The sequence below is a fragment of the Theropithecus gelada genome, chromosome 7b (assembly GCF_003255815.1).
Source record: "Theropithecus gelada isolate Dixy chromosome 7b, Tgel_1.0, whole genome shotgun sequence".
Lineage (NCBI taxonomy): Eukaryota > Metazoa > Chordata > Mammalia > Primates > Cercopithecidae > Theropithecus > Theropithecus gelada.
In genome coordinates, this window is record NC_037675.1 from 33,129,303 (window position 1) to 34,076,802 (window position 947,500).

The following is a 947,500-nucleotide window of genomic DNA, read 5'->3' on the forward strand; positions in this document are numbered from 1 at the left end:
ATTTTGTATCCTGAGACTTTGCTGAAGTTGCTTATCAGCTTAAGGAGATTTTGGGCTGAGACAATGGGGTTTTCTAAATATACAATCATGTCATCTGCAAAGAGGGACAATTTGACTTCTTCTTTTCCTAACTGAATACCCTTGATTTCTTTCTCTTGCCTGATTGCCCTAGCCAGAACTTCCAACACTATGTTGAATAGGAGTGGTGAGAGAGGGCATCCCTGTCTTGTGCCAGTTTTCAAAGGGAATTTTTCCAGTTTTTGCCCATTCAGTATGATATTGGCTGTGGGTTTGTCATAAATAGCTCTTATTATTTTGAGGTACGTTCCATCAATACCGAATTTATTGAGCGTTTTTAGCATGAAGGGCTGTTGAATTTTGTCAAAAGCCTTTTCTGCATCTATTGAAATAATCATGTGGTTCTTGTCTTTGGTTCTGTTTATATGCTGGATTATGTTTATTGATTTGCGAATGTTGAACCAGCCTTGCATCCCAGGGATGAAGCCCACTTGATCATGGTGGATAAGCTTTTTGATGTGTTGCTGAATCCGGTTTGCCAGTATTTTATTGAGGATTTTTGCATCGATGTTCATCAGGGATATTGGTCTAAAATTCTCTTTTTTTGTTGTATCTCTGCCAGGCTTTGGTATCAGGATGATGTTGGCCTCATAAAATGAGTTAGGGAGGATTCCCTCTTTTTCTATTGATTGGAATAGTTTCAGAAGGAATGGTACCAACTCCTCCTTGTACCTCTGGTAGAATTCAGCTGTGAATCCATCTGGTCCTGGACTTTTTTTGGTTGGTAGGCTATTAATTGTTGCCTCAATTTCAGAGCCTGCTATTGGTCTATTCAGGGATTCAACTTCTTCCTGGTTTAGTCTTGGAAGAGTGTAAGTGTCCAGGAAATTATCCATTTCTTCTAGATTTTCCAGTTTATTTGCGTAGAGGTGTTTATAGTATTCTCTGATGGTAGTTTGTATTTCTGTGGGGTCGGTGGTGATATCCCCTTTTTCATTTTTAATTGCGTCGATTTGATTCTTCTCTCTTTTCTTCTTTATTAGTCTTGCTAGTGGTCTGTCAATTTTGTTGATCTTTTCAAAAAACCAACTCCTGGATTCATTGATTTTTTGGAGGGTTTTTTGTGTCTCTATCTCCTTCAGTTCTGCTCTGATCTTAGTTATTTCTAGCCTTCTGCTAGCTTTCGAATGTGTTTGCTCTTGCTTCTCTAGTTCTTTTAATTGCGATGTTAGAGTGTCAATTTTAGATCTTTCCTGCTTTCTCTTGTGGGCATTTAGTGCTATAAATTTCCCTCTACACACTGCTTTAAATGTGTCCCAGAGATTCTGGTATGTTGTATCTTTGTTCTCATTGGTTTCAAAGAACATCTTTATTTCTGCCTTCATTTCGTTATGTACCCAGTAGTCATTCAGGAGCAGGTTGTTCAGTTTCCATGTAGTTGAGCGGTTTTGATTGAGTTTCTTAGTCCTGAGTTCTAGTTTGATTGCACTGTGGTCTGAGAGACAGTTTGTTATAATTTCTGTTCTTGTACATTTGCTGAGGAGTGCTTTACTTCCAATTACGTGGTCAATTTTGGAATAAGTACGATGTGGTGCTGAGAAGAATGTATATTCTGTTGATTTGGGGTGGAGAGTTCTATAGATGTCTATTAGGTCTGCTTGCTGCAGAGATGAGTTCAATTCCTGGATATCCTTGTTAACTTTCTGTCTCGTTGATCTGTCTAATGTTGACAATGGAGTGTTGAAGTCTCCCATTATTATTGTATGGGAGTCTAAGTCTCTTTGTAAGTCTCTAAGGACTTGCTTTATGAATCTGGGTGCTCCTGTATTGGGTGCATATATATTTAGGATAGTTAGCTCTTCCTGTTGAATTGATCCCTTTACCATTATGTAATGGCCTTCTTTGTCTCTTTTGATCTTTGATGGTTTAAAGTCTGTTTTATCAGAGACTAGTATTGCAACCCCCGCTTTTTTTTGTTCTCCATTTGCTTGGTAAATCTTCCTCCATCCCTTTATTTTGAGCCTATGTATGTCTCTGCGTGTGAGATGGGTCTCCTGAATACAGCAGACTGATGGGTCTTGACTCTTTATCCAGTTTGCCAGTCTGTGTCTCTTAATTGGAGCATTTAGTCCATTTACATTTAAGGTTAAGATTGTTATGTGTGAACTTGATCCTGCCATTATGATATTAACTGGTTATTTTGCTCATTAGTTGATGCAGTTTCTTCTTAGCCTCGATGGTCTTTACATTTTGGCATGTTTTTGAGATGGCTGGTACCGGTTGTTCCTTTCCATGTTGAGTGCTTCCTTCAGGGTCTCTTGTAAGGCAGAAATTTGGCTTTCTATACAAACTTTTTCTTAGTGTTTATAGCGGCGTACTGAATATTTAGTAAAAGCATAGTACAGATTATTGAAGTTACTCATTTCTGCAGCGGATTAATAGTAAATGTTAAGTATGTTTCATGGAGGCACTTCTATAACGTAGATAATTGTGTTCTTATATTAATGGACAGTTGTTACTATTGCAAGACTAATAGGTAAATTTATAGGTTTGCTAATTTATGTACACCAAAATTTTATGTACTACAAATTGTGTCACTCCTAGAAGAGGTATTTTACAGTAGATGCAGTGTTATGATTTCTTGCTCTGTAATGTTTTCCTGTCGTCTCAGCTAATATGTGGATGGAGTACTCGAGTCAATAGGGCTTAATCTGTGACTTTTAAAGAAGAGAAACCCCAGAGCATAGGAGAGTTGCTTTTTAAAAATAGTAGTAATTTTTGATGTTTAGAATCCTTACAATAAAACATCAGGATACAACAAAAGAGATCTTATGATTGTATCTTAGTCAAAATAAAGGGTACAACTTGCATACATTGTATAACATGATTGTTTTGAACTTTTTGGAAATTCCTCTTAGCCTTGGAAGATCTGAGTAAAGGTTTGGGTATTTTCCCTAGAAAAATGCACATGCACAAAATGTTACTGGAGTTTTAATGCTTTCCAAATACTTCCTAAAAGCCTGTGGACCCCAGTTTAAGAAACTCCTTTTATAAGATGAGAGGGAGGAGGAAGACACTGAAATTTGGGGAAGCTGGGTAGAAATCCACCCGTTCACTTGAATAGTTAGTTGCTTTGCTAGAACTTTCTGTGACTCCAGGTTTAGTTTTTGTTAAGTTGTTAATGGCATTAATAAAATATCTGCCACATATATATGTTGAAATGCTTTTTAGGAAGGTGTTATCTTAGAGAATTAAAGGTTCCTGAGTCAAGGTTACAGTTAGTTTGCCTGATAAGTATGTGCAAGAACCTAGATCACATTTATTTACACTCTGTTGTTTTTTATTTCCTCTTTTCACCTAGTGTTAGCATAAAGAGTGTGAGAGAGTCTTCACAATGTAAGTTTTCTGAAGTGTGTTTGGACTTTCAGCCAGCACTTACAGCTTTTATAGGCTTAAAAAGGGGATTAAATAAACCTTTACAGTGCTGGGTCCCCTGAAGGCTTCTTTCTTATACCAGTGTGTTAAACTATAATGTAATGCTGCTTCTCACTGCCTGATCACTTTATATTGTAGCTTAATTTTGTTTTTCTCACTATGTTACAACCTTTTTGAGGGCAGTTATGGTTATCATTCAGCTTTGTATAACCTGCAGTATTGTTTCTCAGTCTTGAGTCGTGTGGACTTTTTTTAAAGTTAAAATTCTCAGGCTTTTCAGAAATACATCTGTAGCTATTTCCCAAACTTGAGTTATTGGTCTTTGTTTTTACTAGTCTAGCACAGTGGCTATCAACCAGGGTCACTTTGGCCCTCCAGGAAGCATATGGCAGTGTCTAGAGACGTTTTTGGGTGTCACAGCTGGAAGTAGGAGGTTGCTACTGGCATCTAGTGGGTAGAAGCCAGGGTTACTGCTAAACATTGCAGAATTCACAGGCCATTTTCCACAACAAAGGATTATATAGCCCAAAGTGCCAATAATCTTGAAATTGAGAAACCCTCGTGTAGGAGACTGTGTCTTGAAGAAAATGTCTCTGAAGTTCTAGAAGTCAGTAATACAAGGCATGTTTGTATCTGTTCAATAAGAAAGGTAGGGTTTTCCATATACGTCATAGCATTTTCTTCCCCAGCCTCACCATGATTGAGTAAGAATATATTTTCAGCATTATGTTAACTGTGGGCCAGAGCTACATGCTGTTGTCATTTATCATACTCAACTGTTTATCATTCATTATTCTGCTATAAAATATGTTGCTTCCATTCCATTTTCATAATACTAGTTGAGATTGTCATTACTTCTTACCTGCATTATCACAAAGACCTTTTTCTTAAAGAAATAAAGATTTTATTTTGAGCTAATTGTTGATTCACATACATTGTTTAAAAACAAACAAACAAAAACGGCAGAGACCTCGTGCTCTTTGCCCATTTTCCCACAATGGTAGCATCCTGCAAAACTAGTACAATATCACAACCAGCATATTGACATTAATATGATCTACAGATCTTATTCAGATTTCCCCAGTTTTACTTGTGCTAATTTGTACATATGTATATTTCATTCTTTGCAGTTTTTCATGTGTATAGGTTTGTGCGTCCCTCCCATAGTCAAGATGTAAAACAGTTCCATCACTAGCAAATTACTTGTTTTGTCTTTTTATAACTACATGCTTTTCCTTCTCCTCACCCATCACTAACCACTGACAGCCACTAATCTGTTTTTCATTTCTATAATTTTGTCATTTCAAGAATGTTGTATAAATGGAATCACAGGGCATATAACTTTCTGGGATTGACTTTCATTTAGCATAATGCCCTTGAGATTCAGCCAAGTTGTTGCATGTATCAACAGTTTGTTCTTTTTATTGCTGAATAATATTCCATAATATGGATACATCAGTGTTTTAACCTGTTGAAGGACATCAGGTCATTCCAGTTTTTGTCCATCTTGAATAAAGTTGTCATGAACGTTCAAATACAGGATAAGAAACTGCCAAACTGTTTTCTGGAGTGGGTATACTACTTATTTATTTTTTGAGATGGAGTCTCGCTCTTTTGCCCAGGCTGGAGTGCAGTGGCGCGATCTCAGCTCACTGCAACCTCCACCTCCCAAGTTCAAGCAGTTCTCTGCCTCAGCCTCCTGCGTATCTGGGATTATACGGGCCCACCACCATGCCCAGCTAATTTTTGTATTTTTAGTAGAGACGGGGTTTCACCATCTTGGCCAGGCTGGTCTTGAACTCCTGACCTCATGATCCACCTGCCTCAGCCTCCCAAAGTGCTGGGATTACAGGCGTGAGCTGCTGCATCCTCACCAATATTTGTGGTACAGTAGCTTTTTAATTAAGTATCTGTGTTCCATTCACCAATTTTTTCAAACTGGTATTTATGTTGCTTTCTGGGGGGCAGTGCTAAAATAGAAGTGCCTGATCCCTGACCTTACAAAGTATATTTGTAACCTCTGTATAAAGTTCCAAATACCTGAGTTAGGCGTCAAAAGCCATTTGCAGTATGGCCCTTGCTGACGTTTTTAACCTTATTCGTTTCCACGCATACTCTTAAGCTCCAGGTATGTCAAAATAGACGGAAAATAGTAGCTGGCTCAGAGCCATTGTGAAGATTAAGATTATGCACATAGTATTAACAAGTGCCTAATAGATAGTAAGCAGTAAATGGCAGTTTCTGGTGATTTCATAGTCTTCATCCCGACATACAATAGGCACCCAAATGTTTAAATGAGGAAATTACTTACACACTATACCCTTTCTAACTTCCGAAAATGTCCCTGACATTATCCATTCCTATATAAGTTCTACCCTTTGAATCTAGATTTAAGTCTTACATTTATTTTGGCATTTAATCACATATTATTTTGTATGTGCTATTAATGACTAGTAGCGAGGTGTTTTTTCATTATAACAGATTATATGTTTCCCAAGGGCATTAAATCCCACTGATTTTGAATATCCTTTACAGTAAACTAACATGCTCTGCTCATCGTATAGTGATTTCTTCAGTTCTTAGAGACTGTTGAAAGTACATCACCTTTTTTCCAAGTGAATTCACATAGAGTTGGCTATTCTTCCTATAACTTGATGATGTGAGTAGTCATTATTTCATATGAATCCTGATTAGGTTAGGATGCTTAAGCTTAGACATACCTGTCTAGTAACCCCTACAGGAATGAAGAATTAGGTAAATGAAACTGTTACTGTAAATTGTATGTAAACCAATAGTACTTTATATATTAACAGAAATCTTACGTGGTGAAGGCTTTCCTCTGGTGCCTGTTTTTAGTTGTTTGCGTCTGTCAATGTTTATTGAGTATCTACCATGTGCTATATATATTGTGCCAGTTACAGGAACCAAAAGGAAATGTGACCAGATTTTAAATAGTATTTTGGAAGTTGTACCAATAGGGCTTGTGATATGTTTGCTGTGGAGAGTGAAGGAAAAGAGAAAACCAAGGTTGACTCCTAGGTTTATGGTTTGAGCAGTTGGGTAGATTTACTAAGATAGCAAAGACTAAGGGTGAAAGGATTCAGACTAGAGAGAATAAAGACATCTGTGCTTTTTATGTTTAAAATATCTATGTTGACCTATAAGTGGAAGTGGCAAAGTCTAAAATTTAGGTGTATGAGTGTGGTACTCAGGAAGAGTTATCAAGATGTATAAAGTATTTAAAGTTTTGGGATTAGATAAATTCACATAAGGGGAGAGTTACAGTTTGAGAAGAAGGGAGAACTCAGAACTGAGTTTGGGTAGAAGAGTTATTGGTAGATGAGACTGAAAGGAAATCCTTAGTGGGAAAAGAGAAAAGCTAGTGAAGAGTATGATACGGGAGCCAACAGAGCAAGTGTTCAAGGAGAAAGTTCAAGAAAGAATGTTGCCAAGAAATCAAGGATAAAGAAAAAATTTTCTTATTCATTTGATAGTATCTGGTCTTGACAAGTGGGTTAAGGGAATGGTAGGGAAAGCTAGATGGAAGTGGGTTAAAGAGTTACTGGGATGGGAAAAGTAGAGACAATGGATGTCTGACATATTCAAGAAGTTTTGCTGTGAAAGGGAGCAAGAATTGGGGCAGTAACTAGAAGGCAATGTGGGATCAAAGGAGGGTTTTTGTGTTTGTTTTTAAAGATGAGAGAAATTGGAGAGTATTTGTATGTTCATAAGGATGACCCAGGAGAGGGACAAATTGATGCTATAGGAGAAAAGTGATGGGGAATAGGAGTGATTCTGAAGGAGAAGAAAGAGAGGAAGGAGAATCAGGATTTAGGTGATGTGTAATCCTGTGATCAGGATTTGGGTACTGCAGTTATTATAGAGGGAAAAGATGAAATATTTCGAGTAGGGTTATAGTTAGATTGGTCCTGGCAATAATATGAGGGAGTTCCTATTTTTTCTGTTTCTCAATTAAATGTGATTTCAGGCCATTAGGAAGGGAGAGGAAGGTAGGTAGTGCATGTATTACTTGGGTTTTTTTAATTGCAGAATATGCTGGGATATGTGGAGAATCTCAAGTATGAGACAGTATATAGGGACCAGAGGAAACTCAAATTGGAAGTCATTGGAGTAAAATATGATTTCAGACCTTTTTCCTTTTTGAAAAGAGAAGGGTTAAAATTTACAATTTTTGCTATACTTACATGAACATAAATGATGTTATAGAAATGGGATTATACTGTTTATAAGACTTAAAATTTATCTAGTGTATGTGTGAATCTATTAAAATCAACATTCAGTGCTTATTCTTAATTTGGGCATACTTGAGCTGACAAAGTAAAGGAGATCCTTTAAAATTTCTGACTCTTTGTTTCCACAGATGTTTACTTATTTCTGCTATAATTTGTTGTTGCTGCCTGATAGATTGAATTCTAGATCATTGTCAAGTGAGTCTGTTTGTATGGTTAAAGGCTTTTTGCCTTAACAACTCCAGTGTTAATACTGCTCTTTTAAAATATACATATATATTACTTAACTCTTTGGAGTCCTTTGTTTAAATGGCACGTGGTTTGTTGAGTTTACTTTTTCACTAAGCCCGATAATCTTTTTGTTATAGTTGATCCTGTTATATTTATATTTATGTTATAAGTTTTGGCTTGCTATTTTCTTGTTTTCTAGTTTTTATTCTTCATTAGCAAAGAAAAAAAAGAAGGAGCTATTAATTTATGTACTTCATATTTTTATCTTTAAATATATTGAACTCCTATTTCAATTTATCATCTTTATTCCACCTTCCAAATAGTATATTATCATACCTGTTGTGCACTAGTGTAATTATATCTTATATCTCATCCCTCCTCCCCCTGTATATAGGGTAGGTTGAGGCTTTTAGTTCTGGCCTGTTATCAAATTATTTTTACATTTTATAGCTTTACCTGAAAAATTATAAATTAATAGCCATAACACTGTTAATTAGAATTAGTTTTACAATATTCAGTGTTCACTCTTACATTTTTCATAGCATAAATTCTCCAGTGTAAGTTTTTTTAACTGATTTTTTATCATGTGGTTAAGATTTTTCAGGAGTTTGAGACTTATAATTTAAATATAATTATTATATATTTGCAGACTTTTAAAAAAAAACGTGTTACGAGTTATACATACCTGAATAACATACTGGTTAAGAATTCTCGACACTTGTTTCCCATGAACATTCCTGTAGATGAATCTTCTGGCTTCCAGTTTTCCAGACAACTCTGAGGCTGTCCTGCCTTTTTTCCCCCCCACTGTTGGTCATTTGTTTCTTCTGCCTCGATGCTTTTAAGATTCTTTGTAGCTTACCAAGTTCAGCATGATATGCCCCTAACTTGTTGATTCACTCTTATTTGTTGTTTATTTTTCCTAGTACATAGTAAGGTCGTTTAATCTACAAATTAAGCTCATTATGTTAGAAGAGACCCCAAGTATCTCTTTCTGGACCATTTGTACTAATTTATTTCATAGTATTCCAGATGTTTGAGGTATGTTTATGAACAAAGCAGATAAAAATTCCTGCCCTTGTGTAGAGCTTAAATTGTAGCAGGGGGAGCCCCAAAAAAGAAATAAAATATAAAATATAAAAAGATGATACATGAGTAGTTAACATAGTGTTGTGGGGAGAAAAGGCAGGGTAAGAGGAGCAGAGTACTGGGGAGGGGCTGGGAAATACAGCAGTAGGATTGCTTTTTTTTCTTTTTCTTTTTTTTTTTTATTTAAGAGATGGGATCTTGCCGTGTTGCCCAGGCTGGAATTTAAACTCCTAAGCTCAAGCTGTGCTTCCATCGCAGCCTCCCAAGTAGCTGGGATTGGATTACAATTTTTAATAGGGTGGTCAGTGTAGGCTTCATTGAGAAGGTAAAGGGAACGGCCACTACAAAAGTGCTAAGGCAGGAGCATCCCTGGCATATTAAAATAGCAAGGAAAACTTGTGACTTGAGGGAGGAGTAAGTGATGAGGGAAATTAGGTCAAAATGTAAAGGAGCAGAATCCAAGGCATGCAGATTGTATATGTCTATTCAAGGAGCCAACATTCTAGCTCTCTGTAGAGGATGGCCTCTACGGAATGATGGTAGAAGCAGGGGATATTAAGCAGGTGTTGCAGTAATCCATATATGTGAAATGATAGCCTTATGGGCCAGGGAGTTAACAATGAAGATGGTAAAAAGTAAGTAGATTCTGTATCTATCCATTTGCTTAACAGGTGGAAGTAGGGTATGAGAGAAAAAGGAGATCGAGGATGACTCCAAGATTTTTATTCCAAGCAACTGAAAGGATAGAATTCCCAAAAACTGAGATGGAGAAGGCTGCAGATTGATTACATTTTAAGGAAAGCATGAGAGGTTTTTCTTAGACTTTAAACTGATGTTAGGATGTTTTACATTAGTTTAGGCTTCAGGAGAAAGAACTGCGTTGGAAATAATAATTTAGCTTATCAGCATATAGATGATGTTACCAAGAGGGTGAGTATAGATAGAGAAAAGAAGACAATCAGGGCCTAGCGCTGTGGCTCAACCTGTAATCCCAGCACTTTGGGGGACCAAGGCCAAAGAATTACTTAAGGCCAAAGTGTTCGAGGCTACAGTGAGCTATAATTGTGCCACTGCACTACAGCCTGAGTACAGAGCAAGATGCTGTCTCAAATAACAGCAGCAAAAGACAGAGACTGATTAGAATATTCACAGCATTACAGTGTTGATGAGGAGGGACCAGAAAAGAAGACGAAAAAGGGAAGAGTGAGTGAGATAACAGGGGTGGGTCTCTTTAGAAGTCCAGTGAAGAGAGTGACTGCTGAAAAGTCAAGATGATAACTGAGAGCTAGTTATGGAAAACAGTCTTTGGTGACCTTAATAAGAGCAGATTGATTTAGTGGAATTTTGAGGGTGATAACTAATTTGAGTGCATTTAGGAATGAATGGAAGGAGAGAAATTGGGACATCTTGTATAGATTACTTGTATATAGTTTGTCTGCAAAAAGGAGTAGAAGATTGAGACTTTTTTAAATGAGAGCAAAACCCAGCATTTTGTGGTGTATAATAGGAATGATATAGCAGGAAAAGGAACTCTCTGATGGTGTTTTCCATTTTATTTTGATCTTTGCAAATATATTGAATCTTTTATTTGCTACTTCTAAGTAGGTTTTTGTTTCTGTGATGAGTTTTTTGTTTCAGTTTCTTTACATTTCATCTCCTGTTGTCACGCTGCTGCTTTGATTTTTTTTTATTTTATTTTATTTATTTTTTTGGTGGAGTCTCGCTCTATCACTAGGCTGGAGTGCAGTGGCACATTCTCAGCTCACTGTAACCTCCGCCTCCCGGATTCAAGCGATTCTCCTGCCTCAGCCTCCCAAGTAGCTGGGACTACAGGCTCAGGCCACCACACCCAGCTAATTTTTGTATTTTTAATAGAGATGGGGTTTCACCATGTTGGCCAGGATGGTCTCGATCTCCTGACCTTGTGACCACCCATTTCGGGTTCCTGAAGTTCTGGGATTACAGGCGTGAGCCACCACGCCTGGCCTCTTTGATTTTTTTAATTTCAAGAATCACATGTAAGAAAATAGAGATCCGGTTTTCTTGTTTCTGGAATTGGTTCTTTGAGCATCGAGTCAACTGCATTTCGCTGCTTAAGTTTTGTTCAATTTTTGGTTACTGGTGAAGTAATTTGAGGTGTTTGGTTTTTTAAAAATGTTACTGTAGTATTTATTTGAAGATGTTGCTTAGGTGACCCCTTGTGTTGCTGATATTACTGAAGTAGGAAGAGCAGTTCTGGAAAGGGCTGTTTTCTTCTTCCTAGTCCTGTTTACGTACACAAATGAGAGTTTTTAATATGTTGGACACTTAATGAGATGTAATTGCTGAATGGAATGTTTGTTTTACTGTGATGTGCTTTTGCAGATAAGAAATTTGCTTAAGTGGCTAGAGAAAAGGCTGGGCATTTGCATTTAAGTAAAAGTTCAAATACGAATGAATGTAGTAATGAATCAAAAATTGGCTTTTCGATGGGGCGCGGTGGCTCACACCTATAATCCCTGTACTTTGGGAGGCCGAGGTGGGCGGATCACGAGGTCAGGAGATAGAGACCATCCTGGCTAACATGGTGAAACCCTGTCTCTACTAAAAATACAAAAAATTAGCCAGGCATAGTGGCGGGCGCTTGTAGTCCCAGCTACTCAGGAGGCTGAGGCAGGAGAATGCTGTGAACCTGGGAGGCAGAGCTTGCAGTGAGCTGAGATCACGCCACTGCACTCCAGCCTGCGAGACAGAGCAAGACTCCCTAAAAAAAAAAAAAAAAAAAATCTACGTGTACTCTTTCAACACTGCATTTATCTCCAAACAGAAAACATCTTTGCTTCAGTTTTCATTTTTCTAATCAAATGATAATATAGCTAATAGTTGGCAGGCTACAAAGCATCTTTGTGTTTCTGAGAAAGAAAAGAACTCAGCCACCGTACCCCTGCCTCAACTTTGAGGTTATAGTCTCTTCATTTCCACTTTGCACATTGTTCTGTTTTGGTGGTAGTGGAAGTGGAGTGATCATTTAAGTAATAAGGATCCACACCACTTGACTTGCACTTGGCTTGCTGAGTTAGGTCTTGAGCCAGAAACAAACACTCCAGTGCCCCCTTGATAACATTCCAGACACCTAGTTGCGTTTGGTCTAATCCTCACTTAACAGGGTTGCATATAAGATGCATCACCAGAGAATGATGGTGGGTGATTTAGAAGTCAGATTTCATGAGCTCTGAGAGTTTGCTGGATGGAGTGACCTGAAATTGAAAGGATTTAATTAAGTACTTAAGATATTTAAGATATTCAGAGACTCAGAAGAATACGTTGAAGTATGCATTCAAAAGAAAGACTTCCAGAAATAATGAGAAACTAAGATGAAGACCATTGTTTTTAGGCATTGAAAGCCCTGCCTGTGCTCCCTTCCTCTGCCCACACATATACATTTTTCTGATTAAAAATGATACTTATTTGTCCAATTTGAAAACCAGTATGACAAATATGACAAATATTAATAGATTTGTGATTTATGCCAGAGAAAAAAATTTGTAGATAAAACTAACCTCAAAAACAAGGACTGTCAATAAAAGTACCGTAATATCCTCTGAATTTCTGAAAACTTGTCCATCTTCCTATACTTCAGAAACTCTCAATGGGATGTGCACAGTAGAGTCATCTGTAGGAATCCTTGCTATACCCTAGAGAGTGAATCAGAATCTCCTCAGTAGTTTGATTCCCAAAAATACTTCCTTAAGTTTTTGAGGTGTTCATTCTTTGGTTAAGATTCATTTTCCCTCTAATGCTACTTTGAAGTTAAACTGTGAAAATTCATATTTAATTTTGTTTTTTTAACTATCGTTAAAACGTTTTGTACATTACTTCTGAATGTTATCCTAACACTTAAGAAAGCATCTGGCTGGGAGTGGTGGCGCACACCTGTAATACCAGCACTTTGGGAGGCCAAGGCGGGAGGATCCCGAGGTCAGGAGATCGAGACCATCCTGACTAACACGGTGAAACCGCATCTCTACTAAAAAAAATACAAAAAAATTAGCTGGGCATTGTGGTGGGCACCTGTAGTCCCCACTACTCAGTAGGCTGAGGCAGGAGAATGGTGTAAACCTGGGAGGCATTCCACAGTGAGCTGAGATCGCGCCACTGCACTCCAGCCTGGGTGGCAGCCAGACTCCCTCGCAAAAAAAGAAAAAAAAAAGCCATCGACTGGGCGCTGTGGCTCATGCATGTAGTCCCAGCATTTGGGGAGGCTGAGGCAGGCGAATCATGAGACCAGCCTGGCCAACATGGTGAAACCCCATCTCTACTAAAAATACAAAAAAAAAAAAAAAATTAGCAGGCATGGTGGTGCATGCCTGTAATCCCAGGTACTTGGAAGGCTTGCTTGAACCCGGGAGGCAGAGGTTGCAGTGAGCCGAGATTGCACCACTCTTCTCCAACCTGGTTGACAGAGCAAGATTCAGTCTAAAAAGAAAAAAATAAAAAACTGCTGGGCACAGTAGCTGACGCCTGTAATCCCAGCACTTTGGGAGGCCAAGGTGGGTGGATCACGAGGTCAGGAGATCAAGACCATCCTGACTAACATGGTGAAACCCCCTCTCTACTAAAAAAATACAAAAAAATTAGCCGGGCGTGGTGGCGGGCGCCTGTAGTCCCAGCTACTCGGGAGGCTGAGGGGGAGAATGGCGTCAACCCGGGAGGCGGAGCTTGCAGTGAGCTGAGATCACGCCACTGCACTCCAGCCTGGGCGGCAGAGCGAGACTTCGTCTGTAAAAAATGAAAAGCATCCCTAGGTAGGAAAAAAATGGAAAAATAAGGGACAAATGATGGACGGTTCATCGAGTTGTATAGCATCATTATACAATCAATAATTAGAACTTTTATGTTCTTACAAATATAGACAGACACAAAAAACTCACTTGGACCTGCCTCCAGAGACCAAATGAAATTACTATATCACACCTAAACTGAATCAGGTATTGCTTACCCCTAGTGTGTCCCTTGTGTTGGCATTGAAAAGTGCTATTTTCTAATCTCTCCCGACCTATCAAGTCTTCTGTCATTTTCCAAAGAGAACATTTTCTTCCAATAAGCCATTTTTTTTCTGTTCACTTATGTCTCCAATCAAGTTGCTACTTCTGGCAAAATTTATTTAGTGAGTCATATTGGTGGACATTTAGGTTGGATGTGGCTTTATAATTTTTCTTTTGATCCGAACTGTGTATTTACATTGCTTATTACTATTATTCTGAAATTAATTTTAATAGTGTTAACTTAAATATGTTTTCTTATAGCAGAAAAAGAAAACTAAGAACTTCAATCCACCAACACGTAGAAATTGGGAAAGTAATTACTTTGGGATGCCCCTCCAGGATCTGGTTACAGCTGAGAAGCCCATACCACTATTTGTTGAGAAATGTGTGGAATTTATTGAAGATACAGGTAGGATAGAAGAATCATTGCAAGAGATTTGATTTTAAATTTCACTTTTGATACACCAATAGTTTGTCTAACGTTTGTGATTTGTTAAAAATAAATTTTGAAAGCGGTATATAGTTTTCATTATTAGGATTGTTTTATATTAACTCCATCTGATCAGGTAACCATCTGATATTTGAAAGAAGTTTTTGTTGACCAATAATGCTTTTATTGGACTTCTCCTGAAGTAATAAATGGCAAAGTTGAATACTAAACTGTTAAGCTTACCTTATTCTGGGATTTAGAATAACTTTATTAAGTTAGGCTATTTAATGAAGAGATACAGTTATGGTTTGAATAATTTGGAAGTGTCCCATATTTTTAAGTCCAGTACTGTTTACTTGCATTACCCATTTTACATATGGATTTTTCTTTTAAAACTTAGAGCAATAGTTGTAAATGTGTAAAAGGCAGCTTGTTCTATTTGTGATGCTACTGTTTATTCAACAGTTCTAGCTTGACATTTATATGATTTGTGTTGTATTTTTAAGGAATGCGTAGATATCCTCATTATTTTAAAAGCAAACCTGCTCTTATGTTTACTTTGCCTCATAATCTCAAAACTAAAAAAATAGGCAAGTTAAAGGTGGAAAATAGGGACAGAAGATTGTTTTTGAGTGCATTTAAAACAAACACGAGTTAACTATGTAACCTTAGTGACTGAATGTACTACACATTTTAATGGCTTGAAAACATGAGCTAAGTCAGTTTCGGCTTTATTTGTTACTAATGATCCCTTGATAGATAAGCATTGTTTGAAAAACAAAGTAGGATACTCTTGTCCTCGCTAAAAAATCAGGCTCATTTTTATTCACATGTACACCTTGCCCTTTGGTTTATCAACTAAGTTGTATATATATTGAGTTATCTATTTGGTAATAGATATTATTATAAGGAATGTTGACTTTCAGTCTTAATGAGAGGATAGAATGCGCAGTGGCTCACGCCTGTAATCCCAGCACTTTGGGAGGCCGAGGTGGGCAGATCACAAGCTCAGGAGATCGAGACCATCCTGGCCAACAGGGTGAAACCACATCTCTACTAAAATTACAAAAATTAGCTGGGCATGGTGGTGCGTGCTTGTAGTCCCAGCTACTTGGGAGGCTGAGGCAGGAGAATTTCTTGAACCCGGGAGGTGAAGGTTACAGTGAGCCGAGATTGCGCCACTGCACTCCAGCCTGGTGACAGAGTGAGACTCCATCTCAAAAAAAAAAGAAAAAAGAAATTGCATTATCCACTAGTTTTGTAGTTGAAATGGCATGTGTCTTCTGCCTTCAGTTAATAAGTGTTAATTTATAGAGGCTACATTTGGATATGCTCTTTATCATTTATTTTTCCCTTCAAGAAATACTTGAGAAGTGTTATTAGATAAATTTCTTGTCTATTTTTCTGTCCATCTTTAATGTAGCAGAAATGCAAAGGTTCTTAAAATACTAACTTCCTGCTTTGGATTTAAAGAATTCTGATTTTCTCTAGTATTATAATTAAGCGTAGGGATACAACTGAACAATTAGAAAATACTTTCCTTTAGTGATCGAAAGGCAATAATAAAATTACAGATTAGCGTTTTGTACATTTATTATTTAAAATTTCCGTTTCTTGAATATTTCATAGTAGTTGAGTGATTCGGTTTGAGGAAAAGAAATGAATTCCAAATATATGATAAAATGCAGGTCTAGTCCAATTCTTAACACAACTTGAATTAGTTTAGGTCAACTCTTAGGTAATTTATATATTTAAGTACTTTGGTAGAAAGATTACATAGACCATAGAATAGAATAAAAGATTAAACTAGTTATTTTGTTGTCATTGTAATATATTGCTTGATTTTATTACTAATTTTAAAACTACTAAGTGGTTTTAGCAGAAACTCTTAATTGCCTACAAGGTTGTTTGTGTCTTTTGAGGAATTCGTTCATTTCATCTAAATTTCATAAATTTATAGCTCTCAAAATGGACTGTAGCATAACCATCTTATATTTAAAGTTCAACTTGTAAATATATTGCAGATACCCATTTCTTAAAAATTGTGATATTTTGCTGTTTATAGATCCTTAGATGTAATGATATAAATGATCAGTAATTGTGTTGTTATAATCAGTCCTCTTGTTTAAAAGACTAATCTTTCTTGAACAACCCTGGAGAAAATATTGACAGTTTAAAAAATCAGCTTTATTGATATAATTTACATACAATAAAATTCACTAATTTGAATTGTACAGTATGAATTTTTATAATCTATAGTCATATAACTGCCACCACAATCAAGATTTAAGTTATTTTCATCACCCCCAAAAGCATCTGGTCTTTTATTATGAAGTATAATGTTAGCTGTTGGATTTTTGTAGATGAACTTTATCTGGTTGAGAAAGTACTATGACATTCCCAGTTTGCTGAGTTTTTATACAAAATAGGTGTTGATTTTGTCACGTGGTTTTCTGCATCTGTTGAGGTTATCTTAATGATTGTTTTTTGCTGTGGATGGTGAATTACATTGATTTTCACATGTTAAACTAACCTTACATCCCTGGGATAAATACCACTTGGTCATGTTTTATCCTTTTTATGTATTGCTGAATTCATTTTCTAAAATGAAGGATTTTAGTCTGTAGTTTTCTTTTCTTGCAATGTCTTTGTCTGGTTGATATCAGACTAAAAAGCTGGCATCATAGATTAAGTTTATTTTCTGGAAGAGTTTGTGTAGAATGGGTAATATTTCTTTCTTTAATTTTAGTAGAATTCACCAGTGAAATGATTTTGACCTGGAATTTGTTCGTGAGGAGGTTTTTAATTTAAATTTCTTTAGTAGATATAGGGCTATTCAGATTTTTTATTTCTTCTTGAGTAAGCATTGGTTGTTTGTGTGTTTTGAGGAATGCATTCATCTAAATTGACAAGGTTTTTAATAAAATTCCTTTTTCTTTTAGTGCCTTGTAGCATCTGTAGTGATCTTTCTACCCTGATGTTACTAAATTGTGTCTTTTTTGGTATGGTTGAGGTTTATCAATTTTATTGATCACTTCAAAGAACCAGCTTTTGCTTTTATTGATTTTCCTTTTTTTTCCCATTTTTTAATTTATTGAATTCTACTTCTTGTTTCTTTCTTCTTTGGTTTCTCTGAAGTTTCTTAAAATAGAAATCTAGATTACTGTGTTAGACCAGTTTTCTTTTCCACTGTAAATATTTAATGGTCCAGATTTTCCTCTAAGCATTGTTTTAGCTATATTCCATATAGATATGTTGTGTTCCGGTTTTGTTTAATTCAAAATACTTTGTAATTTCCCTTTTTCAAAAAAACAGTTTAACTCATCAGTTATTAGATTTCTAAATATTTGGTGGTTTTCCACATCTTTTTTGTTCATTTCTAGTTTAATTATTTTGCATTTGAAAAACAAAGAGTTTGATTCCAGGTTAAGTTTATTGAGACTTGTTTTATGGCCCAGAATATGGTCTCTTTTGAATAGTTTAATGAGACCTTGAACTGAATGTTTATTATAGTGTGAAGAGTTCTATAAATGTCAGATCAAATTCTTTGAGCCTGTTGGGCAAGTCTTGTATATCCTATTTTTCTTGTTTACTTTTGTAAAATTAAGGAATACTGTTGAAATCTGCAATCATGATTGTAGATTGTGTGTTTCTTCTTTCAGTTCTATTAGATTTTACATCATGTATTTTGAAGATCTGTTAATTTCATACACATTTGGGATTATGTCTTTTTTTTATTTTTTATTTTTTTTTGGAGACAGGGTTCTCTCTCTTAACACCCAGGCTGAAGTGCACAGGTGTAATCTCAGCTAGCTGCGACCTCCGCCTCCCTGACTCAGGCAATCCTCCCACCTCAGTCTCCCAAATAGCTGGGACTGCCACCGCACCCAGTCAACTTTTTTGGTTTTAGTAGAGACGGGGTTTTGCCATTTTCCCCAGCCTGGTCTCAAACTCCTGAGCTCAAGCAATCTTCCCACCTAAGTCCCCCCCAAAGTGCTGGGATTACAGGTGTGAGCCACCATGCCTGGCCAGGATTGTCTTACGAACTGACGTATTATCATTATAAAAAATTTCTTTTTATGTTTTGCCATATTTTTTGTTCTGAAGTCTACTTTGCCTAGTATTAATATAGCCAATGTTTTTTACTTTGAGTAGTGTTTGTGATATATCTTTTTCTTTACTTAATGCTTTTATAGATCTTCATTTCTTATGTGGTATACATCTTTATAGTTTACCTTCAAGTGATATACCACTTTAATGTGTTTTATAAGAACCTTAGAACAATATACTTCCTTCATGCCTTGTTCTGTTGTTATATATTTTAAATCTATAATGTTTTAAAATCACAATACATGTTTATAATTTTTGCTTTAAACAGATTGTTGTCCTTGTTTTTGAAAGATACTTTCTTAGATTAGAATTTTTTTATGTAATAGCTTAATTGAAATATAATTCACATTATACAATACACCCATTGAAAGTGTAGTTTATTCACAGAGTTGTACCAGCATCAGCACAATCAATTTTAGAACATTTTCATCATCCCAAGAAGAAAGAGTATACTGATTAAGCAATCACTTTCTATTCCCCACTCTTACTCCCCATCAATTTCTGCCTTTACAGACTTGCCTATTCCTGGATATTTCATATAAATTGAATCATATATAATGTGGTCTTTTGTGATTGGCTTCTTTCATTTAACATAGTTTTCGAGTTATTCATATTGTATCATCTATCAGTACTTAATTTCTTTTTATTGCTGAATAATTATCCATTGATGGACACTTGGTTTGTTTCTACTTTTTAACTCTTGTGAAGAGTGCTGCTGTGAACATTACTGTCAGAGTTTGTGTGTAGACATATGTTTTCACCTCTTGGGTATATACTTAGAGTAGAATTGTTGGATCTATGTTTAACCTTTTAAGGAACTACCAGACTGTTTCAAAGAGGTGGCACCACTTGACATTCCCATCAGCAGTGTGAGTTCCAATTTCTCCACATTTTGCCAATGTTTATTTTTCTTTTTGATTATAGTCGAGTAAGTGGTAATGTGAAATGTATCTCATATAATTTTGATTTGCATTTCCCTGATGACTAATGAAGCAAAACATCTTTTTAAGTGCTTTATTGGCTTTTTGTATACATCTCTGAAGAAATATCTATTCAGATCCTTTGCCCACTTTTTAGTTGGATTGTTTGTCTTACTGTTGAGTTTAAGGGCTCTTTGTATATTTTGGATACAAATTGTTTACAAATACGATTTGCTAAAATATTCCCCATTCTGTGGGTAGTTTTGTACAATTTCTTGATGATATGCTCTGAAGCATAAAGTTTTCAATTTTGATGAAGTATGTTTTGTCTGTTTCTAAAATTTTGTTGCTGTGTGCATGATGTTGTGTCTGAGAAGGTTTTTGCCTAATCCAGGGTCACAAAGATTTATCTATCTTCCAAGAGTTTTAATGGTTTTAGCACATACATTTAGGTCTGTGATCCATTTTGACTTAATTTTTGTGTGTGGTTTAAGGAAAGGCTTCAGCTTGATCTTCTGCATGTGGATATCCATTTTATAAGCATTATTTATTAAAAAGACTATTTTACTGAATTTCCTTGGCACAGTTGTTCAAAATCAGTTGACCATAAATGTGAAGGTTTATTTCTGGACTCACTTATATTCTATTGATCTATATATCTGTCTATACATGCTGTTATCTGTCCGTTTTCATTATTGTTTTGTAGTAAGTTTTAAAATCAAGAAATGTGACTGTTTCAAACTTTGTTCTTCTGGGTATAGAGTTTTAGGCTGATGTTGTCTTTTTTTCCTTTTCATTCATCTCTTTAAAGACTACTTATTATGGTATCTCATACCTAATGAGATTTCTGCTGTCATTCTTATCTGTGTTCTTCTGACTGTGATGTATTCTCTTTTCTCCCTCAACTCCCAACTACTTCAAGATTATTCTCTCTAGTTTTCAGCAATTTTATTAAAAATAATAAAATTATCACATAATTTTAATCTTAGTATGTGTATTTTTAAAAAAACTACATCTGCTTGAGGTTTCTGGAGCATCTCAGCTCTCTTAGTTTATAATTTTCGAATTTGGAAAATTTGGGGCCATTATTTCCTAAAGTATTTTTTTCTCTTCTTCCATTTCTCACTCCTTATTCGTGTATTAGACGTCTAGGAATTCTTTAAAACTTTTTTTTTCTGTATGGCCAAATGTAGAAATGCCATTTAAGTCTTTCTTTTTATGTATTCATTTCTATACCTATTATATTGATGTTTTCCCGTGTATATATGTCTTTGGGCATATATGATTTATAATAGCTATTTTAAGATTTTTGGTTTACAAATTATGTCGTATATCATTTCTGGGTCTCTTTCTGTTGTTTTTGTTGTTTTGTGGGTTATATTTTTCTCCTTCTTGTTTTGATAGTTTTGATGTCAGAATTCTGAATTTTATATTATTTAGTCTTCTGAATTTTTAATTGGATGATGTTACTAGTGTTTCTTTAAAGAATGTTAGATTTGCTCGGTGCTTCTGCTTGGCTGGTGGAGAAAAAGAAAAAATGTTTGATTTGTTTTTTCATATGTTAATTATCTTGTAAATCAGTTTGGTCCTTTCTAAGATGGATTGTAAGTTTGTATGGCAGATCTAAAGCAGCCTTTATTCTGATACTTGTTTATACCTACAATAAAACAAGATTTGACCCTATGCCCCATATATGAAAAAGGTTTTCTGAGAATAAAACTTGAACTATTCTCAGCTCTTGGCCTCAGGAAGTTTTATCTCATACATGTGCAGTATTCAACCAGAGAACCCAGAGACTCTTCTGCATATCCGATACTCTTTCTCTCTGTATTTCTTCATCTTTTTGGTATTCTACCCCACAAATTCTAGCCTTCTCAGTCTTTCCGAACTCCCATATCTCCTCCGCTTTGGTAGACCTTTGTGATTCCACCTCCCATCACTAACTACCATCTCAGAACTCTCCAGACATTACGTTGGGGCATTCAGACAGCTTGCCTCATTTGCCGCTTTTTCCCTCATGGATCATGGTTCTGAAATGTGATTAGTGTTCATGTTCAGTGATCAATGTTAAGTGTCTGAAAACTGGTGTTTCATACAATTTTTCGAGTCTTTAGTTTTTCACTGTGGAAGGGCAATTTCCATAGCAATCAGGGCATCATGGTGGAAGCATATGTCCTTATTTTTATAATAGTACTATCTTAATAAGTTGTGCTAGGTTCCAGTTGGGAAATGACCCTTGAAATATTGGTAATAAGTTTACAGTAGACAAAAAGGGATAGTGCGGAAGAGAGCAACTGAAGAGAAAGGGAATAATAGGTCTTACTGAAGAGTTAATAAGGATGATAAACCTGATAGATATTGGGTTGAAAGAGGGCTCAGAAGTGCCTCTCAGATTGCTCTATTAGGGTAACTGTAGATGGCATTCCATTAATGAAAATAGAAGTTATAATAAGAAATGGCAGTTTCATAATGGATTCATGTTTGGACATGTTAAATCTTCCAAGGTGCCTGTGGGACATATAAAAGCCTGAGACTCAGTTGTATATATGACTATGGATCTCTAGAAAGTGGTTTTGTCTTTAGATATGATTTTAGTAATTGTCAGTGTCTAGATATTAATGAAAGCTATATGTTGACATAATTCAGGTTAGACATCTAGGGTGGGAAGAAATGTTCACAGTGCAAACAGGCTATACAAGAGTGGAGCCCTAAAACACTAGGGAGAAGAAAAATTATAGTAAGAAAGAAGCATGATTATCCACATTTGAGTGAGAATGATTTTTTTACATTGCTTTTTCTGAGGTGCAGTTCATAAATAACATAAAACTAACCATTTTGAAGTGTACAGTTCAGTGGCAGGTAGTATATTCACAATGTTGGATAACCACCACCTCATCTAGTTCCAGAACATTTTCATTTACCCCGAAGAAAACCCTGTATACGTTAAGCAGTTACTTCTTATTTTCCTCCTACTCCAGTCCGTGGCAGTAACCAGTCTGCTTTATGTCTCTCTGAATTTACTGATTCTGGATATTTCATATCAGTAGAATCACACAATGTATGACCTTTTGTTCTGCTTCTTAGCATTATTGTTTTGAGGTTCATCTGTGTTATAACATGTATCATTATGTGTATATACATACATGCACACACACACATTTTGCTTATTCAGTCGTTGTTTGGTGGACATTTGGGTTATTTCCACCTTTTGGCTATTGTGAACAGTCTGCTGTGAACATTCATGTATACAACGATTTGTTCAAGTACCTGTTTTCAATTATTTGGGGTACCTAGGGGTAGAATACTGGATCATATGATAATTCTGTGTTTAACTTTTTGAGGGACTGTCAGATTGTTTCCACAGTAGATATACCATTTTACTTCCCACCAGCAATGTGCAAGGGTTCAAATTTCTCCATGTTTTTGCCAACACTTGTGTGTGTTCTGTGTATGTTTTAATTCTAGCTGTCTTATCCATTTTGAAAAGGATTCCATTTAATCACCAAGTAGGTTTCTTTGGCAGTATTGTGATTTTTGCAATATTAAGTCTTTGAATCCTTGAATGCTTGATGTCTTTTTTATTTAAGTCTTTAATTTCTTTCAGTACTGTTTTGTAGTTTTCGGTGTTCAAGTCTTGCCCTGGTTGACTTTATTCCTATGTATTTTATTGGAATGTTATTGTAAATGGAGTTTACTTAGTTTAATTTTCAGGATGTTTATGGTGGTGTGTAGAACTGATTTTTGTGTGTTGATCTTGTATCCTGAAATTTTGCCGAATTATTAGCTCTATTTTTTGTGTGTATTTGGGGATTTTATATGTGTTTGTCTTCTGTGAATAGGGATACCTTTACTTTCCAATCTCAATGCTTTCTGTTTCTCTGTCTTGCCTAATTGCTGTGGCTTGAACTCCCAGTGCAATGTCGAATAGCAGTTGTGAAAGGAGTACACCCTTGTCTTGTTCCTTATCTCAGGGGAAGCTTTTATTCTTTCATCATGGAGTATGATATCAGCTGTGGGTTTTAATGTTCTTTGTCATGTTGAGGAAGTTCCTTTCTGTCTTATTTTCTTGTGGCTGCCATAGTGAAGTCCTGCAAGGTGGATAGCTTTAAAGAACAGGTATTTATTGTCTCATAGTTCTGAAAGCTGGAAGTCTGAAAGCGAGCCATGCTCCCTCTGAGACTCTAGGTAAATCTTCCTTGCTTCTTTCTTGCTTCCGGTGGTGGCTGTCAATCCTTAGTGTTCCGTGGTTTGCAGCTGTATTACTACAATCTCTGCCTTTGGCATTCTCCATGTGCGTGCACGTGCAGGGGTGTGTGTGTGTATGTGTGTGTGTGTTTTCTCTTCTTTTAATAAGGACATCAGTCGTATTGGGTTAAGGACCCCACCCTACTCCAGTATGACCACATCTTACCTTAACTAACTACATCTGCAATGATCCTATTCCAAGTAAGATCACTTTCTAAGGTATTAGGGGTTAAGACTTCAACATATCTTTTTAGGAGGCAAAATTCAACTCATAATACCTTTCATTCCTAGTTTGTTGAGTGATGACAGTGATTATTATTATGAAAGGGCATTGGATTTTATTGAATTACTTTTCTGTGTCAGTTGAGATAATCATATTATTTTTCTTTTCTTTCATTTATTGATGTATTACATGGATTGCTTTTTCTTATATTAAACCCCCTTGCATTCCTGGAATAAATACTTTTGGGGTTATGGTATATAATCCCTTTAACATGCTGTTAGATTCTATTTACTAGTATTTTGTTGAAGACTTTTATATCTATATTCATAAAAGATACTGGTCTGTTTTGTTTTCTTGTGGTGTTTTTGTCTAAATTTAATGTCAGGATGCTACTGACCTCATAGGAGTTAGGAAGTATTTCTACTTTTAGAATGGTATATTTAATGACTGTGTTCCCTGGTTTTAAAAGTGTGCTGTCTTCAGAATCTATTGAGGCATTCTTGTGTTAGATACTTATGCGTTCTAAATTTTTTTCTGCATTTTTAGTTTTTCAGCCTCCTGCTTTATTGTCAATATACCTCCTGCTACTGTGTATCTCATTTTTGCTTTTCCAGTTTGCAACTTCTAATCTGCTGTGAGTCAGGAAAACATATGGCAGAGTTAAATTGTGCTTTTGGTTAGGTTAAATAGAATCTGTGGAAAAACCTAAGGTGTTTCTCTTACAAGTGAAATAATATATTTTAGTGGAAAGGCTTTGTGACATCTTATTGGCTATTTGTAGTCCTTTCTGTTCCCATTTTTTTTTTCAGTTATGATAGAGTAGGTGATCAGGTGACCAAATTCCAGATAGGTGAGGTATTACTCTATTTGCCAGAATTTTTATTTGCATGTGGTTGCAGTTAATCTGGAACACCTCACTGTTACAGATGAATTATAAAGAAACAGAGACTGTCTTTAAAGCATAGTGGTTATATTTTTGGTAAAAGTGGATTAGAAGGATAAACATTAATAGCATTCTTTGTATATTGGTCTAAAACTTGTGTGTAGTTTCACCACACCAATATGGGATGAAAATGGATGAATGAATCTTTGTGTTATTGCTAATGTAAATACAACTTCCTTAAGTAAAACCTCTTTGTTTAAACTTCAACTTTCCCACTTGATGCTTTCAAGAACTACCCGCTGCCTTTTTTTTTTTTTTTTTTTTTGGTATCACTACAACACTTTTTCACTAAATATCAATCCATCCCTTGTTTCTCCTGCCCTATCTTGTCTGGATATTTTTCAATCAATTTTTATGTTTACTCCCTTGCATACTTCCTCAAAACTTCCACCATTTTATTCACTTGGCAAAACCTCAACTTTGGTTAAACCCTCTGGTTACTCTGTGTTTGAAACAGAACAGGGGATCATGGCTATAGAAAAACAAACCATGCAGTTCACTTGGACTGTATGACCACACTTCCAGGCACAGTGGCTCACACCTGTAATACCAGTACTTTTGGGAAGCCAAGGCGAAAGGATTGCCTTATCCCAGGAATTCGAGGTTGCAGTGAGCCATGATCACAGTACTGCATTCCAGCCTGGGTAACAAAGTGAGACGGAGACTCTACCTCTGAAATAAATATATATATATATCTCCCCACATATCTTAAGCAGCTTAATCATCTTATATTTCCAATTTACCTAGTAAATTTGTTTGTTGAATCCCTTGCATTCATAAGGGTTTTGTTTTTTTTTTTTTTTTTTTTTGAGACAGAGTCTTGCTCTGTACCCTAGGCTGGAGTGTAGTGGCGTGATCTTGGCTCACTGCAGCCTCTGCCTCAGGTAGAGTGATTCTTCCTGAGGTTCGAGTGATTCTTGTGCCTCAGCCTCCTGAATAGCTGGGATTACAGGTGCCCGCTATCACACCTGGCTAATTTTTGGATTTTTTTTTCAGTAGAGAAGGGGTTTCATCATGTTGCCAGGCTGATCTCGAACTCCTGACCTCAAGTCATCCTTCCACCTCAGCCTCTCAAAGTACTGGGATTACAGGTGTGAGCTACCACACCCAGCCCAGGATTTATTTATTTTTTTTGAGATGGAGTCTTGCTTTGTCACGCAGTCTGGAGTACAGTAGTGTAATCTCAGCTCACTGCAACATCTGCCTCCTGGGTTCAGGCGATTCTCCTGCTTCAGCCTCCTGAGTAAGCTGAGACTACAGGCACGCACCACCATACCCTGCTAATTTTTGTATTTTTAGTAGAGATGGGATTTCACCATATTGGCCAGGCTGGTCTCGAACTCCTGGCCTTGCGATCCGCCTGGCTCAGCCTCCCAAAGTGCTGGGATTACAGGCATGAGCCTCCACGCCCAACCTGTTTTTCTTTATTTTCTCACATTTTTCAAAATTTTGGGATCCTTAGAAATGTTACAATAATAATATTATTGAGCATTTGTTTACCCTTACCTAGCTTCACCAAGTAAACTTTTTACCACAGTTCTTCTCCAACTTTTTGGGAGTTTCGTGGGAGGTGCCGAACAATGTGAAATTCAGTTGAAAATGGCATGACACTTCACCTCAAAGTCATTTAGCATAGATTTCCCCACTAATAAGGGCATTCTTTTCACATAACTGCAAAATAAATACCATGTTTAGGAAATTTAATATTGATACAATTCTATTGTCTAATATAATATCTGTATTCAAATTATCCCAATTGTCTCAACAGTGTCCTCTTAGAGCTTTTTTGTTGTATCAATCCAAGATCCAAGCAATGATTACGTATTACTTTTCTTGTCATACTTCTTTGGTCTTCTTTAATTTAGAATAGTTTTCTAATCTTGTGTGTTTGTTTTCATGTCACTTATATTTTTTGAAAATTCAAAGCCTTTTTTTTTTTGCAGAATATTCTTAAATTTATTTGACTAGAAAGTAGTGACACTTTTCAGTTCAGTAAACTGAACTCGTAGTAATATATATATATCCCCTCCCCACATGGAATTTTAAGAAACTTGTTTTTGATAAATTGAGAAAAGAAAATACTGCCTTTCATCTTATTCCTGTAATGGCATTGTGCCTGAAATGTCAAGTATCACCACAAAAAACTCTTGCTCTATTGATGTTACTTCATCCCTATCAGCTTTTTAGCAGGTGAAAAATCTCACTTCACTTAGCTTAAGTGAAGCCCCATTAGTAATGCATCATTAAAAACAGCATGAACACATTTACTTCAGCTGTTGTTGTAAAACTCAAAATAGCTGGCCTATTGAACTATACAATATCAGGGACAATATATTTTATGTATTTGTATATTTTATGTAACAATATATCACACATATGTACTGTAAATACAGCACATAGTGGGCACTTAAACATTAAATCTTGTTTGAAATCAAAATATCACAATGTCTCATCATAGTATGTCTTCATGTGTTTATCTTTTGCTTCTCCTGAGTACATCTTTAGTTTGAGTAATTTATAGCCATTCCATTTACTGTCGATGTCATTTATGCGTATCTGATTTACTTTGCTATTGGGTCTGAGCCATCACATTTACAAGAATGATTCCCAGATCTTTATCTCTCACATTCCAGAGTGTTCTTATATTTCATTCTTATATTTAATTCTCCCAATTGTCCAGGCCTCAGGTATCTCACTAATCTGTCTTTTTCACCCATTGTGCCCACATACCATTAATTGCCCATCCTTGTCCATTCCTAGCAATATTTGTCTTAACATCTGTTTTACAGGGAAGACTCAGTATATTATAGCATTTATTTTGTTCCTTCCAATCCAGTTGTCTCATCACTCCCAAATATTTTTCCTGCTAAAAAGTATTGAGTGCCTAGAAAGAAAAAAGACCAAATTTTCATTGCTTAGGAATTGAGGCTTTTTTGGTTTAAATTATTTTAGTTGCTAGTCAGCAAAACACTAATGCAAAAATTACATTTAACTGGAATGAAGTTAGAGAAGCTGAAAGCAATTCATCTATTGGGCCAGAATCAGGCAGTGTTCTCTTTTCACTTCTCTGTCTTTTCTTTGTCTAGACTCACCTGGTCTGTTCGCAGATCCTAGATTTTTAGGTCTAAGTTGTTTCTTTGTTTGAGGCAGAGTCTCTTCCTGTTGCCCAAGCTGGAGCACAGTGGCGTGATCTCACCTCACTGCAACCTCTGCCTCCCAGGTTCAAGCAATTCTCCTGCCTCAGCTTCCCGAGTAGCTGGGATTACAGGCACATGCCACCACACACAGCTAATTTTTGAAGTAGAGACAGGATTTCACCATGTTGGTCAGGCTGGTCTCAAACTCCTGACCTCAGATGATCCACCCACCTTGGCCTCCCAAAGTGCTGGGATTACATGTGCAAGCCACCACTCCCGGCCAATTTTAGGTCTAAGTTTTAACCACATGCTAAGCCTAACCAGGTATCTTTGAATTCTAATTCCAAATTTCCAGAAGAGAGAATCTGATGAGTACAGTATAGTGAACATAGTGCCTAGTTAATTTTTAATTTTACATTACCAAATAATTATTTAATTTTCGATAACTGATGAATGTAGGATATGTTTTACTGTGTTAAAATGCATATTGCATTGTGCAGTTTTCTTGAAATATGATTTTTACCATTTACTCATGGATCTCCTGTAGTCTTTATACTTATATCAAACGTAAGAATGTACTTTTAATTCAGTGGGAGCTAGGTTCAATAAGCTTATCTACTATTAGTTCTTGTTTTGTTTTTTTCTTCCCAGCATGGGCTTTTAGAATTATTTTGAGGTAAAATTTATATAACATAAGGTTAATCATTTTAAAGTATATAATTCAGAGGCATTTAGTATACTCACAATGTTGTGCAGCTGTCACCTCTGGTTGCAAAATATTTTAATTGCTCCAAAAGGAGATCCTGTACCCATTAAACAGTCATTCCTCAATTCATTCCTCTCACAGCCCTTGCAACCAATCTGTTTTCTCTATAAGTTGCTCATTCTGGGAATTTCATGTTCTGAAATCACAAAATGTGACCTTTTGTGTATGGCTCTTTCATTTAGCATATTATTTAGACTTATCCTCATTATAGCATGTATCAGTACATTATTTCTTTTTATGATTTATAAATTCCATTATATAGCTGTACCACATTTATCCGTTTATTCATTGACAAATATTTGGATTGTTTTCATTCTTTTGGCTCTTGTGAATAGTGCTGCTGTGAACGTTTGTGTATATTTGTTTTAGTACGTGTTTTGAGTTCTTGAGAGTATATGCCTAGGAGTGGAATTGCTGGATCATACGGTAATTCTATGTTTAACTTAGTAGAGAATCACCACCACATTGTTTTCTACAGTAGCTGCACTATTTTACATTCTTGACAGCAATGTACAAGTGTTTCAGTTTCTCCACATCCTCACCAACACTTGCTGTTTTCCATTTTTAAATTATGGCCATCCTTAGTAAATATGAAGTAATACCTCATTGTGATTTTGATTTCCATTTCCTGTTGACTAATGATGTGGAGCATCTTTTCATGTGCTTCTTGGCCATTTGTACCTTCTTTGAAGAACTCTTTTTTTAAGTCTTTTGCCCTTTTTAAATTGGGTTATCTTTTGTTAAGTTGTTTGTATTTCCTAGTACCGGACGTTTATCAGGTAAGTGATTTGCAAATATTTTCTCCCATTCTGTAGGTTGTCTTTCTTGATAATATCTTTTAATGTATAAAAGTTTTAAATGTTAATGAAATCCAATTTATTTTTAAATAAATTGCATGTATATTGTTGCTCGTGCTGTTGGCATCATAAATAAGAATTTATTGGCAAAATAAAGGTCATGAAGATTTATCACTTTTTCCTTTATCCCTAGGTTTTATAGGGTTTGCTCTTACATTTAGGTCTTTAATATATTTTGGGCCGGGCGCGGTGGCTCAAGCCTGTAATCCTAGCACTTTGGGAGGCCGAGACGGGCGGATCACAAGGTCAGGAGATCGAGACCATCCTGGCTAACACGGTGAAACCCCGTCTCTACTAAAAAGTACAAAAAACTAGCCGGGTGAGGTGGCGAGCGCCTGTAGTCCCAGCTACTCGGGAGGCTGAGCCAGGAGAATGGCATAAACCCGGGAGGCGGAGCTTGCAGTGAGCAGAGATCCGGCCACTGCACTCCAGCCTGGGTGACAGAGCGAGACTCCGTCTCCAAAAAAAAAAATATATATATATATTTTTGTATATAGTATGACGTAGAGATCTAAATTCGTTCTTAGACATGTGGATATTCACCTGTCTCTGCACTATTTATTGCAGAGTATCCTTTTCTCATTAAATGGTCTTGACATCCTTGTTGAAAATCAGTTGGCCATAGATATATGGGCTTATTTCTGGACTCTAAATTCTATTCCATTGATCTGTATATTGTACTTTTGCTAGTACTACACTGTTTTGGTTACTGTAATTTCGTAGTAAGTTTTGAAATCAGAAAGCATAGAGTTCTTTGGTTCTTTCTCCTTTTTCAAGATTCCTTTAGCTACAGAGTTTCCTGCAATTGAATGTGAATTTGAGAATTTTCCTTTCCATTTCTGCAAAAACGGCCAATTGGATTTTGATAAAAATTACATTGAACCTATAGATCAATTTGGGTAGAAGTTGCCATTTTAAAAATATTTAGCCTTCCGGGCTGGGCGTGGTGACTCACGCCTGTAATCCCAGCACTTTGGGAGGTCGAGGTGGGTGGATCACCTGAAGTCAGGAGTTCAAGACCAGCCTGGCCAACATGGTGAAACCCTGTCTCTACTAAAAATACAAAAACTAGCCAGAAGTGGTGGCAGGCGCCTATAATCCCAGCTACTCGGGAGGCTGAGATAGGAGAATCCCTTGAACCCAGGAGGTGGAGGTGAGCCAAGATCATGCCATTGCACTCCAGCTTAGGGACAAGAGCGAGACTTTATCTCAAAAAAAACAAACAAAAATTTCGCCTTCCAATCCACAAACACAGGATATCTTTTATTTAGATCTTTAGTTTCTGTCAACACTATTTTGTCATTTTCATTGTACAAGTGTTGTACCTTCTTGGTCAAATTTATTCCTAGATATTTTATTCTTTTGGATGCTGTTGTAAATGGAATTGTTTTCTTGATTTCATCTTCGGATTGCTCATTGCTAGAGTATAAAAATACAGCTAACTTTTATGTGTTGATCTTGTAACCTGCAATTTTGCTGAATTTTGTATTAACTCTACTAGTTTTTGTTTGTTTGTGGGTTTTTTTGTTTCGTTTTTTGAGGCAGAGTCTCATTCTGTTGCCCAGGCTGGAGTGCAGTAGTACAGTATCTGCTGACTGCAACCTCCACCTCCTGGGTTCAAGCAATTCTCCTGCCTCAGCTTCCTGAGTAGCTGGGATTACAGGTGGATGCCACTGCGCCTGGCTACTTTTTGTATTTCTAGTAGAGATGGGGTTTCACCATGTTGGCTAGACTGGTCTCGGACTCCTAAGCTCAAGTGATCTGCCCGCCTCAGCCTCCCAAAGTGCTGGGATTACAGGCGTGAGCCCTGTGGCTAGCCAACTCTACTGGTATTTTTTGCTGATTCTTTAGGATTTTCTGCATGTAAGTCATGTAATCTGTAAATAGGGATAATTTTACTTCGTTTTTTTCCAACTTGGATATTATTTATTTTTCCTTGCCTACAACTCCAGTGTAATGTTAAATGGAAGTGGCAAAAACAGACATACTCGTTTTGTTCTTGATCTTAGGGGAAAACTGATTCTTTTACCATATTTCATCACAGCTAATAAGTATATTAGCTGTGGATTTTTCATAAATGTCCTTGATCATGTTGAAGAAGATACTTTCTGTTCCTAGTTTAAGTGACTTTATCATGAAAGGGTGATGAATTTTGTCAAATGCTTTTTCTACATCAGTTGAGATGATCATATGGTTCCCCCCACCCCCTGCCAATTTATTCTATTAATGTGGCCCATCAGACTAATTGTTTTCCATATTTCAAACTACCCTTGTTTTCTTTGGATAAATCCTACTTGGTCATGATGTATAATCTTCTTAATACCTCTGCTTGATTTGGTTTGGTAGTATTTTGTTGAAGATTTTAAAAATCTGTATATGTAGGGGATATTGGCCTGTAGTTTTCACTTTGTGTTTTTAATCTGGCTATGGGGCATTAGGGTAATCACAGCTTCATAGGAAGTGTTTCTCTTCTGTTTTTTAGAAGAGTTTGAGATCAATTATTGTTAATACTTTTTTAAGGGTTTGGCATAATTCTTCAGTGAAAACATCTTGTATTGGGCTTTTTTGTTTTTGTGAGCTTTTGATTACTAGGTCAATCTCATTATTTGTTATAGATCTGTTGAGATTTTCCATTTCTTGAATCAGTTTTGGTAGTTGCTATATTTCTAAAAAGTTGTTTATTTCATTTAACTTACCTAATTTGATGGCATACAATTGTTCATAGTATTCTCTTGTAACCCTTTTTATCTTTATATTTCAGTAGTAATGTGTCTCCTTTCATTCTGATTTTAGTAATTGGAGTCTCCTTTTTTTTTCCCCTTGGTAAATCTAGCTAAAGGTTTGTCAATTTAATCAGTCTTTTCAGAGAACCAACTTTTGGTTTTGTTTGATTCTCCCTATTGTTTTTCTACTTTCTATTTTATCTGCATATTAATTTTTATTATTTCTTTCATTCTGGTAGCTTTAGGTTTAGCTTTGTCTTCTTTTTCTAGTTCCTTAAAGTTGAAATCTTTTTTAATGAAGGCTTTTACAGATGCAGGTTCCCTCTGAAAATCTTTTGGCTGCATCCCATAGGTTTTGGTATATTGTTCTTTTTGTTCATGTCAAAGTATTTTCTAATTGTAATTTCTTCTTTGTTCCATTAGCTGTTAAAGAATGTGTTGTTTGGCCGGGCACGGTGGCTCACGCCTGTAATTCCAGCACTTTGGGAGGCCAAGGCGGGCAGATCACGAAGTCAGGAGATCAAGACCATCCTGGCTAAGACAGTGAAACCCCGTCTCTACTAAAAATACAAAAAAAAAAAAAAATTAGCCGGGTGTGGTGGCGGGCACCTATAGTCCTAGCTACTGGGGAGGCTGAGGCAGGAGAATGGCATGAACCCAGGAGGCGGAGCTTGCAGTGAGCCGAGATCACACCACTGCACTCCAGCCTGGGCGACAGTGCGAGACTCCTTCTCAAAAAAAAAAAAAGTTGTTTAATTTTCACATATTTATTAATTTTCCTTTTGTTACTTATTTCTGTTTTCATTCCCTTGTGATCAGAGAACATATTCTGTATTATTTCAGGCCTTTAAAATGTATTTAAACTTATTCTGTGTCCTAACATACAGTGTTTCCTCCAGAATGTTACATGTGCATTTAAAGAGAATGTATATTGTGCTGTTGTTAGATGGAGTGTTCTGTATGTCTGTTTGGTCTAGTCGGTTTACAGTGTTCAAAGTCTCTGTTTTCCTTGGTAATCTTCTGTCTAGTTCTGTTCATTATTGCAGTGGACTATTATCGTCTCCAACTTTTATAGTTGAAATGTTTATTCCTCCCTTCAATTCTGTCAGTTTTTGCCTCATATATTTTGGACTCTTGTTAGGTGCATATGTGTTTATAATTATATCTTACTGATGGATTCTCCCTGTTATTGATGTATAATGTCCTTCTATGCTCTTGTAACAGTTTTTGTCTTAAAGTGTATTTTTTCTGATACTAGGATAGCTACTCCGACTGTCTTATTAATTGCTATTTATATGGAATATACTTTTCTATTCTTTTACGTTCAACATATTGTGTCTTTGGTACTGTAGCGATTGTCTTATAGACTGTGTATAGTTAGATGCTGTTTTTCTCTTTTATCCATTCTACCAGTCTCTGTCTTAATAGATTTCAAATTATTTTCTTAGTCATTACCCTGCAGTTTACAGTTAACATATTTATAATAATCATGTTTTAATTGAAAGCACCTTTTTTTCAAAAGTGTACAAAAACTGCTCATTTACAGCTTCATTTCCCATCCTTGTTATTGTCAGAAATTACATCTTTATATATTTTATGCCCGTTAACATAGACTTGTAATTATTGTTTTATGTACTTCTAAAATCATACGAGGACAAAAAGGAGTTATGAGTAAAAAATGAAGTACTGCTGGCTTATTTGCTTGGCTGTCTTGCTGCCATAACCTTGGTTATTTATTCTTTTGTATGGCTTCAAGTTGCTGTCTAGTGCCCTTTCATTTCAGCTTAGAGAACTTCCTTATTCTCTTTGCCATATCTTGTAGGACATGTATACTAGTGATAAACTCTCTCAACTTTCATTTATCTAAGAGTATCTTAATTTCTCCTTCATTTTTGAAGCGTAGTTTTACCAGACACAGAATTTTTGGTTTGCAGGGTTTTTTTTTTTCTTTAAGCACTTTAAATAATATCATTCTACTGCCTTCCAATCTCCATGGTTTCTAAAGATCAAGTAGGCTGTTAATCTTATTGAATATACCTTATATGTGACAGTTGCTTCTTTCTTGTTTTTTCATTCATTCCTCTTTTCTCCTCAGACTGGATAATCTGAACCGGTCTTTAAAAATTCACTGATTACTCCTTCTGACTGCTCATGTCTGCTGTTAACCTCTCTGGTGAAGTTTTCTTTTGGTTTATTGTACTTTTCAATTACAAAATTTCTTTTTAGGGTCTTTTTATAATTTCTGTGTACGTATTGATATTCAGTTCATTGAGTCATCATTCTCCTGGTTTCCTTTAGTTCTTTGTTCATGGTTTCCTTTAGCTCTTTGTGATTTTTTTAAAAAATCTTTTGATTTAAAGTCTTTGTCTAGTAAATGCAATGACTGGGCTTCATTGTGGGCAGTTTCTCTAAATTTCTTTTTTTCCTGTAATAAACTCTACTTTCTTCTTTCTTTGTATGCCTCTTTTTTGTTGAAAATAAAGACATTTAAAAGATTATAACATGGCAACCCTGGAAATGAAATTCTTTCCCCTCACCAGGGTTTGCTTTTGCTGTGTGTTGGTTATGTTGTTTGCTTGTTTAGAGACTTCTGTAAACTATTTTTGTGAAGTCTGTATTCTTTGTCTTTTGCTGCCACTGAAGTCTGTTCTATTCACTTGGTGGTGATTTGTTAGTTTCTTTAAATATCTGGAGCCAAAGGAAAAACAACACTTTCCAAGTCTTGTGGGTGAAACAAAGGCAAGCCCTTATACTTTTCCTTCAGAGAGCCAAAAGACAGGTTGAAATCCATGACCACAGTTCTTTCAGAATAAGGTTCATATTGCTCTCTGGCACTCGTGTAACCTGCACCCACAGTGCAGGCTACTGTCCTCATGATTGTCACTAATCTCGGGTATAGGGAATGGTAGGTAATTTAAAGCTTTCTTCACCAAGACTACTTCTGGTTGTAATTTTTTAATAGATTACGGAGTTCTGCAAATGTTGATTCTGACCCTTCTGGCAGCTCATTAGTCGCTGGAATTCTCTTCTCCACCACTTTTGGTGACATCACTCCCCATGGACATATTTATCAAATTTATGGATTATTTACACACCTTGCATCTCTATTACCCTTTGTAATCTATTTTAATAATGACTTAAATAATTATGTCATCCTGAAGGTGTAGGGGAACAGGCAGTGAAACCCTAGTTTTGTATCTGTTAGCAACTCAAATAAAACTTAGGCCATTCTAAAACTTCAGATATCAGTAATATTCTGGGTTACTTAAGGGGTAGTGACCTTTTCTAATGAAAGGGAAAAAAGGTACTCAATTAAAAGGCAATATTATTTTATTTTTTGTTTTTTATTATTATTATTTTTTTTTTTGAGACGGAGACTTGCTCTGTCACCCGGGCTGGAGTGCAGTGGCATGATCTCGGCACACTGCAACCCCTGCCTCCTGGGTTCAAGCAATTCTCCTGCCTCAGCCTCCCAAGTAGCTGGGACTACAGGCGTCCGCCAGCACGCCCAGCTAATTTTTTTTGTATTTTTAGTAGAGACGGTGTTTCACCGTGTTATCCAGGATGGTCTCAATCTCCTGACCTCGTGATCCCCCCGCCTCGGCCTCCCAAAGTGCTGGGATTACAGGCATGAGCTACCGTGGCTGGCCAAAAAGCAACATTATTTTAAATTACTAAAATTTTATATTTAGTTTGGGAATGTTGGGATTGGTTTCTAATCCCTTTATTGCTTGGAGGTCCAGGATAGATACTTTGGGTGATTTAAGGCCACATAAAACTTGGATAATTCACAGCTGGATAATTTAGTCTGTGTTTTTGTTCTTTGAAATCACTGTTAATAGTGAGTAAAGGGCAAGATTTTAGTGTGGGTAGTTAAGGGCCTTATAATCTCCATTTAACAAATAATAATAAATGTTTATCACTGTGGAAGGGGTTTCCCAACCTCAGCATTATTGACATTTGAGGCTATTTAATTCTTTGTTGTTAGAGGCTATCCTGTGCATTCTAGTGTGTTTAACAGCATTCCTGGCCTCTGCCTGTTAGATAGCCCTCCTCCAATTTTGACAACCAAAAATATCTCTAGGCATTACCAAGTGTTCCCTGAGATGCATGCTGCCCCCAGCTGAGAACCACTGTATTATGTGAAGAACCCTGGGGATGGAAAGGTACTGCTATGACTTTTACTGAGTGGTGATAGAGCTATAGATAAAGTGCTACAGGAGTTCAAAGGGAAAAAAATTGCGTCTAATTGGAGATAGCAGGGAATGTGTCAATGAGGAAGAAATGTTTCAACTGGGGCATATAGATAGACGTGGAGTAATAAGAATTCCGTAAAAGAATACTTTCACAAAGTCAGGATAAATGTTATCTAGAGAACAATGAGGTTTAGTTATTTTGAGGTAAGATTACAGGTGTGAGCTACCATGCCTGGCTTAAAATTGGGTAATTTTTGTTGATTTATCTTCAAGTTCAGTTATTATTATTGTTGTTATTTTGGTCATCTTTATCTTGCTATTGAGCCCGTTTGGTGAGTTGTTTCTGTCACTGTATTTCTTCGTTCTGAAATTTCTATTCATTTATTTATTTATATATTTTTTATTTATTTATTTTTGAGGAGTCTCGCTCTGTCACCTAGGCTGGAGTGCAGTGGTGTGATCTCGGCTCACTGTAGCCTCTGCCTCCTGGGTTCAAGTGATTCTCCTGCCTTAGCCTCCTAAGTGGCTGAGATTACAGGCGCCCACCACCATGCCTAGCTAATTTTTGTATTTTTAGTAGAGGTGGGGTTTCAACATGTTGGCCAGGCTTGTCTCAAACTCCTGACCTCAAGTGATCCACCCACTTCAGCTTCCCAAAGTGCTAGGATTACAGGTGGGAGCCACCACTCCCGGCCTAAAATTTCCATTTAGTTATTCCTTATATATTCTATTTCTTTGCTGAAACTTCCATGTTTCAAGTGTGTTTGTAATTGCACATTGAAGTATTTTATAATAACTGCTTTAAAGTCCTGTTCAATAATTCCATAATTGCCACCATTGAGTTAGTGTCTGTTAAATGTCATTTATCATTCAAGTTGACATTTTTCTTGGTTTTTGATGTGAGGGATTTTTGTTTTATTATTGTATCATAGACACTTTGGATATCACGTTCAGAGACTTTGGAATATTACTAAAATCTATTTTAGCAGGCCTCCTCTGATGTTGCACCAACAGGGGAGGAGGGCTGCAAGGTGGGAGTGGAAGTTAAGACTCCTTGTTGGCTTCCACTGGCCTTCACTGATAATAGCATGGTGTGGTAGGTAGGACATCTCTTACCTAGGATTGGTGGTGGAAGTTTAGGCTCTCTACTCAGCCTCTGCTGACACTCCAGAAAGGGTAAAGAACTCCTTGTTACTGATCGGCAGAGGTAGAAGTGTAGGCTTTCAAGTTGGCCTCCACTGACAAGAGTGAGGAGGGATTCCATGCTCTGTGGCTTGAGGAGGGCAATTATAGTCAAAAAGGTTTTGTTTTGCTAGGCTATACCTCTTCTAATCCTTTCACTAGGGAAAGCAGACTTCTTGTTGCTGTTGTTGTTGGGTTTTATTTTTTTGTTTTTGTTAGTTTTGGGTGTGGTGGTGGTGGTGGTGGTAGTCTTGTTGTTTTTGCCTTTGCTCATTAGTATTTCTGGGTTGCAGGCCTCTCCAATGCCCAGTCACAATATGAGCCTCTCCCTGCCCCCTCAAAAATCAGGGAACTTACTGTCATGTCGTTCTTCAAGTTCTAAGTCATTAGCCAGTTCACCACCTTCTCTCTACCATTCACAGAATACTTATGTTTGGTTTTTTTACATGTTAGGTTCAGGGTTTTTAGCTGTATTTAGTGGGAGAGTAGGGAGAAATAAGTCTATTCATTTTGTCTGGAGCCGAATATCCTAAATGGTTTAAAATAGAAAATAGTCCACTAAGAACTTACTTTTTTAAAATGCTCAAAAAATATTTTATTCTTAAAAATATTTTACCACTATAAATTTGTAACTAAATATGTACATAAGATTAAGCACATTTATTGTTATAGATATATATGGGTTTTTTGTTTGTTTGGTTGGGGTTTTTTTTGGGAGACAGGGTCTTGCTCTCTTGCCTTGACCTCCCAGGCTCAGGTGATCCCCCTGCCTCAGCCTCCCGAGTAGCTGGGGCTACAGGTGCATGCCACCATGCCCAGCTAAGTTTTTGTTTATTATTTGTAGAGACAGAGTCTCCCTATGTTGCCCAGGCTAGGCTCAAACTCCTGGGCCAAGCAGTTCTCCCACCTTGGCCCCCCAGAGTGCTGGGATTACAAACATGAGCCACTGTGCCCAGCCATGTGGATATATATGTGTTTATTAAAGTATGTATATTTCTTTATTCTCTTAGGGTTATGTACCGAAGGACTCTACCGTGTTAGCGGGAACAAAACTGACCAAGACAATATTCAAAAGCAGTTTGATCAAGGTAAGAAGATAATTATGTGAAATAAAATTGTTGTTTTATGTTTTACTTATTAGAATTCATGGTGAGAAGATTGATTTTCATTTGAAAACTTCATAAGGATATGGATGTTGAGGAGAGAGGATTTTGAAGTGGGATTAGAAGCACTAAGTAGAATAGATACCACAGTAAAGGTACAAAACAGCTAGGGAAAGTCTATTTTCTTTACACTAGCAAGGAAGTCACTGATTACTTTTAGAGCCTTTGAATTAAGGGGCCTCAGTACTAGGGATTTGTAAGAGGAAGCAGATGATATGAACTTTTTAAAATACAATTGCAATAGAAGAAAAGATTGAAAACAAGAGGCAGTTGAGTCAAGAAAATACAATATTGTATATATTTTTAATGTAAGTATGAAGACAGAAGAGGATTTAGTAAATAAGAAAGGAGGTACTGGAAAAGTATTGAAGCAAAGTCCATCAGGCCCGGAAGGAATGGAATGCAGTAGAATAAATTTTGTTTTTGAAATAACAAGAAACTCTCTCTTACCCTAAGACTGAAGGGAATACTATAAAATATTTTGATGTAAGATTAGGTATTTTATGGCCCATATACTCTGAGTTTCTTCCCAAATTTCATATTCCTAATACATTAAACAATCTCACAAGTAAAAGACTGTGACTGTACCTATATAAATCCATCACCAGAGTTAGAAAAGCAATAATTTGACTTCTGATTGACAGCCATTAGGAGTAAAAAAAAAAAAAGCCAAATTTTCTACTCAGTAAACTCTATGTGCGATTAAAGATTTAAATGTAAAAAATGAAAAACATAAGTACCAGAGAGAAAAATGAGTGAATATTTTTATAGTCTTAGAGTAAAGAAAAGCCTAAACTTGATATGAAACCTAGAAAGCTTGAACACAAGTTGATAGACTGGACTGTGTACATGCTAAAATTTTACAAAAATGTAAAAATTCTGTATGACATGTGGCTAAAACAGGGTGTGACATACCTAGCTTAAGTAATTCCCATCAGAAGAGAGCAACCAATAAATAAATGAAAATATGCTTAGCTTCTATTAATGATAAAAATTAAAGGATTATATTTGTTTGTTTTATTTGAATGAAAAGAATTGTTAGTAGAGCGTAGGTAAGCATGTATCTTGTACACTGTTGGTTGTAGGTGCCTTTTGAGAGGCAGTTTGTGAATATCAGGATTCAGATAGCTTTGCTAGAGAAATTCCACTTCTAGGAATTTGTTATAGAAGTCTTTGCATAAGCATGCCAAGATATACTTACAAGGCTCTTCCTTGCAGTATTGTTTTTTTTTTAAAGGGGTGTTGGGGGGATACCACTCAGGTCTCATAAGTAGAATGAATACTAAGAAGCCACATAAAATAAAGATTTATGCCTGTTGAAATGTCAAAACGTCAGTTGTTGTGTGTGTGTGACTGTGTGTTTACAAAAACACACCTTGTTGCCAAAGAGTATCGTATAGTCTAGTATCCCATTTTTTTAAAATATTGCCCGGTCACAGTGGCTGACGCCTATAATCCTAGCACTTTGGGAGGCCAAGGTGGGCAAATTGCCTGAGCTCAGGAGTTCGAGACCAGCCTGGGCAACATAGTGAAACCCCATCTGTACTAAAATGCAAAAAATTAGCGGGACATGGTGGCGCACACCTGTAATCCCAGCTACTTGGGAGGCTGAGGCAGGAGAATCACTTGAACCCAGGAGGGGGAGGTTACAGGGAGCTGAGATCGTACCATTGCACTCCAGCCTGGGTAACAGAGCGAGACTGCATCTAAAAAAAAAAAAAAAATTCTTTCTCTTTCTCTCTCTCTGTATATATAGTATTTAAAAAACTGTTTAGACTTAATGATATTAAATTGGTAGAAGTTAACTTCCAGTAATGAATGCATTTTTGTAGTTAATACCAAGGCTCTTGAGTTTGACTTTCTTGTTTTATTTTCTGGTCCTGCCACTACTGCCACTATTTTTGTGTCTCTGGCAAGTTAATCTTTCTAAATCTCAATTTCTTCATGTCTAGTACGGGAATGATGAGAGTAACTATAAGGATAATGGGATAATGCATATGAAGAGTTTTCTGTCCGAGCACCATATTAAATGTTCATTGGGTAGCTATTACTACAAAGAATGTAGCCTAAGGAAATAAGCTTATATGTATTAAAGCATAGTATCATATCATTTTCATATTATTGTAATATATTTAAATGAAATAAATCTAAATGTTCAGTAATAGAATATTATGTAAATTGTATAATCTAAGGAAATATTTCACAGCCATTAAAATTGTTTATGTAGGGCAAAATGTTAACAATTGATTTGGCAATTTTTTTAATGAACAGAGAAAGGCTGAAAGGAAACATGCTAAACTGTAAGCAGTGCTTGTCTAGGTGATGGGGAAATTTTTTTTCTTTTTGCTGGCCTATTTTTTATATTAAAGTGATTTACTGATAGCAAATTAAGCTTATAATACACTTTTAGTATGTTCTAGTCTTGATTTTTTTAGTCAGAACTTCACCAACTATTTAAATTTAAACTGTTTTACATGAAATTTTAAACTGTAAGCTTAAAAAGTCCAAATGAGAATTTATACAAATTGAGTATCTCTTATTCAAAATTCTTGGGGCCCAGAAGTATTTCAGATTTCAGATTTTTTTCAAATTTTGGAATATGTGTATTTTACTTGGCGTTTATGCCAGATATAAAATGTTCCAGTGAACAAGTTTCAGATCCACCTGTATGCATATTTCTTTTTTCTTTCTAGTTATTTATGGCCTCTTTTTTTTTCCCCCTCCTCCAAAGAAATAGGGTCTCACTATGTTGCCCAGGCTAGACTTAAACTCCTGGGCTCAAGTGATCTTCTCACCTTAGTTTCCTGAGTAGCTGGGACTATAGGTACGCACCACCTCACCTGCCTCTTGTGGCCTCTTTTAAATAGCTGTATAAACCAAAAAAAGATAGATATTATTAAAGTTCCTCAATATACTAATAAACCTAACAGCATTTTAAAAATTATAACAGAAAAGACTTATTGCTTGGTTGTCTTTTCCCAAATCCATGTAGTTTGTCAGCCTAAAAAGAAAAGTGGGGCCGGGCGCCATGGCTCACACCTGTAATTTCAGCACTTTGGGAGGCTGAGGCAGGTGGATCACCTGAGGTCAGAAGCTCGAGACCAGCCTGGCCAACATGGTGAAACCCCTTCTCTACTAAAAATATAAAAAATTAGCTGGGTGTGGTGACGGTCGCCTGTAATCCCAGCTACTCAGGAGTCTGAGGCAGGAGAATCACTTGAACCCGGGAGGTAGAGGTTCCAGTGAGGTGTACTCCAGCCGGGGCAACAAAAGCAAAATTCAGTCTCAAAAAAAAAAAAAGAAAAAGAAAAGTAGCCCACGACTTAAAGTTATCTTTTGATCTAAAAGTAACCGTTTAGCTTACTTCTATAATAAAGTTTTATTATGTAATTTAAAATGTTAATTTTTGTCTTGTAGATCATAGTATCAATCTGGTGTCAATGGAAGTAACAGTAAATGCTGTAGCTGGAGCCCTTAAAGCTTTCTTTGCAGATCTGCCAGATCCTTTAATTCCATATTCTCTTCATCCGGAGCTATTGGAAGCAGCAAGTAAGTATAAACCTCCTTTTTATGAGAGGGTTGATAGTGGCAGTTTTTGGATATCGATTGCTAAGTGTTAAAATCGTCATGTGCTAGAATATGTAGCTAATAAAAATTAACTTACTAGAACTCTATTTCTTAAAGGTATTTTCCTCTAAATTAAAATCAGAATCCCTGAAGATGGCCTCCAGGAATATTCTGTTTTAGTTAGCCCCCTAGGTGACTTAAATGCTCCTAGAAATTAGATCATTGTACTAGAAGTTTGAGGTTTGTGTTTTTAATTCAAACTTAAGGGCATTGTAAGAAAAATAAATTCTTCAAATTGTAAGTCAAAGAAATTTACTTTGGCCTTGTCTACCTGTTTTATGTTGCTGTAACAGAATATTACAGACTGCATAATTTATAAAGTAATTTATTTCTTACAGTTCTAGAGGCCAGTAAGTTCAGGGTCAAGGAGGCCTCATCGGGTGAGGGCCTTTTTGCAAAGGCATTCCATGCCCAAAGGTGGAAGGGCAAGAGAGCACACTCAGAGAGTAAGAGACAGGAAGGGACCTGAACTTACTCTTTTATCAGGAATTCATTCCCAAAATAGCTAACTCACTTAAGAGGTAACAGTGTTAATCTGTTCACAAGGACAAAACCCTCATGATATAGTCACCTCTTAAAGATCCCACCTCTCAACACTGTTGCCTTGGGGATTAAGTTTCCCACACAAGAACTTTGGGGGAAACATTCAAACCATAGCAGACCACATGTTGTAAGTCATTTTGGGAAAGAACATGATATTTATTTAGTATTTATTCCTACTTTGGCATCTTTCATTCAGATGTTTCCACTAAACAGATATTCATTTATCCGGAAAATGAGACCTAAAGTCTGTTTGGGCATCATTTTCATTCATGTGATTTCTCAGTGACAAAAAAATTAACATAATTGCTAAATACTTCTGTCTACTATTTGCTTTTGGTTGCAAGTCCTCAAGTTCTTTTAGGTGAGACTACTTTGTACAGTTCTGATTATAAGTTCTCAGTGAATTTTTTTTTTTTAATTCAGTATATTGTCACAAGGTATAGTTGCCTTATACATACTCTCAGGTAAAGTGGGAAAATGGTTTAATTGATAGTTTAGATGTTCTTATCTATTGACCATTAATAGGAACCTCAGAACTGTCCTACTTAGGAAATTTTTGAGGACCGATTTAGAAGTAATGTGTAACAAATGAAATTTTGTTAGTAATTGGTTTTGCTACCATAATGATGTGGTAGGCACACTGGTCTCCAAAATAAAGAAGAGGAGGAAAGCACCCTCTATCTCATTTATTTCAGGGCCACATTTTAGTTACTCTGTTTCATAATTGCGTAGATGTGGAGAGTAAGTTAAATACTTAAACTACCTGTAAAGGAAAATCTCTGATAAGCAAAATGGATTACAAGTAATTGTAGTATAGACAAATCTATAGCCCAAGGGCCATATTTAGGCTATCGCCAGTTTTGGGCAGACTTTTGAGCTGAGAATCGTTTTTACACCAAGAGAAAAGAAAATTTCATGACACATTCAAATTACATGAAATTCAAATATCAGAAGTTTTATTGGAGTATAGCCACTCGCATTTGTTATGCCTGTTACTGCTTTTGTGCTACAACACGGGGTTGAGTAAGTGTGCCCACAAAGCCTAAAATAGTTACTCTCTGTAGCATAAATGTTAAGAGCCTAACAGATTTGTAAGTAATTAATTATACATCAGTATCTAGTTACGTAAATTGCTAATATACCATTTCCCATTTTGTCAATGCTGAGTCACTTTGGTCTTCAGTGATTAGCTTTCCTTATAAAAAGGCTATAGTAATAAATGATAACATTAATAGAAATAGATAATGTTACTTGAAGTAATTTCTTAATTTACATAATTTAGCAGGTTCTTTTGAACAGGGATCTCCAAACCCTAGGCCACACAGCCTGGCTTGTTAGGAACCAGGCCTCACAGCAGAAGGTGAGCAGTTGGGTAAGGGAAGCTGAGCTCCACCTTCTGTCAGATCAGGAGCAGCATTAGATTCTCATAGGAGTGGGAACCCTATTGTGGACTGCGCATGTGGGGGATCTAGGTTGTGCACTTCTTATAATCTAATGGTAAATGTAATGCACTTGAATCATCCTGAAACCATCCCCCTACCCATCTGTGAAAAAACTGTCTTCCACAAAACTGGTCCCTGGTGCCAAAAAGGCTGGGGACTGCTGCTTTAGACCATTTTCTTTGATTTTGTTTACCTATCCTAATATGCTTTAAACACATTCTTGATTGTTACAGTAAATATAGCAGGAAGCTTTATCAAATATTTTTAAATGTGTTTTACACAAACTCTTCACTTTTAATTTTACAGAAATCCCGGATAAAACAGAACGTCTTCATGCCTTGAAAGAAATTGTTAAGAAATTTCATCCTGTAAACTATGATGTATTCAGATATGTGATAACACATCTAAACAGGTATTTTTTTTTTTTTTTTAGGGATTTTTGGCAAATAAAATGCACTACACATTTCAAACATGTAAACTTTATAAATTGGGTAATTATCAGATAGAAAAGGGGACTCAGACTAAACATACAGTTGAATTTTGGTTTTCTAATTTATATCTAAAAAGATATGTGATTAGTATTGTAATGAAATGATTATATAAATAGTAAGTGTGGTGAGTATATTTTCTTTTTTACCACATTCTCTGTAGGATCTTAGAATTTTAGATATGAAATGACACTTAGATAATTAACCAGATTGACCTATTTGGAGTTGAAACAGGGTTTGGTTTGAAAAATTACTAGTTCTGTGACCTTGGGTAAATGACTTATTCTTGCTAAGTCTTGATTGTCTCAACTACAAACATGAGAATAACAGCACTTCACAAAGTTGTTCTGAGGACTGAATGGAACTGTTAGCATGTGTGCTAATTGTTTCAAAAGTCTTCTCATAATATTTTCTACTGACATTTTAGTGAACTGTATTTTTTTTTAATAAACTAATAGTATCAACGCCCAAACCAAGTACGTTTCAGCCTGTACCTCCTAAAAGAGGATTAACCGATGTTTAAAGCTTACTTTTTACTAGCAATGTGGTATAAAACCGTGTTAACATTTCTTATAACCTTTCCCTGAGAAAATACCATGGAAACATGGTGAAACCCCATCTCCACTAAAAATACAAAAATTAGCTGGGTGTGGTGGTGAGCGTCTGTAATCCTAGCTACTCAGGAGGCTTGGGGTGGGAGAATTGCTTGAGCCCGGGAGGCAAAGGTTGCAGTAAGCCAAGATCATGCCATTGCACTCCAGCCTGGCCGACAGAGCAAGACTGTCTCAAAAAAAAAAAAAAAAAAAAAAAAAACAAAAAAGATTGTTTTGTGGAATGCTAGCAACCAGTGTTTGCTTTTTTTTTTTTTTGAGATGGAGTCTCGCTCTGTCACCAGGCTGGAGTTCAGTGGCACGATCTCAGCTCACTGCAACCTGCACCTCCTGGGTTCAAGCAGTTCTCTTGCCTCAGCTTCCCGAGTAGCTGGGATTACAGATGCATACCACCACGCCCAGCTAAATTTAGTATTTTTAGTAGAGACAGGGTATCACCATGTTGACCAGGATGGTCTCGATCTCTTGACCTTGTGATCTGCCCTCGTCAGCCTCCCAAAGTGCTGGAGTTACAGACGTGAGCCACTGCTCCTGCTGCAACCGGGTTTTTTGAAAGTTAAAAATTCTCCCTGGATGTGGTGGCTCAACACTTTGGGAGGCTGGAGGATCTCTTGAGGCCAGGAGTTTGAGACCAGTCTGAGCAACATAGTGAGACTTGATTCTCCAAAAAAAAAAGGAAGGGAAGAGAAAAAAAGAAAAGGGAGAGATAAAAAAGAGAGGAAGAGGGGGAGGAAGGAAGGGAAAATTAGCCTGACATTAGTGTCAAACGCCTTTGGTAGTAATTTTTCCAAAGCTGGTTGAGAGAGAGAGCATACTCTGGTTTATCTTTACATCTCTCATAGTAGTCAAAGAAGTTACATATACAATTAGAATTTGTTGTTTCTGTTGCCAAAAACTCACTACAATTTGTCACATCAGGAAAGGTTTTTTGTTGTTGTTTTTGAGACGGAGTTTCACTTCACTCTTGTTGCCCAGGCTGGAGTGTAATGGCGCGATCTCCACTCACCACAACCCCCGCCTCCCAGGTTCAAGCGATTCTCCTGCCTCAGCCTTCCAAGTAGCTGGAATTACAGGCCGTGTCACTACGCCTGGCTAATTTTGTGTTTTTAGTAGAGATGGGGTTTCTCCATGTTAGTCCTGCTGGTCTCGAACTCCCGACCTCAGGTGATCCACCTGCCTCAGCCTCCTGATGTGCTGGGATTACAGGTGTGAGCCACTGCACCTGGCCCAGGAAAAGTTTTTTACATACGAATTAAAGATGCTTCTTTATGCAAATTTTTAAACCCCAGGTTTGAAGTAGGATAAAAGGTAACGTTAAATCTGAGATCATTTCTAGCTCTGGAATTCTGTGATTGTAATGAGTTTTGATTTCTAAATGTTTTTTCCTTTCATAATTTCAGGGTTAGTCAGCAAAATAAAATCAACCTAATGACAGCAGACAACTTATCCATCTGTTTTTGGCCAACCTTGATGAGACCTGATTTTGAAAATCGAGAGTTTCTGTCTACTACTAAGATTCATCAATCTGTTGTTGAAACATTCATTCAACAGTGTCAGTTTTTCTTTTACAATGGAGAAATTGTAGAAACGACAAACATTGTGGCTCCTCCACCACCTTCAAACCCAGGACAGTTGGTGGAACCAATGGTACCACTTCAGTTGCCACCACCATTGCAACCTCAGCTGATACAACCACAATTACAAACGGATCCTCTTGGTATTATATGAATAGGAGGTGATTGCAGACAGGCTGGATTTGGACAAAAAGCAAATCTAGACATGCATGTTTCAGGGTTCAGTAGTATACTTCATGTTTCATACAGATAAGTCACATTCAAAATTACATTTTCTCTTTGAACTAGATGGTATTCCTTATTCACTTACATTACAAATCTAAGACCATGTGATAAGCATGACTGGAGAGGTTTAATTTTTATAAACAAAAATAGCTATAAAATACAAAGCTGCTGCTGCATGCAACCTTATCGCAATCAGTATATATCATTCCTGTGGCAATTTCTGTCACATTATATTGTGAATAAAATTTTTCTATAGAAATTAAATGATTTAAAAACTCACCTATATGAAACATTTAATGCTTTTCAGCCTGCTTTCTGGCTGATTTTGTTATTTGATATGCTAATTTGGGCAATGTAATTTACATTCTGGCAGTCAGTGTAGATAACTAAAAGCCCAGTTAAGTATTTTATAATTTCAGGCTACTGAGGCCATGCTTGGGATGTTGTTTGAAAGAAAAAAAATACACTTGACATATTTCACATTTCTGTACCTTCATCTATACTTCCAAGTAAACGTGGATGATTTGATGAGGGATAAATGAACCTATTTCTTTTACACACATACCAAGGACATGCTTGTGGCTAAAGTGAGTTGATAATGTTGTGCAAAGGATAGTTGTCACCAACTCATTTCTTTATGGTCCATAATGAAATAAACATTTTGTATACTGTTAATTCTGTAAACAGATGCATGTTCAAAAGATCTATGATGGTCTTGTAATCTTAATCTAATATATTTTAGATATTTTAATTTTTTCCCTCTTGGGGAACACATTTAGTATAGTGTAGAAAATACTTCATTACATTTTCATATAAGGTTATATAACTTTTCATACATAAACATGAAATTTGTTGTAGAAAATTCTTTAAACCAAACATTTAAATCTAGGACTTCAATTTAATTTGTTTCTTGAATCTATTTTTATGTGGCCCTTAAAAACATATCCAAAAAACCCATTGCTAATATAGCAATAAAAATACTTTGGGTACTGACAGACTCTTTGGAGTGTTTATATTACAAATTTGTATTCATGTTCTTTTCTGTGATGCGTTGTACTAAAATCCAAAATGGCTTGTGCACCATTTTTAAGCCAGTTTTTCCTTTGATGTTGGTACCAGAATTACTATAAATGACTGCTGCTTTTGGGGGTAAACATTTTGTTAGTGAAGATAAAACCAGAACACTAAATTATGGATAAAATTTTCAGAATAGGTGGCACAGGTAAATTTCACTAGGTTATATTTTGTGTAGTAAAGAAAAAAATTCTTTGGTCAATGTTATCTTAATTCAGACTACAATTTTAAGATTATCTTATATGTATTATAGTAAATAGATTTTCAGATTCAAGGCTCCTAAGAGTTTGATTTGCTCTGTTTTTTCCTAAAATAAATATTGTCTTTCCCAACTGTTAAGTTCTAGGTATTGTACTTCCAATTTTAACTTCAGAACCAAGATGTTGGCATGAACCAGGCTGCTGTTGAAGTACATGTATATTATAAATTATCTTATTTGTGTTATACTCTTACATGTTATCTTTTCTAAGAAAACAAAGTCCCTATTATTCCTATTGCAAAGCACACAGGAATTAAGAAAGTACAGTAATTTTTAAAAAAAAATCCGGTAAATGTAGTATTCTTAACCTGTTCTATATTACTTATACTTATTGTCTATATAGCTTTAATTTATAGTTGTCAGTTTAACTATTGGCATGTCTGGCAAAGAAAATTAAACTTTAAGAGTTTTATAAACTTTCTAGGTTGCTAAAGAATTTATTTTTCTACTATATATGGTATAGACAAAGCATCAAACTATGTACAGGAAAAAAGCCTGACTATTTCTATTGGAAGTGGGCTGAAAAGAGAGTTTTCAAAACTTCGTGTCTTCAGTTCATTCTGTCATAACTTTGCTATTGTAATATGTGAATACCAGTTTATTTAAGCTATTCTCTTTTATACTGTATTAATTTAATGTTCATCTGCATTTAGTACCATTTTTGTTACTAAAACTGGCATTTACCATTTTTCACATTAACCTACCTTGCACCTTCTCCCAAACTTATCTCCACTTTTCTATGCATTCTATCATTGATTTGACACACTTCATAGTGAGTCATTTAAATATTCTACATTTGGTTCAATTAACCAGTAGGTTACAGTTATTGAAAATTAAAGTACAGTTTAAAGCTCAGTCTGTTACACTGAATTGTGTTTGTTTTTGCCAGGGATTTAAATATGTTTTTAAATATTAGAAACATCTAAGAACAGAATAACATAATTAAACTTTTTTCTGGTAAGTTACTGACAGGTTTCACTGTTTAGGGACCTATCATCTGAGACTTCGTAAAGGATTAAAATAGGAGGATAGTCTCATAATTGTGAGTAAACATCAAGGCATTATATTTTACAATAATAAAATTTCATCTACACACACGTTGCCATTGTTTCATTTAAGGTTCAGTGCTTATAGTTACTACAATATTGGACCTAACAGGATCTAGATTAGCAGTATAAAGAAGCATAGTGGTACTCGCTTTCACACTTTCAGTAGATTTATTAGAAGTCAAATTCTATTCAACAGACACTTCTTAGGATATACAACTAATTTAAGAATAAAATTCCAGACACAATATATTTTTTTTTAAATGGTGTTTGTTAGTAGTGCTTCTTCCCCTTAACATTTACAGTGTAAATACTGCAGGTAACAGCAATCTAAGTTAGTCAAAAAGCAGCTTTTTTTCCCATACTGTATGTAAATAATGTAGACCTGGGTATTTTTGTTTGTTTGGGTTTTTCTTTTTTTTTTTTTAAGGTACTGGAATCTAATTAATAATATCTCTTAGATATAAACAAAAGGGAACAATTGGAATGAGAATTTAGGCCTTAGCTTCCATGGTGATTTTTAGTTTTTTATACGGTAATAATTGTGATGCTATTTGTCAACTGGATATAAATATATATATAATTTTTAAAAGTCAAAAGTGCTTTTGTTTCTTTGTTTAATGTAATTTTTGTGCTTCACCCACAGGATGCTGCAGTAAATTAAATTTCAATGAAGCTTCTGATGTATAAAGAATGCTATGAATAAAACATTAAGAAGCTGTGTAATTTTAAGTTATAGTTGCCTCTATTTTTACCATTTCATTGGTAAAAATTAGCTAATTTTTTTCAAGTGAAATATGAAAAATAAAAATATAAATTTATCAATATGATGGAAATTTTATAAGGAGATGTATTATTGAGTTTTCACTGTACCTGGAAAGGAGATTCAAAATTTTTTCTGGGGGTGTATATAAGTGAAAATCTGATATTTTTAATTGTCAGGAAAACAAGATAATGCACAGATTTCTAAGACTCAGATCTTACCTGGATGTGATTTTTGAGCTGGGGATAGACATGCTTTGGAGCCACTGGAAATATTTTGAAAACTATTCTAGTTACAGCACAGCTGCTAATGTTAAAGAATATATTTATGTGTTAATGGTTTGTGACTATTAGGCCAAATTTTATGGCATGTGTTGTCAATCTGGATCTGGTGAGGTCTGTTTGACATGAATCTTTGTGTTATCTTGAATTTAATAGTTTCAAGGTACTTAAATTCTTAGACTTAACAGTTTCTAATTTGTTTCAATGCCTATGGGACATGCTTGATTTTTTTTTTACCGTATTAGGACTCGAAGTTCTTAGCCTTTTCAGGTTATCAAATACCTGAAAGTAAAATTTTCTAAGATTTGATAAGGGAAGGTACTATTCAAATCATTTTCTTAGGATAGCATCTTTACATACGATGAGAGGATTGTACAAGCATTAATCTCATATTCCAACATCCAGTTACTGGATGTGATCCAAGTACCCTGGTCTTTTTAAAGCAGTTAAAATCTAATTAATTAACTTTGGGAGTCTTCACTTTTCAGTTGATCCTCATCATTGTCCTATTTGTATGACTCCATTTTTTCCTCCACTATATGAGTTTTCTTTGTCGGGGAGAGGAGTGGGGAGAGCCACAGAATCTCATATTCACATCTTAATTAAATTGTGTAATATTAGTCTTGTGCAAATTCTGTAGGCAGTGAGAATGATTTTGAAAAGCTAACCAATGATAATTAACATTTTAGTTATTACTAAATGCGTAAAATTATAACCCTTGAAATTAATTTGGTGCTGGCAGTTCTGGTTTAGTCATTTTTACCAGTAGTTAGTAGTATTAAGACCTGCAGTATATGCACTTTTTGAGTAGCTGTCAAAGAATTGTACTTGAGAAACAACTTGTTTATTCTTACAATTCAGATTTTCTATTCAATTTTGTCTCAAATAGTAAAAGTTATTGTGAACAATTTAACAATGGCCTCCTAGTTTGCCTAACATTTCAGTTAAGATTTAGTGTTTTAACCTATTTTTTTCAAGTTTATTTTTTGTATTAGATTTTATTTGCATAAGTTATGTGGGTTTAGTAATTGACTTATTTATTCATTGCTTCACTAATTCATCCAGATTAGTTTTAAGTGTGTATATGTATTTGCTCACCAGATCATTTTCTTGGGACCTTGAACTGTGAATGTTTTGTCCTAACAATTTAATATTTTCTAGGTACTTGCTGCAAGTTCTTGAACTATTTTACCAGCTTTAACTTTGGGGCTCTTAGTTCCTTTTCTCCAGATTCTTGTTATTTTATTTTATCCAAATAAATATTTAGGTGTTCTAAGAAGTAGACTTCTGTTTAATTCCCTAAAATACGTAAAATCAGAAGCTGTGCACACTATCATACTGTTATTTGTGTAGGACTTGGATTATTTATAAATGTAGGTGAAAAGATAAAAAATATCTGTCTGAGAGAACATAGTCTTTAGATATCCTCCTTGGAAACTTGACTTCGAAATTTTTCATTTGTTGGCAGTCACAGGCATAGCTGCTGAATGTCTTTTGGTTTGTAATATTTGAAATGAGAGAAACTATTACCAGCAATGTACTTTTAAAAATACAAAGTAAAGCCAGGCATGGTTTCTCATGCCTGTAATCCCAGCACTTTGGGAGGCTGAGGCAGGCGCATCGCTTGAGGTCAGGAGTTTAAGACCAGTCTGCCAATATACATGATGCCAATATGACAAAACCCCATCTCTACTAAAAATACAAAATTTAGCTGGGCATGGTGGTAGGCGCCTGTAGTCCCGGCTACTCAGGAGGCTGAGGCATGAGAATTGCTTGAACCTCAGGTTGCGGAGGTTGCAGTGAACCAAAATCAAGCCACTACATTCCAGCCTGAGAGACAAAGGGAGACCCTGTCTCAAAAAACATAAATACAAACTAAAATGTTATATCTAGTACTTTAATTAAAAAATGACTGTTGTGTACCTTAGAATCCATTTAGATTATTTTTATGGAGTTAGCAAACTTTTTGGGGAAAGGACAGATAGTGTCTTAGGCTTTGCAGGCCATATGATCTCTGTGACACTTCTCTGCTGTCATGCACAAAGAGCCATAATGCAGAAATGAAATATTACTGTATTCCAATAAAATTGTGTCTGTAAAAAACTAGCAGCAGACCAGATTTGGCCCACAGACATTATTGGCTGGTCTCTGGCATAGATTGTTAATGAAATTAGCTCCTCCAACTTTTATCTTTGTGGAATATTTTATGATAGATAATTCAAAATAGTATTGTTTGGAGTGAAATTTTACGCAGGACAATTACCCTCTGTTCCTATTACCATTGTTTCCAAAGGAAATTCTCTGTTTTCATTTACTTAGTAATAAGTAAATAAGGAGAGCTATGTGAAATGATTATTTTAAAAGCTTTTAGTAACATTAAAAACTGCATCTGGAAGGTAGGACTGGTGATACAGTTGTACACATCAGAACTGATTTGTTTTCAACAACCTTATTAAGGATAACAAATATTTTTCAGGACAGTAATTACATCTCCACATTCTGTACATTAATCATGACCACATAGTATTTCAATAAATTGTGGCATAGACTAATGAAGTTATTAACACTTAACAAAATCATGTCCATAATCGATCTAAAAGCATGTGATTATTATTTAATTGGTCGTCTCTCCAAGGTATAGGCATCACTAACCAGTCTACTCAGGTTCCTTCGGAGAATGCATATAGAAGGGAAACTATATGTGTACCGATTGTTGGCAGGCCTTTATTCAGAAGATAAATTTGATGAAAGGTCAGAGAATTCATAATAGAAACATAAATGTAGTAATTGTGGGAAGTTCTTCGAAGTCACACCTAAGTCAATGTCGGCAAACATCCCAGAGAGAAATTTTATAATGGTCCTGACTTCGACTGGTTTGACTCAAGATTTTTCAACTTTACAGTGGTGCGAAAACCATACACATTCAGTGCACTCCTTGACTTACAATGGGTTTATCAGAACTTGGTCCCATTGTAAAGCGAGGAATATATATGTGTTAAATATTGCAGGGGAAAAGGTCAACAGATTACATATCTATATGCCATAATGCTCAGGCTGGAGAGACCTACGAATGTATTGAAAGGGCTTTCACCTATAAATTGGTCTGATTGCATATCAGAGCATTCACTCTGGCCAGAAGTCACAATTCAGTGTACACCGTAATGTCATACTGAAGGCAAAAAGCTGTCAACCACAAATTAAACTTGCTTATTGAATGGTAGCCAGCCTTCATGATGGCCCCCAATGATCCTAGCTCCTGGTTAACTTATTGCATAGTCCCCTAACTTCAGTGTACCAAAATTGGTCTGTGTGACCTCAAGCATTTTTTGTGAATACTCAAATGGAATTTAAAAGAAGCCAAATTGGTTTACACATTTTTTCTTAAACCACAACTTCCAGATATTTACAGCTGTCTCAGACCACCTTTACTTGGAGAAAGCCAAATTCCTATATAGTTAGAATACAAGTGACTTACAGCAACAAGAAGGGATTTCCACTTATAGTAATAGAAGATGATTTGGACCAACCCTCCAACTGAGGGCATTGAGACAAAATGGAGAAAATTATTTCAAAAAAAAAAAAGTCAATTTGAAGGCCATTAGCCAGTAAGCACAAAATTACAACCAGAAGTTGGAAGAGAAAATAACATCCAAATAGGTGAGCCTGTTTTGGGGGCCACTTTCTCGAGTTTTTTTGGCGAATTCTGGAGGAGGTATCCAAGAGGCTGACAATACATCTGATGCACATCCTACAGGCATAGGTGAATAGGAATTGGAGTTAAAGGCCTTTTAAAGCTTTAAAGTACTTCTATACTTTTGCAAACGATGTTTACCACAAAATAACAAGGCATGTGTGGAGACAAGACAACATGAATCAAATACAACACAGATTTTAAAATATGCTTGTTCAATCGAAGGAGATAAAAGTCAAGATGAAGAATTTAGCAGATATCTGGAAAATACAGAAAAGTTTCCAATGTTATAGAGCCAAACATAATATTAGCTGAAATCAAGAACTCATTGTTCTTGTGGCAGGTTACTCACAGCTGAAGATAGAATTCGTGAACTGAAAGACTGATGAGAAGAAAATAGAATAAAACAGGAACAGAAAATACAGAAGATAAATGTTTATCAAATTTAATACCCCAGGAAAACAGCAGAGAGAGGCAAAAGCAATATATTAATAGATAATTACTGAGATCTTTCCACAGCTGTCAAGATAAGCAACTGATCTGGGGAGGCTTCTGAATCAATCCCAAGCAAGAAAGAAAAATTCATACCTAAGCATATTATAATAAAACTGAAAACCAGAGAGAAAAAAATCTTAAAAGCAACCAGTGAGAAAAAAATTACCTTCAAAATTGTACCACTTCACTAAAAGCTACTTAATCAAAACAGAAACCAAATAATAATGAAGTGGTGTCTTTACCTAGAATTTAATGTCTAACAAAAATAACCTTTAAAAATGTAAAAGTTGTTTTCAAGAAAAGTAGAAAATTCTCCTACAATGAAATACTGAGTTATACTTTTATAAATCTGAGGGTTTATTAGGAATAATACTGAAAAGAGATTTTCAGGCAAGAGAACTATCCCCAGGTGGACTGTTGATATGTAAGAATGAATAAAAAGCAACAGAAATGGCCAATATGTGGTTAAATCTAAGTGCTAATATGAAAAAACAAAGATGTATTATGGATTTAAATACATAATGAACTAAAATAAGGCATCTAAATTGGAAGAGGTGTAACTGGAGTTCATGTTGGAAAGTCCTTGCTTCTCCCAGAGGAGGGTAATACCAATTAATGTTAGATTTTGTTAAGTCAAGGATGCATGTAATTTCTATTGAAACCACTAAAATAATAGTAAAAAGAATGTAGCATTCAAACTAGTAAGAATGAAAAAAATTGAATAATAGAAAATGTTTAAAGGGGAGAAAAGAAAAGGAAACAACAGTGACAAATAGAACAAAAATATAATATTGTATATTTAAACCCAAACATTGCATCAAATTAAAAAATAAATGTTTTAATGGGACATCAGATCATCAGATGAGTCAAAAACAAAAACAAAAAAACAGGAAAATTACAGGCTATTCACAAGGGCCATACCAAAATTACAAGGATACAGAGAGGTTTAGAGGAAAAAGATGGTATTATAAACAATGCTAATATATTTGAATTGTTACTACCCTCTTGGACAAGCAAGAACTTTTCAACGTGAACTCTGAGAGAAATAGGAAAATTCCCCCAAAAGCACAACCTATCAAAACTTACATAAAAAGAGTAGAACGCACAAATAGTCTGATACCTATTAAACTGAATTTGTGATTTCATAGTTTGCTCACACAGGCCCACATGACTTTGCAAGTGGATTTTATTAAATAAGGAATAACACAAATCCTTTATAAAGGTTTCAGTAGAACAACAACAAAAAAGAAAAAGCACTTTAATTCATTTTATGAGGCCAGCATAATGTTGATAATCAAATTTAAAGAGGAAGTAAATTATAAGGTACCTTCATGAATATAAATGCCATTTCGAATATTAGTGCTTAGCAAGGTATTAAAAGGAAAAAATAAGTTGGTTTAACTTCAAAAATCAGTCGTAACTCATCACATTTACAGAATAAGGAGAAAGTATGTGCTGACAGATAAAGTGTTTTATAAAAAGATAATACAAATACTAGCAAACTGGTGTTGCCATACTATTATGACACAGAGTCCAATGCCTCATAATGGTGAAGCAAAAAGCATCACTAGAGGTGGAGAACGTTTGATAATGATAAAAGTATCAACTCAGGAGGAAGATACAGCAATTCTAAATTTGTAGCATCTGATAACAGCATTGAAGTGTTAATCTGTGACTGAGCAATAGGGACACAGAACCCAATTAAGCTGCATGAGCAAGTAGTCCAGACCCCCATCTCATCAATCACTATTGCACTAGTGCCTCTTCCTCAGCTCAAAACCACATCCATGGGGCACTCTGTAACAACATGGGATTTAATACTGTGGCACGCCCCAGGGGATGGGGCAAACTAGGGTGGCCATTAGAAGCCCAAAGAAAGCCATAACCCACAGTGAGCAAAATTGAAATGCCTGAGTTGCCATGGCAGACAGTGGAGGAAATGATTAAAAGGTTCAGGAGCATAAGCATGCTGGAAAAGATGATTTATGTAAGGCCAGACCCACCAGAGTAGTATGTTTCATGGGAGGATCCAGAGAACACCTTACTCACCTGGGCCTAATTCTCCATCAGACACAGTAGGCACAGTGCCTACGACCCATAACACTTTAGGGGCCCACAAAAATGTTTTATTTTATTTTAAAATCAGAAGAAAAAAACAACATTTAGGTCAAATAAAATGTTTTAATATATAATACTAGTATTTTTGTATTTATACCAGTAAAAATATAATTTTTAATACTTAGGTAGAACAGGGCCTATGAAAATCATAATACAGTTATTCATTATGGGCTGGGAATGATGATAGGAGAGGTGATCACAGAATTTGCTCGTTAGCAGCAATAGGAACAAGAGTGCTGCAAAGCAGGTGGCACACTGAATTACCAAAGCCACAGGCCATAGTTACCATAATAACCTACAAAGTTGGAGGGACAGCCATAGAAGCTTGACCTGCAGGGAATTGGGGAGATGGTTTATAGGACATGACATCACTAGGGCAAAAGAGATGGACATTCAATGTTGGTACTGTTTAATGTCTCAAATTAGTAGTAGTAGTAGTAGTAGTAGTAGTAGTAGTAATAGTAGTAGTATTGAGACGGAGTCTTGCTCTATCACCTAGGCTGGAGTGCAGTGGTGCCATCTCAGCTCACTGAAACCTCCGCCTCCTGGGTTCAAACTACGCTTGTGCCTCAGCCTCCTGGGTAGCTGGGACTACAGGTGCATGCCACCACACCTGGCTCACTTTTGTCTTTTTAGTAGAGATGGGGTTTCACCATATTGGCCAAGCTGGTCTTGACCTCCTGGCCTCAAGTGATCTGCCTGCCTCAGCTTCCCAAAGTACTGGAATTACAGGTATGAGCCACCATGCCCAGCTGAATGTCTGAAATTTTAAAAAGAGAAAGTATGGAGAAGCAAGAGGCCAAGGGCAACCGCTGCAATAAAAGTTGAAATCTCTTGCTCAGTTCCCTAACCTGAGCCAGTGTTCAGACCCAGCCAGCTGAAAAGGCGAACAGGTCTCAAGGAAAGACCATACAACACCCCAGCAAGTACATACTGTAAGATTTTTCCCGGCCTTTTCCGCAGTGATCTAGGCCTTTTACTCAGATGATTATACATTTGGGACAGAGAAGTATCTTACATTTTGAGCAATGTTGGACATAGGGACTGAGTTGACGTTCAATACCTGGAAACTCAAAGAATCATCACCACCCCTTTATTGAAATGGAGATATCTAGGGGCCAAGTAATACATGGATTCCTGGCCAAAGTCCAGCTTAGAGTGGGTTCGTTGTTTCCACAGAACCCACTTTAAGTGGTTATTTGACCAGGTCTAAGTGTTGAAGTAACCTCCACATGGTCATTGGCCTGTTGGGGTAAAAGCCATTATAGTGGGGATGGCCACGTGGAAGCTTATGACATTATCTTCAAGACCCAGCCAAGAACGTAAACCAGAAATATTACATCCCACAGATAGGGGTGGCAGAGATTAGTGCCACCCATAAAATGCAAAGACTGCAGAGGGGCTGGTCTCTATCATACCTCTGTTTAATTCACTAGTCTGGCCCCTGAAGAAGCGGTATGGATCCTGGATAATGACTATAAACTTGTAAGCTCAGCCAAGTGGTGGTACTAATCACAGAAGTAATGACAGACATGATATCATTGATAGAGCAGATTAATGAGGACTCAGGTACATGTTATATGGTCACTGATTTGGCAAGTAAGAGAATACATTTCAATTAGGAAAGAAAACCTGAAACAGTTTGACATCATGTGAAGCAGACAACAGTATTCACTTATAGTTTTACCTCATGACTTATGTTAACTGTCCTATCATAATACATTTTGAAGAGATAAGAGTGTCTGGACATTCCATGGAACATCACTTTGATCTATTAAATTAATGACATGCTCATTGGGCAGAATGATCAAGAGATAGCTAGCAGGCTGGAGTCCTTGATAAGACAATGCACTCCAGAGACAGGGAGAGCCCTGTGAAGATCAGGGAACTGCCACTTTGGTAGAGCTTTTAGGGGTTCAGTGGTCAGGCATGTGCCAGGAGAGCACCTCTAAAGGATGAAAGATGTGTTGGATCTTGCATCCCTACAGCACCTGGCAGGCCTCCTCAGGCCTTAAAGGCAACACATTCTACATGAGGCTTTTTCAGCTTTGGTGCTATTGGCATTTTGGGCCAGATAGTTCCTTGTGTAGAGAGGCATCCTGTGCATTGTAGAATGGGATGTTGTCTTAGTCTGTGTACTGTTGCTATAACAAAATACCTGAGACTGTGTAATTTATAAAAAGAAGAGGTTTATTTAGTGTATGGTTCTTTAGACTTGGAAGTTTAAGGGGCATGGCCCCAGCATCTGCTCAGCTTTTGGTGAGGGACTTCATATTGTGTCATAATATGGTGGAAAGTCAAAGGAGAAGTGGACAGATGTGAAGAGGCAAAACCCGAGGGGCTCTTGTGGGAACCAATCCATGAGATGAGTGAGAACACATGTGAAGGAGCAAAAACTGGCTCTTGTGGGAACTAATCCATTCCCTCCAGAACTAATCCAGTCTCTCAACAGCAAGAACTTACTCAGTCCCTCGAGAGTGGCATCAAGACATTCATGAGGATTCACCCCTATGACAAAACACCTCCCACTAGGCTCCACCTCCCAACTTTGTTACATTGGCAATTAAATTTCAACATGAGTTTTCACAGGGACAAATCACATCCAAACCAGAGAAGATGTTTAGCAGCATCCTTAGCGTCTACCCAAATTGATGTCAATAGCACTCCCTCTACCCCAGTCACAAAAATAAAAAATGGCTCCAGACTTTGCCAAGTGTCCCTTGGGGAACAAAATTATCTCTGGTTTAGAATCAGTATTCTACATCTAGGAATTCTGCTTTGACCCATATACCAAGTAAAAGGGAAGGCTGCCAGATTTCAGGGCGGTCCAGACAGGAAAAGAACTCTGCAGAAGGTCATGACTTTTATTACAAGCAACTCTGCTGCCTGGACCATAGAATCCAGCAGACCCTAAGGTATTACAGTGTCAATAGTGGAAAGATGTAATGTAGAAATTATGGAAAGCCCCATGGGGACAATTACAACAGAAGCCCCTGGGGTTCTGGAGCAAGGCCACACCAGCTACAGTAGAGATTCTCAGGTCTTTGAAAAACAGCTCCTGGTATGTTCCTGGACCCTAGTAGAGAAATGAACATTGGCCATGTGTCTGGAGTGGCCCATAATGAGTGGGTTTTGTTAGACCCATGAATTCATAAAGATAGGCAGGCCCAGCAGCAATCCATTGTAAGATGGAAATCGTACATCTGGGATTGCACCTAAGCAGGACTACCCTGCACTAGTAAGCTATTTAGGTTGGTGCAAAACTAATTGTAGTTTTCGCCATTACTTTTTTTTTTTTTTTTTGAGACAGTCTTGCTCTGTTGCCCAGGCTGCACTGCAGTGGCATGATCTTGGCTCATTGCAACCTCTACCTCTCGAATTTAAGCAATTCTCTCCTGTCTCAGCCTCTGGAGTAACTGGGATTACAGGCTCACACCACCACGCCTGGCTAATTTATTTTTGTATTTTTAGTAGAGACAGGGTTTCACCATGTTGGCCAGGCTGGTCTTGAACTCCTGACCTCGTGATCCACCTGCTTTGGCCTCCCAAAGTACTGGGATTACAGGTGTGAGCTACTGCATCTAGCCTTCGCCATTACTTTTAATGGTGAAAACCGCAATTACTTTTGCCTCAACCTGATACATAAGCAGGCAGATCACCCACCACCACTACTCATGTTTACCTCCCTCAGTTCACCCCTATGGTTGTATGAGGGGCCTCCTATGATGAGATAAAGGAGGAGAAAAAACCCAAGCTTGATTTACAAGATGGGAACATATCTTTGATACACAAACTAACCGATCCAGAGCCATGCCTCCTCTATCCTGCCCATACTCCCCAGGAAACAATATTCCCCTGCCTTAATCATTCAAGGGCGGATGTTAACTAGTTGAGTCATTCTGTGTAATTGGTTGTTTAGTGCCTCTTCCATGGCATATGCGCTCTGATGGACATCAACACCCAATACAAAGATCTTCACATTTTGTATCCACTTCAGTAAGTCCATCCACATGTCTCTGTCCCAGGCATCTGTGTTCCTAATATTTTAATCCTTGATCATTTGTCATTGCCCGTGGGTCAGTATATATGTACCAGACACCTAGGGACCACTCCAGTAGCTTAGAGTCCACCCAGATTATTGAAATTAGCCAGTGCTCAACTGTGCACCTTGCCCTGCCTTGCCATTCGCACAGAAACCCCAATAAAGGTTCTGACCTAATGCTTTCCCCTCGCGTCTGTTTTCTGCCTTCTGGCTATACTGGCATCTTTCCCATGTGGCCCTGCATAGCATGCCATGCCTCCTGTCTCTAGGACCTGTGAGTACAATGAACTTTGTTTTCCTGAGCCTCTCCTGTGTCTCCCCTTGCAGCCACAACTGACTGACCATTACATAAAAGAAAAGGAAATAGACACTGTCAGGAGTGGCTTTGAAAGACGGTGATGAAGGAAAATGTTCTCAATGGGCAGAGGTATAAGTGGTACTCCTGGCCATCCATCTTGTATAGAGGAGAAGTAGCCTGAGGTGAGAACATTTATGGATTTACAGGCAGTAGCAAATAGCTGACTGGCTGGCTCAGGGCCTGGAAGAGAAAGGGCTTGAAAATCCGTGACAAGGAGGTCTGGGGTATAGGAATATAGATGGCCATATGGGAATGAGCATGAAGTATAAATTTTGGAGGGTATATTACATAGTAATGCTCACCAGAAAGCATAAACCATAGTCAAGTCTCTGACTAACCAAACAGACAGCATGACTCAGCCAGTTGACATTAGCCAGTTTTTGTCATTAGTCACCCCTGTGGCACAATGTGCTCATGAGCAGAGTGGCCACTGAGGCAGTGGCGGAGGCTATATACTGGCCTAATTGCATAGCTTTCACTGAACAAGCCTGATCTAGTTACTGAATCAGGCTGGTTCAGCTCCTCTGGATATCCAATCTACCAGCAAGAGAGACCAAAGGTGAGTCTCCAATATGGAACTGTTCTTGAGGAGACCAACCAGCTACCTACTGACATTTTGATTACATTTGGCTTCTTCTGTCCTGGAAGGGTCAGGATTCATTTGTCCAAGAATAAACATTAATTTGTCTTTTCCTATCCCCCGAACCTCAGCAGGTTCTGACATTTTGATTACATTTGGCTTCTTCTGTCCTGGAAGGGTCAGGATTCATTTGTCCAAGAATAAACATTAATTTGTCTTTTCTTATCCCCCGAACCTCAGCAGCGCCACTATCTGAGGACTTAATGGAATGCTAGGTCAATAAGCATGAAATCCCACATAACATAGCATCCAGTGAAAAAAGTGCAGGAATGCACCATGACCATGGGACCCTCTGGTTGTATCAGTTATCACATCATCCAGAAGCTCCTGGCCTAACAGGCTTTCCCTGCCTACTCTTGCTCCCACTTCTCTTTATCTTTCACGGGAGTTACCCTCAATAAATACCTTGCATTTCCAACTCCGTCTTGGTGTCCACTTCTCAGAGACTTCACCCTAACATAGGCTGCATAGGGAGGACCCACATAACCAGATGATGGAAGAGGAAAAAAAAAAACCTAGGCTCATTTCGTAAGTGGGTTGTCTTTGTATGTAGGTACAAACCAAAAGTGAACTGAAACTTCCTTTCAGCTTCGTTTGGGAGTGGCATTAATAGGTAGCAGTGAGAGGAAATCCTCTTGGTGGGCAGAGATTCAGGTGGTTTACCTGGTTATTCATTTTCATAAAAAAAGAAGTGGCTCAAGTTCAGCATATATACAGACCCATGGGCAATGACAAATGATCAAGGATTAAAATATTAGGAACACAGATGCCTGGGGCAGAGACATGTGGATGGACTTACTGAAGTGGATACAAAATGTGAAGATCTTTGTATTGGGTGTTGATGTCCATCAGAGCGCATATGCCGTGGAAGAGGCACTAAACAACCAATTACACAGAATGACTGGACTAGTTAACATTGGCCAGCCTCTGCCACTGGCCACTCCAGTGCTGGCACAACGAATACACAAACCGAATGGCCATGATGGCAGGGCTGGAGGCTATTCATGGGCCTAACCACACACGATCCCAATTACGAAGTTTGATCTAACCACCACTGCTTCCAAATCTCCAACCTGTCCAGTCTTCTAGCAACAGAGTCCACAGTCCCATTTTTCAAGGAGATAATCTTTCAAAAAGACCAATCAACTACTTGGTAGCATATTGATTATCTTGTACCACTCTGAAAGGGGTAGTGACTCATTTTGATTGGAAAAGACACATTTTCTCAGTATGGATTCACTGAGTGATGCAGTGTTTGATCCACCAATAATAAGAAGAATGTGTGAGTTCAGAAACCTCGGGGTTGCTCCTAGTGATCACCTTGGGGAGTTTGTGTTTCCTGTTCCTATAACTTTGGGCTCTGTGAATTTAGAGGTTGTGTTTCCAAAAGGGTGAATGCTTACACTGTTGAAATGTAAGCTACGGCTACCACCAGTGACTTAAGGCTTCAATGCCAAGTGATCCAGCAGACAAGAAGAATAATCACCATCCTGACAGGGGTAATTAATCTTAATCATCAGGGGGAAGGAGAAGTGCTGTTATACAGTAGGGCCAGGAAGGAATATGTTTGGCACTCAAGTGATCTACCTGAGTGTCTCTTAGTACTCCTTTTTTAGTACCACCTGAGTACTAGTACTACCTGAGGTGCTAGCTCAGGGTGAGGGCAATCTGCAATGGACTGTAGAGGAGAAAGACTAGGATGATCATTTGTGTCTTCAAGAATGACTGTAGTTTCTATAGACACTAGAGTCCCACTGCTAATCTTCTTATAAGTTTTCCCCCAGAAAAAAAAGCCCACTACAAAGCAAGAATAGATGCTCCTAGAACTTATAAGGAAATATGATCTGAGCTGTGAAAGGGTGGGCTGTGGTGGATGCCATGTCACACTGCCCACATCCCCACTGTAGCAGTGAAAAAACTCAGTTCTCTAACTTCTGAGAGTGATGCCTAGTAACAAGACTTCACTTTCACCCCAACTTGGGATAATACTGAAGGGCCATATTGGTTTCAGACCTCCTGGTGCAGTTGGCTGAGGCCTGTGTTGTGATTGCCTCATAGCCCACCTCCTCCCTCTGTTCAATCCTGCTTTCTTCTTTTTCGTCATTGGCAAGGGGATCCTGGAGCTGGTTTGTACTGCATTATGGGAGCCAATTGTTGAATTTGCAGGGATTTTGCAAGCTGACTGATGTCAAGTTGGCGGCTTAAAATCAGTCATGGTATTTATACCATGGACATCAGCAAACCCTGCAAATCAGCAAAACCAACATGCCACTGCCCACAGGTGTTGATCACAAGAGCACTCCATAATAAAATTCCTATGTGCTAATCTGTGTCTGGGTCAGCTTCCCAGGGAATCTGATTTCTGACACACATATTCAGGCAGTAATAGATCTTTGTATCAACAATCTCCTACATAGCAATGAGGCACAAGAAGAGGTCCTTGAATGAAGGCACAAATTCAAATCAGAACTTAGTAAGAAGACAACCTGGCTTGCTGAATCAGCATGACAAACTCATTCTGGTTTGTGCAAGACTTTCCTGGATTTAGCATGGAAAGTCCCACATTCCAGGAAAGTCCTACATCCTTGCAGTCCCAGGTAAACCGGGACTGTTGGTCACCCTAGTACACAAGTAGGAATCTAGAGCAAGGAAAGCAAAGCCTCAGGTGTGGGACTGACTGCTGATCAGGGGAGGTGTTTTGAGACGGCATGGGAAAGATGCATTTGGAGAGACTAGGGATGGCTGTAAGTAATAGTCTGACCAACCTCTAAGAAGAATGCATGCTGCTGTGGAACTGGGTTCAAGGTAAGGACTCTAGTACCCCAGAGTATTAGCAAGGGAAAGATAAGGCCCAAGTGACGGAATAGTAGAGCAGAAAATGAAAAAAAAATGACACAAGGCAGGCTTTTAGATACTGGAACTAGAATTCAGGCAATGGCTTAATCATTAGGCATGTGAGCCTAATGTCTAGAAGCTATGGATAGTTTGAGGTAGGACAATTTACTAAACTGGGTTGATTCAGAGCTGCTATATGTTAGTTCAGGGATTCCTTAATTAATTCACCCATCCTTGAATATGAGGTAAAGCTGAGCCTGTAGGAGAAAGCTAAATGACCCTGGCTTTAGATTTTAGATAGCTTCGGTGACTGCAAATAATGAGTATTAAAGTTCCTTTCTTTTCATTTCTTTTTTTTTTTTTTTGAGACGGAGTTTTGCTTTTGTCACCCAGGCTGGAGTGCAGTGGCATGATCTCAGCTCACTGCAACCTCCGCCTCCCAGGTTCAAGCAAGTCTCCTGCCTCAGCCTCCCGAGTAGCTGGGATTACAGGTGCCCACCACCACGCCCGGCTAAATTTTTTTTTGTACCTTTAGTTGAGACAGGGTTTCACCATGTTGGCCAGGCTGATTTTGAACTTCTGACCTCAGATGATCCACCCACCTTGGCCTCCCAAAGTGCTGGGATTACAGGTGTAAGCCACCACGCCCGGCCTTGAAGTTTTTTTTCACAACGTCCAGAGATTTAAGTGTACCTATTTTACGAGAGTGGAAACTTGAGACCCTGTCTTAGGTAATAAATTCCAGAGTCTGGGGCTCAAGTTTGTACAGAATACAATTCATGTCAAAAATCCAAATGCATCATCTATCGCAGTGAGGCCATGGCCAAATCAGAATGAATTCTCAATCTTGTAATCAACCACAAGGCGTACTATCTCTTTACGACCATCTGCTCTCCAACAGGAAATACCAGCCAGGCTGGAGGCTTGGCAGACATTTCCTTCATCTTCTTTGTTCTCATTCTCCCTTTTTAAGCTTTCTCGATTCCTTACTAACAGAACTTTTCAAATTTTGATACCTGGCATTTTAATTTTCATTTTCCCAGTCTAGAATAACTCTAGTCAAATGCAAGTAACATTTTAAAGTATCAATATTCAAAAGCATTTTATAATATTATGACTAAATTGATGATTCTCTATATTGGACAACAGTCTCTTGAGTCAGAAATGTATTTTATCTTTGTAGTAAGAAAACTCAGGATTGTTCTGGGATAGCAAAGAGTGAAGAGAACCAACCAATGAGAGTAGATGTAGAAAGTGGCTCATAACTAATGCATTAAGTATGTGTTCTTCCCTCCACCCACACACCCGACTCCATTGTGGGGAGGAAGGCTGCACAGTAAGATGTTGGACTGTCATATTATATAGAGAGAAAAACACTAAAGATCTCCAACATTTCACCCCAAGACAGCTGAGTCCAGAGACATAACTGCTTTAAGCAGTTATCACCAGCTTATTGAGTCTCTCATGTCCTAAATTGAAAATGATTGCATTGTGCCTATGGGACAGTGTTGCACACAGTTCTTGGGGTGTTTAGTACTATTGTGGCAAAACATTTTAGTTTAAAGAGGCTTTTGTGGGCTGGTTCGATAAGACTTTCTCTTTCATAATGTATTCTGAGCACCCCCAAACTCCCCTACAAACACATTCGAACACTGGGAACTGCCTACTGTATGTGTGGGTATGTGTGTGAGGTGTGTGTTACGGGCTCTCGGCCACAGGAGAAAATCTTACCCCCTGGCCCATGTACTGGGCAAGAAATCCAAATCTCTCTACCAATTCACACGAAGCTGCAGCTTTCATTTCAAATGATCAAGATCCAAAAGTTCCAAAAGTAATACTTTGACATTATGACCCAGTATGCATATGTGCGCACACACCTATACACTCGCGCGCATGACACAGATGTGAACGTTTCCCAAACGCCTTCCCTTACTATATATTTTGCTCTCTAATGTTTTTCTGTATGTTTTTAGTATTCATATAACGAACTAATTGTCATCACAATCCTCTTCAGCAGGTTGTGACTTCACAACCCAGTAACAGGTTAAGTTCCACAGTTTAAAAAAATGCCGATGTTGAGAGTTACAGGCCTAGAAATTCTAGACTCTAATATAACTTGATATCAATATGTACTCAAAGATTAACTTGTCAGATATGAACTATTTCTTGAAAGTCTGTTGTTTAGACTGGGAATACATTTCCCATAACAGGGGAATATATTTTTAAAGATATAAAGCAGACCAGTCCCACAAAAGTGTCTTTCCATGTATTTATTGACATAAAAAGAATACCACAGGGGCAGCTTTGGCCAGGCGCAGTGGCTCACACCTGTAATCCTAGCATTTTGGGAGGCCAAGGCGGGTGGATCATTTGAGGTCAGGAGTTCAAGACCAGCCTGGCCGACATGGTGAAACCCTGTCTCTACTAAAAATACGAAAAAATTAGCTGGGCGTGGTGGTGGGCACCTGTAATCCCAGCTACTCGGGAGGCTGAGGTAGGAGAATCACTTGAACCGGGGAGGCAGAGGTTGCAGTGAGTCGAGATTGTGCCATTGCACTCCAGCCTGGGTGACAAGAGCAAAACTCTGTCTCAAACACACACACACACACACACACACGCACAAACACACACGCACACCCCATAGGCGCAGCTTCTTGGTTGTGAGAAGCCAGCCACTTCAATGATGCTCCTGTGTCTTCTTCCACAACCACTTAGAAAGCAGGATATTCTCTTTTATACTAACCAGACTAAAATGTTAACCAGCCTCCTGGGAAGTGTGATAAACCAAAAACGCAATATTTCTGGAAACTGAACCTTTTATCCAAACAATAGGATTACTAAATATGTGATGTATAGAATTTCCTAGGCGAGATCCCACGGGAAGCATCCACTTAGAAACATGTTCATCTCCACCAACACTGAGAAGGGGCAGGGACAAGAACTTATTATAGAACATCTACAGACTAAACACTTTCTGTACTGGGTCTAGAAATCCTATCAGCGACGCTATATTCATACAACCATGCAAAATATTTGGTGAGTTTGAACCCTGGTTCGTCTGACTTCGAAACCCCTGTTTTGCACAGTGTCATCCACTTCTCCAATCATTTGATTTGGTGATTGGGTAGAGCTGTTTCTCCCGAAACAGTCATGTTTCTACCCAATTGTTTCTACCAATTGTTAACTGGGTAGAGCTGTTGCTACCCGAAACAGTCATGTGATAACGTCCACAATGCTCTGAATTCTTACTGCATCAGGAAGTGACAGGTAAGACTGCCAAGCTGATATTGCTTCAGTTTTGATGAAACTGGAAAAAAATCCAACTCTAAAATTAAGGCTGAAACTTTTGAATTTCTAAGGTTGCACAAAATAATGAAAAGAAAATGAGCAGTGGTGTATTCTTTCACTAAGAACACTAATAGAATTCTTGTGGTGCTTTTCATGGTTGACGGGGTGGGTGCTGATGTTTAGTCCTTTCCCACCTCACTCCTACCCTCAGATAATATTTGTCTTTCCACACACTAAGAGACGCCTAGCATGAAACTTCAGAATTCTGTCAGTCTTTCCTTTTCTGGTCAGGAAGTACTCAAAAAATCTTGGAGGATCATCTAAATGATAACTGAAGGAGATCCCTTCTTTGGTGTGAGCCTGAATATTCTTAGGGAATTTCCAATTTACACCATTCTGTAATCATATCAATCTGATAGGATTAAGAATTTTTTTTCCTGAATGTATGTCCTTCACATAAGTTTACAAATTTATTGGCACAAAGTTTTTCATAATTTGTATTATTGCTAAATCTATAATGTCCCCCCTTATATTCTAAACATAATTATTTGTGGCTGAGTACGGTGGCTCACGCCTGTAATCCCAGCACTTTGGGAGAATGAAGAAGGTGGATCACCTGAGGTCAGGAGTTCAAGACCAGCTTTGCCAACAAGGTGAAACTCCATCTCTATATTTATATACAAAAATTAGCTGGGCATGATGGTGGGCACCTGATCCCAGCTACTCGGGAGGCTGAGGCAGGAGAATTGCTTGAACCTGGGAGGCAGACATTGCAGTGAGCTGAGATCACGCCACTGCACTCCAGACTGGGGTGGCAAAGTGAGACTCTGTCTCAAAAAAAAAAAAAAAAAAATTATTTGTACCTATTTTGTCTCACCAAAAGTATGCTGATATTATTGTTTCTATTTATTTATTCATTTTTAGAGATGGGGTCTTTTTCTGACGCTCAGGCTGGAGTACAGCGACTCAAACTCCTGACTTCAAGCGATCCTCCCACCTTGGCTTCCCAAAGTGCTTGGATTATAGGTGTGAGTCACCTCGCCCGGCCTGTTAGTGTTTCTTAAAACTTAACCTTTCACTTTATTCGTTCTTCCTACTGTGTCTTTGTTTTCATTTAATTATTTTCTGCTTTTATCTTTATCATTTCCCTCCTACTTGCTTTAGGGTTGTCATGTTATTTTTCTAATTCCTCAAGTTGTTTGCTGAGACAATTAATTTTTAGTTCTTCTATTCTCTTTAATATGCACTTAAAATAAGTTTTCCTGTTGGTAGCACATTAGCTGTAGCTCATAAATTTTGATATGTTTTTAATCATTGTTTATTTTGAAATATTTTCTAATTTCTATGTTCGTTGGAAGCATTTTAATATTTTATGTACAGAAGATTTGTAGTTATATTTTTATGGTTTCTAGTTTAATTTTTTAGAGACCACAGTCTTTCTAATATCAGTTCTTTGAAATTAGCTGAGATATATTTTACGTATGTGGTCACTTTTCTTTCCACAGGCACTTGGAAAGATGTGAGGTGTCTAATTCTTGGATGCAGTGGCCTACACGTGTTCATTATACTAAGTTCATTCAATTGTGGTGTCCTTCAACCTTTGATACTTTTACAGAATTTTTTTGCCTATTGCTATCAGTTACTAAGATAAGTCTGCTAAATTTTTCCATGTGATTACAGAACTGGAGTTTGCCAGCTGCTCCTTAGGTTTTGTCATTTTTTACTTTACATAATTTGACGTCCTTTTATTAGGTACATAAAAACTCATGATTGTTAGAACTTCTTGGTAAATAATACTATTGTCCTATAATATCTCTCCATAGCTCTGTTTCTCCCTTTTGACATAAAATCTGTTTTGTTCATTATTAAGTTCTGCTGCTTTCTTTTGGTTAACATTTGCTGGGTATGTCTTTTTTTACCCTTGACTTTCAAGCATAGTGTGTCCTCAAACTTTAGATGCTGCTTGTGTAAATGGCATAGAGATGAAGTTTTGTTTAACCCTGGGTAACAGTTTTTTTATATTTGGATTAAAAAGTCCTGTTTATATGTCTTGTAATCATTTATGTGCTTGAATTCCTATTTACCATTTCGTTTTATGCTTTCCACTTGTTCCATGTTCTCTGCCTCTTTGTCTTTTCTCTTGCCTTCTTTTGGCTTTGACTGAATTTTTTTTCACCTCCACTAATTGTAAATTTGTACATTCTATGTCTATTTTTTTGTGTTATTCTTGAAATTTTAACATTTTCTTAGCAAATTCCAAAGTTAGTCAATACATTTATCCTTTTCTTGATCATTATAAGAGCTTAGAATAATCTATAACTCTGATCACCCCCATCCCCACATACACATTACTGTTTTCCAGTATTATATCTTTAATTTATAATCTTATAAGGTAATCAACATTATTGTTATAACATTTGTTTTTATTTACTCACATATTTATCTTCTTGGCTCACCATTCTTTTTTTCATCTCAGATCTTCCTTCTGGATTCATTTTTATTCTTCCTGGAATATATTCTTTTGAATTTCCCTTAGAAATAATTTTTAAGTTTTAGTTTGTCAGGAAATAGATATTGCACTTGTTGTTAAAAAATAGTTTCACTAGGTATTCATGTCTAGGTTCACAGTTGATTTCTAAAATTTTAAATAACTTTAGGGAATAAAAGTGCAGTTTTGTAGCATGGTTATATTGCATGGTGAATTCTGGGATTTCACTGTAACTATCACCCAAATAGTGTACATTGTATCCATTAAGTAATTTTTCATCCTCCACTCCCTTCCAGCCACTTACAGTTCTAGGTCCTCAGTGTGTCAGTCTACACCCTATGTCTATGTGTACACATTATTTAGCTCCCACTTATAAAGTAGAATATGCAGTATTTGACTTTGTTTCTGAGTTATTTCACTTAATAGCCTTCAATTCCATCCACATGCTGCAAAAGACATGATTTCATTATTTTTGATGACTTAGTAGTATTCCATGGGGTGTGTGTGTGTGTGTGTGTGTGTGTGTGTATGTATGTATGTGTGTATGTATGTATATCACATTTTCTTCATCCAGTGTTGTTGATGGACATGTAGGTTGATTCCATATCTTTGCTATTGTGAATAGCACTGCTATCAATATAAGAGTGCCAGTATCTTCTTGATATAATGATTTATTTTCCTGTGAGTATATACCCAATAGTAGGATTGCTAGATCAAATGGTAGTTCTATTTTTTAATTCATTGAGAAATCTCCATACTGTTTTCCATAGAAATTGTACTAATTTACATTCCCAGCAACAGTGTATAAGCATTTCCTTTTCTCCACATCCTCACCAATATCTATTTTTTTTCACTTTTTAATGATACCCATTCTGACTGATGTAAGATCATATCTCATTTTGATCTTAATTTGCATTTCTCTGATGATTAGATGTGTTGAACATTTTTTCATATGCTTGTTGGCAATTTGCATGTCTTCTTTTGAAAAATGTTTGTTCAAGTCCTTTGCCCACTTTTTAATGGGGTTATTTTGTTGTTGCGCTGCTTGAATTCCTTGTGGATTCTGGATATCTGTCCTTTGTTTGATGCATAGTGTGAAAATAATTGCTACCATTCTTAAGATTGTCTGTTCACTCCATTGATTATTTCTTTTTCTGCACAGAAGCTTTTTAATTTAATTAAGTCCCATTCATCTACTTTTGTTTTGTTGCATTTGCCTTTGAGGTGTCACTCATGAATTCTTTGCCTAGCCCAGTATCCAGAAGAGTTTTTCCTAGGTTTTCTTCAAATATTTCTGTAGTTTCAGGTCTTAAGTTAATTTTTATATAAGGTGAGAGACAGGGATCCAGTTTCATTCTTCTTCTTTTTTTTTTTTGAGACGGAGTCTCACTGTGTCTCCCAGGCTGGAGTGCAGTGGCGCGATCTCGGCTCACTGCAAGCTCCGCCCCCCGGGTTCACGCCATTCTCCCGCCTCAGCCTCCCAAGTAGCTGGGACTACAGGCGCCCGCTACCGCGCCGGGCTAGTTTTTTGTATTTTTTTAGTAGAGACGGGGTTTCACCATGTTAGCCAGGATAGTCTCGATCTCCTGACCTTGTGATCCACCCGCCTCGGCCTCCCAAAGTGCTGGGATTACAGGCTTGAGCCACCGCGCCCGGCCTTCATTCTTCTATATATGGCAATTCAGTTTTCCCAGCACCGTTTATTGAATAGGGTGTCCTTTTTCCAGTGAATGTTTTTGTCTACTTTGTCAAAGATCAGTTGGCTGTAGGCATATGGCTTTATTTCTGGGTTCTCTATTCTGTTCTGTTAATCTATGTGTCTCTTTTTATACCAGCACCATTCTGTTTTAGTTACTATGGCCCTGTAGTATAATTTGAAGTCAGGTAATGTGAGGCCTCCAGCTTTGTTCTTTTTGCTTAGGATTGTTTTGGCTATTCGGGCTCTTTTTTGGTTCCATATGAAGTGGAGGATTACTTTTCTAATTCTATGAAAAATGACATTGGTATTTTGATAGGAATTGCATTGAATTTGTAGATTGCTTTGGACAGTATGGTCATTTTAACAACGTTGACTCTTGTAATCCATAAGCATGAAATGTTTTTCCATTGTTTGTGTCTCTTTCTTTAGTGTTTTGTAATTTTCCTTGTAGAGATCATTCACCTCCTTGGTTAAATATATTCCTAGGTGGGTTTTTAATTTTTTTTGGTAGCTATTATACTTGGGATTGACCTCTTGATTTGGCTGTCAGCTTGATTGTTGTTGGTGTATAGATATGCTACTGATTTTCATACCTTGATTTTGTACCCTGAAACTGCACTGAATTCATTTATCGAATCTAGGAGTCTTTTGGAGGACTCTTTAGGGGGTTTGTAGATATAAGATTATATAATCAGCAAACAGATAATTTGACTTCCTCTTTTTCAATTTGCGTGCCTTTTATTTCTTTATCTTACCTGATTGCTCTGGCTAAAACTTCCAATATACTATATATTGAATAGGAGTGGTGAAAGTAGGCATCCTTATCTTGTTTTGGCTCTTAGGGGGAATGCTTCCAAGTTGCCCATTCAGTATGATGCTGGCTGTGAGTTTGTCATAGATGGCTTTTATTATTTTTGAGGTATGTTCCTTCTACACCTTATTTGTTGAGGGCTTTTTATAATGAAGAAATACTGAACTTTTTCAGATGCTTTTTTATGCATCAATTGACATAGTTTTTGTTTTTAATTATGTTTATGTGGTGAATCACATTTATTGATTTGCAAATGTTGAACCATCCTTGGATCCCTAGAATAAGACTCACTTGATTGTGGTGGATTATCTTTTTGATGTGCTGTTGGATTCAGTTTGCTATCATTTTGTTGAGGACTTTTGCATCTTTGTTCATGAGGGATATTAGTCTCTAGTTTTCTTTTTTTGTTGTGTCCTTGTCTGGCTTTGGCATGGGGGTGATGCTGGCTTTGTAGAATTAGTTAGGGAGAATTTCTTCCTCCTCAAGTTTTTGGAAGAGTTTCAGGAGGACTGGTACCGGTACTTTTTTTACAGGATAAAATTCAGTTGTGAGTCCATTTCATCCTGGGATTTTTGTTGCTATTGGGAGATTTTTTTATTACTGATTCACTCTCACTATTCATTATTAGTCTGTTCAGGATTTCCATTTGTTCCTGGTTCAGTCTTGAGAGGTTGTATGTTTGCAAGAATTTATCAGTTTCCCCTAGGTTTTCTAGTTTGTGGGTATATAGTTGTTCTTAGTAGTCTCTGAGGTTCTTTTGTATTTATGTGGTATCAATTGTAATGTCTCTTTTTTCATTGCTGATTATGTTTATTTAGATCTTCTCTCTTCTTGGTTAGTCTAGCTAGCCTATCAATTCTATCACTTCAAAGAACCAACTTTTTGTTTCATTGATCGTTTGTATTCTTTTGTTCTCAATTTCGTTTAGTTCTGCTCTGATCTTTGTTAGTTCTTCTCTTCTGCTAGCTTTGAGTTTGGTTTGTTCTTGTTTTTCTGGCTCCTTGAGGTGAGATGTTAGGTTGTTAATCTGTGATATTTCTATTCTTTTGGTTTAGGCATTTAACACTATAAACTTCCCTCTTAGCAGTGCTTTTGCTGTATCCCAGAGGTTTTGGTATGTTGTATCTCCATTTTCACTTGTTTCAAGAAAAATATTTAAATTTTCATCTTTATTTTGTCCTTTGTTCAAAAATCATTCAGGAATAGTTTGCTTAATTTCCGTGTATTTATATAATTTTGAGAGCTCCTCTTGGAATTGACTTCTAGTTTTATTCCATGGTAGTCTCAGAAAATATTCAGTATGATTTTGATTTTTTGAAAATTTACTGAGACTTGTGTTTTGACCTAATATACAGTCTGTCTTGGAGACTGTTCCCTGTGCTGATGAGAACTATGTATATTCTGCTGTTGTTGGATAGAATGTTTTGTAAATGTCTGTTAGGTCCTTTAGGTCTAATATTTAGGCCCAGTGTTTCTTTGTTGATTTTCTGTCTCAGTGATCTGTCTACTGCTGTCAGTGGAATGTTGAGGCCCTTCCCCACTGTGACTGTGTTGCTGTCTATATGTCTTTATTTAGGTCAAGTAGTGTTTGTTTTGTGAATCTGGGTGCTCCAGTGAGTGGTTGGGTACATTCTTGCTTAGAATTGTATCTTCTTGTTGAATTGATCTCTTTCTCATTATATAATGACTTTATCTTTTTTTTTCTTTTTCTTTTTTTTTTTTTTACTGTTATTGGTTTAAAGTCTGTTTTGTCTGATATAACTACTCCTGCTCAATTTTGCTTTCTGTTTATGTGCAGTATCTTTTTCCCCCCTTTGCCTTCAGTCTGTGTCTTCACCAGTAAGGTGAGTTCTTGTAAGCAGCATATAGTTGATTTTTTTTAAAAAATTTTTTGTGGGCACATAGTAGGTATACATATTTATGGGTTCATGACATGTTTTGATACAGGCATGCAATGTGTAACAATCACATCAGAGTAAATGAAGTATCAATCACCTCAAGCATTTATCCTTTGTGTTACAAATAATCCAATTACATGCTTTAAGTTATTTTTAAACTTACAATAAAATTATTTTTGTCTATAGTCAGTCACCCTGTTGTGCTAAAAATACTAGGTCTTATTCATTCTTTCTAATTATTTTTTGTACCCATTAACCCCACTTCTTATTCACCCTCCCCACCATTACCCTTCCCAGCCTTTGGTAACCATCCTTCTATTCTCTATCTCCATGAGTTCAATTGTTTTAAATGTTAGCTCCCCCAAAGAGTGAAAACATGCAGTTTGTCTTTCTGTGCAAGCATTATTTCACTTAACATAATGACATCCAGTTCCATCCATGTTGTTGCAAATGACAAGATCTCATTTTTTTTATGGCTGACTAGTACTCCATTGTGTATATGTACCACATTTTGTTTATCCAATCATCCGTTGATAGACAGCCTACTTCCAAATCTTGGCTTTTGTGAAGTGCTGCAATAAACATGAGAGTGCAGATATCTCTCTGATGTACTGTTTTCCTTTCTTTTGGGTATGTATCTAGGAGTGGGATTGCTGGGTTGTATGGTAGCTCTATTTTTAGGTTTTTGGGAAAACTTCAAACTGTTCTCCATAGTGGTTGTAGGAATTTACATTCCCACCAACAGGGTACAAGAGTTCCCTTTTCTCCACATCCTCACCAGCATGTATTATTGCCTGTCTTTTGGATATAAGCCATTTTAACTGGGGTAAAATGATATCTCATTGTAGTTTTCATTTGCATTTCACTGATGATCAATGATGTTGAGCACTTTTTTATATAACTGTTTGCCATTCATATATCTTCTTTTGAGAAATGTCTGTTCAGGTGTTTTGCTCATTTTTAGTTGAATTGTTAGATTTTTTTTCCTGTAGAGTTCTTTGAGCTCCTTATATATTCTGGTTATTAATTCCTTGTCACATGGATAGTTTCCAAATATCTTCTCCCATTCTGCGGATTGTCTTTTCATGTTGTTGATTGCTTCCTTCTCTGTGAAGAAGCTTTTTAACTTGATGTGATCCTATTTGTCAATTTTTTTCTTTAGCTGCCTGTGCTTGTGGGGCACAAGCCCCATTCAAGAAACCTTTGCCCAGTTAAATGTCCTGGGGAATGTCCCCAGTGTTTTATTGTAGTCATTTCATAGTTTGAGGTCTTAGATTTAAGGCTTCAATCCATTTGGGTGTGATTTTTATATATGGTGAGAAATAGGGGTAAGTTTCATTCATTTACATGTGGATATCCAGTTTTCCCAGCACCATTTATTGAAGAGACTGACTGTCCTTTCCCCAATGCATGTTTTGGCACCTTTGTCAAAAATGAATTCACTGTAGATATGTATGAATTTTTCTCTGGTTCTCTATTCTGTTCCACTGATCTGTCTGTTTTTAAGCCATTCCATGCTGTTTTGGTGACGATAACTCTGTAGTATAATTTAAAGCCAGGTAATATGAATTCTCCAGGTTTATTGTTTTTGCCTAGAATAGTTTTAGCTATTCTGAGTTTTTTTTTTTTTTTTGAGTGGTTTCATATAAATTTTAGGATTTTTTTCTATTTCTGCAAAGAATGTCATTGGTATTTTGATATGGATTGCATTAAATCTGTAGATTGCTTTCGGTAGTGTGACCATTTTAACAATATTGATTTTTTCAATTAATGAACATGGAATATCTTTGCAGTTTTGTGTTTGTTGTTCAATTTCTTGCATCTATGTTTTATAGTTTTCATTGTAGAGCTCTTTCACTTTTTTGGTTAATTTAATTCCTAGCTCTTTTCTTTTATTTATAGCTATTGTAAATGGGATTACTTTCTTGATTTCTTTTTCAGATTATTTGCTGTTGGCATATAGAAATGCTACTAATTTTGCATGTTGATTTGTGTCCTGCAACTTTACTGAATTTATTCATCAGTTCTAATGGTTTTTTTGGTGGAGTCTTTAGGTTTTTCCCAACATAAGATCATCTCATCCACAAACAAGGATAATTTGACTTCTTCCTTCCCAATTTTGATGTCCTTTATTTCTTTCTCTTGTCTGATTACTCTAGCTAGGACTTTCAGTATTGTGTTGAATAATAGTGGTGAAAATGGGCATATTTGTCAGTTCTAGATCTTAGAGGAAAGGATTTCAGTTTCTCCCCATTCAATATGATAGTAACTGTGGGTCTGTCATATATGGCTCTTTTTGCTGAGGTATATTCCTTCTATATTCAGGGTTTTTTTTAGGGTTTTTATCATAAAGGGATGTTGAATTTTATCAAGTGCTTTTGCAGTATCAATTGAAATGATCACATGGTTTTTGTCTTTCATTCTGTTGTTATAAATTATCACATTAATTGATTTGCATATGTTGCAGCATCCTTGCATCGCAGGGATAAATCCCACTTGGTCATGATGAATGATCTTTGTAATGTGTTGTTGAATTCAGTTTGCTAGTGTTTTGTTGAGAATTTTTGCATCAATATTTATCATTGATATTGGCCTACAGTTTTCTTTTTTTGAATTGTTTTTGTCTGGTTTTGGTATCAGTGTAACACTGGTCTTGTAGATTCAAGTTTCGAAGTTCTTTTAGTCCATTCTGCCAATCTATCTTTGAAGTGGAGCATTTAGTCAACTTATGTTCAAAGTTAATATTGACATGTAAAGTTTTGTACCTGTCATAATGTTATTATCTAGTTGCTTCCAAGAATCTTTGTTTCTCCCTCTTTTTTTTTTTTTTTTTTTTCTGTTTGTCTTTGTGGTTTGATGGAGTCCTCTTGTGCTGGCATATGATTTGTTTCTGATCCTCCTTTGTGAAATTGTTTTATAAGACCTGTGAGTTTCATACTTAAATTTTTTTAAAATTAGAGTCAAGAGTTTAACTCTGTCACCCAGGCTGGAGTGCAATTGTGAGATCCTAATTCACTGCAGCCTTGAAATCCTGGGCCTAAAGGATCCTCCTGCTTCAGCCTCAGGACTAACTAAGACCACAGGCACGAGCTCAGCTAAATTTTTTCTTTTTTTTTTTTTTTTTGCAGAGATGGAGTCTCACTGTGTTGCCCAGGCTAGTCTTGAACTCCTGGGTTTAAGCAATCCTTCCACCTTGGACTCCCAAATGTGTTGGTATTTCAGGCATGAGCCACCACAACCAAGCTTCACTTTTTTTTTTTTTTTTTTTTAATGGCAATGAATTTTGAAGAACTTTATCTTTTCTTGCATTGAAACTGATGAGAAGTTGGCTATCCTAATAATGCTTCCTTTGTAGATAATCTGTCTTCATTATTTGTCCTTAATCTTATTTTTGTCTTTGGTATTCTATTGTTTCAGTATGATGTGTCAAAGCAAGTATTTCCTTTCATTTATACTGCTTTAGTTTTTTTAAGTTTGTTGAACATCAGTTTTAAAAGTTTTCAATTATGTCTTTAAATATTGTCTTTTTTTTCCTGTTTTATCTAGTTTTGCCTATTGTTATGGACTGAATTTCATTCCACCAAAATTCGTATGTTAAAGCCCTAACTCCCGGTGTGACTGTATTTGGTAATAGGGCTTTTAGGGAGGTATAATAACTAAGGTTAAATGAAGTTGTAAGAGTGGACCTCATCCAATAGCACGGGTGTCCTTATAAGTCGAGGAAGAGAGACCAAAGTATGCTTGTGCTCACTGTCCCCCTAATCCCTCCATATGAACAGAGGAAAGGCCACGTGAGGGCACAATGAAAAGGCAGCTGTCTATACTCTAGAGAGGCCTCACCAGAAACCAGCCTCCTTGACAGCACCTTGATCTTGGATTTCTAGCCTCTGGAACTGTGAGAACATTTCCGTTGCTTAAGGCACCCAGTCTGTGGTATTTCGTTATGGCAGTCCTAGCAAACTAATATACCTGTATTCTAAAAATGTATTTTGAACTTCTCACTTTATTCTCCAGGTTGCGTAACCTCTCCTTTATATAAGTTTTAATATCTTTGTGCTACATTCTGTGTACATTTTTTCATTCTAATTTCTATTTTAGTAACTCTCTTTTTAATTATGGACCATTTGATATTTTAATCTAATCATTGAGTTTCTGATCTTAGTTTCACATTTCATTTCTAGATGTTGTCTTTAATTTTTTTTTTACTAGATCTATCTACTTGATAATTTTTTATGGTCTGTTGTTCCTTGGGTATACCCATGATACCCTCTTATTTTTAAAAACATAGTCACTGTCAACCTGGCAGCACTTTAAACTAAAATTTCAGTTTATGTAATATGAATTCAGTCCCAGAATCCATACTCGAGAGAACATTTTTTCCCCTTCTATTTATAAATAAGGCTGAGATTGACATGTTTCCTAATTATTTTCTTCTATGTGGTGAGAGTTTCCCCCAAGTTCATCCTTCCACTAGAATGATGCCTTTCAGAGTCTCCGCTTATGCTGAGGTCTTATTTTGACTTCCTACATTCTACAAACCTTCAGTTTTGTCTCCTGACTCTTGCATGCAGTTAGTTAAAACCAAAATCTTCATGCCACCAGAGCCTGTCAGATGCTTCAGGCATGTATCATCTCCAGTGTTCATTATTTATCTGGAGGTAGCTTTCTTGCCAGATCAGCTCTGCATTCATAGACACTTTTAAATAATGCTTACATATCTTTTTCCCCCTGGTGTTCTGTTCCAAGAGAATTCCTCAGGGTATCTGATTCTCATATTGCCAGAAACAGAAGTCTAATTTTATATGATTAGCAGTCAATACTCTTTCATGTTCTGCTTCCAAGATGTTCAGTTTCACTCTACTATTAAACACCTCACTGCAAATTCAGATTTGTGAGTTAATAGTTAATCTCAAGGCATGACTAAATATTAACAATGGAGCCTTGTTTAAGTTAGGAATGTGACGGATCAAGTCTGCAGTTAATACTTTCATTCAAATATGTAATTCTAGTAAATGCCAACTTTGTTCCAAATATGATACTAGGAACTGGAGATATACTTTTTTTAAAAGACGTGATCTCCAAGGTCCTCATAATCTAGAGGGGGAGATGGACCAATAAAGAGAAAATTACAGTTCAGTGTTATTGCCCAGGGGGTGTGAGAGCTCAGAAAAGGTCATCTAATCCAGACTGCAGTAAAAGTGGGAAGACTCTCTTAGAAGGCAAGGTTGCACAAAAAAGTTACTGTCAGTAATATAGTTAACAAAACCTGATTTGGTCAATTGGTTAGGATATGTTGTATTTGAGGCCAACTTCGTGTATTCTTTCTGCAGAAGCTTCTTATTTTACTTTTCTTTTTTGGTTTTGTTTTGTGTATCCCTAAGCAACATGTTACAGAAGCTTCTTATCTTAGCCATGGTCTATGGTCACAAATGGTACCCTTATCCTACATCAGACTTCCTGCAAACACATACCAAACTATGATAACCATGGGCCTTGAAAAGAGAGAGATGGATGGATCCATCACATTTTCACTCTTACTAGAAGAAATAGCTTAGAGCAGATGGTCTTGTGGTGCAGTGTGGATAGGAGCATCTTTTTAAATGAAGAATAAAATATATTTATTCTAGTGAACAGACAGCTTGGCTTCTCAATAGAGCATTTATATACATATTTAATATTCTGACAATTAAAAATTATTTTGCTGCTGCCCCTGACTTCTGTATATGGACAAATTATGCCCATAGATCATATACCTACCAGTCCAGCACCCAGAAAAAAATTTGCAACACGTAGAGAAACTTCTTCAAAATAGTTACGTTCCAAAGCAACAGTAATAGATTGTTTAGTGTTTGTGGATGTTCATCTCATGTTAGGACATTTTAAAAAGGAAAGGATCAGTTGGTGAAGGATGAATCAGTAGTAATTGTTTCATGACATGTTTGCCGAAAACTCCCCAAAGAGAGTTCTAACATATTGTTTTAAAATTTCAATTCAGTAAACATTTATCGAACACCTGCTGTGTGCAGAGACCCTCAGAAAACCAAAAGACAAGTAACACTCAACCTTTAATCTCATTCTTCCAATTAGAAGAACAAGATTAACAGATAAATGACTAGATATGTAAGGTAAGTAGAAAAGTACAAAATATTTATGTGGATGACATTGTTTATGACAGAATAGATAGCTTTAATGTTTCACTTAATCACAGTTTAACACATATACAGAAAAGTACACAAATTAGAAGTATATAATTATTGAAGAATAAACACACCAGTGTAACTACCACACAGTTAAATAGATTGAATATCACAATTCCAGAAGCCTACCATATGCCTAGTCATTTTCTACACTCCTTATTAAAAGATAATGGCTATTCTGATTTCCAACACAGTAGAGTAGCTTTGCCTAGTTTTGCACAGTAGACTAGTTTCAGAGCTTCATAAAAATGGGGCAGAGTAGATTCTTTTGTGTGTAACGTCTTTTACTCAATGTTATGTTTGTGTGATTCCTCTATGTTGTTGCGGCATTGAATACATATTTCTTAATTAATTTATTCTCTTGTTGAAGACAAGATATTTTGGTTTTTAGGAACAATGCTTCTATGAATAATCATGTGTATATACACATGTGGGGTTGCTGGATCACAGAGTATGTGTACGTTCAGCTTTAACAGATACTGACAAATAGTTTTCAAAGTGGTTGCATCAATTTATACTCTCACTGGAATTGTAGGAAAATTAGAATACTCCACATCTTTGCCAACCCTGAGTTGCCAGTCTTTTAAGATAGTTTTAATATGCCTTTCACTGATGACCAATAACAATGAGACTTTTTTATATGTGTATTGAGCATTTGGTTAGCTTCTTCTGTAAAGTGCCTGTTCAGGTGTTTTGCCCATTTTTCTATTTAGTTGTCTTTTTCTTATTGATTTGCTGGAATTCTTTATATATGAGCCCTTTGTTGGTTATATGTATTGCAAATATCTTCTACTCTTGAGCTTACCTTTTCATTTTCTTAATGGTGATTTTTTTGGGGATGAACAGAAAGCCCCAATTTTAATGTAGTTAATCTTTTCCTTATCAATAGTTAATACATTTTGCTTCCAGTCTAAGAAAACATTCCCTACTTCAAAGTCACTAAGATACTTTCTCATGTTATTACTCTCTAGAAGCTTTATTATCTTACTTTTATATTTAGATACACATTCTATCTGGAAATAATTTTCAAGTATACCATGAGGTAGAAATCAAGATTTCTGCAAACAGATACAGTTGACCCAATATTGTTTATTGTTTGTTTGTTTGTTTTGAGATGGAGTCTTGCTCTGTCAACCAGGCTGAAGTGCAGTGGCCCAATCTTGGCTCACTGCATCCTCTGCCTCCTGGGTTCAGGTGATTCTCCGGCCTCAGCCTCCCTAGTAGCTAGGATTACAGTGATTTTTGTATTTTTAGTAGAAACGGGGTTTCACCATGTTGGCCAGGTTAGTCTTGAACTCCTGACCTCAGGCAATCCATCCCCCTCGGCCTCCCATAGTGCTGGGATTACAGGCAAGAGCCACCACATCCAGCTGCCAATATTGTTTATTGAAGTGATTGCCCTTTCTCCATTGCCCTTCTGTGCTACCTTGTCATAAATCAGGTGCCCTTTTGGTTCTATTAATCTATTTGTCTATCTTTTGTGCCAATATCTGATAGTCTTAATAAATAATGTATAGCTTTTTGAGAGGCAAAGGAAAGAGGGAGAGGTAGCTCAGGGAGGTGTAACTACAGCAAGAGAAAGAGTAGGTCTCCCCTGCCATCCAATCTCCATCCCATCTCCTTGGCCTCCTCAGGAACCTGCCTCAATCAGTGATCTCCCCTCATCCCTGAATCTTCAATCTCTGCTCTACTCTTTGCCATCAGCAAATAAACATGCTTAATTTTCTCTAATGAAAAAAATGAAAAAAGTCTCTTTTACTTTATATCTGCTGCTACAGCTTTCATTTCCTTTGTGGCCAAGCTTGTTGAAAGAATGATTTCATTTTCACTTCCCATCTCCCATTAACATAACATTTCATCTCTGTGATTTGCACCTCCAGCTTGTACTTCCACCCACTCCACCAGTCAAGGTCATCAGTATATTTCTTTTTAGTTATTATCTTGTTTTCTCTCTCTTGCAATACTGGCTCCTTTGCTGGCTAGAATTACTCCATGCTCTGGTGGCACAGATAGGAGTTGAAGTTAGTAACTGTCCTCTATTCATTTGACCTAGGTAGTTAGATAAGTGCTTGTTATCACTTCACAAATGTTTTAGAATAAAACATAAGGATTATCTTTATGGCATTAGAATACAATAATACATTTTTTAAAAAACATTTTACAGAGGCGAGGTTTCACCATGTTGGCCAGGCTAGTCTCAAACTCCTGACCTCAGGTGATCCTCCCGCCTCTGCCTCCCAAAGTGCTGGGATTGCAGGCATGAATCACCACGTCCGGCCTTTTTTTTTTTTTTTTTTTTTTGGAGACAGAGTCTCACTCTGTTGCCCAGGCTGGAGCGCAGTGACTTGATCTCGGCTCACTGCAACCTCTGCAGCTTCCACCTCCTGAGTAGCTGGAACTACAGGCATGTGCACCAGGCCTGGCTAATTTTTTTGTATCATTAGTAGACACGGGGTTTCACCATGTTGGCCAGGCTGGTCTCCTGACCTCAAGCGATCCACCTTCCTTGACCTCCTATAGTGCTGGATTACTGGCGTGAGCCACCGTGCCCAGTCAGGAATAATGTTTAGATAAGAAAAAACATTGGCCGGATGCAGTGGCTCACCCCTGTAATCCCAGCACTTTGGGAGGCCGAGGCGAGTGTATTACTTGAGCTCAGGAGATCGAAACCAGCCTGGCCTATATGGTGAAACCTCGTTCATCTCTACTAAAAATACAAAAATTAGCTGGATGTGGTGGAACATGCCTGTACTCCCAGCCACTTGGGAGGCTGAGGTGGGAGAATCACTTGAACCCGGGAGGTGGAGGTTGCAGTGAGCCGAGATCACGCCACTGCACTCCAGTCTGGGTGATAGAGCAAGACTCCATCTCAAAAAAGAAAAAGAAAAAAGAAGAAAAGAAAAAGAAAAAGATACTATACAATCCATAAAGAAAACTAACAAATTTGACTATATTCAAATATATATTTGTACACAAGATACCACAAACAAGGTTAAAAGAGGAGACTCAAAAACACAGGGAGAAAATATTAGTAACCAACATAACCTAGAAAGAATTAGTATTAAAGAATACATAAATAATTCTTGAAAATCAATAAGAAAATGATAACCAAAAAGGAAAATTAGAAAAATTTGTGAAAAGGCAATTGACAGTAAATCTGTGGAAAAATGGTTGTTTTCCTACGTAATCATGGAAATGCAAATAAAAATCATAATGTAATACCGTTTCATACCAATCAGACTGGCACAAACTTAAGAATATGATAACATTAAGGATTACCAAGTCAATCAACAGGAATTCTTATATATTGCTTGTGGTAGTGTGAACTGGAATAATAACTGCAACCAATTAGACTGCACCAGGTAAGGCTGAAGATTCTAGTACCTGAAGACCCAATAATTCAGCTTCTGGAAATGTATCCTAGAGAAACTCTCACATATATACATTAAGAGACCTCTATAATAGGGGTCAGTAAACTTTTTCTGTAAAGGGCTGGGTGGCAAATATTTTAGGCTTTATGGACAACATCATCTCTAGCACAACTATTCAGCTCTGCTGTGAATGTTTTAGATAATATGTAAATAAATAGGCATTGCTGTGTTCCAATTAAAGTTTATGGACCCTGGGATTTGATTTTCATATAACTTTCATGTGTCACAAAATGTTATTCTTCTTTTCAATTTTTTTCAACCATTTAAAAATGTGAAAACCAGTCAGGTGCAGTGGCACACAGCTGTAATCTCAGCACATTGGGAGGCCGAGGCAGGTGGATCACTTGAGCTCAGGAGTTCAAGAACAGCCTGGGCAACATGGTGAGACCCTGCCTTTGCAAAAACACAAAAAATTAGCCAGGAATGGTGGCATGCACCTGTAGTCCCAGCTACTCGGGTGGCTAAGGTGGGAGGATGGCTTTAGCCCAGGAGGTCGAGACTGCAGTGAGCCGAGATTTAGCCACTGCACTCCAGTCTGGGTGACAGAGCAACCATTCTTAGCTCATGGACCACACCACACAAAAATAGGTGGCAGGCTAGATTTGGTTCATTGGTTGTAATTTGCCAACCCCTCTTCTATAAGAATGTTTCATCAGTCTTGTTTGGTAGCAAAATAATAGATACAACCTAAGTCTTCTTTCTGTGAGTGAATGCACTTTTATTATTTATTATTATTATTATTATTATTGAGATGGAGTCTTGCTCTGTTGCCAGGCTGGAGTGCAGTTGCATGATCTCGGCTCACTGCAATCTCTGCCTCCCGGGTTCAAGAAATTCCCCTTCCTTATAGTCTCTATACTTGCTTATATGTTTGAAATATTTCATAATTTGAGAATTATTTAAGATATTAGTTTGCATAATATTAACATGGTACAAAGTGCACATCTTGGTTTGGAAGAAAGTTTGGAGAAGAAAACAGAGCTCTAAACTTAGGACATCTTAGTCCTAAACCCCAGGCTCTACCAGGAACTAGCAGAATGTAACCTCAGATACTTCTTTTAGCATCTTTGTATCAAATAGAGGAAGTCCTATTTGATTCACAGTGTATCACCTGTTTGAAAGCCTTCTGAGAAGCATAAAACACTCAAAATCCAAAAGGTGTTCTTTTTTTTTTTTTAAAACACACACACACACACACACACACGCACACACCTCCTTTTAAATCTTTTTTGTTGTGAAATACGGTCCACATACAGCAAAGTACATAAAACTTTAACATTATCATAAAGTGAAACCATGTAGCCACAACCCAGCTCTAGAATACTGCCAGCTCCTAGAAATCCCGAGTGCCCCCACCAACCTTGGCAATCACTTCCCTACTTTTTTCCCCCAAGGTGGTGTCTTTTTTTTTTTTTTTTTTTAAGACAGAGTCTTAACCTGTCACCCAGGCTGGAGTGCAATGGCGCGATCTCAGCTCATGGCAACTTCCGCCTCCCGGGTTCAGGCGATTCTCCTGACTCAGCCTTCCGAGTAGCTGGGATTACAGGCATGCGTCACCACACCTGGCTAATTTTTATATTTTTAGTAGAGACGGAGTTTCACTGTGTTGGTCAGACTGGCCTCAAATGCCTGGCTTCAAGTGATTCGTCCTCCTTGGCCTCCCAAAGTGCTGGGATTACAGGCGTGAGCCACCGCTCCAGGCCAAGGTAGTATTTTTGTTTGTAGCTCTTAGAAATTCCCTGAGTGCCCCCACCGACCTTGGCAATCACTTCTTTGCTTTTTTCCCTCCAAGATGGTATCTTTGTTTGTTTCAAGGTAATATTCTTGCTAACATTTGCTGGGACCAGAATTCTTACACTATGTCAACACAAAGAGATTTGGAATGTCTGTGGGCTCAGGGAGAAGGGATTGGGAAGTTCCTGGCTCGATTTTTGCTGAGCACTTCCCTTTTTTTTTTTTTTTTACGAAAAGGAAGGCCCAGGCTTATGGTGTGCCATAAATAGCAGTACAGCCTGCCACACACTTGAGTTTGTAATGGGTAGTAGACACTGTGTTTGGGATTGTGTAAACTTATTTAATCCCTAAAACAGCCCTGCGAGATAAGAAAATGGAGGTTTTCTAAGGTCAAAGAGCCAAAGGGAAAGGTAAAGGAAAGAAAAGTTGTACTTAATTCATAAATATTCAAGGCTAATGTAATTTAGTTAATTTCTTTTTCCAGGTAAAATGCACAAAGCATAGCTCAAGGTGACTGATTTTTTCATTTCATTTTGCCTCTTCGATGTATTTATATAATTGCCATTTATTTTACCTCTGTAGAACTTAAAAATTTTTTTCTTGGATCAAAGAATTTTGGACACATTTAGGTTTCTCTCAAATATATTTTATATATAAAAGACTATATAAACAATATGTATATGTCTTATATCCATACATATAGTCATATGTAGAGTCAGGTATATAGTCAGCCATGCCAGAAATCTGCCAGTGTAGGTAATGAATGTTCAGTTGACAAAAGATGGAATAGTTTGGCTGCTTTACACTTTGGGCTCATCTAAACATGCATATCACAAACTCAGGATAAAAGCAAAGCCTCATCTGAATTGTGAAAATAGATAGTGCAATCTAACCTGGGAAGATTGCTTGCCTGCAGTAAATGGCCATCAGTCTATGTGAATGCTCAGAAAGACGCTTCTAAAAATAAAAGCAGCCGACCTAATGGAGAAAAGAGAAATCACTGGACATTCTGACTATGGTTTTATTTCACTAAATTGCTGAGTATATGCTGAGTTAGAAAAAATAACATTCAATATATAGTTTGCAAGTGCCCACTCTGTCTAACGCACTATGTGGGGGAGGTCCAGGGCCACAAAAATGAGTGAGCCATCATCCCAACCATTAAGGAGGTTATAGTCTAGTGAGGGGAAAGATAAGACGTAACAAGATAACTACTTATATGAGGCAATGTGTGATAAGAACTATGAGAAAGGGCCGGGCGTGGTGGCTCAAGCCTGTAATCCCAGCACTTTGGGAGGCCGAGGCGGGCGGATCACGAGGTCAGGAGATCGAGACCATCCTGGCTAACACGGTGAAACCCCGTCTCTACTAAAAAAATACAAAAAAACTAGCCGGGCGAGGTGGCAGGCGCCTGTAGTCCCAGCTACTCGGGAGGCTGAGGCAGGAGAAGGGCGTAAACCCGGGAGGCGGAGCTTACAGTGAGCTGAGATCCGGCCACTGCACTCCAGCCTGGGCGACAGAGCCAGACTCTGTCTCAAAAAAAAAAAAAAAAAAAAAAAAAGAACTATGAGAAAGAAGCAAAGGGGAAACGAGCCAATAGTTATTTGAGTACTTTTTATGAGCCAGGTATGTTTCAAATGTCATCTTAATTCAATTTTACAATAATGTGAGAAGGTAGGTCTTATGTCCAATTCAAGGAACTACGGAAGCACCAAGAACTTACTGAGGACCACACTCGTAAATGGCACACCGAGATTCAAATCCAGATATGTCCTGCCCCAAGGCATTGTTTCTAATAACTCCAAAGGTTTAAGGGCCATATGATCTACCAAAAGGGGGTCCCTTACTGACCATGTATCTCAGAATGATGAAGAATGACCAAGGAGGATAAAACATTCTATGATGACTTCAGACATCATCATGTGTGCCATCCAAGGAGGGCGACCTGGAGGTATTTTCTCAGTCTAGAGTATGACACATTTCAGCTGGAAAACATGAAGCAAGATCTGATCAACAGGCATTTTCCTGCATCTGCCATCAGCTTCAAACTCTGCTTTTAAAAAGACACAAGTGATTGTTTTTCATGTGATTACTAACACGCTGGATATGTTTTCATAAAATAGAGGGGGAAAACCGAACTCAGCCTTCCTGTATAAATTGTAGGGGTCCATTTTCATTTTCATTCTTATAGAAGCGGTCATTTTGATTCTTAATTTTCTTTTTGTTCAGGCAGTTGTGCGGCCTGAGTGTCCTCTGTTCAGTTGCTTGCCTTCACTTGAAAACCTGTTCTATGGTTTCTCAAGAGCTACCAACACTGTCATAATTATTTGGCAAGGCAAATGAACATAAATGTAGATTTTCATCATGTATAGAATCAACTAACAATCAGCAAAAGTTCTTCCATATGAGTTGTGTGGCATAGAAGGGATGCTAGAAGATTAGCCCAGAAAGGACAACTCAGCACTCTGGTTTAACTTCAGTTCTGCCAGTAAGCCACTAGGCTGACTGTGTTGCCTCCTGGCAGCATCTCTGTTTCCAAGCAGGCAATGACTAATGACGCTTGTCACCGGTTGTCTTCCATGAAGGGCTAATAGAGTTTAACTAATGAAAGATAACAGCATTTCTCAAAATGGTATAAACCATAGTAGAAATTAAAATAATAGGAAATAATCTCACCCATGTTTTGCCTGGCACAGATTTGCTTGGCTTTGAGAAAGCTGGCTTCATGACAAGATTTGAGATGTTAGTCCAGATTACTACGATTTTAGCTTTTCAATGATGTTAAACATAGCTAAAATTCTAATGTCTGGTATCTCTGTTTCTACTTTGATGAGAACCAATATAAACATTAAAAGATAAAAAGCAACAATACTGTTGAGTGGTAACAGATGCATAGGCTGGTGAAATAGTGTGGGACAGCTGTATGTCTCTCAAACAATTCTAATGTACTAGGTGCTTATAATACTTCTACAGTCTGAAACCTTTACTCTCTATACTATGCATGATATCATGAATGAGGGGTTGGTATGTAGTCTGATTTTCACGAGTTATCTCAAGTCAGTAGGTTTTAAAAATCTCTAGTCACTTACAAGTATAACTCTAAATACTTGAGTCCTGAGGAAAAGTGAGAGTTCCCAGTGAAATTGAGGGACCATAATGGTTCTTAACAGTGTGGTGTGCTTTGGTTAAACACACAGTCCATATGCTCTTAATTTGTGTGTAATGATCTGGTGAATTGTCAATCTGTCCTTTTTAAAGGAGCGTGTAAGAAAATAAGATGTACATAAATGTTCACTGGTAAAATATGGCCTTGTTCTCATTTTGAAACTATTTTCATTGCACAGTGAGAATAAAAGTATGTGAGAGTTGATCTTTGATGTCAATGGCGCTAAGTATAACATGACAAGCAAATATGTGATTCACACACCCTTCCTCAGAAATGAGTAAAATGTGATCAAATGTTTCATCTTCTAAATATTTCATTTTCTTCAATATATTTTTCACCATCTGAAATTACCTCATTTATTTATTTGTATCCTTTTTTTTTTTTTTTTTTTGAGATGGAGTCTGACTCTATTGCCCAGGCTGGAGTGCAGTGGTGTGATCTTGGCTCGCTGTAGCCTCTGCCTCCTGGGTTCAAGCTATTCTTGTGCCTCAGCCTCCTGAGTAGCTGGGATTACAGGTGCGTGCCACCATGTCCACCTAATTTTTGTATTTTTAGTAGAGATGGGGTTTCACCATGTTGGCCAGGCTAGTCTCGAACTCCTGACCTCAGGTAATCCACCCTCCTCAGCCTCCCAAAGTGTTGGGATTACAGGCATAAGCCACCGCACTGGGCCTATTTGTATACTTTTAAATTATCTGTCTCTTCCAAAGTCAAATGAAACTCCATCAGGCAAGGGGTGCGGTGTCTTGGTCACTGCTGAACCTCTGGTGCCTAGAACATTGCCTGGCATATAAATAAGGGCTCAGTAAATGCTTATTAGATAAAGGAATTAATATAAACTAAAAGCATTCAGTGAACTACTTTAGAATTATATTTATATGTTTCTTGAGTCAACTTGACTGATGCCTCCACAGACACAATGTCTACCAGCTTAGCTTAATGCCTTGTAATGATGGGATCAATACATGTTTAGTGAAGGGGTACAGGTAGAGTAAAAAGTTCCAAAAACCACAGTACATTGGTTAGAAACAGTAAATCCTTTGGCATTAAACTTCAGCAACAGACTTGTTTTTTGTTTTTGATGCTCTCTTCTTTTTATTTAAGCATGCTTTTTTTATTGTGATATAGTGCATAATGGTGAGAAGCACAGATCTCAAGTATACAGTTGATGTGTTTTAACAAATGAATATACCATCACCCACATGTAACCTACATTCTGATCAAGATATAGAGCTTTAAATCATTTCAGAAAGTTCCTCTGTACCATTTTCTAGTCAGTTCACTTTCCCCCTCCCCTTTAAGCGATTGCTGTTCTGTTTTCTATCATTACTAGAGTAGCTTTGCTTGTTCTTAAACTTTGTATTAATAGAAGCACACAATATATACTCTTTCATTTTTGGCTTCTTTTGTGAAATATTTCTGTGAAATTCATCCATGTTGTGCATACCACTAATGTGTTTCTTCTTACTGCTGAGTAATATTCCCTTCTATCAATATATCATAATTTATTCATTCTCCTGTTGATGGACATTTGGATTGTTTCCAGATTGGGACTGTTACAAATAAAGCAAGTGTAAATGTTCATCTATGGATCTTTGTGGACATCTGTCTTAATTTATCCTGGACAAATATGTAAAGGTAGGATTGCTGGGTCACAATGTAAGTAAGGGTATGCTTATCTTTTTAATTTTATTTTTCATTTTTATTTTTTGAGACGGAGTCTCGCTCTGTCGCCCAGGCTGGAGTGCAGTGGCGCGATCTCGGCTCATTGCAAGCTCCGCCTCCCGGGTTCACGCCATTCTCCTGCCTCAGTCTCCGAGTAGCTGGGACTACAGGCACCCACCACCACGCCCGGCTAATTTTTTTGTATTTTTAGTAGAAACGGGGTTTCACCGTGTTAGCCAGGATGGTCTCGAGCTCCTGACCTCGTGATCCGCCCGCCTCGGCCTCCCAAAGTGTTGGGATTACAGGCGTGAGCCACCGCACCCGGTCGTGTATGTTTATTTTTATAAAACCGTGCCAAATAGTTCTTCAAAAGAAGTACTATTTTACACTCCAACTAACAATGTATGAGAGTTCTAGTTATTCCATATATTTGCCAATATTTGGTATTATCAGTCTTTTACATTTTAGCCATTCTAGGAGGTGTTGTATTCATTGCACTAACTAGCAGTTTCCTGATGATTAATGATGTTATATTTTCATTTTGTTACTAACCATTTGTATATTTTTTGATGAAGTGTCTGTTTAAGACTTTTGCCCATATTTTCTTCGGGTTCTTCTTTTTATTGTTGAGTTATGAGAGTTCCTGATTTATTCTTGATACAGTTCCTTTTTCTGATATTTGATTATGATTGTTGTCTCCAAGTCTCTGGCTTGCCTTTTTTTTTTTTTTTTTTGGTGGTATCTTTTAATGAGCAGAGTTTGAAATTTTGGTGAAGTCCAATTTGTTAAGTTTTTAATGGTTTCTGCTTTCTGTGTCTTAGAAATCTTTGCTAAGGCCAATGTTGTAAAATTATTTTCCTATGTTTTCTTTTAAAATTTCCATCCCAGATTAATTTTTGTGCACTTACAAAAAAATATAACAGTTTTATCTACCTTTGTAGAAGCTCTCAGAAATGCTGGGACTCTATGTAAGTCTCCTGGGATCCTGAAATGAAAACTATTTTATTAAAACAAAAGTTTATTGCCTAAAGTAAAGGTGATTTTGATTGATGACACATGCATTTAAATAATTAAATTATTATTTAGTCACTTTATTCAAAAACTGAACACTAAGACAATTCTGAGTCATTTCTATTAATGGAGACTAACATGGGCACAGATGATGTGTCTTGGATAATTTCATTACTGTTGTTTATAGTTGCAGGGTTTTTCGTTTTTATTTTTTGACAATTATATTGCCTTTCATTTCATGTGTAAGCATCAGTAATTTAAAGAAGGTAGCCCAGAAACATTTTGGAAGGTGGTCTGATATTGAATTTTTTTCCTTCATAACCTAGAACACATAGACTTGACTGAAGATTTTCCTTTTTATTATGTTCTATGTATTGACTGAATTTCAAATCAGTTCATAAAAATTTTCCTTGTTAAAGCTATACAGTATTTGGTTATCTTTAATGTTAAATTAAATCACAGAATAATAGAAAAAGGTTGAGATTAGGATTCTGAGAATCCTTAGTTTGGACGTTGTCTTTCCCCTAACCTGCTTTTATTAAGCAAGGTACATAATTCTTTTTTGTTTTTTTTTTTTTTTTTTTTGACACGGAGTCTCGCCCAGTCGCCCAGGCTGGAGCACAGTGGCGCAATCTTGGCTCACTGCAAGTTCTGCCTCCCGGGTTCTTGCCATTCTCCTGCCTCAGCCTCCCGAGTAACTGGGACTACAGGTGCCCACCACCACGTCCGGCTAATTTTTTGTATTTTTAGTAGAGACAGGGTTTCATCGTGTTAGCCAGGATGGCCTCCATCTCCTGACCTCGTGATCTACTGGCCTCGTCTTCCCAAAGTGCTAGGATTACAGGCATGAGTCACCGTGCCCTGCCGCAAGGTACATAATTCTTTTGAGCATCAGTTTCTTCAGCTGTAGAATGGGTAATAGCTAGGTCGGAATTATTGCAAATACTAAATGCAATCTTATATGTAAAATATCTGTCAAGTATTTGTTGTTTAATAAATATTACACCCTTCCACCACATTTTCTAACTCTTGAGTTATTACCTCCAGGAAAGAATAAATATAATGATACACAAATTCCAGGAATTGAATTTTTCTGTATCAGCCTATACAGTGTTCCTCAGACTAGGATCTAGAACCTCTTGAAATCTTCAGATTCTTAAGGGTTAGAGGATTCTCTAGAGGATTTTTAGAAATAAATAGTTTTTATTGGGATGATCATCTTAAAATATTAAAATAGGCAGGGTCTAAAACATCTGAATATTCACCTTATAACTAAATATTGTCATGAGATTTCAATATGAATCTGCATGGTTTGCCATGCCATCTTACTTAGCTAACGGATTGTCAGTGTGACAGTGTTTGTTACTGGCTGCTATTAGGTGGGCATGTCCTGCTACCTAAATGATAGCAATGGCTAGTGTCTGCCACTATGCTTATGTTGAATTACTTGTAAATGAAGTCAAAATTTCTTTTTCTCAGTGATAATACATACATGAATAATATTTTCAGTTACCAAGACTTTAGTTTCTTATGGTTTCAATAAATCAATATTTTGATTTCACACAATGAAAATAACACGATTGACTAATGTACTACTTTGTAGGGGCTAGTAAGAAATGAACAGGGACAGATTGAATAATGTAAGTGATATATTTGTACCAGGCAAAAGCCAAATGCTTTCAGACATGTTGTACCAATAAAAGTGTAACAGTAATTTGAATATTCTAAAATGAAAACAGGATGGAAATAATAATAAAATTCAATTTATGATTAATTTTGAAATGGTGTAAATGAGTAACTTTTGGTATCTACTAATCACCTTGTGAAATTTTGCCCTCTCAAGCCTCATTCATACGGCAGACGTGGTGCTGAGCCTGTTTGAAAAACCACAAACTGTGTGATGCCTGTGTCAGAATTGTTTCACTACAGAAACCTGTCTGCCCTGTTTTGAGAGTGAGAGGGAATTTTTGAGGACACAGACTATCTCCATTAATCTTTTTCTCTTTTGCCAACAATTGTTGCAATATTGGCCAAATAGAGTCCCATGCAGATATAAATAAAACACAGTGAGAAGTCTTGTTTCTTCTTTGTCTTCAATGAGCTAACTATAAATTCAAGACCGAAACTTTAAAAATAGCTTTACACTTTGGGAGGCCGAGGCGGGCGGATCACGAGGTCAGGAAATAGAGACCATCCTGGCTACCATGGTGAAACCCCGTCTCTACTAAAAATACAAAAAAATTAGCCGGGCGTGGTGGCGGGTGCCTGTAGTCTCAGCCACTCGGGAGGCTGAGGCAGGAGAATGGCATGAACCCGGGAGGTGGAGCTTGCAGTGAGCCCAGATGGCACCACTGCGCTCCAGCCTGGGTGACAGAGCGAGACTCCGTCTCAAAAAAAAAAAAAAAAAAAAGCGTTAAAATAGTCTTAATAATTAAAACTAACTGCAGGTAATCTTTCTTATTCCAAATTTCAGCAAAATCTAATTGGATATATATTTAGTGGTGATTTAAATTATACTATTATACTAACTCCATGCTGCATTAAATGATACAGCTTTAGGCCGGGCGTGGTGGCTCACACCTGTAATCCCAGTACTTTGGGAGGCCAAGGCGGGCAGATCACTTGAGGCCAGGGGTTTGAGACCAGCGTGGCCAACATGGTGAAACCCCCTCTTTACTAAAAATCCAAAAATCAGCCGGGTGTGATTGTGCATGCCTGTAATCCTGGCTCCCCAGGAGGCTGAGGCATGAGAATTGCTGGAGGCTGGGAGGTGGAGGTTGCGACGAGCCTGGGCGACACAGCAAGACTCTGTCTCCAAAAAAAAAAAAAAAAAAGTATGGCTAATATTTTTGCAAACTCAAAGTGGTGATTTAGTTTCAGCCAACTGCATTATCTACTGCAGTACATTAATAAATTAATGCTGTTAATTTGAATTTTATTGATTTGTACTTTCGTGTCAAATTTGTAAATCTGCTTTTGTTTTAGAGCTGTGTAACAGCTATAAGAGAAATGAGTTTATGCCGTTTTGTGTTTATATTTATTTAAAGAACAATAGAAGGAATTTAAGTAACAATGGAGATCTTGGGAGAATTTTGTGTTTTCAAAGAGGACATATATAAGTCACCTGTGAGAAATTGTTTTAGCTCTTTTAACATTACATTGTTCAGTAATGCCATAACTCTAAAATTAAGTTTTCATATTATTTCTGTACACATCTGAGCATTTAAAACAACTTACTTTATTATTATTATTTTTTTTTACTGACAGTGTTCTCACTCTGTCACCCAGGCTGCAGTGTAGCAGTTTGATCATACTTCACTGCAGCGTTGAACTCCTGGGCTAAAGCTATCTTCAGTCTCACAAATAGCTAGGACTATAGGAGCATGCCACTGGGCATGATATATATATATCTCCAGTATACAGAGTCCCACACAGATATAAAGAAAACACAATGAGAAGCCTTGTTTCTTCTTTATCTCCAATGGTCTAACTATAAATTCAAGACTGAAACTTTAAAAATAGCTTAAGAATTGTCTTAATAATTAAACTAACTTCAGGTAATCTTCAGGTATATACACCCAGTATATACCTCTCTCTCTATATATATAAATATACACCCAGTATATCTATATATATATATAGATATACGTACAGATATATAGATATATCGACATATCTGTCTTTTTCTGTGTTTGTGGTTATAATTCTTTTCTTTCACAGCTTTTGAAAAGTAATAAAAACAATGTTCTTTCCCCCTCAAAAAAATTAGGCAAAAACGACATTCCTGTTGAGTTAAATTGCCTAATTACACACATATGTCGATATATGTATGCCCAATTACTTATATCGCTGTATCTATATATTTATATATAGATATACTGGGTGTATAATTATAGATATAGAGAGGTATATATTGGGTGTATATACCTGAAGATTATAAATATAGATCTATATATAGAAATATAATACATAAACATATCTATATAAACATATATAATATATATTTATATTTATCTCTCTATATCTATATATAGAGATATCTCTCTATATATAGAGAGAGATAGGGAGGCTGGGGTCTCACTAAGTTGCCCAGGTGGTCTTGAACACTTGGTCTCAAGGGGTCCTCCCACCTTGGCCTCACAAAACTCTGGGACTTCACCAGGCCTACAACCATTTGTAAAGATTTTTTTTCCCCAATGGATTCATCTCCTGCCAATCTTCAAACATTTCTTTTTCTTGTATGTGCTAAGTCTTTTCCCTCTTTTCAGAATGGAAAGAGTTTATAAGTAGTCATCTGGGAATGCAGCCTAACTCTGAAGGCCCATATAGCTTGTAGGGACATCAAGTTCATGACCCTGTAACTCTGATCGTCCTTCTAACTATAGATTCTTCTGACCATATATCCTTTAATAAACTGATTAGTTGTAAGGTTTTAAAGAGAGAACATGAAAGAATTTTGATATTCTTCTTCAAATCATAAAATTGAACATCGATTTACTGCTTCCTAGCTTTGAAGTCACAAAGCAGAAACAGCTTATTGGAAAGACAGAGCATTATGAGAAATATATCAAAGCACATTTTATTTGTAATTAGGCAATTTAACTCAACAGGAATGTCGTTTTTGCCTAATTTTTTTGAGGGATACCTCAAATAGTGTTTTTATTACTTTTCAAAATCTGTGAAAGAAAAGAATTACAACCACAAACACGGAAAAAGATAGGCTTAGCAATAATTCCTGTGGGCTTACCTTTCTGTTCCTTTTTCTGTTTTTGGCTCAGCAATACCAGAAACTCGTATATGATTTCACACTATTTTCTTTTGATACATCAGAAAATTGGATACCAATTAAAATTTTTCTCAATTACTGATTTTTAGTAGGTTTCTACTTCAAAATATTGTTTTCAGGAAGGGGTAAAACGACCACAGGAAGGAGAAAAAGCAGCAAAACTCCAGTTATTGGTAAATGTGCCATAGTCCTCATTCAAGGTGCCGTTTTAACGCAACACAGGCAAACATTTGCCCTTCACTTACTTCAATATATGAAATACTGTAACCAAATAAATACCAGAGGCTTTGATCTTTGGCCCTCATCTCACAACGCTCAGGGATATGACTTGAACAGTATGATTTTTGCTGTAGTTAAAAATGAGAATATTTAACACTAACAGAGTATTTCTTGACAGTAGGTCTGTCCTGTACGTTTGTATTCTAACAGGGTTAGGATTAGAGTGCCGGGAGGTATAAGGACGTACAAGAATGCTTCTCCAGTTCAACTCTAAGGGAACGATGTAATTCCTCAAATTCACCTCTCAGCCTGTTTTTCAGCGTTCCTGTGTTTGGCTGCCAGGGGCGAAAGTAGCGGTCGAGGGAAGACACCTGTGAAGGGGCGTGGCTACTCGCCCGGGCTCCTCCGTCCCTGACCCCAGAGGCCCCTGCGCAGAATGGACGGAGGAGCTGCTGTACTAGAGCGGTGTGGCCGCCCTGTCCAAGTCCTCAGCTCCCGACCCGACGGGCGCCTATGCACACCGGCAGGAGACAGTCACGCAGATGCCAGTGTAGTCCACGGCAGCTTAGAACGTGGTGCCGACCGCTCCAGAACTGAGTGGTCGAGTCGTTGTAAGGACTCTCCCAAAGAGTTGAACTCTGGGCTCACTTCGGCAAAGTCTGTTGGCACAAGGCCCCAGTGTCACTGGCGAAATATCGGTGAAAATTTCTATGTTTTGGGGAGGACCCCTGCTGGACCTAGTGACCTAGCGGGCCAACCGCCTCCCCAGCTCCCAGAGAGGCTTCGGAGAGACGCCAAACGCTCCAGGCCGGCGCGGTCCTCCGCGCTCCACTGCTGCCGCACGGACTGCCAGGCTCCCAGCATGCTCCGCGTGCTGAGCTCCGCAGCAAGAGAACTCAAAGCCCCGGGCCTGGGTCCCACGCGGGGCCCCTTACCCAAGGTGCCCCGGGCGCTCATTTGCATGTCCCACCCAACAGGTAAACCTACAGGTCAGTCGCGGTCAGAGCACCAAACGTACGAGCCTTGTGATGCGGTTCCATTGCATGAAATTCTCCTAAAGGCCCCAAGATGAACGGGAAAGCGCGCGGTTCGCTCACCGTAACTATAATAGGTGGGAGACTCCCGTGCCTTATAGGGCCTGTGGACGGAGACAATTGTGTTCTCGCTTCGGCAGCACATATACTAAAATTGGAACGATACAGAGAAGATTAGCATGGCCCCTGCGCAAGGATGACACGCAAATTCGTGAAGCGTTCCACAGTTTTGCGTAGTCTTCGATAATCATTTCAGTATCTGCTAACTAGCACTAAGGAAATAGTGTGAATCTAAGCGAAAATGGGTGGCACCCAATGACGAAATTGTGGTTTTCATTACAAAAAATTTGTGTAAGGAGATCTATGAAGTGGGAACGGAGCAGAGTCACCCGTGGAATGTCGTGTGCGAATATATCGTTAATACGCATTTTGGAAATGGAGAAAGGTCACCTTGTGCCTTCTTCATTGAACTTTTCATTCTGAAATAGACTTACGGTCTTATCTCCCCAAACAACACAAACTCCAGAGCCCCAGCTTGTTTGGCTTTTGTTCAATAGAAGACCACCTGGCATATGAATTGTTCAATGACTCCTTACTAAATCTTTCCTAAACTAATAAATCTCTACTAAAGGAAGGAAACGTTAGTGCTCATTTCTGGCGCCTACTTTGTGCCATTCTCCATCATTTTAGACCTGAGTGCTTACACCCTTTTTCTCTTAGACTGCGAGCTGCACAAAGGAAAGGAATGCTACTAAGGACTGGTATTATTGGAGATCAATGTTGGCCTTTGCCTATAGATTCCAAGAGCTCCAGGACCCATTTGAATACTGGCCACAAGTAGCAAGGCCATTCTGGATCTGTTTTCACAAGTCTTCTGTTTTCATGTATCCTCTAAGAAGTACTTAGAAAGGTCGGTTTACATAAATCGGACAGATTCTGTGATGGGAAATTCGATTACGAGGAATGTTCATTGCCCAGCCTGAAAGCATATTTTACTCAATGAAAACAAGTATTTGGATGCAGATAGGAGGATCACCTGGGTAACTTAATAGTAACGTGACTGGGCGCTTTGAAGATGAAGGCCCAGACAGCGTCGTAGATATCCACTAGGCTAAGTCCGCGAACAGGAAAATGCAGATCCAGAGAGGTCTTGAACAGTCTCTACAAACACCACCGTGTCTTGTCCGGCAACCTTCGTAAACCGCGCAAAATATGGAACGCTTCACGAATTTGCGTGTCATCCTTGCGCAGGGGCCATGCTAATCTTCTCTGTATCGTTCCAATTTTAGTATATGTGCTGCCGAAGCGAGCACGGTATTTTCTCCGTCCACAGGCCTTATAAGGCACGGGAGTCTCCCACCTATTATAGTTACGGTGAGCGAACCGCGCGCTTTCCCGTTCATCTTGGGGCCTTTAGGAGAATTTCATGCAATGGAACCGCATCACAAGGCTCGTACGTTTGGTGCTCTGACCGCGACTGACCTGTAGGTTTACCTGTTGGGTGGGACATGCAAATGAGCGCCCGGGGCACCTTGGGTAAGGGGCCCCGCGTGGGACCCAGGCCCGGGGCTTTGAGTTCTCTTGCTGCGGAGCTCAGCCCGCGGAGCATGCCGGGAGCTACTAACGCTGCGGCCGCCTCGGACCGCGCGGCGGGGTGCAGCGCCCAGGCGAGCTGGAGACACCCTGATAACCAGGCTCCTGCGGCACCAAGAGGGCCGGCCCGGGGTCGGCGCGACACCTTTAGAACAGGTCGTTTCATCATAAACTTCCTCTGACGAGTAATTTTGTTTTTAAAGTAATTAACCTACCATTATCACACCTAGAAAAGTTAATTCCTTAATGGCACCTAATATTCAGTCTACTTTCAAATTTCCTTATTTCAGAAATTCCTTATTACAGTCGAATTGTCATAGAAATTCAAACAAGGTCCCACATTGTATTCGGTTGCTACGATCCTGGGTCTCTGTTGTCCTCTAATTGCCCTCGCCTCGTTTTTCTTCATGTCATTCATATACTGAGGGATATTTGCCCTGTGGAATGTCACAGATCTTGGGATTTGGCCCATTACTTACGGATGGTGTCGTTTAACTTGTTTCTCTAGCCTCCATGTTTCTTGAAAATTTAGTTAGGGGTGATGGACTCTTTCGATTCTGGTTCAGTTGTGTTGTGTTTTGTTTTGAAGCCCGCACGGCTTCAAACACAGTGGTAGGGTGTGTGCTTACTGCACCTCAGCGAGAGTCGTGTATCTGCTGGCTGTCCCGGTGTGAGTGATGCCTACCCCTGACCTGTGGGTGCAGGTGGTCAGCCGTCTGACCCCTCACACTATAAAGTTTCCCAGAAATCTTTCCTTTAATGGTTTTAGGATACACCCATGAACAATATCCAAGTAGAAGGTCTGGTCTGGTGGTTTGCTTGCTTTTTGTTTTGTTTTGAGGACACATTGTAATTGTACATATTTACGGGGTGCAATTTGATGTTTCGATACATATCTATGTTGTATAACGATCCAACCAGGGTAATGTATCCACCGTCTCATGCATTTATCCTTTCTCTGTGGTGAGAACATTCAGTAGCCTCTCTTCTAGTTATTTTGTGGTATACAAAATTTTACTGTTAACCGTCTTCACCCTACTGTGCAATAGAATATCAGAATTTTGTCCCTCTTCTTTAATTGTAGCTTTGTACCCATTAACCAATGTTTATAAACAAACATTGTGAGTTTGTGAGTTATAAGTTTACTTGTGAGTTATAAGGATGTAACCCCATGGCCTATGGTGGCTAAGTTCTGTATCCCCTGGAAGAGATTGAGAGAATAATAAGATCAGGGAAATAAATTAGGAAAGAGTGTTGATACCACTTGAGTCTCTGGATCATTTGATCCTATGACCAGGTGCTTTCCATAGTTGTTGGGTTACTTGTTCTAGGAAATTACTTTTCTTAGGCTAGATTAAAGTTGTTTTTGCCAAATGCAAATAGGAGATCTTAAACATTTTTGAGTTCAGCATGTCTTCACACTGCACACTTGCAACATTAAAACCCTATTGGCTTCTACTAAACTCAAAACTATTTAAGATCCCGTATTTGCATTTTGACAAAAACAACTCTAGTATTAGTACCCGCGGTTAAGTATATATGAATTTCCAATCACTTTTTTTTTAAGGAGGAAATAGTGTTCTTTATCAAATCTTTATAGGAAATTTATGAGGTAGGTGGCTATTTAAGTAAATAATGTTTTGTATGATTTGACTCATTTGAGAAGGATGAGTTTTTTTTTGAGACGGGAGCCTCACTCTGTCAACCAGGCTGGAGTGCAGTGGTGCGATGTCGGCTCACTTCAACCTCCACTTCCCAGGTTCAAGTGATTCTCGTGCCTCACCTTCCCAAGTAGCTGGGACTACAGGCCTGTGCCACCATACCCCGTCTATGTATTTTTAGTAGAGACGGGGTTTCACCATGTTGGCCAGGCTGGTCTCGAACTCCTGACCTCAGGTGATCCATCCGTCTCGGCTTCCCAAGGTGCTGGGATTACAGGCGTGAGTCACCGCGCTCTGGCCCCCCACCCTCACCATGAGTCTTGCTTAATAGGCATTATTAACAAATTGGCTTTAAGAAATTAAAGGATTTTTTCAATGAGACAAATGTTTTATTTTTATATTCTGGAACATTTGAACTCATCAATAAACATAATTTTCATTATTTACATTAACTGAAATAAAACAACTACCTTTTCTTTGTGACATGTAAAACTATGGTGCATTTCGCAATCAATGACATTTTAGATCCAAAGAGATGTATCTTATTTTTTGGAAGAGGAAACTGAGGCTGATATAAGTGTAGTGACCTCCCTGGGCAAGATTGGCCACTGGTCCTACCGTCTTCTTATGCCAAATTCATTGCTTTTTACTGCACCACTTGTAGTATTACGAGGTCATACTATTTGCAGTAAACTATAAAGAAGAAGATAAAGCCTGCCATTTTACAATTATGTTTCTGAGTTCTGCTCATTTGACTGCAACAACAAAACAGCACACACTATGTAGAAAGCTGACCTTATTCTTTTTCTTTTTACTCACAGAAAGGGCACATTCAGTGATGTGATACAATTGAAAGTAAAAAACCACAGGTCATTTCCTCTTCAGGAATTTTGCTCTAATTAAAAAGAAGAAGAAACTCATCCTAAATCCTCACATCCTCTTTAGCAAGGAACAGATGAGTCATTTAGAACCACAGCATCAATGACCAGCGTCACCTGGTGTGAAATTGGTGAACTCCAGGTGGGGAACAAAGGTTCAACCCGGTCGGCAGGTTGCAATCACAAGAACTTTTAAAAATACAAGTGACTGAGTCCTCCCCTGGAGATTCTGGCTTTGCTGTTTTTATTGTTTTTAGACAGGGTCTTCACTATGTTGCTTAGGCTGCTCTGGAACTCCTGGGTTCAAGTGATCCTCCTGCCTCAGCCTCTCAAGTAGCTGGGTTTTCAGGTGCACACCACTGTGCCTGGCAAGAGATTCTGATTTAATTGCCAGAGTGTCTGTGAGATATCTTTTTGCATTCTCTCTCTGCTTCTCTCTTTCTCTCCACGCCTCCTGTGAGCTCTCAGCCTTTGTAAGATCTTCTTTGGGCTTGTCAGCACCCTTCTTTCTTTTCTCTCTTCTTTCTTTTCCATCAGACACACTACATCAGGTGAAGCTTGTTTCAAGTTCACCACCAGGCCGCTTTCTTTGCTACTGGCTTCCTTTTATGGCCATACTTCCCTCATAATGCACCCACTGGCTCCCCAAGACTCCTCCTAAATGTCCCACTTACAATGGCAAGGATATTTAAAGACACACCAGTCTGGGCTTTATTTCTTCAGGGCTCTGCTAACTAACTCCACAAACTAAAATATACTAGAACAGTATTTCTCAAGCTTTCTTAGTGATAGATTCCCAGACCCAACTTCTTACAGTTTCCAGAGGATTGACCTATGCCAATGTATTCAGAGGACCATCTGGCATATCACCCATATGACCTATCTGTATTGTAATGGCTACTTTCAATGAAATGAGAAAGTCACTCTGGTGAAGCTGATGTGAGATATTTTGGTGCTTGGAGCCCTTTCACGGCAACCAGTTCCCTAATGTGTAGAAGATAAACCTCATGTTCTGTTTTTTTGGTAGGGAAAAAAACACGTCAGAGAGGAACTTCTTAATTTATTGTAATTACTATAAATTTAACTCTATATAGACTCATCCTCTTTTCTGAAATAACATTTCAGAAAAATGTTATTTACAAATAGATGTTATTTGTATGGGAAAAAAGTTGTGCCCAGGTAGAAAACTGAATTGTTTGGAAAAAACAAAATCTGATTCCCATTCTATGGAAGCTATTTTACAACTCTGTAGATTGTAGATAACTCATGGCAGTTAATACTTTCTGTTTATAGCTGTGCAAATTCTCTCCTGACTGGAAGTTCAATTGACTTCTCTTCACCACTGTGGAGGAACCCAGTTTTGCTTCCATTTGCACATTCAACCTTCCTTTATTACACGTAATTTTTAAATTTCTCTTTTGAACTAGTTGTGACATCTGCTATGTTTCTGCATTGATTCATAATAAATAAAATCTTTAACATGTGTTCATTTTTTTATCTGTATGAGAGGCATGATTTTATCCACTTTTTAAAAAAATTGTGTTTTTAAAAGTTAGAGATCTTCCAATGAGCTGTCTATTGGATTCATCTAACAAAACCAGATATACGTTTTACCAGGCTAGCCTGTGGGCTGCTTAAAGCCCAAATACATTTTTTTCTTGGCTGCCAAATCACAATGGAACTTTGGTGACTCCGTTTTTCTAATTTTAATATTTTTTTCTATTAATAAAGTTTGTGGTTTGTCTTTGTTTTGCTTCCAGCCAGTGCATCTGCTGTACTGGGTGGAAACAATAATTGGGAATTTTGGGTCATGGTCTAATCATTTAGTAAGCTCTGTGAATGGATTAATATTTATAGAGATCTAGTCTCTGTTGGGTGAGAGACTATAGAGAAACTAGTTTATTAGTCTTGTTTATATGCCTTTTGTCCATTTTGGGCTTAAATCAATTAAGAATATTGTGCCCACCAGGAAGAGGAACAGCTCTTTGATATCTGAATTGGTAATTTTTTTTTGTGCTTCTGTGTTTATTCTTGATCCATGAGTGAAATTTTAGAATTAAAGCTATAAACTCTATGTCTGCATATTTGTAATTCAGAAAAGTCTTTCCCTCTCATTATATGAATGTGTAATGCTTTCCTAAATCTAGAGGGTGTTAACAACTTAGATTATGAAATCTCCTGCATTAAAGGAGTTTGGTTCTGATTGATTTAAGACAAAGGTCCCCAACCCCCAGGCAATGGACTGGTACCCATCTGTGACCTGTTTGGAACCTGGACGCACAGCAGGAAGTGAGCAGAGGGCAGGTGAGCATTGTAACCTGAGCTCTGCCTCCTGGCAGATTGGCAGCTGCATTAGATTCTCATAGGCGTACAAACCCTATTGTGAACTGCGCTTGTGAGGGATCTAGGTTGCACCCTCCTTATGGGAATCTAATGCCTGATGATCTGAGGTGGAACAGTTTCATCCCCAAACCATCTACCCCACCAACCCCAGGGAAAATTTGTCTTCCAGGAAACCAGTCCCTGGTGCCAAAAAGGTTGGGGACTGCTGGTTGAAAAGATGAATAAATGCTTACGTAAGCATAGTGTGCCAATAACTCCCAGAAAATAATAAATGGAATTTCTAAAAATTTCAATGTGCTACATTTAAAAAGTATTCCAAAAGCAACCAGCTTAGGAACATTTTAAGAATTCAAATTCACATAATTTAGGCACATCTCTGGTAAACTAGACTGTTGTATTAATTTGGTTTAGTAAAAATAGCTGTATCTTCTTTGATTTATCAGTGTTGTATATAATACAAGTGTACATTTTTATTGTGCCTGGGTATGTTTTTCTAAGTGTATGCAGGTTTACTGATCAAATAAGCTTACATTACTTCTGCTTAATGCTTGCTTATGAAAAGTGTAAATTTGTGTTTGACCAAGTTGCATACTTGTTTTGGTGAACTTCTTTTTGTTAGTGATTGGTCTGTAGCATGTCAGATGGAAGATAAGTTTCCAAGATCTAGGTAAATTAAAGTCTTGGATCAGTTTTAAATTGGGCTAATTAATGGAAAAATCAGTGCATAACTAGATAATTTCTAAGTAACAACTAAAATATTAGTTATTAAGCATAATTATAGCTTCTGCTTTTTATGTTTATATGCTATAGACAGGCTATCTCTCTGGGTCATATTAAGTAATGTGTTTATGTTTGCCACTTTAAGGAGTTGTATTGGCGATGTTAGCCACTGTAGAAAGTTGTGTTATGCATATTGACGAGCTCTTCTAATCTGATAAAATGCTGGGTTGTGACAGTTCACAATTATCCAGCCCCTAACTTTTCTCTGCAAAATAGAAGTTACTTTGGTTAAAAGTGATAGTTATATGATTGACTACACTTAGAAACCGCTATTTCAAAGAAATATAACTCTGTATGTGCTTCTGTTTTTTTAAGGAAAACAGTAGTTTTGTCCTAAAGTGGCAGCATGAAATTTTTCATATTACCTTATTTTCTTTTAATCTTTGTAGTATTTGTAGTGTGGTCTCTTTCATTGCTGATGTTGGTACTTTGCAATTTCTCTCTTATTTTGTTGATCCATCTGGCTAGAAATTTTTCAGTTTTATGACATTTTTTGAAAAACCAGTTTTGGGGTTTTTTGGAAACCCAAAATAGAATTGTACATTTTCTGTTGATTTCTACTCTTTATTATTTCCTCCCTTTTGTTTACTCTTGGTTTAATTACCTCTTCTTTCCCCAGTTTCTTATGGTAGAAGTTTAGATTTAATTTTATACCTTTTTTTCTTTCCTAATACAAACATTTAAAGCCACACATTTCTTTCTAGGCACTACTTTAGCTGAATCATACAAATTTTATTGTACTGTGTTTGTAGTTTTAAAAATTTTTCTTTGTCACATGGGTTATTTAGCCAACTTAGTTGATAATGTTCAAATCATGCATATCCTTACCAATTTTCTGTATATCTTTCATCAGTTATTCAGAGAGGACTGTTTAAATTTCCAGCTGTAATTGCAGAGTTCTCAATCTGACCTTTCAGTTCTGACATTTTTTTCTTCATGTATTTTGAAGTTTTCCTGTTACATACATATTTAAGATTGCTGTGTCTTCTTGATGAATTGATTCTATTATCATTATGAAATGATCCTCAACATTCACAACTACTAAGATTATTCAAATGTATTTTCAATGATTTATCAAAATAGATCTAAAGCAGAAACACAACTTATATTTTGCCAGATCACATTCCCTTTATCCTGCTCTACTTTTTTTGTGGCAGCTCTTTCCCTCACATACTTATTTATTTGCTTGCTTTCTGTCTTCCCCAACTAGAATAATTTCCAAAGAGCAAGACTTCATCTGTTCCGTTTATTGCTGTATTCCAACTGTCTACAACAATGCCTGCCACAAAGTCTGACTTCAGTACTTTCTGAATGAATTAATGTGTAATAAAGTCACACAACGGTAACAATATCTTTCCATGACTCTACCTCACTTACTTCATGGTAAGACAGGCTCTTCTCACATGGGGGCGATTTCAGAAATAACTTCTACACTGTGGTGTCTTCTCATGCTGCTCTTCAGGAAGCTATTAATGAGATAATTCTTTGTCATTAACTTTTTTTTTTTTTTTGAGACAGAGTCTTGCTCTGTCGCCCAGGCTGGAGTGCAGTGGTGTGATCTTGGCTCACTGCAAGCTCTGCCTCCTGGGTTCACGCCATTCTCCTGCCTCAGCCTCCTGAGTAACTGGGACTACAGGCGCCTGCCACCACGCCCGGCTAATTTTTTTTTTTAATTTTTAGTAGAGACGGGGTTTCACCATGTTAGCCAGGATGGTCTCCATCTCCTGACCTCGTGATCCACCTGCCTCAGCCTCCCAAAGTGCTGGGATTACAGGTTTGAGCCACCACACCCAGCCTGTAATTAACTTTTTAATCTTAGCCACTTCTACTCTAGCTAGGTTTAACCTGAATCATTCTAGAACAGTGGGTCTGAGTGACAGACACCCTTGGACTCCTATTATGAGCCTCCACTCACTTCCTCCCCTGGAGGCTGTTCAGGCCCTCATATACGATCGCCTCTATGGGCCAGCCTCACTGCTTCTAGGAATGGCTCTGTATATTCCTGGGTTGTAAAGATGGGTAGGAGTTAACTTCTCATGCTAGGACCCAAGGTGCGTAAAGCCTTTATATTTCACATCTCTTTATTGATGCTGTGATTTCACTTCCCCCAACTCTGTTCATTCACACAGCTCATGAAGGTTTTTGTTTCCCAGAAAGTCTAAGTTTCAATCTACCAAAAAAACTGAGGCTGCCCTGTTGTCTGCAGGGCAAGCAGTAAACTGCAAGTAAAACATTTATTAATTAAATCTTCCTGTCCGATTATTTTTAAAGAGTGAAAAAAAATCTCTTTTTAATTTATTGTGTGTTTTGGGTGTCATGGAACTGATATTTTGGTCTGATGGTCAGAGTTCCAACCCCAGTCCCAGCCCTTGGACAACCCACATTCTCTTGTGAAACGGGGATAATAACTACCCTGCTTGCCTTTTAGGGTTGACAGAAAGATCTGTGAGAAATGCTTGGGAAAGTGCCTTGTACATTGCAAAGCATGGCAGGTGTGTAAATTGCTGTTGTTGCGGTGAGAAACTTTTCAATTTTAAGGTTTGCGGTGATTGGATTTTTAAAAATTTATCTTTATGTTTAATTTAAATTTTTTTTTTTTTTTTTGAGATGGAGTGTTGCTCTGTCGCTAGGTTGGAGTACAGTGGCACTATCTTGGCTCACTGCAACCTCTGCCTCCCAGGTTCAAGCGATTCTTCTGCCTCAGCCTTCCAAGTAGCTGGAATTACAGGCACACGTCACCATGCCCAGCTAATTTTTGTATTTTTAGTAGAGACGGGGTTTCACTGTGCTGGCCAGGATGGTCTTAATCTCTTGACCTCATGATCTGCCCACCTTGGCCTCCCAAAGTGCTGGTATGACAGGTGTGAGCCACCATGCCCGGCCAGGTTTTTATAATTCATTAATTCAAGAACATTTGGGTATTTGCATCAGAGACCTTCACTATATCCTGAAGAGCACTTGCCTACAATTCTTAAGCTGAGGAATACAACCCAGTAGTCAGCTGTTATCTTGTAAATTATGACCAGTTAAAAACAACAACCATGGAAAGGAAATGGTGTAACTTTAAGGAAAAGCAAACTTAGGGCCAGTCACCTTCTTCCCCCACCCCCCACTCCCCACTCCCCACCCCACCAAAGCTTAGAATATTAGGTATTATCTGTTTCACATGTTTCTTAATTTTTTTAACACAAAAATTTTGTACATTTGGGTCTTGTTTGTTAAATACATGATGAAAATGAGAGAGGTAAGATCTACTATCTCTTTGAGGAAATTAAGACTTAAATGTTTTACTACTTGTACCTACTATTAGCTAATTGATCTTTGTTATTGTCTAGGGTGAGTATCAGCAAGCTCAAACTGTGTTCTTAGTCAGCTGTTAAGGTTCCAGTATAATCACCTAGTACTTCGGGGGCAGGGGGAATAACCAACATTCAACTATCCAATAATGCTTCCACTAGAAATGTCCTCATTCTTGTGATAATGTGTAATACTGGTTCATGCTAAGTTTATAAACTTCTTGTTTTCTGTATCCTTCATTGGCTACTCTATCCATAACCCATAACCACTGAGACCCCCAGCCTTAGTGCTTGGATCCTGCTTCCACTTCAATAATCTTGGGTAAGCTTAGCCACTTGGGATTTGGTATACAGAGTGTGCATATGTGCATCTCTGGTTCAATAGGGGATACACTCCAGTGTGCTCAGTATATCCCTTCTGTGAACTCATACGATCCAGATTCCTGGGTCCCAACACTGGGAACTGTGATTTAGTAGGTTTGGAGAGGAGCCCTGGAATCTGGATTTGAACAGGAACCCAGGGGATTCTGATGCAGGGCTCTGTGGGCTAGCTACCCTTTGTAAATCACAGTGTTCTCCAATTGCTGGCCCAGTTTTTAGTATTTGCTTTTTTTTTTTTTTTCCTTTTATCTTACATTCGAGGAACCTAAAACTAACTAACCTTCCACAAGTCAATACAGGTTTCTTTTCCCTGTCACCTTGCCTGGACAAAGTTTTGAAAATTTAGTCATCTTCTTCCTCCTCCATTCTGCCTTCCTCCTTTCTTCTCCTGCCTCTTCCTCCTCTCTCATCCAGTTATTCACAAAGTCTACTTGGTTCCTCCTCTCCAGGCTTCATTTACATTACATCTCATTCTCTTGGAGCTCTAAACCCCCACCCACACTGCCTAATACCTGAACTATCCAAAAGTCTTCTAGCTTTAAGGCTGGGCATGGTGGCTCATGCCTGTGGATTCTAGCACTTTGGGAGGCGGAGGTGGGCAGATTGCCTGAGCTCAGGAGTTGGAGACTAGCCTGGGCAGCATGGTGAAATCCCATCTCTACTAAAATACAAAAAATTAGTCAGGCTTGATGACGCACACTTGTATAATCTCACCTACTCAAGAGGCTGAGGCGTAAGAATTGCTTGAACCTGGGAGGCAGGGGTTGCAGTGAGTTGAGAACGTGCCACTGCACTCCAGCCTAGGTGACGGAGTGAGACTGTGTCTCAAAAAAAAAAAAAAAAAAATTAAGAAAAAAACCAAAAAACCACCGAAACAGAAGTCTTCTAGCTTGTCTCCTCTTCCTGTAATCCCTTTTGTGCATAATTGTCTGTTGTTTGTACAAACACCATTTCACCATGTCACTCATCTATTTAAGAAACAGTAGTGATTCTCTGCCTTCCACATTATAATTTTGTTTTCTATCAACTGCACTCCTCATTACTCCAAAATATTGCCTACCGTCCATTATTTACACACAATTTCTTTACTCTTGCTTTTGATGATATATTCTCAAAATATATTCATTAGAAATTTCAGTGGTCATAGAACTTACTTTGGTAAAGGAGATTTTGCTACATTGACTACATTATTGTAAATCCTTTCCCATAAGCAACGGCTAGAGTTGCTTATGGGAAGGGAAACCAAATGGACTGATGGTGATTAGAGGAGGACCTTACATTCTTCTATTTTGTCATAGAGTTAAACTGCACTTTGGGGGTTTCCTTAGACTAAATTAGATTTCTTTTGCTCAATGAACTTTGACCTTGAACTTTTTTTTTTTTTGAGACAGAGTCTCACTCTTGTTGCCCAGGCGGGAGTGCAGTGGCGCGATCTTGGTTCACTGCAACCTTCACCTCCCGGGTTCAAGCGATTCTTCTGCTTCAGCTTCCTGCAGCTGCCACCACACTCAGCTAATTTTTGTATTTTTAGTAGAGACAGGGTTTCACCATGTTGGCCAGACAGACCTTGAATTTTTTTTCCTCGTTCTGTTGCCTGGGCTGGAGTGCAGTGGCACCATCTTGGTTCGCTGCAAGCTCTGCCTCCCGGGTTCACACCATTCTCCTGCCTCAGCCTCCTGAGTAGCTGGGACTATAGGTACCCGCCACCACGCCCCGCTAAGTTTTTGTATTTTTAGTAGAGACAGGGTTTCACCATGTTAGCCAGGATGGTCTCGATCTTCTGACCTCGTGATCTGCCTGCCTCGGCCTCCCAAAGTGTTGGGATTACAGGCATGAGCCACTGCGCCTGGCCACACCTTGAACTTTTAAAGGGAATGGAGTACCTTTTAATATATTGTCTATTGATAAAATTTCTCTAAAGCTGGATGGCCGACATTTTAAGTCAATATATAGATTGTCTTGAACAACTTAAAAAAATTTCCTGTTCTGAGCCGTTCTTAGTTAAACTGAATCTATAATAGTAAGACAAAGCTTTTACCCATTTTGAATTTTAGGAACAATTATCCAGAAATTCAGGAGAGATACCTGATCACTGTTATAACAGATGTTTTGTTCTTCTTATTCCAGTCCTTTTATATCCCCGGTAGCCATGGAGAAGCTCGTGTTGGAAACTATTTAAATACTTGGTAAAGAGATTGTCTGCTGTTTCCCACCTGGAGAAAGACAGTTCCTAACCTTTTTTTTAGTTTTTCAGTCGTAGCTGCTATGGTTTGAATGTGTCCCTTCCAAAATTCAAATGTTGAAACTTAATGGCTAATGTGATGCTGTTAAGAGGTGAGACCTTTAAGAGGTGATTAGGTCATGAGGACTCCATCCCTTGCGAATGGGATTAGTGCCTTTATAAAAAGGCTACAAGGAGGGCTTAATGTTATGCCATGTGAGGACACAACACTCAAGGTGCCATCTTGGAAGCAGAGACAAGACCGTACCAGACAACTGAACCTGCTGATGCCTTGATCTTAGACTTTCCAGCCTCCAGAACGGTGACAGAATAAATTTATCTTCTTTACAGATTACTCAGTCTTAGGTATTTTCTTATAGTAGCACAAATCATACTAAGACAATAGCATCCCTTAAGGTATACCCCTCTTCCACAATCAAAGAGATATACTGAATCAGTTGTTCTCAAAGGATCTCCCCCTTTTCTTCTCTCTGGGTAAGGTGGCAGGGTATGTGTTATTTGAGTAAGTCCCTCAGGTGGTTCTGAAACCCTCACCTGTTTTTTCACAGCTTTCAAATCTTTTAACTGCTGCTTCTTTAACCAACATTTATTGGTTTATCAGTTTCTGAAAGATTTGTGGTAAAATTTGCCTCTTTATTTATAGTTCAGAAAAAATTTTCATTGTAACTCTTATTTTTGCTTTATGTAATGAGGCACTTATAAGTTTGTTATATTTTGTGGGTATATGTTTTTATTTTTATGTAGTTTATTTATCCATATTAATGCAGTTGTGGTGGTTAACTTTTATATTGTATTAATATTGCTAAGTATGTTTCCTTTTGGTTAATATTTGCTTGGAATATCTTTATCCTTCTGTTTATTTTCCAGTCTTTGGTGTGATTTTCAAAATTATGTTTGTCATAAATAGCATTATTCGGATCTTAAAAATTAAACCAATTTCATTCCATTTAAAAATATGTAGATTTAATCTGGGGGTTGGCAACTTTTTTCTGTCAGCCGTAAATATTTTAGGTTCTGCAGGTCATATAGTATCTGTTACAGCTACTCAAAAGCAGCCTCAGGCCACATGAATAAATAGGCATGGCTAGATTTGTTCTGCCAGCTATTGTTTGCCAACCCCTGCCTTAATCTATTTACATTTTTGTGATTGTTGATATATTTGGCTTATTTTGTGTTTTCTGTTTACCATTTATATTACTTAAGGCAGTGTTGGCTGAGGTTACAGATTAATCTGGAGACCTCAGTGGCTCAGCACATTGAAGTTTAGATTTTACATGATAAAATAATTATATTTAATGTTTATATATATTATAATGTTTATATGTTTATATATATAAAATATATATATATTTTATAGTTTATAAATAATTATACTTTATATAGTATAAAATGCAAAACAGTTATATTTTATATAAAATACAAAACAGTTATATTTTATATAGAATTTTATATTAAAACAGTTATATTTCATATAAAAGTTATGTTTTATATAAAATATATGTTATGTTTTATAATGTGAAATCCAATCAGTGTCACAAATAGGATGGATGGTCTGCCCCTTGCAGTCATTCAGGAACCCAGGCTCCTTCCTTCCATCTAGTGGCTCTGTTACTCCCAATGTGTAGGTTGCATAATCACCATAGAAAGGGAAAGAGGCAGTGGAGTAGACACACCTGCTTCTTTAACCACATTAGCTTGGAAGTCATTTATGTCATCTTTCACATTTCATAGATGAGAGCTAGTCACCTGGTCCCACCTAGATGCAAGAGGGACCTAGGAAATAAAGTTACTGTGGTAGCCACTTCTCAGCGACACTCCCTCAGGTGGTAGAGGAACACATACCTTTGGCAGACATCTGGGCACTTCTGCCACAATCACCCTTTTTCCTTGCTGCCTTTTTTCTTTTCTCCCTTCTGTGGGATTTTTTTTTTCTCTATTTCCCTTTGTTTCTCTATTCCCCTTTGTTCTCTATTCCTCTTATTCCCTTTGTTGCCTTGGAATATATATGATGTATTTTTCTTGTTTTAGTAGTTGTCCTTACAGTTTTAACACACACTTCATTTTTGAAATGTCTATAAGGCCTGTATTTATTCAGTACATCTCTTCTCCTATAGATAAGAAAATAATCTATTGATTCCTCCCCTCCCCCTGCACAGATACTCCACATATCTTTCTTCTTCTTGTTGTCTAGGGTTTTATTTTACCTTTAAATAAAACCCACCAAAACCCCACAAAATAGTTATTTTTATGGTTAAGAATTAAATATACCACTATTATATTTTTGTCAGTTTCTCTGCTCATTGTCCTCTGGATTATTTCTTCCTGAAGTGCATTCTTCAGTTTTTAAATGTTTTGTTTTTTTTTTTCAGTGAGAGTCTGTGAGTGGTAAACTCTCTTTGTCTATTATGACTAAATAGCTACATATAGAATTCAAGGTAGATAATTATTTTCTCTCAGTATGTGGGAGCTATACTCCATTTTCTTTTGGCATTGATTGCGACTGATGAAAAATCCGTCGTCAGTCTAATTGTCACTCCTTCATAGGAATTTGTCTTTTCTCTAGTAGTTTTTACAAGGTTTTGTAGTTTGACAGCACACTATGGTTGTGGATTTATTTTTATTGATTCACCTTCCTTTATAGAATGCATTTCGAAATGTGGTTTCTTGTGTATTTTCAGTTCTTGCAAATTATTAGCCACGAATCCTTTGAATACTGCCGCTCTCCCAATTCCAACTCTGTTTTTCTGCAGTTGATTATATTTTGAAGTGTATTTGTATATTCTCCATGTCTCTTAACTGCCCATTCATAATTTGTTCTGCTTCTCAGTAGTGTACTCTCAGCATAGTTTTTCAATTTCCTAATCTTTTTTTGAGAGTGTACAGACTAGAGGTGATCTCATTCATTAAGCTTTTCAGTTTCTGTATTTTTCATTTATCATATTTTTTGTTTACCTTTTTCTAATTTCATTTGTGCATGTTTTCATTTCATCTTTTAAATGAATGTTATTCCTTCCACTATCTCTGTGAAGATCCTGAAAATATATATATACCCTTTTTAGATTATTATTTCCATTGCATTTGCTGTGTTGGTTGACATTTATTGGTTGTCTTCATTCAGAGAGTGTCCCTCTTTCCCTCTTTCCTCACTCATTCCTTCCTGAATGGTTGTCTCTCCCTTAGTCCCCTTGGAATGTCAGCTCAGAACCAGGTATTTTATGGGTAGTGGGGACTGAATAGGTCACAAGTCCAGTCCCTGCATTTGTGGCAGCTTGCTCAGGACAAGTTAATTTAATTTCAGGACTGTGACAGTTTCCTTCTGTCTCCCTTTGTTTGCAGCTTCACAGGAGGCTTAACATCAGGCAGCAGCTGTAGTAGCTCTTAAGTCACTGGTGGGATGGATGGGAGACACTGGTCTAGTCCTGATTTCTCATAGTGAGCTTGGCTCAGGGTACATACCGTGTGTGGAATTCCCATGAATCCTGAAGAGCTGAAATCAGTTGGGTCCAAAGAGATCATTAGCTTGCTTTAGAGCATACCTTTTAAATATCTTTTTACATTTTATCTGTTCTTTGTGTTTGTAGTAGTGATGGGATGGGTATAGTCCCATTCCTCTTCTTCTAGAATCCATTAGATCCTGTTTGCGTGCCTTTCCCTATTTGTTTTTTATTGGTGACCATGCCACTCAGCCTGATTTTTCATGTATAATTGTTGAATCCCCAAATATACCCCAGAATAAGCAAGCAAGAGTTGTTCCATAATTTTCTTCAGGGACAGATGGTGGTGACTGAGCTGATGATGGGTGTGTATTGGGCCTCAGTAGCTGTATCAAAGTATGGTTAGGACGTGGCTGGCTTGAGTGTGAGTCCTGGCAGGGCCACCGTGTCCCCTCCACTCTTGCTCCTCCTAACACCCTCTTCTTTTAGCTCACATGGCACAGACTGATGCCCCAGAGGAGTCTGAAGAAGAATGTGAGAAGGCTGCTTTTGGGTTGGGGTGACCCAGACATAAGACCTACTGTCTTTTTCAACACTGCCTTGAACCTAATTTATTTCTGGTTCTGAACTGAACTATGGAATGGGGCAGCACTGTGTGGCTGTGTGCTGTGCAATGTTCCCGAGTATAGAAAGCCATGGGGGCTAAAATCCAGTTAGTGCTCCATCCAAACTGTGTACCTGTGGTGCTGTGTCCATCCAGAGTGAGGGTTTTTTTTTTTTCTATGGAGACGGAATCTTGCTCGTTGCCCAGGCTGGAGTGCAGTGGTGCGATCTCGGCTCACTGCAACCTCTGCCTGCTTCAGCCTCTCCAGTTGCTGGGACTACAGGCGCATGCTGCCATGCCTGGCTAACTTTTTATATTTTGGTAGAGATGGGGTTTCATTGTGTTGCCCAGGCTGGTCTTGAACTCCTGAGCTCAGGCGATCTGCCTGGCTTGGCCTCCCAAAGTGCTAGGATTACAGGTGTGAGCCACTGTGCCTGGCCCAGAATGACAGCCTTATAATTGACGCAAAGACATCAATTAGACAAGTGTGGCCATCCATCCAAGGACACATCTGCTGCCTCTTTCCAGGTCTCCCTTCACCTCAGTTAATATAACCTGTAAACCTCTTGTTTGTTACCCTTAGAGACAGAGTGTTGCTGGACCCTGTACTAGGGATACTTTCCTACTGGGGTATGGTGAAGGGATGATTAGGGTCTGGCACCGTGTTGTCAAGCCACCCTACTGACTGCTGGAAGAAGCATCAGAAGCTGGGCTTCCTTTCTTATTTCAGTATAGAGCTGGCAGATGAGGTGCCAGCTACCTCTTTTGGATGGGTTAGACTTCAGCCTTTTTTTTTTTTTGAGATGGAGTCGTGCTCTTGTTGCCGAGACTGGAGTGCGCCGCAACCGCTACCTCCCGGGTTCAAGCGATTCTCCTGCCTCAGCCTCCCGAGTAGCTGGGATTTCAGGCATCTGCCACCATGCCCAGCTAATTTTTGTATTTTTAGTAGAGACGGGGTTTCTCCATGTTGGTCAGGCTGGTCTCGAACTCCTGACCTGAGGTGATCCGTCCACCTCGGCCTCCCAAAGTGCTGGGATTACAGGCGTGAGCTGCCACGCCCGGCCAGACTTCAGACATTTTATCCAACTAATGACATCCTCAAACTGCCAAGTAGTCAGATCAGCTTTGACCTTTATTCCCTCCAGGAGTCAGTTTTTTTTTGTGCACAGTGCCGCTGACACTTTGGACCTGGATCTAATTCCTGCCTTCATCTCCTCTGACTTGTTATATAACTTCTTCTGGCCATAAAAGTATTAGACTTTGGCCCCAGGGAAGGAGTTGCTAGAAATCCAGCCCTTGGGTACAAGGAAAGTCATGGTGAATATCACCTTGCAGTCCTGCCTTGATACTAAGTATTAAGTAATATTATAGCCTGATTCCTTGTCAAGGGACCCTTCTCTGCTAGTGACTAAGATAGTATAAAAGTATGTGGTTTCCAGAACCAAATGTACACTTACTTTCATTTTTTAAAAACTGGTCTTTAGCATCCTTGCTACTTTTTTTTTTTTTTTTTTTTTTTTTTTTGAGACGGTCTAGCTGTCGCCAGGCTGGAGTGCAGTGGCGCGATTTCGACTCACTGCAACCTCTGCCTCCTAGGTTCAAGCAATTCTCCTGCCTCAGCCTCCCGAGTAGCTGGGATTACAGGCATGTGCCAACACACCCAGCTAATTTTTGTATTTTTGGTAGAGACGGAGTTTCACCCTGTTGGCCAGGATGGTCTCAATCTCTTGACCTCCTGATCCACCAGCCTCTGCCTCCCAAAGTGCTGGGATTACAGGTGTAAGCCACTGCACCTGGCCCCTTGCTACTTTTTGTAATTGCCAGAACTCACCAGAGAATTCCTTCAGGGAGGTTTAGGAGATGGCATAAGGAAGGAAAGGCTTATTTGCAATCAAGAGGAAACAGTAATTATGAGGACAGAGGAAGCTAGAGAAAGAAAATCAAGGAAAAGACACTGGGAACAAATTTAATCAAGCCAAGGGTTTCAGGTAGTGGTTGGTAGATTTGAGTTGGGAGTCTCAGTTCAAGAATATCTTGTACCAGCCACTGTCCTTGAAACCAGTTTGTAGGGACAAGGATATAAGATTGAGGGACCACAAATTATCTACCTTATATAACTGGGGTGGGGGAAGGGGGAGTCAGCCTAGCAAGACTAATGTTTAGAGTTGTGAAGGCTTTTGATGAACTTATCTTTTGGGAAGCATTTTATTTGGCTAAAAAGATTTTATCAGCAGGGTGAGGGATGGGGGAAAGCACTGATGTTTAGAGTAGGACAATTTCTGAGTGGGAAGCTGTTTTCAGCTAGTCACAGAGCAAATGCTGTAGTCTATATATGGCTCCCATGATTACCATAAAGAAAATATCAAACATGGGCTATTGAATGCAGGAGGGCAGTGGTGGATACAATTCCTGGAAAATTAGATGGGTATGGGCCCTGACATTATGGAATTTACCAAATTACCTGTAAAATAGAATCTCAGGTATCTGTTTCCACTTAGACTACAGAAATCAAATGTAGAGATGTGAATGCTGTTGGTACTGTGGGGGAGATGGAGAAATTATGCATAAAAACTAAGGAGCAAAGAGTGTGTTCTTATGACCGCTACATTTAGAGAGCAGAAAGGGGAAGTTTGTAGGTAAATTACAGATTCTGTAATGAGGATGGAATTTGAGTCCCACCAGAAAGTAAAGTTTTCATGAGTGTGCCATTTGAGATGTTGAAAACCTAGAGTCTGGGAACTTTCCCACGTTGTGTTCATGATTTATTTGATATCTGTTCTTATTCGTTTATACTTTTCTACATAAGCCTCAATTCCTTCTTTCCTACCCCCACCGTTTTACCACCTACTCACAGTAATCCTTCCCCACCATCATCAAAAGAACTTCTGCAATCTACCTCTTCTAAGGTAATTTTCCAATCCTTACAGCGGGGGGAGGGGGGAACAGAGTTCCTGTAATGCAGGCTTTGTGCGCTTTAAATACATCATCATATTTCACAGTCCCTACAATTCCAAGAAGTAGTGCTGTGAAGGATCTTTCAGAAAATCTCCAAGTGATGTTTAAAATCAGGTGTTTAAAGTCGGGCTCCGCCGGGGGGGACTGACTGTTTAAAAGTGTTTCCACCTCACAGGAACAGAGGCTACTAGCAAATCATGACCACCATTTTTAAACCAGGTTGACAAAGGTCACTAGAGAAGATCCTGGAAGATATACTCTCACTAATGGAAAATGAATAACTTAGGCTTTGCTTAGGCTCTTTTAAATAAACACATCTAAGAGTCAGGTTTGAATCAATGGATGTAAGTAGTAAGTCAGGGAATGTTGATACCTTTCCAGGTAAGTGGAATGAAGTAACATTCTTTGCTGAGGAGGAGAGGGGTTGAGATTGCTGTGTTGTTGAATCCACTGAACGTACTTTGGAAGACATGGAAGGCTGAGCAATTTATTTCTCAGTAGTGGACCTGTGCTGGCCAATTTGTAGTAAACTTGGTTATTCAGACTCTATTTTCTAGCTCAAGACAGAGGGAATCTTTGATCTGAAATATTTTGCTGCGCTTGGATAGCTCATAGCCAAGGTATAGCCAGCCATGGTGAGTTTTCATTTACTAGAAGTCACTCTGATGGAACTGTGTAATCCAAAGCATCAGATTCAGGGAACTCAATGAGGGCATTGAGAGAGCATAGAGATCCCAGGGGCTATTTTTATATGTCTTTGGAGACAGTCTCACTTTGTTGCCCCGGCTGGAGTGCAGTGGTGCCATCTTGGCTCACTACAACCTCTGACTCCCAGGCTCAGGGAATCCTCCCAACTCAGCCTCCTGAGTACCTGGGACTACAGACGCATACCACCACGCCTGGCTGATTTTTGTATTTTTTGTAGAGCCGGGGTTTTGCCATGTTGCCCAGGCTGGTCTCGAACTCCTGGGCTTAAGCCATCTGCCTGCCTCAGCCTCCCAAAGTGCTGGGATTACAGTCATGAGCTTCCATGCCCCCTCCATGGGCTATTTATTTTTAGAGTGCTAGAAGATGACTAGTAGCATGTGGGCATAGGGAATGGAAGTGAACCATCTTCTCCAAAAGGCTAATGGGAGAAATTAATTCTTACTGACCAAATGATCAAGTCATAGACTTATAGAGCTTCAATGATGGATGGAGCTTTAGCAAACAACTCCCTAATTGTGCAGATGAGAAACTGAGGCTCCAAGAGATTTGTCCAAGGCCACATGGGAATAGACAGAATAGAATTCCAAACCATATCTTTAGAGTCTAACTTTATGCCATATTATGTGAAATTGAATTTATTTTTTCAAGGTTTCTAATTCAGTCCTGCATCTGATATGGCCAAAAGAGTCTTGTGCTTTGTTTTCTTAAGAAAGAAAATATTATTTTCTTGTTAGCAGTCATACCAGAAGCTCACAAGAGGTTTACACACCAGATAATAAACTCCTATTTGATGTCCGAGAGAAAGGTTGAAAAAAATTTATATAAAATATAAAAGGTAAAAAATATAAATATTCCAACCCATTAGTGGATCCAGTTCTTATTAACATTCCTTTTTCCTGCTACTTCTCTTTATTTTTGTGATGACTTTGGGCTTCCCAGAGTGAATGATGATTTGTCTTGAACAAAACAGAATTGTTCTTGAATCCTGCTGGTGTAAACTGTAATCTAAATAAATGGAAATAGATAGAAGTCCCAGGAATAAATCAGACTGCTTGCTTAAAAAAGCAAGCACATACTCAATATTTTTTTTCTGGTAGTAAGAAAAATTCACAGGGCTGAAACTCTATCTCCTTACCCACCTTACTCAAGCTATTTTTTCATTTATTCGTTTGTAGAAAGATAGGTTTTCTCTTTTCTTCCCTCTCTTTATTATCACTAATTTTTCGGAGCGGTCAAAACCTGACACACTTTTGCACATGAAAGGGGGCATTACTGATTGTGCTGATACAAAGTTATGCGACTGTCAGATCCCAACATTTAGTCACAGACTATACCTATACATCCTCCCAGACCTCATGGACATAACTGAGAGGTTAGACCTTTACTCATTCAAAAACAGTTATTCAAGCACAGATGCATCTGGCACAGCATTAGGCACTGCGAATGTAAAGCTGACAGCTTCTGTGTTAGTACCATATGAACTATTCTTTCTTCAGCCTAGACTTTCATAACATGGAAAAGTAAGGCAAAACCTTCAGAGCCGAGTCCACCAATTATGGTTCTTCTTAGCAGTGCTTGTGCATATATGATTTCCACCTGGTCTTGCCCCCGGTGGTGGCTGCACACGCTGAAGCATGATGAGTCAGAGCCGTGTGATTTTGTTCTGCCTCTGCCCTGCATAGGCTGGTTTTAATCAAACGAAAGCCTAATCCGGTAGTGAATCTTATTAATCCCTTTGCCCTTCCCCATTCCATCTGTTACATGTCTCAAATTCTGTCCCCCAAATGGAATAAGCTGTGTGTTTTTTTTTTTTTTCTCAGACTTTTTTTTTTTTCTTTTTGTGTTTGACATCTTTCAGAGATAGGCCTGGAGTCAAAAATTACAATCAAGCTGAATTGGGTATGGCAGAGGATTTTCAGTATCCCAGGTTACTTTCAATGCTCCACTTGTCTTATCAGCAAAGCCTCTTATTTTCAAATCTAGTGTACTGGGAAGCTCTGCAGTTGGTTTCACAGGCTTTCCTGCCAGGACCACAATTACTGTCTCCCCAGGGTGTAAAATACTGACAGAGCCTTGGGGCACACAGTTATGGTGCCATCTTCTTGGATCAATAGGTATATGTCCTTCCTAGCCCTACTGTAGAACTCAGGTAACTGCTGGCAGATGGATCACAATCTTGCCTTAGTGGGTCTTTCTTATCTTTTTGATCTGTTGCCTAGTTTGTCTTACTAACCATATCTTTCACACACATCATAACCAACTTAATTTGAAAATAGGCCTCCAGGTCTCTGTCCAGGGAATAGCAAAAGAGTACAGACAAATATTCCCCAAGGCACATATTTCTGTTTATTGTAGTTTCTCTTCTTGGCAGGTAAGGAGAGATAAGGTTCTACTCTAGAGGAATGAAAAATATGTAAAAGGTGTTGATGATATGGCAAGTTCCAAATTTGGTTCTCTTTCAGCAATCACAGCCCCTGACATCTGGACTCTGTTCCTCTCTTGTTTTCTCTTGGTGTTAATGCCTGTTTCTTTCCTTTGTAAGGTTCCTTGAGGGAGTGTTCTTGTGTCTCTGTCATCTTTAAAGCTCTTCTTCACACGGGGGCTAAGTACATTGTTTTCCACAGAGAAGATAATTGAATGTTTCTAAACTCAGTAAATATCTTTGGTCTGTAAATCAGTAGTTCCTTTATTTGATGCTTCCTCATATTGAAAGACTCACTGAAAGGTTCTTAGATGGAATGTAGTATAACCACTTGAGTGTTAACCACCCAAATATCCTTTGAGCAATAAGGCCTTGCCAGAAAGTCTGGAGAATATGAAAGTCACTCCGTGTGCAGTTCTATGGGGTTTTTTTTTGTTACCCTGGGTGCAGAATCTTCACTACTCTAAAGATGCAGGTAAAACATGGAATTGGTGCCACACCTAATCTTTTCACTGTCGTGCTTACTGCTGTTGCTAATATATACACACAACCCGACTTTGCAATGGATGTTAGGAAAGGTATCTCAGACCCAGGAACACTTAGCCAAACTGGGGCCTGGGACCTGCCTTAACAGGAGCATCTGACAATCTGGATTGCTGGCTCCCAAATCAAATTAGGCTAGTATGTGTCCCATCCTGAACTGGATGGGGATCAATCAGGACTAACAAAAAGCAAAGAAAATAAGATGGAGGACAATTTGCCACTTGATTCTACATTCTATTCCTAATAATTTAGTGTTTCAACCCAGCTGTAGCTTGCTTTCTACCCTATTTGACACTTTCATATTGTTTCTCTCTATTAATAGTCATTGGGCTTCTTGTCAGCTGGGGATTATTATGTTTCATTACTGTTTCTAGATAAAACTCTGGTTGCTGGGAATTCTATTTGTGTTGTGTTTGAGAGCAATACAAATTTCTGCTTCACTGATGGAGATGGTGAGAGATTGGCCATTATGAACAAATGAAGATAGTGCAGCATTAGGGAACTTCAAATGAGTTTCCAAGTACATAAGATACATGCAAAAATGTATTATAGCCACTTTCTCTATTTGGAAAGTCGACTCCCTCTTTTTTAGGTCTGGGTGTTAAGAAACTTGAGATAATATTTCATGTATTTATGTAGGAAAGCCACGAATTTGGTAGGCAAAGAGGTGTCATAAAGGGCTAAGTGTGCATGGACATGCAGTGTCCCTGCACAAAGCCCATCTCTAGTCACCCAAGTATGTGCCCCTCCCCTCAGTCAGTCAGGAGGAAGGGGAGACTTTTTGTTATTTGCCCAGAGTGGTTGCCTTTTTTCAATGGTAGTAATATTAAGCCTACCAAGAAGAAGGAAAACTACCACCAAGATCTGTGTCTCCGTTATCAAGGCACATTCCTGAATCAGCAAAGACACAGAATACAGCCCTTTGATTCCAGATAGGTGGTCTTTACCTAGCTCCATCATTTTGTTCTGTCATGAGGGGTAATTCAGAAATGCTGGCTATTAAATTTCTTCTGGATGGCTCTTGCCGTCACTCCCTTTTCTGGGCCTCATAATTTTACACTTAAAAATCCTGGCCAGGCGCGGTGGCTCATGTGTATAATCCCAGAACTTTGGGAGGCCAAGGCGGGCAGATCACGAGGTCAGGAGTTCGAGACCAGCCTGACCAACATGCTGAAACCTCGTCTCTATTAAAAACAACAACAAAAAAAATTAGCCAGGCATGGTGGCATGTGCCTGTAATCCCAGCTACTCAGGAGGCTGAGGCAGGAGAATCGCTTGAACCCGGGAGGCAGAGGTTGCAGTGAGTAGAGATCGAGCCACTGCACTCCAGCCTGGGTGACAGAGGGAGATCCCTATTCAGCCTGACTGATACCAAACCACATATACCTACTAAATGCAGAGTTTCTAGTTCCTGAGAATCCCTGGTGATTGATGCCAATTGTAGTGCTTTCAGCAATAGCGGAGAAAGCCAACAGAAACCTAGAGAGTTTTTAATGTAAGTGTGAACAGACAGGTGAGGCTATGTTGGAAGACTTTCTTGAAGTGTACAGATTGGGGGGAGATATGTGGGCTCTGGATTGACAGGGAAGTTTTATTCTGGTAAAACTGTATATAGGCTCAAGCCAGTTTAGTCAAGGACAGGTCGTTTCCTAGTGTAACTTGAACTTAGATTTGAGGAAGGGAGCTAAATTTCAGGAACTTGAACTTTAAACTCAAGTTTAAGAAAAGCAATGATACTCGGGAGGCTGTGCCAGGAGAATGGCGTTAACCTGGGAGGCGGAGGTTGCAGTGAGCCAAGATCATGCCACTGCACTCCAGCCTGGGCAACAGAGCAAGACTCTGTCTCAACAACAACAACAACAAAAAAAAAAAAAAAAAAAGGAAAGAAAAGCAATGAGGTTGCATACTCTTTAGACATGGACCTACTCATGCAACAGAGCAAGATTCTGTCTCAACAACAACAACAACAACAACAAAAAGAAAAGCAATGAGATTGCATACTGTTTAAACATGGACCTACTCATTAAGTGTCTTTACAGCTACTAAGATAGTGTTTTACCCTTGGTGGACACTGAATAAATAATAAATTGGATTGAGTTTTCTGAAGATAAGAAGCAAGTTGGTGAAGAGTTCTGATTTTGGTATCTTTCAGTCCCTTTCCTCTCTACAATTCTGTGATTCTAGCAAGGCCAGGAGGCAAGAGAGAAAGTAGCAGGTTTGAGAATAGCAAAGAGATTCAGTGTCGCTGAAACATGGAATGTAAAGGAATTCTGGTGAGAGATGAGGCTGGAGAGGTATTTGAAAGCCAGATGATGATGATGATGATGATGATTATTATTATTATTATTTGAGATGGAGTCTTAGTCTGTTGCCCAGGCTGGAGTGCAGTGGCACAATTATGGCTCACTGCAACCTCCGCCTCCTGGGTTCGAGCGATTCTACTGCTTCAGCTTCCTGAGTAGAGTAGCTGGCATGTACCACCATGCCCAGCTAATTTTTTTTTTTTTTTTTTTTTTTTTTTTGAGATGGAGTCTCACTTTGTTGCCCAGGCTAGAGTGTAGTGGCGTGATCTCGGCTCACTGCAACCTCTACCTCCCAGGTTCAAGCAATTCTCCTGGGATTACAGGTGTGCACCACCATGCCCGACTAATTTTTTTGTATTTTTAATAGAGATGGGGTTTCGCCATGTTGGTCAGGCTGGTCTTGAACTCCTGACTTTGTGATCCGCCTGCCTCGGCCTCCCAAAGTGCTGGGATTACAGGCGTGAGCCACCGTGCCCGGCTGCTAATTTTTTTTATTTTTAGTGGAGATGGGGTTTTACCATGATGGCCAGGCTGGTCTCGAACTCCTGACCTCAAGCCATCCGCCCACCTCGGCATCCCCAAAGTGTTGGGATTACAGGCATGAGCCACCACACCCGGCCTGAAAGCCAGCTTGTACAGGTCTCTTCAGTTGGTGAAGGCATTTGAGCTTCACCCTAAAAGCAGAATGGAGTAACAGAAGGGTTTTTAGCAAAGGGTGTGACATGCTAAGATATATACATTATAAAGATTACTGGGCTTAATGTAAAGAATGGATTGGAAGACAGGTGAGGGTACTGTTATTGCAATTTGGGGAAATGGGGATTTTGGCCTGAACTAGCCTAGTGAGTGGAGAAAAGTGGATAGATTCAAGAGAGGGATTGGCAGGATGTGAGGAAGTTTGGGTGAGGAGGAGCAAAGGGTGAAGCATGATTCCCAGGTGTTTGATTTGGGCAGTGATGGAGCATGGTGCCATCAATAAGACAGGGACCATAGAAAGAGAAATGGGTGAGGAAAGGTGGTAGAGAAAACAGTGGGTTCAGTTTTCTACAGTTATAGTTTGGGGAGCATGTGGGACATCCTAGAGATGTGTAGGTGGCAGTTGGATGAATGGACCTGAAATTCTGTAGACAGCTATCAATTGAAGTACAAATTTGGGAGTTTACGATGCAGATATGGGAATAGATATGGGAGTAGATGCATTTTTTCAAGGAAATACCAACATTTATTGTCTTGGCAGAGAGGGAGGTACAAAATAAACCTAACAGTGAGTAGCCAGAGAGCTAGGAGGCAAACACAGAGAGGCATGCTTGGGGAACAGAGAACTTAAAGACAGAGGGAATGGTCCACCTTCCTCACCTTTGGGTCATCCAGTCTCTAGGTTCCTAAATATTTCAGTTTACTTTTGGTCAGTAAGTCCTAGATTGGGGGGGGAGGGGGCGGGGAAAGCATATCAAATCACTACTGTGTGAATGCTATAGCCCTAGGTCATCGGTCTGTTTTATTTAAACATATCTAGGTTCTACTCCCTCTGATGATTTTACCTAATGTTAAAGACAATGAGAATAAATACTCTTTATACATTATAAAACTATGCTAATAGTAGCCAGCAGGGAAATTGACCTATAAATACTCTGAACACATTAAGGTAAGTACATTTTTTTAAACTTATGTCTTTTGGCAATGGTTTAATGTGATGATTAGTGAAAATGGAACTGAAGAGTGACAGGAAATATTAATGGCAGGCAGCACACAGTCTTTTGGCTTTAGAAAGAACAATGGACTTTGTCTGTTCCCAGAGGGAAAGTTTGATGAGTAATGACCTTGATACACATTTTAAATACTCTGACAATGAAATAATGGGTGCTGCTTTTACTCTTTGACCAGCAGAGTCTCGTTTGCTGCAGTTAGGTCTACTACTTAAAGCTTATTTAGAGGGCCGCCTAAGGGTACAAGCAGAAGCATCACAACATCTATATTTCTGTTATAGGCAGTGATGAGTACTATGAGCCTCTTATAAGAGGCTGCAAGTGGTTGCTATACCATCAGGCCTACTTTCCCTGCAGAGGGAAGAAAGCAAGTCCAAGGTGCTCAAGAAGGTACACTTTCCCAAAACATCCCTCTCCCCACGTTGCTGGTTAAGAGCTAATGATTCACATTTAGATACCCTTTCACCCCCATCCCCATCCTGACAACACAAAATTTGAGTCAAGCCTCAACCTTGCTAAGTAAACAGATTTGCACTTGTTACTCTTAGCAGCACTGTAGTCTAAAGACAGACTATGTGGGAAGGCAGGTTCTTAGTTACCTCCTCCCCAAGCTGTTGTAGGAATTTCAGATCCCTGCTTGCCAAAGCACTTTTATGGGGTTAAGAATTTTTTTGTGTGTTGAGAGTGGGGGAATGTACAGCTTTGAGTGACTCATGCCCTTCTCTGGGCCTTACTTTTTCCCTGTTAGGAGGGAAAGGAGCTGGATTAGGGAATCCTTGAGTTTCTTGAGGATCCACCAGCCAGAGCCTGCTTCAGCCAGGCCCTTCTCTGGTTGGCTTGGCTGGCTTTAGAGGGCTGCAAATAGGCAAGCCACTATTTGTCAGTCTGTAGAGAGGAAGCTTGTTTGCAGTGGGAACACCATAGGAGGAGATTTCTAAGTTGAAAATGCAGGTACTCCTCCTCTGGGGAATGGAAGAAAGACAAAGAGCCCCCTAAGGGTTCTAGAAATCAGAATGGTTGGATTCTTTCTGGCCCTATCAACGTTTGCCCGTTTCCCTGGCCTCATCTGTTAGTATTTACTTGTGTGAAGAGGTTCCAGGTTTAGAGAAAGGGTGTTGGAGGCAGACAAACCTAGCTCTGTCAGTTGGTTGTTGCGTGATCATGTATGAATTTTTGGAATTTCTGCACCTCATTTTCTTTTTTAAGGATGTTTCATAGGCCTGCAGAAGGATTAAATGAGATACATAATACATGTGAAACAGGAATGCAAAGCCTGGCATGGGAAGGGGTTACCTCCCTCTTCCCGCAGTCCTTCTCTTCACTTTCGTCTTTGCTCACATGTTATTCTCCCTACCGGAAACTTACCTTCAGTGCTCGGTGAGGCCCTCCTGCCTGTGCCATTGTTCAAGTCCTCCTGGTACCCTAGCATGCATTGCCTCACCTCACATTTTAGTAACAGCCTTCTTATATTCTTTCACTGGTTTTGCCCATGTAGATTACTGCTCTCTGAGGGAGGTATCCTGTCAAATACTGGTAATCTTTCTTCAATTCCTGGTAAGGTGTTAGGTACATAGTAGGGGCCTAAGCAATATTTGAATGAATGATTATAGAAAGAACGAAGTTACAGAGAGAAAGAGGGGGCAGTATGGGCAGTGGTTAAGGCCCGTATGGATGCTGAAACCAGCCTGCCTGGGTTTGAATTCTGGTGCTGCCAATTATTAGCTTTGCAACTTTAAAAGAGTTGCTGAACTGTACCCATCAGTTTTCTCATCTGTATAGTAGCAGTGGTAAAAATAGTACCTCTCTCCTAGGGTTATTGTGAAGATTGAGTAAGTTAGTATTTAGAGTGTTTAGACCAGTGCCTGGCACTTAGTTCTGTATAAGAACCCACCATTATTATTTTAAAGATCAGACAAGCTTGAGTTGAAAGCCTACTCTACTACTTACTAATGATGTGACTGTAGGCAGAAATTATTCAATTTCTCTGTGCTTCAACTTCCTTCTCTGTAAAATAGGGATAACCTACCAACATAAATAGGGATAAATAGAGATAAACTATCAACATAACATGTACTTGATAACTGGTGGCTATTAGAAGCCTGCTTCAGTCTCCTAGAAGCAAGAGTTCAATCATGACTGCATGAAGAATCATTGCAGTAGCCCAGGCCCTATTTAGGAAACTGAAATCCTGGAGCTTACCCTTACTGGGAAAGAGTGAAAAGATCTGAATTAGGAGTTGTGGGTGTATTGAAGGAAGGGATAGGGAAGTTACTTTGTGCTGGTTGCTAAGCTGTATCACCAAAATCCTGACCAAATTAAGTCATTAAAAATATATTTGGAAGGAGCTGGAGACTTTTGCCCATGTGAAATTCCAATACAGGTCCATACCTGCCACCTTTCTGCATATCTCTGATTGTGTGAGGTGTTTCTTGTGTTTTGTCCTTATGTAGCCAGCTGTGTTACTGTCGTGTTGATGCTCCTGGTGTGTGAGAGTGGAAATATGCCATCTTCTGCAGGCCAAGGGGTCTGTTCCTCTTGTTCTCAGAGAAGGTGAAATTTGCCAGTTCAGAGCTTACATATCTGAAAGGTGCCACTTGCTCTCTTCTTCTGAAGCTACATTGAGACTCAGAGAATCCTGATTTCTAGGGTTCAGTCTATTGATTCTCACTTCTGAAATCTGATTTGATCTTAAGTGATGTTTTAGATTCTAGGGGGATCTAACTTCTGCCAGCAGTGAGGGGCTGACTTCTCTCCACTGTTGAGGACAGAGGCCATCTGAGGGTTATGGTCTCAGTAAGGAACCCCACTTAGTCCATTGGCTTTTCAGGGAGATGTGGGAAGGGAAGAGTAAGCAAAGGAGAGGCCGGCAAGCCTTGGTACTAATAGCTTCTTTCTCAGGCACTTTGCTATCATCTGAATCTGTGCTTAGACTTTTCATGGTCCCAGCTTCTCATATCCCTTTCTTCTCTCTGTCCCTCTACTACTTTTTTGTTTGTCTGTCCCTCTGCTGCTTCTTTGTTTGAATTTAATAGTAAATTCTGCAATGCAATAAATTCTTTGGTAAGGCGGTCTAATATATTTCTATCTCAAAATTACAGATTTGCTGCATGCTTGCTGTATAATCTCACCATCATCAAAATCTTGTGGCTTCATTGTCAGCAATGCCAACAATTGGTTTCAAATATCAAGATAACAGTAACCACTTCCTTGTTTCCATTACTTCAGAGTTCTTTATGATTATAGTTTCAACTATGTTCAGTCAAGAGAATTGACCTTTGATTAATGTCATTTTGCAGAATAAAATTCAGATATGGGGAAGTGAAGAGAAGGCAGTTAATTATGTTCAGATGATGGACCTAAATTCAGTTCTCATTCTGTATCAGTTTGGTGGTACTGAACCTGGCTGTACATGTGAGGAGTTTGAAAAAAATACCAATACCTGTGTCCTGCGTTAAGCCAATTAAAAATCATGATCTATTGGGGTGGTGTCAGGGCAAGGGTATTTTAATCTTTTCATTTGAGTCTGATGGGCAAACAGGGTTAAGAATTACTACTGAATTTACCAAGAAGGCAGGACTTTCAATTTTCACTGTTTGGGTGAGGAAATTTTATGAATAAAAACCAATTTTTAAAATGTAGCTGATAATGTTAAAACTTGTTTTCTGCCATTACTTTTCAAACCAATCAGCATTTTGCAAATGAAGATTTCTAGACAGCATTAGTTACAAGGCTTTGTGTGTGTGTATGTGTGTTTTTTTTTTTTTTTTTTTTTGAGAGTCTTGCTCTGTCACCCAGGCTGGAGTGCAATGGCGCGAATCTCGGCTCACTGCAAGCTTCGCCTCCCGGGTTCACGCCATTCTCCTGTCTCAGTCTCCCGAGTAGCTGGGACTACAGGCACCTGCTACCACGCCTGGCTAATTTTTTGCATTTTTAGTGGAGACGGGATTTCACCGTGTTAGCCAGGATGGTCTCCAACTCCTGACCTCATGATCTGCCCACCTCGGCCTCCCAAAGTGCTGGGATTACAGGCGTGAGCCACTGCGCCTAGCCTGTGTTTTTCTTTTGAAAGAGTAAAACTTCAGGGTACTAATGTTAGCAGTGGCGAATATGTATGGGTCTGCATCAACTGGATTCTTGCCTCCTTGGAGGAAAGAATTTGTCCAAGCAGCATAAGGCAGAGTGAGAAACCAAGGCAAGTTTTTGAGCAGGAGTGAGAGTTTATTAAAAAGTTTTAGAGTAGGAATGAAAGGAAGTTAAGTACACTTGGAAGAGGGCCAAGTGGGCAACTTGAAAGATCCAAGTGCCCAGTTTGACCTTTAACTTGGGGTTTTATATGTTGGCATGCTCTGGGGTTTTGCATCTCCCCTCCCTTGAGTTTTCCTTGGGATGGGCTGTCTGCATTTGCAATGGCCTTCTAGCACTTGGGAGGGGCTGCATGCACAGTGTGTTTACTGAAGTTGTGCACATGCTCACTTGAGGTGGTTTTCCCTTATCAGTTGAGTGTTCCTAGAGGAAGGTCATATGCCAGTTAAATTCTGCCATTTTACCTCTTTGTGTGCATGCCTAAGTCCACTCATCCAACTCCTGAGATCTTATCAGGAAGATGCTGATCACCAGCTTCAGGTGTTATCTGTTGGGAGACTGCCTTTCCCTGGCATTGGCTGTGACCAATTATAATTTTATTATTTTAGAGAGACAGTTTAACAACTGCCTATTACCTGATGGTTGCCTGACATTCCTTGGTGTATGTTTGTGGGGAAGCAAGGGCTGTCCTGCCCTTCTCATGTCTGTCTAGCTATCTACTTTAACATTTCCCCCTTAAAGAGTCAAAGACCCAATTCTTTGGGAGAATGGATAAAGGTCAGTCTTCTGTAACTGCTTTCTGCTGACAGAGGGGCAGTGATGGTTGTTCTGTGCGTCTTGGCCTCTTGCTAGTTGTCAGGGCAGAGTAGCTCTATGGTTTGGTAAAAGTGGTATACAACCAGGTCTAAGGGATACAGGCAGGATTTTGCCTCTGTCATGTCCCATTGATGGGCAGTCTAGGACTCTTCTGTAGAAGGGTGACTCTTGAATATTGAGAGGATGGTATCCCTCACTGAGGATCATCTGGAGCTTGATGGCCTGAAGATGAGAGGAGACAAATCGGGTTATTAGATTTAAAAGACATGGACCAAAAAGGAGCAAAAGTAAGAGACTAGTGGGCCTAAGAAGGGAAGAACCCAGTTGAACCATTTCTAGTTTCCTTCCCAATTTAACGAACCCTGAGATGCTTGTTCCCGTAAACTGGAGGTTGGATTTGGGAGTTGTCTGATGCTGCCTTGTACTTTTCTTGATTGTTTTACCTAAAAGCGACATTTTTAATAAGGCTAAACAAATTCCTCCCTGTGCTGCCATTAACCTATCTAGCCCTTGATGATTTTGGAGGACTGTAGCGGCTAAATAGTTGATTTGTTCTTGCATGGTTGTTAAGGTCTTAGCCCTGGCATCAGTGTTGTTGGCTATTTCCTTTGAGAGTTGGCTATAGATTAAAGAGGACTTTATAATTCTAGCAATTTCAGTTCTCGTACCAGCTATAATGCCGAGTCCCATGAGAAGGGGAATTAATTGGATAGCCCTCCTCATCCTGGGCAAGATGAAATGCCCATGGATTGCTACTGGAAGAGACAGATTGCCAGGGACTCTGAGGATGTCTGGGCCTACTTCAGTTCAGTTAGTGGGGAGGCATTGGTGAATAGATTGGCCACAAAGACAGAAGGCTCCTTGGGTTTTAAGACAAGTAGATATGGACAAACAAAATAAGGGGGTGAGGACAGCTCCAAAAAATCCCAAGACTCCCGACACACCCCGGTAGCTGGTGGCTATACTCATGCCTGCTAAGAATGGGATGCAGGTTTGGCTCTAGTTGGTTCCCTTGGTTTTATTTTCCCAAAAAATAGAATTTCGAGTGTGGTCCAGTAGAACCCATTCTGCTGTAGAGCTGAGGTTGGCAATTTGCAGACATTAATTATAATCAGCAGGCCAAAACCAGAAATTTTGAGCACTGCATAAGCTTGGGCATCCCTGGAAAAATTGGGTGGACTTATCTGGCAAAGTTCCCTGAGGAAAGGTAATAGTTGGAGGTTTGGGAATGTTGGCTGATGGCAGAATTCATTGCAGATGTATGTTCGGTAAATTCATTGATGAGGATCTACAGTGAGAACATTACAAACTGTTCTGGGCAGAGCACCTATATCCATTCCATTTTTCCATGTGCCTGTAACACAGATAGGGGCTATTCCCATTAAAGTGATATAGAAAAGATGGCTCTGAAAATGGGAGATTCCTTGTGGATATCAGGGAAATCTTGCTTTACTTTTGCAAGAAGGCTTGCAGGCCCGAACATCCCTTTCAGATTAGGGTCCCATTGATAGAAAATATGTAATTCTGTCTCTATGCTTGTCCAGTCTCCAGGAGAGGCTTCTTAAGCTCTTCCTGGTGTTTTAGTGGAAGAGCTAGTATGTAATCAGCAATTTGTGGAGTTAGGGGATTCTGTGCTTTGGAGCAATTGTTGAGCTTTTGCCAATAACAGGAAGTGAGCATGGTAATATGCTGCTAGTAAAGGAGTGAGAATGAGAACCCGCTGGAGTGGGCCCATGGTGACCTAAGGTGATTGTAAAAAAGAGAAATTGGTCACAAAGCAAGCTGCCACTGGAACTCCTGGTGGTGTACAAGTTAGGTTGAAAATAGTGATAACAATTAGAACTTTTGTGAGTAAAATTCCTAACATTGAGTTCACCTTACTTTGAGGTGAAAGGATGTTTGAGGGCATTACTTATCTTTTTGCTTAAAGAGGAATTTCAGATCTTCCAGTGCCTCTCGAGTGTATTCTGTATCTGAGGGTGTTGGTTTCGGTTCTGATATTTTGGGGCTTTCCCACAGCTTCATTTGGGTACGATGTATCCAGCTGGCAATCTCTGGTACTTTAATGACTGTGGAGGTAGGTAATAGAAGATTCAAGTTAGTTGGGAATTTGGGGTTCCATCCTTCTAAGCTTTAATGAGAACTAGTGAGCCTGGAGGATGTAGTGGTGGAGATTTTTTTCCCTTCTGATTTTGGGTTTGTTTGTAATCCATATTCCCAAAGAGCCCTTTGGAAGCCTGCTAAAGAGACATACTGGGTGATTTTGGCAGTTTCTTCATTTAGTAATAAGTCTAAATATAGGAATGGCCTACCATAGAAGGCTTTAAAGGGGCTTAATTGAAGGGAGACTTAGGGGCAATATGAATCTGAAGGAGGGCTAAAGGTAGGAGGTTCACCCATGGCTGTGTTGTTTCCTGACAGAGTATATTGAAGACGCATTTGAGGGTTTGATTAGTTTTTTCTACTTTTCCTGAAGATTGTGGTCTTCAGGCAGAGTGAAAGTACCACTTTATGCCTAGGGCACTACTAACCTGTTGAGTTACTTGGGAAATGAAGGATGAATCATCGTCCTTTGCAATGACCTGGGGAGCCTGAATTGGAGAATGAGTTCCTTTAGGGGGAATTTACCTCCTGTGCATTTTTAGTCCTTGTGGGGCAGGTTTCTACCCCTCCTTGAAGGTGTCTACACAGACCAAGATATACTTATACCTGGCATGCAGGGAACTGAGTGAAATTCATCTGCCGGTCCTCCCCAGGGTATGTACCTCTCTTTTGGATTGGATTTATTAATGGAGGGGGCTTCTGTCTTTGGGGATTATTTATGGTGCACAGGTGCGGCTTGACAAGCCTATTGAATAGTTTTGTTTAGTCCCTTCCCACTGAGCACCTGTTTACAAATTTGCTGTAGACTGGCCTTTCTAAGGTGGCAGGAGTTGTGTAAACTCTTGCTGACTTTCCATTTGGAGTCTTTAGGTAGATAGAGAAGTTCTCCCAACCTGTACCATCCACTGGTTTCTTTTTTATACCCATGTTGGATGGCCCAATCTATTCCTTATTGGAGAGGGGGCAGTTCACTGGGGAGAGAGGGGAGCAAGGCTCCCATGAAAGTGTCTTTTGAGATGGCTGCCTCTTTAGTTTTTTGGTCAGCTAACCTATTTCCCCATACGGTTTCATTGGAGCCCCTCTGGTGTCCTTTACAGTACACTACTGCCACTTCCTGGGGCAAATGAACAGCCTCTAGTAGCTCTGAGATTTGAGGCCTGTACTTAATAGGAGTATCCCAAGTTGTTAGCTACCCCCTTTCCTTCCAGATAAGCAGGTGGGTGTGAAGCACCAGAAAGGAATATTTGGAATCTGTATACACGGTTATTCTTTTCCTTTCCCTTAATTTTAGGGCTCTGGTCAGTGTGATGAGTTTGGCTGGTTGCACTGAGATCACCAGGGACAGAGCGTTAGCCTCTGTAATTTGGTGAAGGGACACTATAGCATATCCTGCATATCTAATTCCATTCCTGACAAAGCTACTCACATCTGAAAACCATCCAGATTATCTAGGGGCTGATCTCTTAAGTCTTCCCGGCTAACATACATTTGACTAAGTATCTCACAACATGAATGTGTTGAGTTATCCTCTCCTGGTAGTGGCAGTAAGGAGCACGGGTTAAGGATGGGGCACCACTGAACTGTGGGTTTTCTAACAACGAGACTTGGGACTTTAGCAGTCTGTTGTCAGTGAGCCATCGTGGTCCTTTTATGTCCAATAAGGGGTCTATTTGGTGGGACGTCAGGAGCGGGATTGACTGTCCCATGGTGATTCTGAGGGCTTCCTGGAGTAGGATGGCTGCTGCAGCCACTACCTTGAGGCAGTGTGACCATCCTTGTGCTACTGGGTCTAGGTTCTTTGAAAAGTAACTTATAGGATGTTTGATTGGCCCAATGGTTTGAGTTATAACTCCTAGGGCTACACCTTGCCTTTCAGAGATGAAAAACTGAAATGGTTTGGTTAGTATGAGTAGCCCAAGGACTGGGTCTTGTGAGAGGACAGTTTTTAGCTGTCTAAAGGCTTGCTCTTGATCCCTTTCCCAGAGAAATGGATCCTTATCAGTCCCTTCTTTTAGCGCCTGATATAAAGACTTAACAATTCCACCATATCCCAGTACCAAAGTCTGCAATATCCTGTGATCCCCAGAAAAGTGCAAAGTTACTGTCAGGTGGTTGGGGTAAGTATTCTAAGGAAGGCCTGTATCTGTTCTGGGGAGAGTTTATGTTCCCTTGGGGTCAGTATTTTTCCCAGGTGTTGGACCTCTTATTTTGGTAGCTGTGCCTTGGCCTTGGATACCTTGTCCTTGTATACCCTCTGTCTGTGAGGAAATTTAGTGTCTGGACTAGATGTTGGAGTCCTAACTCTCTTGTAGGGGAGCAGATTCATAGGTCATCCATGTGCTGTAGGAGATGGCTTCCCCACCTCAAGAATTAGGTCCTGCAAATCTCTAGCTAAGACTTGCCGAAACAAATGGGGACTATCTCTGAGGCCTTGTAGAAGGACTGTCCAGGTGAGCTGTTGACTCCTTCCTTTTTCATTTTCCCACTCAAATGCAAATAGAAATTGGGAAGATGGGTCTCAGAGGGTACAAAGGAATATGTGTTTGAGATCTAAGACTGAAAACCCCTGAGCATCTGAAGGACTTTTGCTAGAATTACATATGGATTGGGGACCATTGGGTATATAGGGACTACTGCCTCATTTTTGATTTGCAGGCCCTGGACCATCCTGTATTCTCTATTGCTCTTTTTAACAGGTAAGATAGGCATGTTACAGGATGAATTACAGGGTATTAATAATTCATGTTTTAGAAATTTTTCAATCAGCAGCCAAAGTCCCTCTTTGGCCTCCTGCCAAAGAAGAAACTGACTTCTACAAGGATAGCTAGAAGGATCTTTGAGCTGAATTACTACAGGCATTGCCATTATGGCCTTTCCTGGTATTCCTGGGGCCCTGACCTCCGGATTAATGGGAAGGTCTGTGGGCAGCTAGCTCATCCTCGTGCGTGGTTTCCTTGAGGCATAAGATTGCATTTGGAAAAGGGAGTGTTGGCCCTGGAGGAAAGATTAACTAAGCCCTGAGTCTATGCAAAATATCTCTACCCAAAAGGGGCAGAGGACATTCTGGCATCACTAAAAATGAATGAGCAAAGACAGTTTTCCCCCATAGGCAGCACAGAGGAAGAGTAAACCTCTGGGTTATGGGTACTCCATTTACCCCCTTCAGCTGGCAGATTTGGAGGATTTGGAGGATACTTGCCCAGGAAAAGGGGTAAGCACCGAGCAGGCCACTTCCATGTCCAAAAGAAAACTTATAGCACTACCTGCCATGTCCAAAGCAGCCCTTGGCACTGTCCCTTCAATAGTGATGTTCAATCCGCGAGCAGACCAGAGCATAGGGCCCCTTTAGCTCAAGGCCATCAGGATTGGAATTCTGTCCCTGGGACTCTTCAGCCCTCAGGGCAGTTCTGTTTCCAGTGGCAGAGCTTGTGGCAGAGGGGACAAGCCGTGCAGGGCTTCTCCCCTCTGTCCCATCGGGGAGTTTGCCTTCCAGTGGCCTGGCTTCCCACACTGATGGCAGTTACCTGGGAGAGTATTCTGAGTGCAACCTGGAGAGGGCTGGCGCACTTATAGGGCAGCCAGTAGAGCTTTTCCTTTTGCCTCTCATGTTGCCGAGCCCTTTCCTTTTCTTCCTGGTCCTGGTTGTAAAAGACCAAGGAAGCTATTTTAAGGATGTCAGGCGTAGGGGTGTTGGGGCCTAGTGCTAGTTTTTCTAGTTTCTTCTGAATATCTTGGGCTGCTTGAGTTAGGAAACGGCCCTTTAGGACCAGTTACCCTACTTGTGTCTCTAGGTCTAGGTTAGTATGTTTCACTAGGGCCTCTCGTAGCCTCTAGGAAAGTGGTGGGGTTTTCAAGAGGGCCTTGATCTATTAAGGCAAATTTAGTATAGTTCACAGGCTTTGCTCTGCTGGTTTTCAGTCTTCTACCAGACAGAGGAACATGTGGTTCCTTGCCCATATACCCCACTGGTTATTGTATTCCCAATTGGGGTTGACCTGGGGAACTGTGGTGACCCCACAGGGTAGCCACCAGAGTCAGTCATGTACATCGTGTTTGCAAATTGTTGGGCTGCCTCCATAATGGAGTCGTGTTCTCCCTTAGACAGTGTTTGCCCTAGTATGACTGAGAGGTCCCTCCAGGTGAGTTCAAATGTTAAGCCCAGTTTACGGAACCCTTTGATGTATTTATCAGGGTCCTCCAGAAACTTCCCTAGTTTCATTTTAATTTGGCTCAGGTCTTGCATAGTGAATGGAGTCTGGACTCTAGTGGGTACACTAGGGTTGTTACCCTCCTGAAGGGGGTATAATTTGAGGGTGGGGTCCAGAGGATGGCCCTGGGTAGGGAGGGGAGAGCACCAGGGCTGGGAGACTTGGATATAATAGAGTAGAAGGGGCAGTGGGGTTTGTGCTAAGCTCTGCCCTTGGTTCCTCTGGTGCTTGAACCCTGGGTAAACCTTATAAAGGGTCTCCCAAATCTACCAGAGGGGGCTGCCTGACTACGGCTGCTGTCATTGCTGGATCCATTTTACAAGCCCAACAAAGGTCAGGATTGTTTCCTAGAGTCATGAAGGCCTGTACGTAGGGGATTTTTTGTCCATTTTCCCTGTTAGTGGCAAAACAAATCTAGTTGATAGATTGTACTAAAACATATGTTTCCATTTTGTAGCCAAGATTCCTAGTCCTGGAGCTTCTATTCAACCCAGGCTGTGTTACAGAAAAATATAAACCAAACCTTTAGTGTTTGAGGGTCCAACTCTTTCCTGTTCTTGAGGATGTTTCTGAGGGATGTGTCCTGTGGTATGGAGACATGGTTATCTATCTGTGAAGAGAGAACAGAGGAGACAAGAAGGAAAAAGAAGGCGTACTGTCTTATTTCCTTGTCTTCCTTTCCTGAACAGGGCATCCCCATTCATCCTTAGGGTTCTGAAATGAACCAGTCTTACCAGGTACCCTTAACCTTGATCCCGTCTCATCACGATTACCCACTTGAGAATAGAAGAGATAGCAGAGGAAATAGGGACCCCCTATTCATCTTTGGGGTTCTGGAATGAACTGTTCTTACCAGGTACTGCTAACCTTGACTTCACCTCTGTTCTAATGATAATTTGTTCTGTGCCTAGAGCCTAGGACCAGCCTTTGTCTCTGTCCTATGTGTACTTTTGTCTCTTGTACCTACGACCTTAAGCTGGCCTATATCCTTGTCTCCATGACCTTACAGTGACTCTCACTTGGAGCATGCTAGCACAAAATGATTATCTCTTTTCTTATAATCCCATTTCCCATGTTTTTTATTAGATGAGAAACCTGTTTTTCAGCTAACTACTACAGGGGGCTGAATTTCCCTTTCTTCGAATATGACCTTGAAGGTCTTGATATATATTGAGAGAGTGAAAGTGATTAGAGAAATGGAGGAAAATTTATATTTGGGGTTTTTCATCCTCCCAGGGTAATATGCAGAACAAATGCTTAAGCAGATAGGACAATCTTTTTGCTCCAGGAGGAAGCAGGAGGAAGCGAGGGAGATACTCACGGAAAGCCTCATATGCTCACAAAAACAGCAGCCCTTGAATTTGAGAGGGCAATATTTATGTACCTTCTTGAGATAAAGGAGGAACCTCCGGAGGACGTAGGGGTTGGGATAAGGGCTCACAGATGGCAAAGGAAGAATTTTCCCTCATTCCAAAGGGTTGCTAACTCAAAAAAAGCAAGTAGGTGGGGTCCTTAAAGTGCCACAGAGTGAGGTCCTATACAGGACTGCTTGAAAAGCCACCAGAAACTTGGCCCTGGAGCATAACAGGAATGACAAGCATATGGTAAATCATAAGTAGCTGGCAGAGCTGGGGTTCCAATTAGTGTCTGTCCCATCAATGAGCCAACAGACATCTACAAGGGAGCCCATTTCTTTGCTGCTGTGCAAACACAGCAAGAGCCACGGATGCACGAATAATAAGGAGTGTGTGTTTAAGGCAGAGAAGGAAGTCATGTGGCATGTGAAGTGAAAACAGAGAAGAGACAGACTTGCCCCCAAGGCGGGCAGTCCTGTAGGTGTACAAGGCCATTTCAGAATATACACACAGAAAACAGGAGAGTAGGTGGTGCAGGCTTTTGGAAAACAGCCAGTTTTCATTGAAAAAGCAGAGGAAACCCCAGACATTGCACAATCTTAGGGTTTAGCCCTATGACTCTTGCAAGCCTCCTGTTCAGGAAGGCCTTTAGTATCTCAGGTCTACTTGGTGCAGACTCCAAGGTTCTTCCCACTCCCATGAGCCACCCATCAGGGTGAGCTGAGAGATCAGCCCAGTGAGGAGCAGAGCCTCTGTGGCTGAGAGGACTTGTTCTGGGGGTTGGTTAGTAAGCAGGAGAGAGAAACTGAGGAGAGGGAAACCATGTATGGGAGTTGAACACCTTCAGCCAAAGAAGGTGAGGCATAGAGGTGTCTTACCACTATGGAACATATCTGAGTCACACACCAAAGTATGTTAGCCATGGCAAATCCATACAGGTCTGCACTAACTCGATTCTTGCCTCCTCAAAGGAAAGAATTCATCCGAGGAGCATAAGCAGAGTGAGAGACTGAGGCAAGTTTTTGAGCAGGAGTGAAAAATTTTTTAAAAGTTTCAGGGTAGGAACGAAAGGAAGTAAAGTACACTTGGAAGAGGGCGAAGCGAGCAACTTGAGAGATCCAGGTGCCCTGTTTGACCTTTGACTTGGGGTTTTATACACTGGCATGCTTCTGGGGTGCATCTCCCCTCCCTTGAGTTTTCCTTGGGGTGAGCTGTCCACATGTGAAATGGCCTGCCAGCACTTGGGAGGGGCCACGTGCAGTATGTTTACCGAAGTCATGCACATGCTTATTTGAGGCCTTACCAGTTGAGAGTTCCTAGAGGAAGGTCATGTATCAGTTAAACTCTGCCATTTGCCTCTTAGTGCAAATGCTTGAGCCCACTTGCCCAACTCCTGAGATCTTATCAGGAAGTTGCTCATCACCGGCTTCAGGTGTTTTTAATCTACTGGGAGACTGCCTTTCCAGAGAGACAGTTTAACAATTGCCTGACTTTGGGAGTGGGGCGGGGCGGGGGGGGACCTCTCCTGCTCTGCTCATGTATGCCTAGCTACATACTCTAGCACTAAGACTGGAAATAACTACTTGCCATTTATCAGGACCTTGGATCATGAATATATTGGTGTTAACCATCTGTGTGCTCTCTTTGGTGTATGATTATGTTAACCTTAGTGATTCCCAACGAAGTTGAGCAGAGTGCCCCAAAGGACTTTTCTGAGTAGCTATTTCAGAGTTAAGATTTTTTCAAACTATACCTTCCAGCACACCCACCAACCTCCCCCATTGTAATCTGCTCTCTAGGTTAGTGTGGGCCCGGGTTGTGTAACTGAAGTAATCAGCCCTGGTAGCTGATGGAGTGTATCTTTTGGGTATCTGAAGGCAGAAATTGTGTTGAGAGCCACAAGTTCCCTTGACTCTTTATTAAGTGTGACATAGTAATCCTTGTTTTTAGAGCTTTATGTGGAAATGTCAGGCTAGTCGCTGAGGAAAAACCTGGGCTCAGAAATTCCTTGCATTTCATTTGAAAGTATGATACAGCTACAGCTGGATTCGGTCTCTTTTAGGGATGGGATTCACGGCAAAAGGGAAACCATTCTGTGAAGATTTGCCCTAGAATGGCACCTTTGTCTTAGTTCCTCTTGATTTACTTTGGGATCCTTCAAGTTTCAAGCTTGACTGGGTTGCCTTTGGAGCCAAAGATAGTTCCAATTCAATTATTAGCATTAGTGAGTTCTTACTAGCATTTTGTGAGGAGTACTGCAAATCACACCACAAAGGGTGTGAAACCCTAGCTTGGGGGGCAGGGAGGGTGAGCTGAATTGTTTCTTCTTGGATTAATACCAGACATATTTCCCTTGGTGCAGATCCATTCTTCTCTGTGTGGGAATGTTTAATGTTCAAACTGTTAGGTGAGGGTCTTGTTCAGATAATTTTTTAAAAATACACATTTTAAAACTTATTTTAAAAAATCCACAAGTCCAACAAAATACTTCTTTTTCCATGATGACTTGTTCAGAAATTTGAAAAGGCTTTTTGATGTATGTGAGAGCTTTCCCTGTCATGTGGGTCTACCAGTCATTTGAGCAGAGTTAAGTGAGGCCAAAGAGGCTTCTCTGGCAGCTTGGAAGCTTTGTGTAGTAGCCAAGCTGCGGGCTGAGAGAGGTTGATACTCATTTGTTTGTATATAAAACTTTCATTCCCAAAGTCTTAGATATCACATACCAGGAAAGATGATTGTGAAAAGCAGGGATAAACTCAAGTATTTCTCAGCTGTTATGGTTGCATTTGATGTATCTGATTCTGCCTGACAATATTTGCCACTTGATTGTCTAAACAGAGTTTTAACTGGTAGCAGGGTGAGCATTAATTATTCACATCTAGCAGCTGTCATAAATATGATTGTGTAGGCCCATGTATGTTAATGAGTCTTACAATAGAGCCTTTTGCCTGGAGATCTTCGGCCCTCCCTTCTTTTTGTACCATTTGTGAGCTTCATTCTGGAATTGTGTGGCTTGGTAAGGTATAATGTTCTTTGCTTCTGAGGAACTGTGCTAAGGGCTTGTGCAGAGAGTGGCCCATCTAGAAATGTCTCTCAGGACCCTGAAGGCTCCCTTGTTTCCTTTTCCTGGTTCCAATCGGGGTATAGCAACTGGATCTGGATATAGCAACAGCACCCCCTAGTGTATTATAGGGTGAGGATGTGTTCCTGGTTAACAGTAAGGTGAGGTGTTCTGGCTTCACAGAGTACAGTGTGAGAAACTGGCAACTTGGCATTTATTAAACAATATAGTTGAGGCTAAATATGCAACAGCAGCATGTCTTCCAGGTTTTGAGAGCTGAGAAAGGAAGATAAAGACAGCGGGAAGATAGGATTTTAGATTACTTTACAAGGATATGAAGGCTAAGGGAGAGCCACAGGAGGGAATCAAGAGGTCACTGGGGAAGGGAGCTGTTCCAATGAATGGTTTGCTATTCTTCCAAAGAATCCAAAGCTTGGCCATATGCACAGAAAGACCTGGCCACAAAGGCCTTGCATTGTTGGCTGAGACTGGGGACCTGCAATGGGGGGTTCAAAGCCTTTTGTTAGATGTGAAACTGAAATTCCAGACACTCCAAGCAGTGACTTAAAGGCTACAAAAGTATAAATGACAGGTAGATATTTGCCTCATAACAGAGTTTTGATTAAGGAAACTAGGCCTCAAGGGAACAAAATGGGGGTGGAGATGGACTATAGAGAGAAGAAAATAGGGATGCTTTCTTCATTTTGTTCTTTTAACAAATATTTGCTGTTGAGCTGCTATTCAGTGCCAGCTTCTGTTCTACATACTGCAAATACAGATGTGAATAAAACAGAGTTTCTGTCCTCATGGAGCTTACATTCTACAGTTGTCAATAAGTGGGTCACCACGGATCAGTTCTTAACGCTTGTATTTTTGAAGTGTGATTTATTTACAGGCAGAATGTGATTTGAGGACATAGAAAGTACCCATTGTTCAAAATTGTCTTCCCCCAACCAACCAGTTTTTTTCCGAAATTTATCAACCAAAGCCCCTCATTCATTATGTTTTCTGAGAGGAGTAATAATGAATCCAGTTGCTTTGACCCATACTTACTTCTAGTGAAAATGAATGACCTGATGAGACCTAGAGGGATGGGACACTGAGGGGTGGAGTTACAACATTGGGACTAGCAAGCTGTAGTCTTGGTGAGTTTATTTCAGGACGAAGTTTTCCTTATCTGTAGAAATAGCTGTATTCCTGTCAGGTCCCTTCTAGCTCTTACTCTATTTTGTGTGGCAGATAGCATCCAAGAAGGTGTAGGGCTGGGTGCGGTGGCTCACTTCTGTAATCCCAGCACTTTGGGAGGCCGAGGCGTGCGGATCACCTGAGGTCAGGAGTCCGAGACCAGCCTGACCAACATGGAGAAACCCCATCTCTACTACAAATACAAAATTAGCTGGGCGTGGTGGTGCATGCTTGTAATCCCAGCTACTTGGGAGGCTGAGACAGGGGAACTGCTTGAACCCAGGAGGTGGAGGTTGCGGTGAGCTAAGAGCATGCCATTGCACTCCAGCATGGGCAACAAGAGCGAAACTCCATCTTAGAAAAAAAAAAAAAAAGGTGTAGAACATGGAGCACCCCTGGGACCCCTGGAAAATCATTTGGGGGTAGGAGTAGGACCAGATTAGACACTGAAAAAAAAACCATGGAGAAGGAACATGATTTGACAGTCAAATTTAGGCTATTTAAAAAAATATTTCTAGGGCATTTATTCTTGGGTTCAATTTCTGACTATAAATTATCTGGAAGGGAGGGTGGTACTATGAATATGGTTGTAGCAGATTTTTTGGGAAAGCCCAGTTGGTTTTACTTTTGTGGGTCACATTAGTTTTGAAGATTATCTATAAAGCTTCCAGTGATAGACCTGACCCCCAAGCCTCAGCTGCTTAAAGAGCTGTGTGCTGTGAGTTTTCTTGTTGTGCAGTGTTTCCTTTTAACTTTCATGTTCAGGGCAGAAACAGAGTAATGCAGGCCCATATTCTTTGAATCCTAGAGAGCAAGTGACCTACTTACTATTGTACCTGAAATATTCAACTAGAGTATATTTTAGGAAATACTTTTTCAGCTTTAAACATGACTTTGCTTTTGTGAATAAACACTTCAATAGAGAGGTACTGACAGGTGTTCTGGGTTGTTCTCCTGACCTGTTGTGTGACTTTGGATACTGTATGACTTTTCTCCTTGGAAAGAGGCGATGTAAAATCCATAGGTTTCTTTAGAAAAGACAATTTGTAACTACACCCTTCATGTGATGAAGATTAGTGAAAGCTTTCATTGGATTTAGAAATTTTAGAAATGCAGGAGGCCAGGTGCGGTGGCTCACGCCTGTAATGCCAGCACTTTGAGAGGCTGGGACGGGAGGATTTTTGAGCCCAGGAATTTGAGACCATCCCGGGCAACCTAGTGAGACCTCATCACAAAAAAATTATACAAAATTATCCGAGAGTGGTGGCACACACTTGTAGTCCCAGCTACTCAGGAGGCTGAGGGGGGAGAATCTCTTGAGCCTGGGAGGTTGAGGCTGCAGTGAGTTGCGATCATGCCACTGCATTCCAATGTGGGCGACAAAGTGAAACACGAGTTATTTGCTGGGTTCTTTAACAGCTGGAAGATGTGGGTTCTGGTATTCATAGTTTATTGGCCAGGCTTTTCTTTATTTTGTGGTCCTCCTCTTTGCAGGGTTTCAGCCTCTCTGTGAAGACCAAAGTACCTGTGTAAACAGGATTCCAGGATGGAATATGAGTAGGTTTTTTGTTTGCAAAATTTCTTACTGTACATGGCTAACTTTTAAAGAAATAACACAGTGGACCAACTGAAAGACGGAAACCTTGGGTAGCTTTGTAATTTTCTACGTGTGTGTTCTGCCACCTGCTGGAAAAGGATCACCACGCTTGGGAAGCTGGCTGGCAAAGCAGTGGAGGGTGTGTAATCTGGCTTCTTCAGCCCTCTTCTAGGGCAAGGCAGAATACGGGAAAACTCACAAAATGCTGTGGTATGCTTGGTTTTCTGCTGGATCTCCCTAACTGGCAACTAGAGTTATCCCACAGGGATTTCCCCTTCAGCCTGCTGAGCTCACGGCCAGCCACCTCAGGCCCAGGCTACTTTGTGAGCCCCGCTCACATCATGCTCTGGCCTCATTCCTCTGAGTATCCACTGTGTTGACTGGGATTGCCTTGAAATACTTTTCACTGGTTGAAAGTGGAAACAAAACAAAACAAAACATTAAATCCAAAGTAGGGGACAGGGTGGCCACCTTTGTTGTGACATCTATAAGAGGACCAACTGACCTATTCAGGAAAGGAATGGCCTTTTTTCCTGAGATTATAGTCTCCTTCCTTTTTAGTGTTAAAATGCCTTTTTACAAAATGATGCTGAGAGATGAGGGTTATCACTGTAAACATATATTTGCTTGGCAAAAGAAAAAGGAAATGTAAATCAGTTCCCTAATTCTTTTAAAATATTTTCCTATCTGTAAAATGCCAAAATCTGGCCAAATGCAGTTTGCTACTCCCTGTGGTCGGTCTTACCTTTCCCTTTATTTGACAACTTGAGCAGAAAAGTGGGGTCAACAATCCTCAGTTGTAACTTCCTTATTTTCCCTGTCAAATTCTCCATGGATTTTTCTGTGCTGTGACCCACATAGAAACACAAAAATAATAGTGTGGTGGAATGAGGATAATGTTTCTTCACTAACTGGGTCACTGCTTTATGGATAAATTTTGGTCTAGAGTAAATGGTTGGCCTGGTTTTGCACCCCTTTGGATCATTTTCTTCCTCTGGAGTTCTGGATGGAATGTGACCTTCCTGGATGGATGTGTATGTGGGACTCCCATGGGCAAGACTTAGATTTTTGGCAGCCAGACCCTCAAGGCAACTGGGACAGGATGTGGAGGCTCGGCCTGCCTGTTATTTGAAATTTCTCAGAGGCACACAATACTTTTGAAAGATTTTTAAATGGGAATAAGACATTTTAATATCTATGATTAATTTAAAAAATTTTATCAACTGAGGTAATGACACAGACTTTCTTCTGTATTAAGAGATATAATTACAGAAGAGTATTATTTTTAAAAAATGTTACAGCCTCAATTTAAATAAAATTATAAAGTTTAAAGAAAAAAAGTAGATATACTCTGATTGAGACAGGTTTTGTGTTTGGCTTTGTGGAGTCTAAATTGAAAATTGCTAGTGTAGAAAACCTGAACTGAGATTTATTTTTGAAAAGATACTTAAAGAGAGCAGATAGTTGAGATCTAAGTAGGTAGAGGCTGGGAAAATGAATTTGTACTGAAGCCAGAACACATGGTGTCTTCACTGGAAATAAATATTCCCAAAGAATAAACTTTTTTTGTGTGTGTACTGCTTTTGAGTGAGCTAGGACATTTATGATTATAGGGTGTGGTTTTCTTATGGGCAAGCATGGAGATTGTGAGCTAAAGGCCATATGAAGAAGGTAGAAAGATCTTCCCCAGTTAATTTTCATAGGCCAGATTGTTAGAAATATGTCCAAGAAGTGACTTCATAAAACTTTGAAACTTGGCTGAAAACCCTGGCAAATCTGCATCATCTGGTAAATATTTAAGACCTTGTGTGTGTTATTTTCAAGGAAAGGCAATAAACTGTAGAATTTTTTTTCAACAAAAACAAAACACTGTGGGGTTGTTAGCTTTTGCATCAGAACTTTGGTAAGATAATGTGTTTGTTTTGGTTTTGGGTTTTTTTGTTTTGTTTTGTTTTGTTTTTGTTTTTGAGACAGAGTCTTGCTCTGTCAGCCAGGCTGGAGTGCAGTGGCACGATCTTGGCTCACTGCAACCTCCCTCTCCTGGGCTCAAGCAATTCTCCTGCCTCAGCCTCCCTAGTAGCTGGGTTTACAGGCGTGTGCCACCACGCCCGGCTAATTTTTATTTTTATTTTTAGTAGAGATGGGGTTTCACCATGTTGGCTAGGCTGGTCTTGAACTCCTGACCTCAGATAATCCGCCCGCCTCAGCCTCCCAAAATGCTGGGATTACAAGGCATGAGCCACTGTGCCCGGCTGGTTTTTTTTTTTTTTTTTTAAATTTATTTCATTTTATTTTGGAGTCTTGCTGTGTCGCCCAGGCTGGAGTGCAGTGGCACGATCTCGGCTCACTGGAAGCTCCGCCTCCCGGGTTCACGCCATTCTCCTGCCTCAGCCTACAGGTAGCTGGGACTACAGGCGCCCACCACCATGCCCAGCTAATTTTTGTATTTTTAGTAGAGACAGGGTTTCACCATGTTAGCCAGGATGGTGTCGATCTCCTGACCTCGTGATCCTCCCACCTCGGCCTCCCAAAGTGCTGGAATTACAGGCATGAGCCACTGCGCCTGGCCAGTTTTGGTGTTTGTTTGTTTGTTTTGTTTTTTCCCCAGAGGGAGAAAAGAGATCTCATTTCAGATAGATTTAGGTCAGTTTAAATTCTCTTTCACTGAGGTTGACCTGATCAAAGTTTGCCTAGTGACTCAGCAAAGTCTTGTCATGTGGAGGCTTCATTTTTCATCACCTGTTGTTTTTTCCTTTTCTTAAAAATTTATTTCTTTACAGAGACATTTTGATATCATTTAAAATCTCAGCATGTGACAAATATAAACTGAAAATGTGAATTCTCATGTAGTAGGAAAATTAGAAAGCAAATATCAAGGCTATCTTTCCTTAGATGATAGCCTTTTGTTAATGACATTATCTTGGTTTCCTCAGGTGATAACCTAATTAATGACATCATCTTGTATTTCTGTCCTAATTAAGTTCACTTCTGTCATCTCAGGTAAATGGTAAAGAACTCATGGGTAAAGGTAAATGGGTAGAGTACTCATGTTCCTGTTTTAAAACTTGAGAAATAGAGTCACAGATAAAGAATGACTTTCCTGTCTTCCTTTTTCTCAATTCATTGTTCTACTGGTAATAAGGATAACACAGATGTTAACAACTTACTTAATGCCAAAACACTTTACATGTATTATTTTATTATTTCTTGTGAGATAGGTGTATTCCCATTTTTTTCAGATGAGGAGAGTGACTTTCAGAGATTTTATTTTTATTTTTTGAGATGGAGTCTCACTGTCGCCAGGCTGAAGTGCAGTGGCGCAATCTTGGCTTGCTGCAACCTCCACCTCCCCGGTTCAAGCAATTCTCCTGCCTCAGCCTCCCAAGCAACTGGGACTACAGGCGCGTGCCACCACACCCAGCTAATTTTTGTATTTTTAGTAGAGATGGGGTTTCACCATGTTGGCCAGGATGGTCATCTTTTGACCTCATGATCTGCCCACTTTGGCCTCCCACAGTGCTGGGATTACAGGCGTGGGCCACTGTGGCCAGCCGACTTACAGAGATTTTAAAAATTACTGAAGTTTACAAAACTGGAAAGTGGCAGAACTGGGAACTGACCCATCTCTGACTTCATGGTCTGTGCTTTAAACTGTTACACCATATGTCGGTCCAGTTGTATGCTACAGAGAAAGCAACTTCCACAGGCCAGTTGAAGCCAGCTGCCTTTTACTGGGCTCCCAGCCTGGTTACTGTCCTCCTATTTCTGACATTAAGAGAAGCAAAAGGTTCATTTAGACCTCCCAGGAAAGGGTTCTGGAAAAGCGATAGGACCCTGTTCTTGAGCTCAGGGTCATCTATCACTGGTAAGACCCCTCTCTAAGATGTTTTAAAACAGCATGTCAGAGACACAATAAATGAATATATCCTCTATGTAAAGGCTTAGTAAACAGCAGCTCAGTAATTGCCCAAAGTGTAAGCAGGCAAGCCAGAGGCCTCAAACTGGACACGCCTGCACAGTGTATAGGCAGGCATCATCTCATAAGCTTTACTCCCACCGTGGCCTCTTCCTTTTTCTGTTGACTTGGGCAGAGTCTCAACTTTTCCTTACAAAAGATCAAAACTAAGACTTCTTGGCTATCCCAATCAGATCATCACTAGAGTTTGGCCAGCTGTCTGTAAAGACAAGCTGGATTGGCCTGAAGTTTCCTCCCTTGGCATTCCAGGAAATTGAACCTCTGCTGAAGGACCTTAAAACCAACAACTGTCTGTCTCATACCACAGACATAGCTTTGACTCAAAAACTGAACATTCCTGATGCCAAGTAAATGGTATCTCAGGGGATGCCATCCAGACTCCCCATCTTTTAACCCATTTATCTTTAGAAACTTAGCTTTTCTCTTTCAGACTCTTGGCCTGTAAATATGAAATTCTGTTTGGATACAAAGCTAGTTCCAAAAAGGGGATCCTTTCTGGACTGCTTCTGTTTTTGCATCGTAGTAGCCATCTATTGTTACTTTGTTGATTATGAATTTTCTAAAACAAATAATTTCGTAGAACACATACTCTAGACCCTGTTTGTACAAAATTCACCATAATGGAAGGTGCCTTAAATGCCTGACTCTGCACTGTTTGTTTTAGAAGGAGAAAAGACATTTAAACTCTGCATTTATCTTTCTGCTTGGTTCTATGAGCTACTGAGATTTAACTCTTCAATTTCCTTATGACTTGAAAATTCAAATATCTTAGCCACCCACCACAACAAAATATGACAAGTGTTCTTAGAGCTTTAGGAGGTGGAAGAGTGTGGTCAGAATGCTGTCTTCTTTATAATACCACAGTCAAAAAACATCTTCTCACTTACTAATTCAATACAGAAAAACTGACCTTTCATTTTAGCTTTTGCATATTAAGAACATGATCTCTAACATTCCATTCATTATAGCAAAAGCTCATTATTTTAAATGTCTCAGATGTTCATTATCATGCCATCTTTCCTCTTCTGCTTCCTAAGAGAGGAGGGAGTGTCACTCACATCTGGCAAATGGGAAAGAGTTAAATAGATAAGCTATGACTCAGCAACCAACTCAGTTCTGGCCCCAGGCAGCAGGTGGTTCTTTTGATCTTTCTCTAAACTGGGACTTTTACAGGAAACAGTCCTTGAGGAGGGCAGTTTAAGTAACTTGGCAGTTTTGTAAGCAGCATGCATGTAAACTAGAAGATAATCTCTTCATGCCCAAACATATTATAAATTACTGATGGAACCAGGTGCAAAAGGGACCCCAAACATGAGATTTCTGTATTGTACACATTATTCAGTCATGAGCCATGGAAATGTAATTGGTAATGTCTTGCCTGTGTCTTGAATCCCAAATTGAAGATGGGGAATGAGGGGCTCTATATTTAGAAGGTTACATGTGATACCAAAGAAAATGACCAATATGGGATCAAGGAGTGAACAAATCAGTTTGAAACTGAGCAAGAAGATGCATGCATCACCAGGAGGATGAAAGAGAGGATCAAGACTTGCAACATTTGGCTGGAGAATAGGCAACTATTTATGTGAGGTGGGGTGGGTAGTTAACACTAGAACTATACTACAGTTACAACCAGGTATCCAATATATGGACGTTTATATTAAAGATTACAAATATTTTAGTTTTCCTTTTCCTTTTTCTTTTCTTTTCTTTTCTTTTTTTTTTAAAGATGGAGTCTCGCTTTGTCAGGCTGGAGTGCAGTGGCACGATCTTGGCTCACTGCAACCTCTGTCTGCCAGGTTCAAGCGATTCTCCTGCCTCAGCCTCCTGAGTAGCTGGGACTACAGGTGTGTGCCACCATGCCCAGCTATTTTGTTTTGTATTTTTAGTAGAGATGGGGTTTCACTGTGTAAGCCAGGATGGTCTCAATCTCGTGACCTTGGGATCCACCCACCTTGGCCTCCCAAAGTGCTGGGATTATAGGTGTGAGCCACTGCACCTGGCCTATTTTAGTTTTTCTTAACTCCCTCTATTATCCCTTGAAAGAAGTCTTGTGACTTTAAGTACCTTAATGGGCCATGCAGTTAACATCCTAGTGAACCACGCCAGATGTAAGATGGCAAGGAATGGTAGGCCCTGTAGCAACTGGATATTGGTATAAACACACGCACACACACACACGCGCGCACACACACACACACACGCCCTATAGCAACTGGGCATTGATATAAAGACAGACAGACACACTCTGATGCATATATACATCTACCTTCAGGAATTCTTAAGGTCATATTTCAGCCATTATTATTGTCACTAACCTGGTTCCCTGAGAGTATTTCACAATGTCAGGGAAGGGCAGGAAAAGAGGGGCTTCAGGACCTACATTTATAGAGGAGCAGTCATGTTTAAGTTTTCTAGTAAGCTCTCATCCAGCAGCATTGAGATAAACTAAATCAAATGGTTTCTAATGTTGGCTGTGGTAGATTCCATGGGATGGTGCCTCAGATGGTATTATTTGGATAATCTAGTCCCACTGAATGTTCATGAAAAATAGAAAGTTCCTCACAGGCAAGAGAGTTAAGGAGATATACAAAGTAAGCTAAGAATACCTTGGATATCGTCTATTATACATTTTATGTATTGTCAATAAAACAACCATTTACATCTCTTCAAACTACTAACTTTCCCTTCCTCATCCTTGCTTTCAGTTCATGACATTGCTTCCTATTTCACTGAGAACACTGAAGCAGTCAGGAAGGATGCCCACAGACTCAAGCTGTCAATCATGTACTTACCAACATCTGTACCCCTGCATTCTGTTTTCACTTCTCTATTACATATGAACTGTTCATTCTCCTGTCAAGAGTCAGTTCCTCCTCTTCTGCACTGGATTCCACCACCTCTTACCTAGTCAAGAACATGGCTCCAGAGATTCTCCTCTCTTCATACATCATCAGTTTCTTCCTCTCTAGTAGGACACTTCCATCAGTACACAAACTTGTCTCTCATCTTAAAAAATCATTTTTTGAGTCACTTTCCACTCCAGAAATCATTCCTTTTCTTGGCTCCCCATTTGCCACAAAATTCCCAGGAAAAGTTGTCTACTTTTGGTGGTCTCTGATTCCCCTTCCTCTGTTCTTTAAAAACTGCATTCAAGTTTTTCACTCTCCCCACGGCCCACACCATTGAAACTGCTCTTGCCAAGATCACAGGTAGTTTCCAATGTGTTAAATCCAATGGTTAGTTCCTTGTTGCCAACTAATTTTATGTATCAGTTACATTTTATATGATTAATTCCTCCTTTCTCCTTGATATAGTTTCTTCACTTGGCTTTCAGGATTTCACATTCTTGGATTTCTCCTACCTCACTGGTCACTGTTTTTGGTCACCATTGCTGATTACTCTTCTCATTGAACTCTTTTTTTTTTCTTTTTATTTATTTATTTATTTATTATTATTATTATACTTTAAGTTCTAGGGTACATGTGCATAACGTGCAGGTTTGTTACATATGTATACTTGTGCCATGTTGCTGTGCTGCACCCATCAACTCGTCAGCACCCATCAACTCGTCATTTACATCAGGTATAATAAATTGTTGTGCTCAGGACTCGGTCCTAAGGCTTCTTTATCTATATCCACTCCTATTGTGATCTCTTATGGCTTCAAATACTACCTATGTGTTGATGGATCCTAAATTTATATTACTGAAGCAAACATCACTCCTTAAGTCTACTTGTATATGTAACTTGGCATCTCCATTTGTATGTCTAGTAGGTATCTCAAAATTACCATCTCTAAAACTGAATTTTAAATCTCCCTTTCTGTATCAGTTCAGATTCTTGGGAATATATGCGAAGATGGAATTAGAATTTCAAGAGATTTACTGGGGGAGAGTGGAGAGTCATGTCAGCAAGATGGCAGAGTCCTTCCACAACACAACAATTAGACAGCTATCCATGAATGAAAATAGCTTTAGGAGAGCCCAGGAGTCCAATTAAGAAGCTTCAGCAACATGGTGGAGAATTAAAAAAAAAAAACAATGGTGGTATGAGAATAACTGCACTGCACAGAAAGGCTAGGAAGAACAGTTTCATTTTGCCTGCATTATTTCATCCCCCAGGCCAGCATAGCTCATCACCAAGAGAGTACTCCCAGGCCTGTGAGTTCCCCTCATGGAGCAAAGTAGAGCAGGGTGAGCAACCTGTGTCCCCAGCCTTTTTGAGGCACTGCTTAAAGGGCCTTCTTTGGTACCACTCCACTAATATTGCTGAGGAGATCAGCATAACTGAGACATTTAGAGACAGATAAGAACAAAAGAGAAGGGTGGGGGGCTATCAATATCACTATCAGCCATGGAGTGGGTGCCACCATGGTTCCCAGTGGACTGCTCTGCAAAGGACCTCAGCAACCATCACGGCTGCTATTAGCCCCCAGGAGAAGGAGACACTGCTGCAGGCCTGCCCTCCTGCCCCCTGAGAAGGAGTTGCTGCTGCACCACTCAGGCTGGAGACACCATTCCACCCCCTTGGCAACTGCATGCCCGTACCCTGGTCTTTCTGCCTACACCTGTGCTCCAGACCCTGACTCTCAGTTGCTCCATGAGTGCCTGTGTCTTGCACACCAGCATCACTACTGCCATGGACATGCCTACACCCTGGACACAGGTACCATTGCTACAGCAGGTGTGCCTGCACTCCTCAGCTTCATAGTTGTTCTAAGAGTACCTGTGCTTCACACACTGGTGACACCACTGTAGTGGGCATACCTGGGCCCTGGATTCCAGAGCCACAATCACACCATGCATGATTCTGTTCCAGACCCTGGGTGTGGCTCCAAGGATTCCCTTGGCCAGGGGGCATAAAGAGAACAGGAGGACTCCAGCAGCCTTCACCACTGAAGATCTCAATAGCCTTTGCTGCCATTGAGGACACCTGCAATCTTAGCTGACACTGACCTCAGGTGATGGAGCTGCAAGAGACTACAGTGCTATGACCTCCTCAGTGCTAGAACTGCTATGCCCCACCCAGACAATACCCTCACACTCATCCATGGGTGAAGGTCCTTCCCCACTGAAACCAGCCAAAGCCTGGAAGAGGTGATGTCTCCCTCAAATGTATAGACATCAACGCAAAGCTATAAGAAACAAAAACGCAGGGAAACATACCACCACCAAGGGAACACAATAATTTTCCAGTAACTGACCCCAAAGAAATGGAGATCTACAAATTACCTAACAAAGAATTCAAAGTCATCTTAAACTCTGAGCTACAAGAGAATACAGATAGACAACTAAACAAAAATCGGGAAAATAATACATGAACAAAATGAGAAGTTTAACAAAGAGATAGATACCATAAAAGAGAACAAAATGAATTCTGGAGCTGAAAAATACAGTGATTAAAGAAAGAAATTCAATAAAGAGCTTCAATAGCAGACTCTATCAAGTAGAAGAAAGAATCAGTAAACTTGACAGATCATTTGAAATGACCAAGTCAGAGGAACAAAACAAAACAAAAAAAGAATTAATAAATCTGAAGTGACTTTTAGGGCAACTTTAAGCAAACAATAGGCATATTATGGGAGTTCCAGAAGGAGCAGAGAAAGAGGCATAAGACTTAATTAAGGAAGTAATGGCAGAAAATTTCTCAAATCTGATTAGAGAAATGAACATCTAGACCCATGATGCCTAAAACATCCCAAATAGGCTGAACATTGAGAGATTTTTACCAGGACACATTATACTTGAATTGTTTAAAGTTAAGAACACATAATTTTTTAAAGCAAAAAGACAAAAGCAACTCTTCATAAATAAGGAAATCTCCATAAAATTTTATGGCAGCAGATTTCTAAATAGAAACTTTGTGAGCTGAGAGAGAGTGGGATACTCAAAGTACTGAAAGAAGAAAAACTGCCATCCAAGAATACTATACCTGGGAAAATTATCCTTTAAAAAAGAAGAGGTTAATGTCTTTCTCAGAAAAACAAAAATTGAGTTTGTCTCCACTAGATGTACCTTACAAGAAATCCGAAAGGGAGTTTTAAAAATAGAAATGAAAACGTGCCAATCAGCAACACAAAATCATATGAAAGCATAGATCTCACTGTAAGTATAAATATATAGACATACAAATATTTATTTAACATTTTTAACATATGTAATGGTGGTACATAATTTACCTTTAACCCTAATATTAAAGTTAAAAGATAAAAATTTGTTAATGGAATCACCATACAAAAAGAAACTAACTCTCACTATAAAACACAGTGTGTGGGGGAGAAGGGGAGTAAATTTGTAGTGTTTTTGTATGCAAATGAAATTAAGTTATCAACTTAAACTAGAAGGGTATAACTACAAGTTTATTTTATGCAATCTTCAAGCTAACCATAACGAAAAAAACCTACCATAGGTAAACAAAGAATAAGGGGAAAAAGAAAGAAAAGGAAGAAAGCAAAAGAGGAAAAGAGGGAAAATAACAGCAAAAAAGAAAACAATTAACAAAATGGTAATAGTAAGTCCTCACTTATCAATAATTACCTTAAATGTAAATCCATGAAACTCACCACTCAAAAGGCATAGAGTGGCTGAATGGATTGAAAAACAAGATACACTATCCACAAGAAACTCACTTGAGATTGAAAGACACCTTGACTGAAATTATAGGGATGGAAAAATGTAGTTCATGCAAATGGTAACCAAAATAAGGCAGAGGTGGCTATATTTATATCAGACAAAGTAGATTTTAGGTAGAAAACTGTAGAGAAAAAGATGGTCATTATTAAATAATATAAGGATCAATTTAACAGGAATATATAACAATTTTAATTATATACACACCCAACATCACAGCACCTAATTATGTCCAGCAGGTGTTGATAGATCTGAAAACCAAAATTGACATCAATACAAAATTGTAGTAGGGAACTTCACTACCCCACTTATGCTAATGGATAGAACACCCAGACAGAAAATCAATAAAAAAACAGCTGACTTGAACAATGCTGTAGACCAAATGGAGCTAATAGACATACACAGAACTTTCCATTTAACAGCAGAAGAATAAACTTCTCAAGCACACATGGAACATTCTCAAGGATATATTACATGCTAGCGTATAACATGTACCATTTGTTATGAAACAAATCTTAACAAGTAGAAGAAGACTGAAATATGAGACATCTTTTCTGACCACAGTGGAATGAAAAGACATCAAGAAAACTAGAAAATTCACAAATACATGCAAACTATACAACATACTTTTGAACTACCATTAGGTCAAACAGGAAAAAAAAAAGAATTTCAAAAGTATCTCAAGACTAGTGAAAACAAAATCACCACATACCAATCCTATGAGATGCAGCAAAAGCAATACTGAGAGGGAAGTTTATAGCAATCAATGCCTACATTTAAAAAAAAAAAAAAAAGACGTTAAATAAACAACCTAACTTTACATCTCAAGGAACTGGAAAAAGAAGAATAAGCCAAGCCCAAAAGCTAGCAGAAAGAAGGAAATAATAAAGATTAGAGCACAAATACATTGAGAATAGAAAAACAAAACTAAGAGCTGTTTTTTTTGAAAAGATAAAATTGACAAACTCTTAGACTAAGAAAAAAAGACTCAAGAAGAGAGAGTGTTATTACAATGGATACCCCAGAAATAAAAAGGGTCATAAGATACTATTATACCAACAAACTGGATAAACTAGAAGAAATGGAAAAATTCCTAGAAACATACAACTTACAAAAACTGATTCAAGAAGAAATAGAAATTTTGAAAAGACCAATCACAAATAAGGAGATAGAATTAGTAGTAAGAAAATCTCCCCAGATAGGTGCAGAATCAGATAGCTTCACCGGTGAATTCTACCAAACATTCAAAGCAGAATTAATACAAATCCTTCTTAAACTCTTCTAAAAAATAGAAGAGGGAACACTTTCAGACTCATTCTATGAGGCCAGCATCACCCTGATACCAAACCAGACAAAGACATTATAAGAAAAGCAAATTACAGGACAATATCTCTGATGAACATTGATGTAAAAATCCTCAAGCACTTACTAGCAAACTGAATTCAACATCTCATTAAAAGGATCATACACCATGACCAAATAGGATTTATCTCTGACATGCAAGGATGGTTTAACATACACAAATTAGCATGATACAACATGTTAATAAAATCAAAGAAAGAAAAACACATGATCATCTAAACAGACACAAAAATGCCTTTAACAAAGGCAGAAAAAACCTTTGACAAAGTTCAACATCCATTTATGATTAATACTCTCAACAAAATACATGTGGAAGGAACTAACCTCAACACAATAAAGGTGACATATCTAAAGCCTGCAGCTAGCATTATCATTGATGGAGGAAAACAAAGCTTTCCTTCTAGAATCCAGTACAAGGTACAGATACCCACTCTCACCACTTATTTTTTGATGTAATACTGGAAGCCTTAGCCAGAGCAGTAAGACAAAAATAAATACATAAAATAAATAAATACATAAAGGCATCCACATAAGAAAGGAAGAAGTAAAATTATCTCTATTTGCAGGTGACATAATCTTATACGTAGAAAACTTTAAAGACTCAACAAATAAACAGTTATAACCAATAAATGAATACAAAATCAACATACACATGAAGCATCCAAAAATGAAATCAAGAAAACAATAACAGGAAAAAAGTCTGCAAGGAGATGGCCGAATAGGAACAGCTCCAGTTTGCAGCTCCCAGCAAGACCAATGCAGAGGATGGGTGATTTCTGCATTTCCCAACTGAGGTACCCAGTTCATCTCACTGGTTGGGCAGTGGGTCCAACCCACTTAGGGCAAACAGAAATGGGGTGGGGCATTGCTTCACCTGAGAAGTGTAAGAAGCCAGGGGAACCTCCCTCCCCCAGTCAAGGTAAGCCGTGAGGGACTGTTCTTCCTGGCTGGTTGCTACGCTTTTCCCACAGTTTTTGCAATCTGCAGATCAGGAGATTCCCTTGTGTGCCTACACCACCAGGGCCCTGGGTTTCAAGCAGAAAACTGGGTAGCTGTTTGGGCAGACAGTGAGCTAGCTGCAGGAGGTTTTTTATAACCCAGTGGTGCCTGGAACCCCAGCAAGACAGAACCATTCACTCCCCTGGCAAAGGGGCTGAAGCCAGGGAGCCAAGTGGTCTCACTCAGTGGGTCCCACTCCCATGGAGCCCAGCAAGCTAAGAACCACTGGCTTAAAATTCTCACTGCCAGCACAGCAGTCTGAAGTTGACCTGGGGTGGTCGAGCTTGAGGGAGGGGCATCTGTCATTACTGAGGCGTTGGGTGGTTTTCCCCTGATAGTGCTAAAGAGGGTGGGAGGTCTGGCCTAGGTGGGATTCACCACAGCACAGCAAAGTCGCTATTGCCAGACTGCTTCTCTAGATTCCTCCTCAATGGGCAGGACATCTCTGAAGGAAACACAGCAGCCCCAGTTAGGGGCTTACAGATATCACTCCCATCTCCCTGGAACAGAGCACCTCAGGGAAGGGGCGGCTGTGGGAGCAGCTTCAGTGGCTCTAAAGAGAACAGCTGGTCCTGACAAGAGGGATTCTCCCAGTACAGCGCACCAGCTCTGCTAAGGGACAGACTGCCTCCTCACATGGGTCCCTGACTCCCATGCCTCCTGACCAGGAGAGACCTCCCAATAGCAGTCAACAGACACCTCATGCAGGAGAGCTCTGGCTGGCATCAGGTCAGTGCCCCTCTGGGAGGAAGCTTCCAGAGGAAGGAGCAGGCAGCAATCTTTGGTGTTCCGCAGCCTCCACTGGTGATACCCAGGCAAACAGGGTCAGAAGTGAACCTCCAGCAAGCTGCAACAGACCTGCAGAAGAGGTGCCTGACTGTTAGAAAAAAAACTAACAAACAGAAAGCATCAACATCAACATAAAGGACCCACACACAAAAACCCCATCTAAAGGTCATCAGCCTCAAAGATGCAAGGTAGACAAATCCACGATAATGAGGAAAAACCAACGTCAAAACGCTGAAAATTCCAAAAAATCAGAATGCATCTTCTCCTCCAAATGATTGCAGCTCCTCTCCAGCAAGGGCACAAAACTGGACGGAGAATGAGATTGACAAATTGACAGAAGTAAACTTCAGAAGGTGGGTAATAACAAACTACTCTGAGCTAAAGGAACATGTTATAATGCAATGCAGGGAAGCTAAGAACCTTGATAAAAGGTTACAGGAACTGCTAACTAGAATAACCAGTTTAGAGAGGAACATAAGTGACCTGATGGAGCTGAAAAACCCAGCATGAGAACTTCGTGAAGTATACACAAGTATCAATATCTGAATTGATCAAGCGGAAGAAAAGATATCAGAAACTGAAGATCGACTTACTGAAATAAGGCATGAACACAAGATTAGAGAAAAAAGAATAAAAAGGAATGAACAAAGCCTCCAAGAAACATGGGACTATGTGAAAAGACCAAACCTACAATTGATTGGTGTACCTAAAAGTAATGAGGAGAATGGAACCAAGTTGGAAAACACACTTCAGGATATTATCCAGGAGAACTTCCCTAATCTAGCAAGACAGCCCACATGCAAATGCAGGAAATATAGAGATCACCACTAAGATACTCCTTGAGAAGAACAACCCCAAGACACAATAATCATCAGATTCACCAAGGTTCAAATGAAGGAAAAAATGTTAAGAGCAGCCAGAGAGAAATGTCGGGTTAACTACAAAGGGAAGCCCATCAGACTAACAGCAGATCTCTCTGCAGAAACCCTACAGTCCAGAAGAGAGTGGGAGCCAATATTCAACATTCTTAAAGAAAAGAATTTTCAACCCAGTATTTCATATCCAGCCAAACTAAGCTTCATAAGCGAAGGAGCAATAAAACCCTTTATAGACAAGCAAATGCTGAGGGATTTTGTTACCACCAGACCTGTCTTACAAGAGCTCCTGAAGGAAGCAATAAATATGGAAAGGAAAAACCAGTACCAGCCACTGCAAAAACACACCAAAATATAAAGACCAATGATACTATGAAGAAACTGCATCAACTAATGTGGAAAATAACCAGCTAGCATCATGATGACAGGATCAAATTCACACATAACAATATTAACCTTAAATGTAAACGGGCTACATGCTCCAATTAAAAGACACAGACTGGCAAATCGGATAAAGACTGAAGATCCATCAATGTGCTGTATTCAGGAGACCCATCTCACATGCAAAGACACACATAGGCTCAAAATAAAGGGATGGAGGAATATTTAGGAAGCAAATGGAAAGCAAAAAAAGCAAGGGTTGCAATCCTAGTCTCTGATGAAACAGACTTTAAACCAACAAAGTTCAAAAAAGACAAAGAAGGGCATCACATAATGGTAAAGGAATCAATTTAACAAAAAGAGCTAACTATTCTAAATATATATGTACCCAATACAGGAGCACCCAGATTCATAAAACAAGTTCCTAGAGACCTACAAAGAGACTTAGACTCCAACACAATAGTAGTGGGAGACTTTAATACCACACTGTCAATATTAGATCAATGAAAGAGATAATTAACAAGGATATATCCAGGAATTGAACTCAGTTCTGGACCAAGTGAACCTAACAAACATCTACAGTACTCTCCACCCCAAATCAGCAGAATATACATTCTTCTTAGCACCACATCACACTTATTCTAAAATTGACCATATAACTGGAAGTAAAACATTCCTCAGCAAATGCAAAAGAACAGAAATCTAACAAACAGTCTCTCAGACCACAGTGTAATTAAATTAGAACTCAGGATTCAGAAACTCAAAACCATAAAACTATATGGAAATTGAACAACTTGCTCCTGAATGGCTACTGGGTAAATAATGAAATTAAGGCAGAAATAAAGAAGTGCTTTGAAACCAATGAGAACAAAGAGACAACATACCAGAATCTCTGGGATACAGCTAAAGCAGTGTTAAGAGGGAAATGTATAGCACTAAATGCCCCCATTAGAAAGCTGGAAAGATCTAAAATTGAGACCCTAACATCACAATTAAAAGAACTAGAGAAGCAAGAGCAAACAAATTCAAAAGCTAGCAGAAGACAAGAAAAAACTAAGAGCAGAGCAGAACTGAAAGAGATAGAGACATGAAAAACCCTTCAAAAGAAATCAATGAATCCAGGAGCTGGTTTTTTGAAAAGATTAACAAAATAGATAGACCACTAGCCATACTAATAAAGAAGAAAAGAGAGAAGAATCAAATAGACACAATAAAAAAATGACAAAGGGGTATCACCACCAACCCCACAGAAATACAAACTACCATCAGAAAATACTATAAATACCTCTATGCAAATCAACTAGAAAATCTAGAAGAAATGGATAAATTCCTGGACACCTACACCCTCCCAAGACTAAACCAGGAAGAAACGGAATCGCTGAATAGACCAATAACAAGTTCTGAAATTGAGACAGTAATTAATAGCCTACCAACCAAAAAAAAGCTCAGAACCAGATGGATTCACAGCCAAATTCACCAGAGGTACAAAGAGGACCTGGTACTATTCCTTCTGAAACTATTCCAAACAATAGAAAAAGAGGGACTCCTTTCTAACTCATTTTATGAGACCAGCATCATGCTAATACCAAAACCTGGCAGAGACACAACAAAAAAAAATTTCAGGCCAATATCCCTGATGAACATTGATGTGAAAATCTTCAATAAAATGCTGGCAAACCGAATCCAGCAGCACATCAAAAAGCTTATCCACCACGATCAAGTCAGCTTCATCTCTGGGATGCGAGGCTGGTTCAACATACGCAAATCAATAAACGTAATCCATCACATAAACAGAACCAATGACAAAATCACATGATTATTTCAGTAGATGCAGAAAAGACCTTTGATAAAGTTCAATGTCTCTTCATGCTAAAAAGTCTCAATAAACTAGATGCTGATGGAACATATCTCAAAATAATAAGAGCTATTTATGACAAACCCATAGCCAATATCTTACTGAATGGGCAAAAGCTGCAAGCATTGTCTTTGAAAACCAGCACAAGACAAGGATGCCGTATCTCACCACTCCTATTCAATATAGTATTGCAAGTTTGGGCCAGGGCAGTCAGGCAAGAGAAATAAATAAAGGGTATTCAAACAGGAAGAGAAGAAGTCAAATTGTCTCTGTTTGCATATGACAGGACTGTATATTTAGAAAACCCCATTGTCTCAGCCCGAGAACTCCTTAAGCTGATAAGCAGCTTCATTCAGCAAAATCTCAGGATACAAAATCAATGTGCAAAAATCACAAGCATTCCTTTTCACCAATAACAGACAAACAGAGAGCCAAATCATGAGTGAACTCCCATTCACAATTGCTACAAAGAGAATAAAATACTTAGGAATACAACTTACAACAATGTGAAAGACCTCCTCAAGGAGAACTATAAATTACTGGTCAAGGAAATAAGAGAGGATACAAACAAATGGAAAAACATTCCATGCTCATGGATTGGAAGAATCGGTCTTGTGAAAATGGCCATACTGCCCAAAGTAATTTGTAGATTCAATGCTATTCCCATCAAGTTATCATTGACTTTCTTTGCAGAATTAGTAAAAACTACTTTAAATTTCACATGGAACCAAAAAAGAGCTCATAGAGCCAAGACAATCCTAAGCAAAAAGAACAAAGCTGGAGGCATCATGCTACCTGACTTCAAGCTATACTACAAGGCTATAGTAACCAAAACAGCATGGTACTGGTACCAAAACAGATATATAGACCAATGGAACAGAAGCAGACCTCAGAATTAACACCACACATCTATAACCATCTGATCTTTGACAAACCTGATAGAAACAAGAAATGGGGAAAGGATTCCCTATTAATAAATGGTGTTGGGAAAACTGGCTAGCCATATGCAGAAGACAGAAACTGTTTCCTCTTGCTACCTTTCCCACAAATATTCTAATAGTGCATTCTCTCACTTTTTCTGTGTCTTTGTTCAGATGTGACCTTCTTAAGGAAGCCTACTCTGACCAACCTATTTAAAATCACAGTCATTCTCCTCTGCAAACCTGATGCCCTTTAACCTGCTTTATTCCATTCTTTTTCCATAGCACTTATTACCTAACATAGGATATAAATGATTATACTTAATTTTTATTATCTGTCTTCCTCCAATAGAATGTAGGCTATGAGGGAAAGGAATTTTACTATCTTATGTATCTGAAGCAATGTAACAGTGCCTGGTTCTAGAAGATGCTTAACGCTTGATGGGTGAAAGAACAGGCTTTCCAGGTTAGGAAACTAAATAGAGTATTAAACCCGATTGCCTGGGACCACAACAAATGTCCTCACAAATTAATGTCTAGTTTGAATCTTGTATTCAAAACTGACCAATCTTCTTTCACCCAAGCTAAATAAAAAGCATCATTTTGTCAGGGTCTTTTGTCAGGACCAAGATCAAAGAGAATCATGTTTGGTTTGCGCCTTCAAGGACTCAGAGTCTAGTGGCTGGAGGCAGGCAAATACATGCCATAGATTATCTTTTTCTGTCATCCCCCTTGTTGTACGGTAAAGGTAAGGGATGGATGCTCGTGAATGACCATAGGGACAGGTAGATTTATCTTGCTTCATTTAGTACAAGAAGACTTTTTTGATGTCACGTGAAAGCCTATTTCAAGTGTCATACTTAGAATTAAAATCTTCCTTCCCCCACATTGTATGTAACCAAACAGAGTAGATGTCAGATAAAAAAAGATACCTTTATCTGGAATATAATGATTAACCTATTTAAAAATGCAGAGAGATTTCTATTGATAAAAAATTATGGTCATTGTGCAAGCTTCTGACTAGACCTAATTGTCTCCAGGTCAATTTACAAAACTTGTCATAAAAAGCGCTCCCAGCAGCATTGTTCAAGAAGGAGCCTCTAAACAGAATTTAACTAAGGCTGGTGAATGCAGTGAAAGATAAAAATGAATTAGGTGGTATCCTATTTCTAATCTTAGGTAAGAAAATGGGTATTTGTATTCCTATTCAGTACTAGCCAGGATTTTAATTCTGATATTTCTTTTCATGATCTGTCAAAAGAGAATATTTTAAAAAACCAATCCATGTCTGATAAGCTTTGCATTTTGTTTAATTGAATTATATTTTCCTTTAGTTGAATTTAAAAATAGTTCTTGGTGTTCTTTGATGTGACAGAAATCTTGAGTGATATCTCAAGGAAAAAGTAGCATTTTAGGTGTATGTCTGTTTTTCTATTCATTTGATTTCTTATTCATTGTTTGTTGAGTGCCTATCATGTACTTGCCTGGATTATAAATACGGGTATCTCTCCATTTGTGGAGATCATAGTTCTCAGATCTCTCCTGAACAGGGCAGACAGAAGGAATTGCCTACCTTGTATTAATTCTAACTTTGAGGGAAATAGTTTTTATACCTCTTTTGGCTGAAAATTCTTCTTATTTTTGTTGCAGTAGGAACAGTTAACATGAGATGTATTCTCCTAACAAATTTTAACTGTACAATACGGTATTAACTATGGGCATAATGTTGTACAGCAGATCTCTAGAACTTACTCATCTTGTGTAACTGAAATTCTGTATCCACTGAACAGCAACTACCCATTTCCTCCTCCTCTCAAGTTCTGGCAACTACCATTTTTTCTGTTTCTATGAATTTGACGATTTTAGATACCCCACATAAGTGGAATCATACAGTATTTCCTTCTGTGAGTGAGACTACAGACAAAAAAGCTTCTGCACAGCAAAGGAAACAATCAACAGAATGAACTGGTTGAAGATTTTTGGCGGGAAAGGAAAAAAGCCTTGTGTATAATTGAGGGGAAGAATAAACATTGTCAGCCTGCATAATTTGTGGTAGTGAGGAACTGTATTTATACTTTCCCCTGATTTTTTTGCTGAAAGAAAAATAAGTTTTTAAAAAATTGTCAGAATTCAAAGTTTGATAAAAACATCTATATTTTTACCTCTAAGTGACAATTATTATTTGCTTTAAACTATCAATTTTTATTCATTTTTCTTTTCTTTTTTTTCCTGTTTTCTTTTTCTTTTCTTTTTTCTTTTTTTTTTTTTTTTTGAGACAGTGTCTCACTTGTTGCCCAGGCTGGAGTGCAATGGCACGATCTGTGCTCACTGCAACCTCTGCCTCCCAGGCTCACATGATTCTCTGGCTTCAGCCTCCTGAGTAGCTGGGACTAGAGGTGTGTGCCACCACTCTGGGCTAATTTTTGTACTTTTTAGTAGAGACAGGGTTTCACCATGATGGCCAGGCTGGTCTCGAACTCCTGCTCCTGTCATCAAGTGATCCAACTGCCTCAGCCTCCCAAAGTGCTGGGATTACAGGCATGAGCCACTGTGCCCAGCCTCCATTTTTATTCATTTCTATTTACCTCCAAAAGATTGGCTACCTTTTTTCTTAATGATGGTTTTCATTGATGTTCTTTCCCTTTCTTCTTCAAGGTGATAATTTCTCAAAACACTTTCTTCACCTATATTTTATTATCATTTTGTGACATTTCTACATTTATTGTCTATATTCTAACTTTTAAAAAACTGTAGAAGCTCATGTCAGCCTTTCCTTGAGTAAATCAAGTGATTCTCAAATTACTCCCCATACCCTTGCTTTTTTTGCTCCCATCTTTTCTTCTTTGGCTCCTGTCTCCAAAGACAACATCCTATTTTCACTTTCCTTTCTTCCTTCTGATACATAGTTAACCTACCTCTTGTTGAAATATTTTGGTCTCGTTGATTTCTATATTTGGAAAATCTTTCAATAGATTTCAAAGAGTTGTCTAGTCTATTATATTCGTAAGAAAGATATTCTTTACTGAAACTTTATTTTTTCATCTTTCTGGGTGTCTCACTTATTTTAATTCTATCTTATTCTCTTTTTACTTTTTTGTCTTCTTCATGGAGTATACAAAACTTTCCTCTTTCTGAATTATCTTTGATTTATCAGAAGAGTGATTCTAACACAAAATGCCAGAGATTTCTCCTCTTATTCTAGGAATATGACCCTAACATAACTTCTTCTCTGGGCCTCTGGTAGGTCCCTTTTCTTAAATTCTATTTTCTAGTTTTCCTTAAAGAGTATATAAACAGGCAGGATGTGGTGGCTAATGCCTGTAATCCCAGCACTTTGGGAGGCTGAGGCAGGTGGATCACCTGCAGTTAGGAGTTTGAGACCAGCCTGGCCAACATGGTGAAACCCTGTCTCTACTAAAAATACAAAAATTAGCCAGGCATGGTGGCGCATGCTCTTAATCTCAGCTACCCAGGAGGCTGAGGTAGGAGACTTGCTTGAACCTGGGAGGTGGAGTTGCAGTGGGTCAAGATGGTGCCATCACACTCTAGTCTGGGTGACCAGAGTAAAACTCTGTCTCAAAAAAAAAAAAGGGAGAGTATATAAACAGTCACTTGTGAAGACTGATTTTTTTCAAAGTTTGCCTCCTCTTTTGGTGAGACCAGATGGCTTACTCCATATTCTCATGTTAGAGAGGCTCACCTAGTTGCACTGCATCAAGAATGTCAAAATCTGGTGGTCTTGGGATGTTTGAGTTTGTTCTGTGAATTTATCTGAATTAGACAATTTATGTTATAGTTAATCTCTTAAATTTCGCTAAATATTGATTTAAAATTTTCTCCAAGTCCTTTTCCAACTTTTTAGTACATCAAGACATTATAGTGACACTTTTGGAATTCTCTTCTCTAGTCAACTTGAGAGTTTTGATGGTATCTCCTTTCTGTTAATCCAGTTTCAGACTCCTCAGTTGCAACTTTAGTAAGAAATGTTTCAAAACACAAAGGTTACCCACTACACCTATCCACCTACCCACCAATTCCTTCCGTCCCTTGTTTCTGTCAGTTAAATTTAGGAGTTTTCTGCTCATTCTGACACTATTTGATTGAAAAATCAGTTCTTGGGAGTAAAAGGTTTTATTCATTGTAATTCTTTGGTGTCAAATTATGACCAAAAGACATACCTACCCTATTTTCTCATGTTCTTCATCCTTTTTTCTTTACAGGATAGATTCTTAAGTAAGTTCTTGTTCCCAAAAACCATCTTGACTGTCCCTCCCACACAAAAAATTTCACCTAATTTTTTTGAAGCGTGAAACAATTTGTTCTCACTTCAAAAGTATCTTCTCTCCTCACTTTCAGCAATAAAAGCTCAAGAAAAATGATTTCTCTGCACACTAAAGAGTTATCATTAGAAATGCAAATCATAACCACAATGAGATGCCACTTCACACTCACTAGGGTGGCTAGAATAAAAAAGACAGATAATAATAAGGGTTAGTGAGGTGATAGAGAAATTGGAACTCTTTACACTGTTGGTGGGAATGTAAATTAGTGCAAACATTTGGAAAAACAGTCTGGTAGTTTCTCGAAAGTGTAAACATAGAATTACTACATGACCTAGAGATTCCACACCTAGGTATATAAACAAGAGAAGTAAAAACATATATCTACCCAAAAACTTACACACAGATGTTTATAGTAGCACTATTTATAATAACCAAAAGGTAGAAACAACCTAAATGCCTATTAACTGATGAATAGGTAAATAAAATGTCATATATTTATACAATGGAATATTATTCTGTCCTAAAAAGGAAAGGAAGGATGTACTGATAATACAACATAGATGAACCTTGAAAATATACTAGGGGAAAGAAGCCAGATACCACAAAAAAACACATATTATATGATTCTATTTGTGTAAAGGATAGGTAAATCCAGAATACAGAGAGTGGATTAGTGGTTGCCTAGGGCTGGGGTGGCAGTGAGGGAGTGATGATAATGACCACTAATGGGTATTAGGCTTCTTTTAGGGGTAATTGCATTTCTTACATTTCTTTTAATCTATGGTCCCACCCACCTCCATGTCTTTTTTTCTCTTTGCAATTTTCTTGTTGTTGAAGTAATCAGGCCTGAAGAATTCCCATGGTCTGTATTTTCTGATTGCATCTCCATGGTGTTGCTGGCATGTACCCCTCTGTGCCCTGTTTTTACTATTAATTGGTAGTTAAGGCCGGGTGTGATGACTCACACCTGTAATCCCAGCACTTTGGGAAGCCGAAGCAGGTGGATCACTTGGAGTCAGGAGTTTGAGACCAGTTTGACCAACATGGTGAAACCTTGTCTCTACTAAAAATACAAAAGTTAGTCAGGCATGGTGGTGCGTGCCTGCAATCCCAGCTACTCGGGAGGCTGTGGCACGAGAATCTCTTGTACCCAGGAGGTGGAGGTTGCAGTGAGCTGAGAATGTGCCACTGCACTCCAGCCTAGGTGACAGGGTGAGACTGTCTCAAAAAATAAAATTGGTAGTTAAATTTAGTGGTTGATCAGATTCAGATATTTCATAGATTATTGTGTTGGGTACTCTACCAGGAGGTATATAACATTTGATATTGACCCTTTTGAGGGTGTCAGCAACTGCTGATGCTTATTTTCTACTTTCATAAGGCATATCCCCCATATTCCAAAGGGAGATGTTCTGTTTTTACTTCTTCCTTTATTAGTTGGAATACTTATAGCTAAAGAAAAACTTCCCCTCAATTACTACTACTAGCATTCTCTGAGCTACAATTCACAAAGGAAAGGCAGGAGAGATGCTTGATTCTTTCCCTTTATTGACCAGCTTTAAAAATATGAAGTGGTTCTCTAGCACGCAGCAGTAATCACCAGAGCTTTTTAAAGTATCCTCATGAACTTACAGATTTAAACATACGTGTCTTGTTCTAATCCATTGCTGGTATAATCCTTATTGGTGCCTAAATTTCCCATATTTTGCCAGTGGGAACATTCAAGTTGGCTCCTGGGTCCTTTAACTACAACTCTAGTAGTGTTTGATGACTTGCCTATTTGCTGATGTAACAAGTTGTTCCAGGCTCATCTTTTACCTTTCCTGCTCTAGAATCTGCCATTTCTCCAGGGAGTACTGAAGTATTTCAGAGACCACTACCTGGGTACAGTGGTTACCTGTGGCCTCTATCTAATTTGGTCATTATTTCTAGGTCTTTTCAGTGGGCAGATAGAGGAAAAATTTTTTTAAGATAAAATGCTTTGATGCTTCTAATTAAAACAAAATATGGGTTATGCTTAATTTTGTTGGTCCATATTTCCTTTCTTCTATATTGAAATCTGTTCTTAACATCAATGTAAGTATGTATTTTCCTTATCCCATATTAAACACACAGGTATCTCAGAGTAATGTTACAAATGCTACTCCCAATAACATGATTGGTTTAAAAGTTTTTAAATTGTTTGCAGTTATTTTTATAATTTGAGTATGTCACCAAAAAAATGACCAGATGTATTACTGTGTTTTAAAGTTACTTGAAATGCTTTGTTTCTGATGGTAATGTCACCAACTGTATATATATTTAGGTTCCTTTTTTTACTTTTTATTATTAAGGATTGCTTTTTCATACTTCTGTAATTAAGTTATAATTTACATGCCATAAAACTAATGCTTTTTAATGTATAGTTCTTTTGTTGTTGTTGTTGAGATGGAGTCTCCCTCTGTTGCTCAGGCTGGAGTGCAGTGGTGCAATCTCAGCTCACTGCAAGCTCCGCCTCCCAGGTTCACGCCATTCTCCTGCCTCAGCCTGCTGAGTAGCTGGGACTACAGGCGCCCGCCACCACACCTGGCTAATTTTTTGTATTTTTAGTAGAGACGAGGTTTCACCGTGTTAGCCAGGATGGTCTCTATCTCCTGACCTCGTGATCTGCCCGCCTCGGCCTCCCAAAGTGCTGGGATTACAGGTGTGAGCCACTGTACCCGGCCTTAATGTATAGTTCTACAAGTTTTGACAAATGCATAAATATAACTTCCACCAAAAATCAAAATATAGAACAGTTTATCACTCCCTAAAATTGCCCTGAGCCTCTTTGTAATCACTCCTCTCCCTGCCCTCAAATCTCTGGCAATCACAAATCTGTTTTCTTTCCCTCTAGTTTTGCTTTGTTCCAGAATGTCATATAGAAGGAATCATACAGTATATAGCTTTTTAAGTATAGACTGTTAGCATAAAAGGACTGCTTTTACAAATATGTATTTTTCTTATAATGATATAAAATGTTTACATGATTCCACAGTCAAATCAATGAAGTGTATACAAAGAAGTCAAGCTTTTATTCTTGTCTCCTCCACTTTATTCCTTTCTTCCCTCTGTAGATAGCCTTTTTTTTTTTTTTTTTTTTTTTTTTTTTGAGACAGAGTTTCACTCTGATGTCCAGGCTGGAGTGCAGTGGCATGATCTCAGCTCACTGCCACCTCAGTCTCCATGGCTCAAGTGATTCTTCCACCTCAGCTGAATAGCTGGGATTAGAGGCATGTGCCATCACACCAGGCTAACTTTTTGTATTTTTTTTTTTTTTTTATAGAGACAGGTTTTTGCCATGTTGCTCAGGCTGGTCTTTAACTCCTGGGCTTAAGTGATCTGCCCACCTTGGCCTCCCAAAGTGCTGGAGTTATAGACATGAGCCACTACACCTGGCCCACTTTGTATTTTTTGATCTCTATATATGTATCTACATATCTTATATCTCCCTGTCCCTTCTTAGATAAATGGTTAACATACTACACTCATTTTTCTTAAGTGGTATATTTTAATTTAAATTAATTTCAAGGACCAATTAAAAGGGCCTAAGGATGACAATTTATTTGACTAGCCTCTAGTTTTAAGTTGGACTTTTGTGTTTGATAAGGAGTATATCATCTTTCCTTTCTTTTCTCCCTTTCTTACTCCCAAATGTTATGAGTCAGTGCTGGAAATGTGTCTGTTGCTGTGGACTTGGAGTGTGGTGTCTGTACTGAAGTTTTTCAGGATTGGCTAAAATTTCCTGAGTCCTTCATGTCAAAATGGGTTTTGTGCAAGCTTATGCAAGCATAAAACAACAAACATTACTGAGTGCCTTTTGGTGAAAGGCATATGCAAGATGTGGAGGATAAGGCTGGGAACAAATCAGATACTTTCCCTGACCTCATTATCCTACAGTTCTGCAAAGGAAAGTAAAAGAGTCAGGGATGTTCACCATGTTAAGAGATAGGAGAAGCTGGGGCTTCTCATTTTCTGGTGTGGTGGCCAAAGCTTACCATAAGAGTAGTCACAATAGATGGACATTTACCTTGGTGCCTCCTTTTGCCATCAAGCCTGATCTGGTGACTGCAATTTCCATTTCTGCAGAAGTCATTACTTTGAGCTGTTATTATCTTCAGAAACACTTGTTTAAATGAATAGGAAGGGGGCAGTACATCAATATATTAGATCTCATTTCATTATTGCCCAGTGCCTTTAATAGATTGCTAGAAGATGGAAGGCCTCTAGAAGTATTAATAAGAAGAGTATGAGAAAGACAGCAAGGAGTCAGATTATAGCTATATAACAAAGCTTAGGTAGCTAATGTACACAATGACAGATAATCAAAATGATTTTGATAGGTTGGGGGATGGGCCTGGTATCAACAGGATAAAATAATGTGTGGATAAAAGTAATGTTTAGAATTCTTTGTCACACAGATAAACACATACACCTGGCCCAGGAATTGGAGCAGCTGAAGGAAGATCCATGGGAAAGTAGAGCAAGTTGTAGGCCCAGCTGCTGCTTCACACCAATGAAGTGAAACAGCAGAGAAAAGCAGCAACCTGTGTGAGCAAAACATGGCTGCTACATCATTTCTGCACGCTAAATTGCCCACAGGAATCATTCTGTCTCTGATGCTCATCAGAAATACGCAGGACAGGGAATTCTGGGAAATGTAGTTCAGCATAGCCAATTCGATACATTACAAAGCCCACTAAAGATGTGTACTACTGTGATTGTTTTGGTGGCGGTAAACAGACTTGAAAACTAGTTAAGGAAAAAGTACTTTTCAAGATACAGGGGCAACTCAAGTAATCCAGAACAAGAATGCATCCAGGCCTATGGAGAGCGTGGAATCACACCATTGCTGCTTCTTGGCATAGCTTCTTCATTCTCTCTGTAAGCCTGTTTCCTCTGCCTTTTTGATCTACATAGCAAGTGCAAGATGTTCAGCCCACAGGTCCCAAGGTTATGTTTATGGTAACTAGAGGAGGCATCCCAAGAGACTAAGCCAGTCTGTCTCTCTATCTTTCCCTTCTTGACTGCTTCGGTTCAAATATTGGTAAATGGATTCTGATTGGTTCAGCTTAGACATTGTGCTTATTCTTGTCCAGTTAGGGAGAGTCACATTATACAAAATGCTTCCAGGAGCAGTATCCACCATGTGAGAGAAGCAGACCATTAATGAGAGTTCACTCAAGGAGTTTCTAGAATTGGTTTGTCAGCTAAATTTGTTCTAAAATTTGTTCCTTAGCAAGCTGTGATATCACAAGAGAAGCCCAGATAACCCTGTGGTTTTGAGTAGTGCAGTGTATTTTTGTTTTCTCCCTTTTCACCCTTTTCCCTTTTGCAGTACTCAGCTTTGATGCCCCAGTCTCTCCACGACTAGGAAAGCAATCAATATGTTATCTTCTGACCCCCACTTTGAACTAGAGTTATCTGCATTTTTAGAGAGAAATAACAAAGGCAATTATATGGTTTGGCTCTGTGTCCCCACCCAAATATCATCCTGAATTGTAATAATCCCCACACATCAAGGGCAGGACCAGGTGGAGATAAATGAATCATGGGGAGTTGTTTCCCCCATGCTATTCTCATGATAGTGAGTTCTCACAAGATCTGATGGTTTTATAAGGGGCTTCCCCCCTTCACTTGGCTCTCATTCTGTCTCCTGCCACCCAGTGAAGAGGTGCTTTCCACCATGATTGTAAGTTTCCTGAGGCCTTCCCAGCTGTGTGGAACTGTGTCAGTTAAACCTCTTTTCTTTAAAAATTACCCATTCTCAATTACCCAGACTCTATAGCAGCATGAGAATGGGCTAATACAGTAAATTGGTACCAGAGAGGGTGGGTTGCTGCTATAAAGATACCCGAAAATGTGGAAGTGACTTTGGAACTGGGTAACAGGCAGAGATTGGAAGAGTTTGGAGGGCTCAGAAGAAGACAGGAAGATAGGGAAAAGTTTGGAACTTCCTAGAGAACTGTCACATGGTTTTGACCAAAATGATGAGAGTGATATGGACAATGAAGTCCAGGCTGAGGTGTTCTCAGGTGGAGATGAGGAACTTGTTGGGAACTGGAATAAAGGTGACTCTTGCTATGCCTTAGCAAAGAGATTGGCAGCATTTTGCCTCTGCCCTAGAGATCTGTGGAACTTTGAACTTGAGAGGGATGACTTAGGGTATCTGGCAGAAGAAGTTTGTTTTTTTAACGTTTAAAATTATTTATTTATTTTACTTTAAGTTCCAGGATACAAGTACAGAACGTGTAGGTTTGTTACATAGGTACACATGTGCCATGGTGGTTTGCTGCACCTGTCAACCTGTCATTTAGGTTTTAAGCCCCACATGCATTAGCAATTTGTCTTAATGCTCTCCCTCCCCTCAGCACCCCCCACTCCCGACTGGCCTGGGTGTGTGTTGTTCCTCTCCCTGTGTCCATGTGTTCTCATTGTTTGACTCCCACTTATGAGTAAGAACATGCAGTGTTTGATTTTCTGTTCCTGTGTTAATTTGTTGAGAATGATGGCTTTCACCTTCATCCATGTCCCTGCAAAGGACATAATCTCATTCCTTTTTATGGCTGCATAGTATTCCATGGTGTATATGTGTCACATTTTGTTTATCCAGTCTATCATTGATGGGCATTTGGGTTGGTTCCATGTCTTTGCTATTGTAAATAGTGCTGTAGTAAACATATGTGTGCTTGTGTTTTTATAGTAGAATGATTTATAATCCTTTGGGTATATACCCAGTAGTGGGATTGCTGGGTCAAATGGTATTTCTAGTTCTAGATCCTTGAGGAATCACCACACCGTCTTCCACAATGGTTGAACTAATTTACATTCCCACCAACAGTGTAAAAGCCTTCCTATTTCTCCACAGCCTTGCCAGCATCTATCGTTTCTTGACTTTTTAATAGTCACCATTCTGACTGGCATGAGATGGTATCTCATTGTGGTTTTGATTTGTATTTCTCTAATGATCAGTGATGTTGAGCTTTTTTTCATGTTTGTTGACCACATGAATGTCTCTTTTGAGAAATGTCTGTTCATATCCTTTGCCCACTTTTTGATTTTTTTTTTTCTTGTAAATTTGCTTAAGTTCCTTGTAGATTCTGGATATTAGACCTTTGTCAGATGGGTAGATTGCAGAAATTTTCTCCCATTCTGTAGGTTGCCCGTTCACTCTGATGATAGTGTCTTTTGCTGTGCAGAAGCTCTTTAGTTTAATTAGATCTCATTTGTCCATTTTGCCTTTTGTTGCAATTGCTTTTGGCATTTTTGTCATGAAGTCTTAGCCCATGCTGATGTCCTGAATGGTATTGCCTAGGTTTTCTTCTAGGGATTTTTATGGTTTGGGGTTTTGCATTTAAATCTTTAATCCATCTTGAGTTAATTTTTGTATAAAATGTAAGGAAGGGGTCCAGTTTCAGCTTTCTGCATATGGCTAGCTGGTTTTCCCAGCACCATTTATTAAATAGGGAATCCTTTCCCCATTGTTTGTTTCTGTCAGGTTTGTTGAAGATCAGATAGTTGTAGATGTGTAGTGTTATATCTGGGATCTCTGTTCTGTTCCATTGGTCTTTATGTCTGTTTTGGTACCGGTACCAAAAACCAGTACCAGTACCAGCTGTTTTGGTTACTGTAGCCTTGAGTATAGTTTGAAGTCAGGTTGCAAGATGCCTCCAGCTTTGTTCTTTTGTTTAGGGTTGTTTTGGCTGTATGGGCTCTTTTTTGGTTGCATATGAAATTTAAAGTAGTTTTTCTGATTATATGAATAATGTCAATAGTAATTTCGTAGGAATAGCATTGAATCTATACATTACTTTGGGCAGTATGGCCATTGTCGTGATATTGATTCTTCCTATCCATGAGCATGAAATATTTTTCCATTTGTATGTGTCCTGTCTGATTTCCTCGAGCAGTGGTTTGTAGTACTCCTCAAAGAGGTCCTTCACATCTCGTTAGCTGTATTCCTAGGTATTTTATTCTCTTTCTAGCAATTGTGAATGGGAGTTCATTCATGATTTGGCTCTCTGCTTGTCTATTCTTGGTGTATAGGAATGCTTGTGATTTTTGCACATTGATTTTGTATCCTGAGACTGCTAAAGTTGCTTATTAGCTTAAGGAGTTTTGGGGCTGAGATGATGGCGTTTTCTAAATATAGAATCATGTTGTCTGAAAACAGAGACAATTTGACTTCCTTTCTTCCTGTTTGAATACCCTTTATTTATTTCTCTTGCCTGATTGCCCTGGCCTGAACTTGTACCAGTTTTCAAAGGGAATGCTTTCAGCTTTTGCCCATTCAGTATGATGTTGGCTATGGATTTGTCGTAAATAGCTCTTATTATTTTGAGATATGATTCATCAATACCTAGTTTATTGAGAGTTTTTAACGTGAAAGGATCTTGAATGTTATCAAAAGTCTTTTCTTCATCTATTGAGATAATCATGTGATTTTGTAATTGGTTCTGTTTATGTGATGGATTAAGTTTGTTGATTTTCATATATTGAACATGGCTTGCATCCTAGGGATGAAGCCTACTTGATCATGGTGGATAAGCTTTTTGATGTGCTGCTGGATTCAGTTTGCCAATACTTTACTGAGGATTTTCACATTGATGTTCATCAGAGACATTGGCCTGATGTTTTCTTTTTTAGTTGTGTCTATGGCAGAATAAATTTCTAAGCAGCAAACCATTTAAGAGGTGACTTGAGTGCTCTTAAAAGCATTCAGTTTTGACTGGGTGCAGTGGCTCATGCCTGTAATCCCAGCACTTTGGGAGGTCGAGGTGGGCAGATCACCTGAGGTTAGGATTTTGAGACCAGGCTGGCCAACATGGTGAAACCCTGTTTCTACTAAAAACCAAAAATTAGCTGGGTTAGTTGGTGGGTGCCTGTAATCCCAGCTACTCAGGAGGTTGAGGTGGGAGAATTGCTTGAACCCAGAAGCAGAGGTTGCAATGAGCCAAGATTACACCACTGCCCTTTAGCCTTGGCAACAGAGTGAGACCTGGTCTCAAAAAAAAAAAAAAAAAAAAAAAAAAAGAAAGATTCAGTTTTATGCATTCACAAAGATTGGTTTGGAATTGGAACTTATGTTTAAAAGGGAAGCAGAACATAAAAATTCAGGAAATTTGCAGCCTGACAGTGTAATAGAAAAGAAATACCCATTTTCTGAGGAGAAATTCAAGCCGGCCGCAGAAATTTGCGTAAGTAATGAGGAGCTAATCACCTTGACTTGTTAATCACCAAGACAATGGAGAATATGTCTCCAGGGCATGTCAGAGGCCCAGAGGCATTGGAGGAAAAAGTGGTTTCATGGGCCAGGCTCAGGTCCTTTCTACTTTGTGCAGTCTCTGGACTTGGTGCAAGGCCCAAGCCTTGGCAGCTTGCACGTGGTTTTGGGCTTGCCAGTGCACAGACATCAAGAATTGAGGTTTGGGGACCTCCACCTAGATTTCAGAGGATGTATGAAAAAACACAGGTGTCCAGGCAGAAGTTTGCTGCAGGGGTGGAGCATTCATGGAGAGCCTTTGCTAGGGCAGTGCAGAAGAAATGCGTTGGTGTTGGAGCCACCACAAAAGAGTCCCCACGGGGGCACTGCCTAGTGGAGCTGTGAGAACAGGTCCACCATCCTCCAGACCCCATAATGGTAGATTTGCAATGGTAGAATGCAAGCAACAGCTTGCACCTTGTGCCTGGAAAAGCCGCAGGCCCTCAATGCCAGCCTGTGAAAGCAGCCAGGAGGGGAGCTGCACCCTGAAAAGCCACAGGGGTGGAGCTGCCCAAGGCTGTGGGAGCCCATCTCTTGCATTACCATGACCTGAATGTGAGACATGGAGTCAAAGGAGATCATTTTGGAACTTTAAGGTTTAGTGACTGTTCCATTGGATTTCAGACTTGCATAGGACCTGTAGCCCCTTTGTTTCGGCGAATTTCTCCCATTTGGAATGGGTGTGTTTACCCAATGCCTATACCCCTATTGTATCTGGGAAGTAACTAACTTACTTTTGACTTCACAGGGTCATAGGTGGAATGGATTTGCTTCGTCTTCTCAGATGAGACTTTGGACTTGGACTTTTGGGTTAATGCTGAAATGAGTTAAGACTTTGGGGGACTGTTGGAAGGGCATGATTGTGTTTTGAAATGTGATAACATGAGATTTGGGAAGGGCCGGGGCAGAATGATACAGTTTGGCTCTGTGTCCCCACCCAAATCTCACCTTGAATTGTAATAATCCCCTCATGTGAAGGGTGGGACCAGGTGGAGATAATTGAACCATGGGCGTGGTTTCCCCCATGCTGTTCTTGTGGTAGTGAGTTCTCTTGAGATCTTATGGTTTTATAAGATGCTTTCCCCCTTTGCTTGGCACTCATTCTCTCTCCTGCTACCCTGTGAAAAGAGGTGCCTTACGCCATGATTGATTGTAAGTTTCCTGAGATCTCCCCAGCCATGCAAAACTGTGAGTCAATTAAACCTCTTTTCTTTTTTTTCTTTTTTTTGTTTTTTGAGATGGAGCCCCCGTCTGTCACCCAGGCTGGAGTACAGCGGCACGATCTCAGCTCACTGCAACCTCTGCCTCCCGTGTTCAAGTGATTCTCCTGTCTCAGTCTCCCAGGCAGCTGGGACTACAGGCATGTGCACCATGCCCGGATAATTTTTATATTTTTAGTAGAGATGGGGTTTTGCCAGGTTGGCCAGGCTGGTCTTAAACTCCTGAGCTCAGGTGATCTGCCTGCCTCAGCCTCCCAAAGTGCTGGGATTACAGCACATAATTATGTGCTACTCTCTAAAATTCCTACTAAAAAAAAAATCGATAAAACCTTAGATTTAGAAGGGATTTTAGAAGAGGTAATTGAGACCCACAGTCTCTTCCAGTGACACTGAGTACTCAACATTCAAAGGCAGCACTCTCCAACAGGGCTCATCTCTTACTGCTAAAAAGCTTTTCCATATATTGTGATTTCCACCCATGAGTTCTTTTCTGTCCCAGGGAGAACATGGTCTCAGTTCCATTTTCACATGATAGCCTCATAAGGATTATAGATATTGCTGCCTTCCTTCAAGTCTCCTCCAAGGCAAGCATCCTCAGGGCTGTCATGTTCCTGTGATGTCAAATGAGCACTTTAGTTTATAAAGTATTCCTCTTCAACCTGATTCTCAAAACTGGACACAGCAATCCGTAAGTGCAGAACTTAGTAGGGGTGTTACACTGGGCTAGTAATGTAGTCTATGTTTACTTTAGTAATTATTTTGAACGTACTGAATTTGGGTCAACTAGGACCCCAAGGAGAAGTCAAATCTCTTCTACCTTATCTTACTCCTGCCAATGATTTCTTGAATTCAACTGGATCAGCATTATAGTCAAAGAGTACTCTATTACTTTTCTATTGCTGTTGAAACAAATTAGCACAAATTTAGTGTCTTAAAACAGTACAAGTTTATTCTATTTCTGTAGGTCATATGTTTGACATGGATCTCATTTGGCCAAAATCAAGGTGTCCTTATGTCTGCATTATTTTTTGGAGGCTCTAAGAATCCATTTCCTTGGTTTTCTAGCTCCTAGAGGCTGTCTACATCCCTTGGCTTGTGGCCCATTTCCTCCATTTTCAAGACCATCAATGTTGCATTTTTCCGTGCCCTTTTTCCATAGTGACATCTCCCTGTGACTTTCCTCTTCTGCCTTCCTCTTTCATTTTTAAGGATCCTTGTGATTACAGTGGGCCCACCTGGATAAACCAGGATACTCTATTTTAAGGTCAGCTGATTGGCAACCGTAACTCTATTTGCATCCTTAATTTTACTTTTCCATGTAACCTAATTATTTACAGGTCCTGAGGATTAGGATGAGGACATCTGTGGGGCTCATTTGCCTACCATAAGAGCTACCATAGATCCAGATACCATCTCCTCACACAATAACATCTAAGGACTGAATAGGGGCCGATTCTTCTTTTAAGAAGGAGTGAGGGAAAATTTCCTAAAGCTTTACCATCATTTTACTCTCCAGAATTATGTCATGTGCTCATTTCTAACCTAATTCCTGGCAAAGAAAATAAATTGTCAATGCTTGGACTAATCACGATCTCTCTCTGGCTGGGTGCAGTGGCTCACGCCTGTAATCCCAGCACTTTCGGGAGCTGAGGCGGGTGGATCACAAGGTCAGGAGTTTGAGACCAGCCTGACCAACATGGTGAAACCTTGTCTCTACTAAAAATACAAAAATTAGTTGGGTATGGTGGTGGCGTGTGCAAGAAAGGTAGAAAATGGCTTTGGGGTATACTTTATTCTGTAATGTCACCATGATAATGGCCACTAATTATCCACTAATTGACCGAAAAAACTGAAGGACAGAGAGGAGAGAGAGAGGTGTTTTTTTTTTGTTTTGTTTTATTATTTAGCCCTCACCTCATGTTGAAGAGGGCAAAAAGATTTGAGATATCTAGAGAAAAGGAAGGAAAGAAAAATAATATATTTTAAATATATAGGTGTTATTATCAGTGAGGGTTCTATCAGATGAATATATATATATATTTTTATCCCCAGCTCCCACAATTATATAAGGCCACATCCCTGTAATAAGTCCCTTCATATATATGCATATATACTATGCATATATATGTACAGATGCATACACGCACATACATCTATACACATATGCATACATAAATGAAGGGATTTGTTATAGGGATGTGACTTTCTGTAACTGTGGTAGCTGGTCAAGCGGTATCTGGAAGGCTGTCATCTTCAAGTCTGGTACAGAAGCTTGTGGATACAGTGTAGGCGGGGAAGGAAAGATGGCTACAAAGTACCAAATGCAAGAGAGCAAGAATAAGCTGGAATCACAAGCCTGAATGGGATCCAGATCCATCAAGGAGGAACAGAACCCGTGCAAATTCTGGTTGCTTCTGATCTTTCTTTGAAGTCTATTCAATCTTACTCAGATTCCAGTATTTGAGGTCTACAGTATCTGTTGCTATTCCAGGCTTTTTTCCCCCCTACATTTGAACTTTTTTAACATTTAACATCACTGGCAGATTTAAACATTAGACTTGGTAATGTGCATTGATTAGGGGCCTGTACTAAAACTTCAAGGGCTTGGTTTTCTGGAAGCATATTGGGGAAAGGGAAAGTATTAGTTAAAAAAACATATATTTCAGGTGTTTATTAGGTGGTTTCCTTTGTTTACCTTTTCTTTGCTGTGCTAAGGTGTATGAGTGATTTAAAAATCAACTCTCTGTTGTTTCTCTTCAGTGAACAGGAATGATACATAATACTTTAACAATCCTGGTTACAGTCCATTTTACATTTGATACTACTTTTTGGTCACTGGATTGAAAGACCATAGTTAGGATAAACTCCCTCTCTGTGAATTATTTTGGTTGATAAATGCAACACAATATAGTGCTTAAGGTTAAGTGGCTATGTATTTAACTCAGAGTAATGATCTCACAAGACAAATATTGCAAAAAAATTCAATTGTGTTTATCAGCAATGTTAACTATAGTCACTTATTAATAAATGTATTTATTAATAAATGTAGGAAGCATTTTTGCAAAAATCATGTTTGAATTAAAGGGAAGGGAAAAAAATTTATTGAATGTCTAGGATTTGTCTGGCACATTTTAGGTGTCCTCATCTCACTAATTCATATCACAAGCTTGTGGGGAGTAGCTCTCCAATGTACAACAGAGAAACCATGCCTTAGAGTCTCCCTTTACACTCCCAAATGTGCTCATTTGTCTCGAGTCCTGAAGAGTAAATGGTGAGGCCAGGTGCAGTGGCTCACACCTGTAATCCCAGCACTTTGAGAGGCCGAGTTGGGTGGATCATATGAGGTCAGGAGTTTGAGACCAGCCTGGCCAACATCGTGAAAACCCATCTCTACCAAAAATACAAAAATTAGCCAGGCATGGTGACGCACACCTGTAGTCCCAGGTACTCTGGAGGCTGAGGTACAAGAATTGCTTGAACCCGGGAGGCGGAGGTTGCAGTGAGCTGAGACTGTGCCACTGCACTCCAGTCTGGGTGACAGAGTGAAACTCCGTCTCAAAAAAAAAACCAAAAAAAACAACAACAAAAAAAGAGTAAATGGCGGAACTGGGATTTGAACACGGTTCTGTGTGATTACAAAACCCTTTTTTGTTGTTGTTGTTGTTTAATTAAAAAAAAATAGGACTGATTCTAGTAAGCTTGGGTTTCCTTAGTAAAATTCATTATAGGTATATTACAAGATAATACATTTAAATGCAGTGACTTGAAATAAAATAGTAGGGTGTGTTTATGTATGTATACATACACATTCACACACTCACATATTTTCTGTTAGGGAGAGGGATTATCCAATTTGTCTCTACATTAAACAAAATAAGCCTATGTTAAGAGGGCATGGTGGTAAAACAGTACTTTTTCTTTCCTTTTTTTTTTTTGAAGGGAGTTATTTGTAAGGTGTGTGTTTATATACATAAACGTATATAAGCATTTGTATGCTAACATTGATGTCTGCTCATGGCATTCAGAATACTGTTCTCTTTTAAAATCTCTATATTAAATTTAACTTGCAACAAACCATGATTATCAGAATTCTCGTCAAATTATTGTATGAACTCCAAGAAATTACTTAATTATTTGTATCATATTCCTAATTTGAAAATGAAGAAAGGTACTGACTCCCCAAATTACCTTATTCAAAACCTAAGTCTATCCATTCTTAGAAGTTTCTTTTCCTTCTCCTTCTTTTTGACTTTTTGTTCTATTATCTTCAGTTTACACAGAGCTTCAGTATAATCAGTAGTCATTACTTTTGCACCACACTTTAAAACGTTTAAGTTGTGAGTAGAAAAAGTAAATATATAAGACTAAATAAATTTATATTGCTGTTTTCCAACCCATCCATACAGGACATTATTTTGGTTTCCTGTTATTATAATACTACAATTTTTATAGTCTATAAAGACTGAAACATGCTTGGATGAGAATAGATGCACCAGTTGTTTCTTCCATGGTGTTACCTGGCTCCTGTGATGTCAAAAGCTGCCATACTGACCTCTACTAGTCACACACAATTGGGATTGGATCCAGGCTACTGTGCATTGGGGAGGGTAGCTCATCAGTGACTTCGACAGACCTGCCCCATTGTTTATGGAGTGAGGAAAGTTAGGGAGGCAAAAAAGAGCTGAATTTTGGGTGAGTTGCAGATTTGTGGTCCCAAGAAGCAGCAGTTTGGGGCTGGTTCTCTTGGTTTCTTTTCTCCATCTGTTACAATGTAAAGACAGAGATATCACTGATACCCTGATCCCATGCCCAGGGCAAGAACATTTAGCATCTGCGTAAGTGAACTGTTTGTCAGGTAGAGGACCTTTCTCATTTCGTATTTATTTTATTTCAGAGGACCCACTCTTTTTTTCATGCCATGAGTGGCGAACATTATCTTTTTTTCCTTATAGATCCTCGTTTATTTCTGATTTCCAAACTCCCTGGAACTGAATTTTTTATAGAAACATAGAGGGGCAGGATTTGTATTTTAAAAAGAGTTAACATTGTACAATTGTGAATATTTTCCAGGATCAGAAATTGAACATAAAATTATACAAGTGATTTGTCTGTTCACATAGACATTTATAGCTCTGTCTATTTTGAGTGGATTCTCTGCTTATGGTCATGCTGACTGTTTCCATAGCCACATGCCTAGATGTTGAAAACAATTATCTAAGCAGGAACTTTGTATTTTATTATCATTTTTATTTCAATAGGTTTTTGGGGAAGCAGGTGATGTTTGGTTACATGAATAAGCTCTTTAGTGGTGATTTCTGAGATTTTCATACACCCTTCACTTCATCAGTGAGCACTGTACCCAGTGTATTATTTTTTATACCTCAACCCCCTCCTACTCTTCCTCCCAAGTCCCCTAAGTCCATTTTGTCATTCTTATTAGGCAGGAACTTTTCTGGTGATTTTATTTCATGACCATATCATTAAAAAAACTTGCCCTAGAGTTGATTTGGAAACGTACTGAACAAAATATTAAAATATTACAATTTGGTAATATCTATTAAAATAGAAAAAATACACATATACACACAGAAATATGTAATCTCTTGACTTAGCAATTCCTATATCAAGAATTTGTTCTATTAAAAGCATCTGAAAAGTGTTCAGTGTTACTAGTTGGTATAAGATTGGTCAAATAAAGGCATAAACTTGGAATCAGATACTATTCGGCTATTAAAGTGAATGTGGTAGAGCTATAAGTATAATAACTGCAAAAAAGTAAGTTGCAGAAGAGTATATTATATGGTCAATTTTGTCTTAAATATCTAATATATATAGAATAACACACACAGGTATCTTTGTATGTTTATTTAGAAAAGCTAAATAAACATAATTGTCATCCTCTGGGGAGGAAGGTTTATGGGGCACATTTTCTTTCTCTGTCATATATTTTTAAAGTGTTTTTTGATTTCTAATAATTATCATGTACTCCTTTTGAAATAAAAAACATACTTAAAAATACCCTATTCATTTATTTTTGGCTCCATCAAAGCAAGTCAGAAGGTCTAACCAGGGGGAATATTGGGTCTGAGATCCTGAGGGATCTGATGAATTAGGCCTTGGACATCCCTGCTCACTATGACAGTTTATCTAAAAAGTCTTATTCTGACTAGACCATCAAGCCTAATTAAAAATGGAAAATTCATGGAAGGAGAGGCCTATCTGTATGCCCCAGGGGACCCATTCTTCCTTGGCTCCCTTTGGATCCTTCCAGTTCATTAGCTAAGAAGGAATTAGGGGAGCTGGCTCTAGCCACAGCTGCTGCCTTCTTGAGTATTGCTCTGATCTGGTCAGCAAAACCCCTGGTGGAAAGCAGCAGGCTCTGAGTGGCTGCCAGCCCAGCCTGCTGGCTGCCTCCAAAGCAGGCCTGCTGGCCTGGACCACCATACCTTGGTCTTTCCCATTCTCTCTTTCTAAGTCATTGTGCTACAGATCATCAATAGAAAATACAGGGAATTGGGGGGCTTTATTATTTAGGGTGTGGTGTGCCAGGAGGGAGGCATTCAGACCCTGGGTCATTACTAGGGATAATCCCAGACCTTAGATCTTAGAGATGACCAGAGCCAAAGATCTTATTTGAGTGAGAAACATCATGTACTCCCTAACAACTGGACGTGATACTCTTGGGGTGTTTAGATTATAAAAGAGAACTGCTCTTCTTTGGTACTCTTTCCTGTGGACCCAAGGCCCCCATTATGGGATGCTGTCACATTCACCACAGCCCATGAGAAGCCCAAGGAAGAACATAAGATGGAGAACAACGATCTTACTAATTTGAAGGTGGCAGAGCAGAATGAGTTACATAGCAATTAATCACATAAGGAACACCTGAATCTGGTTTAGTATAGTGACTGCCCACATGACAATGGAAATGGAAGAGGAAGATTCAGAGGGTCTACTAGAAGACGAAGTTCTGCTTAAAAGGTTCCTCTCTGCTCCTTAACTCCAGAACTGGGCTCCCTTAAACCATGCTACATCACAATTGGAAAACTGTAGCTTACTATAGTCATTTTCCTGACTACACTAGAGTTTCTATAATCTTGATTCTCTGCCCTCCACCCCTTTTACTGGTAATGGTTATTTTGAAATCAAAAGAGATGGGGTAAGCAAAACCAAACTGGCTCTGTGAAAATAGCTTATTTCTTCACTTGAGGCCTAATCATTCAACTTTCCTTAGATTTTAGGTTTTTGCTTTTATTGTTTAAGAAAAAAAAAACTTGCATTTTTTTTTTTCTTTCCAACTTCTAGGTTCAAGGGTACATGTTTGGGTTTGTTACACAGGTAAATTGCATATTGTGGGAGTTTGGTGTACAGATAATTTTGTCACACAGCTAATCGGCATAATACCTGATAGGTAGTTTCTCAGTCCTCACCCTGGTCTCACCCTCTACCCTCAAGCAGGTCCTGGTGTCTGTTGTTCCCTTCTTTGTGTCTATGTGTACTCAACAAAACTTGCATATCTTGATTGCTGAGATTGCTTTTCTTGTGTCATTGTAAAAATCAAGTATTTTAAAATCTGTGTGTAGCTAATTCAAGTAGGGATATCTGCGTTTCAGTAGGGATAAATTACACTCAAATTGATCTCAGATAGTTTCCCCCTCATCTTCTTTTTCAAGCCGAGAAATTTTCTGCTTATGGCGAAGCCCTCTGGAACTCAGTAATACCTGTGTTCTTTCCTTCCTAGGCATACAGTTAGACCTTCAGGGACTGTTTACACTAGAATGCTGTTAGTTTCAAGGTCAAAATATTGACTTTCCATATATCAAGACTAAAAACAATTAAAATAATTTTCTTTAATTAAACATAATGTTTAGAAGGGACATTGTTATTAAGTCATTTCTAAGATGCCTTCCAGAAATGATGTTCTGATCCTCTAAGTTTGCTTGTAACTGAAATTGACTAACTTTAAAAAATAAATTTATTAAGTAGATTTGTGTAGCTCACATAGTTATAGAAAACAGAATCTTACAAGTATAGAAGCCATGGTAGTCCAGGTAATTCCTTTGGTGGAACTCACAGAAAGGATCACAGAAAGTGATTGCTGCCGTCAGAATGGATAAGTTCCACTAACCTTCCATCTGTTCCTTCGTTGTCCCAATATACCAGTTCCTGGGGGAAAGGATCAGATCTCGATTGTCTATATACCTACCCCTTGGCCTGGATAGGATGTCAAGGCTGAGAGTATCATACGGAAGGTGGAAGGGCAACATCCCCCAAAGAAAGACAGGATTCTAAAATATCCCTTTAGAAACATAAAATGTGGTAGCAGGAAAAGTAGCAGCAAAGTTAGATGACTGTTAACTTTGTTTCACCTGGTTGTGTCCTCTGAAGGATCTGTGTCTTCTTTCTTTGTCTAATATCTGAAAAGATTATGTTAACACATAAAACTTTAATAGGTAGAACCCACATGACTTACCACCTAAAGGTGCCATCTTTTAATGCTATCACATTGGCTGTTAGGTTCTAACATATGACTTTTGGGGAGACACATTCAAACCATAGCATCACTCCAAAAGCTTAAATGTTTTACAATATTTAGTTGCTTATAATATGAATGAGATTCCTGGGTATATCTCTGTCTCTCTTTTTTTTTTTCTTGTGATGGAGTCTCTCTTTGTCACCCAGGCTGGAATGTAGTGGCATGATCTTGGCTTACTGGAGCCTCTGCCTCCTGGGTTCAAGTCATTCTCCTGCCTCAGCTTCCCGAGTAGCTGGCATTATAGGCACACACCACTGTGCCTGGCTAATTTTTGCAGTTTTTAGTAGAGACAGGGTTTCACCATGTTGGCCAGGCTGGTCTCGAACTCCTGACCTCAGGTGATCCGCGCGCCTCAGCCTCCCAAAGTGCTGGGATTAAAGGCATGAGCCACTGCACCTGGCCTCTGGGAATATATCTCAAAGCAGTGAAGTATAATCATTATATGCATGTGGCATTGTAAATAATTGCAGTTTTTAATACTATGCTTAAATTAGCAACATTAACAGTTTTGTTGGGAAATATCTTAAGATTGAGAGCAGTTTTTAAAGCATTTATTTTAAATCTTAGTGAGAAGAAACATTTGGGCTCATTAGCATCTGAGGTCAAAAGGACAGTATATAATGTCTGTTTATTGATCCTTGAGTCACTGGACTTTCAGTCCACAATATCACCAGCTCCCTGTGTGGGCTGCATGTGCTCTGTGAAATGCAATTACTTCATTAAGAGAAAAACTATTTATTTTGAAATAATTTTAGATTTATAGAAGAGTTGCAAAGCTAGTACAGAGAGTTCCAAAAAACCCGTCACTCAGCTTCCTCTAAATGTTAAAATGTTATGTATCCATAGTTATATTCATTTTTCAGTGGCTTAGGATGAACAATCATTTGGACTTAGAAAGTGATTCATTTAAAAGAATGAGATTTTATATAGACCACACTTGAATTTAGGTCCTATATCATATTTATTAGCACAATTAAACAATTCCAGGCAAGTTACTTTTCTGTAAAAATGGGGTGCCATCTTTCTTATGAGGTCCTAGTAGGGATTAAACATACATGGAATCATCTTGTAAGGTTTTGTGTACTGTAAGGTACACAGTAGATGCTTAGTAAATGTTCATTTCTTCTTCCCTCTCCCTCTCTCACCATTCTTTTTTTTTTTTTTTTTTTTTTTGAGCAAACATGACAATGGATATTCTTTTTGTTCCCTTCTATCCCTTCCTTCTCGCCTTTCTTTCTTGATATCATTGGACAGGGTTACTTTTTTCCAGGCTTTTGGTCTCTGCTTTTGTATCTGTCCCAAGCCGTACTGCCTTGTCAGTCCTCCAGTTCCAGCACTTTCTGATGCTGAGTGAAGAGATGACCTTTTTGACCTATTTCTCAGCCTCTTGCTGATTTAACCTGAAAGCTTCAATGTCCATCAACCTGAGTTTGAAGTACAAAATGTTTCCACATCAGTAACAAGGACACAGAGAAATTGTAAGGAAAAAAATGAAACCAACTATAGGTTGCAAAATGTGTGTGTGTAGGGGCAACCAGACAAGAATATAAACTCTGAAAGACAACTCAAGCCCCGCTACACTGTAACACTGGAATGGATCCCTAGTACATGAAGTTTAAGATCCTTGATATAAATAATCAAAATTTTAGCCAGTGGGACTCAGATCCTTAATGGGCTAATCTACTCTTGTCATTTACTCTGACAAATGTCCACAGGGAAGGGAAACAGTACAATACTGGCACCATTTCACCTCTCAACAAAAATCTGCTTAAAACCAGATGCCTAGTGGCCATATGACAGACGTTCCACCCTGAGGAGGAGGCTCCCCTCAGGGATCCAGGAGAGGCAGGGGTGATTATGCTGCACGCCTGCTTCCAAGCATAATAGGCAGGCAGGGAGGGAGAGATGGAGCCCTGAACATCTTGGAGGTGACACCCTCTGGGCCATAAGTATGCCATACAGGATTTAGTACAGCTCAGCAGCTGTCCCATGGTGGCAGCCCTTTCTGCCATATGGGGGGAGCAAGATTGGGCATGGAATTGGCATCCTCAGAGTGGTACAAACACCATTGTGTATGTGAAAATGTGGGTCAGAGGCCTCATTTGAGAGTGAGGGAGGAAAAGGGTGGAGAATAGGTACTGTCAATAATTCTCAATTGGTTCTTTAAAAAAAATTTTTTTTTAATTCAAGGACTGTTATTCTGATCCCTAAGTCACAATAGAAGAGAGGGGCGAGTGTTAGTTTACCATCATCAGGGACTACAATAAGGAAAAACAATAATCAGTGTCAGGTTGACAAGGAGTTTCACTAAGAGGAAATGTTTGCCCATGGTGGGTTTGTTCAGAAGTCTATCAGGAATCATTGGAAAGGTCACCAAATGAAAACTCCACCATTTAGTAAAGAAAATAGAAGCTGGATGTGAGGAAAGTAGGATTTCTGTAACAGTCACATGTTCGAATGTGTAGCAGGGCAGAAAGCAGGGTACTGAGGCCTGAAAGTATCCTTGAATGTGGAAGCTGTGGCTGTGCCAGGAGGACCAGAAGGCTCCTTCTTTTACTGAGTGATGCTGCAGGGGTGGGGAGAAAAGGGGTAATCAGGGACCTGATTTTTTATGGTTAGAGATTAAGTTATTAGCATTAAAACATATTGGATATTTGAACTTTGTAGGGTGGTAGAAATATAATCATTTTGACTAAGGGCTCAGTGTTAGGAATATTCAAGTTTGTGGAAATATAATTTGTTGTCTTTTATTTTAAAAGAAAAACACTAACATGTCATATCAGTATAGTCATATGACCTAGTGGAAAAATGGCTGAGAAACAACAAACTTGATTTGTGGTCTAGATTCTTTCACTGACTTATCTTAGTTTCTTTATCCATCACTGGGATGATAATAATAGCTACTTAGCTATGTACCAGGTACTTGCTATGAATTAGCTCATTTAATCCTCCAGAAATCCTTTGATACAGGCGCTATTATCATCCTCTTTATTTTATAGTGAAGGAGGTGAGCCCTGAGTTAAGTAACTTACCCAATGTCATATAGTTAATGAATGATAGAGCTGCCATTGGATCCTAGGTTGCCCAGCTCCAGAGCCTATATGTTCAACTTTCATATGATACTGTCCACTCTATTTACCTAAAAGAGTGTGGCAAAGATTAGGTAATAGAAAGGAACAGACTAGTTTTGAGATGGCTACTAGAATTGAAAGAGCCCACCCCTTGGAGTCTGAAAAAGCTTACCATCGTCCTGTAACCAGCTGCAAATTATTTAATTTTATACTTAAAAAAAAAATCTTAGATGGGAATGGTGATACTTATTTTGCTGGTTGCTCAAAAAACACTATAGTATTCAATTTGTAGTAGACATTCAAAAATTGGTGGCTATCATTGTTTGCTCCTGTTTTCATATATTGGTCTTGAGGACCAGGGCCACACGTATATTTTGGTATCCAATTTTAGTTATAACGGGACTGAGCACAAAGTTGTCATTCAACTATTAATAATAATGGCTAATGGCTAATGCTTACTGGGGGCTTACCATGGGCCAGGTGCTTGGTTCCTGGAAGGTTCTTTATATACATTAACTCATTTTACCACCATAAGATGAAGAAGATGCTCTTGATGCCACAGTTTTACAAACAAGGAAACTGATGAAGAGGTGTTACGTAGCTTGCTCATAGTTACACAGCTTGTAAATGACAGAGATGGAATTTGAAACCAGTAGTCTGGTTCTTAATTACTAATTAGTGATAGAATCATAATGTTGGAAGACGAGGTAAAGATTTTATAGTTCAACCTTATGTCCCATAATGGGAGTTAATTAATATTAAGTAACTTAATAGCTTTTAGAGTTCCTTATTCACCTTCTGCTTGTCTGTCTTCAGTAACAAAGTGCTCATTGGCCCAATGAGACAACCTGTTAATTGTTGGGCAGCTCTTTGTGTCAGCTTTCCAGTGTTAACCTAAAACCAGCTTTACCCTATCTTTTTTCATTGATCTAGTTTTTGAGGTACTCAGAAGAAAGTTAGCTTCCTCTTCATGACATCCCTTTGCTACTTGAAAACAACTACCTCCTCTTTTCCAAGCCAGCAACTCCAATTTTCATCAATGGTGACTCATCACGCTGGCTGGACTAGTGACTGTGTTTTTTTATGGCTGGTACAGTAAAATATGATTATTATTGTCCATCAATAGTACTTTAATGCTTTCTCAATGCAGGTTGAGATTGCATTAGCTTTTCGGACAACGTGTTCTCACAGTTTGCTCCCATTGGCTTAGGTAACTACGGTAGTCCCCCCTTATCTGAGGGGTATGTGATCCAATACCCCCAGTGGATGCCTGAAACTGTACCCTATACAGTATATGCTATATGCTATGTGTTTTTCCTATACATACCTATGATAAAGTTTAATTTATAAATCAGGCACAGTAAGATATTAACAATAACTAATAATAAAATAGAATAATTATAACATACTGTAATAAAAGTTATGTAAATATGGTCTCTCTTTCTCTCAAAATATAGTATTTTTGGACTGAGCTTGACTGCAGGTAACTGAAACTGCAGAAAACAAAACTGCAGATAAAGGGGCTACTGTGTAACCTCCTAGGTATTAATTGGCTCAAGCTGCCATAACAAAATACCATACATAGACTGGATGCTTAAACAACAGAAATTTATTTTGTCACAGTTGTGGAGGCTAGAAGTCCAAGATTAGGATTCCAGCTGATTTGGTTTTTGGTGAGGACTCTCTTCTTGGCTTGTGGACAGTTGCTTTCTTGCTACACCCTCACATGGCCATTTCCAGGGTGTTTCTCCCTCTTTTATAAGGATGCCAGTCCCATTGGATTAGGTCCCCACCCTGATGACTGTACTTTTATTATCTCCATTTAGGCCCTATCTCCAAATACAGTTATATTGGGGGTAGGGCTTCAACATATGATTTTGTGGGGACACAGTTTGGCTCATAGCATCCTCTGATCATAGACTGTGCTACCAATCCGTGATGGAGAATTGAAGGAAAAAGGGCCATGGTTGTTTAATCTTGGGCTACAGTGCAGTGTAAGAGGAGTCGAAACTGCCCCTCTGCCTTTAGGGGCTGTGCTCCTTGTTTCAGTAATCCTACTGGGTCCCTAATGTTCTTCTTTCTTTATTTTGAGTAGTTGTGATACTGACAGGATGGGGACAGAAAGAGCTGAAATCTGTTATTGCAACAGTAGCAGAGCTTCAAGTCTAGGAATTTCCCCAGTTATCTCATATTGGGCATTTGCCTTCCTGCCATAGGAAACAGATGCAGGGAGGGCAAGTTGTAACCTGGAGCCCTTAATCATAAAGGCATAGGGAGCCCTACCCAGGACATTCATTCATGGCAGGATGACTGGTGATCTGCCAGAGAAATCCCAGCAGCCCTTGCTGAGAGGCATAAGGCAGGGAGATTCATGGCTCCTGTGACCCAACCTGTTTCAGCCTGGAAGAGAATGGAGGACAGAGCAAGCAAGGCATGTTTGTGTTCATTAGTATTCTTCAGAATGCAAGTGCTAGAAAAACCCACCCAAAGTGCTTTAAGCAAAATGGGAATTTATTGGTGCCCATAAATTTATTGCTGCCAGTGTACTTTAGTCCAGTACTCAAATATTATCACCAGGATCTGTCTCTATGTTTGCTTTGTCTAGCTGTCAGCTTTACTGTCTCACTTGGTGATTTAATCCTCACATTACGAATTCCAGAAGAAAAGTAAATATGTTTTCTTGGCTGTGACTGGGTTATGTGCCATACTGGAACTAATCAATGTAGCCACAGGGATGGGTATGGTATTATTATAAGCCAGTCCAGGACCCCCCTGTTGCTAGGGATGGAATCAGTTCCATGGAAACCATATGACTAGAGAATGGTGGAGGGTGGTTTCCCAAAGGAAAATTTAGATCTTTTCCAAAGGAATCTTTGGATCCCTTGGAAACTTTGGAAATGGTTGTTGGACAGAAATAATAGGTGTTTATTACAGAGCATTTTTTCACATGGCCCCACAAACAAATCAGTGTCATGTTACTGGAATGTCCCTGGAAATTACAATAAGGTGTCACTTTCTCTTCATATTTTTATTACAGCAACTTTGTGTTTTTATATGCTGAAGTATAGGACTATAATCACCTCAGATTATCTTCCACTTATTTCTGAGGTTTCCCCTCTGGTCTTGTCACTTGTGCCCATCCATCCATCCATCCCTCCATCCATCCAACAAGTACATATTGAGTGTACCCTTAGACGTAGCAGTGACAAGAGATTGTTGTTGTCTTCATGGGGCTTTTAGTTTAGTGTTCCATTCTCCTCATCAAGCTGCCATCTAGCTCTTGCCGTCATGCCCCATAACCCAGAAATCTCTGATCTCCTTTATGCTTTGAGTGCGCCCATCACCATGCTGGCCTTGCCCCATTCTTTACTGTGCCACAAAGGGACACAGAATGGCAGAGATTACAGTATGCTCTCATATGTGCAGGGAACATTTCTCTTTCATAGCACTTGTCACAATTGTCATGACTTACTTGTGTATGTTTAATATCTTTCTAGACTTCTCATAAGGTTAGGAACTATGATTATCTTATTTACCATTATTTTCCCTTGTATAGTGCAGTGCCTGGAGCATACTAGCCATTCAAATACTTTAATGGTCTGCTATACTGTCAGATTTAACAGGACCCCTTAAGGTGAAGGAATAATAAAACCAATACAATACAAAAAGCATCCTGAAACAATTACTAGATGTGTGTCTTAGTCTGCTCAAGCTGCTATTACAAAATATAAACTGGGTGGCTTACACAACAGAAATTAATTTTCTCACAGTTCTAGAGGCTGGGAAGTCCAAGATCAAGGTGCTGCCCAACTCAGTTTTTGGTGAGGGTCCTCCTCTTGACTTGCACACAACTGCTTTCTCCTTGTGGCCTCACATGGTGAAGAAAGAGTGAACTCTCTCATGACAAAAGGACACTAATCCTATTGGATCAGGGCCCCAATCTTAAGATATCATTTGACCTTAATTATCTTCTTATAGGCCCTGTCTCCAAATATAGTCACATTGGAGATTAAGGCTGCAACCTATTAATTGGTGGCAGAGGGGAACAGTTCAGTCCATAGTACTGTGGCTACCTTCAGCATACATAGCTAGGGTACCTTCAGAAACCTTTCTAGTGCCTGCCTACTTAGTGTTCTGCATGTTTCTATGTGGCAGAGGCCAGCTGACGATACACATATTCAGTGCTCTGAGTGTATCTACTCGTAAGAATCTAAGCATACCTGCTCCAAGGTCCAGAAAGAGAAGAGGTTCTCCTCCTAGTCTAAGGTTGACTTTTCTGAGTCCCTGTGTTTTGTCCAAGTCTCTGTCTCATCCCAGGATTGTGAACCTACGTTAGGGCAACTTTAGTCTCAATCCATAGTTCCCCTCCAAAAAAATGACAAAAATGTCTCTAAAACACACACAAGCTCAACCCAAAATGAAAATATTCTCTACCGAACAGAACACTTGTATTTTTAGTTTGAAACAACTGCATTTAGATTATTTCACTTTTTTTTTTTTTTGGGTATGGAGTCTCACTCTGTCACCCAGGCTGGAGTGCAGTGGTGCGATCTCGGCTCACTACAAGCTCCGCCTCCCTGCAAGCTCCACCTCCTGGGTTCAAGCCATTCTCCTGCCTCAGCCTCCCAAGTAGCTGGGACTACAGGCGCCCGCCACCGCGCCCGGCTAATTTTTTGTATTTTTAGTGGAGACGGGGTTTCCCCATGTTAGTCAGAATGGTCTCGATCTCCTAACCTCGTGATCCGCCTGCCTTGACCTCCCAAAGTGCTGAGATTATAGGTGTGAGCCACTGTGCTTGGCCTATTGCACATTTTTCTTCAAGAAAAATTGGTAGATGTAACCCAGGGTTCTTTTTTTTTTTTTTTTTTAAACAACGGCTTTGCCTATTACAAAGAGAATTCAAGTCCCTGTAGCTCAGCAGATAGAATTGCCTCCAGTACTCACATGCTAGCCTCCCTTTCATCATCCTCTCCACTCACATTTTACTCCTCAAATATTGGATAATCTTAGGAGTGGTCAGAACTCACATTATGCTTTATGTTGCCTGAGTCTGGTACTGAATTGCATAGTGCAATATTTTAGTCTCTGAAGCCGGATCTCTGTATCTCTGAACTGGCTTGAATGAAGGACAAAACTCCTATACTAAAGCTTCCAGAACTGTATTTTCTGTGTATGTAATGGTGGAAGCAGGAATAATATTCGGAGCACAGTTTTTGTTTTGTAAGCCCTCTAGGTCATAGAGCTGTAATGAAAGAACTGACTCCTTGTTGCTTGGAATAGCCTTGAATATTGGTAAAGTCATCCACATATAAATATTTCAGACTGTGTGGTAAGTGTTCTGTTTAGTAATGGAAATTCAATGTCTTTTAGAGGGAGAGACACATTTTTAAAAGTGTTTTCCCCCTTCATTGATTGATTGATTGCTCTAGAATTTCTGTAGAGAATATTTGACATGACTAATAAATGCTCCAAAGTTCAATGAAGAAACCACCTAGACCATTAATAGCTTAAAAACAAAAATGAGTAAAATATAATTTCCAAATGGTTGAGTCTGGATATTGCCTCTTTTGTAACAGTAGTAAAGATAACAAGTACATTTATATAGTGCTTTATAGTTCACAAAATGTTCTGTGTGTTGCCGCCAGGTCTATTTTAGGGATGAGTAGTTTGCTTCAGCCCAAGCTGGTAACTCCAAATCTTACCATTCAAATAACTAGTGGATATTTGTTGTGGGGGTGGGCATAGTTTGCCTCATCCTATCCCCCAGTGTTCCCTCAGCTTTTACTAGGTTACTTTATTCTCTCTGCCCTGCCACTACTTGCCTTTGGGACCAAAAAGGAATGAGGGGGTCTTTGCCAACAATGTCTGTGAGACAACCGTGTTACTAGACTGAACTTGAAACTGTTAATCCAGATCCTTGTACTTAGGCATTCATCCTGGCTCACAATCAACCATTTGATAGATATTTGCCAGTACATATGCATTCGATGCCACCACTTTCTGTATTGTTCCATTGCCCAGCTGAGGCCCACTATTGGCAAATACTGAGCTTGGGAAAGTTAGGAATCTAGAATCAGGAAGTCCATTCCTGTGGTGGCCACTCCTAGGAATGTCAGTGGCACTCCTAGGATCACTACTCATGTGTGTCCACTGCGGAACTGAAGAGAACTCGAGCTTTCTATCCCTTCGTCTGACTGCTCAGAGAGTTCTGATCAAAACTGCTCCTCCCTTTGGGGTTCAGCCAAATGCAATCTTCTTTGTGACTTCGGGTTCCTATCGCTGAGGGAAGAGGAAGATGCAGGGTAATGGAGAGCTCATTGGCCTGTACAGAAAACAGGGCTTCTGACTTGTTTGTTCTCAAAAGGCAAATTGTGTCTTAAATATCTTCCAATGAATCCTCACATTTTAGAGGCCACCAATTGAATTAAAGCTTGCTTAAGAAAACTTTGTTGGTACAAACAGACACTGGTGGATGCCTACTAAGTTTTCAGTAAATTCTTCTTGATCAAAGCAATTGGCAGATTTCCAGCCATCAAACCAGTTCCCACTGGGTATTTATTTCCACACAACAGTACCAATACTGCTCAAAGGACAAAGATGCTGTAAAGACAAGGCTGTTAATCAAAGTCAGGATGGCTGTACAAAATACACAACATGGCAAGCAGACAGGGAAGTACAATCTCAATAATTGCTATGTTGCCCTGGCATAATTTTCAGGCTCCAGGCCTGTGTTAATTTCCAGGATTAATGTATAAAGACAGAGTCAGTAAAACAACTATTGCTCCATAGAGAAGTAGAGCACAGGGCAAGGAATTGGGAGCCCTGAGTCTTACTCCTGTACTAGCTCTGAGGTTCATCAATATTCTCTCTTTGTGTTTGTTTATTTGGTTTGTTGGTTGATTTTCATGATACATGCCCTGTCATTTCTGGGAAGTATTGTAAAGGGAAATGTGCTTTCTGAGTTTAAAGACAGTCTAATGAAAATGGCATAAGTTTTAGAGCCCAACAGACCTAGGCTTAAATCCAAGCTCTGCCATTCACTTGCTGTGTGAACATGGGAAAGTTGTTTGCCCTCTCTGAACCTAGTTTCTTCATCTATTGAAAAGGGTTAGCAAGGCCTATCTCCTAGGATTGTCAAGAAAACTAAATGAGCTAATTATATAAAGCATCTGGCACACAGTGGTGCTATATAGATGATAATTACTGTTTGCCAGCCATTAGTTTAGTTTTATGTAGACTAAACATCTTAAAGGCTTAGATAATGAATTGTTTTAAATCCCTACAGCATCTAGCATAGAACTAAAAATGTGAATGATGACTGGTAGCAGCAGCAGCAGCAGCAAAAGGAGCAGTATTAGCTGCAATGGAATCAGCCACAGCAGCATCAGCAACAATCATTATTAGTGCAGCAAATAGCAGCAACAATAAAAGCAGTAGCAATACTAGTAGGGCAGCAATAATAACAGTTGCAATAATTGCAATGCTGTCACAGCTTGTTCCTTGTTATGCTATGGATTATCTATCCATACACCAAGAAGATAAAGTCTTCCATGCAAATAAGCAGTGATCTATAGGCACTTTGATCAATAAGAAATCTAGCAAACCCTACAAGTTGCGGAAGCTCAGACGCTGATGGATGTTAAATACATGTATCTCCATACTAGTCTAGTAAGTTGTCATTCCCACTAGTATCAAATGCAGTACCTTTATGCCATTATTAAATGTAGAAGACACTAATGAAAGAAGCTGGTAGAATTTTGAACAGAATGACAAACCTGATTCATTTAATATGCGAGGAGAAAAGAATCCTGGCACTTGTACTCTCAAACTTCAACCTAGATTGGATCTTTCTTTTCTGACTTTCAAAACTTCCAAATCTTAAGAGGCTATGGGGGGTGCGCCCAAGATGGCCGAATAGGAACAGCTCCAGCCTCCAGCTCCCAGTGTGAGCGACACAGAAGATGGGTGATTTCTGCATTTTCAACTGAGGTACCGGGTTCATCTCACTGGGGCATGTCAGACAGTTGGCACTGGTCCATGGGTGCAGCCCGACCAGCAAAAGCTGAAGCAGGGTAAGGCATTGCCTCACCTGCAAAGCACAAGGGAGAGGGGAATTCCTTTTCCTAGCCAAAGGAAATTGAGACACACAACACCTGGAAAATCGGGTAACTCCCACCCTAATACTGTGCTTTACCAAGGGTCTTAGCAAATGGCACACCAGGAGATTATATCCCACACCTGGACCAGAGGGTCCTGCGCCCACGGAGCCTCCCTCAATGCTGGCACAGCAGTCTGAGATCTAACTGCAAGGCGGCAGTGAGGCTGGGGGAGGGGCGCCCACCACTGCTGAGGCTTAAGTAGGTAAACAAAGCCACCAGGAAGCTCGAATTGGGTGGAGCCCACCACAGCTCAAGGAGGCTGGCCTGCCTCTGTAGACTCCTCCTGTGGGGACAGGGCATAGCTAAACAAAAAGCAGCAGAAACTTCGGCAGAGGTAAATGCCCCTGTCTGACAGCTTTGAAGAGAGGAGTGGATCTCCCAGCATGGAGGTTGAGATCTGAGAACGGACAGACTGCCTGCTCAAGTGGGTCCCTGACCCCTGATTAGCCTGACTGGGAGGCATCCCCCACTAGGTGCAGACCAACACCTCACACCTCATACGGTGGGGTACAGCCCTGAAATGAAGCTTCCAGAGTAGAATCAGACAGCAACACTCGCTGTTCAGCAAAATTCTATCTTCTGCAGCCTCCGCTGCTGATACCCAGGCAAACAGGGTCTGGAGTGGACCTCGAGCAAACTCCAACAGACCTACAGCTGAGGGTCCTGACTGTTGAAGGAAAACTAACAAACAGAAAGGACACCCACACCAAAACCCCATCAGTACATCACCATCATCAAAGACCAAAGGCAGATAAAACCACAAAGATGGGGAAAAAGCAGTGCAGAAAAGCTGGAAATTAAAAAAATCAGAGCTCATCTCCCCCTCCAAAGGAATGCAGCTCATTGCCAGCAATGGAACAAAGCTGGACGGAGAATGGAGTTGAGAGAAGAAGGCTTCAGTCGATCAAACTTCTCAGAGCTAAAGGAGGAACTACATACCCAGCGCAAAGAAACTAAAAACCTTGAAAAAAGGATGGATGAAGGATAACTAGAGTAATCAATGCAGAGAATACCTTTAAAGAACTGATAGAGATGAAAACCGTAACATGAGAAATATGTGACAAATGCACAAGCTTCAGTAACCAACTCGATCAAGTGGAAGAAAGAATATCAGCTATTGAAGATCAAATGAATGAAATGAAGTGAGAAGAGAAGTGTAGAGAAAAAAGAGTAAAAAGAAATGAACAAAGCCTCCAAGAAATAGGGGATTATGTATAAAGACCAAATCTACGTCTGATTGGTGTGCTTGAAAGTGATGGGGAAAATGGAACTAAGTTGGAAAACACTGCAGGGTATCATCCAGGAGAACTTCCCCAACCTAGCAAGGCAGGCCAACATTCAAATTTAGGAAATACAGAGAATGCCACAAAGGTACTCCTCGAGAAGAGCAACTCCAAGACACATAATTGTCAGATTCACCGAAGTTGAAATGAAGGAACAAATGTTAAGGGCAGCCAGAGAGAAAGGTCGGGATACACACAAAGGGAAGCCCATCAGACTAACAGCAGATTTCTGGGCAGAAACTCTCCAAGCCAGAAGAGAGTGGGGGCCAATATTCAACATTCTTAAAGAATTTTCATCCCAGAATTTCATATCCAGCCAAAGTAAGTTTCATAAGTGAAGGAGAAATAAAATCCTTTACAGACAAGCAAATGCTTAGAGATTTTGTCACCACCAGGCCTGCCTTACAAGAGATCCTGAAGGAAGCACTAAACATGGAAAGGAACAACAGGTACAAGCCATTGCAAAACCATGTCAAAATGTAAAGTCCATCAATGCTAGGAATAAACTGCATCAACTAGCGAGCAAAATAACTAGCTAATATCATAATGACAGGATCAAGTTCACATATAACAATATTAACCTTAAATGTAAATGGACTAAATGGTCCAATTAAAAGACAGTGACTGGCAAATTGGATAAAGAGTCAAGACCCATCAGTTTGCTGTATTCAGGAGACCCATCTCACATGCAGAGACACACATAGGCTCAAAATAAAGGGATGGAGGAAGATCTACCAAGCAAATGGAAAACAAAAAAAAGCAGGGGTTGCAATCCTAGTCTTTGATAAAACAGACTTTAAACCATCAAAGATCAAAAGAGATAAAGAAGGCCATTACATAATGGTAAAGGGATCAATTCATCAGGAAGAGCTAACTATCCTAAATATATATGCACCCAATATAGGAGCACCCAGATTCATAAAACAAGTCCTTAGAGACTTACAAAGAGACTTAGACTCCCATACAATAATAATGGGAGACTTTGACACCCCACTGTCAACATTAGAGAGATCAATGAGACAGAAAGTTAGCAAGGATATCCAGGAATTGAACTCAACTCTGCACCAAGCAGACCTGATAGACATCAACAGAACTCTCCACCCCAAATCAACAGAATATACATTCTTCTTAGCACCACATCACACTTATTCCAAAATTGACCACATAGTCGGAAGTAAAGCACTCCTCAGCAAATGTAAAAGAACAGAAATTATAACAAACTGTCTCTCAGACCACAGTGCAATCAAACTAGAACTCAGGACTAGGAAACTCAATCAAAACCACTCAACTACACGGAAACTGAACAACCTGCTCCTGAATGACTACTGGGTACATAACGAAATGAAGGCAGAAATAAAGATGTTCTTTGAAACCAATGAGAACAAAGATACATATATTAGAGTCTCTGGGACACATTTAAAGCAGTGCGTAGAGGGAAATTTATAGCACTAAATGCCCACAAGAGAAAGCAGGAAAGATCTAAAATTGACACCCTAACATCACAATTAAAAGAACTAGAGAAGCAAGAGCAAACACATTCAAAAGCCAGCAGAAGGCAAGAAATAACTAAGATCGGAGCAGAAATGAAGGAGATAGAGACCCAAAAAACCCTCCAAAAAATCAATGAATCCAGGAGCTGTTTTTTTCAAAAGATCAACAAAATTGATAGACCGCTAGCAAGACTAATAAAGAAGAAAAGAGAGAAGAATCAAATAGATGCAATAAAAAATGATAAAGGGGATATCACCACCGACCCCATAGAAATACAAACTACCATCAGAGAATACTATAAACACCTCTATGCAAATAAACTGGAAAACCTAGACGAAATGGATAATTTCCTGGACACTTACTGTCTCCCAAGACTAAACCAGGAAGAAGTTGAATCCCTGAATAGACTAATAGCAGGCCCTGAAATTGAGGCAATAATTAATAGCCTACCAACCAAAAAAATTCCAGGACCAGATGGATTCAAAGCCGAATTCTACCAGAGGTACAAGGAGGAGTTGGTACCGTTCCTTCTGAAACTATTCCAATCAATAGAAAAAGAGGGAATCCTCCCTAACTCATTTTATGAGGCCAACATTATCCTGATACCATAGCCTGACAGAGATACAACAAAAAAAGAGAATTTTAGACCAATATCCCTGATGAACATCAATGCAAAAATCCTCAATAAAATACTGGCAAATTGAATCCAGCAGCACATCAAAAAGCTTATCCACCATGATCAAGTGGCCCTCATCCCTGGGATACAAGGCTGGTTCAACATACACAAATCAATAAATGTAATCCAGCATATAAACAGAACCAAAGACAAAAACCACATGATTATCTCAATAGATGCAGAAAAGGCCTTTGACAAAATTCAACAGCCCTTCATGCTAAAAACTCAATAAATTTGGTATTGATGGAACATATCTCAAAATAATAAGAGCTATTTATGACAAACCCACAGCCAATATCATACTGAATGGGCAAAAACTGGAAGCATTCCCTTTGAAAACTGACACAAGACAGGGATGCCCTCTCTCACCACTCCTATTCAACATAGTGTTGGAAGTTCTGGCTAGGGCAATCAGGCAAGAGAAAGAAATCAAGGGTATTCAGTTAGGAAAAGAAGAAGTCAAATTGTCCCTGTTTGCAGATGACATGATTGTATATTTAGAAAACCCCATTCTCTCAGCCCAAAATCTCCTTAAGCTGATAAACAACTTCAACAAAGTCTCAGGATACAAAATCCATGTGCAAAAATCATAAGCATTCTTATACACCAGTAACAGACAAACAGAGAGCCAAATCATGAATGAACTCCCATTCACAATAGCTTCAAAGAGAATAAAATACCCAGGAATCCAACTTACAAGGGATGTAAAGGACCTCTTCAAGGAGAACTACAAACCACTGCTCAGTGAAATAAAAGAGGACACAGACAAATGGAAGAACATACCATGCTCATGGATAGGAAGAATCAATATTGTGAAAATGGCCATACTGCCCAAGGTAATTTATAGATTCAATGCCATCCCCATTAAGCTACCAATGACTTTCTTCACAGAATTGGAAAAAACTGCTTTAAAGTTCATATAGAACCAAAAAAAGAGCCCGCATTGCCAAGACAATCCTAAGCCAAAAGAACAAAGCTGGAGGCATCACGCTATCTGACTTCAAACTATACTACAAGGCTACATTAACCAAAACAGCATGGTACTGGTACCAAAACAGAGATATAGACCAATGGAACAGAACAGAGCCCTCAGAAATAATACCACACATCTCCAGCCATCTGATCTTTGACAAACCTGAGAAAAACAAGAAATGGGGAAAGGATTCCCTATTTAATAAATGGTGCTGGGAAAATTGGCTAGCCATAAGTAGAAAGCTGAAACTGGATCCTTTCCTTACTCCTTATATGAAAATTAAGTCAAGATGGATTAGAGACTTAAATGTTAGACCTAAAACCATGAAAGTCCTAGAAGAAAACCTAGTAATACCATTCAGGATATAGGCATGGGCAAAGACTTCATGTCTAAAACACCAAAAGCAATGGCAACAAAAGCCAAAATTGACAAATGGGATCTAAGTAAACTAAAGAGCTTCTGCACAGCAAAAGAAACTACCATCAGAGTGAACAGGCAACCTACAGAATGGGAGAAAATTTTTGCAATCTACTCATCTGACAAAGGGCTAATATCCAGAACCTATAAAGAACTCAATCAAATTTACAAGAAAAAAACAAGCAACCCCATCAAAAAGTGGGCCAAGGATATGAACAGACACTTCTCAAAAGAAGACATTCATACAGCCAACAGACACATGAAAAAATGCTCAGCATCACTTGCCATCAGAGAAATGCAAATGAAAACCACAATGAGATACCATCTCACACCAGTTAGAATGGCAATCATTAAAAAGTCAGGAAACAACAGGTGCTGGAGAGGATGTGGAGAAATAGGAACACTTTTACACTATTGGTGGGACTGTAAACTAGTTCAACCATTGTGGAAAACAGTGTGGCACTTCCTCAAGGATCTAGAACTAGAAATACCATTTGACCCAGCCATCCCGTTACTGGGGATATACCCGAAGGATTATAAGTCATGCTGCTATAAAGACACATGCACACGTGTGTTTATTGTAGCACTATTCACAATAGCAAAGACCTGGAATCAACCCAGATGTCCATCAATAACAGACTGGATTAAGAAAATATGGCACATATACACCATGGAATACTATGCAGCCATAAAAAAGGATGAGTTCATGTCCTTTGTAGGGACATGGATGCAGCTGGAAACCATCATTCTCAGCAAACTATCGCAAGAACAGAAAACCAAATACCATGTGTTCTCACTCATAAGTAGGAATTGAACAATGAGATCACTTGGACACAGGAAGGGGATCATCACACACCGAGTCCTATTGTGGAGAGGGGGTAGCAGGGAGGGATAGCATTAGGAAATATACCTAATGTAAGTGATGAGTTAATGGGTGCAGCACACCAACATGGCACATATATACATATGTAACAAACCTGCACGTTGTGCACATATACCCTAGAACTTAAAGTATATATATAAAAAAATTAACGATACCTAATGTAGGTGACGGGTTGATGGGTGGAAAAAAAAAAAAAAAGAGGCTTTTCTCCTTTTCTCCTGCAGTCTCGAAGTTATTTTTCAAGTATCATGAAAGGAAGAGAAAGGCCCAGATTACCAGCTGAATGAGAGGCCCACATTGGTCCAGGGTACCTTGGGGACAATGACAAAGAGGTTGGGAGAGTGATCAGAGTGCAGACAAGAAAATACTGGATCATTCCTCCATCCATCCATCCTCCCATGCAAAGTTTTCTTTCTATGGGGAAGATTTTAATCACTGCTTAAGAAAGTAACCAAGAGCATAGATGCACCTATGCATTGGAATTTCCTCTTTTTCTTGCATTCCTTTTATATATGTCTTCCCTTAGGGAAAATGGAGAAGGGGAGGAAGTTTGTTTAACAATATATACATGGCTATATGTTTAAAAAGAAAACAACTGCAAAGAGCCAAATGTGAGCAAAGCTTGATCATGAACCACATATTTTTTCAAATCCTTCCCATAAGGGCAATTCCAAAGGGAAAGACACACTTTCTGCTTAGCAAATGTGTATATAAAGACACTAGTATGCCCATCCCAGTACATGTATACAAGGCTTAGCACAGTAAATATAGCACATGAAAAATGACAACACACCATGAAATTAATATCCTAATGAAATAAATTCATTCAAACAAAATATATCAGGAGAACTCTCACTTCCCCTCAACCCACTGCTATTCTTCTCAGCCTCTCATAACCATCATTCTACTCTTCATCTCCAGGAGTTCAATTGTTTTAATTTTTAGCTCCCACAAATAAGTGAGAACATATGAAATTTGTCTTTCTGTGCCTTACTTATTTCATTTAACACAACAACCTCCAGTTCCATGCATGTTGCTGCAATTGACAGGATCTTATTCTTTTTTGTGACTGAATGGTACTCTATTGTGTATTTATGTATATAGTGCATTTTCTTTAACCATTCATCTGTTGATGGACACTTAGGTTGCTTCCAAATCTTGGTTATTGTGAATGGTGCTGCAATAAACATGGGAGTGCAGATATTTCTTTGATATACTGATTTCCTTTCTTTTGGACATATATGTAGGAATTGGATGGGTGGATTGTATGGTAGCTCAACTTTCAGTTTTTTGAGGAACCCTAAAAGTGTTCTCACAGTGGTTTTGCTAATTTACATTCCCACCAACAGTGTATGAGGGTTCCGTTTTCTCCACATCCTCACCAGCATTTGTTATTGCCTGTCTTTTGGATAAAAGTCATTTTAACTGGGGTGAGATGATATCTCATTGTAGTTTTCATTTGCATTTCTCTGATGATCAGTAATGTTGAGTACATTTTCATATACTTGTTTGCCATTTGTATGTCTTCTTTTGAGAAATACCTATTCAGGTCTTTTGCCCATTTTGAAATCAGATACTTAGATTTTTTTTTTTCCTACAGAGTTGAGCTCCTTATATATTCTGGTTATTAATCCCTTGTCAGATGGGTAGTTTACAAATATTTTCTATCATTCTGTGGGTTGTCTCTTTACTTTGTTGATTGTTTCCTTTGCTGTGAAGAAGCTTTTTAACTTGATGTGATCCCATTTGTTCATTTTTTCTTTGGTTGCCTGTGTTTGTGGGGTATTACTCAAGAAACTTTTACCCATTCCAATTAAAAGATAGCTTCTAGATAAAATCAAAAATGAGAGAAACATACCAATTTAGAGATTAATAGAAGAGCCCAGCCTGGCGTGGTGGCTCACGCCTGTAATCCCAGCACTTTGCGAGGCCGAGGCAGGTGGATCACCTGAGGTCAGGAGTTTGAGACTAGCCTGGCCAACATGGTGAAACCCTGTCTCTACTAAAAACTGCAAAAATTAGCCTGGCATCGTGGTTGCGCCTATAGTCCCAGCTACTTGGGAGGCTAGGGCAGGAGAATCGCTTGAACCTGGGAGGCGGAGGTTTCAGTGAGCCGAGATTGTGCCACTGTACTCCAGCCTGGGCAACAGAGTAAGACTGTGTCTCAAACAAACAAACAAACAACTACAAAAAGAAGAGCCCATTTATAGGAAGCCCAGATGAGAAGGAAATATTTGGAAACTCTATTAGAAGAATAGTATTCAGATTATGCCCTTTTCTGGTTTAAATGGTAAATGGCACCCCCTTAGAATGAGCCCTCTGTGAGTCACATTTAAGATCCATTCTGCCCCGCTGTCTAGCCTCATCATGCACACTCCCCCTCACCTTCTGTAAGTCAAGTGAACAAAGAAAGTATATCAATGCAAATATGTCATGCTTAGTAGAAAAACTCAAAAGTTCCTGTCCTAGCCAAACAAAGTTTGTGGTGATTCTTCATGTACACTAATTATCTACTTATACTTCACATAATGTGACAAAGTAGCTCTCAATTATTCACACATTAATTATTTAGTTCAATGTTTCTCAGCCCTGATTAATCTTTAGAATAACCTGGGGTTCTAGGAAAATAAATATAGCAGCTCAAATAAGTTGGTCCCCTACTTAATGGTTTCACTAATGATTTTTCAACTTTGGGATCGTGTAAAAGTGATATGTATTCAGTAGAAACTGTACTTTGAGTACCCATGCAACCATTCTGTTTCTCACTTTCAGTACCATATTTGATAAATTACATGAGATAGTCAACACTTTATTATAAAATATGCTTGGTGTTGGGTGATTTTGCCCAACTGTATGCTGCTTTAAGTACTCTGAGCATGTTTAAGGTAAGCTAGGCTAAGCTATGTGGTTTGGTAGTTGGGTGTATTAAATGCATTTTCTATTTATGATATTTTCCACTTACAATGGATTTATTGGGGTGTAATCTTATTGTAAGCCAAGGAGCATCTGTATTATGGTAGTTTATTTCTCTTCATTTAATTGTCCACAGTGGATGTTTCTGGTCAAAGAGCAATTTTCTCCTACTGATGACGCAGGGCTGTCCTTCCTGGGGATACACCGGGCTCTACCTCAGTCTCTCTCCCAGGCACCATCTGGTTTGCCAGACCTTTCTTACGCTGCACATCAAAGTTTACCTCTTCTAAGTTTCATTTCTCCATAGGAATGCAATCTGGCTAATCTGATTAATTTGGGCTAATAATAATATTTTATATTTCATAACACCTTATATGTTATTATAGGGTATCGATGAAAATATTAACCAATATCTATTGCATGTCTGACATATGCCAGGCACCATGGTGGATCCTTTAACTTATACTAGAATATGAGCTCCCCAAAGACAGGGGTCATGGCCTGTTTGTTCACTGATGTATCCCAAGCACCTGGAACAGTGGTGACTGGTACATAGTAGGTGCTCAATAAAGATTTGTTGAATAGATGTATGATTGCTAATCTTTATAATAATCTTGTAAGGCAGGTATTATCCCCATTTCCCAGAGGGGAAAAAACATAAAGCCCAGATAAATTATTTGCCCAAGGGCAGATTTTAGGTGGGAGTAACGTGCAGAAAGGAATTTAGATTTTAAAGCCTACCTTCTTTGATTCCTCCCCCAACCTTTACTTCTTTCCCTTCTCTTTGCTTGTCCCCTTCCATTTTCTCCTGTTGAACCTCTTTTCTTCCTCCTTCCTTTCCTTCCTCCCTTTTCCCTGTCCTTTTTTCCTCCTTTTTTTCCCTAATCCCTTTCAGTCCCCTTTCTCCCCCTTTTTTTCCCTCTTTTTTTCTTTGCTTTTCTCTTCCCCTTTACTGGTTTCCCTTTTCCCTTTAAGCTCAAATACAGCCTTTTACTTCTTAGTGGATGATAGCAATGTTAGGTAAGCAGAGCAGTTATTTTGATTTCCTGCGGCTAGTTAGTGCTGGGGCTCCAACCTAACTACCTTCCCACTAGTCTAGTTAGTATCTTTCCCACAGCATGTGCTGCTTTGCAGATATCCATGGTTGTGGATGGCCGACGGTGATACCTCTCCTTTAAAAGGTTCGTTACCTTCCAACTGATTGGACTGAATTCTGAGGTAATTTAGGAACCAAAGCAGGTTTGTGAGGGAGACCGTAGGGCAAACTAGACTCATTCTCCTCAGATCCCACCATCTGAGTGACAGTTACTCATAAGGCTGGTGCCTGCAGAAGAAGAGGACTCCAAAGCTGATTTCAAAGCCTGCAGTGCATGGGAGCCTCACAGAGCATCAGAAGCAGCGCTTCCTCAGGAACTCAGAGTGGCCCCTCTTTGGGTGGGGGTGGGGATTTAGTATTTACCTGTTCTAAGATGAACACTTGAAATATCACATATGTAATATAGGCTGGCTCATTTTCACCTCGGAGCATCATCCTTTTCTTCGGTCTAACTTATCCAATGTAGTATATTAGTGATATTCTACAGCATCCCATTAACAATTCAAATCCTGAACCAAACATTATTCTGGTGGTGGTCAACCACAGTGGGTATGCTTCAGTTATGCCACACTTCTTAGGTGGTTTAAGACACTAAGTCAATGCTGGGTGTGGTGGCTTATGCCTGTAATCCCATCACTTTGGGAAGCAGAGGATGGTGGATCACTTGAGGTCAGGAATTTGAGACTAGCCTTGCCAATGTGGTGAAACCCTGTCTCTACTAAAAATACAAAAATCAGCCAGCATGGTGGTGAATGCCTATAGTCCCAGCTACTTGGGAGGCTGAGGCAGGAGAATCTCGCTTGAACCTGGGAGGTGGAGGCTGCAGTAAGCTGAAATCAGATCAGGCCACTGCACTCCAGCCTGGGCGACAAAGAGAGGTTCTGTCTCAAAAAAAAAAAAAAAAAAAAAAGGAGACATTAAGCCAAGTCAGCACACCAGTAAAACAGGTCCCAAATTGTTTCAATCTTATATTGTTGGGAAAAATGTTGATTTCTTTGGCCAACTTCCAAATAAGAGCTGGGTAAGTAAGCACTATAAACATAGAACTGAGTAAAGCAATGATTTTATTACTTGATTTTGTTCTTTTTATATCTCAATGTATATATTATTGTATATGTTCTTTTTGTGACATGTATACTTATGAGTATTATATATTTACTTTTATGTTTGTGTCTGTGTAATCCTTTTCAGAAGAATTCTATGAAGCAATAATATTTTATATTACTGTGAAATATTTTCATAATAAGAACCTTGATAGAATGTTTATTTCAGTAGTATATTAGTAAACAAATATAAAATGATGTCATTGACTAGTATGAGAATGAAAGATTGATAATATATGCAAAAATTCATTGTCACTAATGTTTTTAAATCTATATGCATATGTGTGTGTATTTATATGCACACACATTTATGTTTGACTGTTGACTTTGGAATTTTTTTTTTTTTTTTTTTTTTTGTTGAGAAGGAGTCTTGCTCTGTTGCCTAGGCTGGAGTGCAGTGGCACGATCACAGCTTACTACAACCTCTGTCTCTAGGGTTCAAGTGATTCTCCTGCTTTAGCCTCCCAAGTAGCTGGGACTGCAGGCATGCACCACAACACCCAGCTAATTTTTGTATTTTTAGTAAAGACAGGGTTTCACCATGTTGGCCAGGCTGGTCTCGAACTCCTGACCTCAGGTGATCCACCCACCTCGGTCTCCCAAAGTGCTGGGATTACAGGTGTGAGCCACTGTGCCTGGCCGGTTTTGGAATTTTTGATTGCACGTCTTTAACTGGCCAGAGGTTGGAGAATGGGATGGAGGATTAAGTTGCTGAATTTGGCAAACTCAGACAAAAAGCATTTACTAGGCGAGGTGCCCGACAAGTGCTTGCTACACAACCTATGCTACTCTGGAAGACAGTCCTTGACCCAAAGGAGCTTGAAGTTGTTTCTGTGACAAACATCTGTTTAGTGGAATACAAGGCAGGCTGATGTAAAGTCTCAGCTAGAGGTAAAAGGAAGTTGATACCTATAATAGGATGTAGGATTTCAGCTCTTGTTTATTTCGTAGAACCTTAGCAAATGAAAAGACTTGTGAATGGTGTACAACCCTATAATTCATAGAGCTGATTTTTAAGAGTATATTTGTCAAACTGGATTATTCGCTAAAGAAAATGTTTCTACCCCATAAATAAATCTTTTTTGTTGGAGCTGCTGTGATTTTGTTGTAGTGTACCCTTTAATATATTATTTACTGAAGGATTTTTACCTCGTAAGCATGATATAATTAATTTTCCTTAAAAAATGAGCATCTTTAAAATTATCTTGGAAATTTCCATTTTTCTAGAGTGTATTGTGTTTATGTTGGGATGATATTTGTAAATGAGGATTGATTATCAATATTTTTTCTTGGGTAAGGGGCAGAGACTAAGTTAAAATAACTTGTGGGGTGAAATTGCTGTGTTAGTTACAAGACAGTTGTGAATAACTTGAAAACAGGTATAATGAGCACCACTTTATTTCCTGCAAATAAGAACTCTGATGACACATAGTAGGTGTTTTCTTGCTGACTTGCTTTGTCATTTTAGGTCTAATCTTTTCATTAGCAAATTATATTTTGGTATTTTAGGCAGTAAAGGAAGGGATAAAGATTTACACATATAAACCTTAGTGGAATCTTACAATATTTCAAACACTGGGGTGATAAAGAGAAAGCTTGCAGGAAGCTTATCATTGCCTGGAATGGAAATAATGTTATTTTTCTCAAAAAAATTAAGAATTAAGAAGGACTTATTAAGAAATTACTTATGCCTAGGAGTGTGACCAAAATAGCAGTACCATAAAGAGCTGCCTACTTGAGGAGGGAAGATTAAGACCTATGAAAATATTGAATGCTAAAACAGGAAAGCCCCAGTGCAGGGTTCAAAAAGCTTGTAAACTCCTGCCTAATATGTTCATCCTCAGTGTTTTCCTTTGCCTATATAAAGCAGCACAATTGTGCTTCCATTAACACATTAAAGCCACTTGGTTCCCTGTCAAATGTTTGTGTTTGGAGTTAAAAATGAAACAGCAAAACACTGGTCGATCAGAGGTTGTGGCTCATGCCTGTAATCCTAGCACTTTGGGAGGCCGAGGTAGGCAGATTGCTTAAGCCCAAGAGTTCAAGACCAGCCTGGGCAACATGGTGAAACCCTGTTCTCAAAAAAAAAAAAAAACACAAAAATTACGTGGGCATGCTGGCACGCCTATAGTCCCAGCTACTCAGGAAGCTGAGGTGGGAGGATCACCTGAGTCTGGGAGGTTGAGGCTGCAGTGAAGTGTCATTGTGCCACTGCAGTCCAGCCTGGGCAACAGAGATCCTGTCTCAAAACAACAAAACAAAAACAAAAACAAATAAAAACACTATAAAGTTCTATAAAGTCAGACAGGAGAAAATCTTGAATTCAGAAGGATGTCAGAGAAATCTCTGAACTGGTTAGGGCAAGTTTCTGTGGGCAAAATCACCCCAAGGTCCACTTCAGATTCCAAATCTAATGTTCGTTCAAGATCTGATCTACCCTCCCTGGGATTGTTGAGGTTTTCGTCTTTGCCGATGGGAATTTTGCCTGGGAAAGGAGAGGAATGGAACTCAGGCTCACTAAGATGGTGGTCACTATCGTAAATTTGGGAACGTTCAGGAGTAAAGGAGGATAATATCTTGCATCTACCTTGTGAGTAGGTCTTACCCGTGCTGGCCCTGAACCTAACCCTTTGAAGGGGTCTCAGCTCTGAGGCTGTGTACCCCTCTGGGACCTAAGAGCTTTTATTTTCCCTTCCTAGGAAGCTGCATCATACAGTGCCTACTTATACATTACACAATTTCTCAGATGACTTTGTGGATCAGGTAGGCCTCTGTTTACTGTGACTGAACCTCCAAGCCATACACTGCCTTAGGCAGAAACAGGGACTTTTGGACTCCTAACCAACAGAACCAGAGTAAGGCTGATTTCTGGCACAAGTGGTGAGAGAACAGTGTTCCTTTTTCTCAACTCAGCTCTGCTCTTCTCCTTGTGTTGGCTTTATTCTTAGGTTCTTCATTCATGAATACAAAATGGATGAGCAACTTTAGACTTGACATCCTTTCCTATTCAAAATCAGGAGCCAATAGCGATTTTCAGTAAAATGTTTCATTGCTTCTCAGTGGCTTCAGTGGTATCCCATGTACACCTGTGAGCTAATTTCCATGGGTTGGGGGAATGTAATAAACTGATTAGCTTAAGATTGATTGGGTCACATACTCCATTCCTTTGGTTAGATTCCCACCCAAAGCATGTAAGTTTGAATGTAGAAAAAGGTGATATCTTAAGAGGAAATAATAAATGCAAACATTAGGTAACAAAATAACTGAATTTGTATACCATTATTACTGCTGCAAGTTCTGTTCTGATTGCCAATGATTAATAATCATTAGGCAATAATTTCTTCTTTACATGGCTACCTACATAAAGCAGAGGGATGCTGAGCATTCAACAACAATAGCAGCCACATATATGCACTGTGCCTAAATATCTGATGTCCAAATATTTTTGGCCTCCAAATACTCTCAGAAAGTATAGAAAGTGTACTGATTGAAGCAGCATCCATAGTCAGCATGGGCTTCTGATCATATAGGCATGTGGTTAGAGTGTTTGAATACTTTTCTATTTTGTGAATGAAGGTTTTTTTAAAGCCAGAATTGGGCACGGTTGGTAGAGGATTCACTAAACCCTTTCTCCTTCTGCATCAGATTTTGACCTTTGGTTTACTCTCTAACTCTCTTCCCTTGAAAACAGTAAAATGTCAACCATGTTGTTGGGTAACATTGGTTAGGGTAAAAATGACCCTTGGTTAGTGAAAATGACTGCCTTGGAGAAGGGGGATTTACCTGGTCTGGCTCTGACTCTGCTCTCCAAGAGGGGTTGTTTGTTTACTCTGTCATGGCCCTGTTCCATTCATTATATTCCCTGGCTACATCTGAAATGGGAGATGAGGAGTAAGCCCTTCTTAGTAGCTAGTTTGAGATAACTATAAATTCTAAGAGGAAGCTGTAGTTTTGGGCTTCTCTAGGTGCAGTGACTCTTGTAACCAGGTGTGGCTCTTAGAGGGATCTGGAAGTTATGCCTATAAAGTTGTTACAAAGATATTGGTTTCTGTGAGGAATGAGGCTTTCAAGGCTGGGCACTCTTGAACTTGCCTAATGTGTTCTTACCTCTGTTCTTAAACTGTCACCTGGGAGCCAGATAGAATAGTTTTGGATACTGTATAGATTGTTTCATGGATTACCACAAGACTCCAGAGAAGAGGAATGCCTGATGCTGCTCTGTTGGCAAACTCTCTGAGTACGCTGCTGCCAAATGTTGGCTGTGATAGTCTTATACACCTGAATGTTCAATTGAGCTTAAGAAGACTGACTGAAGGTATTTCAGACACATATGTAAAATGCAGCCTGAAGCAAGGATCATATTCCTGATCTCATGATGTGGCAGAACTGGATAACTGTGCATTTTAGCTATTTCCTTTCTCTCATGGCACAAAGCTAAATTCTATTTTCCAGCTTATCTTGAAATAGGTATAGCCATTTGACCAACTTCTAATCAGTAGAATGTGGGGTGGAAGTGAAGAAGGGTACTTCCAGATCTAGCCCATGAAAACTTCCCCATGTACCATCTCCCATCTTTCCTCAATTGGTCAACTGATGCCCAGGAATCTAAGGCATTAGAGGAAGGTGAAACCTCAAGAGAGAGGTCTTGAATGACCATGTAGAAGGTCATCTGCAGTCACGAATATTCAGTTAGAGTTCAAATGAATAAGACATACACAATTATATTTAGCCAGAGTAATTTAGGGGCTTAGCTGTGAAATCCATTAGTACTTCCTTAACTAACAGACACATTCCTCAGATCTACAAATTTTCTCATTGTATACTAGGAGATGCAGGCCAGCTGCATTTTCAGAAATGGCTTTAAGATTTTTAAGAACCCTAACATGCAAACACAAGATGTATGTTTGCATCATGAGCTGATGATTTGGAAATAATACTAATTTGCTTTCGAAATAATAAGAATTTGGGATACAGTTTTGTCTGAGTTCATATTTTGCTGCTATAACAATATCTAACACTGAGTAATCTATAAGCAGTAGAAGTTTATTTGGCTCACAGTTCTGGAGGCTGCAAGTCCAAGATCAAGGGGCTGCATCTGGTGATGACCTTCTTGCTGAATCATAACATTGTGGAAGAGATCACATGGTGAGAGAGGGTGAGAATGCAGGAGATGGAAAAAGGGGGCTGAACTCCTGCAGTCACTAAATTACTCCTATGATAGTGGTGTTAGTCTATTCATGAGGGCCCTACCTCTTAAATATCATCACAATGGCAATTAAGTTTCAACATGAGCCTAGTTCCAGCTACTTGGGAAGCTGAGGCAGGAGGATTCATTGAGCTCAGGAGTTTGAATCCAGTCTGGGCAGCATATTGAGATGCCTCCTCTTAAAACAAAACAAAACAAAACACAAAACAAAACAAAAACAAACAAACAAACAAAAAACCCAGAAAACCAAACCCATGAATTTTGGAGGGAGCACTCAAACTATAGCCAACGCCTACCTACAAATAGGAAAAAGCGGCCAGGAGGACACATTTCTATAAATGTTGCTGTCTGCAAATGATACTACCAGATTTCTGTCTTGTCAGTTCAGGATGGCAGAGAAAGATTGGAGGCAGACTGAGTTGTGCAGAAGGTGAGAGAAGTTTTATTTTTTCCTTCTTCTGTAGCCCCAGGCTGAATAGGAGGTTTAGTGGTGTTCTAGCTCATTGCTGTTTACAGTCATATTTACTGTGTTGTATAGATGGACAGCCAATGGAACATTAGTCTGTGAAAAAAGGATTCTGTGGTTAAATATAAATTAGGAAAATACTGCATACTATATTTCTACAGGAGAGTCTCAATGCATATTAGCAGATTTAAAACTCTTAGAAAATCTGCAGTCTATTTAATAAATGGTGCTGGGAAAATTGGCTAGCTATATGCAGAAAACAGAAACTGGACCCCTTCCTTACACCTTATACGAAAATTAATTCAAGATGAATTAAAGACTTAAATGTAAAATCTGAAACCATAAAAACCCTAGAAGAAAACCTAGGCAATACCATTCAGAACATAGGCATGGGCAAAGACTTCCTGACTAAAACACCAAAAACAATTGCAACAAAACCCAAAATTGATAAATGGGATCTAATCAAACTAAAGAGCTTCTGCACAGCAAAAGAAACTATCATCAGAGTGAACAGGCAACCTATAGAATGGGAGAAAATTTTTGTAATCTACCCATCTGACAAAGGTGGTATCCAGAATCTATAAGGGACTTAAAAAAAGTTTATAAGAATGAAAGAACCCCATCAAAAAGTGGGCAAAGGATATGAACAGACACTTCTCAAAAGAAGACATTTATGTGGCCAAGAAACATATGAAAAAAAAGCTCATCATCACTGGTCATTAGAGAAATGCAAATCAAAACCACAATGAGATACCACCTAATGCCCGTTCGAATGGCGATTATTAAAAAGTCAGGAAACAACAGATGCTAGAGAGGCTGTGGAGAAATAGGAACACTTTTACACTATTTTGGGGAGTATAAATTAGTTCAGCCATTGTGGAAGACAGATTCCTCAAGGATCTAGAACCAGAAATACTATTTGACCCAGCAATCCCATTACTGGGTATATACCCAAAGGATTATAAATCATTCTACTATAAAGGCACATGCACATGTATGTTTATTGCAGCATTATTTACAATAGCAAAGACTTGGAACCAACCCAAATCCTCATCAATGATAGTCTGGATAAAGAAAATGTGGCACATATACACCATGGAATACTCTACAGCCATAAAAAAGAATGAAGCTGGAAGCCATCATTCTCATCAGACTAACACAGGAACAGGAAGTCAAACACTGCATGTTGTCACTCATAAATGGAATTTGAACAATGAGAACACATGGACACAGGGAGGGGAACATCATACACTGGGGCCCATCGAGGGGTTGGAGCAAGGGGAGGGAGAGCATTAGGACAAATAGCTAATTCATGCAGGGCTTAAAACCTAGATGACAGGTTGATAGGTGTAGCAAACCACCATGGCACATGTATACCTGTGTAACAAACCTGAACGTTCTGCACGTGTATCCCAGAACTTAAAGTAATATAAAATAAAAAAAGAAAGTCTGCAATAAAGGAACATGTTTTTGACACTGTCACTTTATCATAAATAATGATATATAATATAATCTTGTTAGAAAATTTATTATATTTTATTAAATTATTATAATTTTGTCTATAAATAGATAATTTATTCAGAATAAACTACCCCAGAATCTCGGTGGTGGTTTGTTTCTCACTCATTGAAGCCCAGTGTAGGTCAATGGGTAGTTAGGAGAGGAGGGTTGAGCTCCATGCAGTCATTCAGGGACCCAGGCTCCATCCACAATGTGTGGCCATTATCTTTCTGGGCTTCAGAGTTCCACTGGATTGTTTGCATCCAGCTAGCAGGACAGGAAAATATGAAGAAGAGACACTTGGTCTTAGCCACCTTTGGAGGTGTTGCTTTCCACTTCCACTTCTGTTTCATTGGTGAGTGCCATTTTGTGGGCCAGCAATTTAGCTAGTTCACGTTGTTAAAAGTTTGACCTGGCCTCAGGTTTGATGAGTCATCCATTTCTTCCCACCAAACTATTGACTTGCTTCTGGAAAAGACGATTAACAAGATTCTTACCATCTTGAGAAGCCATATTCAAATCTGGAACACCTGCTCCCACCCTGTCCTCTCCTCTTTATAGCATGTGGATTTTAGCTCTGGAAAGACTAATCTTGTTCTATAATAGATCCACGTCTTTTTATCTTCTCCAGAGGCTGAGGGGTTCTTCAGAGATATCTTAAAGAGTCAGCTTATAGCAAATGAAGTTGGAGGGAGTGGTTGAGAATGGCTCATCAGTCTGGGCTCTGGGCTTCTTATCTTGCCTCAACCAAGGCAGTCCAGCTTTGATCTGTATCATTAAAATAAAGGTTATATTGCTAATGAAAAACCTGAAAACTGTGGTTATTAGCTAAATCAATCTTCTCTGCAGATGAAAAACTTGAGGCCCCAGGAAGTTAATCAATTGGCCTGATGTCACGCAGATGCTCTAGGAGGACCTGGCATTTACAGTTGGGTTTCCTCACTCTCAGATCCATGCTCTTTGCACTGGGGTAGCTGCCTACTACTTCTCTCCTTGTGTGTGGCATGTGGTCTGAAGTCTAAGATAAAGTGGGGGAGTCAGGCTCTGCTGATGCCACTGAGGACCTACGCAGGCAGATTCACCTCCTGCTTTGGTCTCTTAATTCCTCTCTAGGTGAAGCAAGAACAAGTCTGTCTTCCCATCTAGGGCAGGGTTGCTCTGTGTGAGGTTGATGGTGCACCCTGCTGGGATCTTGGCACTTCTCAGGCATTTTATTAGCCCCTATTTACAGAGACACTGCCTGAATTCCTTCTGCCACTCATCCCATACCTCCTATGCTGGTGGTTAACAGTGTCATTTTAAAATCTCAAGCAGGAGGAGACAACATAATTGTCTCATTATATTTTAAACTTTTGGAATGTTGTTCTTTTTCAGAGTTGTGAAGACAGAGTGGATACAGGTCAGCTTGATTCTGTTTTTTTCCTCTATTAATGGCCTGCAAATATTAAATATGCAAAACATAGGCTGCTGTGTCCATATCTCCTTCCCCCTAGTTCTCACCACATGATATTTGTTTCTCCTCAGGACTGGAAAGAAGTGATTGCTTTAGGTTTGCTTTTCTTTTACCAACTGGAGAAATACCTTACTGTGTCTTGTTTAAATATGGCTTGTCACCCAGTTCCAGCTTTTGGGGGTGGGGAGGAGCATGAATAATCTGTGTGGTAGGCAGTTTTATTGCTCAGAAAAGAAGAAAACAGACCCCAATGTTTGGAATGCCAATGATTTAGGAAGTTTCTACCAGGTCTGCTACTTGTTCCAATCACTACGTTTGATCCCAGAAAAGACTGACATGCGTTTTGGCCATCAAAGGGAGGGGTTCCTTGCAGGCCAAAGGAAGAGTCACTAGAAGTTGAGGGTGTTGTGTTATGCCCCTTTAGATTCCAAACTTCCCTTTGCTGCGTATCTGATGACCAGGTGAAAACCGAGATTACTCTGCATGAGAAGGTTCTGTGGGTTGGTGTTCATCAGGGAAAATGACCAGGACAGACTTCATTGGCCAAGGGTTTGCTCATGTTTTGAGAATTAAAACTTGTTTGCTTGAGAGAGTCATTTGGTCAGCTGTTTATATTCCATTTTAAATTGTTTTTGTGCTCACTGTTTTGTTCTTTTGGTCTTTGACAGATGAGCAAAAATTATTTTTAATAACTTTAAAAAAGCTATCCCAGTGCTGACCAGGGAGGAAAAAGTGATCAAATTGTCTAATAAGGAAACACTATACATTTCAGTTTTTATTTGCTTAGTACTAATTCTATTTTCTCTTCCTACCTTTTTTTCTAAATGTTTAACAACAAAGTGGGAGATAATTTTTATTTTTTCCAAAATGCTTTCAGGGAAATCCCTTCTAAACCTATGGATTTTAGTCCAATGAGGAATCCTCATCCTTTGGTCTAAATTTTGCATATCGTCTGTTTCTTACAGGGCTTCCGTATTGTCTCAGGCTCCACTGGAAATGCAGCAAGGATTCCTAGCACATCCCAGTTGCCATAGCAACAGCAGTCTTTCCCATAATGAGCTGCATCATCTGAACTGATGTCACAGCATCATGCAGCAGGTCAAACAAGGCATCTCCTAGTATTGCATCCTACAGATGTGCTGTAAACATCAAAAGAAGACGGTGGGATCAGGAGATGGTGAGTGTTAAATGTCTGGGCCTTAATTGCATGGCTGTTTTGTTGGTTAGTCGGTGTCTGCTAAGGCGGAGATTGGGGGATGTTGTCTCTGCTTAAAATGGACTGGGAAAAGAAGGGCTGTTTTACCTAAATCTGTTTTTCAGGCTGCCGGGTTAAGACAAAGGCCTGTAAGAGTCATACAGGAATTAAAATATGTAGAATTATTCTTGCTCCAGCTCTGTCTGTTATTTTTAAGTGTTCTTACAGAATTTTTCATAAACGTAAGATGATTTTCAATTGCAAAACCCCAAATAAGCTTTAAAATGAGTAGTTAACAGTATTTAAGCATTGTAAAAATATAGATTTCCTTTTGGGAGGCAGAGCTAATTGGCCCCCTCTTTGCTCTTGTGAAATATGAAATATTCAGTGATTTGCAGTATGAAATTCAGTATTTACCTCGGTTGGGTTTCAGTTTCTTCATGGCAAGGAACAAATGCTGAATAAGCATTTGACATAACCCTGATGTGAAAGGGGATCTCTTGCATATTCAAGACAGAATTTATTAAAAGCATAAAGACCTAACACAAATGAAATTATTTGAGCCTTCTGATCTATATGGTAGTTCTTCAACCCATGTCCTTCAGAGTTAGTTGAAAGACTGCCACATATTTTTCCATCTCTAGCTAGTCTCTGAAATAGCTGGAGTTGTTTGCAGACTGACTTGTAACTGAGAAAGGAACAAGTCTCCTCTCTGCGGCAGTTGCAGTGAAGGGTAACCTGGGGGAGAGCCTCTGAAGTGGCAGTGGTGTTGCCATCCCTTGCTTAACTTTAACAAAAATCTGGGTATGATGAATAAATATCAGGGTCCTCAGTGGTTGTAGGGAATACAGATCTCTGCACTCAGTCATAACCTCAACTCAATTCCAAAACTCTAAACATGTATCATTTTCATTTCAACTCCTAGCTCTGTTTTTAGGCATCTTCATTATTTTTTTTTTCTAAAAAATTAGTCTGACAGGGCCAGATAAGGAGCGGTGTGTTGCCTTTTGTTTTGGGAAATGAAATGGATTTCCCTGGTGCAGCTGATTGCTACTAGGGGAGAAAAAGGAGGAGGCACATGTCAGTTCAATTGATCAATATGTCCACTTAGAATCAGGGAGTGGTCTCGTGGCTTAATGCTGCCAAATTGATAGTTTTTACTCAAAAAGTCTTACACGAAAGAATGGCAACCATTGAATTCCTCTTCTTTTAGTCTGTTTATTGAGGCTAAAGAGATGTATCGTGGAAAGCAGGAAAAGCAATACTTTAGCTAGCTTTGAGTGATTTATTTATATTTACTTATTTATTTATTTTTGCACAGAATTGAGCATGTTAGTACCATTAGGCACCAGCCAGAGGAAAGGCCTCAGATTTTAATTTGTTTGTTTATACCACATCACGCATGCTTGCTACTCTCAGTCCTTTAAGCTTATGTTTCTGACATGCAGCTATATAGGATGGGAGAGGTCAGCTCAGCCTGGCTTTATCGCAAGCACTTAGGAGCATGAATTGTTCATTGCCTGCTTTTTTATGTCATATAATGTGAGCAGAAAGCTCTGCTGGGACTGCTGGGTGTGAATGCATCTAAGTCAAAAGCTCTAAGGTGACAGGGAAGAGTGCTAGATGGTGATGGGGGAAGGGAAAGTATGTCTCATAGCTAGATTATAAATCTGGAGAAAATCACTTAGTGCCTATTAGAATTCTCTTAAAGTGTTATTTCTGAAGAAGAGCAACCAAGAAAGACTTGTTTGGTAACATGAATTTCTAGGAGTAAGAAAAAGCAAAAGGCAGCATTTTAATGAGTTTTCTATTTGCTTAATTCTTGTCTCTTTTGTCTAAAGTGCTGTTCAGCTGCTTCATCGTGGTTGATTTGTTCAATTACTGGAAGTCACAAAAGCTAGATTCCTTAAGGGCAGTGTTAGAAAAAGTGGAGTCATGCTTTGAGGGTGGGGAAGGGCGCTGGTGGGTGTGGACTGACGCAGTTATCTAGTGGAACATCCTCCCGGTTCAGACAAGCCTGTAATTTTTCCCCCCACAAATGTTCAAAATGCAATTACAGTTCTCCAACTTTATGCTTTTGTGCTCTTTTTGCTCCAGGAGAACAAAGCCCTGGTAATGGGAGCTGTCATCCTAATGTTTTGTTTCTTCGTTTCTTTGCAGAGGGCCACAGCCTGTGCTGCTCTCTGATTAGCTGCATGTCTTAATTACTGGCTCAGTTTTAATATATCCCCAAGAGGTGGATGGTGTGTGTGTGTGTATATATAGGGGAAGGAAGAGATTTCTCTATGGCTGCGTTTATTGGTGCCTCACTGAAACTTTCTACAATTTATGGAATTTTGTTTCACAGTAATGATAGATCATCAAGACCATGTTTATTGGACAAAGTTTAGGCCATGGAAGCCTCACAAGAAGTTAATGTCCTCTGTACTTTTGGTTATGGCTTTCATAAATAAATTACAAAGTTACAAAGAAGTCAATTATTTGCTGATAACTAGGCCACTTAGGGATGATAAAAATAATAATCATAATAACAATCATAGCTATTATTTATTCAGTTCTCACTGTGTATCAGTACTGAATTAAGTTTTGTGTATATTATTATAATGAAGTAGAGAGTAATAATCTCACTTTATAGGATTAGGTGTTATTATTCACATTTTGCAAAAACCAGTCCTTAGCCAGGCAAATAAACTTAGCCAAGGTTATGTAGTTAATAAGTGATTCCAAATCATTGCACTCTGGCCATGCAGCACACATGCTTACCCATGGTCATCTCAGTTTTATGACATCTTTACTGTGTATACCATACAGATCAGTCATCTATACTCTATCACATGTACTCCACCCCTCCTCATTCTAATTGGAAAATCAGATTTCACATGTAGAATGAAATCTCATTTGCAACACTAAGATTGATTTCGCTGTAAGGAGGAGCATGAATCTTGATCAGATGTGAATATTTACTTTGTACCTAGAGATTTAAGTAACCAAGAGTTGATGCTTAGACCTTTGCCACTACCCTTGCTTGACATAACTTTCTAGCAGGACCTCTGTATGGAAAATGTTACATCAATAAGTGTGGGCATGATGGAGTTGCACTCAAAGCAGGTCTTACCTGAGTCAGTAATGATTCAACTTTGTTATATACCTGTCTTATCAGCTATATTTCTGGTGCTTTGTTAACTTTAAGATGTTTGTATTCCCTGGTGTTGCCAGGGAAGCAGAAACTTCTCTCACAGTCTGGAAAGTGTAACCTGAATCTATCTCTTAGGTTAAGAAGATAGAGGATTTATTTTGCTGAATGTATCAGTGGCTGAAACCAAACCCTGTCTATCTCTGACAAAGTACAAGAATGATAGTCTTGTGTAATATCCTGGAAGCCTTGTGTTTGAGGAGAGCTGATACAGTCATTTCTGTATCATCTTGCTCATCCCCAGCTATCCACGCCCAGCATCATTATTAGGCTCTAAGGGCTGTTCTTTGTTTGAATGTGGGGCTAATGCACACACTGACAGCATGTTGATATTGATTCCAGTATGGTGAATACTTACAAATATTATTCCACAGGGCTTATTAGCCTTTTCTAGGTTCCAGGAAGAAGTTAACCTTTGTCCCAACCTGCTCCAAAGAGGCCCAAGCTTGTGTCTGCATGAGGTACAGGAATGAGAGGCTGATCAGAAAGCATCAAAGCTACTAGGTGCATTGACTACAGGAGTTAGGTTCCAATTAGGAAATAAAATAGCCAGTGGAATTTAAGGAAGTTGGTGGTCTTGCTACATGTTTCTGATTTTTTTTTCTATTTGTAATCCTAGAACACATGAAAGGCAATTTGTTTTGATCCCATGGATTCAATTCAATTCAATAAGTATTTATTGAGTATCTCCTATATGCCAGGCATTGTCAGGGAATCTATAGCAATGAACAAGACAGATGCAAATCTCTTCCCCCCCTACATTCTAGAGGGGAAGGGAAAAATGGGTAAATTTGTAAAATAATTTATTCCCTCTAATACTGCAATACTATTTCTATTTACTTTTTATCCCCTGTGCTATTAGAAAAGCCCATTATCTGTGCACATTTGTATAGGTACATATACATATATGGTTTATATGTGGAGGTAAACTTACTGCATTAAATAATAACTTTTCTTTTCTTGCTTGGGTTTGGATTAGAATCTTTCTGGATGTGGACAAGACCAATATGGCAATTAGCATTTTTTGGGAATAAGCTATTTTGAGAAATAAAATTATAATCAGTCAAATAGTGCATGTCTATCTCAGTTGACAAACTTGACATATGGAAATATGAAATGTGTATGGCAGATCAGTTAAGGAGAGATATTTTTATTTTTATAAAGATATTCATCACCTTTAAAAACTGTTTGTCCAGAGAGCCCTCTAAATTGAGCATTCCAGCCAGCCTGCTGATGGAGGTATGTACCATACAAGGACAGGTATACCAGTTACCTTCAGCCTCATCTAATCACCCTAGTGTGCCTTACAGTATCGCTTTAAATGGGAAGCATTTCTCTAAACAGTCAGATTGACTGAACTCTGTAGATGGCCCTTGAGTGTGGTTTTTCAGAGGAATAGCGATCCTTATAGGACTTTGGCTATGGCAACAGCGTTTTAGGTACAGTAGCCCCTCCTCCGCCCTTATTTGTGATTTAGCCTTTTGTGGTTATGGTCATCCATGGTTTGAAAATATTCAATGGAAGATTGCAGAAATAAACGTTAAATTTTAAATTATGTGCTGTTCTGCATAGTGCAATGAAATCTCACACCATTCTGTTCTGTCCTGCCTGGGATGTGAATCATCCCTTTGTCCAGTATATCCATACTGTATATGCTACCAACTTGTTAAATCACTTCATAGCCGTCTTGGTTTTCAGATCAACTATCTCAGTATCATAATGCTTATGTTCAAATAACCTTTATCTTACTTAATAATGACTCCACAGTTCAAGATTAGTGATGCCGGCATGTTGTTACAATTGTTCTGTTTTATTATTAGTTATTGTTAATCTCTTATTGTGTCTAATCTATAAATTAAACTTTATCATAGGTATATATGTATAAGAAAAAACATAGTATGTATAGGTTTTGTTGCTATCCATGGTTTCAGGCATCCACTGGGGATCTTGGAACGTATCCTCTGATAATGAGAGGGACTATTGCATTTTGAATTAATAAGGCATACCGTTTCTTCTCTACAAACACATACCGGTCAGTAATTGAATTCCTGAGTTGGTTTTAAGACTTGATGAAGATAAAGGACAGACTTTGTTTTCCTCATAAACCACCAGCCATATTTTTCTCTGTTCTTCAGCCATGGGGCATGCTCCAAACTTTTCCAGCCATCTTGCAGTGGTGTGCTTTAAGTCACAAGTGGAAGTAGGGAGAGAATTTGGAACCTTTATTTTATTATCAGATTTTTTTTGGAGACAGGGTTTTACTCTGTCGCTCAGGCTAGATTGCAGTAGTGCAATCATTGCTCCCTGCAGCCTCGAAATTCTAGGCTTAAATGATCCTCCCACTTCAGCCTCCCAAGTGGTTAGGACTGCAGGTACACATCACCCCACCTGGCTTTAGAATGGGGTCTCAAACTGGCTAATACATGAGCAAAACCTAGCCTGCAGCTTGTTTTGTATGGCTGCTGGGCAGGCTTTATGGGTGTGCAACCTGTGTAGTTGCAGAGGGCCCTGCACTGAGAAGGGTCCACACTTAGTTTAATACTCTTCTGTAACCATCTTGAAATTCTTAAAATAATTTTTAAATAAGAGGCTCCACATTTTTATTTTGCAGTGGACCTTATGTAGCCAGTCCCATATGGCCCTTTTGGTGCCCCCACTGATACTGCCTGAGCCCTGTAGATGTTTGAGTTTGAGACTCCCTGCTTCCTCCTACTCTGGAACAATTCAAACAGAAATTGTAGTGCTTAGAAAAACTAAGGGACCATTGTCAAAACAACCCAGAGCAAGGCCCTTGTACATGGGAATTCAGTGGCATGCACAGGAACTCAGTGGCATTTCTTTTATAGGCAATGGGGGATATATTACATTATCCTTGAAGATATTTTTTGATATTACTTGAAGTAAGATATTACTTGAAGATATTTGGTAGGTCAGCTTTATTTGTCACCACCATTGCTTTCAGGGGAGAAATCAAATCTTCTTTGCAAAGCAAGCTAATTAACCATCCTGTTGGTTCAATGTTTATATTAATTCTCTTGCCCTTTGTTTACTACTTGATTACTTTTATCACCTTCTTTGTTTAACTCTCATTTAAATTACACAACATATTTATGCTGTCTGGGTATTTTTTTTTTTAGTACTATCCTTTTTTCCTTTTTTTTTTTTTTTTTAATTCTCTCTTTCCAGGAGGCCAGAGGGCCTATAATTCGCAGTTATATTACTACAGGAAAAGTTCTTTTTTTTCAATTTAAAAGGGAATTATAGTCAATATTTATAATGAACCCTTCTCCAGCAAGGCAGTTCCAGCCATGCTAATGTTCAGAAGTCCAGATCTGCCATTACTGTTTATAATAATGAGATGCTGGTGACCGACTCCTGGACGTTACGGTAGGTGAAGCATTCCCACCCATCACGTCACCGTGAGAAGTGGCTGTGTTAATCTGTTAATCTACAGATTTGCAGAGAGTTGTTAGAAAATGAGTATGAATGATGGCACTTGCTGCACAGGAAAAAGGTAAATTTTTTTTGACTGTGTGAGTAAACAGGAACCTGACAAATCCAGAAAGGACTCTTGCCACCTCTTAGAAGCCTAAGAATAGAGTCTTCTTCAAGGATCAAGCCCCAGGAACTCAAGACCTTGTACCCCTGAACAATTCTGATACTCACTATGTCCATCACTGTACAAGCTGTAAAACTAGCTGTTTCAGCTCATTTCACCAGTAGTCAACAATTGACAAATGCATCACATATCTACCATGTACAGTATCATATGCTAAGAGAACAAACATTTTACAAATAAGGATGACTATAGGCACACATATATCTATTACTTGGAGAGCGCGACATAGATTTAACATGGTGTTAGCTGGGCTGTGCGTATAGATGGTCATGATTAGTTCTTCCTTTTTTCTGAACATACCTTGACATGGAGCTCCAAGCATATCTGTGGAGGTTCTCTCATCTTCTGTTCTCATCCAATTTCTTGATTTAAGTGTTTGTCTAATAACTCATTACTTTTGCTGGCCCACTCAGAATTCTTGTTTCTCAGCCCTTTCTCAGCTTTCTCAATCTTGAGTGCTCATAGTTTGTTACTACCCCAGGTAGTCTCTTATCAATGTGACCTTTTGGGACAGTTCTGAACTCATCACAGTCCTCCCCACCAGCAGCCCCCGAGGCCCTCATCTCTCTGCCACTGTTTATTCCTATTACGTTAGCATAAAAGTAGCCCATGGAAAACCAAATGATACTGCAGTTTCTCTGATATGGCCCTTGGAAATAATCTGCTTGCTTTTAGCTTTTAATAGTTAATTCAAATACTTCCTTGTATTTAATCTGTTTTCGTCTTTGTGTGAATTGAAAGGGAATGACCCTTTAAAACTCATATTAGTCAGTCTTGCAGGCAGCCTCTATGGAGAATCAACTAGAAATAACTGAAACAGTGGGCGGGAGGGGCGTATGTGATGTGGTAGGAGACTATATGCAACATGAAAACAGTTGTGCAAGTACAGTTTAACAAATTTGTCCTTTAGGGTTATTGGTACATTTCATTTTAAATTAAAAGTAAATAAAAATAAGGGGGTGATGATGAGAAGATGGGCAGCACAAGAAGAAGCCGAAGGATGAACATTTCTTCAGGCTTGGCTAGTAGGAGCACACAACTTCTAGAACACTGCCTCAGAAGGGCAGCTTCTTCAAGAAAAAAGGACAGATCTGAAAACAAAGGTAACAATAAAAACTACCACAAAAAGAGATATGATTCCTCTGAGAACAAATAAAGAATCAGATTGGTGAATTAAGATGTTACAGTTTATATTAATTTAGTAATAAATACTTGATAACAGGATTTTTAAACATTTGAATTTTGACTAAACTGAAAATAGGTTGAAAGGCCGAGGATGGAGAAAAAGATAACATAACCAGCATAAGAAGAGAAACAGGCCTGGCATGGTGGCTCATGCCTGTAATCTCAGCGCCTCAGGAGGCTGAGCGGGGAGGATTGCTTGAGCCTAGAAGGTCCAGGCTACAGTGAGCCATGGTTGCACCACTGCACTCCAGCCTGGGCATCAGAGCAAGACCCTGGCTCAAACAAAACAAAACAAAACAAAACAAAACAAAACAAAACATGTTTTACTCTGTTTTTTTCTTGTTTGTTTGTTTTTTGTTGTTGTTTACTTAAAGAGTTTTTCCTTTTTTTTATTTGCTTTAGTTAATATCATTTGGTTGATTTGTTGTAAAGGTGAATACACCCATATATTTTGTTTTTCTTTTTTAAATATAAGAATTAAAAATATTATTTTAGAAAATAACATAAATTATTATCTTTGGTGTGATGTTTTTTTCTCTGGTTCTTAGACCTTAACACCATCCTGTCTAAATACCATATATGCTCAGATACTCAAACAAGAAGTACTAAATTGAGTGCTGTCAACCAGCTTGAGGAGAAAATAAGCTTTCAAAAAAAGTCTACTCTAGAACCTTAAATGGCGATGGAAATGTTACATACCCAAATCTAAAGTGATTTTTTTTTTTTTTTTTTTTTGCAATAGCTTGCATCAAATAGGAGGATTACATTTTGGGTTTGGAATCCTAACATCCAGCAATTTACACATATGTATATAGACTGAAATTCTCTGAGCAAGAGATTAGTAGTGGGGGAGGTGAGCAGGGAATAGGCAGTCCATGAAAATAATAGTCATGTTTCCCTTCTTGACTTACTCCATCTCCTGACACCCTATACCTAAACACTGAACAAAAACAGACCCTGGCAGGGTAGATTTTGGAGCCAGGTATGTTTACCTTTGAATCTTAGTTCTACTATAAAATTATTAGAGTTATGATCTTAAGATTCTTAGAACCCCATTTTCCCATATGTAAGGAGAATATCCATTTTACAAGATGAAATGAAGTATTTTATGTAAAGTTATTGGCACGAAGTGAGCATTTGATAAATAAAAGTTATTATTTCACATATTTAGAAGTAGTGCGGTAAAATTATCACTCTCTCAAGAAGAAAATGCAATTTCTCCTCAACTCCAGCCCTGAAACTAAGAACATCATTTTTAGAGTTTTTAAGAGAAGGAACTCTTTAATATATTTTAAATGCTTATACTGTGTCAAACATATATATTATTTCATTTAATTTCCTTTCTCTACTTAAATTTTGTTCATAACCCTTATCACTTTCTGCAAACTAAACATTTTACTTGTTGTTTGTTTGTTTCTCCCTGGTATAATATAACTTGTATAAGGGCAGAGATTTTTGTCTGTTTTGTTCATTGATGTTTCCTTAGCTCCCACAATAGTGCCTGGCATATGGTAGGTGCTCAATAAACATTTGTTACAAGAGTAAATGAATCCACATAACCCTGTGAGAGAGGCAACATGATTGTATGCAGTAATAAAAAATTAATTCTCTTTTGCAGTGGTCCTTTTTAAGGTACTAAACACCCTTAAGTTATTCTTGCTATTCCAGATAGTGTGCCAAGAAATTCTTGTGGCTGATGGTTAGGGTATCATGTACCATCCAATTATTCTAAATTCTTCTATTGGAAGCAGGGATATTGCCTGGGAAGCTCTGATGTCCTCCTCTCTAAAGGGTTTCAATGAGTGAGGTGGAGTTTCACAGGTCATTTGAAAGATATATTGATTCTTTTACTGGTGGTTGTCTCTTCCTTTCTCTCTTTAGTGAATTTGGGTCCCCTTCAGGAACAGGATTATTTATTCTCCTTTAAATCATGAATTCCCAGCTGTAAATCTCAGATTGATGGATTGGTAGAATTTGAAAGACTCTTTGATGAAAGTTTCAGATAGGGAGACTGATAAGCCATGACAGTCAGCCCTTCTCTGTTGCTATTAAAAATACTCTAATGAGAAATAGAGCAAAGCACAGGAACACAATGATACAGTTGTTTGGCCAGAAGAACATACAGCTTCATAAATGAAGGGACTAATTAAGATAGCCTAATTCTATACTTACTTTGAATTAGAATCAAAACAATCTTTTAGTAGTGGATATCTGCAGCTGAATTTTGTACCAAAGGCATATTCTAAATGTCATGCTTTCGAACTGAGTATTTATTTCTCAGGGAGCAGGTGTTAGGGTTTTTTTTTTCCTTGAAATTCAAACCATTTTGACAGTATCCTATTTTTAGAATGCCTTTTTCTTTAAAAAGACAAACAATATCCAAAAGCAGTAGAAAGACATCTTGGGAGAAGGCAGTGTTCTGGTTATACCATAATCATAACAAGCTGAATAAGAAAAAGTCATGTTGTTAAAATTTAAAACTCACAGCGTTTTTATTTTATGATAATAAAACATATTTAATATACGTACTTTCAACAACCTTATGCTACAAAATAAAAATTATACTTCATGAAAATTTTCTTACAACTGCAATATATGGCATGGTCAGTTGCAATGTACAAAGACATTATTGTGTTCAAATAGCATGTTATTCTAATCTATTTCAGAGAGCACTGGACTGGGAGTAAGGCACCTGAATTTTTAGTTCCTGCTGACATACTCTTCCTGAATCTTGGTTTCCTCCACAGTAAAACAAAAGGGTAAAATTTAAATGATTTTTATTTCCTGATAGCTCTAGTATTTTGTGCCTCATTTACAGGGTTCTACATATTTCTTCATTGTTTATTTAGTCTTAGGATTTTCCAAAAATCTGTTCCATAGAGTATTTTAAATGTCCTTAGTGCTCATGTAGATGAAAACATATTTTAATTTATTATCTTAGTTCATTTGGAGTGTTATAACAAAATACCATAAACTGGGTAGCTTGCAAACAACAGAAATTCATTTCTCACAGTTCTGGAAGCTGGGAAGTCCAAGGTCAAGGTACCACAGATTTGGTGTCAGGTGAGTCCACTTTCTGGTTCACAGCTGGCACCTTCTAGTGTGTGCTCACATAATGGAAGGGATAAAGAGTCTCTCTTGGGCCTCTTTTATTAGGGCACTAACCCCATCCATGAGGGTTTCACCCTGTGATCTAATCACTTCCCAAAGGCCCTGCCTCCTAATATCATCACCTTGGGGGTTAGGATTTTAACATATAAATTTTGGGAACACACAACATTCAGACAAGAGTGTTTATATACCATTTATATTTCACACTTGTGTGTTTTATTAGCTTATATTTCATAATACTTTTGGTGGTCAACCTAAACTCAACACATAAAGTTTCACTTAAACTAACAAGTGATTGTCTTTCACAATAAAATTTTTTTAGAGTTTCCTTATCTTGCAAATTTGTGTTTCTATTTGTTTTTTCTCTTTTTAGCCACAACATATTTTTGCTGTTAATGAGTTGGGTGAAGTATTTGGTTCCCCTCTACTCTTCCTATTGGATGTAGAATTTCTTTAGAAATTTACGCTGCTGCTCTAGACATTCACATAAAATACAAGTGAATGCGCCGTTGTTAGGTCAAACTGTATGGAATTTCCATTTTTGTTGTCAAAAAATGGCCACATATTAACAGTTTTATGATACTTTGATAACAGTTTCCAATAATTTGTTCATTATCATAACAATGTTAGTCTTTACTATTTTTATAACTCAGTGAGGAGAGCCAGTCCCTAAATGAACTAGTGAAGCAAAGAGCACACAGGGTCCTTGGTGAAAGATAGATTTGGGATTGAATTCTGCTTCTCCACTGCCAACATCGTGACCATGGGCAAGTTGCTGAGTTTTGTTGAGCTTCAGTGTCCTTGTTTGTAAAATAAAAATGATAATGCCTGCCTCTCAAGCTTGCTGAGAAGAATGCCCCTGGCTCCCAGAATAGTGCCAGAATGTTTTATTTGGTCTAAAATTACTGTCAGGCCGGATATGGTGGCTCAGGCCTGGCCATCATTTTAGGAAAGCTCAGGAGAGAGATTGTTTGAGTATAGGAGATTGAGACCAGCGTGAGCAACACAGCAAGACCCTGTCCCTTAAAAAAAAGTAAAAAATTATCTGGGTGTAGTGGTGTACAACTGTAATTCCAGCTACTAGGGAGGCGGAGGCAAGAGGATTGCTTGAGCCTAGGAGTCTGAGGCTACAGTGAGCTGTGATCACGTCACTGCACTCCATTCTGGGTGATGGAGCAAGACCCTGTCTCTAAAAATAAATACGTAAATAAAATAACTCTGTTGAGTCCATGAGTCTGGTACCAGACTGGAAGGGACAAATCTTTGAGTCTCCACCTTTTCTCTGGATGATCTATGCTTGTTGATGGCTTCTCCTATTGCCATGTGCTGCTGACTCATAAATTCAGATTTCTAGCCTCTGGTTATTTTCTCCCAGATCCAGGCTTGTATTTCTCCTGCTTTCTGTATGTCTTTTCCTGAATCTTCTACAGGCACTTTTCACTTAGCACACCTGAAATGATCTCATCCTTTCTGAACTTCCTGTCTGGAATTAAGCATTGTTTTCAGTCCCTACCCTTAGGGTGGAGACTGGGAGTCATCCTAAACCCTCTCTTCCATGTCTGCCCTCACCTAAGTCCTGTTGAGTCACCAAGTTCTGTTTTGTTTCTAAGTGACTGGGATTTGGTGAAAATGAGCTTAAGATCACCCCATATAATTTTTCATTGTGTGATAGATCTAGGTCATGTTCTTCTACTTCCTGGCTTCCCTTTCTCTAAACCATAGAACTGATATTATTAGACATTTTCTCATGAAGGCCCTCCTATCTCCATGATCTTTCTAGCTACTCTTTGAATCTTTTCCAGCTTTGTTAAAGCCCATGTCTAGGACAGCCTCAAGTATCCAGTGTGGCTAGTGAACTGTGGTGAAGAGAGGGAGAAAATGCAGCGTCAGCGCTGGATGGGGACTCTACTGAACAAGAGATGTGTTATCCTAGATAGAAAGGGTTTGTTATTTTTTTTTAATTTTGAAATAAAAGTCTGTCTGATCAGAGAATTCTCCAAGTTGATATGTAAAGTTACTACGTCCTAATTCAAGAGGATTACATAGTGCTGGCTTCAGCACCAGAAAGTGTTTCTGTTTTGCACAATTATCATTTGTCTTTGGAATTAATTCCAGTAGGCAGGAGCGAGTTTTAACTCCATGGCCTACAACACTGGCATTGTTACTCACACTAATGTTCACAATAGAACAAAGCAGCAACCTTTTTTCCCCTTGAGGATTTAAAGGACCTTTTTTCCCCTTGAGGATTTTCCCATGAGGAAGGTAGATAGGATGTTGGTAAGCTTGGGCTTGGGGTCAGTTAAATCTTCTGGGTTCAAATCTCAGTCCCACCACCCACTAGCTCTGTGCCCAGGGAAACTTGCCTAACCTTTCTTGGTCCTATTTTCTTCACAGTACCTTCCTTGTCAAGTATAGTGAGACTTAGACACAATGTGTGTAAAGCACCTAGCAGAGTGCCTAAGATACAGGAGGTGATCTGGAGTGGTTAGTGGAGACCTAGACTATTCAGAATGTAAGCAGAGGGCTAACTGGTGGTCAGCCTGCCTAGCCCTGGTTTTAGGAGACTTTCTGTTCCAATTCCGGACCTGTGGGATATTGGTGGTCAAGTAAGTCTTGTACTATAATCTAATCCAGCTGCCCTGCTTCCTCTGTAGGGCAACTGTAAAGAACTGGGGAGGCTAGCAGTATCTCTGCTTGTCTTGGCCCATGTTTCACACCTCATTAAAGCCCCAGTTTCTTCTTACAACCTTTGCCTTTTCTCTAGCTCTCTGTGGTCATAACCCTCTCTGAATTCCTAAAGCAATAATGCTTTTTATCATGATTTACTATTTGTTCATATACTCTGAGGTTGTTTCACATGTGTAAGTCTGTCTCCTCAAGCAATTGGAAGCACCTCTGGCAAAAACTCTGCCTGTTGTATTCCCCAAGGAGCTGGCCCCTGTGTGAAACTGGGGACAGATGCAGTTTGACCTACTCTGCCTGTGTTCCCAGTCCCTCTTTCTACTCAGGGATGTCAGGAAGCTGTTTCTGGAGTCTGCCATCAGGCATTGCTCAAGGCCGTGTCCCATGATCCATCCAAACAGTGTTGTCGTCATTCTAGCTGCAATGTTTTGGGAGCTGTCCAGACAAGTAGTGATTATAAAACCAAGAGATTCTTGCAGTGTCCTGAATATAACACTAATCCAACATGCATTGATCTAATGCCTACACAGTGGCATGATTGTGCCATGATTGTGCAGGACATGTGTAGCTGAGCAAGATAATGGGGAGTCAGAGAAATTATAAAACCACCTAATTAGTACCAGTAAGTACAAAGAGCTATGGGAAGGTAGATGAGGGTGCAGTTAATTCAGTCAGGGTTCAGGGTCTAAACAGGAAGTAAAATCTGACCTGAGCTTTGAGGAGTGACTGAAGATTTCAGCTGGGTATAGATAAGGGCATTTCTGAGTGTGGGTGCCCACCGTGTTAAGCAAGTGGAGTATAAGAGTATATATAAGGAGGCCTGGGTGCAATGGCTCACACCTGTAATCCCAGCACTTTGAGAGGTTGAGGCAGGCAGATCACTTGAGGTCAGGAGTTTGAGACCACCCTTGCCAACATGGCGAAATCCCGTCTCTACTAAAAATACAAAATTTAGCTGGGTGTGGTGGTGCACCTCTGTAATCCCAGCTACTCAGGAGGCTGAGGCATGGGAATCTCTTGAACCTGGGAGGCGGAGGTTGCAGTGAGCCTAGATAGCACCACTATGCTCCAGCCTGGGCAACAGAGTGAGAATCTGTCTTTAAAAAAAAAAAAAAAAAGAGTATATATAAGGAGAATGAGGGTATAGAGAGTATGTGTTTAGGATGAGGCTCAGAGAGGAGGCTTGGATGGGATTTGGAAGGGCATGTAAAAAAATGGCTGTGTAAAATGAGTATTCATATATCAAATTTTGTTTTTCCTATGCTTCCTTTCTAATTTGGGGAAATGTTTTCATAGAAAGGATTTTAGGGCCAATGAATATTAAAATTCATAGTTAAAACACAATGTTGTCAAGGGAAATTCCATATTTTAAAATGTGCATTTACTTCTCTAATACGGATTCAGTTCACACAGTCTGTCGCATACACAGGTGTTAAAATGCTGTATCTAGTTAACTTCACATTTTTCCCACAGGTATTGAATATGTAAGCAGACACAGGGGTAACTCTCAAGGAACAAAATTGCCTGAAGGCTTTTTCTCAGGTACAGGTAAAGCATTGCCTTGGAAATGATTACATGACTTAGCAATGAGGGGTTAGTATTTCTTTAGGCTGTCAGCTGTGATGTAGCCAGTAGCATCTGAGCTTGAATTGTCTCCATCACTGAGCTTCAGACATGTTTGGGCATGTCTGCTGAATGTCTGCCCTGTATCTGTGATGAGTTGGTGGTCTGTCCTATCAGTGTCTTGATACTAGAGTCAAAAGCGGTTCCTAGAGAGAATGTATCCTAAGAAAGGTAGAGTCAGCCACAGTAAGCTCTGATCACCAGAGGGTGGAGTGATTCTGAGGTCCGTTTCCATGTGGGTCATGAGGAAGTGTCCTCTGTCAGCCATTCCCTGGACTCTGTCTGGCCTGAGTCCTAGAAAAGCTGTGGAGGGGTAAGTGGGCTGAATGTAAGAGCTCTTCCACTAAAGAACCTGTATGTCATTTGAGCACAAGACCACTGCTGCAATAGCCCTCAGGAGAGTATATTGTATAAGAGGGAGAAAGGCATATTTCCCTCTATCCACAGATGCTTGAAATCAGAGGTTTCCAAACTGTTTGATTCACATATTTATTTGTTAAAAAATGTCTGAGCTCTGTCATGTATTACTGTCTTACATATTTTACAAAACATGTAGAAGTAAAAATCTTAAAGGCTAAATTAAAAATTAAACAGAAATTCTGATATTTTCATCACACCTCAAAGGTTTGCCTTGCATCCCCCTTTATGATGAGTCCCCCATCATGAAGACCCCTGCTCTAGAGCATTAGTGGGAGGGGCCTGGCAGTGCCCAGAAATAGCAGCTCTTCCTGGTAAAGATGCCCATGATGCAGTGAGTGTGCATACATGTGAAATTCATGCTGGAGCTTCATGAAATTCTACTTAGGGCCCTGTTTTCAGGGAGCTAAGACTCTGATAAGGGGAGTAAAATAAAGATGCAGAGAAATGTAGTACATTACCAAAAATATTACTCCATTTGAACCTCCAGGCTGGTGAGCCGTGGAGGAACTTGAGTTGTACAAAATTAAAAATCTTTCTGAGACAGTATGTTTGTATTGCATTTTAGAATTTACCAAGCACTTTCACTTGTAACTTTGCAACAACTCTGTGGGATATGAAGGATGGAAGTTGAGAATTTCTTTAAGCCAATTTGGTTACACTCAGATTTCAGCTTCATTTTGGAAGTCATAGTAACCACCCAAAAAGTTTGGGGTGGTGATAGTTATTTCTTCTATAGGCTTGATATCAAGTTGTAATGAATTCAAGCCTTAGACCAAAATCTCACACACATAGAGATATTTATTAGACTAGCATTAATTAGCAAAGCAGGCACAAAATATTTCATACAGTCTGTTTGGTAGATTGATGAACTCTCAGCTCTATTTTGTTTTAGGTGCTCTAACTATATATTAAGTAAAAAAAAAATAAAAGCTTTGCTCTATTTAGGATTCTGTATCCTTTGTATGTAAATCACAAATCCTTTTAAATCAATGGTTGGAGATAAGGACAGATTAGGGATTAAGTCTCAGGCAACATCACTCAAGGGTACAAAGTTGAGGCATCATAGAAGTCTGATCCCTTTTTCTTACACATGTTTCTAAATTATTTTAACTAACCCATATGTCTTGAGTACCTTTAATTTCACCAGGTAAAACCCATTTCTAAACTTTCTAAATGGTAATGGTTTGCTAAATGGTAATGGTTATTGACTGAAGTAGGAGTGAGTCCATCCCCTTTCTGATGTAATATTGCCTGACACACATACCCACTTTCAAACTGTACAATTCAGGCATTGCTTTAGCTGACTTTGCCTAGAAATGAAACTTAAATTAATTGTCACATATATCAAACCAATTGTAATGAAGTATTTAAAAATAAATTATAGAGTTTATAACATTGGATTATCATTTTACAGACACTGAAGCTTATGATCTATGATTTGCTTAAAGTTTTTCAACTTGTGAGTAGGGATAAGACACTGAACCCAAAGTAAATGACTCTCAATTCCATGCTGTCTTTGTAATACCAATGCCCCTGACTATATGGCCACTTCCAATGCTGACCTCTTGGGATTGAGGCACTCTGCCCCTTGGCCACTTTTTTAAAAGTCTAAAGTTTAATTAATAGTAATAGTCCAGTGTTAAAAAGTAAGGAATCTGTGTCTTCTGTTGACACGATTCCTCCTGTAACTCTTCCTGAGAGGAGGAAAGACAGTATCTATCAGATTTATGAGGCTTTGCTTAAATTTTCCAAGGGTACCTTCAATTGCTTTAGTTCTTGTAACTCTTTTCCTCAAGGAAATTGGGATACATTTTCTAGGCCCTGAGGGACATCTGTGTGTAGCCACAGGGACCCTGAAGGCCATGACCCAAAGGCAGGGGCTGCTGTGGATAGTGAGATACAGATGAAGTGCTGGGCAGGTCAAGAACCTGGAAGACACAGCTGGGTGGGACCATGCCAGGAGCAAAAGTGAGAAGTTCAAGGTGGGCCAGACCAGAAATATGCTAGACAGGTACCACGGGATTTTAGAGGTTCCAGCCTATGGCAGGGATCACCTGACCTTGCTCAGAAGAATGTAGGTTTTAGGATAAAGCAAGAATAACCAACGTAAAATTAGCACATTTTAAGATACGGAGCGCAAAAAGCTGTAATCCCAAACTGAGAATGTTTAGTAAGAAGAATGCGGATACTGAAGAACTCAAAAGACTTTTGTCTGAATTGGGTACTTCTTTTCTTTTCAGGGTTTCGCTCTTGTTGCCCAGGCTAAAGTGCAATGGCGCAGTCTCGGCCCACTGCAACCTCCGCCTCCTGAGTTCAAGTGATTCTCCTGCCTCAGCCTCCTGAGTAGCTGGGATTACAGGCATGTGCCACCACGCCCAGCTAATTTTGTATTTTTAGTAGAGATGGAGTTTCACCATGTTGGTCAGGCTGGTCTTGAACTCCTGATCTCAAGTGATCCACCCGCCTTGGCCCCCTAAAGTGCTGGGATTACAGGCATGAGCCACCGTGCCCAGCCCCATCATGTTTCTTTTGCAATGCTTTTGCCCTGGACCCTCTAGGCTTCTGATACATGCTAAACCAGGGTGCTTTTTCCACATTGCTCCCCACCCAACACTCTGCAGGGCCCAGATAACTCCCTGAGAGGTGCAAGTGGCCCTAAATTTTTTACTTATTCCTATTCTTGTGTCCTGAGGCCAGTGTTTCAGTCCCAGGGTCCTCTTCACAGATCTCTCAGGACTCCCATCTGATTCCTATGCCATGGGATTCCCGGCAGCCACTCTAACCAGACAGAGTGCTTGAAGTAGAGGCACCATTTAAATCAGCCTCTTAGGACCTTTGTTACTGGTATATAATTCATAAGAGACTCTCCAGTACCTATTACTCAATAAGAACAACGACATTGATGTTTGACGTGCAGGATTTGTTTAAAGGGGCTTTTTATAGATCTGTAGGGCAATGGCCATTTCCAAAGCAATGACAGTGCAGTATTTCAAAACAAAAGCTATTTTGGACAGGAATTCAAAACTGGACTCTATAGATCCAAAGTGAGTTTGACTTGTGTATAGGAGTTTTTTTCTTTTTAGTGCCTTTCAAAACATTTCATTTAAACTTAAAAACTAGAAGATCACAGGAGATGTTTTCCACAAAGCTCTTTTGATTTCGTTGTTCTGCATAGATGCTTGGAAAGCAGGGAAAATGTTTTATGGTGAAAGAATGCAGACTTCTGGCCCAGAGGATGGAGAGTGTTTATTTCTTGGCTTTATGTGGTCCTGAGCCTCAGAAATATAGAAAGAAATACAGAAATATCTGTGGACATGTTAGGGTTTGATGCAATGAGTAATGGGATACAATTTTGGATTAGCAGTTGGAAATTTGAAATTTATTACAAATGTACATAAAAAGAATAACAACTATGATGGATTCTTTCATTTATTGAGTGATTACTATGTGTCAGGCTCTGTGTTAGGAAGTGCTTGATATACACTAACTCGAAGCTTCAACAAACTTCAAGGGTAGTTGAAGGAACACACTAATGCCCAGATCTTGGTGCTATACACCATTCATCAATAAAAGGAATCAGGGCTCCTTGGAGTAATGGCTAATACTAGGGGCAGGGAAAAATTTTAGATGAGCATGAGCAAGTATCATGTAGTTCAAGAATGTAAGGAAATGTTCAAAAAACAAAAGGGTGGAGCTGTCAGAGAGACATAGGAGCCAAGCTGAAAGAGCTTCTACTAGCCAAACCTAATAAATAATGTAGTATTGAGTTAAAATATAAAATAAATATAAGGCTGGGCATGATGGCTCACGCCTGTAATCCCAGCACTTCGGGAAGCCGAGGCGGGCAGATCACAAGGTCAGGAAATTGAGACCATCCTGGCTAACACGGTGAAACCCCGTCTGTACGAAAAAAATATGAAAAATTAACCGGGCGTGGTGGTGGGCACTTGTAGTCTCAGCTACTCCAGAGGTTGAGGCAGGAGAATGGCGTGAACCCGGGCGGCAGAGTGTGCAGTGAGTCGAGATCGTGCCACTGCACTCTAGCCTGGGCGACAGAGCAAGACTCTGTCTCAAAAAAAAAAATAATAATAATAATAATAATAAATAAATAAAATAAATCAGTGTATACTAATATAAATGAATGATTGAATAAATAGATAAACAGGAGAAGAGACAGATCTTTCTTACAGAAACTTCCAAATAATATACATAGATACTCCCATTTCTTGGAGGAAGAGTTTAACCCACTCCTGGGGGTTGGCTAGACTTAGTGACTTGCTCTCAGAAAACAGGATATGAAAGTGAACAATAGTAACTTCACAGTGGTGAAAGCTAGTAAGTATAACCTTAACCAAGTGATGAAGGTTGATGTCACCATTGATGTTGTGTGGATATTGTATACCCCTAATGTGATGTGGTGAGAAGAGTACTACTTCACCTCTATGGTATTCTTCTCAAATATCCATAATCCATTTTAATCATCAGAAAAATATCAGATAAACCCAGACTGGGGACACTCTAGGGGTACTTGGCCTGTATTCCTCCAGACTATCAAGATCATGAGAAGCAAGGAAAGCCTAAAAGGCTATTATAGACCAGAGGAGACTAAGGACATATGACAACTAAATGTGGTGTGGCACTCAAGATTAGGTCCTGGGACTGCAAGAGGACATTAATGAAAAAACTGGTGAATACAAATAAAATCTGGAGTTTAATTAATAGTTTGGTACTAAGATCAGTTTTATACTTTTTACATATGTACCTTGGTAACATGAGATGTTAACAATGGAGGAAACAGGGTGAGAGGTATGGGAACTCTTTGTACTATCTTTGCAGCTTTTCTCTAAGTATAAAATTATAACAAAATAAAAAATGTATTAAATGAATAAGTATATAAATAAATATACATATAAATAGTTGAAGATTTAACAGGGTAATACAGATTTATTTTCTAAAAATCAGCAGATGGTAGGATGAAAAGTAGAAATTTCCTTCTCTGAGTAGGAACTCCAAGCCTACCCCATTCTAATAGCACAGGTAAATAGCTTAACAATTTGGCATATGTTTTCCCAGATGTTTTCTTTGATGTATAGATACATATTTTAAATATGGAACTCTGCTTTTCATTCTGTCCTATGGCTTATTTTTTTGTCTACTAAACCCTGAATCTTGGACTTGGTTTTGAGACAGAATATAGTGATCTTCCAGATGATTTTTAAATGTTTGTGAGAGAGTATTGCTTCCACAAAGGTATTAAATTGTTGAGTCTACATCTTACTTTATTTTTAAGCATTTTAGATACGTATCTTTTTTTTTTTTTTTTTTTTTGAGACGGAGTCTCGCTTTGTGGCCCAGGCTGGAGTGCAGTGGCTCCATCTCGGCTCACTGCAAGCTCCGCCTCCCGGGTTCACGCCATTCTCCTGCCTCAGCCTCTGGAGTAGCTGGGACTACAGGCGCCTGCCACCGGCGCCCGGCTAATTTTTTGTATTTTTAGTAGAGACGGGGTTTTACCATGTTAGCCAGGCTGGTCTCGATCTCCTGACCCTGTGATCCGCCCGCCTCGGCCTCCCAAAGTGCTGGGATTACAGGCATGAGCCACCACGCCCGGCCTAGATATATATCTTATAGACATTAGTTTTTCATTTCTTCTAACCTAGACGTCTAAAATAATCATTTAGGTGTTCCTAAATTTTTGTTATATTAGTCAAAATTATTACCTGGGCCAGGCATGGTGGCTCATGCCTGTAATCCCAGCACTTTGGGAGGCTGAGGCAGGTGGATCACCTGAAGTCGAAAGTTCAAGACCAGCCTGGCCAACATGGTGAAAGCCAATACAAAATCAGCCAGGTGTGGTGGCACACACCAGTAGTCCCAGCTATTCAGGAGGCTGAGGCAGGAGAATCTCTTGAACCCTGGAGGCAGAGGCTGCAGTGAGTTGAGATCACACCACTGCACAGCCTGGATGAGACAGAGCAAGACTTCATCTCAAAAAAAAAAAAAAAATTTTTACCTGCTCTGCTCTAAAAATTTGGAATGATAGATTTTTAGTAAATATTAAGAAAAGAAATGTATTAATCTTTAAATAAATAGAATTATGAAAGATGTTGCTAGTTGATCATAACTTTGTTGGTGAATGCTAGCTAGCTGAAGTTGTGATAGAAATTGAATATATATGTGTGTGCATGTATGTGTGTGTATATACATACACAATTATATCTGTAAAATTTAAAAGCATTCATTTGCTACTGGCTCAGACAGTATAAGAATGGTAACCACTGATTATCTGATCTCTGATCCAAATAAATTACTAATCTAATAATTATAGGTTTTCTTTATTTTTCATTTCTCCTTGTAACAGGCAGAGCTGTGATTTGAGCTTGGGTTTGTCTCCAGTACTCCCACGTCCGCTGGGTAGCCCTGATATGGAAGCTATAGAGAGTTCCACAGCTGTGGGCACTGCTTTTGTGTAGTCTTGGGAGACCGTCTCTGTGTGTGTGTGTGTGTGTGTGTGTGTGAGTGTGTGTGAGTGTGTGTGAGAAGGGGCATGTATCTAGGCCCTTTCTCCTCTCATAGCCAGTTCTCTCTCATTCCTAGTCCAGATTTATAACGGTCCTTCATTCGTTAGCTTCACTGTACCTTTCCCAATCTCCCATTTCTTTTTTTTCAGTTTTATTTTATTTTTAATTGATACAATAATTATACATATTTGTGGGGTACAGTGTGATGTTTCTGTACAAGTATGTATTGTGTACTGTTCGAATCAGGGTGTTTAACGCATCCATCATCTCAAACGTTTATCATTTCCTTGTGGTGAGAACATTCAAAATCCTTTCTTGTTATTGTGAAATATACAAGATTGTTACCTATAATCACTGTACGGTGCAATAGAATACCAGAACTTATTCCTTTTATGTAACTGTGATTTTACACCCCTTGACCAATCTCTTTCCATCTCTCCCTCCCTCTCTCTGTCCTCAGCTTTTGGTAATCACTATTCTATGCTGTACTTCTATGAGATCAGCTTTCTTAGATTCCACAAATGAGCGCAATCATGTTGTATCTATCTTTGTAAGTTTGTCTTACTTCACTTAACAATGCCCTCCAGTTTTATCTATGTTGCTGCAAATGACAAGATTTCATTTTTTAGTGGCTGAATAATATTCCGTTGCATACGTATACCACATTTCATTATTCGTCCATTGATGACACTTAGGTTGATTCCATATCTTGGCTGTTGTGAATGGTGGAACAGTAAATGTGGGAGTGCTGATGTCTCTTTGACATAGTGATTTCATTTCCTTTGGATGAATACCCAGTAGTGGAATTGCTGCAATGGTAGTTCTGTTTTTAAGTTTTTGGGGATCTTCCATACTGTTTTCCATAATAGCTGTACTAATTTACTTTTCTACCAACGATGTATCAGGGTTTCCTTTCTCCACGTTCATACCAGCATATTTTTTTTTGTCTTTTTGATAATAGCCATTCTAGTTGGGGTGCCAGCCTCCCATTTCTCCACCAGTGGCTGGCACATCCCTATAGAGAACAGTGAAGCTAAGTGATAGGAATCCCTTCCATGTTCCTACCTCCTTGGTACAAACCTGCAAATTGGCACATTCTTCTTTACCTCCTTTCTTTGGGTTTTATAGAAAGAGGAAAAATTTTGTTAAAAGTATGGATTTTTGACCAGGTATGGTGGCTCACACCTGTAATCCCAGCACTTTGGGAGGCCGAGGCGGGTGGATTACCTGAGATCAGAAGTTCGAGACCAGCCTGGTCAACGTGGTAAAATCTTGTCTCTACTAAACATAAAAAATTAGCCGAACATTAGTGCCACACACCTGTAATCCCAGCTACTCAGGAGGCTGAGGCAGGAGAATTGCTTGAGCCCGCGAGATGGAGGTTGCAGTGAGCCGAGATCGTGCCACTGCACTCTAGCCTGGTGGGCAGAGCAAGACTGTCTCAAAAAAAAAAAAAAAAAAAGTATGGATTTTTATAGGGAAAGGTACCTGTTCCCTGCACTGCCATTACAGCTGTGTGACCTTGGACAATTTACTTAAATCTTGCTACCCCATTCTGTGAAATGGGGATAATTATACTACCTACTGGTGGTATTAAAAAATAATGCTGATGAAGTCTATTTAGCGTGGTGTCTGACACAGTAAGTGCCTGGCATGATAAGCGACAATGGTAATTTCTTTCTATTCAAATTCAACCCACCTTCCAGGGCTTATCCATATCTTAAACTTATCCTATTGCTCTGGCTCTTTCCTCTATCTATAAGTATGCTCAAATCTTTCTCTTAACCCTCCCTTGATCTTGCATTCCTTTCTTACTGTTATTCCATTTCTCTTTCTCATAATCAAGCTTTTTGACAGAGTGGGATACTCTGCTTCACTTTAAGTCAGCTCGTAAACTAAAGCAATCCAGATTTCATGCCCCCTTACACAGAAACTGCTGTCATAAGGTTGCCAGTAGGACCTCCTGAAGTGGACATGTGCTTCTGTTTGCCTAGTGTCCTTTCGCCTTCTGACATCATGCCATCCCGGGGAGCTGCCCTCCTCTGTGGATCTTGGTGTAACTGTCAGTTCAGGTGCCTGCTTTCTCCCAGCCCAGGGGTGGACATACGACCCTGAGTCAGGCCAAGCAGACAAGTCAGGGGAATGACAGATGGTGACGTTTCCTGCTTGCTACCCTAGTCCTCCTGGACATCCTCATTTCCTGTCCTTTCTGTGGGCTAATTCTTTGATTTTTTCCTTGGAGTCTGTGATCTACCTCGTATTCCTTCAATACATTTCTTTTTACGTACCTTAGATGGCTGTGTTGCTTATAGCAGAAGGACTCTAACTGATACAAGCTATAATTTGTAAATTAAAGGGAAACATTTCAATACTTATATAATTTATTTTCTGATACTATAGACTGTCATCCTTGAAATTTTCTGTTCTTGTATGTAAATCCTGCAATGATGCAGTGTTTTGGTTCTTCTCTTCTCTTACCTGTCTACCTCATTATTCTTAGTCCCCCCCTGCTCCAAGCCCCACTACATAATGTTTGTTCCCTAAGTTTTCTCTCTTGGTCTTGTTCTCATGCTATCCCAGGTGTTCTTGAATTGTGCCACAGACCCTCCGGCAGGGGGGGTAGGCCTCTGAATCCCAATGTTTCTAAATGTTTTGAATGAAATGCATGGAATTACAAAAAACTCAAAATATGCTGAAATGTAATTACAAAAATATTTCTAAAAATTGTGATGTAGTAATATGTGTGCTATTTTATTAACACAGTAGACAAGATCTAGTGGTGGGCCTAACAACTACTATAATTTTGAACCAATAATGAGTATAAATGCTATTTCAAGATATCTTTAATAACTTTAATGTGATATGAAAATATCTGAGATTTCTGTCGGTGATCACAGATATTGTGATTTCTTTTCTTTTCTTGTTTTTTTTGAAACAAGTTCTTGCTCTGTCCCCTAGGCTGGAGTGCAGTGATGTGATCACAGCTTACTGCAGCCTTGAACTCCTGGACTCAAGTGATCCTCCTACCTCAACCTCCCAAGTAGTTGCGATTACAGGTGCCTGCCAGCACACCCGGCTAATTTTTATATATATTTTTTGTAGAGATGGGGTTTCACCATGTTGCCCAGGCTGGTCTCAAACTCAAGGCTCAAGTGATCCTCCTGCCTCAGCCTCAAAAGTGCTGGGATTACAGCTGTGAGCCACCATACCTGGCAGGTATTGTGATTTAATCACAAGTACTGCTAATACTTCTTTAACTTGTTTCCTATATTTATAATTGAGAGAAATTTTAGTTCATGAAAACAAGAACATATTTTTTTCCCATTTATGTTCTCAGACTTCCTGAATTCTGTCCACAGAATCCTCAGAAGTCCTAGGACTCTACGTGAAGAATCTCTACCTAAGTCCCATCCTTAGGGTTTCTCATTCATACTAGGGCTTGCTCCTACTATCCATGTCTTGAGGACTCACAGGTTTATATCCTGAGCCTGGACATCTATATACAGAGACCTTCCTCTGTTTGTCTCATAGGCATCTCTCCCTCTACATGTCTACACCTGAATTTCCTTCTTATACCTCTTCGTCCTGGGGGTTTCTCATCTCTCATCTGCTCTGTGGTTAACTTTCAGTATTGTTCCCTTCAGTACTCCCTTAATACTGCTGCCAGAATAATTATAAAAAGCTGGTATGTTCTAAAATCTGAGTGTATCATTTCCTTACATAAGATTCTTCAATGACTCTCCTTTGCCTACAGGTTGCAATTCAAAGTTCATTGTATGTCATGAAAAGCCCTCCACAGGCAATGTGATGGGTTCTATCTCTTGCCTTTTTACTCTCTCCATACTCCCTTTGCTCTATACCTTCTGCTTGCACAACTTGCTTTAGCCATTTAAACATAGTTGAACTTTCTGAATGTCCCTTGATTTTTCATTCCCTAAACCTTTGCACAGGCTATTGTATCCCCTAGCCTTGCTCACTTGCTAATTTGTACTCATCTATCAAGATGGCCCAAGTGCTATCTCCTAGGGAAACTTCTTTGATGCCTCACATATAGTTGACACTCCTTCTTCATTCCCATGCTTGAACTGGACATACGCCTCTAGTAAAGTTCATATTACAGTGAATTACAATCATGTATTCGTATATTTCTCTTTGTCACTAAAGTGTAAAATTCTTGAGGAAAAGGACCATATTCTGTTTATTTATGTGTTTCTAGTTTTTAGCATAATAGGAACTCTTACCATATATAGTTGTTGTTCCCAATAAATATTTTTTGACATATTTAGTGTTACAAAAAAAATCACTATCGCATCGTTCACACAGAGAGTGCATTTGTTTTAGGGATGAGAGAAAATTAATGAGTCTCTTGCATTCTAAATTTAGGACAAAATTTTAGCCTTACTGTGTAACATAATTGGACCTCTTTAGTGGAGAAACTAGGTCAAGGAACTGTTGCTATGCAGGCAAAATGAAAATGTAGACATCTTAAAAGCTGGTATGAGTTTCTATATATAAAAGCTCAGCCAACCATGTCTGTTTTAAGGTTGTCGTTTAGTTAGATACATTATTATTTTGTATGATATTGTTCTTTTCTCCCATATCACATCTGTAAATGTTTATCTGAATGGAGGTTAGATTTACTGCAAGTGGAAACTCTTAGAGAAATAGCCAAAAAAGTCAGGAATATTTGCAAGTCTTTACTATGGACTGATGTGTAAAAATTTAGAGACAGAATTACTGAACAGAAGATAATCTTACAGCATACAGTCAAATCATGGCTGCTACTAACCCATGTGGCACCTTTATGAAAATTAGAAAAAGACATTCCTTTCTTGAAACACGTTACATCCACCTTTAGGAAATTGTCATAATACATTGACTTAATTGGAATAGGGTACTTTCAACTGCCATCTTCTGGAAAGTCACACTAATAAATATGCTAATCTGTGTTATCTGTGATGTGAAGGACATCCATGTGTAATGTACAATCTGCATGGTAGCATATATGGCTGCCTTAGCCAGGGGATGAGCATTCTCTCCTTGTATGTGGTTTTGCTACCAGTTATTTATTGTTCAAATGATAATGAAGGTTTTCAGATGAAAAAGAAAAAATACCAGCTGCACTGTACTGAGAGGAAAAAGAAGCTAACTTTCAGCACATCCAAGTGACTCCGAAACCACATCCAGACCATTGTGTGCTACGGAATTGAAAGAGGGCATCAAAGAGCACCATGTTTAGGTGTTGCTTACCTGGCTTGAAAAGTATTAAAGCCTTAAGGGTTCTGAAACATCACGTGCATTAGCTATGGCTCCACAGAGGGTACACCTTCAGCTCTCAACTTCCTATTCTGGAACTCTGGAACTCTGTATTTCCAATTACACATGTTAGGACTGTGGTAAAGCACCAAAAGTTGTGGCTAGAATTTGGGCTTTGACACTTCTTATACTTGCTTAGTTCAGAACTTGGAATCCCTGTTCTTGTGCAAATCCTGTGGTTAATGCTCAACGTATGAAGCCAAAAAACTGTTCTCTGCATAAAAGTGAACTCTTGCTTATTTTCTTATAAAGTTTTAGATCTGAAGGAATTTGGATATACTTTGTTTCCCCTGTTTTTCCCACTCTCTTTTTGGTTTCTGACCTGTGTTGAGTAGAGGGTTAGGTATACAGTGAGCCAGAGCAGTTGACTCTAGGTGTATTCTGATTTTTAGCCTCTCAAGAGGACTGTCATAACAGGATAGCCATGATTCCAGTAACACTGGGAGGTGGATGAAACATTCTGAGGATAGGTGCAGGTTGTAGATGGGCTTGCTTACTTTGGAGCTAGGGTGGTGGGTGGGGTTCCTCAGGGGATAGTGAGAAGGGAGGGAAAACGATGCGATGTGAGTCAGATTAAAAGATGCCTGCGGCTGGGCGTGGTGGCTCACACCTGTCTTCCCAGCACTTTGGGAGGCCGAGGCAGGTGGATCACGAGGTCAGGAGATCGAGACCATCCTGGCGAACATGGTGAAACCCCGTCTCTACTGAAAATACAAAAAACGGGCATGGTGGCAGGCGCCTGTAGTCCCAGCTTCTAGGGAGGCTGAGGCAGGAGAATGGCATTAACCCAGGAGTCGGCGGAGCAGCTTGCAGTGAGCGGAGATCCCACCACTGCACTCCAGCCTGGGCAATAGAGTGAGACTCCGTCTCAAAAAAGAAAAAGAAAAGATGCCTGCATCAGCATGAGAAGCCTACTGCTAAGGATCAATCATCATACAGGATGTATTTTCAATATTAAGCAGATATAGTAGAGATTTGAATCATTGTTGGACTGATTGGCCTTAGAACTCTGGTAAAACGCTGCATCAGAGCACAGTAGACACCTGCTGAGGTCCCAGGTGCAGAGGAGGTCTGGAGAAATGAGCATCTGGCAGGCTGGTCCCAAAGCCAGGGTTGGCTCAGGGACTGACCTTTATTAGGCTTCCTTCCATGACAAAAGCTCAGCTAACACTCATTGGATTCTAAGTGCTGTGTGGGATTAAAAAGGCCCTTGCCTCTGGAGAGTTGCCAAAAAGAGAGACGCATAACAACTCTAAAATAAAATAGGATGAACTGAGTGTTACAGTAGAGTTTCTGTACAGAAAAAATTGGGGAAGTACAGGATAAAGAGCAATTTATTCTTCTGACAGGAGCCTTCTCCAAAAAGTTGGTCTTTAAAAATGAACATTTTCCTATTTGTTTTTGATTTTTGAAGAAAAACATGCTTAGTTTAAAAACAATTCTTAAATAGAAATGTAAAATACGTACAAAAAGCAGAAAAAAGAAAAGTCATATTTTAAAAAACTTTTTATTTTAAAATAATTTTATTTATGAAAGAATTATAAAACTAATAAAGAATGCTCTCATATGTACCCTTCACCCATCTTCCTTTAATGTTGACATCAGACATAATTATGGTAGATTTATCAAAACTAAGAAATTAGTATTAATATATCACTATTAACTAAACTACTACATAGACTTTTTTTTTCATTAATATCCTCTTTTCTGTTCCAGTGTCCAATCCAGGGTCCTACATTGGATTTAGTCATCCTATGTCCTCAGTTTCTTCAAGTTTATTGCAATTTGTCTGTCTTTCCTTGTCTTTTATGACCTTCACACTTTTGAAGACTAATGGTCAGGTATTTTGTAAAATGTCCCTCAATTTGAGTCTGTCTTGTGTTTCCTCCTGAATAGGCTGAGGTTATCAGTTTTCAGGAGAGTACCACGAAAGTGATGTACCTTTCTCATCACATCAGATTGGAGGGCTTATAATAGCCATACAACAGATTACTGGTGATTTTAACCTTGATCACACGGTTAATATGGTATTTGTCATTAAAATTCTTATTTTTCCCTTTTTATGATCTGTCCATTAGAAGCAAGTCACTAAGTTTAGTCACACTCAAGGGAAGAGAAATTGAGTTCTACCTCTTGGAGGGAGTTCTATCAAAGAATCTGAATTCCTGTTAAAAGCACCATAGTCATTAGTAAATCTGGTGGGAGATATTTGAGGCTATGCAGTTATCCTCTTTTTCTTTTTTCTTTTCTGTTTTTTTTTTTTTTTTTCTTTTTTTTTTTTGAGACCGGGTCTTGCTCTGTCGCCCCAGCCAGAGTGCAGTGGTGTAATCTTGGCTCATTGCAACCTGCGCCTCCTGGGTTCAAGCAATTCTCCTGCCTCAGCCTCCCGAGTAGCTGGGATTACAGTTGCCCGCAACCACATCCAGCTAATTTTTGTATTTTTAGTAAAGATGGGGTTTCACTACGTTGGCCAGGCTGGTCTTAAACTTCTGACCTCAGGTGATCCACCCGCCTCAGCCTCTCAAAGTGCTGGGATTATAGGCATGAGCCACTGTGCCTGGCCTATCCTCTTTTTCCTAAAAATTTTACCCATTGATTGAAGCATTCATCAATAGATCTTGCCTGTAGCAATCAATAGATTTTGCCTGTAGCAAATATTGGTGATTTTCCATTTCCCACATTCCCCTACATTTATTAATTGAAATTTTTCTGTAAGGAACTTTTTTACTCCTGCATTTATTTATTCAATCATTTATATCAGCATAGACTCATGGATATTTATTTTATTCTTGAATTATAATCCAATACTATGGTTATTTATTTTTTAATACATTGCTCAAATTCTTCCAGTTTTGGCCACTGAGTGTGTGTGCATGTGTGCACGTGCATTTTTTGAGATGTGGTTTTGCCCTTTTGCCCAGGCTGGAGTGCAGTGGCATGATCACAGCTCACTGTAGCCTCAAGCTCCTGGGCTCAAGCGATCCTCCCACCCCAGCCTCCTGTGTAGCTAGGACCATAAGCACATGCCACCATGCCCAGCTAATTAAAAAAATTTTTTTTGTAGAGATGGGGGTGTCACTATATTGCCCTGGCTACTCTTTAACTCCTGGGCTCAAGTGGTCCTTTTGCCTCAGCCTCCCAAAGTGCTGGGATTACAGGTGTGAGCCACTGCACAAGGCCTGAATATATATATTTGAGAAGCTTTGGAAGGTCGTCTTAGACTGAAGGGGTGGAACCTAGTGAGATCAAGGAATCAGTGTCAGGCTCTGCTATAAATGGCATAGGATGAGGGGAATGCAGAGGGTAGGGGGTAGTGAAAAACAGAGTTCAAGGCCAGTGCTGGAAAGGAGGCAGCAAACAGGGAAGTTGGTAGCTGTTACAAAGCACAGTAAGTAGTGAATCACTAAAGGGGATCATTAAAGGGAGGCCATCTAGTTTTTTGTTTTGGGTTTTGCTAAGTATGATATGAGGGAGTAATTAGCTTTATTCATTGCCTCTGAACTCTTTCTCCTTCCTGTAGGGGATATTTCTACCTGCAGTTATGATTGGGATTGAATTTGTATTGGTTTTTATTAAAGTTGCTTTGCACATTATAAGGCTCAATCCCAACAGAGACCAGAGCTCACTTGGGCTACAGGAAAAATAATTTGATTTCTGTGTGTTCATTTATTATCAGTAGATTGCTCTTTCCCATTCATTGAGGATCAGTGGGGTGTTGCTCTCCTTCAGTGCTTAAAAAGGGCTCGCTTCCTGTTGTGCAGGCTTATTGTTGAATTGCATGCCAGATGTGGGGGCTCTGCTGCTGAGTGAGTGCAGGAACTTGGGCAAGTCTTTTCTCTGAGTTTTTTTTTTTTTCTTCAGCATTGAAATAGAAATAATTTGCCTACCTCTCAGGTTTGTTGTAAGAAATGAATAAAATGACTGATTTAAAACAATTACCTAGCACAGTGCTTGGCCTGTTGTAGGTATTCAGTAAATGCTGTGAGAATCAGACTAGAACTGAGAAGGTCCTTGAAGGATTGTCTAGTCTTTCCCTCTACCTGTGAACCAGTGAGTGGCCCCAGCCTTCAGGTTAAATGTTTTATATTTTCTTTTTGCATAGTTCCAGGCATGAAGACTCCACAACCATCTTCAGGAGTGGTAAAAGCATTTATTAAGAACCTCCTATATGTCAGTACTACATGACTTGTGTGCGTTACAAAGATAAATAAAGTGTATCATGGGTACCAGTAAGTTTACAGTACTGTTAAGGTACACAGGTGCACAGACAGAATTAAAATGCAGCACATTAATACAAAGTAATGTGGGTAAAATATGGCAAATGAACTCTGTCAGACTCAGGAAAAGCTTCAGAGAGAAGGCAACATTTGAGCTGGACTCTTATCCCAAATAGTAGTTTTCCAGGAAAAGATGTATGTGTGCATGCATGTGCTTATGCTGGTATGCATGTTTGAGGAGGAGAGGGAATAGACTAGTGTTAGTGGGGTTCAAGGTAGGATGAAGAGCACATGCAAAGGCATAGAAGCATGAGAAAACATGGCATGTGCCAGGTGATGTAACTGAGGTGTTAGGTAAATAAATAGCTGGTGGGGACAGGCAAGTCACAGAGGGGAGGTAGGACATGGGACTGGAGAGGTGAGTTGGAACCATCCTAAGGAGTTAAGACTTTATCCTATTGAATAGAGAAGTTACACAATCTGATCTATGTTTTAGAAAATCACTTTTTCAACAACTTGAAAGATCAGTCAGTTGGGGGAGAGCTGGAAGTGGGGAATGTTACAGGTCGGGTGAGACAAGATAAGGGCTGGCATGAGGGTGTGACTGTGGGGCCAGAGAGCAGTAGAGAGAGCCAGTACTTCTGAGGTATATGTCAAGACTTTGATCAAAGTAGGACTTTGATGGAAGAGAGAAAAGGATAAGCCAAAGATGATTTTGGGGTTTGTAGCTTTTGCTCTTTTGGGCACTGGAGCTACAGAGAGAAAACACATGCTCCCCTCACAGAATTTACCACCCTAATGATTAAACAGATGCACACAAACAAACTAACAAATAAAACTCCTACCAAAAACTGACCATATAATGTGTGCTTTGGGTGGTCAGTTAACCCTCTTGACTACTGATCCCATGTTGACTATGTACTAAGCGCTGTGGGAACATGGGAAAACAAGCATTTAAGTCTACCCGAGGGAGGAGAGGAAGGTTTCACAGAGGAGATGTGTATTAGTCAGGGTTCTCTAGAGGGATAGGACTAATAGGATAGATGTACATGTGGGGGATAGTTTACTAAGGGGTATTGACCCACATGATCACAAGGTGAAGTCCCACAATAGGCTGTCTGCAAGCTGAGAGTAAGAAAGCCAGTCTGAGTCCCAAAACCTCAAAGGTTGGAAAGCCAACAGTGCAGCCTTCAGTCTGTGGCTGAGGGCCCAAGAACCACTGTCTAACCACTGGTGTAAGTCCAAGAGTCCAAAAGCTGAAGAACTTGGAGTCCTATGTTCAAGGGCAGGAAGCATCCAGCATGGGAGAAAGATGAAGGCCAGAAGACTCAGCAAGTCTGTTCTTTCCACTGTTTCCTGCCTGCTTTATTCTAGCCATGCTGGCAGCTGATTAGATGGTGCCCACCCAGACTGAGGGTGGGTCTGCCTCTCCTAGTCCACTGACTCAAATGTTAATCTCCTTTGGCAGCACCCTCACAGACACACCCAGGAAAATACTTTGCATCCTTCAATCTAATCAAGTTGACAGTATTAACCATCACAAGTTGCCATCTGAGCTTCAACCAAAAAGGCAAATAGGTGGTTGCTAGGGAGAGAAGAGAGCAGTGGGCATTCATTCCATGTTGAGGGAGTAACATTTGCCTAGGCAGGAAAGTAATGGAAGGAGATGAATTGTAAAGGAATTAGCTGGGTTCCCCCATTAGATTGTAAGAAGGATAAAGTCAGGGGGCTGTGTCTCTCACTTGGTATCATATCTCATCTGAGTGGTAGGAGAGAGAACAGAAGAAGCAAGCATGGAGTGGTAAGCTGCTTTACACTGGGGAGAGGATGTAGAGACAATGAACCTGGATTGCTTTTTGTAAAAGCTGAGCAGGGAAAGGAAGGAATGAGAAAGAAGGCAGGTTTTGGGGGAAAATAAACTGATGTAAAAAATGAAATGGATTTGGAACAGTTCATTATAGTACTTTCTGGGATTCTTCTAGCTATTGATACACAGAAGTTTCCATTGTAACCTCATATTACATTTTACCACAAGAAGGACCCTTGGAAAATTTGATTGGCTTGTAGACTGTGATTGCTGCTGGTGGGCAGGGGCAGAGTAGTCTATCCAACTCTAGGCTGGCAGCTGTAATGTCAGTGCTCCTCCTCAGTTCCCTACCCAATCTGTTGAAACAGGGGTAATGGTAGGAGGGAGTGGGATTATTTTGGTGAATATCTAAGTAATTTATCCCATTGTCTAAGGTAAATTATCATAATTTTTTTGATCTTTCACACTGGAGGTATTTCTCAACCTTCTATTTATTTAGACCATATCCTCCCTCTCCACTCCAATACTACCCATTTCCTATCTCAGCACTGGCCCCCGCCCCTACTGAAGTGTAGATATTTCAAGGAAAGGAGATGCGATTTATACTCCAAAGAAAAATCTTGAGAAGGATTTTTTAATCATTTCCCACAATTTATATTCTAGAAGTCCCAATTAGGAAGACTACTTTTTTAGATGACAATTGACAACATGAACAACAAATCATGACAGCCACATTGGGGTCCCAGTCTGAATGTTTCTGCTTTATTTGTTGCTAACTGGTAGATTTAGGTTGCCAGAGATGCTTTGATTCTGGAATCAGGCATGTAATTTATAAGAAAAGAGTTAATGATGAAATTATAGATAATAATAGAATCGGGGAATGGCTTAGAAATTAGCTGGAACCTAGACCAACCCCCTTACTTTACATAAGAGGAAGCTGACACTCAAAGAGTCTAAGCTGTGTGCCCAAGTTTAGTATGTTGAAACAAGGTAGGCTCACACTGAGTCCCCACCTGGACTCCCTCACTGTTCAACAGATGACAAGACACAGTGCCATATTCTCTAATTGCTTCCAGGGTTAGTCTTATCTCTCCCATGATTTTCTGAGCTACAGGATGGCAGTAACTGTCAAGTGAGTAATGTCTGGACAATAAAGTTACTTTATCTAATGATTAAGTCACAGGAGAAAAGAAAGAGAGATTCTCCAATTAGGAGTCTTTTGTAGCCTAGAATGCATTTCCACACTGTATCTTTGTGCTGGGTCGCTCCCTTTTGTACAGCACTGACAGGAACACTTGCCATCCAAGGTGTCTGATGTCTCACCAGGACTTACTGATAACCCCAGGACCTGTCAAGCTTTCCTTTGGAACCGACCATATAATGTGTGCTTTGGGTAGTCAGTTAACCCTCTTGATTACTGATCCCAATTCTTTCCTATTTGTATAACCTCCTCTGAACAGCTTCTCCCTGCAGCCCTGGCCCCCAGAGACGCCATTCTCTCCTGTACCGTAATCTCCCATGGATGCCACTCCTGGGCCACTTGTACCCTAGTCAACTGTCAGAAGGGCCTCTGGGCCACCAGGCCTTTCTCCTGTTCTCTCAGCAGCCAGTCCAAACTTTGCCTCAAACCCCTCCCCATTATCTCACCTCCCCACTTCTCCTGGAGGAAGACCATGCCCCCTACTTCACTGAGTAGCTTTTGATCATCGAGTGAGAACATCTCAGCTTCCTGGCTGGCCCAGACTTGCTAACCACCATTTTTACCTACTATTTCCTTCTGCCTTAGGGGACAGGTGTCCCTGTCCTGTTTGCAGGTAGTCCATCTCTCTCCCCTTCCTGGCTTCCTTGCCCACTGGTCAAACCCTTCTCTACTCCCTGTATCTTCAAACCTCTCTTTCTCTTTATTAGTCCTGCCCCTTAGGGGGTAAACCCTCTCATAGTCTCTCCCACTAAAATAAACAAACATATAAGCAAAACCACACACATTAAACAGCAATCCATTGTTCCTACCTTTCCCCCACTGCCATTTCCTCTCTTTCCTACCCTTTCTTGTTTGCACTCCCTCCATGAAGAGAGCCACCTGTGCTCAGGCCCCATTCTATCGGTCCCCTATTTGTCCTGTCGCTGCCCATTTGCAGTGACCTGATGCCTGATAGCCAGACTCCCTTATTTTATTAGCTAACAAGTCCTCCTTCACTTAGAACACTACATTTGAACTGAGCTTCATGCTGAGGATTCCTGGGAGTTAATTCTTTGTGGAGCAGTCCCTCAGGGAGTACAAGTCTCCTCCAGATGGGTTCCCAGACTGTGTGCTGATAGCCTGTCTTCTGCACCACCCAGTGGCTGATAGTGACTCTGGGTGGGGTGGGTTGTGGAGGAAGGCTGTGATCCTTGGCAGATACTCTCTGACTTCAGTCCAAGGTCTTTAGAAAACCATTGTGAGAGTAAGACAATCTGTCCTGAGAACCAAGCCCTCTATGTTTTAGAATGTTGACTTTAACTGGCATTGCATATTTTATCTCTTGCTGTGCTTCTTTTCTCACTAGAGAGTAAAATCTTTCTCTCTTTATATTTGGATTTGAAAATGCTCTGTGTGGGTGTGTATTGGGGAGTAGTGGTGGAAAGTGGTATGGTCATCAAAGCTGTAAAAAGCATTTTCATTTATGTTTAGTATGTTTAGCCCAAAATATTAATTATGAAAATTGAGGTATTCAAATCTCAGAATTGTCCCCTCAGAGAAAGACAGACTTATGCAAGGTCACAGCATAGCTCAGAGGAGGCTGGGGGGAAATAAGTTCCAGGGCATACTCCAGTGTGTTTTATAAACCAGCTGATATCCCTCTTCGTGAAGCTCTGGAATAGGTTCTTGAAAAGAGCCTGCATGGTAGTCAAACATGAGGGCATTATAAAATTCCATGTTGCAGGCTGCTCCAATTCAGACCATGAATTATTCAGAAGTTGTTTTGGAAGCCCTCCTGGGAACAGTGGTCTACTCCCCTGGACTGGCTCCCATGAATGAGAGAGGCCCACCCACTTCTTCAGTCTTGGCAGCTGGGAATTTCTTTCTTGCTCCACTAAGTCAACAAAACAACAAAGCCTCCAAAGCATAGATCAGTGTCGTCAGTTTGCCTCCTGGAGTCTTAATGCAGGGCTCAATAATTCATGCACTTCTACACCAGTGACTCAAAGCATGAGTTAAGAATATGAAGTGGTTAGAAGTGTGTGTGCTCATAGAATTAAGTGGATGTCAACTCCATCTCCTTGCTTGTTTTTTAAAAATTATTAATTGTTCAGGAGCTAAGTCTGTGAGCATAAGCATTATCAAATATTATTTATTTTGAAAAAGATCAGTTCTTTCTTTTCACCTAGAATTAAAGTGAACAGATTTTTCTTTTTCTTTGTTATTATTAAAAGTTGACTACTGATTTCAATATCTATTTGTACATTTTTATTGTATTTTAAACAGGAATGGATTGCCATCAACTGCATTTTTATGATTCATATTTTCTCTTCAGTGACTACATCATCATTAGTATCCTGCTTACTGAGCCTTCCCTTTTGTTCTACTTAATCCAGCCTATTTTCCTTCATAGACATGTGGAATGGAGACAGGAATGAATTCACACCTAGCTCAGTGAGGTATGCACTAGGGCCTTTTTTGGATTTCCTTTCCAATTTGACTTCCCAAGCTGCTTAGCTGCTTCAATCTTTACTACTTTTCTTCTCTGCTATTTACTACTAAAAATAGTCCACTTTACATCTCTACCAACTCACAGTTTGGCCTATTATGAATGCCTCTGGAGACAGGAAACTCAGTGCCTCACAGACAACGCATTTATCTTCAGGTAGTTTTGACTGCTAAAAAGCCCAAACTTCTTGTTTTCTAATTTTCTTCTATTGGTCCTGCCAGGGTCATATAAAACATGTTTAATCTTTTTTCTAGAAATTTGAAGGCCCTTCATCCCTCATTTCTTTCCTCCCTCTGTCTCTCTCTCTCTCTCATCGTCATTTCTGGTTAACACTCTATTAATCTTCCTGATTGCTTTTCTCTGAGGAGGCAGGAGCTTAACACGTGGTACCTAGAACTGAACATAATCCATTGCAGGTAAGGGAGGACTATCATCCCATTTCATCTTTATGTTGTACCTTTAAGATCATATCAGCCTATTTCATTAATTCAGCAGTTATTTATTAATTATGTCTCAGGTGGCGGACATTGTACTGGGTGCTGGGAGTATGTATAAGTGTGATCACAGAACAAACAGATTACCAGAGTGAGAGACCAAAAGTTGTTAAATGTAAAGTATGATGAGTATTAGTCTAGGAGAAGTGCAGAGTGATGTGGGCGTACACAGCAGGAGGACATTTCCTAACTAAAGGGTTGGGGAGGGCCTCCCAAAGGAAGTTACTTTAAAGGAATTAGGCAGGAGATTGGGGGGATGCTAGAGGTAGAGGTGGGGGAAGGAGGAACATGTACGAACATATGTAAAGGCCTAGAGGTGAGAAAGGAACTGAATACAGTACAATCTGACTGAAGATTAGACTGTGAATAGAGGGCAGAGATGAAGTTGAATAGGTAGGCAGTGCTCAAACCGTGGACCCCTTACAAGCTAATTATTCAACATGTATTTGAGCACCTACTATGTACTAGGTGCTATTATAGGCCCTGGGCTTTTGGTAGTTATCAAATAAGACCAAAATAAAACCAAATAATCCCTGTCCTTTTGGAACTTATAGTTTACTGGATATTAAGAAGTGAAAAAAAAAAATGCTGAACAAATGTGGGCTTTACTCTAAGGACAGGAATAAGCCACTGAAAGGGTTAAGTGGGGGAGTGATGTGGTTAGAATCATACTCTTTAAAGTTAGGCATATAATTTCACCCAATGGAGGCACTTTTGAGAATGAACAGGCTTTATTCTGGGACAACAGGCATAAACTGGGCAAATCAGGAAAGATGGGCACTCTTTTCAAATGTGGTTAAAAACCAGAAGGAAGCAAGACTGGAGGCAGAGATTGGCCATTGCAGGGACCCAGATGAAAGATAGCCAGGACTGCTACCAAGATATACAGTGAGGTGGAGGGAAGTGAATGGATCTGAGAAGCGCTTAGAGGAAAGATCTGTTGTTCACAATAGGCAAGGGGCAATTAATACAGTGTGGCACCAAAAAAACCTCCTTTCAGACTGATAAAGACCCAGAAACCAGTAACTGTTAGACAAGGTCATTAGATCTGTTACAGGTTTCCTGTTGTCCATTACCTTGTCCACATCTCAATCAACTTAGTTAAAATCTTTGATGAAATGTAGATAGGTATACATATGGATTACATTTTCTAAACTGTTAATTTGCAAACTTGTTAAAAACAAAGAAGTAAGAGGAAGTTAGCCTGACACAATTTATTCACAGTGATCATACTTTGGATCCTGGATCACTATTTTCTTCCAAGTGCTGGCTTGTGGTTAGTGCACAGTACTTTTATTAAATTCATTTAAAGAATATTTTCCTCAACAGGTGAAGGAGAAAACAATCCATTTCAAGCACTGAGTTTATTCCTTTAGCAGTTGGCTTGCTCCAAATATAAATAACAGTTCTTTTTGTTGTTCTCCATGATTTAAACAAAACAAAATGTGTAAGTTCCCTTTAAATCATAACCTCCTTGGGAGGCTAAGGTGGGTGGATCACCTGAGGTCAGGAGTTTGAGACCAGCCTGGCCAACATGGTGAAACCACATCTCTACTAAAAATACAAAAATTAGCTGGGCATGGTGGCAGAATCCTGCAATCCCAGCTACTCGGGAGGCTGAGGCAGGAGAATAGCTTGAACACGGGAGGCAGAGGTTGCAGTGAGCTGAGACTGCGCCATTGCACTCCAGCCTGGGCGAAAAGAGAGAAACTCCATCTCAAAAAGAAAAAAAAAAAATTATAACCTCCTAGAGCAGCTTAACATGGGGTCATTACATGACCATTGTTATTATTATTATTTTTTTTGAGACAGAGTCTCACTCTGTTGCCCAGGCTGGAGTGCAGTGGCCAGATCTCAGCTCACTGCAAGCTCTGCCTCCTGGGTTTACGCCATTCTCCTGCCTCAGCCTCCTGAGTAGCTGGGACTACAGGTGCCCACCACCACGCCCGGCTAGTTTCTTTGTAATTTTTTTAGTAGAGACGGGGTTTCACCATGTTAGCCAGGATAGTCTCAAATCCTGACTTCGTGATCCGCCCGTCTCGGTCTCCCAAAGTGCTGGGATTACAGGCTTGAGCCACCGCGCCCGGCCTACATGACCATTATTTCTAACTCAGTATGTTGTGTTCCACTTTGGCCATATGATGCTTGGCATTTGCAGGACAGGGTCAAAGGTTCTGAAACACCTGCCATCTGTCAGGAGGAGACTTGGTACAAGACAGAAAGACTGTCAACAAATTAGCACAAACCAGAAACTGCTGCTGGAAAAGAAGTTTAGTGGTTTCCCTAATGGGAGTAGCATCACCTTCACACAGAAGGGAGAAGCTTTCTTGGTCCTTAGCCACCATCAATTTGTGCCTTACAAAGACAGTGCTATTGATCTGATGGTGTTCTAGGTTCTTAAGGGGAATGCTTATAAAAATGGTTGCTGAATGTCAAGTGCTATTTAAATGCTTAATTACCAGAAGTGAATACAAATAATGACGGATTCATTATTTGATTCCCTACAAACCAGAACTGTTGTTCTGATATGTGACCATTAGCAGAGCTCTGCAGTGTCTTTTATTGCACAGTTCTGAGGCTTAGCCATTAATAACTTATTAATTGATCAGAGAAGAAACCAGTGGCTCTATTAGTGCTGGTAAAATGGAATAAAGACTGAGTAACTTGCATAAAATAAATCTTTTACTACACTGTAAACAATAGAGTGGTGGTAAGTTCTCTTAAAGCTAAAAAAATTACTGTTATGAAGGCTCTGAAAATGGAAACAAATGAGAAAGTGATTAAAGATCTTTTTGGGGTTAGTATTTTTTAGTTTTGCTGGCATGAAAAGACTTGGGCAGATTTTAGTACTGGAGAGACCTGCCTTATTTGTTGTATATCCCATTCATGATTGCTCTTTCCTTATGTAAGAGGAAGAGGAGTGACTCATTATGACCCCTGGTTTTAATTTCAGTAGATTCCTGAAGGTGTAAAACTGAGTCAACAAATCATACTTTTAAAACTCACTCTGGTTGATTTCTTTTGAGGGATGTTATTTGTTAGTTTAAATAGTAATACTGAGAAGTAGAGGAATATATATTAAACTGTGGCAAGAGAACTTCAGACACATGAAAATTAACTAAGTCCTAAAAATAAATTCTTGTCTTGTTTTCTATGACTGATAAAACATCATAAGTAAGACATATGCACCATAACCCCAACCCCTAATGAATATACATGGATTTTGTAGAGCCAGAACACACATATATAAAAAGTCACCTTAAAATCTTTCTGAGAAAAGGATAGGTAAATAAATAAAATGTACACATGAAGACTACTATTTGTTTTTATTTAAGTGTTAACATGTTTGCATATTTAGGAGGCCAAGGTAGGAGGATCACTTGAGACCAAGAGTTCAAGACTAGCTTGGGCAACACAGTGAGACTTCTGTCTCTGCAAAACAAAAACAAAACAAAACAAAACAAAATAAAAAAAACACAAAAGAATTAGCTGGGCGTGAGGGTGCTCACCTGTAGTCCTAGCTACTCAGCAGGCTGAAGCTGAGGGATTTCTTGAGCCCAGAAGTTTGAGGCTGTGGAGTTATGATCATTGCACTCCAACCTGGATGACAGAGCAAGACCCTGTTTCTAAATAAAATAAAATGATTGTATAAAAATTGGTGACATTGGTCTGCAGTAGAGGGAAAAATCATGGGGAGTTGAAATAGGTGAAAAAGGTGGAATTAACTATTGTTTTTTGAAGAATGAACTGATAAGAGGAAGTTAGAAAGAGGCAAGATACTTCAAATGTGGAGAATAGAAGGAACCAAGGTGTAGCTTGAAGTAAAAGATTCCAGGTGTAGTGGGGTGGAGTGGAAGCGCCCTAGGCAAGCTACTTACCTGATTTGAAGGGTGGTTTCCTCATCTGCAAGATATGCAGATTATTACTCTTTCACTCCTATTTCTCTTTCTCTCTCTACTTCTCTTTTCTTTCTTCTCTCCTTCTCCCTCTTCCTTCCTTCTCTCCTTCCTTCCTTTTCTTTTTTTCCCTACACATATTTACCGAGTACCTACTTTGTTCCTTCATTGTACTGTGCCCTGGGGATGTAGAATGCCCCTGTAAGGGTCAGGGCCTTGTAGAGGAGATGAACAAATAAATTGCTGTACAGAAGGAGGCTAGCTTGAGGAAGGAGTGGCTAACAGGATGGGAACTGGGGAAGACTTGTTACGCAAATCAAAATTGTAACCACTTTGTAAACACTAAGTGTTTATTCATGTAACATTTTTTTCTTTTACTTTTGATGCATTTTTTGTGGACTTCTGTGACTCTTCTGTAAAGGAGTTCTGACTCACTATTTAAGATTTTTTTATAAGGAAATACACCATTAGCAGGCTGAGGAGGGGATGTTTTAGTTTAGTGAAACTTGGACCAGTGTCAATTTAATGGGTCAGATGTAGTGTTTGTAATGGGTAAGAAGTACTAGTCATCCAAATCAAATGGCCATAACAATGAACTCTGAAAAGAGTTATATATTTTTTTAACAGAGAAAAGCTTCTTTATAGTAATATACTCCTTTAAGATCATATTTTTTTTTTTTTTTAATTTTTGGAAGCTAGAGACAAAGTAGAGGAACTGGCAAGATTCAGATTTTTGGAATCAAGCATTGAATTATTAATTGGCAATAATTTTTCTGAAAACACTAGAAGGAGAAATTAGGAACCCCACAAGAAAATAACATTACCTTTGAAGAGTGAATGGTGTATTCAGTTTTACCTCTACATCTTTTTGTTGCTCTGTGTGTGTGTGTGTGTGTGTGTGTGTGTATTCACATGTGCTTGTGTGTCTGAGAGAGAAGAGAGAAAGAAAAAGAAAGAGAGAGAGCAAGCATTATGGGATTTGGGTAGTGCTGGAAACTTTCTTTTGAGAATACTGAGAATGATTGGGGGAAACTAAGTGAGTGGTTGAAGTGCTATTGCTAATTGTTGCTTGTTTTAGGAAAAGATGATGTTAGACACAATCCTTGGTAGAAATTTTGAGAGAATTTTCAATGTTTCAGAGTCTGATGGTTCTAGCTCTTTGTAATATAAATTTCATTTCAAAATTTATGGCTTTTTTTGTGGGGGAGGTATAAGTGTAACTGCCTAAGGGATTCACCTTACCTGCTGCCTAGACAGAGCCGATTCATCAGGACAGGGGAACTGCAACAGAAAAAGAGTAATACACACAAAGCCGGCTGTGCGGGAGACCGGAGTTTTATTATTACTCAAACCAGTCTCCCCGAGCATTTGGGGAGCAGAGTTTTTAAGGATAACTTGGGTGGGGGAAGCCCGTGTTCCAGGAGAGCCGATTGGTCAGAGATGAAATCACAGGGAGTCAGAGCTCTCTTCTTGTGCTGAGTCAGTTGCTGGGTGGGGCTCCAGAAGATCAGATGAGCCAGTTTATTGATCTGGGTGGTGCCAGCTGATCCATCAAGTGCAGAGTCTGCAAAATATCTCAAGCACTGATCTTAGGAGCAGTTTAGGGAGGGTTGGAATCTTGTAGCCTCCAGCTGCATGACTCCTAAACCATAATTTTTAATCTTCTGGCTAATGTTAGTCCTACAAAGGCAATCTAGTCCCCAGGCAAGAAGGAGGTCTGCTTTGGGAAAGCCTGTTACTATCTTTGTTTAAACTATAAACTAAGTTTCTCCCAAAGTTAGTTCAGCCTATGCCCGGGAATGAACAAGGACAGCTTGGAGGTTAGAAGCAAGATGGAGTCAGTTAAGTTAGATCTCTTTCACTGTCTGTCATAATTTTGCAAAGGCGGTTTCATAGGGTCATTTTTAGCACTTCCAGAAATAGACCAAGCATTAGCTAATTGTCAGTGAGCTTCTCCTCACATGTAAAAGTCTTTATAGGAAGAAAAACCCTTACTCCATAATTATAGAAGACAGATTTGAAATATATGTAACCCATTTGGATTAAATACAACAGCTGATATACTTATCGCTGGTTAAAGATGAGAGATAGTGCAACCCCTGGCATATGGAACAGAGGACAGACAGATTGCCACTGAGCAAAGTAAAAAAGCCCAGAGACAGCAACTTAAACTTTGTATAAGGACTAGCATACTTCTTAGTCTGGTGTTCAGTTTAATTCAGAGACATATATTGAGGACCTAGAATGTGTTGGGACTATGCTGGGTATTGTGTATACAAAGACTGGGAGATAGTCATCAAGGAACAGCTAGTGCAGTTGGGAAAAACACATACGTAAGTATTAATCACAGCTCAACACAGTAAGTGCTACAATGCAATTGAGAGAGAGAGAGAGAGAGAGAATGAATATCAATCAGTTAACTTTGTCCAGAGAGTCATCCCAGAGGAGATGCTGCTGCTGTTAAAAATGATTAGACATTTGCCAGACAGAAAAATAATGAAGACTCTTCCAGGCAAAGATAGAAGGATGACAAAGCCTTAGCCACAAAAGAGTCTATAAGGCATTAAGGGGGTGTCGATTCATTCCATTTGGCTAGAACATAGGGTCAAATCAGTAGGAGAATGGAAGGCTGGAGTGGTAAATTGGAGCCAAGTTGTGAAGGGTCCACCTAAGATATTTGGATGCTACCCTGTAGATGACCCGGAGCCTTCATAGTTTTTTTTTTTTTTTTGAGACGGAGTCTCGCTCTGTCGCCCAGGCTGGAGTGCAGTGGCGCGATCTCGGCTCACTGCAAGCTCCACCTCCCGGGTTCACGCCATTCTCCCGCCTCAGCCTCCGAGTAGCTGGGACTACAGGCGCCCGCCACCACGTCCGGCTAGTTTTTTGTATTTTTAGTAGAGACGGGGTTTCACCATGTTAGTCAGGATGGTCTCGATCTCCTGACCTCGTGATCCACCCGCCTCGGCCTCCCAAAGTGCTGGGATTACAGGCTTGAGCCACCGCGCCCGGCCGCCTTCATAGTTTTACTCCTCCTTCCCCAACATTTTATTATGGACAATTTTAAAGTATAGATTTTATTTTTAAATAAAATGGAAAGACTTCTACAATCAGTGCTAGTACAACTACCATTAGATTGTACTATTAACATTTTGCTATACTTGTTTAATCACCTATCTATCCCTTTATAATCCATCAATTCATTTTATTTTTTATACATTTCAAAACAAATTATAGGTTTCAGTTCATTCCTCTCTAAATACTTCAGCATGACTATCATTAACTAGTGTTTATTATTTAAGATATTTGAGGCCAGGCGCGGTGGCTCAAGCCTGTAATCCCAGCACTTTGGGAGGCCGAGATGGGCGGATCACGAGGTCAGGAGATCGAGACCACCCTGGCTAACATGGTGAAACCCCGTCTCTACTAAAAAAATACAAAAAACTAGCCGGGCGAGGTGGCGGGCGCCTGTAGTCCCAGCTACTCGGGAGGCTGAGACAGGAGAATGGCGGGAACCCGGGAGGCGGAGCTTGCAGTGAGCTGAGATCCGGCCACAGCACTCCAGCCTGGGCAACAGAGCGAGACTCCGTCTCAAAAAAAAAAAAAAAAAAAAAAGATATTTGATATAAAAATTATAATCTTAATAGGTTTTAAGATATGAAAATAAGATAATCAATTTTGTATTTAAGAAATGTCATACTGTGGAGGATCAATTGGAAGAGTGAAACAAATTAGAAACCTATTTCATAAATCTAAATGAGAGATTCTAAGAATGTGATGAGAGCCTGTAGTAGGAATGAAACAGCACTGATTAATTCAAGAAATAATCTGGAAATTGAATCGGTGGATCAGTTGATCACCCGAATGTGGGGAGGGTAGTGGAAGCAAAGGCAGGGTTGGGAGAGTAAAAAGTGAAAATTGAATTCAAGGTTTTCTAGCCTTAATGACTGGGTGTTTGATAATCGGACATGTAATATAGAAGGGAAAAGAGTATGGAAGTACACTACAACAGAAGATACTATGTGCAGTTTTGAACATGATGAGCTCAAAGTACCTGTAGGACATTTCTGGTACACATGTTCAGGTGTTATTTGGAAGTACTCTCTAGAATTTTAGAGAAATATCAGGGCTGGGTTTGTAGATATAGAGTGTATCAGGCTAGGAAATTGAAGCTATCACTAAAGGAGAACATTTAGAGTAAGCAAAACAAACAAAAAAAAAAGGTGGCTAAAGGAATTCTAAGGAAAGCCTATATTTAAGGAACCTGAAGAAAGTGCTGTGTCAGTTAGGGAGGCAGAGGGGAATATTCAGAAGGCAGGAAAGGGAATTGCCCCAGATGGAAAGATAGATAACATTTATTATTTGTCAGGTATGATAAGCAGTTTATATTCATGGGCTCATCGAATCCTTCCTCATAACAACCCTATTTTATAGGTGTGGAAATAAGGAAACTCAGGGAAAGAAAAGTAATTTGCTGAAGGTCTTAAGATTAGTAAGTGAGTGGCAGAGCAGTTTTTGAGCCAAAGTCATTCAGACTTGCCTTAACATAGTGGCTAAGGAAGGGGAGTTTCCAGGAGAGAGTAGTCAGCAGGTCATAGTCATCCGTGATCTGACTCTAACCTACCTTTCCAACTTTGTCTTCTTCTCTTACTTAAGACTGGTCAATTTAAAATGCTTCATATTTTCTGCACAAGCTCAAACTCTACTAGAACTTCCAAAGTATTTTGTAGATCACTAGTTCCATGAGATGCTCTGAATAAAAGTGTCCTGTAGTCAAATGAGTTTAAGAAATGTTGCCAACTCTACTATCCTCTTGGAAATTTGCAAGTTAAATTAGCTCATCAAAGTTATTGGGAAGTCCTACAGTAAAGAACCTATTCTAACTTGTCTACCAAGTGTTTCCCGAAGTTATTTGAACTTATTTGACCTTGGGGCACCCCCCACTCCCTTAGAAAATCTATAAACTTCCCCTCAGAACTAGGGTTCTGAAGCACTTCAGTGAAAATTAGTGTTTACTTTTCCTTAGTTGCTTTTAAGAGAGATATAATAAGCTTTATCTGTGTCTTATTCCTGATGGCCATAGAATACATTCTCCCCTGCAATATCATTATTTGTGCCCTGTAGTAGCCCTTCTGTGGCCCCAGGAAAATGGAGTCTACATCTGTTTCATTTCGGGTTCTTACATAGGACCTATTGCAGTGCCTTTCATATAATAAATGTTTGGTCAGTGTCTATTGAATGAATAAACAAAATGAATAAAACACAGAGAAAATTAGTACTTTTTCTTTTAAATAAAACTAAGTTCTCTATTAAAACCAGATAAAAGAACTGTTTCAAAATGTGGATGTAAATTTATACTCAAACCAGGCTTTCATTTGAGAATAAGGAGGGTATATGTTTGCAGTTTCTTTTTTTCTTTTCTTTTCTTTTACTTTTTTTGAGACAGAGTATCACTCTGACACCCAGGCTGGAGTGCAGTGGCGTGATCTCAGCTCATTACAACCTCCGCCTCCTGGGTTCAAGCGATTCTCCTTCCTCAGCCTCCTGAGTAGCTGGGATTATAGGTACCCACCATCATGCCTAGCAAATTTTTGTATTTTTAGTAGAGATGGGGTTTCACCATGTTGGTCGGGCTGGTCTTACTCCTGACGGCATGTGAGCCGCCCACCTCAGCCTCCCAAAGTGCTGGGATTACCGGCCTGAGCCACCGCGCCCAGCCTGCAGTTTTTGTTTTCATTTGAACTGTTTGCTTTTGGGTTTAGTTGAGGAGTAAACTGAGGAAGGCAACCTTTTGGTTATTTCTGTCATGACCGCATATGGTATATACCAGTAGGTCCTGGAAACATCACTTTTCCTAAGTGGTTCTGTTCTTTTCTTACAATTTAAAGTCAGACTTGGATTTCCTAACTAAATCAGTGCCTATGCGTACCCTTTGAACATTTCTTACTGGTTTGATACAATTATTTCTCTCGTTCATTCTAGCTTACTATTGGCGGCAGTTCCACTAGTTTCATTATTTCAATTGTGAGACCTTATATAGAATTTAGTCAAATGTGATGTTGTGTCTGATCTTTCTCTCCTTTGAATTGTATAACACATTCAGCCATGCCCTCTTTTGTTTTCCCCATAAGAATAGAAGAGAGCCTTCTCTAACTCCCTCCCACATTTTTTTTTTTTTTTTTTTCATCATGTGGCTCATCACTCCCATGTATGGTGAAGTCATGTAGAAATGTGCATATATGTATGTGCATGAGAGAGAGAGAGAGAAGCCAGAGTGTCATGCTGAGAAAAAGGCCAGCTATGAGTACAGTCACAGGAGCATGGAGATTCCTAGAAAAGGGCTGCCCATTTGGGTAAAAATCACTGGTTTCTTCCTACACAGACATCAGCCCCACCTGTGTTCAAGTTTCATTTGACTGTTTGTTAGCTGGGTGTCCCACTTCTGGAGAACACCAGAATCCTTGTGAGTTCAGAGGGCTCTGTAGGAGTTTTATTAACTTACAATACTTGTTTAAGAGCCCCTGATTAATCATAATTACTATTTTAGAATGAGTCTGAGATTTTTTATGGAGAAGATAAACTGTACTTGGAATATATTTTCTTGTTTTCAGAGTCTCTTCAGTGCCATGAAGTGTAAGTTATTTGAATTTGCATATGTTAAGGTGGTAGTGGTGGTATATTGACAATTATCATGCAGAGAGGCAGTAGACATGGTGAACACTAATACTGAAAATTCTAAACTTATATTAAATTATTTGCATTTGGGGAGAGAAAGAGAGTCTTGAGAATCAGATCTGGCTGTGTATACTAAAAGAACATTATGCTCTAAAGAGTAACTCTCAAAATTTTTCATAGTGACATTATGGTATGTAATTAAAATGGCAATATTTTGCATGGTATGACAAAACCTAATTGTCATGGCTGCCATATTATATAGGGAGAAAACTAACATTTAGCATCATTATAATAATACTGAAATATTTAAAGCAAATATTAGATTTTGTTCTGGAATAAACAACTATTATGATGTCATCAAAATGGAAAGTATTGCAAAGGGAAGAAATACACTTTGGCTGAATACATGGAAAATGCTGATGGTATTCATTAAGCATGGAATAATAAGAGGAACAAAATTTCCATCTCCATCCCTTCCCCCGTGAAATATCTTGTGTGTGTTCAGCGCTCCCTTTGAAGTCAATATATGATCTTTGCTTTAATCCATTTTTAAAGCTTCCTTTGAAGTCAGTGGGAGCTCATGCCTGGAAGAGAGAAAAGTGGCTGAGGATTGGGTACCTGCTGGGGAAGAGAGACCAGCCTAATCATCAACAGGAAATAATATTTATTGATTGTCCTCATGTGCATCATCTATTAGGCTGCACACCAAAGTGACTTTTAAACTGGTTTGATTTATTTTCTAGTGTTATAAAGCTATTAAGATGACCAAAATCAGTAACTTCTTTTTAGGATAGTGTTTTTTGTTTCAAATAGCTGGGGAAAAATAATACCTATAAATGGAAATAATTCTTTTATTTTGACACTCTCACAGACATTTCATCTATGTGAATTTTCTGGATAACTGAAACTAATACTTATCTAATAGAGCAATGAGCAATTTCTTTAAGGACAGTTGAAGAGTCTGGGATTCTTTTCTTTCTTTCTTTCTTTCTTTTTTTTTTTTTTTTTGAGACCGAGTTTCACTCCTGTCGCCCAGGCTAGAGTGCAGTGGTACGGTCTTGGTTCGCTGCAACCTCCGCCTCCTGGGTTCAAGCAATTCTCGTGCCTCAGCCTCTGGACTTGCTGGGATTACAGGCATGCACTACCACACCTGGCTAATTTTTTTGTATTTTTAGTAGAGACAGGGTTTCACCATGTTGGCCAGGCTGGTCTCAAACTCTTGACCTCAGGTGATCCACCCCCTTGGACTCCCAAATTGTTGGGATTACAGGCGTGAGCCACCGCGCCTGGCCATGAGTGTAGGATTATTTTCTTCAGTATGAAATTACTTCAGACTACTTAGCTTTTTAAAGAAAATCTCATTAACTACTTTGGAGTAAGGTAGAAAGTTATTTCATTGCATCTCGTTTGCTGCTGTCAACTGTCCTCTGTAATACAGGTTCTCTGTTTCTGTTCTGCTCTCTTATTTTACATAGAGTTGCCTGAAGAAGAGCCAGGAAGCCTGAGATAGATTTATACCTTTCCATCAGAGTAAAGTATAAAGACTGTTCCTTCTCTCATTTCCTTTTTCTCTCTCCGCATCTCGTTCTGCTCCTCACTTCCTGTCCCTCCTCTCCTTGAGCTTCCTGCTTCTTTTCCTTTCCCCTTTGATCCTCTTTAATGATGTCAGCCCCTCCTATGAGAGGGTGTCTCTATCACTGTTTGGTCTGTAGACTTTGGTCATAGGTTTGAGCTCTGTATCTCTGACTGGATCTTGACCTGGATGCCTCTCAGAACCTCAAAGTCAACACTTTAGAACTGAGATCAGCAACTTCTGCCAAGAACATTATTTTTAATCTCCATGTATGGCATCACCTTCCATCTAGCTTCCATCTAGCCTGGTAATCTGTGAATTGCCATTGACAATGTCTTCTCCCTATCACTCCACCTCTAATCATGTATCAAACCCTGTCACATCTGCCTTAGAAATTCACAATCAGCCCATCTTTTCCACTCCTCTCTGTCTGTGTCTCATCTAGTCACTTATCGCATCTTGGAGATGACCACAGCTGCCTTCTCTCTGGCTAATTCCTTATATAGATTTGTCTTTACAATGTTGCAAGTTTTATTCTTCAAATTTGAAGCTCTCCTTGTCGTTCTCAGACTTAAGAAACCTGTTTGTCTCAGCTGAACATCTAAAGACTTTTACTATCTGATTTGAATCTCTAGCTCCTTTTCTATCCTGTGAGCCTATTGCTCCTGGCATTGAAAATGCACTTGGCAAGTGTCTGTGTATCCCTCAAGACTAGAGGGATTATCCTTTCTATGAAGGCTTCCCCAGTGTCTTCAGGCAGTAACTTCCCCTTTTCTGAGTTCCCCACCCCCTGTTCTTTCCTCACTTATAGTACATGATTGAGCAACCTGTGATAAATTGTTTTTATGTGTCTCCTGCACCAGAATGAAAGCTCCTAGAGACAACATTTTATAGTTTATTTCTCTCTCAATCTCCATCCCAGTGCCTATTTCAGATCAGGTACAAACTAGCAAATGCTTGGTGAGTGAATGGAGTAAATGAATGAAGATTTTGAGAGGTCTTTTTTAGTTACATTTGGGCTTGAAGTTGTGTTTTATGTTATCAAAGTCAGTGGTTCAGACATTAGTAAAATATTTTAAAACACTCTCCCTTCAAGAGGCATTTAGATAGAAAAGTTATCAATTTTCTGCCTCTCATAAGGGAAAGCAATGCCAACACACAGAAGGATAGAAGTGCTGGTCCTTATTGATTTCCCCAAGCCTCTGTACCATCTCCAGAATTATTTGCTGCTAGAGTCACGTGAGAAAAGCAACTTGCTACCATTAAAACCACTTGTAGTCAGTTATAGAGAGCAGCCATCTGCTTTAGAACTTCTACTTCTCAAGATTTCTTAGATTTCAGTGAAGATTTCACTTAAGACCCTCTTACAAAAGAGTTTTTTTTTTATAGTGTTTTTAGCAGGGCTTATGCATAAAACAAATCTCCAAAGTCTTATTTTTAAAAATGACAATTCAGTGGAAGAAACATGCACTCAAAGCACCTAGTCTATGGTAGGAATAAGACAAATTTAAAGTTACGTATTAATAGAAAATATTGGCTGGGCACAGTAGCTCATGCCTGTAATCCCAGCACTTTGTGAGGCTGGTAGGGGCAGATCACTTGAGGCCAGGAGTTCGAGACCAGCCTGGGCAACATGGCAAAACCCTGTTTCTACTAAAAATACAAAAAAATTTAGCTGGGCGTGGTGGCACACACCTATAATCTCAGCTACTCTGGAGGCTGAGGCAGGAGAATTGCTTGAACCCAGGAGGCAGAGGTTGCAGTGAGCCAAGATTGCACCACCACACTCCAGCCTGGGTGACAGAGTGAGACCCTGTCTCAAAAAAAAAAAAAAAAAAAAAAGGAAATATCTCCTTATGATATTTATGGAGCTATTCATATTTTCTTATGAAGAGAAACTTGGTTCTAGTTTAGTGAAGTTTCTGGGTAGTGGTAGAGATAGAAAACTATCTTTTGAGTTAATTTAAAGCCTAAGTGTGAGCATGTGACTTTATTCAATCATATAAAATAAAAGTATACTTTGGTTCCATTGTTTGGGCCATTAAAGGAAAGAAAAAGAAATATAAGACTAAGATCTGGAGGTAGAGCAGTGGGGGACTAGGAGACAGAGTGAAGTTTACATTAGAGGGAAAGGCTGGGAGGAAGAGAAGAGGAGGAAGAGAACAACATCTTCTGCTTTTTTGGCCATTCCTTTAGTTACCCCTATTCCTCCATAAACCTTCTATTTTAGTTCTCTGCTTCATTGTCCCTTCTTTTCTTCTAACTTACCTCATCTGGCCCAAACCCTCCTCTAATGACTTCTGTACCCAAGGCTGCTCAGATTCTTCCTTTGGTTTTTAACCAGTGTCTCTCCTCACCTCCATCCTCAAACCCTCACCTGCCTCAGGTCCAGGGTCCTACTCACTGTATGATCTCGTCTCTTCCCTCTCTTTTCCTAGATGAATGAAAATTTCTGCCTGCTCATCTCCAGTTTGGTGGAGTCCTAACTTACCTTACCTTTGGTGTGTTATGTAACTTTCTAGGCCTCAGTAATCTTATCTGTGAAAAGGGGGTTAGCAGTACCTTACAGGATTGTGAGTCGCCTAGCAGGTCCTTAGCAAACATTGGTTTCACTTTCTGTCTTCTCTTTTTGTTGCTGTTTCCATACCTTCACTTCTCTGCTGATACTAGTGCTTTTCAGTCCTCTCACTAGTTAAGCCATCTGCTGGGAATTTGTCTCTGGAATTCTGCTTGGAGCCTACCCCTCTGTCTGAGAGTAAGGTTTCAGAGGGAGGCTCTGAAATGAGGACATTTCTGTACCAGCATCAGAGTGAGACATCACAGGTTTAAGTCCTGGTCCCACCACGTTCTCACTGTGTGAGCTTTGGGCAGGTTGCACACTGTCTTTGAAGCTTAGTTTCCTCATCTATCATTTGAAGATAATACTGATTTCTACTGCATAGGGTTATAATAAGGATTAAGTGAGCTACTTCACAAAAATGTTTAGTAGAATGTCCAGCACATTGTAAGTGCTCAATAAATGTTAGCTATCATTGGTAGATACTTCAATTTAGAAAATTTGTTGAGTGCTTTGTGCCCAATGACATGATGTCCTTATGTTGCAGCTTCATCTTTTCATCTCAGAAGGAAAAATTGGCAGGATTCAAGTGCAAGTTACAGTGGCATGTCCAGAGAAAATCCTTGAGAGATGCTTGCCGGGTTTTACTGCCTGTGGTAGAGGAAGAGTGTGGAAGTGTATAACGGCTTTGTTTTTCATGGGAAATAAACTGTACCAATAGGAAGAAACTGTAGTACAGGGGAAGGATGCAGTGATTTGGATGTGGTTGCCTGGAGTAGGAGAGATGTGGTAGCAGCTGGGCTGAGGAGAGTGGGCCCGCAAAGGGTGCTGCTGCCACCACCTGCACACTGTTGGTATCTCCACCAGCCTTACCCTCTGGACACTAGCTTCAAAATTCCTAATACCACCAGAGTGCTACAACCCCTGGTTAAAAAAAGTTACTGCTTTAGAAAGATTATGCTTCATTCTACAATTAGAGATAGAATTTTGATGTTCTAATCAGGAGGGCAGATTTTATGTGTGTTTGGTTTTTTTTTTTTCTGTCTAAAAAGTAATGAGAGAGGCTGAAGATGAAACTACTTCAAAATATCAGCAAAATGTTTAGTTGTGTAAAAGAATTGTGTTAAAACAACTTTAAAAGAATATCTTTTATTTAACCATTTGTCAAAAATAGTATATCTTATACTTGCCACTGTAATAGATCAAGGCTTTTTAATAGAAAACAAGACAGGACTGTATGTGTGTGTATTCATCAAGATACCATGTCATTTCCTAATGTAGTCTGAAAAAGTGGGTGAATTATCTTTCAAGGGACTGTATTATTTTCTAGAATGACTGCAGTCTCTGAAACCTATAATGTTTCACATACTCTGAGGCTGAGACAAAATGTCTGAATTTGGCCCGTCCTGGAAAATTCAGTATGCTTTCCTGAGTAATATTACAGTGGAGTTATATCATGTGATGTAACACATATAAATTCAACTGGGAGCATTTGGAAAGAAATTTAAATATCATGAGTAATTCTGCATATCAGTTTACTCAATGAGCCTAGGCCTGCTCTGGGAGCTCCCTGGGGATGGGAGGCATACATTTGCTTTTCCTTGGCTGATCTCAGTTTTCTTGGGCCTCTCCTTGTGGGAGCATCTCCCTGGACTCAAGGTAATTCTGGTGTTTAAACATGGCTCCTGAGTGCAAGCCAACTTTTTTTGCTTAACTCAAGAAAGGGTCATCATCTGTTCCAGTCCTAGAGGAAAACAGCATTATTGAGAGGCCAAGTATCAATCTCTCATGTGGCACTTTGCTAATGGATTTCAAAGTGAGCATCTTTGACCATATTTGCTGCCTTGAGAACTTAAAGTTCTGATGAACACTCCAGTGTTCTCTGCTTTTGCCATTGTGCATGTAAGTGACCAAGGGTAGGCTGTTGATGGACTGGTTCATGATGCACGAACGGCCACCAGTAATGTGGTGTACAGTGCTGGAATTAGAAGCACCTGATTAAGAGTTAGCACTCTGCTAACTAAAGGCTTACATTTGGTAAATGCTATGATTGAGCAAAATCCCTTAACTGTTGAAATGAGGCTATAGGCCCAAGATGAAATGAATCTTTGGTCGTTGTGTTCCCTTCTTGCTAGAACAATGGGAGGAGGGCTTTCTTTCTTTACTAGGTTAATTTTCATGATACCAGAGCAATAGGTTAAGTCTCTAGGGTAGAGATTCTGTGTCTTACATTGCCCTAATCTGCGGAGTATTCAGGATGATCTTAATACCACTAGAAAAATTCTCACGAGGGAGTGGGGGCTAAAATGTGGGAAATTCTAAAGTTGCCACCTCATGTTTTGTTGTTGTTGCTTAGTCATCTGAGGAGAAAAGCAAAGGATAGCTGATGATGACTACCTACAAGAAGTCATAGAATCATAGAATTTTGGTAATGGAGGGGACCTCAATCCTATTTCTTGAGTTTTAGAGGAGAAATGATTTGTTTAATACATGACAGTGCTAAGACCAGAACCTCAGTTTCTTAGCCTCGGGCTGGTGTTTATCTGTGCTATTTCAGTGTCTCTGATGCATTGGTTTAATACGAACTGGTTTGTCCTGTTTTGTGGTGGTTCAGCTCCACCCTTCAATGAGTTCCCTGAAAAGAACAAAGTCCACATTATTACTACTTGTTTTGGTTTTAGGGGGCATGATTGTCACTGGCAAGGTGTCAAGTACACATAAATTCTGAAAACATTTTGTGCTTGTATGTGCAGGGGTGGGGAGAGATTAAAATGGGGTCTGTTAGGATGGCTGAAGGGGTACGGATGATGCCTATAACAAAAGCTCCAGTTGGAAAAATTGATTCAACTTATGGTAATGGGTGCTTATGGAATTAATGCGGTTTTATGAATATTCCATGCTTTGATCTGCTTGGCATTAGGGAGATCTGCAAGGAGCAAATTTGAAGTGAGAAAAAGCTCTAGACTACTTTTTTTGGTGCTTCACCTGTCATGATGCTGTCGCTGGTCTTGCTTGGACTTCACCTTCAATAAGAAACTCCATCTTGCCTCATGACACTCTGGAAAAAAAAGGGGTGGGTATAAGAGACAGTTTTTTGAGAGGGAAAAGCAACATCCATTATGCATATTGGAAGCATTTACTTAAATGTTTACTCTGATTCAAGCTTTGAAGCCCCAGAGTTCAGGTCCCATGGCCATAAAAGGAGAGAAATTCTTCCCCTTTATCTTTTGATGGCATTGGTTTGAACAGAGTTCTGTTTTTACTAAGATTGTTATTTTTTATTTGCAACTAGATGTCTCTGTTTTTTATTTTTATTTCTTTTTTTAAAATTTCCATAGGTTATTGGGGAACAGGTAGTGTTTGGATACATGAGTAAGTTCTTCAGCGGTGATTTGTGAGATTTTGTTGCACCCATCACCCTAGCAGTATACACTCCACCCTATTTGTAGTCTTTTATCCTTCACCTCCTTCCCACCCTTTCCCCCAAGTCCCCAAAGTCCATTGTGTCATTCTTATGCCTTTGCATCCTCATAGCTTTGCACCCACTTATGAGTGAGAACATACGATGTTTTGTTTTCCATTCCTGAGTTACTTCACTTAGAATTATAGCCTCCAATCTCATCCAGGTCGCTGTGAATGCCATTAATTCATTCCTTTTTATGGCTGAGTGGTATTCATCATATATATATGAATACTATATATATCTCTATATATGTAGAGATGTCTCATATCATATATGTGATGATATATGTATTTATATATGATGACATATATATTCATCATATATATAATGAATATATATATCATCACATATATATTCATCATATATATCTATATCTATCTACATCTCACAGTTTCTTTATTTGGGTTGGTTTCATGTTTCTGCAAAGTATCTTTTTCGTATAATGACTTCTTTTTTTCTGGGTAGATACCAGTAGTGGGACTGCTGGATCAAATAGTAGTTTTACTTTTAGTTCTTTAAGGAGTCTCCACCCTGTTTTTCAGAGTGGTTGTACTAGTTTACATTCCCACCACCAGTGTAGAAGTGTTCCCTGATCACCACATCCATGCCAATGTCTATTATTTTTTGATTTTTCAATTATGGCCATTCTAGCAGGAGTAAAGTGGTATCTCATTGTGGTTTTGATTTGCATTTCCCTGATCATTAGTGATGTTGAGCATTTTTTCATGTACCTTGGCCATTCGTATGTCTGCTTTTGATAATTGTCTCTTCATATCCTTAGCCCACTTTTTAATAGGATTGTTTCTTTTTTTCTTACTGTTTTGTTTGAGTTCATTGTAGATTCTGGATATTAGTCCATGGTCAGACGTATAGATTGTGAAGATTTTTTTTCCCATTCTGTGGGTTGTCTGTTTACTCTGCTGACTGTTTCTTTTGCCATGCAAAAGCTCTTTAGTTTAATTAAGTCCCAGCTATTTATCTTTGTTTTTATTGCATTTGCTTTTGGGTTCTTGGTCATGAAATCCTTGCCTAAGCCAATGTCTAGAAGGGTTTTTCTAATGTTATCTTGTAGAATTTTTATAGTTTCAGGTCTTAGATTGAAGTCCTTAATCCATCTTTAGTTGATTTTTGTATAAGGTGAGAGATGAGGATCCAGTTTCATTCTCCCACTCATGGCTAGCCAATTATCCTGGCACCATTTGTTGAAAAGGGTGTCCTTTCCCCACTTTATGTTTTTGTTTGATTTGTGGAAGATCAATTGGCTGTAAGTATTTGGGTTTATTTATGGATTCTCTATTCTGTTCCATTGGTATATATGCTGATTTTCATACCAGTACCATGCTGTTTTGGTGACTATGGCCTTAACAGTGTAGTTTGAAATCAGGTAATGTGATGCCTCCAGCTATTGTAAAAGGAGTTGAGTTCTTGAGTTTATTCTTGGCTTGGTCACTGTTGGTGTATAGAAGAGCTGCTGATTTGTGTACATTAATTTTGTATCCGGAAACTGTGCTGAATTCTTTTATCAATTCTAGGAACTTTCTGGAGGAGTCTTTAGGGTTTTCTAGACAAACGACTATATCATCAGCAAACAGTGACAGTTTGACTTCCTCTTTGCCAATTTGGATGCTCTTTATTTCTTTCTTTTGTCTGATTGCTCTGGCTAGGACTTCCAGTACTATGTTGAAGGGAAGTGGTGACAGTAGGCATGTTTGTCTTGTTCCAGTTCTCAGAGGTAATGCTTTCAACTTTTCCCCATTCAGTATTATGTTTGCTGTGGGTTTGTCATCGACAGCTTTTATTATATTTATTATATTTATCATTTTTATTTTTATTATATTTTATATATTATTGTATTATAATATATGTATTATATTATTATTATTTATTATATTTATTATATTTTTTAATCGTAAAGGGATGCTGGATTTTGTTGAATGCTTTTTCTGCCTCTATTGAGATGATCATGTGATTTTTGTTTTTAATTCCTGTTTATGTGGTGTATCACATTTATTGACTTGCATATGTTAAACCATCCCTGCATCCCTGGTATGAAACCCACTTGATTATGTTGGATTATCTTTTTGAGATGTTGTTGGATTCAGTTAGCTAGTATTTTGTTAAGGATTGTAGCATCTATGTTCATCAGGGCTATTGGTCTGTAGTTTTTTTGTTTTTTTTTTTTAGTTATGTCTTTTCCTGGTTTTGGTATTAGGGTGATACTGGCTTCACAGAATGATTTAAGGAGGGTTCCCTCTTTTTCTATCTTGTGGAATAGTGTCAAAAGGATTGGTACCAGTTCTTCTTTGAATGTCTGGTAGAATTCTGCTGTGAATCCATCTGGTCCTGGACTTTTTTTGTTGGTAATTTTTAATTACCATTTCAATCTCGCTGCTTGTTATTGGTCTGTTTAGGGTATCTAATTCTTCCTGATTTAAACTAGGAGGGTTGTAGCTTCCAAGGAATTTATCCATCTCTTCTAGGTTTTCTAGTTTATGTGCATAAAGGTGTTCATAGTAGCCTTGAATGATCTTTTGTATTTCTGTGGTGTCAATTGTAATATCTCCCATTTTGTTTCTTATTGAGTTTATTTGGATTTTCTTTCTTCTTTTCTTGGTTAATCTTGCTAATGGTCTATCAATTTTATTTGTTTTCAAAGAACCACTTTTTCGTTTCATTTGTTTTTTGTATTTTTGTTGTTGTTGTTGTTGGTTTGTTTCAATTTCATTTAGTTCTGCTCTGATCTTGGTTATTTCCTTTCTTCTGCTGGGTTTGGGTTTAGTTTGTTCTTGTTTCTCTAGTTCTTTGAGGTGTGACCTTCAGTTGTCTATTTGTGCTCTTTCAGACGTTTTGATGTAGATGTTTAGGGCTATGAACTTTCCTCTTAACACTGCCTTTGCTGTGCCCCAGAGGTTTGGTAGGTTGTGTCACTATTGTCGTTCAGTTCAAAGAATTTTAAAATTTTCATCTTGATGTCATTTTTGACCCAATGATCATTCAGGAGCAGGTTATTTAACTTCCATGTATTTGCATGGTTTTGAAGGTTCCTTTTAGAGTTGATTTCCAGTTTTATTCCACTGTGGTCTGAGAAAGAGTGCTTGGTATAATTTCAATTTTCTTAAATTTATTGAGGCTCGTTTTGTGACCTATCATATGGTCTATCTTGGAGAAAGTTCCATGCACTGTTGAATAGAATGTATTTTCTGTGGTTGTTGGATGGAATGTTCTGTATATATCTGTTAAGTCTATTTGTTCCAGAGTATAGTTTAAATCCATTGTTTCTTTGTTGGCTTTCTGTCTTGATGACCTGTCTAATACTGTCAGTGGAATACTGAAGTACCCCACTATTACTGTGTTGCTGTCTATCTCATTTCTTAGGTCTATTAGTAATTGTTTTATAAATTTGGGAGCTCCAGTGTTAGGTGCATATGTGTTTAGGATTGTGATATAAAGGCCTTTTATCATTATATAATGTCCCTCTTTGTCTTTTTTTAACTGCTGTTGCTTTAAAGTTTATTTTGTCTGATACAGGAATAGCTACTCCTACTTGCTTTTGGTGTCCATTTGCCTGAAATGTCTTTTTCCACCTCTTTACCTTAAGTTTGTGCAAGTCCTTATGTGTTAGGTGAGTCTCTTGAAGGCAGCAGATTGTTGGTTGGTGAATTCTTACCCAATCTTCAATTCTGTGTCTTTTAAGTGGAGCATTTAGGCAATTTGCATTCAGTGTTAGTATTGAGATGTGAGGCACCATTCTATTCATCCTGCTATTTGTTGCCTGTATACCTTTTTTTTTTTTTAAATTATATTTTTGTTTTATAGGTCCTGTGAGATTTATGCTTTAAAGAGGTTCTTTTTTGCTGTGTTTCCAGGATTTGTTTCAAGATTTGGAGCTCCTTTTAGCAGTTCTTGTAGTGGTGGTTGGTATTGGTGAATTCTCTCAGCATTTGTTTGTCTGAAAACGACTGTATCTTTCCTTCATATATGAAGCTTAGTTTCACTGGATATAAAATTTTTGGCTGATAATTGTTTTGTTTGAGGAGGCTGAAGATAGGGCCCCCATCCCTTCTAGCTTGTAGGGTTTCTGCTGGTAAGTCTGCTGTTAATCTGATAGGTTTTCCTTTAGAGGTTACCTGGTGCTTTTGTCTCACAGCTCTTAAGATTCTTTCCTTTGTCTTAACTTTAGATAACCTGAAGACAGTGTACCTAGGCAATAATCTTTTTGCGATGAATTTCCCATGTGTTCTTTATGCTTATTGTATTTGGATGTGTGAGTCTTTAGCAAGGCCAGGGAAGCTTTTCTTGATTATTCCCCCAAATATGTTTTCCAAACTTTTAGATTTCTCCTCTTTCTCAGGAACATCAATTATTCTTAGGTTTGGTCGTTTAACATAATCCCAGACTTCTTGGAGGCTTTGTTCATATTTTCTTATTCTTTTTTCTTTGTCTTTGTTCGATTGAGTTAGTTCGAATACCTTGTCTTCGAGCCCTGAATTTCTTTCTTCCATTTGTTCAATTATGTTGCTGAGACTTTCCAGAGCATTTTGCATTTCTAGAAGTGTGTTCATTGTTTCCTGAAGTTTTGATTGTCTCTTATTTATGGTATATATTTTCTTGAATATTTCTCCCTTCACTTCTTGTAGCATTTTTTGGATTTCCTTACATTGAGCTTCACCTTTCTCTGGTGCCTCCCTGATTAGCTTAATAACTAACCTCCTGCATTCTTTTTCAGGTAAATCAGGGATTTCTTTTTGATTTGGGTCCATTGCTGGTGAGCTAGTGTGATTTTTTTTGGAGGTGTTAAAGAACTTTGTTTAGTCATATTGCTGGAGTTGGTTTTCTGCTTCATTCTCATTTGAGTAGGCTCTGTCAGAGGGAAGGTCTAGGGCTGAAGGCTGTTGTTCAGATTATTTTGTCCCACAGTGTGTTCCCTTGATGTAGTACTCTCCCCCTTTTCCTATGAATGTGGCTTCCTGAGAGCTGAGTTGTAGTGAGTGTTATCTCTCTTCTGGATCTAGCCAGCCAGCAAGTCTACCAGGTTCTGGGCTGGTACTGGGGGTTGTCTGCACAGAGTCCTGTGATGTGAACCATCTGTGGGTCTCTCAGCTGTAGATACCAGCACAGTATTTGAGGTGTCTCCTGGATTCTGCAGGGGCAATCTGTTTCCTTCAGGGAGTCTGTGGGTCCTCTCAGGTTTCCTGATTTATTCCTGAAGTTGTTCTGGAGCAAAAATTCATGACGCAAGCCTCCATATGCTACTCTGTCCATCCAAGTCAGAGCTTCAATCTAGTCCTGCCTCCTGTCTGCCATGATTCCCCCAAGAATCTAGTTGTCTCTGTTTTTTAAACGTTGCATTTGCTGCTAATGTAGCATGTGCCACACCCAGCAGGAAAATATCTTATTTAGGTACCAGTGCAGGCTGCTTCCCTGTAATATGGGTATAGGACCTACAGTTGTTCCCTGAGACCCAGATGTCACTTCTCAATGACACACGACCAGGTGCTTTGATAGAAACTTTGTTAAAAGCAGTTGAGGGATTAAGTGCAAAGAACCTCAGGTTGCTCAATGTCAGCTTAAAGCAAATGGCAGATAACATGCAATAGCATTCTCATATTCAACTTCCAGTGCCTCCTGATTTGGAAGTTGCAAAATTCCTTGGCTGGAGTGTCTCTGCTCTTGTCTTATTTAGATGTTTTTCTCTGATGTCTTGGTCTTGAGTCTTCAGCTTTTTCCCCTCCCAGGCTTTTATTACCAACTGGGAAATCTTGCAGTGTCTTCAACAGCAGTAGCTGGAAGTTCATATCCTTTTTGGCTCTAGTTATCTCTGCTCCTACATGTTTCTGAACAAATATGTGAAAATCCAGCATATTAAGAGGTTTGCTTTCCTTCAAAGCATATTCTTCAGAATCAGCTCTTCCCTGACCATTGGGCAATTGAGAGCAGCTCTATGGTCCACCTGGACTCTGGCTGGGTGATTTCTCATGGTTAACACCATCCTCCTTGGTGCTGTTGTGGTGATAATGAGTTCTCTTGAGATCTGGTTGTTTGATGAAAGTGTGTGGAACCTCTAACCTCACTGCCTTGCTTCTGTTCTGGCCATGTAAGATGTGCCTGCTTACCCCTTCGCATCTTCTGCCGTGATTGTAAGTTTACTGATGCTCCCCAGAAGCACAAGCCACTATGTTTCTTGTATAGCCTGTAGAACTATGAACCAATTAAAGCTCTTTTCTTTATATATTACCCAGTCTCAGGTATTTCTTTATGGCAGTGTGAGAATAGACTAATATGGGAGGGAAAGAGTAGAGGGGAATGGAAATAGAGAAGATATGAAGTGGGAGTGACTCTCATCTTAATATTTTGTTTTATATACTTCTGACTTTTAGAACCATGTTAATATTTCACTTACTTAAAAAAATCATCCAGGATGTGGGGAAAACCAAAGTGGAAAACCACTAGTAATAAATGAACCTAACTATTACACATATAACAACAGTGAATGGGATAGTGAAGGAAATAATTAAGCAACTTTGGAAAACAGTTTTTGATTATATATTACAAGGTGAAGAATTGCACACAATGTTTAGTTAATAGCTTGTTTTTCACAGGGTTAGCAATTTTGAAATTATGTGTCCTTTATAGCAATTAAGTAAATATATTGCAGTAAATAATATAATGAAAACTGTTTCTCATTGTCAGAGGAAGAAAGTACAAATAAGGGAAGAAGGCAGGCTGGAATGACCTCTGTGGTGGATTAGAATTGGAGGTATGAATATGAACTCATGGTTTCTAATATATATGCACAAATATAAAGAAATAGATACTAATGCTTATGTATGCATGGCTTTAGTATACATACATATATTTTCCAGTTCTGTCCACTGAGAGTCCTAGAAACAGTGAGAGCCCAGTAGCCATGAGCACTCCTAGCTCAGATCTTGGTTTCTAAATACCTTTTCCAAATAAAGGGAACTTCAGCTCCTCAGAGAAATGGCTGATTCCAGGACTGAGGCTGAGAAAGTATAAGATGACCTAAAGCATCTTATTACACCAGAAACTATGGCTGTGCTCAAGAAATGATTGGGATATGTCAAGTGGATATAGGAGCCCAGTTAAAAGAGCAACCACTGGCCAAATTGAAAACAAATTTGAGCAACAAAATAAGTTATGATAGTAATGAATTAGAATTCATAGACTGAAATAAATATCCATGAGTTCATAGGGTTAAAATTAATAAATAAACTGGGAGAATGGAGATCTCTTCTTACAGTAGAACTCTAATGAATGTATCAGAAATTATGGAAATAGAAAAATCACCATTTATTATTTTTTAATTTTTAATTTTTTTCTTTTGTACATTACCCTCAAAACTGCCAACCATTTATTAAATACTATAATAATAATAGTTATAGGCAAGAATCATCACTGGATGCTAAAACAATTGGACAAAAGTATTTGCATAATCTCAAAATATAGCTCTACAAAGTGCCTAGCAATTTCAAAGAGAAATATAGTAACTTTATATTGGATAAGCCTGGCCGACACCCCATAACCAAGTGGCCAAAGTTAACATTATCAATATTGAGACATATTGACATGTTTGCCTTGATAAACTGAAAACGGTATATAATATCATTAAATGATAGTCTTGCCGAAAATGCATAACCTGATTTTAATCATGAGCAAAGATCAAACAAACTCAAATAGAGGAACGTTCTATAAAATAACAGGCTGGTGCACTTCAAAACTGTCATGGTCATAAAAGACAAAGACTGAAGAACTGTCTTGGACTGGGGCAGACTAAGGAGGCGTGACAAATAAATGCAGGGAATGACCCTGAATAGATCCTAGACCAGAAAAAGCACATTAGTAGGACAAATGGCAAAATTTGAATAAGATTTGTAGATGAGTTCATAATATTTCATTGGTGTTTATTTTCTGGTTTTGACAAGTACTGTGGTTGTATAAGATGTTGCATTCAGGGAAGCTAGGTGGAGAGTTTACTGGACTTTCTTGTACTATTTTGAAACTCTTTTGTAACTCAAAATGAAAAGTTAAAATTTAAAAAAATTAAGAAGAAAAATTATAATGGGGAGAGATTTAAGGCCAAATACGGGTTCTAGTTATCTTCTTGGCTATTATTATTTTTAGACATGATCGATAATAATAAAAAGAGAAGAAATTACTCTTATTCTAAAGAGATACATACATTTGTAAACACTTCAGGCTTGTCACGTATTTAAAGTTATTTGTTTTAATTCTAACTGGCAAATTTGAATATAAGTAAATAATATAATTGGGGTAGAAATTAAATGGAAAGAAATGAAAAGAAATCACACGGCAAATTTTGACCTTCAACTTGGTTCCCCTAACTTTAATTATGACGTATTTAAAATCAGTAATAATCATCAAATGCTCTCACCTACAGAGTCATGTTAAATGGTTATATATAATATAGTGCATGAATTCTGACTTTTTGAATATGAAATTGCTTAAAATTTCATTGAAGTGAGATCTGAGTAGATCATTAAATTGAAAGCTATTTGGTAGTTCTCTTTCAGGAGGAGTTTTTCTGATGCTCTTCTTCCAAGGGACATTTTCTGCTACCATCATCAATAAAATTGATTGAACATTCATGATGTGTTGAGTGTCACTCACAAGAGATATGTTCTCTGATTGCTTAAGGCAAATGCTTTATGCTTTCAAAGATTTAAGATTCCAAAGGAGCCTGGAAAGTATGATTATAACTCTAGGGAGATAAAAGTCCAAAACTGGGACCATGGGGTGGAGTAGAGTATGACCTGTGGTCTTGTACTTCTACAGGGTGAGATGGAACATCGGTGTCAGAGTCTCAAAAAGAATAGAATAAAATATGTGGGGACGCTGATGCACATGACAAATAGACCAAAGAACAATCAAGGTTACCTACTCTTAGAGAAATTTATATTCACATCAGATGGTAGTTCTCTTTCCCTTTCTCTTCCCTATACCTAAATATACACACACATGTATAGACACTCATACAGTTACTTCTGAACTTGGCTATGCTGCATTTGCTTGTTGCATGTGTCTGTTTTTACTGGAGTGACCTTTGGTTCCTTTCTTAGTCAACGAAAACATGTAGTTTTACCTTGATTTTTGGTTATATCATTAAGATAGAGAAGTAGTTCCTGACTTGTAGCTATGGGTTTATTTTTATATTAAGGGCTATATATTTGCCATTCTTAGAAAGTAAAGGAAAAGGAGGAAAATATCTCTGCAAAATTGTGGGGCAAAACAAATTGTGCATGTAAAAAATTGTGTCTGCTAAATAGCATCACTGAGTGGATCCTGAAACATTTCAGGGCCACCTTGGTTTCCTTTTTAGGGGCCTTGGTTACCACAATTTAGGAGTTGACTTCAGGAATTAAGTAGTAATATGGCATTATCCCAGAGCTGCACTCCTAGCCTTTTCCAACTGGGCCCTTAGACCCTGCTCATTCCCATGTATACAATAATAGGAAACCCAGGAATATGTTCAGTTCCAAGCAGGCTAAATATAACTCCATCTTCTTTCTCTTTCACCTCTGAAAGCACATGAGAATGCAGAGGATAATAACAAGATTATAGTGACAACCTTGAACTGCTCTAAGTTATTAATAATCTAAGTATTTTCAGAACCTGCTCTGAATTATTTGTATAATATATTCTAGCACTTTGTCATTAGTAGCAAGTTACTTTCAGCACATCCCATAACAGATAGATACAGCCCGTGAGTCCCCACAAGAAAGTGGAACATCCTGCTCTGGGACAGTTCCCCTGCTTTGTTATCCTGAAGTAATCTTATGTTGTCTATGCCTTGTTTTCTATGTTGATTTCTAAGGATTATCTACACACTTACACTTATTTTTCCCCCTATTTATCCCTCAAAACTTTCCTGGGTTATCACGTCCATCCCTTATACCTCAGATGGAGTTCATTACTTTTGTAACATATATATAGTGTGGGCATACTTCTATTGTCCACTGCATATTGCATTATGTCCATTTGTTCATGTGTCTGTCCCTACTACTCCGTGAGTCCTAGAGATGAGGACCCACTGTTATTTATCATTATATATCCTTTGCTTAACACTGTGCCTGGCTTAGAATTGCTGCTATACTTAATGTCTGGTAATCTGTGGAAATAGTTCTAGGATACATTATTTGTGAGAGAAATATGTCATTAATGATCTATAATGTGTGTGTGTATATATATATATATATCAGTGAAGAAATGATCAAAAGACTGCTACTATTTAATATAAAATTAAATTGTTTCGGGTGGGAGAAGAGGGAGAATGATGGGAGGAGAAAGAAAAAGGAAATAGTTTTTCCTTTTCACTTACCTGAGTTTGCTTGTGAAATATGATAAATTTTACTCCAGACTGATTGCAATTCAATGCTGAGGGGTTTGTGGTCATGACTTGCCAGCCTCATGGTGTTTAGCTTTCACTGCCATGTCAAGAGCAGATGACTTCGTTTCCTAAAAGCATGTTCTTGGAAACTCATAAAGACACTCATTAACTTTGGGGTTGTCTACCTATCAGTCATTCCTCCTTTCTCCTTCCTAACTGAACCCTGACTTTCTTTTGCCATCTACCCTATTTCTACATGGAGCATGTGTCTCTGTGGGTGGATTCCACCCCTGGATGCAGGTATGGACCTGATTGATCAATCCCATCCTTCCTGCCAGTGATCAGTTCAAGAATGTGTATGTGCTGCAGTTTGGGCTAGTGATAAAACAGGAAAGGAAATGTGTATTGGGGAATTCTAGGAAAGTTTTCCCTTATCTTTTGGGAGAGTTTCCAGAAGTAGGCTCTCTCTGTCTTTCTCTGGAGGCTTTTGTATGCAGATGTGAGACTGAACTGCTGTTGCCAACTCACAGGGAGCCTGAGGATGAAGTTAACCCTCAGAAGAGGGCAGAATTAATGGAATTTGGGGGAAATCAAACCAGGGCTGGTAGATTAGGTCAACCATAGAACCCGCCCTTATGCTAGTTTTCCAGTTACATGAGTCAATAAATGTTCTCACTTTTTAAGCTAGTTTGGTAAGCGTCTGCTGTGACTTGCAGCCTAAAGTGTTCTAACTTGTTAAAAAAACACACACACAAACAAAAACACTTCTCTAATGCTGAATAGGTGGAAAGTGGAAACTAGGGCCAGTGAAAGACAATTTGGCAGGTAGGAGAACAAAAAAGTAGTTTCCTTAGACCAGAGCTTATTGAAACACAAATTGCTGGGACTCAGTCCCAGAGCTTCCAATTCAGTAGCTCTGGAGAAGGCCTGAGAATTTGCACCTTTAAAAAGTTCCACAATGGTGCTGTTGCTACTGGTCCAAGGACCACACTTTGAGAACCACTACCTTAGACTTCCAAGCATGCTGCCTTTTATGCCAGGATAGCCAAGAGTGGTGGGCAGGGCCATGGTGCCAAGAAGTGAACTCTAGCTGTTCATTGGAAGAGCCATGGAGCCCCTCAAAGCAGGTTGAGCAGGTTGAGCCCCTCAAAGCATAATGGTACAGAAGTTATCAAAACACTTTTTATTGTCTTTTTTTTTTTTTTTGAGATGGGGTCTCACTTTGTCGCCCAGGCTGGAGTGCAGTAGTGTGATCTTGGTTCACTGCAGTCTCCGCCTCCCAGGTTCAAGTGATCTTCCCACCTCAGCCTTCTGAGTAGCTGGGACTACATGTGCTTGCCACTGTTCCTGGCTAAACTTTTTATTGTCTTCTTAAACTGTAAATTCCGTGAGGAGAGAGCATATGACTTGAATATCTTTATTCCTCATTGGATTTAACACACACTTCTAAGCACACTGTAGGCACTCAGTAATACAGAATTAACTCACTGGAAATAATTCTTGGTTAACTCACTGGAAAGAAAGCACTATTTGCCGAATTTTGTGGCTGGATGTTTTAAGGCAAGGGTAGGTACAATATAAGGAAGGCCAAAACTAGCCCAGGATGATGATTATGTAAATAAGAATTCACCTCCTTGCTAAGAAGTTCCAGCAACTTTTCCTTTAGGGAAAATGCAACACTTAGGTCTCATCTTTGAAACCTTTGGCTTTTGCTCTGAAAACCTGTCATCACCTATCTCTTTTTGCTTTTCATACTAACCACAAACTAAATCTCTGATAGTACCGTACTAGTCTGTCAATGTTGCTTTTCCTTCAAGTATTTACTCCCTCTGTGGACACCTCAACTCCAAGATTACAATCAGGGAAACCTCCTGTGTTTCAGATGAATAACAAACTGTCACTCTGTAAGAGAAGAGAACTCCCTCTGCCCTTTATGTAGTTTGCATTCAGACAAATAACTGTTTCTTAAATGAGAAACATAATTGGTATTGTACAAGGGCTGGGAGTGCTCCCATGCTTTCTTCCAAGCAGCAAATAGTGGCCCCAGATGCAGTGAGGCTCTGCCTCTGATTTGTAATGGAAGGAAATCGGCAGGTGTGGGGACTTCTCCCTGGCTGGAAGGATCTGCTTCCTCCAAGCCTCTGTTTAAACCAGGTGTTTGTTTACCTTGAGGCAGGGTCAGACAAGGGCTTCTTGGCTTTACCACTCTTTGCATTTCTTTTAATATCAGGTTTTGCCAAGTGATTCATACATGCTGGAAATGTAGAGAGGAATCTAAAGGAGTGGTATTTCCCTTAGCCAGGAATGGATTAAGACAGAAACATCAAATGTGATGGATGTGGTTAGACACATCCCTGTCCTTTCCAGTCATCCCACACCATGTACTGAGGCCTCTCCCATGGTTCCAGGCTTCTCCTGGGTCTAGCCAGCAGAAGGGGAGGGGACAGACTCTGTAAATATGTAAATACACAATAATTGTCAAACTGTAGGCCTTTATAGTGGCATTTCTCCAATAATATAATTGAGTTTTGATTTGGAGCAAATTGATGGTACTCTTTGCACACTATATATTTGCCCTTTTCCTTCCTTCCTTCCTTCCTTCCTTCCTTCCTTCCTTCCTTCCTTCCTTCCTTCCTTCCTTCCTTCCTTCCTTCCTTCCTTCCTTCCTTCCTTCCTTCCTTCCTTCCTTCCTTCCTTCCTTCTTTCCTTCCTTCTTTCCTTCCTTCTTTCCTTCCTTCTTCCTGTCCTGTCCTGTCCTGTCCTGTCTTTGTCTTTGTCTTTGTCCAGACAGAGTCTTGCTCTGTTGCCCAAGCTGGAGTGCAGTGACGCAATCTCGGCTCATTGCAACCTCGGCCTCCCAGGTTCAAGCAATTCTGCCTCAGCCTCCCGAGTAGCTGGGACTACAGGTACATGCCACCATACCTGGCCAATTTCTTTTGTATTTTAGTAGAGATGGGGTTTCACTATGTTGCCCAGGCTGGTCTTGAACTCCTGAGCTTAGGCAATCCACCCACCTTGGCCTCCCAAAGTGTTAGGATTACAGGCATGAGCCACTGCGCCTGGCCTGCCCTTATATTTCTACAAGTTACTAGAAATAAATTTTAAATGAAACACTTCTTATTTAGGGAGTCAGAGCAAAAACTACAATAAATTTGATTAAGAAGACTCACTCAAATATACAGAGGTATGAGTTTAATATGGTGCTTCTGAAAGATTGGACTTTGTTGTGAAGTATCATAAAATGTAACTATTAAGCTGAGAGGTTAAAACATGATAAAGAGGTTCTGCAGATCAAGAGATTTCACAAAGCTTTTTCTCAAATGCTCTCCCCATACTCTCAAAAATATCATCAGCAGTAATTTAACTGTCATCCGGTGTCTTGTCATATTACAGGAGAGAATGGGGATAAATCTTTTCATATCTTTGTAGGAGTACGCATTGGATACCACCTCAAGCGGGGCCTTCTGGGGACTCCCCACCTAAATACCCAAATTATAGGACACTTTACAAAGTGTTGAGAATAACCTCAAGCTTCCTCAGGTTCTCTGACAATTTCTCTTCCAGCCCAGGCTGATTTCTTGTTGAGGTCATACATTTCTTGTTGAGGATGATAGAAGCTGGATATTTCCCTTTTGTATCTCTTTTAAATCTGCTTGGTTCTTTTTAAAAAATAGTATCTTATTCCTTTCTACTGTTTTTAATTCCCTGTTTTACTTATAAAAATAGTTTAAAACCAGCTTGTTTTACAGCCGTTCCTGATAATTCTATTATGCTGTTCATATTTTGCTGTTTTCTGCTGAGCCTTGATTATGGAGCTGTGTTTCCCCAGGTGTTTTGTGAGTTAGGGTTGCAAGCTTTTGTTATCTGTGAGAATCCTGTGTGACCTTATTTGAGAATGTGTTTTTACCAAGAGGCTTCTTGTTTTCTTCTGCCAGAACCTCAGCAATGATATCTGGGAATCCATTTTTATGTTAATTTATCTGCAGGGTTTACCTGCCTTTGTAGTAGTGTAAATCTGTATCTCAAACCCACATGAAGGCAGGCCTGTGGTTATAAATTCTCAGAGGACATTTTTTTCCCTTCACTCAGAGTTCAGCCTGAGATAGAGGAGGTTCCTTGTTGCTTACTTCTGTGGGTGGATTTTTTTTTTTCCAGTCCACTTGTTTTCAGAGGATATAGACCTCTAGGGTCCTGGTTCAACATAAGAATCTCAGTTTTATCACCCTACCTTTTGGCCACTCTGTCATTTACACACAAGACTTTTTGTTACTTAGATTGGCAGTGACATTTAGAATTACAAAAGTTTGAGTACTTGTTTTTCAGATTTCTCTTTGTTTTGGGACTTTGAGGGTTTCATTTTTCATTCCTGAGAGTTTATATATTTAAAAAATTGTCAATTATATTTTATGCAGCATTTCCAGGTGTTTGGTGGCAGGCGTATTTCAAGATATTTAGTCTACTTTTAGCAAGAAAAAAAAGGAAGAGAGTAAGCATTCATAAATGTCATAAATGCTAGTCAAAAGTGACTCTGGTTATTTTAATAGTTGTGTTCTTCCTAATTCCTGGTTCCTTGACCAGTGTCCCATTGTGGTTGAGAATCCAACATCCATTCCACTCTGCTCCAAACCAATGGTTCACAAACTTAAGCACATCTGAATCTCTTGGAATTCTTATTGAAACACAGATTGCTGTGCTGCTGTGCTTCATCTGTAGAGATTCTGATCCAGTAAGTCTGGAGTGGGTCCTAATAGTTTGCATTTTTCTCAAGTGGTGCTGGTGGCCTGGGGACCACAATATAAGAATCAGTCATGATAATCCTATTCTTTCCACTTGAGACTAGTTTAGGAATGGGCATATGATCTAAATCTACCAGAAGGGATGAGGGGAAGTCTGCTGGGGGCTTCCAGGAAAGGTTACCTCAATCCTGAGAAAAAGGCCTAGGAAAAAATGGTTTGTTTTCCTCTGGGCATTGTCATGTAAGGGCATGATGCCTAGAACTATCACAGGCCTCTTACCTTCCTCGTGAGAATGAAGCTAATCTAGGGTAGAGGGCAGAGCCAGGACAGCAGAGAAGGAATCCTGATAGCTCTTACTTGGCTAGGTCCTGCCCTACTTCTGTTATTTCATTATGTGAGATACTCCATAATTAGAAAAAAAAAATTAAAATTGAAATGAGTCAGGGTTTTCTGGTTACCTGCAGCCCCAAAGATTCTAAGTGGTACAGCTATCATATGGGTATGTTGAGTCTTATTACCTGCCACCCCCAGCTACAGAGTGAAAAAGTTAGTTCATTTCAAATTATGTTTTTTGTTTCTTTTTTTGAACTACTGATTTTCTGTGACACTTTTTTTCTCCACTTTACCCCACCACACACACAGTCTCACCCAGCCCTCTGGGAATATGCTGTAACGCTTCAAAATTGTAAATCTCTTGAAGGGAGGCCGCTACTCCAAACTTGCATCTCACTTCCACATGTGGGACTGCAGGATCCATTTCTAGTTGAATGCATGATGACAGTTTTACAGGAAGTCTTCTTCCTTGTATTCCCTTTTTATATATTGCTGTTTTCTGGCAGCCCTAGCTAATTAATAACTTAATCTGTCTCTCTTTAGACTTCAGTTCCAATTTTTAGAATTTCCCAATCAAGTCAACATTGATTTTATTGGAATTTCAAATATACCCTGCCCTCCTGTGTTATATTTTTGCTGGAAAGAATTGTAGCAGGAATCAAGCCTCATGATGCAAATGCCTGAATCCTGAATTGTGACCAGGATTGCAAAGAAAATAAAAATGTAGCTCTCAAGGGAGTTGAACTAGCTTAGCACCTCCACGTGGAATCTCAGAATGAGAACAGTGATTTTTTTCCCCTCCTCTTCTGTTTAATCCTAGTTTGGACAGCTCTTTATTCAGAACATCAAGGACTGTTGACAGTTGAATAAAAAGGGTGGAGGCTCATGGGATTGTTAATGAGATACAAAGCCACCTTGAAATAAAAATAAATTTCTCTCTGTTGGCTCCTCTGGCCATGGAGAGGTGAGTTAAGAACCTCAAACCAATTTCTATTGACAAGTATTCTTATCATGGTAAACAGCGCAATGCATATTTTTGTTGACTTCTGAGAAAGAAGGCCAAGGGCTTCCAATTGTGTGATATCTTCCCAGCAGATAGCTGGGCTAAGGTAAACAAATTGCACTGATGTGGCATGAGGCACACTATCTGGTCAGAGAATAAAGTTCCTAGTTATAGTTAACATACAGCATTTTTCATAAAATTAAATTTTCAGCCCACAAATTCAGGCAAGTATTTATTTCCTGATATCAAATGCTTTTTCCTACTTTCTCTCCAATCCTAATAATTTATCTAGACCAGTTCATAGTTCATGCCTTCTTTTGAAGCCTTGCCTGACAACCCAAGCTAGAAATGATATTTCTTTTGAGTGCCTGGAGAACTAGTGTCCCTATTCTTGTCTTATTTTGCAAACTTGACTATACAGCTCTTTGAAGGCAGGAATTATATAATATCTTTTCTTGTATTATCCACACAAGGTCCACTACAGTGTTTTGCACATAGTAGTTGCTCAATAAATGTTGGTTGGTTGGTTGATTCTTTTTTGTTTGTTTGTTTTTGAGACAGAGTTTTGCTCCATTGCCTAGACCGGAGTATAGTGGCGTGCTCTCGGCTCACTGCACTTGTGCTTCCTGGGCTCAAGTGATTATCCTGCCTCAGCCTCCTGAGTAGCTGGGACTACAGGCACATGCCACCACACCTGGCTAATGTTTGTGTTTTTAGTAGAGATGAGTTTTCACCGTGTTGGCCAGACTGGTCTAGAACTCCTGACCTCAAGTGATCTGCCCACCTTGGCCTCCCAAAGTGCTGGGATTATAGGTGTGAGCCACTGAGCTCGGCTGGTTGATTTTTTATTTCTGTGAAGTATACAACACTGTAGATTTAGAAATCATCTAAGAAGAGGGTTTTCTCACATAAAGCCTGTGGATGCGCATCAAGCCTTCTGGAAATTTATTGAAATTAAATGCAAAGTAGACATTTTCTTGGGAGAGGGACCATAGCTGTCAACAGAATCACAAAGGGGTTCTTGATTCATTTCCAAATGAGGAGAATTACTGAACTAGGCTATTCATTTTCTTTTCTTCTTGACAAAACTATTAGTAGGTCTCCAGATGTTGATGATACTGTCATGACTTCACAAATATTATAGCAGTAAGAGTTCTCTTGGGGATACCTCAGTTCCCATTTTTAACTGTTGTTCCTGAAAGAGAAACGGAGATTAAATTGAATTCATGTGCTGTGATTAGACTGATTGTATTTTTTAAATTGCACACCATTAAAAGGACTGTGTTCTCAAGTTCTGGTAGAGACAGTATATCATGGTAGTTAGATGTATGAACTCAGAGCCAAGCCTGTGCTTATATCTCAGCTCTGTTACTTACTAGCTGTGTGACCTTGGGCAAATTACTTAAACCTTCCCAGTCTCAGTTTCTTCGTCTGTAAGATGAAAATAGTTACAGTGATCTACCTTTCAGGGTTGCTCTGAGGATTAAATGAATCAATGGATGAAAAACATTTAAAACAGTGCTTTGCACACATATTAACAGTAAACATAATGTAAGTGTTAGCTATTAATATTGCTGATGCTTTTGTTGTTGTTCAACTCTAGCTCTCATTTTCATGAATACAGATTAGCCATGGTAATTGTATCTTCTGCAGCCCTTCTCACCACCAAATTCTCTTCTGGGTCATCACATTGAGGTCAGATCAGATTGTTGAATTCTTTTGCAGAAATTATGTGTTTTTATTGTGTGCTAGGTATAATTCTAAGTTTTCTTGCTTGAGTTTGCTTGGCATTTTGAAATCAAGTTCTCACACTCTGAGGGTATTTAAGTCATTTAAAGATTACCAGGCTAGAGAATCAAGATCCTTTGAATTTCAGTGAATGTACTTTTTTATCCCATGAAATATTTTTTTAAAAAAATATTAACAAAAATATTCTTTATTCTAAGAAAACCTTTTAGTTGAGTCTTTTAGTCATCTTTACAGTTGTAGTTAACTTGGAAAAGGATAAAATGAAATGCAAAGGATTCCGACAGATTGAAGTCAGTACTGCCTGGAATTAATTCTTTCCATTAGCTTTAAGATTAACCCCTTTAAAATAATGAAAGGTTTTAATTAATCCTAGAATTTTTAATCCCCATCTTTGGGAGAAGCAGAAAAAATACTGAAGTGATTTTTGTGGGGGGAGGGCTTATGTTAAATGAGGCAGTTTGTCAGATTTTACTTTTATGAGTTGACTGGCAAGCATTTGAGAAGGGAGGGTGTTTTTTAGAAGGCTGTGCTGCAGCAGATTCCTCAGCTAAGTACACATCCTGTGATATTTCCCCCACTCTTCCCTGATCAGTGAAATTGCAATTAAACAACTAATATCAACTGCTCCATTTCCATGATCTTCAGAGCCTATGGAATTAGAATTACATATTTAGGGAGGAGAAAATTTTCCACTTGATGTCTAGGATAATGAACAGTGATGGAAATTGGGGTTATGAGGAGTCAGGATATATATATTAGTCAGAATGTCAGCAGGCAATAGTTGATACCTGAAAATTGGGTAATTTTCAGAGTTAACACTAAATTTATAAAGGTGTGGGCAGGGTATAGGAAAAGTACAAAGGGTAGTGCAGTATTCTTAGGCTAGTAAGATGAGGGCAGTGTCTTTCCATCCCTGGGTCTGAACTGGCAAGACAGACAGGCAAGCAATAACTATATTCCAAGAAGGGAAGGAGGGAGGGTAGAAGAGAGAAGGTTGAGAACTAGTCGTGTGGGGAAGGCCTCTGATGAGAGCTGTGACCTCTGGTCTAAGTCAAAGTATGTTGGCAAACTAGAGGAAGGCTTCAGGGAGAGGAAGGGATAAATGCCCTAACCTCACTCTTCTCTTTTCCTGATCTCAAGCCAGTGGTCCTGTATGAACCCAATACAAGCCAGAGGGCAGAGGGCAGAACTTGCAGCAAATGTCATTCTGGGATCATTTTGTACCATACTTTATTCATGTTCTCTTTCCCTGGATGCCTCCAACTCTCACCCAAGTGCTTACATTTATGTGCCTTCCTCTTATTCCTGCTTCCACATGCTCCATACCGGCTGACACCTAGAGCAGATCATTTTAAATACCCCTCCCCTTGCTTTTACAGGACAAAATTATTTTCGATAATGATAAGTCATAATGATTGTTTTTTTTTTGACTCATCCTTAAGTTTCACAACAAATATAATTGACAATTTTAAAAGACTAAATTACAATGTTGACATTGTTCAAATTTGGTAAAATATTTCATCTCATTATACATCTCAAATTTTCATTTACCAAACAAAAATATTTCACTTTGTGGTTCATTCTCTGTTTCACTGTGATATGGTTTGGTTGTGTCCCCAAAATCTCATCTCGAATTACAATCCCCAAATCCCCACGTCAAGAGCAGGACAGGTGGATGTAACTGAATCATGGGGGCAGTTTCCCCCATACAGTTCTTGTGATAGTGAGTGAGTTCTTGCGAGATCTGATGGTTCTATAACCGGCATTTCCCCTGCTAGCACCCATTCTGTCTCCTGCCACCCTGTGAAGAAGTGCCTTCTGCCATGATTGTAAGTTTCCTGAGGCCTCCCCAGTGGTGCAGAACTGTGATGAGATTACCCAGTCTTCTGTATTTCTTCATAGCAGCATGAGAATGGACTAATACACATTGTTTTAATTTTAAACATAAATTAAAAATTCCAAGTGTCCGTGAAGAATGACAGAATTGATGTAACTCAGGTTTCGGTTATTCCTTTTGAAAATCAGTTTCTAATCTACTGTTTAAATAAGGAATAGGTAGCACTCTGGAGGCCAGAGGCAGGAACTGCTCCTGCAGCAAAGTTGAATGGTTCTAGACCCTAAGAATGTATCCTGGGAAGGAGTGTAGCTGACTTTAAGTGTGTCAGGACTGATTGTGTAACTAGAAGCTCTCTGAATTAGCTTCCATATAGAATAAAATTTTTTGTTTGTTTGTTTGTTTTGAGACAGAGTCTTGCTCTGTTGCCCAGGTGGGAGTGCAGTGGTGTGATCTTGGCTCACCGCAGCCTCTGCCTCCTGAGTTCAGGCGATTCTCCTGCCTCAGCCTCCCGAGTAGCTAGGATTACAAGCACATGCCACCATGCCCGGCTAATTTTTGAATTTTTAGTAGAGACAGGGTTTCATTATGTTGGCCAGGCTGGTCTTGAACTCCTGACCTCATGATCTGCCCACCTTGGCCTCCCAAAGTGCTGGGATTACAGGCATGAGCCACTGTGCCTGGCGAATACAATGTTTTTATAAAGAAAATTTTTAAAAGAGAGAGAATTGGAGGCTTACATATATATTGTTAAAATTGCAGTAATTCTTAGTTAGCCAAGGTGTTAATAAAAAGCAGGTTGACTTTTTGTCAGTTTATTATGTTTTAAAATTCTCCACAAACAATTCACTCCCTTATTGTCTGTACCCTGGGCACAGCAAAGTAAGGTAGAAAAGGAAGAGAGAGTGAATCTAGGGGCAGCAGCAAGGCAGCTTACCCAGGACATTAAGTTATAAATTGAGAACTTTCCAAGTCATTCCTTATCTGTTTTCATGAAGTTGTCAAGCCCATTAGTGTGTTATCCTTACAGATTTTTGTGACAGCAATGTACTTGTGGTGAGTGCTTGAGTGGGGATGATTATAACAAAATGGAAGAAAGATGTATAATTCTACTTACCAAATGAAAACCTTGGAAGTTCTCTTTTTGCTGTAAGACTGCTTCCTAGAGCTTGTGGCAAATGCAATTCTGGATCATTTTATACCATACTTTATTCACATTCTCCTTCCCTGGATGCCACCAACTCTCACCCAAGTGCCTCCATTTGTTTGCTTTCCTCATCTTCCTGCATCCACATGTCACAAGACAAGCTGCTTCCTTTTTCCATCTTAGCTTTCCTTTCCCATCCCCTTCTTGGCTACCCCTGTTTCCTTCTTATTTCTTCACTGGACCAGACATGAATTTGTTCTGGGAACTTTTACTAATCTATGGAAAAGGTTGTTAATAGGCTTCATGTCAGATGTTCAGTTGCTTAGTAACTCAAAGAACTTCCTGCCAAGTTTATGTTCAGAGAATTAGACAAACCATCCAGTCCCCACTGTTCTCAGGCCTGGGCTGCATCAGCTCTCCAGCTTGGCTGTGTGTGAGGAGATCCCCACACAGGCTCAGAAAGGAGCCTCAGCCTCCACAGAGCAGTGAGTGTGACAGCAGAGTCTGAGCCTACCTGGCCCGGTCTGAAGAGGAACCTGGGGAGGCTGACCTGAACAGAGGTGCAGGCATGTTTTCAGAGTTCCTAAAACTGATATTTACTGCATGTTAGTGAGGTGGTTTGAATTTTTTCAGTTTCTCTGCTTCTTCCTTTGTTCCACTTCCTGATCCATGTCTCCTTCTCATTTCAGTTCCTAGTGTTTTTCAGGAAACCTGTAGTTTTAGACTTACAGGCTCTCTATCAAATGGTACCATGTAACCTTAGAGCAGTGGCATAGTACTCATCTCTTGTTGCCAACCTCCACAAACACACAGAAACCATGCAAAATCCCCAAGGATTCTGGATTAGGATATACCAACCTGGAGGAGAAGGGTTTCTACACTGGTAGGAGGAATGAATCTCGGTAAAATAATTGCTTTTAATGACCGCTAGGAGTTTAGAAACATCCTATGGCACAGCAAAGAGTTTCCTTGCTGAACCGCAGATGGTGTTTATTGCCAGATGATGTGCAGAAAAGTGCCAGATGATTAGGCTCTTTCTAGGGGATGTCAGAATCTTCTATAACCCACACAAATAATTGGCCTTCTAACACCCCCAAACTGTAACACAAAGGAGGTTGGAAAACTTCTAAGAAGGTAGTTATCATGGCATGAGTAAAAATTTCTGTTTGGCACACCATGGCTAGCAGTGGGAAGTGGGTGGTTGAATAAGAACTCCTCCAAGACTCTGGCTGGCTAGGAGCCAGGATTCTTCAACTGGAAATGAACGGGGAAGGAGGGGAAAAGAACAAAAATCTGCTGAGGGATAATAAAAATTTTAATGATTCTTCAAATGTTGCATTGTCTTGTAAATATAGTTGTAAATTTAACTTTAAAATGACTTTTACTCAATTGGGTCAGAGACTTAAAAATGATTAAAAGAAAGGAATAGGTTTCAGATTAGCAATAATATTTGTACAAAAAGATTTTCAGTGTTCAGAGTAACTGATGGACTCTGGTTTTGGGTGATGGTTTTAATTACTGGAAGCTTATATATAATTATATAATTTATAATATATAATATATAATTTATAAAATTATATAATTTTCAATGAGCAACCACTCTAAACATAAGGATGAGGTATCAGCTGTGGAGTTTTTCCTAAGAATACCAGTAAATTGAGTGTGACCTGACCTTAGTCTGTTATTGTAACCAGAGTTACTATACTTTGCTGTAGTCTAGAAATATCTCCAAGTAGGTATGTACAGGGAAGGTAGATGATCTTTGTGCCTTCACTCTAATGGTCTTGTAGTAGGAATGTAGATCATGGTTTGGTGGAGGGATATTGGTGAAGCGTGGGGTTTTCTTATCCATGGCAAGGAAAATGCTGGTGGAAGTCTTCATGTGTGGGATGATTAGCTGACATAACCGAATAAGATTAGTTTATATAGGCCGGGCATGGTGATTCACCCCTATATTGCCCGTAATCCCAGCACTTTGGGAGGCTGATGCAGGTGGATCACCTGAGGTCAGGAATTTGATACCAGCCTGGCCAACATGGCGAAACCCTGTCTCTACTAAAAATACAAAAATTAGCCAGGCGTGGTGGCATACGCTTGTAATCCCAGCTACTCAGGAGGCTAAGGCAGGAGAATCACTTGAGGCGGAGGTTGCAGTGAGCCAAGATTGCGCCACTGCACTCCAGCCCGTGCCACAGAGCAAGACTCCGTCTCAAAAAAAAAAAAAAGATTAGTTCATATACCCAATTTCACCTTTGAAAATGCCAGCTACCTAGATGACTAGGATATGTTTGAAGAGAGATACAGGCTTAGACATATCTTAGAGACTACAGAATTACATAGATGACAAAGGAGCCAAGAATTCTTGAACTGAAACAGATGAATTAGAGAGAAAAATACTTTTTTTCCCCTTTAAAGCCTAGACTAGTGTATAAAAGTTATAAAAGCAGACTTGGGTACGTTTCAAGGTGATTCACAACTGAACCATCTTCTTCAGAAAACAGTAGCCCCTTATCCTTAAACATGTTCCAGGAATCTTGAAATGGTGATTCCTTCCTTGGGAAGGAGGTTGACAGATGGCTTCTGAGTTCCTTTCTTTTTTTTTTTTACCCTTATTTCTTTTTATTATTATTATTATTATTATTATTATTATACTTTAAGTTCTAGGGTACATGTGCATAACGTGCAGGTTTGTTACATATGTATACTTGTGCCATGTTGCTGTGCTGCACCCATCAACTCATCAGCACCCATCAACTCGTCATTTACATCAGGTATAACTCCCAATGCAATCCCTCCCCCCTCCCCCCTCCCCCCTCCCCATGATAGGCCCCAGTGTGTGATGTTCCCATTCCCGAGTCCAAGTGATCTCATTGTTCAGTTCCCACCTATGAGTGAGAACATGCGGTGTTTGGTTTTCTGTTCTTGTGATAGTTTGCTAAGAATGATGGTTTCCAGCTGCATCCATGTCCCTACAAAGGACACAAACTCATCCTTTTTTATGACTGCATAGTATTCCATGGTGTATATGTGCCACATTTTCTTAATCCAGTCTGTCACTGATGAACATTTGGGTTGATTCCAAGTCTTTGCTATTGTGAATAGTGCCGCAATAAACATACGTGTGCATGTGTCTTTATAGCAGCATGATTTATAATCCTTTGGGTATATACCCAGTAATGGGATGGCTGGGTCATATGGTACATCTAGTTCTAGATCCTTGAGGAAACGCCATACTGTTTTCCATAATGGTTGAACTAGTTTACAATCCTACCAACAGTGTAAAAATGTTCCTATTTCTCCACATCCTCTCCAGCACCTGTTGTTTCCTGACTTTTTAATGATCGTCATTCTAACTGGTGTGAGATGGTATCTCATTGTGGTTTTGATTTGCATTTCTCTGATGGCCAGTGATGATGAGCATTTTTTCATGTGTCTGTTGGCTGTATGAATGTCTTCTTTTGAGAAATGTCTGTTCATATCCTTGGCCCACTTTTTGATGGGGCTGTTTGTTTTTTTCTTGTAAATTTGTTTGAGTTCTTTGTAGGTTCTGGATATAAGCCCTTTGTCAGATGAGTAGATTGCAAAAATTTTCTCCCATTCTGTAGGTTGCCTGTTCCCTCTGATGGTACTTTCTTTTGCTGTGCAGAAGCTCTTTAGTTTAATGAGATCCCATTTGTCAATTTTGGCTTTTGCTGCCATTGCTTTTGGTGTTTTAGACATGAATTCTTTGCCCATGCCCATGTCCTGAATGGTACTACCTAGGTTTTCCTCTAGGATTTTTATGGTATTAGGTCTAACATTTAAGTCTCTAATCCATCTTGAATTAATTTTCGTATAAGGAGTAAGGAAAGGATCCAGTTTCAGCTTTCTACTTATGGCTAGCCAATTTTCCCAGCACCATTTATTAAATAGGGAATCCTTTCCCCATTTCTTGTTTTTGTCAGGTTTGTCAAAGATCAGATGGCTGTATATGTGTGGTATTATTTCTGAGGACTCTGTTCGGTTCCATTGGTCTATATCTCTGTTTTGGTACCAGTACCATGCTGTTTTGGTGACTGTAGCCTTGTAGTATAGTTTGAAGTCAGGTAGCGTGATGCCTCCAGCTTTGTTCTTTTGACTTAGGATTGTCTTGGAGATGCGGGCTCTTTTTTGGTTCCATATGAACTTTAAAGCAGTTTTTTCCAATTCTGTGAAGAAACTCATTGGTAGCTTGATGGGGATGGCATTGAATCTATAAATAACCTTGGGCAGTATGGCCATTTTCACAATATTGATTCTTCCTATCCATGAGCATGGTATGTTCTTCCATTTGTTTGTGTCCTCTTTTATTTCACTGAGCAGTGGTTTGTAGTTTTCCTTGAAGAGGTCCTTTACATCCCTTGTAAGTTGGATTCCTAGGTATTTTATTCTCTTTGAAGCAATTGTGAATGGAAGTTCATTCATGATTTGGCTCTCTGTTTGTCTGTTACTGGTGTATACGAATGCTTGTGATTTTTGCATATAAATTTTGTATCCTGAGACTTTGCTGAAGTTGCTTATCAGCTTAAGGAGATTTTGGGCTGAGACGATGGGATTTTTTAAATATACAATCATGTCATCTGCAAAGAGGGACAATTTGACTTCTTCTTTTCCTAACTGAATACCCTTGATTTCTTTCTCTTGCCTGATTGCCCTAGCCAGAACTTCCAACACTATGTTGAATAGGAGTGGTGAGAGAGGGCATCCCCGTCTTGTGCCAGTTTTCAAAGGGAATTTTTCCAGTTTTTGCCCATTCAGTATGATATTGGCTGTGGGTTTGTCATAAATAGCTCTTATTATTTTGAGGTACGTTCCGTCAATACTGAATTTATTGAGCGTTTTTAGCATGAAGGGCTGTTGAATTTTGTCAAAAGCCTTTTCTGCATCTATTGAGATAATCATGTGGTTCTTGTCTTTGGTTCTGTTTATATGCTGGATTACATTTATTGATTTGTGAATGTTGAACCAGCCTTGCATCCCAGGGATGAAGCCCACTTGATCGTGGTGGATAAGCTTTTTGATGTGTTGCTGAATCCGGTTTGCCAGTATTTTATTGAGGATTTTTGCATCGATGTTCATCAGGGATATTGGTCTAAAATTCTCTTTTTTTGTTGTATCTCTGCCAGGCTTTGGTATCAGGATGATGTTGGCCTCATAAAATGAGTTAGGGAGGATTCCCTCTTTTTCTATTGATTGGAATAGTTTCAGAAGGAATGGTACCAGCTCCTCCTGGTACCTCTGGTAGAATTCGGCTGTGAATCCATCTGGTCCTGGACTTTTTTTGGTTGGTAGGCTATTAATTATTGCCTCAATTTCAGAGCCTGCTATTGGTCTATTCAGGGATTCAACTTCTTCCTGGTTTAGTCTTGGGAGAGTGTAAGTGTCCAGGAAATTATCCATTTCTTCTAGATTTTCCAGTTTATTTGCATAGCTGAGTTCCTTTCTAGCTGAAATTGTGTGATTCTCATTAAAAAGTTTTTCCTTACATTAAAAATGCATTTCATATACTGATATGGCCTAACAACAAAGGTTTTCTTCCTCTTCTAATTTGAAACTGACAATAAAACTTGTAAACAGTTTGAAAGGTAATAAATTTCTACATGTTCCAACTGATGTCAGATGCTCATCTCTTAAAGACCAGAACCTCAGAGGCATTCCAGGAGAGTCCACTTGGCTTAATCACTTCTCTTGATTATGTATGAGGACTAAACTCTGACCTTTTTTTTTCTTATTTTGCCCAAATCCTACCTAAGGAACCTAGGGAGTCATACCCTGCAAACCATAAAGTCTCGTCAGAGGGATTTTATTTAATCCTGCTTTCCAACTTGACTCTGGCGTAACATCACGTAACAAATAAGGAAGGAAATCAAAATATTTTAACCCCAAATATATTTCCTTGTCATATCTTCAAATTGCCATGCAAAGTCACCTCTTGTGGGGAAAATCTACATTCTGTAGAGAATCCCCTTCCTCTCCTCCTTTTTTTTCTTTCCAGATCCAGGAGATAATCAACTAAGAGTCAGGCACCCTTTTAAGTCCAATAAGAAACACTTTCTAACCTATTCTCTCTGAAGTCTGCTATCTGCACAATAAAACTTGGTCTCCATACCCCTTTATCTTAACCCAGATATTTCCTTTCTGTTGATCCCAGGTCTTTAGATAAACTCAACACATTGTCAACCAGAAAAAATTTAAATTTTACTTATATCCTGGAAGCTCTCCACTTTGAGTTGTCCTGCCTTTCCAAACCAATGTACATCTTAAATATATTAGATTGATGTCTCATGTCTCCCCAAAATGTATAAAACCAGGCTGTGCCCTAGCCACCTCAGGCACATGTTCTCAGGACCTCCTAAGGGCTGCGTTACAGGCCATGGTCACTCATATTTGGCTAAAAATAAATCTCTTCAAATATTTTATAGAGTTTGACTCTTTTCATTGACAAATATAATGAGACTTTTAAAAAAGATTATTATTAAGATAACAAATGTTCTTTAAGTGAGAAAGAGCAAACTATTTAGATATTTATGGGGTAAAGTAAATGCCAATTTATTGCCTATAGGTAGATCATATTAATAGGTTTATTTTTATTTTTGTTTTTTACTTTTTAATTATTTTGGGATACTCTTAACTTCAGATGATGTTTGTTAGAAAGATTTTTTAAAAATTTAGATTTCATAAAATAATCTTTGTTGAAAACAACTAAATCACACTGTGCTTTTTAAATGGTTAATTCAAGCATAAATTGTAAGTGAATCTGTGCTCAACCATGCATAACTTCAACTAGTATCCATTAATATCTAAGAAGCTGATTTGAAACTCTGAGTATATGAGAGGGAATTGTCAGCTATCAGCCTCACTATAAAGCAGTGATTTTCAACCAGGAGTGATTTTGCTCCTTATAGGACATTTGGCAATGTCAAGAGACATTTCTGTTTGTAATGCTGGAGAGGTTGTGGCATCTAGTGGGTAGAGGCCACAGGTACTACAACTAGACATTCTACAATGCACAGGACAGCTCTCCACAACAAAGAATTTTCTGGTCCCAAATGTCAAAAGTGCCAAGGTTGAGAAATCCTGCTATATAGGTTGATATGGGCTGTTCATTGATGGAATATCCTTCTCCATCAATATCTTTAGGTATTTCCTTTAGATTTGATGAGATTCCAACCTGCTGATTGCACTCTGGGAATTGAATGGAGGAAGAAGGCAGGATTTAAACATTTAATAAGCATATGTTGACCTAATTTCCCAGTGTAGGGTAAGGTGTCCCTGCCTTCAACATTGGTATCCTTTTATCTAGAGACCCTCTATTTTATTCTCTGCATAGAGAGGCAGACTCCCACCCAAGAGAAGGAATCTGGGGTTTTAGCTGGTTCTTAAATTGGCTTCCAGGTGATTATCTTAGGTTTAGGCCCACCTTCACCCTTCTTCCAGGGGAACAAGATGTCATCAGTTTTGGGCATTTGGGGGCTCTACCTGTAAATTTGATTGACTCTCAGTTTCCCCACTGCCAGTTTAGGATTTAGCTTTCTTAGATCTGCTAAATCAGTTACTTCTTGCCCATTTATTTTCTGGTTTCCAAATCCTCTTGTTGTTATCATCTCTCTTACTCTCTCTCCTTTTTTTAAATTATTTAGTGATATTTTTATGGGTTTTAGGAGGTAGCAGAGGCTAATGAGAACATTTGATCTTCTGTCTTTACCAGAAGTATAAAATTAGTTTTTCTTCTCTAATATGTTTCCGTAATGCTAGCTGCTTCATTTACAAGCTAATACCAGGAAATGGCTTTAAGAAAACACATTGGTAAGGGATTTGTCAGGATCTTGGTTTTTGTGAGACAGGGTCCAGATTGAGTGCTACCTCAGAAGTTTCCCTTGTTACTTAAAACAAGCAAACGAAGAAACATTTTCCAGTAGTTACTTTCAGCTTTTCTGGATTTTCTTTTCTCTTTAACTATTTCATACCCTCTTATTTAGTGGGTAGCATACAATTGTCTACCAGCTTATTTATATAAAGGATTTATTGAATTTTTATTTCTTCACTGATTGAATCATTCATGCATTCAGTGTCTCACTCACTCCTTGAGTCATTACATGTTCAGTACAAGTATATCACATGCCTGCTATGCCGAAGGGTCTGAGTGAGACACCATGTAGGATGCAAAATTGTGTCACATAATCCTTGCTTTTAAGGAGTTTATAATCTTTTTCGTATCTTTTGGAAATAAATTACATGACATGTTTCCATGATAACTAGACATACTTCATAATTTTGGTACATAATATTGACACAATACTACTCTCCCCTTTTGTAACATTAACTTTCAAGAGCATCTTTTGGCAAGGCTATGTTTACAAAAATAATGTCAGGCATTATGCATTCTATGAAGGGACGCTATTTTATCAGATGTCATAGCCAAAAGAAATTTACTATTCACTTATGTTTTGGCTCTGTTGAGTTCTTAGGAATTGAAGCTAAAAATTCATTGCTGTGTACCTCAAAGGAGCTTCTAATTGTTACACTCTTCAAGTCTCCAGGAAATGATTCCCCTAAAACAAATCAGCATATGCAATGTGCCTATATGCATAGTAGATCTTCAATAACACACACCATGGATGATGTTATCAGCAATCTGCCTTGTTCTAGACCTATATGTCTTAACAAATACAAATGCCTTTGGTTAAAGAAAAAAGATGGTATGGTGGACTGAGAGTAGGTATATACATTGCACTTTTTTCTTAATCTTGAAATTGGGGATTTTATTGTAAACCAGATAGTCAATCTCACCATGTGCCATTTTATATACAGTGTCTTCTATATTTCTACTCTAGAGGCTATCCAGAGGTCCTTGAAACTGGACATACTGTTTTAAAAATGCCTTTCTTTTTAACAGTATGTTATCTTTATCACCAAAAGATGTTACGTAAGAATAGTATCAAACAGGTCAGGGATGGTCTTAGGGACAAAAATTAAGTATTCACTGAAAATCTTTTTTATTTATTTATTTATTTATTTTTGAGATAGGGTCTTGCTCTGTCACCCAGGCTGGAGTGCAGTGGTGGGATCATGATTCACTGCAGCCTTGACCCCTCAAGGTCCAAGTGATCCTCCCACCTCAGCCTCCTGAGTAGCTGGGACCACAAGCATGCGCCACCACACCTGGCTATTATAAAAATTTTTTTGTAGCAATGGGTCTCACTTTGTTGCCCAGGCTACTCTCAAACTCCTAGGCTCAAGTGATCTCCTGCCTTGGACTTCCGAAGTGCTGGGGTTATAGGCATGAACCGCTATGCCTGGCCGAAAACCATTCTTAAATCCTTGTAATATATAGCCATAGAAGGAGGAACCTCACAGTTATTGAATCACAAATTTCTCCCTTGCTTCCTGGGCCATTTCCTCCCCAAAACATTACTCAAAATGAAGTGCCCTGCCATTGTGTTTTCTGTTAAATTCTCCATAGCTCTTAGCATAATGTCTTGAGGACAGAAGGAGCTCTTTGGGTGTTTCTTAATTGATTGATGGATGAATCCAAGCTGCAAGAAACATCACTGGATTTCTCTGTCTCTATGGAGCATATCCTCCTTGTCACAGTTTGAGGTTTGCCTTTATTAGTTTTATCACAGGCAGGAGGGAGGATAAGCCCAAAGTAGAGACGGACTTAAATTGACAGGCTTCTGTACAGGATCAAAGGTAAAAGCTGTACACTAAGTACAAAAGAGTTCGGTGTCAGAAGGTAGTCATGGATTTGGCTAGCCAGAATCTGGAATGCCAGAAATAGAATCCCAGCCTAAAACTTAGAGAATGTTGAAAGGGACATAAGCTTGTTAAAAACAGAATGGGAGATTTGGTTGAAATTAGACGGTAAATAAAATGAGAAACCAGCACAACCTTCAGTATTTTCTCCTTTACAGACTGGTAGCTTGAGATTGAGTAAGCCTGGCCATGAAGTGGGGACTGCTGAGGTCAAGGTTTCAGAGACAGGATAAGAAAGGCCTCTTGCTTTTGATTTCATAAGGTCTACAATCACTCTGTATTTGAATACAATGAATACTTGAAATTCTTTAGAGCAATGATCCCCAAAGTGCTGGTTCTGTTAATAAAAAAAATATGTGTTTGGAAAAGACTGAATTACACAAAAATGACAAATTTCTGAAGACTCCTGGGAACTAATGTAAGCTGTGTATCTCTCATAAGGGGTGTGTGTAAGCAGGATTTCCCGGATGTATCAACCTCTAAACATTTTCTTAAAGTACTTTGCAGAGCCGGTATTGCATGAACCATGTTTCAGGAAATGATGCTCTGGATATTATTTATATTTATGCCGGAATTGTGATAGGATATACTGTTCCCCCTGGTCATTGGAGCTCAGCTTATGCAATTTTACAGCTGAATGAATTGGTCTTTTTGTTTGCATTTGAATGGGAAACAGCTGACTTGACGTAGCTCTACATGAGTGGATATTTTCATTTTTAATATATGGGTATATAATTAACACTTTTTTTGTCTTTATGTAGGCAGTGTTTATTAAGATGACACAAAGCATTGAGGAAAAATTTGAAGCCCTTTCACTTTATAGCCAAGTTTAAAAGAGAGAATGATAAACCTAAACTTTTGGGAAATTCAGCTCTCTTATTTAGTTTTGCCCTAGCCAGTGAGTGACCTTGAATAACTCACCAGACTAATGCACTCACTGAATTTAACTTGCCTTTGTTCCAATAACTAAATTTGGATGCCTGTTTCGTTTTAAGCACAAGTAATTATATTATGTATTTTTAACCCAGCAATTAGTTTTGCATAAAGCTAATGGATCTAATTATAACCTAAGAATGAGATTTTGGCTATTTTTCTACTTAAATATTTCATGGACACAGACATAACTGGCAATACTGATGGAAAAGAAGTAGAAGACAAGAAGAGTGGACTAAATCAGCATGATTTACAAATTCTTTGGGAGATATAATGCATTACACTGGTACAGAAGTCTCTCTATAAGCCAATGGATGATGTCATCCTACAATGTTATTGTAAGCAGTACACACGTGTCTCCTAAGGTTTGTATACGTGTGCCTACACCAGTGCCCTTAACTGATCAGATACTCAATAAGTATTTGGGGATTATCTTTGTTATCTTAAGACTTTCCATTACTTTTATTTTTAGGTTGTATCCTGAATTGTTTTTTAATTAAAAGTAATTCATGTATTAACTTGAGACTTTATGTTAACTTAGTTGATATGTTTTAGATCTACAGATATTTTTATCTATCCATACTTATATTGCTAACAACATTTCTTATTTCCCAGTGCTTTTCTCTTCTACTTTTAAAAAATTGTGGTAAAATGTATATAGCCATGTTAAAGTGTACAGTTCAGTGGTATCGTGCACATTCATCGTATCGTGCAGCCATCACCACCATTTGTCTTCATAGCTTGTTTCATCTTATAAAACTGAAAATCTATGCCATTAAATAAGAACTCCCGATTTCATTCTTTCCTTGTCCCCTGGAAACCACAATTTTACTGTCTGTCTCTATGATTTTGACTACTCTAAGTACCTCATATTAGTGGAATCATATAGTATTTATCTTTTTGTGACCATCTTATTTAATTTAGCATAATGTCCTCAAGGTTCATCCATGTTATAGCCTATATCAGATTTTCCTTCCTTTTTAAGGCAGAATAATATTCTGTCATACGTATATAACAGATTTTACTTATCTGTTTTGCCATTCATCTGTTGATGGATACTTGGGTTGCTTTCATTTTTTAGTTATTGTGAATAATGCTGCTTATGAACATGGGGGTACAAATATCTAAGACCCTGTTTTCAATCCATTTGGGTATATACCCAAAGGGGAATTGCTAGCCCATATGGTAATTGTATTTTTAATTGTTTGAGGAACTGCCATACTGTTTTCTACAGAAGCTGTACCATTTTACATTCCCACCAACGATGCACAAAGGTTCCAGTTTCTCCACATTCTTACCAACACTTATTATTTTCTGTTTGTATGTTTTTGATAGTACTCATACCAATCAGTATGAGGCAATACCTTGTAGTTTTGATTTTCATTCTTTCCTAATGATAAGTGATGTTGAGCATCTTTTTATGTGCTTATTGGGCATTTGTACATCGTATTTGAAGAAATGTTTATTTGCTCATTTTTGAATTGGGTCTTTTGTTGTTATTGAGTTTTGGGAGTTTTTGATACATTCTTGATACTCATCTCTTATCAGATATATGCAAATTTTCTTTCCCATTCTTTGAGTTGTCTTTTTACTTTGTTGATATGGAATCTCTTTCTGTCATCCAGGCTGGAGTGCAGTGATGCAGTCTCAGCTTACTGCAACCTCTGCCTCCCGGGTTCAAGCGATTCTCCTGCCTCAGCCTCTCGAGTGGCTGGGATTACAGGTACCTACCACCATGCCTGGCTAATTTTTGTATTTTTAGTAGAGATGGGGTTTCACCATGTTGGCCAGGCTGGACTCCAACTCTTGACCTCAAGTGATCCGCCGCCTCAGTCTCACAAAGTGTATTTTTTCTTCATTACTTCTTTTTGTTTTGTTTTAAGACAGAGTCTTGCTGTCACCCAGGCTGGAATGCTGTGGTGTGATCTTGGCTCACTGCAACTTCCACCTCCTGGGTTCAACTGACTCTCATGCCTCAGCATCTCAGGTAACTGGGATTACAGGCATGTGCCACTGCACCCAGCTAATTTTTTGTATTTTTAGTAGAGATGGAGTTTGATTGTGTTTGCTAGGCTGGTCTCGAACTCCTGTTTTCAAATGATCTGTCTGCCTCACCTCCCAAAGTGCTGGGATTACCTTGATTACTTTTTGAATAATAAAAACCAGTATTATTTAGTTCAAGTGACTGCTTCACAGTCTGAATCCAAGATGCTATTTTTAAAAGTTCTGTCCTCATACAGAGAAATATTCTAAATTTTGTAGTAACCTTGCCTGAACACAGAGATCCTGTTATAAGCCTTGTTATATATTTAAATATATATAAATATTGTCATATTTTAACAAGGTTAAACATAAACCTTGTTATGTGATCCCTGTGAAGCGATAAGAAGATGTCTTTTTGAAAAAAGTATATAGATTGAGAAACTCAGTTTAAAAGTACAGAGACTTCTTTGGGTTCAAGATCAGTTTTTCTCCACATATTTCTCTGTAAAATTCAGTTGAGAAGTAAATAAACAAGGAAGCTGCCAGTTCTTTCTTTCCTGGACTTGAAGTTTCTGGAGGGTGGAGGGACAAAAAATGTTGACTCGCTTGTTAGCCAGAGCTCAACCAGTGAGTGCCAAACAAAGTGAGATGCTCAATAGATACCTTTTATTCTGCTTAACTGTAGTGTATACAAAACTGTCAGGCCAATATACTCTTCTGCCTCCTTATAAATCTAAGTTTTTCCTTTAAATTTTTATGTTATTTTGCAGATTGACACAGAGAAAAATCATATTCTTCAAGCTATTTTTTTAATTTAAGAAAGTTAAATGAATAAATAAAATTCTTACCTTATAGACTCTAGTTTAATTGAATGCAATCCCAAATGCTCTTATTTGAAACCGGTCAGCTGAATGTTAATGAAATAGTCTGGATTATTCATTTTCAGGCATATGAAATATCATTTCTTGTTAAGGAAACTCAGTCAAAAGACCTTGAGTATCCAAATCAGTGTCTGAATCATACGGAACTATTAACAATGATAAGATTAGGCCAAAGAGCACAATGAATAGAGTTATGACTGGCAGAATTTGTCTGAGATTCATTTGCGTTTGGCTGCAAATGACTAAGTAAGACCAACAGTAGCAATGTCATGTGATGATTTTGAAGCATTAGCTGGAAAATTATAAATAGATGATTTCTAGAGCCTATTGAAAAGGACCAGTTGTTTCTGAGTGTCATGTCAATTATGAGAAACTATTGCTAAGAAAGAGAAAGAATGAAAAATTAAAAAGCATAGGGGACAATTACCTTCCAAACATCTGAATCACTCTCGGATGGCAGCCAGCTGCTCAAGTGCTGGGATGTTGAAGTTTTATCCAAGAGGGCAAAGGAGGGCAAAAAGTGAAAGGCTCAGAAATCATGACCCTGCTTAGCAACTGCTGCTTCCTTCCTTCCACATCACAGCTATACTTTGGTTAGTGGTAAGTAATAAAAGCAAATGGCTGATGGGTCTTTGCTTTAACTTAGGCCTTAGTACTCTCATGGCAGAGGGGAGAGAATATGGGTTGACCTATTAAAATGTTCAGCATTCTGTTCCTTATTTTCCCATGACTTAGAGACACCCCTGAATTAAAAAAAAAATCTTGTTTCTGTCTTTGCTGAATGGAAGAGTTGGCAAAGTATCTGGTAATATTTAATCTATAACTAATTTTCTAGGGTTGATGAAGGATCTACTAGATTCTTTTTAGAGGCATTTAAGTCATTAGCTCTTACTCAGCAGTTCTTATTGTTGCTATTTATTTCATTGAGCAAGATAATAAATTATTATTTAAAAAGAGAAAAATTGAGTGAAGGTGAATTTGTATTGAGCTGGTTTGCTTGCCATGCTTTTATTATCTACCAGCTTAAACAGAACAAAAATATTCATAAGCTTGTACTGTCTAGTTTCCACTAGAAAATATGCATTTTATGTAACTTAAATTATTTATCCATGATATGTAACTTAAATTACTTGTTCTAGGGATTATTTTTGAAAACACCAATTCATATTGAAATAATTCATACTTTATCAAACACTCACCTTCAATTTAGATGGCTAATTAGGCTGAAATGCTTGACTGTAATGAACTTGATGCATTTTAAGCAAAACCGTTATATAATATTTGAAATAATAGGTTCTACCTTGCTGAAATTGTTTTTTTGAAAAGTCAACATAGTAGAAGACCTTTATTATTCTTTCTGTAATAAAGAATATTCAGAGGGAGGATCTCTGATCACATCAAATCTCTGGATATTGAGAGCCCTTGCTATCTCTTGTTAGTATTTTAAAATCTGACGTCAGAGTCTTGTAAGGGAAACTCTTTTTTACATGTCTGGGAGTCTATAGTGAGTAGGAAATAATAGTGAATAGGAATAATGCTTTTGGAAATCATGCTCTTTATGAAAGTTCATCACCCGTAAAATGCCTTCTGTTTATGAAAGAACAGCAGTGTGAGTAGTTATTTGATGTGTTCTCATGTTGCAGCATGAACAGCAAAAACAAATGTAATATTAGTTGACAGATTTGGCTTAATGTATTATTTGATATCTCAGCCTGATTCAGTTGTCTTAAAAAATAAAAGTTATTCACTCCACAATATATCTACTTATGGGGCAGATAGTGAAATAACCTTACTTTCAACTTGATCACTTAATCACCTGTGGTTGTCATCCTGAGATCAGGTTTATTTCATAGGAAGCAGTTCTTTCTTAAAGAGATTGAATGAAGCAAATGCAACCTCATTATTCATTTGAGTCACAGTGAGCATTTTGTATTTAAAAATATATAATGTTTTAGGAGTGGATAGGCACAATTTTGAACTTTTAGCATTTTAAAGTTAATATCAACCAAGTTGTACCCCACCCAGTCTTATGACATTCTCTTTATGAATGTCATAAAGAGAATGTTATGACAAAAAAAAAAAAAAGAAAAAAAACAAAAAATCATTATTTTCATAGTAAAATAGATTTTGGAGCTAATGCGCTCTATCTCCCTATCCCCTGTTTGGAAATGCTCAATGTACCCGAGAGTGTTAAAACCCTGTCCTGTAGTAAAGAAGTTCTTTCATTTTTTAATCTAGGTATGTTTTAAGCTTTATGTTTGCATACAGATAGTTAAGTCAAATAGTTCTGAGGTTTCTTAACATACACAACAGTCTCCAACCTCTCTTCTTTTCCATTTCCCATTCTCCAGAGGCAACCACTTTTCATCTTTTAGCTGATTCTCTTGGTAACTACCTCTATCTTGAAATGATAGGATGGTATGGCTACTCCCTGAGTATTTTTTTTTCCTTAGCTTTATCTATTTACCTCTCACTGTAAAAGATGAGAATTTATTTAGCTAATTCTCCTACCCTGTCTCTCTCTTTCTCTCACATTCTCATAGGCGTGCACGTGCACATGCACACAATTCCCATCCCTCCTTTCTTCCTATAAAATTATGCCATGATTTTGGGTTATTGCAGCATTGAGTGTTTAAATTATTAAGACTATTCAAGTGCAGTTTGTAGCTATACCACAAAGAGGAATATGATTTTTGTTCTATTTTTCAACAATTTTTGTTTCTTTCTGGAATTTACAATTATTATTGTTTGCTTAGTTTTCTATGTGTTTATCTCCAATTCAACCCCTAATTCTCTACAAGTTGGGTAAATCTCTTCTGGGTATATTCATTTACATCGGATTTTCTCTCAACATCATCTGTTTGAAGCAGTCTTGACAGGAGCCTTCTGACCTGTTGTAGTCTGGACTGGAAGCCCTTCTTTGCCGGGTATACAGCCCCCATTTGGGGATTTCCCTTCCTCTTCGCTCTGGGGAGGTGGGCCTCCTATTGCTTCATCCTGTGACTACTTCTTTCTTGCTTTACTCCTTTGTTTTAGCAGAGCATAGCCTCTGGTATCTTTTAAGAAATGTGTGCAGAAGATGGATTGTGTGTGTGTATGTATGTGTCTGAAAATACCTTTATTCTACCCTCTCACTGCTTATTAGTCTATATTATTCTTGCTATAAAATTCTAGATTAGAATTATTTTCCTTCGTATGTAAAACAAATTGTCTTCTGGCTTTTAATGTTGCTGTTGAGAAATCCAAACCAGTCTGATTTATCATGCTTTGTATATACTTCTACTTCCACCCTAAAACTTACTTCCCTGCATATTCTGAGATTTCAAATAATGTTCCTTTGGTGTTTGTCTATTTTTAGTGCACTAGGCTGGTCTTTTAAATTTGTAAACTCAGGTCCTTCATTTTCTTGAAAGATTTCATTGATAATTCCTCCTTTCTCTTTCCACTTGCCTTCAGGAACTCCTTTCCTCTAGGTGTTGGACCTCCTGCAATGGTCACTAATTATCTTACCTTTTCTCTCCTAATTTATATCTATTTACCTTTTTACTTTACATTCTGTGAGATTTCCTCAACTTTATTTTTAGCTATTATATTGTGGTTTTCATTTTTGCTATTATACGTACTTTTATTTTCCCAGAGTTCTTTTTTGGTTCTACACATATTTCTTTTGAAGTATAGCCTCTTTTTCTTATTTTATGGATATAATATCTTATCTCTGATAATCTTTCTTTTTTACCCAAATCATATTTTCCATGGATAGTGTGTTTCCTCCAGGTTGAGATTTTTGTTGCTTGCTGTGAGTCTGTTACACAAACTGGAGCTTTCCCTAAATCTCAGCTAATCCTTGACTGCCTACTCATATTTAGGAGTAAAAGACTAGAAAGCTGATTGGATGCTCTGAATGTGTAGGTAGGCCTGTTGACTGAACGTCACTGTAGGGTAATCTGGATGTGCCAATTTCAGTATCTTGTCTTCTTGGACTGATCAGATCTCCTAGAGAGGGAATCTCTAGTCTCTTGACTGGAGGGTAAAGAAATTGCTCCCAGTGTATGAGGAGCTGAGTCAGGGAAGAGGACTGGGGATCTCAACATTCAGAATGTCTACATTAGTTGAATCCTCTTATTTTCAGAATACTCCTCAATTGCGCCTGGTGTCTGCCAATCCAGAGACCCTGTGATTCATTCTTTCTAGGTAATATACGTCCAGTCTTCTGTCTGAACTAGGGGTGGAAGCAACTAATCAGCAACACAGAGTAAGGAGAGACCTATAGTTCTCACTGATTTTTAAACATTTTTAAAAATCAAGATTAATCTTAATATATGATTGTCTCTTTACCTGGAGTTAGGCCAAGCTTGAGGTTAAGGGCACAGACCACTAAGACTGACAGTTCTGCCCAACTTCCTGATGCCAGTTGCAAATTTGGGGGTCCCCAGGACTATCCTCATTTCAGACCAATTGGCTATACATTTGAGAGTTCACACAGACTCTGTCAGTTTTGATAATACACTAGAACAACTCATAGAACTCAGGAAAGTGCTATTACTTATTATGGTTTTATTGTAGCAATAGGATACAAATAAGAGCCAGCCACAGGAACACACACATAGGGAAGAATCTGAGGCTAGCACAAATCTTCCAGGTCCTCAGGGATATATTACCCTTCTGTTGTTGATGTGTGATAATGCACATGGAATACCGCCAATTTGGGAAGCTTGTCTAAGCTTCAATGTCCATAGTTTTTATTGGGGCTGCATTACATAGGTGTGATTGATTGAATCACCACCCACATCATTGCCCAAAGCCTCAACCCTTTGACCACATGGTTGGTTCTTCTGTCTGGCCAGCCCTCATTCTGAGTCACCTTATTAGCACACACTTACCAGGTATAGTCTAAGGGGCCCATCATAATTAACTCAGATATTCCTAACATTTGGGAAATTCCAAGGGTTTAGAGGTTACTTCCTGGGAGCTGGGGCAAAGGCCCATCTTTTCTTTAGATAAAGGTAATTCTTCCCTACACAACACTCCACCTTTACTTCCAGAGGTACCTGGTTCCATCAATTTCAAAATACTTGAAGGATTCTGAAGTAAAAATCAGAATTGTTCTCTGTTCTTTGTTGGTTGGTTGTTCTCTGTACTGCTGACTTAATATTTAGTTTTTATGAGTTGGTTAAGTCATTTATCATTTATTCATCTAATTTCTGGCTTCCAAAATCCCATTTTCCTTCCCGTTCTTGAGTGGTTATACTTAACAAAAAAACTTTTTCAGTAGTGTTGGTAGGGTTTCTGGAAGGAGAAAAATTAAGTCTGTGTATTCAGTTGGCCGTCTTTACTCAGAAATTGCCCAGGCCTCTCCCAATTAATTTTTTGTTTGTTTGTTTGTTTGTTTTTTGAGATAGGGTCTCACTTTGTCACCCAGGCTGGAATACAGTGGTGAGACCACAGTTCACTGCAGGCTTGACCTCTTGGGATCAGGTGATCGTTCTACCTCAGCCTCCCTGGTATCTGGGACTACAGGTGCATGCCACCACGCCTGGCTAAGTTTTTTTTTTTTTTTTTTTTTTTTTTTTTTTGGTGGAGATGGGGTTTTATTATGTTTTCCAGGCTGGTCTCGAACTCCTGGGCTTAATCAATCTCCCACCTTCATCTCCCAAAGTGCTGGGATTACAGGCATGAGCCACCATTCCCAGCCCCAACTTATTTTTATTAACAACCTTTTTGTAGAATACTTATTAACACCTGGTAAATGCTAAATTAGCAAATACTTCTATATTGCTGAATTAATACAGATAACTAATTCAGACTTCAGGATCTTTCAAGATGACCCTTCCCTCAGGGCTCATTTCTCTCCTACTTTACATATTGAGGTCACAGCATATAAATAGCTTCTTATCGCTTGTTGACTGTAGAGAATGTGGGGCTAAAGAGGGATCTTTTATCTTCAATCTTGCCTATTTTTACAATGTTTTTTATATATATGTTTATATATACAATGTTTATATATATATAACTCTTTAATGAATTTTAAAATAATTTTAGAACAAGAAAAAAGTAGAAACATTACATGAAATGATCCTTAAAATTTTTCCACTTCAAATCTATAATACTAAGATTGTGAGTAGGGTTAATGGAGAACTAAAAATGGAGAATTCTTTTTATATTTAATGGAGTAGGTAGGACACAGTGTAGAACTCTTTTAATCATTTTGATCCAAAAGTCAAACTTGTATTCTTTCTCTATATATATCCTTTCTTTCTGGGCTAGAAAGAAGTTTTTAAGGTTACACTTTGTGTTAATAAAGTCTTTGCTTGAAAAAGTGGATGTTGATCCTCTCATGATGCTGATTTCTTATTTCATTTTCTAAATAAGAGTGCATGTATTGACTTTCCTGTACCATTCTAGGATACAACTATAATTGAATTATTCTTTTTTGACAATCTTTTTAGAATCCTTGCTCCCTGCAAGATTTATTCCAAATTCCATAACATGGCATTCTCATCCCTCTTACAATATGGCAGCAACTTACCTTGTAGCTTAATCTGTTTCTTGGCCCCATCAAGCTTCCTGTTCCCTTCAACACTCAATTATTTGCTGATTCTCCCAGCTTCTTGGTGTTGAGGTATCTTTATCCATGCAGTTTCCCCAGCCTAGAATTCCTTCACCTCCCTTCCATCTCTGCTTGTTTAAATGATATCCTTTTTCTCTTTTTAAAAAAATTTTGTTTTGTCTATTTTTAACTTTTAAGTTCAGGGGTACAAGTTCAGGTCTGTTATATAGGAAAATTTGTGTATTTGGGGTTTGTTGTACAGATTATTTCATCACCCATGTATTAAGCCTAGTATCCATTAGTTATTTTTCCTGATCCTCTCCCTCCCCCTACCTTCCACCCTCTGAAAGGCCCTTGTGTGTATTGTTCGCCTCTGTGTGTCCCTGTGTCCTCATCATTTAGCTCCCACTTATAAGTGAGAACATGCAGTATTTGGTTTTCTGTGCTTGTGTTAGTTTGTTAAGGATAATGGCCTCCAGCTCTATCCATGTCCCTGCAAAGGACATGATCTCATTCTTTTCTATGGCTGCATAGTATTCCATGGTGTATATGTACCACATTTTCTTTATCCAGTCTACCATTGATGGGCATTTAGGTTGATTCCATGTATTTGCTATTGTGAATAGTGCTGCCATGAATATATGCATGTATGTGTCTTTATAATAGAATGAATTATATTCTTTTGGGTATAGGATTGCTGGATCAAATAGTATTTCTGTCATTAGGTCTTTGAGGAATCACCACACTGACTTCCGCAATGGCTGAACTAATTTACACTCCCACCAACAGTGTATAAGCGTTCCTTTTTCTCTACAACCTTGCCAGCATCTGTTATTTTTTTAACATTTTAATAATAGCCATTCTGACTGGTGTCAGATGGCATCTCATTTTGTTTTTGATTTGCATTTCTCTAATGATCAGTGATGTTGAGCTTTTTTTCATGTGATTGTTGGCCACATGTATACCTTCTTTTGAAAAGTGTCTGTTCATTGGCTGGCTGTGGTGGCTTATGCCTATAATTCCAGGACTTTGGGAAGTCAAGGTGGGCCAATGGCTAGGAGTTTGAGACCAGCCTGGGCAACATGGTGACACCTTGTCTCTACAAAAAAACACAAAAGTTCGACAGGCGTGGTGTTGTGTTCCTGTGGTCATAGCTACTTGGGAGGCTGAGGTGGGAGGATCACATGAACCCAGGAGGAAGAGGTGCAGTGAGCTGAGATTGTGCCACTGCATCCCAGCCAGGGCAACAGAGGAAAGAGAGAAAGAGAAAGGTGGGAAGCAGGGAAGGAGGGAAGGAGGGAAGGAGGGAAGGAGGGAAGGAGGGAAGGAAGGAAGGAAGGAAGGAAGGAAGGAAGGAAGGAAGGAAGGAAGGAAGGAAGTTGTTCATGTCCTTTGCCCACTTTTTTATGGGGTTGTTTTTCTCTTGTAAGTTTGTTTAAGTTTCTTACAGATACTGGATATTAGACCTTTGTTAGATGCATAGTTTGCACAGATTTTCTCCCATTCAGTAGGCTGTCCATTTACTCTGTTAATAGTTTCTTTTGCTGTGTAGACGTTCTTCAGTTTAATTGGATCCCATTTGTCAATTTTTGCTTTTGTTGCAATTGCTTTTGGTGTCTTCATCATGAAATCTTTGCCCGTGCCTATGTCCTGAATAGTATTGCCTGGGTTTTCTCCAGGGTTTTTATAATTTTAGGTTTTACATTTAAGTCTTTAATTCATCTTGAGTTAATTTTTGAATATGGTGTTAGGAAGGGTCCAGTTTCGATCTTCTGCATATGGCTGGCCAGTTATCCCAGCACCATTTATTGAGTAGGGAATTCCAGACCCATTTTTATAAGCCACCTGAAATGTTACCTTCTGTGGTAAAGGTTCGCACTTATCTTTCCTTTACTCAGGATAATTGACACTCCTGGGGTCTTACTGGGCTTTTGTTTGTTTGTTTTTGCCCTTCATATATTTGACCATAGCCTGTTGGTGCAGTAGGTATGAGTATGTGTTTGGGTCAGGGGGAGACGGGGAGAGGAGAGAGAGAGAGAGATTGTTTCTATAAAGTTATAATTTCCTTGAGGGTAAATATGATGAGTCACATATACATAGAATGCCTTTTATATAGTCGATTTTCAGTAATGTCAGTTGATTTAAATACTGACCACTAAATGTCAGTTGATTTGAAATTAATCTTGTTTCATTTTCTTTACCTTAATAGCATTGACAAAGGCAACAATTGTACAAATTATGTATTAAAGTTTTACAAATCCAGTCTCTCACAATTTCTTGAACAATAGAAAGGTGACTGCCTAATATTTTAAGGTGATTTTTAGCAACTTGGGATGAGGGTGAGAAGTATGAAAGCTCATTAGTGTTCACTGAGTCCAGGTCCACATACTGATGACTATGGGTGCCACTGCGGCTGCCTGCCTGAAGCAGCCAAATGAATCTCTGTGTGACAGGAAATGACTGCTGTAGTGGAGGAAAGAAAATACAGAAGGCATGATGAATATCTGAGTCAATCTCGGTATCCCTGCCACAGGAAGATCTGAATAATTGGGGAGAGGGGTAGGAGGAAGGTTTGAGGGGAGAAGATGATTGATTAAGTGTGTTATGGTTGATAGCAGACTGTTCTCTGGGCAAGGGAGTTAGCGGGTATTTGAGGAAAGACCCAGGAGATGGTGCATGGTCTCTAAGTGATTAGCAGAATGTAATCACCCATCTGCCGAGGGGCACAGCTGTACAAAAGGACATATTCAAAAAGGGAAAGGAGAGAGAAACACCAATGATAACACCGAGATCTTTTAAATTATGGAAATCTGTTTGGGCTCCCCTACTGACATGCTGTTTCCCCCCTGGGGCACTTGTAGTCCTTCTCCTCACTGACATCCACTTGTAGGCTGGCCTGTTATTGCAAGAGGATTAGAAAGTGAGATTAATCTGGGGCTACTGCAGTGCTCTCAATAAACAGTGTTACTCTACGTGAGTGCTGGAGGGCACTGGGGTGGGCAGGGAAAGAGAGCAAAGGAGAAGAAGGCATCAGGAAGCAATTATGGACATTTCCTTAGGAGCATCTTACAGAAGCCACTTTAACTTTTTCCCTAAGTACAAATTTAACTTAATATTTGGCAGCAACTCTTTGCCTCTTCTATTTTAGAGCTTAAAGCCATTTAAAGTTTCCCAGCTCTTGACCCAACAAAAGGCATGGGAGGTAGGCAGGCAGCAAGATTTAAAACTAAGTGACGAATCAGATCCTCATTTATCTGGTTAGGCAGTGGCATTTAATTAACCAATGTATTAAATTTGCTTTTGTGTTTTCTTTGCAGAGCCCAATCTGGTGTCCTGGAATCAGATACAGGGTACACCTCTGGAGTTTCTGTCTTTCTCCTTAATGCAATCAAGTCATGAGAGCTAACCTTAGACAAAAATTGAAACAGGCCAGAGGATTTTTTTATTTATTTCTAAATTCAGTGTCTGTATGAATAGGTTCTGTGAAGAGTGGTTATAAAAATGTAAGAGAAGAAATGAAGGGGGAGAAAAAGGAAAATTATGTGATGCTTAATATAATTTTTTCTACCTCTGTTCTGCAATAAGTGCTATGTAGCAAGCACGTCTGTTAATTTGACTAGAATTATGCTTTAATCACTTGCTTATGTTTTAAGGAGTAAGCAGGGCGAGAAAGACTGAGAATAAGAATGTAGGCTTAGGGTTGATTTACATGATGAAAAGACTGCCTCTCAAACTGTACTCATGATAATGCTCTTACATGGAAAGAACAGTTTCTTGCTGAGACAGAGCAGGAATTTATTTGGCTGAAGTTGGCTTTGTCAGCTAGTCATGTTAGCACAGTACTATTAATTTATCCTGCTTTAAGATTGTTGGGGTTTTTGAGAGTATAGTCTTGATTCTTCTGAACCATGATTGTAAGTGCTCTGTCCACCCAAAAACTCTTTTCTATAGTGATCCTTGTTCTGGCAACTGTCTCCTTTTTCTCAGCCCACTCATCACTGCTTGTTTGCAAAAGGTCTGCCTATGACTGCACAATCCTGGAGCTTATACATTAGCTTCCAAATAGGGACTGCGTAGCAGCCCTCTCTGCCCAAGAGACTTAGGCCACTAAGGGAGTATGAAGCTGGGACCCTACTGGCACCAGTGTCCTCCAGCATGGTGCAGCCCCGACACTGGCCTTCATATTGTTTGGCCACAACAAGAGAAACAGCGGGGAGAGGAGGAGCCAGATGATTAATCCTGAAGGGCCATTAGGGACAGAACCATTTACAGTGAGTATAGTCGGCAAGATACCTGGCTTTTCTGTTATTTTATTTAAGAGAAAAAATTGTAAAAGAAAGGAGAGAGAGGTGGGAAGTTTTGATGGCGATGTAGCTGAACTTTTTTGTCTCCTGATTTGGTCGAATGAACTTTTCTAATTTAACTGTGTTTGTTTATTCAAGTCGAATGCCTTCTGCTAGCGTCAGGCTCCAACCCAAAACTTGTGGACACAAGATCGCAGAAACAGTTCTTGTTAATAAGCCATCCATGGCATGTTTCTATAGGATTATAGAGTAAGATGGGAAAACCCTTTTATAACTTTTTTTTTAAAAAGCCTTAAAATAATTACTGCTTTCAGCTATTGCACTTTAATTATTGCCTCTTCTTTGGATTTGTGTAAAGGAAAGGATTTGATGGATGTTATTTTTAACAGCAGCTGGGATAAAGGTGGTATTATCGCTAATGCTGGAAAGGTGGCCACAGACAAGCATTTGGTGTAGGGGGAGGGAGATGAGAGGTCACTGGGTTCCAAAAAGCTGGCTGATCACTCCCTTCACACCATCTTGGAGCCAGAGTTGCAACTTGGTGGGTGCCTGTGTGCACTTAGTCAAATTTTTTTATTTTCACTATCAGAACTTGTAGTCTAAGCTTTTTAAAAAACGTCTCTGTGACTAGAAAGAAATCTTATTGCAAGATGACTTGTAAAAAAGAATTCAAAACTTATGTTATTTACAAATATAGACTTATGCTCAATTTCCTGCTTTCTGTTTGCATTCAAATGGAGTAATTAGCTTGGTGAGAAAGAAACTTGAATAATCCTGATAAGGGCAAGAAAAATATTCACAAAGACTGTTACTGTAGGTTTCCACAATGGGAAGCATTTAAAAAAAATTATAATTTATCTTTAAAATCAGATGTGATTCTGTTAAAATCAGAAATAGAGTATGACCATCCATATATGCTACATTTAAATGTGAACTACTACTAACAACTGAAAAATGTGGTAATTTCTTTTCATGAAAATGGGCAATTAATCCATTTTATGCTACTACCCAGGCTTGCTGTGCTTAATGATACATATACCATTCTTTTCCTAGTGGCAAAGATATATGTGAGGGAAAGTAAATAGAAGTTGAAATGAAACTTGAGTAAAGCACACTTTGCTTTATTTCTGCAGGTTATAGAAATTCTCTTGTGTATAGTCCGATCAGTTAAATGTGGAAACATAGCATCTAGGTAAAAGTTTTATAGTTACAGGAAAATTTTGCTTTGGCAGCTTGAATGTAAGATTTCTTTGTACTTTACTCACATAGGATGCACATCCTCTCCTCTCCAGCTATGCTTTTGTTTCATATTTTTATTTTATTCTGATTTGTCTTCTACGTATATAACCACATCTGTTTTGTCAGTCTTAAGTGGCAGACTTCTAGAGGGGAGAATCTCCCATGTTTGTTCCTCTGGGAAGAATTAGCAACAAAAAATGTGTAAATGATGACTTAACAAAATGCTTTTTTCATGATAGCAATTTATTCTTTTTCATTAAGTAGGACACATCTATCAATAATACTTGTATGCTTTGATAAAATGGAGACCATCACTTAGTAGCTACACAGCTCTCAGGATAGGCAGGAAACTTCCAAGAGCTTCCAAATCTCTGGATAAATAACCCTAGGCAATCACAGATTCTTAGGGCAAATGGGATCCTACTGGCCATCTAGTTCAATTTTGTCATTTTACAGATGAAGAAACTGAGGCCAAGAAATGTGTGGAGCATTTTGCCCCGAATCATATAAAACTGCAGTGTGCTTAGTGCACATAATGGTGTATATGGAAATGTTGCAAGTTGGGGCATAAATTGCACTGAGCTAATTCTTTAGTGTGTTTTTTAGTTTACAGTAGGATGTGTATTCCAAGGAAGGCCCTGCCTTGACTTAGGAGTTTCAGAGAAAACACAGTGACTAAGCACTGTTTTTCAGTTGTGCAGGGCTTTGGGGCAGGGTTTTGTGGGCGAGTGTGTATGTGTGAGTGTAGCTTAAACAGTTCATTGTATGCTGCCCTGGCTCAGCATTCAGTTTTCTAGTTTCAATGACTCTGGCTTCTTAGAAGAGGAAACCGTTGTGACACCAGTGTCTCCCTTTATAACCAGTTCTATGTTCTTGAACTAGAAACCTTATTAACCTTTATGTATCAGATTCCTTCTCTAGGATTGTGATTCTAAACTTACCCCCAGAGGGCAGTGGCTCAATTAATAATCTTTTCTAAATATTAAAAATTTGGGGCCAGGCACGGTGGCTCAGGAGATCGAGCCCATCCTGGCTAACACGGTGAAACCCTGTCTCTACTAAAAATACAAAAAAGTAGCCGGGCGTGGTGGCGGGTGCCTGTAGTCCCAGCTACTCGGGAGGCTGAGGCAGGAGGATAGCGTGAACCCGGGAGGTGGATCTCGCAGTGAGCCGAGAGCATGCCACTGCACTCCAGCCTGGCCGACACTCCAGCCTGGGTGACAGAGTGAGACTCTGTCTAAAAAAAAAAAAAAAAACTGGAGAAGTTGGAATCAGCCTGAGGCTGGAGTATGGTTTATGAAGAAGTGGTATGGTAGCTTACTCTTCCTGGAGTTTTATCCCTCTCAGTGAAATTTTGTTATTTTCTAATTTTTTTTTTAATAGCTGGGTCTAGTATTCTTATTACTTTTAAAACAGAATACAAGCATAGTTAAAAATGTGGGGTGTCTGCCTTATATTCATGGGAAAGAAAAAAGTGTGGGGTATGGATTTCTGCCTTTTGCAATCAGGTGGAGGAGGCTATCTAATTGAAGCCTGAAGCCATTCTCTAAGGCAGGTATCAAAGTGGTAAACCTACTTTATGACATATATTTTGCTCTGTGCAAATAACTTTGTTTTAAAAATTTATCTGTAATTCTCTCTGGTTTTTTTTGTTTTTTTTTTTTTTTTTTGAGACATAGTTTCACTCTTGTTGCCCAGGCTACAGCACAATGGTGCCATCTTGGCTCAGCTCACCGCAACCTCCCCCTCCCGGGTTCAAGCGATTCTTCTGTCTCAGCCTCCTGAGTAGCTGGGATTACAGGTGCCCACCGCTACACCCGGCTAATTTTTGGTATTTTTGGTAGAGATGGGGCTTCACCATGTTGGCCAGGCAGGTCTTGAACTCCTGACCTCAGGTAATCCGCCCGCCTCCGCCTCCCAAAGTGTTAGGATTACAGGCGTGAGCCACCGCGCCTGGCCTTCTCCTCATCATTTAATTCAAAAGTTAGATGCTTAAGAAATTAGAGAAAGGGATTATGCTGCAGTATTGGAAAGATTCTGAAAAAATATGTCATAGCAGTGACTTAGTCTTAAGGCTTTTGTCAACTCAACAAGTCTTTTTTATTTCCACTCCTCATTCCTGTATGGAAAGATACATGTTTCCAGTCAAATTGGAAGCGTTTCTAAAGTTTCACCTCTCTTTTGGTATGTAAAGATAATTTTGCTTCTGTTGTTGAATATTTGTTACTATACAAATATGAACTACTTTTTGACAATCACATTTAATTTCTGATCTTTTGGTGGGTCACCTTTGATCTTTGGGGGAATAACGGTATAAACTAACTTGAATATGTAGAACCAGACAAAAAATTATAAAAGAAAAAGAAATTCATTGCCTTGAGTGGAAAAAGCTGCTCCTAAGACTAAAAATAGTGCTTATTTATTTTAAAATACAAGAGCCTAAAAGTTGTTATTATACTAGACTGGTTCCAGAAGAGAGATAAATTTAATAGCTGGATAATTAAACCAATTAAATTTATCTTAAAACCCAACCTTACTTTATGATGAATTACACTTACGTTATTTTAACTTATTTGGTTAATATTTTACTGTTTATGTATTTCAGACCAATTTATTACCCTTAAAATTCCAGAAACCTCTAAAAATTCCATATAACCAAATATTAATATAATTTAGATTGAAAGTTAATTAGATCTATTCAGTACAATCCATGATTTATATTTTCTAGGAAAGTAAAGATTTGGGATTGTCACAGGTTATTATTTAGCTAACAAGTCATAGAAAGGAGCAACATCTCCTGAATTCAGCTCAGTGTTTTTTGTAATTAGAACATCTTCCCACTGTAGCTGTCCCATGTATTGAATATGTTGATTTTATAGTCAAAATGATGTTTGGATACTTTTAGTAGAAAAGCCCAAAATAATCATGGCTTGAACAAGATAGAAGTTTGGCTTTTTTCTCACATAAAAGAAATACAGGGCAGCACTCAGACCTGGTATGGTAGCTCCTCTGTTATCATATGGGACCCGTGTTTCTACCTCCATGCTCCACCATCCTCCACCCATCATAGTCAAAGGCCTTTCTGGGTCTGGGTTGCCAGCTGCTCTAGCCATCAAGTCCACGTTACAGGCTGGAAGAAGGGGAGGAAAGTAGAAGGGCATAAAGGGAGCCCCTCCTAATTGAGTCAGCTCCCTGTAAGCAGCTCTCCCAGAATTTCAACACAACAGTTCCACTCATTGGCCAGAACATGGCCACACCTAGCTGCAAAGGAGATGGGGGATGTAGTTTTAAATTCTGGGCAGGAATATGAACAGCTAAAAACTCGGATTTTGTTACTAAGAAATGAGGGAAAAATAGATGGGGTTGGCGGGGGGTAGTAGGCAATATCACAATGGTTTTATGTTCATATTATTTCCTGGCTCTTGGGGCTACCATGTAGAAAATCAAAACACCTCTTTCTGTTTTTGTTATGAGCTATGGTTTCTTAATTTAGAAATCTGGCTTAATTTAGAAATCCTGTTTCTTCTGTGAAGTATCATTTCTTTATTTGGCAATCTTGACTGACTCTTGCTTTCTTCTTTCCTCTTGCCTTTCAGCTGTTTTGGAAAGAAGTGAGGTTTAGACTTCTCCATGTTAACCATGAGCGTGACACTTTCCCCCCTGAGGTCACAGGACCTGGATCCCATGGCTACTGATGCTTCACCCATGGCCATCAATGTGACCCCCACTGTGGAGCAGGGTGAGGGAGAAGAGGCAATGAAGGACATGGACTCTGACCAGCAGTATGAAAAGCCACCCCCACTACACACAGGGGCTGACTGGAAAATTGTCCTCCACTTACCTGAAATTGAGACCTGGCTCCGGATGACCTCAGAGAGGGTCCGAGACCTAACCTATTCAGTCCAGCAGGATTCGGACAGCAAACATGTGGATGTACATCTAGTTCAACTAAAGGTAAGGCAAGGTCTGTGATCCTCTCAGGATAGAAGTTTTCAAAAGGCTGTGGCACCTAGAGCCTGTGTTCTGTAATTTCCAATGAGGAATTGTCCAGGAAGAAAAACACAGTAACAGGTTTCAAACCATTATCTTTATAGGTAAACATGGAAATAATTAATTCTTTTCTGATTTTACTTTATGTGCTGATTATCTAGAATACAACTGGCCTTTGGTGATAGTGCAGAGAAATGGGGGAAGGGAGGGGCATTCTTGTGCAGTGTTATCCAAATAAGTTATAAAGAATAAAAGTATTTAAAATCTCTTACAAAGGGTTTAATAAAAGACTGTCATAGGTAAAATATCAAACTCAGCTGTGATTGTGAGTATGTGTATGTGACTATTATCTTCGGTTGAAGCTGATGCTGCCTTTGTGGCAAACACTGAATTCTGACATGGTGGGGAAGGGCAATGTTCTCCTTTTATAATGAGTTGTTTCATCCAGGCACAATGCATCTTGTAGAACAAAGGTGATTTTATGACAACTCATCTGAAGTTCAGACATTGAAAAAAAAGTCTGTAGCCTCTGAAGCCCTTTAAAAGCCTGACTGTTGGCAATAATGAAATGGAGGTGCTAGTTAAGAGTGCTACTAATAAAATTTTTGGCCTAGGGACTTCAAGATAAGGTGAACCTTGTCCTGCCATAGTCACTCCTCTCTCCCAGGTCCTTGAGGGAAATACACATTCAGGTCAGTGACCTGCAGAGCAAGACATGTTTATAGCCAGTCAGGGCACTGGCCACAAACCCCATGGTAAATTTCTAGTCAATTGGAAGTGATACTAAGGAAACTTCCTTTACCTAAACTGGTTCATCCTACATAATCTGAAATGAAAAGTCAAGCATTCTTGGATCTTAACACTTAAATGGTTTACAGGATGCAGCCATCAGCCTGAGGGGGAAAGATGGGCACTTAAAATGAAGCATAGAGCCTAGAGGAGAGAAGGTTCAGCCTTCTCAGGCTGGTTCAGCAGATCCTGAGCCCAGCTGCCCCATTAGGGGCAGCTTAACTAAGGGTCCTTTTCTTGTTGGAACTGCCTATCACCTTCTTACCTTGGTCAAAAGGTATTTCACACCCACTTCCATCAGCTCCATCCCTTAGTATGGTCTGTCTCCTCTGCTGAGAAAGGAGCCCCAGGAGGGCATGAAGTCAACACAGTAATTACATAGTAATTACTCAATGAATAACTATTAAGGGGATAAATATAAATTGCCCTATGTTCATTTTATTCTAGGATGTCTATCATGACTTTTTGGGGTACTTGTTTTGTTAGGTTACTTAACCAATAGAGCCTTTCCACACTGAGTTCAAAGTCAAGGAGCTCTGGTTACTGCATGTGGCCTCAGAAAAGGTCTACACAAGTGTTTGGTTGTATCGCTTAATCTGCTTATTTAAGTTTCTCTTTTATTTGTGTAATATTTCTTTATTCCACCAAATAAGCACTGTCATGCATTTTTTCAAAAACATTTTAAATAAATGTCACTTTTTCTGATTTCCACGTTGATCCCTAAGAATAAAGGGGAACTTGGGCACAGAGTTTTATATGTGGAAACACAACAAAACAACCTTGTAGAAGCAGCTCTCAACTGAGGCCTTTGGCAAAGCAGATGGGCAGGCCCACACTGGGGATGACCAGCTGTGTTGGGGCATCTTAGCTTGGCTCTCACTACCTTAATAAGTTACCCAATTTATTAATTTACCGTGAAAAATCACCACCTCAAGGCTGGGAATGCCCATGGCTTTAGAGATCATCTAGGCACAGATAAGTGCCTAATTTATATATTCATCTCAATGTTTTCCCAGGAGTCCCAGCTGCCTAACTTAATGTCTACTTGTGCCTTTAGTGGACATCTCAAGCCCATCAAAGAGCCCAATCTTACTAGTTTCCATAAACATCACTACTCTGCTAAGCCAAAGCATGACTCTCCACCCCACATACATGTCTATCAACAAGTCCTGGGACTCCATCTCCAAAATATGCCCTAAAGTTACTCTCTTCTCTCCAACACTACTGCTGGCATCCTAGTCAAGCCACATCACTGCTTGCCTAGGGTACTTTTAGAACTTTCTAACTAATCTTGCTGCTTCTTTTACCTTTAGCCTTGCAGTTTATTCTCCGCCCAGTAGCCAATGGGATCTTTAAAATATGTAAACAAGCATGGTGACTCAAGACTATGATCCTAGCACTTTGGGAGGCGGAGATGGGCAGATTGCTTGAGTCCAGGAGTTTGAGACCAGACTGGGCAGCATGGGAAACCCCATCTCTACTAAAAATACAAAAATTGGTGGGCATGGTGGTGTGCACCTGTAATCCCAGATTCTCTGAAGGCTGAGGTGAGAGAATAACCTGAGCCTGGGAAGTTGAGGCTGCTCATGCTCCACTGCACTACAGTCTGGGTGACAAAGTGAGACTCTGTCTCAAAAAAATAAAATAAAAATAAATATGCAAATGAGGTCATGTCACTTACTTACTTCCTACTGGACTTACAGTAAAACTAAAGCTTTTTCCTGTGGCTCTGCTCTTGGCTGTTTCTCTGATCCTGGCTCCTGTACTTTTCCCCGTGTTCATAAAGCTCCAGATTCACTGTAAGTTCCAAAGAAGCATTGGGTTTGTTCTTCTCTGACAGCTTTTCCTGTTCCCTCTGCAGAGAAGCTCTCTTTCCCCATTGTTACATGGCAGATTCTGGATCCTCACCAAGCTATCAGCCAGAGGCACAGTCATGTTTAACATCTGGGGGTGCAAACCTGGGAGAGGGTTGGGCAGGGATTGGCAGTGAGGAAGTAGGGCTTCAGCTGTGTTTGATGAAGGGCAAGCACAAAAAAAGAATCTACCCATTACCTAACTTGTCTACACACTTCATACTCCCTTTTGCATTGCTGGTTCTAAGTCTTTTCATCATGCTCTTCTCTACCATCGTGTCAATACATGACTTTTTAAAAAGCGTAGTTAGAAAATGCTTTTAGAAAATGCTTGGGGCTGGGTGCAGTGGCTCACGCCTGTAATCCCAGCACTTTGGGAGGCCGAGGCGGGCAGATCACGAGGTCAGGAGATCGAGACCAACCTGGCTAACATGGTGAAACCCCGTCTTTACTAATTAGCCGGGCATGGTGGCGGGCGCCTGTAGTCCCAGCTACTTGGGAGGCTGAGACAGGAGAGTGGTGTGAACCAGGGAGGCAGAGCTTGCAGTGAGCCAAGATTGCTCCACTGCAGTCCAGCCTGGGTGACAGAGCAGGACTCCTTCTCAAAGCAAAACAAAACGAAACAAATGCTTGGGGTAGGCTTTGTCTCTGCTCTTAAATTAAATGTCATTTTTTTTTTTCAAATAAGCCATTCCTGATCCCTCTTCTTAAACCACCTACCACCCAGCCATTATCTAGTCCATCACCTAGCTTTATTATTATTATTAGCATTATTTGAGACAGGGTCTCTGTCACCCAGACTGGAGTGCAGTGGCACAATCTGGGCTCACGGCAACCTTTGACTCTCAGGCTCAAGAGATCCTCCTGCCTCAGCCTCCCAGGTAGCTGGGACTACAAGTGCATGCCACCACGCCCAGCTAAATGTTTGTATTCTGTGTAGTAGAGATAGGATTTCACCATGTTACCCAAGCTCATCTTGAACTCTTGGGCTCAAGCAATCTTCCAGCCTCTGCCTCCCAAAGTGCTGGGATTACAGGCGTGGCCTTTATTATTGTTATTTTTTAATGGTTCTTATCACTAGCTGCAGTTACTTATTTATTTGCTTGTTTGTGTTTTCCCTAAGGACCTGAATTGTTGAGTTTTCTATTGTATGTCTGTTGTCTAGGACAGAGCCAGGCACTTAGAGAGGATTCAGTTCACACCTGTGGTTGTATAGGTGAGTCCAAGCCTATGTGGTCAGTGCCTTCTTTCACCATAGACAGGCTTACACAGCAAGTCACATAAGGAAGGCTGCTCAGTGAGGACTGAATTAGGACAAAGGCATTGGATGAATCAAGGCCCAATATGTTTGGTGCTCTCCCATTAGGAAGGGTCTGTGAGTAGTTCAGAAGTTTGGGGGATCTTGCCTGGGGAGTCTGCCCAGGAAAGTCTGTTCTTCTGTAAATGGTTGTGCCTGGCTCCTCTCACATCCCCCTTTTTGTTGTACTCCTTCTTTGGTAATGATTTTGGTTAATAAGCATAGTCTCAGGTCTTCTAAACCCAGAGCCACTCTTTTTCTTTAAAAGTGACTTTATCTTCTGGTCATTGCGTTGGTCCTAAAGTCTATTTCCCAGAGACCACTCTTATCTCCCTTATTTCCAAGTTCTTAGGGGAAATTTTACCTCCAGAATGAGCTACAGACAACTGTTATAAAGTTCCCATGGGGAAGTGATTGCTCTTGAGAGTGAATAAAAACAGAGATTAAAAATTGGAAACAGTGAAATATACTGAGTATTTTTTTCCATTAGTTTTAAAACTGAAAATGCAACCTACATATTTTGCTTCTTAGCTTCCAGATATTCTTCAGTAAGAAGTATGAGAAACCAGCTGAACCAAATTTAGAATCTCTCCCCCTTCTTTTGATTCAGAAGCTGTGCTGTACAGGAAAACCAGATCAAGAACCTTAAAAGGTTTTGATTTTAACTGAGACCACTGGTTTGGGTGAATGTATTTGGGTGCTAAAAAGGTAAAGTAGGTATCTCTGCTTCCTGATGAACAGTCGTCTCAGGGAGAATATTATTTATTTTCCTGGAAACATGATAGCAGGAAAGAGGCAAGGTGTAGACTAGCTAGCATAGGCTGGATAACAGACAGAAGTCTTGAAGTGACTTTCTGGAATCAGCTCCCCGAAAACCCCCATTAGATAGATTCTGTCCTAAGCTACCTCCACATGAGATTTGGGTCTGTATCTTTGATTTTGACGTGACTCTCAAAGTTAGAGTAGTCAACAGAGACTCTGTTTACAAGATGTTCTGACTGGACTGTACCCAGACTGTGATGCCTCTGACATCTGAAGTTAATGCACATACCCAGTGATCACATGTGGTCTGGAGGGCCTACTGGGAAAAAGGATTGAATCCTTTCCACAGCTGGGATTTAGGACATCAGATGGACCTGATGTACTGAAGATGATGGAAGTCCAAGGATGATGGGGCTCCTGGGAGAGGATTCTCTGTTACCATGGGACAAGAAGTCTGCCCCAGTGTGGGGGGAGGAAAGGGGATGGTGAATTGTGGTACAGTATGTTCCCAGCCCTGGAACCTGGGCTGGCACCAGGGCAGTGTGGATAACTAATGAGGGGAAAGGGCTATGGTTGTGACTTGGAGGACCTCCCCAGTGGCTGAAGCCAACTTTCCCCTTGTTCAGCAGGTGCAAAAGGGAAAGATTATTCTCTTTCTCCTACTGCTGGAGCATAACTAGTAAGCGTTGCCTCAGATGGCAGTGGTGCCACCAAGGTGACAACTGTGGAGTCTAGGGTCCATAGTTGTGATAGTGAGCAGCAGCCAGGGTTGATTCATGGGCATATCTAAAACATGCCCTTGGATTCTCATAAATTTTTGATAAGGAGAATGAACTCTGAGTGGAACTTAACTTCTGACATTAAAAGTTACTGGCTTGTTGGATTCTGATCTTAATGTTAACTTGACTGTGTGTTAAAGCCTGAAGCATTCAATTCACACCATCTTTGAGTGGTTTCCAGTACCTCTTAAATATTATAAGCCCTGGTTTAACATTGAAGACAAAGTATCTTTATTTTCTGGAAAGAGTAGTTATTTTCATTTTCGCCCTTTAGATCACTGTTTTTCAACAAATAGATCTTAACTCATTTATCAGGTTGTGAAATTAATTTAGTGAATTAAAGAGCTAAATAATGAATTAGAAAAGGATTTCATGAATAATGATAAGTGCTATATTGTAAAACTTGGTTTAATTAAAACCAAGTTCTTGGTCATGGTGTAAAAATGTATTTTTTGAGTCAAGGCCAGAACAGTTTGATAGTGACTGCTTTAGGCCATTCCCAACTTTCCTCAAGATATTTGATATATACTTTAATTTTGGAACATATTATGCAAGGAAATGTAATCTGGTGCTGTTTGTGTAACATTATTGTTTTAATTCTTATATGGGATTAAAATTTACATGAAATACCCATTAAATTGGCAACCCCAAAAGCATATCCCAAATCTCTGAAAATTGGAAGATGAGGTTGATGTATTTGTTGATGGGTATGAGGATGTTAACATTTATTATTTTCCCAAAGCCCAGATTTGTGACTGTAATCCTTTTTATGGTTGATGGGTGCTATGATCTCAAAATTCATATGTTGAAACGTAATTGCCAGTGTGATAGGATTAAGAGGTGGGGTCTTTAGGAGCTGATTAAATAATAAGGGCTCTACCCTCATGAATGAAATTAGTGACCTCATAAAGAAAGGTTCCAGGGAGCTAAGGCAGCAACCAGGTGCCATATTGGAAGTAGAGAGTAAGCCCTCACCAGACACAGAATCTGCTGGAGCCTTGATCCTAGACTTTCCAGCCTCCAGAACTATGAGAAATAAATTTCTAGTGTTTATAAATTACCCAGTCTAAGGTGTTTTGTTATAGTAGTCTGAATAACTGACTATGTTTTCCTTAGGGTGTCTTCTTAGGGAAGCTGGATACTAGTGGTCAAGTGTATAGAGAGTGTGGTTTCATTATGGTGCTTATTAGTGGAAATGCTTTTTCTACAATTAGTGCTAAGTTGTGTAAGAATATTTGGTATCACCAACTAAGAAAAATGGTTGAAATAAAAAGGATGTCTGATGTTTGAATGGCTAATTTTAGATATTTAGAAGACCCAATTATGTGGAAAAAAAATCTATCTCAATTAATTGTTGAGTAATTATCTCTCTCTCTTCCCCATCCAATGCTGGAAAACAGACTAAGTGCTAAATAAATCCTTTTTTGATTGTTGAATGATTAATGTATTTTCATCATGATTTGGAGAGGTGATATAAGCCTCAGACCTACCACCTGTTTTGGACTACTTATGAACACTCTTGGTTAAGATATAGAAAAATTAATATTGGTGGTTCCTGGCACATAATTGTGGAAGATCTTTGGCTATACATGAATCTTAGCCATATGCACTAATGTATTTAGAGCTCAGAATGGGAGCATTATTTGTTGAGGTGGCTCAATCAATCTAACAGATTGTACAGCTGTGTAATTTTTCATTAGCAAAAGTAGCATGGAAACTGAAGATTATCACAGGTTTTGCAATTTGAAAGAAATAGTGAAAACAGTTTAGAGAAAAGTAATACATTTCATAAAAGGATTTTGAAAAAAATCTAAAGAAACTGGCATTACTTTGATTAGAGAAGTGTTATTGGGGCTTGTTACTTAAAGATGTTGGTTTAATAACATCACCATGAGCTCTCACTGAACAAATAGCCATCTGTTTTTGTGGTCTCACAGGATTAGATATTTTTAGGGGCATCTACCAGAGAGAGTATGTGAGTTAACTCTTTCCTTGCCTTGAGAGTTTTCACTTCAATTGAATTCATAGAGTATCTAATGTACACTAGGAGTTTTATTTATAGTATCTTATTTAATCCTCACAATAACCCTCTGTTAGAAATGAGGACACTGAGTCTCAAAAGGTTAAGTGATCAACTTGGGAGTCAAATCATGTATTATGAGCCTTAAGTCTAATATTCTTTCTATTTTGGTGCTCTGGCTTCATACCCTTCTATGGATGTGAGAAATTTGAGTGGCTATAAAGTATAATAGTTCTGGCTAGGTACAGAGGCATATGCCTGTAGTACCAGCTACTGGGGAGGCTGAGGCAGGAGGATTGCTTGAGTCCAGGAGTCCTGGGCAGTAGTGCTCTATGCCAATCGGATGTCCACACCAAGTTCGGCATCAATATGGTGACCTCCTGGAAGCAGAAGACCATCTGGCTGCTAAGAAGGGGTGAGCTGAACCAGGCTGGAAATGGAACAGGTCAAAACTCCCATGCTGATCAGTAGTGGGATCATGCCTGTGAATAGCCACTGCACTCCAGCATGAGCAACATAGCAAGATCCCGTTTCAAAAAAAAAAAAAAATTCTGGTTTTCTTACATTAGACAGTTAAGAGGAACGAATGTGAGGGTGGTGGGCTTATTTTATTAAGAAGATCCAACCTATGTGTATTTTAATTCATCATAAGTAGGAATGTGAGCAATTTGAAATGGGGACATAGATGAAGTCCTGGGGTCCCTATGAGTAGGGGTGTCATAGCTACCTTGAATAAGGTACCTATGTTAGTACCTTGCCCACCCTGCTGTCTTCAAAATTTTACATCTCAAAATAGGGGAAATGTTATACAATTAAAGTGAAAAGGAAGTAAGGCGTGAATGACTAGTATCCTAACATGGAGGTGGGTGGAACAAGAAATGAACATCTTTAATGAAAAATGTTAACAAATCAATTGATTTCAAGCTGTGGCATTTGTAGAGACCATGGTTCTCACCCTTGGCTGCACAGTAGAGTCTCCTGGGAAACTTTAAAAAACCCACTGTCTGGCTGGGCACGGTGGCTCACACCTGTAATCCCAGCACTTTGGGAGGCCAAGGCGGGTGGATCATAAGGTCAGGAGTTCAAGACCAGCCTGGCCAAGATGGTGAAACCCGTCTCTACTAAAAATACAAAAATTTGCTGGGCATGGTGGCGGGTGCCTTTAATCCCAGCTACTCAGGAGGCTGAGGCAGAGAATTGCTTGAACCTTGGAGGTGGAGGTTGCAGTGAGCCGAGATCGCACCACTGCGCTCCAGCCTGGGCGACAGAGTCAGAATCCGTCTCAAAAACAACAACAACAACAACAACAACAACAAAACCATTGCCCAGGCCATGTTCCAGAGCAGTCACGTCAGAATCTGGGTTTGGACCCAAGCATCTGTCTTTTGAAGACTCCCCAGATGATTCCATTGCATAGCCAAAGCTGACAGCACCTGGAAGGAGATGCTTCAGAGCAGAGGGTTTTTGGTTACATCTTGCTTGTTCCATTTATTCTCCCTTCCTTCCAAACAGACAGCCAAGGATTTAAATACACTTTTTTTTTTCCTCAGGAGCAAGGGCTTCTACATGATTTGTTTGAACTTCTTCAGTTTTTCAAGTAACTTCATAAAGTCAGTATACGCAAAGGGAAGGAAGGAAATAAGTACATGCCAGACACTTACCTATATGCTTTAAATGTACTATCTTATGTTATTATCTTAACTTTTCAAATACAAAAGAAAAACCCAATCCAGATAAGACAAATATTTCTCTCTCATTTGATTTTCACAACTCCTCATTGAACTAGAAATCATCTTACAGAGCAGTCCAGGCACAGGGCTGCCCATCTATGGTTTTGCAGGTTACATATGAATGGCACCTGTTGAAGTTGTACAGTGTACCACCTGCAGGGCCTTATGTGGCTATTTTATATAGTCATGGGAGATACAAACATCTTTGTAGGCAAAGGTGTTTTGGATATGAAAGACGGAATGGTTCTTTTCTTGTCTGGATCCAAGGCATGATGGGAGGTATATACATATGATTGAACCTGGTGGAAACACATTATGAAGGACCACAAAAACTTAAAATGGCTCAGAGAAGTCTGGACTTGATTACAGTAGTCATAAAGACACCCACAAACAAAGTAATAATGTGGTAAAATAAAACCATGTCTTAGGATGATTTTGCAAGTGTGTTCAGGTTAGTCTGGAAAGGGGAGAGATGTGAGACAGTTATGAGGCTGTTGAGTAAGTGATGCAGAGTAGCTGGGCTTGGGTGGTGGAAGTGGGAGGCAAGAAAAAGTTCATCAGACCAGACACCAAGCAGGGGAGTTAGAGGCAATTGGTTTTCTCAGTTTAATTTGCCCTCATCAGGCTCAAACTGAACTTATATGTCTCTTGTCAGTTGGTATTAGGGCTGAGGGTTGTTTTTTCTTTGTATAAATGTGAATAGAATAAAAAGGAACAGAATAGAAATCTCTTCTCTGTCCACTTTAACAATGTGGCTGTTATCAGTGGGCTTTTTGGTGTAAGCTGCTTCTATTGTTCTGTGATACTTTAATGTACCAATTTTCTTCATTATTTGAATAAGGAAGATTTGCCAAGTATATCATTAAATTGAAAAGGAATATGTGAAATTCAGTATGAGAAGTGATCTGCTGTTCTCTCAAGAAAGAGGGAATGATTATAAGGTCTACTGGAGAATGAGTTCAAAAGTCTGACAAACTGGCCTTTGACAAATTATGAAGAAGGTCTTCTGTGCTTCTTGCATTTTTTCTTCTTTCCAAAAATGTAATTTCTATTAAAAGCTTCTATAAAGTAATTCAAGCAATAGTGTTAACAATGGCTGCATCTTCAACATTTACCTCTGCAAAGGGAACATTTCTGTAATAGTGAGTCAGGCATGATGAGGAGAGAGATTGTCACTAAGGGTGATTCTTGAGTCCTTCAAATAATACCACATAGGAGACTACGTCTTATGTATGTGTCTATGCTCCTATCTTGGAAGTAACTAGGAATAAAATGTGTTTCATAAAACATTTAAGTATAGCATTTACTTCTGTTAACTTCTATCTGTCCTCCCACAGTCCAAATTCTTGGACATGGCCTCTAAGTTCCTTGAAAATCTAGACCAGCTGGCCTGTTGTTCCCTCTCTTGACATTTTCCTTCCTGCGCCTCTAACAAGCCATGCTCATTCATAAATCCATACCTTGGAATATGGTTTCTTCTCTCTTTGGGAAATTACCTCATTCTTTACCCCAAACTTCTCTGCCTGGAAAAATTGCTGTACTTACTCTGAATCATAGCTAAAATGTCATCTGCTTGGTTAAACCATCTTGCCAGCCAAGCTGGTTAATCCTTCTGTAGGTTTTCTGGTTCTTTTCTCTTTTTTTGAGATGGAGTCTCACTCTGTTGCCCAAGCTGGAGTGCAATGATGCAATCTTGGCTCACTGCAACCTCTGCCTCCCTGGTTCTAGCGATTCTCCTGCCTCAGCCTCCTGAGTAGCTGGGACTACAGGCATGTGATACCATGCCCAGCTAATTTTTTTGTATTTTTAGTAGAGACGGGGCTTTGCCATGTTGGCCAGGCTGGTCTTGAACCCCTGACCTCAAGTGATCTACCCGCTTTGGCCTACCAAAATGCTAGGATTACAGGTGTGAGCCACTGTGCCCTGCCAGTTCTCCCCTTATTTTTATATGGGTGTCTATCATAACATAATCATGGACACAGCATTCAATTTGAGATATTACTACTCCAGCTATTTTTTTCTATCCCTATATTCATTCATATTTCTATTTCTATATTCATATCTGTGTTGATACATTTGTATGACTTTGAAATCCAGAGACAATGAGCATAAAACTTGTTCCCTTTATTTTGTTGATTAGATACATACAAACTAATAGACTTGTAAATAATTGGCAGATCTTCCTTAGGGAAAGCTAGTTCCCATACCTGTACTGGAAATCTGAGGGTGTGAATCAGATTCCTAGATGTGCTGGACATTTTGTAATTAGGGATGATTTGAGGGAGAAAGCCTCACCTCAAAAGTTCTATTTGCAATTTTATATATAATGCATTGAAGAATATTTAAAGGTAAATTATGTTGGTTGATAACTTGATGTCATTACTATAAGAGATTCAGAGATGGTGTATTTTAGCTTATTTGAATTTTCTGTGCAATATTTTGCATAGACAAATATAGAATTTGTATAAGTGGGTACACAGTTACCTCATTATAATGGCAAAAACTATTTGTTAAATACCATATGTACTTGATGTGCTCAATTCTATATAAATGTGTTAATTCTTGTAGTTATCCCATAATCTGTTGGATTATGCTCTTTTATAATGAGTAACGAGCTAGGTAAATAAAAATGAATCTAAACTTTGTGTGGATTAATACAGAAGATATTATTTTGTATATGTAGGATACAAGGTTTCCTTTTCATTTTTCTCCTTTCTGCTTCTTGTGATCTACATGTATCTCTTCTTAGTAGTTATAAACCTGAGATTAAACCTGAGATATCTGTGTTTCAAAAACTATTTATTTTTACTGTCATAGATTAAGTTATAGACTTGTAAGAATAGATTGTTAGAAAATGGTAAGTTTTCTTAGAGCTAGTAGACATCTTTTTTTTTTTTTTAATTTTCAAGATTGTTGGGCTTAGCATTTCCTATAGATCTACAAGCAACTGTTTTGTTTTTGTTTTTGTTTTTGTTTTTGTCTGCCACAGGATCAGAAGTATAAATATTTTATAACTGTTTAATGTGGTTATTTTAAAATTCAGTACACCTTTAAAAATGCAATTCCATGAATGTGTTGCAGGTTTCCAGAACAAGTTTACTGACGCTTAAACCACAAGGCTTTATAAAGACAATGTATTTATTTGATAGAATTTTGTGGTTTCTACTTTTATTTTAAAAAGCAAATGTGGTATTTTTGTACTCATCACACTTAAATTATTTGTTTGTGGTCATAGATTTGTTAGCCAAAGATAGCAAAAAAAAAAAAATCTTATTCTGAAATGAAACTATTTAAGATGATTATGTTTCCCTCTCCCCATGTTATGACCCCAGCTAGACATCACAGCATGAACTTCACCTTTACAACTATTCCCAGCCCTATTTGACTTAAAACCAGTGATTCAAGGCCTAGCAAACAACTCATCTCTCTACTTAAAAAGCTTCATGCACACTCAGCCTGCACTGCTCTGAGAGCACCTTGTCTCTTGATACATAATTTAGCACCAGTGTTTACTACCTTGCATTCTTATTTGCTTTTTTCATATGTTGTTTTCTAGTTTCCTCAAACAAAACTAAGAGCTTTTTAAGGGCAGTTTCTCCTACTTTTTTGTATAAAATTGTAAATTCTATTTTGGTCAACTAATTGAATCCTCGTGTTATGATTTTAAATTTTCCTTCTGCTCTTTCTAAGTGGCACTGGTGTACTAAAAAAACCATAACCTCCCAAGGACATTTCATTCGCAAGTATTCACTAGTATTTAAAAATTAGCGTAATTGTTCATAGAAGCTTTGGGGTTAGGACTTGGCCAAAAAAGCAGAATTTTCCTGGAATTAACCCAGAGAAAAATTTGACATTTTTAAAAAATAAGAATGAGATGTTGAGTAACCTTAATTAAGTTTCTTCAAAGACAGCAGACTCCAGTTAATATAACCTAAAATTTGGGTCAAGTTAAATTTTGAAACCCTTTGAAAGTCTTTTATTAATTCAACTCTTCAAAATTATCAGTGTATCACGTAATCATGTTTAAGAGAAAGTAGAATTATGCATCTCCCTCCATCTTGGACTAGTTGGCAACTTAATAATTCATTGACATCCATTTTCTGTCCAAGTGAGAGGATGTGCTCACTCATGGCATTCTATCTAACAGCTCCTACAGTGAGAGTCTTGGTTTCAAAGGTTAAAACAAGTATACTGACATATTTAAATCAGTTACAAATCTACCCATGCACATTGCTTTTTCTGTAGTAAGCACAGCAAATGGGAAGAACTAGAAATGAAATGCACTGAACATTTTGATTAATGATGCCCAGGACCAAAGGTCCTTTTTCGGGGAAGGAAAAACATCTATAAATGAGGTAAAGTTGAGTGATTTTCATTTGTAGTTGAATAACAGTACCTCAGTGGCAGCTTCTCTTCGTTCTCAATTGCCTGGACTAGAACCAAAATCTGGCATCCTCCTCTTATTACTAACTTTATAATGTGGCAATGCCTCCCTCTTCTGGGTCTCAGCTTCTTCACTGTAAATGGAGGGAACTACAGAGTACCTTCTAACCCTACCATTTCGTGACAATAACCAAGTACATCCTAAGCAAACTGTAAATTTTTCCAAGTTTGTGGCCTTGATCCCCAATCTACTTTTTCTGCGTCTGGGTGAAGACCCTTTCTTCCTCTTAAAGTTTCTCAAGTCCTTTACTCTTCCAGTAATAATATGAGTGAGCTACCAATCCTTTATGCTTTGTTTTCCTCAAAGCACATGTATTATCTCAGTTAATCTTTAATACCTGGCCCTCTAGTGTGGGACCCGAGGTACAGACAGGGTAATTTACTTGCCTAAAATCACACCACTACAAAGTGGTAGAGCTGGGAATATAAACTAGGTCTTCCTAATCCTAAAGTCTGTGTTAAGCTTTTTAGATTGGTAATTTTTTGAGAATATGATGTAAACCATAAACTATCTATAAATGTTGCACACACGTGCCAGCAATATTTTGCATACTATATCAAGACATCCTTTGAAACCCATTCATGGGGGACTCCAAGTTAATACCTGTAGTATACTGTATCATAGTGCTTTTTCAGTTTACTTTTTTCCTGATTTCAAAATGGAAAGATTCTGAGAGAGAAAGGGAGATATTAGCATTGCATACTTGATTCTACAATCTTGATTCTACAAGGGAGATATTATTCTAAAGGGAGATATTAGCAATGCATACTTGATTCTACAATCTTGATTCTACAATGTTTAGCAAAAGACAGATACCTGGATTCTTGTTTACATTAGGTTTCCTCACATACATGAGCATCAGGAACTTTGGGGAAGCTCTCACTCCCAGGTAGAAGATGAGATTGCAGGAAAGATCATCACCTTGACAAATTAACTCTCCAGTCTGCTCTTTTAATATCTGAATTTCCTTTACCCTCTACAAAGGCTTTCTATAATTAGAAGTTAGGCATTAAAAATCAATGTCATTGGGAGAAATAATGCATTCACTTCCATTTACATCAAGAATAAATACCAGGCTGGTGCAGTGACTCATGCCTGTAATTCCAGCACTTTGGGAGGCCGAGGTGGATGTATCACTTGAGATCAGGAGTTTGAGACTAGCCTTGCCAACATGGTAAAACCCCATCTCTACTAAAAATACAAAACAAACAAACAAACAAAAAAAAAATTAGCCAGGCATGGTGGTGCACGCCTGTAGTCCCAGCCACTCAGGAGGCCGAGGCAGGAGAATCGCTGGAACCCAGGAGGCAGAGGTTGCAGTGAGCCAAGATAGTGCCACTGCACTCCAGACTGGGCATCAGAGCTAGACTCCATCTTGGAAAAGATTTTCTGTTGGAGAAGACAGCTCTGGTCCCATGAAGAGGGAAGGGAAAGGCTTCAGAAAGAGGCCCTGCTAATCAACTGCCAGTTTTTACCTTGAGTCATATGGCCTGAGGACTGATAATCTAGTTTAAGTAGAACAAACTAGATTCCAAGCAAGTAGGTAGTAACGGCTAAAATAGTTGAAGGTATTCTTGAAGCTAGATTGGGGCTGTCTTCCCAAATTTATAAGGTATATTGAGATGTCCTGGCCCCTTTTCTTGATAGTGGTTAATTTAGTTCAAACTGCATCAGAGATTTCAGAAGCACACTGAGAGCAATAAAAGCTTGATGCCTCTTTAGTATCAGCCAGCTTTTAATGGCTGGAATGGGAGTTCTTCAAATTAGTGATAGTCAGTTGTCATGCCTACCCTCATGCCTCCTTCTTGCCTGCTGGCTGGTTCCAGGAGAGGCAGAGTGGAAAAGCCCCCAGGATTTGGAGATGGCAGGCCTAGTTCTGCTCCTGATTCTGCTACTTACTAGAAGTTGGACACCAGGCAACTCAGTAGTTTCTATGAGCCTTAATTTCCTTAGCTGTAAACATTCACCTCTGAAGGTTGTTGTAAAAATCAAGATCATTCTTTAGAAGAATTTTGAAATTTCTCTGATGCTACATGACATGTTAGTAGTTGTGATTATGATTCTATCCCAATCTAAATACTGCTTGCTGATTTTGTGACTCTGGTAGGGTGAGCTGGGGTGTGTGTGTGTGTGTGTGTGTGTGTGTGTGTGTGTGTGAGAGAGAGAGATTGATTTGTGGCAACTTATATATACTGCCAATCAAAATACATTCCTCTATAATTTGGTTTTGGTCATTAAAACACAGTGAAATATAGGAAATATAGCCTCAATTAACAAGGCCTGCAAGGGGCAGGGCATATTTTGTTTGAAATTTTTAGTTAACAGGATGTGATAAAAATAAATTTGACTTCTCATTATACTTTTTTTTTTTTTTTTTTACTGTGTATTGGTACACTTTCTCTTCCAAACTTCAAGTGCATAGTACTGAACGTACCTAAAGCTTTCTCAGGATTAAGGATACTGAAGTTTTTGAAGTCATCAGTTACAATATCATTTTCAAGTAAGAGTAACAGATTTGGATGTATTAGGAGATTTACATTGCAAATTTGCCCCTTCCTTCAATATCTTTTCTTGAGGTTTCTTTTTTTCCTTCTAAAAAGTAGAAGGAGGGAGGAATCCAATTAACTGAGGGCCTTGGTTAATTATAGTTTTACTGTTAAGAATGCTACAATTTGGGCCAATTTGGTCTTTAAGAAAGCTTCTTTAAATCCCAAATATAGAAAAAAATCCCTTCTATATGAATATGTTTACTGTATCTTGTTTATAATGTAAAATGTTGAAAATAACATAAATGAGGAAAGTGGTTTATTATTATGTTTTGTCTATCTAATATCTGGTAGTGGAAAAAATTAGTTTACTCTATTGCTTTATATTTGCAAGTGGATTGGAATTTGGAAATACTTATGAACAAACAAATACGCCTCCTACTTTGTGCGGGTCTGAAAGTCAGATTAGCCTTTAGCTAATTTAGTCTTGATTCCTCAAGACTAAATTTTATACTGGCTGGTGTATGAGAAAATAAGATATTTTGTTGCTACAGTAATTTTGATATAATCAAAACTTGTAAGAAGAAAACATGAGCTTCCTAATTACTACATATCCACTCAGTGAGCTGAATAATTGATTATCCTTTTACAAAAACCTGATCCTGCTTTCAATGTTCCAGTTCCCATTTTCTTCCTTCCATTTATTCCATTTATTATTCTTTCTTTCGGACCTGCTCTGCAGAGTTTGCACAAAAGATATAGCTTTATTTGTATACAGCTATTTATTTGCTAGTATGTGGACTAGTATCTAGGAAACTCACCAAATTAGAATAGTTATGCCAAAGTATAGAAACCATGTGTAAAAAATGTGCACTTGGGCCTAATATTGCAGGCATTGCAGCTTTTTAGGTAAAGGTGTCGTGGACTAATGTATTCCTGTATCTTCTAGTTGTCTCCTAGACACAAGTTGGTTATTTTTGTTGTTGTTGTTTAAACAAAACATTTAATATTTTTACTATAAAATAACACATAGAATAACTGTGTTGACTGCATTGCCCAATATGGTAGCCACTAGTTACATGTGGCTTTTTAAATTTAAATAAATAAAAATGAAATAAAATTTTTATTTATTTAAAAATAAATGCAGTTTCTTAGTCACACTAGCCACATTTTAATAGTAGTTAGTGGCAACTGTTCTGGACAGCAAAGATTTCCAAATCATATAGAATTCTATTGGAGAATGCTGACTGGTGTTTTAACCCTACTTCCTCCACCCCTTTTCTCCAAATCAAAGGTAAGTTGTGACCATATTTCTACTTTATCAACTATAACTCTACGCTATCATTTTTCTTTTTCTTTTTCTTTTTTTTCTTTTTCTTTTTCTTTTTGGAAGACACCGTATTGCTCTGTTGTCCAGGCTGGAGTCCAGTGGTGCAATCATGGCTCACTGCAGCTTCCACCTCTGGGGCTCCAGCAGTCTTCCCACCTCAGCTTCCCAGCTGGGACTACAAGCATGCACCACCACGCCCAAGCCACCATGCTTGGGTAATTTTTGTATATTTTTTGTAGAGATGGGGTTTTGCCTTGTTGCCCAGGCTGATCTCAAACTCCTGAGCTCAAGCACTCTGCCGACCTTAGCCTCCTAAAGTGCTGGCATTACAGACGTGGGCCATCAGGCCCAACCTATGCTATAATTTTTAATGCTGCATATTAATCCACTGCCTGGCTGTGTTTTAATGTATTTTCCTAGTCTGCTATTCATGGATATATAGGTTACTTTTGTTTTTTCCCTATTATAAAAAGTGTTGTGATTATTTTCTTTGAGAATACATCTTTGTATACTTGTCTAAAATATTCAAAATTGGAATTGCTTGGTCAGACTGGGCACAGAGGCTTATACCTGTAATTCCAGCACTTGGGGAGGCTGGTGAGGGAGAATTGCTTGAGGCCAGGAGTTTGCGACCAGCCTGGGCAAAATAGGGAAACCCTGTTTCTACAGAAAAAAAAAAAAAAAAAAAAAAAAGAAAGAAAATGAATTGCTTGGTCAAAGGCTATGCATGTTTTACATTTTAGTACGTGCTGTTGAACTGTGCTCCAGAGACTGTATTAATAAATAATTCCTTGGTTGATTGTGAATATTCTTATGTACTGGGGCAAGTTACTGAAGTTCTCTAAGTCTCATCTAATTTTCTGTTCAAAATAGGAATAATAGTATTTACCATTTACCTTACTAGGTAGTTATGAGATAAAAAATGAAATAATACATTTAAGTACTTTTAAAAAATGAAAGTGCTACTGTCATGTATAGTATTCATACTATTAAGCCATCTATTGTTGGGAGGATGAAAATCAGAGACCCTGAATCCTCTACGATCTTAGTTTAACACTCAAAATAAGGAAAAGTGGTGGTAACATGAGCTTTAAAGACTTCCTTATGGGAAAGAGAATCCTAGCTTCAGAAACATAATTTATTATTATAGACATAAGCACACCAATATAAATGTAAGATTTTCCATTCAAGGACATTTAGAAAAGTGGGATAATTTCTGTTTTAATCTTAGAATTGGGTGAGATATATCTAATGTTGACAGTGGGGTGTTAAAGTCTCCCATTATTATTGTATGGAAATCTAAGTCTCTTTGTAAGTCTCTAAGGACTTGCTTTATGAATCTGGGTGCTCCTGTATTGGGTGCATATATATTTAGGATAGTTAGCTCTTCCTGATGAATTGATCCCTTAACCATTATGTAATGGTCTTCTTTGTCTCTTTTGATCTTTGATGGTTTAAAGTCTGTTTTATCAGAGACTAGGATTGCTACCCCTGCCTTTTTTTGTTTTCCATTTGCTTGGCAGATCTTCCTCCATCCCTTTATTTTGAGCCTATGTGTGTCTCTGCATGTGAGATGGGTCTCCTGAATACAGCACACTGATGGGTCTTGATACTTTATATGGAATTTGCGTCTGTGTCTTTTAATTGGAACATTTAGCCCATTTACATTTAAGGTTAATATAGTTATGTGTGAATTTGATCCTGTCATTATGATGTTAGCTGGTTATTTTGATTGTTAGTTGATGCAATTTCTTCCTAGCATTGATGGTCTTTACAATTTGGCATGTTTTTGCAGTGGCTGGTACTGGTTATTCCTTTCCATGTTTAGTGCTTCCTTCAGGAGCTCTTGTGAGGCAGGCCTGGTGGTGACAAAATCTCTCAATATTTGTTTTTCTGTAGGGGATTTTATTTCTCCTTCACTTACGAAGCTTAGTTTGGCTGGATATGAAATTCTGGGTTGAAAATTCTTTTATTTAAGGATGTTGAATATTGGCCCCTTCTCTCTCCTGGCTTGGAGAGTTTCTGCCCAGAGATCTGCTGTTAGTCTGATGGACTTCCCTTTGTGGGTAACCCAACCTTTCTCTCTGGTTGCCCTTAACATTTTTTCCTTCATTTCAGCTTTGGTGAATCTGACAATTATGTGTCTTGGGGTTGCTCTTCTCGAGGAGTATCTTTGTGGCGTTCTTTGTATTTCCTGAATTTGAATGTTGGCCTGCCTTACTAGGTTGGGGAAGTTCTCCTGGATGATATCCTGCAGAGTGTTTTCCAACTTGGTTCCATTTTCCCCATCACTTTCAGGCACACCAATCAGACGTAGATTTGGTCTTTTCACATAATCCCGTATTTCTTGGAGGCTTTGTTCATTTCTTTTTACTCTTTTTTTCTCTAAACTTCTCTCCTTGCTTCATTTCATTCATTTGATCTTCAATAGCTGATACTCTTTCTTCCAGTTGATCTAGTCAGTTACTGAAGCTTGTGCATTTGTCACATAGTTCTCGTGTTATGGTTTTCATCTCTGTCAGTTCTTTTAAGGTCTTCTCTGCATTGATTATTCTAGTTATCCATTCATCGATTCTTTTTTCAAGGTTTTTAGTTTCTTTGCACTGGTTACGTAGTTCCTCCTTTAGCTCTGAGAAGTTTGATCAACTGAAGCCTTCTTCTCTCAACTTGTCAAAGTTATTCTCCATCCAGCTTTGTTCCGTTGCTGGCGATGAGCTGCATTCCTTTGGAGGGGGAGATGCGCTCTGATTTTTTGAATTTCCAGCTTTTTTGCACTGCTTTTTCCCCATCTTTGTGGTTTTATCTGCCTTTGGTCTTTGATGATGGTGATGTACTGATGGGGTTTTGGTGTGGGTGTTCTTTCTGTTTGTTAGTTTTCCTTCTAACAGTCAGGACCCTCAGCTGTAGGTCTGTTGGCATTTGCTGGAGGTCCACTCCAGACCCTGTTTGCCTGGGTATCAGCAGCGGAGGCTGCAGAAGATAGAATATTACTGAACAGCGAGTGTTGCTGTCTGATTTTTGCCCTGGAAGCTTCGTCTCAGGGGTGTACCCTGCCATGTGAGGTGTGAGGTTTCAGTCTGCACCTAGTGGGGGATGTCTCCCAGTTAGGCTAATCAGGGGTCAGGGACGCACTTGAGCAGGCAGTCTGTCTGTTCTCAGATCTCAACCTCCGTGCTGGGAGATCCACTCCTCTCTTCAAAGCTGTCAGACAAGGGTATTTACCTCTGCCAAGGTTTCTGTTGCTTTTTGTTTAGCTATGCCCTGTCCCCACAGGAGAAGTCTATAGAGGCAGGCTGGCCTCCTTGAGCTGTGGTGGGCTCCACCCAATTCGAGGTTCCCAGCAGCTTTGTTTACCTACTTAAGCATCAGCAATGGCGGTCACCCCTCCTCCAGCCTTGCTGCCACCTTACATTTAGATCTCAGACTGCTGTGCTAGCAATGCAGGTAGGCTCCATGGGCATGGGACCCTCTGGGCCAAGTGTGGGATATAAACTGTTGGTGTGCCATTTGCTAAGACCCTTGGTAAAGGATATCCAGGAATTGAACTCAACTCTGCACCACGCAGACCTAATAGACATCTACAGAACTCTCCACCCCAAATCAACAGAATATACATTCTTCTCAGCACCACATCGCACTTATTCCAAAATTGACCACATAGTTGGAAGTAAAGCACTCCTCAGCAAATGTAAAAGAAGAGAAATTAAAACAAACTGTCTCTCAGACCAGAGTGCAATCAAACTAGAACTCAGGACTAAGAAACTCAATCAAAACCACTCAACTACATGGAAACTGAACAACCCGCTCCTGAATGACTACTGGGTACATAACAAAATGAAGGCAGAAATAAAGATATTCTTTGAAACCAATGAGAACAAAGATACAACATAAAAGAATCTCTGGGACACATTTAAAGCAGTGTGTAGAGGAAAATTTATAGCACTAAATGCCCACAAGAGAAAGCAGGAAAGATCTAAAATTGACACTCTAACATCACAGTTAAAAGAACTATAGAAGCAAGAGCAAACACATTCAAAAGTTAGCAGAAGGCAAGAAATAACTAAAATCAGAGTGGAACTGAAGGAGATAGAGACACAAAAAACTCTACAAAAAATCAATGAATCCAGGAGCTGGTTTTTTGAAAAGATCAACAAAATTGATAGACTACTAGCAAGACTAATAAAGAAGAAAAGAGAAGAATCAAATAGACGCAATAAAAAATGATAAAGGGGATATCACCACCGTTGCCACAGAAATACAAACTACCATCAGAGAATACTATAAACACCTCTATGCAAATAAACTAGAAAACCTAGAAGAAATGAATAATTTCCTGGACACTTACACTCTCCCAAGACTAAACCAGGAAGAAGTTGAATCCCTGAATAGACCAATAACAGGCCCTGAAATTAAGGCAATAATTAATAGCCTACCAACCAAAAAAGTCCAGGACCAGATGGATTTATGGCCGAATTCTACCAGAGGTACAAGGAGGAGTTGGTACCATTCCTTCTGAAACTATTCCAATCAATAGAAAAAGAGAGAATCCTCCCTAACTCATTTTATGAGGCCAACATCATCCTGATAACAAATCCTGACAGAGATACAACAAAAAACAGAATTTTAGACCAATATCCCTGATGAACATCGATACAAAAATCCTCAACAAAATACTGGCAAACCAAATCCAGCAGCACATCAAAAAGCTTATCCACCACGATCAAGTGGGCTTCATCCCTGGGATGCAAGGCTGGTTCAACATACGCAAATCAATAAACATAATCCAGCATGTAAAGAGAACCAAAGACAAAAACCACATGATTATCTCAATAGATGCAGAAAAGGCCTTTGACAAAATTCAACAGCCTTTCATGCTAAAAACTCTCAATAAATTCGGTATTGATGGAACGTACCTCAAAATAATAAGAGCTATTTATGACAAACCCACAGCCAATATCATACTGAATGGGCAAAAACTGGAAGCATTCCCTTTGAAAACTGGCACAAGATGGGGATGCCCTCTCTCACCACTCCTATTCAACATAGTGTTGGAAGTTCTGGCTAGGGCAATCAGGCAAGAGAAAGAAATAAAGGGTATTCACTTAGGAAAAGAAGAAGTCAAATTTTCCCTGTTTGCAGATGACATGATTGTATATTTAGAAAACCCCATCGTCTCAGCCCAAAATCTCCTTAAGCTGATAAGCAACTTCAGCAAAGTCTCAGGATACAAAATCCATGTGCAAAAATCACAAGCATTCGTATACACCAGTAACAGACAAACAGAGAACCAAATCATGAATGAACTTCCATTCACAATTGCTTCAAAGAGAATCAAATACCTAGGAATCCAACTTACAAGGGATGTAAAGGACCTCTTCAAGGAGAACTACAAACCACTGCTCAGTGAAATAAAAGAGGACACAGACAAATGGAAGAACATACCATGCTCATGGATAGGAAGAATCAATATTGTGAAAATGGCCATATTGCCCAAGGTAATTTATAAATTCAATGCCATCCCCATTAAACTACCAATGACTTTCTTCACAGAATTGGAAAAAAGTGCTTTAAAGTTCATATGGAACCAAAATAGAGCCCGCATTGCCAAGACAATTGTAAGCCAAAAGAACAAAGCTAGAGGCATCACACTACCTGACTTCAAACTATACTACAAGGCTACAGTAACCAAAACAGCATGGTACTGGTACCAAAACAGAGGTATAGACCAATGGAAGAGAACAGAGCCCTCAGAAATAATACCACACATCTACAACCATCTGATCTTTGACAAACCTGACAAAAACAAGAAATGGGGAAAGGATTCCCTATTTAATAAATGGTGCTGGGAAAATTGGCTAGCCATAAGTAGAAAGCTGAAACTGGATCCTTTCCTTACTCCTTATACGAAAATTAATTCAAGATGGATTAGAAACTTAAATGTTAGATCAGAAACCATAAAAACCCTAGAAGTAAACCTGTATAATACCATTCAGGACATAGGCATGGGCAAAGAATTCATGTCTAAAACACCAAAAGCAATGGCAACAAAAGCCAAAATTGACAAATGGGATCTAATTAAACTAAAGAGCTTCTGCACAGCAATAGAAACTACCATCAGAGGGAACAGGCAACCTACAAAATGGGAGAAAATTTTTGCAATCTACTCATCTGACAAAGGGCTAATATCCAGAACCTATAAAGAACTCAATCAAATTTACAAGAGAAAAACAACCCCATCAAAAAGTGGGCAAAGGATATGAACAGACACTTCTCAAAAGAAGACATTCATACAGCCAACAGACACATGAAAAAATGCTCATCATCACTTGCCATCAGAGAAATGCAAATCAAAACCACAATGAGATACCATCTCATACCAGTTAGAATGGCAATCATTAAAAAATCAGGAAACAACAGGTGCTGGGGAGGATGTGGAGAAATAGGAACACTTTTACACTATTGGTGGGACTGTAAACTAGTTCAACCATTGTGGAAAACAGTGTAGCGATTCCTCAAGGATCCAGAACTAGAAATACCATTTGACCCAGCCATCCCATTACTGGGGATATACCCAAAGGATTATAAGTCATGCTGCTATAAAGACACATGCACACATATGTTTATTGTGGCACTATTCACAATAGCAAAGACTTGGAATCAACCCAAATGTCCATCAGTGACAGACTGGATTAAGAAAATGTGGCACATATGCACCATGGAATACTATGCAGCCATAAAAAAGGATGAGTTTGTGTCCTTTGTAGGGACATGGATGCAGCTGGAAACCATCATTCTCAGCAAACTATCGCAGGAACAGAAAACCAAATACCGCATGTTCTCACTCATAGGTGGGAATTGAACAATGAGGTCTCTTGGACACATGAAGGGGAACATCACACACCAGGTCCTTTTGTGGGGAGGGGGTAGCAGGGAGGGATAGCATTAGGAGATATACCTAATGTAAATGACGAGTTAATGGGTGCAGCACACCAACATGGCACATGTATACCTATGTAACAAACCTGCATGTTGTGCACATATACCCTAGAACTTAAAGTATTAAAAAAAATTAGAAATAATTAATTTAAATTGTCTTTGCTTGGTTCTAAATATCTTTCCTGGCCATGTCTGTAGACAATAGGGGAACATTTTTTAAGATAATCATTAGCAAATTTCCTAGATTCTTCATTACTACTGCTTGCTTTATTATAAAGCTAATATTCATAGTTTGATTATACTAATGTGTTCTTGTTTTCTTAATCTAACTGCATTGAAACATATATGGAATGACAGGTCTACCTGTCATTTACAACATAAAAAAAAAAAAAAAAGAGTTCGGTGAGATATCCAGTTCCACTCCTCATTCTACAGATGAGAAAGCAGAGGCCTAGAGACATTGAATTCTCATGTTCAAACTGCTGACATGTGGCAGAATCTAGGTTAGACCTCAGCCCTCTGACGTTCTATCCAGTGTCCTTTCCTCTATACCCCACAGCTCTAATGATATAGTCAGGAGGTGGCGGGATTTTTTTCTATCCCTCAGATGAAAATTAAGCCAGTGTTGTAATCTAGTTTGATAACTATTACTTATCTAGAAGTTTATTCTTAAAATCAATGCCTGTATAGGCTTACTGGGCTATTTGAAAGTCAGGCTACTAAATTCTTATTAGCCACTTGAAATTCCTATAGAGATAATAGAATTTTTCAAACTGACTCTTTAAGCCAAATTAGAAATAAAACCTTTTTCTTATGAATGGCATCCAAGTTAGACAGCATTCCATAGAAGTGAATTATTTGGTAAAGCTCTCAAATCTCTCTGTCTGTGGCTCATCTCTGAACTTTAATTCATTTCATTTTATGACTTTACATGAAGAAACCATGAGTACGGATGGCCTCAAGTTATGCAGGATTTTTCAATCAGCCTGCAAAACAAACCAGATGGCCAAGTTCTCTTAGAACTGTCTGAACATGTCTCAGAGTCCATTCCCTGAATCTATCCCCAGGTACCTTCCTCAGGATCTCTCTTTTCACTGGCATTTAAAAAAAATGTCTGATAGAAGCTAGCAATAAATAACTAAAAGAAATTGAGGTTGATAGCCCTTCTATTTCTTTGCATCTAGGTCTTGTATGAAGCAGCAGAGCTTTTATATTTAGAAAGGGAACACCCCCTTCAGCAAGTCATGTGCTAGAACACAACTGATGAGAATGCTTGTCCTTCTATAGAAACCAAGGCTTGCAAGGTTTCTGGGCAGAGCTCAGCTTCTCATGTGGCCATGCCTGACTCCTGTGCCACAAGGCTTTACGTGCAATGCAATACTTGGTCTTGCACTTGCTAATATTTTCAACTATGAAACAGTAGAAGATGAGGTCACATGAAGCAAGGACTAATGCTGGAGCAGACCAGCAGGAAGATAAATTACAGTGAAAACTTGACCCTTCCTTCCTTCCTTCCTTCCTTCCTTCCTTCCTTCCTTCCTTCCTTCCTTCCTTCCTTCCTTCCCTCCCTCCCTCCCTCCCTCCCTCCCTCCCTCCTTCCCTCCTTCCCTCCCTCTCTCCCTTCCTCCTTCCCTCCTTTCTTTCTTCCTCTCTTTTTCCCCTTTCTCCCTTTCCTCCTTTCTTTCCTGGTCTTGCTTTTTCACCCAGACTGGAATGTGGTAGCATGACCATGGCTCATTGCACCTTCAACCTCCTGGGCTCAAGCTGTCCTCCCACCTCAGCCTCCTGAGTAGCTGGGACTACAGGTGTGCCACCATGCCTGGCTATTTTTGTTTCAATCAAAAAAAAATTTTTTTTTAGAGATGCGCCTCACTACGTTGCCCAGGCTGGTCTCAAGCAATGCTTCCACCTTGGCCTTCCAAAGAGCTGGGATTACAAGCGTGAGCCACCGTGCCTGGCCAAAAACTTGATTTGTACATGATTTGAAAATATGCAGATAATACACATATTTAGGTCTTTAAAGAGTTACTTTTTAAATTTCATATTTCTCTTTTGCTATATATAAACAGGCATATAATTTTAAATTTGAAATGGGTAAGATTATTTTCCCCAACGTAAGTGCTTCTTTATGTGAAATTGTTTTCTTTCTTTTATTCGTTTAAAAATTGGGTTGTCTATTTTTCCTGAATGTGCAGCAATTAGATAGTGTGATGATCTGGATGTGAGAATTATCCATTGGAATACTGTCTCAGTGTATTTGCCAAATTGTCATCAAGCATAATTTACTCAAAATCCTAACAGATTCTTCCTTGAAAATTAATTTGAAAATAAATTTGCTTGCCCTCTCCCCTGTTTTTGAAGCAAAATTAGTTCACTTTAAAGTTTTCTTTTGTGATGTTGTTGCTAGGGGAACAATATGGTAAACCTTGTAATCTCTGTCCCCTTTATTTTCTTTAGATCTACTCTGATCTGTTTTTATCAGTTCTGTCCTATTTTAAAATTATATAACACTTGTAACCTTCCCCCAACCTACTTTGGAAGTACTGAAGTATAAATCCTAAACAAATGACTGAATTTACTGACTATGCATCTGCCTAGATAAAATGGGTTGGGGGTAAAGGTGACTGACCAAAGAAGGACATTCTGGAGTGGCTGCTTTGATTAGAGGAAGGGATTTTATTGTAATCTTAACCTGGTGATTTTTTTTAAGAGCTGAAGATTTTATTTGTTTCTGATTTTTTAGTGGTCGAGGAGCATATGTAGTAAAGGACAGATATATATGCATTTCAAAAATTTAGAAATGCCTAGACTTGATAAATACATGAGGATAGTTGATTATAAAGTGGATACAGTAATAGTGCTAATGCCGGTGGGTTCCATGGAAATTGGCCTAAATATTATCATGGTGTCTTATATGAAAAGCAACATTCATCATGGTTTAATTTTAATGCTGAGCAGTCTTATAGTACTTTCAGTGTCATTAGTGCCATCTAAATTTGTCAAATCTTACAAAATGAAGAAAAAATAGAAATATTTTCTTTAGGTCACAGAAATATAGTTCAATTTTGACTTCAAAAAACCAAAGAGATCAAAATATTTTTACAGAACCAAAATACAAAGCACAGAGCTATAATACTATTTAAACAAATCACCAAATACAACTGTTTTCAGAAGTAAACATGCATAATTTTTTTGTTTTATTATCGAATAATAAAAATATTTAGCTGATGACAAACCTTTTAAAGTGAATTATGCTATCAAATTGAAATTTTGCTGGATGTGAAATTTAAGTCAATCAAGTATATATTATGGTTCAATAATGGTTTGTCAAATGGCTGGGTCAAAATATCTGTCTCAAAATAGGTACCTTAAATTATCATGTGTCTGTGGTTGGCAGGTAGGACTGGTGGTGACCAGAGTCAGAGAGGAGGATCTTGTCCACGGTCCCCAAATATAACTCTTAATGGACTTGCTGTTTCTTTTGTGCTAATAATTTTATGCATTTTTAATCAAAGAAAAATACTAACTTACCCAAGAGGAGGGAATTACATGCATTAGGAGAAATAATTTAATATGAAAAAAACAATGATCTTCAACTTATGATATTCAAATAAATGATAGTCTTCAAAGTACTTTTGAAACTTCAAAACACGGGATGGAAATTATAAATTTAACCAAGATATAACTTCATAGACTGACTTTTGTATTGCCGTCTGTCTTAAATTATATCAAATCCACAAGGTAACTAACATCTCATCTCATATTAGTCAGGGAACTCTGAGCAGCAGTTAAATGTGTCACTGATTAAATGGAAAAAATAAATCATTTCTGAATAAATTTAATTTGTTGAACAGGCACAATAGAGGTTTCTTGGTGAAGACAAGGTTGGTCTACTACTGAATTGTATCTACTGAGTAGGGCCTGAGGAAATCCAATATAGAAGAGGTAGATATTGATCAAGTGGGAGAGTGGGGAAAGGCTGGAGCTCCCTTGGCAATGGACATTTTTAGCAGTATCAGGTAAGGTCTTGAGAATTCTGAACCGTATTACGTCCTCTTCACTGTTTGGCTTCAAATGGCCCTGGTGTGGAATAGAGGTAACTCAGAATTAGAAATTTGCCTTAGGTAACTGAGAGTTCTTAATATAACAAATATGGTGAGAATATTCCCTCTCCCATCATATCCAGCAATGTGCTAGGGAGGCCGAACTAAAAAAAATCTTAACCTTCTTGTTAAAGGGTCAACTTTAGAACTTCAACACAGTACTAGATGAGAGAGCAAAACCAAACAAAATGATGACCACGCTGGAAATTCCTCCCTGTGTGCTGCTGGCGCTGACATCCTGATAGAGTTCAGGCGCCTGGTGAAGCTGCACAGACAGTGCCTGGTCTCCAGACCGTGTGCTTTTCCTCTACGTCATAAACATGACATTTCTGAATTGTTCCATTGGCATTTTCATCTCTGTTTAGACAGAGATGTTATAAACTTTAGTTATATATTTGGGACCCATATCATGCCAAAGTAAAAAATTTAAACATTTCCATTCACTTGCCTGAGACCTTCTTCTCCTAATTTTGCAAGGCTGACTTGGTCATTTCAGTAACTCACAATTATTTACTTTGCCATTTTGGGATTACATCAGACGTTTTATGGTACAGTTATTATCCAATGACCAAAGTCATATCTTATTCTATCTGCCTACTTAATAGCAAGTTAGTGTGAGTGAAAAGCCTTGACAAATACATATAAGTATATAAAAGAAAGTTAACTTGTTTAGGATGGAAATTCTTTTACCACCCTAGAACTGTATTAGCATCAGAAATATTTCAAATTTGCTTTCATTTTTAAAAAGGGAACCCAAAGTAAAGAAAAGTCTACTTAGAAAAAACAATTTTTTAGATTAAGATAATGATCTTTTTTCTAATTGTGTACATCTTTAATATATGCTCCAGTAATTACAAGCTGAGAGTTGTAATGTTGTCTCCCTATAAACTTGAAGAAGCTTTTAACTTCTGGTATGTTGTTTTTTTCTTCAGTAACGTTAAGGATAAATACTGACTTCATAAAATTCATGAGCAGTAATGATGTTACCTAATTTCTGCAGATGACAGCAGCTGTATAATTATATATGTTGCTGATGCTATACTTAGTTTTATATATTCTTAGGAAGTTTTCCTATATTATTTGTAATTGTAAATGTCCCTGAAAGTATTATTAGTAGTCACAATAGTAATGAAGAAAATGAACAACATAAAGAGTTGGTTACCATACAAAGTTATTATTTTTTACAAAAGAGGTTAAGGAGCAGAATAACATCTTTGCAGACAATAAAAGCGTGCCAGAAATAAATGCCCACAAAATAAATGAAAATGATACCTAATATTTCCAACTGAGCCAAAAACAATTGAGAAAATCATAGAAGCCATGAAATAAAAACATGAATCAGAATTTTAAAAAATCAGAAATATGATAATTGAAGAGAAGGAAGATTTTAACAGAGAGGTAAAGTCAGGAAAGAATTAGAAATAAAAGGAAAAAAATTTCAGGAATGAAGACTGTGCTAGAAGGAAGGAATGCAAGGACAAATAAATGTAACAGATATTAGTTTAAGAAAACAAAGTATGGATAGAAGGAAAGACATTCATAATAGCCCCAAACTTGAAACAACTCAGATATCCATCGACTGGTGAAAAGATAGAGAAAATGTTATTCATAAAGGAACACTACTTGGCAATAAAAATAATTGAACTACTTATACATACAACAGTATGAATCTCAAAAGCATTGTGCTACATGAAATAAGTCAGATGTAAGAAAGACTATGTGTTGTGGAGTTCATTTAGATGACATTCTAAAAGACGTCAAAACATAGGGACAAAATACAGATCAGTGGTTTCTAGAGATGGAATTATGTATATGTGGGTAAGGGGGAGGCAACTGACTGCAAAGAGGCATGAGGGAAATTTTTGGGACAATGAAAATATTCTAGAGTTTGGTCATACAGCTGTTTATGTTTATGAATATTTGCCAAACTGTGTACTTATAAAGGATGAACTCTATTGTATGTTTACTACACTTCAGTAAAAAATAAATAATAAAGAGATAAGGTTTTGAGAAAAAGTTACAGATACAGATAGATTGCTAAGAAGATTCAACACATGCATAATAGAAATCCCAAAGAAAGAAAACAAAAACAGTGGAATAGAACCAATATTGACATCTTCACTTCCCTGAAATAAAATTTTAAGTCATTTAAAATTTCTTATTGGAAAGGCACTATACATATGAGAAAAAAAATCTACCCGGGAAAGTAAAAACCACTGGATTACAAAAGGGAAAAAAAAAGAAGAAAAAATTCAGTGGTCATCCAGTCTTAACAGCCAAGTCATTAATAAGAAAAAAGAATATCAAATTGTCACCAAAATTTGTCAACTGATTTTTTTTTTCCAGAAGACATTGGAGTAATATATTTAGGATACTCAGGGAAGGAAAATGGGAGCTAAGGATTTAGCCTCATAGAACTTCAGATATAAAGGCCACAGACAAACTTGCAAGAAATAAGGACATATTTTTCCCGTAAATAGTTACTGCGGAATCTCCTGGAGAATATGTTAGGTAATCAGAATGATGGGAGAAATATCCATGTAAGGACTGCTGGCAGTGATTGGCTGATCAAAAAACACAAAAATAAACACAACCATGTAACTCTTGACAAAACTATATAACACCATCAATGAATTAGTCTTGCCAAAAAAGAAAGGAAAAATACAACTTAATATAATCAAGCCTTTAGATCTGTCAATTTCCAGGAGAATTGGACAGAGAGAGAGGGGAATGTGAATTAGTGAATTAGATAAATAGTATCATGGGGCTGCAATCAGCAAAACCCAGGCTGTGTGAAACTCTACATGACAGACAACCCTATTTCTTCAACAAAATTTCCAGGATAGAAAAGGAGATGGAGAGAGAGGAAATGTACAGATTAAAAGAGATATAAGAGATATATTAACTGGCCAAGATGGCCAAATAGCAACAGAAGGCAGGTGATTTCTGCTTTTCCAACTGAGGTACTCAGTTCATCTCACTGGGACCGGTTAGGCAGTGGGTCCAACCCACAGAGGGTGAGCAGAAGCAGGGTGGGGCACTGCTTCACCTAGGAAGTGCAAGGAGATGTGGGGACCTCCTTCCCCCAGCCAGGAGAAGCCATGAGGCACTCTGCTACCTGGCTGGTTACTACACTTTTCCCATGGTGTTTGCAATCTGCAGATCGGGATTTTCCCTGGAGTGGCTACACTACCAGGGCCCTGGGTTTCAAGCACAAAACTGGGTGGCTGTTTGGTCAGACACCAAGCTAGCTGAAGGAGTTTTGTTTTCATACCCCATGGGTGCCTGGAACGCCAGCAAGACCGAACAGCTCACTCCCCTGGAAAGGGGGTGGAGGCCAAGGAGCCAAGTGGTCTTGCTCAGCAGGTCCCAATCCCATGGAGTCCAACAAGCTAAGAATCACTGGCTTGAAATTCTTGCTACGAGCATAGCAGTCTGAGGTCAGTCTGAGACTATCAAGCTTGGTGTGAGGAGGGACATCTGCCATTACTGAGGCTTTAGTAGGCAGTTTTCCCCTGACAGTGCTAAGGAGGCTGGGAGGTCTGGACTGCGCGGACTCACCACAGTGCAGCAAAGTGGCTGTGGCCAGATCTTTTCTCTAAATTCCTCATCACTGGGCAGGGCATCTCTGAAGGTAACAGCCCCATTCAGGGGCTTACAGACAAAACGCCCATGTCCCTGAGACAGAGCACCTGGAAGAAGGGGCAGCTGTGGGTGCTGCTTCAGCAGATTTAATTGTTCCTACCTGCTCTCTGAAGACAGCAGCTGATCCTGACAAGAGGGATTCTCCCAGCACAGCCCACTATCTCTGCTAAGGGACAAGACTGCCTCCTCACATTGGTCTCTGACCCCTGTGCCTCCTGATGGGGAGACACCTCCCAACAGGGGTCAACAGACACCTTATACAGGAGAGCTTGGGCTGGCATCAGGCCAGTGCCCCTCTGGGATGAAGCTTCCAGAGGAAGGAGCAGGCAGCAGTCTTTGCTGTTCTGCGGCCTCCACTGGTGATATGCAGGTAAACAGAGTCTGGAGTGGACCTCTAGCAAACTGTAGCAGACCCGCAGAAGAGGGGCCGGACTATTAGAAGAAAAACCAACAAACAGAAAGCAACAACAACATCAACATAAAGGACCCCCACACAAAAACTCCATCTAAAGGTCATCAGTCTCAAAGATCAAAGGTAGATAAATCCAGTGAGATCAGGAAAAACCAGCGCAAAAAGGCTAAAAATTCCAAAAACCAGAATGCCTCTTTCCTCCAAAGGATCACAACTCCTTGCCAGCAAGGGCAAAAATCTAGATGGAGAATGAGATTGATGAATTGATGGAAGTAGGCTTCAGAAGATGGGTAATAACGAACTCCTCTGAGCATGTTATAATGCAATGCAAGGAAGCTAAGAACCTTGAATAGAGGTTACAGAAACTACTAACTAGAATAACTAGTTTAGAGAGGAATATAAATGACTTAATGGAGCTGTAAAACACAGCATGAGAACTTTGTGAAGCATACACAACTATCAATAGCTAAATTGATCAAGCAGAAGAAAGGATATCAGAGATTAAAGATCAACTTACTGAAATAAGGTGTGAAGACAAGATTAGAGGAAAAAGAATGAAAAGGAACAAACAAAGCCTCCAAGAAATATGGGACTATGTGAAAAGACCAAACCTATGATTGATTGGTGTACCTCAAAGTGACGGGGAGAATGGAACCAAGTTGCAAAACACACTTCAGGATATTATCCAGGAGAACTTCCCCACCCTAGCAAGACAGGCCCACATTCAAATTCAGGAAATACAGAGAACACCACTATCATACTCCTCGAGAAGAGCAACCCCAAGATACATAATCGTCAGATTTTCTAAGGTTGTAGTGAAGGAAAAAGCATTAAGGGTAGCGAGACAGAAAGGTTAGGTTACCTACAAAGGGAAACTCATCAGACTAACAGCGGATCTCTCTGCAGAAACCCTGAGAGCCAGAAGAGAGTGGGAGTCAATATTCAACATTCTTAAAGAAAAGAATTTTCAACCCAGAATTTCATATCCAGTCAAATTAAGCTTCACAACTGAAGGAGAAATAAAATTATTTACGGACAAGCAAATACTGAGGGATTTTGTCACCACCATGCCAGCCTTATAAGAGCTCCTGAAGGAAGCACTGAATATGGAAAGGAAAAACTGGTACCAGCCACTGCAAAAACACACCAAAATATAAAGACCAATGACACTATGAAGAAACCACATCAACTAATGTGCAAAATAACCAGCTAGCATCATGATGACAGGATCAAATTCACACATAACAATATTAACCTTAAATGTAAATGGGTTAAATTCCCCAATTAAAAGACACAGACTAGCCAACTGGATAGAGTCAAGACCTATCAGTGTGCTGTATTCAAGAGACCCAACTTACGTGCAAATACACACACAGGCTCAAAACAAAGGGATGGAGGAATATTTACCAAGTAAATGGAAAGCAAAAAAAAGCACAGGTTGCAATCCTATCTCTGATAAAACAGACTTTAAACCAACAAAGATAAAAAAAGACAAAGAAAGGCATTACATAATGGTAAAGGGATCAATGCAACAAGAAGATGTAACTATGCTAAATATATATGCATCCAATACAGCAGCACCCTGATTTATAAAACAAGTTTTTACAGACTGACAAAGAGACTTAGACTCCCACACAATAATAGTGGGAGAGTTTAACACCTCATTGTCAATATTAAACAGATCAATGAGACAGAAAATTAACAAGGATATTCAGGGCTTGAACTAAGCTCTGGACCAAGCAGACCTAACAGACATCCACAGAACTCTCCACCCCAAATCAATAGAATATACATTCTTCTCAGCGCCACATAGCACTTATTCTAAAATCAACCACATAACTGGAAGTAAAATACTCCTCACCAAATGTAAAAGAATGGAAATAATAACACACAGTCTCTCAGACCACAGTGCAATCAAATTAGAACTCAAGATTAAGAATCTCACTCAAAACTGCACAACTACATGGAAACTGAACAACCTGCTCCTGAATGACTACAGGGTAAAGAACGAAATTAAGGCAGAAATAAATAAGTTCTTTGAAACCAATGAGAACAAAGAGACAGTGTACCAGAATCTCTGGGATGCATGTAAAGCAGCGTTTAGAGGGAAATTGATAGCACTAAATGCCCACAGGTTAAAGCCGGAAAGATCTAAAATCCACACCCTAATATCACAATTAAAAGAACTAGAGAAGCAAGAACAAACAAATTCCAAAGCTAGCAGAAGACAAGAAATAACTAAATCAGAGCAGAACTGAAGGAGATGGAGAAACAAAAAACCCTTGAAAAAATCAATGAACCCAGGAGCTGGTTTTTTGAAAAGATTAACAAAATACGTAGACCGCTAGCCAGACTAATAAAGAAGGAAAGAAAGAAGAATCAAATAGACATAATAAAAAATGATAAAGAGGATATAACCACTGATCCCACAGAAACACAAACTACCATCAGAGAATACTATAAACACCTCAACAAAAATAAAGTAGAAAATCTAGAAGAAATGAATAAATTTCTGGACACATACACCCCCCCAAGACTAAATGAGGAAGAAGTCAAATCCCTGAATAGACCAATAAGAAGTTCTGAAATTGAGGCAGTAATTAATAGCCTACCAACCAAAAAAAGCCCAGGACCAGATGGATACACAGCCAAATTCTACTAGTGGTACAAAGAGGAGCTTGTATAATTCCTTCTGAAACTATTCCAAACAATAGAAAAAGAGGGAATCCTCCTTAACTCATTTTATGAGGCCGACATCATCCTGATACTAAAGCCTGGCAGAGACACAACAACAAAAAAGAGAATTTCAGGCCAATATCCCTGATGAACATTGACATGAAAATCCTCAATAAAATACTGGCAAACTGAATCCAGTAGTACATCAAAAAGCTTATCCACCACAATCAAGTTGGTTTCATCCCTGGGATGCAAGGCTAGTTCAACATATGCAAATCAATAAACATAATCCATCACATACACAGATCCAATGACAAAAACCACATGATTATCTCAATAGATGTAGAAAAGGCCTTCGATAAAATTCAACATCCCTTCATGCTAAAAACTCTCAATAAACTAGGTACTGGTGGAACATTTCTCAAAATAATAAGAGCTATTTATGACAAACCCATAGCCAACAACATGTTGAATGGACAAAAGCTGGAAGCATTTCCTTTGAAAACCGGCACAAGACAAGGATGCCCTTTCTCACCACTCCTATTCAACACAGCATTGGAAGTTCTGGCCAGGGCAATCAGGCAAGAGAAAGAAATAAAGGGTATTCAATTAGGAAATGAGGAAGTCAAATTGTCTCTATTTGCAAATGACATGATTGTATATTTAGAAAACCCCATCGTCTCAGCCCAAAAACTCCTTAAGCTGCTAAGTAACTTCAGCGAAGTCTCAGGATACAAAATCAATGTGCAAAATCACAAGCATTCCTATACATCAACAGTAGACAAACAGCCAAATCATGAGTGAACTCCCATTCACAACTGCTACAAAGAGAATAAAATACCTAGGAATAAAACTTACAAGGGATGTGAAAGACCTCTTCAAGGAGAACTACAAACCACTGCTCAAAGAAATAAGAGAGGACACAAACGAATGGAAGAACTTTCCATGCTCATGGATAGGAAGAATCAATATCATGAAAATGGCCATACTGCCCAAAGTAATTTAAATATTCAGTGCTATTCCCATCAAGCTACCATTGTCTTTCTTGGCAGAATTAGAAAAATCTACTTTAAATTTTATATGGAGCCAAAAAAGAACCCACATAGCCCAGACAATTCTAAGCAAAAAGGACAAAGCTGGAGGCATGATGCTACCTGACTTCAAACTATACTGCAAGGGTACAGTAACCAAAACAGCATGGTACTGGTACCAAAACAGATATATAGACCAATGGAACAGAACACATACCTCAGAAATAACACCACACATCTACAGCCATCTGATCTTTGACAAACCTGACAAAAACAAGCAATGGGGCAAGGATTCCCTATTTAATAAATGATGTTGGGAAAACATCATAAATGATGATGCAGAAAACTGAAACTGGACCCCTTCCTTACACCTCATACAAAAATTAACTCAAGATGGATTAAAGGTATAAACGTAAGACCTAAAACCATAAAAACCCTAGAAGAAAACCTAGGCGATACCATTCAGGACATACGCTTGGGCAAAGACTTCATGACTAAAACACCAAAAGCAATTGCAACAAAAGCCAAAATTGACAAATGGGATCTAATCAAACTAAAGAGTTTCTGCACAGCAAAATTATCATCAAAATTATCATCAGAGTGAACAGGCAAACTACAGAATGGGAGAAAATTTTTGCAATATATCCATTTGACAAAGGGTTAATATCCAAACTCTAGAGGGAACTTAAACAAATTTACAAGAAAAAAACAACCTCTTCAAAATGTGGGAGAAGGATATGAACAGACACTTTTTAAAAGAAGACATTTATGCCATCAACAAACATATGAAAACAAGCTCATCATCATTGGTCATTAGAGAAATGCAAATCAAATCTGCAATGAGATAACACCTCACACCAGTTAGAATGGTGATCATTAAAAAGTCAAGAAACAACAGATGCTGGTGAGGCTGTGGAGAAATAGGAATGCTTTTACTCTGTTGGTGGGAGTGTAAATTATTTCAACCATTGTGGAAGACAGTGTGGCAATTCCTCAAGGATCTAGAACCAGAAATACTATTTGACCCAGCAGTCGCATTACTGGGTATATACCCAAAGGATTATAAATCATTCAAGTATAAAGACACATGCACATGTATGTTTACTGCAACACTATTTACAATAGCAAAGACTTGGAACCAACCCAAATGCCCATCAGTAATAGGCTGGATAAAGAATATGTGGCACATACACACTACGGAATACTATGCAGCCATAAAAATAGAATGAGTTCATGTCCTTTGCAGGGACACGGATGAAGCTGGAAGCCATAATTCTCAGCAAACTAACACAGGAACAGAAAACCAAACACTGCATGTTCTCACACACAAGTGGGAGTTGAACAGTGAGAAACATGGACACAGGGAGGGAAACATCACACACCGGAGCATGTCGGGGGGTGGGGGACAAGGGGAGGGAGAGCATTAGGACCAATACCTAATGCATGCGGGGCTTAAAACCTAGATGACGGGCTGATACTTGCAGCAAACCACCATGGCCCATGTATACCTATGTAACAAACCTGAACATTCTGCACATGTATCCTAGAACTTAACGTTAAAAAAAAAAAAAAAAAAGAGAGAGATATTAACCAATTGATGTGTAGACCCTTTTTGGATCCTGATTCAAAATATAAGGTATAAAAACAATATATATATATATATGTGTGTGTGTGTATATATATATATTTGCTTTTTCTTTTTTCTTTTTTGGCAAGACTAATTCATTTATATATGTGTATATATATAAAAACACAAAACAATTGAGGAAATATGTATGTATATTGGACATTAGATAATGTAAAGGTATTAATTTTTATGTAAGTATAGTAATGGCATTGTGGTGTATTTGAAAAGAAAGAATACATGGACACAGATGAGAACAATAAACACCAGAGCCTACTTGAGGTGAAGAGTGGGAGGAGGGTATGGATGGAAAAACTACCTGTTGGTTACTGTGATCATTACCTCGGTGATGAGACAATTTGTACACCAAACTCCTGTGACACACAATTTACCCACGTAACAAATCTGCACATGAACCCCCAAACCTAAAATAAAAGTTGGAAGGAAAAGAAAAAGAGTTTTTTATCGTTTAGCAATATGCACTGAAACATTATTTAGACAGAATGTTAGGATGCTTAGGATTTGCTTCAAATTAATTTGCGGTTGAGGGAGTGGGTAGGAACAAAGATGAAACAAGATTGGCCAAGAGTTAATACCTGTTATTGCTGGGTGTTGGGTACATGGGAGTTCATTATCCTCGTATGTTTTAACATTTCCGTAATAAAAAGTTTAAAAAATGGAATAACTACCATTTATAAAAAGATTTTCACAGACCTGTAGTGAAGCATTATTACTCTCTTGGACAAGAAACAGAATCTTAGGTGATGATTTGCCCCAGGACATGTAACTAAATTGTCAGAATCAGGAATCCAGTCCGGATCCTCTGACACTATCTTGTCCCTGCTTGTCTAAACCATGTTGTCTTGAAAAGCAGGATGGTTCTTTTCTTTGGTTGTTTGGATAACTCTTCCCTGTCCTCTGATCTTCAGTGTGGAAGAGGTCAGAATCCCAAGAAGATGGTCTGTAATTCCTGCAATATCACACATTTTACTTTTCAATGAGACCCTCAATATTTCCCTCAGCTTCCATTCAGGATGCACCTGTTTCTTTTCTTTTGCCATTACATGTTAAATTTTCTTGGTTTTATTTGCTTTTAGTTTCTATTTTCTTCTTTATTCACCTTTCATCCCCTTCTATATTCCCTTTTCTCCTTAGTCTTTCTCATTAAGGAACTTTTCAACCGCTGGTTACAGCCCTTCTGTTCTTGGATGTGCTATAGATAATTGTTGGCTTCTCCGTCATTTTCACCCTAATTGTCATCTCCCTTTCAAAGAGTCTGATAAACTAAACCAGCAAAGGGAGCTGTCACAAGGCAGTCCTAGGATAGGAACCCAGACAGCAGCATTCAGAATCTAGGAAAATCTTGTACTTTTTCTACTGAAAAATGATTAAGAGAAACACTGGCACCTTGAACACAGTAGGTACTCTGTTAATATTTACTGATGACATTAATGAAGAGAAAATTAAATGACATATTCAGAAGAGCTAGTTTCATGCCAAAAATTTTTCTTACTCTGTGCCTTTTAAGTTGTGGGACTTAGTTTTCATCCCTGGATGACTTGCGAAAATTTCTGTATCTATGAAGTGAATAGACCAAAGTCCTGTGAGACAATGCCCTGCTCTTTCATGTAGTAAAGGTTAGCCCACCTTTGTCATTATAGCACAGAAACACTAGATTGGGAGCTTCTTGAGGGCAGGGACTTTGTTGATTCAAGTTTAGATCTCTGTCCTTAGACATCCTGTAATCACAGGATGTTACCTTTCTTGCATAGATCAAGTGTTACAAAGAGCCTGGTAATTTACACATCTGTGCTACCATGACTTAAGACAAAAGTGCAAATCAGGACTTTTGTTTTTGTTGTGTTTTATTGTCCTCTCTCCTCCCATCTTTGTCTCTCCATTCTTTCTCCTTATGTTGTTTTTTTCTCATCAAAGCCCTGACAGAAGCACAACCACTTCCAAAGACTTGCCAGTCCTCAAATGTCCTGCGTTTTAATTGGACTTGCCCTGCTTTGCTCTAACAATCTTATTCCACCTTCATTAAAATTATTATTTCTAGGATACTGATTTTAGAGCATCTGTTTTAAGTGATTATTAATAATATATGAATAATAGGCAGGTTGAGTCCAAATTAATCCCTGCCTAGTGGAATGTGTGAAAAACTGTCCTAAACTCTACAGTAATGAATGCTATTGGAAGAGGTATTAACTAGGCATTCCACTAGAAAATTTGCTGATCTCTCGTCTGTTTTGTCATACCTCCCTGACTCATGGGGTGTACTGTGAGAACTGTTGCAACTCTGGGGAAGTGTTTTCCTGTCCTGCCACTAGACTTCGTGCCAGGAAATAATTTCTAGGCACTGCCTGGTAAAGTTCATCAACTTGCTTTGAACAAGTCCTGTGAAAGCAATAGAGGGTTTTGTGTTGCTTTTCAACAATCTCCAACGGAGGATATTTTCACAACCTCCTTGGTATGCCAGTGTATAACAAACTATGATCACTAGCATTCCCCCAAGTAATTTAAGAAGAATTAAAAACAAGATACGCCCAAAGTTTACACATTTAAAAAAAGTTAGATTATGTGACATATTAAACTACCAGTAGATTCCTAGTGTTTCTTGGTAGTAGAAAACTTTTGAAAACATGTCCAATACTCTGTATAATAAAGTCAAGACAGTTTTGATCTTGATCTGTAAGAAAGTGGGCAAGATCTGGTAACTAAATCATTATTTGAATGCTGACAAAAGTACTTGCTGTACATTTACTGTTTACTTGTATTGTAGCACCACCTACTGTTGATAAAGAAACAAGCTTTTACAGCTTTCCCATTTTTCTTTGTCCCGCTAGTTATAAGAATATCTTGTCTTGTCAGCCAGACGTGCTGCTCAGAGATGTTTCTAAAGTTATGATACAGAGATTGCATTATGTCTGTCTCCAAAATGAAAGATTATGCCTTCAGTTACCTAAAGATCAGAACTGATGCTTGACATGCATATATGACATATTTTATCGCTTCTCAAATCAGATGTTTATCTTTTTATTTTCTAATAAAATAGCCTGTAGATGTTGGGAAATTACTGATTTGCTTTAAGTTCAGTTGCTCTTCCAATGAACACTTAAGTGGTAAAACATCAGTTCCTCTGAATATAATTACTAATATAAAATGATGTCAGATTAGATCCAGGGTTACCACTTACATACCACCACTCCCTTTCCTCACCCTCAACAGACTCTTCATCACGAAAATACCCACAAAACATCAACTAGGGTATTTGATATTTAGAGCTTTACTACTCAAAGTGTGGTCTGTGGACTGGACGCTTGGGCCACACCTGGGAACTGTTAGAAATGCAGGCTTCTTGGCTCCCTGCATTTTAACAAGATTCCCAGGTGATTCAGATACACATTAAAATTTGAGAAGCAATGTTGCAGGCATTTTTTGTATCCCACCCTACCCACCCCTGCCAGAATACTGAACAGCAGTCAAACCAAGAGTAAGGTCTTTCATTACAACTTTGAATTTACAGTATCTTATTCTCATAAAAAGTTAGATGATATTCTCTGACTCATGGCTTATTGAATGTAAATTGTATCACTGCTGTCATTGGGGTTCACATCAGCAACTGAACAAAGAAGACACAGTCCTTTCCCATTGGATCTGTCAGCTTCATCTTTGGGGAAAGTAATCAGGGAGCCATTTAAAACAGCTGAGAGGAAAACTGCCAACTCTGAAATTTTAGGGCATGCAAATGCTAACAAAATATTTAAGTTTGGTATGATAGAATCATAGTTTGAACAGAGTAGAGGTAGGCTTAAAGAATTCCTGACAATTGAAGTAGAAAGCAATACCTAGAGCTAGAATTATGAATAAATTGGAAAATTTAAAGCTTGATTTTTCTTAAATCTAAATTTTCTTTTACCCATCTCTCTCTTCTATCTAAAAACCTAGTTAGTTTACTACAAGAGCAGTAACAGCCATTTGTTTTTTGGTTAATGTTGAATTAGTTCATAAGTTTAACAAATGAATGTCATTCACAAATTTAGTTAATTTTCCTAAGATGTTTAATCCATCTAATAATCTCAAATACTTTAGATATAGATAAGAGGATAGACTTAGAAACCTAACTAGGCCAAATCTTTCAGTGAACTTAGGCCAGTTTTGAAAATGTAATAAACCAAATTTATAACTATGATAAACTAGGTTCCTTCATATTACAAAATTAATCAAATTCTTACCTTTATTAAAATGACCAATATCTATTAAACATTTCAAATGAAAACTTCAAGGCAATTTTGTATTTTGTATTCTTTAAAAACATTTCAATTATTTTAAATAATAAATACCAAGATTATCTCCATAATCATAAAATGTACTACCTAAGTTTAGCACAAAGGACCATGGGTTAGGCTTATGTCATTATCTCTGTATTTCTACATTTTCCTAGTGTTTCATAGTCATACAACTAAAGCAAGTAGAAGTCATCTGATCCATGACCAGTTCTGTAATGCATTTATGGACAGGCGTAGTGATAAGAAACTGTGGACCAAAAGCAAGATCATGGTGCTACTTCCTGAACTGTGAATTAGCAGGCTGAACCTTTTAATAGTTTAAGTCTTTCTGGTCAGTGGGGGTATCCAAGTCCATGGCGAGAGCTGAGACTTAGTTTCACAGGCCATTGCCTTGTCTCCTAAATGTATTATACCTTTACTCAATTTTTATTGTAAACCCTTTCAACATTCTCTCACCCAATTTGGGTAGATGAAATCTTGTACCCCCCACCAGGGCTATAGCTAATGTCTTCATTGCACAGTTATTGAGACCTGTACCTCCATCCAGGGTATAAACTGTTTTTATTATCTGCCTCACCTCCATTTTAACAGTAATTCTGTTGACATTGCTTCTAGACTGGAGTTTGGCTAATAAGACACTGGACACTCTGTTACTGTGCTAAGGAAGCACAGATAATGCAGTGTGTTAAGCATTCTGCATCCTGATTTTTGTGCTGGCACAATTGTGAGTAAACCAAGAAAAATAGTCCGTATGAGATTTCTTTCAGACTTCAGTACACAGAAACCTAGTGGATTGTTCCTTAAGATAAATGAGAGATTTGAGAATTTACTTTTTGTCATAGTTTGGGTTCCCAGGAATCGGATTCTGAGGCTCTGAGATCTGCATGCTGGAGGTTTATTGGGGTGAGATCTTGGGAAAAGCACCTCTGAGAGGTGAGGGAAGTCAGTTAACCAGAGGGAGGAGTTGAACTGCAGCTGTGACAGAGAAGGCCGTCATTCCTACCCAGAACTCTAAAGTGGCTCCCCCTTTCCCCCAGGCTTTATACCTCCTCCCATTTAGCAGACATTGGATGTGGAAAGCTCCCAGGGAAGGGCATGACCTTGGGTGAGGCAGCTGAGGGCAGTTCCCAGTGAAGGTCTTAGCTGAGAGCAATAAGCAGTCAACACTGCTAAGCAGCTGGGGTAAATAAGTGTCTTGATCATAAGGTGGGGTAGGAGGAGGGCAACTATAAATGCTGTCCACCACATTCAATGTAGGTGTTTTCTCTATTATTATTAAAGAATGGCTTGACCCAGAAAGGATCATGGTCTTTAGCCATGGAACTTTATTCTAGGAGAGGCGATATTACAGCAGACTGATCCCTGTAATGCAAATGGCAATGCCCCGCTTTACTGAGAGGCATTGTGAAGAATGCATGAAAACATGGCAGTGATGTCGGCAGGGAGATGGCAACGAGGTTGTCTGCACCAACTGTCTTCTGCAGCTGTGAAAAGACACACAGCCTGGCTGCCAACTGTTGGGCTCATTGTGCTCTGGCTGAATTTAGTTCCCTCTTATGTCAGCTTGCAATTCTATGTTGAAGAAAATTGGTCTGGTCTGCCACCATCTCCATCTCTTAGCAACTAAGAGAGATTGAAACAACAGCTGGGTAATTTGATATTGGGAACTTAAAGGTCGTGAAAATAGAATATAATGGCTGTTTGTATTAAAGGAAAAAAAAAGAGAAAATGATGTAATCCTAATGCTTAGAAATGTTTGGAATGCCACATGGGTTACAAAGAGTGAAAATCTAGTTTAAACTGGTTGGATTCTTTCTCTCTCAGAATGATTAAAGTTGAGCCCAGAAGCTCACCCAAACACACATATTTGCCTAAATATAAATCCCTGTGGAATGTTGGAAGTATAATGTGAAAAACAGTTTTTGTGTTTTTGTCTTTTCTCCAAAACTGACCTACAGCTTTCTTACCATAAGTTTTGAAGCAATACTTCTAATATAGCATAGATGATGATTTAGAGTTATTTTTTACTTCGCTTTTTATGGGCAACGGGGATGGGTACTGCAGTGAAGATGGGAGAAAATGAGGTGTGGCCCTCAGACATAGTGCTGTGCAGGAAGCCTACTACTTCAGAGGCTGCCCACAGCCTGTGAAGGCTGTGGGGTGCACATACAACAGGTAATAATAGAATTACATGTTTCAAAACTAGAAAATGAGAAGCAGAAGCCAGATGAAATTGTTAAAACAAGTTTTTCTTTTTTCCCTAGGGCCAGTGAGGAGACCATCTGTTTTTCAAATTAGAAAAGCCAGAAAATATAATGTTTGCTCTCAGAATGAGTCAAATGTCATACTCTAATGAAAATTCCAAAGCAGAAAGAGAGAAAGGAAGAAAAGCTTGAAATGCCAAATTAGTGGGGTGAGGTGCTTGCTCCTTGCATTCCTGCAGATCCAAGCATTTTGCAACTCTAGTAAACCTGCCAGGACAAGGTTCATTTGAAGGGGTGTGGATTACCAGGAGGTGTGGGGGGACTGACAACCTAGTGCTTTAGATGGTAGGTAACTGCCTGATCTTGTTTCTCAGAATAACTTGTTCATCCACCACATGTGGCTTTCTTCCCAGCACAGTGGGCAGGAAGCCATTGTTGTCTTCGTTTGCTTAATAGTTACACTTCCTTGACACCTCATACAGCTGGGTCATGGATCTGCCGCTGTTCTCAATGTAAGCATCACTGTCCTTTTTCCTTTTTCTTTTTCTTTCTTTTTTTTTTGTTTTTTGAGACAGGATCTCTGTCGCCCAGGCTGGAATGCAGTGGCACGATCTTGGCTCACTGCAGCCTCTACCTTCCGGGTTCAAGTGATTCTCCTGCCTCAGCCTCTCGAGTAGCTGGGATTACAGGTGTGCACCACTGTGCCTGGCTAATTTTTGTATTTTTGGTAGAAACAGGTTTCACTAATTTGGCCAGGCTGGTCTCAAACTCCTGACCTCAGGTGATCCACCCACCTCGGCCTCCCAAAGTGCTGGGATTACAGGTATAAGCCACGGTGCCCAGCCCACTGTCTTTTTTCATCAATGCTAAGAGAATTTAATTCTTTCCACATGAAGTGATTCTACTTCCTCAACACGTGTTTTGTTTTGTGACATAACAGCTTGGAGGAGGTGAAATTCATTAAGAAGGAATAAATATCTTCTCTTTATTGATCCACTTCCTTAACCCCTCAACTCTTCCTAGACCATATCCATCCAACATAGAATAAGTGAACAACATGAAATTGCTGTTTTTGTGGGTCAAAGGCAATTGAATGGTAGTCTCACATGGTTCAACATCTGTATACAAGCAAGTTTTCTGAGGAAAAAGCTGAGTGACTGCAAGTACCATTCTTAGAATTCTCTAAGGAAAGAAGAAGGATTTCAAGGTAAACAATCTGACAAACTTATTTGTAATCAAACTAAATTCCAGGTGGGGCTGGCTTATAATTCACACACATAAAAGAAATAGGGATTGCATCTTGCAGGAAAATAGCACTTTTCCCCAAGGGGGATGAGAATTTAAGTTTCCTTCATGGAATATGTTTCCAGTTCATTTGGTCCTGCATTTATTTTAGAAATTGTTTGATATTTGCACTTTACTCATTTTCCAAAATTTGTTCTGATTCCAGATTTATGTGTTAAGTTTCTATAAATTTGTTTATTTGCTATTTGCTTTGGAGAATAGGAAGTATATCAATTTCTTGGCAAAACGGATGAAAATTCTAACCTACCATTCATTTGGGAGAGGTGTACGTATGTTCACTGCCACAACTCTAGCACATTTGTTCTTAATTTTGTACTTTTGAGACACCAGAAGTATATTTCTTTGAATGTTCTCTCTGGAAATACATATATAGAGCTACAGCCTAATGAACGTTCCTTACACAAAAGAATGTACATCTCAGTGTAGTACTCGTCTATAATTTATTTTCAATGGTTTCTGGATGTATAATAATCCACAGTGACTCTTTGTTGAGCACTTACTATATGTCAGATACTTTGCATGCACTATCATGTTTTATCCTTACCCTGTGATGTGGGTCCTAGCCCTGACACACAACCCAGGAAACTGAGGCACAGAGGTTAAGCTTCTCTTCCAAAGACCCACAGTTGTTATTATAATAATAAATCTAAGGCTGATTTTCAGGGCATCTCTAAAGCCTTCTGCTTTCTTGTTTACAACACCATTCTACCTTCACATTGGCTACAGCTGATTCAGGCATCCCCTCCATTAATCTTTTTTAGTGAATGTTAGTTTTTGTTGTGGATTCTTATTTTAAAGGTGATATTTTGGGCAAGATGTCTTGAAGGACTGTTGGCAGGTGCATATTGACAATTCTATGCAGAGCAAAGCTTCCAAAAAAGCATCCTATGAATTCTATCAATGTGGAGGATTGAGCAAAACCAGCTTCTATTTGCAGTACTGGCATGCAACCAACCCGCTCACCTGCATCCTTACATCTTAATCTGATGAGCAGAGTCTGCAGACAGAAATCATTTTCAGCTCTTTTAACTACTCATAAAAATGTTTCAAGTACACTTTTAACTAGCAGTACTTGTATAATACATAATTATTATCTATTTGGCACCTTTAAATTGTCATGTTTATATGCAGAAATATACATTTAATATATTGTTCTTAAGCATATTTTTGTGATATATTTTCTGGGACCTTATATTTATCAATTCAACAAATATTTAATGCCTACTGTATGTCAGAAACTATTCTTGGCATAGCAGTAAACACAAGTGACAACAATTCTGACTTCATGCTCTTAAAGTTTTTATAATGATTAGTTTAAAAAATCTTTATCCATAGAAGGCTAGGCAAGGAGGGTGGATCTATATAGAAGCACTTCCTTAGAGTTGAGAGGCTTGGGTAGAAATGCATAGTGCCTCCTTATTTGGAAGCCCCCAAAGTCATCTCAGACCCTACTTGGACATAAGCAGACAGCAAAATAGGGTCTGGTAGAGGTTTAAGTTGAACTTTTCTTGTGTGCGTTATCCTCAAAGATATATTGCAATAAGATTTTTGTATCGAATGCAAGTCTTCTACTGGATTTTAGCCCTATTTCCCATCGAATTTTATCTAATCATATTTGACTTGTGTCAGATAAAGATTAAAACCTTTAGACACTGGGCCGCAAGTTGAAGATCTTTCTGAATCACAGTGTTAAAATAATAGGGAGGGAATTTCCATAAGTGTTACCAAACCAGGCTGGGATCCCCTTGCCTGGTGTAGCAAAGCCAAACACTGACATAGGGATTGCTGCAAGAGAAAGTGAAGCATTTATAGCAGGATGCCAAGCAAGGAGAATCAACAGCTCACACTTAAGACCCAACCTCTCCAGTAGCTTACAGGTAAGGCCTTTTAAAGGCGAGGAGGGAGAGATTATAGGCAAAGTCACAAATCAATACACAGAGGTTATACATTGGTTTGGCCTAAGGAGGTGGGATATCTTAAAGTGGGGACTAACAAGTCATAGATAGAGTCAAAGATTTCCTGATTTGCAATTGGTTAAGGAAATGAAGCTTTGTCTAAAACTTTGTGATCAGCAGAAAAGAAAGTTAGCTCTGGCTCATGGGTATGACCTCTTCCAGGCTCCTCAGGAAGAAATTTAGAACAAAGAACAGCAGTCAGAGTTCAGTCCTCAGTTCCCTTTTATCTGAGGTCTACACGCCAGTGGATTCATTTGGAAGGGGTCTGGGTTTCTCAAAAACAACTCATGTTAAGATGTTATCTTTAATTTCTATAGGGAACATCTCATGACCCTAACTTCCTTGGCTATTGTTTTAAGCTACTGTTACTTTCTTGCTTATCAAGTTGCTCATTTACTTCTCAGGGCTAGCTAGGTGCCTGGAATTTCCATTGAAGGAGCTCAAGATGTTGCTTTATTTCCATGCCTGGCAGTAGTGAAGGGGGTGTGGGAGGGAGGATAGCAAGCCCTTGAGAGGGGTCCTGGGTCCATCTTATACATAGAAGCAACTGAAGAGGAAAGCTGAGGTTGGGGTTCACAGTTCTCCTAAGCAGTGGCTGAGGCTGGCAGGTTGGAGCTCAACTCTTAGGCAACTTGGCTGTTGTATGTATGTGAATGTCTGTCCTAACAAATGAATTTAGTACTGCAATTTCAAGATGATGTTATATCACCGACTTGCAAAAATGCCTTCTGGCATATTTATTACTTGGGTTCCAAAAATCATATTTAGCCAGATCTTTTCAGTAACGAAGCATTTTTATTTATAGCAATCTTGCTACAGCTGAGAGGCAATTTAGAATGGAGGTTAAGAGAGTTGATTCTTGGGGTCCAACTGTCTGGGTTCAGAGTCCAGCTCCACTTCTTACAGGGCTACATAAAGCAGCTCACTATGCCTCATTTTCTTCTTCTGTAAAATGATGGTCATGATAATAATATCCTCATGGAGCTGCAATGAGCCTTAAGTTAGATAGTATTTGTGAAATGCTTAAAATGATGCCTGGCCATAGTGAGCACTTTATAAATATAGCTAGAATGATGAGAAAGTCTTAGAGTCTCCTGTTAACAGGTATTGCATGGCTGGGGTTTAGCCTCCCTAGTGAATCTTTCACATAGCTTGACAGACATAGTGGGCATCAGCCCTAAATGCCAAACTCGAAGATTCAAAGCAAAGGCATGTGCTGAGCATTTGCCTTGTATGGAGTTTTGGGTGTTCTTATTCAGTGATTAAGAGCCAACATTAGTGAATGTTGTTGCCAAGAAGTCACACACACACACACACACACACACACGTACATGTGCCCACAAGTCAAGTCCCTGTGTGATTGCCATCAGATGTCAGGAAGACATCATGCCCAGATCTGTGAAACTATGGAATAGATGTCAGGGAAATGCAGGTCCATCTGCTAAACAGATGACTGAATGATTAAGTGAATAGTGAGAAGGAGAATTCCAAGCTCCAACTGGAGTCAAGATGTGAAGCAGCAGCAGTAACACTAACAGCCCATGGGTGACAAGGATAAAAGATGGGCTGAATGTCCTCCGAGGGAAAACCAAATGCGGTAGAAGACACATCAGAGGAGACCTCTACCATAAAAAAACACAAAAATATAATTTGATGCCAGAAAGAGATAATCAGCAACTAGAAAACTGGATTTAGCCCGAAATATAGGTCTGCTCAAGGCTGGTCAGGGGAAGGAAGGTGAACATTCAGCTTGATTTTATAGAGAGCTCCTAGAACACATAAATTGCATTGTGATGATTGAATATAAAGAAAGATGATTATAGCTCTTTTAGGCAGGAAATGGGGATGGATAGAGACTGGCTGCGCAGATAAAGGAGGAGAAAATAGTTAGCGTAAGATAGGAAATGGAAGAGAAGCATAAACAGGATCCCTTGGTATAATGGCCAAGAATTCCTGATTTCTACTATGTCCCCTCTTTGGCTCAAAATAAAATTAGTATCCACGAAGAAAGAGATAGTCTTAAATTAGAGGGAGCTGAAGAAAATATATTGGGAGGAGAGGAGATGAGAATTTGACATGTTAAAAGACTCTTAGGAATATGGGGAGAATGCTTTCTGAGAAGGAATTCCATTGACTCAGGGTTTAGACTTAGGAACATGTGACTTATACTAAGTAACTATCGACTCCTCACTTTGATATTTTCAGTATTGTATACAATTGCTTTTAAAAATTACTTCTATTGTTTTTCTTGATTATATGACTAATACATATTCTTATAAAAATGAGGAGAAAATAAAACTGATCAGCGGACCACATATGACTTACACCAAGTAAAGGTGTGTGTGTGTGTGTGTGTGTGTGTGTGTGTGTGTGTGTGTGTATCTTGCATTGGTAATTTTGTTAGATACAACCAAATTGTTTTCTATAATCTTATACTAATTTATATTCTTCCCAGCAAGATATCAGCATGCCTCTTTCAACACATCCTCACCAATATTTTAATGTTGTTAATCTGATAGGTAAAACATGGTATTTCAGTGTGATTTAATTTTTAATTCTCTTACTGAAAGTGAGATTGAAAATATTTTAATATATTTAAAAGGCAGTTGTATTCTCTTTTATGTAATCTTTATTATAATACTTTTTCTTTATGAAGGTTTTGTGAACTTTGTTGAGTTTTACTTGTTGATTTGTAGAAAATAATGTGCATATTTGCAAATACTTTTCTTGATTTGCCATTTATCTTAACTTTGGTTGTGGCATTTTATATTTCAAATAGGAATGTAAAACATTTTTATAGTGAAGTTTATTGAATTTTTTTCTCTTATAGGTTTTGTGTCTTTTTAAAAAAATTTATTTATTTTTTGATGAGATGGAATTTTGCTTTTGTTGTCCAGGCTGGAGTGCAGTGGCATGATCTCGGCTCACTGCAATCTCCACCTCCGAGGTTCAAGCAATTCTCCTGCCTCAGCCTCCTGAGTAGCTGGGATTACAGGCATGCGCCACCACACCCAGCTAATTTTGTATTTTTAGTAGAGACTTAATTACTCCATGTTGGTCAGGCTGTTCTCGAACTCCCAACCTCAGGTGATCTGCATGCCTCAGCCTCCCAAAGTTCTGGGATTACAGGTGTGAGCCACTGTGCGCCCCCCGCAAATTTATTTATCATACTTTAAGTTCTGGGATACATATGCAGAATGTGCAGTTTTGTTACATAGATGTAAATGGGCTATGGTGGTTGGCTGCACCCATCAACCCGTCGTCTACATTAGATATTTCTCCTAATGCTATCCCTCACCTTGCCCCCCATCCACTGACAGACCCTGGTATGTATGTTCCCCTCCCTGTGCCCATATGTTCTCATTGTTCAACTCCTACTTATGAGTGAGAACATGTGGTGTTTGGTTTTCTGTTCCTGTGTTAGTTTGCTGAGAATGATGGTTTCCAGCAGCTTCCATGTCCCTGTAAGGGACATTAACTCATTCTTTTTTACGGCTGCATAGTATTCCATAGTGTATATGTGCCACATATTCTTTATCCAGTTTATCATTGATGGGCATTTGGGTTGGTTCCAAGTCTTTGCTATTGTGAATAGTGCTTCGATAAATGTATGTGTGCATGTGTCTTTATAGTAGAATGATTTATAATCCTTTGGGTACACACCCAGTAATGGGACTGCTGGGTCAAATGATATTTCTGGTTCTAGATCCTTGAGGAATTGCCACACTGTCTTCTACAATGGTTGAACTAATTTATACTCCCACCAACAGTATAAAAGTGTTCCTATTTCTTCACAGCCTCAGCAGCATCTGTTGTTTCCTGACTTTTTAATGATTGCCATTCTAACTGGTGTGAGATGGTAGTATCTCATTGTGGTTTTGATTTGCATTTCTCTAATGACCAGTGATGATGAGCTTTTTTTCATATATTTGTTGGCTGCATAAATGTCTTCTTTTGAGAAGTGTCTGTTCATACCCTTTGCCCACTTTTTGATTTTTTTTTTTTTTCTTGTAAATTTGTTGAAGTTCCTTGTAGATTCTGGATATTAGACCTTTGTCAGATGGATAGATTGCAAAATTTTTCTCCTATTCTGTAGGTTGCCTGTTCACTCTGATGATAATTTCTTTTGCTGTGCAGAAGCTCTTTAGTTTAATTAGATCCCATTTGTCAATTTTGCTTTTGTGGTAATTGCTTTTGGTGTTTTAGTCATGAAGTCTTTGCCCATGCCTGTATCCTGAATGGTATTGCCTAGGTTTTCTTCTGGATTTTTATTGTTTTAGGCTTTATGTTTAAATCTTTAATCCATCTTGAGTTAATTTTTGTATAAGGTGTAAGGAAGGGGTCCAGTTTCAGGTTTCCGCATATGGCTAGCCAGATTTCCCAGCACCATTTATTAAATAGGGAATCCTTGCCCCATTGCTTGTTTTTGTCAGGTTTGTTGAAGAACAGATGGTTGTAGATGTGTGGTGTTATTTCTGAGGCCTCTGCTCTATTCCATTGGACTATATATCTGCTTTTGTACCAGTACCATGCTGTTTTGGTTACTGTAGCCTTATAGTATAGTTTGAAGTCAGGTAGTGTGATGCCTCCAGCTTTGTTCTTTTTGCTTAGGATTGTCTTGGCTATATGGGCTCCATTTTGATTTCATATGAAATTTAAAGTAGTTTTTCTAATTCTGCAAAGAAAGACGATGGTAGTTTGATGGGACTAGCATTGAATCTTTAAATTAATTTGGGCACTGTGGCTATTTTCACAATATTGATTCTTCCTACCCATGAGCATGGAATGTTTTTCCATTTGTTTGTGTCCTATCTTATTTCCTTGAGCAGTGGTTTGTAGTTCTTCTTGAAGAGATCCCTCACATCTCTTGTAAGTTGTATTTCTAGGTATTTTGTTCTCTTTGAAGCAATTGTGAATGGGAGTTCACTCATGATTTGGCTCTCTGTTTGTTATTGGTGAACAGGAATGCTTGTGATTTTTGCACATTGATTTTGTATCCTGAGACTTTGCTAAGTTACTTATCAGCTTAAGGAGTTTTTGGGCTGAGACAATGGGGTTTTCTAAATATACAATCATGTCATCTGTAAACAGAGATAATTTGACTTCCTCTCTTCCTATGTGAATACTCTTTATTTCTTTCTCTTGCCTGATTGCCCTGGCCAGAACTTCCAATGCTATGTTGAATAGGAGTGATGAGAGAGGGCATCCTTGTCTTGTGCTAGTTTTCAAAGGGAGTGCTTCCAGCTTTTGCCCATTCAGTATGATATTGGCTGTGGGTTCATCATAAATAGCTCTTATTATTGTGAGAAATGTTCCATCAATACCTAGTTTGTTGAATGTTTTTAGCATGAAGTGTTGAATTTTATCCCAGGCCTTTTCTGCATCTATAGAGATAATCATGTGGTTTTTGTCATTGGATCTGTTTATGTGATGGATCACATTTATTGATTTGTGTGTGTTGAACCAGCCTTGCATCCCAGTGATGAAGCTGACCTGATCATGGTGGATAAGTGTTTTAATGTGTTGTGATTTGGTTTTTGTCAGTATTTTATTGAGAATTTTCCCATCAATGTTCATCAAAGATATTGGTCTATTTTTCTTTTTTTGTTGTTGTCTCTGCCAGGTGTTGGTATCAGGATGATGCTGCCTCATAAAATGAGTTATGGAGGAGTCCCTCTTTTTCTATTGTTTGGAATAGTTTCAGCTCCATCAGGTCATTTATGTTTTTCTCTAAATTGGTTATTCTAGTTAGCAGTTCCTATAAGCTTTTATCAAAGTTCTTAGCTTTCTTGCATTGGGTTAGAACATGCTGCTTTAGCTCAGAGGAGTTTGTCATTACCTACCTTCTGAAGCCTACTTCTGTCAATTCGTCAATCTCATTCTCCATCCAGTTTTTTCCCTTGCTGGCAAGGAGCTGTGATCCTTTGGAGGAGAGAGGCATTCTGGTTTTTGGAATTTTTAGCCTTTTTGCGCTGGTTTTTCCTCATTTTCGTGGATTTATCTACCTTTGATGTTGGTGAGCTTCGGATGGGGTTTTTGCATGGTCATCCTTTTTGTTGATGTTGATGCTATTGCTTTCTGTTTGTTAGTTTTCCTTCTGATAGTCAGGCCCCTCTTCTGCAAGTCTGCTGGAGTTTGCTGGAGGTCCACTCCAGACCCTGTTTGCCTGAGTATCACCAGCGGAGGCTGAGGAACAGCAAAGATTGCTGCCTGCTCCTTCCTCTGGAAGCTTCGTCCTGGTGGGCACCTGCCAGGTGCCAGCTGGAGATCTCCTGTATGAGGTGTCTTTTGACCCCTGGGGTGTCTCTCTGGGGTCAGGGACCCACTTGAGGAGGCAGTCTGTCCCTTATCACAGCTTGAGTGCTGTGTTGGGAGACCCGCTGCTCTCTTCATAGCTGCAGGCAGGCAAGTTTAAGTCTGCTGAAGCTGTGCCCACAGCTACCCCTTCCCCCAGGTGCTCTATCCCAGGGAGATGGGGATTTTGTCTACAAGCCCCTGATTGGGGCGGCTGCCTTTCTTTTAGAGATGCCCTGCCCAGAGAGGAGGAATCTAGAGAGGCAGTCTGGCCACAGTGGCTTTTGAGAGCTGTGGTGGGCTCCACCCAATCCGAACTTCCTGGTGGCTTTGTTTACACTGTGGCAGGAAAACTGCCTACTCAAACCTCAGTAATGGCGGATGCCCCTGCCTCCACCAAGCTGGAGCATCCCAGGTGGACTTCATACTGCTGTGCTGGCAGAGAGAATTTCAAGCCAGTGGATCTTAGTTTGCTGGGCTCCATGGGGGTGGGATTTGCTGAGTAAGACCACTTGGCTCCCTGGTTTCAGCCCCCTTTCCAGGGGACTGAACGGTTCTGTCTCACTGGGGTTCCAGGCACCACTGAGGTATGAAATGAAACTCCTGCAGCTAGCTAGGTGTCTGCTCAAATGGCTGCCGAGTTTTCTGCTTGAAACTCAGGGCCCTAGTGGTGTAGGCACTGGAGGGAATCTCCTGGTCTGCAGATTGCAAAGACAGTGGGAAAAGCATAGTATTTGGACCAGATAGCACCGGCCCTCACTCATGGCCCTAGGGGAGGAGTTTCCTGACCCCTTGTGCTTCCCAGGTGAGGCAACACCCCACCCTGCTTCTGCTTCCCTTGGTGGGCTACACCCACTGTCTAACCAGTCCCAGTGAAAAGAGGTAGGTACCCCAGTTGGAAATGCAGAAATCACCCGCCTTCTGTGTTAGTCTAGCTGGGCCCTACAGATTGGAGCTGTTCCTATTCGGCCATCTTGCCTGAGAATCCCCCAGTTTTATGTCTTTATAGCTTATTTTTCCATTAAAATTTTGTAATCAGCTTGTCTAGTACCAAATAAAATATTTTTAGTGTTTTCATTAGGATAATGTTACATTTAATGGCCGGGCGCGGTGGCTCAAGCCTGTAATCCCAGCACTTTGGGAGGCCGAGGCGGGTGGATCACGAGGTCAGGAGATTGAGACTATCCTGGCTAACATGGTGAAACCCCGTCTCTACTAAAAATACAAAAAACTAGCCGGGCGTGGTGGCGGGCGCCTGTAGTCTCAGCTACTTGGGAGGCTGAGGCGGGAGAATGGCGTGAACCCGGGAGGCGGAGCTTGCAGTGAGGAGATCACGCCACTGCACTCCAGCCTGGGAAAAAAAAAGAGACTCCGTCTCAAAAAAAAAAAAAAAAAAAAAAAAAAAAAAGGATAATGTTACATTTAAAGATGAATTTAGGTACACTTGACATTTCCATAATCTTGAGTCTTTATATTTAGAACATAGTATATTTTAATATTCAAGTCTTTCTTTATTCCCATCTATATATATTCTCTTTTTCATGACTGATTGATTGACTGATTAATTTTTAGAGCTGCAATCTCATTCTGTTGCCCAGGCTGAGTACAGTAGTGTGATCATAGCTCACTACAGTCTCAAACTCCTGGGCTCAAGCAATCCTCCTGCCTCAGTCTCCCAAGTAGCTAGGACTCCAGGCAGATGCCACCACGTCTAGCTCATTTTTAAAATTTTTTATGGAGACGATGTCTCTCTATGTTGCCTAGACTGGTCCCGAACTCCTGGCCTCAAGCAATTCTTCCAATCAGTCTCTCAAAGTGCTGGGATTACAGGCATGTACCACCATGTCCAGCCCCTTTCTCATGTTTTTAAATTGCTATATATGTGTATATGCAATGTTTTTAATTAAAAAAACTTTACAGAAAGCACCTGACCTGTAACTACCTAGATTAAAAAAACAAAAATAAACCTTTGCCAGAGAAAGGAAAATAGAAACTCTTCATCAGAGAAGAGTACGTGGGATACCCTTTGGCCCTTCCTAAGTGATAACCTTTTTGACTTAGTGATCATCATTTCCTTGCTTTACAGTCTTACTGCCCATGTAGGTATCTCTAAATAACATAGTTTGCCTGATCTGGTGCTTCAAATAAATATAATCATGCCACATATATTCTTTTGTGTCTCACATGTCCATGTGAAGAGACCACCAAACATGCTTTGTGTGAGCAACCTGGCTGTTTATTTCACCTGGGTGCAGGCAGGCTGAGTCCGAAAAGAGAGTCAGCAAAGGGTGGTGGGATTATCATTAGTTCTTACAGGTTTTGGGATAGGCGGTAGAGTTAGAAACAATGTTTTGCAGGCAGGGGGTGGATCTCACAAAGTACATTCTCAAGGGTGGGGAGAATTATAAAGAACCTTCTTAAGGGTGGGGTAGATTACAAAGTACATTGATCAGTTAGGGTGGGGCAGAAACAAATCACAATGGTGGAATGTCATCAGTTAAGGCTATTTTCACTTCTTTTGTGGATCTTCGGTTGCTTCAGGCCATCTGGATGTATGTGTGCAGGTCACAGGGAATATGATGGCTCAGCTTGGGCTCAGAGGCCTGACATTCCTATCTTTTGCTCAACATGTTTATGAGGTTTATCTGTGAATGTTACCTTTTTATAAAACACTTTTTAAAAATGAATATATTCAAATCACCGTATAATTTTTAAAAATTTCTTTCAAACATGAAACAGACCTTACTTTCTTGGAATGAATCAATCCAAGGTGGATATATAACCTTTATGTATTGCCGAATTCATCTTACAGGGACTGGTCTATTTCTAGTTTACCTTTACTCCTCTGAAGTGGTCCTTTAGAGGTCCTCTGAAAGCCTACATTTTTACCAGGGCCTCTCCTCCTTGGTGGGTTCTGAGCTCCAGTTTTTGTCGCTACAGCACTGAAAACTGCTAGAAGTTCAGTTTAGCTTCTCAACCTCTAGATTCGGCTCATACATCAGCAAAGACTTGGAGGGGGAAAATGTTGCCAAATATCTTCTGTAAATTTGCATTCTCTATGAGAATATTTATACTATATCTTCAGAACTGGTTATTTGTCTAGCTTGTTTGGTTGTTCTCAGTGAGATGGTTTGTCTACATAGGCTAGTCTGCTATAATCAGAAGGAAAAAATCAAGAAATAATATAAATTGGCCATTTAAGATTCAGTCAAAGTGCAATAGTATTATCAGTGAATAGTGATGATAATTTTATGTCGATGCCTCTGGGAGGAACAAAGGTAGCACAAGCTACCTCACATACCAAGAAAGACATTTAATATGCCAAGGGTTGCTAAAGTGATCTGGCTGTGGCATCTGTCACCCCACCAATCTCAGATTAATTCTGATCATCTCAAAAGCTAGGCGGCATCTCCCTTCTCCCTAATTGCTTCATGTGTATCCCACCAGATGCTTCCTCCTGGTTTAATCAATTACCCATGCCAAGAAATGAAGAGTTATTTATCCTAACTTCTAGGCATCTTCTCCCACAATGTCCGACTGGTTACCAAATTATGTCTATTAGCTTTCCCTACATTTGTATACTTTGTTCACTCCTTTCCATCTCCACTGCCTTTGCTTAGGTCTAACTGTTATAATTTGTCTGAGTTATTGAAAAGACCTCTACTCTCACTCCTCTCTCAAAACAAGGAAAGAGCTCTCTAAAATACAAATCTCACTCAAACTTTTGGTATTGTGCTTAAAATCCAAAAATGGCTCTCTATAACCCATAGAATAAAATTACATATATTATGTGGCTATCCTCCCTGCAGCAGATACTGAAGGCAGGCAATGTGTGATGTGGGGTACTCAAACTTCTGTCCTTGTTCAGGGGATGCCCCTTTCCAGCATATGACTGGAGCACATGACAACCTCTCTGGACCTTGATTTCCTCCTTTACAAGAAGAGGAAATTGAACCAGAATATTTCCAACTCCTGTGACTTTGTGATTCTGAATCATTGCCTTAAAATATATTGTTTGCTTTTAAAAATTGATCTTATGTTTATACCAACGCTCATATTAGGTTGTACAAATTTTGTGTAGAATAATCTCAGACATCAACTATGTAATTTTTATGTAGCAACAATTGATTTTATCTGCAATGATTCATGACTCAAGTGGGAAACTAAATCATGATTTAACTAAATCATTTTAATTGATGTTCTCCACCATTAAAAGGCCTGTAGAAGTCCCTCAGGATTAAGATACATGCAACCTGTGATCCTAGAAATCCCTTCCTCTGGACTAGCCTGAAGTGTGAGGGGTTATCTTATTCTCCAGTTACATCTCTTGCCTCTCTGCTCATTCCCACCCTTGCAAACTAAGCTCTTCTCATACTGTGGTATTTTCAGCCCCCTCAACAACTGCCTCATACTATCCTTCTACATCTCATGTGATGCCCTTCCTTCCCTGCATGCTTTTTCCCATTGCCCATGTCTGGCTTTTAGAACTCAGCTTTGCCTCACCTCCTCTAACTGCCTTCTCTCTCTTTTTCTGGGTTAGGTGTCCCTCCTCTTTTTCCTGTTCTCTTGACACACTCTGTAGATATCACTGTGCTTCTCAAACTACATTGTAATTATTTACTTATCTATCTCTCTCTCTAGATTCTTAAGTTCCTGGAGGACAGGGACCATGTTCTTTTCGTTTATTACATTCTGAGAGCTGAGCGCAGAGCCAAATATATAATGTATATCAAATAAACAAATTATATTTAAATGAATGAATATATTTCACAGTGAGAGCTATTAAAGAAACAGATTTTCCTTACAGGAATCTTAGAAGAAACCTCCTTATAATTAACTTGGCCAAATGCCTCTTCATATATAAATATATATATATATATATATATAGAGAGAGAGAGAGAGAGAGAGAGAGACTTTTGGGTACATGCATATATGTATATATATATCTCACATAACTTTTGGTGCATGGCAGATTTATGGAAAATTATGTTTGGATTTTTTCTTAAATTCTCTTAGGAATATGATTCAAATAAACATAGCTTTCCAGACTGATGTTAATACTTGGTTCTGGTCAGAAAATCTTGTCTTCATTTTGTCATCTTTCTTCTTTTGTGCTGGCAAGAGCTGACAGCTATTTAAATGAGAATTAAAAATAGATCCCTGTGAAGTACATGTTCCTTTTTTTCCCTGCCAGGATATAACTGACCACAGAACTGGGATTATCTTTCTCTCTCTTAAAACAAATTCTTCATTGGCTGTGCTATCTAATATAGATAAAATCCAGTGATGAAAAAAATAACTCCTAAGAGATATTCCAGTGGTCCAGATACTTTTGCCACTCCTATTAGAAAATATGCCTTTTTCTTATTCTTAGAGGATATTCAAATAATTTAAAGGTTAAAATGCCACCAGTTTATGTCAAACTGGTGTTTATGAAACACATAAAAATGAAATGCCACCATTATAATCTGTGATTAATCTACATTGTGAATTTGCTTTGACTATGGGATGTGTCTTGCCTTTCTGTATTATTATCACAAATTGAAGAACCTCAGCTTGTGGAAAGTGGGAACTGGGGTGGTGGAGAAAAAGGGTAACTGTTTGTCAGAGAAGGAACTATGTTAAAAGCGTTTTGGCTTGAGGAAGGTAGATTCTAATTTATCGTCAGAAGTGACTGGAGCAAACCTGACTTAAGATTGGGACTGGGAATGGGCTCTAAGGCACACTCTTTGTTTGTTCATTTGTTTTTTGAGACAGGGTCTCTCTCTGTCACCCAGCCTGGTGTACACTGGGGCGATCACGGCGCACTGCAACCTTGACTTCCAGGGCTTGGGCAGTCCTCCCATCTCAGCCTCCCAAGTAGCTGGGAACAGGCTTGTGCCGCTACACCTGGCTAATTTTTTATTTTAATTTTTTTGTAGAGATGGGGTTTCACTATATCGCTTAGGGTGGTTTTGTACTCCAGCGCTCAAGTGATGCTCCTGCTTCAGCCTCCCAAAGTGCTTGGATTACAGGTGTGAGCTACCGCACCCGGCCTAAGGCACACTGTTACTAAAAAGATTCGATATGCAATTGGATCATTTGTTTGTTCCTTCATCAAATATTCATTGAGTTTTATAATGTGTTTTATAATGAAGTCTACATGACATCCATTATGTCACCTCAGGGCTGCTGGTCACTCTGAACTAACAATATCTCAGGAAATTGGGAGTTGGTTGGGGGTAGCTTGCTGAACCCAGAAGCAAGCTATGTGTGCTCCATTGATTCTGCAATATTCCAGAATTCGTTCATTTAGCAAATATTCATTGACATTTGTTAAGGGCCCAGTGCTGTTTTAAACCAGCTCTGCAGAGATGACCCTGACATAGCAACTGCCAACTATGGTTCTCTTAGTTGGGGAGTGAGGGAGGTAAAGAGAACATTAAGATGTCAGGCAGAGGCAAAGCCTGGGAGCACTGAGGAGGGGGCATTAAGCCAGGCAAGGAGAGTCATGAGGCTTCCAGATGAGGTGGCCACTGAACTGTCTGTCAGAAAGTTTGAGAGAGTGGTAGCCAAGGAAAGAGAAGGGACTTTCAGACTTTATCCATTTTGGTGCTCTCTCTTTCTGGAGACCACTGCTATCCATTCACAACAGATTTATTTACCTTTTTATTTAAACTTCTCTCATAATAAGGTTTGAGTCATTCTTTCTACAAGTGGTTTTCAGCAAATCTCTAACCCAGGAAATTCTTCCTTATATCTAGCTATGCCCACCCCTTCCTGGAAATCCAGACTCTGTCTTGGAGTTCTGACTTTTGTGGAGACCATGAGTAGGGTGTTGATGATGAAGTTGGAAGATTTGTGAATTTATGCTGTGTTACTTCTGGGATTCAGAATGCTCAGTGCTGGCATGAAGGAACTCACATCGTAAGGAGGCACTATGCGTTTTCCTTCCACTTTATTTTTTTGCTAATTTCTTTTCTTTTCTACAAAACAGTCGTATTAGCCAGTAGGTGGAGTACTTTATTAGAGGTAGTATGCTTTAGTAGCTATGTGTCAAATTGTAAAGGAGAACTAAGTTTCATAATTATGAAAAATGCTTATTCTTGTATTTATAGTTTTCTCTATGATACCCTAGAAGGGAATGAGTATTCTTGATAGGGTTCTGGGCAGTTAGTTTACTTTTACTGGAACTTCCTGGGGAATGATGCACTCCGTGACTGGACACTGCAGTCAGAATTTGAAATTGCTCCATAAAACAGCTGTCCAAGTCACTTGCATGCCTCTCTTGAATTCTATACTCCCTAACAATCCACATCACTAACAAAACTGTAATAGTTCTATGTATATCGTGATGGGTCTAAGCTCTCTGTGGGTATTTAAAGATAGGTATATAACTTCAGTGTTTCCCATCAGCTAAAGTAAACTACACCCCATGTTGTGGGGTATTGAGGAAGCACTGCACATGGATTATAAGCTTTACATATGAGCTTTCTATTGTAACCAAGCAACTGACACATTAGACACCCCTTTGCCATCAGCTTACATTCTCTGAGAACTTAGGTCAGTGCCTAAAATAACCCTGTTAATTGTGGGGGCACATGTGGAATGAAATTCCACTTAGCAGTCTGGGAGCTGAGTGACTGAGGATTTGAAACCTTGCTATAGTTACAGTTCATAACAAGCCTCTAGGCAGTTAGACCTAAAGCCCTTAAGTGTTCAGGTATGGAAAGAAAGTCATATGTTATGTTTTAGATTCTCCATTTGTAAAGCTGGTTAACTAGTGACAGCTGATTAAAAACCAAATCGACTTGAGTTACAAGGTCTGGGCTTTCTCTGTTCTGCTTTCAACCTGTTGGTTGGTGGTGGAGTAGCTGACAGAAGCGAATGGCTTGGCTGAGGGACATGAAGTTGCAGCAGCCTGTTTAGGACCACACTGCATTTTGGACCTCTTGCTGTGCAGTTCAGGTAGGCTATTGTTTATGTGTCATTCTTTATAAGACTGAAAGAAGTCATTAAACTGTTCAGTTTCAGAGTTGGGCATGAGAGTCTCAAGCCTCTGTCCTGCACATAGCACGTTTATGTTGATGGACACTGCTTCACTCCCTAGCTAGACAACATGCCAAATGAACATCTTCGTATTGTTGTTACTCAAGTTCTTTTAAATTCTAGGACATAAGGGAGACTGAGGGCATTCACAGAAAGTGTGTCTCATCTGGCATGTGGTAAAATGCGTTTTTAAAATTTACCTTTCTCTTTTGTGTTTTATTTTCCTTATTCTTGTTCCAAAAGGCAGGCTTTTGTATTTGTGGGAAACAGTGGGAGAAAATGTAAGCCTCTTAGTATATTCCAGAACATATAGTTTTCTTATATTTTTAAACTGCTTGATAGGGTCTGAGTTTCATTTGAAGACTAACATGAAAATCAACACTACTCTTTTCCAAATAAACTCAGTTAAACTACGGTTTGTGCCCATATCCGTGTAATTAACATAAATTACTGCAGTATTCTTGTTCTTCTTACCCCAGTGTTGACCTGTATTATAGAGTATCAAATTTAGTTTTGGCTTCAAGTATCTGGCACATAAGTATACAAATGCTGTATAATAAGTATATGAATGCTGTAAATGATGCTTTGGAACTTCTACCTGAGTAGGTTAATTAATCCAGCATTTATTCAAACTTATACCTCATATCACATGACAGACATATTCCTAAAACATATGTAAATGAGGTTTTGTAATTAGAGTGACTTAACACATACTTGGAAAGCTGATCACTTTTAAGGAATCTATGTATAAAATGAATAGGGAGTTACAACTAAACTTATGCTTTGATGGTTCTTTTGTGCATGTCAGGTTCTTAAATTGAGATTCACTGATGGTGCATAACTTTGGATAAGTTTCTCAGGAACAAAAACTGCATTTTTATTATCTTGAAATATATACATACCACATATACATGTACATCTGTGTATACATATATATTATATCATCACATGACACCCTTGGGGTCCTTAGAAGGATGTCTGAGGGGATTTGGGAGTGGCCTATTAGATATATCGGGTGTTAAATTGTGTCTTTGGTGGGGAAAGATTTTCTGGAGTGAAGGGTCATGGTCTGAGACTCGAGATCAAAAAAAAAAAACGTTGAAAAGAATATTATCCTACTGTTTGTACATTATTGTCACTAATATACTTGAAAAGCTGCAGTATTATTGCCCATCTAACATATTGTTAACATATTGCAGCCTCAGGAATTATTAGCTTGAACCATATGAAATTGCCAATATTTGACAATTTTTGACCTATAAAAATGGCAATTTTGTATGGCTCAACCTAGTTATTTAATGAACATCAACTCATATTAATGAAAGGTTAGCCTTAAGTGCCCAACAGTAGTCGTATGAACCAAATATATTCTTATAATGAAAGTATGAGAGCTATCTAGTTAAAAAGTAGATCATCCAGGGTTACTTCCTGTGAACAAATCCAGTATGCATGTGTTATGTCCTTCTTTCGATTGTTAACTTCTTTGTTTGGTCTCTTAAAAAGGACTTACATTTCTGCCAAGTGCTGCCTACGGTGTTTATGAGATCCGGAGACTGTGGGCATACGTCCTCAATGGCCGAGAGTTGATATTTAGCAGGATTTGGGTTATCTTTGAGGAAGTTCATCCTCTGGATAGCTTGCCTGTGACTGAATGTGTGTCACAGTGTTAGGGTCTCTCTATGCATACTATCTTAGTGTTCTTTTTCCAGTTTTCTAGAGTGAAATCTGAAGTCATTGATTTGAAGCTTTCTTCATTTTTATATAGGTGTTTAGTGCTATAAATTATCTCCTAAGTACTGCTTTTAGTGAGAATCTCATGTTGTATGTTTGTTTTCATTCATTTAAAATGCTTTCTCATTACATTTTGACATTTTTGACTCATGGACTATTTAGAAGTGCATTATTTATTTTCTAAGTTTTTGGGGATTTTCTAAAAGTCTTTCTAGAATTCAGTTGTCAGAGAACATACTTTTTATAAGTTGAATCTTTTAAAATTTATTGTGACTTGTTTTATGATCATTATCTTGGTAAATGTTCCATGGACACTTGAAAAGAATGTATATTCTGTTTTAGTTGACTCTTCTAATTTACCTAAAATGTCACTAGGTCAAGTTGGTTGTTAGTGTTGTTCAAATCTTCTCTGTATGCCCTTAGTGATTTTATATATATTTTTCCAATCAATTTTTGAAAGGGGGGCATTAAAATCTTCAGTTAAAATTGTGAATTTGTCTGTTTCTCCTTGAAGTTCTTTCAGTTTTTCAGTTTTTGCTATATGTATTTTGAAGCTTTCTCATTAGGTGAATTAATGTTTAGGATTGTTATGTTCCTTGATGGACTCATCCCTTTATCATTATAAAGTGACCCTTTTTATCCTTGGTCTTTGCTCTGAAATTTACTTTTTCTCATGTCAATATAGCCATTTCAGCTTTCTTTGAAAGGCTTTTCTTTTTTATGGAGTTTCAGTTGAAGGTATTTATGTAAAAACTGTGAAACTATTTTATTTATTAAAATACTTATTTGATTAATCAAGGTATAAGTAGAATTCACTGATAGTTTTCATTCTTCCTTCTACAATTCCATTTCTACAGTGTTATAGCTTTTATAGTCCTTCCTCCTCATTGTCATGTGACTGTCATTTTATAGCACACATAATGCAAGATTTTCATGTACTTAACATTTAGCATGAAATGAGCACTGGCCAGTTAGAATGAGTGCCAGATATAAAAGGTATGGCTTCACTGGTGCATGCTGGCTGAATATCAGTCCTCAATATGTAATAATTAATGTCTCCTGAGTTAGGCGCAGGAGCCATTTTTTCCAGTCATTCATATAAAACTCTATATAATATTTGTTGAACAAATAAATGAATGAATATTTGTTCCTGGTACCATGGAGGATATAGGAAAAAACTAGAGCTGTTGTTCAGCCCTGTCATGAGCTGGGTATTACCTGAAGAAAGTGACTATCACCAGAAGATACACCACTGTAGTACTCAAGGAAAGCGTTCTCAGGGACCCAGGAATGAGCTATTATGCCATGCATATAGGACTGAAATTAGATCAACAAATAGTTTGTGAATAGAGGCTTCTGCCTACTGAGAGTAGAGTAGGTGGTTCAGAGAAAAGCAGCTTACAGTACCTCAGGCCGCCAGTGGCCATTGACACATGCCCCTGTTTCTTTCTGGACAATGTAACTTCAGCAGCCCTGGCCACATAAATGAATTTATTTCAGTTACCATCTAGGCTAGGGGAAGTCCAAGGGGCTGAGGTTGGGAGGTCAGACTGGTGGTGGTGTAGTACTGGTAAAGATGTGTAGAGGATCAAGATGCTTAGAGGATCTGAACTATCATGTCAATAAGTTGGTGGCTAAACAGTTCTACAAATCTCACTTGTTTTTTCTCTTTTTCTTACAAAACATTTTGGAAACTGTTAGATAAACACAGTTTAAAAATGGAGGTTTCTAAAGCTGGGTGGTGGGTACATGAGAGGTCATCTTATTGTTCTTTATGCTTTACCTGTTAATGATATATTCTTCTGAATAGTAGAATATTTTTTCATTATAGAACATAGCCAGCATTATGTCTTTCAGACATAATGTTAGGTGACAGAAGTGAGAGAAAAGAATATATACTGTATGATTCCACTTCTATAAAGATCATAAATGGGAAACTTTATTTTATTTAGGCATGCATACAAAGTAGGTAAAATAAAAAACAAAACCAGAAAGTGATTTACGTAATAGGCTTGATCACCTCTGGGCAAAAGGGATATGAGAAGCATCTTGGCTGTTAGCAATGTTCAGTTTCTTTATCAGAGTAGTGGTTACACATGTGTTCACATTATTATTTGTTACGATTTATCAACTTTTATTAAGCTATATTTCACAACACAAAAACTTAAAACACATGAGAAAAAATAAGTGTAACAGCAAAAACAAGAAAAAAAGAAAGAGTGGAAGAAGGAATTTTAATTTTTAGGGTTGGTGTTCTATTTATTTATTTATTTTCGAGACAGGTTCTTGCTCTGTCACCCAGGCTAGAGAACAGTGGAGTGGTGATCATGGCTCACTGCCGCTTGGACTTCCTGGGCTCAAGCAATCTTCCCACCTCAGCCTCCTGAGTAGCTGGCACTGCAGACATGCACCTCCACGCCTGGCTAATTTTTCCTACTTTTTGTAGAGACGAGGTCTCACTGTGTTGCTCAGGCTGTTCTCGAATCCCTGGGCTCAAGCGATCCTTCTGCCTTGGCCTCCCAAAGTTCTGGGATAATAGGCATGAGTGACTGTGCCCAGCCTGGGCTGTAATTCTTTGTACAATTAGGAAAGTGGTTCTGCTCTCTGCTTCAGTTTTTGGATGATGTTTGATTTTAGTCTTATGTAGACAGATCTTTCTATATTATAATTTAGACTGTTTAGAAGATAAATATGGTAGATAATACAAAGCAGTATTATGCTCAGAATAGAAGTTGGATAACTTTTATGCCAATGTAATAATAGTATTAAATAAATACCACTTTAATATATTACATGATGGTTGAAATATTGCATAATATTTATTATCAATTTTGTCATTGGTGTGTATTATAAAACTAAAAAGATGCTGAATATTATTAATATATATTTTACATGTTTAATTTTTCAAGCATTAATCACTTAAAAAGAGAGATTAGACACAGTATTAATTTATTATATGGTTTTTAACCTAAAACTCTGACAGTCTTAGTTGATGAATACTCATTCATACCAAAGACCTATTATTAGGAGTAGAACTTGTTAAGTATGTACATATGTACCTGATTAAAAAAACTAAATCTTTGTGATAAGAATTTGTATTTGTACGTACCAAAACAATGTATCTATATTTAGCTCTTATCTATAAAAATTTAATTGTAATTGATATGTCTAAAAAACACCAAAACTCAGATTTTGATTCTTTTTCTCAGGATCTTTGTGCTTGATCCACTTAGACTAGGTCTTTACTTTCAAGAAAAGAGAGATGAGAAGAGGGAAGGAAAACTCACTTAACATGTTTCATGAGCATGATCCACGAAGTTATCAGCAGGAAATATAAACAGATTATTTTAAGCAATGATCTTGCTAACAAAATACTTGAATGTGCTTTGTAGAGAAGTCGTTACCCACACATAACCCATGACCTGTTCATTTGGTAGATTGTCATGAAGTATTTACCTGATAAGATTATTTATTGATATTTAGCTTAAAATGAATATTGCAATATGTCTGAATGTGATTCTTATTACAAGGACAGAGGGATAATATAATAGTGAACCAATTATCATTTCCTACACTTCTATCACTCTGTGACACTGAGCATACTTTCCCCAGAGTCCCTGGTTGGAAGGAGGGCACCCTTACTATATGGGATGCATAGGTGCCAATAAAGTTGTGTTCATGCAGCATATCTACCCAGAATTGGTATGGTGTTGCCAGTGTAGGTGCCAGTACTAGTTAGAATGGTGAAGGTTTGAGTACAGAAGCTTCCCTGAGAAGTTCTATACTTTAGTCTTAATTACCATGTATGGGGAATAGTCTGTATCAAAAAGGCTCTGCATTCTTGGCCGATCTTTGTATCTCCCAACCTTTTCTCTTTTTCTTTGCTAGTTACACCAGATGTTTCTAGTGTCTAAAGGTATGATGGTCATAGTCACCACCATATCATGAGATACCTTCCCCCATTCCCTTTATCCTGACTTGGTATAAACAAATTCCTTTTTCCTTTACCTTAACTAGGGCAGGTATGTATGCAGGGAACCTTCAAATGGACTCTTAAAGAACAAAGGTCAAGCCCTGAAGTTTCCCCTTGCCAAGTGCATTCTAGCCTGTGGCGCAGCAAAGTATTTGGAAAGCTCTGCTCTATCAGTTATTCATGGACTGAGGTTCCTTCCCTCCTAAGCAACCCTGTCCAATAAAAATATAATAGAAGCCACAAATGAATCATATTTGTGATTTTTAAATTTTCTAAATCAAGAAGGTAAACATAAACAGACAATAAATTTTAATATCTTTTGTTTAACCCAATTTGTCCAAAATATTGTTTTAACGTGTAATTAATGTAAAACTATTAATAAACAATTTCAAATTGTTTTTTGCACACAAAGTTTTTGAAATCCAGTGTGTATCTTATACTTAGGGTACATCTCAATTTGGACTAGCAAAAACATTTCAAGTGCTACCACATTGGACAGTACAGATCTAGAGGCCCATTTTTCTAGGACCTCAGAATCCTCTCTATCCTTTGAATCCAGTCAGTAGACAAGGAAAAGAGAGTGCATAAAATATCTCAAAGGAAGTTTTAAGGATTCAACCTGGCACCAAAGTATATCACTTCTACCCACATTCCATTGGCCAGTACTTAGTCCATATGACCCGATCTAACTAACTGCCCAGGGCACCTGGAAAATGTTATTTTGCTGTCTGCCCAGGAGGAAGAAAATAGGTTTGGTGAGTACATAGTAGAGTCTTTACCACAGCATAAGGTATTATTAGTAACATATTTTACAAATCAGGAAATTGATACCCAGGCAGATTAACTAACATTCTTGTTAATGGGAAAATGTAAATAGATTCCAGATCGTCACTCTCTGGAGTGATGTTTCTTTCATCAGCCTGCCCTGCTTTCTTTCCTTTGTTTGTCCTTCAACCTCCCCTTTAACTCTGTCCATGTAGATGCAGCTCTTGCAGTAAACCTATGTCTTCAATATTTTATCACATTGGCTCTCCTAGGCTGTTCTCTGACTTAATGACAGTATCCTATTACTTCTGTTTTAGAAAATGACAAGCGCCCAGTATAATGAAGCAAATATGCCTTATTACTGGATCGTTTAACTAATAGTACTATTTTCAGCATTACATTATCATTTTGAGTAGGCATTTTCCTTCCTCACCCTGAAGCTCCTCATTCAATAATCTTTTGATTATTAAGGTCCTCATCAAGCCATTTCAATCAATGTATAAATTGTATTTTATGTTATAATGAACAGTCTGTTCAATTGAAGATTTTAGCTTTTTAAAAGTGCTTAGAAGAATAGTAACAGAAATGCTCTTGATGGTGAAATTATTGAACCGAAGTGCTTGGATAAGCTGTTTTATTTCTTAAATGGAAGGGGATGTTTTAGATGGAGAAATGAGATAAATATTCCTCAAAGGAGACTAGTGGTGAAGAGTGACCGCTGTCCGTGGATTACTGATTATAACACATGTCCATCAAGAGCAACTTTTATTAAAGACAGTTAATTCGACCACTGCCCTTTAGCTTTAAATTACCCGCGGCAAACTGGTTTAGAGTTTTTGTTGCTGTCTGCCTTATATTTGTGAATATGAAATACATTTACAGAGCCAAAAATTTTTAAATATGAAAAGATATACAGTGAAAACTCCACCTTTTATCCTCCAATGCAGAGAGTTGGCCTTTCTAACAGTTTCTCCCTTTTGTAACCCAACTAGGTAGGTACTCATTCTACTCTTCTTGCATATTCTTCTAGAGTTTGTGTATGCATTTATAAGCAAATGTGAATATATATTCTTAGTTTTCCTCCTGTTTTATCCTATACACACTGTTCTTCACCTTGCTTTTTAAGCTTTTTACACCATGAAAATCTTTCTGTGTTGGAATATAAAGAGCCTTCTTATTATCTTCATTCTTATAGTTGTGTAGTGCTCTACTGAATAAATGTACCATATTGATGAACATCTAGTCTGTTTCCAATCTTTGGATATTACAAACTGCATTGCAATAAATAAGCTTGAACTAAGTCATTTCACAAAAAATGTAAACATATTGCAGACATAAATTCTCAGAAGTAGAATTGCTAGTCAATGTATATAGTATATGCATTTGGAATTTAATAGAAATGGCCAAACTGCTTTCTACAGTGGTTGCACTAATTTACCCTCCAACCAGGAATACTTAATAGTGCCTATTTCATGTACCTTTCCCCATAGATTGTTACGAAATTTTTTGTTTTTGCTTTGTGTCTGAAAATGATATTTTAGTGTAGCTTAAAATTATATTTCTTTTACTGTGAGAAAGGTGAACATCTTTTCATATGTTTAAGGATCATTTGTATTACTTTTTCTATGAACTGTGCTCATATCCTTTCCCTATTTTTCAGTTGTGTTGTTGGTCTTTTCTTTTTTGACTTATAGGAACTCCATATTTGTTATGGGGATAAGCTGTGCGGTATAAGCTGCAATATTTTTTCCACCAGTTTGTCATTTGTCTTTTGACTTTACTTATGGCATCTTTTTTCATTACTATGCAGAAGTTTTATTTCCTTTTCTTTTTCTGCTGTAATCAAATTTATCTTTCTCTTAATAGCTCTGGATTTTAAATTCAGAAGACTTTCTTCACTACAAGGTTATATGTAACTTAACAGGGTTATATATAACTTATTTTTTTCTAGTAATTTTTACATTTTGATCCCCTTTTAAATCTTTGGTACATTTGGGATTTATCAAGCTGTATAATGGATCCAACTTACTTTTTGTCAGATATTTATCTAGTTGTTATTCTTCATTGATTTGAGATGCCCCCTTTATCACATGCCCAAATACTCATGTATATATATTTGGGTTTATTTCTTGACTTATTCTTCCCAATTACCTGTCTGCATTCTTGTGTCAGTATCACGTAGTTTTAATTACTGAGACTTTACAGTATATTTTAATATTTGCTAGACTAGGTTGCCCTTATTGCCCTTTTTTCAGTTTTGTGTGACTATTCTATTGTCCATTTTTATGTTAGAATCAGACTCTTTCCCATCCTACCTTTCAACCCTTCCCCCCATAAAAAGGTAAGTTTGTTATTATTTATATTAATGTATATTAATGCATTATATTGATATATTAATTATTTTATAAATATACACAATACATTGATAAAGTAGCTTAGTGAGGTTGCTATTTTATTGATGTGGAGTTTTCCTATCCAATAATCTATTTTATTATTCCATTTTTCATCTTAAAAAATTATTCTATAGTACTTTAAAGTTTTCTTCGTTTAGGTCTTCCACATTTCTCTTAAGTTTATTCTAAGGCATTTTATCTTCGTTGTTGCTATATTGTTAATGGAATCTTCAGTTATAGCTAAAAAGAGCTTGTTATTTGTATATTTTATTACTATTGATTTTCAGGTATTAATTTTTTTGTTGTTCATTTTGTTTGTGTTTTGAGATAGGGTCTTGCCCTGTCGTCCAGGCTTGAGTGCAGTGGCGTGATCTCGGGTCACGGCAACCTTTGCCTCCCAGGCTCAAGAGATTCTCCTGCCCCAGCCATCAGGGTAGCTGGGACTACAGGTGTGTGCCACCACACCTGGCTAATTTTTATATTTTTAGTAGAGATGGGTTTCACCACGTTGGCCAGACTGGTCTTGAACTCCTGAGCTCAAGTAATCTACCCACCTCGGCCTCCCAGGGTGCTAGGATTACAGACATGAGCCACCATGCCTGGCCATTTGGAGGTATTAATTTTTTATTCCATTATCTGACTGAATGTTTTTGCTTGTTGGAATTTTTAGTCAGTTATTGAGTTTTCCCAAACATACAATCATATCATCTTTGAATAATAGTAGGCTTACCTTTCTCTTCCCAGTAGTCACTCCTCTGGTCCCATTAGCTTTCATTAAGTTATCTTGTCACAATAAACAACTCTGAGATCTTCATGGTTGACAACAATATGATACGCTCGTGCTCATGTTACATACCCATTAGGGTAGGCCTCAGCTCTGCTCCATGTCTTTGTCATCTGGGACCATACTGAAAGAGTGGCTCCATCTGAGATATACTAGTCTTCCAAAGTCAGACAGGAAAGCGTGTCAACAGAACCAATTGATGGCTTTTAGAATTCCAGCTACCTTATTTTGGCTCACATTTAATTGTGTAAAGCAAAGTCATATGGCCAAGCCTGATATCAATGGTGCAAGAAAGTACAGCCCTTTCATAGGGAGGAGCACTGAAATGAATTAGAAATGAAGAGTGCAATCTACTATAACCTCTGATTAATTTTTCCAGATAGGCAGCAAACTTCGAATAGCAATCATAGCTCTTAGAGCCCGCTAGCTCCAAGTACTTAATTTGTGTAGACCTATAATTGTCAGTGTTAGTTATCAGTTGGTTCTTTCTGTATGATAAACTACCCCAGTTGACTGAAGGTGGCTGATGTTGGCCAGACTTAGCAAGCAAGTTCCTTTTCACATATCTCGTATCTGCCTTGAATTAGTGAGTTGGCCAAGGTAGGACTGCGTCTAGGATGAGGCAAGTAAGGGACTTCTGTGGCACAAAATTTAAGCAGATGACAAAAAACTTGGTAATCAAGATATATGGTATTTTAATACAGTATTTTTGAAAACCAAAATTAATGCAGCCAAATCCATGATGAACAAAATATCAACATTTTAAACAAAGACAGGAATAAGAACGATGCTGTGCCAAGCCATATTGGAGCCTAAGCCAAAAGGGAAAATTAGTAATACCTATTCTGTCTTTATGAAAAATTATTGAAAAAGTATCTCTTGAGTGTTATGTGTAAAGTATTATGTTACATGCAAAATGTATATTTTTATTTATGAAGTATATATAAATACAGATGATTCCATTTAGTTAAGAAGTCATAAGGTATTTATATCAACTAAATGAAGCTCTTTTCACAATTACAGTCTGATAATATTCACAGTAGTTTGAGAGTTCATTTTTTGAAATCTCCTTTAGAGATTTTTGGATACTTCTTTGAAAGTGTTGCATGGTGGCTAATTTTCATGCTTTTTATGGTGGAATTTTTTTAAAAACAGGCAAAAATTGTTAAGGGTCAAGTGTTGGATAAGTAAGCAGGGTTGTTAAGCTGGGTATTAATCTTTGATCAAAAATAAGAAATGGGCTAGGCACCGTGGCATGAACCTGTCGTTTAATCTACTCGGGAGGGTGAGGCAGGAGAATCACTTGAACCCAGGAGGCAGAGGTTGCAGTGAGCTCAGATCATGTCACTGCACTCCAGCTTGACAGAGTGAGACTCCATCTCAAATAATAATTATTATTATTATAAAATGAGTTATACACATAAAAATGTGAATAAACTACAAATGCCATAAAGTTGTTATAATTATTATTGATATATAGATAAACGGGTTTGGGCTTGAATGTCTCTTTTTGTGTTTCTGAATTGGGCTGGATTACTGATCTGTTCACAGATTTATTGATTAATGAATGGACTGCCCTCACCTAATGGCCAGTAAGTCTAGGTATGTCTAGATACTCACATATGCATACATAACCAAGGCCAGATCTTACAACCAAGCATGACTGAAATTCTGGAGTGAGGGAGAGGGAACAGATTATATAGATGTAGTAGGGACTGGTCACCTCATAGTGGAGCATTTGCTACTCTTTGTAGTCTTTTATTTTCAGTCTCTACATCATGACAGAACAAATAGAACTATGACTTTTGGGTTGAGTGTGATGGCCGACACCTGTAATCCCAATACTTTGAGAAGTCGAGGCAGGAGGATTGCCTGAAGCTAGGAGTTCAAGAACTATGACTTTTGTCATAGTTGGGATTACAGGAACCTGCTACCACACCTAGCTGATTTTTTTCTTTTCTTTTCTTTTCTTTTTTCAGACGGAGTCTCGCTCTGTCTCCCAGGCTGGAGTGTGGTGGCGCAATCTCGGCTCACTGCAAGCTCCACCTCCCAAGTTCACGCCATTTTCCTGCCTCAGCCTCCCAAGTAGCTGGGACTACAGGCACCCGCCACCTCGCCTGGCTAATTTTTTTTTTTTTGTATCTTTAGTAGAGACGGGATTTTACCATGTTGGCCAGGCTGGTCTTGAACTCTTGACCTCAAGTGATCTGCCCACTTCAGCTTCCCAAAGTGTTGGGATTTCAGGTGTGAGCCACCACACCCAGCCCCTCATTTTAATTCTTTTACCTTAAAAAAATTGCCCATCTCTTTTTCTCTGTGTGCATATATAATTATACACACTCACACACATAGACACACACACTTCTTAGGAAACCCTTAAGAAAAAAATGTCTAGGTAAATGCTTAAAAATCATTTTTTTTTTCCTGAGTTATAGAAAGGAAGGAGACACTGGTGACTAGCATAAGATAATTTAAATATATTAGACGGATTTTGATTGTTTGTTGGCTGGCAAGGTTGAGTAAAATTTTTGACCATCTTCTTTCCAGTTTAGTCAGTTATACACATATTGTCTGTATCCATCCAACAATTGCTTGTTATTTCTCAGTGATATTAGGTAATTATAGCATAGCAAACCTCAATTGGCCATTTATAGAATTACTTATAGAAAAGTAATCAGACCTGTTACAAAATTTGTAGTCTAATGTTTGCAAAAGGCACAGTAGTAAACACTAGGATAAGTAAGGCACAATTCTTCCCCTCAAAGATTTTACCATCCAGTGTTTCACAGTGTAAGAAATAATCTTAGTTTTAAGGTGGAAGGCTTTACAATTAGCAAAACAGAAACACAGGCCTCAAGTTAGCTTCTACATTTAAAATAAGGGTGTTGGAAACATCAAAATGCAATGGGTGGGTAGTTGTGCTTATTAAGTGGTGTGTTCGAGCATCAGAATGTATTTGGCTGATTGAGCACATTGTGGTGGGGTTTTTTTTTTCCATTTCCATTCTTTTTTTCCTTCCTATGTGCACAGCAAGCTATTTCACTCAGCTGTGAAATATTTACCATTTCAAGGCAACATATAATTAAGTGCCAGAATGAGTGATGCAGTCAAGTGCTATTGGAGATCAGCAGACAAAGAATTCAGTGTGGCCTGGGACAGGCATTGTAGAGGAGATAGGGCTTAAATTGGACCTTGAAAAATATTTGACTGAGCACAGAGGAGGGACAGGACGATGATACAAGCAACAGCAATGCCATGAGCAAAAGGCAACAACCAGAATTAGTCAGGCTTATTTCAGGGATAGTATGAAACCCATCTTCTCTGAAATGAGGATCTGGGTAGGAGGTGAAGCTGGCAAGGTAGACAGGGAAGCAGCTGATAATGGTAGAAAGGAACAAGCCGTGGCCTGCAAACCCAGAGACCTGAGTTCTGTCACTAACTGGTCTGTGTCTTTGACAATCATTGAATCTTCTACTTCAGTTATCTGAGATGTGAAATGATGCTTTCAGACTAAAAAAATCTCTAAGGTGGCTTCCTGTTTTAAAGCATTTTGTGATTCTTTTATGGTGGTCCTTGATAAACTAGAATTAGTACTTTTGAATTTATCCTAACAGTCCTTAAGGTTGTTCTTAACAAGAAAATCACATAATGAAAGAGGGAATTCATCACATAGTGAAAGGGGTAATTATTGGTATTAAATTCAGTGAAGAATGATTGCCTTGGGAAAAGGGATTAGACATACTAGAGGAAAGAAACCAGCTTGAAGGCTATGCTGATCGTTCATATGGGAACAGGGTAGTTGAAATAGAAATCAAAAGAAAGAGACAGACACTAGAACCATTGTTTATTCATTCTTTGTTGAGCATCAAAGCTATACGAGGTTCTGAAGATCTGGTTGTAGGAAAGACAGAAAAGGCCCCTGTTCTCGTGGAACTTACATTCTAACAAAAGGAAAAACTCAGCAGGATTTGGTGATTGACCAATGGGATATTTGTGCCTTTAAGAGAATGACACCGACTGCAAGGCCAGATGTCTAGCTACAAAGGCTTGACTACATATAAATGTTGTACGTTCATAAAATGAAATACTAGGCAGCCATAGGGAATTATGAAACATACTTATTTATATGGGAGACTATTCATATGTTATAAAGTAAGAAAAACACAAATATAGAATATGATCTAGAAAATTATATACCATTTTATATGAATAATAGGATTATTAGTGATTTATCTAATTACTCTTCATTCAGTGGTGGTTTATTGAGTACCTACTTTTTTTTTTCTTTTTCTTTTTTTTTTTTGATATAGTGTCTCACTCTGTCTTATCTTTTCTAACTTTTCTTGTAATGAACTCACATTATTTCTGTGGCAAAATAATTTCTTAAAAAAGTTTTAAAAAATCCTTTCTTTGGCTATTTGTGTGGTATGTGTGTTTTATGAATTCTCCTTGACTGTGCATGTGGAGTAGAGGGTGCACTCTTTTAAATTACACTGTTCTGTCCTGTGTCTTGTCCAGGTCTTGCACAAGATAGGAGGTGGCTCCAGGACACCAGTCTCCTGCTTAGGGTAGATTAGAGCACTGTCTGCCCTTTGGTGAAGCCAGCTTGGTCAGAACTCCCAGATTTGGTTTGGCTCCAAGGCAAATAGAGTCCTGCTGGGACTTTGCTGCTGGCTGTTTATAGTCCTTTCAAGGGTCCGGTCATTCCACCCTTGGTGTCTATTTACATTTGCCTTATGTTACTTGACGCTCCTTCATTCCTGTTGAAGCTGCCTCTCCCGGAAATCTCTGTCGTTCCATAAGCCCTAGCTGCTGCCCCACAGTGCAGCTGACCTCGTGCAGACTGAAAAACAAAATGTATTCTTGCTACATTTAAAGGAAGTTTTGAGGCTAGTTGATGGGCAAGGACTTGGCTGTAATACTTTGTGGGCGGAGCACTTAAAGGGAGATCTAGCACTGGCTAGCACCAAATTCCAGGGCTCTTACACAAAAGCCTTTGTGTTATTTTTTCCTCCCTCTGCCCAGCTCTTCTCCCATGACTACTAATAGTGTCTCTGTTATAATGCACTCATCATTGCCTTCTATTTTTAAAATGCTGGATCTTGTATATGCCAAAGAACAAACAGGCAAGCAAAAAGCCACCAAATTATTAAAAAGTATTCCATGTTCCTATAATAAATTATAATATGAAAGTAAACATATGGATACATATATATGTGTGTGTGTGTATATATATATATATGAAGAAAAAAATTACCTACTATCTTGTTCCCTGAAGATATTTTGATATATTTTCTCTGTATACTTGTTTTTACTTTCTGCCCACATGGTTTTTCTAAGCTTTTGTTCTACCACTTATATAGTCTATTTATAGACTTTAAGCTGTGTCTGTACCAATGTTTTCCACCTAAGATAGACCTGCTCTTTCTATAGAGAACAAATGCTATTATAATTTGGTACTTAACTACTTTTTCTAACTTCAGGATGGCCTCTTGGCCCTCATTATATAATCACAGAATGTTTGTTCATTTCAAGGAAGCATTCATTTAGTTTCTCGTGTTAGCTCTAGCTATGTGAAATCTCTGGAGTCAAGCTGGCCAATCACATCCTTACTCTTTGGATTCTGTGATAACACCGAAGGCTCCTCAGGGTCACTGATGATCTTGAGCTTTGCACCGACCTGAAGGAAGAAGGAGGAGAAGACGTTCCTCTGACCAAAATCATCCCACACTTACCCTCTATTGTCTGCTTAAAGTGTAAGAACGTTGTTGACATTTGTGTGAGCAGTCCCAGAGCACAAATCCTTGATACAGTGTAGTGAATGGACAAGCAACATGGACAAAGTTTAATTACAGAGACCATTTTTTTGCTAGTTTCAGAAATAAATTTTCCTTAGGAATTTCCTTGTTGTCAATGTTTTCTCTCTGATTATTGAGTTCCGCTCTTTTCAGGCCAGACCTCTGTACATCTAGCTTTCTCTGTTGAATCTTATCTCTGCCTTTCAGAGTCTGAATTTGTCACAAAGATGCCATGCAATTCTAAAAGGGCAAGATCTTTCTTGTTTCGGTGTTTCAGGTCTTTTTAAATTCATTCTGTTTACAGAAATCATCTACTGCTACCCTCTTGTTTTGTTTTTGTTTTTGTTTTTGTTTGAGATGGAGTCTCACTCTGTGATCCGGGCTGGCTGGAGTACAGTGGTGGTTCTCAGCTCACTGCAACCTCCAGCTCGTGGGTTCAACCAATTCTCCTGCCTCAGCCTCCAAAGTAGCTGGGACTACAGGGATGTGCCACCATGCCTGGCTAATTTTTGTATTTTTTAGTAGAGATGGGGTTTCACTATGTTGGCCAGGCTGGTCTTGAATTCCTGACCTCAGGTGACCCACCCACCTTGGCCTCCCAAAGTGCTAGGATTACAAGTTGTATTGACTATTGATAATCCCTTTATATATTTAATTCCTCATACCAGTTCTTTTTGTTCAGCCGTCTACTTTTGGCCACACACTTTTTCCTCCTTTCATCAAGCTAAACTGGGTGCTCAATTGCAGTAACAATCTCATTTTAAATGTCTCGTTCGTCTTTCTCTTTCCTGTGTTTTAAATTTTTAACTTTAATAGTATACCTTACTATTTGTAAGTAACCTGCCATCTCCCCCCTGTTTTGGAAGCAGGTAAGGTATAAATCATAGAGAGGTCATATAAGTTGTCCCATCCTTGTAAATCTCTCACATAGTCTTACCCATATTTTCTGTATCTCCAGCTCAGTTGTCCCTTTTGTTTTGGTTCTTTAATTTTATTACTTACTTTACTTGTTAATTTACTTGTAGACATTTGGATTTTCACTGGACATTCACAAGATGGTTTCTGTCTGCAGTTAAATAGCAGTGGGATGGGCATAAGATTTAGGATACTGTGGAGAGGTGCTTTTTAATCATGTTGATTAATGTTGAAATAAATGACTTGAGGTTTGGTTGATATTTATGTTTACTCAGAGCTAGTTTTTTGATCCTGTTTTTCCTTTTGTTTGCCTTCTGAAACTCCACTCATTGTTTGATATGAGTAGAATTCTGTGTGTATAATCAGAGAGAAGAAAGTTCTTCCTCACTAAGTTTGTGGTCAATCTAAGTAAGCAATGAGTTTAAAAATGACTTTATAGATGAAATTAATCTGGAGGTTTACCAAGTGCATTGAAATTGAATTTGTTTCTTAGCTGGCAGCTGATTTCAAAACTAAAACACAGTGCCCTTTGAGGAATCTTAACCAATGTTACAGGATTATTTAAATGGACCCTTCATCCTCCATTTTGGTGTGACATTGGGACATTAATAATGAATGATTACTGTATTTGGTGGTCAGATATATTATTCTTGATCCATTTTTATTTCCCAAAGGGGCCTCTGGAAAAGGGCAATGAGGGTGGATTTAAAACCACAGTATTGGAATTCTATAACTTTAGTCTTGTTTTGTATGTCTAGGGCTTGCTGAAGAGTAGTTATAATATAGACAGTCAGTCAAGCATGGAGCAGGAAAAATACTAAAATAGATTTTCGTAACCCAGATGTAAGCTGGATTCTGTGTTTTAATTTAGACTCCAATGCTCAGCAATAAATTTTCCAGAAAATGTTCTAGATTGAAAATCTATCAGTACAAATTATTTGGGTTAGTGAAAGTAAACGTAAGTTTATATAAATCAATTAGCAAAAATTATGTGTTGCAATAAACCCTAAGGAATTTTGAAGGACTGAAATGTTAGTTATGCAAAGTGTATCCCCCAGGGAGCACTAAGTTCTCAGATGTCTTTACTCCCCCAGTAATTACTCAAAGGCTTGAAAGTGGAAGATTGTGCATCTTAGGGTGACTGGGGTTGGGGTCACTCCAGGAGGTAAACAAGATCTTGCTTTGTCAAGTGATGGAATCTGTCCATAGAACTATCTCCTCCCTTGTGGGTTTATATGAAAATGTAGAAGAGGATTGGTAATCTATTCAGCTATACTCTAGGGCAAAGCAATCAATCAAATTAAGAAGGAGATGGAATGAGTAAGGTTCACATTCCCACTCTTATTTCAGATTAATAAGTATATTTTACTCTCCTATGTCTTTATTTCAATCCTGCTAAACTTAAAGAAAAAACAATCAGAGCAAACACAGTTAATAATCCTAGTAACCAGAAGTAATGATGCGTTATTTATCTGTATACCTGGCTAATATTACCTGGCCACCTGACACAGAACCCTAAAAGAATGAAGATGACTGTGAAGTGAGAGGCCCCTGCTTACACAAAAAGAATGCTGGGAATCTGAGCATCCTGCTGCTTTGATCTTATTCAGTTGTCTGCTTTGATATTATACTTTGTGTCCTTCTTGTGCATAGTTTGACATGCATTCCTTGACTGTTGTTTTGCCATGGAACTGACTTAACTTCTTGGTTGTTCAACTTTTTATTTTCTTTTTTTATTTCTCACAAAAGAAATAAATCTCTAGTGGAGAAAATTTTAAGCATACAGATAAACAGTATAATAAAAATCATTTGTAATGCTGCCACCTAGAGAAAATACTATGAACAGCTTTGACATATTTTTTACTTTAGTATACATAGCTATACTTTTTTTCTATATAGAACTCTTTTATAACTTACTTTTTCTCAGGTAACAATATGCCTTGAAGATCTTCTGCTGCCATTAAATATATTTTACAATGTTTTTAACATCTGTGCATTTTTTTCATTATGTGGAATACCACATCATGTTAAACTCCTTCTCTCTTTTTATAATTTTTCACCATCATAAACAAGTATTTGATAGCATTTCAGTAAGTAAATTCATTATTGCCTTAGAAAAGAATCCTATGAATAAAATTGTTGGGTCGATGGGAGGTAATGGAGCTTTCCAAAGGTTAATTGACAGCTTGCCTTCCCATCTACCTGATATGAAAGAATGATATTGGCCTCAGAATCTGGATTTGTTGTTATCTAATTTTCAGAATCCTAACCAAAGGACTTAGATCCTATGAGGCTTCATCTCCTGTTCTGGACTCTGAGGTGTAAGACCTAAAAACTTGTGTCTGTAATATTAACTCCCAACAGACATATTGTAGGTGTTTAAATACAAATCAACAGTCAGGCCAGTTGCTGTGGATATTTATTTATGTGGGGGAGGAAGGCATAGAAACACATCCTTAGAAGCTGTGCCATGGTCTTACTGATCTAAATATATTAAAAGTACATCTAAGAAAGAGCTGCCCAAGGTCATACAATGAGTCAGCAATGAAATCCCAAATAGAACTTTCATTTCCTTAACTTCTCTCTCCCAGTATAAAAAGTACTAATGAACAGGTCAGGAGAAAGCATTTGTAAATTAACCTGTAAGGTCCTTTATACCTTGAAATGCTCCAGAATTTCAAGAGAGTTACTAGATATTTACATCAGATAAAACAAATCTCAACTGCTAATGGATGTTGATAGATTCTTTACAAGATAAAATCTTAAATGGCTGTAATGAAGAAAGAGCAACAGGTGCTATAGGGAGATGAGAATGAGACTCAAAGGAATCTGTGTGTACCTCTTGCCTGGGAAGGGATAAGTAGGGTGGAGGAGTAATGGCCTGAATCCAGCATGGCAACTAAGGAAAACACAACCAAAAGGGCTTCTCAGGACATTAATCCTGGAGTAAAGGTGGGGGTCTTAACTTTCATTCTGAATGAACCATAGACCTTTCCTCCTCAGCTTGGTGGTATGGATCTGCACTGTTACTTCAGGGCCTGTGGCATGGTGACCTTCAGGAGTCCTAGAATGTATTAGTCTGTTCTCATGCTACTAAAAAAGACATACCTGAGACTGGGTAATTTATAAAGGAAAGAGGTTTAATGGACTTAGTTCCACATGGCTGGGGAGGCCTCACAATCATGGCAGAAGGCAAAGGAGAAGCAAAGGCAAGTCTTGCATGGTGTCAGGCAAGAGAGCTTGTGCAGGGGAACTTCCATTTATAAAACCATCAGATCTCATGAGACTTGTTCACTACCAAGAGAACGGTATGGGGGAAACTGCCTCCATGATTCAATGATCTCCACCTGGCTCCACCTTTGACACATGGGGATTATTACAATTCAAGGTGAGTTTTGGTTGGGGACATAGCCAAACCATTTCAATGTCCCTAGGACTGGAACTCAAGTCTTCTGATTCCCACTTAGTACTGGTTCTACTACTTGGAAGAAATAACAGTAATTTTACAAGGTTTTTCAGAGATATGCAAAAACTTCTGGGTAACTAAAGCTTGGGCTGTCTTATGGGTGGATTACACAAAGTAAAATAGAAAGAAAACAAAAAAATCTTTGAGCTTGAGAGTAGAGCTCACCCATCTAGTACTGTCTTTATAGATGAGAAAACTAAGGCTCAGCAATCTATGGGGATACAGATAACCAATACACACAGGGGCCAAGAATTCAGACTCTCTGATGCCCAGCATGATGCAAAGTGATCCAGATACATTTTTTGTTTCATTTATTCTTTCCATGATCATCTTGAAGCTTTTGTCTCATGGTTTGTGAATTCAATATCAGTAACATCAGCATGTAGTAAGACTTTATTTACATGTGGTACTAAACTCTGTGGAGCAAAATAGACAAAGTGCTTGCCCTACAAGAATTTCCTAAGGCAGAGAGACATGATAGAGATAGACAGAAATGACCTATAGACCACTGAACAAACAAAGCAAATATATAAATTACATAATTTTTACCATGTGAGATGGTGAATGAAGAGATGCTCACAGTCTGTTGCTTGAAGAGAAGATCTGTCTTCATAACCCTGTGATCTATAGTAGTTATATTGGAAAGAAAAAAAAAACAAGAGTGCTTCACCTGGCATACCTAGCATTAGAGTGGAGTTTCTTTGGTATATCGTTGATGACTATCTTCCATGATTTTTTTTCTTTTGCATATTCTGTGATGATCTGCAAAGGGCTTTTCCCTCTTTGAATGGGAACTAATGATCACGTGTTCTTAGTCATATTTTTTTATTAGCCTTTTTTTCCTTCTAGATGGGCCTTGAAGATGGTAAAGGAACTTATAAAATTCCCAATTTTTAAAACTATATAGTATGAACTGTGGTGAACAGTGAGACTAGGATATAAATTCTTTGCTCTCAAAGACCAGATAAAGACAAATCACAGGTGAACCTCCTCTCTTCTGTGCTGATAAAAGGCACCTTGATCAGGTATCTTATAAATACCTGTCTTAGTCTTTTGCTTCAAGACCAGTACTAATAGTAGTATTAAGATAGTATTGCTTTTCTAAAACTATCATATATGTAATGTGAAATAAAACGAAAAGTAAGTATGGGATCTTCTAATTCCATCACCACAAAATTTTGGGGTGGAAGAAAGAAATACAAATATACTGTAGAAGATATTAGGTAAAACCCTGTATTCCTGAATTTGAATTGGATATATCAGTTATGAACTCACAGGTGTTTTATTTTTCAATACATGTTTTTCCTAGCTCTATTAATTAAAAAAGCCTAGAAACAGTGACCAATTCAGTAATAATGAACAGCCCTATTGCCTTGGTGGTCGTCTGGAAAAACTTTTCCCATTAAAGGAAACCATGTCTTCTTAGAAAAATATCTGGTTTTACATCACGTACAAGATGAACAAATAAGCTATCAGATAAGACTACTATTATAGAATAGTCAACTTGAAGCTAGATTGAAGAAGATCCCACTGGCCAAAGATGGGCAACTGAACTTCAATAAGGTTAAGAACTGCAGTGAATCAAAAGTGGATCATATGTGTTTAAATCCATGAGTATGCAGTCATATCAAGTAAGGCAACCTGTTGATTATCTTCTGAATATGACAGAACCAATTCATTTCCTCAAAAACTAGGTAAAGAAAATTAAAGAATCAAATATTTGTCTTTACTTTCCTTTATGAATTTTACCTCTGTGTTCAAATAGTTGATAAAGGGAAGCACCTTCTATTGAAGTTATTCTAACTAATAAATGAAAACAAAATGATAGAATATCATCATGCTGGAGGCAGTACCAAGATGGCCAAATAGGAGCAGTTCCAGTCTACAGCTCCCAGTGTGAGTGACGCAGAAGATGGGTCATTTCTGCATTTCCAACTGAGGTACCAGGTTCATCTTACTGGGGACTTTTGGATAGTGGGTGCAGTCCACGGAGTGTGAGCTGAAGCAGGGCAGGGCGTCACCTCACCCGGGAAGCATAGCTGAACAAAAGGCAGCAGAAACTTCTGCAGACTTAAATGTCCCTATCTGACAGCTTTGAAGAGAGTAGTGGTTCTCCCAACATGGAGTTTGAGATCTGAGAACAGACAGACTGCCTCCTCAAGTGGGTCCCTGACCCCCAAGTAGCCTAACTGGGAGACATCTCCCAGAAGGGACCGACTGACACCTCATAAAGCTGGGTGTCCCTCTTAGATGAAGCTTCCAGAGGAAGGATCAGGCAGCAACATTGGCCATTCTGCAATATTTGCTGTTCTGCATCCTCCACTGGTGATACCCAGGCAAACAGAGTCTGGAGTGGACCTCCAGCAAACTCCAACAGACCTGCAGCTGAGGGTCCTGACTGTTAGAAGGAAAACTAACAGAAGGGACATCCACACCAAAACCCCATCTGTACATCACCATCATCAAAGACCAAAGGTAGATAAAATCACAAAGATGGGGAGAAACCAGAGCAGAAAAGCTGAAAATTCTAAAAATCAGAGCGCCTCTTCTCCTCCAAAGGAACACAGCTCCTTGCCAGCAATGGAACAAAGCTGGATGGAGAATGATTTTGACAAGTTCAGAGAAGAAGGCTTCAGACAATCGGTAGTAATAAACTTCTCCGAGCTAAAGGAGGATGTTCAAACCCATCACAAAGAAGCTAAAAACCTTGAAAAAAGATTGAACGAATAGCTAACTAGAATAAACAGCATCGAGAAGACCTTAAGTGACCTGATGGAGCTGAAAACCATGGCATGAGAACTACATGATGCATGCACAAGCTTTGGTAGCTGATTTGATCAAATGGAAGAAAGGGTACCAGTGATTGAAGATCAAATGATTGAAATGAAGCAAGGAGAGAAGTTTAGAGAAAAAAGAGTAAAAAGAAATGAATAAAGCCTCCAAGAAATATAGTACTATGTGAAAAGACCAAATCTACATCGATTGGTGTACCTGAAAGTGATGGGGAGAATGGAACCAAGTTGGAAAACACTCTTCAGGATATTATCCAGGAGAACTTCCCCAACCTAGCGAGGCAGGCTAACATTCAAATTCAGGAAATACAGAGAATGCCACAAAGATACTCCTCGAGAAGAGCAACTCCAAGACACGTAATTGTCAGATTCACCAAAGTTGAAATGAAGGAAAAAATGTTAAGGGCAGTCAGAGATAAAGGTCGGGTTACCCACAAAGGGAAGCCCATCAGACTAATAGCAGATCTCTCAGCAGAAACTCTCCAAGCCAGAAGAGAGTGGGAGCCAATATTCAACATTCCTTTTTTTTTTTTTTTTTTGAGACGAAGTCTTGCTCTGTCGTCTGGGCTGGAGTGCAGTGGCCGGATCTCAGCTCACTGCAAGCTCCGCCTCCCGGGTTCACACCATTCTCCTACCTCAGCCTCCAGAGTAGCTGGGACTACAAGCGCCCGCCTCGCCCGGCTAGCTTTTTGTATTTTTTAAGTAGAGACGGGGTTTCACCGTGTTAGCTAGGATGGTCTCGATCTCCTGACCTCGTGATCCGCCCGTCTTGGCCTCCCAAAGTGCTGGGATTACAGGCTTGAGCCACCGCGCCCGACCCAACATTCTTAAAGAAAAGAATTTTCAACCCAGAATTTCATATCCAGCCAAACTAAGCTTCGTAAGTGAAGGAGAAATAAAATCTTCTACAGAAAAACAAATATTGAGAGATTTTGTCACCACCAGGCCTGCCTCACAAGAGCTCCTGAAGGAAGCACTAAACATGGAAAGGAATAACCAGTACCAGCCACTGCAAAAACATGCCAAATTGTAAAGACCATCAATGCTAGGAAGAAACTGCGTCAACTAACAATCAAAATAACCAGCTAACATCATAATGACAGGATCAAATTCACACATAACTATATTAACCTTAAATGTAAATGGGCTAAATGTTCCAATTAAAAGACACAGACGCAAATTCCATAAAGTATCAAGACCCATCAGTGTGCTGTATTCAGGAGACCCATCTCACATGCAGAGACACACATAGGCTCAAAATAAAGGGATGGAGGAAGATCTGCCAAGCAAATGGAAAACAAAAAAAGGCAGGGGTAGCAATCCTAGTCTCTGATAAAACAGACTTTAAACCAACAAAGATCAAAAGAGACAAAGAAGACCATTACATAATGGTAAAGGGATCAATTCAACAAGAAGAACTAACTATCCTAAATATATATGCACCCAATACAGGAGCCCCCAGATTCATAAAGCAAGTTCTTAGAGACTTACAAAGAGACTTAGACTCCCACACAATAATAATGGGGGGCTTTAACACCCCACTGTCAACGTTAGACAGATCAATGAGACAGAAAGTTAACAAGGATATCCAGGAATTGAACTCAGCTCTACACCAAGCAGACGTAAGAGACATCTACAGAACTCTCCACCCCAAATCAACAGAATATACATTCTTCTCAACACCACATTGCACATATTCCAAAATTGACCACATAGTCGGAAGTAAAGCACTCCTCAGCAAATGTAAAAGAACAGAAATTATAACAAACTGTCTCTCAGACCACAGTGCAATCAAACTAGAACTCAGGATTAAGAAACTCACTCAAAACCGCTCAACTACATGGAAACTGAACAACCTGCTCTTGAATGACTACTGAGTACATAACGAAATGAAGGCAGAAATAAAGATGTTCTTTGAAACCAATGAGAACAAAGACACAACGCACCAGAATCTCTGGGACACATTTAAAGCAGTGTGTAGAGGGAAATTTATAGCACTAAATGCCCACAAGAGAAAGCAGGAAAGATCTAAAATTGATACCCTAACATCACAATTAAAAGAACTAGAGAAGCAAGAGCAAACATATTCAAAAGCTAGCAGAAGGCAAGAAATAACTAAGATCAGAGCAGAACTGAAGGAGATAGAGACCCAAAAAACCCCTCAAAAAAATCAATGAATCCAGGAGCTGTTTTTTTGAAAAGATCAACAAAATTGATAGACCACTAGCGAGACTAATAAAGAAGAAAAGAGAGAAGAATGAAATAGACACAATAAAAAATGATAAAGGGGATATCACCATCAATCCCACAGAAATACAAACTACCATCAGAGATGTAAACACCTCTATGCAAATAAACTCGAAAATCTAGAAGACATGGACACAGACACCCTCCCAAGACTAAACCAGGAAGAAGTTGAATCCCTGAGTCGACCAATAACAGGCTCTGACATTGAAGCAGTAACTAATAGCCTACCAAGCAAAAAAAGTCTAGGACCAGATAGATTCACAGCCGAATTCTACCAGAGGTACAAAGGGAAGCTGGTACCATTCCTTCTGAAACTATTCCAATCAATAGAAAAAGAGGGAATCCTCCCTAACTCATTTTATGGGGCCAGCATCATCCTGATACCAAAGCCTGGCAGAGACACAACAAAAAAAGAGAATTTTAGACCAATATCCCCGATGAACATCAGTGCAGAAATCCTCAATAAAATACTGGCAAACCAAATCCAACAGCACATCATAAAGCTTATTCACCACAATCAAGTGGGCTTCATCCCTGGGATGCAAGACTGGTTCAACATATGCAAATTAATAAATGTAATCCATCATGTAAACAGAACCAAAGACAAAAACCACATGATTATCTCAATAGATGCAGAAAAGGCCTTCAACTAAATTCAACAGCCCTTCATACTAAAAACTCTTAATAAACTAGGTATTGATGGGATGTATCTCAAAACAATAAGAGCTTTTGTGACAAACCCACAGCCAATATCATACTGAATGGGCAAAAGCTGGAAGCATTCCTTTTGAAAACTGGCACAAGACAGGGATGCCCTCTCTTGCCACTCCTCTTCAACATCGTGTTGGAAGTTCTGGCCAGGGCAATCAAGCAGGAGAAAGAAATAAAGGGTATTCAGTTAGGAAAAGAGGAAGTCAAATTGTCCTTGTTTGCAGATGACATGATTGTATATTTAGAAAACCCCATCGTCTCAGCCCAAAATCTCCTTAAGCTGATAAGCAACTTCAGCAAAGTCTCAGGATATAAAATCAATGTGCAAAAATCACAAGCATTCCTATATACCAATAACAGACAAACAGAGAGCCAAATCTTGAGTGACTCCCATTCACAATAGCTTCAAAGAGAATAAAATACCTAGGAATCCAACTTACAAGGGATATGAAGGACCTTTTCAAGGAGAGCTACAAACTACTGCTCAAGGAAATAAAAGAGGACACAAACAAATGGAAGAACATTCCATGCTCATGGATAGGAAGAATCAATATCGTGAAAATGGCTATACTGCCCAAGGTAATTTATAGATTCAATGCCATCCCCATCACGCTACCAATGTCTTTCTTCACAGAATTGGAAAAGACTACTTTAAAGTTCATATGGAACCAAAAAAGAGCCCGCATTGCCAAAACAATCCTAAGCCAAAAGAACAAAGCTGGAGGCATCACGCTACCTGACTTCAAACTATACTACAAGGCTACAGTAACCAAAACAGCATGGTGCTGGTACAAAAACAGAGATATAGACCAATGGAAGAGAACAGAGCCCTCAGAAATAATACCACACATCTACAGCCATCTGATCTTTGACAAACCTGACAAAAACAAGCAATGGGGAAAGGATTCCCTATTTAATAAATGGTGCTGGGAAAACTGGCAAGCCATAAGTAGAAAGCTGAAACTGGATCCCTTCCTTACACCTTATACAAAAATTAATTCAAGATGGATTAAAGACTTAAATGTTAGACCTAGAACCATAAAAACCCTAGAAGAAAACCAAGGCAATACCATTCAGGACATAGGCATGGGCAAGGACTTCATGACTAAAACACCAAAACCAATGGCAGCAAAAGCCAAAACTGACAAATGGGATATAATTAAATTAAAGAGCTTCTGCACAGCACAAGAAACTACCATCAGAGTGAACAGACAACCTACAGAATGGGAGAAAATTTTTACAATCTACCCATCTGACAAAGGGCTAATATCCAGAATCTACAAAGAACTTAAACAAATTTACAAGAAAAAAATCAAAAAACCCCATCAAACAGTGGGCAAAGGATATGAACAAACACTTCTCAAAAGAAGTCATTTATGCAGCCAACAGACACATGAAAAAAATGCTCATCATCACTGACCATCAGAGAAATGCAAGTCAAAACCACAATGAGATACCATCTCACACCAGTTAGAATGGTGATCATTAAAAAGTCAGGAAACAACAGTTGCTAGGGAAGATGTGGAGAAACAGGAACACTTTTACACTGTTGATGGGAGTGTAAACTAGTTCAACCATTGTGGAAGACAGTGTGGCAATTTCTCAAGGATCTAGAACTGGAAATACCATTTGACCCAGCCATCCCATTACTGGGTATATACCCAAAGGATTATAAATCATGCTGCTATAAAGACACATGCACACGTATGTTTATTGTGGCACTATTCCCAACAGCAAAGACTTGGAACCAACCCAAATGTCCATCAGTGATAGACTAGATTAAGAAAATGTGGCACATATACACCATGGAATACTATGCAGCCGTGAAAAAGGATGAGTTCATGTCCTTTGTAGGAACATGAATGAAGCTGGAAACCATCATTCTGAGCAAACTATCACAAGGACAGAAAACCAAACACCGCATATTCTCACTCATAGGTGGGAATTGAACAATGAGAACACTTGGACACAGGGTGGGGAACATCACACACTGGGGCCTGTCGTGGGGCGGGGGGTGAGGGGTGAGGGATAGCATCAGGAGATATATCTAATGTAAATGACGAGTTAATGGGTGCAGCACACCAACATGGCACATGTATGCATATATAACAAGCCTGCACATTGTGCACATGTACCATAGAACTTAAAGTACAATTTTAAAAGAAAGAATATCATCATGCTACAACCCCCAGTACATTAACAGATCTAGGCACCACTGTCCATCAATTACCAAAATAGTTGATATCACCAACTATCGGAAAATGAGCAAAAGTCGAAGTTGAATACCTCTCTCTCTCTCTCTTTTTTTTTTTTTGTTTTGAGACAGGGTCTGGTTCTGTCGCCCAGGCTAGAGTTAAGTGGAGTTACTCTAGAGTTGCAGTGATCTCAGCTCACTGCAACCTCCACCTCCCAGGGTCAAGCCATCCTCCCACCTCAGCTTCCTGAATAGCTGAGACCCCAGGCACACACCTCTATGTCTGTATTTTTTTAATACAAAAAATTTTTGTATTTTTTGTAGAGATGGCATCTCACTTTGTTACCCAGACTGGTCTCAAACTCCTGAGCCAGGCGATCCGCCGGCCTCAGCCTCCCAAAGTGCTAGGATTACAGGTGTGAGCCACCATGCCTAGCCATGAAGTTAAATACTCCTCCTGATTTAAAAAACAAAAAAACAAATACACACACACACACACACACACACACACACACACACACACTCACACACTGTGGTACTTACTGTTTTGTCAAATAAATTGAAGCTGAGATGAATCAGGCCTCAGGATCCAGATACCAGTTTGTAGAAAGTAAAGAAAACAGAAGAACCAGCAGGCTGGACTGCTTCATGTGGCTTCAATCAGCAAATCCAGATTGTGGAAAACTCTGCAGGTCTAATGCCCCAAGTTCTTCAGCAGATAAATTGTACAAAAAAGAAATACAGATAGAAAAAGAGATTAAAAGAGACTTAAGCTGGGTGTGGTAAAACATGCCTATGGTCCAACTGCTTGGAAGGCTAAGGTGGGCGCATCATTTGAGACTAGCCTAGGCCAAACAGCAAGAGCCTGTTTCAAAAAAAAAAAAAAAAAAAAAAAAAAAATGGAGAAGAGACTTAAAAGACATATCAAGATAAAAACTGGGCAAAAGTAAATTTTTATATCCAGGTACTCTTGTGAGGGAATGATTGCTATGCAAATCAGGATAGTGGTCACTTTTGGAGGGATGAAGCCTCTGTGATGGAAAGGGGACAGATGGAAGCAGTTCTGGGGTGAGGGTGGCTGGTAAAGTTCTAAATTTTGACCTGGGTGGTTGTTACAAGAGTGTTTTCCTTATAATAATTTACTAAGCCATATATATAAATATATAGTATACATGCAAATACATATTTACATATATACATATATATTACATACATTTATTAAATATATTTATTTGTGTGAGACAGTCATCTGTTTCATTTTATAATAAATTGTAAAAAAAGCAAAAGAGAAGGCATGTTAGAAAAATCCACAAACCTGATGCTGCCCTAGAGATTATTACAGCACTATCAGTACTGGGTAAATAAAGTTATGAAATGTTATTTTCTGGTGCACAAAGAATATAAATTGTACTGTAGATATATCTGTGTATTATCAGTGGAGGGCTACCTTTCAAGTGCTGAGAGGTTTTGTTTTTGCAGTGCATAGCAGCAGGCTTGCACGTAGTTCCCACTTCAGCGTCAGTCAGCCTAGACAGATGACCCATTTCTGGCTCCGTGTTTTTCAACGTGTGGTGCATAGAACACCAGCATGATGGCCACCACATGCTTAAGAAAATGCAGATTCTTTGGCCCTAGCTATCTTCAAAAGGAGTAGCCCAGGAATATGCATGGTTAACAAGCACACTGCAAGGTAAGAAACACCACTGGCTTCTCTATTAATTTCTACCTGAAACACTGCTAAAAAAATCACTTCTATGAAGATATCTTGGGGAAGGTAGAGATATTGTGAACAATTTCCAGAAGAGCTGTTGAGAGTCAAGACCATAGCCATGATTTTTTTAGTGAATGAACTCAGATTTTGAACCTGTATTGTGTCATTGTAGAATACTAAATACGAGAGTGACTAAGCAGTAGCTTGCTTAGAAAAACAATTTCTCCAGTGTACAATAGCAATGGTCAGTTTTCCTCCAAACTTTTTGTTTAGGGTTTATTCCCGGTCAAATAAGTCAGAGCCTGGAATTAGGTATTTAAAGTGATAGCTCAATCAATGAATCCTCTGAAGCTTTTTAATAACAATTTTATGCAAAAAATTTTCAAATCATGGAAAGAAAAGCAATCTACATTTGTATATGGCCAGGTATATCCTGACAGAACTTCTAATTGGTCCTTTCTCAGTTGAAGGCAGAGGAGACTTTCAGAGACGTGAAGGCAGAAGTGTGAACCCTTCCAAGACTATATTCTGCATCTTCATCCTCCCCTATCATCTCTCTGCTCGCTTTTTCAGACCCTCTCCTAATCAAAGCATGAGGTGACCCAGTGTCAGTGACTACTGATGTGACTTGCTGAGTGAGTGCCAATTAGTGTAAATATACTTCAGAAAGAAAGTTAAGCTACTGTTTGCTTTTTAGGGGTTTACCTCTAATTTGTAAAATATAGTATTTTATCCAATTGAATTCAGTTTCACAAACATCCTTTGCATTTGTATGGCAGTGTCCTAACAGTGTGGCATTATAGATAACTAAGACAAATAAGACACATTTCCTGCTTCTAGAAAGATACAGTCTAGTTAGGGAGATGGATGAGTAACAGCCAATAATAGCAAATCATTTCCACATAAATTAGCTCCTTTTAGTCATCACACTCACATTTTTAGCACTAAAAAGGATAACTACTGTTTATAAAGTTCTTCAAACTTTGGAGAGAAGTTCTGTGATGATCATAAAAAGTCTCAGCATCATTCCCACTGCTCTCCATTATAGTCATTCTTTTTTATTATTATTATTTTTAAAATTGTGAGACAGGGTCTCACTCTATTGCCCAAGCTAGAGTACAGTGGTGTGATCATGACTCACTGTAGCCTTGACCTCCCGGGCTCAAGTGATCTTCCCACCTCAGCCTCCCAAGTAGCTGGGACTACAGGTGCCTGCCATCAGGTCTGGATAATTTTTTTATTTTTATTTTTTTGAGACAGTCTTGCTCTGTTGCCCAGGCTGGAGTGCAGTGGCGAAATCTCGGCTCACTGCAACCTCTGCTTCCCAGGGTCAAGTGATCCTCCTGCCTAAGCCTCAGAGTAGCTGGGATGATAGGCGCCTGCCACCATGCCCCACTAATTTTTGTATTTTTAGTAGAGACGTCATTTCACCACATTGCCCAGGCTGGTCTCAAACTCATGACCTCAAGTGATCTGCCCACCTCAGCCTCCCAAAGTGCTGGGATTACAGGTGTAAGCCACAGCGCCCCACCCAGACTCAGATAAATTTTGTATCTTTTGTAGAGATGGGGTTTTGCCATGTTGCCCAGGCTGGTCTCAAACTCCTGGACTCAGGGATCCTTCCACGTTGGCCTCCCAAAGTGATGGGATTGAAGGTGTGAGCCACCATGTTCAGCCCATTATAATTATTCTTCATATGACAAAAGAAGAAACTAGGCCTATTAGAAAAGTGTATTTGCTAGAGGAAGAGTAAAGAAGAGGTAGTCTAGTTTGTGTTTTTTTACATAGTATTTTTGTAACCAGTTTAGATTCACAGCAAAATTAAGAGGCAGGCACAGAGGTAGCCCTTATATCCCCTGTCCCCACACATGCATAGCTTTCCACATTATCAGCACTCCCCACCAGGGTGCTACATTTGTTACAATTGATGAACCTACATTGGCACATCATTATCACCCCAATTCCATAGTGTACATTGGGTTCACTCTGTCTTGTACATTCTACAGATTTTGAGGAATATTAAATTATGTGTATCCACCTTTATAGTATGTAGAATAGTTTCACTGCCATAAACATCCTCTTCTCTTCTTAGTCTTCCCTCCTTGCCCCCAAACGGTCTGGTAGCCACTGCTTTGCCTTTTCCAGAATGTCATATAAATGGAATAATACAGTTTGTAGCCTTTTCAGATTGACTTCTCTCACTTAGTAATATACATTTAAGGTTTCTCATGTCTTTTCATAGCTTGATAGCTTACTTCTTTTTAGCACTAATATTCTATTGTCTAGATATACCAAAGTTTATTCATTCACCTACCAAACTCCTTGGTTGCTTCCAAATTTTGGCAATTATGAATAAAGCTGCTATAAACATCTGTGTGCAGGTTTTTGTTTGGATATGAGTTTTCAACTCCCTTGGGTAAAAACCAAGGAGTGTGATTGCTGGATTTTATGGTGAGAATATGTAAGAAACCATCAAACTGCATTCCCACTGCAGTGAATGAGAGTTTCTGTTACTCCACATCCTCACCAGCATTTAGTGTTGTCAGTATTCTGAATTTTGGCCATTCTAACGATTATATAATGATATCTCATTGTTTTAATGGTATCTCGTTGTTTTAATTTGCATTTCCCTGGTGACTTATGATATGGAACCATTTTTTCATATTCTTATTTGTCATCTGTTTATTTTCTTTGGTGAGGCATCTGTTAAGGTCTTTGGACTGTTTTTTAATTGAGTTGTTTGTTTTTGTTGAACTTTAAGACTTCTTTATATATTTTGAATAATAATCCTTCATAAGTCTTTTGCAAATATTTTCTTCCAGTCTGTGGCTTGTCTTTTCATTCTTTTAATGATGTCTTTCACAGAGCATAAATGTTTAATTTTAATGAAGTCAGCTCATTAATTCTTTCATAGGTTGTGCCTTTGGCATTGTATCTATTAACAAAAAGTCATTGCCAAACTCAAGGTGATCTAGATTTTCTTCTATGATATCTTATAGGATTTTATAGTTTTGCATTTTATCCTTAGGTCTGTGATATATTTTGAGTTAGTTTTTATTAAGAGTGTAAGGTCTATGTCTAGGATTATCATTATTATTATTATTTGCTTGTAGATGTCCAATTCCAGCACCATTTGTTGAAAAGACTGTCTTTTCTCTATTGTGTTGCCTTTGCTCATTTGTCGAAGATCAGTTAACTATTACTTATGTGGGTCGACCTCTAGGCTGTCTAGTAGGTCTACCCTTAGGTCTGTGATATATTTTGAGTTAATTTTTGTTAAGGGTGTAAGGTCTATGTCTAGGATTATCATTATTATTATTATTTGCTTGTAGATGTCCAATTCCAGCACCATTTGTTGAAAAGACTGTCTTTTCTCTATTGTGTTGCCTTTGCTCCTTTGTCGAAGATCAGTTAACTATTACTTATGTGAGTCTACCTCTAGGCTGTCTATTCTGTTCATTGATCTGTTTGTCTATTCTTTTGCCAATATAATATTGTCTTGATTACTGTAGCTTTGTAGTAAATCTTGAAGTTGGGTAATGTCAGTCCCCCTGTTTTGTTCTTTTAAAATATTGTTTTGGATATTCTGGGTCTTTTTCCTCTTCATATAAACTGTATTATTATTATTATTATTATTATTATTACTATTTGGACGGAGTCTTGCTCTGTCCCCCAGGCTGGAGTGCAATGGCACCATCTCAGCTCACTGCAACCTCTGCCTCTTGGGTTCAAGCGATTCTCCTGCCTCAGCTTCCCAAGTAGCTGGGATTACAGGCATGCACCACTGCTCCCAGCTAATTTTTGTATTTTTAGTAGAGATGGGGTTTCACCATGTTGGCCAGGCTAGTCTCAAACTCCTGACCTCAGATGATCCTGCCTTGGCCTCCCAGAGTGCTAGGATTACAGGTGTAAGCCATCATACCCGGCCTCTTCACATCAACTTTAGAATCAGTTTGTTATCTATAAAATAACTTGCTAGGATTTTGATTGAGTTGAAGCTATACGTCAAGTTAGGAAGAACTAATATCTTGACAATATTGAATCTTCCTATCCAGGAACATGGAATACCACTGCATTTATTTACTTCTTTGATTTCTTTCATTAGAGTTTGTAGTTTTCATGTAGATCTCATACATGTTTTTAGATTTATACCTAAGATTTCATTTGGGGAATGCTAGTATAAATGATATTGTGTTTTTTATTTCAAATTCCAGTTGTTCATTGCTGGTATATAGGAAAACAATTGACTTTTGTACATTCACCTCATATTCTGCAACCTTGCTGTGATTGCTTATTAGTTCCAGGAGTCTACTTTTTTTTTTTTTTTTCCCATTCTGTCAGATTTTCTACATAGATGATCATGTCATCTTTGAACAAGACAGTTTCATTTCTTCCTTCCAAATCTATGCCTTTTCTTTCCTCTTTTTATCTTATTGCAATAGTTAGGACTTCTAGTATGATGTTGTAAAGGAGTACCGAGAGGAGACATCCTTGCCTTGCTGTCAATCTTTGCAGGAAAGCTTCTAGTTTCTCACTGTTAAGTTTGCTGTTAGCTATAGGTTTTTTGTAGATATTCTTTATCAAGTTGAGAAAGTTCCCCTGTACTTCTCCTTTACTGAGAGGGATAGTTTACTTTTGGGGAAATAAAAATATTTTGCCATAGGGAAATCTGTCACTCTGTTTTTGGAGAAAGGACAGTTTTGATAGTCAACTGAAGATTACTTCATACTCTGCAATAGGAACGTTTTTGTATAAAGTTGCAATTTCAATTTCTAAGGTTTACTTGTGAGTTTTATTGCAACTAACTGTGATATTTCCTTAATCTGTATTTTAAAATATAAAGTACATGTTTTAGGTCAGAATCTCTTTTTAGCTTTTTGTAATAAACACATACACATATGGTGAGCATATGGGTAAAGAAACTTTTTTTTCTGGAGGCAGGTTCTTGCTTTAAGACAGGTTATTTTCTTGCTTTGGCCAGGCTGGAGTGAAGTGGTGTGATCATGGTTCACTGCAACCTACACCTCGTGGGCTCAAGGCATTTTCCCACTTCAGCTTTCTGAATAGCGGGGACTATAGGTGTGTGCCACCACACTTGACTAATTTTTTAAATTTTTTGTAGTGATGGGGTCTCCTGTGTTGCCCAGGCTGGTCTAGAACTCCTGAGCCCAAGCAATTCTCCTGCCTCAGTCTCCCAAAGTGCTGGGATTACAAGCATGAGCCTCTTCACCCAGCCATTAGGGGAATTTGCATTTCTTTCCTTTTTTTTTTTTCTTTTTTTTTCTTTTTCTTTTTCTTTTCTTTTCTTTTTTTTTTTTTAGGATTCCATTTGTGTGAGTTTTTGAAACTGAGGTGCCAAGTGTTGCTTCAGTACCTGGATGAGGATGTTGCTGGGAGGGCAGACTTCCTTCCAGATGCACATGGAGCCCTGGAGATTGGCAATTTGAGGCACCTTGGCAGAATGTTGATCCATGTACATTTGTAATTTTACAGGGAAACCTTTAAGATGTTTTGAGAATGGTGGAGAAGGGGTATGATGGCCTCATGATGAGGCAGCAAAGAGATCGCCTCCTACGGACAATTAGCAGGAGCTGAGAAGTCACACTCAAGAGTTATTACAGTAAGCAATCAGAGCAATCACAAGAAGGGTGCCTCATTTCTGTCCCTAGCTGGTGAAAACTGGACATACTGGTTAAATGTATAAGAGTTACTTTAACATCCCTGCATTTGTTTAGAAGAAATAAGATACAATGAAAAAGTATACAATAATATGTTTTACAAAAGGAAAACGTACCCCTCTCACATAAGCATACAACCCAATTTTAAAAAACAAAGAAAACAGAAAAACCAACTGACTCAGCCAACTAGAGTTTATTTGTAAACACTCTCAGGTCACCTTAGTGTTTGTATCAGCTGCTTCAGTAACCACAGAAGATTCCTTTCTCATTGACAGGAGACAGCAGCTGCGATTTTGAGACAGCAAGGTATCTGGAAGGTTGAGTGAAATGAGCAATTGGCAACATAATGTATTCAATGCATTTTGTTCTGTGAGTACTGAACGCCACAGGGCTATTGTGCTGTATGTGAATTAAACAAAGCAATGTAGAGGGTCAGTTTCCCACATTAGCACGGTAATATCTGTGGGAAAAAAATCTATGCAACTTTGAAGATATTGTTAACATTGTCATTTGCATTAATTCACTTTGAGATGGGCTCCAGATTAGCTTCATTTTCCTTTATACTTGCTAGAAAATAATATGGAAGCTACACAGAGTTACTATATAAAATTAGTGCTGATGATCACAGTGCCACCATGACTTTAAAGAGTTGTGCTTTTTGTAATTTCCAAGAATATGAAGGCAGTGTGTGATCCAAAATGAATTTTATGTGTATTTTACTGAGACTATAAACTGCTTTTCCTGTATTAGTTTAAAAATTATCATACAGCAGAATTGACTTTCTTTTTTGGTATACAGCTTAACCCATGTGTAGATTTGCATAACACCTCCACAATCTATACCAAACAGTTCCATCAGTCTGCAACACTCCCTTGTGCTATCAGTTTAGAATCATGCCCTCCCCATCCCCAGTCTCTAGTAGTCACTCATCTATTGTCTATCATTATAGTTTTGTCTTATGAGAATGTTATTTATATAAATAGAATTATACAGTGTGTAACATTTTGAGACTGGCTTCTTACACTTAGTGTAATGCTTTTGAGATTTATCCAAATTGTTACATGTATAGTGGTTCACTTTTTAAAAAACTGCTGCATATTGTATAGGCATACCATAGTGTATCTATTTACCCATTGAAGGACCACTTACCTATGATCGGTTTACCCATTGAAGGTTTTAGCGATGGTGGGCGGAACTTCTTTTCATTTTTGTGTGCGTATAAGTTTTCATTTCTCTTGGATAAACACCCAGGAGTGGAATTGCTGGGCCATAGGGTAATTGTATGCTTAATTTTATAAGAAACTGCTAACCTGTTTTCCAGAGTGATTGTACCGTTCTGAATTCCTGTAAGCAGCACAGGAGAGTTCCGGTTGTTCTAGAATTCCTTAGCAGTTGGTGCTGTCAGTAATTTTTTTATTCTAGGCATTCAAATGGGTATAAACTGGTATCTTATTGTGGTTTTAATTTACATTTCCATCTTGGCTTATGTAGTTGAAGATTTTGTATGTGCTTATTTGTCATCATTATATCTTCTTTGGTAGGTCAGCACTTGTGGGAAAGGTGTTTTTTTCCCCTTAGGGGTCCATCTGCTTCGGTGGGAATGGGGCCAATTTACCTTGCCCAGTTATGTAGGGAGTAAGATGTGAAAATCTAAGTTAACTGGCACCAGTGATACCCTAGTGCCCTTTATATATTGTTTTCCATGGATAGTTTCCTGGCAATCTTGACCCATGACCTGGTTCTGACTACATTCCTACATCTATTATGAAGGAGCCAAATCATGTATAAGAGGAAAAGATGGCATGTGCTTTGACATGATGCTTTCGTGGTGCGAAGACTCTATGTAACATTTTGTATTGCAGGATGGTGTGGAGTAGATGAGAAATGTGTATATGGCTATTCTGAGCTGCTAGCATAAAGGTTACCCAGGCCTTTTTCTCTCCCAGGTATGTAAGATATTCTGCATCTTTAGCATCAAAGTGAGATGCCAGAGACAGAGGCTAACAAATCTGACTTATGAATCAAGAGTATGAGGAAGTGGAGACTACTGCCAAGATAGTAGTTGAACAGTGATCACCATAGATACTGCCCATAGCATAGGCATACCCCATAGATGCTAGGAGGAGGGTCGTATTTGAGGAAAGGGTCACTGGAGGAGCTGGTGGCCTGGATGAGGTTGAAGCGCACCTGTAGTGGGAGACAGGAGTGAAAAAGTTGAACAAATAGAGGTTGGTGGCATAGAGGACTTTCTGATATTGTTACATAGGTGATGTGATGGTGAAGTCCACAGTATAGCTAGGGTAGAGGCTTGTCCCAGTGGAATGGGTATGAAGGTCCTGGGAGCTGTGGAGTAAAGGAAATTTGAGACTACAGTGTTGGTTGGTTGGTTCATCAGTGTGAATATTGGCATTACCAAAGATAACGCCATGCTTGATATAGAGACAGTAAAATGTGAACCAGTTGCATTCTTCAATGTAGTGTAGAGGAGTAAAAGGGAAGAATGTAGGTAACAGCAATGAGGGAGGAAGACAGTAAGGTTTGTCAGACCAGGCACCTACTGGGGAAAAAAGGGTGTTAGAATGTGGGTGAAAGAGTAATGATCAGAAAGTACCAAAGTAGCAAAGAGGCATTGAGGCCAACCTTCCCCCATCATCCGTACTATCGTCTCTCAGGTGAGGACTGAGAGAATGAGCAGCCTTCCCTGGGAGGGCAACAGGGGAAGTGGGACTCTTGTGCAGAATCAGGTTTGGGTGAGACCAGGAAGTAGATGGATTCTGTGAAGAAGTTAAGGAGTGTTTTTTACAACAGAATGGGGCAAAGTATAGAGAATTTGGAAGAACTCAGCAGTGGGAGGGAGGGAGTTTCTCAAAGTGGTACAGAACAGCACAGAAATGAACATGCTAAGAGGACAAAAGATACAGGCATTTGTTTTGGGGTAGTGGTCAAGAGGTGTGGGAGAATACATGAAATAGACGCTCCAACCAGAAATCCCAGGCAATGTGGAATATCTGATGATAGCAATGAGAGCCCTGCTCTTCTGTGATGAGGCCAGCAGAGACAAGCCAATCTGGCTGTGATTGGTTCCCATGTACTGGCTAATGGGGTAATAGATTTTTTGCCCTAAATTTCTTTTGGACTGCATTACCTTGTGGGTGCCATTTGGGAGAACCTTACCCAATTAGTGCTTCAAAGTTCATCTAGTTTAAACTTTTATTCTGTTTCAAGTTATGATCACCAGTTTGTACCATTGTCACCAATTAGTTCTTGGGTTTCAAGAACTAATATTGGAGCACTCATTGGAATTGTACAACAATTAATATTCATAATTTAGCACAGCTTATCATTCTTCAATAGATTTTTTCCCTTGTACATTTTTAAATACAGATTATATATTTTCATTTTTCTTTTTAAAAAAGTAACTGAATTACATGAAATCAGAAGGTTGTGTTTCCAGCATAGAATGACTGTTTTGACACTGATGGTGGGGCTCAGAACTCTAATGCTATCTTCAAATTTTGGCCCTAACAAAAATCATAAATAAAAGCTCAATTTTAAAAAATCACTAATGTACAACTAAAAATGAGTAACTGAGCCCTTTTAGCTGACACCATCATTTTGATGCTTAATGGTCTCTTACATTGCCCAAGTAAATACTACCATTCATGCCACTCATTTCACGCTGCTGGCCTCTGACAGCACAGTGGAAATTTGGGAACTTGTAAGAACAAGTGACATGTCAGATACCAAACCTTCCTACCTAATAGTATGTGTCAAGGAGATTGAGACTGAGTTAGTAATGTTTTTGTTTAAAATGTCTGCATGAAACAAGACAAAATTGTATTTTGTCTTTTTTCATCTTTGGAATTTTTCTGGCTTTGTTTCATAAGAGTGATTCTGCTTGTAAAGTGTGGGTTGAAAATTTCGATATCCACTGTACATTTAGGCTGCGTGCAGTGGCTTATGCCTGTAATCCTGGCACTTTGGGAGGCTGAGGTGGGTGGATCACCTGAGGTCAAGAGTTCAAGACCAGCCTGGCCAATGTGGTGAAACCCCGTCTGTACTAAAAATACAAAAATTAGCTGGACATGGTGGCAGCCGCCTGTAAACTTAACTACTCAGGAGACTGAGGCAGAAGAATCACTTGAACCCGGGAGGTGGAGGTTGCAGTGAGCTGAGATCGCACCATTGCACTCCAGCCTGTGTGACAAGAGTGAAACTCCGTCTAAAAACAAAAACAAAACAAAAACAGAAAAAAACCACTGAATTTAAATATTAAGTTGTATACTTGTGGGATAGTGACAATTGCCCCTTACATCAAATACCCTATAGTTCATTGAGAATGTCTGAGAGTGCCTTTGAAGCACACATTCTAGGTTATCTTTCTTCAAAGGTGTCTAGATGATGCTTCTAACCTGAAATATTGTGTGCCCAGTGTAGCTTAGTACTAGCAAATAAAACAGCCATTGGTTCCCTTCCAGAATACCCAACAAACAATAAAAAAGAGAACAGACAGTGAATTGGAGAGATGCACCTCTCACCTTGGCCGAACTTTCAATTTGGGCATCTGATGGAATAGTAGGATTTGTGTGGTTTAGAAAAAGATTAATTTACCTAAATGGTCAAAGGCCCAGTGCACAGGAATATGACTTCCAACTGTGTATATGAACTAAAACAAAGGCCCCAGATATCCAGGGTGCTACGGTTGGCCCTGGTAATTGGTGTTAGGTAAGAGTGAACTTTTCTACCACCCTCACCTCCCTCCAGGATAAGGCAAAGTAGTCCTCACATATTTTGCTTTTCTTTACTGCAGGACATTTGTGAAGATATTTCTGATCATGTTGAGCAAATCCATGCCCTCCTTGAAACAGAGTTCTCCTTAAAGCTGCTGTCTTACTCTGTCAACGTGATAGTGGACATCCACGCAGTGCAGCTCCTCTGGCACCAGCTTCGAGTCTCAGTGCTGGTTCTGCGGGAGCGCATTCTGCAAGGTCTGCAGGACGCCAATGGCAACTACACTAGGCAGACGGACATTCTGCAAGCTTTCTCTGAAGAGACAAAGGAGGTGAGTGTTTTCCTTGAAGTTAAGCAATGCATTGCCAGGTGTGACCATTTGAGAATGTTTTCAGTGTAAAGATATAGGATAGGAATTCTTTGTAGGTAAATAAGCAGGCCCTGATGGGCTTTGAATCTAGGCATGGTGACTAGAAGCTAGGGCACTTCCAATATGAATGGGGCTTTAGACCAGAGTTAGCTCATACCTGGTAATTTGCACACATGCCATTCGTTGTTATTGATGCTAACCTGGCTTCCTTTTCCTCTTCAATTGTTTAATAAATATATATTGAGTACTTATTATGTGTCAGACACTCAGTGCTAATAATATAATAATGATAAAAACATGGTTTCTGTCTTCAAGTAGCTTTGAGTCTAGAGGAAAATGGAGCCAAGTGAATAGACATTAAAGCCAAACTGATAAGTCTATAAGATGCCATTGGAGGACAGAGAAAGAAGCACCTAATCCAGACAGAGGAGGCTTTCCAGAAGAAATGACTCTACCGGAGACCTAAAGGAGAGACAGGAATAGACTGGTGAACAGAGGCAGAACATGTTCTAGGCAGAGGACATGGCATGATCAAATACCCAGAGATAAAAAGAGAATGGCAGGCCCAGAGAGCTACTAGTAGGACTGGAGCAAAAAGCCCAAGGAACCAGGAGGTGGGATTTGGGCTAATAGGTAAGCTGAGGTCAGATCATGAAGGTAAAGAGCTTTTTAAATCCATATTAAGAGATTTGGACTTTATTTTGAGGACAAAAGAAATGTTTGTTTGGCGAACTCCCATGATTCATGTTTTAGAAGAATTATTCCAGATACAGTGAATCAAATGGACATTTAGAATATTATACAAAATATGTTTGATTTTTCTTATATTCAGTACCTGGAAGATTTTATTGTTATTCTTGATGAATAACTTAAGAATGAACCCTGTACATTTGAATCCAAGTGAACTCTCTCATTCTTAAATAAAATGGACATATATTTATAGAAAAAAAGTGTTTTTGCTTGCTAAGCAGGGGCTATACATATACATATACATATAGATACCATATATGGATGCATTGTATGTGGGGAGTGGTGGGTATGTGTTTGTGTGCGGGCATGTGTGTTTAGTCTTTTGGCTATTAATACCCACTTTAGTGTTCTACTATTAGTTTGTGTAAAACATATATTCTAAAAGTTTATAAGGCACTTATATTAATATATGAGATTAAAAGGCCTTATAATGAGTGTTGGATAATTCATTAATTTATTGACTTATTAATGTTACAGTGCCTCCAACATTATCGACACCACCAAACAAATCTGTACCTATTCTCACAAACCATTTATGCTTGTTGATTTTTGTTTATTTAAAATAAAGGTTCTTGCTGTGGCAAACTCCCCACAGGGCCTAGAAGTCCATAGGAATCAAAATCGACTAGGCTTACCTCTAACTTTAAGTCACAGTCTTTGTTTTCAGTTAGCTCTTCCTTTTACTGTGGCACTGGGGAAGTGATGTAGACTTCAGTAGAGTAACCATAGGATGAATATGTGAGTTGTGTGTTAGTTCCCAGATGCCGTCCCTCCCAAGTAGATCCCAAGAGGGTTCTCAACTGGGACTCTTGTGGTTATGGGAGACTACAAAGAATCTCAACTGACCAACTTTGCCCTAAATCTGATATCCATGACAGAATGTGCTAATGGAGGTCAGAGATGAGGAAGGTTTGTCTAACCTCTAGAGAGATCTTTCTTTAGATACCTACCTGGCATCTTCAAGTCTATACATTCTTTTCTTCCCCCCTCCCCATTTGTTGTCCAACACCCAATGCTCTGTCCAGCATCCAATGCTGGTCAGTAATCAGATCTGCCTGCTTTCTACTACTAGAAGGAGATTAAAAATCGTTGATTCAAATCATATATTTATTAAATCAATAAACATTTATTGATAATCAACTCTGTTGTAGGAGCTGGAGATATAGCAGTGCTCTAGGGTTTATTGTTATTATTGTTCTGTGGAATACAACCATCATACACTTCATTGAACTTGTATCATTCATGAAGTAGTAGCTCAAGAAATGATGAAGAGCCATGGAGGGTAATTGTTGCTGGCCACTGTTTTTACAATTGTGTTGTGAATTTACAATAAGTTGCATCTATTCTCACAACACGAACTCAGCAATTATGAATGGATTTGATTGGAAGCAGTTTAGTGTATTCTTATGTTTGAAGTCAGTCTTTAGTCCTGTTGTAGAGATTGAAGAAAATGTTGTATGGGGGTAAAGGAACAGTAGATTTTCAGTTATCCACTTTGTGGATATGTTTCTATGAATTAAAGTTCTGCCTCTGTAACCATACTTCCTGAAACTGGATTTCTGATCTTTTATTTCTGTGTGTCTAGTGTGACTCTATGAGGACATTTAAAATACTGCTTAGTTTTATTTATTTCTGCCAGCACACTGGAATTGTAAAACAGGAAGATAATTAGGATAAAATTATCAACTTTCTTAGAATAAATTCAACTATGAAAGATTTATAGAATGATGAGGGAAATGGCAAAAAAACAAAAACAAGAAAAAAAAACGAATTAAAAAAGCACTGGTAAATTAGAATAGTAGATGTCCTTCCAGTGAAGGAGGATTCATTTTTCTCTTTCTGAAAGTTAGTTAAATTTCAGAGCCACATAAAAGAGTAAGTTTGGAACTCTGGAGAGTGGCAAGTTCCATCTTCTTCTCTTCTTGAAAAAACAATATATGAATTTTATTCTTTATTTAAGTATGGAGCAGACTATATCTAGTAAAAAAAAAAAAAATTGGCCAATACCTTACTAAAATAAAACCAGTCAATAACCCAACAACAAAGAACACTTTAAGGCAAAGCTCAAAACTGTTTAAAAAATGTTTTCTGCAATTTTCTATATTCTAGACATTGTGACAAGCACTTTAAATTTGTTTCATTAAGGAAGGAAGGTAAGGGATATTAAAAGTAGTTACATTTTAACCTGGCACAGTGGCTCATGCCTGTAATCCCAGCACTTTGGGAGGCCAAGACGGGAGGGTCACTTGAGCTCAGGAGTTTGAGAGCAGTCTGGCCAACATGGTGAAACCCTGTCTCTACTAAAAATACAAAAATTAGCCAGGCATGGTGGCGCACGCCTGTAGTCCCACCTACTCGGGAAGCTGAGGTGGGAAAATTGCTTCAACCCGAGAGGCAGAGGTTGCAATGAGCCGAGATCACACCATCGCAAAAAAAAAAAAGACACACAAAAAAAAAAAAAAAAAAAAAAAAAAAAAAAAGTAGTTACATTTTATATATGGAAAAACTGAATTTAAGAAGAGGTTGTGAATACTTCTATGTAACAAACCTGCACATCCTGCACATGTACCCCAGAACTAAAAATTAAAATTAAAATTAAATTTTTTAAAAAGAGGTTAAGTGGATACTTAAGGATATAAATCTGGGCATAATTAAATAAAACAAAACCAGTTTTTAACTGATTTCTATTTTAATAATAATTATTATTTCTTCCCTGCCTTTCTTCCTTAACTATTTATTGATTTCTTACTATGTATAAGACTCTGTGCATTCAAAGATGAATAACACATGTTAGAAATGACCTTCATAATTTTTTTGGTCATCACATAGTTCTAAGAGGTAGGCAGAGCAAGTGCTGTTATCCTCAATTTACAGGTATTATGATTGTATTCATCTTATAGATGAGAGGATTGAGGTCGAGAGAGGTGATGTCACACAGGTGATAGGAGTAGTAACTCTTAATAATATCAACACAATAGGAAACATTGATTGAGAACTTACCATGTGCTAGATGGTGTGGTAAGCACTTACCTAAATGATACTTACCTTCTCCATGGGGATGCATTGGTCCTTCTAGAGTGTTCACAACATAGCACTTTGTGGATTCCTCCACTGGCACTTATAATGAGCCAAATTGTATCAGGCCAAAGTATGTGCTATATTTTGAACTACATGAGGGTTAGTTCCAGATTATATTCATCTGTGTATCTCCCACAGCACCTAGTTCATATTGCTGTAAAAAAGTCTGATTTGTTGAATTGAATTAAATAATGCACATAATCCCTGCTTTAGATGTGGAAGAGGGAGATATAATTTCAGTTTGATGAACTGGGAATTAATCATTGAGATTAATTATTTGATTCATACTTTCAGCATGTAGAAAATGGGAGCTCTCTTAAGAACTATTAATATAGTATAAATAAAAATATTGAAAGATTTTTGTATATTTTTTCCCCTTGCCTATGAGAAACAAACCTTTGTTGTACTTCACAGTTGCTTGTCATTACTTGCTCTTCTCAGTCCACTGCTGTTCTCTGGGATGCATTCGGAATCATAGAATCCCAACATGGTAGGGCTGAAAGGAATCTGAAAAAGTCTAGTCCATGTAGACTAACATGTAAATTGATGGGCCTCTTACTAGAATGCCACAGCCCCCACAGCTCTGAGGACTCAGGATCTCCACATCTCTAAGTTGTGAATGTTAAATTTCATGTTCAGTTGGTGGTGAAACATAGTTTTAAAAAAAGAAAGATCTAAGAAGGCATTTGGAACTAGGCTTCAGTTAACTTAATTATGGATAAGGAACAAAGCAAAATGTCTTGCTTCAAATTAGAAAAAAAAAGGAGAGGTGTTGTTTGCTATATATATATATATATTTTTTTCTTTTTTTTTTTTTGAGACCAAGTCTCGCTCTGTTGCCCAGGTTGGAGTGCAGTGGCACGATTTTTGGCTCACCGCAACTTCTGCCTCCTAGGTTCAAGCGATTCTCATGCCTCAGCCTCCCCAGTAGCTGGGATTACAGGCACATGCCACCATGCCCCACTAATTTTTGTATTTTTAGTAGAGACAAGGTTTTGCCATGTTGCCCAGGTTAGTCTTGAACTCCTAGGCTCAACCGAACCACCTGCCTCATCTTCTCAAAGTGCTAGAATTACAGGTGTAAGCCACTGTGCCCGGCCTACTTCATAACATGTTAAATGGAGGTGTATTTAAGTGGAGTGCATGGCTAGGCAGCTCTCACCCAGCTACATGTACTATACAATTACATGTGATATTTCTGAAATAAGGGCAGTAAAACCAACAGGCAACACCCCTAACTCCATATCTTCCTGAGACTTTATTATGTACATATGTTAGAAAACTATGTGGGAAGATGATGTGGAAGGCAGCAATGGAACTAAAAACATTAGTATTACTAAGCAATATTTTCAGAGATAAAACTCATTCATCTACTCTGAGAAACTTCAGAGAACTTTCTTTTCTTACAATTGCCTCTGCACAGTGAAATACTATATACTGTTTTTGGTTTTTTTTTTTTTTTTTTCAGGGAGGGATATTTTTTCACATTAAAAAATACAGTTTGAATAAAAAATAGTTACCCCCTGAGGGATAAAAGACTACAAATAGGGTGCAGTTTATATTGCTCGGGTGATGCACCAAAATCTCACACATCACCACTAAAGAATTTATTCATGTAACCAATCACCACCTGTTCCCCAATAACCTATGGAAATAAAAAAATTAAATAAAATAAAAAATAGTTATTACCCCCCGAGTGACAATCACTCAACTGTCTCACCAGTTAAGATGGCATTTATTCACTAGTTGAGATGGTTGGCCGGACTGATATGGTGGGACAGGATGGGAGAGAGCTTCCTCTGAAGCATTAAGTGTTTTTGAGTATGGTGTTTTCTTTTCTAAACCAGGACCTGGCTAGAGATTCCTGAAGATTTAAGAAAAGGCAGCCATACTTTAGTCTCTGAGATGTATCCATTAAGCAATATATTCATGTAATATATATATTGTAATTATATATATAATGTAATATATATGTCATATATATATTTTTCAATATATTCATGTAACATTACTGATTGAGCATCTGTTATTCTTGAGCAAGACAGTATCCCTGGTCTTAAGGTGCTATGACCACCAGAATGGGGACTAAATGTATTTGCAAGACTGTCATATTCCCTGCTTGTCCAAAGGCAGGTGGCTGACACTTGAGTTTGGAGTGTAATTTTTACCTGGACCCTCAAATTTCTTTTTTTTTTTTAATCTATCATATAAACGCTTTTCTTTAATCTCATATAAGCACTGCAGTGCAATAACCATGATAAATGTAATAGAAAATCATGTTGCAAATTTCAACTATTAATTTAAATAGGTTTTATGGGATAGTTTTGGAATTTAACCATCGTTTTATAATACTATTTCTATAAAAGAATAAGTTCTGAGTAATGAACAATCAAAAGATTAAAGAAAATACAACCTGCTTTTGAATTGGGAATCTCACTATTATGCTTTTAAAAATTGCATAAAGTATAACTTTTGTTTGGCTGACTGATTCCTAGTTCAGTTATGAAGCACAAAAGTTACACAATTCCATTTAGGTAATTTTTGTTGAGATTGGCAGTTAATATTGATTTCTTATTTTGTGCAGTATAATTTAGTATTAGCAATAACTTTCATCTTGAAACTTTCCTCCTCAATATACTTCATTTTTAAAATAATAACATCATAAGAGTGAACATTCATTGAGCACTCATCCATGTACTAGACTTCTATCTTACATTTATTACCTCCTTTAAGCCTCTCAACACCCCTATGGCGTGGCTTATCATTTCCTTTTTATAGATGAAGGAAATAAAGCTTAGCAACATCAAGCTACTGGCTCATGGTCACATAACTAATTAGTGCTAGAGCCACAATTTGAAACTTGGGCTTTTAATTATTGGGGTTAACTAAAACTACATAATCAGAGAAAGAAATTATAAGAAGGCATAGAGAGACAAAGCAGGGCTTACAATAAAAGATTCTGACTTACATGTGAATCTGGAATCTTGAAAAAGTGAAACTTAAGCTGAAATCTGAGTGATAAGGAAGAGTCAACTAGTTAAGGGGTATAGGCTGGAAGCTTTCCAGGCAGAGCAAACAGCATGTGCCAAGGCCCTGAGGTAGGAGAGAACATGGTATTTTCAGAAAGTAAAAGGAGGACACTGTGGCTGAGTGTGGCCAGTGAGGGGACAATAGCATAAGAAAGGCCTCTTTGGGTCTGGCCTGGAAAGGGTTTTGGTTGTGTTTTAAAAATAGTTGTCTATGATATCGTTTATTTCTGTTTTCAGTCATATACTTGGGAGATCTTCAAATATTAAAGCAATATATCTTTGTGTCTTTTTTTATATCTATGTGTCATTTTTTGCTTTTATTATTTTTAATTGACACATAACAACTGTACATATTTATAGGGTACAGTATAATATTTCGATACATGTACATAATGCAATGATGAAATCAGGGAAATTAACATACACATCACTTGAAACATTTATCGTGTCTTCATGTTGGGAACATTCAGAATCCACTCTTCTAGCTATTTGAAAATGTAGAATAAATTGCTTTTAATTATAGTCATCTGACCCTGCTACAGAAAGCAGAACTTATTCCTCCTATCTAGCCGTAATTGTGTATCCATTTATTAGCCTCTCGCTATCCCCACCCCCTACCTTTCCCAACCTCTAGTAACTGCTATTCTGCTTTCTGCTTCTCTGAGTTCAACTTTTTTAGCTTCCACATATGAGTGAGAACATGTGGTAGTCGTCTTTCTGTGCCTTGCTTATTTCACTTAACATAATGTCCTTGAAGCTCATACATGTTGTCACAAATGACAGGATTTCCTTCTTTTTGAAGGCAAAATAGTATTCCATTGTGGATATATACTGCATTTTCTTTATCCGTTCACCTGTTGGTGGACACCAAGATTGAGTCCATATCTTGGCTATCATGAATAATGCTGTAATAAACATGGGAGTTCAGGTATCTCTTTGACGTGCTGATTTCCTTTTCTTTGGATATATACTCAGTAGTGGGATTGGTAGTTCAATTTTTAGGTTTTTTGAGGAAAGGTTTGGATTTTGAACTTAACAGCAACAGGATGCTTCTAAAGGACTTTAAATAAAGAACTAACAGATTTGCAATTTGTAAAGGTTACTCTGGTGGCAGTGTGGAAAACAAATTGGAGGTGGGGGCATACCAGTTTAAAGTAATATCTAATGGCCAGAATATAGACTTTGGGGACAGCTTTCATCCAGGGCCGGTGTCATCTTTTGGTCCAAGCTACTCTTATGTAAGACAGCGACAATAGTACAGTCCCCAGAAGAAAAATTTAAGGATTAAATGAAAAAGTAATTGTAGTAATCAACCATCATCATTTATAGATGAGGATTCTGAGGCTTAGAAAAGTTAAATAAGGCTTTTCATCTGTTTATCTAGATGTTATGGAATGAGAGTGAGCAGAGTAGGAGATAAAGGCAGGGTAAAGGTCTGAAGGGAGAGAACATTCCAAAAACAAAACAAACAAATGAGCAGTAAAACCAGATGTAAGATCCTGGAGAAGCCAGATCTTGGGAAAACCTGGCTGAAAGGATCACAGGGTCCAACTGCCACATGGGATCCAGCTTCAGTTGGCTCACTGCAGTTCTTCCTCCAGAAAAAATGGAGATCTGGGGATGCAACAACCCTTCACTTTTCAGTTTTCTTTTTTCATTTCCTGAGGGGGCTAGGTTAGATCAGGCTGTTATTTAGCCAGTAGACATAATAGGATGGTTCCTGGGGCTCTTCTACCTCAAACAAAGCATCAGTGAAAATCTTTCCATTTGTTGTATGAAATCTGAAACTGCAATAGTAATGAGACAAAAGCCTTAATTACAGAATTAAAGATTTAACAAATTAAAAATAGTTAATTGTAATGCTGTTTTTTTTTTAGTGCGAGGGAGTTTTAAATCAAATCAGCCTATCCAGAATTATGAATAGTAAGAAATATGTGCACTTAATAGCTCACATACACCAGTGGGGGTAGGACTTGGGGAGAAAAACATGCAGAGGGAGGAGATGAGGCTATCTGTAATGATAAAGTTTGGACATTCATTAATTTTCTCCTTCAAAAGGATGGGGCCAAACAGAAACTGGTCTCGAACTGTTACATATTTGCAAATTCAGTAGTTTACCTTCCTTCGATTCATCAACATATATTTAACACAGAATTAATCATTCTACTTAAAAATATTCATTGAGCATCTACCATGAGTTAGCCACTGTGGTAGTTACTGGAATGATAGCAAAAAGCAAAACACATTCGTGGAGATTTTACTTTTACATTATTTTGATCCCAGAAATTGTATTACTTAAGGCTTTGTTTATGAAATTCTTTTTTTTTTTTTTTTTTTTTTTTGAGACGGAGTCTCGCTCTGTCGCCCAGGCTGGAGTGCTGTGATGAAATTCTTATTAAATGAATAATATATTATTTTAAAGTTGAAAATTAAGGCAAGAATGGATACTTTTGGCTTGATCTTGACATTTCTATTAAGGCTGTATGCTCCAGATTAGTGAAAAATCTTCAGGTGTTTAAGAAGAAGATACTATATAAAGCAATGTGGTAATTGATTAATATCCCTTTGTGTATGTCAAATCAGAAGTAATAGAGACCAATACATTTGACCTTTATAGTGCCCTGTACTGAAATTTCATTTAAATAGCAGCTGATGTTATAACTCATGTTGCATTTACTGAAACCACTGCCGTTGTCTGTTTCAGGGCCGACTTGATTCTCTTACAGAAGTGGATGACTCAGGACAATTAACTATCAAATGTTCTCAAAATTACTTGTCTCTGGATTGTGGCATTACTGCATTCGAACTGTCTGACTACAGTCCAAGTGAGGATTTGCTCAGTGGGCTAGGTGACATGACCTCTAGCCAAGTCAAAACCAAACCCTTTGACTCTTGGAGCTACAGTGAGATGGAAAAGGAGTTTCCTGAGCTAATCCGAAGTGTTGGGTTACTTACGGTAGCTGCTGACTCTATCTCTACCAATGGCAGTGAAGCACTTACTGAGGAGGTATCTCAAGTATCTCTCTCAGTAGACGACAAAGGTGGATGTGAGGAAGACAATGCTTCTGCAGTCGAAGAGCAACCAGGCTTAACACCGGGAGTGTCATCATCTTCAGGAGAAGCTCTGACAAATGCTGTTCAACCGTCCTCTGAGACTGTGAAGCAAGAATCCAGTTCCTCCTCCCATCTTGGTGCAAAGAATCAGCAGCCTGTTCCTTGTGAAAATGCAACCCCCAAGCGAACCATCAGAGATTGCTTTAATTATAATGAGGACTCTCCCACGCAGCCCACAGTGCCAAAAAGAGGACTTTTTCTTAAAGAGGAAACTTTTAAGAATGATCTGAAAGGCAATGATGGAAAGAAGCAAATGGTTGATCTAAAGCCTGAGATGAGCAGAAGCACCCCTTCGCTAGTAGATCCTCCTGACAGATCCAAACTTTGCCTGGTGTTGCAGTCTTCCTACCCTAACAGCCCTTCTGCTGCCAGCCAGTCTTATGAGTGTTTGCACAAGGTGGGGGATGGGAATCTTGAAAACACAGTCAAATTTCACATTAAAGAAATTTCTTCCAGCCTGGGAAGGCTTAACGACTGCTATAAAGAGAAATCTCGACTTAAAAAGCCACACAAGACCTCAGAAGAGGTGCCTCCGTGCCGAACACCTAAACGGGGGACTGGTTCAGGCAAACAAGCTAAAAATACAGGGAGCTCAGCAGTGCCAAATGGAGAGCTTTCTTGTACTTCCAAGGCCATAGAGGGGCCACAAACAAATTCTGCTTCCACATCTTCCCTTGAGCCTTGTAATCAGAGAAATTGGAATGCCAAATTGCTATTGCAGTCAGAAACATCCAGTTCACCACCTTTTACTCAGAGCAGTGAATCCTCTGTTGGCTCAGACAACATCATGTCTCCGGTGCCACTTCTTTCAAAACACAAAAGCAAAAAAGGTCATGCCTCCTCTCCAAGTCACGTCACCAGGAATGGTCAGGTTGTGGAGGCCTGGTATGGCTCTGATGAATACCTAGCACTGCCCTCTCACCTTAAGCAGACAGAAGTATTGGCTTTGAAGTTGGAAAACCTAACAAAGCTTCTGCCTCAGAAACCCAGAGGAGAAACCATCCAGAATATTGATGACTGGGAACTGTCTGAAATGAATTCAGATTCTGAGATCTATCCAACCTATCATGTCAAAAAGAAGCATACAAGGCTAGGCAGGGTGTCTCCAAGCTCATCTAGTGACATAGCCTCTTCACTAGGGGAGAGCATTGAATCTGGGCCCATGAGTGACATTCTTTCTGATGAGGAGTCCAGTGTGCCTCTCTCTGGCATGAAAAAGTATGCTGATGAGAAGTCAGAAAGAGCTTCATCTTCTGAGAAAAATGAGAGCCATTCTGCCACTAAATCAGCTTTAATTCAGAAACTGATGCAAGATATTCGGCACCAAGACAACTATGAAGCCATATGGGAAAAAATAGAGGTAAAGTGATTTTCTTAATATGAATGATTTCTCACTTGAGTTTTGGAAGTAATGCTGGGAGAAGGTCACACTCTCTACACTCTATTATAAAATGTATGGCTATTTTTGATAAATCTGATTCCCCAAAGAAAGAAAAGAAAAAGCACAATGATCACTGCATGTGACAAAGAGTATGAATCACTAGGAACTGCCCTTGTCAATGCATTAGCGTGATGTGCTCCTGAGTGATATAGAATTCTCTGTTGATATTGTTCAAGTCTATCATGACTACTGATGAATTCTGGAATCCCTTGGATCTAATACAAAATTAAATAGAACAATATGCACACACAAGTAGCTCAGGAATATATGCATAGACTATTCCAGTTACCCCAGAGTGATTTTATTCATTTCTTCTGACTCTAGAATACGTTCCACATCTCCAGTGTTAACTTCTTGTAAAAATAGACCAGATATTTCTAATTCATTAGGGATCATTTTTTTCTTTACTCTTCCTCCTCTTTGAGAACCCTGGCTAATAACCATATTACTTATACCATGTACCACCCATGGACTCTGGGATGTGAAGTTGACATTTTGGCTAAATCTGTACTTTTGAACAAATTACTAGATATGACAAAATGTTTGAGGACAGACTTATCAAAATTCTCAGGACTGACAGCTTGGGCAACGTAGGGAGACCCCATTTCTATATTAGCCAGGAGTGGTAGCACACACCTGTAGTCCTAGCTACTCAGGAGGCTGAGGCAGGAGGATTGCTTGAGGCGAGGAGGTTGAGACTGCAGTGAGTTGTGGTCATGCCACTGCACTCCAACCTGGGCAACAGAGTGAGACCCTATCTCAAAAAAAAAAAAAAAAATCTCAGGACTGAGCACCATAGTGTAGGTAATAATTTGACCTTTTAAGAGGCATCTGGGCAAAGAGATTCACTGTGATTACTGTGGTAATGGCCCTTTCCTCAGGAGGCCATTGGAAGTAGATCCAATTGACTTGATAATTATTAATGGTTTCTTGTTTGATGACATATAAATGGCCACCCTGGCTACATATAATTTGTATATGACTTTATGGTATGCAAAGCTCTCCCACATGCCTTTTTATTTATTTATTTATTTTTTCTCTGAGCAGTTTCGCTCTTGTCGCCCAGGCTGGAGTGGAATGGCACCATCTCAGCTCACTGCAACCTCCACCTCCCAGGTTCAAGAGATTATCCTGCCTCAGCCTCTCATGTAGCTGGGATTATAGGTGCCCGCCACCACGCCCAGCTAATTTTTGTATTTTTAGTAGAGACGGGGTTTCGCCATGTTGACCAGCCTAGTCTCGAACTCCTGACCTCAGATGATCCGCCTGCCTTGGCATCCCAAAGTGCTGGGATTACAGGCATGAGCCACTGTGCGTGGCCCATACTTTTTTTTTTTTACTTGATCTTCACAGCTGTCCTGTGAAGGAGGCAGGCCATGCCAGATTATTCTCCCTTACAGAGATGGAAACAGGCTCCATGAGCTTAAGTGATTTTTCCCAAGCTAAAAATAGATAGATAGATAGATAGATAGATCGATCGATAGATAGATAGAAGGTAGATAGAGACAGACAGACAGACACAGACAGACAGAGACTGACAGACAGGCAGAGACAGAGACAAACCAGACAGATCTTTTGTGTGGGAAGCTGAGACGCAAACCCGTGTCTTCAGATTCTTAGTCCAGTTTTCTTCTATAGTATCATGTTGCCTCCCTGAAAGGGGTTGTAGTTTCTCCTTCACCAGGAAACTATAAGGTAGGGGAGAAGAAAGGTCAGGACCCATTCAGATTGGATAGAGAATATTGATGTAACTGCTATGGGCACTCCTCCTAGTTGTTTTTTTTTTTTTTTTTTCCACATCCATTCATTGTTGAACACTACTCTGAGACCAGCGTTGTGCTAGACACTGGGTAAAGGTATAGTGCATATGGATAGAATAACCTGGAGGAAGAAAATGCAGGTTTATAAACAAAGAGGAAAAAGTTAACAAATATATAGCAGTAATAACATATTAATCATCATTAACATGTATCAAGTATTCGTGTATCTAATCCTCACAACAACCCTAATATTAACCTTATTTTATGACTGAGGAGACAGGCTGAGAGAGACCATGCAGTCTGCTCCAGAGCCCATACTATTAACTACATGCCCTCATTCCTCTCCGTGAAGAAGTTATCAGTAAGTACTGAATATAAAAACTGGTATTGTAGAGAAGTAATAATATCAGTGGAGCTAGAATTTGCCTAGGCAGTTCTTATGAAGTACTAAACCTTAAGTGGAGCTTTGAAGGATGTGCAGGATTCAGACAGATAAAGGAGAAGGAAGGTGGCGTTTCAGGTAGGAGGAGCATAAACTAAAACACAGAGGCAGAAATGGGAATGAGCATAGATGGGGTACAAAGAGAACTGTCCTGATTGGAAGGTTTGTCATCAGAGATCAGTGAAAGTTTCCATACCTATAGTAGGTATGGAAAGTCCCTGAAGGCCACACCAAGGCAATTAGAATTTGTTCACCAGGCATCCACAGCAACTTCCCTGAAAGGGACTGACAGTAATAACTAATACTTTTTAAGCTCTTATTTTGTGTTTGGCTCTGTACTAAGTATTTTACATGCCTTACTCTACTTACGTCCTAGAAGGGAGGATTTTTCAGATGAAGAAACTAAGGCAGAATGTGATTCGGAAACTTGCTCAAGTCCTCACAGCTAGTAAGTACAAAGCCAGGATTTGACCCCATAGCCAGCATTCTGAAAGCAGTGTAGGCCCTGGTCTCTAATAGTCTTTCCAGAAAGGTTAATTGGCAATAACAGAAAGATGGTCCTGGCAGCCATGGCGGTGACCAGGGCAGAGATGTTGGCCTGTGGCAGCCAACCGGAGGAACTGCTGTGATGCGGGTCAGGCAAGAGGAAGGGAGGGGAGTGTTGAGAAAGTGAATGAGTCCAGAAAACTGGTTCTAGACCTTTCTAGAAAGAATTCAGGAGCCATTTAGTGATCAAAGCCTGGTGTGGCCCACAGCTTGGCATGTTCCATTCTGAGCCTTGTTTCATCTTTTGTAAAAAGAGATGTTTTAACCAGATGATGACTATGATACCAACTTCCAGTCTGATTCTACAGTTCTACAAAAATGCAGCCAGGTTTTCAGCATCTGGAGACGGGTGTGTCTTTAATAGAAGGAAACATTTGGATGAGTAGCTGGTTTGAAGTAGAGATGGTGCAGGTAACTTTTTAAAAACTGTGCATAGATAGTATATGATGAAACTTTTAAGAAGAAATGGTTTATAGGCAGTTGAAAATCCCATACTGGGCCGGGCGCGGTGGCTCAAGCCTGTAATCCCAGCACTTTGGGAGGCCAAGACGGGCGGATCACGAGGTCAGGAGATCGAGACCATCCTGGCGAACACCGTGAAACCCCGTCTCTACTAAAAAATACAAAAAACTAGCCGGGCGAGGTGGCGGGTGCCTGTAGTCCCAGCTACTCGGGAGGCTGAGGCAGGAGAATGGCGTAAACCTGGGAGGCGGAGCTTGCAGTGAGCTGAGATCCGGCCACTGCACTCCAGCCCGGGCGACAGAGCGAGACTCCGTCTCAAAAAAAAAAAAAAAAAAAAAAAAAAAAAGAAAATCCCATACTGGAGTTGAGATATGAGGGAAGGACTAAAAGAAGATCAAGTTCCTTCCTCAGGCCAGCCTCCCTTACTACATCAGATGAGGGCAGCTGCCAACTTCCAGGTCAACTGACCTTGGCTGTCACTCTCTAGCTTTGCTCTCCTCCTTATAGTGACCCAGAGAACCTATTCTGCTTGCAAATATAATGACAGGATATTATTTAACATCTTCTTTATACAAGGCATCTACTAGGCATTTTACCTATAATAACTCTCCCATAAAGTTCTTATAACAACCCTCTAAGGTTTTTAATCCTAAATTACCACTTCTCTCCTGCGCCATTCTGGTCCTAGCCCCCATCACCTCCTTCCTGGATTACTGCAGTAGCCTCCTAACTGGTCTCTCTGCTTCTATTCTCCCACTACAGTCTATTTCCAACAGAGTACCCTGAGTGATCCTTTTTTTTTTAATTTTTTATTTTTTTTTATTTTTTTATTTTTTATTTTTTATTTTTTATTTTTATTTTTTTTGAGTGATCCTTTTAAAAGATAAATCAGATTATGTCATCCCTCTGCTCAAAACTTCACAATAGAGGGTTGCCATTGTATTCAGAGGTCCTACATGGACTGTGACCCTGATTTCCTCTCTGACATCCTTCCCAACTACTTTTCCCCATGCTCGCTACACTCCCTTTCCTAGAACATACTTGGCATGCTTCTTGCCTTTAGGACCACTGTCAGCTGCTTTTGTCTACATCCTCTCCAACAGATGCCCTCATTTATAATTCCTTCACCTGTTCCAAGTCTCTGCTAAAATATTACCTTCTCAGAGAAGACTACCCTGACCATCTTAGAAAAGATGTAACCCAGCTGGGCACCATGGCTCATGCCTATAATCCCAGCACTTTGGGAGGCTGAGTTGGGCAGATCACTTGAGGTCAGGAGTTTGAGACTAGCCTGGCCAACATGGTGAAACCCCATGTCTACTAAAAATTCAAAAATTAGCCAGGTGTGATGGTGTGCACCTGTAATCCCAGCTATTCGGGAGGCTGAGGCAGGATAATCACTTGAACCCAGGAGGTGGAGGTTGCAGTGAGCTGACAGTGTGCCACGGCATGCCTGTCTGGGTGACGGAGTAAGACTCAGTCTCAGAAAAAGAACAAAACGAAACAAACAACAACAACAAAAAAAACAGGTGTAACCTGACCTTTTCTTTCTTTTACAGATCTCACCGCATTCTGTAATTTTTTTTTTTTTTTGAGATGGAGTCACGCTCTGTCGCCAGGGCTAGAGTGCAGTGGCGCAATCTCAGCTCACTGCAAGCTCTGCCTCCCGGGTTCACGCCATTCTGCTGCCTCAGCCTCCTGAGGTAGCTGGGGCTACAGGTGCCCGCCACCATGCACAGCTAATTTTTTGTATTTTTTTTTAGTAGAGACGGGGTTTTACTGTGTGAGCTAGGATGGTCTTGATCTCCTGACCTTGTGATCTGCCTGCTTCAGCCTCCCAAAGTGCTGGGATTACAGGTGTGAGCCACCATGCCCAGCCTACATTCTGTAATTTTATATAATTTTCTAATGTAGTATATTTATTATTTTTGGTCTGTCTCCCTCTGTTAGAATGGGAACTCTGTGAGGGCAGGAATATTTATCTGTTTAGTTTGTTAATGAATCTCATGTACCTAGAACAATGCCTGGTGTACAGTAAGTGCTCAGTAAAAACTATTGAGTCAATGAATCCCCATTTTAGAGCAGAGGAAACTGAATTTAGAAAGTTGAACGAACAATTTTTCCTATGCAGCACAGCTAATAAGTCACAGAGCCAGGCTTCAGGCCACCATCTGCTTTACCCCTCGCACAACATAAAGACTTGAGAATAGATGAATTCCTTCAAAGAAGGAGGCTAGATGGAGAAAAGCAGAGGGACTGATGACTGAGATTCAAGTTGTAGCCCAGTTATGAGACAGGATCAAGGAAGAGATCCAGTTGTGGGGATCAGAAGGGACAGGAAGAATTATTGGGTATTAAATACATGGAGAGAGAGAAAGAGATACTAAATAAAATGGACATGAGCTTTGTTATTTGCAAAAGATAGATCAAGAAGAATAAAGACTAAGGGGATAAAACCCAACAACCTTTAGATTTGTCTGAAATAATGAAGACCTTAGGAAAAAAACAGACTTAATGAAGGAATGAAAGTCATAGGTGATTAAGAAGTGAAAAACAATCATTCCTAACATTTCCAGGAATTGGATTGAAAACACAATATGAGGCAAAGGGCAATAGTTGAAAGTAAAGTCAAAAGTTTCTTTTAAAAAAAGTTGAAGCTTATTTGAAGGCAGAAGTGGCAAGAGAGATTAAAGTAGCTGGGAAGAGTATGTAAATATGGACGCACTGAGAAAGAAGAGAGGGTATGTGGAACTCATTGGGAGAATTACAGCCTGATATCAAGAATGATAAAATACTGAAAAATATATCCTGCTTCTAATCCCATTTCTGTCAAATGGAGAGTAGAGTCCATTAACTCGTCATGCCAAAGTGCTCCACTCTGTCTTCTCTGAGTCACACAGAATAGAAGGCAGGAGGCACATAGAAGCCCAGTAGCCACAAGAGAGTGTGGGGCTCTGATAGAATCTCCAGTAGGTTCCTGTCTGTCTCCACCCCTCACATTTGTATCTTTCTTATAATAGGCTAATTTTGTAAAACAAAAGATTCTTTTTTCTTTCTTTCCTTTTCTTTTTTTTTTTTTTGAGATGCAGTCTTGCTTTGTCACCTAGGTTGGAATGCAGTGGCACGATCTCGGCTCACTGCAAACTCCGCCTCCTGGGTCTCCTGGGTTCAAGCCATTCTACTGCCTCAGCCTCCCCAGTAGCTGGGATTACAGGCACCTGCTACCACGCCCAGCTAATTTTTGTATTTTTTTAGTAGAGACGGGATTTCACCATGTTGGCCAGACTGGTCTCGAACTCCTGACCTTGTGATCCACTCGCCTTGGCTTCCCAAAGTGCTAGGATTACAGGCGTGAGCCACTGCACCCCGCCAAGATTTATTCTTTGGGAAAATTGATTTTTGGATAATATATTCGCATGGTTTTAAATCATAGACATTTAAAAATAGTAAATCTCCCTCTCATCCTTATCACTCCATCTTGAATTCTCACTTCACCATATGTGATCACCATTGTTTTTAGTACTTATATATTTTTAAGAAGGCCTTTATATATATAAGCCAATGAAAACAAAATTTAAGGCAATATTTTTAAAACTGGGGAATCAGTTGCAACCATTCCCTCTCCACAAATAAAAACTCCTAGTAAACTCTGAGTTCCCAATGGATGGTCTGTTCCCAGTCTTTTTCTAAGGGTTGAGGGGATTTTGCTTACCTCTGGCTGATTTACCCAGAACCCATTGTGTGAATAAATTACTAGAGCATCTTAGGTCTGAGTGCTCAACACCTATGGGAACTTCTCAAGGCCTACAATTCAAAGTGAGAAGCTAAGTCAGGTAATGGAAACAGACACATTTGTTCTGATACATTCAAGAAATAGAATAAAAGAGATAAAAGTGAAGAATATATCTGGAACAGGTGAAATCAAACAGAATAGTGAAAAATTAACTTAGCATGATACCTGGACATATGTGGTATAAGTTAATAGGGACTGGCAAACTATGGCCTGTGAGCCAAATGTGGTCTAGTACCTGCTTTTAAAAATAATGTTTTATTGGAACTCAGCCATGGTGTTTGTCTGTGGCTGCTTTTGTGTTACAGTGGTAGAGTTGAATAATTGTGACAGAGACCATATGGCCTAAAAAGATTAAAGATTTACTCTCTTGCCTTTTACAGAACAAATTTGCTGACCCCTGCTCTTGAGTAAGGAAGAAGAGAGGGAGATAATTTCTGACCAGCATATACTGTGTGCCAGGATCTGAAGCAGATTCTTTCATTTAATTTATATAATAAGCATGTGGAAGAGCTGTTATTGGTCTTATTTTACAGATGAGGACTCTAGGCTTAAATGCAAATGACTTGATCAGGGTCATAATGCTGCGAAGTGTGAGAGCTGGTATTCCAGCTGGGATGCCAAGCTAACTTAGTTTTCTCCATGAGATATAATCAAATGCCAGGGAATTTAGACAGTAATCACATATGAAAATAAAATCTATTTATGAAGCCCACAAATCACTACTAGATTAGTAAATAAACAGTGTGACTTCTTCCTCATAACCTGAAGAGAAATGAACTGGTTGGTAGGTAGCCACTTGTATAAGGTGGGTAATTATTGATGCTGGGTTAATAGCTGTATAATTCCTAGGGGAGCTGGCAGAAAGCAGCACAGGGTATGCCATCTCAGTGAAGCATTTCAGGAGATCTGTCCTTTGGGATATAGGGCATGGTCCACCTCTCACATTTTGGGCTTTCTGCTGCCATTAAATTCTCAAAACTTGTCCTGGAAGATAGAACTTTGTCAAGTTGGACTCAGTGATATGGAATTGATGGATGCATGACATAACTGAGCCTGTTTGTTCACAAGAGATATACATGTCTTTAAATGCCAAATTAGGGCATCTTGATTATAGTTCAATGACTTAGCTGTTGTATATTGTCCTAGAGACATCTATAACCTAATTTAACAAACTTCTTTGGTGCCAGTTAAGGATGTCCTTGCACATAAGTTATTTTGGACTCATGGCAGCAAATATTTAGCTGAGTTCTTCCTCTTTGTAACTAGACTGTAAAATTGCAATCAAGTGTGCTCCCAATTTTGTGGTAGCAGCACAAATGTGGCTACCATTGCTCTTGCTAGAGATGGAGCTGGGAAGTAGTGGTTAGTACCTGTGTAATATGAAGGTAGAGAAGTTTTTCCCTGCGATTAACTTGGCACTCATTTTTACATTTCTTTTCCAAAAGGTAGAATGGGTCCAGAGGGACCCATCCTAGCGTCCATACTGATGATAGCAGCCATTAAAAAGTATCATGTCCTTCTGAGTTTTCTTTATTGTGGTAAAAATATATATAACAAAATGTGCTATCTTAACCATTTTTTAAGTGTACAGTTTAGTAGTGTTAAGAATATTTACATGGTTGTAAAACAGATCTCCAGAACTTTTTCACCTTGCAAACCTGAAACTCCATACCCATGAAATAACAACTCCCCTTTCCCTCTCCCTACTGTCCTCTGGTAACCACCATTCTACTTTCTATCTCCATAATTTTGGCTATTCTAAGTACCTCATCTAAGTGGAATCATATAGTATTTGTCCTTTTGTTACTGGCTTGTTGCAGTTAGCATGTCCTCAAGGTTCATCCATGTTGTAGCATGTGACAGGATTTCTTTCCTTTTTAGGGCTAATATTCCATTATATATCTATTCAACATTTTGTTTATCCATTCATCTGTCAGTGGACAATCTGGGTGGCTTCCACCCCTTGGCTATTGTGAATAATGCCGCTATGAACATGGGTGTACAATTACCTCTTCAAGATCCTACTTTCAGTTATTTTGGGTATATACCCAAAAACTGGATTGCTGGATCATATTTTTTTTTAGGATCATATATATTTTTTGAGGAATCTGCATGCTGTTTTTCAAAGTAGTTGCATCATTTTACAGTCCCACCAACAGAGTACAGACTTCCAGTTTCCCCACATCCTTGCCAATACTTGTTACTTTCTAGGTTTTTAAAAACAAGAATAGTAGCCATCTTAAGGGGTGTGAGGTGATATATCATTGTGATTTTGATTTCCACTTCTCTGAATAATGATGTTCAGCATCTTTCCATATGCTTGTTGGCTATTTGTATATCATCTTTGGAGAAATGTCAAGTCCATTACCCATATTTTAATAGCGTTGAGTTTTGTTGTTCAGTTGTAGGAGTTTGTTATATATTCTTTTTTGTTGTTTTCTTAATTGAGACAGGGTCTTGCTCTGTTGCCTAGCCTGGAGTGTGGTGGCATGATCACAACTCACTGCGGCCTTGACCTCCCAGGCTCAATTGACCCATCTGCCTGAGCCTCCTGAGTGCTGGGACTACAGGCATGCGCCATCACACCTGGATAATTTTTGCATTTTTTGTAGAGACAGGGTTTTACTCCGTTTCCCAGGCTGGTCTCAAACTCCTGGGCTCAAGCAGTCCACCTGCCGCAACCTCCCAAAGTGCTGGGATTACCAGCACGAGCCCCCATACCTAGCCCATTCTGACTATTAACACCTTATTATATGTATGATTTGCAAATTATTTTCTCCCATTCTGTAGCCTTTTTACTCTATTGGTGGTGTCCTTTGATGCATCAAATTTTTAAGTTTGATGTAGTTTATCTATTTTTGCTTTTGTTGCCTGTGCTTTTGGTGCCATAACCGAGAAACCATGGCCAAGCCCAATATCATGAAGTTTTTCCTCAATGTTTTCTTCTAGGAGTTTTTTCATTTTGGGTCTTATGTTTAGGTCTTTGAGTTCTCTCTCTCTCTCTTTTTTTTTAAAATTTCAATGTAGTTACCACCCATATTTTAAGGGTCTCACTCCGGGCTTTCTTTTAGGATAGGACACAGCTACAAGGTTAAGGCCAAGTCATCTTCTGGAATTTGTCTTGAAAAAAAAATACTTTGAGAGTCTTTGTTGTTGTTGTTGTTGGTTTGTTTTTGTTTTTTGAGACAGGGTCTCACTCTGTCATCCAGGCTAGAGTGTGGTGGCGTGATGATAATTCACGTCAAGTCTCGACTTCCAGGAACTCCGTTGATCTTCCCATCTCAGCCTACCCAGTAGCTGGGACTACAGTTGCACAACATCATGCCAGGATAATTTTCATATTAATTTTTGTAATTTTTGTAGAGACAGCATTTTACCATGTTGCCCAGGCTGGTGTCGAACTCCTTGGCTCAAGCCATCCTCCATCTTGGCCTCCTAAAGTGCTGGGATTATGGACAGGAACCACCACTTAGCCCGTTATAACCTACTCTTTTTTAAAAAAAAGTACTGTGTAGCCATTATTTACTTGATTTGAGATACAAATAAGTCCCATTTGAGACACAGCTGTATCCTTTTTTATTCACCCACAGAGTAACTTGCAATCACAATTCTGCTATAAATTCAATTCTCACTTGCCTTTGATATTTCTTTTATACCCACCATGCACCAGTTTTCCTAGTGTTGATGGAGTAGTAGTGTGCTCTACACTACTTGGATGTTGATAATGATCTCTTATGAGTATCCTTATTAGGAAGCATCTTGAGGTTATGGAATTCCACTTTTCTTCACTGGCATTCCATTTTGCATGTGCCTTTCCCTTATGCTAACTTTTTCATTCACAGTTGCTAGTCCTCCTCTTGTCTCTGTATTCTCTCTCTTCCTTATATCTTGTCTCCCATTGCTTTTCTTTACTTATCTTCTTGGTCTAGTTTTCACTCTCTGTCACCCATTTTTTTTAATTGAGAGTATCTTCTACTTTCTTCCTCTAGTATTGTCCTAGAGATTTTCAGATTCCAAATATGATGGCACTATAAGTTGTCTCTTCATTATCATTCAAACTTGAGCCCTTGATCGTTTCAGTGCATTTCTTAGTCTTTAAAATATGTATCCCAAAAGTCAAGGAATTGTTTAGATACAAGAATAAAGAGAATTAGGATTTAGTTAAATATCAAGGAAAAAGCCAGATTCTTAAAGAATTGGATAGGTTCAGTTTTGTAATTAAAATGAGAAGATCCAAGAATCCTAAAGGATCACAGATTGAACATGAGTTCAATTCTGCATTCCAGCTCACAAGAAGGGGAAATGGAGGGCAGCCACTTTTCTTCTTATGGATATGACTTGGAAGTTACACATGCCACTTTCACTCACATCCCACTGGCCCACTTTGTCACATAGCATTACCTAACCTCAAAGGCATTTTGGAAATTAGCCTCTAAGCTGTGAATATTGGGAGGAAGATGTCTCTTAAACTAACTACTAGTTAGAAATAAATTTGTTAGAGGAAGGGGAATGTGAAGTTAGAAAGAATAGGGCCAAAATATGAGGGACTTTGAATTCCAAGTGTTTGCATAGCATAGACACAAAATCAATACTAATGAATGCATGAATAAATGAGTATTTAAGAGAATGAGTAAGTGAACATATCATTGAGTTTGAACTTTATTCTCTAGATCAGGGCTACAAACTAAAATTAAGAGGCCAGGAAGATAGTATAAATGAATCATACAGCCAGCTGTAAATGGGAGTGATGGGACTGAATCAACTGGAAGATACGTGACAAGTCTAAAGGGCAGCCACTACTCAGCTCCAGCTGATCAGTTGCATGGGAATGTGGGCCATTTGTGACAAGATCTTGGAATTTTTAAAAAGAAGTAGGAAATCTGGGTTTTATGTGACATCTCCCAATTTTTAGATGTTGGGTCTGAACAATTTTTAAATAGGTCAAATAAAAACACATCTTTGGGATAATTTGGCCTTTAAGTCACTAATTCGCAATCTTTGCCAAGATGGGAAACTACTTAAAATGTTTGGCCTGGAGAGTTGGTAGTTTAAAAAGGTTAATCTGACTGTGATATGCTGGGCACACCTCTAGCAGTAGTTTTCAACTGTGACTGCAAATGACAATCACTGGGAAGGTTTAAAAAAATAAAAAAACCTCTGTATCCACCCCAGACCAACTAAATCAGAATCCCTGAGGTTGGGTATTTTTTAAGTTCTTCAGGCAATTGTAATGTACAGTTGTGGTTGGGAGGTAGTCCTCTAAGCCTAATCTTTTTTTTTTTTTAGACAGAGTCTTGCTCTGTTGCCAGGCTAGAGTGCAGTAGTGCGATCTCCTCTAATCCTAATCTTGAGCTATTGAAATAGCCTAGACATGTGGTAAAAGGGTCTGAACTGTGGTTGTGGAAGCTGAATGAAGAAATAGATAGGTGGGAGATATTATAAAGGGCAGATTGATAAAATTTGGTGGCTGTTTTAAATAAGAGAGTAGAAGAGGAAAGGAGTCAAAAGAGTTGAAATTTAAAGCTGAAATTTGGGGGCTGGGAGATATAAGGAGTTTAACAAATGTCTCCAAGGGATGCATAAAATTAAGACACACAGTGGATGAATGGGGCCCAAATCCAGTTTGAGAATTCTAAGTCAACATAACATTTTAAAAGGTAAGGCTGCACAATTCTTTTTAAGGATAATAAAAATCTTTTGTGTATATTTTATTTGTTGCAATGCCAGGATGAAAACTATAAATTAACATTGCTAATGGATTTGTTGTGACAACATGTCAGGATCATTGGGCAAGGTTGGTCCAGAAGAACCGCAGGGATCCAAAGCAAATTCCTTGCTGGTTAACGTTAGGAGTGTTTCAGTCCTGCCTCAGTTTGGTTTCTGTAGAGCCTTCAATGGGCCTTGAGTTGTTATCAGTGATGATTTAGCACCACCGTGAGGCTGTATCCAGTTACTGCATATGGCTGTTGGCCTCTGAAATATATAGGGAAGGTGATCACCCTTTTGTTTGTAGCTTTAAACATCAAGGTGAAAATAGTTCTTTGTAATCTTCTTGGTATGGAAAGGCTATGATGCAATACTGTCTTGTATTAAGATGATAACAGTGCCTAACTGCATTTGATGGCAAATATTACTATCATGATGAAACTCAAAAGATGGATAAACTCAACCTTGCATTTTTATCTTTTTTTTTTTTTTAGCATTGCATTTTTAAATCCAACTAAAATGATTCTTGGAACATTAATGAATTATTCTTTATCTTTAATCCTGAAGTCATAACTTGTGTTGCTGGTAGGATGTTTCAGAAAAATAATAATTTAAATACAAAACAAAACTTTGTTATTTTTTGTCCCCTTGCAAACTGTCGGGCGGGATGCTAAGGGGTTTATTCACTTAGTATGTCACTTCATTTAATTCTCAGGAAAAAAATTCCTCCTTGATGCAGACACTGTTATATTCTCTTTTTTTTTTTTTTTTTTTTTTTTTTTTTTGAGTCGGAATTTCGCTCTGTCGCCCAGGCTGGAGTGCAGTGGCCGGATCTCAGCTCACTGCAAGCTCCGCCTCCCGGGTTCACGCCATTCTCCTGCCTCAGCCTCCGGAGTAGCTGGGACTACAGGCGCCTGCCACCTCGCCCGGCTAGGTTTTTTTTTGTATTTTTTAGTAGAGACGGGGTTTCACCGTGTTAGCCAGGATGGTCTGGATCTCCTGACCTCGTGATCCGCCCGTCTCGGCCTCCCAAAGTGCTGGGATTTATATTCTCATATAAATGAGGAGAGACAGAAGTTAGTAATTTACTCAAGGATATAGAACTTAAATTTTGGGCTCAGTTCACAATCCTTCATTTTAATTATGAAAATTTGAATACATCACTTAAAGTTTACTGTATAAGTCTTCTAGTCTTTAAAATGAGATATTAATTATGTTTGTCATGCCTTTGCTCAGATTATTGTATGAAACTACAAAGAGCAAAGGGGTAATTGTAAATCTAAAGGCTACATGAATATTAATTTTATTATTATTGTGACTTTTCCTATGAATCCAGGGAATTAGCACCATATATATTAGAAATTACTAGGGTAAGAACCTTAATTCTGCCCCTAAGTAGCATTGTGACCTTGGAAATGTAACCTCACAAGCCTCAGTTACAAAAAATAAATATTAATAAAGGAATAGATTGAATGACCTATAAATACTTCTCTGTTCTGAAATTTTATGAGAGACTAACTGTGAGGAATAACTAAGAGAAGCACTCATTTCTTTGTACAATATTCCTTGGCATATATCACTTCAACATGGCTGGCTTTGTGTTCCTTGGAACTTTGGGTGAACTCAAGTTCCCCTTAGAAGATCCTAATGGTAAGTGAATGTGAAGCTGTGACATTAATGAGCCTGGAGGAATGAACCATTCGTGCTGCCTTCCTGGTACTGTAATATGACAAGAGCCAGACATCCTTGAGGAATTTGGGGCCTGGCTAGAGTTTATAAGATGCCAAGAGACCAGGGCCAGTGGTGACAGTAAACAAGTGAGTTACCCAGTAAGAATTAGATATGGATTAGCCTGAATTTATGGCAAATAAGGTCAGCTAAGTGAAGCAGATTAAAAACATTTGCCTTGGCAGACTTGTCATTGTGATGCCTTAAAAGTACCCCATCAGCACTGAGGCTTGTGCTCTGTTCAGACAATATGGGGGGAAATCATTTCAAGAGTGTAGGTTCTGTTTCAAGGTCACTCATGATGTCAGGCCATGTCTGAGGTTATGGAATTTTCTATCTAAGAATGATTGGCTTGAGTTTTGCATGGTGATTAAGCAACTTTATCCAGGAAAGGTGCTGCCTGTAATATCTGCTTCATACGCTTCCATTCTCAGGTTGATGAGGCTCAGTGCATTGCTTTTTAGGAAGCCCAGTGACTTTACTATTTACCTTCATGTTTTGTCTAGGAATAAAGGAAGTTGTATTTTCTTTTTTTAATGCTTTAAGAAAATCAAACTGGAAAGGTGTCATTTATAGGTGATACTCATATTTTTGGATTTGTCTGGAGACTAGTGCTACTTGCTTGAGAAGGATGTGTGTATGTGTGTGTGTGGGGTGGGGGGAGTCATAATTGGCTGTCTAATACTCTCTCTTTCCTTCCTACCCGAACTCCAAAATAAAGCTGACAAGTTGAATTAACAGAAATGCTTTTGCATTTGATTTATTTTCTATAGCATAGAGAAGACTATTGGTACTCTTTTAAAGTAAAGTTTCAGGCTGGGCACAGTGGCTCATGCCTGTAATCTCAGCACTTTGGAAAGCTGAGGCAGGTGGATCACTTGAAGTCAGGAGTTCAAGACCAGCGTGGCCAAAATGGTGAAACCCTGTCTCTACTAAACATATAAAAATTAGCTGAGTGTGGTGCCAGGTGCCTGTAGTCCAAGCTATTCAGGAGGCAGAGGCAGGAGAATTGCTTGAACCTGGGAGGTGGAGTTTGCAGTGAGCCGAAATTGCACCACTGCACTCCAACCTGGGTGACAGAGCGAGACTCCAGATAGATAGATAGATAGATAGATAGATAGATAGATAGATAGATAAAGTTTCAGGCTGAATTCTGTAGTGCAGTAATCACATTCACCTCACAAAGTTTCATTAAAGCTATTTTCTTTATCCTATCCTTATTACATCTGAAGTTTTATATTGTTTGGTGCATGCCATTGTATTTAAAAGACTATTGGCCAGAGTCTTAATAGAACGCAGGGTCCATGAAAAATCACAGTTGTGCCCATTTCACTATCTAGACACACTTTTATACAAGGGAAACATGGCTGGGAAGAACTTCAAAAATAACCTTGCTCATGGTACCAAAAGGATGAATATTCAGAAAAGTAGTAGATGGGACTCCATAGTAAAGGAAAAGAAATATTCATAGTAAGAGATTTCTGGAGGAATGCATATTAATTGATGAGGGGGTTCTTTGGTGCTGGATGGTTGTGAAGCATGGTGACTATGAATGTGGGCTCTGGAGCCATATTTTGTAAACCATGTCTCAGCTTATCACCTGTGTTACAATACCTATGCTATTGTAAGCAGGTGACTTGACCTCTCTGTGCTCTAGTTTCCTCCTGCTAAGGAGAATTAAAAATCATATCTGCCACAGAGAGTCATGATTAAATGTCTTAAAATATGTAAAGAGCTCAAAATAATACCTGGCATATAGTAAGCACTCAATAAATGTTAGCCCTGGTGGTTGTTATTGTTCTTATTATTAGTACTGTGGGAGGGGAAGGGTCAGGTCTTAGCAGCTCCTTGTAAGGAGATGGCTGGTCTTTTGACGTCAAATGCCACCACCTTGTTTTCTCCTTCCACCTTCAGCCACCTTGGTTATTATGAAGCTTCAGCCTCCTACACAACTCTCACTTACAATGGTTAAGGGTACCCTTCCCCCTTCATGAGACCTGTGATGGCCACCCCAGATTCCTGCACCCTCTTCTCTGTAAGACTTTGCCTTGTCTTCCTGCCTTGTCAGATGATTCTTGAATTGTATTAGGGATAATTCTCCTCTAAGTGGCCCAATAATTTTAGTTAATGTACTTCTTTGACATCTTAGGAAGTTTATATAGGGAAATTTATGCTATGAATGTGTGTTCAGACAAATACAAACAACATTCTAATTTATAATATTGTCACACAACAACCTTATGAATAATATATACTTATTTATTCATAATTGATATTTATACATACAGTCGTTCATCAGTATCCGTGGGGGATTTGTTCCAAGACCCCCTGTGGATACCAAAATCAATGATGCTCAAATCCCTTATGTAAAATGTATAGTATTTACATATAACCTACACACCTTGTGTATGCTTTAAATCATCTCTAGATTACTTGTAATCTGTAATATAATGTAAATGCTATGTAGATAGTTGTTATGCTGTATTTAGAGAATAATGACAAGAAGAAAAAGTCTATACATGTTTAGTACAGATGTCACCATCCATTTTAAAGAAAATATTTTCAATCCAAGCTTGGTTGAATTTATGAATGTAGAACCCACAGATATGGAGGGCCGACTGTATTTATAATATATATTTATAATTATATGCTTATAAATAATAATTCTTACAGAACTCTTTAACTAGAGGTAGATTCATTACAGTGTATTAAGGCATGAAAAAGGAAGGGCCTGCAATAGGTTTTGTACTGTCCCTCAAACCCCTGACTGCTAAATATACAAAGATTAAGAAAGTGTATTGGAAAGGCAGCAATAGACTGGGATGATTTATTGGGAGAGGAGCATTTGAGCTTGATCTTGAAGGATAGATATAGTGAATGGAGTAGAAGGCATTGGGAGAGTATGTGGAAGACTCCAAAGATCAGTTCCCTGTCTAACTGGAAGAGAGGCAAGTTGTCTCAGTGTCTCAGGCTTTGAAGGAAGCTCTATATGCAAGAACCTCAGATGTTAACAGTCAGAAGGCATGAAGAATCATTCAGCTCAATGCCCTCATTTTACAAGTAGAATCTGTCTCTCCCACCCCACAGTGCTTGCTGTTAGAACATCCTGTCTCCTGGTTATTACCAGATCTTTCAAGCTTGTCACAAAGTGGCATCAAATACTTTCTTTCCTAGGATCGACACTAAATGTTTCCAGTGCTCTGCAGCTGTTGGCTCTTTATCTTTCTATCCTTGAGAGACTTTGAGATCTCTTTTCTCTGAATTCTGTTTATTTTTAAAGAGTTTCGCAGTTGATTTTGAGGCACAACCAGTGTCAGGATCATTGAGACAGACAACAGAATGAAGGACAGAGTGAAGAAAGTTGAGTGCATTGCACTCTTGGGCCTCATAATGTAGATGACACAAGTGGATCTTCCCTTTACATACTGTTCCTAGGCTATCTCGTCTATGCCCATGGTCTTTAGTACACCCTGTATGTTGCTTTCTCTCACTAGATCTTGCTGTACAGTTCCAGGCTTATACAACTAACTGTCTTATTAGATGCTTCAACTGATTAAGTTGAGAAACCGAATTCATGATACATAATATCATGTTCATGATCTTCCTGCAAACTATTTTTCCTTCTGAATTTTGTATTTCCTCTTTCAGGAAATGGTACCTCCAACCAAAATAGAAAGTTGGCAGTCATCCCAGATTCTAACATCTTTCTCATCATCCATCAGAACCAATTAGTCCTGTCCATTCTACCTTTGAGTACTCTCTATAACCTAGCAGAACCTAGTTCTGCCCATGTCCACTGAGCTGCTTTAGTTTAGCCTCATCAACTTCTTCAGAGTGCTATAGCAACCTTTTAACTGGCTTCTCTGCTCTCAGTCTTTCAACTGGCAATCATTTTCCACACTGCAGCCAGAGTGAGTCTTCTAAGAAGCCAATCAGATTCTCCCACTCTCTGCATCAAAACTTTAATGACCATTCCATTGTCTTTAGGATAAAATATAAACTACAGAGCATGTTGTATGTGGCCTAGCTCCTGGCCAGACTCTGCAACCTCATTTCTAAGTGTTTCGTATTTGTCTCTTCAGTGTTCGTTAGCCAGGCTCAGCTACTTAGAGTTCTCAGAATAAGCTGTTCTCTCAGGCTTCATTTTAGGAATGTCATTCTCTGCTCTTCTTAGTTCCCCCTATTCTTTTTCTGAATCACTTACACTTATCTATCAGGGCTCAATTTCCTGTGATTTCCTCCAGGAAGTCCCCCTTGATGCCCAAAGAGTGAGTTAAATGTCTTTTCAATAGCTCCTGAGCACTTGGTATGATCTACAGCAAGAGGTTCTCTCAGTATGGTCTTGGCACCTCGAGGGGCTTTCAAGACCCTTTCAGGGGTCCACAAGGTCAAAGCTATTATCATATTAATACTGAATGTTATTTGCCTTTTTCACTCTCATTCTGTGTATAGCAGAGTTTTCCAGAAGCTCCATAACACGTGATATTGTGATAGATTAAATGCAGAAGTAGAAATAGAAATCCAGCCATATTCTATTAAGCCAGGCATTCATAAGATTTGCATATAGCTAAAATAATGCCATTCTTTTCACTGTCTTTGAAAACATTCTTTTTAATAATATTTATGTTAATATATATTATTATTTTTAATGTATTAAAAATATGTATTAATATTTTTAAATTGCTGAAATGAATATTGATAAAGCCCAGAGAAGCAAAAGCTTTCTGGGGATCTCAATAATTCTTAATAGGAGACTCGAGATTAAAAGTTCGAGAACCGTGAGTCTGCATTATCATACATCTCATACTTTACGGTGCTCTGAACTCTTTAATAGAAGAATCTGGGTTATGTATATGTGAGTCCCAAGGGCCTAATACAATTTCTGGTACTAGTAAACTCCCATAAATGTTTTTTGAATAAACAACTTAATACACACATGTATGTGTACTCATACACATGGAGTTTGAACAAAAAAAGGCAATTTAATCCTTACTTCAGCCGGCCTAATGCTATCCAATAGTGTATGCAATTCACTAAGCCAATAGTCCTTTGAAGTTTTACATTATTCTTAAAAACTCTAGTTCTGTCCCTTTTTTTGATCTCTGGAAATCTTTTCTAAAAGATGTCTATGAAAACTTTAAAAATGAACAATTAGATCTCTGTACTTGATTACACAACACAAATTCTTCTGGCTCAGCTACCTACTGGTGAGTGAATGTTATCTGTCAAGTACTTAACCTTTTTTTTTTTCCCTGAGAGACACAGTCTTGCTCTGTCACCGAAGCTAGAGAGCAGTAGTGAATCAGAGCTCCTGCAGCCTGCAACTCCTGGGCTCAAGCAATCCTTCCACCTCAGCTTCCGGAGTAGCTGGACTACAGGTGCACACCACCCTGCCCAGCAAATGTTTTATTTTTTGTAGAGATGGGGTCTCACTATATTGCCCAGGCTCGTCTCAAGCTCTTAGACTCAAATGATCCTCTTGCTTTGGCCTTTCAAAGTGCTGAGATGATAGGCACGAGCCACCGTGCCCAGCCTGCTTACCTTTTCTGAGCATCAGATTCCTCATCTGTAAAATGGAGGGAGCTTTCAACTAGATAAATTCTAAGAGCCTTTTGAAAATGGGGTCTGTGCTTCTAATCTCTATGGGAACTCTTCTTTCTCCTTTATCCACTTCCAAGCAGATGTGTTTAGATAATACTGTTTTTCTGTCTTCTTGGTACTCAGCTACAATAGTTGAGTTGTTAGCATTTACTAACTTGCCAACCTGAAGCTCTCTGGTAGAAAGTTGGCCATAGCATTTTCTTGCTCATTCAGTATGATGAACTCTTCACATGGAATTCCAATTTTTTTCCTAAAAATAATAACTTTGTTATTACTGAATAATAATTTTGTTATCTATTCCCTGGAGGAAATTTAGAATACTTAGATAAACAACAACTCAACAATCACATGTAATCTTTTGAATAATCTTAGTATTCTGCAAATACTCCCATCAAGTCACACTCACTCTTGTTCCAGATATTTGATGTGCAAGGAGTTCTTATTAATCAGGAAAGTATTTAGAGCTAATCCAAGCAAGGAATAAAACAACATTTTCAGGTCTGTACTTCAGTGTCAAGGAGTCAGCCCTTTTCACTAAAACTTTATAGACATGTCCAGACATGTTTATTTAAAATGATTGATTAGCCCTAACAAGGCTGGAGGAGACTTTGAACAATAGAAAAAAGAAAGGAACAATGAGCAAGTGGAAAAAAGAGGAGAAGTAGGGGAAGAGAGGAGAGGAGTGGGGAACAAAGGAGGGGAGGGGCTGGAGAAGAGGGAAGAGAAAAAAAGAGGCAAAAGAGAAACAATAGTCGAGGAAGAAAGAAAAGAAAGGCTGAAAAGAGAGAGCACAGAGTATAGGAAAAATGATCTAAAATAGGGTTCTGATAGGAATGATTGAACTATGCGGCAAGAGCTGGGGTTCTCAGAGAAGGTTGGAAAATAGGAGTGAACAACAGAGAATGTGACTGTCCTTTGTTTTCTCTCTGTGGACTTTGTGGGAACAAATCTGGTTAGAGAGAGAATATAGGACAGTAGTCCAGAGATTAGCCCCTGGAACAAAACTATTTAGTAACCTCTTAATAGCTATATGACCTTAAATAAATTACATAACTTCTCTATGCCTTAGCCTCTTCATCTGTACAATGGGGAAATTTGACTATTCAATAACTTCACAAGTTATTAAAAGAATAGCTGGTAGATAGTACCTAAATGTTAAGTATTGTTAATTATAATACTAGATATGAAAAACCTACAATTAAACCATTAAACTGTCATAATCCTAAATTCTAAGTTATGGGTATCTCAGGTACTCATTTGAGACTTAAAGGCAGATAAAGATGATGTGATCTACTTATCTAGTGCCTCTGGAGGATTGGGGGTGCTTGAAGCAAGGTCTCACCTAGAGGAAGTCTGCCAAGCTTTGGGGCAGTCATACTACCTGAATGAGAGGTCCCCAGCTTCATACCTGACAATGTTGGGAGCTTGTAAGTGTTTGATCTTGTCTGTGCTTCAGTTTCCTCCCTATAAAATGGAGAGTGCAGTAATATTGTATCATAGGTTTGTTGTAAGGATTATGTAAGTGCCTGGTGTGTAGTAAGTGCTTAATTAATATTAACCTATTGTTTGTTCCAGTTTATTCCCAATTTTTTATTCATATCTATTTTTATTAGACTTTGATAATATGCATTCCAATCTTGTTTTGCCCTTAGAATGATTGATAATTTCTTTTTATGAACCTATAGGGAGCAACTGAAGTCAAAATCTCTAGATTTGTTAGATGAAACCCTTTCCCATCATAAGAGTTAGGAATCTTTCTGGGTTCTTCTTTTCCCAGTTGAAGCCACTATAAATAAATAGTATTTGAAGAAACTGTGGATTCAGCATTATATTCCTTCTGCATGTTGCTGAGTTCAGAATAGAACATCCCACCTGGGTAACTTTAGATAATACCATTGCATGCCATTTTGCTCTTTCTTTCCCACTGACAGTTTTTACCTTAATTCTGGAACAATTTTATCAGGAATATTTTTATATTCTAAAGCCTTCTCATTTGACCTTTAGAAAAGAAGCTAAATATTTCATTAGGCATTTCAGTATTTGAGTTTTCTTGGTGGCATCAGAGTGAACACTGACTGAAGCCATTTTATTTTCTCTTCAATCTTTGTTCTAAAAGCATACACTGTCTCTCCTCTTCTGTCAATTACTCATACTGTGTTGGATTTTCTAGGTAGGAGTGTGGGTATATAAGTGAGGTAGTAGAGTCCAAAGCACAACTTTTAACTCTCTAGCACTTTGTCTTGAGCCCCTGGGCCTAGGTGGCACATTAAGTATATAGTTAGTTGATTGGGAAAGGTAAATTGCATTTTAGTGCTGTTATGCAAAAATCTAAATCTAGTCATTTTATGTAGAAACTATGTGTATAAAGAATTATGTACAAAAACAGAAGATTAAATATATATGTTGGTAAATATGTATGTAAAAATCTCAATGCATAATTTTACTTCTAAATAAAGTTCTAATTTTACTTACCTTATTTAGAGCCTAAACAAACCTTTACTGTGGATAAGAGGATCATGATGTCCTTTAGCTGTTACTTTTTGATAGCCCCATTGCTGATGTAAAGATAGGCTCCAAAGAATGTGGCCTGTTTTGAAAAATTAAGTCAGATTTTCCTGAAACTTGTAACAATTAGTAGAGAAACATGATCCCCTTCAGATCCACTGGTCGGGTAGCAGGGTGGTGAAATTCTTGCTAACCTGCGGGTTCAGATGCTGCCCCTCATGCTGTCTCATTTACCATGTGAGGTTAAAGCCATGACTCCCTCTTCTAAATGTCCAGAGCAGTTGCTGCCACCCCCTATGTTGTGACTGTGTGGGGAATTTTTTTTTTTTTTTTTTTTTTTTTTGAGACAGAGTCTCACTCTGTCGCCAAACTGGAGTGCAATGGAGTGATCTTGGCTCACTGCAAGCTCCGCCTCCCGGATTCAAGTGACTCTCGTGCCTCAGCCTCCTGAGTAGCTGGGATTATAGGCACACGCTACCACACCCAGCTAATTTTTGTATTTTTTTTAGTAGAGACGGGGTTTCACCATGTTGGCCAGAATGGTCTGTATCTCCTGACCTCGTGATCTACCCACCTCAGCCTCCCACAGCGCTGGGATTACAGGCGTGAGCCACTGTGCCCGGCCTGTGTGGGGACTTTAAAAATCCATCGCATGGATCATCCATCTCACTGTACTACACGTAGTACAGTGCTGTAGACTTAGTAAATAATAAAAAATTGTCAAGTCAATGAGATAAAAGATCAAATTGGAACTTTTATTAATTAGGAATGATTTTTTAAAGAATCATTTATCAAGCCCTTGTTTTACATCAGGCTTTAAACTATATTTTTCCTATAGTCTTCATGTAACCCCATGATGACTGTTAATGTCCCTGTCTTACAGATGAAGAAACTAAGGTTCAGAGACATTAAGTCGTTCATTCAGTTTATACCTAAACTAAATGAATCAAATTCAGTTTTGTCTGGCTGTAGCAACTGTTCTCTTAACATTATCTACACTGGCTCATAGTAAGCACTTTTTCCCCTCTTTTAATATACCCTCCCATGTCCCCCCAGATTAGTCCTCATTTAGTTCTTCTCTTCTAATTCCTGCAAGGGACATATTTAAGCTGTTAAATCAGCTGACTGTTCATGATTTCGTGTGGTGCCAGTGAGGCTCGCTGGATTCAGGTACTGAGTTTGCCACCTTCTGGCTGTAGGGTATCGGGCAGACTTCCTTACCTCTTGGGCCTCACTCTTCTCATCTGTAAAATGGGGAGACTATTGTACCCACCTCATAGGGCCATTATGAGACTTAAATGATCTATTTGTACAAAATACTTAAAACAGGTTCTGGCACATGGTGAGTACCATCTGAGGGTTATTTGTTTCAGCTAGAATTGTCCAGATGAGAGCATAATAGTTTAAAAGATTCAACAGCAGATGCTGACTTTTTTTTTTTTTTTTTTTGGAAATAAAGTGAAATAGGCCAGGTGCAATGGCTCATGCCTGTAATACCTTTGCTTTGGGAGACCAAAGTGGAAGGAACAGTTGAGGCCAGGAATTTGAGACCAGCCTGTGCAACATAGTGAGACCCCGTCTCTACAAGAATGAATGAATGAATGAATGAATAAATAAATAAATAAATAAATAATCTGGGTGTGATGGCGCACACCTGTAGTCCCAGCTACTCGGGTGACTGAGGTAGGAGAATTCCTTGAGCTCAGGAGTTGGAGGTTGCAGTGATCTATGATCATGTCACTGCACTCTAGCCTTATCTCTAGAGAGACCTTGTCTCTAAAAAAAAAAAAAAAAAAAAAGAATAAATAAATAAATACATAAAATGTAATGAAAATAGTTCACTTTTTTGATACTCTTCAGCATGTTTCTGTGTGGAGGCAGCTAACTTGATCTAGACTGAGTCAGACATCACACCTAATTTCTCTGTCCACAAATAGATATGAATTACTCTGAGGATGAATACACACACATTCACATACACTTCCAAACAGCAAATACCAAAAGGAATTAGCAGTTCAGAAAGGTGGCTCAACTGCCTTCTGAGAACTAAGGGCCATCTCCTCTGTGATTAAACTGAGTCAAGCCCATCTGTAACTGAACACTGGTAGAATGGGCTCATTCAAACATGTAACTCTCTTAAATTTTTCATTTAAATTTTCTGTGCATTAGAAATGAACTTTACAGTAATCTTTGGTTTCTAAAAATAAGTGTGTTTCTTGTGAAGTATTTAGTCTCATCACAAATTCTGTTTTAGAAAAAAAAAACAGAAAATAGTGAATGAGAAGGGTAAGAGACTTAGGACTCAGGGAATTTTATCTCAGTGCCAAGACTTTAAAACTGGGAATAAATGCTACTTCTCCATTACCTGGATCTGATAACTTGTCTGCAGGAATGCTGTTTCTAGAGGGTGGTGTGGTACTGTGGGAGGAATAGACTTTGGAGTGAGATCCATGTTCAAATCCCAAGTCACTTACCTTCTCTGACCCTCAGTTTCCTCATCTGCAAAATGACCGTAATCAACACCATCTCGAAGAGTTGTGGTGATAACACAGCATTTACTTCCTGCTGTATATTTCCCCTTTCGTCTTGTAGAGATAGAATTTTCCACTTTATTTTAGTCTATAATTAATCCCATTAAAAAATCACCCCTAGACTTTCAATAACACCAGGCAGGGGCCATATCTTGTTTTCCACTGTGTGGTTGTTCCCTGGCCTCACATATGGCACAAGGAAGGCCCTCCTTTTTATTCTAGCTCCATATGACAACCTTGCCAGAGGGCAAAGGTAACCACCAAGACAGTTTATATTTAACCAAACAAGGCTTGTTGTAGAGGAGAAAGAGTTAGGAAAAGAAATAGTGAGCATTCTTAACTTGTTGGGAGAGTGTAGCACTTCGCAAGATTTGACTGTAAGTGTTCACTGTGAAAATAATCTTCAAGTGTATTTTAGCCAGCCAAAGGCTCTAGCAAATTATTTTTCACAAACCAGTGAGTATACATTTGCATGTACTTTCACTGTGCATCTTAGTCTTTAAAGAGATTGATGTTTTAGAAAGTTTAAAAGTAAGTTTTCACCCTCACGAAGGAACTTTCACAATACAAATGATTTGGGAGTAGCAGGTATGCTGACAACTGATGTTAGGAGGGCCAACCACTGTTCCATTTTCTCCCAGGTTTGATGACCAGGATTTCTTCTGGGGGTTGAATCCTGGCTTGGTGCCAAACAAGGGTCTACAGGCTCTCAAAGCCTGTATAAAATAGGAGTATGACAAAGATTCACTCAGAAGGAAACAATCTGTGAGAGTGGGCAGTAGTACAGATCTTGTGGACTAGGTCACCCTCCATGTGCTCCTGGACAGCTTGTCAGGGAGGCAAAGAAAAGTAATGGAAGAAGAAGCAGAAAGGGACGATAAGGACACTGGTAGAAAATAACAGGACACTGAACAGATACAGCAGCAGGAGTTTGAACAATGAAGGCTAAAATGTAGCCTTTCAAAGGTTTGTAATTCAGCCTGTGGCAGAGAGTAGAATATGCATAAAATGTACTTTTCATGTAGTGCAGTGGTGGCATTGGATTATGTCATGAAGAAAATCTGATTTTTATAGTCCTCTGACTTTCTAGAGAAGTAAATTTGAATTCGGAATATTAGAAACACACACAGGTAGGCCAATACTAAGAATGAGAGCAAACTTGGATACAGACAGAATTCTGATACAGATATAATAATTTCACAACATCCAGGAGAGTGTCCCAACTCTTTGTTTATTGTAAAATTTTTTTTGACTATTAAAATTACTTGAATTCAGGGCTTAGACGTGCTTTATGTTCTGCTGAAATTTTTGCCACAATGATATTTATCTTTGTATTCTCAACAATGTCTAGCAGTGTGCTTTTTTGCACATAGAAGGCACTTAATAAACATTTGTTAAATGAATGAATACATGATCAATATTTGTTGCATTAGGATTTGATCTGTTTCAAAATAATTTTTAAAATATTTTTTCCATTTTCCTATGTCATCCTTGTTTTCTTTCATTCACACCACAAAGATGCCAGCAGAACTTCTGAAAATGGGCATCAAATATTTGTTGTGTATGTCCGAATGTGACCACATCTGCACATCCACATGGTCTGTGTATAGAGTGGCACTTTCTTGGTCTTTCTAAGCACATCTCATCACAGGGGGAGAGTACCTAGTACACTGTCCACTATACACAGAAACCTGGTGATAGTACACAGATAGAGGGGGCTGAGTGAGGTGGAAAAATAGCATGTGATAAACGTATCATGAATTGAATGGACTCCAGTTTTGCTTGCTTTCATGATTTCTGTTTGTATTCTTGAGGCTACACATAGAAGCAGGAAGGGAGGTGGAAAGCTAGATCTCCCTAAAGAGAAGGGGTGCTTAGCTTTTATTATAAGTTAGGAATACTGGGATTTCTCAGGTTTCTATTGTGAGTGATGAAACTTTTTAGTGTTGGCAAGAAAAGAGTTAGGAAATGTACAACAAATAAAAAGTTGTGAGGATGGGATATAATTCAGAAGAAACCCAGAGAGAATCCTTGAGAGGACTCCTGTTTCCCCTATATCAGACAGCCTTGTTTTGCTATCTGACTGGGATACACAGAGGTGCCATCCAGAAATGTTCACCCAGGACCAATGGGTTTTGTCTAATCTGCATCTCACAGATTTCAGCTAACTATGTAATCATGGTTCTGTTAGGAAACCTGACACATTGTTTAGTACTTTTCGGCTAAGACTAACCTTTTATGATGAAGCAGCCATGCACTCACATACACACACAGGTTATTGTTTGTTTGTTTTTGAAGGGGAGAAGATCATGAATGGTTTATAACTAATTACCTTTCAAATAATGTCTTTAACTATTTATCTTCTTGGATTTAACCACTTGTTCACTAAATAATATACTTTCTGACTTAATTTTCTCCCCAAACCAATGTATATACACAGATATAACAACACAATTCTAAATACAACAGTAAAAACTAATGCTGTAAGTACTATAAAGTACTATTTTCATCTCCCATTTATAAACCATCTAAATTCTACTTTTCTGACTAGCATCCACCGATGACAGACAATATTTCTGTAAGTCCATCTGGTCAGCAAAGGGTCTCTTAAGTTTTCACCAAAATTTTAATTATGAGAGTATCGAGAATTAGGACTGGAGTTCTAACAGACTCTGCCCTTACTTCTGCTCACAGGTTTACTGTACACATCTGAAGGGATCTATGGTAAACATCAAGTCAGATATGGACCTGTGAAATATTCTGAGCCCTAGGTAGGAGTTTGGGGAATAACATTTTGAACAGATGGGACACTACTGAAAAGATTGAGCTTGAATAAGTGTAACTTCTACATTAAAAGAGTCAAGTAGGCTGGGCGCGGTGGCTCAAGCCTGTAATCCCAGCACTTTGGGAGGCCGAGACGGGCAGATCATGAGGTCAGGAGATCGAGACCATCCTGGCTAACCCGGTGAAACCCTGTCTCTACTAAAAAATACAAAAAAACTAGCTGGGCGAGGTGGCGGGCACCTGTAGTCCCAGCTGCTCAGGAGGCTAAGGCAGGAGAATGGCATGAACCTGGGAGGCGGAGCTTGCAGTGAGCTGAGATCCGGCCACTGCACTCCAGCCTGGGCGACAGAGCGAGATTCCGTCTCAAAAAAAAAAGAGTCAAGTATTTGGGAGGAAATGAAAAGCAAAGCAACTCTCAAACTTATGCAAATGCAGGAAAGGCAGAAGAACAGACAAAGTGATACCCTAAAGATAGGAGAAGGGGCAAAATGAATGATCTTGCAGGGATTTTTGGCATTTGGAAAGAGTTGCAATATGAGAAAATTAGATAAAAAGGCTGAGTTTGGTAGATCACCAGAAAATTCACTTAGAAAGGGAATACATTGTATGAAATTTATGAAACTTTCTCTGTTGGACATATTTTCACCTCACCTGGAAGAAAATCTTCTGAGTGATGACCAACAGAAACCTTAATGATATTATCAATCAGTTTAGGGTTGGAGTCTAGGACTGGAGGCATGTTGAACTACCATATAGTTCCCAGCTCAGCCAATTGCAATTGTATAGGCTTCAGTTTGAGATTATGATGTCTCTAAGATGATATTTCTCATTAGTTTTATCAAATCTAACTGATTGGGAAAGATTTTCGAAGGAATATAAATGAGAAATCTTGCATTTGTGAAATCTGGTTGTGATATGTGTCCCTGGGTGTGACTGTCCTTGGAGACTTGGTACAATAGAGAGATTTTCAATAGGGAAAGCTTTTGGAAGCATGTATGAATATGGGAAATCATATGATATGTCACTATGTGGGATGATAGACTGAGCTCTATCTACACAGGTTGGCAACATACCAGAGCATAACAGTATGGTATGATCTGACTCTATGGGACTCTGTGCCCACATCTCTGCTTTGTCCCCCTCTAATAAACAATTTGTGTTCCTGAGTGTTATTTGTCCTTTTACTTACCACTCTCCACAATTCCATTTTCTCTTTTTCTCATTTTTTTTTTGGAGGTAATCTAATTGCTTCAATTAAAGGGTTATGAATCTTAAAATATTATCTAGGAAAAACCCTAATGGCAAAGCCTAGTTTGTGAGAAGCATTATAAAAAATATTTACTTTTACCTCTTTCCACTTCAGTCTCAGGACATCCTCAGTTAAGCCTTAAAAATATTAATCAAGATTATTTGAAAGGCAAATCTGAACAATGGGTTAAGTTTAATAGGGAAATGGCATCTCAACCCATTCCTAAGTATGTGTGGAAGCCTGCCCTTGCTCCTTATGACCTCCAGGTGGTGCTGTTTACCCAGATGTGGAAAGCAGGAGCCCAGCCCCGTTTCTTTCACTTAGGTTTGCAGTTGGGCTTTCATATTTTCAAAATATTTTCTGTTTCTACAGATGTATTCTTTTAAATGGTCAATAAAATTTTATAACCACTATTTGAAAAATTACAAGATTATTGTGATTTGTGCTTCCTAGCCAAGAATATATCTTTATGTCTGTACATACCCGAAGCCAAGTATTTATGTTTGTTCATTGGTCCCACTTTCTACGCTTCCTTCCTTTGTAGCATACAGGCTTAGACACAGACATATGGGCTGTGGACAGAACTCATCCAAGGACCTGTACATACTTATGTAATTTTAAAATATATTTCTAGTTCAGCTATGGCAACTGAACTCCACAGGCTTCTGAGTGAAGAACACCATCTTTACAGGAATGCTTTTATCCCCCAAAGCCAATGAGCGTTCCTAGCAGACCTGACCTGATTTTTTGGCAGGGGGATGCTTGTCAGACACCAGAAATGTTTTGATGTTTTGAGGCATCCATACAGTGACACCCCCCAATCCAATCTAAATTCCTCAGAAAAGTGATCCTAGAGAAAAACTGAGAGGGAAGCATTGACAATTTCTTTCCCATTTTGATAAGACTTCGGGTCCAGAAATAGTGGAAATTCCATTACAGCAAAGATGAGACTAGGATAGGAGTGTGGTGGGATGGATTTGATCATGGATAAAGTTTGGAACGTTTAATATTGGCTTTTTACAGAATAACCAACTAACATGCCTTTCTTGCCCTCTTTTTCCCCCTTTTCTTTCCTCTCACAAGGGGTTTGTAAACAAACTGGATGAATTCATTCAATGGTTAAATGAAGCCATGGAAACTACAGAGAATTGGACTCCCCCTAAAGCAGAGATGGATGGCCTTAAACTGTATCTGGAGACACACTTGGTAGGCAAGATTGTGTTGTTCTTGCTGTCAATAATCAAAGGATTTTAATGTACTGCTTGTTTGTTTATAGGAAATATCAATTTTATTTATCAAAGATTACTATATGTCAATGAAACCAAGTTTTAATGGGTCACAGAAGCTGCAAATTTACAGACATTTCAAGTAATACCATGAAACCTAAATAATCTCTATTTCAAGCTACCTTTTCAAAGCTTTTTCTGGAAGGATAAGTGATTATTTAAAAATACCTTAGAAAATTTTATTATACCCTTGTTCTCTAAAGGAACAACTGAACGTTTTCCCTTTCTTAAAAAACAAATAAATGAAAAATGATTTTGATGACCATTCTAAGCTTTCTAGAATTCTTGTAAAATTAATGAACCTCTCATTATCAAGAGGGTCTACATTATCTGTTCTACACTGGGTTATTTTAATAAAATATTTAAAATGATGATCTCCATCATTTTTGCTGCTATGTGGGTTTTTCAGCATATAATTAATACAACTGTCATTACACTCATCCCTGTGCATAGAGAAAACCATGGAGGGGAAGTGGAAAACACTCAGATAAATTTGCTTCTGAATATGTTAAAAGCAAGAATTATAGACTGGGGGACATTCGATGAACCTCATGAGGTTTTTACGGAATGCTTCAAATGGCCGATATCAATTATGAAGGGGTGGAAACCAAGTAGTGGAGTGTGATAAAGCATGAAGAAAAAGCACGTGTCATAGGAAATGAAAATTCAAGCTGTAAGGATCTCATCTTTATTCCTTTCACTGATAGCATAAAATTGACAAAGGCAATGAACATGAATCCTTGGGTGCCCAACTGTGGGGTTGATTTTCTGCCCCTCTTACACACTCAGAATTTGGATTGAATGAACATTATGTGGGAGTCCTACATGTATGCGAGTTTGCAGGGTTCCACAACTGTTATTCTCTATGGTGTTAAGTGAGAGAGAGAAGGGAGAGATGGAGAGGGAGAAAAGAGGGGAAAGAGAGAATGTTTCAGGTTTTGGTGTTTGTGTTTTGCAGCATGTTTTATAACAGAAAAACAGCCTTAAAATCCTATTGCTGCATGCAAATAGCCTTGCAGATGATAAAGAATGACAAAACTGTGTGGTAGAGGATGAGTGTATTGCTTCCCTTTTTAGATACCTGAGATACTGTGTAAAAATGCCAGTGACCCTAACCACCTCTCTTGTACATGGGTTTTTACATACTGTCCTTAGTACTCATTTCCCTGTTGAGTAGAGTTTCAATTTTTTTAAAAAGAGGGCATTTCATAATAGCAAGATAAAGATATTCAGTGCTTTATAATGTAAATTGTATTAATTAGAATGTCAACTTTTCACTGGCATTGTTCTGACAGAAATTCTAATCTGTGTTTAAACAGGAGTATATGAACTTTATTTCACATTAAGTGTGCTGTCTTACTTTCTCTTGACTTAATATTTTATGGAAAACACACATTTAGTTTTTGAGGTCCCAGAGGGCACAAGGGCATTGAGAGCGCTTTAACTCTAGATTATTTATTGAAAGCCAGGCTAGGAGAGTATGAACCCAAGGTCCCTTTTCCCCTTTGGAGGTTGAATGATATGGCCCCTTTGTAACCAATGAGCACTCTCTTTCTCAAATACAGTATTACAGGGTTTCTTACTTGGCATCCTTATGTTAGCCTCTACTTCCTTCTAGCCCAATGCAGTTCACTAGAACTTTTTGTGATGATGGAATATTCTATATTGCGCTCTCCTATATGGGGGCCACTAACTACATGTGTCTGTTGTGCGTTTGAAATGTGGCCAATGCAACTGAAGAAATGAATTTTTAATTTTACTTGACTTATATTTAAATTTAAATTGGCACAGTGACTAGTGACTTCTGTATTCTCTCTAGCCTTACAAATTGCAGAGCTTTTTACAGGTGACCATAACGAACTGCAATATCTGTACCTGCCTCATAATGACATTTTCATCCCAAAATGTGAAAGTTATTCTCCAGTTTGCTGTGGGTCACCAGTATAAAGATCCACAGCAAAGAGTCCTTCTTAATGTATTTATTTCTTAAAAGAATCTTCTTGTTTCTGCCTAATGATCAACACTTTCTTGGACGAGTTTTCTCTACTATCCCATGTCTGATTATATTAATTGGAATAGAGATATCATAGAACATCTTCTTTGTTTCTACCTTGCAAATAGTGAGGGACTTTGATCTCCAGACCTGTTGACTGGATGTTAAATTACAGTCTCCAATTTCACTTCCAAAATCATGAATAATAATATCTGGCAGTTACTGAAGACCTAGTGTGTGTGGATTGCTACTGAATGATACTCTTAAAGTGCAATCAAGCATTATACTGAATGCTGTGTCTGTTACCTTAGATACAGCCTGTGACTCAAACATTTTTCAATCAAATTCTTAGTTTTTCTTTTTCCATATGAGTCAGTATTGTCCTCCTGATCGCTATTGTCATTTTTTATTGTATTTCTTTACTGTCATGCTGACGGTAAAGTTATTCTTCTCAACCTTCCCATAAAAGAAAATGTATGAGTAAGCCTAGAGATTTGTATTCCTTAGTTAACCCTGCATAAACCATTATTGCTTTTTAATGAGGGGGCAAGTGGTACTTGCAAGATTTTATCCAGTAGTAGAGGTAGCTACACAAGTTTCTTTAGACATCTCTGTAGATTCTATATTTGACATTAAATCAACTGATGTGCAAGCCTCTAAGGTCTGAGTCTCCCCTGGTTTATTAATGTGTTAGACTAGCTGGTACCCTCCAATATTTATTATAAAGAAAAATATAAAAATCATACTCAAAGTTGTATGTTTATATTTTGATACTTAATTAAATTATTTTCCATGATGGTAACCAAGGGTTTTCACCAACACAAATCAATTAAAGCTTTATAATACCTTTATGAGAGATATGAAGGAGCTTTATTTTAACTGTAAGAAACACTGTGAAATTGCGATGATACATCAATGATTTTCCATGATAATTAATCATCTGCTTGCAACCTGGATGCTCCTTTCAAAAATACAATTCCTACCTTCTTAGAAAATGACATTTTCAGGAAAATGTCATTCTGGAAAGGTATTTTGCAAGTGTTGAACATTCCCTCTTCTTTGAAAACCACTTTAAGATAGAGTTGTATAGATATGTTCTCGGACAGACTTCTTTCTCCCTCTCCCTTCTCTCACCTCTGTCTTCTTCCTGCCACTTAAAAAAAAAAACAGCTTTATTGAGGTATAATTGACATATAATAAATTACACATTTTAAAGTATAGTGGTCCCTCTTATTCATGGTGGATATGTTCCAAGCCGCACATTGGGTGTCTAAAACCTCGGATAGCACCACAACCATGTATACTGTGTCTTTGATCTGATAACCTGGATGATTACTAAGTGGCTAATGGGCAGGTGGCATGTACAGCATGGAGATGCTGGACAGAGGGATGATTCATGCCCTAGGTGGGACACAGCAGGATGGTGCAAGATTTCACCACACAACTCAGAATGGCGTGTAATTTAAAACTTATGAGTTGTTTATGTCTGGAACTTTGCATTTATATTTTCAGACTATGGTTAACCACAGGTAACTGAAACTGAAGAAAGCAAAACCATGCATAAAGGGGACTACTGTGTACAATTTTATGAGTTTTGACAATCTGACAAATAAATATATATACCCATGAAACAATCACTGTAATTAAGATAGTGAACATACTTATCACCCAAAAGCTTCTTCATGACACTTTGTAATTCTTCCCTCCTACCCCTCCCTGGCCTCTACTCCATCCCTAACCAATCCTTGATCTGCTTTATGGCACTATTAGATTAGTTTGCATTTCCTAGGATTTTATATAAATTGAATAAAACAATGTGTACTTTTTTTGGTCTGTCTTCTTTCATTCAGCATACTTATTTTGGGATATGTTATGTTGTTTCATGTATCAATTATTAATTCCCTTGTATTGCTGAGAGGTAGTCTATTGTATGGATGTACCACAGTTTGTTCTATCCATTCACCTGTTGATGGACATTTAAGCTGTTTTCCCCACCACCTTTTGTATTGCCTCAAGAACCAGAGTTACTAAAAGCTGTATTTGAGTAGAAGCATAATAAATAGAAGCATAGTGAATAACTATCATAAATAGTTCTTGGGTAACTAGTTTTTTTTTTTTTTTTCCATTTAAGACATTTTATAGTATCTTTAGAATTAGAATGCTTAAGAGTAAAGCAGCAGAGCAGGTCAGCACTTTCACCCTCTAGAGATTTTATTTCATATCCATTTGCTCCTGAAATGGTAACTCTGATTCTCCAAATTGTTATGCATACCTAAGTCATCAAATGTAATCATTCTCAGGGAGACAAACCAGCACTTCTTTTATCTGCAGCCAATCAGCATATTCAATAATAATAAGTGAAGTCAAACCAATACCAGACAGCTGTGCAAGATGTAGGAAAAACAATCAACCACAAGGGCCTGGCTTAAACTTAGGAAGTATAGTTGCGTAGGTAGCACCATGTTATTTTGGACACACATTAACCAACCACGTAGAAATAGCGTTGGAGAAACAAGATTCTTAATTCAATTTGATAAATGAGGAATGTGGGGGAAAATGGTGACTGTGAACCGTGTGTGTGTGTGTATAACACAACTGTAACTGTGTGTGCCAGGCTAGGAATTTAGGTGCTAGGAATACATGATGAATGAGCTTGGTTTCTTTCTTTAAGGGATTTTCAGTCTAAGAGAGGTAACGATAGATTATATGTAGTAATCTGTAGACCCATAAATGACTAATAATTTTAATCAGTAAACTTCTTGTAGGATAAGCAAAGTATTCTTAGGAGTACAGAGAAAAAAATTTATTGGTTCTTTCTGGAGGTAGGGAACATTCAAAGAGGTAATTTGACATAGACCTCAAAGGCCATATATAATTTTGTTAGGGAAGGGAGGATGGGAGATGGGAGGAAGCTTTATAAGCATAGTAAGAGAAGTATGGTGAGCCACGTGGTGTAGCTGAGACTAGGTTGGAGTCTCACAGGTTGGGGCTGGCTGGTAAAGGAGTTTGAATGTCTTTTTAATGGATTAAACTTTTCTCTGAGGGCAATGGGGACTCACTGAAGGTCCGGTTTTGTTTTAAAACAGGAGAATAATATGAATCAACCGTAAATTTGATGGGGGTAGGGTCAGTCTGCATGGGTTAACTGGATGAGGTTCGTGGCTTAGGTGAGAGAATAACTCTGTGCGTGAAAGAAAATGGATTTGGGTATCGTATTTGAAGGATATGCTGGTACAGGCAAGCTTTTATCAGTTTTTTGAATCGTGTTTAAATTTAAAAATTAAAGAAAGGGAGTAAAAGGTTAAAGTCAAGGGTAAGTCCCCTTTTTACTCGTGTTCCCATTGATTCTTCTCCCTCGAGGCAACCAATGTTCCTTGTTTCATTATATCATTTCTGATTTATTTCAGGTATTTAGAAACAGGCTGGCCGCAGTGGCTAATGCCTGTAATCCTAGCATTTTGGGAGGCCGAGGCGGGGAGATCACTTGAGGCTAGGAGTTTGAGACCAGCCTGACCAATATGGTGAAACTTCATCTCTACAAAAACACAAAAATGAGCTGGGTGTGGTGGCACATGTCTGTAGTCCCAGCTACTTAGGAGGCTGAGGCATGAGAATTTCTTGAACCTGGAAGGCAGAGGTTGCAGAGGTTGAGCTGAGATTGCGTCACTGCACTCCAGCCTGGGCCACTGAGGGAGACTGTCTCAAAAAGCACAAACAAATATATCTATGTACTTAACTTTGTTCCTGTAGTTTCTATTAGTAATAATTCAAAGTCAATAAATATAAAACAACTTCATCCTTTTGGATGGCTGCATAGAATTCTACTTACAAATATGCCATAATTTATATAACCAATTCTTTGTGATGGAAATTTAGGTTGTTTATAGTCTTTTTCTATTATAAATGATGCTTTAGTGAATATTCTTGGAAATTCATCATGTTGGATACTATAAGTATATCCTTAGAATGAATACCTTTCATATGAAATTTCTAGGTCAAGGTTAAGCACGTTTAAATTTTTAATGTGTTACCAAACTGTCCTTGATAGAGATTTTACCAGTTTATACTGAACAATGCATGAGAGTGCCTATTTCTGCACATTCTTGCTATCAGAGTATGTTATTACATTTGTTGAACTTTGTCCCTCTGATAGTTACAGATGGCATCTTACTGTAGTTTAGTTTGTATTTCTTGTATTTTAAGTGGCATTGAAAATCTCTGCATGTTTTTAGGGTTCATCTGTATTTCCTTTTTGAGAACTATTTTTAAAATTCTTAGCCTGTTTTTCTGTTGGTCATTGGTTTTTTACTTCAGGATTTATAGGGGCTTTTTATATATTAAGGCAATTAGTCTCTTCTCTGTGAATAGGAAATTTTAAAAATGTATTCTGGGGTTCTGTTGTAAAAGCATATGGATATCTCAACAGTTTGAGGAATCAAAGGTTAGGCAGACATGGAGGGCCAGGCTGATAAGCATGTAACAGGTTTCTACAATGGGCAAAATCACGTTTGGATTTCAATTCTGGAAAGACCAGTGTGTTCTAGGGAGATTGCTTACTTAGACTTGGAAGGAACAAGCTTAAGATCAGGGTAGTTAGAATCAAATGAGTGGGTTAAAGGATGTTGGAGTAATGAGAGAAATGGTGGATCAGGGTGGGGGTAGTTAAGAATAGAGAAGAGGGAATAGATTCAAGAAAGAGGAACAGATTAGAGAGACACGTCAGCAGTTCTCTTTTTGAGGCTCACTCTTTTCTAGTCAGAAATCTCATGACCAACATGCTTTGTCTGTCCTAGTTTCCCCTAAGGCTATAGCATAGGATGGCCCACTGCTCTACAGCTGGGCAAGACTTGAGTGTAGTGACGGATGCGGAATTGCTGAGAGCTTCTCTTTCTGTGTATCAGGGGTACATGCTAAAGGTGGAGCAAACTGTCTTTTATACAACTTCTATAATTATGGAACTTTGCTTAAAGAAAAACATTAAATTATACTCACTGGAAAAAAATTCAAATTGTGTTAAGCAGCATAAAATTAAAAGTAAAAAGTCTTACCCTCCCTTGAGTAACCAATGTAAATAGTTCTATATATTTTTGAACCTTTTTATGGAAAAATGCATACACTTTAAGGATTATTTAATTCATATTATGCATGCTGTTCAACAACTTGCTTTTTGTATCTAAATATGTCATAGGTATACTTCTATCAGTATATGAAGATCTGGTGCACATTTTAGCAGCTCCGTAATATTTTATTGTGTGGATATGCCATAGTTTGTTTAATCATTTCCATGATGATGGGCATTCAAACTGCCTTCTTATTTATACTTTTGCAAATAATACTCAATGAACTTTATTTTAACACCAATTGAGAGTTTCCTCCTTGTCCCATTAGTGTCTGCCTATAGCAGCAATTCAGAGAGTCTCTGTAATAAATCTGTCACACTCTAGGGACAGCTGTTTCTCTAAGTCCTGAAAAATGAGTGGGATTTGTGTGTGTATGAGTTTTGAGGCCATGTTTATAGCAGTAGACTTTTAAAACATACCTTCCTGAACTTTGTTATTCCTTTTAAGATTGGTGCCTGCAATTTTAGGTGACTGTCACATGGTGGCACAGAAGCACCAAATTCCTGCAGACAGTGCTTACAGTCTTGGTGTCCATGAAGGGTTTGAAAATGTTTCCTTATTGTGTCATTATACTAAATACTTATAAAAATAGATTCAATTTAAAGTGTCTAACAAAATTCTAAATAAAGATATATGCATGCATTTATCATCTGTATTTCTTTAGATCTTCATGTTATATCATGTTTCTGATTAAACAGCTTTCATTTGTCTCATAAGAAAAACCAGTATACTTCTTACAGAGATTTTAGCCATACAAGAAAATTTCTCCAAATACTTTCAGCTGTTTTTCTCTTGCTTGCCCTCCTGTCTCTACCTCTGCTCCATTTTTCATTGCTTGAAGTTAAGAGATGACAGGGTTTTCTTTTTCCCACTTCCTGGTGCCCGTCTCTCCCAGCATCTCCATAGGTAGCCAGTGCCCCAGCAAGTTTAGCTTCACAAGACCAGCAGCTGTCATTTGGCTGTGCTGCTCAGCTAATGAGAGCAGTGGATCAAACTTCAAAAGCACGAGCTATGAGAGTTTCACTGGACTGCCCCCACCTCCCTCAGCCTTGATGAACAGGCTGGTGGCCTTACAGGGGCTTTGAAGTCCCATTTGCTTGTCCCCCTTGATTCCCACCAGTTTAAGGGTAGTCGCAGAGAGTTTAGTGGGAACTGGCAACATTCTTCTCTTTGGGGGACTTGGAATACCACTTAACTCCCAGCCTTGAGTTTCTTCCTTTGGTGGCACAGGGATGAAAGGGTCTTTCAGAAATTTATAGCATGCAGGCATTTTGAGGTTGGTATGTGGGAATGGTAGTGTAGGAGGCTCATTTTGGGCATACGAAAGTCTTGGACTACATTCCTTTACTCATGTAACTCTAATTTTATGTGCATCTAGGAGACAAATAGTGTTATCTTCCCTTTTCTGTTAAATAGGACTCCTGCACTGTTTCAAGCACCTGGGAATGTACTTTTGCCTGTCTCAGTTTAAGGACTCTTGGGCCATTATACCCAGTAGTTATTGTTTTGAAAATTGTTAGTGCCCATTTTACTAATTTATTCCTTTATTTTTCTCTTTAGGAAATAATGACTGTTTTTAATTAGAATGTCAGGGAAACACTGCATTTATTAAGCACTTCCTATTTACGGCAGTATTATACTAAGCATTGAAGAGAAGGTTTACAGACAAGCCTCACACTATAAGGGTCCATGCACAGGCTGAAGGACACCGTGCATGGATGAGAGACTCACATGAGCCAGAGTGTGGTCACCTACCATCTCTCTCCATGTGTAGATTCATGAGCTTATCCTACTTCTCTACTGCATTATGTGGAATTTTGGAATCTTGAAATAATTCACCTGATATAAATAATATGAAGTTAAACTTCCAGATCTTTACATTAGCCAGAAAAATGCCTATTATGTATCTATAGGGTTGTTGTGAAGGTGAAATAAACATGTTTTATGTGAGGATGAGGATGCTTTTATCATTTGGGGGAATCTTCCTTGGAGACCCAAGAACATTTGGCATGAGAAGCTTGGGTGTTCTTAGATGAGTTGAAATTCTCCCTGCCCACCCTCCCCTCAGCTGTTGTCTTGATGCTGTCACCTACTTGAGGGATGGCTTTTGTCTCTGTGGTGTCTCCCCCAACTCCCAGCCTTGCACATGCATGATAGGTATTAAAAGTATCTGCTAAGGTCGGGCGCAGTGGCTCACAGTGGTTGCAGTGAGCCAAGATTGCACTACTGCACTCCAGCCTGGGCGGCTGAGCAAGACTCCGTCTCAGAAACAAACAAACAAAAACAAAACAAAAAAACAAACAAAATCTGCTAAGTGAATGAATGAGCATTTATAAAAGCAGTGTTAGAATCACTGTGGGCAACAGATTCTAACGAATGTTATAAATCATCAAACAATAGCTGAGCATGTCTGCAAGTTATTTCCTCTACCATTTACAAATCAAAATGGACTTGTCACAGGACTTTCTAGGTATTGTTTGGTATATTTGTGACAAGAAAAACATCTACAGAGGGAAAAATAGGAATGTTTTCTTCTGTTTTCAGGATGCAATTTATCGCCTTTGGCAAAAAACACCAGGAATGTTTTCTCAGATAAAATGTTAACTCAGATATTTGAGTGTTTTTTAATTTCAGAGGTAAATGTTACTGTTTCAAAATATGAAGACAGTTTGACTAGACAGGATGTTAATGACTTGACATTACAAAATTTATTAAATTTATTTTTAAAGTGGTTTAGTTCCCCCTCTCAAATGCATGAAGCATATGGGAGTTGGAATAGATCTGCCCCAGGCTGCCAAACAAATTTTTAATGGAACTGGAGTCCTTCAGGGATTGTCCTAAATCCACATAATATTCTTAAGTCCTGGTGTTTGCACTGGGACCTGTATATTAGCAGCTGTACGTGTGAATAATATACTTATATCAATCCATCACTCTCGTGAATCCACATCTGTAGGGGCTGCTGCACATCAATTATTCCACCTCAGGGAGTAGAGAAATATTTGGGCCAGCATTGACCTCCTTTTCAATCAGGGCCTCCAAGCAGTGTGTTCTGGAAGTCAAATGGTCCCTTTAGGCAGAACCTCTGTTTGGGAATCCATTTGGCCTAATGTGGCCATGCTGGGAAGTGAATGTGATTACCTGTGTCAGGTGTGGAGATGGCATCCAGAGACGCAAATGAAAATTCTGTCACTTGAAGCCACCGTCAACATTCAGGATCTCTCCCATCTATCTAATTCTTGCATAACATATTAGCCAGTCTATCAGAAAAGAACGTCAGCTTCAGTAAGATGCATCTACTTTGCACCAAAAAAACCACAAAACTGTTTGTTTGAAATATATTGTAACTTGTTTGAAGAGCTAAATTCACTTTCAAATTCTTGGAAATGTTTTTATTCTCTGAGGTTTCAGGAAGAAACTCTCCTCAGGAAGAAGGAAGATTTTTTGTCTTCATATCTCAGTGTCTTCTCTCTTTTTTTTTTTCCAAAAGGAAAACAAAGATTTTACAATGCTTATCTTTTTGATCAAAAACCTGGAACATCTTTCGCAAGAGTACAGAGTTCTCTTTTTTTTTTTTAAAGCTTCTGCTTTTATACCTAGAGGTGTGTTACAGATTGTCATAACTGATAAATCAATGACAAATGTAGCCACTTCATTTTGTTGGGGAAATAGACAATTGTGGTAGCGGCTGACCATTTATTTAATTATGTGGTAAGTACCACATGATGAGAGGGCAAAGTTAATTGATGATTTGGGCTATCTCAGCCAGGGTACAGTTTACATGGCAATTACGCTGGGATCATCTAACTGTAATTGGCAAGTAATTTTGTAAGTGAAGGAACATGACAGCTCATTTACATGGTGTTCACTGAGTAAAATTTGGGGACATTTATCAACTACTTCCAAGTGAAGAGTGATTGTACCAGTGTCTCCCAAAATGCCACAAGCTGTTTAAAAGCTACGTGGGGAGATTTGTGGTACAAATCTCCATGCATTCATTTCCCTGAACATTTGTTAGTTATGTGCTGTGTGCCAGGCACTGTCCTAGACACTGAGGATACAAAAATGAGTAAAATAAAGAGTTCTACTCTCAAGGAACTCTTGTATGCAAAACAGACACATCAATAATTTTAACACAACGTAGTAAGTGAAGGTTTGAACTCTGCACAAGTACCGTGGGTGCCAAGGGTGGGGAAACCAGTTGGGTCGAAGATGGTCAGGGAGAGCTTGCTAGAGAAGGTCACACCTGAGATGAATCTTAAAGGATGCGCAGGGCTTTTCAAGGGGAAAAGCTTGCCAGGCAGAAGTGCCAGCCAGAGTAGAATCGGAGTAGCAAGACAGCTGGTGTGAGCTGTAAACTTTAAGCAATCCAGGCACATTTCAAGGCAGATATGTGGCCTGTGAAGTTGAGTTGGCTGGGATCTCAGAGGGCCCTGTAGGTCATGCTCAGGGCCTGGATCTTATTCTCCACCCTGGCAAGCCATTGGAGAGTCTTAATGTCAGAGTTGTTTTGTAGGAAGGTCATTTTGCATAATAAAACCACTTGCATTATTGCAATATGCCAGGCTCCATTCTGCATGTATCAAGGCATTTCATCCTCACAACAACCCCATGAAGTGGGCATTGACATTTCCCCTCATCTATAGATGAAGTAACTGAGTACAGAGGTTGGCCAAAGCTACACAGTGGGCGATGGAAGAGCCAGGATTTGAACCCAGGCTGTCCAGCTCCAGAGCCCTTGCTTGTCAACAGTCCCGTTCTACACCATGTCATAATTCCCTTGACACAGCTGACTGCAATTCCTTGTTTACATAGTGTCCCCCACCTCCACCCCAGCACACGTACGCGCGCGCACACACACACACACGATTGTGAGTTCTGTGAGAGCAGGGACCATGTCTGTCTTCTTTATAGCCATATCCTTCAAGCTTAAGACACCATCTGCACCTTCATAGGCATACAACAAATAAGGAGTAAGTCTAGTTTTGAGGAGGGCTGTGATTCAAGTTAACCTGGCAAGGGATGACAATGAAAGCCTTAATCTAAGGCAGTGTTAGTCAATATGGAGAGATGAAGAAGCGGAAATAAATGGTCAGGGCTTGCTAATTGGTTGGATGTGTGGATTTTGTTGGAATATTCTCACAGTGCTTCTGATTTCCAACCCATACACTGGAGGGATGACTTGGCAAAAGAATGTGAAGCAGTGGGAAGCTTACACTGTTCTTCACAGAGTTCTTAAATTCCTGAGAAGAAATGTTGCGGACTCAGGATGAGACCTTAGAAGAGACTTCCCTTGAGGTGGTTAAAAATAGAAGGGACACATCTGCCTGGGATGGTTGAGAGACAGAGCTGCCCTTGGGTAGATGAGTGGTTAGATAGCCTTTGGGATTCTTCCCCTTTTGAACATTCTCCGATTTAAAATAAATCAAAATTCTCCCAAGCTGCCTATGCTTAACTGCCTGGCTTAGAGAAGGTAAAACCAAAGTGTTCAAGGGCTGGGAAATATTGAGTCCAAATGCCTGGATGATAAATAAGGAAACAGAAGCCCTGATGGGTTAAATGACTCATCCAAGGGCACACACTTGAGGCAACAGGAATACCCAATCATTGGATTCTCAGTCTGGGCTTACTCTTCCCCATGTCTCATACAGCAGCATTTATGTTTTAGAGGGTCCTCTGTGCGCAGACCTCTGCTGGGTAGAAGCATACAGCAAAGGAAACCTGGTGTCTGCCCTTGAGGAATTCAGAGAACCTCAACAATAAAGAACCCTTATCACCTGAAAATGTCACAAAGTACCATCTATTAACATAGAATATTTGGAAAATAGAGAAAATGAATTTTAAAATTCATAATAATTTTTTTAGTCTCACTCATTGCCTGGCACTGCTTTAATGCTTTATATTTATTATCTCCAATTCTCAGTGTTTCAATGCTTTACATTCATTATCTCTAAGTCTCAGAGCCACCTAGAAGTTAGATAGTATTATTTCCATTTTATATTTTAGAAAACTAAAGCACCCAGAGCTTGTTCCCTAAGATCAGACCATGGTAACTCCAAGTTCAACCCTGTACAAATTATGTTAACATTTTGTTGTGTTTTTTTGGCAGTCTTTTTCTAAGTACTAAGACTATTTACTTATACATATGTAATTTTATCATAGATACAATTTGGAATCTTCATTTTTTGTGGCATGTTCTATGTATTGTCCATGTGATTGCTTAGTCTTCATTTTGATGGCTATCTAATGTCTTATCAAGTTTTCAGGAGGTTCTTAAATGCTTACTCATAGAAATCTTCCAATTCTTGGTATATGTGGCATTTTAAAGATATATTTTGAGGACAGGTACATCTGCCCATCCTCTGTGGATGGCATTGTGGAGAGGAGAAGAGAAACTACTCGGAGGATCATGGCTTTCTTCTCCCCCAGGAGCCCCTCTGAGAATGGAGAGTGGTTCTGGGCACAGCTCAGAGTGGAGCCTGGGCAGAGATGGCCTGAGGCAGATAGCAGGTGACTTTTCAAGCCTTGGCTTTTCTGGCTGAACACACATTCTTCCTCCTGCCCTTGTAAAAAGGCAAGTTTTCTTTTTCTTAGGGTAGTAAAAATCTTTTGTGTGAAGAAAAAGTGTCGTCAAGTGTCTTATTCATCAGCATATATACCATCTCTTTAAAATGACAGTGGGAGTAAAAGTTCATCAGTTCAATATGTCTTTCACATTTGGAGACTCCTGACTAATAACCTCTGGTATTTATCATCAGAACAGCCAAAGAACTAAATTCTGGCACATGCTTCTCTCACGCACTGAGAGAAACTTAAAAAGACAGAAGATTTTCTCCATTTTTTCCTTCTATTCACTTAGAAGGAAAAGCATACCTTTTTTAATTAAAAAAAAATATGAGCATGCAGAAACATCTGGCCTGTATTACCACAGCAGCTTCCTAAATGGCTTCCTTGTCTCCAGTCTGCCCTTTTAAAATCAACACTATATGCAATAGCTAGAAAGATTTCTAGATCACAGATTTGCACCAGCCACTCTCCCATGTCACTGGCATATTCTTCCATCACTCTTTCATGGTTCTTGGGGTCAAGTCCTGTGTAGCCATAGCTGCTGTCTCTCTTGCTTGCATCCTGCCCTAGCCACACTGAGCTGCTTGTGGCTCCCTGCTTCATGCTATAATGTAGGAGTATCTTCAGGCCCATGTACAAATCAGTTCTTTCTCCACAAGCTCCCTGCTAGGCTCTGCTGAACCTGGATCCCAGCATGGGCTCCCACAACCCCTATCCAGCACTTATACAGACTATAAACATCCATCTTGTTTGTATTTTATTTTATTTTAAAGGCAGAGTCTTGCTCTATTGCCCAGGCTGGAGTGCAGTGGTATGATCATAGCTCACTCCTGGGCTCAAGCAGTCTTCCCACCTCAGCTTTCCGAGTAGCTAGGACTATATGTGCGTGCCACCACACCCAGCTAATTTAGCCTTGTTTTTACTTGGCCAGCGTAATTCTTAAATAATTTTTTTTTTTTAAAAAACCTTGAATCCCATTGGTCAAGGCATATCACCGTTTAGTTTGCTTAAGGCCCCACTACTCTGTGTTATGCACTAAACCCTAATTACATATTTATTCTTTGCTGGGTCTTGTAAAGCTATCTGTTTTCTTATCTCCTTTACACAATAGAATATAAACTGTTTGAGGATAAGGATTGTATATTGTTAACTTTTGTATCTATAGACTTGACAAATACTACTCAATAAATATTTATTATATGAATTTATGCCTTGTGAAAAAACAAAACTTAGGCCAGAAAATAATCTAACTCTTTTTGTCCTTTCTACTTATTCATGAACATCACGAGACTAATGGAACTCAGTGGACCTGGCAAAAACTAACAATATTTCCATCAGGTGATCGAAAGTCTGTGTTCATGATTTGATACTGCTAAGATTGAACCACTCTGGACATTTAAGCCTTTGAATGTGTTTATGATCTTTCCCACTTTTTCTTGTACCAGGATATCTGTTTGCGTCACGGCATATATTTCCTTGGTTTTATGTCCACGTGACTATCAAACTGGGCTATTCAGAAATATGAGTGAAAAGGATTAGATATTTTATCTGCTTTGCAAATCTGATCATGACCAAAGTACAATCAGTGGGAATACTCAAAGTTTGTTCCTGCCAATAAGTAGTACATCCAGATATATGCAAGCTGGTGATGCTAGAGGTTATAGTAATAGAAATGCCCATTGGTGAATCTTTGATAATCCTGTGCTTGTTTCAGTCATTGTGTTTTTCCATTTCCTTAGTTATTCTCTTCTAGTCATTCGTCTACGCATTGCTTTAAAGATGCTAAAAAGATCTGGTGTCATCCAGGAACCAGATTACTCATATTTATGGAATTTCATATAATCAGTGCCATAGGACTATGGTAACTGCCTATGGCAATGTTCTTGCCATAAATTCATTCTTCAGAGAATGCTCTGCATTTTCAGGGAGTGCTATGGATATTGTAGAGGGACTGTACACCATAGGGCATTGCTGAAGAATGGAAATATGTTCAAGTATCAAGTTTAAGGAAAGAACAGCAACAAAAAAATAAAACCTTTCATCTAAGCTTCCTTCCCTTGGGAAAAGGTGGGGGCAAAATGGAGAGAGCTTATTATAGAATCCTTTAGCAGCCAGAAATTTCATTGACAATTTTGTTAATGTGCCTGCTCGTCTGCCTTCTCAGAGGCTCATTGTGAATTCCTTAGTTGATATTATTAATGGTTAATGGGTGCACCTGAAAATCAAGCAATATTGTACCATTTGGGTAATAGTTATGTTAAATGGTTCTTTTCTACAGCATCAAGCTTATCAGATTATCTTTTTCCTAATAATGAATACCTCATCTTTTCCAATTTCCTAATCAAATGCTTCCATGTCATCTTGAAGCAGAGCCAGTTCCAGCTGCATCTATTCTATACTCTTGGCTTCAATTATATCAAATTATTCAACCTACTTATGGTTCCTTAGATTCCCATTTGCTCTGAGACATAGACCTCATGCACCTCTTTGGAAGCTCATGATTACCAACTATTCAAAACAGGTCTATTGTAAGTAAACAGTGAATCAAAGAGAGCCCTAGGCTAAATTTACAGTTATGAGAAAATGTCTACAATAAATTTCTTCCTAAATTTTGGTGCTCTTGGGTGATCTTAGGTGTTCTCTTTACCCTGTCCCTGCTCCCTAAAACACACATGTATCTCATTCTGCATGGCATTGCTTCAGAGTTGAGGATGTCCGTGGCAGTGGCAAAAAGTAAGTGCAGTCATGTTTTGACTATAAATAACAAGCATTTAATTTTTCATAGGTAATATATAGTTTGGATTGATCAGAAGCTTGAGGTTTCCCATACATTACCATGTTTTATTTTATTCAACCAGGTACCTGTAGCTAAAAGAGGACAGTACAAGAAATGGTGAACAGCCTTGGGGAAACCTGATATTGTCATTTTCTGTTATATTGGCTGCTGAAACTTTATTGTATCTTATGCCTCTAGTCAGATTAAATGATTCATCATTCTAGACTCATCTTTTAATAATGACTTACAATTATAATAACTTACAATTCTTATCTTTATACTTCATGGCTTGATCTGCATATCTCTATCTCCTTCATTTCTAGGTTCTTTTGATCATTGTTTCAGTATTCTGAACTTTAAAAAGATCCATTTTCTCTGCTGAGAAAAAGAGAGTTCGGACTCACCACTGACCACCCAGGATGATTCAGGCTACACTTCATTCTCCTAGTAACATGTTCAGTTGCCCTTTGGGGCCGGAGGCCATGCTTTATACTCTTAAATCTCTATTGCCCAGCACAGTGTATGGAATGGGCACAGTACATGGTTTCTAAGTGAATGAATGAACCTGAATACCTAATTTCACAATTTATGATTGATTTACTTCTTTAATCCAAAATTATATTCTACCTGGAACTGTATCATTTCAAACTTCTATCAGATATTCTTAATACCAAGTACAGTGCAGTGTGCAGTGCAGACCTTCTCAATAAATGTTTAGTGAGAGCAAAACATATATATTTTGGAGACTTATCATGGAGAAGCCAAAATTTGGCCACACAGCATTTCAAAATCCATGCTGGTTCCAATTAGTCAAGGAATGAATTTTCACCCCCCAAATTAACCATTGGTTCAATAGATTGGTTAGTGTGATTACTCTCCACTGGACCTCCTATGGTTGGAATGCCTTATGAGATTCCAGAGATGGAAAAATCTTTGGAAAGTCATCTATGTTTCTTGAAATATTTAAATGGAAACCTTCCCCTTCAGAGTGTTACTGTTCAACGGATATCCACAATTCATGCAAACATCTATCGAGCAACTTGAATGTGACATGAATTGGGGATAAATGTAAAACTGGCAATTTTTCAAATTACTTATAATTTCATAGCCAAGGATAGAAATAAAGCAGCATATAGTAAGATAAATTTTACAGTAGAAGCAGATATAAGGAGCAGAGAGTGGGGAGTAATTAATTCCACATAAAGCATTAGGGAAGACACCCTGAAAGAAATGACTCTGAGTTAGATTTCAACTATGACAGCAGTTTTTGTCTTTTGGATAACTATCATGAGTGAAAAATGCCTGATTGTGCTTGATGTATTCGTTTATAAGGCAGTGTCATATTTTAGGTAATAAACTTTTAAAAAGCAAAGATCTGAAAGACATTTAACTCCTCAGTGCAGCACCGGAATCTGCCACTGTATTCTTTGTTGTGTGATATCTGAGAAACAGAGCTGAATCAAACCCTACTATATTAATGGGTTTATATATGTACACATAAGGCTAATATATTTTATGCTGCCAATTTTTTATGGTTTCGTAAATAGTGCTATCACTAACATTTCTAAAAAATGAAGAAAAGAGCTCATATGTGCTAGTAGAAATTCAGTACATTTTATAGAACACCGCTACTCTTGATATAGCCTACGGGATGTGACTTTTCATAAAAACCTAATGAATTTCTAGGTTTGTCAGCTGTTTCCAAACAGATGCACTCAGCTAATCTAATGGAAACATTGTGAGCCCAGATCCCAAATATCAATAGCTTTTAGTATTGCAAATTAGTTTGTCTATTGGGTAAATTGGGCTGTGTGGTTCTTGATAAAAAGTAGCAAGTAATTTTATATGGATGTTTTATGTGTAACTGCCTTGCCAGGGTTTGATGCTCATATTTTTCCTTGCAGAGTTTTAAGTTGAATGTAGACAGTCATTGTGCTCTCAAGGAAGCTGTGGAGGAGGAAGGACACCAACTTCTTGAGCTTATTGCATCTCACAAAGCAGGTAAATCCTCCTGAAATATTGCAAGTCTTTATGTCTCCAGACTATTAAGAATGAAGAAGCATTGCTGTAAATTACTGCATATATTCACTTCCTTATGTATTATTAATATTTACATTATCAGATTGACCTTCAGGATTTATAAATGTTTCATATACTGCATACAATGCTGTGATACTTATAAGATGAAATACTGCCTCCAAATGGTCTGTTCATTTTATTTTGGGCTTGCTCTTCGCCTGAGTTTCAGTTGAAATTACATTCTTGAAAACTTCACATTGACATGCTTTTTGATGTAGGTGCTCTGGAAATAACATTAAGATAATGAATGAGAACTGTATATATAGTTATAATGCATACGCATTAGGGTACTTATAGATATCATTACAGATATAAGGCAAGCAGTCTAAATTATTTCCCTGCCACTTCACACACATGAACATCTTGCAGAGTTTTTGGCCTTCAACCAATTCTTACCCCAGTATTAATATATTTATAAGGAACAGATAATAAATAAAAAATAATTTTGTCATTTGGTTATACTTATCCTGATAATAGAAGACCATAAGACAGGATGGATGACTTACAGTTTGGCTCTAGGTTTGAGCTTAGCAAAGCTAAACAGGAAAAAGATAGTATTAATTGGATTTGCTAATGTTAAAGACTGCTGTCTTAATTCTGGCCTATTTACTGTATTTCACATTGAATTGACTTTACCTAGTTCCGTAGATATTTTTTATCATTATGAAGTCTCTACACAGATACACACAGAGCGTTTTATTTGGAATGTGAAACTGTAATGTTACTAATTTTTATACATTGTGATTTTTGTTCCTCATGTATTTTTTTAAGTCAATATACTGAGTAAGTCAGTTTCCAAGCCAGAGATTTATGTGGTTATCACATTTTTGTGTCCTTATACCTCCTGTCAAGAATTGCCTGTTTCTATTCTGAGTGACAAATGTTGATATGGCAGGTGATGGTAATGGTCACTTAAAAATATTTATATTGTTTAAAATAGCCATCTAATTTACTAAATAAAAATAATGAGCAAAGATTCATTCAGGCCCACAACTTCTGCTTTCCCCTCCTTTTGGAGAAGGACTGAAGGACATGCTGCGGATGATTGCAAGTCAATGGAAGGAGCTGCAGAGGCAAATCAAACGGCAGCACAGCTGGATTCTCAGGGCTCTGGATACCATCAAAGCCGAGATACTGGCTACTGATGTGTCTGTGGAGGATGAGGAAGGGACTGGAAGCCCCAAGGTAAGTGGCTTGAAGTTTTCCTTATTTCCTCTCATTTCTGTCTTCTTTTGAACTAGGCACCACTGAAGTTTTCTTTCCAACCCTAAGGCTTTTTGTTTCTACTGGGTAAACTTTATATATCTCTCTCTATATATAAACAAAATGAAATGGCTTAGTTTAAAACAATAAAGCCTTCAACTTCCAAGTTTTCCAGGAAGAGATCTTTTTTTGAAAACTGGCAGAGAAGGAGGGGGACAGTACTTTAGGGGTGAGAGAAAGGGAGACATAAAACATTTAGTAAACAAAACATAAAGCATCTTTAACATGAATAATCAGAATGGTTTTAAATTGTTTTGTTGCAACTATAAATCACTATAATCAGTGCAATCACTCAGCTCTGACATCCATTAGCCGCTTGGTTACAGCAAATTAACAAAGAAGAGAGAAAGTGATTCATTATCTCATTCCTGTTAATGACTATCAGATGCATTGCCTAATTAGGGGATGGTCATTGTAGTGGGAAGAAGGTCATATGCTTTGCTACAAATCTTTTTGCTCCGAGTGTAAGTTCTCCATAATGGTACATGCACCGAATACAACAAGTACTTTAAAAATGAGTATTGACGTGTTTTGGTTGTTCATTTTAGATGTCCAAAATAACCCATAAAACATATGCAATTGAACTTTAAATGAGGCACCTTTTAATATAGACTGGCACTGTTCTAAAGGTATCTTTGGACTCATAATGTGGAAAATAATGTTATTAATTTGATATTTTCATGTAATCACTCCTTTCTTTTGCATCTGTGAAAACCAGCCTCATAATAAATCCAGAATAAAACGTATTGTAACATGGGGGAAACAGATTTAAGAGTTCATGGTTTTCATTCCTGGCTTGGACAAAGTAAGTAAATCATCATCAAATCACATTTATTCAGCATCCATGTAGATTGGCATTGTACTAAATGTATACAGAGCAAGTTAAAAAACACTTTGCCCTCTTAGACTCACATTTTTAAATGCAGGCAGAGGAGAAACCCATCCAGCCCTGCAATGTTGAGACCCGTGCAGCCAGTGAAAAGCTCAGACAATTTACGGCTTTTGAATCTCAAACAACGCCTTTAACTTATTTGTTGGAAACAGAGGATAGAATGATGAGCTCAGTTTCACTTAAAGAAGGCTCCATGAAGAAGGTCACATTTCAGGAAATATTGAAAGGAAGGAGGAGAGGTGACTTGGCACATGAGCACGAATTTTAGGAAGTGATGTGATGAAAGGATCAAAGCTGGAACTAATAATATGGAATGGAGAGTGTATTTGGCAGATTTCTCAGGGCAGACTTGGAGCTATTTTAAGGAGTAGGCTGTAGGGAGAAGTTCATTGGGCTAATGCTTTGGCTGTGTGTGGAAGTGGGGAGAGGAAAGATGATGAGAAATGACACAGTTAAAAACTTGTTGTAGGAGGCTGAGGCAGGAGGATCACATGAGGTCAGGAGTTTGAGACCAGCCTGAGTAACATAGCAAGACTTTATCTCTGCAAAAAGTAAAAGACGAGCCAGGCATGGTGGCATGCACCTACAGTCCTAGTTACTCAGGAGGCTGAGGCAGGAGGATTGCTTGAGCCCAGGAGTTGAAGGCTGCAGGGAGCTAGGATCATACCACTGCACTCCAACCTGGGCAACAGAGAGAGACCTTGTCTCTAAAAAACAAGTCAAAAATCTTCATTTTAGCTGGGTGTGGTGACACGCGCCTATAATCTAAGCTACTCAGGAGTCTGAGTTGGGAAAATCACTTTAAAAAATCTTCATTGTATTTTGTTTATTTAACAAGAATACAGTGAGTGCCTACTTTTTAAAAACTATCCTGTATTGGCTACATTTTACATGCCAGATGCTATTCTATAGCATTTCCGTATTATGTCATTTAATTATCATGACAAATTTTTTAAGTGGCTCTATTTTAATCCCCGATGGAGAAAAGGGGGTGCAAAGAGAGGTTAGGTAACTTCCTTAAGGTCACACAGCTGCTGAGTAGCAGAGCTGGGAGCCCTTTGATCGCAGAGCCCATGTTCATCACCACCTAGCTTACTGCCTTTCACTGGCACTGCTCGGGGCCAAGTGTGGGACGAGGCATTAGAGATGAACAATTGGCTTCAGTGCCTGTCTCATGAAGCTTGTGGTGAGGTGTAGGAAACAGACTTTAATAACCCATGCCTTTACAGATTGTGATGTGCTATGAAAGAAAAGAAAAGGGAGTCACAAGAGGTTGGGCCAGCAGAAGTGATTTAGATTAGGGCATCAGGGAGCCAACAGGCCAGTGTGGTTAGAAAGAGAGAAGTGTGCAAGGGAAGCTGGGTTCCCTGTTGTTGTACAAGGGGAGGCTTTTGGAGTAAGAAGAGAAATGACATCATTGCATTGCGCTATAAAAACCTCTTACTGGCTATGGTATGGGATATGAGTGGGTGGAGTGGGGTGAGTGGGGGTAGGGTGGGAGCATGCCAAAGTGGACTACAGAGATAGCACAATGACCTAAATTAATGAAAGAGCTATATTGGAAATGAGTACATTCACCAGCGCCAGTTTGAAATGGACGCTTTGAAATCAGCTTATTGTTTAAGGAGGCACTGAGATAGAATGAAGTTGATAACCCAGTGAGAAGGAGAAAGTGTTATCAAAGAGAAGCCTTGTTAGCGTTTCTCAAAAAGAGGACCTACCTACCCAGGCTCTTCCTCAGACCATACCATAACCTCATGGGTGGGGCCCTGGAATCTGCATTCCAATAAGCTCTTGGAGAACCTCTATAATAGGCACTAGGAAGACCCTTTTCCTGCAGGGACTACATGATCCTCAACCAAAATGAATAAGAGAATGTCTGTTGCATTGTTACTTATAGTAGCAAACAATTGGCATCAACTGAAATGTTTAAAATAAGAATGGTTTGATTAAGTTATGCTAAATTTCATTCTAATGAAATGTTATGGTTATATAACCATAAAAATCATGTTTTAGAAGAGAATTGGAAATATTGGAGGGATACCTATGATATACAATTATATATTTTTGAATGTCTTTGAAGTTTCCAAACCTCTCAATGAGCAAGAATTATTATGAATAAAAAATAAGAATACATTTAAAAATATAAGAATTAAAAAGTGATAAGAGGTAAAATAGGTGACATTGAGCTGAGGGACTTGAGATATGAATTTAAATATCAAGAAGAAAAAGAAATACATCTGGTTCTTAATGATTAAGGTGCCTTACTTCTTAAGAGAAAACCAAGCAAAAACCCTCCACTTACATTATTCCAAAGGCGAAAATACCTTGAATCACATCAGTTTACCAAGAATAACATTCATGTTTTCCTTTTTAATAGTATTTCTATTCCAGAGCATTTTCATGTCACATTATATGAACAGCATAGTGCATCTAAAAGCAGCTACAAGGAGAGGCTTTTGTAGATATGTGCAGATGCAGAAGTTGAGGGAGGCTCTGAGAGTTTGAGATCTTGACATGATTGAGTCAGCAAAACCCCAGGCCTCTACCTCCCAACTAGTTCTCTCTCCACAATCTTGACTGAATTTTCTCTGGAAAAATGAACTCATCCATACTCAAGGATGAATTTGAAATCAATTTAACACAAAATATATTTCTTAATTTAAGCTTAAGAAACTATGAAAAAAATCAGAATGTTCATGCTTTCTATTTATTTAATATTTAGGAGCTGCTTCTTTTACTCCCTTGGGCAAACACATATAATAATAATAGAAAGGCTCAGATTCTGAAGCCAGACTGCTTGAGTTTAGTGATTGGCACTTACTAGCTGTGTGTTCCTGGGAAAATTATTTAACTTCCCTGTGCCTCTGTTTTCTCATTTATAAAATAGAGGTAAGATAATACCCACCTCAAAGGGTTGTGATACAGATTTAAAAGAGCTGACGCACCTGAAGTGCTTAGAACAGTGCCTGGCACGCAGTAAATCCTAAGTAGGAGTAAACACACAAAGACTTCATTTTCTTATTTTATTTTATTTAGAGTTTTGGGTACATGTGCAGGATGTGCAAGTTTGTTACATAGGTAAACATGTGCCATAGTGATTTGCTGCACCTATGAACCCATCACCTAGGTATTAAGCCCAGCTTGCATTAACTTTTTTTTCTGATGCTCTCCCTCCACCTGTCCCCTCGCTGACAGGCCCCAGTGTGTGGTGTTTCCCTCCCTGGATCTGTGTGTTCACATTGTTCAGCTCCCACTTATAAGTAAGAACATGTGGTGTTTGGTTTTCTGTTCCCATGTTAGCTTGCTGAGGATAGTGGACAAGCCTTCATTTTCTAGAGACGAATAAATAATTATAATAAATAATAAGTTATAAATAATAAACAGATATTAAATGGATCTGATAAATACTCTGATACAGATAGGAGCAAAGTGCTATAAATACACTGAGAAGGAAATAACTAAACCTACCTTGGGCTACTAAAGAACAATTTACAGGGAGGCATTCATGTTTTAAATGAAAGGTAGACAGGATTTTTGCCAAGGTGAAAATAATGGGCAGCGAGAATAGCACATACCAAGATAGAGAGGTGTGAAAACTGTGGTGTGGCTAGAACCTGGGCCCTTGTTGCAGATGATGAGTAGGCCAGCCTGCCACAGTCTGCACCAAGACACAACAATGTGACAAAAAACGATCCTTAATGATCAGTGATTTGATAATAATTCCTCCTATGTCTCTATTAATATAATCCAAGCCAGAGTGAGGTCTCTATACAGAATAAACCTAAACATATTGTTTAAGCCGAAATTTTTATTGTTATATTGCAATAAATAGAGCAAGCTTAAATAGGTTACCCTGAAGTTCTCCATGACTAAAAGCTGAATTTGGCTTCTTAGCCATTATGTCAGCCCTCTTTCCATGACGTGACCTTGCACAGGTCATGTACAAATTGTGCCGTGAAATGCATCTCCAAGCACAGCAGTTATGATCATCTATTTCATCTTAGACCTAAAGAGGAACTAAAATTAAAACATGATAAAAAATAACTCTAGAATTCATCTTAGGTTTACTTCAGAAGCTACTGGGAGCTTGAGAAGCATAATAGAAAATCTAAGGAATATATCTAGGGGGTATTTTTCTTTTTTTACCTTGTTTGAGAGACTGCAGAAAAGGACTTGGTTTTAGAAATCTTGTAAAGAGGGAGGATAGGAGGAAATTCAAAGACTCTGGGAAACTTCTCCCCTAGGACTTGGCAGCATACCTTATTTGTTGTATTTCATTTTTTAAAAAAGTGTTTTCTCAGGACTGTGAGATCTTTTATACATGGAAATAGAGAATAGAATTCACCAGTTCTAGAAATAGAGCTTCAGCAGTCACATCAAATAATTGAAAATATGCTTATAATTATATATTTTTACTTTAAGATAGATTGGTGAAAGTTTATCACCTTAGATTACGCTTTCAGTATGTTCAATTTTTTAATGGTCTACAACTAAAGGGATTTCAAAACATAGTGAATAACACCTAACAAAAGCTACATTTTTTTGACCTTTCAAGGCAAAAAACAAAAATTCTGAAAGCAAGAAAGCATCTTTAAATTTTATACATTGCCTCCTTTAAACTGTTCTTATCTTCTCTTTCTTTATTTTTCACTTATAAAGCATGCATTATTACAGGTGTCTTAGAATGGAGACCAGGATTTCCCCATATGACTTATCCAACTTTGCATACTGAACGCATGCAACAACAGTTCCTTCACCCCTTTTAAAGAAACAGATAAGTTTCCAGAACAAAGAATATTTGAAGATTTATTGTAAATTCAGAAAACTTTACAGCTACTACAAGGGTGACCTAGCCTGAGTCCCAACCAACATCTTCATTTCTTTAGTGAAAGGAGACAGAGAGTTAGCTGCTTTGAACTCTAGGATTGTGCTCATTTTATCTGCCTTCTTTGAGGCTCTTAGATTGAAGTCATCTTCCTTTGGAAATGGATATCAGACTATGAAGGTCATCAATGTTATCTGTTCAACAATAACAGAAGAGTAAGCTTAAGGACATTCCTTATATATGTTTGCTCAGCCCTATGAATGAAAGTGTTAGATATTGGCTGATAATTTACATCTATGTGGCCTTTGACTTGGGTATATTGCTTACAATATACCCATTTGACCTTTCTTTAGATGTCAAGAGGGCAAGTCCAGTGTTAGCATGTGTTTTTGTTTGTTTGTTTACCAGATGCCCAAGTCTTAACCCAGTATCTATGCTAATGAATTATGGGTAACTTTCTTTAACTGAAGGGATATAAAGGAGTCAATCTGGGGAGCTTCTTGGCAAGATGTTTTCTCTGTATTTTACGGTATCTCTCGGGTAATAGCGCAACTGGCTAATATTTTCTTAGAATAGAAGTTGATCCTGATTTTTCCACAGCATTGGTGAGACAAAGTATTGGCTCTACATTCTTTTCTTTTCTGGCTCAGAATCTCATGGAGTTAGCATGTTCCTTAATATAAGATCTTCAGAAAGAGCACTAATACAATCAATGGGAATTGCATTTATGTGTTGTCAGTCCCACATATACTGATGCACACATTTATAAGGAACTGCTTGAGACACTTTGCTGTCTTCCTCATGCAAACGAGAGCACAGGTATATGTTATCGAAAGAAACCAGAAATGATCTAGTAAGATTAAATTGTGCCTAAAGTAATAGAAAGGAAAACAACAGGCAAAGGCCTGGCCATTATTTATTGAGTGCCAATAGAGAACTCTGCGCTCTGCCCAGTGCCAGGCCAGACATGAGAGAAGACATGCTTTTCTGCTTAGTGGTCTTATCATTTCAGTGTAAGCACATAGTGTAACATCTTGTCTAAGGTACTTTGGGCTATCTTAGATCTAGAATAATAGATTACCTAAGATTCAGATCATCTTAATTAGGATGTTGGCAGATTGAAATGGAATGGAGTTCTTGATGCAAGCAAATGAGTATAAATACATTACCAATTCCACCTCTTCTGTGCAGAAATCTTTCTAAAAGCCAGTATCCGATTTGGTTCCTTTCCTGCTGAACTATATAAACATAGTCCTGATTTGCAGTATCTAGGGAGAACTCTTTCTTCTACTGTGGATTTTTCGATAGCCCCTTTTTTTCGTTATCAGAAGGGCAACTTTTCTTCAAAAGTATTTTTTGAAAGACAGAAACAAAAGTGAGTCCTTCTTTGAAGATCAGTGTGGTTACTAAGTTTGTGATAGAATCCAATAAAAAATAGTTTCTCTAATCTCCTTGAGGCACTTAAATTTGCATATTATAAGACGTATGGGTGGATCTAAGATGAAGAATTTTTTAATGGTCTGCTACTCTCTTGAGATGACTGAAAAAAATGGTTGGGAAAATAAAAATATATACTAGGTCAAAGGACAGCTAATGGTCATGGTCCGTATAGTGTATAAGAGCATAGCAGGCTGAGCGTGGTGGCTCATGCCTGTAATCCCAGCACTTTGGGAGGCTGAGGCGGGTGGATCATGAGGTCAGGAGTTCAAGACAAGCCTGGCCAATATGGTGAAACCCCCCTCTCTACTAAAAATATAAAAAATTAGCCAGGCATGGTGGCATGTGCCTGTAGTCCCAGCTACTCAGGAGGCTGAGGCAGGAGAATTGCTTGAGCCCGGGAGGCGGCGGTTGCAGTGAGCCAAGATTGTGCCACTGCACTCCAGCCTGGGCGACAGAGTAAGACTGTCTCAAAAAAAAAAAAAAAAAAGCATATCTTATTTTGTTTTTCACACTATATTTCCATTGCTGATGGCCTTGAGAATGGAAACATTTGGCTCAGGAAGAATCTGGGAGTAAAATTCTATGATGTCTCTAATCAACACAGGGAAAAGCCATTGACAGGAATAGGTAGCTTACTTTTTTCCTATTTAGTCCAAGAATGCCTGATCTCTGAATCTGCAATACCTAAAGTTGCCAAGAAGCTTGGTATTGTTTACAAACTTACAGTCTGTGGAAAGCAGTCATTTTTATTGGCAGAACTCACATTTTGTAACCCAGTCTGATCAATTTTAAATATAATATAGAGTAAACACATTAGAAGCACTTTGTGCTATATAGTGGAGGTCAAACATTTAAAAAAATCTATTAATATAAGTATTTAAGCACAAAAAAAGAAGGCAAGATACAGAATTGCTTCTAAAAAACACTTTAAAACTAATAAGTAAATTCTTTGAAAGTGTGAAACAATTACCTCAGTGTGTGACTTACACTTTTTCCTGGAATGTGTTGTTTCTGGCAGGGGAGCAGGCTGAGCCCGGGAGAGCCCTGCCTGCTAAAGGGATTACTCCGCTCTGGCTTTTGTGTTTATTGAGTTGCCTAGGCCTTCTTATTAAATGGCAGTTTTCAGATGTACACACACCTGCACTCGGCACCCTAAATACTCCAAATGCTTGTTTAACTTTTCTCACACCCAGAGTATCTCTCCCATCTAGTGTAGTCAAATGGCATTGAGTTGTCCACGTTTTGCTTGTTCTTTCTCTTTGGAATTCAGTTGGAATATAGCCATTTATGCGGTTGTGATGCTACCAGAGATAGAGTGTTTTTTAAGGTACTGTACTGCTCTTTGCCACCAGTACTCAGAGAACATTCCCAGTCTTAGCTCCCACTGTGCCTAAATGAAGGTTTATGTTTCTCAGAAAACATTAACTAGATTGGAGGTCCTTCCAGGCAGAACTCAGGGACCATCTCACTGCAGGTTCCAGGCCATTTTGCATTGGATTGGGGCAGCAGCTTCTCATTTTTATACTCATTTGGCCTGCAGAGGCCAATACTTGTTTAGCATTACCTCCTGCAGAGCTCAGCAAGGTCATGGACCTCCCTGAGTGAGAAGAGAGAGAAGGAAAAAAGGAAGCCTAAATCAAGAGAGTAAGACAAAAGAAAAGAGAGACTAGAAAGAAGAGAGAAGGAACAGAGGAGAAAGATTAAAGAAGGAAGCATGTGTCTAGTGAAATGTGGTAGAAGCTAAAAAACATTGCCTCAGCTGTCTTTAGAGGCATTTGTTCCACAGGCTGCCCAAGTCTGTTTCATGGACCTTAGTGTATTCATGAGGTCTCGCTCTCTGACACACACACACACACATGCACACACATGTTGATTCCTTTCTCAGTCTCTGGAAATCAAAAGCAGAAAAACTTTGTTTAATTTTGACATCTTAGATATTATTGTATAACCATTGTGTGTGTGAGTGTGTTTATACAACATATTCTATTAATGGGGTTAGCACTCACCACGGGCTTACTATAGTTTAGGTTCATGTAAAGCCTTTTACCTGGGTTTGCTTATTCATTCTTCCCAACAATGCCAGGAGTCCTAACTCCTATTATTATTTTCCCTTTACTGAGAACAACAACAACAAAAAACTTAGGTTCCAAATGCATTAGATAATCATTGAGACAGTCTTCTTAGACACCTTCTATAACAAGGGAAAGGACAAACTTCTTAGCCCATCATTTGATTCTAGCTGCTTAGTTAGGATTTGTGTCAATGTTTTATTTCTTAATTCTTCCAGTTTACTCACCCTTTTCCAAATATATTTTTCCTTTTCTTTGTTCTTTGCTCTTGCTTATGGCTTTTCTCATTCTCTCCATCTATACTGCTTTTATTCATCCTTAGAATAGATTAATATTTAAAATGTAACTACAACATGATGATGTAGCTCTGGACAGGATACTGTACCTCTCCTTGCTCACTGCCTAGTGGTGGAGAAAGATGTGCACATATGTAGTTCTAAATTAAAGCAGACTGTGCGATAAATACAAGAGATACAGAAACTGGGGGAGGGAACATTATTTCAATCCGATGGGCTCTGGGAAGGCCTAAGAGAAGGTGGATTTTGTGGAGGTCTGTAATATTCAGCTAAATTGGTAATAGAAAGATGTTGGAGGGACAGCATTCCTGACATAGGAAATAGCATGGTCAAAAGTATGGAAAAGGGAAAATATGAGGGACATCGAAAGTGAACAGTGAATAGTTTGGCTTTTTGAGCATACAGTATCCATGTGTTTATGAGCAAGAGATGAGGACTTAGTGAAAGACAGATCCTGAAAAAGTTTGACTTATATACTGGACAGCTTTGGATATCAGGCTGAAGAGTTGTGTTTTACTGGTGTGCCCTGTGTGTTTTTGATGACTGAATTTGGTCATAGAAAACAGATGGCAAAGGTAGGATGAAAGAGGAAGGACTGAAAGTCAAGACAATGAATTAGAAAACTACTACAATAACTAAAGGCAGGCCGAGGCAAAGCAGTGGCTGTGATAATATAAGGAAAAAAGTAAGACTGATAGTCTGGAAGAAGAAATAATAGGATTTGGTATCTAGGGGATGGAGCCTGAGGGAAGAGTTAACAATGACTTAAAGGAATTGAGCATGAGCAGTTAGGAGAATGGTATTACCATTAACTGAGGTTGGACACATTTCGATAAGGAACAGCTTTGAAAGGGAAGATAATTAACTCTGTTTAGAACAGTGACCTTGATGCACAATTAATAAGAATATCTAGGTGTGTAACCTGGGCATAGATATTTTTGTAACCTCCCCAGGTGATTCTAAAGTACAGGAAAGTTTGCGAACAAAGATTTAGTAAGGAGGAGAAACCTGAAAATCAATGCTATGTTCTTGAGTAACAGTTGAAAATGCAAGCCTGAAGCTCAGAGTAGAGGTCAGTGTTAAGGATGTAGATTTGGTAGTCCAAATAGGAATAATAGCTGTAACCTTGGAAGTTGATTTTAACAAGAGAGTATTCTGTGAGAATAAAGTGCATGTGCGATAGAACTTTAAGGAAAGTCTAGGGTAACTGAGAGCCAGGATACCACACTAAAACTGGGGGTTAAGTGAGAATCTACATCCTCAGGAGTGAAATTTTCAGGCCCTGCTGCCCAGAATGCTGGCAGCCGGGGAGTAGTATTATAGCAGGTCAAAGGAACTCTTCATGGAGCAAGAGTGAACTTAGCATGTTTATAGACTGAAGAATAGAACTAATGAAAAAGGGAAACTTGGAGATAGTTTCAAGGACAAGAAAGATGAATAGTTATTGGTACAATGATTCAGATGAGGAGAGGAAGTGAATCAGTGGAGCTGTGATTTTCAGGAAGGGAGGATACATCTTCTGAGTTAGGACAGAAAGAGGGAAGGAAGCCAAAGAATTTAGAATGAAGACAAACTCAATGAGATTAGTCAGTGGAGCAATTATTTGAATAGAGGAAGGGTAGAAGCTGAGGAGGGACTAGAGAACAGAGTAGGAGTCAAATCCTTTCCTCTCAAAAGAAATTTCCTAAAATTTTCTAGTCCTGTTTGATCACTGTGCCCTCTAAACTTCTCATTTACTGTTTGTGCCATACATTTGGTGATTAATCTCACACAGCCTTGTAAAACACCATTTTCATTGTGGTTTTGAACTTCCATTTATATCTTTCATAATTAACTTTTCAAGTGATTACCATCCATCATCATCACAAACTCCTTGGGGCAGCAACTACATCCTAAGCTTTGTTTTACTCACTTTACACATTATTTGAGCTTTAAAATGTATTTTAGTTAATTTTATTTGATTATAATATCATGTTTAGTTATAATATCCTTTTTAAAGCCAAAGACAGAGCCCTACTTTATCGTCTCATCTTTCATAATTCTTTCTTTATTTTAGCTGTGTAAATCATGGCACAATCCCATCTTAACATCTGGTTCTTCCTTTCTACACTTCTCTCCATTTTCTTTGCTGCTTGTTTTTTTTTTTTTTGGTTTTGTTTTTTGTTTTGTAAATAAAGCAATCTTTAAATCAACTTTTAGAAGAGCCATTTCACCTATTTTTTTCCCAAATAACTAGGCATTTATTCCTTAAAAATATGTTTTTATTATAGTGTAAAATTATTATATTCATACTTCCTTGAGGCAGGTCTAGTTGGTTAATTATGTTAATGGATTGTTAGATTTTTTAAAACCTTCATTTAAACAGCCTTGCTGAAAGGATATACTCTGAGTTGCTTTTTTGAAAAACACTAAAACCATCTAATATGACTTGGTAGCTGACCAGCACACTGGTTGATGAAATTTGTAGTCCTTGCTCCAAAGCTCTCTAACAAGATTAGGTGAGATTGAACTTGAGAAGGTAAAGGTCTCTAAATTGACATAAATTCAAAGGGCAGAACTAGATCGTACCACTATTTGAATCGCTATCAAAGTCTAATTTCTGACATATTATATTTGGTCCATCGCAATTTGTATACATACACATCCTTCCAGGAAATGATGAATGAGGTTTAGCTAACATAATGTAGTTTATACACCTCTAGACATTTGTTGGAAATACATGATTGGGGAGCTCTCTTCTCTGTAAAATGACCTGGATCGCTTTTCTGGAACACAGCCTCTCTGTTTTATACTAGACACAAACACAGACACTCAGGCATTTTTTCCAAACCAGCTTGGTTGAATTTATTTCCCTGCTGTCTTTCATTTGATACCTCTTGTGTATACTCAAGCTATCGTTAGATAGATGGGGAGCAAATACGGAATTCCACTGGATAGTTTCATCTGGCTAAAACCATTCATTTTTAAGGGAATTAGACCATTTCTGATGGGAAGTTTTGGTCCAGTTTTGAGACTAGAAAATGATTAGTTAAGCTTCATCAACATATTTGAACTTCCAGTGTTTGAACCTTCTGAAGTTTATTCATAACTTGAGGGGCTATGCATTGTGAATTATGAGGAATTTCAGAAAACTCCTCTGTCTCAGTTCTTTTCTTCTTTTCTGCTGCTCATCCCAAAGCCTTCATTTCTTTTCTAGCTGAAAGTAAGCTAATAATAGTATGATATAAACTTGTGATTCTGATGCTAAGCAGGCTCAATAGCATCAGTGATAATGACTGTTGCAGGGTAATGCCAACCTGCTTACTGTGTTGGAATTTTCCTCATTAAGACTTTGGAGGTTCTCTTACCTGGCCTGTTGTACACCTAGCAGGCACCTTCACAGTGACCACCTTTTTTGATCACATGTTGTTCCTCTTCTTAACAAACTCTTCTGAGAGCTGTATACACATGTTTAAAATAACAGCTTTCTGGACCCCACTACCCATCTTTGTTCATGAAGTTCTCGGGACACAATGTTTTTTTCTCTCAAGTCAATTAGACTAAATATGACTGAACAGAAAACAAAATGTATTTTTCAAAATTATCATCAAATAGTGCTGCTACTAATTTTTGTTGCATTTTAGAGTGAAATCATCTCATTTCCTAGTGAGAACTTTTTAACTATTACTATTAATCAGTAATTGAAAATTTCCCCTCATTTTTGGTTGAAGGCTAAGAATTATTAACTGTATAATACAGGACAAAGAGGACAGTAATGTGAACAAAGATATCGCTGAATGAAAATAAATTTGATATTCCAAGTGTTTTTCTTCCTTGCTATTATTTTTGTATTTTTTCCAATTGTGTGATGGTTTTCAGTTGAAGTCCTGCCTCAGACCTTTGGCAAACAGCATCTTTTATCATTATCTACAGATACTTTTTGTCTCCCGTATACACAAAAAGCTTAATGACTATGCTCCATTGGCTAATACACAAAAGGGAAATCAGGTAAAAGAGTTTGAAGATGAAATCTCTGGAAAGCCTGCATTTTAAGCAGACTTTCTCTCATAACAGTCTTGTATCAATGAATGCTTTGAAATAGAAGCTCTTGTTTTGTGTAATTTTCCAAGGCAATCAATAGTTCTTTCTTCTCATAAGTGGTAAAATTTGATATTAGCAAGTATAGATATACTTCTCATAAAAGGGAGTGTGTTGGGGATGTTGCACTGATGATACAATCAGCAACAGCAGTATCAGATAATGTTTATTAAGCTTAATTTGGCAGGCATTGTGGACTGCCTAGCCAATATCCATTTTCCTCCTTTGTCCTAACAGCACCACTTGTTTTGTCCACATACTACTTTCTTTCATGGTGTGTGGTTCAGGTGAAGTGGACCCTATTCCCAGCCCAGCCAGAGAACCACAGTTAGTCTATGAGGCAACCATAAGGGCTCCCTTTGCATAGCTACTTGATGTACTTCTGGTCAGTGAGATATAAAGAGAGTCTATGGGGCTTTGGGAAAGGTTTTCTTTCTTTTGAAAAAGAGATAAACAAGGCGGGGCACAGTGGCTCATGCCTGTAATCCCAGCACTTTGGGAGGCCAAGGCGGGCAGATCACGAGGTCAAGAGATCGAGACCATCCTGGCCAACATGGTGAAACTCTGTCTCCACTAAAAATACAAAAATAGCTGGGCGTGGTGGTGCACACCTGCAGTCCTAGCTACTTGGGAGACTGAGGCAGGAGAATCACTTGAATCCAGGCAGTGGAGGTTGCAGTGAGCTGAGATCACGCCACTGCACTCCAGCCTGGTGACAGAGCAAGACTCTATCTCAACAAAAAAAAAGATAAGAAGAAAATGTTCCCTTTCAAGCTCTGGATGCTTTCACAAGGGCAAGAAGCTGAGGTGCTATTGCCATTTTGTCACTATAAATGGAGCTAGGTCAAGGATAATGCTTAATATGCCAAGGATGGCAGAGGAGAAAGATGTTCATGGAACAGCTGAATGAACCAACTCTTGAGATGTTTGACCTTCAGCACTTTTTATAAGTTCCTTCTTTTTTTTTTTTTTAACCTTCCTCTAGTTGGAGCTGAAATTTTCTGTTATTAGGGACAAAAACATTCTGTCTTAATGAAATATTGTAGTCTGTTGAGTGTTATATAATTTGAATATTTCTCTACCTTTTGAATCTCACAATACTTCCTTTTACATGTTTCCCCCAATGCTAAACCATTACTTTTTTTTTTTTTTTTTTTTGAGACAGAGTCTTCCTCTATCACCCAGGCTGGAGTGCGGTGGCGTGATCTCTGCTCACTGCAAGCTCTGCCTCTCGGGTTCACACCATTCTCCGGCCTCAGCCTCCCAAGTAGCTGGGACTACAGGTGCCCACCACCATGCCCTGCTAATTTTTTTGTATTTTTAGTAGAGACGGGGTTTCACCGTGTTAGCCAGGATGGTCTCGATCTCCTGACCTCATGATCCACCCACTTCGGCCTCCCAAAGTGCTGGGATTACAGGTGTGAGCCACCACACCCGGCCTAAACCATTACTTTTTAACCTCTTCTCAACTTACTGCTACATGGTAACTTTGTTCACACTAACACTATTAAAATTATTCTCATCAGTGTTCCCTCATGACTTCTTGGTTACCAAATCAGTCCCTTAGCCTTGAATTCCTTTCTATAAATCATTGATTGGTGACTTTTAATTAAGAATTATTAGCCAATTATTAAAAAATCAAAAAATAACAGTTGCTAGCAAGATTGCAGATAAAAAGGAATACTTACACACTCTTGGTGGGAGTGTAAATTAGCTTGATCATTGTGGAAAGCAGTGTGGGGATTCCTCAGAGATAAAAATGGAACCACCATTCAACCCAGCAATCCCATTACTAGGTATATATCCAAAGGAATATAAATCATTCTATTATAAAGACACATGCATGTGAATGTTCACTGCAGCACTATTCACAAGGCAGAGACATGGAATCAACCTACACCCCCATCAATGATAGACTGGATAAAGAAAATGTGGCACATATATACCGTGGAATACTATGCAGCTGTAGAAAAGAAAGAGATCATGTCCTTTGCAGGAACGTAGATGGATCTGGAGGCCATTATCCTTAGCAAACTAACACAGGAATAGAAAACTAAATACTGCATGCTCTCACTTATAAGTGGGAGCTAAATTATGAGAACACATGGACACATAGAGGGGAGCAAAAGACACTGGAGCCTTTTGGAGGGTGGAGGGTGGGAGGAGGGAAAGGATTAGGAAAAATAACTAATAGGTACAAAGTTTAACACCTGGGTGACAAAATAATCTGTACAACAAACCCCAATAACAGTTTTACCTGTATAACAAAACTGCACATGTACCCCGAACTTAAATAAAAGTTAAAAAAAAATTCTTTTTTTTTTTTTTCAAACTAAATCTTACTTATAACCCCAACGTATATACACATACACACACACAGAGTAGGATTTTTCAGTTGATTCAGAACCTGGAGGCTTTGCCCTTTGCTCACTGTCCCCTGGGACTTCTCTAGCCCTCCATGTCCCTGACCTCTGCAAAGCTCACAGGTACCATGGGACATAGTACTAAAACTAGCCTCTGAATTTGACCTTACTGTTGGTGCCTCTCTTGCCTCTTCTCCGTTTGCACTATATGTGCCTGTCCTACCCAGAATCCTTCAGTGGCTTTCCATTGCATACCTATAAAGTTCCTTTCTAGCCTTGTTCCTTTGACACTCCCTTTTCTTTCTTTGCTAGAGCCACATGAGGGTACCTCTAGTCTCCAAAACTTCCCAGTTTATCTTTTGTTGCTATGCTCTTCTCGTTCAGCTCCCTATCTTTGCTCATCTCTACCTGTTTAATCCTCCCCATTATCATGTTTTATCTCAGTGGTCTGTCTACCACCCAGTAGCCGTCTATACCAAAATGATTCTAAATTTTATCAATTCTCACAGGATTTGTACCTCATTTATAACACTTACCACATTCTGTCTTTGAATTTCGTATTAAAGATATTCCTCAAGCTGCATTCTTCTTAAGGTGGGAAACCATTTCCTGTTCGTTGTTCTGCACACTGCAATGCTCAGCATAATATATCCCTCAAAGACTATTCTTGAACGAAATGCTTGTTGAGTGACAAAAAAATTATAACACAAATCCAAACCCTTAAATTACGTATGTCCTTTAGGTTGTTTTGTTTTGTTTTGAGACAGGGTCTTGCTCTGTCACACAGGCTGTAGTGTAGTGGCACAATTTCAACTTGCTGCAACCTCTGCCTCTCAGATTCAAGTGATTCTTGTGCCTCAGCCTCCCAAGTAGCTGGGACTACAGGTGTGTGCCACCACAGCCAGCTAATTTTTGTGTATTTTTAATAGAGACAGGGTTTTGCCATGTTGGTCAGGCTGGCCTCAAACTCCCGGCCTCAAGTGATCTGCCTGCCTCAGCCTCCTGAAATGTCAGGATTATAGGCGTGAGCCACCACGCCCAGCCCTTCAGGTCATTTTTTTTTTTTTTTAGTTCTTTAAGCATCTGTTCCTTTTTTGTAAGTTGATTCATACTCTTTGAGATTATGTAGGATTAAATTGATTTAATTAAATTTCATTATATGATGGGATCTAGAACAATTAAATAAAACAAAGGGAAGGTTACTTTTTAATACAAAATATTTTATATCTTTGCATTTCACAGCCTAAAAAAGAAAGAAAAACAAAGCAGTCTACTATGTCCGTACTTGGACATTTTATTTTTACTTTTTTTCTACCATTAAAAAAAATTTCTATAGCTTTAGGGGTACCAGTGGGTTTTGTTTACATGGATGAATTGTATAGTGGTGAAACCTGAGATTTTAGTGTACCTTTCACCAGAGTAGTATACATTGTTGCCACTATGTAGTTCTTTTATCCCTCTTCTTCCTCCTACCCTCCCTGCTTCTGAGTTGCTAATGTCCATTATGCTACTCTGTATGCCTTTGCATACCCATAGCTTAGCTCCCACTTATAAGTGAGGACAGAGGTATTTGGTTTTCCATTCCTGAGTTACTTCACTTGGAATAATAACCCCCAGTTCCACCCAAGTTGGTACAAAAGACATTGTTTTGTTCTTTTTTTATGGCTGAGTAGTATTCCATGGTGTATATATGTCACATTTTATTTATCTACTCATTGGTTGATAGGTACTTATGTTAGTTCCATATCTCGGCAATTGTGAATTATGCTATGATAAACATATTCATGAAGCTGTCTTTTTGATATAGTGACTTCATTTCGTTTGAGTAGATACCCAGTAGTGGGATTGCTGGATCGACTGATAGATCTACTTTTAGTTCTTTGAGAAATCTCCATGCTGTTTTCCACAAGAATTGTACTAAATTACATTCCCACCAGCAGTGTACAAGTGTTCCCTTTTCATCACATCCACGCCTTCACTTATTGTTTTTTTGCTTTTTAATAATGGCCATTCTGGTTGGGGTAAAGTGATTTTAATTTGCATTTCCCTGATGATCAGTGATTCTGAGCATTTTTTCATGTTTCTTGGTCGTTTCTACACATTCTTTTGAGAAATGCCTATTCATATCATTTGCCTACTTTTTAATGGGATTTTTTTTTCTTGCTTATTTGTGTTTCTCGTAGATCCTGACATTAGTCCTTTGTCAGATCCATAGTTTGTGAACATTTTCTCCCATTCTGTGGGTTGTCTGTTTACTGTGATGATTATTTCTTTTGCCCTGTAGGAGCATTTTAGTTTAATTAGGTTCCATTTATTTATTTTTATTTTTGTTGCATTTGCTTTTGGGGTCTTAGTCATACATTCTTTGCCTAAGCCAACATCCAGGAGAGTTTTTCTTACGTTTTCTTCTAGAATTTTTATGGCTTCAGGTATTAGATTTAAGTCTTTAATCCATCTTCAGTTGAGTTTTGTATATAATGAGAGATAAGGATCCAGTTTCATTCTTCTACTTTGGCTATCCAGTTTTCCCAGTACCAATAGTGTGTTCTTTGTATATACTTTTACACTAGTACCATGCCATTTTGTTTGCTATAGCCTTGGAGTATAATTTGAAGTCACATAATGTGATACCTCCAGATTTGTTCTTTTTGCTTAGGATTGTTTTTGGCTATCTGGGCTCTTCTTTGGTTCCCTATGAATTTTAGGATTTTTTTTCTCATTCTGTGAAAAATGATGTTGATATTTGATAGGAATTGCATTGAATCTGTAGATTGCTTTGAGCAATATGGTCATTTTCTCAATATTGATTATTCCAATGCATGAGCATGGAATGTATTTTCATTTGTTTGTGTCATCTATGATTTCTTTCAGCAGTGTTTTGTAGTTCTCCTTGTAGAGATTTTTCACCTCCTTGGTTAAGTATATTCCTGGATATTTTGTTTTATTTTATTTCATTTGCAGCTATTATAAAAGGGATTGAGTTCTTGATTTGATTCTCAGCTTGGTCATTGTTGGTGTATAGCAGTGCTACTCATTTGGATACATTGATTTTGTAACCTGAGACTTTACTGAATTCATTTATCAAATCTAGTAGTCTTTTGGAGGATTATTTATGATCAAAACATGGGCAAACTGAAATAGTTTAACTTCATATTTTCCAATTTGAATGCTCTTTCTTTATTTCTCTTGCCTTGTTTCTCTGGGTAGGACTTCTAGTACTATGTTGAATAGAAGGGGTAAAAGTGGGCATCTTTGTCTTGCTCCAGTTCCCAGGGGGAATGCTTTCAACTTTTCTTCATTCAGTATGACGTTGGCTGTGGGTTTGTCATATATGGCTTCTGTGACTCTGCAGTATGTTCCTCCTATGCCTAGTTTGTTGAGGATTTTTTATCATAAAAGGATGCTGGATTTTATTGAATGATTTTTCTGCATCTACTGAGATGATCATATGGTTTTTGTTTTTCATTCTGTTATATGATGAATCACATTTATCGGCTTTGTATGTTGAATCATCCTGTGTCTTTGGGATGAAACCCACTTGGTCATGATGAATTATCTTTTTGATGTGCTGTTGGGTTCAGTTTGCTAGAATTTTATGTTCATCAGAGATATTGGTGTGTAGTTTTCTTTTTTTGTTAAGTCCTTTTCTGGCTTTGGTTAATTAAGGTAATACTAGCTTCATAGAATGAATTACAGAGGATTCCTTCTTTCTCAATCTTTTAGAATAGTTTCATGGGTTTGGGACCAGTTCTTCTTTGAATATCTGGTAGAATTTGGCTGTGAATCCATTTGACCCAGGGCTTTTTTTTTCATTCGCAGTTTTTTTATATTATTATTACTGATTCCTTCTCACTGCTTGTTATTGGTCTGTTCAGGATTTCTATCTATTCCTGATTCAAGCTAGGAGGGTCATAAGTTCCCAGGAATTTATCCGTTTCCTGTAGATTTTTTAGTTGTGTGCATAGAGGTATTCATAGTAGTCTGGAATGATCATTTGTATTTCCACAGTATTGGTCATAATGTCTCCATTTTCATTTCTAATTGAGCTTATTCTTCTTTTGACTTTTGAGTTTATGACTTATTTTCTTGGTTAATCTAGCTAATAGTCTATCAATTTTATTTTTCTTTTCAAATAACTAACTTTTCATTTCTTTGGTGTTTTGTGTTTTTTCTTGTTTTAATTTTATTTAGCTCTGATCTGATATTTTTTATTTCTTCTGCTAGGTTTGGGTTTGGTTTGTTCTTATTTCTCTACTTCCTTGAGGTGTGGCATTACATTGTCAATTTATGATCTTTTAGACTTTTTGATGTAGGCATTTCGTGCTGTGAACTTTCCTCTTAGCATTCCTTTTGCTGCATCCCAGAGGTTTTTATAATTTGTGTTACTGTTATTCATTTCAAATAATTTAAATTTCCATCTTGGTTTTATTGTTAACCCAAAAATCATTCAAGAGATGATTGTTTAACTTCCATGTGTTTGTATAGTTTTAAGGGTTTTTTTTTTGGAATTGATTTCTAGGTTTTTTTTGCTGTAGTCTGAGAAGTTACAGAAGATAACATTTTGATTTTTTAAAAATTGAGACTTGTTTTGTGACCTATCATATGGTCTATCTTGGAGAATGTTCCATGTGCTGATGAGAATAATGTATATTATATGGTTCTTAGGTAGAACGTTCTGTAAATATCTGTTAGGTCGATTTGTTCTGGTGCAGTTTAAGTCTAGTGTCTTTCTGTTGACTTTCTCCCTTGATGATTTGTCTAGTGCTATCAGTAGGGTGTTGAAGTCGCCCCCTATTATTGTGTTGCTGCATACTTGGACATTTTAAGCGGGATTATTTATGAGTTTGTTGGCTCACTGATATCCTAGGCATACCAGTTATGAATTAATGATAAGTGTGACAGATGTACTAATACTCTCATTTTTAAACACTTAATTTTCATTTAAGTATTATAATTGTTATTGAGCTCCCAGAGAGGACAAATATGTAGTCTCAATAAAGCATATATCCTTTTTCATTTATTTTCCTGTTTCCTATAACCTTTGTAAGATTATCATTCCTTGATAGAATGTACCTGAGGATTTCATTAATTTTAATAAAAATACCAAAAATTGGTGAAAGAAGGAATATACCACTGTACTACTATCTAGTTAGTTCTTACCATTTCATTTTAGTTACTTAGTGCTTCATAGTTTTAATGTATGTCACCAATATCTTTAAATAATTCTGGTGACAAGGAAAGGGAATGTTGATTTGACAAGCTTTCAAATAAACTGTAATAAGAATATATCACATGATATAGTAGTGATAATATAGTGATTGAAATGCTTTTAAAGAAAACTTTAATGTTGTTTTCAAGACCAATATTATCTATTATTTTCACTGGGGAGGATTTGACTAGACTAGATATAATGATAGAGTCAAATCGACATAATTCCAGAACTAGATAATTGAGAGCTTCACATAAACCCATATAACCATAAGCCATAAAAAAATATAAGGTGCTGACCCTAGGGACCAAGAAGTTAAAGAATCCCTTCTCTGCATCTGTTTCATCATCTGCAAATGAATGATAATCCTCTCTCCCTCCCTCAAAGGGTTATTGAATAGATTCGGTGAAATATATGAAAATATCAGAGGTGGTTGCTAAGAAGACAAACAATGTTCTAGACAACATTTCTGAACTCGTATAATTGCTGTCAGGGTGGGAGTCTGACTTCTTGGTCTCATGTAAAGGCAGGTGGGGAGCTGTGGCCATGAGCTGGGCTACAGTGAGGAGCTTTGAGTGGGACATGGAACAGGAGGATCACAGCACCCAAGGTGAAGGTGGGCATGAGAACTAATGGTATAGTCTAAAGTAAAGACTGAGTTTACAACAGGAAGCAGAGAGAATGAATCTGAAAAGAAAAACAGGAAGTAGAACCTGGAGAGAACCACTTTGAGGCACCAATAATCAGAGCCACATGCCTCATGATGGGACCATGGGTGCTACCAGTGGTGGTGGTAGTGGTAGGGTGTGTGAAAAATCAGTCCCAGCACAGGCCATGCCTTCTACACACTATCCTGTGATTCCTGGGGTTCCTCTTCAGTGCTAAAATACTGGTCCTATAGATGCCACAGGTTCAGTTTTTGACTTCCTACTTTTAAGCTCCAGCATTAAACCCTAAGGTGATGAACATCTTGAGGTTTAAAAGATACAGGATCTGAAATCTTGAAATATGTTTTCAATATTTGTTGTTGTTAGTGGGCAATTATTACTATGATACCTTGTCAAGAGCCTTTGATGCTAAGACCTAATTAACATGTATTTAGAGATCTAGAATAAATTGCTTCCATGATTGTGTGCTTATGATTTACTCTTGTTAGTTCTAGTATCCTTAGGTTAATATTTGAAACAGGACAATTGGCTGGTGACTTAACAATGACTTACATGCTTATCCCTTTTCCCTTCCCACATCCCCCTACTTCTTACCCATTAATTCCATAGGATTCAGTTTAAATCAGGAAAGGAATATGAGCCGCCTAAAATGAGTATAGTCAGAGAAAGTCTCTGGACCTTATGGCATTGCCCATAAGAGCCTCACTAAATTCCGTTCTGCAAAATATTTGACACTTGCTGCTTAAAAACCAGTAATGGCTCTGTGGCGTCAAGCCTAGAGACAGAAAACAATGGCATAATTTGCAGAACCATGGCATAACTCAGAAGAGAGTGAGAGAAGGAAATTTTTCTAGGTAGCTTTACCTGTTTCAGCATATATGGCCAGGTCTTTAAACTTCCAGTTCATAAAGCTGTATTCCTTGTCCTAACAATTTTCATATCTTCATCTCCTAACAACCACTGAGCAGTAAGTGGGCTCCGCTGTCTGCTGCATCTGACTGCCCTGACTGTGTTAGTCATCATCTGTTCATAGAAGCATGGAAACCCTGGGGGAATAAGTGTTTGGCAGAGTCAGCAAATTGGTTGGTTTGTGCAAAGTTTTGGGAGAAGAGAGTAGAGTGGTAAAGTGAATTAAAAGTGATAACATGAGTAAAAGTGGTGCTGAAAATGCAGAGGGATGGCCTCCTATCTAACTGTATTATGATTTTGAATATAAAAAGAGATCTTGGTAAGTAAAAACTTTTTTTAGTGTCAGAAGATATTCACATAGTGCATAATGAAAAGCAAGTCTTCCGGTTTTTGAGTCAAGGACCTACACAATTGCTGAGACTATTAGAAGACACTTGTTGTATTAGGTGGCCATAAATGACAACAAAGCACAGAACTAATAGGACAGAGGAAAATATGCTGTTCAAGAAAAATAGTTCTTCTTTTCTTAAAACATATGACATTTCTACATCCCAAACTTGCCATGATATAATGACCCATTAACAGAAAAGAAATGAAAAATAGGGAGTCAGCATGGTTGATGGTTGTTACCTAAACCCATAATAACACTTTAAATTGCTTAAAGTTGCAGTCTCCTAAAAAGAAAATGCAGTTGTTGAGTGGCCCTTTTGGCTACCTGGCAAGATGTATAATTCAAAAGATTCAAGATTTGATTCTTCTGGAATCTTATTTCAGATTTCCTATGTAAAAGAGAGCATTTTATATATTATAGAAAAGTATGAGATGATTAAGGCCAGAAAAAATAGGCAGAGAAAAATAAGAAAACATACTTCTTTCCCTGTTTCACAATACTTTGGTAGAGTGCTAAGTAAGACAAACAACCTTATAATTAGAAAGAAAATTATGAGAAGTTATTTTTATTCTAAAAAATCACATTAATGACTCTGTCTGCAGCTCAGTTATTACCAATTGCTATTAACTTGTTGGCACAAACAAGCTTAAAATTTATTTTATATTCTGTAGTCCTAATAATTTTTTTGAAAAAGTGTGACATTCAAATGGTGTAATTAAAACAAGTAGAATAATAAACATATATTTATGAAGGGTTTGTGTATGTATTTGTTTTAAGTTGAACAGATAATTCCCAGTGATTTTGTGAGTCATACAGTGAATAATTAAAATAAATTTAAATTCAAATATTAACATTTCAATTTCCAGTTTGGTGAACATAAGCAAATTATTATAAGTTTGTTTTCAATTCCTGCAAAGCATATTAAAATTAACTTTTCCTCAATTTAAGTAATGTGTATAACTAAACTTCCTTCCCACTGTGAAAAGGTTTCATTTATTGCTATTTGTAAACTGCCTAGGATAGATTCAGAGTAGATAGGGCTAGAAACTCCTTGAACAGTTTCTTTTGAAATAACACTACATACGTTAAGCTCAATTACACATCCAAACAGCCACAGCTCACTTTTGGTAATTTATTCATTGATTTAACATAGTACCCAGAAGAGCCATGCCTGCTGTCATTTTTGTAATATATTATGTTTTAAATATACTCATGCTCACCCATGCACACCATTAAGGTGTGCATAAACCTGTGTTTTTCTCTCTTGACAGCTATAAATGTTTGTTATTATTACACAAAACATATGTTCATGTTGTTTTTGTCTAAATTATTCTATCTGGGGCTATAAAGTTTTAATGTTATTAGTTGCCCTTAGAATTTTAATGTTTCGCTGCTGTAACCTTCTTAGGATTTCTGTGCAATTAAATAGAAACTATTTCACTGCAGCCTGGAAGAACAATATATTTTATACAAATAAAAAAAAAAAACCCTTCTTGCTCCATTTTCTTTCAGTGTAGTAAAAATATTTGCCTGACAGTTTTTCTTTTTGGTCTGTGGAAACCTCACCTGTGGTCGTACCTGTGCACCAGCTGTGTGTAGAACATTTCTCTTTCTGCTCCTGGCATTTGTTGGAAAGACATGAGTTAAGCACCCTTTAAACCAAAGGGACAATATTTCACCAGCCTTTCAGAGGTCATTCCAGTTGCTATTTAGGTGACTGTGTTTCAGCCTGGCTTTAGTTTAACATATACAGAGGACAAAAGGGACTAAATAGGAAGCCCATTATAATAGCAAAATATGTGTCTAACTTGGGTTCTTCCCAGCATGGGTCAAAGGTGGTTTTATTTACAAATAAGTGGAAGCACTAGCATTTGGTGGAGCCACAGAGATGTCTTCCCTTATGTCTCCTCTCATTTTCATACCCACTGGTTGGTTATACTTGGTCCAGGCCTCATCGTCGAGTCAGATAGGACTGTAGACTTACTTAGAAACCTAGTTTCTCACATATAGAATCATTGCATTGCAAATAATTTTTATTTTACAGAAGAGCTTCTAAGAGGATTCTGACTTGTTTACTATAATCTTAATGTTGGCAGTGTCTACCCCAACCCCAGTGGTCTTTCATATGTACAGTGCTAGGGCTGAGTTATGTCACTGACTTTTAATTGGCTCTCAGCTTCAATTTTCCTTTTTTAAAAAAATATGCTAATCACTCTACCTCCATTGTCATCTTCCTAAAATACATGTTGAATCACTCAAACTCTAGCTCAGAAGCCTTGCCAATGAATAAACTCAAAATCCTTAAAAAGATATTGACAATTTTCCTTGATCCAGCACCAAATCACTTCTCCAGGCTCATTGGCCCTTAGTTCTATTGCATGGCTTATACCTCAGCCAACTGGACCTGCTCACAGCTTCTCCAGCACTACACTCAGCCACAGGTCCAAGTCAGCACATGTGATGTTTCCTCAGGGTGGGTGCTCTTCTCTACTTTCTGTTCATCCAACCCTATTTCTTCAAAATTCAGCTCAAATACTGCTTCACCCATTAAGTTCTTCCTAATTCTCCCTCAGTCAAAATTAATCACATTTGGTGCATCCCCTCAGCACATTGCTTTGGTGTGATTTCTCAAATATTTCATCCTACGATGTTCACTAGATTATAAGCTCCTTGAAGGCAGGAACTATACCTTTCATCTTTATTTTCTTACCAATGCCTCACACAACATGTAATAGGTACCGCTTTATTGGCAAATAGATGAACAATATTTCTTTCTACTTTATTAATCTTGAAATAATTGGGAATCACTGAATTATTAGGCTATCAACTTAATTTCCCTACATTTGTGACTTTATGAACATGGTTATAGACCTAAACATACCTGACACAGTTATGGAAGAAGAGATTATATATTTCCTCAGAGCAACACATTATGCTAGTGGAAAAATCTTTGTTAATATGTTATTTTGCTTACATCTGAATGTACTGTCAAATGCTCAGTTCATCTTGTATCTGTCCTTAGAGGAATCAAAGATTATTTTGCCTTTATTCTTTGAATAATCTCCTACTAAAGTAAATAATCAGTGTGAAAATCAGAAAAACAAAATAAATGAACTTTGAATTGGGGTATCTCATATATCAGCATTGCTTCACTTCAATTTGTAGCCCAGTTTGACTTGTAAGGAAATTAGTGGAAATTAATCAGTATATGGTATTATTTTGTTTTTCCAAGATTGTGGGTTTGAGTTGCCACAAAAATTAGAATTATTTTCTGCCAACTTAGCCCACTCTTCATTAAGATATAAAATTCCAGAGCATCATGAGGAGTTTGTTCTTTTTCCTTAAACAGTACCCCTAAAATAATGTATGTTATGGAATGAGAATTTCTCAGTCTTCTCAGGAGCTTTCTAAGACGTTGTTTAGCAAAACACTGGGTTAGTGTCCCTTCTCTTTTTTCTAGCACAACCCTCAGTTCATGGCAGTTTCCAGGAAAGGAAAACAGGAAATTAAGTTCTTAAAGGATTCATGGAAGTTTCTCTTGTTAAAATCACCTGTTTGGACTTTTCTTTGTGTCTCCCACACTTCTAAGTTTAACACCACATGCAAAGCCCAGTGAGAAAGAGATCTAGAAAGCCACATTTAACTTCCTTTTTAAGCTTTCATTTTTTTTTTCTTTTTTAGAGTAGTCTCAAATGGTGGGGATTAAGGTCTTTAATAGGCAGCAGTCACTGCCCACAAATAGTAGACCTCTCTAATTTACACCATTTTAATTACATCTAAAATTTCTGCCAATTATATGGCAAAGGATTATATGGCAGGGCAAAGCAAGAGGGGGTGGATGTGGAGCCTGAGCAGCTTTCTCTTTTAGAAACAGAAAAACCTATAATGGAAAAATGCAACAGTTGTTGAAGAATGGAGATAACAGAAGTGGTAAGTCAAGGTACTTGATTACACAATAATCTTCCGTAGAGTGCTCATTACTGCTAAATAATTGACTGTGTTGCCAGGTTTCTCAGTGAGGAAAGGGTCAAGGAGGTCAGTTATCTGGTGGTAATGACCGTAGCGGTCAATAGAGGATATTAATGCTATTAAGAATAGAAGTTTAACTTTTTATTGAAGTTTTTATTTAAATGATATTAACTTCAATTCAACTTTTAATTGAGGTGCAACCATCCAAATTCTACAGTCGGGCACCAAGAAGTAATGAACATAAAATTACATGTTCTTTTGATAGGTTGATGGGTCTTTATTAGAATTTCAAGGGCCTCCACAGAGCTGTTATTAGACACAAACTGCTCTGAAGTCTTCTATTAGAATTAGGGCTGGGTGAATGATTCTAGGAAATAATTTTAACCTGGACCACTGAAAGGTTTAGGGAAAAAAAGAAGGGAAGGAAGTTCTGTCTTTTGTTTTTGCCTTTATTTTTAATTTTTTTTTAAGGTGAAAAGGTCTGTTTATATGGCTAGATTTGCATGCATTTGCCAGGCCTTTAAACATAATATATATCTCCTTTCCTCCCTTTCTCTCTTCCTTCCTTTTTTCCTTTCTCTGCAACTCAATGGAAATAGAAAAAAAAATCCAAAACACCAGATTTTTTTTTCTCTAAATTTTAAGGAATATTATCTTTCCTAAAAATTCAACACATCTGTGTGTTGTTGTTTCTATTAAGGTAGCAGTATCTGTGAAAAGTCAGAATAAAATGAAAACTTTGTTAAAATATTTAAGTTAAGCCAAATAAAAATGGAAGTTAATGCCAGAACTTTACCATTCATGATTTATAAATAAACTGTTTTCTAAATAATAATAACCACCCACCTGCAGTCAGATCTCAGAGAAATGGGAGGGATGAGCAGTTTGAGGAGGCAATCTTCTATTACTACTCCTCCAGGAACAAAAGAAAGATAATTTCGAGGTTCATAATTTTACCTCTGTGAGCCAACAAGGAAAGCGCTGTGGGTAGTGAACAATTTCATAAACAAAATCGTCCATACCTAAAACCCTTTGTTTCTTTGTAATCATAAACTTTATGAAGATTCGCTGTTAAGTTGGTTGGCTGCCATTTACAACAAAGATATTTGCTAGAAGAATTGATAATGGCCTTTTTTCCTTTGAAAAAGAATTTAAGCTATTTTACATTTTTGGTAGATAGCCAGCATTTTGTCATTTAAACGTGTCACATTGCTATGAAAACATCATGCATCATAACACAGCATAACAATGTGTTTTGCTGAAGTGCGAGTTTCTCAAAAAAAAGGAAAGAAAGAAAGAAAGAGAAAGAAAGAAAGAAAGAAGGCAGTCATGTTTTTTTTCACAGTGTGAAAGCCGTTGAAGTATGTTTTTCCCCCAAGAGCCTGTAGAACTAGGCTCTTAAACTAGCCCCACATCTCTGGATGCTCAGCTGTAAGTGGTCTGTTTTATAAATGTGAGGGGCCAACCCTAAGCTTTGTTGCTAGTAAGAGAGTGTACACGTAAGATTATGACAAGTTCAAGTAAAACTAATTGCATATAAGCATTTTTTTTTGTCAGGAAGCCAGAAGAACTAGAACGTGGATTTTTAAATATAACCCAATACTTCAGTGTGACTTGAAATTATGTCTTTTATAAGATTAAGATGTAGTCCCAGCTACTTGGGAGGCTGAGGCGGGAGAATGGCGTGAACCCGGGGGACGGAGCTTGCAGTGAGCCGAGATCGCGCCACTGCACTCCAGCCTGGGAGACACAGTGAGACTCCGTCTCAAAAAAAAAAAAAAAAAAAAAAAAAGATTAAGAATACTCTGGCCAGGCACAGTGGCTCACACCGTAATCTGAACACTTTTGAGAGGCTGAGGCAGGAGGATCTCTTGAGGCCAGGACCAGCCTGGGCAACAAGCAAGACCCTGTCTCTATAGAAAATAAAAATAAAATAAAAAAAAAGAATGATAAAACTCTGCCATAATTCATTGACTTACTAAAGTCTTAGTTTGGAATGACCTCATTATGAGAAGAAAAGAAAAACTCATTATGAGAGGAAAAGAAAACTGCTTCCCAACAGCTAGGTTTAAATGACCATTTCTGTGTGGTATCTGGAAATTTATCCTGGTATGTGAATTTTTCTTCTACAGTGTACAGGTATTATAATGACCAGCTCTCAACTGCCTCTTCTTATTCCCATTAAATAAGTTGTCACATTTTAACATGTAGAGTTTTTAATTGAAGATCTCATTTCATCTTAAACTCGGGCTTTGAGAAGATCTTATTTCATAGGCCCACTTAATTTACTTCAAACCATCTTTAAATTGGAATTAGATATAAGGTCCCAGTTAGAATATAAGCAAGTTATTTGATTGTTCAACATTTAGAGAATGCAAGATTTTTTTTTTTTCCAACTATAAAAACAGTATGATGGACCACATGTTGGTATTGTACGGAAAAAAGGCAATATAATGCATTACTTGTAGAATTTGATGAAAAACTTTTTAATGCAATAGAATTGGGTATCAGCATTGATTTTGTTTTCCAAGACATTTTTGCAATAATTTTTACAATAGTTCAGGGGGAAAAAGGAGATACTTTTGGACCAGAGAGAAAAAATTCCTATCAAGGCTGTCACCTGCTAGGACTTAGAAGTAAGCAATGATCCCGGTAGAAGTGAAATTATAACCTGATATATGAGCCTCTAATGTTCTTTGAAATCTGAGGTAAAGGGTAAGTAAGCCCTTCCACATAGCATGTGTAATGTCTGCTTAACAGTGTAACCCTTTTCTGATACAAACGGGTTAGTTCTTTCAATGTTCTAAATAATTTATTGTTCTTTATGATATTAATAGTAATAGATGCTCATTGAAGAAAACCTGGTAAGTACAGAAAATAATACAAAAGAATAAAATCACAACTATCTTACCACTAAAAGACAAGGTTGGCTACCATTCTAATGTAGTCAGCAGACATTCTTCTGGCTTCTAATGTAGCCATTACAACATTCTGATGTAGCATTCTGAAGATCCTTCTAGTCTTTCTTTCTACTGCTAATATTTTTGTTGAATTTTTTAAAATTCACAGATTATATGGAGAGATTTAAATTAGATCAAGATATTTTATACTTCATATTTTTATTAAGAATTATACTTTCCATGTCTCATTTTTCACAAATACCGTTTCATTTTGTTTGAGAGATTTGTTCTCATATTTATTTTACTAAAATTTCATATGGAATATGAAATACCTCATCTATTGTTTACCATGTTGTTTTTAGAAAATTATTCTTAGCCGGGCGCGGTGGCTCAAGCCTGTAATCCCAGCACTTTGGGAGGCTGAGACGGGCGGATCACAAGGTCAGGAGATCGAGACTATCCTGGCTAACACGGTGAAACCCCGTCTCTACTAAAAAATACAAAAAACTAGCCGGGCGAGGTGGCGGGCGCCTGTGGTCCCAGCTACTCCGGAGGCTGAGGCAGGAGAATGGCGTAAACCCGGGAGGCGGAGCTTGCAGTGAGCTGAGATCCGGCCACTGCACTCCAGCCTGGGCGACAGAGCCAGACTCAGTCTCAAAAAAAAAAAAAAAAAAAAAAAAAGAAAATTATTCTTTGAGCACCCTGTATATAAGATTAAGATTAGCACCCTGTTTGTAAGATTAAGACTAGCACCACTTCTGTGCTTGTGCGAACAAACTCATGATGTTAAAATGACAGGTTTTACATTTATCGATTTTCCACTTTTCAGAATGCCTTCTTGGAAAGTTTATGATTTCCTGATTGGATTTCATGATTGAATAGTTTATGATTTTTTAAGATTGAGATTGGTTATATTTTAAATAGGTTTTACAAATGTAGTAAGACAGTAAACACTGGATATTACGGTTGTGTAGTTGTACAAAACTAGGAGAAATGCATTTATTGATCTCCTGAGAGCAGTAATTACAGCATAAAGAGAGTGAATTCTATTTATACTCTTTCAGTGCTTCAGATTTCTTTGCTATGATTGAGCCCAGCACTCTAGCATTTTACCAGTAAGATGTAGCTCATGACACTAGTTGAGTTACTCTGCAGAAAGTAGCCTTAGAATAAACTGTTGAAGTTGCCACGTAAATGAGATGTTTAAAATGATTTTAAAATTTACAACAACATTTTGGTTGTCAATTTAGGTAAAGGTCTTTAGAAAGCAAATAGAATACACTCTGGATGTGGTTAGGCTGTGAGTTGTTAATGTTCTTTCATAAGCAAGGTGACATGTAGTAGATCATTATGATACCAAAGAAGCCTTTTTGGACCCCTGTAGAATAGCATTCTACAGAGTTTTAGGAAAAGGTATTTTAGAAGATGGATGTGAGACAACTTTCACTTCCCAATGGTAGGATTTTCAGCAGTATATTCATTCTTTTCCCTCAAGGCTTATAAACATTTTTGGGGGGTTTTTTTGTTTGTTTAATTTTTGTTTTTAATGGGGGAGGTTAGGAAGTGATGTTGTAACTGGGATGTCTGTTTTGCTATGAACCATTTACTATACCCTTCTTGTCCAGGTAAACAATAACAAATATTTAGTGAGCATCTTATGTGAAAAACATATATTGAATTATTTTTAAATGCCTTTAAATGAAAGTTTAGGAGCTCTTGCTGTGTAGGGGGATCTTAACTGCTGGAATGATCAGTCAATTCATTTAGCCTTTGTCCATTCATTTATTCTGCAAATATTTATTAAGTATTTAATGCCTACCATACATCCCAACATGTTGTCTTTCCTAGACTTTCAAGTTTTGTGTCATGGGAAAATTTGGGCTTCTCCTATAAAATATTTGGTAGGATTGCAAGAAAGGAGAGAGACAGACCATTTTCTAATTAAATGTCAGGCAAAATTAATCTTTAAAGAGAATGTTCTGGTATCAGCAAACTTTATGCTCAGAGGAAGTGGTAAATTTGCAAATATATGCATCTATATCCAAGAATCCAAGCAGGAGAGCTTGATGGGGAACTGAGAAGGGGATCAAAAAACCGGGCTTTGGACCACAGAAACACTGACCTTTTGCAAAGGACTTGAAAGCTATAAATGACGAGTAGGCACAAGAGACTTGGACAGGAAAAAACCAATCAGATAGCATAAAGCTAAGATTCAGACTCTAGCTTTATATGTTTTAAAAAATTCCAAAGAAAGGCTTGGAAATAACTCTTTCTAAGAACGTCATTTTTATTTTATTTAGTCATTTGCATATTTGGGGATAACTTGTTTGTACCAAAATGTATTTAGATTAGTTGATTCTTAACTATCACTCATTGGTATCACATATATTTTATGTGAGACTGGAATAATTTATTGAATCAGCAGGCACAAAGAATCAGCAAGCAAAATCATTCTAAATGTAATGCTATCTAGGATAGAAAAATCAAGAAAGTATGGACACATGTTAACTGGATCCTTTCTCTGTTTACTTTTTTCTAATTTAATTTCATTTTAATTGTAATGAAACAGTATAAAGGATTCATATTGAACTTATCAATTCATATAAACTGTCTTTGATTCACTTTTCAGTCTTTGACAGATTTTTAAGCACAAAATGATAAAATCATACAGCATAAGGCTGTTACATCAGAAAATATGGAAATAGAACAGCAGTTGTTCTCTTTAGGACAGAGCCCTCTATCCAGGGAAAACAAGAGATTCCATCCTCTTCTACGAAGTTTACTCATTTTGGTCTGTTGCTTTAATTTATAGTGACAGCATCTGCAAAGAGCACAGGCTTACTCTGGTAGATTGCATTATTGTTCCCACGATTCACTCCCCTTTTCTGTAAGAGGATTATACACCCCTGTCTATTACCATGTGACTTGCAGGCCTCCTGTGGAGGAGGATGCACCCCTGCCCCATCAACTCTGAGCTTGGCTGGTATGAACTTTGGACAATGGTAAGCGAGGAGATGCTTTAGGAGCCATTACATGTCTCTGCTAGCTCTCTGGCTCTTTTCCTTCTGACAGAAGAATAGCATATCCAAATAGAGGCTGCAGCCAGGAATGAAGAAAGAATGAAGACAGATAGAGAAAACCCACAACCCACTCACAGCCATCCTAAGTGGGCATGTAATGTAAGTGAGAAGTAAGCATTTGCTTTCCTATGCCTCGAACATTGGAGGTTTGTTACTATAGCAAAGCTTACCAAATACAATTACCAAAGGCTTGACCATGTATTTCCCCAACCTCAGCAAACCAGTCTGCACTTCTTCATGTCTCCCATCTCTAAGTCTTCCTCCAATATTGTTCGTGTCACAAATAAGGAAGCTCACAAATCCTCCATGGCTCCTTATTTTAAATGTGAAACTTGTCTATTTCCAAGGCAAGCCTGTAGCCTAATTTCTATGTCAAACTTATTTTCTGTTTTCACTTCACACAGCCTCCATCACTGGTTGAGCCAGTTTCCTCATTGTCTCACAGTCTGTATACATCTGCTTAGAGTAGTAGAATATAGTGGTTAAAACTAGCTTCTGGATTCAGCCTGGGACTGAACCCAGGTCCCGGTGCCAACTAGCTGGGTAACTTTGAACAGGTTACTCAACCTATCTAAGCTTCAATTTCCTTAAAATTGGATAATTCAAGAAGAATAATAAAAGTACCCAACTCACAGGGCTATAATGTTAACTGATGTTAGGCATGTAAAATGCTTAGTGTGGTATCTGTCTCATAGTAAATGCTCAAGAAATGTTAACTGGTGGGTTTTTTTTTTTAATCTGGAATGTTTTTTTGCCTTCTGACTTATCTCAATCCTAACCAAACTTCAAGTTTGAGTTCAAAGTTTATTTCTCTGTGAAGTCTTCCCTTACAATTTTTTTGATAGTATCTTTTACTTTCTCATTGTTGTTTCCTGTGAATTAGGCTATACCTGGTTCTAATCTTCTTGAAGGCAAACAGTGAGTTAAACCTGCTCTGTATCCTATAGGCTGAGGACATCATGACTATCCAGTCTAATTAATTGATAATATTTACCCTGTTGAGGTTATTCATGTGAAGAGCCAGTTATTTTTTTGGAGGTGGTGGTGATAGGGACTAGGGGTAGAGTCAGTGCAGAAATGGCCATAGTTTTAATAGAATATTACTTTTAAGCAGCTCTGAAAATTGTTGACATCTGTCATGTCAGCTGATTCTTTTTCTAAATAGACCTAAAGTTTGAAAGAATCCTGTAGCTATAACAAGAGGTTTGGTGTTAAGAGAGTGCCGAATCCTAACCACTAGACCACCAGGGAAGCTAAGGTTTGGTGTTAAGTGAGGCCTGTACTGGGGTTAGTTTTCTTTCTTTTTTTTAATTTTTAATTTTTTTATTTCAATAAGTTTTTGGGGAATGGGCAGTGATTAATTACATGAGTAAGTTCTTTAGTGGTGCTTTCTGAGATTTTCGTGCACCTATCATGGGGTTAATTTTCAGTGTAAACTCAAGAGTGACCTCAGTATTGCTGAGTTTAATCAGGGGAATTTTGAAAGAGAAGATCATTCCTAGCTAAATAAAGTGTATGTTCTGCCAAGGTCAAGTTGTATTATTTGAGACTCACTGCTGAGTACTTTATTAATTGTTTTCAGATTGGAAAATAAAATTACAGCTTTTCCAGGAAACTCTGGGAATCAATTTATTTTAGTAGGAGAATAGGAGCAAGGAAAAGCAGCTTGCCAATTCTGTGCAACTGTGAAGAACAGGGAATTATGAAAAACTTGCTGTATGAGTCATAGTCAGAGTAAAAATCCTTGCTTCAGGGATTAACATGTACATAAGTTACGGACAAAATAAGTAACTGGGGCTCCATATGGATATTTTATTGTCCATTTTAATTTGTGTCAATCGCTAAAAAGAAAGGATCACATGATACAAGCACATCACTGATCCATCTGTAATTATTAAATCGAAAGTAATTTTAGAAAGTACTACCCTCAACAGAGAACTCATTTATTTATTTAGCTGTGGCTAGGACGCTGTTCTAGAGCTGGGAGCTACTGTTGTAGCTAGATTAGATTAATGAATTTCAACAAAATCTGACTGAAATAACACTGGTAAAAATAGACAGTGGATATGTTCAAGGTAATTGATAATTATAGTGGGAGAAAAGAACATCAAACATTTTTATGAGAAAATTATGTGTTCAATGGACATATTTTAATAAACATATAAAGAATGTTGAAAATGGGTGATTAATTGTAACTTATTTTTCAAAAGTATGAATCTATGTGTGAAGGTTGTAGGAATATATAGGTTAAACCAAATAATGGTATAAGAGAAGATTACTTCAAAGAATAGGATATTATAAAGCCATGTTTATTAGCTTTTGTGAGAGCAATGCAGCACCATTCAATTTATTCGTTGCTTTATGTTAGATAGTTCTCAAGAGACTGAAATCCACTATTAAGCTTAGTGATTTACATGCAGAGTGGTCTCTTCTCTCAGTTGTATATAGACTAGTATTTGTAAGGACTTTGTATTTTCCCCAGAAATGTTTGGCACTTATTTTTTAAGTTAGTTAAAATAAATGTGCTCCCTATTATACATTTGAAACCAAAAATCTATACCTTTAAAAATAACAGATTTTGAAATGCAGCAAATGGTACATGTGCAGAAACATCTATACATATACAACATAATTGCTGGCAATCAAATTACTTGCCCATCAAAACAAGCAAATGATGTCTGTTTTACTCCAAATTCATGGGTGCTGTCTTCATTAGGAATGTTAACCTATCAAAACATAATTTGTTATACTGGAAAATTACTTTTTAAATTTCCTTAGGTGTATGATAGATTTTGAAAAACATTATTTTGATGTGTGAGTTTGAATCAAGGCAGCTAAATTAGAAGAGATTGAGAAGTAAATATTCGAGTTCTTCTATATAGATAGGTGCTGAGAGTGGCATTCGTGGTTCAAAGTTGAGAAAGTTCCTGCCAGCTCTACAGGTACTCATAGCTGAGTGTGAGAGAGTGACTTATAGCTCCGTGCTGTGAGTACAGTGTGGTAAGTCATAATGGTAGAGAAGGATGTCTACACAGGGAATCACATAGCTTTCTGAAAGGGTGTGTTGGAACCAAATTTTAAAGAATGAATAAAAATTAGTTGAAAATGCCTTCAGAAAGTATTCAGCATGATGCTAGAAGGAAACAATAAGTAATTCCACTGGGCTGTAGGAGTAGGAGTAGGTGGCATAAGATGAGGCCAGGAGGCAAGAGAGGAGCTGACTATGAACAGACTTGTGTGACCACTGATAGTTAAGAGGCACTTGTGAAGGTACTTAAGCAGGGGGTGGCGTGATCAGCTGTGCAATTTAGAGGGGTCTCTAACAGCAGTGCAGAGGATGGATGGGGGACACAAAATGGAGTCAGGGAAGACAGTGAGAAGGTGGAGCCTCAAAACAGTAACAGTGGGAATATAGAGAAGACAGGATGGATCCAAGAGATGTTAGGGAGGTAAAAAGTCCTTGACCTATCCTATTATCTCTATTTATAATTTCCATATCTGTAAAATGGGAATACTACTCCTACTGTGTACTCCATAGGTTGTGTTGAAAGGATTAAATGTAAAGCACCACTTAACATAGGTAGAATACATTTCATAAATATTAACTTATGTTATGTCATAATACATCAGCAGAATGGGGTAACTGATGAGAAGAAAGCAAAATGTACTGAATGCAGGCTGTTGAAGAGGTAATGAGTGAATAGCATTATATTCTGAGATAGGTAATTTTAGAGGAAGGATTGATTCTGAAGGTCAGAAGCCAGATTGTAGCAGGTTCAAGAATAAAATTTAGAGTGCAGAATTATAGAAAAGATAGATTACTCTAACAAGATATTTAACTGTGAAGTGAAGGAGGAAAATAATACCATAGCCAAAGGGAGATGTTTGATAAGATTTTTGTGTTATTTTATTTTTGTTTTTGTTTTGGGGTGTTTGTAACATATAAAACTATGTGCAATCAAGTCAAGAGTCCAGAAATAGTGACAAAGGGTTGATTGGTATAATGAACCCTGAGATCTAAGTTGAAAAAACAGAAAGGCAGAAGAGAGCTGATATAGAGGCAGGGATTAGAATTACTTAGGACCTGTCTGGAAAGAATAAGTATATTAACAATGAGGTGAGAGTGGAGAGTGGGAGTTGGGAGAATCAGTTTGTAGTTAGAGTGTGGGACATGGGAGTTTATATTCTAGATATGGCAAAAATATGATAATGGGAGTTGGTTGCAGAATGGTGTAGGTCACTGGAATTGAGGAAGCCAAGAAACTGGGATGTGGGAAGAATCAATATCACACTGGAATTGTCAAAAGCAGAATGGAAGTGGGTGGAGAAGGGAGAAACAAAGATCCCAGGGCAGGTGCCATAATCCTCGACCAATGAATCCAGTAGTGAGTCACACAGAGAGACTCAGGATGAATTTCAAAGGACATATTTTTAAATTAGGGTAAAGAAACAATGGCTTGGAAAAGGCTGTAAGAACACAAAGACTGACTGTCTTATGTATTATGGAGAGAGGAAGACCAAGCAGCCTCTACATCTAAAGAAAGGGCTAGTGGGGATGTCAAGGGGAATATGAGCTGGGAGCACTACTGGGGTGAGACTAAGAGAAAAGACATAAGAAGGTCTCTCTCTCTCTCTCTTTGAGTACTGATGAAGAACAGCAAGGATGAGAGGCATGGTAGAGTTAACTGGTCCCAAACTTCCGTTCTGATAAAGAGGCGCTGGAGAGTGTCAGCAGCCTGTGGCCTAACAGACAATATATTCAACTCTATTTTGTATGCCTTGTTTCTTTTTCTCTTCTGCTTCCAATGTTTTTCCTATTTCATTTCATTTCAGCCAGATAATTGAGGAGAGGAAGAGTGAGAAGAAATGAGCATACAATCAGTAGATGATGACATATTGTCATGAAACCTTAAAAAAGTTTTTGTTGAATAATTGCTGCAAAAGTTGATATTATCTAAAGGCCTGATCCAAGCAAAATGGTACTATAAGTAGGAAGACCACTTTTCTTTCTTTTTTTCTTTCTCTTTCCCTCTCTTTTCCTCCTTCTTTCCATATAAGACACATTTATTGAGTTTTAACTACCAAGGCACTGTTCTTGGTTGTTGGTAGGGTGGAGGATAAAGGGTGGGATAGAATGAACAGAACCTGGTTCCTACTCCTACGATCGTTATAGATAAGAAAACAGACTTGTTAATACTCATAATATATAACTATAATATACAACATAATATAACTAATGACAGAAAAACATGGACTAAAATGAGGGAATAAATGCTATCTTATGGCAGTATAGAGGAAAAAACAAAGAATATGAAATGCTTTATGGATTAGTGTGTTTTAGTGGGAATTTTGGTTCTGAGATAGCAATAGCACTTTCTAAATTTCAAAATCTAGGTGACTTCATATATATATGATTTACTTTGGTTTTCTTTCAACAGCATGGATAATTGACCTATGTACAATATATGATATCTAAATGCTGTTGCTACTGAGTGGCTCACACTAATGTTATGACCCATTAACACTTAAGAATAAGCCCTGAAGATGATTAAAGGAGTTATAGGTGATTCAGAAGTATCTGCGTTGTTTTTGCATGAATGTACATGAACATATGGTTTGTGGCTAATCATTGATACATGCTTAAAGAATAGAGATATTTGTTCTCAGAGAATAGAAGATTTCAAGTATGTGTCAGATTTTTAGAGAAAGAATGCTATAGCCATCTTCATCCATCTCAAGACAAGAGCTAATGATTAATTGTCTATATAGCACTATTGGGGTGAGAGTAAGTGAAATGTGTCTATATAGCACAACAATCCCAATAAAAAGTGAGAATCATTCATATGTATATTTATTCATTCAGTTGTCAAGTGTTCATTGAGTATCTTCTGTGTGCTGGAAATCACCAAGCTTTTGTGGAAACAATAGTGAGCGAAACCAGACAGGATTTGTCCCCTCATGAGGCTTGAGGAAGATAGAGTGTAATCACATTTTCACAAATAAACAGAAAATTGCACCTGTGAAAAATACCACAAGGGAGATGTCCAAAGTGTTAGAAGAACTTTTAGTTAATTTGATCCAGTCAGGGAGGTTAGGCAAGTGTTCACCAAGGAAGCAAAATGAAAGATGTAAACAATGATTAGACATTAAACAAGGAAAGGGACTGGGGACTGAAATGTCTTCAGGCTGAAAGAGTATTGGTGATTATGAAACTGGAGAAAGACCATGGCACTGGAAGAGAGTACAGGTAGGGCTGGGTGTGGGGTGAGATTTGGGATGGAGGGAGCAGCCAGATTGCTTGGGGCCTTGTGGTTCTTTGCTCTGAAGGCAAAATACACAGCAAGTAAATTCCATTTTTGTTCATATCTTTTACCTTAATATAGGTACATCTCAAGGCAAATGCCTTCCAAAAAATAAAATGGAAAAGATATTATCATGATAGAGTATTTTAACAGAATATAAAATAATAATATTCTTTATTTTTTATTTTCAGTAAAGGCAAGATAGCACGCCTCTTCTTCACTCATAAAATAAATAAATAAGAGAAAAAAATAAGATCTCTAGCTCCTATCTTGTTTATCCTAATCAGGATTAGCTTTATCCTAATCAACAATCTTATATTCAACCTTAATGATATTTCATTAGCTTCTCAGAACCACCTTTCCTGTCTAGGTCTAATTATATCTAATGTAATGTATCTCAACTCACTATATTAAATCATTTTTTAAAAAGCATTTTAAAAACGTTTTAAAATCACTCCAGAGCTTTGATTTAGGCCCTAGAGAGGATTGAGTTCTGTTATTTCTTTTTGGGGTCCATGATCTGCCAATTTTCTTCTCAACATGTCTTTTATTCTCATATTTTAAGGAAATGAAAGTAAACAATTTTCTTTTGTAACAATTGATAAATGTCTATGTAAATAAAATGCAAATATAAACACCTGTTCTAATCAATTCTTGAAACAAGCCAATGTGAGGCAGGTATTCAACATGCCTCACGTTGTAAATAGAAAGCAGCTTGCTCTTGCCTGTGCTCGTATTAGCCCTCAGAGATGACCCTTGATTGATTGAGAATCTTAGGTACCTCCCGTAGTATATTCTAATATCCTTTTATACTCCAAAGAGATCAAGGTTCTAAATCTTATGAATGCTAAGCTTCAAAGAATGGGATTCAGAAATGACACAGAAATACTACTGAGAATCTGTGTAATAGTAGCATAGCACTCTGTTACAGAAATATGCAAACAAAAATGTGCAAACAAACAAATATACAAACAAAAGTCTGAAGATGTAAAATACATAAGTGAGGAATAATTAGCTGCTGCCATTTCCCTTTGATGACCTTTTGGTGATGTGTTTTCATAAACTACTGCAATTGGATGTACCACCTAGAGAATCCTCAGATTTCTTTCAAGGCACATCATGGATACCATATTTAATGGGGCTGCAGGAGAAATAGATTACTGCTCTTCTACTCTCTGGAAGGTCGTTGTGAATTTTTTTTCACTGAAAATGTTTTAGGACTGATAAAGAAAAATATGCCATTCTCCATCTATGATGGTAATGAGTAATCAGGTGTGCATTCGATTAAATCTGGTATGCTTAGTGTTCAGAGGGTAGATCTGAAAGCAAAAGAAGAATGCAAGTTATATAAATGGAAGAAGTGGAATATACAATAATACACAATACAAGAAAGGAAATCAGAAAACTAGGACCTTCTAGCCAAAGAAAAAGAAAATTTTGACTGGGTGCAGTAGCTCACACCTGTAATCCCAGCACTTTGGGAGGATTGCCAGAGCTCAGGAGTTCAAGACCAGCCTGGGCAAAATAGTGAAACCCTGCTTAAAAAAAAAAAAAAAGAAAGAAAGAAAAGAAAAGGAGGAAAAATAAAAGAAATTTTCTTGCTGAAGGACTTATGGCAACTAAGTCTATTGGACTTAAGATTTGGGCTTGTTTATAAGAGCAATGAACAGAAACAATGGCTTCCAGAGGACAATCCTTGAAGACTGACGATGGAGACTGGTTGAATTTCATGTGGTCCCTAAATTTTACCCTGAGAGAAATAACAAGAGGTACAATTGGAACTTAAGGGAAGGCCAGTTTATTTGAGGAAACTAAAAATGGTGTAATTTTTAGGTATTTCCTTGATAAAATTGTAAAGAATGGGTACAAAAACTCCATCTAAGGAAAGTGGGGATGCGAACATGTTTTTAGGGGATTGCATTTTAATGTGGAAAGAGAAATGAATATTCTTTTGCTAGAAGTTGTTTTTGAAAATGTTCTCAGTGGCTAGAGATTTGGAAATGGCAAATCAGCAAACACATGAAGGTATCTTTAAGGAAAAAGGACTGTTAACATTATTTTTCCAAAAGTGTAATATCATTTACTTGGAGGAAGAGAAATGATTAATACAGTCTTTATGTTCAGGGAAGCTATTCCACAAGATAAAAGGCTAGTAATCTAATAACTAGCATATCAGTATTATTTTATTTGCTTTTTCCTGTTTGCAAAATAACTTCAGTGCTATCTTGTTATTGTTGTTATACTTGGCTAGTTATACATCTATGATAAGAGAACATAATTAATGTTAAAAATTATACCAAAATGGTTGTGTTTATTTTGTGTCACTTTAGCAATGCCCCTTCAGGAGTGCTGTTCTTATTTTCCACTTGCATTCAGTAATAGGCTTGCAGCCAGTGGCATTGTATTTACACAGTTTTTGTCAAAACAATTCTATCTCTAATAGATTTTGATCTACATTGGCTGAAAACTTCTGTTTCTGTTTAAAACTTTAATGTAATTTCGTATGTCTCCATTTCAGGCAATAGAAAAACTTTTGAACTTACATATACTTGGCAGCTGTATAGTTTTTTCTTTCACTAAGTTGATTTATTTTTTACATAGAGGGAAAATGTCCTTAAAATTAGGCATCTCATTTTTAAATGGGCTCAGAGGAGAGCAACAAATTTGAGCATAGTCTGTTTCATTCATTCACCGCAGAAAGGAACATTTAAAAAAAATACTCCACATGCTGTGACCTTCAGATGATTAAAATTGGTTACAAATATAAATGAATTCCCCATAAACATTAAATGATCCCTCAAGAAACCTTATTTGAGAATAATGCAGAGATATATTTTTATTTCGATGCACAAGGATTTACATGTGTGATTCCCTATTAACATTATTCAGGTAAATCCCATTAAAAATGCATATGCCTCTGTGTGTATAAATTTATACATGAAGCACAGTTAAAGTATATCAGTATTAATACTGTACCATGGGAATACCATATGACAAGGAAATTGGCAATACAATTAGAGTTTCACATAGTGTTAGAATGTTTTCATTACAATAAAAAAATGTTTTCATGACAACATAAAAGGATAAATCGAGACTTACTAGGACAACTAGAACAAATCTGTACATTTCAATATAACTCTTATGAAACAAATGTAGTAAGTAAGATTAATGCTCTGAGTCTCTTAAAAGGTACTCTATTATCATTGTGTTTGTTATCCTAATGGATGATTGAAATGTTCTAGCCCCGAAAGTAGAAAGTAGGAATCAATGGTAAAACCCACCTACCAGGATGGATATTATCTTGAGAAAGGTATTCTGTTTGCCACCTTCTCTTCTTTTTGTTTTTCCTCTCCTTCTTCATTTTCTTCATACATTCTTTTCTTGTTTTTTTTTTTTTTTTTTTTTTTTTTTTTTTTCAGACAGAGTCTCGCTCTGTCACCCAGGCTAGAGTGCAGTGGCGCGATCTTGGCTCACCGCAACCTCTACGTCCCAGGTTCAAGCGATTCTCCTGTCTCAGCCTCCCAAGTAACTGGGATTACAGGCACCCGCCACCATGCCCAGCTAATTTTTGTATCTTTAGTAGAGACGGGGTTTCACCATGTTGGTCAGGCTAGTCTTGAACTCCTGACCTTGTGATCTGCCCGCCTTTCCTTCCCAAAGTCTTGGGATTACAGGCATGAGCCACCACGCCTGGCCCATACATTCTTTTGTCTCCTGCTTTTCTCCTTTTCCATTTTCCTTTTCTCCCTCCTGATTTATGAGCATGTTTTCTTTGTTGTTGTTTTTAAACATTTGAGCTATTTAACAAGAGTTACAGGTTTTCCTTATGCCATCTGTATGTCATCAGGAAGACATAAAGACAGAGACGTGTCCTTTTGAAAATGGACATGTTGTTATACTTGGCTAGTTATGGACATGTGAACTGTAATGAACTTGATACTTAGTCTTGATTCTCTGCTCAGACTAAGCCATCTGAGATAGAAATTAAAAATGCATAGTTCTTCATCTTCTGTTAAGATTCAATCTGTAGGCTTAAATAAACTCATAATGTTGACTGCAGTTATTTGCCTTTTCTCCCTATTTCTTATAGATATATTCACCTGACACACTGAAATATTAATGAGTCCTGTGATGCTCATGTGTGTACATTTAGAGAGCACATAATTTTGACTTATGAAAGTTACTCAGTTGCAGACCCTTGAGGATGAGACGCTTGCTGGAGTAGACCATTTCTAACAGATCATTGGATGTTAAATGGTCTGATTTTGTTTGGTGATCTTCTATTTACCACAGAGTGATACAAAAGCACTGTAAGTCCAATGTCCACACAGAGCTTACTGCAAATGGAGTTGGAGTTATTCTTCAGGAATCTGAAGGGGTGTTAGGAATAAGAAATTGCCACTCCAAATGTTGTCAGATAATACCCGGAGAAGTGACATTTTCTGTGAAGGTCATTGCTCTCTCTCTCTATCAAGTGTATCTAGGCTCGCATCAGAGAGGAAAGCTGTCAGTAATTTCTAACCTAGCTAGGTTATATCTGGCAATGTTAGAGCAAAGAAACTAACATGGTACTGGTTTCTTGAGACATCCATTTGATCTCTGTAAATACTGCCCGGGGGAGTTGTTTCTAGGATGTTCCTGAGAGTTCTACTGACCTAGGAAGTAAAAAAGGTTTTAAGTACTCAAAATCTTTTTTCCTGGTTTGCTATAAAGTTGCACAAAGTCTGTATAACAAGGCCTTGGATGGCTTTATTTCTCTATTGCATTTTGGGGACCAACATTTTTTAAAATCCCTTAGCCTCTGTTTCTCTCTGCCTCTGTTTCCTTTTCTCTATTCTCTCTCCTCACCAACCATCACAAACTGAAATGTCTGCATTTCTCTAAATATATAATTTATTTTTAGCCTTCTCACTTAATGTCCCTGATTGCTTTCACAAAGAGCTCAGTAGTTCTCCATATGATTACCCAATAAAATTCCCTTCAGTCTTTGTCAGGAGAGACCTCTGCTTTTCTAAAACGCCACCATGATATTTCTGGTGTTTGACAGACTAACGGGTATATATACCATAATCAATGGATCATTCAAACACTGAAGTTACAAGCCAGTCCTCTCTCAATTATGGATTTATTTCTGTGACCAGCCTAAATTTTCTGTCATCTTTGCTGTAAAACATGCATTAGTGCACAGCTAAAGGTGGTGCTATTATCTAACTAAAGAAAAAGAATGTTTATTTTTTATAGGGACCTAATCTTAAAAGGTTAGATTCTATTTAAATTTTGACTCTGTATATAGGAAAATTAGGTTATTAAATTAAAACCCAATTATTTTTTGTATATATAGTATTAGGCAAAGCTATGTTATCCTAGAAGGAATATACTTAAAAGAGCAATGTAGCACCGAGGACATTTTCAACCTTGAGTATTTTATTTAAATCCCATTAAGCTATCAGAAATGTTTGTTGCATTTATTTTCCCATCATTGCTGATTGTCAATATATTTGTGGGTGAAGACACAATCGATTTCATAACTGGGCTCCTCTGATCATTTATGTTTCTATTTTTAAACTTTATTTATTTATTTATTTTTTTTACAGACAGGGTCTCACGTGTTGCCCAAGCTGGACTTGAACTCCTGGGCTCACGTGATCCTCCTTCCTCAGCGTGCTGAGTAGCTGGGACTTCAGGGTTGTGTCACCACACCCACCTACATTGTCTATTTCTTGATGGCACTGCCTAATATGAGTGACAGGGGAACTTACTCCTATATTGATGATCTCACATGCCTCAAACCAGGGCTGTGTTGAATTCAAGTAAGTCTGGCAAGTGGAGCAGGTGGTTGATAAAGGAGGCAGACACTGTTTATACACAGTTCTTGGGAACCTGGCAGGAGGATCAGAGCCTGGCAGGGAAAAGGAGTCTTTGAGAAAAATATCACACAAGGCTGAATGGCACTTTTTAATGGAAAATTCTTGTTTTGACTCTAATTTTATGCTTAGATGCTTTTAATTTGATCCACGTTTAATTTGCCATTCCTTGGAGAAAGCATTGATTATATGAAAAACTATCTGCTCTATTGCTGATGAAACAAGATTGATTTCGAGGGCTACCATGATGGCATTATATTTTAATGGTGCCCACCTGGAAATATTGAAGCATGCACCACTGGAATCATCTTATCATCTCCAGGCCAACTCTTCCAGTTGTGATTGCCTGATCGCTTTGTTAAAGTCATAGTTTTGAAGAAAAGTGAGTCAATATTGAGTATTGAAAAAGTGGGTAAAAAGCTAAGTTTGGACATTGGAGCTATAAGGCGTTAGAAAGGGCCACTTAAAAACCTAAATGTCAGTTGTGTATCTGAGAACACCTATAATAATATATAATACATAATAATATATAATAGATCTATAATAATATATAACAGATATATATATTCTCACAAACCCAATCACTTTGACACTGTAATGAAAAAATAATGGTATTCAACACTAATATGACAAGTTTCAGAGAGACATAAATAGAGATTCTGAGCTTAGGCTAAGCAACTGTGTAGTAACAATTATTTTAATTAGAAATCTGAAGCTGCATGCAAGATCTACCATAAGCATTATATCAGAAAATTCAAGTCTTTTATGTTTTAAAAATTAGGCTGCCATTATTCCTGAAATTCTAATGGCTGAACTAGCAACAGTAAAGATGTCCAGGTTTCAATGAAATATATTTCATAAATTAGCTTATCATTGCACTGATTTAGCATGCCTAGCAGGTGAGAGACAAAAACATGTGTTATCTTCCCTAGGGAACCTTCAATGAATGTCATTCTGGCTTCATATGTCTTTCTTTTCTCCCCTTCTTGAACTGATATAAAATTCTAATGTGTGCCCTCTAGTTCCATCTTCACTGAAATCTAGCAAAACTGCTGAAGGTAAGATAGTGGCAATGGTGCATGAAAAAAGGGAAAAGGAATACGGTGATTCATGGCATACTTGAGGAAAGTTGCAATTGTTAACAGCTCTACTTTTGTATACAGACAAGTTAAAATATGTCATATATCAGTGTTAAAAATAAAGTTACTAATCTTGCTAGTTTCTTAAAGTTCATAGGAAAGGCACTACAACTATTTTGATATCTTGAAAGTATTTCCATATGTATTTGAGAGCATACCATGTCACTATATCCCAAAACAACAGTCAAGAAAGTAAACTTATGGTAAAACCATTAGTAATCTTGACAAGTGGATACTGTTTAAAAACCAGGAACAGTAGATATTATGAGAAACCCTGCTTCATATATTATTATAAAAATGAAATGTGACATTTTCCAAGTATATATTAGCTCAGGCCAACATCCCTTATCTCTGAGTCTTTGTTCTTCTGTGCAAATTTGAACTTCTGATGCAATTATAATTCCAGAAATGGTATTCATTGGTCTTCAGATCTGCAGATGCCAGTGCTTTCAGAGCCGGAAGACTGTTCTCCTTAGGCATTGTTTCCATTTGGTAGATGAGAAAACTGAGATATATGACCATTTCTGTTTCCTTTAACTGGTAAGAAAAATAAGAGCTGAGAATCCTTCTCACATTCACTTTTTGCAGTCTTCTTTTTGCCAATGAATATGTCCTACCCTTTTCCCTTGTCTTTTAATAAGAAGACTGAGCAGAATTTAAGTGGCATCTTCAGCTTTTAAGTGCAGCTGTCTGGCAAAAGCTTTGGCCAAAGTTTTCTTCTGATAATTAATAAGACAGGATAAAGATGCACCAATGATTTCTAAGTCTTAAAAAAAATCCACAATGTTGAAATTAGAATGCTAAAATCTAGGCAACAGATACTGGCACCACATGAGTGCTGTTACTCTTCTTTGGAGCAATTGAAACACAGGACTTCCTGCCTGTGGGACATTAGGCCACTATAATTCTAGTCTACCCAACTCCATGAAATATGCCTTGTTATTCAGAGCACAAACATAATCAGTAGCCCCTCTGAAGTAAATCAAACAATTCAAAGTATCGTATGATCAGCATGACTGTATGGGCTTTTCTCCATCACAAGAGTATACCCTAGAAAGGTATACCATTAAGCAATATTTTTTTAAAAAGGCAAATTGTGCTATAAGGAAGTGTACCAAAATAGGGCTTTATCAACAATCTTTAGATCAGTATAATTCCCTTAATTGTCTTTTCATTTAAAGTAATACAAAAGGAGGCTGTTAGTTCTTGTGGCCTCAGTAGTCATAAGCATGAGAATTGTATGTGTTCCTATTTCTGTGACTTCAGCAGTTTACAACTATGCATTAAGTCCCACACTTAGCTGGAAGAGAATTTAGAAGGAATTGTTTTAAAAACAGACATTTTAGAAAAATGTTGATTTGAGCTGGATTTGCTTAAAAATTACAATAAAAATGTCTCATTCTTGAGTAATATTTTGTTTCTGTTGGTTATCTCTCAGGTTGTGGCTTTCTTGTGAATGATGATTTGCCTTTATAGAAATTAGTATTTTAGCACTATTTTGTTAATAATAGCAGTGATCATTTTCAGAATTGCCTTTTTGGTGAGCACATAGAAGGGTATTCCTCTTGGTAAGCACCTTAAGCAAGAAGGATTGGGTCTTCCTTTCTTGTTTATTACACTTCGCACTCTGTCATTATCAGCTCTGATGTTTAGTGAAAATGGTTTCCAGTCGCCTAGATGTGCTTTGACAGAACTGACAGTAGAAACTGTATCTTAGCTTACTTGAATCAGTGCTGAAGAAAAGCACCCAGGCATGCGAAGACAGCTTTTATGAGGTACATTTTGTCAGTGTAAACACTATGAAATCCAACACATTTGGAAAAGCATACTCTGTGTTTGTTAGGATGAATGAATCACTAATAGATTAAAGAGCACAGCCAAATAAACTTAGACTAGTCATAAGCATATGTGGCCTAATATTCAAATGTAGGAAATCCAATTAAGCTCTAGCTCTCCTTAGTTTTTCATTCATGAGGCGGTACCTCTACTGAAAAAGCAAATAACTAAAAAGTTTCTTTTACCAAAAAAAAGGCATTGCATTTTTAAAATATAAGTTTGAAGTTAGTCTTCCACAGATAGCCAATTTAATTATGCTAAAAATGACATTTTTAATTAAACACCAAGGTAAGCATAAATGGATTTCAAAATAATTAATCAAACATCAAAAAATTGAAACCTTTTTCTGCTTGAGCAGCAGAAATGAAAGAACCAGTCTTCGGGTCTCATAGAGATTCAATCTAATTTAATTCTCTGTCTTCTCTAAATAAACATTCCTAAAACCTTTTTTTCATCTGGGGGAATAAGGATGAGAGGGGTAATCAATATTTCTAGCATTTTAATTAAAACCGTTAGTGGAATAAATCCATTTAATTATCAGTTAATGAAATACAAGGTCATTTACCTGACAGGAACTTTGAGGGTGGATTACTAGCTGGAATAAAGCAGAAGAACCCAATGTCACAGCCATTTAACTTCTGTCAAATTTAAGGTTAAAATCCTTTTAGACTGTTTAACCTATTCTCTACCATTTTTCTATTATGTATGCCAATTGGCAGGAGAAATGCATGTTAAAACTTATTTTACATTTAATTGTGCTACAAAGTTTTCATTAAATTTCTAGAAATTTCTTTATATTTCTAAGGCATAAATTGAAAAGTTACAATAAAGCCCAATGTAATTTTATTGTTATTTTGTGTTTATTATTTATAAAGTTAAATCGACATCTTTTTCCTGACTGCAAATCTTATGAATTGTTTCTTTTTTTATAAATATAAATTAATAAAATATAAGTTTTAGTCTGTAAATTATGGATGCAAACATGGAACAAATGTGCAATAATAAACAAATCACTTTACATAATTTATGGTTAATTTTATATATAGCCCCTTTTTGAAGTAACCTCCATTTCATAAGAATAATATAAAAAAGTGAGAGCTGGTTGGTCACTAAGCTAAGTTTGCAAATTGGTTTAGTAAACGGTTTTAAGTCAGTTTAACAAATGACAAGAAGGCACAAGATTGCCTTGTAGAGGAAAGTTCCTTGTCTTTGATGGTGACACTGACTGGGTTTCCCTAAGCAGCACACACTGCGCATATTTCATATAGATCACTTTTAGAAACAGAGGCTGAAAAGGGCTCTTGTTCTTCCTTTCCCCAATAAAGATGTTGAATTAATTTTCTAGGGTTTGGATTTTTATTTTAATTTTGTAGATTTGAGTTTGTCTTATAGCTATAAATTTCTGAGATACAAAAGATAACTTGTTTTGGGTTCCAGTTCTTCCTTTCTAAAGTGAAACTCCCTAAACACTACAGTAGTGGATAATACAAACGAGGATATCCAGTTTTAACCTGTGCTACTTCCCCCAATTCACCTTAGCTGTGTACCATGCAAGAAGCCCAACATACTGCACAGTGGTTTATCTTTCAGACATACCAGTGTGGCATTCTAACTTCTACATGCTCAATACAGCCAGGCGCAGTGTCTCACACCTGTAATCCCAGCATTTTGGGAGGCTGGGGTGGGTGGATTGCTTGAGGCCAGGAGTTCAATACCAGCCTGGCCAACACGGTGAAACTCCGTTTCTACTAAAAGTACAAAAATTAGTAAGGTGTGGTGGCATGCCTGTAATCCCAGCTACTCAGAAGGCTGAGGCAGGAGAACTGCTTGAACTTGGGAGGTGGAGATTGCAGTGAGCCAAGATCACACCACTGCACTCTAGCGTGGGCAACAGAGTGAGACTCTGTTTAAAAATGAATAAATAATAAAAATAAATGCTAAATACCATTAATTTACAAAAATTCATGTCACCTAAAAAAGAAAAGTAAATCAGTGACCAGTTCAAATGTGTTTTAACTGGACCAGGCTTCCCCAAGAGATGGAATAATAATGAAAGCAGCATTGTTCACCCTGTTCTCCATTCACCTAGACCATGCATAGATTTTTAATACTTCGAGAAAGTAACAAAACCTACTTAAAAGAGTGGTTTAGGCTGGGTAGTTCTGATAACTCTATTTAACTCTATTTTATATTTTTATAAATGTAGATTTTTATAAACGTAGTCCTTGTGACTCACCCAAGAGGACTGTAAAATTTGCTTCTTTTAAGCCATAAGGTAAGACATATGAAGGAAAAAAGTATCCATGATACCCAATTATTCCATCTTTGATTGAAATACAGAGAAACAACTAGAGATGATGCTGCAAGAACCAGAGGGCCTTGGGACTTGTGTAGGTTATTTGCTGCTCTTCATACTAACTGGTCATAGGAATTTGTGCAGGCCTCTTTGCCTTTTAACATATATATTAATGGCTCCCACCTTGGGTACCCACTGACACAATTAGAAACTATGCAATGTCTGCCTTGCTCACTCCTCCACATTCCCACTACTTTCTAGTTTTTAAGCAAGGTGTTCATGATTATTGTAGTGTCACAGCAGCCAAGAATCATGGGTTTAATGGGTTCATCACTCTTCTAAATTGTTTGACTGGCTCTTCGTCACTATGGTGGTAGTGGATTGTCTAATTGTTGCAGTTAGTCTAGGCTATGCTATGTGGGGTTATATTCGTTGTTTATTTTGCTATAATAACATACCTGAGACTGTGTAATTTATAAAGAACAGAAGTTTATTTTCTCACAGTCTGGAAGCTGGGAAGTGAAGTCCAAGGTCAAGGCACTGGCAGGTTTGCTGTCTGATGAGGGTCTAGTCTTCACTTCCAAGATGGTGCCTGGTGGCTACATTCTCCAGAGAGGGTGAACTCTGTGTCCTCACATGGCAGAAGGAATGGATAAGCAAGAGCATGCTCCCTTCGACCTTGAATCTTTTTTATAAGAATGCTAAGCCCTCATGACTTAATCACCTCCCTAAGGCCACACTTCTTAATACTGTTGCACTGGGGAGTAAGTTTCAGCATAAATTTTTAAGGGGACACCATCATTGAAACCATAGCGTGGATTACTTGTACCTCCAAGTATTGTCTAACATCCACTTACTGTTGAGATTATTAACAGTAAATGACTGCAATTTCCTTTTGGTCCCCTTACATCTTAGGCCCATTTTTTATTGAGTACTTTTTTTCCTGCCACCCTTTGGCTGTGGATTCTAGACTATCTGTTCTTCTTTATATAGTATGCATATTCCTTTAGGAATCTTATCATTTAGGATGATTGTAGCCACCACTATAGGCAGTGGTGTCCAGATCTACATCTTCTGTTTAGTGTCCTCCCACTTTGCATGCTACGGTTCCATCCTATATTGACTCTAGAAGACTGCTAGTTTTATATACTGTTGTCACCTGAAAATTTCCATAATAATTAAGTTTACCACTTTCTTTTTTTCCACCTTTTCTGTCATTATATCCTTCCAACGTGCCAGGCTCCTTGGCTATAGAAGCTGAAAATAATTTTCACTGTTCTTCTCCCCTTTTGTTCCCAAATGGGAGCCACCAGCCACCAAGAACTGCTGCATCTTCCTTGACAAGGCCTCTTGGAATCATGTTTTTCTATTTCCCTATCTGGCCTAGGAGCCCAGGCCTTTATCTATTTATGTCTAGATTACTCCACCAGCCTCTTACCCAATTTTCCTTCACTTTCTTAGAAACCCAGAATATTCTTTTGCCTTTTGATCTTTATAAAGTCATAAAATTTCTTACAAGGGACTTGCATGCATTATAATCATATTGGATTAAATCGAATATAGTTTGCATTTTCTTTAACGATACTGCCAGCCATCACACCAAATTAATTTTTCATTTCCAGCCAAGAAGACTTTACTCTCCATTCAAGCTACAGCTCTACTGCTATCCCCTAGGCTTGCTCACCTTTCTCCTGAGTTGCTATTTTCTTCCCATTCCTCTTTCTGAATGCACATCTCGAAAATGTCCATCACTAGAGTGCTGCAGTGGCTCATGCATATAATCCCAACACTTTGGGAGGCCAAGGTGGGAGGAATGCTTGAACCCAGGAGTTTGAAACCAGCCTGGGCAATATAGGGAGACCCCATCTCTACAAAAAAAATTAAAAATTAGCTGGCCATGGCGGCACATGCCTGTAGTCCCAGCTACTCAGGATGCTGAGGTGGGAGGGTCACTTGAGGCCAAGAGGTCGAGGCTGCCGTGAAATGTGATTGTGCCACTACACTCCAGCCTGGGTGACAGAGCAAGACCCTGTCTCAAATAAAATAAAAATAAATAAATCCATCACTTATATACAGCCAGGGACAACTTTGCGTGCCATAACATTTAAAGTATGGAAGAGTCACTCATTTAGTTGGCATATGTTTGGCCTCAATTTAGGTATTCTATCATCAAAAGTTTAACTACCATGTTTGGCCATTTTTTTCTCCTTTTCCTTTCATTTATTAATAAGTGTTGTGATACAGTTTGGATATATATGTTTGTCAGATTTCAACCCCACCCAAATATCATGTTGAATTGTAATCCCCAATGCTGGAGGCAGGGCCTGGTGGGAGGTGTTTAGATTATGAGGGCTCACTCATGGCTTGGTGCTGTCTTTCTGATAGTGAGTTCTCATGAGATCTGGTCATTTAAAAGTATTTGGCACCTCCCTTCCCCTCTCTCTCTCACTTGCTCCTGCATTCTCCATGTGACACACCTGCTCCCTCTTCATCTTCCACCACGATTGTAAGTTTCCTGAGGCCTCCTTTGAGGCTGACATGGTTCCTGTAAAGCCTGCAGAACTATGAGCCAATTAATCCTCTTTTCTTTATTAATTACCCAGTGTTAAGTATTTATAGCAATGCAAGCATTGCCTAATACAGTTTGTAATCAATTTTCTTATCTATAAAAAGGGAATAATAATAATTATCTTGAAGAATATAATGAAATCGAGAAGTACTGAGTTATAAGTTTGTATTTGTTCATTTGCTTTCTGTGGTCTTTGTGTTAGTAAAACTAGAGCAAATAAGATATTGCCTCATTTTTATTTATAGTCATGATTTGAGTTCAACAGAAAAACACAATAATGGATTTCTATCATTTCACATTCATGTAAGTTGAATGAGTGGCACTTTCTGAGTTTCTGCCTACTACAAACCTACACAGACTCATAGTAGCAAATCAGATGGCCCGTGTCTTGGGCCATTTGGGTTCTTCTGCCATGTATACAAGTCTAATTTGAAACCATTGTACCTTAAACTCTTAACTAATTGCTCAAACTTAAAGTCATTATTTCAGATCTTTATTAAAAATCAGACTTTGCCCTATAAAATGCCCATAATTTTTAGCAGCTATAATATCTGCTGTGTAATTTTCTCTTTCAAAAAATGTCATACTCAATTTAATATTGGTATGTTGTTTGCAACTGACTGAGGGAGCTATGTGAAGCCATTACAAACTCTAGTTTCACAAGAATTGGACTCTGAAGCCTGCACCACTGACACTCTGGGTCTGTTTTTCTGACACAGTCCCACAGCATATTTCTCATACCCTGAGGGCTACCCTAGGGGATGTTCTGTCATGGAATGAAATGGCATTGACTAAAATGAAAATTTTCTTCTCTGTGAGAAAATGTATTGAAAAGAAACCAATCACAAATGCAACAAACCAATTAAATCAAAACAAAACACACAATTCTGTGAATTAATTAGGTAGAGTGAAATATACCAGACTGATAGTCTTTTTAAAAGATACCTTGTACACAATTAGAAATATTATGAGCTGAACCAGTTGGCTCAGGCCTTGTAATCCCAGCACTTTCAGAGACCGAGGCAGGGGATTGCTTGAGCTCAGGAGTTCAAGACCAGCCTGCAACATGGCAAGACCTTGTCTCTACTGAAAAAAAAAAATTAGCTGGGCATGGTGGCACATGCTTGTGGTCCCAGCTACTCAGGAGGCTGAGGCAGCAGGATAGCTGGAGCCTGGAGTATCGAGGCTGTAGTGATCTGTGATTGCACCACTGTGCTCCAGTCTGGGTGACAGAGCAAGACCCTGTCTCAGGAAAAAAAAAAGTATTATGAAGGAGCTATTTTTACACAATATATAAAGGATACGAAAAAATCATGCTTTAAGTATTTCTATAAATTCACAAAATAATGTTTGCAGAATTTGCAACAACAATCTTGTTTATTACATAATTTTTAGGTGGTAAAATATTTTCATGAGGAAATCCCAACTGAGAAGTTGATTTCAGAAAAATTTATCAAATAGGAATAAGATATTAATGAGTAAAATTGATTAATGAAGTAAAATTATTGACTATCAGGAAAAGAGTGAATATGCAGCAGATTAGGAATTAATCGACTGTGGCAGAGAATGACTGTATCACCACAGAAATGAATTTTATTTCAGTTAAGGTATAAAGGCCCTACTTACCTAGTCATTAACATTCTTTTATTTTCCTTATACCTTGATGTCTCCAGTAAACTGTGTGAAACTGGATGTGGTTTCTCCACTAGAGCGTAGATGCAAGATGTTAACTGTAACTAAATGTTAAACTCCATATGGCATATTAGAACAATTTATTATTGGATCTCTTAGTAAATCTTTTTAAATGTTGAGGTCAAGTTTCCAAGTAACTCTGATGTGTCAGACAGGGTCGTAAATATATTGGGAAGTCCTTAACTTTAAGAAGCTCATAATTTAGTTAGGAAGCGAAGACTAGCAGATAGATCTCTGCCAATGCAAGGTGGTCAGCGATACATAGTGGATGAATAGAGACATAGACTTGGGGAAATGAAAGAGTTGTTTGTGTTGGCCCTTAGAGGACTTTTTGGTTTCATCAAAGTAAAAGGGCAGATTAGAGAAAGCATTTCATGCAGAAGAAATATTTGCAAAACTCAGGGGTAGGAAGCCTTTCTATTTGGGAGCCAGTGATAAATAGACAAATTGCCTGGGGAAGATTATTATGTAGAAAGTAATGAGAGATAACAATTTTAAAAGGAGATTGGGGTCAGACTGGGGAAAGCTTTTTTTGCTAATCTAACTTTTTTGTCTAGGTAGGTGGCATGGACCACACTGTCCCAGATTTATGATGATCATGTCATATAGAATATAATCAGAAATCTAAAGAAAGTCAATGTATGTTAGATCTGTCTCTCTTAAGATAAATCTCTGTTTTTCTCAAGATAAATATCTCTCATCTAGATATTTCAGTGAAAGTCAGAGTTGGTTGACATGAAACATAATAAAGATCTGGCCATCTAGTGATGAAGTAAGTATTAAAAGTAGAATACCAACAGAACTAATTTGGATTTTTAAAAGTAAATGTGTTTGGAAAATCTCATGTTTAAAATGCATTCATGAAGCAATATTTATAGCATGTATGACTATAAAAATATATTAAACATAAACATAAATCTTTCTCTTTTATGTGACTTTTATTATCTGCCCATCAAATTTAGTTAATTATCAAAGGTGACTCTATTTAATGAAAGCTGTGTCCCAACAAAACCTATTTTCTTTTTTTTTTTTTTTTCAGCGAAATAGCCAAGAATCAACAATTTACTAGTTATTTTGTCCCAAACTATTATCATGTGTGTTTGGTATGTTAACAATTTAAATATACACATTAGGCTAAACATCAAGCACCTGTTAGCAGTGGAAACTGAAACATTTTGATGCTAAAAAATATACAAGATATTTAGACGCTATTTCATTGGTTGTCAAAAACAGTGACTACTGCAAATAATTAAATATAAAATATTGTGCCAGGTCCTCTCAGGGAAATGTGAAAATAATACTGACGATCTCATTGTCATTGTTGTGATTTTACTGGAATTAAACAAAAGCCAGAAGTTATAGATTTATGACTGCCAATACTATCTTTGGATAGTTACAATACAGTATGTAAAATTAAAGATGGCTTTGTTTAAAAGACTGCCATAAATCAACAAAACCCAACTGTGTCTGGTGGACATGGTAGAGAGAATGGCAATTTTGAGAGAGGAGTGCTTCTAAAGGCATTTCCTTGGAGGTTCTGAGGTTTTTTTTTTCTTCTCCACATTACTGAAAGGCCAAGAAATGTGGTGTGGTCACTATAATTCCTACAACAAAACTTCCACTTATAATAGTTACATGTTCCCAAACTATTTTTCTTCTGTCTGCCATGCTGGCTTCCATATTCCATGGACAACTGTCATCTTTTGGTCTTCTTTTTCTGCAGTACAGCAGCCCTCATGCTGCTATCCATTGAGTAGGTAAGCCACCAATTCATAGGTGGCCATCATAATGGCTGTGTTTGGAATCTGTCTCACTAGATGAGTTGTCAGACCACGGTAAAGAGACCCATAACCACCTTCTTGAACGAGCAAAGCTGGTGTCTGAAAAAAAGATCTGTATTTTGTTCCCTCTTCACATAGTCTTGTTCTTACAACTTCATGTGGATATGCTATAGTTGTGGCACAAGTTTTTGAGGTGGCAGCAGCTAGCATCATTCCCACAAAATCTGATGCTTCTTTCACAGACTCTTCATCATTTTCCATTGTAGAAGCAGTCTTACATTCCAGTAGTTTTTGCTTTATACTTTCATAAATAACAAAATGGGTAACAGTCTCTATATACCAGCATATGAAGCAGACATGCCCCTATAAAATCCTTTTAGTCCATCTGTCTGATACACTTTACAAACACATTCAAAAGCACCCATTCGCCTTTCCCCACGGTTCCTTGCATGAAGTTGTAACCGAGTCTTTATAAGCCAAATGGGGTTGGTTGCTGTGATTGCAGTAAAACCTGCCATTGCCGCTGAAATCATGTGTACTTGGGTAGAATCAGGATCAAATACATCATTCAACTTTTCCTTGCAGTTTGAATAAGCAGCAAAGTATATTGCTCTGGAAGGGGCTACCCCCACTAAATTGGGGCCTAATCCTCTAAACAAGGAGCGTGGCCCTTCTTTTTCCAAGATCAACTTTAGGCAATGAAGAGGTCCAGGAGACACTATTCGGTTGACACTGGCTCCAGCCATGGTGTTCAGGTGAACTTCAGAAATATAAAGTGTCACAGAAGATGACTGCAGTCGTGTTTTTACAACTTCCAGTGGACATATCAGAATAGCTCCCACTGTACAACCACATACCCCGGCAAACAGATGCACCAGCGTGTCCCTCTGGCTCATTCTCTCTCCCGCATGTCCTCCGGGCGCTGAGGTGGGACGCGGATCTGGCCGCCCGCTATGGCAGGCGGCTTCGGTCCCGTACTGGAGACGCACAGCGCCCCGGGGACGGCGAGGAGAGCTGGCCGAGACGCGGCTGCAGAAAGCAACCCGGCACAGCCCTCCCCAGGGCACTCTAGCCGCCCCGCCGCCTGCCTAAGCACGCCCACAAAACCTATTTTCTTTTCCCACAATGATCTATACAGAGTTATGAGATTAGGTACAGAATATTTTGCCCACTTTCATGACCACCACCTGTAGTACGAGAACTAGAAGACAGTGGTTTCTCTTCTTAGCAGTTCTCTAGATTTACTCTGAGTAAGCATCACCTGGGAGTGACAGTCAAAACCGACTCACCTGGGAAACTAAGGTTTGTTCAGTCCTCACTGGGCCTGGGAATCTGCATTTTAGTGAATGTACCAGCTGATTCTGAAACTGATAATCTGAGGACTACTTTCTGAGAAACATTGCCCTAGAATGAAGAGGAATACATACGTTTAGTGTAGAGCAATCTCTCATTCATAGGCAATTGTCTTAAATATTATTGACAGTTAAGTAAATGCCTCAGTGTTATACCCAGTTAAGTAAATGGCTCAGTGGTTGATGCTATTGTTCCACTCCTACATCTTTGAAGGACTTCTCTCAGGAAGGCCCTATGAACTTAAAACCTACAACAGGGAAGTTTGTGAGGGTTTGTCACACATTTATAAAGCAGGGTTCTATGCTTCTTAAAGCCCTGGCTGTAAATATGCTTCTCTCTGTTTATCCTGCTTATATTATACCTTTCCTGAGTGAAAGCCCAAGTGAATTTAATTAGCAGAGCATAGATAGAACTGACATACGGCAATCCAATATATGGAATTTTGTCATAATACAGTTTATGGAATAGGGGGAGAATTTGATAAAGACTCCTCAAATTCACTTAAACAGAACTGAGAGGTGTCCTTGCACCTATTTACAGGGTACTGCCCTCAGCACAGATCCAGAAGAATGGCCAGTTCCTGCATGATCTCCTGGGAGCCCAGGCTCTGATTTGACGTAGGGAAAAGGGCCAAGAAAATCACTGTAACTTGGGGAATGGCTTTGCAAACCCAAGAAACATTCATTTCCCCATTTGTTAGTTGAAAAGGAGTAGAAAGAAGATGCTGACTCATGCTGACCCTGTAGTGGCTGTGATGCTAAAATAGCCAGTGGCAGGAACAAGAAGAGAGAAGCCCAACCCTCATTAGAGTCAATGGAAGCAATTCCAATGTTAGTAACGGCTTAAAGCAGCAAATGAGCCTACAAATCTGTGAGTGCTGCTCCCTAACTGTTTTTTTCTCATCATACCAGCATTTACCACAATGGACCTAATTTTTGAGATTTTCAGTTTGGATTTAAACGAAAGCTTATGAGATCCAGGACACTTTTTGTCATGGTCTTTCAGATTTCTCTGTGTCTAAATATTGCCTTATATCCAGTACGGACTTACTAGAGACTTCGTTGTTTTTAATTTTGATCTATCTGCAGTATTATGATTGTTTTTCTTAATGCTGAATCAGGAAGGATATGATTACTTTTTCTGTGAATGTATGTATGTTTTTAAAAGTTTGCCATTTTTTACCATAATTTTATCATGTCTCGGCATTAAAGAATACAATGATCTCTATATGGATACCATTTCTATGGTACTTCTATTCCATATAATGATGATGCTGTTTTCATTAAAGTAATAAAAAAATCTATACAGCATATGAGCAGGATTTGAAAGTTGGCACATCTAATTATCATAGTAAGGAAAGAGCATGAATGCCAATTTTATATTTAACAAAAGGCATCCTTAATTGTTGGTGGTCCCACACATGGTAGATTGACAATAAAGAACTAGTGTAACACATTTTGGTCTTAAACATAAAACAAGGCAACATAGATTGTTTTAAAAATGAAGTTTGTGCTAGTCTGAGACCTCAGGTATTAAATGTCTTCAGAAACTGGTGCTTTCTTTGATCCCTGAGAAGGATAAGAAGAGGTTAGGAGGTAGATGGTCACATAGATAATGGTACTCTAGTATAGTCCTTGATTTATTACATATAAGGAAGATGACAGTCTATGGGGATTTTTCAAGCCAAAAGTCTCCTGCCTTGCAAATGATCATTGAGAGATTACAATGTAACTCCTGTTTAAAATGTGAAAGCTGTTGGCTCTATAATTTCTAAATAGCATCCTTTTTTATTTTGATGATGTTTTCACTCATATTGTACATATCTCCCTGTTTAATATTTTAAATTTGATGTGTACTTCAGAAGTGATCACTGTTTTGTGATTTACAACCTTGGAGAAAAATAACATAGTAGTCATAACTTTGCAGTTTTTTGTGATGCATGAAGATCAGATTTTTTAATGTTGGTTAATGCTTTGCTAATTAAAGTATGCATGTTAATTAAAGCAGAGGCTAATGTTAATTACCTATATTAATGGAATCTCATGTAGCACCTGCCTGAAGCAATGGGTTCAATTTTCAAAATATCTCAATTAAGGCTGAAACTTTTGATTTGCATCTAGTAGGGTTTCAATTAACTGCATTGAAAACTTAAATAACACTCTTAGGGGTGCAAAATATCAGTGATTATATGAAGCACAGTGGAGTTTGGTAGGTTCATTTATAGTCTTCTTTAAAAAAAAAAAAAAAGCCTAACTATATTTCTTTCCTGTTTACTGACCAAAATTCTATTTACTCACCAAGATGCAGTGAAAACACCACCTCTTCCATTAAGTATTTTCCAATTCTCAACCAACTACCAGAGTTTCAGTTTGTTGTTCTTATTTATTTTATATTATTCTGTTTTGTATTATAGTTAGTTGTTAGAATCTGTGTCCTTCGCTAACTAGAAGCACCTTGTCTTTATTCCTTACAAAGATAAGCACATTTGACAAGACACTAGCATGTTTTGTAAGTTGAAGACACTCTTTAAGTATGTGTAAAACCAGTAAGTACGTTTATTGACTACAGTGGATATGAGTGAACTTTTAGCACATGGTGATTCCACTGTTGCTACATTCATGGCTGCTCCAAGTAAAACATGAAGTTGCTGTTTGAGATCTTATTGCTTTATCAAATAAAAGATTGACATTTTCATTAATTTCTGATAAATATAAGCTGGAATGGGGAAGAAGGTACCTGTTCAAGTAAAAATAGTGTTATGAAACCAAAGAACATGTGTTTGTGCTGTCAGGGATGATATTAACATCCTCTTTTGGTCCTAGATTTGTATTTTGACTGTACTGCAAGCAGATCTGGCTTGTGACCATAAGCGCAAATACTTTAAACAAGCTGTCTATTTAAGACAGCCATCGAGGGTTGGTGTCATTTTGGAAGATAAGACATGGAGTTATCATGTGATGACAGCTCAAATCTTAAAATAATTAATTAAAAATATAGATTACTGGAGACAAGTACATTGTAATTAGTATGGATATCAGTTTTCCTGAACTTACTGTTATGTTTGCCAAAGTCCCAATAACAACCATTCCCACCGGGCCTTCGGAAGGGATTATGGGCTAATGGTACTAACCTTTTTCACATCTAGTATAATGATGGTTTCAGAAAAATAGTTTCCATAATTGAAGGGAGCAATAATCTCCTCAATAAGTATATACAAATAGATTACACACTGATTTACAGTCCCTGGAAATCTGCATTGATAACTGCTGTGCCTTGGCAGAATTTGACTCTGATAAGTTACCATCAGTCTCAGAGGGCTAAGATTTGTCTTCATTCAGCTGTAGAGAATATCAAACAAACATAAGATTTCCATGTATAAGGTGTAACCGACAAGGTGACACAAAGGAAGCATAACTGCTTACTGTACTGATGTGCTATTGGCATGCTGGTTAAAAAAAAAATACAAAGAAAGGTGAAAGGGAATCGTATTGATTGGGCAATAAGATGTTAGCTGTTGTCTTAATGGCAGGACCTGTGATAGCTGGAAATAAGATGTGAATGTGTCCATTAATGAAGACTGATCCAGGTTTAGATTTGATAGTGAGAGCTCACGTATTTCATGTCACACCGGTTTAATATTGGCTAGTTAGTAGATGGAATAAATGCAACAACTAGTTGGAGAAATGTGACAAATGTGCATATCAGACTTTCCAGGATGAGGCAGTGGGCCAGGTCTTTATAACTTGTAGAGCAAAGTCACCAAAGCAGCCATTCCCCATTGTGCCACCATTAAGGTAGCAGATGGCAGAGCATTAGCAAAAAGACATTGAGAACAGCTGGAAAACATCTGGTAGGAAGTGACAACGTAATGGGTATGCTGGGTTGTTCCTAATTGTGGGCAATCACTCAAAAAGCCTGGAAAGAAACTTTAGTGTGTTGGTTGGTGGGAGGAAGAAGTTGGTCAAAGCAATAAATTCTAGTTCAGGAATTTGAGGGAATTCTGAAAAGAAGTGACTTTAGAGCCTGGCCAAATAGATTACGGAGCATTCATTTGTTTCCTCCCAAGTTCTAAATAAGAACAAACTTTTTAAAGGAGTTCGTGAGGCCTCTCTGGACCTGGAATCTACTTTAGGAAGATATTTAATTCATGAATACTATTTAAAATGTGAGATTCTGAGAGTATATGGAAAGGTTAGATGTTCATAGAGAATATGGAAATGCAAATTAAACTGGGGTGAGGGAAGTAGAGTATTTAACAACTCAATTCACCATTCCTGTTTCTTAATTTACTATCTTATGACTTTTCTGGGACCTAGATAAAATTTAAAAACCGTTTTGGCTATTTCTAGGTCTATATTTTTTCTTTTTCCCCCCTAATTCCAGCCATTTGTCCTTGTCTGTCTGTATCTCATTGCTCACTCTCCTGCTTTCTCACAAGGATCACCTAACTTTTCATAACCTCTCTATCTTTCAAGACTCACCACTGGGAGAGTAACATGTCATTTTGGGAAATGTAGAAATGGCAAATGGGCAGAAAGGAGGTCAGAGCGAACAGGTATAGTGTCTCCAGAAAGGAATACTAGGAAGTCAAAATGCGGAGAAGCCAAGGGCTCAACATGTGCTGCAACTCCAGCCCTAAATTTCTAAATTACTGCAGGACCCCCTATAAACCCTACATATCAATAAATCATGATAATTATATAATAAAAAATCCTGCTACTGATAGGGAACTAGCAATCAGAATCGGAAAGGAAAAATTCTCACAATGAGGCTTCATTGCTTACCACACCCTGGACATTTAAAGGGAAGGAGTGACAAAGCAGTTGAATGGTAAGCTATAACAAGGCAAGCTAATCAGAGTGTGCAGACAAGGAACGAATGGTAGTGTACACCGCCAAAGGTGCACAATCAGTGTCGTTCCTGGAGGCAGTGGGAGCACAGAGTTTTGATTAAATCCAAGACTCATAAGACAAGTAGTACATTGGGCCTTGCAGAAAGTGACCAAAGTGCATACCTTACTCAGTAGACTTGATGTCATACCCGGGCTCTTTTAGTTGTCTATGTCTGTGCTGGCAGCCTCAGTCAGGGACTAGCTAGAGACTGGAAATCACGGTTTCAGGACTACTGGTTAGAGAGAATACCTAGGATGGTTAGTAGAAAAGCACTGGAGTTGGAGCCAGAAACCCCCAGTTCTTCTTCTCATTATCTATGTGACTTTGGACAAACGAATTTATTTGACCTCTGGCTTCTGCATCTGCTAAGTGGGGATAATGACACCTGATCTACCTGCACATAGCACAAGGTTGTTAGGATTATCAAATGAGATAATATATATGAAATCACACGCCATAAAAGTATAAATGTAATTTATTATCAAAGTATCAATATCATATTACCAAGTGATTTCTGATCAAGCAGAATATTACTCTCAATGATGATTTAAGCATTTATCTAGGTACCCAGTGAACAGTGAACTGAAGTAGGTGAACCTGGGCTTACCACATCCAATGAATCTGTTAATTTGCATACTGTTGCAAATAAGAGGACAAAATCAATACTTGTTTCATAGTATAATAGATTATTTGGAATGAAACGAAAATATAAATATCTAATTATGTAAAATATAAAATTTTATAGTTCTCTTTAAATGTCTTGTAAAATGGTAGAGAGGTTCATTTTGGGTGTGGGATTCTGACTAATAATAGAATGTTTGTCATTTTTAAAAAATACAGTTCTCTCTTAGGACTGATTCTCGAGCTGTGAAGTAGCAGATTGCCAATACAAAATACGACTTCATTCCTCACTGTTGTCTTTTATTCTGACACATTTCTTTCTATCTCAGAACCTCACTCAAACTGAGGTCCTAACAGTTGTTAAATATCAATCTGAAGAAGCCAGATGAATCGTTAGAATGTTTCATGTTCTAGATTTGTCTGATTGTTTCCTTGTGGTGTCTCTTAACTTTTTCCTCTACTCACTCTTCCCTACAAACTAGAAATTTGGTCCAGAGTCTTGTTTGGATTCAGATTAAACATTTTTGGCATGTGTACTTCAAATGGCATCCCATCATGCCAGGCTATCCGCTGTTCGTGATGCTAATGTGGTGGTGGCCAGACACAGTACCTCTTTCTATAGACAAGATTTCCTTTATAATTAGCAGGTAATCTATAGGATAATGCTTGGGCATTCTGTGAATGTCCAGTTTTCCCTCAAATATTTGCTTAAGAGTTTTAGAATACATTGATGATTCTTGCTGGAATCAATTATTTCTTTAGGGGTTGTAAAATGAAGATTTCCTAATTCTACTATTTCTTCCACATTTTTACTTGGCATTTTTTCCTATAGACTTTCTCTTATCAACATCAGATGAACTATAGTTCCTCTTTTAAAAAGCAAGTGAAATGCTTTTCTCATTATTTACCAATTTTGGTGGTAAGAAGTTAGTGTAATAGTCACCCTCAATGGCGGCATTTTTTTTTTCTCTTTTGAGTATAATTATAGACTAATTGATTTTTATTTATTTAATATACAACAATCAATTGCAATAATTCTTTTTTAGTGCTTGTATTTCCCACATTTGCCGAAAGGGAGCCTCTTCATGATGACACTTGTGTCCTTTTGGCAGATCCCTGTTAGTCAAGGAATGCTTCTTTGTTTTCTAGTACAAGAAGATATCCCAGCCTCACCTTATACTTTCCCTGCCTTCCCTTTTAAAAGTATTTTTAAAATAGTATCTTCAGTTCTTCCTAGATGGAAATAAGCCATATCAGACACTCTCCTTGCCTCACTCATTCTTTCAGTACATACTTATTGAGTCTCTGCTGTGGGTCAGGAACCTGTGGGTGATGTCAAAAGAAATCCGGTTCATATCACACTCTTGGGGAGCCTAAAATCTAACAGGACAGAGGAGTCCTGAGTACTATAAGGTGAAGAGAGATATGTTTTATATTAGAAGGACAGATCATGTATCATGGACATTCAGGTGGGGGAGGAGTTTCTTGAGCCCAGAGGAATATGTGAGATGTGGAGCTGCAGAATTGGAGGGAAGCCTGGGAAGCAGCGGTGGAAAAGCTGTGTACCTGGGAGGACATGGCTTAGTCTGATGTGAGTATAGGTGGGTTTTGCTATTTGTCAGAAAGGGAAGTCATGGAGGGTACATGCAAAGGTAGACTGGGATCCAACCACGACACCAGGTATTTAAATACTATACTAAGACATTTGATTTTATTCTGAAGAAAATAGCAACCACTAAAAGGCTTTTGTTCTTCATTGTTATTGTTTAATTTTTAAGTCAAAATAATAATATGACAAGATGTGCTATGGCAAGCCTGATACAGAAGCCTTTTTTTCATCTGGGTTGGATGCTGAGTAAGCTGGCCAGTGATGGGTCTAATGACTCAAGTATGAGGGCACTAGTTACTCCTGTGATTTGTGTCTTATATGTAACAAAAGATCATCAAAAGGGTTTTAATGTCAATTGATAATAAGGATGGGTTCAACTTCCCACAACCATGAGAAATTCTATACAGCCCAGGTATCTTTCTCCCAGGCATAGAACTCCTTCCTTTTTGGTTCTTTCTCCAAATCTTGATAGAGTTATACCTCCATGTGCTACTTACATGGTCAACTTTAATTATACAAACTGTAGCAGAAACCAAAATGATCTAACAACCAAAATGCTGAGAATTCAAACCCTGGAAACTGAAATAAGACTTCTTTTGCTTTTATTCTGAGACTACTTACTTTTGTTTTTTTATATACTCATTAGAACTTCAGTTGTCTAGTTTCTCAGCTTAATTTAACATATCATATATGAAAGATGAGACAAGCTACTAGAGGCTGCCACATCAAGAATTGCAAGGAATAACTCTTCCATCTTCGATGTAGTAGAGAGCATGAGCTGTTAAGTCAGAAACAAGAACTTTAAAATCACTGGGTCTAAAGCCATTCTATGTAAAGAAAAGCAGCACCAATAATACCTGTGAGTATAACAGCGTTATAATTGATGTTATATTTTGACAGTTATCCATAGAACAGATTCTGTTTAAGGATATGAAATATCTCAGACTTCCATCCTAAATGGAAGAAATACAATTCATAAAAAGTTGTTGGCACTTCAAGAGGTAAATTGTTCCATCTCTTTCCCCTTTGTTAATTGAAAGCTGAATGAGGTACATTTGGGAGTCACTGAGAGCCCAGTTTAGGGTGTTTGATTTTAAATAAGCATTTTCATTTTCCCTTCATTCCTTTGTGATTTGAACTTTCCTATCCTGTTATGTGTTGTTCAACTATTCTTCCCTGTGACTTTGAGAATTCTGTTTCCCTCTGTGGTCTGGAGTGTGATATATTTTCTCCATGTTTTAGCTCAACGGGGTCTTTTATCTCCAGAGTTCAAGTTTCATAGAGACTTGCTAAAATTAAACATCATCACTTTAAATTAAAATGTGTAACATGGAGGTTTAATAGCTTCCAGGGGTTTTCTGTTTGCACTTCTTAGACAATCCCAATCCACTTCTTTTTTTTCTTTTTTTCTTTTTCCTTTTTTTTTTTTTTTTTGTTTCAATGGCATGATCTCGGCTCACTGCAACCTGTGCCTCCCTGTTCTAGCGATTCTCCTGCCTCAGCCTCCCAAGTAGCTGGGATTACAGGCATGTGCCACCATCCCTGGCTAATTTTTTGTATTTTTAGTAAAAACAGGGTTTCATCGTGTTAGCCAGGCTGATCTCGAACTCCTGACCTCAGGTAATCCCCCCAGCCTCGGCCTCCCAAAGCCCTGGGATTACAGGCATAAGCCACCACACCCAGCCCCAATCCACTTCTTTTAAACTGAAGGAATCTCAGGAGACTTTGGTCAAAGCATCCCTTTTAAGGGTATTTATCCTGCTGTGGCTCAAGAAGTCTTTTGAATTTGACCACTCATATCTTCCCTCTCAGATTGGCAACCTGAGGTCTTTGTCAGCACTAGCCAAGGATCTCTGCTTTCTGCATGGACATCACCTCTCCTTCTAGCCTCCTACTGTAATAGTTCACAAGTTTTCACTCAGCAACTCATTCATTCACTAATTCATTCAACATATAATTTCTGGGCATTGGGAATGCAATTATGAACAAGAAAGATATGATGCCTTCCCATATGGTATTTACATTTCAGTGGGATATGGATCCCAGTGAAACAAGCAAGAATAAGCAACATTTTTTAAAAAAATCATCCAGTTAAATAAATATTATTGTAAGTTGCAGTAAATGTTAGGAAGAAAATAAGTAAGACCTGAGAGAGAGTATAATAGGAGATACCTACCTGAGATAAGCTGATCAGGGAAAGAAGTAACATTTAAATGGAGACTTACGTATATGTAGATGCTCACCATGGGAAGTAACACTTAAACTGAAACTTAAAGCATATATAGGTGCTAGCCATGTGAAAAAGATAGGAGGAGAATTCCAGGCAGAAGAAACAACGTGTCCAAGGTGGGAAGGGGCTAGATTCACTCAAGGAATTAAAATGGAAAGAACCTGAGAATCTGTGTGTGGGCAAGGGCAAGAGCAGCTAGGGAGGAGGCTGGAGTGATAACTGAGATAAGCAAAAGTAAGATAAAGCAGGAGGATATCATTTTGCTTAACCTGTCCCTTACACTGAAGAGGAAAAAAACGTGTACTTGTATTTTTTTCAGTCTCCTCTGAATATAATAGCAAAAAGGTAGTGAGAATTTTCAGGAACAGCTAAGCAACAAGTCAAGCTTTACAAGCTCTAAGCAGCAATGATGATCAATCTATACAGTGATAAAGAGGATACAAATTCATGGAAATCATTGTTGTAGAGTTGTGTGTATGTGTGTGCATGCTTGTGTGTGGCTAGTGAAGAATATTGGTTATGTTTTTTGAGTTTTAATTTAGGTTCTAGAGTTTTACTTTTGAAAATATTACTGCAATGTCAGCATACAAAAGAATTTTAAGTCACGATTTTGTTTAAGAACATTCCTTTTTGGGTTCTATGGGTATATTTGTGATAATTGTTATTCACATTCATCATACGTGCATGCTCTTTTCACCTTCCTCTTCCATTCTACCTTTATTCTGTTCACCTTATGTTCCTTTATTGGGTCTCCTCTCCAGCTGACATGCATACACCAGCTTCTGAGGCTCTGTGATCTTCTCTGACTGTGCAAATTAGGGCCCCATAGGAAGTCTCAACTTCACATGGTCTCTTCCTGTCTGAGACCCAGACCCCTAGGAACTGGACTAGGATGAGTCTCAGGTACAGATAAGACAGGTAAACACTCAAGACTTGGAGATACTTTTTCATGCTCTCCTCACCCCTGCTGTGCAAATAGATTTCCACCCATAGCTTTTCTTAAAAGTATCGTGTAGATTAATGCATTTCAATTTTTAAGTGAAGAATATTGAAATTCATGAACTTGGACATGTTCTATGTTAAGATATGTGTAGGGAAAACTCAACTGTGATTTTCCTCTACTCTCACACGACAATAATCGTCAATACAGAAGACTTCTGTGACCATATTTGGGGGTGGGGAGAGTTCTCCCCATACACTGAGCAGCAGACACCAACTGAGTGCCCTCTAATTCAGTTCTAACATTATCTACCCAGAGATAGTGTCATATCCCACAGATTGATGGCTCAGTCCCCAAGACTTCCCCCAGCCCCCAATATACCAGTTGAAAGTTCAGCCCTCCAGAAATTCTGATCAGAGTGCCGAACTTTTGGCTTCAAGTTGGGGTTCCCATGACCCCCTCTTTGGGTTGGATTAATATGCTGGAGCAACTCACAGAGCTCAGGGAAACACTTATTTACATTTACTGGTTTATTATAAAGGCTATTGTAAAGGATACAGATGAAGAGATGCATAGGGAGATAATTAGGGTAAGGGGCATGGGGCTCCCATGCCCTTCCTGGGTGTGTCACCCTCCAGTAACCTCCATGAGTTCAGCTATCTGGAAACTCACTGAACTCTGTCCTCTTGGGGTTTTATGGAATCTTCATGATGTCAGCATTCATTCCCCCGCAGTATAGGGTGGGATCCTCTCATGGGAGAGTCTTAAGACTCACAATCAGAAAAGCAGGCGAACATTAGAGTCCTGCCTTAGGGCAGGTGAAAGGAGAGCAGAAAGTCAGAGGCCTACCCCTGAGGCCTAACACACCCAACATTATAACCAAGGAAAGGCTATGGGAGTTATAAGCCAGGAGCTTTGGATGAGAACCAGTATATATCATAACACTACAAGATGTTAATGTTTGTGTATATTTGGTATGAATTAGTATATCAGATACCTTTCCAATTCAACAGCTAACAAGAATGGGGATAGGAGGAGATGGACACATGTAGTAGGGAGCCTTAGTTACATATGACTTTGAGAATTACTAGAATATTCTTATCTAACATTTAAGGCCCTTACCTTACTCATAGTATGCATCTTCTGCTTCCATTAGAATTTTAAGTAAACACAATTATTTGCCTTTACATTATTATTATGCCTTCAGTAAATTGATTAATAACCAGTATATTAAAAAGCAAAGGATTTTCTAAGAAAAATATTTTTGATATTTTCTACAAATATAGTTTTAAATAAAATATCTATTATAAGTTTTAAAATGGCTCATCTGATTTTCTCTCTTTTCTTCATCTTTATATATTTGTCGTTTATCAGTGGCTCACATCTCAGTGTAATATCTAGATAAAATGTATTTTCTCCTTTTTAAATACTTTTATATTCTCATCTGTTTTTATGGCATGTTACTGCATGTCTCCAGAGGCACACAGCATTTTTATTTTCAAGTAAATTTATATTAGTTACAGTCTCCAGCTGTTTTAGATATAGGATCATTTCCTGTTGGTACTGTTTCCAGGACAATTCTTTTTTTCCCCTCACAAAAATGAAAAATGTAATTTAACAAAGACATCCTATAATTGCCTTCATATCTAGCAATCTAAATACTTTATTTTATTTAAAACATCTGTCTACATAATATCTAGTGATTGTCCAGGGGTATGTCATTCTTGAGAAAGGCAGCTGCTGTCATTTTTATTTAATTTATAAGGAACCATCAAAAATGCATCCTTAATATAGAGTGTTATGCCACTATGTCATATATAAGATTTTTTTATGAGGATATCTTAACATTTTTGGTGTTTGCAATTAATTTAGGCTTTTTTCAGATTGGAAAAGACCATCATTTAAAAAATCACTATGGAATTATTTTGTAAGAATAGTAATCTTTTGCTACAGATATCAAATTATAATGAAAATGGTGGTATGCTCCTCTACTCATGTAACTAGCCTTACATAGGAATCATATTTTGATTGCTAAGCTTTTTTAATGTCATTTGTCTGTAGTGCATTTTCTTTTCATTTATAATAAAACTGTAAAGTCTTTTTTATTGTGAAGTCTGTCTGCTAATTAGAGCAGTCAGTTGATATTTTCTTGTTATTTTTCATAAAATGCATGGAGAAATATAGCAGCTTCTATAAAAGCTCTTTGTTTTGAGGGTAATACTGAATTGTGCTTGTAGAGGAACCCATTTGTAAATTCTGTTTATTGTGCATGACCCTCGGAGCCTAAAATGGAGTGTTTAACTTTTAATAGATTGTATCAATTTAGGCTCAGCTGAATGCCAAAAACAACAGACACCCAGGTTTACAGTAGTGTGGCTAAATGAGAAAGTTTACCTTTTCCAAGGAAGTAATCAAAATATTCCTTTTTGGAACACTAAGAATATGAAAGGGAAATGCTTATGGTTCCCTACTGACACACTGTTATGATTGACAGGAAAAACCAACATGCTTGCCACCTGAGACATCTTGTTCAGGAACTTTCTGGAGGGTAGTAAATTGGTGTTGGCACAAACACAAAAAAATAAAATGACTTGATTCAGCACTTTTCAATTCTAAATCCCCAAACACTAAAGAAAGAAGTAAATATTCATCAAATGATCAAAATTTATATTGATTTTTATTCTACATTAGCAGCTCAAAGTCGAGATTCTTGACAGGGTAGATGTCGGTTTGAATGATTCTCTTTGAAATGAGGATATAGGCACTGAGCTGAGTGCTACTGTGCATTCCTGAACCATAGGTCCTGATTATTAGAACCCTAGGAGCCTAAATTTTTAAAAGAACAGTATAAAGGCACACTTGTTTGGTTCTGTTTTGATAACTAAATTGTTGTTATTAGTATGTAAAGTAATTCTTGTTGTTCCTGCTTCATTCTTTTCTGTCTATCACCACTTAAGGACAACTATTTTATAGAATTTCAAAGGAACTAGTGTGCACGTCTTGCAGTCATAGAGTTAATAACAGCATTTGCCAGCATAGTTGTACTTAGGAAGGAAGTGCCAGTTCTGCAGGGCAAGAGAAACTATCTTCCTATTTTACATCTTTGATGTTTAGTTTCTACCAGAAAGTAAATAACGATTTGCTGTAGAGGAATTTAGAAGATGAGAATAAGGATGCTGCCATAGAATATAAGCAGAGGATGCCTATGTTATTGTGCAGAGATTTGCTAAGGAAACAGTAATGGAGTGACATCAAAAATTCTAATCATCCTCTTCAGTTCACACAGTATAATTGCACTCCCTTCCCACTCTAGATCATGACATAAAATGCTGAATTTTTAATGATTTTTAACTACATGCATTACAAAAAGGAGAGGGTAGTGGTAGATAAAAGCTCTTCACAAATGCAGTTGTTTGATATGTTTGTTTGATGTATTTGTTCTTCATGTTTGTTAGGTGGAGGTGTTTTGTTGTTATTTTTAATAAACATCTCATCTGTCATTAAAATGGAGGAAAGGATGTTTTTCTTTATGCACAAAAAGAAGAAATAATGGAAATGGTGTTAATGTTAATTTCTCAACTTTGTGTTTAAATGTTTACCATTTAACAAATATCATTAATGATGCAGCTTTAAAATTGAATTTCCTAAACATTGTAGTGAATGTTTCTATTAATTTGCAAACAACAGGTCCATAGAAATAAAAATGAATTTTTAAAGTAATATATTTTTTTTACTTAAATCATTTATCTTTTGCAGTTGTCCTGACTTTGTTAGACATGAGATCTACAAATAAACCTTGAGAACCTAAGGCTAGGTTTTTTTGTAACTGCCAATATGATCAGTTTTATGATTAGTTTTGTGATTATGATTAGTCTTGTGATATTAGTTTTATGATCAGTTTTATGATTAGTTTTATATCCTAATGTACAAAGATTAGTATATGCAGTGGTCTTTGCTGAGTAATAATATTGAAATAGCTTTGAGATTCTTTATTAAGTTTTTGATATATAAATTTTTGACAAGGGAAGATATTTATATTTTTTAATACTTTTATAACTCTCTTATACAATAATAAAAATAACATTCCAACAAACTTAGTAAGTGCTTCTTTGGCTATATATATATATATATTTTTTTTTTTTTTTTTTTTTTTGAGACAGAGTCTCGCTCTGTTGCCCAGGCTGGAGTGCAGTGGTGTAATCTCGGCTCACTGCAAGCTCCGCCTCCCAGGTTCACACCATTCTCCTGCCTCAGCCTCCCGAGTAACTGGGACTACAAGCACCCACCACCATGCCTGGCTAATTTTTTGTATTTTTTTTAGTAGAGACGGAGTTTCCCTGTGTTAGCCAGGATGGTCTCAATCTCCTGACCTTGTGTTCCACCTGCCTCGGCCTCCCAAAGTGTTGGGATTACAGGCGTGAGCCACTGTACCCGGCCCGGCAATATTTTTGAAGTATAATATTGGTCTTACCCTTGAATGAATATTTGAGCTACTATTATGTAGTACAGTTTTTCTGTGATTAAAGATTATATATTCCCTGAGGGTTGATACTGTGTCTGATCTAGATTTGTTTGTATCATGCACAATATCTTACCCCTAAGAGACACTCAAGATGTATTTGTTGAATGAATAAATGAAGGCCCTGAATCAATTTTACTCCAAATAAATACATTGCTCCTTTAGTCCTATGACTCCCTGCTCTGATTCTGTAGAAGGAAGCTTTGGCATCCATGCAGGACTAGAAGAACAACATGAGATTCTCATTCATTGTAATACCAAATGTTATTTGTATTTAGCCAGAATGTAGCTAATCATGGTATGTGAATAAATGCCTGAAGAAGTTTGTTTCCGGACAAAGGAAGTGCACTTAGAATAAGGTGAGTTATTTTAGGAAATTATGAACCACCAACAATGACAACAAAAGCAAAAACACACAAAATAAAGATGATCTTAGAAAAAAGCAGTGGAAAGGTAATAATTCTAAATTCTGGAATGAGTATGTGCACTCTGCCAAACCAAATAGTAGATATTTCCAAGTGTATTCATCCATTCTCACGCTGCTAATAGACATACCCAAGAATGAATAATTTTTAAAGGAAAGAGGTTTAATTGACTCACAGTTCAGCATGGCTGGGGAGACCTCAGGAAACTTACAATCATGGCAGAAAGGAAAGTAAATACGTCTTTCTTCACATGGCAGCAGCAAGGAGAAGTGCCAAGCAAAAGGGGGAAAAGTGGGCAGGCACAGTGGCTCACTCCTGTAATCCCAGCAATTTGGGAGGCTGAGGTGGGCAGATCACTTGAGGTCAGGAGTTTGAGACCAGCCTGGTCAACATGTTGAAACCCTGTGTCTATTAAAAATACAAAACTTAGCTAGGTGGGGTGGCAGGTGCTTGTAATCCCAGCTACTGGGGAGGCTGAGGCAAGAGAATGTCTTGATCCCAGGAGGCGGAGGTTGCAGTGAGCCAAGATCATGCCACTGCATAGCAGCCTGGATGGTAGAGTGAGACTGTGTCTCAAAAAAAACAAAAACAAAAACAATAAGCCGCTTATGAAACCATCAGATCCCATGAGAACTCACTATCACAAGAATAGCAGAGGGTAACTGCCCCCAGGATTAAATTACCTCCCTCTGGGTCCCTCCCATGATACATGGGGATTATGGGAACTACAATTCAGGATGAGATTTGGGTGGGGACACAGCCAGACCATAGCACCAAGTGTAGATTCTAATAAACCTGGAATTCCTTGGCAGGGCCCATGAGGGTCTTGAGACCTGAAGGTCTTTCCAGAAGAAGGAAGCATTCTGGACTAGTTGCTAAAGGGGATACTATTAGGAGGAAAGAAGGGAAACGTAGTATTTTTGTAAGGAAGCAAAAAAAAAGACAGGTGCTTAGATATACTGCATTGAAGGTAAAAAAGATTTTGTAGTAAAAGAAGGAAAATGTCCCCAAGTAACAAAATGATTACCAAAAAAGTAGGGTTTCCTCCCATTATATTGAAGGATCCCTGTGATTTTGAACTAGTGTGGACTCTTCCAAATACAAACTCTGCCATTGTTGGTGTCTCTTCCAGAAGCCCAAATGGCTCATGAATTTCGGAAGCTTTTTTTTTTTTCTTTTTTTTTCTAGGAAGAATAGTAAACAAGTTCTATATTTCAATTATTTTATTTTCTGTCAAAGAAAAAAGTCTCCTTAAGGGAGAATAAAGCCAACAGTTTTTTGAATGAAGCTGAGACTTCACCTTCAAACTATCTGTTTTATTTCTTTGTACATTTTAAACCATTTTAGATGTTCAAACTCAGTAAAATTTATTCAATTTGTATAGAGTGTCTTATCACATATGCTGTGCTGGGTGCTAGGGATACAGCAGTAAACACATAAACAAAACCTCGTGCCCTCATAGAGCTTTCAGTTCACTGAGGGAAGATGGACAGTATAAAAAAAAGCAACATGTTTGGCTACCTGTGATAAGTATGCAGGAAGGAGGATAGGGATTTCTAGGGATGGGGGTGAGTTGTAGTTTTTAAGTAGCAGGTCAGAGAAGTCTTGGATGCAAGAGGATATTTCAGCAAAGACCTGAGAGAAATGAGGGACTGAGCTGTCATGCAAACACAAGCAAATGCCCCAAGAGCACACCCACCAGCCCCGCTGAAGCAGGCTAGACTAGGTTGAGGACCAAAGACTGACCACTGCATGAGGAATGTGGACCAAAATCTGATTGGAGTGTGTTCAAGAGAGAAATAGGAGAGAGATTGTAAATAGCAAGTATAAATAATTAAAGTAAAAGTGTTTTTGCTATAATGGAGAACAGAGAAATGGAAAAATGGCTAGAAGATAGATTAGTGGCAATGGATTATTTTTCTTTTTCTCTCCGTATTGTTTTTTTACCATTGGAAAAATAACAGCATTTTTTGGGCTAATGTGCAATAGGAATAATACAGTAGAGAAAAAAAAAACTTGATGCAGGAAAGAAAGGCAATTTTGGGGGGTGATCATCTTTGTGTAGGTCAGGAAAGTCTGGTACCAAAGTGCAAGGGATTAGCCTTAGAAATATGGACAGCTTCTGTAGAAACAGAAGGAATAGCAGAGGACGTGGACCCAGATGCAGATAGGCAGTAGTAGATGTGGTGAGAACTATGAAGTCTAGTATGAGTGAACAGGGAGATCTACAATGGTATGAGTTAAGAAAAAGTAAAATTGATTTTAATATTCCTCAGGATGCTTAACCCAATAAAGAATTCCAGGACATGAAGTGATAAATCAGTCAAATTAGCAAAAAGCAAACTAAAAATTGCTTTTTAGGACAAAGATAAAGCATTATGTCTATATGTGATTATAAAAGTGATTATGTGTTTAATCCTTCAAAATGATTAGATTGACTGAAATTTCCTCCCCAAAATATGTTATACAGTTATTATTACTTACACACACAAGATCAGAGGGAAGTATATGATTGAGTAATGATCCAGGCATTGAATCTGGGTCACCACATACCAAGCCAAATTTCCATAAAATATTTTAACGAACTGCATTTTGTGTCCTTATTAAATTATTAATGATTAATTTATAGTCTCAATTTGAAAAGGAGTACCTCTAATGATTTAGGTGCTAAATGCATACAAAATAAAGGGGAGAAACATGCTATTATTGATAAGTAGCAAAGCAAGTGTATTAAATCTCAGATGAGAAGGCAGCATTTCTAACATGATTAGGCTGCCATAACAAAATACCACAGACTAGGTGGCTAAACAGCAGAAATTATTTCTCACAGTTCTGGAGGCCAGAAGTCCAAGATCAAGGTGTTTGCAGGTTTGATTTCAGGTGAAACCTCCCTCCTTGGCTCACAGATGGCCGCCTTCTTGCTACGTTCTCATATGGCTGTTCCTCTGTGCACGCACACTTCTGGTATCTCTTCCTCTCCTTATAAGGACACCAATCCTGTTGGATTGGGACCCCACCCTTGTGACCTCGTTTAACCTTTATTGCCTTCTTAAAAATTCTATCTGCAAATATAGTCACATTGGGGGTTAGGGCTTCAACATAGGAGTTTGGGAGTGAGGGGACATAATTCAGTCCATAATATTATGTTAAAAGTTTACCAGAGGTACTAGTTACTAGAATCTCTTAGACATTCCCACTATTTGGTATAGTGGGCATCCAGCCTGATAGGAACTGCTGATTCAAGTTCTCAATGCAACTTTCTCCAAGTACACCAGCCAGTAGGAGCTATACCAGCTATTTGGACTAATCCATTAGGCACTATCTTGTCATGACAGAAAAAGAGAGATAGAGGAAGATTAAGGCCATCACAGAAATGACAATAGCTTCCACTGGCACTTCATTGTGGCCAAGATGGTGTACAAATTTCACCTGACAAGGTCAGACCCATTATCTCAGTTTTGGCTCCAATGCCACTTCCGTCAAGCCTTTGCTCCCTACCCTAAACCCCCACCTTCAGACAATAAATTATTTTTATTTCTCATCCTTCCCTACAATAATTTCACTTGTACACTTGTAGTTATCTGTTGGCATGGCTCTCCCTTCTACCACACTGCAGTGCCTCAGGAGAAGTAACTAAGTTTTCTTCTTCCCTGTTCCCACAGTTCTTAGTATAGTTCTTGAGACACGAGAAGGTCTCAGTAAACATATGAGTAATAAATGGATGAATGCAGCCAGGTGTGGTGGCTTATGCCTGTAATCCCAGCATTTTGGGAGGCCAAGGCAGGTGGATCACCTGAGTCCAGGAATTCAAGACTAGCCTGGCCAACATGGTGAAATCCCATCTCTACTAAAAATATAAAAATTAGCTGGGTGTGGCAGCAGGCATCTGTAATCGCAACTACTTGGGAGGCTGAGGTAGGAGATTCGCTTGAACCTGGGAGGTAGAGGTTGCAGTGAGCCAAGATCATGCCACTGCACTCCAACTTGGGCAATAGAGTGAGACTCCATCTCAAAATAATAATAATAATAATAATAATAATAAATGAATGGATGAATGCAAGAATGTACAACTCATCCATTGAACAATTATTTACTGAGCCCCTGTCACATTCCGGATATTGCCAGGGTACTGGGAATGCAAAATGGCAAAGGAGACAGAAACAATCCTTTATGGAGTTTGGAGTCTAGAAAAAGGGACAGAAAAAAATGTAAACCAGCAAATGCAAGAATTTTAAATTTTGATATGTGTTATGAAGGAAATTAATCTGTATCTGAAATAGAGGAAAAATAGAATGGATCTAGTTTTGATAAGTTAGGCAAGGCCTTTTTGAGAAGTAGCATATCAGCTGAGAGCTGGAAAGATGAGAAGACATTAGCAAGATAATGTTCCAGTGAAATGGAACAATATGTGCAAAGGCCCTGAGGCAAGAACAGGCTGTTAAAAGAACTAGAATATTTAAAGTGTTGAAACAAGGCAAGGATGACAGGGGCATGGTGATCAAGAGGGAGACTGGTAGAAAACGTGGTCTAAGGTCAGCAGGAACCAAATATCCTAGGCCATGGAGAGAATTTTGTTTTTTGGGTCTGAATGCAGTCTAAAACCAGCTCATGTTTTATAAAGACTACTTGGGCCACTGTAAGAGAAGAGATTAGGGGTCTAGGAATGAGTGCAGAGAGATACATGTTAGAATATATTTGCTGTACTGCAGGTGAAAGATTATGAAAACTTGGACTAGGCTGGCAGCAGTGCAGATTGGAGAAAGAGACTGGAGAGACATTTTAGAAGAGGACTCAACAACTTAGGGAATAACCTGCTAAAGGAAATGAAGACGAGGAAAAGTCAACAATGACTCTCAGGTTTCTGACATGAACAATACACAGTACCATTTATTTAAAAGGAAAGGTTTTATTCTATTTAAAGGCCTAAGTACAGAAAGGTTTGGGGGATGTGGTAAAGATGAGGATGAAGAGTTCTGTTTTAAGTAGTAAAGTCTAAAGAAACCCGAGCAGCGATGTCAGGTGATTGGTTGGTATGTAAGTATGCAGCTTAGAGAAGAGGATTGGAAGGCATTACTACTTAGTTGACATTTAAAGCCATGGAAGAGAGTATATAGAGAAAAGTGGCCCAGAATCGAGCCCACAAACAATACACCAGTGATCTCAACTGTGATTCAAAAAGATCATTGAACAATAAATAAAATGAATTTTGGGAGGGAAAATGACTGAGAATCCATTACATTGGGTAAGCCAATGATAATGAAGGCCTAGACCAGAGTAAGTGAAAACTGATCTTTTTTCTCTTCTCATTGTCTACTCTCTCCCATGGCATTCTCACTTCACCTCCTAATGGCAGCCATTGCCTGTAGGTTTGTATTTCAGTCCTAATATTTCCACCTGCTTGCTGAACATCTCATTCTGAGCATCCCACCAGTACCTTAAACTGATAGATTCAAATCCAGATGATATCTCCCATCCACTTGAACTGCTCTTCCTATACAGGAGTATACTCCTACTCCTGTTGATGGTATCATGGGTCTTTTAGTGACCTAGAAGGGAAGAGGAGATTCCATCACCGAGTCTTCTTTCCCAACCCCCTATTTAGTGAGTAAGTTGCCAAATTATTTTCATTGTGCATCTTAAATATTATTTAATCGTGCTAAGTTTCCATTTGTAAAATATAGTAACTTTTTAAAGTATCCACTGTTATAGCTGCTAACAATTTTTTTTTTTAACCAGAGATTGTGTTACTGTTTCTAAAGGACTAAGTTTTCTTTAACTCTTTCTATCTTTGGACTAAGATAGAATATGAGAAAAAAGTTAAGACAGTCTGCAGAGAGATTTAGACCAGCAAAGCCATTCAACCTTAGCAGGAGGAACTACTTTGGTTCTATTTTTATCATCTCATTTAGGAATGAATCACTGAAAACAGAAATAGAAATAGAGATGGATAAGAAAGACCTGTGCCATCTAATTCATCTCCTTGTTAGTGCTGGGAAATTTCCTTTGCCAAATGCTTGTGAGGTATTATGCAATAAAAGTCATAGATTATAACATTTCAATCATTTTGTAAGGTGACTATTTTTGGAGTTACTCTCAGCTTTGTTCTCTGAATTTCTTTTTATATATCCCTGTCATATGTGAAGTATATCTCTTTGTACACAGAAATGACTGAGGATCACAGTGATGAATGCAGCTTATTTTTCTGTACTGGTGTTGAGTCTATATGAAGTTGACTTCTCTGTTTATGATCCTTTTTGTGACCAGTGGCACACATTTGTGAGGTCACTACGCAGAATGAACCATGGTCCAGCTTGTGACTTAGGATGGTTAAAAACTAAGAGGAACCTTTAGATATCAAACATGTCCTTTGGCGCCTAATGGCACAAATGCATTATTCTAATTGGGTCAGTGGAATACTTAGTGTGGCTATAATACTCATTAAACTCTGTGGCTTTGCATTGGAAGTAAAGGGGTGGCATTTTGGAGGAGTATTGTTCTTAAGTTCTTTGACTATTGCTCAATATCTCTGTAATCTCATTTATCTCATAAAAATTTGTATATTCTTCTAAAAGATTTATTCTGTTGTGTTTCTTATTGTTGACTTTTTACATTTAGTTTTATCCTTTTAAAAATAAAACATTATTTCATCAGTAGTTATCATTCTTTCAGGTTCCGTGATGTTTGCAAACCTCTTAGTTGGCAGTCTTCTATATGTGCTGTTAACATTCTGCATACCTCCTTTTCCACATCATCAATAAAGATACTAACATCACTAGATCTAGCATTTTCTTTGTGCCTTCCCGCCAGCCATACCCCCTACTCCCAACTGAATGTACTCCATATAACATTATCCTTTGTTTATAGTGTTTGACATAGTTCTTAATCCAATTGAGTGTCTTCTTATTCAAGTCAATTATTTTGGGCAAGAGCAGTTCACATGAACCAACAAATAGATTGCAGTTTTGATCTGATTTCTGAAACTTCAATTATATAACTATAGTTATTTTAACAGTGTTTCTTTAAATTCTTTCTCAGCAACCCAGAGCATTCATAATTAAGTACTTATAAAAAGCAACAACATAGGAATTCTAGAATGGTTTGAGACCTCATTTTTCTTTTTTTCTTTTCTTTTTTTAATTGAGACATTGTCTCACTTTGTTGCCCAGGCTAAAGTGTAGTCAAGCAATCTTGGCTCACTGCAACCTCTGTCTCCCATGTGCAAGTGATTCTCCTGCCTCAGCCTCCCAAGTAGCTGGGACTACAGACATGCACCTGGGTAATTTTTGTGTTTTCAGTAGAGACGGGGTTTCGCCAGGTTGGTCAGGCTGGTCTCGAACTCCTGACCTCAAGTGATCCACCCACCTCAGCCTCCCAAAGTGCTGAGATTACAGGCATGCGTCACTGCACCCGGCCTGCAAGACCTCATTTTTTCATAGGCTACCCATTTCCTTTATAGAGTACTAATTTGGAATTTAAGCAGCTGCCACTTTATAATATTCACTTTTTCTCCGTAGTTGAGGCTGTAAAACTAGAGATCAGGCAAAAGGCCTTGGTCAGCTGTGGATACTAAGAGTAGAAGGTCATGTCTGACCCGACTTTTCTTCTTACATGTTACAGAATTCTGGCAATTACTTAACAACTGACCCAGAAATGTTTTTCCTAGAATATATAATAAAATTGTAAAGTAGCGATTTTAAGGTTTATGAGAAGTGTTCATGGACATGCTTGGATTTAGTGAAGCACACTAAAAGAAGAGTCCTTTGGTCTACAATGTACATGAACTCAGCATTGCTCCCTTCCCTTTACCATGGCCAAGCATGCCCCTGAGAAGATATCATTCTCGGTCTCATCTGGTGTTCTAGGGAACCTGAAAGCCACAGGGATCAGAACAGCTGCAATAAATAAAGCATCTATTCAATACAGTTTCATGCCAAATATTATTCAGCATTCTTTTGGCCTTGGTTTGATAGAAAACAGCATGGTGAACTTACTACCTCTCCTTTACTGCAGTGAGCCCTAAGTATGAAAGATTTAACAATTCATACCTGCATGTAAGCAAAATCACTATTTGCATTACTTTAAAATTATTAAGACAGTAACACAGACAACCAAAAAATGTAATAAAGTCTATTGTGATTATTGAAGAGGTACTGGAATTAACACTAGGCTTTTTTATTCTCCATAGGGAAAATAATAGAGAAGCATTTAGAATATGTGTCCATGCAAATGTATGAGTTGGAGAGGGATTTTTAAAAAATAAGTGTTACATATGTGACAATATAAGGAAGAATATTATTAAGGAATTTCACAGAATTTTTATGTAAAGTCTTATCATACAGTATTATGATCTCAGGGATATTTTGTGATATTTACAGAGTCTTCTGAGGGTTCATTTATTCAGGTCATATTTTAAGGAAGAATTTATAAGATTCAGATCTAAAATATAATTCTGTAATATGCCCAACTGATCCCATTAAATCCAACTCGAAAAGAAGCAGTATAATGATGTGAAGAATTCCCATTCTTTGAGCTGTTACACCTCACTTGAAATGCATTCCTTCTGGATTAAAACAGCAATTTCTCTTTGTTTCTCTTTCCAGGCTGAGGTTCAACTATGCTACCTGGAAGCACAAAGAGATGCTGTTGAGCAGATGTCCCTCAAGCTGTACAGCGAGCAGTATACCAGCAGCAGCAAGCGAAAAGAAGAGTTTGCTGATATGTCAAAAGTTCATTCAGTGGGAAGCAATGGGTAGGGAACTATTCTTTTTCTTGTTTTATTCTCACTAATCTACTTTTTCAATGATTTTCCACTGGTAGGTGTTAGGAAGGTATTTCCTCTCTAGCTAACAGACAAGGAGAAGCTCAGTAGACTAGGCATTTATGTTATTTTCCATTTGTGCAAGAATTGAAGACTGGATTTCATCAGCCTCTGCCATCTAATCCAGAACTTTCTGACTCATTATTAATTTTTAAAATACAGCGTTGTGATTTTATAAGTGTTTTTGTGACTACAATGTGCCTCTAGTATTGATCTGTCTTCTTTATAAATTATGTTTTCCTTGTGTTTGCTCTTTTTCAGATTTCACAATTTATTTTAAAGCCTATTTGAGGACTTTTAAACACCAGAACCACACTGGAAACTTGGTAGAACATAATTTTCCTGAATAATGTAGAAATGTAATAATTGTTTAGAGACCATGGGTTAGCCACTTAGCTTCACATGAAGTCAATTGGAATAGGCTAGCTCTTGAATTATCTATAGTATGTGAGAGGACCCAACACCTTCACTGACCCATCAACAATTTCATTCAGCCTGGGACATATGGCTGTATTTATATTATACTAACTATTCATACTATTGAACAGTTAAGTCACATATTTAGATAATTCCAAATGACTTTTAAAATGATGTGAACATTGTCTCTCTATATATGTATATGTATATACACATATATTTTTTTCTTTTTTTCCAGCCCAATTGTAATATTTAATAGGTGATTTTAGAGAGTAAAAGAGTAGTGATGAAATTGGATTATTTCATAGTGTTAATAATTTGATAATAGTTATGCTCATAAAAATGGAAACAGTAACCTATTTTACTTTTAGACTTGTACCAGACAACACAAAGGAGAAATTATTCCCCAAAGTTACATTACATGTTAATAGCATTATATAAACCTATGGGATGTAACTCTAGCCAAAATATTTCTTAAAGTGACAAGAGGAAAGAAGCCTTTTCAAGCACTTGTTTGCATTTATTTTTTTTAAGTGCTTATAGTTCTGACTGGAACTACAATCCTCATGTAAAGTTTTGGGATAAATTAAGTACACTGAAGAAAAATTCTTTCTTATTATAAAAACCCAGTGTCTAAGAATACAGGAAATAACTCCTGTATTTTTAGTCATTCAGAGTCATAATTCTGTTTAGGAAATGAAAAGGGAATTTTCAAGTTTTCACATTTACCTATTTCTATAACTTGTTGCTCTATCAGTATATTTTAATACGTGAGACATGTTATATATGTAGTCAATTCATCTTACTTGATTCAGTAGTCATTTATTCACCAGAGGAAAAACATAGCAGCAAATAAGAAAGAAAAAGTTAAATCTCGAAGCATGAACAATAAACTGCTTTGAGGCCTTAATGTGCTTTGATTTCTCTAAATGCCTAAATAGCCTCTGGTGTACATGCAAGCACAAACCTTAGGTCACATTTTCATGTTTTGTAAAAGCCCTGGGGATTGAGCAGCACCACGTGCTTCTGACCCCGGATTCCAGGGACCCAACCTGAGCACTCACTCTGGGCTCCACAAATCATAAATCTGCCCTGGGAATTGCTTAGTTAACAACAAGCATTGTTCTGTGAAGTGGGAGTAGGTGAACTTGCCTGATATCCTTTGTTTATGCTCCTTGGGGTGCTGAAGGCTGTGCATTGTGCAGAAATTTAAGAGTGTCCTGAAAGAAAGCCAGCTATTTAATACTAAGGACAAAAACCATATACTCCTTTCTATTTTTTGTTTACATACAGAAAAGCATTGTTTGAGAAATGTATGTGGGTGAGGTTATCTGGGGTGTCCTGCCCTTAAAACTCTCTGTTCCCACAGTCAAATCCTTAATTCTAAAGCCTTAAGAAAGTAGCTTTGTAAAATTATCTGCTCCAATGATACATAAACTTCATTAATCATTCTTTTTGTTACATAGAATGAACATTGTTTCCAATAAGTAATTGTGGGAATGGTGTGGGCTTTCAAGGATCTTCATTCCACATGCAGATATCCAATACACTAAAGAGAAAATTAAGTTGGTGATACAGTTCATGTCATTTTATTTCCTTCTCATGCCTACAAGCATGCTAAAAAGATTATATGTACTAATGTAGTTGAAAAATGAATAAGACTACCCCAGGGAAGACTGAGCTGCTACACTGAATGGTGATCTTAAGTTTCTGAGAATTTTATGTAGCCAAAATAACTTTTAGAAATGAATTTATAACCACTTTAGCCTGACAAAAAGTTATATATCAAGGTGATATGTCACAGCTTATATATTATACAACTCTGAATTGTGTGGTTAGCAGTTATGAATATATGTGGTAGGAGGATTTCCCTGAACATACGTGAGGCTGTATGAGTTCTAGTAACAGAGTTTATTCACCTGTGGGAAACACTTGGCACTGGCTCTAGCATCCCAAAGTGGAACCATAGCTCCTGGAGGGACCTGCAATGTGTGAGTCTCTGGTGATAAACAACAGTAGCAAAAGTCAGTGCTTTTCAATTTAGGTGAAAACACTTACCAGTTGCCTTTTTTCACCCAATAAATATTCATTGAGGGCCTACTATGTGCATGGCATGATACTCAGCATAGTTTATCAAGAACACTTACTTTCTGTATATTTTGTAAAGTGTAACCATCTCTTTTTCAGATACCTTTTCCTATTGAGAGGTTATCTGATTTTATTTTTCTAATGAATTTCAAAGAGTCAGTTTAATTTGCTAAGTAGTATCATTCTTGATGTCAAAACTGAGTGTAGATTAAAAACCATGTCTTTTGTTCAGTCTATATAAAGGAGAGAACTGAGAGGCACGGATAGAAGGTTTAAAGTGGAGTTAAGACCTCGAGTCAGCACTCTGAGTCAAGAATGCAGGAGATAATCTATAAAGTCACTCTTTGCCCTCTCTGTAAGGATTTATCTGGATTCTTAATAAGCTTTTCCCCCAAATCTGGTGTTGTGCATATTCCATACTGTATGAAATTTGAATTAAGGTATCTTCCTACTATGGAGAAATGGAAGTCTTAAGTAGAGTTCATTAAAACCGCAAGGAAGTTTGGGGCAAAACATTGCAGAGCAGTTTTAAATCAAAACAAAATTAACTCATTCATTAATTTGACAAACTTTTTTTTTTTTTTTTTTTTTTTTTTTTTTTGAGATAGGGTCTCATTCCCATTGTCCGGGCTGGATTGCAGTGGTGTGATCTTGGCTTACTGCAGCCACAACTGCCTTGGCTCAGGTGATTCTCCCACCTCAGCTTCCTGAGTCGATGGGACTCTGGGGTGGGGCACCATGCCCAGCTAATTTTTATATTTTTGGTGGAGACAAAGTTTCACCATGTTGCCCAGGCTGAATTTTACAAACGTTTTAAAGTACTTTTCATATGTCAGGCTCTTGAAGTACAGATATTAAAATGGTGGAAATGAAATGGTTCCTACATTTCAGAAGCTCACAGTTTGGTAGAAGGAACCAGATCTCTGTAAACAGCGTGGAATAAAGCATTTTAAGTGTCAAGTTTAGAAATCTGTGTAGGGAAGAGGGGAGGGCTCATTGAAGGCAGAGCTCAATTCTGACTGTGTCAAGTAGAATTAGAGCAGGTCAGGAAAGAGCAGAGAGAGAAGGCTCTGGAGATGGTTTTTGAAAGAGGGCTAGGTCAGCAGAAGTGCTTTTCAATTTAACCAGAAAAACACATATTGAGCACCTACAAAGACATATCACAGTCCTTGCCTTCATTGAATTTACAGTCTAGCAAGACACTATGGCATGAAGCCGATACAGATCTGTGCAGTGAGAGAGAAGGGGAAACAGAATGCTAGGGAGCTTAGAACAAACAGGATGAGCTCTACAAAGCAGGGCTTCATCTCTCATATTCACTGCACTCTCTCCTGCATCTGGGGCAATGCCTGGCAAGTGCTAGGTACCCAACGAATGAATGGATGCATGAATGAATAAATAAAACTGATCCAGGGCTAAAAGGGAGGAAAGGTCTGGAATCATCAGACTGCTTACTGTTTCATAGGACTGAAGAGGAGGATTGAAGTTAAAGGAGGTGTGAAAAATAAGGCTTTGGAAGAAGGTGAAGTCCAGATCCAGAAGTTAGTCATTGAATTCATGGTTCTTAACCAAGATAGTGCATCAGGATGACCTGTGGAGCTTTTAAGCAGAAAAAAAGCCAGTCTGCCCCACCCTACTGAAAATTTCGATTCAGTAGGCAGAAGTAGATGATAGTGATTGGGTTCTAATGCTCACCAGCAGTTGAGAACCATTGCCTCAGTGGTTTTCAAAGTATGGTCTCTGGACCACCAGCAGCAGTATCTCCTAGGAATGTGTTAGAAATGTCATTCCTAGGTCCCACTTCAGACGTATTAAACTAGAAAGTCTAGGGGTGGAGACCAGCAATCTTTGTTTAACAAGCATCCCAGGTGATTCTGGTTTTTTCCTTTTGTTTTTTGGGTTTTTTTTTGTTTTTGAGACAAAGTCTTGCTCTGTTGCCTAGGCTGGAGTGTAGTGGCATGATCTTGCCTCACTGCAGCCTCCACCTCCTAGGTTCAAGTGATTCTTGTCCCTCAGTCTCTCAAGTGTCTGGGATTACAGGTGCATGCCACAGTGCCCGGCGAATTTTTGTATTTTTAGTAGAGACGGAGTTTCATCATGTTGCCCAAGCTAGTCTCGAACTCCTAACCTCAAGTGATTCACCCACCTCAGCTTTCCAAAGTGCTGAGGTTACAGGAGTGAGCCACCACACCCAGACCCTCCCAGGTGAATCTAATGCTGAAGTTTGAGAAGCACCACTTTAGACATTAAAGACTTTTGGGTTGACAGTTAACGGAGCACGTGGATACTAGATGGCAACTGAAGCCAGAAGGTATCAGTAAACCTCAGTGGCCCACGGGATGAAGAGCGTGAGGGAGAAGGAACCATTCTGATGCCCCAGATATTGGCTCCAAGAGAAAGAAAACAGGAATACTTGGATTCAAGTGATTTTGGTGTCATTCAACATGTAATATTTATTTAGCCCCTATTAAGTGCAGGCTGTGTTAGGCACTGGGGACATAGAGGCAGTGGGACACAAAAGGTGATAGGTATATGGAAATCAGGAAAACCTTCCAGAGAAGTGTCGTGGAGGATGGCCCAGGGTCAGAAATGAGAAGGGTGTTTCTCACAGAGGAGGCAGTGTGTGCAAATAGCTGGAATGACTAAAGGATGCCCAGTATGACTAGATTAGTAGTTTGCAACAATTATCTACTAACTGTGTGGAGAATAGATTGGTTAGGCCTAGGCTAGACAATGCTCAGTTAAGAGGCTATTCCAGTCATTCAAATAAGAAATAGGCCCTGAGCTAAGACAACAGTAATAGAAACTGAAAGAAGCTGCATTGACAAGCCTTGGTCACTGGGTAGATGGGGTTGTTGAGGGAGGGGTTATTTGAGAATGGACCTCCATATTTCAGACTCGTGCACTCTAGGAGACAGATGTGGCATTCACTGAGGAGGGGAATGCAGAGGAAGAGTAAGAGGGAGGAAGAGCGGAGTATTTGAGACATAGTTCTTTCTATGGTCTCTGAAACATCTAAGTAGAAAAGCCCAGGAAGCAGATCTGGAGGTCAGAAATGTTTTGGGCTCCTCAGCCAACATGAAGGACAGTGTGGTAACTATGGGGTAGCAGAGGCTGAGAGAGCCAAGAATTTACCTTGTGGTAAACTATGCCCTCCCTGCCAGGTGAACATAACATTGTCTTTAAGGAATGCTTATTTTTAAAACTATAGGTAAGCAGAACATTTTTATTTCAGTCAGAGTATTTCCTGCTGTAATATGCAAGAATTACAAAATAAAGACTATACCATTGAGAATTCCAGGTAATATCTTGATTGACAGGAATTGAGGACTACAGTTGACTATTATTTTCTCTCTTGAAGCTATAGGTAAAAGCTCCTGATCCTAGATATTAGATTGCATTGAGTCTGCTCAGATTGCTTCCAACTACACAAATAATGTTTATTTTTAGGGATAAGTCAAGCATTCACTATAGTCTAATTTCCTAAGAGGAGAGAGAGCAACTAGATTAAAAATTAAGAATAGAATTCAAGTTAGCTGTCTGCTGCTTTTTAGCTATGGAACCTTGATTGGTACATTTAATCTCACCAAGATATAATATCTTAGTCTACAAAATGGGAATCATTATTCTAGTGTACTTCATGGTTTGTTTTTTTTTTTTTTTGAGAAAGGAAATGCAATAATTGATAGGAAAATATCTAAAATACCTAGAATGCAGTAGATAATATGAAAAATCAGTTAAAAAATATTTATTTTCCAACTACTGTGTTGCAGGCAGTAGTATGAGATGCTAGCAATGAAAAAGATACATAAGACTTAATCTCCATGGTCTTCAGTGTAGTGAGAGAGAGAGACGTTTAGATACATCCTTATAAAACAATGGGCAGGGCTGGGCACAGTGGCTCACGCCTATAATCCCAGAACTTTGGGAGGCCAAGGCAAGAGGATCATTTGAGCCTGGGAGTTCAAGACCAGCCTGGGCAACATAGTAACACCCCGGGACCCTGCAACCTACCAAAAAATTTTTAAAGTAGCTGGGCATGGTGGTTTGCACCTATGGTCGCAGTTACCTAGGAGGTTGAGGCAGGAGGATTGCTTGAGCCCAGGTGGTTGAGGCTGCAGTGAGCTGTGATCACGCTACTGCCCTCCAACCTGGGAGACAGAGTGAAACCATGTCTCGAAAAATAAATTACCTAATTAAGAAGGGGGAAATTTTAAGATATAGAGTGTTACGGGAGTACTTAGAGGGGCTGCCTAATCCAGCCCAGCTGAAAGGGGTCAAGAAGGCTTGGGGGAGGAGGGAACATCTGAGCTATCTTAAAAGATACATAGATTTTAGCCATTAGAAGAGGTCTGTGCAGTTCAAATGGCATTTATTCAAGTCAGGCAATAACAAATGCTGACGAGGATGTAAAGAAAAGGGAACCCTCATACACTGTTGGTGGGAATCTAAATTCATACAACCACTATGGAGAACAGTTTGGAGGTTCCTCAAAAAGCTAAAAATAGGGCTACCATACAATCTAGCAATCCCACTGCTGGGCATATACTCCAAAGAGAGGAAATCAGTATATTGAAGAAATATCTTTACTCTCATATTTGTTGCAGCATTGTTCACAATAGCCAAACTTTGGAAGCAACTTAAGTGTCCCATCAACAGATGAATGTATAAAGAAAATGTAGCACTTATACACAATGAAGTACTATTCAACCATAAAAAAGAATGAGCTTCTGTCATTTGCAACAACATGATGGAACGGGAGGTCATTATGTTAAGTGAAATTAGCCAGGCACAAAAAGTGAAAGATTGCATGGTCTCACTTTATTTTTGGAATCTAAAAATCAGAACGGTTGAAATCATGGAGACAGAGATGGATGGTTACTAGAGACTAGGAAGGGTACTAGGGCATCAGAGTGGGGGAGGTGTAGATGGTTAATGGGTTAAAATAAAATACAAAGAATGAATAAGACATAGTACTTAATAGCACAACAGGGGCGCTATAGTCAATAATAACTTTATTGTACATTTTAAAATAAAGAAAAGAGTATAATTGGATTGTTTGTAACACAAAGACTAAATATTGAGAGGATAGATGCCCAATTTTCCATGATGTGATTATTACTCATTGCACTCCTGTACCAAAATAGTTCATGTACTCCATAAATATATGTACTTACTATGTACCCACAAAAATTAAAAATTAAAAATTTGAAATAAGTAAAACAAAAAGTAGAAGAGGTATATGTAGAGGGAGGGTGAGGATTTCAGCCATAAGACAGGAACTAGGTAGGGGGAGTATCTGAATGTGTTGAGGTTTACTGCAAATAGTTTGATGCTGTTGAAGCAGAAGATCACGGAGGTGATTTCTGACTCCGCTTCCTGGAATTAGAAGGATTCCAAGAGAGTTTTTAAGGGACTTCCACTCCTGTGGGAGAAGTTCCAGTCTCATCAGTTGTATGCCTGACTTTCTCTGGCTGTGGATGAAATTGGGCAATGTCTACAGCTAGAGATATAGTTGAGGTTTATGCCTTGTGTCTGAGAATTCAGGAATAGTTCACCCCTCATCACACAAGGGTTTAATATAAATTTTCTTCCCAAATGGAAACAGTATATATAGGTTAATCCCAAGCACAACAGGCTGAATAAAATGAACTTTAAATTAAAATAGGATTATAGGCTAAAAGTTCAGCAGGAAAGATGAGTTCATTTTCTTTTAGGAAAGAAGTGCCTCTAGATGGGTGTGAAAGTATATATAAATATAACATCCCCAAAGAGAAGTGATATTGACAAGTGAAAACAAATGAATCACGATTTAAAATATCACTTGATTAAAGACAAAATTTGTTTATCTAAATTAATTAAACAATAAGATATGCCAAATGACTTTAACCAAATGAGAAGGGATATAATCACCCTGGATTTCCTGCCATGGGTTAATCTTTCTAGTTTTCTGTTGAGCAGCATGCAAAATATTCATGCTCTCTCATACTATCTCTCTCTCTCTCTTTCTCTCTCTCTGTCTTTCTCTTGTTTTTTCTCTCTCTCTCTTACAAACACACATACTCTGACCATTTTGAATTTCTGCCCAGTGGGTATTTTTAGAACACTGCTACATAAAGTGTGTTCTTTTTGGTGCACACCAGCCATAAAATGATGTGGTATTCTTATGTGTGCCAATGTTGATAACAGTCTCACATATAGATTAAATCACTAGACAACCCAAAGAAATCTTACTTCCATCCTGCATTTCTACTTCCTTCCCTTGACTCTTGCCTTATCTCAGTCTAATAGAAGCTCAGTGTTAAATTCAGGCCCTTTTTGTGCTCTGGAACTGTTAAATAGTAAGGTAACAATGTAGGCTACAGTGAAAAGGAGCAAAATGTGCCTGTCTACTTCCTGGATAAATGATATTCTGACCACTATGTAATTATTGAAATAGGTCTTTCTGGACTAAAACAAACAAAAAAATCTTACCAGTAGAAATGTGTTCACTTGGGTCATGATATTATACCCCTTTAATGTGAAATATGTTAAATCGATTGTAGACCTAGATAGTCTTCCACTTCACTGATGATGCCATTCATGCCAAGAGCCAACAAAAGGCAAACCAGAGAGGTAGAAGCATGCTTTTGGGAGAAGTATGACTTCAAAGTTAACAGTGTACTCAACTAATGAAGATACACACACACACACACACACACACACACACACTATATTATATATATAAATATATATATACTATATTATACACACACACACACACACACACCACACATCTTTCATGATAACAATGATCAATTTTTGTACTGTTTTGGGGAGTTGATGGGGCCCGTTGGAAAAGGGGAAAGTTGCCAACAGGGACAATGAGAAGGCGCCTAAAACAAATCTCACTTACTTCATTTTAGTATACTGAGGTTAGCTCTTTTCTTTCAAATGTATTCCTTTATTCATTTTCCTATCCCCTTCAACAAAGGATCTGAGTCAACTTACAAAAATATTGACAGTAAAATAGAATAAATGTTTGACTGAAATAATTTAGGCAAAAGTAAAGTAAGAAAATAAACAAATGTATATCCTATGTGTGTCCTCAAGAAAGGCTATGATTTGGCTCTGGGCTATCCACACCCAAAGAATAAAATGAAATTTTATCTATCAGAGAATTCATAGTGTCCTATGATTAAAAATAATCTGTATCAGATGATGCACAACTTCTTATGCTGTTGAGACCTGAGAGGAATTTCTACTGCAGCGCTTTAAGGCAGAGACAGGTGTCTGTGATACTACATCCATGCAAGAGAAGTCAAATCCCCAAAGCAGTTTTTTGATGTAGGCTGCAGAAGTGATGTCAAAGCACAATTCAGTAAGAACAGTTCTATAAGTAACTAAAATCTTGTAGTCCAAGCATAGCACTCTCTGGGTAGGGTCAGCCTCAATAAAGGATAACTTTTCATATTAATTGTGCTACCAGACTTTTGTTAGGATTTGGTAACAAACAATTATTTCCAGGTTACTGATGTATTGCCTATTACATCTCAGAAAACTAGTGAGGCCTGGAGTAGGGTAATCCTTTAATGAAAAGGTGAACTGCCCAACCCACACCAGTGTGCCATTAGGTTTGGATCCATTCCCCTGTTAACACACAAATGATAACAAAGGACGGTTTATCTTTTAAAAAAATAATCTCAGGGCCGGGCGCGGTGGCTCAAGCCTGTAATCCCAGCACTTTGGGAGGCGGAGGCGGGTGGATCACGAGGTCAGGAGATCGAGACCATCCTGGCTAACATGGTGAAACCCCGTCTCTACTAAAAATACAAAAAACTAGCCGGGCGTGGTGGCGGGCGCCTGTAGTCCCAGCTACTGGGAGGCTGAGGCAGGAGAATGGCGTGAACCTGGGAGGCGGAGCTTGCAGTGAGCCGAGATCGCCACTGCACTCCAGCCTGGGTGACACAGCGCGAGACTCCGTCTCAAAAAAAAAAAAATAAATAAAATAAAAAATAAAAAAGTAATCTCTTTGTCTTTTGAAGTACATTTATCAATTTGTTATTCCAACTACTGATTTTAAAATTCTTCAGAATATTTTCTGTTTCCCTGGGTAGAACTTAGTCCAGCATATTATCTAAAAACTTGGACAAGCCTTTGACTTCCTGACAGTGTAACAGAATCCTCTAAATACACCCGGAAATCTACACTGATGTTTCTAATGTTATAGATTATCTCATTGGTTAGAATTTTTAATGGATTATCTTGGTGCTTTATGCTTTTTATTTCAATAATAGGTGTTGGTGGACAGATGGTCCACGAGAAAGCAGGGCCAGTTATTAATAAGTTTGTAGGCTTGATTTGATTTTTCTTAGACATGTTCACATGTATGTGCGTATATATAAAATTGAGGAAATTACTGCTAGAAAGAACTCCATATTCCTTTTTATTTATTAATGGCAAAGGCAGGCTGCTTTTCTCATGAGGAAGTCGCTCATGAATTTTCATTCAAAATAGTAAATTAGTGTCCACACTTTAATATGTTTAGAGTGGAAAGGGATTCTACATGCAACTGTGCATATCAGATTCCATGTCTGGAAAGCTACATTTTATTCTTTGATGATATTATGATTGGAGACATAACAGGCACCACTGTTATATCTCCCTTCTGTGCTTAGATGACACATGGAATAGAGGATGATGGGAAATTCTGATCTATTATTAGTATTTTACTTCAGTAAAATACTTAAACTATATTTTTGCAAGATTTTGTTACACTCTTTTACATGTCTTTTTTGAAAGCCAGAGGCAAACTTTCCTAGGCAAATAATGTGAACAGCGAACACTTAGTGAATATTTGGGGAAGGAATCAATATGCTAAAGAAGCTAGGAAAATTGGATCATTTAATAGAACTCCCAATATAGACAGGTGGTATTTCAGGAACCAGTCTGGTGTTTTTAGATGTCTTAGTGTGAATTAACATTAAGCATACAAAAGATGTATTCTTAAGTGCCCCAAAACACACACACACACACACACACACACACACACACACACACGATTACTCAGCCTTAGGTAGAAAACCTGTGAGGACTTTTAGTGTTACATATTTTTTTCAAACAATAATTGCTCTATTTTGATGATTTCTTAATTTGGTTGTCTGTTTTCATCAAAATTCCTTAGTGAGCCCAGTTGAAACCTCATATATTCACACACACCTCCCATTGATTTCACTTGGGTGAAACTTTATCGTTTAAGCAAAGTTTAAGTTGAAATGTTGAGTTAATGATGCTCACTTTAAATACCAAAGGCTGAATGCATTTATGTATTCAAACACTTAGCTAGTCAAATATAACTCCCATCAGGATTTAGAGGAAGGATTATTTCTTAAACTATGCTGGCCTCACAAGTAATATATTACCATCAAATCTGCAGAAAAATGATACTAAATAAGGTTGTTAGTATTTGATTTATTTATAAAAGCCCTAGAATCTTTTTTAACCTTAAAAAGGCAAAGTAAAATGGTGGGCAAGATGCTGTGAAATACTTAGAGCCCATAGTACTTAAACCCAAACTTAAAACTAAACACTAAAGAAACATTTTGCACATCTATTTCTCTATAGCCTTGTCTGTTTAGATCCTTAAACTATAAAACAAATACATTTATACTTCTATATTTGTCTAAGAAAAACTGACTTCAAGTTAGAAGACTTTTTCTCCCCATAACATGATTAAGCTACCTACATCAGAATGTCCAACTCTTTTACTGTGAACCCATTTAAGATCGAGTATATGGCAATTTAAATAAAAAGTATCGGAAAGAATACATTTTGGTTAAATGTTGCTTTATAATACTTTCATAGAGTATATATGAATCTGCTTTATAACACTTTCATGGAAATTGTAACATATTCATAGAGTATTAAAATGGTATGCTAACAGACCTTTTAACATCTAGGAGATTACAAATGAGAGTGACTGCCTTGACATAAACCCAAGCATAATTACAAAGAAAATTTTATGAGGAAAGTCCCTCCAAAAGGGACTCATAGTTCTTATATTTGTATTCCTATAAGATTATAAGTTACTTGCCACAGTTTTAATCACCTCTCTCCCTTCAAAACAGAGAGATGAGAGCAGTTGTCACTAGAAATTCAAGAGAAGATCCTGGTTCTGAATTCAGCTGATAAAATCAGCATATTCTCCAAGGGAATATAGACCTGTTAACTAGTTCTGCCCTACCCTTGATAAATTCACTTGTTCATGATCTTTCTGTTTTCCTGTAGAGTAGCTGGAACTTTTCCTGGAGCACATTGTCTTATAAAATCACTCAAAAAACATGCCTTTGCAGGTAACATAAACGTAAGAAAGTGAACTCTTTCCTTACTTAAGAAGTTTCCTGTAATAATGGGGACATTAAATTGTGGTAATTTCAGAATCTGTAGAAAGGACCTGCAAAGAATTTCAGTAATTTATTTCTCATTTGCCACTGTTTTTTTGAGACAGAGTCTTGCTCTGTCGCCCAGGCTGGAGTACAGTGGCATGATCTCAGCTCACTGCAACCTCTGCTGCCTGGGTTCAAGCAATTCGCCTGCCTCAGCCTCCCAAGTAGCTGGGTCTACAAGCATGTGCCACCATGCCTGGCTAATTTTTGTATTTTTAGTAGAGGTGGGGTTTCGCCATGTGGGCCAGGCTAGTCTCAAACTCCTGACCTCAGGTGATCTATCTGCCTGGGCCTCCCAATGTGCTGGGATTACAGGTGTGAGCCACTGCACCTGGCTTTGATTTGCCATTGTTATATGTTTGATTTCAGTAAATGTGGAAAAATTTCAGGTCTTTTCCAACTTGTGGATTAACACATGGCCAAGAATCTGAAATCAGGCACAAATGCTTTTAAGAAAAAGGTTTTTGTCTTCTGTTTTGAGACTTTGTGAGAATTTGTTGTTTAGGACATTGGTGTTCATTGTGTACCAATGAAACATAATGTGGTACCAAGGCATTTGTATCTAACAAATCAAATATCAAATCTAAATATTCTCTGCTAGGATGAAAACAAACTAGAGTGGATAAAGGGTGAGTATCTGTATTAGGTTCATTTGCTACTTGCAGGTCTCCAGTGTAGACTGTTTGAGAAAAAGTCTTAAGTGACTTTTGTTCCAAGGCCCATGATAAGGAGAATAACAGAAGGAAACAGTTCAATAGATATAAATGCATGCTAAAAAGCCAGTGAAAAAATTTCCATGCTTCAGAGCATTTTATTATTTTATGTATTTTTAATTTATTTGAAAACTATTCATTAACAATTCTCATGTTCATAAACCTCCTTTGTTTATCTTTCACTATAGAAAAGAGGAGGAGGTGAAAGGAAGGGGAAGGCAATTAACATTGATTTAACATCTACTACATATAATCATTTTAAGTAAGTGAATTTACCATTTTAATATAGTAAAAACAAAATCTCACGTAAAGAATGAGTAAAGCAGCCTGTTCATGGCACTGGTTGTATTGGTATTGGCCTTTGGCGATAAGATGCTATTATATCTGCTGACACATGCTGCTTTTCTGAAGTCATTCTTGCCCCACTGAAGGTTTTTGGTTTCTTTATCTAGATTCATTTATCATCAATCACCAGGGACTATGCTGGACACTGAGGATGCAAAGATAATAAATTCATCTCTTCCCTTTGAATTTCTTAGTCATAATCAAAATTTCTTTTTCTGTGGTACACATGAATGAAAAAGAAACAAGCTTCTTTCTTTTCTCTTGCTGACTGATCATTTTTATGATCACTCACACTTTCCTAGAAAAGCAAGAAGAAAACTTGCTTTAAGATCAGAGTTTAGGCTCTGAGACACATTATAGCCTCTCTAATAAATTAACATTCTCTTTAGGAAATACTCTCTTGGGATCAATGCTCTGTTTTTCAGATTTTCTAATTGTCTCCATTATTTTCTCCAAGAAGACATCTGAACATATAGGAATTTACATGATCTTGTAATTCTGGGGTGCAGTGGAGTCCCCTGGCTTAACACAGTGCTTAGGTACAGGCTGGCTGGGCTTATTGAAATGGGTTTTTTCAAGGATATTATGAGGCTTCCTCCCACAGAGGGCTGTAGCTGGTCTAGCTTATATTGTTACCTCTTGACTTGGTCGGGGCTCAGTGGTATTTCTTGCTGACTAAGTCTCAACGCAGCCCTCACTGACCCTGCCAACTCTCTGTGGTCTGGATTCAGAGACCCACCTGGCTCTCCTTTTGTTGGAGAGAGGCCGTAGTTGTGCCTTTGTTGTCATGGCAATGCCTCTTTCAAGTTCACCAGCTGAACTCTCAAGAACCTTGGAGTCTCTTCTTGGGAGAATGAGAGAACAACAGAGCAAAGAGAATTCTAACCAAAGATCTCTCTCTGTCTACAACATCCCCACTCCAGGTTATTGTGGGGACAATGTATGAGGCAATTTCCTCCCAGAGTTCTGACCAGGAAATGGAGTTGACATCCTTGTGCTTTGGGCTTTTTTCCCAGCCTGTTTCACATGCCTCCTTTCTAGGTCTTAGGCCAAGAGAGAGAAGAACACACATCTGAGCACCTGCTCCTCCTGCCTTATTCTTTTTTATTCTCCAAATCCTCTGACATGGAAAGAGCTTTCTCTTCCTTTCCCCTTTGCTTTAATAATCCCTTGAATGATATACTCTTTTAATTTTGTGGGTGGCATTCCACCTTTTCTGTCTTTATGGTTAAAATATAAGAGGGTGCAAGGAGAGAGAAATAGTGACCATAATTCAGGAAGTATTTCCATATGGTTATACCTATCACATAAGGAAATGTTTATTAGTTATTCCTTATTAGTCACAGAGTCAATAAAGAAAATCAGATGATTTATTTTTTTTGGCCCTTTTATAGTGGTTGCGTTTTGTTTTGTTTTAGTGTTTTGAAATGGAGTACTAGTTCAGATTTCACATATATGCTGGAGGTCCTTGCTACTCAGTGTGCTCCATGGGCCCAGCACGGTGGCTCATGCCTATAATCACAGCACGTTGGGAGGCCGTGGTGGGTGGATCACAAGGTCAGGAGATCGAGACCATCCTGGCTAACACGGTGAAACTCCATCTCTAGTAAAAATACAAAAAATTAGCTGGATGTGGTTGTGGGCGCCTGTAGTCCCAGCTACTCAGGAGGCTGAGGCAGGAGAATGGCGTGAACCCGGGAGGCGGAGCTTGCAGTGAGCCGAGATCAAGCCACTGCACTCCAGCCTGGGCAACAAGCGAGACTCCATCTCAAAAAAAAAAAAAAAAAGTGTGGTCCATGGACCATCAGTGTTGCCAACACTTGTTAGAAATGAAGAATCTCAAGCCCCACCCTAGAACAGTTACTGAATCAATATCTTCTTTTTAACAAGATGATCAGTTGCACCGTATGCACGTTTTAGTTTCAGAAACACTGCTCTAGGCCACCATAGCCTTACTAAAGGTTTTAAGTATATCAACTATACCCATCATTGGCATTCAGTAAAAATTGATTAATAAACTCCACATGTTAGCCAGTGTTGATCCTTGCCCTTGGGTGCTTATAGTTCTAATCAGGGATCTTTATAATTATGATAAAGTAATTAAAATAAAATAGACAATCCTAGATCTATTCCCCCTCACCCCCATCACCAGGCACACCTTAAATTTTTTGACAGATCTATTAAGATTAAATTACAAGTTATTAAAAGTGGATTTATATTTTCATGGAAAGCAGTCATTTAATGTACAGAGACAGGAACAGGTAGTAAAATACTCAACTGAAAAATTCAGATTCGTACCTGAGGCTGCTGCCTCATTAGTACTGATAGGGTTTTGCTCAGTTACAATTTGACAAGACTGTAGGATTTCTTTTAGTGGGATGATTTTGGGGGTAAAGGACAAAGTCATAGTTTTTCATTCTGTACTTTCATTTTCAGATCACAGTGTTTTAGAAGAATCTGGGCTTTACTTATTCACCAGGCTTTCAATAGAGAATCACATTAATCCTTTTAAGCTCCTTATTCTAATGATTTATTTTGTTGAAAACCATAGTGATCCTCCTTTGAATTTTAATGATTGCTGGCTATTCAAAGATTCATTGTTTTGACTTCCTGTCCTTACCTTTGTTTCCTACATGTCTGTGGGGAACACCTGTCTAATACTGGATCCGCCACTGGTTCTCACTGGCTTACCAGAGTCACTCAAGCCTATCTCTGAGTGTTAAACTGAAATGCTGACTACTCATCCATAACAATAAATGTAGGATATGTGTTTGCAGAGATAGGCAGATAGACAGCAGAGGGACAGATAAATGATTGAGAGATTTCCCAGTGAAAATAATATTTTGGATCTGATAGTATATATCAATATATTTGGATCTGATAGTGATCATTATAGAGAAATTAGTTAAATTGTTATTCTTAATCATAAATCTGTTAGATATAATACCCATAGAAAATCTAGTAGAGGGGAAAGGGGTTCAAATTTTGAGGGTGCTGTTCTTACCCAAAATTTGGGACCATGTAACCTTCTACAAGTCACTGACTCTGTATTTCCCAGTCTATTAAATGGCAGTGCTCTTTTTTAAGGATGCGGTGGTGATCATTTTGTTCAAGTGCTGCAAATCCTCAGAAAGGGTTAGAAAATGGAAATAGCCCTAACATGTCTCAGGTATGAGCACTGGAATTGCATATTATGTTTTCACAATCTAAGAGGTGGCTGTGTCACAGGTTTGAGTTTCTATTTTGCCCACTGTGTAACAACATAGAAATTTTCTCTTCTCTTTTTGTAGATATCACTAGGAACATCATGGGTTTTCAAGAATATATTATTCTAATATGAGATTTTAACAACTACACTGTATTTATGCGTACTACATTTTGTGCCTTATCTTCAGGCTTCTGGACTTTGATTCAGAATATCAGGAGCTCTGGGATTGGCTGATTGACATGGAGTCCCTTGTGATGGACAGCCACGACCTGATGATGTCAGAGGAGCAGCAGCAGCATCTTTACAAGGTTAGAACTACCCTTCCTGCCTTTACCTTGCTGTGGAAGATCTGATTAGCCTGACAAGTCTCTCTGTCTCTCAGGATATCTTTTCGTTCATTGTATGTATCATGGTGTCTATTAGAATTCCCTTCCCTGTCCCCAAACTCATTTCCATCCCTTGTGTGCTGACAGGCTGCACCGACATCATAATTGCAAGAAAGTTCCCTTTATCACATTCTATTTGCTGTAATTCTATAGAAGGACAAAGATTTATCTTCAAGATGAATAGCAATAAATGAAACTGCATTCATAAATAGACTGAAACAAAATGAAGGATAAATGGACTAGTAACATTTAACAAAACGTGGTACGATTGGAGCACTCAGGTGGATTCTATCTACCCCTCGGATCTTCCCAGGGAAAAAAGAAATTTGCCTTTGGTTTGGCTTGCTGCTGCCAAATTACAGCGTTCATCCAATTTAATGTTTATTAGTGATACATAGAGCAGACGTTGTCGTATTACGTCAATACATTTCCATGTGATTTAAGAAAACTGGCTTGAAACTCATGTATTGATTGCAGGCAATCCATCTAATAACTATCTATATTGTTTTCCATGTCTGCTAATCCACCCTTAACCTACTGTGTTTTACCAATTCTACTTAAATAGTCTTAGCAGTTAAAAAGCAATCAGGTGATTTTGCCTTAAAAAAATGGTTGCAGGATTCACAGTGTCTGAAAAAGCTGTCAGGGGGAGGGAAGAGGGACTTTCCACTGAAATATCAGACTGCAGTAAATCTTCCTCATTTAGGCAATTTTTATTGGAGTAATTCTGACAGTTGTCATCCTTGAATTGCTTTGAGCATATGGCATATTTCAAAGAGCAGATTGTGAATCATAAAAAATAAAATTAATAACTAACCACAGAATCAGCAACAGTATAATGACAAGAAACAACTACCCTCTAGTTTTTAAAATTTCTTATAGAATAAGAAGTACATTCAAGGTCAAATAAAAGTTGCCTTCTTTCTTCTTCAATGTTATCATTTTAAATTACCGTTCTTTAATAAATTATTTTAACTTTTAGCTCCCCTAAAGAGAGATATTTGTACTTTTCAAGAGTCTGGTTGACTTTAATTAGTGTCCCCTAGGAATCATCTCAGTTAAGAGAAGATATAAGCTCCCCAGGGACCCAGCAAATGGGGACATTTTATTCTCTAAAGAATTCAGTCCAACATTAATTGAGTTTGTTGACTGTTAGGTGTTTCCTGTATGGATAGCTGTCCACATTAACAACACAGCTATCTAATATATCTTCTGGAATAACATATTGTTATGGTAACAGTCTCAACCGAATTTAGCTAAAACTAGATGACTTCACATTTCACATCAGGATCAGGAATTGCATATTAAAATGTGTATAAATCTATATTAATTTAGTGATAGAAAAATATTTTATCCCTAAGACTTAAATATTAAAAATTGAGCCAAACGGGAAAAATATAAAAGGTTACCTAACCATAAGCCATTATCTCGGACTTTATTGCACTCATGGTGCCAAATAACATTTCTTTTCTTCTTGATGCATTTTGTATTTTGCACATAAGCCACTATTTTTTCAGAAACAGTGCTATTCTTTGTCAAAATCACATTCATATAATTTACATCACAATTAATAGGAAATCATTGAACAAAAATGCAGTCTTCTTTTTCTTGCGGTTTCCTTATAAGTGCTTTGCCTGAAAATTCCCATTCTGGCATATCGAAGACCATTATTCCACCCACTCAGAACTTCTGGGTTATAGTATTTTTCCAAACATTTTCTGTACTGTGATTTTTCATTTGTGACTCACGTCCTGTCACCATTCTTCTGCTTTTAGGTGCTTAACATAGCTCTGCTCATTAGACCAGCACTAACTTTGCATTTGGCTTATAAGCAAAATTAAAGATTGAGTTAGAAACCAGTAGAAAATGCTGCAAGTCTGTAGGGTCTTTCTTTATGTGCGCTCCCAAATTATTCTGGAGGCTTGGAAGCCTCCAGAATAATCCTGAGGATATTGACTGAGGAGTCGTGTAGAACTTCAGGTGGCTCCTAAATTAGAAAAACTGATGAGAAGAATTAATTTCATGTCTTTCCAGGAATCCTCAGGGATTTCCAGGTTAGGTCAATATTTTCAATATCCTATTCCTCTATTCTAATCTGTTTTTCCAGGAATCAACTGAACTGATGCCTTGAGAAAGGGGTATTTATGGTCTGTTGATCATAGAGATACCTGAAGGAATAAAGCTCTTCAATTGGTGCCCAGGCCTTGCTAGGTTTTAAATACAATTTGAGACTACCTTATTTATCTCTAATCTTTTTATTTGTTGACCCCAAAAGATACCAGTGCTTTATCAAGATTTTTTATTAAGGGCACCATTGACATTTAGGGCAAAACATTTTTTTTTTTTTTCCAGTTTGTGGGCCTGTCTTTAACACTACAGAACATTTACTCTTCATGTTCCCCAGTCATTGTGACAACTCAAGACCTCCCAACCCATTTTACAGCATTTCCCAGTCAATCTCAACATATCTATACCATCTTCATTTTTTAAAATACTTATATAACACCAAGGAAAATGCCTTAAACTTGTACTGTATACATTATTGAACAAACACCTTATATAGCTGATATTGAACCAACAGTTGTGAGTTTAAAAATCAAGGATGAAAATGAAGCTCATCATCCCTGGTATTAATGAAAAGGATGAAGTGAAACTTTTAAGGGAGATCTTCAGCCGACTGATGGCAAAAATCCTAGGAAACTACAGAGCAGGACTGAATCTTTATTCCTTCTATTAGAGCATTTAAAACCTTTGTTCTTCTCTCCATCGGTGGCTCTCTGTGTTTCATCACTCAACTCCTTTCCTGGAGTATTTATGCCCAAACCCTGACTCATGCACTTACAGAGTCCTAGGTTGATCCCCAAGGTATGCATTTAGAAATGTCAGGTTAGATAAAATCTAGTAAGATGCTAGTCAGTGAGAGTGAAGCTTATTTAGCTTTTTCAACATTATGCATTACCTTCCAGACTTTACCTATATATTTTTATATCCTGGTCTCCACTAGAAAATCAGCTAGCTTTACCCCCTAAATATGAAACTACAGATTGTATGAAATACAGAAACCCTAGATTATCCACTCAGCACATATCCTGAGTAGAGCATCTATTGTGATATTTAGGCTATCCAAAGCCAGCAAAACATACAAGGAATTTATAAAGACAAATAATTGGATTTAATGGGCAAAGACTACATTAGTACAACTTGACATAATTCAGAAACCTTAATACTGCAATGGGCTATAAAGTGGACTTTCTATTTAAACTATTTCTTGTTATTTTTATATTGTTAGAAATTTAAGACCATTTTTTGAGTTAATTTTAAACTGCAGTCTCAAGCAACCTAATTCCTATTAAAAACTAACCATTCCCTTAAATCTACTTCTTTGTTTTGAGACAGTGAGTTATACTGCCAATGACTTCCCTTCCCCCTTATCTGTCTTGCTTTACCTCTGAATAGGAGCCTTCTATATCTATTTTCTAACAAACATTGTCAATATCGTCAGCCTAGAAAACACCAATGTAGTCTTTTCTCATTTTTTCTTCCTCAGCCTGAGAATTACCTCGAAGAAAAATTTGCACCCACTCTCTCACTTTCTTTCTCTTCATTCCTCCTATCTTCCTAAGTAGGACAATTTAATTTGTCAAAAGTAACCACTATGATTTTGAAAGTTCAGCTCCTATTTGGACTAGAGTTACGATGCCAGAATTCATAATCACAGGGAGCTGTCACTCTGCTGGTCTGCATGTGCATTAACTATTAATGGAGAAATATTTAAAACCCACTTGTGAAGGAAAAGCTCCATTTTTTCATTTCTACAGATCAAAGGTAGCATTATTCTTAGGCTTGGGGAAGCTCACGACACCTCCTCCCCCATCCTCTAAGTGTTATAGACTGAGTGACCTAGAAGCATTTCAACGATTGGAGAGTTATAGCTCAGACTGCTGCTGTTGCTGCTGCACTGTCCTCCCCAGCAGCTACAGCTGACTTTGTAGTATGGTGAGGGTGTACCCTATCAGGGACTCCTTACCTATGCACAAAGGACTGCCAGTTTGCTGCTGCCTACAGAGCACAGATGACAGACCTCCTAGTGATGCTATGTTAGTATGGAGTTCCAGACTCCAAGGGTTAATTTGAAGGGCCAAATTCAGAAGTTGCAGCCCGGTGATTATTGTTATAATTGAACACGAGTTTTCAGATAGTATGAAGCTCACTGAAACACCCCACTTATAGATTTGTTCCTTGAATGATAGCTTACCTGCTCCTCATCAATAAAATATTAGATTACAGTCATGGGCCGCATAACAAGATTTTTGGCCTATGATGGACTACATATGCAGTGGTTGTCCCATAAGGTTATAATACTATATTCTTACTGTACTTTTTCTATGTTTAGGTACACAAATACTTACCATTGTGTTACAGTTGCCTACAGTATTCAGTATAGTGACATGCTGTCCAGGTTTGTAGCCTAGGAACAATAGGTTCTACCATATAGCCAAGATGTGTAGTAGTCTCTACCATCTACTCTATCATCTAGGTTTATCTAAGTACACTCTAGGATGTTCATACAGTGACAAAATCATGAAACACTGATTGGAAAGAGAGCAGAAAGTGAGGTGGGGAGAAAAGGAGAGATTATAGCAGGGATATACATTTCTCAGAACATATCCCCGTTGTCAAGCAACATGATTTGTACATGATTTATAAAGGGTTAAAAATAACTCTCCCAGCTTAAAATACTACTAAATAAGTATCCAATTCAACTAAGACCCTTGTACTTTCAGATAATTTATACTAAAGATTTTGTACTTAATTTTGAAGGTTAGTTACTCATATGGCTCCATTCATAGAAGTCCAAACATGCCCTCTGTTTAAAAGGAAAAGGGCCATTCATTTATATAATACCATGGCTACTAAACAGATCAATTACATTTTTACCCTGCTATGAATTTAAGGTTATTTCTAAGAATCAACACAAAAATAATACAAATATTTTAAAAATATAAATACAAATCACACTGGAGAAAATATACATAGACTAGAAGTTGCATCTGTAAGAAGAGTTAATATGCCTGTATATAAACTGTAAAGCCCTATAAAGTTACTAAAACGTGATCCCAGTGTTATATTTTGAATTTCCTGGTCGTGAAAGCAAAGAGGGAAATGTGTCCAACTGCAAAATATATACTCTCTATAAGAAAAAGAGATATAACTTCCTTTGAAGAAATTTTGTTTTGATACTTAGATGTGAAAACATTTTCTTTTAGGATTTTTTTTTTTAAATATAAGGGCTTAGAATGGTATGGTAAATAAATTTCTAATCATAATAATTATTAAATATAAATATGTATGGAATAGAAATAGAAATTCTGAGAAATAGGAAATATAGAGTACAAGAAGAAAAATGGAACATAGTTGACCTGTTATTTTATAACTATTGATATCAAAATGATGTTGTCATAGATATGGACTGATCACAGAAAACAGATTAATCACACTATTCCTGTATTTTATAAATTCACACATTTCAGCCTTCTGGAATAGCTCTCTTTTATTTTGTTCTGGACCAAATTGATCTAACTAATTTCAGATGTGATTTGATATTCTTATGACTAAACTTGAGCTCCTGAAAGTGTAATGTTAGGTTGGTTCATGGTCCAGGTCGCAGTAGCTAGACTTGAAATAGAAGAAAATTCATTAACATTTAAAAAAAAATTCACATGGTGGTGTATAGAATAGAAGGACTGTGTCAAAAAATTAAATTCTGTTAATTAGGCCTTATATTGGAATTTCAGTGTTGAGTGTTACATCTCTACCCTGATGTTCAAAATGAAACAAATTACAGTTATTGAAGCAGCCAAGGTAAAAACGTACTAGATATATCAGGCACAAGAACTTAATGATAATTTTTTACCTCTTTTCCTGGTAGATTAATTGTATAGTTTGATTGTATGTTAGATTAAAACTCCATTAAGATAAGAAGAATATGCTTAAATTCATTATAATATTTCAAATAACATTATCTAGTCATTTAAAAAGTGATCAGAATGGAAAGACATAGATTGTCTCTACTGCTTATCTAGAAATGAATTTGTTGTTTTATTTTTATTAAAGTTTGAAAACTCCTTAGATTAACTGTCATATTAATTTGAGCTTTGATGAATCGGTGTTTGCTATGAATACTTGAATATGTTTTTTTCCTTTTTTTTTTTTTTCTTTTTTTGAGAGAGGGCAAAACTTATCCTGAAAATGTTTAGGGGAAGAAAAAGTAGATGAATGTGGTTTCTCAACAACGTTTGAAACACTGTTCATGCTGGAGCCTGTAATTCCTATTTGAATCACTTCTTTAAAAAGAAAAAAAAAAAAGATGTTAAGAGAATAGGATGCCAAGAAATAGTTGGCTCTGTGTGTGGAGGGGCAAGGAAGGGAAGCCCCGCCAGCAGTTTTTGTCTCTAGCGGGTGAGCTACTGTCCGGAAGGTGCGTTGGCTCTCTGGGCTGGCCTCTGAGGCATTGTGCTGCTCTTTCTCTCCCTGGCCTGGCTGGCTCTGGCCTAGAGTGGATCAAACAAGCCGTGGGGAAAGTTCCCCTCATTTGCATCACTTCTAGACAGCCCTGTCGTACTCTTTGCTGACAGGAAATCACTGTCTTTGTCACCTTTTCTCAGGGCCCTCCTTTTGGCAGAGATGGGCCATGTGACCACGCTTAATCACAACAACAGGGCTGGCTCAGGACTCAATGACATGTTTTCCTCAGCACTTCAATAAATGGGGTAGAGGAGTCAGTAGGAAATGAGTACATTAATTTTAGAGTGAAAAGATAATTAACACTTGAAGGACTAATGCTACAACCTATGGAATTATTATTCAAATTAAAGTTAATTTATCAAAAACTTGTGAAAACTATCTGCCCTAATGCAACTGTTTAAAAAAATAAAACTTGAATAGTAAGAGTTGGGCATGTTGGAGGCAGAGTGGGAAGAAGGCGGGGAGAGGGGGGCTTGGATGGAGAGTGGAGAGTGAGGGGAGAGAAAGGGAGAGAGGGAAATCATAGCAGCCATTAGCTATGTTTGAAAAAGCAACTTAAATGGGCTAAAACTTCAACATTTGGGACTGAAGGCTGGAGCACGTAAAACGCTTACTTAGATGATATGAATAGGACACTGGCAAACAAAAGCAGCAGTGTGCTCCTAGAAAACTGTGCTTAAAGGAGTTTCCTTGGCAACAGAAATGCAGTTCCAAAAGTAGACAGAACTTTCCTCAGAAAACATACTATTAATAACAACCTTCCGGAACAACTTGGAACAATTTGACGACTTGGCAATAATAATGCCAAGTGTTCTGCAAATTAATCTAACACATAACAGTTATGTTTCTCTTGCCTGTAATTCTGCTGGACCCTACCTAGGACTCATTGCTTTTAGCAGCACAAATGTGAAAAATATTTCTAAATGCTGTCATGGAAAAAGAAAACCAAAAGAAATGCTAGTGGCCAACAGTGGCCAATGATTGTATTCAGCCTTTTGGAATCTGCTAAGAACTCTGAGTTCAATGAGATAAGTTTATTCCAACAAATGCTCCTATATTTACTATCTCATTTCAATAAAGAGGCTTCCACAAACAAAACTTGGTAAAGGGTTAACAATCCTTGTTAACTTGCTGTGATGTGAAGCACATCTGAAGCCGTTGGTTATATAAAGGTAATGCTCACTAAATATGTGCCAAGTGTTATTTTTAAAAGTATCATCATTTCTTGTTAGCCTAGAGAATAAACTAATCTTGGATGTACTTGGCCAATGGGAATCATTTGAATTCTCCTGAAGGCTATCTCTTTGCCAGCCAAGAGAGGTAGAGTATTCCCCTCCTCTGACCTTTCTTGAATCCTTGGATCTAAAGGTTAAAAGTAATCAATATCTCATTGTGCTGCTTGGTTTCAGGGTAATAAGTAATAACCATCATGTTAAAATCCAAATGATTACAGATAGCACTTAAATTAGTTGACCTGTTTGGGAGATTTTATGACTTCCAATCAGGATAATAATTAGAGTTTGCTAATAAAATTTTGGATTAAGTTGCAAAAAATTTCAGCCTTTAATTTTTTGAAAAGTGACTTTTACTTAATTAGATGGGAATGTATAGTATTCACTCTTTTGTTAACCTGATAGCTTTTGTTTTAGCCCCAGATATTTGTAGATTTCTTTCTAGTTTCTAGAAAAGAAATTAGAGGAACATTTAAATTTCTAATAAGAAAGAGTTTTTGGATCACTGCCATCTTTGGCTCCTGAACTACTCAATACTATGTATATGTTTCAGGTCAGTGACTTCATAGCAGTGCCCCTCACCTGCTTTTTAGCATGCCCTGTTTTTAAATTACTTATCTTTAGTGGTTATATTCATATTGGGGCTAATCTGGTTTTAGGCTGGCAAAAAATTATATGATGTGTGATTAAACTTTACAGACAGCTATGGTATGAATGGGGTTATTTATTTTGTTTTAAAAAAGAGTATCAAAGTTTAGAGATGAAAACCAAGTATTATCATTGACAAAGGGGTATTAATATAAAAAAGATAAATGATAGGCTTAATGTTCTATGTAATTACATCAGGAAGGCATTGGTTATCATAATTATAACCACAAGGAAGTGTATAAGATACATATGCTATTTAGTCTAAATAATTTGTCTTTATCATCATTCTAGTTTGTATAGTTTATTATAACTTCTTGAATGTATTCCTAAAGCAGGGATGTGGAGCTAAAAGGTACCTAGGTAACGTTTCAGTTATTTCAAAAGAAGTCCTGGTACCTGTTCAGAATAGATGGTAAGTCCCAAGGGAAAAGCTTTCCCATAGTGCTTTCACACATAAACTCATTAACTTCCTTTATGTCCTTATCTCATAACATTGTCTAACTTTGGAAGGAAGTAGATTTGTGCTTGTCCAAGGGATATGAATTTGGAGTATTAGGAAATTCTCCAACCCAACTAGCTCCATTACCAACTGACCATACTGCCTGTAATCCCATTCTCAAGATTTTCTTTGGGGTAAAGAAGAATGCACTCTACTGAATGCAGATATTCTGTGGGGAAGGGGCAGGATAATGATATTGAATTAAATATCAATTTTAATATCTAGCTAAAATAGAAAGGCATTGGTAAGGGAAGAGAGTGGGTGGAGAGAAGAAATCTAGAAAAGGGAACAAAAACGATTCTTCAACATTTGATAAAAAGAGAAGTGTGTTTATGTGTATGTATATGTGAACCTGTTTGTGTGGTATTGAGATGGGCATAGGATAGAGGGAGAAAGAAACTTGTCAAATAGTAAGATTTTACTAATAAATTTGATTGTGTCAGTGCCCCATTCACATTATCTTATTTAATGCTCACAGGGATCTTGATTATTTTCATTAATTCATAGACCCTGAGCCAAAAACATAAAGAAGTTAGGAGGCTAGCCTAAAAGGCACAGAACTAGTCCCTTAGTCAGGTTAGGCTAGAGTATGCCAAGATAACAAATATGCCCCAAATCTCAGAGACTTAAAACTGCAAAGATTTATTTCTCATGTCTACTACATGTCCACCACAGGTTGGCTATTGGCTCTGCTTGGCATTGTCCTCACTCTAAGACTTAGGCTAATGGAGCAGCCACCCTCTTAAATATTCCCTTACTATGGAAGAGAGAAAAGGGAGCTCTGGCGGGTCTCACTCTGGCCATTAAGCCTTCTACCTGAAAGAAACACATCAGTTCCACTCAAAATTTTTGGCCAGAACTAATTGCATGGCCACAACCAACTTCAAAGTAGATGGGGGAAATGCAGCCCTACTGTGTGCCTGAAATGTGGAAAGCTAGAAATATTTGTTGAGCAGTACTAATAACTACCACAAGAACTAAGTAAGTTGGGGTTTGAACCCAGTCTGAGTGGCTGCAATGCTCATGGTCTTTTGCTTGCCTGCTCATTGTTGCCCCAATGTCTTCTCTACAACAGGTAGATTCTTGCAAGAACATTATTTCCTCCCTCTATATAAGCTTTTTGTGCTAAGATAGAAGAAAGAAATGTTAGATGGTATATCTGCAAAGAAAAAGTGATAGACTTGGGTTGGCTCTTTAGCTAATCATCAGGCTGTTCTGTGAAAGCCCCCAAACTTTCTGAAGCACCTCAATACCCTGGGGAAGTATTGCCATGCTGAGCCTCACTGGGGCCTCCTGCATTTTGTTAGATTCAGGAAAGCTAAGGATGAAAATATTTATGCTTTTTGGAAGATGCACTAAAGGCAGCATTGCCCTCAGAGGATTCAACCTCCTGGATCCTGTTATGCCAAAGGAAGTTACTGAAGGAGGGTCCCCATGGAGAGATGCTCTGTAGGAATATCATTTTCAGAAAAACCATTTTCTAGTCCTGTTGAGGAAGCAATTTCAGTTCTCAGAAACAAGAGCCTTCCTAACCATATTTTTAATAATGTGGGCATTTGTGAAACTCATACATTGTTAAACTAAGCACTTCTGTGACACTCTATCCCTAATGAGGCACACTGGGGTAAGCAAAGAAGGAAGGAGTGGTCTTCCTGCTGAAGCTTGATTCATTTACATAAGACACAAAACACACAGACACACAGACACACACATGCAAGCTAGGAAAGAAACAATGAGGCTAACGCTCTTATGGCCTTTGGGTTTATTTCAATTTCACTTCTAAAGTTTCTCAAACCACAGAGCTCTAGCCTTTCTCCAGAAGGATAGCTATACCCTACTGAAACTCATCTAAACTTACTATTTCAGCTGCTTTCCTAAGTAGTTGATTCCATATGCTTATAGACATTTACATAAAGAAAATGTGTGAATTTTAATACTCCCCTTGTCATCTCATTTTAGCCTTAAAAGCTGGGAAGTTTGTGGAGGAAGTACACATACATAAAATGTGTTTATTCACATACATTTACGTGTGTATGCATATATACACGTATACAAAGTATTAACTTATTTAATTAAAAAAAAATCTTTCACCAAGATTGAATTTGAATGAAGCCAGATTCCTTGAATCAGATATGCTATAGTCCCAAGACATTTAAATAATGCATATATAAATAACTGTACAAAATTCCTTCATATATGCCAAGTTTCAGTCTGGAGCACATTTCCATGTTATAAATCTTGGCATATTGGATTTTACAACCTTCATTATAACAGTATTATCCCTTTTAGTACTCAAAAGTGCCTCCCTGAGAAAGTTCTTCTTGGGGATTATTTAGCTGTGAATACTTGTTTATTAATTAAATGCATATTTTAAAATAAGATCATAAATATGGACTTTATAGACCACATTTAAGAATGATTGATTATATTTTTTGTTAGACTTCACACTACAGGTGGAGGGTTCTTATCTATTTATTGATTGTTTATTAATATATCTCCAGTGCCAAGCACAGTGCCTGGCACATAATAGAAACTCAATAAATATATGTTGAAACACAAATTTTCAACAAGGCTTATTCGATAGTTAATTAAACTCTATTAATCAGAACTATGCTATCAATTTATTAATTTTTCAACAAAACTTTTTATGCTGTGATAATTGAATGTAAAGCTTTATGTTCTTTTATGTTATATATAAAACAAAAGTTTCTCTCCTTGCAAAACCAAAATGCAGTAAAGACAGTTCCTAATACCAAGAGTACTCAGGCTTGGCCAGGTTGATATCAGGGAGAAAGAGAAAGTGGTAGGGAAAGAAAAAGGCTGAGAGGAAGGGAAGGACAAAGACACCCATATCTGAGACATAAATGGTACAAAAATCTACAACTAATCACCATAACTCTATGGCTAGTCTCCAGCCTCTCAAACCATAGTATTCTCTGGTGTATTCTTGAATATTTAGATACATACGGGTATGATTATTTATACATGTGAAGGTAACATGTGCTGTGCAAATGTGAAATCTAAAAATCAGGTAATGGATGTAGGTGAATATGAACAGTAATTAGAAATGGTAGGTATAGAAGCACAATTTGTACTTGTACCATAGTTGGCAGAAGAGTTTATTGACACATTCATTGCAGAAAATTAGATATGACTTCAGATGACCGTGTGCTTCTGAGAATGTAGTCAGAAGGGGGTGAGGAAGACAAGAAGGGACTTGGACTTGGGCTGGCTTTTTAGTCCAAGTTTATGATGAGAGGGAGAGACACGTGCACATGAGAGAGAAAGAGAGAGAGAGAGAGACAGAGAGAGAGCGTGAGCAAGAGACAGAAAGAGAGAGTAAAAGAGTGACTTATCTTCCCAAAGCTGTAGCTAGCTAATTCAGAATATGGAAATTTAAAAATTAAATGTCACTACTCTAATACCAGGAGAGGGCTGAAACACTTTTGAAACTTTCTCCCACATTTTCGTTTTTAAAAAGTTTTACACTATTCATAATTTTAAGAAATAATCATATATGGCAATTTGTAATTTTTTTACTTAGTGATTAATTGTGAGCTTTAATGATTTTAAACAATTAAGAAAATGTTACAAAATGCATCATTTCAAATTAGCATCTGACAAAGATGTGTAGTCACTTCACTTCTTGGTCCTCTTTGTGTCCACCTTGACATCCTTTTGGGTTTACTGTTTTTCCACTGAACTTTGCCCTTCCTCCTTAGCTTTCCTCAGCTGACATGCTGCAATTTGAAAAATGCATGATAAACATTCCTGTCTGTATGATTTTTCTCTCCTCTTCCTCACTCTCATCTGCCTGGTGGTGCTAAAGACCCATTCTGTGAAGTAATGTCTTATAAACCAGGAGCCAAAATCCTCATGTTAACTTAAGTATAAATGAGTCTCTAGGGTTGAGCTAATTGAAATCTTTTCTGTAACATGGAAATATTGCAAAAGAATTCAAATTTGGCTAGCATCTTATAATCCAAGTTTTGATGATAGTTTCACTAGGCTCCATCCGTCCAAGTTTGGGTTAGAAAAAGAAATAAAGTATGGAAACATTGTCAGAAGCCTTTTCTGTTTACAAAAAGATCCAGGGATACCATGAGTAATGCCAGAAATCTCATGTGACAGCCAGCTCTTGTGGGAGTTTTGAGCTCACTAAGTTCAGGAAATAGTTCCAGAAAGCTGATTGGAGCATTGGAGCACAACGATTTTTTTTTTAATCCGAAGTGAATAATTGTGTTCCCTGTCTGCTGTTGTCCACACTGCTGCTCAGAACATCTCCCCAGCGCTAGGTAATATTTGGCACTCAGTAAATTCTTTCTGATTTGAATCACCTGCTTAATGATTTTTCTCCTGAATATTCCAAGGTTGATCTCTAAGAGATTTTGTACAGTTATTTAGTTCCATGTAAAGTGGGAATTTCAGTGGTGTTCCAGGACTGCAAGTACCTTGAAAGGACCTTCATTTCATTCCTTCTCTTTCAAGGATTGTTTTTATCCATTCCATATAGAAGAGCATTTGTCCTCCACTGAACATCTTTCCAGAGGGAATTCCACAGCCTGCCATTCAAACGTTTGACTCTCCCTTTCCTGAAAGTCTTCGTATATCTAGTGTAAATCCTCTCTGTTGGTGGAATTCATTGTCAGATCAGCCAAAATCTATGCTCTGTAATGAGCTCTTCTGTTTTCTGTATAGTCACATTTCTCAAGCTTTTGCAGTTTCAAGTTAGAAAATTTTTTGGTGCTCAAAGCTGGTTGGTGAAAAAAAATTTTTTAAGTCATTTATTTCAGTTTTGTCTACACTCCATCTAACTGAAACCACTTCCATCCTCTTTTGTAGCAGAAAATATGCTAATATTGAAAGACTGCTGGTAAATCCATATATTTGAGAGGCTTTAGTAAGCTCCATGGATTTCTCCATCAGGTTTTTCAACTGTCTCTTATTAACAGTTAATGAAATAGTTCATGGATGGTTTGGAAGAGGAATGTAGCCTGTCGGAGATGGTATGACTTGCAGTATATGCCTTTAAAAATTTTAAAAAGAAAAAGAACGTGACATAAAAAATGGACCAAAAAAAAAAAAAAAAAAAAAAAAACCTCTTCCATTTAGGGACAGAGCTACTTCTTCTCCCAGTGGATGCGTAATATATTATTTATGTAAGAGTGAGCATTGTGTTTTTGGCTCACATTCCATTTGGAGCATACACAATATGACAGTTTCCCTGGCTTATTGTTGTATATGTGGCTATCTATTTTTAATACATTGCTTTTGTCTCTTTTTCATGCTTGCTTACATCTGTTGTTATGAAAACTGACATAAAGTTTTTAAACATAAAAGAAGTGATGGAGAAAAAGATGTTAAGAGACAAACAACATTTCAAGGGAACATGAGGTGGAGAAACAGGAGCAGAGTCACCACTGAGGGAAACCGAAAGCAGCCTCTGCAAGATAAATGGGAGGGAGGGTCAGCACAAGGGTATGCAATCACAGAGGAAAAAAAAATGGCTATGGCGCTACACAAAGCATTTCTAATGAATGAGGCTTAGTGCCTTTTCCTCCAAATTATTGAAACATTTTAGGCTTCCGTTTTTAAACGTGGGAAGTAGGGATAATAACACCTACCTTGAAAGGTTGTTGTTAGGATTCCATGAAGTAATGTATATAGGGGCTTCACCTGGTCCTTGGTAAATAGTATGTGCTCAATAGATAAAACAGAATCAGGGGCTGACAAACTATGACCTGCAGGTCACATGCAGCCTACCACTCATTTTTAAAATAAAGTTTTATTGGAACACTTCCAGGCACATTCATTTAGGAAATATCTATATCTTCTTTTACACAATGGTGGAGTTGAGTAGCATGAACAGTGACCATGTGGCCAGCCTGCCTAAACTATTCAGTATCTGCCTCCTTACAGAAAATGTTTGCTAATCCCTGGTATAAATAATAACTATTATGGCAACACTTTAGGAATATCCATTATTTTACAGACTTGAATAGTTTCCCAATTCAATTTTCTATCTGATGTATTGCAATAATATCTGTTGATTATTATCCTCTTGCCCCAGGTTCTAGTTTTCCTTTTGTAACAACCCAAACTCTGTTTTGCTTGCTTTTCAGTTTAACATTAAATGGTTAATTGGTTCATTTCACCACCAGGTGGCCTCCTATACTCTATTGTGCTTGTGATAACCAAAGAAAATCAGAAAGTGGATCCTATACATTTCTTTCAACTTTGGCTCTCACTGTGCTTATATGGCACTTCTCTGGTGGCTTGACTGCTCTGAAATTGTTCATTGAACCCTATACTTCATGTTTGGCCTTGAAACATAAATAGATTCACACTGACCTTTTTATAAAATGAATTATTGCTTTTAAATGCATACACACACACATACACCAAAATGGATTTTTAATAAAGAAGCTTGGTTGTCACTAATAGCTTTGCCATGATTCAGTCCCACTCTCATAGGTATACAGAGTTAACTGATCTTGAAGCTTTCTCAGGAAAAGACAAAGGCCAAAGAGGCGCAGATCTCTATATGTTAATTTCTCTCGAAGGGAATGGATGGACCTCATCTCAGTGCCCCAGTTTATATTATTTTATTCTATAGATCCCCTTTTGAGCTTTCTTTGATCTTATTTTTAAGCTTCACTAAAGACCAGTGTTAGCAAAGGAAGATTGAGAAGCCATGTGATAAAGCCCTGGAGAAGGAGGCCAGATTCCCCTTGGGCAATTATTCTTATCCTCTCAGGCCTCATTTTCTTCATCTGTAAAGTAAGAGGGGTGGACTCAGTATCTCTCAGGTCCATTCCAACTTCAATATTTTCTCTTTGCTGAAAAAAATCAAAGATTACTTCAATTAGTAATTGACTTTGCCTATAAGCAATCGGGCAAAATCAGAATTTTAAGACTTAATTTCACAGGCTAAAAGACCAAACTCATGGATAAATATAATACAGGCATACCTTAGAGATATTGCAAGTTCAGGTCCATACCACCATAATAAGGAGAATATCACAATAAAGCAAGTCACATGAATCTTTTGGTTTCCCAGTGCATATAAAAGTTGTGTTTACACTATACTATAGTCTGTTAAGTGTGCAATAATATTATCTCTAAAAAATGTACTTAATTTAAAAAATATTTTAATGCATAAAGATACTAAGGATCATCTGAGCCTTCAGCAAGTCATAATCTTTTTGCTGGTGAAGGTCTTGCCTCGGTGTTGATGGCTACTGACTGACTGATCTGGGTGGTAGTTGCTGAAAGTTGGGGTGGCTGCGGCAATTTCTTAAAATAAGACAATGAAGTTTGCCACACTGACTCTTTCACAAGAGATTTCTCTGTACCATACAATGCTGTTTGATAGCATTTTACCCACAGTGGAACTTCTTTCGAAATTGGGGTCAATCCTCTCAAACCCTGCTTCTGCTTTATCAACTAAGTTTATGTAACATTCTAAATTCTTTGTTGTAATTTCAACAGTGTTCACAGCATTTTCAACAGCAGTAAATTCCATCTCAAGAAACTACTTTCTTTGCTTATTCTTAAGAAGGAACACCTCATTTGTTCAAGTTTTATCTTTAGATTGCAGCAACTCTGTCACATCTTCAGGCTCTACCTCCGATCTAGTTTTCTTGCTATTTCCACCACTGCTGTTACTTCCTCCACTGAAGTGTTGAACCCCTTAGTCATTCATAAGGGTTGGAATCAACTTTTTCCAAACTCCTGTTAATGTTGATATTTTGATCTCCTCCTATGAATTTCAGATGTTGTTAATGGCATCTAGAATGGTGAATCCTTTTCAGAAGGTTTTCAATGAACTTTGTCCAGATCCATCAGAGGAATCACTATCTGTGGCAGCTATAGCCTTACAAAATGTATTTCTTAAATAAGACAACTTGAAAGTCAAAATTACACCTTGCTACATGGGCCACAGAATGGATATTGTGTTAGCAGGCATGAAAACTGCATTAATCTCCTTGAACATCTTCATCAGCGCCTCTTGGGTGTCCCAGTGCATTGCCAATGAGCAGTAAAATTTTGAAAGGAATCCTTTATTCTGAGCCGTAGGTCCCCACAATGGGCTTAAAATATATAGTAAATTGTGCTGTAAACAGATAAACTGTCATCCAGACTTTGTTGTTCCATTGATAGAGCATAGGCTGAGTAGAGTTAGCATAATTCTTAAGGCCCTAGTATTTTCAGGATAGGAAATGAGCACTGGCTTCAACTTAACATCGTCAACTGCTTTAGCCTCTCATAAGAGGGTCAGACGTTCCTTTGAAGCTTTGAAGCTAGGCATTGACTTCTCCTCTCTAGCCATGAAAGTCCTAGATGGCATTTTTTTCCAATAGAGGACTGTTTCGTCTACATTGAAAATCTTGTCTACATGAAATCATTTGTCTACATGAAAAGTTATTTCATGTGGCCACCTTTATCAGTGATCTTAGCTAGATCTTCTGGAGAACTTGCTGCAGCTTCTCCATCAGCACTTGCTGCTTCACCTTGCACTTCTATGTTATGGAGATGGTGTCTTTCCTTAAACCTCATGAACCAACCTCTGTTAGTGTCCAACATTTCTTCTGCAGCTTCCTCACCTCTCTTAGCCTTCATAGAATTAAAATGAGTTAGGGCCATCCTCTGAATTAGGTTTGGCTTGAGGGAATGTTGTGGCTGGTTTGATCTTCTATCTAGACCACTAAAACTTTTTCCCTATCAGCACTAAGACTGTTTCACTTTCTTTTCATTTATGTGCTCACTGGAGTAGCACTTTTAATCTCCTTCAAGAACTTTCCCTTTGCATTCACAACTTGGCTAACTGGCACAAGAGGCCTCGTTTTCAGAATATCTCAGCTTTTTACCTGCATTGCTCACAAAGCTTAGCTACTTCTAGCTTTTCATTTAAAGTGACTCTTTCTTTCACTTGAATAAATAGAGGCCATTGTAGGATTATTACTTAGCTGAATTTCAATATTGTTGTGTCTCAAGGAATAGGGAGGTCTGAGGAACAGAGAGTACTGCTGGTGGGTAGAGCAATGAGAACGTACACAACACTTTAGGATTAAGTTCATAGTCTTACATGGGTGTGGTTTGTGGTGCCTCAAAACAATTAGTAACATCAAAGATCACTGGTCACAGATCTCATAACAGAGAAAAATAATAATGAAAAATTTGAAATATTGACCGAATTACTAAAATGTAATGCAGAGATACAAAATGAGTACATGCTGTTGGAAAAATTGTGCCAATAGCCTTGCTTGACGCAGGGTTGTCACAAACCTTCCATTTGTAAACATTGTAATATCTGTAAGGCATAATAAAACCAAGTGTGCCTGTATTTTTTTAAAGTACTATAAAAAGTGTATAATTTCTAAATACCACAGTACTTTTGGTTCATTTCAGTCAATAAAAATATAAATATATATTTTATGAAACTTCTTAGACACTTTCCTTTCCATTTTACTTTTTTTCAGTGGCAGATAAATTCCATTGATTCTCTGCAGTGTCTTTTGCTGTCTGTAATGGAAATTCAGCTTTCTCTTTGACGTCTTATTTTCTACACATTTTAATTTTTCTACCTTCTTCTTTAGGCAGAATTACCAAGTGCCCCTCAGTTGTTTTCACAGCATGGAACAGATACATTCGCTTACACTTCCATTGAAACTAAGTCATTTCATAACATATGAGCAACGTTTGCTTACCTTCTGCTTGTATTGTGGTACACACATTGGTAGTTTATACACTATTTGAATTGTCACATTGGATGTCATGGCAAATATGACTAAAGGCATTTAGCTGTCTATGAGGAAAGGACCTGAATAGTCCCTAAGGCATTTTGGTAAAGAACAGACTCACGTTTGAATTCAAAGTCTACACCTTGGGAGACCTAGTGACAGGCAATCACTCTAATTTCAAATTCCCTACTGGGGATGCTTCTCTGGAGAGCTATATGGTTGAAGGCAGATTCATATTTGCTTGAGGAAAAACTGATTACAAGTTTTTCTGCCTTGCAAACTACACTAATTGGTATCAAATTCAACATCACTTTCTGTGTGTCTAAGCACAAAGACATTTTTCACCTGAATTCTCTTATCACATATATTTTGAAAATTACATATGTCCATATGTCCTAATACATATATCAGGAATTAATGGTCTAATTATTTTACTTTTACTTAAAAAGAACAAGGAATGATGTTTTCTCATTTTAGTGACTGTGGGAATGAGACAATAAGTATTCATTAGGGTCCTATGGTGTGCTATGGAGAACCAAATAAAGGGAGGTTATCCTTTTCCTTAAGTAATTTATAATCTACTTAGAAAAGCAAAATGAAAAAACATGAAATAATAGCAAAGATAGCAAATTTATGTGGTATGGAAAATAAGTGCTAGTCTTCTTAGAAAGTCCTCATGGAAGAAATGATATTTGAACTGAACCTTACTGGATATAATTTAAATAATTGGAATAGAGATAGATGCATTACAAAATAATCCAATTTAGGGGGAAAAAACCTCAGATCTAGGAATTAGCTTGACGTGCTCCTAGGACTTTACCAAAAACAGGAAGACGAACTGGAGAAGAGGAAAACCAGTGACAAACCGTATAGCTTTTATCCCATGTGTTCAGTGAAAGTCAATAAAAGGAAAGATTTTTTTTTAATTCTAGTGAATATTGATTCCTAGATTCAATATTTCATACAGTGAAGTTATATATACAAATAAAGGAATTAGTGGCATAAAAGAGACAGAAAAGTTATGCCAGAGGTCATATTTTCTTAGCATGCAATTCTGCATGCTAAGAAAAGTTTGAACAAACATTTGTATATAGTGTTTATTATGTAACAGGAATTGTTCTAGGATCTTTGCAGATACTGGCTCATCCAATCCTCACAACAACCTAATGAAGTATTAACAGTATCCTCAAATGAGCAACTAAGGCACAGGGAAGTACACAGCTAGTAAGCAATGCAAGCAAAGTTTAAATATGGGGAGTCTGATTCCAGGCATTTAATTTATTTTTCAGGCATTTAATTTAATTTTTGTAATTTTTCTTAACCAATATTCTTTTATCTCATTGATTTACAAATTAAAATGTTTGGCATGGTTTTTGTCACCATGTTTATGTTTAATCACTCATGAGTGATTAAATGGTCACATATGTATAGATTTTAAGAAATAGTATTAATAGGTAATATCAACAAGCTCCCTCCTCCCTTCATTAAGAGTCAAGAAGAATAGTAAAACTTTGTCACAGTATATATATATATGCACTATATGTATTATGTACTATATACTGTTAGGCCGGTGCAAAAGTAATTGGGATTTTGCCTTGCTTTTAATGGCAAAAACCACAATTACATTTAGTATACAGTATAGTATACACTATATATTTAGTATATACTACATATATGTACTATATACTATGTACTCTCTCTAAATATGTATATATTCCTGTCTTTTAGAAAATACATAATATATATAATTATATATTATCTACATTATATAATGTATATTAATTATATATTATATGGTATACATTATCTATCTATCTGTATTTACCTTTCTAATGACTTCACCCTGATGTGTGATTTCTTTTACTCTCTAATATGGCCCAAAACTAGTTATAATACATTATTTCTAAGACAAAAAATAAAAACCATGGGAAATTTGCAGTCTTGCTTTCTCACATGGGTAGCAAACCAAAAAATCTTATTACAAATCTCGTGTGTGTTAAAATCAAAGACCTCTTATTAATGTTGTATTTTATATCAAGATCTAAAATTTCTTACAAATATGATCTATTTATCTCTTAAAATATCTGTGTTAGACAAGTGGCAAAGATAGCTTTGTCCCTGTTTTACGGATGGGATGACCATGGAAATATGAAATGACTTTCCCTGGATCAGGTGGATCAGGTGCCCAGCCACCAAGAAAGAGAACAAAGGCAGAAGTAACAGTTGCAGGATTGATGGTGCCCAGCAAAAGGTGCTTAGGGAAAATTCTCAAAAATCACATGTTTTAGTACTCATATCTTCTTGAAAATGTATCCATTGTTGTGGTTATAGCTGTGCTAAACGGCCACATCCGTGTACTTCTGCTTCTTTTGGTTCTAATATCCTCTTAGTGTTTTTTTTCAGCCTTTATGCAAAATGTTTAAGTCATCAACATCATATTCTCTCATCTGTTTATTTCAGGGAAGTCATTCACTAAGACCTTTTCTCTAGCTGTAATTTCCTTCCTTTTCTGCAATGCTGTTTATTTTTTGTAGTTTTTAGGATTTATTCCCTGTAGACTAGGAATTGTTTTTCCTATCTAGCTAAACCTCTGTAACTTCCCCTATTTACTTATTACTTTCTCTCCATGCATCTGTGCATCTCCATCATTACATTCTCCAGATCTTCACTTCTTCCTCCTCTTTACTTTTATTACTCTTGTCTCTTATCACAAACACACACACACACACACACACACACATTCTGTTTCTCTTCGATGGAACTATTCTAAGAAACTTCCTTGAATATTTATAGCAGACTCCTTTACATAGCTCAAAAAGTGCTCAAAAGCAGTTATAACCAAGGTTTGTTCTTTATGGTCTTAGTTTATACCAATAAATTTCCACTTGTACCCTACAACTTCTTTAAACTGTGAATTGTCATTCTTCTGAATGACAGGCATGACTATCAGTGAGAACTCTCCTATCTGCCCTGTTAGTCTCAATCTCAGGCTATTAAAAATCTGTTGGGTTTCTGAGGATGAGCGTATGCCAAATAAATCTGGCTATAGAGGCTACAGGAGTAGGGTTCTCAAGTATGTGTTGGCCACTCCAATGTCACTTTGAATGGCATTCTTGACTTTATTTACATTATACTCGTAGGGCCCACCAATTTCTTCAGACTTCTGGACTGAGATCTAAAGATGTATTTTCAAGAGCAGTGGTATGACTTACCAAGCTAAGCTGAAATTCCTCCTGAAATTCTATTTGTGGATTTTAGTAGATCTTACTGACCTTGGGCAAGTCACTTGGCTTCTATGTATCAATTTTTAATCTGTAAGACAGAAGTAATATTACTAACTTTTCCCCATGGGCTTGCCATAGGAGATCAACAAAAAAAGAACAATCCATTGAAATGACAATCAAGCTTTCTGAGGCTGAAGCAGCAGTGTTTAAGCCTTAAAGCCTAAAATATCTAAAATTTATTTTTTAAAAATATTTTTCTGACAAATATGGGTAGGTACCCAAAAGAAACAAAAAGACCCAAGGGGTCAGGGGATGGGTAGAATGGAAAGGTATTTAAGTCTGTAGCATACTGATATCGGAACTAGAAATTAGATTTAGCCTTTCGCATTCTGATCAAATGTTCTTGCTTTGAGAAAACACTGCCTTATAAAAGGTGCCCTTAAAATATTCAAAGAACTACTGCCACCTTCCTCTTTTTTTTTGATAGATTTCCACAGAAGCTTTTCTTGTGTTAACCATTCATGGCCATGATAAACTATTAACTTTGTTCATGGTATCTGTCTGAAAATTGAGAATAATATTTCTGTATTGGATGTTTTGCCAAATAAGTTTTTTCACAGAAAATGAAGCTCAAAGATAAAGCAATCACACTCTACTCATTTCTGTGTACTAACACTATATCTGGCATATATTTCAACTGCTCTCTATATCTGCCTGGACTTTCTTTTGGGAGAAATTCAAATGAATAAATATTTTGCAACAACCTCCTACATTTAAACCATAATGCTAAGAATTACGGTGGGTAAAGAGTGAAACACATGTGGTCTCTGACCTCATACATTCCCTTGTAGAATTAGCTTATAATCTAATTCTGAAACCATACTTATCCTCATCTGAAGTGAAGGCACCAGAGATATTCTTAAAAAGTAGCATTAAAAATCAGATATTTTCCCTATACAGGGATTTGAGCAGTCATCAAGAAAAACTCCATAGCATTATGGATCTGTTAAGATTATAGATGTGAAAACCCTTTGAAGGTTAAAAATACTCTGCAAAAAAAAAAAAAAAAAGTCACAATGTGAATACATAAAGGTATAATGGCACTTTCATTGTGTTTTGGGAACAGGCAACCCTGGAAAAGCTTTGATCAGCTCTGTCTTAACACCTACCATCACATGGTAAATCCTGGGTGCAGCTTCTCAGTGCTGGAGTCCTTAGTCCCTGGGGAATGCCCATTTGCACAAAACTTGAAAAGATAGTTTTTTGATGATGACAATAAGGGCGATAGTGCATTCAGCCTTTATTTAGGAAACTGATTCTCATAGATTTCAAAAGCCACCATGTTCTGCAGCAACACCTTTTTGATAAACTACAATGGCTACAGTGTTCTACTTCTCATTTTTCTTCTTACCCTCAAAGAGAAAGCAAGATATCTCTTTGAGGAAATATCAACAGAGTTAACATAAGAAATATATAAGTTCTTCCTTATGAAATTAATTTGGCATTATTTTTGAGGTGTGGAGCATCTTGGCAACTGCTTTGGTTTAAAACTCTATGTGATTTGGGAAAAGCACGTTTCAGAATGTTTAATTCAGCGATACAAAAGGCACTAATGAAATATGCATGTATGAATTTTATATCATATTAGATCCCTCTTTCTTGAAATCTGAATAAAAGCCAAACATCTGGATTATGTTTGAAAAGCCTGAATTTCCAATTTTCAGAGAGATCCAGTCTATTTTGACATTGCACACTTAGCCTTCACATTTACAGTGTGCTATTAACATTACTTGCAATTGTAGAAAAAAAAAGTCCAGATTTAAACAAACTTGGTGCCTCCTAATGCTAAAAATAAATCTATATTTGAAATGGCTGCTGCTGCTGCACAACCATACACATCCATATTTCAGGCTTCTTCAGCATCTTCATTATAAATACTTGCACTGAACAGGCCTGTAATTCAGCTATAAAGATATGTGGTAAGCTATGATATATAAATTCTCCTTTGATTGTATATTAAAAAAACAAACAGCAATTCATACATCACTTAGTTTGAGAAACTATTCATTGACTCAAGGCTTTCTGAAGGTCTCAGATATTCAAGATATTCTGTGGTCAACTAAAGAAGACATAGCCACCATCTTTTAAAGTTTATTCGTCAAATTTACAAGACAAGTAACATTTCTGTTTTTATAGATATCTGTGTATATTTTAGCAGCTAGACTAAAGGCATGTGAATATTTATGGTCTTAGTAGTTTAGGGATGTAAACATGCATATCATTGCTTTATCTCATTTCATTATCATAGTTTATTTAGGAGATAGATGGTCAATCAAGTTTTAGGGGGTAAGGCAAATAGTGGTATGTCCACACAAGAGGTCATGGAAGATAGAAGAATGTGACTATTGTATTTGAAGTTTGCATAATGGTAATTCTTCAATGGACTTTAATTTACTACTGTTAACTTGTTATTGGATTTCGTATAGCACGTATTAGGTAAATGTTTTCTTTTGTTACGTTTGGAGAACAGCTAGAGTCAAAAATTTTTCTGTTCCTATTCTTCTTATTTTGTGTTATTAGAAAATTCTAAATTAAGTAGTTGTACTGAGTGCGGTGGCATGCACCTGTACTCCCAGCTACGTAGGAGGCTGAGGCAAGTGGATTACTTAGCCCAGGAGTTCAAGGCTATAGTGTGTGCTCATCATGCCTGTGAATAGCCAACTGCACTCCAACCTGGGCAACATAGCAAGAACCTGTCTCAAAAAAAAACTTTAAAAAATTATGTAGTAGTGCCAAATTCAACAGAAATAGCTGTGTTTAGAGGTGTTTGTTTAGGTTGGGAAATGGAAAACAAAATAAATGAAACTTTTACATTGGAAACCTTTTTTAAAGGAGAAAACTGAGTTTCATTACATTAATTGCTGTGCCTCAAGTCTTTTTTCCTTCCTACATTGCATACTCTAACAGATATTACATAATTGCATAACTATTTTTACTATGTGCTGACATGACATTACAACAGCCCTGATATGGTGCATCATAATGAAACCATAATTAGAGTAGTCATGATGTATTATGGCAATGATCCACATCGTCACTAAAGTGCATTGGAATGCACAGAAAACCATTTGAGATGTGTAGATTTTCAGTATAATATAGCACAACCATGAAGTTTCATAGCATGGAGGAGAAATTACAATTATGCTCATGCTGCTGGCAGCAAGGGTTATAATGCACATCTTCGATATCTACTGAAAAAAGTGTGTATTGATGAAGGAGATTTTTGAGGGAGATATTTATCTTGAAGTTTATGTCTTTTAAAAAAATTTACAGGAAGGACATTGTTGAAATATGAACCTAACCACATAAATTCTATCGTAGAAGTCTCCTATATTTATCAGATAAAAGGACTTGAAAGGTTTCATTCTGTACCTCACATTCAATGAAATGCCTCTCTAAAACAGGATGGATTGAAGACAGTTTTGGAATTTTCAGTTAACCCTGCCCTTTCTTTTGGTTCTCTGTAGCCCATCTTAGCTTAGATTCTACAGCTTACATTTTATGTGGTTGTGTATTTGCTCTATTGTTATTCTCTCAGGTTTTTCTGTATGAGAATCTTGTTTCTGAATCTTGTTCCAGCGAGTGACAGCTTCCTCTTAACTTGGTGATTTTCAATCTTGGCATTTCTTTTACCTGAAATAATGTAATTGTTATGGCTGATCTTGTGAATGTGGATCCAAAGAAGCTCAACTTTCTAAAACAGAGAGGAACTTTAGGCTCTATCTTCCAGGCCAATCCTCATTCAATGCTTCATTTGCCCATAATATATCCCAGCCAGGTAGACTTCTCATCTCTGCCTGAACACCTCTAATGAATGGGAACTCACTATCTTTCATGCTGTGTTCCTACTCAAGCTTCAGCCTTTGACCCCCAGCCTGACCTTTGAGGTCAGATGGAACAAATTAATATTTTTTATGCAAAGGTCCTCTAAATATTCAAAGTCTGCTAACATGTCCTTCCTCTCTTCTCTCACCTCTAACTCTTATTTGCCCTCTTAGCTGAATACCTTTAGCTCATTCAACAGCTTGGCCCTTGGGGTATTGAATCTTCTCCCTTACTGAAGTGCTTTGCTTTGAAACATTGTCTAGGTCCCTTTTGGAAAATGGAATGCAAGCAGTATTAGGTTGGGGCCTAGCAAATCACAGTCAAACTAATATATCCATTACCTTTCTTTTTTTAACCCTGTGTTTGTCTTAATTCAACCCAAAATCATGTTTCCTTTTGATATGGACAGGAAGCAGGGAAATATTGGGTAGAAGAGGGTGGGGGTCCCTGGCAAGGGCTCCACCCTCAAGCCTGGAACCACAGCCCTAAATGAGAACATGCATTCCTGTTTTCCTGCCCGAATGTTGCCTTTTCCAAAACCACCCTGGCCCACCACACCCCCAACCCTGTACCCATAAAAACCCCAGGCTCCACTGGCAGAGAAGAGCAGTGCAGCAGAGAAGGAGAGAAGAGAAGCAGCGTCTGAATGTCAAGAGGAGTTTGGCCAGCTGGGGACAGTCAGAGAGGAGTTCAGCCAGGGATGGCCAAACTCTAGGGAAAGACTATCTTCCCACTCCATCCCCTTCCTAGCTCCCCATCCCACTGAGAGCCACTTGCATCAGTAAAATCTTCCACATACATCACCTTTCAGTCCATTTGTGTGACCTGATTCTTCCTGGATGCTGGACAAGAATTCATGATGCGCCAGGTGCGGGAACCCAAAAAGGCTGTCATACTGACTCTTCTCTAAGCTGTTTAACACTTAAGCCATCCACAGATGGCAAATGCTAAAAGAGCATTGTTTGTAACACATGCCCTCTGAGGCTCCAGAGGTTGTGGGCAACCCCTAGACGCTGCCGCGGGCCGGTGCAGGTTTTTTTCCTGCTGGCACCCAAAGTCACTTGTCCTGGCTCCTGCACTCGCTCATCTGCGTGCTCCCCCTCCTGCAAGGAGTTGGAGTGCGGGTGGCCAAGTAAATGAGCCACACCTCTCTCGCAGGTCTCGTGAAGGGCTCAGGGGAACTCTCCTGTCTCACTTTTTTTAAAATTTACATCTACCTTCCGTTGTCTGTTGACTCACATTGAACCTAAAGGCAAGTGAAGCCTTGTCACCTCCATTCTTTATGCAGTTTAAAACTTTTTATAGTTTTGGAGTAGGGGTATGGGGTGAAATGGGGTGGTTATTAACTATCTGACTTTACATTTGTCATTTCTCCTTCTTAGATTTGACTCATTATGGCAGCATGTTTTGTTCCTTTTAGGGTCTATTATCATCTGAAATAGACATTGTAAAGTAGTTGCCTGCAGATTCGTATCCAGAGACGTAATTTAGTCTGTGTAGTGTTAAAAAGTTTTAATGCAACATATAATAATTTTGAGACTTCATATAAAATATATGTGTGTGTGTGTGTATAGGCTTTAAAATATATATGTCTAGCCATACTGAACCCATGTTGAAGCCATATTTCCACATGTTAACAATTGGCAGAGCTGAGTGAAGGGTTGCCTCTTTTAGCTGAGGCATATGCTCTCCCATCCGCCACGGTTCACCCTCTTATCTCTTACTGATATTGGATATTAGTAATAATCACATTTATGCATTCTTTATTTTAGTAAAAAAAAGTTCTCTTTTTTATAACAGTAGCAATAGTTAGAATATGAAAGAGAGAAGAAGATTTATCCTTGCCCTACTCAATTCCTTGATATCATCTGCCTGGTAATGAGGTGTTGGAGCTGGCTAATACTGACTTATGAGAGCATATTGTTAAATATTCAGGAATTTTACCAGCAGCAACCACCATTGGTAGATTGGAATCAGCCACGGTGGGAGTATTTATACCAGGGAAATCAACGAACACTACAAATCAGGTCTTTTTTTCTTCTTCTTCTTCTTTCTTTCTTCTTTTTTTTTTTTGCTTAGAGAACCGGTTTACTAGCATACTACTACACTTAGGTATTTGAGTTTATGATCTCTGAGCTAAAATATATATTATACTTTATTGATCAGTGAGATTAGTATAATCTCCCAATCTGATCAATATGCCATATTCATATTTTTCTTATCTATGTCATTAATAAAATATTTAATAAGAATGGACCAAAGAAGAGACCTATGGCATAACATCCATTAAACAATGATCTTTACATATAGTTGTTCAACAGGTCCTCAGTAAACCTTTGTGCTTCTAAAAGATTGCATCCATCTGCTCACTTTATGCTTATGAAATCTAATGGAAGCGCATACATCTAATCCAGGAATTCACATTCTTGGAGTAGGGATTTAAGTCATTAGATTTTGGGTGTATGTTCTTAGCAATTTAATTATGTTTAAAATCTGGTTAGTAGTGTAGTAAATAACTGGTATTGCTACAAAATTGCATTGAGAAGGTAATAAGATTAAATTTCTACACAAGTTGACACTCAATTAAAATTTCCATATATCCAGTGAGTTAGCCAGTTCTTGGCTAGGGAGTTAGAGCAAATGCCTTCCTACTAAGCCGATCACTTCAAAACAAGCAAAATTTGTAATAGTGTCAAATCAGGACTGAATGCATCAACTAAAACTGGAGTTCAGCTTATCAAATACAGATCAAAAGCAAGAAATAGACTAGAGAGCACATGGGATATTTCTTCCTTAAATTTCTCTCTTTTTTATTGACACTGGAGGAAGAAATAGCACATTAAAACCTCCTTACTGAATTACTGTCCTAAACCAATAGATCCATGGGGCTTGTTCAGCTAAAAGCCACAACAGACTTTGTAATGCAATGATGTAATCTTGGCTTTGTGTCATTTATATTCAACCTAAAAAAAAAAAAAAAAAAAAAAAAACAATTTTCCTGAATAGACAGGCTGACAACAATATTGTTCGGTGTGGGTTTTTATTTGGATTCTTTCCAAATGGTTCACATGCCTTCACAGTAACACATCATGCTTGCTTACGTTTTTTGCCTGTATTCTAAACTTTTCCCCTTTTACTAGCTTTCTGTTTTTCTTTTAAGGTCTCAGTTATGTTTGTAAAACTAACCAGCTCTACCACAAAATTAGGATGTATCTTGCAGAGAGCATTCATTTTACTTTTTGCATATTTTTCCCGAGGTCATGTCAAGGTTAGTTTGAATTCCATCCTACATTAAGACTTCTTTCACAGCTATTTAGCTCGGCAGCCTACTCCCCGCTGGGGTCTGCCCCTTGGGCACGTCAAAGCTTCAGACCTGACAAATCACACACAGATGAAGCTGTACAGTTTTTTAAACAGTTTCATCAGTAACTTTTTTTTCTTTTTCACTATCCTCTTCATGTTGAGATTTTTTTTTTCTCTGAATTACCATTTCAGGAATGTTGATTTCTGTTTGAGACAATTTGTTTTTACATCAGAGTTGCAGACTAGCAGTATCATTTATTTTATAATAAAGGATATTAATAGCCTTCTCTCACCAAGACTGCAGACCTACAGACCATTCTTGACTATTATAACTGTAATTGCTTTATTAAAATCTATTTGTAACAGGAAGTGTACTGTTGGAAATGTAGCTATATCATAGAGTCTACCAGAATCTGAAAAAAATATCAACCATTAAAAATACAGTTTATAAGATATTATGAGTTGAGCCTGGAAATGTTTCCCAAATGGTTAATAATATGCTCTTATCAGTATTTTAGCAAATTATGAAACTAAATGATGCAACTCCATTTCCTGTTTAATTGATGAAGTTAAAGTCCTTGGTTGCTAATGAGTGTATTAGCAAACAATGTCCCCTTTACAGGCTTCAGTAGATCCGGATTTTTAAAAAGCAGCTTACTATCCTTATTTTTATGGGATGAAAAATATTGACTGCCACAAAATTGCTAGACCAACTGAAGTAATGGTGTAATTATTTCTGTGCAGTCATTTTGGCAATTTCCAATGACCAGATTAAGGTTTTCTAGTTCCCACACTAGAAAATAGTTATTTTCTTTTACAAACCGTAGACTTTTCATTACATTTTCATTCAGGACAAACAACACCTGAAGATCTTTACTGCAGACTAAGCAGAAAACTTGGAAGTGAGGGGAAAAATAATATTTGAATGATTCTCCTCTCCTCAGTCTTCTTTTACAGTTTGCTCAACAGGAAAGTACCCAAACGAAGGGTTCTGTAAAAGGTTGCTTGGTTGAAACTAATTAAAGACAAGTCTAAATAGAAAAAGAAAAGAAAAAGAGATCAAAGGAATTACATTAGGTGTCAGGACGTCATTTGGGAGCGTTTTATTTAATTTTTGTAATTCGATTCCAGGAAAACACTAAATTCTAAAAATGTCCATTTTTTGCCGTAATTTTATATTTGGGTTATTTTTGCAATAAGATACATGTCAACAGGCAAACATCTTGAAGAAATCATTTCAGTATTGGCGCATTAACACGTTATGGTGAAAAGGGAGGCTTGTGCTTTTCACGCAGTGCATTTCAGTCTTCAATTAATGTGAAAGCACTACAATGCCTATGCAACTTCTCTTGCCTAGTGGTGCACCATTTATCATTGCAGTTTTACATTGACCTTGACACCCACTTCATTAGAATAAAGATTGTCTACCATTTAGGTTACATTGTTCCTCTGCACAGAGACCCCATGCAAATTTCTGTTCAGATAGAAGAGCTGCGAGGCTGTCAGAGGTCATCTGCATTAAATGATTGCAGCTATTTTCCAACTGCTTCTTTTCATTCTACTCAATTCAGGCTAGGAGGATCAATCAAGTCCTCTGCCTGAAACAGTGGGACTGCTGGGAATATAACTGTTTTTGGTAGTAGTGGATATGCCCTAAACAGTATTAAATATTTAATATAAACTCATTAAAGGCCATACAAAAGCTTCAGAAAGATATCAAATTTATAGAAATATCTAAGGGGATAGAGAACCTTTTTAAAAAGTAAATAAAAAAATAATAATCAATATTATAATTTTACAGGGTATGATCAAAATAGTTCTTAAACTTACTAAATTTTACCTATAGGAGACTTTTTTCTCACCCTTGACATGGGTAAGAAAGAAAGGAGACAGGTAGACTTGGCGTCCTTATGCCGTATTTTATATGAAATTGACATGAAAGTTTTCAGTTATTGGTGTTTTTATTTTTGTTCTATAACAGTGACTTCTAGTCTAGCTATATTTATTTTTAAAGGCTTAGATATTTGTTATTTAAAAGGAATGATTGGAGAAATAAGTTGCCAGGTCTCCTACTTAAGTTTTCTGAGTGATATAATTGGAATTAAATTATTAATGGGAGATACTTTAAAAAAGATTGTTTTATGATCTTCTATTAGGGAATTTGCAATTCATTTTAATATTTGTAGTTTGATTTATATTAAAGATAATGCAATCTATGTCCAATTAACAGTACATGGCCAGTGTAATGTGATTTCCAGATCATGCAAATGGAATAAGCTAGAAGAGGGGGAAAACTCAATTCTTAACCTCAGGTGTAATTTGCTGTGCGAGTTCTGGCAATTTTAAATGACATTGCACTTTTTAATTTTTCCAAAGGCTCAGCAGCAAATTTATCCCAATCAGGAAAACCTATTATTAATTTACAAGGACAATTGTAGGAGTCTTTATAATTTCTCTATGCAATTACTCACCATAAATTCTAATGATAAAATACAAGGAGTTTGCAAGAAATAACGACTATTGTTTGTCTTGGACTTGAACCCTTTTCTTCAATTTTGAACATCTTCTGGATGTGTTGGTGGTACTGACTCCATGTGCAGCATCATATGCATTGTGAGATGCTACACACAAGTCTTCTGAAAAGGGGGGCAGCACAAGAGCTGCTGCAAAGGCAACACTGGCCTCTAGCAGATTCCTGCACTCTGCATGTACAGCTGAGCTTGGACCCTGGACTTTTATATAAAAAGACTCTTTGTTCACCACTGAATGGCATTAGGCATGGACTTGCTGAGGGGCCACCATGAAGCCTCGAATGAAGAGGGCAAACACTAGCCAGAAAACACGTGAGAGTTGTAAATAGACACATCCCTGGATTTTTTTTTTGGCAAAAATGTGTATTTTCACACATTATTTTGCCAATAGTTTGGTGTTTTGGTGTGTTCCTAGCATTTGCTTTCTTACTGATAGACTAAGTAAGATATATTTTATTTTCTCAGTGTATTCTATCTATCTATCTATCTATCTATCTATCTATCTATCTATCTCTCTATCTATCGATAGATCAATCGTATCTATCAGTCAATCATGTGTATATGGGAAAGGGAATCTCGCTGGGTAAACAGGTGTTTGTGGCATTATTTGTACCAGGAAAGACATTCAATCCTGTCATTCTAATAACTAGATCATTTCCCTTGTTTTCACTTTTCCTAATATAAAGTCAACTGAAGCTCAGTTAAAAGTAATATGGTATAAGATATAAATGCTGAAACCCTGATGACACAGAATACAACAGCCCTATTCTAATAATCAAGAAATGTCTTTAGTTTAATTTGTGTGTTTCTCGCAGCCAAAGCTTCACTCTCTGTTCAGCAATGTCTGGTCTCTTTTCAGCATAACCAACAGAAGCACCATACAAAAGTCTTACAATGGATGTCTTAATCTCTCTGTGTGCTTTTAGAGCATTATTTTGAATTCCATCATGCTGCCTTTTTTCTTTCCTCTTCTGAAGTTTTATTACAACAGCAGAATTCCCAGGGAGCTTTGGGGGCAAGGTTCACATAATATAGCCCTGAAGTTTTGCTTAGGTGGAAGCCATCCCCCAATCCTGGCCATCTTTTGATGATCCTTCTGTTTCAAAAAGATTTCACTGGGTAGAGTCTTATAGCATTAGCTGTATATAGTTTATTTTTTATTTTTTTTATTTACCAGACAGTGAGCATCTACAACTCTTTCATGATGTTTTCTTTCTCTGACCTCACAGTGACAAGGCATCTTGTTCCTTAACATTGAGGGAGGCAGAAAAATGCTTGAGTTGCTCAATGTGTGCCTTCTATACCAGTTTCAAAATGGCTTATTCTTCTGGTTTCCATGGTGACAATTAACACTGTTTCAAGGCATTGTTCCAGTCTCCATTTGGGCAGAATTTTCGGTGTGATTTCTAACAAAAAAAAAGGAGGGGGACTTCGGTGTGGCGGGGAAGCCTTTAGCATAACTGTCAAAAAAGTTATCTCAATCAAGTCTTCATGCATTTCTAAGTATGTTTATTTCAGAAATTCCTGTTTTTGCTGACCTTGTTTTATAATTCAGTTTTAGCATTTGTACTAAGTAAAGCACTCAATAGGAATTTTCTACAACTTCTTTAGTTCTTAGTTAAAATGGTGGGCTAGAGTTTGTAGTTATTTTTAACTCTTTTTTTTTTAAGTTTTATTTTTATTTTATACACAGGGATGACATTTAGAATAGTAGTGTCCTGTGTCTTTAATTTAGATCATTCACATATCTATTAGGAGGCTTCATTAGTCAAAATTGAATTGGCCAAGCAAATACACTTAATAATGTAAATATGGCCTTTCGAGAGAGTATATTTTATTTTTGACTAGACAGAGAGGCCCACAGCAGGTGCTGTGGGGAAATTAAATACTGGATGCTTATTTACCTTAGCACTCAAGAAAAGCTTTCTGACTTTAACTTTGCTAATCTCATTTTTGCCTATTGAAGAGTAGTCTATATCATAACATCCCCAGACTACAGGACACAATGGGGCAGCCTCTGCTCACTTACTGCTGTGGGTGGAATGAATATGAAGATTAAATTATCTTCTCACCACAGGATAAAGTAGCCCCACTTGATAGGATGACCGAAAACTGATAGAGCTGGCAGTTGATTCTCTGAGTCTAATGCTTCTGAAAAGATGTTAAGAGACAGAAGAGCAAAAACATACTAGCATCAACAAAAATAGAAGCTCCTGACATTATTACACATACAGCTTGAGCCCCTAAATCATACTAGATTTAACATTGAATGTGCTTCAAAACTTAAAATAAATGTTTTCACCTTAAATTATGTAACATTTTAGTACCTTTCATTCATATATCAATACATCAAACAATTAACTAGATCCTCTTAGTTTTTATATTATAGTTTGAAGGCATTGTCCATCAATCACACCTTTCATCAAGCTGTTTAGACAGTAGGCTATATGGTGACAAAGACTGAGAGCATACATAAAGACAAGTTTCTTTTAAATGTAGTAACCTTTTATAATAGCTATTGCAGTGACTACTTATACACATTTAATGGAGAAGATTAGTTTATTACATCTAAAATTAAATTAATTGCTTTTTATATTTTTATTTGTGTAAGACTGTCGTTTTTATGGGACACATCTAAGCTGTTTCCTTTCTTGACTGGTCTGCTGTGTGAGAGCTGTTTAAAGTTGGGGTGAAGAGGAGGGATGAGCTTGTCACAAGTTAAAGGATAACTGGTAGAGGCCATTCCCAAGTGGCACAGCCAGAGGACTCTCTCTGTCAATGTGTAATACCATGTGGCATAAGTAAAATATTTGAATAAGATTTTCCTGCCTGCCTGAAATACTGGTTCCCCCAATATTATGTGGAAATCTTACCAAATTAATTATGTAAATATTTGTCAGCTATATCATTTCAGATGGGAACCTAATTGCATAAAGCAGATTGTCATCTCCTCCAATCATCACATCACTCTAGAAACACTATCTAGGTTTCTAGAATACTTCTGAATATTGAATCCAGAAAATTCAAGTGGACAGTGTGTTTCCTAAGTGCTGGAGTAACATGGCCCTGGTAATTGCCTTCCATTAGAAAACGCAATCAGAATTTCTCTTGTATCACAGGCCAAATTCTAAAAGCGCTCTAAAGTAACCCTTGATTTTCTCCACTATGCATATTCATGTAATTTTGGATACTCTGACACCCTGATCAACATTCATTAATAATATGAAATGCTTTAAATCACCTCATTTAAAACATTTTGTTCTGTGATCCACAAATGACTAACATTTGGAGAAGTTTACATAATACAAATGATGTGCATGTTTAGTGTAAATGAAAGATTAAAATATGAAACTAAAAGTATGCAAACATATGCATGCAAATGCTGAAGATCTATTAACCGAAACAGTGATTTCACACCTTCTTTTCCTTTAATCTGCTTCCAATTGTATTTTTGTTTGGGATCTTATATAATATCATGTTTTCAAGGTGAATGAAATCACCCAAGTGCTTGGGCACATTTGAACTTACTGATTTACTTATTTCCAGAGAAAAGTTTTTCTTATTAACTCTGATAAAAGTGTTTATCTTAGGGCACCCTTGGTCATTTAGGGCAAAGGAACAAATACTACCATGGAACTCAGTGACCTAAATATGGTGCCTGAAAGAAAAAAGTTTTAAAATTGCTATTATATTTTGGAAATGTGCCTAAAATGTAAAATATGTTTAATATTTTAACCAGAATCTAGATTTTCTACTCAGAGGTGTTTTTACATGTACATTTATAAAGTACAGTCATAGTCATTTATGGCTATCCATAATATAGGACTAACTATGGAGTTATCCAAATAGAGTTATTTGAAGAGAATCACCATAGTAACTGTCATATTAAATAGCACTTACATTATCTCCAGCAAAACATCTTTTAGGAGAGACTCTCTTGGCAGTTTGTTAGAATATAATACATACTCGGGGAGAGTGTTCTGTAGTCAACTATGATTTGGGGGATATTTTACAGTAATCAATAAGGAAGCATAGATTTGTAACTATACCTAAAATGGTGGCTTTCCTTTTTCTCTCTATGTGTACCTTTTCTCCAAGCCCACACAGAATTTTTAAGGAAAAGAAAATGAAAACAAAATGTTAACTGAGAATTCAGAGAACTTACATAATCTTCATGAATAATTTTATTTCTTCCACTTTGAGACTGGTCCTTTAGGGGCAGAGATGAGAGGTGGACAGCACTCTGGAGCCAAATGATGACCAAAATTAACTGTAATATTAACCCCCCCAGACCAGTTATTGTCCTATTTGGAATATTTTAAAGATCAAATATGTGTATAAACTTGAGTTTAAGAAAGAAATCTTAGTCAACTAAATGTAATAACTGTGTGTGTGTGTGTGTGTGTGTGTGTGTGTGTGTGTGTGTGTGTAATATATTCAGCAATATTCTTCATCTACTCAAAGTACTTACGTTTAGCCTCCCCATAAATTTTATTGGGAACAAAAACTTTTAATGCTCATAAGCATCACAAATTCTGTGTTCAATGATTTTCTAAGAACACCTCTCTCCCTAATGATATCTCTTTTTCTCTTTTCATTTTAGCGATACAGTGTGGAAATGTCCATCAGACACCTGAAAAAGACGGAGCTGCTTAGTAAGGTTGAAGCTTTGAAGAAAGGTGGCGTTTTACTACCAAATGATCTCCTTGAAAAAGTGGATTCAATTAATGAAAAATGGGAACTGCTTGGGGTATTTGCATTTTTATTACTGTTTGTAGGTTATGTGTACATTTTTTGCGTAGTGAAGTACTCTATCTGTCTGATTTCTAATTTGAGGCACAAATATCTCTCTCTTTCAATTCACTACCTACATTTCAAACAAGCTATTCATGCTATTATGGGAAAGACACTGCTTTTCCTCTTCTGTTGATTTTTTTTTTCTGAGCTTGTCTCCTCTCAGATTTTAATAATTTTGGTTCTTTAATACATGAAAAAGTAAGTAAAATATTCCATGTATTATGGGTATGCACCAAGTCAACTATAATACAGTATATCTGATATATACTGACTGTCATGCTTGAAAGAATGTTAATAGAATTTATTCTGAAGGTACATGTAAGAGACATCTACTGTTTAACTATTTACTGTACCCTTAAGATGAAAAGTGGAGTTGTCACTACAGCTTTCAAGTCACACTAAAGCTACCAAAACAAAGATGCAAATTTGACCCAAATCTGAATTGCAGAATTGAATCAGCCTGTGTTTTGTGCCTCAATTTCCAGCTCACTTTTAACAAAAGCCAAAAAAAAAGAAAAAAGTTTCATGTAATTCATTTCACGCAATGATGGGCTGGGTCTCAGCCAAAGACTGAGATGCAAGAATCTGGCAAAAAGGCAATATAGAGATTCTGTTACCCAGAGACCAGGATGGCACTGTGCAGGAGACAGTGCTGTCCTTTTGTTGGAAGACAGCTGAGAGAAAAGTTAAACTGTATTTTTTCATCAGCTTCTCTCCTAAATTGCCTTCACTTCAAATCAAGGGTAAGCTATATTTGTCAATTACCTAAATAATTAATTATAACAGCCAAGTATGGGCGATGTCAGTTATGGAGCATAATTTTGCATGCCTTCCAGTTTTCTACCTTAAAAAAATTTTTTTAGATAAATAATACTCCAAAAATATTTTGAATAAAAAGCTCTTCATGTACCTTGATGATTTGGAGGAATGCCAGTATTCTGTTTATGCCATGCCTAATCTGGGAGATTAAAAAACTGCAAGTTTAAGTCCTTGTTTCTCATTTAAATTCACTACACTCTGCAGTTGTGCAAAGTAACTTAAAATGTTAAAAGTTTTTCATCTAACATATTGTTGCTTTTTAATAATAATTAATGGCTTTCAATTTATAGTACGGTGACTTAAATCAAAATCTGCCAAATTCTACAGCATTCATTGATCTCAGACAGGAGAAATGTGGTTAGTGTATGACATTTTAAAAGGTTGTTTAGTACATAGATAAGAATAGCAACCTTATGTGCTTGATAAAGTAGTGATAAGTCTGTTTACATTGCATTTTAATATATCCATTGCTAATTTGATAAATAACAATAATATTTTAAGAAAATTGTTTAAGTTGTGTCACGTGTATTGCTTCCTCAACAGAATTTTAAGTCAATATTATATTGAAAAAAGAAATAATATTTAGCTATCCTTTATAAATCAGAGACTTTAAAAACAGTTGCCATTTTGGCAAAAATATCATTCAAATACAACATGCAGGTTTGCAGTGAGAGAGTAGGGTGAGGGAAGATTTTTTATAAATCCTGTACCATGCTAACACCACCAGGCATACTGTTTTAATTGGCATGATTACATTTTAATTGGCATGAAAAAAATTAAAGACAAGGATTTTAACTTCTAACAATAGTAAAATAGAGGGATATGGTTTTTAATATTACTTTCATCTAAGGTGAACAGTGTGGAATGGAAATACATTAGAATGAAATGTCAGTGGTGCGTACAGTTTAATCTGTGAAATTTTGTCCCCTGTGCTGCATATTACTCTGTCTCAATTGCATATTAAACAACCCTATCAAGGCAGGCATTGGCATCTGCTGTGCTGACACAAATTGTGAATTAAATGAAATTGATGTCCTCTGTCGTATATTTATGAAGACGGACCATTCTCTGAAGTATTCTGTTTATGAAGAATTTATGATTGCAAACTGTTCCAGAACAAAAAAGTGGCAATAAATTCTTTTTTGTGACCCTACCCTCCAAGGGCATTGATTTCACCTCCTGCTGCTACTTTTGTTACAGCGTAAAAACAATAGCTAAATCTGGATTCCACTGAGGGTCTTCAAATTATCAATATTTTCACCATGAAAATACAAGGGTGTCACCATGAAAATACAAGGGTGTTGCCAAGAAAGGCTATTTTTCTGCTACAATCTCCTAAAGATACTATTTACAGAACACTACACACCAGATGAATGTTTATTGACTTAATTTTATTTGTGTTTTAAAGCTTATTTTTGTAGGTTTAATTCATCATTATAGATTTAAATCCTATTGATTGGGAGTGCTTTCCACCAGAAAGAAAAAAAGAAAAGAGCCCTCCCTGACAACACTCTCCTGCCATAGTGGTTAATTTAAGTAGGCTTCTGGCATAGTGAATTGGGGATTATTTTAACACATATTCGGTATTAGAAAGTCCAGCATCCAGAAATGCAAAATGGAAAGAATTGTGGAATTGAACAATTTCCAAGTCAGGTAAAATCAACAAAATCACCAAGGAGGCTTCCTTTTCTTAAAACCCTTTAGTTATATGGTTTCAGGAATATGTCACAAAACAAAAAATGGAAGTTAATTCTCCATGCTTCATCTACTCTTGGTCTCTTTAGTATATTTATTAAACTTATATCTCCTGAACGTTTTATGTGCAGACTGTTTTACTATAAAGTCCTATCATGAGAATTCAAATGAATTTTTCTCTGTGACCAAAAAAATTCAAATGAATTTTTATCTGGTGAACTATGGGCCAAATCTCCTTTCTATTAAAGGAAAGTAAGTGAATAAGGAATGAGGTCTTCTTAAGTATCCGCTGGTACTCAGAACAACTTGCACTGAGAATTCAAATACTAAATGGAACAGCGACCTAATCTGAACTGAAAGTCAGTAGCGAGGTGGCAGGTATAGATGGACGCTTCCGGATGGCTCTTGTTACCAACAAAAGTGTAATGTGTTTCTGGTACCTAAGCTAATCTATGTTTTTGTTTTTTTGTTGTTCGTGGTGGGTTTTTTTTGTTTGTTTGTTTTATTTTTTTGTTTTTTAATCTGATGCATTAGAAAACCCTAGGAGAGAAGATCCAGGACACAATGGCAGGGCACAGTGGGTCCAGTCCACGTGACCTGCTCTCTCCTGAAAGTGGAAGCCTGGTAAGGCAGCTGGAGGTCAGGATCAAAGAACTGAAAGGGTGGCTAAGAGATACAGAGCTTTTCATCTTCAATTCCTGTCTGAGACAAGAAAAGGAAGGAACAATGAATACTGAGAAACAACTGCAATACTTTAAGGTAATAAAAAAACAATCAAAGTTGATAAAAAGCTCTTTTTATGGTAGGGATGAAATATTTATCAAGTACATAAAGTATTATACCCATGTATCTATGTATCACTGTGCACCTAAGTGTTTCCTTGAATTTATAGACAACCTCCACATTTCTTATATGCCTCTGTGTGTATAAAGATGAACATTAAGCATATCAAATATACATTGTAGAGGGAAAATCTCTGCTGCACGTGTGTGTTTTGCAATGCTTGTTGAGGGAGGACTTTGATGCATTAAAAGCAGACCAGCAAACATTAAAGATTACTAAGGCCTTTGAAGGACAGACCTAAATGTTCTATAAATAACTTGGATAAAAATACTTACACAAATTGATATGATAAAAACACATGATTTAATCGAAGTCCATTACTGCTAACAAAAGGAAACATAATTTTTACATATGAAAGAGTCAACTACTTATGGAGGGAAGAAATAAAGCAAAACAAGTTCCTATATTACAGGCATATTCCATTATAGAATCTACCAACCTCAGCAACACAACTATTCATATTCACTATATGTCCATGGAGAGGCATCTCACCTGGTTTGTTTCTATGGTTTACACAATATCTATTTAAAAGCAATTTAACATTAGAATGTTTTCCCCTATTGCCCAGCCTAGCCCATACTGCTTGAATCTTTCCATAAATGCAGTCATTATTTGGGTTCTGGCTAGTGTCAGCCTGAGGCTTTGGGGTTGCAGAATTTGAATTTGGTGGCAATAAATCTTCATCACAAGAAATCTTAGAGAGGAGTAAAAGGAAAAACAAGAAGAAAAGAACTTTTTGGAACCAAGCAACCATGTCTTCTCAAAGCATTGTAGGTCCAGGTTTTATTCATCCCACCCTGCCTGCAATCATCCAGTAATCTGTCAGAAAATTTAGTCACATGTGATTCACATTCTCTCTGCCAAACAGGCAGAGTCATCTTGCTCACCTCTATAACCCAAGAGGAGGCACCCTCAAAGACAAGACCACAATACTTCCCAATAAACTATCTGCATTGCACACCTGTAAATTACCTTTCATTGAAAACCTCCTCTTCTGCCACTTAATGGACAGACCAAATTGGAAGTTAAAGTGTCTTGCCAAAGCAAATGGGTTTATGGTCTGAAATCTAATACCCAGATGATTTGCTGTTTTATCTCCACTTGACTCATCCTAACCTCTACTGCAGGGAGATGGAATCTTCAGATCTTTTAATGAAACTTTTCAAACTTTTTGAGATTATGGAGCCCTGATGATTTTTCTTTATGACTTGAAACTAGTTCCTTTCTAAAGTTGACCTTGAGGAGTTTGATCAGATAAGTTAGGGGGATCTAGCATAATGGCACTTTTTTATTGTTTTTAAAGAAAATTTTATTCATGACTGTTGGAATAAATCTCTTTCCTAGCCAGAATTTTAAATAATTCTGAGCTATTTACTCTTAGTGTTTAGTGTGTGATTAATCCAGTGTTCTGTGTGTTACCACATTCACTGGAAGAATGGAAGCAAATGTTTGTAATATAATAATAACATAATGTAATGTTTGTAACCTGTCAAAATTATAATTGGTAATAAGCATGTACAGAGTAAAAATTTTTTACTTACCACAAACCCAAAGAACAGGTACACTCTGCCTTTCTAAGTGATGAAACAGCTCAGACAGGAGAGTGACTGAAGAACCTTTTTACATATGAGAAACCCTCTGCCATGCTCTGCCTCTTGTGGGTTCCCAAAGGCCTCCTGCCATGACTCGTCACACAGAAGAGGACAGGCTTTATCCACAGGGTTTAGTTTTATGATTCTTTATCCTATAAATCCTCAGCCTTTTAACAGAAGTCCTTTATATGACACTAAGAGTAATGATAGATAAACTACAATGTACTCTCCAGGAGAATGGAAGGGAAGGTGCTACATATGAAACGGAAAACCCATAGCTTTGTAGACAGAACTGTGTTTCCTTCTGATAGATTGGTCTGGGATGAGACAAGGGATCAGGATCTTCAGTTTTCAGAAAAAAGGACAAACCAATTGTGGAACATTTTCCTTTTCTTTAAGCAATAAGTATGAGAAATATGGGATTAGACACAGGAGAAAATTCTACCCAACAAAGAAAGAGTCCAAACTCAGCAAGAGGGAAGAAACACGAAGGTGTGGACCTAAGAGCCCTGGGACAGGAATGCAGAGTTATCGAGGAATGAACACACTCTGACAACAAAATGCAGGAGAGCATGTCAGGGATTTAATGAGGCCAGCTGGCAAAGGGCCCCTTCGAGCTGCGTGTGTGCAGCTTCAATGCCATTGGCTGGAAAGCACTACTTTTTAATGATGATCCTTCAGAGAGAAAAGAAAATAATTGCTTAATCATATGTTCCTTGTATCCCATAACCAAATTCATTATTCTAAATGTTCAAAATGGGAAGATATTATTCCTTAGCAGCTAAACAAGGCCACAGCACTGGCTTGGTCCCAAAACCAGTTGAGGAAGAGCAAGTTTAGACCTGTTACAAGACTTTGTCATCAAGAAGGTGAATGAGTGGATTAGATTTAATAACCTTGTTGATGATTAATGAACCAAATCTGCTTTCATAATTTAAATTTGACAAAGCACTTTTATGCATATTGTTATACTTAAAATATACACTAATTATATAAGTCAGAAAATTATGATTACCTTCTTATATGTGTGGGTATTTATTTTTATGAATGAAGAATTTGTTGTGGGAAGGTAATGTGACTCGTTTGAATCCCCATAGCAACCAGCAGTAGAGACAGAGGAAAAACGATTGTCTTTGAGTACAGATTCCCATCCTGTCATTCACTGACTTTTCAAATAAACTTTGAAACTTTGTTTTACTCTGAATCAGGGGTTGACCGACATTTTCTGTTAAAGCCAGATAATAATACAATCTCTGTACGAATTATTCAGCTCTGCCATCGTAGTGCAAAAGCAGCCACAGACAATATGTAAATGAATAAGTATGGCTGTGTTCAATAAAACTAATCTACGAAACTATTTACAAATGCAGGGCAGTGGGCTTGATTTGACCTAGAGGCCATAGTTTCCTGACCCTGCTCTAGATTACAAAAATTATTACAAGCATGAGAATGGATACAGTCTGTGTCGTCTTTAAAGAAAAGAGACCATGCTACAATTGCATTAGGGGAACAAAAAGTTATTTTAATAATTGTAACAACCACAACTAATATGTGTGAGGCATACTTTCTAAACGTTTTACCTGCATTCACTTATTAGTCATCGCCATCCTGAGACTTATGATCTCTTATGTTTTACTTTTATTTTTAAAATTTTTTAAATATGTGGGTACATAGTAGGTGTATATATTTATGGAGCACATGAGATTTTTTTGTTACAGACATGCAGTGAGTACTAATATCGTGGAGAATGGTGACTAAATCCCGTCAAGTATTTACCTTTTATGTTACAAACAATACTATTATACATTTTTAGTTATTTAAGAATATACAATTAAGTTGCTATTGACTATAGTCCCCCTGTTGTGCTATCAAATACTGGGTATTATTCATTCATCCTATTTTTTTCTTTGTACCCATTAACCATCCCGTTTGCCCCTACTACCCTTTCCAGCCTCTGGTAACCATCCCCCCAACACTCTATGTCTGTGAGTTCAATTGTTTTAATTTTTAGAGGCCACAAATAAGTGAGAACATGCAATGTTTGTCTTTCTGTTCCTGGCTTATTTCACTAACAAAATGATCTCTGGTTCGATCTATGTTGTTGTAAATGACACGATCTCGTTCTTTTTTATAGCTGAATAGTATTCTATTATGTATATGTACCACATTTTCTTTATCCATTCATCTGTTGGTGGGTACTTAGGTTGGGCTTCCAAATCTTGGCTATTGTGAATAGTGCTGCAACAAATATGAGAGTGCAGAAATTTCTTCAATATACTGATTTCCTTTCCTTTAGATATATATACCTAGTAGTGGGATTGTTGGATCATATGGTAGCTCTATTTTTTGTTTTTTGGGGAACCTCTAAACTGTTCCCCATAGTGGTTGTCCTAATTTACATTCCCACCAACAGTGAACAAAAGTTCCCTTTTCTCCACATCCTCGCCAGCATTTGTTATTGCCTGTCTTTTGGATAAAAGTCATTTTAACTGGAGTAAGATGTAGGCACTTATAACTACAAAATTCCCTGTTAGTACTGCTTTTACTGTATCCCATAGGTTTTGGTATGTTGTATTTCCGTTATCATTTGTTTCAAGAAACTTTTCAATTTCCTTCTTAATTTCTTTATTGACCCATTGGTCATTCAGGAGCATATTGTTTAATTTCCTTGTGTTTGTATAGTTTCCAAAATTCTTCTCATTATTGATTTCTAGTTTTATTCCGTTATAGTCAGAGAAGATGCTTGATATTATTTCCTTTTTTTGGAATGTTTTAAGACTCGTTTTGTGATCTAACATACGGTCTATCCTTGCAAATGATCCATGTGTTGAGGAAAAGAATGTGTATTTTGCAGCTTTTGGATGAAATGTTCTGAAAATATTTATTAGATCCATTTGGTCTATAGCAGGCTAAATCCAATGTTTTTTTCTTGATTTTATGTCTAGAAGATCTGTCTGATGCTGAACGTGGGTGTGTTGAAGTCTCCAGCTATTACTGTATCGGGGCCTATGTCTCTCTTTAGCTCTAATAATATTTGCTTTATTGATCTTGGTACTCTAGTATTGAGTACATACATCTTTTAAATTGTATCATCTTGCTGAATTGACCCCTTTATCATTATATAGTGACCTTCTTGGTCTCTTACAGTTTTTGCATTGAAATCTATTTTGTCTGATATACATATAGCTACTCCTCCTCTTTTTTGGTTTCCATTGGCATGGAATATCTTTTTCTATCCCTATACTTTCAGTCTATGTGTACCTTTACAGTTGAAGTGTATTTCTTGTAGGCAACAGATCAATGGGTTTTATTTTTCATCCCTTCAGCCACTCTGTGTCTTTTTATTGGAGAATTTAGTCCATTACATTCAGCATTATGATTGATAAGTTGGGACTTACTCCTGCCATTTTCTTATTTGTTTCCTCATTGTTTGGCAGTCTTCTCTTTCTCTTTCTTTCCTTCCTGTCTTCCTTTAGTGAAAGTGTTTTTCTCTGGTGATATGATTTAGTTTCTTGCTTTTCATTGTTTGTGTATCCATTTGTATGTTTTTTGGTTTGAGATTGCCATGAGGCTTGGAAATACTGTCTTATAACCCATTGTTTTAAGCTGATAACAACAATACTGTTTGCATAAACCAACAAACAAGCAAAAAGAAAACTAATAAAAACTCTACACCTTAACTTCATCCCCCTGCTTTTTAGTTTTTTGTTGTTTCTACTTATATTTTATTGTACTGTCTGTGTCTTGAAAAGTTGTTGTAGTTATTATTTTTTATTGGTTCATCATTTAGTCTTTCTGTTAGGATAAGAGTAGTTTACACACCGCAGTTGCATTGTTAAAATATTCTGTTTTTCTGTGTAATTACTGTAACCAGTGAGTTTTATATCTTCAGGTGATTACTTGTTGCTCACTAATGTCCTTTTCTTTCTAATTGAAGTATTCCCCTTAGGATTTCTTGTAGGACAGGTCTGGTGTTAATGAAATCCCTCAGCTTTTGTTTATTTGGGAAAGTCTCTATTTCTACCTCACGTTTGAAAGGTATTTTTGCCAGATATACTATTCTAGGGTAAAAAGTTTTTTTCCTTCAGCACTTTACATATGTCATGTCACTTTCTCCTGGCCTTTAAGGTTTCCACCGAAAAGTCTGCTGCCTGCCATATCGGAGCTCCATTGTATGTTATTTGCTTCTTTTCTCTTGCCACTTTTAGGATCCTTTCTTTATCCTTGACCTTTGGGAGTTTATTAAATGCCTTGAGGTAGCCTTCTTTGTGTTAAATCTGCTTGGTGTTATATTCTGCTTTTTTTTTTTTTTTTTTTTGAGATGGAGTCTCGCTTTGTCGCTCAGGCTGGAGTGCAGTGGCACAATCTCGGCTCACTGCAAATTCTGCCTCCTGGGTTCATGCCATTCTCTTGCCTCAGCCTCATGAGTAGCTGGGACTACAGGCACACACCACCATGCCCAGCCAATTCTTTGTATCTTTAGTAGAGACAGGGTTTCATCCTGGTGCTAGCCAGGATGGTCTCTATCTCCTGACCTCGTGATCCGCCCACTGTGGCCTCCCAAAGTGTTGGGATTACAGGCATGAGCCACCGCACCCAATCCTTGGTGTAATATTCTTGTACTTACTGATATCTTTCATTGGGTTTGGGAAGTTCTGTGTTTTTATTATCCCTTTGAATGAACTTTCTATTCCTATCTCTCTACCTCCTCTTTAAGGCCAATAAGTCTTAGATTGGCCCTTTTGAGGCAATTTTCTGGATCTTGTAGGCTGACTTCATTGTTTTTATTCTTTTTTCTGTTGTCTCCTCTGACTACATATAATTCTGCTTTTTTTTTTTTTGAGACAGAGTCTCGCTTTGTATCCAGGCTGCAGTGGCATGCTCTCGGCTCGCTGCAAGCTCCACCTCCCGGGTTCACGCCATTCACCTGCCTCAGCCTCCCAAGTAGCTGGGACTACAGGCGCCTGCAACCACACCCAGCTAATATTTTGTATTTTTAGTAGAGATGGGGTTTCACCCTGTTAGCCTGGATGGTCTTGATCTCCTGACCTCGTGATCCACCCACCTCAGCCTCCCAAGATAAATTCTGCTATTAAAAGACTGATGCATTCTTCAGTATGCCAATTGCATTTTTTCAGCTCCAGAATTTCTGCTTGATTCTTTTTAATTATTTTAATCTTTATCTGGTAGAATTCTGAATTCCTTCTCTGTGTTATCTTGAATTCTTTGAGTTTTTGCAACACAACTATTTCAAATTATTTGTCTGAAAGGTCACATATCTCTGTTTCTCCTGGACTGGCCCCTTGTGCCTTATTTAGTTCCTTTGGTGAGGTCATGTTTTCCTGGATGGTGTTGATTCTAGTAGATGTTCTTCGGTATCTGGGCATTGAAGAGTTAGGTATTTATTGTGATCTTTACTGTCTGGGTTGTTTGTACCTGTTCTTCTTGGGAAGGCTTTCCAGATGTTTGAAAGGACTAGGGTGTTGTGATCTATGCTGTATTTGCTTTAGGGAGCACCCTAAACCTAGTAATGCTGTAGTTCTTGCAGACTCAAAGAGGTACTGGCTTGATGGTCTTGGACAACATCTAGGAGAATTCTCTGGATTACCAGGCAGAGACTCTTGTTCTTTTCCCTTACTTTCTGCCAAACAAATGTTCATTCTCTCTCTCTCTCTCTCTCTCTCTCTCTCTCTCTCTCTCTCTCTGTCTCTGTTATGAGCCACCTAAAGCTGGGGGTGGAGTGACACAGGCATCCCTGTGGCCACTACCACTATGACTGTGCTGGTTCAGACCTGAAGCCAGCACAGCACTGGGTCCCACCCAAGGCCTGCTGCAAACACTCCCTGGCTACTGCCTGTATTTGCTCAAGGCCCTGGGGCTCTACAGTCAGCAGGTGGCAAAGCCAGCTCTACCTGTGTGCTTCCCTTCAGGGTGGCAAGTTCTCCCAGGCCCCAGCTGGGTCCAAGAAGTGCCTTCCAGGAGTCAGGGACTAGAGTCAAAAACCTTAGAAGTCTACCAGGTGTTCTGTTTTACTGTGGCTTCACTGGCACTCAAATCACAAGATGCAGTTCTTCCCACTCTTCCATCCCCTTTCCAAAACCAGGGGAGCCTCACCCCATGGCCACCACCACAGACCATGGAGAGTACTGCCAGACTGCCACCGATGTTCCCTTAAGATTCAAGGGCTCTTGTGTCGGCTTATGGTGAATGCTGCCTGGCCTGGGACTCACCTTTCAGGGAAGTGGGCTCCCCTCTGGCCCAGAGCAAGTCCAGAAATGCCATCTAAGAGTCAAGTCCTGGAATTGGGAACCCCAAGAGCCCACTTGGCACTCTACCCGTCTGTAGGCCAAGCTGGTATCTAAGATGTGAGACTAAGTCCTCTTTACTTTTCCCTCTGCTTTCCTCAAGCAGAAGGAGTTTTGCCCTTTAGCCACCACACCTGGGAATCTGCTAAGTCTCACCTAAAGCCAGCAAGTCTCAGAGACTCATCCAAGGCCCTCTACATAGTACCTGGGTATTACTGCTGGTTTTTCAGGGCTCAAAGGGTCTTCAGTTAGCAGGTGATTAATGCTGCCAGGACTGGGACCTTCCTTTCAAGGTAGTGGGTTTCCTTCTGGCCTAGGGTTATGTCTAGAGCTGTCGTCTGGGAGCTAGGGACTGGAACGGGGGCCTTAAAATGTTGACTGTTGCCCTATCCTGCTGTAGTTGAGCTGGTATCTAAGATGCAAGACATTCAGAGTGGATCATCATTAAATTGGTGTACTTGTCGAGGGTTCCAAGGGGAACGATTAGGGAGCCTTCTATTCTGGTATCTTGCTCTGCCCCATCCACTATCATGGATGAGAAAACTGAGGTGGGGAAAATTGAAGTAACTTACTCAAGATCATAAAGTTAGTAAGTGATAAAGCCAATAGTCACACCTAGAAACTGTTTCAGAATCTGCCCCTATGTAGACTCAGAAGTCCCTAGGTCAAAGATCTGTTACTTGCAAGAGAAAAGCACATAGTTTACTCTTTTGTTCCTTATTCCATTCTGAATACTTGACAGCCAGCTGGAGGAAGTCAGGGAGTCAATGTTTTAAATCTTGGAAATTAAATTTATAGAATAGGGCCTTTAAAAGGATTTCAAATTAACAATAAAATGTGCACCATTGCCAAGTAATTACTCTGAAAAGGAATATCACTAATTTACTTTTACAGAATAAAGGAAGAAAAGAGCTAAGCAGTTCATATGCTTTAAGAAATGTTTCCTGAAACCTCAGTGCATAATTTTCAGAAATAAAAATAAGACCAATTTCATCCAGTCTTTTAGGGGGGATTTCTCGTGTCCACTATAACCAATTTCAAATGGTACTGTAAGTTCTCATTTCCTCTGACCCCAAAACCACATTTAAAGGAGATGAGGCTGAAAGACAGGATAGAATGTTTTAGCAGTTTTTATGTATAAGAAAAGTAGCCATGATTCCTACAGGTGCCTGGATCATCCCTGCTGCTCTATCTTGGAGCCATTACAAACTTTGTAATGATGCTGTTGGCAAAGATGCAAACAAAGAATTACAGTAACTCGGTCTAACCATAACAAAAGCATACAAAACACTTTCAAATTCAACAGACATCAAACAGGACTTAATCCTTTCTACGTATCATAGATACATTTTTAAAAAAACATATTAACCATGTATATCCATCAAAAGAAAGCCAGGTATATTCATCAACAGTCTTTTATTAGATTTTTTTTGTACCACATATTAAAAAACCCATCACCTAACAGTTCTTTGGAAATAATTTTAAATAATTGGATACAGTTCAGAACTGCCTTATAAGAAAAATTGGCTTGGTTAAGGTTGAAATTCAAAGATAGATTTATTATAAATAAATGTTATTCACACTACTGTCTGAGGGTGGTGGGAAGACCCACAGAAAATTTTTACAGGTAGTCCCAGTACAGTTTTCTAAAGTAAAAGAAAATGGAATAGCAGCCCAATTCTTTCTGACTACGTATTTTGCTAGAAGAAGATGCTGAATGATTCCTATGAAGTAGAGAGTTCTGCCCTTGGTTTGAGAAGGCAGAGATACAGCTATGCACTCATTTTATATGTGGTGTTTGTACTGCTGCTATCAGACAGACCAGATTCATGGAAATCAAGAATGTCATGCTAATCTAGAAAGAGGAAAGAGAGATCTCACCCATCTTTACTTACTGTCTTGAAAATCAGACAGAACAGCATTTAGCCTCTGAAACACCAGAGAATGAATGTTTCTACTCTTAACTGGTCTCTTAAATTTCTTAAATGTAACTTTCTTTGTTAGTAAATTCAAATAAGGAAAAAACTGGAAGAACATAATTGCAAAGGTATCTCAATGCTCTCCGTTCAAGTAAATATAGGATGGGAACAGTGAATCTGATCCATCATAGTTGAGAGGCTTAAGTGTGGATTCAAGTTGCTTGTGTTTGTCCTGGCTCTACCTCTTTCTGATGGATGATCTTCCTGAAAGCTCCAGGTTTCTTATCTTACAAATAGAGATAATGATACTACTTACCTTAAGAAGTGGTTGCGAGTGTTAAATGAGATAATATATACATGAAGACTGCTTAAAATAGGGTCTGCCTACTAAAAGCTCAATATATTTTAGCAGTCAGCATTAGAATTCTAAAGCATGAAACTGTACTTTCAAAAAAGCATTTATATTTAATAAAGCAGGGTTATAGTAAATAGATGAAACAAATTCCTTGGGGTTTCACCTACTTTGGTGAGTTGTATGATCTCTAGGAACTGAATTATCTATTAATTGGATCATTGACCTACTTACTATCTAGGTAAAATCATAAGAGAAGTTTTTTCCTTCCCAAGACTAGGAAAAAAGGAGATAGTCAGTATACCTCCCAAGTTTGCCCTTTGACCTGGGAAGGAAAAGCTCTTTTGGGGTGGTAAAAACCAAGTCCCAGATTATTAAGGGTGGGTCTCCACATTTGGGCTACTTTTCCTCTTTTGAGCAAGGCCGCAAACCAGTTACTTACAGTCCATTTTCTACTCCAACTTCTGTCTCCATGACCTTCTTTTGTAAACCCTCCTTTTACCTCTTGTTTCTCCAAAATTATTGCATTATGTGTGCACACATGAGTGCACACACACACACACACACACATATACACACACAATTAGACCTTCACTTAAGGAGAGAAACAAAATTTATATTTTAATGTCCATATTGAATTGCCAGTCATCTTCTGTAACTTTTACTACAACATGATTCTTTTATAATTGACCAATTAGTAGTATTTATTGAGTATCATCACTAGTTTCTGTTAGTTGGCAACACTATGACCTAGGACTTTCAGCTGTGTGATCTCAGGTAAGTAATTTTTCTTTGCCTGAGATTATTTATAAATTTAGGGTTTTTTGATTGAAAAGCTTCCCTTCAACTCTAGCATTCTTGTGATTCTGTAAGAGCTATCTTTTTCTGTTGGTAAATTTTTCAATTATAGATGTCATTCAATTTCTTTAAACAACATTTTCAGCTTGGCACAAAATTTTAGGTAGATCAGCCAATGGCCAGTTCTGTATACCAGGATTTATATTTCCCTCATTGAAAATGATACTGCAAAAAGCAAGAAGCATCTTTTGAACAAGAATTGCAATGTTATTGCCTTTAGCACCACAGTAGCAAGCTTTCTCTTTGTACCCATTTCCTTTCTAGCATTATAATGTTCAGTACAGACACTGGCCTAAAAGAGGAAAGTAAAAAGTCTTCCCAGTTATGAATTTCAGTCTGGATAGCCGTACTTATAACATGAATATGTTTTTACTGGCTTCTAAGTTAACAGAGACTTGTTTGAGTCATTTTTAAAGTGAAAAGAAATACACTAATAAACTGCTAGTGCAGTGATGGCAAGCAAATGTACAGATCTATAAGATGTAAGGCAGAAAATTCTCAGTTAAAATTCATGACCAAGTTGAAGAGATGGAGGATTTGAATCTGGAAGGACTAACCAGAAACCCTACCATCATAGGCCTAGCGTCTTCCTTTCTCATCTCTTAGGTAACTTGAAGTCCTTCACAATATATGTAGAGGCTTAGTATATCCTTGCCTGTCCTTCTGTTATCAGTTTTCCACATTATATTCTTTTAGGCAAGTTCCTTACAAATTGCATTCTAACCAAATCTGACAGTCTCTATCTTCTAATAAGAATATTAAGCCCATTCATATTTATTTCTTTGATTAAGATTACTGATCCTTTTTCATCTTATCACATTCTTTCATTTAGGCACTGGGCTGGGTTTTAGCAATACCACGAAGTTTATATTATGGGCTAGTTTAAATATTTTGCTACATGGAATGCTGTTTTCTTTATTTCTACTGCAGTGAATTGGAAGGATTTTTTTAATTACGTATTTTCTTTATTTACAGTCTCAAGATTGATTCCAATGCCACTTTTAAATTTTAAAAATAAGCTTATTTTTCTTTCTCTGTCCTCCACCCTATTTCCCTATTTTTGTTGATAGTATATAATCTTAGATTTAATTTTTAGGTATTATTATTATTTTACTAATATAATTATGTCCTTTTTTCATACCTTCAAGTATTTCTTTTGACATTTGCAGTATATTAGAATAATTCAGGCCTAGCTTAGAGGCCCATTCTTGTAATCATAGCACTTTCGGAGACCAAAACAGGAGGATCACTTGATGTCAGGAGTTTGAGACCAGCCTGGGCAACATAGTAAGACCCCATCTCTACACACAAAAAAAATTGTGTTCAATTACCTGAGTGTGGTGGTGGGTGCCTGTAGTCCTAGATACTTAGGAGGCTGAGGTGAGAAGATTGCTTCACCCCAGGAGTTCAAGGGTACAGTGAGCTTCAATTGTGCACTCTAGCCTGGGCAAGAGAGCAGGACTGGGTCACTAAATTAATTTTCGTTAATTCTTTTTTGTTGTTTTTTTTTTGAGACAGAGTCTTGCTCTGTCGCCCAGGCTGGAGGTACAGTGGCCCGATCTCGGCTCACTGCAAACTCCACCTCCTGGGTTTACACCATTCTCCTGCCTCAGCCTCCCAAGTAGCTGGGACTACAGGTGCCAGCCACTGCACCCAGCTAATTTTTTTGTATTTTTAGTAGAGACAGGGCTTCACCATGTTAGCCAGGATGGTCTCCATCTCCTGACCTTGTGATTCACCCGCCTCGGCCTCCCAAAGTGCTGGGATTACAGGCGTGAGCCACCGCGCCCGACCTGCTAATTCTTTATACCGCACTCTAGCCTGGTTAAGACAGTGGGACTGGGTTGCTAGATAATTTTTTTAATAAATAAAAATGAAAGTAATTCAGAATTAATTCTTCATACTATTTTCATTGCTGAACTTCAGTTTTTTTCATATAACAACTTTCCATTAAAAATGTATTTTTAGTACTCGCTGTTGGATCATCTTCTAATAATTTTCACAGGAAAAGCCCATTTCTAGTATTTTTTCCAAACCCTGTGTGTCACAAAATGTATTTTACTTTTACCTCACATATAAACAATAGCTTGGCTGAACATAAAATTTTTCTAAGGGCTGTGTAATCTTTTGTCATCAAAATTTCTGATTCTTTTGAAATTTGTAGTCATAAAAGAGAAGATATGCTTATCTTTTATGTGTGAGTTGTAGCTTTTGTTTTAATTTCATTTATATAGACTAGGACTAGGTATCTGTCTCTTTTCACTTTTTTTTTTTTTTTTGCTGGGAACATGGTGAGTCCTAATTGATTTTGAAAATCCCGCTTTAGATCAGGAAAGTTTTACCCGCTATTTGATTATCGTAATTTCTCCATATGTTTAGTTACGTCTTTTTGAAAGGCCTGCTCTGTGCATATTGAATCTCCTAGATCTTGCCTTCACTTAAAAAAATCTATTTTTATTTTTATTTCTTCATCTAGGGACTTCTGGTAGAATTCTCAAGCTTGTTTTCTGTTTTTGCAGTACCTAATTTTGTAATTAATTGTTTTCATTGCAATTTTTAATTCAATAGAAGTTCTTTTCATTTTTATACAATCTTTACTGATCTTAAATTGTTCTGTCGTCAAAAGTGCCTACTTACCTCCGTGCCATGAATGCAATATCCTTGTGCCTGTTTTCAAGACATGAATTGTTTTCTCTTTTTCGGTTTTTATTTATTTCAGTATTGTTCTGAGTCTTCAAATTGGGCCCTCATTTGAACTACAGTGTCTGTTGATGTGTGTGTTGATTTTTCTGTCCATTTTTTGAGGAGTTTTTGTTTTCTAACACTGGGTATTGAAATAGATCCTCTTTGAAATATTATATAAATGGCTCCCTGTACAGATGTTTCAGTCTAAGACAAAAACCAAAGGGAAATTTTAGATTTTCTTCGATTTTATTAAAATTCAGGGATCAGAAAGACCATATGTATGGAATAGCAATTTGTGTATTGATACTGAAGCATAAGGTAAACTGTCTAACGTCAAGTGGAGCTGTAAGCAGAGCAAGTATCCTACTCTTTGCTAATTTACCAGGGATGTCCTCAGTGTTCCAGAGCAGGAGGGTGGTCTTGCAGAGCATGTTTGAACCAGCCTGGAAGGAGAAAGTCCTATTAGGAGGTTGCTATTCTGTAACTTAGGTGATATGACCTGAGGGATTGATATGGGACAATTACAGTGAGAGGGAAGAGATTGGATTTCTACCCCCCACCTCCCAGCTTTATTAAGGTATAACAGACAAATAAGAATTGAACATATTTACAGTGTACATTGTGATGTTTTGATATATGTATATGTTGTGACATGATTAAATCAAGCTAATTGGCATATCCAACACCTCAGATACTTGTCATTTTTCTTGCTTTCTAACTGAAACTTTGTGACCCTTTGACTAAAATCTCTTCACCCCTTCCACCCCTCCCCCCCCATCTCCTACCCCAGTCTCTGCTAACTGGCATTCTAATATCTGCTCTGAGTTCAATTTATTGAAATTTTACATATAAATGAGATCATGCAGTATTTGTCCTTCTGTGCCTGGCTTATTTCACTTAATATAGTGTCTTCCAGGTTCATCCATGTTGTCACAAGCGACAGGATTTCTTTCTTTTTTAAGAAAGAACAGCATTTCATTGTGTATGTGTGTGTGTGTAAATTTGTGTATGTGTATGAATGTGTTTATCCCACATTTTCTATAGCCATACATCAGTTTGATTTTTTCCATGTCTTGATTATTATGAATAATGCATTGAAAATGGGAGTGCAGACATATTTTTGACATACTGATTTTACTTCCTTAGGATATATATCCAGAAGTAGTATTGCTGGATCATGTGGTAGTTCTCCTTTTAATTTTTTTTTAGGAAACTTCATATTGTTTTCCATAATAGTTATATTAATTTACATTCCCAACAACAGTGGGAACAAAAGTGTTCCCTTTTCTCCACATTCTTGCTAACACTTGCTATCTTTTGTCTTTTTGATAGTAGCCATTCTAACAGGTGTGAGGTGATATCTCCTTGTGGCTTTAATTTGTATTTCTCTGATGATTACTGTTGTTGAGGATTTTTTTTATAAGCCTGTCTTCTTTTGAGAAATATCTGCTCAAGGACTTTGCCTAGTTGGGTTATTTGTTTTCTTGCTGTTTGGTTAAGTTCCTTGTCTATTTGGGATATTATCAGATGTATGGCTTGTAAATATTTTCTTCCATTCTGTGGGTTGTCTTTTCACTCTGTTGATTGTTTCCTTTCTGTGCAGAGCTTTCTAGTTTGATGTAATTCTATCAATCTGTTTTTGTTTCTTGTGTTTTTGAGGTCATATCCCAAAACTCTTTCAGATCAATGTCAAGAAAGTTTTCCCCTATGTTTTCTAGGGGAAAAGTTTCTAGTAATTTTGGTTTTATGTTTTACTTTTAAGTCTTTAATCCATTTTGAGTTGATTATTGTATGTGGTGTGAGATAAAGGTCCAGTTTCATTCTTCCACATGTGGATATTCAATTTTCCCAACAACTTTTTTGAAGACACTGTTATTTTCCCATGGTGTGTTCTTGCTACCTTTGTTGAAAATAAGTTGATCATGAATGTGTGGATTTATTTTGGAGGTCTCTCTTCTGTTCAGTTGGACTACGTGTGTGTGTGTGTGTGTGTGTTTTTTTTTTTTTTTTTTGAGACGGAGTCTTGCTCTGTCGCCCAGGCTGGAGTGCAGTGGCCGGATCTCAGCTCACTGCAAGCTCCGCCTCCCGGGTTTACGCCATGCTCTTGCCTCAGCCTCCTGAGTAGCTGGGACCACAGGTGCCTGCCACCTCGCCCAGCTAGTTTTTTGTATTTTTCTTAGTAGAGACGGGGTTTCACCGTGTTAGCCAGGGTGGTCTCGATCTCCTGACCTCGTGATCCGCCCGTCTCGGCCTCCCAAAGTGCTGGGATTACAGGCTTGAGCCACCGCACCCGGCCGTGTGTGTGTTTTTAATGTCGGTACCATGCTGTTTTGATTACTATAGCTCTCTGGTTTATTTTGATATCAGGGAGTGTGATCTCTCCAGCTTTTTTCTTTTTGCTTAATATTATTTTGGCTATATAGGGTCTTTTGTGGTTCTACATACGTTTTAGAATTATTTTTTCTATTTCTATAAAAAAAGTCATTGGAATTTTGATCTGTCCATTATCAAAATCAGGATATTGAAGTCCCCTACTATAATTGTATTGCTATTTCTCCCTTCATTTCTGTTAACATTTGCTTTACATATAAGGGTGCTCTGGTGTTGGGTGCATATATATTTATAATTGTTACATCCTTTAGATAAATTTACCCCTTTATCATTATAAAATTACCATCTTTGTCTCTTGTGAGAGTTTTTGTCTGATAAATGTTACCATTTGCATGGAGTATGCAACTGACGTTAACAACTTAACTGTGACCACATACAAAACTACAGTTTAACTTCTTCTCCTCCCACATTTTATTGATCTGGCAATCCATATATCTTACATATGTAATATAAAATGTATTCATTACCAAACTATTTTAGCTATAATTATTTTTATTACTTTTCTCTTTTACCTTTTATAATAGACTTACAAGGGACTTATGCACCACCACTTTATTGGAATATTCTGAATTCGACTATATCTTTACCTTTACACAAAGTTTTATACTTTCATGTGTTTTCATGATTTTAGCATCCTTTTGTTTCAACGTGAACTTCCTTAAGCATTTCTTGTAAGGCAGGTTTAGTGGTGATGAACTTCCACAACTTTTGTTTCTCTAGGAAAATCCTTATCTCTCTGTTATTTCTGAAGGACGTCATATGCCAAATACTTTCGTTTCCTTTAGCACTTTGAATATATGTTCCCACTCTTTCCTGCCCTGCAAAGTTTCTGCTGAAAAATCTGCTGATAGTATTAAAGCTACCCTTGTATATGATGAGTTGTTTTTCTCATGCTGCTTTCAATATTCTCTCTTTGTCTTTGACTTTTGAGAATTTGATTATAATTTGACCTGGTGAGGATATATTTTAATTGATTTGGGGTTCTTTGAGATTCTTGGATCTGAATGTTCATGTCCCTCTTCAGATTTTGGAAATTTTCTCTCATTGCTTCTTTAAATAAGCTTTCTGTTCCCTTCTCTTGCTTTGCTTGTTCTGAGATTCTCATATGCATACATTGGTTCACTTGGTGGGGCTCAATAAGTACTGTTGACTTTCTTCACTCATTTTCATTATTTTTTCTTTTTGTTCCACTTACTAGGTAATCTCAAACAATGTTTTCAATCTCTCTTGGTTTTTTTCTTCTTCAGTCTGCTGTTGTAGCTTTTTATGGAATTTTTTGATTCAGTCATTGTGTTATTTAGCACCAGAATTTCTCTTTGGTTCATTTTTGTTTCTCTTTGTTGAACTATAGTTTTGTTTGTATATTGCTTACCAGATTTTGTTTAGTTGTCTATGTTCTCTTGTAGCCCACTGAACTTCTTGAAGACAATTATTATTATTATTATTAATTTTTGAGACAGGATCTCACTCTCTCTCCCAGGCTATAGTGTAGCAGCATGATCTTGGGTCACTATAGCCTCAACCTCTTGGGCTCAAGAGTTCCCTCCACCTTAGCCTCCTCACCTTGGAACTACAGGTGAATACCATCACACTCAGCAACTTTTCGAAGTTTTTGTAGAGATAAGGTTTCACTGTGTTGCCCAGTTGGTCTCAAACTCCTGGGCTCAAGTGATCCTCCCAAAGTGCTGGGATTACAGGCATAAGTCCAGCCAAGACAATTATTTTTATTGTTTGCCAAGAAGACACTTAGGGCCGCTAACTCATGCTTTATTTTGTTTCTTTAGTTCTGTCATATTTCTCTGATTATTTGTGATCCTTGTGGCTAGGCATTTGTGCCTGCACATATCAGGAAGTAGCCACCTATTCTAGTCTTTACAGACTCACTTCATCAGGGAAAATTCTTCACCAATCAACTGGTCTAGCGATTCTGAGTGTGACATCTGGTGGGGTCCATGGCCAGGTGGGCCTGCTACCTGGGTCAGCAGGTGGGTGGGCTTGGCACCTGGATTTATAAGGACTGGCCTTGAGCCTGGGTCTATAGGATCATGCCTGGAGCTAGGTCCACTGGGATGAACCTGGAGCTAGAATATACCAGGACAGGCCTGAAGCTTGTGTCTGTGGGGGCTGGATACAGCCTGGGTTCTCTAGTGTCAACCTGGTACTCTGTGGGCCTTGAGCCTATGTCTGTAGGGGCTGGCCTAACACTGGGATAGGCCAGTGCTTGGGTCTTTGGGAATAGGCCTGGAGTCTGAGTCATGGAGGTGGACCTGGCTTCTGGAGCTGTACTAGGGTCAGCCTGGAGCCTGGGTTCACAGGGGTAATCCTGGAGCCTGAGTATGTGGGTGTCAGCCCAGTGCTGGAGTATATTAGGGCAGACCGGAGCCTAAGGCAACAGTGCCTGGCCTGGAGTCTGGGTCCATGAAGGGTTGGTCTGGAATCTCTATCATGGGCTCTAGTCCATGGGTTCTAACCTGGTACCTGGGACTATGGATGCTGACCTAGCCTTGCTCTGCAGGGGAGGGCCTGGAGGCTGGGTTTATGCATACTGGCCTGGAGACTATCTCTGCAGGAGCTGGCTTAGAGCCTAAGGCCACAGAGGCCAGCCCGACGCTGGAGTGGGCCTCCAAGCCTGGTTCCCCAGGAGCTGCCCTGGTGCTAGGGTCTCTTGAGATGGATTTTGACCCTGAGTCCGTTGCAGTGTGATGCTGCAGGGGCTGGCCTGGAGACTGGGGCCATGGATACCAGCCTGCTGCCTAGAATCACGGTGCCAGCCTGGTGTCTGAGGTTGCATGTGCTGACCTGGAGCTGGGGTGTGCATGTGCCAGCCTGACAGTGGGGAAGGCTTAGAGGCTGGGTCCATGAGTGCCAAGCTATAGTCTGGGGCTGCAGAGGCCAGAGTAGTGCCTGGGGTTGTAGGGGCTAGCCTGGTGCTAGAGTCCCAGATAAAGTCAGGTACTCAATTAATTCTCCTTGCCTCAAGTGGTAGGTGTCTTTCCATGTTGTGCTGCCCAGGCTTGGGGAAGGAGAGACAACTGTAATGTAAAAGTGTCCTTCCTACCCTTTTCAATACATCTTTTCTTGTTTCTGTGCTACCCCCAAGTGCCGTAATCTGTCATCTAGTTTCCTTAGCTCTTATGAAGGTATGTTTGTGTATGAATAGTTGTTCAAGCTGATGTGCCTGTTTACGGAATGAGCACGGGAAAGACCTATTTTGCCATCTTGCTGACATCCTCCTAGGAGGCTAGATTAGAGATGATAGGATTTCTGAACTGGTTTGTTGGTAGGGATGGGGAAGAGGGAGGAGGCCTTCTGCGAAAGCCTCACTCCCATGAAGAGTCCATCTGTCCCTGGAATGCTAACTGTTGCATCAGCACAGGCTCCCCTTTAAATAAGGAAGAGAATGTTTAATGAAAGGCCTTGTAAGTAATAGAATGTATGTAAGAATGGTGGGCTTCTAGTCGTTAGAAATAAGAAGCAGTTCGAGATGTTTTGGGAAGTATAGGTAGAGATATTTTTAATTTATTCAACACCTTTCTCCTAAGCAAACATCTTTGTCAAGTGCTGGGCACTGTGAATACTGTGGTGAGCCATATATAGTCCTCTTCCAAGGAACACACAGGCTAAAGGGAAATACAGACAGTGAAACATGCAAGTAGGGTAGGATGTGGCATGTGGTTGGATGGGGGTTAACATAGTGTGCTATGGAAGTGCGCAGTACATTCCTGGGGAGGCTTGGGTGTTTGCACATGAAGAGAAGTGAGGAAATTCCTGGAATAAGCGACTCTAAAATGAGATCTGAAGTGGAGAGGAGGAAACGGAACAATATATGCATGTGTGGAGGCCTGGAGATAAGTGATTGAAGAAATTTCTGTTGTTTTGTGTGCTTATTTGAATATTCCTCACGTATGTGTACTTAAGAGTGTGTATCTTGTCAACAGACTAAAGTGTAAGCTTTAAGAATAGAAACTATCTTGAAGTTTTATTTGTTTTGCATGCCCTTTATAGTATTATATACAATGCCTTGGAGTCACTAGATACTCAAGAAGTGCTTAGAAGATGGTGGAATATCCTCACAGATTAATACCTGAGCTCATCTAGCTAACTTAGCCTCCTTATTCCTAAGAGAAGAAAACTAAATCTCTGATAAATTAAATGACTCACCCATGATCAGACAATCAGAGCCAGATGGCAGCCTATATCAGAATACCAATCCAGGCCACAGTCCAATAACGTTGAACCATTGGTTTCTTGTGGGTTATTATTGATGGCTTTGTAACTTTCACATTCCAATTTTTACTCTGTAAAATATAGGTAATAAGCCTTTCTCATTTGATGCATAGAACAAAAAAGTGAGGCCGGGCATGATGGCTGACACCTGTATCCCAGCACTTTGGAAGGCCAAGGCTGGTGGATCACCTGAGGTCAGGAGTTCGAGATCAGCCTGATCAACATGGAGAAACCCCATCTCTACTAAAAATACAAAATTAGCCAGGTGTGGTGGCACGTGCCTATAATCCCAGCTGCTTGGGAGGCTGAGGCAGGAGAATCACTTGAACCCGGGAGGCGGAGGTTGCTGTGAGCCGAGATCGTGCCATTGCGCTCCAGCCTGGACAATGAGAGCGAAACTCCATCTCAAACAAACAAACAAACAAACAAAAAAGATGATCACAGGGGCTACTATGATTAATAGGAAATGTAGAAATGCCTATTGATACCACTAAGTACTACTTTAAACAGAATTAAAAACACATATGACAACAAACCAAGGCTTCTCTGGCATTGGAACGCAGAGATTTACCATCTCAACTTGCAACAGTTTCTCATTCCCAGGGGCTTTACTTTTGGGAGCTCAACTCAGCATAGAGTTTGCTATCATTTTTCACCTTGTGTTTATGTTGCACCTCCATACAAGGAGCTTAAGGAGCTTTACAGACATTAGCTCATTAATCCTCCCAAAACCTCTCAGAGAGGGTGGAGACATAAATCATTATTCCCATCTGGGAAAAAAAAATAGCCTAACTTATCTCTTTTAATTTTACTGATGCTTTAAATGGTTGATTAAATCCCAAGTTATACCCTCTACATTTAGAATATCACATTCTTTTTCCCAAGGAGATTTTTCTTTCTTTTTTGAATTTAATATCGTGAGGATAAGTGTAATAATAGATTGAAAGATCTGATGTTGAATGTTCTTTTGAGAAGCACAGACTAAGCAGTAACCTCGGTTCCTCTTTTCCCTCATATCCTCTGCCTTTTCTCAAAATATCCTCCTTTATTTTTCTTTAGTCATGATCAGGAGAAATGACTTTTAGGAAATGGAGGGATGTTTCAAGACCCATTTACTCCTTATCTATTAGCCAAGACCACCAGCAAGAAAGCCAATGAGTGTATGTTCAGTCATGCTGTATTAAGCCATTCTTGTATTGCTATAAAGAAATACCTGAGACTGGGTCACTTATAAAAGGGAAAAAGAGGTTTTATTGGCTCACAGTTCTGCAGGCTTCACAGGAAGCATGGTGCTGTCATCTGCTCAGCTTCTAGGGAGGCCTCAGGAAGTTGTAATCATAGTGGAGGGTGAAGTGGGAGCAGGCACAACACAAGGCAAAAGCAAGAGCAAGGCAGGGGGATGGGGAGGTGCCAAACACTTTTACATGGCCATATCTTGCAGTAATTCACTATCATGAAGACAGCACCAAATCGTGAGGGACCTTCCCCCATGACCCAAACACCTCCCACCAGGCCCCACCTCCAGCATTGGGGATTACACTTCAATATGAGATTTCGGCAGGGACAGCGATCCAAACAGTATCACATGCCATTGTAACTCTTAATAAAATACTGGTGCGACAAATTTCAAAACTTTATCAAAGCATCAGTGGAAATTACATTTTCAATCTTGTTTGCTTTGCTTACACATGTGGTTCTCACTATAATGTTATTTAGAGTTAGACTTTGAAGGTGTTAGAACATGACCAAGATATGAACAGAATCTGAGACCAAGCAAGGTTGTTTTATGCAAATTATTGCAACAACACACTTACCCAGTTAAAGCAGCTGTCCACAGTTAAAGCCAGCAATAAAGGCATATTGAAATTAATATTCTGTCACCCCTAGAAGTTAATCAGAGAAGATGAGAACCAACTTATGTCTTGTTTGAGAGATATTCAAAGTTGTATTTTATAATTATATTTTAAAAGTCCATCTTAGATCACCATAGAACGTTTTTCCTGTCTCAGAATAAGGTTATATAATCTTTGATCCCAGAAGATGTTAGAGCCTAAAGGATCAATGCATTTTAGAGAAAGAGTATTGAGGGCACATAGAAATCACATGATTTACCTGAGATTGCACAACTAGTTATTACCAAAGTAGGAGAAAACTCTAAGTTGTGGTTTGTTTTCAATCCTCATTGCTTTTCAGATGTTAACTAAAACACCTTTATGATTAGTGACTTGTGTTGTGTCTTGCTGCCAAAATGTTAGATGGCATAAATGAGAGTACTACCTTCCCATGTACTCAATCTTCTTTGGGAGAGCAGGCAGGAGAGAGGTGTGGTGCCTTTTCCCAGAAGAGAATAAAATTTATTCCTCTAAAGGAAAATTAGCTTTGTTCAAGAAAATGGTCTTGAAAAATTCTCCTGGATCTTCACTTTGTTTTAGCTATGAGAGTGTTTGATCAATGAAGTTCTGATATTTCCTTTTCATAGGGTTCCGAATATTCCTTTAAGCTAAAAAATCATTATAACAGTTTACCAGTTGACTAATATTTAGTCAGTATCTCTCTACTACCTAATACGATATTTGAAGAGTATTTTGCTGTTATGTATTGGTTAAACTTCTGAATGACCCTGAGAGTATGGTATTACCACACATCCGTGAACACTGAAAACTGGTGAAAAGGAGTCAAGTTGCCTTGAACTTCCACCACAAATGCAAAGGAAAGAGCTAAGAAGCACATTCCCAGTGGACCAAACTCATAGGAAAATGTACTATTTATTTTAGATGCTATGAAAATAAAAACAGAAATATGAGGTTTATAAAGCCATCTATACCTTTGCCTCTTCCGAGTCAGAGAGGAGTAAGTGAATAAACAGGATGTCTTTTCTAATGTTGACTTTTTCTCTCTAGTATCATTTTCCTTCTTTTTAGAGGTGTTATTCCCCATGCTTGACTCTCTTCCTGTATTCTTGTTATGTCCCTAGAGTTCTTGAATCCATTTATTTCCCTTCTGTAGCATTCTGGAATAATAGGAACACTTTCCTAAAATACATTTTCCTAGCTTTTATACTTCAAGTAACACTCTGAACTTTGTGATGAGTTCTAGGAGTGGCTTCTTAGACAATAAAGAATATCTTAGCCAAAGGTAAGTCTGGAAAAACAGGGCTTGATAGAGGAGAGGGGTGGAGAATAGCCAACTATGTATGGATGAGAGAGCAAGAAAAATACCATGCAGCAGGGTTGAGCAAGTCATGAAACTAATAATAAATAATCTGTCCTCTCCCATGAGTCAGGTTGCCTGTGTGTTTTACGTTATCCCTAAGAATTTCTCTTGGGTCATCATCCTAGCTCCTGTGTTCCCTTGCTTGCTTTCTTAATGCTATTTCATACCCTGTTGTGGCCTTTTATTATGATTCTTTTTTCATAGATTTTACTGACTGGGTGTATGGCACCATACCCTGTCATACTGAATTGTTTCCTTCCTTTCTTCAAGACTGTCCTGGATATCCTTTGACCTGGCCAGTGAATACCCAAGATTTATTAAAAGCAAAGATGATTTCAGGTAGCTAGAATCAACAAATGATCTAGAGAAGAAAAACGCCTTCATCCATTCCCCAGAATTACTTTGGAATAATTCCTATGGAATCAATAAAAGATAAAAAGCACAGTGGGTGTTGTAAATAGATTTCAAAATATAACAATATAAAAATAAATGACAATTAATGCTTATCTGCTTAGGAGAAGTGTGATTATGGGGTTTTAAGAAAAAGTATTTTGTAGTATAATGGCTAAGTTGCATTTATATCCAGCACCCTTTTCCCCTTACTACTAAAAGTTACCTTTCTATAATTGCAGTCTAGTTTAGCATTTTAACAATAATGGACAGGTTTTTTTACCAGATTATTGCTAAACGTGCATACTTTATTCCAGGGAGACTCTGTAATAGATATCAGCATTTTAGTAATGATACAAGCAATCTGTAAGCTATTACAGTTTTCTTTAGAGTAACTTAATCTTTATATCGTTTTATATGTCTGGAATTTTAACACTGTTTTTAATTTAGAAAAGAACTATATAACATATCATTAATTACATGTGAATATGAACTAAACACATGGCCACTGAGCTTGACTCTTAAAAACAAACATATTTAAAAGTACGTAACTTAGTTTAGGAAAAGTAACAAAGAATGCCACATAGAGATAACCACAGCATTCGTGGGATAACTCACTGAGGGTCTACATTTTTAGAATGGTTATTATATTTTGGCCCACAGCTAAACAAAAGCCAAGAGGAATAGAAATGCTCCTTTCCAAGTAAAATTAGTACACATTTTTTTTCCAACAGAAAAAAATACAAACTATTAAAACATAATTGTGAATGTTTGTAAAAGAATGATTCTTTTCCCTTGATGCCTCTATTCATCCAAGGATCTTCAAGAATTTACAGTATTAATTAATAATCCTGGTTGCCCTTAATGATTCAACTTGATTGGTGAGTATACCAGATGGCAAGAAAAATTAAGATCTTTAGGTTAAAAGGTCAGGCCAATAAGGCCATGGAGGTAAAGGTGATTGCAGTAACTTTAGATCTCACTTATCTGTGGACTAGGTAAACAAACAGAGGGGAGATAATTTTTCTTAAAAATGGAAAGATTTACTGAAAATATTTTTATTTTAAATGGTTATAAGAAATAATTTAGTGTTTGAATCTAGACTTGTAATATCATGTACACTGTCAAAACTATTTTGGCACACTACCCAGCCCTTCTTCAAGAGCCAATAGAAATATGCTTGGTGAACCAACTCAGGAAGCTTTAATGCTATTTTTAAAATCTAGCTTTTACATGAAATAAACCAGTTTGCTATTTTGAAAGAAGTTATGATCTACTTAAAACTGTCATTCTCTGTTTCTGACTTGCAATTAGATGATATTTCCAAAATGTCAGACTTAGATTCTGCTTTTACCGTCACCATAATAAAATGTGACAGCCAAGATATTATGTCAATACCTTTTCCATAATTAGCAATAAGGATCCTGCCAAGGGTTAACTAGAAAAGTTTCATAAACGTTTTTCTACAAATGGTCCTGAAAACAGGGTTATGCTTTTAAAATCTGCTAATGTGGCAAAGACTCATGACAACCAGGAGACAAATCTATGAGCAAAACTGTTTGGAGAGAATAGTTTTGTAGTATATGATGTATGTTATGTAAATGAGCTTATTAGGACTCTCATCTATTTTATTACTGGTGACCAATTTAATAGAGGCATTTAAAAAACAATATTTCTGCCTGACTCCTAGAAATGAAGAAGATACATTGATATAATTGAGAGCAAATGATTGCATGTCGTGCCATTTAATCATGTCATTTTTCAATTGCTATTTTTTGCACTTCACTGCATGCTTATAGAATATTTAGCTTCAATATAGATTAAGTTCCAGGGTTTGCAACTGAGCTGAATGTCTATATTGGCTGACGTTGTCTTTTAAGTTTGTAATCAGTTAAAATACCCAGATGTCATTTGCCTATATTTTCTTTAAAATATGCAAGTCGTTATTCATACTTCATTTGAGGTATTTTAATGTTTTGCTATTTTGAAGAATTACTTCTTACAATTCCAAGATACAAATTCTTATTTGCAACATTTATACACAAGGTATAGTTAAACACATAATTGGCTAGAGAATAGAGCTATCAGGACCAAAAGAGCTTCTGACCCCTTGCTGGAAATGTTGATAATCACTTGCCTAAATGAATGTTTCCTACCTTTTTAATCTCTTCTTTATTACTTATATAATTTACATCTTTCTCAGAAAAGAGATTCCTCCCACTGTCCCCAAGAATATGAGGTCTTTGAGAAAAGGTTTTGTCTGTTTTGTTCACTGAAATTTCTGAAGTACTTACAACACTGTCCATTATAAAAAGTGTTCCATAAATATTTGTTCAGTGAATGAATCAGTATTTTTTCCATCTCTGTTACTATAACCACCCTGAGCTTAAATTTTGTATAGATTACTGACTGTTACATATTTGCAGGCCTATGAAGGTTGGACCTCTGAAAAGGTTCAATCTCCTTCCCTTTGCAGAAAGAGGTTGTTGGCTGTCTTAATAATAACTTTATGGCTATGGCTACTTCTGGTTAGAAGTCAGGGACAAGATTGTCTGAAAATGTAGAAATCTTACAAGCTTCTTCAGCTTTCTTATGAAAAGCAATGTGGCATATTGTTTTTGTGAATCAGCTTTGGATTCAGGCTGCCTGGGTTAAAATCCTGCCTTTGCTGCTTATTAGCTGTGTACTTATGGTCAGTTACCTAACCTCTCTGTGTCTCCGTTTCCTCATTTGTCAAATAGGTAGATGACAATAATATACACACACACACACATCATAGTGTTGCTGTGAGGATTAAATGATTCAATACATATCAAATACCTTTTAAAATGTGTGGCACACATAAATATACAAAAAATGTTCATCATTACTACTGGAGAGTAGTGAAAATAACTAAGAAAATCTTACTAAAAATAGTGCTCCAGCAATTGATATATCCCAATGATTATAGGTTATTATTTTGTAATCAAGTGAATCTTTTTTTTTTTTTGAGACAGAGTCTCTCTCTGTCACCCAGGCTGGAATGCAGTGGTACGATCTCGGCTCACTGCAACCTCCGCTTCCCAGGTTCAAGCAATTCTCCTGCCTCAGCCTCCTGAGTAGCTGGGATTACAGGTGCATGCCACCACACCCGGCTTATTTTTGTATTTATAGTAGAGACGGGGTTTCACCATGTTGGTCAGGCTGGTCTCGATCTCCTGACCTCGTGATCCGCCTGCCTCAGCCTCCCAAAGTACTGGGTTTACAGGTGTGAGCCACCGTGCCCAGCTTCAAGTGAATCTTGATGAAATATTTGAAGAAAACATAACATTATTTTTATTTTGTTTTGGTTCAGATGCATATAGTCAACTCAGAATGATCTTTGGTAAAGTATACGAAGTACATCTGATATGTCAAGTCTCTCATTTTTGTACTGATACTATCACCACAGTAGATTACGGTTTCATAAGATGTATATGACTATATATGAAATTCATCACTACAATCATTAGATTTAGTTATCATTCTTCATTTCCCACATTTACTTTAACTCCTCTTTCAGATTCATAGTCTTCTATGTTTACTTTTCTGTTTATGTGTTATGCTATTTCTAGGAGTAGAACAGCTATATTAAAAATGACACTGCATTATTTTTGTCATACAGCAGAATGTCTGATCTGTTGGCAGAGATGTATAGATGTATATGGCAGAATGTATGTATAGTGTAGTAATGACTATCTGAGGACATTTTATAGCCATAACTTTAAAAAGAAAAAAACCCTCCAAGTTTGCATTGATAAATTAATCCTTGTATCCACCCATGGTTGCAGAACCATAGTGATTGGATGGTATTAGTTATAATATTAGCATCTGTTGTATGACACACCCTAGCAGAATGGTAAATTCTCTGATTGTGTAATTGTTTATGGGGTTGATAATATATTTCTGGCCTTACCAAGAGGTTTTTTTAAAATAATATTTTTATTGAGATATAATTTACATACCAGAAAATCTTATTTCAGAATGTTTTCACCACTCTCAAAAGAAACCCCTTACACATTAGCTCCGTTTTTCCCCCTCACTGGAGGTGATGGCAATCACTATTCCACTTTCTGTTTCTATGCATTTGCCTATTCTGGACATTTCATATAAAAGGAATCATAAGATATGCGACTTTTTGTATCTGTCTTTTTTCACTTAATATGATGTTCTCAAGGTTCATCCATGTTATGATATGCATAAGTACTTCATTTTTAAATGCCAAATAATATTACATTATATGTATATACTGCATTTTGTTTATCCACTCACAGTTGATGGGTGTTTGACATGTTTCCACTTTTTGGCTTTATGAATAATGCCATTATGAATATTTGTATGTAAGTTTTTATGTGGTCATATTGTGCCCAGAATTGGTGGCTTCTTGGTCTTGCTGACTTCAAGAATGAAGCTGTGTACCCTCACGGTGAGTGTTACGGTTCTTAAAGATGGTGTGTCTGGAGTTTGTTCCTTCTGATGTTTGGATGTGTCTGGAGTTTCTTCCTTCTGGTGGGTTCATGGTCTCGCAGGCTTCAGGAGTGAAGCTGCAGACCTTCACAGTGAGTGTTACAGCTCTTAAAGGCAGCGCATCTGGAGTTGTTCATTCCTCCCGTCTGGAGTTGTTCATCCCTCCTAGTGGGTTCGTGGTCTTGCTGGCTTCAGGAGTGAAGCTGCAGACCTTCATGGTGAGTGTTACAACTCATAAAGGCAGTGCAGACCCAAAGAGCGAGCAGCAGCAAGATTTATTGCAAAGAGCGAAAGAACAAAGCTTCCACAGCATGGAAGGGGACCCAAGCAGGTTGCCACTGCTGGCTCAGGCAGCCTGCTTTTATTCTCTTATCTGACCCCACCCACATCCTGCTGATTGGTCCATTTTACAGAGGGCTGATTGGTCCATTTCACAGCGAGCTGATTGGTCCATTTTAGAGAGCTGATTGGTCCATTTTGGCAGAGTGCTGATTGGTGTGTTTACAATCCTCTAGCTAGACATAAAAGTTCTCCAAGTCCCCACTAGATTAGCTAGATGCAAAGTGCTGATTGGTCCATCCACAAAGCCCTGAGCCAGACACACAGTGCTGATTGGTGCATATACAATCCTCCAGCTAGACATAAAAGTTCTCCAAGTTCCCCACCCAACTCAGGAGCCCAGCTGGCTTCACCTAGTGGATGCCGTGCCAGGGCCGCGGGTGGAGCTGTCTATCAGACCTGCGCCATGCACCCGCACTCCTCAGTCCTTGGGTGGGTGATGGTACTGGGCACCATGGAGCAGGGGGTGGCGCCCGTCGGGGAGGCTTGGGCTGCGCGGGAGCCCACTGGGGTGGAGGGAATCGGGCATGGCAGACTGCAGGTCCCGAGCCCTGCCCTGCAGGGAGGCACCTAGGGCCTGATGAGAATTTGAGTGTGGCACGGGTGGGCTGGCAGTGCTGGGGGACCCGGTGCACCCTCTGCAACTGCTGGCCCAGGTGCTAAGCCCCTCACTCCGGGGCTAAGCCTCTCTGAGTGTGGGGCCTGCCGAGTCCACACTCACCCAGAACTCACGCTGGCCCGTGTTCCCTGGTTCCTGCCCACCCCTCTCCACCTCTCCCTCCACACCTCCCCGCAAGCAGAGGGAGCCAGCTCCGGCCTTGGCCAGCCCAGATAGGAGCTCCCACAGTGCAGCGGCTGCCTGAAGGGCTCCTCAAGTGCGGCCAGAGTGGGTGCTGAGGCCGAGGAGGCGCTGAGAGCGAGCGAGCGCTGCCAGCACGCTGCATGCCACCTCTCAATCCCCCCTCTAAACAGGACACCCCAACTGCTGTTGGGAATTTGGCTGATGACCGCTCTAGCTACTTCCTACTGGATGGGGAGATGAAGGGGCCCTGCAGTTGTAGTATCCTCCAGAAGGGAGCTCTCTAGGCCAGTGAAAGTGCCAGCAGGTCGATCCAGGGGTCTTGGGTAGAAGTTGTTAGTTGAAATCATTTGGGGTTCAATTGGTAAGACCATCTGTAGCTTGATGGCCTCAATTCTAGAGGAAACAAATTTAACAAGGAGGCTAAAAATACAGGGTCCAAAGGTGAGTAACAGCAAGATGGCTGCCATGGGACCTAGAAAGGGGAGAAGCCACGTTGCCCAAGTCCAGAGGTTGGTATAAGAGTTTGAAAGGCGTTGTCTGATTTCAGAAGCCTTTTCCTGTAAATGCCAGGTGGGATCTCGTACTATCCCTGACTAGTTAGCATAAAAACAACACTCTTTCCCTAAGAAGGTGCAGAGTCCTCCTTTCTCAGCAGTGAGGAGGTCTAGGCCTCGGCAGTTTTGGAGAGTCACTGCTGCCAAAGAGTCTATTTGGGATTGTAGAGTAAGGATAGATTTTGTTATTTCTTGCAAACTGTCTGAGAAATCCTTTGAGAGTGTGTGGTAGTAGGATAATGAAGGAGATAAACCAGCTATTCTGGTTCCTGTAGCAGTAGCCATTCCTAACCCTATAAGTAGCGGTATTAGTTGTATGGCTCTGTGCTGACGGACTTGAACTTTGAGGGGTACTGATAAGGTCTGATTTCCTGGGGCAATATTAATGTTGGGACTTTAGAAAGACTAAGGTGCAGGCGCCTGTCCAGTTAGTGGGGAGGCAGATACAGATCAATGTTCCACATAAGAAGAATATGCCTTGGCTGGGTGGACGTTTAGAAATTTACCCTGGGGGCTTTTAAAGGAATAGAGTACACTGTTTTTTCTTTATTACTTCTGTTTTTCTTTCTCTTTGACTTCTCCTTTGTCTCTGTCTCTTTCTGACTCCCTCTTTGTCTGTCTCTTCCTTTCTTTCTCCTTCTGCCTTTCTCTCTCTTTCTGACTCCATCTTTGTCTCTCTGTCTCTCTGACTTCCTGTCTCTTTCTTTCTTTCCTTTCTGCTGGTCTTTCCCTGTCTCTGCCAGCCATTTATGCTGCTCTTTCCCCTCTCCTTCCCCTTTTTGATGGCTTTGGCAGTGTAAGACTGCCACCTCATTGTGTTTTTGCACTGCATGCAATAACTCTATAATTTCCTTGTGGTATTTAATGGGGGTTCCCCCAGAAGTTAGGAACTCCATTTCTTTCCATATTGCAGCATGGACATGTAGGATTAGATAAGCATACTTGCTATCTGTATACACATTTATTCTTTTTCCCTTTCCTAGTTCTAAGGCTCGGGTAAGTGCCACTAGTTCTGCTAACTGGACACTGGTCCCTGGGGGAAGAGGCTTACTTTCAAGTATGGTTACATCACTGACTATGAACCTGCCCTTCGTATCCCAATTTGCTAGATGAGTATTTGCTCTCTGGGTCTTCTTGATTAGACTATAGAGGGGTCTGGCTGTCTCTGTATCCGGGGATCCATAGTTGGTAAAAGTCCGTGATTCCAAGGAACCCCGGAACCCCTACAACTGTTTTAATGTCTTAGGGTGAAGATAAACCAGTATAGGCGGTATTCCTTCCTTCCTGAGGGCGCTGGTCCCTCTGGCTAAAATTAGGCCTAGATATTTGACCTGCTGTAGGCAAAGCTGGACATTTGACCTAGACACCTTTTACCCTTGATTAGCTAGAAAGTTCACGAGCTCTAGCATAGCCTGCTTGCACAAGGCTGCCGAACTGGTAGCCAAAAGTAAATCATCCACATACTGAAGGGCCAGAGTGCCTGGACTTGAGAAGTGGCCTAGATCTTGGTCCAGTGCCTGACTAAACAGGTGAGGGCTATCCCTAAACCCTTGGGGCAAGACCGTCCACATAAGTTGGGATGTGTGGTCTGTGTGATCCTCAAAGGGAAAGAGAAGCTAGGAGTCAGAGTGCAGGGGAATACAGAAGGTGGCATCCTTGAGGTCCAGAACTGTGAACCATTCTGCTTCCTCTGGTATTTGAGAGAGCAGGGTATAGGGGTTGGGTACAACAGGATATAAAGGAATTACTGCCTCATTGATGAGTCTAAGATCTTGCACTAGTCTCCACTGACCATTTGGTTTTTGTACTCCTAGAATTGAGGTATTGCAGGGACTGCTGCATTTCCTTACTAAGCCTTGAGTTTTTAAATGTTTAACAATGTACTGTAATCCTTTATGAGCTTCAAGGCTTAAGGGATATTGCCTTTGATAAGGAAAAGTGGTGGGATCTTTTAACCTGATTTGGACTGGGCAGGCATTTGTTGCCCTTCCAAATTGTCCTTCCAATGCCCAGACTTCAGGGTTGATTCCCTCCCCAAGTAGGGGACAACAAATGGGTAACTTGTTCCCCATATTCATGTAGATAATGGCTCCAGCTTTGGCTAATATATCCCTCCTTAATACGAGTGTGGGACTTTCAGGCATAACAAGAAAGGCATGTGAAAAGAGCAAAGTCTCCCAGTTACAACTGAAGGGGTGGGAGAAATACCTGGTTACAGGCTGTCCCAGGATTCCTCAGATGGTAACGGACCTTGAGGACAGTCATCCATGACAGGAGATTAACACTGAGAAAACCGCACCAGTATCAGGAGGAAGTCAATTTCCTGGCCTTCAATGGTTAAATGTACCCGGGGCTCAGTGAGGGTGATGACAAGAGCTGGTGCTTGCCCTGGGTACCCTCAGTCCTGTTGTTGGATCATCTGGTTGGGGGCGTCTGACCCAGAGAACCTTCATCCTCTGGGGCAGTGTACCTTCCAGTCATTGCCTCGGCATAGTGGATGTGGACAAGGGGGCAGCTTGTTTCTCGTTGGACAGTCTTTTTTAAAAGTGTCCTTGTAAACCACACTGATAATAAGCCCTACCGGGTGATTGGTCTGCTCCATTTTCTGTCCTCTCTGAACCACCAAGGTTTGTCTGTCTGAGGGCCATGACTAAGGCTGCGGCCTTTCTTTGATCTCACTTTTCCTTTTGGGCCGTTCCTCTTGGTCCTTATTATAGGACACTGAGGTTGCCAGGTTTAATAATGCCTCCAGATTTTGTTTAGGTCCCAGGGCTTGCTTTTGGAGCTTTCTTCTGATATCTGCGGCTGATTGGGTAATAAGCTTATCTTTTAGAATCAGTTGACCCTCAAGTGATTCAGGTGACAGGGGAGTATATTTCCCGAAGGCCTCCCGTAGCTGCTCGAGGAAGGCAGAAGGATTTTCTTCCTTTCCCTGAGTTATGGTGGACATCATTGAATAATTCATGGACATTTTCCTAATTCTCCCTAGTCCTTCTAGAACACAGGTCAACAGATGCTTATGACTCCAGTCCCCATGATCTCAGTCAAGGTCCCAGTGGGGATCCATACTGGGGATGGCTTGCTGACCGATAGAGAATTTGTCCCTTTCCTCAGCTGTCATTCTATCATTTACTTGACTAAGATACCAGGTATCTCCAAACTCTTGGGCTGCAGCTAAAGCCGCATTCTTTTCATTAAAGGTCAGGGTTTGGTCTAACAATAGCATGACATCTCTCTAAGTGAGATCAAAGGTTTGCCCTAGTCCCTGTAGGACATCTATGTACCTATCAGGATCATCTGAAAACTTCCCCAGGTCTGCCTTGATCTCCTTTAAATCAGAGAGGGAGAAAGGGACATGTACCTGGGTTGGGCCAAATTCCCCCCGCCCCCACAGCTTGAAGGGGACATAACCGATAGCCTGGGGGTTTTTGTGGTCCTTTGGAGATGTCTTTGCTTATGTCCTTCTGGGCAGGGGAGATTAGAGGAGGATTATCATTAATAGGAAGGGGAGCTATAGGGAGGCTAGGATATGGGGGTAAGCTGAGAGGTCCTCCTGTGGGATGTAAATTGTAAGCTTTGCATAGTTGTGTATTCTCCTTCATTGAAAAGAAAGCTTGGACATAAGGTATTTCACTCCATTTGGCTTCCCTCTTACAGAAAAAGTCAAGCTGCAGGATAGTATTGTAATTTGTACTTCCCTCAGGTGGCCATTTTTCCCCATCAGAGAGAAAATATTGGGGCCAGGCCACAGTGCAGAAAAAAGAGCTGTCTCTTTTTCAGGGTTTGTGGGTCAAATTGGTCCCAATGGCGTAGGATGCATTTCAAGGGTGAGCCTGTTGATGCCTGAGTGTGTCCCATCTGAAAGACAAAACCACCCGCAGTTATGGTTTGTTTGTTTCTCCTCCTGCCCAAGAACCCACAACGGTCCCTGGACCCTGCTGATCGGAATAGTTGTGCTCACCAACACAGCAGCAGAAACACTAGATTTCCTCCTAGGCCACAAGGAGGACTGACGAAGGTTGTATTTAGTGGCCCTTACTGACACATTCTCAAAACCTGCACCCTTGCCTGTCCTCCTAGACCACAAAGAGGACTGAGAAAAATTGGATTTAGTGGCTCTTACCACCGCATTCTCAAAACCCTGTTAGAGTCCTAAGCATTCTTCTGTTAGTATTGGGACCTTACCCCTGTCCTATAAAGATGTTATGTCCCAAAAATGAAGTGGAGGGCCATACTCTGAGGGAGGGAAGGGATCTCCAGGGTTGGAAGAGTGATGCCTTTTGTCCTCACTTATATGAACAGGAAGGGTACAATTTCTGAGGCTCCCCATATCCTAGCTTCAGGCATAGCTTTTGTTAGGCCTGCTAGTCTGAGGCGGGATCCTAAAATTCCCGATAGTACCCCCTAAAATGGGGCTTTGGGCAAAACTTACGTCTTTCTGATTGGTGAGCCTGGGTGCCTAAAAAAGGTAACAGAGTCCTGGAGTTTATACTATAAATCATTCTTATAAGAGAAACTAGAAAAGCACCAGAAACAGGGAGTGGTTTTTAGAAGCGGGGCTAGCCTCGGAGAAGAGGCGAGAGGAAGTTTGTGTGGCAGGCATTAGGACCCGGGGGCAAGGGTCAGGACAGATAGGATAGAGGGGCGAGTCTTGCTTGGGCGACCTGCCTTTTAGAGTTCCACTCATGGCTGCAGGGTTCCAACTTGTTGTCGGGACCCTGGAGCTCAATGGCTTTCCTCTCTGTCGACCCTTGGCTCAGCCCAGAAGTATAGGAAAAGTGGAAGCTGGTTCCAGGCAAGCGAACTCTCCCAACTCAAGAGTTGGGACTTGTTAGAGAGCCCTTTCCCAGAAAGCCTGACACCCGTGCCTTTAGTCTGGCAGCCACGCTAGTTGCTTTTAACTGGTCAACAGGTGCCCAGTATTTAGCCCCCGAATTCTAAGGAAAAATAGGACAGAATAGCAAGCGAAAGGGATCTGATGGTACTGACTGCTTGGTGATAGGCAATAGTCTTACCACTTGGCGATAGGCAATAGTCTTACTGCTTGGCGACAGGCAGTAGTCTCTTTGTGGTTACCAAAATGTGTCCAGAATTGGTGGGTTCTTGGTCTTGCTGACTTCAAGAATGAAGCCGTGTACCCTTGCAGTGGGTGTTACAGTTCTTAAAGATGGTGTGTCTGGAGTTTGTTCCTTCTGATGTTCAGATGTGTCTGGAGTTTTTTCCTTCTGGTGGGTTCATGGTCTCGCAGGCTTCAGGAGTGAAGCTGCAGACCTTCCCAGTGAGTGTTACAGAAAGGCAGCATGTCTGAAGTTGTTCATTCCTCCCATCCAGAGTTGTTCATTCCCCCTGGTGGGTTCATGGTCTCGCTGGCTTAAGGAATGAAGCTGCAGACCTTCACGGTGAGTGTTACAGCTCATAAAGCAGTGCAGACCCAAAGAGTAAGCCCCAGAAAGATTTATTGCAAAGAGTGAAAGAACAAAACTTCCACAGCATGGAAGGGGACCCAAGCGGGTTGTCACTGCTGGCTTGGGCAGCCTGCCTTTATTCCCTTATCTGACCCCACCCACATCCTGCTGATTGGTCCATTTTACAGAGAGCTAATTGGTCCATTTTACAGCGAGCTGATCAGTCCATTTTAGAGAGCTGATTGGTCCATTTTGACAGAGTGCTGATTGGTGTGTTTACAATCCTCTAGCTAGACATAAAAGTTCTCCAAGTCCCCACTAGGTTAGCTAGGTACAGAGTGCTGATTGGTGCATCCACAAAACTTGAGCTAGACACAGAGTGCTGATTGGCATGTTTACAAACCTTGAGCTAGACACAGAGCACCGATTGGTGCTTTTACAATCCTTTAGCTAGACATAAAAGTTCTCCAAGTCCCCACCAGATTAGCTAGATACAGAATGCTGATTGGTGCATCCACAAAACCCCAAGATAGACACAGAGTGCTGATTGGTGCATATACAATCCTCCAGCTAGACATAAAAGTTCTCCAAGTCCCCACCCAACTCAGGAACCCAGCTGGCTTCGCCTAGTGGATGCCACACTAAGGCCGCAGGTGGAGCTGCCCATCAGACCCACGCCATGCACCCGCACTCCTCAACCCTTGGGCGGTCAATGGGACCAGACACTGCGGAGCAGGGGGTGACGCCTGTCGGGGAGGCTTGGGCCACAGGGAGCCCACCCGGGCGGAGGGGATGGGGCATTGCAGGCTGCAGTTCCCGAGCCCTGCCCTGTGGGGAGACAGCTGAGGCCTGGTGAGAATTCGAGTGTGGCACGGGTGGGCTGGCAGTGCTGGGGGACCCAGCACACCCTCTGCAGCTGCTGGCCCAGGTGCTAAGCCCCTCACGGCCCGGGGCCAGCGGTACTGACTGGCCACTCCAAGTGCAGGGCCCGCCAAGCCCGCACCCACCCAGAACTTGCGCTGGCCCCTGAGCCCCACACATAGCCCCGGTTCCCACCTGTGCCTCTCCCTCCACACCTCCGGCAAGCAGAGGGAGTCCGTTCGGGCCTTGGCCAGCCCAGATAGGGGTTCCCACAGTGCAGCAGTGGGCTGAAGGGCTCCTCAAGTGCGGCCAGAGTGGGCGCTGAGGCCTAGGAGGCCCCGAGAGCGAGCAAGGGCTGCCAGCATGCTGTCACCTCTCAATATGTTTTCATTTCTCTTGGGTATGTATTCAAGAGGAAATTGCTGGATCATACAGAAATTCTATGTTTAACTTTTTGAGGAAATGTCATACGGTTTTCTCATGTGGCTGCACCATTTTGCAATCCCACTGATGGATGAGGGTTCCAATTTCTCCACATCCTTGTTAACACTTGTTATTTCCTTTTTAGCCATCCTACTAGGGGGTGAAGTAATATCTAATTATGCCTTACATTGGCATTTTTCTGATGACTGATTATGTTGAGCCTTTTTAAATTTTTTTGCCATTTGTATGTGTTTGGAGAAATGTCTATTCAAATACTTTGTCCATTTAAAAAATTGAGTTACAGGTCTCGAATTTTCTCCCATTCTGTGGTTTTTCTTTTCACTTTTTATGGTATACTTTGAAGTGCAAAAGCTTTAAATTTTGTTGAAGCCCAAAAGTTGCATATACTTTTGTGTCATAAGTAAGAAGCCATTGCCTACGAAGTCAAAAGCTGTTTCTATTTTTGATGTTATATCTACAAAACCATTGTCGCTAACATGATGAATATTTACCTCTATATTGTCTTCTAAGATTTTTATAGTTTTAGCTTTTACATTTAAGAGTATGACCCATTTTGTGTTAGTTTTGTAGATGGTGTGGAATAGGGGTTCAATTCATTCTTTGGCATGTGGATATCCAGTTGTCTCAGCACCATTTGTTGAAAAGACTATTCTTTCCTGACTTAATTATACCAGAGCTTTTTAATTTTACTTATTTTATTGAAAGGTATCCTATATTTAATCTTTATTGTGCCATAATTAACTGTAAAATAAGTCTTTTATGGCATAAATTAGTCTTGATTGTGTGAACATTATCTTGTCTACACTATTACACCATCAGAACACTAGGTGATATTTTGTTTCTGCATTGAACTTGTTATTATGTGAAGTCACCTTCCCAGAGAAGCTTTATTGAAAACCCAAACTAAAATAACTCCCCAGCTACTTTTGTCATATTACCCTATTTTACTTTATAGCTTTTATCACTGTCTGATATTTTCTTGTATATTTCATGTTTTGTTTCCAGCCTCTCATCACTCACATGCATACAAATGTGAATGTAAGTTCTATGAAAGTAGACATTTTATGTATCTTGCTCACTGCTATATCCCCACCACTGAGAGCACTGCTTGGCAAATAAAAGGCACTCAATATGTACATTTGGATGGACAGATCAATACTTGAATAATGATTATTACCACACCCCACTTGAACTTCCATCTTGTTTTAAAATGTTACAAAAATTATGCCTTCTTGGTCTTTTAAAATGTGTGCTCCCCAACCTGTAATGCCTATCCTCTCTTCTCTCCACCTTTCTTACCTTCAGCAACTTTCACAGCCTGGTTCTAGTACTATAAATCCTAATCTGTCTGCTCCAGTTAATAATGATCTTTTTTATTCTCAAACTCAGTGCCTATAGTTTAGCATATATATCAATCACACCTTACATTTGGGTCATGGCCTCACTATTCTCAAAGCACATTCACCTCCCTTACCTTATTTGGAACATACTACAACCTGATGGGTTAGGTCTTACCTAAAACCTTTGCCTTGTATTTATTTCTCTCACTTTGAGGAATCAGTCTTCTCTTTGCCACCAGCTCTTAAGAACAGGTACATTTTATTACATGCCTCTTATCCACTAACGCTAATTCTGTAATGAAAAGTATGAAGTTTGGCACATAAATGATGCCCAATAAATGCTTATTGCTATGAAAATTATCATTTCCAACCTTCCCCCACAAAACAATGATCTCAAAGCAGCCAGACAAATGCATCTTCTAAAGAAGCATAGAGCTACCAGTATAGCCTCTCATTTTTTCCACTTACTCTATTTCTTATTAGACTATAGCTTCAGGCATTAACATTATCTGTACCTGAATACCTTGTACCTTCCAACTAATCATCACTGTTTCGCTTTATTATGTGTGCTTTCTGGAAGCAGAGTTTCTTTTTAGCTTAGCACAATGCCATATGTATTAGAGTCATTAATTAGCAAATGACCTATTTGATAAAAATGACAAAAAAGAGTAAAATCACCAAATACTGGATCCAAATGACCTCATACATAATTGCACTGGAAATTCTGGAGGTCATCAAGAAAATCCTAGTAACATAAAGATATCACTGGATGAAAAGATCTATTCATTGATTCACTCATTTCTTTTCAGTCATTTGATAAAAATAAGAAGGAATTGATCATCAACAATTGTGGTCCCTAGTCTCTTGGCTACCAATTTCACTCCAGAATTACAACGTAAAATTTCTATTAATATTTTTATACTTTAAAAAGTCTACTCAGCTAGATTAATCATCTTATCTAAAAACTAAGTTTCTTTATTTTCTGTAGACTAGTGTTCTCAAACATTAGCATGTATTGGAATCACTTATAGGGCTCACTTCTTAAACCATAATTCATTGGGCATCACCCCAGAATTCCTGATTCAGAAGATTTATAGTAGCATCAGAGAATTTGCAGTTCTAAAGTTTCTGGGTGATGTGAATACTGCTTGGCCTGAGCACTGTACTCTGAGGACCCTTGTTGTAGAAAATCTGGTCATAGGTAGCAGACAAAGAGCAGACAGCAAAACACGTGGAAAATTTTAGGAAACTATTACAACTATGGGATGGAGCTGCTCTCTTGACTTTTTTTTTTTTTTTTTTGAGACAGTGTCTGTCTTGAAGCCCAGGCTGGAGTGCAATGGCACGATCTCAGTCCACTGCAACCTCCACCTCCTGGACTCATGTAACTCTCCTGCTTCGGCCTCCTGAGTAGCTGGGATTACAGGCACCCACCACCACACCCACTAATTTTTGTATTTTTAATAGAGATGGGGTTTCACCGTGTTGGACAGGCTGGTCTTGAACTCCTGACCTCAGGTGATCCACCTGCCTCCTCCTCCCACAGTGCTGGGATTACAGATGTGAGCCACTGCGCCTAGCCCCTCCTGATAATATTTAAACTGGAAGTCACCTGTGTTCGTTCATGCTTCCCTTCTCTCTGTATGTTTCCTCACTCCAACTAGATTGAAGGCAGGTACATAATCATATAGGGAGATTGTACCTTCTTTGTTGTGCTTGCCACATAGAAGCCATGCTCAACTGATATTAAACTGTTCATCAGTTTAGAAGGTGAAGTCTAAAAGTGGGAATTGCTTCATAGGCTGTTTTTTTTGTTGTTATTGTTGTTTTTTAATGTAACAGATCAGCTAAAGTCCCACCACTTTGTTCATATTGGCCTGCCTAATGATGTTTAATCAACCTACAAAGTTAAATTATGTAATAAATGTTGGAGACAAATTACTTTGGAGTTTCTCAGTTAAATTTGTTTCTTTCTGTTTTTAATATATACTTCGTTTTGGTGATTTCAAAGTATTATTTTCCTTCTCATCTCTCTTTTTTCCTAATCTGATTCTTTTTTTTTTTTTTTTTTTTTTTGAGACAGAGTCTTGCTCTGTCACCCAGGCTGGAGTGCAGTGGCATGATCTTGGCTCGCTGCAAGCTCCGCCTCCCAGGTTCACGCCATTCTCCTGCCTCAGCCTCCCGAGTAGCTGGGACTACAGGTGCCCCCTACCTCGCCCAGCTAATTTTTGTCTTTTTATTTTTTAGTAGAGACGGGGTTTCACCTGTTAGCGAGGATGGTCTTGATCTCCTGACCTCGTGATCTGCCCACCTCGGCCTCCCAAAGTGCTGGGATTACAGGTGTGAGCCACCGCACCCGGCCTCTGATCTGATTCTTACATCTCATTTGCTGTAACAGTTCTTGGTGTAAATGAAGTTGTTCTTTTATTATAAGCTTATTTATATCCTTTTATAAACTGTATGACATTAAATGTCAAGTATGTGTATACAAGTAAATATAAGTAAATATCTATGTAATATGTTTGCATATATGCACATATTTGATACATAATGAAGACTAAATACCAGTGTTGAAAGTCTTAACTTCAATGGTGTTAAACTGAAGCCAATGTGAAGAATAATATTGCACATTTGTTCAATAATATGATTGGTTTAAACAGTTTGAAAAAGTGACAGAGGAAGTCAGTAGAGGAATAAAACCCAAGTAAACCAAAAAACACCCCTGTGCATTGCCACTGGTAAATTGAAAATCAAATTGACAGTTTGCAAATGTGAAACAAAAGTCTTCAGCCTATTGGTAACTACCTTATAATGTGGATCAGAGATCATTATAAGGGGGGGAAAAGACAGATAATGACCTCCATACTAATAGATTTAACCTGGCAAGATGCAATTGCCTAAAGATTAGCAAATTATAGGCAAATATGAAAGCATTTGGAATCCCTTTCTTAGGCAAATTGATAGTTGTGTTTTTCTTTCTTTTTAAATTTTGTTTCCCTCTTCTTTATAGTTTTCTGGGAAGGCAATGTGACTTGCGTGGGAACCAACATGATCTCATTAGATGTCAAGGAAAATGCTTAAAAATGGCAATAATGAAAAGCATTTCAAACTTTTCTGTTTCCAACTTCCTTTTCTAACTGTTTCACTCTCTCTCCCCAACACACCAGGCATTCCCACTGCCAGAGGCTACTTACTTGTTTTCCATTTTAACATACCTCTCAGCCTTCTACCCATATAACCACCACTACCCATCTTGGTCCATCTGGTTCACACCATTCCCCTGAAGATTTCATTGACTCTTTTAATAGCAACTTGCACATACTTCTGTTAGCACCTTCCTCTCTGAAGTATACTTGATATTACACTTATTTGTATAGTTTACTTCCAGTAGACTCTCAACTCCTTAAGGGAAAAAGGGAACTTGCTCCTTTTTGAAGCCTTCGTTCCCGAAACAGTGCCTAGCATATGGAAAGTGCAGTACACGTTTGAGGAGATCAGGGAGATAGGGATGTGTTTGTCTTATTTCTGTGCTTTACTTAGGTTGCTTACCTTGAGTTTCTGTTTCAAAGCACATTTTCTCTGAAATGAAGCCAAAAATAGTTATAATAATTGTTTGTTAATATCTATGCATGTTTATGGAAATAATATAAACTACTGATTCTAAGAAACATTGCCAGCAAATCTACTGACTTTATTTATTAAGAATTTGTGATTATAAATGCATATGTATATTTTAATGGCTGTCATGGAAGCCCATTTATGTAGAAGAATGTTATTTTATTAATTATATCTTCTAGGTAAAAAAAAGTACTGAAAAATATGCTGGCCATGTAAAATTTCCAATTTTCCCCTCCTTTTTAAAAGTAGCATTATTTCCCAAGTGCACATGTAGGATAAATTTTTAATTCAGAATGTAGACTAAGCCCTTTGTTCATTTAAAGTAAAAAAACAAAAAAAAAAAACAAAAAAAAACCCTGCAGAATTGTGAATATCCAAAAGTCAGATATTGAATATCAACAGTAACTGCCTTCTCAGTTTTTAAACCACTGTATTCATCTTGATTGATTCAAATTAAGATAGGAGTGGGGATCACCTAGATACTTAAATACTGGATACATTCTAGATACTTACAAAAAAATTTATGGCCAGTGATCTTTATGAAAAATTTCTCCCAGCAACCTCACGTGTCCTGTTTCAGAACTTTGAAAATGCCTATAAGGTGAATGAAGTCTATTTGTGGTGCTTTGCAAATGTTACCTGATGTGGCCTGTGCTAACTCTGCACATATCTTTAGTGCCATCCATTGTAAATTTTCATTCGGCTAAGAACTTTGGGACTTTTTGTTGGCTTAAGAAATACAGTTATTACGCTAGTTAACTTTATTTTAAAGAGAGTTTTGCAGAATTCAGTTCTGTGGCACAGAAACATCTCTTTCGATTTTTCTAGGCCTTGACTCTTAACAAGTTAACAAAACAGAAACAAAACCCCAAATCCTTAATATTAATATTTAGAGTACTCACTTGGGCCAGTTTCATTTAGCCATAATGTTATCTTGAAGTGTTTAATATTGGGCCCCAAATTGGCAGGTATTAGGTGGCCTTCATAGTATGACTTGCCCAAGAGTTGTTCTAGAGCAAGAGATAAATTGAAGGGTGTGTGTGGATGTGTGTGTGTGTGTTTGTGTGTGTGAGAGAGAAGAGACAGAGAGGGAGAGAGAGAAAGAGAACATGCATGTGGGGTTGAGGGGAGACATTTGATAGGGTTGTAGAAGAGATGGAAACAATGCCTGTTGTCTTAGTAGGCTTAAGTTTTATCTTTGAATGTCTTAGGCATTTCTCCTCATTCAGCACGGAGCCAATTAGTAGCAGCAGTAAAGAAATTTGTCAGACATAGTGGTTATATCAGGACTTATATAGGAAAATAGTAATGAACTCTAGGAAAATAAATAGGGATAAGTTCAAGAAACATAACTGAAACTGCTGCACTGGTATAAATTGAATAATAAAATTTCTAGTCATATTTTGCCATAAATAGAGGTTTGGGAATTTGTTATTCTCTTTATTTAAAATTCAGAAATATTAAAGGTACAGAGTTCTCTCATTACAGAAATAATAGAATTCCAGCCATTACTGAGTTAGGGTCATTTAAATGGCTATAGCATGCATTGTATCAATAAGTGGAACATCTGTATGAAATGTCCACCTGCTGTTCTAATACCCCCACTCCATGCACATTTCAGCGTACCACACTTAATCATTTTAAGATTTCTTCTAATGAAGCCTTATCTAGATTAACATTTTAAGCACAAATACTTTCAGGCATTAAAACTCTCACACTAAATGAAATTGCATTGTCTTGTTTACCCTTGTTGATTAATAAGCAATCTGTTAACTGTTAGAACAGTCCAATTGTGGCAGTAGAAGGAGATTAGTAATTCAGTGATGTTTGTGGATATAATCATCATTTCTCCTGAAGGCTCCGAATTAGAATATCACTTACATACTATCCGTAGGCAAAGAAAGGATATAATATTTTTAGACATGTGTACCCACTATTTTGCTTGAATCATTCAGTTTAGGGTCACTGCAGCAATACAAATGCTTCTGGGGGCAAAATGGTATTTTGATGCATGCATGTCCTTCTTAAATTGTGTGAATGTCTATTAAAAGAAACACGGCAACCAACAAATAGTGCAGTAATAATCCAGTATCTTAATTTTCGCTTTCAGAACATTATTGCTCTGTTAATCAAGCTTTGGAAGAGGAATATTTCTTATCTTTTTTTTTTCAGATAATAGATTTTATATATAAAAATTCTTTGCAATCTTATTTAACTTGTTCTCAGCCAGTAGAAAACTGAACTTTTTGCCTCCAAAGAATGTAGGAGTAAATTTGGAAAAATTCTGTTTCTTTTCAGAGGATTTTTGTATCTTTTGTGTTTCCTTTGACCTTATGTCAAAGCATTTCAATCTGTTTGGCATTCATCTGACCTAAGTGATTTATTTCATCAGACCGGAAATTGTTAATTACTCAGGTGTCAAGGGGGACCCTACATTTCAGAGGGATAAATCAGTGAAAAAGTGTGGAGGAATGGGGTGCAGCTAAATTCTTTAGCATATTGGGCTTCTGTAGAAGGCCTCCATTCTAAAAGAGACATCAGAGCTCTTCTTATTGTCCTATTGTTGGTAGCTGAGTGTATCACTACAATTTGAAATTATGATGGAAGAAGGTGTTTCATGTTTTAGGGAACTTTGCCGTATAAACACTTATAGATTGGTTGCTCTCTATGTTGCAGTCCCTCTGTCGTGAAATCAAGCAACGACGTCGAGGAGTTGCCTCCATTCTGCGACTATGCCAGCATCTTTTGGATGACCGGGAGACTTGCAATCTGAATGCAGACCACCAGCCCATGCAGCTGATCATTGTAAATCTTGAAAGAAGGTGGGAAGCCATTGTCATGCAAGCCGTCCAGTGGCAAACACGTCTACAAAAGAAGATGGGAAAGGAATCTGTGAGTGATGTTTTTTTTTAAGCATCATGGTCTCTCATTTTCTCAGACAAAAAATAATTCTTTCAGGCTTGGAAACTGTGTTCATCTTTTAAACGGTTTTACTAACAAAGTGGTTTCGCCCTCTTACAAGTGGTTTTAAGTAACTAAAGCTAGTAGTTTTACTACTAACTAACTGTCCACTAAATGAAACTCCATTTGTTGTAACACTGACATTTATTTGCCTTGCTAAAATGCTTTTAGTGTATCTCATTGTCTTTTTGAAAAAAATCACATGGAGGTTTTGCTTAACCTTACCAACCTAAGCCATTAATTCTTTCAATCATTCCTTCACTAACAATATTCATTAATCATGCAATAACCCATGAATATTTTGCTAGAAAGTAGCTTAGTACTGTCAGAGCATATGGAGCAATGTGTACGCTCTGCAGATAATACAATGAAATAAAGTATATTGTTTACCTTTCCCTGACATGACATAACATCATCTATTTGTACACTAATCTCCTAGTGTTCCTGCTTAGAGCTTCTTCTGATAGTTTCATTGCTGAGAATTGGCAAGTTTCCTCTTAGAGTTTTAATGCAGTGCTCAAAGTGGTGAGTAGAGATTCCTTTTAAGGATTTTCCAAATTGAGTACGGGTTTAAGCTGTTGCTAGATGAAGGAAATAGATATAACTAGAAGTTGTATCATTGTAATATACAATGCATATTTGTCCAGAGAGCCTTCATATCCTTTAAGAAAGGATTTATCGATAAAAAGATTGCATACTCCAAATGACCTTGAGGTCAGTGTCTATTAGTTGAAGGCCCAACTCCCATGTTTGACTTATATAAATGGAATACATACATACATAGAATGGGAAGTTTTCCTTATATGTTTATATTTTTCAGTTCTGTAACTTTGGAATGTTCAGGATCCAAAATTGAAAAATCAAATGTAAAAATCATGCTGCTGAAAAATTCTTTCCTCCTATGAATTCTGATTTTAATGAAGCCTTAATATCTGCTCTCTGATGTGTTTGGCACTTGGGACTGGGAACAGAAGGGACAATGAATCAGCAAGCCATCTAATTCTTTTTGTATCTGTAGATATATTGAGTCTAGGGGGTGATTTTATCCTCAATAGTTCTGTTTAATTGTTTTAAGCTGAACTGTTAAATTTCTTAAGACTTCTAAGTTATTACTAGTAATCAGAGTCAACATAATTAGATGTCTTTTCTTGAAATGACCTGTTTATTGTAAAGCTATTTAGCTGGCATGTTTTTTGTTTGTTTTGAGAGTGTTTGGAGGGGCAGATGAGATTATTGTTATTACTTTCTATACTTTTAAACCTGTAATAGTGGTAGTGGCCATAAGATATATGCAAAAATCAACTGCAGCAGGAGAAGTTGTGAAATTTTGGAAGCATTCAGGAGTCATGCTTTGGAGGAGTCAAAGTTGCGTTTCTTTGAGGATTTATTTGAAATCGTATGATCAGGGATTCTAGAGCAGTTCTCTGCAGACTACATGTAGACATTTTATCCTATTTTTTTTTTTTTTTTTTTTTTTTAAGGATGGGATCTTGCTCTGTTTCCCAGACTGGGGTACACTGGCCTGATCATAGCTCACTGCAGCCTCAAACTCCTGGGCTCAAGTATCCCCCCACCTCAGCCTCTCAAGTAGCTAGGACTACAGGCATGTGCCACCATACCTGCCTAATTTTTATTTTACTTTTTGTAGAGACATGGTCTCACTATGTTGCCCAGGCTGGTCTCAAATTCTTGGCGATCCTCCCACCTTGGCCTCCCAATGTGCTGGGATTGCAGGTGTAAGTCACTGCACTCAGCCTTTTATCCTACTTCTATGGTAAAGGCTAGCTTTAGCTTTGAGGAAACCCTGGCTGCTTCTTAAAGGTTCAAACTACTACATACAGGCAGATTCAAATTGCAAACAGAGAAAGGTGTTTCCTTTTGTTTACGTTGACTGCTGAATGTGTAGACTGGAAAAATGAAGTAGCAAATAAGGTCCTTTCTGCTGGAAAAAAGTTGAAAATCACTGTTGGAAAAGGAATGAAGAGAGTGAACTAATGCCAGCAAATACTGTAAGCACAGGGTACATCATTCAGTGGGAGATATTTCTCTGCTTCTTTTCTCTGTTGGTTGAGTGAAGAGTCCAAGTTGCTTTGAAGTTGCCAATGTGGGAGGCTGCCTTTGCAGATAATCAGAAACCTCTAAGTTGGCTCTTCAGTTATCATATGTCCCCATTCCCATTTCATCCTTGCTTGTGCATTGGGACTTTCACTTCTTGATATGGTTTGTCTGTGTCTCCAACCAAATCTCATCTTGAATTGTAGCTCCCATAATTCCCAGATGTTATGGGAGGGACCCAGTGGGAGATAATTGAATCATGGAGGTGGTTTCCCCCATACTGTTCTTGTGATAGTGAATAAGTCTCATGAAATCTGATAGTTCTATAAGGGGAAACCCCTTTCACTTGGTTGTCATTCTCTCTTGTCTGCTGCCATGTAAGATGTGCCTTTTGCCTTCCACCATGATTGTGAGGCCTCCCCAGCCACATGGAACTGTGAGTTCATTAAACCTCTTTTTCTCTATAAATTACTCAGTCTTGGATATGTCTTTATCAGCAGTGTGAAAACAGACTAATACACTGCTGTATTCCCCCAGGGCCTGGGAAATACTTGGACATAGTAGGTCTACAAATAAGTATTTGCTGAATGAATGAGTACATGTGTTCATTTAATAAATTTTGTTTCATTCTGGCATTTGATTTGGAGTTACTGTATATTCTAAATTTTTACATTTTTTCACAAAGTAGCTGAGTGTTATGTTTCTATAAGAACACCAAGAAGATGATCTTTAATCTGTCTTGTTTAATAAGGCTTCCCCAGACTCCCAGACCTGTTTCCTAAACTCAAGGAGACTGTCAGTCTCTGAGTGGAGTCTAAGGAGGCTAAAGTGGCTAACATTGCTACAGGGCAGAATGCCAGAGAGGAAAGGACTACACAGACTAGGCACACCGGAGATATATAGAGGGATGTTCTCAAGTACTCAGCAGAAGGAACCACCTAAAAGGATTAGAGGGAACAGTCCCTGGAGCTTGCACAGAGCTAGAAATGGTTCCCTTTTCCCTCACTCGTAGTAGAAACCCTCATCATTCACAAGGCATGTGATAGGGTACCAAGAAAGGTTTTTGCCTTAGTAATGGGGCAAACTTAGACTAAGTGCTGCTGTGGTCTTACCCAAAAAAACTTAAAAGCAAGACCTGAAAGGACCAAACTGTTTCAAAGTAATTTTACTATACTCCTAGGACAAAGCTCAAGAATATTTATAGGAATACAAATATCCAGCATACAGCAAGATAAAATTTATAAAATTTCTAGTGTCTGACATCCAGTCTAAACCTACCAGGAATGGAAAGAAGCAGGAATAGTCAGCTGATGAGGAGAAGAATATTAATCAATATAAACTGATCCAGAAATGTCACAGAGTATAGAATTGGTAGACAAAAACATTAAAAGTTATTATACCCACATTCCATATGTTCAAGCTGCTGGAAAATATATTGATCATATTAAGTAGAGACAGTAAAAAAATCTCTACCTGAAATCACATTATAAAGAGGAAAGCTATCATTACTGAGATGAAAAATACACTGGATGAGATTAACAGCCAATTAGACATCACAGAAGAAATAATTTGTAAACCTGAAAACATAGCAATAAAAATTGTGCAAAATGAAGCAGAAAGAAAAAAAGACAAAACAAAATAAAAACAGAGCATCAGTGATTTCTGAGGTATCTTCAAGCAGCCTAATTGAAGATTAGAATTAGAATCCCATAATAAAAGGAAGGTGGAAGCTGGGTGCTGTTGCTCACATATGTAATTCCAGCACTTCGGTAGGCTGAAGTGGGAGGATTCCTTGAGGCCAGGAGTTCAATGACAACCTGGGCAACATAGCGAGACCACGTTTCTACAAAAAAATACACAAAGTAGGCAGGCATGAAGACACATGCTTGCAGTCCCAGCTACTTGGGAAGCTGAGGCAGGAGGATCACTTGAGCCTGAGAGGTTGTGGCTGCAGTGAGCTGTGTTTGTGCCAGTGCACTCTAGCCTGGATGACAGAGTCAGACCCTGTCTCAGAAAAATAAAAATAGAAAGATAGTGGAACAAAATAACCTAGAATTATATATACAGAGAAAATATCATTCAAAAAGGAAGATAAAATAGTTTTCATTCATTAAAACCTGAAAATATTCATTACCCATGGACCTGTACCACAAGAAATGTGAAAGAGAGTCCTTCAGCCAAATGGAAAATTCTATCAGATGGAAACCTGGAGAGGCACAAGGGAATGAAGAAGACTGAGAGTAACTGTGTGGGTTACTGTGAAATATTTTTTGTATTATTTAAATCTCTAAGTGGTAATAGGCTGCTTAAATCAAGTTAATAACAGCTTATTGTCTATTTATAACATATGTAGAAGTCAAATGTATGACAACAATATCACAATGGCCAGGAAGCAAGAAATGGAACTATGTGGTTTTTATTCTATGGGAGGTAGTATAATATCATTTAAAGTTTTTTTTTGAAAAGGGGATTAAAGAAAAAAATAGACATGTGATAAGATAAAATATATGAATTTGGGTTTTTGTTTGTTTGTATTTTTAGATATGGGGTCTTACTCTGTTGCTCAGGCTGCAGTGCAGTGGCACGATCATGGCTCACTGTAGCCTTGACCTCCTGGGCTCAAGCAGGTCTCCTGCCTGAGCCTCCAAGTAGCTGAGAATACAGGAGCATGCCAGTATACCCAGCTAATTTTTCTTTTTCTGTAGAGATGGGATCTCACTATGTTGCCCAGGCTGGTCTCAAACTCCTGGCCTCAAGCAGTCCTCCCACCTTGGCCTCCCAAAGTGCTGAGATTATAGGCATGAGTCATCATGCCTAGCTTATAACTCTTTAAAAACATAATAAAAAGCTATAATTAATAGGCCAACAGAGGAAATGAATAGAATCATTTAAAAAAAAATAAAAGAAAAAGGGAATAAAAAATAGATACAATAAATAGAAGAATAGCAAGATGGAAGACTTAAAACAACTGCATAAATAATCCTGTTAAATGGGAATGGACTAAAAGCCCCAATTAAAAGGCAACAATTATCAGATTGGGTTTATAAAGCTCTACTAAGTTACATGTTGCCTATGAGAAACCCAATTTAGGCCAGATGTGGTGACTCACACCTGTAATTTCAGCACTTTGGGAGGCTGAGGCAGCAGGATCACTTAACCCCAGGAGTTTGAGACCAGCCTGGGCAACATGGTGAAACCCCGTCGCTACAAAAAAATAAAAATAAAAAATTAGCCGGGCATGGTGGCAGTGCACCTGTGGTCTCAGCTACCCACTACTCAGGAGGCTGAGGTGGGAGGATCACTTGCTCCCAGGAGGTTGAGGCTACCATGAACAGTGTTTGTGCCCCTGTACCCCAGCCTGGGCAACAGAGTGAGACTCTGTCTCAGTCTGAGCGCCAAAAAAAAAAAAAAAAAAAAAGGAAACCCACTTTAAACATAAAGATATAATAAAGCAAAGAGATGGAAAAATATATATTAAGCTAACACAAACAGAGTTGGAGTGGCTGTGTTAATAGTAAACAATGTAGATTTCAGAGCAAAGAATATTACAAATTATAAAGAAGTGCATTCTTAATGATTAGATGCCAATTAATCAAGAGGACATAACATTACTAAATGTTTATGCTCTAAAACAGAGCTTTAAAATACATAAAGCAGAAATTGATACAACTGTGAGGAGACAAAAAAAAAACCCAGACCATTTTGGGCAGAGATTCTAATACTTTTTCTTAATAGCTGATAGAGCAGAAAAGTCAGTAAAGATGTAAAAGACTTGGAATGATGGAATTATACTATAAAGCAATTTAATTGGCACTTAAAACACTCTATCCAAGGCTTTTATCAAAAGGACAATGAATAACAATTGTTGGTGAGGTGAGGGTGTAGAAAAAAGGGAACCCTTGTCCACTGTTGGTAGGAATGTAGATTGGTGTAGCCTCTGTGGGAAACAGTTTGGAGGTTCCTAAGGAAAGTGAAAATAGAACTACTATATGACCCAGAAATCTGTCTTGTGGGTCTATACCCAAGAGAAATGAAATCGCTGCCTCATAAGGATGTCTTTACTCACATGCTCATTGCCTCATTATTTATCATAGCCAAGATACGGGAACAACTGAAGTGTCCATTAGATGAATGGAAAAATAAATTGAAAAAAATATATATATATATATATACATGCTTATACACATACATACACACAATGTAATATTTGGCCTTAAAAAAAAAAGGAGATCCTGCTATTGGTGAAAACATGGATGAAACTGGAGGACATTACACAAAGTGAAATAAACCAGACACAGAAAGAAAAACATTACATGATCTCACTTATATATGGAATCCAAAAAGAAAAAAATGAAAGAAACAGAGAATCTAAAGGTACCAGAAATCAGGTACAAGGGAAATGGGATGATGTAGGTCAAAAGGTATGTAGTTGGAGTTATGGTCTGATTAAAAAATCTAGAGATCTAATGTACAATCTGAGATGATGGATATGTAAATTGGCTTGAATATAGAAGTCACTTCACTACATATATGAAAACATCATGTTGTACACAATATATACATGTAAAAATCAGTCATGCCATCCAGCAGCAGCAGAATATACATTCAATTGCACACCTAACATCTACTAAAACTCTCTTCTGAGCCACAAAACAAGTCTTAAATTTAAAAGAATTCAGCTAGGTGCAGTGGCTCATGCCTGTAAGCCCAGCACTTTGGGAGGCTAAAGCAGGAGGATGGCTTGAGCCTGAGACTAGCCTGAGCAATATATCAAGACTCCATATCTATTATTTTTTAATTAAAATAAGTCATATCATACAAAGTATGTTATTTGACTATAATAGAATTAGCTTAGAAATAAGTAATAGCAATATATTTGGAAAATCCTCAAATACGTGGAAGCAGAATAACACACTTATATACAACTCATGGGCCAAAGAAGAAATGAAAAGGAAATTAGAAAGTATTTTTAACTGAATAGTAACAAAATATTAAAATCTGTGCGTTGCCACCAAAACAATGATCTTAGTTTTCACCTTATGAAACTGGAAAAAGAAGACCAAATTAAACCCAAAGTAAATAGGAGAAAGAAAAGAATAAAATTAGAGCAGAAATCAGTGAAATAGAAGACAGAAAAAGTAATAAAGAAAAAAATCAATGTAATGGAAAGCTGGGGTTATTTTTGAGAAGACTAATGAAATTGATAAACCTCTAGCCAGACTGATTGGGAGAAAAAAGAGAAGAAATAAATTATCAGTATCAGGAATAAGAGACAGACATCACTACAGCTTCTACTAATAGTAAAAGAAAACTATCAGCCAAGATCACGCCATTGCACTCCAGCCTGAGCAACAAGAGTGAAACTTAGTCTCAAAAAAACAAAAAACAAAAAAAAAAGGAGAGGTATGAAGATAATTTTATGAATAATCTTTTATCTACTAAATATATTGCGTCATTAGCTTAAAACCTCCCTAGAAAGAAAATTTTCAGACCTAATTGGTTTTATAGGTGAATTCTACCAAACATTTAAAGAATAAATAATATTAATTTTATGCAAAGTTGTCCAGAAATTGAAAAGGAAAGAATATTTTTCATTCTCATTCCTTGGGCAAGCATTACCCAGATGTCAAAAAGGCAATACAAGAAAACTGCTGGATGATATCCCTTATGAATGTCAATAAAAAGATTCTTAACAAAATTTTATCAAATCAAAAAGTATATAAAATAGAAACTACATCATGATATTGTGAGGTTTAGCCTAGAAATACAGAGTAGTTTAATACTTGAAAAAAATCGATGTAATTCATCATATTTGCACACTAAGAGAGGAAAACCATTTGATTATCTCAATGCCGAAAAAGCATTTGCCAAAATCCAGTATCCCTCTCGATAAAAACTCTCAGAAACCTAAGGAAACAATGTCCAGGTGTGGTGGCTCAAGCCTGTAATCCCAACACTTTGGGAGGCCGAGGTGGGTGGATCACTTGAGGCCAGGAGTTTGAGACCAGCCTGGCCAACATGACGAAACCCCATCTCTACTAAAAATAGAAAAACTTAGCTGAGCATGGTGGTGCGCACCTGTAATCCCAGCTACTCGGGAGACTGAGGCAGGAGAATTGCTTCAACCTGGGAGGTGGAGGTTGCAGTGAGCCGAGATCATGCCACTGTGTTCCAGCCTGGGTGACAGAGAGCAACTCTGTATCAATAAAAGGAAGGAAAGGAAGGAAGGAAGGGAGGGAGGGAGAGAGGAAGGGAAAGAAAAAGAAAGGAAGAAAAGACCTAAGGAAAAACTTAATAAAGGGGATCCACAGCTAATCGACAGTTAACATCATACTCAATAGTAAAAAATAGAATACTTCTCCTCTAAGATCAGGAATAAGGCAAAGATGTACAATTTCACTGTTTCTATTCAAAATTGTATTGGAAGTTTTAGTCCGATCAATAAAGCAAGAAAAAGAATTTAAGACATACCATTTGGCAATTAAGAAGCAAAATTATTTTTACTCAGAGATTCCATCACCATCTATGTAGAAACTGCTACAGAACTACAAAAAGATACTAAAACGAATAAGGGAACTTAACAAGGTTATAGGATATAAAATCAATATATAAATGTCAATTATATTCTAGATACTATTGATAAATAATCATAAATTGAAATTTTTTAACATTCAATTTATAATATTAATAGTACATGAAATGCTTAGGGATGTATCTAGCGATAGATACGGAAGAACTGTATGCACACAGCTACAAAATACTGCTGAGAGAAATTATTAACAAATAATAACTAAATCAATAATAGACTATACTGAATTCATGGATCAGAGGACACAATATTAAGATATCAAATCTCCCGAAATTTATCTATAGAATTAATGTAATCCCAATGAAAATCTCAGTGGTTTTTTTTTTTTTTTTGGTAAAAATTTGTAAGCTGATTCTAAAATTCATTCGGAAATGCAAAGGACATAGAATACCCAAAGCAACTTTGAGAAAGATGAGTTAAATTGGAGGATTTATACCTCCTGATATCAAGAGTTATAATAAAGCTACAGTAGTCAAGAAAGTACGGCATTGCTGTCAAGGTCAACAAATACATCAATGGAACAGAATAAATATTTCAGAAATAGAGCTACACATAAATGGTCAATTGATTTTTAACAAAAGTACAAAGGCAATTCAATGGAGAAAGGATAATCTTTCAACAAATGATCCTGGAACAATTGAATTTCCATATGCACAGACATAGATTGATCTATATAATGTACCATATAAAAATTAGCCAAAATAAGTAATTGACCCAAATGTAAAATGTAGAAAATTTTAGAAAAAAAAAAATCATAGCGTGAAATCTTTGTGATCACTGGAGCAATTACAAAGGGTAATGAGAAATCTTTTGAAAGTGATAGAAATATTCATGATCTTGTTTGTAGTGATCATTTTGTATGTGTATTCTTATATCAAAACATAAAATTGTACACTGTAATATGTATAATTTATTTAAATTATACCTCAATAAAACTGTTAAAAAAAAAACACACATATTCAGAATTTTAGTTACAAAGGAGTTGGTAGATTACCCTGAAGCCTGGCAGTGAGTATCACTGTCTTGGAATAAGTAAATGAAAATGGGCATTTCTTTTCTGAAGAACCAAACAATACTAATAACAGCTAACATATTGCACTTGGTATATATCAGGCAATGTTAAGTCCTTTAAGGTTCTTAATAACCATATAATTTACGTGCCATTATCCTCTATTTTACAGAAGAAAAAAAATTAAGGCAAAGAAAATTTCAGCAGCTTTTCCCGAGTTACCACCTGGTTTGTAACTCATTTGAGATTTGAACCTGGGAGTTCTGCTTCAGAGTCAGTGTCCTGAATCAACATCCTAAACTGCCTCTCTAGGACAAAGCCTTCTTTAATGATAAGAATGGTACATATGCAGTCACTTTTAAATCAAGTAAATGAACAAGACTTTTATAAATACAAATTAAGTGACTTAGATTTGGAAATTAGGTGATTCTATTTTCAATATATTTTGGGAAGTTATGGATCAAATTTTCTTATCACATGTGACATATGGAGAAGTTTTAATTGTCAAAAATTATATCTAAATGGACTATGAAAAGCAATAATTTCTTATGAGAACTTTAAGAAAAAGGAGTAAGCAAGCACTTTCCCTTTTAAAGTGCTAGAGAAAATAGAGAAGAGGATTTTGGGCTGCTGTGTGAATTGGCTGACCACTGATAGTTCACTGACACTTATTTAAGCATTTCCTCGAAGTACATGGGACTTTCTTATTAAATTCACACATGCCTTACAGAAACTCATGACATTTATGGAATTTGTAGTAAGAAGGACAGTTTTCCAGCAGTGATTTGTATATACCACAAATCAAATTTCTCTTCTCAAATGCCATCTTAACAAACTTCTCTACTGAACAGGTTCAGTCTAGTATACACAATTTCCTCAGGGGAATCTGCATAATTGCTATCACAAGAGGGTGTTAGACGTTGTGAGGAGACATGTTTCTCAGTTTTTAATTTTTTTCCATATTAGTTTTATTTGTCTAATTTACTGCTGAAGATCCCTCTAAAAAGCCATGTGGCATATCTTAAGTGTCACTCACCAAGAGAGTCGGGCTGTTGTATTACTTGCTAACAGCATTGAACATGTACTGTTTCTCAGTTGCTGTGTTACCACTTTTAATACATTGTGTTATTTAATCTTCATAACAACTGAAGATGAAGAAACTAAATTTTTGGTAGATTAAATAAATTATACAAAGTTATATAGCCAGCAGGTAGAGAAAGATGTGGATGCAGGCATATCAGACTCCAAGATGTAAAGTTCTTTTAGCTCTTAAAGGGTTTATTGATAACGATTTCTTGCCTTTCTTCCCACTAAGACTACTTTGGTTGTTTAGCATGTCTGTGTTAATGATTTATATTGTTATTCTTTTTATTGGATACTGCCTGAAATTCCTTTTTGAATTGAATACAAGAAGAATCATATAAATGATTGATAGCACAGTAATTTTCGTTAATATACTATTTTCATTAGTCAGTTCTAAGGACTTTTGCATGACATATTAAAGATCTGCAGACTCAAGTTAGACTGGATTGAATTAGAGAACACCATTTGGAAATAAATCCAATGCTTCCCTCCATACTTGTTCGTTGGCTCTTTTTTCTCTATTACACGTCCTTCCAATGAAAATTGGCTCTTACATAAAGAGTTGGATTCATCAGAAGAAATACATGAATAGAGTTAACTATTGGTATTATTTGGAAAAATTTCAAACCCAAGAATGAGAAATAACTAAATAAAGAAAGTAAATCTTGAGAGGGAAAACATTTCTTTTAAATAATTGAAGTTAAAAATTAAATTTTGAATTGAGAAAGTTTAAATAATTAAATGATAAGTTACAGTTTAGATCTTTTTTATTTTTTATTATTTTTTGTTGTTGTTGTTGAGACAGAGTCTTGCTCTGTCGCCCAGGCTGGAGTGCAGTGGCACAATCTCGCCTCACTGCAAGCTCCGCCTCCCAGGTTCACGCCATTCTCCTTCCTCAGCCTCTCGAGTAGATGGGACTACAGGGGCCCGCCAACACGCCCGGCTAATGTTTTGTATTTGTTAGTAGAGACGGAGTTTCACCATGTTAGCCAGGATGGTCTCAATCTCCTGACCTCGTGATCCGCCTGCCTCGGCCTCCCAGAGTGATGGGATTACAGTTGGGAGCCACAGCGCCCAGCCTACAGTTTAGATTTTTAATATGTATTTTTATGAATGAAATACTTTGGATAATGGCATCATATATGATCATTCAATGTTTTTTACTTTTAAAATATTATCAAAAGTAATAGAATGAGTCCTATGTAAAACTCTCTTGAGTTTCCTGTTGGCAATTTTCTTGAATCCAAAGACAAAATTGAAGGGAAAAATGATCTGACAGTTAATATATGTGTGAATCTTAGTTGGACAAGTACTTGCAAAGTGTTGTAAATATAAGGCTCTTTGAGTGTTGGTTGAAAATAGTATGGGATTTTGCCATAAATATCCTTGCTCTGCCAGTCTTTGAAAGATCTTTGTCCAGGACAACTTCTTTCTCTCACAACTTTCCCAGTTCAGATTCTTACATCATCTGCACCATATAAATGAATGCTATACTTATTTGGAGACAGTCAAACCAACCAAGACATAAACTAATAAGTAAAAGGACACAAATTTCTCTTTAGTTTTCAGAAATATGAGAATGTGATTTAAAAAAATAACTGGTGAAGACACAGGTATCATTCTCAGAAAATGAAAATGTTTTGACAAAGTGTTGTATTACATTTATTGATGATGTCCCCAAGTAATGTCCAATTCAATCCTCGATTTTTTAAGAAAATGTTCTGGGGTCATTTCTAACAACTGAGGACGCCACTGCCCTTGGGTGGGTGCATCTGGGGAGACAGTAACAATGCATGAAACAACCCTGTATGCAGACAGATTTTTCCACAAATGCCAGCAGCGTCCCCATTGGAAAACACTTTGCTCTGTAACCATTTTGGTGCACTCTTACTTTCATGTTCATGCTGAGGACAGATCTCTGATAATATACATCTGTAAAGTACTCAATACAGCTCTACTTAGCCCTCTGAGGGACCCAAACCTTTATCTTAAGAGCAAGAAAAATTTACCTTTCCTATCTGTTTCCTTACCTCTCTAACTCTCATATAAGGCTTCTGAATGGTCCTCACTGTTTTCTGATTTCAGACAAGTAGTTATCAGTAGCAAGTAAATTATTCTTGCTTTTCAAGTAAATGTTTTAAACAGAAATAATTTGGATTCCTTTGAAATATTTTTATTTCAATGAGTGTGTTTTTGAATCCTTTGTGAATTTAGGGTTTTAAGTTTTTATTCTTTGTACAAATGTATTTTTTTCTTTTGCCCTGGCACTCCAGAACTCCAGCATTGAAAACAGAACGTTGTGTCCAGAGAAACCTTACACATTTATTGGCCCCAAAAGTACATAACACATCTAGCCACATAATTGAAAATAATAAGGCCACAATAAATGGGATGGCCCCAGGGTAAAACACCCAAAGGATTCAATTGGTGTCACTTCGCATCAATGTCCATGCATCATGGTAATTGAGGTAACATAACCAATTACCACATTTTAATTAGAGTTCTAAGAACTCGAGGAAATTTGCAATGATCAGACAGCTCACTTTACAAAAGAAAAGAAAGAAACAATGAAAGGAAGGGGAGGAACCCCACACTTTTTCTGCCTCTCAATCTTATTATTTGGTGATGCATATATTAAGATAAATAGCATTCTTATCCTAATCTGACTAATGATTTCAGAAATTTATGACCAAAGAAATTCTCTAGATTGTGACCTTGGCTTATAATTTCATTTCCCATCTAGGTGTACCTCAACATTGTAAGTTGGGGATTCATTCTAAGTTTTTAAGTCAGTGTCTGAACACAGTGGCACATTATTAAATACTTATTTATCTGGGTTTGGTTGCTGAACAAAAATAGATCTAGATTTCACCCCCCAAAAAATTAAAAGCAAACAGAATTACTACATTTAGAAAATAATTTTGACTTGTGGCAATTATTTTTATAAGGCTAGAGTTTAAGTGAAAAACCTCCTGTAAAATTTTAGTGCTGCTACATAATCAAGTAATTATGTAATTACTTGTACTTAATTACTTACAAGAGAGATCACTGTTAAAAAAAAAAGTCTTTATACATGTCAAAAACAGCTCTCTTCTTTAGAGTATTTCTAGATAAGCTTCAAATACCAAAAAGCTCTTTTAAAGTAATCTCCAATAAATTTATTTTTCTTTCATAAATCCCTTACCATTTTTTTCAAATATATGAAAGTATATTACATAGAGATCTACATGCCCTCCCTCCTGTTTCCACTTATTACAGCCAAAAACAAACCCGTCATTCCAAATCCTTGGGAGGCTGAAACAGGAGGACTGCTTGAGCCTACGAGTTCAAGGATGCAATGAGCTGTGATTATACCACTTCATTCTAGCCTGGGCAACAGAGTGAGACTCCATCTCAAAAAAGAAGGTGGGAAGGAAGAAATAATTTTTGAATTACACATGAAGGGCTTGATATTAAATATAAGAATATAAGACATGTATCCTTAATGTGACAGTTTCCAGTAGACAGAGTAGATTTTCAAGAAAGCTGGGAATTTTCTTGAGTATTAGAATATGGTGATTAAGAGCTGGGGCCAGACTCTCTCTCACTTAGTAGCTGTGTGATCATGGCAAATTATTTAACTTCTGTGTGCCTCAGTTTCTTCATCTGTAAGATAGAGATAACAATGATAAACTATAAAAACCCTAGAAGGGAAAGTCAAGATGGCCAATTAGAAGCATTTGTGGTCTGTGGCCTGTGAAACTCACGGAAAGGAATGAAAAGGGGCAAGGGAATTCAGCACCTTCAACTTATATATCCAGGATCTCACATTGGAACTAACTAAGCAAACAACTCAACCCATGCAGAATGAAGAAAAGCAGGGGGTGAGGGCAACAGCCCACCTGGGAGTGGCACAGAGCCAAAGGAACCCCCACCCTCAGCCAAGGGAAGCAGTGAGTGAGTGTGCAACCCCACCCAGGAAACCATGCTTCTCCCATGAATCTTTGCAACTGGCAAATCAGGAGATCCCCTTGTGAGCCCACACTACCAGGTCTTTGGGTCCAAGACACAGAGCTGTGTGGAGTCTCAGCAGAGCGGCCACTCAGGCACAAATAGAGACCCGGGAGTTTTACAATTCTGGCCCTGGCATCCCTGGCAAGGCAGGAAATCCATCCGTACATATCCCTAGGAAGGATGCTGAATTCAGGGAGCCAAGCAGTGTCATTCTGCGGACCCCACTTCCACAGCACCTCACAAGTTAAGACCTACTAGCTTGGAATTTCAGTCAGCCAACAACAATGGGCTGGAGTCTGACTGAGACAGGACCAAGTTCCTGTGGGGAGGGGCAGCCACCATCTATGTGGTTCAGTAGACTCAGCCATTCCAGCCTGCCACCTTTGGAGAAAACAAACCATATGAACAAGGAAGGGTCCTCTACAGTGCAGCACAGCTGCCTTGTCAGATCATGGCCAGACTGCTTCTTTAAGCAGAACCTCAATCCGTTCCTCCTCACTGGGGGAGATCTCCCTGTAGAGGCTTTGGCCACTCCAGCAAGGGTTCTACAGACAGAGCTCTGATCTCTCCCTGGGATGGAGCTCCTGTGCATAGGGGCAGCCGCCATCTCTGCAGTTCAGTTGACTCAGCCATTCCAGCCTGCCAGCTTTGGAGAATACAAACTGTCTGGACGAGGAAGGGTCTCTCCGAATGCAACACACCTGCTCTACCAAACAGCAGCCAGATTGCTTCTTTAAGTAGATCCCTGATCCCATTCCTCCTGACTGGGTGAGACCCCAACAGGGATCTCCAGCCACCTTCTACAGGTGTGTTTGGGCCGGCAACAGGTCAGGACCCTACTGGAACGGAGCTTCCAGAGGAAGGAGCTGGCTGTCATCTTTGCTGTTTCACAGCCTTCACTGGTGATACCTCCAGGTACAGGAAAAGACGAGCCAACTAGGGCCTGGAGTAGACCCCCAGCAAACCACAGCAGCCCTGTGCTAGAGTGGCCTGACCATTAAAAGAAAAACAAACAGAAAACAACAATATCAACAATAAGACCCCACAAAAACCCCATTCAAAGGTTAGTATCCTCAAAGATCGAAGGTAGATAAACCCACAAAATGAGAATTGATGCAAAAATACTGAAAACTCAAAAAGCCAGAGTGCCTCTTCTCCATATGACTGCAGCACCTCTCCAGCAAGGGCACAGAACTGGGCTGAGGCTGAGATGGTTGAATTGACAGAAGTAGGCTTCAGGAGGTGGGTAATAATGAACTGAGCTACAGAAGCATGTTGTAACCCAATGCAAAGAAGCTAAGAATCGTGACAAAACAGTATAGGAGCTGAAAGCCTGAAAAACCAGTTTAGAGAGGAACATAACTGACCTAATGGAGCTGAAAAACACAACATGATAACTTCACAATGCAATCACAAGTATCAATAGCAGAATAGACCAAGTGGAGGAAAGAATCTCAGAGCTTGAAGACTATCTTTCTGAAATAATACAGGCAGACAAGAATAGAGAGAAAAGAAATGAGCAAAACCTCGGAGAAATATGAGATTATGTAAAGAGACTGAATCTACAACTGATTGGGGTACCTGAAAGAGAAAGGGAGAATGGAACCAAGTTGGAGAACATGCTACAGGCTATCATCCAGCAGAACTTCCCCAACCTAGCAAGGCAGGTCAACATTCAAATTCAGGAAATGCAGAGAACCCCAGTGAGATATTCCATGAGAAGATCAACCCCAAAACACATAATCATCAGATTCTCCAAGATCAAAATGAGGGAAAAAATGTTAAGGGCAGCCAGAGAGAAAAGCCAGGTCACTTACAAAGGAAACCCATCAGACTAACAGTAGACCTCTCAGCAGAAACCCTACAAGTCAAAAGAGATTGGGGGCTAATATTCAACATTCTTAAAGGAAATAATTTTCTTTTCTTAATTAATTTATTTATTATACTTTAAGTTCTGGGATACACGTGCAGAACATGCAGGTTTATTACGTAGGTACACATGTGCCGTGGTGGTTTGCTGCACCCATCAACCTGTCATCTAGGTTTTAAGCCCCTCATACATTAGGTATTTGTCCTAATGCTCTCCATCCCCTTGCCCCCGACTCCCTGACAGACCCTGTTGTGTGATGTTCCCCTCCCTGTGTCCATGTGTTCTCATTGTTCAACTTCCACTTGTGAGTGAGAACATGTGGTTTTTGGTTTCCTGTTCTTGTGTTAGTCTGCTGAGAATGATGGTTTCCACCTTCATCCATGTCCCTGCAAAGGACATGAACTCATTCTTTTTTATGGCTGCATAGTTCCATGGTGTACATGTGCCACATTTTCTTTATCCAGTCTATCATTGATGGGCATTTGAGTTGGTTCCAAGTCTTTGCCATTGTGAATAGTGCTGCAATAAACATTAAACATATGTGTGCTTGTGTCTTTATAGCAGCGTGATTTATAATCCTTTGGGTATACACCCAGTAATGGGATTGCTGGGTCAAATGGCATTTCTGGTTCTAGATCCTTGAAGAATCACCACACTGTCTTCCACAATGGTTGAACTAATTTACACTCCCACCAACAGTGTAAAAGCATTCCTATTTCTCCAGAGCCTCTCCAGCATCTATTGTTTCCTGACTTTTTAATGATCACCATTATAACAGGCATGAGATTGTATCTCACTGTGGTTTTGATTTGCATTTCTCTAATGACCAGTGATGATGAGCTTTTTTTCATATGTTTGTTGGCTGCATAAATGTCTTCTTTTGAGAAGTGTCTGTTCATATCTTTCATCCACTTTTTGTTGGGGTTGTTTGGTTTTTTCTTGTAAATTTGTTGAAGTTCCTTGTAGATTCTGGATATTAGCCCTATTAGTCAGATACATATATTGCAAAAATTTTCTGCCATTCTGTAGGTTGCCTGTTCACTCTGATGATAATTTCTTTTGCTGTGCAGAAGCTCTTTAGTTTAATTAGACCCCATTTGTCAATTTTGGCGTTTGTTGTAATTGCTTTTGGTGTTTTAGTTATGAAGTCTTTGCCCATGCCTATGTCCTGAATGATATTCCCTAGGTTTTCTTCTAGGATTTTTATGGTGCTTGGTTTTATGTTTAAATCTTTAGTCCATCTTGAATTAATTTTTGTATAAGATGTAAGGAATGGGTCCAATTTCAGTTTTCTGCACATGGCTAGCCAGATTTCACAGCACCATTTATTAAATAGGGGATCCTTTCCCCATTGCTTCTTTTTGTCAGATTTGTTCAAGATCAGATGGTTTTAGATGTGTGGTGTTATTTTGAGGTCTCTGTTCCATTCTATTTGTCTATATATCTGTTTTGGTACCAGTACCATGCTGTTTTGGTAACTTTAGCCTTGTAGTATAGTTTGAAGTCAGGTAGCATGATGCCTCTAGCTTTGTTCTTTTTGCTTAGGATTGTCTGAACTCTAAGGACTCTTTTTTGGTTCCATATGAAATTTAAAGTAGTTTTTTCTAGTTCTGTGAAGAAATTCAGTGGTATCTTCATGGGAATAGCATTGAATCTGTAAATTACTTTGGGTAGTATGGCCATTTTCGTGATACTGATTCTTCCTATCCATGAGCATGGAATGTTTTTCCATTTGTTTATGTCCTCTCTTATTTCCTTGAGCAGTGGTTTGTAATTCACCTTGAAGAGGTCCTTCACGTCCCTTATTAGTTATATTCCTAGGTATTTTATTTTCTTTGTAGCAATTGTGAATGAGAGTTCACTCATGATTTGACTCTCTTTGTCTATTATTGGTGTATAGGAATGCTTGTGATTTTTGCACACTGATTTTATATCCTGAGACTGCTGAAGTTGCTTATCAGCTTAAGCAGATTTTGGGCTGAGATGATGGGGTTTTCTAATTGTACAATCATGTCATCTGCAAACAGAGGTAATTTGACTTCCTCTCTTACTATTTGAATATCCTTTATTTCTTTCTCTTGCCTGATTGCCCTGGCCATAATTTCCAATATTTTGTTGAATAAGGAGTGGTGAGAGAAGGCATCCTTGTCTTGTGCTGGTTTGCAAATGGAATGCTTCTAACTTTTGCCCATTCAATATGATTTTGGCTATGGGTTTGTCATAAATAGTTATTATTTTGAGATATGTTTCATCAATACCTAGTTTATTGAGTATTTTTAGCATGAAGTAGTGTTGAATTTTATCGAAGGCCTTTTCTGCATCTATTGAGATAATCATGTGACTTAATAAAATAATTTTCAACCCAGAATTTAATATCTGGCCAAACTAAGCTTCATAAGCAAAGAAGAAATAAAATCTTTTCAGACGAGCAAATGCTGAGGGAATTCATCACCACCAGGCCTGCCTTACAAAAGATCTTGAAGGAAGTGCTAAATATGGAAAGGAAAAAATGTTACTAGCCATTACCAAAACATACTGAAGTACACAGACCAGTGACACTATGAAGCAACCACATAAACAAGTCCACAAAATAACCAGATAACATCATGATGAAAGGATCAAATTCACACATAACAAATACTAATCTTAAATGTAAATGGACTAAATGCCCCAATTAAAAGACAGAATGCAAGCTGGATAAGGAGTCAAGACCCGTCAGTATGCTGTCTTCAAGAGACCCATCTCACATGCAGAGACACACATAGGTTCAAAATAAAGGGATAGAGGAAAATTTACCAAGCAAATGGAAAACAGAAAAAAGCAGGGGTTACAATCCCAGTTTCTGACAAAACAGAGTTTAAACTGACAAAGATTTAAAAAGACAAAGAAGGGCATTATATAATGGTAAAGGGCCCAATTCAATTTTAAAAAGCTAACTGGCCATGCGCGGTGGCTCAAGCTTGTAATCCCAGCACTTTGGGAAGCCGAGATGGGTGGATCACGAGGTCAGGAGATTGAGACCATCCTGGCTAACACGTTGAAACCCCGTCTCTACTAAAAAAAAAAATACAAAAAACTAGCCAGGCGAGGTGGCGGGCGCCTGTAGTCCCAGCTACTCGGGAGACTGAGGCAGGAGAATGGCATAAGCCCATGAGGCAGAGCTTGCAGTGAGCTGAGATCCAGCCACTGCACTCCAGTCTGGGCGATAGAGCGAGACTCCATCTCAAAAAATTAATTAATTAATTAATTAATTTAAAAAAATAAAACTAACTATCCTAAATATATATGCACCCAATACAGAAGCACCAAACTCATATAGCAAATTCTGGGAGACCTACAAAGAGACTCAAACTCCCACACAATAATAGTGGGAGACTGTAACACCCCACTGACAGTGCTTGAGAGGTCATTGAGACAGAAAATTAGCAAAGATATTCAGGACCCGAACTCAGCTCTGGATCAAGCAGACCTGATAGGTACCTACAGAACTTTCCACCCCAAAACAACAGAATATACATTCTTTAAACCAACAAAGATTAAAAAAGACACAGAAGGGCATTATATAATGGTAAAGGGTTCAATTCAATAAATAAAGCTAACTATCCTGAATATATATGCACCCAATACCGAAGCACCCAAATTCATAAAGCAAGTTCTTGGAGATCTACAAAGAGACTCAAATTCCCACACAATAATAGTGGGAGACTGTAACACCCCACTGACAGTACTAGACAGATCATTGAGACAGAAAATTAGCAAAGATATTCGGGGCCTGAACTCAGCTCTGGATCAAGTGGACCTGATAGATGTCTACAGAACTCTCCACCCCAAAACAACAGCATATACATTCTTCTCATTGCTACATGACACTTACTTACTCTAAAATTGATCACATAATCAGAGGTAAAATACTCCTCAGCAAATGAAAAAAACTGAAATCATAACAGTCTATCAGACCACAGCACAGTCAAATTAAGAAATTCACTCAAAATCACACGACTACATGGAAGTTGAACAACATGCTCCTGAATGACTCTTGGGTAAATAATTAAGGCAGAAATCAAGAAGTTATTTGCTAGCCAGGTGCAGTGGCTCACACCTGTAATCCCGGCATTTTGGGAGGCCGAGGTGGAAGGATCACTTGAGGCCAGGAGTTCAGACTAGCCTGGCCAACATGGTGAAAACTCATCTCTACTAAAGATATAAAAATTAGCAATGCATGGTTGTGCCCATCTGTAATCCCAACTACTTGGGGGGCTGAGGCACGAGAATCTCCTGAACCCAAGAGGCAGAGGTTACTGTGAGCTGAGATTGCATCACTGCATTCCAGCCTGGGCAAAAGACTGAGACTGTATCTCAAACAAACAAACAAACAAATAGTTCTTCAAAACTAATGAGAACAAAGTGACAACTTACCAGAATCTCTGGGATGCTAAAGCAGTGTTAAGAGGGAGATTTCTAGCACTAAATGCCCACATCAAAAAGCTAGAAAGATCTCAGATTAACAACCTAGCATCTCAACTAAAAACTAGAGAACAAAGAACAAACAAACCCCAAAGCTAGCAGAAGACAAGAAGTAACAAAATTCAGAGCTGAAGTGAAGGAGATACAGACATGAAAACCTCTTCAAAAAATCAGTGAATCCAGGAGCTATTTTTTTGAAAAAATTAATAAAATAGACCACTAGCTAAACTAATAAAGAAGAAAAGAGAAAAGAATCAAATATACACAATCAGAAATGATAAAGGGCATATTATCACTGACCCCACAGAAATACAACCATTAGAAAATACTATAAACACCTCTATGCACATAAACTAGAAGTCTAGAAGAAATGGATAAATTCCTGGACACATGCACGCTCACAAGACTGAACCAGGAAGAAATTGAATCCTTGAATAGACCAATAATGAGTTCTGAAATTGAGGCAGTAATAAATAGCCCACTAACCAAAACAAGCCCAGGACCATTTGGATTCACAGCTGAATTCTACCAGAGGTACAAAGAAGAGATGGTACCATTTCTACTGAAGCTATTCCAAAAAACTGAAAAGGAGGGACTTCTCCCTAACTCATTATATGAGGCCAGCATCATCCTGACACCAAAACCTGGCAGAGATGCAACAAAAAAAGAAAACTTCAGGCTAATATCCTTGATGAATGTAGATGAAAAAATCCTCAATAAACTACTGGCAAACTGAATCCAACCAGCAGCACATCAAAAAGCTTATCCACCACAATCAAATCAGCTTTATCCCCAAGATATACAAGGCTGGTTCAACATATGCAAATCGATAAATGTGATTCATCACATAAACAGAACTAAAGACAAAAATTCACATGATTATCTCAATAGATACAGAAAAAGCCTTTGATAAAATCCAGCATCCCTTCATGTTAAAAACTGTCAATAAACTAGGTATTAAAGGAACATACCTTAAAATAGTAAGAGCCATTTATGACAAATCAATATCATGCTGAATGGGCAAAAGCTGGAAGCATTCTCATTGAAAACCGGCACAAGACAAGGATGCCCTGTGTCACCGCTCTTATTCAACATGGTACTGGAAGTTCTGCACAGCACAGTAGGCAAGAGAAAGAAATAAAGGGCATTCAAATAGGAAGAGAGGAAGTCAAATCATCTTTGTTTGCAGATGGCATGATTCTATCTAGAAAACCCCATTGTCTCAGCTCAAAAGCTCCATAAACTGATAAGTAACTTCAGCCAAGTCTCAGGATACAAAATCAATTTGCAAAAACTGTTAGCATTTCTATACACCTAAAACAGGTAAGCAGATAGACAAATCATAGATGAACTTCCAGTCACAATTGCTACAAAAAGAATAAAATATCTAGGAATATAGCTAACCAATAGAGGTGAAAGACCTCCTCAAGGAGATCTACAAACCACTGCTCAAATCAGAGAGGACACAATTGGAGAAACATTCCATGCTTATGGATAGGAAGAATCAGTATGATGAAAATGGCCATACTGCCCAAAGTAATTTATAGATTCAATGCTATTCTCATTAAACTACTATTTACATTCTTCACAGAATTAGAAAAAACTTTAAAAATTCATATGGAAACAAAAAAGGCACTGAATAACCAAGACAATCGTAAGCAAAGGGAACAAAGCTGGGGGCATCATGCTACCTGACTTCAAACTATATTACAAGGCTATGGTAACCAATACAGCATGCATGGTACTGGTACAAGAACAGACACATAGATCAATGGAACAGAATAGAGAACTCAGGATTGAGACCTCACACCTACAACTATCTGATCTTAGACAAATCTGACAAAAAGCAGGAATGGGGAAAGGATTCCTTATTTAATAAATGGTGCTGGGACAGCTGGCTAGCCATATGTAGAAAATTGAAACTGGACCCCTTTTTTACACCATCAACAAAAGTTAACTCAAGATGGATTAAGACTTAAATATAAAACCCAAAACAGTAAAATCCCTAGAAGAAAACCTAGGCAATACCATTCAGGACATAACCTTGGGTAATGATTTCATGACGAAAACAATGAAAGCAATTGCAACTACAGCAAAAATTCACACATGGGATCCAATTAAGTCAAGAGAGCTTCTGCATAGCACAAAAAACTATCATCAGAGTGAACAGACAACCTACAGAATGGGAGAAAGTTTTTGCCATCTATCCATCTGACAAAGGTCTAATAACCAGAGTCTACAAGGAACTTAAAGTTACAAGAAAAATCAAACAACCCCATTAAAAAGTGAGCAAAGAACTCTTCTTAAAAGAAGACATACATACGGTGAACTAACATGAAAAAAGCTCAATGTCACTGATCATTAGAGAAATGCAAATCAAAACCACAATGAGATACCATCTCACTGCAGTCAGAATGACTATTGTTAAAAATCAAAAAACAACAGATGCTGGTGAGTTGCAAAGAAAAAGGAACACTTTTACACTGTTGGTGGGAGTGTAAATTATCTCAAATATTGTGGAAGACAGTGTGGCAATTCCTCAAAGACCTAAAGGCAGAAATACCATTTTACACAGCAATCCCATTACTGGGTATATACCCAAAGGAATATATACAGATGCATGCATGCATATATTTATTGCAGCACTATTCACAGTAGCAAAGACATGGAATCAATCTAAATCCGTATCAGTGATAGACTAGATAAAGAATATGTGGTAGATATATACCATGGAATACTATGCAGCCATAAAAAGGAACGAGACCATGTCCTTTGCAGGGACATGGATGGAGTTGAAAGCTGTTATCCTCAGCAAACTAACACAGGAACAGAAAACCAAACATTACATGTTCTTACTTATAAGTGGGAACTGAAAGGCTGAATGATGAGAACACATGGACATATGTGAGTGAAACAACACACACTAGGGCCTTTCAGTGGGTGGTGAGAGGAGAGGGAGAGCATCAGGATGAATAGCTAATGATGCTGGGCTTAATACCTAGGTAATGGGATGATCTGTGCAGCAAACCACAATGGCACATGTTTACCTTTGTAGCAAACCTGCACATGTAGCAAACCATGAACTTAAAAGTTGAAGGAAAAAAAAACAACCCTAGAAGAAAGCACAGTAAATGCCATTCTGGGCATAGGCCCTTGCAAAGATATCATAACTAAGATGCTGAAAGCAAAAATTGACAAATGGAACCTAATTAAATTAAAATGCTTCTGCATGGCAAAGAAAAAACAAAAAACAAAACTATTAACAGAGCAAACAACCTACAGAATTGGAGAAAAGATTTGCAAACTCTGCATGTGACAAAGGTCTAATATCCAGAATCTAGAAGGAACATAAATCAACAAGAAAATAACAAATAATCCGCTTTTAAAAAATGAGCAAAGGACATGAATAGACACTTCTCAAAAGAAAACATGTATGCAGCCAACAGGCATATGAAAAAATGTTCAGTATCATTAATCATTAGAGAAATGTGAATCAAAACCACAATGAGATGCCGTCTGACACCAGTTAGAATGACTATTATTAAAAAGTCAAAAAGTAACAGATGCTGGCAAGGTTGCAGAGAAAAGGGAAAGGTTATACACTGCTGGTGGGAATTTAAGTTAGTTCAGCCACTGTGGAAAGCAGTTTGGAGAGGTCTCAAAGAACTTAAAACCATTTGACCCAGCAATCCCATTACTGGGTATATTCCCAAATCGTACTACTGTAAAGATGCATACATATGTTCACCACAGAAGTATTCACAATAGCAAAGACATGGAATCAACCTGAATGCCCATCAACAATAGACTAGATAAAGAAAATATGGTACATGTATACTATGGGATACTATGCAGCCATAAAAAAGAACGAGATATGTCTTTTGCAGCAACGTGAATGGAGCTGGAGACCATTACCCTAAGTGGATTAACACAGGAACAGAAAACCACATACCACAATGTTATTACTCATAAGTGGGAGCTAAACATTGAGTACACATGGACACAAAAAGGAAACAATGGACATTGGGGCCTACCTGAGGATGGAGGGTGGGAAGAGGGTAGAATAAAATAACTACCTATCAGGTACTATACTTATTACCTGGGTGATGAAATAATCTGTACACCAAAATCCTGCAACATGCAATTTACCCACATAACAAAACCACATGTACTTTCTGAACCTAAAATAAAAGCTGGAAAAAAAAAGTAATGCCTACTTCATAGGTAATGGGAAATTTAAATGAATTAATATATGAAAAGTGTTTTGAACAGCTGCTGCCACATAGTCAATGAATGTTAATTGCTATTATTAGTTTAGTTATGCTATTGTAGGAACTAAGTCTTACTTATATTTGTAATTATCTAGAAATAATACATTGTCTGGCATAGTAGGCAATGAATATATTTTTGCTCAGTAAATATTTGAACAAATGACAGAGAAGTGAATAGAGGAGGAAATCCTGTCTTAAGTGATGGATTTCATGGTAGACTTCACCATTTATGCTTGCTCTCCTCCTTTTCCACAGGAGTGGGCCAAAGCTAAAACAGTTGAATTGATTCTGGACGTATCCCTTTCAGTACTGGCTGATATAGTTGATTTTCTCTGCTGTTTTCTTGTTTTCCATGTCATTGACTTTTATGCTCTTATTTTTAATATTTTTTCTTCTGCTTCATTTAGGCTTAAATTGTTTTTCTTTCTCAGTTTCCTAAGGTGGGAGATTAGGTTATTGATTTTAAATTTTTCTTCTTTTCAAATATATGCACTTAATGCTGCAAGTTTCCCTCTAAGCCCTACTTTTGTTGCATCCCATCAATCTTGATAAGTTGTATTTTCATTTTTATTTAGTTCAAAATATTTTAAAATTTTTATCGAGACTTCTTTAACTCGTGTTATTTAGTAAGTGTTGTTTATTTATCAATATTTGGGAAACTTTCAGCTACTTTTCTGTTAATGATTTCTAGTTTAATTTCATTATGGTCTGAGAGCATTCATTGTATGATTTCTATTCTTTTAAATTTGTTAAGGTGTGTTTTGTGGCCCAGATTGTAGTACATCTTGGTGAATGATCAATATGAGCTTGAGAAAAATGTTTGTATTCTGCTATTGTTAGATGAAGTATTCTATAAATGTCAATTAGATCAAGTCAAGTGATAATGCTGTTCAGTTCAACTATGTACCTACTGATTTTCTGCATGCTGGATCTATCACTTACCAAAAGAGAGGTGTAGAAATATAGAACAATAGGCTGGGTGTGGTGGCTCATACCTGTAATCCCAGCACTTTAGGAGGCCAAGGTGGGCAGATGGCTTGAGCCCAGGACTTCAAGACCAGCCTGGGCAACATGGCAAAACCCTGTCTCTACCAAAAATATATATAGACAAAAATTAGCCAGGCATGGTGGTACACACCTGTAGTCCTAGTCCTCAGAAGGCTGAGGTGGGAGGATTGCTCAAGGTTGGGAGGCAGAGGTTGCATTGAGCTGAGATCCCACCATTGCACTCCAGCCTGGGCAGCAGAATAAGACCCTGTCTCAAAAAAAAAAAAAAAAAAAAAAAAAAAAAATTGAGCAATAATAATGGATGTTCTGTTTCTCCTTGCAGTTCTTTCAATTTTTGCTTCACATATTTTAATATGTTCCATTGTTAGGTGCATACATGTTTAGAATTGTATGTCTTCTTAGAAAATTCACTCATGTGTTATTGTGTAATACCCTTCACTATCCCTGATAATTTTCCTTGTTTTGAATCTGCTTTTTCTGAAATTTATATAAATACTCTAGCTTTCTTTTGATTAGTATTAGCATGGTACCTTTTTTTATCTCTTTACTTTTAACATAGCAGAGTCTTTGTATTTAACATGGGTTTGTGGGCCAGGTGCTGTGACTCATGCCTGTGATCCCAGCATTTTGGGAGGCCAAAGTGGCCAGATTGCTTGAGCTCAGAAGTTCGAGACTAACCTGGGCAACATAGCAAAAACCCATCTATGCAAAAAAAATACAAAAATTAGCTGGGCATGGTGGTACATACCTGTGGTCTCAGCTGCTCAAGAGGCAGTGGTGAGAGGATCACTTGAGCCCAGGAAGTCAAGGCTGCAGTGAGACATGATTTACCACCACATGCCAGCCTGGGCAACAGAGTGACACTGTGTCTCAAAAATACATAAATAAATAAATAAATAAATAAATAAATAAATAAATAAATAAATAGTGAGTTTGTATAGACAGCATATAGTTGGGTCTTGTTCTTTTGTCTATTCTAAAAATCTCTATATTTTAATTGCATTATTTAGACCCTTCATATTTAAAGTGATTATTAATATAGTTAGATTAATATCTATCATATTAGTAACTGTGTTTATTCATTGCATTTGTTCTTTCTTTTTTCCCTCTTTGTCTGCTTTTTTTTATTTTAAATTAACACTTTATATCATTTCATTTTGTTTCCTCTCTTAATTTATCAATTATACTTATTTAAAAAAAAAAAAATTAGAGGTTATCCTAGAGCTTGCCATAAACATTTTAAACAAATCCAAGTTTACCTTCAAACAATACTATACAGATTCACATGTATAGTGCAGGTAACTTATAACAGAGTATACTCAATTCCTCCCTCCCATTTCTTACAGCATTGCTGTCATTCATTTTATTTATATATATGGCCTAATCACCCAGTACATTGGTAATATTGTTAATTTAAACAGTTTTCTTTTAGATCAATTAAAAATAAGAAAATTGAAAGATTTGATTTTATCTTCATTTATTCCTTCTCTGAGGATTCTTTCTTTATGTCGATACAGGTTTCTTACCTATGTTATTTCCTTCTCCCTAAATAACTATTTTTAATATTTTTTGTAGGGCAGTTCTATTGGCAATGAAACCACCCAGGTTTTGTTTGTCTGAGAAAGTCTTTATTTATCCTTCACCTTTGAAGGAGAATTTCTGGATTTGGAATTATAGGTTGGTGGTCTTTTTCTTATAACACTTTAAATATTTCACTTCACTCTCTTCTTGCTTGAATGATTTCTGATGAGAAGTCCACTGTGGTTCTTATCCTTATTCCTCTATGGATACAACTTTTTACCCTCTGGCATCTTTTAAGATTTTCTGTTTGTCTTTCATTTTCTACAATTTGTGTATGATTTGCCTAAGCATAGATTTTTTGGTATTTATCCTGCTTCCTGGCTCTATGATTTGTCTGTCATTAGTTTTGAAATACTCTCAACCATTTCACTTCAAATATTCTACTCCATTATTTCTTTGCTTTCTGGTATCCCAATTATACATATGTTATACCTTTAGAAAATTTCCCACAGTTCTTAGGATGTTTTATTCTTTTTACTTTTTTCTCTGCATTTCAGTTTGGGAATTTTTTATTTATTGTAATTATATTATCCCACTCAGCAAGGATATGTTTTGGTTTCATTTTGCTTGTAAATCAAAGTTCATAACCTTCCAAGCCTCCATAGTCTGGTCCCACTGTGACTATATAAATATTTTGCCCCAAGAATAGCCTACCTATCCGGTTGGCTCTAAGTATCCCAGAAATGGGCAGAAGATATGACCAAGTGATTCACATAGTAAGTACAAATGGTTACTAAACCTATGAATAAATATCCAATCCAAATAGTAGTGAAAGAAATACAAAGTTACAGTTTGTCATTTGCTATTTATTTACTCATCAAAAACAGGGAAAATTAAAGACAAATTTCAGTGTTAGAGAGGTAGAATTGGTTGCAAATTCACATAATCTTTAGCTATTTATTAATATACTGAAAAGTGTTCACATCCTTTGGCCTAGTATTTATCTTTATCAAATTTACTCTCAGAAAATAACCTGAACTATGCATATAAAGATATTCATCATGCTTTATTTACAAAACCAGAAAAAATTGGAAATATGAATTTCTAACAATATGGGTTTTAAGTAAGCCTTTAAGAGTATTTAACATCCTTAAAAATCATGTTTCTTAGAAATATTTTATGAAGTCTGGGCACAGTGGCTCACACCTGTAATTCCAGGATTTTGGGAGGCCAAGATGGGCAGATCACTTGAGGTCAGGAGTTTGAGACCAGCCTGGCCAATATGGTGAAACCCCATTTCTACTAAAAATATAAAAATTAGCCAGGTGTGGCAGTGTATGCCTGTAATCTTAGCTACTCAGGAGGCTGACGCAGGTGAATTGCTTGAATCCGGGAGGTGGAGGCTGCAGTGAGCCAAGACTGCATCATTGCACTCCAGCCTGGGCAACAGAGTGAGACTCTGTCTTAAAAGATTTTTTAAAAGGAAATATTTTATGAATTGAGAAGTATTTGTGGCCAGGCATGGTGGCTCACGCCTGTAATCCCAGCACTTTGGGAGGCCAAGGCAGGCATATCACCTGAGGTCAGGAGTTTAAGACCAGCCTGGACAACTTGGTGAAACCTTGTCTCTATAAAGAAAAGAATAAATAAATAAAAAACAAAACAGAAATATTTGTGATTCACAAAGAATGAAAAATGGGTATGCATGTAATGCTGTTCATGTCATGTATGCATAATGAGCCATCAAATATTTACAGATGTTATCTCTGAGTTATTAAGAATGATTTTTATTTTCTTTATATTTTGCTAAGTTAAAAAAACATTCCTACAGAATTGTAAAATGCATCACTTTATAGAAGAAAAGTTCTTCTAAAAATCCTACCTGACTCCCAGAGTCCAGCTCAAATACCTCCTCTTCCCAAATTTCTCTCTGACTACTCTTATTTTTTTTTTGTAGATACTTCTTAGAAGTCTGATTACTTTTGCTTACATTGATCTTTCCATTTTCTCTGTTCATCTTTCTCTACCCAGGTTTTGAGTCTAGATGCTCTTTTCATTCTCTTCTTTCTCTCTAGGCAATCTCACTCAATGCCCATAACTTCAAGAACTACTATCTGAGTTCTAAACGCATACATACAGCTCCACAGCTCTACTGAGATTTCCTAAAGGCATTTCAAACTCAGTTTGTCAAAAATAAAACTGCCAATCTTCCTTGGCAAACTGATTTTTCTCCATTATTCTGTCTCTCAAGGAGAGAGAGCACAATCTCTTCAGTCTTTCCCACAATCATGGGTCATCCTTGACACCTCACTCATTATCAGTCCATCTAGTCCATTAATGGGTCTGATTGGTTTTACTTTCTAAAGAGCTCATAAATCCATCTACTTTTCTCTAACTGCAGTATCACCACCTTAGCCCAACCTACCAGAATCTCTCATAAATGAGTTAATACCTATAAAGTGCTTAGGATATTGCTTGGCACAAAGAAAGTATCCAATAAATGTTAGTTGTTATTCTTCCTATTCTTATCAGTGCCACTTACCTATAGCCTATAATATTGCCTTCCCCACGTCAACTTTTACCCACTTCCAGCTGTTCGTTACACTGAAGCCTATGTAATCTTTTAAAAACACAATCTGATTATCCTATCTTGCCTGCTTCTTCAGGCACATAATCTTTCTCATTGAAGGCCAGACCCTCTGCCTACTGTCAAGCCCTCAGATGCAACATGCTCCCTCCTGCCTACAGCCTTCTTCCTTCTGCCTTCATCACTCACCCATACCCTGAGTTCCTTCCCAGAGAATTCTTATTATCCCAGCTCAAAGCCATTTCCTCATGCAAACTTTTCCTGGCCTCCTCTTGTATTTTATCACAAATTATAATCTGACCTACTGGGTTCATATCTATCTTACTCAGTACCTGGTATTCAATAAATATGTTGAATATTTATTGAATGAATGAAGTTGTCTCAAAAGTTTATAATAAATTTCTTTTGTCTACTTATTTATTTTTTTCTTCCTATCTCAGTCTGTCATTAATTTAGCCTTCATTGAACTACTCCTTCATGTTATCATATATTCATGGTTTTGCCAACCAAAGAAACCTCTAGTTATACTGGAAGTTGCCCAGCCATGTACCATGAATCATTTAGATGTGGGCTAAGATATTGAAATCATCATCCTTTGTGTAGGAGGAGAGATGGGTGGGGAAGGGGAGACTGGGGAGAACTATAGGCTACTTGCCTTCTGCAGTGAGCAACTTCCTTCCCAGTATGCAAATCTATGATAGCATTTTCTATGTGTTATGACTTGAAAAAGGTTGAGAAGTATTAGTCTAGAAATAATAGATATTAAGCCTCAGTATCAACCCCCTGATCATGAAGTAGCAGTCACATTTACATTTTGACTGAAGAGAAGACATTTAAGTGGAAGTGCCACTGGTGTCAAATAATTTTCTTACCCCACTATAGAAGATCAGATTTACTCTAATTTTCTTTTTCATTTAGGTCTAATGTTTTAAGTCTGTTGTTTCCCTCGAATTGTGTTTATGATTTTTTAACATATAAATGGGTAAGTCTGCAGAATATCAAAGAAAAGATGCTATGTTTAGTCATCCAGGGGGTTAACATTGAAATACCGATACTGAAAAAGCTAATTATCGCATAGAGGAGAGTAGCAGTGCAAAATAGTACAAGCAAACCCATAGGACCATGGTCTGAAGGCTATTTTAGTATTGATTAACTGTTCTTCCTATAGCCTTAGTACTATTAATGTATCACTGCTGATTATGCAAATATTGGATTCTGAATATTTAATCTATTTGCAAGGATGGTTTGTGGTATGTTTCCATGGATTGAAAGGAACTGAACCTTCAGGCAGATAATCAAGAAGTACCATCTGAGTACCTGCCGTATGCTCAGCGTTGTTCTGGGATTTGCCTACCCAGAAATAGAACAGGACATGAGCTTTACACTCAAGGAATCTGCAAGATAATACTGACATAGTTGAGACAGTAGTTATTCCAAACTGTGTGTGGGGTGAAAATGACAGCACCAATTACAAAACTAAATACTAAACTGTAAGACACTTGAGAGGTGAGTCTGCTTGATTCACCTTTATATCTGCTCAGTGCTTGGGCAGTACTATGTAACAAATATTCAGTGAGCCCTGGGCCAGTGGCTCACGCCTCTAATTCCAACACTTTGGGAGGCTGAGGCAGTTGGATTGCTTGAGGCTAGGAATTAGAGACCAGCCTGAGCAACATGGCAAAAGCCCTTCTCTACTAAAAATACAAACATTAACCAGGGGCGCTGGTGTGTTTCTGTGGTCCCAGCTACTTGGAAGGCTGAGGTGGGAGGATTGCTTGAGCCCGGGAGGCGGAGGTTGCAGTGAGCCAAGATTGCGCCACTACACTCCAGCCCGGGCGACAGAGCAAAACCCTGTCCCCCTACACACACACAAAAAACTCAGTGAACATTTGTTGAATGCATACATGAATGCAAGTGCTAAATTATGTGATTCTATCTCTAGTGTAAGAATCAAATAAGCTGGAAATCACTAAGGTCTGGGTTACCAGAGAAATGTTTAAAGGAGTTTAAGATTGAATATTGAGAGACTGGAGTAAGGGTAGTATAAACCACATTTATGTATTCATTCATTATTCAAAAAATATTTATTGGCTGGGCGTGGTGGCTCACACTTGTAGTCCCAGCTACTTGGGAAGCTGAGGTGGGAGACTCCTTTAAACCTAGGAGGCAGAGGTTGCAGTGAGCCCGTGATGGCCCCACTGCACTCTAGCCTGGGCGACAGAGCGAGACTCCATCTCAAAGTGGGGGGCTTTGGAAGGCCAAAGGCAGGAGGATCGCTTGAGTCCAGGAGTTCCAGACCAACCTGGGCAACATAATGAGACCCCACCTCTACATACAAATTTAAAAAATTAGCCAGGCGTGGTGGCGCAAGAGGCTGACGGCGGGGGGGGAGATTGCTTGAGTGCAGGAGCTCAAGGCTGCGGTAAACTGTGACTGCACCACTGCACTCCATCCTGGGTGACAGAGCAAGACCATGTCTCCGGAAAAAAAAAAAAGACTTAAATTTGACTCATTTTATGTGACAAAATTATGGAATGCCTTAAAAGCTTGGTTTGGGCCGGGCGCGGTGGCTCAAGCCTGTAATCCCAGCACTTTGGGAGGCCGAGACGGGCGGATCACAAGGTCAGGAGATCAAGACCATCCTGGCTAACACGGTGAAACCCGTCTCTACTAAAAAAAATACAAAAAACTAGCCGGGCGAGGTGGCGGGTGCCTGTGGTCCCAGCTACTCTGGAGGCTGAGGCAGGCGAATGGCCTAAACCCGGGAGGCGGAGCTTGCAGTGAGCTGAGATCCGGCCACTGCACCCCAGCCTGGGCGACAGAGCGAGACTCCGTCTCAAAAAAAAAAAAAAAAAAAAAAAAACTTGGTTTGAAAGTGGTTCATGTGATTATCCTAAATACATTGTTATCTCTTCTGTTTTGAAAAAAGTCTAGTGATAAGTTTTTCACAAAGTTTCATGAGACTGTGAGAATATTAAATTGCCTTTTTAATAATGGTTACTTCTTGTGTATCTCACCTATTTTTTCTTGTGGCAATATCATTCCATTTCTTGAGTTTTAGAGTTGTGGAAATAAAGAACTTTTCCTGTCCAATAACTTTTCAAATACTATAGAAAAGAAGTAGCCTTTTACTCACCTGGTGAAATAACACCAACTCCCTTGAACCTTCTCACATTGTTTATTCCCTAAATTGTAAAGATCATTCCTTAACTATTAAACTTTAATGATACATAACTAGATTCACCTATGTGGGCCTGACTTGTCCCTTTGTTTTTACACTTGAGAAAGAGTGGTCATAATAATACTGTTCCTGTAAAGATTAAAGGACTAGAAGCTCCCAAAAAAACCACATTTCAAGAGCAGTTTTGCAAGTATAGAAAAGTCAACTTTGTCCAATGCATGTTAAAGAATTTTTAATTTGGTGTGGACTAAAACATCTCATATTGTCTTTGTTCTTCACCCTATCACCATCATTATTATTTGTGTTACTTTCTTAACTCTTGTCATCCCCAATAATTAGAAAAGGAGTTACAGCAATAATTATCCAGAGAGATGTCCCTTCTTTCCAAGAATACCTATACATCTAGCTGAGGTCAGAAAGGGTCAATTGATTTGCATAAATCTGCACATGCAGGGATGAAGAAAGAAGACACATTAGCTGAGCACTCTAAGACAACTCCTGTCCATGGGATAGTATTTCCTGAAGGAACTTTTATGGGCCCATATTGCCTACTGCACCTCCCTAACCAAGGACCTCATTCTCAGTTAAAGAGCTCAGTGGTCAGCTGAAATTATCAAGGGTGGAGAAAGGGCTGGGCAAGAATTCAGGTGTTTTTGTATTTTAAAGGTTATTCCTATAAGATTACTAACTCACCTCGTCTAAATTGATGCACATTAAAATTGTTTTAACTCACAAAGCAAAAGTAGAGAATATTAAGAGATCCAAAATAATCCATGCTTTTTGCTCCTTTCTTTTCTTGTTTTACGGTCTGAAAGAACTCACTTCAAATATGGAAGGGAGTCCAATTTTCAAAAAGCAATTCCTCCATTTTTTTTCTTTCTGAGCAGCACTCATACAGTAGCAGTGGTAAAATAAACAATGATGTGTTGAATTTTGTTTCTCTTTATCTATATGACATTTGTGTCATCACCGTAGCTCTAATCCATATTCAGGTCTTCATGTTTGGTGTGCAGTAATATGTAAATTATCTCGCCAGCTGCATGGAGCAGTGTTTGTTTATTCTATTTCTTTTGGCACTGCACAGAACTGAATTTCTGCCAAAATGGGGCTGCTTCAGGGAGCACTAATGCTCTAGGAGGAAGTTTTGAAAGGAAACGCACATCATAAGTCTTCACTCTGTGAAGCAGCAAAATCAAAACAAACTTTTTGTTTACTAAAATATCAGTATTATGAATGTAAAATAATGTGTTTGTTAAAATATAATGAGCGTGCTGCCCATCTCTAAGATGCTCAGTGTACGTGGGCTTTGGAAATGAGGACATAAAGCTGAGAAAGCTGGCGCATTTTTATTCTTAGAAAGAAAGTAGGTGAAATAAAACAGAGACAACAGCTAGAAGTTTAAGGGGAAAGAAATATTTTAACATGCATATTAATCTCTGGAAACACATGGCATTTACATGCATTTAAATGTGGACAGCTGTGGCGTTTAAGTGTTAAAAAATTTCATTAATGATGCATAGAGCTATCTACTTCTGTTGGCAGGCCTTTCAGTCTTCAATCTGACACTTCCTTTTTTATCCAGCAAGCTAATTTCCCCTCTTTTGTGAGGAGTAACTGTTTTCACACTACTGCTTACCCAGCAAGCCTCCTTATTGTTTCATGGTTAATTATCTTCTCCAGCTTCACCTTCCCCAGCAAAGGGAGCAGGGCTGTTCCTCCCCAGCACTAATGAAAGCTGGGTTTTATGGGTACACTGTGTAAATAAATGCAAGGTCTGATCAGGCAACATAATAAGTGAGTTCCTAAAGTTTATGGAGTCACACACAGCTCATCTAGTGACTTTACTAAATAACGAAGGAAAATGATTAATTTGTTGGGGTTGGGAGCAGGGGGCTTCAATTTTAGAGAAAAAAATAAAGCCTTTGTCAGCTTAGGATGGAAACTATCTACAGGTAGGCATAAGGGATCTCCGTTTATCCAAGTATTCCTTATGCTCAGTAATCACAGCCATGACATTTGCCAGGAGAATGTCTTGCAGAATAGACCTTTGAGAAATATTGTTGATTTTTCTCAAAAGGTGGAGGTCACCTGGTATTTTATTTCCCTGATTGCTTGCTATTTGTTAAGAGAAAAAAGCAACCAAGCTTTATGTAGTGCAAAGTATCCTACACTCTGCGCTGAATGCAAGCAAAGCAGAGATATTCGCAAATGCTACCATTGTCCAGTGCCTGGAGAAATAAATTCAGCAGGCATGGCCCAGGTAATTAACTCCACTAGCCGGTCAATGTCTTACATCTCTGTGCTATAAACTCAGTCATAGTCCCTTAGTTGCTAGCTCAAGGCCCCATATCCTAGAGTTTGGGACTTGCAGTTATTTTGGTTATTTTTTGCAAAGAATTTTAGGGGATTAAACTGATCCCAACCCCCTACTGCTCCTTTTTTTTTTAATTTACAAAATGAATTCACATTTTGAAATCCTTTTTCTCTAGATTGAAATGTACATTTTTTTGATTTGGGAATCTGTGATTTGGGCTACAGTTTGAATTAAGGTCCTGACATTTAAAACTCTCAAGAGCCTGTGTAAGAGCCCAGGACAAGAACTTCTATTCCAGTCAAGATTTAGTTCTTAAATTTAACTGGATCTCAGGATCCTAAGTGTGTTTCCCTTGAGATCGCAAAAAGAAAATCCCCCTAGGGAGTCTATGTTTTTAATGTGTCTGGGGACTGTAGCATAGGAATCAGAGTATAAAATCTCTTGGAAATTTACTTCAAAAATGTGTATTGCCTTCTAGAAGAATTCATCCTGAAATTTCAGGCAACCTTTCTAGCATCAGTGTAACTTGTAAACTTCCCAGCCATTTTTATGGAGGGGACTCAACAGAGGTGTTCTAGCAATTCTGAGACTTTTTAATCTCCACTAAGTCTAAAAGCAGTTATCTTTATGAGAGGCTATTAAAGCAAAGATATGTTAAATGAAATAAAATCAGATGTAGAACAAGGGTTAAACCATCTTAAGAAAATGATTCATAGCTGACCCGCCTATTAATTAGCTTAAACCCTGGGCCAATCAGATGATAAGCATGAGGAAAGCAAGACAAGTTTCCTTGACTGGCTTAGTAAAGAGGAAAAAAAGACTAAGATAATGTGTGCCATTTTTGGTCATTCTTAATTTGCTAATCCAAACTGATCAACATTTTATTATTTTTTTTCTCTGAATGAGTTGTAATCATAGTCTCATTATTAAAAAACAACAAAAATCATATTATATTTATCTGAGAGGAGCAAACAAGAACAGTAATGATATAATGTTGGCTCCCAATGTGTCCTCATTGAGAATGAAGACACAAGAGGCTCTCAATAAAAAAAAATAATGTTCCCATGGTTAGGTTACAACTGTAACTGTGAGTCAGAAGGATGGGGACTTGCATGATTGGCATCTGAAGTGAAGGCAGTCTTGTAGGACTGAGCCCTCTCACATATGGGATCTGATACTAACTCCAGATAGATAGTGTCAACGTTGGATTAAATAGTAAGACACCCAGCTCATGTCTGGAGAGTGGACAGTTGCTTTTTTATTTGAAAAGCCTTATATCAGAACTGTAAAGGGCACAGTTCCTAAACATGAGTGAACTCTATTATCTGATATAAGGCTTTTCAGGTGAACCCCCATGTTGGCAAAGCTCTCCTTGTACATTTGACTACCTCAGGATCATGCCAAGAATCTTGTGTTCTTGAAACTGAGTTTGAAAGTTGGAACCTGAAATCTATCTCACAGGAAAATTCGTATGTTAGAAAACTTCACTTGTTTACATGACGATTCACCTCTTTTCTACCAATACGCATTGTAGGTTTGAAAAAATGTAAGTTTTTATTAATGTAAGATCATTATCATAAAGGAGGGAGAAGGGTATACTTTTCCCTAAGGCAAAGGCGAGGCAAAAATTACATCCAGAGGTACAAAACTCACATGATATGTCAATTCCTGAGCAATGTCAGGAAAAAAAGTGGGGCCAGATGTTATCATTGGGGGGAAAGAATGTAGGCAACTTTGCATGTGGTTCTGTCATTGCCCTTCAAACAGATTTACCATATGGTAGAATGAAGAAAATGCCACCATTTCATTGCAGTTGGGATTTTTACAAATTCACTGATTTTATTTTTCCCTTGAACTTTCTTTTATTTGTTTCAGTTCTATGTAATACTAAAGAGGTAAGAAAGAGAAATTCTTTTTATTTGAAAAACTCTTCCTAAATTTTTTAAAAATTCGTCTTTAAACAGTCCTAAATTTAGGTACTTTCTTGAAACTCTGTGGGGAAATTCCAGGGAAACACAGAATATAGAGACTGAGAAGAAAAAACACAAACCAGTTTTCCTATTCAGGCTCTTCTGAGTGTAATAAAAATTACAGTGTGTTGACATATAAAGCAACAGTCAAGGTAATTTATTTGCCAGTGAAAAGTAGATTATTTTTCAAGTTACTTCTAGTGAAACATTCAGAGTTGGGTGGGAAAGTAACTTTTTTCTACAGTAGATGCTTAACAACTATGAATAATGATTTGCACAAGAATTAACTTGTTTAAGAAAAACATAGCTTGATGCAAGAGATTCATCTGTTGCCACCTACCTATAATACTATCAAAACTGAAGTTGCTGCACCTGAGAATTCTTTAGAAATTATGACAGTATCTAATTCTTTGATTTATTGGCACAAATATATTGCTTCTCTATAAAAAGTTTCTCTGCACACACTTAAAAGTTTCTCTACACACACTCTGACAGCAAATTTGTGGGGTTTTTTTACACCAAGCCACTGTCTGCTCTCCAGACATGAGCTGGGTGTCCTACTATTTAATCCAACTTTGACACTATCTATCTGGAGTTAAGCATCAGATCCCATACGTGAAAGTGTTCAGTCCCACAAGACTGCCTTCACTTCAGATGCCAATCGTGCAAATTCCTATCCTTCTGGCCCACAGGCTGTAAATCCCCACTCATGTCCGTGTGAAGAGACCACCAAACAGGCTTTGTGTGAGCAACAAGGCTGTTTATTTCACCTGGGTGAAGGTGTGCTGAGTCCAAAAAGAGAGTCAGCTAAGGGAGATGGGGTGGGGCTGTTTTATAGGATTTGGGTAGGTAAAGGAAAATTACAGTCAAAGGGGGTGTTCTCTGGCAGACAGGGGCTGGGTGGGCGGGGGGATCACAAGGTGCTCAGCAGGGGAGCTTTTGAGCCAGGATGAGCCAGGAGAAGGAGTTTCACAAGGTAATGTCATCAGTTAAGGCAGGAACCAGCCATCTGGATGTGTAAGTGCAGGTCACAGGGGATATGATGGCTTAGCTTGGGCTCAGAGGCCTGACATTCCTATCTTCTTATATTAATGAGAAAAATAAAATGAAATAGTGGTAAAGTGTTGGGGTGTTGAAAATTTTTTGGGGGTAGTATGGAGAGATAATGGGCGATGTTTCTCAGGACTGCTTTGAGCGGGATTAGGGGCGGCATGGGAACCTGGAGTGGGAGAGATTAAGCTGAAGGAAGATTTTGTGGTAAGGGGTGGTATTGTGGGGTTGTTAGAAGAAGCATCTGTCATATAAAATTATTGGTGATGGCCTCGATACGGTTTTGTATGAATTGAAAAACTAAACGGAATAAGAGAAGGAGAAAAACAGGTATTAAAGGACTAAGAATTGGGAGGGTCTAGGACATCCAATTAGAGAGTGCCTAAGGAGATTCAGCATAGCCCTGCCAGCAAAGATTATTTATTTACTTTAAGAGTTAAGAGTGGCAGTTTGGGGATAGCACCAGGAGATATCAGCTGTGATGACTTGGAAAAACAGTGTAATCCGGCAGTGTAAACAAGAGCAGGGCATTTATGAGTAGTTGAGAACGGTGAATAGGAGTATGACTAGACAGAAGATAGTAGGGATGACACGTTTTTGGGGCACCGTCCAAGTTGGGCTGGTGTCTGGAATGAGACTAGGGCTTAATAAAAAGGAGTGTCCATATAGGAGCTCAAATGGGCTGTACCCTGTAGCATTCTGAGGACAGGCCCAAATTCTGAGAAGGCAAAGTGGTAAAAGTATTGTCCAGTCCTTTTTAAGTTGGTGGCTGAGCTTGGTGATGTGTGTTTTTAGAAGACCATTAGTTCACTGAATACCAAGAGCCTGAGAAACTGCTTGGGTGATTTGACTAATAAAGGCCGGTCCGTTATTGGACTATATAGAGGTGGGAAGGGCAAACCGAGGAATTATGTCTGACAGAAGGGAAGAAATGACCACCATGGCCTTCTCAGACCCTGCGGGAAAGGCCTCTACCCATCCAGTGAAAGTGTCTACCTAGACCAAGAGGTATTTTAGTTTCCTGACTCAGGGCCTGTGAGTAAAGTCAATTTGTCAGTCCTGGGCAGGGGCAAATACCCAAGCTTGATGTGTAGGGAAGGGTGGGGGGCCTGAACAGTCCCTGCGGAGTAGTAGAATAGCAGATGGAACACTGAAAAGTGATTTCCTTGAGGATAGATTTCCATGATGGAAAGGAAATGAGAGGTTCTAAGAGGTGGGCTAGTGGCTTGTAACCTACATGGAAGAGGTTATGAAATGACAACAGAATAGAATGGGCCTGTGAGGTTGAAAGGAGATATTTTCCTTGGTCCAAGAACCATTTGCCTTGTGTGGGAAGAGATTGATAGATGCAAGTTTCAGTGGAGGAGTACGTGGGAGTGGCCAGATGAGAAAGAGAAAAACTGCTGTGAGGGATAGAAGTTGGAACACTAGCTGCTTTTTAGCTACCTTATCAGCATAAGCATTGTCCTGAGTGATGGGATCTGATGCCTTTTGATGGCCCTTGCAGTGAAAGACTGCAGCTTCCTTTGGAAGTAGAGCTGCTTTGAGAAGCATTTTTATTAAAGCGGCATTAATGATGGAGGATCCTTGTGTAGTGAGGATCCTCTTTCAGCCCATATAACAGCATGGTGGTGCAGGATATGGAAGGCATATTTAGAGTCAGTATAAATATTGACATGTAGTCTCTTTGCAAGAGTGAGGGCCCAAGTTAAGGCAATGAGTTCAGCTTGCTGAGAGGTAGTGGAGGGGGCAGAGCAGTAGCCTCAATGATAGATGTGGAAGATAACTATAGCATAGCCTGCCTTTGCTGGTGAGTGGCGATTAGGCCTGGTGGAACTGCCATCAATAAACCAAGTGTGATCAGGGTGAGGAACAGAAAAGAAGGAAATATGGGGAAATGGAGTGAATGTCAGGTGGATCAGAGAGATACAGTCATGGGGGTCAGGTGTGGTATCAGGAATAATGTGGGAAGCCGGATTGAAGTCTGGGCCAGGAACAATGGTAATTGTGGGAGACTCAACAAAAAGTGAGTATAGCTGAAGGAGCCAGGGAGCAGAAAGTATATGCATCAGGTGGGAGGAAGAAAATAGATTTTGGAAGTTATGAGAACTGTAGAGAGTGAGTTGAGCATAGTTTGTGATTTTGAGGGTCTCTAAAAGTATTAGGGCAGTGGCAGCCGCCGCATGCAGACATGAGGGCTATGCTAAAACAGTAAGGTCAAGTTGTTTGGCTAAAAAGGCTACAGGGCGCGGTCCTGGCTCTTGTGTAAGAACTCTGGCTTGACTGAAGTAACGGGGGCTGTCTGTGAAGCCTTGCGGCAGTACAGCCCAGGTAATTTGTTGAGCCTGATGGGTGTCAGGGTCAGTCCAAGTGAAAGCGAAGAGAGCCTGGGATGAAGGGTGCAAAGGAATAGTAAAGAAAGCATGTTTGAGATCCAGAACAGAATAAAGGGTTGTGGAGGGAGGTATTGAGGATAGGAGAGTATATGGGTTTGGCACCATGGGGTGGATAGGCAAAAACAATTTGGTTGATAAGGCACACATCCTTAACTAACCTGTAAGACTTGTCGGTTTTTGGACAGGTAAAATGAGGGAATTGTAAGAAGAGTTTATAGGCTTTAAAAGGCCATGCTGTAACAGGTGAGTGATAACAGACTTTAATCCTTTTAAAGCGTGCTGTGGAATGGGATATTGGTGTTGAGCAGGGTAAGGGTGATTAGGTTTTAATGAGATGGTAAGGGGTACATGATCGGCAGCATCAGTCTTCAGCTGCTAAGCTGAGAAGATCTGGGAAGGAGTCAGTCAGAGAGCCTTGGGCTAGAGCTTTAGGGGCTCTAGGAGTGGCTGCTGGGTGAGCTGGGCAGTCTGATTTCCAGTGAGTCCCTGCACAGATGGGACACGGCTTGGGAGGAATCCCGGGCTGTGGGCAGTCCTTGGCCCAGTGGCCAGATTTCCGGCACTTGAAGCGAGTTACTGGGGGAGGAGGTCCTGGAGGAACCCCTGGCAGCTGCAGTTCAGGTATTTGGAAGTTCTTGTGCGCTGGAGATGTAGCTGGGGTTTGTCTCACAGTGGAGGCAAGGAATTGCAACTCAGAAACACATTGCTACTTGGCTGCCTTTCCTCTTATTATTATACACATTAAAGGCGAGTTTAATTAAGTCCTGTTTTGGGGTTTGAGGGCCGGAATTTAATTTTTGGAGTTTTATTTAATGTCAGGAGTGGATTGGGTAATAAAATGTATGTTGAGAATAAGACGGCCCTCTGGCCCTTCTGGGTCTAGGGCGGTAAAGCATCTAAGGGTTGTTGCCAGACGGGCCGTGGACTGGTCTGGATTTTTATATTTGATGAAAAAGAGTCTAAACGCTAACTGATTTGGGAGAGGTCGGATAAAGGAAAAAGGAGCGTTAACCTTGACTATGCCTTTAGCTCCAGCCACATTTTATTTAAGAGGGAATTGCTGGGCAGGTCGGGGAGGGCTAGTCGCCGAATGAAACTGTAAGCCAAACCAGACCCGGTGTGAGGAGGGAAGGTGACAAAAGGATTATAGGGTTGGGGAGCGGAGGCTGAGGACAAATTGGGACCTAGCTTGGCCTGGCCAGGAGCAGCCTGGAGAGGAGGGGATAGGTCAGAGGGGTCCGTAGAAAAGAAGGATTCAGAAGACTCAGAGATGCTTGGGATTGGAACTGAAGGGACAGGCGGGAGGGAAAGAAGGAAGATTTGGGATGAGTTGCATTAGGAACAGAGACTAGGGAGAGACCAATGTGTAAAAGTGCCTGGGCGTCAGGGACCTCAGACCATTTGCCCATTTTATGACAAGAATTATCTAGGTCTTGTAGGATGGAGAAATCGAAAGTGCCGTTTTCTGGCCATTTAGTGTCATTATCAAGTTTGTATTGGGGCCAAGCAACATTGCAGAAGAAAATGAGGCTTTTAGGTTTTAGGTCATGCAAGAGTGTAAAGGTTTTAAGTTCTTGAGAACACAGGCTAAGGGAGAAGAAGGAGGAATGGAGGGTGGAAAGTTGCCCATAGTGAAGGAGGCAAGTTTAAAGAGAAGGGTAGAGACACGGAGAGAAGGGGTGGGGGGTGCTTGTCCCCCAGGAAAGTGGAGAAGGGGTAGAGACATGGAGAAAAGGGATGGGGGGGTGCTTGCCCCCCAGAAAAGCGGTGCTTGCCACTAAGGGTGAAGGACCAAGGCAGGCGTCCCCGTGTGGTCAGACACCTCTGAAACGTGGGTGAATAATCAGGCAGGCGTCCCCGCGTGATTAAACACCAAGGAAAGACTGTCTTCCTGAGTCCGTGACCGGTGCCGGAGTTTTGGGTTCACGGAAAAAACCCGTCTCCTTTGTCTCTACCAGAAAAGGAAAGGAATGGAAATTCGGAGGCCTGACACCCACAACCCTTCCTTAGGTTATTCTAACCATAACTTGCTAGAATTGCTCTAAGAGCTCAAGGAAACACTTTACTTACATTTACCAGTTTATTTAAAGATACAACTCAGGAAAAGCCAGATGTAAAAGAAATGCACAGGGTAAGGGGGTGGGCAAGGCTTCCACGTTTCTCCAGGTACACTATCCACCTAGCATCTCCAGGTATTCTGCAACCTAGAAGCTCATCAAATCTCTTTGTTCAAGGGTAGTTACAATTTTCATCTCTAGCCCTACCCCTCCCTTTTCCAGAGGTCCTTAGGTGGAGCAGAAAGTTCCAGCCCTCTAATCACTTGGTCTTTCTGGTGACCACCCCCAACCTGAGGCTATCTCAGGACCCTGCCCTAAATTTTCTCATTAGCATAAACTCAGTATGATCAAAAGGGGCCATTATGAATAACAAAAGGTATTCTATCACTTAGGAAATTCCAAGGGCTTTAGGGGCTCTGTGCCAGAGAACTGGGACAAAGACCAAATATATTTCTTATTATACCATAGTTTCTTAATCAAAATAGCACTTAGATGGGCAGCCCCTCCAGGGAAACTGAAGTTACAGTAAGAAAAGGAAGAAAAGAAACCCTTATTTTTTTTGTATTGCTCTTCCTTCTTGGAAGTCCTTCCTACAACTTCACAATCACCCTGTTTATAGAACATTCAAGGTCTTTGCAACTTATTCTTCACATATAAAATCAAATTCAAAAGTGATAGGTTTTTTGTTTTTTGTTTTTTGTTTTTTTGCCTGGGGTGGTTGTTATGAGAATTGAGATGGGCTACTGTGCTTTGAGGTAGAGGTATTAGAACAATTGAAGAGTTTCCTGTGCATTCTATGACCTCTGTGGTTTCTCGGCTTCTGTTCTCCTTCCAAGACTGGTGCTAGGACAAACAAGGTGTTGAACAGTACCTGATAGGGCCACACTCCTAATTTCAATTCAAATTTTACCAGAGAACCTGGACTTTTCCAGGCTACTCTCTAGCACATCCTGTACTTGTTTCCTCATGCACTGGCCTCTAGCACCTGCCCTCTCTAAGGTTACAAATGATTTTTTTTGTTTATTCAGTGGCTTTCCCTTGATTCACATAAAGTTAATCTTTTTAAAGTGAGCAGTTCTGTGGTGTTTAGTACATTCACCATGTTGTGCAACCACCACTTCTACTTCCAAACATTATCTCCAAAAGGAAACCCCAGGCCTGTAAAGCAGTTGCATCCCATTCCTCCCTCTGCACCCCTAGGCCCTGGCAACTACCAGTCTCATTCATCTCTGCAGATTTACCTATTCTGGATTTTTTATATAAATGGAATCATACAATATATGACTTTATTATGTCTGGCTTCTTTCATGAAACATGTTTTTGAGGCTATTAGCTTTTATAACAGAGTTTGCACCAGTTTGAAAGTCAGGGATTTTCCAGGTGATTTTGCCACAGCACAGTTTACCCTCATAACCTTTCTCCAGATCCCCAGATCCCTTCAACAGTTCATGAGACAACAGGCAAGTCTTTTTACTTTTTTCCTCCAGATCACTCAGTAAATTTTTCCTTTCTTACTTTTTTATTTTTTAGAGATAGGATCTCACTGTGTCATCCAGGCTGGAATGCAGTGGTGCAATCATAGCTCACTGCAGCTTTGAGTTCCTGGGCTCAAGAAGTCCTCCCGCCTCAGCCTTATGAGTAGCTGGGACTACAGGCATGTGCCACCATGCCTAGGCAATCAGTAATCGTTTTTTAAGAACCTGCTTTATGCCAGGCACTATTTTAAGTACTGGGGCTCTGGTGGAGACAGGACAGTCAGAGCCCCTGTCCTCATGAAGTTTATTTATAGGAAAAAAACCCCTGCTTTCCATCACTGGACTCCCTTTTGTCCCTGATCCCTTTTGAGAACAAAGGCAATTTTTACTGTTATAAAACTTACTTTAAAACAACATCTAATGGATTTTTCATTTTCAACTATTTCAGAATTATCTGTGTAGTCAAGACTAGGAAATGTGTCCATGTCAGTACTCATTTTAGTGAGATTTGTGAGATGACTTTGGATTTTACTTGTCTGTTTTGAGTTTCTGATCAGCTTTGTTATTGAAAAAGAGCATTCACTAGAACAGTTTTTGATCATTAGTGTGAGATAGACTTTCAAAGCATTTTCTGAGCTGAGACAAGTTACTTTAACATTATTGTCAATCTGATAGATAGTGAGCAGGATTTGATTGCTCTAATGTGTCAGTTGTGATAGAATTTCATAGACAATGGACTTGCCTTTTTTTAAAAAAAGGTTATTTTCAGGAAATAGAAAGTCCTTGAGCTATGCCTTGCTGAGGACTGGGCAAGTGTCTTTTCTCATTTGGTTATCTTTATGGGATAAGTCCAGCTAGGATATGAAAAAACAAATGTATCACCTCATTTATAGTGCAGTAGAGGTGAGTAAGGGGCCTAATCAGTGTTTCTTTTCTTTTTTTTTTTTTTTTTTGAGACAGAGTCTCGCTCTGTTGCCCGGGCTGGAGTGCAGTGGTGCAATCTTGGCTCACTGCAAGCTCCGCCTCCCAAGTTCACACCATTCTCCTGCCTCAGCCTCCCGAGTAGCTGGGACTACAGGCGCCCACCACCACACCTGGCTAATTTTTTGTATTTTAGTAGAGATGGGGTTTCACGGTGTTAACCAGGATGGTCTCGATCTCCTAACCTCGTGATCCGCCCGCCTTGGCCTCCCAAAGTATCAATGTTTCTTTCATTGACTCTTTGGTCATACCAAAGAGATTAGTAAACCAACCTCCAGTCTTAAACACTGTTACAGTTATTTAGGATTCAGCCTTACTATCCTCTCCTCACTTCAGCAGAGGGAATATATGCTGATAGCTGCCAGTCATTGCACCCCTACTATGTACCAGGCTCTCCCCATAGGACTTTACATACATTTTAGTAATTTAAAGCTCCCAACAATCTATAAGGTAGATACAATGTACTGTAATTGTCCCAGATAAACAAATGATGGAACTGAGGCATATAGAAGTTAAATAACTTGTCCAGGATCACACAGCTAACATATGGGAGGGCTGATCCAGGATTCAAAGCCAAACCTGTGTGAGTACCTCCTCCAGTTGCAAAATGGCTGATAAACGTGGAGCATTATTCTTTTTATCCTAATTTCTATTTTCTTCTATATTTTTTCTTGCTAACTCTGAGTCCATTCTCTGCTCAATAAGAGGCAGAGTATTACAAACTCAGAGTTCCCTTAAAAGTTATCTTTCCATTTTCAGAGATGGAAGCAGCTGTTTGTCATTGTTCTTATATGGTTTGTTTGTTTGTTTGGAGACAGGGTATTGCTCTATTGCCCAGGCCGGTGTGCAGTGGCATGATCATGGCTCACTGCAGCATTGAACTCCTGGCCTCAAGTAATCCTCTGCCTCAGCCTCCAGAGCAGCTAGGACAACAGGCACATGCCACCATGACTGACTAATTTTAAAAAATTTTTACATTGAGACAGTGTCTCACTATGTTTCCCAGACTGGTCTCAAACTCCTGGGCTCAAGCGATCCTCCTGCCTCAGCCTCTCAAAGTGCTGGAATTACAAGCAGGAGCCACTGTACCTGCCCTGCTTTTGTTTTTGTTTTTATAAAATTTCTATCTAAGTCTAATTTAGGAAGATAATTATGTAACTAATGCTCAGACACTTTGGTTTTAGGTTCAGGGTTGGGGGGTACCAAAAAAAGCAGAGTAAATATATGAACATTGGCATTTCCCCTAGTTTAAATTGATTTATCTATCTGGAGCTATATGTTATCTTCTTCCACCTCTCCATCACCCCCTCAAACCTGTGTGTTCTGCTTTTTCACCCTGGGGTAAATATATACATCTTTATTCAATTACAGTTACTGCTGTTTATGTTGTTGTCACTTTTATGTGTTCGTTATTGTTGTGTCCTACTTTTCTCCAGATAAATCTCTCCTTCCTGGTTTTTGCATGTGGTGCTGCCCAATAAATTCCTGGATCTAGAATAAACAGGGAGACACATATTACAAGACCTCCTTAATGGTTCTGCGCATTCTGAGTACCAGAAGTTTAACTGTAACATTCAGTTCATCCTAGTCTTTTTGAGATTTTTTAGAAAGAAATCTTTCAAAAGACGCAACTTTTTAAAGGAAATTAAAGGTATCCAGAGGCAGCTATATCAGTTCTTTATTAGGTTATTGTTTTGTAGACTGTCAAGTTCTTTTATCTTTACTCTTTAGCTAAATACCACCATTTAAGCTAAAATTTTAAGAAAATCCTGGAAATGCAATCTTGGGAGTCCTAACTCAATTAAAGCCATATACATGCAGAAGGTGTTAATTGAGATGTGTATTACCTGCCACAGTTGGAATCTTGGTTCTTTCTTCTCTTTTGTCGTCATCATCATCATTTCTGCAGCTACTTTTATTACTTTCTCTGTATATGTTGTGCTAATGTAAATAAAATGCTTCTAAGTACAAAAATAATGAAATAAACTAGCATTATTTAATTCCATTTGTTTCTTGAGCAGATCTGTATAGGTAGGTGTGTGTGTGAGTGTGTGTGTGTGTGTGTGTGTGTGTGTAATTATTTATATAATGCCTTGGTTTGGGCCAAAATTCTGTACCCATGCAGCAAGTTTATTAATAGAAGACCCTTGCATGAATTAATTCAGAATTATTTCTGGAATTGCAGGCTTTCTTTTGGAACCTCATTTACTGCTTCCTATCCATTTGGTCTCATTCGAATACTCTTAGATTTTGTCTAAATTCATTTAGATTTATCACTATAGCAAAGACAGAAACATTGTGCCTTTGAAAAAAAAGTACCAAATAGTTCCTCTGGGAAAACAACAACAACAAAAACAAATGTTTGATTAGCTTGAGCATTATTGGTTATGTTGGGCTATCATCAAAGAGAGCATTCAACCAAATAATTTTCCCATCAGTTACATCTTTGTATATGCAAATCTTTTTTTCCAAAAGAGAACTTTTTTAGTTATATAAATATTCTAATGTCTTTCTTGGAAACTTTTCCCATTTTCTTGCCCCAGGGGTATATTTTATGGTTGAAGTTAAATCCTGAGGAAATGGAGATTTTATTGAAAATATTGACAGAATTTAATCCACAACAGGCAGGGAGTGAGTGAGGGCAGAGTGAGTAGCACTTCTTTAATATGAAAAAAATTTAAAGTCTAAAGTGAATGATTTTCTAATGAATCCTGTCAGATATTTCCTGGAATTGACATACAAAAAATTTTCAGAAATCACAATAAATATAAGAGGTTTATAAGAGGAGAGAGTTGAGAAAAGAACAATATTACATCCAAAAGTTTAATCTTTTCCTATGGAAACTTTCGACTCCAACTACAGCTATTTGTCAGTGTTCCTTCCCCACCACACACACACAGATACCAAAATCCTCAGATGCCCACGTCCCTGATATAAAATGGTTTATTATTTGCGTATAATCTATGGTCATCCTGTTTACTTTAAATCATCTCTAGATTACTTATAGTAGTTCATACAGTGCCTGTATATCACTTGACACAGGGAAAATTTAAGTTTTTCTTTCTGTAACTGAAATTTTTTTTTACAAATATATTTGATCTGCAGTTGGTTGAATTTGTGAATTTGGAACCCATGGATATGGAGGGCCAACTATACTTTATTGAGCAAAGGAATTTTTTCCTTTAGGTGCTGCTGTAAGCTTTATAGTTTCTTAGGCTTGAATTCGTAAAGCCATAAAGGCAGCATTTGGTCAGAAAACGACTGTGTCATGGAAGATGAGTCTGAGTTGCAGGCGTCACTTGGGCTTAGCTCCCAGCCCATCCAGATGGCACAATTCCCACTTCTCCATGTGAGCCCCTAGGTTTGGGATCCTTGTGGAAAATCTGTGCTGCTAAATGTTAAAGTCAACCACAGAGTTACAAAAAGAGCTCCTTTGAAAGACTGATTCAATTATTTATTATCACTCTCAGAGTACAGTGGCAGGCAAGATAGTATTTGAAATTAATATACTATTTGATCAGACTGATTGATTGTTCCTACAGCTGAAGATTTTAACATTCATTAGCCATACTAACTGGTCATTAGTACTTCCTTTATCAGCAAGCAAAGAATAAACAGAAACTCTAATAAAAATTCATCACAGTGAATGTACTCCACACCTAAGCCACTATGATGATTGCTGGGTACTAGATTAACTGCTGTAACATTGGCAGTGGGAAAGATTTCTCTTAGAAAATTTAAAAATATCCCTTAATTAATGTTTACCTTGTAATTGGACTCTTAAACTTAAGTAGGCTATACAGATAATCTCTTACATACCCAGTATAGTAAAGTGCGAATGGGTATTTTATACTTAATGTGTTTGTGTGGTACCCTTTAACTATTAGTTTCAGGAAGGATTGAGGGCTTCTTAGGAAAGTTTTGCTAATGTGCTGCAGGTGAAGCTTTTCCCCCACTACTGAGGAATAAAAGCATCATGGGCTGTTTTTCAACCAGTTAAAATAATTCTGACGTTAATACAAATATGCTAGCCTGTTATGCTGTGTGATACCTGTCTCTTTCTACCATGTCGTGAATCCCTTGTGGTTTTAATAGCAAATTGGAAGGTGTGATGTGAAGAAGAGAATGAAGCAGACAGAGGAAACCCTTTATGAATTGACTCAAGACCACACTAGAGCGATTCTGCATGTATTAAGAATTATAGCTACTGGCTGGATGTGGTGGCTCACACCTGTAATCTCAGCACTTTGGAAGGCCGAGGTGGGAGGATCACTTGAATCCAGGAGTTCAAGACCAGCCTGGGCAACATAGTCACACCCTGTCTCTACAAAAAATAAAAATTAGCCAGGTGTGGTGGCACACACCTGTAGTCTCAGCTACTTGGGAGGCTAAGGTGGAAGGATTGTTTGAGCCTGGGAGGTTGAGACTGCAGTGAGCCATGATTACACTACTGCACTCTAGCCTGAGCTACAGAGCAAGACTGTCAAAAAAAAAAAAAAGTATATATATATATATATCTCCACCTAATACTGCCTGCCTCCTCAGCACTTTGCAATTAGTAGCTTATTTAATACTCAGAATGATCTCAAAAAATTGATAATGCTATCCCCATTTTACGGGCAATGAGACTGTTGCTCAGAAAGGTTAAGCAACTTGCCCAAGGTCATGCATATGGTAAGCAGCAAAGTCAGCCCTTCAACCAGTCTGCAAGTTCTAGTGCCATACTCATCTGCTTGGCTACCCTACATAAGCATAAGCTGAACTTAGAAGTTCTGTTTGTGTTTCTGTCTGTAGGTGAGCCCATCAAGGCCTGCATTGTGTGTATATTTATATATATATAAAACATCTTATCTTTCTTGGCTCTAGCATGAATTCAAACAGCTGGAGAGCAAGTAAGGACAGTGAAGGAATTTGAACAGAGTCCAGGAGTCCAGTCAGCTACTCTGTCCCAGAATATGTCAAGCTCTATCTAAACAGATGCAGAGCCAAGAAGTCCAAGGAAACATCAAGGGTCCCAACTGGGCAGGCAGAGGGCAGCATAAGGGAATCTGGGCTACTTCATCCTGGAGTGGTCAGGAAAGTCTTCACATAATTATTCTGGGGCTGGTGTGGGCTGGAGTGAGAGGTTCCTGTCTATAAGAAATGGGGGCAGGACTAACAGTAGTGAGCCAAGTTAACAAGGACCAAAGTGAAATCTCTGTCACAGAGAGAGACTGGAAAAGAAAGGGACTGAGAGAACTTTGACTAAGAAATTGCCCTGGAGCATTCAGGGTCTAGGAAGATACAGGTAAGGGAAACAGTCAAGTGTTGCTAATCTTATGTCTGATTGGGAGCAGCACCACGATCTGAAAAGACAGATCCCTGAACAGAAACACAGAGGAAGGGGTACACAGTCATGTGCCTCTGGCCCATAAAATGCTGTACATGGTAGCTACAACTCTAAGTCCCCAGGCAAAAGCTGCTTAAAATGGAGAACCCATGAATAGAGGCAAGAAGGAGTTTGCCATGTGTGGCTGCAGATAGTATTCTACTATGGACTCCAGAACTAAAATAGGATCAGTGTGAATGTACCTTAGGAGATGTCATAGGCTGTACTCTTTTTACCTTCATTCACCTGATAGTTTTCACTGTATCCAAGATTTAAAATGTAGATAAATCAATAGGAAATGGCTAATTCCATAAATTACAATTTGACAATAATAATCATACGTTTTAGTCTATGTTGTTGCTTTCAACAAATTACTATTGATCAAAAAGCCTATTTCAGTAAATTTTGGGTGTTATTTCAGAGAGGAATAGAGCTGATAATTAGGTTATCTTTCAAGTCCATGCTTGGGGCAGTTTTCTTTCCTGAGTCTTCCAAGAGATTTTCAATGGATAAAATTTTCATGCTTGTGTTCCCTAATTCTTTTCATTTCTTTTTTTCTTTCTCTCACACAGGAGACTTTGAATGTGATTGATCCTGGCTTGATGGACCTAAACGGGATGAGTGAGGATGCCCTGGAATGGGATGAAATGGACATAAGTAACAAGTTAATTAGTCTGAATGAGGAATCAAATGACCTTGATCAAGAACCCCAACCTGTCATCCCTTCCTTGAAGCTTGGAGAGACAAGTAATGAGGACCCTGGTTATGACGAGGAGGCTGATAACCATGGGGGATCTCAGTATGCCTCAAATATTACTGCCCCCTCCAGTCCACATATTTACCAGGTGTACAGCCTCCACAATGTTGAACTCTATGAAGACAACCACATGCCATTTCTGAAAAACAATCCAAAGGTCACTGGCATGACACAGCCTAATGTTTTAACTAAGAGTCTCAGTAAAGACTCTTCATTTTCATCTACCAAATCTTTGCCAGATCTTCTAGGCAGTTCCAATTTGGTAAAGCCCTGCGCATGTCATGGAGGAGACATGAGCCAGAATTCAGGCAGTGAGAGTGGAATTGTCAGTGAAGGAGACACAGAAACCACTACCAACTCTGAAATGTGCTTGCTCAATGCAGTGGATGGGTCCCCAAGTAACCTTGAAACTGAACATCTGGACCCACAAATGGGAGATGCAGTTAATGTGTTAAAGCAAAAATTTAAAGATGAGGGGGAATGCATTAAGCTTCCAAATAGCTCTCAGTCGTCCATTTCACCAGTGGGTTGTGTAAATGGAAAAGTTGGAGATTTAAACAGTGTTACCAAACATACCCCTGATTGTTTGGGAGAAGAATTACAAGGAAAACATGATGTGTTTACATTTTATGATTACTCATACCTCCAAGGCTCAAAACTCAAATTACCAATGATAATGAAACAGTCACAAAGCGAAAAAGCACATGTGGAGGATCCCCTGCTTCGTGGTTTTTATTTTGATAAAAAATCATGCAAATCTAAACATCAGACTACAGAGTTACAACCAGATGTACCTCCCCATGAAAGGATTTTGGCAAGTGCATCTCATGAAATGGATCGCATTTCATATAAAAGTGGCAATATAGAAAAGACATTCACTGGCATGCAGAATGCCAAACAGCTCTCCCTTTTATCTCGTAGTTCATCTATTGAGTCCCTTTCCCCAGGGGGTGATTTATTTGGATTGGGCATCTTTAAAAATGGCAGTGACAGCCTCCAGCGAAGTACTTCTTTAGAAAGTTGGTTGACATCCTATAAAAGCAATGAAGATCTTTTTAGCTGTCACAGCTCTGGGGATATAAGCGTGAGCAGTGGCTCAGTTGGTGAACTAAGTAAAAGAACATTAGATCTCCTGAATCGTTTGGAGAATATCCAGAGCCCCTCAGAGCAAAAGATAAAGCGAAGTGTTTCTGATATCACTCTTCAAAGCACTTCCCAAAAGATGTCTTTTACTGGCCAGATGTCATTGGACATAGCATCTTCTATCAATGAAGACTCAGCAGCATCTCTAACAGAACTTAGCAGCAGTGACGAGCTCTCTCTTTGCTCAGAGGATATTGTGTTACACAAGAACAAGATCCCGGAATCGAATGCATCATTCAGGAAGCGTCTGACTCGTTCAGTGGCTGATGAAAGCGATGTCAATGTCAGCATGATTGTTAATGTCTCTTGCACCTCTGCTTGCACTGATGATGAAGATGACAGTGACCTGCTCTCCAGCTCTACCCTTACCTTGACTGAAGAAGAGCTGTGCATCAAAGATGAGGATGACGACTCCAGTATTGCAACAGATGATGAAATTTATGAAGACTGCAACTTGATGTCAGGGCTAGACTATATAAAGAATGAATTACAGACATGGATTAGGCCAAAATTGTCTTTGACAAGAGAGAAGAAAAGGTGCAATGTCAGTGATGAGATGAAGGGCAGTAAAGATGTGAGTAGCAGTGAGATGACCAATCCCTCTGATACTCTGAATATTGAGGCCCTTCTAAATGGCTCTGTAAAGCATGTCTCTGAAAATAATGGAAACGGTAAGAATTCATCTCATACCCATGAGTTAGGGACAAAGGGTGAAAATAAGAAAACTATTTTCAAAGTTAATAAAGATCCATATGTGGCTGACATGGAAAATGGCAATATTGAAGGTATTCCAGAAAGGCAAAAGGGCAAACTGAATGGGACTTCAAAGGTGTCAGAAAATCTTGGTTCAAATGGGAAGGAGATTTCAGAGAGTGAGCATTGTAAGTGTAAAGCACTTATGGATAGTTTAGATGATTCAAATACTGCTGGCAAGAAATTTGTTTCCCAAGATGTTAGACATCTTCCAAAGAAATGTCCAAGTCACCACCATTTAGAAAATCAAAGCACTGCTTCTACCCCCACTGAGAAGTCATTCTCAGAACTGGCTTTAGAAACCAGGGTTAACAACAGACAAGACTCTGATCCGCCGAAATCATCTGATGATGCACCGAGTATGGCTGGAAAATCTGCTGGTTGTTGCCTAGCACTTGAAGAAAACGGAACAGAGGAAAATGCTTCTATCAGCGACATTTCCTGTTGCAACTGTGAGCCAGATGTTTTCCATCAAAAAGATGCCGAAGATTGTTCAGTACACAACTTTGTTAAGGAAATCATTGACATGGCTTCAACAGCCCTAAAAAGTAAATCTCAACCTGAAAACGAAGTGGCTGCTCCTACTTCATTAACTCAAATCAAGGAGAAAGTGTTGGAGCATTCTCACCGGCCCATCCAGCTGAGAAAAGGAGACTTTTATTCATACTTATCTCTCTCATCTCATGACAGTGATTGTGGGGAGGTCACCAATTACATAGAAGAGAAAAGCAGCACTCCATTGCCGCTAGACACTACCGACTCGGGCTTAGATGACAAGGAAGACATTGAATGCTTCTTTGAGGCCTGTGTTGAGGGTGACTCTGATGGAGAGGAGCCTTGTTTCTCTAGTGCTCCCCCAAATGAATCTGCAGTTCCCAGCGAAGCTGCAGTGCCACTACAAGTAACAGCATGTTCTTCCGAGTTCGGTGATAGTTCTCTTTTAGCTGATGATGCAGATACAGTGGCTCTTTCAAGTCCTTCCTCTCAGGAAAGAGCTGAGGCTGGAAAGGAAGTGAATGGTTTGCCCCAAACTTCCAATGGCTGTGCAGAAAACTTAGAGTTTACTCCTTCAAAGCTTGACAGTGAAAAGGAAAGTTCAGAAAAACCAGGTGAATCTGGAATGCCAGAAGAACATAACGCTGCTTCAGCCAAATCTAAAGTTCAAGACCTCTCCTTGAAGGCGAATCAGCCAACAGACAAGGCTGCATTGCATCCTAGCCCCAAAACTTTAACCTGTGAAGAAAATCTTCTAAACCTTCATGAAGAACGACATAGAAATATGCATAGGTAGAATGTACCCCCTCCCCAAGCATGAAAATCATCTCACTGAAAGGTACGTATAGTCCTCGTGCCATATATGTATTTAAAATATTGAGTTCAGGTCAGCAAAACCATGGTAAGAGAAAAGGCTAGTCAGAATGACCAATTATGGCAGGCAGTTATCTAAATAAGACATTTAGATAGAAGAAATGCTCCCAACAATGAAAGTAACTGTGAAGCAAAAGAAAAAACAAGCAAACAAACAAACAAAAAAACCAGGGAAAATTGACATTCTTAGTGACATTATCTTTATTACATCATTCTGGCAAGAATACAAAATTTAAGGAAGTAGTTGAACAATTTAAGGCCTCAAATTCTTCCATTGAGGGAGAATGAAAAGGTTATCCAAATCGCAATTATACTCCATGATCAAAATGCACGCACAGTAACAATACCCTCCACTTCAGCTTCTTGCACAGAGAGCTGTCCGTTCTCTTCAGTGCTTGGAGATGAACAATGATTAGGCTAAAGGCTGCATCTCCTGATTTGGCCCTTCTTTTTATGCTTCTGTCTAATGTAACTATCATCACATTTGCTTCCCCAGTGGAAGACTGTGCTGTCACAACTCCTAATCATGGCCACGTCTAAGGATTCAAACAGGAGGGGAAAGTTGGTGTTAAAGAAGAGGCTCTTATTTATCCACACACAGATTGAGAACAGGCGCAGAAAGCAAATGCAGAAAGAATACGTGACAAGTTAATGGCGTTTTCATAAAAACAGAATTTTTGAATTTTGCCTGAAGGTGACAGGCTGATTTTCATCAAATTTTTTAAGAAAGTCATTCCACTCTTCATATTTAATAAGACAGCTATTGATCGATAATTCCAGGATGATGATGTGTCTCTAAAAGTGACACAAAGATTCTGTTATTTCCCATTTCTAAGCCCCAGTGATGAATATGCTTTCTCAATCAAGTTTAAAGAAGAAAATTTGAGCTTTCAAATGTGAGAGTCATATTTCACCCAAGTATGAGGTACCTAATGCCACCTCCACCCCCCACTCCAGAAGCTTAATGCCGTCACCTAAACTCGTGCTATAGGAAATGAATTACAGAAGCAATCTGCCCTAATTTGTTAACTTATTCAAATAACAGTTATTATACTTAACTATGCTAAAGATTATCTTTTTTGTGGCAGATTGTTTATTTTTTGATGAGCCTAATTACTGATTTTCTAAAAGTAATTTACATTTATTACAAATACATCTTTTAAAATGTGACAGATAAATGTTGTTCCCATAATGTATTATGAAAAAAGTTACTATTTAAAAACACATTATTTAATTTGAAAGATGAATGGCAAACATCATTATTTTTTTCCTGCAACACCTGTGCCCTAAGCTTATTAAAATGTGTGATTCTGTGTAGAGCTGCTAGAAATGGGGACTAAGGGGGGCATCTATACCATATATACCCTAAAAATAAACTCAGTATGCAAAATTGAAGGACGGCCTCCCACTTACTAATATAACTCAACTAATTTTCTGTGTTTCAGACTCTATTTACAATTGGCTGCAAGTGAGAACAAAAGTAGGAGAGAGAGAATGTATTTTCTGTGAAACATGTCCACCCTATAATCACATTCTCCATCAGTATGCAGTAAAACTGACCATTAAGGGAGAGTAACTGCAATTCCATAAGCTGCTTCAAAACAAGTTCTATTAGAACCGATTGTACTGCTGGCTCTGCCAACCTCCACAGAAGGGCTGGTAGAGCCTGGCTGATTTTGTTTTCTGAAAGGGGATAAAGGCTTGAAAGCAACACCACTCTGAGCATGACATCATGTGACTGTGACCCTCAAGTCACCAGTCATGCTGAGATCTGGAGCTCCAGAAGCTCTGGCACTAGAGAAGCCTTTGCGATGCACTCTCCCTTTTTTGATCCTCTGGGAATTTCTTCTCTCTCTTACATAGAATTGAAATGAAATGTAAATGATGAGCAGCTCCATCTTTAGACTTGGAGGAAGTGAATGTGCTGATGGATCTCTGTAACCCTCACATTTTACAAGCAGGGACAGTGTAAAACTAGCAGCCAGCCCGCCTGCCAGTCAGCAATATTTTTTGTTAAGCCCCGTTGATGCCTGGCCTTATCTCGGGCAAAGGGAGAAACAGCCAGATTTTACTTCTGCAGAACTCACATCGCCCCCAAGTGACTTGTTATAGGCCTAGAGCTATTTAAATAGCCATATTTACTGGTCCTATTCAGGATTTTTTTTTTTCAGTATCATGTGGACAAAACATCTGGATGCCTGAATTTTTTACCAGACGTTAGCATTGGATAACTGAGTATAAATAGTCACGTAATTGTTAAAATACTATCAACCAGGACAAGTTATTTAATCTCAAAATGTTGATATGCCTTCAGTATTTAATGTCAAGAATACATAGTAAAATTGTTTGATAAATATGAGGTTTCATGTCTACAAGAGTCTAATTGTTGTCATTGTTCTTTCTACAAGTTCAGAAAAAGAAAAAGAAAAAGCTATGCTTTTTAAAGTCATTTGAAAACCATCCGTTGTCATGCTCTTTTTATCAGGACAGTAAAATTCACCAAATTCCATTTGCTGTTTTTTTTTTCCAGAACTAAGTTTTCAGATGATGAAATGATTATAATGCCATCCAGAAGAGATATAACTTAGAATAGCAGATAGAGTTTGCATCAGTAACAAAAAATGTTTTTCAGATTTTCAAAGGTTTTTTATTTACTGTGTTCCAATTAAAAACCCACTGAAACTGCTTGAGAAGTTTTAACATGATCTAACAGTATGCATTTGCACTGATTTCCAGGCATACTGCTGTGCTTTTCACTATTTTCATTTATGTGTCATGTTTCTATAAAAATAGAGAGGTCAGTTACAGCAGATCACATCAAAGGAAAGGTAACTGGAAAGATCCAGATCTTTCTGCCTAATTTGGAGGAAGCACATAATGTATGTCTGTAGTGCCTCCTAGGACCTGCCTAAGAGATGTACTTTGCACTAATCTTTTTGCTGTATTCTGACAGTTATTTCTTCATAATCCTCATCATAAGCCTCTGATCTTTGATGAATGGTTTAACCCTAAACTTCAGGCTGGATAAATCCCATGGTATAAAAATGTAACTCATCATATGCGGCCAATGTGTGCTTTTCCTTTTCCTTTTGGTCTGCTCTCGTGATTTGGAGTTTTGTTTTACTATGTGTATGTGTAAGAGTATGGTGTTTTGGGGGTGGGGTGAGGAGGTGTATTTACTTACAGTGCAGATATTTCCTTTAGAACTTTTTAGCTTTATTGCCTTTCCTACTTTATTGGTCTGTAAATGTGATAGTTGGTGGCCAGTAGATTTTACATTTTAGGCAATTACTTGTATTTGTACATGCTCAAGTACACACATAAAGAGTTTTAAATGCTGCTGCTCAGATTTTACAAACTGAGAAAGCTGTAAGAACACTTGTTTCTCATGTACACAGCACAATTCTCATTCTGTTCATTGGATTGACATTAAGTGCTTAATATTTTCCAAAGCTGGTCAACCAGGTTTAAGAAACTACCTTTGGTAATTGTGTGTGAATTTTTCACTAGATAATACAGGTATAATCTTATCAAACTTACCTTTAAAATCACTTTAATAAACCAAGGTTTTGCTGGATGTGAAGTGTCTTTAAATTATCTGGCACTTCTGAATAGCCCTGCTATGCTAAATAACAAAGATGTTATTGTGGATTACCTGTCACCTATCTCACACACACACACACACACACACACACACACACACACACACCTCCCCCAGATCTGTGCCTCAGCCAATTTGGCCTGCCCATTTCCAAGTGGGCCAAGTTGAAAGAATTGATTATCCAGAGAGAATTTAAATGCCAGCATTTAGTAAGACCAGATTTGCCTCACCTAAGGATTCCCTACACTGTGGCCAGATTTCAAATGAGTCATGTCCTCAGCATTTGAACAATGCACCAGGCTTTCTTATGTTACTGCATTATTTTACTATACCAAATTTCATCCCATCTGTTTCTGTCTACCCCTGTTCTTTATCTAATTTTTCATCTTTCCCCAACTCCCCGTGGCTCCAGTCAAACGACTTTTTGTTAAGGTTTTTCTGGCTCTTAACACAAGTTGAAAGACTGTAGAAAAACAGAGCAAGACAAAGAGGATATTTCGTTCTTGAGGAACAGTCAAACAACCTGATATGAGACATCAGAACTCAGTTTAAGCCCATACAAGCAAAAGCCTGCTTTCTTTGAGAGCTGGTCAGGGGACTTGCAATAATTGCATCCTGCATTGCCTAAACTTGATATTTAGGTGTTCCTCACATTTGACCAGTTGCTTTTAGCCATTTAGAAATAAGCAGAATGGATCGAGTTTGGAACAAATTTATATCATAGCCATGAGATGTACAAATATAATTGAATCCATCTCGTTTCCACAATGCTGTGTGTACCTTAAATGAAATGCATTACTATTTGAGCTAGAAGCCCCAGTTATATCTTTTTTTAGGCTGAAACACTTCGGATAATCACAATGTTATGAATCTTTCACCACTATGAAATAGTGGAATTGTTCGATATCATACATAAAATCACTGCAGGAAGGGTTAAGCCTGAGAGCCTATCAGTTCCCAGTCTGTGGAATCATTGTACATTGTAAATACTTTGCTGCACCACTTGGCATCAGCGGCCTCACATTTTCATATTGGTTTGAAGCTATTTTGATGTTCCAAACTGAGTTCACAGGCAAAAGAGTGGATGAGATCCAGAGAAAAGGTCAAACTTGATGATTTTTCTTGTTTTCTTTGAAACCACATCTTTTAAAAAAAAATCAATGTATTTTTCACATCTACACTGAGACTTTTTTTTGTCAGTAATGTGAAGCTTGGGCTATTAAAATTATTTATATTTTATGTATCTTTTTATTTCAGAACATTAGCAAGTAGTCCCACAATTGCAGCCTTCAATGGTTCCTCAAAGGGCTTGGTTTTGCTAATGAAAAATACATTTCTGAAACCTTTTCTTGTCACTTTTTTGTTTCTTGTAGATACGCCTGGCTGCAACTCAGGGGTGGCCTGATCCTCCCGCCCTGGGCTGGTCTCTGGTTCCATCACGTTTGTCACTGCCGTTTATTACATTGACTTCTCCCAAGATGAATCTTCCTTCCAAATGTGTTTTCTCCACACGAGCCTTGTGATCTGAATGTGTGCGCTGGTTCTCTTTAGGTGATCGTCTTTGAAGTTCAGCAAAGCTGCTTGTTCTCCCATGGATTCCTGTCCCAAGCTACCTCTACCACCCCTCTCTCTCCAGCTAGACTTTTCTGTTTGCCTCCTCCCCTCCCTTCCGCTCTTTAAAGTTCTGCAGTTCACCAACTGGTGGTCCATTAAATTCTCCTGTCTAGAATGACCCCCCACCAGTACTTGACCAATTTCATGTTTCAATCTGGATTTTTAAAAATGGTATGATGACTGTGTTTATTGAAAGAGTTTTACCTAAAAAGCTAACATTTGAATTGATTGCAGCATAGAGAAGAAACACTGGTCCTTCTTTCAAAATTAAGCAACTATTAAAAGCGCCATTTTATTTATTTCATTTAAAAAATAATCTATGCAGCATTTCAAGAAACAACCATATGATGTTGTATATTATAAACTGGTGACATTCTACTATTGAATTATGTACAACATTTTCATTTTTTATGCTTCTTGAGGTGGTAATGAGAAAAAAGTTTTTTAAAAAAGTGTGCCTTGCTGTATTTCTTATACCATTTATTAAAAAGCTGCTTTCACGGTAAAATTATGTTGGTTTGAAAGGAGGAAATAGCAAGGTTAAGATGTGTGAATAATTTCTGTATATATGTATAACCAAGTGCAAACATTGATGTATAATGACAGTATAAAATGCTTTCATGTTTGTGATGTCTAGTGATGTGGAAAATATAAGCCTTAAGTCCATTAGATTGCATGGTAATTAAAATTGGCATAATAAACACAGATTATTGGGGGAAAAGGAAAATTAGTGATCTCTTCTACTATGTTCTTTACCAAATTGTTGCATCTGGTTCTGAAAAAGCATAGCATGTAGCAGCTTCCAAACATATTCATATTGCTTAAGAGGCTTAACATTACTAAACTAGAGACTAGACATAAAGCCTTCAGTTTTCAAAATCTTTCTGGTCACTATAAGGATCTTGGAACAGCAAATGATTAAATGTCAGTTCCCCTAAACCAATAAAAATTTATACTAGATTTTTTATTTCTACTTATCATTAATGATTTGGTGTTGGATTTCAGGATACCTTGTATGTCTTAATTTATTTTAAATATTTATTTTGAGTGAGTTTGATAGAAAACTGGTAGAAAAGTATAGAAAATTTGACTATTATTTATAGATTTCAGGTATATTTATATGTGTAAAAGAAATTGACAAATATATATTCCATCTGGCCTTTACTGACTCCTGTTAAATGCAGTTTTAAATTTATATCATAACACCTACTTAAGTGCCTGACACAGTAGGTATTCAATAAAAATTTACTGAATTAAAGGATTAAATTAGGTGACATGGTGACATCTGTCCCTTTATTTTGACACTAAAACATGGACACAACTAGAAAAGGATACAATGCAATATAAAATCACAATAGATAATATGTATCAAATTTCAAAAACGTAAAGCATGTTGTGGGTTCACGTAGTCACAGGAATGACAATCATTTATTTAACAGATAGTTCAGAAACACTTTTTATCTGCAAGGCACTATTCTAGATCCAGAAGATGCAATGTGGAACAAACAGACAAAGCCCTGCCCACAGAAGGCTCTCCTACATTAGGGACAAGTGAACACACAAATGACATGAAGTATTTGTTGCAGAGCTGAGGAAGAGAGCAAATGTATTTGAAATGTATTTAATTCTTGAAATTAAGGCACTATGTTTGGCATTAGGTAGAGAGGCACAATGAGAGAAGCAGCAGTGGGGACAAGGAGGAAGAAAAAGGGCTTGGAGAGAGTGGAAAGTTAGTGGAATATGCATGAAACTATATTGCAGGGGTAAGAGGAGAAAAATTAAATTAGGAGGACTTAATGAAAGGTCTTTTAAAACGGTACCTTGGAGCTTTTGTATGTAAAATGCTAGGTAATAAGGACACTTTGTAGAGGCTGTTTTGCACCTGATTTTATTTATCATTAGTGCCACACCAAGAATATTTAAACGATGCTTATCTGTAATTCTACCACTTTAATAACTATTTGTATATTTATGCCCCTTCTAATCTTTTTCATACATATTTCTAAATGGATAAATTATTTTAGGCTTTTTAATAGGTAGTAATTTGTTCAAAAGGGGTTTTAGCCAGACATCTAGTTGCAGTGTTCAATAAGATTTAGGGGAAAGACATTAGAGATAATTGTCTAGTTAGGGGGCAGCTGGAGAAAATAAGCTAAGTTTGCGATAACAGAGTACACAAGTAGAGCAGCCCAGGATGTAGAGAAAGAACAAATCCTAGAGTCTTTGAAATTCCTAGGGGCATTCTAGACCTCTGTTGGGATATGGTATTATTTTACATACTGAGACAACGTTAATTTTCTTTGGGTAGTAACTAATGTCAAGTCTACATCTACTGGTAAAATATTCAAAGAACAAACTGACAATGATGTTCTACCTACTTGTTACATGCTCATGGAAGGCTGTGCAGTATTGAAAGTATTTGTTAATTATCTGCTTAGTATTAACACTAAATTTGTAGAATGACTTTCAGGTTTGTTGAACAATGCCTTTTCAGGTTGGAAGAGGAAAAATAGCCTCAATCTCCCACCCCATGTAGGCACTACCTCCCCAATTACCCTTAGAAAACGATCACACCAACTCTGCCTACACACTTCCAGCGATAGTGGTTTATTGTCTGTTAAGGCAAACTGTTCCACTGTTGGGCATATCTCTTTGTTAGAGAGTTCTTTCTTAGGTTGCTAAAATCTGCCTAGTACCCCACTACCCTACATTTAATTTTGCTCACTGGTCCTAGTTCTGTCTTATGGAGCAGACCAGAGTATCTTTACTCATGGCAACCCTGGAGATAATCGAGGCCAGCTACTCATCATCTCCCAACCACTCTTCCCTCAACTGCCCTTCATATGTCATGGTTTTCAGATCCATTCCAACCTGACTGAATGTTAACAGACAGAATTCTTGAAATTAAGGAACTGTCTTTATCATCATACATGTAGAAAAGAATCTGAATATTTAAGTGCTAAGTTTTCTCTAGAAATATATTTAAGATATGTTTATTCTATTATTGTAAATTTCAACCAATAAATAAATAAGAATCCATGACTTCCTTCAGTGGCCCAGTCCAGTGCCTAAGTCATCTTGAATCTTCTCCTTATATCAAATACAAACCAAACCTGTTTCCTTATAAAGTAGGGCACTCCCTCCGTTTATTCATTTATTCAGCCATTCAGTGAACGTTTATTAAATGGCTACCTATGTGAGGCACTATGTTTGGCATTAGGTATATAAAGGCAACTAACACATGGTATCTGTCTCCAAAGGTTTACAGGTTTTCTTCTGAAAGTGCCTTTTGCGTCCTTGAATAGAGTGATTATGACTTTTCTCTAAATTAAATGATGACCTCATTTACTTTGTTTCTGATGAAGTTTCTCTGCATTTAAGAAAATCTAGTGAGCAAAACAGTATATAAAATCATCTGGATCTGACTACCAGAAAAAGTAAAGTGGTTTTAATTACAGAAGGAAAAATATTTTTTAGATTTCTGGTCACTGAATAAATATGCATCTTATACAACAACAGAACAATCTAAATTTAGGGCTTCTGGAAACCTGAGTTTGATGATATTGTTGTGTTTGGTTCATCCGGACTAGGTTTTACCCATTCTATAATTCCTAGGAACAAACTAGATGAAAATATCAAGCAATGAAATGATCCAGGTTTTTCTTACAAGTCAGTTTGATTTAGCTTCTAAAAGAAGTTGAAAATTTTTAGAATTTTAAAGAAAAACTAACTTTTCAAATGTCATATAATTCTCATATTTTAAATATAAATTGAACCAACTAAATTTACTGCTATATTTTTTCTACATTTTCTTTTTTCAATTTTCATTTTGAAAAACTTCAGACCTATGTAAAAGTCGAGAGTAGAACAAAGATACTTGGTACTCATCACTCAGGTTCATTTATTGTCAATATTTCACCATATTTACTTCATCTCTCTGTATACACACACTTTTTTTGTATGATTAAATCATTTGAAATTAAATTGTAGAGTATGATACTTCATCTGCAAATACTTCAGCATGTATTAACTGAGAACATGGGCATTCTTCTACAAGTCTACAATACCATCTTCCCACTCAAGAAATGTAACATTGACTGGGCATGGTGGCTCATGCCTGTAATCCCAGCACTTTGGGAGGCCGAGGCGTGTGGATCACCTGAGGTCAGGAATTGGAGATCAGCCTGGCCAACATGGTGAAACCCCGTCTCTACTAAAAATACAAAAATTAGCCAGGCATGGTAGCTGTAATCCCAGCTACTTGGGAGGCTGAGGCAGGAGAATCGCTTGAAGTCGGGAGGCAGAGGTTGCAGTGAACTGAGATTGCACCACTGCACTCCAGCCTGGCCAAGAAGAGTGAAACTTTGTCTCAAAAAATATATAATATTAAAACAATAATATCTGATAGTTTATATTCATATTTCTTTAAATACCCAAATTATGTCCTCTTCCAGTTGTTTTTGTTTTAATCCAGGATTCAGACAAAGATCACATACTGCTTTTAGTTTCTAAGTCTTTTTTTGTTTTTAAATCTTGAATAGTTTCCCTTTGCTTTTGTTCTGTTTTCCTTTGGGCTTTTATAACATTGACAGTTCTGAAGAGTCCAGGCCAGTTTTGCTGAATGATCGACAATCTTGATGGGTCTAGTTGTTTTCTCATTATTAAACTCAGGGTAAACTTTTTTTGTCAAGTAAATACATAGGTGACTTTGCATTCAAAGCCACTCTTTAATGAAGATTGATTGAATAACTGACATTCCTGATATGTTTTAAAGTTTACAACTTACTCTTTCAGCGCATGCTTCATCCATCTAAGGCAAGGGTCAACAGACTGTGGTGCATGGGCCAAATTCAGCCCACTGCCTGTTTTGGTTTGACCTGTTAGCTTGGAACAATTTTTACATTTTTAAGTAGTTAAAAAAACAAAAGAATACTTCATGACATGTGAAAATCCTATGAAATTTAAATGTTGGTGTCCATGTATAAAGTTTTATTAGAACACATCCACGCACATTTGTTTCCATATTGTCCATGGATGCTTTGACACTATACAAAGTTATGTAGCTGCAACAAAAGCCATATGGCCTGCAAAACCTAAAACATTTACTATCTGGATTATTACAGAAAGTTGTGTGATCCCTGGTCTATGATATTCTAAATTATGACACATTTTCTTAGGATAGATTTCCATTTGCAAATTCAATGTAATACATAAACACCTGCAATAGTTGTGTTTTTTTTTCTTTTTACTGCCTAGATTTTATTGCATTCTTAACTTGTTTCATATTACCTTAAAAAATAAAGTGCACTTAAAGATTATTTCACATCCACAGTTTGTTTAAGGATTTAAATTTACTTCACTATTACTGCCTGGCTTTGATTGATTTAGAGGGTTAGTCAATTACAGACTAAATAATTAGTTCAATAAAAACCATCAGAAAAACTGACACAACTTAAACTCACTTCCATGCACCAATAAACTGGAATTCTTTCTTTAAATGTTTTTCTAAAGCAGTCCAAGGAATTAAATTCAGGCCATTTCACAGTCAGTTTTTTTCAAATTCATTTTTCAACTCGAAGGCAAAACCATGATCAAAATATTGTATACAGTCCACCTTCACTTCCCAACTGCTGAATTTGCCAAGGAATTAAGTATTCACCGCAAACTCTGGTGTGGCCATAGGTGGACACTCTAATTAAAAAGAAGATGTTCAAAGAATAGTCCTTTTCTTTCTTAAATTCACCTTTGATAGCACGGCCACCTTCTAATGCCACACGTCTGGGAAAGGAACATTCAAGGAAACCTTTTAGCCACTACTTTTTAAAAAGCAACCACATACCTTCTATACAACAATGGCCCTTTAGTTTGAGAGTTGCCACATACTTTCACTTCCAGAGTAAAATAATAGAATGACGTGGGTGGGTCAGGCCCACATAGTTTATGGTTTCTTTGGCAAAGGCATTTTGGCCAATGCCATAAGACCATTCTGGCCCTTGATTAATGGGTTCTCACCAAAGCAGAAATTATGCAGAGCTTATTTGTCCTTGCATTTTGAAGTATATCATCAACTGCATAAAGCAACTTTTTTGTCTCTTTTCCGTTGCAACATGCAGGACTTGGAATGTGTTCATATGTGTAAGACTGTCTTAGTCTGCCCAGACTGCTTGGACTGTGTTGTTTATAAACAACAGAATTTATTGCTCAAAGTTCTGGAGACTTGGAAGTTCAAGATCAAGGCACCAGCAGATTCAGTGACTGAGGAGGGCTCACTCTTTGTTTCATTGATGCACCTTACTGCATCCTCATCTGGTGGAAGGGTCCATGAACAAGCTCCCTTGGGCCCCTTTTATAAAAGCACTAATCCCATTCAGGAAGACTTCACAACTTAATCACCTCCCAAAGACTCCATCTCTTAATATGATCACATTGGGGATTAGGTTTCAACATATCAATTTTGGGGGTACACAAATACTGAGATGATAATGAGACACTTCCAAGCTTTTGCCAAACATTAGTAAATAATTTCCAGTGGAATACTCTGCCCCCTTCTCTCCTACTCAAGCAGAGTATCTTAATGCAGCAGATTGGAGTGACATTACTCTAAGGGTAACTTCGAAGCCAATCTAATTAGTACCCAAAAAAGTATTCCAAAATTTTGGTATTCTATTATTGGTTACGAACCCCTTGTGACATCATATTTAAGAACCACTGCTACTGAGGCATGCATTCTCTTGCTTGAAATGAGGTGCCCCTAAATCTGGGAGAGGGCTCCCAAAGAACAAGAGAATCAACCGCATTGTGCATTTATGTGCCGCCCCAGATAATCCACAGGCACAAAGAACTTGAGCTTCCTGGTGTGTTCTTCAGAAAAAAAGGAATTCAAAAAGCAAATGTAAAATGCAACAGAACTTGGCCTCAAAGTGATGTTGGAAAAATAGCCAGTCCTGATGACGTGGTCGAGGTAACTTGTTTACTACAGAGTCATATGATAATGGAACATCAAGGTTTTCCAGATATACCCAAAGCCTTTTGTGTCTATATCTTGTAACCTGTCATGTTCATCAATGTTTTAGACTGTACCATTGCTCTTTCTCCCTTCTTTAGTCATTTTATATGGGGAAGTTTGACTAGGATCACCAGATGTAGATTTGGTAATTTTTCCATACCATGAAGATATATGATAATGGATTTTATTAATTTAACACAAATGCATAAAAATATGATGTAATGAGAAACAATCCTGAAATTATTAAAACATTTCTTTGTCCTTAAATGTAACCTGCCATTTTAAAAGACACCTAACTCTATAAACAATGGGCCATTACAAATATTATTCCATGAAATTTATTCAAGGACTTAAAATGATTGAAGGAATTAGGAACATAAAAATGCATAAGATCCTCTTTTAAATCCCAATATTCCCTAACCACTGGTTTATAAAAAATACTCTAAGGTTTGTAGAATTAGTTTGGTTCTATTAGTTGATCAAGTTACTTACACTAAGTCAGCAATTCAAAACAAATAATTCCCTCTGTGTGTGTGTGTTTGTTTGCTTGCAAATATGTTTCATTTATTTTCAAGTGTCTTTTTATATAGAAAGCCAAGTTGGTGAAATTTATCTCGTCATTAAAATCATGTGAAAATCAAATCATTCTTCATATTTGTGCTCTTATCCCTGCCGATCTCAAATAACTAATGATGCTTACGGCAAGGTTTTTTAAAGTGAAAACTCCTTAACTTTTCAGGAAACGATTCTATTTTTACATATATACCATTTGCCTCTTTCCTAAACACTTCTATCAGTGTTCTAAGTTCCAAATATTCTTTTCTAATTTACCAATGATGTCTTCCCATGCAAAGTATATTTTAAAATATTTTTTAGTAAGTTAAATTACTAATCATTTACAGGTTGAGGCATTTTCTAAAGGAATGAAATAATGTTCTAGTGAGTAAAGAGTTTTTTTTAAAAGACAAAAGGGATTCTGTTTGATTCAGAATGATTGAACAACAGACAATTCTTACCAACCTTAGGGTGTGATTATTTAACTCATTTGTGACTTACTGGCAACTCACACATTTTTAAACAAAATTTAATCCTTGATGGTCCAGCTTCACCATATGATTACCAATTATTGTTTAGTGTTGTAGATGAGTAAATTATAGGAAATCAGGCTAAATAAGTAAACACACTCTGGATATTATTTTTTAAATCAATCTAATAAATCATGATCCCTTGAGGGCTTGCTATATGCCAAGCACTCTACTAAGTGCTTTACATACTCAATTTAATCTTCACAATACTCTATGATTGGTGCTATCCATTCTATATAATACGGAAATTATCTCATTTGCAATCGTGATAAATAAGGATTTACAGTAGTCCTCCCTTCTCCACAGTCTCTTTTGGCATGCAGTTTCAGTTACCTGCAGTCTCAAAATATTAAATGGGAAATTCCAGAAATAAACAATTTATAAATTTTAAATTGCATACAGTTCTGAGTTGCTTAATGACATCTCCTGCAGTCCCTCCCTGTCCTGTCTGGAGATGAATCCTCTCTCTGTCCAGTGTCTTCACACTATAGGTGCTGCCCATCATTAGTCACCCAGTAGCATCTTGGTTATCAGAGCGACTGTCTTGATATCACAGTGCTTGAGTTCAAGTAACCCTTGAACCTAAAATGCAGGAGTAGTGATGCTGGCAATTCAGATATGCCACAGAGAAGCTGTAAAGTGCTTCCTTTAAACGAAAAGATGGAAGTTCTCAATAAGGAAAGAAAACAAATAGTGTGTCTAGGTTGCTGCAATCTATGGTAAGAGCAAATCTTCTATCCATGAAATTGTGAAGGAAGAAAAAGAAATCCATGCTAGTTTTGCTGTTACAAACTGTGAAAGTTACAGCCACAGTGTATAATAACTTTTATTACAGTGTAGTGTTGTAATTGTTCTATTTTATTGTTGTTGTTAATCTCTGTGCCTAATTTACAAATTAAACCTTATCATAGGTACGTATGTGTAGGGAAAAACATGGTTTAGATACAGGATTTCATACTATCCCAGATTTCAGGCATCCATTGGGAGTCTTGGAATGTATCCTTCGAAAATAAGGGAGGACTTACTATAGTGAACGGTGTTCATTTAATATCCATATATACCTTGCTAAATTTCCTGCCTATATTAAATGCTTATTAAATATATAATTCATGCCAAAATGAAGAAAGGACTTTCATTTTAAAAAGTATTTCTTATACAAATTCTATAGGAAAAAGTGATAGTTAAATGAGCACTTGAAAAAAGCCAAAGAAAATTGTATACTATATATAATTATGCCTCATTATGACCTGTGCACATTTTCCAGAAAAGGTAGGCATTAAAAACACACACAACAGGAACACCTTAAAGGTCAGAGGTTGATGAAAGAAAAATGCAATAGTTAATTATGAAGAATGAGATTAATGTTCTAGTATGAACATACATTTTTATCATTACATTTTGCTCAAGAAATACTTTAAAACATGCAACTTCTCATTGTGTATTTTGTTTAATATCTGAGGTGGCAGAGAGAGAGAAATCTATTTCAATTTAGTGAAATAAAAATGTGGGTTTTGCTGTATTCCTAGCACCCTTTATGCGACTCTTCTTTACACAAGCCTTCACCCCTCTCCTCCCAAAGATATTCTGGCTTTAAGAGTAAATACTAAAGTCTCAGTGCACAAAAAGTTTAATTCAAAATTTCTCATTATTTTCAAGAGCTTCTTTCCTAGGATACCACAGTTTGTGCATCATATTTGCTAGATGCACCATTGGCAGGACATCTGCTATAAACATTTAAAATAACAAATGACAATTGTTTTTTACAGTTTAAAAATTATTTTAGATTTATAAAATATTGCAAAACCAAAAATAGTACACTTTAACCACATTCACCTTTTGTTAATATTTCACCCCATTTGCTTTATCATTTATGAACTCTATCTACCTGTCTGTCTATGTATCTGTCTATCTATCAATCTATGTATTTATCTGGTTTTTACTTTTCTGAGCCATTTGAAGGTAAGTTGCACACATCATGGCTTTTTATCCCTGAATGTTTCATTGTATATATCCTAATGCATATATAGTTATATTCTCTTATATAACCATAGTACAGTTATCAACTTTATACATTTCCATTGATGCATTATTTCTATTGAATCCTTTCACATTTCAATTTTGTGAGTTTTGCCAATAATATCTTTTGTAGCATCCCCCCCTTCAGTACATGATCTGGTTATTAAATTTAGGTGTCATATCTCTTTAGCCTCCTTTAATCTGGAACCATTTTTCCAGCTTTTCTTTGTTTTGTTATGACATTGACAATTTTGAAGAATAGACTCCTCCCAGCCCCGCCACTTTTTGACTAGATTTTTCTTCGGTTTTTGTTTGCCCTTTCCTTGGGATGAGATTGAATTTATGCATTCTTAGCAGAAATGTTGCATGGGTGGTGGTCTCTCCTCAGAGTATCATATCTGGAGAAATGCAATGTCCATCTGTCCCCCATACATTATGTTAATTTTGATCATTTTGTGGAGAGATGCTCTAAAACCATGCAAGTATCCCACCCTTTTCAAGTTTTCTCCTATATTTAGCATCAATGAGTAATTCTTGTCTAATTAATCTTTACCAAGATGGTTGTGAAATTGTTTTTCCAACTCTAGTACTCTGTTCACATTTATCACTTGGCCCTTTGTATTCCCCAGTGAAATCCCTCCCTTCACTCCTACATATTTACCTCTTTATCATAGACAGAAATTTATGAATTCCTTTTCTCCAATTATTTATAATTTATTACTTAAATTATTTTGGGCTCAAGTTGTCCCAGGTTTGGCCAGTGGGAGCCTCTTCAATCTGGGTCTTGTATCCTTGTGATCTCTTTTAAACAATTTCTTAATGTCTTACAAAGTGCTCTGGTCTTGTACCTAAGTGTCCCAACTCTTGAATCAGCCATGTCTCTGAGGACCCCTGGTTCTTTTTAATAGGGATTGGCGTTAGAGGCCAAGATTTTAGTGTTAGAAGTGTTTATTGCTACTAGGGTATCTTTGCTTCTTGATGCTTTCAGCCAACAAGGTTAGGAAATATGTGAACATCTATACACATTAATGTAAACATATATACAATTTTATATGCACAAAGGCATATTCATACACACATATAAATGTGTATACACACATATACTTACTTTAGAAATCAAGAACTCACATCAATGTCTCCAATTTTAGTCCATTTTCACAGGAATCTTTCTTTACTTCCCTGATTCCATATTTGTATTTCCCTTCTTTAAGAACCCTCAATAACAACATCAACATATATACCTATTTGCTAAATAGCATGATACATTTAAATTGTGTCAGAATTGCTTAAAAACCATTATAATCAACCTATTTAAAATAGTTCAGGATTCATTTACAATTATCCCATCTCCCACCCTCCCTTTCCCAAATACCCAGTGCTATTCAATACTAGGGGTGTGTGGTTAAATACTGTGTTCCAAAGTTCATAAGCTACTTGGATTGGTTTCTTTCTCCCCTCCCCTCCCCTGCCCTCCCCTTCCCTCCTTCCTTCCTTCTTTCCTTCCTTCCTTCTTTCTCTCTTCATTTCTTCTGTCATTTCTTTATTTATTCGCTTCAATATAATTATGGCATTCATTTAAAATAATTAAAGTTAAGTCCATTTGTTTCAGTTTCCTTTCAGTTTAGGTTATTTTTTTCTTCCCTCCCATTCTTATTGACCTAATTTTATTTTTTGAACTTGTAGAATGCTGATATGAATTGAATATATGTCCCCTCCAAATCTTATGTTGAAATGTGACCTCCAATGTTGGAGGTGGACTGGGGTGGATCCCTCATGAATGGCTTGGTGCTCTCCCAGCAGTAGTCTCACTCTGATAGTTCACACGATATCTGGTTGTTAAAAAGAGCAGTGGCTCATGCTTGTAATCTTGGCACTTTCGGAAGCCAAGGTGGGGAGGACTGCTGGAGCCCAGGAGTACAAGACCAGCATGGGTAATGCAGTGAGACCTTGTCTCTACAAAAAATTAAAAAATAAAAAAGTAGACACTGGGTGTGGTGGCACATGCCTGTGGTCCTAGCGATTTGGGGGGCTGAAGGGGGAGGATTGCTTCAGCCTAGGAAGTCAAGGCTGCAGTGATCACACTTCTGTACTCCAGCCTGGGCAACAGAGTGAGATCCTGTTGAAAGAAAGAAAAAAAGAAAAGAAGAAAGAAAGAAAGAAAGAAAGAAAGAAAGAAAGAAAGAAAGAAAGAAAGAAAGAAAGAAAGAAAGAAAGAAAGAAAGAAAGAAAGGAAGGAAGGAAGGAAGGAAGGAAGGAAGGAAGGAAGGAAGGAAGGGAAAGGAAAGGAAGGAAGGAAGGAAGGAAGGAAGGAAGGAAGGAAGGGAGAGAGAGAAAGAAAGAGAAAGGAGAAAGAAAGAAAGAGAAAGAAATAGAGAAGGAAGCAAAGAAGGAAGGAGAAAGAAAAAAAGGAAAAAGAAGAGGAGGAGGAGCAGGAGGAGGAGGAGGAGGAGAAGAAGAAGAAGAACAAGAAGAAGAAGAAGAAGAACAAGAAGAAGAAGAAGAAGAAGTAGAAGAAGAGGAGGAGGAGGAGGAGGAGGAGGAAGAGGAAGAAGAAGAAGGAGGAGGAGGAGGAGGGGAGGAAATGGAAGGAAGGAAGGAAGGAAGGAAGGAAGGAAGGAAGGAAGGAAGGAAGGCAGGCAGGCAGGCATCTCCCTTGCCCCCTCTTTCGCCATGGGACACACCTGCTCCCGCCTTGCCTACTGCCATGAGTGAAAGCTTCCTGAAGCCTCCCCAGAAGTGGATGCTGGAGCCATGCTTCTTGTGCAGCCAGCAGAACGGTGAGTCAAATCTCTTTTATTTATAAATTACCTAGCCTCGGGGTAATTCCTTCGTAGCAACACAAATGAACTAACACACGTGCTTTTCAACTTAAAACTATACAAAAAACTGTACTCAAACAACCAACACCGCCTTCACTATCTCTTCCATCCCATTTCCCCCCAGCCCTTGTAAACACACAAATTCATTGTCTTCTGGCTGATTCTTCTTCTGTTTCTTCCTGTAATAATAAGGAGATATATGTGTTTTTGTATTTTTCCTTCTTTCTAGCCTCAAAAGTATCATACTAAATGCATTTTTTGTCTTTGAGTTTAAAATGTAATATCCTCTGGAAATCACTCCACATTAGTTCATAGATGTCTTTCTTTTATAAATATATGACACACACTGATATCACAACCTTTTTGAGGTTCTTAAAAAAATACAAAAGGAGATTGCATTTCATTCCATGCCTGGATTATGTGAAAGGATTAATGACATGAGAAAAACTTTTCAAGAAATGTGTTGGCATAAATGACCATATCTGCTGTGTTCATTGTCTAAGAGCAACTGTGCTTTAAGTACATCTTTTCATGCTTCTCTTTGAATTTCCTCTGGCAGTTACCCCTATTCTCCTGTCCCTTAACTACATTTGATGCCCCCTGACCTCTACCAACAACGGGCAACTTTCACCAGACCAGTGCAGTGTGCATGCACTGTTGAGAGAAAGTTTTGGATGGCAGCAGATATTTAAGCATGGGCTTGCACACTGCATAAAGACTCCTAGCTGGAGAGGCCAGTCAGGATTAAATCCATCCAATATTTGTCTGGCCAAGTCATGCCAGCTCACATATGGAAAAATGTCTACCAAGAGGAAGGGATGCATTTCTTAATTTTCAAAAAGAAACTGTAAAGTCTACTAGCAGCCCTGTCCTCAACCCTCCTTCCCTGGAGACTTACCATCACATCTCTCCACCCTACACAATCAGACTTCTCAGAGTTTCATCTTAGTCATATCCCTCCCATTCATTCTTCCTCTGCAGTCTTATTTCTGTCCCCTTCCCTCTACTGTAACTGCTCAACCACAATGCTTCTGGAAATCTTAATCCTACCCAACACAAAGAAGCTTCTGGTGCTTGAAACCTTTCTTGAGAGTCATTTTTCTCTTGTTTTCTGAATCCTAAAATTCTATTTCCCTTCCTTCATTTTGACACGTGTCTCCTTCCTTATCTACTAGATGTCTTCCTCCCAGTTTCCTTCTTAGCCTTCCTCTCTTTCCACTCTGTAGTTCCTATCTGAGTTACTTTTCTGTATTCCTATAATATCAGCTCACCTCGAGGTGTAAAATTCTAGCATTTCATCTCTAAACTTGACTTTTCTCAGGTCTAGGTCCATCTTTCCACTTGGTGGTTTCCTTAGGACTTCATATTTTAAAATCAAACATGATTTTCTACTCTTATATATAACATTTCCTATCTCAGATACTGGCATTCACATTTTCCTAATTGTTCAAGATTCAAACTCTGGGATATCGCTGATCTTTGTCTCTCTTCTTCTTCTTCTTCTTCTTCTTCTTCTTCTTCTTCTTCTTCTTCTTCTTCTTCTTCTTCTTCTTCTCCTCCTCCTCCTCCTCCTCCTTCTTCTTCCTCTCTCTCTCTCTCTTTCTCTCTCTCTCTCTCCCCCTTTCTCTCACTCTAAATCCCCTAATGTGACTAGAAAGGTCCTGGTTGAAGCTCTTCCCCACATTTTGAAACTCTTTTAAATACTTTTCATTTCCATTCCCACTCTGATGACAAGACTCCTATGATTTTTACATGGTGGCTATAACTTCCTGATTCTGGCTGGGTGTGGTGGCTCATGACTGTAATCCTAGCACTTTGGGAGGCCAAGGTGGAAGGATCGCTTGAGCCCAGGAGTTTGAGACCAGCTTGAGTGACACAGTGAGAATCTGTCTCTGACAAAGAGAGAGAGAGAAATAAATAAATATATATTTCCTATATATATAATTAGGAAATATAGATAGATGATAGATAGATAGATAGATAGATAGATAGATAGATAGATAGATAGATATCCCAATTCCCTTTTCATTTGTGGGTCACTGACAGTGAATATCTAAATTTGTCCCCTGCTAGAGCTGTGAACAATGCTGGTGAAGTATAAGTCTTAAAGGCAAATTTCCAACTTGGGGAGAGGAGACACAATTAAGTCGTGGATCAATTGGAAAATGATTCTAGGCCAGTGGTTCTCAGTCTTTAGTGTGTAGAAGACTCAAGTGAGTTGCTTGCAAAAAGGCAGATTCCCAGTCTACCTTGATTCTAATTCAGTAGACCTAGCATAGAGCCTAGGAATCTACAGAATAAATATCCCAAGTTATTATTTTCTAGGTATAACACTGACGACACTTTCAGACAGTCCTCCAGGGAGTGCCTGCTCTAGTATCTAATCTATGTTGAAGAAATATTTTTTCATATGCATCTAGACACTGCCTACTTCCAAAGGTGATGTGTGATGTGAGGCAGCTTACAATAAAAATCTTGGTTAAGTGGGAAACCATTAATATAATGAAAGACACAAGCCAATAAATAAAAGTAGTGAAGGAATAATTATATGAAAATTCAGACAGAGAACAAATACTGAAACTGAGCATAAAATTTTACTCTGAGCTTCCTACCCATTAAAGAAAAAGAATGACCAATGGGAGTACTCTGTCTAATAAAAGGAGTAACTTTCTCTTGCACCTGAACTTTGTGAGGAATGCACCCTATATGTCTTGCTTTAAGGGTCATTGAATGACATGATGAATACTATAAGTTAAATCCTTTTTTAAAAAAGTCCACATGGAGCTACTTTGTAGAATAAGCTTATGTGAGAACTTAAGGCATAATATGGTTGCATTTTGGAGAAGTTTAAAGACGAGTGATTGGTGGCCCCCTTAGCTTCAGCTACACTTTTGACAGGAGATTAATAATAGACAATTCAAAATTGAGATTACTATCCATTTCTACTCACAGATAGCCCACATTGCTGACTGAAAAAAGATCCGAAGTGAAGATGACAAGGGTGTTTCCTTGTGAAAATAAATGGACTTATCTGATATTTTTATTGTAATGGAAGGTCACTTCACCTCTGTACAACAGTGAGCCAAACGAGCACTTTCAAAGGGATGAAGTGCAGTGCTCACAAAACACTTTGGGGTCTGCACAAATTGTTGATGCAAATGCCATAACTCTGTACCATAAGGCACAAAAGAGTTGGCCTGTCTTGAAAGCTTTTGAGGCTAAGCAGTACCAAAGGTCTGTCTTGACTAGAGAAGATCCTTAACATGACTCCTGTAAAATGCAACTGCATCGCAAGGGTTAACCAAGTAAATCACCAACTGGTGTCCTTGGGAACTAACTATGGCTATCAGTTGAGCAGAATAATTTGATATTATCCATCTGGACATCAAAGTGTGTCTGCCAAAATTAATTATTTCAGTTTTATAAAAATTAATATTTAGCAGCTTTTCCTGATATACTTTGGCCAATGGGTTGAATTGCTTGTCAGAGCCACTTCTGTGATCATGTAGGAAGGCATGTCATCAACACATGAGAGGTACTTGTCACACTGTGGCTAGGTCATCTAAAGACAAACAACTTATTCAGTTATAAAATTGAAAGGAGGGCACTTGGGATCCAGCCCTGTTTTATGCCATTTAAGACAGACATTTCATCTCTCAAAAAGAAGGTCTTTCCTATCCATGTTAATTTGTGCCATATTGCCAGCAGTAATGGCTCTGAGAGAGAATTATAAGGTTGGAATCTATGTTGAGATCATACACTTAGGCCTCTTTATAGATTCAATGACCAATGATGGATCAATAATTCCATGAAAAGTCTTAAAGTGCTCCTAACTGATTGAGAGACTGCATTTTATCCTCAGATATGTATGCTGCATGCTGATTTCTTACCTCTCTCGCAACTGTCCACAACCTGTTTCCTAATCTGTCCTCAGGCCTCTTCTTTATACACTCTTATATTTTACTTAGGTTTGCATACATCTTATGGCTTGAATTAGCTTTCTATTTTATTAGATTCTCCAATGCTTTCACAGTCATTCTATAAATATAAGCCTTCTCTAAATGTTTGCTTGATGAAAGAATGAATGACTGGTAGATGGATGAATACATGGATAAATATTTCCTTCTTTTAGTCATGATTAAATATAAAGTTTCTAACCAAACAATTTGGAAGCACAGAAGAAAGAGACAAAAATTCAAAGAACGTGATGAATGTAATCTGTCTCCTTCAGTTCAAGAAGTTGTTTTGGCTTTCTGTCAAGGAAAGTTGGAATCGTATCACTTGAGACTTTCAAGGTATGGATTGTTGAAAATGGTTCGGCTCTATCGGCACTTGCCATGGAAATACAGGCCTTGTCACTTTGACCAAGCCATTGCAATGTCCCAGTTGGATTCCTCTAATGTCCTTTTCCTGAGAAAAATACAAAGAACACCTAAGATCATTTGAATAATGAAATCTATAAATTCATTAATTTTCTTGTTTCTGTTCTGGCTCCCATATGTATACCAAGGGGTTGTATCTGGCCTCCAAAAAGCTTTCAGTTGATTGATAATATATTTGAATTTAGATAGCAGCTATTTTTCAGTGCATTATGCATCCAAGTCTATGATTCCTTATGTTTTTTGCCTCATGGCATACATAAGAGATGGTATCATACTCTGGGGTAAATGGAGGAGGCTGCTTGTGGTGACTGGCCCTTGTGGTCCCTCCTGGGGGCCCAACATGGGCCTAAGAAGGTCCAACCTCAGCACAACAGTAACACTGCATTCTGGTGTCCCACTTAACTAAGTTTGGGAGGCTTTGGTCTGTGATATACAAAATCAAAACTTTGGTAGAAAGTGGTTATCAGTTCCAGTTTTTCATGTCCAAAAATTAGATTTAATTACTAAACATTCAGAATAGAGATTGTTAATGTTTAAAGATTTCTAGAGGCTGTTGTTATACTATCTCTGTTGAGAGACTGTCCTGCTGTGGGAACATCATTTGTGTATAAAAGTCCTTATGTTGCCCAGCTTGATCTCCACTATCTCTAGTCAGCACTTTTATCTTCTCATAAATTAAAGTCAACATTCTCAGAAAAACTATCCTTCGAAGCTTTGAGCCAGTCACTTGTCAGTCTCTTTTCATGTAAATGAGGCAGATTCTTTCTATCATTTATTTCAGGGCTGGTTTCTTATTTGCTAAATATTTCATTTTATTTTATCTACCCTTCTTTTATTTTTTGGTTCTATAAATTCACTGTGATTTATTCACATATTTTAAAAAATACAGAAATCAAAGTTTGACAAATTATGTTATAAAACTCTATCACTGTGTATGTATATATGGGCTTCTTCAAGTCTTACGTGGTCCACAGTAAGTCTTGTGTATTTTCCCATTATAAGCTGAGTCAATTGATACTAGTTACAATTATTAACAGACATATGAGAAAAGCCTGTGAAAAAGGGCCTGAAATAATAAAACTATCAATACTAATATTGATCACAGCTGTTATTAAATTAATAGTGCTTAACAAATACTATTTCATTTGATTCTCACAGTAACCTAACAGGTAGATACATTACATTTCCGTTTTATAGAGAGGAAGCTGGGGCTCAGGAACATTTAGGAACTTGTCTAAGGTCAGTCTTGGATTTAAGCAGATTAATTCTCTGACCACTGCCCCTTACTGTTTTTAAGAACTGTAGTTCAGAATAACGATAGTCATACTGACTTGCATTGTGCACTTTACTCTGGTTCTTTCTGTAGTTACCCTACTGTGGATGTCAGTTCACTTTATTTTACTTTTATTTCTTTGTTTTTTATTTGTATGGGTAACATAGTAAGTGTATATATTTATGGGGTACATGAAATATTTTGATACAGGCATGTAATGCGTAATAATAACACAGGGTAAATGGGGTATCCATCACTTCAAGCATTTATCCTGTCTTTGTGTTACAAACAATACAATTATATTCGTTTTGTAATTTTTAAATGTACAATAAATTATTGTTGCCGGTAGTCACTCTGTTGTGCTATCAAATACTAGACCACATTCATTCTAACTATATTTTGTACCTATTGTATATTATATATAATATAAACAATATGTAATATACAATATATACATTGTATGTATAATATATACAAATAGGTATATATTTGTACGTATTAGCCATCACCCCTTACCTACCCCCCACTATGCTTCCCAGCCTCTGATAATGATTGTTCTACTCTCTATCTCCATGAGTTCAATTAGTCTAATCTTTAGCTCCCACCCATGAGTGAGAACATGTGAAGTTTGTCTTTCTATGCCTGGCTTATTTCACTTAATGTAATAACCTCCAATTTTATCCATGTTGTTGCAAATGACAAGATCTGATTCTTTTTTATGGCCAAATAGTACTCCATTGTGTATATGTACCACATTTTCTTTATCCATTTGTCTGTTGATGGACTCCTGGGTTGCTTTCAAATCTTGGCTATTGTAAATAGTGTTTCAATAAACATAGCAGTGCAGACATCTCTCTGATATACTGATTTCCTTTTAGGGGCCGTTATATACCTAGCAGTGGGATTGCTGGGTCATATGGCAGTTCTATTTTTAGTTCTTTGAGGAACCTCCAAATTATTCTCCATAGTAGTTGTACTGATTTACATTCCAGCCTACAGTGGACAAGAGCTCCCTTTTCTCCCCAGCCTCACCAGCATTTCTTATTGCCTGTCTTTGGGATAAAAACCACTTTAACTGGGGTGAGATGATATCTCATTGTAGTTTCAATTTGCATTTCTCTGACGATCAGTGATGTTTAGCACCTTTCCATAAACTTGTTTGCCATTTGTATGTCTTCTTTTGATAAATATCTATTCAGATCTTTTGCCCATTTTTAAATCAGAGTATATATTTTTTTCCTATGCAGTTGTTTGAGCTCCTTATATACTCTGGTTGTTAACCCCTTGTCAGATGGGTAGTTTGCAAATATTTTCTCCCATTCTTAAAGAGACAAAGTTGTCTCTTTACTTTGTTGCTTGTTTCCTTTGCTGTGCCAAAGTCTTTTAACTTGATGTGATCCCATCTGTCCATTTTTGCTTTGGTCGCTAGTCTTTGCCCAGTCCAATGCCCTGGAGAGTTTCCCCAGTGTTTTCCTGTAGTAGTTTCACAGTTTGAGGTCTCAGATTTAAGTCTTTAACTCATTTTGATTTTATTTTTGTATATGGCAAGAGAGAGAGAGGTCTAGTTTTATTCTTCTGCATATAGATATCCAGTTTTCCAAGCATCATTGATTAAAGAGGTTGTCCTTTTCCCGGTGTATGTCTTGGTAATTTTGTCAAAAATGAGTTTACTGTAGATGTATGGATTATTTCTTCGTTCTCTATTCTGTTCCATTGGTCTATGTGTCTGTTTATACACCTGTACCATGATGTTTGGGTTAACTACTAATTCTGTAGTATATTTTGAGGTCACGTAATGCGATGCCTCCAGTTTTGTTATTTTTGATCAGGATAGCTTTGGCTATTCTGGGTCTTTTGTGATTCCATATAAATTTTAAAATTGTTTTTTCTGATTTCTGTAAAGAATATCATTGGTGTTTTGATAGAGATTGCATTGACTGTGTAGATTGTTTTGGGTAGCATGAACATTTAAGCAATATTGATTTTTTCAATCCATGAACATGGAATATATTGCCATCTTTTGATGTCCTCTTCAATTTCTCTCATCCATCTTTTATAGATTCCATTTTAGAGATATTTCACTTCTTTAGTAAGTTAACTCCTAGGTGTTTTATTCTATGTGTAGCTATTGTAAATGAGACTACTTTCTTGATATCTTTTGTTCACTGTTGGCACATAGAAATGCTACTGATCTGGGTATGTTGATTTTGTGTCCTGCAACTTTCCTGAATTTGTTTACCAGTTCTAATAGTTTTTTGATGCAGTCTTTAGGATTTTACAAATATAAGATCATATCACCTGCAAACAAGGGTTATTTGACTTCTTTTCCAAGTTGAAGGCCTTTATTTCTTTTTCTTGTCTAATTTCTCTAGCCAGGACTTCCAGTACTATGTTAAGTAACAGTGGTGAAAGTGGACATCATTGTCGTGTTCTGGATGTCAGCTCCCTTTTAAAGGTGATGTGTATCTTCACATTTGATCAATTATCTCCCCAAGAGAACCAAGCAAAACTTCAAAAAAGTTAATGCTTCTCAAAATATGCTTTTAAACATATTATCCTAATCCATTATACTTATATTGCTTCTAACAAAACTTCATTTATTAAGCACCTACTTACACAGCACTACTATATGTCCAAATATTCTTCAAGGTACTCAGTTTAAATATAAACTCAGGGTGGGGCGTGGTGGCTCACGCCTGTAATCCCAACACTTTGGGAGGCTGAGGTGGGCAGATGTCCTGAGGTCAGGAGTTTGAGACCAACCTAGCCAACGTGGTAAAACCCCATCTCTACTAAAAATACAAAATTTATTTGGGCGTGGTGGCGGGCGCCTGTAGTCCCAGCTACTCAGGAGGCTGAGGCAGGAGAATAGCGTGAACCCAGGAAGTGGAGGTTGCAGTGAGCCAAGATCGCACCACTCCATCTCAAAAAACAAGACAGCGAAATTCTGTCTCAAAACAACAACAAAACAAAACATATAAATTCATATAGGCCTATGAATTAGATACCATTTTAAAAATGGAGCAATTGATGTACAGAGAAGTTGGGAACTTGCCCAAGATCCCAGAAATAGTGTGGAGTGAGAGCTGGGATCTGAGCCTGCACCAGAAACCAAGTGTGTAACCACTATCCAATCTCCTACTGCTTGCTGAGCAAAGCATTATGTAAAGAAGGTATGATGACTATTTTAATTCTATGAGGAGTTTAAAACCATAAAGTGTACATTTGTTGATATGTAGAGGTAGAGAGATAGATGCATACAGATATGCATTTTAAAATTTTAAATAAAACACAAACAATCCCTGTTATCAAGAGATGGCTTTATAGAAGTGTAAGCCAAGAAACCTATGATCAAACACACATACAAACCTCAAATTTCAAAGCTTCCAGAGCAGTAACATAAATAGGAAATGTCACCAAAACCCTTCCCCTAGTGTGGTATACATGTTTTCAAATGGATCTGAAATTTGGTGTCTTGACCTTAACTCCAAGCAGCAGAGCTACGTCAGGACAGAGCATCCTGCAAATATCCTGGACTTTCTACAGTCAAGAAAAACCGAGGGGCTTGAAAATATTTCAGCCTTGAGCCCATGGAAGTATCAATGCTGCCTCTTTTTCATCATTGAAGAGGATATTATTCAGCTATGACATATCTGTCATTTTTAATGGCAACTGCATAAATACATCACTATTATTTTATATTCTCAAATGTTGGTCATTGCATCTCTCATAAAAAGGCTGTTCAATTCAATTTAAACAAGAAATTTTTATCACATGACGCCCTCCACCTTGTTCATTTTAAATAATGTAATTTGGAAGATATTTGGGAGTTCTTTTACATCTAATTTTCCTTTAAAGAAGCCTGGGACACTTTGACCTTTGTTGAAATCAGCATAGATTTCAATGGGGGAAAGGAAAGAAAGAATGTTCCTTCTCACAGTTTACATTTATTGTGTGCTGTTGCACCTAAAATAAGACACTAACAGGTATCAAGAGGAATTTTAAAAGATACCACATATACATATAGGCATTGCTTAGGCAAACAGTAAAACCTATAGGCCACACTGCTAAAAGGAGGGTAAACTTGGTGCATTTTGGACACACACAGCAACCACAACGAAGGGAAGAGCTCTGGGCATTGGAGTCACAGGGGCTCGGTTGGAATCCCAGCTCTGCCACTTGCTGTCTGTCTGTCTTTAGGCAAATTACTTACTCCTTCAGAGTCTCAGATCCCTCAATCATATAATGAAGATGCAAATAATTTATAAGATCACTTTGTATGTGAGAGGTAAGACCTCAAGTAGCCCAGTTCCTGGCATTTCGTAAGTATAGATATAAAAATGGCATTCCTTATTACAAAGATCTATGTTCTTATTTACAATTTTGATATGGGACATTAACAAAGAGAAAAAGGAAATGCTGTGGCATCATCACAATGGCAAAAAGAAGGCCCTGGCTGCCTTCTAGTGATCAAAACCTGAATGCTTTGTTGTGAAGTGTCTCATATTAGGCGACCAACACATGGTAGCCCAATACACTCTATGCAATAATGTGGGGCCAAATAGTTTACTCTATCACTCTGGTTCACTGTAAGATACTTTATTAAAAAAAAAAAAAAAAAAAAAAAACCCACACATCTGCAGTTACGAGATAGATTTCCATGATAGAGACAAACTTACCCAAGCTAGGATTATCTTGCCCAAGCTTAGAGCCATGCAAAGTATTATACTATAGTCAGCATGTAGAGTCTATGTACACTTTCCCAGATGTAGCAAACTGTGATAAATTATATCTCGACAAATAAACCACTCTTATTCAAAGCAAGTTTGGAAACAATATTTCAGGAGTCTAACCCTTCTTTAATCATATACTTTGATGGAAGAATGTTCTTATGCACATCGCTCAGCTCAATTCCTTCCAGAAGGACTGACATCTTAAACTGCACTAAACAATGAATCACCTTGTCAAATAAAGTGCAAAATGGAAAACCTGTTACCAAACTCATCTGATATAATGACATTTACAACAACATGTTTGAGGTGATAAACCGACAATAATAATTATATTTCCTTTAGAGGTTGATTGTACTTTGAAAGTTTGATGCAATCATACTTTCTTCCTTCAAGAGAATTTTACACCCCGACATTTAATTTCTGAAACTTCAAACCTTCTATGAACATGCAAATCATAGTTGGCATTAAAAGAAGCACTCTCTGCTCCCTTTCAGGAGCCTGCAATAATGATGACGATGATGATGCAAACAATAGCTAAGTATAGGAGACTTTTCCTGTAATTCAAGGTTGATGGAAGCATTTCAGTTCAGAAATGACAAATAGAGCACTTTCCTCCCCCTAACAAGAAGATTTTGCTGGTAGAGTCTCTCGAGGAGAATAAAAGTAGACTCAAGGTCACATGCAATGCTAGATTATAGGTACAGGCTAGAGCTTTTGCACATAGTAGGTACTTAATTATTACTAAATGAATAGGCATTTCCAGGAATTTTCTGTATAATATTGTGAGCATTCAGAAGATTGGGTCGCTCCTCCTATAGGGGTTTTAATCATCTTCACAGAGCGTGCTGGAAATTCTCCCTCAGGTTATAAAGCTGAGTTACTGGACCTCACCGACATTCCCGGCTCCCTCTATGGCTCTGTCATCCTGCTCGAAAACCAGGCCCCCCTACAGGGTCCTGGGCAAATACCTTGCTTCCCTCTGGGGTGGCCAAGCCTTGGATCCTCTCTGTGGTGGTTAATATTAGGTGTCAACTTGATTGGACTGAAGGATCCCTAGATGGCTGGCTGTTTCTGGGTATGTCTGTAAAGGTGTTGCCAGAAGAGAGTAACCTTTGAGTTAGTGGACAGGGAGAGGAAGACCTACCCTCAATCTGGGTGGGCACCATCCAACAGGCTGCCAGCGTGGCTAGAACAAAGCAGGCAGAAGAAGGTGGAATAAGCTGGCTTGCCGAGTCTTCCGGCTTTCATTTTTCTCCTGTGCTGGATGCTTCCTGCCTTTGAACATCAGATTCCAGGTTCTTTGGCCTTTGGGTTCTTGGACTTATGCCAGTGGTTTGCCAGGGGCTCTTGGGCCTCGGCCACAGACTGAAGGCTGCATTGTTAGCTTCCACTTTTGAGACTTTTAAACTCGGACTGAGCCACTACTGGCTTCCTTGCTCCTCAGGTTGCAGATGGTGTATCACGGGACTTCACCTCGTGATTGTGAGTCAATTCTCCTTAATAAACCCCCTTTCATATATATATATATGTTCAAACACCTGTGGGTTCAGAATCACTAGCATTCTCCATCTATTTTGCTATTTGTCAGTAGCTCTAGCAGAAAGCTCACTAAGGGTAAACATGAAAACTTTCAATTAAAATGGGCTTGGAGATACTATTTGCAGGTACCAATTATCTACGCTTTATCTGTCCCAGAACTACTCAGAGAATCAAGCATGGGGCTACAATCTCTTCCCAGAATATTTATAATTACAAAAATCTATTTATGATCCAAAAGTTCAGAGATTAAGGCACAACAGAAAAACTGAGTAACATGTAGAAATAGGACTTTTATTTCTAGATATAACTGAAGGTCCAACTGTTTCAGGTGCTCTACTGAACATAAAAAATTGTATATTTTGTATTGTTTATGAAATTGTAATCTTACATAAAGTGGAGGACATGCTGTATACACATTTCTTTTTAAATTTACTTTTAAGATTTTAGGTTCAGGGGTACATGTCCAAGTTGTTATATAGGTAAATTGCATGTCATGGGAGTTCGGTGTACAGATTATTTTGTCACTCAGGTAATAAGCATAGTACCTGATAGGTGGTTTTTCGGTTCTCAGCCTCCTCTCACCCTCCACCCTCAAGTAGGCCCTGGTGTCTGTTGTTCTCTTCTTTGTGTTCTCGTACTCATTGTTTAGCTCCCACTTACAGTGAAAGCATGCAGTATTTGGTTTTCTGTTCTTGTGTTAGTCTGCTTAGGATAATGGCCTCCAGCTTCATCCATGTTGCTGCAAAGGACATGATCTTGGGCCGGGCACTCATGCCTGTAATCCCAGCATTTTGGGAGGCCGAGGCAGGCGATCATGAGGTCAGGAGTTCATAACCAGCCTGGCCAACATGGTGAAACCCCACCTCTACTAAAAATACAAAAATTAGCTAGGCGTGGTGGCAGGCACCTGTAATCCCAGCCACTTAGGAAGCTGAGGCCGGACAATCGCTTTAATCCAGAGGGCGGAGGTTGCAGTGAACTGAGATCACACCACTGCGCTTCCAGGCTGGGCACCAGAGCGAGAGACTCCAGCTCAAAAAAAAAAAAATTGTTATTTTTTATGGCTGTGTAGTATTCTGTGGTGTATATGTACCACATTTTAAAAATCCAGTCTACTGTCAAAGGGCATTTAGGTTGATTCCATGTCTTTGCTATTGTGAATAGTGCTGCAGTGAACATAAACATACATGCGTCTTTATGGTGGAACCATTTATATTCCTCTGTGCATATACTCAATAATGGGATTGCTGGGTTGAATGGTAATTCTAAGTTTTTTGAGAAATGTCCAAACTGCTTTCCACAATGGCTGAACTAATTTACATTCACACCAGCAGTGTATTAGCATTCCCTTTTTTCTACAACTTCACCAGCATCTGTTATTTTTTTTTTTTTACTATTTATTTGTTTGAGACAGAGTCTCATTCTGTTGCCCAGGCTGGAGTGCAGTGGAGTGATCTCAGCTCACGGCAACCCCCACATCCCCGGTTCAAGCTGTTCTGCTGCCTCAGCCTCCTGAGTAGCTGAGATTACAGGTGCCCGCCACTATGCTCGGCTAATTTTTTGTATTTTTAGTAGAGACAGGGTTTCACCATGTTGTTCAGGCTGGTCTCGAACTCCTGACCTTGTGATTTGTCTGCCTTGGCCTCCCAAAGTGCTGGGATTACAGGTGTGAGCCACGGCACCCAGCTTCTTGACTTTTTAGTAATAGTCATTCTGACTGGTGTGTGATGGCATCTCTTTGTGGTTTTGAGTTGTGTTTCTCTAATGATTAGTGATATTGAGCATTTTTTCATATGCTTGTTGGCCATGTGTATTACTTTTATTTTTCTGAAATTTGTATTATTGCAAATTTAAGTTCCTTCTAGATTTGGGATATTAGACTTTGTTGAATGCATAGTTTGCAAGTATTTTCTCCCATACTTTAGGTTGTCTGTTTACTTTGTTGATAGTTTCTTTTGCTGTACAGGAGCTTCTTAGTTTAATTAGGTCTCATTGGCCAATTTTAATTTTTGTTGCAATTGTTTTTGGTGTTTTCATAATGAAATCTTTGACAAGTCCTATGTCCAGAATGGCATTTCTTAGATCATCTTCCAGGGTTTTTAGTTTTAGGTTTTACATGTAAGTCTTCAGTTCATCTTAAATTGATTTTTGTATATGGTGAAAGGAAGGGGTCCAGTTTCAAACTTCTGTATATGGTTAGCCAGTTATCCCAACAGCATTTATTGAATAGGAAATCCTTTCTCCATTGCTTGTTTTTGTCAATTTTGTTGAAGATCAGATGGTCGTGGGTGTGAGGTATTATTTCTGGGCTCTCTATTATGTTCCCTTGTATTATGTGTCTGTTTTTGTACCAGTACCATACTGTTTTGGTTACTGCAACCTTGTAGTATAGTTTGAAGTCAGGTAATGTGATGTCTCCAGCATTGTTCTTTTTTCTTAGGATTGCCTTAGCTATTCAGGCTCTTTTTTTTTATTCCATATGAATTTTAAAACAGTTTTTTTCTACTTCTGTGAAGAATGTCATTTGTAGTTTGATAGGAATAGCATTGAATCTGTAAACTTCTTTGTGCAGTATGGCCATTTTAACAATATTGATTCTTCCTATGCATGAGCATGGAATGTTTTTCTATTTCTGTCATCTCTGATTTCTTTGAGCAGTGTTTTGTAATTCTCATTGTAGAGTTCTTTCACCTCCTTTGTTAGCTATATTCCTAGGATTTTGTATTCTGAAACCTTGCTGAATTGTTTACAAGATCAAGGAGCTTTTGGCCAGAAACTATGGGGTTTTCTAGGTATAGAATCACATCAACTGCAAACAGGGATAGTAGCACTTCCTCTCTTCCTATTTAGATGTGTTTCATTTCTTTTTCTTATCTGATTGCTCTGGCTAGGAATTCCAGTACTATGTTGAATAGGACTGGTGAGAGAGGGCATCCTTGTCTTGTTCTGATTTTCAAGGGGGATGCTTCCAGCTTTTGCCTATTCAGTATGATGTTGGCTGTGGGATTTTCATAGATAGCTTTTATTATTTTGAGATATGTTCCTTCAGTGCCTAGTTTGTTGAGGGTTTTTAACAAGTAGATTGAATAGATGTTTAATTTTATTGTAAACCTTTTCTGCATCTATTGAGACAATCATGTGTTTTTTGTTTTTAGTTCTGTTTATGTGGTGAATTACATTTATTGATTTGTGAATGTTGAACCAAACTTGCATACTAGGAATAAAGCCTACTAGATTGTGGTGGATTAAGTTTTTGATGTGCTGCTGGATTTGGTTTGCTAGTATTTTGTCAAGTATTTTTGCATCTATGTCCATTAAGGATATTGGCCTAACATTTTCTTTTTCTTTTGTTGTGTCTCTGGGAGGTTTTGGTATTAGGATTATGATGGCCTCATAGAATGACTTAGGAAAGAATCCCCCACTCCTCCATTTTTTGGTATAGTTTCAGTAGAAATGGTACCATTTCTTCTTTAAATATCTGGTAGAATTCAACTGTGAATCTATCTGATCCTGGGCTTTTTCCGGTTTTTATTACTGATTCAGTTTTGGAACTTGTTAATGGTCTGTTCAGGGATTCAATCTCTTCCTGGTTCAATCATAGGAGCTTGTATGTTTTTAATCCATTTCTTCTAGGTTTTCTAGCTTGTATGGATAGAGGTGTTCATAATGGGCTCTGAGAGTTTTTTGTATTTCTGTGGGGTCTGTGATAATGGCCCCTTTGTCATTTCTGATTGTGTTTATTTGAATCTTACTCTCTTTTTTCTTTATTAGTCTAGCTAGTGGTCGACCTATCTTATTAATTCTTTCAAAGAACCAGCTTCTGGACTCATTGGTCTTCTGTACGGTTTTTCACATCTTAATTTCCTTCAGTTCAGCTCTGATTTGGGTCATTTCTTGCCTTCTGCTAGCCTTGGGGTTGATTTGCTCTTGTTTCTCTAGTTCCTCTAATTGTAATGTTTGGCTGTTAATTTGAGATCTTTCTAATTTTTTGATGTGGGCGTTTAGTGCTGTAAACTTCCTGCTTAACACTGCTTTGGTTGTGTCCCAGAGATTCTAGTATGTTGTATCTTTTTTCTCATTAGTATCAAATAATTTCTTGATTTCTGACTTAATATCATTATTTACCCAGAAGTTATTCAGGGACAGGTTGTTTAATTTCCGTTAAATTGTATGGTTTTGAGTGATTTTCTTAGCCTTGATTTCTATTTTTATTGCACTGTGATGTGAGAGGATGGTTCGTACGATTTTGTTTGTTTTTTAGTTTGCTGAGAATTGTTTTAGGCCTCAAAGTTATTGAGTTGGTTCTGTTGGGGTCCACGTGTTTCCTAAACAAAGGACGGAACACACAAGACAACACAAGACAAGACAAACATGGAGGCCGCCTCAAATGGCGCGCTCTACTTTATTTTATACAGTCGTTTGTGGAATGTTGCCAAGTCACAAGGCACATTTTTGTTTTTCTGACCTTTCCCTGACTTTCTGGATTTTCAAGATGTTTACACATAAACAAGCCCCCAACACCCTGCTTCGTTTGCAAGAGCAGGACTTATCGAACCATCTCGTTTGCGAGCATGTAGTCCTCTACAGGTTCTTTCTCATTTATGTGGGTATGATCTTCCTTCAGTCTTTTAGGTTGCTATCTTGGAAGAGACTCCTCCAATTACTGTCTCTGTGCCCATGTTTCTTTTGTTGGGTATTCCAGTCCACAGAGCTCCCTTAGGCAAGGGCCACCATTGGCAGAGAAGTTGTATCCTTGGCAGGTTGGCCCTAATCTGCCGTCCCTGTGCTTCCTGGAAAAACACAAGGTTGTGCCTGCCCCCAGAATTCAAGCAGCAGTGGAACTGCTGGGTTGGAAGCTCTAGTGGGTGTGGCTTGTCTGACTACAAGAAGCAGGGGTGGGTGGAGTTGTCCGCCCTGCTCTCTGGGTGTTTCTAGGGCAAGAGGAGGCTGTCCCCCTCAGTAAATTCAGGCAGAAGTAGGACTGCTGGGACAAAAGCTCTAACAGGCGTGGCTCACCTGGCTACCAGCAGAGAGGGTGGGCGGGGACACCTGCTCTGTCATCTGGGTGTTTCCTGGGACAACAGAAGGCTGTACCCTCCAGCTGAGTTCCCACAGAAGCAGGGCCACTGGGCCAGAAGCTCTAGCAGGCATTGCTCACCCGCTATCAGGAATGGGGATGGGTGGCACCATCTGCCCTGGCATGCGCATGCTTTCTGGGACAACAGAAAGTTGTATCCACTGTCCACTGCCTGAATTCACACAGAAGTGGGACTGCTGGACCGGAAGCTCTAGCAGGTGTTGTCCACCAGGTTCCCTGTGGCAGGGTTGGATGGAGGGTCATGCACCCTGCCATCCAGGTGTTTTCTGGGACAACAGGAGGCTGTGCCCTCTAGCCAAGTTCACACAGAAGTGGGGCCACTAGGCCAGAAGCTCTAGCAGGCATGGACTTCCTGGCTACGAGTAGCAGGGGTGGGTGGAGTAGCTGGCCATGTTCAGGTGACGTGGGACTGCTGGGCCAGAATCTCACACCAAGCCCCATCCAGCAAGGGGCAGGGTGGAGAAATCTTACTGCTTCCAGCCACCAGAACTGTGGCCTCTATTGGTGCTATGGAATGGGCACTGGTCTACTCTGGAGCCCAAGGCTAGTAGAGGTCCTCTTAGTTGACCCTGCAAAACAGCTGGGTGACTCTCTGCCTCAGTCTAGAAGTGCAGTGGGTGGTGGAGGGCTTTCAGAGGGATTCTCCCATTCCCAGTGCTGCACATGTCCCGTGGGGAGCATGAATTCCCCTGAGGGCTCTCACTCACTGACTCTCTCCTGTGTTGGAGAGGTTTTCCTGGCTCTGCACTGAGCCCAGACAAGCCGGTGCCCAGCTTTGTTTCTCTCTGCTCTCTGTGTCCCCTTGCTGCCTTGATGGATCCCCAGGTGTTTCTCAGATGATCCACCTGCAGGGTCAGTGTTCACTAGGCTTTCGTTTCCTCTCCGTGAGAGCTGCGCATGGGAGCTGCTTCTAGTCTGCCATCTTGGCTCTGCCCCTCCACATTTTGTTTTCTGATTCCTTAGGTCTTACATGGCCTCCTGCAATAGAGATAATAAACTATAATATTCCAGACCTAACTTATGAACATGTTTTCTAAGTTACTTGTTTGAAATACTTTGCCCTCAGCTGCATCAACTGTTAGAATACAAATTCCCAGTGGTCTGTATCTCGGCCTTCCGATGCCTTCCAAAGTAGCAGCATCCAATAAATAAATTGGTGCTAACTTTGAAATACATGTAAATATTTAAATAAAAATACCATGGATTTTTTTAAATGCAAAAATGTGGTTTGACAGAGGTTTTTCAAAAGGCAGGGAGATTTCCAGAGCAGTATGACTGATGTCATACTTAGACATCATAATTCCACAGTTTGTATTTGTTAAACAAATAAATGAGGAAAGATAGGGAGACGTTCAATGTATGGAAGGGAAGAGACAGTTTCACAATACAGAACTGAAGGGAAGATGGTGGTATTGACAAACAAGCAAATCAGCGTGCAATGAGAATTTAGGCCGTGGTACAGACAGCAACAATGACAGCTATGATCACTTAGTACATTGCAGGAGCTTCATATATACTATCTCTAATACATGTAAAATCGCTAATGCTTACCTTACAAGATGTTTATTTAATAAATGTACAATCTCTAATACTCACCTTACAAGACATTTATTAAACCCACTCCACAGATTAGGACAAGCAACTTTCCTGAGGTCAAACAGCAATGATGGGGATAAGTCAATATTTGAAGTCAGGCCCATCTCTTCTAAACCCTGTTATTTTCCATCTACCCTGCACTGCCCTGCTTGCCACCTGAAGTGCATAGAAGCAATGAGAATAGGGAGCATGGAGGAGTGGGAAAAGGATATCAGGTTTACAGCTTTTCAGGATCATTACAGGCAATGATTTGATGTAGTGATTTGATGTAGTGAGGCCATTTGGGAGAAGATACTGTGATTTTGTTGATTAGAAGAATGAAACTTTTCTACTTATGCGTGCATATGACTGTAGCAAATTTTTAAAAATTTCTTTTGACCCAAAGTGTAGAATAACACTTGCCCATTCTTTGTAAACAATAAGAGATGATTGGTGGCTACATGCTGGAATGGTTGTCTTCCCTCTGCTCTACACAACGTTATTTGTAAAATCATTGAAAAGGGAAAAATGATAAAGACTCCATATTGAGTAAGATACTGCTGCATTCAAATAGCTTTATCCCTTTCTTCAGAAATCAGGCAAGAAAACATGGCTAATTGGAGGGCCAGCAGGCCCATGAAGCCCACATAATGAATTTCAGGGGCAAGGACACACCAGGTTTCACATTCTAGTAAAAGGCTTGAGTAGCAGTGAGCCCAGGAGGTTGCCTCCCTATGTGTGGTGTCCACAGGAACAAGAGCTGTGTGGAGCCTGCCAACATCACACACATGGAGTCTGGGCTAACGTCTGTATTAATTTAACATTTTGCTGGAATTGCTGTTTAATTTTTTTCCTTTAAATGAGCCACTGCTTTACAAAATGGAAAATCCATAAAATGTAACAAGGACTCTATGACAATTAGTGCCGTATGCTCTTTTTTAATCCTTCTCTGGAAACGGAATTTTTCATGGTTCAGATACTGTTCCAATAATTAATTTGAAAATTGGTCATATTTTTCTGAATTGGTGTTCTTCATTTTTCTCCAGGGAACAAGGTGAGGAACTGCAAACCACTTACCTTTATAGCAACCTACTGAAAACCTCAAGTTAGGATAGCAACGGCAATGTGCTACCTCTGTCTCTCTCTCTAGGCCAGTAAGACTCAACAAGCTGCCCCTCAGTAGCCTCTGCCTTCACAGTTCTGCCACTGAGAAGAGAACGTGGGCCTCAGATGTCAGCAGTGTGGGCAGATCTGGGAAAATCATATCCAGAATTCTCGCAGGTACTTCTCAATTTCATAGTTACTAATTTAATCTATCAAAGTTGAAGCTCAGCTCAATTCACTAATTTGACAAGAATTTGGGGGGCACCTATGTATAAGGCTGGATGCTCTTTAATACTTTTGTATCTCACTGAAGATACAGAAGTTTCTCAAGCCAGAACCCTGGAAGTCACCCTGATTAATAATATTCCCTCATCTTCCAATAGGACTTCCTTTAGCTAGTCCTATTGATTCTATAGGCAAACAAAATCTGTTACTTTCCCCACTTCTTTTGCAAAAGTCCAAATCACCATCATTTCTTGCCTGTACTACAGTTGTATTTATCTGTTGATCCATCTGCCCATCTGCTCAGCAAACATCAATAGGACATCCACGGTGTGCCAGGTACTTTTCTGGGCTTGAGAGTCATGTTATTGAACCAGACAGACAGAGTCCTTATTCCCATGAAACAACATTGTAAACAAAGAAAACAGAACATTTTAAAAACATGGAAAGCCTAGTTAGTGATGAGTATAGTAATGATAATAAAGCAGCAGTAGGTAGAGAGGCATCACATTTTTGTCTGGGTCTTCACATTGTGTTGTCTTTGATCTCAGCCTTTGGAAAGACCAAATAGCTGAAGATGTACTTCGAGGTAATTTCTGGCATCCCCAAACTTGTCAGTAGTTACTGATTGGGTGATCATGCAGATTTTCAGCATTACTAACCTGAGTAACAACATCAGTGATAGAATAAGGTCTATCTTTAGAACATTGTCAGTATTTGAATAGTCATTTTATTTTTATTTCTTTATTTTTATTTGTACAAATGTATGGGGTACATGGACAATGTTGTTACATGTCCACAATGGGCAGTGATCAAGTCCGGGTATTTTGGGTGTCCAACACCCAACTACAATACATTTTTGTTAAGTATAGTCACCTTACTCTGCTAACAAATATTGAATTTATTCTTCCTATCATACTGTATGTTTGTACCCTTTAACCCACTTATCTTTATCCTCCTATCTGACCCCCACTGACTTTTCCCAGTTTCTGTTATCTATCTTTCCACTCTCCATCTCCATGTGATCAAATTTGATAGCTCCCATATATAAGTGAGGACATGAGATATTTGTCTTTTTGTGCCTGGCATATATACCACATTTTCTTTCTCTATTCTTCTGTTAGTGAATACTTAGGTTGAATCCATATCTGTGCTGTTGTGGATAGAGATGCAATAAATATGCAGGTTCAGGTATCCCTTTGATAAATTTACTTTCCTTTGTGTAAACACCCAGTAGTGGGACTCCTGGACTGAATGGTAATTATATTTTTACTTTTTATCTTTTTAGAGACAGGGTCTTGCTCTGTCAGCAGGCTGGAATACAATGGTGTAATCAAAACTCACTGTAACCTCAACCTCCTAGACTCAAGGTATCCTCCTGCCTCTCATGTAGTTAGGACTACAGGCATGAGCCACCATCCTTGGCTAATTTTTTAATTTTTTTATAGAGATGGGGTATTGCCATGATGCCCAGGATAGTCTTCAATTCCTGGGCTCATGTAATCCTCCCGCCTTGGCTTCCCAAAGCACTGGGATTGCAGGTGTGAGCCACTGCACCTGGCCTATTTTTAGTTTTGTGGTGGAATCTTTTGCAGTTTTTGTAGATGTAAGATCATAGCATCAGCAGAGAGGGACAATTTGACTTCCTCTCTTCCAATTTGGATGCCTTTTATTTTTTCTTTTGTCCAGTTGCTCTGGCTAAGACTCCTGGCACTATGTTGAATAGGAGTGGTGAAAGTAGTCATCCTTGTTTTGTTTCAGTCCTTAGAGGAAAGGCTTTCAAGTATTCCACATTCAGTGTTACATTAGTTGTGGGTTTGTCGTATATGGCCTTTATTATTCTGAGATATGTTCCTTCTATGCCTACTTTTTTGAGAGTTTTTGTGTTGAAGGAATGTTGAATTTTGTCAAATACTTTTTCTGCCTCCATTGAGATTATTCTATATAAGGTTTTTTTCCTTCATTCTGTTGATGTGGTGTGTTCTGTTTATTGATTTGTATATGTTGAACCATCCTTGCATCTCTGGAATAAAACTCACTTGATTGTGTTGTATTATGTTCCTGATGTGCTGTTGGATTTGATTTGCTAGTATTTTGTTAAAGATTTTTGTGTCTGTGTTCATCAAGTATACTGGCCTGTAGTTTTCTTTTGTTGTTGTTGTTGTTGTTGTTGTTGTTTTGTCCTTGTCTGACTTTGGTATCAAGGTGATGCTGGCTTCATTTGTTATTAGTTATTCTTTGTACCTTTGGTAGAATTTAGCTGTGAATCCATCTGGTCCTGGGCTTTTCTTTTTCAGAAAACTTTCTATTACTGGTTCAATCTTGCTACTTGTTATAGGTCTGTTCGGGTTTTCTGTTCCTTCCTGATTCAACCTTAGTAGGCTGTACAAACATAGTAGTCTGTATGTTTCCAGGAATTTATCCATTTCCTCTAGGTTTTTCCACTTTCTCAGCATATACTTGCTCATAATAGTCTGTGATGATCTTTTGTATTTATTTATTTATTTTATTTCAATAGGTTTTTGGGGAACAGGTGGTGTTTGGTTACATGAATGAGTTCTTTAGTGGTGATTTCTGAGATTTTGGTGCACCCATCACCCAAGCAGTGTACACTGTACCCAATGTGTAGTTTTTTAATCCCTCACCACCCCTCACCCTTTCCTGAGTGCCCAAAGTCCAAAGTTTCATTCTTGTGCCTTTGCGTCCTCATAGCTTAGCTCCTACATATGAGTGAGAACACACGATGTTTGGTTTTCCATTCCTGAGTTACTTCACTTAGAATGATCATCTCCAATTCCATCCAGGTTGTTGTGAATGCCATTATTTTGTTCCTTTTTATGACTGAATAGTATTCCACCATATATATATACACACACACACCATACACACACACCATACACACACACACACACACACACACCCCACATTTTGGTTATCCACTCATTCATTGATGGGCATTTGGGCTGGTTCCATATTTTTACAATTGAAAATTGTGCTGCTATAAACATGTGTGTGTGAGTATCTTTTTCATATAATGACTTACCTGCCTCAGGGTAGATACCTAGTAGTGAGATTGCTGGATCAAATGGTAGATCTACTTTTAGTTCTTTAAGGAATCTCCACACTGTTTTCCATAGTGATTGTACTAGTTTACATTCCCGCTAACAGTGTAAAAGTGTTCCCTTTTCACCACATCCATGCCAGCATCTATGATTTTTTTGATTATGACCATTCTTGCAGGAGTGAAGTGGTATTGCATTGTGGCCTTAATTTGCATTTCCCTGATAATTAGTGATGTTGAGCATTTTTCCATATACTTGTTGGCTATTTGTGTATCTTCTTTTGAGAATTGCCTATTCATGTTTTCACCCCACTTTTTGATGAGATTTTTTTTTTTTTCTTGTTGATTTTTTTAGTTCTTTGTAGATTGGACGTTAGTCCTTTGTCCGATGTATAGATTGTGAAGATTTTCTCCCACTCTGTGCATTGTCTGTTAACTCTGCTGATTATTTCTTTTGCTGTGCAGAACCTTTTAGTTTAATTAAGTCCCATCTATTTATCTTTGTTTTCGTGGCACTTGCTTTTGGGTTCCTGGTCATGAAGTCTTTGCCTAAGCCAATGACTAGAAGGTTTTTTCTGATGGTATCTTCTAGAATCTTTATGGTTTCAGGTCTTAGATTTAAGTCATTAATCCATCTTGAATTGATTTTTGTATATGGTGAGAGATGAGGATCCAGTTTCATTCCTCTACATGTGGCTTGCCGATTATTCCAGCACCATTTGTTGAATAAGGCATTCTTTCCCCACTTTATGTTTTTGTTTACTTTGTTGAAGATCAGTTGACTGTAAGTATTTGGCTTTATTTCTGGGTTCTCTATTCCATTCCATTGGTCTGTGTGCCTATTTTTATATCAGTACCATGCTGTTTTGATGACTATGGCCTTATAGTATAGTTTGAAGTTGGGTAATATGATGCCTCCAGATTTGTTTTTTGCTTAGTCTTACTTTGGGTATGTGGGCTCTTTTTTGGTTCCATATTATTTTTTTTCATAAAAACGTTGATTTTTTTTTTTTAGTTCTGTGATTAATGATGGTAGTATTTTGATGGGAATTGCATTGAATTTGTAGACTGCTTTTGGCACCATGGTCGTTTTTACAATATTGATTCTACCCATCCATGAGCATGGGATGTGCTTCCATTTGTTTGTTGTTTATGATTTCTTTCAGCAGTGTTTTGTAGCTTTCCTTGTACAGATCTTTCACATCCTTGGTTAAGTATATTCCTAAGTCTTTTATTTTATTTTTTGCAACTATTTTGAAAGGGACTGAATTCCTGATTTGATTCTCAGCATGGTCGCTAGCAAGCAGATTCTCAGCTTGGTGTGTAGCAGAGCTACAGATTTGTGTACATTAATTTTGTATCCTGAAACTTTGTTAAATTCATTTACCAGTTCTAGAAGCTTTTTAGATGAGTCTTTAGGGTTTTCTAGGTATAAAATCATATCATCAGCACAGTGACAGTTTGACTTTCTATTTACTGATTGGGATGCCCTTTATTTCTTTCTCTTGTCTGATTGCTCTGGCTAGGATTTGCAGTACTATGTTGAATAGAAGTGGTGAAAGTGGGCATTCTTGTCTTGTTCCAGTTCTCAGGGGGAATGATTTCAACTTTTACTCATTCAGTATAGTGTTGGCTGTGGGTTTGTCATAGATGGCTTTTATTCTCTTAAGGTATGTCCCTTCTATGCCGATTTTGCTGAGGGTTTTAATCATAAAGGGATGCTGGATTTTGTCAAATGCTTTTCTGTATATATTGAAATGATCACGTGATTTTTGTTTTTAATTCTGTTTAGGTGGTGTATCACATTTATTGACTTACATATATTAAACCATCCCTGCATCTCTGGTATGAAACCTACTTGATCATGGTGGATTATCTGTTTGATATGCTGTTGGATTCAGTTAGCTAGTATTTTGTTGAGGATTTTTGCATCTATGTTCATCAGGGATATTGGTTCCAAGTTTTCTTTTTTTGTTATGTCTGCCCCTGGTTTTGGTATTAGGGTGATACTGGCTTCATAAAATGATTTAGGGAGGACTTCTTCTTTCTGTATAGTTTGGCATAGTGTCAATAGAATTGGTACCAATTCTTCTTTGAATGTCTGATAGAATTCAACTGTGAATCCATCTGGTCCTGGACTTTTTTTTGTTGGCAAATTTTTTATTACCATTTAAATCTCACTGCTTGTTATTAGTCTGTTTAGAGATTCTATATCTTCCTGGTTTAATCTGGGAGAGTTGTATATTTCCAGGTATTTATCCATCTTCTTCATGTTTTCTAGTTTATGTGCATACAGGTGTTCATAGTAGCCTTGAATGATCTTTTGTATTTCTGTGGTATCAGTTCTAATATCTCCCATTTTGTTTCTAATTGAGCTTATTTGGACCTTCTGTGTGCTTTTCTTGGTTAATTGCACTAATAGCCTATCAATTTTATTTATCTTTTCAAAAACCAGCTTTTTGTTTCATTTATATTTTGTATTTTTTTGTTTGTTTAAATTTCATTTAGTTCTGCACTGATTTTCATTATTTCTTTTCTTCTGCTGGGTTTGGGTTTAGATTGTTCTTGTTTCTCCAGTTTCATGAGGTATGACCTTAGATTGTCTATTTGTGCTCTTTCATACTTTTTGATGTAGGCATTTCATGCTATGAAATTTCCTCTTAACCCCACTTTTGCTGTATTTCAGAGGTTTTGATACATTGGGTCACCATTATAGTTCAGTTCAAAGAATTTTTAAATTTCCATCTTGATTTCATTGTTGACCCAGCATTCAGAAGCAAGTTCTTTAACTTCCATGCATTTGCATGTTTTTGAGGGTTCCTTTTGGAGTTGATTTCCGATTTTGTTCCACTGTGGTCTGAAAGAGTATTTGATATACCTGATATAATTTAAATTTTCTTAAATTTACTGAGACTTGTTTTGTGGCTGATTATATGGTCTGTATTGGAGAACGTTCCATGTGCTTGTAGCAGGACAAACCGTGGACAAAACCCCGCAGACACCAAGATAGTGAAGAAAGTAGCTTTTAATCAGCTGGAAGCATCGGCAGACTAGCATCTCAAAATCTGAGCTTCTTGAGTGCACAATTTCTGTCCCTTTTAAGGGCTCACGACACTAAAGATTTTACATGACAGGGCTGTAATTGATTGAGCCATCTAGGGGGTATGTGACAGGGGCTGCATGCACCAGTAATCAGAGTGAAACAGAACAGAATGAGAAGTTTCACAATGTCCTTCCATACAATGTCTGGAATCTACGGATAACATTGGTTGCTAGGTCATGGATTGAATTTTAACTATCAGGCTAAGGTCAGGCAGACCCAGGCCTGGTTTGGGGTCTGGTTTTGGGTCTGGTTTTGGTTCTGGTGACTGGCGCCATGCTGCCTGCCTTTGGTTTCACTTCCTTATTTCTTCTTAAAACAAGCACTGAGCATAAAACAATATAGAATAATATGGGGGGTCTCTTTTTCTCTTCTCTCATGCTGATGCATAGAATGTATATTCTGCAGTTGTTGGGTAGAATGTTCTGTAAATATTTGTTAAGTCCATTTGTTCTAGGGTAGAGTTTCAGTCCAGGGTTTCTTTGTTGACTTTCTGTCTTGATGACGTGTCTAGTACTGTCAGTGGAGTATTAAAGTCCCCCACTGTTATTGTATTGCCATCTATCTCACTTCTTAGGTCTACTAGTAGTTGTTTTATAAATTTGGGAGCACCAGTGTTAGGTGCCTGTATATTTAGAATTGTGATATTTTCCTGGTGGACTAGTCCTTTTATCATTATATAATGTCCTTCTTTGTCTTTTTAAACTGCTGTTGCTCTAAAGTTTATTTTGTCTTACATAAGAATAGCTACTCCTGCTCACTTTTGGTGTCCATTTGCATGCAATATCTTTTTCTACCTCTTTACCTTAAGTTTATGTGAGTCCTTATGTGTTAAGTAAGTCTCCTGAAGACAGCAGAAACTTGGTTGGTGAATTCTTATACATTCGGCCATTCTGTATCTTTTAAGTAGAGCATTTAGGTCATTTACATTCAATGTTAGTAGTGAGATGTGAGGTACTATTCTACTCATTGTGTTATTTGTTGCCTGAATATGTTTTTTTTTCTTTGCGTTATTTTATATAGGTCCTGTAAGATTTATGCTTTAAGGAGGTCCTATTTTTGTGTATTTTGTGGCTGTGTTTCAAGATTTAGAGCTCCTTTTAGCAGTTCTTGTAGTGCTGGCTTGGTAGTGGTGAATTCTCTCAGCATTTGTTTGGAAATAACTGTTTTTTTCCTTCATTTATAAAGCTTAGTTTCACTGGATACAAAATTCTTGGCTGATAATTGTTTTGTTTAAGGAGGCTAAAAATAGAACCCCAATACCTTCTAGCTTGTAGAGTTTCTGCCGAGTAATCTGCTGTTAATCTGATAGGCTTTCCTTTAAAGGTTACCTGATGCTTTTGCCTCACAGCTCTCAAGATTCTTTCCTTTGTCTTGACTTTAGATAACCTGATGACTATGTGCCTAGGGGATGATCATTTTGCAATGAATTTCCCAGAGGTTCTATGAACTTCTTGTATTTGGATGTCTAGATTTCTAGCAAGGCTGGGGACGTTGTCCTTGATTATTCCCTCAAATATGTTTTCTAAACTTTTAGATTTCTCTTCTTCCTTGGGGACACCAATTATTCTTAGGTTTGGATGTTTAACATCATCCCAAACTTCTTGGACGCTTTGTTCATTTTTTTAAATTCTTTTTTCTTTGTGTTTGATGGATTGGGTTAATTCAAAAGTCTGTCTTCAAGTTCTGAAGTTCTTTCGTCTGCTTGTTAAATTCTGTTGCTGAGACTTTCCAGTACATTTTGCGTTTCTCTAAGTGTGTGCTTGATTTCCAGCAGTTGTGATTGTGTTTTATTTATGCTGTCTATTTCACTGAAGAATTTTCCTTTCGTATCCTCGATCATGTTTTTGATTTAAGTTGGACTTCACCTTTCTCTGGTGCCTCCTTGATTAGCTTAATAATCAGTCTTCTGAATTCTTTTTCTGGTAATTCAGAGATTTTCTCTTGGTTTGGATCTGTTGCTGATGAGCTGTTATGATATTTCAGGGGTGTTAAAGAATCTTGTTTTGTCATATTACCAGCATTGTTTTTCTGGTTCCTTCTCATTTTGGTGGACTATGTCAGAGGGAAGATCTGGGACTCAAAGGCTGCTGTTCAGCATTTTTCGTCCCAAAGTATGCTCCCTTGGTGTCGTATTCTCTCACTTCCCCTAGGAATGGGCTTCCTGAGAGCTGAACTGTAGTGATTATTTTTGCTTTTCTGGGTCTAGCTACCCATTGGAGCTACCAGTTCCAGGCTGGTACTGGGGAGTGTCTACAAAGAGTCCTATGTGTCTACAAAGAATCCTACAAAGAGTATCTATGATGTGATCTATTTTCAGGTCTTGAAACCATGGACACCAGCACTTGCTCCAGTGGAGGTAGCAGGGGAATGAAGTGGACTCTGTGAGGGTCCTTGGTTGTGTTTTCGTTTAGTGCACTGGTTTTGTGTTGGTTGGCCTCCAGCCAGGAGGTGGTGTTTTCAAGAGCGCATCAGCTGTGGTCCTATAGGAAGATGCAAACTTGCCCTTGGGACACCTGGTTAAGTATTCATGTTTCTCAGGCAGTGGGCAGGGCCATAGAGCTCCCAAGAGATTATGACCTTTGTCTTCTACTACCAGGGCAGGTAGAGAAAGACCACTAGGAGGGGACAGGGATATGGATGTCTGAGCTCAGCCTCTCCTTGGGCAGGGCTTGCTGTGGCTGCTGTGGGGGATGGGGTGTGGTTCCCAGTCCAATGGAGTTCTATGCCTAGGGGGATCATGGCTGCCTTTGCTGAGTCATACAGGTCACCAGGGAAGTGGGGGAAAGCTGGCAGTCACAGGCCTCACCCTGCTCCCACACAGCCCACAGTCCTAAAGGCTGGTCTCAGTCCCATCATGCCCCCTCCAACAGCACCGAGTCTATTTCCAGGCAGCTGGTGACCAGGGCTGAGAACTTGGCCCAGATCACAGGCCTCTCCATTGAGAAAGCAAGCAGACTCACTTTCAGCATCTCAGGGAGTAGGCAGCGGTGATCCATTTCCTTTAAAGGGTCTGTGGATTCTCTTGGCTTTCCTGGTATATTCCTGCAGTAGTTCTGGGAACAAAAGTTTACAATGTGAGTCTCCACCTGGTGCTCTACCTGTCCAAGCAGGAGCTGCAAGCTAATCCTGCCTCCTATCCACCATCTTCCTCAGTCACATGATCTTTTGTATTTCTGTGGTATCAGTTGTAACGTCTCCTTTTTCATTTCTGATTTTGCTTATTTGGGTCTTCTCTCTTCTTGATTAGTCTAGATAGCAGATTATCAATTTTCTTTATCTTTTCAAAAAAATAACTTTTCATTTAGCTGATCTTTTGTATTATTTATTATTCATTTAGTCTCTATTTCATTCAGTTCTACTCTGATTTTTATTATTTCTTTTCATCTGCTAATTTGGGGTTTGGTTTGTTCTTAGTTTTCTAGTTCCTTAAGGTACATTGTAGATCATGAATTTGTAATTCTTTTATTAGTTCCTAATTCTTTTTTTTTTCTTTTTTTTGAGACAGAGTCTCACTCTGTTGCCCAGGCTGGAGTGCAGTGGCCGGATCTCAGCTCACTGCAAGCTCCGCCTCCTGGTTTTATGCCATTCTCCTGCCTCAGCCTCCCGAGTAGCTGAGACTACAGGTGCCTGCCACCTTGCCCGGCTAGTTTTTTTGTATTTTTTAGTAGAGATGGGGTTTCACTGTGGTCTTGATCTCCTGACTTCATGATCCGCCCGCCTTGGCCTCCCAAAGTGCTGGGATTACAGGCTTGAGCCACCGTGCCTGGCCTCGTAATTCTTTTTTTTTCTTCTTCTTCTTCTTGAGACGGAGTCTCACTCTGTTGCCCAGGCTGGAGTGCAGTGGCGCTATCTTGGCTCACTGCAACCTCTGCCTCCCGGGTTCAAGCAATTCTCCTGCTTCAGATTCCCAAGTAACTGGGATTACAGGTGCCCACCTTCACACACGGCTAATTTTTGTATTTTTAGTAGAGACAGGGCTTCACCATGTTGACCAGGTTAGGCTTGAATTCCTGACCACAGGTGACCCACCTAGCCTCGGCCTCCCAAAGTGCTGGGATTACAGGCATGACCCCTTGTGCCCGGCCGTGCAATCTTTCTTTTTGATGTAGGCATTTATTGCTATAAACTTTCCTCTTAGCATGGCTTTTGCTGTATCCCACAGGTTTTGGTATGTTTTGTTTCTATTTTTATTTGTTTTTCAAGGAATTTTAAAATTTCTTTCTTAATTTTTTTGTTGACCCAATGGTCAATTGGGAGTATGTTGTTCAATTTCCATGTATTTACATAGTTTTCAGAGTTTTTCTTTGTATTAATTTCTAGTTTTATTCCACTGTGGTCTGAGATGGTACTTGATATAATTTCAATTTTTAAAAATTTGTTGAGAATTGTTCTGTGGCCTAACATATGTTCTATCCTGAATAATGTTCTATGTGTTAATAGAAATAATGTATATTCTGCAGTTATTGGATAGAATGTTCTGTAAATGTTTCTTGGGTTCATTTGGTCTAAAGTCCAATTTAAATCTAATGTTTCTTTGTTGATTTTCTGTCTAGATAATCTGTCTAATGTTGCAAGTAGCATGTTGAATATGTGCTTCCTCACTATTACTGTATTGCAATTTAGCTCTCTCTTTAGATCTAGTAATATTTGCTTTATGAATCTGAGTGCTCTAGAGTTGGCCCTACCCAACATACTCTCTAGTCACACCTCCCAGAGAGGCAGGTGAAAAGACTCCTCTTCCACTCTTGTCCTCCTGTACCACCTTCCTGATTCCCAGGCCCCATTCATTTGGTGTTCAGAGTTCCGCAGAATGTTCTTTTCCCTTGTCAATTGCATGCTGCCACTCGTCTGCTTAGCATCCTTCCAGGGTTTCCCACAGCATTCAGAATAGTGGCCAAACTCGTAGCCAAGCTTCCAAGACAATGAAGACCTGGTCCCTGCAGATTTCTGTAGGCAAATCTCAGGACTGTCTCCCCTTCGCTCATTAATTTCCAGCCCCTCCTCTCTGCACATTCACATGCCATGCTCTTAGTCCAATCTGCCCTATGGCCCATAGCATTCCTTTTACTGGGCTGCAATTCCCTTCTGCTCTTTGCATGTTGTCCAAATCCTCATTTCTCAGACCTCAGCCTTACCTTTTAGAGTCCTTCTCTAACAACAACTACAAAATGCTGTTTCTATCCCTTAACTTTATGCTAATATCCCCTTCAGCTATTTTGCCCTTTGAATTTCTTTTCTTGTTTGTTGACTGTCTTCCCCACTGGACTGAAAGCTACTTAAAGGCTGGAGCCATGTTGGTTTTCTTTACTGTTGTGACCTCAGCACCCAGAATGATGCCTGGCAATGGCAGGCATTCAGTAAATATCCATTGAATAGACAAGAGAAAAAGAAAAAGAAAAACAGCAGCAGTCCTTTAAGCTATAACCCAGTAGGGAAAATAATAAATAAATAAATAAATAAACCCAGTAACACATTAAATGAATTGTTTCCAGGTACTGACTAGTCAGTATATACCACACATATAGTGTGCTCAACATTTTATTTTATTGCCCACAATTCTATAAGCAAGATATTATTCTCCCTGTATATTTTTCTTTCCCTTTCTCCCTGCCTCCCTTTTCTTTCTCTTTTCTTGCTTCTGTTCTTTTCTTTCTTTTTCTTTCTTTCTTTCCTTCCTTCCTTCCTTCTTCTTTCCTTCCTTCCTTCTTTCCTTCTTTTCTTTCTTTCCTTTTCTTTTCTTTAATTTATCCTTCCCTCCTTCCTTCTTTCCTTCCTTTCTCTCTCTCTTCCTTCCTTCCTTCCTTCCTTCCTTCCTTCCTTCCTTCCTTCCTTCCTTCCTTCCTTCCTTCCTTTCTTTCTTTCTTTCTTTCTTTCTTTCTTTCTTTCTTTCTTTCTTTCTTTCTTTCTTTCTTTCTTCTTTTTTCTTTCTTTCTGCTTTCCTCTCTCTCTCTCTCTTTTCTTTTCACAAGATTTCACTCTGTCACCCAGGCTGGAGTGCAGTGACACAATCATGATCATGGCTCACTGTAGCCATGACTTCCCAAGTTCAAGCAATCCCCTGACCCCCTGACCTCAGCCTCCAGAGTAGCTAGGACTATAGGCATACACAACCATGCCCAGCTTAAAAAACAAACAAACAAACAAATAAACAAACAAACAAACAAAAAACAGTTTCCCAAAGTGCTAGGATTACAGGCATGAGCCATAGTGTCTGGCCAATATTTTTAAAACCAACTAAGATAAAGAAAACATGGTACTTGACTGGGCTCAGTGGCTCACGCCTGTAATCCCACCACTTTGGGAGGCCGAGGTGGGCGGATCACAAGGTCAGGAGATCGAGACCATGGTGAAACCCCGTCTCTACTAAAAATACAAAAAATTAGCCAGGTGCGGTGGCAGGTGCCTGTAGTCCCAGCTACTCAGGAGGCTGAAGCAGGAGAATGGCGTGAACCCGGGAGGTAGAGCTTGCAGTGAGCTGAGATCACGCCACTGCACTCCAGCCTAGGGGACAGAGCCAAACTCCGTCTCAAAAAGAAAACATGGTACTTATATACAATGGAGTACTATTCAGCCATAAAAAAGAATGAGATTCTGTCCTTTGCAACATGGATGGAACTGGTGATCATTACGTTAAGTGAAATACACCAGGCACAGAAGGAAAAACATCACATTTTCTCACTTATTTGTGGGTTCTAAAAATCAAAAACATTGAACTCATGGAGATAGAAAATAGAAGGATGGTTACCAGAGGCTGGAAAGGTAGTGGGGGAGTGGAGGGCAAGTAGGAATGACTAATGGGTACAAAAAGTACATAGTTAGAAGAATGAATAGGAGCTAGTATTTGCTAGCACAACAGAGGGACTATAGTCAATGATAATTTAATTGTACTTTTACAATAACTGAAAGAGTATAATTAGATTGTTTGAAACACAAAGGATAAATGATTGAGGGGATAGATACACAAATTTCCATGCTGATTATTACATATTACATGCCTGTATCCAAATATCTCAGGTACCCCATAACTATATATACCTACTCTGTACCCACAAAAACTTAAACAACTAAGAAACCAGAAGCTCAGACAAAAAAATGTACCTTGGCCAAAGTCATAGTTGGTAAGTGGTAGAACCAGGTATTGGTTGTAGAAGGCTTTGAATTCCATACTGAGAATGAAGACTTAATTTAATTGACATCTAGGAGGCACTGAGGATGTTTTGAACAAAGTAAAATAATTCTTAAAATATTTTATTAGTAGGTGTATTCATGCCCTGAATTATAATAGCCAATTGGTAGTTTCACCTCGGAAACCTAAACGGAGCTGATATTCAATTTCTCTGCCAGGCTTTGCCCAAGGACTCAATTTCTGATTCTACTCCCCAATTAAAGAGAATTGGGTTAACTTTTTGAATGTAAAATTCTCCTCTGACACACAAATACTCACAAGGACAATTAAAATGATAAAATGTCAGGTTAAATGGGAAAGAAAGTCAAACATAATTTCTTCTGAGTGTTTATAATTATTTTGTGGCATAAAATTGTGTTCTGTGCAAAAATTCAGAAACTTTAATTTTCAAGAGAGAAAAATAGCATCATCACTATACTCCCTTCCAAAATGTGTTTTTAACATAACACATTATAATTTATGCCACGTTTTTAATATGAAATAATTTTAATGTGTCTGGCCTGGTTCAGTCGTGTTAAACAACAAAAAAGACTGCAGAATGTATTTCCCCATGTGGCTAGATACATTCTAAGGTTGTGAAGAAACACATTACGTATATATGTTTTTCTGTATTCTCAATTATAGATAGAAATCCAGGCACAAAAAGGTGTATCTTTGGGCAACACAGTAATTTGTGAAAAGGCTACACAGTTAAACAAGCATTTTGCCAAGATTTGAAAAACTAATGAGGGAGCATGAAAGCACAAAGAAATTAAATTTTAAGCTGTAAGGACTGACTTGAGAAAAGAGAGGTATAATTCAGATACACATAATTCACATATAAGTCACACACATCGTTGTGTGACTCTTTTTCCTTAAAAATCCATTTTGATCATTTTCTTATGTCATTAAATATTATTCATGCTGTACAATAAATGTATAATATTTCAACATGGGGCTATGCCATTATTGCTTTAACAAAGCTTTCTTTTATATAGCAAAACTTCTTTTCAACTTTTATTTTTTGCTTTTTCAGTTTCAATAACATAAAAAATTCCACTGGGATGAAAAAAATATTTTTATTAATCAGCTTTATTTAGCTATAACTTGCTTATGATGTAATACAAACACTCTTTTTAGGTTATATTTCAAGGAGTTTGAAATATATATACCCATGCAACCACGATTATAGTTAGAACTCAGAGTATTCCAATCAGACAAGTGTCCGTTAGTGTCCCCCACTTCCCTGGCCTAGGGAACCGTTGATCTGTCACTAAATAACCTATGCCTATTCTAGAATTTCCTGTCAGTGAAATCACACACTGTACATGCTTTTGGGTTTGGCTTTTCTCATTCAGCATAATGACTTTGCTATCCGTCCGTGTTGTCAGTTGTGACAAGTTCATTGTTGCTGAGTGGCAGATTCACAATTTGTTTATTCTTTCTCCCTTTGGAATATTTGTGTTGCTTTAGGTTTGGGCTGTTTTGAATAAAGCCGCTATGAACATTCACTTACAGGTTTTCATGTGAGACTTTCATTTCTCCAGGGCAATTACCTAGGAGTAGGATTTCCTAGTGATATGGTAAGTGGATGCTTGATATCATCAGAAACTACCACACTGTTTTTCCAAACTGGTAACCCACTGAACATGCCTACCAATGGTGTATGAGAGTTCCACTTGCTTCAAATCCTTGACAACACTTGGTATGCCCAATCTTTGTGTTTTTTTTTTTTTTTTTTAAAGACAGAGTCTCGCTCTGTTGCCCAGGTTGGAGTGCAGTGGCATAATCTCACTGCAACCTCCACCTCCCAGGTTCAAGCAATCCTCCTGCCTCAGCCTCCTGAGTAGCTGGGATTACAGGCAGGTGCCACCACACCTGGCTAATTTTTGCATTTTTAGTAGAGGAGGGGTTTCACCATGTTGGCCAGGCTGATCTCAAACTCCTAACCTGAGATGATCCACCCACCTCGGTCTCCCAAAGTGCTGGGATTACAGGCATGAGCCACCACACCCAGCATGGTATGGCCAATCTTTTTAATATTAGCCATATTAATTGGTTCGAAGTGGCATCTCACTGTGGTTTTAATTTGCATTTCCCAAATGGCAGCTGATGCAGACCCTCTCAGATGCTTTCTTGCTATTTCCACATCTTTGTGGGAAGTGTCTCCTCCAATCTTTTGCCTATTTTTTAAATGGGTTGTTTGTCTTCTTGAGTTTTGGGACTTCTTGATATATTCTGGATATACGTACTTTTGTTAGATATATGCAATGCAAATATTTTTTTCCCAGTTTGTGACTTGTCCTTTTGTCTTGTGCTTTTTGTGTTCTACCCAAGAAATTGTCTTACCACCAGAATTTCAATAAACTTTGCTAATTTACCAAGTGAAAATGAATAATATATACAGCGAGTATTAAAATATATCCAGCCTCTCAAGCCTGTAATCCCAGCACTTTGGGAGGCCGAGACGGGCGGATCACAAGGTCAGGAGATCGAGACCATCCTGGCTAACCCGGTGAAACCCCGTCTCTACTAAAAAATACAAAAAACTAGCCGGGCGAGGTGGTGGGCGCCTGTAATCCCAGCTACTTGGGAGGCTGAGGCAGGAGAATGGCGTAAACCCGGGAGGCGGAGCTTGCAGTGAGCTGAGATCCGGCCACTGCACTCTAGCCTGGGCGACAGAGCGAGACTCCGTCTCAAAAAAAAATAAATAAATAAAAATAAAAAATAAAAAAATATATATATCCAGCCTCTGTTACTTTCTGGAGCTGCTATGAGAACTGAATGAGATCCATGTAAAGCAGTTAGTCTGGTTACTGGGGCATATGAACTATTCAACACGTGTTAACTTTTAATATGTTTATCAGTAAGTTGTATTTCTCTTTTGTAAATTTCTTTCTCTCCCCAACTTTATTAAAGTATAATTCACAAATAAAAATGGAATATATTTACAGCGTACAGCATGACGTTTTAACATAGGTGTGCAGTAGACCCTTCTTATCCATAGTTTTGCTTTCCATGATTTCAGTTATCTGTGGTCAACTGGGTCAAAAAATATTATGTAGAAAATTCCAGAAATAATTCGTAACTTTTAAATTGCATTGTTCTGATTAGTGTGAAGAATCTCAAGTTGTCCTGACCCACACTGTCCAGGACATGAATCATTTTCTTTTCAAGTGTCTCCACACTGTATACCTAGGTCAGAACACCCATTAGTCAACTGCATCATCTGCTCCTGACATACAGCCTTGGCATCCTCATGGCTTGATGGTCCAGGATCACCTGAAGCAGGTGACTCTCCTGGCATATTGTCAGAGGTCTGTAGTAGCCTCACACTACATCCCGGGCCTATGTCATTCACCTCACTTCATCTCATCACGTAGGCATTTTATCGTCTCACATCAACACAAGAGAGGTGAGTACAGTACAATAAAATATTTTGAGACAGACCACATTCATATCACTTTAATTACAGTATTTTACGATTTAAAAAATTGTTCTTGGTGGTGCATACCTATAGTCCTAGCTACTTGGGAGGCTGATGTGGGAGAATCACTTAAGCCAAGGGGTTCAAGGTTACAGTGATCACACCACTGTACTTCAGCCTGGTGCCACACAGCAAGACCCTGTCTCAAAAACAAACAAACAAAAATTGTTCTTTGGGAAGACTGCTATACACTGTGAAATGATTAAATCAAGCTAATTCATATGTTAATGACTTCACATACTTATCATTTTTTTGTGCTGAGAACATGTAAGATCTATTGTCTTAGCAATTTTCAAGTATACAATCCATTATTATTAACTATAGCCACCACACACTGTATAACAGATCTCCGGAACCTATTCAAGCTGTCTAACTGAAATTTTGTATCCTTTGATCAACATTTCCCCAGTCCCCTTTCCCTCACTCTTCTCACTTGCAACTTCCATTCTAATCTCTGCTTCTATGGATTCAATGCTTCTATATATAAGCGACATAATGCAGTAGTTGTCTTCCTGTGGCTAACTCATTTCATTTAGCATAACGTCCTCTAGGTTCATCTATGTTGTTGCATGACAGGACTTTCTTCTTTTTAAAGGCTGAATAGTTTTCCATCGTATGCATATATATCACATTTTCTTTCTTCATTCGTCCCTCAGTGTGCACTTGGGTTTAATCTATATCTTGGCTATTATGAATAAAACTGCACTGAGCATTGGTGTGCAGATGTCTCTTTGACGTATTGATTTTATTTTCTTTGGATATATACTCAATAGTGAAATTGTTGGATCATATAGTAGTTTTGTTTTTAACTTTTCAAGGAATTTCCATATTGTTTTCCATAATGGCTGTACTGGTTTACAGTCACACTAATGGTGTGCAAGGGTTCCCTTTTCTCCACGTCTTTGCCAACACCTGTTAGCTTTTGTCTTTTTTATAATATCTATTCTAATAGGTATGAGGTAATATCTTTCTGTGCCCTTACCAGATGTATGGTTTGCAAATATTTTTTCTCATTCCATAGGCTGTCTCTTCATTCTCATGTTTCTTTTGCTGTGCAAGAGCTTTTTAGGTTGATGTAATCTCATTTGCCTGTTATTGCTTTTGTTGTCTGTGCTTTTTGGAACATCCAAAAAATCATTAACCGGACCAATGTCAAGAAGCTTTTTCCCTATGTTTTCTTCTTGTAGTTTTACAGTTTCAGATCTTATGTTTAAATCTTTAATATATTTTGCCTTGATTGTTGTACATGGATTAAGAGTGTAGTTTTATTCTTCTGCATGTGGCTATCCAGTTTTCCCAGCAACATTTATTGAAGAGACTGTTCTTTCCTGATTGTGTGTTCTTGGCACCCTTATTGGAGATCAATTACCCTAAATGTGTAGAGATTTATTTGTGAGCTCTCAGTTCTGTTCCACTGGTCTATGTATGTGTTTTTATGCTAGCACCATGCTGTTTTGATTACTAGAGTTTTGTAGTATATTTTGAGATGTGGTAGTGTGATGCTTCCAACTTTGTTCTTTTTTTGCTCAAGATTGCTTTGGCTATTCAGGTCTTTTGTGATTCCATATGCATGTTATTATTGTTTTTCCTATTACCATAAAAAATGCCATTGGAATTTTGGTAGGGATTGCATTGAATCTGTAGATTGATTTGGGTAGTATGAGCAATACTACTCCCCAAATTAACATTAACATTTAACAATTTAATTCTTCCAACTCATGAACACAGGATATGTTTCCATTTATTTGTGTCTTTTTCAATTTCTTTTTTGTAAATATCTTTACACAGAATATTTTAAGAACTTTATAATCAGAAAACAAACCTTTATTTTCCCATTTTTATTGCCTAATTGTTGCCCCACTAATTGCTTTTTTTTTCACTCCTGTCACCTAGACTGAAGTGCAATGACACAATCTTGGCTGACTGCAACCTCTGCCTCTGGGGCTCAAGTAATTGCTTTTTATCTTTTCATTTTTTCATTATATTTTCTCTATGATTCCAGCCCCCACCCTAAAACTTGTTTTCATGTTTAAAAGTCCTGCCTCCTCCAGAATCTTGTCTAAATATAAACATTTAATATACTATAAAACAGACACTACAGAATGATGAGGAAATGAAATCAATAAATTATTTTGGGACCACTTATTAACTATTTTAAAATTCAGAATGTCATTTCACATCCTAATTCCAAACAAATTTTAGGTGAATTGAAAATCCAAATCTAACAGTGAGGAAAAATAAAATAAATAGGAGCATGGTGTCCCTTATTTGCCACATTCTGTTGGTTAAAAGCAAGTCATGGGTCCCACCCACGCTCAAGGGGAAGGGTTTGTAAAAGGATGTGACTCATGAGAGTCACCTTAGTGTATGTCCAGCAGGTTGACTGATGCCTGCAACAACACAGATGACCCTCAAAATCATTATACTGCAGGAAAAAAAAAAAAAAAAAAAAAAAACACATAAAAGAGAGCACTTACTTTTATTCAATTTACATATACACACAACTGTAAATAGTTTGTTTCTAAGAAACTCACTTTAAATATTGAAAAAAAAAAGATGGACCAAAACTAAAAAGATGGAAAAAAACAAATACTATGAAAAGGCAAAACAAAAGAAATCTATAATTTATTAGTATTGAATAAGTGGATTTCAGAATAAGAAATATTATCAGGAATAAGTGGGGGTATTTTATAATGATAGATATTTGAGTTGCTAATAAATGAGTTTCAAGCACACGAAGCAAAAAAAAAAAAAAAAAAAAAAAAAAATTATGGACTGAAAAGTAAAATAGAAAAGTCCACAATTAGAGTTGGAGATTTTAAACATTCTCATACAGTATTCGATAAAATAAGCAGACAAAAATCAAAAGGATACAGAAGATTTGAACAACACTATCACCAACGTGATGTAATAAATTGATAGAACATTTTGTCCAATAATAGCAGAATGCACAATCTTTTCAAGTACATATGAAACATTCACCAAAATAGAATATATTCTGGGCCATAAACCAGTTTTAATAATTTAAGATATTTTAAATAATAAAAAGTATGCTTTATGATGGCAATAGAATTAAAGTTAACAAAAAGGCATATAGAGAATTCCCAAATATTTGTAATTGAACAAGTCTGCATAGCCCATGAGTGGAATAACAAAGTCAAAGAGAAATTAGAAAATACTTTTAATTGAATGAAAAGGAAAAGACAACATATCAAAAGTTGTCAGATGCCATCAAATCAATGAGGGGAGAAACATTTATAAATTTAAACACTAATATTAGGAAAGAAGAAGGGATTCACAAAGAATCTAAACTTCTACCTTAAGAGACTAAGAAAGGAAGAACAAATTAACCTAAAGTAACCAGAAGAAAAGATACAATAGAAAATAATACTCAATATAACATAAAACAAAATAATAAAAATATTAATTGAACCATAAGTTGGTCCTTTGGAAAAAAAATTAAAGCCATAAACTGCTAGTAAAAATATCAAGAAAAAACAAACATAAATTACCCACAAAAAGAATGAAAATGGAAATACCAGCTGGGCATGGTGGCTCAAGGCTTGTAATCCCAGCGCTGCAGGAGGCTCATGTAGGTGGAATGCTTGAGCCTGAGTTTGAGACCAGCCTGGACAACATAGCAAGACCCCGTCTCTACAAGAAAACACAAAAAATAGCTGGGCCCACCTGTAGTCCCACTACTGAGGAGGCTGAGGTTGGAGAATCACCTCAGCCTGGGAGGTCGAGGCTACAGTGAGCTGTGATCATGCTACTGCACTCCAGCCTAGGTGACAGAGTGTGACCTTCTGAGGTAGAAAGAAAGAAAGAAAGAGAGAAAGAAGAAAAGAAAAGATATCACTACGCATACTACTTTAAAATGTAATAAAGGAATAGTATAAATAGCTTTATGCCAATAAAGCTTAGATGAAAACATAGATGATATAGATAAATTTCTTGAAAGACACAAATGCTCAAAACTCACTGAAGAAGAAATAGACAACCCGTATATAAGAAAGAAAGAATACCGATATACACCTATTCTTTCAGAAGATATAAAAGTAAGAAAACGTTCCCACACATCTTATGAGGTCACAACTTTCCCACACATCTTATGAGGGTAACTTCATATCAAAACCACACAAAGATATTATAATAAAGTTCTTGGGCAATATCCCTCATGAATATAAACAAAAAAATCCTTATCAAAATTGTAGCAGTCAAATTTAGCAATATACACAAAGGATAATATAAAATGACTAAGTGAAGTATCTCAGGAATTCAAGGTTAGTTTAATATTTGAAAATAAATTAAGATGATTCAACAAATTAATAGAATAAAGCAGAAAAATTGTATGACCATTCTAATAGACACAGAAAAAACATCTGACAACATTCAACTTCCATTCATGTTAAAAACTCTCGGCAAGCTATGAATAGAAGGGAACTTCCTTAATCTGGCAAAGGGCATCTATAAAGTCCTACAATTCTTGTCACTTCTTTTCACTATTGTACTGGAAGTCTTGGTCAATGCAATAAGGTGAGAAATAAAATGGCATACGGATTAGAAAAGAAAAATAAAACTGTCAACGAATCTGCAAAAAAGCTACTTGAACAAATTTAGCAAGGCTGTAGGATAAATATATAAAAATCAATTGCATTTCTACCTACTAGCAACAAATGATTAGAAATTAAAACTGAAAAATACCACTTACAATAGCATCATAAAATAAAATATTTAGGTATAAATTTGACAAATGTGAGTACAAGAATTTTACATTTAAAACATTAAAAAATTGCTGAATTTTTAAAACAACCTAAGTAAACGGAGATATTTACTATGTTAATGGATCAGAAGATTCAACATTGGCAAGGCATTTGTTCCCCACAAGTTTACTTTATAATATAATCCCAATAAAACATAATTTTAATAAAAACACCATTGAATTTTCTTTCAGAAATTGGCAAGCTGATTCTACATAGATGTGATAAAAACCTAGAATGAGTAAAACAATATTGATAAAGAACAAAGTTGAATTTTTACTGACTTCAAGACTTATTATTAAGCTACAGTAATCAAGATAGTGTCACACTGTTGTAAAGATAGAAAAATAGATCAGTGGAACAGAGTTCCATAGACTCACCTTGCACATTTTAACATCCCTGCAAATTTCCTTCCTGGTATTTTCCTTTACGGAACAATTATTTTATTTCAAGTCTGTCTGTCTCACTGTGTTATAAAAGCTGTAACCAGGGTCTGTCTTGCACACTGGTCTGTTCCTAGCCTCTAGCATGATGACTGTCATGTAGTTGGTGCTTACTGTATATGGTTCAACGTAATATAAAGATTGTGAATCTGCAGCCATAACTTTAGTATATAAGGCATGTCACATATCTTCATTTTCTTTAAATCAAGTTAAACTGAACCTTAAATCCACACCCTCACTATCTCACTATCACTGTATTTCTCACATGGATAGTGAGAAATACAATATTAATCAACATTGGTTGTTCATGGCGGGTGAGTGGGTGGATTCTGGGAAGGTATCCTTACCAACTCTTAACCATCCCTTAAATTCTTCAGCTGTGGGACCCCCAAAACACCACTGTAACACCGTTGTACTCTCCCATGAGGTCTTCCACCTGCTCTGACCCCAGCTGACCTTAATCTTTGCAGGCACTGCCGTCTCCTTTCCACTCTAGGATAAAATAATTCAATAAAATAATTTATTTTTAAAAAAACATAAGGAGCAGTTTTTTGTTTGTTTGTTTTCTTGAGAAAGGGGAGACAGGGTCCCACTCTGTCACCCAGGTTGGAGTGCAGTGGTATGATCATGGCTCACTGCAGCCTTGAGCCCCTGGGCTCAAGAAATCCTTCCACCTCAGCCTCCCAAGTAGCTGGGACCACAGGTGCCCGCCACTACAACCAGTTCACTATTTTGTATTTTTTTTTCTGTAGAAAAAAGGTCTTAATATGTTGCCCAGGCTGGTCTTGAACTCCTGGGCTCAAGAGATTCTCCTGCCTCGGCCTCCCAAAGTGTTGGGATTACAGGGGTGAGCCACTGAGCCTGGCCAGAAGAGCATTTACTTCAAGCAACTTTGACACAAGAGGTTACCTGCTAGTAGAGATTAGAGATTTAAAAATACAGGAGGAAAAGGCCAGGCGCAGTGGCTCATGCCTGTAATCCCAGCACTTTGGGAGGCCGAGGTGGGAGGACCACCTGAGGCTAGGAGTTCTACTAAAAATACAAAAAAAAAGGCCGGGCGCGGTGGCTCAAGCCTGTAATCCCAGCACTTTGGGAGGCCGAGACGGGCGGATCACGAGGTCAGGAGATCGAGACCATCCTGGCTAACACGGTGAAACCCCGTCTCTACTTAAAAAAAAATACAAAAAACTAGCCGGGCGAGGTGGCGGGCGCCTGTAGTCCCAGCTACTCGGGAGGCTGAGGCAGAAGAATGGCGGGAACCCGGAAGGCGGAGCTTGCAGTGAGCTGAGATCCGGCCACAGCACTCCAGCCTGGGCGACAGAGCGAGACTCTGTCTCAAAAAAAAAAAAAAAAAAAAAATTAGCTGGGCGTGTTGGCGGGCGCCTATAATCCCAGCTACTCAAGAGGCTGAGGCAGGAGAATTCACTTGAACCCGGGAGGTGGAGGTTACAGTGAATCAAGATCTCACCATTGCACTCCAGCCTGGGCAGCAAGAGTGAAACTTCATCTCAAAAGAAAAAAAATACAGGAGGAAAAAAAACAAAATCATATCTCAATAAACTGTTCATCCACAGGGAAAAAAATGACCACATGAATGAATGAGTGTATCCAGGTCACTAAAACTAGTGATTTTCTCATTATTATAGCCATTTGCTGTCTCAGCCACCATCATAATTGCATATTCATTTTTTACATGCTCTTTCAAAGGCTTCTCCTTGCTCTTAGCATGAAGACCAAAAACTTTGACGAGGCACTCAAGATTTTACACGGTCTAACCCCCAAGCTTTTTCTTTGTCACACTCCCTGTAACTCTAAGGCAGCAGTTCTGAATTTTGGCTATGCATTGGATTCAGCTGGGAACTTTTAAAACAATACCAGAGTCCTGCCTCATCCCCTAATGATTGTTATCTAAATCTCAGGGGATGGGACCCAGGTGTCTGCATTTTTTTAAAAGCTCCCAAGTGCAGCCAGGGTTGGGAATTATTGCTTCAAAGTCTCTAGCTACACTGGTCGTGTTTCTACTTACTTCAAAGTAGAATGATTCTTCCCAAATTTTGAAACTAGGTCAGCCAACTGCATTCTCTTCCAGCCTTTTCCATCATTAATGACTGATCAGTAATCTTCATACCTCAACCCAACTCTCCTCACAGAAGTCTTCCCGTAACCACCAAACCAGGTCAGATCCCCTGTTCTTTGCTCTCATCACATCTAACGCTTTTTCCTCAGAGCATGTACCATGGTGTGTAATTATTTATCTTCTATGATTTTTTATTAACATCTCTCTCCCATATTAGATCGTCAACCCCACGAGGGCAGTGGGTATTGGGGCATTTGTTCATAATTATATCCAGAGCTTAGGGCATAATAGAACAACAAAAGTTTGCACAATGAACGCAAATGAAAAAAATCAAGGTGTGAATATGAATTCATACATTCAGAGGAATGTATGAGCATACTGGGAGTATGTGATCAAGTATATAATACATAATAAAGATGAGAAATTATACTCTTTTTTTGGATAAGTTTGAAAGACCTTGAAAATACTTTCACAGATGGTAAATTGACAAGCCTAGTTGTCAAATATTTTCTGCTTCTAACAACTATACCCGACAACTTTAGTGAATCATTTCAGAATTTATGAGAAATATTTAATATTTTAATTATTTTGGTTTAATTTTCCAACTTGAATGAAGAAAACTTAGTCTTGTGAAAAGAGAGAAAGAACACCTTGGCATGCAACTGAATGAAGAAACAAATAACTTTCAAAGCCTTACAAACTACAGTATTTGTACCTAGGTGCAAAAGTCATCTCCACAAGCACCAAAAACACGTCCAAATGAAATTACAGTTTCCTCTTCAGGAATTTCTTAGGGAATAGAAACAGAAATTCTGGCATGTATAACATGGCGTTTTGATCATTTATTTACTGAAAAAAAATTACCAGTTCAGATGTACTATGGGTTTTCAGTGAGGTCCGACTCAATTTGAAGTATTTATTTTAGAATTTAATAGATTTGTCAAAAAATCCTTTATTAAGAAATATAGAATTTTCCTTCAATATGTTTTCTTCTTTCTTTAAGATGTGTTGGTATTAAAGAACTATAGTTTATAATTCAAACTCTAAGTATGAAAAATATTTAGCACTATTTCTCAACAACCTGCAGTTTAAGAAACTGTCCATATGATAAAATTGTGATTTAGAGATTGAGTCATTATTTAGTTCTTAGGGTGTTTTTTCAATAATTAATCATTTAATTGCCTTCATGCGTGACTTTCCTAATTGCAATACCTGTGGTAGTTATAGCAGAATATGTAAGATACCATTTGGTTTCTTTTAAAGATCATGGCTGGGTGTCTCTGCTCTGTTCTTTGCAGGGACTAGTATATACCTATTTCACCATGGCACATTCAAGGCTAAGCGATATTTATGAAATCCTTAAACAGCTGTTTCTAATGTTCTGCCCTGTGCATTGTGTTGATTAGTGGCACGTGGCATGGCAATCACACAAGGTTCAGAAGAGAGGCCTTCAGAGGCCCTCACCAAGTTCCCCAACACTCGCCTCCATCACAGATGCTCACCGACAACGTTTCTTCAGCTGTTCTGATAGCTTCTTTCCCCCTCAGTTGACCATTGAAATGGCTGATCTGTTTGCATTGATAGGGGTCATTTAAAGCAACTATGAGACAAACATTATCGACTAGCCATTGTGTGTCCGACACTGCATGGAGCCCTGGCAAAGCAAAGGTAATGCATTTAATGTTTTCAGCAATGAAAAATAATTATTTGATCACTTAATCGTTGGGGTTTTTGTGTCAAGGAGTTCATCTTTATCCACATGGCACCTTTGTAGTAGAAGAAAGATAACATTTGTTGGCCATTTATTAAGTCCCAGGTTTTTTTTCCTTAACAAATCCAATTCTATGCCTCAAAGCACCACTCTGGGATGAGAATTTTTTTAGTTTCATTTTGCAGATGGGAAAACTGGGGCTCTGAAAGGTCAAGTCACTTGCCTGTGAGTGAGTGGCAGAACTTTGCCAAGCTACCTAGGAAAAAGTCCCTGGATGCTAAGAACTCAGAAAGAATGGCAGAAAATGAGTCCACATATCCCTTGCTGAAGAATTGCCCCCTTAGAGGGTCAAAGCAAAATATCACAAATATTAGAGGAAGCAAATTTTGTGACATCAGAGCATAGGGAGAAATAGATGCTTGTGCAAATAGGAGAGGGGTAAAAAAGTCCTTTATTAAAAAACCTTGAAAAGGCAATCACCCTTTCCAAGTGCCAGGCATTAGTAATTTGCTCACCACCCTTCCCTGCAAGCCTGTGTGTTTTAACACAACCAGTTCTTTTGTATTACAGGCATGACACCCATTTTTCTGCTACTTGGACAGAGTCACTTAACAATGATACGATGCAAATATTTGTCCCCGGGTGCTAGGCACACTGTATTTCAATCTGAGATCCGTGAGGAGCAGCTTATGAGCCACTTCTAATGGCACTGAGCATCTTCCTCCAATCTACATTCACATCAGTTCCATTTTCAAATGAGTCAAATGGGAAGCTGAAGTTAGCCAGTCAGAGCTTAACACCTCTGATTTATGGTCAGAAGTATCTTAATAGGATCATTCATTTTCCTTTGCTCGTTCAGAACATCTGATGTTACAAGTTTCTAGAAATGTTCGTGTATCCTCTGGTTCTGCAAAAATATAATCTTTATCTCCAAAAGTGACCTTCAAATGAGCAGGAAATGAAAGTCGGCTGCTCTTTCTCAGTCACCTTGCCTTGCTTTATTGATGTGTCATAATGGAAATCTTGAGAGCCAGGAATCTCAGAATTATTATGATATTTTAATCTTTTTAGGTTAAGTGTAAATGTGAAGGTATAGGGCAAAAAGCATTAGTTTAGGCTTGGCTTTATGAAGTATTTCTTTCTTGCCCTTTTTCTCCTTGTTTAGTTGTTTTAGAGAGTATGTCTCGCATGCAAATCCTCAATTTCTGGGCTTTCATGAACTTGGTCTTCATTTCTTATACCTTCCTCAGTGGCTCGATTTATGAAACTGGTTGGAACAACTCTAAGCACCCCCTTGCCTCTTACCCTTCATTCCCCCTGTCCTTTCTTCACCTCAGCACCTCAGCACTAGATCCTTTGTTTCTACTACATATTTAAAAAATATTGGCAAACAAATCTAACTGCACTCCAGTTATTTGTCTCCATTCTCACAGGAAATTTGTGTATTTAAACACCTGCTTTGTTCAGTGTGAGACTGCACATGTCAGGATACAGAGGGCTCCAGGCCCCAAATACTCCAGCTTTCTAAGTAGCTTAGAGTTGATCATGATCTTGCACAAAAGCTATGGTCTTGCTGTTATTCTACCTCTTGATCATGAGCTTCCAATCCCAAACCATCAGAGTGTATCTTTTTATAACATGCATCTCTAGAATTGGTACTCTAAAATGTTCTTTGGTTGAGATGAAAACTTAGTAATGGTTCTGACTTGCTTTACCTAGGGTAATGATTTATCCTCCCTAGGCAGAAATAATTGCTAACTGCTCGAATCTAAATGAATCTCAAAGGCAATAAAAATTAGGACAAATTAGTGAATTTATAGAGATGTCCTAGTAAATAAAAAAATAATCTTTCTCACATCATGATTTCTTAGCCATAAGATCACCCCAAAATAATTAGTTTTAACTGTGCACTGAACTTTGTCTGAGCCAACCAGATTTTTTTTTTTTTTTTTTTTTGGTCTCCAATTACCTAATATGTTCTTTAGGGAAAAAAAAGAAAAAAAAACTGTCTTGACTTTATTTTTAATTGCTAAATAAATAAATTCTCACTGTAAAAAATCAATAAAGTAATGTACAAAATAAAAAGTAAAGACTGCTTAACAATCTCATACTCCATAGATAACCGCTTAAAAATTTAATTTTTATCTTTCCAGGTCCTATATAGAAAAGTAGATGTATAGGTATAATATTCAGGTACATTTAATAAATATATAATGAAAGTATATGTCTATCCTAATATTTGTACTATTTCATTGACTTTATAGCTTGCATCCTTTTTCTGAAGGCTGTATTCTGTGGCAATAACACCAGAAGGACTACCCTGGAAGTCAGGGGGCTGACATCTTAGCTGTCCAACTGGCCCATACTGAATGGATTGAGCATCTGACATGTTACATTTGAAGGCCTCAAGGATATATTTTATGATCAGATTTAACAGACCATATACTCTTTCCTTTAGGGAGGTCATAAAATTCCCAGATTATGGGAGGAGATCTTGTGCTTAATTTTCAGTTCTCTGTCTTAAGCTTGAATTCTTTTTTACTGTGCTAAGATCTGTCAATGGAACTTTGGTTAAGTTCCCTCCTGTGGCCAAAGACTTCTTTCCTATATATTTGTTTTTATAATAATGTGGTTGTGTTTAAGAAATAATACACCTAAAATAATACAATAAGGGTCATTTTTTTTTGTTGCTGAAAATATCTATCTGAGTTAATGAGATAGTTAATATAAACTGATGAAGCCAAAATGTTTGTGATATTCAATAATAATCATAAACCCAATGGGAAGTTTCCTTGAGGTAGAAAAGTACCTCTTATAATAGATAATAACTGCAAAGAGGAGAAGAGCTTGGTTCAGTCTCCTTTTTATTGACGAAAAAGAGATGGAGATGGCATCCTTGTATGTTAATTTGGCATAAAAGTCAAGTCCAGGTAGTGAAGGCAAATCCTAGGTCTTCTGTTTCAAAAACATTTTACACACTGAAAGACAAGTCAGCATGAAAGACTGTTTGGGGTTTTGTTTTCTACTGGTTGCCACTTTTGGTTAGGTGTTCTGTTCCACAAAGTAGGATTTCAAAATCTCTGTTCCTCTGGGCGTGCAATTGTCTTAGTCCAGCTACTTTTGGTCAGCTCCTTTCTGTGGTTAGAAACTTTCAGTTCAAAGCAGTCACACTACAGCTTTTTTTTACTGTCCTCTTTTTCCATTTTATTTCTACCAACTATAATCTTAAGGCATTAGACTCCGTTGCTTGCCTTCCCATTGTTAATGTCCACTAGAATCGGTCGAGTTTCTCACTTTCCCATAAATAGAGAGATAACAGGAATCTGGTTTAGTTTCGCTTTCTCTTTTCTCCTCTCTTCAAAATCAGAGTCAATAGTCAGCAGTTTGCACTAACATAAATCTTGTTATTGTTTATACCAACTCACCCTTTCTAATGCTATTAGAACCACGGTGGACACAGACCCCAGAGATTTGCTCATCTTAAAGCTCTAAAACTGCACCACTTTTATGACAACAGTAAAACCTTGAGCTGTCACTTTACCCCTACGACTGTTATTCACCGTGATTACTGGCATTTCTTTCTTGCTCAATCCCTCCTGGTCCCATCCCCCATTTGATTGTCTGAAAAAAAATGTTTGGAACAAATAAGGTAACAGAGGAATGATGAGCAATTCTTAGTCGAGCTATGTAAAACTCCAGGCCTTACTGTATGGAATCTCTATTCTGTTTGTGATATATCCAGGTACACTTCCCCCTTCCCGAAAACTCATCCCATTGTTCTGGTGGGTTTTCATGTGGCTCTGGAAGTGAGAGGAATAAAGAAAAACATGGCCGCCTTCTCCCTAATGAGGAACTGGCTGTGTCTGGCTGGGAGACTGCACAAACTGCATGACAATTTGACCTCACAGACCTAGGTTCAAGGCTGACCGCCACTGCCGCCAGACTATAAGGTTCAGTCAAGATAGTAGCTTCTCTGTCCTTCAGTTCCTCACGGAAAAAAAATCAGGTCTACCTCACAGAGCTCTGCTGAGGAGCAAACGAAATAATGTATATAGAAGTACATCATAGACTTGTGAGAACGAGTAAATTTCCAAAATTAATAAGCTTATTGATTAAAAGAAAGGAGGGATATTCAAAAGACTAGAACTCACCTGCTCAGGCATTTAAAAGTTACAGTCAAATGGTCCTGTGGTCTTTGAATTTAAAGACTGACATTTTAGAGCATACCACTAAAAAATCAGCACTACTTATTATTTATTTTTAATTTTCAGTTTCCACTGTGTCATAGAGTATGAAGGTGGTGTTATCCTCATTTTAGAAATGAGAAAAATGGTATAAAAATATGGAATTTGCCTCGGGACCTATATCAAAAGCTTTCTGATTTTGACAGCCAAGATATTTGTCGCACAGCCTCCGGAGGAAGGGGAGGATTTATGTGAGAAGTCCATCCTGAGAAAGGTTACATTTTCTCTAATGTATGTTCATTTTGCATTAACACTTTGCTCTATCCTGGAAGTGTATTAGTGGTGTCTTAAATTTTGTTCTGTTGTTTCTCTATTAAAATAAATCTGTTTTTAAAATGTTCAATGTAAAAATACATTGAGAAGCAGCATTTATAAATAGAGAAAATAGAGCAGAGAAAGTTCCTAAGTGCCAAAGTCAGCCACACATCTTCAGATTGAAGCTCCCTCTCCCATTTCCTTTTTCTTCTCTACAAGTACAAAATGTGCAAAACATGAAGTTTAAAAATGATGTTTATTTGAACACTGGGATGGTGACAGTAGTGTTAGAACTGATTCTTTCCATTGAGTCATAGAAGAACTCAGTTAAAATCTACTCTACTGCCTACCCAAAAGGGTTTTTTTAAATGTTCGCATTTAAAATTTCACTTGGAACAATGCTTTGGCTCATTTTTTTAAACAAGTAAGTCTATATATAAACAAAATAACAATCTGCAGGATGAAATAGGTGAATAATCTGTAGACTAGACATGTCTGAGAATTTCTCCTCATTTTGGTCTCTGAAAGTTTTGCAGAAATTACTCAGCCTAACTTCAGTTTCAGCCTGACTTCAGTTTCTCAGCCAAACTGAAAAATGATTGACCTCAGAAGAATAATCCTGGATACTTCTGATTTACGAGTGGGCCACTTCTGAGAGTCAGTATATATGTAAGGTGTCTGAAATGTAGTATTTACTCTTTCCCTGACAGTGTTTTTAGGAATGTGGCTCAGTTCCCCAACTAGTCTGCAAAAACTTCGCTGACAGTGAATCAGGAGGTCTAATTTTTTTTTATTTAAAAGTTTTTGTGGGTACATAGTTGATGTACACCTTTAGGAGCTCTAATAATATTCCAAGAGCCACAAGCATTCCAGTGTCTCAGACATCTCTCTGCCTCGGTGGCATCAGCTTTGAAGGGAACAGACTCAGAGGACAACTCCTTCACAGAGCAGGTGGATCAATATTTTCGAGGTCCAGTGACTCTGTTATTATGTTTGTTAGATAAAGTATTCCTCTGAATGGGTCACTTTCCATTATGACTAAGAAATGAAGAAATGGTGCCCATAGGAACTAGGGGTTTGGGGTTTGCTTCCTCTGATAACTTTTTCTGCATGTAAATTGTTAAGTATTTCTTGGAGAATCACTGTTGGGATGCCTATTTCCCATGATCACAGGGCACAGGGATGCACGTGAATATGTTGGAAGATGGATTTGCACAAAAGAAGAGGTTTTGAGATTTAGTCTATCGTGAGCAGTTCTGATTTTCACACCAGAAATAATGTCATAGGACTTTAAAATGGCCATTAATGAGCTGTTTGTAAGCCAAATCACCTAAAAATCCCTCAAGTTTGACTTAGGAAACAAACTTTAATCTTTTATTTTGAATTGAGAAAAAGTATATCATTTAGTGACTTATAGAAACTTCTTTGCATTTAAATAAAGGAAAACATATTCACAATTTAACTTAGATGTTATGAAGATTTACTTTCAGCAGATGGTTCCTAAAAGAGGATGAATTAAAATTTACTGGTCTCCAAATGGATATGTAAAGTTAAACACTGGTTTTACATAACCTTTTAGTTAAAAAGTAAAACTTGAAGGTTTAGTCCAAATATCTGAATGGAAATAAAGCCTTACACTCAAACCCAATACCCTCTCTTTATCAAGGACCATGGATATGGTGTAAAGTCCTTAAACCAAAAAGGAAATTGATTCCTATGGCAATAACAGCAGAATAAGTGAATCCTATTATTAGATGATTATCCTATGCCAGATTTGGAATATATGCCATTATATTTACATTATCGTTCCTTTTAGCCTGCCAGCATGCCTGGGCTGGCTTCTTGTCAGTCTCTGGGGTGACTTCCTTGGGGCTGGGGGAGGTGGAGCACGTGACCGTGTATGAAGCAGTCTTATCCCAACATTCAGATCTTTGTGTTTCAGAGTATTAACCAGATTACAGGTCATAATCTGTAAAAGCTGCCCTGCTAGTGCCCTGCTTGACTTCTTTCCAGATGAAATCTCTTCAAACAAATCCTGGAGCACAATGATACCCTGTTTTGTGTTTGAAGCCAAAGAGAAAAAATATATATGCATATAGAAAGACAAGTATCCGCCAAGGGTAAAGAGCTAGATTGATGAGGTTCTGCATCACCTCTGGGAAAAAAAATTGTTCCTGTAAAGGAAGCCAATTGCAACATTTAGGATGAAGTAATTCATCTGGTGATTCTTCTTCCATTTGAACTTTTCATTTCCTTGGGCTTTTTAAATGGATGCCCAGTTTGAATGTGTCTAGATAAGGACATGACTTATTTATTGGCACTAAGAGCTTTTTATAAATTTAATATGATTTATGGATTTTTAATAATCCCTCTAATTGTTTCTTTACATGAGTTACCACTTTTTTTAAGAGCCAAATTTCATTTGCTTTATGACAGCACATGAGTGAATAAGAAAATTAGGGTTTAAATAAAAAATTACCCCACTTGGCACCCCAAATCTATTGTCTAACTCATAAAACACCACTGCTGGGGATACCCCATTATTTTTAAGGGGTTTATGAAATGGACAGACTTCAACTGTTCTCCTTTGTTCTCTGCATGCAGACAGGATATTTATGGGAAAGTATCTAAAAAAAAAAAATAGCTTCCATTCTCATTGGAGAAGTCTGGGTTAAAGCTGCTGTAATCAAACTTGCTTGTTAAATGCCCTCAATTTTTCAGAAGCAATTTTCTGTATCTTTTGCAAAGTTTTTTTTTTTTCCCCCAGAGATATACTTTCTAACTCAATTAATGTTTACTAGCATTCTTTCCTGGCTTGGAACTTGCTTCTAGCATCGTTTAGTAGCTTGGAACTTGCTCCTAGATTGAATAATCTGTTGACAGCATTAGAATAATTCTGAGGAGACTAGCCTGCAAAAGAGGCTATTGGTCTCTAGATGAATGTCCTTTAGACTGGAAAGTATTCTCTTCCTTCCCAATACATCCCTTAGCTGAACACCACACATGCCCACACCAGGATGCCACTCTGCATGTTATTGTCGTCTACTTCAGCCCTTCCTGGTCAATACCTCCTATGTTACCATGTTCCTATCAGTAAGCAAATTCCAAAGATCTTAATCACCTTCAGGGAGAGCTTTGGGCTTTCTCTAGCTCTGATCAGTGTGGCACTGAAGCCAATAAGCAACATAAGACAAAGCAAAGTGAAGAAGCTGCCACCCCAGGAGAAGAGTTTCCCCTTCTTCTCCATTAAGTTGCCAAGGTGTTTCCTTTGCTGGGACCTGCCCAAATCTCCAGACCCCAGACCATTTCCCTAAACTGCAGCCCAGGCCTCTGCAGACTGTTCCTTGCATCCTACTCTGTTCTTTGGCCGGGCACGGTGGGAGGCCAAAGTGGGTAGATCACGAGGTCAGGAGTTTAAGACCAGCCTGGCCAACATGATGAAACCCCATCTCTATTAAAAACTACAAAAGTTCGCTGGGCCTGGTGGCAGGCTCCTGTAATCCCAACTACTCCGGAGGCTGAGGCAGGAGAATCACTTGAACTCAGGCAGCAGAGGCTGCAGTGAGCCGGGAGAATCACTTGAACCAGGGTGGTGGAGGTTGCAGGGAGCTGAGATCGCACCACTGCACTTCAGCCTGGGCGACAGGGTGAGACTCTGTCTCAAAAAAAAAAAAAAAAAAAAAAAAAGTCTGTTCTCACTCCATCTAAATTTCGCTTTGTAATAATACTTTTCATGAAGTATAATTTACACACATAATACAATTCACTCATTCGAGGTATATAATTTAATACATTTCCATAATTATACACATTGATGAAACCACTTCCCCAATCAAGAGATGGAACAATCCCATTCCTTTAAAATGTTCCCTTGTGCCTCTTTATGGCGGATGCCTTCTCCTAACTCCCAGATCCGAGTAACCAGTGACCTGCTTTCTCTCACTGTACTTTTGACCTTCCCAGAAATTCATAGAGGACTCATACTTTATGTACTGTATTGTGTTTGGATTATTTTACTTAGTCTGAGTTTTTTAGATTCATTAGTATAGTTGTTTCTCTTGTTTTTTTGCTCAGTACATATCACAATATATTTATCTATTGACTCACTGACAAGAGTCATGTTGATTTTGCTCCACATATTCCATTTCCTTCCACACTGGTTTGAAAGTAAATTCCTTGAGTTTCAAAATGTCTGGTCCCAAAACTGAGCTAATTAAACACATCTGTATTGAAACATAACAGAAAAGATCCAGAGAAGCAGGAGGATCCATGGGGTCCTCAAAAAGGAAGGATATTTTCTTGTACTGATGCTCTTTGGGAAATGAAGAATTATTCACGTATGGGGAATTCGTGCCACATTCGAGAGATATAGTTTATTCAACATTGGAAAGAACAAAGGCACAGCATGGTCATTTGTCTCCACTGCGGTCTCCCTTGATTCTGGTGTCTTTTAAAGGTAAACTTAATTTTTCCCTCCTACCTTATCTGCCAGTGTTCCTGAGCCTTGTATCTAGTAGAAGTGTGTTTCTCCTAATGACCACTTAGATTACAGGTAAAATGTAGTCAGGAACTTCTGCAGTTATTTAAATATGTAAGTCCCACTACAGTTCCTTCATATATAACCTTGAGTATTTAGCTTGTTTTCTGTCTACATCAATGGTGACATTTAAAAATCTGATGATCAATTATTTGAAAAGAATTGTTGTTTGAACTTACAGGTCGCTTTGTTTAAAAAAAAAACTACTTGATCTGAGTTGCTATAGTCATGACTTCTGCAGTGGTTTTCAAATTGTAGTATGCATAAAATCACCAGAGTTAGCTTGTCAAATGTGAGGGCCCTGAGCCTCACCTTTATAGATTCTGATGAGATATGTGGGTTATAGCATAAGAATCTGCATTTTGTAAGCACCACAGGTAATTCAAAGTGACTGATATAGTTTTCACATTAAGAAGCCCTGAAATGTAAAAGATTTGATACAAAATGCTGGTAAAACTTATTATTTGGCCAGCTACATACATTAGTAAGGACTTCTTCACTTGCAAGTGACAGGTATCCAAATCAAACTGGTTTAAACAAAAACGGACATATATTGACTCATATAACTGGAAAGTATGAGGGTAGAACTGGCTTCAATAAAATATAACCATCTTCTAGCTTTTGGAGGATATCATCAGGTCTTGATTTCTCTGTCTATCTTCTGGATTTGTTTTCCTTTATGTTGCTCCTTTCAGGCAGACTCCTAGAGGTGACAAGACAGCCATGAGTGATTCTATGTTTTTATGACATCTTCTCAGGACTTCTTTGGAAAGACAACATTCCCACAATGAGTCCCCATTGGACTAAATTGTATCACATCCCAATCCCAAAGACAATTTCCACGGCCAGTGGGTAGAATGCTCTGAACGGCCAGGCCAGAGTCGAATTCCTCCTTCTCCAGCCCCCAGATGAGTGAGTATGTAAGTGTGTGTGAGCTTGTGTTTGTGTGGTTTGGGAGGTGTGGGGAATGGACAATTCCAATGATACCCCATGAATTGACTATGGAGTAGGGGTGATTCCACCCTCCTAACAAAAAGTCAACATGTTGGCCTTGTTAAACAGCCCAAGTCTACTGCATTACACATTTCACATAAATAAATGTTAGTAAAATACCATTTCCCTCCAACTAGCTATTCATGGACAATCTTAGATTTCTACGTCCTAGTGAGCACTAAACTAACTTGTTCTATATATGGCTTAGGCATACATGCTTAATAAATACATTTTAATCTTGATAATTAGTATTGCTATGACCGAGTAGCTTTTGGAGAGCTTAGCTATTCAAGGAAGGATGGAGGACCCCTAACAAAACTGTTTCTGAGGATTAGAGCCTGTTGGATGGTTAGGATTACATTTTGTTGACTTGTGCTTTGAAATTCATGACTTAAACTGACACCACTAACTGTGATGATGGAATGATGAATTATCTTTAAGAAAAAAATACCTTCTAAAACCTCATCAATGAGAGGTGAGAGATAAAGGAGGAGGAATTAAAAAATGAATAGCAGAAATAATTGATAGAACCCAGGTAAAGGAGATGACTTCTCAAAGCTCTGTGTACTAATTAAGCCATGACTGTGAAAGTGAGATGATTCTGTGTACATAAATGTGGGCTGTAAGAGGAGGGGGTGATGGACATGACAAATCAAAACCTTGCTTTCCATTAGAAAGACCAGACCTAGTATTACTATGGGCACGAGACCTACAAATGTAAATCAGTTTTTTCAGTAATATTATCATGTGGAATAATTTATATTATCATGTGGAATAATATTAATAATATCAATAATATCATATCAATAATATCATGTGGAATAAGTTTCATCTAGGAAGAGGTTTAACCCATTTATGCTGCAGGTTGTGAAATTTTGTGTGAAAAATCAGACCTTGGCTATGACCTTGAGGAGTAGGATATAAGTAACTCCCACAAGCTTAGCGTTCCAATAATGGAACTTTAAACATAAATGGCTTAAGGCTAGGGTGAGTGGTACAGGAGGAAAAAAAACCTAAATAATTGTGTGAAAGACTGGCAGGAGATAGAGAGCTAATGACTCTTGATCTCAGTTTTCTATTTTTCCAAACCCAATCTGTTTCCTTTGTGAATTATTTCTAAGCAATAACAATTCAAGGTTCAGCTGAATATTAAACAAGTGGGGCCCTCTTCCAGGCCTGCAGGCTGATATAGGTTTGACAGGACCAGTGTATACATATGGCTTGTGACTCAGCAGATTCAGGAAATAGCAACAGCTTTTTCCTTTTAACGCATTACCGATGCCTCTGATGACCTAAAATTTTAAATCAAAATGTCTGAAAGTGACCATCTTCAGCTCAGAATAAATAGGACTCAAAATAACTTGATTTCTTAGTTCAAAATTTGAAAGTTCAAAAAATATGGTAAAATTTGGTGGTGATATTCAAAAATATTTTCCCAGGGGAATGTATCATTGTGTCAGTATTGCATGTCTTTAAAAAATACACAGTATTTTTAAAAATTATATAATTATATATAAATGTATATTTAAAAATGTTCCCCAGTGGATACTACATGGTATTATTGTGGATACTTATGTTTCGTTTCTTGACACTTTTTCTTAGATGAATTGACCATGTATCCCATTTAGAGAAAAGCGAGTTCGGTAAAACTATAGTAAATTAGACACCAAGAAAAAGACAAAAGACATGAATGTGACTCTAAGTGATGGTAAGGTCTAGATACAGGATGACATCAGCATGTTGGCAAGAAAGGGAGATATGCAACAAGGCGAGACTGTCTGATGTCCTGCCTGGGGTGGAACAAATGAAGGCAAATACAAAGCTACAGCAATAAATACAACTGTCTAAAACGTGCCCATCATGATTATTAGTACATTTATTTTCTGATGCAGAGGGGCTTATTTAATGTATACAATTCATATTTAACCTTTCTCTTTTTCCTCTTATGCTTTCGTCTCTGTCAGCCCTGCTCTTGCTCTGACTTTCCACCCGTTCCAGGAGGATTTGTCTGACACTTGTGTTCTGTAAAAACCTCCTCTCTTTCAGGGCTCCTTTCTCCTCTGCTTAACTGAAAGTTGGCTTTTACTTGACCATGAAACCTTCCTTATTGCTCGCTCAATGGTTTCATTTACAGATAAGGGTTCTTGGGTTTCTCCAAGATAGCAGGTCTGCAACAAGGGCTTGCATTCTGGTAGGATATTTTAGGAAGCGATCCAGAGCGCAGGGTGGGGAACTGGAAGAGTGACTCAGGAAGGAGGGAAAGCCAATACAAAGATGGGTTATCTACTTGATCACTGCGATGGACAGCTGCAGTGCAATCCATCCGGGATGCTCCAAGGAACCTTAAAGAAAGCATCTCCATTGTTTGCCTAAGGAATGGAAGAAGGAAGTGCTTATCCACCAGCTAAGTGTTGGTCAAGTGTTGTTCCAATCAGTCTTAATTCCCGGTTTTTAGATCACGCATAAGTGAGTGCCACATCAGTGCATCATCAGAAAAGCTCTGGAACAGAAGACAAGAGCCGAGTGGTGTAGTTGAGCTGAGATGCTGTCTGCTTACATTTATTTGAAGCTGGTTGCTGCAGCAATTCTTGCAGTAAGCAGTTGCTCAAGAGGATATGAAGAGAGGCACATGAAGTGTCCTATACAAGAGGCAACCAATCCCCTGTAACAATTGTTACCCAGCCAACAATCATTTTCTGGAATCCATGACATCTCCCTAAACCACCCTCTCCCTCACCTCAGGTTCCAAGATGCTGTTCCAACTTCCTCAATGATCGTGGTACTAAAGCCTCCACCTTCTCTATAACCTGGGCTCTGTTACTGTTTTCCATGGCTTCAGTACACACAGTGATGACCATGTAACTCCCTGGCATCACAATTTCTCATCTTCTTAGTCATCTCCCAACTTCAGTGACTTTCGGCACAGCCTTACCTGTGGTAACAGAATCACCCAGGGCTTCCGTACTTATAAAGCTTGAACACAGGAATTTATAATGATTATTTTGGTACACAACATTTTCCTTCCTTGTCCCCTCTGCTCTTCTCCTTGTTCTGTGCCCTCTGATGCTTCCCTTCTTCCCAGCCCACATCCTAGCAACTCTGATTTGATTTGCTTTCATACCTAGCTTGGACTTTGTGAAATGAACAACCATGTGAATAATATACACATATTACCTTAAAATCCTATACCACTTTTTCCTACTGTCTGTATTGTTGGTTCTGTGTCCTTGGTTATTCTCAAGGTGCTGGGGAAAATTCTCAAAACCGTGATACCACACTCAGCTACAAATTCACACTCTTTCCTCTCTGCTTAAACAATCATCTTATTTATGTGTTTTCGAATCCCTGTACTAGTGGGTTCCTTGCTTGCCTTTTCTGCATTCCCTAAACTTCAACCCTTAATCTTATGTACTCATTCTCAGTAGAAGCCCTTTATTTCTACTTCATTGAAAAAAAAATAGTGACATTATCACGTAAGCCACCTCAACTTCTCTGATTTTCATCTCAAACTTTGTAGCCTTACCCAAACTCTCTTTGCATCTCTATCTCTGAGGGAAAATGAGCCCATTTTTCATGGAGCAAATTCTACCCTTTAAGGCCATGATATCAAATGAAATGCAACAGATCTACTGTGAGCTCATTATTCAGCTATCTCTGTCAGCACGTTCACAGTCCTCTACACTTTAAATGGCATTTCTCTTGGATGTGTCACCATCATACTACACCAATCCATGGCCCCCCACAACACATCCACGTATGGAAACAAATCGTATTTTCCCTTCTGTGCCCTCCTGAAGGAGTCCTCTCATGCCCACCTGAATCAGAGCTCTGGCCTCCGTGCTGGTCTTCGAGATGCCGTCACATTTATTACCTCATATCATCTCTTTCATCAATCACTAAGGCAGTGCTCAAGGATGCAACCTTGTATAGTATTCAGGACCTCTGTAATCCAGCTCCCCACACACCCACATGCGCCTTGCACTTCTCCATCAAGTAGGAGGAGTATGTTTCTTAGCACACGCTGTGTCCATTACTTGGAACATTTCTGCCCTTCCTTTGGATCATCCACATTCTACTCATTCTCCACAAATTACATCAATTTGTGTTCATCCTTCCCTTCTCCAAACGTCGATCATATATGTAGTCTGGAGTACATTAGACTATGCACTATTTTTGTTATTCATGAATTCTTTGTTTTTGTGGCTTCTCTTTAATGAGGGAGTCTGCTCCTTAGGAGCAGAGACTTATCTTATGTATCTTGTATAGTCCCTACGACGGTGGCCACTTATTAAGCACTTACTATGAATATCCTGTGACTTCATTTCAGTGAGTCAGAGCTTTCCGTTTGAAAGAGAAACCTACACATGCGCAGCTGAATCTCAAATAGTATAAACCAGCACTTTGGAATTCATAATTGGAATGAATTGGCATGATGAAGATTATCTTATTTTTCACTGAATGTTGGTTGTGAATGACCGAGCTTCGTTTGAGTCTTGGACTGTGGGGTTCAGCCCTAAATTTACAGTCCCAACTAAGCACAGTGCCTAAGTGTTCATTCAAAACTATGTTGATGATAAAATCACAAATATAGCCTTTGTCTACACATCATAAATGCTTGAATTAAGACATGACAATATAAGTATCTAAAAACATAAGATCTGACTTTTTAAAAAGTTTATAGAGCTGTTTGACAGCAATAATTTTGAAATTTGATTTAAATGTTTGGAATTTATATTAAAAAGCTAAAACAATGTTACGGGTTGTATGTTTATGAATGTTTAACAGTCATTAAAGCAGAAATAATTTAAGCAAACAATATTGCAAGTCTCTTTTCTTTTAAAAAGAAATTTGAGAGCCAGGTGTAGTGGCTTGCACCTATAATCCTATCTACCCCAGAGGATGAGGTAGGAGGGCTGCCTGGGTCCAGACTTTAAGGCTGCGGTAAGCCATGATCAGGCCACTGAACTCCAGCCTCAGTGACAGAGAAAGACCCCACCTCAAAAAATAAAATGACACAAATGTAATGGAATTTGATAAACATTGATCCAGTCTAACCTCTAGCCCCATGCAGGACTCTTCTCTAACATCCACATCGTATTCCTCAACAATACTGCCCTCCAAGACAGGAAGCTCAGCTCCTCTCAAGGGCACCAACTGTATTTGGAGTCCAATTCCATTTTTTCAGGAAAATTAAATTTTACAGGAATCACAAATTTAAATATCTAGAGACCAGGCACATAGAGAAATGATGAAAGCAGGCCAAGTGTAATACAGTAGGGAGTGGTAGGAGCTGTGGGGACCCGATGGGTGCAGGCCTGGCCACAGGAGAGTGAGTGCTATGCTACCCCAGTGGCATGCTACCAGGGGAATCAGGGGCCCGTGTCACCAGCGCTTCTGTGACTCAAGAGAAGCTGAAAATCCAATGTTTATGTGAAATCATGGGATTTTTCAATTGAGCAACTAATTAAAAAGGTTAAATAAGATACTATGTGGAGGGTGGTAAATGAAACCTATCTATGCACTAAATCTGGCATGTGGCCCTTTAGTTTTTATAACTAGGGATTTTAAATCCTGCCTTACAACCTCACCTCTGGAAAAAGATATATTAAACTCAATTAAAAATGTTAAATATCTAGGGCTATTTTTCTCTATAATTACCCTAGTCTCTTAATATTCCTTGAGTCTTTTGAAGCCTAAATACAGTTAGGTTAAAACATCGGTTACACATATCAATATTGAGAAAGCCATGATTTAACAGGTTCCCTGATGCAAAGGATCAATTTCTCTTACGAGGCCAGCCGCAGTGGCTCACACCTCTAATTCTAGCACTTGGGAGGCCAAGGCGGACAGATTGCTTGAGGTCAGGAGTTGGAGACCAGCCTGGCCAATATGGGGAAATCTCGTCTCTACTAAAAATACAGAAAATTAGCTAGGCATGTGGTGTGCGCCTGTAGTCACAGCTACTCGGGAGGCTGAGGCAGGAGAATTGCTTGAACCTGGGAGGTGGAGGTTGCAGTGAACTGAGATAGCACCACTGCACGCACTCCAACGTGGGAGACAGAGCAAGACTCTGTCTCAAAAAAAAAAAAAAAATTCTGTTATGATTGTTTGCTTACTTTTGGTCCTTTGTTAAAATTTTCATGTGGCAACCATGCCTAGTATTCTCTAGTCCTCCCAGTTTTACGTCATAAGCAAATTTGATAATCATGGTGTCTATGTGCTCATTTAGATCATGGATTAAAACTTAGCTAAACTTTCCTAGACCAAGATAATAATTTTATGGTAAGCCACTTGTCCTACCATCCTGACCCCCAACCAGTTGGCATCCATCCCTGGGTCCATGATCTTTAAATCTTTGGAAAAAATCATTCAATCTGCTGAAATCATGATATTAACATCCAACCTATATTTCTCTTTCTTGATAAGAAGATATCAAGGCTGAGTTTGTTAGTCTGCTAAAATAAAAACACATTGTCTAAATTATTGTCCTCATATACCAAATTGTTTCCATTGAAAATGGAGCTGAGGTCAGTGCTACTGGGTTGCACAATTCAGGGGTTTGGTTCATCTTGTCTATTGCTCAGAAGTCTGCCGCTAAGCATAACTCATATACATGGAATACAACATGGCTGGTTCCCCTGGAGCTGTGCAGCCCGAATGAGGTTAATTTCACAATAATGTTCTCGAAGCTTCTCTGCATCTCTGCTAGCTCCTGGTGATTATGTTCATAGGCCAGACTTCAACACAAAACAAAAAAATCCCTGACTAACAATTTGTTGGCGTCAGATGTCAGACATACCTCAGAATGATTTCCTTTGATAAATACTTTGGTAACATTTGAAGTTATGGAAGAAACTGTAATCTGGTTATAGAATCAATTTTTAATCTTAGTAAATGCTATGTAACCCCAGAGAAAATCTAAATATTGGTGGTTTTCCATATATATTATTCACTTACACTTAATCAACATATCTATTGTGGTCAAGATGATCTTTTGGAGCAGGGGTTGGTAAACACTCTTGTAAAGGGCCAGATGGTAAATAGTTTAGGCTTTGCAGGCCTCCTATGGCCTGTCACACCTTCTTTTTAGTTTTTCTAGCAGTTATAAATGTTTTGATAACTTGTAGTCTTATAAACAGTATCATCTCACTCATCTCACTGTCTTATGTTTTTTTCTCTTTATTTTTGACACTATGGGCGTACACTGTCCTAAGTAGTTTTTAGGTATCAACTCATCAAATCCTCATAGTAACTCAAGGAATAGGTACCCCTATTATCTCCATTTTTTAGATTGGAAAACTAAAGCATAGTGTGGTTTTGGAGGGAGGGGTTAAGTAACTTGCCCAAGTTTGGGTGATGATTTTGCTCTTGCAAAGAATTTCTTCACATTGTATCTTGCATATATTAGAGGGTGCAAATAATGCAAAATAAATACAAAGAATTGTTATTTATCTCTATAAAAGGTAAAGTGGCCTCTGCCTTTGACTTTTTTTCTTCATACCACAGAATACAACTGCAGAAGTGTGTTTTCACCATATTTTGGAATGACAAACCGATAGGAAAATATTTTAAATAGCATGCCAAAGATGTCTTCACCGTGCACAAAATGGACAAAGTCCAAATGTTAGTTTAAATTTCATATTATCTACCAATCTTCCCAGAAGAATGTGAAAGATGTTATTGTTTAGGTCATGTAGTCTTTCTGAATAATCTTTTCTTTGTAAACAGTTGGCAATCCCAACCCTGGATTTTTCCATTTAATGTTCAAGGGAAGCTCATTTCTGAGATCGTTTTTGATCAGCATGTCTATCATCTTCTTTTTTAACCTTTATTTAGCCATTATTTTCTGGTACTGGTAGTTATTTGCCTTGAAACTTTAAACTGCTGATCACTTTCCTTTTTAGCACTGCAGTTTCCTATTTAGTAAGACTTGCATTTCCTCCACATTTTCTCTAACACTGAAAATGAATGGTTGCTTCTAAAAGTTGTAATTTTTACATTAACATTTTTTCTTCTCTGAATTAGTGTTCTTCTGTCAGACAATGGTAGGGAGCTGGTGAAGGGTGTTATTTATTTGGGGAAATCCAAAAATTTAAAAAAGAGAAAATAACATAATAAGTTTTGTTGTGAAACAAAGGCTTGAAACAAAAATGTCTCATAAGGACTCTAACCATGGGGTGAATAAAGAGAAGGAGAAGGCGAAGAAGAAATGGTGTGGGAAGAGGCAGGGGTAACACTAGTCCTCACCAAGTCAGAAGTTAGAGGACAGTCAGATGTAGGCGACCAAAGGGTTTCTTCAAATTTAAGTAGAAAGCCGTATCCAGGTACCTGTAAATCCAAGCCTCCAGGCCAGTCCACTGACCCCTGAACATGAGGACAGCTTGATAACAGAATGTTTCATACAGAATGTGTGTATAATATGCATTCGAGAGGAAGACTCGCAGCCAGCAGGAAGCGACCATATTAAAACTTCTTTTAAGCAAACAGGTATTCACATTTCTTATCTTTCTTGTATTAGTTTTCCTCTCTGTGGCTTATTGTGCAACTACCTCTGTCACCACTAATTGTCCACTTTTTTTTGATATATTGCATTTAAATTATCTCCTACAAGAAACTTGAAATTATGCTTTTTCAGGAGGGTTCCCCTTACCTAGAGATGCTTTTTAAATATAAAGCAGCATAACGAAAGAAATCATGTGGAATTTCAAACCTAAAATCCTTTTTTACTTTAATTTGGACAAAGAAAATGGGCTCACGAATTAGAAGATTTAGGTACTATTATATTCAATCCATGAATCTTAATTCACCTAACAAATGTTAAGCATTCTTTCAAGTTTGACAAATAAGTTTCCAATCTTGGTTTGTTAATTTTACACAAACTAAAATTAAAATAAAACATGTTAAATACCTCAAGAAAATTCAGTTAAAAACCCGGATTTTTAAAATATCATCACAAAAATGCAATATATGAAATTTTAAAAACACTTCTTTCCCTAGTTTTCATGGATTTAAACCTCCAACAGTGTTAAACTTTTAAAAACTATCTAATTTTAAGTATTGGTTTTCCTGACTCGATATTTTAATTTGTAAAACTGCATGTTATTTTTAGCATGGCAATCTAATCAATAGGACAACTTCTGCCAGGTTACAATGATCAGAAAGCATCATTTACAGTAGAATCAACATTAATTTTCTGTAATGTAAATTATGATGAAAATAAAATACAGTGTACAAGGAGGATCAGAGCATGGGGTGTATTTGTTTATAAAGTGCTTTCAAATCAACTCTTAAGAATGATTTAATTGCCAGTTCATTCAAAAGCCTAGTTGGTTACGGTCTTAATGTTTTGATGTTCAGGGACAGATTTTTCCTAGCCCCTGAGCTGGTATATGTTAAGCAAGTTTCACATGCAAAGGCCCTAACCAGAGCGTTTTCACATAGCTCACTGCAAACACTGTACGGTGTCCCAGTTCAGCACTTGTCCACTAGGAAGCATTGCCAGTCACAACCAGTGAGAAAAAACCTGCATGCTTTTCCACATTGCAACAAATCACTGATTGTACAGAAAGGACTGTCCTAATCAGAAAGGCATGCTAACCTAATCTGAAAGGTAGATGGATGCCTGGAAGGTAAACACATAGATATATCTAAAAACATTGACTCATACAGAATGTTACTCATATGTTAGACACCGGGAAGATTTTTTAAAACCTTTCATTAAAGTATCATGTACACGCAAAAAAAAAAAAAACCTAGGTATAGAGCTCCATGAATTTTTACAAATTATACTTGTAAAATCAGCACCCAAATCAAGAAACAGAATATTGTCAGCACCCCTGAAGCTATTCATTCTTCCACATTGAAATAACCCCTTCCTGTCCCCTAACAGCATAGTGTAATCTTGTCTGTTTTGAAACTATTTCTGTAAATTGAAACTTTATATATGTACTATTTTGTGTGACTTCTTTCGTCGTTGAGATTTAGCCATATTGTATGAAGTGTTCCTTTTTTTTCTCATTCTATCATGAATATACTCTGATTGATTTATCCATTCTACTGTTGACGGGCTTTTGGGAAATTTCCAGTTTGGGGCTTGCATAGTGTGGCCATGAACATTCTTGTGCATTACTTTCAGTTAACAGATGTGTGTGAGATAAAATCCACATTCCATGATCTGGCTTTCAAGTCTTTAAAATACGCCTCCTGCTAAGCTCGCAAACCTGAGCCTAATTTCTTGTTGCTCATTTTGCTGTGTTGCTTCACCTCTGCTGCCCACCACGACCCCGACTGCTCTGATTGTGCTCCATTCCCTGCATGAGGCGGACACGCGTGCTCCCACTCACCTACTAGAAACGACTGATCTAGAATGCTCTTTGCTTCCACGCCTGTGAAACTGCAACTGATTTTCTCCTCTGTGAAGGCTGCTTCTGTCCTCCCTTCCATTTGCCCAAGTCACATTCACCTTCTCATCCGTTTTCACGTCAATCACCACTAAGTTCTGGGGCCTCCTGGCTGCATGGTCCCCTAGATGTTAGTTTACGTGTCTAGCCTCCCTGCTTCTTCAAGGTCCTCAGGGGTGAGTGAGGATTGAGTCCGTTCATATCTTCAGTGTTGAACATAGATGCCCAATGGATATTTATTGAATGTATAAAAGAATTTATTGTAACCAAGGAGGCAAAAACAGGCTTTCTTCATAGTGGAATATGAATATACTACTTTTCTCATTTCTTATTAATATGATCAAGTTTTGTTTCTTTGCTTATCAGTATTTTTTAACTAGGTGTTTGCAGTGATAGTACTTCTGTATATACTTTAAAGTGCCATCTCTTTGCAATTATGATGTCCATGAATATGAAGATTTGCTGGGATACAGTGAGACTGAACAATAGGCTTTGAATAAAAGATTATAGACAAAATTCCTGAAATCAAATTTATTTTAAAACATAGAAGCACAGAGAGTTCCAAATGGAGTGTGCATCAGGGTGTGCACTCTCTTCATTGCCACTCTTCAGCCTTTGCCTGCTCCTATTTCCGTTCCACAGTGTGTAAAATTGATGCGCTAAGCTCATTATGCAGGAGTGAGGTGTGATTGATCATAATGTTGCTTTTAGAGAAGTCTGAAAAATGCCCCCCCAAATCTCGTATATTAAAAAAAATGCCATGTACATTTAAAAATTAGAAATAGTGTTAAAAATATAATGCCTGGGCCAGGCACAGTGGCTCACACCTGTAATCCCAGCACTTGGGGAGGCTGAGGCAGGCGGATCACAAGGTCAGGAATTCGAGACCAGCCTGACCAACATGGTGAAACCCTGTCTCTACTAAAAATACAAAAATTTGCCAGGTGTGCTGGCGGGCGCCTGTAATCCCAACTCACTGGGAGGCTGAGGCAGGAGAATTGCTTGAACCCGGGAGGCGGAGGTTGCAGTGAGCCAAGATCTCACCACCGCACTCCAGCCTGGGCAACAGAGGGACAGTCCATCTCAAAAAATTTAAAAAATATATATATATATGTGTATATATATATATATATATATGTACACACACACACACACACATATATATATAAAGCCTGGGTAAAACAAATGGAAACCTACAAATAAATCTTCCCTGAAATGTAAAGCCCCAAATGATTCATAAGCCCTTTTATAGAAAATAAAAAAATTGTAAAGGTATCAATTACTCATAAATGTATAAATTCTTCACCTTTTCCTTAAGGTATTTTCTGTGGACACAGTCATCATTCAAAAATTTAGCTTTTAATTTAACCTTTAAAATCTAGGAAGGCTGATTTTTTTAAATGCTGTTATAAGAATATTTTATAAAAAACAAGATAGTGGCACTATTAAGACAGAAAAGCCTCCCTGAAGTGCTTTGCAATAATTAAGAAAATAACAATGCACTAGAAAAAGTTAATTTTAATTTTCCAAATGGTTTTACTCTTACAACATTCCAGATTTTATCAATAAGTTCTAAAGAATAGAAATATGCTGAACAAAGGGAAGAAACACTTTCAGACAAGTTGCAAAAAGAACATAAGGATTAAATATTTTTCATACTTTGTTCAAAAGTGTGTATTTTGATTTTGTTCTTACTTAAATAATGCTGAATTACAGTACGAAGCCTGCATTAGTAACTATTCTTCAATAGCCACATTATCCAGGATTACTTGCATTAATACTAAATTAGCATTAGCTGGCTGCTATTGTTTGTAATTTTTTTTTCCCACTTTTTATGAGTTCCGTGAATCTAAACATTGTGTAATCTCCCTCTTTCTCTCAAGGGACATAATGTTTTACAGTGAAAATAACTGTGGCCCAGAAACCTGCAGACTTAAAATCAAAATGTGACTTGCTACCAAGTGGCTTTGTGGCCTTAGACAAGTCACTCAGCTTTCACTGACTCTTGTTTAAAGGGATTGGGCTGGACCTAGGGCTGTGTAAGGTCTTTTCCAACTCTAATATGAAATGACTCTTCTCTGGACCCGTATTAAAGAGGATTATGCCTTATAACATACCACCGTTCCAGACTCAGCCCTTTCTCTACCAGTTTTAAGAATCTTCTAGTTAAAAGTAAACCCATCTCAAACAGACTTAAGCCAAATAAACACTTTATTGGCTCACATAACTGAAAAGTCCTGGAGTAGATCGAGATTTCTGAAGTCTGGAGGGATCAAAGGGCTCCAAATGTGTCCTCAAAATCCAGATCCTCAAGTTCTTCTCCTCCATGCTGCTTTCCTTTCACCTGGTTTCATTCTCAGGCAGGTCCTCTCCATGTGCTGGTCTCTTGTAACTCTAGGCTTGCCTCATCTTTTTTTTTTTTTTGAGATGGAGTCTTGCTCTGTCACGCAGGCTGGAGTGCAATGGTACAGTCTCGGCTCACTGCTACCTCTACCTCCCAGCTTCAGGCAATTCTCCTGCCTCAGCCTCCCTAGTAACTGGGACTACAGGCACCCGACATCACGCCGGGATAATTTTTAGTAGAGATGGGGTTTCACCATGTTGGCCAGGACCTTTAGTGATCCACCCACCTCAGCCTCCCAAAGTGCTGGGATTACAGGCGTGAGCCACCAAGTCTGACCCCATCACTGTTTTCTGAAGTGAAAAATAAACATTTGTTCATTAAATAACTGTGGCAGCTATGGAAGTGTGACACTCAGATTGCAAATTGCTGATCTCCATCTGCGGTGACTTCAGGATCCACCAGAGCACCCTAGCTCAGATCATACTCTTCCTGCACAGCCACGTCCTCATGACTGAGCATGGCGGGGTTCTAGGGCCTGATAGTTCTGCCCAATGCTGTGCTCCTCCAAGGGCAGTCTTTGATTGGAAGCTTCCCATTGGGTTGGCCAAGAATTGGTTAGGTCTGCATGGCAGTGTGAGGCTCTCCAATTTGCTTCCTCCCATTTTCTTACACACTTTCAAGTGTGTCTGAAAGCTTTCCCTGTCTAATCCCACTTTCTTGCCCTGTATCTTTCACAGGTGTTACCTCCTAGTAAACCTTGTGCATTCCTGGCTCTGTCTCAGCATTTACCTCCTGGGTGACCTACACTGGTGGTAAAATGGGCTGTCAGGCTGGGTCATTCGGCACCTAGCAATGAGGATGTGGGTGGTAAACAGAGCACACATAGTTCCTAGCACGAGGTGCTGACCCTACTGCTTAAACCTTCACAAGCAGTGACCTAGGACAACGTTGCAGTGGAAGGGAACATCATACTTGCTATAATGATTCAGGACTTTGAACAAGGCTGAGTAGGAGATGACAGGAGAATAATGCATATAAGGACAATCAAGTTGGTTTGCTGTTATTAGATTGAATTGAAACCCTGCAGAAGAATAATGAAAAGCTAAGGGCAGTTAACAAACTGAAAACTCAGTGAGAGGTCCAGGGGGCCTCTTTGGCAGCTTAAAAAGCAGGCTTTACCTTCAGAAAAACCTGGAAAACAACCTCAGGGCTCAGAACCACTGAGCTTCAGAGATGATGAGATGCTTAGTAGAGGCAGGACTAATAATCGAGCACGAGTTGGGAATATGAGGAAGCTTGAATATTGGATAGGGACATCTGAGTTGATATCCTTAAAGAGTTTGGTTTCCCAGATTCCTGAGAGCCTGTGTGGGGAACCCATGCATCCCTGTTAAGAGCTAGAGCTCTCTGCATGTGAGGAGACACTGGAAGGGCTTCTTCCCAGCAAGGCATCAGGGGTGTCCACTCAGGGTTTATCTGTGCTTCTGGCTGCATGTTGATACCTAGGATTAAGTTGCAGCATAACCCACATCTGTGCTGGCCTGATCACAGAGACAGCAATTGTGTCCAAAAGTTGCTACAAAAATTAGTCAGCATCTACCAGCAGAAGCTGGGAAAGTACTCCTGGGATTGGATTTTGAGGGTGCTTGACAAAGGAGACCAGAACATAAGATTGGATGAAGGAGAGTTTATGGACTTAGGGGCACTCTCTTGGAATATAGGATTTCACCCTGGCAAGGACCTCGGGTACATGATATGTAGGCTTTGATTTAGCAAATATGCTACTTTTGATTCTAATCAAGAAAGGGGAACAGAAAAAGTCCACATCTATATGATATGGAGAGCAGAATGCATTCACAGTTATGCCCCAGGGCTATGTTAACTCTGCCATAACAGAGTCCTAAGTGATACGAACCATCTGAAGAGCCCTCAGAATATCATGTTTATCCATTGCATTGATGATATTATGCTGATCAGACAGATTGATTAAGGCATATGTACTACAGAGGAAAGGAAATAAACCCTTTGAGGATTCAGGGGACTGTCACCTGGGTAAAGTTTTTAGGGGCCCAGCAGTCGGAGACATGCTGAGGCATCCCCTCTAAAATAAAAAACAAATAAACAAACAAACAACAAACTGTGGCATCTTGTATACCCTTACAGGAAAGAAAGGAGCACAGTGCCTGGTAAACTGCTTTGGGTTCTGTAGACAACACATTCCAAACCTAGCAATACTCCCTCAGCTGAAGTATCAGGTGACAGGTATCAGGTGCACACTTCATGTTCAAGCAGCCCCGCTGCTCAGACCACATGATCAGGCAGACCCTATGATTTTGTTCAGTGGTGGTAAAGGATACATTGGCATTTAGGGAAAAGCGCAGTTGGAGAATCTCAATGCAGGCCCCTGGGATTTTGAAACAAATCCAAGTCATCTGCAAAAGAGAAATACACCCTTTTTCAAAAACCATCAAAACCAATAGAGATGATAAGGGAGGCCAAGGAGAATGGAGAGGAGAAGGGAAGTGAATATCAGTTGCAAGAAGGACTGCCTTCGGAAGAACATCCCTTGAGAAGCCTGCAGGGCTGCCCCTGAGTGTTTACAGAGAAGTAGATTCAAATGGCACAGGAATGGCCTGTGGCCACCAGGGAGATGTGCTGGATGCATCTCTCCTTAAGAAAGAACCTGCTACTCAGCTGTGAGGAGTCCAGAGGGTTGACAGCTTTCTGAAGCAGTGTCTTTGGAGTATGTTACAACTTTGAACCAAGGCCACACTCTTTCCTGATGGTCCTCAAACAATGAACATGATGGGAGTGCTAGGGCCAGCCACTTCTGCCATGCATGGGGGGATTCCTTTAATACACTATATAACTCCCGACTTTTCCAGCGTCTGAGAGTCTCTTTGCTCAATTCTGTATCCTCCCCATTTGCCTTTCATAAATCTCAGCTTTATGTCTGGTCTAAAAAACCTTCTCCCCAAATCCTCTTGCACTCCTGTCTCCTGAACAGACTGGGGTGATAAGTTAACCTCCAGGAGCCCTTTCTTTACTATTTTTCACATTTGTAAGAAAATAAAATGTAATCATTTTTGCTGTCTTCCAGTTACATCATGCAACAGGTCTCTTTCAGGACAGTTTCCGATTACATGGTGAGAAGGGCGTCCGCACCATGGGAGGGCAAGTGTTCATGTGAGAATTATGGCCTCTTTTAATGGTAAGCGTATTTTTGCATCCTTAGCTCCTGTTTCCTACATCATTCTGGAGTTAAAGTCTCAAAATATTACTCAAATTATTTGTTAGTCTCTTCCTCTGTCTCAACAGTACCTTTGTAAGAACTTTAAAGTCGTTTTCTTTCACTGGTATTTAACGAATGCTGATTTTAAGGGGGATCTAGTTTCTTTTTTTCTCATCCTCTTATTTTTTCTTCCTCTGGTATTAGTCTTTTCCGTTGCTTTTATTAAGCTATCTTTGAGTTCAGAAGGCTGAGAGAATTTTTTTTTTAAAGCAAGCTTGCCTACCAGCCAGTTTTATATTTTTCCCCAAGCACTCAACAGTCTAATCTTTTTCCCATTTAAAATGAGAATGAGTTTAGCAAGAAATTGACTTGATGTTAGGACAGGAGCTCCGGGAAGCTCTAATCTCAGTGACAGCCTTAACAAACCAATCCCGCTCTCTGGCCTCGTACATATTGAACAGGACCTGTTCTTTCTGGCCCTCCAGGTAAGAAAGTAAGCCTCTAAACTACACTGGTGAGGGCTCTCTGTTCACTCTTTTGGTTTGTTCTTCTGTACTTTCAGGATTTGGGGTCTTTGCAATATATTCCCTACCCTTTTAGAAGCAGAAGACTATAAAACAAGAAGCGGCCTTTGGTTGCTTTTGAAATGTTTGCTCTAGTTTTACTATCAGGGCAGCTCTCAAAACGGTGATATTTAGAAATTTCTTGAAATTTGAGTCTTTAAAGAAATATTTTGTTTTTTGTTTTCTCTTTCCACAGGAAAAAAACCAATGACATACATTTTGTAGGCTAGGGAGAGGGAGTCTTGCCTCAGAGAAAATAGTATTATAATGGTCTGTAACATTGCCTATTGCTTATATCAGTAAGTATCCATGCCAGTGACCCTCAAACTTTGGAGTACATCATGATCACCTGGAGAACATTTTAAAATACAGATTTCTGACCTCACTCTCAGCATGTTTTATTCAATAGGGGAAGGCCGAGGATTTGCATTTCTAACAAGTTCCCAGGTGATGATGATAATGCTGGTCCCGGACCACTCTTTGAGAACCACTGATCTATGCCATTGCTGTCAGTACCCATTAGGAAAAAAAAGAAAAAAAAGAAAAAACAAAAAGCTCAAATTTCTATGAGCATTGTTCATTGAACTAGGGGGTTATGACTGTTTTATATCATAACTGAATTAACTTAATAGGGAAAGTTACAAACCCTGATTTATTTTAGAATAAATAATTATTGAGATAAAACTGTCATTTCTCTTCTCAGTCTGGTGGGTGATACTGTATTCCTTTGTTTCTTACAAAAATGTATATGTGGTCAATTATTTGTAAAACAAAAACTGGAAACTAAAAAGTATAAGCTATGTTGAATACTCTTTAAATGTCTCAAATACTTATTGGAATCAACAGTAGATTATGAGGTTTTTTTCCTATAAAAGTAAGGCTTCATAAGATGCACTTTATAGGATTGTTATGAAGTTTAAAACAGAGTATGTACAGAATGCTTAACAGTGTCTGACAGTAGCAGATAATCAAGAAATATTGTTTCATTTTCATTTCTTTAACCATTTCAACACCATTAATTATTATTATTATTATTATTATTTTTTGACACAAAGTCTCACTCTGTTGCCCAGACTGGGGTGCAGTGGCCCGAGCTCAGCTCACTGCAACCTCCACCTTCTGGGTTAAAGCCATTCTTCTCCCTCGGCCTCCCTGGTAGCTGGAATTATAGGCACGTGTCACCACGCCTAGCTAATTTTGTGTTTTATTTTATTTTATTTATTTATTTTCTTGAGACAGAGTTTCATTCTTCTTGCCCATGCTGGAGTGCAATGGCGCCATCTCGGCTCACTGCAACCTCTTCCTCCCGGTTCAAGCAATTCTCCTGCCTCGGCCTCCCAGCTAGCTGGGATTGCAGGCACATGCAACCATGCCCAGTTAATTTTTGCATTTTTAGTAGAGATGGGGTTTCATCATGTTGGCTAGGCTGGTCTTGAACTCCTGACCTCAGGTGATCCATCCTCCTTGGCCTCCTAAAGTGCTGGGATTACAGGTGTGAGCCACCATGCCTGGACCCATTAAATTCTTTATGATGATATTTTTACTAATATATTTGGTACTGAAAACTGAGAGAAATAGGAGAGGGGAAGTTACAAGTTTTATTAAATGTTAGATTATGTTTCATTATGCATTGCAATAATTGGAATTGGGGATTTTAAAAAAATTTTTATTTTTTACAAAAAAAGATTAGATAATAGGAACAATGCCTTCTATACAGACTAGGCATGCTAGTTTAGACTATTATTAAAAATTCAAATTTTTTTGTTGATTCTGTAGCCAAATCCATGTAATAGTACCAATAATAACTTTTCCATGGAAGTACGTTTGCATGTCAGAGACTGTGCTAAACACTTTATATTGCTTACCTTGTTTCATCCTTATAATAACCCTGTTATCTTTTCTGACTTTTATGCATATTTGTTCATTGGTATCTCCTCTTACCTCTAATGAAAGCTTTGATGAACAGGGGCTTTGTTTTATACCCTCCTGTAGCCCTGCTGCTTAAAAGAATATTTGGCAGCCAGGTGTGGTGGCTCGCGCCTATAATCCCAACACTTTGGGAGGCTGAGGCAGGTGGATTATGAGGTCAAAAGATCAAGATGACCATCCTGGCCAACATGGTGAAACCCCGTCTCTACTAAAAATACAAAGATTCGCTGGGCATGGGGGTGCGCACCTGTAATCCCAGCTACTCTGGAGGCTGAGGCAGGAGAATCACCTGAACCAGGGAGGCAGAGGTTGCAGTGAGCTGAAATCGTGCCACTGCACTCCAGCCTGGGCAACACAGCGAGACTCCAATCCATCTCAAAAAAATAAAAATAAATAAATACTTGGCAAATAGTAGGTGCTTAAGGAGAGTTTGTCAAAATAAATTTATGCATCAATGAAAGGAAGTCTTGAAGTTAAGCAATTTGCCCCAAGATCCTGGCCAGTATTAAAATCCAGGAGCTCTCACTCAAGTTTTCCCTGTCCTGACCCTTCACATGCCCTGTAGAAGATGAACTTTTCTCAACTATTGAAAAAATACCTGAGGCATTTGTATTATGTTCTTTGCAGCTTTCAAATGCTAAGAATAGTATATGTAATATCAAAATGTTCTTTGAAAGAAATTCAGAATAAACTCAGGGTGAAGGTAAGAGCATCTTTTATAGAGAAGACTGGAGGAAACGAGTTACTCTGAGGCCTGTCTTTGTGTAAAACTGGACTGAAAATGGTCAGACATCTGGTATCACCAACAGGGGGTTCTCTCTTTCCCAAACTGTTAAGTGCCTGCAGACTCTCCTTCAATGAAGGGTGTGGTAGAGGCTTGGTTGAAGCCATTTCTGTAAATCCCACAAAGTATAAACATGATGATGGGATAAACTTGATCCTTGTTATCCCTCCCTCGCATTATGAATATAGGCTAAAGGAACAACAGACGACCACAGTATTATTGATGTGCACATTTGCCTGAATTTAAGTTCTAAATCATAAATCAAATGAAAATCATATCTCATAATACAAAATTTCTTATTATACTAGAATTCTTAGAAATTTGTCATCTTCTTCCTTTTAACAGAAGGAAAAATGTTGCCACATTTTACTCCTATATCCCTTCCCCTTTGTCTTCATTGAAAATCAGAAGCATCTTTATCTGCTTACTGGTGAATACTTTCAAATTTGGTTATTTCAAATAAACACTGTTGAACTTAATCCTCATAAGCTTCAGTGAAGAGTTACTTCTAATATTTTCATTTCAGATTAAGTGGATTTCTATTTGTCTCTTAATTTTCAGTGGATTTTTTAATTGAACTGTCTTGTTCTACAATAATAGAACTCTTGATTTTTATCTGGCCACATCACTCTGTAATATGTACTTCATTTCCCAGCTCATTTCAGCCATTTGTGGCCATGTGACTAGATTTTGCCCAATCAGATGTGAGAGCAGTACACATCATGCCCAAAACATGTTCTGAAGGGCAGTGTACACGCCCTTCTCTCCCTCCCTCCTGGTAATTCTGTCCTGCAATGTGGATGTGGTAGCTGATCATCTTCAACTGTGTGGATTAGCCCAACACCCCTGACATGGTGGAACAACAAGAGAGAAGAAACCCAGGCTCCTGAACCATCTACTTTTAAATGTTAACGTGAGACAGAAACAAACTCTGTCTTATATAAGCAACTATTAATTTGGGTTTGTGTTACACAAAGCTAAGGTAGCTTCATGTACAGTGTATTTTCCTTCTACATTGTTTAATATACCTTTTTAGAAAAAAGTAAAAGATAAGGAAATCATAATAAACCAAGATCTTTAGCAACAATGAAATCTCCAAGTGCAAATACTTTATATCACTTTTCAAAATCAAACAAAATAAGATTGCTGGGCATGGTGGCTCATGCCTGTAATCCCAGCACTTTGGGAGGCTGAGGTGGGTGGATCGCCTGAGGTCGGGAGTTCAAGACCAGCTTGGCCAACATGGTGAAACCCCATCTCTACTAAAAATACAAAAAATTAGCTGGGCGTGTTAGCATGTGCCTGCAATCCCGGCTACTTGGGAGGCTGAGGCGGGAAAATTGCTTGAACCTGGGAGGTGGGGGCTGCAGTGAAGCCAAGATCATGCCACTGCACTGTGGCCTGGGTGATAGAGCGAGACTCCAACAACAACAACAAAAAAAGGATTGACAAAACTTTGGTTTAGATGTTTTCCCTCGTATATAATAAGTTGTAATTCTCAGTGAATCCTCTTCAAGTTTATAGTTTTTATTGGCCATAACCACACAAGTAACTTTTTTGGAGGGATCATTTATCAGTCAAAATAAGTAGAATTAAAAGTTTTGTTAGTGTATTAGCTTTGTGCAAAGGTACACAGATAAAATTTCTATACACATCCTTTCTTGATCCCTCCAGGCACGGAGACTGAAAAGTTGTCTCTATAAATAAAGAAGCATATTCTTCTAAAACTTTCCATTATGTATATATCTGACAGGGTATAATTTTGGGGCAAGATTATATTCATTTCTATGTTAGCTGATTAATTCTTCAGTGGTTTATCACCTGTTTGAAATATATCTTTGATTTGGTTTTGAGTCACTGGTGATAGATAGTGACCTAACTTCAAAAGGTTGCCTCACCCTATTTGGTCTGTACCCTGAGCAGCTGTCCAGGGTACTTAAAGAAAATTAATTGTTGGAAATACTTAAGTTACAGACCTTTTTCCTTATACTTTTGAGCAAGTAAAGATGCTTTGCACAATAATTCAGTTTGTTTTCCCATTTTGAACAAGAACTTGAAATCCTCCTGCCTTAGAATAGTGATAAACAAAAAAATTATCTGTAGTTGCCTGTGGAAACCATGTTAGAAAGATCACATGTTTTGAAAACAGTGTTGTGATGTGTGGTTTATGATATAGAGATGATATGGTTAAAGATTATGTATATATGTTATAAATTTAGAGGACATTGACTCCCTCTGACCCCCAGTGCAAAAATTTCTCTTCTGAATACCTAGAAGATAGTTTTCTTGTCTGCTAAAATATGTGCCAGGTAAGGGAGGATCCACTTTTTCAGATGTGGCCCTCTTCACATTCTGAATGATGGAAAATTTACTTCTGATATGAAACTTAATCTAGTTCCTTATATATTTCATCTTTCCAGCCTTCTGGAATATCATTCTCACTTATACATTCTCATAGCTTTCTCAGAGAATAGAGAAAAAATGAAGTTCCAGACCTGAGATCTTCAACATTAAGTAACTGAGTTCCTTTGATCAAAACAGTACCCACTTCCTGGATGTTAATAACAGTATATGGAAACAAAGTACCTGTTTCGAGTTCTACATAAAATAGAAATCCTAATAAAGAAAATGTGGTACATATACACAATGGAGTGCTATTCATCCATAAAAAGGAATGGGAGCCTGTCATTTGCAATAACATGGATGGAACTGGTGGTCATTATGTTAAGTGAAATAAGCCAGGTACAGAAAGACAAAGTTGGCATATTCTCATTTATTTGTGGGAACTGAAAAAAATAAAACAATTGAACTCACGGAGATAGAGAGTAGAATGATACTTACCAGAGGCTGGGAAGGGCAGTGGGGTGAGGGGGAAGTGGGGATGGTTAGTGGGTACAAAGATATAGTTAGATAGAACGAATAAGACCTAGTTTTTGATAGTACAACAGAGTGACTATATTCAACAATAATTTATTGTACATTTAAAAATAACTAAAAGAGTATATAACTGGATTGTTTGTAACACAAAGGAAGGATAAATGCTTGAGGTGATGGATACCCCATTTACCCTGATTTGATTATCATGCATTGTATGCCTGAATCAAAATATCTCATGTACCCCATAAATAGATACACTTACTATACCCACAGAAATAAAAACTAGAAGAAAAGAAATTCTAAGTACAACATTGGCAATAACCCATTCATAATTTGATAGTAAAGCAATATAGAATTGTAAAGTACATTTTCACTCTTTAAAAAATGAAGAAAAGAGAATTTTAATTTTTTAATTTATTAATAACAACTTGAGAATTGCATAGTATTAAGGCATCAATTCTTGGAGTGTGGGCTGAAGACTCTTTTGGGGTGCCTATGAGGGCAACACTATTTTATAATAAAACTAAGACATTATTTTCCCTCTTCACTATAGACAAAAATTTAGCCAGCCATGGTGGTGTATACCTGTAGTCCTAGCTAATCAGGAGGCTGAGACGAGAGGATTGCTTGAGCCCAGGAGTTCCAGGCTACAGTGAGCTATGATTTTGCCATTGCACTCCAGTGGCAAAAGACCCTGTCTCAAAAAAAAATCATGCATGAACAAAAAAATCTATAGATCAATGGATTTTAATGGCCACAGTTATGAATATCTTATTACTATGATTTCAGATTCCACATTTTAACTAACTTTTAAGAAGCTACTACTTATTGAGTTTTGGTGTAATAGCAAAGAATACCCATAATTATATGAAAAAGTGATTATATTTGAACCTCTTTTCTAACTCCATATCTATGTGAGGCTGGATTTTCTTCATGCACAATCAAAACAACATAGCATTATAAGAGACTGAATACAGAAGAAATATCTGTCTTCTACTAAGCCAGATATTAAAGAGAACCAATAATATAAAACAGTATCACAGTTCTACTTTTTGTTTGGGGATAAAAAAATTAAAAAAATGTTATGCTGTGTAATGAGTTTATCATTGTTATTTTTAAATGAAATAATAAGTTTATAGGTTTTACATCTGAATACAGTAAATATTCATAGATGTGATATATATAATCCGAATCTCTTTCAGTGGCTCAAAAATATTAAAGGGGACTTGAGACAAATGTTTGTGAATCATTGCACTATGTAATACTTTAGTGAAAGATTTCAATTATCCTTACCCTCATTGATTCAAAAAGATCTGGAATAAAATCTAAATATTCTTAATTCCAATAATAACCAATATAGAATCTGATATTCAAATTGCATTTACACTTTGTGAAGCTATTTTATTTTATGCCTCTGCACTTCTTGTATATGATTGATGCCAGAAGATTACCAACTTTTGTATAAAGCAAAACTTCAAGCCTCTAGAAAAGTGCTCCTGACTTCATGGAACACGTGCAATCCTTTTACATGGCATCCTTCTTGACTTTGATGAAAAAGTTAGTCACTTATAATTTCAGGTATATTGTTGTAAGTCTAGAAGAAATAACTGTTTAGACTTGTCAACCTTCATAAACAGAACACGTAAATATTTTATAACTTGTCTGAATAATCACTATCACTAAGACCTTTTCTATCACCATGAAAAAAACTTGGAAGAGAACCTAGACGTTGGTCTTCTGGGAATGATTACCTTACATTGAGTAATGAACATGCGTTAGGCACGCACTAAGTACTTTATGTATTTTCCATCAGTTAATGCCTACAATAATCCTTTAGATCTATATTATTAGTTTTTTTCTTTCTTTCTTTTCTTCTTCTTGTTTTTTTTTTTTTTTTTTTTTTGAGATGGAACCTCACTCTCTTACCCAGCCCGGAGTGCAGTGGTGCAATCTTGGCTCACTGCAACATCCGCCTCCCCGGTTCAAGCAATTCTCCTGCCTCAACCTCCTGAGTAGTGGGATTACAGGCACCCGCCACCACACCCAGCTAATTTTTTAAGTGAAGATGGGGTTTCACCATGTTGGCAAGGCTGGTCTCGAACTCGTGACCTTAGGTGATCCACGTGCCTCAGTCTCCCAAAGTGCTGGGATTACAGGTGTGAGCCACCTTGCCCGGCCTATACTAGTTTTACAAAGTAAGGAACTGAGGCTTGGAGAAAGTAAACAAATTGCTTGAAGTCACTTAGCTTGTAAATGGTAGACTCACCTTCAACTCAGAGAACATAATTCATACCCTGTGCTCTTGACCATGTTTGATTACTCTTCTCATCTGGCTTGGCTCCCAATCCCCATGCCAGTTTTGTGCATTTTACATAAATCTATTGTTGCCCTTATGATATTTTGCTGCAATTTAGTTATTTACTATCTACCTCTTCTAATAAACTATTGGCTCACTAAAGGAGGAAACTGTGTCTGAATTCCCACCACACAAGACACATCTTTTTTTGCTGGATTGAATTAATACCCGGTTGCAGACGCAAAGAGAACTTAAATAATATGCCTTTGACTGCTCAGTCAGTGCGTGTAGCAAAGTTGGGATCTTCTGTCATAAACACTCTAGGTCAGTGGTTCTCAAATGTGGCGCCTGGGCCAACTGCATCAGCATCATCTAGGAACTTGTTAGAAATGCAAATTATTGGTCTCACTCCAGATTTACAGAATAAGATTTTGTAGAGGTAAGGCCCAGAAGTTTGTGTTTTAAAAAACCCTTCTTGTAATTCTGATGTACCCTAAAGTCTGAGAATCATCTCTTGAGGGTGAAGGAACATAACAGTTTAATAAAAACAGAAAGGTTTACTGAGCATGCAGCTTAATAAATCCATTTGTTTGATTTGCTGATTAGGCTTATGCAATATTATATCTTATTGAAAATGAAAAATTCATCTCAGAACTCTAATGTTTTTATTTTGAAAAAAATTCAATCCAAAGCAATTAGCTATTCCATTAGTCAATCAGGCATTGAATTAATAATTTTATAATCAATAAGAAAATTCAGTGAAGAAAAGAGTCCAATGGCTACATGGGTATGCCTATCTGGAAGAACCAAGTCAAGTAGAAACTCAAGTTCCAGTTAGCACTGTGTATAATTTCCAGTGAAACAAAAACTAGCCACAATCTGCAGATCTGTGGTACGGGTACCAAGTTATGTTTTAGTAGTTCCATCGAAGTTCTAATTACACTGACAGTAATAGAAGCAGCAAACTACTAGAACCAACATTTAGGACTCTTATATTCACAGGAAAACAGCAAATCAGTTCTCTAGAAATTAGAAATATTTCAATCCCAACATCACATCCACTATCAAGAGAAAATAAGCAAAAGAAACTTAAAAGATTGTTGTTTAAAGACAAATTTGCCTTTTAAATATGTTAAGAGTAGTTATTTTGCATTTAAATCAAAGTTCATTTATAGTTATATTGATTTGCACATGCTTTGGAATTATGTGTGCCACAATGTGTAAATATTTTAACTAAAATCCTCATTGGATTTCTGAAACCCTTCCCCACTAACACCAATTTTTCTAAATAGTGTCTCCTCCCCTACTGCCTGCTACTGAGTTTAAAAGCTAAAAGACTCTTGTAACTATACCTCTTCTTTTTCTAGGTATGTATTTATAAAGTCCTCTGAGAATTAGTTTAGCATAATAGCCCGAGATATTTCAGTTTGATATATGTAGTACTAATACGAAAAAATCCTCAGAACTCTTTTTATATATTATATATGGATATACATATATAATAAAAATTTATTAGCCATTATCTCTTAATTCCTTAGTTTCTCTTCTGGAATACCAACAATGATTATATTAGTAAGTTTATGGTTGTTTTCCTCCCCTGACATTATTGTTTTGCTTTTGAATGTACTAAGGACATATTAATAGAATGGCAAATTTAGCAGTAAGAGCTAGAATTCCATTTGGATTGAGGAGCAAAGATGGAAAATTGGTTAAATCAAAGATTTAAGCCCTCTACAGAATGTAAAAATCTTCTTTGCAAGATATGATGGAGGCACTGTGTAATACTAGTTCATGGCTTCTCCTGTAATAAAGACTCAACTCTCAGGTTGTTGGAAATTATGAGAGTTTCTTTACAGAAAAACAAAACAAAACAAAACAAAACCAAAAAACCCTTTTTGCAGCATAATCACTTCAGTAAAAACATCTATCATTTCCAAGGAAAGCATTTTTTACTTTATATACTACCTACAGTATTTTTATTCTACTTAGGTTGTTTTGCTTTACCTTATCCTGATCTCTGTATACATTTTTTTCTTGTTAAATATCTGAGTAAATTGAAGCAAAAATTAGATACATTCAGGCTTTGTAGGCTTCTCTCTCCTACCTGCCATTGGCACCTTCTGACAGGAAATAGTGAAAATTCAAAGTCAAACAATTTAAGTACATGGAAATGAATTTTCAGAGAATAGATATTTGTATTGTATGAGTAAAAGGCACAGTTGTACACTGACAAGGATAAATATGTAAATATGTAACTGTGTATCTATATATCACATGCATGTATTTGGGGTTAAAACATCATATAATCATTTTTCCAAGTCTCTACATGCACTGAAACTTAGATGTGGCAGGGGTATAAAATGAGAGAGTATACAGGTTAGTGCTAACTGGAGTCCTTTTGGTTGGGTGAATGCCAAAGCAACTTTCAAAATATTTCAAAACAGCTGCTAGCATGTAAAGATTTTAACTGAAGGAGCAGAGTAATAAAATCTGAATTACTAATGAGAGAATAAACTTATATTTTGCTTAAGGTCCTTAATGAACATGGAGATAAGCAGATCCAATAAGGAATTTGTCTCTCATGCATGCAAACCGACCTTCTGAGACTATACATGTAAGGATAAAATACTGAAACAGACTTAACAAGTGCATTGTAAGGTAATCTACTGTGCAAATCTTCTTTGAGTATGTTGTGTATTCCTGTTTTAGAAAACAAACTTTCTGGAGGGCAGGAGCCATATTAATTCTCGTAAAGATGGGTAATTGAAAGCTTGGAACTTTGAAGTTGAATGTGCTCATTAAACTATTTTGATAACAAAGCATAATTGAAAAGGCTTCAGTTTATGTAGTTTTAAATGTCCAACAACAAATCTCACATTTTCTTTCCATTGGGGCAATTTTGCCCTTTGGGCTTCCAAGAAAAAATTGCCCTCCAAAAGTGACAGGAAACAGGGTGATACATTTTTGTAAAATTAGTGTAAAATAACGATTTTGTAAAATAAGTAGTGAATAAAATGTAATTGCTGGCCTCTTCTAGTCATAGAATTGGTATTGAAACAAAGAAGAGCACTAATATTCTTTGTAAATATAACTCGTTGACTGTGCAGAAAGACTTTAAAAGGGACACTAATCTAAAAGTTCTGCACTTCTGGCCACAGAGGGCTTTTCCCTCCTTCGACTCACTTGGCACATTGAGGCTGCCTCTGGATGCACAGGATCGAGGTGGAATATTGCATTACATTCCTGGAGTACACGTGGATCCAGGAGCCACTTGCTGGAAGCCTCCATCAACTGGTTGGCCTAGACATCTGTGGCAGGCACAGCACCACCCCACAATGGGCCAACAATTAAAAGCTATTTTATAGAAAGGCACCGCCTGCATCGGGGTTCATTTTTAGCCTCATTCATGAGTCATTTACATACTAGACTTCCTTTGGCCTACAATACCGCCGGCCTTGACCAATGCAGTCAGAGAAAGAAACTTTTCCCAATCCCTAAAACATTCCTGACCGCTCTCGAATTGGCATAAACTCCCATTTCTCGCTCTGAGAAAGCCTGCGCAGAGCCAAGGAGTGGTATTTGTGATCTTTTCATAGCCCGAGAGGTAGGGAGGAGAGCGCGCTGAGATCCAAGTCAACCTGCGACGCCCAGCGCTGTGTGCTCCGCGTGGGATGAGGACCCACTTCTGTGATCAAATCTTTTCCACCAGCCCGGCCTCCGCCCCCATGACCACAATCCCGGCCCAAAGACCTTGCGTTTGGCCTCTGCACAATAAGTATCCCCGAAATGAATGCCGAGAAGCTAGAAAATGATTTCTTCTCGGGAAGGAGGGAGTCAGGACCTCGGTTAGGTCTTCAACAAATTCGTGGGATCCCTCACACAAGGCACAGATGCTCATTACGATTCTTTTTACGTGCAACACGTGGGGGACGAAGCAGTTTCATATCTCCTGGTATTATCTGCCGTCCAAAGCATTTTCTTTGAAAGGAAAATGGAAACGCAGCTGCGCCGTGGGCCCGGCCAGCGAGAGCTGGGGCTCCCTCCCTCTGTTTCCCAGCGGCTGCCGGGCGCAGGAGGCGCCTCCGGAAACTGACTTGGGTTAGGGGAGTTCAGAGGTTGCCCCGGCAGGCGCGGGACGCCGCCAGGGCAAAGGCTCGCCTTTGTGCGGGTTGGCTGTTTCCCGAGAGCCATCAGGGTGGGAGGGGACGCCCGGGTCTGCGGCAAGGGCAGGCGTCTGGCCCCTACACCGTGTGCGGGGACGCTGGGCTGGACGGCCTGTGTCACTCTCGGCCTTGGCAACTTCTGGCCAATCCGTCCTGCCCCTCTGTGTCCCGGCCTGCCGGCTGCGCCCTAGGCTCAAAGGGTTAAGCAGGTGCCTCTCCGGGCGAGGCGCTATTGGCCGAGGGCTGGGGCGGCGCGGCCGCGGTCACCACGCTAAGCCGATCCCAACTTGGGTTCCTGCGGAAGGCAAGGCGGCCGGCCACTCGTCCCCTGGCTGCGGCTGTGGGGCCCGGGCCTTGGCGTGCAGGGAGTGTGAAGGAGCAAGGACAAGAAGGGGCAAGCACCAGCCGCACCAGCAAAGGGGGCGAGGGTGGCGCGCGCAAGATGAGGGAGTCAGAGCCCTTCATCCCGAAGGAGACTGCGCCCACCGCCCGCAACTCCACTCCCGGCTCGCGAGCCGGAAGAAAGAGGAGGAAGTGGGACAACGGGGGTCCTGGGCAGGGGGTGGGGGAAACGATCAACTCCTACCGCCCCCACCCACTAGCCGAGTGAAAAGGAATGCAAGTCGTCACTTAAAAAGGCTCACCCAAACCGCAGGCATGCCTCCTCACCCCTTAAAGAAACATTGATGTAATAGTGTGGAGAAGTAACTGAGAGACGCGAGGAAATAAATGCACGTGTTTTCTCTTTTTGTTTCCCTGGTGGTTGGAATTTGCAGAGTTCGTCTCAGTGGTGGCTGCTAATTTATTCGTTTCATCGGTCGAAAGGGGCGTATAGAGGTGGGTCATCGGGGCACAACCGGATCCCTCTAGCCGGACCTGCAGTCCTCACCTCACAAGTTTGTCCAGGACCAACCCGCCCGCCCACCAGTAGCGGGAAGAGCCCATTCTTACAAGGAGAACAAACTCTCCATTGCACAAAAGCGGCTTCTTTTTTTCTCTCCGTCTTTGCACACCATCCCTCCTCGATAAGTATCAAGTTCTTGAGGAGCCCAACTTGCGCTTGGCAGCCCTCGCGCTGCCTGATGTGCATAAGACGGGCAGAGTGGGGTTCCGGACAGGAAGGGAGGCTCTACGCCCCCATTCCTGCACACGCGGGCTGGCTTCCAGGTTGCTGGAAGCCGCGGGAGGCGCGAGCTTGCCTGGATGGTGGTTATTTCTCTAGAGAAAGGAGGGGAGAGAGAGCGCGCCTGAGTCTTGCACTTTGGGTCGGAAGTGCGCGGCGTGTGTGTGTGTGGGTGTGTGTGTAGAGGGGGGCGGGAAAGAAACGCACCCTCCGCTGCCGGTCATACCCTTGCACCGGCCAAGTCCTCGCCAAGCCTCCCGGTGCATCCTTCCTCCGCCACCCCCTCCCCTTCTTCCCTCAGCTGGGCTCGCGCGGCGCAGCCGGAGCAGCCAGTGAGAGCAACATCCTGGAAAGAGGGGGGAGCACCGCCGCCCCCCAAAAGGGAAAAAAGGCCCCACCCTGACACGTTTTGCTGTTTGCAAGTCCCTCGCACGCCCCCCGCACCTCCTCCTCGCGCTCGCGGCACCCCCCCACCCCAGCCCGCTGCGCGCACATCAAAGCGTCTCTCCGCGGCGCACAGTGGCCGCGGCTCACTAATGGGATTGCAGGCTGGTGCCTGGCTCCGCTGCTGCCGCCGCCGCTGCTCGCGCTGCTGCTGCTGCCGCCGCCCGAGCCGGAGCCCGAACCCCCGCCAGCCAGTGCCCAGAGCCGCCGCGCCCGGGGGCCGAAGCCGCGGCGATGATCCGAATCTTTCCGGATTTCAGCGTGCAGGTGACGGCCGCGGCGGCCGGCGGGGCGGCCGCGGGGGTGCCGGCCAGCGCGGGCATGGGGAGGGCCGGCGCCGCGGCCAACGGCACCCCGCAGAACGTCCAGGGCATCACCTCCTACCAGCAGCGGTGAGTAGTCCCGCCTGGACTGGGATAGTGCCCCCGCCCCGGGGTGCTTGGGTGGGACTCACTTTGCCTCCTGTTTTGTGTCTTACAACACACATGCACATTGCCAGGGCTCACTTTGCCTGCCCCTCGTTCTACAGATGAGGAAGAAAAACACACTTCACTTTGGTGGATTGAAAAGCACTCCAGTGCGCTGGCGAAGTGAAATCATCCTTTGCCCTTTGCCTGGCCCCCAAATCCAGAGCCTCAGCCCCGAGTAGCGGAGGAGTTGCAGCGAAGTCTGAGACGCCGCACAAGGTGCTTTTGCAAAGTTTAGGATCCTCATCCCTTTCCCGTGGAATTTTCTCAATGCCCCAGCCGGATGCGGACCCGCGCAGACGGACAGCTAGGGGGGCAATTGATCACTGGAGGCTGATTGATCATTTGTTTCCAAACAGAATAGGAACGATTTTCACGTGTAGCTGTAGACTTGGAATTCTACATAACAGTGTTATCATGTCACCTGTTACTACAGGGAAATACAGCATGAAATCCGAGTCTCCTAGGCGCTGTTAAGTATTCATCTTAAACGCATTATAATGCAAATGCCTAAGATTCAGGAATACAAGTTAGGAAGCAAATTTTACAAAGTCAGGGTAGGTGGTGAGAAGGAAGTTTTAAAGCATTATTTGTTTGTATTTCTCTTAAAAGTATTTATAGATTTTTCTTAAAAATTATGTATTTGACATTGAAATAGTAATTTGATTCAATTAGGAAAGAAAGGGAAAGCAATTTACCACCACCAACAGCTTTAGAACCCTGAAGTTTTTCCTGAGGACAACTTTTGATGTTCCAAGATTTTACTGAAAATGTAATCCACAAAAATGCGCTGAGAAAAACTAACAATGTACTGTGAAAGGTAAACTCCCCATTTGTGGGGCTTGGTTTTATAAAAGATGGAAGAAAAAAGAGCACATGAAAGTGTGAAATTAAATATTTGTGTTTCCCAGATTGCACACGATTAAACATCTGAGAGATTTGCCAATGGCATTTAACTTAAAATATACACAATGCATAATTCAAATAACAGTTCCTATTTTTACCTTGTATTTCAAACTTCATTGATTTGAGAACCTTTGATTTGAACCAACAGTATTTAAACTGAAAAGGTTAAGATAATCTATCACTGCCATATTTTGTGCCTTCCAACCAATGGCCCAGTGACCAGAGCAGATTTTGCATAACACATTGAGTGTTTTCCAAGTTGATGCCCAGTATTCCAAATATTCTGTAGAAGCCTTCATTATATACTCTGTGTACTGCCTGAAGTTTTTTTCTTTTTTTTTTTTTTTTTTTAAGAGTTTGGAAAATAACTCAAAAAGGGGTTATTCCTTGTCAAAGAGATTTTTGATTTAAATTATTTTAGTCTTGTTTTACTTCAGTGATTACAGGAACCTTTAATACAAAAGATCTGGGTCTCTTTCAAACATAAAAGACTAGAAAAGAATGAGATTTTTCCTTTTCATGGTTCAGGTATGGTTTTTTTTTGTCACTTATACAACATTTAAATGACAATAGAATCTGGCGGTCACTTTAACTAGGAAGTGCAGGCAATGGTCACAGTAGTATGGTCTGTGAAGTAGGGAGTCAAGGGTCAGAAGTGTCAGATGGCCTTTGGAAGATTTCAGGGACCTCCGGGAACTTGAGCTAACCTATACCATATAAATTGAGCATAAAGGGGTGGGGGTTTAGGAATTTTCTGCCATCGGGTTTGCTCTGAGTGTTGTTATCCCTTACCATAAAGATCACCTCAGAGACAATTTTCCCTCAAGGCAGGAGCACCAGGGGCAGTCCCCTACAGTCTGCCACCTCAACACTGAGAGCTGCATTGGTGCTTTCCACTTTCAACTCTGAATTTGGGTCCCTTATGAAGTCTCTGAATTCCACTGCAGTTCTAAAGACTAAGGCTTTTTTTTTTTTTTTTTCTAGCATTTCTAAACTTTAGCTTTTGGGGTGCATTATTCCCTCCTTCGATTTTTGTGTTATATTGACAGAAGAGAAGATAATAGCTGTGAAAAATGTAGACTTCTTTGATTTTGTTGCTAAGACATGATGACACCTGTTACTGTCTTTTAGTTAAAATAGGGGGAGGGGGGCAGAGAGTGAGCCGTGTAGGGCAAGGTCATTGGTAGGTGTTGGAGGTAGGGTCTGAGTCAGGAGTCCCCTGTCCTCTGGCACCTCAACAGGATTGTGGGGTTCTGAGGGACAGACTTAGTTTCCGCTTGGATTTGTTTCCATCTGGATTTGTTAAGTGAATGGTGACATATCATTTTACCAAAAAATTATTTTTAAGTACTTTTGAGGAGTCTGCCGCGGGAGTGACAGGAGTGGGGGTTTTTCAAGCAAAGAGTGGCCTGTTGGGAGACTACAAGCTTCTCTTATTTGTCATCTTGGCGCAGAAACCCCCTAGACTGGGTGTCCTGGAGCCAACACTTTGAACTGGCAACTTTTTCCCTTCTCTGCCAGCCCATGTATATCTTGTCCATAACACTCTCCACTCCAGTTCATTTCTCATTCTCTCCTACCTGTAGAGTGTACTCCAAAGAGAACTTAAAACACCATCATGCAGATTAAACACCTCTACCACGAAAAACATTTATGTGTTCGTTGGAAGTTTCCAACTCCCAGCCCCACTTTACTGGAGTCGTAGAGACTGAATGGAGGACCCCTTTTCAGGTCTTTATTTTTTTTCGTAAGTTTACAGTCAAATGCAGAACCTCACACAGGACTGATGTTTTCCATCAGGCGCTTTCATTCATTCAAAGTGGAAATGCTTTGGGAGTCCTTTCTACTTGCCTGGTTGACACATGACTGACCCAAGTCTCTGCGTAAAAAGCTGTCCACACGCTTCTGATTGGTTTAGTGGAGAAAACGCACTGACCAGGGTCTACCCAGGTAACAGGATTCTAGCGCGGGCCCTGGACTGAGTACCCAGCCTTTCTCTAGGCCTTGCTCAACTGTCAAACCGGGGTGCGGCTGGGCTAGATCCCAGAGGGCGCAGTCCGGTCCCAGGTCCCAGGACCCGAGTCGGGAGGGGCTTCCATATGTGAGTTTAAAGGCGCGGGGATTCACCTGTGAACCCTGGGGTCTGCACTCCTGTACGTCCGTGACTGATGCAGATGCTCCGGCTTTGGGAACGCTGCTGAGAGCCCCAGAGCCACAAGGTGCTTGTGCTGTTGCTGCGCCGCCCACGGGGCTCTTGGGCCAGCGCATCCCCCACCCGCATTGATTTCCGCTGCCCCCAAGGAGCTCCCGGGACTGTGTCCTGCCCCAGCTCGCTCCCGTGGCCTCCCAGTTCCTTTTGCTGTTTCTTTCTTTCTTCCTGGCTGCAATACTCCAGAGAAGGGAAGTGTTTGAAACTGCAACTGAGTGGCGTTGTTGCGCCGGCAGCCGAGCCTTCCAGTCCCCCAACGAGAGCGAGAGAGAGAGAGCGAGCGAGCGAGAGAGAGAGATTGAGAGAGAGAGAGAGAGAGAGAGAGAGAGAGAAGGGGGGGTGTGTGTGTCTGCGTGCGAGAGAGCGCTCTGGAGCAAAGCAGCTGGAAAATGCCCAGAAATACTTTCACAGCGGTCAAGCTGGAACCCCCTGCGTGTCCTCCCCTTCCCCGCTCCTCCCGGCCTAGACCCCGCGCCCCCCGCCGGGAGGGTGTGCGCCCCACCTGCCACCGGGTGGCTCCGGGTGGTAGAAAGGGGTGACGGGGGGGCGCGGGTGGTGGCGCGGGGCTGAGAACCTGGAGGCGGCGGGGCCCTGGGCCGGGCAGCCCGCGGGACCGCGCCGCCGCCTCCCCCCGCCGCCGCCGCCGCCTCCCCCTCCTCCTCCTCCTCCGCCGCCGCCGGTCGCCTGTCTCCGCGCCGGGCATGCCTCGGGAGCCGGGGCGGCCCGGGCCGCGGGCGCTCTGCGGCGCATGGACGGCGGCGGCGCCCGGCGAGCAGCGGGAGGAGAAGGCGCAGGCGGCGGAGGAGGCGGCGACCCACGCCTGGGAGCACCGGCGGCGCGAGGGGACGACCGGCCGCCGGCGAGGCTCTGGCCCCACTACTTTTCCGTAGCCTCCCCGCCTCAACAGCACGGCCGCCGCCGCCGCCGCCGCCGCCACGGCCACGGCCACGGCCCCAGTCCCGGCCGCCGCCCGCCGGGCAGCCCAGAGCGCCGCGCACGGCCGCACTCTCCCGCCACCCCACGCACACGCACACCCCCGCCCGCCCACGCCCCCCACCCGGGAGGGGGGAGAAAGGCAAAAAGTAAGAGAGGAAAAAAAATAGCAGGAAGATGGCGCCCACCAAGCCCAGCTTTCAGCAGGATCCTTCCAGGCGAGAACGGTAACACTTTTCTGTTTATTGAACCTGCCGCCGGGCCGCTGCTCCCGCCGCCGCCGCCGCCGCCGCCGCCTCCGCCGCCGAGGGCCCAGCTCCGCCGCCCGCCCGCCTCCTGGGCCGCGAGCCCGCGGGGACCTCGTCTGGGTGCAGCGCTCGCCCGGGGCCCCGCGCATTGTCCCCGCGGCGGCTGCGGCAGCGAGCGGCTCTGGCGGCGGCCGGGCTCTCTGAGCAGTCGCACCTCCTCGGCTCGGCGAATAGAGTGACTCGCTGACAAAAAAAAAAAAAAAAAAAAAAAAAAGAAAAAAAGAAGAAAGAAACAGAAAAGGAGAAAAAGAAAAAGAGAAACAAACAGAGATGCGAAGGCGCTGCCGTGTGACGGGAGCAGCAGCGAGGGTGGGGGGCCGGGGATCCCCGGGGCCGCCGCAGGTCCCCTGGCAGCTGCTCTCGAGGAAGGGAATAAGGCTGGGGAGGGGGAGGGAAGGCGGCGAGCAGGGGGAGGAGGCGAGGAGCAGGAGGAGGAGGCCGGGGGCGGGGAGCGCGGAGCTCGCGCCAGGCCCGGAATGTGTCGCGGAGGGGCCGGCTCCGTCTCCGTCTCCGCGCGATCAGCTAGGCCGGGCCGAGCCCAGAGGAGCGCGGCCGCCGCCTCCCCGCCTCCCCGCCTCCCGGGCTGCGCCCTCCGGTCGGCAACTTGTGGGTCTCCCGCTCTGCCCTCCGCTCTCATCTTTCCCTCCCCTCCATGCCCCTCCCAAAGGAAAAAGAAAAATAAAGAAGAAAACCCTCAAATCCAAATAAGCAAACAAACAGCGAGATCCAAAATGTGTCAGCAGTTGGAGCATCTATGCCCCGTTAGTTACTGTTTGGGGATCTGTGTTTTAAAAAGTTCCTGGTGAGAATTGCATATCCAGGCAAGGGGCTCAGTGGAGCATGTCTGTTTGAAGTTAGTTAAACTAGCACAGCCACAGGAAAAGGGAGTTTGTGTTCAAAATACCCGTAACTGTCCTACGTGAGTAGCATTGATAGATTTTCAGAGTAACTCAGCACCCCCTCCCCATCACCACCAACGTGGTTTTCCCTCCTGCTGTCCACCCAGCCTACTTTCTTTGGAATCCTATTTACTATTAATTGGCAGCGTTAATGACATTAATTGTATATAGCATATTGGTTTGAGCAAAGTGGATATCTCTTTCTGTCTCCGAAGAGGAAAGGCGCAGTAGGAAGCATGAAATGTTACCCATTGATTCATGAGGAAAACAAATACAGTCAGATATATGCACCCCCACCCGCAGCAGGCGCGTTGATTTTCCTCACAGGCTTAAGTGAACTTGAAGACAAGGGGTGTGCTTAGTTGCAAGATTTAATTATTATAACATAGTTTTATTTTTGATGCAACATAATATTTAACCTATAGCTTACATCAGAAGACGATAAGGAGATATTCAGGCATCCATTCATTTAAAAAGCTTATATTGTACTGTTGCTTATTTCTTTCATACAATAGGGAAGGCAGAATTGTCAGGATTAAGGAATACTTTTGTTAAGTAGATACATAATTGACTAATTCTAAACGCGAGATGATTCTGTAAACATCATGTATCAGCGAGTAAATCATACAAAATCCAGTTTTTAAAGATGTTAAATGTGTATAGCATTAACTATTGCTCCCAAACTGTAGAAAATCTGATAACTCATATAGCTAAAATGAGCATTTACTTCTTAAGAAGTATCAGTGTTTCATGAAGAATTCACATATTACTTTACTCTTGTAGTAAAAAAAATTTCTCAGAGCGTTGTGCAAGGATTTTAAAAATTATTTTTTATCTAACATGAATACTTTTTGAAATCAGAAGTTTATAATTGGTTTCCCCCCTCCCTCCCCCCCTCCCCCCTCCTCCCTCCCTCCCTCCCTCCCTCCCTCCCTTCCTTCCTTCCTTCCTTCCTTCCTTCCTTCCTTCCTTCCTTCCTTCCTTCCTTCCTTCTTTCCTTCCCTCCCAGTTGTGTTGTTAATAAATGTATTTACTGGGATGGCCCCAGTAATCTCTCTAGCAGAGGCCTATTTGTGTGCCATTTTGGGAATTTCTCTGAGATAAGAATCTCAGAGATAGAATTAATTTCTAGAGGAAACTTCATAGCCTGTGCATGAGTGCTTTCTTTATCACCTGTCTCCATTTGGCATTCGAAGAAGGTAAATCAAAGTGTGCGATTTGTTATTCTGCTCCACTTGAGAGCTGAACTAAATAACACTTGGTCTGAAATTCTGATTGAAGTTGTAGGAGGATATACTGTATTTAATTTAATGCCCTTTAATAGCATCTTCTTGTTCAGCTTGGATGCTGTCATTTTAAAGGTTGGATCTGAGAAGGTTTAACCTGTATGGAGAAGGAGGAGTAATAACAGCGGGGTGCGGGGCAGAGGGAGCACTGTAGAAGATAGGAAGGAAGGAGTTATAAACTAAGCCTTTCAAAAGGCAGTAACCACCAACTTGGCCCCTTATCCAAACAGTTGTTTTATGCCCCAAGGGTTCACTCTGTTATCAGGGTTTTAAATGCTCTTAACACTTTAAGTGTAAACATTACACATGTAAGTTGATTTGGTTTTGTAATGAGAAATGGGAAATCAGATGGTTTGTTCAGGAGGGGGCTGTTTTTCATACTACTTGCTTCAAGTAAGTGAATAATTCCACCTTTATTTGCACATTGTGCCTAGAACTTGTTGGTTAATAGTAGTATTTCCCTGTAGCAGTTGAACACAAATATGTTTATAAAAGATGACTTTCTGTGGATATGTTTTAAATAGTATCCTCCTATTTATTTAAAAAAATGTTTTCCAAATCATTGATTTCACAGAGGCATTTATGGACAATGTATTCTTTACTGCTTTTCAAATATATTAGTAAGCAGAAACAGAGAAAAATATATCTTTTGAATTGTCTCATTTATTTATAAAATATCTAACCTGTGTATAATAATACAGTACCAAAGTCATTTCCTTATAGTAATGTTTATAATGTAAATTTCAGAAAAATAAGCTCATTCTTGATAATGTCTTTGGTTACTATTTAGTGCTTCTTAAATTTCTCTGAGTTATATATACAGAAAGTGCCTCTTTAGAGCCTGAAAGAACAAGTTGAAAACCTTGTGTACATAAACTTGTTTGATTTTCTTTAAACTCCAATAGACTGCAAATTATATAGCGCTACCACAAAGTTTTTCTACTATGTGGATGTATAACCAAGAAAATTAGACAGAGAGAAGTGTCAAGCATGTGATATGCCCATGCTGATTTGCAAAGCATATCCCAGTAGCACAAGGCTTTTGGTTGAAAAAGTAAAGGTGGTGGAGACTGTTTTTTGGAGGTATTTCTATCTACAGTATAAGCTTAAATAGGGATGATAAATGATTATATGCATTGTCTAACACTTGCTTATATATATAAATAGCTCCAAAAGATTGCTTAAATGATAATCGAAAATATGAAATAGGATGGCCTTCATATCACAAGGCCAAGGGTCTACAAATGGAAAAACTGAAATAATGAAATATTTCCAAGGCAACAGACTGTCAACAAGAACTGTAATGCATGGGCATATCATGATCCACCAGAGAGGATATTAGATCGTATAGCTCCAGAGCCAGGAGTTATAATGACCTTTATTATGTAAGACCCTCCCACATTACAACATCTTTTCAGATGTCCAATTTCTGATTTATGAATTGAAAGGCATATAACTACTCCACATGCACAATATGCTAATCCCTGGATTTGATTCCTTACAGTGAGCAAATGAGCAAACCTGAATTCAACATTATTTGATACTTTTTTTTTTTTTTAAGTTACATGAGGTATTTTCAGCACCTAGTAGTATTATTAGTAAGGTTTTGGTTTCTGTGTCTTTATATAGTCTTAAAAATATGGCTAAAAGTGATGTGCAATTAATATCTCAGTAATGAATTGGTAAGACTTATACTGTACTTCAAATATAATCCACAAATTGGAGTAGTTTGATAATTTTAGTCATATGAATTTTGATTTTCCCCTGTAATTCTTCTACCCAATGGCTGCCCATATACTGTAATATAGCTATTTTATGAGAATGCCAGAATACCTGTGAACCACCTTACTCCTTTTCCCTGCCCCAGATCCTGGTCTGGGATTCAGTGGTATGTTAAAATTGTGTCTGTTTGAAGTGGGACCTGCTGCTAGGATCCCCTGCTCTGTGGTGAGGTTTTCTATGGCTTCTGTGAAGCAACACTTTTGGGGAAGCATTATTTATTTTCTTAAGCTGTAGGTCTTCATATTTGGGGATTTCTTCTTTCTTTTCTCCCTCTTTCTCTCTCTGTCTCTCTCTCTCTCTTTCTCTGTCTGTCTGTCTGTCTTTTCAGAGTCTTGCTCTGTTGCCCAGGCATGCTGGAGTGCACTGGCACAATCTCAGCTCACTGCAACCTCTGCCTTCAAGTGATTCTCCTGTCTCAGCCTCCCAAATAGCTGGGATTACAGGCATATGCCAATACACCCAGCTAATTTTTGTATTTTTAGTAGAGATGGGGGTTTCACCATGTTGGCCAGGCTGGTCTCAAACTCCTGACCTCAGGTGATCTGCCTGCCTCAGACTCCTAAAGTGCTGGGATTACAGGCATGAGCCACTGTGCCTGGCCTTTATTTGGGGATATTTATGGAGAGTATATTACAAAAATTTCAAAATCCTTTGAATGCTTTCCTTTACTAACTTCCAAAAGTGCTTTACTATTAATAATGACCTTAATGTAACCTTAATCTGTTTTTGTTTTTCTAAAATTCTAGTAAACCTGTATCTTATGCAGAATGTCACTAAATTTAAAGAAAATTAACCCACATGAAAGCAGAACTAGCCCCCGCCACCTCCATGCTATGTTTACACAGTCACTTTTTCTGCTTATAACATTTAATCACTCTAATTGATTTTTAAAAGTTCTGCATTGTATTGGGGCTACAGTCTAACTTCAGGTGTTTTATAGACATGTCTTTAACTGCTTAGGATGAATAAAGCCGAAACTTAGTAACTAAGTTAGTATGTTAAATTTTAGTTGATTAAATGTTATTCTTTAAATTTTAAATGCTATCAAAATTGCACATAATGGAATATGTGAAACTTTAAATATATAAATCTATGATTAGTAAGAACTAGAATTTATGGGAAAATCCAATTGTTTGCATTCGATGATGTTAGTATTTTCCTAGTAAATAGTAGCCTTTTTTTCCCCCTCATTGGTCAGTGTAATAAACCAACTGTAACTGAATGGTATTTTTACTGCGCTGGGCCTCATTAGTGTGAATAGGATGTTTGCACTATTAAGTTTGATAGAATAGTTAGAAGAATGTGTAGTAATATTAGTAATACTACAATGCAGAAACAGGACATGGCTTAGTAAGAATAAAGTAACTGCGACTGTATCTGAAATGACTAGGGCAGTGACAACATTAAGCAATAGTTGAAGTTTTCTGTATGCATTTGTAAAACATAGTGTCTTGGTGAATTAATTGAAATGCTGTGGTCTTGTATATGAAACCAGAAGAAGCAAGATAAAGATCTTATGTTGTTATGGCCCACAGTTCTCCTGGCCCTAGAATGTAATGATTGACTGGTTTTTTCATTCAGCTTCATTTATTGAACCTCTACTGTGGACCATGGTGATGCGTGCCAGGTACAGTACTAAATATATACCTTGTAAGAGCAGTTGCTTTGGTTATAGGCTTGCCCTTCTATTGGATATATAGAATATTATAGAGAGCCAGAAGACACCCTTTTCTAAAAGAGTAAGAAGTAATGAATTCATAGAAATATAAGGCTTTCTTTTTTCACTTCTGTTAGCTCAATGTTCTGGGAGGATAGTTATTCAATTTGGAAACTATTGTAATTAGTGACTATAAAGTGGTTAGAGGCTCCTGGAGGAAGGAGTGAGAAAAGATACTGTATAAATTGAAGTGAAATTATAGCAAATTTTATAAAAGTTATTTTGATGAGATTTAAAAAAAATAGTATATGATGATGATTATATAATATAAACATTGGACACTGCCATGTTTCAGATACTATATTACATGCTTCACAATAATTTTCTCTTTAGTTTCCCCACTGACCTAGGAGGGAAATGCTAATATCCCCATTTATGCATGAGAAAATAGAGGTTTAGCATTCTCAAGGAAGGTGATAGAGTTAGAGACCGAATTCAGGTTTGTCTCTGAGGTGAACTTAGGCAGTACAGTCTTTGTAGAAACGTACCTGAACACCAGTGTGGAAGGGCCTGCGTTTTCAGACTTTCCAAACTCAGAGATTTCCGAGCCAATATCAGAGAGTTCCAATGGCAGAAAGACCAATTCACTGTGAGTAGTGAACGATAGCCCTGTGTGTTGGTCCTTCATCAGATGTTTGGAGAAATACAGTGTTTATGAAATTAGAGAAAGAATCAATATTGAAAGCATTGTTACCTCACCCTTTACTGTCCCAGTAGTTTTGTGGGCAAACTCCATAGCTATACATACTTTAGGGCAAATTTGTAGCTGAGTGGTGTCAGAAGAATCAGGTTTCCATGTACATCTGCCTCTTTGGTCACAGCATGTGAAGTTCTCAAGGCCCTCTGCTCATATAATTCATGGCTCAGAGTGTGCCACAAGTTTGTCTAAAGATTATAGTTGAAGCATTTTTATTTTGTAATACTTTTGCCACTGGTTGTGTAGAAACAGTCTCATAAGGCTTTCTGAATAACTCATTTTAGTACCTAACTGTATTTCTGGACATTGTCTTTTGAAATTTATAAGGATTTGTACAAGTTGGCCTCCTGCCAAATTATCTGGCATTATAACAGTGGCAGCAAGCATTTATATAGCATCGTGTGCTAATAAACAGGTACTTTTCTAAGAGCTTTACATGCATTCACTCATTTAATTAAAAATATGACATGTTAAAATGGACCACAATAAATACATAAATGGTAAGTTATTATTTACTCCCCCATCCCTGCAACACACACACACACACATACACACAGGCAGAGTCATCTTCAAGAAGGGAAAGTTAGGCTTTGGTAACATTTTTTTCCTCTAAGCCAGGAACCCTAGGGGTTGGTCCGATACATAACAGTTCTTTAACAAAAACTGTACTTTAGGAAACTTTGTAGCATGTGACGTGAGTGGGTGTTCATTGCAGAATATATGCAAGATTGCAGTAGTAGACAAACATGCCACATTTATCTTTACATTTTTGGATGTAATATTGTCAACTAAATAGCTTCTTTAAAAATAACATGTATAATAGAAATTTCATGCTTTAAAGGACTGAATAAGAATTGCTTGAGTATTTGTGGTTGCAAGGTAATTTGCTTGTGTATCAGATTCATTTTTTACCTTCAGCAAATATCTTGTTTATGAAAGGATAAGTTGCCTTATAAGATGTGGCAAAGAACTTAAAATTTAGAGGGTTGTTTTACTGAAATATTGAAGATAAAAAACAAAAGTCAATAGGAAGCATTAAGTGAAAAATAGACTACAAAATTTTAAACAGCCGTCAGATCATCTTAGAAGAGATTACATCTGATTACAGTATTATATTATCATCAGTATTCTAATGCAGAATTAAAGGACTGTGAGTTGGGTACCTAGTATAAAACATTAAACTCACAAATCTTAATTGCACATTTTGAAAAGTAGTGTCCCACGGCATTTTAAGACCACTTTATAAACTTATAGGGCATTTCAATAATATTTCCTTATAGCTGATGAACTAGGGCGTTTTCATTTGTAAGATTTATAAAAAGAATTTTATTATAAAGAATTTAATATTGAATTAAGGGTCATCTGTGTGTGAATATAGATATAATTAACACTCTCTTCCCTAAATCTCTGGATTTTCCTTTCTGCTAAAGTAACACTGCGGAAAAGGATGCTAGCTCTAAACTTCATTCAGAAGCACTTTAACTCAGAGAGATGGCAGTATTTTGATGATGGCAAGTGGAATGATTGAAACTGTTTGCAGAACTTCTCTCTCTGTCCCTAGAAAATGGAGACATGAATGAATAAGGATATTTTATTAACTAGTATGTATTGTGCTGATGGAGGGGACATTTTCCCTTTACAAATATAATTTATTCATCAGAATCCACTTCTAAAAACATGTATTCTATTCATGTATATGATTTTTTAAATTATACAAGATTTTTGTATATAGTGTGCGCAGCTTATATATAAGTCACATGATACATATATATACACTGTTTACAACATAAATTATATATAAAATATAAGATATACCATGTTTGTGTATGTCTATCTGAAATGGAAAAATGTTACATAGATATCTTGAACATTATAAATGTCTTACTTTAGATTGAGTTACATTTAAATGTATGCAGTGGATTGGTGACTTTTTGTTTTCCTAATGCTGTAAGGAAAAGTAGGCTCATCATTTTTTTTTTTGCACATTTTTATTGTTCTGTGTAAATGTAATTTGTTAATCCTGTGAAATTTGTCATAGATAAATCTGCTTGGATTATCTTGTCACCACCGTATCTGCATTCTTTTGTTCATTGCTTATTCATAATTTAACAGTCTGGCAGTGAGCCTTTTTGGGATGCTCACAAAAGATATATGACCTCTACCAGCTGCTACTATAACCTGCAGAATGCACAGCAAGACATTAGAAACGTGAGGATTCCTCTACTGATTAAAGTGCTCTTCATTTAAACAGTCTGTTCATAAGAATCTCAGGAATCTCTTGCTACCAGCAGTTTTGATTTTTTTCTTCCTAACAAAATTAGTTCTAACAATTGAATCTTCATTTGCTATGAATTTTTCACATTATCCAAAGGAAGTTAATTTCTTGAATGCTGTTTCTTCTTTGTAAATAAATACTTAAAACATTTTATATTTGGGGGATGTCAAAGTTGTCCAAAAATGGTTTTATTGGGCAACGAAGAATGTAGAGTACATATATTGCATCCTAATCTTAGAAGAAATGGTTGGTTTAATCCTGTCTGAATCTAAGAACTTTACAGTTTATATTTGAAACACTGCATATTATGTAGTATGTAGCAGACATTAAACATAAAATGTTACTTGAAATATAACCACATCTTTAGGTTTTCATTATTCTGAATTAGTTTAGCATATGAATTTATTCTTTTCTCTCTCTTTGCCTCTCTCTTTCTGTCTCTGGAAATCAGCAGATCAGTTTATGAGCAATGGTTAGCTTTTGCCTCTCTCCTGTGCAGGCATATGATTACGGTTCAAAATAATTCATCGCTAATCCATGCAGTATTGGTTCATCTCCATCACTCTGTTCTGTGATTAGAGCCTCAGGCCTGCTGCCTTGCTTTCTGCCCTGATTTTCTTTAACTGCAACCCTTGTTTTAATATAGTTCTGTAGTCACCACTCTCCTACCAGCCCCTCTCCATTCCTCATATATATCGATTGCAGTAGATTAATATTTATTTGAAGCCATTTTTCCAGACTTTGTGAAAAATGTATTCATTTCTTACTGTGACTCTTCATCTAAAGGGAGAGGGGAGAGGGAAAATGTAGGGCTCAGGTATGCAACTCTTAGACAATAAAACTATTGCATTTCCAGTCTTAATTCTTCGCTATGGTCAGTGTATTTTACTTTTTACAGAAATCAGGAACTTTAGTTTCTTTGAAAAAATTTTATACAGAGTAAGGCACAATGTTAACAGTTTAACTCTATGTGTTTCTAACAGTTCTAGAATGGCTTTCTGTATTTTCTAAGGACATACTACAGCCAATGCAATCACCATAATATACATTGATCAGCTTGCATTGAATATTTCCAGACAGGGACACTAAGCTATCATTTTCCTTAGCATCAGAATTTGCCAATTTTACCAGAAGGTCGTCTAACAGATTTTAAAAAGACTTTGTTTCAGATCTTAGTAGTCCTGTGTTCCTTTTAATAATTACTTTAGTCTCATTGTAGCTGTGTGTTTGAAAGTGTAGGTCAATGAGGATGATTGCATTCAGAATTTCATGATCTGTGTAGTGGAACAAATTGAAAGCAAAGCCTGTATCAATCACTGTGAAGGGAGGGTTAATTGTTACCGCTTCTCAAGCCTCTGGACAGATAAACCAGTAATGAAATACTTATTGCTCTGATATGTGAATGCTAAAGGATGAAACAATGGAAACAGAAGCAGTCTTCAGAGATAACCAAACAGGCAAAGAGAAAAGAATAAACTAGATGAAAGTATGGAACTGTGTACTGCATTAACTCTCTTAAAGTAATATTGTTTTTAGTCTTCTACCCATATTTTACTGGCAGGTTAGGGCAGTATATATCAGGTTGATAAAGCCAAATAAGAATATAAATGGAAACCATTCTTTCTGTTAAAAATATAAAGGAAAAAAGTAAAAAATCCAGTCCTATGCTTTATATGAACTCTGTATATTTTATAAAAATAATTATTTTATATTACTAATTATATCACTGTTTAAGGTATTCTTTTTAAAAAAGTTAGTTATGCTACATATATTAAATTTATATATGCATAGATTTCTTAATTCTAGAATGTTTTGAAGGATTGTCTTTGAAGGAATTTTGGAATTTTTGGTTTATTATACACCAAAGTATAGAGGAAATAGTGTAATACATAAAGAAATAGTAAAATAAGAATTAGTGTGGCAAAGAAATCATGAGATTAAATACATTTAACCATTTCTTCCATATGAACTTAACATTTAAACATCTGTTAGTTACTTATATGTTGAAATATATGCAAAAATATTTAGCCAAATTGAAGTCTTAGGTCCATGACAATCATCTCAACACAGTGGGTAGTTCTGAAAATTAATGAGAATGATAATACTGTAAAGACTGTTCCAGAGTTTGCCCAAATTCATTATCTAAGACTCTTGTTAAGAACATCTCAAAGAATTTTAACCAGGAAAATATATTAATGGTTCAAAAGCATTTTCAAAGCCCTGAATTATAAAAGTATAATGGAATTATATATGCAAGAGTTATAGTTAGCAGCACAGATAACAGAAGCATTATAAAGGCATATTTTTCCATAACCTTTACTGCTCTTGCCTGTGGTTTCATCCATAGGGTTTAATTTCATACAGCACATATATTATTGATTTTAGGATGAGAAAAGTCAGGATCATTTAAAAAATAAAACATAGGGAAGCTTATAACTATAAAAAGTTGGGTATATCTACATTTCAGCATCCATTTCAGATGTGATACAACTACTACCTAGGTAGAACAGTCTTAACAAAAAGAAATAATCTTCCCACGTCTTTGTATTTACCTCAGAATGTTAAGAATTTCCTGAGGCCTCAATCTGTGCCGTATGGATGTGGCTGCATAGCAACTGAAACAAATGATTGGCCCATAGCCCTTTTTATGATAGTGACACCACCCTCTAGCTAATGTGGTTTTGTATATTTTAAAAGATAACTGTAATAGTATTGCCATAACATTGCTGAATCAGGATTTTTAAACTGCCAGTAAAATACACCAGGACAGAAGTTAGTAGAGAGCTCTCAAAGTCAAGATGCACCAAAGGGTGTCAATCTTTGTGTACAGCAATGGGCCGGCAAAAAGCAAGAGTTCCATTACTCAGTAATAAATGTGTACTTAAGACAGAAGCCCATGGATATCGAGATTGTCAGGGCAATACATTATGAATTACCACTGGTTACTTGCTGCTTGGGAACTAGTGCAGCAGCATGGAATGGCATAAATCCTGGTCACCAGTGTTAGTCTTCCATTATCTTTGTAGGAAGTTGTATTCTACGTAGGTTCTTTAACCTTTGAGAGCCTCAGTTTCTTTATTTGCATATTGAGTTGCTAATACCTACTTCCAGCTGCAAAAATCTATGATTATGTGATTTGAATTATGTGGACATATAATATAAAATAATGAGATGTACTATAAATGGCAGATTGTTTTTCCAATGGCATTAACATTTACAAATATTCCATATTTATAAAATGATTAAATAAATTTTTTATATCAAATATGATGCTTGTTATACAGATTTCAGTCCATAAAATATAGGATGTTTAAATATTCTTCTTCATGAAAGCATCTTTGAAAGGAAGCATCTTATTTCAAGAGTATCCAGAGGACTTTGCAATGGAAGCAATGGGATGCCTTAAGTTAAATTTTAAAGTGACTTATGATGCCATGACTCAATGTAGCACTGAAGAAAAATACTAAAAATGTTTGGAGATAAGTACATTTGTTTGTTAAATTCAATTGAGACAGTAGAAGAACTCTGGAAATATTGGAAAACTAGATGATATACCATGAAGAAGGAAGTTAACAATGTAATATTTGATGGACAGGCAACTGCTTAAGGGAATAACTAATCTCTGAAGATTTTGTGTGTTCCTAAAACATTTATAGAGGAATAAATTCTGTAGTGAGATATTTACCCAAACTACAACAGTTATTTATTTCTTTTTAACCTTGTTTTTAAAAAGCACTTTCTCCTAATTCTTCTCCTTTACTCGTAAAGGTGAACTGATTTGGGGTTTGTAGTGCAGACAGATTTAAAGATTTATGAGTAGGTAAGATTTCTTGCATCTAGTAGATTAATGACTTTTAAAATAGAGGTATCACTTATTTATGTTTTCTTGAAAATTCCCAATTAATGATACTTAATAGGCATTGCATGTATATTTTCGTAAGATGATTAAACTTTTTGCTTAATTTCTATATAGTATGTGTGTAGATTATACATATGTCCTGTGTATCACATGTAGATTAAGAGTATTTCATCCCTGTAACTATGTAGTTATAGCTCTTGTCAGCAATAATGGAATATACCACTGATAAAATATTGTTCCCCAAAGAAATACTCAGTTCTGCAAAAGGTAATGTTCTATTTTTCCATTATGAAGACACTTAGGAAAATGTTTTAAAACGTTATAATGAGTACTAGACTTCTGTAACTCCTTTTCCCCCTCGTCACTCATCAAAACTCTATTTTCCTGAAGCTAATTTTGGCTAGGTACTAGAAGATGATCTGATTAGAACAATTCAGAGTTAGGGGTGAAGTTTGTTTGAATTTTTAAAAGGAGCCTATCATAACAAACATGTTTTCAATTAATAGAACGTGAAAAACCTTTAGTGTGCCCTTCCTTGTCTCCTGTACCACACATATAGATACATTAGTCAACACTTTGAAGTACCTCCCCTGGAAACAATGTCTCATAGTGACATTGTTTTAGAAAAAAAAATTAATTTTATCACAACATTGAGTATAAAAATGGGTGAATGTCATGAATTGGGTTAAATACATGTGTTGTACATGTTTTCATTGGTAACCATATTTGTCTATCTAGTTACAAGTCACTAACTGTGGTAAAAATCTACCACCAATGAAGAAATTTAGAATTGAGTGATATGTAGTGTCAACTAAAATTGGAAATACTTGTGGCTCATCCCAGCACTTTAATCACAGCCTAGGCAGGAGAATGGCTTGAGCCCAGGAGTTCGGGACCAGCCTGGACAACATGATGAGACCACGTTTCTACAAAAAAATAAAATCAGCCAGGCTTAATGGTGCACACCTGTGGTCCCAGCTACTTGGGAGGCTGAGGGAGGAGGATTGCTTGAGCCCAGGAATTTGAGGCTGAAGTAAGCTATGTTAATGCCACTACACTCTAGCCTGGGCGACTGAGTGAGACCCTGTCTCAAAACAAAACATCAAACAAAAAGCAAACAAACAACAACAACAACAACAAAAAACCCCAAAACAACAACCAAAAAAAAAAAAAAAGGAAAGAAAAAAACAGGGTTGGAAATACCTGCTCAGTGCTGAAATAGAATTTAAACTTGGGATTTATAGATGGCTATAGTATTTTTTTGTAGAAAGGCATCCATAGCAAGTGTTTAGACTTGGGTTGAACCAAACCACATTAGACTTCTCAAGATCTGGTCCCTTTCTGCCTCCTGCAGCTGTTTTCATTTACTAAGTGTTGTTCCAAGGATAAACACCACGCTGTATTCTGCTGCTATTCACTTGTAAGCAGCATCTATTTCATACATGGTCACAAAGACTTTCAGTAGGCCCTGACTGAGTGGGGCGTCTTCTGTCCTGTGGTCTATCAGTGTTGCAGTAGTCTAGTGAATGGGTTTCAGGAAATCCAATAATCTACTGAAACAGCATCTTCATACCATTTTTACAGTGATTCTTGGGGGTCTATTTTCCCTAAAGATCTATGTCAAGAATTGTGAAGGATCTTAGATTTTACTCTACTTGCAAGCCAACAAGTTGGCCTGCTACACTTTAATGAATGCCGGGTCGGAGACGAAGGACAGTGTATTACTCACAGCATTAACAGTAGTCAGACTATTAGTGTGTAAGTTAATTATCTGAGCCCCAGTTCCCACAGGGTGATAAAAAGAGGGTCAAATGATACCTGCACACGCAGTAGTGCAGTAGGTTGTGTTACAAGCGGACACTTGAGTTTAGGGAACCTGAATCTTTTAAAACAGGCAGTAAACATGTCTTCCTTACTCTGGAGGAGGACACTGTGTCTTCCAAGACTGTTATCTGTACAGCCTTAATTAATCCTTAACAAAGGACAGTTAATAGTACTTTATCTGCAAGATGTGCAGAAATGTGAGAGACATAGAGACTTGTCTCTCAACAATCTGAACCACTAAAATGAGGATTATTTTAGAGGGATGAGAGGACCTGATGGTGGCGTAGTCCTGTAGTTGAGAGCTGCCTTGAGCTTAATGCAACACAAAGTCAACAATTCGGAGAGAAAATGATGAAGGTTCCAAATATGTAATCTTCCCCAAATTTCTTAAGCATGAATCATGTGGTGGAGTACGCCAGGCTTGTTTCGGTTTAGCTGATTCAGCAGTGGATGGGTCCTAATGATGTTAATGTATTCCTGTTCTCATGTCTTCCGTTGTATCACAGTAGGTGTTTGTCCTCTTTTGTAAGCATGCTTGGTTACAAAACGCTTGGTCAAAAGAACCTGTGGCTTCTGGTCAACTCAGATTCAATTTTAAAATTAAGCATTCACCTGCAATCAGTGTTTGTCTTTTGTAAGCATGCTCGCTTCCTGGTTTGTTCTATTTACCCATAAACTTCAACTTGTTTAAAGTTCACTTTTTCATCTTTACATTAGATCACTTAAATTTCTCCATAACCCAATAAGATAGGTTCTGTAATATTTCTCCTTTGTAGACGAGGTCATAGCTAGTAAAGTTTTGAAACTGGATTTAAGCCTCAGTCTGGATTGATGAGATGACATTCTTTTACCATGTTAACTACCTTCTGACTCTTGTAAAGTGGTTTTCTAGTTCATTCTTTCTTCTGGGGCCCCTCCATTTCCCCACATAACCTTTCTACATCATACTGTTTTTCTCTTCCCCATACCCTTCTCCTAATCCCAGTATGAGGCTGGTTGACCCTGTAACTCTCCTCTTCTATCTTACTTTTTAATACCTCCCATAGACATTGTTGGTATTAAGCATTTTTGCACTCTCAAATTGTACTAAATCATCACCTTCCTTATCTTCTGATTCCATAGTAACTGTCCTGTAAAGCTAATGATTGCAATTATAACATAAATAGGTTGACCAAAAGTTTGATCATGCCTAGCATAATGGTGAGGTATTACATTAAAAGATGGTTATGAGGATATTACAGTCTTGCTTAGCAAGTTGTAATCTGTAGTTCTGTTTCCTGCATAGTTTATACAATCTTTTCAGTTGTGAATAGACATGCATTTTGTGAATTATGGTGGTATGGGCATTCTTGTGGTCATAATATATTCCGACCTTTTGCATGGAGTCACACTTTTGTATATACCATAATTTGTTATTCTAGCTCACTTAAAAGGCTTGATCAAAAGAACCTGTGGCTTCCGGTCAACTCAGATGCAATTTTAAAATTAAGCATTCACCTGCAATCAATGTCCAATGATTTGGCATTTTACTTTTTCCCCTTCTAGTCTTCTAGCTCAATGTCTGTCTCAATAGGATATAATAATGTGTATTAATATAATTTAATGCAAATTAATTATCAAAGTATACTCTAATAAGTAGTGAGATCACACAGACCAAAATATACTTTGTTGGATACATTGCACAGTCTTTCTCTGCAATGGGACTAGTTACATAAATGTGAGTCCAATATGTTTGGAAATCATGCTAAGACATCAAGCTGTAAGATGTCACCTCTTGAAGAGGTGACAACATAACATGGAAATTACATGTCTTTTGAGAAGCTGATCATAGTTCACTGTCAGAATCTATTGCTAAAACTCAAGATATCCATAACCAATATCGAGGACCATTAACCAAAATGATGGATGATGAAGAAATAAAGTATAGTCTTTTTCTGTACTTGTCTTTTTACATAAATTGTGACCTTTCTAGAAGGGAGCAAATTGGTCTCCATTTTGCACCCCCAGTGCTGAAACATCTCCCTGGAACAGAGTTAGAAAATGAAGGAATAAATGAATTTCGGTTCTAATTCTGCCTATTGATATTTACATTTCATCCCAGGAATTTCCCATATCCGTCAAAAATCTACAGCTACACATAACATACCCCATGATCTCAGGTATAAAAAAGAAATTAATAGAGAAATATAAGCATTTTTCAATATATATTTTTAATGCTTAGTAATTCCTAGTGTCTTTTGGGTTTCAAAGTTGAATTGTTTATATCCTATGTTGTGGATTCCCTGAAGATTATACCCCTGTAACTCTACAGAGAATAGTTTTAGATTCAAGATGTGTCACAACTCTCTATTAAGCAAGGAATCAAGAAAATCAGTTACAACCACATATACCATTGATGGTTTTTTTTTTTAACTTTCAAATGATACCACCAAATAGATGAATTCTGGAACAATGAATGATTTCAAATTAGAATCATATTAAACCCATTTTATAGTCAATTATAATTCCATAAAATTTGAATTCCATTAATTCTGTATTTCACAAAATTGTACCAATAATAATTTAAGTTGATTAGGCCAAAATTGAAAAATTCAATCATGTAAAATAGAACAGGTAACAAAGAGGGCTGACAGTTTTTCTAGGGATTTCTCCTCTGGTGGCACAATTCAGTCACCACATGGCCTTGTGTATATAGTACCTATAACACAAATCTTTGCACTGAAAATATCATGCAAGGATACGTGAAATAACCACAGATTAGCTCCTCACCATGATTGATTGATAGTGGTGAACATTGTTATTTCATACAAACCAATAGTGAGCTAAACCTTGATAAACTTGCTTGAACTTAATATATTAAATGAAATGAAATCATTAATAGCTCCAGGGAAAGAGTGGATCAGTAGTTCAAATATACTTATTCCTTTCTCTCTTTACTCTGGACATAGCTTACTTTCTCCAAAGTTTATAATCTGTAGACACTGAATTTTGTCTTTAATGCATATTAGCCTTATTCAGACATATTGACATATGTCTTGAATACATGTTGGAATAAAATTTAAATACCAGTTTATTAATGCACAGGTAAGGAAACACATCCACTTTTCCGAAACCCAAATTACTTTTGATGTGTTTATGTATATACCTAAGTATGTCTGAAAACACGTCTAAAATATGCCCCCTCTACACACCATGCAAATATAGACAGAGGTCTGCTCTATAACATAGTTAGAAATTCTGTTCAGTGTTAATATTGAAAACTCTATCTATTGGCCAAAACCTTTCCATTTTTCCAGTGAGAGCACTGAGTTCCAGAAACCAATATAACCATGAATGGCAATTTGGTGTGGTGCCTTAGCATGATGATGATTTTAGTTAATTTGTCCAAATTAATTCTGGCTTCCCAGGTTCAGATGAAACTGGTCTTCTATGTTCAGTGTCTGCGTGGGAAGATTGATCTTTTTTCTGAAAAACATATACCATCTCTATACTATGCTCTTCTTCCCAGAAAAAGCTGTGTAAATATATATGTTTTACAGTTTTAAAAGTAAGATTTTAATAATTACTGGTTATTTCACTGTTACTATATATCAAACATAGTGATAAGCTCTTTATTAACTTTCTAAACATTTGAATTTGTTAATTTGTAACTGATCTTTGATATCTTTTAAGTGTGGGTTATTATGAATATTCATTTTCTATTCCAGCATTTTATTTTGCATTTGCCTATTCTCTTAATAATTTTGAAAGCTAAAAATTTTCAGTTTTGTTTAACAGAGTTACTCCCTTATCCTTTGGACTGACTTCTGTCTCTTAGTGTGGGAACTGTGCACTTCTTAATCCTGAATTTGGTGGTAAAATCACAGCAAGCATTATGGGCTTACGGAAGTTCTCATTGTCTCTGAGATTTTTAGGACAGGACGTTTTGTAGCGTAAGTGTAGAAAAACTAGCTTTGGAATTACTGCAGTTACATTCACCGTCTGCCACTCCAACTCAGTACAGAAAAGCTCCAGTTTAGCTTTTACATTATAACCACTCTTTGCTGTACTCCTTTATCTCAGATTGACCCAGCGTTTCCTTAAATATACTTCATCAGTTCCCCTCAAAGTTGGGCCTTTCCATTTTTAATTGCCGCCTGAAGATTTATTTCTCTTTTTAAAAAAGCCTGTGACCCCTATGGTCTACCTTGTTTTTTTCGTCTTGTAAATTATTTAAAATGAAAGTTCTCTTCCCCCAAATAACTGAATGCTTCCAGAAGGGTTAATAACCCCCACTCCCAACCCCATGAACCTACCATTATCCTCAGTCTTTCCTTTGCCTACTCCCTTCAGCTTCCTTGTATACCTCCAAACTTGAGGTCATCTGCTGCCAATAGACACTTTGAGTCTTTATCTTCCATAATCTCTTGGCAGCATTTTACACTATTGATCACTCCTTTCTTTTTGAGGTACTCTGATCCCTGGACTTCCATGACGCCATGCTTTTCTGGTATTCCTCCCAGTTCTGTTTGGTTTCCAGAGTTCTGTCTGGGTTTTCTACTCATCTCATTCTGCACTCCCTCCAGGACCCTGGCATTCGTTCTCATGGCTTCATAAAACAGAGTGACGATGCTAACAACACCAGATTCTCATTTGCAATCAAGATCTCTCTCCTGGTCTCTAAACCCATATACACAACTGTGTATTGTCCATGGCCATTCCTACTTCCCGTGGATACCTGAAACTCAATGGGACCCAAAACTGAATTATACAGTTACACCATGTGCCATGTATTTAGCACATAGTACGTGCTCAGTATATTATACATCAAATGAGTGAGCGGGTAAATACATGGGCAGGAAAACACACTAAACTCTAGAAAATGAAGTAGCCCCAGAACAGGCTCATAACACAATGGTGATGGAGGTAGTATTATTTTCCTCTGCCAGACTATAACATGTAAGTCAGAGGTGTCCAATCTTTTGGCCTCCCTGGGCCACATTGAAAGAAGAATTGTCTTGGGCCACACATAAAATACGCTAACAATAACGACAGCTGATGAGCTAAAAAACTTGGCCAAAAAAAAAAATCTCATAATGCTTTAAGAAAGTTTACGAATTTGTTTTGGGCCATGGGTTGAACAAGCTTGATGTAAGTCTTGTTTGCCTTGACCACTTAAATTTGTCCTCTTTAATCTCTCTTTGACCTCCTGGTTTTTAGGCACACGATTTGCTTATTTTGACTGATTTTTGAACTTCTTTATTTCTGCCTCAGTGTTCTTGCTCTGAAAACCTTTGCTTTGCTTCTTATGCCCTAGAAACCACAAAACCTTTCATCTTACACTTGGCCTGATTGTTACTAGGGGCTGCCTGTTATTTAATACATTTGTGAGGGCATGTGTGTGCACATGTGTGCATCTGTGTGTTCACACTTTAACTGTAGTTCAAGTAAAGATTTCAGACACAAGTAATGACCTTCAGTCTAATAATATTAAAGTTAGAAAATTGAAATAAGCTAAGCCTTCAGAAAACTATGTTTACATTTACACGAGTAAATATTTCATATACTTTGATTTTATTTTAATTTTGCCAGTTTAAAACTTCTTTTCTTTCATGAAACCTTCTGCAGCCTGCATGAATTGTGTTCAGGTTTCTCACAGACAGAGACTTACTTACAACTATGATGTAAGGGAGTGAGCACTTTCATGCAGTCGCATGAATATACACAAAGTGCTGGTTTTAGAAGCATCGGGCATACATCATTTCCTCAATAACGGCATCTCTACTTTGTGTTGAGATTCCTGAGTATTTTTGAGGGGAAAACTCTATTTGCTGAATTTATCAAGTAGCAAGCATTCATGTAGTGATGATATCTATGTTCTTTCTGTGCACACCTATACCCACAAAGAGGGGATATGCTGACTGAAGTCAGGTAGCTTATGTCAACTGGCATAAACATTCTATGAATGCTACGTAAGAGACACACAATATCTAATGATGTTTTACGTGAGTTTTAGTTTTCATATTTTTTTTTTTTTTGTGAGTATGAGTACTTAATCATTGAATTAGGCAGAATCTGTCGTTCTTCCGATCCTTCCAAGTATGTATTAGGGAACTTTGGAAGAGAAGGGTAATATATTGGTTATATGATAGTAATCAAATACGTGGAACAACTTTAAAAGAGAGATCACCCAAGAGAGTTTACTTTTATGTTTTCTTTGTATTTATATAGATTTTTTTTCATTGACTTAAATATTCTTTACATATTCCTTACAGTGATTACCAAACTCATGTAATGAGTTCTGGAGGGAAGCAGGAAAAATAATATTTATCAGGGTAGCCATGGAGAAGCCAAGTCTTTTTTTTTTTTTTTTTTTGAGACGGAGTCTCGCTCTGTCACCCAGGCTGGAGTGCTGTGGCCGGATCTCAGCTCACTGCAAGCTCCGCCTCCCGGGTTTACGCCATTCTCCTGCCTCAGCCTCCCGAGTAGCTGGGACTACAGGCGCCCGCCACCTCGCCCGGCTAGTTTTTTGTATTTTTTAGTAGAGACGGGGTTTCACCGTGTTAGCCAGGATGGTCTCGATCTCCTGACCTCGTGATCCGCCCGTCTCGGCCTCCCAAAGTGCTGGGATTACAGGCTTGAGCCACTGCTCCCGGCGAGAAGCCAAGTCTTATGTTTGTATCCTTGAACATTTCTTGGAACAGCAGGAGAAAAGTAAAAGTAAAATCAGATTTTAATGTAAAAAGAGTCATTTTTGAATACAAATGGAAGCTAAAAAGACGTAGCTCTTCCAGTGCCTAATGGTGATTGGCTGAGAGAGCATCTCCGACAAATCACCAAGAACACCACAGTGGAATGCCAAATTGTAGACCATTTTTTAAAGGGAAGGGTGAGCAGCTATAAAAATGGATTTTCTTCATTAGTCTACAAATTAGTAAAATGCAGTCATACATTTATTTGTTTTTTAAAACATTATTTGGATCTCTTACTATAGAATGAAATCATTTCATACCATGAATTTTATTCATAGTGCATATATACTTATATGCTTGATGTGGAATTAGAAAAAAGGAAAGAACTTACAAAAAACCTAGCAGTGATCATTTAAGAAATAGTAGCAGATGAAAACCTGCAATAAGACAGCTTTATTTAATCAGAAGAACCCTGACAGCAGCGTTTTGTGTTTGGGTTTGTTTTGTTTTCATCAGCACATGTGTTTAAACATGTTCACTAACCTCTGGAAGTATTTAGAGAAATGTTTGTGCTGCTTAATTCTCCATGTAAGTGATAATTTCATGGCAGTTCTTGAAATAAACATTTTTGTTTTCGAAAATATTTTGTGACTATTTCTATTACAGAAACAAATATTTAAAACTCAAAGTAATATTTGACCAGTAATTTGAAACCTAATAACAATTCTCTAAAAAAAAATGTGGATTCGGCTGGGTGTGGTGGCCCACGCCTGCAATCCCAGCATTTTAGGAGGCCAAGGCGGGCGGATCACAAGGTCAGGAGGTCGAGACCATCCTGGCCAACATGGTGAAACCCTGTCTCCACTAAAATACAGAAAATTAGCCGGGCGTGGTAGGGAGCGTCTGTAGTTCCAGCTGTTTGAAAGGCTGAGGCAGGAGAATCGCTTGAACCTGAGAGGTGGAGGTTGCAGTCATCCGAGATCATGCCACTGCATTCCAGCCTGGTGACAGAGCAAGACTCCATCTCAAAAAAAAAAAAAAAAGTGAATTCGTATCGGATTGTAGTGCTGCCACCTTGTATTGGTCCAGCTGTTCTCACACTGAATCTCAGTAACATGTTGTGATACATTGCTCCATATCTGCAACTGAGGATGCCTCTTGGTCATCGATAGTGTGCATATCATGTGATATCCTACAGGGACACACCCTCCGTCATCATCATGATCATTGTCATCATCCTCATTCTCATCATCCTTGTCACCATGAACGCAACATTTCTTAAACTTTGTCTCAGTCACTATGCTGAGAGCTTTACATACGTTATCTCATTTAATTCCCCCAGTAACCCTCTGAGGAAGATATCTCCCCATTTTATAGAGGAGGAACTAAGTCTTTTAGAAGCTATGAACTTTGCTACTCAGTCACAGTCTCATTTAGATTAGTTTTAGGAAGCTAGATTTTAGGGGTAAATAAAACATAAAAGAGTGAATACAGTGACTTGGAAGTTCAAATACAGAATAGAATACTGATATTCTGTTGTCTAAGTGTAACACAAATGAACACAATTTAATTATTTACTCTAAGTAAATAATTAAACACAAATATAAAACTCCTCAAATAATGTTCATTTGTAGCTTTGGGGTCAAAACAGGTGATTAGTAAAAAAGGAAGCTGAATTAACAAATATTTTGGTACAATGTTCTGTTGCTTTTTGATGTTAGTAGGAAACTGTTTCTGTGTGGGTTTAGGGTCTTACTGTATTAAAGGGAAGGAGAGGACATATGGGTGATATTTGAAGAACTTCTGCCTGTAGAGGAGGATGCCAAAAAGTGAGTTGGTTTATTAATATTGGTTTAAATTGAAAAACATAAGACTAGATTTTTTGTTATTAAAATGAATTTTGAAACTATTTTTATTTTATTTTATTTTATTTTATTTTTTTAAATTTATTTATTATTATTATACTGTAAGTTGTAGGGTACATGTGCATAACGTGCAGGTTTGTTACATATGTATACTTGTGCCTTGTTTGTGTGCTGCACCCATCAACTCGTCATTTACATCAGGTATAACTCCCAATGCAATCCCTCCCCCCTCCCCCCTCCCCCACTACTGATTTATTTCAAACTGCAAGTAATAACATTGGCATAAAGCTAGAACAAGACAAACCACTTAATAAGCCATTAATAAGTGATAAAAATGTCTTAATAAGACATTGTGTTTATAAATGGCAGAGTATTAATTGCAAGTATTAACAAGAGATAGATTACTAACACCTATGAAATCTAAGGAAATGCTAAAATTTCAGAGTTTATACCACAAACCTTTGGGGGTAGCTTTTCTTTCTTTTGTTCTTTTCTTTTTTTTTTTGAGACTGAGTCTCGCTGTGTCATCCAGGCTGGAGTGCAGTGGTACAATCTTGGCTCACTGCAACCGCCACCTCCCGGGTTCAAGCGATTCTCCTGCCTTAGCCTCTCGAGTAGCTGGGTTTACAGGCATGCACCATCACGCCTGGCTAATTTTTGTATTTTTAGTAGAGACAGGGTTTCACCATGTTTTTCAGGCTGGTCTTGAACTCCTGACCTCAAGTGATCCGCCCGGCTTGGCCTTCCGAAGTGCTGAGATTACAGGTGTGAGTCACCACACCTGGCCAGGGGTAGCTTTTCTTTCTTTCTTCTTCTTCTTCTTTTTTTTTTTTTTTAAAGAGGTGAGGTCTCACTATATTGCCCAGGCTGGCCTTGGGCTCCTAGGTTCAAGTGATCCTTTTGCCTCAGCTGCCTGACCACAATTTTAAAGTGCACATTTCCTTCTAATTCAAGATCCCTTCATCTCCTTTCTTTTGGAAATCTATCTGTTGTTTAAATGGGCACTCTCCAGTGGCTTTTCTCATAGTGGTGATAGCTGACGATTCTGAAGAAAGTCTAAAAGAATTTAATGATAAAAACTATACCTTCTGAGGCTAAAGAACTTGCTTCAAAAAGGAAGGCAGTTCTGAATGCAAATAAATAATGGCAAAATAAGGTTTTTTTCTGTGTTTACTGTAATAGGTCCCATATTAGCTATCCTTCAGATTTTAAATGCAGAATAACATTTGATAAGAAGAGCTTTGCCAAGTGGAAAGAAACAGCAGATAAGGACATTAAATTGAAATAATGAGCTGCTAAAAAAGATAATGGATCAGGCTGTTCCAAAGCAAATCATGGGGGAAAAAAGAAGAGAGAAACTTTGAAACTGGGTTCTCCAGCATTTTCAAAGACAGGTTCTTCTTTTACCTCAACAAAGTGCTGGCTGTGAGGGGAGGGAATGGAGTGGGTATCCCTGTATAACTGATGCTGAGGAGGGTAGAACGCAATCCCTGCACATACTTACTGACATGGTGGTCCACAGTTTCCACCCAGTTTGTCCCCTTCTTCCCCTAGATGAATTATCCAAGAGACAGAGGCAGTCATTAGTGCCATGATCGACTTTGAAGTTAGACAGAATTGGACTCCCCATTTTAATGTTTAAGTTAATTTTACATTTAAAATTAATTTTTAGTATTCAACTAGAACTTAGTAGATGATTCGATTACCTAATGCATTGGACAATGCTTTATAGATTCTAAAGTTCTCTATAAGTACCAGGTAATATGATAATTGCATGGCATGAAATCACCCTGATCCTCAGTATTAGGACTTTTGTTATTGTTACAGCATAAAGAAAAATACACTGAGAAGCCATGATTTGGGAGGTCTGAGACACTATTAATTAATGGAAGATTCAGTTTTTCGCTGTCTTTCCTTGGTATACCTTAAAATAATATTCAAAGAATAATTATTTTGCCCTTACTAAAATGCAAAATCCAAAGTGATCACATTTACAGAAAACGCTTGTCAGAATATAGACAAAATGACTGATAATATCCAAAACAATATTGTCCCCAACTGAGAAAGTTTCTTCAGCTCTTTTGTTCCACATTTTGCTACACTAAAAAAAAAAAAAAAAAAAGAACATTAATTGATTTAGTATTTGCTATATTCTATACTCTGTGCTAAGAGTGTTTTTTGTGTTCTTCATTTCTTATTCAACTCTATGGGGTAGGTGTTATAGCCACTTTATAAATGAGGATGTGAGTAACAGAGAGGTTAAGTAAATTACCAAGGTCACATAACTAGCAAATTTGATAGCCAGGATTGCAGTCTATGTCTCCTGAATTCCAGATCCCACATTCCTATCTAGTATACCATATATGTGCAAACTGTGCGGAACTCTCAACCTCCTGACTACTTCCTTAAGTTAAAAAAGTCCAATGGTTACATATATACATACAATGTGATATAAATAGAGAATAAAATCTATTAATGAAGATGTTTAAAATTCTATATGAGTAGAAGAAATTCTGAAGATTTAATAGATACATCTGTTGTAAATAGGCAACCCATATATTCTGCCAGAGAAAGTTTATGCATTTTAAAATGTGTAATTAGAGAAGCCTGAAACAATGGCAGTTTGAGGCCAAGTGCAGTGGCTCACGCCTGTAATCCTAGCACTTTGGGAGGCCAAGGCAGGAGGATTGCTTGAAACTGGGTTCAAGACCAGCTTGGGCAACACAGCAAGACCCCTGTCTCTACAAAAAAAAAGATTAGTTCGGTGTGGTGGTACTAAGCAACTAGGGAGGCTGAGGTGGGAGGATCTCTTGAGCCCAGGAGTTAGAGGCTGCAGTGAGCTATGATCACATCAGTGCACTCTAGCCTGGGTGACAGAGCAAGACCCTGTCTCTAAAACACAAAAAGAAAGAAATGGTAGCAAACAAAGTATTGAACTATGAAAAATAGAAAACCTGAGCAGACCAATAACAAGTAACAAGATTGAATCAGTACTGAAAGTCTCACAGCAAAGAAAAGCTCAGGACTTGATGGATTCATTGCTGAATTCTACCAAACATTTAAAGAAGAACTAATACCAATTCTCATGAAACTATTCAAAAAAATTGAAGTAGAGTGAGTTGATCCAAATCCATTCTAAAAGGCTAACATTACCCTGATACCAAAACCAAAGACACAATAAAAAGCAAAAAGGCCGGTATCACAAATTAACATACATGCAAAAATCTTTAACAAAATACCAGCAAAATAAATTCAACAACACATCTAAAAGCTCATTCATAGTGATCGAGTGGGCTTCATCATAGGGATATAAGAATGGTTCCACATATACAAATCAACAAATTTGACACATAACATTGACAGAATGAAGGACAAAAAACATCTGATCATCTCAATAGATGAAGAAAAATCATTTGACAAAATTCAATGTTTCTTTATTATAAAAACCCTAAACAAATTAGGTGTAAAAAGAATGTATCTTAACACAATAAAGACCAGAAATGACAAACCCACAGCTAACATCGTACTGAATGGGGAAAAGTTGAAACCTTTTTCTCTAAAAATCTGGAACAAGACAAGAATGCCCACTTTCACTACTTTTATTCGACATAGTACTGAAGTCCTAGCCAGAGCAATTAGAGAAGAGGAAGAAATACAGGACATCCAAATTGGAAAGAATGAAGTCAAATTGTTCTTGTTTGTAGATGACATGATCTTATATATAGAAAACTCCACAGACTCTGTTTAAAAATAGCTGTTGGAACTAAAAAACAAATTTAGTAAAATTGCAGGATACAAAATCAATATACAAAAATCAGTGGTGGTTCTGTAGACCAAGGGCAAACTATCTGAAAAAGAAAGAAATCAATCACATTTACAATAGATTAAAAAAAAAAAAAAAAACTAGGAATAAATATAAGCAAGGAAGTGAAAGACTTCTACGATGAAAACTATAAAACATTGATGCAGTAAATTGAAGAGGACACTAACAAATGGAAAGATATCTCATGTTAATGGATTGGAAGAATTAATATTGTTAAAATGGCCGTACTGCTCAAAGCAATCTACAAAATCAGTGCAATACCTATAGAAATAACAATGAGATTCTTTATAGAAATATAAAAAACAATCCTAAAATTTGTAAGGCACCACATAAAGTCCCTGAATAACTAAAGAATACTGAGAAAAAAGAACAAAGCTGAAGGCATTATGCTACCTAACTTTAAAATATACTACAAAAGAGTGGTAACCAAACACCACGGTAATGGCATGAAAACAGACACACAGACCAATGAAAGAGAACAGAGAAGGTATATGAATAGCTTCTGTATTCATATAGCTGAAATGAAAGAAAATAGAGAAGTTATATGCTTTTATAACCAACTGATTTTTGACAAAGATGCCAAGAATACACATTAGGAAAAGGACAATCTCTTCAAGAAATGGTACTAGGAAAACTGGATATTTACATGTGGAAGAATAAAACTAGACCGCTGTCTCTTATCACTTACAAAAATTAACTCAAAATGGATTAAAGACTTACACGTAAGAACCCAAACTGTGAAACTGCTATGAGAAAGCATAGGGGAAAACTTTATGACATTGGCCTGAGCAAGGATAAGACCTCAAAAAGCACAGGCAACAAAAGCAAAAATAGACAGATGGGATTACATCAAACTAAAAAGCTTCTGCACAGTGAAGGAAACAATCAACAGAGTGAAGAGATAACCTACAAAATGGGGGAAGATATTCACAAACTGTGCATCTGACAAGGGGCTAATATCCAGAAGATACAGTTGAACCTTGAAAAACATGGGTTTGAACTGCCAGGCCCACTTATATGAGGATTTACTGCCACCCCTGAGACAGCAAGACCAACCCCTCCTCTTTCTCTTCCCCCTCAGCCTACTCAATGAAAAGATCATGATGACCTTTATCATGGTCCACTTCCACCTAATGAACAGTAAATGTATTTTCTTGTTCTTAGGATATTCTTAATAACGTTTTCTCTCGCTTACTTTATTATAAGAATATATAATACATATAATTTACAAAGTATGTGGAAATCAACTGTTTATGTTATCGGCAAGGCTTCTCGTCAACATGGGCTATTAGTAGTGAAGTTTTTGGAGAGTCAGAAGTTATACACAGATTTTCAACTTTGTCGGGGGTTGGTGCCCCCAACCCCAGCTTTGTTCAAGGTTCAACTGTATAAAGAACTCAACTGAATAGAAAAAAAATCTGATTAAAGAATGGGCAAGGGATCTGAATAGATATTTCCTAAAAGAAGACATATAAATGGCTAACAGGTACATGAATAAATGTTCAATGTTACTAATCATCAGGGAAATGCACATCAAAACCATAATGAGTCATCATCTTAGCCCAGTTTGAATGTCTATTATCAAAAAGATAAAAAAAATATCAAAAATATAGGCAAGGATGTAGAGAAAGGGGAGCTCTTATACACTGTTGGTGGGAATAGTACAGTCATTATGGACAACAGCTTGGGGGGCGCCCTAAAACAATTAAAAACAGTAGTACCACATGATCCAACAATTCCAGTACTGGATATATATCAAAAGTAAATGAAATTAATATGTTGAGGAGATATCATTGTGTATCATTGCAATAGTACTACATTGTGAGTGTGTTCGTGTCATTTGTGACAACATGGATGAACCTAGAGGACATTATATTATGCAAAGTAAGCTAAGCACAGAGAGACAAATACTGCATTTCTCACTAGTGTGGAATCTAAGAAAGTTGACCTAATACAAGTAGAGAGTAGAATAGTGGTTACCAGAGACTGGGAGACTAGAGGGGCAGGGGATGGAGGGAGGTTGGTCAGGGGGTGCAGAGTGAGAGTTTGGAGGAATAAATTCTGGTGTTCTATTGCCACAGTTCCTTGTGGCTGTCCTGGTAGTCTCAGTCCGTCACTTCCTAGGCCACACCAGAGGCTGCCTGAGTGTCCTCAGAATGGCAGTTTGCTCACATCAGAGTACAGTTGTGAGAGAGAGAACCCAAAACAGAAGCCTTAGTCTCTTAGTACCTAATCTTAAAAATGTCAGACCACATTCTATTGGACTTAGAGACCAACCCTGGTGCAGTATGGGTGGGGAGTGGGGAGTACATGAGGGTGCCAAGTACTAGGAGGTGTGGATTATTGTGAACCGTCCTAGGGACTGATTGTCACAACAAGTATTTCATTAGTTAAAAAATGTACTAATAATGTGCCAAAGTTTTCATGAGGAAATATTGCCCATATTGTGACAAAAATATTGTGTTTTATATAAAAAGGTCTGGACCAAATCCTCTTTCCGCATTGCACATGGATAGGATTGGTGATTTTGTTAGATTGAGTTTGTAGGTTTAGATGGCCTTTATTATACCAGACTGAAAAACAGTTCTTAGAATAGAAGAACTAGAGGTACTAGATTAGAATGTCCACTGTGCCGCTTCTGAATCTCAGCTTTCTTATCTGTAAAGTAAGACTAACATCAGCCTTGTAGAATTTGTAAAAATCCTGGCCTGCTAATGAAAAGTAAATGGTAGGTCGTGGAATTAGTTGAATAGTAGACAAATAAATGTTTACCTTTCAGAAACTCTTTTTTGAAAAGGTGCATTAAAAATAATTTTTAGTACTTTGCTATAATTCAGAAAAGAATGTCACATAGGATTGCCTTTTCTAACTTAAGTGAAAAGAAAACCACATTAGTAATTACTGAAAACAATATGAGGCTAATGAGAAGAGCAAAGAGACACTGGCTTCAAGGATGAATATGGAACTAAAATGAAAACTTTTTAAAGGGCATTCGCAATATTAGGGGCTAAAATTCTAAAACACATTGAGATATCTGGATATTAAGGAAAATGATTTTGTAAACCTATGGAGCAAATTTCAAAACATGGGATAAAAGAAGTCATATGTGTTAATGGAAAAGCAACTGAACTTGATTTTGATTCTTTTCTATCATTTTTTCCTAGACTAGAGATAGATTAAATTCATATCTGAAACTTCTCAATTTTTGAGAAAAGACAAAATGTTTGTCCTTACAGTTTTGTTGTTGCTGCCCTTAGTTGCTTTCATTACCCTCAAATTCAGTATCTTGATTAATTTTCCAACTCAGAGACCTAACATAATATGTCCCTTTTGATTCTTGCACAGTTTCATGGTTTTCTCTTACCTTTCCCAAAGAAGTGGCTTTCCTTCTACTTTTTATTGCTAATTAAAAAATCCATTCAGAAAAATTCATACAACACGCATATATAGTTTAAAAGTAATTATTAAAAAAATAATTACCCTACTGTATTCATTTCTTGGGGTTGTTGTAATGAAGTGCTGCGAACTGGGTGGCTTAAACAATGCAGCTTTATGTCTTTTTATTCTGGAGGCTAGAATTCCGAGATCTAGGTGTCGGTAGCATTAATCTTTTCTGAAGGCTGTAAGGGAGAAACTGTTCCGTGCCTCCCTCTTGCCTTCTTCCGGAGGTTTGCTGGCAATCTCTGGCACTCCTTGGCTTGTCAATGCCTCATCCCTATCTCTGCCTTCATCTTCACATGGTGTTTTTCCTGTGTGTGTGTGTCTGTAACACATTTTTCATTTGTGTAAGAACACTGGCCATACTGGATTAGAACCCACCATAATGACCTCCTCTTAACGGCATTTGCAAAACCCCTATTTTAAAGTAGGTACTGGGGGTTAGAACTTCAACATACCTTTTTTGGGAGAGCACAGTCCAACCCGTGACACCTACTCAGGGTGTTATTACCATTTCAGAAATGACCACCTGGAAGTACTGCACTCTCTCTTCTCTGTGGTAATTAAGATTGGACTTTAATGAAAATGATTTCTGTGTCTTTCTTTTTTCTTATTTTTTTTTTTGAGACAGAGTCTTGCTCTGTCACCCATGCTGTAGGGCAGTGGCATAATCTCGGCTCACTGCAACTCTGCCTCCCAAATTCAGGCAATTCTCCTGCCTCAGCCTCCCGAGTAGCTGGGATTACAGGCATGCACCACCATGCCCAGCTAATTTTTGTATTTTTAGTAGAGACAGGGTTTCACCATTTTGACCAGGCTGGTCTCGAATACCTGACCTCAAGTGATCCACCTGCCTTAACCTCCCAAAGTGTTGGGATTACAGGCATGAGCCACTGCGCCCCACCTGTGTTTTTCTTTATAGTCTTACTACCTGTGCATCATCTCTAAAATAAAGATAGTTTTTAAGGCATCTTTTAATGAAATGGATAAGCAGGACTGTAAATTGTAAGTCATTTATGATATTATCTTCAATTCCGTGAGACAATCTTTATTAAAAATGCTTACTTTCATAAGTGAAGATAAATAACTTTAAAATAGTACTGATAGCTTTCAGCAGGCATAATAGTAGAAGTGATGTTTTGTGAGCTGCATTTTGGATCACATTTTAATTTTTTTATGCTTAGATACTACCTCCTCAGTTGAGGACTAATACCCATATATACTTTTCTAGAATGTGTTTTATTTCTGCAGTTTATTCATATTGGAATAAAATCCATGGTCATGGTCTCCAAATAGTTTATTACTAAGGACTCAAATTACCATGTTCATTTTAAATCCATTTTGAAATGTTTTAATCTGGTAAACAGCATTTATTAAGATAGATTCAAGTCTTCTCATTCTTTATGAGTTGACAGATATCTATTTAATCAGTGGGACTCTTGATCAGCATGAGTTATCCTGTGTAGTAAAATACTGCTGGTACAATGCTAGTTAAAAGCAAAGAAACTTGATGTTTTAGTGACCCTGTTAAGCCTTAATAAGGAATGAATGTAAGATTTAGTTTAAAAAATATTGAAAATAATTCATGTCTGTTCTATCTTTGAAGATTCCTAAAATCAAGTTTGCTCAATGTAAAATACACACACATGCACACACACACACAGCTTTTGCTAAATTCTGCAGCATAAAAGAACAGTTAAACTAAATTCCTTGAAATCACATTTTTGTTTTAATTAAAGTCTTCAACCCTGTGAGTACAGAGGATTGCCAAATTTCAAATGACCCATGCTGAATCCAGCAGGTTGCTCCTGCTCACCCATTGCTCTCCCCCTTATTAAAATCTTTTCTTTGTCTGCCGTGGAACCTACTGTAGGAAAGGGGAAAAGAGAAACACTTTGCCACAGAATAGATCCTTCATATTTCTTTGTGGAACAAAATACATTTTGTTGGAAGAGTCATCAAGACCTGGGAGTTCAGGAATTGGAAATGGGTGGAAGTGATAGAAGGATTGGAATAGGATAGTTTACCCTCGGATTCCATTTGTTTCAGGATTACTCACAAAAAAGCACCCTGTCTCACACACACAATGGACAACTGCTACTCTACCTGAAATACTCAGCTCGTTTTAATGGTTAGCACATATTCTGTTTTTACAAGGTAGATACTGCTGGAAGGCATTCTTGCGGATTAGTTTGGTCCCGTTGCCTTCTTTCTTATATCTGTGGTAAAGAGAGTTTTGCATTGACTGTTAGGGTGGGGAAAATGATTTTGGTGGTGGTGGGGCTTTGTGGTGTAGAGAATCGGAATGGTGATTAAGATTTGAATAAAGGCACTTTCAGCTTAGTATCTAAGAAAGAGAAGATTCTAAATAAAACAGACATTCTAAGGACACATTCATCTGTTTGGAGATTTTGCCTTGAGCTAACACCAAGCCCAAACAAGGAGTGGGGTAGAATGGGGTTTTTGTCTCTTATTAACTTTTTAAAAATTTCCTTTTCACTGACTTATCTTTATGATGGGAATACATGGTTCATTATTCTGCCATGTTAAGGTTAAACAGGCATCTGGGGCTGTTCAGACACCTAACTACAATCTAAAAAGTTGTTTGTTTGAAAAAAGTGTTCCAAGTTCCATCTAAAAATGTACTTTCAGAACTTTGTAAGTTTGGAATTGCTTGTAAATGAAATTCTGTTTATAGTTCTATGAGTATGTTTTGATTTTTTTTTCTAGGCAGAGTTTTGCTCTGTTGCCTAGGGTGGAGTGCAGTGATGCTATCTTGGCTCACTGCAACCTCTCCCTCCCGAGTTCAAACAGTTCTCCAGCCTCGGCCTCCTGAGTAGCTGGGATTACAGGTGCATGCCACCATGCCCAGATATTTTTTTTGTATTTTTAGTAGAAATGGAGTTTAGCCATGTTGGCCAGGCTGGTCTTGAACTCCTGACCTCAAGTGATCTGCCTGCCGTGGCCTCCCAAAGTGCTGGAATTATAGGTGTAAGCCACCATGCCTGGCCATATTTTGAATTTTGAATGTCATTTCTATCACAAGGAAGCCTAGTTTAAGTAACTGTTTCAAGTGCTGACATCTTAAATAGGCCATAAGGCATAACTTTAGTGAATATATTTTCATTTTCTATATAAAACTATATTTTCTAGAAACTATTTGAAGTCAAGAACTGTATTAAATGGATTTCTGTTCCTTTGATACATAGGGTATTGCCTTGCACACAGTAAGTGGTCAGTTAACATTGAGAAATTAGTACATGAATGGCTGCACAGAGTGTAGGAAGAGAACCTTCCCAGAGGTCATTTAGATGAGGAGAACTGTGAGTTTGAGTATTGTCATCTAGGTGACAAAAGAAGTTATTCTTTATTATCAGTTCATTCACAAATATTTAGTTGAACACTTCAGATTGCTAGTCACTGTGCTGAGTGCTCTGTGGGGAACGAAGATGAATGAAACAAACTCCATCCTCAAGGAGTTTGCTTTCCATTGGAAAAATGGTGATAATAATAATGCACAAAGACATGATGATGGCCACAGCTGAGTTACAGATAATGCTTTTGTAATTCAGCAGAGTGTAAGGACAATTGAGGTGTTTGGTGATATCGAATTTGAATTTGGAAATGTGATGAAGGAAAAGAAGGTATGTACCAGCAAGGTATGCCTTCCACTGCAGTTATCAGAAAAATTAGCCAGTAGTAGCTTAAACAAAGATTAGGTTTTTTTTTTTTTTTCAAATAATTAGAAGTGTAGAGGTGGGTGAATGTTGGTATTGGTTTAACAACAAAACAAAGACAGAGCTAATATCTCTCTTGGTTCTCTTAGTCTCTTCAGCATGGATACCTCATCTTCATCCTGTCTGCTCTCAAGGCAGGAAGGGTGAGGGTACCTGGAGGTCAAGCCACTTTCATAGTTTTTATCAGAAAAGCAAAGTCTTTCTCAGAAGCTCCAAGTTAACTTCTCCTTACATCTCATTGGTCAGAACAGAGCCACATGCCTGCCTTTAATTATCATGGTAGCATCCGGACTATACTAGAAAGGTCTAAAAATGTCAGTCTCAAGCAAAAAGCACAAGCAGAAAAGAACAAACTAAAGAAGTTTTCCTTTATTGCTACTACTGAGAATAAATATGGAGTATCTGATTAATAAAGTAGTCTGTCAGAATTTAGTGGGTAATCAATCATGATCTTTAGATTTGTCTATATTAGTGGATGCTATTGGTTGAATAGTTTTACAGAGTACCATACTAGTAAAAGGGTGACATAAAAGTCTACAACAAGCACTTGAATGATTAAAGACTCCTTTAATCATAGAGATGGATATCTGAATAGAGAACCTGTCACCTACAGATCAAGTCTTTTAATACTACCAGCACAGAGAACTTGCGTTAACAGTTGGCTGATTTCTTGTCTCCATTTGAGAAAGTATGGTTGTTTTTTTTTTCTTTGTCTGCCCATTCCTTCTCTCCCTCCCTCCCTCCTTTTTTCCCTTCCTCCCTCTCTCCCTGCCTCCTTCCCTTTTTAGACTGAGTCTCCCTCTATTGCCCAGACTGGAGTGCACTGGGACCATTATAGCTCATTGCAGCCTTGAACTTCTGGGCTCAAGCAGTCCTCCTGCCTCAGCCTCCTGAATAGCATGAGCTACCACAGGGATGTGAACTACTGGGCCTGACTCCTTTCAGTTTCTAGAAGGGACTTGTTTCCGTTATTCCTTTCAAATGGTCATTGTCACCTTTGTTGATGTTGCCAACAAAGGAGATTTATAAGGAAACATCTTTGCTATCTTTAAATCATTAGACCAGTGTGATGGAGTAAAAGTTGCTCACAGTTTTTTTTTTTTATTAATCTTACATCAGTTTTAAAAACATATTTTAGTAGAGGAATATAAGTGCTTTATAGTCCAACAGATCACGAAGGATGGATAGTTCTGGTAGTTAATAAAACAAAACAAAACAACAGCAACAAACAGCTCTGCATGTTTTACAGCATTTCCACCTCTTAAAGGTAATTTTCTTCCTTGATAATTTGTGGTTGTTGGTGGTGAGGGGCGTGTGTGTATGTGTGTGAGAGAGAGAGAGAGAGAGAGAGTTTGTGGACACGCATGCGTTTTACCTGAACCACCCTAACCTTAGACTCTTTCTTCCTCTGGACTCCTTGGGGACCACAACTATGAAGGAGCAAAGACAATCAGCTCCTGGTGATTGTTATACATCAGTGGCTTTTAAACATTAGTGTGTGTGAAAATCCTTCAGGGAGCTTGATAAACATGAAGGCTTACAGGCCTGCTGATTTATTAAGTCGGGCAAGAGTGGAGATTGGGAATCTAAAGGTACTCCAAACAATGCTGTTGCAGGTGGTCCCTGGACTCTGCTTTAAGAAGCACTCCTGCAACCAGTGAGCAAGATGGTAGGGGCAGTTAGGAAGACGACTCTCGCACTGGGCCTCAGTGTGTCTCACCTGCTCTGGTCTCTGAAATCTGAGGTCTCCGAAGTGTGATGTGAGCACTCCAGGTGGTTTGTAGGGAGACTCATTTTGATTCAGAAAGGAAATAATGAAACTTCTATTTATATTTATTTTTGACTTTGCCATTTAAAATTTATTTTTTATTTGTGTTTTGTAACATACATGCTGTATTAGAACAGTTTTATACATTCGTACTTTAGAAATAGAGTGGTACACATGTATTAGAGGCCTGCTCTAGAAACTCTCTTACTGATAGTGGTGCATGATCAAAGAAGTTTGGAGGGCACTGCCTTAAACGATTTACAAGGCCAAAATCCATATCTCTTTCCAACTGTCTGCAAGATTTTATTGTTCCTTAGTTGGTTTTCATTTAGGTCTCAACATTAGTCAGTGTTTCTTTTACTACTATATACATACACACAGAACAGAGCAAAAGATTGGGAGGACAAAAAGGGTTTGCAATAAAAGGCAAGTAGAAGTATCTGTGTGCTAAGGTTAGTTATCTGACTGAACACCTTTATTTGAACAAACTCCTACTGAGAAATCAGAAGAGTCAAGGTAACTTCAGTCTCTCAGGTTCTGGCCCTCGCTTCAGCCGTGAATAAAGCTTAACTTCTAGTAATGGTGACTCAGTTGTCCAAAAGTGGATATAAATAAATGTGGATTTTCTAGAGAGTTTACTCATTATTTGTCTTTAAAACTTGATTTAACCCCTTCTGTTCACACAGGACCCTTTCCTATAAAGTATTGTCTGGTCAAGGTCACACACACACACACACACACACACACACACACTTTTTTAACTGCATAACATTACTTTTAAAAGATACTTTGAGATTGCAACAACTAAAAACACTGATTTGTCACTATAATTATGAATGTAGTCCCATAGGTAAACTTTCATTTTCCTTATTTTGGAGCTAGCATCAAGACTTTGCCTACTCATATTTTTTATTCTTTAAAATAGTCTATAGGCTCCAAAGATGCCATGTCTTTTTATCTAGGTTCTTCTAGTCAGTATTTCTAGACGTAAGGCCATTATTACCTTTCTGCGAGTTTTGTCTCTGACACACACACACACGCCTAATCTATTTATTTAATGGAATTGTAAATAAAGGAGAAAAGGCATGTGTACAATTTCTGGTTTAAGGCTGGGCATGGTGGCTCACCCCTATAATCCCAGCACTTTGAGGGGCTAAGGTGGGTGGATTTCTTGAGCCCAGGAGTTTGAGATCAACCTGGGCAACATAGAAAGACCGTGTCTCTACTAAAAAAAAAAAAAAAAAAAAAAAAAAAAAAAAAAAATCAACTGGGCATGGTGTTGTGTATCTGTAGTCCCAGCTATTTAGGAGGCTGAGGCAGGAGGATTGCTTGAACCCAGGAGGTTGAGGCTGCAGTGAACTGTGATTGCACCACTGCGCTCCAGCCTGGGTGACAGCAAGATGCTGTCTCTAAGTAAGTAAGTAAATAAATAAATACATACATACATACATAAATACATTTCTCGTTGAAAAACTTCAGCAGTTTCTCTCAATATTGTTAATATTTTAGTAGCCACATAGCACAGGCAGTGTCTGAAGATCTGAAATCTATTTTGGTTTCTTATTTTAAAAATCATCTTTTATTTTAATGCTATTTATTACTGATATTTGTCAGCATTATTGTTGCATGGGTCTGAGTAATTTGAAGAGGACTAGCAAAGTTGGACTTAAAACGATAATAAATATAGCTACTACTACTAATATTTATTGAGGCTACATGTGCCTGACACTGTGCAAGGCACTTTATTATCTCATTTAATCCTTGCAATAACCCTTTGAGGCAAGTGCTCTTATTATTATTCCACTTTACAAATGAGGAAGTAAAGATGTGGGGAGGTGAGAAAACTTGCCTTCAGCCACTCAGCTAGTAAGTTGGAGAACAGGCAGGACTCCAGATATAAAGGGTCTGTTTTTTAGCTATGTGTATATATTCTGCTTCTTAGTATCTGCCTTTCTACTGTGACTGGAGGATTGGCTCTTTGTAAGATTGGGAGTTGGAATGGGGACAGACCTCTTTGGGGGAAAACAAACACAACCTACCCTACCCCAAAGAAGAAGCCCAAACACACAATTGGGATAAGGGCCATCCGTATACAACTCAGAGAGCATCATTTCACTTGTATTTTGTGTGAATAGAGTCCCCCAGAGTTCCGCAAAATGGTAGTACTGCCTGGGAACTTCTCTCTCCAGCACTAGTTGGAAGGGGTTATGGAGTTTGTGTATTTCTAAATATTAGCAGCTTTTTATGGATTGGGGAGCTAGGAAGCTAGGTGGAGGGAGGGCCATCTAGACTCTTTGGAGGAAACTGGGTCTCTGTCACTCGTGGAGCTCACTAGGTGTTCAGGTTCCATTCTCTCTGAAACGTTTTATTTTCACTGATGAAACTGTTTTCAGTCCTTTGATCCAAGGTTATTAGTATTTCTGCATCTCAGTTTACTCCTTTCTAAAATGGAAATGATCATTGTTTTGTGTATCAGAGAGACATTGGATGGATTGGCGAGAAAGGTCTCCAAGTGGTAGGTTGCTGTCTCCCTTATGACAGTGTCAGGTAATGCCTACTTGCAGTTTCAGGCTGATATTTTCCTTCGTCTCTAAGATGACACCCTTTGAAGATTTCTTAGGTGTGATGTTTTTAGAGTTAAGAGGTCAGGAATCCCATCTGTCTGCGTGTGTTTGCATCTCCCATACCTGGGACGTCATAAGGGCTCAAAAAAATAACTTGAGTAATTTAAAGTTGCTCAGCCATTGTGAGCCTCAGTTTTCCTTGTCTATAAAATGGGGATAATAGTGTGAATCTCATAGTATTCTTAAGAGGATTAAATTGGATAAAATATTAAAGAGCTTAGTGCAGTACCTGCCACACTGTAGGTATACAAGAAATGCTTTCTTTTAATAGTTATTATTCTGATTATTGTGATTTATCTTTAAAAGATAACTCTTAACTCTGCTGCTTAAAGCCTCTGTACCTTCAAACAAATTGAGCTCTCTGGGTCTTATATAAAATAGGGATACTACTACTACCTACTTCACTGATTGTTGTAAAGTTTAAATAAGATTTAGAATTTACAGTTACTTAGTGTGTATTATATGCACCACTGAATTAGACACACTGTCTCATTTAATCCTTGGAAAAAGTCCTTTGAGGTAGGTAGCAGTGTTCTCATTTTACAATTTCGAACACCAGGTCTCGGGGAATGAAGGTATCAGTCTAAGGTCACATCGGTAGTAATAGCAAGTGTCTGTCTGAAGCCACTGTTCTGTACTTTACAAACTCTAAGTCTATTTAAAAGGGCCATACACATATGTGGGCCATTATCGTAGCATCTCTTTCTTTGGGCCTGAGGGCGGCAATATAGTAGAATCCTTATTTGCCCTGTTGAGGGATTTAAATGCATCATAGTGGAATAAATATTTAAAGAAATAACACTTTCCCAAACTTTTCTTTGGTTTTGAAATTTTCGCTTTTTTTTTTTCTTGCAATGATCTGTCTAAAAATACTGAATTCTGTATTTCCAAGATCACAAAGGAGTAAAACCACTTGGCCAAAATTTGAAATTAGGTTATTTTTGTGTTACGTTGCCCATTATGTGAGTCTTGAAGTGCTTATTAAGTAAAATCAGCTACTAAACTGGGAGGTCACTTAGTTTTAGGATTATGTCAATTGACTTGTCAAAAACTTTTGTTGTAAAGAGAAGAAATGACCTATTGTTACGAATTTGAAGAAGCTAGATTGACTTTCTGTGAGTGTTAACATTTTGCCAGAGAATCATGATTTTGAACATATCACACGTCCAGACCTGGGAGCTAAAACTAACTAGTACATTTCCTTTTGTGTGTCTTAATTAAAAACTAATGTAAGAAACAAGAAGAATTGGTTCTTACCTTAAATTACTGTTTCCTGGACAGATCTTTCCTTCCTGGAAGTCATTTCAAAGTTGTTTGGAGTGTCAGGTTCAGAGGTAATTGAATTTTTCTCTCTAGTGAAAAGAGGTGGCTCTCTTATTTTGGTCGGTTGTTCCCAGGGTTTTGAGCTTTGAAAAGGTTTGACTTAGAAATCATGAGGTACTAACGCACTACATTTTTGATTTACTATTGATTGACATGTCTCTGTTCAATGTAAACAGCTTAAATGGAGATTGCAGTTATAGAAATGGAATTTGCATTTGAGTACCTTTTCCTGTATGATATAATGATTATTTCATATTTATCAAAATAACAAAAGGGGATTTTTTTTTTGTAATGAGTTGTAAATGAGAATATTGAATTTGGAATAATTAAATTATATTTTGCTTAGGTTTTTCTTCTTGGATGCTACCATTTTAAAAAACATACAGTTCATGTGAAAGTCTGAATAAAATTCACGGAGTAGCATCAAGGACCTCTGAGTCCAGGAAACTGAGTTTGGCAGTACTAATTTGTATTAAAGTTGTTGTTGCATGACAGCCGGAAAAAGATTTAATGCTTGCCACCTGAATCAAGGCACGGAACATTGGTTTCTATAACTGCCATGAATTTGAATTGAGGCCAGTATCTCTAAATTTGAAATAAACTGATACTCTGTCTTGAAAGATGATACAGGCCACTTATGTTGTGTAAGGTATTTAGAAAAGAGTATTTCAGTTTAATTTTTTAGCTATACATACACCCACACACACATACACACACACAGGCACACACACACACATATATCTTTCAAATTGTTAGGCTCCTCAGCACTGTGACCTCCAGTGGTTCTTGCTGTTAGAGGCTCACACAGAGGAACTCGGAAATGCCTGCAGCCATTTATTATCCACTTTCAGCCAGGAGTTAGCAGTGAGTTTGCACCAGGTTCCAGGTTTGGCATTTCTCCTCATACCACGGAGGAGCTGCTCACTTCATCAGAAAGTCATTATCCCTCTTGGATGTCACTATGGTTCAAAGTATTACAGTATTGCTTTAGGAATTTAGATTTTAACCCAGCCACCAGATGCAAAATCCATTCACATGCCTAGCACAATAAAAATGATGATGATGACAATAATTCATATTTTGCATTTGCAAAAACATCTTTCATCTGAAGGGCTTTTGTAAATGGAACATGCATCTTGAGACTACTTTATAGAAAGTGATCTTTGAGTCCAATGTGGAAATGAAATGAATCTACCTCTGGAGTAAAATGTGGTAGCCATTTAATTATTTTTAACAAGCTACATATTAAGCACAGTTGTATCTTTATGCAATAAATGTTTTGCTGAGGAACTTTATCAATTATATTTCACATTAAAATTTTCAGACTTTATTTTTAATCTTACTAAAAAATAACATGTTCTTTTGATTAGAAAAATACTCAGAAAGTTGACTATTTAAAAATAAATCTCTGTTGAGTCTTTTTGTCAAGACAAAAAAGATTCCTTAATGTATCGCATAGATGTGTCCCGGGTTTTCTTACGGCAGCACAAGTCCTACTTCATCTTGGGGTGGTGTGGAGCGGGGGGTGATAAGAACTCCAACAGCATACTCTCTTGATGGACAGAACCAATGCACACTCAACTCTTAATTGCACAAATGCAAATAATCCAGGCCATTTTCTTTTCCCTTTAGGCTTCCTCGCTAGATGATCTCATCCACTCCTAGGGTGTCAAATAGCAGCTCTACTGATGGCCCATTCCTTTTCATCTCTTCTTCCCATCTCTTGCCTTATTTTCTGCTTAATCTTTCAAACTGTCTGATGAACTCCTCTTTCAAGATATCTCACCAGGAACTCTGTCTTAGTTTTATGTTGCTATAACAGAATACCACAGACTGGGTAACCTATAAAGAACAGAAATTTAATTCTCATACTCCTGGAGTCTGGAAAGTCCAATATTAAGGTGCTGGCATCTCATGAGGGACTTCTTTACTGCATCATTTCATGATAGAAGATGGAAGGGCAAGAGAGCTTGAGAGAGGAAGAGATCAAACTTACAGTTTCATACCCTTCAATAATCAGCATTAATCTGTTCATGAAGATGGAGCCCTCATGGCCTAAACACCTCCAATTAAGCCCCACCTCCCAACACTGTTGTACTGGGGATTAAGTTTCCAACACATGCATTTTGGGAAACATGTTCAAACCATAGCACTTTCAAATCCCAAAATAAGATATCCCTTGCAATAGTATCTTACCGAACACAGTGGCTCATGCCTATAATCCCAGCACTTAGGGAGGCAGAGGCAGGAGGATTGCTTGAGCCCAGGAGTTTGAGACCAACCTGGGCAACATAGTGAGATCTCATCTCTACCAAAAGAGAAAAAAAATCTGTATCTGCACGACTTAAATAAATGATCTCTTATATCCATGCTCTTCTGTTATAAATGTTCAAGACTTGAGACAGCTTCTTCCTTCTCAAATCCAATTAGTTCCTAAATTCGATACACTTATCTTCAGCATGGTCCCTTGCATCTGTCCACTGCATTACACGAACCAGTCAATGGGCATATTATTGCTAACTGTAGGATTAAGGAACAGAAAGAAGGTAAAACCCATATCACTCAGTTTCCCCGGTTGCTAATATCACTTAGATGGTGGAGGTGGAGTTAAAACTATTGGCCAAAATAAAGATGTAGGTAACTTGCAGCTTTTGCTTATTCTGTAATGATAGGAATAAATTAAAAGTTTGAGGCTATGGCAGAAATGAAGTGTGTCTGATTTGGCCAGTTGTAACAGTTTATAGCATGGCATGCAATTATAAGTTATCTTAAGTGAAGATGAAAGGAAAAAAAGTTTGTTAGGTATAATTAGAGAAGAAAAACCTATTTCAGCACTAAGAACTGTAGATGTTTGAGAAGCATATTGCCATCATACAAAGGTATCTTGTGGTATTTTCACCACCTTCAACTAGTAACAATAGTGAATATATTCCCCATCAAAGACTATTTTTTAAAAAGCTTCAAGTTCTGTCTTTATTAGAGTATTTTGTAGGGTTTACATCCCTGAAATATACGTGCTTGTGAAATTTTGTATTTTTCTTTAGACTATAAAAATTCTCCCACTTCTTACTTCACCAAATTGTGTGTGTGTGCGTGCATATGTACGCGCATGCTTTATATTGATGGAATGATTTAGTACATTAAATAACCTGTTTACATTCCTACTATTCAGGGCAGGACACTCACTTGTATGAAATCATTTGTTTTTGAGATAAACACTTTGATCTGTCATTGTAGGTTTCCACTCATTTTTGTTCCTCTAACAATAATATTAAGTGCAAAATTTCCCTTTATAAATGAAAAAGTAATATACACCAGTATTCATTCTAAAAGGTTTTGCCAAACAGTATAAATTTAAATCTTTGGTTGAAACTGTGTGATATGTGCTGGTTTCTCTTCTGTTTCAATAATGGCTATACATTAGTGATGCTGCGCTATATTCATGCAATTTATAACACATATTGAATGAAATAGAATTATTATTATATATTTTTTAAATGAAGTCTCACTCTTTCACCTAGGCTGGAGTGTAGTGGCACGATCTTGGCTCATTGCAACCTCCGCCTCCCGGGTTCAAGCAATTCTCCTGCCTCAACCTCCCGAGTAGCTGGGACTACAGGCATGTGCCACCATGCCTGGCTAATTTTTGTATTTTTAGTAGAGACGGGGTTTTACCATGTTGGCCAGGCTGGTCTCGAACTGCTGACCTCTAGTGATCCGCCCACCTCGGCCTCCCAAAGTGTTGGGATTACAGGTGTGAGCCACTGCACCTGGCCAAATAGAATTATTAAGTATTATACAGAAAAATGCATTTAGAAGAGAAGTCATTTAATACAGTGTGGTAAAGTGAAGTTTAACTGACTGGATTCAGTATATGTAACACATTATATGTTTTCCTATGTTGTGAAAGAGAGTTGTCAATCTTTAGATGCAACCTTGACCTGTTATAATGCCTCAATCTTATTTTGTTTGGTTTTAATCCCTGCTATATCTTAGAATTTTGTATGGAGTTAGAAGCAGAGCAAGGGTTTTTTCTCCAACTGTTCTTCAAGGATCTTCCACTTAGATTGGAGCAATGTGCTTGTATAAATCTTACCACACTTTTAGTGCTTCTGTAAGGTGAAAATGCTCAAATAGGGTTATGTAAATACAAACTTACTTTGGGCAAAAAAAATTAGAGGGAAAGAGATGAACTGTAACAGATCTGGTTTTTCATCAACATTTTGTTTCATGAGTCTTTAGAGATGTGGCTAAGTTGAGTAACTAACTAACTACTTATGCTTCATTTCTCTGTAAGCCTTTCTTGTGCTGTATTTTGAATGGAAATAATTTTAAAGCAGTTTTTTCTTCGGTATTCACAAAAATCTTTCCAACAACATTATCAGTGAATTGGATGACATTGAGATAGCAGGAATACTATTGTGTTTGCATGTGTTTTTTAGAAATGGAAACTCCTTAAAAAAACACAGTGGAACCGGAATAATGTCTTTATTGTTCATTCTTAACAGAAGCTCCATTTTCTTTTGTAGGGTGGAAATGGTTGACTTTAATTATCCTTAGTCATGTGAATATTCTGTGAATTTTTGCCCTGTCTTATAAAAGAGTTTGTGGGGGAATGGCCACCAAGTCTACAGCTCCAGTGTACTCATTCCTATGTTCTAAAAGCTCAGTATTTGATTTAATTGCTAAGGACAGTTGCATCAATGGGGATTTTTTTGACTTGATGTTTACGTTGCAAACTAATTAAGTCCTGGGTATAACGTGCATTAAAATGTACATAATTTGAGAGCTAAATTATATGTATTCTCTCATACTGGGAGTTCTTTAAATTGTGCTAATGATTATTTGTTGATATTCATGGGGGCCATATGATATGAGACATCAGAACATTGTCTCAGCTTGATGTGCTTATAGTCAGGTAACAAGCAATTCGTATATATTAATACAGAAAATGGTGAACAAAGAAAGTAATCCTACCGATGGGCTTAGTAACTGTGGTCTTTATGTATGCTGGTGTCTCATTTTAAACTTAATTTAGGTAGGGCTCGTGTGGTTGAAGGAGAGAGGTGCAGGTACACAATTTAGAGGCTATGGAACATTTTTGAAAAGTCAGAAATCTATAGTACACAAACATTTTAATTATCCAAATAACACAGAGAGGGGACCTTTGGTTATTAAAATAGTCAGCCTGGTTGATGTTGGGCTATTCTCTTGCAAATGGGAACTTTTAGTGTTTCAAGAATTATTCTTTATGCTTGTTTTCTGTAAATAATTTATCTAATGCCAAAAATATATGTCTAGTAAAGAAATTTAGCTCCTTTTGGAATTTTCAGTGCAGACTTACTCGGGAAGATTTTTCTTAATATATGCCAGCTAGGGATTATGTTTTAAAAACAAACAGAACAGAACACAAAAATCAACAAACTCGTAAGAAAAGATATACCATGGAAGGGAAAAGAAAGCAGAAAAAAAAAATTTCAGGCCTGTAGGAATGCAAAGAGTTGATTTCTGTATTTAACAGGGATGTCTAGGATTCAGATTCTGAACATGGATGGCAGCAGCCTGATTCTCCATAATGCAAGGAAATAGCTTAAAAGAAGCTATAAAGTTCTGTCATGTCATGGCTTGGTGAGTGAGGATGGATTTACACGATCAAGGATATAAATGGCTTTGAGTGAGTCGTTAGTCATAAGGTCCACGATTCTTCATAATTGACATGGCTTCCCCTTGTCATTCAGACAGACAGCATTAAGGACATGGGGCTGCAGCCATTGTCACTACAGCCCTAAGGGTCCACATGGGCGCTGCTGTGAGGATTCTGAACTCTCTGTGCAGGAGAACACTGTGTGCCTCTCGAACCGTCTGTGTGCAGCTGTGGTTTTGGATGTGTTGCATCATTTTAGAAATCATGGCCAGAGCTCCAGCTTTAAGTTTCTCACTTTCATTTGTATGATTTAGAGGAGAGAAAGTGAAAACTGGTTCCCTTTCCCTCCAAGTGTGACCTGTGTTCACATGTTAGCTTTTGTTTTGAGAAAAGGGTGGGAGTGTTCTCATGCCATTCATTATGATTCCGCCTTAAAAGGCATATTCTAATGAGGAGAAAGGAAAGTGTATTCTCTTTAATTTAAAATATTTTGGATAGACTACTGGGTGCCTTCCTTCCAAGGAACCATGGACATTTGACACATTCTAAAAGAGTTGGACACAGCTGATTTCCTTTGACTACCAGGAAAAGTATGGAGAAGGAGAAAGGGAAACCTCTGTGTGCATGGGTTTTTGTGTGTTGATGTCACTGGGGAGGGTAAGGTTTTGATTGCGTTACTATATGTCAAGCATATTTTAAAATGTGACCTAAATCTAAAGGTAATGCTAGCTCTAATCAAAGACTTTTCTATTAAAATTTAAAGTTATTTTCGGTGTCTCATTCTACATTTTTAATAGTGACATAGTTGTAAAAATTATTTGGAAGGTTGGTGGTAGTTAAAAAAGTTAGCAGTTCCACTGCATAACATTTAGTTAACAGCAGCATTGTAGCTTTGATTGAGCTGGGCTGTGGGAATGCAGGTCTTTAGCTAAGGATGGATATGATTTTACTTTATTTTTTTTTAAGGTGGAGAAATGAATGAGGCATGCATTCATGTTTTTCACCTAGGCCAAATGGAAGACTTTTCAGTGATGTAACCCATTAGGCTGGAGAAGCTTTTCTGTGGCGCTGCCCCGCGGTGCTGAGAATAAGTTATGAATGCTGCACTGTTTTCAGTGCAGAGGGCTTTGCCGGGAAGAGAGCGGTGTGCCTGGGCCCCAGCTATTGAGAAGATGCCAGTCAGGGATGAAAACGTCTTTCATGAAACTATAGCTAACTTCCCTGTGACACATTACCATAGAGCAGAGAGTATTTTTAAAACCAATAGTGTGAAAATAAGCACAATACCTTATAAAAGTCGGAAGGCTTTATTTTAAAGTATGCACGTTGAGTGACTAAAAATACACAAGTTTGTGTCAGAATTTTTTTTTTTTTTTTAGTGAATTGGTCTAAGCAATTTGCCTTCTCTCCCTCTCTCTCCCTGTTCACAGCTCTGATTTCTTTTGCCTTTTGGTTACAACTACAAAAGATGTCTTCTGAGACAAATGCTGGTCCATGACATCAGGATGAAGGAATGCTCAGCCCAGTCCTGCATGTTTGAAAGCATCAGCTGCTTGAAAAAATGTTACATTTTCCAGGATGGATTAAAAAATTAAGGATGATCCCTGAGAGCAGGGAGTTAGTTTCAGACCTTTACACAAGTTTTCTTATTTTTTATTTCCAGAGATTAGAAACATACCAACATTGGAATTGGATTTTGAACATTAGTAATATAGAATTTTCTTGAAACAGGAAATGTGCTGTGGTCTTTATAAAACAAATGATAATAATGGATGACAGTAACAACAATTGGACAGCATACAATTCTATAGTTTGTAAAAATTACAAAATTAAAATTGTAAATTTTAAAGACCAAATCTTTACTTTTATTTTAGACAGTATAATTTTATGAATTTACAATGAATTTTATGAATTTAATGTAAGTACATTACATTAAATTACTGTATGTAAAAAATACTCTAAATTTCTTTTTGCTCTTCTTAGCTATTATCATGACTTAATTTGGAGCATTTTCATGAAATTTGTTACACTTGGATAAAGTACATACTAATTAAAATAACAACTAAACATTCTGTCATGTTTCAACATATGAAAGAAGCATGCTTCTTTTATTTCCTTTTTAACTATTGGTATCCTTATAAAGTTAATTATTGTTAATTAATATCCACTCCTGATTCTACATCAGTAGGAGAAAATGGAAGTTCTAGAAAACTTTTTAATAAAAACAATTTCAGTAAAATATATCAAAATGCCAATATGGAAAATATTCAAATAAGATTTAAGAAAACATTGATTTGGTGATTTGTTGCCTATATATTTAAGAATCATAATGTCTGAGTATGGCAATTCTCCATTAAATTGTGACTTGAGGTATTAATCATTATGTAATAGATGGTAAAGTTGTTTACACTAAGAAGAGTATTAATGAATCAAAGGATTTCTGCCTCCATGGAAAGAACATTAAGAAAAAGAAAAACAGAGAAAACAAATGGCTGGATCATGTGGGCTGAACACAGGCAAGGGCAGGGAGTGCCTCCTCTCTATCCCATGGCCCTTCAAAGAGTGCCTTGTGAGTGGGAAAGAGGAGTTTGTGAGAAGGGCGTTTTCTTGCTTAACTAGACCTTGGAGTCTCAGTTGACAGAGGCTGGCAAAAGGCAACTTCTGTCTACTTTTTATATATGCTTTCCGGAAATTGAGCCATGAGAAACGATAAAAAAATGATGGGACACCACAGACCTCTCACTTGTGCTGCATATCTTGGGTGCATGCCTACTAATGGCTCTTTCTTTGGGGCGAGCATGTAGCTGCTTTAATATTAGAACAAAATGAGGGAAGTTTATAGACACAGAAGGCAAAGCAAATAACTTTGTTATACCTCTGAATATGGGTTCCACTTGAACTATGGATTCAAGCCATTTGTTCTTCAATAGTTGTTGCCTTTTTGACTTTACCTTTTTAAACACATTTTTCTGGTAATTAATTTCTTCATAAGTATGTGCTTGCAGTTTTTGTGGATACATTGTAAATAATTTAGGAATTTTATAGTTGTTCATGGCATTTAGGATACTTTGGGAACAACAGATTGAAGCCTTCCTAGTTGAGCAGTTGGCATAGTTGATCTGGTCATCATGTCACTGAAAAAATGATTATTTTTGCCCTCTAAGACTGCCTTTTCTGTGTGTCCACAGCAAACCTATGTCAAAGGAAAAGGACAATTTTCTTTAATTTTATATTCTCAGTAAAACTAAACTAAATTATAAAAAGTAATTCCTTTGGCATATGATAGAAGTTTAGAAACAGACACATCCTATACATTAAAATGAAAACTTTTTCTCCATTAAGATGAAAATTTAAAAGAATAAAAATGATTCATTAAAATATAATAATGAATAAGAAACTGATTAATCCAGAAACATGTTTAGGATTCAAGCTTTCAACTGGTCTGTCTGTTGTTGTATAAGAGAAAAGAGAAAATCTTGTATTTATATGATACCTTTTTTTATGAGGACCCTGGAGGTTGAATCTGGTTTTATAATGCCAATGGGGTATGTCATCTTTGAGTCTCACTAGCCACAGTGGCAACTAAGTAGACTGGACACATGTCCTTTTGTCCTCACAGTCATACACTGATGTCACTTGACTAATGTTCTCCAAAACTTCTCTAGGGCTTACTTCATCTCTCCAATACTTAATTTGTACCCCTCAAGAACACCTTCCAATTTGTATTTTTCTCTAAATTTATTTATTCTATATCTCCAATTATGTAACCCATGGCACAACTCCTATAGAATCTTCCCTATCATCTAGTCACTCAGCACATATTTATTGAGTACCACTATAGCACAGCCACTAAGCAGGGTGGTGGAGATCACAGATGACCTAGACATGGTATCTGCCATCTAGGATCTCCCAGTCTGCATGCGGGGAGGGGCAGGAGTGGAGGCAGAAATATGTGCAAAGCAACAGTTGCAACTAGTGTGATGAATGCTGTGGAAGAGGTAGGTAGAGGATATTCTGGTGGCATAGAACTGGGCTACCAGTTGCATTGTGGAGGCTCAGGAGTGAATGTCAAGAGCAAGGAACCCTTTAAGTCCTGAAGAATGAGGAAGAACTAAGCAGGTAGATAAAGTGGACGACATTCCAGGCACAGAGGCAGAAATACCATAGGGAAATCTATACAGGCTGTTGTGGCTGGACAGATGTAGTCATATACAGGAAATGAGGTTGAGAAGCTCTATTTTGAGAAGTTATTAAAACTTTGTATTCTATGCAATGAATTTTGACCATTATTTTCTACTTCCTATCACAATACCTGTGAATTGAATTAAGCTGAAAGAAATGCAGAGGATCAGCTTGGAAGTGAGCTAGTTAGATTTGAATTTCAGAAAGATGACTCTGGCAGTGATGTGGAGGAGAGAGGAAGGAGGTGAGATTCACAGAAGGAGATACCAGTGTGAAGCTCTTGCAGTGTTCCAGGCAAGACTTGGTACCCCTGTTGAAAGCAGTGTGAATAGGGATGGACTTGATAAATTATAGGAGGCAAATCCACACAAACTAATTAGTGAATAGATATGAGGGGTGAGGGTAAAGGAAGGAGTCACGATAAGCCAAGGTTGGGTTCTGACTCAGTACACTGTGTTTCTATTCCCTGAAACAGGGAATGTAGGAAAAGGAGCAAATGTGTGCCAGAAGATCATGAGTCCTATTTTGGATGCTTTGAGACCGAGATCTTCCATGAAAACATAAAATGGCAGAAACGCATATATTTGCAGACTAATCCAGAATATGAAAAAATGCAATGTATTTGATAAGCAAGTACTTATTGAATGATTGAATGGATGTGATTAGCCTTCAATTCATTACATTTTAAATGACTATCATTGAGTTGCTATGGTTGTTTTAAAATCATACAGCACAACAGGAAGCAGTCTAATTATTATAAAAGTGAAAAGATAAGTGTCACAAACAATTCTTTTTGTTGCTTTAAAGTTTCCAGATAGGTTGATGTGACTATACATAACCCTATACTTAAAGTTGATTCATCTAGATGCTACCATTATTCCTCCTTCCCTCACTGCCCATTTTTTTGAATATTTTAGTAATAATGGAAGGCTACCAGTGGGCAAACCCAGTAGGCAGAGGAATAACTGGAAGAGAAATGACCAATCAAAAACTTGAAAACTAGGAGTACGTACAGATTTTAAAAAGTCAGGCAGGTATGGTAGTTCACACCTATAATCCAAGCACTTTGGGAGGCTAAGGCAGGAGCATTGCTTGAGTTCAGGAGTTTGAGACTAACCTGGGCAACAGATGAGATCCCGTGTCTACAAAAATATTTAAAAAATAGTCAGGCATGGTAGTGCATGCTGGTAGTCCTAGTTACTTGGGAGGCTGAAGTGGGAGGATCACTTGATCCCAGGAGGTTAAGGCTGCAGTGAGCTATGATCATGCCACTGCACTCCAGCTTGGGTAACAGAGTGAGATGCCATCTCAAAACAAAAAGAAAAAGAAAAACAAACAAAAAAAGCCACCGATTGGAGGATTAATCCATTTGTCAAAGTTTGTTCTTGGTGAAGTTTACTCCTGGAGGCTTATCAGGATCAATGAGATAGATACAGGATAGTTATATACAGCCCTGGGCTCAAGTGACCCTCCTGCTTCAGCCTCCCAAGTAGCTGGGACCACAGGCATGTGTTACCATGCCTGATCAATTTTTAAATTTTTTTTGTAGACACGGGGTCTCACTATGTTGCCCAGGCTAGTCTCAAACTCCTGCTTTATGTTCTTGATGCTTCCCCAGAAAGCCTTTCTAGGTATTGGGGCTATAATTTCAGCAAAATCAAATCCCATGTAAAATGTAATCTGGACATGAAGGGTAATGTCCCCTAAGACTACTTTAGAGGTCTTCGCTCTGGAGAATGAAGATTCTCAAGGGATACCTGGCCCTTTGGTAAAACGCAGCATTGATGTCTTTAGCTTTCTGTCCATCGGCCATAGTTTGCCCAGTAACACTAGTGGCCTCTGTCATTGAAGCTGTACAAGGTAGTGGTGTCCTGGATCTCTCATTTATGCCTTGTAATGGCAGTGGAGATCAAATGTAGGTAGAATTCTTCCCCCTGGCTCTCCAAAGCAATACAAATAACACATGTAATTCATTTAATGACTAGATAACAAAGAATATCAATGACAGTTATTTTACTGTCCATCTCTTAATTTGCATAATTTAGATCATAACCCATGATTAGTTTAAAGCAATTTGGATTATAAATGCTGTCCCATACATCCAACATTTGAAAATATCATTCAGGGTTGGTTAAAATAATACGATTGCACCTCCCTTTGGGCCTCACAGTAAGGCATTCGTTGCCTTGGTAATTTGACTGTGTCTGGTGCAGGGTCTGTCACTCAGCTTTGCCAACTCAGAAGTCTGATGTTGTCAGCACTCAGAGGGCAGATCCGTCTCTCTCGGGTGAACTCACATTAACTACATTCATGAGACTAATAAAACCAGAATGCCAAATTATTCGCTTACCATTAGAAATACAATCACACAGATGGAATGCTTGTCTTAGCAAGACTCAAACATTCTTTTTCAAAATAAAGAGCCAGATTATACTTAGAAGGGGCCCGGTGAGCATGGAGTCAGAATGGGGGAGTTGGAGGAATCAAACTGTGATGGCTGATGCTGCCATCTGCACATGGACTGGTCAGTAAACTGGACTCCTAAAAGTCTGTTAACCAAAGCTGCTCCTCCATGGAGAATGGTATGGAGGGGCACAGCCCACATTTGTGTCTGTTGCTCTCATTTTCTAGGTAGTACCTGTGGTTAATGAATATGTTTTCTACCATATTCTTTCTTTAGGTCATCAGGTAGTACATTTTGATGGTTTGGAAGCCATTCTGTTTTCTTAAGATGACTTTGCCTACTTCTGTTCTGATGTGTTCTGGTTATGGTAGAAATTTCATAGGTATTTAATTTCCAGATGTTTGGGGTAGGTACTGCCTAGTACCCAGGAACAGGGAGTGTGTAGACCTGAGGTAGTGGGGCATGAACAACCAAGGCTGATTCTCTGCTTGTCCCTGGCCTAGAAACCACACTTGTCCTAGGGCCTGGCATAAGGCTGTCTGACAGGTAAGTTGCTGTAGTTATTGATGTTTTGGAAGTGTAGGAAAAAGTAGGTAATCAGGGAGTATAGTAACCATATTTTCTGAGGTAAAAAGGCACAAGCTAGCTTATATCTTCATGTGAAGATACTAAATATTACCCTTATTGAAAACGTTATATGAAACATACATAAACTCATGATTAAATTTAGAATGGAGAGAATTGAGTCAAAGATGACTCCAAAGTTTTACATAACAAGAAGAATGGTAAAATATGAATAATCAAAATACGAAGACAGTGATATGGAGCTGGTTTGGCAAGCAAAATGATGGTTTCTTGGCAGGGCGCAGTGGCTCACGCTTGTAATCCCAGCACTTTAGGAGGCCAAGGTGGGTGGATCACCTGAGGTCAGAAGTTCAAGACCAGCCTGGCCAACATGGTGAAACCCTGTCTCTATTAAAAATACAAAAAATTAGCCAGGTGTGGTCGCAGACACCTGTAATCCCAGCTACTTGGGAGGCTGAGGCAGGAGAATTTCTTGAACCCTGGCAGTGGAGGTTGCAGTGAGCCTAGATTGCACCCTCCACCTGGGCAACAAGAGTGAAACTTCGTCTCAAAAAAAAAAAAAAAAAAAAAAGAGAAAATGATGGTCTCTTGAGACTATGCTGCATTTGATTGATGTTGCCGTGAAAGTAAAAATGTCCATGGGCCCTTAAAGCAAGAACGGGAGCTGTGTGAGGACAGGGATAAATCTGTAGGTTTGGGACTGACCAGTTTTAGAGGTTTGAGAGTAGGAAGAACAAGAGACTCCAGGAAGGAAATATGAAATAAACTTTCAAGGAGGCAGTAAAGCAGGGGCAGGAAATCCAAAGAGGAGAAATTCGAGAGGGAAATATAATCAAATACAATCAAATTCCCTCCCTTTGTGTAGGGACGGGAGATCTAAGGTGGTAAGAAATTGAGGAGAAAATTATAAGCAAATGCACAAAGTGAAAAGAAGATTTTAGACCTAGAAATGGCCACTGACTTTGATGACAGTTCATATATGATAAAAGATTCATTTATTAATGTTAACCATTTTGTATTTTTATATTCAAATAACTAAGGGTTGTTTTCCATTTGTCAGGCAGAAGTCCTGGGCTTTGCTGACAGATTATGGCTTTTATTTCCCACAGTAAATTAAGCATTCTTTCCAATGAATTTTTATGGAAATTGATTTTAATTTTGAATGAAGGTGAAGTTAGTTCAGAAAATGGAAAAAAGTAAGATGCTGTTAAAGACAGATATATCTTCATGGTTGTGTAGATATAGTCAAATTTTGATCAATAAAATGGTAGTATGAAAATCTTTCCAGGTCTTTTTGGCACTCTCACATGCTCTGTTTAATTTAGCACTTTTGTTTACATAAACAGGATCTTAGCTTATCTAGCCCAGAAGGAATTTGAAGAGGAGGATTTTTAAGTCAAATTAATTACCTTCTGCCCCAGGGAAAGGGAACCAGTAAATATGCAGAGATATCATCCTTTGAGTTTTGTAGGTTAAAAGGTGATAGAGCGGCTGTTGTTTTCTGGGGGAGTTGGAGGAAGGGGGTATAGATGATGGAGTGGGATGGGAAGTTATTTGTTACTTTGTTTGAAATACTATATTATAAATTCCATGAATACTTTAAATGTGCAAGTGTGCTTAATGTACACTATCGAGAACAAAATGTAAATGGTTTGGGCATTCTGTGGTACTTCACTGTTCTGCTACAGTGACTACTTGCCAACTGACTTCCTGTATATTAAATTAATAACCTGTTAACAAAAATTATGACAAGTGAATACTACTCATACTTCTGTCATTTCAGCAAAAGACAAAAATAATATATCAAAATGAAAATAACATACTGAACTTTTGTAAATTTTAGATTAGAGCCCAAAATATTTTTTTCATGATAGATGTTAATTTAAATGAATAAAAATGATTTTATATAAAGAGAAGTTAATCTTTGATGCAGGTTGCAAGATGACTGCTTGCTACTGGGACCTTAAATTAAAAAAAACATTGGATAGGCGCTCCAATGGTATTTTTCTTTGGTTTTTTTTTTTTTGAGACAGAGTCTTGATCCTGTGCGTAGGCTGGAGTGCAGGGGCATAATCTCAGCTCACTGTAACCTCCACCTGCCGGGTTCAAGCAATTCTCCTGCCTTGGCCTCCCAAGTAGCTGGGATTATTGGCATGTGCCACCATACCCAGCTAATTTTTGTATTTTTAGTAGAGACGGGGTTTTGCCATGTTGGTCAGGCTGGTCTTGAACTCCTGACCTCAGGTGATCCACCCGCCTTGGCTTTCCAAAGTGCTGGGATTACAGGCATGAGCCACTGCACCCAGCCCATTCTATTATTTCTATTTTAAATATTTAAGCACTTTGAGTTCCTTGAATCAAGATTCTCTCTTTGGAGCAATTGTTATTTCACTAAGGAAACAAGTGGCTCTTGGGAAATATTATAAAGAAGACAGGAAAGAAAGAGGACTGTTTTAGCAGGAAACTGAAGCTGGGCAGCTCAGCACAGAAAAAGGAATATGGGCTCAAACCCTCATCCCTTGACCAGAATTCTTGATGACCCGTTGGACATCTTTGGTGGATAATTCAGCTGTTCCAAATCAGCCCATCCAACTCCCTCCCCTCAGTGGAGACTTATCCTTCTTGTTCTGTAACCTAGTGAATGGTCGAACCATCCATCCAGTTATTTAAGCCAGAAGACTGGGAATCATGTTTGGCTCTTCCTTACATGGTATTTCTGTCTCCTATTTGCCCCTCATTGTGCCTACTTCTTTGATTCCCACCATGGTGGTCCTGGCTGAGGCCCTCTCATCTTTCTTCCAGATAACCAGAACAGGTTCTTAACTGCCTTGTTTGTTCCATGGGATGGCCTCTTTAAAAACTTTCACTGGTAGAAATGTGATATGGTTTGGTTCTGTGTCCCCACCCAAATATCATCTTGTAAGTCCCACAATTCCCACGTATTGTGGGAGATGATTGAATCATGGGGGCAGGTCTTTGCCATGCTGTTCTTATGATAGCAAATGAGTCTCACAAGATCTGATGGTTTTAAAAGTCGGAGTTTCTCTGCACAAGCTCTCTCTTTTCCTGCTGCCATCCGTGTAAGATGTGACTTGCTCCTCCTTGCCTTCTATCATGATTGTGAGGCTTCTCCAGCCATGTGGAACTGTGAGTTCTCCGTTAAACCTCTTTCCTTTGTAAATTGTCCAGTCTTGGGTATATCTTTATCAGCAGTGTGAAAATGGACTAATACAGTAAATTGGGATCAGTAGAGTGGGGTGTTGGTGAAAAGATACCTGAAAATGTAGAAGTGACTTTGGAGCTGGGTAACAGGCAGAACAATTTGGAGGGCTCAGAAGAAGACAGGAAAATGTGGGAAAGTTTGGAACTTCTTAGAGACTTGTTAAATGGCTTTGACCAAAAGCCTGATAGCAATATGTACAATAAGGTCCAGGCTGAGGTGGTCTCAAATGGAGATGAAGAACTTATTGGGAACTGGAGCAAAGCTCACTCTTGTTATGTTTTAGCAAAGAGACTGGTGGCATTTTGCCCCTGCTCTAGAGGTTTGTAATTTGAACTTGAAGGAGATGATTTAGAGGTTTGTAATTTGAACTTGAAGGAGGTTTGTAATTTGAACTTGAAGGAGATGATTTAGGGTATCTAGCAGAAGAAATTTCTAAGCAGAAAGTATTCAAGAGGTGACTTAGGTGCTTTTAAAGGCATTCAGTTTTATAAGGAAAGCAGAGTATACAAGTTCAGAAAATTTGCAGCTGGATAATGCAATAGAAAAGAAAATCCCATTTTCTGAGGAGAAATTCAAGCCGGCTGCAGAAATTTGCATAAGTAATGAGGAACAAAATGTTAATCCCCAAGACAATGGGGAAAATGTATCCAGGGCACGTCAGAAGGTTTCACAGCAGCCCATCCCATCATAGGCCCAGAGGCCTAGGAGGAAAAACTGGTTTTGTGAGCTGGGCCCAGGGTCCCTGTGCTATGTGCAGCCTAGGGACATGGTGCCCTGCATCCCAACCACTCCCACCATGGCTGAAAGGGGCCAATGTAGAGCTCAGGCTGTGGCATCAGAGGGTGCAAGCCTCAAGCCTTGGCAGCTTCCATGTGGTGTTGAGCCTGCCAGTCCACAGAAGTCAAGAGTTGAGGTTTGGGAATCTCCATCTAGATTTCAGAGGATGTATGGAAATGCCTTGAAGTCCAGACAGAAGTTTGCTGTGGGGGCAGGGTTCTCATGGAGAACCTCTACTAGGGCAGTGGGTATGGGAAATGTGGGGTCAGAGCCCCCACACTGAGTTACTACTAGGGTACTGCCTAGTGGAGCAGTGAGGAGAGGGCTACCATCCTCCAGACCCCAGAATGGTAGATCCACTGACAGCTTGCACCGTGTGCCTGGAAAAGCCACAGACACTCAATGCCAGCCCATGAAAGCAGCTGGGAGGGAGGCTGTACTTTGCAAAGCCACAGGGGTGGAGTTGCCCAAGACCATGGGAACCCAGCTCATGCACCAGCATGACCTGAATGTGAGACATGGAGTCAAAGGAGATCATTTTGGAGCTGTTTGATTTGACTGCCCTGCTGGATTTCGGACATGCATGGGGGCTGTAGCCCCTTTGTTTTGGCCAATTTCTCCCATTTGGAATGGCTGTATTTACCTAGTACCTGTACCTCCATTGTTTTGAGGCAGTAACTAACTTGCTTTTGATTTTACAGGCTTATAGGCGGAAGGGGCTTGCCTTGTCTCAGATGAGACTTTGGTCTGTGGACTTTTGAGTTAATGCTGAAATGAGTTGAGACTTTGGGGGACTATTGGGAAGGCGTGATTGGTTTTGAAATGTGAAGATATGAGATTTGGGAGGGGCCAGGGGTGAAATGATATGGTTTCGCCCTTTGTCCCTCACCCAAATCTCATGTTGCCAGTCCCACAATTCCCACGTATTGTTAGAGGTGATTGAATAATGGGGGTGGGTCTTTCCTATGCTGTTCTCCAGATAGTGAATGGGTCTCAGGAGATCTGATGGTTTTAAAAATGGGAGTTTCTCTGCACAAGTTCTCTCTTTTCCTGCTGCCATCCATGTAAGATGTGACTTGCTCCTCCTTGCCTTCCATCATGATTGTGAGGCTTCCCTGGCCACATGGAACTGTGAGTTCTCCATTAATCTCTTTCCTTTGTAAATTCCCCAGACTCGGTTATGTCTTTATCAGCAGCATGAAAGCAAACTAATTCAAAATGTAAAGTAGTTCAGCCACTATGGAAAACAGTTCTGTGGTTTGTCAAAAAGTTAAACATAGAATTATCTTCTTACCCAGCAATTCTACTCCTTGGTATATATCTGAAAGATTTGAAAATGGTACTCAAACAAGTACATGCTCATGCATGTTCATAGCAGCACTGTTTACAATAGCCACAAGACAAAAACAGCCCAAATGGCCATCAACAGATGATCAGATAATTGTGTTATAAATGTACACTGGAATATTACTCAGCAATAAAAAGGTATGAAGTACTGATACATGTACCAGTGTGGATGAACCTCAAAACAATGCTAAGTGAAAGAAGCCAGACACAAAAGGTCACATATGCTATGATTTCATTTATATGAAATATTCAGAATAGGTAAATCCATAGAGACTGAACACAGATTGGTGGTTGCCAGGTGATGGGAGAAGCAGGAAATGGGAGCGAGTGCCTAAGGGGTATAAGGTTTTCTTTTGGGGTGATGAAAATATTTTGGAATTAGATAGAGGTAGTGGTTTCACATCTCCTTCAGTAAATGCCACTGAATTGTTCACTTTAAAATGATTAATATTGCATTGTGTGAATTTCACCTCAATTAAAACAATTCAACAAACTTTCACTGGCTCCCCCTTGTGTACAGAATGAAGCTCCAGTTACCCCGGCTTCCTATAGGAGACCTTCACAATCCACCTGCAACCTAATTTTCCATTTCCTGTCCTGCTTTTCCTTCCCCTGTAGTCTCCTCTCACCCATAGGGAAATAGTTGCTGTTGCCAAAACACTTTGTTATTGTTGTTGTTTAATCCTTCTCTACTTTGGCTAATGCTCTTCTTCCTGTCTCCTTTCTCGGTGAAGAACAGTAGTGCTGGCTCCTCTATGAAGCCCAGGCCCCTGCCTTGCCCCTCCCCAGGCAGTAGCATTCTTTATTGGCCTCCTCCCCTTGCTCACCCTTGCTCTGGAGGCCTCCTCACAGCCCCTTCACGTTGTGCTGAGGGTTGTGATGGCCCTGCCTCTTCCCATCATCACACTGTGTGCTTCGTCAGGGCTGGACCACATCCTATTCATGTTTCTATTCCTCGTGCTCAGTACAGTGTGGGAAACATAGTGGGTACTCAAAATTTGCTTTTAAACAGTAATTTAGCTTTTTAAACAGCAGTTTTTGCTTCTTTAATTCAGATGTTGATTGTGGTAAAAAAAAAAAAGTCAGTTGAACTTCTTTTCTATATCTTGATTTACAATAGGAGTACTGTGAGGAATTAGATGGATATTACTATAAATGTTATATTCCGGCCAGGCACGGTGACTCACGCCTGTAATCCCAGCACTTTGGGAGGCTGAGGTGGGCGGATCACGAGGTTGGGAGATTGAGACCATCCTGGCTAACATGGTGAAACCCCATCTCTACTAAAAATGCAAAAAATTAGCCAGGTGTGGTGGCGGGCGCCTGTAGTCCCAGCTACTCGGGAGGCTGAGGCGGGAGAATGGCGTGAACCTGGGAGGCAGAGCTTGCAGTGAGCCGAGATCGCACCACTGCACTTCAGCCTGGGTGACAGAGTGAGACTCCGTCTCGAAAATGAAAAAAAAAAAAGTTATATTCGTTGTCTAACACAGTTGCATTTTCTAAATGATTACCCAGTCTGTATTTCCCCACTGAAGTGTTTTTATTTTTAGTAATTACATGCATATTTTTCTAATTATTTCCTTTGATTTTTGGAGGAAAATAATTTCAACATAAGCTTCTTACCTCTGGTAAAGATGCTCCAAAAATTACATATAGCCTGGGGGAAAATCTGTTAGTCATGTATTTTCTGAGACCCCGTTATACTTACTCTTACAGGTTTTTTTTTTCCCCCTTAAGATTGTTTAGCTTGAGTTTCTGTTGCTTGTAATAAAAAATATCCTGAATATTGTAACTTAGGATGCTACAAGTGTTGCATAGACTCTGGAGATATGAGAAGGAAAAAGATTCGGTCCTTGTCTCCAAGGTATTTGTGGTGGGTTGTGATGAAGTGGACAGAAAGGCTCACAGTTGCCACATAGTATGATGATGCTACAATTGACATTTATGCAAAATGACCTAGTACACAAAAGAGAGAACCCTTCACTCTGCTAGGGGAATAGAGAATGGTGGCACCATGCCATATGGAGTTGAATTTCAAAGAAGGAGTTGCTGGCAACAGGATTTAATGGTGCCTGGAGAGTGTCAACAGCCTCTTAAATAAAAATTTTTTTTTTTAATTTTTTTTAATTTTTTTTTTACCAGTTGTTGCTCAGGTCGCACAAGTGTAAACTAATTTTGATCAGTTTGAACTTACTTGCTACCAAGTCTAGTAGAGACCTATTTTAATGACTATTGCCAAAACGTGATTTACTAGAGAGTATTTCAGGCTCATCCGACTAAGTGTGGCAGGTTGTTTACCCACCGTGTTTCTCCATACTGCATTATATTTGATGGCCAAGATTAACTCTGGGTGTCAGCTCACTCCCTGATGTGCTGGATAAACCAGGGTGCCACTGTAGGACTCTGCGTGTATTTATGTTATAGACACAGATTTTGTGAGTTGTTATGCATCTGGTGCAAGTATATGAGTAGAAGTTTGAACTTCAATTAGTTGGGTTTATGAAGCACTGACAGTGTAGGGCAATATATGAGGCATGTAGGAAATTACAAAGGAAATAGGAAACACAATCTTTGTTCATATTGAGTTTATAATCTAATGGAACAAATATAAATGGAGATACATGATAACAGATAAAATAAACATAAAAACATAGTCATAACCAGTTACAGATGGATAGAGATATTTGCACAAGTGCTGTGGAGTTGGGAAAATTATTGCAGTGACTCTTGTCAGCTGGGGTAAGTCTGTTTTAATACAGGATGTAAAACTTATGCAAAAATATTAAGGCCAGGAAGGACAAGGATTAATGTGGGGAAAATCATTCTAGGAAGTAAGAATGAAATGAAAATATAGAGGGAGCAGACTGTTGTAGAGGACAATAAGGTTTGCTGGAAAAGCTCAGTATTTTTAGGACATACATTTCTTTTGGAAAAGCAGCTATACTAGAGTAGGCTAACTGCTGTAACAATCAGTGCCAAGTGTCTGTGACTTAAAATAAAAGGTTACTTTTTTACATCAGATCCGATGGGAATCTTTGTGTGTATGTTTCTCTATTCTACGCAGTTATCTAGGGATGCAGGTTTGTAATAGCTACATTCTAGGTTCTAGGAGTCTTCCTGTAGGTTCTAGGAACCTCCTTCATCCAGCTGGTGAAATGGACAGAAAATGGAGGATAATCCGTGGGAGGTATATGTGGGGCTTGGCTACCCATGTTCTACTGACCAGAACTCTGTTTTGTGTCCCCACCTCCATTCAAGAGCCCGGGAAAGGTAATGTAGTTGGGTGCCTCTGAGGAAAAAGACATGGGCTTTGGGGGACACATCTCTTGCCATCACTTTTTTGCTAGTATCTTATGAATCTAGAGCACGTCCTTCTTTTTCACCTGAAATTTAGGTGATCTGAGTCTCCAATTTTCCTACGGAGCTTACGTGCCCTGCCGTCACCTCACACTCACCACTCTCTCCTTTCCTGGCTTCATTATCCATTATTTTTTATCAACAGTCTCTTCATTCTTTTATTATCTTGGCATGTACTTTGCAGTTATGGTTAGCAGTGTTCCTTCAGGATACCTCTTCAGCCTGTTCTTTCTTTTCTTCTTCCATCTGCGCACACTCGTGATAGTGACCTTATCTCCTAATGATGGTGTTGGTATAGTAAGTCCCTACCTAGAACTCTAGCCCGAATATTGCTGCTACATAAATAATCATTTTCTTCTTGTTCCATTCTCATTTAGTAATCTCTTTTCCTCCCTTTTGTGTGAGGACGAACTCCAGATTCCTCAGCCTGTGTCTAAAGAATCACTGTTCCCTTGCCTCACCTCCTTCCTGCCCTCATTTCTGACAACTAATCACAGGAAGGCTCTACTCCAGGCAGAGTGGTCACAGCAGTCTCTGAATGTAGAGGATGCTAATTCTGACCCAGTCTCTGAATTTAGAGGATGCTAATTCTGACCCTGGAGAATGTACAGTTTTGTACATTTCTGGAGCAAGTCTCAGCTCATGTCATGTATAACTCATGAAACCTTGCACATAAACACATTGTCTTCCAGTAATATTTCACTTGTGTGTTTCACTCACTTCTCTGGGTACTTAGACTTATCTAGCCTTGTTTTGCTATAAAAATGTTTGTGTGCATGTTTTGTTTCTTCACATTGATAGTTAAGATCCATAAGAGCAGGGACTATGTCATATATCTCATAATTTCCCACAGAGCCTAGCATGTAACTAGGCACACAATGATTACTCAACAAATACTTGCTGAATAAATGTATTGGATGGCCATGAAGACACTTAGGTGTAGAGATTTGGATAGGAGTTTTCATTTGATTCAAGAGGCAGTTGGGAGCCATTGATGGCTTTTGAGAACAGGAATCAAAAATTATTTGGGGAAGGGAATTCTTATGGTTGTTTGTAGGATCCTGTCAAGTTGCAAATAAACAAATACAATATGTTAGAGATGGAGTCAAATCAAGGAGCCTGCTTTTTTTCAGACAACGAAGTGGCCCTGTGCCCTACAGAATTAGAGAAGGTGGAAGTCTGAAGCCAGAGATTTCTGATAGGCTTTTGAGTTGTGAAACATAGGATATAAAAGTAAATGATAGGACTTACTGATACCTGGAGACTGAAAGAAATAGGTGGCTTCCACAAATTCTGATAACTGTAGTATTGATGGTAACAAATTGGGAATGAATAATGATTTGAATGACTGTAATGTGTTGATTTAATAGATGTTCAGGTTTAGGATGAAACAGGATTTCAGATGCAGATGTTCTACAGGTAGGATGGTATGTTTGAAAGAGCTCTAATTGCAGAGTTAGGAGACCAGTGATCTAATCCCAACTTTGTTGTTGTTGGGGTTTGTGACCTTGGGGAAGTCATTCACGCTCTCTGCATATTATTGCGTGGGTTAGGCTAGAGCATCTCCATGGGGCAGATCATTGAGAGTCTCCCTGTCTAGGCATGCATCATAGCAACTTGAGAGTTTTAATACAAATGATGATTTCATTCATAATTTTTGTTTCTTTTATTTTTTGCAGAATTGAAGACAAACATTTCCTCACCTTTCTGCTATAATTATATTTCAGTGTTAGCCCTTTTTAATCCCTTTCACCCTTTAACTGCATCCAAAAAATGAATACTTATCAGTTACTGAGAAATTGGAATGTAAGCTCAATTATGCTAAAAACTAATGGGTAACACTAACACACAGTAACAGCTTCTTTTGCAGTATTTACTCTCTTGTTGATTAAAAAAAAAAAAAAAAAAAAAAGCCCAACAGCCCATTGCTGCAGAAAGAATTTAGCTACAAGTTTATCAATTTAAGCAGGCCAACTGCACAACTAAATGCATGTGAAACTTAACAAATCCCTTGGGAAAGCTGACTGTAAGAATTTTCTAGTCTGTGTTGAGTTACTGAGGTGAGACATGGTGGATTGGACTTAATGCCCTAGGCAAGCACGATCAAATAGAGACAGTTTAAGATTTTTTTTTCTGTGTCCATGCAGGGATCTCTGGTAGGTGTCTAAATGAAGCATTCAGAAAGGACTATAACACCATCATGAGTTATCTTCCCTGAATATTTTGGAAGGTTATTTTGGTTTAGAAGAAATCCAAGTAAGATTTTCACAGTGTAAGCTTTGCAACAGTTGAATGATTTAAGATTGTTATGTGATTCATAGGAATAGGGGAAAGTACAAAGCATTGTCCTTTACGTTTTAATTTTAATTTTCAAGGGAGAAATTCAAGAATAGTATGTGTGATTTCCTGGACTTATTTTGGGTTAAGGCAGTTTGATATTCTAGTCTTTTAAAGTTGAGCATCAAAACTGGTTCTAAGACCATACTTACCCTGGAATTTCAGAAGAGTTTGATATAAGAAAGATATTGTGGTAAAGTGGTTGAGTGGGTAGGGTCTGGAGTCTCGTTACACTGATTTGAATCCTGGTTATAGCACCTATTAACATGTGACTTAAGGCAAATTAGTTAACCGCAGTTTTCTAATCTGTAAAATGGGAGTTATGCCGTCATTATTAGGGGTGTGTTAAGATTAAATGAACTATTAATAGTTAGTGTGAAGCATTTAGAACAGAGCCTGACATGTAGAGAGCACTCAGATATTAGCTATGCAACAACTATAATAATAATTTTTAGTACAGTGTGTGCTGCTTAATCACGAGGATACATTTTAAGAAATGTGTCATTAGGCTACTTTGTCATTGTGCGAACATCATAGAGTACATTTACACAAACCTAGGTGATACAGCCTGCTACACAGTAGGCTATATAGTGTAACCTATTTCTCAAAGCCTACAAAACTGTACATCATGTTATTGTACTGAATATTGTAGGCAGTTGTAACACAATGATAAGTATTTGTGTATCTAAACATAGAAAAGGTCCAGTAAAAATATAGAAAAAAGATGAGAAATGGTACCCCTGTATAGGGCACTTACTGTGAATGGAGCTTGCAGGACTAGAAGTTGCCCTGGGTGAGTCAGTGAGTGAGTGGTGAGTGAATGTGAAGGCCTAGGGCGTTATTGTACACTACTCTAGACTTCATAAACACACTGTTCACTTAGGCTACACTAAATTTATTTTTAAAATATTTTTCTTCAATAATAACTTTAGTTTACTATAACTATTTTACTTTATAAACTTTTGATTTTTAAAAACTTTTTGACTCTTTTGTAATAACAGCTTAAAACATAAATACATTGTACAGATATATAAAAATATATTTTCTTTACCTGCATTCCATAAGCTTTTTTCTATTGTAAAACGTTTTTTTTTTAGTGTTAAAACTCTTTTACTAAAAACTAAGACACAAACCCTCACATTAGCCTAGGACTATACAGTATCAAGGTCACTAATATCACCGTCTTCCCCCTTCACATCTTGTCCCACTGGAAGGTCTTCAGGGGTAATAACATGCTTGGAGCTGTCATCTCCTATGATAGCAGTGTCTTCTTTTGGATACCTCCTGAAGGACCTGCCTGAGGCTGTTTTATAGTTAACCTTTTTTTGTGAGTAGATGGAGTACACTCTAAAATAATTAAGAGAAATATAGTATAAGAAATGCCTAAACCAGTAACTTAGTCATTTATTATCATTATCAAATATTACAGACTATGCATATATCAAATATTATGTGGACCAAGGGTTGGACAAGCTTGGTTTACACCATCATCACCATAAACATGTGAGTAACGTGGTATGATGATAGCTACACCGACACTAGGTGATAGAAATTTTTTTCAACCCCATTATAATCTTAGGGGACCATTTACATATATGTGCTCTGCCTTTGACTGAAAATGTCATGTGGCACATGACTACATTGTTATTCTGTGATTACTTAGTGCGTCTATGTAGTTTCTTGGGAGCACAAGTCACATCATGTCACAGTCCTTCAGCTGCCCAGTACTCAGCTAACAATCTGAGAGGTGGGCTTGAGAGTTGGGTCCCCAGTCCCTGAGATAGCTGGAACCCCAAGCAGCCGACATTTTCCACCTAGGGAAGGCGTCCTTCTAGAGGAAACTCACTCTGAAATAATCTGTGCTGGCAAATAGAGGAAACCCTTTAGAGGCAAACTGGGGTTGAAGAGGGGAGTTGTTCCAAATTTACAGGCAGTGGAAGTCTCAAAGTTGTTAATTAAAGCTACTGTTCCTTGGACATTACTTGGTGGTTGGGTCCTAAGGATTCAGAGAGCTTTCCTCATTTTTTTAAATGTCAGCTTTCATGATAGCACTTGCGAGTCTTCAGTCTCACTTTAGACCTTTGAACAAGGATATTCTTTTGAGTTTTTCCTATAACCTGTCCTCATGATACTGACCTGTGTCCTTATGATTATGACAACGATCCTTCCACGGAAACTCTGCCCCTAACACTTAAACCTCAACAGCCAAACTTGGAAGCATGTAACTCCCTCCCCGTGAGCCAGCTGGCTGACCAGAAGGCAGGGAGCCATTGACATTGACCTCGGCCTCCTCCCCTGACTCGGCACATTGACCACTTCCTTCATCTCCTCTTGCTCTCTGGATCTCTGGAGCCTACTTGTCTCCGGCTCTATTGATTTTTCCAAACCAGTGCTTCCCTGCTTCTTGCTTCAGAACCTTCCTAATCAGGACTCTCAAGGAAAAGATAAAGAGGAGGCACTAGAGGAGGCAAAGCTGAAGGGAGAAATGCTGGGCCTAGAGAGAGTGATCACATCATTTGTGGTTCTGCCTGGGACATTTTGAGGGGAAAGTGGGGGCTATTCGTCATAACACTAGGACAACCTGGTGTAAAGCTGGCTGTCCTGGGCAAACTAGGTCCTGCTTCCACCCTGGACTTAAGACTTTGATAGAGAAAAGCGTTTATTTCTCCACCCCTCTTCCATATTCTTTCCACACAACTACAGCACTACCAACAAATTATCGTGCTAATTTTTTGGTGAGTAATTGGCAGGGGAAGGGGAAGCTATGGGTTATCACAGCCTGGTGGGTTTTTTTTGTTGTTTTTTTCTGTTTTTTTTTTTTTTTTTTTTTTTTTTTTTTTTTTTTTTTTTTTTTTTTAGACGGAGTCTCGCTCTGTCGCCCAGGCTGGAGTGCAGTGGCGCAATCTGGGCTCACCGCAAGCTCCGCCTCCCGGGTTCATGCCATTCTCCTGCCTCAGCCTCCCGAGTAGCTGGGACTACAGGTGCCTGGCTAATTTTTTTGTATTTTTAGTAGAGACGGGGTTTCACTGTGTTAGCCAGGATGGTCTCGATCTCCTGACCTCATGATCCACACACCTCGACCTCCTGAAGTGCTAGAATTACAGGCGTGAGCCACCGCGCCTGACCCACAGCCTGGTCTTCTAAGAGACTAAGCAATCTGGTCACTAAACGCATCTAAAAAGTTTAAAAAGTCTGCCAACTGTCAATCAGTAAATAATTGATAAGTGATATTATTACCATTATTTTTGACCAAACGTAATTGGTGGACTCATTTCTCTATTCTTTCTCTTGGTAGGGGAGAACAAAATGGGAATTCATTGCTTTATATAACTGTTGGGACCCTCTTTATACCTTCCATAATGTTTCATAATGAGAAATGTTGGAAAAAACGTTTATGTCGGGCAATGGCTGGAAGCATTCTTCCTTTTCCCTACAAGCATAACACAACCTGGCAAGCCAAGTTTAAAAGAATCAGAACATTTATAATATTCTAATAGGAGCAAATTCATCTATGCATGTTTTGGGTCTCCTTGTATTATTTTAAATAAGTGTAGAATCTATTAGTAATTAATTTTGTAAACATTAGTTTATTGTACATGAACATAGAGTAAGCTTAAATTATGACTTTTTTTGTTATCTGTTAGCACCATTTTCCAACTTTAACGTAGATGTCACAGTCAGTGGCAATATTTGATAATAGAGCTTGTCAGTGAATTTGTCATAATTTTAAGTGTTAATTTAAATAAACGAGGTTCCTACTATAAGTACCCCTTTTTAAGTGTGGATTATAGGAGCCACAGAATGTGAGGACTGGGAAGGGTCTTAGTAGCACCTGGCACAAGCATCCCAGATGCCACAAGGTGCAGGGAAGCCTAGAGGCACGAGTCACTTAACTTAGCTCCCTCGTTGCCTAATTCTGTAATTTTGTTCCATGTCTCAAATTTTATGAAATACTATTAGGCTATAGCAGGTACATCATTTTAAAAAAATGTATATATATGTTTTCAAAATGGTGACCTAAATCAGCAGTCAGGCTGAGGGATAACTTCCTATTTTAAAGGGAAATTTCGAATTTAATTAAATTACTAAGTATTTTCAAAAGTTATGAAGGATCCAAAGCAGATATGGCTTTATACTGCATAGTTTCAGTTGTGGAATTCAAAAGAGATATTGTTTTGTTCTGCAGATGCGGAATTTTTGTTTGGTTTTTAGAAGCAAGCGCTACTACATGCTTTACACTTAAAATATAAAGATACTGACCCTTTAACTTACACTTTGTACAAACAAAAGAAAAATGTCAGAGGAAGAATGTTTCATGTTCTAGTATAGGGGTTGGAAAAGTATTAATATTTTGGAAAGGGGACAGATAGTAAATATTTCTGGCTTTGAGGGCCATATGGTCTCTGTCACATCCACTTAGCTCTGAGTAGTCAAAGACAATATGGAAAAGAATGAGTGTGGCTCTGTTCCAATAAAACTTTATTTCCAAAAACAGGCAATGAGTGAGATTAGCCTATTGGCCAAGGTTGCCAACTCCTGTTCTGGTGTGAGGATAGAGCTCTAAATTTAATATTAACATAGATGAAAGCTATAGTTTAAATTTATTCCAGTTAAAGAAGAAAGAAAAAAAAATCCTATATCATATTGTTTACCAAGGAATTGTATGTAATTAGGATGTATACTTAATTAAAATAATTCCTAATAAAATGGTAAGAATGATAGAGAAACACTAGCAGAGACTATTACTGCAACATTATTTATAAAAGCAAGAAAGAGAAACAGCCTAAATGTTCATTGATGGAGAACTGGTTAAACAAATTGTGGAAATCTGCATGGGTAAAAAAAAATGAACTACATGTGTTATTTTACTGACAAGGAAATTTATCCCCAGCACCATTTCTTGGGGGATAAAAAAGCAAGTTATAGAGTGACATACGCAATACAACACTGTTTATGCTAAACAAAAAAGTCACAAAAGAATACAGTATATTTTCTATAGGTAAAAATATATATTTGTGAATTTATATAAAGAAGCTATAGGGGAGTACATGCCAACTTGATAACAGTGATTATCTCTGAGCAGAGACTGGTTGTAGGAGTGTTAGTCAAAAGTCAAAGAGAACGTGAAATCACGAAATTTAAAAAGACACTAGAGAATGACGCATACACAAAAGCTAGACAGACATTCACATTCTGAAAGAGTATAAAGAATGAGCACTTATAATTTTTAAGTTTAAAATTGTAGCACATGAAAGTTATAGTCTTTGTAATTTTGAGGGTTTTATAGGAAATATAAGAAATGAACGTTAGGTAAGAATTCTACCTCCCACAGAATGGGCATGCGATTTATTTATTGCGTAGGCCTTGGATGTACAGAAAATCTTTGAACATTATGAAATTTGAGAAACTCAATAACTTAGCAAAGGTAATAGACTGACCACTGTGGTCAGCAATTTATGAGCTGTATGTCAGTGTTATGGTCAGTCTGGCCTTAGGAATTTATACCTGTGCTTGGGTCACATTTTGATAGGGAAACTTATTTTGCAACATGCTACCTTCTCAAGTGAAATCTGTGAGGATCTGATGCCAGTGTACCTTAATTTAGCATCACATTGTTTTAATATGTGACTGTTATAGGATAGTATAGTATGTGAGTCCAGACCCAGACTGGATAACAACGTAAAAAGAATCTTGTTTATAGGTTGAGAAGAGACTCTATTTTCAATCTAGCAAGTATTTCTTGAGGGCTGACTATGAGCTCCTCACTGTATTAGAAAAAGTAAATGATAATAAAAGAAATGTGAATGACAGCTTCTTTCCTGGAAGAGCAAGCCACCTCACTGGGGAATAAGAAGAAATTAAACAAAACCAAAAGACATCACAGTTTTAAACACCAATGCAAGCATCCAGTAATATGGAAAGCAGATTAGGGGACCGATGTGGGCTCTAACAGTTGAGGGCCAGCTTCTTGAGAGAATCGTGTCTTGATTTGGGCCTCAGTGCAAAGTTTGGATTGATACGGGGAGATGGAAAGGCTGATTTCAGGAGGGAGAGTGATTGCAGTCAATGATGGTGAGGCAGAGAGCATCTTTAGGCATCTATTTGGAAGAAGAGCCTAATGTAGTAATGATGACAGTGGTAACAATATTGACATTAATGCTGGTGCTGGTGTAATGGAAGCATGAGCAGTAGCATAAATAGTGGTAGGAGTCATACTAGAGTCTTGTTTTTTCACCGAGAGTTTTATGCCAGGCAAGATGCTAAGTGTTTCACACCCTTATCTTTTCCGTCTCACTAAGTCCAAGACCATAGTACCGCTTTTTCTTCATTATAAAGGTGAGGAACCAAGGTTTAGAGAGATCACATAACGGGCCCAGGAACACATGGCTGGTGAGTGCCAAAGCAGGTATGTAAATACTTTGTAACTCCAGAGCCCCAAACCTCCAAGATCAAGCAGGCGCAGAGGACAACCATAGTCTAGTGCTGGTTCTGACACTAAGTAACCCCTTGCCTTATTTTCGTCCACCATAAAATAAAGGCACTGGACAGTGTAATCTTTAAGATTCATTGCATTCATTCCACGATTCAGTTACTTCCTCAGAGAATGGGGCTAATAATTGTACTGTGTGGATTGGATGAGACAATGAGATAATGCATGGAACAGTGTCAGGCAAACAGTAGACATTCAATCAAATTTTAGAGTCCAATAAATAAAATGTTATCATCTCATCAAACAGCCAGTTTAATTAATTGCCTCAACATTTATTCTACTGGCTATACCCTAAACTCTGGATGAAGGAGATGTTGCATGGTTAGCATGAACCTCTCTGTTCACTTCCAGGGTGGAGAATGTCCCTACAGATGTGGGTCATAACCAGGGGGATAGGTTGTGAGAGATCCTCTTTTTCATTGAAATGTAACTGCATACCTATTATGTTTGGCAGTAGCATTCTAAAAGTACCAATGTTTATAGTTTCAGTAGTCAAAGTGAGAAGTGGACAAGACAGTTCTCCTTCAGACTAACTTTGAGCCAATCTATTTAAGAAGGTACATACTTACAAATACAATAAGCCCTCACTTAATGTCATTGATACATTCTTGGAAGCTGTAAGGAAAATGATATATAATGATAACAATTTTACCATAGGCTAATTGATATGATAAGAATTAAGTTCCTACGAGATATTTCTGGTTGCAGAAACATCACCAAGCTTCTAAATAAAGACTGCAAGCTCTTCTAATATTAAACATTGAAGTAGGTTGGGCATAGTGGCTCATGCCTATATTTTCAGTGCTTTGGGAGGCCAAGGAGGGAGAATCACTTGGGATCAGGACTTTCAAGACCAGCCTGGGCAAAAAAAAAAAAAAAAAAAAAAAAAAAAGAGTAACTGGGAGTACTGGCATGCACCTGTAGTCCCAGCTACTTGGGAGGCTGAAGTGGGGAGATTGCTTGTGTTCAGGAGTTTGATGCTGCAGTGAGCCAGGATCATGCCACTGTACTCCAGCTTGGGTGAGTGATAGAGCCAGACCCTGTCTCAAAAAAAAAAAAAAAAAAAAAAAAAAAAGAAAGAAAAACATTGACATAGATGTGAGCTCTAAATACATTTAAGAAAGACTAATAATTATTTATGCAACTTTTGTTGAATATGTGAGTAATGGTAGTTACTGTGGTGGTGGGTTAAATCGAGGAATAGATGTTTGCAAAAGTGAAAATTGTAAGAAGCACTTTGAACCATCATGGAGTTCAAAAACAAACAATAACCGATATGATGGCACATTGAGCACTTTTATACTGCATCATTTTTCGCCATGCATTTGTATACTTTTTAATTTTTATTTGACAATAATTTGTATCCATTCATTTCCTAACCCGCTTATTCAAATTCAGGGTTATGAGTAGCCAGAGCCTATCCTGGCAGCTCCGCTCAGGGTACAATGTGGGGATCAGCCCTGGAGAGGACATGATCCCATCACAGGGCACATTCACACACCCACACTCACTCAGACTGAGACAATGTAGACGTACCAGCAGGTCACTTAATGTGCATAGCCTTGGGATATGGAAGGAAATCAGAGAACCTGGAGAAAACCCACAAAGACCTGTGGAGAACATTGCAAACTCCACATAGACAGTGGCTCTGGCTAGAAATCAGTTTTTTTTTTTTCCCTCCTCATCAATGTTATAAGGAAATGAGGTTGAACAAAATGACATTGTTAGAGGACCTGCTGTAATTCATGAGAAATCAGCAATTTCTAAAGCAGAGTCCTGCTTTTCCTACTTGTTTTTCCATTGCCTTTAGTCTTTTATGTCCTACTTATGCTTAGAAAATAATTTAATTATAAACCAGATATGTTCTGTCCTTCCCTTCCTTGTTTTTGCTTTTGGTGCCTTTTTCTCCACGTCAGTGTTGCTTCTAATTGCAGGCTGTGAGAATTGAGATGGCCTGCCCAAGGTGTACTCTTGGTTTGTGGCAGACATGAATAAAAAATTCAGGTTTCTCAGTTAGAAAGGCCAGGGTTCATGTGCTTTTTTACCTCAAAGGTTTTTTCTTTCCTTTCTTTTTTCATCTTCTTCCTTTCCCCCCTTAGCAGTAGCCCGTTTCTCCAAATAAAATCGTACGCAGGAGCCCAGCATGTAGAACAGATAGAAGTGGTGCTTCTCAGGTTGAGTGAGACCTGGGGCTGTGGCTGCCTTTACTGGCCTTCCTCTCTCCAACATGCGTCCTCCCTCCAGCATCCAGGCCTCTGCACAGAACAATTAAAAACAGCCTTGCCGTATCCCTTATAATTTCACTAATGATATAAGAGCACTGTGAGTTTTATCACACTTACCATAGGTTTTAACATTTTTTCTCAAGTGGTAGGGGTGTAGAGCAGAAGAGAATTGAGACCCCTACTTGCACAAAACAAAGTTTTTAGTTGCTATCTACTTCAAATATTCAATTTCTAATATTGGCTGATTATTGCAATGAAGGCATGTATTGGTGCATGTAACCAAAGTTTAAAGAGAACTATTAACTTGCTAAATAGCAGGAACCATGTTTTTTGTTTTCTGTCTTTTAACTTAGAGATTCACTTTTCAGATTTAGACCCTCTGAGAATCTTCAAACTAAATGGTATCAGGAAAAGTATATAATGTTTTTGGTCTCAAAGTCATATCGGTTTTTTTTTTTTTTTTGAGATGGAGTCTTGCTCTCTCGCCCAGGCTGGAGTACAGTTGTGCAATCTTGGCTCACTGCAACCTCCGCCTCCCGGGTTCAAGAGATTCTCCTGCTTCAGCCTCCCAAGTAGCTGGGATTACAGGTGCCCACCACCATGCCTGGCTAATTTTTTGTATTTTTAGTAGAGATGAGGTTTCACCGTGTTCCCCAGGCTGGTCTTGAACTCCTGAGCTCAGGCAATCCACCCGCCTTGGCCTCCCAAAGTGCTAGGATTACAGGCATGAGCCACTGCGCCTGGCCCAAAGTCATATCTTTTGATTAACATGTTTATATATAAACAGTGGCAAAGCATGAAAGAGAATTCACTGTTCAGATTTGTTGATCAGTATCATGATTAGTGGAATTTGAGTGTTCTTGGGAACTGAGAAAGCAGTGGGAATAGATGGGTTTTCTGACTGAAAATTGTCCATACCCTTGTGGGATAGCAAATTCAGTCAACTCCACTGGACCTTTGTCTGCTTGCTAATAAGATATACTGATTCAATGAGTGAAATAAGTCAGAAAAAGTATTGTATTCTTCACTCAGTTTCTCCATACCCAAAGAATACATGCAGATTAGATTAGATGGTTTCATCATACAACAAATGAGAATGTTGGCTGTTATTTTATAAATACATGGAGCTCTTTATCCCTAGAGGTTGTCTTGTCTATTTTTCTAGTTATTAAAGGTTTATGGCAGATTCTCTTATAAATGTTTTAAAATGATCCAGACTTAGCATTTCTATTAAAAGAAAAAGTCTTACATGGAATTTAGAATCATGTGTTTTGGCTCATTTTAATTAATTTAAGATAATGAATTTAAAGGAAAATTTACATTTTGGATAGTTCTACTGTCTCCCTTTTTTGATTTTAAATGTAATACATACTTATTGTATGCCACACAGTGTACAGAAATTTAAAGACAAAAACCTGTCATCCCACTTCACAGAAATATAAACATTTAAAAAAATTTGGTGATAATCTTATAAACTTTGTATACATCCATGCATTTAAAATATATTTTACTATACATGTTGATCTTACTATGATTTTAAAAAATTAATAATGTATTTTAAAAATCTTTACATCAACATTTTCTATAGTTGCGCACTATTTAACTGCGTATTATTTTATGTAAGCAGTTCTTTATTAATGGATGTTTAACCTGATTTCAATATTTTGTTTTTATAAACAATGATGTGGATATCTTTTTGCATCTGTGTATGTGTCAGTTACTAGAATTGTTAGGATAAATTTAGAGAGGTGGAATATGCATTTAAATTTGGATAAATATTGTCAAACTGCTCTCCAGAATTTTTGTCATTTTCTTTTCATGTCAGTAACAACATGGAAATATCGCAATAAAATAAGCTGAAAAAAGAAATAAAACTATTTCCACTTTTCTATATATGTCCAAGTGAACAACAAAAAAAATTTAATCTAAAACATCTTCAGTGCAGGATCAGTAGAGTTGACCTTACTCCTTACTTCCCATAAGGTATTACTCAAATCAGAAAAGCATATTTAAAAAATTATTCCCATAATCTGTTTAGAAAAGGCAAAGAAAAATATGTTAATTTTTAGTTAATATTAAAATGTTACTTTGTCACGTTATTTGGGGAGGATGCTAAGATGCATTTTTGTGGCAGAGACACAGATAATGAAAGGAATTGTTTATTTATTGAGTATACTATTTGTTCAAGGATTCTATTTCATAATATGCTTTTAGTATGAAAAATATATAAATAATTGTAGAGAAATATAAATTTGTTTTTTGTTCCTGCTAAAGTTGTAGAGATACATGTCTAATTAGTATCCTCAATATAAAATAAGCTACTCAAATGCCACAATTGTAATAAAATATTATACCATTCATTTGAACTAATCTTCAGATAATGATCACATCCTTTTATGAAAATGATTATTAATGTAGTCTTTGAAATGTGATATATGACATCGTAAATGACTAAATGACACATCATGAAAACTTAGTATATTAAAATAACAAGTCATATTTATTCTTTTTAGTAAATAAATTTGTTGAACTGTGGAAAGAGAAGGTTTGCTTGTTTTAGGTACCTGTAAGAAGTAAATAATATTACTTCTTAGATTATTTTTTGATGAGGGCAAAATGAATGGAATAAACATTCCAAGAAGAAAAGAACATCAACAGGAAATTGTAAACCAACATCAAGAGGTTGGTGAGCATAGGAACTTGATTCCACATGGAAAGAGAAGAGGTACCTCTGCCTTACCAGAGCTGCACAGCAGGTGTGGGAGACTCCCTTGGAGCATGAGCCGGACCTTCAGAGGAAGCACTGCCCTGTACTGTGCCCAGCAGTGAGGAGTATTCACAGGTGCTGAGCTGCAGAGGACTCTTACTCGGTACACTCCAGATACTGGCAGTAGTCTCTCTTGGGAAGTGGCAGGAGGTTGTATGTAGATAAGAAATGGCTTTATGAAATATAGACTACATTTTTGGAGTGAGAATATGAGAATTAATGACTGGTCTGTTAAATCTCTTTGAAGCCGGGGGTGCTACCACTTCTGCTGATCAATGTATTTAGGAGTGAGATGGTTAGAAAGGCCTGAGAATGTATCTCTAAAGTTCTAGATTCTAACTTACAAGGTTTGAGACGAACTGTCTTCTTCTGTTTTTCAAGTTTTCAGGACTGGGAAGAATGACCTTCATGGGTGGCTTGTTGTTAGGACCAAGAGGATTTTAAATTGAAATTTTGGGCTAGTAAAGAGAAGAAAATAAAACTAAGCAAAACTTAAAATTAATAACTGACTAACAAAAAGGAGGGGTGAATGAAGGTCCTGAAAATTCTCTGGAAACCATAGTAATAATGGGGATGGAATTAATACCGTCAGATATCTGTATGCTGAGTATAAAGTAGAGGTTTTAAGCAGAAAACTAAATTACAGCATAAGGAGTGTGAGCCAATCTTGTCCCAAGGATTAAGGGGAAGGACTTACAATGTAAGGACTAACCTTTCTCTTTGCAAGAAGCAGATTTAAAAAATGCAGAGGACCCACTATGTATTATAGATGCACATGCATTACTCACACATATATACACACACAGAATATATATACATACACAGACAAGTGTGTGTATTCATATACACACCCCTACATATTCTCAAGAAGGAAATACACTAAAATGCTAAAGAAATTACCTACAGGCAGTAAAATTGTGGGTAATTGTTTTTCTGCTTCTTTATAGTTTTAAATGTTTCAACAGTAAACATCTATTACTTTGACAATATAAATAATATTTAAGTAATATTTTTAAATCCCAGAAATATCAAAAGATATTTAAGTAGAAAGTACTTGGGTATGGATAAAATAATTGAAAAGAGTAGTTTTTGGCTACTTTTTGAAATCAATAATGCTTTAATTGTTGGGATTGTAAAACTGTCAATCATGTAGGTATAGTAATGTCGGGGAATTTCATCTCTACAGATTGTCTCCCAAAATCTGAAAAATTGATGCTTTGCCCTAAAAAACAATCTCTCAAATGATTGAGGAAACAATGGAATAATTGAATACTCTCAACTTAATTCTAAATTAAGGGAGAATTTGTTGGTCAAGTGAAGACTGTATATAGCTAGAACTGTAACTGAGAATTTACGCAGCAGATTTTTAAACAATACAAATGAAAATTTTTTTTGCCCCTTAAATATAGAGCTAGTGGCTCTGTAGCACTTGGCTCATGGTAGATAATCTAAAAATGTGGTATGTGTAATTCCATGACTTAAGACTGTAAAAGACTGTGGTATTTAGTGGACATAGCAATATTCATGGAATAAATGAGCGAATGAATGAAAAGGTGATTGAGTGATGGCATGTGGATGTGGTAGGCTCTAATAATAAAATTCTGACAATAATTGAAAACAAAAGAAAAGGAGAGTGGTTGTCTAAAGCATCACACACCAGTTTTCAGAGTACACATGTAAAATATAGAACCATAAAAAAAGATTTTAAGTTGTGTATGGAAACAAAAAAAAAAGAAAAAAAAAAAAAGACCTAACCCATTGCTTAATTGGCACCTTCTCTATGGGATCCTGTAGCAGTTTTTTTTTTTTGTTCTCCTGTGTGTTCATTTCTCTTTTACAAAATACTTAACCATTTATTTCTCTGTAACTCCCCTTGCAGCCTTCTGCCCCACCTCCTTCCTAATTTTTAAGCACACTGTGTCATCTTTGTGTTCCTTTCATTCTCATAAAAAATATTTGCACATTCCAGGCGTTTCATAAATATTTGCCGATTTGCATTGTTTGGAACAGATGGTATAATGTTAAAAGATGACTACAGAGAAAGAAACACTACTAAATTCTATTTAATTTCTGTTTTCTCTGTAAAGGATAATGGTTTTTCAAATTAGAAAGGGCAGCACAACCGTAACTAAAAGAACCTGAAAACCTCAAGTAAGTGTAGAGATTCTAAATGAGCTCCTAGCTGCCTTAAATCGCTATAAATTCATCTCATGGCACTAATGGAATTTTCAGCTGGGATTGTGGAATCACTCTTGGAAAACTTTGGAAAATCCAGAAAAGAGGAGAGATGAGCCAATTTCCTGATATTTTGAAACAAATGGATGCCTAAAATTAGACATATTCTGTGATGGGAACTACTAAATGGATGAATTGATGCTCTTGAGAAAAGACAGTAGTCATTAGATGCCAGCCAGGATGCCAAGCTAACCTCATTTCCTTTTTTAAAAAATGATTACTGAACCTAGAGTAGAAAAAATCCCAGGGCATAGTGTATTTCAGTTTATGCAAGTCACTGAGAAATGAGAAATTATTTTCTGGTTGTGGGCATTTTGTGAATACATGTATTGTATGGTGAGGGATTTATGGGTTTTTGAGCAAATGATCTCCCAGAGATAAATTAATCAAATAGAAGTCTGGTCTTTAAAGAGATGCTGCTTCAATATGGTTCTGTTCAACAGTTTATCACAGTCCCATTTGTTCATGTTTTACAAGTCAGAAAATTAAGAGGAATGGTCATTGATGGTGTGGGAGTTAAGGGTGGTCTAAACTTAAAGCCTGGCCCTGTCATTAGCTGAGTGACCTTGAGAAAATTACTGAACCTCTCTGTGCCTTAGTTTTTTCATTTGTGAAATACTCCCTAAATGGTAGCTAGTGCTTATTTAGAATTTACTGTACTAAATGTTTTATACATGAAAAAACTAAGCCTTAGAGAGATTAAATAACATCAAGTGGACAGAAATAGATTTCATTAGGATTAATAATGGACAAAGAAAATGAAATCTAGGAGCAATAAATGTAAAGTTCATAAAATTTGTACTTTTATTAACTCATTTGCATAAAATTGATCTAAATGTTTTCGTTGACTGTGAGATGAATATGATTCATTGTCGTGTCATGGCTTTAAAAATTAGAAACAGAAAAAACAAGCAAACAAAAAAGAAACTGGTCCCATTATTCTTGAATAATTTGACCACATCTAGAATATGTATCTTTTTCTTTTTCTCAAATTTGTTAAGAGGGATGGATTGTGGAGGTGGACACAAAGTTACAAAGGGACAAGCTGGAAAAACTAGAGATAATAAATTTGGAAAAGTGGAAACTTTGGAGGAAGCATGAATGCTGTCTTAAAACATTTGAAGGGTGTCATTTGGAAGAGGGATCGATCTATCTTGTGATGCTCCAGTGGCAGAATGGGCTCCAAGGGTAGAAGTGATGGGAAGTCCAATTTGACCTTTGCATTTTTTTGCTGACCTTCAGAACCGTTTAAAGTGGGATGGTCTTTTCAGGGTGATAAACATCATCTTCTCCAAGTCATGGCAGAGGCAGGACTTTCTGAGAGATACAATAGAGGAAATTTCCAAACTGGGTGGGGGGTAAATGAGCTCTCATTTCTCTTCTAAATCTAAAAATTTATTCTTCTGTGAGAGACTGAATCTTTGAAAAGAATGCATTTTCTAATGATGAGGGTTACTGGTTAAAGGCACCTACTCTCCTTTAACTTTATAAATTTAATTGAATTTTTAAGAATGTAAACAAGTTGAAAGTATAAGAAATATATTTTTCATTTTCAAAAATGATGAGTATTTCAGTGTTATTGGGAAAACCATGATTTTAGTTAGTAAAATTTAAAGCTCTGAATTCATTAGGTTACAAGAAAGGCAATTTCCTCTTCACAATTAATTGTAAGACATTTCTTCCCTTATTGAAGGGAAATCATCTGTGTTTAAAGAGCATTTATGTTGAGTTAAGAAGGTGACATTTCTTTGACGTTTGTATGCACATAAAGGTAACTTGTAGAGAGAGCTAAGAACACAGGAAGTGCAAATTTATAAAAAAAAAACCTTTCACATGAAAAGCTACTTGATGTGTATCAAATATACTCTTAGACTTCATAAGGTTATTCATTTTAGAACTTGGATTTTCTTTCTTTTTAATCTCTTAAGATTGCTGCCTACAGTATTATCTTGCCCAGATTCATAACATTCTGTTACAATTTTGCTGAATAAAAATGAGTCTGATTTTAGTAATGAAGTGTGTTTGATTCATACCTCGCCTCCCCACCCAGGTGTCAGGCCAGCCCAAGCTGTTTAGCACAATGAAAGTTCTTGTTTGACCATAACTGCACATCTCACTCCACGGGCAATCAGCATTTTAATTAGTGATTCAAAAGAAAGTCATTGTCCTCTAGTTGCTTTATCATAATTGCCAAATAATTTTCCATTGAATAAATAAATAATGTAAAGGAGAAACCTCCCCTCATAATGCTGTCATTAAGGCTTCATTTTTTTACCCCCTCATTTGTATTTGTATTAACACACAGCCCACTTGAAAGGGAGTAATTATAATGGCTTTCTGACAGTAGCCTATGGCTTTTAAAAAAACTAGTGATGGTTTCCTTTTCTATCACCACTTTGCACTGCATGGATTATTTTAAGGTTTAGATAAAGGAAGCTCTTGGTGGCTAGTGTCTCTTCAAAGGTGTGTGAAAGTGAATGATTGATTTGCTGTGTGCATCATTGGAACTAGGTAACTTGCATTATGACTCTGATGTACTGTGTAATTGATGCAAGTCCTTTCATAGCATTCTGAGATTGAAATCAATATTCATTTGGAGTGCAACAACTGTAATAAACTACATTCCTTTTGTAAGCAGTGGTCTAAGGTTTTGTAAAGGATCAGTTAGAAGTGACAGATTAACATTTTGGTCGGGCTGGGGTCTATTTAAATAGATATGAACAATGCCTTCTAAACAACCCCATTTAAAACAGCTGGTTTCATGAAATTAACTTTTTGATTTTGCCATATAGAAACTTCTTTTGCTTTGCCTTTATATGAGTCTCTTTTCCATCTGATTACAAACCTCGACCCAATGGAGAAGAGCAATAATTATTTTCATGAATAAGTTTATTTTCACGAAAACCACCACAGATATGTATATACCTTGACAGAACTGTCTTGTCAGTATTATATTTTTCAAAATATTGATGACTGGCAATTGGAATTTGCATTCTTTGTTTAAAAATGGGTATGCCTTGACAATATCTAGTACAGAGTAAAACCTCAGATACCAAAGAGATGCATTCTGAAGAACAAAGAAATCAATATCAATTAATTCTTACAACCAGATGGTGTATTTATCATCGTAAATATTGCCATATGAGAACTGGCAGTGTAGAGGCCAAGAGGGCTGGTTCTGGGGTCAGACAAATCTGAGTTCAAATCCTGGCCCCACTGCTAGCCAGCTGTATTACCATGGAAAAGTGATGTAAACTTTAGCCCCAGTTTACTCATCTGCAAAATGCAAATGTTAATGGTAACTACCCAGAGTAATGCAGGGAAAATTCAGTGATATAATTAGCATAAAAGCGTTGAACACATTGCTTGGCACATTTTAAGCACTTGATAAATGGTGGTGAATCATAAAGACATTATGTCATGCCCATTTTTTTATTTTTTTTTTTTGTATCAGAATCCCTTTCTCTCCACCCCATTTCTACAACCCTCAAAGTGCCTCTCAGAATCTCATTGCCTGGACAGCAAGGATCTCAGTGGCTCTTTTGCTTCCCAGCTAGCCTGCTCCTGCCACCCCAATCTTCAAAAAATATTGGTCTGCCTAAAGCTGTTCATCAGTGATTCCTTTTACCATATCAAGTTCAACATTTTTCATTCTTTTTTTTTTTTTTTTTTTTTTGAGATGGAGTTTTACTCTTGTTGCCCAGACTGGATTGCAGTGGCATGATCTCGGATCACTGCAACCCCTGCCTCCTGGGTTCAAGTGATTCTCCCGCCTCAGCCTTCTGAGTAGCTAGGATTACAGGTGCACACCACCACGCCCAGGTAATTTTTCATATTTTTAGTAGATACGGGGTTTCATCATGTTGCCCAGACTGGTCTTGAACTCCTGACCTCAGGTGATCCACCTGCCTCAGCCTCCCAAAGTGCAGGGATTACAGGCGTGAGCCACTGTGCCTGGCCAGGTCCGACATTTGTATGTTCAACTCTATTCTATTCTAACCACTGCCTCCAATTTGTTGCTATGTGGCTTGAAGGATTATCGTGAGAAGTAGAGGATGTTGCTTATGGAAAGTGCCTTGCAGAGGGCCTGGTACTGGAGCAGCAGCAGCAGCGTGAAAATCAAAGCCAGTGTTTCAATGCCTACAAAGATTAGGAAATGTTCTAGATGTTTTCCCTGAATTAAGAACTACTAGCACCATTTTACAGAAGAGGAAATTGAGACACAGAGGGCAGTTGGCACATAGCAGTTGTTCAGTAAGTGGGACTTATTTTTACTATTACCTTCACCTAAGTCCCTGAGTAGTTTCCTTGTTTTCTCCAAATGTGTGTATTTCTTGCACATTAGGAGTCACAAATTATGGCCCAGGGGTCAAAACCAGCCTACAGACACATTTGGTTTGGGCTGTACATGGTTTTAGTAACCAGAGATTTTCACATAAAAATGCCTTTCACGTGTGTGCACCCACCCTCTTGCCCCTCTAAACTTCCTAAATCCCACCTATTTTTCAAAGCGAAGATCAAGTCCCTTCCCACTGAAGTCATCCCTAATTATTTGCACCCTAATGTTCCTTTCTCTTCTGAGCCCCTCGGCACTTTTAGTCTTTGTATATATTTAATTTAACATTAACTTAGATAATAAATAAGATATTTTGTGTTGTTGACTGTAACATGCTTTTACCAATTAGGTTCTCATAACAAGAGCCAATATTATAATTGCAGGAGTGGTAATAGAACAATAACTGTTACGATTGATTATGACACGTATTTTATACTTGTAAAGGCTATCCCATAAAACTACATGTCAAGGTAGGTATTATCATCCCCAGTGCACTGATGAGGAAACTAAATGGAGACTTGTAGAAGTTAGGTGGTATGGCGGAAGTCACAGGCTGGACATTCCAACCCGCATCTATCAGATCCCAAACCCTGTACTTTTCCCACCTTATTCACCAGGCTGCCTCTCTGTAGCCTCCTGCTCACCTACTACATATTTGACCATGTCAGAGGAATCATGTGATTGGCCTTTGAAAGGTATATTTACCTTTGTTTACAAAATATAAGGCATAAACTTTCTGCCTATGGGAAAATAATGAAGATAGAGGTTACAAGTCAATACGAAATAACTTGAAAAATACATTGGAGCATATACTTTGATTTTTGAAGAAAAAGTCTGTATAACCTGCTTAAATATTATCCTGCAGGGCATTTCCATTAAAGTTGTTAGAAATTATACATTCTTGGAGATTAAAAAATATTACTTTTGTATAAGAAAACCCAACTCATTGTTTAATTAGTGCCTGTTTAAAAACTTTGTAATGCTCTCCTTCCCCTAATTCATTGTAAATATTTAAAAGGATAAATAATATATTTTACTATAATTAAGGTTCATCAAAATCATGATAGCTTTTTATTTGCCAGTGTCATGTTTGGAAGTTTTTGTTCTGTGGTTGCTTTACAGTGTGTTGCTGTGCTTTATCAAAAGTTGAGGTAGGTGACTTTGCCTTTCTGAGTTCAGACAGAATCTACTGCCTTTAAATTTTTAATCTAAAACTGTTAACAGTTTTACAAAAAGAAGCAATTCTGCCTGAGAGCTGCCCTCAAAGACATCTGCACTCTTCTGAACAGACATAACAAAAATGGTGGCAAACACAAATTAAAAGAAAAGAAAAGGAAAGAAAAGAGGCCACACTAAAACTTTTCCCAGTCCTGTCTTCTGTGCTGCCACCATCAAATATGGCTACCAGTTAAGATCACATTTCACATCTCTGACACAGACGGTTTGACAAGAAGCAATCTGAAGGCTTTCAGAAAGAAATCTGTCTGCAGTATTTTTTGTGTGATATAAACATTACAAGGTCAAATTCATTTTTTTCTAGTGAGACAAAATGTTAACCTTACACTTGGATTCAATGCTGACCCATGACATCACTTTTGGAATGAATATTTTTTTCATTGGAAGGTGTGACCTAATCTCCATATTTCTTCTATGTATCTTATTTCCTAATTTGACTTTGAGTCAGAATCACCTTTTTTCATACATGTGTTGATGCTTTCTGCTGCTGGAAATAGATCTGTAGGCTGTTAACAATTATTGTCATTCTAATACATTCTAAAAATGCATTATAAAGGTGGATTGATTCTCTAGTTTTATAATAACCTGAATGCAGCATTGGTAAAGTGGATGGGAAGAGTATTCAGAATACATCATTTTCATATTAGACATTAAAATCCTTTAGTAGTTTTGAGGCTTTAGGAAACATCTTTTCCTGCTCTTGGTATAAAATAATGATAGAGCTTTTGTCTTGAGTATTCTTTTGCATTTTTAAATACTATATTACAATTGAGAGCCTAGATTTGTTTGTTTATTGTGCATGTATTTACAGAGCATGCAGAAATCCACCATCTGTAGTCTGGCCTTATTATCCAGTGGGTCTCACATAGGCATACATTTAGATCAACTCAGCAAATACTTATTGAACGTTTACTGTATGTCGGCCACTAATGTAGGGGTGCAAAGATGAAAAAAGGACACTGATGTGGCCCTTAGATATTCATAGTATGGATAAATTGAAGGAAAACCAGACACTTTAGTTTGTTTTTTGCAGAAGAGTAACTTGGTAGGAGTTTCGGACAGAACAATAGCAATACACATTCTAGTAATATATGTATATGTGTGTGTATATACGTGTGTATGTGTATATATGTGTATATGTGTGTGTGTATATGTGTATGTATATGTGTGTATATATATGTGTGTATATGTGTGTGTGTGTGTATATGTATATACACACATATATTTCTTCCCCCCCTCAAGATGGAGTCTTGCTCTGTCACCCAGGCTGGAGTGCAGTGACATGATCTCGGCTCACTGCAACCTCTGCCTCCTGGGTTCAAGCAGTTCTCCTGCCTCAGTCTCCAGAGTAGCTGGGATTACAGGCGCCCACCACCACACCCAGCTAATTTTTATATTTTTAGTAGAGAAGGGGTTTCTCCAGGTTAGCCAAGCTGGTCTCAAACTCCTGAGCTCGTGATCTGCCCGCCTCGGCCTCCCGAAGTGATGGGATTACAGGTGTGAGCCACCGCGCCTGGCCTCCCAAGTAATATATTTAAATCATCACATGTCTCTAGTGGCTACCATATTGAGCAGCATGGGTCTGTAAAATAAGATACCTTCAATTAATTGAAAATCATGTTTTTGAATACTGTGGGGTTGAGAGAAATGCTTACCGTATAATGTTAAATGAAAACATTTATTTACAAAACATTGTTCACAATTTTTATCTTAGTTGAAAATTACATATATCTCAATACACACACCTAAGAATATAGAAATACACCAATGAAAATGTTCACATAGGCTAATTCTGAATGTTGAGATCATGGATAATTTTTACTTCGTTTATGTGTATCTATAGTTTTCAGACTCTTCATAATGAAAATGTATTACTTTTGTAATCAGAAAACACCAAACATGCAGAAAATGGATCTTTTCAATATTAGAGACCACAATATCCATATAATGTTTTTAAAATCTAAGTTATAAATCAGATATAGTTTTGCCATTAAAATACATCCTATAGCTATGCTCTCTAAACTATTCTATTCTTAACCTATTTGTGCATATCTAAATTGTTAGGGTGCTCTTGAAATGAACCTCCATGCCCTCTAATCAAAGTAACATATGTGTCTTCATAGATTTTAAAATAAGAAGCTTATAAAAAAAGAGGGAGAGAACAGAGGAGGCTGCTACTGCACAGGTACAGTGATCACTGAGATTTTCAAAAGTAGAAGGCAGCTGGCTTAAATGGCTTTGAGGAAGTTTTTGGGATCAGACAAATCTAGGTTTGGGTCTTGGCTTTGGTAGTGACTGACTGTAAGACCTTGGGTAAAGCACTCTAAGTTTCTGAGTCTTGTGTCCTAATCTTAAAAATGGGAATATCAGTATATGCCTTGCTGGCTTGTTGCCAGAATTGAATATATAATACATATAACACACCAAGCGTGAAGCACACAGTAGGTATCAGTATTAGTTCTTTCTTCCTAATCTGCCCTACTCCCAGTCATAGATACAGTTCAGGTGTTAACTTGCTGGTTATCCCCTACAAGAGAGGTTGGTGAGAGCAAGTCTGCCAGGCTAGGAAATATCAGGGAGATCTTAATAAGCTTATGGTATGGTTTGGCTCTGTGTCCCCACCCAAATCTCATGTTGAATTGTAATTCTCAGTGTTGGGGGAGGGATCTGGTGGGAGGTGTTTGGATTATGGGGTAGATTTCCTCCTTACTGTTCTCATGATCCTGAGTGAATTCTCATGAGATCTGATGGTTTAAAAGTGTGTGGCACTTCCTCCTTAATTCTTTCTCTCTCCTGATAGCCATGTGAAGATGTGCTTGCTTCCCCTTTGCTTCCTGCCATGATTGTAAGTTTCCTGAGGCCTCCCCAGAAGCAGAAGTCTGTACGGTTCACAGAACTGTGAGCCAACTAAACCCCTTTTCTTTATAAATTACCCAGTCTCAGATATGCTTTTATAGCAGTGTGAGAATGAACTAATACAGTTGCCAAGTAGGTTCCATAGGGAATTGTCAAAATATTGAAAAAGAGATATTTGTAATTTGATTATTTAAAATAAGATGTTTTAATTTCCTATTCTTCATTGAGGCCTTCACTGCTAATAGCAGCCTATTCTCTTGTCTACTATAAAAAGAACAAGATTCCAGGTTGATTTTAGGTAACTCAATAAGAGGTGTATGTCAAATTCAAATCATTGTTTACATAAGATGACCATTATTCAATTCAAAAACATAGCATGTCCTCCCATAGCTAGTCTTCTGGCTGGCCCTGATTCAACTGTTAGGTCTCAGCCTAGATGCCACTTTCTGGGACATCTCAGGTACCTCAAGTTTGGTTTGACCTTTCTATGTACCTCTTACCTTGCTCACTTGCAATTATATGTTAATCAACTGTTCTTCACTAAATGTAAGCCACCTTAGGGCAGGGACTCTGTATGGTTCCTCCTTGTATCTGCAATCTGTACCATAGTTTTGGATCCAGTGGCTATTCAGTTAACTTTGGTTCATGTGAATGGTTTGGGAAGAAGTCACTCATGTTAACGGAGTCTACGTAGCAACAACAATGTGCTAACTGATTTTCCTTTTTTTTTTTTCATTCCTCTCTGTTCACTGTGTTCTTTTTGCTGGTTTTTCATATTTTGTGGAGAGCTAAAGAAGAATCAAAATCTATAACCTTTCCTGTCTGATTTTACTTCTTCCTAACAATGAATTTACTGTCCTTTTTACTCTTCCTTCCAATTCATTCACTCCTACTGTACAATCTGTCTCTTAGCTGTAGTATTCTCATTCATCAGAAAGCTAGTTTAAATATATTGCTAGTCTTTTGTATGCCTTTTTATTGCTTTTGTTAATTAACATTTGATGTAAATAACAACAGATTTGGCTTCTTGGATTCAGAGCTTGAGTTCCTCATCCTTCTCCCGGATACCCCTTTCCGTTTTTTCCTCCGTTGCATTGAAGCTGTTCCTCTTTTTACAGAGTTTAGCAAGGCTAAATCCTTTGTAGCTAAATTCCAGGGACTCTCTAGGATCTGCCAGCTCAGGGAAAGGGGTGGTGTTAGATGTGATGTGCTTCATGCCCTTCCTTCCTGCCTGGTAAGTGTATCATTTTCTCCAGTTGACCCAGTGAAGGGAGGTTAGCAAAATGCTTCTAATTCCTAGGTCAGATCATAGCCTGTAGCCTGGACCACCAACGTTGGCAGGGAATTGGGCCACTGCCAGACACTTGGAGATAGGCACAAGGGCCCTATTTTTCTTGGGCTGAATTGAGTAGTCTTCCTGCTCCCTCCTCTTCTAGGAGTTTACATAGATGGAAAATAAGTTTTCTCTTTTGGCAAAATAGCAAGGCAGTTCAGAGAAAGACGTGCTTGGGCACTGAATCAGGAGGAATAGGAATCATTGGAAAAGCTGGAAAAGGCCTGATTTTCCAGCCTTTTCTTTCTAAAGCTTTTATTTTCTCTCTCTCAATATATATTGGTATAATGAGTTTGTTAGAAAGGAATTTCATTTTTTAAAGGCTCATTTACTTAGACTACTTACTCAGATTAGGTTAAGTTGGTATTTCTCTCTCTCTTTCTTTCCCTCTGTCTTTAATTTTCTTGTAGCCCAGCTTCCACTTAATTTTGGCAGCTTGGAGATCCCATTTTATTTTATGAATGCTCATTGAGGAGAGGTAATATATTTGCCCCCACCCTTCAAGCTATCTACATTTGTTTTCTGTATCATATGATTTAGTACTTGGCTATCAACAGCTCTATTATAGATTCCTTTCCCTTCTATGCTACCCTTTAATATGTGAATTTACAAGGGACAGTAGATCTCCCAGAAGCAATATACATATTTTTAACAGTACATGGGAAGGCTGAACTAACTTGTACTGAGAGTAATAGGCTGGATATCATGGAAATGGGAATTGGCACGAATAGCTGATCTCAGTTAAAACTTTTCCTGTACCTTCTTTTGTATATCACATGATCCTATGTCCAATGTGTAGTCAAACTTAAAGTAGAAAAAAAATCACATGTATAGTAGTGAGTTTTCAAACTAATATAACCTAGACTACTTTCACTTAACATATAGTTACTCATAAAATGTCACTTTTTTATGAATTCAAGAAGTTTCTTGGGGGTAAACTTAGTGCCTCATGCCTTGGACCGTCATGTAGGTTACACTTTAGTCTCTGTTGTGAATCTTACTCTCTGACTTTGGAACACTTAGTCTTTGTCTCCATGTGTGAAATACATTTACAGCTCATAAATAGTAGCTTTCCCTTTAAAAATAACATGCGGATTTGAAAAAACATTGAGATCTTTTCTGTATTGCAAGGCAGATCTATTCTGCCTTGATGTCATTCATTGACATTTTACTGTGTCATTTCTGTGTTGTGTTTTGTGACTAAACCCCAGCTATTCCCTATTTTTAAACTGTGATAGATGGGTTTTGATAATTCTACTTTACAAGGGAAAAGCTTGAACAATAGTGGGAATGATAAAAAATAACAAGTGAGTGAATGCCACCACAAAATAAACACAAAACTTAGTGCTATAGACATTATTCTGCTGCTACTATTTTTCTTTTTCATGCTGGAGTTTCACTGTTAGACAATTTTGTCATTTTGGGATATATTTGGACTCTGTGGAATTTATATTTATATAATTCCCATCTGAACCTAGTATCTGTGGCAGTTAGCATAGGCAGATAGATAAGTAGGTAAAATAGTCATGTATACCTGGCCTGGAGTAGTAGTTGTGTACAGGTACAGTGGGAACACCAAGAAATAAAGAAATACACTTACTAGAAAAGTTGAAGAAAATATTATGGAGGAGGTGATGGGGGAGACTTTGTTTGAGGTGATAGGGGAGATAAAAATATATATATATATATATTTTTAAATTTAATTTTATTTAAGTTCCAGTGTATGTGTAGGATGTGCAGGTTTGTTACACAGGTAAACGTGTATCATGGTATTTTGCTGCACCTGCCAATCCATCACCTAAGTATTAAGCCCAGTGTGCATTAGCTATTTTTCCTGATGCTCTCCCTCCCCACCACCCTCGATGGGGGAGGTATTTTGAAGACAGCTGAGGAGTTTGATTAGGTGGACGTGATCAAAAGTGGTTTAGTCAGAGGGCGGTTTAGTCAGAGGGCGTAACAGGAGCAAAGGCAGAGTAGAGGAAAGGCCCGGAGTTGGGGAAGAACAGAGGACTGTGTGATGTGGCTAGACAGAAGGGAACATAGGAGTAAGGCGGGTGGGGATACATTTTTCACAGCACCACTGGAAAGACTGGCATGCCAGGTGAAGTGACGGCGCCTTTCTCCTCTATGCAGTGGGGAGCACTGACTGTTTAAGTGGGGAAGAGGATAGAGTTAGTTTCTTAGAATAATATCGATTTTAATATTTAAAAATGAATCAAGAAGTGAAGAGAATCTTTTAAAGTAAAAAATTAAGGGAGACTTTGATCAAAAGTGAAGGGGATCATCTAATAATCTGGAGAAGACTATTTGTAGCATAGGTTTCAGTTTCTTAGGAGAGCTTTTGAATCTCCAAAAATCAACCCAGTATTTCCATTAATAGTTCTCTTTTATTAAAGAGACTTATATTCTGAAGGGGCTTAAAAATATGATGTATTATTCATTATTTATCACACTCTATAAAATATGAGTTGGGCTCAAGCCTGTAATCCCAGCACTTTGGGAGGCCTAGACGGGCGGATCACGAGGTCAGGAGATCAAGACCATCCTGGCTAACATGGTGAAACCCCGTCTCTACTAAAAAATACAAAAAACTAGCCGGGCGAGATGGCGGGCACCTGTAGTCCCAGCTACTCGGGAGGCTGAGGCAGGAGAATGGCGTAAACCCGGGAGGCGGAGCTTGCAGTGAGCTGAGATCGGGCCACTGGACTCCAGCCTGGGTGACAGAGCGAGACTCCATCTCAAAAAAAAAAAAAAAAAAAAAATATATATATATATATATATGAGTTGGAATGTTAGCATTTCTAGTCTTTTGCTCAGACTCTTCAACATTGTGGCACGTGGTCCTGGAGGGAATTGAGGACCACTGAACCTCGTGATCAAATGGAGTTGGATCTTTTCATTTCTGCCATTAAGACAGCCCATTCCAAATTGTGAGGGAGTATTACTGGCATAATAGTAGTGTGAAAATACTGAATGCCAAAACCAAAATGAGAAGAACTGAGTGCTGCCCATTAAGAAAAACCATCCCAGATGATTAATTATATTGACAAACTACATCCTTAAAATATTTGCCCTCCAAATGGATTATGCCAATTTATACATTATGTACTTGTTGATATTGTTCGTTTAATAGTGGCAGAATTACAACTTTGAATCAGACTTCCACAATTAAACTGTTGATTCAAGTGGTCTTAACTGTCTCAGTGAGTTGTACCTCCCTTTGGCAATGCTTAATAAATGCAAATCTAAAATGCTGGCATTGTAGCTTTAAAAATATGCATATTGTCTGACTGTTGAGGAAAGTAAAAAATAAACCTGAACATTTGGATTTCAACCATTGAAGCAAAGACAGAAAGATGATTGAATTCAGTCTTAAATTTTATAGAACTAAATTTAATGGTGAGCACAATCACACTTGGTGGTGATTGTTTTCAGTGCTGCTTTATTAAGTTATGTAATGGCAGGAGTTCAAACTCAGTGATTGCCGAAATGGTAAATTTAAGGAGTATTTGAGATTGCCTGCCAATATGCAAGTGTAAGGGTTTCAGAGTGCAGAAAATATTATTTCCACCTTCCTATTTCTGTAGCTTAGAATTCTTATTCAAATAGTTTTTAGGGATTATATTTAATACACTGCTTTAAAAATGTTTAAAAATCTCATTTTATTCCCCAAAGATTTGTTTTTTGCTGTTGCGATTAGATGATGACAGCTAGCTGGCTTTTAAAATTGATCAGGAAGTATTCTGGCAGTCATTCAGTGCTGTAATAGCACTTTAATGGATATGAGCTATTCACCCAGATCAGACTCAATGTCAAAACAGGCGAAAATACAGCTGTCACTCTGGACAACAAGATACTCATATGCAAGCAGCTGCTTAATACACTGTAGAAAGGCAGGCTTTTAGTAATATTTAAAAGGTGTGTCAATGCCAGTGTATGAGTATACTGTAAAGTCAGTGTATGCCATTTAGAATGGAGGACGAGGACATGCATGTATTTTATCTGTACATATTCACAAGTGCATTCTGTGAAAATAACCTACGTATGTACTATAGACAAGCAGGAAAGCCTTAATTCTTCTTTGTTTTAATAGACATTTTTGTGTTTAATACATGCAAACACATGCACCCCCCCCCCCCACCACACACACACACTTGTTTGACTGTGTTGGTGGAAGCCTGGTGTTAATGAAGTCAAGGTTCTTTATTCAATCTCCATATGAGGCCAGTTAACCCCGTTCTGAACTGAACTCAAATGCTGAGCCCCCTCTCCAGATAGTCAACTTATACATACAGGCATTGATTTTAAGGAGAGCCAAAATTGAGGAAAGCACAATCAGGACAATTACTGGTAAAATTACTCACAGCATTTCAGCAGCAGACTGGTGTTATTTCCATTATCACCTGAAGGACAGTACCTTCATGAAGTTAGGATACTAGTAACTTCTCATGTTCTGTCACTAAACATCTTGAAGCAACTTCATCGATATAAATTTATTTGATTCTTGAGTTAGTTATATGAAATGTGTAGCAAAAGGAAGGTTATTATCCAGTTTTATGATGAGGCAACTGAATGGTTAAGTGGATGCCAATGCCATATGCCTAGTTATGACTACAGCTTAGATGTCCAGACTCCAAGTTCAGTTCTCTTTTTATGACACATGGCACCTTCCTACATTTGTAGTTGTCAGCTCACTATATGCTTTTTTGTTTGTTTTTTTAGAGACAGGGTTTCACTCTGTTACCCAGGCTGGAGTGCAGTGGTGTGATCATGGTTCACTGTAGCCTCCACCTCCCAGGCTCAAGTGATCATTCCACCTCAGCCTACTGAATAGCTGGGACCACAGGTGTGCACCACACCTGGCTAATTTTTTATTTTTTGTAGAGATGGGGCTTCACATTGTTGCCCAAGCTGGTCTCAAACTCTTGGGTTCCCAAAGTTCCCAAAGTTAATCCCCCTGCCTTGGCTTCCCAAAATGCTGGGATTACAGGTGTGAGCCACTGCACTTGGCCCTTGCCATGTGTTTTGTGAACATCTATTGCATGCTCCAGATTGTTCCAGGTAGGGTAAATGATACAATGTGATTAAAACAAAGATTTTGATCTCATAGAGCAGTATGTAATAGACATATAATTTGCTGCATGTAAGTAGACACAATGCTAAGCCAAATAAATGCCAGCATAGAAAGGGAAATCAGATGCCGGGACAGTATGGAAGGAAAGCCCATGTGAAGAAGACTCATTTTCTTAGATGACTGTAGGCACCCTTTGAAATAGACTATGATGAAGTCTAGATTCTGCTAACTGAACAGGAAGTTGAGAATAAGGACAAAAATTTGTTTAGGTGAATAGTGACTGCTCATGGTGACCAGAATGCAAGATAAATGAAGGAGGATTGTACATGATGTGGCTGAAGAGAGCCAAACTGAACATTTGACTTACTTCTCCAGACAAAAGGGAAATCATGGGAAGGTTCTGAGCAAGGCAATGACAGATTGGAACTGGGTTTTAGAAAGATTAGTTTATCAGTGGTGCATAGGAGAGATAGAAATGGAGATAGTAGGTACATGAGAAGACCAATTGGAAGGTACTTACAACCTTACAACATTCAAGGCAAAAGGAAAGAAAGGCTTCCGGGAGGATGCCAGCATGCCTAAGGGTTATTTCTTTATGGAGCTTTTGAGTGCATTAGAACATCACAGCACATGTGATTAGTGACCATAACTTGACTTCTAACTGCTAGCATTCTTGCTCCAAGGCTTTCTCTGACTGCTGAAGTCCTGGCCAGGGAATTAACACAGTCTGCATGGACTGACAGAGATGGTATGTAAGTACACCAGTTTCTCCACTCTATGGATGTGCTAATCCTTATACACAGTTTACACGGACTCCCAGAGTTCCTTGGCAGGATTGAGCTCCAGTGGTCCACAGTGGTAGCACTGACTGCATATTCTTACAGGCTGCCTTGTCTTCCCTGTGGCACTTCTCCATACCCTTCCAGTGCTTCCGTTACTTCCAAACAAATTATTTGTACTCAAATCTTGAGCTCATGGACTGCTTCTGGGAGATCTTAAACAAAGATAAATGCAAAGTCCCAATTTGATCTTGTGAGCTTGTATTATATATAGGGGTTTTCTGAGTCAGAATTTTTACTGGCACCAAGTTCAAACTTTGGTTCAGACTGGAAATTACAGTTTGCTTCATTCTTGGTCCCCAAACAGTTTCAGCTTGCCTATAGTCTCTAGATATCCAAGGCAGACTGTCAAATCAAATAAGAACTCTAAGAGGTGATTTGGCCCAATCTCTTTATATTGACAAAGAAATGTAGATTTCAAAACATTTTGAAAAGTAGAAACAAAATTAAATTTTCAATTGTAATATATTGATATCATAATTCCACTTAAATATATAGGCCTATTTGGTCCAGGCGTGGGTGACTCACACCTGTAATCCCAGAACTTTGGGAGGCTGAGGCAGGTGGATCATTAGAGGTCAGGAGTTCGAGAACAGCCTGGCCAACATGGTAAAATCTCGTGTCTACTAAAAATACAAAAATTAGCCAGGCATAGTGGTGGGCGCTTGTAATCCCAGCTACTCAGGAGGCTGAGGCATGAGAATTGCTTGAACCTGGGAGGTGGATGTTGCAGTGAGCCAGGATCGCGCCACTGCACTCCAGCCTGGGCAACAGAGTGCGACCCTGCCTCAAAAAAAAAAAAGAAAAAAATATATATATATGTGTGTCTATTTGTACATGTGTATATACTACATATTGTCTTTGTTCTCATTAAATCTGTGAACCAGTTAATGTCCATCACCTATTAGAAAATTAGTATATCATGCCCACAGTATCACATATAGTCTCTGCCCAGTGGTTCATGTGCTTAACTGATGACCACTCTCTCTAAGAGCTATCATACATCACATAATAATGATAGCTTCCATATTTACAGTCCACAGCTATATCAGTTACCTCTCATCACATTCTGACATTGGCCAAGTGTTAAGCTCTGCTTATATATACTCCTATTGTTGGTATACTGACATTCCTTTAATGTGTTAAGAACATGCAATGAATTGTTAAATTAAGAACAAGATTGTTATTATAGGCACAAATGTCCACTGGCCTTTAACTTTTGAACCTTATGCATAATAAACAACTACATTTATTTAATAATGTTTAGAGGCGTTATTTGAAAACACAATATCGAAAACAATTTATTATAAATTGAAGTGATGACAAATATATATCAGATAATTGGTAATTCTGAGGATAAATAAATGTAATGGCTTTTAATCACTGCATTTTTATGTTTATGTAATGGAGATTTTTCTTCTAATTTGAATGAAGGATTATTTTTATATGTGGTTAATGTTTATTTCTTATTTGCTTTTTTTCACTTTAAAGATACAGAATTTGGATTTGAAAATATTATGTATTATTACATGAAATCAGAAGCTAAATTACAATATGTTTCTAAAGTAGGATTAATAGTTTAAATTTATAAAAACATTTTGTCTTAAAATATTTCCAAAAAGATTATGTAACATTGTAAATAACACCTTGAGTCTTTATGCTCATTCTATTACAATGTGATAAATTTTATTTATACTTGTTGGTATAAATAAACCAACTTGGTACACTCAGCTAAAAAATAAGAAGAAAGATGATCTTATATATGGAAATATTCTTCAAAGTTAGAATTTTAATATGTAAAACTATATATTAATAGAGTTTATATGTCATATTAATACATACTTATTAATATATAGCTGTTGCTTTAGGTATTTAAAATGAAAGTGTATTTACATTTATATAGTCTACATAATAGAAAATAGAGTATATTTTAGTAAAGTAAAATGCACTATTGGGCTTGTTATGGATATTTTGAAGGAAAGTGTTTGACTGTCAACATTAAAGTAATTGTATTCAATTTAGTAACCCCAGATATTCCTTTCCTGGAACAGTTACAGATTATAGTACTCTCAGAGAGCATCTAACACAGTGATCTCATTTCATAAATGAGAAAACTGGGGCAAGGAGAGGATAATGACTCAACCAAGGAGGCCATAGGACCAATGACAGGCCACCTTGGGACACTTTACTCCTTGTCTTTGAACATAGCTCTGCAGTTCTGGTTGTTTGGAAAAGTTTTGTTAAGACAACTTATTATTTTCTTTTAAGATCATCTGTCAGTTTACAAGAAGTCAATTTCATAGAAAAAATATCACATTGCTTGCCATGTGTAACCAATGCCAATCACATACATCCAATACATTTCTTTTACTAAATGACTGAACTGATCAGTTATTTTGATATTTTGCAGACATGTAATGAAAAGGCATCATTTAAAAAGTTAGTCTTATTTTCTGAATGTATTTAGTGAATTTTGCATATAAATTAAGCCTAGAAAATGATCTCTTTAATGCATACATAATATGCACTAAATGGGCAAGCAAAAATCAAGGGCCTTTTAGAGGACATTTTCTAAATTGACAGTGATCTCTTTGATTTGTTTTTATCTGTGTTATTATTACCTAGAAGCAGATTTTTTTTTGTTTTGATGGGGCTAGGACTTGCCTTTGAAGGATAGTAGCCTCACTCCCTGAGATGGAAACAGTTGCTGGTGTTTTTTGACATTTCAGATATTTTCATGTTGTATTAGAGCTTAACCTCTGCTGTGTACACCTCTGATCTCCCCAACTAAATTGTAAGCTCAGTCTTACACATTTTCAAATCCCCAAAGTTCCAGCAGCATGCCTCATAGTTGCTCTTCAGTAAATACTTGTTGTTTATTTCAGAACTAGTTTTAATCTTGTTTTGCCATTCAGGGCTTTGAAAACAATAACAGACATTAGGCAGAAACTTGAAATGCTTTTTATCACTTGGCACAGCATTTTCCAATTACTTTGCAAAAGGGATTGCCAAGGGATATTTTGGAATTGTCTAGTCTATGAATGTGGCTTTAAGGATAAACAGACTTTCTGTTGACATGAGTTCTTCTCTTTGTACCATTTGTGTTTTGCCCTCCTTAGCAGCATCTTTACACTCCCGGGCTTTGGGTACAGGGGACGCCTTTACAATATGGAAGTTGCCAGTGCTCTTCGGTCATTTCCTAGTGGATGTGTGGCTTTCATAGAATCGTCACGTGGGAGGCCAGTTTCTTTGGTCTCAGAGAACAGAAACAGGATGGCAAAAGCAAAAGCATCTTGTGCTTTCCTAACTTATTTTGAAACTGCCCTAGAAGCCACATCCTTTACAATCTATGTACAACCTACAGCCTTTTGGTGGGACTTTCCTGATGTTTGAGCTGAAAGATATTTGTGTATGCCACAGCCATATTCTTTATCATATTCCAAGCCTCCTTCTAAGGCAAAGAGCTCTGGAAAGCAGAAGAGTCAGAATTCTGGGTTAGGGGTCGGGGCTGGTGGGTACTGTAATCCTTGTTTCTAGCAGCAGCCTCAGTAGTGGTAGGAAGCCCAAGGGGCTGTGAGTTCTGGGCTAGTTTCTAGAAGAGGGAGGGTTGTATTATTAAAGTGTATAATAACGGCTGGCAGCTTGATAAGAACAAGGTGCTTGCAGAGAACAGTGATTAAGGTGACACAGGAGGCCCACCAGTAAGGAGCAAGGAATAATAGCACTGTTTGGAGCCCTATAAGGTTGTTACTGTAAAGGCCTTGGACCAAAAAGAGGGAACTGGACACCTAAAGATAGTAGAAAGAAAAAGGCTGAAGAAGGCAGTACAGAAAACAAAATTCCTGGATTCCATAATTTTTCCAAGGCCAGAATAAAGCACAGTATAGCATTTATTATTGTGGGAAGTAATACCTGAAACAGAGATTTTCTTAAAGGTAATTTGAAGATTAGTTATGTGAAATACAGCTCTCTGTGTAGTAAGTTTATATCTAGAATTAGTCGTCATATAGTATGGAAGGAAATTACTTTGTCTATTTCTAGGTTAAAAACAGTAAAAAAAAAAATCAGACATTTACTGATAAACTATAAAAGACTCTTTGAAGGATGTGAAAAAAATAGATGTTTTCAGGTACCTGAGTTGAACAGATTACATTGGCATATACTACTGACTTGTTCTGTTTTCAGACCCATCCCATCAAGGGGCTACCTGCACACAGATCTAGGCATCTTACTTAAGGTATCATTATTGTTGCAGAAAAGCCACAACCATCTTATGAACTGTGGATGCAGTTTAAAGCTAGAATTCTGACTTATCCTCTTATTAGTTTTATAGATTTTTGTTTGGAAATTGAACCACTGTGATTTTGCATAGAATGTGTTTAGATACCATCACTCTTGATTGAAAGCTCATAGAGTAGGGGAAATATAAAAGCAAAAGCCAAGAATTAATACCTCAGGAATGAATATAAGAACTAGCTACTTTAATTAGGTTTTAAAAAATGTTAATATATTTGTGAGTTCTAATCCATATTACAGCATCATTAATACTTTCTGCATTCATATTGTATATTAAGATAGGTGGTTGGGACTTTGCCAAACTTCTCAAAATTATTATACTAGCCAAAATATTTGTTGGAGAAATGAATCCTACTGTATATATTAAAGATTCTTGGCTGAGCATGGTGGCTTATGCCTGTCATCCCAGCAATTTGGGAGGCGAGGGCAGGAGGATAGTTTGAGCCCACGAGTTTGAGACCAGCCTGGACAACATAGTGAGACCCCATCTCAACAACAACAACAAAAAAAAAAAAAAAGAGAAAAAATTAGCTTGGTGTGTTGTTGCACACCTGTGGTCTCAGCTGCTCGGGAGGCCGAGGTAGGAGGATTACTTGAGCCCAGGAGGTTGAGGCTGCAGTGAGCTGTGATCTTGGCACTGCACTCTAGCCTGGGCAACAGAGGCAGACCCGGTCTCAAAAAAGAAGAAAAAAGATTCTCCAACAAATATATTTCCAATAACAAATGCTTTTATTAAATGCCTAGGGAAATTGGATTGATACATTAGATCATTTGAAAGAATTGGTGAAATATCAGCCAAATTTTATAAATAGTTTAAGAGGACATTTCTATGTGACTCATCTCAGTTGTTTTACTCTATTCTCCCCAATAACTGATTGGATTGATTACCCTTACAGATTTCTGTGGATGCTTGGACTTTTCTTTGATACTTTGGATTCAGAATTAGAGGCATCTGGTTTATAGAAGCACCATGTCACTTGATTTCCATCTAACTTCTCCCTGCCTGTGTGTGGATTCTTATTTGTCAGCTTCAGTTGTGGAGGAAAAATCTATTTCCTCTTTTCTGTTTGAATATTTTTCTCTATCTGAGCTTTTTAAGTTTTCCTTCGTAGGATAAAAAGAAAATGTGCTAATTCCCTCTCCATTTTTCCCCCTTAGGGATGAAGCCTTGGGAATAAATGAAAGGTTTTAAAAAATCTATCAAGATATATGCTTTAATTTCCATCTCTTTATTACCATGGCAGATAGCTAATTGATCCTCACTTATAAAATAGCAAAGGAGAGGTATACAGGAAGAAGGGGAATGAAAAGGCCTACCTGGATGCCTAGGATCAGGTTGATACAAATAATGATTAGGTGGAGAAATGATTTTAAGAGAATGTTCCTGTGCTATTTCTAATATAATCTTGGTTTTCTGAAAAAAACCAAATATTTCTAAAAAGGTAGGAAAACCTAATGTTTCAGAAATAATGTTACATTATCTATTTATACATCTACATATATATATACACATATATATAAAATTATATAATGTGTAGTGAAATTTAGCTTTTTAAAGGGATAATGTCATTATTATTAAAATGCAAATTATTTTCCATGATAGTTGCATAGCATTTGGGGTTAGCTGCAGCATATGTCACGTATGCACACTGGAAAATGGGAGCTCAGAGAACAAGGCTGTTGTGTTTGCCAGTTATTTAGATTATATAAACATCCAATCAGATATTTTATATTCCTAAGCCCACCCAACTGATCTAAGTTTTGAAGGTGGAAAAATGCTAAAGGGCGTAGTCAAGGCAGTATACAAGGTCACTGTTGTAATTTAATGGCATTTATTGGGAACAAACATTAGAGTTTATCAGTTATCTTAGGACAGCTTGAACCAGGATGAAGTTTGGTGTGAAATGATTCTCTGATCCTATTGAGTATGACTGGTTTCTCAGAGACGAGGAAGAAAAGACTGTGTGCAGTGTGAGAAGACAAAATGACATATTTGGATGTCATCAGCATCCCATGTGTGATATCAGAGATTTTAACCATGAAGCCATGACCAAGAATTCTTTTTTGAGAAGTTTATTTCTGTTAATTAACTTCTTTCATTGAGTGATCTATAGCATCATTCTGACTTTGTAAATGATGCTCATTGTGAGGTTATTCTGCAGTTTGTTACTTGCATACATTTTATGCTTTTACATTCATGTCTGCTTTTATTGCATTTTAAAAAGTGGAGGAAATGAACTTCCTACAACATGGTTACCTTTTTTATAAGGTACATTCTTGCTACCGATGGAGGCCTAATTTCCATTATATTCACTCTGCTACAGAAATATACTTAATGCCAGGAAAGGAGATATTTACTGGAATCCACAAGTCCAGAATTCATCATGATTCAGTGTGAAATCCACTGCCCTTTGCTCCCCACCCCTCTTGGACTGGAATGAAATGTGCCTTAAACTGAAGTGAAATACATCACATGCAGCAACAGTGGGCCCTCGCTTTGCCTCTATTCCTGGTGTGAAATCGATACACTATCTTTCCTCCTGACCTGTTTCATGACCTCCATTGCAGCTTTCATGCTGAACAGCAATTGCTTTGAACAGTCTGGGTCTGCCACAGCTCACAAATGATTCTCAGCTTCTGTCTAAAACTGGTGCTGATAACAAAGGCTTGATTTTAAATAATGCAGTTGTAGTCGTCTTCTAATTATGAATTACATGAAAGTGTAAGCTCCTCTATTATTAAACACTTTCAATAGCAGGCACGGTACATGTGCAGACTGCACACAGAGGCCTGGGGTCTGGGAATCTGGCCTTTAAATTAATCTGGCTAACTTTAGATTGATAGAGAAGGGGAAAGACACACAAGGTATATTTATATGTTTCAGTCATTTCCTTGATAGAATTCTGTTTGGTGATCTATTTAATTTTTTTCCATGTGAGGCTCTCCTTTTCCTTATGGAAATATTTTTGAATACCAGAGTATGAGGCCTCCCTCAAGAAAAGGCTGTTTGACAAATATTTGCTTTTGTTTTTTTTACTACAGTGAATTTTATTAATGAGATTCCAGGGTTAGGCTGTTAGGATTTTGACTGACTAGAAGTGGCAGTAACCTGCAGGGGTATTTCCCTTTTGATCACCCTGCAACTGAATCGGGGGAAACAGAAGTATCTTAGGATGGCATAGTAGCTGTTTTCAGGAGGCTATTGAGTGGAGGAATTTATTGTTTCAAGGAAATAATAGGCATTTTTACATATACTAAGAAAACAACTGTATAGTTAGCTGACTTGCTTTACTTGTTTCTGCCAGACTAGAAATCAAAGAGATAACTTAAGTGCTGGGTAGGAGTGGAAGTTTTCCAAATATCTTGATATGAAATGAGGATCACAACAGATATTGGGGTACTTTACATAATAATTGTGTATAAAATGAGTCATTCTTAGCATGCATTTGGTTAGCACTATTGAAATGGACTTTATATAACCACAAAATTGTCTACATAATGGCAATTGCATCATCAATGATACTTTAATACCCAGCCCCCACAGATCTATATACCAGGAGGCATTAATACACATATGAATTTGTTTATTACTTCATTTCATGAGTTGAGTGGAATCATGGAAGGAAGCAATGTTAAAGCCCCAAGGTTGTGTTCCTAACCCACCCCCTTCTAACAGGTATACGGCTTTACCTAAGTCTTCTAACCTGTCACTTTGCTTTTCTTACATGCAAAATGTGGTTAGTGAATGACATTTAACATCTTTTCCTTTTGCAGACTTAGGTAATTAAAACACTAATAATAACCCTTCACATTTGCATAGAACTTACATTTCACAGTGATGTTTTTCCCCCAAGCACCCGAACTTCTCAATGACCCTGTCAGGAAGCTGGCTTGTTACTGCTCCCAATTTCTTGAACAGGAAACCACAACACAGAGTAGTTAAGTGAGTTTGTCAAGGCTGCACTGTACTACGTGGCAGAACTAAAACTAAGACTGAGTCTACTGACTGCTAGTCCAGAGCGTATTGGTGTGGAAGTAGGAGGTGAAGATTATTATTAGTATTGGAACTTAAAGGCAGGAATTATCTATAATAGACTCCATTTCAAATTGCTGAAATCAAGTAATATATTTAAAATTTAATACATATTAATGGCCTCTAGTGATTCGTTCATTGTCCTGTATATCTAATGAAAATAATATGCTATCTCAGGACAACTTCCGGTCAGTTACTTATGAAATGTTTGTAAGTACATGAACAGATTTACTTCACTGTATCAGTAGGAAATGAAAAGAGATATTTATGAAGGTAGTAACACACAGTCAAAGCATGACAAAGAGTTTTCTAAGACTGAGAAATTTTGTGATGATGATAATTTCTTCAACAGATATAATTTGAATTAGCAAATTGAGAGTTCTCAACCACCTGTCATATTCTTTTTCCAAATATGTACCATTTTCTTCTTGTGGGTACACATAAAAAGTGTTTCTGAAAGTGTAAATTAAATATGGTAAGGTACCTGTGACCATATATTAGCCAAAAAGAAGGAAATACTGTTACCGAAACACTAGGGGTTTGGTCTAGGTCCCTTTGCTTGCTTGCCACATAGAAAACCAATCACTGAGACAAGTATTGCCAGGGAAGAAGGCTTTAATTGGGTGCTGCAGCTGAGGAGATAAGAGATCAGCCTCGAATCTGTCTCCTCAACACACTAAAATTAGGGGTTTATATAGCAGTGAGGAAATGTAACCATGTTTTAGAAAACAGGAATTGGGGAGGGGTAAGGAAGAGGAGTTGGTAAACAGGAAGCAGGTGGTTAGTTAGGCAGTCATGGCTGGTGAGGGGTCTGGTGTCTCATCGTCCAGATGTGGTGATCTGGTGAGATTCAGTTCCTTGATACCATCTTGGGAAGCATGAGAGTTGGTTTCCTGAAAAAGGAACTCAGATAAGACAAATATAACTTTCTCACGTTTTAAGATGGAAGGGTTAACTTCTATGTTTATTAAAAAGAAACCATAAATATCAGTTCTATGGGACAATTGGGCCAGTTTCAGTACCAGAGAGAACATGAACTATTATATATGTCCACGTCATTTACAGGTAAAAGTGTGGGCACTGAGTCCTGGAAAAATTTTGACTTCCCATTATTCCTCCATGCAGGACAATTCCTGTTTTACTAAGGCTTCCTCATTGCACCTCTGGGGATATGCCAACTAGATGGTTTCCTAAGTTATTAGAAATCACACATGGAAAGGAAAAGAGAGTGGTGGTGAAATGGATGTTTGTTTCCTGGGTGTTGAATCCTTTATTTAGAAGCACCTGTGGATGCACAGATATGTTTCATAATGGGAAGGATGAATATGTTCAACAAGGACTTGCCCACCCGCCAGGTATATAAGGAATTTTCATGTCATTTTGTGAAATTTTATTAAGATAGAACCATCTATTCAAACTGATGTAGAAAGCTCTGCCAAAATAAAACCTTTGCCAAAATATCAATGCAATTGAGGTGCATTTCTTGCTCTCCACCCCATTCTATTTAATTATGTCCATTATTGTCTTAATTCTTCCACAGGCTACTTCACACAACCATTGTGAACCTGGCCTCAGCATTAATATTATCCTTGATCACACTTTAGCATTCCAATTTTAAAGTTCCAATTTGAAAGCCTGCTATTTCTATTAAAAGTTTTTCCGTGAAAAGAGTAAATCTTGGCTACAATTCAAGGCTAATTCAGCTTAACCAAGTTAAGAAAAGCCTTTTATTCACAGTGTTTATTTAGAGACAGTTAAGTACAGAAATGTGGGTTCTAGAGACAGAAAAATACAAACTTTTATAGAGAGCCATTTTTTTCCTTTAAAGAAGACAGTGCTAATAAATCTTGTTGAATCAAGACCTTGAAAGAAACTGAAAATATGTACAGATCTCAAATATACCCAGGAAAAGTACTTTATATTATCTTGCTGCTGCTGCTTCATAATGTAGTTTTAGTCGAATGTAATCTCCTCCACTCAAATTTATTTTTGAGAAATTGCCACACTGAAAGTTAAAACTGTTTTTGTCATTCAAAAGAAGTGGAAGATCAATACTGAAGCTCTCCTATTAGTTGGTACAGTCTACTTTAATGTTAAAAGATTTATGATAACACATTTCTAAGTATATATTACATACCAGTGGTACAGTAAAACCTCAAAATAAAACATTGTTTTTTAGGAGAAGGAGGTGGTCTATTTGTTATTGAAATGCTATACTAAATGATAATTCAGTGATACTTTATTCCAATTAAATTCTCCTTAGTAGTAATCCTTTTTTATGATAAGCAAAACTGAATAATACAAGGTATGTTCCCTCCAATGAATTGTTGTGTAACAAGACTTGATGGTAATTCTACCTTTTCCAAAATCTGATATCAGGCAATTTATCTTCTAAATAATACTCCTGAGTACTAAAGCTGAAATGTTTTGGCTTCCACCCAAATCAAACTTGAGGAAGCAGATTCTCCAGAGCATTTGCCTAACTCTGTAAATTTAATTGTTATAATGAATAGAATACATGTGTCAAGACTACTTGTGGTTCTACCTGTTTACTTCTCTTCCTAAGACACAAAGAACATGACAAAGGCTGTTAATTCTTACTGCACTTTGAGGTGGGGACAAAGCACTTACACAGCACAGGATTGTTAAATATGGATGAATTGTAAAGGCCCAATTCCAGTTAATAATCAGAGCAGTTCAGATTTAAAAACGTATTGTTACTCAACAATAGACTGATGGAAGTTAAAAAAAAATCTTCCCAAATATTTGTCTGTAAGACCCAAAATATTCAGATGAAAATATTTGCTTATCCAAAGGAATATCATCCAGTACTCTACTTCATAGTAGTTACATTGCCTCAACTACAATTTCCTTTCTTTCACACATCTGCAAACATAGTGTCTTTCTTACATTTGACTTTTATGTAATATTTTTTCATAGAGTGAAATCCAGGGTAGTACTTAGATCAAACCAACGTTAGTATCACTTGCATTCATGCCAGAGGTCAGATAGAGGTAAAGTTATTATTTTTTTGTCATTGATGTTAAAAACTGAAAAGATGATTTATTGTGGAGGAGGCCAACGTTACTATAACCCATTGCCATGAATAGTCATATTAATTTTTGTAACCAAAGTGATCAACATTAAATAACAACTGTTGCTGATTGGGGGTAATTTATTGAAAGTCATTTTTGTGATTTCTTTTCCTCCACTCAATTGTAGTTATTTTTCAGTCTTCATTACCATGATGCATTTGAACCATGGTTTTTAGATGAGGCAACCATTATATTTTGCTCATACTTCTATGAGACAGAAGGGCCATGCCTCTTGAAAAACCTGAACATTTTTTTTCTAATGGCTAGCATTACATGATTAGTGTGGAGTGTGAGCTGATGGACGTGTATAGCAACAATTCTTATTTGTTTTCAGACAATTTAGGAAAGTCTGTGTAGTTTCCAACTTGACTTATTCACTTAGGATTTATTAAGCCACAAACTTGTTCCAGGCATTGTGCAAGACATAGGATATGATGAATTTCTGCCTTCAGAATTCTGAGTTAGTTTTTTTTTTTTTTTTTTTTAGAGAGAGCAGAAGAGTAAACAACCCATTGAAATGACTTGTGATGAGTGTTGTGATCGAGATGAAAACAGTGGGCTATGAGGACTCAGAAGAAGGGTACATGTGCCTTGGGAATCTCAAAAAAAGTTGGATATGTGTGTATTAGTTAGGAAGCTAACAGGTTGTAGCAAACTTACTATAAATTACAGTAGCCACAAGAACCTTGGAGTTTCTCTTTCATTTATCAGCGTCAGGTGAGTGGCCCAGTTGAAGGTGGCTCTGCTCCACAGGTTCCTTCAGATTCCAGTGCCCTTCTCTTCTATTGCTCTAATATCAGCATTTTTCTTGTCTGCATGGACAAAGCTGAATTGTAGTTACTTTGATACACGTTGAGGGAAGGAAGAGCTATGAAGGAGTACATACCCAGTATCTTAAGGCCCAGACCTGAAAGTGCTGCTCATCATTTCTCTCCCCTTGCAATTGTGAGAATATTGTCATGTGGCCTGTAGTCATAGCTGCAAGGGAGACTGGGTATCTAATTTCAACTCTATTACTGTTGCCATCAGTAGACAGAGGCCAGATCACCAAGGATTCCGGATGTCTTCCTGAACTGGGAAAAGGAGTTGGAAGTTGCCTATTTTCCATCTATACCTTTAGGTCTGAGATTTGCTGGAGACATCTTAGTATTTGTTTCCTCCTCCCCACCTTTCAAATCTTAAATGCTTAAGTTGTGACCTGCTATGAAGTGTTATCCTTCTGGTTAGTCTTTTTGGAGGACTTTACATTTTGTTTTGTTTTTGTTCACTATCATATATTGATTTAATTCGTTTAGTAAATGACCAGAAGCCTCTTAAGTCAGATAGCAAACAAGTATTCCTGCTAATGGTAGCAAGTATGCCATTACTTCAGGTTGTGTTGACATCTTGCATTGATGAGGCTGGTGCACTTTACTCTCAGGTTTTAATTTTCGTTCTAGTCGGGAACATTGTTAAGCTTAGTTCAATTGGGCAAGAGGGCTACGAAGAGTTTTATGATCAGTTCTAATTTGAGTTGATGGTATTTTTTCCAGCTAAAAATAGTATGGGGTAAAGGCTTAACAAAGATCCTCTGATTAGGTCTTAAGGCTATGCTGGAAATGGTTAAGAGCAATAGCCTTATAGGGAAGGTACATTTATTTTCAGAGCCTTTAAATTAAACAAGAAGGAAACCGGGCTGAGTTGACTCTTCTGAGCCTTTTCTGAGGTGGTTTTAGATATAGAGGATCTGGACCATATGGAGACCAGCACAGACCTACTTCCTGTACATATCACTGGTCTTGTTAGCTTTATGACAGTTTTTAGAATTGAAATTCTAAAATGTAAAACAGAACCTCGACTAGAGTTCACACTTTTTAACAACAAAACAAAACAAGAAGCTTTATTAGGGAAAAAATTTATGGTGGACAAAAAATACGCTCTTGTTTCTTGACCTGACTTTTATAGGTCAAGTAAAAGTCACGAGCTAGGTAAATCCTGAAAGGTGTATGTGGGTCTGCCAGGGAAGTACGAGTGAGGGCCATTGTAGGAAAGAAAATGGCATGTTCAAAGGCATGTAAGCATGTAGAGTATGGAGGCTGCAAGTGGTATGGGTTAGTGATGAGCAAAGGGTAGGTATGAAAAAATGGTGATGGGTGAAGCTGCAGAGGTAGGCAGGGGCTGGATCTAGGGTAAGCCTTGCATGTTAAGCTGTGGTTCTGGAAGAATCCTCAGGGCAGTGAACTCACCAGACTTGCATTTAGAAAGCCCATTTCTGACAGTGGTGTGACTGATGGAGTGAAGGAAGATGAGTTTAAATCAGGAGAAGTTGGAGGAGGATACTGCAGTGATCCAGATGAGGTAACCCACCTGAACTCAGAATAGGGCACTGTGAGTAAGAAGTGACTTTGCCAAGATGTAGGAGACAAATGCAGAAGGGCTTGGTGACTGCTTGTGAGTGGAGGGTGATGGAAGGGAAGAATCAAGGGTCAGTTCTGTATGTGCTATCTGGAAGAAGGTGTGGGGCTGGAAGAAGAACAAGGGACTTCCAGCAGGGTATATAAGAATGAGTTAAGAGCCAGGAGCAGTGGCTCATGCCTATAATCCGAGCACTTTGGGAGGCCGAGGTGGGCAGATCACCTGATGTCAAGAGTTTGAGACCAGCCTGGCCAACATGGTGAAACCCTGTCTCTACTAGAAATGCAAAAATTAGCCAGGCATGGTGGGACATGCCTGTGATCTCAGCTACTAGAGGCTGAGGTAGGAGAATCACTTGAACCTGGGAGGCGGAGGTTGCTGTGAGCTGAGATTGCACCACTGAACTACAGCCTGGGGGACAGAGTGAGATTCCATCTTAAAAAATAAAAAAAGAACCAGTTAGGGAGTCAAAGTAATGGGTTCCATTTTAAAAAGATCAAGTGGGAATATACAGGCCTTGGGTTTGCAACTAAGATGAGAGCTGATTATAGAGAATTGGGAGTCACTGGCATATAAAGTAAAATTTGAAGCCAAAAGGTTGAAATTAGCCTGAGAAAGGGTATTGTGGTTGCTAACATAATTCTTAAGTTACTTATATACATATTATCTTTCTATTGATACTTTAATAGTATTAATAAGCCACCCAATTTTATTGTCTAAAATATTTCTCCAAGCATATGCAAGGTTAATCAGCAATTAGGTAAAGTTGGTTAGGAAGAAGATAATTAATATGTGACACTCACCCACCTGAAACCCAAATCCCCATTGTGCATGCTGCTATCCTTTCCTCCCCAGTACAGGAGCTGTAAAGAAATCAGATGGTACCCAGAGGCCCTGAAATCAGGGGATAGAATATGGATGTATCTTAACTTATGCAATTGGACCTGTTTAATGATTTGTACCGGTTTCTAATGAGTCTTGGACACGTGATCATTCACCAAATAAGGTGAAAAGTGGACAGTAAAACACTGGTAGATAGGAACATAAGTCTCTGACCATTTCAAGACAGATCCTGAAGAATGTAGACAAGCCCAGTAGATGGTCATGAGGAAAACCTCCAATATAAATGCTGAGGTTTCTTAAGCATATAGTAACGTTTTTTGGTTTTATTGAATGCTTTTTGGTAGTGTACACAAACACGAAGAGTGTGGTCCTGGAACTCTTACAGTATATGGTCTATATCCAGCTCTGTCACTACTTCTCTGGTTGCAATCTGCGTGCCTCTCGACTTTGCTGAGTCAGTTTTCTCGGTGGAAGGATAAGTTTGTGCTAGGTGTTTCTTCTCTTATAACTCTGAAAGCTATCCATCTGAGATTTGCTATACAGGATACTCTTGTTTTAATGAACAAAAAAGGTTTATGAAATCTGAATAATTTAGAGGTAATTATTTTCATTGCAGGTGGATTTCTATTACAGCAGAATTTGCTGGTAGGAATAATAGTCGTTTTCAGAGAGTTGACTGTTGCTTAGAGAAGGAAGTATTGAACTTGGGGTCAGAAGAGCTGATCTATCAACTAGGCTCTACTCATTTATCACTTGTGTGACTTAAATTATTTGCTCTAAGTTTTAGCTTCCTCGTTTAAAAATGAAAATATTAATAAAATGCATGACTACTGTGCAGATCATTTTGAAGGCAGTCAGGTATTACAGAAATGTAAGTTATTCTTGCTCAGAGAAGACTGGTCATCCTAACCTAACATGTATACACATAATTCTTTAGTGCTGGGCCCTACTTTCTGAAAATGGCCTCCTAGGGGGATCTGCACTGTAGGGACCCACTTACTATGGTGTAGCCCTTAAGGACAGAGGGTGGGCATTTTATACTGGAAATTACTTTTCCTTTCCTTTCAGTTCCCTGAAGTCAGGCTGTGCCTTCAGATGTAGCTTTTTTTCCTCTGCAATTGTTGGTTCAGCCTTCTGAGCTGCTTTGACTTTGGGAGGACTCCCACCAATCCCCATTTGCCTGCTGATCTCTACATACCCTTTCACCACCATTAACAGGACAGTGCCTCAAACCATGTAGACCTTGCATTTTCATGTCTTTTGTTTCTTTGTCTAGTTGCAGGTATGGTACTGGCATAATTTCATCAGCCATTTTGTTTCAGAACTACTTCCCAGAACCCCAAAATAATGGCAAAATAGAGGTCACAGTGGTAAATAGCCCACTTTGCTGAGCACAGTCATCTCAAAATGCGACCAAGAACACTCTGGCTCAGAGGTTTGACAATATGGTGTTCTTTAACACTTACTGGATGAAAGTTCCAAGTATAGTCTAGCACGCTTGCTGCCATTTGCCAAGAGGGTGCACAGCATTCAGCGTGAAGGAAGATGATGTGTGTACACGTATTTAGGAAGAGACACTTTTGATGGCAGGATTTCAGCTTCTTTCAAGACACTGATTTTCTTTTACAGGACCTACAAAATGTAGATCAAAGCCAGTCTTGGGGCCACCTTTCTGTGATTAAGAGCTTTCTATATCCACTGAAGTTATAATTTCTGGGTCCAATAGTGTCTGTAGGTTTCATGAATATAGATTTGCAGAGTGTAGCCAGTACACTTTGATATATCTGCACAATGACTAACAAAGATAATTTTCAGTAAATGTTTATTGAATGAGTGAATTCATAGTTATAATGGCTACAACTCTTTATGTTGTCCCAGATACTGTGATAAGTGTTTTACATCACCATCTCTAACCCATGTAAAATAACATTTATTGTTGTCGTTATAGATTCAGAAAGCCAGTGCTCCCTGTCCAATGTTTGTATTAGTCCATTTTCATGCTGCTGATAAAGACCTACCTGAGACTGGGCAATTTACAAAGGAAAGAGGTTTAATGGAGAACTCACAGTTCCACATGGCTGGGGAAGCCTCACAATCATGGGGGAAGGCAAGGAGGAGCAAGTCACATCTTACGTGGATGGCGGCAGGAAAAGACAGAGGGTTGTACAGAGGAACTCCTGTTTTTAAAACCATCAGATCTTGTGAAACCCATTCGCTATCACGAGAACAGCACAGGAAAGACCTGCCCCCATGATTCAGGTCCTCCCACTGGGTCCCTCCCATAACACATGGGAATTATAGGAGCTACAAGATGAGATTTGGATGGGGACACAGAGCCAAACCATATCAATGTCATATAGCTAGTAGCGGCAGAGCTCCAAGTTTGCATTCACACCTGTCTGGTTCCAAAGCTTGGGCTCCTAAGCATTACTTGGACATATCTCTCAACAGATAGACAAATGCTGGGACCCTCAAACATCAGGGAGGTAAGAAGACGGAGGAATAGAAAGCGGGACCAATGTAATTACTTCCCTTTTGTCTGATTCACTGGAGGATAATTGCACTGGGTTCAAATACTTTCCAAGTTGCCCTCAGTTTTTTTTTTTTTTGGCTGCTTTTACCTTAAGGTTTCTTATCATGTAAAGCTTAGTAGCTTTCCAGAATTAGTAGGAACTGCAGGAATCTTTTGGTTAGTGCTGAGGGAGTTTTGTAGGTGTGTTATAATCTAGCGGGGGGGAAGTCTAATTGGAATCAGACTCCTGGGTCACGTTAAAAGTCAAAGTCAACTCTTCCAATCATCATTTTGGTGCTTGGGCCCTGTGTTTCAGAACCTGGTCAAATGGGTGTTCGCACTGATTCAAAACACTACCATTGACAAGAACTCACTCATTTCACTCCTAACTAGATTTCGCCAGTTGGGTTTTTTGTTTTTTGTTTTAAGCTGGAATCTATTTTCTTATGTCTTCAATCCATTGGACCCAAGTCTTCTCTGTGGATTCATAACAAATATGAATCATCTCAAAGCCAACATTTTAGATGTTTGAGGCCCAGCAGTCTTCCCTAGGTCTTCTGTCTGGAGGGTCTAGTTCCTTCAATGGGTCATCATCTCCCCTGGCTCCTTGTCTGTCACGGTGATGTGGCTCTCTCCGAATTCTACTCCATCTTATCTGCATACCTTCTAAAGGGGAGGGCTTAGAACTTAACACATTATTGCTAATGACAGAAAAATTCATTTATAAAGCAAATGTATTTTGATAAATGTTATATTAATTTAATCACCATTAGAGATGATAGATTATCATGAAACAGAAGTCTATCAATAACAGTCTATCTATAAGAAGAATGAAAGCATCACAGTGAAAGTCTTAAAAGATCACAATGC

The 947,500-nt window shown here is 38.4% G+C and overlaps 3 protein-coding genes, 2 non-coding genes and 1 pseudogene across 14 annotated transcripts in view; 4 read left to right on the forward strand and 2 right to left on the reverse strand.

The window, feature by feature from the left end:
- The window catches only part of ARHGAP5 (Rho GTPase activating protein 5), an 80,200-nt gene extending 29,637 nt beyond the window's left edge, over nt 1-50,563 (forward strand). For 3 of the 4 annotated variants that reach the window (XM_025391846.1, XM_025391845.1, XM_025391844.1), the window contains 5 exons: nt 14,309-14,456; nt 38,790-38,867; nt 42,360-42,491; nt 44,861-44,966; nt 47,054-50,563. In XM_025391846.1, the coding sequence (XP_025247631.1) occupies nt 14,309-14,456; nt 38,790-38,867; nt 42,360-42,491; nt 44,861-44,966; nt 47,054-47,381 (792 nt within the window). In that variant the 3' untranslated portion in view covers nt 47,382-50,563. The remainder of the gene's footprint in view (nt 1-14,308; nt 14,457-38,789; nt 38,868-42,359; nt 42,492-44,860; nt 44,967-47,053) is intronic. The other variant, XM_025391847.1, reaches the window with a different exon arrangement.
- A 48,040-nt stretch (nt 50,564-98,603) lies between these two features.
- Nucleotides 98,604-98,712, forward strand: LOC112629646. The gene has a single exon (XR_003120724.1). It is a non-coding gene; the product is annotated as a U6 spliceosomal RNA (small nuclear RNA).
- Nucleotides 98,713-99,687: 975 nt separating this feature from the next.
- LOC112629645 lies at nt 99,688-99,794 on the reverse strand. Its single transcript, XR_003120723.1, has one exon. It is a non-coding gene; the product is annotated as a U6 spliceosomal RNA (small nuclear RNA).
- A 117,855-nt stretch (nt 99,795-217,649) lies between these two features.
- Nucleotides 217,650-733,916, forward strand: AKAP6 (A-kinase anchoring protein 6). The gene is made up of 15 exons (XM_025392877.1): nt 217,650-217,709; nt 290,018-290,161; nt 324,188-324,545; nt 426,542-426,793; nt 436,394-438,163; nt 468,435-468,557; nt 486,998-487,094; nt 488,194-488,357; nt 570,195-570,343; nt 587,795-587,915; nt 624,187-624,333; nt 627,429-627,653; nt 672,194-672,409; nt 724,293-727,706; nt 732,716-733,916. The coding sequence occupies exons 3-14, from the start codon at nt 324,222-324,224 to the stop codon at nt 727,662-727,664; spliced, it is 6,960 nt and encodes a 2,319-aa protein (XP_025248662.1). The 5' UTR covers nt 217,650-217,709; nt 290,018-290,161; nt 324,188-324,221; the 3' UTR covers nt 727,665-727,706; nt 732,716-733,916.
- On the reverse strand, nt 544,266-546,098 carry LOC112629322 (annotated as a pseudogene). Its single transcript, XR_003120576.1, has one exon. The product of XR_003120576.1 is annotated as a solute carrier family 25 member 36 pseudogene (transcript).
- A 98,180-nt stretch (nt 733,917-832,096) lies between the features above and the next one.
- The window catches only part of NPAS3 (neuronal PAS domain protein 3), an 867,987-nt gene continuing 752,583 nt past the window's right edge, over nt 832,097-947,500 (forward strand). For 3 of the 6 annotated variants that reach the window (XM_025392819.1, XM_025392820.1, XM_025392821.1), the window contains exon 1: nt 836,428-836,541. In XM_025392819.1, the coding sequence (XP_025248604.1) occupies nt 836,492-836,541 (50 nt within the window). In that variant the 5' untranslated portion in view covers nt 836,428-836,491. Of the gene's footprint in view, nt 832,192-836,424; nt 836,542-947,500 lie in introns of those variants that run through there. The other 3 variants (XM_025392817.1, XM_025392818.1, XM_025392822.1) reach the window with 3 other exon arrangements.

Excerpts from the sequence above, each read along its gene's own strand:
- AKAP6 (XM_025392877.1), top strand. The coding sequence starts at position 324,222 with ATGTTAACCATGAGCGTGACACTTTCCCCCCTGAGGTCACAGGACCTG. Across the intron at positions 468,558-486,997 it reads TGTATCTGGAGACACACTTG|AGTTTTAAGTTGAATGTAGA; the intron begins GTAGGCAAGATT and ends TTTTCCTTGCAG. Across the intron at positions 624,334-627,428 it reads AAAAATGGGAACTGCTTGGG|AAAACCCTAGGAGAGAAGAT; the intron begins GTATTTGCATTT and ends CTGATGCATTAG.